Below are 1102890 nucleotides of genomic sequence, written 5' to 3' on the forward strand. Positions count from 1 at the left end.
TCCCTTCTACGTGACTTTACCGAAAGAACCAAGAAGATGAATCCCTGCAGTCACGAAAGCTTTAAATCAAAATTTAAATATAGAATTGTTATAACAACACTAATTGTTATAACAACACTCCTACAACATCAGAGTGCAGCGCCACATTAAATACGCGCGTCAATGACAATAGTTTAAAGCGATTTGAAGCATGTTTAATTTTCAAAATGGAAATATGGTTTGGGGGAGGGGGGGCAGAGCTTTATGACGTCATATTTGAGGGGGGGTCTGACTTTTTGTGACGCCGTGTGACGAGGGGGGGGGGGTCAAAAATCTCAAAAATCGCGTGACGTCATTTATGGACGGCCCTTTGTGCAGACCACAAGCGCGTTGCTTGTAAGCATCGTAACGTCAAGTGGGTAATGATTCTCTGTGGCAGGATTGTAAGCGGACTGCAGTTAAAGAAAGACAGCGCGAACCATCACACGTTTTAGCTATCTCCTTGCAGGGCCCTGTTATTGACAAATCTCTCTTTCTGTTTATTCTTGTGCACCACTGCCAACGGAGATTGACATTTTGTTTTATTTAACGACGGCAATCCAATTGTCCACTTTGCAAAATATCGTAACTATATTGTTTGCTTATACAGAATGATTATTTCACGATTGAATTTGCCAATGTGTATGAAATGACAAATTCACGATGCAGGAATTAAAGTTCAGTTCAGACGTGGCGTTTCAGGGAGCATTTCCCCCACTACATGCATACACCAGATACGCACAGGACGTTCTGTTCTTGCGTTTTGATTACACTACGACCACGAGCTGAATGCCACTGTCTAGGTCGTCTGCTCTACCACGACGACGCTTCTTCAGGGGAGAGTTCGCGTTGGTTTTCCTTTTCCTCCTCCTCCTCGGTTGCAGGATTGTAGACTTCACGCGGTTTTGTAAACGGCCCAGAGTTTTGCGTTGCATTTGCCACAAACGCACTACTTCTGTGGCTTGTCTTTAAAGTTTCCATTCACGAAGGAAATGGGCCCATCTGCCCGTACTGTGTACACAGCACGCATTTATATATATTATAGGATTGCTTGTGCAAACTCGCACACCATCTCCTACCGCACAATGTATGTCCCCGATGTTGAACTTCTTTCGCACCGTACGTAGCCAACCGTGCTAATCGGAGGTGCACTGCATAATTGGTGGCTCCGTCAAAGCCATTGTTTTGGTTTACGTTTTTAATTTGTTTAACTCTAGATTTGAAGCTTTCGTGACTGCAAGGATTCATACTCTTAGGGTTTTTTTTCGTTTAATATTGTATTGAAGTCTAAAAGCGTTTCGGCTTACCCCCGAATTCTGACATAGCCGAGTCCGACTCTGCGATGTTTTATTGTATTGTGCAGTCGTTTCTCATCTCTGCTGGCGGTGACGAGTCAGTGGAGACATTCCCCCACTGTCTCACGGCAGAGATCGGCCAAGCCCTGTTGACTTACCCCTGAATGGTATCTAAAATACAGTCGACTCGGTTGTGAAATATTGACCTTACATTTAGCAAGCGGGACACTGAAAGCAAATGGTTACGACTGATGCTGGTTCCTAGTTACAGTATACAGTAGTAATTTATTGGAGTGTAATCTTTTTCAATGCTATGTCCAGAATTACACTCTCCCCAACAATAGAACCTTCGTGTACTCACGGTGATATATTCTGGCTAGGGTTATATCCGCATGAAAGTTGGTGTAAATGGACTCCCACCTTTCTCTTATGTAGACCATGAATTATTAAAGTCAGTGTCTCCTTGCCCCAAGCAAAGAAAATGGATTGGAGGGTGCTTTTTTAATTTGTCAGTAGCCCTGAGTCATCATCGTTATCATCCATGATTACATCCCAAGCCATCCCCATCTGTATGTTGAACTTATTTCGCACCGTACATAGCCAACCGTGCTACTCGAAGGTACAGGGGGGGGGGACAACAAACTAAACACAAAAATCAGTCCCAAAAAAATTAGTTTGTAATCGAGATGGTTTCTCGATGCAACAATCCATGCAGCTCCTGCTGGTGTCTATTCTTCACTGCTCCACCTCTACACTCTTTGGTTCTTTCGGTAAAGTCACGTAGGTAGAAATAAAATAATATAAAACTTTTTATGGATTCCTGCAGTCACGAAAGCTTCAAATCAAGATTGCTCCACCTCTGTTTCACGTCCTTGAGGGTGTGCTCCGTACTTTGGCAGCCAACTGTACTGTTCGTCTCGATCACCAGTCATCCTTCCTTAAAGCGGCTCGTGCCATCATTGCTCACTTACTTGCCATGGCAAATCAACAGGATTGTGTCTCCCAACTGGTGTGTGCGCTCCGTTATCCAATTCTTTATTTTCCAGTCCCTAAGTGGAATTTCTAGCGTGCATCTCTCGCCACGCTTATTTGCACACTCGTCAATGTCCACATTTCTGATGTGGTAGCAATTGACATACGTCCCACAATATCCCTCTTCTTATTCTTGTTGTTCGTCCATCAAAGTTGATGATGACCATGGCACGTTTGTCATTTTGTTGGGTTTTGATGAGTGCGCAGATGGCTGAAGAGGCCAATCCGAGCCCGGAATTCCCTGTGGCACATTGGACAGGTCAGCGAGGATGTAGAGCTCTGAGGTGCAGCCACACGTCCTTCCTTGGTAGATTTGTGCTGCTGCCTCTTCAAGATAGCACAGGAGCGTCTCCTACTCGCACAGAGGACTGCACCGTCCTATACTTTTCTTCTCCAGGCAGGTCGGTCCTGCAGAAGTCTCTCCAAAGGATGACCACGCTTCATTAATAACAATACAACAGGAACAGGGTGCTGTCGTATGAACGTAGACCATTTAAACCGAACTACAGCAACAATTAGTCGATTGTTAGGTCATGTGGGGTTGGAGTAAAGTGTGGGTACTCCCAACTATTCTACGACGTCTGTCTAACGTGGAAGATTTGTACTCTTAGGTTTTTTTCGGTAAAGTCACGTAGGTAAAAATAAATAATAAAAATAAATAATAAAAATGATAGAAATAATAAAAATAAAATAATAAACCATTATTATTTTTTATTCTTTATTTTTATTATTTATTTTTACCTACGTGACTTTACCGAAAAAACCTTAAGAGTATGAATCCTTGCAGTCACGAATGCTTCAAATCTAGAATTAATGGAAGATTTGGCCAAAATCCTCCCTGAAGTGGCTCATGTGAGAGTGGAGCTAGGGGGTCGAATGTCGAATTGACAACACGTGATCTGTCAGAGGTAAGGAGGTGTGGTGACATCAAAGGCATTGGACCACAGTGACCTCTTAAGCATGGCCTTAAATAGCAGACCGGTGTCCCGAGAACGCCGATAATCAAATTACTCGGATTGCGCCAGATCTCGTCAGACTTGATATAAAATTATGTACAATACAGTAGAGTACTGGGGGACAGGCGACTGCCATGCATAGGGCTTGGGCGCCGCGGTGGCTAGGAGATGTTAACTACCTCACCTGGTATACAGGGGGTAGTGGGTTCGATCCCGCCCCTGACGCCTGCTGCTGTATATTTGGAGTTTGCAGTGTTTACCTATCTCCCTGTGGTCGCGTGTATTGTTCCCCGGGTCCTCCAGTTTCCCCCTCCACATTTATAAAGAGCATGCGTGTAATGTAGTTAGCTGCTATACATTCCCACACGATAAGCCACTTTTATTGGGCTATCATTTGTGGCCAGGTCGCTTTTGAAAAAAATATCTCTACAGCTCAGTTGAACCTTGCCTGGCGAAATACAATTTGTTTACATTTAGTTTAGTTTGTGGAGCCACTTTTTGGGCAGCAGAGGGCAGTGCAGCATCATCCGCAGTTCTGTTGTCACGTAGACGCTGCCGCGTCTACCGGCATTGATCAGCGCGGTCAACTATGGTCCAATAATTATCCCCTATTAACCCCACGCTGTGGGAGAAGCCCTACTCCAGCAGTGAACTCACAAAGGGCCAGCCACGATCACGCAGGGAGAAAGCGGTGGTTGGGTCGCAGTACGCTTGCAATGGACATGCGCAAAGGTCAATTTTTTTTAATCAGCATTCCTGCTAAGATTTATTAGATTTAAGATATAACACAGTAGTTACTGCACTGTACAGCTCACCGTTATGATACAACTCTTTGTTTCCCCCACGAGCGAACAGTCATCTTTTACAAATAATCCACTCTTGTCATGTCTCTCTCACTCAGGCATAGCAGTCCTCCGCCCCAACGAACCGTGTTTAGTAAAACGCATCCGAAAAGTCAAATCCGAAATGTCTTGCCATGGAGAATTAATTTGAACCAGCGGGCGAGATTACGATCAGGTCAATGGCTTAGATACCAATGGCACGGTAGATGGTTGGGAGGGCCGGGGGAGGTGGGATGGGGGTACAACTCGAGCATTGTGAACGCAATGCTGGGCCCAAGACGCAAGCAGCAGGGCCCAGTAAAAATGTGCAGTGGCACACACGACGCTGTGTGTGCTACTCGCCGGAGGCACCCTGAGCCTAGAAGTGAAACAATGGGCCCACCCAAAAAAACGCTTAAGAATAAAAACTGCTAAAATTATGTGCACTTCATATTAGCTGTGAATTCTGGCTTTGGAGCGTGCCAAATTGTGGTTTAGTTGGAGAGAGAAAAAAAAATAGCGGTGAGGAAATGTGATTGCATTTGAAGGTCAGCATTGACATGCATTTTTGGAGGGGGTGGGGGGTGATCACACTCAAGTTTGGAGTAAAAACCAATGTCTTGGCAGTTTTAAATTCGAGCATTCATGCACACTTGTGTTTTTGTTTGTTTTGATTTTACTGTTTAATGTAAAAAAATAAATGAAAAGGTTTTTTACTCCAAAAGGAAATGAGGTGTTGTTAAACCATTGCTCCTCTTTGCCCTGCCGATAACATTGTAGAAACCTTTAACAAAGTGCAGAATATACGTAAAACTATACTGTACAATAAATGCTTTTGTTAACCGCACGGAACATGCACCAATTTACTGCATATTCACTTAGACGTCACTGCAAACTAGTCATGTTAAGCGAATACCAGGCAGATAAAAATGTACAGCAATGCAGAAAGAGGGTTACAAACATTTCTGTACATATTTCAGTCCACTTCCACTGGGCAAGTAGGTATACAAAAGGTTCAGCATACGGGACGTGATCACTAACTTTAACCCAGTAATTTGATTGTTAATATCACAATATTTTTTGGGTTACAGTTTCAAGGTCGTACTACAATCATTTATTTTAACTAAAACTTAAATGTTGCGGTTTCGTTGACGTAGGAATATTAATTAAAGCACGGTGTATAGTAGAATGTGTCACGCACACAGAGAATAAGTTGAATCCCTCTTAAAGAGATGTAAGTTGAATGACTAATGCTTGATAAAACTACTCATAGATTGCTACTCAAATGGATGTGTGGCTAGGAGAGGTGTAACGATGCATCGATTCCATGACTAATGATTTAAAGTCGACATACGTAGATTTTGTTGTTGACGTTAAACCAATAGTTAATGTTGCATGTGGCCATGGGTTCATGTGACTGTTGCAGCCACGAGAGGCCACTACATTCACTGCAATGTTACAAAAAAATTGATTATGGTATCGAATCGTGATTCTGAATCACAGACAATTAATCGATTCGCAAGGAGGCCCGAATCGTTACACCCCTAATGGCCAGTGAATAAAATGCGACACCAATTTTTTTTTTAAAACCATGACACAAAGTAAATAGATGTTTTTCTTTATAAATTCTTCTTGTTTGCATAAAAAATGTTACACAAATTTAAAGTGCCGTTTACTTTACGATCTCATGAATTCACTCTACCCGACCCAATTTTTTTATTATGTTCACTGCTCAAAGTTTATGTTATAATGCATTCATCAATGTATATTTAAAACATAAATCAAGAATACACGCAAAACTCAAACATACCACTAATGACATGATAAACACTGGTTAGAAAACATTTCTAGAGCCCTGTTTCGTGTGGGAAATAAACTCTGAAGTAGTTTACCATCTAGAATAGAACACTGTTAATTTTTACAGTACCCCTAACCACTGCCAAGTCACGTGATTACAAGCTCAGTAGTTATATTCAGAGTTCAGTGGCTGAACAATAGCAACTACTACACAACCTGATGAAGTCATACCACTTTTTAACCACTTTAAAATACAAAAGCAATTGTTAACGTTTTTACCAGTGGCAAAAATGACACGTGATGATAATAATAATAATGATGATAAATAATTAAACGTCCGCCATTATCTGGGAACTTTTCAGGTATTAAACTTAAAACACGAAAAAATATGTAAAAACATGTTTAGAATTTTTTTTACCACAACCACAATTAGGTTTATAAGAGTCTTACGTTAGCCCACGAAGCATGTTTCACCATGTTTAAATTGCTTCTACTCCCGCTACTGCAAGCACAGCAGCAGCAGACGCAGACGACGTACACCAACTTAGAAAAGCCACAGAGAGATCTACGCTCAAAGGCAATCTGCAACATCGCAGGATGAACACGGCGCAATGCATGCAAACGACACGAAACCATTCCGCGCCTTGTCTGTCTACCTCCAGACCCTTGCCTCTCTCCTCGTTGTGATGCGCCAGCAGCATTCGGAAAAAACACAAACCCGAAAAAAACCCAGAACTCTCTCACTTGTATCGAGCCAACGACGACAGTCGGATGGGGTCAGAACAGCATGTGTGTGCGTACGTTGACCTTCTTTCGCACCGTACGTAGCCGACCGCGCACAGACAGCGAGACCATGAACGAGTGCATTACCGCTGTAAGAAAAGCATTGGTGAAGAGGGAGCTCATATTAAACGTGACACGCGTAAGGGAGAATTGGCGGATCTGCCGGAGAGAAAACAATCTAAAATTTACTAACATTCAAGGTGCAAGCTTTTTTTTTTACATTTTAAGCAAATGTCTCACTTGATTTTTTTACAGTGTTTATACTCGTGAACAAATGTGAACACAAAACCGGCAGTATCGGGTTCACAGAAATGTTTTGCTCTTGATGATGTTAACTAAATTTTGCGTACCTGTGGTATTTTTTTCCTTTTGATATATTTTTTTAACAAGGTCCACTCGGAGAAGGCAACTTTTTTTTATGAAACAATTCAGCAGATTATTGATTCTCGCCACAAGTCATGCTGTGCTTTCTTGTTGAACACATTCTGTTTTTATTATTCAACCTTGTCCATATCTGGCCATAAAAAAAAAAACTACCATGAATATTTCATGACAGAAATACTAATAAATTAACCTCATGCCCTATGCTTATACCTTTAAATTCTACAACTACATTCGTCAAAGAAGTAACCAAAAACATAAACCCATCTTTCCTTCGTGCGGTAAATTTACGCGAGCGCTGTGGCTCAAGTTGAAATGACGGGGCAAGTTTCGCAAATACCCCCCACATTTGTCCACCCACCTGCATGAATGGGTCACACCGCGATTAGTCGATCGGCAGGCCGCGTGCGGTGGGGCAAAGTGTGGGTACTCCCACGTATCCAAAGACATCTAGGCAGCATGGAAGAGCAGGCCAAAAACACCCTCGAGAAGGAGCTCACTAGAGCTTGCTCTAGCCGAGGCCCTTCTCACCAGAAGTTGGCGCGAGAACGTAATCACGGGGCACAACCTAGACCTTTTTACTGTGGCTTAAATCAAGAGGCGCATGACGAACCGTCTGAAATTCACGGGACCGATCTGGATCGACAGCGCACTCTCCCGTCACCGCCGGATTTAACATTTCCTCTCTAATTCTATGCGGCGCCTTCACAGGTGGCTCTCGCTGTACATCGACGTCTGCGGCGACAGCGTCTTGGCCTTGGGCAGGGTGTTGGGCCTGCTGCCGCCGCCGCTGCTGCTCGGGGAGCTGTCGTTGCTGTCGTTGCTGTCGCTGCGGTTGGAGCTGCCGCCACCCCCGGCGCCGTCGCGGCACGGCTGCGGTGTCCGGGCGCGGGGCGTGGTGGGCCGCTGCCCCACCGTGTTGGGCTCCGAACGGCTACGAGGGGGCTGCGGTGGGTGCTGCCGGTGGTGTGGGTGCGTGTGGTGGTGGTGGTGGTGCTGCTGGTGCTGCTGCTGCTGCTGGTGGTGGTGGTTGCTGTTGTGGTGGTGGTGATGGTGGTGGCTGTGGTGGCTGCTGCTGCTACCGCCGCTGTTGTGCCGCTGGTGCTGCGGCCCCGGCGGCTGGGCGCCGGAGTCGGGCTCTGGCGGGGAGGCCTCGTCCTTAAGCGGCGGGACCTCACCGCCCTGGGGTGTCGCGCCGGGCGCTACCGCTCCCCCCGCGAGCGACACGCAGTCGCTGAGCGAGGACACTCCGCTGCTGGCGCTCGCCGACAGGTTGGAGTGGCTGCAGTTGAGGTCGCGTGCGGCTGTCGTTTGGCCCGTCGGCGAGCCCGCCAGCGAACGCAGGGACATCTGCGGCACAAGCAACCGGTCCTCGTTTCTCTCTCTCTCTCTCTCCGTCTTGTCGCTCGTTTGCAGCCGGTGTAAATAACAGCACGCAAAGGTGCGCTCACGAACTCCACGTAGGCACGACTGCCGCTGTCTTGAGTGCATATCGTGTGACCGCCACATTTCTGGTAGAATGCACTTAACCTCGTCACCTGAGGACGGCTGCTTGCGTTGTGGCCGAAACGTCGTGAGAATTATTTTATTATGTTTTATTTTTATTATTTTATTACTTCCCTTCTACGTGACTTTACCGAAAGAACCAAGAAGATGAATCCCTGCAGTCACGAAAGCTTTAAATCGAAACTCGTCATGCTGTTTGTGAGTCGCACACACCTTTGCATCTTGTTATTTCTATCTGTTTCCAGCCGGCACACATTCCACGTTATTACGGGTTTTTTTTTTCTTTCTAATCACGTACAGAAAGTGTTGGATTTGAATTACAGCCGGTGAATATACATCCCTGCGTGTGCAAGCGTGCTGCAGCAGGACAGAGAAACGTGTGGACATGCACACCCGGAACGCGTGTCATGTGAAGGCCCCCTGCATGCACGCGGAGTTCTCTGGCAGGATTGTTACGCGCAGTATCGCACGCGATAGCTATTGCTTGGAAACATTCGCAGGCCGCGCTGGAATTCCAGGGCCAGTGCTATGTATTTGGACGCAAACACAATCTAAGTTTACCAAGGGACAAATTTGCTAATTGCTACACCATGACACCATTGGAACCTCATTTGCCGGTAACAAAATATGATAATTGTTTTTTTACCCTTATATCTGGCAACAAAACTGACACCTTTTTTTTGTGCGTGCGCCTTTTGGCGTCATCTGGTCCAACACCATGTGAGACTAGGCTCTAAAGAAAGCTGTCTTGGGTGTGGACCATTCAATTTCAAGGACAGTGCATACATTATCAGAGTTATGTTTTTATTTGCATTCCGACTGCAGGTATTGTGGTCAATGCAAACATGACTCCTTGTAAAAAAGGTGTCAGTTTTGTTGCCAGATAAAAGGGTAAAAAAAACTATTATTATTTCTAGATTTGAAGCATTCGTGACTGCAAGGATTCATATTCTTGGGTTTTTTCGGTAAAGTCACATAGGCAAAAAATTTAAATTAATAAAAGTAAAATTAAATAACAATTAAATAAAAATCACGACGTTTCGGAGGCAACACAAGCTTCCTTCTTCAGGTGGAACCGTCACAGCACGATTGCTGCATCAAGTACCGAAAAAACCCAAGAATAACAATTATTATGCTACACCATGGTCACAAAACAGTTGGCACTTATTGACAACAGCCATAAATGTTAACGAATCAATTCTCCTGCAGCAGGAGTATAAGAATAAAGACAAAGGAATGCTGTGCTGCATGCCGATTTATGCTTTTATGTGCTCGAAGTTGGATATAACTCGACTGTCTCATCTGGAGTATGCGCGCAGCAGCCACCGTGGGTGTCACGGGTGTCTAAAAGCCCCCAACTTGTCTAGGCATGCCTAAGAGACAGCCACTGCATTTTGGATAAAACTCATGGCATTTTTGGAGTCTGCGGTTTTCTCTCTTCAGCGAGGTGACGTAAATTCCGATTATACCGACAGTGAAACCTTTAATTACACGGTGGTCCACGGACCGTAGGCTTAACGGGACCCTGTCTATACTCTTAGTTTTTTCGGTAAAGTCACGCAGGTAAAAAAAATTAATTAAAATTAATAAAAATAAAATAATAATAAAAGACTTGTGTTGCCTCCGAAACGTCGTGATTTTTTATTATTTTATTATTTTATTTGTATTAATTTTAATGTCATTTTTTTTACCTACGTGACTTTACCGAAAACGCTAAGAGTATGAATCCGTGCAGTCACGAAAGCTTCAAATCTAGAATTGGGACCCTGTCTGCAATCTACATATTGACCACCGGGAGCCGTGAACGAGCAGGGCACCCGCCAACGTCCACAATGTGGCTGTGTGGTCTGCGGAGGGGAGTGGATGGTTGACACTCTGCCGATGAAAAAACTGATACAACTTGAAAGGGCCTTTGAAACAATTCACTTCCCAGCTCTCCTAACCCTTCGTCAGACAATAACAGAGTGAGGTCTGGTGATTCTGTGGGCATGGTCTTAGCACGATGCAATGGAGTGACACAGAGTGAGGTACGGTGAAATATGTGAACCGGGCCAGCTGAATAGGACCAGGAAAACACTCAGGGCAACTTATTGCGTTTATGAAAACTATCAAACTATTTTTTTATTTCACCAGGTAAGGCCCACGAAGCTATATAGCTCTTTTTCCAAAGCAACCTGACCACAAATGGTAGCTCAATGAAGTGGCTTGTCACGTGGAAATGTATAGCAGCCAAACATACTGGAAATGCACGTCGATTCCAAATGTGGAGGGAAAAACCGAAGGGCCCGGAGAAAAATCCATACGACCACGGGGAGAAAACATGCAAACTCCAAATATACAGCAGGCGGCAGGGTCGGGATCGATGTCCCGCATACCAGGCGAGGGAGTTCACATCTCGCCACCACGAGATGTTATGAAAGCAGACCGTGTTACTTTCTTTTGAAAAGTTTTTTTAGGGGTAGGGTGGGGGTGGGTGTTGGGTAGAGGAATGAAATTCCCTTCCATCGATTTTCCATTGCTCAGCGAGCATGGCAAAAGCTGACGACACCGGTTTGAGGATGCTGAACTTTTTTGGGGGAGAAGGCTTTACGACATAGACTCGGCGCACGCGCGGGATACTTGAGCAGCTACCAGAGTAGAATTGGCTCCTGTCGCTCCTGCCTGAGCCTGAGCAGAAGCCAGGGTCCCAGAGATGGTGGCAAAGAACCTTGCCTGAGGCATTGAGGTCCAGTCCACTGAGCCACCAAACCACCGAGAGGCAATTTTTGTTCGGTAATGAGTCAGATCAACAAATCATTCTAATAATTACATTGCTGTTAGTTATTACCGCATGGACAAAGCCTTTAAGATGTACTGTGTTTGTTCATAACAATACGATAACAATATTGTCCCGCATTAGCACACAATCAACCACGTACGATCAAGAAAGCATGATAATGTTCTCATGGACCCGTGAACGCAATGTCATTATGGCATACTCTTACGTTTTTTCGGTAAAGTCACGTAGGTACAAATAAAACATTAAATTAAAATAACTTTTATTTAAAACATTTTTACCTACTTTTATTAATTTTAATTTAATGTTTTATTTTTCACCTACGTGATTTTACTGAAAAAATCTAAGAGTATGAATCCTTGCAGTCACGAAAGCTTCAAATCTAGAAGTCATTATGGCAAATGCGCGTAAGTTAAAAGGTGCGGTAGCGACGACCGGTAAAATTGCCGCCGCACGAATGGTGACGACGACAAATGACAACGGGGGGCAATGCGAAACAAATGCGGTCACAATCACGGCAAGGGCAATTGGGAGGGGTGATGTCCACGATGAGTCAGAAGATTTAACCATCAGTCGCTACGATTACAATTTTGGTCTCCGACTGCAGACACACGTACCTTGTGTAGGTTACGCATGGGCAGTGCTGGGGGAATGTCAGTGATTTGCTGGTGGAACGCCTCAAACCCAATGGGGAGCATTCCTGGAACAGAGAATTCACAGGCGATAAATCAGTTGACGCGAACGGTTCCATCGCGCCGACGCCAAGTGAGACGTTCGCTCGATTCGCGGGTGCACGGGAGACCTGGGGCTGATATGCATACGAATAAGAAATATTCCATTCATAATATTCAGTTGATTATTGTTGGCGCCGGTTCTGGTTGCCTTCCCACTCGTTTGTGCTCGTTACAAATCCTACAGCGTTTTGAGTCGTGATTTTCATCAACGATGCTGTTTTTAAATACAATTATTATCATCATGTTGTGCCCACAAAGCTAACGATACGTCTCAGTCTGCAGTGTTATTTTTGTTTGCCCAGAGAACCTGCTAATCTATGTATGTATGTTGAACTTCTTTCGTGACGTACTTAGCCAACCATGCTAATCGGAGGTGCATTTAATGGCAGATTGTCCCTGCGCGGTGCAAGGTGACCACAACACCCGTTTGCAGGAGGGCGTGAGTCTGCCCACAGGGCAGCCGACGTTGCCAATGGTTAATCCAATTGAGTGGTCTGCTGAGGAATATTCTGAACACTTCGTTGGCTCCATTTCAAAAAACGTCGCGTGGTACATTACGGTTAGCCGAGGCGGCCGGGACCTTTGACGGTAAACCTCTGCAACAAGCGGCAAACGCGCTGATGCTCGGCCGTGTCGCCACCCCTGATGTACGTATTGTATGTTGCACTTTTTTCGCACCGTACGTAGCCATCCGTACTAATCGGAGGTGTGGGGGAAGGACAACAAACTAAACATAAAAAGTACTTCGAAAGAAATTAGTTTTCGATCGAGATTTGAAAGTGCATAGCTCCAGTGGCTTCCTAATATCGCAAGGAAGAGCGTTCCAGACGGCCACAGAAGCTGCATCTGACAGCACGTGATGTGGTGGCCATCTTTGTTCGACGGCTAGCCAAAAGCCGTTGACGAGATCAACAAGGTATTGTGTGTTCATTTGTGGCAAGCACCCCGCGTGTTACACATGCGCCCATTTACCGGGGTGTCCGACCCTGGGGGGCACAGGCGGAGGCCCCAGGACAGACCCCTTGCTCTTCATGTAGATGGACATGTCCCTGGTGCCGCTGTCCAGACTCCAGCTGCTGGGCGCCGCTGGGACAGCTGCAACAATTGAGGAGCGGCGTCAACCACCGGCGCCTTCGACGGCGTGGTGCAACGTTGCCTCGTGACAGTCTTGACCCCAAAGGGATCCATCTCAGATCAGTGTAGGGGACCTGAGAGCCAACCGTGTAACGATTCTGCACCACTCTCGAGAGTTTATGAATAGCTGTTTACGGTTCGTGGCTCAAACGCAGTGAGCTGACGGTTCTCAGCCTGGACACCAATGATTGCACCAAAGAAACGACCCTATTAAATTTGCAACTGTATTTCATTGGGAAAAAAATCCCGCTCTGAGAATTTAAACGTGGGTTTCGACTGCTGTCATGCGAAGAACACTCCTCATATTGCAGAGCCCACGGGAGAGGCCTTGCCATCTCGTGTGGACTGGAGGTTACTTGAAAGGATCTCAGGGGTAGTTCTGTGATATCCATTTCCATGGGTGGTTCTATAACAGGAAAGGTTTAACTGCCCTGTGAGAGCTCCGAATGGATACTTCAAGTCATTACTTGATGCCGGTAGCACACTCAGGATACATTTCCCTGGTCGAGACTTCGGGATATGGGTGACCGAGTATTTTTTCCGTGTAGCTCCAAGGCTATGGAACACTCTTCCACAAGATATCAGGATCTCTCTGAGCCTGTGGAATTCTTTTTTTAAATGAGTCTTAAAACCTATTCATACCATCCGCTAATTAAACTTTTAGTGCATGCAGTAAATGGATTGTTAAAATGTATTCATGATATATTTATTATGCTGAGTAAAAACTTGATTTGAAGCTCACCCTGCCACTCTCATTGACTTGCTTATTTCTGTGTCCCACCCCCCTCTCTATATAATGCCTTTCCAAACAGGCGTTGTTTCTCTGTGTGTCTCTGTGTGTGTCTCTCTCTGCGCGTGTGTCTCTCTGGGCGTCTCTCCCCCATGTGTGTCTCTCTCTGTGTCTCTCTCTCTGTGTGTGTCTCTCTCCGAGCTTGCATTCTTTCACACCTGATGACGGTTGTTTGTGTGGCAATCGAAACGTCGTGTATCCTATATTTTGTTTTATTTCTACGTGACTGAAAGAACCAAAGAGTAATTCTGTTGAGTGTTTGCTGTTGCTGCTGTGTCCTGTACAGCGCTTTGAGGTCCTTGATGAGAAGTGTTAGAGAAATGGAATCATTATTATCATACGTGGATATTAAATACTGGCTTGCACTAATTTGTTGTCATCAGCATATCCTCAGCCACCGTACGTATATTCACGCTCGTCTTTGTTTCTCTACTCACCGCGCTCAGCCATGGAGAGGTTGGGGTCACTGGAGAGTTTTCCTGATCCTGTCACCTGCTGGATTAAAGCCCTGTGCATCGCCGGTGGCTGCTGGAATCGAACCGACAGAGAACAGCGCCAACAAGCAGAGAAGTCAAAACGAGATAAAGGCTGCAGCGAGGTGAAGAAATGACCGCCTGCGGTACAAACAAGCCGGGCGGTACGGATTAAAATAGAACATACGAAACGGGCAATACAAGCGAGACGCAAAGCATACGTTCGATGGTTCTATGAAACAGACAATAATAGAATGTGGCAAGAAGGGCTTGGAAATTGGATTTTGATTGGTGGACTTGCGCATTGCGATTTGTTAAAAGTTGATTGCAATTTCACTGTTGTCAATTTAACTAATTATGTGGTGATGCTGTGTTGGCAGTGGCGCACGACAAGATATCAACACAATTTTGATTTAAAGCTTTTGTGACTGCAGGGATTCATATTCTTGGTTCTTTCGGTAAAGTCATGTAGAAGGGAAATAATAGGGAAATAATAATAATGATGGTGATTGCTCGTGTTGCAGTTGAAACGTCGTGACAATTTTTATTGTTTTATATTTTCATTATTTTATTATTTCCCTTCTACGTGACTTTACCAAAAGAACCAAGAATATCAACACAATTGTCAAACTGTGGCCTTAAAAGGAACACATACACAAAAGGTGACAATTTGGGCAATGGCCCTCCTTCAGAGCAAAGAAGGACTTTAATTTCCAATTCAAATCTTCATTTTGACAATCGGTGTATGCACGGCGAGCCTCCTGTGAGCCGCGGTCATTGACTGAAGGCCCTGGTGCTGGAGGAATGCCTGGACTCTGGCCCCAACCACCCCTCAAAACTACCCAGACAAACCGCGACTGCGGAGACAGGCATCATGTGCGAAGGCTCGCGGCAATTTAGAATCAGAATATATATTTGTAATGGAGGCATCCGATGGGCTATAAAGGTATTTTTCACAGATTTCCACTAGGGGCACGGCGTCAGAACGTTGCCACAACAAATGATACGAAAATTATAGGAAACGTAGACTAATCAGTTAAAAGATACAAAGAAAACTAAGTTATTTTTTTTTTATCTTACCAGGTGAAGCCCACTGAGGTTTTAACTTATTTTTCAGAAGTGACCTGGCAAAAGATGTTAGCTCAAGAAATTGTCTCATCATGTGGAAATGTATAGCAGCAAAATAATCGAAATAATCGCAATGCATGTTTCTCAATGTGGAGGGAAAATCTGGAGGACCCAGAGAAACCATCCATGTGACCACGGGGAGAACATGCAAACTCCAAATATAGTTAGGACCAAATCCTACTTATCGCACTCTCTTGTGTCACACCGTCATCCAGGAGAAAGTTAGTCTGATACAAATTGGAAAGCGATCAGTCTAGCAGCAGTGTAGGACTGGAGGCTGAACAGCCAGCATCATTAAATAGTAAAAATCTTAACCCTGAACAGTGAGAATTCATCACATCACTAAATGGAGCCCGAGTGAGCCATGGCATGCGTAGCAGTAGCAGTAATACTAATTAAAATGATATCAGCGAAAATCAATAGCTGACCATGAACATTTGTTTCCATATCCAGGACATTAAACGTCCCTTCGTTGTCAGTTGCTTGCCGATCATGGGCAGAGTTTGACTTCCATATTTGTGGGGTGCAGGGGCTCGCTTTGTCCCTCACATCAGGAATCGCGGGCTTATATAATTAATTAATCACCAAACATCTTAATTATAAACTCCTCAAAATAAATTAATAAAGGTATCCAGTTTGGAGAGGGCGTTGCTCTCCCGCAAACTGCGCCCGTAGTGACAACAAGAACAACAACAACAACACACACCACTCAAGACAATGCATTTACAAGCAGTGCTCCACTCTTAGCACGTTTAGTTTTTATCTGCACCTAGGAGCAGAGGTCGCAACTGGGTACCCGATACCCGTACCCTACCCGACTACCTGTACCTGGCCGGGTACGGGTAGCCATTTGCGACCCTGGTGCGGCCGGGTACGGGTAGACCGTGAGTCACTGGTGAGTAGCCGTTTGTCACTCATTTCGGGTAGGGTACGGGTAGGGAACGGGTACCCATACCCGGCCGGGTACGGGTACCCATTTGCGACCCTGGTGCGGCCGGGTACGGGTACGGGTAGACCGTGAGTCACTGGTGAGTCACCGTTTGTCACTCATTTCGGGTAGGGTACGGGTACGGGTAGGGAACGGGTACCCGTACCTGGCCATTTGCGACTCTGGTGCGGCTGGGTACGGGTAAGGAATCAAACCCCGTTTGCGACTTCTGCCTAGGAGGTGGCAACGCCAAGCACGGGTGGGGGGCGGGGGGGGGGCGGGGGGGGGGGCGGGAGAGCGGGGGGGCGGGGGGGTGGGAGAGCGGGGGGGGGGGAGAGCGGGGGGGGGGCAGGGACTTGGACGGGATCCTCACCTGGCCGTGCTCAGAGATGACGGGGAAGACCGCGCTGCACGGACGGTCTCGTATCAGCGCCGAGAGACCCGTGGGGTCGCGGCAGTGGCGGTACTTGTCCGACAGCATGGGCGAGCCTTCATCGACGCATCAACACACGCCGGCACGTTGTTTTCACGGTGCAACGACAACAATGACAACAACCGCAATTCGTCACGAAGTGGTGGTGATGTCACCACGGTGCTTGTGCCAGGCTATGTGCACTTTTGAGGCAATGTCACGGGACAGACTCAGCAGGTGCCATGGGTTGACTTACTGAGATGACTGGCCGATGCACCATCTGTGCCCCGTACTATACCAACTCGCTACGTTTTACCCGCCCGGCGCTCCGTCCACCCATTTCCCCCCTTAATTTTGTCCATCTTCCTTCGTCTTCCCTTCCCCATATAAACAAAAAAAACTCTATCCCCGCTCGCAGTGCCCTACGTGAGCGATGGGGCAATGAGACCAATCTTCACCCAATCCCCCTAAATCCAGGAACACCAAGTTTGGGGGACTTCGGGTCTACGGAATTTGTGTACCCCCTTGCCCCTTGTTCCGGATCACGCTTTCTATCGGGCTCTTGTGAAGTGAAGTAAACTAAAAAGAATGGTGTGCCACAGGGGAAAAGGAAAGGAAAGGTGCAGCCCTGGAATTGCCTGTTCGTTTGCTCACGCGAGTTCTGGCAGAAAGAGCCTCCACTAGTGTGAGCTCACCCTCGATATCAGTGGTTCTTAACATTTACTGCAGCCTTGCACCCCTTTGGTTCTCAATGATAATTTAAAAAAAGTTAACAAATACATAGGTTTGATGAAACAAACGTATGGGTCCGTGCTTACTCTTTGGTTCTTTCGGTAAAGTCAGGTAGAAAGAAAATAAATTAAATAAGAGAGTGCGACGTTTCGATTGCAACACAGGCAATCGTCATCAGGTAGAACTAAATTTGAGAGAGAGACAAAACACAGACACGGAGACGCACAGACAGACACACAAGCAGAGAGAGACGTCTCTGTATGTCTCCCTGATCTCTGCACCAGATTGGGTTGAATGATGACGTCACCCTGCTGCTCTATTTAAGGCTGGGAGAGCACGTGGAGAGCTTCACTATTCTGGCAAATTTGCCCGACGATGCTGGATGTAACTACCAGCGAAACGTCGTACTCAAAAATTGTAAATGTTGTGGATTCACTCTTTCAACACACCGGTGGGGTAAAGCAGTGAACTATTTGTCTTTTGTCAACGTGACACTTTTTTTACTCATTGGCCGTGTCGGGTGGTGGAGGGTTACGACACATTTATAAATAACACGATCTAACCCAAAAACCTTTATTATGAATAATATTGGTCGCGAAAGCCTACGTGTTAAACTATTTCAATTTTACCAGGTAAGGCCCACTGAGCTGCATAGCTCGGTTTCAAAAGCGTGTGGAGGCTTATCGTGCGAAAATTTATAGCAGCCGAATACACTCAAAGCATGTTTGTAAATGTGGAAGGAAAAAAAACGGAGGATCCGGAGAAAACGCCGCGCGACCACGATGAGAACACGACACCGAACCCACGACATCCTGTATACCAGTCGAGGTAGTTAACTCTAGATTTGAAGCTTTCGTGACTGCAAGGATTCATATGCTTAGGTTTTTTCGGTAAAGTCACGTAGGTAAAAAAATCAAAATTAATAAAAGTAAAATAAAAAATAAAATAAAAATCACGACGTTTCGGAAGCTTGTGTTGCCTCCGAAACGTCGTGAGGTAGTTAACATCTCGCCACCGTGTAGCCCCAAGATGATACCACTGCGGGTGTGAAGCGTGGACTCGTCACCTCTGGCGCTGCACGGAGCGGAGCTGATGATGTGTGCGGACACGGAGTGGGCTGAGCTCAAACTTGAAGATGAGGAGCTTGGCTGCTGTAGAGGAAGAAACCAACAAAGCCAACGGATGTGCTGCGTTAGTGACTGTAGGAGCAGCCGTAGTTAGTAAGTCATCGTTACACTGAGTATTTGGCTACTATCAAATGTCCACATGATGGTAAAGCCACTTCGTTGAGCTATAATTTGTGGCCCAGGCCGCTTCTGAAAAAGAACGATATAGCTCAGTGGGCCCTATCTGGTAAAATTAAAAAAAGTTGAGTTTTTAGTTCAACTATAATCATCTCGTGTCAGAACTGATAGTTGCATCATAATGTCGTCCTAACTCTCCCTTTAGCTTGCGACATTCTGTCCCTTTATTTGTTGTTCTGTGGCATCGCCGGGCTGTGAGCGAAGGCGATGAAGTGTGGAGGCCTTTATCCAGCAGTGGACATTGGCAGAAGATGATGATGATGACACGTGCGGATGTGCAAGCAGTTTTTTTTACGTGTCCATAATTTCTGCGACTTTTCAATATTCCGGTGTTAGCTTATTTTGATGAATGCTATAATGCGAAATCTCTTCAAGTCTCATAGCAAAGTAAAAAAATCACAACCTTGGGCAGCATGAGTATCAATTTTTTAAAAGTACATTTTGTACTTGCGGCATTAACATTCTTATCACATAAAAGCTATCGCTAAGGCACCATGCTTGTGCGTTGTACGCTTTAAAGAGCATTTCTTTAGAGTCCAGTTAATATGATGCATAAGTAGGCATATTGCCAAACGGCAGAAAAGAAATATGGAGTGTGGAATATCAGTCATCATTCCTTAAAAATATAAAAACTTCAATCATTAATCACGACTAATCACGACAATTACCCTGGGTAGAAACACAACCTGAACCGAGGAACAATCCGCTCGTACGACCGAGCGGCAGACATTATGGTGAGCATAATGCAGACACGTGTTTCAGCACAGCCGTTCTGATAACGAGGATTCAAAACAAGCAAGAAGAATCATGCATACGCATGGATTTTGAAACGTTTCTCGACACGCGTTTGTCCGCAGAAGTATCTATTTCCAGTACGGGAGATTACAAGTATCTGTCCTCGCAATTGCATTTGCAAAGTTGCTAATAAATATATTATCTGGCGCTGATTCACGAGCGCGGGTTTTGGGCAATGCTTTGATAAATTTGGCTGCTTTTCTATTGAGTAAGTCCCTGATATCAACACAGTTGAGGCTAAATGTCGTTCCGATTGGGACATCTTTGTAAGAAAGAACACAGAGGCACAACATACGGGGAAGGTTATAATAATAGGGGGTTTCCCCTTTTTTCTGGCAACAAAACTGAAACCTTTTTACAAGGATTCATGTCTGCATTAACCACAATACTTGCAGTCAAAATGCAAACAAAAAACATACTATGATAATATATGCATTGTCCTTGAAACTGATTGGTCCACACCAAGGGACGGCTTTCTTTTGAGCCTCGACCCAATTGGTGCTCGACCAGAGGACGCCAAAAGGCGTACAGCTCAAAGACAATGCACTATCACAGTAATGAGGGCTTAGGGTGAGCATCGTGGCATACTAATAATATGCCACGATCAGTTTCAAGGACAATGCATATTTTACACTGGTCAACAAAAAAAAAAATTCTGGCCTGGACTTTTGCAGCTGTTTTAGACTAATTTCAGGGTGCTGATTCCAAATCTGATCTCAGATTTGCTCTATCACATCTCATTTTTATGCTATCGGCATACCCCATTTTCATTGATTTTACCAGAAATTAACTCTGTCACTTGCAAGTTGTTGCGAGTCAGTGACTGCTTTAGTGTTAAAATATGGTGCTGTATTTTTAGGATGGTGTGTTTATAATAGCATTTTATGTAGATATCCACATATATTTAATATTTTTCTTCTGCAGTTTTTATTGAAAATGCAATATTTGATATCTCAAAAACCTGATGTGATAGATACAAACTGATGCCATATTTGGAATCAGCACCCCAAAATTACCTTAAAACCGTTGGAATAACTTATGCCAGACAAAGTGTTTTGACCAGTGTTATCATATGATGCTTTTTGTTTGCATTTTGACTGCAAGTATTGTGGTTAATGCAGACATGAATCCTCGTAAAAAGGTTTCAGTTTTGTTGCCAGAAAAAAGGTGAAAAACCCTATTATCATATTTTGGTACTGGCAAATGAGGTCTAATGATGATGATACGGGGAAGGGTTCTCTTTATTCACACGTAGTGCTCCAAATCTCGGCCACCGTCTTGTTCTCCTCCCCCTCTCTTCCTCCCCCTGCTCCTCCTCCAACCTTCCCTGGCCCCTCCTCTCAACTAATCCCTCCTTGCCTCCTCTCCTCCCTCTGACATGTTCCCACCCCATTTCCATGGATGTGAGAGCTCTGCTGTGTTTTGCTATTCTTCTAAGGGTGCTTATAACACCCTCGCAGCTTGATGAGAGTAATTGGGAACCCCCCAACAGACAAACAGGCAGGCAGACGAATTAATGGGTATACTGTCAGACATGATGCATTATCGTTTTCAATCTTAGTTGAAACATTAAAACACACACATTTAGGTGCATCAGCTTATGGGCCCTTTGGACCAACACAAACGATGGTGATGAAATTTAGAAAGTAAAAACCGGCGGTGCAATTTGTCTGCTTCAACAAACGCAGTTGGAAAAGTAAGTTCAAAGGGTCCCATAGGCTGACGGACTTGTAATCTTTGGTGGTCAGTTATCGTGACACCACGGAACGGACAGAACGGACGCATTGACGCTTGCAACCTTGGCTTGTGACGTGCGTCAACATAGTGACATCGACAAATAACGAGGGACGTGGCGGTGACCGCGTTCGTTGGTGCGCTACTGTACGTACCAGGCTGTCGGAGAGGGCTGCCATGTTCCCAGTCTCGGCAGAAGCCTGGGACGACAGTGAAGATGATGAAACGCGATTCGATCCTGGAAGGCTGAGCGAGCTGCAAGGTGCAAAAAACACAGCCTCCTGTAAGGACGATGACCGGAAACGAGCCGCCGAGGACTGAGTTTCAAGCGCGGAATCGCTGACCCATACTGACCTTTGTCGGTTGAAGATCTTCATGCTGTTTGGGGAAAACACATTGGGTTGGCCCAAGCTTGCGGCAAACGCCGGACTGATTCTGCCCATGGACATTAAGTCCTGAATGTGGAAAACAAAAGAGAAAAGAAGTAATTCAGTAAGTGCTGTAAATGCGTGGAGATTTCTTTTCATTTTAACACCCAATGTTAATTGGAGGCATGTCGCGACGCATCGGGTCGCGATTAAACACGACCCGCTTGTGCTCATGGAGCTGTGTGCATGGTGACATGGCCGAGCGGTGGTGCGTTGGCCGCTTGTCGCAGAGGTTCGTGGTTCAAGCTCGAGGGCCGCCCTGGTTAACACTGCGGGTGTAATTTACCACGCATGAGAGCCGTCTTGTTCACACTGGACGTCACGAATCCGTGACGTTATTCCAAAAAAAGAAACGGTAAAGTTTGCTGGTGTCAAATTTACTACCTTTAAAAAATTCTGTACAAATGACTTAATTGGGTAATAAAATAAACAATGCAGCAACGTCGCCCGCGCCTGGCAGACGTGACTCGGACTGTGAAATATCGCTCCTTAGTGATATAGCCTTGCGCTATGAGAATGGCGCAAAAGACCAAATTATTGTCATTATACGGCTCGCTTAAACTTTCCAAAAGGTTGGGCCAAAGCTGCTGCCACCTGTACCCTCCGATATCCTCCTGCCCGTGCTGAGACTTGTTCGCGTGCTTGTTGAGTGGGGAAGTAGCGTGGCGTGGCGGTAAGTGGCACGCTTGAAATGTGTTCAAATGCTCCCACTAAATGGTGCACGTGGCGGGAAACTCCGGTGGTGGATAGAACGAACAAACCTGACTGGCCAGGCTGCTTCTCATCATCTGAAACTGCTCCAGGAGCTTGCGGTGTAGGGGCCGCATCTCCGGGTGTACAAATCGCTCGTGGACGCTGAGGCCAGCCCCAAGGATGTACACCTGGACGGAACAGCAATGGCTCGTCACGTGGACCGCGCGTGTGTGCTAGTGTGTGAATCGCGGAGATCAGAAATGTAGGGGTTAATTGCACCGGGCGACGAACCGAGCGACACAAGTTCGACTCCCACTCGTGGCCAACATTGGTGACGAATGTCTGAACCGGTCCTGGGACTCAACCCAAGCCGAATTAGCCTGAATGAAATAGCTAGAATGGAGTGTAAATATCGGCAGAGGAAAGACAAAGGTGGTCGGGCAAGGATGATTCTGGGAAAACTAGGGAAGGTGGTGACCCGATGTACAAGTGGTGGGTCTGCCAGTCACCTAACCGTACTTACCATAATTATCGTCTCAAACGATACAAACAAACTGTCCACCCATTTTTCTTTTGGCGAGCTTTCTTTTGTTCGCCACATATTTACTCTTGTTATGATAATTGTTTTTTTACCCTTCTATCTGGCAACAAAACTGACACCTTTTTTACAAGGAGTCATGTTTGCATAGACCACAATACCTGCAGTCATAATGCAAACAAAAAACATAACTCTGATAATGTATGCACTGTCCTTGAAGTTGATTGGTCCACACCCGAGACAGCTTTCCTTAGAGCCTAGTCTCACATAAGTTGGACCAGATGACGCCAAAAGGTGTCAGTTTTGTTGCCAGATAGAAAGGTAAAAAAACAATTATCATATTTTTTACTGGCAAATGAGGTTCCAATGGTGTAAATTTACTCTTGTTATCTATTGAGTCCCAGTGACAATGCTTGATTCAATGGAGTTGCCCGAAAAGAAAACTTTGGTTAGATTCTTGAGGCACCAGTTAAAATAAATTAAAATGCAATCTGAACAATGAATTGATTGATTCTTTTAAATTCCCATACCAATTGCTCGACACAACGGTGAGCCAAATGACTAATTTCCAATGCGTCTGAATACTTATCTTAGGAATGGATTTGGTGAGACAACGCTGCATATGAATTGCTGGCCACAGGAATCACACCACTCGTGAAAGAACATCACAGTAGGACATCTATGTAAGTAAGTTTCTTTCACACCATATGTCGCTAACCGTGCTACTCCGAGGTGCGGGGGAAGGACAAAAAACTAAACACAAAAAAGCAATTCTAAAGAAATGCGTTTTCGATGTAGATTTAAACGTGCACAGCTCCAGTCACTTCCTAATATCGGAAGGAAGAGCATTCCAGACGGCCGCAGAAGCGCATCTGAAAGAGCGCGATGCTGTGATCGTCTTTGTTTGATGGTCTTGGGATGGCCCCAAGACCCAATGAAATAATTATATCGTACATAATAGTGCACTTTTAATTGTTATCATAATTAAACTGTTGGTCATCTCAATAAAGTAAATTGCAGGACATTTTTCAGCTTTGGGATCTTAGGCCAATACCAGATCCATTGTGCGTTTTATTGGATCATGGGAGGAAGCACTGAGGCGAGCCCCAAGGATGTAAGTAGACAACCCCCGGAGGAATCCCATGCAGAACGGGGCGAGAACATACAAACCACACGCAGAAATGCATCCGAGTTGGGAATTAAACCTAGGTCCTTGTTGCTGCGAGGCAGGAGTGTTACCGCAGCGCCGCCCTCCCGCCCATGAGCAACAGCGATATCGTACCTGCTCAAGCATCACGTCCTTTAAGCGGCCAATCTTTTCCACGTCTTCTGGGTGGGTTGTCAAGTACTCTTTGTCGAAAAATGCCTTTCGGGTGACATAGAAAAAAAACAACCCACCTTTAATTAAACCGATTTCACTTAAGCCACGCATCACCCGTGACTCAAGATAATAACAATTACAGCCGTCACCTCCATAGCGCAGACGCTCAGCGTCAGGGTTTTACAACAAGGGCAATCAGCACGGCGAGGTGCATTCCGTTGTCTATTTTCCTACGTTTTTTCAACACATTCCTGTGGAGGGAGCTGGTAGGAACGTTGGGTTGCTCGGTCAATGGCCAGGGTCAACGGCGGCGTGGTGTATTCCGCAAATATGCCCGACTGTGAGGGCGGGCACAAGCCGGCGTGAGTAGGTTAAACGTTTAAGGGCACCACGGGGTGACCAGCCCCTCCCCACCCAGCCCCACCCCACCCCTCCAACCCCCCACCCAGCCCCACCCTCCCCACCCAGCCCATCCCCACCCTCCCCTCCCCACCCAGCCCCTCCCCACCCTCCCCACCCAGCCACTCCCCACCCTCCCCTCTCCACCCAGCCCCACCCCTCCCATTGTTGGGATGCGCGACGGACGGACACAATAATCCCCTGTGGGCTGGTGTAACCAGGAGGTTCCTACCAGTATAATTTCTTATTTTGCTAAATAATTCTGTTCAGACTGTAAAGAGATGCTGCCCCGGGTATAAATGGTTAGCACGCTGTAAATTCGTTCTCCCAGCACAGCACTTGAAATGTCGGTCGCGTCTATTCAATCCGCCCCGACTCTGTTCGCCCGTCAGCATAAACGGGTAAACCCACAGCATTTACAATTCGAGTGCTTTGTGTCGCCAGTAATTACAAACTAACATCATCAGGCTGTTTGTAAATACTGACGAAACGTTGTGCTCGAATAGTAAATGTTGTGGGTTTACTCTCCAACACACCGGTGTGCTGAACTAGTAATGAATTGGCACGTTCTGTTAACGTGACAAACCTTACTAATTGGCTGTGTCGGGTGGCGGCGGGTTTAACGACACATTTATATTTATGCGTTCGAACCCCAAAAAACCCCTCTATTATGGATAATATTGGTCGCGAAAGCCTACGTGTTGAACTGAGTATAAACGGGTTCACCACGTTTAATCGACTGGCACCGCCACGTTTGGTGGGGGTCGGCGAGTATCTCGAGAGTTCAATCGAGGCCCTTTCGCCATCAGTAGCGTGTGCAAGCGATTGCACGGACACACCAGTTACATTTCACACCCGCAGGATTAACGAGAGCGGCCGCTGCGTCTATAACCGCGAAGCCGTGCAGCGAGCGGCGAACGAGCTACAACTGGGCCCAGCCGCCACCCATCCGATCCTACGACGTAATTTACGATGGGGTTAGGCCCCACTGGCGACGCTAAGACGCGGAGATCCGGACTGCGGCGCATCGCGGATGGTGCGCTGAAGGTGAATTGGGACCTCCTGGTATCGGGCGATGCCTCCGTTGACGGCCGCGTTGATGACGCCGTTGAGGCACATGCTCAGGGGGTTGAGGTTGTGTGGAGGCTGAGTGCGGTACTGCCCGATGAGCAGCCGCAGTTCCGTGTTCTTGTTCTCCACCGCCTCGATGGCGTTCTCCAGAGGGCTCATTTCCGCCTGCGATCGCCCGCGCAACGAATCATCAGCATAATTTTCATCATCGTCGTTGTCGTAGCCGTCACGTAACATTTGTACCGCACCTCCCATGCAGCACATCTCAAGGTTGTTGTCGTCCTCTATCCTACGCCTCTCTTTTCCACTGGTGCATCTGAGCCGAGCCAACTCAGGGCGCTCCCTTTTATACGAGTGGTTTTCCACTGGCTATTTGCATTACCGAGCGAGCACCCAAACCGTGATATCCTGGCTTAGCAATACAGCTGAACCTCGCTCGAGGCCAAGCAGGACCAGAGGCGGAGATTATGATACGTTCACTGTGTGAGATGTCAGTCAGTACACTGCAGGGACACAGCGTCACCGCAGCATCTACATGCGTCTCGACTCGTTGCTGTGTAATGTCAGCGGCATGGCTCAGCTTATGCAGTGGAAAAACCATCTGGCACCTCCTCACCTGCGCCAGGCTGGCCTGGCACTGTCGAAAGAGAGGTATTATTATGGAACCACAATAACACCACACCTCGTTTAAAACAAAACAAGGTACGACGGATTTAATAATTTTTAGACTCACCACTTCCCTCTTGTCAACTTCAAACCAACGGCATATTCCGGGCAGAGGCTGCTTGAGAATTAATGTGGTTCGTTCAACCCAGAGATTCTGTGATTATAAAAGAAAAAAATTACAATTATAGGACTTAATATCTGTTAGTTTCATATTTATGAAACAAGAATTAATCGTAGATTTCCAAAATATTATTCACAATACAGTGGGTTCAAATCAGATGAACCGATTGGAAGATATTCGGTGTTATTCAAATACCATGCAGATTTTACTAACATAGCTACAGTTGCTTTTTCTCCTGGAGTAAATCTACGTGAATAACATCTCACGGGATATTCATCTATTGGCCCGTAGGACCAGGCTCAAAGCCAGCCTCTACTGACGCTGACAGGCTGAGCGGTTTATTCAATCACAAGTGGAAATGGAGCACACACCCCGTGCGTCCGAATCCCCGTGAAACGGCACAATAATTTACGGCCATCATCATTGTCATTTTGTTTCCAGCGTAGCCCGGCCCACACACGGTGGGGCCGGTGTGGTCAGTTACGAGCCGTGGCCTCTCTTCACCTCCCTTGGCGAGGCGAAATGCCACCGCTGCCACTCCAGGGGAGACGATGTGAATAAGGCCCTCACCCGGGCAGCCACAGCAGATCCAATAAAACGAGCGGGTGACTCTCCGATCGAAGTCAGATTGATCGGCCTCCACCTCGGAGGCCTGGTCTCACAGCTGATTGATGGGCACTGTCAGCATTTATATATTTATCCACCCATCCACCGGCCTATTTATTTTTGACGGAATTTTTTATTTTTTTTTAGGATGCTCCCGGGCTCACAGACAAGAAAACGCTACTCATCTTGCCTTGAACTCATTTTCCTTGTCCTTGGTGCCTTTGTAGAGGGGCCGGTCGTAACGGAATTTGCAGATGTTGTTGACGCGGTAGAAGCTTTTGATTCTCTCCGGTATGCGTTCGTTGCGCAGCACTTCCGAGACGCCCGGCACCGGGGAGACGGCAAAAATCTGGATATCTGCACGGCGGTTTCGCGGGAGGGAGACGCAAACCAACGGCAACACGAGAGGCGTCATGAAGCCGGCAGGGCCAGCACGGTGAATGTTTACTAAAAGGCGCGGCGGCCCTGCAAGGCACCGCGCTGTGGCGAGATGTTCGCTACCTCGCCTGACATACAGGAGGTCGTGGGTTCGATCCCGACCCTGATGCCTGCTGTATATTTGGAGTTTGCGTGTCTCTCTCTCCCCATGGATTTTCCTCCGGGTTCTGCGGCTTTTTCCCCTCCACATTTGGAAAGACGCGTTTAGAGTATTTGGCTGCTCTACATTTCCACGTGATAAGCCGCTTCGTTGCCACCCGTTGCACGGTGAAGTTGCTAATGCCAAACGTTCACCACTTGTCCTCAAATGTCTCCCCCCCCCCAACCCCCATCTGCAATCTGTAATCTCTCCTCGTTGTGACCCTCCCACGTGAGTGCTGTGAAGTGTCGATGGGAAGGCGACATCGCAACGTGCCATCGCCAGGACTGCGCGGTAAAACTACGCGCGGTTGTGCGCCAGGTCGTACAATTTGTCAGAGCGTCCGTGATGAACGGCATCGTAAATAGGCATTATATATATGTGTGCCCTGTGTATATATATATATATCACAGACTGAGACAGATGCAATTAAGATTGGAGCCAGAGGCAGCAGCGGGGTGCGGTCAAAAACATCAAAGTGGAGTCTCCACTCAAATAAGATTTTTCTCGTCTCCCGTTTACAGCCCTGAGCCATTGGTGGAAATTACACATTCCTTGGACAGGGGCGAGGCATTCCATAGAACACCGTTGACTCTTCGCAACGTGGTACTCATTTTATCAATCACAGATGGTCCATCCTTGAGCAGGATTTGAAGACGTGACCTTCTGATCACGAGTAGTCACCGTGCCAGTGTTGTATAGAGACTGGCAGTTTAATATGCGTGTGTAGATATGCATTCGGTAAAGGTGCAGCCCTGGAGTTGCTTTGCTAACGCCACTGCTGGCAGAGGGGCCTCCTTACGAGGGAGGTGCAGAGGGGATGTTGGCCGACTCTACCACAGTGGCCAGACTACAAACTTGCACCATTGTTTCAACTGCCGTGCCAAGAGATCGAATCCAACTGGTTTACCGTTTAATTGCAAGCACAGCGTGCTAACTCCTACACTGTGGCAGCATCCCATATAAATCAGGTAAAGGCCCACTAAGCTATATAGCTTTTTTTCAGAAGCGACCTGACTAAAAATTATATAACTAAGTGGATTATCACGTGGGAATGTATCGCAGCCAAATATTCGAAATGCATGTTTATAAATGTGAGAGACAAAAACCGGAGGACCCGGATAAAAAAGTCCACGCGACCACCGGGAGTGAGACATGTAAACTCCAAATATACAGGAGTCAGGGTTGAGATTGAACCCACAACCTCCTCCATACCAGGCGCGGTAGTTAAAATGTGCCACCGCGGTAGGTAGTGCCTAGATGCTGTTGCTGTGTGCAACAGTGGGAGAGTTCCAAAACAGCTACGGAGAAACACCTCCATTGACATTCATGCACGAGGGATCATTTGTGCGCTGCTCGTAAAATATAACGACGTCAACAAATGATGGATGCTGCTTGTGTAGCTGCTACTGCTGCTGGGGATGGTGGTGGGGATGCTATTGGGGATGGCGGTGGAGATGGCGGTGGAGATGGCGGTGGAGATGGCGGTGGAGATGTCGGTGGAGATGGCGGTGGAGATGACGGTGGAGATGCCGGTGGGGATGCCGGTAGAGATGACGGTGGAGATGACGGTGGAGATGTCGGTGGGGATGACGGTGGGGATGACGGTGGAGATGGCGGTGGAGATGGCGGTGGGGATGACGGTGGAGATGGCGGTGAAGATGGCGGTGGGGATGGCGGTGGGGATGACGGTGGAGATGGCGGTGGAGATGCCGGTGGAGATGGCGGTGGAGATGGCGGTGGAGATGACGGTGGAGATGACGGTGGAGATGGCGGTGGAGATGTTGGTGGGGATGACGGTGGAGATGGCGGTGGGGATGCCGGTGGAGATGACGGTGGAGATGTTGGTGGGGATGACGGTGGAGATGCCGGTGGGGATGCCGGTGGAGATGTCGGTGGAGATGGCGGTGGAGATGACGGTGGAGATGGCGGTGGAGATGCCGGTGGGGATGACGGTGGGGATGACGGTGGGGATGGCGGTGGGGATGGCGGTGGAGATGGCGGTGGGGATGGCGGTGGAGATGGCGGTGGGGATGGCGGTGGGGATGACGGTGGAGATGGCGGTGGAGATGGCGGTGGGGATGTTGGTGGAGACGCTGGTGGAGACGCTGGTGCCGCTGCGTACACTGCGCGTCGGCGTGCGTGGTGGCGTCATCGGGCTGGCCGGCGTGCTGCATGGGCACGGCGTGCGGGAACTCGCTCAGCATGCGCTGCTGGAACGTCTCCAGCCGCTCGTAGTCGTGGCCCCGGCACACAAACTCCTTGTTCTGAACAGAACACGCACGAGTATGCACGCACACATACGCACGCACGTACTCACACACGTGCACGCACACACGATCGGAGGCACACACACGCACGTACGCATGCACACACACGCATGGATGCACACACACACGCATGCACGCACACACACACGTACGCACACATGCATGCACGCACACACATGCACACACACAAGCGCAAATGCACACAAGCACGCCCGCACGCACGCAGGCATGCACATACACACGCGCAAAAAAAAGGACGGGCTAACGTGATTTCCTACTCAAAAAAGAGCAGAGGCATGAGTGTTTATTTCTTGTTCTCAACCCTGCAGAGTCGGTGGTGGAAATTCCACGTTTCTGTGGTGGGAGATAGTCTGTCTCCCATAGAACAACCACCGTTGATTTCCCCAGAAGGCGGTACCGATATTATTGACCCCATTGGTGATGATGGGCTGACTCAACACCCCACGATGACAAAATACAAACATGTGTTAAAAGCACACGGGCAAATTTTGCATAGGCGCACAGCGCGATGCTTCAGGGAACGCTCCTGACGGTTTGTTGCATGTGCACAAATGGCCGCGTGCCTCGTACACATCTCTGCGTCTTGCTTGTACCTCAAACACCAGCGGCGGCCGGCGGCGCGATACAGTCGGTACGTCCCGAAAACACTTTGGAGAGCTACAGAAATTCCCTCACTCTAAAACAAACATGGCAGGAAGCGGATGAACCCCTTGTGTTGAACAGATGTTGCGCACGGCACTCTTAACAGCCGCTTCTCAACAAACACCACACTCGTCGCGCAAATCCCCATTTTATTCTGAACACAGACCACGGGTTACGAACAAACGAGGCACCATAACCGCCCTGATCCGAACAGGAGTGTGCATCAGCAACGCAAACTCCGTGTCTCCGTACGACAGCACAGGAGCGTCGTATAACAGACGCAAACGTTCGTCCGTCACCGACGTTGGCGAGAAGCCTGCGGCGCACTTCCACCGAGATCGGCGGGGGCCGTGCACACATCGTGAAGAAAGGAAAAACAAAAACTCACCCGAAGGAAGAAAGGGAACTTTTTCCCGTAGAAGCCGACTTTGAAGAACTCCGGCTCCAGGCGTTGCTGCTCGATGATATTGTCGTAGTAAGCCGCCTCCGTTTTCTAACGGCCCCCACCCCACACCCCAAAAAAATACATTATTATGCATAATAGAGGTTTTTTGGATTAGATCGCGTAAATATATAAATGTGTCGTTAAAACCCGCCACCACCCGACACGGCCAACTAGTTATAGGTTGTCATGTACACAGAACGTGCCAATTCGTCACTTAGAGCCAAGCCACAACATTTACAATCTGAGTACGACATTTCACCAGTAACTAGCTTCATCAGGCGACAGCCAGATTTGTGGAGAAGTCCACCTGTTTCGTCCCTGATGTAGTGACGTATATTGAGTCACTACGCCGTTAGTGCCAGCTACTGAGAAATGAGTGGAACTGTGCGTGTCACAGCACGTGACAAGGAGGGGATTGTCAGCCAACACTGGTAAAAACAACATGGACATTTCGTTCTCTTCTATCATGTGCACCAACAGGTACTTGCGCACAAACAGGTCCACGTACAGTTACACCTCGTGCTCTCTTTTAGCCCCCCCCCCTTCCAATATGTCATCATGTGCACCAACAGGGGCTTGCGCACAAACACGTTCACGTCTACGTCTACTTACACCTCGTGCTCTCTTTTATCCCCACCCCCCCCTCCCAATACGTTCCATTCATTGGCTACCACATTCTGATAAGCTCCCCCTCCTCTCCTCCCCCTTAACTTGTATTTAAGAACTTGCATCTTGGAATCCCGGCCTCACTTGATGCAGCAAATCTGGCTGTGAAGGTCCCACCTGATGACGGAGACTTGTGTTGCCTCCGAAACGTCGTGATTTATGTATTTATTTTTTATTTATTTTAATTTCATTTTTTTACCTACGTGACTTTACGAGGGGGGCTGACAGGTGACGAGAAGGACACGTGGTGGAAGGCCCCAGAACCTTCTGGTCAGATCCCGAAGGGGGCGTGGCCGAGAGAGGCCATGCTCAGGGGATAAAAAGTATAACCCGTAAAAACAAAGTTTTTCACTTTAAATCTTTTATATGCGTGGCAGCGAACTTAATATAAAGGATTTAAAAATATATTCGCCTGTGGAGGACGCGGAGATCGATCCCGCGACCTTTGGCATGGGAAGCGAGGGTGCTACCAACTGCGCTACTCCGCCACGGCCTGTGGAGGGGTTACGCTCTGGGCTCTTACACTCTGACGTTCAGCCAAAGCCAAGAATGAGTTATTTTGAATATATGTAAAATAATTTTTTTTTGCCTAAAAAGTGTAAAATTTTGGGATTTTTTTTCACGAACATTAATTGTCTGGCACAACAAGTCTGTGTGGAAAATGTCAGCTCGATTGGATCACGGGAAGTGGGTTAAAAAACGACCGAAAGATTTGCACGGTCCTAAGCAAGCAAGCAAGCACGCAAGCAAGCGAACTTAATATAAAGGATTTAAAAAGGGGGTCCTGAGAGCCGAACGGGGCTGTCTCCTGGAATCATCCCATCGGGAAACGTCGCTTCGATCTTCGGGCTTCCGTCGTCACGTTCGGCATCGTGGGTCCGGCAGTACGTTACTGCCTGACCCGGTTAAGTAGTTACCCTGTTGGAGTCTAATTATGTAGTTACCCTGTTGGGGTCTGGCTCACATGTTGTTATGTTGAGTAGCTGCTCCGTTGGGGCCGTGTAATGAACGTGTTGCCACCCAGTTAAAGTGTGTGCCTCCGTGGAACCCACGACACTTATATAGAGGCGTAGATGTGGTGACCACGCTTCTGCGCTCTTGCGCCACGTGGGGGGGGAGGGGGATTAATGAGGCAACGTACATTATGCATTATGCGAGCCCTTTGAACTTGTACTTCCTGTCTATTGTGTGTATTAAAATAGCCGTACCAACGGTAATCCATATTGAAGTAAGTTGCCCTTTATAGGCATGCATTTAAATAATGTATTATTTGATTATTCGCTTCCACGCAGCACTAAGGCGGTAGCTATCCGAATGGTTAAAGTTATTTTTATTTATTTCAATTTCGATAGATTCTTTAATTATTCTTGGCCAGCAGTAGCTAGTTTTGCACGGAACTTCAACATTATCAAAATCAATTGAGTGTCCCTGTTGGCACGCGTGTTCTGCTACTGCTGACAGTTGCGTTTGGGAAAATTCTATATTCATCATCATCATCAAATCCAATGCAGGAAAAAAATATCGACGCAACGGGTTTTCAGTAGACCGGACACTTTTTTTACGTAGCATGCAGGAAAATGTGGAATCGAGGAAGAGCGAGGTGGCCGGGTGGCTCGGAGATCGTAGAGCACTTAGCCACAACCGCTCAAACGCTGGGTTCGAATCCGGACAGCGGTTTGTGGATCAAACAAAGTTCTCGAGTGTAGAGAGTTTGACAATTACAGCCTTGTCCGCCCCAAAGACTGCACACAACCTAAAAAAACAAACCCCATCACCTTAAACTCGGTTCTGCCAATTTCTGCGCTTAGTTCCAGCTCTCGGAATTAAATATAGCAGCAGCTCGACTGCCATGCAACCAACATTAACGCTCAGCGGTAGAGCCCGACGGGTAAGTGCTGCTATGAGGGCGGCCGGATTAACCCACAGGCTACATTTTTTGCAGGGCCCTCTATCTTCCTTTTGGTCCTCCGTTCCATATTTTTAACTGATAGCTCAACGACAGTAGCATGGGCCCGTGGCTATGCATCTGGTCTCTGAATCACGGTGACGTCATCCATGGCTTCGCCAGCAGCTAAAGTTCGGGGGGGGGAAACAAAACTAGCTAGTTGATGAAGTTAGTTGCAATTACCGGCGAAACGTCGTACTCAAGATTGTAAATGCTTTGCTGTCCAACACACAACCGGCGTGCTGTACTAGTGACTAATTGGCACGTTCTGTTTACGTGACAACCCTTACTAATTGGCTGTGTCGGGTGGTGGCGGGTTTTAACGACACATTTATATATTTACGCGATATAACCCCAAAAAACCGATATAATGGAAAACAAACCAAGTTGGTTGTTTGAAGAAATGAGTACAGTGAGTGATTCATGTTTTTGATTAATTTAACTGAATGGAATACATTTGTTAATTTCACATAGAGAAATAAATATTTGTATGACTTCATAATATATTTTGTTGCAATATGTAAGACTGTACAGGTTTAGGCCCTACCCTCAATAATTAGCCTTAGGCCCCCTCCTAACCTTAATCTGGCCCTGAGAACTACCACTGCTGCTGTCTGAAATAGAGGTCACATGAATAGATCTCGTTGTCAGCTCTTTCCTCCTTGGGCTGTTTCCTAACACAAAAGGGTCGTATTGCTCTGCGAGTGCTCCGAATGGACACGACAGCTCATGACATAATGCCGATTGCATAATCGGGATGAAAGGGAAGCGGAATTATATGATGATTTTTTTTTTAATCCCTAAAAAATCGTGGAAACGTTGACTGTAATATTGTATAAGTGCATTGGCAGCTTAAAAATTGGAATGCAAGATTCGGGTATGTTATCGTGCTGGCTTCACTGTCCCTGTGATGGGGTTGACTTTAACTGACCTTCCATGAAGGTGTGCCAGTTGCAATGTCGAAGGGCCAATACCCAATGTCTTATATCATATGTTTATTAATTTTTTCCCTTTGGAGAACCATGGCAGTGAAACATGTGTTGAATAATAATTATCCGTGCTTCTGCACCCCTGGCCAGCGCTGCATCAAAAACTTTGTTTGCTCAGACTCGCGACCACGTACCCGGACCGAACTCAGCCGCTGGTAGTCGTAGAGGGCCTCGTACTGTCCAGCCAGCTCCCGGCACAGCGGAATGCCAAACTCCCAGCACTGAGGAAGTACAACGGGGGACGCAGTTCGGTGCACTCGCAAGTTCAGCGAGCCGCGTGGGGCTCTCACACAAATACTCGCATGCTCAGTGAGCCGCGTGGGGCTCTCACACAAACACTCGCAAGTTCAGCGAGCCGTACGGCCACTCACACAATCAGTTTGCGTTCACCGCTTCTGCCCAGCGGAGGTGATAAAAAAAAAGTCCGAAGCCCCGAGTGCTTTTTGGTCCATACTCGTGTTTGAGTTTGATCCACGTGGTTGTAATTTTTACACCTAAAATGGTTGCACATTAAACCTCGCGCCATCCGACAAGATTGCCACGTTGGCACAAAATATTATTCTTGTTTAACCGTGGCCGATGTGTCGATCACATTCCGACCTCATCCTCCTCCTCTTCACCGGTGGACCAGAGGCCTTTCGTGACTTTAGTTCAACGCGGGCATGCACGACGACATTCCGCTCAGCTTGCATCGAACTCCGTCGGGTAACGCACGGGCTCGGACTCGGAAACGGGGCGGACGACGCGGTACCGCGGGCGAGCCCTCACCTTGCCCTTGTGGAAGAAGTGCAGGATCTTAAGGAGGAGGCTCTCCTTGCGCTCCCACTCGCTCTGCGCCGGGTAGTGCAGGAACGGGCCGAGCAGACGCTCGTCCCAGCCCAGCAGCTCGCAGTAGAGTAGCAGCGTGAAGCCCGCCTCTGTAGCGCGGGTCGGGGAGCGGTGGCGGCAGCGTGGTGGGGAGGTGTTGGCGGAAATTGGACAGGGTTTTAGTAAAAACGGAGCGTACGTGCAGGGAGGACGAGGTCAGGCGACGCGCACGCTCGACTCCACCGCTTGCGTTTCAAGTCACGACTCAACACAACTCTCTTTGCGCTTGCACACAACAACTGGCTGCTATACATATCCACGTGATGATAAGCCCCTTCGTTGAGCTGCTATCAGTCGTGGCCAGGTCACTTATGACGCTCAGTTGGGCCTTACTGGGTAAATAAAAAGTTTACTTCAATTTAACTCATAGCCACAACTTTCTTTTTTTCTCTATATATTGTTTGCAAGAAAGGCGCCACATATGTAAACCAATATAAACTTCACTTGACTCAAGTGTCAGATAACTCGATAGGTGGCCATGCGACTCAAAGTTCAGAGCGCCGAGCTCTCGCAGCTGAGGTCCTGGGTTCCATTCCAGGTAGCCGCCTGTAAATAATTAACCTGGGTGCCTAAAATTGATTTCTCTGCTGTGAATAAGTTCAAAATTGAGAAACATCGTCCGTTTTATAACTCCCCTTTTTTTTGCTGTGATGCTACTAACGAACGTGTCGCGTTTTGACTATCAATGATTGTGCAACACTGCCAACGCAGTGTCACGGACCTATCCTCAACACGGTGTTATGAACCTATGCTCAAATGCAGCGAGCTGACGGGTCTCGGCCTGGCCGCCAGTTCGAGACCGCAGCAGGGGCACAGTTGCTGGCAGCAGCTGCGTTGAACGCGCCAGTGTAACGTACCCGTGTAGTTCTGTGCCTGCAGGTGCATGTCACACAGCTTGTGGATGTAGCGGATGTACATCTCTTCTTTGTTGATTTCCGTTTTGTAGAAGTTCTGCAGATCCACATGGGTAATGTGCATTAATTCATTTGTTCATTGATAAAATGTGTGACGCACACATTTGCAAAAGGACATTTCAGAGGCACGGGAGAATAAAAGATTGACGGAGGAAAGTCTGCAGATCCTGACTTAAGGTGGACACGGACGCTGCCGTGCGGAGAGCAGTGAGAGAGGAGGGGGAGAATTCCCGTAGCCCGGAGCTGCGATGGAGAAAGCGACGTTCGCTTCGTCTGGCTTAAGAGATGTTGGGCCTAACAAGGAGGCCTTCAGCCAACGGTGGATAGATCAGGTCTGATGAGGATAATGATGATGGATTCCCGCACCTCCGATTAGCATGGTTGGCTACGTATTGTGCGAAAGAGGTTCAACATGTACATACCTCTCTAGAATGACTGAAATAATTCGTAGGCATAGAACCCATTTCTCTCCCTGCCCACCGCAAATTTGGAGTCACGAATGATTTAAAAAAATCTATATTTTTATTTGTCTCGTTTGAAACATTTGTTGTGTTTTTTCCTCTCTCTCATTGACACAGTTAAATCCGGTCCATTAGCCAGCATGTAACATGAGCATATAATTTGCATGAACGTTAAATAACACATTCTTGAACGCACGATTTGATGCGTTAATCGTCAGCTTAAGAAACGACTTTAATTGATAAATCTGTACATCCTTACATGCGAGGGATTATCGTTCCGAATTAAAAACCGCATTAACGTTTTCCCCCCCCACTGATTTCTACTGCGAGACTTTAAGAACCTTACCAACAAACTCACGGCACAGCCAATTTTCTTGTCTTCTACCTCGTCTCCCTTCATGCAATCCCTGCACAATGTGCACACACACACACACAGGATCGTGATTGACACAACGTAGCAAATCAATTCATTGATACATTTGAGCAAATGTGCCTCTCTTACAGTGCAAGGCCACCACAATGGAACAGAGCTCAACTATTTCATGGGGATCGTTTTGCCAGTATCAAAGTATAAAAAATAAGAATAGGTTTTACCCTTTCTGGCAATAAAACATAATATGACTATGAAACCCCCCCCACCCACCTCCTACGCATTTCCCATGAATATGCTAAATTCCTCTTCATATGCATATTCTTTTTGTTAAGGCGCTCTTGCACCTCCAACCCAGCGTATATATAAGCTCCTAGCTTGGTAGTGTCTCATTCTTCACCTGAAGACGGCTGCTTGCGTTGTAGCCGAAACGTCGTGAGAATTATTTTATTTTATTATGTTTTATTTTTATTATTTTATTACTTCCCTTCTAAGTGACTTTACCGAAAGAACCAAGAAGAGAAAACAGGTGTTAAGATGTTCAAACACCAAATAGAAACCTTTTGCAAGGACTCATCTTGGCATTAACCACACGTACTTGTGGTGAACAGGCAAACCTATCACCACGTTTGGCTATGTACGGTGCGAAATAAGTTCAACATTCGTACTCACAAACATACGGTGGTGCTGTGTTGCACAGGCGTTTTACTCCTGCATTAGTTTCACAGCAGGGGCAGTGTTGCCAAGTGGCAATTACCCGATTAGGAAGCATACGAGTCATTTTCAAACTTGGAAAATTTGGACCGTGACGCAGGCGCAAGTTTGACTTTATTCTTTTTTTTATTTCTCCACGGGATCTTTAATGTCCCGCTGTCAAGAAGACGTCACGCTTTTTGTGCTGGTGAACACCCCCGGCAGCGTTCGCCAGGGCGGCCGTTTCGCTCACACCGCAAACCACTGCAATGAGCGGCAAACGCTACAATGAGCGGGAAGCCATCCGTGTGCGTGTGGCCCAGTAGCGGAAGATGTTGGAAATGGGCCGTGTGGCATTAGCTCGCACGGACGCGATACTTTGGGCGAATGCGTTCTCCAAACTCGTCTGAGATGCGTGGGCAGCTGAAGCCAACGTCCCATCCAGCTGTCACCTCCAATCTCATCTCGATGGTCGCGAGTGGGAATTGACGGTGTGTCCGTGAGTGGCGGTGCGCGCTCGTGTGTTTATCTGTGTACGGCGGGAGTGCAGTGCTTAGCCCACTGAGCTATGGACCCGATAACCGAGGTTTGTTTCCCTCTCACGCTTAAATCAGTACAGAAAATCTGAACCAGTGCTGGGCCCTACCTAGGTCGACTCGGCCTTAAATTGGTATCTGGTCCAGTGTATAATCTAAACTATTAAACTATTTGTATGTGACCAGGTCAGGCCCACTGAGCTTTTTAGCTTTTTTTCAGAAGTGACCTGGCTATCAGAATTATCGCTCGACGAAGTGGCTTATCAAGCGGAAATTTCTAGCAGCCAAATACTCGAAACGCAAGTTGATTCTAAACGTGGAGTGGAAAATCGGAGAACCTGGAGAAAAATCCACGCGACCACGTTGGAGAACATGCAAACTTCAAATATGCAGGCGTCAGGGTCGGGATCGAACCGACGACCTCCTGTCTACCAGGCGAGGTAGTTAACAACTCGCCAGCACCGGGGAGAAAGAGGCACCGTCCTGCAGACCTCCATGGGTGCTCACTAAGAGCACTTGCCCCAAAGAGTTCGAACGGCTACACGTGGGGATCTTCGTCTTGGTACGGTGACAATCTGACGAGCGAGCGCTCACCTGTAATCCAGCAGCCTCTCCATGAGGCGAGTGACCGACGTGACGAAGGAGACGCCACTCTCCCTCCACGTCTCCTGCTCAATCCGTTCCAGCAAACTGGGGCAGGGCCAGGGGAGACGGAGCCGTGAGAAACTCAGGCCCAGCTGCTCAGCAGTGTGCCGGGGATGCTCGTCAATGACCGAGATCGGCAGACTGAGCTCAAAGGAAGGGGACGCGTGGAACTAAGCTTCTAGCGTATGCAAAGCAGTGCTTTGTAAAGGCACTGATGATGTTAGTTTAAAGAGACTTAAGAATGCTTGAATTAATGGGCGGCTTGACTGTATGTCAGTTTGGATAAGTGGTGTTATGTGTTTTGATGACAAATCGTGGCAAAAAAACATTTTTGTTGAGCTCATTATTTGAGTACAATTGTATTTAATTCAAAACAATGGAAAATACCGTATTAATATTAACAATAAAATAATAATTTTAACTTATGAAGCATCCTTAAACAATCGTTCTCAGGGCGAAATATCTAACCATAAACACTTTTGCAAAAATATAGATTCCACAAGTGACATAAAATTGTAACATAAGTTACTATTTAAATCATAAATATATTAAAATGACCTAACATTTGTTTTCACTATTTATTTCGTGATGCTGCTGTGTTGGCTGTGGTGAACAGCACAATTCATAATAAAAATAAAAAGACAGCGTGGTCTTGAAATATTTTTTATGACAGGTGATATTTTGGGCCATGGCCCTTCTTCAGTGTTATAGATGAATGTGTTGATTTGTTCAAATTATATATGTTTTATCTGGGACGTTAAAATATGACCAATAGTAAACTAATAATTTATTAAATTTTTGTTACATAACGTGTCCAAAAATGTAATGTATTTTAATGGATCGTGCAATGGTTCACGAATTCTATATCACACTATTACAAAAAAAATCGAATTACATGAAAATAATATATTATATGGCAACACGAGATATGACAAATTGCTGACATCGATAAAATAAAATACCTCGGATATGGTCCGAATAGCGGGGTTCTGTATTCCGTCAAGCGAGCGTGAAATAGGAATTCCCATCAAGTCATTAAATCACACGTCTGTTCATCCTTGTCCACTTCACACCAACAATGCAGTCGCTCGCACACACACAAAGCTTTTCGCGTAAACATAACCAGGCAATCAGCCAATGTCAATGGGCTGTCCCAAGAAGACATTGCAGCTCGAAGGCATTTCCAATGTCTCTGTGAGGGTCCATCAAATTTAATTTCAGATGCCCCTCCAAATTGAGGGCACGAGTTTAGAGCAGTTAGGGCTTTCAATCCTGAGTCACCTCCACCGTAATTAAGCGATGGCCTCGTGCGCACTTCCAACGAGTGATAATATCTGCATGAACCGATTCAAATAACGACGCTGCCCCAGTGAAACGGTTAGCAGAGCGGGGCTTGCAACCCGGAGGTCGCTGGTTCCATCTCCCTGCCCCCTCGCTTCTGTCCACCCAGCAGCATCTATGGGTACAACCACAGGAAGTGAATCGGCAGGTCACGTGGGGCGAGATAAAGTGTGGGTACTCATCCCTCTTCCTCATCTCGTCAGGGAACATAAAATGTCACGCGAACTCTGCTCATCCTCGCAGCAGCGCTGGCTTTTGGCTGGCCGTCAAAACAAAGACGGGCATGGCATGGCGCCCTTTCAGATGCAATCATGTGGCTGTCTGGAAAACTCTTCCTTCCGATATTAGGAAGCCACCCGGAGCGATGGGCTTTTAAATCTAGACTGAAAACCCATTTCTTTAAGAACTGCTTTTTGCGTTTGGTTTGTCGCCCTTTCCCCGCACCTCCGATTATCACGGTTGGCTGCGTACGGTGCGAAAAAAGTTGAACGTGCATATATTCCAAGGCGTCTGGTACGTGTGGAAGAGTAGGCCAAATTACCTTTTAAAGGGGCTCTGAAGAGCTCCTGAGAGTCGAGTGGCGTGAGTAAGAAACTGCAGAGTTGCACCTCCACCATTCACCGTTTACCATTCAAATAACGAAGGTGGATTTTTTTTTTTTGTCCGGGGGGGAAATTGCTCGAAGCAGTCTGTGCCGGCGGGATTTGGTTCAGCAGCACTCACATTAAGCTGAAGAGTTCCCTGTAGTCTTCATCACCTCTGCCCTCCGACAGCAGACTGTCCAGCTTGTCGATAATCTCTGCCTCCACCTTAACGCACAACATCGCGGCTTACGTGAAAAAACAGCAAAACAAATCGCCCATTCGTGTCACGTACTTTCGCGCGGCACTTCCGCGAAAGTGGAATTACAACTGGCTCGGCTTAGCACGGAAGCGTTTCTGTGCTGCCAAACTATGTATATCTTGGCCAGAGTGTGAGAAGCCAATTTCATTCCCTGAACAGTCGGTATGTCGTCATCTCTTGCAATGAGATCAATTGTCGTAATTCGATTCAAGGGTTGATTCATTCTCACCTTGCGTTTACCATCCAGTGTCTTTTGCTTGTTGTGTGAATTATCAAGAGGCATGGGGAGGAGTCGCCCGCTATACACTGGGGGGAATTGAACGTGCGCATAGCTATAAAGTGAACGCTGATTTGAACAATGTGAAATGCGTCAGAGCCTAACGTATAGGAATTTCATGCTGAATGGGTATTTAAAACGCGCTCAAATCCACATTGTGATTATGTAGCCGTGATTCCAATCGTTCCTCAATTATAAACACAAAATAAACACCTCCCCGGCATTCCCATGATGCATGCCTGTGCATCTGTACAGCATCTTGACATGTAGTCGCATTTACACGCTACACAAATCCACATTGTATTGCCAATTGTATATTATTTGCATGCAATTTACATGGCACGTAATGATCTATTGTCATGAGCACAATTCCCTGCATGTATCGCACTAGCATTGCAAATGGTTTTCAATCACTCGATGAGTCGTTGCATGCCAAGCTGACGTTGCAAAGTCAAATTCACGTTCATCACTGGCGCATGATGAAGCTCAACTTGCCAGTGAAGGGCACAATTAATCCAATTTGAGAATAACCAAAACAACAACAACAACGGATAAGCCACTTTACAAAGCATGTCACGTGACTGCAGGAGCCCAAGCACTCGATAATGTTGAGTCATTGAATTTTTTGGATTGTCGTCGGCAATTATATCCAAACTGTACTATAATAGGAAGCAAAAGAACAGCCTTCTGGGAAGAAAATTAACGGCCAGCACAGAGTACCACATTTGTAGCAAGACTACTTCCCGTGATTGGGTTGGCGGTCTGACACCATTATCTATCAACAGTTTAGGACTGTCTTTAATCATGGGTGGCTGCCCGGGACAGAATCCATAACCTCAGTGATGCCAGCTCAGCAATATGGCTATGAATGGCACACTGAGGTACCAAAAACCAGGACTCATCACGAAAATAAAAATATCTAATTTTCCTGAACGGTGTAATGTTATTATTATTATGATGATTGACAATAACTGAGACTTTTAATGTCCCTGGAAGACTGGCAGATTTCCCAGGACAGCAGCTGCCTCTAAAAAGAGGACGATCCCGGGGAAAACTCAAACAGGTGAGAACCATAAATACGACACGGCCACCGCAAGCCCCCTGCAAGCCACTTGGCCACCTGCTCCCTCGTTGTTGTTATTTTTTTGATGTTGTGGTCCGCCGGCCATGACGTCACCTGCTTGAAGGAGCCGTTCTTCCTCTGCTCGCAGTCCATCATTTCGTGAAAGATGGGGATGAGCACGCGCCTCAGCTCTGTCTGTGGCACCAAGGTCACCTCGAGGAACGGGCCCAGCAGCCCGGGGATGAAGTGAGCCTTGTGGTCCCCTGGCACAGATACATTCGACCGGATTCATCCAATGAATTCATCGGTACGCGTGTTTTTTTTTTGCCCCATTGTGGTAGCCATATACTGCACGGCTACCACGATGGCGCTATGATTAATAGACGATTGAAGTCTGCAGTAGTTGGGGGGGGGGCAATGGTGGTGTGTGGCTTTTTCCAACTTCTTTCACACCGTACGTGGCCAACCGTGCTAATTGGAGGTGCGGGGGAAAGACAACAAACGAGTTTGTGTAAATTTTCAAATTTGGTCAATTCGGACCGTTACTGTGGCAGACGTGGTCCACACTTCTCATCAGCAGCATTAACCAGGGTGGCCACTGGTCTCGAACCGGGAACGTCTGCAACGAGTGGCAAAATCGTATGGCTGCTCAGCCACGTCGCCACCCCAATTAAATCCGAGGTAAGGGAAACCACCCACAACCCAGACATGCAGGTTCAAGTTTATGGAGGCCTGGGGGAAAATACCAGATGAGGATCCCCTTGGCCCTTTTCTGATGCCCTCTTTGATGCGAGTCCCAGGGGCAATTTACCCCACCTGCCACACCACCCCACCGTCCCTGTCGACGGCCTTGCATGCGGATGAGCAGTGGACTGAATGCAGACTAAATAGCCTATCTGCTGTGCATCACATTTTAATGGGGGATGGCCCACTTAAGGATTGTTGAAATATTGGCCAAGAGCCCGTTCCTGCATTCATTGGGAGCAACACTCTGCCCGCGAGACACCAATGCAACGGAGAGCGAAGCGGTCCAGAAACTCGCGATAATGCCTTTTTTTTGCAAGACGTTCAATTATCCACGCCGAGGAGTTTTGATGCGCGGGATACGCACGCCTTTCAGGAGGCTTTGAAAGTGTTTTTGTTCCAGTCACAGAGTGAATTAAACAAAAGCTTTTCACACACCAGCTCCCTCCAATTCGTCCTTCTATTTATAACATGTTTCAACCTGCCTGTCAAGCCCTTTACTGGTGATAACAAAAAAAAACTAATTATTACCACCACCATCCATCCCAGAAGAATTCCCTAATCAAAACTCTACACCATAGAGCTCTATGTATTTCCGACCATCACCACCTAGCCAGTGAACTGGAACATGTACACCAAGCCCTCAAGATGAATGTATATTCAGACGACACAATCCGTAAAGCTATCACCCCAACCGTTGGGAAATAACCATCTGAGGACCCAATCAAAACCACCACCTTGCCATGCATAGCAGGGGTCACCAAAAATACTTCCAAAATTATGAGCAAACACAACATCCAGGTTCTATTTTACACAGTACATAAAATTCGTGATCTGATCCCATTTGTGAAGGATGTGATCCCTGACATGCAATACCCCGGTGTCTACAAACTAAGCTATGTCTGTGGCAGTAGTTACATTGGGGAAACTAAGCGACATGTCTCGGACCGTGTTCGTGAACATAAGGCAGATCTGAAACACGGTAGGACCAATACCTCGGCCGTGGTTGATCATTGTTTTAATTGCGGTGGGCTCACACGAAATAGATTTCTCCAAGACGAATGTACTCTGCAAACCCACTGGCTAAGAGCAAAGATTCGTTCATGAAGCCATCCAGACATATAGACACGCACCCAATTTCAACCGAGAAGATGGGTACAAAGTGAGCAATCATTGGAAGGATGTTATTAACCAGTTTAAGTCATAACTGGCTGTGATGTTTCCATCCTACCTTCCGATGTTGGCAGTTGTTTTCGAACTAGGTTAAATGTCTCACACTCACACAGCCGCCGTTGCTCGTGTCCTCGATGTGACGGTGGCTCTCCGATCTTACATTGACATGCTCATCTCTCCGATCTTACATTGACATGCTCATCTCTCACTTTAACATCACTAGCCCCTCCCACTTCGTTTATGACCCTTGGGCTACACCCATTTCAAACCTTTAAAAACAGCCTGCCTCAGCAGCTTTTCAACTCTTTTTTCTCCTGATGACGATTGCTTGTGTTGCGATCAAAACGTCGTGATATTTTTATTATTTTCTATTCACTTTATTTTCATTTTCATTTGTATAATTTTATTGTTATTGTTTTTTATATCTACGTGACTTTACCGAAAGACCCAAAGAATATGACCATTTCTCACGAGCCCTCGTTCGTGTTACATATCACATATTTTAGCGGTGCAGACAGATCCTTTGCGAACCGTGGCAATGATGCCCACCGAAGGACAACGTCCCCCTGCACAGATTCTCTGCAGATCGTTGTTGGGGGTGAAGGCCTATTAAGGCCGGCAGGTGGGGTGGCCAGTACCACACCTGGGCCGCTTCGTATCAGTGCTGATGTTTATACATCACACCGGGCACTTACTTACGGTGGAGCTGACCTGGGTAAGACCCAAGACTGGTTCATATAATTGCCCCATGATGTTAGCCGTAACCGGGAATTGAATTCGCGATGCCTTGCTCGCAGTGCGGTGTGCTAACCGCCTCGCCACCGCTCCCCACAATATACACAAAGACAAAGATCCCCCGTATGGCCTTACAGGACTGTTGGGGCAAGTGCTGTCAGCAAGCACCTACGAAGGCCGGCACGGTAAACGAAAGGTGTGGGTGGCCAGCACCATACCCGACACACACAGGTGTGCATAGATATACAGACACATTCAGTACCGTTAATGTGACCACAGAGTGGCTGTGTGTGGACTCACCAAGGCTCTGCCACATTCTGAAGACCTCGTGGGCCATGAGGACTCTCATGTCTCCATACCTGTGCGTGACACAACAGCAACCAGACGCGGAGAACGGTAATATTAATGTATATTTATCCAAGGTGGTCATGGCAAGAGGCGCAGCTCTAGAGGCCCTCTCTGAGATGTCTGGTCAGTGTGGAAGAGTAGGCCAATCTTCTCGAGGGGCTCTTGAGAGCTCCTGCCAGTCGAATGGCGTGACACCCTGCAAGAGGTAATTTTTGTGTGTCCGTGTGGAACCACAAATCTCAAACGTAATTCAGTGTACGAGTTGGTAAAAGCGGGTTTATTCATCTGTATATAAAATATGTTTTGAATAACACGGCCCTAAAGCGTTTTTGATTAAATCATAAAAAAATACCAGAGCCATATTGTGATTAAAAATAAATGTCCACGTATGTTAATTTGCACAGCGATATACATTTTGGTGCAATCATAAATATTATGCTTGGACAACAAGAATCTTGATAAAACATGACATCGGCTAAGTTATTAAGACTTAAGTCTGATGCATGACCCTGCACTTTACGCTGTTAGTCTGTCCTGAACGCCATATCTCCTTTGCGCACCCTTACGTAATCTCCTGTCCAACCCCGCTACAACTGAAATGTCGAATGGTCTGCGTGACCTCTTGTAATCTCCACAATCGCACACTTTAAAATAAGGCACAGTATATCGGACTGTGCGAGATAGCCACAAATTAATGTATATATAAACCGTGAGAAAATTAATTAGCGGAGTCAATAAAATGACCCGTTAATCAGGGGAATTATGGAATAATCCCCACGTATGTTCGGTGCAAGATGACGATGATTTATTACGTTACGGCTTTACGTGCACAATTTGTAGAGATGCACATAACAATGCGCGAGATCATCATGTTGTCAAACCATTGGAATTTTTTGCAGCGGCACCGTCCGCTTTGTCCTTCCTTAATATTTTAGGCACTACTGGCAGGCAGGCCAATCTCGGAGGTTATTAATATCGCAGGTGTTTTACATTATTTAACGATGCCACAACACTCGATATTTTTTTTTAACTGTGTCCTATCCGCGCACAGTTGCTGGCCATTGACATTTAGGGTTCTTTAGACCTGTCATTTGCTCCGAGACAATTTTTGTGACCGGAAAAAACATTTCTCTTTTTTCCTGCACGAAGTTGTTTGTGACCGTAACTTATCTTTAACTTCATTGCTGTATTTCAATTTATGCTGGTTGATTTTGTCATTTTTTTGTGACCCAGGTCACTCTTGCATACGAGACTCATCCACAACAAGCAAATGGAAAATACAAAATCCCTCCACAAGCTCCCTTTTGCCAGACGGAGTGTAACCACGGTACAACTCACTTGCTCAGGATCTGCTTCCTCTTCAGGGGGCTGAAGGCTTCCAGCTGCAGACTCGGCTGGTTGATGAAGAGCACCGCGAGTGAGAAGTAAAACGTCCAGATCTGCCAAAGCCGCGGGCAAAGAATGCGCAGAGTCGAGTCTTGTCGGAGTGAAGTGACGTGTTATTGTGAAACAATCGTGAAACGTCGCTGTCTTCCGTGCAATCATTACTGTGGTCACCTTCGGACATAACCATTATGATCAACGTCCATGGATCATCGTCATAAACAATAATAATATTAATAATCATTGTCAACAAAAACAAGAATCCATCATCATTGTGAGATCATTATTACCAATTATCATCAGTCATTCATTGTCATGCTCATCACTCTAATCATCGTTCGTCAATTATGACTATCCTGTCATTCATCATCAACATCAACAATTATTGTAATCATCATTCATAATTTGACAATCATCAGATGATCATTATCGTTGTCATCAATCATCAGCATCGCTATGCATCAACTGCCATCGACATCATAGCCACCACCATCTTCATGATCACCACCATCGCCAAATATAATAATTAATTATTGTTACTCTTTGGTTCTTTCGGTAAAGTCACGTAGGTAAAAAAATAAAATTAAACAATTATATATCACGACGTTTCCATCGCAACACAAGCGGTCGTCCTCAGGCGGAAAAAATAATCCAGCAGAGGAACTGCTGAACCAGGAAGAACACGGCGAGAGAGCTGTTACAACAAGAGGTTATAGATGTGGTGAAGGGCAAGCAGGCGGGGTCTGAGCTGGAAAGGAATTCCATCCCCGGACGCAAGCACGTCAGTTGTGTTAATGGGGGAGATTAGGGAGAGATATTCACATGAAATGAACTTCCATCGCCGCATAAGAGTATCGTCCCCGCATATGCGCACAACAGCAGTGTTAATGGGAGATGAGCACTGTGTGCAAGTTAATGTCATGTCTATGTGTTATCATTATAAATAATTATCAACATTATTACTATCCTTCAAACAATTATTATCAACTTACATAAATCACCGTCGTCATCACCGTGCCTTACCTGAATGTCAAAAGATTCATTGCCAAAGTTCTGATGGAGGGCTGGGCTCAGTTGCTTCATCGTTGTCACAATTACACTACAAAGAGAAAAAAAGAGATCCCCCATGTAGCCTTGACAGACTGTCAGGGCAAGTGCTGTTAGCGAGCACCGATGCAGGCCGGCACTGTGGCACACGAGGGGTGCGGGTAGCCAGCACCACGCCCGCACACACATCAACACACTCACATCACACACACATATATATATAATTCACAGCCCTTATAATCCACTGCTGGATGAAGGCCTCCCCAAACAATGTCAGTCGGGGGGGGGGCGATGTAACTATATTGTTTTACCAAATTAATTAATTTGTCAGAAATTCTTTAAAATTTGGCAAATATGAACAGAGGTTCCGGCACACACGGACTCCTCTTGTTTTTGAATTTCGTCGACGGGGCCGTCAAACTCGGAGCCGACGAAGCAGTTTTGTTTTCACAAACACCCCCCAACCCCCCCCCCCCACCACCACGGTATTAACCAGGGTGGCCCCGTTGTGCTTAACCAGGTAACCTTTGCAACAATCGTCAAAACGCGCGACCCCTCTCGGCCACGTCACTTTTCAAGAGTCCGTTCCCTCTAGCCGAGTAAGCCTCCTTGGACCAAATGCAAACTATTTTTTGTTTTCATACCAGGTAAGGCCGTGCTGAGCCTTTTAGCTTTCATTTCAAAAGCGACCTGGCTATCACAAATGAAAGCTCAACTAAGTGGCTTATCGTCGTGTGGAACATGTACAGCAGCCAAATACTTCTCAAACTCACATTGATTCTAAAGGTGGAATGAAAAAACCAGAGGACCCGGAGATAAAAATTAACGCGACCGCAGGGAGAGAGACATGCAAACTCCAAACACACAGGTTTCACAGGCTCGGAATCGAACCCACGACCTCCTGTGTACCAGGCGAGGTACTTAACATCTCGCCACCGCGGCACCCAAATAACCGAATGGAAACTTCCAAAGGGCTATAAGACAATATAAACTCTACGCCATAAACATTGACCGTATCCACCCGGTGCTTTCCACGGCTATTTCCCTGTAAAGTTATATTGGAACCCTATTGGATATTCCATAAAAAACCCATCTCATACCACTTCATGACAAGAACAAAAAAAACCTTGTAAAGAATATTTTTAGCCATCCCATGACACGGATACGAGTTGCTTCAAGATCAGTGGCTTTAAACCATGTTGTCATAGCGGACTCCCAAGTGAAGACCACTGGTAGTGTTGCATTGTTTAATTTACACTGGCAATCATTTTGTTTAATTCAGAATTTATTAAAAAATGTTTGTAATTATTTGTTACATTTCTGTGATTGTTTATTTCATCATCATCATCATACCTGTCAACCCATACGGTCTAGCCATATTCTTGGACAGGGAAATTTAGTTTTCAGGTCCATACGGCGTAAGGCCGTTTCAACACAGGCAACCACAACACAAACAAATGTGTCTATTTGTTTGTGTTTCTGCCTTGTGATGGGACTTAGTAGGATGAACGTTGAGATTCATAAGGACACGGGGTGACCAATACGGTCTGAATTGGTCTGTAATAAGGTAGGCTCTGATAAGGGGTTTACAGGTATGAATCATCATCATCATCATCGCTATTATCATTACCATCATTATCATCACAATTAACATCTGCAATGTTCAATCCACTGCTGCATAAAGGCCTCTACAAGCCATCGCCATCATGATCCTGCGATGGAATAATCCACCCGGCACTGTTTGTGTATTAGATTATTGTTTTGTTTTGTTTTAGATCGCGTAAATATAAATGTGTCATTAAAACCCGCCACCACCTGACACAGCCTTTTAGTAAGGTTTGTCACGTAAACAAACGATGCCGATTTGTTACTAGTTCAGCACACCGGTGTGGTGGGAGAGTAAACCCACACCATTTACAATTCGAGTCCGACATTTCGCCGGTAATTACAGCCAGCCTCATCAATATTATCCATCAGGCGATGGACAATTCTGGTTGCCGCCCGATAGATACTATTGGTCGCGAAAGCCTACGTGTTAACCTGAGCCACCCTCATAAGTTCCCTTTTTGTTGACATCGATGTTCCACAATCCGAGCCGCTCATCCACTCGATCGCCAGAGTTTGTGGAGAAATCCTCCTCCTGTTTCGGTCTTATAAGATGTCGGTCTTGTAATTATAGCCTCAATGGGTCCTTACCTGCTCACAAACAAACCTCTATGGCCATCTGTCCATCTGGTGCTTGAACCGAAGGATAGAATAAACGAACAAATCCATTCCCTCCGTGAAATGCCGATGTGAGGTTCATCACCTGCTGATCACCATCCTCATAACCATCCAGTCGCGCGGGAAGACCTCCTGCTTCATGAGGATGCTGAAGACGGAGAAGATCTGAAGGACGAATTCCTGCAGTGGCCAAGAAGTGTCCCATTGCACACAAACAAAGAAAAAAGATCCCCTGTTAGCCTTAACAGACTGTTGAGGCAAGTGCTGTTAGTGAGCACCTATGAAGGCCGGCACGGCATGGCCAACACCACGCCTGCCCGTCTTTGTTTCCCTAGTGGCGATGTTTACACATTGCACCAGGTACTAATTTGAGGCTGAGTCGAACTAGGGGAGGCCAGGACCGGTTCAAATAATCGTCACTGGTGTTGGCCGCGAGCGGAAATCGAACCCGGGTCGCCAAATTCGTAGCGCAGCGTGCGCTAACCACTAGACTAACGCTCCTCCCACAAACGCACACACATTGTGACACTGTGTTGGAAGTAGTGCACTCGAATAAATAACCAAAAACTCAATGTTCATCACTTAACACTACCCTAAAAGGAAAACAAAAACATTTATGCGACTTGATGTTTGGAGCAATGAGAGAGATGTTTTTTTCTACGATGAAGGACTGCTACCCAAAACGTCATCGAATAATTATTTTTTATTTTAACGGGTGCTTTTTAGGGTAGTGTTATAAAAGGGGGGAGGGGGGGGTTGGGGAATAAGGAAAGACCGTCGGCCATGATGTCACCGATTACAAATTGTGTTTGCTTATAGGGCGGCGCTTTTTGACATCCCCGACTCGGACAAAATGTCAGGCGTCTGTAACAAATTTGCGCCGCATTATCCACACGCTGGATTCAATTATGTCACAGTACATTGAGTACTCAGACTGTTTGCACCGGCGCTGTAATTTGTCGTACAAGCATTGATTTGGATGGAGGGCACGTCCGAATGCACACCAAGGGATGCCCAGCAGCGCTCGCTTCGGCTTTGAGTGATTTGCGAGTAACCGCCGTACGCCCGGGGCAAATCAATCCTCTGTGGAATAAGGGATGTTGGAGGATTTGTCAAGACCAGCCTAACGAGCGGCGCCTACGTATACCGGGAACGCACATAATGCAGTCATTAATTGCGGGAAGCCTCGACATTAAAGATGCAGCTCTCTGCAATTACTCGCCCGGGCCACTTCTGTTGGCGGGGCCTCCGTTCGGGGCAGCTCTAGGGGGTAGCTTGGTCTGCTCTTTCACGCTGGCCAGACATCTTGGAAGAGGGGGGTCGGGGGGTTACCCACGCTTTACCCCATTGCACGCGACTTGCCGATCGACTGCGGCGTACCCATTGACACTGCTGGGGTAGACAGAGGCGGCGGTGGTGGGGGGGGGGGGGTAAGATTGAATAAACTAGCAGTATTGGTTCAACTGCTGCGACGGGGAGGTTGGGTTGAACCGGTTGACTCCACTGGATTGTAAGTCCTGTGCCGCTAACCATTACACAACAGCAGCAGCATCACCAAAGCCGATAACATTCCCCTGCCGGGCCAATAGCAGCGCCTAATTCTCTTGGAATGAAACCGCTTGCTAGAAGCGCAAGCAAAGCCCGATATTAAAATGTTCAACACGCAAGACTGCACCGGTATCACAGAATGCGGGATCACCATCGTAGCTGGATATGTGAGTATTAATGTCGAGCGGAACCACATTACAAGCAGTTTCATAAATAATACAAATGTAACTGTGTGGATGTGTGCACTGGTAAACCGCTTGCCTATGCGAGACATTTCCAAGCTAATGAATGGCATGTGGACGTTGGGGCAATTTGTACAGAGAGGTAAATAACGTCTGTTGGGACTTATAGTTGTTAACAGATGAATATGAACCTCCAGTACGGAAATCCCTCGCGTTTGGATTCTACCGTCTCAGGATCAACAGTTGTGTCAAGCTTTTTAAACAATTGCTGCTGGATTAGCAGATGTTATCGATATGAGCACTCGATGTTAAATATTGTTAGGTTAAATCTTGACTTAAAGCTTTCGTGACTGCAGGAATTCATATTCTTTGGGTCTTTCGGTAAAGCCACGTAGATAGAAAAAAATAATACAAATATCACAACGTTTCGATCGCAACACAAGCAATCATCATCAGGTGAAAAAAAGAAATATTTTTTTCATGTTGCGATCAAAAGGTCGTGATATTTTTATTATTTTTTCTTTCTACGTGGCTTTACCTGAAGACCCAAAGAATATTGTTAGGTTGCTCGAAAAATGCCACGTGATAGAAATATTGGTCTGCAAGGCCAACAGGCCGATGGACCAAAAGGATATTTGTGTTTTACACTTGGAGACCCAGAATGGAGATCTCCTCATGTACCGTGGCAACGCAAGACGAGTTTGTGCACGGTGTGCCCAATTACCTTCAGCGATTCTTTGGAGGAAAAGTTTTCGAGGAGCTGCTGGTAATGTCTGTCAGACATCTGTCTCAGCAGAGACAGCAGGCATGACACATATTCTCCCTGCAGCAACAACGACAAAAATAACCACGTGTCAATTTCCCCAGGTCTCTCGCGTGGAAGAAAGAATGAGCCTCAATGGGCTTCCAGCTGTTGAAACAAAGGACACGCTGACTTGGATTAAATTGTCTATGACTAAAGATCCCATTGCCTTTGAGTCACAAAGCATTCAAATGCACACAGGCGTTGGGAGCTAACGACCTCGTTTTTTTAGTTAGCAACCCCCCCTCCCCCGCCAATTACTGCAAAATTGTGCCATCGACGTCGTTTCATGAGAAGAAGACATTTTCCATCACCGGGGAGCACTCAGCGGCGAGAAGTGCATCACCCCGTGTCGGAGCGGTGCCAACAGAAGGTGGCGATGCAGCACTGCTTCCGAAATCACTTCCGTGGGGACTTTTCCATCCACGCGCCTTTTTTTTGTTATTTGCCCTTACAAGTATTTGTTGCTCCAACTGAAAATCGTCGGTCTCCCCCCATCCGGGATTTAAGGAAATTTAAGCGAAAGGCAAAATTCGACGCGATGAGATTTTTGTGCGGTCAACGGAAGCCAGGACTGCACTCGAGAATCACGGTTGAATAAATGATGGTTGGCTGCAACCTGAATTAAAACCCGGTATCTCTTGCAGTACGTGCTGATCGATGACTCAAACTTGCCTTGCCACCTTCTGACCACTCCTCTCGTTGACACTACTGAATGCCTCCCTTCCCCAATTTTTTTTTGTTATAATGACAGGTCTTGCTTAAAAAACACATGTCTGGGAGCTTCATCTATGCGCAATGGAAAACCAACAACACAATGTCTCGCAATGCACTTACATCGACACCAACATTTCATAATGGGTACCCATTATAATTTAGATGCATTCATTAATCCCCCCACCCCCCTCGCACGTCAAGGGCTCACAAGTGACGTCGTCACACCTATCCCTCTATTTAAGGAACGAAACAGGAAAATGTCTCCACAAAATTTGGCTGATGAAGCTAGTTGTAATTACTGGCGAAACGTCGTACTCAGATTGTAAATGTTGTGGATTTGCTATTCAAGACACCGGTGTGCTGTACTAGTGACGAATTGGCACGTTCTGTTTACGTGACAAACCTTACTAATTGGCTGTTGGGTGGTGATACATTTATATATTTACGCGATCTAACCCAAAAAAACTATATTATGGATTTAATTCTCGTTGAGACCACCGAATAAACGTTTTAAAAATGTGGACATTCCATCTTTTTTTTTCAGACCGCATGGATTTTCCTGTTGCAATGCGTTTTCTAATCGTTTACAGAGAGTGTTAGAATTGAATGTGTCCCCAATTATAGGGATAAAAAAGCTCGCCGCCAAGGAATTTCAGAAGTAATTCTGAGATATCCGTTTCCGTAAGCCATTATACAACACATAGAATGATTCACTGCTCCGTGAAAGTTATTAATGTTCACTCGAGCTCTTGGCATGGCACCAATCGCACAATTGGAATACAATTAATATCAAGTATGTATGTGTGTTGAACTTCTTTCGCAACGTACGCAGCCACCAACACTAATCGGAGGTGTGGGGGCAGGACAACAAACTAAACACAAAAAGCAGTTTGAAAGAAACAAGTTTTCAATCTAGATTTATAAGCGCACCACTCCAACGGCTTCCTAATATCGGAAGGTGTATCGGGTACAGAACATGTGAGCAGATGTGCTTAAATATGATGACTACATTTGTGGAGGGTCCTGCTAAGTATTTTCTAATTTCCCAGTTTGAGAGTAACTTTTCAAACTTGGAAGTGTTTGACCATGATGCCAGCACACGTGGCGTACTATCTTAGAACAACATCACGGGACCTTTGAGGGCCACTGTGGAGCAGATGGCACACATTCAATGCTGAATACAGCCCTAGTATTAACCGGGGCGGCCGCGGTCTCGAACCACGAGCCTCCGCCACGAGTGTGAACCGCGCAACCGTTTGGCCACGTCGCTGCCCAACTAAAAACGAGTGTTGCTGACCATAAGCTCGTGTCGGAGGCCTTTACTCATGACGCCAGCGACGGTCTTCATCAGCACCTCCAGCAAGCTCTCCACGATCATGTCCACCTCCTCGCAGACCCGCGGGTCCTGCCAGGCCATCACCGCACGCACGCACGCACGCACATCGCTTCAACAATGCAACTCACGGGGCCAGACCGGGACATATCGTGGGGCAGAAGGATATCTCACAATATTGGAAGACGGGGGAAAATACGGAGGAAATGCATTGTCTTGAGTGGCAATAAACTGACAAACCCAGGACTTTCAATCTTCTGGGAAGACGTACATGTTTTCCAGGATAGCGGCTACCTCAAAGGAGGATGATCATGGGAAAACCAGGACAGGTGGTAACACTAGCCAGACCGTATATCGCACTTACCAGTAACATCAGAGGTGGAAAACAGAGCGCGGTACCAATTTCTTTATATGGGTCAATAAAAGTGAAATATGTGATAACATTTTGCTCTGAGAGGGTTATCACGTAATTCACTTTCCTCGGCCCTATGATTAAATCGGCACCACTTAAGTTTAGGGACACTGCTGTGGTACAATGGTTTACGCGCTGAACGTTGCAATTCAGAGACTGCCGGTTTGTCCTCCCGCCACGGCAGCTGCAACAATGGCCAGTTGATGCAGACATGAATCCTTGTAAAAAGGTTTCAGTTTTGTTGCCAGAAAAAAGGGGAAAAACCCTATTATTATATTTTTTTACTGGCAAAGGAGGTCTAATGATGTAGATGCTTACCCCGAGCCCTCATTACTTTGATAGCGGCATTGTCTTTGAGCTGTATGCCTTTTGGCGTCCTCTGGTCGAGCACCAATTGGGTCGAGGCTAAAAAAAAATCCATCCTTGGTGTGGACCAATCAGTTTCAAGGACAATGAATATATTATCATAGTGTGTTTTTTTTGCATTTTGACTGCAAGTATTGTGGTTAATGCAGACATGAATCCTTGTAAAAAGGTTTAAGTTTTGTTTCCAAAAAAGGGGAAAATCTTATTATTATATTGGCCAGAAGTCTTCAATCCACCTTCATCTTTCTCTGTCTACCCAGCAGTATGAATCGATACGCCACAGTTAAATCTCGATTTGAAGCCTTTGTGACTGCAGGAATCCATACTCTTTGGTTCTTTCAGTAAAGTCACGTAGATAGAAAAAATAATAGATCACGACATTTACATCGCAACACAAGCAATCGTCTTCAGGTGAAAAAGAGCACCTGAAGATGGTTGCTTGTGTTGCGATCGAAACGTCGTGATCTATTATTTTTTCTACCTACGTGACTTTACCGAAAGAACCAAAGAGCACGCCACAGTTAGTCGATTAGCTGATTTCATGCTGCAGGGTAAATATGTGGGTACGCCTACCTCTATCCGGCTGATGTGAAACAATAGGGACTTCTCTACAGAGATAACTTTTTTCGTAACGAACACTTTTAACATTTTTCACGACGAGAAAGACGGACACGACAAGGGGAGTTCGTCCGCGGTATCTTTCGCCACTCAGATTGTTTGCCGAGCCCTTACGCCGGAGCTCTTCTTCATGATGGAGAAGATGTTGCTGAGGATTCCCGAGCAGACCAGGGGCTCCTTCTGATGCTCCAGGTGCATGCGGATGTGATGGAGAACCACCGGCAAAAGGAATCGCCGAGACTCTGCCGCCGAAACAAGGGGCCCCCCCGCCACGTAAACCGGTTAGATACAAAGCACTTAATCGTCTGCCCATTAACTTACACCCCCCCCCCCCACCTAACCACCCCCCCCCCCGCACACAGAGATGCAAAGACGTGTGACAGTTCTAGGCTGTCATTCAATCGAATCGAATATTTGCTTCGATTTCTTGCCGCGTTTCTTTCAGTAAAGTCACGTAGAAGGGAAGTAACAAAATAATAAAAATAAAACATAATAAAATAATTCTCACGACGTTTCGGCCACAACGCAAGCAGCCGTCCTCAGGTGAAGACCAGGTCTGTCGGGGAGACAGCGTCGTCGTGAGAATTATTTTATTATGTTTTATTTTTATTATTTTATTACTTCCCTTCTACGTGACTTTACCGAAAGAACCAAGAAGATGAATCCCTGCAGTCACGAAAGCTTTAAATCGAAACGTCTGGCCATTGTTGTTTGCAATGCCCGACAAAACAAAAAAAAACATTCACCAGGCGAGAACCGTCAGAGACAAATAATTCAGTGCAGTTTTGAAAACGGCGTGCTATTGTCTGCAACACCGACGTGCGTGGGCGTTAACACACAACGACGGAAGCCGCGGCTTTGTTGAGAAGCAGGAAGCAAGCCGAGGCCTGTAGGCCCGTTTTCGATGTCGAGTTTGTAACAGTTACATTTGCCCAATTAGCCTGAACTGATCGTTTACATGACATCTGTATATTTTGTGATATTTGAAAACAAACCGTAAACATACGATTCTTACACGCACGATCTTGCATTTATCTTGAGCGTAAGAACACATTTTAACTGACGAATAAATGCTTTATCACACGCCCACAGCAAACACAGGCCCAGTCAGCATTCAGTGTTAAATACAGCAAAACCCAAATTTACGTCTCTCCCTTTTACATCATTTCACAAATACATCGTCACTTTATCATTAACACGGCCACCCAATTAGCGTCGCCTCAACCCACACTTATGTCGTTTTTCTCTTTTGTACCCGTCACCTCAGCCTTTGCCTCCACCTAGCCTGTAAATCGCTTTGATCGTACGTACGTATGTACGTACGTGAGACTTCTTTCCCACCGTACGTAGCCAACCGTGCTAATCGGAGGTGCGATTTATGTAAATTTGGACACTCATCGCACCTTTCAGGAACGCATCCCCACTGACGTAAACCGGGGGTTGCGTTACCGTATCGCGACAAGAGAGGATTTGAGGGTACTTCAGGGCAAAGGGTTCGTCGTCCGTCGTCGTACCCGGGTTGAGGAAAAGCTTGCTCTCTACGGTGCGTCCCACGCACTGCAGCCGCACTGTGTCGAGGCCCGGCGCGGCGTGCTGCACCGTGGGCAGGCTGCCCAGCGCGTCGCGCACCAGGTCGGCCACCTCGCGCGACTTGAACATGCGCAGCAGCTCCTCGTAGATGGCCGGCAGCGACGTGAGGAGCGTCACCTGCGGGGACGACGGAAATAATTAGAGGTGCGATGACGGAGGTGGTGGGTGGGTTTGGGTGGGTGGGTTGTTTTTTGGTGGGTGGGTTTGGGTGAGTGGGTTTGGGTGGGTGGGTGAGTGGTTGGGTGGGTGGGTGAGTGAGTGGGTTTGGGTGGGTGGGTTGTTTTTTGGTGGGTGGGTGGGTTTGGGTGGGTGGGTGAGTGGGTTTGGGTGGGTTGTTTTTGGGTGGGTGGGTGGGTTTGGGTGGGTGGGTGTTTTTGGGTGGTTGTATGTTTTTGGGTGGATGGATGGGTGGGTTTGGGTTGTTGTGGAGACGAACGGTTGGAGGCAACACGTTTAACAATGGCTACGATACAGTGCGTAGCGAACCCTTAACACTTGAAGGGGTTACGGCCCCTTCACCCGCTGCCTAAAGAGCTACCGCCTCCGGACTGACGTGCCCTACTACTGGGGCTACGTTCTCTGAGTCCTCCGGCTAGTGGTGACCTAGTGGAGGCTGTTCTGCCCTGACCCAGCTAAGGTACAGGTCCCGACCACTCGCCCGCTCGGTCCCGGCCCTTACAAGGACGTCGGGCCCCGAGGGTTCTAGGGTCGCACTACTAGCCCACTCAGACGCGGCCCTTACAAGGACGGTGGGTGAGGTGAGTCTCAGGGTCCTAGCTAGCTGGGCTTCAGTCTTCAACTGGCTAGCTGGGCTTCAGTCTTCAACTGGCTCCCAAGCCGTCCAGAGGTCCGGCTTTTATACAGCTCTGGAGGCGTGCCCGCCCCCGGCCACGCCTTACTTCCAGAGAGTTCCGAGGGGGGTCCCAGGGGATCCCAGCACACCCTGCAGCACCCCTTTATCTCGGAGCTCGGGAATCTAGCGGCCCCTATGCCGGTCCTAGGTATTACCGCTGGTGGACCTCGTTTGCCACTGCAGGTAAGTAGCGCGGACCCATTAGTACACATGTGGCCCATTTACAGCGCTACATATATACAGGGTGGCCTAAATCAGGATCAGAATTAGATCAAACAGGGGCGGGTCAAAAAGTTAGAACAAACAATATGAAAAAAACGATAGGAGTGAAAAGTATAGGAAAGGTAGGAAAAAGTCGGAACGTATCAAGTTGTGGCATTTACGTTAACAACTCATTCAGGGTTATTTAATTTATTTGAACAAAAATGGCCGAGCGTGGTGCTAGCCACACCATGCCCTCGTGTGCCGTGTTGGCCTTCATAGGTCCTTGCTCGTTAACAGCACCTGCTCCAGACAGCCCGTGCAGGTGACACGGGGGAGAGGGGGGAATGTTTGTCGTTTTTGCTCGCGAGCGTAGATCAAGGCGGCGAGCTGACACCTGTGTGTAGACGAGCCCCTCGTTGTCCCTGCCGTCCTGGCACAGGATGAGCTTGATGGAGTGGAAGAGCTCTCGGATGGCTGCGCGAAACTCCTCCTCCTCCAGGCCGCCGGTGGCGCGCGCGTACAGGCTGCGCGACTGCACCACGAACTTGAAGAGGTACTCCATGGCCTGGGCCAGTGAGGGGGGGACACCGGGGGGGAGGGGGGGAGGGGGAGTGGGGGTCAGAGCAGGGCAGCACCTGATAGAGGGGATCAGCGCGGCGTGTTTTTTTTTTTATCACACGGAGGGGTCACTCAATGGCGGTGTCGCTGAATGTTTCCGCAGCAACAAGAGAGGTCCAAAGGCCCACAGGAGGAAGTCCCCCAGTTGCCTGAGCAAAGCCGAGGTGGGCGTTGGGGGCGGCTGCCCCGGGCCCCCCACCCGAAGTGGGGGGCCCCCTGCCAAAAGGCGAAACCACATTTTTGGCGGTCGGGGGGTGGCGGTGTAGGCGGTGGCACGAGGATGACTGGACGTCTGTGAACAAGAGTTTCATAGCTCATCGGATGCAACCCAGTCTAAATCAAGGTTCCGATTCTGATTCGGATACACCTTTGGGCAAAGTCACCTGCTCCTGTTCGTGCTGTCGTGCCGCCTCGCGAAGGAGGACAGTGAAATCGGCGCGCGGGGAGACAAATGTAGCCATGATGCTTTCGGTCAACGGTTGGGAGGGGGGGAGGGGACACAACCTCACCGCACCGCGTCATCATCGGCAGAGCGGCTGCCGAGGGTGCAGGCGGTGCAACGTTCATGGAAGGGCCCAGGCTCCGGGTAACAAACAGGAGCGAGATTGGGCAGTGGACAATCAAAACATTTCCGTGATATTACGTTTTAGAGTCACACTCCCCGTGCCCTCCCGTCCCCATCGGTAAGAATGTGAAGGACAATAACCTGAGGGCTGGTGTCCAAACAACTAAATGCAAGTTACTTGTGAGCAGGGGTCAAATGTTACTTAAGAGCTTTCTCTTGGCTTTACTGCCACCCTTCAGGGAGGCAAGTTACTTGGTTCACTGATGATGAGGGCCGGTACATTTGTGTTTATACTGGTAGAAACCTGCTGGTTACACCAGCCCACATAGGATTATTGTGTCCGTCCGTCGTGCAGGGAGGGGCTGGGTGGGGAGGGAGGGGCTGGGTGGGGAGGGGAGGGTGGGGAGGGGCTGGGTGGGGAGGGTGGGGAGGGGCTGGGTGGGGAGGGTGGGGCTTGGTGGGGGGTGGGAGGGGTGGGGCCGGGTGGGGAGGGGTTGGTCACCCCGTGGTGCCCTTATAAAACTCAACGTTTAACCTACTCACGCCGGCTTGTGCCCGCTCTCACAGTTGGGCATATTTGTGAAATACACCACGCCGCCATTGACCCTGGCCATTGACCGAGCAATCCAACGTTCCTACCAGTTCCCTCCACAGGAAAGTGTTTGTGATGAAGAAATAATTCGGAACTTTAGGCCGATCCGGCGTGAGAATACAAAAACAATCATCCTCTGCGCTGGACTTTTTTGAGTGTCCAACTTGTTTGCTTTTCAGATTTTTCTAATTGTAAGAACAGGCTCGAATATATATTGTGCAACAGATGTCATTTTATATTCCTTCCAGATCATTATTATAATTTACAAACAGGCACTGATTCACTCACGATAATCTACGTACACGTTAGTTGTGAATAATTACACGCACAAAAATTAAAAAGCGGGGGGGAAAAAATCTGAATGCAAAACACTAATTAAAGAGAAATAGATTAAATATGGTAATGAAAGTCCCATCTGGAAAAGTCTTTATCCTCAGTGGTGATCTCCTGAATACACTGAAGAAATATTACCATATTTTCTGGATTTATATGATGTGATTTTCCCCCCATTGTATTTCAAAGCGCAGTTGGAGGTGCCTCTTAAAATCTGGATAAAACATCGTCTTCCAGGAGACGCGTGTTAATCTAAGTCTTCAGAATCATTTTTTCAAAAGACGGTTCTCCGTAGCAATACATCACCACTCTAGGGGCCAGAAGATACATCGGCCATTCAGAACAATCTTCCAGAAGACATCTTCTCCTCATTTTAATTCAACTCATCCGTAATCATCTTCTCCATAGTACTGTATTCTCCTGATTATACAATCATACCTGTCAACCCCTTATCAGTGCCTACCTTATTACATACCAATTCAGACCTTGTTGGTCACCACGTGCCCTTATAAATCTCTACGTTCATCCTATCAAGTCCCATCACAAGAGAGAAACACAAACAAATATAAAAACATTTTCCCGTATTGAAACTGCTGTACGCCGTATGGACATGAAAACTCAATTTCCCTCTACAAGAATACGGGGTAAACCGTATGGGTTGACAGCTATGTAAGAGACACATTTTGAAAAATGCCCCCAAAGTTTTGGGTGCATCTTACTTTCTAGAGTGTCTCAATCCATATTAAAAGCTATATATATAAAACATGTATAATTTGTTGTTTTATAAAAATCCAAATAACAGCACAATGTTCACGAATAAAAAAAGAGATTTTAAAAATGCAGTAACTTGGTCCTTACTCTTTGGCTCTTTCGGTAAAGTCACGTAGGTAGAAATAAATCCAAACAAATCACGACGTTTCGACAGCAACACAAGCCATCGTCTTCAGATGAAAATCACGATAGCCGCGATGTCTGCTGCGAGCAGCACGATGTCTGCTGCCTCGACGATGGCTTGTGCTGCGTTCGAAACGTCGTGATATATTTGGTTTTATTTCTACCTACGTGACTTTACCGAAAGAACCAACGAGTATGGATCCCTGCAGTCACGAAAGCTTCAAATCAAGATTTAACTTGGTCCTTTGCACTTATTCCTGACCACACTGATTTGTAAATATGGACGGTGTTCATATTCTTAGGTTTTTTCCTGGCAGCGATTTCAGCCGCATCACCTCTACATAACAAAAAGGCTCAGTCCCTTTTACACGCACCTTTACATCATCCGCACCTAGTTTACACAACAAAGACCCATTCCTAACAGCGTGCTTCAGCCGCACCGAACCTCACAACAATAATATTCAGGGCCTACCTTGGCTCCTCCCACCCTCAACCAGTATATATACAAATACTGTTTCTTGGAATTTCTCTCACTTGATACAGCTATCGTGCTGTGACGGTTCCACCTGAAGACGGAAGCTTGTGTTGCCTCCGAAACGTCGTGATTTTAATTTTATTTTTATTTTACTTTTATTAATTTGAATTTTTTACTTACGTGACTTTACCGAAAAAACCTAAGAATATGAATCCTTGCAGTCACGAAAGCTTCAAATCTAGAATGGATGGTGTTCCCAGTTGGTGTTTCATTTTCGCACAACCTGTACCACACCCCGCGCCAGACAGCATCCACTAACCCTCAGGGCGTCTTGAATATGCTCGTGTCGAATGCTGTCCAGCGAGCGATCCAGGTACCACTTCATACAGCGCAGCAGCTCCCTGTGTGCGGTGCACAGCGTGAGTCACATCTCGTTCACACGGTTACACGAGTCACCAAGTGGCCTGCCATTAATTCTGTATCACGCGAATTAAAAGCTGCACGGGAGAGGTAAGACACATCGTCAACTTTTAGTTACGAGACAAAAAACCTAAACACGTTCGTGACTATTACTACCTTGAAATAATGTATAGTGGGCGATGTTTTGGGTAAGGGGCCTTCTACACAGCACGTAACTCTCCGGCCTCTATTTATGAGCTATAAAGGGGGGCTAATTCTTAAAAACGTCGTACAATTTGAGGTTGTTGGAAACGAGCCGCGACTCTTATGTGGGTAAACATGACGTGGATCAGTGACATTGCACCGACTGTGAAAATGATTTCGATTTAAAGCTTTCGTGACTGCAGGGATTCACCTTCTTGGTTCTTTCGGTAAAGTCACGTAGAAGGAAAATAATAAAATAATAAAATAAAACATTATAAAATAATTCTCACGACGTTTCTCCCCGACAGACCTGGTCTTCACCTGAGGACGGCTGCTTGCGTTGTGGCCGAAACGTTGTGAGAATTATTTTATTATGTTTAATTTTTCTTATTTTATTATTTCCCTTCTACGTGACTTTACCGAAAGAACCAAGAAGATGTGATAATGATACCGACTGTGAGGATCACGCGGCGCTTCTTCCTGGCTCATGCGAGTCTCTGTTTGGCGACCGTGCCAGCGGTGAAAATGCAGCGAACTCCTACTTGTAGGCAAGCGCTCCGGCGAAATGCTTCTGGATGTAAGTTTCCATGACAGGCCTGAAGTGCAGAAACTTTGTGTCTCGCAGCAAATTGACGACGAAGACCTGGGTTGGAAATATAATCACACACACACGCACACACGCACGCAGGCACGCAACCACATTCCACGAACGTACATTTGGTTTGCAGCTGCAGACCAAAAAAACACCCCATGCTATTACTCATTTCGATTAAAGCTCTAGCAGGCAACGTTTGGCAAAACAAAGAAACAATTAAAAGGTGTAACATGAGTTTGCCTGATATAGCACTGCTTCCAAAAATTCGAATTCATGGCACAGTCAGGCTCCTTGCGGGCTTGCGATTCGGCAACGTGGCAATCGGGTGTTACAATTCACAACGCCGCGAGCAAGCAGCGCATGCTGAATATACTTTGTGAGAAATCAGAAACTGTCACTTACCAGCGACTGGAAAACCAAAGGGCCGTACTTTTCGGTGCTGTCATCTAATATGGCGAACAGAGTGTCCAAGATGTCCTGTAAAAACTGAAAAGACAAGTTTGAAATTAATTGGCACTCCGATTTAAGTAGGGATGTACGAAACGATTGCTTGCAACCGACGAGTAAAAAAAAAAATAGCCGGCGTTGTTGTTGTTGTTGTTTACACTTCATACCTCTGCGATTCAGTTCGGAAAATCACACGGGCCACTTCTGCGGCCTACCTTCACGATTTCCTCTCCTTTGACTTGTCTCAGCCTGCCCAGGATGTCCTGCACAGTGTCGGTGTGAACTTTCCATTTAAGGAGCGCGAGAAGGTCTTCTAAAAAGAAGAAGAAAAAAAGAACAATATTAAAACGCCCGATGGCGCTTGAAATCGAGCGCTCAGTAGCGGAGTCGCTCGCACACCTGCCCCCCCCCCCCCGAACATCTTCACTCGTGAGCAGTCGACGGGGGTCACCAAAAAGCATTGACCGAAACTCTGCCGCAGAAGTGTGTACTTCAGAGAAACGGCCAAGGATTCTTCATGATGGGCGAGATAAAGACGCACCGACCATTACAAATTCGTGGCAACTTACATGGGGGCGAGGCGGTGAATTACTCCGCGTGTTTGTGCGTGGCGAGGGGTGGTAGAGCCGTGAGTATGGTTGCCACGATATCGTTTTTTTATGAAACGATGTTAATGTTAAGGAAAAGAAGACGATGATAAGGATGACGGTGATGATGACGACGAATAATAAAAGTCGCCCAAACATTCCGTCCACGGCTTGCTGCTCCCTCGTTATCTGTGGCCTCACCGTTCTGGGTGAGCTTGGTGGAGCACAGCAGGGTGCTGATCCACAGCGACTCCTTGTGACTGCGTGGGTACACGAGGCTCGTGGTGGACACCGAGGGACCCACAGTCCCCCCGGAAGCCCCCGAGTCGTCCTTGCAGCACGGCAGGCTCAGGTAGTAGGCCGGGTTGCTGAAGCCTGCGCTCTCCTCACACTGACGAGACGACGCGGCGGCACGCGCGGTGTGAGAAAGCCACCGTGTGTAAGCACATCAACACTGGGGAAACAAAGGCGGCCGGGCGTGGTGCTGGCCACCCGACCCCCTCGTGTGCCGCGCCGGCCTTCATAGGTGCTGCTCGCTAACAGCACTTGCCCCGACAGTTTGTTAAGGCTACACGGGGAATCTTTGTCTTTGTGTGGATATACTGTTTGATTCCCACCCCCCACCGCCCCAATACATTTTTTTATAATTTAGAAATTCTATAAATGCTAATTTAGCTTAACTTATATGGAACGTCGCTACGTTCTGGCAACGTTCCGTAGACTGAGTTTGCCGTATAACGAAGGATGACCGCTTGGGGCCATTAAACGACTCAGCAACTCAAAAGCGCCGTGCATCGCATCGAAGCTCAACCAATCCTATGCCCTGGATGTTGTCTATCCAACGGGACCACTCAGTGGGGAGGTATCCCTGTGAGGCACAAGGTACATGCAGCACCGCCATCCAAATGGACATCTGGTCTGCCAAGTAAGGAGCGATGTTTCTATGTTTTAGTTTCCGCCCCCAATTTATGACCTACTTCTTTTCCGCACTGACCAATGTGGTGCAGTATTATCAAACGTAAGGGTCACCCGTGCCATGATTACATCTATTTCGGCAGTGTTAGACAAGCGTGACCCTCGGAACCTCTGCAACGAGCGCCAAAAAGAAAACGCCGTTACCGATTTCTACTGGCACACTTCGCTCGAAGCTCATGCCGCGCCGATCCAGGAAAAGCTCGGCTGGCACAACGATCGTCCAGACGTGTGACGCCGTCCAATGCGTAACGTGAGTGCACTTCACCCCCGGCGTAAACACGAGACAAACACTCGGAATAAGTTAATTTTTTTGAGCACGAACGCTGCGAACTGTGAAATGATAGCGATGATTTGTATTTGTTGGATTATGAGCGATTGTGTTTATTGTGGACCGAGCTGTCGGGGATCACCTTGTACACGTAGAGCTCGTGCGTTTCGTCGGACAACGTCGTGCCATCTTCTCTCATGAGAGGGGTGAAGGCAAAGCCAAAGAGCTTCCTCTCTCCCTTCTCCTTTGCTGCAAACGAGACACGGCGGATTGGCAATCGCATTTCAAGTGACTTAATCATTGGGAACTTAAAGAAACAAAAAATCCCTTCCCTCCCAACTTTATTCGAAGTGAGCCGTCAGAGCCGCTTTGTGAGCACGATCGAGGCGCCCGTTCGGATCTCTCGCAGAGCGGAGGACCGCACGGCGTTAAGAAACGGTCCGCAGAACGTGGTATCGGAGAACTGCTTCTGAGATGCCTTCAATTGATCTCCTATCCACACTAAAGGACGCTGTGCTTTCCGACTCACCCTAATGCATATTCCCGTCGCATGGCAGTCAAACTGCATTTTACAAGCTGAAATTCTGCTTAATTTAAGATAAAAAAAACGAATTTAATATAACGCATTGCTGACCTCTGGGTCACACGGCCAACCAAGACTTTTGTTTTGAAACTCAAGATGGAATCCTCCTACGTGGCAGAACGTACAAAATATATCCATGCACAAATTAAAATTGTGTACATTACAGCGACGAGGAAGGCGCATACATCACAAACGCCAAGATCGCCCCGACTGTAGCAGAAGGAGAACATATTTTTTTACGAAAGCCTTCGTGTAGCGTCGTACCGTGCGGTGTGTCCGAGTCACACCTGCGACGGTCATTCACGTTAACCCCTTTGTCGGCCACGTCTCCCCCACCCCTCCACTCACACAAATGCGACACATGACGAGGGGCGCGCGTGTCGCTCACTCGCCCAGTGGCTGCTCTAAACCGCACGGGTCTCTGGCCGCGACACAAAGCCGGGACACAAATCCGCGACACAAAGCCCCGCCGCTTCGCTTGCTTCTCCCAAATTCGCCACTGGGTTTTTGCCCGCGTGGTGTGCGCCACGTGGTGGCGGAGGCGATGGTGCAGAAGGGCCGGTGGCCTCGAAACGTCTCCTATTAAGTACTTCTCAAGGCCACGGTGTTGTTGAGGAATGGGTTGAGTTTTTATTTTATTTTGCTGTGTGGGGTAAGCGGGACTGGTGTTTGTCAGCTGCGGGGTGAGTTTAGTAGCATTGGTGAGTTGCGTGGTGAGTTTAGTAGCATTGGTGAGTTGCGTGGTGAGTTTGGTAGTGGTGTGGGCGAGCTGTGTGGTGCGTGGTGGGTTTAGTAACATTGGTAAGCTGTGTGGTCAGTTTGATCGTCGTATTGGTGAGCTGCTTGTTGAGTTTAGTAATGGTGTGGGTGAACTGCATGGTGGACTTAATTCTGGTGTAGGTGAGCTACGTTGGTGAGTTTAGTAAAGAGTGTTGGTGAGCTGCGTGGTGCGTTTGGTAGTGGTGTGGGCGAGCTGTGTGGTGCGTGGTGGGTTTAGTAACATTGGTGAGCTGCGTGGTGAGTTTAGTAAAGAGTGGTGGTGAGCCCCGTGGTGGAATTGGTGAGCTGTGCAGTCTAGTTTGTAACGATCGGTTTCCAAGCTTTTTGGAATTTTCATGAAAACAGCGGCGTCTATAACAGCAGTGCCTACAAACTGACGAATGGCCATACGCAATAACCACGGGGCAAAGGAATTAGTGGCCAAGGATTTACATCAATCACACTATGTTTTGTGATGAAGAATAAGCGTCATTGGACAGAGAGACAGACAAATATATAACTACGCTACCGCTCCCCACTATATCCATACACGCATACGTTAAATACAAGACAAAGTTCCCCCCTATAGCCTTAACAGACTGTCGGGGCAAGTGCTGTTAGCGAGCACCTCTAAAGGCCGGCACGGCACATGAGGAGGTGGGGGTCCAGCACTACGCCCGACCGCATTTATCTCCCCAGTTGGCGATGTTTCCTACACACCACACCAGGTACTCATTTTAGGCTAAGTCGACCTAGGGAAGGCCCAGAACCGGTTAAAAAAATCGTCACTGGTGTTGGCCATGAGCGGGAATCGAACTCGGGTCTCCGGGTTCGTAGCACAGCGTAGCGCTAACTGCTACACTACCACTCCCCACAAAGATCCCCCGTATAGCCTTAACAGACTGTAGGGGCAAGTGCTGTTAGCGAGCACCTATGAAGGCCGGAACGGTACACGAGGGGGTGGGTGGCCAGCACCACGCCCGACCGTCTTTGTCTCCCTAGTGGCGATGTTTACACACCGCACCAGATACTCATTTGAGGCTGAGTCGACCTAGGGGAGGCCCAGGACCGGTTCAGATAATCGTCACTGTGGTGTTTGCCGTGAGCGGGAATCGAACCCGGGTCGCCAGGTTCGTAGTGCAGCGCGCTAACCACTACACTACCGCTCCCCACACACACACACACACTACTCATGTATAATATGCTATTAACCCAGCGGCCAGGGGTGGGAGCAGGGCGTGGGAGGGGGTCATGATGGTGAACCCCGACTCCAGCGCTTTTCATCGCAAGGCCCTGCAGGCCACTGGCGGCCCCTGACGTACGCCCCCCCCCCCCCCCCGACAACGCACAAAGAGTGACAACACCCCCCACCACCATCATCGTCATCGTCGTGACACTGATGATGTATCACTGGCGACAGCGCCCCCCCCCGCACGCCTCCCTTCTGAAAACGAGTGAAGAACACCGCCCTGCTCCCTGGGAAGCAGACCAGCTGACTGCTGAGCGAGCGACGCGGAAAAAACATCTCCGGCGCGAAGTTTCGGCTCCCGTGCCGAACGGCGGCCGCCACTCCGCCGATGGTGGAATCTGGCCGCGGCAAGGAGGTGAAACGCGGCCCCACGGGGATGGGGTGACGGGGCAACGAAAATGCGCACGGCACCTCGGTTTATCCCCTTCCACTAAAGCCCTTAGGGAGGTCCCGGTTGTAAGAATTGTTTTTACCCTTTCTGGCAATACAACAGTTGTGTTAAGTTGTTAAAACACCAAACAGAAACTTTTTGCAAGGAATCGTGTCTGCATTAACCAAACACAATACTCGTGGTGAACATGCAAACACAAAAAAAACATGCTCTGGTCTCTAACAGTTTTAGACCAGCGGGTGCCAAAAAGTGAAACACTGTTAGAGACGAGGCTCTAAAGAAAGTTGTCTCTGGTGTGGACCAATCAGTTTAAAAGACAATGCATATACTTCTAGATTTGAAGCTTTCGTGACTGCAAGGATTCATACGTAAAGTCACGTAGGTAAAAAAACTGTTATTTTGCTGTGCCTTTTTACACCTGATGAAGGAAGCTTGTTGCCTCCGAAACGTCGTGATTTATTATTTTATTTCTACTATTATCATTTCTATTACTTTATTATTTATTTTCATTTTTACCTACGTGACTTTACCGAAAAAACCTAAGAGTATGAATGCATATACTATCAGAGCATGTTTTTCGGTTTGCATATTCACCACAAGTATGTGTGGATAATGCAGACATGATTTCTTGCAAAAGGTTTCTGTTTGGTGTTTTAACATCTTAACACAACTGTTTAATTGCCAGAAAGGTAAAAAACAATTCTCATATTTTGATACTGGCAAGGTGAGGTCCCAGTTGTTAATTGACCAAAATGTTTACAGGGCCCGTGAAATGTCGGACATTCGTACGCTGAATCTCTCTTTCAAGTAAGGGATTTAAACGTTCACTACAGCGTACTGTGAAACGCAATGGGTTAAAGGAGCGTAATGGTGTGAGTCATGCACGGGGATGATTAGCGATTCTCACGGAATTGCTCCCAACGATGCTGCACAGGCACGCTGTTCAATTACGGAGGTGTTGCAGTGTTGCAATGTCGAAAAAAATTAACCCGTAAAACAAAGTTTTTCACTATAAATCCTTTATATGCGTGGCGGCTAGAGTCCTCTCGTCCTCTGGCTTGAGATGGCTGCCACCTATGGGTCAGATGATTGCCTGCCACCATTAAGCAATTGGTAATTAAATATAGAAAAAAAATTCCTAAAAAGTGTAAAGTTATGGAAAAAAATTTTTTCACGAAAATAAATTGTCACGCACAACGAGTCTGTGTGCAAAATGTCAGCTCGATTGGATCACGGGAAGTGGGTTAAAAAACGACCGAAAGATTTGCACGGTCGTAAGCGCGCACGCAAGCAAGCAAGCAAGTGAACTTAATATAAAGGATTTAAAAAAACACGAGCTCTGCTCTATTCAGGCTCTCGCTGAGTCTGCGGTCACCGAGTGCGAGCACATTGGGTCCGTACGCAACAAGGCCGTGCTCGTCAAATGTGACCAAATACACGCAAAGTGTAGAGGCCGCTATTCGGCTTCTGTGCGTGGACGCGTTCGCAACTATTAACATCGGATGAATGCGAACATAGGAAACGCTGATGAATTCGCACATCACTTGCGTGGGTAGATGTTCAGATTATTAGAGAGTGAAATTAAATCAGTGCATGCATGCATACATAAATAGGTCACAAGACAATACAATTGTGGTGTGCTAATTCACAGACACTAGTAGGAGGTACTCTCTTTTATTCCGGCCTTCACAGCCATAAGGGATAACTATATTCCAGGTCGGGACAGCCAACATGCTGCCAGACCCACAGAATTTCTCAGCAACGGCTGCTTGTTCATATTGTACACTTGACAATAGCAGCAGCAGCAGCAACAGTCGAATCAACAGCTTCCACACACAGAGCGCGAGAAAATCAGGACTCCCAAGACATCCTCGGAACCAATGTCGATTATTCAAACATTTTAGGACTACGCAGGCAAGATGCGCTTCCTGATAAATGCGGCCCATCTGCCAATGAGCGGGGCACGGTAAAGGTCGCAACGGCGATGCTGCTTGAGAGATGAGAGCCGCAGTGTGCCCGTGGTGGAGAGTCCTGGAGTGGTGAAGTCTCACGTGAATCACCAGCAGAGAGATGACTCGGAGGTTTGCGAGGCTAATTCCGTGTGAGAGCACAGAGCAGCAGGGGTCCCCAGCCACTGTGGGTGATGTGGACGTCCGGGCACCGTCAAACATTATTTTTAATGAATGCCCGAGAGAAACACCCACCATGATTTTGAAGAACAACAAAAATCGCGGTCATTTTGAGTCCGCGTCTTCCTTACTACATCGCGGTGACTTGAATGGTGATTGCGCCGATGACGGAAACGTTGACTACAAAGTAGACACTCACAAAGTAGGTTCCGTACTGATATAGCCGTCCGTAGTTGCAAAGATGTAATATTATATTACATCTTGTAACAGAGCCTCGAACTGCAGATCTCTGCAACAAACTAAACTAATTCTAGATTTGAAGATTTCGTGACTGCAAGGATCCATACTCTTTGGTTCTTTCGGTAAAGTCACGTAGATGAAAAATTATTTTTATTTTGATAAAATAATAAAATAAACATTTTTTAAAACTTATTTTCATTTTTTTTTTCATCTACGTGACTTTACCGAAATATCCAAAGAGTATAAACTAAACTAACTCGTAAACAATTTTTTTCATTTCATTTTACCAGGTAAGGCCCACTGAGCTATGTAGCTCTTTTTCAGAATTGACCTGACGAAGTGGCTTATCACGTGGCCATTTATAGCAGCCAAGTACTCTAAAACGCATGACGTTGATTCTAAACGTGGAGGAAAAAACCGGAGAAACTGGAGAAAAATCCACGCAAGCACAGGGAGAGCAAGAGAGATACATGCAAACCACAAATATAAGCCCTGAGTCAGAGTCGGGATCAAACCCACGATCCCCTGCATACCAGGCGAGGGAGTTAACATCTCGCCAATCACCGCATCCTGGGCGGCAGAGGCGCTGCCACGCCACCGCCCGTGCACGGTAATCATCGCGTGAAGTGCGACCCAGCGGAGGGAGGGTCGTGGGGGTGGTGGTGGCCACTCACTGGAGCAGTGGCGAAACTCGAAGCGCAGGTGAGAGCCGCGAAACTTGTCGACGGGGATGGCGAGCTTTAGGATCTCCCCCCAGCGGGGGCTGTTGTTGTGGTAGAGCACGAAGGAGTGGAAGTCTCGCATGTACGGCTCGCCGGCACCCAGGCTGACGCAGTCCTGTGTCGCGCGCAGCACACAAACGCAGAGACGCACGCGGTCACCCTGCACGGCACTGGGCGATTCGATTTGGTGAAGAACGCGAGTGCGTTTTGGTTTTCTTTCCGCGCTGCGACGCGTGGCTCAGCGTTTATTTCCTTGGGTGCCGCAAAGGCGAGATGTTGACTACCTCGCCCGGTATACAGGAGGTTGTGGTTTTTATCCCAACCCTGACGCCTGCTGTATAAATTTCGATTTAAAGCTTTCGTGACTGCAGGTATTCATCTTCTTGGTTCTTTCGGTAAAGTCACGTAGAAGGGAAATAATAAAGTAATAAAAATAAAACATAATAAAATACAATTCTCACGACGTTTCGGCCACAACGCAAGCAGCCATCCTCAGGTGAAGAACAGGGCTGTCGGAAAGACAGCGGCTGAATGAGTTTGCGTATCTCTCTCCCCATGGTCACGTGGATTTTTCTCCGGGTTCTCCAATTTTTCCCTTCACATTTAGAATCAACTTGCGTTTCGAGTATTTGGCTGCTAGAAACTTCCACTCGATAAGCCACTTCGTTGAGCGATCATTGTGATAGCCATGTCTCTTCTGAAAAAAAGCTATATCGCTCAGTGGGCCTTACCTGGTAAAGTAAAAATAGTTTCAGTGTAGTTTAGTTTCTCTAAAGCTTCCACCACACGTATGATTGCTGCCGGCAACATCAGGAAGTGAATTAAACCACACTTGGATGACAAACGGCTGCGGAAACTTAATAATTAAATTCCTCCAAAAAATTACTTCGGTTATTAAAACTCCACGTTGGAGTGCTCTCGCCAAAAGCATCTTAGTGTAGGGGTGTCAGGGGAAGGATTCCCACCAATAGGAGGGGAGTGGGACGGTGACAGGAGAAGGGGGAGGAGCAGGTGAGGAGATATAAGGGGGAGAGAAAGGGTGAGAAGAAGGGGTCGTTGGCAAGAACGAGATTGGGACGGCTGGGGACAGGTGTGGATGGGAGGAAAGGAATAAAAGACGAACCCCCTGCAACCGTGTGTCGGCTCTCCTTTACATTAGAATTCAGTAATATTTGTTTAACAAGACTAACCCTGCTGGTGAGATCTAAAAGGTCTAAACTAATCCAGACATTTGTTTTGCTTGAACTGCTTCTGGAATATTTGAGTTTGAAAAGCCAGCAGACTGATGAACGGAAATGTACCTTAACAATACGCATGAAGAATTCTGTAACGTGACAAAACAACCAACATGTATTTATCATTACTTTAAGATCGGAGAGACTGTATCAAAAACAAAATGTGCCACTGGTGCATTTATTCTTGGAGTCTTAAAACAGTTTTGAAAACGAATCTGAGACCTCATCCAATTTTACGTCATGCGTGCTGATGTTCACACATTGCACCAGGTACTCTTTTAAGGCCGAGTAAACCTAGGGAAGGCCCAAGTCTGGATCAGATAATCGTCACTGGTGTTGGTCGTGAGCAGGAATCGATCTCGGGTTCTGCGCTGGGTTCGTAGCACAGCGCGCTAACCGCTGCACTCCGGCTCGACACTAAGTAATCGATAGTCAGAACTAAACTGTGCGCACACACACACACACACCGAAGCAGGATGGTTGTTTGTGTAGACTGTGGCGAGTACGACGTCTTTAAAATTAAAGGGCGCTACGCCTCTCGAATTCAAATGAACGGCGAACCGCTGGCGCGCTCCGAGACTCGGCTGTGTAATGGGACATCCACACCCTGCGACTCGCAAACGAGGAGAGGCACGAAACGCCATCGGGGCATTTGAGCGTCACCTTCAGGATCTCTCCCTCGGCGTCCAGCACGAACATGGCCACCTCGATGTTCTTCTGCACGCTCTTGCCTCCCCGCTCGAACTCGCCGCGCTCCAGCGTGATGTACAGGTCGTTGCGGATGTCGCCTGGGCAGACAAATCGCGCGCCGTGGTCAACGCTGGCGGGTGAAGACGCTGGCGGCCGGCATTGTTGACGAGAGGGCCACGCGGGATCACCGAACGGTGCGAAAGCTAACGGGGGCTGCTATCGGCTGGCCGCTTCTTTGCCGCTCGCCCCGAGTAAACGGACGTCCCGCGAGCGGAGGGCACGAGCGAACTTGGTTAATGCCTCGGGAGGATGGGGGGGGGTTTGTCAAACGCAAACGACCGCACGGCGTCTGTTTCGCCGTGGGCGTTAGAGATCCCTCGACGTTAAAATCGAGATTGAGTGCCGGCGTCACCGTTACACATTTTTGCAAAATAAGTAAGAATGATCATCAAAATTACTTAATTGGGGCGAAGCCACTTTGCAACATTGCCCACTACTGACAAAAAAACTGCACCGGTCGGTGACACAGAGCGCCCTGGGTGATGGTTTTGCGCTTTTAGAATTGCGGCCTCACCAAATCCACGGCATTGTTGAACCTTTGCTCACCGCGCTCACTCAAACAACTTTAGAGGGCTTCATTCTGGTCAAATTGAAATATTTTATATATATGAAACAAAAACTTTTCGACGTAACTTAATAACGAGCGGTTTGTTGTTTCTCTTGAGCATGTAATTTCAACTCCTGATTTACACTTTGGCTCCGTTAAATGTGTAATTAGTCTTAACGGGAGCCACTTGGTAACCAATATTTTCCGCGTGCGTCGTTACTGAAAGCAAAACATCAGTAACCGACCTCGACGCTTTTTTGGGTCGCGCACACAGATACAAATGACAGTGGAACACATGCCGAGACAACGAATGAACATGACACCAAACATAAAAAAAACACAAACGAAAGAATGTGAACATACAGCCCGCAATCGTTTGAATTCTGTTAAACGATATCAAGCATGAGGAATGGCATTCTAGAAGTAAATCAGCAATGTCTGCAGAGAATTGCAAATTTAGGCCGTTTCCGCTTAAAGTGTGCCAGAGGTCTTTGATGACTTGAAAGTGAGATTAGCTGAACACATGATGGTTTCACAGTCGTTAACATCGTTATCTTTATTTAACGGTGTGATTTTTTTTCTTTAAACTTTTTTTTTTCATTAACAGAGCGTGGGCGGCGATAATCACCAAAAATTATCGCGTGAGGCATATTCCATGAGATTAAAGAGGAAACATGAAAGTCAATGTTATGTCTATTAATCAGAAGCAAGCATGTTAATCAGAAGGGCAGGAAGGGGAAAATGGAATTTTTAAAAGCGTGTACCAATGCTGTACAGCCTTGACAATGCAACCGAGATGAGTCATTTCGATCAAAAAGGTCTTTCACATATATTTTTAAATAGATATATTTATCATTAACACACAGACGTACATGCACGTGCGCATTGAAACTCCGTGTATCTCGCGTAATCTTAACCAAGATTTGGACAAGAAAGAGGCAATTCTATCGATTTTAGTTTATATTATGATGCCATTTAACCAAGGGATAATTATTGTTGTCACTACACTGACTAGTGAGGCGTTGCCACTCTCAAATACGTCGTGTGCGCCAGTTTCCACCTATTCGACTCTTCCTCGAGCCAACAGGAGAGAAATGCCGTCCACAAATCGACAAACGATCTATGCCGTTTTTGATCACAGCGTGGGGGGCAACGGTGGCGACTTTCGGAACGTGATAAGTGTTTTTGGTAAGTTAAATCATCCGCAAAAAAACTAAACTCTCCATCGTGGGTACCCTGCCGGACAAGTGCTTTATTCCTTTTCCATCGCCTCTTCATCCTCTCCACTCTTGCTCTCTGCTTCCTCCCATCCCGTTGCTGAGCTCTCTCTCTGTTTACATTTCCGTCATCGTGGCCCGAGGAATGAAGCCGAATTGATTCCGACCTGTACTTGAAATCTCGTGCCCACTGCATTTCGCCGGTTCTGTTACGCGTTGCCGAATAACTTGAATTACATCTTGAATTCCTAAATAGTCTGAGAGCGTGCACGCGAAGTTTTGGTATGTGCACTGCCTGTGAGGGCTCTGGGTTATCGGTAAAGATGGACCTGCTTAGCTGAGAGCTCAATCATTTTGGGAGGCTCAGGAATGAGATTCTAAAAAGTGTGAAGATAATAAACAACCGCTTATGTTCTTCTTTTGTCTTCTATATCTTTCCTTTCCACGGCTCTAAGTTGTTTCCTAGATTACAATGAAGAGTTTGTGCTAATGCTGGGTTGTCCCGAATGTGCGCCCAGGTTCTATGCTTTTTGTAGTTGCTATTGTTAAAAATATTACTGAAATTAAGATAATGATGCAGTACTCGGATACACGGGGTTTCAATTTCTTATTATTCTCATTGTTGCGTGCGTTTTGTCAATATAATCCCGAAGACACATACGCACTGCATGTACGTACGTGTGCATTTTAATGTCAATTCCGTTTAACCGGTCCATTCCGTTTAGGTGTAAAAGACGATTGGGAAATATTCTGAGAAACTCCATTGGGTGCCCTGTGGGTGTTCAAAATGCTTGTACTGGGGGGGGGGACGAATATACGTGGCCTCTTTCCCACGCAGCAAGGCAGAAATGATCATTTCAGTGCTCAATTAGACGTCAACTTTGGTATCGACGGTGAAGATCATTCATTTGATCAAGTCACCGCTGGCAGAAGGTTCTCCAATAGGCTGAGCTCTGGGGGGTATTTTTTGGCCGACTCTTCCAAGCTGACCAGACGCCTTGGAAGAGGTGGGGAATACCCACACTTTACCCCACCAAACGTCACCCCGCCGATCGACTGACTGTGGCGTAACCCATTCATACTGCTGGGTGGACAGAGGCCGGGGGTAGGGGGGGGGTAGAGAGGGGTTGGGCGGGGGGAGGGGGGGGAATTTAAGAAACTTGCCCCATTTTTGTTTCAACTGCCACGCCAGGAGATGGAATTTTAACCCCGTGACTTCTGGATTGTAAGGCCCCGGCCTTGCTAACCATTAGCACCGAGGCACATTGACTCAGATTAACAGTGAAGTTCTCGCCTTCCGGAAGCGCACGGTCTACTCGGAGAATTCGGCCGGACCGGGCGGCGTGAGCGCGAAGGCTTTAATGGCCAACGTTCCATCAGCTGCGAGCGAGGGCACCCAACAAAATGTCCCCGTAAAATTGTAATTTTTTTCACAAGGGTCAGCTGTCTAACATTGGCACAGGGGTGCATTGATTGCTAGGGCGAGCTGCGCGGAGAGGACTGCCCCGTGGGAGACTTACAACCTACAATCTTCTTCTCTGGGGGGGTTGGGGTGGAGGGGGCGGCAAAAGGGGAGGGGGGGGGGGATAAACGGGAGGGAACAGAGCAAGACACTGTGGTTAAAATTTGTACCACACATGCGACCAAGGGCTAACGGGTTCAGGGGGAGAAAAAAAAGCAGGGGGACGACGGGTCAGCGGCACGGGCTACGTTCGGTAACGGCAAGCGAGGGATGCGTCTCCCCGTTGTCTCAAGCGGCGGGGAAATCTGATGAGCTGTGAAGCTCTTTATTGTGCACACGCATCCAGTAGTTTCGCAGATGTCCAGTGGATCGATTGCAGCGGTCGAACGCAAAACACAAACAAATTTGCCCTCTCTCCGGCAGTACCACGGCTGATGCAAACTCCCCTTTTACTGTGCAGGCGACCGTTTGCAGATACACTCGCGTGTGTCTTTATCTTAACGTGCATCGATGTTAAATGAATGCAAATACGATAAGTAAAATAAAATGTATATTGATGTTTGTGCACCAATGTCAATGCAGTTCCTCAATGTTTCATGAGATTATCAGAGGTGGCTCAGCGGTCGAGTGTGGCGGCTCATGATTGCTCAGTTTGCGAATTCCTCAAGGGCTTATAAAATGTGCAACGTTTTGATGGGAAAGTCAACAGCGGGTTGTCCTATGGAGAGACTCGCCCCCCGCCATGGGAATGTGGAATCTCAGCCAGTGGCTCAGGGCTGTAAACATGAGATGTGCACCACATTTGGGCAAGATAGCACTTTGACGTTTTTTTTTATTACACAGAAACACAAACAGTATCACTTTGGAGTCCCATCTAATGCGAGTGTAATGGGTTCAACTGAGTCGCAGATTGGAGACTTGGAGGCAACACATTGATTCAGTTCCAACACACGGGGTCACTTTCCCTTTAGCCTATGGTGGTGACTGCCAGGCTAGCTATACTAGTTACCACGTGACTGGTGTAGCTAGCCACGTGGTGACCACCAGGCTAGCTACACTAGTTACCACGTGACTGGTGTAGCTAGCCAGGTGGTGACCACCAGGCTAGCTACACTAGTAACTACACTAGTGACTACGTAACTGCTACTGTGGACCGGGACCAACAGCTTCTGCCCGGGTCCACGTGTTGGAGACTCATTGAACAGAGAACGTAGACAAAGGGTTTCTTCCAGGATGAACAACAACCCTGGTCACTCTCAGGACCCGGCGTATCGTCTCTTTGGCGTGGCCGGCTCCGCTCTTGGCCACGTCCACCTATGAGAATCCTCGGGAAGGATCTGGGTCCCAATCACGTGACCACCCTTAGCCCCCCCTCTTGGGGCCCCTTTGTCAACTTAACCGGTCACGTGTCCTCCCGGGGGAACCAGAATACCATGGCCTTACATAACCTCATACCTCGGCCGGCACCCACACACCCTGTCCTGTAGGGTCGGCACTGCAGGCAAAGCATGGTGCCAACCAGCGCTATTATTCAGTGCTCACCAGGCCCCTCTAGGGCCGGTACTGCACCCTCACCACTGTGGTATCCGCGATGTCGCGACACCGCCACGCCGTGTCCCTCTAGTGCCGGCACTGCACCCAGCATGTGGACATCCAGCGATGTCACTACACAAGCATTGCTTAGGAACTGCATTCATTTGGGGAGCCACCATGTAGAAACTGAGCGCGTGCACAACTTTGTTTAGATTGCGCCTTTAACACACAGAGAGTGTCACTGTTCCTGTGGTTTTGCCCAATCGCTGCACTGAAAATATCATTCCTCCCTTACCGCCCACCCCCCCAGTGAGCGGTGAAGACATTTATAGAGCGTGCGGTTTCAAACGTGCCACCCCCACCCCCCCTCCCCCCTCTCTGGCACCGTTTTAGCCTTTGACGTTAACTCCTTTTCAAACTCCAGTGACAGTCAATTCCGCTGCGTTAATAAAAAAAGAAGTGGGGCCGAAGCTGCGGGCACCGGCGTTCAACGCAACGCTGCGATGTGACTTCTGGGGGCACGGCTAACATCAGTGGCGCTGAGTGAAAGCAAAATCGTCCCGGATCACCCCCCCCACCTCGCCTCCGACTGCACCAGCGTGGCGGCACTGTCGCCGGGAACCCTTCATCTGGCAGTCTGATAGACAAAAAGGGCTGTATATTTTTTTTAGTTCGTGTGCATGCGTGAATGTTGTATGCACGTTGAACGAACTTCTCTCATATGGCGTTGAAAATGTAACAAAAAAGCCCAACAGGCTACAGATGTAATTTTTATCAAAATTTTTCAGGGCATTCCATGGCATCTGGGGTGTTAGCTGAGTGGATTCCACTCGTTCCCCCAGGGTATGAGCGTTGTATCGGGCAGCCCAATGGTTTTGCACCTCTACGCATTCTCAGTTTGGCAGAGTCCCCCACCCCTGATGGTGCCATTTGTGGAGCCAATGTCCCCACACCTTCTCCCACGTGCTGTGCACACACTGTTGAGAGAGGTCCGTGGAATTAACGCCGCATTATTATTACTTAATTGCGACTTGAGGCGCAAATGCCTAAATAATGCGGCCCAAGCGATGGCTGACGGGGATTAAACATTCGCGGGTAAATTACAAAATCACCCAAAGTGTGTCAAATCGAATTATACTCTGGACAGTGCCGGATTGAGTTAGTGCGGGGCCTGTAGCATATTCATAATAAAGGTTTTTTGGTTATATCGCGTTATTTATAAATCTGTTGTAACGCTCCACCACCCGACACGGCCAATCAGTAAAAAAAGTGTCACGTTGACAAAAGACAAATAGTTCACTGCTTTAGCCCCCCGGTGTGTTGAAGAGTGAATCCACAACATTTACAATTTTTGAGTAGGAGGTTTCGCTGGTAATTACATCCAGCATCATCGGGCAATTTGCCAGAATATGTTATATAGGGACCCTAAATAAAAAAAAAACACTTAAATATTTAAAAACTATTTTTTTACTTGCATAGTAAAGTTATTGTATTTTTTCATTCGCTATACAGGCAGATAATACGACAAATTGCTAACCTTAAACACCCAGTCGTACATAAAAAGTTGAAAGCGGTATAGTACTATAGTAATAGAGCAAGTGTAGAATCACTGAACCGGAATTGATAGCTTGAAATAATCTAGCGCAGGGCCCTTGAAAGTGCAGGACCCGTAGCTACATATGTAGCTACTTTTGCTACTAGGATAATTCACTGTGTAACAAAAATATATATCTTCTTTGTTCCTGGGTAGTGTTATTTTCTAAATGCTTATGCCTCAGAAATACAAAAAATGGCTATTATTCCCCACAAACTTTGCTTTTGTGACCAGAACAGTGATAGTTTGAAATGTACCTAATTTCAATGAGAAAACGTGTGCATTTGTGTAATTCCTTAACATTAAGTCCTGGTCACAAAAGCAAAGTTTGTGGGGAATACTAGCCATTTTCTATACTTTTGAGGCATAAGCAATTATAAAAAAAACACTTACTACCCAGGAACAAAAAGCGTGTTACATAGTGCATATATAATCCGGCACTGACTCTGGAAGCTAAGCAAGCGTGAGCCTGCAGCGTCCTTGGATGGGTGCCGAGAATGGAAACCTGCCGCTCATAGGCCGCTAAGGGGTTAAGTGCTGGCCGCAAAGGCCAGTGCAGTGGAAAAAAATCCACTGTTGTACTGAGTTAATACATCCCCACGTCTACGCTTCACCGAAGCCGCATTGACCAGCGTGGTGAAGTGTGGTAAAACAACCCCCCACAACTCGTTCAGCAAAGCATTGATAAAAGACTCCACTGTTAATTTCACTGGCCGTGTAGATCGAGTGTTGTGCTGATTGAGTATGGTCTGGTACAACCTCTCTGTATGTGTCTGATCGAGCTGACAACCTGTGATGTGTGTGCGAGTCGTCTGATACCAATCACCAAAGACCAAACTAAGTTTAAAGCAGAATTTTCTTAAAATTCCAATTCTCCTTCTTAAATGTATCCGGTATATGTTGTGGATTTTTTTTAAATTAAATTATGCATTCTAAAATATGTCATTATTTACTTTTGGGTTAGATCGTGTAGGTATAATTAAGATTTTCAGCTCTATCCTCCGTCAACCGACACGGCCAATCAAATAAAGTTGTCACGTAGGAAAATATGCTAAATGATTAGATTTTGTTTTTCAGTGAACCCTAAGGTTGAAACGCACGTAACGTTCTGGCAATTTTTCTCATGACATTCCTCTGGAGATTACACCCAGGTCATTTCCAGCGTCGTCGGGGTACAGAGCAGAGAAGCATCAAGGTTTGACCGGGCTCAAATTACCCGACATGCGTCCGATGTCGCGGGCAGGGTCGAGAAGTCTGCATAATGCTTGAATGGGCAATCGCGGTGCACGAAACAATGTTATCATCCATCAGTGGATTGATTGACTAAGGGGCTGTACGAGTGAACGCTGTTTTTGGAAAGGAAAATTCAAGCCCTAAAATAACGTTGACTCCTTCATCTCAGATGTGTTTTTTTTGGTTCCAATCCACGACAGATGGGTGCCGTTACCGAACACTCCCGCGGAGCTTAGCAATTCTCAGCAGACACACAAACAGGACAGAATCGGGGACTGGGCATGCCTCGTCCACTACCTACAAATGGGTTTCAGAGCTGTGCCATGCTGGGATATCTGCTGCATGCGAGACGCGTAGGTGGGGTGCGAGCGAGCTGTTGATCGCCGGGGATCTAACGCATCGCGCAAGCGCGCACGCACGTACACACATGTACGCGTGTATGTGCACACGCGTACGTACATGTGTGCGGCAGTGAGAACATTCACACGCGCAAGCGACGGAGTAAAACCATCTACACCATGGAGGTTACAGTCTCCGCTTAAACCCAAGGGATGTAAATGTGTGTGTGTGTGCCATTATTCCTATTATGCTTTGATTAAATAGGAAAGCCTGAATCTCATAACTTTTTTTAATGAGAGTCCTGCCAAGTTTTTGTGGCAGGGCGTGGCGATTGGTACGTACGGTACGTTCCTATGGAGTAATTTGCAGGGAAATTTTGTTTAAATTCGGCAAATTTGAACCGTGACACCAGCAAGTGCCCAAAGCCGACTCTTGCGAACGCCGCGACGGATCTTTAACATCCGCTTCGAAGCGGGAGGAGCGTATTTTTAAATCCTTTATATTAAATTCACTTGCTTGCTTGCTTGCGTGCTTACGACCGTGCAAATCTTTCGGTCGTTTTTTAACCCACTTCCCGTGATCCAATCGAGCTGACATTTTGCACACAGACTCGTTGTGCGTGACAATTAATTTTCGTGAAAAAATTTTCCCAAAATTTTACACTGTTTAGGGAATGTTTTTAAATATTTAATTACCAATTGCTTAATGGTTGGAGACAATCATCTGACCCATAGGTGGCAGCCATCTCAAGCCAGAGGATGAGAGGACTCTAGCCACCCGTTTCATGATGACGAAAATGTTGACTAACCACATGGCATGAAATCCCTGCCCCCACGCTGTTTAGTGGAGACTATATATAGAGCAGTTAAATTGAAGCCGCCAGGTTCTTGAAAGTGGTAAAACGGGTCAACGCTAGTGCCCTCGGGAATATACGGGGCATGTCAAGAGGTGATCTTTCATTTTTAAATCCTTTATAATAACTTCACTTGCTTGCTTGCTTACTCAAGAAAAACAGATATTAATAATAAAATTAAACCGATGTCACGCATATAAAGGATTTATAGTGAAAAACTTTGTTTTTACGGGTTTATTTTTTGATTACTTTCTGGCTATAAATTTCCACGTGATAGGCAACTTTACGGAGCTATCATTTGTGGCCAGGTTGCTTCTGAAAAATAATTTCATACCTCAATGAGCTTTACCTGGTAAGATAAAAAATGTAGTTTCATTTGTATACTTTTCAGTGATTTGTTTAGCTTCCCTATACTTTGCACTATTGTCGTGTTTTTTGCATCATCTGTTGTTATAACGTTTCTGACCCCATGCCACTACTGGACATCTTTGTAAAAAAGCGTTGTAGCTTATCAGATTCCTCCTGCAGTACAAATACTGATTCTGAACGTGTTGCAGCTAGGGCCACGTCGCCGCTGCACAGGCGTGGGTGCAATCGTCCGTGTGTGTGTGTGGGGCAGGGGAGCTTTCATTCGTGTGCGTGTGTGTGGAGCAGTGAAGCATTCGCTCTTGTGTGTGCGTGTGCGGGGCAGTGGAGCTTTTGCTCGTGTGCATGTGTGGGGCAGTGGAGCTTTTGCTCGTGTGTGTGGGGCAGTGGAGCTTTCGCTCGTGTGCGTGTGTGGGGCAGTGGAGCGATCGTCCGTGTGTGTGTGTGGAGCAGTGAAGCGTTCGCTCTTGTGTGTGCGTGTGTGGGGCAGTGGAGCTTTCGCTCGTGTGCGTGTGTGGGGCAGTGGAGCTCTCGCTCGTGTGCGTGTGTGGGGCAGTGGAGCGATCGTCCATGTGTGTGTGTGTAGCAGTGAAGCGTTCGCTCTTATGTGTGCGTGGGGCGTTCGAGCGGCGATTCTTGCACCGCGCTATGGAACCCCGGCAACCCACAGATTGAATTTCTCACTCTAGGGCCACTTCGGTGGTGAATATCTAAACTGGTCACGGACCTCCTCTAAGTTGACTCAGCCTGAATCAGTGAGCACCCGGCGTGTGGTTAGTAAGCATCAGCGCCACGTGATACGAAGGCGGCCGGGCGTGGTGCTATGGCCACACCACTTCTTCGTGCACCCTGCCGGACTTAATGGGCGCTCGATAACAGCACTTGCCCCAGCAGCCTGCGGAGGCTACACAGGAGATCTTCGTCTTTGTTGGTGTGGGAGGCAGTGGTTCCAGCACTGCGCACTTGACTCCCAACAGCTTGGGGCTCGTTGCTGGCCGCAGCCAACATCAGTGGGTGAGCGATACCCAAACCGGCCAAGGGACTCCCCCAGGTCAACACAGCCTTAAATTAGTACCACGGCGCTGCGTGTAAACATCGCCACCAAGGAAACGAATGTGACCATGTGCGGCGCTTAGCCCACCCATCACCCTCCCGTGGTATGGCGAGCACCACGGCATTCGATCTTCGCTCTTCTTCTTCTTTCGCACGGCTGCTGATGTAGATGCAGAGCAACAACTACGATTGTACATCCAGGTGGTAAAGCCAGTGGATAACCGCGTGAGGAGGAGCAAAGTGCATCGCTGTGACGTCTCCTTCGTATTTGTGGATCAGGGGGAAATTGCATCGTTGTACGCCGTACGATCTGTTCTGGATGACCACAGTCGCACACCGGGCAGATTTAAATTTTCCATTTGTGCATCGGGTATCAGCATCTACTGCCATAGTTTGTGCAGTGGATTCGGTTTAGGGTGCACCATGAGCTTCGTTGGAGATTAAACCCAGGGATCTTCTGCGTTGGGTCTTTCTTCTGCGTGGGGTCTTCGGTGCTCCGCTAACATCACGTGCCCTAACACTCCACGAGGCTGCTTTGGAGATGTCTGTCATTGTGTGCGGGAGTTTCCGTCAAGTGGGTGCGACACGATGCGTGCACATGTCTCAGGGGGAGGAGGAACGAGGGTACCTGGAGGCTTGGCAAGTGCGCATTTGACGTGTTCGTACGCACATCGTAAAACGAGCGTCAGGTGTTAATTTGGTAAAACGAGTGCGGACGTCGCAGGCGCGAGTGACTGCTGATTAAAACAGCATCTGCAATATATATAAATAAAAATGTCGGATTCCATCCCACGCAGATTTTGCTCGCACTAATTTGGTTCACAGATAATGAGAGCAGGCGGTCCATTTTCTGTGCAGTGCAGTTGGTCGCACCGCAGCATCACAGCACTTAATGGCAAATATAAAAGCACTATTTTTAATTGGAAGCGCTTGCGGCAATGCAGGAGGAGGCCTTTCGTAAAATGTTCAACGCAACAAAGAGTGGCCATTTGCTCTCGTAGTAATATCCCTCCGCAAACCCCCCCCCCCCACCACCATGAAAACATGGGGCAAAATGTCAATTTACAAATGGAAAGTTCTTCACGATAGCCGCCCAGTTGTTTAAACTGTTTTGAAATGACAACAATAATGGCCAAGTCAACAATTTGACGCCTGCATCGCCAGGGTTAAACTAAGGTCACTGTGTCCTCGGAGCCAGGGCGATGAACTGCTTTACGCTTTTGGGTAACCACACTCTGCGCACAGATTGTCCTACCGCTTGGCGCAAATGTCCAAACAGAGAAAAGCAATTGTGTTGATGACTCCGCTCGCAAATGCTGCGATTTCACTCGCTCCTCCGCTATTTAATCGGGCCAACTGGAAGGCGAAACGTGCAAATTGGTGAAGCGTCGTTGGCATTAGCGTGGAACGAGAGAGCGGAATGAATAAGAAAATAAAGACACGAGATAATCCGCTCCGGTGCAGCACGTCCCGCGTGCGTAAACGTGTTCACACGTCTTCTTGGTTCTTTCGGTAAAGTCACGTAGAAGGGAAGTAATAAAATAATAAAAATAAAACATAATAAAATTATTATCACGACGTTTTCGGCCACAAGACAGCTGTCTTCCCGACAGACTTGTTCTTCACCTGAGGACGGCTGCTTGCGTTGTGGCCGAAACGTCGTGAGAATTATTTTATTATGTTTTATTTTTATTATTTTATTATTTCCATTCTACGTGACTTTACCGAGGGAACCAAGAAGATGAATCCCTGCAGTCACGAAAGCTTTAAAGCGTTCACACGTTTTAATGCGGGGCGCGGGGGGCGCGGGGGGTGGGAGGGGGCGGGGTGCGGGGGGTGGGAGGGGGCTGGGCGCGGGGGGGGAGGGAGGGGGCGGGGGGCATCGATGTTCGGTCAGAACCGGTGGTCGGGCAGGGACACAGAGAGATCGGGCGAAGCGTAAATGCCCCATTAGTATTCAGCGCAAGCGGACGACGCACCTGAACAAAATGGATTCTCAAAACAATAAAGCCGAGCACATGGCCCCGGCACAAAGAGCTCCCTGGTGGATACATTCTGGCGTGGAATGCTTTACCTACCACTCCTCCTCCTCACGCAGCAGATGCACGGACAGTAAATAACAACACACGCATGCATGCAAAACGAAAAAAACAACAACACAGAAACCGCAACGCAACCTTGCCTGCGACGGACGTGCGTACAGACCTGGCATGATGACGTCTGAGAAGCCGAGTTTCCTTGCGAAAGGCACGCCGCGGGTAAAGATGGTGGGGTGCTCGCGTTTCATTTGGTCCATCTCTCCATGCAGCATCTGCAGTGACACTATCAACCCTGGGGACACGAGAATGGGCCAAACATCGTCAACGATCACCACCGACAATGACGACAATGATGACGACAACAACAACAACAACGCCAACAACAACTACGACAACAATAACAACAGCAATGACAACAACAATCACAACAATGACAACAATGACAATGACAACAGCAACGACAACAATCACAATGACGACAATGACAACGACGACAACAATGCCGACAACAATAACTTCGACAACGACGACAACAACGAAGACAATGACGACAACAACAATGGCAACAGCAATGACAACAATCACGACAATCACAACAACAATCACAACAAAGACAACAATGATGACCACAACAACAACGCAAGGCAAAGACACATCACAGCCGCAGTTGCCTTTAGCGAGGACCACTTTGTTTGGTGATTTGGTGAACATTAAAATAAAAAAACGTCTTTCAGAGATTTCCCCCTCAAATTAAACGGTGACCATCTCATATTTACAGCCCATAGGCAGTGGCAGAAATTCCACAATTCTACGATGGGACGGCAAGAATATATATATGTATAGCGGAAAACCACTGTTGACTTTCACACAAAGTTGCACTCGGTTTTATCGACCCCGGAGGGATGATGGGTTGAGTCAACCCCCAATCAGAACTTCAAACTTATGGCCTTCGACGTAGGCTTTCGCGACCAATATTATTTCTAGATTTGAAGTTTTCGTGACTGCAAGGATTCATACTCTTTGGTTTGTTCGGTAAAGTGATTTAATTCATTTTAATTTTTTACCTACGTGACTTTATCCAAAAAACCAAAGACTACCAATGTTATTCAAAATGTGTCGTAACTCTCCACCACCCGACACAGCCAGTAAGCTTTGTTCACATTATAAATATTGTGGATTTACTCTTCAACACACCGTTGGGCTGAAGTGGTAACTAATTGGCACGTTTTGTTGACGTGACAAACCTTCCTGGCTGTGTCGCGTGGTGGAGGGTTACGCGATCTAACCCCAAAAATCTTTATTGTGAATTCTGACCTTCTGCTTGCATGCCACTCACTCTACCGCTGAGCGAACCTGGCTGTTTAGTGAGCATCGACTAAGGCATTAAGAGGGATGGCACGGACCTCTTATTGAGAAGCCATACAAAAGCAAGAGTGTATGACACCAAATCGATACGGTGTCCCTTAGGAACTTTACATAAAAGCTACGAATGCTTTGGTGTTGTCGTTGTTGCTTTAGTGTCGTGATGATTGGGCAGTTCTTACAGCAGCAGCAAGCAAAGTTGCGTACTCCACCACGCCTGACTAGGAGTGTCATGACGTATCGATTTTCCGACTAGCTTCGATTCGTCACTCATATCGGCATTTGCGTTACGGCGTGCGAGACTCCATCGCCGTATTTGCCTTGTGCGTACATACATGGGTCCACGTGACCGCCGTTTCCATGAGAGGCTGCGATATCCCAGAAATTCAGTCATTTCTTCTCGTGGCCTTCAACGGGCCTGCACCACTGCCGACTCAAATGTTATGTTAAGTAACTTTTTTTTGACGCAAAGCGGTTTGTTCATTGACGATATTATTTTTCTTTGAGTGCGAGCCAAAAAAACCCCCGTACGTATGGACGCTAACAGCGGCGTAAAATAAACAACCCCCTAACACTCTTCCGTGAAAATGTAAAATGCGACTCGTTGATTCGCCCGTTCATCACAAGCCTCACAAGATCCCGCAAACCACCGACCGACCGTGCCACCGCTCAGCGTAACGGCGCCCCGGGCTTCGAGCGTGGGCTGACCGCCGCGCGTTTGTTTGCAAGCTCTGGAATTCTCTTGGAGGCCGGGGCATTACACTTCGATGGAGACTTCTCATTTTTTTTTCATGTTAAATATTTTTTCATTCCATATCCTCCCTCACATCGTACATTGCAACATCATCGTGACGTTGTGGACGTCATCACAATGGGCATCGACGGTGTCAGCGGGCACGCCGGGACTCATCAGAGCCGGCGGCGGGAGGGGAGTCGATCAAGACTTCTAAGTCCCGACTGAAGAACCCCACCACCGATTTAACAAGGCTCCCCGTCGCTTCGTGTGTATGTATGTTGAACTTTTTTCGCACCGTACGTATCCAACCGTGCTAACTTATCTCGTCTCTTTAGTCTATCTCTCCACGGTTACTTCTCACTTATTTCTTCATTTACATGGCACGGAGTTCGGATAATCCATTGTTTAAAGGTCGCCTTATACATATAAATTATGATTATCATCACTGCAAAATGTTAACAGGGGAAGCCCCTTCCACTTCGAGCCCCCGCAGTCGCCCTTCCCCCGCACCTCCGCTTAGCACAGTTGGCTACGTACGGTGCAAAAGAAGTTCAACATACATACATCTGTCGCCCATTAAATAGATTTTATTTTAAGGCCAAAGTCTTATTGAGAAATGTGTTCAGTAAAACAAAAAATCACTTTCTGTCGTAGGGCATTTGAAGAAAAGCAACGGGCGATGAGTGTATTTTATTTTATTCTCTACGCCTATTCTATGGTGTCCGGGTGGTATCTGAGTGGAGTCCACTCGTTCCACCAGAGTACGCGCGCTGAATCGGGCAGTCATCGGTGATCTACGCCTTGGGGATTGCACCTCACAACGTTCGCAGTTTGGAGAGTCCATCTTCCATTTATGGAGGAAATAAGCGTTTATGTTGGTGCGCAATGACGGAACATTTGTAACCGTCGATGTGGCCGACAGCAAGCAACAGATGTATTGAGTGCTGGGGATAAGGGAAGCCTCGAAATCCCAATCCATATGTGCAGTTTCATTTTTAATAGCCTGTCACTTTCACTTATTCCTCAGGTGCCGCAGACTCGGATGCAGCACAAAGCAGCCGCTGTCACGTGGTGCACATTATGAGCTCAATTATTACCCAGAAACAAGGCCAGAACCTTTACAAAACGTAACACCAAATGATTATGTTTTTATTTTAACAAGGCACCACTGAGGTATACAGCTTCTTTTTTTTAAGCAGCGACCTGACTATCACACATGATAGCTCAAGTGAAGTGGCTTATTACGTGGAAATTTGTAGCAGCTACATACTCTACACGCGTGATTGTTGATTCTAAATGGGGAGGGAGAAAAACCAAAGGACCCAGAGAAAAATCCACGCGACCACGGGGAGAGTGACACGCAAACTCCAAATATACAGCAGGCGTCAGGGTCGGGATCGAACCCATGATCTCCTGCATACCAGGCGAGGGAGTTACCATCTCGCCCCCCCCCCAATCCCTGCTCCCCCCAATTTTGTGGAATCGCGATTTCCACAATGGCACAGAAATATTTGACGCGATTGAACGCAAGCTGTCTGTGTGCTACTGCTCTTGCACAAACGGAGTGGCGATGCAAAGACCGGTTTGGTACGCTTTGAGCTCTGCGCTGCAGTTTGGTGTCTTTAGAGGTTCAGGCGGTGCCCGTGGGCAGCGCGTTTACAAACTCGCACAGCCGAGGCCATCACGGGTGCGCAGGCGGTTGTTAGCCATGGCCGCGAATTTAATCCAGGCCATTGGGTTCACGTCACAGTGTGTTAATGACATATTGACTTGTTTAAATGCTATTCTGCAGGCAATTAACGACGCATACGTTCCAACGAATTAAAGTAATTAATTACACACATTTTATGCACGCGATGTATTTCTGAGAAGTTGGTCATATGCCTACGAATGCCAATGCTTTCAGTCATTTTGGAGAGGTTGTATGTATGTTTGTTGAACCTCTTTCGCACCGTACGTAGCCAACCGTGCTAATCGGCGGTGCGCGGGGGAAGGACAACAAACTAAACACAAAAATCAGTTCCAAAAAATTATTTTGTCAATCTAGATGATGATTTTAAAGTGCATAGCTCCAGTGGCTTTCTAATATCGGAAGGAAGAGCATTCCAGACAGCTGCAGAAGCGCATCTGAAATCACGCGATGCAGTGGCGGCCTTTGTTTGATGGCTAGCCTTCGAATGCGTAGCTTGTGTAGGAATCGATTATTTAAATTTAATACCAAAAAAACTTGCTGGTGTTGCATTTTGACTAATAGTGTGAACACTATGCATGAGCGAAACAGAAACGGTATGAGTGAGATGGTAAACACGGTACAAATCTGACATCAGTCCTTGTTCTGCTCTGCCCCCCACCCACATTACCAACCAGCACAAGGCAAAACGTGGAGAAGTATGGTCAAACAAGCCCAAGACTGACATCAAAGTGAAAGAGGCCTTCATCCACCAGTAAATTAAACAATTTTTAATTTGAGATACAGATCACAGAAACAATGAATATGCTTGCTATTTTCGTCATCCTTGTGAAGCGCAACGCTATGACGAATGAACACCGTAAGTTATTTTTCTAACGGACAGCAAATGCCTTTTTAAATGAACGTCGTCGAGAACGTCTCGCGATTACCACCGAAAGTCACTACGTCTCTTTGTGTGAGGCCCTCCTATTGCGCGAGATCAGACAAGAGTGCCTTGTACTGAAAGCGACCCCCCCCCCGCCCATGTCCGTGTCTTGGAAATAAAATAAAAAAATAAGACAAGAGACAATTTAGGTAATCAGGCCAAGTCATGCGGAGAAGTGGGACAAATACGTTGAATCTTGGGTGGAAATGCCAAAACAGCAGCGCCGCTGTTGGACCATCAGCCAATCCCGTGAGCAGCTCGCACATAGATGACATTACACCCGGGCGGCAGGGTGGCAGGGTGGCAGGGTGGTAGGGTGGTAGGGTGGTAGGGTGGAAGGGTGGCAGGGTGGTAGGGTGGCAGGGTGGTAGGGTGGTAGGGTGGTAGGGTGGTAGGGTGGCAGGGTGGCAGGGTGGCAGGGTGGCAGGGTGGTAGGGTGGTAGGGTGGAAGGGTGGTAGGGTGGAAGGGTGGCAGGGTGGTAGGGTGGTAGGGTGGTAGGGTGGAAGGGTGGCAGAGTGGCAGGGTGGTAGGGTGGTAGGGTGGCAGGGTGGCAGGGTGGCAGGGTGGCAGGGTGGTAGGGTGGCAGGGTGGTAGGGTGGCAGGGTGGCAGAGTGGCAGAGTGGCAGGGTGGCAGGGTGGCAGGGTGGCAGGGTGGCAGGGTGGTAGGGTGTCAGGGTGGCTGGGTGGCAGGGTGGCAGGGTGGCAGGGTGGCAGGGTGGCTGGGTGGCGGGGTGGCAGGGTGGCAGGGTGGCAGGGTGGCCCAGCGGGGAAGACTCGTGCCTCACAGCAAGAAGTCTCATGCGAGTGAAAACCCAGCACACTGACAACAACACTGCCCTAATATAAAATGAAATTGTACATATGTAAGTCAAATCGTTGACGTTTTATAGCATAACCGCTACGCCACTGCGCCGCCCAAAGTGGAGCGGACGTGAGTCTAAAATAATCGGCACACTTTTACAGCTGAAGTTGATTTTTTTGACAAGGTGAGAACTTGATTTGAAGCTTTCGTGACTACAGGAATGACTCTTGGTTCTTTCGGTAAAGTCACGTAGAGAGACTGTGTGTCTATGTGTGTGTCCCTCTCTCTATGTTGTCTTTGTGTTGTGTCTCTGTGTGTCTCTGTGTTGTCTCTCTCTGCTTGTATGTCTGTCTGTGTGTCTCCACGTCTGTGTTTTGTCTCTCTCTCAAATTTAGCAATCTTTGGAAGAACGTAATCAACCAGGTAGCGTGTTGACTGTTGTGTTAGCCGACTCTCTGTGTTGTATTGCGTTATATTTCTAAGTTTACTAGGTTTGTTTTTCTACTTGATGACGATTGCTTGTGTTGCAATAGAAACGTCGTATTCTATTATTTAATTTACTTTCTTTCTACGTGACTATACCGAAAGAACCAAGAGTAAGGTGAAGACTGAAGATGCCGGGATGAGTGTCAATTGGAAGGGTGACCTGGGTGTTCGACGAACGTACCCTGAACGTAACAATTCGTATTAAGCTTTTAATCGAAAACTGATTCTTAACCGAGGAATTGATGCGTTGCTGCACCTCGTCCGGTTTGTCGCCGGTACCAAGGTCACTTGCAGAATCCACACGGTCACAGGGGAGTCTGCGTGCGTGAGCACTGCGGGTTCGGTGGCGCGGCAATTTCACGCACCGCGCTGTGAACCGGGCGAACCGATTGCCATTCCCGTTCATGTGCCTCCCCTAGGTCGACTCAGCCTCAAATGAGTAGCTGGTGCGATGTGTAAATATCGGCCACCCCCTCTCGTGCGCCGTGCTGGCCTTCATAGGAGCTACTCGCAAACAGCGCTTGCTTCAACAGTCTGTAATAAGCTGAAGTTGATTTTGTTTTGGCGTCCTCTGGTCTAACGCCGTTTTGAGACAAGGGTCAAAAGAAAGCTGTCTCTGGTGCGGACCAATCAGTTTCAAAGACAATGCATGCATTATCAGAGTATGTTTTTGGTTTGCATTCTGACCACAAGTTATGTGGTTAATGCAGACATGATTCCTTGTAAAAGGTTTCAGTTTGGTGTTTTAACGTCTCAACACCTGTTTGGTTGCCAGAAAAAAGGGGGAAAACCTCTTCTCACAGTCTGTAATAAGGCTACGTTGGGGGGGGGGGGATATTTGTCTTCGTCTAATCGAGAGGGCTCTGTGACATGAGATTTACATTGAAAGTTACGATGGCAGCAGGAAAAGTAATAATGAGTGTGGCTCACACGACGTTGCCGTGACTGAATATTAAGGGTCATAATTGCTTTTTGATCCCAGTCACATTGGTTCCAGTTCCTTTGATTAAGTTTAATGCGATTTTCAGGAATTCTTATCTTCATATAGATAATGCACGCGGGAGCAATTAGAAACTACAGTATATATATTTTACGGTATTAGAATATGTCAAAGTGTGCTTTGAAAGCAATTCATTGCACGTAGAGGCCTGGCCATACATAAGAGAGACATTATAATACGGTCATGTAAAGTCACAAAAAGCTATTTGTCCTCATGAAAAAAGAGTTGTATTATGTTATCATGGAAATGCAATGAAAATGTCCGTTTTACCTCCTGGATAAAGACACCACGTGTGTGTCGCATGAACAGACAAAGATCCCCCGTATAGCGTTAACAGACTGTTGGGGCAAGTGCTGTTAGCGAGCACCTACGAAGGCCGGCACGGTACACGAGAGGGTGGGTGGCCAATACCGCGATGTTGACTACACACTGCACCAAGTACTCATTTGAGGCTGAGTCGACCTATGGGAGGCCCAAAGCCGGTTTAGGTAATCGCCACTGGCGTTGGCCGAGAGCGGGAATCAAACCCGGGTCGCTGGGTTCGTATCGCAGCGCGCTAACCGCTGCGCCACCGCTCCCCACATGAAGAGAACACGCAGGAGGACATGTGTAGCCGGGAGAGCTATTGAACGTGGTCTGGACTCAAAATTACAAAATAAATCAGTGGTTGAGAGCATGTTGGAATGCGTTTGTAAAGCTGGACTTGATAATGAAAGGAAACTGGGCATTATAATCAGTTAATACTTCCTACGATGACCTAGCTCAGACATACGGTTACTAACAAAAACAAACAGATGAATAAAAAACTGAAAATTGCACAAAATCATGGAGAGATGCATGCTCGGAATTACATTGAGAGGCAGAAAGAGAAGCACGTGGATTCGAAAACAAGCGCAGGTTGAGGACATCATTGAAACTGCTCAGAAGTGGGCTTGGGAAGGACGTGAGATGAGAAGGGATGGTGGCTTATGGTCAAGAGTGAGGATGGAGTGGCAGCCAAGGAGTGGAATGTGCCTGTGAGGATGTCCACCTAGGAGATGGAGCGATGATATCAGCTGTGTGCCGGTGGTGCTGCGTCGATCGTTCTATCGCGGGATGGTGAGAGGTGGCGGAGGCTTGGGGAAGCCTTCATCCAGCAGTGGATTAACTATGGCTGATGATGATATTTCAAGCCAGATGGAACATTATTTGATGTTTATGATTATTATTATACTAACAAACCTTAGCAACTGCATCTTCACGCCACTGCTTTTATCGCTTGCGTTGGCAAATATTGAGATTTTCAATTCTCCAAAAAACGTAACAAAAATTGCTCCGTCACATCATGCCTGCAACGGCTGCTACAACGCAGGTGTTCTACACAAGGTGTTATAGTTGGGAGGCAGATATTGAACAAAATCCTGTAAAAAATAAAATTCTCCAGGATTACATAAAATAAAACAAACGGGGGACAATTTTAAAAGAAATTGGAATGAAGTTATTAAAATTACAAACATCCTGTGTCAGAAGCGCTTTAAAAGTTGACAGATGATACCATATACAATATTTTATGTGAATAGAGCAAATACATTTCCGCTCTTTTTTTTTCTTCCATTCACAGCATTAACATTTTATTGGACGAGTCTTGAACTATATTAATTCCAGATAAGAAAATCGAACAACGCCCGCGACAGAAACATGCCCCAAATAAATACTTTCACAAGAGCATTTCAAAGGCAGTGTTCCAAAGGAGCTGGGAGCTGCAGTCACATTACCCTTCAGCCACAAACACCACGTTTTTTTTTCATTGTTAAATCGTAACTTGAACGACGGCTGGATTTATCTCTTGAACACCATGCATGACAAGGTGGCAGCCAGTTGCGATAAGCAGACACAGGACTGACGTCCTTTAGACACACAAAAAAAAACTAACAACTCACCTGAGGTAAGGTCAAAGTCAAAGTCTTTGGAGATTAACAGCAAATCATCCTAATCGACTAAGCCTCCTGCTGATCGGTCACGGAGGGGGACAGGAAAAAAAACAAAGTCCGAGATGACCACTTGAGGACAAACGTCGAAAAATGGATGTCATGGACAAAGGCGGTCGCTAGGAGCATTTTTTTTCTCCCGTTCTACCGAACAGCACCCGTGACCACCCTGGAATCTCGTTATCATATTTCCCCCAGCCGCACCTCCCACCCCTACCGCTGCGTCAAAGCAGCCAGCTTGAGAGCTCCGTCACAAACATTCCGCGAGCCTAAACCCGCGGAGGCTTTGTTTTGTTCCATCGTCGGTCGTGAAAAATGACCTCCGCGGGACTCATTTTATGCCTGACACCACGGAGAAGGAGGCCAACGGGAGGCTGGGTGGGGGGGGACGATGGCCAATTACTGAGCTGAAATGAGGGCATGGGGGGAGGGCACTGCGATGCCATTACTCAGCTCGTATCTCGGTGATTTAATCGGTCCTTAAAAAAAGCGGAGGGAAAAAGAACTGACATTGCACAGATTTCTTCCAGGATGGCCTGATTATGTTTTTTTTTGACATCCCTGCACCGCCCTGTTTTACTGGAAACAGGCACGAGACTGATAACAAGGCCTGTTATCTATAAAGCACTTTTCAGTTCACATATTGGAGCACCATATGGAGCAGGTGTTTAAGGATGTCCCAGGCAGCAGCAGCAGCAGCAAATTAAAATTACGACGAACCTTGGACTAAAGTGCAGACAGATGTGAAACCATCTCATCCGCACGCGATCCTTCAAATGACAACCGCCGAGCGTTTGAGTCAGCAAGTCGTTTTCACACATCGTTAAACGGACACTGCGGCATCACGAAAAATCGTGCAAAACACAACAATCGTCTGTAATTTTCTTCAGTGTTTCAACAGTCTATGATGCACTCGGCTGGATAATTACAAAGATGACCAATGCGTGAAAAATAAGAATAAGTTTTACCCTTTGTGCCAATAAAACAGTTGTTAAGATGTTCAAACACCAATTATAAACTTTTGCAAGGAATCACGCCTGCATTAACCACACGTACTTGTGGTGAGCATGCAAACAAAAACATGCTTTGATAACACTGGTCAACACACTTTTTCTGGCATAAGGTATTCGAACGGTGTTAATGTAATGTTGGGGTGCTGATTCAAAATCTGGCATCAGTTTTTGTCTATCACATCGAGTTTTTGAGATATCAAATATTGCATTTTCAATGAAAACTGCAGAAGAAAAATATTAAATAAATTTGGAAATCTACAGAACATTATATTATAAACACACTATCCTAAAAATACAGCACCATATTTTAACACTAAAGCAGTCACTGACTCGTAACAACTTGCAATCATAAGTGACAGAGTTAATTTTGGGTAAAATCTATTAAAATGGGGTATGCCGATAGCATAAAAATGAGATGTGATAGAGCAAATCTGAGATCAGATTTGGAATCAGCACCCTGAAATTAGTCTAAAACAGCTGCAAAAGTCCAGGCCAGAAAAAAATGTTTTTTTTTTGTTGACCAGTGTAATATATGGGCATTGACTTTGAAACTGATTGGCCTACACCAGAGACAGCCTTCCTCAGGGCCTAGTCTCACCAGTGTCAGGCCAGAGAACGCCAAAAGTGCCACCACATTCACGCGGCAGCGTTGCGAAGAAAACAATAACGGTTAAAATTTAAAATCGAATTCTCACACGTCAAGTCCTTTGTGGTTTTGCATCAAAAGCAACACTCCAAGCCCTTGAGCGAATGCCCCCGTTCCAATTGGCTGATATGCTTGGCTGCTTAGGAGCCAGGCTTTGCTGATTTACACCACTCACTCCGCCATCCCACCAGACGGCTTCCCGACCTCTCGTTTCCTCGTCACCCTATCAATTATTCAACCTCCGCGTCCCGAGCGGTTTTTTTTTCCGCGCCATTGTAAGACATCACAGAAGGTACCGGTAAAAAGCAGACGCTTCCGCACAACGCAGCGACACAGTTCCAACCGCTTACTCTTGAGTCACTTCACCGCAGGATAAGTCTCCGAAGTGACTTACTCACGTGTGTGTGCGTGCGCACATAAAAAACCGTCCATGTGTCATGCCAGACACAAGAAAGAGGAATTATTATTTGGATTTAATATGATTTGACACAAGAAACAAAAACAAGAAACTGGAAGTTTATGTGTTTTGATGACATTGTAGCACTGAGATCTATTGCCACAGGCAACACCATTCTTCAATGTGTTTCCATGAACGACTGTGTAACGCATTTTTCCCTACTCTTTTTGATAATAAAAAAGAGGCAGCCTGAACGAATTGGTTGTTGTGGTTGTTTGTTTGTTTTTCCTGTGGATTTCAGTGATGCACAATAATGATTATTTTTGTTCGGTCGTTTTTGTTTCATTTCATTTTGCCTTCTCAAAAAATGAGCCGCAAATCCTCAAATACTCGGCGGAAGACAGGCCCAAAGAGTGAGTGCATTTGCACTCACAATCAGATTTGCAGCACGGCGAGGCCTGGATTATACGACAACGGAACCGAGAAAACATCCACGGCACGCGAGAGACACGAGTGGCCAACGGAGCGATGACATTAAAAACAACAATAATAATTTACACTTGTAAGGCGCATTTCACGCAAGGATGCAAATTCGCCACCGTGCATGGAATGCAGGGAAATAAGACAGAGCCAGCAGCGCAAACGGCCAAAACTATGGGGGGAAAAGCCATTTTTAAAAGGTGAGTTTTCAGGGGCAGATTTAAATAGCACTAAAGATTCTGATTGTCTAATAATTATCAGAGGCAACGCATTCCATAGTCTTGGAGCTGCACTGGCAAAAGCCCAATCACCCCGGGAATGGAGCCTTGACCTCGGAATACTAATAAGGAGATCACAAGATCTCAAGGACCTCATCAGTGGTGTATATAATTGGATCAGTTCCTGTAAGTAATGTGATAATGTTGCTTTGCATCACGAACAGCGCTCACCGTAATTGGAAGAGGCTGGGTTGTACTTGGTGCTGGATTTCTTTATGATATTGTCCTGGATCTGATGCCACTCGTTTTCATTGTTGCACCTAGGAAAGAAAGGAAATGTAACACGAAATAAAGCATCCACCGCACAAATGAAAAACAACCCTCTGTTTACTCTCGTAATCGACTGCCGTGGAAAGTGCTGTTAGGGTACATAAGAAAGACACCCGCCCCCGTACAGTCTCTTTGGACTGTTGGGGAAAGTGCTTTCTTCAGCAGGCACCTGTTAGTGCCATAACGAAGCACCACCCCACCCCAGTGCTGATGTTTACCCTGAACCAGGGACTCGTTCAAGGCCGAGTCAAAAAGCACGTGGGAAATGAGACCACGATAAAATACCGCTGCTGCACCTACATTACAGCGACCAACTTGCTGTACTTCCTCCTGGAGGCTCTTCCATGCCCGGCAGGTGGGTGGCTGACTCGGCATGCAACGATACAACGATTAATTCTAGATCTGAAGCTTTCGTGACTGCAAGGATTCATATTCTTAGGTTTTTTCGGTAAAGTCACGTAGGTGAAAAATTAAAATTAATAAAAGTAAAATAAAAATCAAATAAAAATCACGACGTTTCGGAGGCAACACAAAGCTTGTGTTGCCTCCGAAATTAAAATTCATAAAAGTAAAATAAAAATAAAATAAAAATCACGACGTTTCGGAGGCAATACAAGCTTTGCGTTGCCTCCGAAACGTCGTGATTTCTATTAATTTTAATTTTTCACCTACGTGACTTTACCGAAAAAACCTAAGAAGATGCAACGATTCCTTAAGTTAAGAGAGATTATTGCGCTCGCGATGCTTGCGCCGAGTTGTAGGTGTAAGGATCATTTGTTTACGATTAGCGGATGTTGAATAGAGTTTTTTCCAATGAACCGCACAGCCAATGTAGGCACTAGATTCACGGGAGATTGAAGAAAAAATAATAACTTAATCGAAACACAATTTAAAATTGTGAAGAAGCCCCCACTGATTCCTACCACCCACGTTGAAGACTCGGGTCCACCAGACACCGACCGCCACCTCTCAACCAGCGCACTGCGTTGAACCGCCACCGCACTGCGGGTCACAACATTTCCCTCTGCCCTTTTCACTCGCACTGTCTGTCCGCCTTTGGGAATTCCCTCCCATCATCTCTTTTTCCCAAGTTGCGTGTTATAACCTCGCTCGATCCATGAAACGTACCGATAATACGTATCTATTAGAACTTGACTGTGCTGCTTGTTGATGGCCGCTTGGCACTTTCGGCCTTTGGGCTTGTGCAGCTGTCATGTGTGGCAGTGAGTGACACGTGCAGACAGCCCGGTGTTGTTTCACTCTCACTTTCCAAACTATAAACTACAAATTATTTTATTTCACCAGGTAAGGCTATTTTTCAGAAGCGACCTGGCCCCAACATGAAAAAACGTCAGTGCTGGCTACGTGAATACGAAGAGCAAATCTCAGGAGGAGAAACCCCGACACCAAGGGTTAACAACTATAAATTCTGGCCGCTCGCTCCCAGCTGGACAGTTACCGGATGCCCCGTGGCAAAACTTAATCCTCAGCCCAGATGGCGGGCTCTTTTTCGTAGAGATCTCACGGAATTTATTTGACTGCTCTAATTTCGTCGGAGATAATAAAAAAATAAAAACAGCTGAGCGCGAGCCTCAGAGCACCAACTTAATTAGGGCGCAGGCATCCAAAAGCAATAAACGTGTTATTGGCGACCGTGGTAACGACGACAGCAGCGGTGATGATGGCACCGATGGCGATGATCGCACACCACCTCGTTGCTTAAACGTAAGCCAAACGTTAACACAAAATTAGCCACTGCGTAGGCGTTCGCTGTTGCGCTGATTCTCCGGCTGATGGCTTCCAGGTTAAGCCGCGCGTTGTTCAGCATGACGTCCGACGTTTTGCTCCACATGCCGGGAGCTTCCTCAGGAGCTGGCTATGCAGTCTGTTCAGTTCCTGGATGAGCTCCCAGCCCGTGGGGCAAAACTTCAGACAGGATGCTGAACAACACACCGTGCAAACCCAATTTACTTACAAGTCATGAAAGAAGACTGTATTGATGTGTTTGCTTCATTGTTGTAACTTTAAATGCTTTTCTTTTGTCATTTTGGTGAGCCAGATCACTCTTGCATATGAGGCTCATCCTGGTTCCTTGAATTCTCACTGCCTGGTTAAAAAAAAATCGACTTGAACTTGAACCACTACCATCGAAAGCGAGATACGTGCGTTTGGATGAGAGTGGTGTTGGAGAGATTTTTGGAAAGCTGAACTCGATGACGAAAAGCAACGTTGCCGATTATTTTTTTAACGAAGGTTTTTAATTTGCTGCGCATTTACCAGTAACAACATGGGTCGGAGACGTGGGCACTCGTGATGAAAATGTTAAAATATGCCCAAAGGAGCACAAAGACGTATGCAGAAGATGCACGTTCGGAATTATACTGAGGGGCAGTGAGAGGAAGGTGTGGATTAGTGACGACACGCACGTCACGGAAATCACATTAAACGTCAGGAAAAGAAAGTGGGTTTGGGCAGAAGACATCGCGGCTTAGCGAGGAAGATGGATCGTGGGTGAGAGCAACAACGGAGTGGCAGCGAAACAGTACGTGGAGATGGAGCAAAGATACGCAGGTGTTCGGTGGATTACTGCATTTCAGAACAGTGAGGGATGATGATGACTTGATGAGGGCCTTCATCTAGGAGTAGATTTACCACGGAAAATGATGAAGATTATTTGATAGCAACAAGACAAAGATTTTCCGTATAGCTTGAACAGACTTTTGGGGCAAGTGCTGTTAGCGAGTACCCTATGAAGGCCAGCACAGCACACGAGGGGGTGGGTGGCCAGCACCACGCCCGGCCGCCTTTATCTCCTGCGAGGCGATGTCTATTCCACACCGCACCAGGTGCCCATTTAAAGCCGAGTTGACCGAGGGGAAACCCGTGACCGGTTCAGATAATAATCACTGGCGTTGACCCTTGAGCGGGAGTCTAACCCAGGATCACCGGGTTCGTAGTGCGGCGCGGCTGACCCCCGCTTGCGCCACGTGGGTGGGACAGGGCAGGCGTCGCCCCGCGAGCCGGCTACCGGTAGGTGACACGTACGTGTAGACTTTGAGGACGAACTCCTTCTCGTCACGGCACTCCGACTCGGACTGCAGCCACTCGCTGAGGCTGAGCACGGCCGAGCCGTAGGGCCGGCGGTAGTGCACGTTCGACGGGCCCTTCTTCGAGTCGTTGGGCAGCATTCGGCCTGACAGCACCCACCAGCAACGGCCACCACCGTCACCACCACGCGCAAAAAATGGGAGGGGGGGGGCAGAGATGTAGGGTTGAATCTGCGTCGACGCAGTTAGACACGGGGGATGCGACGCTGATCGGCTGATCGCGTGGCCCAGCGGTGGGCGAGTTCTTCTCCTGATCCGGCAGGCCGCCCCGGTTAATACTGTGGGTGCATTAACCGTAAAATACACGCCATCTGCTTGACGGTGTACGTTAAAACAGTCCGTGGCGGCGTCAGGGTCCGAATTTGCCGAATTAGAAAAGTTACTCGTAAATGACCCGTGAGCCATCATCGTCCCCGAGTGCTTACAGGCCAGCTGCCCAGTCACCTTGTGCTGCACAGGGACAACTGCCAGGGGGGGTGCCCTTTCAAACATTCGAGATTAGATGTAACGTAAGTCACTCATTGCGTGCAAAGTGCCCTGAGATGCCCTGGCATAAGGGGCGCTCTGTCCAAAACAATTATTATGCACAAGGAATACTTTGATTCCAATGCGTTGACAGTGTCAAATCATGCCACGTAGGGTCCATTCATTTCTCCCACAAATCAGTGCAACTCTTCGTGCTAGAGAACAGCCCACCGAATTGGAGACCACAGAGCTACTTCTGAGATCCCTTGAGGTGACCTCTGGTACACAGAGAGCACTTTCATATCCACTCTGCCACCGAGGGAAAAGTTTATTTCACAACACTCAGAGTGAAGCGTTTCATAATCCAAGAGTGGATTGAAAGAAAACAGTAAATCCTAGTAATAATGAGAGTCATTATAAACCTTACCCGATCTCACGACGTGAACGACGACGTAGAGGTCTCGCTTCAAGTCCTTGTACCCAAGGTCCTGTGCAAAGGGAAGGTTAAGGCTGCATTAGAATTCGCAAACCTTGGTTTAATTAATGACACAGGAGCGTAGATTGAGACTTCAGAATATGTCTGGGAAACCTATTCTTTCTTGAGGGTGGCCAAATAGGCCTTTCATATAGATTTAGTGGGCAAACCACACATGACCACACAAAGACAAGGATCCCCCGTATAGCCTTAACAGACTGTAGGGGCAAGTGCTGTTAGCGAGCACCTATAAAGGCCGGCACGGCACACGAGGGGGTGGGTGGCCAACACCACTCCCAGCCACCTTTGTCTCCCCAGTGGCGATGTTTACACATCGCACCAGGTACTCATTTGAAGCTGAGTCGACCTAGGGGAGGCCCAGGACCGGTTCAGATAATCGTCACTGATGTTGGTCGTGAGCGGGAATCGAACCCGTGTCGCCAGGTTCGTAGCGCAGTGTAGTGCTAACCGCTACACTACCACACACACACACATATACAGACCCACACACACACACATACAGACACACTCATACACACAGACACACACACACATACAGACCTCAGTGACTTCTGTCACTACAAGAGGCCCATGCAGTAATACAAGTAAGTGATCCGATGGTCGCAAAAGCCTACGTGTTAAACTGACAAGTGCATGATTGCGCTAATATTAGCAACATGGGGTTACTGCCAGGTCAAAATGATGTTCCTTCAAGTACCCAATTAGTGCGGCTAAGATGCTCGCACTGATGGATAAATATTGGTTTGCGGGCTGTCTTGACGTGGTGTACATGTGGGGGGTAGAACATCCGCGAGCTGCAGGTTTTCTCCACCTCTGCTTCAGTGTCAGCTTAGATCTAAACCCAGGTGCTATCTCAAGAACAACGAGTTGAAGCACATCAAACATGGCCCGAAATTTAAAGTCCACAGCGCGTTAGAGACGCGTTTAGCACAACTTTGTGTCGCGGTGGCAAGATGTTAACTCCCTCGCCTGGTATGCAGGAGGTCGTGGTTTTGATCCCGACCCTGACACCTGTATATTTAGAGTTTGCATCTTCTCAGCGTGGTTGTGTGGATTTTTCTCTGGGTGCTACGGGTTTTCTCTCCGCATTCAGAATTAATGTGCGTTTAGAGTATTTGGCTGCTATAAATTTCCACGTGATGATAGGTCACTTATTTGAGCTATCATTTGTGATTGCCAGGTTGCTTCTGAAATATTACCTCAGTGGGCCTTACCTGGTATGATAAAATTAGTTTTGTTTAATAGTGTGTTTTTAAAATGACTTATCTACATTTTGTGTCACTGTCAAAGCACGGATTATGTAATCGCTCGGCAAGTGGGCCTGGCAATGACTCAATCCTACATTGGTGAGTCACCTGGCCATGACTCAATTTTACATTCTTCAAGTGATAAAATGATCACCTATGCGGCTTCTTCTATAACTAATATTTGTTTAATATTGCTCGGGGTTTTTTTTTTGTCTAAATCGGAGTTTAAAAACGCATTTCCAGGTTAAATTGTTCCCCTAATGAATGACAACACAAATCTGCAATAAAAAATGCACGCGGTTGAAAATTACAAAAAGCTCAAAAATCGTTTAAAATAATTAAAAACCAGGATAAAAACGAAAGCAAATTAAATAAGTTAATACCTTTTTAAAATTATATCACCACAGGCAGGATAACATTTAATTGCTTTAGGTAATAAAAAAACCCGCAATAATTATGCAGCACGTATATTGCAGGCTCGCGTAAGTGGGATCGTTGTGTTGTTATCATGAATACATGTGCCTAACAAAGACAGTTTCAGACGTTGAACGTCCTTGGCAGATGGCACAGAGGACCGCACAGGGGGAGAGGGCAAAAGGGGAAACTATACCCTGGCCTTCTAATCGTTGAAAATGTCATTATTGCCATTTCATTTATGTACCTGCATTGTAAAAAAATTTTATTTTTAAAATAATAATCTTTTGTCTAGAGAGATGGAGGCAGTATTCTGCCCTTGGCCTCGACGAATCTCTCGGTGGCGACCCTGGGCACACAAAATCGCTGGCTCTATCGCCTGCCCGCTCTTACGCCCGACCGACCCCTCGCCCCCTCGCCCGCTCGCCTTCGAGCGCCCACTCACAGTGAAGAGAACACACTGCCGATCCAGCCTCTCGTTATTCTTGGGCATCCCTTGCTTGTTGAGCCTCACCACGAATTTCTCACTGCGTGTGGTGGGTGGAGGCGAAGGTTGGGCGGAGGGAAGGAGGTCGGTGCAAGATGGGAGGGAGGGGGGGGGCGGATGGGAGGAGAGAGGTGAGAAAGGGAAAAAAAAGATCAATCGCAAGTAAAAGAGGTCCCGGATACAGGTGTTGATGGAATTGATTATTTCATTCACTGCAATGCACTAGAGATGACACCGCCGTATCGGGGAGGGACTGGTCTCTTGATGAGGAAGCAGATCACGCACACTCTTCAAAGGTCGACACAGTAATTTGGTAATGATTCTTCATAGCTTGATAATGAAGAAGGCTAATAATACCCGGAACAACTGCACCTACATGTAAACGCCGTGCATTACCCTGGTGCACATTCTCAAAAGCATGCCACAATCCCGACATTCTGGTGTTAACAATGCATTGATCTTCAGTTAAAATCGATTCTCACGCTCGCGATACATTTTCTACCAATGTATACCTTGTATGGGATGGAGGGGTGGCGTAATAGTAAGCACGATGCTCTATGAACCCAGTAACCTGAGTTCAGTTCCTGGGCAGGGTGCCTCCACTTTTACCGGTGTGGCGAAGTATGGTCACCAGAGGTCGCAACCGGGTACCCGATACCCGTACCCTACCCGGCTACCCGTACCCGGCCGGGTACGGGTACGGGTACCCGTTTGCTACACTGGTGCGGCCGGGTACGGGTACAGGTAGACCGTGAGTCACTGGTGAGTAAGCGTTTGTCACTCATTTCCCAACGTCTTGTCTCTTCTCACAATTCAAGTTCCTAGAATCAACCCACCCGCGCCTGCAACATGGCTTCATCCCAGAGGTCGCAACCGGGTACCCGATACCTGTACCCTACCCAATACCCGGCCGGGTACGGGTAGGGTATGGGTATCGGGTACCTGATTGCGGCCGGGTACGGGTAGGGTACGGGTACGGCCGGGTACGGGTACCCGTTTGCGACCCTGGTGCGGCCGGGTACGGGTACGGGTAAGGAATCAAAACCCGTTTGCGACCTCTGATAGTCACACAATTCTTCATGCTGCACCATAGCGTAGGTTTGTGAAAAGGAGAGCCCAGGTCCAGTTCCGCAAAGCACTAACTGCTGATGTTGGTTATAAGGTTTGTTTGACCATACTTCACCACACCGGCAAGTGTGGATTTGTAAAGGTTCGGGTGCCCAGGACCAGTTCAGATATCCCTCTCCACCACCACTGATGCTAACCATGGCCAGGAGTCAAATTCATCTCGCTGGGTACATAGCACAGAGCGCACTCACCGCTGTGCCACCACTCCACTCGTGTCTTTTGTTTGGTGGCAAATAACGCACTCTTATTGCTGCGAGTATCAATGTCAAAATTGAGACGCAATGACTATAAGAGGGTACAATTTTTCATTAATTTTATTGTTAAGTGACGCATGGATTGCATAAGATCAAAAACCCATCAGTTGCTTGCAAACAACGAATCAATATACGACAGGCACGTACGAACTGATGCTCGCCAATAACCGGGCGCTGTCAGCTCGTCGTTGTCCAGCTATCCACGGCGGCGAGCCGACGTGGCGTAGGTTCTACAAGCAAAGTCCTTTTTACACATTTGCCAAACATATACCACAACGCACGATTAAATATACCACAACGCATGATGACAAAAAACAAGCATTACTACAAGCGTGATTGGATGCTGGTGTCACGCGTTTAAGAATCAACGATAATTGGGTGAAGAATCGATGCACAATGCCAACCCACTTGTTCATAACAAAATTAGCAATATATTTTTATGAAACAAAAAAAGCGTTGCGAAATGTGAAATGATTAAACTTGTTGAAGTTTCGTTCTGATAAAAGTTCAAAGGGGTAAAAAACAAACGCTTTAGAATCAATTAATGGAAGCCAAATTGTTTAAATAAACCATAACCCACAAACCGATCAGTGCAACAACAACAGAAACACAATTAGTAATGGATTTTGGCCAGTCTCTTCTGGCAATAACACATCATGATGGATTAGGGGACAGGGAGAAAATAATTATTTCATTGAAACACTTGAAAGTGTATTTCTATTTAAAATTATAATCCTGTGAGAGAAACTTGCGTCACAAATTAGCTGCGGCATGCTGTGATCGCACGATTGCTGCTGGTCTATGCCCTGGATTTGAGTCCAAGACTGTGACCAAATCAGAATCAGAATATGTATTTATACTGGAGGAATCCGATTAGATACAAAGCTTTTCCTTTCACAGATGTTCAGTAAATCACTCGGAATGCACTCAATCTCTGAACAGAACTGGGGGGGAAGCTAAACAGGGGAGAGTCCGGATAAGTGCTCGGATGGACAACTGCCCTGCGTAACAGGTGCTATAGGCTATAGCACGTCTGTCCTGGGCTAGTTGCAGCAGAGTCCAGCTACATCCAAAATCTAAGGTGGGCTGCAAAGACAGACGAGTACGGTGAAGTATGACAAAAAAATACCCCCAACAAACATAGATGGCTTAGGAGACACTCATCCAGCAGTGGATTTCACAAGAGGCTGTACACGTTCTGTGCGTGTATTATTTAGTGTGCGTGTATTATTTAGTGGGCGTGCTGCTGTGGTGTTCCTTTAGATTGCTTTCTCTCGAAAAGTTGAACAATATAGCACCAAACCCCCCCCCCCCCCCCAATACACGAGACAAAGCTAACGTGGAAATGCTTAGGAATCTTTTGAAGACTTTTAATGAAGTCATTATTGAAGCCTTAACTGTGATTTTGTTAGCGAGACACCCAGGCTATGGAATGCCTTTCCACTTGAAATCAGGAAATCAGAGTCGGCAGATATATTTAAGTCTGCTTTGAAAACCCATCTCTTTAAAGTGGCCTTCCCTCTTAAGTTTGGTCGGTTGCCCCTGGTTCTGTTTTTGTTTCCTGCTTGCCATGCATTGTGCATTGGGATCTTAGGATGGAATGTGCATTACAAATTTGAATTAGTATTATACTTCATTTCAGTTGCATTAACTGCAGTTTGCAATTATCCCGAAACTGTCCCTCCACATAAAAATGTAATGTATTTATTTGCACATCGTTCTGGCACCACCCACCGTGGTTCTTTACCGAAAGAACCAAAGAGTATAAAAAACCCATCTCCAATAGATAAACAATGTAAATCATCACAACGTGTAATGTATCCAACCTTACGTAGTCACTCGGCTGAAATCAAATGCCCGTGCGTACGGCGGTTTATGAAATCTAATTCTCCTTGACACCGCCGCATCCAGAAGTTCATTAACAATCATTAACGGGTTATTTTTGTCATTTGCTCCAGGAAACAGAGACTCTCTGGCCACTCTGCAGAGCAGCATCGGTGACGGGCGCCATCAAATTAACAGCGAATAGATCGGCGACGTGACGTTGGGGAAAATCAATCACGCTGCAAAACCATCGTGGCTCGGGGGTGACGCCCCTGGTACAATGCGACTGGCTCTTGGTCCAGTTGCCACGCTGAGAGAAGCCACCACCACCCCCCCCTACCTCGGCAGATGCGGCCACCCTCCTATTTACGCGTGGACTCACGGAGAGGCCGGTGGCATGCAACTGTAGAAATCCTGACCGGACAGTAGAGCACCATCATCAGACCTCCTTTGCCAGTACCAAAATATAATAATAGGGGTTTTCTCCTTTTTCTGGTAACAAAACTGAAACCTTTTTACAAGGAATCGTGTCTGCATTAACCACAATACTTGTGGTCAAAATGCAAAAAAAAACACTCTGATAATATATGCATTGTCCTTGAAACTGATTGGTTCACACCAAGGGACGGCTTTTTTTTTAGCCTCGTCTCAATTGGTGCTCGGCCAGAGGACGCCAAAAGGCGTACAGCTCAAAGACAATGCACTATCAAAGTAATGAGGGCTCGGGGTAAGCATATACATAATTTGACTCCCTTCGGTTAATGCAGACATGATTCCTTGTAAAATGGTTTCAGTTTTGTTGCCAGAAAAAAAGTGGAAAACCCCTATTATTATATTTTGGTACTGGCAAAGGAGGTCTAATGATGTAGATGCTCACCCTAAGCCCTCATTACTGTGATAGTGCATTGTCTTTGAGCTGTACGCCTTTTGGCGTCCTCTGGCCGAGCACCAATTGGGTCGAGGCTCAAAAGAAAGCCGTCCCTTGGTGTGGACCAATCAGTTTCAAGGACAATGCATATTGGACAATGCATATATTATCAGTGTGTTTTTTACGTGCATTTTGATCACAAGCATTGTGGTTAATGTACACATGATTCCTTGTAAAAAGGTTTCAGTTTTGTTGCCAGAAAAAAGGGGAAAACCCCTATTATTATAGTAGTGCACCACTTTGTGAAACGTGGTGAACCTCGCTAACATTTAGCGGAGGCAATGAAGACGCTCCCTCCCCTGCCGGCCCCCCAAACCCCCCTGCCCCCCTCCCCCCGCTATTATCCTTGACCATCGGCAAATCGTCCCATCTCGCGACGTGTCCCGCTGAAGCCCGCTTACTTTTTATTTAGAAATTGGATTATGCGATCGATCTGCATACGTCCTATGATCCACGTGTTCCTCTCCCCGTCTGTCACCGCCATTCTGAAGTGGGCAACCCCCTCCATGCTTCTTTCGCGTGTCCTTCAGTTGCTTTCGTTTTTGTTTTTTGCCAACATGAACAATATCGACAGGCAATGGGTAACTCCACAAAGCAACGAAGCAAATCACCCTGCCCAGAGGCAGGTCATGACCCTGCCCAGGCTGCGTCAGGCCCCCGAGAGCACTTGTTAAAAAGCGTGCCATAATCTTCTTGGTTCTTTTGGTAAAGTCACGTAGATTGGAAATAATAAAATAATAAAAATAAACCAATAAAATAATTCTCACGACGTTTCGGCCACAACGCAAAGCAGCCGTCCTCATGCGTTGTGGCCGAAACGTCGTGAGAATTATTTTATTATGTTTTATTTTTGTTATTTTATTATTTCCATTCTACGTGACTTTCCCGAAAGAACCAAGAAGATGAATCCCTGCAGTCACGAAAGCTTTAAATCGAAATTTAGCGTGCCACAACTTTCGCATGCGATACGTGCTTATCAGGTAGCTCTGGACTTAGAGTTTCTTTTCAAGAACATAACCAATAAGCTTCCTTCAAAAATAAAAATGGCATTCGGCGATAGATGGGTTTCAAAGAAATAGGGTATTTATATTATAGGAAGCCGTCGTGAGAGCTAAATAACTCTCCATCGTGACGCCGAAAGGCGTGTCCGCTGTTGGCACCTCATTTCCTTTTTAAAGTTTCTCGACAGAATGTAATAAGAGGGGATGAGGGGGGGTGGAATAAATACATAATTTTAACTAAACACATGCTAGGCAAAGGGAATCGCATGTTATGGAAATTAAGTTACACAAGTCCTGAGTCAAAACCTTTAAAAGTATGTGAATTAAAAACACGCGAATTTAAATAACACATCCGGTGCCTTGCATCTATTATGCATAGGCTACTGAAATTATTTGCATTCTTACATTTCATATGGAAAAATGTATGTGCTCTGTCCAAAGGCGGATTTGAATACATTTTTAAATGGTTGTTTACGTAACTGTGCGCATTTTACCATTCTGTAAGTATAAATTAATGACTTTGCTCACCACAAACGTAAACCTCCTACACGAAATGCGATGTGCTTCGTAAACAAAGCAGGAGGGAATATACGCATCCACGATGGATGTGTGTGAATATCAAGTCTACATTTTCGCTGACCTAGGTGCATACGGCAGTGGACCCGTCACTTAGACAGTTTGTGTGCTTTTCTATAATATAAGTGCTTTTCACGTCTCTCCGTGTTTTTTTGTAAGAAATCAAACTGAAGTTAAGTTCAAATGTAGACATGTAAAAGAGAAAAAAAACAACGAAAACAACAACTCACTGGCAGATGAAAGGGCTGTTTGACTATACTTCACCACGGATATCACTTTGCTGCTGATGTTAGCTGTGGCCCAGGAATTAAACTCGGGTCACCGGGCTCACAACACGGTGCGCTAACCTCTGTGCCCATCGCTCTACCCCAGAGACGCTTTCGTGCTCGTTGTGCATCGTCGTTCAATGTCGGGTACGAATTTCAACTAATTTTACGTCTTGCTTAACGTGTTTTGTATGCAGTCGTTTTTGCCCCCTTTTGTCGCGTGTTGCGCGTTGCTTCTGTGACGCAGGTCTCCGTCTGCAACAGAGACGTCTGATCCTAACGAACTCTCACCTGGTGATTATATTAAGATGACTCGCATACAAATTAAACACTTGCAGTTTAAACTATGAGCCCACACCCCTCCCCCCCCACGATTTAAATAACATCTATAAAAGGAATAATAACACGTAATAATAACAAGATGAATATATCTTGATTTAAAGCTTTCGTGACTGCAGGAATTCATACTCTTGGTCCACTGCCAGAGCCTCTGTGTTTGGACCATCTCTAGCTCCACTCTCCTACCTTGATGCACCCTTCTCAGGACAGGATAATCTCCCACAATACAAAGGCCACTGCCCCAGCTTCTGTGTTTGGACCATCTTTAGCTCCACCCACTTACCTTGATGCACCCTTCTCAGGACAGGATAATCTCCCACAATACAAAGGCCACCGCCCCCAGCCTCTGTGTTTGGACCATCTTTAGCTCCACCCACTTACCTTGATGCACCCTTCTCAGGACAGGATAATCTCCCACAATACAAAGGCCACCGCCCCCAGCCTCTGTGGTTGGACCATCTCTAGCTCCACCCTCCTACCTTGATGCACCCTTCTCAGGACAGGCTAACCTCCCACAATACAAAGTCCACTGCCCCAGTCTCTGTGGTTGGATCATCTCTAGCTCCACCCACCTACATTGATGCACCCTTCTCAGGCCTATATACGACCTTGTCTCATCAGCTTTCTCTCTCTCTCTCTTGCCTGAAGACAATTGCTTGTGTTGTGATCGAAACGTCGTGTTTTATTAATTTTTATTTACGTGACTTGACAGAAAGACCCAATGTGAATACATTTGCATTATCAATGGCCAAAGGAAACGCTTACCGTAATTGTTTTAAAAAAATTCTCTAAATTGGACAATTGTAGTAAATAGCGTAATTGTTGATATCGATGCAATAATGGAAATTATCATATATGTGCTCTATTCAGTTAATGGACTGCGGTCTTGAACGATGGATGGAACATTTGCCTACAGCTGACTTTATTCCGATACCGTGACGCACTCAGTTCCACTGTCAAATAGGCTTTCCTTCATATTAAGTCAAATAGTTTACTCAATTCATTATTCATTGCATTCCGTTGTCAAAAAACCCCGATGGGCTTTAATGCAGTCTACCGGACCTAATAAACGCTGCTATTCGGAGGAAGAAAAAAACCCCCAACAACCACCATTTCTACCAACAATAAAAAGTTGGAACTTTAATAAGAAATGGATATAATTTGACTAGAGATACAGATGCGGTGTGATGGTCAGCACAGAATCTAGATGTCGTCGGTTCGATCTCCCCGCATGGAATTTGCAACAATAAGGTATACGTCTTAAATCTCCCCCCACCAACTCCCTCCCTCTCCCCTGCCTCCCCACTCCTTCCCTGTCCCCCTTTACCCATTTATGTTAAGTTACGTGCGTATGTTGAACATCTTTCGCACTGTATGTAGCCAACCGTGCTAATCGGAGGTGCGGGGGAAGGACAACAAACGAAACACAAAACGCAATTTTGAAGAAATGAGTATTCAATGTACATGATTTAAAAATGCATAGCTCCAGTCGGCCACAGAAGCGCATCTGAAAGCGCCGCGCGATCCGGTGGCCGTCTTTGTTCGATGGTCCAGCCACAGAGCCCCGCTGCTGCTACGAGGATGAGCCGGAGTTCGCGTGGTGGTTTATGTTCCTCGACGAGATTATCACGGCATCGTGGTACATGTGTGGCAAGCACTCTGTGTGTAATGAGTGTTAAAACTTGATTTGGAGCTTTTCGTGACTGCAGGAAATACTCTTTGGTTCTTTCGGTAAAGTCACGTAGAAAGATAACATAATAAATTAAATAAAAAAATTAATTACATAATTATTATGTTCTCTTTCTACGTGACTTTACCGAAAGAACCAAAGAGTAATGAGTGTAAGTTATCTCTCCCCCTCGCCCTTCTGCCCCATATCCACTTTGAACAATTTCGCTCAGGTGGGGCAGAGAGCCTCGAATTATCTCCTCTTCGTTGGGCCCTGGCGAGCCGGACTCGGGATTTTGCCCGCGGAGTTTCTGTTCCCCACCCCGCCGTCAAGTACTCTGATCGGTGCTTTGTACCGGGGCTCGCGTTGAGCTGTACTAAAAACACATGAAAGTAAAAAAAGGAAAGGTGACAGCTTTAAGTAGAGGATTGGTTCTGCTGGCTTTGGCCACAGCCAATGGGGAGATAAGTCAGGGGCGTGGTCCCGGGAGCTTACGAGGGAGCCTCGAATATTCCACGGAGGCTAACCAGGATTGGCGGGAACGTACCACGTGACCCGGGTATTAAATAGGGGTGGAGACGAACGACACGTGGTCAGAACGGGAACGAACAGAGGAGGGGGCCATGCGGGAACGAGGCTCCGGGTTGCCACGTGGCGGTGCGTCTCTCTCTATCTATCCCTCTCACCAACCGTCTCACCCCCAGGGGGGTCGATCGGCAGGGGGGTCACGTGCCGCGTGGGCAAAGTGTAGGGCACTCGGTACGTCTCCCACGACGGATGGTGAGCGTGGAAGAGTAGGCTCTAAATGGAGGCTTTTCTTCTGTCGCACGAGCGAGAAAAGTCAGGGCTGCACTTTTACAATCGTACAGAGTGGGCACTCAACTGCGCACACTGAGATCTGTTGCCTCATGCCTAGAGAGGAAATTAGGAAAATGTCAACAAAATCTATGTTCTTCTTGGTTCTTTCGGTAAAGTCACGTAGAAGGGAAGTAATAAAATAATAAAAATAAAACATAATAAAATAATTCTCACGACGTTCCGGCCACAACGCAAGCAGCCGTCCTCAGGTGAAGACCAGGTCTGTCGGGGAAACAGCGTCTGAATTCAGACCAGGTCTGTCGAGAAGACAACGAATCTCATTCAGACACTGTCTTTCCGACAGACCTGGTCTTCACCTGAGGACGGCTGCTTGCGTTGTGGCCGAAACGTCGTGAGAATTATTTTATTATGTTTTATTTTTATTATTTTATCATTTCCATTCTACGTGACTTTACCGAAAGAACCAAGAATATGAATCCCTGGTAGTCACGAAAGCTTTACATCGAAATTTAAAATCTATGTTTCATCATGCATTTGCCCTCATGGAACAACAACAACAACACCATCAGTTGGGAATAACGTTTGAAGCACTTTGTTCTGATTCGTTTGTTTTGATATGTATATAAAGCAGTCAAATAAGGGAACAAAGTGCATTCCATTCCACAAAAGGTTTATATAACAGCTTCTGTTAAATTTAGATTTAAAGCTTTCGTGACTGCAGGGATTCATCTTCTTGGTTCTTTCGGTAAAGTCACGTAGAAGGGAAGTAATAAAATAATAAAAATAAAACATAATAAAATAAAATAATTCTCAGGTGAAGAAGACGGCTGCTTGCGTTGTAGCCGAAACGTCGTGAGAATTATTTTATTTTATTATGTTTTATTTTTATTATTTTATTACTTCCCTTCTACGTGACTTTACCGAAAGAACCAAGAAGAAGCGTCTGTTAATTGAATGGGATCACTAATTAAAAAGCCTGGCAGAAACTAAAGTGCTCGGTTTAATCATACGAAACATTTCATGATGTAATAATGCTCAGAAATGGAGTGAACTTATGAATAAAAGTAAATTGTACTTCAGTATGCATTTCACCCACGACATGACGCAATGTCCCAGAGTGCAGTGCTTTAGCTTGGAGGACACTCTACAGACAGCATGTCTCGATGCCAGCTTTTTTTAAGAAATATATTGATCATGGGCATCATAATAATTCACATTTGCAAGGTGCGTTTCATCCATAGATGCCAATGTGCCAGCATGCATGGACATCAGGAAGTTAGCAGAACCTGCAGGTTAAATGGCCAGAACTTGGGGTTAATGGTCTGTTTAAAGAAGTGACAGACTTAAATATATCTAACGATTCTGATTGTCTCATTAGCAAAGGTGAAGGATTCCAAAGCTTGGCAGTTGCACTGCCAAAAGCCAGGCCACCTCAGGAAATTCACCAATGACACACAATAAATCGGATTAGTAAGTGTCGATGACATTGAAAATGAAATGCTCACGCTACATTTAAGCAACGCACGTCAACACAACTGAACAAATTAGATGGGGGGGGCGGGCGGGGGAGGGGATACACGGATAAAAATACTAACGAGATTCTAGATTTGAAGCTTTCGTGACTGCAAGGATTCATACTCTTAGTTCTTTCGGTAAAGTCAACACAAGCTTCCGTCTTCCCAGAACAAAAATTCCCAGAACAAGGATGCCAAACGTAAGACGGAAGCTTGTGTTGCCTCCGAAACGTCGTAATTTTTATTTTTTATTTTTATTAATTTTAATTTCATTTTTTACCTACGTGACTTTACCGAAAGAACTAAGAGTACTAACGAGATGGTAAGAATAAAACGTAGATTTGTAGCCATGAATTCCAGTGCGTGGGGGTGGGATGGTGTGAGTGAGTCAGTAGCCACAGGTTACTGATCATTATTATTGCAACGAATCTAATCTCAGTCTCTTGAGTTTTGTTATCACGTGAAGCAAAATAAAAAGTGAAACATGAATCACTAATCCCTCACAAATGAAGTACTAAAATAATAATAATCTAAGTTATCCGGCAAAAGAATCAAACCAAATTCCCAGAACAACCATGCCAAACGTAAAACTTGCTCAAGCTCCAAGTTCAAACAAAAACAATTTATTGCACGTATCCAAATCCCATTTTCCATATGATTTGAGGGCAAGAAACTGCCATTTCCTGGTGGAATGTTCACACGATCAGTGACAAACTTAAAGGCGCACGCATTTGTGGATTTTTCTGCAACTGCTCTCGACTCCTCCGTTGAGTCGCTACCACTCAGTAAAAAACATTCACTCCACATGAGGTTACGAACAGAGGCTTCTTCCACACCCATTCAATGCCTGAAGAAGCTGCCGGCGCGTGGAGCGAAACGTCAGACATTGCGTCGAACATGACACGGTACAGCCCGAAAGTCATACCAAGGTCAATTGGGGTCGCAGGTTTTTTTTTGTGCCATTTAAAAAGAAAAACACCACGTGGCCACCACGCAATGCAGAGTTTTGCACGCTAGCCAAGTCAAGCATCGTGAGCCGTAAGAATCGCTTTTCCTCGGTGAATCGATGGATCCTTGCGCAGCGACCAAGCATGATGCAAGCGAAGGGCAGCTAAAAAAAACAACCGCGGTGACGATGTCATTTCTTCGGCTGCGTCGGGTCAGCGGAGGGTCACACGACAAACCAAAACAAAATACTCGCGTGTACCTGACGGGCCGCCCCTCCCGGCCGTCGTAGAGCGAGAAGTAGAGGTCTACATCCTCGCCGTAGATGTTGTAGCCAAAGCTCTTGAGGCTCAGGTGCAGGTGGTGCGGGAGGGGCGGCCGAGCGAGCTGCTCGGAGCGCGAGCGGCCCTCGCTCTGTGGGGGTTGGAGACAGCAGCGCCGTGAGCAGAGCAGGCACTGGAGAGGAGGGGGGAGGAGAGGCCCCAGAGACACTCAGCAGACAACAGCGCACACACGCACGCAAGTACGCACGCACGCAAGTACGCACGCACGCACGCAAAGAGCACCTGCAGCACAATGTGCGAGTTCTGGACACCTCAGGTGCAACAACGCTTTGTCCATTAAAGGAGAGGGAGGGGTGGGAGGACGTGATTTATTTCATTAACCGATGCCAGATGTGAGCAGTGGACATCAGGTGATAGATTTCGGCAGAAACGTCGGGTCAGGAAACACGATTTTTTTTCTGGCAGCAGTTGATGAATTTTGATCGTACCTCCCACCTGCTCCTGAGCGTTGCCGATGGTGATACATTTGTTCTTGTTGCCGTTATATTTTATGATGTAACGCGAGACAAAATCGAGATCCCCCCCCACCGCCTGAGTGTAATTGGTGGCGCTGTGCAGCACCTGAAATATCTTGGCTGTGGCCAGCGTTGACGGAAGGGCCTCCCCACGAGAGGGAGCTACAGAGAGCCTCTCCAGAATCCCATTATTTTGGGCCTACTCTTCCACACCGGCCAGCCGTCTCGGAGGAGGCGATTTGTAGGTGTTATCGAATTGAATTTGGCCAAATGCGTTGAGGACACCGGTTCAGAGGTCAGTCACAGAACTCACAGCACACAGGATTCCAGCACAGAAATAGAAAAAAAAGGAAAGGCTGAAGTGAATTCTGATTAGACATGCTCTCTCTCTCCAGGGTACCAGCACTTCAACTCTGCGGTCCATTTCATTCCCCCCATACAGCAGTGTCAAAACAAAACTTCAATTAAAATCTAAGCGGTGTCTATTTGATTCTGCTCATTATATTAATCATGCCAGCCAGGGGTGCCAAGGAGAGATGGAGGACAACTGTGTACAATGCACCTACAGGGAACCTGGGCAAACACACATCCTACTGCTTTGATGTTTGATCATGAAAGCTAAGTGATACCTATTCACTTTGATCACAGAGTCAACCGCACTATATGCTCGAGGATGCCATTGGGATTCCTGACTTTGCAGTTTTCCGTTTTGATTTGTTCTTTTGATGAATTTGTTATGTATTACAATTTTATCTGGAACTTTTGAAGACACCCCCCCCCCCCAACATGTGCCTTATTTGGGGACTCACAAATTTGACCCCTCTTGCGAGTCAATGAACCGTCAACATTCGAGGGCCTTTGCTAAATTTAAGAACGGATTCTTAAAGGTGGCCGAGCGGGCTTAGAGGTCAGAGTGCCGAGTCAGAACGGCCAAGATCCTGGTTTCGAATGCATGCAGCAATAAACCAGCTTCTCAAATATACAGAGCTGACGGTCTGAGCCCTTCTCACCAATGATAGCACAAAACAAGTTATATTCAATCTAGTTTTTTACGCTTCATTTAACATTCCAGCTTTGTGAAATAATCATTTGAGTTTCACTGCCGTGAATGTACACGAGGTGACCAGCGGATGGCAGGTGCTGCGGCAGATTCTTGTACACGGGACTCCTCTACTTACGAACACCCGACTTACACACTTTCAGAGATACAAACAATCCTGTCCGTGTGTCCAGTTGCCTGTTCGGAATCCAATTGTCGCAAGTTCAACCGCCGCGCAATAGATGGCGGTGGTGGCATCTACATCTTCAGAACGCGAAGAACCAGTGGCATCTACATCGACAGGAGATTATACAACTTTTAAAGCCATTCCCTGTGTTTAGTGTATATGACGTACAACGTGTTTGGAATCGACAGATGTAAAGTTTGACTTACGAACAAATCGACTTACGAACAGACCTCTGGAACCTAACTCATTCTCCTTTTTGTGGCATTTTCAGATGGTGACCCACTTGCAGATTTTCTCTGGACACCCTCCAATTGTCTCTGACGTACCAAACACTCATTAACGGAATTGGGCAACAATCCTAATGCGGCTCCTTCCTGGAAAAGCATCTTGAGACTGCGGATTTCTCGGAGAAAGATAAATATAAATAACATATATAAATAATTGATGCAAAAATCAGCATGTTGAAAGGGAGGTGTGGGCCGCCACTACTCAACACGCTGCTGCCGTGACCCTCACCAGGACAAGCGGACTGAGAAACGAACGAACGGTGCAAAAATCTGCCAATTTCAAACAGTTTCCCCCCCCCCCCCCCCGCCCAGAGTAGAGGAACAAAGCAAAAAACATGTTTAAATCGAAAGATGCGCTGAGTTAAAAATAACCCCCACACACGGCACAGTGGTGCAGAGGTCGCAAACGGGTTTTGATTCCTTACCCGTACCCGGCCGCACCAGGGTCGCAAATGGGTACCCGTACCCGGCTGGGTACGGGTACCCGTTCCCTACCCGTACCCTACCCGAAATGAGTGACAAACGGTTACTCACCGGTGACTCACGGCCTACCCGTACCCGTACCCGACTGGGTACGGGTAGCCGGGTATCGGGTAGGGTACGGGTATCGGGTACCCGGTTGCGACCTCTGCAGTGGTGTAAAATCCCTGACGCGAACGAATACAATTGTTGGTGCTTCATGGCCGAGATGGAATGTTAATGCACAACATACACATTTGCTCATCCCTTGGGCCATGCGGAGGAAATGAGGTGGAATTTCTTGGAATTAAACGTTTCGGCCAGTCATTGCAGCAGGCGTTTGGGACGAAAGCAGACTCCGAAAGAGCTTCGGTCATTCGATGTTTCAACGGAGGTCTGTGAAATCACCGTTTCACACCTCCTCCCCACCCTGACCTTGTTAGCGCAGAGTTACAAAAAAACAAACAAAGAAATGAATTCTGTTACAGTGGATCTTGTGGGAAATGTAAATAATCTTCCCCGTGGTATTGGATAGAATAAAAGCAGAAGAAGTGGTGTAAACGCAGTGCGCATCGGGGAATTTTACACGGTGACTAATTCAATGTCAAACACCACTCAAACAGACACACATAGTAGAGGATTTTTGGGTTAGATCGCGTAAATATAGATGCGTCGTTAAAACCGTCGCCACCTGACACAGCCAATTAGTGAGGTTTGTCACGTAAACAGAACGTCACAATTAGTTACAAGTTCAGCACACCGCTTGTGTGTTGGAGAGTAAACCCACGACGTTTACAATTTGAGTACGACGTTTCGCCCGTGATATCAGGCGACAGCCAGATTTGTGGAGAGACCCTCATGTTTCGCTCTTAAACAGAGGGACAGATGTGATGTCGTCACTTGTGAGTGAATGAGGTGTGAAGAGAAGAGAGGGGGGTTAATGTATGCAATTAAATTACAATGTATATCCATTTTCACCCAGAAAACCTCTATTATGGAGAATATTGGTCATGAAAGCCTACGTGTTAAACACACACAAACACACCTTGACATTGTTTCATTTTATAAGGATGTGGGCACATTGTTGACACTACGCTTTTTGTTTATGGATGCTGTGGTGTTTTTCATTCCTCACTATGATGCCATCGTGTTTTAGGCCGTATCAGCATTACAGTTAATATGGCAGATCATTTTTGTTTTATTTTTTTTTAGATAAAGCATGCTATTTGCTAAAAATCGATATTTAACGTGATATTTATTTTTAAATCTAAATATATTTTTTATATCGTCATTATGATTTGCTATCTATTTTTTTTATTGCTCTCATCTGTTTTTGTTTATTACTTGATTAATTTTAACCGAGACTTTGCCGCGTATGTCGGAGTAAGCGGCGGTGTTGTTTTTCTGTTGATGAAACCCGATTTAAGAGCGTCTTGGCAACACGGGGCTCCTTCAAAATAAACAGAAACTGAGCCGACTGAACAGGCAACGTTGATAAAGATGGAAAAAGCTAAGTGGAAACGTAGGAGAAACAAAAACATTTACAAGGAACACATTAGCATGCGTATTGACCAACACACCCACAAAAGGCGACAACAATGGCATCAATAATCTTTGAACCTAAAACAAGAAAGACGTGTACCGTGTACCACGTTTGTTCAGCCTCTTGCGATGACTGCAGCAATAATGTCCGGATAAAGCCATTTATCTGCCGCTGTTAGTGTTGCCGATGTGAAGTGATTACTGCGTGGAGTAATTTGCTGCTTTCGTTATTTAACGTCTCTCCGCGTGTGGTGGCGGCTACCTTCGGGTGAGCGCGGTAAGCAGAGAGAGCCGGGTGAGAGCGCGCGGCGCCTTAAACAACATCCGGAGTGGCCCTCTCGCAACGTGCCACTGACCTTCATACAAAGCGAAAATGTAAATGCGCGGCCTCCAAATGGGGGGGAAGCTTAAGAGAGCACAACCCCGGGGGGTGTTTTGGCCTACTCTTCCACGCTGGCCAAACATTTCTGGCCATCCTGGCGGCGGCTTTTGGCTGGGCCATCGAACAAAGACGGGTCGCCGCTTCGCGCGCTTTCAGATGCGCTTCTGCGACCGTCAGGAACACTCTCTTCTCTACTGGAGCTAATCACTTTCAAATGTAGATTGAAAACACATTTCTGTACGGCTGATTTTTGAGTTTAGTTTGCTGTCCTTCCCCGCGCACCTCCGTTTGGCACGGTTGGCTACGTACGGTGCGAAAAAAGTTCAACATGCGTACATCTTCGAAGAGGTGTGAGTACCCACACTTGACCTGACTGCACATGACCTGCCCATCGTCTAACGGTGGTGAGTCAATTTACGTTGCTGGGTGGGCGGAGATGGGAGGTGGAGAAGGGTGTATAAAGTTGCAACATGATTTCAATTTAGGCGCCGGGAAATGGAATCGGACTGGCAACCACTACTATTACGACTACTAACGTTATTTTATCAGGTAAGGCCCACTAAGTTATATAACTTTTTCAGAAGCAACCTGGCCACAAATGATAGCTCAACGAATTGGCTCATCATGTGGAAATTTACAGCAGTCAAATGCTCTAAAGTCATGTTGATTCTAAATGTGGAGGGAAAAACCGGAGGATCCGGAGAAAAATCCACGCGACCACGGGGTGAGAGACACCGCAAACTCCAAATATACAGCAGTAGGTGACAGGGTTGATATCGAACCCACGACCTCCTCCATACCAGGCGAGGCAGTTAACATCTCCCCACCGTGGCGCCCATGGTAGCCTGCCTCATTTTGTATGAGTGTCGTACCCAATGGTATTTATCATCCCCCTTCCTACATGTCAAGCACGCACAGGTGCCAACGACTCACCGCATACTCCACGCAAATAATACCCCTTCTCGGCTGTGCTCAGTGAACGGGTAAATGCACCGTGCCGGAGGCGGCCAAATCAAAACTGGCTTCCTCCTCGACTCTCCAATTTAAAATCTGCGCCGCCCCTGGACGGGGATTACAAAAGCCCACGTTGGCTGAGTGGAGCGGCGCACAGACGCGCGGCGTCCTTACGCGCGTACAAACCAGCGGCATGGACAGCAGCAGGAAGCGGATCGACATGCAAGCGCGTATGCACGTGCGAGCATTCGCTAACAGACGCACGCACACACGAACACGCACGCTGGCCCGCTGGGGGGAGGGTCGGGGAGAGGGGTGCTTTGAGCAGAAATGAGTTTCAGCGCCCTGCAAAAGAGATACAGATGAGGGGCAGCGATGTAGTGAGACGAGAGGATTTTAGGACAGGAGATAGAGGTGCAGTCAGATGAGATCTTCCATACATCCTCCTCAGGCTGTTGAGGAAATTGCCGTTCGCGAGCGTTTATCAAGGCTGGCACAGCACAAACGGGACTGGGAAGCCAGCGTCTCGAGCGGCGATGTTTACTCACCGCACCAGGTACTCGCTTGAAGCCTAATCGACCCAGCGGAGGCCCAGGACAAGTTCAGATAATCGTCACTGGTGTCGGCCATGAGGGGGAATTGAACGCTGGGTTTGTGGCACGGCGCGCTAACTGCTACACTACCGCCCCCCCATCTGCATCACGTACACGCGCACAAACAACGTGGCTACTTGCCCCCATGAATCTCATGATCTGCCAGTAAATGCTGCAGCGATGCAGGGACGATCGCAGGGATGCTGCACAGATGCAAGTGAACGTTCGCCATGCACAGGCATTTGCAAGCATGTGCAGCCACTTGCACTCACACGCACAGATGCGTAATCCCCATGCAGCTGTAAACAAACGCACAACAAGAAAATTACGTACCAGGACGGGGTTCTGCTGAGTGCTGTATCTGCTCGATGCATGCTGTAGGGGCATAGCACAAGAACACACGCGCACACACGTATTCAATCAGAACTTGAGAAAAGACATTTAACATCGAGAATTTTTTTCCTTTCACAAGTTATTTTTAAGCCGAGTGCTTTGCTGCCGAGTCCTGCGCAGTGCTTTGAGATCATCGATGCGAGGCGCTATATGAATATTAGAACTATTATTAGAAAGCCACACATTAATTGCATCACAAGATGTCACGTAACAATACATGAAAGCATTTTTTTAAATCACTATTTTGACAATACAGGGATATCAGTCTCCAATGTGTTTTTGGGTTGCACCGCGTGCTGTTTGGCATGATGTCCAACGCTTCGCACCACGTGCTTGCTGAGAGCTTCTTCAAGAAACAAATTCAGTTTTGGGGACGAAATTTAGTTCCTGACGTAAGTCCAATTTAGCGGTGAATTCTCCTGAATTCTCAAGACACCGCGTGGAACAACGCGCTCGCTCCAACGCAAAATCACACCGCTGAGAATACCTATGCAGTGCTAATCGTGACAATTGAATACGCTGATGTTTTCCTTCGATTCGAAATGTTGTGCATTCAAGCTTAAACAACATTAAAAACAAAGATCCCCCGTATAGCCTTGACATACTATTGGGGTAAGTGCAGTTAGCGAGCACCTATGAAGGCTGGCACGGCACACGAGGGAGTAGGTGGCCAGCACCACACCCGGTCACTTTTGTCTCCCCAGTGGCGATGTTTGCACACCGCACCAGGTACTAATTTGAGGCTGAGTCGACCTTGGGGAAGCCCAGGACCGGTTCAGATAATCGTCACTGGTGTTGGCCCTGAGCGGGAACCAAACTCGGGTCGCCAGGTTCGAAACGCGCAGTGCTAGCTGCTACACCACCGCTAGCTGCTACACCACCGCTCCCCAATAACATCACAGACACACTGGCACGGGTGTATAAAAAGAGACATGCCACAGGCCAAGCCAGCTATAACATCCTTGCAAAGCAACGCACGAGTGAGTCCTTTTGTGATGAACCATTTACACACGGACGGATTGGTGGGAAGGCCTTTCTGGTTATTTGGGAAGTCTTGGACATAATTAAATAACTGAGCAAACACAAAACTTCAATTGCATTCATGTGTACAACAACTAAGGCATGTAATTGATGCTTATCAACAATGAAACGAAGTATTTATTGTCTGACATTTACAATCTAGTAACAATAACAACGCAGCTCACTCCAGTAGAGTTTAAGCAGAGTCAACATCATGAAACAGAGAAAGAAGATTGTGGAGAGATGAAAAAGATCATCTGACGGGCTTGAAGCGTTTGTTTTGCTTATTTGCAAAACAGACGGAAAAAAAATGAGAAAAAAAATGAGGGACGGCACTTCTAGAGCACCTGCTACTCAAGCAAATAAATTCCCGAATTCCAGTCAAAAGATGATCAAAGTGCGTGTATACAGCTTAGAATTCGCCTGCCATCACCTCCCACAGCAAGCTTAATTAGCGTGCGAACAGTGTCTCCTTCCGAATTATTATTTACTTATTCATCCCAATGTCCCCTCTCCCTTGCAGGAAGCCTTCCACAAGCTTGCCCCAGATCCCGCATAATGCGGGTGCGGCCGTGAGAGGGTTTTACTCCATTACATTATGAGACCTCCTTTGCCAGTAGCAAGATAAAGTAATAGGTTTTTACCCTTTTGGCGTCGCGTGCGCCTTTTGGCGTCATCTGGTCCAACACCATGTGAGACTAGGCTCTAAGAAAAGCTGTCTCAGGTGTGGACCAATCAACTTCAAGCACAGTGCATACATTATCAGAGTTGTCTTTTTCTTTGCATTTTGACCGCAAGTGTTGTGGTTAATGCAAACATGATCCCTTGTACAAAGGTGTCAGTTTTGTTGCCAGGTAAAAGGGTAAAAACCTATTACTGCGGTCTTAATCCACTCGGTGTCAAGACACCGCGGACTGAACCGTGGCGAGGAGCGTCGTTGCCAGCCACGGAGCGCGCGCTACAGAGTCCACTCTTCCCTTCGACGACACTTGCCAACACGCGCAGAGAAAACTGGGACGCTGGGAAATCAATCAAGGGGTCGAGCTTTAAAATAAGAGAAAGAGAGAAAATAAAGACATCCGCTAAACCGCCGTCTGAATTTAGCGTGCACGCACCCAAAAGCCCGGACGCTTCGAACGAACGGCGCGGGTTTTACAACTGTGGAGGAATGAGCGATGCGCTCAGCGGTGTGCGTGAACAGCAAACCCTGCGGTCGTGTCTGTATTTCTGCCGGTCGTATCGTTGCAGATTTATTTGCAGGCAGCGAAGCGTGGAGGAGATGCAACTTTAGAGGCATTTAAGACAAATTACGGTTGCGTTCACCTTGGAGAAAAACAATCTCATTTGTTCGTACAACAAAATAACGTGCAATCAAGACCGGCAAATATCATCTAATTATCAGCTTAGAAATATCTGCGCCCCCCCTCCTCCTCCTCCTCCTAACCCCAACCCCCCCTTTCCCGCCAGTACATCCAACACAGCGAATCCGAAAATGCTCAGTTTGGAAAATTTGTGACGCTTTGCGGCGCATTCAACTTTCCGACAGAATTTCCAGAACGGCGTCTGTGGCCCCGCTTGTTTACACGAAGACCTTCGGCGGCGCATGCTCGCCACTTGTGTTTTTGACGGATTATTATTTTTTATTTAGCAGGCCTTCCCCCCCCACACCCCCCCCCCCCAAAAAAAAAACTTCTTAGTTTTCGCGCCGACAATGCTCGCTGCCCTCTCTCCGCTTCCCGGCTCGGCAAGAAAACCGTCCGCAATTCTCCGAGCGGAATCTAGCAGCTGCTGCTGCGACCCACGGGCTGAACCGCTGCCGCTACCAGCCGAGCGTAAGACACCGTCATCCACGCGAAAATCGCTGAGGCCCAAGCGGGGCCCTTCCTTGACTCGCACATGACCCACGATCGTCTCGCAGTAACCCATCCCCACCCCGCGCATGACCAGCGAGACCAAAGTATATGTTGTGAGACCCACGCAAGCTCAATCAGATCTACGAACTGAAGCTTGAGACCAAAAATATGACCGAATAAACCCGTTATGACCGACTCGCTATCAATTATAGACTCGCGCACAAACAACGAGACGCGCTCGTGGCAAATGCCATCTAAGCGTGAACAACGTGACCGCCCACGATCAATTTAACCCAGGCAATGGACAATTAACAACCCACATATGTCCAATTAGCCACGTGCCCGAGGGGACATCCTACACAGGAGATGGAGCGACGCTATCAGCTCGCGTGCCGGAGCTCGACGGATTCGAAGCATCGCGAGAGATGGCGGCGTGTGGAAGCATTCATCCAACGGTGGATAGATCATGGCTGCTGCTGATGATGCTGATGATGATGATGGTGACGATGATTGCGACCCGCTCAAACCAACGCAATGGACTACCGCGACCTAAGCGTGACCCTGCAAGCCCCAGCGTGAGCATCAATGGTTAAGGAATAACAGGACACGTGGCGAGAAAGCTGTTTCTTTTTTTTTTACAGACGAGGCAGTTTGCGAGGATGCCGCTGGCCGACGACCTCAATCAACTCGCGGTCACAGTGGGGTGGCTCAAGCGTAGCTCACTCTGCGTGGGATGCGACAGTTGGTTGTTAGCCACCTGCGACGATGCCTAATTTGCTGCGTCTTCAGAGGATTACGACCGCACGTCAATGCTGCGGCGGAGCGAGTTTATTTATTTATTGTTGCTGCTGTTATTGTCATCATTGTTTTTGGTTTTCGCTTGAGCAGTCAAGCTGCGAAGGAACGTTACGCGAGCGGAGAGCACGACGCTTGCGTTCGCACGCGCTTTGCTTTTTGTGAGTCGTGTGTTTACGCCGGGTTTTCATATTTTTTTAGATTGCATGGCCCAAAGGCCCAGCATGCTTATGCAGCCAGCAACAAACGTCACCATTATCAAAGTTGTATGAGATAAGAGTGTCAATCACATTCATTGAAGGCCACGACACAGAGACATTGTTGGTCCTACCGTGTTTTAGGTCTGCTTTGTGCTCACGGATGCGGTCCGAGACATGTCGTTTGGGTTCTCCAATGTAACTACTACATGTAACTACTACATTGGAGAAACATAACGACATGTCTCGGACCGCATCCGTGAGCACAAAGCAGACCTAAAACACGGTAGGACCAACACCTCGGCCGTGGCAGATCACTGTTATAATTCAGTGGGCTCACATGACATTGACTTCTCCAAGACAGAGGTTATCTGCAAGCCATCTGGCTACCATGAGAGATTCGTTCATGAGGCTATCCACATATACAAACACAGAGACAATTTCAACCGAGAAGATGGATTCTGGCTAGCAATCATTGGAAGGATTTGATGAACCATTTCGGGTCTTAATTGACTGTGTTCACGCTTACGGTGACTTTCAGACCGCATTCCATTCTCTTCCTCTCCTCCCTCCTCTTTTCCAAACATAGATGGATTTGTCCATCTGACCAACTGCCAAATCGCTGTCCATGGTGCTGACGTTAAGAAAAAAACGCCACTTTTTTCAAAATTTCTTGCTGTGGATTTCACACCAGATGATGATTGCTTGTGTTGCAGTCGAAACTTCGTGATCATTTTATTGTTTATTATTTTTATTATTTTATTATTTCCCTTCTACGTGACTTTACCGAAAGAACCAAGAATAAGCTGGCATTCGTCATTTAATTACTCTCTCCAACGAGTCAGCTGATACTGCCCTTTTGTTCACACATTTTAACAACCTTCCCATCTCAGATTAACAAAAAAAAAAGTCGAAGTGATTTCCAGCTCAAAGGAACTGTGAGGCAGTGCACATCTCCCGTTTACAGCCCTGAGACACTGAGTGGAAATTCTACATTCCTATGACTGGGGCGAGTCTATCGATGATAACACAACTGTTGACTTCCCTTCAAAGTGGTACCATTTTATCGACCCTAGGTGTATGATGGGCTGATTCAACCCCCCATTTCCAGTAACAGCAATAGGTGTGCATTGATTCATCTAGTGCTCATGATAGATGCATGGATTACATGAGAAATAAACACATTCCTGCGGAGGAGCTGGTAGGAACGTTGGGTTGCTCGGTCAATGGCCAGGGTCAACGGCGGCGTGGTGTATTCCGCAAATATGGCCGACTATGAGGGCGGGCACAAGCTGGCGTGAGTAGGTTACACGTTGAGTTTTATAAGGCCCCTCCCCACCCAGCCCCACCCCTCCCACACCCCACCCAGCCCCACCCTCACCACACAGCCCCTCCTCACCCTCCCCACCCAGCCCCTCCCCACCCTCCCCACCCTCCCCGCCCCAACGAGCCCCACCCTTCCCACCCAGCCCTTCCCCACCCTCCCCTCCTCACCCAGCCCCTCCCTCCCCACCCAGCCCCACCCTTCACGACGGACGGACGGACACAATAATCCCCTGTGGGCTGGTGTAACCAGGAGGTTCCTACCAGTATAAATGTTGCATCTCAATTCCCATACAACACGGGGCACGTGTAATGACGGGCGAGCCTACATGGGCTGTGAGTGGACTAGTGGCCACGGGAGGTAATGACAGCAGGGGTATAAGTTGTGAGTGCAAAGTGACTGCTCGCTACGGGAATGTTTGAGAAGGGGGCGTAGTCAGGTGATGGAAGAGGACGGTGGAGTCTGCCGGTGGAGCGAGCGTCCTGAGTCAGCGAGAATGATCGAGAAGGGGGGCGTGGCCTCAGTCGGTATATAAGGGAGAGATGCAGTGGGGGTCTCCGCCTGATGTTAAGTGAACGTGTGTTCAATAAAGTGCCATCTCAAGAGAAGTGCGTCAAGTTGTCACTCCACATGCGATGGGTTAACGGGACCCCTCCAGCCACTCGAGGCACAACATTTTACCGCATTGTATTTAAAAAAAAACAATAATTTATTGAACTGAATCGTGACCCTGAATTTTGACAATGCACACACTATTGTGTCTTTCACATGTACCTCTTAGCCTCACGGCCAACATTCCCTTATTCTGTATTTCACATTGTATTGAACGCCATATATTAAAAATAATCGAACGTGTTAAATCAATGTCTTCCTTACGCCTCGTCATAAGCACATCCATTGTTCTGCACCGTGACTTGAGGTGCGGTTACATTTAGACGCTATATTAATCCAAAGTGTTAGAGTCGAATTATAATTGATCCTGGTTATGTCAACACATTCCATACGTTTTTGCAAATACTTTCCAACTAAGGTTGCCGTGAAAGCATTAATGCACTAGATCTGTCCACAAAAACTGAGGAAAATCTGTCGCATCATCTGGCCAACCAGGATTTCAAACCGGGACCGATATATCAAGACCAATTCAAGACGCATAACGCGGGACAAAACAGATAGACTACTCGTGTTGAGAATGGAACCCGAGTCCATAGCGAAAACTGGGAAGAGAACTGGCCAAAGTCCACCTGGCGACGGCCCCGTTCAAGACCAACTAAAGATTATGGGGGTCATGTCTTTGGGGTGAAGCAGAGAAAGCTGCTAAAGACCATCCGGCATGGCGTGGGCTTGCTGCGGCCTTGTGCTCCACAGGGAGCGAAGTGAAATAAAATCTACCTGTCCGTCCGTCCGTCTGTCTGTCCGTCCATCTGTACCAGTGAGACACGGCAACCCTCGTAAAGACGAACCGAGAATGAATTCTATTTCAGCGCAAAGTTGTGTTGCTATGAGGGACTTGCCCAATTAAAAGCCGGTGGCATTGACAAAGTGGTTGCCAAAGAGTTGGAGGCAAACCGTGCAAAGAGGGATTTATAACCAAAGACAGTCATTGCATTTTGCTTCCCGTCAGCTTCTCTCCTGCCAATTCGAGATGTCCAAAGTCAAACACACGTTGGAAAGCGTTAACCTAAACCATGGCTATGCGTCATTATCATTCTCTGCTTCTTCTGTAATTAACGTGTCAATATAAGGGTTAAGCTTTGCCAAGTGCACTTCCTGCCACCCCGATGCTTAAATAAACATTAATTTTCCCTGGATCTATTAGGGAGCAAATGGAAGAAGAATAATACTTTAAAAAAACCCTGATTCCAGCAGCACAGTACATTGCTGTGACAAAAGATTTTTTTCTTAAAGCAAAATCAAAGCAGGAAGCACTCAAAGGAGAGTGCGTTACGTAATGGTTGAGGCGTACACGTATCATCCCAATATCAGGCGACGTTAAGTAATAAGTGGGTCACACGTAAACAAACGTTACCGCTCTCGCCTACGCGCTGACAAACTCCCGTCTGACGCGTGGCTGAAGCACGAGATGAAATCGTGGCAGCGCGCGTGCACCAGAGGTTCCAAACGGGTTTTGATTCCTTACCCGTACCCGGCCGCACCAGGGTCGCAAACGGGTACCCGTATCCGGCCGTACCCGTACCCTACCCGTACCCGGCCGGGTACAGGTAGGGTACGGGCATCAGGTACCAGATTGCGACCTCTGGGATGAAGCCATGTTGCAGGCGCGGGTGGGTTGATTCCAGGAACTTGAATTGTGAGAAGAGACAAGACGTTGGGAAATGAGTGACAAACAGTTACTCACCAGTGACTCACGGTCTACCCGTACCCGTACCCGGCCGCATCAGGGTATCGGGTAGGGTACGGGTATTGGGTACCCGGTTGCGACCTCTGGCGTGCATGGTTCTCTCCCGCTGCTGCGTGAAGGGCCCAGAGCTTGAGGTAGCTCCAGGCGGACCCCATGGAGGTCATTTGGCCTACCCCTTTCTACGCCGACTTCGCAACTTGGGAGAGGTGGCAGTGCCCACACTTTACCCCACCACACGCGGCCTGCCGATCACGTAACCGTGGTGCACCCCCATTTGTACCGTCGCGTGGACAGGGGCCAGGGGGGTTTTAAATAATATTGCCCGGCTCGTTCAACTGGGAGATTTGAGTTGAACCAGTGCCCTCTGAATTGTGCCAAGCATTGACGCCACGGCAGCTGCCCATATCTGACGCTTGGAGCTAATGATAATAATTGACGCATTTTTGGAAGACTTCATCATCCTCATCATTCGTCGCCGTCATCATCATTTTCATCACGTTTCACGTGCGGTGGAGTGGGCGCACAGTGGTTGGCGCAAAACGCACTCTGAACACGCCCTCCAGGGTTCTTCTTCTTATTCATATTCTTAGGTTTTTTCGGTAAAGTGACGTAGGTAAAAAAAATTCAATTAATAAAAGTAAAATAAAAATAAAATAAAAATCACGACGTTTCGGAGGCAACACAAGTGTCCGTCTTCAGGTGGAACCGTCACAGCACGATAGCTGTATCAAGTGAGAGAAATTCCAAGAAAACAGTCCTTGTGTATATACTGGTTGAGGGTGGGAGGAGCCAAGGTAGGCCCTGGATATTATTCTTTTCTTTGTGAGGTTCGGTGCGGCTGAAGCATGCTGTTAGGAATGAGCCTTTGTTGTGTAAACGAGATGCGGCTGATGTAAAGGTGCGTGTAAATGGGACTGAGCCTTTTGTTAACATCGGTGGCGAGTGAAACCTGTTCTGGGTCCTCATCTTCCCACCCCCAACCCCTTTGGCACTGACCAGCGTGGTGGTGGTGAATTACGCTCAAACAACTGCCATAAACCACGTGGTGTCGGAAGCCCTTCCCCCGGCAGTGGATTAACAAACGCGTTGCCCATCGAGACCACGAGTCTCCTTTTTTCCCGGGAGCTCGAGGAATACGAAGACAAATGCAACGCTCAAGACCGTGTGGAGAAGTGAGAGGGCCATTATATAACGGATCATTCCGTAGATGTGTCGAGTAGACGTACACATGTATGTGTCACTGTAGCTATTGCGGGATCCAAGGGAACGTGCAAGATAAAGCTTTCATTAAAAAAAAACTCATCCCCAATCGCAGTGTTATTCATCTGCGGACGAACGCTATTGGCGTTTGTCTTCACAGGCTCAATGTCACCATTAGGGGAAACCAATGGAGTGATGAGTTAATTACTTTAGATATCTGAAAACTAAATTTAGACTTAAAACTTTCGTGACTGCAGGAATTCATACTCTTGGTTCTTTCGGTAAAGTCACGTGAATGATAAAACAAAACTCTACGCCTGATGAAGACCGCCTGTGTTGCGATCGAAACGTCGTGGGTTTTTTGCTTTAATTTTTTGGTTTTTTTTTCTATTTACGTGACTTTACCGAAAGAACCAAGAATATCCGAAAACTAAATGTAGAACCGCTTTAGATTTCAAATGCACGGTTTTTAATTTAAGCCAAGTATTCTCGACACATTCTCTTCCTCAATGGCTCAAGAGCCTTGGCGACCTCCTGAGTACCTGTACCACTGCACAGAGGCACCCCGACCAACCAGGCGCTTGTAGAGTGGTGAGACAATATGTGTTCACCTTTACCAGACTTACACTGACCGGCGTGGTGAAGTATGGTCAACTCCCTCCCCCCATCACCCCCACTATGACCAATGCATTCAAAACATAAAATCTGGATGAGCGATGGTGGCGGCATGGCGGGGGAGGGGGTCTGTCATCCAGCAGTGGATTGACCATGGCTGATGATGAAGTATTTTATTTAAAAATATGAATACAAATTTAGGAAGTAACACTGCGATAATCCTGGTCATAACGTAAAAAAACATAAATGTTGACATTAAAATTAACTTGAAAAAAAATTGATCTAAACTCTACTTACGCAACACACAGAGCTTCGATCACGCGGCATTGGCACAACGCCGATTGCGTACGCGACGGGCGCGCGACGCGGAACATGCAACAACCCCCGTCGCTCCACCACGCTCGATTTTCCGGCAAGAATTACTATTCTCGCCACACTCGGCTTCAGGCGCAAGCATTCTCACAATCCCTTTGGCATCGGTTCCGCTGTTTCAATTTCTCCGTGCTCAACCGACGGATTAAACAATGTTTTTTTTTAGGGACAACTTTGTTCCTCTTCCACCCACCCAGCCAGCCAGCCCCCCCCATCGTGGGCTTATTTCGTGCTGCCCTTGGCAACGAGAGACAAGGAAGGTCATTGTCCATTGCCCAACTATTATCTCTTTGGCGACGCGCGGAGAAGAGAGAGGCAGCGGGCGAAAGACGACGAACGAGGTCAGTGGACGCACGGACCTCGTGTCGGGATGCGAGAAGCTCACGCACAAAAGACAAAGATCCCCCACCCCTAATTTGAAGCTTTCAGACTGCAGAAATCCATACTCTTTGGTCCTTTCGGTGAAGTCACGTAGTTAGAAATACCCCGCATAGCCCAAACAGGCGAACGCCTACGAATGCCAGCAAGACATACGAGCGAGGGTGGCGTGTGTCCGGCACCTCGCCCCGGCCACCTTTGTCTCCCCAACACCGATGCTTTCAGCACCGCACCAGGCCCCGGGTACTCGCTTGAAGTCCGAGTCGACCTAAGGAGGGAGCCCCGGGGTAGGTTCGGATATTTGTTTGTTCGCCACGAGATGGGGGAGTGGAACTCGGGTGGTCAGGCTCGCGGTACAGCGCGCTTGCGACCACTGCACAACCCACACGTACACCGTCGGAGAAGCCGCAGTCTCACCCGACAGCCTCGAAGATGACGTCTTAGAACTCTTTTGAACGTTAGTTAAAACGGCCTCTTTAGCCGCATGGCATTTTAAATCAAGCATTCCCTCCCACCACCCCCATACACGTGGTGTTGTCATGAGCCAAAGCGGAATGCACCTCCTACGAGGAACTGTCGCAGCGAGCGGTGCATCACCCCGTGTCAGAGAGGAGGTTGACGAGAAAGTCCACGAGCGAGTCAGACCGACGGCGCAAAACGCACGCCACGTGCGTCGCAGCGCTAAACGAGCCCGATGTGGAAAATGACTCAACGGTGACTGCCCCCCGAGCTCCCCTTAGCCCCCCCACTATTCCCACCCACGCCCTCAACATGTTACCGTCTGACTGTCGGTGCTCAACCACCAGGGGTCACAAGAGGTGCCGTTCGGCACCTTCGTGCGTACGGGCCCCGTTGCCGGCACGCGACAAATCCCTGGCAGGTGACGTCACAAAATGTTTTTTTTGTTGCGAAGTCACTAAAAGGATGCCTCCATGTCCACGCCAGGTGAACGCCTTTTGTAAGTTTCCCCGCCAGGATTATTCGCCGCACGCGAATCAACCAGGTTCGGCAAAGATATCACTTAAATGTGATATGTCGGTAGCCCATCAAACTCGATTGCGCTTGAGAACAGGGTTTTATCACGGGTGGCTAAGACCGAGGATCGTTGCGTTAATGTGGCAAAGTGGGATCTTAAACAAAAAAAAATTGGGGTTAAGATTGCGGAAATAAATTGTGCGTCGTAAACCCTCGGTATATGTAAGCTATGGTAACATGGAGGAATATGATGTTCACGTACTTAAAACGCTTAAGCCGTAGCTTATGAGTTTTACTAGACGGTTATTGTCTTTTATTAGATAAACTCACATACTCTATGTGAATGTATTTCCCTCCCAAGTATCACATCCGCTCCCTGCTGCTCCCTTGTGGATGCACATTGATGAGGTCACACCCACTATTTAAGGCCCGGAACTGGAGAACATTTTCACAATTCTGGCAAACAGCCTGAAGTTTCTGGTTGTAAGCACCAGCGATACGGAATCTCCCATTTAAATGTGCGTGGGTCGCTATCCAACACCGGTGGCGCTGCTGAAGTTGTAATAAATTGTCGTGTGCGTTCATCACGTGACAAATGCATTCATTGCCTGCGTCGGGTGCAGGAATATTTGCAACACGCATTTAAGCTACGCGATCTGACCCGAAATAAATCCATCATGAATCGTAACATCGGTGGCGAAAGCCTGCGACGCACGCTAAGAGTGCGATCTGCTCATCACGTCGCCAACCGATGCTGGATTACGTTCTCACACAGCAGTCAGGGCGCAGTGCATCACGTGACTCGTGGCACCATCAAATCGACTTCCAAACTCAACAATGAGCTGTAATGATGTGTCAGTTGCTCTTCAAAGCGCCATACAAGAGGTTGAGCACCGTGTGTAAATAGAGAGATAATACAACCGATACACAAACACACACTGATACATGTGCTTTCAAGCATTTTAGTCACGTGTGCACTTTCACTTTTGCTAAATAATTTTGTTTAACTCATAATTGACATATGAATGTGACGTGTCCTATCACTTTAGAACATTCCATCGATTATGACCATGTGACAAATTGATGGCATTGTCACATTGCAGTCGATGTTACATGTGTAGTGACATAAGAAGGGAGGGGCTGCTGGGGGCTCTGGGTTCCCAGGGGGTCCAGACGCTTAAGCCTCTGGGCGCCGCCAACGGGGGGGGGGGGGGGCGGGGGCTGTGTGTGCTCTGTGGGATGTCTGGTGGCGCACACGGCCCCACCCCTCGTTGGACCAGGCATAAAAGGAGAGCTCCCTGGACGATCAGCCCAGTTGTAACTCAAGACCCACGACCCACGACCAGCCATCTGAAGACCCTGGGATGCTGTGAGAGCCAGTGGTGGGACTCTGGAACTCCCGACTCTACGACCTTGTGAGGGCGAGTTCCGGAGCGTAGCCAGAGTAGATTATCTAGGCTGTGTAGCTAGGCTGTGTACCTAGGCTGTAACAGAGTATCAGGACTGTTGGAGAGTTGGACTGTTGGAGTGTTGTATTGTAATAAAGAAGTTACCTCTACAAGTGTCTCCGGAACCCTGTTACACATGTTAAACGCCAGCCCAGGTTGACATCTGTGTCGTGCACTTTGAAGACGCACTTTGTAATCCATTTGTTAGGGAATGCAGAGTTGTGACGTCGTGACTTAAGTGAGAATCCTACACCGACACTGATACACAACAACACGGTGCGTGCCAAGCACACGCAACATGATCACATCGCCGTCCTGTCTCTCCCCACGTTGATACAATTGCGTTCAAATCCATCAGCCTTTTGAATGCAGCCGGTGAGGAATCACCACCCCCCCCCTGCCCCCGCTCCCCCCCCACAATGAGGAGCTCGCATCTGGCTCCAATTCCAAACGGCTCACAATGGCAGAGCCCAAACAGACTGAAGAGAGCGGTTTTCGGCAGACGCAACTCTCTAATTAAATCATGGGGGGGAGGGGGGGGGGGGTGGGGGGGGTGAGGGGGGGTGAGGCTTCTACACAACGACCGACATGCGTGTGCGTGCCAGGAGAAGTCAACCACGGATCATCTCCTGAGACGTCCTGCAACACCACAATTGCTACTCCTCAAGATTTTGGGCGAAATGCCAACACCCGAAGAGGTGGCCTGTGCGGAATATTGGGGACGGGAGACACGGCGAAGCAGACCCAATAATATTATTTGGGTCTTTCGGTAAAGTCATGTAGATAGGTTCAAATTAATCTAAATAAAATCAACAAAAACCTACGATGTTTCGATCGCAGCACAAGGGATCGTCATCAGGAGGAAAAAAGAGGGGGACAGCTGCTGAAGCAGGCTGTTTTTAAAGGTTTGAAATGGGTGTCGCCCAAGGGTCATAAACGAAGTGGGCCGGGCTAGTGATGTTAAGGTGAGAGATTAGCACGTCAATGTAAGATCGCAGAGCCGAAGTCACGGGGAAAATAAAAATAAAAACTAACATCGGAAGGTGGCAGGATGGGAACATCAGAGCCAGTTATAACTTTAACTGGTTGATGACATCCTTCCAATGATTGCTGAGTTTGTACCCATCCTCTCGGTTGAAATTGTGTCTCTCTGTATATATGAATGGCTTCATGAACGAATCTTTGTTGATAGCCAGTGGGCTTACAGAGTACCTTTGTCTTAGAGAAATCTATTTCGTGTGAGCCTAGCCGCATTAAAACAATGACCAGCCATGGCAGAAGTATTGGTCCTACCGTGTTTCAAATCTGCCTTATGCTCACGAACACGGTCCGAGACACGTCGCTTAGTTTCCCCAATGTAACTACTGCCGCAGACACAGCTTAGTTAGTTAGTTTGTAGTTTGTAGACGCCAGGGTATTGCATTTCAGGGATCATATCCGTCACATATGGGATCAGATAACGAATTTTAAGCACTGTGTTAATTCCTGCAGTCACGAAAACTTTCAGTCAATAAAGACCCAATAATGTCGAGCGTCATTTGTTTAAGTTGGCAAAACTCTGAACTGGTTTCGACCTTCTGGGTTGCATCAGCAACGAGGCTTGTCAACCATCAAATGTTGCTGGATTACCCAATGCTATTGGCAAAATTGCTCCACGTAATATATGGGTTCCTGTTGAACACAAACTCAAGTGATTGTGCAGTATTTGCTCTCTCATGTGCGTCCCCCTGAAGTGGATTCAGCTCTGAGCCACGTGGAGCGAAGCGTCAGACACCGTGCATGAACAACACGTGGTGCAACCAGAAATCGCGTCGGAGAGAGATAATGAGCAGAATTAATAAGTGTCAACGACGATGCTGAGTCTCGTGGTCGGCGAGCGGTGAGCTTACCAGTTTGTAGAGGTCAGTAACACTGATTTGGTCGGGATCCACAAGATCAAAATCTCTTCTTGGCACCAAGTCTAAGCCCAGCTGTCTGCAGTTACACAAACACACAGACACACACACGCGTTTTTTACAGTTAACTCATTTTAACACGGAAGCTTTCGCGACCAATATCATCCATAATATAGTTTTTTTTTGGGGGGGGGGGGTCAGATCGCGTAAATATATAATGTGTCGTTAAAACCCGCCACCACCCGACACAGCCAACCAGTAAGGGTTGTCACGTAAAAATGTGCTCATTCCGCACGTTCACTACGCGGCGTCGAACAGTTCCAGCTCCTCCAAACGCCTCGGCGTTCAATCGCGCGTTTAGACGACCGCATCAAGCGCGCAGATTGATCAACGGCGGATTTATTTCAGCCTTTCAATCAATCCAGGGCCTTTCCCACGCAGCGTCCCCAGCGCCGTGTCACCACACTGGTGAAGGCCATCCGGCCAGGACGGCAGCGGAGTTCCAGGACCAGTTTCGATTTCACTCGTTGCTCACGCGCTAAGCCGTAGCTGAGAATCAAAGCCGGGTTTCCCGGTTCATAACGTGGTGCGCGCTAAACCGCCGTGCCCCTGCACCCCCCCCCCCCCCCCCCACTCCATAGGACATCTTCTTTGCAGGACTGGAGTGCAATTTCATTTTCAAGGAGTGCTTTGCATTGTGGGAGAGAAATCGGAGAGCTCAAGAGAAAGCGGACGCATGCGAGGAGAAAACCAAGGTTCTGCACAGATGTGTTCACAAACACACTTGATGTCCTGCCATTTCTCGCGACCATCTCACCAGCCCAGCGGGTTTTAGGGAGCCTCACAAATCTGCATTATCTACCAACCACACCGAAAGCGCTGGTGTATAAAACACATGTGGTCATCAATGTGCATCTGTTTCTGTAAATATTCACTCCATAAAGCGTGGGCTGGCGGTGGCTTGGGGATGATTTCATTTGGCAGTGAACTGAACGTGGCTGATAATGATGACGATTATGGAAAGGAAGAGATTTGAATCAATTCATTTATTGGGAAGCTTGACATCTAAACAATAACCAGTTAAAGCTGCCCAGTTCAGTTTCAGTTGATGTTGAATTACCCTGTGAGCCAATAAGCTCTTACATCGGGTTTCATCAACAACATCAACCATGCCCGCGATGACATAAACCTCAACGCAAGGGAACGGCAATCGAGCCATATAATGAGACAGTAATAGTTTGTAATAAATCATACTTTCATGGTTAAGGATTAATCTCTCTACCGCTCTGTCTCTTGCGTATATGAATTGACAATCGAATGCAGCAACAGGTGGCTCGTGAATAGTATAGGCATATTGTTAGAGAGAGCTTAGGAGGGATGAGATTAGACACTACTCATCCTGAGGAAATCCAATTGTACAAGGTACCAATTACAAAGAAAGTGATTGTGTGTGTGTGTATAATATATATGCATACATATTGAACCGCAGACCATTCCAGAAGGATTTTCAACCAAGATTGAGACTGTACAGTACAGCAATAATTAAAAGTATTTACTATAATATTTTACATATTTGATGTATTATTCCCTTTCAACCGTATCTGATAGTGAAATATAAATAAATAAAACTGCTGTGTGGGAGAAAACCAATTAATTGGCATTATGGTCGCAGCTTGTCTTCTCTGTGTGTTCCCCCCAACGTTTCAATGGCTCATTAGAGATTGTGGTTTTGCAAATCGGAGTGCTTTTATTGCAAAAGTGTCCCCTGAAGGTCTTGCTTCAAAGGATTTCACCTTCGAACAGAGGCTGCTAGTACTCACCCAAGCCCGCCTTACCGCCCCAATACTTATGGTTTTTAAAAGGCGCGTTGTTATTTTTCCATCAAATCAAATATTCTTGGATCGACATTTAGGTTAAGATGTTTGATGAAATGGCACGTGCTTCGTATTTGTTCACCATGTATTATGTTAATTGATGATACCGAATGCCGAATTACTTAAAATGGCACAAATTGGGAAACACATCCCCCCTGGATTGCCATCGCTCTGCGTTTGAGACAAAGCGAGAAGATTGTTCAAATAGGGACACAGTTCAGTGGCGAGATGTTAACTACCTCGCCTGGTATACAGGAGATCGTGGGTTCGATCACGACCCTGACGCCTGCTGTATATTTGGAGTTTGCACGTTTTCTCCCTGTGGCCGCGTGGATTTTTCTCCGGGACCTACTGTTTTCCCCTCCATATTTAGATAATTCGTTCGGAGGATTTGGCTGCTATACATTTCCAAACGATGATCCACTTCGTTGAGCTATCATTTGTGATTAGGTTGCTTCTGAAAAAGAGCTATATTGCTCAGATATTTCTCAGTGGGTCTTACCTGGTAAAAGAAAAAAAAATGTTTCGTTTAGTGGTAAGGTACATGAAACAGACCGTTGGCGGATTATAATTCAGTGTAATTGCCACGTGCGTATGCAAATTCCCAACATCTGCCGGTCACTACTCGTTGCCATTGAGATTAAGTGCCAAATTACGAGGATGGTGTATTTGGGGCGTGTTATTTATTACATTTTTGGCGATGCTAATGGGAGCTAAATGATGATGGCCATAAATATTACGGCGGTGATTTTTTGCTCGGCGAATATAGAATTTAGCGACCCACGGCAAATTCAATCGATATTTTTATTCCGTCACCCAAAATACTCCAGGATGCATATCGCGGAAGGTGCTTAATGATAATTGCTACACACGTAATGCAGAGTCTTAAGTAATTAACGTTCAGGTCAATGGTCCAATGAAAAAAAGAGGAGTTAGCTCCTCTGAGTATGTTAATGATGAAGATGATGACGATGCTGCTACCATGGTGATTAAAACAATGGCGAAAACAACGATGACAATGTTGATAATGATCATGACAGCTATGATGCTGCCGCTACAATGGTAGTGATAACAACAAATGATGATGCTTTAGATGATGCTGCTGCAAATGATAAGTATGATTATAATGATGATGCTATCAATGATGATGACGATAATGATGATGCTGCAGCTAATGATGGTGGAGCACCGCAGTGGCGAGATGTTAACTCCCTCGCCTGGTATACAGGAGGTCGGATTCGATTCGAGGCCGACCTACTTCTCCCCGTGGTGGCGTTGATTTTTCTCCGGGTCTTCTGGTTTTCCCCTCCACATTTAGAAACAACGTGCATTTAGAGCGTCTGGCTGCTCGAAATGTCCACATGATAAGCCACTTTATTGGGCTATCATTTGTGGTCAAGTCCCTTCTGAAAAAGAGCTATGGAGCTCAGTGGGCTTTACCTGGTAAAATAAAAATAAAAAGTATAGTTTGAAGTTCAACAATGATGATAACATACTCGCGAAAGCCCACGTGTTAAAATGACGATGTGTGTTTGCTAAGAGATGTAAGTGCCACTCACTCGTTGCCCCAGTCGAGGCGCACCGTGACGAGGCGCTTGACTTCGCGCACCTGGTCCAGAGTGAGGTGTCCTGAGATGATCTGTCGCCGCAGGTCCAGCAGCTCGTGCATCACGTGCCGCAGCTTGTAGAACAGCTCCAAACGCTGGGTCTGCCGAAGGAAGACACCGCCACCATCATCATTGTCATCATCATCATCACGGTCATCATCATCATGGTCAACATCATTGTGGTTGTCATCATCATGGTGGACATAATCTTCATCATGGTGATCATCACCATTGTCATCATCATCATCATCATCACGGTCATCATCATCATGGTCAACATCATGGTAGTTATCATCATCATGGTGGACATAAACCTCATCATGGTGATCATCACCATGGTCATCATCGTCACCATTATCATCATTATCACGATTATCATCATCATCAGTCATCATCGTGTAGAACACATCCAGACAATGGCTCTGCTGTGGAGACATCACAGCATCGTCAGCATGTGCATCATAAAGTTCAGGGTAATCTCACCTCTTTAAAGAGGCCTGGGCTGCATGGAAGAGTAGGCCCAAAAAAAAAATAGTTGGGTTTTCTATAGCTCCATCTCGTGGAGACCCTCCCATCAGTAGTGGCGAGTGCAATCAATTGCAGGGTTTCTCCCTGTCCACTGCTCTAACACGTAACAGAGCAGTCGGATTTCACCTAAGTCAGGTGCATATGTATTTACATATATAGAAAACATTGCATGTCTATTTCCTGTACAGATAAGCCGAGAGCAGTTGTGAGACAGGCCTTGTTACTACTTTGGTCTAATCTCATAAACACTTATCCGAGATCCCACCGTGGTAATTGCACACTTGAGGAGTGGCACAAAGGCAGCCCACTGAGTTCATCATTTTCTCATTACGGAGGGATATACCAATCTCTGGCAGGCCCCCATGGAAGAAGTGGACTACACGACCTCGCCTGAGTTTTGATCCACAAAGAGGCTTCGCACAATACCCTTCCACGTTTGAAAGATTTTCTTGCGTATTTCTCTTCTGCAATTGCACTGCTGGGGTCAAATGCAGTGCATTGCTCCGTTACATGATCAGAATGCCACCCCCTCCCCCCCCCTGCTGACTGAACAGCAAGAACATTTTGGTCAGAGAAAAGCTCTGGAATGAGAATTTAGAAAGATTAAAAAAAAACCTCTGTCATTGTGTCGTTGGATGAAATCATCTCAATTTGGCCGCACTGTATGGCCCTGAGGTGGCTGGGTGGCTCAGAGGTCAGAGGTCAGAGTGCTGAGCCTGTACCGCTGAGAGGTCCTGGGCTCGAATCCAGGATGCCGCGCGAGATTAAACCGGGTCCTCAGATGCAATGAGTTGATCTTTGGAATCAAAATCTTTATTGAGGCAGCGGGGGGAGGAATCCGAAGAGCTATGAAGCTATTGTTGTGTCCAGTATGGGTGAGTCAGCAAGTTACAACAGAAAACACAAACAACAAAAACACGATAGGGGTGCAAAATAGGGAAAATGGGAAAGCAAGTCACTAAATAGAAATTAATACTAAACACATTCATTGTGTATAAGTCCGATTCATCAAGATTGGCCAAAGGCAGGAAAGAGAACAAGAACAGAGTCAAGGGGACCACACCAAAGTAACACTGCACAGCAGCAGTTGTCCCGCAATAAAATGGCGCATAAACATTGAACTATCTAGACACAGGTAAGGATCAAAGTTTACATCACATTTGCAAATGTGACTTTTGTCCAGCACTAATCCTGTACTTCATGGGGGTATATTTAACACATTCCTGCGGAGGGAGCTGGTAGGAACGTTGGGTTGCTCGGTCAATGGCCAGGGTCAACGGTGGCGTGGTGTATTCCGCAAATATGGCCGACTGTGAGGGCGGGCACAAGCCTGGCGTGAGTAGATTAAACGTTGAGTTTTATAAGGGCACCACGGGGTGACCAGCACCTCCCCACCCAGCCCCACCCCTCCCACCCCCCACCCAGCCCCACCCTCCCCACCCAGCCCCTCCCCACCCTCCCCACCCAGCCCCTCCCCACCTTCCCCACCCAGCCCTCCCCACCCTCCCCTCTCCACCCAGCCCCACCCCTCCCATTTTTGGATGCACGACGAACGGACGGACACAATAATCCCCTGTGGGCTGGTGTAACCAGGAGGTTCCTACCAGTATAATGAAGATTTACGATGTTAAGGGAGGAAACAAAGTTGTTCCAAAACGGTCTCAGCCCTGTCGCCAACGACCGCACACACACACACATGCGCGCAGACTCGCATCCATTCCAGCTCTAAGACGAAAAATATCCGCTTGAACATTGTGTGGCAGGACAGATCAGGGAAAGTACAGCAGGCTGCAGTGTGGACCAAGGTCACTTGCATGGATTTCAGGAGGTAGCTCTGTAATATCCACTTCCATATGCTGCTCTCTCACCATAATGGGTTGCACTGCTCTGTAAGTCTTCCTTATAACGAATTAACGATATTTGGGCAACATTTGGGGGAAAACATACCCCCAATTAAGTAACTTCATACACTGCCACATAGGCCACTGTCTGTGTTAATTACTTCCTGACCGAGCAGTGCGTGGCTGGATAAAAAACAGAAAGCAACTCACGCAGTTTATTCCATGACCACTGAAAAGTAGGTCGGCCGGGTTGCCTATCCTGACACGTAAATTCCCCCCAGATTCCCATGAGCCAAGTAACAGCATTAATAAACTATTCACAAACTGCATTATTTGCGAGGCGTCACATTTGATAGTTGGCCCTCACCCCCACTCCAACTAGGACTCATTGGCGACTTTGCGAGCCGGCGTTTGCGCACATCTCGGTGCCACGCCAAGGGCAGCTGCCACTGGAGGTGCTCTCTGGCTAGACTGCAGCGGGGCAATTGGCAACGGTCGAGATGGCATGTGGTGTAAGGAAGGCGCTCAAGAGGCCCGGCAAGTGTTCAAATTCTTCATCAAGCTGGGCAGCTTGCTTTCACTGGGCAGAGCCGCTTGCTTTGTGAAGGCAGCTCTCTGGCTTCAGCTCAGAAACACGCACGGCATCACTGGGTCACCAGAGACGAGCTGGATGGGCAATGGCGTCTCTCACAAAAGTAACCTACTGGGCAGTGTTTTAGAACAAGCTGACCAGAGTATCACGCATTACAAGAAGGCGTCGAAATATGAATGCTAACAATCGCTTCCCTCTGACCGGGAAACGGGGGAGGCAGGGCCGTCAAGATTTGGGAGAGGGCGGACAGAGAGGAAGGGGCTGAGCCCACGAAGCACCGCAAGAGACAGTAAACACCGGGAGATGAAAACGGAGCGTGCGGGGCTGCACCAGGAATGGCTCGGCATGGCTCGGATCAGTTTCCTAATGGCCATGGGAATGCAGGAGGCAGCGTGGACTCGGTATGCAAACACAGGCCGCGCCCGTGAATCCCAGCGATTGAAACTCGTACACGGGGCCTGTGAGGTTCTTGGGCATCCCCCACGTGCGGTATAAGCCTCCCACAGAGACACCCGGTCACCTCCGTGCAGCAGCATTAACACAACCTTTGTGCGCACGCACACACACACAATCACCTCGGCCACAGCAAAGAAACGTAACTGGTACATGTAGCTCTTAAATGGTCACTGCTCGAGGCAAATGGTGACGGGCTAAGAAGCTTTTTTCAAGATGAACGCGTGGAGCGGAAATCACACAAATGCCGATTTCAAATTCACATTCCAGAAGAGTTTTTTTGAGTAATTTCCACGGATTCAAAAGTTTTACTTTTGTAAAATATGCTATCGCTCTTACAAAAGCGATATTCTAGATTAATCAGCTTTATTTAATGCTAATGCGGCCATTTATCAGTACTTATAACTGGTAAGTGACAGGTGCTCATAATGTCCTACAGATTGGCTGTGCACAAGATGGGGAATTAACACCGAACAAAGATATCCTGAAACAGTTTAAAAGGCATATGAAAAGATATATATACATAGTTTTACAACCAAGCCTTATTTTAGATATTTTTTTTAATTCAAATATTTCACGTGGATAAGTCCTTGAGACTGCACATCCCATTTGCACGGGTGTCCAGGGTGGCCAGTGACACGTACACGGCCAACACGCAATGACACATCTACAAACATTTGAACTTGCACAGGATACGTTTATACAACGTCACAGACATTTATACAGGGGCCAGAACAGGAACCAAGACATCCAGGGCAGCATGAATGTACATCACACCGCAGTCGCACGCGTGAGCATCACATTGTGGTCACACACAGAGATAAGTGGTGCACACTGCCAGTTAATGTAGAATCTTCTTGAGCTGAAACAATTTGCTCATGTGGTTGTGAGTGATTCCCAATAAAGGAATTACACATAAACTAAAAACATTTTTTGTTTTACCAAGTAAGGCACACTGAGCTATGTTACTCTTTTTCAGAATAGACCTGGCCACAAATGACAGCTCAACGAAGTGGCTTATCGAGTGGGAATTCAAAGCAGCCAAATACTCTAAACGCACGGTTCTAAATGTGGAGAGAAAAACCGGAGGACCCGGATAAAAATCCACACGACCACGGAGAGAGAGACACGCAAACTCCAAATATACAGCAGGCGTCAGGGTTGGGATCGAACCCACGACCTCCTGTGCACGAGGCGAGGGAGTTAACATCTCGCCACCGCAGCACCCAAGGACTGACGTCACATTGCAGCATGTCTGGGAGACCGTTCCATGCGAACACATCTCTGTAACGCCACTGTCAATAGTTTAATCTCGAAGCATTGGGTTTCTGCTCCTCATAGGATTCTAATGCGTGGCTTAATGGGATTCCGTTATAAGATTTAAAAAATGGGGTGGGGGGGGAGCATGGTAGTAAAATATCTTGGCCGGTGAAAATCAATACGAAGAAACGGTGAGAGCATGTGACTTATAGGTGACAGCGAAAGTGCTATATTATTTGTGTCGGTTTGAACAAAAAAACTATGCCCAAGTGGTACGGGCTATGATTCAGCATTACCAACCTCTGCCACAGCTGTGAGGAGGCACGACACATCTCACATGGTGGTCATGCCCCAGGCAGCACAGAAATGTTTGGGGGACGCTTGAGAGAGTGCGTAGCGTGTGCTGTGTGGTTTTCGTGCCATTAGCGGGAGATGAATGAAACGTGCCTGAATGCGTGTGCTCCCATATATGCACGTCGTGAATTATAGATGCATGTTGTTTCGATGGGGAAAAAAAAGACGAAAAAATAGAAAGAGAAGATGAATGCATATTTAAATAACAGCGATGCTGCATGTAAGCACACATTCCGGTGGCAGCAAGGCCAGCTGTGCTTATATCCAAAGTAGTATGCTTATATCAGAATTTTATATTTGCCCTTCCTCCCCAACAGTACAATGAAAGCATGTGTCACTAATGTCGGATTCTTGCTTACATGAGGTGCGTTTATATCCAGCATCTCCTGTACACGCTGTCTGGTCGTTGTGGCCTCCATTAGCCGTAAGGAAAATGAAGAAGTCGCTGGTGGCTGTGATGATATCACTTCATGTGCCTTCACAATGCAGAAGAACAAAAAACATAGACACGGCCCTGTGTTCGTCCATGGCTGGATGAAGGCCTCCCCCCATTCTGTGTTGGTCACTGAGGTCGTTTGACCATACTTCACCAAGCTGCTCAACGTGGGTTATCATTCTCATCATTCATCATTGATAGACCATAATTAATAATAATAATAATAAACTCTACTACACTACTTCATGCTGTAGAAAATAATGAAATGTAAATCATATCTATTTTAAAATATCCTCGTACTTTTTTTTTCTTTTTCCCACAACTTGGCGGACAATGTATATTTTCCATTCTGGAATATGGTCAACAATGCCAAACAAAGTCCTACCTTTGAGTGACCAAAGACGTGACCTAGAGGCCTTCAACGAGGCTGGGCGAATGTGTCGTCAGATGCAAGGTCGTGGACGTGTGACGGTGCGTGGGATTAGGCGAAAGGAGACATTGAGTGCATCCCCGCGACATCGTTACGCCCGTCCACTTCGGTGCTGCGACCTCATCTTTACACTAAACTTTTCCTTCGAGGTCAGCGTAGCGCCGTGACCTTCCGCTGGTGCCCTGCCCCCAACTCCCGCTCCACCGCCACCACCACTGCCACCGCCACCACCAACACCACCACCACCGCCGGACTTGCAAAGGAAACCAATCTTTATTTGAAGCTTTTTGTGACTGCTGCTGGGTATATATATTTTTTTACGCCTGAGGACGACCACTTGTGTTGCGATCGAAATGTCGTGATTTATTTTATTTTATACCTACGTGACTTTACCGAAAGAACCCAAGAGATTTCAAAGGAAACGTTCCGAGTTGATGCTACGAGTCGCCTCCCAGGGGTGATCGGATTTTTTTGTTTTGTTCCCACGTTATGCCCTCGTTGATGCGTTTCATCTCCGGCTTAAATAAACGCAAATCTTCATCGTTGTCGGCGGCCAGGATCTAATCAATGTGGGATGAAGGCCGCCCCAAGACAACCACTGCGTTGTTTCACTACACCATGAGGGCCAAAAGAGTATTCACTGATTTTTATATGCAGAGCTGGGTTGTTATTTGTCTTTATAGATTACTGTGGTTACTGTGTCTTAATAATTGCATGACTAGTACCGTATATACGTATGTTGAACTTCTTTCGCACTGTACGTAGCCAACCGTACTAATCGGACTAGGCAACATTTCGAGCATTGGCTTGGTGCACTATGAAACCGGAATCCTGAGTTCGAATCCCGGCCACGGCTAACATCAGCGGTGAGTGATATCTGAAGGTAGCCCTGGGTATCCCCCTAACCTGCCCCCACCCTCGTCACCAACTTGCAATGACCAGCATGGTGAAGTATGGTCAGACAATCCCCACGAGTGGCATGCAATGGGGAGGCCTTGACCCAGCAATGGATTGACAAGGTACTGAAAATTAGCACAATTAAAATTGTCACTCAAGTAGTTTTGAGAATTGGAATGACATACATTTTCTATTTTACATTCTGGAATGTGGGTGCGCTGACCTTTACAGTCCGCTCATTCAAAAAACACATGTCTCTCTCTGTCCATCTCTCACAAAGATTCTTTCACATGCTGTTGGGGCAAATGCTATTAGTGAGCGCCTATTTAGGCCCGAACGAGGCCACGAGGGGAGGGTGTGGCCAGTCCTGACGCTTACACACGACATCAGGTACTCATATAATGTCGAGTTGACTTAGGGGAGGCGCAAAACTGGTTCACATATTTGGCCACTGATGTTGGTCGTGGCCCGGGAATCGAACTCTTGCTGTCGGGTTTGTAGCGTGGTGCACTTACCACCTAGCAACCACTGCACCACCCCCCCCACTCCTTCTCTCTCTCTCTGACTGTCACACACACACAGGCCATACACCCAGGCCAGTTTCTCAATGGAAATCTCCTTCCGATTTGACGCAGCGCCATTGTTAAAATAAAATCAAGCGAGCTGTTTACGCATTCCCTGAGCGTCCGTCCGCGGGCGTACTCTCCGCACGATCAATATCTCCACCGTACACATACCCACAACAACAACAACAACACCTCGCGTAGTGTACTTACAACACCCCTCCACTTATAAAGAGGCTTAGCGGGAATTGTGCAACGTGTTACATGTGGCCCATTCATTCGGCCCGGCACAATGGACTGCTGACCACAAGAGGCCCGGAGCGAACACACACGCACGCGCACGCACACACACACATTCGTTTTCAGAGGCTCAATTCAAAGACGTGGCAAGCCGGAGCCTGGGAAAGGGCACAGAGCCAGCCCATAATTCCCTCCAATACAATAGGCCGCACAATAGCAGCCGCAACACCCACAGGATCCATTAAACTGCTGGATGCATCCCTTGGCATGTACCCGATTTTAACAAAAAAAAATTGTAGAAAAAAATACATGACAGCGTATATAAATATTGAACTAATTTGCAGACCCGAACGAAAACTTGATTTTGCACAATGCCATTCACGCAATCCCTCAAAGGGCTTTACATCAAATCAACCAACTTCGGGGGATTTGAGGGGGGGGGGGCAGGAGGGGCTAGAGGGGGCTGAGTGCCCCCCACGCAAACCCCCCCCCCCCCATTGCAAAATTCGCATGGTGAAGATGTCACATTTAACACCGGTGGTGGTTTCGCTTCAAGGTTCGCCAGCTTGGAGAGCAGCCACAACCGATTACAGCCTTTTTTTGTCATTTGCATGGGAGCTGGAGCGGAGCGAGGGCATGAGAGTCAGAACAGAATGAATGATAAAAGACAAAAGCAGATTGTCCTTCCTAATTCTGGTCTTGTAAAGTCTTTTTTTTTTACCTTGACTGTATCGTGGCCCCCCCCCGCCAACACCCCATCGCCGACCGCCATCTACTTAAACAAGGTCACGCTGCAGGGCTATTGGGGTTAACACGTAGGCTTTCGCGACAAATTTAATCCATATTACAGTTTTTTTGGGGTTAGATTGTGTAAATATATAAATGTGTCGTTAAACCCGCCACCACGCGACACAGCCAACTGGTAAGGGTTGTTGTGGCTTGGCTCTCCAACACACCGGCGTGCTGTACTAGCGACGAATTGGCACTTCCTGTTTACGTGACAAACCTTACTAGTTGGCTGTGCCGGGTGGTGGCGGGTTTTAAGGACACATTTATATATTAACGTGAGCTAACCCAAAAATTAAATAAATGAAAAAAACTAAATTCATTTATTTTATTTTTTACCTACGTGACTTTACCGAAAAAAAACAAAAAGTATGAATACTTGCGGTCAAGAAAGCTTCAAATCTAGAACTAACCCAAAAAACCTCTATTATGGAGGGTTATCGGGGTTAGTGGTTCGTCTGAACGGCCGGCTGTAAGGTCAGGTGGTCAGCGCACGTTGTTCATTGCTCTATTACCGCGGCCGCCAGATGACCAGCGCAAGAGAATGACCAATGGGGGACATCAGCTACGCCTCTTGCGTACACTCTGCAGACCCTGCGGTGCGATCGACTGTAAGATTATGGCCACTGTTTGCTGGTACTATTGTCGCAATGTAGAACTATAACAATTACTGGCAGAGGGTAAAAAAATAAAAAAGTGTGAGAATTCTATTCTATTCCTGCGTACGGCAATATGTTCGGGAGCTAAATGCCAATGTCTAGGTCTGCTAGCCACGAGAGGGCTTCATTAGAGGGTCCGTGTCGTTTTGCTATTCCTCCGGTGAACGAGTGCAGACGACAGTGGTTTGCTATACGGTCCGTAGTGAGAATGTATCACTTTTCTTACGTAACTTTGGCTTTGCAAGTCTCCCAACAAGTGACATTCATCAATCAAACGAATGACCTTAATAACATTTTTTTTCTTTTTAGCCTTCACAATTTTATACTTTAAATGCCATGCCTCCGTCCTGTCAAAGTGACGTTAGTTACCCAGAGGCAGCTCAAATTCTGTGCACTGTCTCCTCGTGAGACATCCGTCCCAGCAAGATCTACATCGCTCACAGGGAGGCGGGTGGTGACAAAACCACAATTGGACGGAACGTCACTTCAAGATTCGCGCAACTCAACTTTGACAAAGGGGCAACCGCGCTCCGTCAAAGGAATCTCCTGTTGTCCCGCGAGCTGGAAACGTCTGCGACTCGTACGCAACGACAAATTGTCCCCGCAAGCTGTTTTCAAAGAAGTGAAGAATAATACTTTGTAGCTACTGATGGGAGGAAGGAGGTATTTTCTTGACTTTGCAAAAGTTCTTCATTTGATTCTGGGCACACATAGGAAAAATAAATTGAAAAGAAAACCCTTGAGGAATGGTGGGTGGGTGGGTGAGTGAGGGGGGAGGCACAATGACACTTGGATGGGTGGGTGGGGGGAGATGCAGTGACACGTGGGTGAGTGGGTGGGTGGTGGGGGGAGACGCAGTGACACTTGTGTGGGTGGGAGGACGACGCAGTGACACGTGGGTGGGTGGGTGGTGGGGGGAGACGCAGTGACACGTGGGTGGGTGGGTGGTGGGGGGAGAGATACAGTGACACTTGTGTGGGTGGGAGGACGACGCAGTGACACGTGGGTGGGTGGGTGGGAGGGAGAAAGACGCAGTGACACTTGCTCCTTTACACATTTCCTCCAGGCTGAAAAAAAAAATGCGTGCATCCAAATCCCGTGGCTCATTAATGCTTCTCAAACGCGCCCCACCCCGCTTCGAGGCATGGCTGAATGCTGCGACAACTCTGCGCGCCAACGAGAGTTATCGCTCTAATGAGCGTCCGTGGGCCCTTACAAACGCCTTCTCAGAGCCCCCCGGGGGGGTGGGGGGGGATACCCAAACTGAGAGGCTACTGCCGCCGAATCTCGCCGTTCATTTCAAAAAGGGATATCGCTCGAGACGATTTTTTCGCCAATCGCAATGTAATAAGCTTGTATCGTCGAGCCTTGAAACTGGAGCGCCTGGACAAAAGTCACGCGCACGCGGGTAAAAGCTAAAACTAAAGAGGGGGTCCGAATAGAGAACAAGTCAGAAACCTACTTGCTGTACTGCACCTCTGGATGCTTTATTGCTCCACAGGTGAGGGGCACCGCAAGATAAATGGTCTTCCTGCGCAGGGTGGCAGGGCTCTCTCTCTCCGGCATCGGCTGAGAGGCATGGCTTTCGGCCCTATTGAGTGCAGAGCGAAGCCAGCTACGGTGCATGGGGTCATCTGCTAAGGATGCCGAAAGAAAGATTCCCCCGGGGGACGTTTGGAGGACGTCCTCCGAGCAAAAGTCCGAGAGGCTGCCCGCGATGGCGCTGGAAAGACCGGCGTGGTGTGCCTGGCTGAGGGAGAGAGACCGGTGATCCGGGAGCCACAGTTGATGCCACTGGCGGAGTGCAAGGCAGGATGGAAGAGGGCCTTGGTGGAGTCGCTGACCCCGTGACCCGATTTAGTTTGGAAAAAGCGGGCCGATATTGATTGAGGTGGGGGAACCGCAACACGTATTCGCTGTGTGATCCAACAACCCCAAGGCCCATGTCACTTAACTACAGTCACGTGCCTCAATGTTTTCTGATGAATAATGGCACGATTCGTAGTCAGGCTGCTGTCGACCATTGTGTGGGTATGTCTTGTGTTTAGCGAGTGTCCCTCCACCGCCCCGAAAGAGGCAATCGAAACAAGTTGTCACGTGGGGAAACAATGCCCATTGATTCGGTCTTTCAGCACACTGGAGGAAATTTCGATTTAAAGCTTCTTTCGTGACTGCAGGGATTCATCTTCTTGGTTCTTTCGGTAAAGTCACGTAGAAGGGAAATAATGAAATAATAAAAATCAAACATAATAAAATAATTATCATATTCTTAGGTTTTTTTATTAATTTTGATTTTTTACCTACGTGACTTTACCGACAAAACCTAAGAATATGAATACTTGCAGTCACGAAAGCTTCAAATCTAGAAAATAATTATCACGACGTTTTGGCCACAACGCAAGCAGCCGTCCTCAGGTGAAGAACAGATCTTAGAGTCGCGAATTATTTTATTATGTTTTATTTTTATTATTTTATTATTTCCCTTCTACGTGACTTTACCGAAAGAGCCAAGAAGATGACACACTGGAGGAGTTTTTTTTAAAGAGCAAGAAACATTTGCTGACACAGTCGGCTGGTGGAGGCATCTCGTGTAACAATGGACATGATTCCTACACAGGGAGCAAAGCCGTGAAAGACTACGTATGAAATCAAATAATAATAACACGTTTAAGAGAACCTAAGAGGCACGTTATTTTATGCATTTTGTAAAATCAATTTCAATTAAACTACATTATTATTCACAAAAAAGACGTGTATTTTTTTGTTCGTGGGTAGTGTTATTTCCAAATTGCTTATGCCTCAAAAGTACAGAAAAAGGCTATTATTCCCCACAAACTTTGCTTTTGTGACCAGGACAGTGATATTTTTAAATGTACATATTTTCAATGAGAAAACGTGGTGTGCATTTGTGTCATTCCTTCACATGAAGTCCTCGTCACAAAAGCAAAGTTTGTGGGGAATAATAGCCATTTTCTATACTTTTGAGGCATACAATTTGAAAACAACACTACCCAGGAACAAAAATCGTGTTACATAATAAGTATCAAGCGGCAGAAAATGTAAAATACATCTGCAGTTATTATGGACCGCGAGATGCTTGTGATTACTGGCTGTTGATCAGAGCTGACGTAACCTTTCACCTATAGATATTCACCAATTGATGCTGCAGAATTTCTGCAGAGAGAAATATTTTACGTATATATATATACACAAGTCAGCCAAGAAGTACATCCTGGAACATTTCTTTCAATCCTCTTAAGATATTTAACATTGCATAAATTAAACCAAACCAAACTATTTTTATTTTACCAGGTAAGGCCTACTGAGTGCTTTTTTTCAAAAGGGATCTGGCCATCACAAATGATAGCCCAACGAAGTGGCTTAACACGTGGATATTTATAGCAGCCAATTACTCTAGATGAATGTTGATTCAAAATATGGAGAGGTAAACCGGACGACCCAGAGAAAAATCCACGCGACCACGGGGAGAACACGCAAACTACAAATATGCAGGCGTCCTGATCGAAACCACGACCTCCTGTATACCAGGCAAGGTAAGTTAACATGAGTGTGTGAAGCTGCGGCAAAAAAATTACCCGTAAAAACAAAGTTTTTCACTATAAATCCTTTATATGCGTGGCGGCTAGAGTCCTCTCGTCCTCTGGCTTGAATTGTCTGCCACCATTAAGCAATTGGTAAATGAATATTAAAAAAAAATTCCCTAAACAGTGTAAAATTTTGGAAAAAAATTTCACGAACATTAATTGTCACGCACAACGAGTCTGTGTGCAAAATGTTAGCTCGATTGGATCACGGGAAGTGGGTTAAAAAACGACCGATAGATTTGCATGGTCGTAAGCAAGCAAGCAAGCACGCAAGCAAGCAAGCAAGTTAACTTAATATAAAGGATTTAAAAAAGGGAAAACTGGCGCAGCAGCAGCGACGGATGGGGTATGGGTGGGCGCGGCACTCCGACGTGACACGGTTGCAAGCAGCTTCTGGACCAACGTGTGCCTCGCACGGAGCACGGCGACGTCAGCTAGAAAGTCGGCAGCCATGACAGGACCACCATCAAGTAGGGGTGCGACAATGGCCGCAGCAACAGCGGCAAGCTCCGTCTTACCAGGATCGGCCTTTTTACCCGTTACAGGAAATGATCAAATAATTGAAATCGTCTAAATAAAATAGTGAAATCTGGAAACTCCATTATTTCCCTCTGATGAAAGGATGCCATATGGTAGTGGTGGTGGTGTATAGATAGATGTACATATATATCTATCTCACTGGACCTAAAAACAAGTTTACAGAATTGGGGGATAAACAAAAAAAGTGTAATTCTTAAGCCTGCGTTTAGCTTGATTTTGTCTTTTCAAACATACGAAATGTTTAATTAATTTTTACCTACGTGACTTTACCTAAAGAACCAAAGAGTATGTATTCCTGCAGTCAGGAAAGCTTCGTTACCAATTGAAGTTAAAGAATCCATAAAAAAATTATATATAAAGATGCAAACGTGCAAACTGTCTCTTGACTTCATTTGTATCATCATCAGCCATCGTCAATGCCCTGCAATGTAACAATCCGCCGAGCGTCTGCACATGAACTGATTTCATCGCTCCATCTCCTCGGTGGGCATACTCGTGGGTACCGTTAAACTCCTTGACTGGCACTCCATTAATAATCTTATTATTATTTTGGACCACCGATATAAATTACTTCCCGTGAGAATTACCGATGCGTACTCAAGAACCTATTGGATATTTCATAAAAGAGAGATATCATTGTCGTTCACGAGTGACCATTAGAAATAGCAATCGACTCAAACGTAGAAAATACGCAATTAGCCTTCCCGGAGGAACGCTAATTACAGCGCAGATGTCAATTACGGAGAAACACCACACTTCCCCACGGGGCCCTTTTGCGAACTTTTCTTGGCGAAATGGTAAATTTACCACCGGCGGCAGACAGGACACAATGTTATTGTGAAATAAAGATGCTCTCTTTGACTTAGAAAATTAAGCGTTGAGTCAAACAACAAAAAAGAGACAACCTAAAGATTCAAAAACACAATCAAGAAAGAGAAAAGTTTTTTTTGTTTCTTTTGACAACAACAAAACAAAGACAAAGATCCCCCGTATAGCCTGTAACAGACTGTTGGGGCAAGTGCACCCATGAAGGCCGGCACGGCACACGAGGGGGTGGGTGGCCAACACTACGCCCGGCCGCCTTTGTCTCCCCAGTAGCGATGTTTACACACCACACAAGGTACTCATTTGAGGCTGAATCGACCTAGGAGAGGCCCAGCACCGGTTAAGGTAATCGTGACTGGTGTTGGCCATGAGGGGGAATCGAACTCGCGTCTCCGCGTTCGTAGCGCAGCGTAGCGCTGACACACAACTCCGATTCGCAGTAACATGGGGGGCAAATACACAAGTGTCCTATTTATCCGCTATTTCACTCCTCTTATCTGTGGGGGAACAAAAAATATGTTGTGGATAACCGCGGATTATAGGAACATATGGGGCCATGGACAATATGAGTTTGTTGTTGCGGGTAATAGGGTGGCGGATAAAGAGGAGTTCTCCTGGGACACGTTTTTCCCGACAGTTCCGCAGATGCTGCGCTTGACGACGCGCCTTGTAGATGCACCGGTGTGGTGAGACATTAAATAAATAACGTGTCTTATTCATGACCCGCGGTGCCATTTTAACAATACGTTATTTACGTAACTTCACGTCAGCACACGCAATGTAATAAAATGAAAAAAGGCCCAGTATGTTTTAAAAAAATAGAACAATTGTGTTGCGTAAAACATCCAGTGCATTACCCTTTTGCTAATTCCCCTGCTCATTATCGTCGGCAGGATACGATGACTGCGCTTTAATCTTTCAGCGATGCACGCGTAGAAAGGGGAGCCGCCGTTTCCCTCCTCATCAACAATGCCGGGCACAGAGACGTAATGTTTCACTGCGAGTAACAAATGTTAAGTCAATAATTCATGACAGCGCTTGCTAGCGAAGCGCCTATCTGGAACCTTGCCGACAAAAAGGCGAGAGACTGGCGAATCACTCGAAGGTTCCGGAGAAGTGCAACAACGCTGCCGTCTTTGATGCGAAGATTTCCGCGCGGAAATCCGTGGCCGCCGCGAATCCAATTTCATCACCAGTCGCATCCCGACCGCGTCACACGTTGTCCCCGTGACGATGAGACGACACGTCCGCTTTGGAACTCTCCTAGCCATTAAAGACCTCGAGGCATCGCCGTAGGTCACACCCCATCTATTACCGACACCTCCGTTTCATTGCGTTGGGCTTCATCGTCATTATCGGCAATGGTCAAGCCGCAGCTGGGACAAGGCTGCCACCTCTCACGGCCCTGCGATGTAATAATCCGCCGAGCGCCCGCACGTCAACCGATTTTAGCGCTCCGTCTCCGGGGTGGTTCCCCAACTTTCGGACGTGTTCCATTCGTTGGCCGACGCTCAATCATTACCCCTGACCATCGGGCTTCATCGCTTCAGTGGCTATACATCGCATTTACATTACAGAGATGTGACATCATAACTGGAATGAATGCACAGATGGAGATTTTGCCCGTGCTTTGCTGTGCCGACTTGTCCCGTGCGAGCCGGAGTCAGGGCACCTCCTTGATTACCCGCCGGACCGGAGACATCGCGAAGTTCACGTGGCCCCCCAAAGCCCCTCGCTCGCCTGACCACGGGCGTTTCCCACCGCCACCACCCGCTGCTCTGCCTTCATCAGCCCTGTAAGGAGTCACTGTCTTGAAAAAATGTGCGCATTAGTGAAACGTGTCGATTGCCCCATTGGTATGCACAGAGCGTGTTTACATTCACGCCCAGGTGGGCGATGCGGATGTTTAAAGCGCCCAACTTCAGATGTGCACTGCTCCCTTTCCTGTGGCACTGTTTTAAAATTTGACATTTACTCCTTTTTTTTAAACTCCGATGAAAGTCAACGGACTGTGCAGGTAAACGCGACGATCCAAGTTGGAATCCCCGGTGCATGGCTAACATCAATGGCGAGTTATATCTGTAATCCCCCCCCACCTCTACCCCTTCATCAACCCGTATTGACCATTCTGGTGAAGTATGGTCCAACAACTTGCAATGCCTGACCCAGCAGGGGGAGGCTTTTATCGGGCAGTTTGGACAACTGTAAACAACCCTCGACCGAAGATGCGGCCGCTCGCCTCCACAAGTGGAGCGTGAGGGAGCACCCAACTGGTAACCGTGGCCACCACCCGATGCAGACGAGCACGCCCACGTGCCGAACACCTGGCCCCGAGGGAGATCCGTTCCCGGTCGCATTGCGACCGCTCTCTCCGCCCTCGCCTGAAGCCGCCGAATGTGTCGCGAACCTCGACATCGGACGAACAACAGCGGCCTCGCCAGCCATACGGAGAAGAAGAATCAGGCATTGGATTACCTAAATGAAACTATTTTTATTTTAGCTCTTTTATCAGAAAAAGACCTGGCCACAAATGATAACTCAACGAAGTGGCTTAGCACGTGGAAATGTATAGAAGCCAAATACTCTAAACGTATTTTTTCAAATTTGGAGGGAAAAAATCGGAGGACCCGCAGAAAAATCCACGCGACCACTGGGGAGAACATGCAAGCTCCAAATACACAGCAGGCGTCAGGGTCGGATCGAACCCACGACCTCCTCGAGACCAGGCGAGGTAGTTGACATCCAGCCACCGCGGCACCCAAATGTGCCTGAAGAAAAACCGTACCCCGCGCTCCGCCGTGACAGCGCAAAGGGTTTCGTACCAGATACAGCTGCTTCCAAAGCACCCCCCATTCCTTGAGAGTCGAGGTCACTTCCAGGACAGTCGAGTCCTCCAAAGGAGCAGCCACCTCTGACTTTCTGCACGCGGAGGGGGGGGGGGGGGTTGGGGGCGACACGTACGGCGTGGCAATGAAACAACAGCGCTGCCTCATCCCTCACTGGCAGGGCTCGTGCACCGAGCGACAGGGCATTTTCCGCGCCTTGCAGAGGTTCGGCGGTTCGAGCCCAGCGGCCGTCCTGGTTAATACTGCTGGTGTATGGACCAATAAAGCTCCCTCCCTTCGGTCTATGCTATTCCTAAGAGAGCAGGCCAAGCGGGCCAGCGTCATGGTATGCATTTTACAAATATAAAAAGCATCGTTGTACTGAAAATCTATGCTCCCACTTCCATGCTGCCCACCTTGACAAACCCGCACTGACCGGCGTGCAGACGTGCGGTCAAATAACGCCTCAAGACCCACGCGGCATGGAGAGGCCCTCATCCAGCAGCGGATTGCAGGAATGGCTGCGCGCAAATTTGCACACTTTGTATCACGGCGAAAACAATCGATGTTGTTCATCGATGGATAGGTGCAGACCTACTGCCTACCCTCTGTTGTTGACGAACGCCTTCTTCAGGTAGACGTAGTTGGCAGGAAAGATGCCCTGTAGAAAAATGAAAGGTAGGAAAATGTAAAAAAGTGAGATTATTTTTTTCAAGTCCTTTAACATTTCATCCCCGCAACTGGCTTGGTAAACTGAAAATATGAAAGTGTCAAGGAGTTTAATCTATTTCGGATTTTTTTTTTGCCTCAGAAAAGAACACAGCACATTCGTCAATAACACCACCGTAGAAAGGGTACAACAAATACGTAAAGGGTAAACTTGCGGGCATTGTGTCCCTCTTTGTATCAGAAGATGCCCATTGCCTGAAATGTCTCCTCTTATATACTTTGTTTCCTTCAGCGCAGTGTTAATTAAGGGTGTGTTGAGTTTTTGTTATTTGTGCACCGCTGTTAATGCACCATGGCAAAAAGATGACAAAACGCAGTTTGCGATGATAACCTCCGAGCGTCTTGTTTGTGATCGCAAAAAAATATCCATTGCAAATTCAGCGCTCGTAAATGCTCGCGTTGAAGACAGGTCAGACACTCGCAGAGAGCGCGTCGTTCCAACTCGCGCACACCAAGCGCAAACTTTGAGAAGAGCGAGCGACAGAGAAGCGCAGCAAAGTACACCTGTGCTGTTTTTTTTGGGGTCAGATCGCGTAAATATATAAATGTGTCGTTAAAACCCGCCACCACCTGACACAGCCAATTGGTAAGGTTTTGTCGCATAAACAGAACGTGGCCAATTCGTGACCAGTACAGCACTAACCGGTGTGTTGGAGAGAACATTTACAATCTGAGTACAACGTTTCACCAGTAATTACAACTAGCATCATTGGGCGGACAGCCCGATTTACGCGATACAACCCAAATAAAACCTACATTATTGATGATATTGATCGCCAATGGCGGAGCCAGGATTTTCAGGTAGGGGGAGCAACCCCTCCAGCAATTAAAAATGATAGGAGTTGTTAGTAAATAAGGACTTGTCCCTTGCTTTTTATTCGACGCGTGTGCAGCGATGGCACAGCTATCGATCGAGGGTCGAATTCGAACCATGTGCGATTGGCATCGCGCTCGCTGCAGGTGAATGCCTTCAGGGAAGTCGTGTCATGTATACGCAACTGCGCACAATTCTGAGTCACTTATAACTGCTTTGCCGTTACTTATTGCCAATTATGGACTCAGACTATTGTCCTATCATCCCATAGAGTCCCTGGCACGTAATAATATGCTACACAGTGGCAGTGGGGGTCGCTCGCAAAATGCCGATTTATTACTAATAAACCCCAATGATCCGATCGAAATTAGGGATTTCGATAGGATCATTGGGGGGGCACGTACCACCCCCCCCCCCCCCCCCACTGGCTCTACCAGTGTTGGTCGTCAAAGCCGACACGTTAAAGTACAACTGAGCGTTTTGCCGAAGCGCCCGCGAAAAATACCCTGCGCACCGACGACTCCCCTCGCGATAGACACAGCAGAACAAGATGCCTGCCCTGCATTACTATTCCGCAGGCTCAACGCAGGGTTGTACAAAGATACAAACAAAATACGAAAAATTGTAACTTTCAGAAAAATATTGCCCGTTTTGTCCGAGAAGCATGAGCATTTGCCCACCAGCTCATCTTTACAACCGACTGAATGACCATATTTTATTTAGGCCCTCTGGATCGCTGATAGAGAGAAAAATTAACCCGTAAAATTAAGTTTTTCACTATAAATCCTTTATATGCGTGGCGTCTAGAGTCCTCTCGTCCTCTGGCTTGAGATGGCTGCCACCTATGGGTCAGATGATTGCCTGCCACCATTAAGCAATTGGTAATTAAATTTAATTGATTTTTTCCTAAAAAGTGTAAAATTTTGGAAAAATGTTTTCACGAAAATAAATTGTCACGCACAACGAGTCTGTGTGCAAAATATCAGCTCGATTGGATCACGGGAAGTGGGTTAAAAAACGACCGAAAGATTTGCACGGTCGTAAGCGCGCAAGCAAGCAAGCAAGTGAACTTAATATAAAGGATTTAAAAAGTACGTACAGTGTTATTGTGTAAAGAAAAAAAGCCTAAAGGCTTCGATCCAGCAGAACAGAAGCCTCACAACGACTTATCGAGGGCACACAAATAGTTACGAGTTTATTTAACCTTGCATTTGAAGGGGAGCTGTAGTGCTGCTCTATCGCTCATCTCCGCCGAGTTTAGAGATTCAATTGGTGGTCAAACCATCAGGACTTGCCCCACGGCAGTTCAGCTGGATGGCACGATGGAGCTTGATTATCCCCGTCGCGACATATTTTTGGCGTGAGAAACGTGCTACGGCAGCTGCCATCATCATTGACGTGCCTATTATATCAAATAATAATTATAATAATAAGTCCTTTGGTGACTCTCAGACTGCAGGGAAAAAAATGTATATTGTTTCATGGCTGCCATTTGATATGAATGTAAATAACTTAAAAATACATGCATTTTTAAGTTATTTGAATCGGCACTAGAGATTTTCATATTTCCTGGCTTAAAATGTGTTTATGTATTAAGAGATAAAGAATCTCACGAAAATGACCACAATGTTATTTCACCGGAGCTCCGTGATGTGTTTTGGGGTTGGAGCGCTTGGTTTTACTCGGCATGACGTGACCCAATTTTTCACTCCACGAGCTGGGAGCTTTCGATTTAAAGCTTTCGTGACTGCAGGGATTCATCTTCTTGGTTCTTTCGGTAAAGTCACATAGAATGGAAATAATAAAATAATAAAAATTAAACATAATAAAATAATTCTCACGACGTTTCGGCCACAACGGCTGCTTGTGTTGTGGCCGAAACGTCGTGAGAATTATTTTATTATGTTTTATTTTTATTATTTTATTATTTCCATTCTACGTGACTTTACCGAAAGAACCAAGAAGAGCTGGGAGCTACTTGAGAAACGGAGCAATTTAGTTCTGGAAGAAGCTCCCGGCACGTGCAGCGAAACTTTGTGCATCGAACCGTAACAATCCCGACAGGCATTGGAGAGCTCTACGGCACAACCGCAAAGTATGAGTGTAAATGATCAGTATTATCCCATCGCGGTGAGCATTTAACCCATGTTGAAGAGTAACCTATCCTGATAGAGATTTTTGTTATTTCGCATAAGCTTACCTTGACTTCTGAATTTCTGACTGAAAATCCTCTGTACCAGCCTGGAAATGCAAAAGAAAAACCAAAGGTGTCATCAAAAAAATAACAGGTAACAAAAATAATCTAAACATCAAAATTCACCATTACAATGAGCGATTATAATTTCGTAAATATACAACGAAACATGTCATTCGCAAGCGCAATTTGCATGAGAAAACCAATAAATAATTTGACAGTGGTTTGAGCTAGGTCTATAAAACTACACACTCACACTTCATCGTACGAAGACTCTATCCCACGAGTAGGCCTCGGCAAGGTAAGGTAAATTACCCTTTTTACCGGGTAAAAGGGTAAAGATGTCGACATGCCAAGGGGTAAGGTAAAAGGTAGGGTAAAGGTAGGCTCGTTTTTACCTTTTAACTTTTACCTTACCTTGCCGAGGCCTACCCACTAGTCTCATCCCTGTAACCCTCCACATGCCCACCAGGGTGTTTGCGACACACACCGATAAATGCTTCTGTTTCGCGCTGCCGAAGATCAACCGAGCCAATGTTCCGACCACCACATTTAAAGTTTAGTACAATTATTATTATTCTTTATTCGTGGAAAACCGGGGAGTGGCAGCGCACACTGCGCTGTTGAATCCGGTGAGCCGAGTTTCATTCCGAGCCATGGCTAACATCGCTGGACCAGTCCCGTGTGCCCCTTCTCCCCGATCCACCTCATCCGTTCAAAAGAGAGCGGAAAGATGAGCGTGCTTGCTCGGTGCCACTGCCAGCAGAAGGGCCTCCATGAGAGGAAGCTCTGGAGAGCTCCTGTAAAGGGACACTTCTTGTGGGCTACTCTTTCATGCTATTGCCAGACGTGTTGGAAGAGCCAGGAGTACCCACACTTCACACGCGCGTGTGTGTGGTGGGGGTTAATATTCCCAACAGCAGCAGCAACAACAACAACCACACAATATGGACGGCGCCGGTTTGGGAAGACCTTCATTCACAAGTCGATCGATCGTGGCAACGGCTTGATGATGACGATGATAATGCGAGGCAGCAGGCCGGAAGGCGATCTCAGTTGCGGGACGGCAAAGGAAGAGGCGAGCCCGGCAGAGTCAGCCGCGTGCGCGCGCTCAGGAATTAGGGCTCCGCGCGTGCCACAACGCATTAGCTCTCGCCGCTCGTTTATTATTCGTTTATTAGTCTTGCGGTCCACTTATATTTTGGACAACGAATACAGGAAAAGGGTGAGCTGCGGGGTACGCGGTGTCCAAACGCCCGCCATCAGCACGCGTAACAATAGGAGCCCCCCCCGCGCCTGCCCGCCCGCCAGCCCCGAAAGTTACAATCTGGGACAACAACAGAAAAGCCAGAGAAAGGATCGTCGCTCATTTCAGCCAGTGCCCGTGCCATTCGCCCCCGCAGAGAGAGGCAGAGAGAGAGAAAAGAAGACTGGCGGCCTGGCTGCGGTTATACCGACGCCACCGGGGGAGTGGAAGCGCCAAAGGGGACGAACACGACGAGGGCAGGCGACGTTTCCCCCCCCTCCCCCCCGTTCATCTCTCGTGGGCGCCCGGCTCGGCACGCCGAGACAATTTCCTCCGTGGGGGCGGGTGGGATTCGGGTGACAACGGAGACTTACAGGGTGGCCGCCCCCCACCCACTGTACATCCTATTACGGCGGATGATGGAGGCATTGCACGGACGTCATTTTTTATGAACGCTCCCTAAATTTCAAAACATGATAATATTGGTCTCGAAGGCCAAAAGCCTGATGGCTACAATATATATGCGTGTTATTTACGTGTGGAGACACAGAACGGAGGTCTGTTTACGTGCGGGATTAGTCGCGGCGATCCACAACGACGCATCCGAAATTGGTGAAAACAAACCCAATATTCGGGGTCAAAATCTGAAAAATCCAATACCTAGTAAAAAAATAAAATCAAAACATTCGTTCCTAAAATCGACTGTACACACGCACCTATTATGCACGGGTGTGGAGCATTATGAGAAAAAGCACATTCCATGGGAGCAGACTTCAATTATGTGTCTCCACATATGAATATCAAATATTTGAAGCCATCGGCCAATTGGGTTTCCAGATAAATGTCATCCAGGCAGAATTTGTTTAACCGAGCAAACTCTGGAGCAGTTTTGACTTGATGTGCTTCATCGGCAGTCGGGCATGTTGAAGGAATGCTGCTGGATTACCACCACCAGATGTTATTGGCAGAAGCTTCTCCATACAAAAGCATCGTAATCCAGCAGCATTTGTTTAGCAAGCACGACGAGAAGACGCAGGTCAAACTCGAATGGGCAAAACTGCAATTCAGTCTGTTGCCAGCAGCGTGGTCACTTGTAACATCATTTATTTTTCCCTGTAAGAACAACAACAAAAACACGGAACTCCTCAAAGCCTATAGTTCAATGTGACTCAGGTTTTATTTACACCCAGTCAATTAAATTAATACTTTTAATTCTATTACAATAAATTTCGATTTAAAGCTTTCGTGACTCCTCTTGCAGTCCATTGTCTGAAACCGCTCCTAGCAAATAACATCTTGACAGGAGCAGATATCATGTCAAACGTGTACAATTTATAGACCGCCATTGTGAAGTGGAAAGACTCAATGTTTGAACATCGAACTGAATTGAACTGCATAATGAAAAACAATACATATCTGGGCCCTGCAATGTTTATGCGCGGCGCATTCGTTTCTCCCGTATCACCAAGGCGATGATTTATTTAATCCGGGCGAGTGAGCCGAGAGCGAAAATCGTGAGCGGGTGTTTCTTGATGTGCCACGCGGTTTAGACCTGTATCTCTGCACCCGAAAGCACTATCGGCGCAGCTGCAGACATCGCAACGGTAAAACTAAATGTTGAACGTGCACACAGCAGGGTCTTCGACTCCGGCAACAGAAATTTCTTGGAGAAATGCAAGAGGAGCTTTGCCGTTCGTTCGTCATGTGGGCAAAAACACGAGGGTTAAAACACGTAGCGGGCACACGACCTTGATTCTAACTTAAAAAAAAATCTTGCTTATACTTTTAACCAATTGTGTGAAAGGTATCACCGTTAAAGCAACGATCTCCTGCTCAAACGAGCGTGCCCGCTGTGCTCACCTTCCCGTTTGCAGCCCCAAGTTAGTGGTGGGAAATTCCACATTGTTATGGCGGGAAAGAATCTCATAGTGGGAGCACCGCTGTTCACTTCCGCACAACATTGCTACTCGCATGATCATTTCCGGAAGCATGACGGGCCAGAATCGGGTCCAACTTTCGAACTCCGAAAAGTTCACTATACCGCTGAGCCACCTGCCTGGTTTAATCATCATGCCGTGGCACCAGTAACGTGAGACAAAGTGTCCGTTTGGAACTCTCGCAGAGCAGTGAATAAAGTTTCATTTCAACTATTTATGAGATTCCTTCAAATGACCCTCTTCTTATCCGTATCTCCAACAAATGATTTGTTTGTTTTTGTTTTAGACAACCCATCGGGCCCCACGGCCTTCTGGGAGTGCATCGTTTCAGCAGCGTTAATTCAGGCCAAGTAAACTCTGAACTGGTTTCAACATAGAGTGTCTCAACAGCCGTCAAACTTGCTAAAACATACTTGACTTTTCTTTTTACGTGGAGAGAGACATATCGAGGACATCTAGTGCCCGGTTACCTGGTTTGTTACTTATACTGCATTCTACACAATGACGCTAAACATCTTGTGTTTGTATTATCTACACACAAGGGGTGGGCACACTTTTCCCCAATACTTTGTCCTGGCTACAATGAAATGTTCACAGTTTTTCAGTGAAAAGACAATTTAACCCGTAGGCTTTATGAAAAGACAATGTTCACGTGATTGTTTTTGTAATTGCAGGTGTCGAGACCTTGGAACCATCGATTCTAACTAATCTTTTTTTACCAGATAAGGCCCACTGAACTATATATCTCTTTTTCAGAAGCGACCTGGCCACAACTGATAGCTCAACGAAGTGGCTTATCACCATGTGGAAATATATAGCAGCCAAATACTCTAACCCTCATGTTTCCAATTGTGAAGGGAAAAACCAGAGGACCCAGCAAAAAATTCAAGCAACCATGGGGAGAGAGAAACGCAAACTCCAAATATACAGGCGTCAGGATTGGAATCAAACCCACGGACCGCTTGCATACCAGGCGAGGGAGTTAACATCTACGGCACTGCGCTTGCTAGCTCAGTTCAGTCATGGGTGGCTTAAAGCAGGATTTGGATCCAGTCAGTATCTCAGCAATGCCGGCTCAGCGTTCTGACCCCTGACCCATCATGGCCACCTCTTCAATTACCTCGAGGGGTCCGCACTGGCAACGGTGTCGAGGCACAAGCGCTGAAAATAGCCGTCCGCTAATGCCCAGCGTAAACACAACGACGGTGTTTGTGGACGCATCGATCCGCTCGCTCCCGTTGCCAGCGACATACATAAGGCTGAGCCCCTTCCAGGAAAGAACGCCGAGAGGTCGGCGGAGCAGCTCTTGAGCGTCCGCGCGGCCGATTCTGTGCGGGTTATTTAAGGGAACGTGCGAAGGGGGGTGGGTGGGGGGGGCAGCTTGGACAGGGCGCTTCGCGAGAAAGGAACGACGGTCGACGGCGAAGGGACGCGGCTGCCACGGAGGTGCAGCGGCGAAATCGTCTCGCGTGTGCAGGAGCGAGACGGGTGGAGGCTTTGCGAGAGGATTTTTGTTTACGGACGGTCATCGTATGCGGGGGAGGAGGCTGGTGAACTTCTTTCGCACCGTTACGTAGCCAACCGTCCTAATCGGAGGTGTGACTGTGGGATGATTCATAGTTCATCATCATGGCAATGATGATGAACTATGATGAACTGTTGAATTCTGTTTGTTAAAGTCAATGTATACAAGTGTGATGGTGGTCTTTGAGATTGAGTCACTTGAACTATATCAACTCACACGGAGATCCTCAGTCTCACATAAATCCCCACAGACTGATGCGTAGACCCATCGACGTGAGAATTATATTATACACGACGTTTCGGCGTTGTGGCCGAAACGTCGTGAGAATTATATTATTATGTTTTATTTTTATTATTTTATTATTTCCCTTCTACGCGACTTTACCGAAAGAACCAAGAAGACAGATTTTGCTCGTTCAAACAAACGCTGCCGCACGAGCTTCCTCTGGAAAGCCACAGCTTGAAGGAGACTCTGGGAGTGGCTTCGCCTGCCACTGGCCACTCGCCAGACGATTTCCCCCATCGACTTCGCGATTTCTAATGAAAAGCAGGCCAAAGGACCAAAACTGATTGTTTTCATTCACACGTGGCGACACGGAGTGTGGAGAAGTATTTGCCTCGTGTATCCTCACGTCCACTTTCTCGCCGAGCATGCAAGGCAAAAACCCGCGGTGACACGGGGAGGGGTGGGGTGGGGTGGGCCAACGTAGCTATTATCATCCCCGCGGCCCTGTTGACAAGTCAGTTCAAGCGAATTTGATGGGCCGTCGTTGTGTCGTTGAGATTTTACGACGATGATTAAACGCCCACACCCCCCCATCACCACCTCCTCCGGCTAATCATGCGCGCATCTGCTGCAGCGCAAAGCTCGCTAACACTAAATTTCAGCATTTACGGCACAGCTGCCGTTGTGTGTGTGTGTCCCTCCACCCCGCGCACACCCCCTAAGAAATCGGAATGGGTGGCGTGACCGCTCACCATGCATAGGTGGTAGAGAAAAAAAATCAACAGCCACAGACCTGCAAACATCCCTTGCTGTGACCAGTGTGCCGCTTACATTGAGAATGTTTCGGACTGAAACCGATGCTACCAAATGCGTTTTGATGGAATCATAAAGGATGGGCTAAATATCATCAGATCTCAGACGTTGAGCAGTGTTGGCCGGTGCTTAGACGAGTATTTTAAACTAAACTAAAGCTATTTTTCTTCTTGGTTCGGTAAAGTCACGTAGAAGGAAAAGAATAAAATAATAAAAATAAAACATAATAAAATAATTCTCACGACGTTTCGGCCACAACGCAAGCAGCCGTCCTCAGGTGAAGAATGAAACACCACCAAGCTTGGAGCGTATATTTAAGCTGGGTTGGAGGGGGAAGAAGAGCGCCTTGACAAAATAATTTGCATATCAAGAGGAATTTAGCATATTTATGGGAAATGCATTATGTTTTATTTTTTATTATGTTTTATTTTTATTATTTTATTATTTTCCTTCTACGTGACTTTACCGAAAGAACCAAGAAGATGAATCCCTGCAGTCACGAAAGCTTAAAATCGAATTTTAAAGCTATTTTTAAATCCTTTATATTAAGTTCGCTTGCGTGCTTGCTTGTGTGCTTGCTTGCTTACGACCGTGCAAACCTTTCGGTCGTTTTTTTAACCCACTTCCCGTGATCCAATCGAGCTGACATTTTGCACACAGACTCGTTGTGCGAGACAATTAATGTTCGTGAAAAAATGTTTCCAAAATTTTACACTAGGGAAAACAAATTAAATATTTAATTACCAATTGCTTAATACTGGCAGACAATCATCTGACCCATAGGTGGCAGCCATCTCAAGCCAGAGGACGAGAGGACTCTAGCCGCCACGCATATAAAGGATTTAGAGTGAAAAACTTTGTTTTTACGGGTTATTCTTATTTATTTCACCAGGTAAGGCTCACGGAGCTATATAGCGCTTTCTCATGAGCAACCTGGCCCCACATGATAGTTCAACGAAGCAGATTATGATGCGGACATTTATAGCAGCCAAATACTCGAAACGCGTGTTGGTCATAAATGTGAAGTGAAAAAAACTAGAGACCTGGAGAAATATCCACGCGACCATGAGAACATTTAATTTTCAAATATACAGCTCGTCAGGGTCGGGATTGAACCTACGAATTCCTGTATACCGGGCGAGGTAGTTAACATCTCACCACCGTGGGTGACCAGCAGGGCTTGCACGATGTGTTCTCAGTGGGGTTTCTCTAGGAACCTCCAGTACGTGAAGTCACACACTCATTATGGGAATGAACCACACATCCCAATGAGAAGTCACGTGGAGTAAGAGTTTTCAGACTTTAATTAGGCTGGAATAATATGAATAGTTTACTTAAACTTCTATCGGCACTGACTTTACATGTCCTTGAACCGGCTTATTAAAAGTTCAGGCGTCTGTGTATGTGTAAAGTTGGGAGCGGTAGTGGGGTGGTTATCGCACTGCGCTACCAACCCGGCCAACCGAGTTCGATTCCTGCTCATGGACAACACCAGTGACAATTTATCTGAATCGGTCCTATGTTTCCCCTAGGTCTACTCAGCCTAAAATGAGTACCTGGTGCGGTGTATAAACATCGCCACTGGGGAGACAAAGGCGGCCGGGCGTAGTGCTGGCATCCCACCCCCGTCATGTGCCGTGCCGGCCTTCATAGGTGCTGGCTAACAGCACTTGCCCCAACATTCTGTTGCAGGCTACACGGGATATATTTTTTCTCTTTGTATTTGTACAGCACACACATGCGCGCACGCCGCTCTGTCGGGGTTTACTGTGAAATCAGCAGCAGCTTTCTCAAGTGGCATGTCACTTCTTCAGGTCCATCTACCGGGGGAGGTTTGGCGGGACTGTGCATTGGTAATTGGGGAGCAGACACAAGAGTGCCAGAGCTGATTTGGCACAAAAAAAATCCACTGGGCAAACCTACCACACCACGTGACAGATATTGGTTTTACGTATTTAAGTGTTGGATGTATCATCACATCACACCCACGGAGTATATTAGATATAGTTAAGATAATGTCACGTAAAACTTCATCGGTAAAATTATAATTTTAATGTAATTTAATTTTTTTTTAATGCAATGGAAGCGATTATTAAAACATTAAATGCAACTGTTTAAAGTGGCATTACGCATCATGTAAAAGCACTTACTGCACTGGGTAATTGATTTAATGACGTCCCATGGAATCATATTTTGAGATCAATGAGACGTTTAAAAAAGTAGCCAGGCCCAATTTTAAGATTTTTTTGTGGGACTAATCCTAAAATCAGGAACATGTCACTATTATATATGCACATGTATACGTCTCATCACAGCCCTAGTCTATCCACGTTCATGTAAAAACAAATGAGGGGGTGCCCATTAATTTTGGTGGTCCTGAGCCATTGGTGGAAATTCAACATTCCTATGAAAACGAATTTCGTTCGAACTACTTTTGATGTGTTAGTTTGCTGTCCCTCCCCTGCGCCCTCTGATTTGCACGATTGGGTACGTACGGTGCAAAAGAAATTCAACATACACACATGCAAGGGACCACATGTACAAATATATGCCTAAAATGTTGCACTGGTTATAAACGGTGGGCTGTAAACCTTGCAACCTAAGTGTTCTTCCCCACTCTAGCTATTATCGGTGCAAATTGGCATCTGAGACTGTACTGGGCACTGCCAACCACCCCTCACCTACCCCTCACCAACCCGCACTGACCAGAATGGTGAAGTATGGTCAAATAATCACGATGACCAATGCGGCGTGGGTGGGAAGGCCTTCATCCAGCAGTGGATCAAAAGCGCTGTAAATTATTAACGTGTTTTTTGCTTAAGTTATCTATGATGCATGTTAATTATTAATTGGTAAATATCAAATGTGAGGACTCTTGGGTACAAATTCTAAAATGTCACTTTGAAGCACGTAAGTGAGATTTATGACGTATCATATTAAAGTATCATTGCTGATCCAATTAGAGAAAATTAAGATAACAACAGCAATATGGTATTCAAGTCTTTGTAAGGTTTAAATGCTAAACACATCAATTATGGAGGTTATACACACTGTATTTGGATCCTCTGTGTGTTCAGATTTCTTGTTTAAAGGAAATTGGCCTTCATGAATAATTTAACCCGCAGACTTTTGTTCACTACACGATTGCATCACCGCTAAGCACTATGCTAAACACCTACTTGGACAATAATTCTTCATAATGTGCAGATAACTCTTAATTATCTTGGGTAATGGTCGTGGGGTGGGTGCAGTTTCCACATTTTAAACAAATGCAGGGATAATGCAAAACACATGCAAATTAGGCTATGGAGTGGTGGTATTTATTGTCTACCGTGGTGGAATGTGGGTGAAGGTGCAGGATGCGTCGTCTGTCTTTACCAAACTGTTCATCAATTTGCTTCGAGTTTTTAAAGTTTCTTTTGTTTCACCAGGTGAGAACGCTCGAGGGAGCACAAAAAGGCCCTCATTTGCCATCGTGACCCCCGGTGGGAGGGGTCACCAAAATGACAAAACGAAACATCTGAACAAAAAAAAATTGCATCTATCACGCGAGGTATTGGAAACATTGCCAACGTCATTCGCTGCAGTGTGAATCGGCTCGGGCAGATTATCTCTCCGGAATGAACAGGTGCGAATTGCGAAGCGAAACCTTCACACTGAAACGTAAACATTAAACGGACGTAGGGTGACTGTAGCACCGTCGTGTTAAGAAATGCAGGTAGGGTACGTGTCAAATGCAATGGCAAGTTTAGTAACCATAAATCATCGACAGTTTTGCCAACTTGACGACGTGGTGGCAGCCACACGGGAACTTGAATCACTCACCGGCCCCCGACGAGTGAGCAGGCAATAATTAAATTAAACGTGCATAAACGTGAACATCTCTCCATATACATAAAAGGCAAACTTGAGAATGTGCGTCTGTTCAAAAAGTTCAGCGTACTTCCCGACATTCATCATGGAAGGCCAGTTTACCATGGGATACGGTAAATCCACCGCTGGTTCACTTGATACAGTAATCTAGGCTGTGACGGTCCCACCTGATGATGGAGACTTGTGTTGCCTCCGAAACGTCGTGATTTATTATTTTATTTATATCATTATTTCTATTATTTTTATTTATTTTTTAATTTTACTTACGTGACTTTACCGAAAAAACCTAACAGTATGAATCCTTGCAGTCACGAAATCTTCAAATCTCAAATGAAGGATGGTGATTAAAATCCCAGTGCGGGGTCGACTCCGCCCTTCGACCCTTCTCGGGTCAATAAATAAGTCACCATTTGGTGCGAAGTGGATCAGTGGTTGCCCTATGTATAGACTCGTTAGCTCACCACAGCAATGAGGGATTTCCACCGCTGGTTCATCCGCTGAAAAGAGCGCCGCGGCTCATCGGAATTCATCCTCCAGTCTAAAGAAAGATTACACTGGTCAACAAAAAAAAAAATTCTGGCCTGGACTTTTGCAGCTATTTTAGACTAATTTCAGGGTGCTGATTCCAAATCTGATCTCAGATTTGCTCTATCACATCTCATTTTTATGATATCGGCATACCCCATTTTCATTGATTTTACCAGAAATTAACTCTGTCACTTATGATTGCAAGTTGTTGCGAGTCAGTGACTGCTTTAGTGTTAAAATATGGTGCTGTATTTTTAGGATAGTGTGTTTATAATATCATTTTATGTAGATATCCACATTTATTTAATATTTTTCTTCTGCAGTTTTTATTGAAAATGCAATATTTTATATCTCAAAAACCTGATGCGATAGACAAAAACTGATGCCAGATTTGGAACCAGCACCCCAAAATTACCTTAAAACCGTTGGAATACCTTATGCCAGAAAAAGTGTGTTGACCAGTGTTATCATTCCCTACCGTTGGAAATTCGTTCATCCGACGATGTGGATGCTTTTAAATCTCGTCTCAAATTCCATACGTTTATGTCAGTTTACAGAATTCTATTCGGCGTCTCTTTCCATATCCTTATTCTTCCAAGGTGCTATGAGACGTTAGTGGAAAGCGCCTTAGACACAAATCTAAATTATTATTGTTAAACCATTTGGTTTGGGTGCATTTCGGTTGAGCTCACCGGCACTGCCGGTGATTAACCGCGAACGTGACGCTTAATCACCGAAGCTTTGCTGAATTACGGTGATGAAAAAAATCAGGACACATATTAAAATGAACGATACGCATGTGATAATAGCGTAAGAATAATACAATGTTATAATATGCAGCACTATGTCAATCCACTGCTGGATGAAGTCATGGGGGGTTGTTTGACCATACTTCACCACGCCGGTCAGTGAGGGGCCAGAACCGATGCAGATCTCCCTTGACAATGCATTTAACAGTGATTGCAAATCGAATTCAGGTCGCCTGGTTGACAGAGCAGTGTGCCACGAACTGACCATGATCTATCCACTGTTGAATGAACGCCTCCCACACTCGTCACCACCATTCTCATTGTATTAAACTTGGATTTATGTAATTAAACAAAACAAATATTATAAATATGTTTTACAGGATATAATGGGTGTTACGATGTCGAGATGTTAACTACCTCGCCTGGAGTACAGGAGGTCGTGGGTTCAATCTCGACTATGATGCTTAATATTTGGAGTTTGTATGTTCTCCACGTGGTCACTTGGATTTTTTTCCAGGTCCTCCGTTTTTTCCTCCACATTTATAAACATGTGTTTCGAGTATTTCGGTGCAAATATATTCACGTGATAAGCCACTTTGTTGAGCTTTCATTTGTGGTCAGGTCGCTACTATAAAAAAAAATCTATATTAGCTCAGTGGGCCTTACCTGGTAAAATAATATAATATAATAAAATAATTGCATCATATATTGTACCGTGTCCTTCTAAAATAAAACACTCATGTAATAATTTCAACATCGATAACATTGCGTTTCAAAGCAAAACGCTGAAAAGAACTCTTTGTTAATAACACTGCCTTCAAATTCACACACAATAAGCAATGCATTGGACAAGAGCCCTGCTTTATGTGGCACCATAGATTCCAGGAAGAAGGACCATTGCCCAGAAATGTGGCTGTAATACATTTTATTTCCTTTCAAGGCCACGGTGTCGTTGGTGAATGTGTCGACTGATTTTTGTTATTTGTCCATTATAAAGGTTTTTCTTTCTGGGTAAGATCGCGTAAATATAACGTGTCGTGAACCCACCACAACACACCGGTGTGCTGAAGTAGTGACTAATTGCCACGTTTTAGTTTACGTGACAAACCTTACTAATTGACAATGATATTCCAGTTTAACATCTAAGTCCAATTTACCATGGGAGTCTAGTTTGCTGTTGAGTAAGTTTACTACTTACTAATGTCCTGCTGTCCCCTGTTCACATCGCTGAAACGTGGGTGGAAAGTCTACATTCCTATGAAAGGTTCAAGTTCTCGCTTCATTGTGCTCCTGAGGAATGATGGCACGGGAGGATTTCTCCACAAATCTGGCTGTCGCCTAATGATGCTGGTTGGCATTACTGGCGAAATATCGTACTCGAATTGTTAAAGTTGTGGGTTTACGTGACAAACCTTACTAACTGTCAGGTGGTGGTGGGTTTAACGACACATTTATATTGACGCGAGCTAACCCCGAAACACCCCCCTGTATTATGGAAGATTTCGAGGTGGTTATGGCGGCGGCCAGATGGCTCCGTTCGTCAACCCCAATGGCAGAGCACCGAGCCAGCAGCGCTGACACGTTGAGGTTGAATCTCAGGTGGCCACTCCACTTGAAAATTAAGTCAACGTTCGATTTTTGCTCACGTGAATACGGCCATACAAATAATAATTTTTACTTAATGTAGCCTGGCCCAACTAAGAGGGCTTCGATCTTGACTTAAAGCTTTCGTGACTGCAGGAATTCATATTCTTGGGTCTTTCGGTAAAGTCACATGGATAGGTTCAAATAATAATTTTCTGGCGGCGAGATGTTAACTCCCTCGCCTGGTATACAGGAGGCCGTGGGTCCGATCCCGACCATGGCGCCTGCTGTATATTTATAGTTTGTGTGTCTCTTTCCCTGTGCCCGCGTGGATTTTTCTCCGGGTCCTCCGGTTTTGCTCTTCACATTTAGAATCGACGTCACGCGTTCAGAGTATCTGGCTGCTATACATTTCACACGATGTTAACTTCGTTGAGCGATCATTTGTGATGGCCAAATCGTTTCTGAAAAAGAGACATACAGCTCAGTGGAGCCTTACCTGGTAAAATAAAAAATAGCAGTAATAGTGAAGAGTAGATAGGCACTCAAACCAGGGACAGAACAAGGCGGGCTAAAGAAAGTATTGCAGAGCCTCCTATCAGCTGGACCTATGAAGTATGTCTGAAGCAAATGTAAAACCTCTCATGCCAATTTCAGGCTGTCCCCCATTTAACATCACTTTGTCAATCCACCGCTGGATGAAGGCCTCTGCACACTTGATTAGTCACGGAGATCGTCTGACCATACTTCACCACATTGGTCAGTGGACAGCCACGTGGCGAGTGATATCAGCACTCGTCCTGAGCCTCCCCTAGGTCGACTCAGCCTTTAACGACGAGAAGCTACAGCAGTGGAGAGATAAAGGCAGCCACTCCCAATACTGGCCGCACCACTCCGGTAGCGTAGTGCATGTGCTCGCTCAACAGCACTCATCCCCCAATGGTCTGTCACGTGACGAGAGAGGAATTCTTTGCATTGTGCGCAGCAGACATTCGACGTACCTTCACATTTCTCCAAGATCTGAACGCACTCTCCGATCTCCAGAGGCAGGGCGTGTGACACCGGGGCGCAAAAGTTACTGACCACTGTGGAGACACACGCAGAGACGCACAGAGCACTCACGAGGAGGTACAATCAAAACCCACAACAACACCCACAACAAAGATCATCAAAACCACTTGCGATTACCATATTCTCCACAAGACAAGATAGCCCGGAAGGTAAAAACGCACGCAAAACTGGTGCATAAACAATACATCCATACAATGCTGGTCTCACACGAACACACCCCTATCAGATTATGAAATGCACCTCCAAGTTTTTGGCTTTAAAATACATGGGGGAGGGGGTGAAATATGTGTAAAATAAAAAAAAAATGGAAAATACGGTAATTGGCAAAGTCTGCAAGGACACACAGGACGACTTATTAATTGAATTGTTGTTACTAGTTTCGAACAGGCAGTGTGAAAGGGATCTTTGTTCATCGTTATATTGGCTCCATGCTTAGAAATGCACGCATCTGTGCTGGCAGAATAGCGCACAGAAACAAACTCGACTCCAGGAGAACAACACGTTCGGTTCAATGAATCGCTTTCAAATTAACGAAACTCACATTGCTCGCGTGCGGCCGATCTCCCAAGACATCGCCGTGCACTCGGGACATTGTCCCCAAAAGCGTCTTGCAAACGAACAATGCCAGACACGCGCAATGCGCGCGCGGCAACTAAAAACAACCGGCTCTCGAGTCAAGGAGGTAATAATAGACACGGGCTGCACAATTTAAATAGTCAAAGTGTTATTTACATGGCCGCGTGACGGACAAGACCGCGACTGCGTAGGGGCGGCCGATCCCCGTGCGGGGTTAACAGCGGCGCGCCTCGTGTCCCGACGGTGTTTCCATGGTGGTCAGCACTGGCATGGATATTTCTTTATTTTTATTTCTCGCGTGCCAAGGAGATCGATTGGCGATGGGCGCGCCGGGGCCCCCTTCGTGCAATCCCACGACGATCGCGAAAGCGAGCAAAGACAAAGTATAGGGGGCCCCAAGTTGCTCAAGGAAGGGCCCCCCACCCTGCTCTCCCTCCCCCCGGCCCCTCCCCCCATGAATTAATGATAATAAATAGAGGTATAACCCAATAGCGGCTAAAAATTCGAAACACAATTAAAATAAACAGCCAATTTATAATTTCTACAGCACCTGCATCTCTCTTTTCACTAACCACGCCTCTACTTTTGACGATATATTTCTTTGCGTCTCTGTCGCATGCCTAAATATTGACACCGGTCACCCAGTAGGCCACTCTTGCGACTAACGTCCCGGGATCTTTAGCGTCCGCTGTAAAACAGACGGCGCGCAGTGCTGTTGCGGTTAACGCACGCCGCGGTATTAATCGGGGCGGCCGCTGAAACGAATGAACCGTCGGAATCGGCGAAAACGTGCTTCCGCAAAGCCGCATCACCGCCAAAACTAAACAAACAAAACAATGCAACAATTGTGTTGAAAACGACGCGTTTTTTTAATATCACCCACATACACGAGTGTTTGCCAGTACGGATGAAAACCATAGCCTGGTCGAGAAGTCGAAAGCACGCGTGGCCCTGTAGCCCACACTCCATTCGTCTCTGCTTCGGGGGCCCCACTGGGTCAGCACAACCGCTACCCACTAACCGCCCCCTTCCTTCTAAACCACCGGCCACGTGGATGCGTGGCATGCCCGCGAGGCTTGCCGCGCCATGGGTGGTGTGCGCGTTGCGGTTGTTGCCATCAAGCTGTGCCACTCGATGCCGAACGGCGGTCAAAATGAGCCGAGCGATGGCCAAAAGCCACGGGCGGGCGGGCGGGCGAAGACGACGCTTCGGGAGTCACCGCACTCGTTTAATCAACCGCAGGCGGTGGCTCAGAGGCACCCAAAGTCAGTGCCGGATGAAGCTAGTGCAGGGCCTGTAGCATATGTTATAAAGGGGCCCTAAATAAGAAAAAACACAAATATTAAAACACACATTTTTTACTTGTATAGTAAAATTATTGTATTTTTCAATTTGCTATGCAGCCAGATAATATGATAAATCGCTAACCTTAAACACACAGTCGTTCATAAAAATTGAAGGCGGTATAGTACTATAGTAATAGAGCAAGTGCAGAATCACTGAACCGAAATTGATAGCTTGAAAGCATTTCGCGCCGGGGCCCTTGAAAGTGGGCAGGGCCCGTAGCGTATGTAGCTACTTTTGCTACTAGAATAATCCGGCACTGGTGCCAACGCACCCACGGCCACGGACCTAGTCTCGTCTGTCGAGCCTGCTGGTCCAAGACAATCTGGATCGCCGTTGCCCGTGCACACACGCACGACTGATGCGAGCTGAAAGCAGCGTCCAGTGTACGAACATTTACCAAGGGGACACGCAACGCGTTGAGCTAAAAATGAATCCCAGTGACCAAGTCGAAGAGTACAATGGAAAGCTTTAATAAGAAGTGCTTGTTCAATTACACGCATGAGTGTGACCTGCCCGATTGAGTGTGTGAGCATGGTCACGGACCCCCTCGTTTCGCCGGCACAGGCTGTCCGGGCAAGTCCATTTAACCAGCGCCGGCAAAGCTCAGCATGCTAATGATGGAACGCCTCTCCAGGTGCTCAGTTTACACCGAGGCAGCTTAAACGGTGACAAAAGCGAGGATTCGTAGACCGGCGGGCGGTTCTGTCTGCACGGCCACGAATCAAGACTTGGGCTACTGAGGTCGTGGCGTGCTAACCACCAGGCAATGCCATCATCTTCTTATCGCACGCTTGGCATCATTGCTCATGCTGGCGATCGATATTCAGGCCGTTTAAACAGATGTAAATGGCGTCGATGCATCCACTGAAATAGGTTCGTGCGTCTGAGAATCGATTGTCAGCTTTTTATGCAAATTCTATTTAAAAACAAAAATGACGAGTAATTTAATGGACAGCCTTTATCAACGCACTGCTGGATGAAGGGCTCCCCACACCTTTTACGGCGGTGGTGGTGGATGTTTGACCATACTTCACCACGAGGTGTTCAGCACCGGTTCTCCACTGATGTTGCGCTGTGGTCAGGAATCAAACCCAGCTTGCAGCCACCCCACGAAGACGACGATATGCTAACGTTTGTATGTAAGTTGAACTTCATTCGCGCCGTACGTAGCCAACTGTTCTAATCGGAGGCGCGGGGGAAGGACAACAAACTAAACACAAAAAGCAGTTCTAAGGGCTCGTGTTATATTGTAGGCTCGTGAAGCGAACGAAGAAAACACCAAGAATACAAAAACGATCGATTCTTGAATCAAATCACGTGAAAATTCACCTAATTTCTGGGGGTGTGGTGAATTATGATTATGATATGTCTTATTCACAGCAGTGCATCTTTTGCACTATAGAGCCGTGCCAAGTCTGACCGGCGTGGCTCAGATGAGGTGTCAGGTCGTGTTTCCACTGCAGAAGCCGAGCCGTTGCCACTGATGTCGCAACAAATGATCGCGTTGAGACACGCATATACATGATGCGGCGAAGGAGTGCTCTCGCAACATACCGACTGATGCTACGCGCAATGAATGCACCATTAGCCGCCGCTCCTGGCCTTGGTTGGCACAGAAAATAGTGGACAAGCAGCCGTGCAATGAGAGGGCACTGTTCTGGCTTAGGCCTGGATGTGCCAGGTGGAAAAGGGAGTATGGGCGGGGGGGTGGGGCTTACCTGTGAAATGACACCACGTTCCACTTAACAACGTAAGAGGCAACGAATGAAAATCCATAACCGTCGTGAATATACAAAATGCACGTTCGACTGCGTGTGTGTGTCGGGCGTGGTGCTGCCTCCCCCCCCCACAACACCTCGTGTGCCATGCTGGCTTCCATAGGTGCCTGCTAATAAGTACTTTGCCTCGAGAGCCTTGTTACGGCTATGTGGGAGGATCATTGTCTCTGGCCATCTTCATCATCACCCACTGCTGAGTTTACGGTATCTACTGCCTTCGATTGCTCTCGTCATGTGCCTTAAGAATGCGAATTTCACTCCACAGAGGGCACAGAGTTTCAAGCAGAGCGCCGCTTCTACTCGGAACTGAATTAAGCTAAACAGACACGAAGGTGAAATCCACCGAGGCTTAAAGTGTAGGAGCAGTAACAATGTACAAGAATCTTCTTGGTTCTTTCAGTGAAGTCACGTAGAAGGGAAGTAATACAATAATAAAATTAAAACATAAAATAATTCTCACGACGTTTCGGCCACAACGCAACCGGCCATCCTCAGGTGAAGAATGCAGTCACGAAAATTTTAAATCGAAAAATATACAAGAAGCAGACGTTACAATGCGATGGAAAGCCGTGTTGTATTGCAACGTGGATTTGAAAATATCCGGACTTTCAGGCATTGCGCATATGTTTGTGAATATATCTCGTCTAAATATAACCGCGCCTCAAAATGTTGCATGGCCTGGTGAGACGCGTTCATTGCAGGGACCTAGGAACTGGATCTGAACTTAGACTTGGCCAGGAGCAGGACAGAGAGCCAAGAACACTGCTGGCTTGGGAGGGGAGGGAGGAGGGAGCATTCCCAACCACGGAGGAGAAATCTTCCGTTGCACGAAAAAACAAAGCGTGGCATTGTCCATACAACTAAACCTCTATCCCCTTCTACAGACAGATGTCAGCTTTATAAACGTACAACAATGTCTTGTTAAACTATCACAACTAACTGTACAGAACAAACAATGATCCCCCATATAGCCTTAACAGACTGTAGGGGCAAGTGCTGTTAGCGAGCACCTATGAAGGTCGGAACGGCACACGAGGGGGTGGGTGGGTCAGCACCACGCCCGACCGCCTTTGTCTCCCTAGTGGCGATGTTGACACACCGCACCAGGTACTCATTTGAGGCTGAGTCGACCTAGGGGAGGCCCGGGACCGGTTGAGATAATCGTCACTGGTGATGGCCGTTAGAGGAAATCGAACCCGTGTCGCCGAGTTCGTAGCGCAGCGTAGCGCTAACCACTACACTACCGCTCCCCACACTGTACAGAACGCACATACACGCGCGTGTCTCCCTTTATGCAGTGACGCAGGTCCAGCCACTTTGCACTGCATCTTGATACGCCGGTTCATTCGTCACGCGAATCCACCTCGCAAATTGCAACGAAAAAATAACGGTGCGCGCACGCACAAAACTAAATCACAGAGCCGCAACCGTTCTCTTCGAGATCCTTCGCGTGGGGGCTCCCGTTTCAGAGACGCGTTCGCCATTGATTATACATTTTCCCTCGAGAGAGAGAGAGATAGATTATGACCGCGGTAGAGGGTCAGTGATTGCAACGACGCGATCGTCACACGAAGCCTGGGGGAAGGGTTTCCATCCACTCCGTGCGTTCGTCGCTTCTCGTGGCCCGTGCCACGAATCAGGAGCGGGCCCCAGTGGCTGTTCGGACGATCTCGACGTCCGTCCCTCGTTACCCCCCGTTCACGCTTCTCGAACCGTCATCCGCCACATTGCGGGCGTTTCGGCGGGCACGGCGTTGAACGCAGACAAAGAGCGGCTGACGGAGATCGTTGGGAACGATTCGAAAGCGCCCCGAGTTTCCTGCAAGAGCTGTCAACGTGTTGCTCCTGCTGATAATCTCTTGATCGTGTGTGCAGTGTGTACACTGTCGTGTATAGTGGTGTATGAACAGTATTTCCCACCGTTATTCGTGAGAGATACGTTCCGGAGATGCTTGCGAATGGCAAATTTCGTGGATGATATTGGCCCACGAAAATGAATTACTTTAAATAAATACTTAAGTAATCTATTAAATACATGGGAATTATCAATTAAAAAAAAGAGTTTTTAAATTAACTAATTTAAAATTATGATAAGGCTGCATATCATCAGCACTTAATCTCATCCCTTTCTCGCATCACATTCCGTCTCATCGCTTTATCTCATCACTTTGTCTCTCTGTACCGACGGTGTCGCAGCCAAAATCAGCAAATTCATGAATAACGAGGGAATACCGGAGTAAATTCCTCCTGCCTGACCGAACCCGAGAATTCAAGTGGGTCATGCTTTGCCAGCGTAAGGGCGGCACGAATGGGTGAATGAGGCAAAGTGGAATCGACTGCATTGGTAGTTGTGTAAAAAAAAAAGACACGGACGAAAAATGCGTTGCCACTGCATTCATTAACACCGCCTTATGACGGACAAATATGGAATCGGAAAACCGTTTTCGCGACGGACCTACTTGAGAAACGAGAGGAAATGAGATTCAAAGCATCCGTGCATAAATGCAAAAAAAATATATGAGAAAAATACATTACCCTTCTTATTAAATTACTTACAAATTCTGATAACAAAATCGCTCAGGTCATTTAGGAGCATTACAGAATCCGCCTCCAATTTTTTTTTTGTATTAGATGAGTCATTTGCTTGCCACGTTCGCGAGGCACGGGAGAGAAATTCTCAAAACCCTAACGAGCGTTCGGGAGCGAGAGCGGTGCCGAGGATCTCCAAAAATACATCGTTGTCGTCGTCGTCGATGAGTCAACGCCGCACGCCGCAGAATTAATCAGCGTCCAGGGAGCGCTTGGACGTGAGCAGCGGGGGGGGGGGGGGGAGTGTGAAAAATCCCACGCTCGCACCCACAGCAGAAGTGCGTCTTGGAAGGGCGCCCAAGTTGAAAAGTCTTTCCCGCTGCAACGCCACGAAGAAGAAGAAGATGACGGAAGCAGAAGAATAAGAGGAAACAGAAGAAAAAGAAAAATAAGAGGAAGAAGATAAAGAAATAAGAAACCGCTCGCTGCTCATGGTGAGCTACCTCCACCCTGGTGCAAGTGGCGTCAAGAGGCCAAGGCACGGCAGCTTCGACGTGGTCAACTCGAGACTTCCCAGTGGCGTGCGCGTGTCGTCTCTGTGCGCGTTGTCTCTGTGCGTGTTGTCTCTGTGCGTGTTGTCTCTGTGCGCGTTGTCTCTGCGCGTGTTGTCTCTGCGCGTGTTGTCTCTGCGCGCGTTGTCTCTGTACGTGTTGTCTCTGTACGTGTTGTCTCTGTACGTGTTGTCTCTGTACGTGTTGTCTCTGTGCGTGTTGTCTCTGCGCGCGTTATCTCTGTACGTGTTGTCTCTGTACGTGTTGTCTCTGTACGTGTTGTCTCTGTACGTGTTGTCTCTGCGCGTGTTGTCTCTGCGCGTGTTGTCTCTGCGCGCGTTGTCTCTGTACGTGTTGTCTCTGTACGTGTTGTCTCTGTACGTGTTGTCTCTGTACGTGTTGTCTCTGCGCGCGTTGTCTCTGTGCGCGTTGTCTCTGCGCGCGTTGTCTCTGTGCAGAACTGAGTGGCGGTGGTGCAGCGGCCAGCGCGTGTGCATGCATGCATGCATGTTGAACCTTTTTCTCACCGCACGTAGCTGACCCGTGCCAATCGGAGGTGCGGGGGCGGGGTACGACAAACTAAACGCAAAAAGCAGTTCTAAAGAAATTCATTTTCAAATCTAGATTCAAGAGTACGTGGCTCCGAACCCCGCATCTCCGAGTTCGATTCCCGCTCACGGTCAACGCCAGTGACGATTATCTGCTGTGGTCCTGGGCCTCCCCTAGGTCGACTCGGCCTAAAACGAGTACCTGGTGCGTTGGGCATTAAACACCCGGTGCTGGCCACCGCACCTCCTCGTGTGCCGTGCCGGCCTTCACAGGTGCTACTCGCTCACAGCACTTGCTCAACACAGTCTTTGAAAAGGCTATATGGAGGAATATTAGTTTGTGTCGCAGGCACATGGCGTTTTAAAACAATACGCCGCTTCGACAGTAGTCACGCTCCACCTCCATTATATAACATCTATATTTGAAATGTTTATCATTAGCAGCCCTCTGCAATGCCGCCGCTCCCCTCTCCAATCAGCGCTGCAGTCACGGCAGCTCTTGACCTTACTGCACCGTGCTGGTCCGTGGAGGGTGGTGAGGGGGAGTCGGGGGGGGGGGGGTCACGTTCAGATATCACTCACCACCGATGTTAGCCGTGGAGCAGAAATTGAAATCAGGGCCACCGGGTTCGGAGTGCAGCCCCGCTAACAATTATGCTACCCCCCCCCCTCCAACACCCCCACTACAGCGCATAAAATGTCATTCATGCCTGTGATAGTACATCCCGTTCTACAATCCGACCCAAATGTCCAGAAGACAAATCAATCAGTGACTGAGGCGTGGCTTCGGTGTAATTCCCCCGAGGGTCGGGGGGCAATCGCATGGATCTAGGAACACTGAGACATAAGACTCTGGGTCGCACGTAGACAAATGGCACTTGGATAATTTTCGCGCAGACACCGAGCAAAGCAACCAAAAATGACCTCGCAGCCTCCGAGCTAAAGAGGTGAGAATTCGCGCAACCGCTCGCATGTAGAATTTGTCTGTAGCTCAGCTGTGTAATGTGCTGGCTGGGGGGGGGGGGGTGTAGGCATGTAAATCGTTTGTCCAAAAAGCCACGTCACGGGATGGAATTAAATTTTAGATTTATTTTGGGCGTACAAAGGGACAAAAAAACACATTTGTATCTCGCACTAAAATTAAACGGACCTCTCTCTACGTAATCACTTCAAAAACGATTTACACGAGAGAGACGCTGCCGCGTCATTCGTACGTTGGACTTGCAGCACAAAGGTCGTCAGATCGACTCCTGGTACGGCAGCGGACACCATGGGGTTAGTTTCCTGAATCCCAATTCCCCCCTCCCTGCTCCCTGTTGGTTTTGATCGTCTGGCGTGGCAGCTGAAGTGCTCGTTATCTTTTTCAAAATAACCTCTTCACCCCCCTCTGCAGGTCACGTGTGCTGGGGTAAAGTATGGGTACATTTCGATTTAAAGCTTTCGTGACTGCAGGGATTCATCTTCTTGGTTCTTTCGATAAAGTCACGTAGAAGGGAAATAATAAAATAATAAAAATAAAACATAATAAAATACAATTCTCACGATTTTTCGGCCGCAAAAACAGCGTCTGAATGAATGAATTCAGACGCTGTCTTTCCGACAGCCCTGTTCTTCACCTGAGGACGGCTGCTTGTGTTGTGGCTGAAACGTCGTTAGAATTGTATTTTATTATGTTTTATTTTTATTATTTTATTATTTCCCTTCCACGTGACTTTACCGAAAGTATGGGTACTTATATCTTAAATACGACATTTTTACTCTCTCTCTCTCTCTGCACGGATCTATTTTGTTTGAAACACGAATCATCGCTCGAGGCGATTTTGCCCATTAGTCGCCTGGGTCGAGCCAAGTAAGTTCGGGCACGCTCGGCCGACGAGCGCGGCGCTCCCATCCATCGCAGCGAGTCGCGGTGTGCGAGTGTGGGGGTCAGGCAGGGGGTTCCTTACCCCCCATCCCCCCCCCCCGCGTGGTCAAAGCTACGAGTTGGGGCCCCATTGACAACCGTTGTGTAAAAGAACAACAACACTTATTTAAAATGCGGTTTACATTCAGTTTTTTTTAGGAAAATGCTTCTTTCATTTACGTTTCACGTCTGTATTTTGATTCTTTTAGAGCAGCAGCGTAACATTGCAAAGAGGTAATTACGGAGCTGTCGCGGCTGCATTTCGCCACGACAGCGTTAAATGTTCGAGACCGCGAGCGCAACGATGATGCGATGGGGCAAGGGGTGCCGCGGTATAGGATCGCCTCGAGGTGCGAGCGTGGGAGACGAATCAAACATTGAGGCCCCAATCTGACCCATTGCCACACTCCCCCGAGTCGAGAATGGAGTGACTGCTGCGCTAGCTCGCAGTGGCATCCACACGCGACGATTCTCCCCAACGCATCTTGGAGTGATCGCGTCACGTTGAGGAGTAACTTGTGAGCAACATCTCAGGGTGGGATAGGAGCGGGGGGGGGGAGGTGGGAGCGAGGGGTGGTGGTGGGGGGGGGTATTTAACGCTGCAGCCGATGCGGGAAATGTCGCGCAGATGCGACTCGACGTGTCGAGCTGCCGCTGTGCGGACGTCAAGCGGCGCCGAACCCCCCCCCCCCCCCCCCAGGGTAGAGTGTGGGAGGTGGTCCAACCGACTCTGCGGGGGGGTCAACAACAACCACACGCAGTCACCTTGGCGTGCCGCGTGCCGGTCGCAGACTGTGGCCCACAAACGATGTTTTTTAATTATTTCTTTCTCGGTGGCGTTGAGCGCGCTGGCAACGATTGTTTTTGGGGGGTGGGGGACTGGCCGCATGCTATCCAGATGCGCTTCTGCGGCCGTCTGGAACGCTCTCCCTCTTTGCCGTATTCGAAAGCCAATGGAGTGATGCACGGTCAAATCATCTAGATCGACCGACTAATTTCTTTAGAATTGCTCGCCGTTGTGTTTTGATTTGTTGCCATTCCCCCGCACTTCCACGGTTGGCTACGTAGGAGACGAAAGGAGTTCATCATACAGATATACAGAGTGACAAGAGGGACTGACTTCGAGAGTAACTACAATGAGCAACTGTGGAGGTGGTGGTGGGGGGGGGGTACTATGCGTCGTTCAGCACGAATATGTAGACCCAGTTTCGGAGAGAAGCTCCCGGCGCGAAACATCAGACATCGTGCCGATCAGGGCGCAAAACCACCGAAAAATGTATCGTGAGAGCCGTACAACTTGTAGAAATCCAATTTTAATCAATTAGGTAAAATGTCGTTGTAAAAATAACGAGTGAAATATGTATTTGTGTCAATCGCATTGAACGGAACGCACTGGTGTGGTGGTTCTTGCACTGCGCTACGAACCCAGCGACCTCAGTTTGATTCCCGAGTAAAGGTTACGTAACAGCAGGTCATATCTGACGTGGTCCTGGGAACCCGCACTGACCAGCGTGGCGAAGTATGGAAAAACACCCCCCCCAAAGACGAATACAGCATGGCGAAGGCCTTAATCCAGCAGTGGAATTACAAAAAGGGTTGCGAATGAATGGATGATATAAAATGTGTTTCCGCCGATGTTGTCACCTCCTGTTCTTCATTTGTTCATTTATTTGCTCGTTCAAAGGCAATTATAGCCACACCGAAAGCCAAAAAAAAAACCCCACTTGGCTAAATAACGGAACGAGCGAGGATTAAAGGCAAAAGCGAAATCAATGTACGAGAAACCTATTAACAAAAAAATGCGACAAGAGCCCTGCAAAATGTAATGCACATTTGAATGTTCCAGCCTGACATAGCGGCGTAATACACTGAAATCCAATTTGATCTTTGACCTGAATTCAGTTCAGCACTGCAGTCCGACAGATCCTGTTAACATTCACGGGACGCTTCTCCTACCCACGCTTACCCCACCCTGCCCACACCAACCGCCCGATCCATTGCTCTAAACCGCCGTGCTGGGCACGTTCCGTGGTTAGTTTGGGAGGCGACAACGAATCGATTCGTCCGTCAATATCAATTCTCACATTCGCGAAGCTTGCGTCAAATTGCGAGAGTGCGAAAAAAAATACGCGATTTTTTAAAATTAATTAACGCCGCACGTCATGGGTTCAAGCGATTCTTGCAACCGCTAGGGGCGCTGAAATATTTCATGGATCCCCTCTCTCTCCCATGACGACGAGGTCATTGGGACTCTGTGTTGACAACTCTGCTCGTGATCTCCCTCCACCAGCTGGTTGTGGCGTTAAGCCCAACCGCTCTGCAGTGTTCCGAAGCCTCCAAGTCTCTATTTTTATTTTGCCCTTATTGGTGCCTTGTGGGGTAATTTTGGAGAGGTTTCTGGATTTTAAGGTGTGCCCAAAGAGCTAGTTTAATAATGGATAGAAGTTAGTATTTATATGCTCCTTTAAGGAGCATAAACCATCAAGCGAACTCCGGTCATCCTCGCAGCGGCTTTTGGCAAACCATCAAACAAAGACGGTGGTCACCGCATTGCGCGCCTTCAGATGCGCTTCTGCGGCCGTCTGGAACGCTCTTCCTTCCGCTATTAGGAAGCCACTGGAGCTACGCACTTTTAAATAATCTAAATTGAAAACGAATTCCTTTAGCCAACCGCGCTGATCGGAGGTGCGGCGGAAGGACAACCAACTAAAACACAAAAAGCAGTTCTAGAGAAATGAGCGGAGATGCATTGTGATCTCGTGAGTTCTCACTTGGGTTAAACAACAACAAAAATTTACTTGAAACAAAAAAAACTACACCACTGGTGGTAATTGTGCTTAATACGTTTTAATTATTCACGCGACCAATAATTAACGAACGGCAATGCACGCAATGAAAATAATAGATTTTTCCTCAGATGAAATCATTACCCGGAATTGTGGCAATTCAATGAAATTTCTGTTTGAATAAGTAAGAGTGCCAGAGATGAGCATCCGGCAAGGTTATGAGTTCAAATCTCAGTGGTCGTGGGTCAACTCAGGCAATAATTTAGCCTTCCGGTGATTGATGACGAGTGAGGACCACTGCGCAACTCTCTAGGAAAGTCACCCCTCGTTGTCCTGTCGCTTGGATAGGTGCAGTCTGTCCTCCTACAATGCCGTGTGGTTTTCATTAAATTCGATATAACGCGAAGTATGTAATTTGGGAACACATTTTTTAGAACGCGAATGTGAATTGGATATAACGCAATGGAGCGGACGGAACTAACTATATTCTTGGTTCTTTCGGTAAAGTCACGTGACTTTACCGAAAGAACCAAGAATATGAATCCCTGCAGTCACGAAAGCTTTTAATCAAAAGGAACTAACTATGTCGCGCGAGCAGGAGTAAGTGGTTGTGCGGCTGCCTCATTGTAGTGTGATGTGAGGTTACACCTAGATGATATTGATGGGCTCTGCCGGCCTCAGCCCGCAACCAATGGGGAGTCGAGCCAGGGGCGTGGCCCTGATGTAATGTGAAGGTTACACCTGGATGATGATGATTGTCTCTGCTGGCTTCAGCCCGCAACCAATGGGGAGTCGAGTTAGGGGCGTGGCCCTGGAGCCGTACAGTAGCTTCGGGAAAGTTCCAGAGGTGTCGCTGAGGATTGGCTGCGGGGCATCACGTGGGCCAGGGATTAAAAGGGGTGGAGAAGGACAGCACGTGGTCAGTGTGTGGAGGAACGAAGGGGGAAGCCACACTGGTGCCGTGGTCCGGAGCCTGCCATGTGGCGGGCCGTGGCAGTCTCTCTCACGCTGTCAGCCAACGGCGTGAAAGAGCAAGGGAACTGGAGGAACGAATGTGGTGGAAGCTGTGAACGAAACTGAATAAAGAATTCTCAATTCCCGACGTCGTCTCAACGGGGTTTATTACAGTAGCATCATCCCACAAGGCATTGGGATGCTGCTGGATGCTTCTACAGCTACCCACGCGCCTCAGTCTTTGTACAGCCTGCGTATGCATCTAGCGTGTTATCGCAGACTGTGCTTTACTTCTATATTATTTATTATAATGCCAATTTTCCATAACACGGCGTTCTTCAGGAACACAATGATCGTGTTACAGGAGAACAGGCTGTAGTGCATGGGAGGCACGGTGTAAATAATACACGGATTATGCTCATGTACTTATGGATTGACTGAAGCCCCACGATCAGAATATGGAAATTCCCACTATGGGATCAGGGCCGGCTAAACACTTTGCCTTGATCATACCTTGACACCGAGGGCGTGACGGTTTTCCTTTTAATCATTCCTCCTGCTCTAGGCCCGTTGCGCCGTTCCCATTCTGCTGCACTGTACGCCGATGCCTAGTTCATCGGGGGTGATATTGGCACGTAAAATAAAGATCGATCGATCGACACCACAGTGGGAGCAAAGGCATCCGCGGGCCCGCTCGCAACCCACTTGGCAAAGCCGAACGGCTCGATGATTGTCCACGCGGGTGGCTGCATTTGGATCGCTACCGACGGACAAAGTGTCTCGTCGCTTCAGGGCGCCGTGGCATTTCGCGAGAGTGATCAAGCCTCCCCCTCGGTTCCACCTGTCCGCCGCCTCCGAACATTGCCAAAAATTCCCTGAGCCCCAAGAGAATTAAAAGGTGATTGCCGACGACGCGCGGCACGTGGGCAGAAGTGCGCGAGCACGTTGGTGGTAGCGCACGAGGCGCGCGTCACGAACAAAAAGACTCAATGCGTTCGTCGTAAAAGAGAATACATTTTAGCACAGGGGAAAGTTTTGGGTGATGGCTCTTCTGTCTACTGCGAAGAAGAGCAGTTACTCAATGGATAACAATAATAATACATGAGCAATCTGCGGTCCAGACATATCCGTGAGAAATAAAGTGGGTCACTGTGTAAACAGTACGGAACCATTTCGCAAAAGGCTTAAGGCCGGGTGTAATTAAATAATAGTGGCCCTTCCCTGCTAGTGGCCATTGCCTGAAACGTCTCCTCTTGCTGTAAATATATATATCGGTCTTCTTCATGGCAGTGCTATTGACGGTGTTGTTTTTGTGTTAAGTGTCGACGGGTGAATGTGCCGTGGGTCAACAACGGGGCTCCCGTCGATAAATACCGCGTGCCACTTTCATCGAAACACGAGTTTGGATGATATTGTCCTTGAAGCGGATGGTACAGCGATCACCCGCGCGGCGGTTAAGCACACAATGCCTTACAATTGCTCTCGAAAAGACGAGTCAGCTTTTAAAAGAAGCGTAAATATCCACGGCACATTGGTCCTCGTTCAAACAGAGTGAAAAGTGTTTTTTTTTAACGCTATTTTCTTCCAAGTGGGCTGTGATTAGTTGTTCAATAAGACAGTACATTTGTAGATGACTTGTTCTGGAATCGGCGGCCAGAGCCTCTACGGGCAAGATAAAACACCGTGAAAAGAAGTATGCCATCACAGAAATACCATTACACGCATGATGCTGGCTGTCCATTCGTGCAGACCGAAGAGGTCTCACGACATTGTTGATCACGCCTAACTTAATCATCCGCAGTCGTGGGAATAAACGGGGGTCACTGTGTAAAGAACGTGAATGCAATTTCACCAAATACGCATGAGCAGCACGCCAAATGAAGAGTAACGTACACGTATATTTCATTGATTCTACGCAACGACTTATCCAATGTTTAAGTGACCGAATTTTGGAGAAAACCGTCAGACGAGCGTACGTTTTTTTTTTTCCATTCAACAGAATACGTATTAAAATAAATATACAGTCTCACCATCATCATTACCATCACCATCAGCAGCAGCAGCAGAAGCGGTGCGAGCCACTGCCGGATGGAAGGCGGCCTTCCCAGGATGCCACCATCCCTCACATGGATTGAACTCATCCATCCAACTCTGTGGAGATCATGCATTGGAGGGTTGTGTTCTCTCACTTGCATTGCCATTCCATCACCCGTCTCCTCCATTCCACTGTCACACATTCTAGTTGACGTGTCCTGCCCAAGCCTATGGGAAGAGGGTTACCTTGGCCTACTCTTCCACGTTGGACAGACGTCTTGAGAAGAGTTGGGTGGACCGACGTTTTGCTCCGCCACACATGACCCAGCAGATTGACTCGCCCATTGCGTGAACTGTCACGCGAGAGGCGACCTCTGAGTGCACTCACCATTACGCGGAGGTTAGCATCGCAGTTCTAGATAAAAAAAAAAACTATTTTTATTTGTGACTGGGTGTGACAGCCCATCGAGACAAGGGAGACAAGCAAGCGGAGCACAAAAACTCTCAAACACTCACGATAACTCCTTACATTATAAGAGACGACTGTTTGGAGTCATCTTCTTGTTTCTTTCGGTAATGTCACGTAGAATGGAAATAATAAAATAATACAAATAAAACATAAAAAAATATGATATTATTATATTATTGTGTTATATTATATTATTATATTATGTTATTACATTATTTTATTATGTTTAAATGTTATTATTTTATTATTTCCATTCTACGTGACTTTACCGAAATAACCAAGAAGATGAATCCCTGCAGTCACGAAAGCTTTAAATCGAGACTGTTTGGAGTAATATAGCTTTCATATGCTCGTGGCTAAGGCTGCCATCTGGATCTCTGGTGGCGCAAGATCAGTGTCATCCAACATATTCACCTCTCTGCACTTAACTAGATGGCACGCAAACCCACGCTCATGAAATCACACTCTGCGGCTCCCTGCAGCGTGGCGTTTGGCCATGGCGATTGGCTCGACTGTGTTGAGGTTAATGCTTTCGCTTTCAACTGACGTTGGCAATTTCTAAAAAGAAAAAAATCCCAAGACTCAAAAGCATTAAAAAAATTCTGCCGTCATAAGCCCTCTGTAAACTTTCGATTAAAAGCTTTCGTGACTGCAGGGATTCATCTTCTGGGTTCTTTCGGTAAAGTCACGTAGAAGGACTTTCTACGTGACTTTACCGAAAGAACCAAGAAGATGAACCTCTGTAAACTATTAGAACAAATAACTTTTTATTTTCTTCTGGCATGCACACATATGTTTATGAATGCCCTCGGGCAATCTGCCGGAGAAGCCATTGTGGGCATGCGCGAGGGATGAGTCTCAGATAAAATCATTTCGGATTTCGGAAATTTGGATTTTAGTTGGCACAATTTGGGATCTTTTGTGTATGTTGAATAACTTACACGATAAAAACAAGTGAACATGTCTTCGCGATAACACAAGTGACGTCACTCGATGCCACGTGATGCAACTTTGTAGGGAAAACCACGAAAATGATCAATTAACTGGTATCATCTCCTGTGACATCATCCCTTGGGATCAATCCGAAACAAAGAAATTATTTTTTTTAGATCTTCCGAACGCTCTTTTCTAGGGCCCAATATTTCAGATATCGTTAGTTTTTCTCCCAATTCATCCGTAAAAATTCGGTTCACTCTTTTTCATCGTAACGTGGAGCAAATTGAGCGGGCATGAGACGTGCTTAATGCGCAGTGGCCATGTAAGTCGAGCCACCATTGAACCGACGACTGAGGGCATTTCCTGCACTCGCACAAGCGCGGAATAAACGCGGCCTCGTCAAGCGTCATGCCCTCACGATGTGGCACGAGGAAAGGAAAAAAGCAAACCGCCCTCACGGACAATTTAAATTTCCCGTAAAATTACAGTATTCTCTGGATTATGAGACTCTTTTTTTTTTCAATTATTCTAAAGCAAGTTTAGGGGGTGCGCGTCTTCAGATCCGACTTACATTATGCCACTCACTCTACTGGCCACTCAGTATACACGCTACACAGCCAACATGTTCCTCAGTATACACGCCACTCGATCCACACGCCACTCGGTATCCACACGCCACTGTGTAGTGCGAGTGCCGTCAACCTCGGTCCGTGTAACGTCGCCGCACGTCAACCCGCGTCGCATTTACCCCCCATCCTATAGGCCACCGCTTAGAGAGCTGGAGGACGCTGCCTGGCGTTCCAATGCAGCAAGTGGCGGCAGCAGTCGTCGGCACGCCGCTCCAGAAGTCGCAAACGGGGTTTGATTCCTTACCCGTACCCGGCCGCACCAGGGTCGCAAACGGGTACCCGTACCCGGCCGTACCCGTACCCTACCTGTACCCGGCTGGGTACGGGTAGGGTACGGGTACCGGGTACCTCATTGCGACCTCTGGGATGAAGCCATGTTGCAGGCGCGGGTGGGTTGATTCTAGGAACTTGAATTGTGAGAAGAGACAAGACGTTGGGAAATGAGTGACAGACGGTTACTCACGAGTGACTTAACCGTACCCGTACCCGGCCGCACCAGGGTCGCAAACGGGTACCCGTACCCGGCCGGGTACGGGTAGTCAGGTATCGGGTAGGGTACGGGTATCGGGTACCCGGTTGCGACCTCTGCACCACGCTGTGAATCGGCGCCCATAAGCGCAATTCCCTGCCATGGCGAACACCGGCAGCGTGTGGAGCGACGGCTCAAGCGGTCCCGAGAATGCCCTCCACCAACCACCAACACGCACACAGCTCCCCATGACTGGCATGCTGCGATGGGGGGGGGGGGGGGCTTTTGTCCACTGAATTGACGAACAGCTGTAATCTATAATTTTTATTGTTTTGTTTTTAGAGAAATAATTACGCTGGGAATCTGCCATCCTCAGCGATCTGAATTTATCGACGAACCACGCGGGAAGATTTAAGTCGCCTACCACCAACTCGTCCCAGGGACCTTTCTGGAAGACAGCCGAGGCACTCTGCACAGGATGAGAAACCGGCCTTCACGAACAACGCTGGGGCTATGGCTCATGCCACCCTGACGTTTTTAGTCTGTTGTCCTTTCCCCCCCACCCCTCCGACTACCACGGTTGGCTATGTACATACGATGCGAAAGAAGTTCAACATACGTATGTACGTACGTACGACTAAGTTTGCCACAAATATTTTTGTTTCACAGCCAGGAAGTGGTCATTGGGGGAAAAAAAAATATTGGGATGTTAAGCTGGATTTTGCTTTGTACTCGTGATTGTAAGCTTTAACTTGGGGCAGAAGTAATTGGGTAGGCGCGGGTTAAAGCTACGTCAGCTGCCGTCGCGACAGCCGCTGCAGCGAGATCACTTGAAGAAAATGTATTCAATAATATTGCCTCTTGTCATTTGCTTAAATCCATTTTAAATCCCAGGCGCGGTGTTCATGTCATTAACAAAACGATGTACAGTAGTGTAAGCCATCATTTAGACGACAGATCTTGTAAATTACAACCTCAGACGCCAACATTAATCCTGGAAAAATCTAAACCGCCACACTCAACCCAAACTTTTGTAAAAAAAGAAATGTATCGACCGTTTTCTGATTAAACGTAATCGTTCATAACTGATAATAATACCACTGTGTGCTTAAATTGTCTCTGAAAATACTCTCTAATGCGTGAACATTTACCACAGACATTCGCTCGGATTATATTTTATATTCCCAATTTATATTATTCCATTACCCACAATCCTCTGAGATCGCACAATGGTTTCAAACAAATTTGCTGTAGCCTGCTGAATGTGCCTTGAGGTGCGAACGAGAGCCAATAAATGTAAAACTTCGAGATCCATCAGTATATGAATAAAGGGAGGCGAAGGTGAAAGTGCAGCCCTGCAATCAACCCTTTTCCCGTTCCGAAACGTCTGCGAGCAGCAGGGTGGGTCTCCCGTTCACCTCTGAACCTTGGAACGCACAAGTGGTTCAGCATTAATTTAATTTAGAGAGGATTAGCGCCATTGTTTTTATTACATGCTTTTTATTAACTCACTCTGTCTGCTGTTGTTGTATCCTCAAATCTTGTAACACAATTTTAACCCACTTCCCAATGTGGCATCGACTGCAAACTTGGTATACTTATGTCATACTGATGACAATACTATATTCTATTATAAAAATTATATTTTTAAACAATCTTTTTTACATGTTATGTTTCGGCTTGGGCCTAATTGTCCACGCTCAACTGACGTTGGCTGTAAATCATCACGGTCCCTTACGTTATGGCAAACCTTAGGGGCCACTTCCTGGAGTTGTGGAGGTCTTCCATGACTAGTAGGGAACATTTCATTAAAGCGTGTTTAAAAAAAAGTTTTTTTAAACATTACTTTTAAAGACATTGTTGCTCAACGCCGAAAACTGTAGCAACACGACCGCACTCTACAATAGCCGGCGCCAAACTGTGTCACGCGCCCTCCCGCATGGCCTTGTGGGAACCTCAGTACCGATACATTTATTTTGTTTTCTTTCGGTTTCATTTTCCCGGAAGGGCCTCCACTCGAGAGTATTTGGCCTATTCTTCCACGCTGGCCAGACGTCTTCGAGGAAGCGGCAGTGCCCATACTTTACTCCACCACACATGACCTGCCGTGCTGGCTGTTTATGCTGCTGGGTGGACAGAGGCACGGGGGAAATTCATGAAATTTGCTCCATTGTTTAAGCAACAGCATTTCTAAACTTAAATATTTTTTAATTTTACCAAGTAAGGCCCACTGAGCAATAGATTTGTTTTGTTCAGAGGTGAGCTGGCCACAAATGCTAGCTCAACGAAGTGGCTTATCACGTGGAAATGTATAGCAGCAGTCAAATACTCTAAACGATTTTTTCTAAATGTGGAGGGAAAACCCGTAGGACCTAGAGAAAAATCCACGTAACCACGGGAAGAGAGAGAGTGAACACGCAAACTCCAAATATACAGGCATCGTCAGGGTCGGGATCGAACCCACGACCTTCTGTATACCAGGCGAGGTAGCTAACATCTCGTCAAAACTCATTTCCTGTCCTTTGGACGGACGTGTCAAGAAACATGGAGGTGCACTGCAGAACCTGGATTCACCCATACAAAGGGTAGGCGGATGCATGTATGACAATGCATGTTAAACGTGTCCACATCCGTGCAGCCCATGTAAACGCTCCCTGTTCTCAGCTGCGTTTTGGTCGGGTCGTCAATGGAAAGCAGCTTCTTCGCACTTTGGGTCTTACCCAAAATGAATACCAACGCTATCCGTATCCTTAAATCTTTCAAAAGGATTTGCCTGTTTTTAGACAAATTCTCCCGACAAAAAAAAAATCTGGCGAGATATAATTAATGGGCAACAGCAGGAAAGGTTTACATTTACAATGACAAAATAAAAAAATCCCTACACTTTAATTAATTCAATAATTGTCAACAATACATTGTAGACAAATTTTCTTGCTGTGGAGTTCACACCTGATGATGATTGCTTGTGTTGCAGTCGAAACGTCGTGAGAATTTTTATTGTTTTATATTTATATTATTTTATTATCTCCCTTCTACGTGACTTTACCGAAAGAACCAAGAATATAATGCATAACGAGTTTATAGATTTGTACGCTTAAAACTCTTGCACTGGCACCGCTGGGCAATGACGTACTGGGTGGGTACGCGTGGTGGAAGCCCATCCTCGAGACGGAGTTCAAGGAAATAAATGTGGCGGCATCTGGACGGCAGCCTCTCCGTAAAACACATTAGCGATATTGCAGATCTTTTGCCGATCTACGTAGAATTGCATCGTCCATTATCCCAGAGTGCTGTTCCCTTTAGAACTGACCCCGTTTGGCGCCCCACCCCCTCTACCCCCCAGCCCCCACAGCGCTGATCAATGCTCCGCGTAAGACACGAGACCGCGGGAGGGAGGGTTTCGCGATTGCGCCGAACGGCACAAAGAGCACAAAACGTCCAGGTGGCCGGGCGGCTCAACAGGGTTCAGCGGTGTCGCGGGGACACGGAGCCGTCGCCGCTGAGAACCCGGCACACCGAGTCCCGGTATCCACCCGCTCGCGATCGAGAGCGAGCCACTCGATCGCGGCGAATTGGCAATCCCGGCCCCAGTCACGAATAATAACTGCACATTACGAGACAAACCACCGTCCCCCTCCCCCAAACCTCTCCAACAATTATTTGAGATTTTATTATGACTTAAATTGGCACATTTCCAGTCGCGAAGGATTCACGCACGTTTTGGTTCAGAAGCCACGTGGTGAGCGCGTCGTCCGTCGCGGGGCAACGTGGAAATGTGCAGCTTCCCTAGCCATCGAAGGGATCTGAGAAATGTGGTCGTTACGCAGGTGTCACCCTTGCAGAGGCAAGTCTCCAATACGTGGGGATGACGCTGCCTTCAGCGCGGGTGGAATTCCCTCCCATCATTTCTGTTCTCTAGGTATTATAACCTTGGTTAATTCAAGAAATGGTTAATTCGAGAAATGAATTAACTCTTGTCTCAAACAACCTTCAATAGAGCTGTTCATTGTTGGGCCTCTTAGCATTCTGGGGGCCTTTGGGCCTCGAAGCTCAAGAACCGTGAGTCAAATAAAGACATGGCACGAATGGAATATGATTGGGAAGCAGGCAAATCATAAGGCGCATCGGTGGAAAGATGTCAACAACCTCACCTAGTATACAGGAGGTACTGGGTTCGATCCTGACCCTGATGCCTGCTGTATATTTGGAATTTCAATGTTCTCCCCGTGGTCATGTGGATTTTTCTCCGGGTCATCCGGTTTTCATTCCACATGCTTTGAGAGGATTTGGCTGCTATAAATGTTCACATCAAAAGCCATTTTGTTGAATGTTCATTTGTAACCAGGTCACTTCTGAAAGAGAGCTATATAGCTCAGTGGGCCTTGCCTAGTAAACAAAAAAAAGTTTATAAAAAAATAACACAAGTACACATTGTTTTTGGCTATACGGTCCACTCAAAACTATATGAATGTCCCATTTAAATATTCACAAAAGAAGGGCCTTTGTGTCTATTTTCCACGGCCAAAATGTGATCTGCCACGGCCAGAAATGGGAGACAATCCACGATGTGCTTCACATCTGAAGGTTCCCTTTGAAAACTCCAGATATAATACCAGAATAAATTAACAGTGAAACTCACACGGGCCACAGTCGCACACGGCTGTGTTGGCCGTGTTTCGTGGAATTTTGTTCTGTTACCAATAACAGAGAGAGAGAGAGAGAGATTAAAAATCAATTGAATTGGTTTATTTTGCAAAAATGCCAATCTAGCCAGTGAACCAACATAATTGCAGAAAAATCGTTTTTAAATTTATTAATTTATTTACTAATTAATTTTACCCTTGAGTTTCCTCCCCCCCCCCCCTATTTTTATTTGTATACATGTATTCCAACTGTGCTATCAGGATAATTTAATTTGCAACTGTCACAAAACAATACATCTGCTTTGTGTCAGAGAACAGCCGATTGCAGCGGACATCACAGAGTTCACTAAAGGTGCTGCATTTTCTCGTGTGACATGCAACAGAGATGATCAGCGCATGAAATTCCAACGTGTAGCTCTCAAAGTTGGATCTCCCCCCCCCCAAACTCAGTGGAAACCTACAATAATACAGTGTTTTTTATGCTTTCATACTTTGGATTCCGGTTAAACAGATGGCTGACTTAACAGTGTCAGCTCAGCGCTTTGGGCCTCAACCCACCGGGTGACCTCAGTTAGACGTGTGTTTTCACGGCACTTTGTTTTTTGCTGTAAAATGTCGCTTTGTCAATCCACCCCTCAATCCACGCCGCTGGCCTATTGGTCACGGCAGTTTCTTGACCATATTTCACCGACAATCACTCGTCACTGATGGTCAGGAAATTGAACTGAGGTCACCGGGTTCAAAGCACAGTGCGATAACCACTGCACCATCGATCAGTGCCTGACCCTATCACCCCCCACCCCCCTAATGTAAATGACTTATTCAACGAAAGAGACCACGATACAGTGAAGATGGCGACGACGCAGAGCTCCCAATCATGAGAACATGTGCTCAAGTCCAGGTAAAATTGAGCACCGACATCTCTCTACAAAAGATAAAGGCGCATGCCTGCGGTGGCTTAATCACGCCAACTACCGGAAGAAGGGCCTCAACGAGAAGTCGTTCCAAAGAGCTCCCTCTAAAAGGCATTTGTCCTACTCTCCCTTGCCGGCCGCATGCTGCCGCTGCTGCGTACCCATGTACACCGCTGAGTGGGCACAACGGGGGAACTAAAGAAGCCGCCCCCCTCCCCAATCGAACAGAATTAGTGAGCGCAGATACGAGGAGAAATTCTGAAGTGGGGTAAAATCAATGTGATCGTCTGTGTTTATCCACGTGAAGAATCGTGGATAAGAGGAGAGAAATGCACGGATACCAGGGCCCACCCATAGCACCCCTGTACAGCATTGAGCACACCTCTGCTCCGTCTAGACACAAATAGAAATATGTTTCAAGTGCATCGGGCCTCTTGGCTTTCCGGACCGACATTATCACGTGACATTTTTGTTGAAGCAAAGAAAATTCAAGACTGGTTTCAACCTCCTGGGTCTCATCAGCCGTCAGGCGCGTGTTTAACACACGCTGTACGATGATCACATGCTTTTGGGCAAAAGCACTCCATCTGAACTAAGAGGCCTTGTTAAATGCAAATAAAGCAATATCTTCACAAATCATTGCGTTGCTGTGGAGCATAATGGGTTGTTGTAAATATATACAGAAGGCCATTCTGCATAAGTACACCCACGTTTCAGTCCATCAAATCTGTCCACCTTTGGTTCATTACACAGGACATGTATGAGCAAAGTTTACCACACAGCTTACCACTGCAGCCTCAAATAATTAGTACGGACATGTGGGGCTTCATCTATGAAAACCGGGCTTCCGTGAAAGCCTAACGGTAAGCCATTTGCGACAATTCACGAAGCGAACCTGCTCCGTCGAACTGAGACAATAATCCACCACGAAAAAAAAAATAAACCTAGATACAGTATATCTCACAACACCTGCGCTGACAGCCAGACACGCGCGTAACGATCCTTAGTAGGCTCTGGGGCACACATCTTTCCGCTCAACGTCCATCAACCCCAGGCTTTGGGAGTGCCAGAAAATGATGGGGGAGAGGAGATCACTCCCCGTCCACCCCCACCAAGTTTCAAGTTTCATTTATTAGGTATAGCCCTGTGAGCCATTCGGCTCTTGAATCGGGTGCAACCGCAACAAACAAAAAACTAAAACATGAACAAGAAAACATCTTAAAGTGACTATGTGCAAACAGAAAATCCAAGAAAAGACAGCAAAAATATTGCAGAAAAAGCACCGTACACCAACACTGTGTGCAAAAATCCCAGTGGGATGCAAGTCAAACAACAACAACCACAAGACAACTTAGAGTAAGGCCATCAGTCTAACTCTGTACTACAAACAAACAAACATGGCCAAACAAAAAACTTTTCGAAAATCACCAAAATATAGCCATAAGCAATGAAACAGTGATCATAGAAACTGTGACCAAATTTTCACAATAAACGACGTAAACAACATGTATTACCAAACCCTGCAGCCATAGCTGGCTGCATGAGTCACTCCACAACAGCAGGAGCATCAGTCGGAGTGTCAACATTTTTCAATGCACCTTTAAGATCAGCACACCAGAAGCGAGTATCACAAGCCACCATCGCGAGGTGGACCAAACGCTTTGTGGAAGTGGTGGCGAAATACTTGTCCTTTAAATCGGGGGAGGTGGTGGTGGTGGGGGGGGGGCGGCGGTGGCAGGTTGATGGTTTTGGGGAGATATCGAGGATAAAGTTAAGGCCTGCCTTGAAGCCACGAGGAATTCATCTTCTTGGTTCTATCGGTAAAGTCACGTAAAAGGGAAATAATAAAATAATAAAAATAAAACATAATAAAATAATTCTCACGACGTTTCGGCCACAACGCAAGCAGCCGTCCTCAGGTGGAGAACAGGTCTGTCGAAAAGACAGAGTCTGAATGACACACCCCAGGCTTGGAGCGTCTATTTAAGCTGGGATGGAGGGGGGAAGAGCGCCTTGACAAAATAATTTGCACATCAAGAGGAATGTAGCATATTTATGGAAAATGCAGATATGCGATTAGTACTACTTGTGAAGAGCGTAGGGGGTTTGGCGGGGAGTTTAAAGTCATATTATGCCCGTGCATTATGCAGGATTAGCAGCATCAAAGGGAGGGGATAGGGGTAGCATTAATAAAGGGAAGGAATGTCCACGAGGAATTGTCCACGGACTCTGCGGCGTAGGGCACCACGCGCTCACGAGAGCCTCGCCTTGCGACTGCGGTGTTTGACAAACTTGCCGTGACAATGAAATGAAGGCGAACGCAACAGATAACAACAACAAAAAAGGATGAGAGAGAAAATAATCAACCTTGGAAAAGTTTCTCAATGAGATTCTAATGTATTCTTTGTTTGGAAGCATAAAACTTCCAACTGTAGTTAAGCGATGCGTATCATTTCTGAACACAGCAAGCAGAGCTGCCACTATATTTTAGTTAAAGGAGCAGCCCTGAAATTTCTTTTTCACCTTCTCCACAGTGCTCTAAAGAGCCTCTCTACAAGATATTTGGCCTCCTCTTCCATGCTGGCCAGACGTCCACACTTTACCCCACCACACGCGGACCTTCCGATCGACTCAATGCGATGCACCCGTTGATAGCGCTGTGTGGAGAGAGGCAGCGAGTTGTTTCAACATCCGCGCCAGGAGATTGCGTCGAACCTATGCCCTCCGGATCGCAAGTCCAGTGTGCTGACTATTTCTCAGCGGCGCCACTAAGGCGCCCAGGACTGAAAAAAACAGCCCGTGCCCACGTTGAAGTATAAAATCCGTTACCTCTGCGTTCACGGGAATACATTTGAAGTTGATCAGAAGAGAGAGTCGATGAGAAGATTAACTGCAAAGTCCTTCGAGGTCACGGTGGGAAAATCACCCGAGTGATTACAGGCTGCATGATAAATCAATGGAATTCTATTAAAACTATTTGAAAACTATTGATCCCCGTAATGGCGTTATTTACTGGGTTATTTGTTTATGTATTAATCGCTACCCAAATAGGAATTTTACAGTTAAGCGTGTATCGATTGTTAGCACTGATCGTGAGAGAAATTTTGATCACGCCTTTCATCACACGTGTGCTTGTTGCAAGCGGAATGATTCACACTGCGTTGCGGTTCAATCAACCGCTTGCGATTCAGGGGTCCACGATTTTATTCGAGAATATTTTTGGTTCTGCATTTCGTTAGACCTCAGGTGGCTGTAAGTAAAACAATAAACAAACAGGTAAAGGTGAAGCTCTGCAATTGATCGCTCACACCATTGCTGGCAGAAGGGCATTCGCTAGAGGGATCTCTCTACAGCGGCGTTCTTCACGAATTACGTTGTGTACAGTGCCGGATTATCCTAGTAGCAAAAGTAGCTACACATGTAGTAGCTACGGGCCCCGCACTTTCAAGGGCCCCGCACTTTCAAGGGCCCCGCGCTAAATGATTTCAAGCTATCAATTCCGGTTCAGTGATTCTGCACTTGCTCTATTACTATAGTACTGTACCGCCTTCAACTTTTACGAACGACTGGGTGTTTAAGGTTAGCGATTTGTCGTATTGTCTGTCTATATAGCAAATGAAAACATACAATTACTTTACTATGCAAGTAATTCTTTAAGTGTTTTAATATTTACGTGTTTTTTTTATTTAGGGCCCCTTTATAACATATGCTACAGGCCCCACACTAGCTTAATCTGGCACTGATTGTGTATTGTCGAACACCGCACGTCAGGAGTCACACTAAAGGCCACCAGGAGCTCCTCCAGAGCTCCACCTGGAGGTATGTTTTGGCCTACTCTTCCACACTGGCCAGATGTTTTGCGATATGTAGCAATAACCCAGACTTTACCCCCATCACACGTGACCTGCCCATCTGCTTACTGTGGTGAACCCATTAATACTGCTGGTGGACAGAGGTGGTCGGAGTGGGCAGGGGCGAAGTGGGAGGAGGGGTGAGAGATTATTTGAAGAAAACGAGCAGCGTTATTTAAACTGCTGCGCCGGGAGATCAGATAGAACCGGCGACCTCTGAATAGCAACCATTACGCCACGGCCAGCATCAACATCTTCGGTTTTTACGAGGCAGAGAGGCGCAGGACCGGTTCAAATATTCACCACTGTTATCGTTCGTGAGTCGGAATCAAACTCGGGTCACCGGGTTTATGTGCAAAACCGCTACATCACTGCTTCCCGCACACCTCCTATTAGGATGCTTGGTTAAGTACGGTGCAGACGAGGTTCAACATACACAACCCGACCGACGTATATACACACACACGATGCGGCATTTACGCACTCGCAAATACGTGCTTTGAAACGCACTTGCGAAATGCAATTTGGGTGAAAATCCCCGAAATAAGCGCACGGACGCATGCATCTGCCCGCTTCACACCCTGACAATCGAAAGCAGCGTCGGCTGTCTGTGAAGCTGGAAAAAAAAACCTCTCTCCAAGCTCTTAACGAAGGCTCCCTAGGAGCGAAGCTGGTGCGCCAAAGCGAGGTAAATGTAGACGTCGATTTAGCGGTTTCTTAGCCATGCCGGCAAGGACGCTCCTCGCATTATTAAAATCGATGGGAACACAGAAAAAAAGCACAGCTTCCGGAATAATACAAGGGGCATGTGAAACTATAACGAGGGTCACATGACCACCTCATTTGGATGACTTCAACATTTCTGCAGGCTTATCAAAGTCCTGTGCAAGTCTCATTCAAGGTTAGAGTGGAAAAGTCCAAAGTTATTTTTTTTTCTTTTCTGGTCAAATGGGCACTGAGGCATGAGTGCTCATCTCACGTTACCCACTCCTTGAGCACAGTCGTGGAAATTCCACATTGGTCTGGCCGGGGGACGAATCGACCCATAGGACATCCACTGTTGACTTCCCCACGTTATGATGACAATGTCATCGACGCCCAATACGGAGTCGAACACGCAACGATCCGATTGCGAACCGCTCGCTCTACCGCTGAGCCACCTTTAACGTTAGACTCTTAAACGTTTGGCACAAACTCAGGATTTTTTAGTTTTTTTTCGATATGCAATACTTGACATCAGATGTTGTTAAAACAAAACAAAGAACGGTGCTCGAGAGTTATGAAATATTTTCAGGCTTAATTCTAGATTTGAAGCTTTCGTGACTGCAAGGATTCATACTCTTAGGTTTTTTCGGTAAAGTCACGTAGGTAAAAAATTAAATAAAAATTAATAAAAGTAAAATAAAAAATAACGACGTTTTGGAGGCAACACAGACGGAAGCTTGTGTTGCCTCCGAAACGTCGTTATTTTTTTATTTTAACTAATTATAATTTTATTTTTTTACCTACGTGACTTTACCGAAAAAACCTAAGAGTTTTTTCAGGCTTATCAAAGTGCTACATATCTCATCTGGTTCGCACTTGCGCGCTGCGTACAACCGTTTGCAATACGGCACCGATGCATCTTTGAATAAATATATCCCCCCCCCAGTTATAAATCACAGTGCGAGTACTGTATCATTTCAAACGTGAATCAGAATGTGATTTATAATTGCATGTAATTAGGCCAGATATTTAAAACCACACTCGTCACGGAGGAGGGCTGCTTTAGAAGAATCCATTTTAAAAAATACAGAGGACGATGTCGTTTATTTTAATTCCTTGACCCTGTTGCTGCCAAGACCACGAGGCACAGACGTCATGTAGGAGGCGGTGTGGAAACCGACATTCCAGCCTTTCCTCGCGAGATGTTAACTCTCTTTCCAGGTGTACAGGAGGTCGTGGGTTCGATCCCGACCCTAACGCCTGCTGTATATTTGGAGTTCGCATGCTCTCCCCGTAGTCGCGAGGATTTTGCTCCAGCTCCACCAGGTTTTTCCCCCTCCACATTTACAAACATACCGTTAGAGTATGTGGCTGCTCTACATTTCCACGTGATGAAAAGCCACTTCTCGTTGAGCTATCATTTGTGATGGCTACGTCGCTTCTGAAAAAAGAACTGCACAGGTCAGTTTAGCCCTATCTGGTAAAAACCGTATTGAATTAAAATGATGATGTCACCCTGCTGCTGCTGCTGCTCTATTTAAGACCGGGAGCAGGTGGAGCACTTCACCATTCTGGCAAATCACTCGATGAAGCTGGGTGTAATTACCAGCGAAACGTCGTACTCAAATTTTAAATGATGTTGATTTGCTCTTCAACACACCGGTGGGCTAAAGAAGTGAATTATTTTGCCCTTTGTAAACGTGACACATTTTTTACTGTTTGGCCGTGTCGGGCGATCTAACCCAAAAACCTTTATTATGAAGTTTATTTTTTATTTTTTCTCTTCAAAATATGTCAAAGGGTAAAAGTGGTAGCCCTGCAAACACTTGCTCGTGCCACTGCTAGCAGAGGGGGCCTTCACTAGCTGGAGGGGGGAGTTCCAGAGAGCCCTTCTACAGGGCGGTCCAGATGTCCTGTGACCCCCACCACCCCCTCCATTGAATTCACCTAACACTGAATATTATTAAAGTAAGGTTTATTTAAAATCACAAATGAATATGGAAAGGGAAAAAAAATTAGGGATTAATTAATTGGTGGGTCACAAGACAGCTGGACCATGTTGTTGAGAGGAAATAATGACCTACTCTTTCACACTGGTAGGATGTCTTAAAGAGGTGAGGAGCACCCACAATTGAACCCACCTCAACGCAATATGCCGCTTGAACGACTGCGCTAAATACATATATACACACATTGCAGGGTGAAAACAGGGAGGAGTTTTCAAAGAACTTGCACCATTGTTTGAACCGCCGTGCCGGGAGACGGATCTAACTTGAAGACCCCTAGATTTCAAGCCCCATGTGCTGAGCATCACAGCAACGTCATGCATCCACTTTCAAAAATGTGGCGATTGCGATGATTAAATTTCAGCTTCTCTTTCGATTTAAAGCTTTCGTGACTGCAGGGATTCATCTTCTTGGTTCTTTCGGTAAAGTCACGTAGAAGGGAAGTAATAAAATAATAAAAATAAAACATAATAAAATAATTCTCACGACGTTTCGGCCACAACGAGGACGGCTGCTTGCGTTGTGGCCGAAACATCGTGAGAATTATTTTATTATGTTTTATTTTTATTATTTTATTACTTCCCTTCTACGTTACTTTACCGAAACAACCAAGAAGATCTATTGAAGTTGCCGATGTTTAAAAGGTAAAACATAACGTTTGTAACCATATATATACACACACAATGGTGCAAAACCTGAAACGCTGCATTATCATGAAAATACTCCTACAACAAACAGTGGCTACCCAATGTCTGGGGTGTCGTGGTGGCCACAGTGGTTACCACGCTACCACCCGTCTTCACTTCCCCGGCCATGACTATCGTCCGTGGAAAGTGACATCTGAACTGGTCCTGGGCTATCCTCCCGCTTCGCCACTCGCCACCGTGGTGAAGTATGGCCCAACAATCCGTGACAGACAATGCTGCCGGGGAGGAACTTCTCCCAGCAGTTGACTGACAGCTGTAAAAAAATCTGAAGATTATCTAAAACGCAAGTTTTGTTTACGGTTTAAAGGACATATTTACAATTCAAGTCGACATTAAAAATACAACGCATGAAATATTACTCAAAGCTTTCCACGCAACGGTTTATAATTTAATAGATAACTGGGCACCTCATCTCATGACTATGCATATCAAAGCTTTCAAATGTCGTTGTCCCAACACACTGGGCGCATTCAGAATATGACAGTTCTTTTGAGGCAATCATGGCAACCAATCCCCAACGAACTAATAATGCTGCGTTAGACCTTTCAAATTCCATTTTGGGAGACATTCACCCCTGACAGTTTCTGGGTAATTTACTAAACTCACAACTGAAACTTCTAGAACGAGACGGTGTGTGTGTGTTTTTTTGTTATCATTACCAACCGGCTACATGGTCTATCCACCGCTGGATTAAAGTCCCCCCATTCCTCCACCATCGCCATTCTTCACAACCGCACGGTGCCATGATCCATCTGCTCTCTCACTAGCACATAGGCCGATCTCATCGCACGATCTCCATGGCGGATGTCCTCTCAAATGCGATCTCCTTCTTTCTGTCATGGGCCTCGTCTATCGGCCAGCGTCCCTTCTGGCAACGTTGTGGTCCTGCCCAAGCCACACACTTTCCTGAACCGTCTATACTGATGTCTCTGGTACGCATGAGTAGTCCCTGACACACTTTTGTTGCTCTTTCTGTCTCTCAGCGTAACTCCCAAGCGTGCATCTCCCCGTGCTTCTGTTTGTGCATTTTTCAGCTATTTGCTCCATTTTCTTTTGCCAGTGTCCGTGTCTCTGGTCCGAGTAGTGGCGGCTGATCCACGCCGATGGCATCTTTGAGCATCAAGTAAAATCAGTTTTCCAAAAGGGTTTTGAACATGGGGGAAAAAGTATTCCTATCTTACTCTCCTATATTTAAAATATGCTCCGGAAAGTAAGATGCACCGAAAACGTGCGCCTGGTATCGATAAATATACGTAAATATAAGTCTGGTTATACACAAACAAACACAAACCTACCGGATTATAAGACGCAGCCCCGTAAAGTTTTGCTTTAAATTCATGGGAGGGGTGGGGGAGTGGGGGGTACAGAGAATAGGGCAGTTATACAATGCTGTAAGGTAGTTTGTGTGGTGCCACATTTGTGAAAACACTGCGCACCATTAGCTATGTTTACGGTTGGCAAACGTCTTTTGCTTTCCTACTTAAAAAAAAATCACTTTACCTAGAGGTCGAGTGCTAATTCGCAGGCTAATGGCAAGGTTTGCTGCAAATATTTAAAACAATTATCCACTCCGGATGTGTGGGTGGGCCGGCTGCAAGAAAACACGCCGTTGTAACGTGAGACCTGACCCCAGACCTTCATGATACGCGTTCAAATCCAAACCAATGGCAGGAACACAGACACTTACTCACAAAGCACATTGAACATTCCTTTTGTACTAAGTTTTTGTTGTTGTGTTAACGTATAACGTATAACATTAACACAAAACAACGTATAACCTTAACACCAAAAAAAAAACTTGGCCCGGTATGAATGATCACCGCAACATTTTACGATAAAAGCCAGTCTAGACGTGACAAAATGCAATGTTATCGGAAGAAAGAGACGCTACCTGCCGGGAGGAGGGGCACGCTCGCGCACTGAAGCCACAGTGGCATCTTGGGCGCTGCCGCAGACACCGAACGAAACGTGACGGACGGCTCGCGTACGGATCGCGCGGCCGCAGACAATGAGACGAATTTGGCGAGCGAGCGAGCGAACTGACGGCTGACGAAAAGCTCCGCGGCGGAGACGAAGTAACCTTGACTGAAAAAAAAAAGTGAACAAAAATGTTGGCAACGCGGTGGGCCGGTCGTGGGAAGTCGCCGAGGCCTCTTGTCATTGCAACGTCCGTGGGGCAGACGACGGTGGGTAGGTAGTGGTGGTGGTGGTGGGGGGGCGCGTTTGGCGTAGGGCGGCACACACCTGAGATGCGATGGTGAGATGCGATACCGCTTCAAGGTGAGTGCGTAATCGCGGCGATGACCGCAAAAAAAAGTGGCCCCGCCGAACGCTGCCAGCGAACGGCGCGGGCGGGAGGGGGGGGTGGAGGCCCGCTCGCCTCCAGTTCTCCCGATCGTTCCGTCCGACGCAGGGGTACACGCGGGAGACGAATTGCGCGTTGCCGGCGTCACTCGCGAGACTCTCCGTGCGGTGCTGCTCTGCGTCACCGTGCGCGCTTCGCCATTACAAAGCCCTCCTGCGTCCTGGTCACGCCTGGCCATCTACAAGTTCTGAAGGGGCTCTCTCTCTCTCATTCATTGATCGAATGTATCGGACGGTTGTTTTACAGCAACTAACTTACAGCCACAACTTGCTTTTAGTTTTATATTTTAAACAACAATAGATAGCATGCGTTTCTTTAAAATAATTGTATAGAATCGTCTATTTTTTACGTCTAGGAGTATTTAATGTGACAGCACTGTGAGTGACAGATTTGTGCCAGAAGGGTTCCACTTGTTTAAGCAAATATAAAATTAACTTGCTTTTTACAAATACACAAAAAAACTGAAGTCGTAAATATATTCTTCCAGCATTCCCTCCACCCCCCTGTGATTCACGGTGATGGTAAGCGACTCGGCCGACAAATGCGTGACTTTTTAAATTATTTCGCCAAAGTGTTCCTGCAAGTGTAAACATTCAACGGTAACAGGTATAACATTCCGCCTAAATAATTCAGCCATAGTCATTCCCACCCCCCCCCCCCCCCCAAAAAAATAATAATCCATGAAACGTCAAAAGCTCCGTCCTGGTAGCAGAGTCCGGCAGGGAATTGATGCGGCTGGTAAATGGGTCAACAACACGATGAGCAAAAGTAGGGCAACGAAAAACTCCGGCTGAGCTGCATCGTCTACCTCACCGTCATTTACAGGCAGGCGCTGGAATAACGTGGCACGTTTAAACTGTGTACACTGCAGCAACTGCACCCACGTATGTACGTGTGTGTGTGTGTGTGTGCGTCGAACTTCTTCCGCACCGTACGTAGCCAGACATGCTTATCAGATGTGCGTGGGAAGGACAAAAAAACTAAACACGAATAGCAGCCCTAAAGAACTGAGATTCGATCTTGATGATGAGTTACAAGTGCATAGCTCTAGTGGCTTCCTAATATCGCAAGGAAGAGTGTTCCAGACAGTCGCGGAAGCGCACGTGAAAGCGCGCGATGCAGTTGCCGCCTTTGTTGGATGGTCAGCCAAAAGCCGGTGCGAGGATGATCGCGTCATGACGGTTTGTGCTCCTTGCCGATATCGGCAAGGCATTGTGGTTCCTTTGTGGCAAGCACTTTGTGTGCAATAACCTCGACCTTCTAATGTCTTGTTGGCTGCTCGTATTTGTCTTTCCCGGTGTCTCTTCCCCCCACCCCGTTCCTCGCCCTCCACACAAAAGTTGCTGAGACGCGGCACGCCGTGAGCACACGAAGAGAGACGATCAGCTCCTCTCGGCAGTCAACCTCGATATTTGTCGGTGCCCTGCGCCGCCGTTTGCCAGCTGCCGGGGGACGCACGACGGCGTTGGGCATCATTAGCCCAGCGGTAAACTCCGCTAAACGGGTGTCTGTGAGCTATTTCCTTTGCAGCCGGCACGGACGTCCAGCGGTATTTAAACGGCTCACGTGAGCTGCCAGGGGAAGGCCCCGCTCGCACCCTACTGCAGAAGACCACGAGCACAAAGTGAAATTGCCACATTAATCCTATTTAGTTTTTTAAAACGTACAGTATATGACAACAACAATAATGATGCTAATTTCCGATTCGTAAAGGTGTCCTTAACCAATGGGATCTCAGGGCGCCATGCATCTAAAGGAGGAGAATAAGTGAGCGGTGACCAGGACGGAACGACTAAAGAGACGAGATCGGGGACTTGAGAGAGAAAAGCCTTTTCCACAGGTCGGGCCTTCTGCCAGAACTTAAAGGTCTCAGACACACACCAGAGGTCGCAAACGGGTTTTGATTCCTTACCCGTACCCGGCCGCACCAGGGTCGCAAATGGGTACCCGTACCCGGCCGGGTACGGGTACCCGTTCCCTACCCCTACCCGTACCCTACCCGAAATGAGTGACAAACGGATACTCACCAGTGACTCACAGCCTACCCGTACCCGTACCCGGCCGCACCAGGGTCGCAAACGGGTACCCGTACCCATACCTGGCCGGGTACGGGTAGCCGGGTATCGGGTAGGGTACGGGTATCGGGTACCCGGTTGCGACCTCTGACACACACATATATATGTGTGTATTTTATCTCACGGTTGCAGAGCAGAGGTCCAAAGAGGCCCCAAAAATGCCAATTGTTTACCAGAAAAGAGCACGATGAATTTTGTAAAAGACAAGGGTGCAACACGTTTCTTGAATCTAGCACGGTTGTTATCGTCATAAGAGTTTGGGAAAAAGTGAGACGAAGTCCCAGTCGATTGCCGATTCCACCCTCCATCCCTCCACGGTGGATACAGTTTCCAGTTTCATGTATTAGGTGTAGCCCTGTGAGCCATTCGGCTCTTGAATCGGGTGCAACCGCAACAAACAAAAAAAACTTGAACAAGAAAACATTTTAAAGTGGCTATGTGACTATGCGCAAACAGAAAAATCCAGAAAAAAACTGCAAAGTCTTCCAGAAAAAAAAGCACCGTACACCAACGCTGTGTGCAAAAATCACAGTGGGATGCAAGTCAAACAACAACAACAACAACCACAAGACAACTTAGATTAAAGCCATCATTCTAACTCCGTACTACAACAAACAAACATGGCCAAACCAAAAAATGAATGAAATGAATGAATACACGAATGAGTCTCACTTAGTGGCATTACTTTCCCCACACCATAGCAATGGGGGATTTCCATCTCTGGCACAGGGCTGTAAACGAGACCCAAGTTCAATTCCCGGCCACGAATATAGAAAAACAATTCATGGTGAGTGATATCAGAGCCAGTCATGACCTCCCCCTTTCACCAACTCGCACTAACTGGTGTGGTGAAGTATGGCCATTAAAACAAAAATATAACTGACAGGGTGTGACTTGCATAATAAAGGTTTTTGGGTTAGATCGCGTTATTTATAAATGTGTCGTAACCCTCCACCACCCGACACGGCCAAACAGTAAAAAATGTGTCACGTTTACAAAGGACAAATAATTCACTTCTTTAGCCCACCGGTGTGTTGAAGAGCGAATCAACAGCATTTAAAATTTGAGTACTCAATTCATGGCGAGTGATATTTTAAAAGATGTTGATGCGCTCTTCAACACACCGGTGGGCTAAATAAGTGAATTATTTGTCCCTTGTAAATGTGACACATTTTTTACTGTTTGACCGTGTCAGGCGGTGGAGGGTTACGACACATTTATAAATAACGCGATCTAACCCAAAAACCTTTATTATGAATAATATTGGTCGCGAAAGCCTAGGGTGGTGACTATTCATATATTGGTGGCTTACGAATGGCTGGAATTTTATTGTAATTTTTTTCCGATTGCTAAATATGTATAGCGTCATATCAGGCAGTCTGCATTTTTGGCAATTGCGCAGTGCATGAACCAAACACATATTAATGAGCCACGGGGCTGAAGGTTGATTTATTTGATTAGCACTTAAATTTTCCAATAAAAAATGCAACACACCGGTACTGCATCAACGTTGATAAATTCGCAACACAGAGTAGCAAAATTGCCTCACAGTGTGCAAACTCGCTGTTGTTTTGCAATTCATCAACAGCATTCCACACATTTACATCCATATATTTTGAAATGGATGCCATAGCAAATCAATTTAAAATCTCACACCGTGATGATATCCAAAGAGAAGGAGAAAAAATGATCGTCATGCTTTTCTTACAAATTAAACTGTTCCCACAAAAAGAAATGCAATTGTCTAAGTGGAAATATATAAGTGCTCAGAATTTGCACTTAACGAAAACTAACGGATTGCCAAAACGTTGTAAGAATGTGTTTTCCTACGGCTTATTGGTCTTCCTGATACCTGTTATTTCACAAAAAAAACCTGTAAACAAGCTGCAGGCCTGAGGACCACCAACATGATACACACAAACGGCGTTTTGTTTCCCGTGGAAGTTTCTAGCGCGTCGTTATTTATCCCCGTCTTTATTCATAAAGCGAGCTGGGTTACAGGTGCGATCTTTCTCGAAGAGGGCAACAGAAGAGGGAATTGATAATTATAATAACTTTAATTGCAGGTGAATCATCTGGCGATGAATCAAGCCCATTCCCGATGGGCACCTGGGGATGTTTGACTAAAAGTGAACAGCTGCTCAATCATTTTCCTTTTGACATGAATGTACGCATCATTCTTTCATATCTGCGCTGACGATACTAAACCCAATTCCTGACGGAATACCGCACACGCTGAAGAGAATGCATCCAACGATGAAAAATAATGGGAACGCTGACGCACGATCGTAATTTGGCAACCCAGAACGGGTCCACGCCAGTGCTGACTTGCCCATGAATTGGTGCGTATTTTATTGACCCTCGACAGATGATAGGCTGAGTTTACACCCAGACGTGGATTTAAACTCACTGAAGTTCTGATTATGGGTTAAATGCCAACTGTCTCGATTTATAATTCAATAATACATATAGATGATCTTGACACGGTGACTTGTGTTAATGTTTTACACCCAGACGTGGATTTAAACTCACTGAAGATCTGGTTATGGGTTAAATGCCAACTGTATCGATTTGTAATACATATAGATGATCCTGACACGGTGACTTGTGTTAATGTTTCGCGATTACAACTGTGGTCATCTGAAAACCAACAATTTCACATTGGGAATTCCCCAGAGATGAACGTCCAGGTTGATTGGTTTCACTCGTGGGACACGGTCGCCCTTAAGTTGTAAAGTTATTAAACTCTCACACTAAACACTTGAAAATATATCATCCTCGTCATCAGCGAACCAAGTCATTTGCCTCCCTCCCAATTGAGTGTGACGCTAAAGCCGATGTCAATCAGAATTTTCGCATTAATCGGTGGCATGCCGTGCTTCTTAAGTCCCACGTAATCTTATTTAAACATGCTATCATTTTGATTTAAAGCTTTCGTGACTGCAGGGATTCATATTCTTGGTTCTTTCGGTAAAGTCACGCAGAAGGGAAATAATAAATTAATATATTTTTATTATTAATATAGTTATATTATTTTCTTATTTCCCTTCTACGTGACTTTACCGAAAGAACCAAGAACATGCTATCATTGTTAAGTCTTATAACGATTTTATTGAATTCCTTATATATGTATTAAAATAAACCCTTAACATTCAACTACAAGTACACCTCTAAATGCTGAACAGGTGCAGCACAACATTTTAGTTAAATTTGAACATCACTGCCACCGTCATAAGACCTGCTAAGAGATGCATCAAAGTATGCACAACAACACATCATTTCACTGAACACGTTCAACTCTCGACCAGAAGTTTATACGATAGCAAAGTAAGGTTGGTAGTTTCACGTAAGAAAAATGTCATGGTAAGAAAATATAATTTAGGAAAGAGAAATGTGATATAGAACATAGATAAAATGGTTTAACACGTCGGAGGATTTCGCGAACAATATCATTTATAATCCAGTTTTTTTTGGGTTAGTAAGATTTGTCTGCTGTCTGCCTAATGATGCTAGTTGTAATTACTGGCGAAACGTTGTACTCAGATTGTAAATGTGGATTTGTTGTCCAACACACCGGTGTGCTGTACTAGTGACGGTATGGCATGTTCCGTTCACGTCGCAAACCTTACTAATTGTCTGTGTCGGGTGGTGTCGGGTTTAACGACGCATTTATGTTTACGCAATCTAACCCCAAAAACCTCTATTGTGGATGGATAAAATAGATCACAAAAATAAACAGGAAGTACGTTTAGTTTCTTCTGATTAGCACTGTTGGCTACATACGGTGCGAAACAAGCTCAACACACATACATACAACACATGGCATTTCATATTTCAGCTCACATGGTAGGCAATGTCATAGGTAAACACTGGCAGCATTTTCCACCACGAGTAGTACCAATCAATCCGCTTGTCCCGTAGGATCATACACGCAACTGTTGTTGTTGTTATTGTTGCGATACTGCACTTAGCAGTGGTGCACGAGGCAAACTCAAACTCAACAACAACAACAACCCTTGATGTGGGCCATTTCCAAAGCATCGCGGTACAACAACGGCGAGAGCGCGGGGCGCCGGTTCTTCGAGGAGGGAGGCTGCTGCTGCTACACCTGCTGCTGCTGCTGCTACACCTGCTGCTGCTGAAAACTTGGGACTGTGCAGAGACACGCGGCGACGGCAACGACACTCCATCACCGGGGCCCGACACGTGAGAGACACACAAAAAACGCGTTGAGATGCTCGCCATGGCGCGCCGACCTCCCTCCTCCCCAGTGCCGCCGAGATGTTGCCTAGTGCCGATAAGCGGCACACGATGGGCGAGCAGAGCGCGGTCGTTGGACACATCTTTTACGTGGCGGAGAAGGGAGGCGAAAATGGAAATCTATGAAGTTGTTGCGGCGTTTGATAAACGCCCCGATTTCTCCGCAGACGGAGAATCACTTTTGACGCCAGATGCAAACAAATAAAAACCAAAAACTTTCTAATAATTCACCCATCCGTACGTCGCCCAATGCATCACGCTTAGTCGTCCCGCTGTAGTAAAATGCGACAATCGCAGAGACATTCACGAGGCCCATATCCAATATTGAACGCACCCTTAGGCATAAAAGTGAGCTGCGTCTCGGATTCCACCAGCGAGTTTTCTGCCGCTACTGCGATCTGCAGCGGCGCAGTTGTGAAGGCACTTGGTCAGCCAACATTTGGAGGAACAAAGCGGAGTGCAACTCCTCTTATCCGTAAAAGACCCATTTTGATTTTTATCTGTTCTTCTGACCACCGCATGGCCCCAAATCTATCCAACACAGGAATACAAATTTCTCACTCGATATTTTCCAGACCGCTGCTGGGCTGGCTTGGCGTAAGAATTATTGGCCCAAGGCACGACCACGCGGATCCATTTGAATCCTACATCTTCGTGTCATGTATTGATTACTATAATCCTATTAAGAAGTTTCCAAGTACAGCGAAGACAACTTAAGGTTGTCGTGGATGTGACGCCGTCCTGGATTGCTTTGTCTGAGATTAAGCAAGAGAGATGAACAGTCCCCGCTGTTATCCCAACGTGACAATTCGTCATCGTGTCCGAGCTCCCACAATGACAACGTGGATTATATGGCATCTAAATGCTCTGTCCACTGCTGGATGATGGTCCCACCAAACCGTCACCATCTCGCCCCTTTAAACGATCCTGTTTCGCTGCTCCATCTCCGTGGCGCACGCCCTCCGTTTGTCCTTTAGCCCAGCGGTCCCCAACCTTCTTGGCACCAGGGACCGGTTTTTGTGGAAGACAATTTTTTCACGGACCGGTGGGGGAGGGGGGGTCATCATTGGGTCTTTCCCTCTTTTCAAAGAAGCTCTCCAGCGACGTTTGTTTTTTTACTCATGTTGGCTAGGGTTAGCTTTAGCTCCCTCGCATGCGCAAGTTTACAGTCGGGTTCGCGCTCCTATGAGAATCTAATGCCGCCGCTGATCTGACAGGAGGCGGAGCTCAGACAGTAAGGCGAGCGATGGGGAGCGGCTGTAAATACAGATGATGAAGCTTCGCTCGCTCGCCCACCGCTCACCTCCTGCTGTGCGGCCCGGTTCCTAACAGGCCACGGACCGGTACCAATCCACGGCCCGGGGGTCGGGGACCCCTGCTTTAGCCGTCACCCCATCGGTCATCGACCCATCCAGCGACGTATCCTGCCCGAGCCCGCCCACTTTCCTGAACAGTTCATGTGATATCTCCAACCTGGATATGTCCACTAATCTGTACGTTCCTCTTTCTGCCAGTGTAAATCCCAACGTGCATTTTTCCATATTTAGAAGAAATCAGAGAACCACAAGGTGTTAGAGTGCAGTCACTTAAGTCCATGTCAGGCTGTGTGTGTGCGTGGGCTAGTTCTGGGAGCGAAGTGGAGAGGTGGCAGGGCTAAACCCTCATCACCTGGAACACGACAAGCATAGGGGTGCCACGGTGGCGAGATGTTGACTCTCTCGCCTGGTATGCAGCAAGTTGTGGGTTCAATCCCGAGCCTGACGCCTGCGTATTTGGAGTTTGCATGTCCTCCCCGTGGTTGCGTGGATGTTTCTCTGGGGCCTCCGGTTGTTACCCTCCGCATTCAGAATCAACGTTCATTCAGAGTATTTGGCTGCTGGAAGACATTTGCACGTGATGATAGGCCACTTCGTTGAGCTGTCACTTCTGAAAAAGAGCTTAAAGAGCTCAGTGACGCCTTACCTGGTAACAAAAGAAAGTTTTCTAGTCATCCCTTGTCTGTGCGGAAGCTCAGCAAGGGGCCGCTTGGAGCGCCTGGGGCTGAGAAGCTGCCACGGCATGGCCTCTACGTTCTCTCCACGTTCTCTCCACGTTCCTGCACAATCACGAGAACCCTCGGAGATACCGAGAGGGGCCTTCTGTTGCCAGTGCGGCAGGAATGTCGCGTTTCTCCGACGGATCGCGGTCGGCAGTCACGGCCAATTCGCGCCTCGTACGCGTGGCCAGGCTGCGATTTACCCGTTCTTAATTTTCGTTTTGCTTCCTCTTTGCCCCCCCTCCCTCCTGCTCTTACGACAGATACTCCAAGCTGAATAAAAACGTGCACCACAGTGCGGGTATTTAAAGGCGCGTGCGCTTGTGCAAAGCTGAGCAGTCGCCCATCGATTACTGCATCGCGCATCAATTATTCACCCTGGGCGCGTTTAGCGGACGGCCGTTTGCAGTGGCGACTCAGCCGAATGACGGACTGGGAACCTGTGAAAAAATCCTGGTGAAAACAATAGCTTCATAGATCATCGGAATCCTCCTCCACTCTCTGAATAAAGATTCTGATTTCGAATCGCAAGTGTGACGAAAGGTCAGTCAAGGGAACAGCTGAATTCTTTCTCAGCGAGGAAGAGTGCTAATCATGCGTCCGTTATTATTGTGTTAGCGTCACGCATGTTTACCCAGGATGGCATCACGGAAACTTTTTCAGGAGGGTCCTGCCAATGTTTTTTGTTTCGCAGCGAAGGGCGACGTTGCTTTGTTGCAATCCAAATAACATTTTTCAGCGTTGGGATATTTTGCTCAATGTCAATCCTCAATCAATAAATCAATCGTGCGTTCGACGTGTCAATATCGCCCTCAATAAAGTGGGCCACGCTACAACGGAACTGGAGACGGTACAAGGGGCACGGGAACAACAGGAATGAAGACAGAAGCCCGTCACGCCCTAAGCGGCTAACACCGACTGAGCAAAGTTGAAACCAATATATAAAGTGCAGTCGTGCGCGACGAATGGCATAAGAAATGCAATAAAATAAAATTAATGAAAAGAAAAGGGACAGAGCAAGCAATTTCAGGGCTGCACCTTTGCCTTTGTAGCTTACAATCAATGGCACGCATTAACACAACGACTTAATAGGTCGTCAGCAAACGGGAGACAAAAGATTGTTTTGTTCTCTTGCAATGAATGCTGCACTTTAAGACAGTGTCACAAACGCATTGCACGTGACTTTGACATATCCAAAACATCCTTTGGGATTCCATTAAATCTTGTTTTAGCACTGCACAGCACGTACGACCAATACTACTACGACATAACTGGAGCATGTTGTTGTCAATCCACAGCTGGATGAAGGCCTCTCCGTGCCGAGTCGATCTCGGCAGTTTGTTTGACCATACTTCACCACTCTGGTGAGTGGTGAAGTATGGTGGGAGTGGTGGCACGGCGGAAACCGAGCCTGTTTCAGACATCACTCACAACCGATATTTTAGCCTTGGCCTGGAATTGAACTCAGGTTGCCGCTGGGGTTCGTAGCGCAGCGATCATTCCATTGCTACCACAGCTCCCCTTTGAAGCGGCGCGAAGCTTCAAATACTTGATTTTTTTTTGTCGTAACGCGCGGCACGGTATGTGCTTGGAGACAAGTGTGGCAGGCATCTCGTTACCGGAAAGACAACTCTCTCTCCCCGACGTCGTTGTGCCACGCTGGTCCAAAGGGCCAAGCCAGAGGTCGCAAACGGGTTTTGATTCCTTACCCGTACTCGGCCGCGCCAGGGTCGCAAATGGGTACCCGTACCCGGGTACCCGTTCCCTACCCGTACCCGTACCCTACCCGAAATGAGTGACAAACGGTTACTCACCAGTGACTCACGGCCTACCCGTACCCGTACCCGGCCGCACCAGGGTCGCAAACGGGTACCCGTACCTGGCCGGGTACGGGTAGCCGGGTATCGGGTAGGGTACGGGTATCGGGTGTACCCGGTTGCGACCTCTGGGCCAAGCTAAACTCCGGTAAGCACCATTGTTATGGGAGGAGGTGGTGGTGGGGAGGGGTCCTCATCATTGCGGGTGGCGGCTCTTCCACCACCCAAAAAAAAAAACACGGTCGAATTACACTCAGACCAAGGTGGCCGCGCTGAATTAGTTTTTTTGCCCACGGCATCTGGCGAGATGATAGCTCAGAGCCAGGCAGAAAAATAAAAAAACAATACCCTGCTGTTGGTGGGTCCCAGAGGCTGGGGGGCGGGGGGCACAGAGAGAGGGCACTGGAAAATTCCCAGGAATAAACGCTGCTCAAACATCAAGGAGGTCCTGCTGGGTCAAAGCGTTAATGATTTCAGTAAGCTCTTTGATTAAGTAATTAATGATGATGATACTGGTAGTGTAATCGTGACAATGTATGTCCATACGGTGACGTCAACAGAATATATCAAGGCCTTTAGGAATATACTGGTGGATGAAGGTGTCCCTATGTCGTACTGTTTCATGGGGAGGGGTGTGGGGTTAAGAGTGTTTGGCAATACTTCACCACACTGGTGACAACAGGTTGGTGGGCCAGGGGAGAGGCGCGTCATTGGCCCATGACTGGTTCAGATTTAAAGTTACCATTGATGTAAACCATGGTCTGGAATCTAACTCAGGTGCCACATTCATAGCGCAATGTTCCAGCAGTCAGTGAGTCGGTTTGTTTCGCGTGATACGCATTGATGCTAAGAAGCATATTTTTCAACGGTGACCCTGCTAAAACGGCAGGGCAGTGTGTCAATCAAAGTGCTTCCTTGCAAAAAAAAGTAGATCTATTTTTGATGGAGGGGAAGATGTGGTGACTTTTTTTAATGAGCTTAGCAACCCATGTCTCTTTCAAGTAAGCAGATAGGGAATTTGTTTGACGTGGAAAAGATGGACTGTGACCAGTCACGGGTGTTCGCAGATGCCCATCAGCGGCCTGAATCACTTCCCCGTGCAAAGCCTTGCCCTTATTGATCACAGTCTGACAGAATTCCAGTTTATAACATCCCAGACTCAGGAACCCCTGTGAGTTAATTGCACGAGTCAATGATGTCTGAGGATTTGCTCGTGCAGCGACTCCGAGATGAGTTTGCACGCGATGCTCGTTTCAGGGCGCGAAATCGCGACGCTTGGTGATGGCTTCAAAAAAATAATAATCAGCCAGCCATTCTCTAGAAAGTTTAAATTTATTTGGGATAGATTAAAACGATTAAACTTGTTAACAACGCCGATGCCGTGAGTAATTTGCCAGTGAGCTATTTGTTAAATTCAATTTAAAGTATTTTAAACCACGTTTGGCATGTGGAATTGCATTCAAGGATAACACTAAATGAATAATGCTGAAGGCCGCGAAGCAATGTGGTGTCACACACAGCACGTTTCCTGGGCGTAGTTTGAAACTAAACGCCGCTAAGGACCGTGAGATATAATTCACAATGCCCTTTTTATTTGTGCTGGTAAAACTATTCCTTGACGCATACGAGTATTCCAAGTCTATTTAATTGGTCATATTGCTCGCACACAATTACAACTTCACTCGTACGAATTGTGCGGCTAGCTACCCGGAGTGACGTGCGTTTGATTCGTGGAGCACTGCCCAACAACGTCGGCAGCAAACGATATCCCAAATAGCCCTTGGGTCCTCCGTTTACCAAAGCCACAGCCGCCAGCGTGTCGAACAACAAAGAGAAGAAGAAGCGTCAAACAAGCATCCATTGCGATCGGAAAACGTGGGCGAGGTCTTCATCCAGCAGTGGATTAATCACGGATGTGATGATGACGATACGAAGCAGGGCAACAGAGCTCAAATCGGCACTCGGTGGGAGGGGGGGGTGTGCGAGTGGGATGCGCGTGGCACTTAAATCTCAGCGGCGTTGCTACTCTCGCGGCCGCAGTGTTCACCCGGGGGCGCCTTCGCACAATGAGAGGCGGATCGCATTTCCAAGCACACGGGACATGCCCCCCGCCACCCCTGCAGGCTTTTGTGTTGTCGGCTTGTGTCACGTTACACAGGCCCCCCACAACCCATCCACCCACCCATCACACCACCACCCACCACCACCCACCACCACCACCCACCTCTCACCACCCACCACTCACCACCCACCACCACCCACAACCACCACACCACCACCACCACCCACCACACCACCCACCACCACCCACCACCACCAACCACCCACCACCACCACCCACCACCACACCACCCACCACACCACCACCCACCACCACCACCCACCATTACACCACCCACCACCACCCACCACCCACCACTAACCACCACCATCACCCACCACCACCACTCACCACCACACCACCCACCTAACCACCCACCACCACCACCTTATAAATGGTAATCAGATACAAGACAAACCTCGTATGGGATCGTGTGCCACGCGTGTGTATGTCGCGTTTGTGTGTCGTGTGTGCGTGTCATGTGTCGTGTGTCATGTGTCGTGTGCGTGTCGTGGCACAGCGGTAGAACGAGTGGCTCGCAATAGGACAGTCGATACACAAGAACAGGTTTTACCCTTTCTGGCAAAAAACAGAGGAGGTGTTAAGATGTTCCAAAAGCTAACAGATACATGTTTTGTTGTTGTTGCAAAGAATCAAGTCTGCATGAACTAAACATTACTTGTGGTGAACATGCAAACAAACGTGCTCTGGTCATGATGTATGCATCACCCTTTGAAACTGGTTTGCCTACACCAGAGCCGTCGGTGGCTTCGTCTCACCGGCGTCAGACCAGAGAACGCCAAAATGTGACGGGTACAAAGACAATGCACGTATCAGAGCATTTGTAGCTCGGGGGCGGAACTGGCAAAAAAGTTCCCATGAAATCGGCAGGTTTGCGAGTTCGAACCCCACGGTTGGTCGACTTAGCCCATCGAAGCGACGGTGCAGGTCTCTTGAAATCGCCCCGCGGCCTCGGTCCACCCAAGCAGTGTGAATCAGAGGTCGCAAACGGGTTTTGATTCCTTACCCGTACCCGTACCCGGCCGCACAAGGGTCGCAAACGGGTACCCGTACCCGTACGGGTATCGGGTACCCGATTGCGACCTCTGGGATGAAGCCATGTTGCAGGCACGGGTGGGTTGATTCTAGGATCTTGAATTGTGAGAAGAGACAAGATGTTGGGAAATGAGTGACAAACAGTTACTCACCAGTGACTCACGGTCTACTCGTACCCGTACCCGGCCGCACCAGGGTCGCAAACGGGTACCCTTACCCGGCCGGGTACGGGTAGCCGGGTATCGGGTAGGGTACGGGTATCGGGTACCCGATTGCGACCTCTGGGATGAAGCCATGTTGCAGGCGCGGGTGGGTTGATTCTAGGATCTTGAATTGTGAGAAGAGACAAGACGTTGGGAAATGAGTGACAAACAGTTACTCACCAGTGACTCACGGTCTACTCGTACCCGTACCCGGCCGCACCAGGGTCGCAAACGGGTACCCTTACCCGGCCGGGTACGGGTAGCCGGGTATCGGGTAGGGTACGGGTATCGGGTACCTGATTGCGAGCTCTGGGATGAAGCCATGTTGCAGGCGCGGGTGGGTTGATTCTAGGATCTTGAATTGTGAGAAGAGACAAGATGTTGGGAAATGAGTGACAAACAGTTACTCACCAGTGACTCACGATCTACTCGTACCCGTACCCGGCCGCACCAGGGTCGCAAACGGGTACCCTTACCCGGCCGGGTACGGGTAGCCGGGTATCGGGTAGGGTACGGGTATCGGGTACCTGATTGCGAGCTCTGGGATGAAGCCATGTTGCAGGCGCGGGTGGGTTGATTCTAGGATCTTGAATTGTGAGAAGAGACAAGACGTTGGGAAATGAGTGACAAACGGTTACTCACCAGTGACTCACGGTCTACTCGTACCCGTACCCGGCCGCACCAGGGTCGCAAACGGGTACCCTTACCCGGCCGGGTACGGGTAGCCGGGTATCGGGTAGGGTACGGGTATCGGGTACCCGATTGCGACCTCTGGGATGAAGCCATGTTGCAGGCGCGGGTGGGTTGATTCTAGGATCTTGAATTGTGAGAAGAGACAAGACGTTGGGAAATGAGTGACAAACAGTTACTCACCAGTGACTCACGGTCTACCTGTACCCGTACCCGGCCGCACCAGGGTCGCAAACGGGTACCCTTACCCGGCCGGGTACGGGTAGCCGGGTATCGGGTAGGGTACGGGTATTGGGTACCCGGTTGCGACCTCTGGTGTGAATGGGCGAACGCTGCAGCTGAGCCGATCGGCAAGGTCTCATACAGGGGGGGGGGGGGGGGGCGGGCAGGGGATGGGGAGTAAAGTGTGGGCATTATCACCTTTTCCAAGACGTCATCTGGCTAGCGGTGGAAGGGCAGGCGACGCATCATCTCGAGAGGGGTCTTCTAGGAGTCCCACTCTCAGAAGCCCCTTCTGCCAGCAGCAGCGTGAGCAAGCAATGACAGGGCTGTACCTTTACGTTCATCTTAAGCTTTCGTGGATTACCCCCGCTCCCCCCCTCAAATCTGTGAACCCTTTGCAGTGTGTACATTGAATGTGTTCTCTCTTGCTTCGTAATACTGTTATATTTGGTTCACTGTGTGTAAATTGACGAATGAATGTCTGCAGGCAATAGCCCCTAATCACAAGTCATTGCTTTGCAAACCCACTCTCTGCCGACACCACCACCACCAGCACCACAACATTGCGATTCATCACTCAAAAAAATATTTATATAAACCCCCAAATAGAAATAAGCATTAACACCCGACACGCGCCGTGCAAGGGACGTGGGAGCCAAAGAGGCGAAGGTAATCGAGTGCGCAGGCGGTGCGACTGCACCGGCGCCTACGGACTTTGAAGGGGTGCACAGGCAACGGGCTATGAAGAAAGGAAGACGTTCACCCAGGCGGGGGCCGCCACCATTTCATTCCTTTCCACGGGGCCAGCGATGCAAACGGAAGTTGGCCCATAAACGCCACAACACGCCCGAGCGAAAGATTCTACTCCAGAGGTCCAGCGCAGTGGTTAACATTCACCGCTGCTGGGCAGAGTATCAGGGGATGTGGTCGAGGTGCGGGCAAATAACTTTGCAATTGCTTGCAATTATCCCGTGCTCCGGCAACACACAAACAACTGCGTGCACATTATGCACAATGAAGCACAATCGGCAATTAATGCTCAGTTGATATATTTATGCTTCATCAGAGACGACACACACACACATAAACATACAGATATGCAAACAACCTTTCGTGCTGTATGCACACACAGCCGAGAAATTATATATTTTTGGGGTGGGTTGCAATGAAATGCGGAATATTATATAAGCACACAGAGACGTGCAGAGAGTATCAACATTCCAGACCTCACTCCTTATTTATTTCAAGATAATCCGACCTTTGTTGCTTCCAAACCCATCTTAAGAATCATCATCATCAGCAGCAGCTCATTGAGAAGGTCCCAAACTAATTAGGGATAGGTCGGGCACGTCCTCATATCTCTGACCTACGATTAAAACTCGATTAGCTTAGACATTTTGTACAGCTCTTTAATGTGAATTTTGGAGATGCACGGACTTCCAAAGTGCTGTTACAGCTACGCTTACTACAACGTGTGTCTATACGGCTGTACGCTGCCTTCAAGAAACGCACTCTTCACAACTCAATTACAGTAAAACCTTGTATTGCGAGTAACTTGGTCTGCGAGTGTTTTGCAAGACGAGCAATTTTTTAAAAATAAATATTAATTTGATAAACGAGCGAGGTCTTGCAATACGAGTAGTACGTGCATACGCTTTGTCTGCCGAGCGTCACGTGATCACAACTGATATACGAGTGCTTTGATATACGAGTGCTTTGTATTACAAGCACGTTTCCAGAACGAATTATGCTCGCAATCCAAGGTTTTACTGTGTATGTAAAGATGCAATGGTTGGCTTTATAGGAAATGCAAAGATGCAATAGATTTGTATGTTGTAAGCAGAATAATAATAATGACGAATCGTGCGCGTACGAAGCGATTCGGCGCGGCTCATGAAAATTACTCGCAAATCCCACGGCACTGGAAACTCGTCCAAGGGTGGAGCCGCCACGGAGATGGAGTAATGAGATCGGTTTGTGTGCAGGTGCGAGGTGGTGGCTTTGGAATGTCTTCATCAAGCAGACTAATAACGCCGATGAATGATTACCGATGTGCCGTGCTGTTATGTTTAGGCTTCATGAGCCGAACGCGACCGTTGCAGCGAGACGGAAAAACAAGATGACAAATGTAAATGAGACAGATAAAAAAAGCAAAGACGACGCCGCCGATTTTTTTAATCGAATCGCAGCCGCTGAGATCTGCGCATCATCGAATGCCTGCTGGTCGGGGGTTGAATTACGGCATGCCTGGTCTCTTCAGATATCATTTGTGTGAGAATTCCATTTTTTGTGACCCTTTTACATGCGTGGAGTTGAGATTAGAATTTTGATGTCACACACAACACACTCAGCCTGCTGCATTCCTCTTAACCTTCGGGGAACACTCCCGCTGCGCTGAGTGCTACGGCTCGTTACATTAACCCCTTCCCCTGCTTATTCCTCTCTTCCCCCCTCTCTCTCTCCGCAGGGCTCCTCGTCTGCTCCTTGCAATGTGGGCGCAAGTGCCACGGCCCTTCCGGATGAAGCCAGGCAGAGTCCGGGATGCAATGAATGGCTCATTAAAGCAGACCCCCTCCTCCTCCTCCTCACCCCACTCCTCCCTCCACACTCTCACCCCCTCGGCCCCCTCCACCTCCTCCTCACAGCCAATATTCTCTCTCCATGCACTCAGTGGCGGCGCTGGGCAGGAGGAAACTAAAGCAAAAAAAGGGCTTAGCACCCCTCGCAACTCAAGGGGCGCAGCTTCAATGCAGATAGTAGATAAACAATATATATAAACAACGTAAATGAAAACAAAATAATATCTGACAAATGTAGCTCAATTACTTCATCTCACCCCACCCGCGTCTCTCTTCTCTCACATCAGGACACCGCCTATCGTTTGCCCTGATTTCTGTCGTCTTGCTACATCTCTGGCTTGGTAGGAGGCAGGAGGGAGGGATGCCGGTAATTACAGCGTCAAGGGGGGGGGGGGGTCCCCCAAATGGGTCAGCATCACCACTGGATCACCAACACCCCCAGCGCTTACACTCTCCACCGCCATCATCATGTCTCAGCTCACAACTTCCTCCACCGAGAGTTTATGAATATGTTGTGATGCCCACCCCCTCGCACTGCTGCTGCTGCACAGACGAGAAAGAAGCAAGCGCCAAACCCACACGGGGACTCCTTGACTGCTCAACCACTTCCCCCACCACCATCACCACCACCAACCCGTACAAGCATCAGATGCGAGCTGCCTGTCACACAAAGACAGGCGGCAAGCCCGCAGTCGTGTAGCTAAAGTCCCGCGGAAGTTGAATAGCTCCTGCAATCTGACACTGTGAATGGCAGAGGCCACGTGTGAAGAGCGCACACGCACAGGCTCATTTGCCACGTGACGTAGAACTGCGGGCACGTGGTCATGGCAAAGGTGCAGCCCTGCAATTGCTTCATCGAGCGCGCGTTGAACTTATTTCGCACCGTACGTGGCCAAACGCGCTAATCGGAGGTTCGGGGGTAGGACAGCGACACCAAACACACAGAAAGGCAGTTTGGGTTTAGTTTGATGATCATGAGCGTTTCTTGTGGACGTATATTTGCCCAATGTATGCACACACACATATATAAATGAGACGTAATATATAACGCCAGAGAGAAAATACATTATTTATCAATATATATACTGTATATGGGTATATGAATCACAGAATTGTAGGCAAACCCACAATCGCACCAAACTAAATGTGAAAGCGCGGCCCTGAAATGCCTCGCTCATGCCACTGCTGGCTGAATGAAGGCTCTTCACTAAAGGGAGCTCTAGAGGGCATTTGGTCTACTCCTCCACACTTGCCAGACATTTCGATGTAAAGCTTTCGTGACTGCAGGGATTCATCTTCTTGGTTCTTTCGGTAAAGTCACGTAGAAGGGAAGTAATAAAATAATAAAAATGAAACATAATAAAACAAGCCTCGACAGACCTGGTTTTCACCTGAGGACGGCTGCTTGCGTTGTGGCCGAAACGTCGTGAGAATTGTTTTATTATGTTTTATTTTTATTATTGTATTACTTCCCTTCTACGTGACTTTACCGAAAGAACCAAGAAGAAGACTTGCCAGACATTTAGTAAGAGGTGGGGTCACCCACACTTTACCCCACCACACACGACGACCTGCCATTGACCAACTCTGGCTGATGAGAGAGAGGGCTCGTAATATCGTGCCGAACATAAAGACATGTCGACATCGCGTTCTTCGACTGCGGAGTTATGCGGCGATTATGTAAGACACTAAAATTACACCAGCTTGTCAACCCCTGACCATCTGTGAAAACAAGATACTCTTACGCCGAGCGGCGAGGCAGTCGGTGATGATAATAATAATTATAATTCTCTCGCTTTATCTCGCCTCTTTGAGCCACAGGTCTCTTGTCAAGAGGGTCGTGCGTTTGGTTGTTTTGGGAAGTTCCATCTGAGTCATGCGTATGCATGGGTCCTCCCTTGCCGGTAGCAAAATATGAGAATAGATTTTACCCTTTTTGACAATAAAACAGTTGTGTTAAGATGTTAAGAGACCAAACTGAAACCATTTGCAAGGAATCGTGTTTGCATTAACCACATATACTCGTGGTGAACATTCAAACAAAAAACACATTTGCTGGTAGTATATGATGCATTGCCTTTGAAACTGATTGGTCCACACCAGAGACAGCTTTCTTTAGAGCCTAGTCTCAAACAGTGTTAGACCAGAGGACGCGTTTTTTTTGTTTGCATGTTCACCACAAGTTTGCGTGGATAATGCAGACATGATTTCTTGCAAAATGTTTCACTTTGGTGTTTGAACACCTTAACACAAACTGTTTCATTGCCAGAAAGGGTACAAACCTATCAGTATAAGCATTGCGTGTTTGGTCTCATCTCGGTGGGAACCAGAGTACCCGAACACAACTCTGCATGTGTAAAGAGTAGGGGAAGGTGGTGGGGGAGGGAAGGATAATCACGATAACACTCAAAGCTCCGCAAAGATAGATTCAAGAATCCGTTGCTGCACTGCCATCTCCTGGACAACTGCCAGCCTAAGTCTACGACGGGCACGCGATGTGTTTACAAGAGGTATCCCACATAAGCGCAGTAGAGGTTCCCCTCGCTTTGTGCGAAGTTGATGCATTCTCACAAAGGAACACGCGGAGAGATAATCAGCATGAGACAGCTGCCTGCCGAGTGGTGCACAGTACACACGGTACACACAGTACACACAGTACACACACGGTACACAGTACACACACGGTACACACACAGTACACACGGTACGCACGGTACACACCCAGTACACACAGTACACACACGGTACACACAGTACACACACAGTACACACAGTACACACACAGTACACACGGTACGCACGGTACACACCCAGTACACACACAGTACACACAATGCACACGGTACACACAATACACACAGTATACACGGTACACACACAATACACACACAGTACACACAGTACACACACAGTACACACGGTACACACAGTACACACACAGTACACACAGTACACACACAGTACACACAGTACACACACAGTACACACAGTACACACACAGTACACACGGTACACACAGTACACACACAGTACACACACAGTACACACAGTACACACACAGTACACACAGTATACACAGTACACACACAGTACACACAGTATACACAGTACACACACAGTACACACAGTATACACAGTACACACAGTACACACACGGCACACACGGCACACACGCACCAATGTTGTACCACGTCCGACCGCATAGCCACGCATGAGTAAATTCAACCCGCATGGAGCGATTTTTCGGTAGAAATAGGTTCGCCGCACATGCAACACGACCAGTGCCGGATGAAGCTCGTGCGGGGCCTGTGACATAACATATGTTATAAAGGGGCCATAAATAATAAATAAATACATATTAAAACACAATTATTTTTTCTTGCAAAATAAAGTAATTGTATTTGTTTTATTTGCCATACAGCCAGATAATACGACAAATCGCTAACCGTAGACACCCAGTCGTTCGTAAAAGTTGAAGGCGGTATAGTACTATAGTAATAGAGCAAGTGCAGAATCACTGAACCGCAATTGATAGCTTGAAAGCATTTGAAAGTGCGGGGCCCGTAGCTACTACAGACGTAGCTACTACAGACGTAGCTACTACTGCTACTAGGATAATCCGGCACTGAGCACGGCATGGCTCAAACCGAACCCGCACACAGCGAGATGAAGCTGAACTAACGAGGCTGAACCCTGCATCGCTGGCAAGATCTCAACAAGATAGGGATCATTCAGGGTGAGTCAGTGACAGCCAGAGAAGGTGGAGGAACAATCCCGACCCTGACGCCTGCTGCTGTATATTTGGAGTTTGAGTGCCTCTCTCCCCATGGTCACGTGGATTTTTCTGCGGGTCCTCTGGTTTTTCCCCTCCCCACATTTTAAATCGACAATCCACGCAGTTCAGAGTGTTTGGCTGCTGTGCATTGCCACGTGATGATAAGCCACTTCGTTGAGCTGTCATTTGTGATAGCCAGGTCGCTTGTGAAAAAGAGCTACGCAGCTCAGTGGGCCGTATCTGGTAATAAAAACTAATTTGTTTAATAGTTGTAATAGCTTAATATCCCTGCTTCACAAGCTCGCGTACACAATCTCAGGGTGGTGGTGGTGGGGGGGGGTACAACAGCCAAGTAACTACGAATTTTAAGGGGCTGAACCCCCTTGCAGCCCCCCCCTCCACCCCCATGAGGCGAGGGGACTGCTGCTCCAGGGTGAGGAGTAAGGAATACAGATGACGAACGATCACGACTTAATTTTTCACTCAATGTTTTCCCGAAACGCTACTACCACGAGAGTGCAAGGGACGCCCGCCTATCTCTAATGATCGTGTATTATTGTGCCTTACATTCCCGAAAGCCTATGAACGGGTTTATATAAAGGACAGAATAAAATAAGGGCGAGGTGGCTCGTCAATATAATTCCCAGAATGTTCCGGTTGAAATGACGCACCCACTAATAGGTTTACTGGGGGGAAGGTAACCCTGAGGCTCAAGACTCCTTTACAGGAGGTTCTTGCCAAGCCTTCGCAGTAGCGGGAGGAGGAGGGGGGGGCTATGTCGCCCACGTGTGGAGCCCCCGAATCGAGTACAATTCACGACGATCGCAGTGATCGTGAAGACGATGACGAGCAAGAGAGTCAGCAGCAAACGAACAGCTCCTCGCAGCACGCTACGGGAAGCTGCGACATGGAATTACATTCTAGATTTGAAGCTTTCGTGACTGCAAGGATTCATACTCTTAGGTTTTTTCGGTAAAGTCACGTAGGTAAAATAAAATAAAATTAATAAAAGTAATAAAAAATAATAAAATAATAATAATAAAAATCTTATTTTATTTCTATTATTACTTTTATTAATTTAAATTTTATTTTTTTTACCTACGTGACTTTACCGAAAAAACCTAACAGTATGGAATTAAATGTCCCCCCAGCCCCACACAGAGCCAATCGAGCCGCTTTCTCCAGCCTCCCGTGGGGAAGTATGGAAACTCACTCTGGGGACTCGGGTTCAATTTACACCGCGCAGAGCATCTGCGATGGGATAGTCTGCATCAACTCTAAAAGCACTGGGGGGTGGGGGGGTTATCTGGGCGAGATAAGGTTTCCTCTATAAAAAAAACCCACTTCCTTTCCTCAGATAAAAGGGTGCCTCTCATAATCATCAGTATGCATGAAGGCACTTCTAAGCCTATTATTACATTGTGCTGTTTTGCTTGAAGGTAAACAGATTGGGTCAGTCCAGCTTGTCGAGTCTCTTGTGGATCTATGTAAAAAATGTCATTGAAAAATGCTTATATTATTAGATGTTATGCAATGCTGATTGCATTATATTATCACCTGCATTGGATTTTGTAACCGCCATTGAAATCACTGTGGCAACATCTGCTGTGATGGTGCAGCCCTGCAATTTATTTCTCATGCCACTGCTGGCAGAAGTGGCCAACTCCAGACAGAGTTCTAGATAACCCTTCCAGAACTCTAGAGGGAGTTCCAGACGACCGCTCTTAGATAATATTTCGCTGCCTCGTCCACGCTGATCAGCTGTCATGGAATAGAGAGGTAGGGGTACCCACATTTTACCTCACCACACACGATTTTCCGATCTACTAACTATGCTGCCACTGAATTTATGCCGATGAGTTTGACAGAGGCTGGGGGAGGATGCAGTTGTGCCAATGTTTCAACTGCTGCGCCGGGATTTCGATTTGAAGCTTTCGTGACTGCAGGGATTCATCTTCTTGGTTCTTTCAGTAAAGTCACGTAGAAGGGAAATAATAAAATAAAAAAAATAATACATAATAAAATAATTCTCACGACGTTTCAGCCACAACGCAAGCAGCCGTCCTCAGGTGAAGAACAGGTCTGTCGGGAAGACAGCGTCTGAATGAGAATTATTTTATTATGTTTTATTTTTATTATTTTATTATTTCCCTTCTACGTGACTTTACAGAAAGAACCAAGAAGATGCTGCGCCGGGAGTTAAGACTCAGATCTGGCGACCTCTGGGTTTGCAAGTGCAGTCGTGCTGACACCACTCGCTCCACCACGCCAGCCATCGTGTGCCCACGTCGCTGAGCCAGTGTTGTGGGTGTGAGAGAAGCCACAAAGGGTTAACTGTGCACGTCCATTGTCTGGTGACTTTTGCGTGTTTCGTAACGGCATACAATGGTGAGGCTGATGCAATTGCCCTTTGTGGCGTGCGCATCACGCTACAAAGGGCACTTTGTCTATCTACTGCTGGACGAAGGCCTCCCTACACCGCGATTGTCATGCATCTAGTAGATGATGTAGTATAATAAACATAGAAGGTTATGAGCCATGCACAATGCCGGATTAAGTTAGTGTGGGGCCTGTAGCCTCTGTTATAAAGGGCCCCTAAATAAAAAAAACACATAAATATTAAAACACACATTTTTTACTTGCATAGTAAAATAATTGTATGTTTTCACGTGACATACAGCCACAAATAATACGACAAATCGCTAACCTTAAACACCCAGACGTTCGTAAAAGTTGAAGGCGGTATAGTACTATAGTAATAGAGCAAGTGCAGAATCACTGAACCGGAATTGATAGCTTGAAAGCATTTAGCGCGGGGCCCTTGAAAGTGCGGGGCCCGTAGCATGTGTAGCTACTACACATGTAGCTACTACACGTGTAGCTACTTTTGCTACGCGGATAATCCGGCACTGGCCATGTAGCAAAAAACAAAGTCTCACTGTTGAGCCCCAAGGCAAATTCCCAGGTGGGTACTGTATCGGAATGTTGGGCCATTGTCATTCCAATTGTTGTTGTTCGCTGTCCGCGGGCACAAGAGCGAATGACACGGAGAAACCGCACGTCGGGGGTGACACTCAGCACTGACATCTCCTGGTCACCTCGAAGCCATCAGAGATATATATAACAGGTCATAGATTTAAAATAAAATCACGAATACCGGTACACCCATCCAATGCTATACAACACCACAGCACTCATGCAGTGAGAGTGTATTCCTCGTATGGCCCATCATGGACCAGTGCTGTTAGCGAGCATATATTAAAATTATTGAACCGAGGAGTTGGCGTGGCCAATATCACGCTTTGATCCGCCTTTAACTCCTCGAATGTTGACACAAGGCACCCAGACAACCAGGGGAAAGCGACGAGGGGTAGGTACCCAAAGCTCCGCACAGATGGATTCAATAATCCATTGCTGTACGGTGCTGCCACCTTTTGGCCACGTTGCAGCTTTAAGGCCTTGGAGGATCAAAGCACCGCACAGATGTATTCGTGAATCCATTGCTCTAGTACCGTCTCCTGGTTACACCTAGCTCAGGCATTCTCTCCTCCCGCAGTACTTCCACCACTTTGCTCAGTACCACGCAGCGACCTCAACCATCAAGCCCAGGCTCATCGAACCCCGTGTGCGTGAGATATGATAATGATGATGATGCGATAACAAAGTAGGCATTGCACATGACGAAGACGACAACAGCAGCAGCAGCAGCAGCGGGTCGTCACCACCCAGCAGAGGGAGAACGTCCCTAATTCCACATCAAGGGCACGTACATCGCCATCGTCATCATATGCCTGTGCTAGGACTCGACGCGCACGCACATCCAAAGATCCCCTGCGTCGCCGCATTGGGGGGGGGCAAGTGCTGTTAGCGAGCAGCACCTGTGAAGGCCGGGCCCGGCACATGGAGAGGGTGGGGGTGGCTAGCACCACGCCCGGCCGCCTTTGTCTCCCCACACCATCACCGGGCTTACTCATATCGAGGCCGAGTCGACCGCGGGGAGGCCCAGGACCGGTTCAGATAATCGCCACCGCGTGCGTTTTTGATTAACAACTCCAATTATTGCCCCGGCGTCCGTCAAACGCATTCTCTTTCGGACGGAATCGTTCTGCCGAAGCTGTTCCATCCGTCAATTATCAACGCCGATCCGTTGTCGAGACGTATGACACACGTTCTGGACGCCGTCGTACGCACGCAACGCAATTCGTCGCGAAATGCCGACTACATTTTAGTGGCGTATACCACGGAACGGAGGTGCACTCCCAGTATACGGACAATATACGTGCGTGTGTGTGTGTGTGTGTCTGTGTGTCAACACGCAGGACGAGACTCGTTCGTGCAGAGGAACAGTGGGGTCGCATTTAAGTCGATGTTTAATGTGCAATGAACATTGAGGTATGGGTATCCGAGTGTATTAAACGCGCAATGGGGGCAGTGTGAAATTGGCGTACACTCACCAACACGCAGTCGATTTCACAGCAAGGCGGTTATAAGACTAACGTTACACGCCGCGGACCTCATTTCGCTGTACGTTTATTCCCTAAATAGATAGAGGCGCTGCATATACGATGGCAGTTTCGAGCCAGCCAGCCAGCGAGTAATCCGATATCTCATTCAAAGAGCAGAAGCCAGAGAGAGAGAGAGCTTAGCTGGGCCGGGTTGTATTGTGCCGAATTATAATTATAATCGTATCGTATTGTGTCTTGTGTCCAACGTACTACACAAGCTGTCGCAAGAAGAAGACGAAGAAGACGACACAAGTACGTGCTTCAACCCGGCGGAATTTCCACTCGTCTTGAACGCGGGCACACGCGCGCGCACCGAATACTCACCCACTCCAAATTTCTCATGGTCCGTCGGAGTCCACATCGCTTGAGAATCATAGGAAAATGAATGAGACCCGGTCGGTGCTTGCTTGGTCGGTGGTGGTGGTGGTTGGTGGTGACGATGATGACGGTGGTCGTGGTTGCGGATGACTGAGCCGAAAATAAAACGATGTCGAGACGGGGAAAACGGGAGGGTTGCGCCGTGCCTGTGTCCCCTTCCTTTTGCTCGTTTGGCCGTGCCCCGCGCGTGCGTGCGCGTGTGTGCCTGTGTGCGTGTGTGTGCGTGTGTGTGCCTGTGTGTGTGTGCGCCTGACTCTGTGTGCCTGTGTGTGCGCACGCTCGCTTCCTCCAGCTCGCCGCTAAGCGCAACGTTGACTCCTCTGCGCTATGATGGAGTTAGCGCAGCTCACAGACACGCAGCTCACACACACGCCATCTTACCGCTGTGTGCGCGCGCGCGCGTGCGTTGCATCCGCGCGCGTGTGCGCGTGGGTGTCACATTGTCGCGTGTGCCTGCCAGTGCGTGTGTGCTTGTGTGTGCGTGTGTGCTTGTGTGTGCGTGTGTGCTTGTGTGTGCGTGTGCTTGTGTGTGTGTGCTCGTGTGTGTGAGTGTGCTCGTGTGTGTGTGTGCTTGTGTGTGTGTATGTGTGTGTGTGTATGTGTGCTTATGTGTGTGTGCTTGTGTGTGCGTGTGTGCTTGTGTGTGCGTGTGTGCTTGTGTGTGCGTGTGCTTGTGTGTGTGTGCTCGTGTGTATGAGTGTGCTCGTGTGTGTGTGTGCTTGTGTGTGTGTATGTGTGTGTGTGTATGTGTGCTTATGTGTGTGTGCTTGTGTGTGCGTGTGTGCTTGTGTGTGCGTGTGTGCTTGTGTGTGCGTGTGCTTGTGTGTGTGTGCTCGTGTGTATGAGTGTGCTCGTGTGTGTGTGTGCTTGTGTGTGTGTATGTGTGTGTGTGTATGTGTGCCAGTGCGTGTGTGCTTGTGTGTGCGTGTGTGCTTGTGTGTGCGTGTGTGCTTGTGTGTGCGTGTGCTTGTGTGTGTGTGCTCGTGTGTGTGAGTGTGCTCGTGTGTGTGTGTGCTTGTGTGTGTGTATGTGTGTGTGTGTGCTTATGTGTGTGTGCTTGTGTGTGCTTGTGTGTGCGTGTGTGCTTGTGTGTGCTCGTGTGTGCGTGTGTGCTCGTGTGTGTGTGCTTGTGTGTGTGTGCTTGTGTGTGTGTTTGCTTGTGTGTGTGTGTGCTTGTGTGTGTGCTCGTGTGTGTGTGTGCTTGTGTGTGCTTGTGTGTGTGTGCCTGCCAGTATGTGTGTGTGTGCTTGTGTGTGTGTTATGGCGGGGGAGGGGGGAGCGGAGGTGTAGCGGTTAACCCGGCCGCACGGGTTCGATTCACGCTCACGGTTAATTATTCTCGACCGGCTCCTGCCAAACCCCCCTAGGTCGACTCAGCCTCAAATGCGTGCTCGGTGCCGTTGTGTAAACCATCGCACAATAAGGAGACAAAGGCGGTCGGGCGTGGTGCTGGCCACCCAACCCCTCGTGTGTCGTGCCGGCCTTCATAGGTGCTCGCGAACAGCACTTGCCCCCAGCAATATGTTGAGGCTATACGGGGGATCTTTGTCGTTGAGATAGACTGCGTTATGTGTGTGAGTTTCTGTGCGTTTCTTTAATCTTTGACAGTGATTCACATCACCACGTTATAGCCCTTTAAATGAGACACTGCTCAGTGTATCACATTAAATGTGTTAAACAACAATATAATTCTATAGCGTATCGGTTCGCGTGCTGCGCTCCGAACCTGTCGATCCAAGTCCGATTCCCGCGAATATTTGAACCTGCCCCCCCTCTAGGTTGACTCAGCCTTAAATTAACACATCAGCACTGGGGAGACAAAGGCGGCCGGGCGTGGTACTGGCCACTCCCCCAGTGTGCCGTGCCGGCCTTCATAGGTACTTCTCGCTAACAGCACTTGCCCCAGCAGTCTGTTAAGGCTATACGCGGAACTTTATCTTTGGGGATGAGTGGCTGGTCTCTGTTTGTTTACTTATGGGGAGCGGTGGCGCAGTGGTTACAAACCCGGCGGCCCGAGTTCGATTCCTGCTCGCGGCCAACATCGGTGATGCTATATACGAACCGGTCCCGGGACTCTTATAGGTCGACTCAGCCTCAAATGAGTACTTGGTGCGGTGTGTAAACATCGGCACTGGGGAGACAAAGGTGGCTGAGTGTGGGGCTAGCCAATCACCCCTTGGTATGCCGTTCCGGCCTTACTAAGTTTACCCAGAAGTATTTGAACGGCTATACTGTATAGGGCATCTTATTTCTTCTCATAATTATTCAGATCACCCGTTATAGCTGTTTCAACGAGACACGCTCACTGTATCAAATGAGATTTCCCATCATACAGTCATTGCATGGTACGATGTGACGCACGTGTGTGTGTTACGTTATCGGTGTGCGAATAATCTGTGATGTGTGACCGCCTATGTGTGAATGTGTGGGTGGGTGCTTATTTTGTTAGATTTTTCTTTTTTTACCCATTTCACTACGTTACCGCGGTTAGACATTGCAGTCATTCGCTTGTGAAACCCTTCGTCTATCGAATAAGTCGGATTAAATATAGACATACACCGTTGCATGTTATTGTGTGATGGGTGTGAGTGGTGAAATAGAGAGAGACAAAGGCGGTCGGGCGTGGTGCCTCGTGTGCCACAGCGGCCTGAATGACTGCTCGCTAACAGCACTTCACTTGCCACAACAGTCTGTAATAAATTCTATATATGCGTGGTGGCTAGAGTCCTCTCGTCCTCTGGCTTGAGATGGCTGCCACCTATGGGTCAGATGAGTGTCTGCCACCATTAAGCAATTGGTAATTAAATATTTAAAAAACATTTCCCTAAACAGTGTAAAATTTTGGAAAAATGTTTTCACGAAAATAAATTGTCACGCACAACGAGTCTGTGTGCAAAATGTCAGCTCGATTGGATCACGGGAAGTGGGTTAAAAAACGACCGAAAGATTTGCACGGTCGTAAGCGCGCAAGCAAGTGAACTTAATATAAAGGATAAAAAAGGCGAAACGGGAGATCGTTGTCTTTGTTACATGAGTTGCTATATTTATTCGATAATAATAGACGGTATATATGTCTTCTTGATTCTTTCGGTAAAGTCACGTAGAAGGGAAGTAATAAAATAATAAACATAAAACATAATAAAATAGAGAGAATTCTTTTATTACGTTTTATTTTTTATTATTTTATTACTTCCCTTCTACGTGACTTTACCGAAAGAACCAAGAAGATGAATCCCTGCAGTCACGACAGCTTTAAATCGAAAGGTATATATGTCATTATATTCACGGCATAAATAAATCTGCAATGTTTTTTTGCGGTGCGGTGGTGTCAACCGCTCGTTACGCGAAGTGGATTTTCTCCCGTGTCCCCAATTTCCTCTCTCGCGCAAGTGTAGCAGGACCCTCTTGTAAAATACTCCCGAGACTCGGTGAATATGCAAATAATTTTGTCAAGGCGCTCTTCCCCCTCCATCCCAGCTTAAATAGACGTTCCAAGCCTGGGGTGTGTCATTCAGACTCTGTCTTCTCGACAGACCTGTTCTTCACCTGAGGACGGCTGCTTGCGTTGTGGCCGAAACGTCGTGAGAATTATTTTATTATGTTTTTATGTTTATTATTTTATTATTTCCATTCTACGTGACTTTACCGAAAGAACCAAGAAGATTAATATGTCCTCGTTACATTCCATTCTTGTCGTAAACAATCAGTCGCATATAATCAATCAGTTGTATTGCCTAAACAAACGCACCAACTTGTACACAGTATTTACTGCTGTTATCAAAGGAGGTGAATATTAATGTTGATTTGTGCTGGCGTTAAATGTGTGTGTGTGTGTCACATTGTGTGCACGGTGCGGTAGTGTAGCGGTTAGCGCACCCCGCGATGAACCTGGTGATCCGGGTTCGATTCCTGCCCACGGCCGACACCTTTGATGATTATCTGAACTGGTTCTGGGCCTCCCCTAGGTCGACTCGGCCTCAAATGAGTACCTGGTGCGGTGCGTAAAAGCATTGCCACGAGGGAGACAAAGGCGGGCCGGGCGTGGTGGTGGCCACCCGACCCCATCGTGTGCCATTCTGCCCTTCATAGGTGCTCGCTAACAGCACTTGCCCCAACGTTCTGTAACAGGCTACACGGTGGATCTCTTTTTTATGGTGCAGATGAGGTGCTCCATAAATGTTGTTTACATTTGAATGTGTTTATACAATTTGTTGGTACTATAATACATGTATTAGAATCATCTAATTGGTGGTGGTAGTGGTGGCGGGGCTGAACTCAAAGTAGCAAAGATTACTAAATAATGACTTTATGGTTGTCAATATATCGTGTCGAAAATGAGTGATGCCTTTGTACTTGAGTGTGCTGGTAATAATTAGAATCTTAAAAAATAAATTCACGTGAAGAAAGATCGATGCGATAAAAAGGTCATGCATATAATGAAATCGTTATGGAAGGCACACGATTGTAAGCTTATCTAAAACTATACGTTAAATTGTATTAGTTTTGTGTTAATTTATCCCCTGGAGAAGCGTTCCATTCAAAAAGAGGCCACGCGCACAGTAATCCTATTTTCAATCGTTAAATTATGATGAGGGGGGGGGGGGGATCCCCAAATGTATAAAATGACATAGGTGCATCAAAGTCTAATAGTGCCGTGTGGCAACTGAGAGTGGTGGCGCTTCGGTTAGCACGCTGCACTCTATGCTATTAAGGAGGAACCCAGCATTTGAGTTCGATTTGCAACCACGGTTGACACAAGCGCTGAGTGAAATTATCCGGACCGGTCCTGCCAACTTCACCAACCGGCACAAATCAACCAACGCGGTGAAGTAAGGTCAAACAACCCCCGTGACCAAAAAGGCGTTGGGTTACCTTCATCTAGCAGTAGACAGAGCAAGGGCTGAACTTTAGTGTGCTATCTTTATCTGAAAACAATGCCTTTAAACTGATATCAATGAATACACACTGCAGTTTGCGAAAACATTAACTGGTAAAACTAATTTACGATTAAAACAGGCATACAAGGTAAAGACGCAGCCCGACAATTGCGAGCTCGTGACACTGCTGGCGGATCGGCTTCTTGAGAGTACTTTGGTCTCCTCTTCCACCCTGGCCAGGCACATTCGAATAAGTAATTGGCAGAAACTATTAATTAATTAATTAATTTGGAAAACAAGAAATGAGCTACTCTTATCCGCGACCAATCATTTCAACTAAACGAAAAGTATTAAACTATTTTATTTATTTAATTTCACCAGGTAAGGCCCATTGAGATATATAGATGTTTTTCAGAAGCGATGTGAACACACCACATGATAGCTGAACGAAGTGGCTCATCACGTGGACATTTCTCGCAGCCGAATACTCTAAGCGCATATTACTAAACGGAGGATACGGAGAAAAATCCACGCAACCACGGGGAGAGAGACATGCAACACACGACCTCCTGTATACAGCAAGCGTCAGGGTTGGGTTCGAACCCATGACCTCCTGTATACCAGGCGAGGTAGTTAGCATCGCGACTTTCATTACCAACGGTAAATCGGTCGGGTCCGTGTTATCTGCACTACTATTCTTCCACTTTTCCACGACTTTTACTCGCGGACAAATGGAGAAGAAATTCGGGTATTTTTTAGAGTTAAACGCGTTTGAAAGAAACACGTTTAAAATCCACCTCTCCCAGACTGTTCTCGTGTTAGAGGGCGGCTGCGAAAAATATTTACGAGTGGCTTCTAGAACACGAGGAAAAAAGAACGCCACTCGTTTGTTCGTCTGCGCCGTGCGTGAGAAATTTATTTTTTGCCTTTCAGGGCGATGTTATTGACGAATGTGTAGAGTTTTTTTTTATTTGCCGTCGGGATAGCGTGCGTCCTCCTAATTGAATTGAATTGCACCGTGAACTGTTGAACGAAGCGGGACGTTTCCTAATTAACTAAAGCCTACGCTCTAAATACGTTTCCAATCAATTCTCTTGAACACGCATTTGCGAGGATGTTCGCTGCCCGTGGCGCAATGGTTGAGCAGAACTGAAATTGCAGTCGCCGGTTCGATATCCCGGCACGGCAGTTGAAACAATTTAGCAAGTTTTATTTTATATATATAAAAAAAACAAAAAAAGCCTTGCCCGACTGTCCATCCTACCAGCAGCACCACTCGCTCATCTCCGCAGACGCCTTTGCCAGCGTGGAAGAGTAGGCCAACATACTGTACTCCCTTCTTCCAGGACTTCTTTTTTGAACTCCTTTGAGTGACGGCTCTTCTGCGAGCAGTGGCAAGAAGACGACATTGGAGAGAGATTGCGATTACCAAATAGAAGCAGATTTACAACGTGCCATGGATGTATTGTTTGTTAGGGGTGTAACTTCAATGAACGGGCCGCACATTATGAGCTCATTCCCGACGACAGAGAACGACTCAGCGGAGCGAAGAGGAATCGCCACAAGTGCGAGCAAGGGACGCAGCAGCCACGCAGTGAGCCAGAGCTACTAACAAGTGCCCAAGTTCTGCGGTCCGCTACATATTAATGTATGTAGAGTAGCCAGAGCACCCGGAAAAAAAAACCCCACGCTTGATAGGGGGCAACACTCCATCCCATACGTGATGGAACAGGTGGAGGCCACATAGTTTGCTTGCTCCGCCTTCTCCTGGCAAGCCAGGGTACGGCACCACTTTGGGGGAGTTTCGCGAGGTTTATGCAATCCACCAACCCTCGCTTCCTAAAAGTACTGCGCTGCAGGTGTGCGTCCCAGCAACGCAAGTGCTCTGGCAACTCAAATGCCCCAGCAAACTCAAAGCACCTTGCCTCACATCCCATAGTCACACTTTCCGTTGCCCTGATGTGGCATAGCCAAGGGGATCCCCCGGTGGCAGCTGTCTCTGTGCGGCCAGAAGGCGCCTCTCAGCCAGTAGGTGGCGATGGTGCTCCGTGATTTGCCCCCCCCCCCCCCCCAATTAAGCAATTCGCGAGTAATTGATCACATTTCGGCAGTGAGGTACGAGCGCCTTGGGGGTGGGGTTCATCCAACAGTGAATCGAGCTTGACCGCTGCTGCTGCTGATGATGATGATGGGAAAGTCTGTAAACATGTCGAGTTGGAATTTGCAACAACAACAACAATCCAAGCAGGACTTGAAATACAAGGCTTTAGAATGCGGTATTGGATCACGAAATTACTATCGTTTTACTGTTTTGTACCTCCAAAATACATTGTTGGTTAAATATGCAAAACATATATTTGTTGCACTTTCAAATCGTCGTGGAGGAAGTTTTGCATTCTTAAGAATCTGCGCTGCAAATAGTGACAACTAGTGGCCGAATTCGGTATTAAAAACAAATAACACTAACACGATTTTTGTCCCTGGGTAGAAAGTGTTATTTTTTAATTGCTTACGCCTAAAAAGTTTAGAAAATGGCTATTATTTCCCACAAACTTTGATTTTGTGACCAGGACTTTATGCGAAGGAATGACACAAAATCACACGTTTTCTCATTTAAAATATGTACATTTCAAAATATCAATGTCCTGGTCACAAAAGCAAAGTTTGTGGAGAATAATAGCCATTCTCTGTACTTTTAAGGCATAAGCAATAAAAAAAATAACACTTACTACCCAGGAACAATTTTTCTTGTTACACAGTGTAATCAGACTATGCCTCTGTCTTCCACATACAGTACAACATAACATAGATTTCGATTTTAAGCTTTCGTGACTGCAGGGATTCATCTTCTTGGTTCTTTCGGTAAAGTCACGTAGAAGGGAAATATTAAAATAATAAAAATAAAACATAATAAACGTCGGGAGAATTATTGTATTATGTTTTATTTTTATTATTTTATTATTTCCCTTCTACGTGACTTTACCGAAAGAACCAAGAAGATAACATAGATTATTTTGTTTTGGCCACCCGGCCGTCTGGAAGTATATATACTTAACACAAAACACACTCTCAGCGCGGTGTTGCAGTTAGACGTCTCATCAGACGGGCTAGGCTCTACCCCGCCAACGCTGTTGAACTGCTGACAAGTCCCTTGGGGCCGTCCATAAATGACGTCACGCGATCTTGGACGATTTTTGACCCCCCCCCCCCCCCTCGTCACACGGCGTCACAAAAATTCAGACCCCCCCTCAAATATGACGTCACAAAGCTATGCCCCCCCCCAAAAAAATAAGCTTCAAATCGCTTTAAACTGTTGTCATTGTAGTGCGTATTTAATGTGGCGCTGCACTCTGATGTTGTAATAGAAAACATTTATTTAAAAGTCTATTTAATTAAGTAGAATGTGTTGTCCATATTTATTGAAAGTTGCGTCACAAATTTCTGACCGCCCGCACCCCCCAGGTGCGTGACGTCATTTATGGACGGCCCCGAAGCCAAAGCACCCTCACGATCAGAAATGGGCCTCACAAGACAGAAACATTGCCTTTGCACAACTGTAACATACGGCTATGAACTGCAACAATAATTTTCATGGCAGATTTCATTTAAAAAAATAGTGCACGTTTTGTAAATTATAGTCCATGAGTGCTGATGCATCGCATGTATTCCTGTAACAAAGTCGGATGCTTGGAAGCTAAGAATTGGCCCTGGATAGTGTTTGGATGGGTTTTAATAATTGTTTTTTTTTACCCTTTTATCTGGCAACAAAACTGACACCTTTTTTGCAAGGAGTCATGTTTGCATAGACCACAATACCTGCGGCTGGAATGCAAACAAAAAACACAACTCTTTTAATGTATGCACCGTCTTTGAAATTGATTGGTCCACACCCGAGACAGCTTTTCTTAGAGCCGAGTCTCACATGGTGTTAGACCAGATGACGCCAAAAGGTGCACAACTCAAAGACAATGCACCATAAGAGTATGAAAGGGTAAAAAAAACAATTATCATATTTTTTCTTCTGGCAAATGAGGTTCCAATGGTGTAAATGCTTACCCCGAGCTCTCATACTCTGATGGTGCATTGTCTTTGAGTTGTGCACCTTTTGGCGTCATCTGGTCCAACACCATGTGAGACTAGGCTCTAAGGAAAGCTGCCTCGGGTGTGGACCAATCAATTTCAAGGACAGTGCATACATTATCAGAGTTGTGTTTTTTGTTTGCATTACGACTGCAGGTATTGTGGTCAATGCAAACATGACTCCATGTAAAAAAAAGGTGTCAGTTTTGTTGCCAGATAAAAGGGTTAAAAAACAATTATCATATTTTTTCTTCTGGCAAATGGGTTTTATTTAGCGAAAACTTTTACACGTGACTTTTACAGTTAGAGACCACGAGATACGCAAGCGCATACATAATGAGCTGCATACATATGCCCGTCAATGTTATACGTGCGAGTGGACGTCAGTCCACGTAGCCACATGGCCACGTGCTAGCCACAGCGGGCTGTCACATCATAGTACGCTCCACCGAGAGCACATGCTCCAGGTGTAGTAGGTATAGTGGGCAGTAGAGGGCAGTGCAGTGAATCCCATTGCTCTGAACTCCCTCGCCAAAGTTCAAAGTTCATTTATTAGGTATAGCCCTGTGAGCCATTCGGCTCTTGAATCGGGTGCATCCGCAACAAACAAAAAACAAAAACATGAACAAGAAAACATCTTAAAGTGTCTAAGTGCAAACAGAAAATCCAAGAAAAGACAGCAAAATATTGCAGAAAAAGCACCGTACACCAACCCTGTGCAAATATTCCAGTGCACTGACCGGTGTGGTGAAGTATGGTCATCAAACAACTCACTGCCTGCACGGCATTGGGGAGGGTCTCATCCAGCAGCGGATTTCCATCTGTATGCTTGTACGACGAGTGTACCTAGCGACATCCACAGGGGGCTTTTTAAATCCTTTATTAAATCCTTTATATTAAGTTCACTTGCTTGCTTGCTTGCGTGCTTGCGTACTTGCTTGCTTGCTTACGACCGTGCAAATCTTTCGGTCGTTTTTTAACCCACTTCCCGTGATCCAATCGAGCTGACATTTTGCACACAGACTCGTTGTGCGTGACAATTAATTTTCGTGAAATTTTTTCCCCAAAATTTTACACTGTTTAGGGAATTTTTTTAAAATATTTAATTACCAATTGCTTAATGGTGGCAAACAATCATCTGACCCATAGGTGGCAGCCATCTCAAGCCAGAGGACGAGAGGACTCTAGCCGCCACGCATATAAAGGATTTATAGTGAAAAACTTTGTTTTTACGGGTTATTTTTTTTGGGTTTGTTTTTAAAGGACCGCCGGGGAGCGATTTGGTGGTGAGGATGATATGGAATTCTTCCCTGGCTCAGATTTGTTGTTTGTATTGCCAGGACTGCGCTTTCAGGTGTCATCCAGGGGGGTATGTGGGGTGGGAGGCAGTGCCGGATTAAGCGAGTGCGGGGCCTGTAGCATATGTTATAAGGAGGCCCTAAATATAAAAAACACGTAAATATTAAAGCACACATTTGTAAGTTGCATAGTAATGTGATTGTATTGTTTCACTTGCTTTACACGTAGATAATACGACAAATCGCTAACCTTAAACACCCAGTCGTTCATAAAAGTTGAAGGCGGTATAGTACTATAGTAATAGAGCAATTGCAGAATCATTGAACCGGAATTGATAGCTTGAAAGAATTTTAGCGCGGTGCCCTTGAAAGTGCGGGGCCCGTAGTTACTACATATGTAGCTACTGCACGTGTAGCTACTTTTGCTACTACAATAACCCGGCACTGGTAGGAGAAACACATTTACTTTCTCCGACCTCCACCCAGATAAAAGCATGTAAATTACCAACGCCCGGTTGTTGCCTAAATGTTTGTTGGACTTTTTTCGCACCGTACGTACCCACCCGTACTAATCGGAGCCGTGGGTGGAAGGACAACAAATTAAAAAAAATGAGTTTTCCGTCTAGATCATTTACAAGTGCGTAGCTCCAGTGGCTTCCATACATCGGAAGGGAAGAGCGTTCCAGACGGCCGCAAAAGCGCATCTGAAAGCGCCACACAATGCAACGGCCGCCGCCGCCTTTGTTCGATTGCCAGCCAAGAGCCACTGCTGAGCGGATGACCCGAGTTCGCGTGACATTATCCTTCGAGAAGAAGCCAAATACAGCATTCATTATTGTAATTGGCAAGACATTCGAATTTAGCAGGAAGCTCCAGTAAAATAAAAAGTGTTGAGGCTTAGATCTGGTTTCCCAAGATAAAAGGCATTGTGATTATTATCATAAAGATGAAGTGTATGTGTAAATATAGCAATGTCTTTCGGTAGCTAAAGAACCAAGAATATGAATCCCTGCAGTCACGAAAGCTTTAAATCGAAATATAGCAATGTCTGTTTAGTGTTCAATCATCATGAATGTCCATGATTTATCAATGTCAATGGATAAAAGTCTCCTCAAGCCGTGTCGGTCGTCTAGATCGTTTGACCATACTTCACCACTCCGGTCTATATCCCCCCCCCTCCCCCCACGTTTGCTGAAATATTGACAAATCGTAGTCTGGGAGCCACAACGCACGGGTGCGCATGATGATGTAAATATGCATATTTAATTAATGAGTTTCCCTCTCTTGCATGTTAAATAAACCGTTTTTTTGCAGTGGTAAACAAACTGTATGCAAGTATGTGCAACACAAATGTGAGATGACAAAACAACATCACAATATTTACCACCAAAGTCGCAGTGCACGGTGGTCTGCATCTCCTTTTGTAAGCGAATATATTTGCAGTGCATCGTGCTCTTGATGCAAAAGCGATGCGATGGGCTTGTTGACCATAGAGAAATGCCATTCAAAGCAAAGTTTGGATTAACAAATGGCTAATGTCAACAATAAATGATTTGAGGAAATGCAGGTCAACAGAAAGCTTTGGGGCGAAGCTTACATTTATACACGCGAATGCTGTTTCAATGACTGTAATCATCGCTTCAGACTCTGTTTATGTAAGATGCCTTGCACAATTGTTTTCTTCTATTCGCAATTCCACGAGTGAGGGGTGGGTGGTTAAAATGTTTTTCGCGTGTACAAAAACAAGTGAAGGATTTCACTTGCCCAGGTGTGAATCAGTCCTGCGTTCTACGCTACGTTAGTGTAAGTGCTGTCGCTTTGCCTTCTCAGGCAGCATAGCAGCATTAAGTGAGCATCCGTAATGATTTAAAAAATAAATATATGATAAAAAATATGTAAAAATTAACCCGTAAAAACAAAGTTTTTCACTATAAATCTTTTATATGCGTGTCGGCTAGAGTTCTCTCGTCCTCTGGCTTGAGATGGCTGCCACCTATGGGTCAGATGATTGCATGCCAGCATTAAGCAATTGGTAATTAAATATTATATTTTTGTCCTAAAAAGTGTAAAATTTTGGAAAAAAATTTTCACGAAAAGTAATTGTCACGCACAACGAGTCTGTGTGGAAAATGTCAGCTCGATTGGATCAGGGAAAGTGGGTTAAAAAACGACCGAAAGATTTGCACGGTCCTAAGCAAGCAAGCAAGCACGCAAGCAAGTAAGCGAACTTAATATAAAGGATTAAAAAATTGATAAAGGGGTCTCTGACCCAACGCTGTTGTCAGTCATGTTTTTGGACCGTACTTCACGCGCCGGATAGTGCTAAAAAAAGGTCAGGAGGTGGGGTTCAGATACAAGCTCGTCACTGATGTTAGCCATGGCATGGAATTGAGCCCAGATCACCAGGTTCATAGTACGCTGCGTTAACCACTGTGGTACAGCTCTCCCCAATTAAATGAATAATATAAGTGCATTCTATAAGACATCTCCTAATAATAGCCATGAGGCCACAATTAAATTGTCATCACTGACCAAGATTTCTTCTGATTGGAGGGAAGAAAAAAAACACTCACACTGCCGGCACGTCACATACAAAAGCTTAAATATAATTGCCAATGTGTTCGCTAAATATATTTCCAATTATCTTTCTCCAATTGAAATTACTTTATAAAAATAACCCTTGGGAAAATAAATAAATGAAAATATACATAGTTTGCGAGCGTGGCGCGCGTCATATTGTGTTTTTTTTTTATTGTATTTGTAATTGTCAGAATAGGCGTAGGGTGTGATGTTTTTAGTTGATGATTCATAGTTTAGGTTTGTGGAAGAAAAAAAAATGTGTTCTCTCCCATGTGGCACGTTGAGAGAACGATGTGAAGGGATGAGGGATTTAGATGGTATCCTGCCTGACAGAAACAGCACATTTAATATTTTTTCTCTTTCCCAGCAACCTCAGCGTGCACCTCGGCGGAATGCTGACTGCGGTGGCTCGGATGGGTTTCCATGACAACCCATCGCTCCGCTATAATTGATTATATTTCTCAAACTGGCTCAGCATGCAGCAGCGTGTATCATTCACTGACAGATATCAAACACTTCCACTCTGAATTGTAATCGAATGCGTTTTTTTTCTTTTGGGCCTCAATTTCACGTAATTACAACTCGATGACAAATTGACATTTTTTAAGTTGTTGTTGTTTTATAAATGGTAGGAATAATAATTCACAGGCATCCGTGGCCCTGTTGGTCAGGGGTATGGTGGAGGGGGTTGTTGTTTCACCATAATTCAACACGTAGGGGGAATCCCAGGCCCGACATCCCAGGTTTGTAGCATAGTGAGTGAACCCCATCATCGTCATCAGCCACGGGAAATCCGCTGATGGTCGAACGTCATCCAAAGACCCACATCCACGCCTCTCCCGATGCTGCGCTGTACATAATCCACTTGCGCTTCCACGCGATCTCATTCCACCGCTCCATCTCCTCGGCCGACGTCCTCTCTTGACTTGCGCCGTCATCTTAGTCGTTGCTGTTGATGTCGCGACGAACATGACGCCTGCACTTGCTCCGATGCAGTTTCACTCGGGATCTTTTCGGAGACATCCACACCCGCCGCATTCGGTTCACGTTTGACGAGGGCCAATGCACGCAGCAGGTATCTTTATATAAATGTACCACAACGGCGAATGCCACGGTGCATTAAGCGCCGGCAAGCCGACAGGATGAGCGGGCGTAATGTGTCCTGTGAAGAACGCTTCGCGCTCCGGGCTCTTCCCCTCTCCGCACATCGGCTTGCAGTGAGGACAAGCTCAGCGGTGGACGATGGAAGAAGGGGCAGTCTGCTCCCTCGTTATTTTACGACTGCACTTGCGACGGGGCGTCGACCGAGGAAAACGGAGTGATGAAATCGGTTCGTTTCCCTCCGCTAGCTAGGTGACAAAATCGGCATCATCGCGAGAGGTGGTGGTGGCGGCCTGGGAAGATCTCGGTCCAGCAGTGGATTGAGCATGGCTGATTATGATGGCCTATTTTTTTTTTACATAGACCCTCAACAGATGTTCTACGAGCGGGGCTGATCGGTTTGTTTACCGTCAAGCAACCGATGTAATAATCGACAAATTGTGCCTTCATGCATTCTGATTGAAATCCTTGAGAGGCCTTCATCGAGCAGTGGATTGACCATGGCTGATGATGGTGAATTGCTTGGCATAAAATTCGAATTGGTATTTCACCGCACACACTCAATGAATCCGCACTTGGCACTGATATCAAAACACGCAAGGCCGATTAAAACTACGCTGTCCTGACATAAAAAAACACTCCGAGATTGATCAAATATATTTCATCAATCGAAAAAAACCGCCACTGCAGAGCGAAAGTTATATTCTTTGGTTTTTTCGGTAATGTCACGTAGGTAAAAAATAAATAATAAAACGAAATAATAATAAAAATAAAAAATATATATAAATAAAATAATAAATCACGACGTTTCGGAGGCAACACTTGATACAGCAATTGTGCTGTGACGGTTTCACCTGAAGACGGAAGCTTGTGTTGCCTCCGAAACGTTGTGATTTACTATTTTATTTCTATAATTTTTTATTAATTATTTGTATTATTTATTTTTTACCTACGTGACTTTACCGAAAAAACCTAAGAGTATGAATCCTTGCAGTCACGAAAGCTTCAAATCTGGAGCGAAAGTTGTCCACTTCCAAACTCGTGCCAGATTAGGGCATACACAGTCCGTTCTCCTACAGCGCGGTTGTAGTTGCGTTCCTGAAGAACACCTCGTTATTTAAAAAAAAATAATCGCGTTATAATAAATAATATATAATGTATGGGGTAAAACCCAAGTGCGCGATAACGCGTGAGACGCGTAACGCAGGGCTGAACAAAGACCGAGGCGCGTGGGTGGCATCTCGAAGTATCCAGCAGCACCCCAGTACCTCGTGCGATGCTACATCGAGGCAGCTACGTTTGATCAATCGCGTTGCATCCAATTCTCATCCGCGTTATAGAAAAAAAAAAGTGCTCCCAATTTGCCGCCATCGCGTCATATCCAATTGTCGTTTTGAAAGCGACACGGCGTGACAGCAGAACACACCGTACCTACAAAGGAACGTGAATTATTATCTTAAAACACACGGTGCTTCGCACTATGGGGCGGTGGTTGGGGGGGGCATCTGCTCCAGGTGTAGGATTGAGAAAATTCGCATTAATTTTCTTTATCCCACACGTGGAGATTGTAAACAAACAAAAATTAACCCGTAAAAACAAAGTTTTTCACTATAAATCCTTTATATGCGTGGCGGCTAGAGTCCTCTCATCCTCTGGCTTGAGATGGCTGCCACCTATGGGTCAGATGATTGCCTGCCACTATTAAGCAATTGGTAATTAAATATAATTTATTTTTTCCTAAAAAGTGTAACATTTTTGAAAAAAAAAATTTTTCACGAAAAGTAATTGTCACGCACAACGAGTCTGTGTGCAAAATGTCAGCTCGATTGGATCACGGGAAGTGGGTTAAAAAACGACCGACAGATTTGCACGGTCGTAAGCGTGCAAGCAAGCAAGTGAACTTAATATCAAGGATTTAAAAAGAAAGTAGAGTTTCAATCTAGGTTTGTGCCGCCTGTGATTAAACTGGTTTCTCCCGTGTAGTGAATTGATGGGCTCAGCCCGGTCACCGATAACTCGCATAGAAACGCATAGACTCACATGGAGACCCATAGACTCACATAGAGACGCATAGACTCACATGGAGACCCATAGACTTGCACAGAGGCTCATAGACTCACATAGAGATGCATAGACTCACATAGAGACTCATATACTCACATGGGGACCCATAGACGTACATATTGACCCATAGACTTACATATAGACCCACAGACTCACATGGAGACCCATAGACTTGCACAGAGACTCATAGACTCACATGGAGACCCATAGACTTGCACAGAGACGCATAGACTCACATGGAAATCCATAGACTTGCACAGAGACTCACAGACTCACGTAGAGACGCATAGACTCACATAGAGATGCATAGACTCACATAGAGACTCATAGACTCACATGGAGACCCATATACTCACATATAGACCCACAGACTCACATGGAGACCCATAGACTTGCACAGAGACGCATAGACTCACATAGAGATTCATAGACTCACATAGAGATTCGTAGACTCACATAGAGACTCATAGACTCACATATAGACCCACAAACTCACATGGAGACCCATAGACTTGTACAGAGACTCATACACTCACATAGAGACGCATATACTCACATATAGACTCATAGACTCACATATAGACCCACAGACTCACATGGAAACCCGAAGACTTACACAGAGACTCATAGAATGAAACAGAGACTCATAAACTCACATGGAGAACCATAGACTCACATGGAGACCCATAGACTCACATGATTAAACTGTATTCTCAAGTGCAGTGAGTTAATAGTTTCTGTCCCACCTGATGACGGAGACTTGTGTTGCCTCCGAAACGTCGTGATCTTTATGTTTTACCTACGTGACTTTACCGAAAACACCTAAGAATAGGTCTCAGGCAAGTTACGAATGACTGCACTTAAATACCATCACGTACACATTGATTCTAGATTTGAAGCTTTCGTGACTGCAATGATTCATAATCTTAGGTTTTTTCGGTAAAGTCACGTAGGTAAAAAATTCAATTAAAAGTTAATAAAAGTAATGATAGTAATAAAATAAAATAATAAATCACGACGTTTCGGAGGCAATACAAGTCTCCGTCATCAGGTGGAACCGTCACAGCTAAAATTACTGCATCAAGTGATGCAGTAATTTTAGCTGTGATTTATTATTTTATTTCTATTATTACTTTTATTAACTTTTAATTTGATTTTTTACATACGTGACTTTACCGAAAAAACCTAAGATTATGTAAAGTTAAAGTTAAAAGTTCAAGTTCATGTATTAGGTGTAGCCCTGTGAGCCATTCGGCTCTTGAATCGGGTGCAACCGCAACAAACAAAAAACATGAAAATGTAAACATTGATGTTGGAGTCGCAACGAGCCCTCTCTGAAACTACCCGACGCAGCACATGTCGCCGAATAATTCCACACAGGGGGGGGGGGGGGACGGGACGTTGTTCTCAGGGCGTGACAACAATAGCACAAATGGAAATGTGATTTCGAAATGAGCATGAAAAAAAACATGAAACAAAAAAGCGAACACGAAATTCAAATGTAAAACCGTACCTGTCAACCAACCCGTTCGTAATCAACGTTTTTGGGTTTAGATCGCGTTATTTATAAATGTGTCGTAACCCTCCACCACCCGACACCGCCAATCAGTAAAAAAGTGTCACGTTGACAAAAGACAAATTAGTTCACTGCTTTAGCCCACCGGTGTGTTGAAGCGCGAAACCACAACGTTTACCCGTATTCTTGTACAGGGAAATTGAGTAGGAGACGTTTTTTGTTATTTTTTTTGTGTTTCTCTCTTGTGATGGGTCTTTTTGTAGGATGAACGTTGAGATTTACAAGAGCACGGGGTGACCAAGAAAGTTTGAATTGGGTTGTAATAAGGTAGGGCACTGATATGGCGTTGACTGGTGAGTAAAACAAATGCCCAATTGTAAAAAAATACACATCCACAACTTGTTGTGAGAATTCATATCTGCTTATGTTGTAAAAAAAACTGTACTGATACGCTTCGGAAACATTCGACTTGGGCTTAGAATAATGCAAATTGTCCCTTCATAATAGGGGTTTTGTGTGGGTTAGATCGTGTAAATATAAATTTGTCGTTAAACCTGCCACCACCTGATACACAGCCAATTAAGCAGGAGTCTCACGTGAAAAACCTCACTAATTGCCTGCGTTTATCACGTGACAACTCTTACTATTTGGCTGTGTCGGGTGTTGGAGGGTTTAATGACACATTTATATTTACGCGATGTAACCCCAAAAAACCTCTATCATGGATTAAAATTGGTCGCGAAAGCCTACGTGTTAACCAAATTGTCCCTTTGTTGGCTTCTGCTCCTGCCGTCCTGACTTTCTATTCATCTTGAACTTTCTGCAGTTGAAACTCTGCCCTTATTCGAGTCCAGACTTAAGATGCCATTTGTTTTCGTGTCGCATATCGCTATTTTGAACCCCCCCCCCCCCCACCAACACTATGAAGCAATCTGAAGTTGCGTTTACATTTACATAGCTACGCAAAATGTATATTTCGGGCACATCATCCACCAGTTATAGTTGTTTCACATTGTGCCGTGTTGGGAAGAAAAGTAATGCACGTTGCAGCTTAAGAGACCACTGTTTGGCCAGAACTCAGCCGGATATGCCAATGAGTTAATTGTCTTAACGTATCTGCCACAGCCTCTCAAATGGATTACGTATTCACGATCTCAGAGTAAATGGTCATTTGAGGAATGTGGCTGTAAAAATTCGCTCTACTACGGTTATTTAACCCACACGGACGGTGTTAATAAGATTTGCAAAATTACACTTTGACTTAATTGGTCGTAAATTTAAACTTGTATGGAATTTAGACGCCGTAGAGCAATGGCAGAATTAACAGATATTCGGCACTTAAGGCTTACGATATACACAACAGTTTCAGAATGTTATTATTTCAATAACCGTGATGTAAATGTATTTCAAATGATACTGCCGAGGCAACGCTCATGAAGAGGGTGACGTATTTGTTATGCAACGCATGCAGTCCCATTGCATCTAAATGATTATTGTTTGTAAATGTTATGGCTTGGCTCTCCAACACACCGGTGTGCTGTACTAGGGACGAATTAGCCACGTTCTGTTTACGTGACAACCCTTACTGGTTGGCTGTGTCGGGTGGTGGCGGGTTTTAACGACACATTTATAAATTTACGCGATCTAACCCAACAGACCTCTACTATGGATGATATTGGTCGCGAAAGCCTCCTATGTGTCAAACTGTTTAGAGGTTGTTTGACATCGACTGACGTGCCTCTCCCTTTCCACGCTGTCCAAAGGATCTTTGAGGATGCGGTAGTGCTCACACCTTACCCCACGACCAGCCAATCGACTGACCGTGCTGTTACCCCATTTGCACTGCTCGGTGGAACGAGGTTTGGAGGGTTTAAGAAACTTGCACCATTGTTTCCCCTGCCGAGCCGAGAGACTTCGTGAGAGAGAAGCGTAAACCACCGCCACGTCAACTCCGGTCATCCTCCTAGCGGCTTTTGGCTCGGCTCAACCATCAAACAAAGACGGTCCACTGCATCGCGCGCTTTTCAGACGCGCTTCTGCGGCCGTCTGGAACGCTCTTTCGATATTAAGAAGCCACTGGAGCTATGCACTTTTAAATCGTCATCTAGATTGAACACTCGTTTCTTTAGAACTGCTTTTCGTGTTGTTCTTCTCCTGAACCTCCGATAAGCACGGTTGGATACGTACAGTGCAAAAGAAGTTCAACATGGGTACATACAAACCGTTGAGTTCGCTCATGGAACCTTTTTTGCCCGTATCAATGTATGAGAATAAGAATAGGCTTTACCCTTTTGGCAATAACACAGAAGATGTTAAGATGTGCAAACACCAATTAATCAAGTCCGCATTCACCGCACGTACTTAAACATGCAAACAAACATGCTCTGATAATAATATGGCATTGTCTTTGAAGCAGATTGGACTACACCAGAGACAGCCTTCTTCAAGGCCTAGTCTCACGATCAGTGTCAGACCAGAGAACGCCAAAAGGCGAACATTACGAAGGACTCAACTGTCAGGGCATTTATAGCTCGGGGTGAGCAGCTACATCATGGGACCTCTCTGTTTGCATGTTCACCACAAGTGCTCTGTGTGGTTAATGCGAACTTGATTCATCGCAAAAGGTTTCTAGTTGGTGTTTGAACATCTTAACAACCCGTTTTATTGCCAGAAAGGGTAAAACCCTATTCTTATATTCCATGCGTTTTGCTCCTGTTTGTCAGTCCTGCTAACCGTTATACTCACGGCAGCATCCACGTTTTTGTATGCGCCCCTTGCTGCACGGTTGTGAATGCACGTCTCTTTTGCATGAACTGGGTACCACGTTTCAAACAGCCAGGACATTGCCATGAGTACAAAGCCGACGCGTTGGCGTGAAATTGTGAGGCGGATTCACGCAGAGGCGAGTTAATCTTCAAACATCTCACAATACCTGCTGCTCTGGGAACTTGGCATTAAAATAATTGCCGCCACACAAACGCCATCGCTCACAGAGAATGTTATGAACAACAAATAATAAGCGATGCACTTTTCAACAACAACAACAACAGCAACAATTATAATAATGTTCAGCCTTGTATATCCACTGCACGATGAAACAATACCCTTGCCCTGTATGTCACGTGTGGTTGTCTGACCATACTTCACCAAGCTGGTGAGTGTTGGTTGGCGAAGGGGTGGCTCTCATATGACTCACCACTGATAACACTGGGCAACACACTTTTTCTGGCATAAGGTATTCCAACGGTTTTAAGATAATTTTGGGGTGCTGATTCCAAATCTGGCATCAGTTTTTCTATGACATCAGGTTTTTGAGATATAAAATATTGCATTTTCAATAAAAACTGCAGAAGAAAAATATTAAATAAATGTGGATATCTACATAAAATGATATTATAAACACACTGTCCTAAAATTACAGCACCATATTTTAACACTAAAGCAGTCACTGACTCTCAACAACTTGCAATCATAAGTGACGGAGTTAATTTCGGGTAAAATCAATGAAAATGGGGTATGCCGATAGCATAAAAATGAGATGTGATAGAGCAAATCTGAGATCAGATTTGGAATCAGCACCCTGAAATTAGTCTAAAACAGCTGCAAAAGTCCAGGCCAGAATTTTTTTTTTTTAACCAGTGTAATAGCTGCGGCTGGGGGTCGAACTCGGGTTTGCCAATCACTGCGCCGCCGCTTTCTCTCCCGCAACTTGTGCAGAGAACGAGAATAATAACGAGGAATGGGTGTGCACTCGTATATTATATATATATTCAACACCGTGCGTCGAGCATTTAAACATGCACAATGCCGTATAACGGTGTGCATTTTAAATTCATACAATATTCATGTAGCTCTTACATAAGAGTCGCAGCAGACAGAGGCAGCCTTAAAAAAACAATACACGCACAACGCCTCACTGCTGTTTCGTTATGCGCTATAATTAGATTCGCTTTGCGTGCGTGCGCGCGTGCGTGCGTGCGTGCGCGCGCGCGTGCTTTTCCTTCAAATTCGCAAATCAAGACGTGGCGGAGATTGCGCGTTGCACACGGACCGCCCGGTGCGCGTGAATAACACTGGTCAACACACTTTTTCTGGCATAAGGTATTCCAACGGGTTTAAGGTGATTTTGGGGTGCTGATTCGAAATCTGGCATCAGTTTTTGTCTATCGCATCAGGTTTTTGAGATACAAATATTGCATTTTCAATAAAAACTGCAGAAGAAAAATATTATATAAATGTGGATATCTACATGAAATGATGTTATAAACACACTATCCTAAAAATACGGCACCATATTTTAACACTAAAGCAGTCACTGACTCGCAACAACTTGCAATCATAAGTGACGGAGTTAATTTCGGGTAAAATCAATGAAAATGGGGTATGCCGATAGCATAAAAATGATGTGATAGAGCAAATCTGAGATCAGATTTGGAATTAGTCTAAAAACAGCTGCAAAAGTCCATGCCAGAATTTTTGTTGTTGTTGACCAGTGTAATTATACAGCCGCGAAGTTTCCCCGGCTCTTCGTCTCCGCGGTTGAAGATGCAAGCGTCTTTGTGCGGGCGCTCCGTGTTAATTGCTTTAGTCGCGTGCGCTTGAGACCGCGGTTTATGAAGTTGACCCCCCCCCCCCCCCCCCAGAAGTTGGTCTTTCCTAGGAGGGCGCAACATTAACTCGTATGTTTATATACTGTCTTAAAAATTTTCACCTGACTTCATCGGAAGCCTGTGATGTCCACGTCTCTCATTCTCATTCTTTCCGAAGCCCTCTTGAATTGCAGCTGCGTTCATTGCGTAGAGGGGAGGAGGCAGGTAGCTGAGGTTTAACGGTTCGCACACGCGACTTGCAATCCAGAGGTGGCCTGTTTGATTCCATCTCCTGGCACGGCAGGCTGACACAATCAATGGTGCAAGGTTCTCAAAAACCTCCCCCCCGGCAGGACGCAGTCAACAATGTGCATCATAGTGGGTCGGCAGGTAGTTGTGCGTCTGTCTGGTCAGCGTGGAAGATTAGACCAAATACATTCGTGAATTCACTCTCGTGGAGGATCTTTGTTCTAGCAGGGCAGCATTTCCATTCTTAAGAGCTATATAGCTCAGTGGGCCTTCCTCGGTAAAATAACAATTTGTTTAAAAATAGTTTATGACGTGAACACGATCCCTCGCTGCCCGTGCGTGGTGCAAGAACAAAAATCAGCAGGCAATGTTCAGTCAATTTAATCTGCTCCTGACAATAAACTAGCACATGTTTATCATATTCTTGGTTCTGTCGGTAAAGTCACGTAGATAAAACATAAAAATAATAAAATAAAAATAAAAGCAAAAAAACCCACGACGTTTCGATCGCAACACAAGCGGTCTCCATCAGACGGTCTTCATCTCCGCTGTACGTTTCTTGTGGACCGTACGTGTGAAGGGGCACTTTATGGGCCCGAATTTCCGTGAAATAGTACACACGGCCGCATGAACCCTGGGTTAGCTTGGCTGGCCTACACGCCTAACCAGCCTAGCCAGTGCAGGGAGCAGATTTCCACGGTTCAAAACCAGTTTTAATGTTGATTCAACCAATCATCATCATTCCTCCGGGGTTGTTAACACGAGTACCACTTTGTGGGAACGGTAACAGTCGCTGTCCTGTGGAGATACTCCCGCTCCCATATGAATGTGGAATCTTCACTACTGGCTCAGAACTGTGAATAGGAAAAAAGTACCAATTCTTGAATGCTCATTTGAGCAGGAATCCACTTTGAATTTGTCAATAAAAAAATGCTCGCCTATTACACAATTATAATTTGACAGCAGTTTGAACTGTGCGCTTGAATGTCGTGGTTAAGTGAGGGATAAAACGTATTTAGAGAACAACTAAGAGCTTGAGCGTTCTTCAAAGGCAAGGAATCACTTTCAAAAGTGTATTTCGTCGGCTTACAAACTGCCTTTTCCTCTTGCGTGTGATACAGCGAGGCAAAGGTGACTTGCATATGCGGCTTGGGAATGTGGCCTCATAGTTCTTCGCAATCGATGAAGTGAATTGAATTACATTGCTGCAGCGTACAGTGTGCCCATGAAGGGTATAATCCATTATTAAAGACTTATAATTAGACAGCAGTGTTGAGCGAGGTCGATGCTACTACCCACACACACACTCACTCATACCTGGTGGTGTCAAGGTTTCATTACGCGAATCTCTTCTCTCGATGCTTCCGCGCATCCACGAGTGCGGTGGTGACACGTGTCGTTTCGAGATTTCAGAGTCCCCCTGGTGATGGCCAATTTCTCGTGGTTGTGATTGCTTCCAGTACCTCTGTTTTCGCTCAAGATAGCAGTTTTTTTGGAACAAGCTGCTTTATCCGTCACTTAACGGCGCAATTCAAACTGCTCTAATTCTTAAACTAGAAACACTAGACGCTGTCTTTCCGACAGACCTGTTCTTCACCTGAGGACTGCTGCTTGCGTTGTGGCCGAAACGTCGTGAGAATTATTTTATTATGTTTTATTTTTATTATTGTATTATTTCCCTTCTACGTGACTTTACCGAAAGAACCAAGAAGATGAATCCCTGCAGTCACGAAAGCTTTAAAAATTTAGAAACATTATAAAACTTTTTTTTTATTAAACCAGGTAAGGCCCACTTAGCTATACAGCTCTCTTTGTCAGAATTCGATCCGGCCACAAATGACAGCCCAATGAAGCGGCCCATCATGTGGGAATTTATAGCAGCCAAATACACGTTTCTAAATGTGGAGGGAAATTATAAATTCTAATTATAATTGTGGAGTCGCGGATCACGCCTCTTAACGAATAGCCAAAGTCAAAAATGATTTCCTGTTCAAATGAGCATCGGGGCATATGGTGCTCATCTTCCGTTTATAGCTCGGAGCCAGTGTTGGAAATTCCACATTACTATGACAGGAGATAGTCTCTCCATAGGACAACCAAGCTTGCCTTCCCCACAAGGTGATATCTATTGCAGTGGGATGATGAGCTGAGTCAACCCCCAAACTAGGAATTGAAGTCACAACCTCCAGACCCAGCTTAAATATATGCTCCAAGCATGGTGCTGTTTCATTCAGACGCTGTCGCCTCGACAGACCTGGTTTTCACCTGAGGACGGCTGCTTGCGTTGTGGCTGAAACGTCGTGAGAATTATTTTACTATGTTTTATTTTTATTATTTTATTACTTCCCTTCTACGTGACTTTACCGAAAGAACCAAGAAGATGAACCTCCAGATTGCACGCCACTTGCTTTCGACTGGCCGGTTGATTGAGATTAGGACAGAATTGACGAATTATGGCATTTCGTTTGTAAAGAATACAACAAATAATACGTCAGCTACTCTCCACTATCCTCACCCACCTGGCATTGGTACAGATGGATGCTCACAGCCGACTGCACAGCAAAGCTAAGCTGGAGTCACAGCGTGTGGCGCACCCTGCACTGCTCCATTATTAAACACTGCTCGTGACGGATATGGGGGGAGCTTGGACAGTGAATAACTCCGGGCCCCGAGGGACACACACGCAGGGCGTCTTGCTATTTTCCACGTCACGCTTTGATTGCTACCTCTTTTGCAATAGCCAGGACGTTGCCGTGGTGTTAATGGTTTCCAGAGGTCGCGGGTTCGATCTCCCCAGGCCTAGCAATTGAAACAACGGAGCAGGTTTCTTAAATCTCCCCGCCGCTGTTTACCCAGCGGTAGATGTGGGTGCACCACAGCGAGTTAGTCGATCGGCATGTGGGGTAAAGTGTGGGTATTCCCACCTCTTCCAAGACATCTGGCCAGCGTGTGTAGCCGGTGCGAGCTCACCTGTGATTAATCACACCGTGTACTCTGTGGCATATGAGAACCCGAGGAAGTTCAAGGAACAATTTTGCATAGCTACGGATAGGCTGGCGCATTGTGTTGAAATATAACACTGGTCAACAAAAAAAAACATTTTTTCTGGCCTGGACTTTTGCAGCTGTTCTAGACTAATTTCAGGGTGCTGATTCCAAATCTGATCTCAGATTTGCTCTATCGCATCTCATTTTTATGCTATCGGCATACCCCATTTTTATTGATTTTACCCGAAATTTACTCTGTCACTTATGATTGCAAGTTGTTGCGAGTCAGTGACTGTTTTAGTATTAAAATATGGTGCTGTATTTTTAGGATAGTGTGTTTATAATATCATTTAATGTAAATATCCACATTTATTTATTATTTTCCTTCTGCAGTTTTTATTGAAAATGCAATATTTGATATCTCAAAAACCTGATGTGATAGACAAAAACTGATGCCAGATTTGGAATCAGCACCCCAAAATTACCTTAAACCCGTTGGAATACCTTATGCCAGAAAAAGTGTGTTGACCAGTGTATAATTCAAGATCAGGCGATGGTGATCAGATATTGGACCCCCCCCGAACCCCCACGCGCACCGCAGAGGTACGAGGCACCGCCCCAAATTTTTTAGTTTGGGCGGATTTTGGACAGAGGAATTCAGCTGCGGTGTTGTGACGTGGAGGGTGAGAGTTTCTCCGATCGCTATCGCAAATACACAATTTGCCCTTCTGGAGAGGACCTCTTAAATGAAGTTTTGTCGTTCCACAAACGCCACCGCCACCCATCCCCACGGTACTCAGCTGTTGTGGAGTCGCCCCATTTCTCCGGAGGACAGAGTCTCTACTCATCGTCTCCGAACTGTAACTTGTTGTTGTTATTGTTGTTGTCGATTTAGCCGACCTGTATCCCCGCCCTCCACACCCCCGGAAAGAGAGGGGACAGGGCGGACCGGCTACACGTGGAAGAGTAGACCAAATACTCTCTCGAGGCGCTCTCGGGCTCGCTGTGGTGGTGGCCATTCAGTCGGCAGTGCCGCGAGAAACCAATTATGGAGCTAGCGAGAGAGAAGAATGGTTCCCAATATGCCGTGCACACGTGCAAAGCGTCTCGGTGATTTAACGTCGCGTTTGTCTTTAACGGCATCAGGCATTAAGATCCCCCTATATCCAGTCCAAATTGCCTCGGCTACCCTCAAGCCCAGAAGAAATGAAAACAAACGGAACAGACGTGTGTTCAGTGTGGAAGAGTAGGCCAAAGCGTCCTCTGAGAGGGATGCTCTAAGAGCTGCCTGCAGTGGATACATTAACGCCGGCGGTGACGTAAAGCAAGCGATTGTCGGCTTGCAGCGTTTTACCGGTTGCCTTGATAATCTATTTTCACCCTTCAGTCACAACATTGCCGGGGATCGCATCAGCCGCTGCTTGCAAGCGGCTTTTTTGCAGAAGAACGTCTTCGAAAGGCAGACTGGGAACTGCCCCGACCGTGGTACTGCAGGAGAGGGGGGCTGGAATAGGACTTGATGACACAATAGAAAGTGGAGCACAAATGTTGACTCTGGAGGATACAGAGAGTGATGCTATTGCCTGCCAGTGCTCGGCGGACACCCCACTGTTGGTAATGTGTTCCTGTCCAAGCTGCTGCGTTTTGCTGTGGGCCCCGTTGTCTGAGCCCCGTGACGCTGCCTCCCCGACAGACCTGGTCTTCACCTGAGGACGGCTGCTTGCGTTGTGGCCGAAACGTCGTGAGAATTATTTTATTATGTTTTATTTGTATTATTTTATTACTTCCTTCTACGTGACTTTATCGAAAGAACCAAGAAGATAAGCCCCGTGTGTTTGTGGGAACATCGCTTTCTGCTCCACGTTTCACCTGATTGGTCGCCGCAGGTATAGCGGAGTTGCGGTGATGCCCACAGCTCCATTGTAAGTGCCACCCCTGGAGGGCATCGGGCGAGCCACGCTCACACTGAGCATCGCAACAACGCCATTCTTGCCCTGATATTATTGCGCACGAATGGGGATTTAATTGTGAAACACAAGCTGGGATTCCAGCTATGTCCAAACTATCAACTCGATGCACTTGAGTACCCGGCTTAATCGCAGGCGGCTGAAACCTGGAGTCAAACCGAGCTTCTCAGCCTTGTCGGTTCAGCGCTCTGACCTCTGAGCCACCCGGTCATGTCCGAGAATGAATTGTTGAATCGCGAACAATTCGTGAAAATTTTCCGAGGGTGAAATTGTGACTCCTAAAATTTATATATACACACACAACAAACTGGACCATAGTGGAGTAAACTGTATATCATGTGTTTCGATTTAAAGCTTTCGTGACTGCAGGGATTCATCTTATTGGTTCTTTCGGTAAAGTCACGTAGAAGGGAAATAATAAAATAATAAAAATATTGTATTACTTCCCTTCTACGTGACTTTACCGAAAGAACCAAGAAGATGTATATCACGTGGCCTGTAGGGTTTTTCTTCCACGTGGCGAGACAGATGCATGGAGTCGGCATATTGTTTTGCTTATCTTACATCAGTCAGGTCTTGGCCTCTCTCCACTCAATTCCTGTACGTTTCAGAGTGGACTTTGGGATTACCCTTGCGTGTACACCTCAGGCTCTGCAAAGTGGACACCCCCCCCATCCCCCCCAAGCTCCTCGTCCGTCGGTGGTTGCCCACCACCCCTCAACCCGTGCCCTGCGTCGCTTCCCGGACTCGGCGTCTCTCTCCTGTGCCACACACAAGATGTGTCCCCCCCCCCCCCCTAGACCGCCTCCTCGGGACCTCCCCTACGGGGCCGTGAGGCGCCCAGGAAAAAGGTGCCCCCAGCTGCTGCTCATTCAAAACAGAGACGGCGAGCGGACGTGCGGTGTAAACTATTTTTTTAATCCTTTATATTAAGTTCACTTGCTTGCGTGCTTGCGTGCTTGCTTGCACGCTTACGACCGTGCAAATCTTTCGGTCGTTTTTTAACCCACTTCCCGTGATCCAATCGAGCTGACATTTTGCACGCAGACTCGTTGTGCGAGACAATTAATGTTCGTGAAATTTTTTTCCAAAATTTTACACTGTTTAGGGAATTTTTTAAAAATATTTAATTACCAATTGCTTAATGGTGGCAGACAATCATCTGACCCATAGGTGGCAGCCATCTCAAGCCAGAGGATGAGAGGACTCTAGCCGCCACGCATATAAAGGCATTTATAGTGAAAAACTTTGTTTTTACGGGTAAATTTTTTAAAACTGTTGAATGTTTTTTTTTATCTTACCGGGTAAGGCCCACTGGAGCTAATGTAGCTCTTGTTCGAAAGCGACCTGGTCCATCACAAATGATGGCTCCAGTGGAGTGGCTTATCATCACGTGGACATTTACGTCGGCCAAATTCTCTAAACGCCTGGTGATGTTGATTCTAAATGTGGATGGCGAAAGCCGGAGGACCCGGAGAAAAAATCCACGCGACCACGGGGAGAGAAACGCAAACTCCAAAGTTCAGAGATTAAACCCCTCTTGCCTCAGGATGCTTTTACTTTCTCTCTCGATTTCGTCTCTCCCAAGAGAGTGATGTGTTTTCTTTGTTTGTAATGCACCCTGCAGGAAGACGGTTTAGAACCGTCCATGAATGACGGCACGCGATTTTGGACGATTTTTGACCCCCCCTCAAATATGATGTCACAAAGCTCTGCCCCCCCCCCCCCAAGAAAAAAACCATGCTTTAAATTGTTTTAAACTATTGTCATTGTAGTGCGTGTTTCATGTGGCGCTGCACTCTGATGTTGTAGGAGAAAACATTTATTAAAACGTCTATTTAATTAAGTAGAACGTATTGTATATTTATTAAAAGTTGCACATTTTTATGTGACGTCACATTTCTCACCCCCCCCCCTCGTCACACATCGTCACAAATGTCTGACCCCCCCCCCCCCCTAGGTGCTTGACGTCTTTTATGGACGGCCCCAAATGCAATGTTTGATCGTAATTATCCGTTGAATGATAGTTATATTCACGACAATTCCGCGAATTATTAATTTGCGTTGTGTACAATATGCATCATGTATTGTCATTCATTGGGCGTTTGTTTGACCATATTTCACCCTTGCAGGTCAGGGCAAATTGGTAAAGGTTGAGCAGAACCACTTCAGATATCATTATCAGCCAAATCTCTATCCACTGCTGGATGAAGGTCATTGCTACACTTGAGCAATGCCTCAGATATCGCTTCGCCAGATTTGAAGCTTTCGTGACTGCAAGGATTCATCCTCTTAGTTCTTTCCGATACGTTCCATTCATTGGCTACCACATTCTGATCAGCTCCCCCCCCCCCACCTCTCCTCCCCCTTAACTTGTATTTAAGAGCTTGCATCTTGAATCCCTTCCTCACTTGATGCAGCAAATCTGGCTGTGACTGTCCCACCTGATGACGGAGACTTGTGTTGCCTCCGAAACGTCGTGATTTTTTTTATTATTTTATTAATTTTAATTTCATTTTTTTACCTACGTGACTTTACCGAAAAAACTATAAGTATCGCTTCGCCACTTTAAGCCGTGGCTGAGAATCGAACGTAGATCGCCGGGTTCCTTTCATAGCATTGCCCCAACCACTGTGCCACTTCTCCACCCTGGCAATCCCCCAAATAACTAATAATAATTCTTATAATATATGCACGAGCGTGTAATATCCGTGTGTACCTTTTAATGTGAAAACAGCGCCATTGGCACGACCGATTATGCAATTCATTTGAACACAAACAATACTGAGGGTGGTAAGTCTTGTTTGTCTTTCACTGACATCTTGAATGAAAGTGGGAATAAATAAATACATAAATAACTAGATTCATCAATTAATAAAGGAATTAATAAAATTTTTTGGCGATTCAATCATTATTTAGAGTGGCGCGATTACGATGTTCTAGTAAAACTTCACGGTGCTGTGCTTGCGATGATGGTATTAAATGCACAGCTGTGAAATGTACGCTGATGCACATCGGCGGTGTAAAGTTAAGTGGAGCAAAGCAAATTGGGAAATGCTGGGAGCAGAAAAGCTGATCGCACTCAAAAGCCGGCAGGACGCATTTAATTGTTTTATTCTATTCGCACAAGTTCCAATTATACCACAATTAGGGGGCCTTAAATTACATTTTGTTGCGAAAAATAATTCAGCTCAGCATTTCATAATCCCAATTATCCTGCTGAATAGTCACCGCCTGCATTGACTGGCGCTGTTACAGAGATTCTGTAAAACAAGAAGAGGTTTTTTTTCTTTCAAGGAAACTGCCCAAAAGGTAAAGGTACAGCCCTGCAATTGCTTGCACATGCCACTCGACTCGGAAGTGCCTCCCACTAGAAAGAGCTCCCGAGGGTATTTTTGGACTCCTCTTACACGCTGGCCAGAAGTCTCGGAAGAGGTGGAAGTACCCACATTGTACCCCACCACACACAACCTGTACCCACACTGTACCCCACCACACACAACCTGTACCCACATTGTACCCCACCACACACCACCTGTACCCACATTGTACCCCACCACACACGACCTGTACCCACATTGTACCCCACCACACACAACCTGTACCCACATTGTACCCCACCACACACAACCTGTACCCACATTGTACACCACCACACACAACCTGTACCCACATTGTACACCACCACACACAACCTGTACCCACATTGTACACCACCACACACAACTTGTACCCACATTGTACACCACCACACACAACCTGTACCCACATTGTACCCCACCACACACCACCTGTACCCACATTGTACCCCACCACACACAACCTGTACACACATTGTATACCACCACACACAACCTGTACCCATATTTTGCTGCTGGGTGGAAAGAGGCGGGTAGGGGTCATAACAAACTCGCCCGTTCTTTAAACTGGCCCGCCAGGACATTGACCCAGCGCTCTCTGGATTCCAAGTTTAGTGCGCTAGCCATTACGCTGTGGCAGCATCGACAAAATAAAACTGCACTCGGCTTCACATTCATTCAAGGTCAAGTGATACTCCTCCAAACGGTGGCTCTCAAAATTCAGTCCATCGCGATTCACTGTGGCGTGGCATTTATCGGCTTGTTAACTCTGTACCTTGCCACTATTTAAAAGAGTACACGAAGTCCTGGTTGTTTGGCTATGCTGCCCCCATATTGGAATTGGTGATTTCACTTGACACATTTGTATTTGATATTTACAAACATGTCTGTCACTATGGAAGAATCGTATGACCACGAAATAATCAGCAGGCATACTGTCTTGCCTATATGGTATTGCCTTCCGGCAGTTTGGCATTAGGGGAGATCTTCCCAGTTACAAGAGAGGCACACTTCGCTCTGGCATGCAGCAATGAGGAACATTTACGTTGAACAATTGTATACACTTCTACAAATCGTACCGTACATAGCCAACCGTACTAATCGGAGGTACTGGGGGGGAAAGAACAACAAATAATACCAACATCTGTGTGAAATCTCCTCTTTGAAAGCAGCTAATTCACCGTCGCGTGCTGGAGTGTTTGCTTTGCGATGCCATCGAAGTCAAGCGCCGCGAATGACCTTGACAAGGCAAGAGAGGAGCCGCGCTTTTGACAGCTTGACAACTTAACAGCTGGGAAGCAAGATTCCTGAAGGCAGTGCTCACACTGAGCGATTGAAGGGAGACGTTGGGTCAGGGCGCAGCGGGTAGTGGGGGGGGGGCGGCGTGTTTAAGGGCTTGCCGTGCCACGTGGCCAAGGTTCCTCCGGGGCAAGGGGCTTGACGTTGTGGCATGGCGAGAGGAGACGAGGAGATGGATGCATTCCTCACGTGGCTGGCATGCTCAGTGTGCCGTTACATCAGCTGTGGCTATCATCGCTTGGACGTAGACCCACCACCAAAAGGGCCGCATAGCCAAGCGATGGGGGGCACATTCAGGAACGCAAAGCTATTCCATAATCCCATATTGATAAAAAATTTAGCATTGGGGCTCTGTGACAGACGAGCAATATGAAATGAGAATTACGCTGCTACAACTAAACATGCGAAAATCACTGAATGCAACTGACCTCTGCGGATCCCAGAAGCTTCTTCTTCGTTCGTCCGGCTTACGTAGATACAGAGCAACAACTACGATTTTATTTCGATTTAAAACTTTCGTGACTGCAGGGATTGATCTTCTTGGTCACGTAGAAGGGAAATAATAAAATAATAAAAAATAAAACATAATAAAATAATTCTCACGACGTTTCGGCCACAACATAAGCAGCCATCCTCAGGTGAAGACCAGGTCTGTCGGGGAGACAGCGTCTGAGGACGGCTGCTTGCGTTGTGGCCGAAACGTCGTGAGAATTATTTTATCATGTTTAATTTTTATTATTTTATTATTTCCCTTCTACGTGACTTTCCCGAAAGAACCAAGAAGATGAACACCTACGATGTCACAATCAGGTGCTCAAGCCCCGATAGCCGCGCCAGGAGCAGCGGAATGGTGTACCTGTCGCTGTGACAAGCTGAGCAGGTTTGATCAGCAGGGCGTGCCAGGCGTTGGAGTCGTGGGTCTGTGATGTGGGCAAAAGAAGGCGTGCTGGCTGAGTGAAACCCTCTTGTGTGCATGCGGGGGGTGGGGGGGGTCATGGGGGGGTCATTGGGGGGGTCATGGGGGGGGTCATGGGGGGGTCATGGAGGGGGGTCATGGGGGTCATGGGGGGTGGGTCATGGGGGGTGGGTCATGGGGGGGGTCATGGGGGGGGTCATGGGGGGGTCATGGGGGGGTCATTGGGGGGGTCATGGGGGTCATTGAAGGGTCATGGGGGTCATGGGGGGTCATGTGGGGGGGTCATGGGGGGGGTCATGGGGGGTCATGGGGGGGTCATGGGGGGGGTCATGGGGGGTGGGTCATGGGGGTTATGGGGGGGGGTCACGGGGGGGGGGTCATGGGGGGGGGGTCTCGGTGGGGCGTGGGGGGGGGGGGTCTCTGACACTAATTTAATGGCATTGGCCGAACATCCCACAGGCAGGATCTTCTTTAAGTAGAAGTCTTTAGACTCAGTTGCGCTTTTCTGGGTAAATTAAAATACAATGCAATCTCAAAGGACTACTGAATGAAGGCATTTCCATGCATGCACTCCACAACACATATGACCTTCATGAATAATTGACATTACATAATTGTCAAGTTCATTTCCTTTAACATGCCACGCTATTCATTACCTTTACACTATAATACCCCATTAACACTACTTCGGCTACCTTTGTTCTCAAAAACTTCATCAACTCTTGCTGGTAACAGCTTCTCTTCACAAGTCAGCAGACATCGTGCTGCTCACAGCAGACATCGCGGCTATCGCGATTTTCACCTGATGACGGGCGCTTGTGTTGCGTCCGAAACGTCGTGATCTATTTTGTCTTATTTCTACCTACGTGACTTTACCGAAAGAACCAAAGAGTAATTGTCAAATGCCTCATATGCTTAGATTTTACACAGCACATCTTATCACACATTTATAAGCTCTAATAATTTTCATTTGTTTGGAAGGTGCCTTCCACTAATGTCTCAAGGCGCATTGTGTGGGTTGAAAACGTGTTATGGTCCTTAATCTGTAAATGACACATTTTACGTATTGTACTTTAATACACTGCACATACAGTATTTCAAAGTACACATCATTTGAACTGATATTGGCTTTGATCTACATATGTTAATAGCCCCTAATCACAATGGAACATGGCTATGAGTGTGCTGTATGTGGACAACTGCTTGCTTCCGGAATCAGGGTCAGACGATGTAGTCACTGTAACTAAAATCAATGCTCTGCCCTTCCGCTGACATTGAGTTATTTGACGCAGGTTTTGTTTAAACCAATGATTAGCGCACTCAACTTGCAATCCATGCAAGCCAGAGGCCGCCAGTTCAATGTCCCGGCGAGGTAGATGGCAGATGAAACTACGGTGCACGTTTCTTAAATCCACCACCCCACCACCCCCTCATGCCATTGTCCACTCAGCAGTAACACATTCCTGCCGAGGGAGCTGGTAGGAACGTTGGGTTGATCGGTCAATGGCCAGGGTCAACGGCGGCGTGGTATATTCTGCAAATATGCGCGACTGTGAGGGCGGGCACAAGCCGGCGTGAGTAGGTTAAACGTTGAGTTTTATAAGGGCACCACGGGGTGACCAGCCCCTCCCCACCCAGCCCTACCCCTCCCACCCCCCACCCAGCTCCACCCTCCCCACTCAGCCCCTCCCTCCCCACCCAGCCCCTCCCTGCACGACGAACACAATAATCCCCTGTGGGTTGGTGTAACCAGGAGGTTCCTACCAGTATGATGGAGTTATCGATGACATCTGGACAGCATGGAAGAGGAGGCCAAATATCCTTTCAGGGGACTCTCTAGAGCTCCCTCTAGTGGACGGCCTTGCGGCAGCATCCGAGCCTGAGTGTCAAAACACTTTCTTAGGGGGCCTCTTTAGAACCCCCACTCTTGGAGGCCCTTCCTACTGTCATCAGCGGTGTAAGCAAGACGACATTACAGGCCTGCTCCTTTACCTTTCTTTGATCTTGGATGCCTTCTAGATTCTGTTTTAATTCGCAATATTTTGTTCGCATTAATGTCACGTGCCTACAATGATTGCTCTCTCCCTCTCTCTCTCCTTGCTTGCAAAATGCAGTGGGTTGTGAATGCACAATGATGGTAGTGGTGGGCGCCCAACGAATACATTATAACATCGCATTCATTGCACGCAAAGTGCTTGCCATGAATGAGCTACAATACCTTGCCGATCTCGTCAAGGAGCAGAAACCATCACGCTAACTCGGGTTCATCCTCGCACTGGCATTTTTCAGGCCATCGAACAAAGACGGTCACTGCATTATCGCTTTCAGATGCGCTTCTACGGTCGTGTGGAAAGCTCTTCCTTCCGATATAAGGAAGCCACGAGGCCTATGCACTTTTAAGTCGTCTAGATTGAAAACTCATTTCTTTAGAACCGCTTTTCTGTGTTTAGTTTGTTGTCCTTCCCCCGGACCTCCTATTAACACGGTTGGCTACGTACGGTGCGAAAGAAGCTCAACGTACATCCACGCACACGGCAACCGATTTGAGTCTCAGTGTCGAGTAATACCTGAACTGGTCCTGTGCCCTCTCTGCACCAACCCGCGCTGTGCAGCATGGTGAGGTCATGGTTCAAACAATCACCACGGTCAACTCGGCACGAGGAGGTCTCCATCCTGCAGTGTATTGACAGAGGACTGTACATTATTATTATAATGTTGGGTGCACCTGCGCAGAGCCAAGCAATAAATCAATCAAACTTTATTTAATATAGCGCCCTTCAGAATAAAATTGTCACAGAGCGCTTCACAAGTTAACATAAGATCACATCAATGAAATTTGAGTTGCACACAATAATGAAAAGGACGCAGATTCAAAATATATGAAATAGACTATAACATTCATATTCTTGTTTTTTTCGGTAAAGTCACGTAGAAGGGAAATAATAAAATAATAAAGAAAATGTTTTTGCTGTGGATTTCACACCTGATGATTGCTTGTGTTGCAGTCGAAACGTCGTGAGAATTTTTTTTTATTGTTTTATATTTATATTCTTTTATTATTTCCCTTCTACGCGACTTTACCGAAAGAACCAAGAATATGAATCCCTGCAGTCACGACATCTTTAAATCAAAATATAACATTCATCTTTAGCCTGATTAAAAAAACAAAACTGCGACATCTTCTTTGTCAGGTAGTGTCCGTGGTGGTGCACTTCACGTGAACACAACACGCTGCACCACGAACACGCGGCACGCAGAGACACGTGACCCACAAAACCAAAGAATCCTCAAACTCTGACTACGAAGCCCGCAAACCTCAGCTAAATTTTGTTTTTCTCTCTCCAAAATACTGGAGGGGATTCGCTTTGCGCACGGAATGGAGCCACGTTGGCGGTATGCCAAAGCTGTCTGCTTGCATGAGGACAGGGGGTAATTGAAGGTTCCTTTTTTTCCATAAATTTTCTATTCCAGTGAAATGTGAAGTCCTCGTTTTTATGTTTATAGGTCGTAGATTATATGAGATGTTGACCATTTAGGTTAGTGTGCCGTGGGCTTTTTAGCTTGTTATAAATATTTTTTTATTTGTGTGTGTGTGTGTGTGTGTTTTTTTTTTACCGGATAATCACACAAAAAAAAACCTACCGCTGCGATAATTAGCGGATTGGCATTTACAGCCACCCGGGGAACAAGGTCGAGGGAATTACGTGCCAGAAAACCGCTGCACTTAAAAATGTGCTGGGTCCTAAATATTTAATACACAAACTTCATTGCATGAAATGCGATGGGACGACAGAGCACAGCTTTGCCGTATTGATTGCTACGAGTGTAAGGTTTAAATAAACATAAACGCAAGAAAACAATTCCACCGAGCATGTAAATATTCCAATTGTCATAATTCAATCGAGTGCTTTGTGTTAATAATACATTGGGCTGAATAGTGCCAAGCTAAATGTGTAATTTACATGCCATCTCAAAGGCCTTGGTAGCAGCGGTAATTATGAAGCTGATGATGATGTCACTGCGAAACCAAAATATTTTTATTCGCACCACCAATACTGCTACCACCAGCAGTAACAATAATTACGTATTTCCTGCTCATACAGTACAAGCATTCAGATGGTGCATATTTTCCTATTTACGGCCTTGAGCAATTGGTGGAGATTCCACATTCCCATGACGGGGGCGAGTCTATACGCATTCCACAAGTAGTACTAATCACATATCTGCATTTCCCATAAATATGCTAAATTCCTCTTGATATGCGAACTCTTTTGTCAAGGCGCTCTCCCCCTTCCTACCCAGCTTAAATATACGCTCCAAGCGTGGTGGTGTTTCATTCAGACGCTGTCTCCCCGACAGACCTGGTCTTCACCTGAGGATGGCTGCTTGCGTTGTGGTCGAAACGTCGTGAGAATAATTTTATTATGTTTTATTTTCATTATTTTATTATTTCCCTTATACGTGACTTTACCGAATGAACCAAGAAGTGGAAAACCAGTTGAGTATCCTTCCAAGTGGTGCTAATCGATGGCCCTGGGTGCTTCTGCAAAATAAGCGAATAGATTCATGGGCTTTACCTGGAAAAATAAAAAAAAAATGTGATCTGCTTACCTTTCCTATATATCACGTGTTTGGGTTGTTCGTTATAACGTTCTGACCCGCCGCTACTGGACATCTGTGAAAAAAGGGCCTCATAGCTAATCGGATTCCTCCAGGATAAATAAAGTTAATCCCCCAACCAGGATTTGATTTCGCAACCTTCACTCTGAGTCTATCGCTCTATCCCTGAGCCACCAAGCCGGGTATGATAATATTGTTAAAGTCACGGCGTTTAGGCATGGGTTTATTAAAGTTTCCCCACATACACCCACGGAGACATTTACCACAATCAAAACATGTTCGTGACGATTTTTCGATTTAAAGCTTTCGTGACTGCAGGGATTCATCTTCTTGGTTCTTTCGGTAAAGTCACGTAGAAGGGAAATAATAAAATAATGGAAATAAAGCATAATAAGAGATAATAATGTGAGAATTATTTTATGTTTTATTTTTATTATTTTATTATTTCATTATTTCCCTTCTACGTGACTTTACCGAAAGAACCAAGAGGATGTTCATGACGATAATGTACGGTTTAGGTGGGTTGACATCAAAAGTGGAAGGCGAGTGAAAATCATGTACGACTTGCAGCAACAATAAAATAACAACATGTATGTTCCCCTTTTTATGAATTAAGATTTCAGTCCTCAACCAACATCTGTATTTCGTATGGACCACGCGATTGCAAGCAGGTCGCGCTATTGAAGCACTTTACGAAACCCATTCGTATTCTTAGGTTTTTTCGGTAAAGTCACGTAGGTAAAAAAATAAAAATTATTAAAAGTAAAATAAAAATAAAAATCACGACGTTTCGGAGGCAACACAAGCTTCCGTCTTCAGGCCGGAACAGTCACAGCACGATAGCTGTATCAAGTGAGAGAAATTCCAAGAAAACCGTATTTTTATATATACTGGTTGAGGGTGGGAGGAGCCAAGGTAAGCCCTGAATATTATTTTTGTGAGGTTCGGTGCGGCTGAAGCACGCTGTTAGGAATGAGCCTTTGTTGTGTAAACTAGGTGCGGATGATGTAAAGGTGCATGTAAAAGGGACTGAGCCTTTTTGTTATGTATAGATGATGCGGCTGAAATCGCTGCCAGGAAACCCATTCGCTCATGCGGGCGTTCCCACAACCACTTAAAGGCACGCTGGCCCGGTTCACGATTATAGGCTCGGCTCGAAATTCACACGGCAACATCAGCCGGGCCAAGCCAGCTTCAAGCCAGACAATTCAGCCGACTCTGCCTTTGCCAGACAGCCGGGTGCGCCCTCAGAAACACGAGGATCGTAAGGCATCGCGGTGGCGTATCGTGGTTGGGTATGGGCCATGGTGCGAGAAATAGAATTTGAAAAAAAAATATGGTACCCTGTCCAATCTGCCTCCTCTATTTGTAGGGCGGCACTTGGGCATCTTCAGTCCGTGGGCCCAGGTGCAAGTTCTTTTGCGCTCTCCACAAACTCAGCAGCGCATGCATCTAGGCTGGGCTCAATGGCAGAAAGGAGGAGCGGCGGTGGCGATTGGCGTCATTCGATTAGATCAACGTTCAAAGGCCTGCGTTTGTCGTTAATGAACGCAGCAAAAATAAGGCAACGTAATTATATGTTAGCTTTGGATAGCCCGAGCCATTCCAAGCATAGGTTAAGTTATATATTTTAAAAAGGCGTCATCTGGTCCAACCCATGTGAGACTAGGCTCTAAGGAAAGCTGTCTCGGGTGTGGACCAATCAACTTCAAGGACAGTGCACATTATCAGAGTTGTGTTTTTTGTTTGCATTATGACTGCAGGTATTGTGGTCTATGCAAAAATGACTCCTTGTAAAAAGGTGTTAGTTTTGTTGCCAGATAGAAGGGTAAAAAAACAATTATTATATTTTTACTGGCAAATGAGGTTCCAATGGTGAAAGGCAATGTTCTTTACCTCCTGGCGACATGCACGTGACTAATGCAATTAGTAACGGCTTTCGTTTTACGACAGATTCAATTAATACGGTACCAAGTCATCGTCTATTGTGTGAGAATTGAATATAAATTATCCAGATATTACGTGTAAAAAAAAAAAAATTACACGCACACTTTTCAAGAAATATATATTTCTTTAAATATAAAAAAATATAAAAAACGTAAAAAAATGTTGCAGCGTCAATCCGCATCGCGGAGGGGAATTGTGATGGCGCTCCTGCGCACGGCAGCTCCTTCGACGTGGGCACACGAAGTGGAGTTGTCAAAGTGAGCGCGCTGCCAGCTCGCATCGCTGCTTGCGCTCGAGAGAAGCTGCTGCATGGGGAATCGTGGGTACCCTCTCGAGGCTATGTTTATTTATTCCATTCGACATGCGAACAGCAGAAGCCATCTACATCAAGGGGGGGGGGGGGGGGGGGGTAATTTAGCGTGCAGAAACACAACAGGGGAAAACAAAATCGAGAGGTCAATCGGAGTGCATGCGACTAAGAGGCCGCTTCGAGTTTATTAGGATTGGGTTAATGCAGTGATACGACGGAATTTTTATTTTCACGAATGAAATTATTATAATTAGTAAAAAAAGAAGATAGCTGATTTCAATTAAAGTGTATTACTCTGTCATAATTCCCCGCCCCAATTTTAATCAATTGAGCAGTTGTTGAACAACAATCATATTTTAATTCCCTTACACGGCTTCACGTTTTAATTATCCGCACATCACGGGTGATGTGAGTCTTTCCGCTAGCAGAAGTGCAAATTAAGTGCGCAACGAACACATCATCATGCAGGAGTCATCATGAGTCTATTCAACATGGGGCACATTGTTGGGACTCACCTTCTGGTCATTCTCGCAGCAGCGGCTTTCGGCTGGACATCGAACAAAGACAGGTCGCCGCATCGCCCGGTGCTTTCAGATGCGCTTCTGCGGCCGTCTGGAACGCTCTTCCTTCCGATATTCGGAAGTCACTGGGAGCTATGCACTTTAAAATCAGCTATATTGACAACTAATTTTCTTTAGAACTGCTTTTTGTGTTTAGTTTGTTGTCCGTACCTCTTATGAGCGCGGTTGGCTTTGCACGGTGCGAAATAAGTTAAAGTTATATCTTTAAAATGCTCTTAGGTTTTTTCGGTAAAGTCACGTATGTAAGAAAAATATAATAAATAAATAAAATTAAAATCACGACGTTTCGGAGGCAACACAAGACGGAAGCTTGTGTTGCCTCCGAAACGTCGTGATTTTTATTATATTTTTACTTTTTTAATTTAAAATTTTTACCTACGTGACTTTACCGAAAAAAACCTAAGAATAGGAATCCTTGCAGTCACGAAAGCTTCAAATCTAGAATCCTTAAAATGGCCTGTGGAAGTGGATATCACAAAGCAACCTCTGAGATCCCAACGTTATCCTGATATTGTTAGAGGTTGGTCTGCTTTTGAAACTTCTTCTGCACCATGTTAAAAGAGGACCAGCTGATTAATGAGTGCCTAGCCTCCACAAAATAATTTGTTCAAAATAAAATTCCTCGTGATTATTGAAACACGTGGCATTGACAAGATCACAATGGAACACTTCGGCAATCATCATTGTACTTCGCATTGTGTCTAAACTAGTGTCACTTTCCAAGCATTCCCTCTGTGTGTATCTGAATCGTTTGTTCAATAAAATACTTTTGGAGAAAAAAATATATATGTCCTTGTGAACGTGAAGGAAGCGTGGTGAAAAAAAGTCTCCGGCTAATCATAAATCGAGCTATATTAATTAACCTCTGCCGTGAACACATCTGTTGGAGCTATCGTCATTTTCAACTTCTGAAGATGCCCGCCGTAGTGCGTGGTGACAGCTCGGGTGAAGTAAATGCTCAACACGCAGCCCAGCGTGGTAAAACCGCACTTAGGTTGCAAGCTGTGAAAATGTACGCGTGTTCATATTTGCCCACAGGCCACAGGTCAGTTATGCCAACATAATTTGGGCCACAACAACTACAGGCTGCTGAATACCCACGTTCAGCTATGTAATAAATAAATAAAACAATAAAATGCTCACATTTTGAACCTCAAATACCAGTTAATTTTGAAGCTACTTGTTAGTTCTGAAAGCAGCCCATCACTCGAAACACTCAGTACTGCAATTTACAACGTTAATTTTTTTTAGGTTGGTATAACATTCACATAAGGTCATTCTTGTGGATAATTGAGTGCAATTGCAGGAAAACTAGTCGAACTAAATGTGGACATGACACTGTTGCACAAATACAAAAATCTCAGAAAATGTAAGTTCACTGGATATTTAATCCCAATAGCTTTGCAGAGAGAATCTTTATCCAAAAGTGCAAAGTACAAACGTGTCTTTGTCATCATCGGAGCAATACAGGCGGTTTAAATTTGTGCTCCTTGAGCCTAGAGCCCATTAAGGCCAGACCCTCGCAGCACTTAGCTTCCCCCGACAATGTGATCCTCTTTTCCACTTTACATCCGAGCCGTGCCAGAGCTACACCGTGCCAATGCTGCACGGCTCAAGAGGTTGTTTTCCCACTGCAGAAGCCAAGCCGTGCTAACCACGTCCCATGCAATGATCGAGTCAAAACGTACATAGATGAAGCAGCGACGCGGTCCTGAGTGATGCCACAGGCAATGAACGTGCTGTTAGCCCCGCACCTGGCCCTGCTTGGCTCCAAGCCAGATTCACATGTCTCGTGAGGCCAGCGTATCACGGTTTGGTTCTGGCTCGTCTTGGCAAATAGCCAGTTTGAAACCACTCATGTCATACTCTTTGGTTATTTCGATAAAGTCACGTAGGTATCAAATCAAATAAATCACGACGTTATGATCGTAACACAAGCGGTCGTCCTCAGGCTGAAAAAATATAATCCAGCAATGAAACTGCTGAACTAGCAAGAGAGCAGTTACAACAAGAGGTTATATATGTGGCGATGGGCAAGCAAGCGGGGTCTGAGCTGGAAAGGAATTCCACCCCCGGACGCAAGCACGTCAGTTGTGCTAATGGGGAGATTAGGGAAAGAGGGATTAGGGAGGGAATTAATTCTAGATTTGAAGCTTACGTGACTGCAAGGATTCATACTCTTAGTTCTTTCGGTAAAGTCACGTAGGTAAAAAATGAAATTAAAATTAATAAAAAATTAAAACAATAAAACACTTGATACAGATGTTTTGCTGTGACAATTTCACCTGAAGACGGAAGCTTGTGTTGCCTCCGAAACGTCGTGATTTTATTGTTTTTATTTTTTATAAATTTTATTTTCATTTTTTACCTACGTGACTTTACCGAAAGAACTAAGAGTATTAGGGAGGGAGTTTAGCATGAAATGGGCTTCAGTCGCTGCATAAGAGCATCATGCCCGCATATGCGCACAACAGCAGTGTTCGTGAGAGATTAGCACCTTGAAAGTGCAATCCAAAGGACGTGTGAGCACCCGTATCATGAGAACCCCGTGTTGGCTCGGCTTGGATATGCCAGTAAAAATTAACCCGTAAAAACAAAGTTTTTCACTATAAATCCTTTATATGCGTGGCATCAGTTTTATTTTATTATTCATTTCTGTTTTTCTTGAGTAAGAGTTTCATTTTTATCACATTGGTATTTTAAATTAAATATGGAAAAAAAATGTTCCTAAAAAGTGTAAAATTTTGGAATTCTTTTTTTCACGAACATTAATTGTCACGCACAACGAGTCTGTGTGGAAAATGTCAGCTCGATTGGATCACTGGAAGTGGGTTAAAAAACGACCGAAAGATTTGCACGGTCGTAAGCAAGCAAGCAAGCAAGCGAGCGCGCAAGTGAACTTAATATAAAGGATTTAAAAAAGAGTATTTACGTAGAGTACAGCAATGGGCTTCACCATTGCAAGAACAAGTGGAGCTTCTAAATAATTTCTATTCGTGCGTTCCCTGAAAGCGAATTTGAATATATAAACCGGCAGGGGAGTTGGCAAATTTGCAAGCGTAGCTGGCACAGCCAGCAGAGTTTGTCTGAACAATATTTCTTATTGGCTGCAGACCCGTGTGGCATCGAGGATTAGAATGCATGCGTGGGTTCATTAGAGCACCTGATCCAGCATTGACATCTAATGTGGCGAGAGTGTGTTTGCCGAAAATATCTTAACTCCATTGCAAGTTTTTTCCACACATCGCTACATCGTCGCACAGAGTGTTAAAAATGCTCAAGTGTGTCGTCCTAAATAGAGCACACACGTTCAAAATGAACTTTACATGCATACAAAAAAAATGCATAGAGGAGGCATACCAACACATAAAAGACATAATAAGCCTGGAATGCTTGCCGTGATGACACGTCCGTTCGACTTTGAGATACCTGTTACAAGACAGCGGTGCAGACGGTTCAACCCCGCGGTAAAATAAATTGCCCTCGACAGATCGTGAAGCCTTCCATTTAACTTTTTTTTTTTACCCGAACAACCAAAAACTTTGGATTTTGATCCACGGCAAGGTAGAGAGATGTTAAGCGGCCAGGCAGCTTTCATGATTCTGCCAAAGCGATGCATCACGGCCGACTGCCAACTTGAGCTAACCAACCACGACTTAACAAGAGACCTAAGGGGGCCTTGGCACTCGTGTGCCACGGTAAAACGAGTCGTACCGTGCCAGCCACTTGCCTCGTTAACCCATGTGCGTCTCGTGCAACCGTGGGCTGCACCAAACACCTCGTCCGCGATGACCCGCATCCCGCCGTGCCAATTGTACAACCAAGGCACCCCGAATGTGGCCAAATCTCGGCGTGATCTCAGACGGCGAAGCACAGCTGAGCCCCGGTGAGTGCACGCACGGGTGAGCCGTCAGCGCGTGGGGCTGCGAGGTGACCAGGAGATGACAGCACAGCAGTGAATTTGTGTGTGTGATGGAGTTTGTAGGATGGAATCTAATCAATTTATCTGTGGGATGGAATCTAATGAATTTGTGTGTGGGATGGAATCTGTGGGATGGAATCTAATGAATTTGTGTGTGGGATGGAATCTGTGGGATGGAATCTGTGGGATGGAATCTAATGAATTTGTGTGTGGGATGGAATCTGTGGGATGGAATCTAATGAATGTGCTTGTGGGATTGAATCGGTGGGATGGAATCTGTGGGATAGAATCTGATGAATTTGTGTGTGGGATGGAATTTATGGAATGGAATCTGTGAGATTGAATATGTGGGATGGAATCTGTGGGATGGAATCTAATGAATTTGTCTGTGGGATGGAATCTGTGGGATAGAATCTGTGGGATGGAATCTATCAGTGTGGAGCTTCCAGTATTGCCTCCTCGTACGTGGAGGTATTCTCCACTCACCCTGGGGTTTCTTCCCACGTTCGTGAAGATGTCCCAAACGGCCCGATGTTTAAAACACCCATGAAAATTACTCTCGAGACTCAGTGAGCGTTTTTTTTCCCCCGTGAAACTAAAGAGCAACATTTATTACACCAGTTAAGAGAGGTATGCAAAGTTGTGCAACGGTATACAATTACAACGGCACAAAATCACGAATATACAAAATCCATTATGAACTCAAATGTCTGCCGTCACCCAGTAGCATTTATATATCAAAGCAATCTCAGTTAACCTATATACTTTTATTTAACTCACAGTTTGTTTCGATTTAAAGCTTTCGTTAATGCAGGAATTCATCTTCTTGGTTCTTTCGGTAAAGTCACGTAGAAGGGAAATAATAAATTGATAAAAATAAAACATAATAAAATACAATTCTCACGACGTTTTGGCCACAGGTCTGTCTTTCCGACAGCCCTGTTCTTCACCTGAGGACGGCTGCTTGCGTTGTGGCCGAAACGTCGTGAGAATTGTATTTTATTATGTTTTATTTGTATCATTTTATTATTTCCCTTCTACATGACTTTACCGAAAGAACCAAGAAGATCACAGTTTGTTGATGATTTTCAGGCTAAATATTTCCTCTACAGTAAACTCTATGTTAAAAATTTATCTTCACGTGATTTCATTGCACACTTGGGTCACACACATCTTGTTTTTTTGTTGTTGTGCGTATATTTCTTGCTGGGCTCATCTACCGAATAACATAAATACACCAGATAAACCGCTTTTCCGGATAATGTCATTGTAAACACGTTCATTCAAGATCGCTTCCATCAAGCCGCATTCAATCCACTGCTGGATCACGGCCTCCGCTCCCCCGAAGATTCCTCCATGTGTCACGGCCTCGAGTTGGAGCAATCTGTCTCGCCCCGGCACGTGAGCCGATGGCTTCGCTGCACCGTCTCCACGGTGGCTCTCTCTCTGGTGTTTTCATTCCTTCAGCTGCCAATTTCATCGTCAGTTCTCGAGCACCGGCCTGTCATTCCTCCCCCCCCCCCCCCAGTGATGCGTCATGTGCCCAAGCCCCGTTCGCCTTCCCCGGACAATCTATGCGATGCACCTCCTATTAGCATTTGGTTCTGCGCTCCGCACGCTCCAGTGTCTCGCCTGTCGTTGTAAATGTCAAGCGCCGTGGCTCCTTGTGCTTATCTGCGCGCTTTTCAGGCTTTGGCTACAACACATTTTGCGTCGGCCTCCACGTTTTTTATGGGGAATTATTCCGTTAATTATAAGTTCTATAACAGGAAAATTAGTGTCATTTTCAGCAATCAATTACACTTAATAGGCGCTAACACCGAATCCTCCGAAGCGCAGAGTGCAGGCCCACGTTTAACGTGCTCTTATCTGTAAGTGGCGTATTGTACGGGCATTAGCATCACCCCAAAAGAAAAGTGTTTTATCACGTCGTCAAGTTGACGATGGTTGTTTTTCTCATCAGATGGGCCATTAAAGTACAGTCATGGACAGCTTGGCATCACAGTGCCAGGCCGATATTGCTCACAAAAGGCCAGCAATCATGGCGTAATTGCGAGCCACGGGATCTCATTAGGGCCATTACTCCTGCAATGAGGCATGATGAATTACCTACAAATGGCTCATAGTAAAGTAATAATTGACATTTACTATCCTCGAATCAATCGATTCACATTTATATTTCAATATTTTTTTGAGCGTTTTGCTATTCTCATTATTTTTGCACAAAAAGTCGGGGTGATAAAATTCATCCCCCCACACACCCCACCCCCACCAACCAATTTGACGATTTCACACCATTCAGTTGTGACTCAATTAGAGATTCAATTATGTTCTTTGCAGTGGTAGTCCACGGGCCAGAACGTAAACAGTTATCACCTCATATTGAAAAACTTTAGTCATATCAATTTATTTATATAGCCAATAAGAGTACATTTTTTGATAACCCACAAAACTTCCAACGGCTATCATCTCATTCAATCTTGTTGGCCACATCGATAAAAAGTAACCACGAGTGTTAGGCCACCTCAGGTGGCCCTGACAAGTTCAATATTTGGCGCATGGAATAACTAATAGAGCCTCTAATGGCTGCAGGGACGACATCGCGTAGAGACAGAATAACCATCGATCCTTAGACATGTATAGTGAGCTTTTAAGAATCTTCTTGGTTCGTTCGGTAAAGTCACGTAGAAGGGAAGTAATAGAATAATAAAAATAAAACATAATAAAATAATTCTCACGACGTTTCGACGACAACGCAAGCAGCCGTCCTCAGGTGAAAACCAGGTCTGTCGAGGCGACAGCATCTGAATGAAACAGCACACGTGCTTGGAGCATATATATTAGCTGGGTTGGAAGGGGGGAAAGGGCGCCTTAACAAAAAAATATGCATATCAAGAGGAATTTAGCATATTTATGTGAAATGCAGGTATCGTCAAACGTATGAAGTGTGAACAAAATGGGACCTTTTTTGCCAGTATCAAAGCATAAAAAAACAAGAATAGTTTTAAAATTTTCTGGCAATAAAACAGTTATGTTAAGATGTTTAAACACCGAATAGAAACCTTTTGCAAGGAATCATGGCTGCGTTAGCCACACACACTTGTAGTGAACATGCAAACAAAACACGCCCTGATTATAATATGCGTTGTCTTGGAAACTGATTGGTCTACACCAGAGACAGATTTCTTTCGGGCCTAGTATCACTACCAGTGTCAGACCAGAGAATGCCAAAAGACGAACAGTACAAAGACAATGCTACTATCAGGGCATTTATAGCTCGGGCGAGCAACTACAAAATGGGCCATTTTTTGATGAATTGGAACAATTGGGATGAATTGGAACAATTGGGATGAATTGGAACAATTGGGTTGAATTGGAACAATTGGGTTGAATTGGAACAATTGGGATGAATTGGAACAATTGGATGAATTGGAACAATTGGGATGAATTGGAACAATTGGGTTGAATTTGAACAATTGGGTTGAATTGGAACAATTGGGTTGAATTGGAACAATTGGGTGGAATTGGAACAATTGGATGAATTGGAACAATTGGGTTGAATTAGAACAATTGGTTGAATAAGAACAATTGGGTTGAATTGGAACAATTGGATGAATTGGAACAATTGGATGAATTGGAACAATTGGGATGAATTGGAACAATTGGGATGAATTGGAACAATTGGATGAATTGGAACAATTGGGATGAATTGGAACAATGGGATGAATGGGAACAATTGGGATGAATTGGAACAATTGGATGAATTGGAACAATTGGATGAATTGGAACAATTGGATGAATTGGAACAATTGGATGAATTGGAACAATTTGGTTGAATTGGAACAATTGGGTTGAAAAGGAACAATTGGGATGAATTGGAACAATTGGATGAATTGGAACAATTGGATGAATTGGAACAATTGGGTTGAAAAGGAACAATTGGGATGAATTGGAACAATTGGATGAATTGGAACAATTGGATGAATTGGAACAATTGGATGAATTGGAACAATTGGGATGAATTGGAACAATTGGGATGAATTGGAACAACTGGGTTGAATTGGAACAATTAAATGAATTGGAACAATTGGGTTGAATTGGAACAATAGGGTTGAATTGGAACAATTGGGTTGAATTGGAACAATTGGGTTGAATTGGAACAATTGGGATGATTTGGAACAATTGGGTTGAATTGGAACAATTGGGATGAATTGGAACAATTGGGTTGAATTGGAACAATTGGGATGAATTGGAACAATTGGGATGAATTGGAACAATTGGGTTGAATTGGAACAATTGGGTTGAATTGGAACAATTGGGATGAATTGGAACAATTGGGTTGAATTGGAACAATAGGGTTGAATTGGAACAATTGGGTTGAATTGGAACAATAGGGTTGAATTGGAACAATAGGGTTGAATTGGAACAATAGGGTTGAATTGGAACAATTGGGTTGAATTGGAACAATAGGGTTGAATTGGAACAATTGGGTTGAATTGGAACAATTGGGTTGAATTGGAACAATTGGGTTGAATTGGAACAATAGGGTTGAATTGGAACAATTGGGATGAATTGGAACAATTGGGTTGAATTGGAACAATTGGGTTGAATTGGAACAATTGGGTTGAATTGGAACAATTGGGTTGAATTGGAACCATTGGGTTGAATAAGAACAATTGGGTTGAATTGGAACAATAGGGTTGAATTGGAACAATTGGGTTGAATTGGAACAATTGGGTTGAATTGGAACCATTGGGTTGAATTGGAACAATTGGGTTGAATTGTTCCACGCCGGATTATACGGTACTTGTCGCTTCTTTTAAAAGCCACCGTTGCCTTGAATGCCTCACCGCTTAGGAATGACCAAATGATTCTGCGAAAGTGAGGGCCGTGCGGGCGTGCTTGAATCACGCCGCGATAGATGGGCTTGTGCTCGAGACTTGGAAGCGTACGCACGGATACGTCGGGTATTTAGGAAGGGTTCGCACCCTTGCCGGGTGTGCGTCTGGTCACGTCCGAACAGAAGGTACACCGGTCCCGACCCACTCACCGCTGATTATCTCGCTCGTGAAACTTAGAGAGCGGCTAAGAATTAAGCCGACAATGCGACGGAGTCTGCGCACAAGTTTTCGAAAGCTACGGGCAACCGAGGGGATAAATCTAGCCCTCGTTAGGTGCCCTAGCCTGCTGCTGCCTCGTGAAGGGTGACTCGCGTGTTCGCGCTCGTTCCTACTTTTGTTTATGAGACACTGCCGTTAGTCACGCTGCATTTACCCGTCCGGTAATAAACACATTAAAAGAATAATTATTGCATTTTTTGCATAGTCCCTGAAGTGCAACAGCACGTGTGAAAAAGCGGCTTGAATTATAACGGATTTATTTAAAAAAAACTGGATTTCAAACTAGATTTGAACCTTTCGTGACAGCAGGAATTACTCTTTGGTTCTTTCGGTAAAGTGAAGTAGAAAGAAAATAAATTATTATTTAGAATTATTATAGAAAATAATAATGATTTAATAAATTTTCTTTCTACGTAACTTTGCCGAAAGAACCAAAGAGTAATAACTGTGTGTTTGGCACACTGAAACGTGCAGCATATTACGAAGAGTACAAAGATGCAGCCCTGAAATGCCTTGCGTATGCCACTGGTGGCAGAAGGGCCTCCCCTCGAGGGTAACTTGGCCTTCCAGGTGTCTTGGAAGTGGCGGGAGCACCCACACACGACCTGCCAATCGACGGTGGGCTACTCATTCATACTGCTGGGTAGACAGCTGCTGTGGGCATTCTTCAAGAGGTCTGGAAAGGTATAAAATACAATAGCGGCACCGGCTGCACACACAGAGCTACGAGTGTTGGGATGTCCCACTAATAAACTCCAAATGTGGCTCTCAATCTTAATCGAGTACTATACCGGATATTGCTTGCAAGCACTATACAATTTTCCATAAACACATTTATACGTTGGTTCATATCAGCCTATTGTATACATCGTGATTCCCTTAATCAGCTTAGAATATTTAATTACACCGGAGGAATCCGACGCATTGGCAGGCTTGTCTGTCGAAATCAGTGATGACATTTCTTTTATCTTGATGATGATGATGATGGCGGCGGCGGTGGTGGTGATGCTGTTAAAATGTGCTTTTGTTGGCGTGCAGGTAGTGGTGCCGAGTCAAATAATAACAACGCAGGGTTCATGAGAGGCGGCTGCGGTTTCACCACGCCTTCACGCAAGCGGTGGCTTGACCGCGTCTGAACGACGATGCCTGGAGGCGACGCCTAGATACGGGGGAAGGCAGCGGCGGCGGCGGCGGTCCACGCCACGGGCGCGCCCAGCTCAGGGCTTGGTCCTGGCCGGAGTAACTCGTTGCGCTGCGGTGCCCAGTGCCACCTGACGGATGGAGGAGCCAAACTGCAATGTGCTCAGCGTTTCTCCGCGGTTTGCGTCGTCCGCGCTCACGGTGACAAACACACACGCCTGCCGGGAGACACAAAGATCAAAGACAAAGATTCCCCGTATAGCCTTAACAGACTGTAGGGGCAAGTGCTGTTAGCGAGCACCTATGAAGGTCGGAACGGTACACGAGGGGGTGGGTGGCGAGCACCACGCCCGACCGCAATATTTACACACCGCACCAGGTACTCATTTGAGGCTGAGTCGACCTAGGGGAGGCCCGGGACCGGTTCAGATAATCGTCACTGGTGTTGGCCGTGAGCGGGAATGGAACTCGTGTCGCCGGGTTCGTAGCGCAGCGCGCTAACCGCTACACTACCGCTCCCCATCACACGCACGTACGCACACGCACACAAGGTAACAGCATCACCATCACCGCCGCCGCCATCATCATCATCAAGATTAGAAAAAAAAATTGCCATCACTGATTTCGACAGACAAGCCTGCCATTGCGACGTTGTGGTCTCAGGTTTGCTAAAAGATACCTTCCACTTCCAGGGGCCATTGTAAGTATGTACGTTTAATTTCTCACGCACCGTACGTAGCAAGGCATGCTAATTGGAGGTACGGGGGAAGGACAACAAACTAAACACAAAAAAAAAACTGTTAAGAATGAAGGGTTGTACTGCTCTGCGAGACACCCGACAGATACTTCATCTCGTGACATGACGTTGATAGGCCGGTCGTGGAAAAAGAACCTGTAAAAATGACAAATACAAACAAGCCTGCCATAGAACACAACGTATCGTGACACGGCGCTTTGCAAATAAGTAAGTAACTAAATAAATACTGTACTGGGCATCATCATCATCGTTGTCATCACAAATTCAACATCTTTGTTTTTTGAGAAGGCAATCTCTGGACGTGCACGGGTTAATCTCCTTGAACCCGTCGCTGGGATACGGCGGTGTTGGGGCACGTCCCCACTGGGTGGTGGATGAGGAACTCCTCTCTGGGGAAAACACCCAGAGTGGTCTTGGCCAGATAGCACGGAAAGAAGGTGCCATGAACCAGCTGCGTGCAGCAGAAGAATACAACTCAGATTTCAAAACCCGGGATAGATGAGGCCTTGGTAGCTTTGGAAGGCAGCCGGCCGAGGAAAAGGGAACTTTTTCGATTTAAAGCTTTCGTGACTGCAGGGATTCATCTTCTTGGTTCTTTCGGTAAAGTCATATAGAAGGGAAATAATAAATTAATAAAAATAAAACATTGTAAAGTAATTAATATTGTGTTTTATTTTTAATATTCTAAAATATTAAAAGAATTTATCAACATTATGTTTTATTTTTTATTATTTTATTATTTCCCTTCTACGTGACTTTACCGAAAGAACCAATAAGATGAAAAGGGAACTGATTTAAGATGAACGTCTCCCAATCCGGATTGGGTCACCACGGAAGGGAAGAGCCAAACCCTCCCCCCCCAAAATCCATCTCATGGAATTCAGTACAAGCCAGACTCCCATCTCCAGGTGTCCCGCTGACCCCTGCAGCTGGTGTCAGTAACAGTGTTTTTTTGTCAAATCAGCTCAAACATCACGAAATCATCTTTCAACGCAACTGTGGTCATGCCCTTCTTTGTCTGGTTCATCAAAACGTGGGAAGGAATATTAAAAGTAAGCACAGGCGCTTGAAATCGGTTTATTGCTGCATGATTAACAACCGAGTGCGGTACGATATGATGTATAGTTTCATTGTTAGGTGCCTTGAAGTGGTTCAACAACAACAATAACTAAAGTCACGATATGAATCTGATTTATTGTTACCATTATCACTTATCATGAAGAGCACTGTCTGCGTCATCATCCATTTTTTATGTCTTGCCAGATAAATAACTTTCAGCGTTTACGACTAAATACATCCACTATTTACTTCCAGAAAATTGTACCTAAAAATCAAAATTTTGTTTGACATTAGGCACGGAATGATCAAAGCCTCAACGATTCAATGAATTGTCACAATTCAAGGTCGCGATTCGATTTCAGGATTCCGTTTTTGCTGTCGTTTGCCCTCGTGCTAAATATAAAATACACATCGCCATGAATGTACAAAATAAAATATGCAGCTGTACGAATCTGAGAAATCTATAGCGGCATAAATATACTGTGCAGCAGAAAAAAAAAACGATGGACACGCACAAATCGTAAAAACGTGAGTTATATCCTACACGGGCAATGTTCTGCACGTATCATAAGTGCAATAAACCCCGCCAATCAACAAATTGTTACATCCCTACTTACAATGTTGGAATATGATTGATGGTTCTTTTTTTGTGTGCGCATGTGTCCACCCCTCCACGTGCGTTTATCCATTGCGGTTTCCGTCCCATCGATGCGTTTTCCCGTTGCCCTTTCTTCTCGAAAAGCATTTCGCCGTTAGCAAACGTTTTGAGGATTAACAACACTGGGTCGGTGATGCTTCACTATTTGCGTCTCTAAAATGCACGCCCCTCTTTTCATCGATGGAAGTTACGCCGAGCACATATTGCGTAAATAAATAAAACGATACATACTTCATACGATTTGTTAAACAAGACCGAGCAAATAAAAAAAACTTGCTTATGTTTTTTTTAATCTACAGTAGCATTCACGTGAGCGCTGACCCTTAATGTTACAGTTACGAGGAGGATGCGCTTGAACAATGTCAGGCCTAATTGAATGTGACCAGCGGCGGGCTGGTCTGTAACTCGGGAAAGAGGCCATGGATAAATGCTCTACACTTGACAATTTAGTTAATGACGTAATCATTTTTGGGTTAGAATGCGTAAATATATAAATGTGTCGTTAAAACCCGCCACCACCCGACACAGCCAACTAGTAAGAGTTGTCACGTAAACAGAACGTGGCCAATTCGTCACTAGTACAGCACACCGGTGTGTTGGAGAGCCAAGCCACAACATTTACAATCTGAGTACGATGCTTCGCCAGTAATTACAACTAGCTTCATCAGGCGACAGCTAGATTTGTGGAGAAGTCCATCTGTTTCGTTTCTTATATAGAGGTGTAGATGTGGTGACAACACATATATTTACGCCGCGATCTAACCCAAAAAACCTCTATTATGGATGATATTGGTCGCGAAAGCCTACGTGTTAATCTAGTTCATGACAAATTCATAACTCTCGCCTATTTGAATTGTGGCAGGCCCAACAAGGAACAACAAACGTTGACACCGAAACGTCACTGGAGAGGATTCCAACCGCGTGCGTTTGATACGTCCCTCGTTGATTTCCTTCATCTGCCATGGCCAATTCTTCATAAGTGGCGGCATGTTTTCCATAATCGCTTGTCAACGTAACTTGAACATTGACCGTTTAAGTACGATTCAACTTATAGCCGCTGTAAAGCCATTTGGCCTTGTGGCAATCAGTCAACGCGCATTACGAATTGACAAGCGGTGAAATTGGCGACTTCCAATGTAGAAAAAACCAGCAAGGGCGTGTTAATTAAGGCAGAGCTACAACACATTAATTTTTTTCATACCCGCAAAAAAAATACGCACGTTTGTTTATCTCAATATGCTGGTACACACAAGAATAGGATTCATAAAATGTACAACATTTTATCACTATGAGATCTCCTTTACCAGTGGCTAAATATAGTAATAGGTTTTTACCCTTTCAACTGGTGCAAAAACTGACACCTTTATACAAGGAATCATGTTTGCAATTACCACAACACAAGCAGTCAAAATGCAAACAAAAAGCAACAATTCTGATAATGATATGCACTGTCCTTGAAGTTTATTAGTCCACACCCGAGACAGCTTTTCTTAGAGCCTTGTCTCCATTGGTGTTGGACCAGATGACGCCAAAAGGCGTACAAACTCAAAAACAGCGCACTATCAGAGTATTGAGACCTCGGGGTAAGCATTTACACTATGAGATCTCCTTTGCCTAAGAAAAGCTGTCTCGGGTGTGGACCAATCAACTTCAAGGACAGTGCATATCATTATCACAGTTGTTTCTTTTTGTTTGCATTTCGACTGCTTGTGTTGTGGTTATTGCAAACATGATTCCTTGTATAAAGGTGTCAGTTTTTGTACCAGTTGAAAGGGTCAAAACATATTACTACAACATTTTATCGGTTAATATTTCACAGCAGGAAGTGACGACAGTTGGAGGTGGCCCAATGGCCCATGGGTTAGAGCGCTGAGCAGGCACCAATGGTATTCTGGGTTCGAATCTGAGTTTGAGCCACAGCCGGTGATTAAACCGGGTTCTCAAGTGCATCGAGCTGATGGTCTTAGCCCGGTCCCCAATGATTGTGTAACAAACCTGTAAAAATTTAGATTTTGTTTTTATTAAATCTCGCAAAATTCTACCTCTGGGAATGAAAAATATCAGTTTGGCTGCCACGCTAGGAATATGTTCTCGAAGCAGGGTGTGTGGGAAAACGCACTGCTTAGTTTGTGGATTAAAAAAATAATTTCAAGGGATTTTGAACAAAGTTCAATGAAGTTTGCTTCTCCAGGCCATTCTTAAATGCAAATGGGTCGCTTTGTGAGGGGATCCCCAATGGACGTTTTCCGACATAATGCCAATTAGTAGAATTGTCAATCGGGTTTTGGAAAAAATACAAAAAAAATAGAAGAAAACCCTGAATGTAATGCTGGAAAAAAATACAGGATGCTCCATCTACAGAAACCGCACTGATATATCGTAACCCGGCCCTTGTGCAGTACGGGATTGTTCGAAAGGGATGGCCGTTTGTTGGCTTGACCGAAGTGGAAACAATTGCACGGTCCCCGCGGTCACCTGAAACAACCCCAGTGGATTTTCTCTGGTCGAGTTACATCGAACACCACGTGTGTGTGTGTGCACGCGACAAAATCCGTGAGACATTGCTGACTTCAACTGAAGGATCATGGAAGATTCTAAGGGGATCACACCGACTATGTTGGATGAAGTTGCATCGGGACCAGTGGCGGCTCCTGCAAAATCTCTCAGGGGGGGCAAATGTCTGGATGATTGATAAGGATAAGGTCCACCCATGCAATGGATAAATTAACAGCTTAAGCATGTAAAGGCAACTTCACTTCTTTAATATTAATGAAAAATAAAGTGACTCTTACAATACATCTTGTTTGTATCTATACTCACTATTAAAACAAACCACTCAAGTTTCTTTTATTAAAGATTCCACTAGGTGGCGACAAATAATATTGTTGGATGAAACGTGCTTACATATGATGACGTAAGCACGTATGATGATGTAAGCACGTATGATGACGTAAGCACGTTAGGGCGAGCCCTCCCGGAAGCCATAGAGAATGCATTGCAGCGCCCCCGTTCGAACAAAAAAACATCTTAGAATGTAAGTCATGGGGCCACTCGGGGCGAATCTCAGCCGGAGGGAAATCACCCAAAAAGAGGCGGTACTCCACAGAACGTGACATGACGCTGATTGGACTATATCCAGAGGCACAGTGACGGCTAGCGTGACTCTGTGGTTTAATGACATTGGTGGTGCGTCGCCCAATCGCCCTAATGAAGAAACCGCCCCTGATCGGGAGAGTGTTCAAAATGTATTGAGGTTGACGGAAGACATGCAGAGGGATCGAATTTAAAATGTTTTATCATATATAGTTTCTCCCTATTATTTTAGTAGGGAATTTATGGGGGAAGCTGTTGCATGCGGTGGGGTAAAGTGTGGGTATTCCCACCTCGTCCAAGATGTCTGGCCTGTTGTAGGGTTTGTCATAATAGCCACGAGTGGGGCTCTCATGAGCTTGCCCCAGTGGAGGCCTTACTACCAGCAGAGATGGTAACTATCTCCCCTGGTATGTAGGAGGTCGTGGGTCAGACCCCGACCCTGACGCCTGCTTTCTATTCTTGGAGTTTGCATGTCTCTCCCCGTGGTCAGGTAGATGTTTCTCTCCTTGTTCCTCAAGTTTTTTCCCTCCACATATATAAACGTGCGTTCAGAGTACTTGAGCTGCTATAAAATGCCCACGTGATGTGCCACTTCGTGGAGCTGTCATTTGTGACCTGGTTGCTTCTAAAAAGGAGCTAAATATCTCAGTGGGCCTAAACCTGCTAAAGTAAATATAGTTGAAATCGCCTAAAATGGTTCCCTCCAAGCTAATGCATGACGCATGACAACAATTCTCGCTGACGTTGAGTGGTGCTGTGAGAGGACAAACCTTGGCGTTCCCACCCAGGGCCGGCTGCAGGAGGTGGGTGAGCTTGGAGTTCCGGTAGGGCACGTGCAAGGAGCCATTGCGTAGGGCTAGAAACACCTGTGCACGGTCACACAACACAACCACGTCAAACCGCCCAACCGCCTGCGTTTAATCGCACACTCCCCTTCACGACAAACGCAGCTCTCCGGCGGGTTGTCGGATGCTCGGCGCGATGCCCGACGTTTGTCTCACACGTGCCGGGCAGCTGCTTTGGGAACTCAAAACGACGGACATCACGTGGAGCGACACGAGGTACAAACTGAAAACAAGTCGGGGAGTGATGCAGCACAAGTGTAAAAAAAACCCTAAGCAGTAGTATAGACTATCGGTCTATGCCTCACACCTGTAAAACTAAACAAAAACGAAACTATAGTGATAGGTTTTTACCCTTTCAACTGGTACAAAAACTGACACCTTTATACAAGGCATCATGTTTTCAATAACCACAACACAAGCAGTCAAAATGCAAACAAAAAGAAACAACTCTCATAATGATAATGATATGCACTGTCCTTGAAGTTGATTGGTCCACACCCGAGACAGCTTTTCTTAGAGCCTAGTCTCCATTGGTGTTGGACCAGATGACACCAAAAGGCATACAACTAAAATACAGCAGACTATCAGAGTATTGAGAGCTCGGGGAAAGCATTTAGACTATGAGACCTTTACCAGTGGCAAAATATAGTGATAGGTTTTTACCCTTGTATCAAGGTGTCAGTTTTTGTATCAGTTGAAAGGGCAAAAACCTATCACTATATTTTGCCACTGGTAAAGGAGGTCTCATAGTGTAAAAACTAAACTCTTTTTTTTATTTCACAAGGTAAGGTCCACTGAGCTCTCGAGCTTTGTTTCAGAAGCGACCTGGTCACAAATGACAGCTCAACGAAGTGGCTTATCACGTGGGAATTTAAAGCAGACAAATACTCCAAACGCACGTTTCTACATGTGTAGGGAAAAACCGGGGGACCCGGAGAAAAATAAACACGACCACTGGGAAGGAAACACGCAAACTACAAATATACAGCAGGCCTTAGGGACGGGATCTAACCCACGACCTCCTGCATACCAGGCGAGGTATTTAACATCTCCCCACGGCGACACCTGTGCGCCCAACATGTGCTTGCGATGCAGTGCGGCACCACTGTTGGCATGGGCCCTGGTGTGCTAGGAATGAATGGGGTCCCTTGGTAATGTCCTCACTCTTTGTAGCGCCATGCCTGGGTCCTGGTTGCAGTTCCACCATCTGCACACTTGATAATACGAAACTTAACCCATTTGTCAGTAACACTGCCGTTAAAAAAGAAAATAACAAATGTGTGCTGTGAAATGTATGTTTGTTCAACTTATTTCGCACTGTACATAGCCAACTGTGCTAATCGGAGGTGCAGGGAAGGACAATAAACATTAACACAAAAAGCAGTCATGAAGAAATTCGTTTTCAATCGATACTTAAATGTGCGTAGCTCCAGTAGCTTCCTAATATCGAAAGGAAGAGCGTTCCAGACGGCCGCAGAAGGGCATCTGAAAGCGAGCGGATGCCGTCTTTGTTCGATGGTCAGCCAAAAACCACTGCGAGGATGAAATATATTGCCCGTTCGTATCCCCCCCCCCCCCCCGGCGCCTCCGATTAGTACGGTTGGCTACGTACGGTGCGACAGAAGTTCACCATACGTACGTACGTGGAGAAAGGGTCATTGCCTGAAATGTCGGCTGTTATCTATTATTTTTCTTTATTAGGCAGCGCAATTGACGAATGCATTGAGATGTCGTTACGTGGACTTGTGTACCACTGCCAACCGCAGCATCGTCAACCAAGGTGCACACATGAACGCCATACCCCTGCACGGGAGTGTAATGCACATCTTCAGCATTGCTCACTCCTGGAGGATCATTGTTAAGTATTCAGAAAAGTATGGATTCATCAGTCGCTAATGATTCTTGAGCTCATGTTTAATGCATCGAATTGCAACGCGTAAGAATCAATGTCCTTCAATCTCTACACGTCGTAAGTAATGAGACCATGTCAAGCCAGCGACCAATCGAAGTGCTACCATTAACCAGGATGTTAGATACATGAAGAAGGGCGGCACTAGGATTGATTATGATCAATAATTATTGAATCGGAATGTCAAGTCGAGCAAGCATTCACATTCAAATCGGGGCGAGAGAGTAATGCTGGAGTTGACTGACCCCAAGAAACTGCCCAGCAATTGCTTGCTGTACATTTACAACGTTCATAGAACGTTTCTACATGTAACTCTATTGTGAATATCATACAGAATAGCAACAAATCGTTTATCTTTTTTAAAAGTTATTTAGTTGTAAATCTTGACTTAAAGCTTTCGTGACTGCAGGAATTCATGTTCTTTGGGTCTTTCGGTAAAGTCACGTAGATAGGTAAAACATTTTAATTAAAAGTAATAAAAATGTATAAATTTTAATTAATTTTTATTTCATTTTTTCCCTACGTGACTTTACCGAAAAAACTAAGAGCATGTATCCTTGCAGTCACGAAAGCTTCAAATCTAGAATTCACGTAGATAGGTTCAAAGAAAATAACAAAATATCATTTAAAGGCAAACTGTTTGTAAAGGTAGCAGCCAATGTTAATGTAAGTGGTGGGCTGCCAGGTAAAAACGAGCATGTTAATGTAAGATCGCTGAGCAGCCTCCACGGCGAGCGCGCCGACAGCCACCTCGCGCGCCAACCTCGAGGTTGCTGCTAGGCGATGTTCCATTAACATGCTAATTTTTACCTGGCAGCAGCCCACCACTTACATTAACATTGGCTGCTACGTTTACAAACAGTTTGCCTTTAGAAGCTAACCCCCCCCCTTTCCTGATAACGACCGCTTGTGTTGCGATCGAAACGTCGTAGTTTTTTTTTGTTATTTTCTTTGAACTATTCTACGTGATTTTACAGAAAGACCTAAAGAATATTAGTTTGTGTAACATTCAATTACAAAGGGCTTAGGTGGGTGGGTTTGAAAGTCCCATTAATAAAAAAGCACGACTTTCTCAACTTCAAGGCGCTCTTAATATCTTATGAGAGATACGTCAATCCGAACATTCACGGGATAAGCCACGTGGTCTTTGACAACAAGAACACCGATTTGCGTGCCAGTGCCGAATTGAAAGATCCGTCGCAAGAAACTGCAGTCAATGGGGTTTTTCAAGGTAACTTCTAAGGGTAGTGGTGATGTGGCCCACGCGGCTCATGGCGGTGACCTCAGCGTCAGCACACTGATCTGGCACAGCGAAAAATCCTCCTTTCAAATCGAGGCAATAACCCAGCATTAAATCTGTGGGTTAGGCCAGCCTCTTCGGGTGTAGTGAGTTGATCGTCTCAGCTCTGTCATCAATGACTCATCAATAAAACATCAAACATCATAAAATATTGTTTTCCACTTTACCCTTTCCCATTACGATGACGTATGTGTAGGTCATCAGTTTTACTTCCATAAAAGGCCATGCGTGAGGGCGTGTGGCACAGTTTGGCGTCAGCTATTGTAGAGTGCGGTCGTGTCGCTACAGTTCTCAGCGGTGAGTAACAATGTCTTTAAAAACAACGGCGCTACGCTTCTCTAAATAAAGTGAACACCGAGCCGATTGCACATTCCAAGATTCAGCGGTGAACGGGACACCCCCACCCTGCAACTTGCAGGCGTATCCGAACGGGAAAGGGTTAATTTGGCAAATTCCAGCTTTCAGAAATGATTGGCATGCAAGTGAACACTATGAGCAGAGTAGTACAAATCTGCTTCCAGTGCAGCTAAAGTGACTTCCAATAAACAGTACAGTCTTCTTGGGGGTCGTCCATAAATGACGTCACGCGATTTTGGACGATTTTTGACCCCCCCCTCCCCTCGTCACACGGTGTCACAAAAAGTCAGTCCCCCCCCTCAAATATGACGTCACAAAGCTCTGCCCCCCCCCCCCCCCCCAAAATAATAACATGCTTCAAATCGCTTTAAACTAGTGTCATTGTATTGTGTATTTAATGTGCCGCTGCACTCTGATATTGTAGGAGACAACATTGATTAAAAAGTATATTTAATTAAGTAGAACGTTTTGTATATATTTATTGAAAGTTGCGCATAATTTTCGTGACGTCACATTTCTCAACCCTTCCCTCGTCACACGTCGTCACAAACGTCTGACCCCCCCCCCCCCCCCAGGTGCGTGACGTCATTTATGGACGGCCCCTTGGTGATGTACAGGACCATTATCAAGAATCGTGTTTCGATTTAAAGCTTTCGTGACTGCAGGGATTCATCTTCTTGGTTCTTTCGGTAAAGTCACATAGAACGGAAATAAAAAAAAATACAATTCTCACGACGTTTCGGCCACAACGCAAGCAGCCGTCCTCAGGTGAAGAACAGGGCTGTCGGAAAGACAGCGTCTGAATGACCTGTTCTTCACCTGAGGACGGCTGCTTGCGTTGTGGCCGAAACGTCGTGAGAATTGTATTTTATTATGTTTTCATTTTTATTATTTTATTATTTACCTTCTACGTGACTTTACCGAAAGAACCAAGAAGATGAATCGTATCGTCCGCTATCATATGCCACATCAGCAGAACTAGGTCTATGGATCATAGGAGGTTTTTTTTATGGACCCACAGCTGTTTCAGATAATAGAAGTTGTCGGTAACAGTGTCGGGGAGAAGACCGAGTTCTCATGTATTTCTGTAAATTCATCTTCTGGGGCTATTCTCTCACACAGGATGGTGTACTGTCAGCTGTGACATTTTAGAAAGCAAATGTCGTTGAATGAAGACGCGGTGTGCACAGAACAAATGGAATTTAGAACTAGAAACAATTTTTTATTTTACCAGATAAGGCCCACTGAGCGATTAGCTATTTTTCAGAAGCGACCTGACCACGAATAATAGCTCAACGGCTTATCGCGTGGAAATTTATAGCAGTCAAATACTCCAAATGGATGTTTCTCAATTTAATTTGACCGACAAAATAAATAGCTCGCAGGAGTTATAGCTATCATGAGTGTAATGATTAGCAGTGCCGTCACACGTGCATAAAGCATGCATAATTCTATATTGACTGCTAATGAAAGTATGCACTGGATTGGTTACAATTGGATGAGAGTGGAAATGCCCAGTCGCCCCGTAGACCTTGAATCATTGGCAACCAATTGCCAGTACTCATGCGGTGATTCATGAAGATTTCTAATGCATGTAGATGGCCTACTGCTAAAATAGCATGTGATGCAGTCGATACGATGTTACCCTACTTTCACTCAACACCGCAATGAAATTAAGTGGGCCGGACTGTATCTAATTTGGGTAGCGCGCCGGTGCTATGGTCAGCACACCGGAACTTGCAATCCGGAGGTCGCTGGTTCAACCTCCTGGATGGCAGTTGAAACGGAGGTGCAAGTCTCTTAAATCTCGCTGCCTCTACCCACCCAGAGGGATTCCCCGCAGTTTAGTCGCTTGGCAGGTCGCGTATGGTGGGGCGACGTGTGGCTGCTCCCACCGCCGATTGGCGCGGTTGGCTACGTGCGGTGCGAAAGAAGTTCAACGTACATCCTGGCCAGCGTGGTAGAGTCGGTGAAATATCCTCTGCAGAGGGGTTTTCTAGTACTCCCCTTCTGCACGTGGAGGAGCATGAGCAAGCGATTGCAGGGCAGCACCTTTACCGTTGGCAGTGCCTAATATTGAATAGGCATCGTGAGTCACCGAGTGACTGATTGGTGCCAATTACGATGCAGTTTTAATTCGACCAGAAAGCTGAAACGTGGTATAAATATAGTTGTGTTTGTGAATACTGTACCGAGATTAATCTTCAAATGTAAATTTAAAATCCAAAAACAAAAACCTTTGATTTTAGTAGATTTTTTCTTTTTACTTTTTAGTCTCTGAACCAATGTAACCATTTTTTTTAATCTGGGGGTTTTGACGAGTGCTGAATCCAAATATGGCATCGATTGCTCATTAACCACATTTTTTGAGCGACTTTTTTTCGAAGAACGTGATACAGCCTGTTAAAGGAAGTGTTATTTGTGCTTGTGCACAACTGCCAATGCAGGGGCATTGCCAAACAATTTGTTTAACAAAAAAAATGGGTAAAGTCTGCTACCAGTTACTCGTAGGGGATATAACAACATCATCAACCATGACCTATCGACTGCTGGATGAAGACCTGCGCATGCTGTTGCCATCTCTCAATCATCAATGCCACAATTTATTTCACTCCTTCCCAAGAGCTGACTTCATTAATCCACCTCCACGTGTCCACATGTTCCCGTCAATTGGCTTCCATCCTGTTCAGCTATCATCTCTTGCAGCCACGATTCGTCACACCTTCACCGAATTACCGTTTCTTAACAGCCAAACGTGGCGTCTCTAATTTCAATTTGTTCTCTGATACACGTGTCCTTCTGTGTCGTCGCTCAATGCCCAGCATGGATTACTCCATGCCCCCTTGCATCCCATGATCCCTGCCGCCAGAGCCCACGTTCCTTCTGTGGCGCAGTGCACATGTAAAGCTGAAAAGTGAAATGCCCTTTGCAAAAGCGAGCACATAATGCAATTAATCCCTTATGTAAGAGTAACCTTTGTAGAATTAGTTATGTCACGAGTTTTTTTCTTCTTCTTTCTATTTTAGCCGAGGGCGATGTTCAACAATCATAGTAATGAGAGCTTAAGCTGCTCGGTATCACGAGGCCATTATCGTGGACTTTGCAGCTGATATTCTTAGTTTTTTTTCGGTAAAGTCACGTAGGTATAAAATATGAATTAAAATTAATAAGAGTAAAATAAAATTAAATAAAAATCACAACGTTTCGGAGGCAACACAAGCTTCCGTCTTCAGGTGGAACCGTCACAGCACGATTGCTGTCGTGATTTTTATTTTATTTTTACTTTACTTTTATTAATTACATTTTTTTACCTACGTGACTTTACCGAAAAAACCTAAGAATATGAATCCTTGCAGTCACGAAAGCTTCAAATCTAGAATTTGCAGCTGGTGGTTCACGAGCGAGCACGGTTGGCTGCGTACGGTGCGAAAGAAGTTCAACGCACACAGATACATTCATGAGCGGTCAAAGTATCAAACACTCATCTATACTGAGCATTTGGTTACATCCAACGGTGCAATGATCATGACAATGGACTCGCAATCCAGAGGTCGCTGGGTTCGATTCGATCTCTTGGCGCGGCATTTGAAACAACGGTGCAAGTTTATTACACCCCCCGTCCCACCAGCAGTATAAATGGGTAAGAGCAGAGTTAGTCCATCGGCGGGTGGTGTCAGTTGGGAGTAAAGAGTAGCTACTCCCACTTCTTCAAGGACGTCTGGTCAGCATGGAAGAGTCGATCAAAAGTACACATCTAGAGCGGTGGTTCTCAAAGTGCGGTGGTTCTCAGAGGGCGGTCCCCAGACCAGATCTCGAGCACTCCCTCTCTCCCTCGCTTCTCGGTGGCAGCCCCAACAGTCTGGAACGATATCCCTCTGCACATTCGCAGCATCACCTCAATCGCCTCCTTCAAGAGAGACTTACAAACTCACCTCTACAATCATGCTTTCGAGCGACTCTGAGCTTGGCTCCGCGCTTCTGAGTTGCGGCCACTACGTCTGAAAATTTGCGCGCGTTACAAATTGAACTATTATTATTATGGAGCGGTCTTTCGCCAGCAGTGACATGGATGGTTGCTTATCGGCTCTGATAGTTCAAACGTGCGTTGATTCTCCTTAGTAAGAAGGATGGACCAATGTGTCAGCAGGTATCGATGCGATAGACACCAATTCTTGAGTACACGTTTTAAAAATGTGCACATCTCATACATGACGGGTGATCCAGGCAGACTCTAGAAGCCACTATATTCAGCACAATGTGAAAGAAAGATGTTATACAATGGCGCACTGAGCACCGAGGGAAACTAAATAAAATAACAAAGGCAACCTCTACCGCCCACTGGTGGACGTACAAGAACGATCGTAATTGCGCTGTGGTGACTCTTTACGTAATAATACAAAGAAACGCAGAGCACATTAATTAAATCTCGCATGACCATGTTGTGCAAGTAAGATTGGACTGCACGTGCTAGCGAGTATTGACTAAGCGGAACGTAATCGGATAATTAATTTAATCACTTTGATAAGAATCATAAAAATTGACGTTTAAAAAAAAACACACACCGTGTAAACGACATTGAATGGCCAAGGGGTGTTGGTGGGGGGAGGGAATGGCAGCGTTTTGCAGAGAGAGCAGAACCGGCCCTAGACCTTTGGGGGCCCTAAGCAAAATTTGGTTGGAGGCCCCTTTGATGTATGATTTTTTTCACCCACTAGCTAGCAGTGACTCTAGGGGGCCCTCTGCTGGCCACGAGGCCCTTTGCAATTGCAAGTGTCGCTTAGTGGCTGGGCCGGCTCTGAGAGAGAGTGAAAGTCATTGAAGGTCACCGCCATAATATTTCTACGCTGATATTGAGTCGAGTTGAAGGCGTGGGTGGGTGGGAGCGGTGGGGCAGTGGTCAGAGCACCGCCAACCCAAGTTTGAGTCCCAGCCACGATTAACAACAAACTTTGACTGGGCACCCCCTTCCTCCTCCTCCTCATCATCACTTACACAGCCCATTCTCACCGGCGCTCCTCTGGTGAGGTGTGGCTCAATAACAAGCCATGAATGAAAGGCGTGGGGAAGGCGGTGGACCAACCAAAGGCTGTGATTTTTGTTTTGTTTTAGCCTGCATTGACGCAGTCATGATTCTTTTACAGATATAAGTGGCTTATAATATTATCCATTACAGAGGCTTTTTTTTTCTGGGTAAGATCGTGTACATATAAATGTGTAAAATTTCGATTTTAAGCTTTCGTGACTGCAGGGATTCATCTTCTTGGTTCTTTCGGTAAAGTCACGTAGAAGGGAAATAATAAAATAATAAAAATAAAACAATAAAATAATTCTCACGACGTTTCGGCCACAACGCAAGACAGACGCTGTCTTTCCAACAGACCTGTTCTTCACCTGAGGACGGCTGCTTGCGTTATGGCCGAAACGTCGTGAGAATTATTTTATTATTTTATTATTTTTTATTTTATTATTTCCCTTCTATGTGACTTTGCCGAAAGAACCAAGAATATAAATGCGTCGTTAAACCTGCCATCACCCGATACAGCCAATTAGTAAGGTCTGTCACATAAACAAAACATGCCATATTGTTAGTAGTTCAGCACACCGGGATGTTGGAGAGTAAACCCACAACATTTACAATTCGAGTACGACGTTTCGCCAGTAATAACAACCAGCCCCACCAGGCAACAATGCCAGAGTTTTACAGAATAATAATACTGGTAAAAAATATAATTATCAGGCATGTCAATATTCATCTTATATTCATCGATATTCATCCAATATTCTGGCCAGCGATTCAATGAATTATGATTTGACGTTGCAAGTCTACAGAATAATCAATTCTCTCTCGTCAATGTTTTCACGTCTCATTCGTATTTATTTAAAAGTGTTTCTGTCTGGATAATTTTATTAATTCCAGTAGCCTAAATGTAATATTGAAATATCAAATATATTCAATGTGCATGAATTTCAAATCATCGATTCTCACACGCACAATTCAATGCATTTATCCAGTACGTAATAACCTATTTAAATCTATGAATGAATGAATGAATGCTTCCTTATAGGCCAAATTTCATGCAGCCCTCCAACTGCTTACTCTCAGCACTGCTGGTGGAAAGGGCCTCCAGTAGAGGTGGCTAAAGAAAGCCCCACTGCCGACTCTTGCACACTGTTCAGGCAACACACTTGACCCCGCTTCATCTAATCGGCCGACCGACTCATTGCGTTTTACCCGTTCGCATTGCTTGGTGGATAGAGGGGGGTGGATTTAACGCTTTTCCCATTCCGAGACATTTGAAAGTTACAGGGTGAGTCCCGTTCACGAATTAACTTCTGAACGTGCAAGCGGCTCAAGCGTTAATTTTATTTAGAGAGGCTTAGCGCCATCGTTTTTAAAGACATTGTAATCACCACAGAAAACTGTAGAGACACGACCGCACTATGATAATTGGCACCAAACTGTGCCACACGCCCTCCCGCATGGCTTTGTGAGAGCCTCGGTAACGATACATTTATTTTATCTTTTTACGTCATCAGAATGGAACAGGAAGGAAAACTGATGACGTACACGTGCATCATCGGAAAGGGTTAAGAAACTGGTTGCATGGGCAGTTGAATCAATTGGCAAGTTACACGATGTGGCTAATAGAACCGATGTGGCAAATAGAACATACATGAAATCAGATAAGTATCAATCTTGATTTGAAGCTTTCGTGACTACAGGAATCCATACTCTTGGATTCTTTCGGTAAAGTCACGTAGGTATAAAATTAAATAGATCACGACGTTTCGGGCGCAACACAAGCGTCCGTCATGCAGACTGTTTTAAAACAGTCTGCATCAGCAGCAGACCATGCTATCCCACCTGATGACGGACGCTTGTGTTGCGCCCGAAACGTCGTGATCTATTTTATTTTATTTTATACCTACGTGACTTTACAGATAAGTATCAGTTGAGTGTCAAGGCATTATTCATGAGGGTCCTGCTTAGCAACGCTTGCAGTGAATGTTGTCTCCTCACCTGCCCCAGTGATGTCAGGGACTTGTTAATGGCTGCGGCCTCCACGAGTCTCTGGCCGGTTGCCTCCGTTCGAGAGATCCTCTCTGAGCCGGCCAGGTCACCGAGAATCAAAGAGCCGTGGGAAGCGGAGCCGGAGACCACATCGACCCCCTCCAAGCTGAGTGTCATCAGCAAATGCGAGCGGGAGCTGTGGCAAAAATAGTCACAATTGTGGCCAAGGTTATGTATTGCTCAGTTGTATTGTGCACCTTTCGTCCATTGGCACATACTGATATTAGTATCATCATCAGCCATGGTTAATCCTCTGCTGAATGAAGGCCTGTCGAAACTGCGGACACCTTTTATGGTCCAGCAATGTCATAATCAATTTAGCACCTGCACACATATTGAATTAATTGACATGTCTCCCAGGTGAACGTTCTCGAGAACGTGTTCAAGAACATAAATCAAGTGTGAGTCCAGGTGATTGGATAGCTTCAAGGTCAGAGCACTGGACCAACACTGCTTAGACCCTGGGACCAAATCGGGGTAGCTACCCAAGTCTAATGAGCTGGTGGTGTCAGCTCAGTCACCAATTACTGCAACAAAAAAAACATTACATTTGGTTTTCACTCAATTTAAATATATTCCAGTTCTTAGAATAAGAAAAATAAATAGAAATTCAATGTTAATAAAAAAAATTTTAACAAGGGTATTCAGTCCGCGGTGACCTGATGAATTTAATTTCAGTAAAATTGCACATGAATAGATGATAATTAACAGAATGTTACTTCATTCAGCACTCACGCAGAGCAGCGCATCACCTCAGATTGGAGAATGGCCAATTGAAGGAGTATTTGGCTGCTATAAATTTCCACGCGATAAGCCACTTCGTTGAGATACCATTTGAGGCCTGGTCGTTTCTGAAAAAGAGCTAAATAGCTCAGTGGGGCCTTACCTGGTAAAGTTAAAAATAAGTATAACCAGTAAAAACAAAGTGTTTCACTATAAATCCTTTATATGCGTGGCGGCTAGAGTCCTCTCGTCCTCTGGCTTGAGATGGCTGCCACCTATGGGTCAGATGATTGTCTGCCACCATTAAGCAATTGGTAATTAAATATTTTTTTCTCTAAACAGTGTAAAATTTTGGAAACGACCGAAAGGTTTGCACGGTCGTAAGCAAGCAAGCAAGCACACAAGCAAGCATGCGAACTTAATATAAAGGATTTAATAAACAGACCTGTGGATGTTCATCTTGGTGGAGGCCACAGTGCGGTTCTTATGGGCGGTCTCCATCGCACGCACAATATCTTCCTCCGAGGTCACGGTCGTCGTGGTCAGGCCCGGCACGGTAACGCTCCTGGCCTGGCCACGCACCTCGAGGGGTCCTGAGCCCGGCTTGCCGAGGAGGTCCCTCACAGTCTCATTGTAAATCTCCAGCATGGAAATCTGCACAGCAGAGCACGACCAACCGCGTACGTAACTGCACTGGCGTATTGTAAAACAATGTAATATTACCAGGTATTTAGCTCTTTTTAAATCCTTTATATTAAGTTCGCTTGTTTGCTTAGGACCGTGCAAATATTTCGGTCGTGTTTTACCCCACTTCCCGTGATCCAATCGAGCTGACATTTTGCACCCAGACTCGTTGTGCGTGACAATGCATTTTCGTGAAAAAAAATCCAAAATTTTACACTGTTTAGGGGGAAAAAACAAATATTTAATTACCAATTGTTTAATGCTGCCAGACAATCATCTGACCCATAGGTGGCAGCCATCTCAAGCCAGAGGACGAGAGGACTCTAGCCGCCCGATGCCACGCATATAAAGGATTTATAGTGAAAAACTTTATTTTTACGGGTTAATTTTTTCAGATTCGACCTGGCCACAGATGATATTTCAACAAAGTGGCTTATCGTGAGGACATTGATAGCAGTCAAATACTCTAAACGCACGTTCATTCTAAAATGGGGAGGGAAAAAATGGAAGGATCCGGAGAAAAATCCATCCGACCACGGGGAAAACATGCCAACTCCAAATATACAGGCGTCAGGGGCGGTATCAAACGCCCGATCTTCCGTATACCAGGCGAGGTAGTTAACATCTCGCCACAGTGGATTGTCACTAAGGGCAGGTGGGGCCGGGCCCATTGAGTGAAAAAGAAAAAAATTACATGAACCTTCACAATAGTTCACATTGCTTGAAGCAAACGTGACTGCTGATGAGATACTACATGCCGAAACAGCTGAAAAGATGCACTTCTAGAAAGCCTTGTGACTCACGGGAAATGTAAAATAAAAATAGATATGTGAAGGAAATATACGATCTTCTTATTTATTAAGTTATTTATATTCTCCACGATGATGCACGTGATTATTTTGTGTTAACAGCACAGTGCTCACCTTTTCATTATAAAGATTACAAAACTGCACAAACCACCCTCAATTCCCCTTCTCCCCTTCCCGTGCCGATGTCCCAATGGACCGACCCCTCACCCTTTGGATCTTCACGCCCCACCAATTTGCTGTCAAAAAGACAAAGAACCCCTGTGTAGCCTTAACAGACTGTAGGGGCAAGTTCTGTTAGCGAGCACCTATAAAGGCCGGCACGGCACGCGAGGGGGTGGGTGGCCAGTACCACGTCCGGCCGCCTTTGTATCCCCAGTGGCGATGTTTACACATCTCACCGGGTACTCATTTGAGGCTGAGTCGACCTAGGGGAGGCCCAGAATCGTCACTGGTGTCGGCTGCGAGCGGAAATCGAACTGGGGTCCCCATTACCGAAATTCTGCACAGGGACACGGACCAGCCACCACTCCTATCATTTCAATGGATGTAGAGGGCGCTATTGGCAGATCCTATTATCCCAGTGAAATCCGCGAGAATAATAACCAAATCACGTGGACTGCACCCAATCCCATCAGATCTTAGTAGCTGAGCAGGGTTGAGCATAGACAGTGCAGGTCGTCATATGGAAGGCGACCGATATGTACAAGCAGGTTGTCATAGGGACGCGGGGCTATGCTGTGGGCAGTGCAGCAAAATAAACTGTTGTACCCTACTTCTATGCTCCCACACTCTAAGCTCCTCACCCACACTGACCGGTGTTATGAAATGTGGTCAAACATAACTCCCGCAACTCGCTGCGTGGGGAGGTCTTGTGCAGCATTGAATTAACAAAACGGCCACAATTTCGATTTAAAGCTTTCGTGACTGCAGGGATTCATCTTCTTGGTTCTTTCGGTAAAGTCACGTAGAAGGCAAGTAATAAAATAATAAAAAGAATAAAATAATTCTCACGACGTTTCGGCCACAACGCAAGCAGCCGTCCTCAATGCGTTGTGGCCGAAACGTTGTGATAATTATTTTATTATGTTTAATTTTATTATTTTATTACTTCCCTTCAACGTGACTTTACCGAAAGAACCAAGAAGAAGAAAAAACGGCCACATATACACGTCTATTTAAAATCTCCAGCACTGCATAAACATCCTGTCGATTTGCTAAATAATCAGAGGTGATATGCATTTTTAAAGTATATATTTCACAATACATATGTTTTGGTGATTATTATGTGCACATGTTAAGGTAATAGTGGCTTTTTGCACATTGCACGATGCGGTACTTGCGGATGCTATCCAGTGGAATGGTGTTTGTTTCGCAAGCGCAGGAGTAGCGAGTTGAAAATGTCATGTGGAATTTGCTTAACAATCCGTCATGGAAGGCATTTACATGAGACAGGACCAATTTCAGTCCACAATTCTGTAAGCCCAGAAGTAATGATATTTCATGGATCATTATTCTTTACTTAACATATGAGGAATTGCATTTTTAGCTGAGGTGGTTTATTGATAACATTTTAGGAGAATTATCTTTACAAATCGTAGCCATTTTAAAATAAATATAAACATTGTGGGGTAATCGTTTCTGACCTTCAAAGTATACTTGACATTGTGCCTTTCTTTGCAGATTTTAAGAAGCTCTTTTACAGACCTGTAAAATATAACATAGTATACTCACATTGTATTTGCATGTAAGACTTCACAAGCATAACTACAATGTTATTTTTATGTTTGCTTTATGCACAATATGCATTTCAATATTTAATGAGAACACTGATGCAATACTAGAATGGCATACTCATACGAATGAAAATGTATTCTGATTTAAAACTGAACCTCGTTATATTTGATTATGGGCCCATAATCTCTCGCACTAAAGAGCTCACGGTAAGACCATGCGAAAAAGCCACACAATCAATCGTCTCTAACTATGTGTGATGGCAAGGCAATCAGAAACAGATCGGACTGCAAAGCAAAGCAAGCGCTGTGGTAAACAACATCGGTGCGAGCATTTCATCATGAGTAGCGAAGAGCGAGGCGCGCCTGACTAAACGCGGGCGAAGGTCGGAGCAAAATTAGGAGCCGCGGGGTTTGGCAACAAAATGTATGCAACTGCTGAAATCTGTAACGGATACGTTCTCGTAACGAGGCTTTTTCATGCTTGCACGCGGCTCTAACAACGTCCCATTGAGCAGCAATTTCTCAGAGAGCTTTCTGCGAAAGACGATTTTTTTTTTGGCGGTAGGTATCTTGCACGCGATGGCGGGATTGGGTTTTGTTGTTGTTGTTGTTTTTGCGGTGACTCACCGGACGTTGACGCCTGGAGCGTTGGAGGTGCCCATCATCGTGTGGGTCTTGCCGGAGCCGGTCTGGCCATAGGCGAGGATGCACACATTGTAGCCGTCCACGCAGGAGGTGATGAGTGGCAGTGTGTCTGCAAAGACTTGCTCCTAGAAGGCAGCAGCAATCGCTTTACAGCAGTGGCAGCTGCTCTGGGCGTTGGGGAGATGCCCCGCTTGAAACTTGCTTCAATTTCCTTTCATTTTCAAATTTAAAAAAGGAATCGTAAAATCCTTTTTTTCCCAATTAATTAACTTTGTTTTGATTTCAAATATAATCCCATAGAATCAATAATAGAGATATGATTTTGCATTGATTTGGGAAACCTCATGTGTCGCTCCTCGTGAAATGAGAAATTTTGGCAGCTCACTAGCCAATCCAAACCACTTTCATCGCTCAACAATATTGAGCTACGGGGGGCACCTGAGGTTCCGCCATAGGCAGCGATGGCATCACACCGCCAAAGATTTGAGCCACGAGCCAACACTGCCTGAACAGGGCACGCCATGCAATGATTTTTGAATAATGTCTCGCTCGTTATTCATTGACTCAACATTAACTCAGCTGGCAGGTGTCCAGATATGCTCATTAATCAGCGCACTGATACAGCACCGATGAGACCCTGGGTTTGAATCTGGGTTTCATCCATCGTTTAGTAAATCTAGGCTCTCAAGCTTAGTGAATTGATAATCTCAACCTGGTCACCAATGCCTGCACACACCAAAAAAAACCGATGACGTAAAAAACAATTTTCCCGAAATTGTATTTGGTCAAATTCGTGCATTGAGAAAGAAAACCCATTGGCTTGGCTGCCGATCTGACAAACATTTCTCTGCGCAGGATGTGCGGGAAAGTGCATATGGATTGGAAGGATTAAATAGGTCACTTGAAGGGATTATTTCGTGATATCTCCTTCTAACACGAGCTGCTGCGCTGCTCTGCCAGAGGTCAAGATTAATAGTTGTTCTCACGACATGATGCGAATAGCACAGTTTTGATAAAACTTTGGAAAATACTGCTAATTTACACAAATTAATTCAAGCGTTGATTATTTCTGAACCACATTCATACCTGTATATTCAAATATAAATTTCAATCCAGTTCAGGAATGAAAAAACATACTTTCTGATTTTCAGTAAAAAATATATATCTAAAATGCAGTTATATCAACATGAGAGTGAATTTAAAATGAAAGAAAACGAATATCAATTATTGTTCTAATATGTTAAAGAAGATGGATAAAAAAAACACGTTGAGTAATGCTACCGCGTAGCTCCATGATGTGTTTTCGGTTTGCACTGCACGCTCTTCGGCACGATGTTCGACGTTTCAGTCCCTGAAGAAGCTTCTAGAACGTGGAGCAAAACGTACCTAAAAGCCTCTTGCGTCCTGCATATGGACAGGTGGAGTAAAGGCACGATAGCCAGGAGGGTAAAGAGGCTTCGGTACCAAACCCCACCCCCCACAAGAAAACGTCAGAGAGCTGTAAGACGATTTAAAGCTTTCGTGACTGCAGGGATTCATATTCTTGGTTCTTTCGCGAAAGTCACGTAGAAGGGAAATGATAAAATAATAAAAAATTAAAAATAATAAAATAATTCTCACGACGTTTTGGCCACAACGCAAGCAGCCGTCCTCAGGTGAAAAACAGGGCTGTCGGAAAGACAGCGTCTGAATGAACACCACCAAGCTTGGCAGCTGTCTTTCCGACAGCCCTGTTCTTCACCTGATGACGGCTGCTTGCATTGTGGCCGAAACGTCGTGAGAATTGTATTTAATTACGTTTTATTTTTATTACTTTATTATTTCCCTTCTACGTGACTTTACCGAAAGAGCCAAGAAGCTGTAAGACGCTCAGCAAACGAATCCGCGTGACGCAAAGGACAACAGACACTGACCTGCGTGGCGTTTGGAGGGAAGACCTGATCGAAGGTGAACGACGTCGTTTTGCCCTCGCTCTGAATAACCAGAACCTCGCCTGCCGACGGAGAAAACTCCAAGCCGGGCACGCCGCCTTCGGCCGCACCTGGCCTGCCGCGGCAAAAGACGCGGATGTTCCCACGCAGTTCCGTGAGCTGGTCGTGCAGCAACCTCCGCTGCAAAGCCTCGCGCCGGTACAGCGATCGCGCCTCGTCCAGCGAGCCGGCGCTTGCCGCCGCTAGCCCGGCCATGCGACGCACCGCAAAGGCCAGGCTCTGGATCAGTCGGCCCAGCTCCCCCAAGTCGCGACGGGCACCGTCGGAGAGCTGCGCTCCGAGCAACGACAGCCCACGAGCCTCTGCTTGCGTCTGCTTCAGTGTCGTCCCGACGAGCAGTCTTGACGGGATGGTTGTCTGTTGAGCGACAGAAGTCAAAAAAGGACTTGGTCCACAAGGCTGAACGTGTCCTCTCGTCCGTAGGTAGAGCAACTATGCCACCGATTCACTGTATTCACTCGCTCACCAGCGGTCAGTCGTCTCCTTGTCTCTCTTCTAGCGCTACCACCATGACTATTGTTCCCGTGAACTGCACTGTTTGATTCCTCCACTCACGTTGAGGAATCAAGTCGAGTAGACTGGTCTGCTACGTCTCATCCATGCCGTGTTCAGCCACCGCATTGCGGGTATAACACACATCTCCGTCCCACTGCTCTCATCGCACTGTTCGACATTGGAAATCCATCCCATCGTCACTTTTATGAAGGTCTCATAAAATCGCTCAATTCCAGAAATGTATTACCTCTTATCTATTGTATGCTTGTTGCTGGCCACTTGGCATTTTGGGTCTTTGTGCCTGTGCTCAGCAACCGTGATAAAAAAGAGAGGGATTCCTGGGGGCCACACGGGAAAAAGCTCGGCCACCCATCGATCGAAACATCCACTTGGGAATGCAGAGAAGATCTGCATCATGCCCAGATCTTAGGGACCTTGAGGGGACATATGGGTGCAGCATGTCAATGATGTAGGCTGGGGAGAGATGGTGCACTGCTTCGTAAGTTAACAATAGGACGTTAACTGTATTATATGTGAAACTGGAAGTCAGTGCAGGAAGGTCAACACAGGCGTAATACGATGTGAAGAAGGCGTTCTGGTTAACACCCTAGCAGCCGCATTCAGGACATGCTGCAAATTAATCAGCACCTTCTTAGCCACACCAGGGGTAAGACATTACAATAGTCTATGCGAGATGAGATGAAGGCATGGACCAGCTTTTCTGCATCCGAGGTAGAGAGAAGGGATCGGATACGGGAGATATTCCAAGAATAGAAAAATGTAGTATTTGTGAACTTTTTAACGTCAGCCTTGAAGGACAATGTGGGATCACAGATGTGCCCTAGATTTGCGACTTCCCATGCCGGACTGATTACATGATCATCAATCGTAATGTTGAAGGGTGCAGCTTTATGAAGTTGGCGGGGTGACCCAATGAGCATCACCCCCGTTAAACACCGTTCAATTGAAGGAAGTTTTTTTGCAACCAACTATTGATGGAAGCCAGAACCGAAGTAAGCATGGAAGCAGATGAAGACTCAGTATGCAAGTACATTTCATTGTCGTCTGCATAACAATGCAACTTTAGGCCGAGATTTCGGAGCAAATGTCCAGTGGGACCATCTAATTATAAAAGAGGGCCAAGAACTGAACCCTGAGGAACCCTAAATGAAACAGGGCTGGTAGCAGATTAAGAATCTTCCAAAATAAATCTTACAATTCTGATTTAAAGGTCAGCAAACATCAGTTTTTCATTCGGGCTGCTTTTCAAATTAACTGGAAATGAGGTGTCATCACTGGGGTACAATAAACGGGGACATATCATGAGCAGAAAAATATCTCACAATACAAGAAGATAGGATAAATACTTGTAAATGCATTGTCTAAAGTGGTGTATTATTGTACAAATGCCAAAAAAGTGCCTTTTAATATCCCGGGAAGACTTGCGGATTTTCCTTGACAGATAGCTCAAAAACGTGGACATCCTGTGAGAACTGGGACAGGTGGCAACCTCAACTGGACATCTGTGGCAAAAACTACAGGACATCTGTGAAAAAATTAACCCGTAAAAACAAAGTTTTTCACTATAAATCCTTTATATGCGTGGCATCGGTTTTATTTTATTATTCAATTCTGTTTTTCTTGAGTAAGAGTTTCATTTTTATCACATTGGTATTTTAAATAAAATACGAAATTTTTTTTTCCTCGAAAATGGAAAATTTTGGAAAAATGTTTTCACAAAAATAAATTGTCACGCACAACGAGTCTGTGTGCAAAATGTCAGCTCGATTGGATCACGGGAAGTGGGTTAAAAACGACCAAAAGATTTGCACGGTCGTAAGCGCGCAAGCAAGCAAGCAAGTGAACTTAATATAAAGGATTTAAAAAGAGCTGTACAGCCAATTGTATTACTCAAAGTCACCTTTCTAACGGACGTCGCTGCCGGCGTTTTGGGCCTGTTCGACAGGAAGGCCTGAAGCCTGCTCTCCACCTGCTGGCAATGGGCCTCCGCCGATGCCACTTGACTCTGCAGACCGTGAACTTTGACCTCCATGCATTGTTTCTCTTGACGAAGTTCAGCGACCTGCCGTCGGGATCCTTCCAGTCGCTCTTGCGTTTCCCGCAGCTGCTTGCGTGTGTCATCCAAGGCCCTGCCGCCGCCACGCAGACCCCCGGTGTGAGCGGTGCCTTCGGAATGGCTTTTAAAACACGACAAATGTAGCCCCTGTCCGTGCACTTTGCAATGAACTTTTGAAAACTCCAGCGGTACCGCTGTAATGAGGCCACAACGTCAATTTAACCTCTTTAATGAGTAAGCTATATTTCGCTGCACTTTATTCATTATTAAATTTGTGTCATGCAAACAGCATGCCAAATTTATTTCAACAAAATGCACAATCGCTGAATTGCGTGGTTTTTTTTGCATGCCTTGGCAAGCACCCAAGATACATTTAAAAGCATATTTGTTTTTTTTTATTACTGTAAGCAGTACATTAGAAAGCTGTTAATTTCCCACGTACTTCATGATATCAATTCAAGTAAGCATCCGTGTCAACATAACTAAGCTTACCCTTGCGTCTTCAGCTCGGCAGTAACATTTGCCGGGGGTGCTTTTTTTACGTCATCACCATAGAGAGCGGTGTAGTTCGAAACAACTTCATCAGCATCGTAGTTGCACTGTCTGAGCATCGCCACAATGTCTGATTGGTCCTTCCAGGCTGGGATGGCTGCCTTTTGGGAATCCAAGCATAAATGTAACACGTTAGATGCTCTAATCACATTCGCAATGAAGATTGATTCTTAAGGTCATGATACTTAGACTGAATTGTGTAAGAATTGATTGTATGGATGTATTTAATTGGTTCGCGTGGGCCTCTGTAGCCACCAGTGGCCACTATATTCACTGCAATGTTAAAATAATAATCGAATCGTGACAATTTATTGAATCGTTGATGGGTAGGAGCAAACACTGTCACATTTTTTTTTCCCAATGAAGGAACCCGAGGGCAGTAGTGTCGTATCTACCATCATCATTTTCACTTTGTTCAAGGTATGCATTTCATATTTATTCGACGCAACATACCACGTAGAAATTAATAAAGGTAGTGAATTACATACTTGGACGAAGGTCAATTTGCTCCGAACAAAATCCAAACGGCACTCCCACTGTGCTGGGACATGCAGCCAGGCTCCGCTTTCCTCATCAAAGAACTTGCAAATCGTTCTCCTCTCCTGCGAATGGCAACAGTCGTGACGGGTTATGGTGCTCACTCATTCGGGGGGCCTTAAGCAGACATGATATTTTGGGGGGGCGGCGGGATGGGTGGGAGTGGGGCTCCCCTTTCAATTTCTCAACTCCTTGGTGAGTTGACGACAGAGGAGATACAGACGAGATACAGAGATATCGCCCCGTTCATTCTAAAAAGACCTAGTCACATGACAGAAGAGATTTAGACAGCGATGAGAGAGAGATATGTGGACAAGACGGAGCTGCAGTGAAATGAGAAGAGTGATATAAATGAGACAGATTGAGTGAAACGAGATATGTACACAAGAAGAAACGATGGAGTTTTATGAGAGAGGTGAAAACATGATATGGATAAGATAGATTAATTTGCCTTTTACTGTATTAAGATATATTAATCTAGCTGATAGTTGATTCACCATAATTGATTTTTATGAATCCTATGCCACTTGAGCTCAGATCAGAATCTTAATTTAGAATGCAGGAGGAGATATCCAATGAGCTATGACGCTCTTATTCGCAGATGTCCATCAGGGGCACGGGGTCAGCAAGTTACAACAACAACCGATACAAAATAAACGATAGGAGTGCAACATTGAGAAAATGGTAAGCTAGTCACTAAATATATATTCATAATTATTATTTATCAATATTGGGCAAGGCAGCAAAAGCAACCAGAAAATAGTCCCAGACCACACCAAGATAACAGCACACAGCTGCAGTAGTCCCTCAATACAATGTCACACTAACAGCGAACTATCGATACACATCTTCTTGGTTCTTTCGGTAAAGTCACGTAGAATGGAAATAATAAAATAATAAAAATAAAACATAATAAAATACAATTGTCACGACGTTTTGGCCACAATGCAAGCAGCCATCCTCAGGTGAAGAACTTCGGATGCTGTCTTTCCGACAGCCCTGTTCTTCACCTGAGGACGGCTGCTTGCGTTGTGGCCGAAACGTCGTGAGAATTCTATTTTATTATGTTTTATTATGTTTTATTTTTTATTATTTTATTATTTCCCTTCTACGTGACTTTACCGAAAGAACCAAGAAGATGAATCCCTGCAGTCACGAAAGCATTAAATCGAAATTTATCGATACACAGTTAATGATCAACGGTACAAATCACATTTGGGGACTTTTAGCTTGTGCCTAGCACCACCGCTGAGCAGTGATGCCAGTCTCGTAATGGGTTTGGATTTTTTCCACGGCAGACGATGAACGACTGCATGTCACCGACATCCTGCGCCATGTTCAAGTGCATTTTGGCAGGTCGGCGGCGGGTGACGTTACCTCGAACAGATATGTCGTCAGCTCGCCTTTGGTCGGGTGATGGAACATTCCGATGCGGTCGTCCTCCATCATGTTGACGCTGACATTGTGGGCACGTGCCTTGTGAAGGTCCTCGTGCCCACTGCCCCTGCCGGCAGACGGGCCCTGCGTCGAGTGGACGGGAGGGGGAGGGAAATTAGCTGCTTATAGCTCAGAAGATCCAGTGTACAGACGTGAAATGCGAACGAGCAAATACATGCATATGTACGAAATGATATATCGTAGAAGCCATCTTAACCACGGTAATTGGTTCTACGAAACCGGTCGTTAAGTGATTTGGTCATTAAGCGAGTAGAGGAAATACACATTAACGGCTTAATTCGTTCCGATAGGATTTGACAGTTACCCTTTTTCATCCAAAAAACCTACTTTATAACACTAAAATAATGGATATAAATACCTAAAGATGCTAACAACATTATACACACATAAAGAACCATGGTTACTCATTGCGTTAATGAATATTTACTGTGCCTACAACAGCCCATCATTAACAGGGGAATGGCTGGTGAGTGAACACATTGGGCTCTGTGGAGGCCCGTAGTTAAGTGATTAGTCGTTAACGGGGGTTTCTACTCTACACTACTATACACTACAATACTACTATACACTACACTACTATACACTACAATATACACTACTATACACTACACTAGTATACACTACACTGCTATACACCACACTACTATACACAGCAGTACTATACACTACACTACTATACACTACGCTCTACACTATACATTGGGCCCTATGGAGGCCCGTAGTTAGGCGATTAGTCGTTAACAGGGGTGGTCGTTAATAGGGATTCTACTGGACAGGAATATGACAAAGAATTTAAAGGGAAAAGTTCACACTTCACGACTGGGTCATATGCAAACCCCCACAATAAGAGAGATGCATATGCATTCTGAAGCAAATTGATTTACGTGATGCAGTCAGCCATTGCATTTGATTTCATATGCTTCATCACGCTGGTATCAGTGCAGGTGGGTGGAGGGGAACTCTGAGAACGTAGGAATAGTTTAGTTATCACTTCGCCGCTGTTGTTAGCCATGGGCAAACGATGACGCACAGGTCATCACTGGGGTCATAGCGCACTGATAAGCAAACTAACCCTGAAAACGTGGACTTACATGTACAGTACTAATAATATTCAACCGGTAATTTCGTTAAGCAGTCCCACTCTCGAGGAATTGCCAAAAAAAAGTTTACTGACGCATTTGTATTATATATTGCAATGTAACACAGTCATAATAATAAGTTCAACTTGTGACGTGCAACATTATTCATTCACGATCAAAGACGGTGAATGATGCAGAGGCGCGGGGAACCACAGACAAGCAGGGAAGGGTGAGCCAGCGCCAAATGACCCCACAAGCTCTGCGGTCCTCTATATACCAAGATGTTGCCAATTAATGGAGTGTTCACATGTGCGAGGACATGGGAGCACCCGGAGAAAAGTCACGCATGCGAGAGGGCAACACTCTATCCCATGCAGACTGAACCGTGGAGTCCTCCTTTGCTGTACCACCTTCTACCGGTCAGCCAGGATACGGCACCTCGATGCCCATGGGGAGGGAGTTTCGCAACATTTGCGTGATGTATGTATGTTGAACTTATTTCGCACCGTACATATCCAACCGTGCTATTCGGAGGTGCGGGGGAAAGACAACGAACTAAACATAAAAAGCGGAATTTGTTTTCAGTCGAAATTTAAATCTGCATAGCTCCAGTGGCTTCCTAACATCAGAATGAAGAGCGTTCCAGATGGCAGCAGAAGCGTGCCTGAAAGTGCGCCATGGAGTTGCCATCTTTGTTAGACGGCTTGCCAAAAGTCGCTGCAGTTCACGTAAACCAGCACATTCACAGTGCTGGATTACAGGCGTGCACCACCGCCGCCCTGTAATACAACACATTCCTGCGGAGGGAGCTGGTAGGAACGTTGGGTTGCTCGGTCAATGGCCAGGGTCAACGGCGGCGTGGTGTATTCCGCAAATACGGCCGACTGTGAGGGCGGGCACAAGCCGGCGTGAGTAGGTTAAACGTTGAGTTTTATAAGGGCACCACGGGGTGCCCAGCCCCTCCCCTCCCCACCCAGCCCCACCCCTCCCACCCTCCACCCAGCCCCACCCTCCCCTCCCCACCCTCCCCTCCCCACCCAGCCCTCCCCACCCAGCCCCTCCTCACCCTCCCCACCCAGCCCCTCCCTCCCCAGCCCCTCCCTGCACGACGGACGGACACAATAATCCTCTGTGGGCTGGTGTAACCAGAGGTTCCTACCAATATAACATAACTGTAGGTAGGCCTCGGCAAGGTAAGGTAAAAGTTAAACGGTAAAAAAAGACAAGAGAAACTTTACCCTACCTTTTACCTTACCACAATACAATCGCGCTACCCTAACTTTTACACTTTAGCAGGTAAGGTAAAAGGTAAAATAAGAACGAGCCTACCTTTACCTTACCTTTAACCCTTATCCCATACAAATTTCGCGATTACAGGGTAATTACTGGGGTAAAAAACATGGACATTTTTTTAACGATAAATGCTAGTTAGAGCGCTTTATGCATTTTTAGATTTAAAGCTTTCGTGACTGCAGCGATTCATCTTCTTGGTTCTTTCGGTAAAGTCACGTAGAATGGAAATAATAAAATAATAAAAATAAAACATAATAAAATCATTCTCACGACGTTTTGGCAACAACGCAAGCAGCCGTCCTCAGGTGAAGACCAGGTCTGTCGGGGAGACAGCGTCTGAATGAAACAGCACCATGCTTAGAGCATATATTTAATCTGGGTTGGAAGGGGGGGAAAGGGCGCCTTGACAAAATAATTTGCATATCAAGATGAATTTAGCATATTTATGGGAAATGCAGGTATGTGATTAGTACTACTTATGCCCGTGCATTATGCAGGATTAGCAGCATCAAAGGGAGGGGATATGGGAAATGCAGGTATGTAATTAGTACTACTTATGCCCGTGCATTATGCAGGATTAGCAGCATCAAAGGGAGGGGATATGGGAAATGCAGGTATGTGATTAGTACTACTTATGCCCGTGCGTTATGCAGGATTAGCAGCATCAAAGGGAGGGGATATGGGAAATGCAGGAATGTGATTAGTACTACTTATGCCCGTGCATTATGCAGGATTAGATGGAAGCATATTATATTTTTTACGACGTAGAATTGTAATGTATTACTTACTGTTAGTAACTCAGCTTATTGTAGAGTATATTTAGTATACTGATGATACTATGTAGTTTATACTTCAGTTGTTTACGTGGTGGTTTTAGTTACTGCAGCTACATACTATTAACACTCCTTCCCTTTATTAATGCTACCCCTATCCCCTCCTTTTGATGCTGCTAATCCTGCATAATGCACGGGCATAAGTAGTACTAATCACATACCTGCATTTCCCATAAATATGCTAAATTCCTCTTGATATGCAAATTATTTTGTCAAGGCGCCCTTTCCCCCCCTTCCAACCCAGATTAAATTTACGCTCTAAGCATGGTGCTGTTTCATTCAGACGCTGTCTCCCCGACAGACCTGGTCTTCACCTGAGGACGGCTGCTTGCGTTGTGGCCGAAACGTCGTGAGAATTATTTTATTATGTTTTATTTTTATTATTTTATTATTTACATTCTACGTGACTTTACCGAAAGAACCAAGAAGACGCTTTATTCATATAGAATACTCTCAAATCGGGCGTTTAGGCTGTCGACGACACCATCCTCCATAACCTTCTCGTCCCAGTTGTCTTGGTCGATGGCGATCTCATCAACATCCTGATCAAGTTCGTCATTGCCGTCATCCTTGGACGGACGACAGGCAATAAGATCCTGCGCCGCTCTGGCCCAGTTAGACGGAACCTTCAGGCAGCCAGCCGTGATCCATGAGCGCAAGCACATGGACTTTATGAAGAGCGTCGTTGACAGCGACTGGCGAACGCACGTGAACTCCCGCCCGGCTCCGCTATTCGCACGTTCACAGGGAGTTGACGTCGCCGGCGCTCCCAAGTAGTCGCAGGCCATCTTGTAGTGGGCAGGGAGCAGCTCTTTGCAGGGAGACCACCACTGCATTACATCAATGAAGGCGCTGGCGGTCGTGACGCCCGTGCTCAGAAAACGATCGACTTCATCGCCGTCGTCTATGGAGTTGCCGACGTTGCAGATTACGGTGCTGAACAACGACCGCTCCTCCATATGGGCAGCAACTGCCGTCGGCGAGATCGTGAGCACGTCCGAGTAGCGATGCTGCAGGACAGAGCGGATTGTGGCCTTTAGTGTAGCCAGCTCGTCTTGGTCTGTCGTTTTCGGCAGCTGTGGATTCAAGTAGGATGCCACAATGGCGGGTTCCTGAACCAGGAGGTTGCGGTACCGCACCAGTTTGGTCTTCATCCCCGTCGCAGTCAAGGGCTCATCGATCGCTCTAAGGGCGGCTTCACCGCGATCGCAATGACGGACGAGGTGCTCCATCGTCACCGGCACGAGATCCAATGTCGAATTGTGGTCCGCCGACAACGAGGGCATGACCTGGCACGGCATTCGCAGGAATGCTGTCACGCCCTCGGTGTTTGCCCACTGCAGTTCAGATAAAGCACCGACACCGATCACATCCTGGAAGCACGCCATGATAATGTCCAATGGGACACACTTTTGATGGCATCGTCGCCCATGTCAAACGTCGAATGCCACCTTGTCGGCGAGTCCTGGTGCGTCGGCTCCTTGCTGGCGAGCTTGGCGATCTCAGCCTCGCGTCGGTACGACTGCCGGACGACCTTGCTGCACCTGATATTGACGAGCGCCTTGTGCAGTTCGGCATTTGTTGACTCGATCAGTTTTAGAACTTGGACGACAGCTGATCTGGACGGAATGATCCGCACATCGAATATGGTGGCAAGCCTGCAACTGCTCATATCCGGCGTCCACGTTGACCAGGGCGAACAACGTCTTGACAACATTGTTTGCATCGGAGCCATTGTCGCTGGTGACAGCGAGCAGCTTGGTCGAGATATTGTGCCCGAGGCTTTGGAGGTGCTCAAACAGAGCGGCCCCAATGCGCTTGCCGACACCCCTTCCGGACTGCACATCGAGGATTGTCAGCAGCATGGATTTTGACGCACCAGATTTGCTGTCGATCCAGTGCACCAGTGACCATCCAAAATCCCTTCAGGTTGTGGTTCGACCACCCGTCGATGGTGAGACGTCCAGGTTGGAGAAGAACGTCCCGACGATGGGCAGCATGATGGCGTGATGCTCGACAATCCTGCGAATGATGGTGCGGGTCGATGGGCCCTCGTATCCCTGCGTCAATGTGTGGACCAAGGTCTTGAACTTGTCGCTGCCGGCGGCTCGCAAAGAGATTGCACCTTGGATAACAAAATCCACCACCGCGTTCTCAAACTTTACCAGGAGGCGATCCGGGATTGCTGGCCGGCTCAGCGTTTGCTGTATTAGGCGGCTCGCCGACACCGACGTCCCGACCTCGCTGCCTGGGGCGAGCACGTTGTGTTTCTTGAGGTGGGCTTTCCACCCCGACGCGTTCGTGTGGGTGGAAAACCACTTGCGGCAGTGCACGCACTGCAGCTTCCCTTGCTGTGCATGCGGATCACCCTCCATCCAATCGTGTGTGTGCTTCCATCCCATGGGAACGCATACCGCTGCCTCTTTCGATTGCTGTTCGCAGCAACCCCAAAAAAGCTGTTGCTGGCACCCTCGTCCTCTAGTACCTCGACCTCAAGAACGTGGACCGTCTCCATGTGCTCCGCCTATCACTTTAAAATGGAGGCCACGGACTGCGTCACTGCGCCACGGAACTTTTAGCGGTAAACAAGGTACTGTATTTACCGGGTAATTATTCGCCCTACCCTTACCCTACCGGGTAATTCTTCTGAGCTACCTTTACCCTACTCTTTACCTTACCCCTTGGCATGTCGAAACCTTTACCCTTTTACCCGGTAATAAAGGTAATTTACCTTACCTTTCCGAGGCCTAGCTGTAGGTATATTTTCAATGTGTGTACCGTACAAGGAATTTGCAACGTGTGACCATTATCTTACTTTATTTTGAGATGCGTCATTGAAAAATGTCCCCTGATTTTCCCACTCTTCGGGAAATGGAATCATCCCCATGTGTGGCTGAAACAACAACACATTTACATTCATGAGCACAGCACATTGACAAAAAAAACACACATTGTTAATTGGCAATACGTTTATATTGTGGGTGATTGCATTTAAACTTTGAAGATTGCATTGGCAGCTCACCCTGTTTTCATCAAAGTACAACCGCACTCCATCTTGCATGATGCAGGAGTAACACGTGCCATTGTCATGGACAAAGGTATCAAATATCAATGATACTTCATCATCTTTCATATCCTGCGCAGAAGAAAAAAAACACACATTCACATCAAACGTTGCATATAGTTATGCTAAAACACTACGTGTTGAGGATGAGTTCTGAATAAAAAATATATGCTCGCATTGACCCAAGAAAACAAGCAACCTTTGGCCAACGTCAACGTGGTTGGAACTATTAACCAAACGTTCGCCCAACGTTGCCCCAACATTCCATGTTCACGGAGGGTGCATTCATAAGGTACAAATATACATATGAAGGATGTCTTTCTGATTTCAGTGTATTGCAAAAATTGTGAAAATTGTGCCCAAGTACAACATTTCAATGATCCAGTTTGTGTTTTGTTTCAGTTTAACAAAAGTATCACTTCACGAGAAATGACGTGACGTATACATACCTGTCAACCCCTTATCAGTGCCTACCTTCAGACCTTATTGGTCACCCCGTGCCCTTATAAATCTCAACGTTCATCCTACAAAGTCCCATCACGAGGGATAAACACAAACAAATAGGCAGAAACAAATTGCCTGTATTGAAACGGCTGTATGCCGTATGGACCTGGAAACTCCCATTTCCCTGCATAAGAATACGGGTAAACCGTATGGGTTGACAGGTATGCGTATACAATGCCACTTCTGTACTTTCCCGGTAAAAGTGGTGTCATGTGGCATCGGGTGATACTTTTGTTAGCATGAAGACATGCTAACATGTAAATTATTGCACAATGTGAATGATCCAAACATGATAAAATCCTTAAAAATATCCACAAGTGTTCTTGAAAATCTGAAAAAGCGAAATCCAAAGCATTTAATTCAGAAACTCATCTCGAGTTACATACTTGTGTATAACCTGGTGTCACTTGCAGTCTGGTCATGTCATACGCATCCTCGTAAACATGCCAACGTTGGGGCAACGATGGTATCTGGCCGGAATCATTGGACCAACATTGGGCCCGATGTTTGCTCAACATCCCGCGTTTGACTGGGCTCCTGCAGTTTGGGAACCACCCTTCTGAAAAATTGGCTCCACGATAGACTCACCTCAAAGTCAATATAAAGCCTGTTGTGCTGCGAGCTCGCGTCATCATCTTCTCGATCTTTCTGTCCAGAGATGTTGATCTCGTGCGGTTGAGCACCCACTACTTCGAGGGTGGAACTCGCCCGTGTCCCCCTTTTGGCGGCGGTACGTGACTGAGCAACGGACTGATCAACAACCACGGCCTTATTGGCGTTCGAGTTCAGAACACTTGGGGAGCTGCCCATTGCACGCCTCTATCTGAGCAAGGAATGTTTGGCTGATGTGCCCAAAGCAGCCTGATACCTGGATGGGAAAAAAACATTCTAAATTACTGTTGTTATTCCAGCCCTTAAGTGCACAATAATGTTATGAGATGCTAATTCAACAACAAAGTATTCCAGGGTCAACAGATACTTTTCACACATGGGTTACTTTCACACAATGTCATACATGTACGTATGTACGTTGAATTTATTTCGCATCGTACGAAGCCAACCGTGGTAATATGATGTGCAGGGGAAGGACAACAAACTAAACACAAAACATTTGTGCCAAAGAAATGAGTTTTAAATCTAGATTTAAAAGTGCACAAAGTATTTAGGCTCACAGTTTAGCTTCTGCTACATTTGCTAATTTAATTTAATTACTGCTGATAAATACGTAACACAAAATAATGATTATGAATACAATACAGATGAATATTGGTAAAGGAAAAACTACGGACCGATTACCACCAAATTAGTCACCCAAACTTGACAACATGCACCACACTCTCACATTCTAATGGCTCCTACACAATCCTCCTCAAAGCATCACCCGATTCGCTCCGTCTCTTCCACTTATAGCATTCACCCCCGGTGTGGGGACCCTAACTCGCCTGCTCGTGTTAGTCCACTGCACTTTACCACCGAAATCCGTCTAACCAATACGTTGTACTGTCTACGTGGTTTTTTTTATTCCAATAAAATACTTCTGGCAAAAGAAACAACAAACCTACATGACATCTACTACAGTGTACAATTTAGTTTATATTTTTTTAAGTTTAACACGAATATTTTTGTGGGAAATTTGCATATTCCAATCTGTCAGTTCACAGCCAATTGAGACATTACCTGAACAAACATTTGTCTACGCAGAATGGCTGCGGTCTGTGACATGCACACTGCAGTCTTGATTGAAGTGATTTAACAAATACTTGCCGTGCAGCCGTCCCAAGCGATGATTCCAAGCTGTTTCTGAACGATCGCTCCAATCAGTCTCGGTAACTGTTGCCACAACAGACCAAATACCACTTGTGTGTGTTGGAATGACTGTGTGCTTTTGCATCCGATGTTGACACAACGCTCACAATTGAGCATGTGTTCTTGGCTATTTAAAAACCACTGTACAGTACTTACCAATCATCTACGTGTTTTTACATAAGTGTTTTCTGGTAGACCTTGGGGGGGAAGAAACGTTTTAAAAATGGATAATACGAAAAGTTTGTTGTGATATATATCACGTCACATTTACAGTTCCCTGTACAGTGACGTTTTTTAAAATAAACATAGTGAAAGTATCGTGATTAATTCACAGAGAATGGGGTCATTGCATTAATTAACTTATAGAATAAAAAACCCTTGGCCGGATAAGGTCCATGGGGTTGCTTGACCATACTTTACTCTGGTCATAGTGGATTACAGAATACACAATACAGTCACCGACTTACGAACAACCACAGTTAAGAACGAGCTTCCATAACATATTTCTTTTAACCACCCGACGTGAATTCACAATTGCGAACCACTATTGTGTTCAGTGGAGGCATCCTGCGCGCGAGATGTAATGAGTTCCAGCATCCCACTGGGGTTAAGTGTTTGTGTGTGCTCGCGCCTGTGTGTGCGTGACATTTTGGGGACTCATTAAGCCCCTTTCGACAAGCAAGCCAGCATCAGGACTCAAGGTAAGTGAAAAAAAATCATGTTTTTATTTATTTACGATACAGTACTTATCACAATATTACATACAAATGTACAAGATTCGAATTTTATATTTTAACAATTTCACTTTTTTGTTGAACCTTAACACATTTCAAAACGCTGACTCTATGGGCGTTTAAACACAGCGCATTTTGTGTTCCGACCGACGAACTGTTCGACTCACGAATGGGTCTGGGGAATTGAACTAGTTCGTAAGTCGGGGACTATCCGTACGAATTATACTGCACAGCAGAATCGAAATTGTCTCAACCCGAATTATCGACTTATTCGTGCCCCCAATGAAATCCACAACAATCATGTTATCCACACTTCTCTATGGTTACATGAAGTAAATTAGGAGTTGTGAAATATTATTCCTATTATCCGGGCTTGTTTGCCCAGAAAGTGCCAAATTGACAGTAATGCAAATTTTTGTTCTAACAAATTGTAAGATCATATACTGTATAGGTCGCAATAGGATCTTGGATACAAATGAAAAAAAATGTATGACATATTGAATAACAAAGTTTGGAAAAATAAAATGTTAACAAAAAAATTATAATTTGCACTGCTGTGGAGAATGTGACTAATAAAGAATTAGACAACACATCTCCATATATCTATCCCTGCAAATAAATATGAAAGTATTTTTTTACACCATCATCAAGCCCACATGGCATTTTGGGAGGGCATAATTTACGTGGTATTGGTTTAACACAAGGGAACGCTGGACCGGTTTTGAGACGCAGTGTCGCATCAGCAGTCAGGCTTGCTTGAACAAATGCTGCTTTAAATGCAAGGGACGGTATAGGCACGGACCCTCTATTTTGGATATGGCTCCTAAATGTGTCATTTGTATCATACGTTTAAAGCCATTATTTTTGTTTTAATGACATTATTTCCAGATTCACGAACGAGACAAAGCTGCTGTATTTTTCAAACACCGCTGCATAATACCCAATAAAAAAGTACAGCTATTTTAATCATCTACAACCTCCACAAGAGTTGATTTGCAGCCTTATCTTGGCGGGGAGGGAGATGCCCCTAGAAAACCAAGAATCCCACGAAATGACACGTTTGGGCAACGCCTTCAGTGGGTCACTCGTCGTGACGTCACATTGCATTTACTATCACGCATTAGCACCGCTCGCCTATCCATACTGGAAAGTTCAATCGTAGTATTAACCGGTTTCAATGACACGGAACTAAATATTGTTTTATTTCAGCAGGTAAGGCCCAACTGAGCTATAACAAGTATAACCCGTAAAAACAAAGTTTTTCACTATAAATCCTTTATATGCGTGGCGGCTAGAGTCCTCTCGTCCTCTGGCTTGAGATGGCTGCCACCTATGGGTCAGATGATTGCATGGCACCATTAAGCAATTGGTAATTAAATATATTTTTCTCCTTGCACAACGGACGGACACAATAATCCCATGTGGGCTGGTGGAACCAGTGGGTTCCTACCAGTATAACAGCAAACCTGTCAAGCCCTTATCAGTGCCTGCCTCATTACACACCAATTCAGACCTCATTGGTCACCCCCGTGCCCTTTTAAATCTCAACGTCCATCCGACAAAGTCCCATCACCACAAAGGGAGAAACACGGATAGACAAAACATGATGTCACTCAACAAAAACAGTTTTATGAATTAATTCTAATTGGTGTCAAAGATGCTGCTTATGCTGTGATCTTGCATGCTGCTGCTACTTGACATGTGGATGCACATGTCAACAATAAACACAGAAAAATTATGAATGGATTTTTATTTTTCCAGCATTGAGACGTCTGTACGCCGAATGGACACGAACACTCAAATGCACAACACGGGGTTAGACCCTTTGGGTTGAGACTGCTATGCCAACAGCAGGTGTCAGGGTCAGGGTTCGAACCCTGTTCAACAACACGGGGTTAGACCCTGTGGGTTGAGGCTGCTATCCAACAGCAGGCGTCAGGGTTCTAACCCTGCCATCAACAACACGAGGTTAGACCCTGTGGGTTGAGGCTGCTATGCCAACAGCAGGCGTCAGGGTTCTAACCCTGCCATCAACAACACGAGGTTAGACTCTGTGGGTTGAGGCTGCTATCCAACAGCAGGCGTCAGGATACGAAACCCACGCCACAAACCTCTCGCGCACAGCAGGCGCGAGGGAGTTCAGCATCTCCCTTAGCCACTGCGGCGTCTCGAACACAACTCATGAGGGGTTGGCACAAAAACAGAGACAAAGATCCCCCGTGTAGCCTCAACAGACTGTTGTGGCAAGTGCTGTTAGCGAGCACCTATGAAGACCGGCACTGTGGCACACGAGGTCGTGTGTGGCCAGCACCACACCGACCGCCTTTGTCTCCCCAGTGGCGATGTTAACTACACACGCCGCACCACGTACTCATTTGAGGCTGAGTCGTGAGACCGGGTGGCCAATTTCGTATCGCAGCGCGCTAACTGCTGCACCACCGCTCCCCACACTCACACGTGGTAGGCAGCGCACACGCAGTAGACACGCCCACACGGGGTAGACACGCCCACACGCGGTAGACACGCCCACACGGGGTAGACACGCCCACACGGGGTAGTCACGCCCACACGCGGTAGACACGCCCACACGGGGTAGACACGCCCACACGCGGTAGACACGCCCACACGGGGTAGACACTCCCACACGCGGTAGACACGCCCACACGGGGTAGACACGCCCACACGGGGTAGACACGCCCACACGCGGTAGACACGCCCACACGCGGTAGACACGCCCACACGCGGTAGACACGCCCACACGGGGTAGACACGCCCACACGGGGTAGACACGCCCACACGCGGTAGACACGCCCACACGTGGTTGGCACGCGCACACGTGGTAGACACACGTGGTTGGCACATGTGGTAGACACGCCCATACAACCGCCATCTTAGGTAGGGAGCCACGGTACATCGCAACGCGCTCGACTGCCTCAACACGGCGCGACCATCGCAGTTGTGGGGGGGTGGGGGGGGGGATCACCGCAATTGTTGCGTGGGGCAAGGTGGTGGTGGAGGAGGGGTGTGGGCAGGGAGGTAGGGGGTGTGTACGGAGCAGGTAGTGGCTATCCCCTCTCCCTACGTAACATGGCAGCCACGAGGCCGGCTTTTGGTTTTGCTTCGCTCGCCCCTTCCCCGCCACTCGCCGCCGCCCGGTGAAAATGAATGTCGATCTCGCCGTCCGCTCCGTCCGCACGTTCGCCGGTTCTTCTTCCCCAGACGGGGCTCGTCTCGTCGCCTTCACCTTGTTAGGTCTCCGCCACCGCCGCAGTCGTCACAAGACGATCCGCTGACGGCAGCAGCAGCAGCAACCGCGGGGATTTCTTCTTCCTTCACGAGCTTCTGGCGAGACAGTGCTCGGCACAGGCCATGCCACGCTCGAGAAAACACAAGAGAGGTGAGGCTGGGCCCCGCGGCGAGGTTTGTAGCCTAAAGCTGCTACTGTGTAAGAGTTGTGTGTGCGGCAAGGTGCGTCGTTTAATGCATCGTTAACACCGCGGGTCTGGACGGCATGGATACCGTGCAGGGTGACAGCTCGAAAGGGGGTCAAGGGGGTTAAACCGACAGCGCCCTCCACACATTGTAACAAATGCCTCCCTCTTAACCAAACACACGACTGGATACGCAACGCCGAGCGGGATGCCTCACTAATGCTGCTTTGGCTAAGGGTTGTAGATGTAAGAAATCCGTGTAATGTGACCTCAACAACTGCACTAACATCATTAGTGCACTAACCTGAAGATGAACACAGAAAAAAGATATATACACGGAATTGTATTGTCACGCACTGTCTGATACGATTTCGAATCGGGTTTTAAAAAAAATAAACAACTAGGAAGATTAATTGTTTTTCAGCATTTGAAGTCAATTTGCTTTAATTTTGTGGTCTCGTCAAGGAAGCTCGTTTATACAAGAGGCGAGTTCACATTGCCTCGTCTTTACGAGCCTGTCAGACGGATGGAGAAGTGTTTCAATTCCACTCTGGCAAGCCCGCGACACATAATATGAGCTATTTGGGGACTGTTTAATAATTTAATGTAACCTATTATGACTCAACAATACTGGATATTAAACACTAAAATATAATCCTAACCGCGAAAACCTCATTTTGACACCCAACCCCAAACTCCTAAAACCAAACCTTAAACCCCCTAAAACTAGCCCTAAATCCTAGACCCCATCCCATAATTCGTAATCCAAACCCTAACTTCTCAACCAAAACCTTATGCATGATCGTAACCCCGGATCCCATAATTTGTCATCCCCTAACATTTCATCAACAAGCACCAACAAAGGTCTGTACTTGGACGAAAATCTAGTTTCATGATTGGATAAAACAAATTTGCAGAGAGGAGTTAGTGCCGGCAGACCGCATCTACGGCGAAAGGAGTCACTTAAAAATTGTGTGGATAAATTCAGTCCCCCGTGGAAACGTAAAATTACCACTACTTGCTCATGACAACAACGATTAGATGGTTTAACACGGAGGCTTTTGCGACCAATATTCATGATATAGGGGTTTTTTTTTGGGTCAGATCGCGTTATTTATAAATGTGTCGTAACCCTCCACCACCCAACACGGCCAAATAGTAAGAAATGTGTCTCTTCAACACACCGGTGGGCTAAAGAAGTGAATTATTTTGTCCTTTGAAAAACGTGACACATTTTTTACTGTTTGGCCGTGTCGGGTGGTGGAGGGTTATGACACATTTATAAATAACGCGATCTGACAAAAAAAACCTTATATTATGAACGCTTAGATGGCCACCTCCCTTATCAATACTTGTTTGAATGAGAACATACCTTGATAGAATCTTGACTTTTAATAATATGAATATTTTGATTGTTCATGAGTGTGGCATTGATGCAGATGTGTATACTCGTCAGTAGGAAACATTGCCAAAGGCCAAGTCGGCCTGACCGTATCAAATCTTATCAGATCTCGGAAACCAAGCAGGCTCGGAACTGGTTTGTATTGGGGTGGGAGATTTTCTTTGAATACCGGGTGTGGTAGGCTTGAGCAGCGAAGTGGCCAGGACAACAATTGATTATTGTCACCCAAAGAGCAGAGCTTTGAGCGCTATCCCTTAATATACTTGCGTCCTTTTTCCAGATTCTCTGGTTTCCTCCCACATGCCAAACACTCACGAATGAACTTGGCCAAACTTCCAAATCCAGGATCCTCCTGAAAAAGGCCATAAGTTACAGTGAGATCTTTCTTGCATAAATAACTTCTTATTGGAGAAACTCAGGTTTTTTTTTTACTTTTTAAACTTGTTTTGTTTATCCAAGCATACTTTATTAAACATTACTACGTAAGGGTACTAAAACGTGGTCTACATAGCTTTGTTTCGGAAGATGAAGCCTCATGTTGGGCTTATTAACGAAGTAGATTTTTTAAAAACATTAATGAAAAGTGACTGGAGCATTTTCAGAAAAATGTAGAACATTTTTGAGATTCACTGAGATTCCGAGTTGGAATTTGGGTTTAAGCCACTCATGATTAAAACTAGTTTCTCAAGTGTGACGTTGATGTTTTTAGCCATTTCACAACGACTGTAAAAAAAAAACCCCACCATGATGTTACATTTTAGTTTTTCACTTTGGCAAAATGCCAACTCACAGCAATTCTTTTTTAAAGTTTGACTGCCATGTCATGAATATTTCAATAGCAGGGTATGTGTGAAAGTGCAATGCCCATATTGTAGATACAAAATCACTTGAAAGGATCTAAGAAGTAATTCTGATATCACTTTTCATAAGCCCTTCTAAAACACAGGAGGATGCACTGCTCTGCGAGTTACGGCATGACATGGATAGCACTATTGGACTAAACTTAACAAAAGTGCAATAATAATTACACCTTGTAATGTGCAGTGCAGCATTACAGGCCTGCTGTAAACATAGGAGGGAGGGTACATATGATTCTCAAAAACAACATTAAAACACATTATGTCGATTACTAACTTGTATAGTAAAGATGAAAACACAATTATTGTCATTGCTTTTGAATCATCATTCAGTACTAAATTAGTAGATATAAGTGCGACTTGTATACTGTTATCAGATGTCACCATCATGTTGGGTTAAGTGCACATGATGATGCACACTGTATTTCGGCTTGGGAAATACTGCGAATGGTGAATAAATGTTTTTAAATGTATTTAAAAAAAAATCTATATACCACATTTAAACAAAGTTTCTCAGTAATTGTGGACGAGTGTATATTAAAATGTGGGTTTTACAATGGTTTGCCCAGGTTTATGTGTGACAATTCCTTTGTATAGTAAAGCTGTGTCAAGTATTTAAACAAAATTTGGCAATCAGAAATTCTGACAAATTGCCACATAAATGTCTGTGACAATGCAACACTGGTGCATTTTGAAAATGCGAATTGCACAAATGTTCTTCCAGTCTGCATTGTGCAATAACGTTAAATGGTTTATTCTCTCGGTATCATGCTTAAAATAATCCCTCTTTTTTGGACTTTAAAAATATATATTTACTTACATTTATAATTCGTCCATATGTGTAGATGTATCAAAATCATCCTTCAGAATCTGCTCCCTGACCACTTTGAGAATGGAAGAGTTAAAATATTTAATGAAACTTTATCTAGTTCTTTGTAAAATTGTATAAACTATATGCCTTCTCATCAAATAGCCAAAGTCGCGGGTTTTCTGTTTTGTTTTTGGTATTGTGACTCTACGTTATTTGTTTCCTGTAATGTCATTTCAGGGTGCAGCTTAAGATTAAATCTGTTTATTACGAGTGCAACGCTGTGTCATTTTTACTCCACCCTTTCTGATAGGCATTCATTGCTAAATTTAACACAATGCAGACATAAGTGAGGCGAGAGGTTAATGCCCCTTTAAAAAATGAGTAGAGCAATAAAATGCGTACTGTGTACGTATAATTATATTCGGTAATTAACTTGGAACAAAAACTGAAAGGTACACATAGAAGCATGGACATATTCTTCCTGGGAATTATACAGAGACAAAGTAACTAATGTATCCGGAAACATGCAAATTAGATACATCTTGTTGACTAAATCAAAGTAAGTGGGATGAACTGGTCACATCACGAGCCGGAATGATTGTGGATGGTCTACACTGGTAATCGAGTGGCAGTCGATGGAGGGGACATGCTGAAGAGGATGACCATTGCAGAGGTGGAGCTGTGAGATCGACTCAATGATTTGTGGCATTGTAAGAATTCAAGGAATTGTGACATGATGGGGAGGTCTTCATCCAGCGGTGGGTGGATAATAGCTGTTGATTACGATGATGATGGCTGTTTGTACATTTCCTATTTGCAGGTGGAGTCACTGTGGAGTCTCCAAAAAATGAGGATGAAGCCTCCTCGTTGGACGCTGTTGCTCAAAACGACAGCACCACCAATGGGGTGATTGGGGTTCATGAAGAAGGTCAGTTTGTAAAGCATTAGCGTCTGTTCACTCACGTCTGATTACTGCATTGGTACAATCACGTATAAATCATGACCAAATCATCCTGCGTACACCCGATTATTCCAGGTATAGGAAGCTAAGCACACTTGAGCCTGATTAGTATGTATGAACTTCTTTCACACCATATGTAGCCAGCTGCGCTAATCGGAGTATGTGAGTGGGAGACTGCCTGGGAAATCAAGGCATTGCAGTCTTGTAATGCCTTGACACCAGGTGGTAGAACAGCAATGGATTTATGATTTCATCTGTATGAAGCTTTGAGTTTGCAAACATTATTTACAGTTTCTCTGGGTTCCTTGCACGTAAATATAATTAACATAAATGACTAAATATCCAAATCCAGAAGCCGCCTGAAATAGTCTTGGAACTCGGTGATGCTTGCCTCGGTAAATAAAGGGCATTATCATCACACGTCACTCCATTCTTTAAATACTTTTAATCTTTTTATACATCTTCATGTTGGTTTGTTATAATTTCGCACTTTTCACCCACATCCGTCTGTCTTTCACCTTTGTGCCCTCAATATTTCCGTCAAAAATGTTCAGGAAAACATTTCTACATGACTCGCGTATCACCTGGCCTGCTATAGAAAATATTATTTCACCACTTATTTTGAACAAGGGGCTATTTTGTGTGCCTACACTTCTAAACACTTGTTGGTAACTCTCTGTCCAAGCTCTTCTCTACATATTTGTGTTTGGCCTACCAGCACTCAGTCATCACTGTGAAGAATATTTTCTGAATATCCCCCAGGCTATGAAGAGGACATCATGTTTTAAATAATTCCCACTGTTAATGAAAGTGTTCATTCATTCTCATTGTGTGCCTTGGCATCGTGATAACCCTTAAAATGAGGTCCCAATAGTGAGAATGATTAATTATAATTAATCATCATTACGAGCAAAATATTTGTCTAAGGTGGTGTTGCTATTAGGGACTAACCCTATATCATCTGGGTTACTTTTTTGCTTTCTTGAATGTATGGGTTGCAGCAGTAGTGGCCTTCTATAGGCAGGGCAGAAGTCTCTCTGGTGATCTCAAATCCATTCTAGATTTGAAGCTTTCGTGACTGCAAGGATTCATACTCTTTGGTTTTTTCAGTAAAGTCACGTAGGTTAAAATAAAACAAATACATTCAATCACGACGTTTCGGAGGCAACACAAGCTTCCGTCTTGCTGTGACGGTTGATACAGAAATTTTGCTTTGACGGTTTCACCAGAAGACGGAAGCTTGTGTTGCCTCCGAAACGTCGTGATTTAATGTATTTGTTTTCTTTTAACCTACGTGACTTTACCGAAAAAACCAAAGAGTATGATCTCAAATCCAGTCATCTCACATCATCTTAGGATTATGGCCCTTTATTGTCTGGTTACAGTCAAGCCGGTGGCTTTGGGGTTTTTCCACAAATTGTGAACTCCTTATGTGGGGTTCTCGTTATGCTGTGGCAGGTTACGATCTTAAGCTACTCATAGTTCAATTGTCTTCCTGGTGGCTATCGCTTCAGCTAGAAGGTTTGGTGAACTCCAGACTTTGATGGGTTCTCTCCTATGTGTTTTTTTGTTATGTGATGAGGTCACAGCGAGGCTTTCTCTTGAGACTTTTTCCAAAAAGTGGCCTTACATTCCATGGAAAGCAAGAGATCCATCAGCCGTGCTTCTATGCCCCATGTTTATAATTGGCAGATGTGTTGGCATTGTCTGGATCTGACTGTGGTGCTGGGGTTGTTCATTTCCAGGGTCAGCAAGTCTGGGAAATCTGAACAGTTGTTTGTGTTGTTCGGTTCTATGCATATTCCTTTTACATAAGGCTCTCTGCGTGGCCTGGTAGTTATTCGGAACATATATCAGTGATGACTATGTGTGCTGCCAAGGCCTACGAATATCCATCCTTACATAAGAACAACATCATAGGGGCACCACAGTGGCGAGATGTTAACTACCTCGCCAGGTGTACAGGAGGTCGTTGGTTTGATGCTGACACTGATGCCTGCATATTTGGAGTTTGCATGTTCTCGTCGTTGTCGTGTGGATTTTTCTTCGGGTCCTCCAGTTTTCCCCCCCACATTTAGCAACATATATGTTTAGAGTATTTGGCTGCTATAAATATCCACGTGAGAAGCCACTTCATTGGGCTATCATTTGTGCCAGGTCACTTCTGAAAAAGAGCTATATAGCTGTGGGCCTTACCTGTTAAAATAAAATGGTTTAATAGTTAATAGTTATGTTTCTATACTCTTTGGTTCTTTCGGTAAAGTCACGTAGGTAGAAAAAAAATATCTAAAAAAATATATATATCACGACGTTTCGATCGCAACACAAGCGGTCGTCCTCAGGCAGAAAAATAATCCAGCAGTGGAACTGCTGATGATTGCTTATGTTGCAATCGAAACGTCGTGAGAATTTTATAGTTTTATTTTTATTATTTTATTATTTCCCTTCTACGTGCCAAGAATATGTATCCCTGCAGTCACGAAAGCTTTAAATCGAAATTCATAATCCATTTAGAATTATTCTGAACTAGTCAAATATTGTGTGCCTTTTCTATGACCCAACTGCTAGTCAAATTATTTTTTGTAATAATTTAATATCTAACTTGTGAACAAGCTTCACGCAGATTAAAATCATTCACAGATGTTAGTTGCAGCATCAAGTATTTCATTGTCTGTGTCGTATTTATTTCCGTCGTGATATAAAAAAAACACAATGAGCACAACAGTATAGCCATCATGGTTTATCAATGGTACACATTTTTGAAAATATTTGTATGACTTCACGAACGATAACTTGTGAATTCCCAAATTTTTTTGCTTAATTAATTTACGTACATAATAGTAAGGGAACACGTCCATGACATGGACATGTAATAATCACTCGCATATTTGGCCACGACCACAAACATTGTGAAAAAAAACCTTGTGGTAAAGCTAATTGACCGATATTTATTAGGAGAAGTCACGTGGTATCTTTGTTAATAGCTGCCCCTTTCACTGTGCTGCTGAAAATAGAGGGTTTAATCCGGGCCAAAATAAACCCATTATGTAACTGGTTCTCTAAGTTCATTTGTTGCACATACGTAAAGGAAGATAAATGTGTGTTAGTTCTGTGAGACATTTTTTTATCACGTTTAATGCATATAATTCCTCAAAGTTTTTTTTTTCCTGCACATCTATTATTTCCATGAACTAGGGTGTTCTATTCTATTTTGCTCTTAAAAGTGCATTGTATTAAAACATATTTAGTTGTACATGAGTTATTTTTGCAGGTTGTCTCATAGTAAAACTAGATTTTATCTTTGTTTTTCAGATGGGGATGGTTTGGCTGATGCCAACAATGAAGAATTGGAGCTGAAACTGAACCAGTGCATTGAGAACACATTGGACAAGAGGTAACAACTGTAATTAAAATGTTGCCTTTGATCACCGCAAAGTCTTGCCTCTTTGCTAACGTACACCCCTCTGTGAACAGTTTAAAAACCCGGCAAGCTGGCCTCAAAGGACTCCGTGGCGTTCTGCGGGAGCAGCTTCTCTACGACGTTCTGCTTGATAGACGAGTCACAGTCACCGTCTCTGTTGAGAAATGTCTTAAGAAAGGTACGGAGTTATTTGCGCTGCCTTGCAGAAGTGCATCTTTTTCCAACTATATTATTTATTTGGTGTTGTTTTTAATTATGCACATATTAATTACAGTTTGTGTTAGCATGCGTGCATGTGTTTTGAATAATTTATTCACTGCTCTGGAGACCAAAATGCCAATGGTAGCATACATCCAAAAGATTTAATGCAAGTTATTTTGGAAAACGATCTGTCATGCACTTTAGTGGCTCTGCATGACATGTAGTTAGAACAAAAAAACAAGAGTTGATTAATTTCCCCCCACATTATATTGTTAAAATGTAATTGATTTATGTTTATGAATCGCTGCTTGTTAAGCAAAAAAACAAAACGTACAATGTTGCTGCGGCGTCCGCAGAGAATTACATCAAGCACATTGAACCCCGTTCGTTTGTTTTTATGCGGGAACATTTGTAAAGGGTTGCTTGCTGGACTTTCTGTGTTCAGGGCCGCATTTTCAATGAGCAGCTGTTTCCAAAAGCGCACACCGCAATTCGTTATACCCTCCCTTCCCTCGTGAACCGAGTTGCAGGTTCCGCGTGGTGTTCACGTGTGCGCCCGCTGTTGTAGGAAATGGGGAGGAGCAGGTGTGTGCGGCCACGCTTGCCTCGCTTCTCTGCATTCAACTGGAGGGCGGCCAGGAGGCAGTCGAAGTGTACAGGGCGACCCGACCACTACTGGTCTCAATCCTCATGGACAAAACAGCCACTGCAGTGGCCAGGCAGAGTGTGAGTTTAGAGTGGGGCAAGAATTGTCTGTGGGCTGACATCCACCTTTTTGCATGCTCCTTTACTAATCGTTGCCAAAACTCTGGTGGATAGTCGCGTAAGATTCCTTAAGTGAAACTTTCCTCTTCGCACCGATTTAGGCACTAGGTGTTCGATTTAAAGCTTTTGTGATTGCAGGGATTCATATTCTTAGCACTAGCACAGTTTCAAGCAGACGGGGTCAGGCTGAGCAATGGCACCTGGTTGTGTGCCCTCTTCTCACTTGACAAGCTCCCTGGCCTCCCTACTATTCTGTTCCAGACAACTATGTCTGCAAGGCTGCATTGCGGGGAGCAGAGGGCAGTGCAGAAAAATACATTGTTGTACTATATTATGCCTCACGTCTATGTTGCCCTGCTGTCACCCGACCCACATTGACGAGAAGTTGTGGATTATGGTCAGATGACCCTCGTGACCTGTATGGTGTGGGGAGGTCCGCATCCAGCATTTGGATGGACTAAAGGGTTCTTTATGTCTGGGAACCAGTCACCAATTGTTGTGCAACAATTTGCCAAAAAATTAAAGAAACCGTTATCCATAATAGAGTGTTTTTTTTGGGATAGCATAAATATAAATGTCGTTAAACCCACCACCACCCGACACAACCAATTAGTAAGGTTTGTCACGTAAACTGGAACATGCCAATTTGTTACGAGTACAGCACACCGGTGTGTTGGAGAGTTAACCCACAATATTTACAATTCCTCCTGTTTCGAAACAGGAGGAATTCTCTACAAATCTGGCTGTCGCCTGATGATGCTAGTTGTAATTACTGGAGAAACGTCGTACTCTAATTGTAAATGTTGTGGGTTTACTCTCCAGCACACCGGTGTGTGTTACTAGTAACCAATTGGCATGTTACTGGTAGGAACCTGGTTACACCAGCCCACAGGGGATTATTGTGTCCGTCCGTCGTGCAGGGAGGGGCTGGGTAGGGAGGGAGGGGCTGGGTGGAGAGGGGAGGGTGGGGAGTGGCTGGGTGGGGAGGGTAGGGGAGGGTGGGGAGGGGCTGGGTGGGGAGGGGCTGGGTGGGGAGGGGCTGGGTGGGGAGGGTGGGGAGGGGCTAGGTGGGGAGGGTGGGGAGGGGCTGGGTAGGGAGGGTGGGGAGGGGCTGGGTGGGGAGGTTGGGGCTGGTTGGGGGGTGGGGCTGGGTGGGGAGGGGCTGGTCACCCTGTGGTGCCCTTATAAAACTCAACGTTTAACCTACTCACGCCGGCTTGTGCCCGCCCTCACAGTCGGCCATATTTGCGGAATACACCACGCCGCCGTTGACCCTGGCCATTGACCGAGCAACCCAACGTTCCTACCAGCTCGCTCCGCAGGAATGTGTTTTGTTTACGTGACAAACTTTACTAATAGGTTGTGGAGGGTTTAACGAAACATTTATATTTACGCAATCTAACACAAAAACCAATTTTGGATACTATCAGTCGCGAAAGCCTATGTGTTAAAGAAATCCAGTTATGCCAACGACAATATAATTGATCTCATTCTGAATTGGGATAGCAACAAAATCACACAGGTTGAGTAACAGTGATTGGATGAAAATATCTACAATTTTTTTAAAATATATACGATTGCCTATTGGTGTAAGATTTCCGTGTAAAGTGTCATATTACAGTACCTTAGCTGAGATGACATCACTGCTTATGAAGTCACCTGAAATCTATATTTTTACTTTTTTGTAAGGTAGGTGCTAGGTATGCATGTAAGCAGAGTTATGTATTCTTTTTGCTCACAATACTTGTTCGGCCCTGTTGTAAATCCACTGCGGCATGAGAGCCTTCCCATGCCGTATGGGTCGCATCGGATATTTGACCATACCTCACCTGCTAGTCAGTTTAATTTGGTAAAGGAGGAGTGCATAGACATTGTAGCATCGTAAAGTACAATAATGCATTTTGCTGCACTACCCTTTAAACACCACATCTGACGTAACCCCATGTCAGCCTATGACACCAGTTTAATATTTTGTGGTCATCCATCCAAACGATGTCCAGGGTCAAATCTGCTTAGCTTGCTTGATTTGATAATATCAGGTCCATTTTGGGCGATTTAGTCAGAGACACACTCACAATACATGCAGTGCATGTTGCTTGTGTGAATCAAGTTTTTTCGATTCATATATGTTGTATGTAATAGGTTTACGTGACCTGTGCGGCTACTAGACATGCTACATTCACCACACTGTTAAAAAAATTGTGACAATTTGGCAAACTGCGAGTAGGGAAAATAATTGCGTATAACGTTAAGCTTCATCGGGACCTCGAAGCCACACTGTAACCTCGTAAAACTGTAGCACGTCATTAAATCTGAAAAAAATCATCTATTTCAGTTCGAGTATTAAACTGTGTAACTTGGCACGCTGCCTGCATAATCAGGGCTTCTGTCGCAGACAATTGAGTCACTAAGCACATATGTCATAGGTAAGTGTTGCCTTGCTGCTGGGAATATGCTCTAGTTGAGTGGTTTTTATTTTTGGATATCCCATTTGGATGCACACCAGAGCTCCTCTCGTACTCACTATCAAAAGACTGCAGCAGTTTTTAGTTACATTTTGATAGTACGGCTGGGATTGCTGTGAACCATGACTTTGTATTAAAGTGGTTCTTAGCCACGGTCTTAAAAGGCCCTTGGCTTCGCATTAAATAGGAAAGTGAAATCCAATCTTGAGTGGTTAATGCCATGATGAAAACTGCCAATGATAGCTTGCAGTGTATCCATTTTAGTGACTGATTGGAATCAATGCCCACTGAAACCAATTTTCAGTTTTAAAGTTACAAAAAAGGAAATTATAGGATGCGCTGTACCTCTGTTGATTTAAAGCATCGTTCAAAAGTGCCTTCAAGGTAAAATATAATCTCGGACTCCTTTCTGGAAGCATTTTTCAGCCTAATTGCAACTTTCTTTGACAATTCTATTTAGCCACTTTTTTCAAATTGTCTTGCTGTGGATTTCACACTTGATGATGATTGCTTGTGTTGCAGTCGAAACGTCGTGAGAATTTTTATTATTTAATATTTATATTATTTTATTATTTCCCTTCTACGTGAATTTACCAAAAGAACCAAGAATATGAATCCCTGCAGTCACGAAAGCTTTAAATCAAAATGTAATTATATTTAGCGTTATATATTCGTATGATATGCGTTCACTGGCCTTGTTTCTGTTGTGTAATGGCAACATTTGACCTCTGTTGAACAGTGTGCAACTGCCCTTGGAATTTGCTGCTTCGTGACAGCTGATGACATTGAGGTAATCGTATACTGTATGCAAACCAAACAATAGCATTTCAACTTTATACAAAATTTCGAGTCGGAGAAATTGATGTTTGGGTTAAGTAAAGAATGCTGCTTTCAGTTGTATAGCTGATGTTTTTGTAGGTTTATTGGCAATCCGTGGTCTATGCTGCGGGTTGTACCTAGTGGTTATCTACGCTTTCATGACTCATGTTTGAGTTTACACATTTAGCCTGATGTAAATATGCGAGAAGGAAGGACACACTGTATAGGTGTTTTGTTCTTCCCAAGGCTTGTCCACATTCACAGTCCTGTTAAATTATACGATGTTTAATCAAACAGTCACATTTGGCCAAATGTTACACATTTTACATAATGAGAACACACATTACACCTCAATCACACAAGACATATAAATATATAAACATGTATTACAATCGTTTTACTTTAATGACTCGTTGCATTCCAGTGAGGCCATTATCTTCCACCACCTACCACTCAACTTCACCGGCCAAGATGATTCAACACTCATCATCATCAGCCACGAATAGTACACTGCGGATGAAGGCATCCCCAACCCATTGCCTTCCCTCATCGATTTGCAATGTAAAAATCCATCTGGCACTTGGATTCAAGTTGATCTCACTGCAGAGAACACGGCTTTTTGACTGCATCCTTTTAAGAGTGTTCTCACCTTTGGCTGCCCCTCCATTGTTAGCCGTGGCCACTGACCATCATCTCTTGTGACGTGACCTGCCTAACTTTTCTTCACAGACAAGTCTCTTTGATAGTTTGTGTACTCGAGGGATATTTGTCGAAAATAAATATCTACCTTTCCTCTCCGTGACACTATATATATATTAAAAAAAAAACATTTTAGTATTCTAATTCGTACTTTATTTTACGACTCTCTAGGAGGTGTCTGCAACCATGACGGTGTTGGAAACGCTGTTCAGCCCATGTGGATGTGAGGCAGGAGGAGTGAGTGGGGTGTTGGCAGGTGGCCAGGCGCAGCGTGCGCTACAGGCGAGTGCCCTGCTGGCCTGGACCCTGCTGCTCACCATCTACCCTGCCTCCGGCCTGCACACCCTGCTGCAACGGTGGGGGCGGTGCGGGAATTAACGATCTCTCTGGGCTTCGCAAGCGCAGCTTTCATTTAATCGGAACATGCGCCTCGTAGGTTTCAAACGTCGCCTAAAATGTGTAGCGAGCGTTGATTTGTGTGACGGTGGGTTACCAATTTTGGCGTCGCTCCACAAAAGGAGTTTGCCAGAGTGAGGTAGAGCAAGGTGTGTCAGACTGTACCTTGCGGGTGATCGCACAACATCCCAGGGTCGAGGCAGCAGAATGGGTTTGAACAATTTATTTAGGTTCAGCCAGGTTAAGGGAGGTGGGGTAATAGTGGTCACTGCCACTTCCTCCAAGAAACAGAGGCACCATGCCTTCCCGATACTGTTACACACACACACCTAAACCCTGCGCAATCCTGTCAGAACCACTGAAGATACCACTCTTGGCCAGGTAGGGGTATGATTCACGCACACCTAGTGCCTACACAAATTCGTCATGCACACCCACACCAACCAGCATGCAAAACTTTTACTGGACCATGTGTCCAGACACAGGAAAACAAGCAGCCAAAGATTTAGGTCCTTAAAGTTATGGTCAGAATCGCACCCTCCAGTCATCCACTACAGCAGACACCCCCTTCGTCCACGGTGTGCTGCAGTGGCCACTTGTCCATGTTCACCTAGAGTGAGCAGCACTTCCACTGTACACTAGTACCCTGCTAGGGAAACGGCAGCAGCATAGCTACAGCAACAGCACTAGCACATCTTCTTGGTTCTTTCGGTAAAGTCACGTAGAAGGAAAATAATAAAATAATAAAAATAAAACATAAAATAATTCTCACGACGTTTCGGCCACAACGCAAGCATATTTCCCATAAATATGCTAAATTCCGCTTGATATGCAAATTCCTTTGTCAAGGCGCCCCTTCCCCCTCCAACCCAGCTTAAATATACGCTACCAAGCATGGTGGTGCCCATTCAGACGCTGTCTTTCCGACAGACCTGTTCTTCACCTGAGGACGGCTGCTTGCGTTGTGGCCGAAACGTCGTGAGAATTATTTTATTATGTTTTAGTTTTATTTTTATTATTTTATTATTTCCCTTCTACGTGACTTTACCGAAAGAACCAAGAAGATGAATCCCTGCAGTCACGAAAGCTTTAAATCGAGCACTAGCACAGTTTGAAGCAGATGGGGTCGGGCTGAGCAGAAGAGACACCTGCTTGTGTGCCCTCTTCTCACTTGACAAGCTCCCTGGCCCATCTCTCCCACCATGCTCTTCCAGTTCTGGCCTGCCATCCTCACCCGACCGAGCTCTTGTTGTGGTTTCGTTGCTGCCTCATTGACGCTGCATAAGCTGGCGTGCAACTGCTGGAGCGAGGACCTTTCCTGGGCAGCCTTCCTCTTGCAGCTCTGTTCACAGCCCGCATTATATGCTTCTCTACACAATATGTGCTACACCTTGACCTGCTCAGGAAACTTCTGGGCCTCTTAAATGAGTCGCCACCTGCTTTGAATCTGCCCCCCCCCCCGCCGCAATTAACTCAACAACACAATGTACATCCAATTCACCCGTAACATGCATTATGGAAAGAAATCATCTGCACTGACTGAAGAAATGCATTGTGGTGCTCTTGGCTTGGGTCACCATCGTTATACATTTTTGCAAATGCCAGGCAGCAGTGATACAAAGATAAACAAAGATCAAGGCTTCGGTGGTACGGCCATGTGATGCGAAGTGAAGAGTCATCAGTGGCCAAGACTGCTGTGCGAATTGAGCCAGAGGGCCGCCATCCACGCAGACGTCCGAAGAAGCGATGGATGGATCGAATAAAGGAAGACATAAAGACGGTCAACGCATCCCCTGAAGATAACCTGGACCGAGCCAAATGGAGAAGACAATGCCGAAAAGCGGATCCTGCGCCACAGCGGGAACAACGCTAGGAAGAAGAAGAAGTTTGTCCTTATTAGGACTCCTCAGCAAAGTATAGTCAGGAATGCTCACTGCTACAAAGTTTGGTTCTGGAAACTCAATATGTCGTGTCTCCACTTCTACACTGTAGGGCCCAACAGCACAGCTATTTTTCCAAAAATAACCGAATCTGTATGATGGGTTATTCTCATCGTTTTCAGATTTGATTACGAGCCTCACGGCGCTCCGCTAGCACGTATAGCACGTTCGTTGTTTTGCAAGTGGTGTTCCTCCTCGGGGCATAATGAAAAATTCACAGGCATATATTATGGATATGCACGTAATGTGTTTGTACACATAGCCAAAGGAGAGAATGTGCCCGATTGGACCTCCCCCACGGAGATGCAGCAATGAGGTCGGCTCATCCGCGTGATTGAGATGGTACTCCATTGGAACCTCATTTGCCAGTAAATAATATGATAATTGGTTTTTTACCCTTCTATCTGGCAACAAAACTGACACTTTTTTTTTTACAAGGAGTCATGTTTGCATGCGCCTTTTGGCGTCATCTGGTCCAACCCATGTGAGACTAGGCTTTAAGGAAAGCTGTCTCGGGTGTGGACCAATCAACTTCAAGGACAGTGCGTACATTATCAGAGTTATGTTTTTTGTTTGCATTATGACTGCAAGTATTGTGGTCTATGCAAACATGACTTCTTGTAAAAAAAAAAGGTGTCAGTTTTGTTGCCAGATAGAAGGGTAAAAAAACAATTATGAGATGGTACTGTCATGGTGCGGACCGTGATGGATGGTGACTGAGAGGGGAGACATTCCTCCAGCAGTGGATAGATCGTGGTTGATGATGATGCATAGTGCAGTGTATTGCAGCTGTTGAGGCCAACTGATTTTGGTTCAGGACATGCAGCCCTTGATTCTTGCATGAATGTGCTCTACGCTTTGTGCTGTGTGTTTATATTTTGAAGCTTTATATCAATAAAAATAGCATTTACTTTATAATTTAGCATAGATATTAAGTTATAGCTTGTCCTCTTGAGTTAAAACTAGATTTTTGGTTTATTGCATTTTACTTAAAAACAATTTAAAATCTAACCAAAAAATCAACATCATTAAAGACGAGTCACAGCTTCAATTGGTGTATAAAAATAAACACTTTTAAAACTAGTAGTAATAGGTTTTTACCCTTTCAACTGGTACAAAAACTGACACCTTAATACAAGGGATCATGTTTGCAATAACCACAACACAAGCAGTCAAAATGCAAAAAAAAAACTCTGATAATGATAATGATATGCACTGTCCTTGAAGTTGATTGGTCTACACCCGAGACAGCTTTTCTTAGAGCCTAGTCTCCATTGGTGTTGGACCAGATGACGCCAAAAGGCGTACCTAACTTTAAAAACTGTAGTATCTTGATTCATAATTGAAATATAGGTTAAACTTCCTTCAAGACATGCATGATGTGGCCTTTCAGGCAAGTCATTCTAATCTGGTTGTGCCAGTCTTTCAGCATTCAGTAGATTGTTAGGCTGGATAAGAAAGTCCCAAAGAAGCATGATTGTCTTACACTGGAGCTTGTAACCTTGGGGCATGAATAGAACTTATGCGGAACTGAAAAAACTTGAGTCCTGATGTCATGCTCCCTACCCACCAAAACTGCCTGCCCTTGAACATTCCTCACTGTGGAAGTCTGCCCATAACTTGTGCTAATTATAGGACCAATATACCTTGAGGTCATCCTTCGGTATGTAAGCCAATTAAACGCACGGCATTGTAACTCAATGCAGCGCTCTAATGACCATGAAGTCATTGTCATTGCTTGAGTGCAGTTAATAGCTGAGTCAGTTTTTTTCCTCTTGCCCTGCCTGCGTATGTTTATTCTGATATATTTGTAGTTTGATTTTATTATAACTGGCCAGGTGGCGCATCTTAGAGTAATTGGAAGGTTTACGAGTTAAAATCCTAGTTTGGGGTAGATTTAGTAATTTCTCCCTCCAGGGTCGATGTCAAAAATGGCTCTATTGGGAAGTCAACAATAATTTTCCGATGGTTACAATCGCCCCCATGCTGAAGTGAGCAGGAAACCACTTTTGCCTTTTTGCCCCCCCCCCACACCCCCCTTTCAAATTATTTATATCACATCTAAGTGTAACCGATTCTCAAGATGCTAGAAGCTGTGAAAAATATGTCATAGAGGCAGTCATTCACAGGCAGAGGGAGAAAAAGGCCCGTAGTTTGTACAGGGGAAGGAAGTCGACCGCACTGATTACTGGGGTCAGGGAGTTCCAGAATATGGGGTAGCAGATGAGAATGAGCGACCTCTCGCTGACAAAACTGATTCGGCGCTTCGATGGAAGTCCCTGATTGCTAGAGTAGAGTGCCGAGAGGCAAGGTTAACTATCAACGTCATTGTCGTTTATTGTTGCGTAAACCAAAACTTTGCCCATCGTGGGTTTTCCCCGTCGCAGATTTTACTATTTGTGCCAAATTTGTTGAGGTACAGTTCACCAATTGTGCCCATGTGGCTTGGCCATTTTGCATTTTTGACCGTGAGATTCGTCACAGTCAAAACTGGAAGAAAACACACTTCATCCTCATAATTCATAGTAAGTAAACATATTTATAGTTTTTATTTTAACCACATAAATTTACTGTACATGTCATTCATCTTTATTTTCAGGTTTATGTATAAGTGTACAGTACTGTACATACACTACTTAAAAAATATTATATACATTTACTGTAGAAGTTGTACTTAATACTATAGAGAATATTAATAATATTTTACGTAAAAAAATACTTCCCGGTTCCTGTTTCGGTTCATGTAGGGCAACAAAACAAAAGTAGGGGGTGTCGTATTGCGAATCTGGAACCAAAACCTATTTTTCCCGTATGCGTGTGAATTTGCGGATTGCGGATTTGCCGATTGGGCAATGTTTTGGTGTACTTCAAGACCTGCTTCTTTTCTTTGTTTGACAGGCATCTTTCTAGTCTTCCTGAGCTCCTCTCTTGCGAGGACGTGACTGTGAGAATTGCTGCCGGGGAGACAATGGCTTTGCTTTTTGAACTATCGAGGGAACTGGACCAGGTATGTTACAGTAGGTCCCCATCCTCAATGGAACTCGAACTCGTACCGCTTCTCCTTTGATACAAGTAATTGGAAAGTGCGTGGGAGAAATGGTGGTATAAAACAGCTTGACTTTCTCGCAAGTGTGTATTTGTTAGCAACTGTAATTAAAGCTGTATCTCATACATGAGCCTAGTAACTAATGACTGCATAAAAATGCATTCTTGAATTTGGTTATGCACTTGACGTGGTTAAATTTCAACTCTGAGAATTTAAAATATCAGCTTAAGTGCCATGCGATGAACAATACTCTCGTAGGTAGGGTGGAAAATGTATTTCCGCTCAAATGAATTTGAGTCGTTTCGAAGGGGTTCTCAAAAGTAGCTAACCCCCTCGCTCGCTCGCCAGCCAGCCAGCAAAACTTTATTGTAATATACTATGATAGTTGGAGAGCGTATCCCGGGTTTTTGCGTGGGATACACAGCCGGGGTGGAGGGTGGGTAAGGAAGACAATGCTGCGGGATTCCGGTGACATCATCACGCAGATGTGCTCGGTGACATCACTGCGCACAAGCACCTGGCCACACCCCAGCTGGGATTCCAGGCATGAATCCAGCCAGCAAAACTTTTTCCCAAACACAGTATGACAAAGCTTAAATTTGTGGGACAACAGCCCATGCACGTATTGAATAGATAAAAGCTACATGTTTTTTTTGGATCGCGCCTGCCGCAAAGGTGTTTTGCTCGCGCGTTTGGCTTGGGCAGGACTTTGTCTTCGAAGGCACCGACGGGCTCTTCTCCCAGCTCAAGGCTTTGGCCACGGACGGCAGCAAACACCGGGGAAAGTGTGACCGCCGCAAGCAGCGCGCCATCTTCCGCAAGGTTCTGCACTCCGTCCAGGTGCTCTCTCTCTCTCTTGGCTGCGACATTGCACGCAAGGTGGTGTGCAAACAACCGTGCGTGATTTCGATTTAAAGCTTTCGTGACTGCAGGGATTCATCTTCTTGGTTCTTTTGGTAAAGTCACGTAGAAGGGAAATAATAAAAATAAAACAATAAAATACAATTCTCACGACGTTTCGGCCACAACGCAAGCAGCCGTCCTCAGGTGAAGAACAGGGCTGTATTTCCGCTCAAATGAATTTCCGACAGCCCTGTTTTTCACCTGAGGATGGCTGCTTGCGTTGTGGCCGAAACGTCGTGAGAATTGTATTTAATTGTTTAATTTTTATTATTTTATTATTTCCCTTCTATGTGACTTTACCGAAAGCCCTGTTCTTCACCTGAGGACGGCTGCTTGCGTTGTGGCCGAAACGTCGTGAGAATTGTATTTTATTATGTTTTATTTTTATTAATTCCCTTCTACGTGACTTTACCGAAAGAACCAAGAAGATGAACCGTGCGTGTTTGCGTTTTATCGCGGGAGGCTCGTGAATGGTTTTTAATGGTCCACTCCAGAAAAGTGATTAATGGGCAATATTAATAATTAAAATCTGAACGTTACTTTATTGTGAATGCAGTGGTGCAGTGGTTAGCAAGAGCATGTTATGATCCTGGTGACCCGAGTTCGATTCCGAGCCACGGCTGACATCGGTGGCGAGGGATAACTGAACCGGTCCTGTGGCTGCCCTTGATTGGCCGGCACTGACCAGTGTCGTGAAGTGTGGTGATACACCGTCACCGTATTCATCCAGAAATCTATTTATAAAAGGCTATAAAAAAATAAATCATAAATCTACATTTGACAAAAGTGGCTTCCTGCTCATACTAGCTTGTGGTGGAAATTCCACATTAATGCAGTGGGGGTGAGATCTCCGTAAGACAACCATGAGTAACTTAGTGAAAACCAATTTTGAAAAAGAAAAAATTACGTGTTTTTTTTTTTTTTACAAATCGCTATTTTCATACCTCATTTGTTTAACACGCACACAGGATGGGGAGGTTCTGGCCGAAACGGTCAAGTTCGGCCTGGAGTGCATGTACGTGAACAGCTGGGCACGCAAACGCACCTACTGAGGCTTTCAAGGAGGCCCTCGGCCCGGGAGTGTGGCCTCACCTCCAGGTTGGTCCCACTTCCATTGTAAAAGTTCAAGTTTATGTATTAGGTATAGCCCTGTGAGCCATTCTTGAACAGACAAACTGCCCTTATCTGCCTGTTTCAAGCAGGGCGTTGGCCACGGGAGTGACTCATACGGGAGCTCTCTCTAAAGCTAAGTCACCCAGCCACCAAGCTTCCCAAATCTTCCAATGACTCGCCCGCCGTGTCGCAACATCCACCCATGAAGGCTTGGATATTCTCAGCCAAAGAGCTTCCAAACTCAAGGTGCAAGGATAAAGCTGCAGCTCCTCAAATGCTTGCCTACACCACTGCTGTGGTGGTAGGGGGGGGGGCGGGGGGAAATGTTGCAAGCCCATTAATTAGTTCCATTCATTTAGAGGTAAATTTTCAACATTGGGATGTTTGCCCCCAACACCAGTTGCATTCTATGTTTATGAGCTCAAGGAGGTAACGGGAGGACCTGGAGGAAACCCGTACAGAATAGGCGAAGAGCATACAAGTTCCACACAGTAAGGCACTCTAGTCGGGAATTTAACCCAGGCCCTTATTGCTGTTAGGCACAAATGGTGCCACTACACCACCCTGCTTCTGCCCCCATTAATTTAATGTGATTATCTGTGGATTAGAAGAGTGCCCCCGAAGCGGAAGGGAAATGTATTTGCGTTATCCGCATGTATCCACCTTACGCCCACAGGTGCAGCCTATTAACGCGACATAATTTAGTCTAATTTCTGCTTGCATGCGTGCATAATTGTCGTTTAGAAAGCTTCCATCTTTAACACTTGAAAGACGTCATGCAGTTCAAACACAGAAATTGCATTTGTCAACATGTCTGGGGCGGATTTGTTTACTCAATTTCGTTGCGCCAAGCATTTTATTGAGCTCGTACGAGACCAACTCCTTACGGCATACTTTTTAAGATTCATTGCGCGTTAGTTTTCAGCGTGGCTCTTTACAACTCGAGCACACTCGCACTTGCCTGACAGCTTCTGAGTGCACTTGAGCAAACAGGAGTTGACACGAGTGGGGGGGAATTGGGTATGTGCTTTGCCATTGTGCACTTTGTACAAAAAAGGGTTCTTTCTCCCCTAAAATAGGAAACATTGTGGCAACTCGGAGTAATAACAAGTGGACTAAGTTTCCACAGACCACTCAACAGTAGCGCGCAAGTGTGTGGCCAATAAGAATTTAACAGCGCCATGGGCTCATTCGTCAAAACTGCGCTCGCAATACGCGCATCGAGTTGCACGTCACGGAATCTTTAGGCGAATGAAGCAAACAAAAGTGTGCACGCGAGACTGCAAAAGAAGTGAGGAGCGCTACAAACGAGCCGCTAAACAAAAACGAGATTAATAAAAAAAAAATACATGAAAATAAATCAATTAAATCACGACGTTTCGGAGGCAACACAAGCTTCCTTCATGAGGTGTAAAAAAGGCACAGCAAAATAACTGTAGCGAGAGTTATTTGTGATGAGACATTATTATATAGGGTAAGAGGAGGGGGAGGAACCAAGGAGGACGGGTGCAGGATGGGGGGGGGGGAGGAGCCAGGAAGGTGGAGGTGGTGGTACGAAAGGACGGCGTCACGGATGGTGGAGGGAGGACGAGGTGCAGGATGGGGGGGGGGGTTTGGGGTGTGGGTGGAGCCAGGAAGGTGGAGATGGTACTAAGGGACGGCGTCACGGATGGTGGAGGGGGGAACGCAGAGCGGGGGAGAGTGGCGGTTGAGGTTTAACATGTCATTAACATGTCATTAACATGGTTAATCACATCTTTCCAATGATTGCTCAATTTGAATCCATCTTCTCGGTTGAAGTTATAAGAGTATGAATCCTTGAAGTCACGAAAGCTTCAAATCTAGAAAAAACGAGACTCTAAACAAATTGATTCTTGGATCGAATCGCGAACCCCGTTGATGACGTTTCCTCAAGTGGCTGGCTTTAGGTGAATTGTTGAATGGCAAATGGTCTTCTTGGTTCTTTCGGTAAAGTCCACGTAGAAGGAAAGTAATAAAATAATGAAAATAAAACATAATAAAATAATTCTCACGACGTTTCGGCCACAACGCAAGCAGCCGTCCTCAGGTGAAGAATGAAACACCACCAAGCCTGGAGCGTATATTTAAGCTGGGTTGGAGGGGGGAAGAAGAGCGCCATGACAAAATAATTTGCATATCAAGAGGAATTTTCTACGCATTTCCCATAAATATGCTAAATTCCTCTTGATATGCAAATTATTTTGTCAAGGCGCTCTTCTTCCCCCCTTCAACCCAGCTTAAATATACGCTCCAAGCTTGGTGGTGTTTCATTCTTCACCTGAGGACGGCTGCTTGCTTGCGTTGTGGCCTAAACGTCGTGAGAATTATTAAATTATGTTTAATTTTTATTATTTTATTATTTCCCTTCTACGTGACTTTGCCGAAAGAACCAAGAAGATGAATCCCTGCAGTCACGAAAGCTTTAAATCGAAATGGCAAATGGTCATTTCAGCTGTTGGCAATTCATTCTCGGTGACTACTTCCCCTTTTGATGCATCTTGAATTCGTTTCATTTATTTACGCAACACACGTCTCGGTTGGTGTTAATTCTAGATTTGAAGCTTTCATGACTGCAAGGATTCATACTCTTAGGTTTTTCGGTAAAGTCACGTAGGTGGAACATGAATAAAAATATTATTGAAATAATAATAGAAATAAAATAATAAATCACGACGTTTCGGAGGCAACACAAGTCTCCGTCATCAGGTGGGACCGTCACAGCAAAATTTACTGACAGACCGTCACAGCTAGATTTATTGCCTCCGAAACGTCGTGATTTATTATTTAATTTCTATTAATTAAATTATATTTTTACTATTTTTTACCTATGTGACTTTACCGAAAAATCTAAGAATATCGGTTGGTGTTCTTAATGGAGGGGTGATGGATTATAGGTATTGAATGAACGTGTCATTCAAAGTGCTTTTTTGCTTTGTCCTGACTAACCCACGTTACATACAGTTCCAATATTAACTACATGTAATAGGTTATTCCTGCATGGATACTGTATGCGATTATTCAAGGGGAGAGTGCAATGCAATGTTGTGACGATAGTATGAACAACAGATGTCCAGTACCCTTTGGTTACTGTGTATAATTTTACTTCCGCTGTGATAGAAGCATACATTTATATCTCTACAGCCTGACAGTAAATTTACAACAATGTGGATGCGAGGTTATTTTTAATCAAGATGATCTCACACAGATGACCATGTGCCCATGTCTAAAAATTGTTGATTTTTTTCGCAGATAGCATTTCTTCATTTCAAACGATTGATGCAAGCGTAGTAGAATTGAATTTCTTTCAATTATTAGCATTGAATTGGGTTCCTGACCTCCCGTCTGGGTTTCCTTATTATTTTTGACAGACATCCCAAATTGCATCGCTTGTGATTCACATGGCTTTGAAATCCAAGAGAAGATCCTATTGCTATGCCATTTCTCTGCCTGCCCCCCCCCACACCTTTTGACAAATGTGTTTTAAACATACGTTTCCTTAAACATGGTCCGTCAATTGCGATGCATGCAACGCGGTTGTGAAACGGTTCGTATTCCACTATGAATTGCTGTGCACTGGTTAAAAATGTAATTTTATGTTCCAGGGAAATGTTCTACTCAGAGACATCTTTGAGCTGGGACCACCGATATTGATCAACGCAGCTTCTGTCCAAGCTAGCAAATTGAGTAAATTTGAGCGGGTAAGGCCTTCTCACGTATATTTGGCATTTATTGCGCTTCTGCGGCCGTATGGAATGCTCTTCTTTTTCGATATTGGGAAGCCACTGGAGCTATGCACTTTTAAGTCTAGTTTGAAAATGAATTTCTTTTTAACTGCTTTTTGTGTTTAGTTTTGTTGGGCCCCCCCCCCTGCAACTCCGATTAGCACCGTTGGCTACGTACGGTGCGAAAGAAGTTCAATGTACGTGCGTGGAATTTGAAGTTTGTCTAACAATGATCGTGAACAATGTGGATCAAAACAAAAATCAATCAAAAATATCGGAAGCGTAAACGACCACGAGGCAAATATTTCTGATGCTGAAGTAGTTTGTGCATAACATTTCATATAGTTCACCCAAGCATGCCCATAATGTATTTTGAAACCAATAAGTCAACACTTTGGGCGGAACTTCGCAATAGATTTGCATTCAAATAGACCGGTTTTAATGCATGTAATTTTGTCCCGTAATTTTTAGAACAACTTCAACACGGCAACGTTCAAGGCGCGGACTAAATCAAGAGCCTTCCTTCGCGACAAACGCGTTGACTGCTGGTGGAACGACTAACCCAGAACTATGGGATACATATACACACACACACATGTGTAATTTTGCCTGTGATATTGGGCATAATGGAAAGTTAAATGTTTTGAGGCTGCAGCATCTGCAGATGGATTTAACAGACATTAATTTTAACAGCTGTCTCATATTTTCAATAAAAAAAGTCTACCACACTTATTTTTATGCCTGATGCAGTTTCCCCATGGGGAAAGGATCATGTTGGCATAGCTGCTGCATAAGATCAGACTGCCCTGCATGAATGAATGCTGAAAGACATGCTTTTATATTGTTACGTACATGGAATCCAACAGGGGATCTGTTGACCGACTGATGGTTGGAAATTTTCCACAGACATGTTGTATTGAATATCAAACATAACACGCGATATGTTGACCAACGGCTATTGCATCGTAACATGTATAAATAATACTGAAAATAAACATAATCCTGATGGGTTTTTACGGGAGAAATGCTGCGTAATGCGAAACAAGCTGAGAAAAATAAACACGAAAGAACTTGCACATCGATTACATGTTGCACAAGCTAAACATTGCTCCATTAGAACCTCATTTGCCAGTAAAAAAATATGATAATTGGTTTTTTACCCTTCTATCTGGCAACAAAAGCGACACCTTTTTTACAAGGAGTCATTTTTGCATAGACCACAATACCTGCAGTCATAATGCAAACGAAAAACATAACTCTGATAATGTATGTACTGTCCTTGAAGTTGATTGGTCCACACCCGAGACAGCTTTCCTTAGAGCCTAGTCTCACATGGGTTGGACCAGATGACGCCAAAAGGCGCACAACTCAAAGATAATGCACCATCAGAGTATGAGAGCTCGGGGTAGCAACTTCAAGGACAGTGCATATATTATCAGAGTTATGTTTTTTGTTCGCATTATGACTGCAGGTATTGTGGTCTATGCAAACATGACTCCTCGTAAAAAAAGGTGTCAGTTTTGTTGCCAGATAGAAGGGTAACAAACCAATTATCATATTTTTTTACTGCCAAATGAGGTTCTAAACATTGCTATTTATCTGTATGTTAAGTTACATGTGTCAGTTGCCTAACTTATTAAAATAATAAAACTCGTCCTTTTTTACATTTGCTGGAATAGTATGCTGGGGCTGTGTAACCATAGTATTTACTGAAGCAAACGTGTACCATTATAACAATAAATATTGATAACGCAAACAAATGATTTTGTGTGGTTTGCCGTTTCGCATTGCATATCGTCAGTGCCGGATTAAGCTAGTGCGGGGCCTGTAGCATATGTTATAAAGGGGCCCCGAAAAAAAAAGTACTTAAACACGTGAATTTTTTCGTTGCATATTAAAGTAATTGCATTTTTATATTCGCTATACAGCCCGAAATATTAAAAAAACGTAAATATTAAAACACACATTTTTTACTTGCATAGTAAAGTAATTGTATTTTTTTCTTTTGCTATACAGCCAGATAATACGACACATCGCTAACCTTAAACACCCAGTCGTTCATAAAAGTTGAAGGCGGTATAGTACTATAGTAATAGAGCAAGTGCAGAATCACTGAACCGGAATTCATAGCTTGAACGCATTTAGTGCGGGTCCCTTGAAAGTGCGGGGCCCGTAGCATACGTGTCTACTTTTGCTACTAGGATAATCCGGCACTGCATATCGTTACATAAGTGTTAAAATGTGGAGATTTGCGCTCGTGATAAGCGTCCACGACAGCGGGACATCACGCTGTTCCACCACACTTGTGTTTATCGTTGTGTTGGTTAAGCCATGCCGAGGCGTAAACAATAGATCTTGGGTTATTATCGGCAACACTGATGTGGCTGATGTGTAGAGAGTGCATTCCCAGGGTACAGTGGGTTATTTCTGGCATAGTTGGGAGCTGTGTTGCCGGCCACGCATACCATTATAGTCATTGGGCTCGAAGCATTGGGGGTTATGTCCTGCAGATAGCGGCAAAGGGTTGGCAGAGGCTGTATTCGGCGTGCATTCGTATGCTTCATCGGCGTTATCTAAACGTGCGTCCTCGGGTTTGATCGGAATCGACTGGAAACAAACGTTTAAGCGGCTGGGGGGTCTTGTAAATCTCTGGGCTTGCAGTTGGTAAGTTGGTGTTGAGCCTCGTCTGCATGGTGAATGTCTAAATCATTCCATAATAGCGATCAAGTACGCCGTCACTTGCTCTTTGTGGAAACGTGTTCGCTGTGTTGTACTTGGGAAGCATAACCTCTCGGTGTCGTTGTGTGATAGAATTACAGCTCAGCATTAACGTGTACCAGTTTGCACGACATGGCAATGTTTTCAGTACTCGATGCACAATGTCACTTTATCCCAATAATAATTCGGGGTTGCACGTTTTTCGCATTATTTTTGTTGCCAAAACATCGCTTGTTTCGAGTCCAGCTGCTGCCCAAAAGTGTTGTCCGCAAGTGCTGCGTAATGTGTTCTTGTGTTGAACCCTTGCAAGGAAAAATGTTCACCCATGTGAAGAAGCCAACCCTTAGCAATAAGGGCGCTGGGTCGGAAGATATTTTTCCAATCGATTACTACGAAGACCTTCAAAATGCTGCTTCCATCGTGGATATTTTCAAGTCCTCGGCAAGTAAGGAACTCGGCCCCACCGCAACCGAAACGCATCGAATTGCTGAATGTTTGCATAGAAATGTATTTTTTTTTAGCATTATGGCTTATGCAAACGTAGACCGATATTCTCTTAATGTCTAGACCGTACGTAAATTGTATTGTTTTAACTGGGTGAGAGCCCATTGAGTCTTAAAAGTATTTTGCCAGGAAGAGTTGGTTACGAGCCTTGCCGTTGGAGTATGTGAATAAGCCAACAAAGTGGCACTTAAACACCTTTAAGCAATAACATCCAACGACAAGCAGTTTCACGTGTTTGAAGGCGTTTAATGGATATTTTGTCTCACGTTAAAATCGCATCAGTATATGATAAAAATACAAATGCATTTTTGAGATTTGTCAGATTTTTCTTCAATCGCATTGGTAGATCGGTGGGAGTGGTGCAGTGCTCCAGTGGTTCAGAGTTTTTCTATGAACCCTGCAATATGAGTTAAATTCCCGGCTGTGCCATCAGTCGTGAGCGATATCCGTACAGCCCTTGGGGTGCGCCATGCATCGGCGTGCACTCACCAGCGTGGTGAAGTATGGTCAAACAAACCATTGATCCTTACTTGTTTTGGGATTTGGCCACGTCATAGTAGGTTTTTGTCAAAATTATTGTCGTAAGTCCCTCCACCACCCGACAAAGATGGTCACGGTTTACAAAGCAATTTCTTTCCCGTGACCCCTCTACTTACGAACATTCAACTTGCGAACTTTCAGAGATACGAACAAACCAGTCCGTATGTTCAGCTGCCTGTGCTGACCAAGCGTTTTAAGGTTAACCGCCGTGTAATTGTTGGCGGTAGTGGCATCTACAACTGCAGCACATGAAGAACCAGTAGCATCTACAGGATAATATATTGGACTTACGAACACATCGACTTATGAACAGCTGTCTGGAACCTAACTCGTTCGGAAATAGAGGAGTCCCTGGATATCGATCACATCCCTTCCCGACCGATATACATCTTGTCCTCCTCGCCGGTAGCCCGAGACTCTTCACGACAGAATTAAACACGGGCGTGCGGCGACGTTCCACTCAAAACTGCTTCGAGCTTCTTCAGATAGTGAACTCGGGACGTTGAACAGGCTGCGTCAGCTGACTGAAGAGTGTTGCGTACGTGACAATCCTGTCCAGGTGGCGTGGAGGGTAACTGGCAAGCATTTTGTCCTAAAACTACCACGTGGCCTGACCCAAACACAAATATAGATCGTCGTACTGGATACGGAAACCCGATTTTAAGTTAAATCATCAACTCACGTGGCTGCGGGAGACTTTTATTCAGGCATATGTATGTTGAACTTTTTTTCGCAGCGTTCGTAGCCAACCGTGCTAATCGGATGTGCAGGGGCAGGACAACAAACTAAACACAAAACGCAGTTCTAAAGAAATTAGTTTTCAATCTAGATTTAAAAGTGCATCATAAAGTTTTTGGGTTAGATCGCGTTATTTATAAATGTGTCGTAACCCTCCACCACCCGACACGGCCAATCAGTAAAAAAGTGTCACGTTGACAAAAGACAAATGGTTCACTGCTTTAGCCCACTGGTGTGTTAAAGAGTCAAACCACAACATTTAAAATTTTTGAGTACGACGTTTTCGCTGTTAATTGCATCCAGCATCATCGGGCAATGCACGCCAGAATTCTGTCGAATTGCCCGATGATGCTGGATGCAATTACCAGCGACAACGTCGTACTCAAAAATTGTAAATGTTGTGGTTTCACTTTTCAACACACCGGTGGGCTAAAGTAGGCTAAAGTAGTGAACTATTTGTCTTTTGTCAACGTGACACTTTTTTACTGATTGACCGTGTTGAGTGGTGGAGGGTTACGACACATTTATAAATAACGCGATCTAACCCAAAAACTTTATTATGAATAATATTGGTCGCGAAAGCCTGCTACGTGTTAAACTAAAAATGCATAGCTCCAGTGGCTTCCTAACATACACGACAAAGGGCGGCACATGCGCAGTGTGGCTGTATTGGTAAATTATGCGATTCGTGTGTGTGTCGCCTGCCAACCATTATACACCCATGTGTTCGATTGTTTTATTTTTATTCACTGTTGACTTTGATGTGCACCTCGTGTTTGGTTGTTCCTTCTGCTTCCCTGTTACACTGTCCTCCAGTTCCTGTTCCCTTCCTCTGCTTGTGCGTGCAAATTCCGCTTTAAATTAAAACGTAAAACGCACACGTGTGTAATACCCGTTCTCAAAATGTGACGATTGCAACATTGATGCCTATTGTTTTTTTTTTTCGCAACGGCATTCATCATCCCTATACAGCGTGGCCAGGTCCGTGTATTCTTCTCAATGGCTCGCCAATGATCTCTGCTCCACGATTGTCACTCTTTTCCTTCAATGCCTCTGTCACTGACGCCTTTGATCCATCTCGTCTCTCGGCCTTTCCTCGTCCCTCGAATTCCCTCTTATCTTCGTGGTCAGTGCTCGCGCAGTCTCTTTGATGACCGGTGCCGCTTCCATCCTGCGTGTTCGTTTGACACTCAACACTCAACCCATCCCCAGTGCCGGATGAAGCTAGTGCGGGGCCCTAAATATATATAAAACGTAAATATTAAAACAGGAATTTTTTACTTGCATAGTAAAGTAATTGTATTATTTTCATTTGATATACAGCCAGATAATACGACAAATCGCTAACCTTAAACATCCGGTCGTTCGTAAAAGTTAAAGGCGGTATAGTACTATAGTAATAGAGCAAGTGCAGAATCATTGAACCGGAATTGATAGCTTGAAAGCATTTAACGCGGGGCCCTTGAAAGTGCGGGGCCCGTAGCAACCACATATGTAGCAGCTACTGCTACATACGTAGCTACTTTTGCTCCTAGGATAATCCGGCACTGCCCCCCCCCCCCCTCCAATGTTGTACGGTACCACGATACGTTCCATGTGCCGCGTAACAACACCGACGCGGTTGTTGCCGTGCCACCCCTCGTCGTGCGTGCGCCAACCACCGCAGACGGCTCGCGCCCCGCCAGCGTCATCCTGACGTCGGCTCCTTGGACCGCGGGGGTCGAAGCCCCCTTGACCCCTCCGACCTCGCCCGTGCCATCGCCGCCCTCGGCGTCGGCGGAGGAGGCCCCGATGCGCGGCTGCCTCGGCCCCTGCCGCCGCCGCCGCTGCCGCTGCACCGGCAGGCTGTGCGCACTGCTGGTGCTGCTGTCGTGCCTGGTGCTGGCCACAGCGGCTCTGTCAGCCGCCACCTTCTACTTGACAGGTGACAGGGGACGGACCCCACCACCAACACCCACGCACATGCTGCAGGTGTCGCTCAAGGCTCCTCGACGAGAAAACGCGAATTCAAGAGGAGCCACACGATAGATAGGCGTGCGTTATACTGCGTGATGGGATGATGTTAAAGTCGGAGGCATGCATACTTTTTGGTTCAGTCGGTAAAGACAGCATCAACAAGTGGCGGTGGCGTCACCACGGCGTTTGTGCCAGGCTATGTGCACTTTAGGGCCACGTGAATGTGTCGAACGCCCGCTGGGCAGGAAGCCACGAGACCAAGAGCCGGGTGACCTGGCTCGGTCTCATCTCATGAACCAGCAGCTGAGACGACAACGGTGCCAGTTTCTCAAATCGCAGCCTCGCCTCTGTCCACCCCAGCAATGTAAATGGACGCATCGCAGTTCGCAGATCGCTTGTGGTGGGATTGTGCATCAGCCAGTCATCTCGGTCATCTCAGGTCAGTCGACCCGTGGCACCTGGGTCTACCCCGTGACCTCCTGCCAGCGGGCGTTCGACACTTCACGTGGCCTCAAGGTGCACATGGCCTGGCACAAGCGTCGTGGTGACGTCACCGCCACTTAGTGGCGAATGGCGATTGTTGTTGTATCTCCTCCAAGAAGGCCAAATACCCTCCAGCAGTCTAGCGGTGCTCTCTAGAGCTCCCTGTATTGTACGGGGAAAAGCTAAAACATTTATTGCATATAATTTTCGAGATACGCACGCCTGAGAGATGCACGCTTGAGATTTACACGCAGAGACGGAACGAGGAACAGCTGGATGACGGAACATCCAAGGGGACATCCGCCAGGGAGATTGAGCAATGAATTCGACTCATTTGCATGTTCCCGAGGGAGGTGGATTACTGTATCGCATGATTGTGAGATATGGGGCAAGCTTAGGAAACCTTCATGCAGCAGAGAGAGGGTTGGTTAAGGCTGATAACGATGATGAGCCCTGTGTGATGTAGAGGGCTCCAAGTCGAATCAACATAAATACATAGCGTGGACATGTGCGTGTGTACCTGTGGGGAGCGGTAGTGTAGTGGTTAGCGCGCTGCGCTACAAACCCGACGACCTGAATTCGATTCTCGCTCACGGCCAACACCAGTGGCAATTATCTGAACAGGTCTTGGGTCTTCCCTAGGTCTACTCAGCCTTAAATGAGTACCTGGTGCAATGTGTAAACATCGTCGCTGGGGAGACAAAAGCGGTCGGGCGTGATGCTGGCCACCCACCTCATCGTGTGCCGTGCTAATACCACTTGCCCCAACAGTATGCTAAGGCTATACTTTTTGTGTATTTGTGCATGCGAGTGAGTGCCTTGTCATGCAGAGAGAGAGTGGCGATGCAAATGAATCGACCAGAGCTCTCAATGTTACGCGGTGCCTGTTTTAGCAAAAATACTCGTTTCTTTTATTAAGTTCCTGCATATGAACCTGGGTCAACAAACATAAAATACGCATTTACTCTCGCATCAGTCTTCATTATTTAGTGGCGTGGGATTTCTGTCTTTTTCGTGTGTCGGGGGCCTTTTGTGGTTTTGCTGAAGCAACCGCGTTAGTTGGCCAAAGAATACAAGCGAGGAGGGGTAGAAATAACAAATACATATGAGCATACGACGTTTCTCTGTGTTATCTCTCTCTGCTCGTGTGTATGTCTGTGTGTCTCCGTGTCTGTGTTTTGTGTCTCTCTCTCAAATTTAGCAATCTTTGGAAGAACGTAATCAACCAGGTGAGGTGTTGACTGTTGTGTTAGCAGACTCTCTGTGTTGTATTGCATTACATTTCTAAGTTTACTAGGTTTCATATTCTTGGTTCTTTCGGTAAAGTCACGTAGAAGGGAAATTTTAAATTTTATTATTTTAAATTTTATCATTTCCTTTCTACGTGACTTTACCGAAAGAACCAAGAAGATGAATCCCTGCAGTCACGAAAGCTTTGAATCGAAATTTACTAGGTTTGTTTTCTCTTTCATTCGTACCTGATGATGATTGCTTGTGTTGCGATCGAAACGTCGTCTGCTATTGTTGCATTTATTTTTCTTTCTACGTGACTTTACCGAAATAACCAAAGAGAGGAGGGTGGTGTGAAGCGTCTTCTTGGTTATTTGGTGAAGTCACGGAGAAGGGAAATAATAAAATAATAAAAATAAAACATAATAAAATTTTCACGACGTTTCGGCCACAACGCAAGCAGCCCTCCTCAGGTGAAGAACAGAGCTGTCGGAAAGACATCATTCGAAGTTCTTCACCTTGCGTTGTGGCCGAAACGTCGTGCGAATTGCATTTTATAATATTTTATTATTATTTTATTATTCCCCTTCTACGTGACTTTACCGAAAGAACCAAGAAGATGAATCCCTGCAGTCACGAAACCTTTAAATCGAAAAATGCTTTGCAGCGTTTAACGACTTCAATTTGCAACGCGACGAAGATCAATTGGCAAACTCGAAAGGAGACGTTGCCCACGAGGTACCGAGGCATGGCATCTGAACGTCTTTCACTCGACCAGATGGTGTCGGTGGGTCTCGGTTTGAAGCGCAGCGGTCGTGGAAATCGAGTGCCAGACGCTCGTGTATATTCTGCTGCACGGCGCGGATCATTGCTATTACCGGCCAGGAAACATTTACACGGCAGAGAAACATTTAATTCCGAAGTGTGCCTCGCTTTGTATATCATCAAACTATGTTATCACGCTCTCTCCAAATTTACCTTTTACGTTTCGCCTTTGTTTTCTTTAAGGAATGCACCTGCATAGAGTAATACTTTTTACCCTTTTATCTGGCACCAAAACTGACACCTTTATACAGGGGATCATGTTTGCAATAACTACAACACTTGCAGTAAGATCTGAATTGTTCCGTAATAATCTCAATTTCGGAGCTTTCGTGACTGCAGGAATCATTCTTTGGTTCTTTCGGTAAAGTCACGTATAAAGATAAAATAATAAATTTAATAATAGCCTACTACGTGACTTTACCGAAAGAACCAAAGAATTGTTCTGTAATAAGTCAGGGCACTGACCAGGGGTTGACGGCTATGCAAAATCGTTGCCGCATTGCCCCCACGCTCACACGGAGCGTGCGCGTTTTTCTTTCCCACTCTGCAGAGCTGCACGCCGTGGAGGTGGCGAGCCTGAGGCAGCAGATCGAGGCTCAGGGAGTCGTTCTGCAGCGGCTGCGATCTCTGGCCGCACGCAATGCGGGCTCCAAGGCCGCTCTCGTCTCTCCTGCCTCGGGCATTCGCTCCGCGAGTGAAACGGGCAGGAGCAAGGGGCACGCGTCACTTGGCAAGGCCCAGCCCACACGGCCCTTAACTGCTGCTCGTTGATGTGTACGTACGTATTTACACTATGAGACCTCCTTTACCAGTGGCAAAATATAGTGATAGGTGGTTCTAACCTTGATCTACCTGTGGTTCTAAACTTGATCTCCCTGGAGCTCTCACCTTGATCTACCTGGGGTTCTAAACTTGATCTACCTGGAGCTCTCACCTTGATCTACCTGGGCTGTAACCTCAAGCTACCTGGGCTCTAACCTTGATCTACCTGGGGTTCTAAACTTGATCTCCCTGGAGCTCTCACCTTGATCTACCTGTGGTTCTAAACTTGATCTACCTGGAGCTCTCACCTTGATCTACCTGGAGCTATAATCTTGATCTACCTGGGGCACTCACCTTGATCTACCTGGGGTTCTAAACTTGATCTACCTGGAGCACTCATCTTAATCTACCTGGAGCTATCACCTTGATCTACCTGGGGTTCTAACCTTGATCTACCTGGGGTTCTAACCTTGATCTACCTGGAGCACTCACCTTAATCTACCTGGAGCTATCACCTTGATCTACCTGGGGTTCTAACCTTAATCTACCTGGGGTTCCAAACTTGATCTACCTGGAGCACTCACCTTGATCTACCTGGAGCTATCACCTTGATCTACCTGGGGTTCTAACCTTGATCTACCTGGAGCACTCACCTTGATCTACCTGGAGCTCGCACCTTGATCTACCTAGGGTTCTAAACTTGATCTACCTGGGGTTCTAAACTTGATCTACCTGGAGCTCTCACCTTGATCTACCTGGAGCACTCACCTTAATCTACCTGGAGCTCTAACCTTGATCTACCTGGAGCACTCACCTTGATCTACCTGGGGTTCTAAACTTGATCTACCTGGGGTTCTAAACTTGATCTACCTGGAGCTCTCACCTTGATCTACCTGGAGTTCTAAACTTGATCTACCTGGAGCTCTCACCTTGATCTACCTGGAGCTCGCACCTTGATCTACCTAGGGCTCTAACTTTTGGCTTGCATTGCTTGGTGCCGAGCGCCAATACTGATGATTACAGAAACACAAAGCAACACATCAATTGTTCAGTGTGTGTCCTCCACATGTGCAGTCTGACAATGGCACCGGGGTGATTGTTCATTCGTTCGTGTTTCAGGCTGCTTGTCCTGGTGAGGGTCACGGCGGCAGCGTGTTGAGTAGTGGCGGTCCACACCTCCCTCTCCCTGGCGACAGACTCCAGCACTACTACACTATACACTACTATACACTATACACTACTACACTATATACTACTACACTATACACTACTACACTATACACTACTATACACTATACACTACTACACTATACACTACTACACTACTATACACTATAAACTACTACACTATACACTGCTATACACTACACACTACTGTACACTACTACACTATACACGACACTACTACACTATACAATACTACACTATATACTAATACACTATACACTACTATACATTACTATACACTGCACTACTATACACTACGGCACTATCCACTACTATACATTATACACTAGTATCCACTACACTACTATACACTACTACACTATACACTACTATACACTACACACTACTAAACACTACACGACTACACTATACACTACTGTACACTTCTACACTTCTATACACTATACACTACTACACTATAGACTACTACACTATACACTACACTATACACTACACACCAGCAGCGTGTCCTGGGCCAGCCCCGGGGTCTTGGCCCAGTAGGACGAGCTGCTGCTGCTGCTACCAGGTAGAGTTCCAGGGGGAGGCTACCGGGGGGCATCCTTACCGGGTGCCCGAACCACCTCAACTGGCTCCTCTCGATCCGGAGGAGCAACGGCTCGACTCTGAAGCTCTCCCGGTCACGGAGAGCGATCGCGTCAACCCTGCGGGCAGAAACCTCATTTCGGCACTCTGCTACCCACGATCTCATCCTTTCGGTCATTACCCAAAGCTCATGGCCATAGGTGAGGGTGGGAACGACCTGTAATTGATTGCAATGTTATTATTTTTGTTTGTTTATTTTGAATGGTATGTTGCTGTAGTGCTGTGCGATGCTGTGAATCGAGCGGGTGAGTTCAACGAGTCATCACAAGGACTGGACCCCTCGCGCATAATGATCATGAAAATGTAGATTTGAAAATGCGTGCGATAGTGATGATTGACAGAATATCCCCTATTTTGTTATTGTACAGGGTGGTCCAAATGTCTTATGACCCCCATTTCATTCTCTATAGCGTATTTTGTTTTTGTATACCAATGGGTGTTAACAAAGAAATGAATAAGCAAAGGAAATAAATTTCAGGGGTCAAAAAATTGGGGATCATGAGGCATCCGGACCACCCTTTACATTGCACCGTGACGTAAGTTGATATAAACACTTTGTTAAGGTAGCAACTGGCATTGTGTAAGTGTGACGCGTGTTTGCGTTCATGACAAATTTAGTTTGTGTATATTTTTTATAGACAAGTGAAAGTGGGGGCGGGCGGGAGCAGAGGAACAGTGGTTAACTGACTTGAGTTATGACCTCCACTTTGCCGAGTTTTTAAATCCTTTATATTAAGTTCGCTTGCTTGCTTGCTTACGACCGTGCAAATCTTTCGGTCGTTTTTTAACCCACTTCCCGTGATCCAATCGAGCTGACATTTTGCACACAGACTCGTTGTGCGAGACAATTAATGTTCGTGAAAAACATTTTCCAAAATTTTACACTGTGTAGGGAAAACAAATTTAATATTTAATTACCAATTGCTTAATACTGGCAGACAATCATTTGACCCATAGGTGGCAGCCATCTCAAGCCAGAGGACGAGAGGACTCTAGCCGCCACGCATATAAAGGATTTATAGTGAAAAACTTAGTTTTTACTGGTTATACTTATCCCTGACCCACGGCTACCATCAGTGGCGCACAATGAACTGGTCCTGGGGCCCACTTCAACAACGCACACCGAGCGAGGAGTGAACGGTGATCAAACAGGCCCGATAGCCAACACGACGACGTGGGGAGGCCTTCATCCAGCAGTGGATCGCGAGCGCCTGTAAACTAACTTTAAACTGTGTTAACGTTATGATCATGCAATTTCTAGAACGTACCATTATTTTTTTAGTTTTATAGGGTTCCATTCACAGGGGCTTAATATACATTTTTTTAATTTACTGCCCATTGTAGAACCAGGCTAGCACCTCATGATATTCATTATCTCGATGAGATTGGGTAATTTGAAGTTTCATCTTTATAGGCCAAGTGTTCATTTGTTCAAAACTTGCCATTGAAAGTGGCTGTGAATTAGTTCTGTGTTTCGCTGGTATGAGTTTTCACATTTGGTGCTGCAGTGATGTCAGTCAAATTGTTCGCGGATGAAGGACCTTGAATCTTAATACAGGTTTGCTTGGATTTGGTCGCGTAAATATGAATGTGTCATGTTAAACCCGCCACCATCTGGCACAGCCAACGAGTAAGGTTTGTCACGTAAACAGAACGTGGCCAATTCGTCACTAGTACAGCACTAGTGTGTAGTGTATAGTGCAGTGTATAGTGTAGTGTATAGTGTAGTATACTAGTACAGCACACCGGTGTGTTGGAGAGCCAAGCCACACCATTTACAATCTGAGTACGACGTTTCGCCAGTACTGTAATTACAACTAACTTCATCAGGCGAGAGCCAGATTTGTGGAGAAGTCCTCCTGTTTCGTTCCTTAAATAGAGGCGCAGATGTGATGACGTCACTTGTGAAGGAGGGGGGGGGGGGTAACGAATGCATCTAAATTACAATGGGTGGCCATTGCCGGTTGTGTTAGTCACATGGTAATCAACGGGCGTGTGTCGGGTGGTGACGGGTTTAACAACACATTTATATTTACGCGATCTAACAAAAAAAACATTACAGATGATATTGGTCACCACTCTGCGGGATTGCCTTGAGGAACGTTTAGAGGGAAGGATTTTTTTTCATTTTAATAAAGTAAATAATCAGAGAATGCAACTTCTTCCTTAATCTGTCTCTCCACATAAAACAACATCATTTTTTTTACATATCCCAAATGGCCACACGGCCTTCTGAGGATGATTTATTTTAATTATGAAGCCTGAAATAGTAAAGTTGACATTTGCATTGCTCTAACTATTTCAATTGACGGTACGCACCCGGGGGCATCATAATTCAACCTCCCCCATCCCCACCTCCACCCCTCCCGCCTTGACAATGCAATAAACTTTCGAGATTCAGGCTCACACAGTTGGACGATTAATTTTGGAATTTGGCAAAATGTTGTTCCCTGACTGCCCGGCACGTAGCGGCCTGCTCTTTGCGAATGGCGTCAGGGGATCTTCAATGCCCACTGTCAATCAGGTGGAACGTAGCTTGATTATGGCAACTGTATTACGCACCCGCAGTGAAACATTAACTAAACTATTTTTTTCATTTTATTTTACCAGGTGAGGCCCACTGAGCTATATAGATAATTCTTCAAAAACGACCCGGCCACAAATGATAGCTCGGTGGTTTATCACGTGGACATGTATCACGTGACTTTACCGAAAGACCCAAACAATATCAACGTTCGCGTGTTTCGACTGGGTTGGAGTCAGAGGTCGCAACCGGGTACCCGATATCCGTACCCTACCCGATACCCGGCTACCCGTACCCGGCCGGGTATGGGTACGGGTACCCATTTGCGACCCTGGTGCGGCCGGGTACGGGTACGGGTAAGGAATCAAAACCCATTTGCAACTTCTGGTTGGAGTTGGTTACATGCCCCGAGTAAGCGGTGGAGAACATCGTTTTTCAAAACGTGCGTCCGGCGATTTGTGGTGCACTAGGTGGCACTGTCCCTGTAGCGATGCCGTGCAGGCGCGTGGATGCGCCGAGGCTTCCGTCGGGATACAAAAAAAAGAAGCCGCCAGTTTTCCAAATATAACGACGTTAATATTCAGAATGCTGACCGCGCTTCGCCAAATACATAGCCGCATTGTTAAACAAAAGTGCACGCGCCCTGAGACAGAGAGAGCGAGAGAAGCTTGAATTACGTTGCACGGGGAGGGTCAGAGGTCATTTGTAAAGCTGATGGCTGCCTGGGAGAAAGCGTTTTACAACCAATCCATGATGACACCGTAATGATAATGATCAACACTTGGGCGTATGCCACGGACCCACTCAGTCCTGCTCCACGTTATCTCCCTAATTGGAGAAAAGGTGCAGAGAGCCGGAAAAGGGGTGACCAAGAGGCTCGTCACAGCCTTCAATGGGCGCTCTTACACTCTCTCATCACTGCCAACCGTGGCATGTTTAGATTTGATTTTACCAATGCCTGTGATCCAGCATCTCCGATTAGCACGGTTGGCAACGTACGGTGTGAAAGAAGTTCAACGTACGTATTACACACGCACACATCCACGTAATGATAGTCCAAGGGACTGGACACGTTGAGTCCTGCCAGAGAAATGTGGAATTTACACGATGGGGTTGAGGCCAGGAATGAAGATCAGCACCGTAAGACGTGGTTCATTTTCACGGGAACCCACATTACTCTTTACCCATAATGTTCCACGGCAATGCACAACGAGTTTGTGTGCCGGATTGGTTTGTTATTGTGTTGGAGTGCTCTTGCCAACAACATCTGGCAAATATTGCAGAAATTGTTTAACAAGCCTGCCTGCTGATGAGGCTGAGAATGTTGAAGCCAATCCAGTTTTCGGGATTAAAGAAAATGCTGCTTCATAACGTTGGTCTGCAAACTCAGTGGGCCGATCGACTAACAAATATGGTTTATTTCTACGTGAAGGCACTGAACATAGTTTTTTTTCTTATAAAGTCTTCAGTATAAACTTTTGTTATAGCCGAAGACATGTTCCGCATTCGGGTTGCTACGTTTGTCACAGACCAAACTCGGACATATATCGCTACGTGGGTCTATCAGCTGCGTAGAGTACTGCGATGAAGTTCAATGCAACAAAACAACCATATCTCGAGGCAAACACATTATTGTCACCGGAATACAAATGCCAATTCCCAGACTCTCCGGACCAAACACAGACGGATGTCAACCCCATTCTACTTGCACTGCTGGTCACGCACTCTGAAGCCGATTTAGCTACTGATGTAGAGTTGCTTTAATTCTATTACTGCAGCCCATTAAAACATTTGATTTGGCTACACCTCAAAGTGTGATTTCTCTCATCATCCGTTTTATTTCAACGTCTACAAGCAAACAGAAGGAGTCCTCCCCAATGCCTTGGCAAACATGCGTCAGGTAAGATGTCATCAGCTGTAATTGCTAGCCGTACAGTATATCCGTTCTATGCTGCCATGGGGTAATGATGAGCGCGCTGGACTTGCGATCCAGATGACGCCGGTTTGACTCCATCTGCCCGCGTAGCAGTTCTCACCCCAACACCCAACATCCGCTGTCCACCCATCAGTATCAATGGGTTCGCCACAGTCGATTGCAAAGTGGCGTGTGGTAGGGGTAGAGTGTGAGTACTCCCACCTCTTCCAAAACGTCTGGGCAACGTGGAAGAGTAGGCCAAATACCCTACAAAGGGGACTCTTTAGAGCTCCTGTCTAGTAGACGGTCTTGTGCCAGCTTCCAACCATGAGTCTCAAAACTCTTCCTTTAGGGGGGTGATGTTGCTACGAGGTTGTCCCAATTAAATAATTTTGCAAGCAATTTTCGGGCAAATTTGGTAACATTTGACAGCAACATGTGACCTTTTGCTTTCGAACAAAGTTGCCGAGCACGGACCCAAAGGTCGAAGATGGCAAGCGGCTCAGCAATAAACAGCACTGTTGTTAACATCTCCTGTGGCTCAAACCTGCGCGCATATATTTCAGATGAACACACCCGCAGTATTATCCAGGGTGGCCATAGGGCCTGAACTGGAAATTGTTGCAATAAGCGGCAAACGCGCCGCCGCACTGCCATGCCGCTGCCACACACAGGCCGAGTTCACGCTCACAAAATATGTTTTGTGTGTTTTTGCGATGCGTCCTCGTTTAATCATACATGTTAATTGGCCATGGACACAAACACTGCTAGATGAGGACGTCCCCAAGCTGCTGGTGCCACCGCTCACGATCCTTCGATTGTAACCCACCCAACACCTGGCACAAGAACTGATTTCAAATCATCCATCTGTGTGGTGGATGAACACTCTGGAGCATTTCCATGTACATCCGTTGGCTACTTGAATCTACAATGCGATGTTTTTGTTACAGAGAGAAAAAAATATACGTAGATGAAGCGCAACATTTTACTGGAGCAAACAAACAAAACATACTCTTAGGTTTTTTTCGGTAAAGTCACGTAGGTAAAAATAAATAATAAAATAATAGAAATAATATTAATAAAATAATAAATCTGTAAATTTTGCTGTGATGGTCCCACTTGATGACGGAGACTTGTGTTGCCTCCGAAATGTCGTGATTTATTATTTTATTTCTATTAATATTTCCATTATTTATTATTTATTTTTACCTACGTGACTTTACCGAAAAAAACCTAAGAGTATCAATCCTTGCAGTCACGAAAGCTTCAAATCTAAAACAAAACATTGACGCGAATTTAAGCACAACAATGTAAATCCTCATGGGCCACCCGTCATCATGGGAATGGTATGACGTTCTTTCTCGCATGTCATTTGCCGCTCACCCCGGCTGTGGCTGGAGAGATCATGCAGGTGGCACGCGTCATTTTGACTTACAGACCAGCAGAGGGGCATTCCATTTGACTTATAGCACGGCGCTTGTAAACCAGAGGCCAGGTCAGAGACATTTCAATTCTCCCTGGATCTGTTATCGCTTTGCCCGCATTTTGCAGTGGTCATAGGATTAAAATAGATCTCTACATTTTGTACGGTTCTGATGATTTAAAATATAAAAATATCAATGCCGAACGAGATTTAACATCATGGATCTTATCGTAACAATATTTTGAGATTACCAACAATTTCTGTCGAGTTTATTTTTTTTATGCCAGGGCTATATTTCTGCATAAGTGACTCGTATATATATATAAATTCACATGTGTTATCAACCATGAACACATTCCTGCGGAGGGAGCTGGTAGGAACGTTGGGTTGCTCGGTCAATGGCCAGGGTCAACGGCGGCGTGGTGTATTCCACAAATATGCCCGACTGTGAGGGCGGGCACAAGCCGGCGTGAGTAGGTTAAACGTTGAGTTTTATAAGGGCACCACGGGGTGACCAGCCCCTCCCCACCCAGAACCACCCCTCCCACCCCCCACCCAGCCCCACCCTCCCCACCCAGCCCCTCCCCACCCCCCCCTCACCCAGCCTCTCCCCACCCAGCCCCTCCCCACCCAGCCCCACCCCTCCCACCCCCCACCCAGCCCCACCCTCCCCACCCAGCCCCTCCCCACCCTTCCCACCCAGCCCCTCCCCACCCTCCCCACCCAGCCCCTCCTCACCCTCCCCTCCCCACCCAGCCCCACCATCCCCACCCAGCCCCACCCTCCCCACCCAGCCCCTCCCTGCACGACGGACACAACAATCCCCTGTGGACTGGTGTAACCAGGAGGTTCTTCCCAGTGTAAGCCATGTTCAATCCACTGCTGGATGAAGGCCTCCCCAAGCCGTTGCCATCCCTCGCGAACGTGCAAACTGCAATCTGCCCCGTGACATGGCGTGATTGAATCGGTTTGGTGGACGTGCTTACCTGACTTTACATTTATAGAGCACCTTAGCTCAAGACTCCCAACCCCTGTCACGACGCCTGCTAGCCCAACTCATCCTTAACCGCTGCCACCTGTCCTCCTTACTGTCACCATGGCTACACCACCACTTGTAATAACCCCATTCTTTTATTAAACCGCTATCGTCTGATGCACAATTAACATTTTTTTTTGTTAAGCGTCCAAGGCGCTGTATAAATCTACGTCAGGTGAGACGAGGCGCAGGGGCAGTGCGAGCGGTGATAAATGATCGGTAGATGGTACTCCGAGGGTCCCAGAAAGTCAGGGGAGGGACGGGAAGGAGTGAAGGGGGTGAGGGGAGGAAGAGGAAGGGAATGGGTAATGTACGTTGAAATGTACAAGAGGTGAGGCTTTGAGAGAGGAACGAAAGGCGGTGAAGGAGGGAGACTACTGAATGTACAGTGAGGGAAAAAAGTATTTGATCCCCTGCTGATTTTTGTACGTTTGCCCACTGACAAAGAAATGATCAGTCTATAATTTTAATGGTAGGTTTATTTGAACAGTGAGAGACAGAATAACAACAACAAAATCCAGAAAACGCACGTTAATTATTTTATAAATTGATTTGCATTTTAATGAGGGAAATAAGTATTTGACCCCCTCTCAATCAGAAAGATTTCTGGCTCCCAGAAATCTTTCTGAGATTAGGAGCACACTCTTAAAGGGAGTGCTCCTAATCTCAGCTTGTTACCTGTCAGTGGGCAAACGTACAAAATCAGCAGGGGATCAAATACTTTTTTTCCCTCACTGTACAAGGGAAGACCACTTGGAAGCGTTTCATTCCTTGGCTGCCACTTAAAATTTTCACCATTGGCCATCGTCTCTTCTCGTGATATTTGTCCTTCTCAAGACCACTTACGTTTTTCTTTCAAAGCTAGGATTATGTCATTTAAATGTAGTCCAAAAATAATAATCGTACCCATTGTACGCGTCTGAAAGAACATTCAGATACGTACAATGGTGTTATGTGGCTATTTTTAGAGACCCACTTTTTTCTTAGTGTTAAATCAGCATCGCAACGTTGTCGTCATTCTTAATGACAGCAACTTGACACGTGCAAATGAGGAACACATATGAATAGTGAACGAAAAAGGAGAGATTTTTTGTTATATCTATATACTTGACTGCAAAGCATTGAAGCCACAATGCATTTCATTTCACCAATCTGCTCACCGTCGCTGTTTTACCAGTGCATGCACGAGCCGTAGGAGCATGCGATTAAAATAACCATTTTATAATGTACCATCCGCGCGTGTATATTGGTTCAAAGAGTACATTTGAATTAATCTCAAGCACGCCCATCGCATTATTAATTCAGATCATTCGCTGGCATTCTTGTTGTTGTTGAAAAGTAATTAAATATTTTGTGAAAATATTTTTAGTAACGCAGCCTTTCCTAGCTCAATTCGGAACCTATTTTCACCAAAAATAAAATACAAAAATGCGATTTGAATTCACTCATATGCGGCTATGCGTTCAGACGTGTGTGTGTGCGTGTTGTGTGCACTCCTCGGCAAGCGGCTGTCTCGCACAGAGATACACACATATGCATATCGAGATACTATGGAGATATACGCAAATACATGTGTAATATGAGGATATATCCTGGCTCACTGACGTATCACAACTCGTCATGGTGATTGGCTCTGCCGGTCCTGACAGCTATAAGGATTGGTTCTGCTGGCTTTGGCCTCAGCCAATGGGGAGATGAGTCAGGGGCGTGGTCCCGGGAGCTGACGAGGGAGCCTGGAAGATTCGATGCAGGCTAACGAGGATTGGCAGGAAACGTACCACGTGACCCGGGTATTAAATAGGGGTGGAGACGAACGACACGGGGTCAGAACGGGAACGAACAGAGGAAGGGGGCCACGCGGGAGCGGGGCTCCGAGTTGCCACGTGGCAGGTGTGCGTCTCTCTCTGTCTATCTGTCCCTTTCATGCTGCCTATCAGAAGCGTGAAGTAACTGTAACATAAGTTGAATAAAAGACGGATTCCAGAAGTCGTCTCAACGAGTTTTATTACACATACGCATAGAGATGCAGAGATACAACGCTGTGCGTGCGTGTGTGTGCTGCGTGCACGACTCGGCAGGTGGCTGTGTCGCGCGATTTCGCTTAGTGTGCCCCTTTTTATGGATTGCATCTACTACAACCGCCGCATTTACACTATGAGACATCTCCTTTACCAGTGGCAAAATATAGTAGTAGGTTTTAACCCTTTCAACTGGTACAGAAACTGACACCTTTATACAAGGCATCATGTTTGCAATAACCACAACACAAGCAGTCAAAATGCATATGGTCCAACACCAATGGAGACTAGGCTCTAAGAAAAGCTGTCTCGGGTGTGGACCAATCAACTTCAAGGACAGTGCATATCATTATCATTATCAGAGTTGTTTATTTTTGTTTGCATTTTGACTGCTTGTGTTGTGGTTATTGCAAACATGGTGCCTTGTATAAAGGTATCAGTTTTTGTACCAGTTGAAAGGGTAAAAACCTATCACTATACTACCGCCGCACAGAGTGAGGGAAACCTGCGCATGGAAGGAAATTCCCTTTTTGTTTTATCGAGGCATCCATAATAGAGGGTTTTTTTGGGTTAGATCGCATAAATATATAAATGTATCGTTAAAACCGCCACCACCCGACACAGCCAACTCGTAAGGGTTGTCACGTAAACAGAACGTGCGAGATGACCTGTCTAGGGGTGCGAGACATGGCCTGATTTTTAGTTTGAAGGTAAATCATCGAAGCACATATTAAGCATGGCCACGTAAGGTACAACTACTTTGTGTAAGCAAACCGATGCATTTATAAAATATTTTATTTTACGATCTAGAACAAAAGGCCTGCAAGGCTGCAGTTAAGGTTAAGAACCACTGCTTTAGAGACACAGCTTTTCACGTGCGTTCGTACCACCGCAATCAAACCGATGCTTTGTTTAACATTTCGAGGCCGGATTTTTTTGTTCCCAAACCAATTCGGATATTTTTTATTTATTTTGAATGGGTTATTGTTTTTTTTGGTTTGTGCAGACATTGGCAGCTAGGTTAAGACCGCCGGCTCACCACACGTGCTCGTCAGCCTGGTTTAATCGCACGTATATGTACCAAAAATGTTGAACTTTTTTCGCACCGTACATAGCCAACAGTGACGATAATCAGTGATGCGGCAGGAGGACAACAAGCTACACGCAAAAGCATTTGTTAAGAAATTAGTTTTCAATAGAGATTCCAAAGCGCATTGCTCCAATGGCTTGTGAATGCTCTCGTAGATTTCTAAAAGGTGGACAGAATGTAGATTCTGTAGAACGCAGGGTTTTGGCTGTGCTGGATCACTCCTCCGACCTCTGAGCCACCTCGGAACCTTAAAAAATAAATGTTAATATGATCTTAAATCAAAACACATGATGTGCAGTTTCAATATGTCAATTGATTTGAAACGTCTAATTCCATTTGCGGCATTATACATAACACGGAATTAAAACGAGAGGATTTGATTAACAATGTTGCTTTTGTAAATATTGGTCTTCATTCCTGCCTGCAAATGAAGTGAGTGACATTTTTTTTCGCAAAAAATACTTTCATTGTCTCGCACTAAAGAGACACGTACAAGTCAACTGCTACAAACCACTCCGCGTGCTGCATATTTTATTTCGAAACTATTTATGGAATTTTGGATACCGTGTGCTGTGTGGTCGAAATGTCCTATCGTTTGGCTCTTCGTCGCATTTATCTATTTATTCATTTATTTGCCAGCACAGAAGCTTTTGTTTGGAGGATTATTCAAAAGTCTTGTGTAGAAAGTTTACCGAATATTCTCGCTAGGCGAAAAAAAAAAATATGCTAAAATGTAAACGCAAAAAACGCACCCCGCGATCCGGCTACCGAGTGTCTCACAAGTTGTGTGAGGGGGCACAATCTGTGCTGGACTTGGAGGTACAGAATCATGAGCTCCCCCCCTCTCCTCCCCCCTCAACTTGCATTTAAGGGATTACATCTTGAATCCTTGCCTCACTTGATGCAGCAAATCTGGCTGTGACGGTCCCACCTGATGACGGAGACTTGTGTTGCCTCCGAAACGTCGTGATTTTTATTTTATTTTACTTTTATTAATTTTAATATTTTACCTACGTGACTTTACCGAAAAAAAACCTAAGAATCATGCTTTGCGGTTCTCAAATAAACGTGTGCGTCTGGGGGAGCTGGGGGGGAGGGAGGGAGGGGGGGCAGTGAGCGGAGGGGGCTGAGTGGGGGGGGGGGCCGCCTCAGCCTGAAAGCTTAGCCCGCCTTTTAAATTCTTACAATAAAGTCACGAGTGTTGGTGCAATATTTACATAAAGGGCGAGAGCTCGAGAAGAATACGTGCTAGACTAAAGCGGATCATGTCGTTGGGATCGAAGCCACGATCACCTGCGTAGCAAGCGAGGAAGATATCGTCTCGCCACCGTGATTGTGTCTTATGATCCAGAGTATACCATTGGAACCTCATTTGCCAGTAAAAAAATAAATATGATAATTGTTTTTTTACCCTTTTATCTGGCAACAAAACTGACATCTTTTTTTTAAATGGAGTCATGTTTGCATAGACCACAATACCTGCAGTCATACTGCAAACAAAAAACATAACTCTGATAATGTATGTACTGTCCTTGAAGTTGATTGGTCCACACCCGAGACAGCTGTCCTTAGTCTCACATGGTGTTGGATCAGTGCGCCTTTTGGCGTCTTTTGGCGTCATCTGGTCCAACACCATGTGAGACTAGGCTCTAAGGAAAGCTGTCTCGGGTGTGGACCCATCAACTTCAAGGACAGTGCATACATTATCAGAGTTATGTTTTTTGTTTGCATTATGACTGCAGGTATTGTGGTCTATGCAAACATGACTTCTCGTAAAAAAAGGTGTCAGTTTTGTTGCCAGATAAAATGGTAAAAAAACAATTATGATCCAGAGTATACTTTATTATATATAGGAATGGGGCGATGCCACAGCGGTTAATGCCTTGCACTACAAACCTGACAGGTTGTTTTCCCCGCACTGACCATCGTGGTGAAATGTGGTCACACAGTTCTCACAACTGACAAGCCATGGGGAGGCCTTCATATCCAGCATTGACAAAGATCGAACATTGTTCATATTTATCTGACACACCGAGGCATTTAATTATGTTTCATGGTGTGCGTCATCAGAGCAAGCATCCGAGTATTTGTGATACTATAAAACCAAGGTTAATGGAGCCTAACTAATTACAATATAACCCTTGGAATCACCACGGGGCATAATTAAGTCTTGCTTTAAGTTCCCCCTCTGGGTCTCGGACTTGATGTCCGTTTATAATATCCAATATGAACATGAACAAAACACAACTGCATTGGTAAAAAAAATATATACGACGAAACGTGTCCCACATATCTTCGGCTAATATTAAACTGCACATTTATTAACGACTTGCCTGTTTTCCTTTGACTCACGGGTACGAATGTTGGATAGACTTGTTCTCAGCCAGATGCCACATTTACTGCAAAAGTGGTGAAATGCACAGAGATGAGCTTGTCACAGCGGCAGAATGGTCAGCGCTACGGGAACCTGCAATCCAGAGGACGCCAGTTCGAATCCATTTCCGGGTGCGGCAGTGGAAACAATGGTTCACGTTTCTTTGACCCCCCCCCCCCCCCCCAGAAGACTCAGAATATTTAGACGGCATGAATCCGATGAGCTATGAAGTTCTTTCTTAACAGATGTCCGAACGAAGGGATAGTTAGGATATTGGCCGGTCGCATACGGTGGGGGCAGAGTGGAGGAGTAGACCAAATACCCTCAAGAAGTCCGCTCCTGGTGCAGACCCTTGACCAAGCAAATTGCAGAGTCTCACATGTTTTTTCTTATCTGACGAGACTGTTATGTAATACTGGTAGGAACCACCTGGTTCCACCAGCCCACAGGGGATTATTGTGTCCGTCTGTCCGTCGTGCATCCAAAAATGGGAGGGGTCGGGGTGGGTGGAGAGGGGAGGGTGGGGAGGGTGGGGTGGTGCTGGGTGGGGGGTGGGAGGGGTGGGGCTGGGTGGGGAGGGGCTGGTCACCCCGTGGTGCCCTTATACAACTCAACGTTTAACCTACTCACGCCGGCTTGTGCCCGCCCTCACAGTCGGCCATATTTGCGGAATACACCACGCCGCCGTTGACCCTGGCCATTGACCGAGCAACCCAACTTTCCTACCAGCTCCCTCCGCAGGAATGTGTTGCTCTGTGATTTGCCGGAGGCATTTTGACTACCCAATAAATCCTTGTCCTTAAATAAATAAATGGTGCTTCAAATAAATGTTAACACTTCTGAGAATTTGCAACAACACCACAAGAAATGTGCTGCCTCCGGACTCTGGAGGCCAGCTTGAGAAGATTCCAGGCATGCGTTGACAATGATGGCGAACAAGTGGAGACTGACTTTTTGAACCTATTAAAATAAAATAATAAAAATAATAAAAATAAAACATAATAAAATTATTTTATTTTTATTATTTTATTACTTCCCTTCTACGTGACTTTACCGAAAGAACCAAGAAGATGAATCCCTGCAGTCACGAAAGCTTTAAATTAAAACCTATTAAAATACATTTGTAATCATGTAACAGTGTATTATCCGTTCCGTTTCCATTCAAAACGATATTCCTATATAAGTGTTACCCATGTTTTTGAAGCACCCTGTATATACAATGCTCAAACAACCTGTTACTCGAGAAGCGAAATGATGTTGAGCTAATTGCCCAAGGTGTAAATCCACCGTCCGTGTTGTAAAACTCTGGAAAATGCTGATATTGGCAGTTGATTCAAAGGTGGCCCAGCAGATTGGGCCATATCCAGAGGCTCCAAAACCAGTTGTGCTTAACAAGCCAATCTGGTACAGCTGAAAGTTGCTCGAGTGTTGGCTCAGCCGATGCAAGTGCTGCAATTGATTCGTTAATAGCCTCCCATTTAATATAGATCAATTGCATTTGGCCCAGCACTTGGAAAGACTATGTGGGGAGGAGGGATGGGAAGGGAAACAAACAAGAGAAAGTTAAATCTTGATTTAAAGCTTTCGTGACTGCAGGAATTCATTCTCTTTGGGTCTTTCGGTGAAGTCACGTAGATAGAAAATTAATAGATCACGACGTTTATATCGCAACACAGGCAATCGTCTTCAGGTGAGAGAGAGAAAGCTACTGAAACAAGGTCTTATATGTGGAAGAGATACATAGATGACACGTTTGTCATCTGGCCACATGGCCCGCTGGCACTGAATCCATTTCTCAACCACATTAATTCCATACACCCAGCCATCAAGTTCACCATGCAAGTGGAAAGGAAGGCAAGTTACCATTCTTGGATGTTTTAATCGAAAATAGACCACATGGCACATTGGGACACTCTGTCTACAGAAAAGCCACCCACACGGATGCCCGTCTAAAACCCGACTCCCACCACCATCCAGCCCAGAAAAATTCCCTCATCAAAACCCTGCACCATAGGGCCCGTTGCATCTCCGACCAGCACCACCTAGCCAGCGAACTGCAGCACGTACACCAAGCCCTCAAGATGAATGGATATTCGGACCACACAATCCGCAAAGCTGTCACCCCAACCTTGGGGAGAGAACCATCTGAGGACCTAATCAAAACCATCACCTTGCTATATATAGCAGTGGTTACCAAAAATATTTCCAAAATCATGAACAAACACAAGATCAGGGTTCGATTCAACACAGTGCATACAATTCGTGATCTGATCCCATCCGTGAAAGATGTGATTCCTTGACATACAATACCCCGATGTCTACAAACTAAGCTGTTCAACGCCACACAGCCAGCCGTGGCGATAACTCTCTGCAATCCACGCAGCGTCTACCACCGCCTCGGATTGGTTGAAGGACCTCAACATTCAACTCTGCACCTCCGATTATCACAGTTTGCTACGTAGGGCGCGAAAGAAGTTCAACATACGTACATACACAAACTGCCCTCCACCCCTCCTAACCCCCCCCCCCAAATCCATACGAAAGAAGCAGGACTGGACTTGCAGTCCACGGTCCCAGCTTGTCAATCCAGAAGTAATCTATCCGCCTTCTATGCCACATTGAAGAGGCGTATTATCCACGGCACTCCGACACTGTCCAGCGCTTTCAACATCGCTGGGCTAGACTCGTTTACCCCAGCAGCTTTGCCCCTGCTGTGAAATCGTCATTAGTCCTTAAGCAGCGAATTAAAATATCGTGTCGCCGAATACTTTTGAATCCACAAAATTCGTATGAGATGTTGAGCGGGCTCAAAATATGAACGCGACCACGATCTCTCCTGATGGAAACGGTCTCGGCTTTGGACCGACGATTACAAACCAGCGGCCTGACGCTAACGCATCCATTGATGAGCCGGCAGTTTATTTAAAACACTCCAGTGATGATGACAGCTGAGAGCATGCGAGGCCTCTTGTGCGCATGACATCACATTTCATTATCTTCGTGCGCGCAATAATAGCGGTCTACAGAATTAATTACAAGTCTGAGTGACGCTTAGCATATGCCAACCTTTTCTTATGAAATCATGGACGAATATAAGTAAATACCGATTTAAATTAACCTCAATTTAAGGTTATTAGTTATTACTCAAAGTAAGTTTGCCACACACACACACGTAACTGGCAGTTGTCACATAAACTTCATGTTTGTCAATGTAAATGGTGATATTCTACTTCGTAATTTATGACACAGCCGTTAAACCGTATAATTGTATTATTCCTTTAAGCAACCATGTGAATCATGCCAGTAAAAATTTATTGAATGAAAAAAATATATATATCTATTATGCTATTTTATGAGAGAGGTCATAAAATGGTGATGAGAAAGAAGCAAAATGTGCACTGGGACACACTTAATCTGAAATGTTATGCAACTGCTTGCGCGGTTCAAATGTGGAGATAAACAGTGCCAATGTTTATGCATTAAAGTTGCTGGCATCGATCATTGATACGTGTTGATTCATCATGAGTTTATTTTGGTGCTAAACCATTGCGTAAGTATCACGTACAGTTTTTTTTTATTATGGCCCTCCACCAACTTATTTTTACTCCGGGTTTTCCCTCAACTTTTAGAAAAACGCGTTTAGATTATGTAACTGCGACACATTTCCACGTGATAAGCCCCTTTGTTGAGCTATCATTTGTGGGCAGGTCGCTTCTTTAAAAAAATAGCTAATAGCTCATTGGGCTTTATCTGGTAAAAAAAAATACAAATAACTTCGTAACAAACATAGCCATCATCTTCCTAGCGTTGTTCCCGCTGTGGCACAAGGTCCGCTTTTCGGCATTGTCTTCTCCATTTGGCTCGGTACAGGGCATCTTCGGGGGATGCGTTGACTGTCTTCATGTCGTAACAAACATAGCCAATCAAACTAAAATTTCACGTGGGCAAACGTGCACATTTAGTTGGTTTTTCATAAAAAAAATGGGGAACGTTGCTAAGCAAGCAACATTTTTGACCATGTCAACATATTTGATGACGTTTGAGCTTGATTTGATTGGCTTGATCAGGTGGTGGAAATATTTCGACGCCAAAAATGACATTTTGCCTCCATAACGATGTAACCGAAACGAAATTAACTACGAATCAAATTTGTCGTGGATGCCTAAGTACACAATTACTGATACGTATTGCTTTGCTGTGACAATATCTGTTTGCCCATTTCAGCAACATTGTTGAGTAAAGTAGAACTTTTCCGAATTAGTAACGCTGCCACATGTACGACTTCATTTGCATTGTAGTGTTCTGATTTGCTCTTATAAAATCACAGCTGTTGTGTGTTCTTTGTATCTCCCTGTGGGTATATGCATTTTTTGTGAACATTTTATTTATTCATAACTAAAGTCACATGATACAATAAACCCAATTTATAACATGGCAAAACTGTGTTTTTGTCGAAACCTTAAATAAATAATCTGGTAATGCTAAATGTAATCTCGAGTGAGATGCCATGTAAAATTGTGAAAATTCTGCTCGCTTTTTCAGCGGTCCAATGCGCTGAAAAGCCAAAATCAATTGGCATATTTGCCCACGTGACACTTTGATTTGATTGGCTCTGTCCGTGATGTTTGATATATTTTTTTCTTGTACAGTTCTCCAAATCCATATTGTGCAAACTATTGTTTCTCGAGGTAAGCTCCATGATTATGAATGGAATGAGAGATGACAAAGCCTGCCAAACCCCACCGACCTACCAATGTCAGATTCCTCCTCCAGCCAACTCTCTATGGTATGAACATCATACTCTTAGTTTTTTCGGTAAAGTCACGTAGGTAAAAAATGAAATTAAAATTAATAAAAATAAAATAATAATAAATCACGACGTTTCGGAGGCAACACAAGTCTCCGTCATCAGGTGGGACCGTCACAGCTAGATTTGCTGTATCAAGTGAGGCAGGGATTCCAAGATGCAATTTCTTAAATACAAGTTAAGGGGGAGGAGAGGAGGGGCGGAGCTTATCAGAATGTGGTAGCCAATGAATGGAACGTATCGGGAGGGGGGGGGCGGGGCTAAAAGAGATCACGAGGTGCACGTAGACTGTCGACGTGGACGTGTTTGTGCGCAAGTCCATGTATGAACATCAGTTGCTAAATTGTTTAATAATAATCATATTAATCAAAATCAAATGTATGAAAATGTATCTGTGGAATATTGTTGTTCCAAATGAATGACGACATAGAAGGATGTAAAAGACTTATGGGTACTCTGGAGGATGGCACCACGGTGGTGAGATGTTAACTTCCTCGCCTGCTATACAGGAAGGTCGTGGGTTCAAGCCCGGTCCCTGACACTATATTTTGAGTTTGCATGTTTTCCTCCTGTGGTCGCGTGGATTTTTCTCCGAGTCCTCCGGTTTTTCCCTCGACGTTTAGAAACAACGTGCATTTAGAGTATTTGGCTGCTATATATTGCCACGTGACAAGCCACTTCATTGAGCTATCATTTGTGGCCAGGTCGCTTCTGAAATAGAGCTGCATAGCTCAGTGGGCCTTATCCTCGTTTAAATTTAGTGTATTCTTTAAATATATAAGGTTTGTGGTGAAACAAAAAATGTAGCAAGATAGACTCTGTGAGATGGTGATATTTAATTTTCCTTGCTGTGGATTTCACACCTGATGATGATTGCTCGTGTTGCAGTCGAAACGTTGTGATAATTCTTATTGTTTTATATTTATATTATTTTATTATTTCCCTTCTACGTGACTTTACCGAAAGAACCAAGAATATGAATCCCTGCAGTCTCGAAAGCTTTAAATCAAAATTTAATGCGTACACTAGTGAAATGAGTACTTCAATGCTACATCTATATTTATGCATAAAACATTCACTTGCTTAACTCGTCTCTGTCTCACTCTTGTATGCTTTCTTGTCTATTGGTTGTTTTGCTGATGTAACTTGGCGAACCCGCATCTACCGGACATCTGTGAAAATTAACTTCACAGCTCATCGGATTCCCTCCAGGTATATATTAAGATTCTGATCGTGAGCTCTTCGAAATGAACCTTGCTTTAGTCTCCTGTCGACGCATCCCCCAAACCGGCTGAAATCAACCGAGTCTGGAATATGCCGCCAAGACTCCGATTGCTTTCCATCATTGGGCAATGTTTGCCAAACAATTAGGGGGCTTATTTGAAATGCTCATATTTTAAGAGCGCGAGATGAGCCAAAATGCGTGCGGTGAGAAGTCATTAGGCACAGGCGGCTAAGATGCGTGCCAATTATGGAGCCGCAGTGCGTTTAGGATTTTTACGCAGGTAATTGATACGGTGATTTAAGCACGTAATACAATCATTCAATGTCAAATATGTGCGCAATTTAGCCTGTAGACAGTTTCGTGATCAGGTAACGTAACACGCAAATAATAGCTTTAATATCTATTCTAGATTTGAAGCTTTCGTTACTGCAAGGATTCATACTCTTAGGTTTTTTCGGTAAAGTCACGTAGGTAAAAATAAAAGTAAATAATAATAATAAAAGTAAAATAATAAATCACGACGTTTCGGAGGCAACACAAGTCTCCGTCATCAGGTGGGACGGTCACAGCTAGATTTACTGTAGTAGGAGTGGGCTTTCGCGACCAATATCATCCATAATAGAGGTTTTTTTTGGGTTAGATGGTGTAAAAATATAAATGTGTCGTTAAACCCGCCACCACCCGACACAGCCAACTAATAAGGTTTGTCACGTAAACAGAACGTGGCATATTTGTCACGAGTACAGCACTAGTGTATAGTGCAGTGTATAGTGCAGTGTGTAAGTGTAGTGTATAGTGTAGTGTATAGTAGTGTAGTGTATAGTAGTGGAGTGTATAGTAGTGTATAGTCGTGTAGTGTATAGTAGTGTATAGTGTAGTGTATATAGTGCAGTGCATAGTGTAGTGTATAGTGTAGTATACTAGTACAGGCACACCGGTTGTGTTGGAGAGCCAAGCCACAACATTTACAATCTGAGTACGACGTTTCGCCAGTAATTACGACTAGCTTCATCAGGCGACAGCCAGATTTTGTGGAGAAGTCCACCTGTTTCGTTCCTAATTCAGAGGCGTGGATGTGGTGACCACGCTTCTGCGCTCTTGCACAATGTGGGGGGAGGGGGGTGGGATTGATTCTTATTTATTTAAACCTCCTGCACAATTTCCTTGCCTTGCAGCTGATGTACTTCAGTTGCATTTGCGCGCACGTGACCGCGTGGATTGTATTGGTGTTATCTACTGATTGGGATTATAAATCATTGCATTGCTGCCAACACCCTTCCACTAGCAGCCAAATACCATGGGTGGATATTTTTTTCTGCGTAGAATTTACGAGCGAGAGAGAGAAAAGACGAAACTATATCAAATATCCAATACAACATATTGACCTAATTCACATTTTTTTTTTGCCGAATGCTCACTTTCATCCAATTTGTTTTTTGCCAACCACCAAAAAAAAAAAATCGAACCTGGCCCTGTGCGCATGAATCTAATAACACGTGGTGAAGGTAAAGGCGCAGCCCTGCAATTGCTTGTCCATGCCACTGCTGGTAGAAGGAGTTCTAGAGAGCCCCTTGACAGCAGCGGTTCTTCACCAGGGGGTACACGCTGCACCCCCTGGGGGTACGAGATGCCCTTTCTGGGGGTGCAAGACATGGCCAGATATTTTTTTTTACTGGTAGGAACCTCCTGGTTACGTCCGTCCGTCCGTCGTGCATCCAAAAATGGGAGGGGTGGGGCTGGGTGGAGAGGGGGGTGTGGGGAGGGGCTGGGTGGGGGGTGGGAGGGTGGGGAGGGGCTGGGTGGGGAGGGTGGGACTGGGTGGGGGGTGGGAGGGGTGGGGCTGGGAGGGGAGGGGCTGGTCACCCCGTGGTGCCCTTATAAAATTCAACGTTAAACCTACTCACGCCGGCTTGTGCCCGCCCTCACAGTCGGCCATATTTGCGGAATACACCACGTCGCCGTTGACCCTGGCCATCGACCGAGCAACCCAACGTTCCTACCAGCTCCCTCCGCAGGAATGTGTTTTTTCACGGCAAATCATCGAAAACACTAATTTAGCACGGGAACGCAAGTTGAACTATTTTCTTTCATCAAACCAATGTATTTATTACCATTATATATTTACATCATATATATTTATTTTAAATGATTGACAACCAAAGGGGTGCAAGGCTGCAGTAAAGGGTTTGAACCACAGCTCTAGAGGTTATTTTTGTCCACCTCCTGCAAGCTGCCCAGGCTTATTTACCTCGCCACATAAGACCTGTCCGATTGCCTCGCAGCAATGAGCCCATTAACCCTGCTGCCTGGACAGAGACGCGCGCAAGTTGATAAACTTGCAACATTGTTTCAACCGCCATGTGCCGGGGGAGGGTTGATTGAATTGGCAGCCAACTGGAATGTTGGTCCAGTGTGATAACCGTTACACCACAGCAGCGTTCAAATTATTGTTTGCAACATTTTCGCCGTTAAAATAAAGTGCCCTATATTGTATTGTGCACGCAACGTGAAGCAGTCTGGTTGATTGAGGATAGTGTTTCACTCCGGTGAGTCGCTCACCCGCAGTTGCCTCCTTATCATTCCTTTATCGCTACTGCCATGGTCACTGTTCTTAAATAATGCATTCCCCCACCCAGGTTGACGACTCGGCCCACCACACTGACCGCTTCGTCTCAGCCACCACGCTGCATTCAGTCACCACCACACTGCAGGTCACAACAACACGCTCATTCACCCACCCACCCACTCACCCACCTACTCACTCACTTAGCCACTGACTCACCCACTCATCACTCATCCACTCACCCACCCACTCACCCACTCACTCACTCACTCACTCATCCACACACCCACCACTCACTCACTCACTCACCCACTCACTCACTCACCCGCTCACTTACCCACTCACTCACCCACTCACTTACCCACTCATTCATCCACTCACTCACTCGCTCATCCACTCACTCACCCACTCATTCATCCACTCACTCATCCACACACTCACTTAACTACTCACTCACCCACTCACTCACTAACTCACCCATTAACTCATCAACTCACCCGCTCACTGACCCACCCGCTCACTCGCCCACTCAATCACTCACCCACTCACAAACTCACCCACTAACCCACCCACTCACTCATCCACTCACTCACCCATCCACTCACTCACCCACTTACCCATTTAACCATCCACCCGCCCACTCACTCATCCACTCACTCAAACACTCACTCACTCATCCACTCACCCACCCACTCACTCGCTCACTCACCCACTCACTCACCCACTCACTCACCCACTCACTCACTCATCCACTCACCCACCCACTCACCCACCCACCCACTCACTCACCCACTCGCTCACCCACTAACCATACTACAGGTCTTTCCTCACACTTCTCGACAATGGAATTCCCTATAATCATCTCTTATCCCAATTTCTTATTGTATTCCCACTTAAGAAACAAGGCACTAACGCGTTTAATTGTAACGATAATAGTGCTCTTTGTTGCTGGCTGCTTGGCATTGTGAGCCTACTGTTTAGTTAGCAACCCCGATTTTACCAAATGTGTGGGGAATTGTTGGCCGTAATTTATGTTGCCCATGTACATAGTGGTCACCCACCCAAGCTTTATCCAGGCTAAACCATTACTACCGAGGCCTGGCGAGATATTCCTCATTCGAGGTGACGTGGTCATAGAAATGGCTTGATATGCTTTATTTATTTACTTTAACGTGTTAAAAAAATGCTCATTTCCACTAATGCAGCAGGTGTAGACGATTTAAAGGGACCACTTTGCTTGTGCATGATGGTAATGATAATAAAACAAAGTGCTCTTTTAAAATGTATTTGAAAGTTTCTGTCAAGGAAAAGTGAGTATTTATAGGTCTGAATTAAGGGTAAGAATTTGCGTCAGCGCGTAATTAATTGTATGGGTAGTTCAGCGGAGCAAGAATGGACATCTCGGGCAAAACGGTGAGATGTGCTTTGAAGAGGCTGCATTTAAACGATTTTTTAAGTAAAAAACAAAACAAAATCCCATTATGGCCTCTTGCAGCAGGTCAGGGCAGACCCTTACCGGTCTAATTATCCAGAGAAACCTCTCTCCGAGCTAATTCATAGCTGCACATTCCAAATCAGAGTGCCATATTGACATTATTAAGGGTAGTAGTAGTAGTATTATTATTGAGGGCACCAGTATGTAAATATTCGAAGGTTGTTTATAGAACGAATTCCAAATAACTCGTTTATCGCCACTGCGGTTCAGCGATTGTCGCCCATTGGCCCTTGTCATGTGCAGCACAGTGTGAGTGCCGATATCAGCGATTGTCAGCGGATGTAATGAGGAATGAAAAAATTAACCCGTAAAAACAAAGTTTTTCACTATAAATCCTTTATATGCGTGGCGGCTAGAGTCCTCTCGTCCTCTGGCTTGAGATGGCTGCCACCTATGGGTCAGATGAGTGTCTGCCACCATTAAGCAATTGGTAATTAAATATTTAAAAAACATTTCCCTAAACAGTGTAAAATTTTGGAAAAATGTTTTCACGAACATTAATTGTCTCGCACAACGAGTCTGTGTGCAAAATGTCAGCTCGATTGGATCACGGGAAGTGGGTTAAAAAACGACCGAAAGATTTGCACGGTCGTAAGCAAGCAAGCACGCAAGCACGCAAGCAAGCAAGTGAACTTAATATAAAGGATTTAATAAAAATAATATCCACCGTTAGTCTCATTGCTTTAACTTCAATGTGCACTTCGGAATGCCTGCATCTGTATATTGGACTAATTGGGGTGAAGTTCAGAACCTACAGATGTACATTTATATTTCTTTAGTTCAATCAAGAATTGTTCTGTGTATAGGATATGTGTGTGTGTGTGTGGGTTTTAACACATTTAGCGCTGGCACGCTTTAACGTTAATCCGTTGTACGGTATTCTGAACTGGCCAGATTCACAACATCAATGTCGATAATATATTGCATTGGGAATCACACAAATTCACCGCAGTTGGCACATTTCATGCAATCTCTTTGTACAATCAGGCCTGGATCATTATTGCTGTAAATCTGGGATAAGAGAAGAAAACAAACCCCAACAACCTTGCGATATGAATTAGGAATCAATTTTGCTCATTACCTAAATTCTCTCAAAACCCCTCATCCTCATTAAATAAAACTCCAAATCGCGTGACTCGGAACGCATTTAGATTTTTGTGTGTTTTGTATTCATTTACCTTGACTTGTTCATCTTCGTGCGGGTTCGTTGCCTTGCACTGGTGTGTAATTACTGTTGGCTCTGGATTAGAAGACACGCGGTCTCCCCTGGCAGAGGTGTTGTGGCAGTTATGGCATTGGCCACGATGATATCTTGATTACATAATGTATAGTCTTCAAGGATGATCTTGTGTGTGTATATATAGGAAGAGTATAATGCGTGTAATGATAGCAGAGTTGTACAGAGAATATAATGTTATTTCACATTTTGCTGTAAATATAAATCACTAAGCGTCAAATAATTTGGGTGCTGCTGTGGCGTTGTGGTTAGCACACCGGACATGTAATCCAGAGGTCACCGGTTCATTCTACTGGTGTAGCAGTTTAAACAATGGGGCATGTATCTCAAATTCTCCCCACCACTTCTGTCTACTCAGCAGTGAAAATGGGGTTCACCACGCTCTATAATCGGCAGGTCGCCTAACACCCAATTCTTACAAGACGTCTGCCCGACGTGTAAGAGTAGGTCATATAAACAATATTTCTATATATAAGGCATCCATCCTTCCACGACGGTTTTTCACAGGGCCGTCTGTTTAAATGAGGAAAATGGGAAACAAGTAAGACGTAACCGGGGAAGAGAGACTCACGAGACGAGATAGAGAACCAGAGAGAACGAGAGAGAGAGTGGAGTATTTGTTAAACGGGCGGTGGGCTCTTTATCTGGGCCTTCGGAGTCTCCATCCACTGCGAGTTCGTGGGCCTTCAGAATCCGGGCGCCGTGCAGACAAAAGCCCCGATGGTCACCCCAGGTGCTAAGCTTGGAGCGCCCTGACTCTGAGCAGGGGCAGTGATGATAATTGGTTTTTTACCCTTCTATCTGGCAACAAAACTGACACCTTTTTTTACAAGGAGTCGTGTTTGCATAGACCACAATACCTGCAGTCATAATGCAAACAAAAAACATAACTCTGATAATGTGCACTGTCTTTGAAGTTGATTGGTCCACACCCCAGACAGCTTTCCTTAGAGCCTAATCTCACATGGTGTTGGACCAGATGACGCCAAAAGGCGCACAACTCAAAGACAATGCACCATCAGAGTATGAGAGCTCGGTGTAAGCATTTACACCATTGGAACCTCATTTGCCAGTAAAAAATATGATAATTGTTTTTTTTACCCTTCTACCTGGCAACAAAAAACTGGCACCTTTTTACAAGGAGTCATGTTTGTATAGACCACAATACCTGCAGTCATAATGCAAACAAAAAAAACAGGAGCAGAGATCTCAGTGCAGTGCGTGGCTGCGTAGTGGAGTGTGTGGTTGAATACTCCTGAATATATCGCGGAGCAGCCCATTGCAAGCCTTGAACGTGAATAGGAGAATCCTCAACTAAACGCGGGACTTGAACTGGAAGCCAACGTAGAGACGGAAGTACAGGTGAGGTATGGTACCGGAGAGGGGTGTGAGTGAGCATCCTGACGGACACGTTTTGGACGGACTGCAGGTTGCTACTAAGCCGGTTACTAGGGGCTCCAGTAGAACAAGGCAAATAGAGAGGCTCTTTAACTCCTTCCATTAGAGGCCCTTCTTCCAGCACGAGCAGGCAATTGCCTTATTCTAATAAAAAAAATGCGAGCAACGTGAGCCAACTTGAATTATTCGTCATCGAGTGAGAATGTAATTGAAGCAGTTGCTATCACCATTGATGCACGTGAAAGGGATGCCAAAAAATAAATATGCAATGTTTGCATTATGAGTGCGTTTCGTGAAATTGCTAGACCGTGGTGTAAAGTGTAACGAATGTTTAAATCACACTTGCGCTGAATGGGATGTTTTATGCGACTCCTTCCCTTAATGATAACAAGACATCGGCAAAAAACATTGACGACTGCTGTGCAGGAGTCGGAGACAAGAGAGTAAATATTTTGCCGTCTTTACGAAAGCTCAACGGTGTGAACTGTGAGATGCAGCTTAATGTGGAGGCTCTGAAGCAACATCTTACGCCAGCAATCACCGGCCAATGCCGTAAAGCTCACGTGTCATGGTAACACCCACGTATGATGATTGAGACCGGTCGTTTCAGTTCATGGGTGGTTGGTGCCCTGTGATTCCGAGCGCCCCTTAGCTCCTCATTACCGCCACCCAGCCGCCAACGTCACTGCGGGCCCGGTGCCGTGCTTTAAGTGCAGCATTGGGCCATACTTCACCACTCTGGTCACTTGCGGGGTTTGATTAAGGCGAGCACATTTTTTATTTATCTCGCCTATCCAATGCAGCCGCTCAGGTCGACGAGGTTAGGCAAAGCCAACTGCGGCTCAGCAAGGTAAAGTGCTCCGTCGTGTCCATGCTCCTTAAATTGCTCCCCCATCCCCATCCCCCCCCCACCACCACCACCACCAGATTTTAAAAAAGAGAGAAAAAAAATCCAGGCTGACCTTACAAAAAATGCATTCATCACGCCTCGGTGCCAAATCCATACCGAAACCCTTTCAGTTGTGCCGAGTTTACGAGCCCGCTGTAAATTATTGTGCATTTCCATCAATGCATCATCAATACTCGCCGCCAGGGCTCAGCTCAATAGCGCACGGCTACCTTTATAATGCGCGCGTGCGTGCGCGTGCGTGCGTTCTAACGCAACCAAGGTGGGTGGGGGATGGGGGGTCCAACAAGGCTACTCCCTTTTACGCAGACTGTCGCTGTCACCTCTGCAATCGGTGCGCCAGGGTCAGTGATCCGCGGTTGATGCGCCGCTTCCCTAGGGTGGTGGACGTGGGAAGGGGTGGAGGGTGGGGGTTACCCCACGTCTGTAATGGCTTCTGAGGACCGTGACGGCTAGGCTCCGTAGGGAGCGGTCGTGCTTCGCGGCGCCGTGTGATGCCATCAGAGGTAGGCCGTGGAATTGTTTGCCGCCGAGTTTGTCTTAAGTCGGGACCTGGGATAGATGCGTGTGTTTTTTTTTTCAGAGCGTTCCACACTTCTCTCCCCACCCACCTACCCACCGCTCCTCCCTTTACTGTCCATCATTCAGCCGGGAGCAACGCAGCGGTGAAGACAGCGTGTGGATCACCATGGGGAAGGGAGTGAGTTTAATTCCCAGTAAGTGGTCTGTTCAAGCCGTTGCGTCCTTCCAGTGTTGACCAATGAGCGGCCACCATTGCCAGGAACGGCATAGCGTCTGAGCCATCGTCGCGTGACGGCCAATTAGATGGAGCCTAAATTTCGATTTAAAGCTTTCGTGAGTGCACGGATTCATCTTCTTGGTTCTTTCGGTAAAGTCACGTGACTTTACCGAAAGAACCAAGAAGATAGATGGAGCCTGGCAAGCGCTCTGGGCCCCTTCCTGCCGAAAAAATAGATAAATATCAATCTCACTTTATTTTGTGTTAACCAGGTGAGTAGTCGAGAGATCGAGATGAGTGTCATTTTTAAATCCTTTATATTAAGTTCACTTGCTTGCTTGCTTGCGCGCTTACGACCGTGATCCAATCGAGGTGACATTTTGCACACAGACTCGTTGTGCGTGACAATTTATTTTCGTGAAATTTTTTCCCCAAAATTTTACAATTTTTAGGAAAAAATTAATTAGATTTAATTACCAATTGCTTAATGGTGGCAGGCAATCATCTGACCCATAGGTGGCAGCCATCTCAAGCTAGAGGACGAGAGGACTCTAGCCGCCACGCATATAAAGGATTTATAGTGAAAAACTTTGTTTTTACGGGTTATTTTTTTAATTGTGAGCTGGTAATGGTCACCGACATGACAAAGGCAACACGAAATTAACGGTCTACATCGAAGCAAATATACATCAGTGGCAGTCGCTATAGGCATGGCTGAGAAAGTTGGACAATCAAGAAGACCGCCGAGGCACACATGGACCCCTTTGAAAGGAAAGGACTGGGGCGGATATTACTACGCGTAATCGTTGACTGAAAATAACACAAACGTATGGGTTCTGGATAGAGCTGGCGTTGAAAGAAAACTGTTAGAGGTGATAACATCTCAGCCTACTATGGTCATGCCGTGAGAAAGAAAAAAACATTACTTGTTTGGAAAAGCAGATTATTATGCAAGGCACAAGACCCGGTTCACGTGCGCTAGGAAGACCAAAGGATGACAATGGGTGGATAACATCAAAGCGTGGACCAGGCTCAAGCTGGAGCAGTGGTGTGAACTCGACTGGAATGTGGAGTTTCCACCACTGCCGTGCCGTTGTATGCAGGAGATAAGAACCACACTCCACTTTCGTTTCTGCAGGGATCAGCGATTTGTCAGATGGAATAAAAAAAATCGAAAATATCCTCGCTGGATGAGTCGAGCATAATAGGACCTGCATTGTTAAGCCTCCACATTGCCATGGATACGAGGAGGTAATACTTTATTTAATGTATTGCGCGTGCAACTATGCATGCAACGGAGCGGTGGTGGAATGGTTAGCACTACGCTGCGCTACGAACCCAGCGACCCGAGTTCGATTCCCGCTCACGGCCACCAACACCATCAGTGGCGATTATCTGAACCGGTCCTGGGCCTCCCCTAGGTCGACTCAGCCTCAAATGAGTATCTGGTGCTGTGTGTAAACATCGCCACTGGGGAGACAAATGCGGTCGGGCGTGGTGCTGGCCACCCACCCCCTCGTGTGCCGTGCCGACCTTCATAGGTGCTCGCTAACAGCACTTGCCCCTACAGTCTGTTAAGGCTATACGGGGGATCTTTGTCTGTTTTAAAACAACGTACGCACAGACACACTTTAGAGCACATTGCTTTGCCAAAGAATATGCGCATGCTGCACATTGCCAGGAGGTGCTTTTAATTCGAAACATTCACCAACATGAGGATCCAACTGAGAACCAATTGCCGTTGTTCGGCAGCTCCCGCGAGGCTAATTGGGAGGTGTTCTGCCCGATATCAAAACTGCCCGTGCGTAACAATGAATGGAAAGATATACCTGCATTGTGGGGTAAAACGAGTTTGCGGAGTAGAAATTGTGAAGAAGAAAAAAACCCGATGCTTATCCACTTTTTTGTGCAATTGAATTTGGATTTTCATTTTAAAGGTATACTGGGTTTTTAATTACGGTTTTTAACTCTTAGTTTTTTTAAAGGGATCTGTTGAGTAATGTTAAGGGTCTCTTTAACAATTGATTTAATAAATTAGAGTACAGTTGATGTCAAAATGGGTAGAGGTGCGGACCGGCCATTTTTTGGCTCATGCCACTGCTGATGGAAGGGCCTCCACTCGAGTGTATTTGGCCTACTCTTCCACGCTGGCCACAAGTGTACGATACTCAGCGAGGCTTTGCTGTGGGAGTACCCACACTTTAGCCCACCGCACACAACCTCGCCGATGATCGTCTCGTTGCGGTGTCCACATCGACACTGCCGGGTGGACAGAGACGCAGGGGACGAACGAGAAACTGGCTCCCCATTTTTTTGGTTCTCTCGGTAAAGTCACGTAGAAGGGAAATAATAAAATAATAAAAATAAAACATAATAAAATAATTCTCACGACGTTTCGGCCACAACGCAAGCAGCCGTCCTCAGGTGAAGCTGGAGGGGGAAGAGCGCCTTGACAAAGGCGCTCCTCCAACCCAGCTTAAATATACGCTGCCAAGCCTGGTGGTGTTCATTCAGACGCTGTCTTTCCGACAGACCTGTTCTACACCTGAGGACGGCTGCTTGCATTGTGGCTGAAACGCCGTGAGAATTGTATTTCATTATGTTTGATGTTAATTATTTTATTATTTTCCTTCTACGTGACTTTATCGAAAGAACCAAGAAGATGAATCCCTGCAGTCACGAAAGCTTTAAATCGAAATGGCTCCCCATTGTTTCAACAGGCCACGCCGTGGAGATGGAATCTAACCGCTGGATTGCGAGTCAAACACAATATGCTCGTGGGTGAGCGAACAATTATTTAATGCACGTAATGCTTTCACACACACACACACATCCGCCACGCAACGGTAACGGATGGAAACTAACAACAAATATATTCACAAACAACATAGACATCACGAACGCCACGGCGTGGCTGGCATTTTAATAAATCGTCTGTGGTTCATTTGCGACATTTGTGTATATCGCTCGCGTCTGCGATGTGTCACACGGGTACAAATTGGTAGCATCGCATTCGGGCAGTGGACAGAAAGAGAGCGAGAGCAATTGAAAGGGGGAACGTTAATACAGGCAGCGTCGTCAGCGGTGCGATGGGATGGCGAGTGTGAATAAAAGTCGCGAATTTAAAAAAATGTGGTGGAAATATAGGTGGTCTTGCGACGCACAACACGGCACCCGCGCGCGCACGTGTGTGTGCGTGCGGTAGTGTGGCGGTTAACGCGCTGCGCTACAAACCTCGCGTCCCCGAGTTTGATTCCCGTCCACGGCTAACGACACCAGTGACGATTATCTGAACCGGCCTCCCCTAGGTCGACTCAGACTCAAATGAGTACCTGGTGCGGTGTGTAAACATCGCCACTGGGGGAGACAAAGGCGCTCGGGCGTGGTGCTGGCCACCCACCCCCTCGTGTGCCGTGCCGGCCTTCATAGGTCCTTGCTAACAGCACTTGCCCCAACAGTGTAGTAAGGCTACACGGGGCACCTTTGTCTTTGTAGCGGTTAGCACGCTGCGATACAAACCCCGCCACCCGAGTTCCATTCCCGCCCGAGGCTGAGGACACCAGTGACGATTATCTGAACCGGTCCTGGGCCTCCCCTAGGTCGACTCAGCCTCAAGTGAGTACTTGGTGCGGTGTGTAAACATCGCCACTAGGGGAGACAAAGGCGTTCGGGCGTGTTGCTGGCCACCCAGCTCCTCGTGTACCGTGCCGGCCTTCATAGGTGCTTCACGCAAACAGCACTTGCCCCAGCAGTCTGCTGAGGCTACTCGGGGGATCTTTGTCTTTGTTGTCTACCCAGCTGCGATGGTACGTCACCTGTGAACACGGCTATATTTAGTTCCTACCTTGCTGAGATTTGTAAAATTGCGATCGATGCAAAGCCCTCCAACTCTCAAGCTCCGGGCCTACATCAGCGTGTTGTCGATATTGATTCCATCTGTCAATGCCGTGGACGAAATTTACTGAAATTGGCGGCTACTGTCTCTGCGGTCCTCGTGCGCTGCGGCTTTGGGGAGCTTTTCGAGCGGCTTTTTTTCGCTCCTCACAATCGCGGGTGACGAAGCAGGAATTATATTTATTGTGCCACTCGAGATGACACGAGAGAGGTCGCGGCTTTGGAGTCTTACAGGGCGTGCATTCAGCTTGTGCCACGCCCGAGCACGTGTCTGGTACAGAACGTGACCACGTTTTGTCGTTCTGTGCTTACAATTGTAAAGTAGGAGCCGACACCAGATTGCAGGGGTCTCGTCCTTTATTCCTTTCCTTCCATCCACACCTGTCCCCAGAGGTGGGACAAAGTCATTGTTATGCAAGTCCAAGTCGAGTCTGAAGTCATCAAATTCATGACTCGAGTCTGACTCGAGTCCAAGTCACATGACTCGAGTCCACACCTCTGCCTGTCCCCCGCCGTCCCAATCTCGTTCCCGCCAAAGGCCCCTTCTTCCCGCCCGTTCTCTCCTTATATCTCTTCGATCACCCCTCCCACTAACCCATCTATTGGTGGGAATCCTTCCCCTGACACCCCTATATCACCCCCCCCCCCCCCCCCGGAGAAAAAATAACCGTCCTCGGTTCTGCCTCCCCCATGGACCATTTAAATCTCCCCATGCCTCCCCCCACTGACAGTGACGACAGCCCTTACCCCCCCCCACAACCATACAATGCAATATAACACAACGAAATCAATTGCGCGGCCTGCCCAGGTCTCCAGCCAGCATCCCGTAACAGCCCGGACATCCACAGGCAGCAGATGACCGTGGCGGCCCCCTCCTTCGAAGGCCCTCTCGTCGCGGTCCCTGGTTCGGTGGTGCCGGTGTCGCCTTGCCTGGCGCCGCTGTCTCTCCGGCCCCCGCTCGTGCCGCCGCTCCGTCAGGCCTCACATGGGGTGCTGTAGGTGACAAGGGAACACAGGGCACCGAACCCCCTGCCGGTCGGCGCGTGGTGGTCGGCGACCTTGGCCTGGGTAGGGATGATGATGATGTTGGCAGTGATGTTGGTGGTGATGTTGGTGAAGATGACGGTGGAGAGATGTATGGCTTAAGGCGGGTGGGGTGTACAAACCATCGTCGCTTACCCAGTTGGACCTGGACGCACTGCGGTCGGAGTGCTTTAATGACCTCGACCGGCCCTTTCCAGGGTCGGTGCAGCTTTGGTGAGAGGCCAACCGGCACCTGAGGACAGTGTAGCCATGCCTAGTCCCCGACTTTGAAGGGCTTGGCTGTCACTGTCCTCTCCCGTATCCGTACATTACTCTCTTGGCTCGTGGCCGATGCGGCCTCGGCTGCTTGGCGGGCCTCTCTCAAATAAATGAGGGAGGTCTTTAGTGCCTTCGGCCATGCGTCGGCTCTTGCGGGAATGTCCGTCAGCTGCACCTCAATAGGCGGAACGGGATCCCGTCCGTACATCAGGAAAAACGGCGAGAACCCCGTCGCCGCGTGTGGGGCCACCCTGTACGCCGCTAAGACAGATGGAATGTGGAGGTCCCAGTCGGAATGGTTTTCGTCCACCACTTGGGACAGCATGGCCGCTATGGTGCGGTTAAGCCGCTCTACCATCCCATCGGTCTGGGGATGATACGGAGATGTTCGGACCTTTTTAGTGCCCAGGATAGAGCAGACGTCCTTCAATAGCTGTGAGGAGAAATTCCTGCCCTGATCCGTGAGCAACCGCTCCGGTGCCCCCTTATCAAGGACATAGCCTCCCACGAAGGCATCGGCGATGGTCTGTGCCGTTTGGTCCGGGAGGGCCCACGCCATCGGCCACCTCGTGCAGTACTCGACTCCGACCAACAGGTATTTATTTCCCCGTGGCGTGACCGGCAGTGGTCCCAGGATGTCCAATGCAACCAATTCGTTGACCCTGGTCACCGTGATGGGCTGTAGGGGCGCCCGGCTTACCCGGGGTGGCGGCTTTCGCCGCGCACATTCGACGCAGGTAGCGACCCATCGATGCACGTCAGCGGTCATACCTGGCCAAAAGTACCGACTCTGTAATGTGTACAGTGTCTTCCGCCCCGCCAGGTGCAGCAGCTGGCGGCCGTGTACGTCCATAACCAATTGTTGACGCAGCGACTCCGGAACTACCAGGCATCGTCGGCGCCCTGTCGGGTCCCATCGCATGAGGAGGTCCTCCCATACGATGTACTCCTCCCCCCCTGCCTCTGCTGAGTCGCGTAGCGTTCGCAGTGGGGCTTCCTCCAGCTGTAGCCGTCGCCAATCGTCCAAGGTCAGCCCCAGGTCGTGGTCGGTCAGCTGGACCTCACCCTGTGCGTCCTCCGCCATGCGTATGGGAGCGATGACTGTCCCCTCAGGCCTCGCCTCCTTGCAGCATGCCCCGCCTGTGGTGCATGCACAAGGGCCCTGGGGCGCCAGTCGGGACAATGCGTCTGCGTTGGCATGTCTGGTCCCTTTGCGATGCACTACTTGGTACCTGTACTCCTGCAGGCACTCTATCCATCTGGCCAGCTGGCCCGAAGGCTGGTCGATGCGGAGCGAATACTGCAAGGCCGCGTGGTCAGTGCGGACCGTAAATTTGCGACCATACAGGTAGGGTCGAAATTGCTGCACGAAGTGAACGACTGCCAGGAGTTCCCTACGTGTGACGCAGTAGCGCTGCTCCGCTGATGAAAGCACGCGACTACCATAGGCGATAACCACCTCGCGACCCTGCTGGACTTGCGACAAAACACTGCCGATGCCCACATCGCTGGCGTCCGTGTCCAGGATAAAGGGGAGGCCAAAATCCGGAAAGGCCAACGGTGGTGCATCTGTCAGACGTGAGCGCAGCTGCTGGAATGCCTCTTCCTCCAGAGGGCCCCAATAAAACCTCTGGTTCTTCGCCGTCAACACGTGCAAGGGCTTGGCAATGGTTGCGAAGTTGGGTACGAACCGGCGGTAATAAGAAACGAAACCCACAAACCGGCGTACCTCTGGAACCGTTGTGGGAACAGCCCAGGCCCTCACGCAGGCCGTCTTTTCCGGGTCTGTAGCCACTCCAGACTCACTGACGACGTCGCCCAAGTAGCGTACCGACGACTGCATAAGGTGGCACTTCGACGGCTTGAGCTTCAAGTTCGCGTTCCGGAACCGCAGGAATACCTGACGTAATCGGTCAATGTGTTCCTCGAATGATCGGCTGAAGACAATGACGTCATCCAGGTAGATGAGGCACGTTTCCCATTGGAGGCCTGCTAAGGCCAACTCCATTATGCGTTGGAACGTCGCCGGCGCAGTCTGGAGGCCCATAGGCAGGCAGTTGAACTCGAACAGGCCCTGTGGTGTCCGGAATGCTGTTTTAGGCCGGGAGTCCGCGTCTAGTGGGACCTGCCAGAACCCGGACAATAAATCCAGCGTACTGAAAAATTTTGCTCCCGCCAGTGCATCCAATGAGTTGTCAATACGTGGTAGGGGATATGCGTCGGCCAGCGTGACGGCATTGAGGCGTCAGAAGTCCACACAGAATCTCAGTGACCCGTCTGACTTCTTGACTAGGACCACCGGTGCCCCCCAGGGACTCGAGGATGGAGAAATTATGTCGGCCCGCAGCATCTCCTGCACCGCTTGTTGAATGTGCCCTTTTTCCATTGGGCTCATTCTATATGTGTTTTGGCGCAGGGGTGCGGCATCTCCCGTGTTAATGTGGTGCTGCGACAGATTTGTGCGCCCTAGGTCGAACGGTCCCCGGCTGAACACGTCCGAGAACTCATGCAATAATGAGTGCAGCTGCTGTTTCTGGTCGGGCGGCAATCCCGGCTCAGGCCCCGCCAGCTGGTCCATCCACGATTCGGCCCCTCTGTCCACGGACTGGCTGATGCTGCCTACAAGCTCGGGCTTTGTCCCTGGGGCTCCTAGTGACAAGGGACTAACGTGGGCCAGAACTGTTCCCTCCTGCACCGTCGCTGTTCTATCGGAGGTGTTCAGCACCTGAATGAACAGATGCTGGTTCCTCTGTACAATAGTTTCGGCTCCCACCAGCGCATGGCGATCCATGGCAGCTGACGCCGGAGACACCAGGATGGGTGAGTCTGGTCGGGCTGTCATGAGGGGAGACCGATATTGCAGCGGAATCAGCATCTGGGCTGCCGGGGGAATGGAGACAGACTTACTGACCAGAGCCTGCACGTAGGGTACACCCCGGCTGGCCCCCTCCGCCTTTAGGAAATGGAGATGCGTTTCCTGGACTTCCACCCGCCCATTGGCCAGATCGATTTTCATTGGCATCCGCCTCAGAAAGTCCGTCCCCAACAGGCAGGGTACGGGCAACGTTGCGGAGACAAGGATGGGTCCTGCTACCGAAAGCTGCCCAATCTGTATCGGGGCTTCAACCTGGCCCAGGAAGCCCATGCTGCCTCCATTTGCTGCAATGAACGTTGTCTTGACGGGGACTAAAGGTCGGATTTTATCCGGCAGCATCTCGTGCATGGTGCTCGAGATGATCGTGGCTGATGCCCCCGTATCCACCAAGATACGTGCCGACACTCCCGCGATTTCAGCCAACCAGGACCGAGGTTCCTGACGTGGCCGCTACCACCCGCCTTGCCAGCTTCCTCCATTGTGTGGCTGAGTCCGGCCACTGACCAGGCGGCGTCTCGTTATCCTGTGGTGCATGGTGAAATGATGGGGGATGGATGTGAATGGACTGAAGATGGGGTTCCCCCCTTTGGAGTGCGTCGCAGCAGGGTGAACGCGCCCTTGTTACATAGTGTGGGCTTACCCCTGGGTTGCGGGCTGGGCTCTCTATGTGGTGCAAATTGCCCCCCTTTGGTGACGTAGGATGGGCCCCCCTTGTGGTGTGGGGGGCCCCCCCCATTGTAGGGGGCAGTGGGGACTGGGGGGTGGGCCTTCCCGTGAGCCCCTCCCTTCTCCCCTCCCTTCCCTTTGTCACGGGGGCGTGGTCCCCCTGGTTCCGTCTCGATCTGCCGCAAAGCGGTGGTGAGGCGGCCCGTGGAACTGCACCAGGGCGCACTGTCAATCTTGTGGGCTGCCTCCGCCCCCGGGCCGTTGCCCCTGGCAACTCGCCGGCGTCGCAGGCAACTGGTGACGTCACGCCCGCCGGCGACGTCACGCCCGCCCGCGACGTCACGCCCGCCCGCGACGTCACGCCCGCCGGCGACGTCACGCCCGCCCGCGAAACCATGCCCGCCCGCGACGTCACGCCCGGCCGCGAAACCACGCCCGCCCGCGACGTCACCTCCGCCCGCGACGTCACGTCCGCCCGCGACGTCACCTCCGCCCGCGACGTCACGTCCGCCCGCGACGTCACGTCCGCCCGCGACGTCCCTCCCGGCCTCGGCGCGACTCCCGACGCGGTCTCCGGCCTCGGCGCGATCCCCGACGTGGTCCACGGCCCCGGCGCAACTCCCGGCGCGATCCGCGACACCACTCCTGGCCGCGACGTCACTCCCGGATGCAACGTCATGTCCGTTCGCGACGCCACTCCGGGTCGCGACGCCACCCCTGGTCGCGACGCAATCCCAGGCCCCGGCGCTATCCCCGGCGCGATCCCCTTCCCCCGACCCGGACAATGGGGACCGGGGAACGACACCGACGGCGCCCACCCCGAGGAGACTCCCGGTAAGTTCGCGGCGTCGGAATTATAATTGCTCGGCCCGACCGAGAGGCCGGGCGGGACGGCGTCACTCGCCTGGATCCTGTCGGCGTTCGGGCCCCGGCGGGTTCCAGGTGACGTTGGCGGCCTCCGGCTCTGTGCGGCACCCCCTCGCCACATGCCCCTCTCGACCACAACGGTGGCAGAGCCACGGGGCGTTCCGTCGGGGGGGCTCGGCGCGATGTTGTAGAGGCGGCTGCCAGCGACGCAGCGGTTGGTCGCGCCCCTGGTCCCTCTGCTCCGCCAGTCTCCGGATCGCCGCGTACACCTCCCGCAGCGATGGCTCCGTCTCAGACGTCGGGGGTCCGTCCCCAGCTGCTCCACAGGCAGCCTGTGGCGACGGTGCAGGTTCGGCGGTTGGTGTCGCTGGACCCAGTAGCGCCGCGGCAACGGCTCGGCTGTTCCCCCCCGCCGCGCCAGCCACCGGGCCCACGGGTGGCGCCCGGCCCATGACCTGCTCGTGGGCTTGGATGGTCCGGGCAGCCCACAGCGAGGTGCGTTCCCCCGGCGTCACCACGGGCATTACAACGCCGGCGCGGCAAGCGTAGGCGATGAGGTGCTCGACCACGAGGTCCTCGAGCGCTTCTTCAGCCAGGCGAGGGAAAGCTCTCCTCGCCAACACGAGCAGTGCACCCCTGTAGGCTAAAGGGGATTCTTTAGCCCCTCGCTGGCGATCCTGGAACCGTTTAAAGGCTCCTTCCGCCGGGCAATAGATCTCCCCCAAAGCCTCGTAGGCCGCCTGTAGCGTGGTCTTGCTGTGCGAGGGAAGGGAGGTGTAAGAGGCGAGTGCTTCCTTGCCCAGAACGGATGGCAGCGCTCGTAGTGCCTCTTCGTCTGTCCACTCAAGAGCGTGGAAGGCAGCCTCGAATCGGCAGACAAACTCCTCCCAGTCTTCTTCCTCAGCCACGAACTTGTCGACGGGCCCCAGCCGACGCGGCCATCCGGCCACCTGCTCTCCGTGTTGGGTGGTTAGCCCTGGGGGTTTTGGCGGGACCGGCGGCGGCTGGCGTGACGAGGTTGGTTGCGGCTCTTGCCCGGCCGGCTGGTCGGCCTCCGGGTCCCGTAGTACGCGTGGGGGTGGGGGTCCCGGTGCTGGCGGGCCCCCCATAGGGAGCCTCTGTAGGAGCTCCTGGAGTGCCCTCTCCACGCGGGCCATGCGGTCCTCCATGGGGTCCTCCAGGCGATCCGGGCTCCCTGCTGCTGCTTCTGATAGCAGGCCCCCTTGTTGCCCGGGATGGGAAGGATCCCCGGCCCCTGCTTCCTCCTCCCTTGGCTCTTTCCCGCGGGGATTTTTCTTTGTAGCCATGAGATCCCACCGCTGCCACCAGATGTAAAGTAGGAGCCGACACCAGATTGCGGGGGTCTCGTCCTTTATTCCTTTCCTTCCATCCACACCTGTCCCCCGCCGTCCCAATCTCGTTCCCGCCAAAGGCCCCTTCTTCCCGCCCGTTCTCTCCTTATATCTCTTCGATCACCCCTCCCACTAACCCATCTATTGGTGGGAATCCTTCCCCTGACACCCCTACACAATCACCATCACCGTCAGCCGTGGTCAATCTACTGCTGGATGAAGGTCTTTCCTAGCCACCTCTCGCCATCACGGGGAAGTAAGAATCCACCCAGAACCTGTGCATGAACTGGTTTCATCGCTCCATCGCTGGTGGCTGACCTCTTCACGGTGTTATCTATCGCCACTCCATGATTGTTCTAGACCAGCAGTCCACAACCTTTTTGGCAGCAGGGACCGGTTTCGTGGAAGACAATTTCTTAACGGACTGGGGGGGTTCATCATTGGGGCTTTCCCCCTCCTCAAAGAAGCTCTCCAGCGACGTTTGTTTTCTACTCATTGTGGCTACTAGGGGTTAGAGCTTGTGGGCTTAGCAAAACTGTGACTGAGACAAGTGCGCAGTGCGGGAAAGAGGCGCAGACGGAAGTGGTGAATAATAAAACAATGGGGGCGGGCCACGTGCGGACTCACCGCCCTCACCTCCTGCTGCTGTGCGGCCCGGTTCCTAATAGGCCACGGGCCGGTACCGGTCCGCGTCCCGGGGGTTGGGGACCGGTGTTCTTAGACCATCGGCCATTATTTGTTCTGGTGAGGTGTCCATGTGTTCCCTCTTTCTGTCTCTCAATGTCTGAACTAAATTTTTTTTAAATTCTATTTTAAAATTAAACTAAACTAGTTTTTTGCGTTTTCCAGGTAAGGCCCACTGAGCTATCCAGCTCTTTTTCAGAAGCGACCTGGCCACAAATGATAGCTCAATGAAGTGGCTTATCATCATGTGCACATTTACCGCAGTCAAATACTCGAAACGCATGTTTTTTTAACGTGTGGGGAAAAACCGATGAAGAAAAATCCACGCGACCATGGCGAGAACATGCCAAATCCAAATATACAGCAGGCGTCAGGGTTGGCATCAAACCCACGACCTCTTGCATACCAGGCGAGGCAGTTAACATCTCGCCAGAACCAGGCCTCTCTCCATGCTTGTTTACACAATTTTCAGTTTTTGTTCTTGATTTTCTTTTCGTTCGTACTGTCGATAACCTTTGTCGTTGTAATTGTTGTAGTCTAATGCTATTTTTAAGGGTTGCGTGGATGAAACCACCAGGTAAGGCGGGTCACGCTGAAGAAGTTCAACTCACATACCCTGTGTTCACCGCCACAGTCTCCCTTGAACAATCGCGTCGCTAAACGATTTATCGCTGATACATTTAGAGGACACATTCTTTTTGGCCAATTGCCATTCTCTGCATACGTCCGATTGTGTCATTTATAGAGCAGTTGGATTGATGCTGGCCAAGAGCTGGGAGACTTAAGCGGTTAGTTACAGAAGCGGCCACGTGGGTGCGCGTGCGTGTGTTTGCAACGCGTGGGGAGCGGTAGTCGTGGCGGTGAGACCTGGTCTTCACCTGAGGACGGCTGCTTGCGTTGTGGCCGAAACGTCGTGAGAATTATTTTATTATGTTTTTTCAAATTATTTTATTATTTCCCTTCTACGTGACTTTACCGAAAGAACCAAGAAGATGAATCCCTGCCGTCACGAAAGCTTTAAATCGAAGGTTAAACACATTGGATGGTGGCCAATAGGGAAGAGTAAAGGCAGCTAAGGAATGGAACGCGTCGTAGAGGATGTTCACCAGGGAGATGGAGCGACGCTACCAGCTTGTTCGCAAGCTCTTGGTTACATCGCAGGATCATGGAAATAGCTGTGGCTTGGGGAGATCATCTTACAGCAGTGGATTGGAGATGACTGGTGATGATCATGATGATCTAGAAAATTGTCGTGATAATGAAATGTATCCAGCAAAGCCTCACCGGGTCTCAAGACAAACATTTATTTGACAGGCTCTGGAATTAGATTATTCTTTGGTTCTTTCGGTAAAGTCACGTATAAAGATAAAATAATAAATTAAATAATAGCATACGACGTTTCGATTGCAACACAAGCAATCATCATCAGGTATAATGAAATAGCGACATAAAATCTAACCAGAAAACTATAGACAGACATAAAAGCAGACAGATATCACCAAGATACATAGAGAGAGCAACACAGGTACAGAGAGGGGTGATCGTCTCTGTGGGGTGGCCTTAAATAAACAGAGGGGGGCGGAGGCAGAGAGAGGGAGGGGGTTAGAGAAAATATTTACATGTCAATGAGTACGAAGAGACGCGTAGTAAAGTTTTATTTGTGACCGTGAATTCCGAGCATCCGGAGAAAAAGCACACGTGCACGAAGATGACAGATGTGGGCTCACACCACACTTGCCAAAACACTGCACGCCTGCCCATCTGGCAGCCCAGTGGTCACATTTGAAAGTTTCACACATCTACGCGATCCATAGAACGATGCGATCCATAGTTCACATCGACGTTGCTTCCAAAGTGCAGATTTATCATCCTGAGCCGCGATGCTCAGGCAGCAAATTCTACCGGACAGGTCTGGTTCCGCTGCTTTCCTCTGCACCGCTCGACTTTGGTATTCCCTCCCATCGTCTCTCTTCCCCCCTCCCTCCTACTCGGAACTTCTATTAGTAACCTTGAGACGCGTATGGACCGTAATCTATCACACCCGCAATGAGTGCCGATCGCTGCTGGCCGCTTGCCGTTTTTGGCCCTTTTTTTGTGGGACCTTGTGCTCGGTTAGCAGGCGCCTTGGAACGAGGCACAACAATACAAACAAGTATAACCCGTAAAAAGAAAGTTTTTCACTATAAATCCTTTATATGCGTGGCGGCTAGAGTCCTCTCGTCCTCTGGCTTGAGATGGCTGCCACCTATGGGTCAGATGATTGCATTGCACCATTAAGCAATTGGTGATTAAATATAATATTTTTGTCCTAAAAAGTGTAAAATTTTGGAAATGTTTTTTCACGAACATTAATTGTCACGCACAACGAGTCTGTGTAGAAAATGTCAGCTCGATTGGATCACGGCAAGTGGGTTAAAAAACGACCGAAAGATTTGCACGGTCGTAAGCAAGCAAGCAAACTTAATATAAAGGATTTAAAAAAGAGAGAAATCCTACACTCGCGATTTCCAGCTTGATCAGCGCTTTGTTTTGATAGCACCCAGTGACGTTTCGCCCTGCAGAGTCGACGCGCCCGCTCCCCGGGCCAAAGCCGGACAGAGGAAGATTGGTGGGAGAATTGCCGGGTGGCTGATTGACTTCTCGAATCCGCGTGCACCACCGGCTCTGCTTTTGTAAGCGCCACTCCACCACGGCCACGACTCTGCTCCTCTTCGCTGATTACTCGGGACAAGTGGGGGGGGGGGGGGGGGGTCCTTCAAAGCACTGTGTGGTTGCAGGCGTTCTTGTCAAGGCCTTTAGAAAAAAATTGTACTACAGTGAACGTTTAAGCCTTCCACAACGTGCACAATTTGAGGCTTCTCCTGGGCAATATAAACAAATAATGATCAAACCAGACTCTGTGCTAAGGCTCCCACATTATCATCTAGGTCCGTAATGATTCGTCCGCCCACTCGTGCTCTGATGAATTCTCATGGATTCGGTGTTGGGAATGGGGTTGACACCTCCAAAGTACAAAAGAACCGGTGGGGCACATTGTGGGAAGAAGAATATCTCACGGTAGCAGGAGGAGAGAAACACGTCAATGCTTCGTCCAGAGTGTTGCTTTTGGTATTACTCTCGACGTCTTGGGAGGAGTCTCAGATTTCCCAGGGCAGCTTACTGAACAAGGGGACAACCATGGGAAAGCCAGGACAGGTGGCAACTCTGGTTGTGATTGTTGTTGTTGTTGTTGTCATCGCGATGCAAAGCGGAGTCTCGAGTGGCTGCAGAGCTGGTGCGAAGCACAACAGCGGCACGGTTATAAAGCCGTCAACTCGTGCACGGACCGTGAGTAAGAGTGTATAAGAGTGCATCTTTGACAAACGATTCACACATCGTGCGTGCATATGCGTAAAAATTGCTGTTCATTCAATAGATGCAATCTATATGCTCACGGTATGTTTCAACTTATGGGGGGTAAACAAAGCTGTACAAATGAGACAACGTACTCAAAACAATATTACAAATGAGAGAAACAAAATAATCGTATAGCTGATTTAAATCCTAACAAATCATCAAATCGATGCCAACTAACCACGTGAAGCAAGCTGGAAACAGGAAAGGTTTTCAACACCACTGACCACATAGCCCTATCAATTATTTTCTATAATAGTGTTTTATTTGGGTCAGATCGCGTAAATATAAAAGTGTCGTTAAACCCACCACCACCACCCGACACAGCCAATGAGTAAGGTTTGTCATGTAAACCAAACGTGCCAATTCGTTACTAGTTCAGCACACCGGTGTGCTGGGGAGTAAACCCACGACATTTATAATTCCAACACAGCGGTTAGTGCTGAACTAGTAACGAATTGGCACGTTTTGTTAACGTGACAAACTTTACTAACAGGCTGTGTCGGGTGGTGGCGGGTTTCACGACACAATTATATATTTACGCGATCAAACCCAAATAATCCTCTAATATGGACAATACATTTCTGTAACAGGCTTATAAAATACTGCCAGCTGTCAATGGTAACTGCCGTTTTGTCTCTGGGAGCCCACGTACGGAGAGAAACCTTAGCTCGACACGATGGGGACCCCCCCCCCCCCCTTAGCACGCTCGTCAAGATCACGCAAACTCAAATCTCACGCTTTCCCCTAAACAACGTAGATAACCCATCGCAACAGGAGAGCGCGTGCCAGCTGTAAAAAATATATAACAATAATAATAATGCGATCACATCTGTTTATTTCCCGCCTGCACGCATGCTCATGATGTATTGGTGGGGGGTGTCACATCACTTATAGAGCGTGTTGGATTTGAATTAAAAGGACAGAGTCCCCGCGAAGAGGAGAACACCTTTTCAAACGGAAGTTTATCGGCCCGTGCGAACGCCACGTGCGATGGTTTCTCAGGCTCCGAGGACACAGCATAACAGCGGAGCCACTTGCTGCGTCTTGCTCATCCTGGACGCTAGCATCGTAGACATCGTGCCAGAGCAGAGGGAGGGCATTCAAACGAATGATCGTATCTCCTACGTTGACTTTAATCCAATGTTTTGCTTCTGATACGCGAGGGTAATGCGATTTTTTTGTACATGGGTTTACACGGGTAACACATTTGTTACACATTTATTTTCTGTTCCACTCTAAGGATATGTGTTTGTATGTCCTAAAAGGACCTGCACGCGTCTGAATTAAAAACATAATAAACAGGGCTCATGCTGAACCTCGCCTTTGCGACGGTAACACTGCGATGGATGGATGAGAGCCTCCCTTGGTGGTGAACAGTGTGGAAAACTGCAATCTCTACCGGTGAGCATTTGACAGTGCGAGTTTATCAACTGCATGAGCGAATGCGGGCTGCAGCGTGGCACGCAGTGGCAACAAGGACCTGGGCTCGATTCGCTTCTCGGTGCTCCATTCGGTGTGGGGTTTGTAGCGTGTCCTCCCTCTATGCAGCATAGCTTGACTCCGGGTTCTCCGGTTTCATCCTATTGAAAACAAAAACAACCGCAAACACACACACACATTATAACTGGTGTCATCCAAACATCCCAATGCTGAAAAAAATGATGGGAAAAACACAAGCTGCGAAAACTACCTGCCAATTGAGTAAATGTCGTGTGTCCACTCTTACCGCGGGGTGGACAGAAGTGGTAGAATCTAAGAAACTGGGCACCATCGTTTCGACTGCCGCGACAGCGGATGGACAAAGTCCAACAATATTCTTAGGTTTTTTCGGTAAAGTCAAGTAGGTAAAAATGTAAAATTTAAATTAATAAAAGTAAAATAAAAAATTAAATAAAAATCACGACGTTTCGGAGGCAACACAAGCTTCCGTCTTCAGGTGGAACCGTCACAGCACGATAGCTTGTTATCTCGGCATCTCTTGAGGAAGGCCAGCGTCTCGAGAAGCTGTGACTTCTCGTGTCGTTGTCTGTTAAAAATTCTAACAGATAGGTGGAATTCCTCCCCGTAAAGTCCAACAAGCCAACTTCGGATTGCAAGTCCAGTGCACTAACCAGTATGTTATGACAGCATCCTCTGCAGGTCTGTACATTTAGAATCAACATGCGTTTAAAGTATTTGGCTGCTATACATTTTAACGTGATAAGCCACTTCGTTGAACTATTATTTGTGGCCAAGCCGCTGCTGAAAAAAGAGCTACAGAGCTCAGTGGGCCTTACCTGGTGAAATAAAAATAGTTCGTGGTTTGGTATACAAAATAAATGTAAGATTTGATATGGCATCTGAATTCAACCGTATCTCAATCTGATAATAGTTACATTTAAATAATATCGACACAATTGAATCAACAACAACTTGACAACGAGGGACCTTCTACGCAAGCAAACATGTGAACGTTATTCGGCTGACCTTTAAAAACAATTAACATTCCCTACGCGTGAAACATTAGCATGCATGGATATGCAAATGAGTTCGCAATTAAAATGGCAATAATTCCAGCAGATAAATGTTATTGCACGGTATTTAAAATTCTAAAACCATGGGCCGGTCACGGTGGTATTATACGAATTTTATTTTCTGTCTCTGGATGCTTCTGCAATGGACGACACACACGGCCACGGGAAAATTAATTGACTGCACATAACACTGGCGTAAATACAAGGCATTAGTGTAGACGCACGGTGTGTCAGTGGGCGAGGGTTGGGGGACAGGGTGGGGGGTGTGCACAGTGCACAGGAAATAACAAGTTGCGCTCTGGATGTATCGGCGGTAATGGAGAGTGACAGTAACGGCGATGACCAACGCAGGATGGGAATGAGCACAGGCGGCATGACAATGAAGAAATGTACCAAAATAATCCAAACTAATGTGAATTCAAATGAGAAGCGGTTCGCTCAAGGTGTTCGCATTATTGGTTTTTAGAGTGCACTGTGATATAGTATACGTTGCACATTACACGTGTAACAGGCTTGAACGCGATGTCATTTTTCACGATATGATATCAAATGTCACAATATGATGATTCCCATGTTACGGGAAGCGAATACTTCGATACTCGTTATTTCGTGAAATTTGATGCCGATTTTTTGCCAGACGACAATCGTCAGGATATCAGTTTTCCCATAATGTTGTGGTACCTTCCTGAAAACGAATTTTGAGGTTCAGCGAGGCTTCCCTTGGTATACAAAGGGCATTATTGTCGTTTTAGCCGGTTATACACAGGTGCAAGCAAAACATAGAATGACCGTCAGCCCTTGCAAAATCCACTGCTGAATGAAGGCCTCCCAATGCTGCGTCGGTCACGGTGTTGTTTTGACCATGCCTCACGACGCTGGCGAGTGCGGGATGGTGGAGCAGTGTGGCCCAGGACCCGTTTTTATTTGAGTAAATCGCCACTGATGGCAGCCGTGGCAAGGAATCCAACTCAAGCCGGCGGGTTCGTAGTGCGGCACGCTAACCGCTGCCCCACCGCTCAACCGCCCAGATGCGCGTCTTTTATTTATAACCAAGGCTAGATCTCCATTGAGACCAAATGTTTCTTTTTTTTTCTTTCTTTCTGCACCAGAGACCTGGCTGTGAAAACACGAACAAAAATAGGCCAAGAGCTGGCGGAGATGCGAGCTGAAGCGCTGTCTCGCGTTCACTCGGAAAAAAAGGCAAATGTCACAGTTTCGCCCCCCCCCAACGCCCCTTTTGATGGCAGCACACTGCTTGAGTGCTGCCAAAGGTGTTAGCCTTTGATTTGAGCGGTGCCAACGTTTGATCGCGATGCGATTCCAAGCCGCCACCTCCTGGGAGGAGTGCGGGGGCTTCACAGGGCACAGATTTCCAGTCAAACTTCACGCTGGGCCTATGGCGTGGGGGAACTTTTCAAACGATTTTTTTTTACGACACACGAGCAGCGTGCTGCCGGTGTGTCTGTACTGTGTCTCTGTGTGTGTGTGTGGAGACTTATTCTTGGGTTCTTTCGGTAAAGTCACGTAGGGAAAAAATTGAAATTAATAAAAGTAAAATAAAAAATAAAATAAAAATCACGACGTTTCGGAGGCAACACAAGCTTCCGTCTTCAGGTGGAACCGTCACAGCACGATTGCTGTATTTTTATTAATTTAATTTTTTTACCTACGTGACTTTACCGAAAAAACCTAAGAATATGAATCCTTGCAGTCACGAAAGCTTAAAATCTAGAATGTGTGGAGACTGTTGGGGCGAGGACAACTATGATGAAGGCTGGGCACACGAGGAGGTGGGTGGCCAGCACCACGCCTGGCTGCCTATGTCTCCCCTGTGACGATGTTTATACACCGCGCCAGGTATTCATTTGAGGTTGAGTTGACCTACAGGAGACCCAGGACCCGTTCAGATAATTGTCACTGGTGTTGGCCGTGAGTGGGAATCGAACCGCTGTACTACCGCTCTCCAACAGACTGTTAAGGCTACACAGGGGATCTTTGTCTTTGTGTATGTGTAGTCGTTGGCACGTTTCCATGATTTTAGAATAATCTGAAATATTTATAATCTGGGCCTAGATACGCTGGTGGGCGTGGGAATGTAATCAACAGGGTGATATAGAGTGAACACATATTTTTAAAAATACAATTAGCGACGTATACTGACATGCGTTCATTATAACTGACACCTATCTATTATGAATGAGAAGATATATATTATAACTGAGATGACATCAACAGAGGTCTATTCCAGACTAAATGGCTTGCACAATGTGACCACTCAGCTTCATCTGCATCGCGTAAATGCATGCATCTGTGTTCTCTACCGAGCTGTACTGAGGAACGCACCAGCAATGACCCACGCTTTAATACATAAATATAACCGTGAGGTGGTCGGGGTGGCATCGTGAGAGGTCAGAGGTCAGATTGCTGAGCGGCCACCGCCGAGATCCTGGGTCAAAAATCCCGGTTTTCAGTCACCGCCTGCAATCATCGAGAGTCTCAAGTGTGGCCAGTCGATGGTTTTTCCAGCACGTTCACCGATGACTGCAAACAAAAAAAATTAACCTGTAAAAACAAAGTTTTTCATCACTATAAATCCTTTATATGTGTGGCATCGGTTTTATTTTATTATTCATTTCTGTTTTTCTTGAGTAAGAGTTTCATTTTTATCACATTGGTATTTTAAATTAAATATGAAATTTTTTTTCTTCCTAAAAGTGGAAAATTTTGGAAAAAAATTTTCACGAAAATAAATTGTCACGCACAACGAGTCTGTGTGCTAAATGTCAGCTCGATTGGATCACGGGAAGTGGGTTAAAAAACGACTGAAAGATTTGCACGGTCGTAAGCGTGCAAGCAAGCAAGCAAGTGAACTTAATATAAAGTATTTAACAAGTATAACCCGTAAAAACAAAGTTTTTCACTATAAATCCTTTATATGCGTGGCGGCTAGAGTCCTCTCGTCCTCTGGCTTCAGATGGCTGCCACCTATGGGTCAGATGATTGCCAGTATTAAGCAATTGGTAATTAAATATTTAATTTGTTTTCCCTAAACAGTGTAAAATTTTGGAAAAAAATTTTCACGATCATTAATTGTCTCGCACAACGAGTCTGTGTGCAAAATGTCAGCTCTATTGGATCACGGGAAGTGGGTTAAAAAGCGACCGAAAGATTTGCACGGCCGTAAGCGCGCAAGCAAGCACGCAAGCACGCAAGCAAGCAAGTGAACTTAATATAAAGGATTTAAAAATAGACAACGCCACGAAAATGGGCTTCTGCATTAAATTTTGACCACATTTCAGCTTTAATGATAAAAAAACTGCAGTTTTGGGCGTCACGTGATGATCTCGTAGCCGAGTGTGTGCGTGTGGGGGACAGTGTGACCCGTTGCTCAGCGAAGGATAACCAGGCAACTGGGAAATACATTTATTTTTAGGTGAAAACTCTCCCCCACAGCCGTTTAACTGACACCTGGACTCGCAATGATTCACTGAGATTTTCAAATGGATTTTTTTTCTGCCTCGTGACCCGACGCCGATGTCAACATTTGGATAAATTTGGTGGGAAAGCCAAAACCCAGGAGCTTTAAACACAAACAAACAAGCAGCACTATTGAGTTTTATATTCCTTCATGTCTCTGCTCCACCTATTCCCTTCTCAGTGACTGTGTATTCGGGAGCACAGTTTGCATGCGTTCGGTTGATTTGTTGTACATTTTGACTTCAATGGCATTTTGCCTTTGTTGTAAACTTCTTAACAGGGCTTCCTCTACAAATTCTCCGTCGAGTCTCGTTTTTTTTTTTGTCGTCGCTCTGTTGATGCGAAAACGAACCAGTAAATTAAGCGGGGGGGGGGGGGGGGGGAATAAAACCCCACGCACAGCGTTTGATGCTTTAGAAAAGCACTGCGAACTACAACGCGGGCTACGGGCAAACGTACCGAAGTGCGCGACACGATCGCTGTTTGATGTCTGCTGGATGCCAGCCGTGCAAGATGCCATCCCGCTGACATTCAGCTCAAAGTGTGATTGCCAGCGCTGCCAAGACGTGTTCCATCGAATGCTCGTAATTGGAAAAGAGATCTCCAATCTTTCTCGCCTGTCGCTCCTTTAATTGCCGTGGCGAGGTGCGGTTTCAAAGCTGGCAAAGTGAAATGAAACGCGCAATTATTCACGTGATTATTTTTTTTCTTCTTATTTTTTTTGAAATTTTATCCGAGATTATTTAAGGATTCATTTATTCATTACCACGAGCTTCTCGGCGACATCCGTTGATATCGTTATCTTGTCAGCTCTTGTCGCCCGGTTACAACTCTGAGCCCATCGATGTCCGTCTCACACTTTACTTTGACCGCCTTTAACTGCCCGTTGGGTGATTGAAATGGCGTGGGTTGGGTGCATTCCGTTCGCTCAAGATAAAACAAAAACATTACTTGTTGTCTTTGCGTAAGAAGGAGAGACAACGCATGGCAATGGTGCAACATTTTTTTGAATAACCTCCGCGCACCAAGTGGAGGTTTATTTATTGGTTTTTGGGGATCGGAAAAAAACAAGCCGGCACTGCTGAGTCATTGGTTCGAATACGGACAGCCAACCGTTGTGGATGCGCTGTGATCCAGGAACTTTAGAGGCAAAGGGGCTGGTTGGTGTGTGGATCACTCCAATTCGTGAAAATTTCTCTGTACCCGTGACCGCCGAGGTCAGCGTATGGCAGTACAGCAAGTGGATTGATATCCATCTGTGTGGGGAATGAGTGTTATCCTTTTCGCACGCGTGGGTTTTCGCTGGGATCACCCGATTTCCTCCCACAAGCGCAAATCACTCATTGCCAGATTTGACCAAACATGCCGCTAATAGGACGGCAGAGCTTGGGAAATCGTCGGCACTGCTTGCCGGCTGTTTGACGCTTCTCTCTCTACCTGAGAGTTAATGAAAACTTCGCGGGGTTTACAAATGCTAAGTTATTATTAGTTATTAAACCAGCGTTTCGTGCACGAGACAATCCCACGTATTCAAATTTGGCCATTCACTTACGGTAATTCTGCCTGTCCCCGCTCAGCACATCTCATACCCAAGCACCTTGGGTTTCGGATGTAACGGTACGCTATTCGCAGGTCATATGAAAGGTTACGATGCCCGCCGCATGCGACTTCAGATGCAGTTCTGTTCGCTGGCACAGGCTGGTTCACTGCTGGCTGGAAGAATTTGCCAATGGAAATGTCCTCGTTTGGTCACGTGACGCTGACAGCACGAGTCCAGTGTCAGTGGGAAACAAGAAGTCAATATGCAGGGTGGCCCCGAGAGCAAGCGACACATCTGATTATTGTATTCGCTTAGACAAATCACAAAAGGGTTATTTAATTATTTTGACAAATGTTGACACTGCCGTACGTTAACATAAATGCACGCATGGATTGCCTTTTGAAATAAATCTGAGACTTTTTTAAAATCCTTTATATTAAGTTCACTTGCTTGCTTGCTTGCACGCTTACGACCGTGCAAATCTTTCGGTCGTTTTTTAACCCGCTTCCCGTGATCCAATCGAGCTGACATTTTCCACACAGACTCGTTGTGCATGACAATTAATTTTCGGGAAAATTTTTTCCCAAAATTTTACACTTTTTAGGAAAAAAAATGATATTTAATTACCAATTGCTTAATGGTGGCAGGCAATCATCTGACCCATAGGTGGCAGTCCATCTCAAGCCAGAGGACGAGAGGACTCTAGCCGCCACGCATATAAAGGATTTATAGTGAAAAACTTTGTTTTTACTGGTGAATTTTTTAAGATTACAGCCTCCTTCTTTACCGTGCATAAAACTAACTGAATTTGTTAATATTTTTTCGTCAATTTTCTTTCTATTTTTAAATTTCACGCGAAAAAGGAAGAAGAAAAAAACACGTTAATGATAATTACACTAGATAAGTATTTGATTAAAGAAAGAACAATTGCATGTTTTAGTAGCCAGTGTTCAAATAAGTGATATAACCCTATGTGTCCTGACTTTTGGGCCATCCTGAATGTATATTACCCATTATATGGAGGAGGTGCATCCAATAATCCACGTAACTGTTTTTCTCTTGAGATTTTTTTTTTAAACACGTGAAAGAAATAGTAAGTTACGTCTCCACATGTAAAATATGTGCCTGGTTATGAAGTGAAATCAGTGTGTGCGGCGTGAAGTGGTTCTTTGAAACTAATCCACTGCAACAAAAGGACACGCACTAAGGGGATTGGATTAACATCTTGAGCTTTGTACAGCAGATGCGCGTAAATGAAATATATATATTTCTTAAAGTCCTTTAAAACAAATGTGCCTCGAGTCCCCATTCGCGGTCGACTTCAAGTGCGTAATTAAGTAACAATGTGCGGAGAGAGAGAGAGAGAAAACACACACACAACACACACACACACAACACACACAACACACACACAACACACACAACACACACACAACACACACACACACACCACACACACACACAACACACACGCAACACACACACAACACACACAACACACACAACACACACACACAACACACACAAAACACACAACACACACACACAACACACACAACACACACAACACACACAACACACACAACACACACACACAACACACACACAACACACACAACACACACACAACACACACACACAACACACAATACACACACAACACACACACTCAAAACACACACACAACACACACACACAACACACACACAACACACACAACACACACACACAACACACACACAACACAAAACACACACACAACACACACACAACACACACACAACACACACAACACACACACACAACACACACAACACACACAACACACACACGCGCACGCGCACCTTTCAGACCTTTGCGTAGCATGACAATTACACACATGACCGGAAAAATCACCTCTCGCAAATTGTACAAAAAAACGCGCTCGTGACTTTATAACGGGGACACGTAACAGCAAATACAAAAAAAAGCATTCCCACAGAAACCAGGTCCCATGCTAATTGCCTTTGATGGACCGGAGGTAAGTGGCTGTGGCTGAATGGGTGATTGTTATTATATTGTATGGTATGGCGAATGTCTACCGGTCACACGGGATCTAAAACTCATTAACCTTATACGCACCGTCGCTGCCCAGCAAGACACTGCCGCGCGGAATCCCCCACACACGCCTCGGTGGCTAGGAGATGTTAACTACCACGCCTGGTATACAGGAGGTCCCGGGTTCAATCCCAACCCTGACTCCTGCCGTGTATTTGGAATTGACACCTTGCCCTGGGATGTCAAGCGAGCGAGCGAGCAGGTGAAGAGGCATTGAAACGCCGCTGCGATTCACTTTGGTAGAAACTTGCGCGCACTCCAACGTTCTGTCTGTGTTGGGCAGGCAGGGTGGCGCAGTGGTAACAGTGGCGGATTAAGATAGTGCAGTGCCTATAGCATGTTATAAAGGGGCCCTAAAAAAATGAACATTAATATTAAAACACACATTTTTTACTTGCATAATAAAGTCATTCTATTTTTCATTTGCTATACAGCCAGATAATACGACAAATTGCTAACCTTAAACACCCGTCGTTCATAAAAAGTTGAACATAAAAGTTGAAGACCGTATAGTACTATAGTAATAGAGCAAGTGCAGAATCACTGAACCGGAATTTATAGCTTGAAAGCATTTAGCGCGGGGGCCATTGAAAGTGCTGGGCCCGTAGCATATGCAGCTACGTTGGGTTCGGTTCTCTACCCGGGCGGTTTTATGTGGGAAGTTTGTATCATATCTTATATAGTCACGTATTTATATAGTGCCTAACTCCAAGGTGCTTTACAGCAATTAGAACATTGTACTTAAGACGATAGCGGTTCAGATGAAGAGTGGGGTATTCAAGAGGCGGTGGAGGAACTTTCTCTCCTGGATTCTGCACGGGTTCCCTCTGGGTTCTCTGGCTTCCTCCCATAGCAAAAAACTAAAAAAAACCCATAACGATGTAAACGGATTTGACCAAATATCTCAAGCTTGAAAAATTACCAGCACATTACTCAATTGGAATTCCACATAGCTGCAGCAACATCGTCCCCCCCCCCCCCCCCCCCACTGTGAAAACTAAGCAACCGGAGGACCTGGAGAAAATTCAACGCGACCACGGGGAGAACACGCAAACTCCACATACAGTATCCAGCCGCCAGGGTCAGCATTGAACCCACGACCTCCTGCATACGAGGCGAGGTCCTTACCATCTCACCACCGTAACATCTTCCAAGTCACAGCTGGAAAGCACTGTGGTATTCTATGCATTCATCCATCACTTGATAACTGTGTAATCCGATTCCTGTTGATTCTGTGCTGTTGTTGACAATCACACATTTGTACATGTGTTCAAGTATTTTAGACAGGTCCGCTGCCGTCTTCATCTGGCCGTTTGTTCTTCTTTGTTGACCACCATCGAGCATCTTCTTTCTCCCTCCTGGTCTCCTCCCAAAGAATCAATCCTCGATCACCTCCATCAGCTTAACCCCCCCCCCCTCGCATCGGCGGTGCTGCAGAATTAGCGTCAATAATGCACGCGCCGGTTGTACGGAGTGAACCCACCATTGAGCTCACCTGTGTCAGTCAACTTTCAAACTCAAATGAACCATCCATCATCATCATCATCAGCACCACCACCACCATCAAACTTCATCAGTATTCATCATCCGGGATAAGCATCATCACATATCATCAGCATAACCATCAACCATGTTTGAAGTATTACTCAAACAATTACTGGATTGGCAAAAACGTGTAGTGTTCGTCACGCCCCGATGAGGACATTGTGCAGAACAGTCCTGAATGGGTCTTGAGACTAGGTGAGGTTTTCCTGGCTAATAAATGCGAATAATAGCAACAGCAGCAGCAGCAGTCATCAGCCACCGTCCATTCACTGCTGGGAGATGGCATCTCCATTTGCGCAGCACACAGCAGTAGCCCTTTGCGATCACAATAGCAACAACACATTACGTAGACTCTGTGTTGCTTCTGCCGCTGTTGGACTGGACGTGTGTGAAACCGAGCTTTGTCGCTCATCGGATTCCTCCAGTATAAATAAATACTCTGACTCTGCCCCATCATGCAGCTCGATGGCTTTCCTTCCACAGTCTCACGAATAATGTGGGTTCTGGTGAGAGGTACTCGTCTTCATTCACGTTCATCGTGCATCTCAGTATTTTAGTCATCGTGCAGATTGAATGCGTAATGGTTATTTTGAGCATCGCCAAAAAAATGACGTAACTGCGCGTGAGTGTGTTCTGCAGTCATATGCAGAAAATAATCGAAATTAAATCAACTAGAAATCTTATATATTTTTATTTTACCAGGTAAGGCGGACTGAGCTATTTAGATATTTTTCAGAAGCGACTTTGCTATCACAAATGAGAGCTCAACGAAGTGGCTCATTCCGATTTAAAGCTTCTTTCGTGACTGCAGGGATTCATCTTCTTGGTTCTTTCGGTAAAGTCACGTAGAAGGGAAATAATAAAATAATAAAAATCAAACATAATAAAATACAATTCTCACGACGTTTCGGCCACAACGCAAGCAGCCATCCTCAGGTGAAGAACAGGGCTGTCGGAAAGACAGCGTCCGAATGAACACCACCAAGCTTGGCAGCGTATATTTAAAAGAACCAAGAAGAAGTGGCTCATCATGCGTAAATGCATTGCAGGCACACACAAACTCTTAACGCACGTTTCTAAACATATTTTTCCGAATGCATGCATGGTCGTTATAGGGTCCAAATTAGAATTGATTTCAGCAAAGAAAATTTCGAAGAGCTTAAAAAAAAGAATGCTGCAAAGTTGGACTCGGGATAAATGAGAGCAAAGCAAATGCCATGTAAACACCGCGTTGGCTAAACAATCAGTGATGCCTAATGGAGGATCGCAACTGGAAAAAAAACACATCCGAGTGTGGATATTCAAGGCTGAACAGAATCAAAACAAACGAATGTTGTTTGATGAGAGGAGGATGGAGTGCTTATGGAATGGTGACCTTGACATTGAAACGTAACGTTCCCAGAGAAGAACGTTTTCGATCAGTGCGTACTGACCACCGTGACGAGTGGTCTATTCACAACAACAACAACAACAGAACGTGAACAACAGCTGATAAATGTGCGAAAACGTACGGCGAGATGCGTACTTGTAATTACACTGCGAGACGGAAAGAGACAGAGAGAGAGAGAGGAATACGTGGACTAGAGAACACGTGGGCGAGAGAACACGTGGGCTCAGGAACACGTTAAAGGCGTCATTCAAATTGCATATAAAAATAATCTGGCTTGGGGCAGCACCTGTCGCGAGTTGGGATGACGGCCCAAATCGCGAAGCAGTCGCAGTCCAGGAACGGAACGCATCCGAGAGTACGTCCACTGGCTAAGATGGGGCGATGACATCGGTTCATGGGCAGGGTGTTAGGTGGAATTTTGTTGTTGTTAATCGCTGGATCACGGGAGAGACGGTGGCGGCTTGGGGACGCCTTCATCTAGCAGCGGATTGACCACGACCGATGAACTTAGTCATATTGTTGCATTGGTGTGCAGATGCAAATCTAACTGTGCTTGTTAAACACGTGCAGGAGAGTATATTTAGTATACTGATGATCTTAGGTAGTTTATACTTTAGTTGTTTACGTGGTGGTTCAGTTACTGCAGCTACATACTATTAACATTTCTTCCCTTTATTAATGCTACCCCTATCCCCTCCCTTTGATGCTGCTAATCCTGCATAATGCACGGGCATAATATGACTTTAAACCCCACACCCATCTCCTATGCATTTCACAAGTAGTACTAATCGCATATCTGCATTTTCCATAAATATGCTAAATTCCTCTTGATATGCAAATTATTTTGTCAAGGCGCTCTTCCCCCTCCATCCCAGCTTAAATAGATGCTCCAAGCCTGGGGTGTGTCATTCATTATGTTTTATTTTTATAATTTTATTATTTCCATTCTACGTGACTTTACCGAAAGAACCAAGAAGACGTGCAGGATGTTTATTATTTTTAAATTTTAATTTCTCGGCGTCACATTGAATGAAACGATGCTCACGCATGCTTCGTTGAAAACGTGCTTTTCTCGCTCAAGATGTGTATGTGCTTGATGTCACGCAGATCGTTAATGCGATGTGAATGGGTTGCGGTATCGCAGGGCTCGGTGGGATTGTTACGGTGTGGGGGAGGTCTTCATCCAGCAGTAGATTGACCATGGTTGTTGAAGATGATGACGATGACTTCGTTTTGGTGTAGCGGTTAGCGCGCTGCGCTACGAACCTGGCGACCCGAGTTCGATTTCTGCACACGGCCAACTTCAGTGACGATTATCTGAAGCGGTCCTGGGCCTCCCCTAGGTCGACTCAGCCTCAAAGGAGTACCTGGTGCGGTGCGTAAAAACATCACCACTAGGAAGACAAAGGCGGCCGGGCGTGGTGTTGGCCACCACCCCCTCGTGTGCCGTTCTGCCCTACATAGGTGCTCGCTAACAGCACTTGCCCCAACAGTGTGGTAAGGCTATACGGGGGATCTTTGTCTTTGATACACAGGACAAACCTCCTGGTAGGCTTTCAATTTACTGTGTTTATGCTCAATCAATGAAGCATGTGTGAAAGTGTTAATGTTATGGCATTTCACAATTATAATGTGGAAGATTGGATATCCACCTGTCCTGGTTTTTGCCGGGATCGTCTTAGTGTCGAGGCATCTGTCCTGGGAAATCTTGTTAATCTTGCCCTGACGTTTAAAGTCCTGCTGTTTGTTGTTGTTGTGTCGCATTTGCATAATAATTTTGATACACAATTCATGACAATACATTTACACATATTTCTCCTTCTTATAGTATTGTGAGATATGCTTGGGATGGCTTTGAATGTTACCGCAATATATCAATTGTCATTCTTATTATTCGTCTTCCCCCTTCGGGAGATTTTCCGGCTTGTTGGATACCTCGCTGATCTCGTTAAGGAGCATAAATCATCACCACGCGGGCTTCGGTCATTCTCACAGCAGCAGCGGCTTTTGACTCGCCAACGAAAAAAAATTAACCTGTTAAAACAAAGTTTTTCACTATAAATCCTTTATATGCGTGGCGGCTAGAGTCCTCTCGTTCTCTGGCTTGAGATGGCTGCCACCTATGGGTCAGATGATTGCCTGCCACCATTAAGCAATTGGTAATTAAATATATAAAAAAATTCCTAAAAAATGTAAAATTTTGGAAAAACATTTTCACGAAAATAAATTGTCACGCACAACGAGTCTGTGTGCAAAATGTCAGCTCGATTGGATCACGGGAAGTGGGTTAAAAAACGACCGAAAGATTTGCACGGTCGTAAGCAAGCAAGCAAGCACGCAAGCAAGCAAGTGAACTTAATATAAAGGATTTAAAAAAGGTGGTCACCGCATCGCGCGACGCTTTCAGACGCGCTTCTGCGGCCGTCTGGAACGTTCTTCAGTCCGATATTAGGAAGTCACGGGGAGCCATGCACTTTAAAATCATTTACATTGAACAACACATTTATTTAGAACTCCTTTTTAGTGCTTTAGTTTGAGTTTTCTTCCTCCCTACACTTCCAATTAGCACGGTTGCCTGAGAGGTTCAACGTAACGTGTATGGACATATCAGAGGTGCAACCATAGTCGATGATATGGGCACATGCACAGTCTTCAGTTTTAGCTTAGAGCAAGGGGGGTGTGGGAGGAGGGTACTCCAAGCTCAAGCTCACTCCTCCCCCCTCCAATTGCCCGTAGTAATTCAATTGATTAATTGGAACGCGGAGACATTTCAGACAGCAAGCGCTGGCTCGTGGCCACGCGGCTCCTCCTGGGGGACACCGCGTGGATTTCACGCTCCAGAAAACTTCAGCGGCAGTTTGAGGTCGAGCTGGGGTCAGGGGTCGAGCCGCTGGGCCGGGGCTGTTTGTTCGAAGGGTCGTCGTGACCCGAGGTTTGTCAGGGTTGTCATCATGGTAACGAGTATCGCGAAATCACTTGCACGCGACTTTGCATTTTGTCGCTTTGATGTACTGCCGGCGCGATTGAACGGACGCGAACGTGATTCAACCGCTGATGAACTCGACAGAAGACCGCAACATTTATCCCCATCTGTTGCAATCACACGACGCTCACGCTGTGTCAATTAAACGATGATTTCTTCTTCCATGCGTTTGTCCCACTCTCGTGGGGTCCGCTGCCCTTCCCAATCTTCTGCAAGTTGCCCTGTCCTGCGCCATCTCTCTTTCCGCTCTTCGGGCCACCGAGTCCGATCGCAGCACATCGCCCCACCTCTTCTTCTGCCTTCCGCTTGATCTCTATCCTTCCACTTGCATCCACTTGCACCTTCTGACACACACCATTTTCCTGTTGTCTCTCCACACGGCCGAACCACACCGGCATTTTCTCTCTCTCGTCTTCTTTGTGATTTTTACCAAATTGAGTCTTCCTCTCACTTTTTCATTTCTCACCCTGTCCTTCCTCGTTGAACTCAACATCCACCGCAACATCCTCATCTCTGTGACTGTCATAGCTTGCTCCTCCCTCTTTCTTGTGCCCCAGCAGCACTTGGCCCCATACAACAGCACCGGCCTCACCACCGTCTTGTACTATACACTACACTATACACTAAACACTACTTCACTACACTATACACTGCACTATACACTACACTAGACACTACTATACTATACAATATACACTACACTACTATACACTATACTATACACTACACTATACACTGCACTATACACTACACTATACACTGCACACTACACTATACTATACACTACACTATACACTACACTATACACTACACTACTATACACTATACTATACACTACACTATACACTACACTATACACTGCACTATACACTACACTATACACTGCACACTACTTCACTGTACTATACACTACAATAGACACTACTACACACTACACATTTTTCTCTTCGACCAAACTGGCACCCTCTTATCGCACACCACACTGGTCATCTCTCGCCATTTCAGCCGTCCAGCCCTTGTTCTTGTTCTCACCGCTCCTTCCAGTGATCCATCAGCACCACATCGCTGCATCCAGGTACTTGAACTCGTTCGTCTTCATTAACTGGTCACTTCCAATTTGCAATCCTTCTTGTGCATTATTTCTACCGAAATTTGCCACCATGTACTCCGTCTTTGTCCGACTGATCCTAACCCCATTCCCTTTAATCTTTTGCACCCAGATCTTAAACGATAATATGATTAGTATTATTATTATCGTAAACCAAGACTATGATGACGTCCAATTATACTTGCCCGTCAATTACTCCGAAATACACATTTTCAAAGGCCTACACTCTTATGGATAATTGCTGCTTATTGACAACTTGTGATATTGAGGTTTTATTAATTTCATTAAAAAACATTTGTGTCATGAAATATATAATCACGATTTACCGTTGGTACGGCTATTTTAATACACACAATGGATAGGAAGGACATGATCAAAGGGCTCGCATAATGCGCATGCATAATGTAGGTTGACTAATTAATCCCCCCCCCCACACACACTTTGCGCAAGAGCGCAGAAGCGTGGTCACCACATCTACGCCTCTATATAAGGAACGAAACAGGTGGACTTCTCCGCAAATCTGGCTGTCGCCTGATGAAGCTAGTTGTAATTACTGGCAAAAAGTCGTGCTCAGTTTGTAAATGGTGTGGCTTGGCTCTCCAACACACCGGTGTGCTGTACTAGTATACTACACTATACACTACACTATACACTACACTATACACTACACTATACACTACACTATACACTACACTATACACTACACTATACACTACACTATAAACTACACTATACACTACACTATACACTACACTACTATACACTACACTACTATACACTACACTACTATACACTACACTATAAACTACACTATACACTACACTACACACTACACTATACACTACACTATACACTAGTGCTGTACTAATATACTACACTATACACTACACTATACACTACACTATACACTACACTATACACTACACTATACACTACTATACACTACACTATACACTTCACTATAAACTACACTATACACTACACTATACACTACACTACTATACACTACACTACTATACACTACACTACTATACACTACACTATAAACTACACTATACACTACACTATACACTACACTATACACTAGTGCTGTACTAATATTCTATACTATACACTACACTATACACTACACTATACACTACTATACACTCCACTACTATACACTACACTACTATACACTACACTACTATACACTACACTTACACACTGCACTATACACTGCACTATACACGAGTGCTGTACTAGTGACGAATTGGCCACGTTCTGTTTACGCGACAACCCTTACTAGTTGGCTGTGTCGGGTGGTGGCGGGTTTTCACGACGCATTTTTATACGCGATCTAACCCAAAAAACATCGATTATGGATATAATTACGATGTTTTGCCAAACGGACAATAAATTAGCATTGGGGCGGTGCTCATCCTCTGCTTACATCACTCAGCCAGCGATGGGAATTCCACATTCCCACGACAGTGGCAAGTCCATCCATAGCACAATCGCTGTTGACTCCCCCACGCAATTAAACCCATGTTATCCACCCCGAAGGGATGGTGGACCGAGCCATCCCTTAATCAGGATGTATAATTGTCAACCTTGCTATGACGAGCTGCTGACTGTGGATTTCCTATCGGTGACCATCCTGCACCAGAGGTCGCAAACAGGCTTTGATTCCTTACCCGTACCCGTACCCGGCCGCACCAGGGTTGCAAACGGGTATCCGTACCCGTACCCGGCCGTACCCGTACCCTACCCGATACCTGGCTACCCGTACCCAGATGGGTATCGGGTAGGATACGGGTACGAGTACCCGATTGCGACCTCTGGGATGAAGCCATGTTGCAGGCGCGGGTGGGTTGATTCTAGGAACTTGAATTGTGAGAAGAGACAAGACGTTGGGAAATGAGTGACAAACGGTTACTCATCATCTTCTTGCTTCTTTCGGTAAAGTCACGTAGAAGGGAAATAATAAAATAATAAAAATAAAACATAATAAAATTATTCTCACGACATTTCGGCCACAACGCAAGCAGCCGTCCTCAGGTGAAGAACAGGTCTGTCGGGAAGACATCGACGTTTCGGCCACAACGCAAGCAGCCGTCCTCAGGTGAAGAATGAAACACCACCAAGCTTGGAGCGTATATTTAAGCTGGGTTGGAGGGGGGGAGGTGTCAAGGCGCTCTTCTTCCCACCTCCCCCCCTCCAACCCAGCTTAAATATACGCTCCAAGCTTGGTGGTGTTTCATTCTTCACCTGAGGACGGCTGCTTGCGTTGCGGCCGAAACGTCGTGATAATTATTTTATTGTTTTATTTTTATTATTGTATTACTTCCCTTCTACGTGACTTTACCGAAAGAACCAAGAAGATCGTCTATATTGAAAAGGCATTTCTTTGGAACTGCTTTTTGTTGGCTTAGGTACGGTCCGGTGAAAGAAGTTCTACATACATACATACATAGTGCACAATTACCTTCAGAGAGAGATAGACACGGCACATCGCCTCGGCGCCCTGGCAATCAACGAGCGACGCAGAACGCTGGGCCCTGGCTCGCGTATCCCGCTCGCCCGTCTCGTTGCACATTCATGGCAAGGTCACCGCAGACAGCGGGCGGGAGATGGAGCGAGTCCGGGACGTTCGGCTTCCTTGGCTCGGGGATTACCCGCCAGATAGGATTAACCCGTTCATTAGCAGCTTCAGTTGTCCGCAGAGGCACCTGTGCTGGTATCAGCCCGAGTGTGTGCGTGTGGACTGCTATTCCACCGGTGGGTGAGCCGTGGTTAGTGAAACTGCGCCTCGCGTTCCGTGTGATCTGGGCGAAGACCACGGGGGCTGGCCCAGGACACGCTGTTGCTGCTGCTGGAGGGATGGCGTCGCTCGGCTGGCCTGGGAACACCTGGGGATTACCCCAGGAAGAGCTAGAGTCTGTGTGTAGTAGTGTATAGTGTATAGTAGTGTATAGTGTAGTAGTGTATAGTGTTGAAGTGTATAGTAGTGTATAGTGTAGTAGTGTATAGTAGTGTTTAGTGTAGTAGTGTAAAGTGTATAGTAGTTTATAGTGTAGTGTATATTGTAGTAGTGTATAGTGTAGTAGTGTCGAGTAGTGTATAGTGTATAGTAGTGTAGTGTACAGTAGTGTATAGTGTTGTAGTGTATAGTGTAGTAGTGTATAGTAGTGTATAGAGGTTTTCTTTTGAGCCTCGTCTCAAAAGGCGTCCTCTGGTCTAACACCGTTTGAGACGAGGCTCGAAAGAAAGCTGTCTCTGGTGTGGACCAATCAGTTTCAAGGACAATGCAAATATTATCAGAGTATGTTTTTTGTTTGCATTCTGACCACAAGTAGTGTGGTTAATGCAGACGTGATTCCTTGTAAAAGGTTTCAGTTTGGTGTTTAACATCTTAACACAGCTGTTTTGTTGCCAGAAAAAAGGGGAAAACCTATTCTCAGTACATACATGATTCGATATTTGAATTCTGAGCTTATGCAGCACAAGTATGATTCTATGCACGACTGCATCATTGTATCACGCGTAAAGGTAAAGGTGCAGTGCTGCAAATGACTTGCTCATGCCTCTGCATGGAAAAATTGCCTCCATTCAAGTGACAGACCTGGGGAGGGGAGGTGGTGAATGTTGTCTACACTGACACAACTCGATTTACGAACCTGATTTGTTCGTAATCGATGATTGAACGCGTGCATCGTGACACACCAGCCACACAATCGCAACAATTGCGGCATCATCTGCATCTTGCCCGAAACTTACGTGATCGGTTATAGTAAAACGCACGCGAAATATTTAAGGCATGTTTTAAAAATATATAAATATACCTATAATTGAATATGAAAAAAAACCAAGATATGCATTAGATGTGGTTAGTGGTTATTTGCAATGCCGTGGTGGGGACACGAGTCGAGTGGCGACATTCAACAACAAGATAATGCCGGAGCACACGGCGGCAGTAATGCGAGTTGAAATGCATTTGGCAAAATGCTGCGCATGACTGAATTTCAAATACATGAATGGATAATGCACATATGTTAAACGATCACTCTCTGAAGGGATTCTGATTTATTGCACTGGTATTAGATTTTTTTTTTTACAGGCTTTTCCCGGTCCATAAAATTGTAACATGCCGCCCTGAGTTCATGTAGTGTGGCAGTTTTATAAACAGGCTGGGAGAATATCGAAGCTCAAACTTTGTCTTACATACTGAACAAGATCTGCACTGAACAAGATATACAAGATCTACACTGAAGATACACTGCACAAGATATACACTGAAGATACACTGAAGATGTACTGAACACAACATACACTGAACAAGATATACACTAAACACGACACAAGATACACACAACACTAAACCAATGTCCTGGGAATGTTTCGACAGAAAAGATTCACTTATTTTCAACAGAGGCCGTGTTGTGTTGATTAGCATATTTCTGCTATACACAGACTGTCTTAAGAATGTTCAAAGTAAGACATGGGACAACTATCCCATTCGCAAGACCGTCGCGACAAAGGTTTGCGACTGAGACATTTTGGATGAATGTCTCAGCCGCAAGACGACTGACTACGAGCGCAACGTGACACACATTCAGCTGCCAGTAACTTCCACATTGACCAAACACATTCCTGCGGTGGGAGCTGGTAGGAATGTTGGGTTGCTCGGTCAATGGCCAGGGTCAACAGCGGCGTGGTGTATTCCGCAAATATGGCCGACGGCGTGAGTAGGTTAAACGTTGAGTTTTATAAGGGCACCACGGGGTGACCAGCCCCTCCCCTCCCACCCCACACCCAGCCCCACCCTCCCCACCCAGCCCCTCCCCACCCAGCCCCACCCTCCCCACCCAGCCCCTCCCCACCCTCTCCTCCCCACCCAGCCCCTCCCTCTCCACCCAGCCCCTCCCTGCACAACGGACGGACAGACACAATAATCCCCTGTGGGCTGGTAGAACCAGGTGGTTCCTACCAGTATTAACGACCCCACACTCAGTCACAGTGTCTTCTGCATGGTGCCACTATCATTGCCTCTGTGGCACATTAGGAATTGGGACCACTCTTTTAATTATTTCCTCGTGCAGCAAGGGAGCAAAGAGTGGTTTTGTGAAAGTCCTTATGTGCTGTGAAGTACATGAATGCATGTGTGTACACCAGCATGCGATGACTGAGTTGGGCCTGTGGGTGGCTGGCAGGGTTATTGATTAACCGGACTTGTACACCAGTAACGTGGTTAGTGGCGACTCGTTTGAGGATTGCTGTGTGACACGTGGCGTTGCATTCTACAGATTCACCACAATAAATGTGTTTGTCCTCGATTTGGAGCACCTGCCCACGTCCTTCATTTCGAGTGTGCAACACCTCCATATGTTCACAAATCAGACCTCACGTATCCTTCATCTCGCGCACGTTCACTCACTGTGGTGGCACAGTGGAACACGTTCCCATATTTAAAGTAGTTTGCTTTCTATTTTTGGTCCATTATCCGTTGCATTGATCGCTGTCCCGCGCGTTTCTTTTTTTTAAAGGTTGTTATACCCCGCGCGCTTGTTCCGCACTGATCGTCCGATGTTTCGCTCCACGTGTTTCCCCCGGGTGCATCTGCGGGAAGCGTGCCGAGCGAAGAGTCGGACGTCGTGCGGAACAAACACCCACCACGCTACAAGCGCAAGAGCTCATCGGAGAGTCGAACGGCAACGACCGCAACAAAAACTAAAAACCCGCTGGCACAGTCGGGTTAAATCGATGTCTTACGGATCCGCTGTCTCGACTTGTCTCCATCCGAGATGGCCCCCATTGCCTGAGTAATCCTCACTGCCCTGAAAAGATACTGCCTGGAGATCCAGGCAATGAGTGACAAAGAGAGAGAGAGAGCGAGGGCATACTCATCAAATATAAATCATCGTCTGTGCCCGGAAGCAAGGTGATCACTCTTACGTAAAGTATGTTCGTGTTTTTTGTGTGTTTAACATTTCACTCATTATCGCTGGAATCAATTTGGTTTCCTAAAACAATTAAATAATTTCAAATATGCTTCCATTGAATGACAGACATGGTGTCACAATGCACGTGGACATTTTTTTACCCTTGACAGTGAATTACAGGGAGAGCTACGACGTCTTTAGTAATCGTCTGCAATGCCAGGATTGGAAAGTGAAACGGGAGTGCAGAACCGGGGTCTGCAGCCCGCCACGGCGCTGAGGCTCCCCGCTCCCACGGGGTTCAGTGTTGATCACTGAGGCTCCCTGCTCCACAGGGTTCAGTGTTGATCACTGCTGAGGGCAGGTGACTTCAGTAGTTGCAGGAATGCAGGAGCTGCTCTCGCCAGCAAGCTTACAACACTTCACTTTGCTTTACATTAGTATTGTTATTATAGTTTCGCTTGGTTTCCCAGGAAAGCCACACACAGAATATCTTGACACTTTGTCAGGAGAGTCCTGCCACGTGTTTTGCAGTGGGTGAGGGGAGGTAATTATTTAAATGTCCAATCCCAATTGAGTAATTTGTGGAGTACATTTCTAAACGGGGAACATTTCTACAATTATGCCGGCACACGACGGCATACTCTTGCGAATTACGTCACGGGATCTTCGAGGTCCGTTTTGTTGAAGCAGACAGCGCATGGTTGTATAGTTAATACACCTCGCGGTATTAGCCAGGGCGGCCGCTGGACCCCGAAACCGTGAAACTCCACAACAATCGGCCAACACGCTACCGATGGGCCATGCCACCGCTCATTAGTGCACCTAGACTGGTACAGGCGATGTAACGACTCCTGACATCACCGTTCATTTCGTGCCAGTTGTTACACTCGTATATGATTATTGCCATCGAGCTGAATTTTGGAAGCGGATGATTCCCACAAACCATCCCACAAACGTGTCCTGGCATTCTGCAGTTCTACTGCATTTGTGAAGTGGTGCGGTGATGTCAGACAGATAAATGATTGCCGCATCGACTGAGCTACTTACGCTTAATGCCTCACATTTGTCATCGGCATTGCGATGCCACATGAGCCTCGTAACTGTGCTTAGTTTGCTTTCATAATTCTTAACCTTTTCACCATTACCATCACTTAAAAATATATATATATAATGTAGACAGGTAGCCCGGTGGTTCAGGACACTCAAAGTGCTGAGCTGGCACTAGCGTTCCTGAGAGCCTAGGTTCGAGTCTGGGCAGCCACACATCACGAAACTGGGCTCCCGGGTGTCGTGAGATATATAGTCTCAGATTGTAGTCTCAGATTATAGTCTTAAATTGATCACCAACGGCTGCAAAATAAAACCGCACCTCTGGTTAGCACGGTTGGCTACGTACAGTGCAAAAGAAGATCAACATACATACTTACGCACACACGTGTAGTGGGTCCAATCAGGTGCACATTACAACTTGGAGGCAACACGGTTTATTAACTAACGTCTCATAACCCTTAGCGGAATAACAACATAAGGCCGTAACCCACCGTTCCTACACTTAGCAATATACACTTGGAGTAGATGGCTATTTACATTCTGGATGGGCAACTACAAACCGGACCACGTCAACCAACACGCTGCCTGGTCCAAGTGCGCGACGCACGGAGACCCGAAGACCCGCCGCCGATGAAGGTTTCTTCCAGCAGCATCGACCCCGGTCCTCCCCGGGGCTTGGCTTTTATCCTTAAGGCGTGGCCAGGCCCCGCCTTTGGCCACGCCTCTTTTCCAGATCCTTCGTGAGGGTTCAAGGCCCACGTCACGTGTTCTTCAACCCTGGCACCCCTTCCCCCCGTCCACACCACCTCCGGTCACGTGCCACTTCCTGTTTACCCAGCCTCCCCTGGTATGCCCATCCGGTGTCCAGGGAGAGGCTCCGCCCCTACAGTAGCCACCCACACGGTACTGCCTCTACACAACGTGCTCATACCAGCGACACTACACACGCATTATTTGACTTAATGTGATATATTGTGACTCCGATAATTACTCATTTTTGGTTTTGTTGATATGGGATGTATAAAAGCTGCGTTATTTGTGTATATATTTGCGTGCTATTGACCTCAGGAAGAAGTTCTGTGATTTGATATTCAAGGGACCATTATACGACATAGGGTTGTGCACTGCTATCTGTGGTGAATTTTCGAATGGAAATGTCTTTATTTAAACTAAAACTAAACTTTTGTTTGAAACTAAAACCTAAACTACGTTTTATTTTATGAGACAAGGCTCACTTAGTTATATAGCTCTTTTCCAGAAACGACCTGGCCACAGATGATAGCTCAACGAAGTGGCTTATACTGGTAGGAACCTCCTGGTTACACCAGCCCACAGGGGATTATTGTGTCCATCCGTCGTGCATCAAAAAATGGGAGGGGTGGGGCTGGGTGGAGAGGGGAGGGTGGGGAGGGGCTGGGTGGGGAGGGTGGGGCTGGGTGGGGGGTGGGAGGGGTGGGGCTGGGTGGGGAGGGGCTGGTCACCCCGTGGTGCCCTTATCAAACTCAATGTTTAACCTACTCACGCCGGCTTGTGCCCGCCCTCACAGTCGGGCATATTTGCGGAATACACCACGCCGCCGTTGACCCTGGCCTTTGACCGAGCAACCCAACGTTCCTACCAGCTCCCTCCGCAGGAATGTGTTCACGTTGAAATGTATAGCAGCCACAAAGTCTAAATGCGTGATGTTGATTCTAAATTGGGAGGGGAAAACCGGAGGACTCTGAGAAAAAAAATCCCGACCAGAATAAATATTATGGAGAACCGTCTACACGGAAGATGATTATGAAAGCGCTCCTTTAAAATGGGGGAGATACATATTCTGGGAGATTGGTGTGAACGGTTGGTGCATGTATGTATGTTGAACTTCTTTGGCACCGTAAGTAGCCAACCGTGCTAATAGAAAGTGTGAGGGGTAGACAACAAACTAAACAAAACACAGTTCTATAAAGAAATTAGTTTCTAATCTTAATAATTTGAAAGCGCATAGCTCCCAGTGGCTTCCTAATATCGAAAGGAAGAGCGTTCCAGACGGCCGCAGAAGCGCATCTGAAAGATCACGATGTGGTGGCCGTCTTTGTTCGATGGCCAGCCAAAAGCCGCTGGAGTTCGTGTGATGGTGGTGGTTTTATTTCAGGTTCAAACTTCTCGCTCATGTCCTTGACCAATACCCATGTACACATATTATGGACATGCAACGTCTTTGAATTATAAGACGTGCTCCCGACCTTTCTCCGTGTAATAAATACGGGGCCAAAGAGTGCATCCAAATCTGGAGGAGATGGCAGGTGTGAAACTTAGCACCGTCGCAGAAAAGCAAAAGTACAGGAGTTAATTTAGCCAACGATCGGGCTGCTAAATGCAATATTGACATCCGATGCAAGCTCATGGCTTTAGTGATGTTACATTTTAGGTCAAGTGCCTTATAAGTGGAGCAAATGTTTCATTTAAAATAATAATGGAATCACAGCAAACAATTCCTCACCGCAAATGTGAAAGTACTTCTCCATATTGACGGAATTGCAACCCTCTTAAGCCACGGTGGGCTAAAGTCCCTTTGATGTTTCAGCCAACACGTCCTTGTCAAATTTGCTAATGGAAATCAATAAAAATATATAAAGCAGAGTAGGTGACATCACGAGAGTCGACAAAAGTCAAAGTGCTCATCTTCTGTTTACAGCTCTGAGCCTGTGGTGTAAATTCCTCATTCCTATGGTTGGGGAGAGCCTCTCCGTAGGGCAATTACTCACAAAGTGATACTGATTGTATCGACCTTTGAGGGATGATGGGCTGAGTCAACTTTCAACCAGGATTTGACCTCGTTAATCTTCCAATTGTGAGCCGCTCGCTCTACCGATATTAGGAAGCCACTGGAGCTACGTGCACTTTTAAATCGAGATTGAAAATGTATTTCTTTAGAACTGCTTTTTTGTGTTTAGTTCTTCCCAGCGCCTCCGATGAGCACGGTCGGCTATGGTGCGAAAGAAGCTCAACTTACATAAATACACCCGAGCCACCTGGCTGGCAGAATGAAATCCATAAATACATTCGTCATTTGATACGAAACTGCAATACTGACAGCGAGCGGTAGTACAACAATCGGCTGACACTCGGAAGGTTTCGAGCTCAGCTTCTAGTTTAGGGCGTTTGACTCAGCCAGTTGCCCCTCTCGGATCGAAGACACGCGACACCACCTTGCGGGAAATTCATCAGTGCTCAGCCTACGGGAGAGACTCGCCCCCCGCCATAGGAATACGGAATTTTCCACCACCGGCTTAGGACTGTAAAGACGGCTGGAGCGTTTGCAATGATGCTCATTTTGAGCAGGAAGCCACTTCGCATGTTGTGTTTGTTAATGTGTGTGAGTGTGAGTGGGGAGCGGTGGTGTAGCGCTTAGCGGTTATGCTGCACTAAGAACCCGGCGGCCGTTCGATTCCCAGTCATGGCCAACACCAGTGACGATTATCTAAATTGGTCCTGGGTCTCCCCTAAGTCGATTCAACCTCAAATGAGTACCTGGTGCGGTGCGTAAAATCATCACCACTCAGGAGACAAATGCGGCTGGGCATGGTGTTGGCCACCCACCCCCTCGTGTGCCGTGCCGGCCTTCATAGGTGCTACTCGCTAACAGCACTTGCCCCAACAGTCTGTTCAGGCTATACGGGAGATCTTTGTCTTCGTGTGTCAGTTGTCGGGGAAGGCTAACAATGCCCATGAGTCGCAATTAAGCGGCACTCGCGGCCTCAGCTCCAGAGCGACAATGCAGTGGCGCAGAAACAGGATGACATTATTCTGCGACAGAATTATTTAAATGATGTTAATGTAGAAGGAAAGCAATCAGCGTTAAAGGGTAGCTTAATATGGGCTTATTAGATCCACAAATCGTCGGTTTCGATCCAGAAATCGTGTCACAGGAATCACTTTAACGATTGAAAACAATGTATTCAATATATCACAGCCTGATCCATGTTTGATCCATGCTCGAACACATACACGCAGGTTGTTCTGCCCCATGGCAGATATGGGGGTGTTGATTACACAGGAACTTCCTGATATAGGTGTTGAGTTTGATCACGTGACCAGGAAGCCATTACACAAGAGTACAAAATGGAGGCACAAATAGCGACACAGTGAAGACAGGTGCATCTGTTCATTGTGGGACTTTAAGAAGCATTGTTTGTAAGTTCGTTTATGTTCTTATAAAACTGAGAATGCTGTTATAATGTTAGGATTGAGGTTATAATGCTGTAAATGCATTTATAATGCTGTTAAATTGTTGTGATAAATATGAGGCCTAGTTAACAATGAAGCCTGCCACTTGCATTATTGTGAATGTTACTTGTAGTTGGATAAAGTCGAGCCAGACTTGGACCCACGTAACTTTAATGCGATCTTGTGAGCAAGGATGAAGTATATCATCCACAGTTCAGTGTTATGTGCAGTGCTATACATTTAGGCTGCAGTATGGTGATTACACAAAGTCACCTTGTTTAACACAGTAGCTTATTCTCTTGTGCTAATGTAAATGCCTTTATACTGCTGTTAAATTGTTATCCAGGACCTATTGTTGAGTTTCAGGTTATCTAAGACAATGTTATGATACTGCAGTGTTCATTCATTGTATTGATATTCCAAGTATTAGCAGATGCTGTATCTGTGCTGTGTTTTTCCATCAGTTTTACCTCGTTCTATTCAATAAATATTTTGGAGTCGGATGTTCACCCTGGCTCTGAAGGTTTATTGAATGCGAGGTTAACTACTCGGACTGTGGTGCAACGCAGCGCACAGCGAGGCCGAGACACAGGTATTCAAAATATCACAGCTTCATTCATGCTCGATAAACATTAACATAATGTATCATTCATTCCGTCGCGGATTCATCTCATCCTGTTACAACGTGATTTTTTTTTTATTGCAGGCTTTGCCCTCTCCCGCTTGGTAATCATTGAAATAAACAATGTCCAGAGCTGTTGCCATCAATGCAATTCTATGGGTTGTTTCCCGCTTGCGTTTCCAGCAAAACTCGATCGATGCCCGTGCTTTTGACCACCGATATTTGTTCGACGACAAGATGCTGCCACTGTCTTGCTCGCGCACGTGTTTGTAGTGTGTGCGTGTGTGTAGGGGAAAGAACGGTGATTCAATCTCCAACCCCCAGGAACAGTTTGCAGATTTGCTGAGCATTTCTGTGAGGTCTTGGGGGAGGGGACATCCCTCAGCCTGGATAACAACGTGGGACAAAGTGGGGATGACCCTGCCGACGCTGCGGTGCTTCAAATATTGGAAGAAGCCACCCCCTGTGAGTGGCTGGCTGAGGTGCCATCTGTTCAGGAAGTACTGGTGGCGATCCAGAGTCTGAGACCAGGAAAGGCACCGGGCAGAGATGATCTCCCAAGCGAAATGCTGAGGGAGAGTGGCGTTTGTGCTCAGACTGCCCTACATGACATCATAAAAACAGTCTGGACCACTGGACAGGTTCCGCAGGATTGGAAGGATGCCCTGGTGGTCCCCCTTTTTAAGAAGGGGGACCGCACAGACTGTAACAACTACAGGGGCATCTTACTCCTCAGTGTGACAGGAAATGTCGTGGCAAGGTTTATTCAACATCGCCTTGCTAGGCACGCTGAGTAGAGGCTTGCGGAGCCCCAATGCGGTTTCAGGAAAGGGCGGTCCTGCGCAGATGCCATATTTTCTGTCCGTCTGCAACAGCAGAGGTGTAGGGAATTCCAACGAGACCTACATCTCTGCTTTATTGACCTGGTCAAGGCCTATGATACCATCAGTAGGCCTGGCATCTGGGTGGTTCTTCGTGCTTTCGGAGTCCCTGACCATCTGCTCACGATCATTAAGGACCTTCATAATGGTGAGCAGGCCCGGGTAAAATTACGTAGCTGGGAGTCGGAGCCATTCTCTGTACACCTTGGGGTGCGACAGGGATGTCCTCTGGCTCCCACATTATTTAACATCTATTTCGACTACGTAGTTCGTGAAGCCTTCAATAGCTGTACCGGAGAAATTTCCATCTGGTATAGATACAATGGGAGACTGATTGATGCCCGGGTGTGGTCAAGGGATGGCTCCCGATTGCTCAACCATGTTATGTATGCCGATGATCTGGTAATTGCTGCTCACGCAGAGGAGGAGTTGGAGGCGCTGCTGCTGAACCTGGAGCTTTCCACTAAGAGGTGGGGCCTTACCATCAGCCCCACCAAAACTATGCACCTGCCTGGGTATTTTGTACCATAAGACACTCCACCTCCACAACTCCCAATTGGTGATAGGGCAGTTGTGGAGAGAGTGGAGAGTTTCTCATACCTGGGCAGTGTGCTCATGACCGGCTCCGGTTTAACATCACTACGAATCCGTCTAGCGGTATTATATTTTCATCAGTTGCGTAACGCTGTGTGGAAGCTACCTGGTCTGTCGCTCCGCTCGAAGCTTCAGGTCTTCTCGACCACAGTCATTTCCTCCCTTCTCTACGCTTGCGAAACGTGTACCCCCCCTAATGGAACATTTTCGCCGGTTATTAACATTTAGGCTGGCCTGCCTACGATCCATTCTGGGTTTTTCCAGGCTGGATTGTGTGAGGAGCTCAGAAATCCTTGAAAGATCTGGACAAAGTCCCATCGTTGAGCTCCTCCGGCAGGCAAGGCTGCGTTGGCTGGGTCATGTAGCCCGCATACCTAAACAGCTTTTGTTCGGCCGGATCGAGGGGGCTAAACGGGCGCGGCACGGGCTAGAGAAAAGATGGAGTGATGTGGTACAGGAGGATGACTGATACCAGCGGTGTCAAGATCGGCCTCTGTGGAGGAGGCTTGTGAGGGACGCTACTGGGCAGTTGGAGGCAGTCGCCCTCCAACAACAACAGAGAGCGGAGGAGCGATGCTCACAACAACGAGCGGAGCGCCGGGTGACTAAAGCACAGCAAGTTGGCACAGTAGGGGGCACAGGTGGTGCATCAGCCAGTCGTCTCAGTCAGTCGACCTGTGGCTTCTGGGTCTGCCCCGTGACCTCCTGCCAGCGAGCGTTCGACACTTCACGTGGCCTTAATGTGCACATGGCCTGGCACAAGCGTCGTGGTGACGTCACCGCCACTTAGTGGCGAATTGCGGTTATTGTGTGTGCGTGTGCGTGTTTGTCTGCGTGTGCGTGCGTGTGTGTGCGTGTGTGCATGCATGTGTACGTGTGTGCGTGCGTGTGTACGTGTGTGCGTGTGTGTGTGCGTGCGTGCATGTGTGCGTGTGTGTACGTGTGTGAGTGCGCGTGTGCGTGTGTGTGTGTGCGTGTGTGTGCGTGTGTGTGTGTGTGCGTGCGTGGGTGTGTGTGCGTGTGACATTCCTGAGCCCCAATCCGGGAGGTCGCCGCCACTTCGCTTCAATGTCCCGGCGCGGCAGTTGAAGCAATGGCGCAAATTTCTTAAACCCCCCCCATGCTGACTCATCACCCCCCCCCCCCACCATTATCTACCCAGCATTTAAATTATCTGGCACGTGTCGTGGCTGGTACTTCAAGATTCGATTGTGTCCGTCCGGTGCTCGCCGAGCTGCGTTGGCTTCCATTTGCCCAACGAACGCGTCGTTATACACGCACAAAGTGCATGCCACAAATGAACCACACTACCTCGCTGATCTCGTCAAGGAGCACAAACCATCACGCGAACTCTGGTCGTCCTCGCAGTAGCGGCTTTTGTCTTACCGTCGAACAAAGACGGTCACCGTTTACAGACGCGCTTCTTTGGCCATCTGGAATGCTCTTCCTGCCGATATTCGGAAGCCACTGGAGCCATGCACTAGTACATCGAAGTTTAAAACACAATTCCTGAGTAGTGCTTTTCGTGTTGAGTTTGCTGTCCTCCCACACCTCCGATTAGCACGGTTGGCTATGTACGGTGCCAATGAAGTTTAACATAAATTGTAAATAGATTCACCAGAGGTCACGTGGCTTGTGGTGGAAAGCATCAACGAGCATCCAACCCTTCTGGGCAGCCAGGAAGAGAAGGCCAAACATACCATCGAGAGAGGTGCTCTATCACTCCCCTCCTGCTGGAGTCTATTACGCCAGCGCTGGCATGAGCATGCCGTTGCAGGGCTGCGCCTTCACCCCGTTTTACCCTTAACTCTAGCCGCGCGTAGTGAGCATTGCGGTTTTTCAGTAACAATTATTTTAATGAAACGCTGTGCTCTTTTGGACAGCCAGGTCACTGCTTATATTTACGGTGCCCAGGGGCTGCTTGAGCCAAGCGAACAGCTGATGAAAAGTAATTACCGGAAATTTTCGGCTTTTGTGTCGGAGCACAAAGAGCAAAACATTCGCATACGGGGCGCTGGATAATAACACGATTGACTTTTTAAAAATATATATTTATGAAGGCTCATAGAAAACCTGCACAAGGACAATAACAATTAAGCCTCTTGTCTGTGCCGTTAGTTGCATGACATTCACATATTAAGCTCGTAGACGGACAGTGTTTTTGACGATGGCATGCCCACGTCGTTCAGGCTGTCTATACTTCGCCACGCCGGTCAATGCAGGTCGGTGAACGTGGGAACGCGTGCATGTGAGAGCATAGACGTACTGTACAACAGCGGTTTTTTCTGCAGTGCCCTCTGATGCTCAGAGATCAGCTCTAGGACGGTCTGCAATAGAGCAACAACGGCACTCATTTACTGCATTCATTCATTCTGTCACGTGTGGTCAGTTGTCTCTCTGTCACTCTGTTATCGCTACTACCATGGCTGATTTCTGCACACACGTTCAGGACTCGGCCTACGAGTGTAACAGTTTAGTCTCATCCAAGCTGTGTTCATCCACCACACTGCAGGTCCCATCAACACTCACCCACTCACTCACCCACTCACTCTCTCACTCACCACACTGCAGGTCGCAACAACACTCACTCACCCATTCACCCACTCACTCACTCTCTCACCACACTGCAGGTCCCAACAACACTCACTCACCCACTCACTCTCTCACCACACTGCAGGTCCCAACAACACCCACCCACTCACTCACCCACTCACTCTCACCACACTGCAGGTCCCAACAACACCCACCCACCCACCCACTCACCCCCTGGCACTCACACTCTCACTCACTACACTGCAGGTCACCTCACCCCTCTGTCTGCTTCTTCCCTCGCACCGCTACCACACCTCGTCTTCTCCCAAGCTCCATGAATAACCTTGCCCAATTCGAGACACAATTGTCAACTCTTGTGTCTTGCAACTTTAATCGTGATGTTTGTTGCCGGCTTGCTCGGTGGTTTTGGGGGCCTTTGGGCCCTGTGCTCAGCAACTGCCTGTTAACAAGTAATGAATGACTATACGCCGTGTATCACGTGCTGTAAGACTGAGGGAGTGACACGGCTAGCGGTGTCGTGACATTTGACCGTATAATGCTCGCACACTATAGAAAGGCTCCTCGTTAGCTGCAAGGTTGTCCCCAAGCATGCTACGGTATGAGGAGGATTTTGATTCTAAGACTGTAATGGACACAACACTGCAACCATTACACATTCAACTAAAACCTAAACTATGTTTTAGCTTACCAGGTAAGACCCACTGAGCTATGTAGCTCTTTTTCAGAAGCGAGCTGGCCACAAATGATAGCTCAACGAAGTGGCTTATCATCATGTGGAAAATGATAGCAGCCAAATACTCTTAAACGCGTGTCGATTCTTAATATGGAGGGGAAAAACCGGAGGACGAGGATAAAATTCTACTGCGACCACGGGGAGATAGAGAACATGCAAACTCCAAATACAGGTAGTCCCCGACTTACGATGGAGATGCGTTACGACGACCCCATCGTAAGTCGAAAATATCGTATGTCGAAAATGGCCTCGCCTACCCAGCAGTCTTAAAGAATGGTGATAATTTAGCAAAACAGAGCAATTTACAGTACCGTACTGTATAAACTATATGCGTACAGTACATCCCGGCAGCGTCCCAACGTACAGTATCGTACCTCGTACGCTTCTGCGTTTGCCTGCCGCGCGAAATGTAAAACATTTTACAATTTTGTCATATCGCTATCGCCATCGTAAGATCGAAATATCATAAGTCGGGACTACCTGTATACACAGCAGGCATCAGGGTCTGGATCGAACCCACGACCTCTTGTATACCAGGCGATGTAGTTAACATCTCGCCACCGCAAGCCATTCCCTAATGCAGGCGCGTCCATTGTGCGTGTTTTAATGGAGGCCCTGTCTCGCATAATTGCGTGGTAAAATTGATAGAACAGTGTGTGTGTGGTTTTAATCATAGATCATGCACGTGCTCACCGAGAACAAAGGGCGGCCACCGCTTTGTGCACATTCCTATTCATCTTGGCTTAATTTTATTTTTTTATAAATAACACTAGAGGGTTAGTCGGAAGGGTGGCTCTTCATTTTAAACGATTAGCCAAGGATTCGGAAACGCAATACAACAGATTGATGTGAAACAACAGCGGCGTTGCATCACTGGCATCGCTGACAATGAATATTATAGGTCATGCCGAGCGGCATGCCAAGCGTAATGTCACCAGTGTAAAGTTTACATGGCGCGATTTTTTATTTTCTATTGATTTTTGGTGAACCTTTTTTTCCAGTAAGGTCCGCGGGGGAATACCTTGGACACCGATTAAATAACATTTCTTCTCCCCAGGGAAACCGCGCAACGTAAAATAAGGCTTACAGAGCGTGAATCATTAATGGGCATCGCGGCACAATGATAATGCACTGAATGCAAATGGCACCTCTCGTTGCACAAAGCACTGTGCCTCTCCGTAGTGGTTGCAAAACAGATGAGAGGCCGATTGACTCGTGCGGTATTCTTTTGTTTATTCACATGCAGAGAGACAGATCCGAATTCTGCTTGTCTTTGCTATTACTCGCGCCGTGCCATGGCAAGGAGTAATGACGCTGTGTACGGATTGTTCACTGAACGGACCTCCGATATTGGACACGAAGGGTCCCTGCCACGACCATCCGGTACGTACAGAATGCATTGCTCTCCACAAGCCTGACTCTACTGATGAGACTGAGAAGGTCAAAACCGGCCCAGAGGTGCGTTTGCATAAACAAATGCTGCTAACATTGGTCTGGAAAGCCGGGAGGCTGATGGAATAATAATATTTGTACGCGAAGAGGCAGAATGGAGTTCTGTTTGTATTTCTTTTTTTACACGTTGGTCATGATTAGGTGATTGTTGGTATCCCCATGTTGCATTTCCAGGATGTTTAATAAAATCAGATCTTCATATTAGAGGTTTTTTTTGGATGATTTTGGTAGCGAAAGCCTACGTGTTAAAACCAGATCTGAACCCGTGTCAGAATATTCCTTGCCGGCTGTGTGTTCTTTCATCCTCCTCTTCTCCCCACACCTGTGAATGACCATACCCACCTTGTTGCTCGCAAGCGACGCTCCACCATACTGGGAGCCAATGCAGCTCGTCACAAATAGCCACGGGGAGGGGGGGGGGTAAAATCACGGACGTGGATTTCCTGGTGGTAAGTCGCTGCCGCAGAGCAGATGTTTAAACTCACACTTGCGTCCTTTTCGAGTGGATCGCGAGCCGTACCTCGGCCGCGCATCTACACATCGTCAACAACGCATGTTCAGTGAATGTTGAGTAAAGGGCGTGCGGTTTAAAAAAAAAGAATAACGTTTTTTGGGGGGTTAGATCGCGTCTGTGTATAAACACGGACAATTAGTAAGGTTTGTGACGTAGACAAAATGTGCCAATGGGTGATAACTGCAGCATACTGGTGTGTTGGACAGTCAACCCACAGGTTTTTGTAAGTTGTGCCGAAGTCGTAAGTAATGGCCACTTTTTGTTTACGTGACAATCCTAACTAATTGGCTGTGTCGGGTGGTGGTGGGTTAACGATGCATTTATATTTACGCGCTCTAACTCTCTAAATAACAAATAACCTTCATGATGAATAATATCGGTCTCGACAAGCCTACGCGTTACAAACTGAGTGGCGTTAATATGGCGGGGAAAACTCAGGCTTGTTATGTTATGCTTCATGTTCAACTGTGGCTCTGACCAGCCACGCCTCGCGTTGTGGCCTCTGAGAGCCCGGGTGGCATGAGGGGAGAGAGAGGAGATCGTTTCGGCCCCAAGACCTCTAATCATTCGCTTTACCGGATAAAACTGCCATCCTGAGGGAAACTTCGGAGGGAAGCAGCTACTAGATGGTTCGATTAGTCTTTCGCCCCTATACCCAGGTCGGACGATCGATTTGAACGTCAGAACCGCTACGGGCCTCCACCAGAGTTTCCTCTGGCTTTGCCCTGCCCAGGCATAGTTCGCCATCTCTCGGGAGGAGAACGTTTCACGAATTTGCGAGGAGAGAGAGGAGAGACGTTGACTTTCAAACCACTTTTCTTGCCGCCAGCAGCAACAGCACTGGAGGCGATTTCGATGCCAAACACAAAGTCACCAGCAACAAAAATACCCTAACACAATTAAAATAACACACGTGCTGTGGCACGTGGCGCTCGACGCGCTACGCACAAAGTACAAAAAGACGTCACGTGGTGTCGGTCGTCGTCGCGCACGCCACGCCGACGACCGGGCACGTGGTAAGGTGACAAGGAGGGTGCCGTTCACGCTTGTACAGAGAGGGCTTTTCCGCCCCCCCCAGCGTTCGAAGAAGATGCGCGAGTCACCGGCGCGTGAGCGGTACATGGCGTGCTCCAGCAGGCCCCTGAACACTGGCAGCAGCGCAGAGCAGCCGTCAGTGTCGCCTTGCAGCGTCTTTTTCCTCGTCTTGTACACCGCCATCTTCGCTTGGGCGCAGACGAAGTTGGCGAGGTCATGGCGCTTGTTAGCCAGGTAAGGCACAGAGAGAGGAGAGAGGATAGAGACGAGAGGGAGAGACGAGAGGAGACTTTGACTTTTAAACAACTTTATTGCCGCCAGCAGCAACAGCACTGGAGGCGATTCCGATACGAAGTACACAGTCACCAGCAAATATAATAAACGCTATAAATCCACACGCTGTGGCGCTAAATGCGCCGCGCACAACACAAGAAAAGTCACGTGGTGGTGGTAGTGGTAATCGCGCACGCCACGGCGACGAGCGAGCGCTTCAGAAGGTGAACATGAGGGTGCCGTCCACGAGAGTAGAGGAGAGAGAGGAGAGGGAGAGAGGGCAAAGTGCTTGGGAGACGTCGGTGGCGCGAAGATTTCTAGAGGCACCTCTGGTCGGCGTTCGCTCGCTGCGAGCAGGGGCCTCGTGCTCACGGCAAGGGGTGAAGACGTTGGCTCCCGTCGAAGTCGTCGCATTGCCGTCATTTCTGCAATATTTGGAGAGAGAGAAATCAACAAAACAAATGTTTCGAGTGAATTCGTGAGAACCACACACTGGACACAGTCTCATAAGCCCAGAAGTGCTGCGCGAAAACTTGAATAATAATAGTAGTAATAAAATGAATGAGTTTCATTGTGATTTCTGTGATCCGTGTCTGCTATGTAAAAAAAAGGGTAATGAATGTCAGTGAGCTGTCGCTTTGTTAAATAAATAATGCTGAATGATGGATTGAAATGTAGAAAATGTGACACGGCCATCACTCATGGTGCTCGTGCCAAGCTTGGTGTACAGTACGACCTCACAATCACCACACGCTTGCAAATGAGACTCATCTTGGTCTCTTGAGTTCTCAGATCTTACCAGCCTAACCACAATTACATTTCACTTAATTAATGCAGTTGTGTGGATGTAGTTATAATTGTTTTTATTTATCCCAAAAAAATACGAAAACTGGGCCTGGTTACGGAATTTAGAACGAACCACATTTTTGTTTGTCCCAGACATGATGTCACCTCCACGCTCATTCCTCCACTACCCGTTGCTTAAATACAGAATCATATCAGAATATGTATTTCTACTGGAGGAATCCTATGAGCTATGAAGTTCTTGTTTCACAGATGTCCAATAGGGGTGGGGTAAAAACAAACGGCACAAACGGTACAAAAAACACAATAAGAGTGCAAAGTACAAGAAAGTAAACAAATCGCCCAAACACAAACAAATACAACACGAAACCATCCCCATCTTACCAGACAAAGCCCACTGAGGTATTAACTTATTTGCCAAAAGCGACCTGGCCACCAATGATAGCTCAACAGAAGTGGCCCTTATTACTTGGACATTTTTAACAGCGAACACAATCTAAATAGTCTAAACGCATGCTTCTCATACTGTGTTTGCATCACTTCTATGCCCCCCTATACCATCGACCTCTGCCTCCCCTCTACCGACGATTGTGTTTACGTTCTCTCATAGGAAGACTGCCCCAAGCTTGAACGCATCCTAAAGAGTGCCTTGCAAGATCCGTCAGCTGATACCTATTCACGTGAAATATCCCCCAAGGGTTGTGTCCTTAAAAACAGTGGAACCTCGGTATACGACCGCTTTGGAATACGTCGAATTTGGTATACGTCGTGTTTTTTCGAGAAAAAAATGTCTTGGGATACGTCTTGCTTGGGATACGACGCGCTTGCTAGAACTTGTATGGGTCGGGATGAGTCACCGCGTATAGTATTCACTGTTTACGACTGAAACAAAGCGAGAGGGGCGGGGGGCGTGGGCGAGAGGGACGGGGGGCGTGGGGGGCTGCCCCCATGGAGGGTGGAGCCCCGGGTCGAGGCGCGCGCGACGTGCTGGGTTGAGACACGCCACGTGACCAGCGCAGCTGGCAGCAGCGCGGTCACGTGGCTTCTGTATGCATTTTACTAATTAGTGTCTAAATTATTTTATACAACCCCATTCATGTATGATATGCCACATTAAATATCATTTCTTTTCCTCTGGAACGGATTATTTCCTTTCCCTTTATTTCTTATGGGAAAAATTTGTTTGGTATACGTCATTTTCGGTTTAAGTCCTACCTTCTGAAACGAATTAACGACGTATACCGAGGTTCCACTGTATGAGCGAATGCTGTATTGTTGTTGAGATTGTTTCTGAGCGGTGTTGAGAGAGCAGTTTATCGGCACGGACAACAAGCCAAGTGCCAATTAAATGTGAATTTCAACAGGGAAAGGAATGAAATGCGAGTTCCGTGGTGTATTTATATATATTACCAAAACTCATGGGATGCTGCCATGGTGTTAATGGTTGGCAACGCTGAACTTTCAACCCAGAGGTCGCCGGTTTGATTAGAAATCCCAGAATGGCAGTCGAAGCGATGGGGGAAATGTATTTAATCCACCTCTTCACCCAACAGTACCAATGAGTTTAACACGCAGGCTTTCGCGACCAATATCATCCTAATGACATTCTCGTAAGTTTTGATGTGACCTCTCTGTTCACGAGGGTTCTGGTCAACGAGTCGATTAAATTACTCGATACTCTGGTAACGAACAACGGTTTAGCCAAAGATATCACAATACTAGCTGAACACGGTCTAAAGAGCACCTATTTATTTTGGCAAGGTGACTTCTATAAACAAAAGGAAGTAGCAGCAATGGACTCTCCTTTGTCTCCTGTGATAGCGAATTCGTACATGGAAGATTTTGAAACGAAAGCAATATGTTCAAGCACACTAAAACCATCTGCTTGGTTTAGATATGTGGATGACACATTGGTGATCTGGCCACACGGCAAAGATACACCGAACGCATTTCTAAATAATCTCAACTCGCAAAACCCATCCATCCAGTTCACTCCCCCCCCCCACATTGTGCAAGAGCGCAGAAGGGTGGTCACTACATCTACGCCTCTAAGGAACGAAACAGGTGGACTTCTCCACAAATCTGGCTGTCGCCTGTTGAAGCTAGTTGTTATTACTGGCGAAACGTTGTACTCAGTTTGTAAATGTTGTGGCTTGGCTTTCCAACAGTGACGAATTGGCACGCTCTGTTTACGTGACAACCCTTACTAGTTGGCTGTGTCGGGTGGTGGTGGGTTTTACCGATACATTTATATATTTACGCGATCTAACCCAAAAACCTCTATTCTGGAGTACCAATGAGGTCACCAGAGTTAGCCTATCAGCAGGCCACGGGTGACTTGTGTGCACCACCACATATTCCAAGACGCCTGGCCATTGTGGAAGATTAAACCTTAAAATGCCCTCTAGAGTGGTCTGTTTAGAACTCCCCCAGTGGGGGTCATTCTGCAAGCAGCGGTGTGAGCAAACAATTGCAGGTCCCAACTCTGGAACACTGATTTATTCCCGCATTTACAATTGAAATGATTTATCTCGGTTTTTTAATTCGCCGACTTGCATTTATTGTAGACTCGAACACAATTTATGTTATTCAGTTTTGCTTCTCAACAAATAGAATCTGAGCCGACTCTACTTCGCTGTATTAATTTGAAAACAAATTCCCATGAGGCGTTTCTCTCTTTACTGCGCAATTTCACATTGCGGTGGCGTTTTCTTTTTAAATGTCCAGCCAATACCATCGTGCACTTATCAGAGGCCCATTTTTCACGTACAATCTCAATAAAAATATAAAATTGCCAGCATGCAATGCTGCAGCAGCAGCAGCAGAGCAAACACAACTACACTCGCAAGGGCAATGGGTTCATTCAAGATTTAATAGAATTAAGACTGCTGCAATCTCAACAAAATCGCTGTGATGCACTCTAATGAAGAAATAAACATTCAGATGAATTATTGATTGATTAATTCAGTCCACAATACGTTTTAGAATACGCACGTGAAACCAAACAAAATTGAATGCTTCTTGTGCTTTTACGTGTTAGGGACAGATTGGTTGTGTTGCAATTATTATAAATAATATGAACATTTACAGCCTAATTTGTATGAATAAATGATGACCTAAATTAATACTGCAGAGTGTACGATCATCCCAATACCCTGTTTCAGCATAGATGGGGTATATAACAGTCGACCAGCAGGCAGCATGTGGGTGGGTTAAAGTGTGGGTACTCTCAGGTTTTCCAAGACGCTTGACCAGCGTGGAGGATTAGAGCGAATACAACCTTTAGAGCTCTCTCTCCGGAGCCTCCATCTCTGGAGCCTCCTTCTCTAGAGCTCCGTCTAGCGAAAGGCCCTTCCGTCAGCGGTGGCTCTCGAGTCAGCAATTGCAGGGCAGCGCCTTTAACTTTAATCTGCTTTTATACTTCCACGTCTGTACCTTGATCTGCCTTTAGGTGGGGTTTTTTTTCTTTTGTTTTACTTTTACCAATTCCCAGAATGAGTGTTTGACTTGATATTGGAAGAAATCTGGGCGCGGGGGAATAACTCTCAGAAGCTCTGCACAAAATTGAATTATGTTACGTGCACTTTGTACGTCTATACTATATTTAGCTTTATTTCGTTTGTTTTTGTTTGCAAACTGCTTACCTTTTCTCTATCTTGCGCTCACGCCGGCGTTTTGCGCCGTGAGTTTGTGTAACTCGCTGAGCACCACCCCCCCCGCCCCCCACCTCCATACTGGACATCTGTGAAAAAAAGAGCTTCACGGCTCATCGGATTCCTCCAGGATAAATCACCATTCTGAAATCCATTACTGCGCTGCGAGCTCGTGGCGTATACCTTGCAGCCCAAGCCTATGGCACCTGATCTTCCCGGGCACTCCCCTCCAAGCACCAAACGGGCTCAGAAAAATGCCTGCGTAAGCAAACATAGGGTTTGTCAATTTTCTTAAAATATTTTACAGAATTGGCATCGCCGATTGCATTCACAAATGATCAATAAAACAAGTGCGCTTTCCCACCCTGCCCCTTTCCCGCCCTCCAAAAAAAAAAAATTCGTATCATCCCAAAATATTGTTAAATGAAATGCACGTTTTGAATTGAATTCGTTGGGAGTGAAAAATGGGTGAAATGAGCCCTCTCCCATTGTCGCGTCTCAGCCGTGCTATGAAGAATGAACCCACCGGGGGGAACCGTTTTCCGGCAGCAGTAGGGTGGCAGCCGAACCGTTGCAGGGTTTGGGTAAACAGTTCAATGTTGTGAGAATGATTGTGTTTTACAAACAACAACAAAACACGAATCAGAGTTTCGCCCCCACCCCCCACCGGGGCTCATAGGTAACGCACGCGTTGCCGTTCGTAAAGTTCAACTTGCAACGGAATTGCGTTGTGTGCCCAGCACGGGGCAGGAGCTGGTGGTGCAAGGGTGAATACGCGCTGCGATGTAAACCTGGTAACCGGGGTTCGTCTGGCGGCCACGGCGAACAGCAGCAGGTGATCTGTGATGCCTGAACCGGTGGTGGAATGTTTTTGTTTAAATCCACGGTTCGCTGAGTACAGGGACAAAAAGTCCCAACACACCAAGTGACCAGCAAACAAACCGCACTAATAAAGTGGTAATATGAGAGCGAATATCCTCCAATGGGCAGGCATTAGTGAAATATGGCCAAGCAAACTGACACGACTGAGATGGCACGGGAAGGCCTTTATCCGGCAGCGAATTGACGAATGGCTGCATTGCCATTGTCATTTGAACTCATTGTGCATCTTTCACATTGTGGACATTTTTGTGTCGAACCCAACACAATGGATATTTTTACAGCAATCAATCACAAGCGTTTGTATGGCGATATACTGGGCTGCCAATGTGGCAAGATGTTAACTACCTCGCCTGATGTACAGGAGGTTCGTGGGTTCGATCCCGACCCTGATGCCTGCTGTATATTTGGAGTCTGCGTCTCTCTCTCTCTCTCCGTGGTTGTGTGGATTTTTCACCAGGTCCTCGCGGGTTTTCATTCCACATTTAGAAACATGCGTTTACAGTATTTAGCTGCAATACATTTCCACGTGAAAAGCCGCTTCGTTGGGTTATCATTTGTGGGCAGGTCGCTTCTGAAAAAGAGCTACATAGCTCAGTGGGCCCTACCTGGTAAAATAAAAATAAAAACTAGTTAAGTTTATACTCTTCTTGGTTCTTTTGGTAAAATCATGTAGAATGAAAATGATAAAATAATAAAAATAAAACATAATAAAATAATATAAAAATATATTATGTTTTATTTTATTATTTCCATTCTAATAAAATAAAACATAATAAAGTAATATAATATTTTATTATATTCTATTTTTATTATTTTATTATTTCCATTATACGTGACTTTACCGAAAAAACCAAGAAGATGAATCCCTGCAGTCACGAAAGCTTAAAATCGAAATTTAAGTTTATACTGTGCATGTACAATGCCGCGTGAAAATCATAATTGTTATTCGCCTTTGTCGTACGTTTTAGTTATTTGTTTATACAAAATACATTTTGGGCAAAAGGAGTAACGACGATGATTACGAACATGTTCCACCCATGCAGAGACGGGTGATGGTGAGACGTGACTGCCGTGAGAAACAAAAAAATTACGAGAGAAAGTCCATAAATAACACAAACAACGTGTGAATTTAAAACTATAATAGGCCACAGACATATCTCTGCTCCGCCGCATTCGACTGCTTCTGCTGAACATCCATTGGCTCTGCCAGCGTATTTATTTTATTTTCAACTTGAACTTGCACATTTCAATTTATTTATCACCCGTCCCTCATCATGGATTAACCGGTTATGTTTCTGCACACTGCCTCGGTAAACATTGCATTTGGGCACTGAAGCTGAATTGTATTGCTTGTGTAACAAAAAAAAAACCCACACTATTATTAGAATAATAATTGTAATAATTACATTTTATCTGCAAGTTTGTTCTCCTATAACGCCGCAGCTTTTCATAAGGCGCGAATTGGATATTGTAATTATGGAACACGTGTTTTTATAACGCGGATGCGAATTGGATATAACGCGGTCGAGCGATTAGAAACTGCGTCGCGCGCGTAGGATAGCATCGTACGAGGCACTGGGATGCTGCTGGATGCTTCAAGATGTCACCCACGCGCCGCAGTTTTTGTTCGGCCTGCCTTACACATCTCGCGCGTTATCGCGGACTCTGCTTTACCCTACATTACATATTATTTATTTCGATTTAAAGCTTTCGTGACTGCAGGGATTCATCTTCTTGTTTCTTTCGGTAAAGTCACGTAGAAGGGAAGTAATAAAATAATAAAAATAAAACATAATAAAACAATTCTCACGACGTTTCGGCTACAACGCAAGCAGCCGTCTTCAGGTGAAGAATGAGACACTACCAAACTAGGAGCTTATATATAAGCTGCATTGGGGGTTGAAGAGCGCCTTAACAAAAAGAATGTGCATGTGAAGAGGGATTTAGCATATTCATGGAAAATGCGTAGGCGTTGGGCGGGGGGGTGTCAAAGTCATATTATGCCCATGCATTATGCAGGATCAGCAGCAACCAAGGGGGGTGCAGGGATTAGCAGTAACAAAGGAAAGGAATGTTAATGATATGTAGCTGCAGTTACTCAACAACCACGTAGAAAACTAAAGTATAAACTACATAAAAAACTAAAGTATAAACTGCATCGCACCATCAGTATACTTACTATACTCTATAATAAGCTGAGTTACTAACAGCAAGTAATACATTACAATTTTACCTCGTAAAAATTCTATAATATGCTTCCATCTAAACCTTATTCTCTTACATCACACGAGCATATACCGTACTATATACTGCCATAGATAAACCCAACATTAAATTATATACTGTATTGCTGTAAACCAACCTATATCTTATACATTTAATATCACACTATGTATTATTCTACACACCCTAATGTGTATCGAAATGGTTTATTACGTCCTTCCAATGATTGCTGAGCCAGAATCCATCTTCTCGGTTAAAGTTGTCTCTGTGTTTGTATATGTGGATCGCCTCATGAACGAATCTCTCATGATAGCCAGATGGCTTGCAGAGAACCTCTGTCTTGGAGAAGTCAATATCATGTGAGCCCACTGAGTTGTAACAGTGATCTGCCACGGCTGAGGTGTTAGTCCTACCGTGTTTCAGGTCAGCTTTATGTTCACGGATGCGGTCCGAGACATGTCGTTTGGTTTCCCCAATGTAACTGCTACCACAGAGGAAACTTAGTTTGTAGACGCCAGGGTACTGTATGTCTGGAACCACATCTTTTACAGACGGTACCAGATCACGGATTTTATGTACTGTGTTGAATCGGACCTGGATCTTGTGTTTAATCAGGATTTTGGAGATCTTTTTTGTGACCCCAGCAATGTAGGGTAAGGTGATGGTCTTGAAAGGCTCCTCAACAGGATCCTTCTTGATGGTTGGAGTGATGGCTTTGCGGATTGTATAGTCGGAGTAACCATTTGCCTTAAGAGCTTGGCGTACGTGTTTGAGTTCACTGGAAATGTGTTCATGGTCGGAGATGCATTGGGCTCTATGATATAGAGTCTTGATGAGGGAATTCTTCTGAGATGGATGGTGGTGGGAATCCGGTTTTAGATAAGCATCCGTGTGGGTGGCTTTCCTGTAGACAGAGTGGCTCATTGAACCATCAGGTCTCCTTTTGATTAGGACATCCAAAAAGGGGTAGCTTGCCATCATTTTCGACTTCCATGGTGAATCTGATGGCTGGGTGTATGGAATTGATGTGGTCGAGAAATTGGTCTAGAGCAGGCCGGCCATGTGGCCAGATGACAAAAGTGTCGTCTACGTACCTCTTCCATAAGGTCGGGCGTAGAGTGGCAGTCTGGATGGCGTCCGTCTCAAATTTCTCCATGAAGATGTTGGCTACAACCGGAGATAGGGGGGAGCCCATTGGGGTGCCCTCAATTTGCTTGTAGAAGGTTCCATTCCAGGTGAAGTATGTATTGGTTAAGCAGTGTCTCACCAGGGGAGGTACCCCAGCATTCAGTCCTTGATGAACCAAGTCTTCAATGATTGCGATGGTGTCAGGCACAGGTACCTTGGTGAACAAGGAAACCACATCAAAACTGACAAGCAGGTCGTCTGGGGACAGGGCAATCCCCTTGATTGTCGATACCAGGTCAGTAGAGTGTAGTACTGCAGAGGTGGTTTTTCCAGTGAAAGGCCGTAGGATTTCGGACAAAAAACGAGCCAGTTTGTAAGTGGGGGAGTTGATAGTAGAGACAATGGGACGAAGAGGTGTATCTTCTTTATGTATCTTTGGCAAGTCGTACAATCTTGGTGGTCTGGCTGCAGAAGGTTTCAACGAGAACTGTTTGGTCTGATCAATTAATGCGGTTGAAGCAGAAATGATGTTGTTGGTTTTGGAGACGAGGCTGTTGGTGGGGTCTCTTTTTATTTTTGTATAGCTGCCATCGTTTAGTAGTTCTTGAATTTTGTTGTTGTATTCTATTTTGTCCATGATGACAGTGGCATTGCCTTTGTCGGCTGAGAGGATGACAATGTCATCCCTCGTTTTTAATTGAGCTAATTCAAAACGCTCCTCTTTGCTGATGTTGCTAGCTGGCATCTTAGCGTTTTTGAGGGTTACAGAGATTTCGGATCTTGCTACGTCTGCAGCGATGTGACTCAAGCCCTTGAGAGCTACATCTACTCGAGCAATTATATCATTAACTGGTATGTGTCTAGGTGTGACTGCAAAGTTTAGTCCTTTAGCTAAAACGGATTTCAAACCTTCAGAAATAGGACTGTTACTGCGATTAATTACGACTTTGTTAATATCTAGCTTTTCAATGTGTGGGTCCGGTTTCTTGTTTGAGAGGCGATTGAATTTGGAAATCAAGTTGTCCTTACATTTAGTCGACATAGCGGCAGCTGAAGAGGCAGTCATTTTTTCCACATGTTCCCAATCCGATGTGGACATTGTTACACTCAAAGATAAGTGTGATTTGTAGAGTGTCTTGTCTAACTGATCTAGTTCGGTGCGCGTAAGTCTGATTTTCTCTGAGATAAGAGCTAAGCTAGTTCTAGACAGAATTCGTTTCGCATTAGAAGAAGTTACAGCAGCAGATGTTAGTGTAAATGCGTTTGGTATTACCTTAGAGTCGCGGCATCTCTTCAGAAAGGTGAGAGACTCGATTAGCTGAGCCTTCTTATCCCGGAGCTTGTTGAAGGATCTCAAAGTTATGTGGAAACCCTCCCCGTAGAGGCGGTTAAATTTCGATTTAAAGCTTTCGTGACTGCAGGGATTCATCTTCTTGTTTCTTTCGGTAAAGTCACGTAGAAGGGAAGTAATAAAATAATAAAAATAAAACATAATAAAACAATTCTCACGACGTTTCGGCTACAACGCAAGCAGCCGTCTTCAGGTGAACATAAAGCTGACCTGAAACACGGTAGGACTAACACCTCAGCCGTGGCAGATCACTGTTACAACTCAGTGGGCTCACATGATATTGACTTCTCCAAGACAGAGGTTCTCTGCAAGCCATCTGGCTATCATGAGAGATTCGTTCATGAGGCGATCCACATATACAAACACAGAGACAACTTTAACCGAGAAGATGGATTCTGGCTCAGCAATCATTGGAAGGACGTAATAAACCATTTCGATACACATTAGGGTGTGTAGAATAATACATAGTGTGATATTAAATGTATAAGATATAGGTTGGTTTACAGCAATACAGTATATAATTTAATGTTGGGTTTATCTATGGCAGTATATAGTACGGTATATGCTCGTGTGATGTAAGAGAATAAGGTTTAGATGGAAGCATATTATAGAATTTTTACGAGGTAAAATTGTAATGTATTACTTGCTGTTAGTAACTCAGCTTATTATAGAGTATAGTAAGTATACTGATGGTGCGATGCAGTTTATACTTTAGTTTTTTATGTAGTTTATACTTTAGTTTTCTACGTGGTTGTTGAGTAACTGCAGCTACATATCATTAACATTCCTTTCCTTTGTTACTGCTAATCCCTGCACCCCCCTTGGTTGCTGCTGATCCTGCATAATGCATGGGCATAATATGACTTTGACACCCCCCCGCCCAACGCCTACGCATTTTCCATGAATATGCTAAATCCCTCTTCACATGCACATTCTTTTTGTTAAGGCGCTCTTCAACCCCCAATGCAGCTTATATATAAGCTCCTAGTTTGGTAGTGTCTCATTCTTCACCTGAAGACGGCTGCTTGCGTTGTAGCCGAAACGTCGTGAGAATTGTTTTATTATGTTTTATTTTTATTATTTTATTACTTCCCTTCTACGTGACTTTACCGAAAGAAACAAGAAGATATTATTTATTATGACGCGATTTTGCTCCATAATGTGGTTTTCTTCAGGAACGCAACTACTACCACGTTGTAGGAGAACAGACAGTTTCGTTGTTCGTGCAAATTGCATCTCAAAACACTTATTTTCATTTCACCACGGACAAGCGGAGAGGCAGCCAGGACGGGCGCCAGTAATTGCCCAAGCGTGGCCCACATTTCGGAATGTTTGACCGACTCCATTCACGAGCAGAGGTCGCAACCGGGTACCCGATACCCGTACCCTACCCGATACCCGGCTACCCGTACCTGGCCGGGTACGGGTACCTGTTTGCGACCCTGGTGCGGCCGGGTACGGGTAGACCGTGAGTCACTGGTGAGTAACTGTCACTCATTTCCCAACGTCTTGTCTCTTCTCACAATTCAAGTTCCTAGAATCAACCCACCCGCGCCTGCAACATGGCTTCAACCCAGAGGTCGCAATCAGGTACCCGATACCCGTACCCGGGTATGGGTACGGCCGGGTACCGGTACGGGTACCCGTTTGCGACCCTGGTGCGGCCGGGTACGGGTACGGGTAGGCCGTGAGTCACTGGTGAGTAACTGTCACTCATTTCCCAACGTCTTGTCTCTTCTCACAATTCAAGTTCCTAGAATCAACCCACCCGCGCCTGCAACATGGCTTCAACCCAGAGGTCGCAATCAGGTACCCGATACCCGTACCCGGGTATGGGTACGGCCGGGTACCGGTACGGGTACCCGTTTGCGACCCTGGTGCGGCCGGGTACGGGTACGGGTAGGCCGTGAGTCACTGGTGAGTCACTGTTTGTCACTCATTTCCCAACGTCTTGTCTCTTCTCACAATTCAAGTTCCTAGAATCAACCCACCCGCGCCTGCAACATGGCTTCAACCCAGAGGTCGCAATCAGGTACCCGATACCCGTACCCGGGTATGGGTACGGCCGGGTACCGGTACGGGTACCCGTTTGCGACCCTGGTGCGGCCGGGTACGGGTACGGGTAGGCCGTGAGTCACTGGTGAGTAACTGTCACTCATTTCCCAACGTCTTGTCTCTTCTCACAATTCAAGTTCCTAGAATCAACCCACCCACGCCTGCAACATGGCTTCAACCCAGAGGTCGCAATCAGGTACCCGATACCCGTACCCGGGTATGGGTACGGCCGGGTACCGGTACGGGTACCCGTTTGCGACCCTGGTGCGGCCGGGTACGGGTACGGGTAGGCCGTGAGTCACTGGTGAGTCACTGTTTGTCACTCATTTCCCAACGTCTTGTCTCTTCTCACAATTCAAGTTCCTAGAATCAACCCACCCGCGCCTGCAACATGGCTTCAACCCAGAGGTCGCAATCAGGTACCCGATACCCGTACCCGGCCAGGCACAGGTAGGGTATGGGTACGGCCGGGTACCGGTACGGGTACCCGTTTGCGACCCTGGTGCGGCCGGGTACGGGTACGGGTAGGCCGTGAGTCACTGGTGAGTCACTGTTTGTCACTCATTTCCCAACGTCTTGTCTCTTCTCACAATTCAAGTTCCTAGAATCAACCCACCCGCGCCTGCAACATGGCTTCAACCCAGAGGTCGCAATCAGGTACCCGATACCCGGCCAGGCACAGGTAGGGTATGGGTACGGCCGGGTACCGGTACGGGTACCCGTTTGCGACCCTGGTGCGGCCGGGTACGGGTACGGGTAAGGAATCAAAACCCGTTGGCGACCTCTGTTCTCGCGTGGTTATAACGTGTGGGTGGAAATCGGAGCGCCCGGAGAAGGCGCATTTTCGCGAGGGGAGTAACTCGCAACCCCGAATAAATGACAATGATGTATCCAGTACTGTAACCCATTTGCTGTCCTGCCATCGTGCCTTGGCAAGCCAAGCTATGGTGACCTCAATGCCCGCGTGTAGGGAGGGGGGAGTTTTAATAATTTCTGCGATCCATCAATGCTCGCCTCCGCAGTGCTGCATTACAGGCACGCAGAGGCACACATTCTTTAGAAGGGCCCTCTTGCACTGCCACCAGTGGCGTGAGCACATAATGTCAGGATTGCACTTTTTTTTTGGGTGGTGCCATGGTGGCGAGATGTTATTTCCCTCGCCTGGTTACGCAGGAGGGCATGTGTTCAATCCCGACCCCCTGGTGATGCCTGTCTGTTTGGAGTTTGCATGTTCTCCCCGCAATTAGAAATGTTGTCCTTCCCCTGCACCTCCGATGAACACGGTTGACTACGTATGTTGCAAAAGAAGTTCAACATACATGCTATCATGCGTGGGCAGGTCACCTCTGAGAAATAGCCAATAGCTCAGTGGGCTTTACCTCGTACATACAATAGTACAATAGTTTACCTTTATTCAAATTATTTTCAAACTGGTCAAAATTCGCAAGCATCAACCCATCCCTCCCTCCCTCCCCTCTCGTGAAAGTAACACGAAAAAAAAAATATTCACACAAAACATTCCACCACTCAAAAAGTGGCTAATTACATTTCGTCATCCGCATGTAAAGAGACTCATTAGGGTTAGAGCCACAATGTGCTCTGTCGACACCCTGCTCATTTTAAGAAGGCGTGCATTGTGCTGTTGTTACGGGGGGAGAGCAGTGATGGGGAGGGGGCTCACAGGCAGAGATGGCACGATATATTCAGCAATGCAGCCTCGTAAAAACCAAGTGCTTCGATTGCAGTAGCAAGATGGGGGCACGCGGTGACAGAGTTTTATTATAATTAGACATTTTTATTATTGTAATGCATTTTTTGTTCCCTTTCCCTGGGCTGGCGAGATATCATGAAGTCCGTGGACAAAAAATATGCCTCTTAAAATAATTCCAACTGGAGCAGGCGTCTGCGTGTGTAGATGAATTGTGAATTAGACTTAATGTAGATAATGACGATAGATTAGCTGAAAGGTACATATTTTAAATTACATTCAAAGCAATTTAAAATGATTTCGCCAAAACAGATATGTGCGCAGGCAATGTCTATGATGTGCTCCCATGAATATAATATGTAATGGAAGACCATAAAAAGGATAATTTACTTATGAAATGTATAATACGAGGCACTATATGCCAAAATACTGTATGCATTAAAATCAAATGCTTGGTTTTTGAGGTTTATATCGCATCGTAATATATTTTACATACATATGTCACATACATATTGTATAAGCAGATGACCAGATAATCTGAGGTTTAATCTGTGAGGCTTGGGATATTTTTAGCAGAAATCATTACCAGTTTGAAACACAGGCACGGATTTGAACGGTCTCTGGGTCTCCTATTCAAATGTTCCACGGCGGACAAATACAAATACAAGGAGCTGTTAACTGAGATAAGTCAAGGAGGCGACATTGGCCGTACACACGGAATATCAGCCGAAGACAACCTCGTGTACACCTAGCTGCCGGTTGTCATGAAATATTTTTCGAACCCAATATGCAATTTCACGCACCAAAGTGTTCCCCTTCGTCAATGGGCAATTCCAATTGCTCGGTATTTCACGAGGAGTTATTTTAGCCGAGGCAATTGCACGGGATGAATCCACCCCCCCCCACCCCCCCGCCCGCCCGCCAGCCCGCCCCCAACAAAATTATGGGGAGGCTTCCCACGACGCCAATTTTATTTGTCATGCTGAAGTGGCAGCGAATAAGCAACCAGCCCCATTTTCTTTTATAATTGCCCGTGACATTTTAGGCACTCCCATCCACTGGATGATGTATGGGCAGTAAAGACGACAGTGGTTTAGTGTCCATTAGAATGACGTGCGTGATTGGGTTGATGGGAAGGATGTCGAAGGCATTGAAAATGATCACGGTGCGGTGACGGTCGTGAAATTCGAGAGACGGGTCGTCGTTATTAAAGGCTATGGTGATGAACTCGGAACAATTTACCGCCACCATGCTGACAACAATGCAGACAACGCAAAATAATTGTTAAGGGTCGTGTTAGGCAACGTTAATAGCAAAATTAAATGATGCCTCCTTCCAACATTTGTCTCCCCACATGGAAATAATACAAAAGAACATTTTTATTCCACAACCCATCCCGCCGCACAGCCATTCATTGTGCCATTAGCGGAGTCGGGCTTGCCTGAACCGCTTCAATGTCATAGTTTGTTTGTAATGAACCAATGCTGCTGATGAAGATGCACGCCCGGACAACGCAGATAGCCACGAGTACGCACAACCTCACTGTAGAAGGACCACGGCAAACTATACAAATCGGCAGGGCAAGGCAGCGGCCAACTTCAAGGATCGTAAGGCGCGCGCATCTGTAGTGAATGACGCCGATGGGAGCATTTTGTTGCCAATTTTGGGCACTTTCTTTGCACTGAGTTTGCTCACATTGGCATGGACGACCAGTGCTGCCCCCCCAGGCAGTCTTGCCTCTTACCCAGGGCTATTAATATCCCTTAGCCCGACACTGCTGAAATGAAATGACCCCAGCAATGACAAATCTCGGTGCTGGCAGGTAATGCCATTTTTTCTCCTTCATATTTTTTGTGCCCTAAGAAGAGCTGAAATGAGAAGTCAATGATTTAAAATCTGATCGGCATCTGTTATTCCTTCGTCACGCCCGCGCTTGTCTTTGGGGTGTGAGTATTATTAATGAGAAAATATATGGACTGTGGGGCATTCGCCCAACGCGCGAGAGAGGCTTATCTTCTGGATATTTTCTCGCAGAATGAAACCAAAGAGCATGCTCCAGCAATAAATAGACTCCGGAAAGAAAATGCCATTCACATGTCCGAGCCGCACAATGTACGGCGGTCGTCACCATACATTTGAAAGATTAGTTTTAGAAGTACGGCTGCAAACCACATCCTTTATTGTGGCATCATTACACGAGTATAAATTGGAGGTCGTTTCATTGTTTTTGGCTTTGATCATTTCCCTTTAGCGCTTAGATGGAGCAAAGAAAAAAAATCGCACGCACGCGCGCTGTGCCTTTCACGCGTCGCGCTCGTTGTCTCGAATCGCCGTGCCTCTCGCGTTCCGTCTCCCTCGTATACGCGCCCTGGTGTTGCGTCATCGTCTCTCACCACTTTGGTCATCCTTGGCCCTCCGTGAACGTTGCCTTACTCACGGCTGATGTTCTCATTTCCTGGTAGTTTAAAACACACAAACCAAATAAATAAAAATTAGACGCGGCACACAGAGAGGAGGGCTTGAGCTAAATGACTTTATTAACTGTAATCAGAATCGGAATAATGTGAATCTTAAAGTAGCTCCCTCAGTTGGCTTCCCTGCGATCTTATCGCCGCAGATTTTGCAAACGGCAAAGCTCACCATGTACACCGAGCCTCATTCCAAAGCCACCAGTGCGTGCAGTGCATGCTGTGCGTCGATATTAATAATATAATGATGGTGGCGATGACGACGAAAATTACCATCTTTAAATTAACACGCGCAATCTCATCGTGTGTTGCTGTGGAGCAACGCAGATGAAAGCAAATCGAATACAATTCAGTTCTGCCTTTCCACACATCAACCAAAAACATGCCTTACTCTATCGGCCTATTGGCTTTCCAGAACCAAAATGATCACAGCGTATTTGTTTAAGCAAGCAAACACTTCACCGGTTTGGATGAATAATAAATTGATATCGGTTTTATGATGATGATGGTGGTGGTGGTGACGAAAGTCATTTGAAAACGATCGTAACTCAGTGATCCGTCAGTATGTCTCTCGCGACCCAACTAATTACCGAATCCAATGTTGTTGCCCGATTTCCAGTTCAGTTTATACCTTCAACCCCCCCCCCCTTACATTTCAAAATAGATATTGGTTGATCATACATGCACCAATGTTGGTTCTCATGTAACACGTGCAATGACGGACGACTTTCAAACACATCAGCAGTACTCTGATGATGTAAACAGCCATGTGGCTCGTCGATAGAATGATCAGAAGCCTGCGAGTTCAAATCCTGGTTGGGGGGTTGACAGCCCTTCATCTCTCCGAGTTCGATAAAAAGAAACACAAGTACCACTTCGTGGGGAAAGTCAACAGTAGTTGTCCTATGGGTAGATTCGCCCCCCCCCCCTCCTCCACCATATAAATTGGGAATTTCAACCACTGTCTCAGGGCTGCGAACGAGAGATTACCACCGCCTGATTGCCCACTTGAGCAAGCCATCACTTTGACTTTGATAGTGAGGATGATTGTGATGACGACGGTGAGTTTAAAGAGATTGCAATTCAGCCGCCCATCTGCAGGTGTCTCTGGAAGGCAATCAGAGCCGAACGGTCGCCGCGTAAAACGTTGTCGCCCCGCTCCCTGGGTCTTGCATCTTGGCAAGGATGTGCTTTCTGATTTCCTGCATACCGCTCGTTCGCGTGCTACATGGAAATGACACGAACACGTTGGTCACCCTTTGCGGTCAACCTACAGCGGTGCCATATCCCCAGCGTCGGCTAACACCGTCCACCCAGGTCTCTTCATTCAGTGGATTTCAAGTAATGATAATTATGTCATAATTATTGTTATAATACAACGTATATATATTGTTTTTTTACTGCTCATTTACTCTTTTGAATCTGAGATCCTCAGCAGCGTTCATGCGGGAGCCGTTCTACTTTACTCCCATTGTTTTTTTTTATTCATTTAATTTTAGCAGGTAAGGCCCACTGAGCCTACATAGCTCTGTTCTAGAAGCGACCTGGTTATCACGAATGATAGCCCAACGAAGTGGCTCATCATGGTTGGGACATGTATAGCAGCCAAACACTCTGAACGCGTGACGTCGATTCCAAATGTGGAGGGAAAAACCGGAGGGCTCGGAGAAAAATCTACGCGACTACGGGGAGAGAGACACGCAAACTGCAAAAATACATACTCTTTGTTTTTTTCGGTAAAGTCACGGAGGTAAAAAATAGAATTTTTTTTTAATTAAGATAGAATTTTTATTTATTTTTTATTTTCTCTTTTTTACCTACGTGACTTTACCGAAAAAAACAAAGAGTATGCATGCCCCCGACTTTAACATCATCCCATCACGCAGTATAATGCACGCACGTGCGCGCGCGCCTATCTATCGTGTGGCTCCTCTTGAATTCTCTTGTCACGAAAACTTCAAATCTAGAATTATGCAAAAATGCAGCAGGCGACAGGGTCGGGATCGAACCCACGGCCTCCTGTACACCAGGCGATGGAGTTAACATCTCCTAGCCACTGGGACGCCCATCACCCTCCCTCCGCTCCTCCCCCGCGCTCCCTTCCCCCGGGTGTGAGGCTCACGCTGTCCTAGGGGCCGTCCATAAATGACGTCACGCACCTAAGGGGGGGAGGGGTCAAACATTTGTGACGATGTGTGACGAGGGGGGGGGGGTGAGAAATGTGACGTCACGTAAAAATGCGCAACTTTAAGTAAATATATATTTTTATTATTTTATTATTTCCCTTCTACGTGACTTTACCGAAAGAAGCGTAACTTTAAATAAATATAGACTACACGTTCAACTTAATAAAATAGACTTTTAAATAAATGTTTCCTCCTACAAAATCAGAGTGCAGCGCCACATTCAATACGCACTACAATGACAATCGTTTAAAGCGATTTGAATGGAAATATATATATTTTTTTTGGGGAGGGGGGCAGAGCTTTGTGACGTCATATTTGAGGGGGGGGGGCTGACTTTTTGTGACGCCGTGTGACGAAGGGGGGGGGGGGTCAAAAATCGTCCAAAATCGCGTGACGTCATTTATGGACGACCCTCTAGCAAAGCGCCGCTTTTGTCCTCCGAGGGCAGAGACCGCCTGCGCATAGCAAGTGACTCCAGCTCAGCTGCTAAGGGTCCCCCCCCCCTCTCTCCCCTCTTTCGACGGGGACACCGCAACGGGGCACCCAATTACACGTCCAGCCGGGACAGCATCCCTCCGCGCGGTGTCAGCCGTCCTCACTTCGCCGGGCAGGCGCACGCGCGCGCATCTCACGCACGCACGCGCGCGCGTGCAACACAAGGCATGCAATGACAAAATAGCTCCCCGCATAGACGTTGAGACTGAGAAGCCAAGTGCTGTTGGCGATCGGGTTACTTCGATGTGCAAGGCACGCGCGCTGATGGGGTGGTGCGGACGGCACCGCGTCTGGCGCTGCTGGTGTTTAAACATTGCACCATGCGCCGATTTCAGACTGAGTCGAGCGAGGAAAGGTCGAGGATTTGGTTCAAATCGCAGCTAGGCAAGTCGAGCTCTGGTGGCGAGGGTGAGAGTGTGGGACGCTGAACGCCGTGTCATCGCTTCCCCAACGCGAACAGGTCCAGACACGCACGCTGTAACTTCATATGTAATGTTTTTTTAACGAATAAATGAATAAGTATTTGTTGAATAAATAAATATTTGAGTATGTAAATATTTGTTTTTTTACATTTTTGTATGTTTGTACATTCTTTACATTTTCAAAAAATTTTACCAATTTTTGACATTTTTTTACAAACCTTTTTCCTTTAATTACAATAAAAAAAACTTCTTTTTACATCTTCACTTTTTATTTTCTCTTTAGTAATGAAAAATATAATTGTATATTTATTTTTACATTTTACATTTTTTTTACAAATGTTCTTGCACAAATTCAAATCCTAGTTGGACGATGACTCAACGTGGAATTCCCACCACTTGGCTCAGGACTGTAAATGTGACGTGAGCACCACTTCGATGTTCACTTGAGCACGAATCCACTCTTGACTTACGGCACATGAGCAAGCACTGAATGTGCACAAGTTACCAGTGCACAATTTACATCTTAATCAGGTATTGTGGGAATTGTAGGTCTATTAGCTAACCGTTGAAACTAATCCGCATCACCAGAAGAGATGAACGTGCCATTCAGAGTCATGTTTTTAACTTAATCTCAAACAGGAATAAAGTCCACAGAGCTCAGCACAGTGTTGATTTTACAATCTTCTTAGCTGCAATTAGAAGGGTAAAGCTTTTAAAGTATTATTTTAGTCTGGATTATATTTTTTCATGGATTTGCGGTCGCTACATCCATAAATATACAACTGTAAACCTACGTTTTTGTATCAATCTACTTCAGCAGTACAACCTTTTAGTCGAAGCAGAAATGTCCACCAACCCGCACACTGACCAGCGTGGTGAAGTACGGTCAAACAATTTACACGACCGACACAGATTGGGCAGACCATCATCCAGCTGTGCATGCATTAGCAAAGAGATGCGGATTTTGTTTTCAGAAGGCACGATCACGGTACTTTTCAGTGAAAGTCAGACTAAAAATATAACGACGGCGATTCCTCTCGCGTGTGGGCAAGATAACAGCAAAAATGCATCATTGACCATCGTGCACTATCTAAACATTCACGTTCAAACTCCGGTTGCTTACCGTACTCATCTGGGCAAACGATGAGGCTGGCATCTTGATATTTGCATGGATTTTGGATACAGCGAAACCACCGCACAGTGTGGAGATCAATAACAATCCGTCAAAAAAAAAAAACCCCCGTCGAGGATTCTTTGGCAGATTGCGTCTGCGGTTCGAATTTCAGAGCGGCTTTTAGAAAAAGCTTGCCCGCTAATTTCCTTGCCACGGACTAGAGACGGTGCCACGATTTGCTAAAGTGTGGTTCTGCAAAAAACATTAAATAATACATTATGTATGAGCACAACCAAGCCTTATTAGAGAAAGAGACAGAACAATTGCATAAGCTTTCCCGGGGCCTTATTAGGAGATCCGAGAGGAATACGAACTAATCATCGCTGTTGAAAGAGAGAAAAATAAAAGCAGAGGAACACGGAGAGCGGACGTTAGCCCCCCTGTCATCCACGTGTGAAGCACTCGCACGTTGCAGATGAATTAATTAACTTTGTTTGTGTGGCTGGCGCGAGTAATGGTTGTATGTATTTTATTGACTTAAAGCTTTCGTGACTGCAGGGATTCACACTCTTTGGGTCTTTCGGTAAAGCCACGTAGATAGAAAAAAAACATTTAATTTGTTTCTTATTTTTCTGGTTTCTTGTACAATAATGGAAATAATAAAAAATAAATACATACATTTTTCATTTGTATTATTTTCTTATCTACGTGGCTTTACCGAAAGACCCAAACAGTAGGAATATATTTGACTCACTGTTGGGAAAATGTGCACGTTAGTGCGTACGTGCCGCGCCATAGGGAGCGCTTTCGATGTGTTTATTTAAATATATAGTTCAAGAAACCAAACAAACAACAATGTGAACATTTGAGCGAGAAACATAAACATAAAACATCAAAGATCGAGAAGGCGACACAGTCTGGAGCAATATGCCCTCAAAATTGGGGACCTACAGGACGCACATTGGTTCACTGCCCTCATTTACTTGATACAGCAAGCGGGCTGTGACGGTTCCACCTGAAGACGGAAGCTTGTGTTGCCACCGAAACGTCGTGATTTTTATTTTATTTTTATTTTATTTTACTTTTATTAATTTTCATTGTTTACCTACGTGACTTTACCGAAAAAACCCAAGAATATGAATCCTTGCAGTCACGAAAGCTTCAAATCTAGAATGCCCTACTACCGTAAGGGCAGCGATAGGCAGCAGCGCATTTGTACGTATGGATGTTGAACTTATTCTGCGCCGTACGTAGCCAACCGTGCTAATCGGGAGGGAGGGGAAAGAACGGAAAACAACGGAGGGAGCGGGACAGATATTGACCGGAGGCAACGCGAGATTCAGCCTCGCCACATACGGAGTGCACCGTTGGCATTGCATACCTCGAATGCCAGCCGCGCATCAACATCCGGCCCTGGCTTCGAGTTGCTATACCGAAGATGGCTCTTTCTGAAGTGAGGCACCCTTCGGCATGTGTTTGTAAAAAGCATATTTTTGTTCCTAGTGTGCATTTGTTTTGTTTTTGCTAACGGTTTGGTGGAAACAGCCGCAGTTTTATAGTGGTTGTTATGAGGTCCTGGAGCACTCGCTTCAAATAAAACTGGCGTATGGGAGGGTGCATTCAAGTGTTGTTATGTTGAATTTCTCGCTCGACGGAGCGAAGTGGTTTACACAACGGAGGTGCTTTATTTGGGGAAATGGCAGCACGTTTATATCACATGGGCTGTGCCCAGGTGACTCAGAGGGCAGAGAGATCACCTGGCACCGTGGGGATCTTTGATTCAAATCAAGTGAAGCGACATAATGGCCTCAGCCCACTAACTTAGCACTTCATCACAACCTCGTACCATCAAACGCAAATTATGTTTTACTAAACTATGTTGAATTAAAATCTTGACTTAAAGCTTTCGTGACTGCAGGAATTCATATTCTTTGGGTCTTTTGCTAAAGTCACGGAGATAGGTTCAAAGAAAATAACAAAAAACTACGACGTTTCGATCAAAACGTCGTAGTTTTTGTTATTTTTTTACCTATTTTTGTGACTTTACCGAAAGACCCAAATAATATATTTAATTTGACCAGGTAAGGCCCACTGAGCTATACAGCTATTTTCGCAAGTGACCTGGTCACAATTCATAGGTCAACGAAGTGGCTTATCACGTGGAAATTTATGGCGGCCAAATACTCAAAGCGCATGTTGCTTCTAAATGTGGAAGGAAAAACCGGAGAACCCAGAGAAAAATACACGCCAGCATAGGGAGAACATGCAAACTCCAAATATACAGCAGGCGTCAGAGTTAGGATCGAACCCACGACCTCCTGCACACCAGGCGAGGTAGTAAACATCTCGCCATTGTGGCACCATGACCAGCACCACCGTCTTCTCTCCCTCACTGCCTCTCAGAGAACACATTCCTGCGGAGGGAGCTGGTAGGAACGTTGGGTTGCTCGGTCAATGGCCAGGGTCAACGGCGGCGTGGTGTATTCCGCAAATATGGCCGACTGTGAGGGCGGGCACAAGCCTGCGTGAGTAGGTTAAACGTTGAGTTTTATAAGGGCACCACGGGGTGACCAGCCCCTCCCCATCCAGCACCACCCCTCCCACCCCCTACGCAGCCCCACCCTCCCCACCCAGCCCCTCCCCACCCTGCCCTCTCCACCCAGCCCCACCCCTCCCATTTTGTATGCACGACGGACGGACACAATAGTCCCCTGTGGGCTGGTGGAACCAGGTGGTCCCTACCAGTATAAGGTGAAGAGTAACTCAGTGACCTCTTCACGCTAAAAAAAAAAAACGAAACCCTAAAACAACCCATCACGTTCAATATGCTTCAATTGCCGGTTAAATGTCACTGAGTCTGAGAGTTACAACATGTTGATTTGACTTTCGTGCGACATGCTCATCGCAGCATGCGTGGGGATGTGCGTCCCCGAAGGCGTGAAGGATCGCACGAAGTTTTGGAAAAAAAGGCCTGCGTGGATTTCAGAATGGATTCTTTGCTCCATGATAAGATACCAATCAGAATTAATTATTCAGAAAAGACAGACGTTAATGTGTGTGTGTGTGTATTTTTGACATGTGTCTGCACTACGATCCCGGCGAACAGAATTGGCGTGGTGCTGGCCACCCACCCCCTCATGTGCCATGCCGGCCTTCATAGGTGCTCGCTCATATCGCTTGCCCCAAAAGTCTGTTAAGGCTATACGGGGGATATTTGTATTTATATTCTTAGGTTTTTTCGGTAAAGTCACGTAGGTAAAACATTGAAATTAACAAAAGCAAAATAAAATAAAAATAAAAATCACGACGTTTTTATTTTTATTTTATTTTTTATTTTTATTTTATTTTACTTTTATGAATTTTAATGTTTTACCTACGTGACTTTACCGAAAAAACCTAAGAAAATGAATCCTTCCAGTATTTGTTAATAGTTTTAAAAAAAATGTGTCCTGGATGTGTTAAGTGTAAGTAACGTCCCTTGACAACCTATTAGCATAAATGATGTTCTATTTTTACTTACATGTAATGGCTTTTCATTTCAAATGTTGTATTCAAATCCGAGTGCGATTAATGTAATCCCATTTTATATATACGGCCATACGTATATATATATCACGATTCTTTCAAGCGTAATATTCTTGCGATGGGGCAATAATGCAGCGTTCAAAGGTTAACTGAATCTCCCCATAATCACTTCGGTGCAAAACATTTTATTAATTTCCTTAAATAGGTACAACAGCTGAACATTGTCTGACCTGTGAGTCTCGATAATAGCTATCTTTTAACCTGATCCTCGTGAGATTAGTGGCGCCAGGAGTGTTTTTTTATTGCTGTTCCTTTCGGCCTTTGATATCTATCCATCGCACATCTTTCTCTCGACACGATTTGAGGGTTTTTTTCTGTCAAGAATGCAACGGGGTTACTGCGTTATAACACGAATGAAGGTAGAAAGTGGCACATTTTCCACTAAAGTATGTTTTGCCATAATAATAGGAGTTTTCCCCTTTTTTCTGGCAAAAAAACTGAAACATTTTTACAAGGAATCATGTGTGCATTAACCACAATACTTTTGACCACAAGTATCGTGGCTAATGCACGCATTATTCTTTCGAAAAAGGTTGCAGTTTTGTTGCCAGACAAAAGGGGAAAACCCCTATTATTATATTTTGCTACTGGCAAAGGAGGTCTGATGATATGTTTTGCCAGTTGAAGGGACAGTGGCAAACCAAGGTGATGGTATAAAGGTGCAGTCCTGCAATTTCCGACGCACGCCACTGCGACGCGAAATAGGCTCTACTGAGAGGGAGCTGGATACAACCCTTCGAGGAAAAGTTTTGCCTGTTGTTGCATGCTGGATCGAAGTCTCGGAAGAAGTGGAGAGTACCCACCACACTCTACCCCACCACACATGTCTAGCCGCTCGACTGTGGTGCACCCATTATATAATTGCGGATGACAGACGCGTGGGGATATTAAAAAAAAGCTTTCAGAAGCTTGGCTTTGTTTTTTGCCCACATCTCTGTGTTTCAACTGCCGCGCCAGGAGATCAAACCGGCGGCCTCTGGATTGCAAGTCCAGCGTCGTGGCCGAGTGCAAGTGTGTGTGTGTGTGTCTGTTGAACTTATTTCGTATCGTATGTAGCCAACCGTGCTAATCGGAGGTGCGGGGTGAATGTCCATTGAAAACAAGTCTTGGGGCTTGTTAGTTTCAAGGAGCCACACTGCAAACCGACGTGTTGCAGACTTGTTTTTTTTATGCAAACGAAAGCTGACTGAGCAGCCAATTAGAACAAAGTTATGTGTTTTGGAAGCTCGTTCTTGCAAATCGCATCAGCCGTGCGTCTCGCGTATCCCGCCGCATCTGTCAAGCACAACCAACGAAGACCGCTTCACTCCCGTGCCCGTCAGTAAACGCGGAGCTCCACATCGCATGCTCCCATTCCTCCACCTCGACAATTGGGAGGAGTCCAGGGAGGGGATCCTAAAGGTTGTGGATCAGGGAGCCCCCATGAAATATTTCGTGAGAAATTAAACCTTGTATCTTGAGTGCCAGCACCGCATTGATGCGCAGAAATACCACTGTATGTGAGCGTGCCCCCGCTCCCACACGCAGTCCATCGACATAAGATGTCATTCACGGGTACCAATGCCACCCTTGCAGGGCTCTTTTGAGTGGCATTTGGTATCACCTCTGAAAAAAGAGGGCCACGATAATCAATGCTTACAATTGCCTATTGGGTAGCGGGCTCTCAAGACGCCACACACATGGGCAATTAAACTCAACTTGACGGTCTAAAGGTCAAACGTCCTTGACTTTGAATCTGAGAGAAAACTCATCAAATTAGTGTGCAGCGCTTCAGGGCTCTTACAGACACGGACGAATCAGCTGCATCACTTACACGGCTCTGACATGACCGCATTGGATGGCATTCCCCCCCCCCCCCCAATTCATCATGGCACGCTGCATGTGATGAGAGTGAGTTCTATGGTGTAAAGACACTTTTACTAAAACAAAAGGTGAATTACTTGGTGGGTTATAGATTTGAAGCTTTCGTGACTGAAAGGATTCATATTCTTAGGTTTTTTCGGTAAAGTCACGTAGGTAAAAAAACATTAAAAAGTAAAATAAAATGAAATAAAAAGCACGACGTTTCGGAGGCAACACAAGCTTCCGTCTTCAGGTGGTACCGTCACAGCCACGAAAGCTGTATCAAGTAAATTTACTTGTGATTTTTATTTCATTTTATTTTACTTTTTAATGTTTTTTTTTACCTACGTGACTTTACCGAAAAAACCTAAGAATTCTTGGTGGGTTCTTTCTCTCTCTCCAAAATATAACTATTTAATTGCGTATAATTTATGTTGATAGACACATTTTTTCCCTCATTATATGAATCAACAAAAGTAATTTTACGACGTTATATTCATCGAGGAAGATTCAAATAATGTTTATCCATTTTTGCTGGGGCACATATATTTGAATAAAAACAGGCCACGCAATAATCACCCGGCCAAATCTGCACCAACCAGCGCAGCCAAACTCATCATCGCGCGCCCGTCCGAGCGTTCAACGCCCCGAATGTCATCGCTTCAGCTCCCCGGTAAGTTGAAGGACAATCCTCACAACCGCACTTTTAGCGATTCGTTAATTATCAGGTCGACGTTTTGTTTGAGACGACGTCAAACATTGTCAGGACAGGATGCGTGAAGTCAGAGTGACAATCTTTGCAGTTAGACCAACCGTGTCGATGTGAGTTTCAGGACACCTTTTTAAGAAGCCAGCTCACGTAACATAACGAGGTGAAGAGGTCCCAATTCCCGAAGCCATTGATGCAACCATGATGCAACCACCATCCTCCCGCCAGATCCCACAGTTGGTAAGTTCCAAAATCTGCTCGGACGGTCTCCCGTCCGTCTGCTCTGAGATCTTCCCCTCGGTGTGTGGACTCGTGTCGACTGCTCCGACCAACCGTCTCGTTGTTTCCCGCAACCATCGTAGTCATTTTTGCGGAATCAATATCTTTAACTCGTACCTGCCATACGCTGCCTTACAGACTTCTGCAAATACGTAGGCAGATAATAATAGGGTTATACCACTTTTTTCTGGCAACAAAACTGAAACCTTTTTACGAGGATTCATGTCTGCATTAACCACAATACTTGCAGTCAAAATTCAAACAAAAAACACACTATGATAATATATAAGGCATTGTCTTTGAAACTGATTGGTTCACACCAAGGGACGGCATTCTTTTGAGCCTCGACCCAATTGGTGCTCGACCAGAGGACGCCAAAAGGCGTACTTTTGGTACTGGCAAAAGAGGTCTAATTACGTAGGCAGCTTTATTAACACAGACATGTGCACAGGCATGCAAGCAAGGCACATGTTTCAATGTCAGCCGTGTTCAATCCACTGCTGAATGAAGACGTCCGCAAGCTGCTGCCATTACTGGTGGTCCTGCGTTGTTAAAATCCACCCAGGTCCTGCACACGAGCTGATATCATCTCCCTGATGGGCTACCTCCCGAACGCGTTCGATTTCTTTGCTGCCACTCCATTATTATTCTCAGACATCATCCTCTCCAGCAACCTGTCCTGCCCTAGCCCATTTACTTTTCTTAATAGTTTGGATAATTTCATTAACCCACCTATACAGGAGGTCGTGGGTTCGATCCTGACCCTGACGCCTGCTGTATATTTGCAGTGTGCAGTGTCTCTCTCTCCAAGGTCGTGTGGATTTTTCTCCGTGTCCTTCTGTTTATCTCCAAATTGCGAATCAACTTTCGTTTAGAGTATTTGACTGCCGTAAATTTCCACACGATAAGCCAATTCGTTAGGCTATCATTTGTGGTGAGGTCGCTTCTCAAAAGAGTTTCATAGCTCGGTGGGCCTCACCTGGTAAAAATTGTTTTGTATATTTGCAAATTCGTGCATTCCTCTGTCGATCTCTCAATGGAATCCCAGAATGCATCACGTTATGCTTCTCTCTGTATTTCTTTTTCGTTAAACACATTCCTGCTGAGGGAGCTGGTAGGAACGGTGTGTTGCTCGGTCAATGGCCAGGGTCAACGGCGGCGTGGTGTATTCCACAAATATGCCCGACTGTGAAGGTGGGCACAAGCCGGCGTGAGTAGCTTAAACGTTGAGTTTTATAAGGGCACCACGGGGTGACCAGCCCCTCCCCACCCAGCCCCACCCCTCCCACCCCCCACCCAGCCCCTCCCCACCCTCCCCTCCCCACCCAGCCCCACCCTCCCCACCAAGCCCCACCGTCCCCACCCAGCCCCTCCCTCCCCACCCAGCCCCCCCCCCACCCTCTCCTCTCCATCCCAGCCCCACCCCTCCCATTTTTCGATGCACGACGGACGGACACAATAATCCCCTGTGGGCTGGTGTAACCAGGAGGTTCCTACCAGTATAACTCTGTGTCTGAACCAAACGTCATAGCATATAGCACGCACATAGTTTAACACTTTCACCTGGTGCAGGGAACAATAACCCCAATATATCGCTACAGACACACAGGCATGCACATAGACATTAATGTTTCAAGTTTGTTTTCCTGAAAGCAGGATGAGTCTCATTTGCAAGAGTACACTTGGCATATTAGTCTGCCAGTACAGGGAGACGACGATTTCTGCGCTCAATTCCAAACGAGAGTGACTTGCGGGGTTTAATTAAAAAAGTCGCCTAATTTTGGAACTCCAACGCCGGCATGCAGTGGCTTTACTCTTGCGAACGGGGTCACCGGCTCTTTAACGTCCGCTGCGAAGCAGAAGGCGCATGCTCGTAGTTTTTTTTCACGGATCAGTACGCAACCGCAACGTTAACCAGGGCGGGCGCCCACTGGATTCGAACCTCTAACCACCTACAAACGAGCGGCGATTGCAACTGGCACTAAGGTGTCAAGGGAAAGGGGGTAGGCGTCTGTCACAGCAAACATCTTCGTGCAAGGAGTGCAGAGCGACATTGCTTTTGTGGCAACTGCTGTTGTGTGGGATGACAGGTCATCACGGTGCCTTTGTGTGAGTCATCGCTCTCAGCGTTGTTTGAATCGTAAATCTGTTTTCTTCTTTGACAACCGTTCGTCGTTCCGTAATGACTACCGCGGTTCTAAGAAGAACTTTGATTGTTGCTTATCGTTTCATAGCTCATGGGGCTCCGAACTCGGTCGGCATGCGTTTGATTCTCAGCCACTGGTGATAATATTCGTTGCAGGTGGCATCCAAACCTGTCACTGGGCCTCCCCTAGGTTGAGTCGAATCTCAACTGAGCACCTAACGTGGTAAAAAAAAAAAAAACCCATCAACACTGGTAATGTTTGGGGCAGATGCATACTCCATAAGTGCACCGTGCTTGGCTTAAATGATGTGCTTACTAAGAGTCTGCATGGCTATCAGGAGGCTCTTTGTCTTTGTGTAGATAAGTGTACATGTGCAGCCTTTGCCACAATCCACATTTTGTTTTTACATGCCGTGCGGTTTGTGCGTGGCTATTCGATCAGACTTCGCCATGCCAGGCGGTGCAGGCTCACGAAGGCGGTGAGCAGAGATGTGGGAGCATTGAAGTACAGCACAACGATGCATTTTGCTTCACTGCCCCCCTCTGTCGACCACTTGCACGTAGCATCTGCGTGGCAGCCGCCTATGACGAACAAAGCGATATGCAGCTTCAAATCTAGAATGCAGTCACATATCCTGCTTAGGCGGGCAGGATAATGGTCCTGCAAACGCGGAGCACAAGACAGCCCCTCCTCAAGATGGGCATTCGCCCGACTCCTCTATGCTGGCCAAACGTCTCGGAAGAGTTTCGATTTAAAGCTTTCGTGACTGCAGGGATTCATCTTCTTGGTTCTTTCGGTAAAGTCACGTAGAAGGAAAATAATAAAATAATAAAAATAAAACATAGTAAAATAATTCTCACGACGTTTCGGCCACAACGCAAGCAGCCGTCTTCAGGTGGAGAACAGGTCTGTCAAGTAGACAGACTCTGTCTAGGTGGAGAACAGGTCTGTCAAGTAGACAGACTCTGTCTAGGTGGAGAACAGGTCTGTCAAGTAGACAGACTCTGTCTAGGTGGAGAACAGGTCTGTCAAGTAGACAGACTCTGTCTAGGTGGAGAACAGGTCTGTCAAGTAGACAGACTCTGTCTAGGTGGAGAACAGGTCTGTCAAGTAGACAGACTCTGTCGAGGTGGAGAACAGGTCTGTCAAGTAGACAGACTCTGTCTACTTGACAGACCTGTTCTCCACCTGAAGACGGCTGCTTGCGTTGTGGCCGAAACGTCGTGATAATTATTGTATTATGTTTTATTTTTATTATTTTATTATTTTCCTTCTACGTCTGGGAAGAGGTTGGAGTACACACACTTTACCCCACCGCGAGGCGGCCTGCGGCTGATGGACTAACCGTGGTGCGCCCCGTTCACTCTGCAGGGTGGACAGCGGTGCAGGAGTGGGATTTGAAAAGCAAAACAAAAACAGCTTCCAGGGTGTTTATTGGTGTGTGCGAATAATCAGGAGTGCCATCACTTGCTCTGGAAGGCATGGGGGTCTCTGACACAGCCGAGGTGTGTGCAAGCTTCGATTGCATGCGGACCGCTCTGCGGATGTGTGTGCATTGCGTGTGTGTCGATTAGGGAGCGGTAGTGTAGCGGTCAGCGCGCTGCACTACGAACCTGGTGACCCGGGTTCGATTCCCGCTCACGGCAAACACCAGTGACGATTATCTGAACCGGTCCTGGGCATCCCCTAGGTCGACTCAGCCTCAAATGAGTACCTAGTGTGGTGTGTAAACATTGCCGCTAGGGAGAAAAAGGCGGTCGGGCGTGGTGCTGGCCACACACCCCCTCGTGTACCGTTCCGGCCTTCATAGGTGCTCGCTAACAGCACTTGCCCCTACAGTCTGTTAAGGCTATATGGGGGATCTTTGTCGATTAGGGTTGGCGTAGTGGTTAGCCCTATGCTGCGCTACGAACCCGGCGACCCGAGTTCGATTCCCGCTCACGACCAACACCAGTGACGATTATCTGAACTGGTCCTGGGCCTCCCTTAGGTCGACGCAGCCTCAAATGAGTACCTAGTGTGTAAACATCGCCACTGGGGAGACAAAGGCGGTCGGGCGTGGTGCTGGCCACACACCCCATCGTGTGTTGTTCCGGCCTTCATAGGTGCTGCTCGCTAACAGCACTTGCCCCAATAGTCTGTTCAAGGCTATAGGGGGGGATCTTTGTCGATTCGGGGGTAGATTGTCGAGGATTAGTCCGACCCAGAACAAAGCAGCGTGTGTAACCTGCTGGGCTTGTCACGGCGAGGTGGCGAATTCAACTCCACTGCCTCCCAAACGCGCCGTACGCTCCAGCCGCACTGACTCACGCGATCACCCACGCACCCATCCCGCACCCATCCCCAGAGGTCGCAAACGGGTTTTGATTCCTTACCCGTACCCGTATTTGGCCGCACCGCGATACCCGTACCCAACCCGATACCCGGCTACCCGTACCCAGCCGGGTATCGTGTAGGGTACGGGTACGGGTACCCGATTGCAACCTCTGGGATGAAGCCATGTTGCAGGCACGGGTGGGTTGATTCTAGGAACTTGAATTGTGAGAAGAGACAAGACGTTGGGAAATGAGTGACAAACGGTGACTCACCAGAGACTCACGGCCTACCCGTACCCGTACCCGGCCGCACCAGGGTCGAAAACGGCTACCCGTACCCGGGTAGCCGGGTATCGGCTAGGGTACGGGTATCGGGTACCCGATTGCGACCTCTGCCCATCCCGCAGCCCAACCCCCCAACGTGTGACGTCACAATTGAGCTCTGGTCGACGTCACCGCGCGGGACCGCACTGCGTTACATCCATCGTGCGCGTGTGCGCAATCACGGGCACGCGCGCGCGGGGATGACGCAGCCGGCTTCGTTGTGCATCGCGAGGTCGGAGGTCACCGGTTTTTACACGCTTTTATTTAACTCACTCTGCTGTTGTTGTTGTTAATAAAAATAAAAACTAAAACAATAAAATCACGACGTTTCGGAGCCAACACAAGCTTCCGTCTTCGTCGTGATTTTATTATTTTTGTTTTTTATTTTTATTAATTTTGATTTCATTTTTTACCTACGTGACTTTACCGAAATAACTAAGAGTATGAATCCTTGCAGTCACGAAAGTTTTAAATCTAGAAAAAAAACTTGGTATACTTATGTCATACTGATGACAATACTATATTCTATCAAAAAAAATATTTTTAAACATTCATTTTTAAATGTTATGTTTCGGCTTGGGTCTAATTGTCCACGCTCAACTGACGTTGGCTGTAAATCACTACTGTCCTATACGTTATGGCAAACCTCGGGCCACTTCCTGGAGTCGTAGAGTTCTGCCATTCCGAGTAGGGTCCATTTCATTAAAGCGTGTTTAAAAAAAAAGTATTTTTTAAATATGACTTATTGATCTAGTGGCTGGGGGGGGGGGGGGGGGGGCTTCATCTTGACTGGGACGTCCATCACCACTGTCCACCCCAGCAGTTGACTGGCCCCGGTTCCGCGTGCAGCCGGGTGATGCCGTGGATGCTCTCTCACCTCTTCAAAGACATCTGGCGCACGTGAAACGAGTCGGCCAGATGCCCCCTACGGGGTTGGGGGGCTCCCTCTCGTTGGCTCGTGTTCATAACCAGGTTGACACGTGGACCGTGGCACCCCAATCGAGATCTGGAATGCCACGTTTGAAGTGTAGGACGCTCACCGCTGCAGCGTCACTCTCTCACGCGCGCATGCCCAGGCACGCACACGTGACTTCGTGCGTGATGGTATCTTTGTTCGCGATTTTATTCTTGCACGAGGTTTGCCAAGTCGATTCCTGTTTTTTTTTTTGGGGGGGGGACGGGGGGGGGTAACTCAACCAATCATCCCTCCCAGGGTGAATAAAATTGACATCACTTCGTGGGGAAGTCAATTATAGCTGTCTTATGGATAGACTTGCCCCCACCAAGGGAACGTGTAATGGTCACCACTGGCTCAAGGCTGTAAGCAGGACATAAGCACCACCTTAATAATCTTTTTTGAGCAGGAAAATCACTTTGGATGTTGTCTTGTTACTAATGTTTGTACTCAATCTGGTTATGGCGTCTTATATATAACAACGTAACGACAAACACGTTTGAATATATCCCTGGTATGTTGGTTCGTCCGTGTCTCAGGCCTATTGTCCTGGTGAGGGTCACGGCGGTAGCGTGTTGAGTGGTGGCGGTCCACACCTCCCCTCTCCCTGGCGACAGACTCCAGCACTACTACACTATACACTACTATACACTATACACTACTATACACTATACACTACTACACACTATATACTACTATACACTATACACTACTATACACTACTACATTATACACTATACACTACTATACACTATACACTACTATACACTACTATACACTATACACTACTATACACTATACACTACTATACACTATACACTACAATACACTATACACTACTACATTATACGCTACTATACACTATACACTACAATACACTATACACTACTATACACTATACACTACTACATTATACACTACCATACACTATACACTACTACACACTACCATACACTATACACTATTACACTATACACTACTATACACTATACACTACTATACACTATACACTACTACATTATACACTACTATACACTACTATACACTATACACTACTATACACTATACAATACTGTACACTATACACTTCTACACTATACACTACTATACACTATACACTACTACACTATACACTACTATACACTATACACTACTATACACTACTACACTATACACTACTATACACTACTATATACTATACACTACTATACACTATACACTACACGACTACACTAAACACTACTGCACTACTATACACTACTGCACTTTACACTACTACACGATACACTACTATACACTACTACACTATACACTACTACACTATACACTACTATACACTATACACTACTATACTATACACTACTATACACTACTACACAATATAATACTTCACTATACACTACTATACACTATACACTATACACTACTGTACACTACTATACACTACTGTACACTTCTACACTACTATACACTGCACTATACACTACTACACTATACACTACTATACACTACTATACACTACACGACTACACTAAACACTACTACACTACTATACACTACTACACTATACACTACTATACACTACTACACTATACACTACTACAATATACACTAAATACACTACTACACTACACTACTATACACTACACTATACACTACACTACTATACACTACTACACTATACACTACTACACTATACACTACACTATACATTACACTATACACTACACTATACACTACTACACTATACCCTACACTATACACTACACGCCAGCAGCAGCGTGTCCTGGGCCAGCCCCGGGGTCTTGGCCCAGTGGGACGAGCTGCTGCTGCTGCTACCAGGTAGAGTTCCAGGGGGAGGCTACCGGGGGGGGGGTGCATCTTTACCGGGTGCCCGAACCACCTCAACTGGCTCCTCTCGATCCGAAGCAGCAGCGGCTCGACTCTGAGGCTCTCCCGGTCACGGAAAGCGATCGCGTCAACCCTGCAGGCAGAAGCACCTTGTACCCGAAATCTCGTGCTTTTCGTTATGATGATGTACGAGTACGTATAAAAATAGCCTCTGTTAAATCTTAACATTTTTTACATGCTCGATTAATATTTATTGCAAAAAAATGTCTGGCAATAAACCGAAGCCATATCTTGCCCTTCATAACCAATGTAGTTGTAATATTTCATTCATTACTTGTATCATGGATACTTTGTTTTAAAGTTAATTATTTTATTGCCGCGTTAATATTAATCAGAGAAGTATAACAATGCTTTACGCTAATGAAAGTTTAGATACGAATAACACTTTTTTTAACGAATTTGCCATCGGCGATATGCAATTAAAAAGTAGAAATGTTAATATAAAAAATATACACTGGTATTTATCAAATAAAACATTGCATTCATTAGCGTGTGTGTCTGAATAAAAAAAAAATCTAATCATAAGAGTAAATGTGTTGCCGTAATGTGCTAAAAGCCACGTGAAGCACTGAGTTAACCACGCGAAGATTAAAAGGTTATATTTTAAATAGCAGATGTTTCACTGATTCTTGGTTTCACAATGAACATGATGAAATGGGCAAATTACGAAATGTGCTGTGGACGCCTAGGGGCTCTCTGCCCCATGGATCGTGATGATGATGATGAAGAATGAATGAACATGATTCTAAACTTGTCTTACATTCAAACTTTCTTCATTCATCGATATCGAACGTCGCTTTAACAAAATGTCATCGCCACACTTGGGCTACAATTGTGCGTGCGGATGCTCGAAACGTGTCGTGGATTTTTCGTGAGTTAATTACTCGGTCGGGAATGCGCGTTAACACAATGCGCGATGCGCTGTACTCATCGAATGATTCACCTCTCGGTCTTTCCAGTCGAGTGTGAACACGTCGATGCGTGCGCGTGACAATTACCACGAACATGCACAATTTCCTCGTCCGTGAAGCAACGTTAGACCCTCGGCCCACCACGGCCTGCGAGATCACTGCGAACGCGGGCATGGCTCGTCAAGAGCGAACGCGAGAAGCGCGCAAGGTGACGACGGATTACCCACTGCAGATGCAAGAGAGGTCATCGTCCTCGGGAACGGACTGCACGGCGATGACGATGATGATGACGATGATGGCATTGCGATGATTGGCCAGGAGCATTCATGAGCGTTTCGTACTCAGAGGTTATCGAGCCTCTCAAAGGGGGAGCAGGAGGTGCAGGATGCAGAATGGATACCGTGCAGGAGTATTTTTGATTCAATGTGTGCAGGGGAACAGCAGCGTGACGTTGAGGCGACAACACACACGTGTACAAGACGACACGCCGTGCCGCGATGATGAGATGTTAACTACCTCGCCTGGCGTACAGGAGCTCGTGGGTTCGATCCCGACCCTGACGCCTGCTGTGTATTTAGAGCTTGCGTGTCTCTCTCCCCGTGTCCGCTTGGACTTTTGTCCGGGTCCTCCGATTTTTCCTTCCACATCTGGAATCAAGGTTCGTTTAGAGAATTTGGCTGCGAAACATTTCCACACGATGATAAGCCACTTCTTTGAGCTATCATTTGTGGCCAGGTCGCTTCTGAAAGCGAGCTATACAGGCCTTACCTGGCAAAATAAACAAAACAATTGCTTAGTTTAGATCAGTGGTTCGTAACCTTAATACAAATAATGTTAATCATGTTATGCCATAATAATGAAAAGTATAATGTTAATAAATACACAGTTTTGATGAAACAAAGTCGTTATGCGTATGTGCCCGTCCTGAATTCGTGTTTTCGATGATTTACCTTTAAAAAAAAAATCTGCCCACGTCCCGCACCCCCAGAAAGGGCATCTCGCACCCCCAGGATAAGAACCACTGGTTTAGATGTTTCAGCGACATGATGGGTGGGGGGGTGGGGAGTTTGGGGGTCTGGGCTCTTTGGGGGCAGGGAGCCCGAGGACTCGTGCTCTTGACTGGGGGGAGAGGGGGTGGTACCAGGTACCACACCAACAATCTTGAGAACCAGCGGCTTCAGAAGCCAAAGGCACGAGCAACACACCCATGACATATGAAGGATCAACGCTCCAAGCTCCACATTTACATTTCTTTACGGCTATCTTTCCACCTTGTATCCGACTCACGTTATCGATGTTTTCACACACCTGCCTGACACCTCGGGGTGCCCAGTGAGTCGCATATGTGACGTTGGACCACACCGTTTGTTTTTTGTAAAGTCAGTCTTGGGGAAAAAAATGAGTGAAGCACAAATTGCTTTAGAAATGCAGAAATTTTTTTTTTCCCCAAGACGCTGAGACCATTCAGGGTTGGTTAATTTTGTTAATTAGGCTGCATACTATGAATGGTATTTCCAGACAGTGAACTATTTTTTCTATTGTCATCTGTTTGACACTTGTGGTGCTGAAGTTAGGATCAGAACTTGCAATCAACATCTTAGGGTAGAACATTTTTTTTTATTTTTGAAGCTATCTAGTCCATGGTAGATGCCTGCCAGAAGCGTTTTTTTGTCTGTTGCTTACACAGAGCCAGAAACTAGGTCATTAATTTCATGAACGTTATGTATGTATAATTATGTTTAATTAAACTAGACTCAGAGCTAAGCAATCCAATTTCTGAATTTCAACATCTGGAGGCGTATGTGCAGTGACTGATGACATAGAAGCATCATTTATAATACTGTGTGAAATTGAACAATCCTGTTGTGCACAATATGCAAAAGTCACATTGATGTATTGCTCAAACGAGCATTCAGGCAATGCTGATGTCCTCTTGTCAGCACTGACCCAGCGGTGGACATTCCACATTCCTTTAACGAGTAGGGGGAGTCGAAAGTGGAGAGTTGGGTTCTCTTCATTCGACAACCACAGTTGAATTCTAGATTTGAAGCTTTCGTGACTGCAAGGATTCATATTTGTAGGTTTTTTTTCGGTAAAGTCACGTAGGTAAAAAAATAAAATTAAAATTAATAAAAGTAAAATAAAAAAATTATAAAGGAAAATAAAAATAAAATTAAAATCACGAAGTTTCGGAGGCAACACAAGTCATCAGGTGGGACTGTCACAGCTAGATTTGCTGTATCAAGTGAGGCAGGGATTGGAATCCGTCACAGCTAGATTTGCTGTATCAAGTGAGGCAAGTGAGGCAGGGATTCCAATCTCTGCCTCACTTGATACAGCAAATCTAGCTGTGACGGTCCCACCTGATGACGGAGACTTGTGTTGCCTCCGAAACGTCGTGATTTTTATTTTATTTTTATTTTACTTTTATTAATTTTTATTTTATATTTTTACCTACATGACTTTACCGAAAAAAACCTAAGAATATGAACCACAATTGAATTTTATCGACCTTGCAAAGATGATTGGGCTGCCCTACCAGGATTTGAACTGGCAACCTTGCAAAGACGGGCCACTCGCTCTCTCGACCGCTGGGTCATCGCGGGAAGGAGCCAATGCAAATATTGCACACGGCCTCTAGCAGCCCTGTATTCTAACGGCGTCATAAACATGAGTGATGTCGCATACTGTACGTTATGATGGTGTTGATTTATTAGCAATTGCAGTTCGTGCTGTAATGCTACTGCACGGTAAACAAGGGAATTGTCGCATCAAAAAGAGATTTATTCCAAATATTTGTTTTAAAAAATTTCAGTCATTGTGCACCGCTGGCCTTGCACCAGAAGTTCAATGTTGCAATCGAGGGGACGTTTTAAAATTTTCGTCACGAAATCAAACATATCTTTTTGAAGTAAAAAAAAGAAATACCTCGGATGATAACTCTTCAAATGGCAAAACATGCCGCGATATTATCTCAGCATATGTAAATTCAAAAGCCTTCATAAAGTTAGCCAATTTCAACAGATGGGGAAACCCAATTAATATGATGACTTGCATGTGTCCCGCAGACAAGCAGTAAATCACTTTTGTCACGCATTTTGGGAATCTGCCCCAGGCGTTTGGAAGCCTTCTTCAGGCTCAGCACACAAAGGGCACATTGTTTCAACTTGTATCAACGGCAATTTCCGTAGAGTGGCATCACTCCTCGGTGTTAAATGGGAATTTTAACCTTTTCCCTTACTGGGAGCTCTCCAGATTGTAAAGAGCTCACCCACGGTATGAGGCTAGTGGCTAGGAGATGTTAACTACCTCGCCTGGTACACAGAAGGTCGTGTGTTTGGTTCTGACCCTGAGTTTACATGTCCTCTCTCTCCCCATGGCCCTCTGCTTCCCCCTCCCCTACACATCGAGAAACATGTGTTTAGAGCAATTAGCTGCTATGAATTTCCACGTTATTAGCAGCTACGTTGAGCTATCATTTGTGGCCAGGTCACTTCTGCAAAAAATAACTTTATAGCTCAGTGGGCTTTACCTGGTAAAATAAAAAAATATATATATTTTTAAGCATCCTCCAGGTTTTCATATAAGGCCGGTCACTCGCTACACCTGCGTTCAATACAGACTCCTTCTCTTCGTTTCAATCTCCCCACACTTTGCTTACCAGCCGCGACCTACTTACCTCGATGGTCGCTTTCTCACCGGCTCACCTTCCCACTCACCGCTCTCGAATGCACAGTTTGAACAACGCCCGTGTGCTCTCGTGCACGTGTGCGTTAATAGGTGTCACGCGCAAACGGCACTTGTCCCAACAGTCTGTTAGAGGCTACCCGGGGAATCTTTGTCTCAAGCACAGACCCCGTTAATTGCTTCCACAGACCTCCAGGGGATTGTCACCTGTGCAACTGCCGCTGAAAGCGCCATTCTGCAACAGTGTCCAAACGCATTAGCTTGACAACGCATTTTAATAAGTAAGAGACATTCCACATCGCTCTGTGTGAAGCCAAGATTCAAGTTGGCTACGAGTTCGTAAAACATGCCTTCACCAAAAAAAATAGCAAATAAAACTCCGGTAAAGTTTCAAGCTTCAAGTTCATTTATTAGGTATAGTCCTGTGAGCCATTCGGCTCTTGAATCGGGTGCAACCGCAACAAACAAAAAACAAAAACATGAACAAAAAACATCTTAAAGTGAATATGTGAAGTTAATAGCGAGCACAACAAATGGATACACTCTGCCACGTTTCACTTTGCAACGCACGCGCCGTCACGGCGTTCTAATGTTCGCACAAGTTCCATTACTTCCTGGAATCATCAGTTGGCAACATAAAAAATGAGAGATACAAACGTGCATGTCCTTCCACAAACAAAATATGCATCTTACTTGTGAAAACGGTTTGTAAAAATGCATTCTTTACACTCGTGTTTTTTCTGAATACATTTTGGGGCCAGGGAATATTTTTTTATTTGAAATAAACTACACATAATGGATTTAATCCAATTAGAGTTATAATCGGAAACACACTATAAAACAGCCGTAAATCACTGCACACTGCACCAGTAGCGGCTGTTAAAGGGGAATAGTTCCCTGTTGGAAAAGAGTAAAAGTTACTCAACTTAGTGAAATACAGTTTCATTCAAGTACATGCAGTCAGATCTTCTCCTCCAGACTGAAAACCCAGTCACAGTAGATAACAATGAACAATCTTAATATTTAGTCTTATGTAGCGTCATTCACGAAATTCAGATTTCACAATCGCTAAGGAACCACAGACAAGCTGGGAGGCAGCCAGGCGGTGACCTGGTGCCAACAATTGCCCAAGCTCTGCGATCCTCTCTGTATTACGATTTTTTTTGTAACCAAGCAATGTGTTTATACATGTGAGAGAGACGTAGGTAAAAAATGAAATTAAAAGTAATATAAATAAAATAATAAAATCACGACGTTTCGGAGGCAACACAAGTCTTGTGGTCTTGTGTTGCCTCCGAAACGTCGTGATTTTATTATTTTATTTTTATTAATTTTAATTTCATTTTTTACCTACGTGACTTTACCGAAAGAACTAAGAGTATGAATCCTTGCAGTCACGAAAGCTTCAAATCTAGAATGTGAGAGAGACCCGGAGCACGTGGAGAATAAACCACGCACGTGACCGGGCACCATAGAGATGGAACAGATGGAGTTCGCATTTGTTGTGACAACCTTCTTCTGGCGAGCCACGCTTTGGCACCTCGACGCCCCCAACAGTGCTGATTTACAAGCGTCACGGTGGCGAGATGTTAGCTACCTCGCCAGGTATACAGGTGGTCGTGGATTCGATCCCAACCCAGACGTCATTGCGTGGGTTTTTCTCCAGGTGCTCCGGTTTTTCCCTCCACATTTATATTAATGCGTTTATTTGGCTGCTATAAATTCCCACGTGATGTCAATCCATTTCATCGGGCTATCATTTGTGATAGCCAAGTCCAAATCCCTGCCTCACTTGATACAGCAAATCTAGCTGTGACGGTCCCACCTGATGACGGAGACTTGTGTTGCCTCCGAAACGTCGTGATTTTAATTTTATTTTTATTTGACTTTACTAATTTTATTTATATTTTTTTTACCTATGTGACTTTACCGGTGGGGCCTCACCTGGTAATACATAAAAGTAGTTTTACAAACAGTGTACAGGCCACGTGATGCATAGCCACCACTACCCCAGGGGTGAATCGCAAAAAAACATCACACAGGCCAGGTCAGTGCTGCTTTTGACTCGACCACAAGTCTAAAGCTAAAGGTGCTAATTCTAGATTTGAAGCTTTCGTGACTGCAAGGATTCATACTCTTAGGTTTTTTTCGGTAAAGTCACGTCGGTAAAATTTTTGCTGTGACGGTCCCACCTGATGACGGAGACTTGTGTTGCCTCCGAAACGTCGTGATTTATTATTTTATTTTATTTCTAAAGGTGCTACTCTGAAAATCGCTTGGTTACGCCCGCAGATAAGGATTTTTCACCCAAGGATTTCCCCATTGAAGAATTCGCCACCGTTTGCAGGAGGACCTCTAATCGAGGGAGCTCTGAAAGCCCCTTCCTGATGGAAGAGATTTAGTGCCCTTCTCCAGCACGCTGGCCGGGCGACTTAGAAAAGACGAGAGTGCTCACACTCGGTGGCGAGCGAGATGTTGACCACCTCGCCTGGTATACTGGAGGTCATCCGTTCGACCCCAACCCTGACACCTGTGTATTTGGAACTTACATTCTAGATTTGAAGCTTTCGTGACTGCAAGGATTCATATTCTTAGGTTTTGTCGGTAAAGTCACGTAGTTAAAAATTTTAAATTAATTAAAGTAAAATATTATTTTTTTTAAATTTTATTTTACTTTTATTAATTCTTTTTTTTTACCTACGTGACTTTACCGAAAAAACCTAAGAATATGGAACTTACATGTTTCTCCCCATGGTCGCGTGGAGTTTACTCAAACTGCTGTAAATTTCCACATGATAAGCCACTTGCATTGCACTATCATGAATGGCCAGGTCGCTTCTTAAAAGAGCTACATAGCTCAGTGGGCCTTACGTCGTTAAATAAAAATCGTTTTTAGGTTGCCCCACCGTACGCGACATGCCGCTCGACTGCGGTGCGACCGTTTATACTGCTGGCTGGACAAAGGCGGTCGGATTTGAGAAATGTGGTTGTCTCCAGTACAAGAACTTTGAGTCTGCTCTCTGACAGCAAAGCCTTCTTTTGCGAAACATGTTATCGTTATCTTCTTGGTTCTTTCGGTAAAGTCACGTAGAATGGAAATAATAAAATAAAAAATATAAAAAATATATATAATAGAATAATATTATAATATAATATATTATTTCCATTCTACGTGACTTTACCGAAAGAACCAAGAAAATGAATGCCTGCAGTCACGAAAGCTTTAAATCGAAATGTTTTTGTTATTTTCTTCAAACGTGAGACTTCTTTGCCAGCTGATAGAACTGAAGTCACCGGTGAAACACGGCGAAGTCAGTGGTATTTCTCTTTCCTTCCTTTTTTTTTCTCACCGCTGAGCCAGCTTGATGAAAGGAGACTCTCATCTCATGGAAGAGATTTTTTGCCCCAGCAGAAGGTGATTATGAAATACCTTTTGCCAGGGAGTTAGCGAGGATGAGAATTGATCCCCGAGCATCTGGTTTTGTGAGAGATTATTTAGGGCGGCGTACGGAAAACTTGAAAGGAAGTCACGATTTGAAGGCTCCACTTGCTCAGAGAGATGCGTCGCAAGGTAAAGGTGCAGCCCTGGAATTTCTTGCTCAATCCTCTGCTGGTGGAAGAGCCTCCACGAGAGGTAGCTCTCAAGAGCCCTGCTCATGGGTATTCGGCCTACTCTTCCACACTGCCCCCCCCCACCCCGCACCTCCGAATAGCATGGTTGGCTACGTACGGAGCGAAATAAGTCCAACATGCGTACACATACATGGCCAGATGTCTTGGAAGAGTTTGGAGTGCCCACACTTTACCCCACCACGCAAGGCCTATTGGCCGACTGTGACGAACTCATTCATACTGCAAGGTGGAAAGCAGAGGAGGTGGAGGCGGGAGGCGGGGGGGGGAGGGTTTAGAAATTTACGAGGAACTGCCGCGCCTGGAGATTGCATCGAACCGGCGACCTCTGGGTTTCGCGTGCGGTGTGCATGCAAGCACTACACCGTCCCAAAAGACGCGTTGACCCCGCTTCCTTCTTTGTTTTAAAATCCTTTATATTAAGTTCACTTGCTTACTTGCTTACGCGCTTACGACCGTGCAAATCTTTCGGTCGTTTTTTAACCCACTCCCGTGATCCAATCGAGCTGACATTTTGCACACAGACTCGTTGTGCGTGACAATTTATTTTCGTGAAATTTTTTTCCAAATTTTTTACACTTTTTAGGAATTTTTTTAAAATATTTAATTACCAATTGCTTAATGGTGGCAGGCAATCATCTGACCCATAGGTGGCAGCCATCTCAAGCCAGAGGACGAGAGGACTCTCGCCGCCCGTTTCAAAGACCAATGTGGGCTGGGTTGTGGCCCATTGAACACGCAAATAAAGGATTTATAGTGAAAAACTTTGTTTTTACGGGTTAATTTTTTTACATCTTTCAACTCGCGCTTGAGTCTTGATCAACAACATTCACTTAACCATTGCACGAACCCAGACTATAGAGATGTCAAAATAGATTGTAGCCCTTTATGTGCAAGCCTCGGGACTTTGTCCCATGTTATGCAACTGTGAACATTTCTGTCTTCTCTGCAAGTGATTGCCAGTTTGCTCACATATGTCACCACACAAGCGCCGACTTATAATATATACAGGCGCCTGCTGCTGCTAGTGATTGTATGTTGAAGTTCAACATGTATTCATTCAGTTTAGCACGTAGGCTTTCGCGACCAATATTATTCATAATAAACGTTTTTGAGTTAGATCGCGTTATTTATAAATCTGTCGTAACCCTCCACCACCCGACACGGCCAATCAGCAAAAAAGTGTCACGTTGACAAAAGACAAATAGTTCACTACTTTAGCCCACCGATGTGTTGAAGAGTGAAACCACAACATTTACCAAAAAAACATTTCGTAAAAAATTATTGGGAAATGTTGTGATTTCACTCTTCAACACACCGGTGGGCTAAAGTAGTGAACTATTTTTTTTTTTGTCAACGTGACACTTTTTTGATGATTGGCCGTGTCGGGTGGTGTTGGGTTACGACACATTTATAATTAACGCGATCTAGCCCAAAAACGTTTATTATAAATATATTAGTTCACTCACCAGAATTAATATTGGCGTGAATTTGTTGTTACAGTTGTAAATGAGCCAGTGTATTTGATTAAAGCATAATCTGTGCAAATGGCGAACATTTATTTATCTGGTAATGCGTTGAATACGAATTAAAATATAATTGTTTATGATTCTTCGAGTTGAGGTTGTATTTATTACGACCAATACTCTGCTATCGTGAATGAAGTGAAACAAAAGGAGAAAACCGTAATGTCTCACTACTCGTTATGGCGGGTTTCTTTTTTATTTTATGTACACGATAATCCATCGGCGATAATTGCTGCGCTGGCAGGGATAAAAGTTTGAAAATAGGCATTGAAATTATTACAAGCATTCAAAACTGTAATACAAATTAATGAAATCGCCTTGAATTTAAAGTGGATTTGTATTAATGATGTAGAATTTGGAGCACCGCCAATTTTTTTCATATTTTATTTCATCATTCTCGTGCTCACCCCAGCGTCACTTACATCATCGGCACTCCGTGGAGATGCATTTTTTTTGCCTTTTCACGGAGCAGAAGGCAACGCTTTCAATTACCTGGAATAAAATCAGCCTAATGGGAATCAATGCACTTAAATTCTCATTGTGCTGCTACCTGATGTATTCCATTGTATCAGTGCAGCCGTATTGAGGTCCACGCGGAACAAGCCCAAGCAGCAAGCCACTGTGTACTGCCAATATAATGATGAGTCCTATTCCTTCTTATCTCTGCCTACATTTTACCATCACATTAAGAAGGCCGAGATCTGTGCATAACCGTGTGGCGTTCTGCGTTCGGCTTGAAGACTCCATTGCAGGCACATTTGCTGCCGCGCATCAAATGCAATATTGGTATTTTCCAACCGGAAGTGAAAGAAAACACAGCACGGCACGAGCGACGCATCGTGCAGTCATTGCGACGACATGAATCGGTGCGCGATTGTGTATGTGCTGCGTTAAAATGTAATTTTGAACAGTGCAAATATTTCAAATGAAGTTTTTTCATCTATCTATGAAATGTCCCATTTGTCAAGACTAATGACGGAGTGGCAGCGCAAAGAATGGAACGCGCCCGAGAGGATGTCCACGGATGAGACGGAGCAACGAGATGATTGTGCGTGCAGCAGGCGCTACGCGGATTGTTCACATTGCAGGATTGTGAGAGGCGCTGGTGGCTTGGGGAAGCCTTCATCCAGCAGAGGATCGACCATGACGTTCCAGAGCCGGATGCGGCTCTCGAAGGACTGCTGCTTCCTGACGTTATTTATTCAAGAACCACCATCTCGTATTCACCACCTGCATCGTTGCGGCTGTTGAAATCTTGAGTTTTTTTTCTTTTTTTGAACCGAATTTGCAACAAATTTTTTTTCTTCTTGTTATTTTGGTTGCCGACCCGTGACCATGGCTAATGATGACGCTGGTAAATAAACTCATCCATCTCGTTTTCATCACAAACGCATCATGCACCCGTTACGTCTTTCCACACAATGGGAAATCCAAAACCGTGCGTTTGTTTCAACACTGACCTGTCCACCGGTCGAATATCCGCGCAGAGCGATCGTAATCACGTCAGCCGTTTCCCATAACACCTGTGGGTAAAGGCTTCCCAAGCCGCGTCCGCCACGCCGGTTGCTTGACAATACTTCCCCGTGTTTGCCATTGCCGATCGGTGAAGGGAAGGGAGGGAGTTAAGCCCAGAGCCAGCTTAGATATTTCTCAGAATTGCTTTCAGCCATGGTCCGGATTCGAACTTAGATGAGCGGGTTCCTCGTGCAGCGAGCGAACCACGGTTCCGCCGCACCACCCCGTAGAGTTAAACCCGGTCCATGTGACTCGACGAACCGAACACATCCAACGTCCGACGGACCTCGAAAACTCAGCAGCCGGGACAGTGCTCGAGATATTTGAACAACAATGCACAACGGGAGTAATAGGCCGTGGGGGGGCGGGGGGCGATGTAGCGTGCAGCAGAGAACAGTGCAGCAAAACCCATCGTTGTATTGTGTACTAAGCTCGTCGCCTTCACGAAACCCGCAATAACCAGCCAGGCGAAGTGCGATGACATAGCCACCATGAACCACGCGGCACGGTGAGGCCCTCGTTCAGCAGCGGATTGCCAAAACGGCCGTACGTGCAAAGGTTTCTCTAAATCACACATTTTGTTTGATCACCTATTTGGAGGGGGGAGAGGGGTAATCAATATAATTTATATAAGCTTAAATGTACCTGATATTTCTAATGAATGCATTTAGATCACAGCGAATACATTTCATATTTGAAGAGGTTACACTGGGTGGATTCTATCCAATTGCAGTTATAATCTGCAACAACAACAAAAAATCAACAACCTTGCATCGTATAAATCATAGGACACGATGCCAATAGCGGCTGTTAAAGATAAGCAATTTCATCGCAGAAAAGGATGTCAGTCAATTCGTGCGAACTGTTGTTTAATTCGAATACGCAGAGTGATTTCTCCCTCTGCTTAATTGAAACTCAGCACAGACTTTTAATGACTTCACGCACCTAGGGGGGGTCACACATTTGTGATGATGTGTGACGAGGTGGGGGGGGGGGGTTGAAAAATGTGACGTCACATCAAAAATGCGCAACTTTACGTAAATATAGACAACACGTTCTACTTAATGAAATAGACTTTGTAATAAATGTTTTCTCCTACAACATCGGAGTGCAGCGCCACATTAAATACGCACTACAATGACAATAGTTTAAAGCGATTTGAGGAATGTTTTTTTTTTGGGGGGGGGGGGAGCTTTGTGACGTCATATTTGAGGGGTGGGGGGGTCTGACTTTTTGTGACTCAGTGTGACGAAGAGGGGGGGAGGGGGTCAAACATCGTCCAAAATCGCGTGACGTCATTTATGGACGGCCCCTTACGTTATTGACGCACAGTCATGAAATTAACGTGAAAAACTATTCCCCCCCCCTCCCTAAAAAAAACTCAGTAAATCTTATCTTCAATAAGCATTAAGGTGGCAATGGTGCAGCCCTCCAATTGCTTGCACAGGCCCACTGTTGGTGGAGTTGTGTCCACGGCAGGCAGCTCTAGAGAGAGTCCCTCGAGAGAGCATTTTGCCTACTCCTCCTCACCGGTAAGAAAAAAAGAGTTCCAAGTGTTTTTTTTTATGTATGGCTGCTACGTTTACCCACTCTTTGTAGAAGCTGATCATGGCGGGCGCTGTGATCATCATCTGCGTGAAGCAGCCAAAAAATTATAATGTGAACATAAACTGCAACAGATGGCCACTGCTTGTAAGAGGATAACCGTGCAATTAAAAACAACAAGACAAAATAATGCTTCTATTATTTTCTTTGACGGTAAAACGTTTCAACTTCAACGCACGTCCACTGGCATATGAATACATTCTTCATGTGGATTCTGGGCCACGAGCATTGAGCTCTTGCCAATGTTATTTCACCGCGGTGGCGAGATGGAAACTAGCTCGCCTGGTATACAAGAGGTCGTGGTTTCGATCTTGACCCTGACGCCTGTATATTTGGAATTTGCATGTCTCTCTCACCGTGGTCGCGTGAATTTTTATCCGGGGCCTCCGGTTTTTCTCTCCATATGCCTTCAGAATATTAGGCTGCTGTACATGACCACGTGATAAGCCGCTTCGTTGAGCTATCATTTGTGGCAAGGCCGCTTCTGAAAAATAAATAGCTACACAGTTCAGTGGGGCCTGACCTGGTGAAATAAAATAAAAAATACCGTAGTGTATAGTTTGTTTGTTATTCAGCCTGTAATTTCTTGATAACACTGGTCAACACACTTTTTCTGGCATAAGGTATTCCAACGGGTTTAAGGTTATTTTGGGGTGCTGATTCCAAATCTGGCATCAGTTTTTGTCTATCACATTAGGTTTTTGAGATATCAATATTGCATTTTCAATCAAAACTGCAGAAGAAAAATATTAAATAAATATGGATATCTACATAAAATGATATTATAAACACACTATCCTAAAAATACAGCACCATATTTTAACACTAAAGCAGTCACTGACTCGCAACAACTTGCAATCATAAGTGACAGAGTTAATTTCGGGTAAAATCAATGAAAATGGGGTATGCCGATAGCATAAAATGAGATGTGATAGAGCAAATCTGAGATCAGATTTGGAATCAGCGCCCTGAAATTAGTCTAAAACAGCTGCAAAAGTCCAGGCCAGAATTTTTTTTTTGTTGACCAGTGTAATGCAACTTCGTGCTGTATTAACAACAGATTGGCAAGCGAGTGTCAAAATTTCGATTTAAAGCTTTCGTGACTGCAGGGATTCATCTTCTTGGTTCTTTAGGTAAAGTCACGTAGAAGGGAAGTAATAAAGTAATAAAAAGAAAACATAATAAAATAATAATATAATAAAGTAAAAAAAAATATATGATTATTTATTATTTTATTATGTTTTATTTTTATTATTTTATTACTTCCCTTCTACGTGACTTTACCGAAAGAACCAAGGAGATGAACGTCGGTTCGTTCGATGCGTGTTTTTGTTTAATTTCGAGTTAAGATTCATTCTCTCAGACTCATCCTTAAAATACAGTCCATAAAATGAACAGGGAAATTCCATCCAAACCTTTATTTCTTGTGTGCGTTTGATCGCATTTACGATGCACGTGGCTTATTTTTTTAAATCTATGGGCACTTTCGAAAAAAAGACCTCAGAATGTTTCAAAACAGCACGTCAAATATCAGATAAACAACACTGTCTTCACTCGTTCTGGAGTAAAAGTGAGAAATCCGTGGGCTGTCTTCTCGACATACCAAAATATTCCTAGAAAGGAGTTTATTTTATTTTAAAATTTTCAAGGAGGCGGCGGAGGGAGGTTGCACAAGGGTATTTGTTTTCAGCTTTGCAAACAAATTCTAGAAAAAAATATCTTCCAGGGAAGCCGTTATGTTTGGAATACGCTGACCGTCAATACAGCGAGTACGTACAAATCACACTGAACACCAAACCCGTCATCAAATGTTATAGAAAAAGAGTGAAAAGTTTCAGGACAAAACAAGCAACGTAACGACACATATCGTATAATAACAATAATCACATCGATCCCGTTCTCAACTCAGAAAATATTATTTAGTGCACAGAATTCATTAAAGAGCACCCCGTTCCCTCCTCGTCATGAAAATATCATTAACTACGATACAAAGCCCCCGACTCGGCACAAGACGTATACAGCCAACCCCAAAGAATAACGCCGCGCCAAAAACAAATATAAAATACACGAACTAATTCCTCTACGCGCAAACACGTGACGTGTCCTTATTTCAATCTCCGAACCTTCAACTGGGGTCGGTGTGCACAGGCCTCCCCCACCCCGCGCGTACACGCACACACACACACGCACACACACGCACGCACACACACGCACGCACACACACACACGCATACCTACACACGCACGCACACACACGCACACACACACGCACACACAAGCACACACACGCACACACACGCACACACACACGCATACACGCGCACAATCGCACGCACGCACACACACACGCACACACACGCACACACGCACGCACACACACACGCACACACGCACGCACACACACACGCACGCACACGCACGCACACACGCACGCACGCACACACACACGCACACACACGCACACACGCACACAACACGTGAATCCCACGAATGAGACAGCGATCCAACGGACCTCCCTCCTCCTCGGAACAGTTTTCATCGTCGACGCGCTTGAAATGCTTTAACACGTCACAGGCTTTCGCGGACCGATATTATTCACGATGAATGTTTTTTTTTTGGTGGATTGGATCGCGTAAGTATGAATGTGTCGTAACCCTCCGCCACCCGACACAGCCAATTAGTAAGGGATTTGTCGCGTAAACAAAATGCCAATTAGTTACTACTTCAGCCTACCGGTGTGTTGGAGAGTAAATCCACAACATTTACGACGTTTCGTTGGTAATTACAACCAGCATCATCGGGCGATTTGACAGAACAATTCTGGCAACGAGCCTGATGATATTCAAATCGTAAATGTTGTGGATTTACTCTCCAACACACCGGTGGGCTGAAGTAGTAACACATTGGCGTTTTGTTAACGCGACAAATCCCTTACTAATTGGCTGTGTCGGGTGGTGGAGGGTTACGACACATTTATACTTACGCGATCTAACCCAAAAACCTTGATTTTGCGCTTGAAATATTTTTCTTGTTGTTGTTGTCGTAGAGCTCCCAAGGAAGTGGCCACCACGGATTCACGACCTCGTCTACTCCAGCGGCGATGGGCTGACGCCGCGGCTTCACACGTCCGTATTGCGGCAACCGTCGGCTTTACTTCGCCTCCGGAAACCGTCGGCAGTGCAACCGCCGTCGTTAGCTCTGAAGGGCAAAAGCTTTGCCCACAGGCACGTGCGTTCGTCACGCACGGGCCCTAGGAATCTTTAGGCAAGGACTATGCCGTGTGGTTACCCCTGACAGCTTGGAGCCAGGAGAGGGCCAGCTTCTGAGAGTTCAATGTAGGGCCACAAACAGATGCGTAGACGGCGCGGATCGGTCAAAATGCGACGGGAGTGGAATAGTGTAAAAGTCAGTTGTGTCTACGACTGCATTTGTTCAACGCTTTCACCCCCTTCACCAATGTGCATTGACCAGCGTGGTGAGGTTTGGTCAAACGAGACTTATGACCAACAAGACATGTGGCTACCTATCTCCACCCCCATTCACCAAGCTGTATTAACCAAAGTGGACGTCTGTGATACAAGCTTTATAGCTCATCGGATTCCTACAGTATAAATATTCGTATTCTTAAGTGTGGTCAAACGACCCTCATGACTGACACGACATCGGGCCTTCATCCAGCAGAGGGGTTGACAAGGGGTGTAAAATTCGTGTAATTAATAATTCACTTAACGTTCACTCCTAAATTCCATGCAACTCGTTATTTTACTTCAGATCCGGTCTTAATAACTCAACCAACACAATATCCATCATCCTCCTTTGTCCAACCGTAAATATAGGAAATATATTGGTGGTCATACCATAAATTCGCTACCCATAAATATTGGCATCTCAACAGATTTTAAATATCACTTTCCTTTAAAAGCTTTTGACCGTATCTCGCGTTATTACTGCTTGCGTGCGCACATGTGCTGCACACATGTGCTGCACACAAGCCATAATCATTCCCGGCTTTGTTCACAATGCAGCCAATATCTGGGAAAATGTACAGTACATTTGAAGGCTGTTACATTTTACACTGCTCCATACAAATGCCTTGCTTGAATCCGTCCACAAATCCCTGAAGCCACCAGCAATATTCCCCTTAGTCGTACAAAACCCAGATGGGTCTGTTGTTTAATATAGGCCACATTACATATACTCCGGGTTTATGAGATCCTAAAAATGCAGGCTTTACCGAAATGCGGATAGACACAGGGGGGTATGGGTCCTTGAGCTTAGCTGCAATAGTCTGCTAGCAGGGGGAACTTTTCCGCATTAAATAAATTTGCCTGGCCAGGTTTACTCTTTATACAATAGTAAGTCCACTTCGGTGGTTAGGTGGCTCAGGAGGCTTATAATGGCCTTGTCAGATCATTTAGGCCATGCCACTGAGATCCTGGGTTAAAATCCTGGCAGCCACCTAACGTTCAAAGCAGATTTTCCAGAGGGGTGAATGTTATGGTCTCAGTCCTTTTACGGAAACAAGAGAAATGCATATAAAATTGGGGTTATTAACTTAATTGACCCAGCCAAAAAAGCTACGAGCTCTAAAATTCATAAACACAAACGCCAGAGAGAAAACCGTTGTTTTTTCTAAGCACAAAGGAGCAGCTTCTCATAATAGCGCAACAATGCAAATGTATTACCCAGGAACGCCTCACAGGTCTCCAAGACCCCTTTTCAGGAGGGCCATGCCATGGGGATGTTTGGTCAATGTTGGACACAAATGTGGCAAGCAACTGCAGCAAGGTGAAAACCGGGCAAAGGGTGAAGCCCTGCAATTGCTTGCTCACGCCACTGCTGGCAGAAGGCCCCTCCACCCCAGTTCTAATTAGGCTCAGCTCTGCTTGGCTTCCAAAGTGAATGTCATGGTCTGAGCCAGTTCTCAAATCAACGCAAACGTAAACATTATTCTATATAATGGGTTTTCACGGCACGTGGCCCAACACAACTTTAACATCTAAAATTGCTAAATGCATGTAGCGTGCAGAAAAGCAGATTGTACGGTGCATGATGAAGATCCCTCGAGTGTTGAGTAAAAAATGCTATTTGAAGTGACTGCAGACAAAGTAGTGTAGAGTTGCATGTTTGTTGAACTTCCTTCGCACCGTACGTAGCCAACTGTGCTAATTGAAGGTGCAGGGAAAGACAGAAGGCTCCAGTGACTTCCTGGTCCCTGGCATAGAGTCATCGTCCAGCAACATTCCCTACCATCACGTGATGCTCTGCTTAAAAAGTATCAGGATACATTTGTTTGTGGACCTCGCGATGTGATTGCAAAATTGGGGTGGAACATTGGTGCATACCTTGTCCAATTAATGGGCACGTATAATGTATCGGTGGTGACCAATTAGCTGAACCCTTCCTTGGAAAACCCTTCTCCAATTTGTACTGACCATTTGCACTGACCAGCGTGGTCCAATAACCCCTATGATTGACACGGCATGTGGAAGCTTTCATCCAGCGGTGGATTGACAATTGGCTGTAAATTGTTTGGATTTAAAGCTTTCGTGACTGCAGGGATTCATCTTCTATTTAAGCTTAAATAGACGCTCCAAGCGTGGTGGTGTTTCATTCAGACGCTGTCTCCCCGACAGACCTGGTCTTCAACTGAGGACGGCTGCTTGCGTTGTGGCCGAAACGTCGTGAGAATTATTTTATTATGTTTTATTTGTATTATTTTATTATTTCCCTTCTACGTGACTTTACGGAAAGAACCAAGAAGCTGTAAATTGTTATTAAGGAGCTCTGTCTTATGGAGGCATTGTACACATTTCGTAAGGCCCTACTTGTAAGGCCATGATTCGCATCGTGTGTGCCTGATGGTCAATCATTGTTGAATAAAATTGATGTGCTAGTTAGTCCATCATCCGTCCAGGGTCAATAAAATGAGAATCACTTCGCGGGGAAGTAAACAGTTACCGTATTACGGATAGACTATTGCAGCTAAGCTCAAAGTCCCTGTCATAGAAAGGTGGAATGTCCATGACTGGATGACTGGCTCAGGGATGTTAACAGGGAATTGGCACAACCTTAATGCTCATTTGAGTAGGTAATCACTTTGACTTTTGACAAGGAAATCAAGTATGCCAATAGTTTTGCTATACCCTCATAACTTTGATGTACAATTTGAACCCTTAAAGTTAAACATAATTACATTGTATGCGATTATGTTTTCTCAACTCAGGCAAATTACTAGCGACTAGTGAGCAATCAAACAATATCTATGAGTGCATGCCTGCAAAGTATGCATGTTTGTATGTATGTATGGTGTGTGGCTTATACAAATACACGTGATCATACGCACTGCTAGACTATTATAATATGCCGGCTGATATGTAGCATTAGCAACCTGCATTTGATGGAGCGCACGACACTTCAATAGTGCCCATCATAACACAAGGCGAAATCATGTACGCTTAAGAGAGTCACAATAACACGTACACACAATCACATGCACATTCGGAGAAACACTCCGTGGAGTTATTTATACACGCACTCATAAATCAACACGAGTGTGAACCATGTAACGTACTGTATACGAATTTAATCAGAAATCCATTTTTTGGGGGGCACCGTATGATACATATCAGCATCGAAAGACACTGCCGAAGAAAAATGTCGAAAAACCGGCACAGCTATTTCATTTTCTCACTCCCACAAACGGGGCAGGAACACTCCCCATTAATATCGTATCTCAGCAAAAAAAAAAAGAGGCTAAGCAATGTATGACTTTGGTTCATCACAATAACAAACTAAAACGTTTAGCAAAACACACGCGTCAGTTATAGGGACCGCACGACACATGCAAATGTGTGCATAGAGAGAAATCGTGCCATTCAAATAAAACCGAGGCTGTTTTTGTTCTCCCCTCCCACCCCATTTCGTTTGTTTAACGTGTCACGATATGGTGCAATTGTCTCCAAAGTATTGAGCCGCTCTTCCTCGGCCATGTTCCATCCGCTGCTGGATTAAATTCTCCCCAATCTCCGCTCGCCACCTTGTACGATCCTGCAAAAGTGCGGTCAAACAATCCCCGTGGCCAACATGGTGCGGCGGGGGAGGCCGTCATCAAGCAGCGGATTGACACGACCGGCGATTTTTTGTGTCATATACTGTACACGTGGATAATGGTGGGTTCAATTCCCCTTGACTCATTCTATATTCTCTCGAGGGCATAATAGAATGAGTTGAAACTGGTCCTCGTCATGGGAATGTGCAATTTCCACGACAAGCTCAGGGCCACCGACGAATATGACTAGTTCACTCATTGCTCAATTGAGTAGGGCGAGCGGTTTGACGACGGTTGATTAATAGTGTGCTCCAAAAAATGTTAACACCTATATGGGACTGTCGTTTTTAATGGGAAAAAAACGGATAATGCACTCTGACACGAAAAACAAATCTATGTTAATAGTTTCAAAAAGTCAAAGAGTCTTTCACTTGTTCGCCGTCATTGTCAACACGTGTACTGCAATCTTTTCCAGGTGGTCTCCAGAGCCCGGAGGCACATTGCTCGTGTGTTGTTGCAAATTCTCTGAAATGTTAACGTTTTTTTAAAGTACCGTGTTACATTGTGTACTCGTGTGTATGTATGTGTGTGCGTATCGGGAGCTACGAAGCCGGCGACCCGAGTTCGACTCTCGCTCGCGGCCAACACCATTGACGCTTGTCTGAAACGGTGCTGGGCCTCTCCAAGGTCGACCCAGCCTAAAATGAGTATCTGGTGGAGTGTGTAGTCAACATCGCCGCTGGGGAGACAAAGGCGGCCGGGCGTGGTGCTGGTCACCCCATCCCCCTCGTGTGCCGTGCCGCCTTCATAGGTGCTCGCTAACAGCACTTGCCCCAACAGTACGTTCAGGCTATACAGGGGATCTTTGTCTTGTGTATGTATGTGTTTGTCTATGTGTTTTCATTACGTTTCGTCGACTCAGCCTCAAATGAGTATCTGGGTGCGATGTGTAAACATCGCCACTAAGGGAGACAAAGGCGGTCGGGCGTGGTGCTGGCCACCCATCCCCCTCGTGTGCCGTGCCGTCCTTCTTAGGCGCTAACTCGAGAACAGCCATTGCCCCAACAGTCTGTGAAGGTTAGACGGGGTTTTGTTTTGTGTGTGATCATGGTCAGCTAGGGTTTATCAAAACCGCACACTCTCATCCACAGCACTGTGCCTTTTTAGAGTGTACCATCTTAACCACCATTTAATACGATTAAGTTGTTTTCGTTACACGGCACATAACCCGGGCATTATTCGAGTCTACACTCGCCAGGATTGCGAGGGCAACATTGATGGTGAAAACGAAGATAGACCCTGGTGATACGTGTCGAAGGGCTGAGAGTTGAGACAAAGAGCGAGATGAAAATGGTAAGGGCACGTGAAAACAACATACCGCCAACACACACGCACACACACACACAACACCCAATTAGACAAACAATGTCCTTTTCGTATGTCTGTCTCTCCAGGTATAAAAATACAAGTACTGTATTTCTGACACAACCCATAAAGACCCACACCCCTTCCGGGGTAGTGCATCGTTTCAGCAGCATTGATTCAGTACCAAGCAAACTCTGGACCGGTATTAACCCCAGTGTGTCTCATCTGCAGAGTCGGGCTCGTTTGAATGCTGTTGAACTGTCAGATGCTGTAGGCAAGGACGCCCTCTCTCTATCAGATCCATGAAAACAATAGACCGACAAAAAAGGGGGGGGGGGGGGGAGACGGAGGGGACCTCTTAGTAGGAGACTGAGTGACTTGTTGTTAAGTGTGACCCTGGAAGATGTCGGTGGAAACTGCGGATTGCTGGGGTGAAGAGGAGATTCGAGAATAGATGTACGTGTTGAGAACGGACCCAACGGACACGCTGGGACGGAGAATGACGTGAGCGCTGCACGAGCCTGATGATTGTTAAACCACGTTCGACGCGACGCAAGAGCCTTGATTCAATGTCGAGTGTGTGTGTGTGTCTGTGTGTACGTGTGTGTGTCTGTGTGTACGTGTGTGTGTCTGTGTGTACGTGTGTGTGTCTGTGTGTACGTGTGTGTGTCTGTGTGTACGTGTGTGTGTCTGTGTGTACGTGTGTGTGTCTGTGTGTACGTGTGTGTGTACGTGTGTGTCTGTGTGTACGTGTGTGTGTCTGTGTGTACGTGTGTGTGTGTGTACGTGTGTGTCTGTGTGTACGTGTGTGTGTCTGTGTGTACGTGTGTGTGTCTGTGTGTACGTGTGTGTGTCTGTGTGTACGTGTGTGTGTCTGTGTGTACGTGTGTGTGTGTCTGTGTGTACGTGTGTGTGTGTCTGTGTGTGTCTGTGTGTACGTGTGCGTGTGTCTGTGTGTACGTGTGTGTGTCTGTGTGTACGTGTGTGTGTATGTGTGTACATGTGTGTGTCTGTGTGTACGTGTGTGTGTCTGTGTGTACGTGTGTGTGTCTGTGTACGTGCGTGTGTGTGTGTGTACGTGTGTGTGTCTGTGTGTACGTGTGTGTGTCTGTGTGTACGTGTGTGTGTCTGTGTGTACGTGTGTGTCTGTGTGTACGTGTGTGTGTCTGTGTGTACGTGTGTGTGTCTGTGTGTACGTGTGTGTGTCTGTGTGTACGTGTGTGTGTCTGTGTGTACGTGTGTGTGTCTGTGTGTACGTGTGTGTGTCTGTGTGTACATGTGTGTGTCTGTGTGTACGTGTGTGTGTCTGTGTGTACGTGTGTGTGTCTGTGTGTACGTGTGTGTGTCTGTGTGTGCGTGTGTGTGTCTGTGTGTACGTGTGTGTGTGTGTCTGTGTGTACGTGTGTCTGTGTGTACATGTGTGTGTCTGTGTGTACGTGTGTCTGTGTGTACGTGTGTGTGTCTGTGTGTGCGTGTGTGTGTCTGTGTGTACGTGCGTGTGTCTGTGTGTACGTGCGTGTGTCTGTGTGTACGTGTGTGTGTCTGTGTGTACGTGTGTGTGTCTGTGTGTACGTGCGTGTGTCTGTGTGTACGTGCGTGTGTCTGTGTGTACGTGTGTGTGTCTGTGTGTACGTGTGTGTGTCTGTGTGTACGTGTGTGTGTCTGTGTGTACGTGTGTGTGTCTGTGTGTACGTGTGTGTGTCTGTGTGTACGTGTGTGTGTCTGTGTGTACGTGTGTGTGTCTGTGTGTACGTGTGTGTGTCTGTGTGTACGTGTGTGTGTCTGTGTGTGCGTGTGTGTGTCTGTGTGTACGTGTGTGTGTGTGTCTGTGTGTACGTGTGTCTGTGTGTACATGTGTGTGTCTGTGTGTACGTGCGTGTGTCTGTGTGTACGTGCGTGTGTCTGTGTGTACGTGTGTGTGTCTGTGTGTACGTGTGTGTGTCTGTGTGTACGTGTGTGTGTCTGTGTGTACGTGTATGTGTCTGTGTGTACGTGTGTGTGTCTGTGTGTACGTGTAGTGTGTCTGTGTGTACGTGTGTGTGTGTCTGTGTGTACGTGTGTGTCTGTGTGTACGTGTGTGTGTCTGTGTGTACGTGTATGTGTCTGTGTGTACGTGTGTGTGTCTGTGTGTACGTGTGTGTGTCTGTGTGTACGTGTGTGTGTCTGTGTGTACGTGTGCGTGTGTCTGTGTGTACGTGTGTGTGTCTGTGTGTACGTGTGTACATGGGGAGCGGTAGTGTAGTGGTTAACGCTACGCTGCGCTTTGAACCCGGCGACCCGAGTTAAATTCCGGCTCACGGCCAACACCAGCGACGATTATTTGAACCGGTCCTGGGCCTCCCCTAGGTCGACTCAGCCTCAAATGAGTACCCGGTGTGTTGTGTAAACATCGTCACTAGGTAGACAAAGGCGGTCGGGCGTGGTGCTGGCCACCGACCCCCTCGTGTGCCGTGCCGGCCTTCATAGGTGCTCGCTAACAGCACTTGCCCCTACAGCCTGCTAAGGCTATACGGGGGATCTCTGTCTCTGTACTGTGCTCCACGTGACGTTGGGGGGAACCCACCCTCCCCCCTCCGCTGCCGGCGCGTCGTGCGCGTGTTTACCAATCATCGGTCGCGTGCAGCGTGCGGCGGTGGGGGGGTCGCGACCTCGCAGCGCGTTTTTTAACATTGAACATCATTTCGAAAGACGTATATTGGTAAACTCGTAAAAATCAGACGATACCGTCAACGTGGTGCGCAGAGAGTGCGGGTGGGTGGGGTGGGTAGGCAAGGCGGTTGCCACCTTCAAGGCTAAACCCGCGTGTGGTTGCCCACCCCCCACCCTCTCATCTCTCCTCTCCCTCTACTCGCACGGTCTCCCGATGACACAGTAAGCCTCCTGCGGCACGGTGGGGCTCTTCCTGCACTGAGCCAGGCTGGACCAGAACGATCGGCGCAGCTCCCTGTTGCTCGCGTAGCACAGCAGCGGGTTGACGCACGCCTGGCCGTACGTGAGCCACGCCGCAGTGGCGATGAAGCCGTGCGGCAGGGTGTGACCGCGAGCGAAGACCCTCCAGAAACACGCCACCAGGTAGGGGAGCCAGAGGGCCAGGAACGCCAGCGTGATGGCGTAAAACATCCTGCCGATGCGCTTCTCCGCCTTGAAATCGTCCACGGCGAGAAGGCGCTTGTTCTGCGCGAAAAAGTTCTGGCGTATGCCGACGAGTGTCGGTGGCGTGGGGCCTCTGCCGAAGCCCGCGATCCAGTTGGAGGCCGCCTGGCCCGTGGCACCGGGCCCGTGAAATGTCCAGTTGTGGCTCACGGCGGGCACGACCTGCGCGGGTCTCATGCGCCGATGTTCGTGCACGAAGCAGACGAGCTTCGCGTACACGACGTGCGTCGCCACGATGATGACCACGAGCATGAGCATGAAGCCCAGCGAGTCGTTGGCCCTGAAGTGTCGGTGCTCGAAGTGGCACTGTCCCTCGTCCCTGATGTACTTGTACGTGCCGATGTCGAAGACGGGAGGGAAGGCCATGGCCACCGACAGCGTCCAAGCGGTGCACAGCACAGCGACGCAAGTCCACAGGGTGACGCGCTTGCAGTAGAAGCGGTGGTGCGCGATGGCGATGTAGCGCGTGATGGCCACGCAGAAGAGCACGAAGACGGCGTGGAAGGCCGACAGCACGGAGAAGAAGGCCACCACCTTGCAGCCCAGCGGCTCGTAGGGCCACACGGAGCCGCGCATGGCCGAGGCCCAGACGAAGGGGAAGCAGACGGCCGCGCGGGCCGCGTCGGCTAGACACAGGTCCAGGAGAAAGTAGTAGGGCGCGCGGTGGAGGCTCTTCTGGCGCAGCACGTGGAACGAGAGCAGCAGGTTGCCGGCCAGGCTGGCGAAGATGATGATGCCCAGGGACGCCAGCTTCCCCCCGGCAGGCTCTCTCGATGGGAGGTAGAGGCCGGCCGCTGCTGCCGCTGCCGAGATGGCACCACCTCCAGCGGACGTACCCGCTCCTCCTCCTCCTCCTCCGCCGCCGCCGCCGCTGCTGCTCACGTTGATGTTGATGATGTTCGCCATCCGCGCTCGTGGTCGCGAAGAAGAGGTGCCAGCATGGATGCTTGGAAGCGACACGGGCTGTGCCTGGTGGTTGTTCTCGCGGTGGTTAAGGATGCTGTTGATGGTTCCCCTCCGTTAGCGCGCTAGCTCGCGTCGCTACTCAGTGGGCCCCGTGGGGTACACATCTATATGCCGGCGTTGACGTGCGGCCAAAGGCTATAGCGGGGGAGAGGCTGGGTTCAGTGTAAACAGCCTATCCGGCGCGATGTTTTTTTTATTTCCATTAAACTAAACGTATTTACAAAGGCAATGCAAGCGAGATGTCCCCTCTGCACGTAATCCGAGCAAGCGGAGCGCCGCGCGAAATCTGCCCCATCTACGGGAATGATCATCACGATCATCCCTCGCTCCATCCCCGCCGCTCACATCACCCACCCGCCTAACGACTGGAGCGCGCGTTTCGTGATCTTGTGGTGGTGGTGGACTTAATGAAGCCGGCCGGTACTGAATTAATTATGAAAACAACGAGACACTAAAAAAAACGGAAGCGAGACAATAGGCGAAGGGGGAGGAGACGAGGTGACGGCGATCGTATAGCGATGGTAACTGTTTCAATGCTGATCGAGTTATTTAGGCTATACCGTTTACATATTTACGCAAACGCAGCTCGGCGGCTTCGTTTGAGCATTTTCAACGACAACGACGACAAATGGATTGAAATCGCCGCTGTCGGAACGAACGGGGCGACAATCAGCGAGCGCGGAGACAGCGGCGACGACGTCGACGGCAGCGCCACCTCGACTCGCAGCGCCCGACTCTCGGTTTAATAAAGATGAAAGAGAGAGAGGAGAGAAAATATAAATAAAGGGACGCTAGCAAATACCGGCGACGGTCTACGTGCTGTTAAGCGAGCGTAACGGCAGCAGCAGCAGCAGGGCACGCGGTGTCTGAGCGCGTAGCCAATGATGGTTACGAGAGCGGTTCACGAACACGGCAGCCGCTTCAGCCTCCGTGCATAACCCAGCCCCTCCCCCACCACCCCCCCTCTCCCTCCCTCTCTCTCCGCTCCTTCCTTCATTCCACCCATCCCTACCACGACTACGACATCATCCCTCCCTACACCCCATATCCAGAGTCGCAGCGCACACACCGACACAGCATCGTCATCGTCATCATCATCCCCGCAGGCTTGCCAAGCTGTCTGCACGCCCGCGTGTGTTTGTGTGAGCGTGGCCAGCCCCTCTACGTGTGTTGAGCCGGGTTCGATTCCCGATCACGGCCAACGCCAGTGACGAATATCTGAACCGGTCCTGGGGCCTCCCCTAGGTCGACTCGGCCTCAAATGAGTACCTGGTGCGGTGTGTGGTAAGTATCGCCACTGGGGAGACAAAGGCGGCCGGGCGTGTTGCTGGCCATCCACCCCCTCGTGTGCTGTGCCGGCCTTCATAGCTGCTACTCGCTAACAGCACTTGCCCCGACAATCTGTTGAGGCTATATCACCCCTCCCCGCTTCTATCGCTCCCTTTAGTCGTTTAATACATTCTTATTTTTGTACTCAAGCTAAGCCAAAGCGTCTTGTTGTTGTTGTGTGCCGAACCACTTTATTTAGCGATGTGTAATGTGTGTGAGTAATCAGGATTTTTTTCCCCCACGTTGTTTTTGCATCCGAATAAAGGACTCGCAGTTTGTTATTTTGGAGGAGGTTTGCACTTTGCTCGATTATCTCTCACCGATCCGAGCGGCCTGGTGAGGCCCTCATCCAGCAGTGGATCGAGGGAACGGACTACGTGCACACCGCTGTTGCTACAACTACTACTATTACAATGCTCAACAGAAAAAAAAAACATTTTTTTCTGGCCTGGACTTTTGCAGCTGTTTTAGACTAATTTCAGGGTGCTGATTCCAAATCTGATCTCAGATTTGCTCTATCACATCTCATTTTTATGCTATCGGCATACCCCATTTTCATTGATTTTACCCGAAATTAACTCTGTTACTTATGATTGCAAGTTGTTGCGAGTCAGTGACTGCTTTAGTGTTAAAATATGGTGCTGTATTTTTAGGATAGTGTGTTTATAATATAATTTTTTATAGATATCCACATTTATTTACTATTTTTCCTCTGCAGTTGTTATTGAAAATGCAATATATCACCCCAAAATTACCTTAAAACCGTTGGAATACCTTATGCCAGAAAAAGTGTGTTGACCAGTGTTAGTGAGATAAATCAGTGGCATGCGGTCATGTCAGCAGATATTTGGTGAGTGTGCCAACACCTCCACGATACGTTCTACTATTGTAGGCTAACGCAGATTTAACGACGATTTATAACCACGATTAGATGATGATCAATACAGTTGCATGAGCACCAACTAAATATGGAATGATTCGCGTGGGGGTGGAGGAGGTGACGTGGTTTTTTTTCAAACAACGCGCCGTGAACCCGGTCCCCTGTTTACACGTGTGGTGGGGGAGACATTCATCCAGCAGTGGATTTACAAAGGGGCTGTGTGAGTGCTATGTGAGACGTCACGTTTTTGCGGTTTAACAAAAGCAATTGTAAATTTACACTATCCGTCTTCGCTGACGTATTGTCACGTTTCGAATGTTTCGCAAAAAAACATAGCAAGTCTGTGGTAAGCTATATGCATATTGCTACTGTGCAGTCTGCTGGGATGAATAATTGCATTTTATGGTCATGTCATGAATATCAAGTTGCGTCTGTGACTGCTGCAGCAGCAACAACAACGCATGCATTTGCCTTCCTTCGACGCAATTCTGATTGTAGCATCCAAATTGAATTAATAATCACAGCCGTAAGTCAACCCACTGCTGGATGAAGGCTTCCCCACACCATGCTGGCGATGAGGGGTTGTTAGTTGTATGTACGCATGTTGAACTTATTTTGCACCGTACGTAGCCAAGCGCGCTAATCAGAGGTGCGGGGGCAGGACAACAAACTAAACACAGAAAGCTGTTCTTAATAAATTGCTTTTCAATCTAGATTATTTAAAAGTTCACAGCTCCCAATGGTTTCCTAATATCGGAAGGAAGAGCGTTCCAGACGGCCGCAGAAGCGCATCTGAAAGCGCCGTGATGCAGTTTTGTTGATGGCCAACCAAAAGCCGCTACATCATCATCAGGGCTTAATTTGCCACTCAATGTTTACTGGAAGGCTGCTGCCAGGCTTGGCTTGGAGTGAGCGTTATCGGCGTAAGGCACTACCACTAGAATACAATAACACCGTCCCGAAATATCCCTACATCATTGTACCCTGTATTCCCGTAATATCAAAAAACAGGTTAATCAAAATTAGATGGACACAGTAAGGACGAGATAGATGTGGCGTGCCAAATGATGTCTGGACTGTTCTGGATGAAATTATACACTGTCCCTGGATACTCAATTTGATATTTTGTACATTTTTTTTATGCGGGTAGAGAACACATTGTTCTGCAATGGAACAATAAGCAACAGCTGCCATTTGAATTCTCACAATCATCCCGTAGTCTAAGCACTAATTAGCCTTTTCTTCGTCCAATATATGATAAAATATCAAAATAATAGATATTTTGTGAGGGATTTGTTTATATTCTCTAGCATTTTAAGGAATATTCCCACTTGAAAAAAATGCATTAATAGCACAAATTAGACATATGCAGAAATTTTAAATGACCCGTGACTGTCTTCTGTATTTATTCCTATCACCTCGTCGGTGTTGCTATACGTTTAATATTATCATCATTAAATGTCTTTGCAACTTCTATCCACCATTTCAATTCAGTGTTATTTTGTGATGTGGGACAAAAAAAATCTCGTTTAGCCAGTAACCCAGCTCGCTTCAGTGTATTTGCGTGGAGAGGAGACCCAGTCAGCAGCCAGCCAGGAAACACGATGCATCGATAATTATTTTTCAAGAGTCGTTTGATTCACTTAATGCTAAATGTCTGCGTCTTCACGATGAAATGTGGCTTTTCTGTTACAATCGTGGCAACAGAGTAATGCTGCCCCCATCAGTAGAACATTGGCAGTGTTTGACAACGTGGCATTCTCTGCAGTAGGTCATTTGGCAAACAGCCGGGCTGTTTACGCAATTAAATACAATCACGTTTATTCGTGCGCGTGTATGGTTAGCGGAGTGGTTAGCGCGCTGCACTACGAACCCAGCGACCCGGTTTCGATTTATCTGAACCTTTCTAGCGCCTCCTCTAGGTCGACTAAGCCTCAAATCATGTATCGTATAGTCTTAAACGAATATTCTACTCGGTTTGGTATGAAAACATCAGCACTTGGGGAGACAAAGGTGACCGTGCATCGTTATGACCACTCCCCACCCCCCCCTAGTGCACCACGCTGACGTCCATAGGTGCTCGCTGACTCAAATTCTCACCCAGATCGGGAAGAACGCTGCTTGCGAACAGTGGAACAACGTGGACGTTGTCCAGAAACACATTCCTGCGGAGGGAGCTAGTAGGAACGTTGGGTTGCTCGGTCAATGGCCAGGGTCAACGGCGGCGTGGTGTATTCCGCAAATATGCCCGACTGTGAGGGCGGGCACAAGCCGGCGTGAGTAGGTTAAACGTTGAGTTGTATAAGGGCACCACGGGGTGACCAGCCCCTCCCCACCCAGCCCCACCCTCCCCACCCAGCCCCTCCCCACCCTCCCCTCCCCACCCAGCCCCTCTCTGCACTACGGACGGACGGACACAATAATCCCCTGTGGGCTGGTGGAACCAGGAGGTTCCTACCAGTATAAACTCCTCATTCGAGACCCAAACATCGCAATCTCGTGGTTTATTCACCTGAGCATCGAATTATTCTCATGGTGCCCTCCCCCCCCCCCCACTACATCTCTGCTCCCCTCCCACCAACTTGGGGCGAGGGGGTTGGGGCGATGCTTTGGTGTTCACTGATTTCTTCAGTGTGCTTATTTTGGATGTTGGTGTTCGCCGTTAAAAGTGTTGCGGTTTTAAAGTATATACATGTCAAGGTAAACTCGTAAAAAAGTTAATAATAGATGATACCTATGCAGCACTGTTTGAAATATAAATACGGTGGGGTTTCAACATTCAACTCCCAACTTCGTCAAATAGTTAATAATGAAGATATCCTGTCTGATTCACGTTGCTATATGAGTCATGTTATCAATTGGAAACTGAATGCTAAACGCAACACTCTATGACTAAGGGCATTGTGGTGCACAGTGATATTTTGATAGTCCACATGATGTAGCATACCTTGGAGTGGTAGTGTAGCAGAGATTACCACAATAGACTATGAACCTGGTGACCTGAGTTCAATTATCCCACCACTGCTAGCATCAGCGGTCGGATGCTGATATTTTAACCATTCCTGGACCTTCCCTAGGTCGACTCAACCTTAAATAAATCCATGGTGCCAGCAGACTGGAGATAACAGCGGACAGGCATGCTGTTGGCCACACCATCCCAAGTGATAGCCGAGCCGGTCCGAGGCCATCCCTTCACCAACCCTTCCTGACCAGTCTAGTGAAGTATGGTCAAACGATCCAATGACCAATGCATTGTGGAGAAGCGCTCATCCAAAAGTGGACTGACAAGGCGCTGAAATATAATAATATTAGTACATATTCTTTGGTTCTTTTGGTAAAGTCACGTAGGTAGAAATACAATAAAACATATCACGACATCATGGGACCTCCAGATGTAGCTGCTCACCCCGAGCTCTCATTACTCTGATAATGCGTTGTCTTTGAACTGTGCGCTTTTTGGCGTCATCTGGTCGAACACCATATGAGACTAGGCTCTAAAGAAAGCTGTCTCTGGTGTGGACCAATCAGTTTCAAGGACAATGCATACATTATCAGAGTATTGTTTTTGTTTGTATTTGACTGCAAGTATTGTGGTTAATGTAAACATGATTCCTTGCAAAAGGTGTCAGTTTTGTTGCCAGAAAAAAGGGGAAAAACCCTATTAGTATATCACGACATTTTGAACACAACACAAGCGCCCGTCTTCAGGTGAAGATCGCGATATCGCAGCTCTCGCGATTTTCACCTGAAGACGGGCGCTTGTGTTGCGTTCGAAACGTCGTGATTTATTTTATTTCTACCCACGTGACTTTACCGAAAGAACCAAAGAGCATGGATTCCTGCAGTCACGAAAGCTTCAAATCACTATTAGTACACTATATTAATTGTGGCAGATATATTTCACAACGTGTGAACAGATTTATAATCTTGCAATGTTCCTGGTCAAAAGAATGCAAGTGCTACATTCTGTAGCGACAAATTATGCCAGGTGTCAAGAAAGTTATACATTTCTGGCCACACACGCACGCACCTACCGCATTGTAAGACGCACCCGCAACTTTTCCTTCAACACACACGGGGGGGGGGGACGTTTTGTGTGATAATCTGAAGAATGCGGTAAGTGTCATTCTGGTGAACAGAGTGGGACAACGTCGGACGTCCAAAAGAAACGGCTCCTCATTCGAGACCCAAACAGCGCAGCTCCTGGCTTTGACATTCCTCTTCCCCGTCAATGACGCTGGTGGAAACATCAACCGCACCAGAACATCAACAGGCCACTTGCGCACATCTCCTCCATTCATGGGAAATGAACCATACGACTCAGCAGAGTGATTGTGGCCAGGCAACACAAACCATGGACCGTGTGGTAAATCGCATGTATTCTGCGCTCCTTCAATGCAGGGGGGGGGGGGGCAGCAACTCAAAACGAAGTTTCTCTCCCGAAGCGATTTCGTGGCTAGCAGACCTTAACATTGGCATTTGGCTCGTATACATATTGCCATGCGCAAGAATATGATTCTTAAATTTGTGTCCAATTCCTGCACGGCTTAGAGTTTCATGAAAATTTCCTGCACTACTTTCATGAACTATTGCGATAAGTATGGTTATGAGCAGATTTTATTTTTATTTCATGTGGGATAAATTAAACACGTGTTCCGTGGAACTACCAGATATATTTCGAAATTATATTTTCTAAATTAAATTTCACATGTATTCCACTTCAAATATATTTCATATTTACCATCATTGGTATTAGATTTCACAAATATTCGAGGTCAGTTTTCACGTTTATTTAAAATTCAATATAAATCCCACGTATTTGACATTCAATATATCTCACGTTCAAGTCAGCCCGATGCCATACCCAGCAGTAGCTTCCATATTTCACATCCAAAAGTCATCAATATATCGGGAGGGTGATTCACGAACCCACTTTGTGCACTTTGCAAGTGGCACACAATCATTTGGAATGGATTTATATCCGCGGCATGACTTTGACGCTCACGAATATTATCTTGTGGAATATTCTAAATGCGACGTGACTCACGTGGTATATGGTGTCCATCGCAATGAGCTGCACACCACGCTCCCAAAGTGTGTTGCTCGTCATCAGCCACCGGCTTCACAACATTACTCACCATGCTCTTCACACTGCCAAGGCCTTCAGTCGAAACCTCTTTCTCCTCTGCTCCTCCCAGTGACGATTATCCGAACCGGGCCTCCCCTAGGGTCGACGCAGCCTCAAATGAGTACCTGGTGCGATAGTGGAAATAATCGCCACTCGTCCGTGGCGCTGTCCATCCACCTCCTCGCGAAGAGCACTTGCCCTAACAGTCTGCTATGGTTACACGGGGGGAAGGGATCTTTGTCTTTGCCTGCTGCTGCTGCTCCCTCCCTCCAGCCCCAGCAAACCACGATTACAATCGTCGAGCCTTCGGCTCAAGATATTCCACGTCTCCTCTCCCTGTGACGTGTATCGTCCCACGTAGTCTGTGGCCGTGTCGGAAGAGGGGCTGGGCGGATAGAGGCGGTGGAATTTAAAAATTAAAAAACCTCTGGATTTTGCAAGTCCAACGTGTTGACCATTCCATCACGACAGCCCCTTCCGTTTTATATATATATGAAGTAATATACATATGAAGTTGTTATACATATACACACACCCCCGTTCCCCAGCCTCCATGATGTGTCATTTTACAGAGGGACTACTGCTGCTGTGTAGTGGCGTTAACGTGCTGTGGTCTGGGACTGTTATCTGGTTGTTTCGGCTGCCTTGCTTGCACAAGCTTGATAGATCCGACTTATATCGTGAATATTTGTTGTCTCTATATTTAGTCACTTGCTTCCCATTTCGATTTAAAGCTTTCGTGACTGCAGGGATTCATCTTCTTGGTTCTTTCGGTAAAGTCACGTAGAAGGGAAGTAATAAAATAATAAAAATAAAACATAATAAAATAAAATTTTATTTTATTATGTTTTTATTTTATTATATTATTTTATTATGTTTTATTTTTATTATTTTATTACTTCCCTTCTACGTGACTTTACCCATTTTTCCTCCTATTTTGCACTCCCCTCGTGTTGTTCTCGTTGTTGTCACTTGCTGACCCGCCCCAACTGGACATCTGTAAATCAAGAGCTTCATAGCTCATCGGATTCCTCCTCTGGCAGTCTCAGTAAAGATTCAGGTTTTTAGTTCATCTGTTGGGCGTCATCTCCTCGTGCGTGGCATTTTCTCCCGGGATTCCTCCAGCACGAAGACAAACACTCACAAAGACAAAGATCCCCCGTATAGCTTTAAGAGACTGTTGGGGCAGGTACTGTTAGCGAGCACTTATGAAGGCCGGCACGGCACAGGTGGGGGTAGGTGGCCAGCACCACGCCCGACCGCCTTTGTCTCCCCAGTGGCGATGTTTACGCATCGCACCAGGTACTCATTTGAGGCTGAGTCGACATAGGGGAGGCCCAGGACAGATTCAGATAATCGTTACTGGTGTCGGCCGTAAGAGGGAATCGAACTCGGGATGCAGCGTGCTAACCGCTACACTTTCCGCTAACACTCAGGCACACACACAAGTTCATCATTGACAATACATCACATCCCCAGTGCGTCAGAACCTCTCTTGAAAAGAGAGGCTTGAAACTCGCTGAGGATTTCTGGACAAATAAAGGACATTTGTATTCTTATTCTCGATCAGTGTTTCTCAAACTTTTTTGGCCCGGCGAGCATTCAACCAATGCAAACATTTCCATGGAACACCCAGCCCCCCTCTCCCCTTCCACCCCCTTCCAACCCTGGTGATAAAGTTCCGTTCACTTATCTCTCACTAAATACCAGCAATACAACGTGATTCACATTACTGGAACTTAACTTAATGGGGCAGGAGGTGGGGGCGGAATTTAGATCTTAGCGTTAGGGTAATTTAACCAGGCTTGCTTACCTAACTTCGCTTTTTCGTGATCAAATATCATTGGCAAAATATGAATAAACGTCCGTAACAAAAGCTATGAGCGTCGTCAGGATTGTCCGGATCGGCCCGCGCGTTTGCATCACAGCCACCGCGAAGCACCTGTCGGGGCGAGCACTCACCGGTCGGTCTGGGGACCGCACTCTGACAGCAGCTGACCGAGACGCTTTGCCTGAAAGCACTGCAGGGACTGTCCGTAGCCAGCCGAGGTATATTTCCCAACTATAAAAAACACTGAACTATTTTACTTTGCCAGGTCAGTAGCCCACTGAGCTATAAAGCTTGTTTTCAGAAGCGGCCTGGCTATCACAAACGATAGCCCAACGAAGTGGCTTATCACGTAAACAAAATGTACAGCAGCCAAATACTCTAAACGCGTGCTGATTCTAAATGTGGAGGGGAAAAAACGGAGGACCCCGAGAAAAACCCACGCGACCACGGGAGAGAGACGTGCAAACTCCGCATATACAGGCATTCAGTCGGGATCGAACCCACGACCATTTTGTATACCGAGCGAGGTAGTTAACATCTGGCCACCCCGGCGCTCAGCTGTTTCAATGACAATGGTCCCATGTCCATGGGTTGCACGCCACAATCTGCCCCTCATATCTGCAACTTCCTTTGAAAACAGTGAAGGCAAATATTGTCCGCATCACTCCTCGTACGTCTATTGTCACTGACATTGTTAGAAGAAGTATGATGGAGTGTACATCCTGTTGTGGCGATCAAGACAAAAGGGCTTGACGCAGGTCCAGAGAGAGGCGGTGTGGGGTGGGGGTGGAAATCTGGGGACGATGCCTCCAGGGTCTAAAGGCACAGCCATTGCTCTCACAATCCCATATGGACACTAATCTCTAATAAAAAAAAAAGCTGATAAACGCTTGCTCGCTCAGATGCATGGCCAAATCAGGCTCAGAGTGCTTTCGAATTTGACTTAAAGCTTTCGTGACTGCAGGAATTCATTTTCTTGGGTCTTTTCGGTAAAGTCACGTAGATCGATTCAAATAAAATAACAAAACAACAAAAAACTATGACGTTTTGATCGCAAAACAAGCAATTGTCATCAGGGGAAAAAAATAAACAGTAGGAAAGCTCTTCTTGGTTCTTTCGGTAAAGTCGCGTAAAAGGGAAATAATAAAATAATATATATATATATATAATAAAATAATTATCACGACGTTTCGGCCACAACGCAAGCAGCCTCATTCAGACGCTGTCTTTCCGACAGACCTGTTCTTCACCTGAGGACGGCTGCTTGCGTTGTGGCCGAAACGTCGTGAGAATTATTTTATTATGTTTTATTTTTATTATTTTATTATTTCCCTTCTACGTGACTTTACCGAAAGAACCAAGAAGATGAATCCCTGCAGTCACTAAAGCTTTAAGTAGGAAAGCTGCTGAGGCAGGCTGTTTTTTAAAGGTTTTAAATGGGTGTGGCACCAAGGGTCATAAACGAAGTGAGAGGGGCTTGTGATGTTAAAGTGAGACATTTGCATGTCAATGTAAGATCGGAGAGCTACCTCCTTTACGAGGGTATGGAGGTGGCCATTGCATCGTGTGAACACGAGGCAGATCTGAAACACGGTAGGACCAATACCTCAGCCGTGGCTGATCATTGTTTTAATGCGGTGGGCTCACACGAAATTGATTTCTCTGCAAACCCACTGGCTATCAACAAAGATTCGTTAATGAAGCCATCGAGATATATAGACACGGACACAATTTCAACCGAGAAGATGGGTACACACTGAGCAATCATTGGAAGGACGTGATTAACCAGTTTAAGTCATAACTGGCTGTTATGTTTCCATCCTACCTTCCGATGTTAGCAGTTATTTTCGACTCTCTGGTTTTACATTAACACGTTTAATGCCTCACACTAACACAGCCACTGTCGCTCGTGTCTTCGATGGCAGTGGCAGTCTTACATTGACATGAAAATCTCTCACTTTAACATCACTAGCCCCGCCCACTTCGTTTATGACCCTTGGGCTACACCCATTTCAAACCTTTAAAAACAGCCTGCTTCAGCAAATTTCCCACTCTTTTTAAATTCTTTATATTAAGTTCGCGTGCTTGCGTGCTTGCTTGCTTAGGACCGTGCAAATCTTTCGGTCGTTTTTTAACCCACTTCCCGTGATCCAATCGAGCTGATATTTTCCACACAGACTCGTTGTGCCAGACAATTATTGTTCGTGAAAAAAAATTCCCAAAATGTTACACTTTTTAGGCAAAAAAAAATTATTTTACATATATTCAAATAGAACGCATTCATGGCTTTGGCTGAACGTCAGAGTGTAAGAGCCCAGAGCGTAACCCCTCCACAGGCCGTGGCGGAGTAGCGCAGTTGGTAGCGCCCTCGCTTCCCATGCCAAAGGTCGCGGGATCGATCCCCGCGTCCTCCACAGGCGAATATATTTTTAAATCCTTTATATTAAGTTCGCTGCCACGGCATATAAAGGATTTATAGTGAAAAACTTTGTTTTTACGGGTTATACTTATTTTTCTCCTGGTGACGATTGATTGTGTTGCGATCGAAACGTCGTAGTTTTTTGTTAATTTGTTATTTTCCTTGAACCTATCTACGTGACTTTACCGAAAGACCCAATAATATGCTTTTAAATTGTGCATGAGATTGGAAAAATTACTGCCGTTGTTATTTCGGTTAAGTAATCCCAACTGCTCAGCACGATGTCAGATTTCAGCAGCTATATTGTTTACAAGTTGAATAATAGTTCCATGTTAATGAATAATTCACAGTCCATTCTCAATACACTGCTGGATGAAGGCCTCCCAAAGCTATATGCGTGATATGACCTTGCTCTGCCATGCTGGTCAGAGTTGGTGTTGGTGACAGGTCAGGTAGGGGGGTGCATATAGGAATGGCTCATACATAACTCCACGCCAGGAATTCAACTCAGGCAGCTGGGTTCGTAGCACCGTGAACATATCAATGAACACCGCAGCTCCTTCTAGATTTGAAGCTTTCGTGACTGCAAGTATTCAAATTCTTAGGTTTTTTCGGTAAAGTCACGTAGATAAAAAATTTAAATTAATAAAAGTAAAATAAAAATAAAATAAAAATCACGACGTTTCGGAGGCAACACAAGCTTCCGTCTTCAGGTGGAACCGTCACAGCACGATAGCTGTATTACTTGATAGAGCAAGCCTGCTGTGACGGTTCCACCTGAAGACGGAAGCTTGTGTTGCCTCCGAAACGTCGTGATTTTTATTTTATTTTTAATTAACTTTTATTAATTTTAATTTAAATTTTTCACCGCAGCTCCCCTGTCACCTAATTACATTTTAAAAAATGCGTAAAAAAATCCACAAATCATTCTAGGAGAAATAAAAATGTGTTTCTTTCATTGCGATGCATTTATATGAGCGATCGTTGGTGTGTTAACGTAATTGTGAGAACACATTTAAAAACGCGCTGTCCATTTGCGAGATATACAATTAAACGCGTGTACAGATAGGTATAATAGCGCGGTTAAAAAAGCATTCATATATTTTTTTTGTTTTAAAAAGACACCGGAGCGGAGGTGACATCTTTGAGCTCGGCTTGGGTCCCATGGCGGTGTGAAGAGGACTTGAAACAACAGTGGCATCTCGGGAAGTTGAGTTGCTTATCACTGTCTGCACGCTTCAGTTGAAATGTCACTCCTTGTGTGTGCAACGCTGATAGCTTCCGACAGAATTCTGCGCGAGTATAGCCGAAACATTTCCTTCTTTTTTATTTTATTATTCCCTTCTTTGTCTCAAAATGCCCTTAGAGAAAAGTAAGTTTGTGCAACTTTGGATTAAATGTTATTTTTAGAGCCCGACTCAAGCCTGCCTGACATAATGCAGTAGATTGTTGTGATGCTACCGTGCTCAGTAAGCACTGTTGACAAATTAAAAAACAAACACTCGACAGAATGACACGGGGGAGTGCACAGCCGTTGCATGCGTATGAGTCCCAAATGGCACTCACCTGACCCTGGCAAGATTGTCACCACTCACTCACCAGTCCAATCAACTCACCAGTCGATACGATTTATAAATCCATAATAGAGGGTTTTTTTTGGTTAGATTACGTAAATATATAAATGTGTCGTTAAACCCGCCACCACCCGACACAGCCAACTAGTTAGGGTTGTCACGATAATTTTTTTTTTTACCCTTTTATCTGGCAACAAAACTGACACCTTTTTCACAAGGAGTCATGTTTGCATTGACCACAATACCTGCAGTCGGAATGCAAACAAAAAAACATAACTCTGATAATGTATGCATTGTCCTTGAAATTGATTGGTCCACACCCGAGACAGCTTTCCTTAGAGCCTAGTCTCACATGGTGTTAGACCAGACGACGAATGCATTGTCTTTGAGTTGTGCGCCTTTTGGCGTCATCTGGTCCAACACCATGTGAGACTAGGCTCTAGGAAAAGCTGTCTCGGGTGTGGACCAATCAATTTCAAGGACAGTGGATACATTATCAGAGTTATGTTTTTTTTTGCATTCCGACTGCAGGTATTGTGGTCAATGCAAACATGACTCCTTGTAAAAAATATGTCAGTTTTGTTGCCAGATAAAAGGGTAAAAAAACAATTATCATGTTTTGCTACTGGCAAATGAGGTTCCAATGGTGTAAAGGGTTGTCACGTAAACAGCACGTGCCAATTCGTCACTAGTACAGTACGCCTCAATTATAGATGATATTGATATTGGTCGCGAAATCCGACGTGTTGAACGATTTCTAAACGTGACCTTCAGATGATTTGGCTACTGCTAGGAATGTCCACGCGATGGTGAGCTGTCGTTTGTGGCCAGGTCGCTCCTGAAGATGGGAAGAGCACGAGGGGAGGGGACGAGTTTCAAGGTGGACGTCGTGGCGTTGATGTTGTGTCTAAATAAAGAGGCTCCTGGAGTAGGCAGTCGTCGGTGTCATTGCAATCGTGAAGCAGTCCGTTTTAAATTTCGATTTAAAGCTTTCATGAATGCAGGGATTCATATTCTTGGTTCTTTCGGTAAAGTCACGTAAATAATTGTGGCCGAAACGTCGTGAGAATTTTAATTATGCTTTATTTTTATTATTTTATTATTTCCCTTCTACGTAACTTTACCGAAAGAACCACGGCAGCTGAAGAAATTTAATCTGCCAAAGACAATGATGGTGTGCTTCTATACAGCTATCATTCAGTCCATCCTCACCTCCTCCATCACCGTCTGGTACGCTGCTGCAACTGCCAAGGACAAGAGCAGACTGCAGCGTATCATCCGCACTGCTGAGAAGGTGATTGGCTGTAATCTACCAACCCTTGAGGACCTGCACACTTTGAGGACCCTGAAGCGAGCGAGGAAGATTGCGGACGATTCCTCGCACCCTGGATACTCTCTGTTCCAGCTACTCCCCTCCGGCAGAAGGCTGCGGTCCATCATGACCAAAACCTCACGTCACAAAAACAGTTTTTTTCCCATCTGCTGTTGGCCTCCTCAACAAGGCCAAGGGCTTAAAATGACTTTTACACTTAAAATGACTGTTACACTTACTATAACATTTTATCTACATAATTACACCGTTCCATACTTACAACGTGTAATCTTATTTGTATTTTTGTATTTTAAGATTGTTTAATACGGCTAATTAACACTTTACATTCGCATTTTATAAGGTCTACTTATTCATAATTTTAAAGATTTTAGCCCTTTGGTATTACTTATACTTTGTAACGTTAGTATAGTTAGAGTGTATACCTTTTATATAAGTTAAGATTCCTACTTGTTCAATGTATGCACCGTCACGCCATAGTGAATTCCTTGTTTGTGCAAACTTACATGGCGATTAAAACCGTTTCTGATTCTGATTCTGATTAATAAAGAATATACAGTCCGTTTTACACTAATTTGGCATATCGCCCGATGAAGCCGGTTGTTGTAATCGCCAGCGGAAATGTCGTACTCGAGTTGTAAACGTCGTGGGTTTTTACTCTCCCAACACTCCGCCGTGCGCCGAAGTAGGGACGAATTGCCACGTTTTGTTTTACGTGACAAACCATTACTAATTGGCTGTGTCCGCTGGTGGTGGGTTAACTGCACATTTATATTTACACGATCTCACCAAAAAAACAACCTCATTATTTGAAAGCAGTCCGGCTGATTAATGATCCAGCACTCACACACTTTTGGCCAGTAATCTCCTTATCACTCTTCCACTACGACTATAGTCACTTAACATTAACGTCACTCATTGCTTCCTGTTCTCATGTTGACGACTTGGTCTACCAAACTCTCTGTTTCCTCTCATTCATGCTGTGTCAAACCGCCACAATGCAGCTCACAGCAGCACACTCATTCATTAATTCATTCACTCACCCGCCCACTCTCTCACCACATTGCAGGTAACAGCACTCCTCTTTCTGCATCTTCCATCTCACTGCTCCACTTCAAAGCCCTCTATATCCATCGCCTCCTTCCCAAATTCGTATAACCCTTCCCAAATTCGTATAACCCTTGCCCAATTTAAGAAGTGCGTTAACATTGTGTCTGTTAGAAGTTTAATTGTGTTGTATGTTGCTGGCAGCTTGGCATTATGGGATTATTGGCCTGTGCTCAGCAGCTGTGATCAAAAGAAGAAATCCACCCCGACAGAAGCCTTCTTAAGACAACCAGTCTAAAAACCCTGAACCTTAGACAATCTTAAACCCCTGAACCTCAACCAGTCTTAAACCCCTGAACCTCAGACAGTCTTAGACCCCTGAAACACAGACCAGTCTTAAACAGCTGACCCCAGAACCGCATTGGCCGGCCAACCCCCCCATCCCCACAAAGAAAATCCCTCCCCCCCCTCCCCCCGCGTGCTCTGATGAATCCGGTGTGCGGGTGGCCACAGATCCCCCTATGAACTACCGCCTGAAACGTCCGAATGTTGTAATGTAAGATTCAAGGGAGGATGTGATTTTTTTAATGTTCATGTAAAAAAAAAATAATAAGAGGAAAATAATTGAAAAGGTATAGAAAAAAAAAACTTTTCCAAAGGTTCAGCAGAGATGAGGATCGAGAAGAAGCTGCATGAGGACCTCGATGCTGCTGCTGCTGCATGGAACAGAGTCTGTTCTCACAGGGGACGGCGGGGAGAGGGGAGCGATTCAGAGCGGATGTGGCCACACAGAGGTCACGTGTTTGACGGGAGGCTTGAGCTGATTTCGATATTGTGGGTATGATATAAGAGCATTGGGTTTGTGATGAATAAAACAACGTAAGATTTTCTGTAAATAAAGCTGCCTCCAGCAATAGGCCCTTCCGACAGCAGTAGGATGAGGAAGCAATTGCAGGGCTGCACTTTAACCTATCACATTTTTTATATATACGTTTTTGAGTGCAGCTGATGAGAAGTCAAAGCCAATAATTTCCTGCCCAAGTGAGGATCGTTGTGGTGTTCATCTTCTGTTCACAGTCCTGAGCCAATAGTGGAAAAATCCACTTTCTTATGGCCGTCTATCCACAGGGCAAAGACTGGTTGGCTTCCCCACCAAATTCGACGCCAGAACGCCTGACGGGCCGAGCCAACTCAACCCCCAACCGGAATTTGAATTCGCAAACCGTTCTGCTCGCTCGCCGGGTGCCGTGCGAATGCGGGCCGTGAACGGCAATTATATAAACAAATAAACACTCCTCCCCGAATTTAAATAAACCGTTCAAAAACCAAACATACAATTATTTGTGTTGTTTTTTGTTCTTGTCGCGAGAAACGCTTTATTACGAGTGGCAGTTAGCACAGGGGGGGGGGGGGGCATTAGTCAATGCAGATTATCTCTTTTGATGCCTCCAACTTACCGCTAAAAACTGTCGCCCCATGTGTTGAGCTGAAGGCATTTCTGTGCAAGTGTCCCATTGCATTGCACGTAGTTTGTGTAAACAGTGCCCGTTATTTATTGGCATTGTGCTTGGCTAAGTCGGGAGATGCTTGAATTAACTGTAAACGAATATTTGGCATTGACATAAGGAGGAGGGAGTAAGTTTATGTTATTTAATATAAAAAATAGATATACATATAGTGTGCATATAAGCCTCTATCAAACCACTGCTGAATGCAGGCCTCTCATGGGGGTTTCTGTGACCATACTTCGCCTTGCTGGTGAGTGTAGGTTGGTAAAGAGGGGGGCCAAGGACCAACTCAGATGACAACCGCTACTCATGTGAGTCTCGGCAGGGAATTGAACTCAGGTCGCCTGGTTCGTAGGACAGTGCAGCTAGTCATTGCGCCAATAATCATGTTCATCATCGTTATCAGTCATGGTCAATGCACTGCTAGATGTAGCCCCCGCTGCCCCCCCCCAAGCTGCCAGGTGGTGGTGGTGAGTGGTGATACATTTCATCGCCACGGGAGTGAGTGGTGTGGGGTGAACATCCAGTTTGTTCGCATTATTATGCAGAACCTCAACTGCTGTGCACATTGTGTGGGATAATCAATCATCGCCACACAGCGTGATGGCTTATTGAATTGGTGGTAAATGCATTTTGATTTCTCGAATAATTGGCATAGCTTGTCATAGCAATCCATCGACGAAGCTTATTATTCAATCAGTGGCGAAATGTTATTCAAAGGGAGCAAGGGGTAATTATGGTAGCAAAACACTTCCTCTATTTGTTTTGGCAAATAAAAAAAAACACCTGAAGACGGAAGCTTGTGTTGCCTCCGAAACGTCGTGATTTTTATTTTATTTTACTTTTTTATGTTTTTAACCTACGTGACTTTACCGAAAAAACCTAAGGATATGAATCATTGCAGTCACGAAAGCTTCAAATCTAGAATATCCGCAAAAACTTCCCCCTCACGTTGATTAGCCTCATCAGCTGCGGTGATACTTGTGTGCAAAAAGTAAACTTGTCAAACTGTAACCGTGATGACACGTTGAAATAATCGTCAAATAAATGTTAAAATGCGAGATGCCAATAGTCACGTGTCACCTTGCCGAGAAGAGCCAAACGAAGAAGGTTGCAAAGTTGGGCCGAAGATGAATGAGGAGCGATAACAAAATTCGCAATTTCACCGAACAGATGGGAGATGACTTGGTGGATGGACACAACTGACAACACAGCAGTGTGGGTAAAGTCTGTTCTCCCATAACGCGTCGTTTTCATAACACATTTTTTTAAATATAAGGGGTCGTCCATAAATGACGTCACGCACCTAGGGGTGGGGGGGGGGGTCAGACATTTGTGACGATGTGTGACGAGGGGAGGGGGGGGGTGAGAAATGTGACGTCACATCAAAATGCGCAACTTTGAATACATATAGACAACACGTTCCACTTAATTAAATAGACTGTTGATAAATGTTTTCTCCTACAACATCAGAGTGCAGCGCCACATTAAACACGCACTACAATGACAATAGTTTAAAGCGATTTGAAGCATGTTTTATTTTTTGCGGGGGGGGGAGGGGCAGAGTTTTGTGACGTCATATTTGAGGGGGGGGATCTGACTTTTTGTGACGCCGTGTGACGAAGGGGGGGGGGGGGTCAAAAATCGTCCAAAATCGCGTGACGTCATTTATGGACGGCCCCTAACGCGGATGCGAATTGGATATAACACGGCCGAGTGGACGGAACTGCGTCATGCGAGTAGGTACAATCGGCGTAGAGTGTCACGCAAGGCAGTGGGATGCTGCTGGATGCTTCTCGAAGCCACCCACACGCCTCGGTCTTTGTTCCAGCCCTGTGTTACGCATCTCACGCGTTATCGCGGACTGTGCTCTACCCAATGTTATACATTATTTGTTATAACGTGGGTTTTCCTTCGCGCGGCGTTCTGCAGGAACGCAACTGCAGCGTTATAGGAGACGAGACTGTACCGAGGGCAGTTGTTTCAGTTTTCATTTGTTAGGTATAGCCCTGTGAGCCATTCGGCTCTTGAATCGGGTGCAACCGCAACAAACAAAAAACATGAACAAGAAAACATCTTAAAGTGACTATGCGCAAACAGAAAAATCCAGGAAAAAACTGCTAAGTCTTCCAGAAAAAAAGCACCGTCCACCAACGCTGTGCAAAAATCCCAGTGGGATGCAAGTCAAACAACAACAACAACAACCACAAGACAACTTAGATTAAAGCCATCATTCTAACTCCAAAAAAACATGGCCAAACAAACATGGCCAAACCAAAAAACTTTTCGAAATCACCGAAATAAAGCCATAAGCAATGTAACAGTGTTGGAGGCGGACTGACATCACAACAATGACATGGGGATTTGGATGAGAGTGGGTTGAAGCGCTTTTTAGAAAAGCTGAACTTCTTAATGAAAATCCAACCGAACAATGCGCCGTCAGAGGAAAGCTTTCCCAATCAGGGCACATTCAATGCTGTAGCGTGGATCCGAAACACAAGACACCGATGGATGATGAAAAATAAAAATGATGCCAACCGCGAGTGGGCAAAAACACACGGAGAGGTGCAATGCTTGCCAGTCAGTGCACTGAGAGACAGATAAATGAACACGCGTGTTAGAGAACATGTAATATTGAACGGTATGAAAAGCAAGTGGTCTTGGACAGGACGTGTTGCTGGTGCCCTTGTGCTGGCTTGTCGTGTAACGGTGCTACAGAAAGAGTTGTCATCATTGTTTTTCATTATACTGGTAGGAACCTCCTGGTTACACCAGCCCACACGGGATTATTGTGTCCGTCCGTCCGTCGTGCATCCAAAAATTGGAGGGGTGGGGCTGGGTGGGGAGGGGCTGGGTGGGGAAAAGAGGCTGGGGAGGGGCTGGGTAGGGAGGGTGGGGCTGGGTGGGGGGTGGGAGGGGTGGGGCTGGGTGGGGAGGGGCTGGTCACCCCGTGGTGCCCATATATAACTCAACATTTAACCTACTCACGCCGGCTTCTGCCCGCCCTCACAGTCGGCCATATTTGCGGAATACACCACGCCGCCGTTGACCCTGGCCATTGACCGATCAACCCAACGTTCCTACCAGCTCCCTCCGCAGGAATGTGTTTAGGGATGACGGCCGATGGACGAGGATGACAATTGAGTGGCAGCCGATAGGAGAAGTTCCCAAGATCAGCACGGCATCCGAGGAGATGGAGCGACCGAGTCAGCTCGCTTGTCCCGGATGCGAGGTGGATTGTTGCATGACGGGACTGCGAGGGATGGCGACGGACTGGGGAGGCCGACATTAGCAGTGGATAGATCATGGCTGTTGATTATTTATTATTAAAGTAAGTTGTCAAAGGATGATACACAGCACTGTATATAAATGACTCAATATAATGTCACTTGTAGTCTTCAGAAAGGTATTCAGAATTTATTTTAACTATGGGATTGTGAGAGCTATTGAATTGCACACACACACACATAAATAGTTACATGCACGCATCTTATACAACTCAACGTTCAGTGTTTAATCATATACCTACTGGCTGAATATATGGGTAGCAAAAATGAGTCAAAGGGTTGATATGTTCTACAGTTTTACTGCAACTAAAGAACGCATCATTATTCGAGATGCGATCAAATTTTCTACAATGCAGAAATGTGTGCGTATTCAAATCTATACGGAATGTAAAATGAAAAGTATTAAATGTATCATTGCCGTGCCTTGTTGCATGCCAGGGGCCGTTGCGTTGAATGATAGCACGTGTCCCCTTTGTAGAAACATCCCTTGCGGGCATATTCTAAATTCCTCTTTTTCATTTCCCACCCAGCTGCTACATCTTCCCTGCATTGTGCTCATCATGTGTGCTGTAACGTGTGATGTTACACCCAGACGTGTCCATTAGCTAACTGTGTGGAAATGATCAAACATGCGCTGTGCTCGTCACCGTGACTCGAGTGTTGCACCTAGAGGCGAGCAGTCTAAATTGAATCCATTGACCCCGTTCCATGTTGAAGGATGTCATTTGCCGTAACTTGTGAAAATGATGTCAACCTCGAATAAGCAAGGAGGCAGTGATCATCTCCTGCTTGGAGCCCTGTAACAGTGGTGGAAATTCCACCTTCCTATGGCAAAGGGCGAGTGTATCGATTGGACAACCGGTGTTGAAGTCGTGGAATTGGAACATTGGTCTGGGAACAGACGCACAGTTAGAAAATCAATGCTGCTAAGAATGTCACAGTGAGGAAATTCGCGTGCATTTCATTCGCTTCGTGATCCTTCCAACTGCACGCTCTGCTCTCTATACCAAACTGCATTGGTAGAGATGTTGAACAAAAAATATAATATTTTAACTGTTTTATTTTGCCAGGTCAGGCCCGCTGAGATTATTTAGCTATTTTTCAGAAGCGACCTGGCTATTAGAAATCATAGCTCGACGAAGTCGTTAACCACGTGGACATTTATACCAGCCAGATACTCTCAACGCGTGTTTCTAAATGGGTAGGGGGAAAAAACGGAGCACCCGTCACCACGGGGAGAACACGCAAACTCCAAATATACAGCAGCAGGCGTCAGGGTCGGGATCAAAGCCACGACCTCCTGTATACCAGGCGAAGTAGTTAACATCTCGCCACCGTGGCACCGCACATACATGCAACATGACGACAAACGCTCACCACATTTGTCAATAGTGCTGTCTTGTAACAGCAACATATACAAGAGGCTGACGTTTTAGGATATGACCCTTATTCAGGATTATGCTTTGGGCAATGGTTATTGCCTGAACTGTCAGTCTATCATAGGTTTTTGTTTCTTCTAGAAGGCAGAATGTGGTGAGGAATATTTTAGTTTAATGTGCTCCTCTCAGTACATCACAACATTTAACGCCGTCCAGTTTGACCGCATCACAAAACTTCCCAGCGCAACAAACAGGGTGACCGTACGGTCCACGCTACGCAAATTTCACTTTTTTGCGCATTTTTTTATTTTGGAAAGCATCGACCTCATCAACCGACTCACATCTGCGATGAGCAGCATCGCATTATTCCAACAAATTAGACCGAACAAAATAAACAAACCCGTAACAAACGAAATGCCAGCTCGACACCTCGCTGTGTGCGCAGATTTAAATCCTCGCGTTCCACATTCGACGCAGTTTTCTTCCCCCCCCCTCCTCCTCCTCCCCCCACCAACCTTGGCAATGTCACATTTGCCACGTGTGTTTATTTCACATTCATCAACACGAACGAGAGCGGCGGTCGAAAAGTGAAACACCGCGACGCGATCGTTCGAGGGTGGGCACAGCGAGCACGGCGCAAAGTTTGGAGTTCTCCCCTCCCCCATCTCCGTTGCTTGCTTTTTTTGTGAATTATCGGCTGCAAGGCGCATGGCTCGTCAATCAACGTGACCGCTTTCCCTCTGTTCTTAAACGCAGGGAGAAGGATAACGAGACGATCGAGATAGATCTCGCGAGCATCTTTATTGGAGAAGAAGCAGAATCGTACCCGTGGCAACTGGGCCGCGTGCTTCCGTGAGGCCGGCGATAAAGAAGAGAGGAGAGAGCACGAACGCGCGATGCATATTTAATGACCGGGGATTCATTGTGTAACTTATTTATCACGTTTTATTTTACAGCGACCTTTATACTGTAAGGCGTAAATACACTGGCGCATGGGGAATATCAACGGGCACCCACCCGCACACACGCACGAATGCGCGCAAAGATCCCCCCCCACCACCCCATAGCACGATCGACGGTGTGGGGTAAGCATTGCTAGCGATCACCAATTAAAACCAAAATGCCACGTGACGAAGGTGATGTGGCCAGCGCCACGTCTTGCTCCCAGTGTCTCCCGCAACCCTTTACGCAACGCATCAGGCCAGTTGCTCATCATAGGCTGACTCGACCGCCGGCGAGCCCAGAGACAGGCTCAGCCGCCCATATAATCCCCGTGCGTTAATCCACGGGTCGGGAACCGAACTCACGTCGCCGAGTTTGTGGTGCGGCACGCCAACCGTTGCACCACCGCTCGCCACATCGGAACACCACAAGAGATTCCACCGTGGAACCGTTCGGACCTTTGGGGTCACCGCTTTGAGGGGCGGGTGGTGTGCCCGACTCCATGGCTGGTCACCTTTGGTTTCTGCGGTGTTGAAATGCACACAAATACACAAACCCCCCACCGTGCAAGCCCTAACAGCCTATCGGGGAAAGTGCTGTTAGCGTTCATCTATGAAGGCCAGCAACACGCCCAGGCTGCCTTTGTCTTCCCCCAGTGCTGGCGTTTACACATTGCCCCAGGTACTCACTTGAGGCTGAGTTGATCTAAGGGAGGCACAGGACCCGTTCGGATATAATCGGCACTAGTGTTGGTCACGAGCGGGAATCGAACTTGTGTCGCCGGGTTGGTAGCGCAGTGCGCTAACCAGCAGTAGTCTAACCACACACACACAACAGAACAAGTTGGTCATTATTCTTCTTGCTTATGTCCAAATGAAGTCGAAAAGCATTTTAAATATTCAGGTGAAGGCTATTTAACCAGGTTGATGGCGTTGTCGGTAGGGCAGCGTGTTTCAGATTTTCCTTCCGCGGAAAGATCTCACGGGGCATTGATTAACGATGCCGATCCATCGTTGGAAACGTGTAGCCCGCAGTCACAGTTGAGGGCTGACGTCTATTTTCCATTTCGTGGATGAGATGGGCGCACCTGCCACTGATTAATTGTCGACCAATGTGTGTGGTCACTTACGGACGAGAGAAGACCGCGACACTAGTGTCCGATAAAACTTGCCACTGACGATACTCCTCGGCTGGGGAATCAAACTCGGGTCACCGAGTTTGTAGCGCAGTAGTCCGACCACTGCACGATAATAGCAAATGCACAAAATGTCAAAGATCCTCCACGTAGCCGACGCGAACTGCTGGGGCTGTAAGGGGCCGTCCATAAATGACGTCACGCGATTTTTGGACGATTTTTGACCACCCCCTCCTTCGTCACACGGCGTCACAAAAAGTCAGAGCCCCCCTCAAATATGACGTCATAAAGCTCTTCCCGGCCACCCCCCAAAAAATAAACATGCTTTAAATCGCTTTAAAATATTGTCATTGTAGTGCGTAATTAATGTGGCGCTGCACACTGATGTTGTAGGAGAAAACATTTATTAAAAAGTCTATTTAATTAAGTAAAACGTGTTGTCTATATTTATTTAAAGTTGCGCATTTTGATGTGACGTCACATTTCTCAACCCCCCCCCCTCGTCACACATCGTCACAAATGTCTGACCCCCCCACCCCCCTAGATGCGTGACGTCATTTATGGACGGCCCCTAAGCAAGCGGGTTGTGTGGTCAGAACCACGCCCGGCCGCCTTTGTCTCTCCACTGCTGCTGCTGTTTACACACTGAACTCGGTACTCATTTAAATATTTCTCATGAAGTCCACACAGACTATTGGGGTAATTGCTGTTAGCGAGCTCTTGTTAAAGCGTGGGTGGTGTCGGTAGCACCATACACCTTTACCTCCCAAGTGCTGACGTTTACACGCTGAACCAGCCACTCACGTAAGGCTCAGTCGACCTAAGGGAGGCCCAGTACCGGCTCTGATATCAATCGTCACTGATGTTGCCGGATTCATAGTGCAGTGTACAAACCAGTCTGTCAATGGTTCTCCACCTACTTTCCAAAGATCACCCGTATAGCCTCAACTGACTTTTGGGACAAGTGCTGTGAGCGCGCACCCGCACACACACACACACAACAACGATAGCCGCCATTCACCACTAAATGGAGGTAACAACAGCGCTTGTGCCAGGCTATATGCACTTAGAGATCACGTGAAGTGTTGAAGGCTCACTGGCAGGAGGTCACGGGACATACCCATGTGTTTAACGTGCTATCTTTTAGACGCCCTGTGCTCCGATCATAGTTGTGAGCATCGCTCCTCTGCCCTTTGTTGTTGGAGGGCGACTGCCTCCAACTGTCCAGTAGCGTCCTTCACGAAGACTCCTCCACAGAGGCCGATCTTGACACCGCTGGTACCAGTCGTCAGAAAGTTCAATCAGCTCTACATCCTTCTATACCACATCGGCCCATCTTTTCTCGAGCTCATGTCGCATCTGTTTAGCCTCTTCTACCCAGCCAAGTAGAAGTTGCTTGGGCATGGAGTGGCTGGGACTGCGGGCTACATGTCCCAACCGATGCAGGCAGAATAGCTCACTGATAAGACTGTGTCCAAGTCTCCTCAAACAATCCAGTCTGGTTAGACCCAGGATGGGTTGTAGGCAGGCAAGCAAGAATGGGGCATCAATCATCCTCCCAATGTATCTGTAGCAGATGGAAATGGTTCTGGTATAACCATGGAAAGCTTATTCAACTATGTGTGCATAAAGTAAGTTAAATAGCGTAGGGGTCAAATGACATCTCATGTGGCTCTAACTCCTGGAAACGATACATTACCTGGAACCTGCCCATCAACATGAAGGTCCTTAATGATCACGAGTAGAGGGTCGGGGACCCCAAAACCACAAAGAATAACTCAAAGCTATGGCCTATTGATGGTATCTTACACAAAGCGGTAGCGGCCCCTTTACCAGATAACAGCCTAGGGTGGTGGACCACCGAACTAACTACACCAACACTACTGGGAGTTAGCTACAATGGACCGGACCACGTGTTGGAAGCTCTTCTGGATGTAAAACGTAGATCTTCAGATGACGGTAGCAATAACCAACCCCGCTCCCTGCGGGGACCCGGCTTATATGCTCCTGGGTCGGGGCTGGCTCCGCCCATTGCCCCGCCCACCTTCGATAGAGGGCTCTGGCTCTCTCTCTCGACTCTTCTTGAGACAACTTTCCCCGGACACGTGACCACCGCTTAGCCCCCACCTGGGGGCCCCCTGTAGACTTTACCAGTCACGTGGCATTGGAGTCAACCAGAGTGCCATGGCCCAGGGTAAAACTGTCCCTGGGCTAACACTCTCCCACTCCCTCCGGTGGGAGCCTGCGCTGCACGCCGCGTGTGGTGTCACTGAGCGCTATCCCAGCACTCACCAAGCCCCCACTAGGGCTGGTACTACACCCACCTACGGGGTGTCCGCGATGACGGTGTCTCGCACACAGTGCCTCGCGAGGGCCGGCACCACACAGTGACGTCGGCGATGTCACTACACATATATAAACGCAAGCGCGCAAATTATTCTCGTAATTTTGTGAACACATCTCAGAACCGGAGCAGCTGAGAGTGAGGCGTCGTCACAGGAAAGCTGTGGTTATTTATTTGAGGGGCTAATCCCACAGGCAGCTGTTCCAGGACAAACTGATCTTCTAACGGCTACCAGAGCAGAATTCACTGGAATAATGTCACCCCAGGCCATGTTTAGATCCAGGTCATGCATGGGCAGCCAGGGCGAATTCGCCGAGCGTCCTGCGCACAGGGGGTGCCGCGGTTGTGATATGTTAACTCCCTCGCCTGGTATACAGGAGGTTGTGGGTTCGACCCGGACCATAGCGCCTTTCTGTTTGGAGTTTGCATGTTCTCCCTATAGTCGCGTTGATTTTTCTCCGGGTCCTCCAGTTGTTCCCTCCGCATTGAAAATCAACACGCGTTCAGAGTATTTGGCTGCTTTAATTGTCCACGCGATGAGAAGCCACTTCGTTGAGCTATCATTAGTGATAGCCAGGTCGCTTCTGAAAAAGAGTTATGTAGCTCTATATCTGCTTAAACAAAACAATAGAAAAGTCTGTAATTATTTCTGGAGATCTCACTGAGCGATGGTATAAAAACAAACGAAAAACTGCCCACGAACAAATTCGCCATAACGATATCATCAGGTTTCGATTTAAAGCTTTCGTGACTGCAGGGATTCATCTTCTTGGTTCTTTCGGTAAAGTCACGTAGTAATGGAAACAATAAAAATAATAAAATGAAACATAATAAAATAATTCTCACGACGTTTCGGCCACAACGCAAGCAGCCGTCATCAGGTGAAGACCAGGTCTGTCGGGGAGACAGCGTCTGAATGACAAGCCATTCAGACGCTGTCTCCCCGACAGACCTGGTCTTTTTATCATGTTTTATTTTACTATTTTCATTGTTTACATTCTACGTGACTTTACCGAAAGAACCAAGAAGATGATATCATCAGGATATTGTCGGTTCTCGCAAAGCGCGTGGCGGTGATGCGTCCCGGCGTGAACGCGTTCTCCCGCTCGTAGCCGAGGTTCACAGGTTCGACTCTATCAGGCCGCCCTGGTTATCTTGCCACAGGTGAAGCAACCGGTGGAAAAAATGCTCCATATGCCTGCCGGTGGATGTTACAGATCCCCTGACATCACACAGGAGCACTGTTGTGCCTGCGTAACGGTCGACGTGTGACTGCAAATGATTCAATTTGGATTACGCGCAGCACCAATCATAGTCCACCCCTCCACAATGCATCATCCTGCAAAAGAGCCCCGAGACTCGATGAGGCTTTCCTGGGTAAAGAAGGAGAAACGAGTTATGCGGCTGTATATTTTACTCAACGTACGCGGTTCATCGCAACTTTACGACCTTCCTTCGCGACGCTTCTATAAATGTACATGCTGTCATAAAATGATCACGTCATCACGACCGACTAATTCAGCGGCTAACCGCTATATGATCGTTCTAACCGTAATTACTACTGGTAACTTCACTATTATTTCATGTTACTTTTCAAGAGGGCTTTTCTAACACCGTACGATGAATGCTTCGCCGTATTGCGCCAAATCTAACCGTTACCCCCCACTCCCCTCCTAATAGCAATACTAAGGGCATCGTAAATCACGATGTCCTGGCAGCATTAAGTTCGGCTGTTAATTTATTACCATCGCTGCTCTTGCATTTCGCACCACTCCCCAAACAAGCGTTCCCACCACGGGTCCAACGACTGTGCACTGTACGTACAGCACACGGTGAACTTCTTTCGCACCGTACCTAGATTATCATCGTAGGTGCGGACCATCGAGTGGTCAGCACGAAGCTCCACTGGTCCCCGCACGCAATGCGCGTGCCAACCTCGCGCCGTAACCGAACCGAGGGGCGGCCAGCCTTCTGCCTGCACACAGCGGACAGTGAAAAGGAATCGCCCACAATGCGACTTGGGCGCTTCGGAATAATCAGGGGGAACAACATCGTGGACTCATGCCCACTGGGAGCCGAAACGTCTCTGTGTGTGCGTCTATGGGGTTGTGTACGAATCTATGGGTCTCTTCTGCGAGTCTATGGGTCTCAGTCTATCGTGCCTATGCAAGTCTCTCTATGCGAGTCTATGGATCTCAATGTGAGTTAATGCGTTTCTTTGTGCATCTCTGTGCGAGTCTATGGTTCTCTGAGGTTATGCTTCTCTGTTGAGTCAATACATCTCTGTGTGAGTCTATGGTTCCTTGTTTGAGGCTATGCTTCTACATGGTAGTCTATGCATTTCTTTGTAAGTGTCTGGGTCTCTTTGTGAGTCTATCGTTCTCTGAGTCGCTGGGTCTTTGTGTGAGTCTCTGGGTCTCTGTGTGAGTCTCTGGCTCTCTGTGTGAGTCTCTGGGGCTCTGTGTGAGTCTCTTGGTCTCTGTGTGAGTCTCTGGGTCTCTGTGTGAGTCTCTGGGTCTCTGTGTGAGTCTCTGGGTCTCTGTGTGAGTCTCTGGGTCTCTGTGTGAGTCTCTGGCTCTCTGTGTGAGTCTCTGGGTCTCTGTGTGAGTCTCTGGCTCTCTGTGTGAGTCTCTGGGTCTCTGGGTGAGTCTCTTGGTCTCTGTGTGAGTCTCTGGGTCTCTGTGTGAGTCTTTGGGTCTCTGTGTGAGTCTCTGGGTCTCTGTGTGAGTCTCTGGGTCTCTGTGTGAGTCTCTTGGTCTCTGTGTGAGTCTCTGGGTCTCTGTGTGAGTCTCTGGGTCTCTGTGTGTGAACCCGCGTTCACTGCGTGTGTTCTCTGAGGGTATGAGTGGCCCATACTCATTGCGTTCGGAGCCAGCAGCTGGATTCACAACCTCGACAATGGATGCATAGCTACTACTCAATTCACATCCATTTGAAAAAATAATGTATGTCGCACCAAAGAAATATATTTCTTAGGCAGTGGGATAGATGTTGTGTTCTTCCAACAGGCTGCACAGACTCTTTTAAGGAGCAAAACTAATCACACCTCTTTAGCCTTGAGGCCATTTAAATGACCGTGCCAACATGATTCATGTTGCTATCTCTCCGTGCTGCGGGTTCATGCAAGAGCTGTCCGCCAGGCTGTAGACAGCAGGGAAACGCGCTGCAGGATGCAAATGCTGCCCGCTGTTCCGTTGTTTGGCCTACTCTTCCAGGCTGGCCACCTGTCTCTTGGAATAGTTTGGGAAGCACCGACACTTTACCCCGCCGCACGCAACGCCGGGGTCACCCATTGCTACCGCCAGTTCTGGCAGAGTGCATCGACTGGCTGCCGCGCCAGGAGATGGAGTTGAACTTGCGCGGGCAGGATCGTAAGTCCGGTGCCGCCGATCGTGAAGACGTGGCCGTGGCGGCGTCCACCCTCGAGGCGAAGGTTGCGAGATGAGGCGAGTGTAAAATTGTTTACCGTCGCGTGATGCGATCGGCCACGCGGATGAGGGAGCAGAGAAGTCGATAAGTAATTACATTTCACTCTCGTGGGAGAATTTGGCTTATACGCCCTTAATGCGTCTGCCTGGATTATGTTGGCTCAGCTCTGAAATGCAACAAAAGGCGCTGTGTTTCAATTGCAGAAATTGGGCCGTTCATTTGTTTATTTATTTAGCTACTTACTTAGGGAAGCGTCGTTATGTGCCGATGTCTCCACGCGTCATCGAAAGTGAGCGGGGGGGGGGGGCTCTTGTCTTCGGTGGCGGTGGAGGGGGGGGTCAAGTCACGAAATTCGCATCATCGGCGTAATTGCGTGAGGTTCGCGCCGACGTTTGTCGTTATCTCGATGTCGTCCGTTTCATCCTTAGCAGTTGCTGCTGCTGCTGCCGCTGTGTTCTCTCGCACGCGAGGCGATGTCTTCTGACACGGCCACCCGCGTGGCTCTCTCCTTGCAACCAAACGCACGATTTGCAGATTCCCTCCGTTGCTCCGTCACTTGGCTGTGATGAAAATTGAAGTGTCTTCGAAATGCGCAAAAACCCATGAGGGTGTTCTTTTTTTAGCGTGGGTTTTCCCCACAATAAAGGTTTGTGTGGGGGGGGAGAGGGGCATTAGATTGCGTAAATATAAATGTGTCGGTAACCCCACCACCACCCGACACGGCCAATCAGTGTGGTTTGTCACGTTTGCATGAACATCCCAATCTCTCCCTTTAACGCAGCTGCTGTGCGTGCGTGTGCCGATGGGACTCCTTTCTATTTCTGAGCCCGCCTACTTACCCTTGGGTGACACCCACCTCAAACCTGTATATAACCGCGTGTTGCAGCAGCCCTTTCTTGTTCAGCAGTTCTACTGCTGCATCTTTCCACCTGATGACGATTGCTTGTGTTGCGATCGAAACGTCGTGATTTATTGCTTATTTTTATACCTACGTGACTTTACCGAAAGAACCAAAGAGTATGTATACATATTTTTTTTTCTAAGCAGTGCATTTGTGCACAAATGATTAACAAACAATATATATTGTATTATCGTTGAATGTTCAATTGGTGAAAAAGTACACACGGTGCATTCTCTGCGAAATGTCAGGGACTCCTTTGAGAGACCGCGGTGAAATCTTCTCAGCCAATGGCCGTTTGTCCGCTGCGATGTCAATTGCAGAGAATTGGTCTAATTGTCGATTTAAAACTTTCGTGACTTCAGGGATTCATCTTCTTGGTTCTTTCGGTAAAGTCACGTAGAAGGGAAATAATAAAATGATAAAAATAAAACAAAATAAAATACAATTCTCACGACGTTTCGGCCACAACGCAAGCAGCCGTCCTCAGGTGAAGAACAGGGCTGTATTTCCGCTCAAATGAATTTCCGCCAGCCCTGTTCTTCACCTGAGGACGGCTGCTTGCGTTGTGGCCGAAACGTCGTGAAAATTGTATTTTATTATGTTTTATTTTTATCATTTTATTATTTCCCTTCTACGTGACTTTACCGAAAGAACCAAGAAGATGGTCTAATTGTGTTGTTTAAAGGCTGAGCAGAGTGCGACAGTGGCGGGCAGGAGATGCTTTGTACTTGGGGGATGACTGTACTCCGTCCCCTATGGATACAGGGAGCTGTCGTGATTATTACAATCCGGTGCGTGTCCTCAGAAGACCGCAACACAGTCGGATATAACGTAACGCTGCATGGTATGCCAGAGTTGTCCAACGAACTTGCCATCCGCGATTTTGGTTATCCGCGAATCGCATCTGGAAACTCTGCACGACTGCATCGAGAGAGGGGGAGAGAGAGAAAATAAGTGATGTGATGAAGTGATGAGAGAGAACGTGATGAGATAAAGTGATGCGCTAAAGTGATGAGATAAAGTGATGCGCTAAAGTGATGAGATAAAGTGATGAGCTAAAGTGATGAGATAGAGTGATGAGAAAGTTTGAAATAACGACTGCTGTCTGCAAAAAAACAGAAACATGCAAACAGCAGCGTCAAAAAATAAAAAATGTTCACAAATATGCAAAACAACATCATTAAGCGTCGTGCAAAATACAACATAAATAAAGATCTAATTAATTTGATTTAGTGTGACACATTTTTCCATTAAAATTGACATTCAAGAATCTGGGGGGGAAAAAAAGATCCATTTGGAGTGTTATTGTTGAGAGCAAAATAAAATATTAGTCAGGGCTACTGTAGCGTTAAATTCAAAACGACTAGAAGTCAGAGCTACAGAATTACATTTTTGACAAATACCCTTTCTATTTCCCTTGCAGACATGCTTTTACTTTTGTACAGCACTTTAGATTAACATTTCTTTTCAATGAGTACATTTTCTCTCCGTAACCGTTTTTTTTTGGGGGGGAATCTTGTTATATTACGGAAAGAGTCGCAATACCAAACTTTGCAATGTGCTGTTAATTCTATTAAACGTCCATTGCGGCTGACGGTGAGGAATTCCTTTGCAATGATCTTAACAATGAAGTTCAGAAGCTGGGAGCGAGGCCCCACTATGAAAGTTACTCCCCAGAGATCAATTTCCCAGTGAGACGGCACCCGGGACTTTTAGATGTGTTTGATGTATGTGGCTGTTAGTCAAACAGATTGAACGTGAAGGGAAGACTGCCGCGTATTTTGCTTCTAATCGTTTGGCTGGCCTTTCGGCTGCCCAGACTGTGCCGCCGCTGTGTGTCTAAATGCTTTGTGGAGAAATTCAATTTATTTTGTAGACAGGCCAAAGTGTATACTATACTTTGGCGTGAAAAAAAAAGATATATACGTGTGTGTGAGTGTGTGGGAGCGGTAGTGTAGTGGTAGTGTAGCGGTTAGCGTGCTGCGCTATGAACCTGGTGACCCGGGTTCGATTCCCGCTCACGGCCAACACCAGTGACGATTATTTGAACCGGTCCTGGGCCTCCACTAGGTCGACTCAGCCTGAAACGAGTACCTGGTGCGGTGTGTAAACATCGGCACTGGGGAGACAAAGGCGGTCGGGTGTGGTGCTGGCCTATCCACCCCCTCGTGTACCGTTCCGGCCTTCATAGGTGCTCGCTAACAGCACTTGCCCCTACAGTCTGTTAAGGCTATAATAGGGGATCTTTGTGTGGGGAGCGGTAGTGTAGCGGTTAGCGCGCTGCGCTACGAACCAGGCGACCCGGGTTCGATTCCCGCTCACGGTCAACACCAGTGGCGATTATCTGAATCGGTCCTGGGCCTCCCCTAGGTCGACTCAGCCTCAAAGTAGTACCTAGCGCGTTGTGTAAACATCGCCACGAGGGAGACGAAGGCGGTCGGGCGTGGTGTTGGCCCCCCATCTCCTCGTGTACCGTTCCGGTCTTCATAGATGCTCGCTAACAACACTTGCCCCTACAGTCTGTTAAGGCTATACGGGGGATCTTTGTCTTTGTTTTTTGCTCCACACTGAAATGAGCAGCGAGAAGCGGCCACGTGACCTGCTGGTCAAGGCTAAGGCTGCGATTTTGCTCCGGTCATTTTTTTGTCGTAATATTCCCGTCTGAGGCGCAGGAAATAGAAAGTGCATGACTCACGGGGAGCTTATGGAATAAGGCCAGGTGTTATCTCACCCACGAATGTTCTTCGCCTTTCTATATAGTAGATATGTATTTTATAAAAGTGTTAATATAGCAACTTAAAAGTGAAAAATAATCCGTTAAACAAAGCTGATAATTTGCGTTATTCCCTTAATTTGTTGGTCAGATCTTCTTGGTTCTTTCGGTAAAGTCACGTAGAAGGGAAGTAATAAAATTATAAAAATAAAACATAATAAAATTATTCTCACGACGTTTCGGCCACAACGCAAGCAGCCGTCCTCAGGTGAAAACCAGGTCCGTCGAGGCGACAGAGTCTGAATGAAACAGCACACGAGCTTGGAGCATATATATAAGCTGGGCGCATTGACAAAGGAATTTGCATATCAAGAGGAATTTAGCATATTTTTCTCTTGATATGCAAATTCCTTTGTCAAGGCGCCCAGCTTATATATATGCTCCAAGCTCGTGTGCTGTTTCATTCAGACTCTGTCGCCTCGACGGACCTGGTTTTCACCTGAGGACGGCTGCTTGCGTTGTGGCCGAAACGTCGTGAGAATAATTTTATTATGTTTTATTTTTATAATTTTATTACTTCCCTTCTACGTGACTTTACCGAAAGAACCAAGAAGATGAATCCCTGCAGTCACGAAAGCTTTAAATCAAAATTTGTTGGTCAGATGTAAAAAAATACATATTTACATCTGTGTTTCAAGTTTCAAGTTTCATTTATTAGGTTTTGCCCTATGAGCCATTCGGCTCTTGAATCGGGTGCAACCGCAACAAACAAAAAAACAAAAACATGAACAAGAAAACATCTTAAAGTGACTATGTGCAAACAGAAAATCCAAGAAAAGACAGCAAAATATTGCAAAATATTGCAGAAAAAGCACCGTACACCAACTGTATGAAGTAAAGCACCTAATGTAATGTGTTTTGACAGCCATTCCAAGATGTTATAGAGTTCATTCAAGTTCAAGATATCGCCTGACCGATATGACACCGAATGTGTAGCATTGGTCATGAGCCATTTGTATTAATTCCATATCATTATGTTAAGGCTTAGCTTCTCCTTGAGACATCTACAAGTAACCTTTTTTGGTTTTAAAGTGGTTATTTTTTTCGTTAACAAGCTTAAAGAGATGATAGTTGACGCCCCAGACAACATACGGAACAGATAACAGGATCAGTGCAAATTAAAAACGTGGAACAAAAGCTAAAAAGTGTCAACGGAGAATGAAGAGATGCAAGCTCAGACATGGAGACACAAGGAGGCCAGGCATCAATCGACGAACAAACACAAATCAGAGGCATCATGTTGATCATTCACGAAAGTAGGCTTGGGACGGATGCATCGGGATAAAGGAAGGATGCGTCAAGAGAAGGAGTGATGGCCAGTGGACAAGATTGGTGACAGAATAGCAGCCAAAGTTGATGAAAAATCCCACGTGTGAATGTATGACCACAGTGGAGATGTTACAAACCCATCCGTTCGTATGCAGGAGTCAGATGGTGTATTATGACATTGCGTGCCTCTGAGGAGTGACAGCATGAAGAGGCCTTCGTTCAGCAGTGGATAGACAATGGTTGCTGCTGATGGTAATAATGAGGATCATGATGAACATTAAACCTTATTGGTTCTTTCGGTAAAGTCACGTAGAATTGAAATAATAAAAGAATAAAGATAAAACATAATAAAATAATATAATAATATAATAAAATAATATAGTAATATAATATAATTATTTGTAATAATATAATATAATTAAATAATATATAATATTCTATAATTATTTTATTATTTCCATTCTACGTGACTTTACCGAAAGAACCAAGAAGATTAATCCCTGCAGTCACGAAAGCTTTAAATCGGAACATTAAACCGTTAATATATAGGAACTTGGTCATGCAGCTGCTGAAATGGAACCAATAAAGGCACGCAATCTTGCTCTCTTGGTGAGTCTGCACAAAGCGTGCGGCAAAACTAAACTCTGGACGGCGGAGCATCGGCAAAGAGCAACTCTGCGAGGACAAAAGGTGCCAAACAATGACCTTCATTTCCACGTTATCCACGCACATCACAACCGAGATGTACGTGGATAACGCTCCGTGTTTCTATCTGAACTCGTCGCGACGTGCGTGTGAAAATCACACGCAAAGACAAAGATCCCCCGTATAGCCTGAACAGACTGTTGGGGCAATTGCTGTTAGCTAGCACCGATTAAGTCCGAAACAGGCACACGAGAGGGTGGGTGGCCAGCACCACGCCGGACCGCCTTTGTCTCCCAAGTGGTGATGTTTTTACACATCGCACCAGGTAGCCATTTGAGGCTGAGTCGACCTAGAGGAGGCCCAGGACCGGTTAAGATAATCGCCACTGGCGTTGGCCGTGAGCGGGAATCGAACTCGGGTCCCTGCCGGGTTCGTAGCGCAGCGTGCTGACCGCTACAACTACCGCTCCCCTCGACACAACAACAACAACAGCAGCCGCCATTCGCCACCAAGTCGCGTGGACGTCAACACGGCGCTTGTGCCAGGCTAAGTGCACTTTCAGGCCACGTGCAAGTGTCGAACGCCCGCTGGCAGGAGGAGGTCACGGGACAGAACCCAGCAGGTACCATAGGTCGACTGACTGAGACGACACAGACACACACACACACACGTGCACACTCTATGTCAAGGTTGAGCCATTTTATTTTTTAACAATGGGGCATTTAAAAAAAGGTACCCCACACAAATAGACTCACACACTCGCACAGTGAGCTGTCCGTCTTGAATGCCGTGTGGTTGAATATTTAATTTCACCCCCCATGCACCCAAGCAAGAGATTCGCCTTCACAGACACACACCACACCGCTAGCACGTGCAGCCCACTCCACATCGATGCCTCTCGTCCACTGCTGGGATGACTTAGTTTGTGGGGGGCGGGGGGGGGGGTTGCCGCTATGGATCTTGCCTGCCAGAGAGTGAGGTGAAGGTGTTGGAATCGCCACGTCGCTAAAAACGTTGCCGTAGCCCCGTTAAAGCGGTGGTTGTCAACCTTTGTTTAGACTTTAGAAGATTTGGTTGAATTTTACATTTTTCACACGATAAGCCACTTCGTCGGGCTATCATTTGTGGCCAAGTCACTTCTGAAAAAGAGTGATATAGCTCAGTGGACCTTACCTGGTAAAATAAAAAATATGAAAAAAAATAGTAATAGTATTGCAATGGCACTCGTTGGTTACAAACTCGGCAGTGTGTGTTTCATTTCATGCCACGGTAAACATTAGTTCCCCCAGATGCCGTCCAATGGCTTGCAAAAAATTTATATAATTGGAACCATCGATAGCCAGGTCGCTTCTAAAAAAAAAGTAGCTATATTAGCTCAGTGGGCCTTACCTGGTAAAGCAAACAATTCTTCTTGGTTCTTTCGGTAAAGTCACGTAGAAGGGAAGTAATAAAATAATAAAAATAAAACATAATAAAATAAAATAATTCTCACGACGTTTCGGCTACAACGCAAGCAGCCGTCTTCAGGTGAAGAATGAGACACTGCCAAGCTAGGAGCTTATATATAAGCTGGGTTGGAGGTGGAAGAGCGCCTTAACAAAAAGAATGTGCATATCAAGAGGAATTTAGCATATTCATGGGAAAAATGCGTAGGAGGTGGGCGGGGGGGTTTCAAAGTCATATTATGCCCATGCATTATGCAGGATCAGCAGCACCAAGGGAGGGTGCAGGGAGTAGCATTAACAAAGGAAAAGAATGTTAATAGTATGTAGCTGCAGTTACTATTTTTATTATTTTATTACTTCCCTTCTGCGTGACTTTACCGAAAGAACCAAGAAGATGAATCCCTGCAGTCACGAAAGGTTTAAATCGAAATTTAAAGCAAACAATTGTTTAGAAATATGCCTCGGCTGTCTACGGACAGTCCCTGCAGTGCCGTCAGGCAAAGCGTCTCGGCCAGCGTCTGTCAGAGTGCGGTCCCCAGACCGACCGGTGAGTCCTGGCCCCGACAGGTGCTCAGCGGTGGCTGTGATGCAAACGCGCGGGCCGATCCGGACGATAATCGCAACGCTCATACGTCTTGTTTTCGGACATCGAATGGATTTCGAAGTTCGGTAAACTACCCGATATAATTACCCTAAGCCTAAGATCTAAACGAGCCTCCAGCCTCCCACCCTCCTCCCTAAAAAAAACCCTATCTCTGCGTAAAAAAAAATTTGATGCACCCGTAATATGAATCATTTTGCGCGACTGCTATTTAGAGATAAGTGAATGCGTTTTGTCACCAGGTGTGCGCGGAAACGTTTACATCGGCTGCGCGTGCCGCGGTCCAGACATGTTTGAGAAATTCCGCTCTATAGGCATCGTGCCACCAGACGGATGTCTCACAGAGAAGTTGGAGAATGACCTGCGGAAGTTGATGTCGTAGAGCTATCTCTGAAATCCGTTCAGGTGACCCTCTGGTCTACACAGTAGGGAGCAGGGGGGGCAGCAATTTCCCAACCTGCTACGTGAGAGCAATGTTCATCGCATGACGGTAAACCCAATACAGTATTTAGCCAAATGTCGTGCAGTACCACATTTAATGTGATGGGGTTTTGTTGTTGTTGTTGTTTTGCGTGGTCAATGGTGGTGGGGCGGGGGCTGGGTGGTCCTTCGTAAATGTTTGCCTCGGATGAGTGGTCCGCGAGCCCAGAACGGTTTGAGAAACACCGCTTTAAACACTGGGGGAGGGAGTTTGTATGCGCCACGTCTGCCAAACTAAAGCGAACGCTTGTTTTACTATGTAGCGCATGTCTAGGTCACACGTCTTCTGGTGTGATATATACACTCGCTATACATTGTAAATAACCAGCGGTGGCACCAACGCATAAGCAACCCAAACAAAAGCACAGGTTCCCAAGTCATTCAAGGGGGCCCCGGATTGATGCAAAGCTCGGGGGTGCCTTTTTATCAGCTCGAATTCAAATACTAATAAACATAAATGACGTGGAACCAGGTGGTTTCTACCAGTATAAGGTCGACATTTTTCTCATCACACCACTTCTACAGACCTGGTCTACATTCGTTCTGTCTTCTCACTCGGATTTTCTAAACTTAATTAGAAGGGCCGGGGCTCACCCAAAATAATTTCTGCTCAGGGTCCCAAGTTGGCTATCACCACCACCACTCTATATCGCACACGTCCAGCTGAACATCACGTGCGCTCTTCGGTGCGTGTTCAAACAAGTCCGAATAAATAAGCAATAATACCTTTCTTAGCAACGGTTCCATCCCCTCCCTCCTCCCCCCTTAGGTTTGCAGTTTAATTGGTTTGCTGCTATCTCGGCGAGGGCAGGAATAGCGGAAGTCTTCTGAGCACTGCGTTTCATTCGGGCAGAAATCTTTTTTTTTATTATCCATCAGGGGCAGTGCTCCCAATGCAGACTCGGCCTGTCACTCGGCATTAGCGTCACTCTCGAACCGGGCCTCGCTCTTCAAATGTCCACCGAGCATGTGCCCGGAGGACACGTCTGTTGCGTTTTCTCTCCCCCCGTGCAAACCCCCCCTCCGTCTCACTTCTGATCTGTCATACGCTCTCGAATTCATCGTCGGCTCGACTGCCTTGGCCGCAATGCCTCCCGTGTCCGTGTCCTTCGTATTTAAAGCGACGCTTCTCAATGGGTTTGCTCCTCTTTGGGGAGCGCGTCTCGTCCAGAGTCAAGTCGGATGTAGCTGGATCCGTGGTTGAGAGATCGGCGGTTTTGCAATGGGAAGGTTTGCGAGTTCAAGTCCCGGTTTTGGTTGGCGTTTTATTTAATCTGTCATGACCCTCTAAAAGGAGTGCCTTGGACAGCAGTCGATTGACAAAAAAGGGTCGGTGACATACTTTTTAATGATTTGCTTTGGCAACAATTCGTAACTTTGAGCTTTATGAAAACAAAAAAATGTCTTCTGATGAAAGAAGGGAAAAAAGGCAAACACAACACATATTTTTTATAAGCTTCCAAAAGCAGACGTCGATTTAAAAAGCCATTGAATGCCATTCATAATAGCCCGCTGGCATTTGGAGGAGTTGGAGTGGGCTGAATTAGTATTGCGTTATGTAAGTGGCATTGCCTAAAATAAAAGATATTGTCTTTGCAGTTTGTGTGCTTCTATTAACCATGAACGAGCGGTGTAGGTGCCCTGTGTTTATATAGACACCGTGGGCACAAAGTGAGATGCGCAGAGGTTATGTTAAATCGACAGTTACGCAAATTGCAGTATTTTACGAATTAGAATGTTTCCAGCAGTCGACAGGCGTGCAAAATTGTGGCCTTCTTATTTTTCTTTATTCAATAATTAAAATCGGCCCCTGTGGATTCATGTGGTTTCTGAAAAGCGGTCAAGTTTCGAGGTAACAGGGTTCTCATGTTCGCTGCATACAAAGTGCCCGGGGCAAACACGGTCGCTTGTGACACATATAAAAAAAAGTTCGACTTTAATAGACGCCCGCACTCCTTGATGTCCACAGCCATCGCTGCACTTGATCGGAGCTTACATGGCAGATTGGTTGTGTCTCTGCATCTCTCTCTCTCTCAAATACACCCCACTATCTTCTTGGTTCTTTTGGTAAAGTCACGTATAAGGGAAATAATGAAATAATAAAAATAAAACATAATTAAATCATTCTCACGACGTTACGTTTTATTTTTATTATTGTATTATTTCCCTTCTACGCGACTTTACCGAAAGAACCAAGAAGATGAATCCTGCAGTCACGAAAGCTTATAATCGAAAATGCACCCCACTTTTTATAATGTCTGTGTTAAATGGCACGGTAGTATGGCGGTCAGCACGGCTGCACTACGAATCCGGTGACCCGAGTTCGATTCCTGCTCCCGGCCAACACCAGTGACGATTATCCGAACGGTTCCTGGGCCTCACGTAGGTCGACTCAGCCTCCAATGAGTACCTGGTGCGATGTGGTAATATCGCCACTAGGGATACAAAGACGGCCGGGCATGGTGTTTGCCACCCACCCCCTTGTGTGACGTTCTGGCCTACATAGACACTCGCTGACAGCACTTGCTCCTACAGTCTACGAAAGGCTATTCAGGGCATCTGTCTTTGTGCTTAAATGATCATTGGGCAGTGATCATTTTGGGGTCACCCCCTCTGCCCCTTTCAATGTGTGGGCTCCGAGTGAGATTATAGAAGAGATTAGGAATAAAAAGAACGACAGAGATGCAAAGATGGAGACAAAAAGATATGCATGCAGTCAAATTTAGACACAAGATAGGTGGAGTTGGATGACATAGGGGTGAGAGATACCGACAAGATCGATTGAAAACTAATTTCTCGATTGAAAACTCATTTCCTTAGAACCGCTTTCTGTGTTTACTTTGTTGTCCTTCCCTCACTCCTCTCATTAGCGCGGTGGGCTACATGCGGTGCGTAAGAAGTTCAACATACGTACATAGACATTACGTGTTAATTAGATTATCTTGACGATGCGAATTGGAGCTGATATTTGGCTCACCACAAATATGTTAATGAACCCTGTGGGGGGGGGGAGATTGAGGGGGGGCTTGGGGTGTTTAGGGCCCTAGGCATTTGCCTGCGTTGCTAATGTGGAGCACCACCACCGCCAATCATCACAGATGATGTGTAGTGTAATAGCGCCGGCTGGTGGACATCAGCGGCAACTGTGGTGGACAGACAGCACACACGCCCCGGTGAGGGTGTGCACGGTGTGTGGGCAGAGAGGAGGAACTGGGGCATGGGTCACGGTGGACCCCGTCTGGAGGCCCCTGGAACCTGCTGGCGGGTTCGAGAAGGGAGGTGCGGTCAGGGGGCGGAGCCAGGCCGCGCCGGGAGCATAAAAGGAGCCGAAAGCGGGGGGCTCAGGGCTGCCGGTTCTGGGAGTGGACTCGTCTCGTCGTCGCTGTCGTCTCGTCGCTATCGTTGTTAAACGTCTCCGCTAGGTGTTGCGCTGCTGGAAGTTTCTGGCTATCTCAGTCAGCGCCGTCAGTGTTTAACGGTTCGTGTTGTGTACAGGCGAGATGAAGTAACGGTGGAGAGTTTAAGGACGAGACCGTGAAAGTTGTGAATAAAGAAGGTGCCTCTAGAAACTCTGTCTCCGAATCGTTGACACTACACATGCAATGAGCCGAGTGCAACAATTGAAGCGTTTTACCATCTTAAAGCTAGTCATTATAAGAAGGGGTGAAAAAAACTAAACGTTCCCAATGGAATTTTAAGGCGAGTTTTATGGAACTGGTTTAATGGTGTATGCTTTATATGCAACGTGTCAGCATTAGAGATGCTGCAACAGTGGCGGTGAAAATGGCGTATCACTGGTGCTGCTGTGTGTGCAAGTGTAATCACCACGGAAATACAACTTCCCCAATTCTTTATTAAATCTTAGCCACGACTCACGAAACAGTAGGTGTGTGTGTTTGCACACTTAACCCGAGATATCCTTTAAAAACACAAAGATTCATCAAGGCAACTCTATTCTTTCAATCTACAATTTAACTGCATAGGGGCCTTTTTTATTTAAAGCTTTCGTGACTGCAGGGATTCATTATATTATTTTATTATGTGTTATTTTTATTATTTTATTATTTCCCTTCTACGTGACTTTACCGAAAGAACCAAGAAGATGCTTAGGGGCCGTCTATAAATGACGTCACGCACCTGGGGGGGGGGTCAGACATTTGTGACGTTGCGTGACGATGAGGGGGAGGGTTGAGAAATGTGACGTCACATCATAATGCGCAACTTTAAATAAAAATAGACAACACGTTCCACTTAATTAAATAGACGTTTTAATAAATGTTTTCTGCGACAACATCAGAGTGCAGCGCCACATTAAATACGCACTACAATAACAATAGTTTAAAGCGATTTTAAGCATGTTTAAAAAAAAATTGGGGGGGGGGGGCAGAGCTTTGTGACGTCATATTTGAGGGGGGGGGGTCTGACTTTTTGTGACCCCGTGTGACGAAGGGGGGGGGGGGTCAAAAATTGTCCAAAATCGCGTGACGTCATTTATGGACGGCCCCTTACTCTTCAACGCCAATGATCGCCCTCCAACTCTCTCGCCACCCTGGCAGCGCCTCTCTCCCCTCTGTTCTCCACCCCCTCCCTAAGTATAACTCCTCCAATTATCTTCCACTCACTCCTTTATTACAAACCCGTGCCCCCCCCTTGTATCATTACCCAATCAACCCTCCATAGACAAAATACGCTTTCCCAATAACCCACCCCTTCCAGCCAAACAATAGCGATCAACTCATTTAAATAACACCTTCCCTTTATCGGTCGCTATCTATGGATATTTAAATTCTTTCGCAGCGGACGCAGCTAATCCATTCCGAGGTCGCTGATTCAACTCGACTCTCCGGCATAGCAGTTGAAACAATGGGGCAGGTTTTTCTTAAAAAAACTATAAACTATTTGTATTTTACTAATAGGGGGTTTCCCCTTTTTTTCTGGCAACAAAACTGACACCTTTTGCAAGGAATCATGCTTACATTAACCACAATACTTGCAGTCAAATGCAAACAAAAAACAATAATCTGATAATTTATGCATTGTCTTTGAAACCGATTGGTCCACACCAATCAGTCTCAAAGACAATGCATAAATTATTGTCTTTGAAACTGATTTGTCCACACCATTCAGTTTCAAAGACAATGCATAAATTATCAGAGTATTGTTTTTTGTTTGCATTTGACTGCAAGTATTGTGGTTAATGTAAGCATGATTCCTTGCAAAAGGTGTCAGTTTTGTTGCCAGAAAAAAAGGGGAAAACCCCTATTAATATATTTCGGTACTGGCAAAGGAGGTCCCATGATATTTGTATTTTATTAGGTAAGGTCCGCTGAGCTATGCAACTATTTTTCAGAAGCGACCTGGCCGTAAATGATAGCTCAACAAAAGTGGCTTATCACGTGGAAATGTAGAGCAGTAGCGAAATACTCTAAACGCATGTTTCTAAATGTGGAGGCAAAACCAGAGGACCTGGATCTAAAACAAACAATCCACGCGACCACGGGGAGAGCATGTATATCTCCAATTATACCGCAGGCGTCCGGGTCAAGATCCAACCAACGACCTCCTGCATACCAGGCGAGGGAGTTAACATCTCGCCACCATGGCCTCCCTCTACACCCCCTCGCCCCCCACTCCCTCTCAATATAAATAGGTACGACACGGTTAGTTGACCGGCAAGTTGCGTGCGGTGGGGTAAAGTGTGGGTGCTCTTACCTCTTCTACGATGCCCGGACCAGTCTGGAAGTGTGTGCACCTCTAGAACTCCCTCTAGCGGAGGCATCTTCTGCCAGCAGTGGCTTGAGCAAAGTATTTCATGGCTGCACCTTTACAATCGTTTCCTTTACTTTGCGGTGCATTAGGATGAATGTAGCGTGATTCAATGTGTGTATGGTTAAGAGAATTAAGGACGACGTAAAAAAGCAGCAGTGCTCCATTATGAAGGCCACTTATTTGTTACACATTCCTTCATCTGCAGAAAATGTATAATATATACACTGATAATGTTCCGTGTTTTAAATACATATTTAAATGTGGCGTTTCAAATGTTGCGCGGAATAAATAATGTACCATCGATTTTTTTTCATGGCTGCATCTCACGAAACATTTCACTCGGGTTGTACATTTATTAGAAAAAATAATTGTTGCGAAATTCTTGTAAATTTTTTTTCATCCACCCAGCCCTCAATACACTCACCACCCACGCAATGCACGGGAAGCAATCTGAATATTAATGCTTCCGAGGGCCACATTAAAATTCCAGTGAAATGGGCCGCGCGATTAAAATTGACGTACGTATATACATTCTGAGAAAATATTAATATAATCGCGTTTTCCCCCTTATTTGTTGAACAACAGAATGAGAACAACAGAAAAAGCCCCAAAAATGGGACCTTTTTGCCAGTATCAACGTATGAAAGAATTAGAATAGGTTTTACCCGAGCTATAAATGCCCTGATGGTGCATTGTCTTTGTATTCTTCGCCTTGTGGCGTTCTCTGGGCTGACCCTGGTGAGACTAGGCGCTAAAGAACAAGACTGTCTCTGGTGTAGATCAATCAGTTTCAAAGACAACGCATATATGATCAGATCATGTTTGTTTGCACGTTCGCCACGAGCACCCTGTGTTTAATGCAGGCACGATTCATTGTCAAACGGTTTCTATTTGGTGTTTGAACATCTTAACACCTGTTTATTTATTGATTTGAAGCTTTCGTGACTGCAGGAATCCATACTATTTGGTTCTTTCGGTAAAGTCACGTAGGTAGAAAAATAAAATAAAAAAAACGTCGTTATATATTATATACATTTTTCATTGTATTTAAATTTTCTACCTACGTGACTTTACCGAAAGAGCCAAAGATTACATATTTTATTGCCAGAAAGGGTAAAACATTCTTATTGCAGAAGAAGCTTTGCTTATATAATTTGCGTGCCCGCAACCCTTCCCCGTCGGCTTCGATGTTTATCGTCCGCCACGAGGTCAGGAATTGGAAGCTGCTATTAATTTTAAGGAAGGGGGGGGGCAGCTTGTCCTCAGCAGTAATGTGTCACTGTCTGTGTAATGGAACATGCCAAGTAGACCATTTGTCTGAAGGATATAAGTCTTACTTGTAGTTGGGCTGCGCTTTAGTGTAATGCTCACAATGTGTGTTCACCTTCCCACACACCAGTGTCGAAACGCGCACGGAGACGGATGAGTAAGCTCTGGAACGACAAATGTGCGTATGTAAATATTATAAATATATTTATTTTTGGGTTGGTTAAAATGCGCCAAGTTTTGTGAGAACAAAGAAGAAATTCGCCCATTTTTGTCACGGTGAAAATAATCAATGTTTATAATCAATAACACTGGTCAACAAAAATAACATTTTTTTCTGGCCTGGACTTTTGCAGCTGTTTTAGACTAATTTCAGGATGCTGATTCCAAATCTGATCTCAGATTTGCTCTATCACATAATTTTTATGCATACCCCATTTTCATTGATTTTACCCGAAATTAACTCTGTCACTTATGATTGCAAGTTGTTGCGAGTCAGTGACTGCTTTAGTGTTAAAATATGGTGCTGTATTTTTAGGATAGTGTGTTTATAATATCATTTTATGTAGATATCCACATTTATTTAATATTTATCTTCTGCAGTTTTTATTGAAAATGCAATATTTGATATCTCAAAAACTTGATTTGATAGACAAAAACTGATGCCAGATTTGGAATCAGCACCCCAAAATTACCTTAAACCCGTTAGAATACCTTATGCCAGAAAAAGTGTGTTGACCAGTGTTATTATTATTCAACGTCTATTGTGAGTAAGATAAGCGAGTTTTAAACATGTAATATTACTGCACGTTATTAATAGACTCAAATAACAATGGCCTTAAAAGTTGAAGTGGCTGTGAAGCTGAGAGGTCACTGACCTCAAGTATGCACCACATTGCGCCGAATGGCTTCAATCACCCCACTGCCTCGTTATTTCTCTGGGGAATGTCGAATGTTCTTTTCATTAAAAGAGCAGAACGATGAAGCGTGGCATGAAACAGGAAGAATCATATTAAGGTTGTATTTAAGTGCGGAAACCCGTACATTAAATTTTGAATTTATTAAAGCGAAAATGGTTTAATGTGGCCGCATTTCGAGATGATGCACATATCTGAAAACATCTGCACAATTTGGCGAAATTGTAATTATATATTTTTTACATTCACGAACTGATAAGCTCTGGGTTTGGGTTAACATTTATTTCACCGTATAGAGCCAGTTTGCTTCTAAATTGCTATGCGCATATATGGCACCTGAAAGATTCATGCACTCTGAAACATGCCCTGGTTGCTAATCACGCAGCGTTTGATGGAGCAATAATGTTAAGCATACGCATAATGGTTACATTTCAAGCCTGGGTGGGTTTCAAGTATTGATTAAGCAATAAAATAACTAAAAGCAACTTGGGACAATATATCCCTCATGCCAACACCGTGCACCATTTACGTTACATGTGCAATTAGATTTTGCACCACACAGTGCAATTCACAGTGCACCAACGGATAAATACCATACGTCACTTGTTGCTGCTTTGTCAATTGTAATATCTCAAGAGCTACGCAGGGTAGAATCTGGATAGTGCCTAAGACGAGGTGTTGTTCATGTCAGCTGCAAGGTTTGTCAGGAGATGCCCAGTACATTAGCGGAAATATTGAATGTATCTGTGCGGAGTTGGTAGTGTTACCCACGACTTCAGTTTGCTCCCACATGCCGAACACCCGCTCATAGGAACGCCCCCCCAATGCATGAACCCTCTTAATAATAAAATAATAACCTTCAGATGAATACACCATTGGTATTCTATTTATTTTTGATATTATTATTAATGAATTCAAACACCAAGCGTGTTATTGTACCAACAACAACAATAACAACGTCTTGTGAGATTAAACGGCACAATCGACCACAGTTCCATGTGGCGAGGTAGACAGTGCGTCGCTGTGTGTGACAATTTGTCAAGGGTGACTTCAGCGGTTAGGCCCTTGTCTCTATGATAGATGAGCAGCAGCATCCCCACATTCCCCCCAAGATGCAGTGCATCGTTAAAACACTTCGGGCTGAAAGGGCCTACCTTGGCTCCTCAACCAGTATATATACAAGGACTGTTTTCTTGGAATGTATCTTACTTGATACAGCTATCGTGCTGTGACGGTTCCACCTGAAGACGGAAGCTTGTGTTGCCTCCGAAACGTCGTGATTTTTATTCTATTTTATTAATTTTTTTATTTTATTTTTTACCTACGTGACTTTACCGAAAAAACCTAAGAATATAAAATGGAACAGATCAGGCCGCAGTCCTGAGCCACTCTGACTCCTAAGAGGCTTAACTTAGGTGGCTTAAGCATTGGTGTTTGCTTCAGGATTTTTAAAACATCTATTTGATTTACCTATTTTACACCTGAGTGACACTTTACTACACTTCCAAATGAGCACCGTAGCGCTGTAGTTTTAATGACGCTGATACGGAGAACATCTCCCCGAGCTATTTACGCCCGTGTAGTGCATTGTATTTGCTCTGTTGGCTTTTTAGCCTTCTCTGGCCTGACACTGGTGAGGCTAGGGCTAGGCCATAAAGATGGCTGTCTCTGGTGTAGGCCAATCAGTTTCAAAGACAATATTATCAGAGCATGTTATGTTTGCATTTTCACCACAATTACGTGTGGTGAATGCAGACATGATTTCTTGCAAAAGGTTTATATTTGGTGTTTGAACATCTCCACACCTGTTTGATTGCCGGAAAGGGTTAAACCTCTTCTAATTAAATCTAGATTTGAAGTTTTCGTGACTGCTCTTTGGTTTTTTTGGTTAAGTCACGTAGGTAAAAAATATAAAATAAATTAAAATGAAAACAAATAAAATTAAATCACGACGTTTCGGAAGCAACACAAGCAACCGTCATAATCTTCTAATTAAACCTAATTGCATGTTTTCATATGGAGAAAATGTGTAGGCTGATGACGATTCAAACTGTGAAGAAAAACAATTGGCCTTGAGCAAAGGGACACGTCGCTCGCAGGGACCATTTTGAAGGGTCGAGGATAATCACGGAGTGGCAGCCAAAGAATGGAACGCCACCTAGAAGCACATCCCCTGAGGAGATAGAGCGATGAAATACAGCTCGTGTGTCAGTAGATTATTGCACCACAAGATCGTGTGAGATGGCTGCAAATTGAGAAGAGCATTCAGCCAAAAGTGGCAATAATAAAGGGGTTAGAAAACATGCATATGAATGTGTCGTTAAACCCGCCACCATCTGACATCAGGCGATCAACCAGAATTGTAATTCTGGCTAGCGCCTGATGAAGCTGTTTGTAATCACCAGCGAAACGTCGTACTCGAATTATCAATGCTGTCGGTTTACTCTCCAACACACCGGTGTGCTGAAGTGGTTACGAATTGGCACGTTCTGTTTACGTGACAAACCTCACTAATTGGCTGTGTAGGGTGGTGGCGGGTTTAACGATACATTTATATTTGCGCGATCTAAGTACAAAAAAACCCTATCTCATGAATAATATTGGTCGCGAAAGCCTACGTGTTAAACTAACCGAGCGCGGATTAACCACGGCTGACAATCACGGGATGCGCCTGACATTTACACTTGAAATGAGCAACGTGGCCCTGCAACATCACGTAGCTGAGATCGTAACACGTTGTTGTTGTTGTTGTTTTTTTGCAACCTCTCTGTACTCCTCTGCCGGTAGCCCAGAAATGGTGGTCACAGCTGCTTCGTAGGCATCTGCATTCAGTTTAACACGTAGCAGGCTTTCGCGACCAATATTATTCATAATCAACGCTTTTGGGTTTAGATCGCGTTATTTATAAATGTGTCGTAACCCTCCACCACCCGACACGGCCAATCAGTAAAAAAGTGTCACGTTGACAAAAGACAAATAGTTCACTGCTTTAGCCCACCGGTGTGTAGGAAGCGTGAAACCACAACATTTACAATTTGAGTACGACGTTTCGCTGGTAATTGCATCCAGCATCATCGGACAATTCACCAGAATGGTGAGGCTCTGCTGTGTCTCCCGTTCTTATATAGAGCAGCCGCAGGGTGACGTCATCAACACACCGGTGGGCTAAAGCAGTGAACGATTTGTCTTTTGTCAACGTGACAATTTTTTACTGATTGGCCGTGTCGGGTGGTGGAGGGTTACGACACATTTATAAATAACGCGATTTAAACCCAAAAACGTTGATCATGAATCTGCATTCAGGTCCACCTCAATGTTTGTATTATTTTCCCTTTTTTTCAAAAAAAATTTCCGTCGTGTTTTATATGGCGGCAGTGCCAACACAATAAGCGAGCAGCGTTCGAATGAGCTCAGACATGCTGTGAATTAACATTGGTGGCTTCACATCCAATTTTCCAGCGCGATGTAGATTCGGACGGTCAACACTGGCTTGCAGTATACACGCGGATTTATCTCACAATAGCCTGCCCTGAAGCTAACACCGTCTCAAATGCAGAGAGCATTAGAGGCAGACTTATGCGAGTCTCACGACCAGTCGATGAGATTTGACACGGCTGTTTGCTCTCATCTGGCCATTATTGTGTCCTGCGTGTCTGTCTGCAAGAACACTTTTGTGTGATTGAATGGAAACTTTACTCCGCCGTTCAAGTGTGAAGGGGAGTGTGCGCCAATGGATTTCATCAAATGCCAAATGATTAGAAATTGAAAGTAAACTCGTGGATTTTTATTTAAGTGTAATTTTTTTTCTTCTTCAGTGGGTGGCTTTAAAAAAAATACGTATATAAACACTTCAAGAATGGGTGCACTTTGACATGTTATCTTCCCCCTGTCTCTCTCCACTGCCATAAAGTAGATTTTTTTTAAATTATATAATTCGGTGACTAAACAAGTGGACGATAAGTTCAGCAGCAGTTATGTCAATTAGTTCTAACATTTTGCCTAGGGCCTAATCAGCCTGAATGCATCCAATCTTATCAGATCTCAGAGGGTAAATTAAATAAAATCAATCTTGATTTGAAGCTTTCGTGACTGCAGGGATCCATACTCCGATGGTGCTTGTAAATAAAGAAGTGCCTCCAAGTCTTATCGTCTACGAGTTAGTCACTGCACATGTATGCCCAGTAGAATCTGGACTTTGTAGCATTCATATTTCCCAACTTCGTGCATGACGCACTGAGATCCCTGTATGAATTACGCCTTATAAATGTAAATTATTCTTATATGTGTATACATATGTCTATTCCAGGGCCCCTGCTAGATGGGGGCCCACAAGATGAATGCTGCGTACAGACAGTGGCTGTCTGCAACTGAAACTGTGCTGCCCAATTATTTGTGGCTTAATGTGCGTCTACACTTGGGACACAACAACTCGACAGCTATTAAGCATTGGGAAAGCTGCAAGCTAAATTATGTTACGCGGCTCCTAAAATGCGTGTTTCAAGAGTCTCCATGGGAATCTTTGTCTTTGCAAAAACATCAAGCCAACTCGGTGTACCCATGTGTGCGAGAACGAATTATAATTACATTTTGTTATACATTACGCAAGTGTTAATTGCATAAAATAAAATAGAAATGTCCTTAAAGATTTACTGCGGCTTGTGTGAATAGCACGTTTGTATGCACATTAAACGAATCAAAATGATGTCATCTTCAAATGAGCAAATGAGGAGGTGTTCATGTCTCCGTAGAAATCCCACATTCCTATGGACGGGGATAATCTCTCCAAAGGACTCCCACTGTTGACTTCTGGGTAATAATACCCATTTTATTGACCCCGGAGGGATGATGGGCCAAGTAAACCCACAACCTGACTGGGTAGTTTATTTATGGTAAATTAAGTTGAAAGATTGGACGTAAACAAAACCAATTAAATGCTTCCACAAATACACATATTCGAGACCCTCACTGCCAACCCATGGATTAGCCACTTCCAAATGTAATTGACACATTTAATTTAGGCTCACATTCATGAGTGTGAGGTTTACTTTGTAAATGCTGCCGATGAACCTGCGCTAAAAAAAAACCTCCCTCCGAATCATGATAAGCCGCCGTCGTTGAGTTATCATTTGTGGCCAGGTCGCTTCTGACAAAGAAGCTAATAGCTCAGTGGGCTTCACCTGGTAAGATAAAAAATAGTTTTTTTTTTGCGTATATATTTTAAAGTGATTTGCTCACCTTTACTATATTTTGCCCTTCTATCGTGTTTCTGTACTGTTCGTTGTGGTATCGTTCTGACCCCAATACGCCCTACTGGACATCTGCGAAAAAGAGCTTTCTAGCTCATCAGATTTTCTCCAATGTCAATAAATAATCTGATTCTGATGGTGTGACGCAACCAAGTTTGCGGAGTAGGATTCCGCGCCAACTCCACGTTGTAATTCCCGTCAGCCACAGGAAATGATGCTCATCTTCCAGTCTAAACCAAAGTAAAATATTTATTTTTTATTTTACCAGATAAGGCCCACTGAGCTATATATATATCGCTTTTTTAGAAGCGACCTGTCCACACATTGTAGCTCAACGAAGTGGCTTACCAGCTCACTGACTCTCTTTTATCTATCCATCTCCATTTGCCTCCTTTGGGTCGAGCACTCTATGGATCCGAGTGCTGGCCATCCACAACTGTGCACGAACAAGCTCTCCACACCATGGAGATGAGGATGCTCAGATGGAGCCTCGGGCTCACTCGATGGGATCGTGTCAGGAACGAAGATGTTCGGAAGCGACTTGGTGTGGCCCCCATTGCGGACAAGATGCTTGAGGCAAGGCTTCGGTGGTACGGCCATGTGATGCGAAGTGAAGAGTCATCAGTGGCCAAGACTGCCGTGCGTATTGAGTCAGAGGGCCGCCGTCCACGCGGACGTCCGAAGAAGCGATGGATGGACCGAATAAAGGAAGACATGAAGACGGTCAACGCATCCCCTGAAGATGCCCTGGACCGAGCCAAATGGAGAAGACAATGCCGAAAAGCGGACCCTGCGCCACAGCGGGAACAACGCTAGGAAGAAGAAGGGTCGAGCTATTATACCCAGATATTCCACCACATCGGTCCACCCTACACCCTGTGACATCACCACCCTTTGGAGGTGATGTCACTGTGAAACACTCTGGCAACATCTAGTTATTGGCTCCTTACACGGAACAACGCCACAGGATGCTTTAAAAAATGAGTAACTTCAAATATTCGACACTTCATCAATTCGAAATGTTAATGTGTCTCTCTCTCTCTTTCTGTGTGTCTCTCTCTCTCTCCGTGTGTTTGTCTCTTATCTTTGTGTCTCTCTCTGTGTATGTGTCTCTCTCTCTCCGTGTCTGTGTTTGTCTCTCTCTCTCTCTCTGGATATGTGTCTCTCTCCGAGCTTGCATTCATTCACACCTGATGACGGTTGCTTGTGTTGCAATCGAAACGTCGTATTCTATTATTTATTTTATTTACTTTCTACGTGACTTCACCGAAAGAACCATAAAGTAATACCTGCAGTCACGAAAGCTTCAAATCAAGTTTATGGACAAAGCTGTTGATGGCACCACACCCCTTTGCCAATGCTTTCTAGTCTCGCATCAGATCCCAACGCTGCTGCACAGTAAAGTTCAAAGTTCATTTATTTGGTATAGCCCTGTGAGCCATTCGGCTCTTGAATCGGGTGCAACCGCAACAAACAAAAAACAAAAACATGAACAAGAAAACATCTTAAAGTGAATATGTGACTAAGTGCGAACAGAAAATCCAAGAAAAGACAGCAAAATATTGCAGAAAAAATCACCGTACACCAACCCTGTGAAATATCCTAGTGGGATGCAAGTCAAACAACAACAACAACCACAAGACAACTTAGATTAAGGCCATCAGTCTAACTCTGTACTACAACAAACAAACATGGCCAAACCAAAAAACTTTTCGAAAATCACCAAAATAAAGCCATAAAAGCAATGAAACAGTGATCATAGGAACTGTGACCGAATTTTCACAATAAACGACGAAAAAAACATGTACTACCAAACTCTGCAGCCATAGCTGGCTGCATGAGTCACTCCACAACAGTAGGAGCATCAGTCGGAGTATCAACATTTTTCAATGCACCTTTAAGATCAGCACACTAAATCAAAACACAGATTATACTTTGCATACTTCACTAGACAGGTGGCCTCCAACACAAGCCCCACAAACAGTTTAACAGCCACACGATCGTCAGCAGTCGCCGTGGTCTCTGGACGTATTGACACCAATGCCGGACGTGGGTAACTGTTGGCCTAGCTTCATCCCGAACGCAGGCACCACCCCAAGACAATCCCTTCGGCATGAGTGTGTGTATACGTTACACAATGCTAAAGCTTTGTATTCGTGTCAGGTCTGACTTTCCCCCCCCCCTCCCCAAAAAAAAATGCCTCACGTTGTTCGCAATTTTTCTGCTTCATTTTTACATTACAAAAAAACATGCCCCATTTGAGGTCGGTAATGTAAAAACAAATTATAGAACGGACGCTTTTTTTTTCGTATTCTCCCTTTGTTTCGCATCATTTTGTTTTGCCTCCCTCGCAACCAAGGCAGACGTGAGTGCCCGTGACATTTCGAAGCGCGCGAGGGCCTCTCGGCACTCTGCCGCCGCACTCTGATTTATGCACCGAGATGAGGTGGGAATGATGATGGTGATGATGATGGTCATCGTCATTGTTATTGATTTGAGTCGGCACAAATGCGTCGCCCTTGCAATGTACAACGGCCACGCGTTGTGTCAGCGAAGGCATCTTCGGCGGCACAACACGGAGTCGATGTACATTGCGCCACGGTGGCGAGATGTTAACTACCTCGCCTGGTGTAAAGGAGTTCGATCCCTGACGCCTGCTGTATATTTGGAGTTTGCGTGTCTCTCTCTCATCATCACGGTGGCGAGATGTTAACTACCTCGCCTCGTATACAGGAGGCCGTGGGTTCTATGCCGACCCTGACGCCTGCTGTATATTTGGAGTTTGCGTGTCTCTCTCTCATCATCACGGTGGCGAGATGTTAACTACCTCGCCTGGTGTACAGGAGGCCGTGGGTTCTACCCTGACGCCTGTTGTATATTTGGAGTTTGCGTGTCTCTCTCTCTCATCATCACGGTGGCGAGATGTTAACTACCTCGCCTGGTGTACAGGAGGCCGTGGGTTCTACCCTGACGCCTGCTGTATATTTGGAGTTTGCGTGTCTCTCTCTCTCATCATCACGGTGGCGAGATGTTAACTACCTCGCCTGGTGTACAGGAGGCCGTGGGTTCTACCCTGACGCTTGCTGTATATTTGGAGTTTGCGTGTCTCTCTCTCGCATCATCATCATCATCACGGTGGCGAGATGTTAACTACCTCGCCTGGTGTACAGGAGGCCGTGGGTTCTACCCTGACGCTTGCTGTATATTTGGAGTTTGCGTGTCTCTCTCTCGCATCATCATCATCACGGTGGCGAGATGTTAACCACCTCGCCTGGTATACAGGAGGTCGTGGGTTCGATCCCTGACGCCTGCTGTTTATTTGGAGTTTTCGTGTCTCTCTCTTTATCCCCGTGGTCGTGTGGTCTTTCCGGTTTTCCCCCTCATATTTACAAACATGCGCCTAGAGTATTTGGCTGCTAGAAATTCCCACGTGATAAGCCACTTTGTTGGGCTATCACTTGTGGCCAGGTCGCTTCTGAAACAGAGCTATGTAGCTCAGTGGGCCTTACCAGGTAAAAAAGAAAGTAAATAAACACCTGAATACGTGTGGAGTGTGTGTGTAGTAATCCAGGCTTATATATGTGTATATGTTTGGGTAAGTAACCACCCACCAAAAGCAATGTGATGAATTGCAATAATTTGAGTTTATTTGATTCGTTGCATGGATGATCCGTTTTCACAAGTTAACCCAACAATTCTACAAGAAGATCCGTGGTGTGTGACCCCAGAAATAACAACAAGATATAAACAAACATCAGTATTGCTGAGAACGAGTTACAGGGTCCTTCGGGAACAACTAGCAAACAATTAGTTGTCGATATTCCAGAGAGCCCTAAAGATCCCCACTCGAGGGTATTTGGCCTACTCTTCCATGCTGGCCAGACGTCTTGGAAGAGGTGAAGAGTTCCCCACACTTGACCCCAGCACACGTGACCCGCCGATGAACGAACTGCGGCAAATCCATTTATACCGCTGGGGGATTTAGGAAACTTAATGAAGTGAAGTCGTCCGGTTTGGACAGGACCGGGCAGTGTCACAAGACGGCAAGGAATGGTGAAACACGAGGGGGGCCTTCAGCAATGGATAGAACATGGCTGAGGGTGATGACCATTATAATTTAAGAATATGGAGTTTTGTTTTCGACAACAAAGCATCGATTGACATTGCTCTTTGTTTTAAAAAGAAAATAATGCTTCCGTACGATATTTTTTTGCAATTGAGAAAAAATATACTTTGCACTTTCAAGTTTCCCAATGTCAATTTTATAGGAGTAGGTACCATAATAGACGTTTGCAACATTACACTTTTAGATATTTCCAAATCGCGCAAATTCAATTTTTGGCGATAATTAATGGCTTATCATTTTGTGCACAGTACGCACTACTGCTGTTCACGATGTGCTCCATGCTGCAGTTATTAACGAGATATTAAACTAAGCTGGAACAGTTTTGCTTTGAAGAGACAGAACACATCGGCTTGCCTTATGCATGGCAGTGTGGTGGAATCGATAATAATTAATGGACCCTAAAGTGCATAGAATGGCCAAGAAAGCAACCCATTGTGTGGATTGCACAGCAAACGACCGCCGAATCTGTGTGTTCGCGAGCACCTATTGAGATCATCACGGCACACACACAGAGGCTGTGGCGTGGCTAGAATCAAGCCGGCCTCCTTTAGTGGTGGCGCAGTGGTTGTTGTGACACCCCCAGCGTTCAATTTTCGGCCGTGGCTAACATCAGATTGTGATTTATTTCAACCCGTCCTGGGCCTCTCCCTTTGGTCGACTCAACCTTAAACGAGCATTTGGTGTGCTTGACAAACGTTAGCACTGGCGAGACAACGGCGGATGGATGGGTTGTATTGTTGGCCACAACCAACCCCCCCAACGGCCCTCGTACACCATGCCGGCCTTTATCAATGTTCACTAACAGCACTTGCCCCAACGGTCGTTGTAGGCTACACGGGGAATTGTTGTCTTTGTGAACGTATGTGCTCCGTGTACATAATTAAGCACTCTCTATGTGCACGTGGCACAGCCTTCTCCTCGGTTGACATAGACTACATTTTGTACCCAGTGATGCATATCAACACCAATAATGTAGGGGACGTAAAGGCAGTAGCGTGGATTAGTCACCACTTCATATCATGCCACTCTGGCAGTGCGTGCTTGCTAACAACGCTGCACAATAGTATAAAGTGTGCTTTTATATTTGTATTTTTTCGATCACGTGGGGTGTGTGGGTGTGTGTGCATATCGCGACGAAATGTTTTTTTTTCTTTCTCCGAGTTTCCAGCGAGCGCGCTGCCAATCTGCTTTCAACGGCAGTAATTTAAATTCAACACATGCAACTGCAGAGCGCAGTTTCAGTGTCACTTAGTCTGGACAATATAGTTAACTACAAAATGGGGTAAAGCTATGAAATAGCAGTAGCCTGGCCAGGAAAACAGCAGTCGATATTAGACGGATGGAAGTGAGGCTAAAAGTATCGTTCAAAATGGGTATTTTTGGTTTAGCTTTGAGCGTGCATTGTTTTTCAATGCTGTCCATCTCAAGTGATGAGAAAAACCAACACAAGCTGCATTATGCGTTGCACTGTTATTTACCATAATTTCCGGTAGCGGTCGTATTTTTTCGTGCTGTTATTTGTGCTTGCTCGTATTATACAATAAAAATGCGGTAGTCATTTACAGCCGTTTGTAAATGATCTGTTTGTTGAAGGCCACCCCACATATAGTCGATTGTAGGAGATGTTTGACCATCCTTCACCGTACTGCTCAGTACAGATTGGTGCAGTTTGGTCCAACCTAGCCAGGCTAGGTGAGCTTTTTGGCCACGTGAAGTGTCAAAGGCTCGCTGGCAGGAGGTCACGTGACACACCAAGGTGTAATGGATTGTCCGAGACGACTGGCAGATCCACCACTCCCTGTGTTTAATCCGCCCTGCGCATCCACTCGTTGTTGTGAGCGTCACTCATCCGCCAGTAGCATCGTTCACGAGCCTTCTCCATGGGGGGCAATCTTGACGTTGCTGGTGCCAGTCATCAGTAAGTCTGCCAAAAACAACCCCCACCTCCTCGTAATGCCACGCGGTAACGCTGTGGTGCGGTGTGAGTAATGCCACTGGGGGAAAGGCTGACGTTAGTCAGCTGATTAGCCTCATGGCGTCGCTCATGTCTGGCACGCAGGCTGACGGAGGTGCTGAATGCATGCGTGGTCACACCTCGCAAGCACACAAATGCTTTACACACAGACGTGTTTGTCATTTAACGCTTCATTGGTTGGGTGGGAGACACAAAAAGCACGCGCAAAAATTATCTGAATTATACATAATTTGATTTGGCAACCTTTGCTTATACCCGTGAATGCAAAAAAAAATGTATTACCTTCATGGAAATGGTATGCATATATATGTAGGATGCCACTTAAATGAAAGTTTTATAATTTTCAAGGTCTCGCCTCCTGGTTTTATTTGTTTGCTTGTTAAACTGAAGCGATCCAGGTTTAATGATTACTCTATGATATTGAACAATGTATTACAAAGACAAAGCTCTCCTGTATAGCCTTAATATACGTTTGGGGGCAAGTGGCACGTTTTGGCAATCGAAGAAGAATACAAATGTCCCCCATATAGACATTAACAGACTTGGGGAAAGTGCTGTTAGCGAGCACCTATGAAGGTCAGCACGGCACACGAGGGGGTGGTGGGCCAACACCAGGCCCGGCCGCCTTTGCCTCCTGAATGGCGATGTTTACCCATTCTACCAGGTACTCATTTAAGGCCGATCCGACCTAGGGGAGGCCCAGGACCGGTTCAAATTATCCTCACACGTGTTGGCCGTTATAGTCAACACACAGAGTCACAGTTTCGGCACACACTCAAAGAAGACCGGTAGGCTGAGCAACCCCTAAATACACACGGGATAGAATGATAATCTCAGCAGTTGACTTTTGACACCGAAAGTAACACATTGAGATGGTGATGGACACCTCAAAGCACGCCGAGGCTGTTGACCCATGGTATCACCACACTGGTCAGTGTGGGTGAAGCGGGGGGGGGGTGAAGATCAACACAGAAAACCTCAAACATGGGTAGTTGAAGATGGCGTGAAGACATTGGGGCATAGTGCGGTAGAACAATGGATGTTGCCGCTATGCTCCCTGCAGACAATGTTATACGCAGTGCAGTATATATCGAATAAAACATAATTGTGTTTCAATGGGAATAATGAAATTCTCTATTGACAAAATGCAAGACTGAATAAAATGATGATGATGGTAATGCTCTTTGCATGCATCGAATCCGAAATGTTCTTCAATGAAGCCCAGTCAGGCTTGTCAAACTGCCCTGAAACTGCAGTGAATAAAGTCGAATGGATTTTGTGACCAAAATAACCTCCCCCCCCTCCCCATTATTGTGAACGCTTTACAGCCCTTTATGAATCCATGCCATGTCAGTCACGAGGATTGTTTGCCAAACAAGAGTGCCGCAGTGCAGAGATGTTAAATCTCTCGCATGGTATGCAATAGATCGTGGGTTCGATCCCGAGCCTGACGCCTGCTGTATGTTTGGAGTTTGCACATCTCTCTCTCCCCGTGCTCGCGTGGATTTTTCTCTGGGTACCTCCGGTTTTATCTCCGCACATTTATAAACACGCGTCCAGAGCATTCGGCTGCTACACATTTCCACGTGATAAGCCACTTCGTTTTGTGGCCGGGTCGCTTCTGAAAAAGAGCTACGGAGGTTAGCGATCCTTACCTGCTTAAAATAAATACAATTATTCACACCTGGTGGTCAAAGGTTTCCCTCGCTTTGTGCGGGTTTTGTTTGTTTTCCCGTATATGCGGCTAACCTATTTCTACCCAAAAAAAACATTGCCATACGATGCGGTTTGAAGTCGCCCATACGCGGCTATGCGGTCGGACGTGGGACAACATTGTGTGTGTGACGCGTGTGAGCCACTCGGGCAGGCAGCCGTCTCTTGCGGCTTTGCTTTGTTGTGCCCTTTTTAAAAATTTGGGAACGCATCTACCACCGAAAAAAGCGACGGAAACCTGCACGCCACTGCTAGCCGCGGTCGGGATTCAAACTCAGCTCGTAAGATTTACTGGTAGTAACCACCTGGTTCCACAAGCCCACAGGGGATTATTGTGTCCGTCCGTCGTGAATCCAAAAATGGGAGGGGTGGGGCTGGGTAGAGAGGGGAGGGTGGGGAGGGGCTGGGTGGGGAGGGGAGGGTGGGGAGGGGCTGGGTGGGGAGGGTGGGGCTGGGTGGGGGGTGGGAGGGGTGGGGCTGGGTGGGGAGGGGCTGGTCACCCCGTGGTGCCCTTATAAAACTCAACGTTTAACCTACTCACGCCGGCTTGTGCCCGCCCTAAAAGCCGGCCATATTTGCAGAATACACCACGCCGCCGTTGACCCTGGCCATTGACCGAGCAACCCAACGTTCCTACCAGCTCCCTCCGCAAGAATGTGTTGTATTGCGGCCAGCAACCACGGAGCCATCGCTTCACCCTGTAAAATAAAAAAATGAGTGACCTTAACTGATCAGTTATCGCATTCCCAACGGAACGCTGAGCAATTGTCTTAACTTACAGCAATGAGTCATGTATAGCTGACCTGGTGTGATCACAGCATTTCTGCCTGGATAAGATTCAGTGAACTTGTGTCAGCAATGAGGAATGCCGATAATTGCTAATTTCTGTAATACATTTGGCCTTGCCAACATCTATCCAAACCATTTATCGATTTTTAATTGCATTGATTATCTGTCACAATTATTTTTTTTACATGAAACTTCAGTAATTCATATTCTTTGGTTCTATCGGTAAAGTCACGTGGATATAAAAAAACAAGTGAGCATTCTGGCAGTCTATAATGTAGACTGTAGCCTGGTAGACTGTAGCCTGGTTTTTAAGGTGGTCAGCGTACTGGCAGTCTATAATGTAGACTTTAGAAATTGTTATTAAACTGAACCTGAGTGAGCGTACTGGCAGTCCATAATGTAGACTTATTCTGGTTCTTTCAGTAATAAAAAATAAATTAAAAATAATCAGGAAAAAGGGGGTGGGGGGACGACCGCTTGCGTTGCGATCAAAACGTCGTGGTTTTTGTGTTTATTTTTATTTTATTACTGAAAGAACGAGAATAAGTCTACATTATAGACTGCCAGTACGCTCACTCAGGTTCAGTTTAATTACCATTGATACAGTCTACATTATAGACTGCCAGTACGCTCACCAGCTTAAAAACCAGGCTACATTCTACCAGGCTACAGTCTACATTATAGACTGCCAGTACGCTCACTGTTAAATTATTATTTTTATTTTTTTCTATCTAAGTGACTTTACCGAAAGAACCAAAGAATATGTCACAATTATCTTCAGAATCGTGGCCTAATGCTGACGTTAACTATTTAAACACGTTCAGCTTCAGCCCTTTGTCAATCCACTGCTAGATGATGGATTCCCCAAGCCATTACGAGTTATTTACGAGTTTTTCGACCATACTTCACCACGCTGTTCAGTATTGGTTGGTGGAGACCAGGAGCAGGGACGTGGGCGCATAGAAGTACAATGAATCAATGGTGTTGCACAACAATCAATCAAACAAGCGGTGTGATAAACACAGATACATATTTACAAACCATGAATCAACTGGCAAAGCACTGAAATGCAGGAACGTCCTGTAAGATGCACTTGGGCAATCAGTGCGGTATTCCGAAATAAAATAAAAGCCATTAATTTTTTTATTATTTTCAATAAGCAAAACGATTCAGGACTAATCTGAAAGGTTAACGCGTCTCGTCCACTTTGTCCATCTTTCTTGCGCAAAATAATTTTAATTTCGTAACGTTCAACATCATCTCGGACTACGTTCGCCTGGAATGCGTCCAGCCTCGATAGACACAGACAACCTCCGTATCTACTGAACACGCTTTTGGGACAAGTGCTGTTAGCAAGCGATTGTGGAAGGCCGCCACGGTGCACTGGGAGGGGTGGGTGGCCAGCGCCACGCCCGACCACCTTTGTCTCCCCAGTTAATTTGAGGCTGAGTCGACCTAGGGGAGGCCCAGAATCGGCTAATATAATCGTCACCGGTGTTGGCCGTGAGCGGGAATCGAACTCGGGCCGCCGGCTTCATAGCGCAGCGCGGCTCACCCTACGAACCTACATCCCACGCGTGCACATCGCCATCGTCATCAACATGCATGGTCTATCTACTGCTGGACGAGGGCCTTCCATCACCGTCGCTATCCTTCGACAGCCTTGCGGCGCCTGTAATCCACCTCGCTCTTGCGCCCGAGATGGCCTGCACGCACGTTGCCACGGTTCCATTAGCTGTGTTTTTTTTTTTGGTACGTGTGTCTATAATGCGCAGTTATCATGTGGCCACAATGTTGACTGACCCTGTCAAACGCCTCGGTGACCCCATGGCCAGGTTCGGGTACCGCCCTGCAAGAGTATCCATGGCGATGAAGAGCCCCGTCGCCATGGCAACCGAGCTGACATGTGTTCCGAAACAGATGCAGCAATCACTATATGCAAAGGCAATTTACACGGAGCAGCCCATTATTGAGCCCTCGTTTTATTTATTTACTTATTACCCCTCCAACCCCATCCACGCACGCCCCGACCTACTTGCGCGGGTGAATTATTGTTACACTCGCAACATGTGAAATGACCGATGATCGTTTTGAGTGCCGGGAAATGTTTTCAGACAATAATTTAAATAATTACCGCAGAGAGAGAGAGAGATATAGACATTTTTAAAATAGTGGTTTAATTTTAAGGAATTCACTCCTTACGCCCCCATCCCCTACCTCCATAATACACGACCCCTCCCTCTAACCCTCCACCCATCATCGCTACGGTCCATGGGATTTTCATGATTCGTGACCACGATTCCAATTCAATAATCAAGTTTCTTTTTTGATTGTTTTTCCGTCTCATTTGTTTCATTGTCTGCCTCCTCCACTTTCCGTTGACCCCACAACTCATTTGCACACAAAGCAAAACTAGACCGCGGCAAGGTAAGGTAACAGTGAAAAAGCAACGAGCCTACCTTTACCCTACCTTTTACCTTACCACAATACAATCACTCTACCCTTACCTTTAACCCTTTAGCAAGGCAAGGTAAAAGTTAAAAAGCAACGAGCCTACCTTTACCCTACCTTTTACCCTTACCCCATACAAATGCCCTGATTACAGGGTAATTACCGGGGAACTACACATAAAAAAGATTTACAACAGGTAAATACTAGGTAGAGCGCTTTATTCACGTAGAATACTCTCGAATTGGGTTTTGAGGCTGTCGGCGATACCGTCCTCCAATACCTCCTCATCCTCGTCATCTTGGTCGATGACGATCTCATCAACAACCTTATCAAGTTAGTCATTGCCGTCATCCTCGGACGAACGACAGGCAATAAGATCCTGCGCCACTCCAGCCCATTGAGACCTTCAGGCAGCCGGCCGCGATTCACGAGCGCAAGCACATGGACTGGATGAAGAGCGTCAACAAACAGCGACTAGAGAACGCATGTGAACTCCCGCCTGGCTCTGCTATTCGCAGGGAGTTGACGTCACCGGCGCTCCAATGTAGTCGCAGGCCATCTTGTAGTGGGCAGAGAGAAGCTCGTTGCGGGGAGAACACCACTGCATTATGTCAATGAAGGCGCTGGCGGTCGTGACGCCCATGCTCAGAAAATGATCGACTTCATTGCCTTCGTCGATGGAACTGCTGACGTTGCTGAACAGGGTGCTGAACAGCGACCCCTCCTCCATATGGGCAGCGAATGCCGTCGGCGAGATCGCGAGCACGTCCGAGTAGCGATGCTGCAGGACAGAGCAGATAAGTGGCCTTCAGTGTAGCCAGCTCGTCTTGGTCTGTCGTTTTCGACAGCTGTGGATTCAAGTAGGATGCCACAATGGCGGGTTCCTGAACCAGAAAGTCGTGGTACTACACCAGCTCGGCTTTCATCCCCGTCGCGGTCAAGGACTTATCGATTGCTCTAAGGGCGGCTTTACCACGATCGCAATGACGGATCAAGGGTTCCATCGTCACCGGCACGAGATCCAATGTCGATTTGCGGTCCGCAGCCAACGAGGTCATGACCTGGTGCGGCATTCGCAGTAATGCTGTCACGCCCTCGATGTTTGCCCACTGCAGTTCAGAGAAAGCACCGACGCCGATCACATCCTAGAATGCGCGCCATGATAATGTCCAATGGGACACGCTTTTTGATGGAATCTTCGCCCATGTCAAACGTCGAATGCCACCTGGTCGGCGAGGCCTGGTGCGTCGGCTCCTTGTTGGCGAGCTTGGCGATCTCAGCCTCGCGTCGGTACGACTGCCGGACGACCTTGCTGCGCCTGATATTGACGAACGCCTTGCGCAGTTCGGCGTTGGTCAACTCGATCAGTTTGAGAACTTGGACGACGCCGATCTGGACCGAATGATCGGCGCAGCGAATATGGTGGCAAGCCCACAACTGCTCATATCCGGCGTTGACCAGGGCGAACAACGTCTTGACAGCACTGATCGCATCGGATCGGAGCCATTGTTGCTGATAACAGCGAGCAGCTTGGTCGAGACATTGTGCCCGAGGCTTTGGAGGTGTTCAAACAGAGTGGTGCCAATGCGCTTGCCGACACTCCTTCTGGACTGCGCATCGAGGATCTTCGGAAACATGGATTTCGACGCACCAGATTTGGTGTCGATTCAGTGCACTGTGACCATTTAAAATCCCTTCAGGTTGCGGTTCGACCACCTGTCGATGGTGAGCGAGATGTCGACGTCCAGGTTGGAGAAGAACGCCCCGACGATGGGCAGCATGATGGCGTGATGCTCGACAATCCTGCGAATGATGGCGCGGGTCGACGGGCCCTCGTATCCCTGCGTCAATGTGTGGACCAAGGTCTTGAACTTGTCGCTGCCGTCGGCTCGCAAAGAGATTGCACCTCGGATAACAAAATCAACCACCGCGTTCTCAAACTTTACCAAGAGGCGATCCGGGATTTGCTGGCCGGCTCAGCGTTTGCTGCATGAGGCGGTTTGCTGACGCCGACGTCCTGACCTCGCTGCCTGGGGTGAGCACGTTGTGCTTCTTGAGGTGGGCTTTCCACCCCGACGCGTTCGTGTGGGAGGAAAACCACTTGCGGCAGTGCGTGATGTACATGGGGATCACCCTCCATCCAATCGTGTGTGTGCTCCCACGGGAACGCATGCCGCTGCCTCTTTCGATTGCTGTTCGCAGCGACCCCGAAAATGTCGTTGCTGGCATCCTCGACCTCATCCTCTACCTAAAGAACGTGGTCCGTCTCCATCTGGTCCAACATCAATGATTCCAATTTAAAATGGAGGCCACGGATTGTGCCACGGAGCTTTTAGCGAGCGGTAAACAGGGTATTTACCGGGTAATACTTCGCGCTTCCTTTACCCTACCCTTTAGCTTACCCCTTTGCTTGGTCGACACCTTTACCCTACCCTTTACCTTACCCCTTTGCTTGGTCGACACCTTTACCCTACCCTTTACCTTACCCCTTTGCTTGGTCGACACCTTTACCCTACCCTTTACCTTACCCCTTTGCTTGGTCGACACCTTTACCCTACCCTTTACCTTACCCCTTTGCTTGGTCGACACCTTTACCCTACCCTTTACCTTACCCCTTTGCTTGGTCGACACCTTTACCCTACCCTTTACCTTACACCCTTTGCTTGGTCGACACCTTTACCCTACCCTTTACCTTACCCCTTTGCTTGGTCGACACCTTTACCCTACCCTTTACCTTACCCCTTTGCTTGGTCGACACCTTTACCCTACCCTTTACCTTACCCCTTTGCTTGGTCGACACCTTTACCCTACCCCTTACCTTACCCCTTTGCTTGGTCGACACCTTTACCCTACCCTTTACCTTACCCCTTTGCTTGGTCGACACCTTTACCCTACCCTTTACCTTACCCCTTTGCTTGGTCGACACCTTTACCCTTTAACTTTACCCGGTCAAAAGGGTAAATGACCTTATCTTGCCAAGGCCTAAGCAAAAAATATTCCCCAAAAAATTCCTAATATACTCACATTTGTATTTGTGTGTCGTGAGCATGAAAATACAATTTAACCCGCAAATTGACGAATCGTTACACGGCCGATTAATATCTTACACGCATTGCGCGTTTGTGCAAAATATATTTTTGGGTAAAATGTTAAGTGTGTCCGCGCGTGTGTGTGAGCAGCATTGTAGTGGTTAGCATGCTGCGCTAGGAACCCGGCCATCCGAGTTCGATTCCCGCTCACAGCCAACACCAGTGAGGATTATTTGAACCGGTCCTAGGCCTCCCCTAGGTCGACTCGACCTCAAATGAGTACCTGGTGCGATATGTGAACATCGCCACTAGGGAGACAAAGGCGGCCGGGCTTAGTGCTGGCCACCCACCCCATCGTGTGCCTTTCCGGCCTTCATTGGTGCTCGCTAACAGCACTTGCCCCAACAGTATGTTAAGCCTATACGGGGGATCTTTGTTTTTGTGCCAGTGTTTTTGAATACACGTGCTGCATATAAACAAATGTGCACTGTGAATATTTGAAGATTTTAAAAAAACCCACGTGTGGGAAGGGAACCGATGGCTTCTCTGCCTTTGGCAATAAATATATCCCGTGACTTTATTTGCGAGTGTAGTTTGCTGCTCGCATTAGCATTGCGAGTGGGCCATCAATACTGGCGCTTTCCCAAAAGGGGACATGCATTCATGACAAATGTGATAATTGCACTTCAGATGGTGGTCCTGTGCAAACTCGCGGCTGTGATGGTGATAATGGGTCACGTGGTCCTCATTGCAGGGTGACACGTGACTTTACCGAAAAAACCTAAGAATATGAATCCTTGCAGTCACGAAAGCTTCAAATCTAGAATTAGATGTCAACAACCGCGCCTGGTACGAAGGAGGTCGTGAGTTCGATCCCGACCCTGACCCAGACGATGCCTATATATTCGCAGTTTGCAATGTTCTCCCTCTCCCTGTGGTCGCGTGGATTTTTCTCCGGGTCTTCTGGTCTTTTCCCTCCACATTTAGAATCAACATCACGCGTTTAGAGTATTTGGCTGCGAAAAATGTACACGTGATAAGCCACTTCGTTAAGCTATCATTTGTGGTGAGGTCACTTCTCATTGGGCCTTACTTGGTAAGTAAAAAATAGCTTAGCAATATTGTCTACTGTCGATGTGCTCCTGATTGTCAGATGAATCCAAAAAAGTAAATCCGAAAATTCTGGCCGAAATGCAAAACTTTGAACGCTTGACATTTTTTGGAAGTGACCTCGATGCAGCAACAAGGCCCGCGAGTCACTGGCGGCCTCTGGTGGCCTTTAGTGCGGCGCTTGATGTACGCCCCCCCCCCCCCCCCATCAATACACAACGAGTGACAACATCGTGCTGGCTTTCATTTTCTTGGTTCTTTCGGTAAAGTCACGTAGAATGGAAATAATAAAATAATAAAAACAAAAACATAATAAAATAAAATCATATTTTTATTACGTTTTATTTGTATTATTTTATTATTAAAAATAATAAAAAATAAAAACATAAAAAATACAAGAATTATGTAATTGTTTTATTTTTATTATTTTATTATTTCCATTCTACGTGACTTTACCGAAAGAATCAAGAAGATGAATCCCTGCAGTCACGAAAGCTTTAAATCGAAAAATCGTGCTGATGATGTCCTGTCGGCGACAGTGACAACCCCGCCCCCTCCCTCCTCGAGGATCATTGGAAGTTCCCGAGTCGGAGCCTCTCGCGAGCGCCGCTCGTCACAAGCAAAAACAGCCACGTGGTGGGCGAAATATTTCACGGCGATCGATTGCGTTCGTGTGAGCGACGGAGCGAGTTGGGGGCAGGTGGGGGAGGGTGGTGTGGGTGGTAGTTAGCGATGGAAGCCCTCCCTGCGTGTAATTAAACGCACGCCTCTTGCCGACAGATAATTATGCAATTGTCGCTATTGAACGCGGTGCCCGCAGCCAACCTGAATGTCAAATTGACATGTTTTTGCTTGGGTTCAACAGAGAGGCTTGCAAGCGTGGGTGAGAGAATCAGACGAGCGTTTTGCTCTGATAGCAAGCAAGGAAATGTGTTACCTCCCAAAGTTTAGAACACCCAGTTGTCCGGCCGCCCCCTCCCCCGTAGCTTGCTTACTTGGTTCAGGTGAATTAAATACATCTTGAGAACAAACATTAGAAAATTAATCGGTCGAGGTAACAATGCATCGCTCTCGGCGTCACGTTCGTTCACTATCGCGCCCCACTGTTATACAAACCCATCTGTAGACGGCATTTGCACAAACCATCTGTAAAACATTTTCCCGCACCCCCGATTATCACGGTTCGCTACGTACGGTGCTAAAGAAGTTCAGGATACATACAGTTAAAACTATTTGAAAATGACATTGATATAATGTCTTTCTGGCTTAATATAAAACAACGTAATGTGAAATTGGATGATTTAAAAATGATTGTAATTGTATGTGCCTATGCCAGTTTAGCGTTGTATAAAGGCCTTTAATGCCATTCCTCGTGGTCCTGCAATGCCACAATGCAGCTTCTCTCTAGCACATTGACCAAACTCATTGCTCCATATTCACGTTTGGTCATCTTCTCTGGCACACAGTACCTCATTTGACTGTCGGTTCAGTTTCAGTTTATTTTGAAGTCTCCCGTGAGCTAAGAAGCTATTAAGTCACAACACATCAGAGAAAAATACATTCATAATACAAAAAGGTGAAAAATTATATCATTTTAAATGTATCTTTTAAAAGTTTTAGTCAATTAAGGAATCAAAAAAGTGCAAGATTAAGTGCCAGTGGAAAAACACACCGTCTCCCAAGAAATACGAAGTTTAAATCTCCAATTGAAAAATCTCTCTATATATAACATCCAAATGAGCCATCTCTCAACAACGACATTGTACCGAGCAAAACACAGCATTCCTTCACCAGTCTTGTCCAAGTCCACTTAGAGCCCAAATATACATATCAATTGGGCACTGAATACGAGACATGCATCAACATCATCATCGTCGTCGGCATCGTGGTCTCGGGAGACCATTGATGTCTTACATCGATGCCTTGTGCCTTGGTTTGTTAGGTCTTAGCGCAGCGTCTGCTGTGGCTGTGAAGTCCAGTTTGTGATCAGCAGACTCTGCCGCAGTTGTCACAGTAGTCGGCTTTTGTCGGATTTTGTCGATGTCGTGGTGGTGTCCTGATGTTCCTTCCTCTTCACAATCTGTGCTTCTCGTTGGTGAGCCAGAGTTGTTTCGTTTATCAAGTCATGTGGAAAAAAGAATTCGTCATGATATTCACGATTTGAAGCTTTCGTGACTGCGAGGATTCATACTCTTAGTTTTTTTCGGTAAAGTTACGTAGTTAAAAAATAAAATTACTAAAAGTAATAATAGAAATAAAATAAAATAATAAATCACGACGTTTCGGAGGCAATGATGACGGAGACTTGAGTTGCCTCCGAAACGTCGTGATTTATTATTTTATTTTATTTCTACTATTACTTTTAGCAATTTTATTTTTTACCTACGTGACTTTACCGAAAAAACCTAAGAGTATGATATTCACGATTTGCTCAAATTGTCTAAGAGTGATATTACCCATGCTGCATTTAAGCTCTCAGAAAAAAAATACACAAACGAGGTTGAACAAACAGCAAATCAATACAAATACAATGTAAAGTGGGAAGAAGAAGAAAAAAACACATTCTTGAAAAGAATCATAAACCCAGAGTAGTAATTATTCATCAAGCAGTCGAGGCGTTGTATAATTATCTCCTGAATGGGAATGATTTACAATTCTGTCATAGCGTCTTTAATTGCAGCACTGCGGAACATTTACATGCTGCTTGGGCAAGTCTGTGGGGGGAGATGTCTCCCCGCCTCGCCTTCCCACAGTTTGTATCTCTCTCGCAGAGCGATGCAACTTTTGTGCTGGAGAATGGCTCACAGAAGCGGATGCCGCAAAAGCAACTAAGAGATCCCTGCGTTCGGGGTCTGCACTTTCCAAGCCGCCTCTGCCCCCCGCAGTGTCGCGTTCGTGACCTGACAGTCAAACCCGACATTTCACATTCTCAGAGCTAGAATTTAGCCTAATTGAGCGCAAAATCAAATTGATTAGGGTGTGGGGTTTTTTTGTGGGTGGGGGGGGGGGGGTGCTCTCATTTGTGACCGAGCTGTGACCATTAACTCACGATGCTTGCGAATTTCGTTCCAGCATAGGTGGCTGCCTGAATTTGGACTTTTGATCTCGGTGATAGCATAATCAAGGTTTGTTGGGTTAGATCGCGTAACTATAAATGCGTCGAAACCCTCCACCACCCGACACGGCCAATCAGTAAGGGATTTGTCACGTGAACAAAACGCCAAATAGTTAACTACTTCAGCCCACCGGTGTGTTGAAGAGTGAATCCACAACATTTACAATCTGAGTATGACGTTACGCTGGTAATTGCATCCAGCATCACCAACATTTACAATACTCCTATGTTTGCTGTGATCGAGAATCGTCGCTACACATTCGGCACGGATCATTTCATGCCAGACGAAATCTCATTTTTAGGTTCATTGGCTGAAAGGGAGATCCTCTGGACTTGCCTCGGAATGCGAATGCCTGAAAATGTGAAGCGCCGGCATGCCACCTCAACTTTGAACGAAATCGCCACCAGCTCGCACGGCGTGCGCGTCATTTTAACAGTCTCGGTGCTTTAAAAAGACAAATGCTCAACCGTGCAAGGCAGCTCATGGTGCTCAGTCTGCATGAAGCCATCACCAAGCACATCTATCTGCATGGCTCAAGACATCAGCTCCTAATTGCAACAATTGCCGGTAATTAACTCCGAAGCCCTATTAACTCTGGCAGGAGGGGCGATGGTCCTCACATTTGCCCACAATTCAGGGTCATGCAAGGCCCAAAAAAGAACGGCATTGGAATTTGATGTTTATGCTCTACTGTCTTCTCCTTTAAGGCGCGTGTCAAGTGCAGCGTTTTTAGTAAGCAGACAACTCTTAATAAATTCTGTGAACAAAGTAATTATGTGAACATGCTCCTTGGAAATTATCACGGGACAAGGTTAAATATTAGAAAAGGTGTTACATGGAAAATAGCTACGTAGTAGCAGTGTATATCATTACATAGATTCTTATTCTTGGTTCATTCGGTAAAATCACGTAGAAGGGAAATAATAAAATAATAATTCAATTATTGCTGTGGATTTCACATCTGATGATGATTGCTTGTGTGGCAGTCGAAACGTCGTGAGAATTTTTATTGTTTTATATTTTTATTATTTTATAATTTCCCTTCTACGTGACTTTACCGAAAGAACCAAGAATATGAATCGCTGCAGTCACGAAAGCTTTTAATCAAAATTTAGATTATAATTATTACATTTGTTTCCCCAGGAAAGCCTCCGAGTTTCGTGACTTTTTCAGCAGGGTCTTGCCAAATATTTGCAGCAGGCGTGTGCTCCGTGCAATGCCAAGTAATGTGTGGGGGTAATTTAATTTTAATTCAGCACATTTGGACGATGGCACCGACAAAGCACAATGGCCTAGCCTTGTGAACGCTATCCCTGTGAGACAGACGGCGCGTTATTTTACGGTCAGTGCACCCGCAGTATTAATCGGGGCGGCCGCTGGATTGGAACCGTGATGCTCCGTGAGGAGTGGCTAACGCATTTCCGTTGAGCAATTGCCACCGATATTTTCTCACGCGTTGTTTAGGAATCTGCGTAAAGTTTTAAACGTAATATTTGTGCTCTGCTGTGCTGACATTTTTGCTTTGCAGAAGACAATTTGATGGAACGTTAAAAATAGTAAATAATAAATTTTAGAAGTTGTGACTTTCGTTTCCGTTTGTATCATAATCATTAATATTCTTTCGTGATTTTTTGTTGTTGTTCCGATGGGAAATGTTCAAATGCGACGTTCAGTTTTCGCCCTTCGCACCGGCAGGCAATTGCCTACTCATGCACACGATCTCACAGGGGTCTTCACTCTCCACTCTCAGGCGTCTGGCACATTTTGTAAACGCCTCGTGGTATTGCTGGGTGAAGATTGGATTAAAATCATCGACCCTTTCAAACTGGGTCAATGAAAAATGCATCAACCACTAGGCCATCCGCAAGCGCCGTATTATATAAAATGAAGAACTGCATTTTCCATTTGATTCGCTGATTTCTCATTGATGACACGGAAGAGAAGCGAGACGTAAAATGCCGTGGCGAGTGACAATTGGTAAGCGTCGGTCTTACTCTGGCAAGGCACCGAGTCTCTGGATAAACTCAACGCCTTCGCCAATTTGTTTTGCGTTGTTCGTGCTTGCGCACCAATGTCAAAGGGCAAGTGTCACCAACATAATTCGTTCGGGAATGTTTCTTGCCACGGTTGCCGAGCACAGGCCAAACGGCCAACGACAAACAGCACCGTTAGCGTCGTAACAGAGTGTGGATTTCACGCGTTTCTTGATTCGCGCAAGGTTATAATAAATTGGGGTGGAGGGGGGGGGGTGTGATGAAAGGAGAGGGGAGGGGAGGGGGTCAGAACGGGTGCGATCGTAGAAGCCGACAGGGGTCCCTTTTGATGTGGCAACCATGAATTTAGCGAAGGGACAAGGAGGCTGGTGGAATCATTGAGACGTGAGCGAGATTCATGTCAAGCACTCTGCAGCCGAGAATAAATCAGAAGCTTAAGAGCTTCAAAATTCTTGACTTCATATGTTTATTATAAGATATATAAGTGCTTGGATGTGAGTCTGGATTGGTTGTAACAGCCACATTCTTCAGTGAATTTTACACCTCTGCTGTCGACAGATGGTGATAAAAAAAACCTCAACACATTCATTAATAACACTGTGGCCTTTAAAGTTAAACGATAGAATGAGTGACATTTTGGGAAATGCCACTTCTTCATCGCACAACCGAAGGGCCCATGCCTGAAGCTTCACCTCTTATATAGTTTTCCTTTTAAAGACGTGCTAATGATGAACGTGAGTTTTTGTGAAATTGTGCTCGTGCACCACTGACAAAGCAGCATCACCAAAATAATTTGTTGATCGTCCAGAGTGGCTCTTGTTAATTTTTCCACGAGCGTGAAGCAATTAGCACACCGATAGCATCATGTCATTTTGTTATTTATTTAAGAAGCCTTCTTTCGTTCGTGGCAAAATGCGACGCTGCAATTACATTAGTGTCCATGCATAGCTAAGGATAAGTAATTATTGCGAAACATCTCAAGTTAAACCTGGAGATACATGTTATTGTTGATCAACGGATTTAATGAGGCTTCCGTCCAATGTTTTTAAAGGCCGCCTGGAACATCGTCAGTAGAATTTGTTTAAGAGCAGTGGAGGATTTTAATTTGAATAATAATGGACTTGGAACTTTTTTTGTTACATTTCGCTGGCACCAAATTACACCAAACATTTGTTTTTCTCTCTTCCGGGGAAACAAAACAAGTTGTCAGGCAGACACGCACACAAGGTGGAATATTGCCATGTCTGGATCATGGGGAAAGTTCGGCCTCGAGCCATTGCTTGCAAATGCAATATTGTGAAGGTAACAAATATGCTCCAAAATACTCCGGCGCCAAGGCAGCCAACTGCAAATGAATTTCAAAAATTGTGATTGCCTGCACATTATCTAATTTTGTCAGAGCCGTGGGGAGTGCATTCTGGCTTGTGCGAGACATCAGGGTTCCACGAGCGTGATCGTGAATGGCAATGCACACCTTAACCCTTTCGTACGTGTTTCTGTCTCGTTATTATTTTGTTGGTATGCACGTAAATTGTATTTGTTTTTTTTATGTGGCTATGTGCGATATCGAGATCTTTAGCCGATTCATTTCTCGTCGATAATCCACCAGGGTCCTCATCCCCTCCAGTACCTGCTGTGCAACAGCGACGGTGAGTGGGAGGAAGGGGTTGGAATATTTTCCAGAGCTCAGGCCCGTGAAGGCTTCATCTAAAATTACACCAGCGATTAGAGATCAAATGAATTGTAAGCAGGTGTTCTTTTTTGTCTGTCGCTGAACATTGTCCCAGGCGCTTTGCTCTTTGCTGCGTGGTTGCAGGCTATAGAACGGCTTTTGATGTAAGAGGACATTTTTTTTGTCGTAATTAAATTATTTCTCCAGTTTCATGGAAATGTGGATGAATGCGTTAATCGGGTTAAGGAGATGTATTGGATCACACAGGCTTAATGCCATGTGACTTCTAATGCATTTTGGAGATCACAGATCTCATTGATGAGATTTCACGATAAGGCACGCCTGTCATTTCCATAGCGTTCTGAACCTGGCAAGCCAACATTAGTGGCGAGTGATATCAGAACTGTTCCTGGCACCCCCCTCCTCCGTCATCAACCAGCACTGATCAGCATGGTAAAGTACGGTCAAACAAGGACCTCCCCCCCCCATAACTAACACAGAGGGAGGGGGGCTTTCATCCAGATGTGAATTGGCTGTAAGTGATCATGCATTTTCTTGGTTCTTTCGATAAAGCCACGTAGAATGGAAATAATAAAAATAAAACATAATAATTATTATTATTATTTTATTTTTTCCATTCTACGTGACTTTACCAAAAGAACCAAGAAGATGAATCCCTGCAGTCACGAACGCTTTAAATCGAAATTTGATCATGCATTTTTACTCACTCAAGTTTGTATCACTGTAAACACTACACTTTCATTGCTAAGAGAAGATATTCAAGTATTGTTAGTAATCACGGACAATGGGATGAATGTGTGGATAATCACAGATCCATTTGCCACTCCACTGCTATTATCCATTAAATATCAGTCGATAAAAGGAATCCGCCCCACAAAGCAGGGTGAGAAAAATGCAGATAACCACGAACAACAGCTATTGTGCTGTGACGGTTCCATATGAAGACGGAAGCTTGTGTTGCCTCCGAAACGTCGTGATTTTTATTTTATTTTTATTTTACTTTTTAAAATTTAAAATTTTTACCTACGTAACTTTACCGAAAAAAAACTAAGAATAAGAATAGAGTGATTGGTACTACGAGTTTTCACGGAACCTTAGAACTCGCATGGATAATAGCAGTCACGGCTAATAGGGTTGCGGATATGAATTAATCTCTTTTGCGATTGTCAATTGTATTTAAATAAAATATTTGCTTTTCTGTAAAATTGTACAAAAAATAAAAAATGCATAGTTTACCAACCGAATAGTGTCTGAAAATGTGGTGTGATTCATTTTACGAGTGATAATGTTACAGGCACACAAACCATAACATTAGCATCAAGATTATTGTGGGTTCCCCAGTGGGAGCATGAGGTTTTCTAATCTTGGCTGGTAGATGGAGAGTTGAAAAGACAGCAGTAGATTCTGGAATGAATCCATCTGTACGGATCTTTGAGTGTCATCCCCGTGCCAGCATAAGTCCTCTGGTTTTCTCCTACATACAAAACACCAGTTTATGGATGATGACCAAACATAAGAAGAGGTCCTTTCTGAAAAAAAATATCGACACTTATCAATAGGTGTGTTGGGTAAAGGGCATGCACCGCATTATTACATTACACTACACAACGTAGTGGAACATTATTTTTCGTCAAACTATTGGGTTCAAACCACCGTGGTGGCATTATCTAATCGCGCAACGTGGAAATCAATTTGGCACGCGGTAATCTTCTCGAGCGAGAGAAAGAGAGAGAAAAAAATTACCACTTTTTTTGTACTTTCGTGGAGACATTGAGCCAGTTACACAGGCACCCTCCCTGTGTGTACCTGCTTTGCGTGATACGGATTACCCTCGATCACGAGCGTTTTTTTTTAAATGTAGAGTGTCTCGCGACAGCGCAATGGAACCTCACGTGGTGTGCCGTTGACCTGTTGTAAGTAACGACAGTAACCCAGTCGGCACTGCGTGCCCGCGTTGTCTCGCTAGGCAGCTTCTGCCAATGGTTTCAGGGATTATGTTAAAGGGTCGGCTGCGTTAAATAGTGTCTTCAACTCACAACCTTGCTCTGAGAAAAGTGAGAAAAATAATAACTACACGAGGTTGATAATTGTTTTTTTACCCTTCTATCCTGCAACAAAACTGACACCTTTTTTACAAGGAGTCATGTTTGAATAGACCACAATACCTGCAGTCATAATGCAAACAAAAAACACAACTCTGATAATATATGCACTGTCCTTGAAGTTGATTGGTCCACACCCGAGACAGCTTCCTTAGAGCCTAGTCTCACATGGGTTGGACCAGATGACGCCAAAAGGCGCACAACTCAAAGACAATGCACCATCAGAGTATGAGAGCTCGAGGTAAGCATTTACACCATTGGAACCTCATTTGCCAGTAAAAAATATGATAATTGTTTTTTTTACCCTTCTATCTGGCAACAAAAGGTTCCAATGGTACACGAGGTTATTATTATTATTATTTCATGTATAATGAGGTGGGGTGGGGGGCGGTTACTAAGTGATGCAGCGCATTCGTCTATTTCGGCTACACAAATTCATTTAATATCACCCCCTCCAGTTCTTGTCTCTAAGAGTGGACTCGCCCTTGCCTGCATGGCACGTCAATGCTTTCTGCGCCTCTGTTTCTATCTCCGTTTCACGAACTTCTCTGTAATTTTTTGGAGTGATTTTGAGTGTTTCTTGAGTTCATCCTCAGGTTTTATCAGCAGTGGTCTCACTGATTTCAACCCTTTTGGGTTCGACGCGAACGCTTAATACCGATTCAAGCAGTTATTTAAGGACATGGGCTCTTTGGAAGTAGAGGCTTTCCGGAGTGCTTTCGCCTTTACCTGTATAACCACTGAACTTGAAAGTATTCCCACCATTAAGAAAATTGTGATTCTGCACCACTCCGTTTTTTTTAAATAAGTAGTAGCCAAATGGTTCAGCGGGAATGTGCCTGAGGTACAGACAGACGTGTACGGCCTTGTCGCTAGCACGCAAATCACCACAGTATTTCTCCCAACTTGGAGAATATAATATCAATTGCATTCTTGCAAATGGCGATATGCTGAGGAGCTACATGCTAATGTTCTGCTGGCCACGAGAGGGCTTCTTGGGTTCATATTCTTAGGTTGTTTCGGTAAAGTCACGTAGGTAAAAATTTTAAATTTAAATTAATAAAAGTAACATAAAAATCACGACGTTTCGGAGGCAACACAAGCTTCCGTCTTCAGGTGGAACCGTCACAGCCACGATAGCTGTATCAAGCAGGCTTCTTGGGTGTTTATCAGTGCAGTTTTGCTATTCCTCCTCTGTTGAGAGAGTGCTGACTGCGTGTGATTTGCTTTGCGGTCCACAGTTTGGGTTCGGGATGGCCAAAGTCATACAGTGGCTCGTGTCGTTAATTCCCCAGCATGTTGATGTTTTGATGCAGTTGATGGTTCTGGCGGTGTCTTCTAGGAACGCCAAAGCCAGGAGGTGCAATGTTTGGGTCTCGAATGAGGTGTTGATTCACGTTGTTCCGCTCTGTTTTGCCAGAGTTCTTTCGGATCTGGGTGAGATTCAAGGATGGTAACAGCACCAACACAGAAGGGGGATGAGCCACAGGCTTGTGAAAAACTTAAGGCAACCTGCGGCTCTGGTGCCGCATGCGTCTTTTTAAAAACTGCGTTGCGGTTCTTGAAATAGTGATTTTTTTTATATATCGAATTCGAAAAAATGGTTCTTCTTGTTATTTTGTTTTGCCAACCCCTGACTATCGGAGTCCACCATTTTGATTTAAAGCTTTCGTGACTGCAGGGATTCATATTCTTGGTTCTTTCGGTAAAGTCACGTAGAAGGGAAACAATTTTTTTTTATTGTTTTATATTTTTTTATTGTTTCCCTTATACGTGACTTTACCGAAAGAACCAAGAATTAGGGAGTCCAGTTTACTATGGACCTCCAGTTTACCATGGGCATCTAGATTACCATGTAAGTCCATTTTACCATGGAAGTCCAGTTTACCATGAAAATCAAATTTACCATGGAAGTCCAGTTTACCATGGAAGTCCAGTTTACCATGGAAGTCCATTTTACCATGGAAGTCCAGTTTACCATGGAAGTCCAGTTTACCATGAAAATCAAATTTACCATGGAAGTCCAGTTTACCATGGAAGTCCAGTTTACCATGGAAGTCCATTTTACCATGGAAGTCCAGTTTACCATGGAAGTCCAGTTTACCATGAAAATCAAATTTACCATGGAAGTCCAGTTTACCATGGAAGTCCAGTTTACCATGAAAATCAAATTTACCATGGAAGTCCAGTTTACCATGGAAGTCCAGTTTACTATGGAAGTCCATTTTACCATGGAAGTCCAGTTTACCATGAAAATCAAATTTACCATGGAAGTCCAGTTTACCATGGAAGTCCAGTTTACTATGGAAGTCCATTTTACCATGGAAGTCCATTTTACCATGGATGTCCAGTTTACCATGAAAATCAAATTTACCATGGAAGTCCATTTTACCATGGAAGTCCAGTTTACCATGGAAGTCCAGTTTACCATGAAAATCAAATTTACCATGGAAGTCTATTTTACCATGGATGTCCAGTTTACCATGGATGTCCAGTTTACCATGGAAGTCCATTTTACCATGGAAGTCCATTTTACCATGGAAGTACCGGAGCAGCATGCGACTCATTAAGGACTGCTTCGTGACCGTCATTTATTAAGGACCACGACCACCACCGTCTCGTGTCCACGAGCATCGCTGCTCCTGAAATTTTGACCGTTGTGTTGTTTTAGTTTTTACCGAGTTCTAACAAAACATGGCACTTCTTGTTATTTTGGTTGTCGACCCATTGACTTCAAGAGCATGTATATTCTTTGCTTCTTTCGGTAAAGTCACTTAGATAGAAAAATAATACGAAAAAATTAAGTGAACAAATTATTATTTTCTATCTACGTGAGTTTACTGAAAGAACAAAAGAATTTGAATTCCTGCGGTCACGAAAGTTTAAAGTCAAAATTCAAGAGAATGCTTTCAGAGCTGTGGTCAGTACGCCATCCTGTGGCCGTGCTTGGCATCAACACCCATCTTACCACCACTGAAAACAACGCACGTAGGCTGTTGGCGACCAAAATTATTCATAATGTCGGTCTCTTGGGTTAGATCGCGTAAGTATGAATGTGTCGTAACCCTCCACCACCCGACATAGCAAGTCAGGGATGTCACGTGAACAAAATGTGCCAAATACTTACTACATCAGCCCACACATTTGTACTCAAATTGTAAATGTCGTGGATTTACTCTCTCACGCACCGGTGGGCTGAAGTGGTAACCAATTGTCATGTTTTATTGCCGTGACAACCCTGACTGGCTCTGTCGGGTGGTGGAGGGTTACGACGCATTTATACTTACAGCGATCTAACCCAAAAACCTTTTTATTGTGAGCACACAGTACCTTGATTGGACATTGTGGCAACACGGTATCATCATCGCCATCACCATCGGCCATAGTCAATCCACTCCTAGATGAAGGTCACCTAACCTGTGAAGTAGTTGCAAATGATTTAGTAAAAATAAAAAATAAGAATTGCCTAATAGAGCACTGAAAGTCTAAGCAGATATGAGCCTGGTACTGGTAGGAACCTCCTGGTTACACCAGCCCACAGGGGATTATTGTGTCCGTCCGTCCGTTGTGCATCCAAACATGGGAGGGGCTGGGTGGAGAGGGGAGGGTGGGGAGGGTGGGGAGGTGCTGGGTGGGGAGGGGCTTGGTGGGGTGGGGAGGGTGGGGAGGGGCTGGGAGGGGTGGGGCTGGGTGGGGTGGGGAGGGGCTGGATGGGGAAGGTGGAGCTGGGAGGGGTGCGGCCGGGTGGAGAGGGGAGGGTGGGGAGGGGCTGGGTGGGGAGGGGATGGGAGGGTGGGGAGGGGCTGGGTGGGAGGGGTGGGGCTGGGTGGGGAGGGGCTTGTCACCCCGTGGTGCCCTTATAAAACTCAACGTCAAAGTTATCGGACTTTTCAAATCGCAAAAAAATCGCAGCCTTTGCGATTTGCTAATCGCATTGCTTCAAATTGCGATTTCGATTTGGAATTGATTAATCGTTCAGCCCCAGTCCATACGCATCTCTGATTGTCTGAGCTCTCACCTGATGACACGGAATTAACTTGAAACTTGAGTCTTTCCTGCTCCCGCAAGCACTACCATCCATCACATGTCTAGACATGAGCTTATGCCATCACTACATCTCCACGTCTTCTTGGTTATTTCGGTAAAGTCACGTAGAAGGGAAATAATAAAGTAATACAAAGTTAAACAATAATAAAATTATTATTTTATTATTTCCCTTCTACGTGACTTTACCGAAAGAACCAAGAAGATGAATCCCTGCAGTCACGAAAGCTATGATTCGAAATTTTACATCTACACGGTGGTTGTTCTCTAAGCGTTTGTTCCCACCGTCGACTGCCATTCCACAAACAGTCCCGTCTATGAGCCATCATTCCCTCAAGCCATTATTCTTTTGTCCTAACCCATCCCACGTATTTTCATTGCCGATGCATTGTCTCTTATTGGTGTTTTTGTGCATGATTCCTCTTTATAAGCATGCAGTAACTCCACGAGGGTAGCTCATCTCTCTGTGCCATGCCCTTTCCCACAGACGTTGCCGAGTTTAGCCTTCCATTTAGCTCTGTCCATGATATTCACTCAATAACCTTCCATTAGATAACACTGGTCAACAAAAAAAAACACTTTTTTTTCTGGCCTGGACTTTTGCAGCTGTTTTAGACTAATTTCAGGGTGCTGATTCCAAATCTGATCTGAGATTTGCTCTATCACATCTCATTTTTATGCTATCGGCATACCCCATTTTCATTGATTTTACCCGAAAATAACTCTGTTACTTATGATTGCAAGTTGTTGCGAGTCAGTGACTGCTTTAGTGTTAAAATATGGTGCTGTATTTTTATGATAATTTGTTTATAATATTATTTTAAGTAGATATACACATTTATTGAATATTTTTCTTCTGCAGTTTTTATTGAAAATGCAATATTTGATATCTCAAAAACCTAATGTTATAGACAAAAACTGATGCCATATTTGGAATCAGCACCCCAAAATTACCTTAAAATCGTTGGAATACCTTATGCCAGAAAAAGTGTGTTGACCAGTGTAATCCTACCAGGTGCATCCAATCGTTCAACTCGCTTGTGCAGTAACAGGGAATGAGTCACTGTAGCGCGTGGCGCTGGGAGATTGGTGGACAATAGAATTCGGGGTAACAACCCGTTCTTCCAGTTGCACCTGTGGGCAAGGCACGGAGCCCTCTGTGGGATCCAGAGGGGTGCTGGGCCGAGGGCGAGGCCTGGCCACGCTGGGCAGGATGAAAGGCGAGCTCCGACTCACAGTCGGGGTTGCTGCCATCTGCAGTGGAACTCGTCGTGCAGCCATCCTGATCGTCGCCCTCTTCAAGCTGTGGGTCTGGAAGTATGTTGGCTGTCCTGAGCCGGTAAATAGTTATTCTCCTAAAGGTGTGAAGGCCGGAATAAAAGAGAGTGTCTGTGAATTGGCACACTACACTTGTATAACCTGAGTCGGTCTTCCCCGGCTTGTTGTACGTAATATTTTCCCAGTCAAAACATAATATTCGGTCCCTTGTTTTATCATTACATGTCCCAAATCTATTTTTTTTCTCTAATTATCAATGTTGTCTTCTATGTTCCTGCTATCCGTATTTCAGTAATTCATCTTGTCCATTATTTTTTGTATAAAAAATGTTACATCCTTAAATTAAGCTCCATTTTACAAACCTTTATTTAATTGCTTCTTTCATATCACAACTGTACCTAACGCATGTATGCATACCCATGTCACCATTATCAACATATTTGCTCTATGATGGACTCTCCACGCTGTAGCAATTCCTCACAGCCTTGCAATGTGGTATTCTGCCTCTCATACCCCACGTGCGTGTAAACGAATACACCGTCTGTTCTTCGTTTGCAACCATCTCTCCTCGTCAACCGCGTTTATAATATTGAGAAATAACTGAATCAAATTGTCACTCTGTTCAACAGCCATTGTAGCAGTTAACAGGTGGTGAGTTCTATGAGACATCTCCTTTACCAGCGGCAAAATATAGTAGTAGGTTTTTTTCCCTTTGAACTGGTACAAAAACTGACACCTTTATACAAGGCATCATGTTTGCAATAACCACAACACAAGCAGTCAAAATGCAAACACAAAGTAACAACTCTGATGATAATTATTAATCGTTTCTTTTTGTTTGCATTTTGATAATTATCATTTTGATAATTATCATCATCAGAGTTGTTTCTTTTTGTTTGCATTTTGACTGCTTGTGTTGTGGTTATTGCAAACATGATCCCTTGTATAAAGGTGTCAGTTTTTGTACTAGTTGAAAGGGTAAAAACCTACTACTATAGGTGGTGAATTGTGTTCCTGCACGCTCTGGACTGCAGATTGTTCGTCTCTGTAACTCTGCGTTAGGAGCTGACACGATATGCCCCGTTTTCACTGCTATGTCTCCACAATAACTGTCGGTGGTTGTCAGATACAATGGAGACACAACTGCTGCAGACGGCCTTATTGTATCATGCAAAATGCTAAAGTTGCGGGTCGGGTATAACTTCAATTGTAGCAAACAGAAATATTCAGAAACAAATATATATATGTTGTGTAAGCGTGCGTCGCGTGTTTCCAGGGATTATTTTATTGTCGTGAGATGCAAAACAAATATTTCAATTTAAATATGACAAGGGAAGTCATAAAATATTCTGTTTACATTACATTGACCATGTCTGAGTAAACACGGAATACAACAACAACAACAACAAAAAGCTAACACATTCGTCGATAACATTAAAGGATAAATGTTGATAAATAATAGGCGACGTTTCGGGCAATGGCCCTTCTGTATTGTTACGAAGGGCCATTTCGTCAGTCGCCGATTGTGTATAAATGTTATTATTATTATTTTAGGGCCGGAGTGTTTATTAGCGAATGTGAGTTTCGTTGCTAATTGTGCGCTTTGCACCACCACCAGAGCATCAGCAGCATCGCCTGATAATGCCTTTTTGAATAGTGTAATAGATTGTTTACAAAAAAAACCTATCTTAATTACTCTGATTGTAAATGTTGTTGCTTTGGTCTCCAACAAACAAACCGGTGTGCTGTACTAGTAACGAATTGGCACGTTCTGTTTACGTGACCTTGCCAATTGGCTGTCGGGTGGTGAAGGGTTTAACGACACATTTATATATTTACGCGATGTAACCACCAAAAAACTGTATGGATGATTTGGTCGCGAAAGCATACTACGTGTGAAACTGATCTTAAACGCTGTCTTTCGTATTTGTTTATCACTTAAGCATCGTCCAGTATGTCTTGGAAGGAATAGTGCGCTGATTATAACATATCATTTGTGTTTATTTATTTCAGATACAAATCGTGTAAGGCTTACACATTCACGGAAGTTCTTGCTCTTTGTTGCGTTGAGTTTTTGAATGTCTCTTAATTTCACCATTGCCATCCAAAGGTGGCGCTGCAGCATTGCAACAAATGAAAGTCGATGTTTGGAAACTCATTTTTTTTATTACCGTATTCTTCAGATCGCAAGAGGCTCTGCAAAGTAATGCCCACACCAATGCCAACACATCGACAGTGCCGTAATACAAATCTGATCACCCGCAAACGACTGGATTATAAGACGCATCCCCAAATTTCCCTTTCAATCGGTGCATTCACGGAAGAAAAAAAATACTTGTCCCTTGTATACTGGAGAATACGATGTTGAAAGTTGGGTCGTGTTCTTATGGATCATTTGAAATAGGAAAGACCTACATCGGAGCAAAGCACTCGCCTTAACTTTGCTTTTGAATTGGTTATTGTCGTCATGTTCCGTGCTGGATCTCCTCTGTTTCGAAGAACAAATGGTTTTCGCTCATTTACCAGCTTCACATTCCTTATTGCCTTACAAATATTGGAGGAAGGGCCTCTGCTGTTGATGCCCCCAGGGTCTGGAATGCTATCTCCAATAAACTGCAACTTGGATCACTACCTGTGAGATCTTCACTCAAAACTGCTCTAGAGGAGTTGTACACCCCTAGCTGCCACTGCTATTCAGTGGCCTGAAATCAAATGTATCGCTCTGAATGACTGCTGCAAAGTATGATCTTGTGTTTTGATTATAGTGTGCTGATCTTAAAGGTGTATTGAAAAATGTTGATACTCCTGCTGTTATGGAGTGACTCGTGCATTCACCTATGGCTGCAAAGTTTGGTAGTACATGTTGTGTATATCGTTTATTGTAAAATTTCAATCGCAGTTCCTATGATCACTGTTACATTGCTTTTATAGCTTTACTTTGGTGATTTCGAAAACTTCAGTTTAGCCATGTTTGTTTTTTGTAGTACAGAGTTAGACTAATAACTTTAATCTAAATTGTCTTATGGTTGTTATTGTTTGACTTGCATCCCACTGGGATTTTTGTACACAGCATTGATATACGGTGCTTTTTCTGGAAGACTTTGCTGTTTTTTCCTGGATTTTTCTGTCTTCAGACGCTGTATTTCCGACAGACCTGTCTTCAGACGCTGTCTTTCCGACATACCTGTTATTCAGACCTGTTCTGTCGGAAAGATGCTGTCTTCAGACGCTGTCTTTCCGACAGACCTGTTCTTCACCTGAGGACGGCTCCTTGCGTTGTGGCCGAAACGTCGTGAGAATTGTATTATTTTATTATGTTTTATTTTTATTATTTCGTTATCTCCCTTCTACGTGACTTTACCGAAAGAACCAAGAAGATGTATGCAGGAGTTCATGGGTTCGATCCCGACACTGATGTCTCCATATTTGGCGTTTGCGTGCTTTACCCGTGGTCGTGTGTGTTTTTCTCCGGGTCCTTCGGTTTCCCCTCCACATTTAGAATCAACGTGCGCTTAGAGTATTTGGCTGCAAAACATTTCCACGTGATAAGCCACTTCGTTGAGCTGTCATTTGTGGTTAGTTCACTTCCGAAAAAGAGCTATACGGCTCGGAGGGCCCCACCTGGTAAAATAAAAAAAACGCAAGTTTATAGTTAATTGTAAAACAAGAAGCATGGCAAGCGTTTGGAAATTTTAATTTAAGAATGAAAATCAAGCTCACGATATACCGAGAGACAAACGTGTCTAATTGGTGAGTGCTGCCCTCTACATGTGACCATGGAACCGAAGCACGGACGCACGCTGACAGCCCGCGTCGAGCGGACGCTTGGGATCACATCATGGGACAGGAGGAGGAGAAGCACGTGGATTTAGGGAGCATACGTCAGCTAGATGGCCATTCATTGAGTAGTTACGCAAAAATCTGTCAACTTGACCCACCCCCCCTCCCTGTACGCACGTGGACTTTTTACACCCTCCCCCCCACCTGCGTGCGTACGTACGCCTGACGCACCCCCCCCCCCCTTCCCTGAATCCTATAGAACGGCCGATATTTAATCCACGCAGGTAGTCCATCGCTGGACTGACTCATTTGAAGGCCAACGTAGACGAATTATTATCGAGGCTTTACCCCCCCCCTCCCGTTTCCTATGCGTACGTACATTGTCAGTAGACCCCCCAATACGCAAGCGTACGCATTGGGTTAACCCCCCTCCCCCCTCCATGCGTACGTACTAAATGGATGACCCCTGGGGACATCGTATTGGCTCTTTAATGGAGGAGGTTTGGGCAGGTCGCGTCGCTCGGAGAGAAGACTGGTGGTGAAAGACGAACAACGGAGCGATGAAATCAGATCGAATCGAGCATCGCAAGATGGTGAGAGACGGCGATGACTCGGTGAGACCTCCAACCAGCGGTGGATAGACGATGACGGCCGAGTTTGATCATGCGAAACCAAAAAGCCTTCATAAATCATCTTAACCTTTCTATACGCAAGCATCCTCTTTATGCAATTTGACTCGATCTCCAAAATGACTTTCTAATCATGCCCCGTTGGTCCACTTGCTGGATACTTTGGGGGCAATGATTGCTTCCTTATCTGTAATGATCCAGATGGTGGCAGCATGCACATGTAAGCCATCCCCCACCCCTCTCCACTCCCATCGTCTCGACCGTCTCCACTCGCATCTTCCCTTCTCTCCTACCGTCGCTCCACTGCTGTCCTCTCTCGATTATCTCTCTCCACTCCCATCCTATCTCCACATCCATCTTCTTCCCCCTCGTATCATCTTGCTCTACTCCAATTCTCTCTCCACTCCCATCCTTTACTCCCATTATCTCTCTCCGCTCCATCCTCTCCACATCCAATCTCTCTCTACTCCCATCTATCTCCGCTCCCATCCCCTCTCTACTTCCATCATCTCTCTCTACTCCCATCCCCTCTCTACTCCCATTATCTTTCTCCACTCCCATCCTCTCGCCACGTCCATCTCCTCTCCACTCCCATCCTCTCCACTCACATCCTCTCTCCACTCCCATCACCTCTGCACTTCCATCGCTGGTAACATTCTTTTTAAAGCACACAAGGCCCCTTCACCTTAACCATTTATAGTCTGACACACAGCACAACTGGGCACTTTGGTTTGCTGAAGAAAAATAAACTATACGGACAAAAATGCTCTGGGAGGCAAGAGACATATAAAGTAACGAGTGATTTTTTTTACAGTACTCCCATTAAAACAATGTTTTTTTTTCTTTTGCTCCAAATAAACAGATAACCGGTTTTATTGGCACTAACTGGTGTGGATGAAATGTCGTCTTGGCAATCTTGTCCCCACATGTTTGTAAAGTGACTTGAACCGATATAACTCTGTCGCGTTTGAACGGCCAAGAATGTATGATGAACTATCCGATGCATACACATTTCCGCGCTAGTGACTGACTGATGTGAATTCTAATTACGTTCTACGAGAGCTGGACTGATGGCATTTTGCTCAAGCATAGTCGAGTCTTTGTTTATAATCGGGGGTCTGAATTTCCACACTAAGTATTTTCTGGGAACAATTGTTCGACGTAAGACACCGTCGCTAGAGTACAAGGCGCACCTAACCATGCCAATCCTTGACGATTGTAACCCTATTATCCTATAATCCCACGAAGAGCTTTTCACTTAAATGGATGGCGACAAAATAAGGTGAGAATGGATGTGTGTCGTTCGGCCAACAATCTATTCCCCGAACAGCGTTTAGGACCGTTTCGGATGCTTGAAATGAATCATTGCACATAACCAGAGCACTCCGAAATCAACATTTTAAAAAGCAACATTTTAAAAAGCAACATTGGCTAGGCTCAGCCCTGACATTACATCCACGTTGCTTCAGGTCTCGTGTTAAACGCTTGCAATATGTATACGACCCCGGTAATTGGTGAGCCAATTATCTGGCCTCCTGCGGAGTGTGACGCTACAGAGCAGAGAAAGCGAGTGGAAAAACCCCTCTTCACCGGTAATTATTGCTAAAATATTATTAACAATGAGATCCACTTGCGTTTGTCACTTAATGCTCCCGTTGACATCACCAAAGGCAATCCTTTCGTCGAATTCTGCTGTGCGAGGAGCTTCATGAGCCGAACAAGCGGCGTTAATCCATTTCGGCTTAATAACCATTCATCAGTCAGCACTCTTAATTGGCCCAATCATCATGATCGTCATTATTGTTAATCGTGGAGTATCCGTTACAGTGGCCCTTACGAGTTATTGCTTCCTGCCGACCACAGTTTTTGTCGATTCAAGCTAGAGATGTTTAATAAATCACGGTTTATAAGACGCTCCCGAACAATGAAACGCGAACGTGCGATCAGGGGTGTCAATTGTTAAGTGAAATGCATTCTGGACACACTCAACTACGGGATTATAGGACACGACCCGCGAACGTTTGCTCTAAGGCATAGGGGGAGAGGGCGCTTTAATGAAGCGAACACGGCAATACACTTTTTTTTCATTATTTGCAGAATAGAGCCACCTTTGCCATTCCACTGCTGGATGGATGTTTCCCCACGCCATGTCGTTCAGAGGGTTGGTGGAAGGGGGACCCAAGACCGATGCTGATATTATCCACCGCTCATATTAGCCTTGGTGGGGAAGTCAAATTCATGTGGCCGTGTCCATAACGGAGTGCACCTATCACCTTCCATAAACACCATTGCTTATGGAAGGTATGTTGATGATCTGTGGTCACCAAACATGTTTGTAGCGGCTATTGCCTGTAATAAATACGATTATGGGGTTCATATTTTAGCAAATAATTTTGAAGGCAAAACATGAGTTTTATTAAAATAAACTTTTTATTTTATTTTACCAGGTAAGGCCCACTGAGCTATGTAGCTCTTTTTTAGAAGCGACTTGGCCACAAATGATATCCCAACGAAGTGGCTTATCACGTGGAGATTTACAGCAGCTACAATAGTCGAAAACGCGTGATGTTGCTTCTAAATGTGGAGGGAAAACCGGAGGACCCGGCGAAAAATCCACGCGACCATGGGGAGAGAGAGAACAACAAAAAACGCAAACTCATAATATATACAGCAGGCGTCAAACCCACGACCTCGTGTATACCTGGCGGTGCCACAGTTATGAGCGCAGTGCACTACGAGCCCGGTGACATGAGTTCAATTCCCGGCCACCGCTAACATCAGTGGCGAGTGATATTATCTCAATTTTGCACTCCCCCCCCCCCCCACCAATCACCCTCCTGACTTCTCCACTTTACCAAACCAGCATTGGCCAGCGGGGCGAAGTATGGTGAAACAACCCCCATAACCAAGATAACATGGGGAGGTCTTCAGCGATCAATGGAATGTTGAATCACTGTAAAATATGATAATTCATAAACGCATTATTATTGAAAAACACACATTTACATTGTTCCAGATCATTATCTAAGCAGTCTACACTATGAAACGGTTTTCAAAACTATACCTGCTAAGTCGTACATAATATATTAAACATTTAAAAAATTCATAACTTCTTCACAGGCGTTTGGCTGCTCAAAAGTTGTACGAGTATATAAGTTATGCAAATGCAAGCATCTTCATCTCGGAGTGAAATCTCCACCAGATTTTAAATGAGCCGATGATGAAATAACCCCGCGGGTTCGTGGCGGCGCGCGTGACCAAGGAGGCTTTCCACGGTGTTGCAGGTTGGGGAGCTGTGGCCAGGAGATGGCAGTTGGTCATTGTTACTCCGTCGTATTCGGGGTGGGGTTTCTCTGGGGTCTCGATTTTTCCTCTCGGCCGGAAGCCAAAAAAAAGCCCTCCTTCAAGGTAGAGTCTGGAAACTCAGGAAGGGCTTTCTTGAGCAATGTCTGTCTTCTGATTGTAAGACGCTCCGGAAAAAGTAAGACGCGCCACCAAAACCTGTGCCCGGCATAAAAAAAGTGATATAAATCTGGTTACAAAAGGCAAAGATGCCCCGTATAGCCTGTAACAAACTGTTTGGGCAAGTGCTGTTAGCGAGCATTTATGAAGGCCGGCACGGCACACGGTGGTGTGGATGGCAAGCACCACGTCCCGCCGCCTTTCTCTCCCCAGTGACGATGTTTACACACCGCACCAGGGGAGGCCCAGGACCGGTTCATATAATCGTCACTGGTGTTGGCCGTGAACGGGAATCGAACCCGGCTCGCCGGATTTCGCCATACTAACACTCCCCACACAGACTATCCACTGGATCGGAAAACGCACATCAACGTTGTCTTTAAACACAGGCAAGGCTGTTCACGTGCGTCTTATGATTATAATATTCTCTCACACGTGCTGTCTCCCAAAGGGGGGGCTTGTGAGCACGCTCAACTCCAAACGGTTCGTGTTGTTCAATTAACTTTCCTCTTGTATGTAATTGCACGTGATTGTGATCGATATTACATTACACCGAAACGGATTTGCGTAGGTTGTTACACACAGACACACAGATGCCAGGTCTCGCTTGATGAAAGAGCAACTCGAATCGTAAATAACACCGGCCCACAAAGCAAATATGCATAGTGTACAGAATAGACGACGTTTCGGACAATCGCCCTTCTCTGCTATTAAGCAGAGGGATGGAGCTGGGGATGATCGTGTTAGCAGCTGAGCACGTTGACTCTATGTCCGCGTGTGCGCGCGTGTTTTTCAAAGAGGCTGGGGGGTTCAAAATGTGTTGTCACATGGTAAACAAAGCAAGTAGTGCAGCAACGATTGTCCTTTAGTCCCTTGCGGTTGCACTCATACGTGTAGAGCAAGCACCATTGCATCATTGCGCTTTCAATGCAGAGCGGTCAGCTGTAATGCACAGGCTAAATACATCGATATTTGAATGAATTAAAAAATGTTGTGTATGTTGTTGTTGGTGGGGGCGTGTGCCGTGAACGAGCGCTGAACGGGGGAGGATCACGACAGGACACCATGGCACGAGAGACGGGACTTTGCGTGGGCCAAACGCCACCACCACCACACGCCGGACCCGACCGCCTTTGTCTCCCCAGTGTGTTTTTTGTTTTTGAACTCGCACACAACACACGCACGTGGCACCAGACGAAGACACGGTACAGTGTCTGGATGAGTTACCAACACGCCCACTTGGCGTTTTTTGGGGCTGAAGTGAGACAGATTTAACTTGCCTCTGAGAGGGCAAGATATATTTTTTTCTCTCTCTCTCTCCCCTCCCCGCTTTCCTTATTCTTATTGTCCCCCCCCCCCCCATTCTTTCTTGGAGCGGTTGCAATTCAAGTGGAACTCTGCGCGGAAGGGGAGAGAGGCTTGGCTGGCCTCGTATCTGTAATGCTGTGCCCCCCCACTGTTCTGTCGCTCAAGACTGCGTGGCCGTGTGCTGTGCGTGTGCTGCGCGAAGGGAGAGTGCGCGTGAGTTGAACGTTGCCCTGCTTCGGCTCTCTTTCTGAACGCGAGTTTCTCGGCCGGGCCCCCTGCCCCAAGCAAGCTAAACAGAACGCACGGTGGGTTCGTAATCGCCGCGTCTTCCCAAGCGCGCATGCCTGCAACCGCGACTCCACGGCTTCGATTGACTACGAGGTCAGTTTGAGAAAAGCAGCTCGCGTCTGTGTGTGAGTGTCTGTATTTGTGTGTGTGTGTAGGGGAGCGGTAGTGTAGTGGTTAGCGCGCTGCGCTACGAACCTAGCGACCCGGGTTCTATTCCCGCTCACGGCAAACACCAGTGACGATTATCTGAACCGGTCCTGGGCCTCCCCTAGGTCGACTCAGCCTGAAATGAGTACCTGGTGCGGTGTGTAAACATCGCCGCTAGGGAGACAAAGGCGGTCGGGCGTGGTGCTGGCCACCCACCCCCTCGTGTACCGTTCCGGCCTTCATAGTTGCTCGCTAACAGCACTTGCCCCTACAGTCTGTTAAGGCTATACGGGGTATCTTTATCTTTGTGTGTGATGGTCACACGCGCGCACGTGTGTGTATGAATGCCACTTGTACCCGATGGGTTATGTTGTACACCACGCGTTTGCAACTCGTGTTGCGTAAAGTTTACGCGGAGACGGACAACGCCTCTCGTGACCCATTATCACCGAGGGCTACCGCTTTGCGTTATATATTATGCCCCGCTTTTCACGAGTGCGCGCGCGCGCGAGCGTGTACACACCCAGTCGCACGTGTAGCCTCTGGAACCCATGACGACGCCTCGCACTGCACGTGGGTTCACGCGGGCGTCTGTGCATGCGCGTGAACGACATTACCTTTGTGCGAGCCCTCGATGCGAGTGCATCGTGTTGGGTGTGTGCAGTACGAGATCCGGTAACCCGCGCGTGTCTTTGTGCGTTGCCGCATGTCACGCGTGTCTTTAAAGTAAAACAAAAATTAAACGCGTGTGCACGCGTGTATACGCACGAACGCACGCACCTTATGTGTACAATCACTCCTTGGCTATTGTATGAACGCGTGGGTTGCACGGATACGTAAGGCACCTGCGTTTATGGACACGACGACGTCTACACGTTTGACACGTGAACACGCCTATAACCTGTACGGGTGCGTAAAGTTTGTTCGTGGGGAGCGGTGGTGCAGCGGTGAGCGCGCTGCGCTGCGAAATCCGGCGACCCGAGTTTCCAATCCCGCTTACGGCCAACACAAAGCGACGCAATTATCTGAACCGGTCATGGGCCTCCTCTAGGTCGAGTCAGCCTCAAATGAGTATCTTGATGCGGTGTGTAAACATCGCCACTGAGCGTGGTGCTGGCCACCCACACCACCTCGTGTGCCGTGCCAGCTTTCATGGATGCGCTCGCGAGGGTCACTTATCCAGACAAAGTTTGTTGATTTGTTGCAATTCGCGTTCTTTCCCTTGGTCTCGTGTTACGAAATTACGCCTCGTCTCCTCGTCATCGGTCGTCCACAGGTTCCTGCGCTGAGACGAAATACTGTGAATATCCAAGGCGTTATTAATACTTGTTTAAAGGACGCCGATGTAGATGGTGTTGCTATTGTATTGCTGAGCACAAGCACCGCCCCACCACACACTAAAGGCCAAGCAGCCAGCACTTGTTAAAGTGTCGATAGAGCCGAGGTGATAAGAATGTTGGGAAAGTAGACGATGGGAGAGAGAGAGAGTTCCAACAGTGGAGCCGAGCGAGGGAAATACGCAGAAAGAGGAGTGTCGTGACCTGCAGTGCCGTGAGTGGGTAGGTGAGTGGGTTGACCTGCAGAGTGGTGAGTGGGTAGGTGAGTGGGTTGACCTGCAGTGTGGTGAGTGGGTAGGTGAGTGAGTTGACCTGTAGAGTGGTGAGTGGGTAGGTAAGTGGGTTGACCTGCAGAGTGGTGAGTGGGTAGGTGAGTGGGTTGACCTGCAGAGTGGTGAGTGGGTAGGTAAGTGGGTTGACCAGCAGTGTAGTGAGTGGGTAGGTGAGTGAGTTGACCTGCAGTGTGGTGAGTGGGTAGGTGAGTGGGTAGGTGAGTGGGTTGACCTGCAGTGTAGTGAGTGGGTAGGTGAGTGGGTAGGTGAGTGGGTTGACCTGCAGTGTGGTGAGTGTGTAGGTGAGTGAGTTGACCTGCAGAGTGGTGAGTGGGTAGGTGAGTGAGTTGACCTGCAGTGTGGTGAGTGGGTAAGTGAGTGGGTAGGTGAGTGAGTTGACCTGCAGTGTGGTGAGTGGGTAGGTGAGTGAGTTGACCTGCAGTGTGGTGAGTGCGTAGGTGAGTGGGTTGACCTGCAGTGTGGTGGGTGGGTAGGTGAGTGAGTTGACCTGCAGTGTGGTGGGTGGGTAGGTGAGTGGGTTGACCTGCAGTGTGGTGGGTGGGTAGGTGAGTGAGTTGACCTGCAGTGTGGTGGGTGGGTAGGTGAGTGGGTTGACCTGCAGAGTGGTGGGTGGGTAGGTGAGTGTGTTGACCTGCAGTGTGGTGGGTGGGTAGGTGAGTGAGTTGACCTGCAGAGTGGTGGGTGGGTAGGTGAGTGTGTTGACCTGCAGTGTGGTGAGTGGGTAGGTGAGTGGGTTGACGTGCAGTGTGGTGAGTGGGTAGGTGATTGAGTTGACCTGCAGTGTGGTGGGTGGGTAGGTGAGTAGATTGACCTGCAGTGTGGTGAGTGGGTAGGTGAGTGGGTTGACCTGCAGTGTGGTGAGTGAGTAGGTGAGTGAGTTGACTTGCAGTGTGGTGAGTGGGTAGGTGAGTGGGTTGACCTGCAGTGTGGTGAGTGGGTAGGTGAGTGAGTTTACCTGCAATGTGGTGAGTGGGTAGGTGAGTGAGTTGACCTGCAGTGTGGTGAGTGGGTAGGTGAGTGGGTTGACCTGCAGTGTGGTGAGTGGGTAGGTGAGTGGGTTGACCTGCAGTGTGGTGAGTGGGTAGGTGAGTGGGTTGACCTGCAGTGTGGTGAGTGGGTAGGTGAGTGGGTTGACCTGCAGTGTGGTGAGTGGGTAGGTGAGTGAGTTTACCTGCAATGTGGTGAGTGGGTAGGTGAGTGAGTTGACCTGCAGTGTGGTGGGTGGGTAGGTGAGTGGGTTGACGTGCAGTGTGGTGAGTGTGTAGGTGAGTGAGTTGACGTGCAGTGTGGTGAGTGGGTAGATGAGTGGGTTGACGTGCAGTGTGGTGAGTGGGTAGATGAGTGGGTTGACGTGCAGTGTGGTGAGTGGGTAGGTGAGTGGGTTGACCTGCAGTGTGGTGAGTGGGTAGGTGAGTGGGTTGACCTGCAGTATGGTGAGTGGGTAGGTGAGTGGGTTGACCTGCAGTGTGGTGAGTGGGTAGGTGAGTGAGTTTACCTGCAATGTGGTGAGTGGGTAGGTGAGTGAGTTGACCTGCAGTGTGGTGGGTGGGTAGGTGAGTGGGTTGACCTGCAGTGTGGTGAGTGGGTAAGTGAGTGAGTTGACCTGTAGTGTGGTGAGTGGGTAGGTGAGTGGGTTGACCTGCAGTGTGGTGAGTGGGTAGGTGAGTGAGTTGACCTGCAGTGTGGTGAGTGGGTAGCTGAGTGGGTTGACCTGCAGAGTGGTGAGTGGGTAGGTGAGTGGGTTGACCTGCAGTGTGGTGGGTGGGTAGGTGAGTGAGTTGACCTGCAGTGTGGTGAGTGGGTAGGTGAGTGGGTTGACGTGCAGTGTGGCGAGTGGGTAGGTGAGTGAGTTGACCTGCAGAGTGGTGAGTGGGTAGGTGAGTGAGTTGACCTGCAGTGTGGTGAGTGGGTAGGTGAGTGAGTTGACGTGCAGTGTGGTGAGTGGGTAGGTGAGTGGGTTGACGTGCAGTGTGGTGAGTGGGTAGGTGAGTGAGTTGACGTGCAGTGTGGTGAGTGGGTAGTTGAGTGGGTTGACCAGCAGTGTAGTGAGTGGGTAGGTGAGTGAGTTGACCTGCAGTGTGGTGAGTGGGTAGGTGAGTGGGTTGGTGAGTGGGTTGACCTGCAGTGTAGTGAGTGGGTAGGTGAGTGGGTAGGTGAGTGGGTTGACCTGCAGTGTGGTGAGTGTGTAGGTGAGTGAGTTGACCTGCAGAGTGGTGAGTGGGTAGGTGAGTGAGTTGACCTGCAGTGTGGTGAGTGGGTAAGTGAGTGGGTAGGTGAGTGAGTTGACCTGCAGTGTGGTGAGTGGGTAGGTGAGTGAGTTGACCTGCAGTGTGGTGAGTGCGTAGGTGAGTGGGTTGACCTGCAGTGTGGTGGGTGGGTAGGTGAGTGAGTTGACCTGCAGTGTGGTGGGTGGGTAGGTGAGTGGGTTGACCTGCAGAGTGGTGGGTGGGTAGGTGAGTGTGTTGACCTGCAGTGTGGTGGGTGGGTAGGTGAGTGAGTTGACCTGCAGAGTGGTGGGTGGGTAGGTGAGTGTGTTGACCTGCAGTGTGGTGAGTGGGTAGGTGAGTGGGTTGACGTGCAGTGTGGTGAGTGGGTAGGTGAGTGAGTTGACCTGCAGTGTGGTGGGTGGGTAGGTGAGTAGATTGACCTGCAGTGTGGTGAGTGGGTAGGTGAGTGGGTTGACCTGCAGTGTGGTGAGTGAGTAGGTGAGTGAGTTGACTTGCAGTGTGGTGAGTGGGTAGGTGAGTGGGTTGACCTGCAGTGTGGTGAGTGGGTAGGTGAGTGAGTTTACCTGCAATGTGGTGAGTGGGTAGGTGAGTGAGTTGACCTGCAGTGTGGTGGGTGGGTAGGTGAGTGGGTTGACTTGCAGTGTGGTGAGTGGGTAGGTGAGTGGGTTGACCTGCAGTGTGGTGAGTGGGTAGGTGAGTGGGTTGACCTGCAGTGTGGTGAGTGGGTAGGTGAGTGGGTTGACCTGCAGTGTGGTGAGTGGGTAGGTGAGTGGGTTGACCTGCAGTGTGGTGAGTGGGTAGGTGAGTGAGTTTACCTGCAATGTGGTGAGTGGGTAGGTGAGTGAGTTGACCTGCAGTGTGGTGGGTGGGTAGGTGAGTGGGTTGACGTGCAGTGTGGTGAGTGTGTAGGTGAGTGAGTTGACGTGCAGTGTGGTGAGTGGGTAGATGAGTGGGTTGACGTGCAGTGTGGTGAGTGGGTAGGTGAGTGGGTTGACCTGCAGTGTGGTGAGTGGGTAGGTGAGTGAGTTTACCTGCAATGTTGTGAGTGGGTAGGTGAGTGAGTTGACCTGCAGTGTGGTGGGTGGGTAGGTGAGTGGGTTGACCTGCAGTGTGGTGAGTGGGTAGGTGAGTGGGTTGACCTGCAGTGTGGTGAGTGGGTAGGTGAGTGGGTTGACCTGCAGTGTGGTGAGTGGGTAGGTGAGTGGGTTGACCTGCAGTATGGTGAGTGGGTAGGTGAGTGGGTTGACCTGCAGTGTGGTGAGTGGGTAGGTGAGTGAGTTTACCTGCAATGTGGTGAGTGGGTAGGTGAGTGAGTTGACCTGCAGTGTGGTGGGTGGGTAGGTGAGTGGGTTGACCTGCAGTGTGGTGAGTGGGTAAGTGAGTGAGTTGACCTGTAGTGTGGTGAGTGGGTAGGTGAGTGGGTTGACCTGCAGTGTGGTGAGTGGGTAGGTGAGTGAGTTGACCTGCAGTGTGGTGAGTGGGTAGCTGAGTGGGTTGACCTGCAGAGTGGTGAGTGGGTAGGTGAGTGGGTTGACCTGCAGTGTGGTGGGTGGGTAGGTGAGTGAGTTGACCTGCAGTGTGGTGAGTGGGTAGGTGAGTGGGTTGACGTGCAGTGTGGTGAGTGGGTAGGTGAGTGAGTTGACCTGCAGAGTGGTGAGTGGGTAGGTGAGTGAGTTGACCTGCAGTGTGGTGAGTGGGTAGGTGAGTGAGTTGACGTGCAGTGTGGTGAGTGGGTAGGTGAGTGGGTTGACGTGCAGTGTGGTGAGTGGGTAGGTGAGTGAGTTGACGTGCAGTGTGGTGAGTGGGTAGTTGAGTGGGTTGACGTGCAGTGTGGTGAGTGGGTTGACCTGCAGTGTGGTGAGTGGGTAGGTGAGTGAGTTGACCTGCAGTGTGGTGAGTGGGTAGGTGAGTGAGTTGACGTGCAGTGTGGTGAGTGGGTAGGTGAGTGGGTTGACGTGCAGTGTGGTGAGTGGGTAGGTGAGTGGGTTGACTTGCAGTGTGATGGGTGGGTAGGTGAGTGGGTTGACCTGCCGTGTGGTGAGTGGTTAGGTGAGTGAGTTGACGTGCAGTGTGGTGAGTGGGTAGGTGAGTGGGTTGACCTGCAGTGTGGTGAGTGGGTAGGTGAGTGGGTTGACCTGCAGAGTGGTGAGTGGGTAGGTGAGTGAGTTGACCTGCAGAGTGGTGAGTGGGTAGGTGAGTGAGTTGACGTGCAGTGTGGTGAGTGGGTAGGTGAGTGGGTTGACCTGCAGAGTGGTGAGTGGGTAGGTGAGTGGGTTAACCTGCAGTGTGGTGAGTGGGTAGGTGAGTGGGTAGGTGAGTGGGTTGACCTGCAGAGTGGTGAGTGGGTAGGTAAGTGGGTTGACCTGCAGTGTGGTGAGTGGGTAAGTGAGTGGATAGGTGAGTGGGTTGACCTGCAGTGTGGTGAGTGGGTAGGTGAGTGGGTTGACCTGTAGTGTGGTGAGTGGGTAGGTGAGTGGGTTGACCTGCAGTGTGGTGGGTAGGTGAGTGGGTAGGTGAGTGGGTAGGTGAGTGGGTTGACTTGCAGTGTAGTGAGTGGGTAGGTGAGTGGGTTGACCTGCAGTGTAGTGAGTGGGTAGGTAACTGGGTTGACCTGCAGTGTGGTGGGTGGGTAGGTGAGTTGACCTGCAGTGTGGTGGGTGGGTAGGTGAGTGGGTTGATCTGCAATGTGGTGAGTGGGTATGTGAGTGAGTTTATGTGCAGTGTGGTGAGTGGGTATGTGAGTGAGTTGATGTGAAGTGTGGTGAGTGGGTAGGTGAGTGAGTTGATCTGCAGTTTGGTGGCTTAAACACAGTGTTGGATGAGATGAAACGGTCATTCTAAATTGAAACTAATTTCTTTAGAACTCCTTTTTGTGTTTAGTGTGTTCTTCTCCCGTCCCTCCGGTTGGCTACGTACAGTACAAAAGAAGTTGAACATACATACAGACCGAGTCTTCAGCAAGGGGGATGAATCAATGGGTGAGGTTCACGGAAAAAATAATCATATAGTAGTAGCGATATAAGAGTTATAAGGAGGCAACCGACCGCCTATGAGCGAGTGGTTGGAGTGAATCAACGAGTTGGTGAGCAGACATTTTCAAAACTGCGTGTCAGAATCAGGATCTTTATTTATCCTGGAGAAATACGATGAGCTATGAAGCTCTTTTCAAAAATGTCCAGTCGGGGCAGGTCAGAAAGTTACTGCCATCACAAAGAATGTCATACGCACAAGATTGCCACCCATTCGTGCAATCTGGGCAAGCTTTGTTTTCCTTATTATAATAGTTGAGCGCTGTACCTGTCAGCACTGCCCTTTCAAATGCTGATTGCATACGTTAAGGGAAGTTATTTTACCAAAGAAATGCAGTGCACGGAGTACTGCAATGTGTTTTGTTTGCAAGTTCTGAATATTCACATTGTGTATTGTAAATGGGTGAATTATTTCTATCGCATCATAAACCAAACGCGCAATAATCATGCCAGTAAAATGATCGTTCCGATTTGGACATCTTCATAAGTCTATCCACGTTTTCTCTTCTTGGTTCTTTCGGTAAAGTCACGTAGAAGGGAAGTAAGAAAATAATAAAAATAAAACATAATAAAATAATTCTCACGACGTTTCGGCCACAACGCAAGGACGGCTGCTTGTGTTGTGGCCGAAACGTCGTGAGAATTATTTTATTATGTTTTATTTTTATTATTTTATTACTTCACTTCTACGTGACTTTACCGAAAGAATCAAGAAGATGAATCCCTGCAGTCACGAAAGCTTTAAATCGAAATTCAGTCCATCCACTGCTTGACAAAGGCCATCGCCATTTCTTTACTGCTGTCAAATACGGAAAAAAAACACGTGATCACGTGTGTTGCAGAATAACTTGACATTTTTATTTCGTTGTTTAAAAGCTAAATTCTGGTTCTGCGGCAACGTTCTTTGCTGTGTTCCACTGTTAAATCACCGACATTGAGAAGATGATACATTGATAATGATTATCTTGTTTAGCGAGCAAAAACTAAACACTTTTAATGTGCACATGATGTAAATGTAACGTCTGTAAAATAAGCTCGAGTATAAAACAAAACAAAAAATCCCGAAGCTTTTTTGTGTCCAGCTTAAAAAATAAAAATAACACGAGTCAAAAAAATAATATATAAGAAACACACGCTGCTGTGTTTTTTTTTTATGGAAATGAACTTTCAAAATAAAATTGAATCCTCTTTGAATAACCTTGCGAGAGGACTAGTCCTTGAAGTAGTTGCAGGTAAATACAGACACAACGTGTCTGAGGTGTTCGCAGAAGAAATAAATTACTTTGCTGTCAGCCTACCATTTGCTCACACTTCACTTTCCATTGTTTTGTACTCCAAAATAGGCTTTGGCTGTTAGCCGATGAAAATACGCTGTCACTATTTTCTGTCCATATATTTTCTCTCTCTCCTTTTTTTTCCCCCTCCTCGCTTTGAAGGGTTGTCTCATCATTCGTGTGTATCGTGTTTTTTTTTTGTGTGAATGTGATTTTCTTTTCTTCACGACCATTGTTTGGATGTGGGACTTTGTGTCACAATTTAAAAGCAAATTCACAAAGGGAACTGCAAAAGTGTGTTATTTTGATTGAAGTCTGATTTCATCACCAGGGAGACAGACAGAGAGAGAGAGATATGTACGGCGCAGGTTTACATTAATGTGTGCATATTTATACATATGTGAAGATTTCTGCACGAAACTGTTATGCATAGCGCTGCGAGGTATTACGTGCAATGCCGGGTTTTTGTTTTCGTGCTGATAGAGTTGCACACATACCACAGACACACAGACAAAGATCCCCCAGATAGCCCACGCACACCGTTGGTGCAAAGTGCTGTTAGCGAGCAGCACCTACGAATTCTAGATTTGAAGCTTTCGTGGCTGCAAGGATTCATACTCTTAGTTTTTTCGATGAAGTCACGTAGGTAAAAAATAAAAAAGTAATAAAAAATCTTAAATAAAAATAAAATAATTAATAATATTAATAAACTAATAAATCACGTTATTTTTTGTGATTTTTATTTTATTTCGATTATTATTTCTATTATTTTTATTAGAAATTGCTATTTTTTTTTTTACCTACGTGACTTTACCGAACAAACCTAAGAGTAGCAACCTACGAAGGCCGGCGCGGCAAACGACGGGGGGAGGGTGTAAGCCATCCACCGCACCTGGCCAAGTGCCAGGTGATCGTCTAACGTTGACTCGAGCGGCTCAGCTACATCACCACTGACGTTGGCCGTGACCGGGAATGGAACTCGGCGCTCTCCTCAAGAGCATCCACGGAGCGCAGTCGTTTTGGGCCAGTTTATTGCACATTGCGAAATGCACGATTTTTGCCAATGCCACGCAACGATTCGCAACAATACGCAGGCCAGACGACAAATGCGCATGTAAGGTGTAAAAATGGGTGGTAGTTATAAGATTCTTGCAGGCGTTCGTGATTGATATAAACCACGTTGAAATAATTTCACTACCGTCATGTACCCTGAAGGCATTCTTTACATTTTACAAATATCTAACGATTAAACAAACGTAAATGTGTGCAGACAAATTATCTATAATTTTGGTTTTACAAGCGTTGTAGTGCCGTACAGGACATGTAACGCTCTTAATGGTAATATGTTATTTTAGTTTTTCGGGCATAAACTGAAACATTTAATGATTGAAACAATATTTTGTTGATAGATACAGTTATGAACACTCTGTTTGAATCGAGTATGGTGAGAACACATATTACCGAAATGCGATCTATTTCTTTGATGCAATGGACAAGCACATTAACCCTGAAACGATGTGACACACCATGCAATTATTTGGTCACGCTGCATACGTTGGCAGTGTTGCACAAGCACAATCAACAACAACAACAAATTATAACAATCATCAATAACGCCTTAATCAGGGGGAAAATGTAATATGCATTAAACAGACTACGTTGGGTAATAGCACACACACAGAGAGCCAGAGAGACGGAGTGGCTAATAGGAGATGGAGACTGCATCAGAGGTACGGGGAAGGACAATGAACTAAAATGTTTTCTGAAAAATTTAATGAATAAGGGTCATTTCCCAAACCGTCACCTATTATATGGTTCCCTTTAAGGCGACAGTGTTTTATTGACAGATGTGTTGAATATTTTAAACGATATGCCGATGCTTGCGGAACGTGTCGGTGGTTAAGTCGGCGATAGATTTGCTCACAAGTGATATTCGCTGAATTTTTCTTGGCATTTCACCTTCCCGAGCCGCGTGCGATTCCCGAATTCGCATGAATACAGCGTGGATGCGCCGACCTGTCTGACAGGTCACCACCGTCTGTTGCTTCAACTCCCCTTGGCCTGTAGCAAAATATCCCTCGGGTGAATCTCTCATCCTCGTAGGCACTTAAATTCAGAAGTTCCAGGTTCTTCCGCTGTAAATTGTCAAATTACGTGTTCACCAACAATGAGTTTTGTATTTCAATATTTCATTTTTTTATTACGATTCATGATCTTTTTGGGTTTTTTTAAGTTCAGTTACACTTTGTAATAGTTTAGTGTGTCCTCGTATTGACAAAAGTGATGTCACAACCCAATGTTGCGACATCATTCAAGTGACATCACTTCCTGTGGCGCCATCTTTGCTAATAATCTGAAATGTCATATTTAATCCATATTTTGGGACTTTATGGATTACTCCAAAAGTCAGGAACACATACCTGTCAACCCATTATCAGTACCTACCTTATTACAAACCAATTCAGACCTTACTGGTCACTTCGTGTCCTCATAAATCTCAACGTTCACCCCCCAAAGTCAAATCACAATTAGAAAAAAATGGCTGCCAGTATTGAAACGACTGTATGTCGTATAGACCTGAAGACTCAATTTCCCTCTACAATAACACGAGTAAACCGTGTGGGTTGACAGGTATGGGAACAACGTATCGAGTGTGTGCACAATTCCACGCTTTGTACCCATCACCATGTTTTTAATAAAATATAAACTAGCACCTGCGTGTGGTGCTTCGCTCTTAGGTCGACTCAGCCTCAAATGACTACAGTACACGGTACAACTCCATAACGATGGCCACTTGAGAAAAAAAAGGTGGCCGGGCGTGTTACTGGTCACCCACCCACTCGTGTGCCGTTCCGGCCTTCATAGGTGCTACTCGCTCACATCACTTGCCCCAGCAGTCTGAAAGTCTAGATGGGGGATCTTTGTGTTGTGATTGTGCATAGGCTGAATTAGCCTCAAATGAGTACCTGGTGTGATGTGTAACCATTGCCACGAATGAAGCAAAGGCAGCCAGGCGTGGTGCAGCCTTCGTAGGTGCTACTCGCTAACAGCACTTGGTCCAAAAAACAATTTTCAGGCTATCCGGGGGGGCAGGGGCGGGGGGGGGATCTTCATCTTCTTTGAAATTCACCCATCGGAGAGGGTCCACGCGACCACAGAAGAACGAACGGCAGTGCAGCCACGGTAAGTAATTGGTAGCTGTGACCGCACACCACGCAGGGGAGCTTGCGTCTGGCACAACACCGCGGCGGCGGTGGCGGCGCTTGTAAATATCCATCGCTCTGAGCGGAAGGGGCGAACGCTCTCTCGCATCCGCCTGTGTTTACCGCTATTTGCTGCCCATAAGGACAACAGCTGCAAGGCACTTGCATGCATTTACCGTAACTCGTTTTGAAATCGCGCTGCGGTTAATTTTTTTGCGTCGCTCCCGAGTAGGCGAAACGAAGCGACATCTGCTTGCCTCAATGTGTTTTGTGGAAGTCCGTATGAGAGATTTTTTTTGTTTTTTTAAAGCAAAGGGAATCTCGTAAAAAAGCTGAATTTAGTTTTTAAATCGCTTACAGTGCACATATGCAGCATACCAAACAAAGATACAAAGACAGCCACCCGCCGTATCGCCTTAACATACTGTTGGGGAAAGTGGTGTTAGCGAAAACCTCATGAAGACCCGCACGGTACACGAGGGGGTGGGTGGCCAGCATCATGCCCAACCGCCTTTGTCTCCCCAGTGGTGGTGTTTGCACACCACATCAGGTACTCGTTTGAGGGTGACGCAACATGTATTTTGAACTCCTTTTGCTCATAGCCAAACGTGCTAATCGGAGGTGCCTGGTATACAGAAGTTCGCTGGTTCGATCCCAACCCTGACACCTGTATATTTGGAGTTTGCGTGTCTCTCTCCCCATGGTGGTCACGTGATTTTTTTTCTCCGGATACGCCGGTCTTAAGCCTCCATCCACACTTAGAATCAACATGCCTTTCGAGTATTTGGCTGCTATAAATTTCCACACGATGATAAGCCACTTCATTGAGGTGTCATCTGCGATAACTAGACCGCTTCTGAAAAATAATTATATAAGTCAGTGGGCATTACCTGCAAATGTGAGATAAAACTAGTTTAATTTAGATATGATTCTCTATCCACCAACGCACCCTCGCCCACACTTTATCTGCGGCCTCTTCCAAAGGCTAAGTTCACGCGGTCTGGCGCTCAGTCCCAGGGTGGACCCACCGGTGTAGGCAGTTGTGGATTGCTTGGAAAACCACAAAGTGAAAAAAGAAACGAACTCCTTTCAACAATTAGCCTTTCCCACATAATTGAAAAATAGTGAGCTGGTTAGTGTGATTTTTATGCAGTTTAAAATTGAATGTTGTTATTCAGAAACGTAATTTTTTATTACAATGAAACCAATTACCGTTTAAATATATGTAAGAGAAATCTGGTTAAGACATAAATCATAGGTGCATTGTCGAGCAAAGGGTGGGCTTCTGAAGTTGTGCAGATAACCCATTGCCAGATAAATTTTAACTTAAATGAATTTTTAATTGTCGTGCCTTCTTATGCCAGTGTTAATTATCAGAGAAGTACTTTATATAGAATAATAGTTCTGTTGGAGTAGATAAAGTAGCATATAGCTGTACTTAGGAATTCCATAATGTCTTAACAGCTCCGATAAGTGGATATTTTCAGTTTAAGTCTCTCATTTTCTTTAAGGACTCCCTTAAAATGTCCCTCGACCATAAATGCAAGAACATTTTAAATAATTTATGACAATAAGAAATTAATAAGGATGTCTCGGTGCTTAGGAGGCAATGGGATGACTTTTAAGTGTTGGGTTCAAATTCCAGGAGTGTCGGAGTGAGCATTAAATAAAACTGCCCCATTAATGCACACGCAAATCACAACAGGAAGCAGTGGGGCATTAGTTGCGATTAATAAAAGTAGTTAACAAAGTCCCTCCCACCCTCAACCAGTATATATACAAGGACTGTTTTCTTAGAATTTCTCTCACTTGATACAGCTATCGTGCTGTGACGGTTCCACCTGAAGACTGAAGCTTGTGTTGCCTCCGAAACGTCGTGATTTTTTTTTACTTTTATTAATTTTAATTTTTTACCTACGTGACTTTACCGAAAAAACCTAACAATAACAAAGTCCCGTTGTCTAACCGCTTCTGTATGAAGGCGTTCCTCTCTCCGTGTGGGTTTTTGGCCGCACTTTCGCTGATTGTCAGCCTCGGTTGGTGAAGATGCATCCCAAAACCGGTTCGCAAATCACTCGCCACTAATATCAGCCGTGATCAGGAATCAAACTAAACGAACGGGGGTCGTAACGCAGTGTGCTAACCGTTGCACAAAACCCCACCCATCACACTCAGAATATAGATAAAGACAAAAAATAGATTTGATGTCTAATATGAAATATACATACCGCAGAATGGGTGTCACAGTTTGACAGCTTTTTTAATGAGGGTCAGAGAGCTGGTTGGTGAAGGGAGCGGGGGGCTCTGCAGCGGTGGAAGGGTGGGGGGTGAAGGTGATGGGTGGTGGAACCACGTTCAGATCTGACTCGTCGCTGAAGTAAGCCGTGGCTGGGTGTTGAACCTGTATCTTCGTGGAGCGGTGCACCAACGCGCACTGCCACCGCTCTGCAACGCGCTCCGTTGTCTGTACGCTGCATTAAATGCGTTGTTCGCCTAACATGTGCACGGCGTGATAATTTCGTCGCCTGTTTTGAAGTTTGCACTAGGTGTTGCTCCCGGTTGGTGCTACGAGTTAATTAAGCTAATTCTCTTGCTCACGTTCGCTTGTTTAAAAAAAAAAGGTGTCATGAACTAACAAAAAAATTACTCCCTATTCCGAGATGCTAATGAATCGTTTAATTTAGTTTTTGTAAAAAAAATATATGTTTCCAAATTAATCCTGGGTGGTCCTGAGCCACCGGTATAGATTTCACGTTCTTATTAGGACCACGCAGTCCTTAAAAGCATATGAAGTGCTCTTCATTTTATCAACATACTCTTTCTTTTAGTTCAGGACGAGTTTCGGATTAAACATTTTCGGATGTTGAATGTTTGGATTTTTAGGCTCAATTTCAGATTTTAATTTAGTATTTTCAGACAAAAATAGCTGTGTATGTGCACATTAACGCACATTGATTTGGCTGGATGGTTATAGCTCTTGACTGGCATTTGTAAGGTGAAGATTTTTTATTTTGTTCGGAGGACAACTCTGCCTACCGTGCCTCCAGCATCAAGAGGAATTCTTGGGAAATCGACGATTCTCCACGCATGGAGAGGATGGCTCCTGCCATGGGAACGTGGCATTTCCATCGCTCGCTCTGGGCCAACTGTGGGAACGGCTTCACCCCAATTTTCGCTATCATCGCGGGACACAATGCTGTGCTGCTATTTCTGTAGAACATGTAAATATTTAAAAGGTAGAAGGTTGCTGCCCTGCAATTTCTTGCTCCTGCCACTGTTTACAAAAGGGACATCTACTGGCGGGATATTCAGAGAGTTTCCTCTATAAAGCTCTTGAGGCCTACACACGACGCTAATCAGATGTCTTGGCAGAGGTGGGAGCACTTTAACCCACTGCACAGGTGACCTGTCAATCAACTAACCGTGGTGTACACATGTTTAACTTCTGGGTGGACCCGAAGTTGGAACATTTTTAGAAACTGCTGCGCCTTGAAGATCGAGCTGGCAAACTCAGGATTTTTAGTCGAGCGTACGAACCATTACGCCGATGCTGCAATGATAATAAGCGTTTAGTGTACTGTTACGAACCAGTAAAAAAGCTCGTTTGATTCCTGGCCACGAGATAGTAAAAGTGGTGGTTCATATCCGAACTGGTCCTGGGTGTATTCCACACACCCCATTCACCAACCTACACCAGCCAGCGTGGTGAAATACGGTCAAACAACCCCCCCAGAACCTATTCAAGCATGCCGAGTTCTTCATCCAGCGGTGGGTTGACAAAAGCGCTGAGCTGTCTTATTTTGTTACCGTGGCATCTCCGGCGATAAGCGAATTGGGGGGGCCACGCACGAGTGCAGCGCGGGGCCTTAAAATTGCAGCACTCAAGGGGCGCACGTGTGCGCATGCTGCCGAAGAGCACAAAACCGCACCTAGGAAGATCGCGAGCTCCCTGCGAGCGAACGAACGAGCGAGCGAGCGACCCGCTGAGTTTAACAGGGAGAGACACGGCTGAGTAGGTAACTGCATATTCTTAGGTTTTTTCGGTAAAAAAATTAATAAAAAGTAAAATAACAATAAAATAAAAATTAAAAAAAAGTTACCCATCGGAGTGATTTTTTTTTTTTTACTTTGTATTAATTTTAATTTTTTACCTACGTGACTTTACCGAAAAATCCTACGAATATGAATCATTGCAGTCACGAAAGCTTCAAATCTAGAATTAAGGTAACTGCATCTCGCTGTGTTTGTGTGTGTGGGGGTGGCGGGGGGGATCAAACGCAGAGAAAAAAACAAGTCGATCCATTGTTGCATCCCACTTCATCTTGAAAGGTAAACGCCGATGCGGTGACGCTTGCTCATTCAGTGCTAAATACAAGGTTCGCTGTGCCACTTGCGAAATAAACTCGAACCGCCTTTGTCTCTGATGTGCTGCAGTTAGGGTTAGAGTAAGTTTGAGGCGGAGGGGGGGGGGGCTGCGGATGTAATTGTTTTAGGGGGTTTCATGATATATCTAGTTCCTTCCCTTCACTGTCTTGCCACTGCCCGTGACTGGTGACGGAAAACTCTTCATTGTTGTTCACCTAGGCGATTTCAGTTCTGGTTCTTTTTGACGCGGTATATACACACAATAAAGCTTAACAAAGTTCAAACGGACAGAGCGATTTTAATTTAATCACATAATTAGTAGCAATACACTTTGTGTTGCTGCGGCTTTCATTGCATAACTACACTACAGGATTAATTATAGTGCTGTAGGATTGCATTTCAGGCATTGTTAAGCAGTATTCATGAATGTATGTATCGGGGACCCCTGAAATTCCAAGACTCCAGGATGCAGCGAACAATAAAATAATAATATCCTGCTGAGAGCATATTGAGATTTAATAATTGAGAACAAAAATGAGCATACCTCTATGATGATGATGAATAGATGGTATTAAAAAAAGTGTTTGATTATTCTTTTTAATTCGTCAAACATTTATGAAGCATTCGAACGGTGATGATGCTTTGGGGAATTGGCGATCACTCGAATGTCAAACAATTCCATTTTATCTTCATTTGAAGCTTTCGTGACTGCAGGAATCCATACTCTTTGGTTCTATCGGTAAAGTCACGTAGGTAAAAATAAAATAAATCACGACGTTTCGGGCGCAACACAAGCGTCCGTCATCGGGTGGGAAAGCATGGTCTGCTGCTGAGGCACTGTTTTTAAAGGGTTGAAATGGGTGTAGCCCAAAGGTTTAAGCTTTTGTGACTGCAAGGATTCATATCATCCGCACCAAGTTTACACAACAAAGGCTCATTCCTAACAGCGTGCTTCAGCCGCACAGAACCTCACAAAAATAATAACCAGGGCCTACCTTGGCTCCTCCCACCCTCAACCAGTATAAATACAAATACGGTTTCTTGGAATTGCTCTCACTTGATACAGCTATCGTGCTGTGACGGTTCCACATGAAGACGGAAGCTTGTGTTGCCTCCGAAACGTCGTTATTTTTATTTTATTTTTATTTCACTTTTATTACTTTTATTTTTTTACCTACGTGACTTTACCAAAAAAACCTAAGAATATGTAGCCCAAGGGTCAATGCAATGGGTGTAGCCCAAGGGTCAATACATGCTCATCCTAAATGACGAATTGCCACCTTGCAAACCCACGCGTAAGCTTCCCTTGCCGCTACCCTCAATGGCCCCACCCCAATGTGCCGCGCCACGGGAGGGTTAACAGTGCAAGGGACATCCGATGCGCGATGATGAATTATGAACGGAGGCAATGTCAATTAAATAATTAATCTGCTTTAATAAGGCTGCGTTCGTATCGACCCTACGTAATTCTGTTAAAAGGACCGGGGTTGTTTTTTTTTTACTGACAAGGTCGCATTTTTTTGCGAAGTTTGTTTCATGACAGCGAAAAAATAAAAAAAATAAACGTTGATCCGAACTGTAGCGCATCGTACTTCTGTTAAATTTTCCACGCAGACCTCTAAACTTTGAGTCGGTAATACTATCGAGGAAACATTCTGTTTTCGCTAAAGCTGACAGTTTGAGTTTGTGAATACTACAACCAGCGCATCTCTCTTCGTCAGTGTCGATGAATGATACACGGATGTTTAAAGTGATGCCATACCTTGTCGGAGGGCTTCTCTCCTCCTCCGTGGTAGAAATGTGGGGGACCAATATCGTAGATCCTATTAACCGTGAATTTACGTCACTTACCTTGCGGGGAAAGTTTGCAGATAATTGTGGATGATAGAACTAAAATAAAGTTTTATTTCATTTTACCAGGTAAGGCCCACTGAGCTATGTAGCGCTTATTCGGAAGTGACCTGGCAATCACAAATTACAGCTAAATGAAGAAGCGGCTTATGACTTTCAAATGTATAGCAGCCAAACACACTCGAAACGCATGTTGATTCTAAATGTGGAGGGAAAAAGCGGAGAAAATCCATGTGACCCCGGAGAGAGAGAGAGACATGCAAACTCTGAATATGCAGGCTTCAGGGTCAGGATCGAACCCACGTCGTCCTGTATATCAGGCGAGGTAGTTAACATCTCGCCACCACGGCGCCATATGGATAACAATGGCTGCAACGGATTAAAGAAGTCGTGGATAATAGGGTAACATATAGGAGCGGTGCTAAACTAATTTATCGCCGAAAGTTGTGCATTAAAAAAAAAACACATTTTAAAAATGTCTACAACACCGCCAGTAATTTTACGTATAATTTGAATTCGTAACTTTCTTGTTTGACATATGTATGCTGTAATGCTTATTCAAATGTATAATTACAGAGAGGGTTGGGAAGAAAAAAAAACCCGCACCTGGGGCTTATACATTGCATTCTTTGGGACTAACACACTCCGTTGTTGATGCTCATAAGCCAGTATAATTGTGGCAAATGTGGGGAAATTGAGAGTCCTTGTCGTAGCTGCTATTAGTGGAAAGAAATTGGTGTCTAGAGGCTGTTGCCCATTCTTGCATATAGCTCTCTTATATAAGCGTGTTCCAAGTGTTTGTGTAGCTGCAGTTGGCATCAGCTTATTTCATTACATCCACCTTGGCACAATGCTCACTCATGGGCCGGCTTTGCGGAAACTGGAACATCTCTATGAATCATCCTTGAGACAGACCTTGGAAGGCTAGAACATGCTGCATCTTAATTTGGACGTTCAAAGATGCCCATAATTGGACCCGTAATTAATTGCAAAGTCTCCCATTGCTGTCACTCATCGTGATATTTTTTTTCCTTGGCCAATTTTATTTTATTTCATGTTCTTTTTTAACATTTTATATATACACACACGTAAGAAATTAAATCGTACAGCCCATTCACGCAAACTCTGGTCATCCTCGCAGTGACTTTTGGCTGGCCATCGAACAAACACGGTCACCACAATGTGCACTTTCGGATGCTCTCCTGCGGCCGTCTGGAACGCTCTTCCCTCCGATACCGGATGAAAGCGTCCCCGTTCCGTGACGGTCGCTGGGAGGATGTATGACCATACTTGGCCATGTTGGTGATGGCGGGTGGTTCAGACGTTACTCGCTCCCGATGTTAGCCACGTCCAGGAGATCGAACTTAATCTATCGAGATCGCTTGCACGGCGTTCTAGTCACTGCGTCACGAAGTTTTAGGAGACGTCAAGCAGGTGTAGACACAGGGAGAGAGATGTATTTTGCATTTTTTTGTAGCATAGTCCTGCTCTCACCTCACGAACGCTACAAAATGTGGCAGTCGTTTGGCAAGTTTAACAAGTGGGCTGAAGTTGGAGTGGCTGGAGGAAAGCGGTACGTTCGGTGGGGATAACGAGCTAATGCAGATGCTGTGGTTGTGAGCACATGAAGCCTACAGCACTCACCATTGGGACACAAACACCGATACCACCTATGTAAAAAGAAAAGTAACTCTTGTATAATGAAGGCATCGTTTGGGAATTACAAATTAATCCTGTAGGAATCTCACTTAATTTAAAACACATCGTTAATTTTGCGTTATCTTTAAATGAAGAACCCTGCAGGCACGAATATATAATATTTGTTGCAAGGCTGTTGATGGATCGCGTTGAGGGGTTTCCAGTAGCTGAGGCAGAACTCCAGCCAAGAGGGGAGACTGCAACATCACTTTAACTCTGTCCTCATCTGCATATTCCGATGTTTAAAGAGACAAATTCGCAGCGACGCAACTGCCTGAGCGACCGCTTGCTGAAAGGGGGCCGGCACCGGACGGACCTGCAGAAAACCACACTTTGAGACGGGGGGGGGGGGTCTTTTGGCCTTCTCTTCCACACTGGTCGTTCATTTTGAAAGAAGTGGGGGGCCCCGCACTATAACCCCACCTGATCGTCACCTGCCCCACTCACACCGCCCGGCAGACAGAGGCAGCGCGAGTACCGACACGACCGCGCCATGGAGACCGAAAGAACGAACGCACGGATTGCAAGTGCGGTGTGCCAACCGTTTGAACATCGGCAGAATCCCACCAATATATTTATTTTATAAGTGGGCCGCCTCGTTGCAGTTGTCAATACTCTGGGGCTTCCTGTGCTGCACCAGGAGCCTAATCAGACAAACGGGGGTGGCAGAGGTTGAAGGTAGAGCTTGAACAATAACGTAACAACGTATTATCACATTGTACTCGGGTCTTAAAACTCACCACGTGGTAAACATCGCTTAATACAATTCTTTCGAGAAGAGGTCAGTCTCTTTATTCACGAAATGTTCACGGGGTGTCGCGGCGGGTCCAACAGCTCGGCAGGTTAAGACGGGGATCGCGCGGCTCCCCTCTCACGACCCCCCACGACTCCCCCCCCCCTCCCCCCGAATGGCATTTCCCGAAGAGATGAAAGATTTACGGCACGTTGCGATCCACTCATTGCTGCATTAACGGGTTCGCGCACGAGAGTCTGAAACCGCGGCTTGAGAACCCGCTCCCCGTTGTAGCGTATGATGTATTGCGGCGCTGCGTTAACGTGATGCCTGTTTAAACGCTCTAATATAAGTAATAATAAAGCAGAAGCCAACGGTTGACTGATGCATTTTCGGTGCTGTGTGCCACTTTAAACGGCCCCTAATGCAATAGATCATGGAAAATGCACGCCGGCTGACAAATGCTGCAGGGCGTTTGGGCGAGTGTGTACACTCGCAGCGCTAATAACTTTTGCATCTGGCATGATGGGAATTAATTGGTGTACCTGAAATATCCCAATAATTGCCGGAACTTAATTACCTGTTGTGTTAAAATGAGACAACTGTGCATGGAAATGAGCAATTTTTAGCATTTACCCCCCCCCCCCCCCCCCCAGGCCAAAAGGCAATGCGTTCGCATCTCCTCGCTAAATTTGACACACATCTGAAACGTGTGATTATTTTCTTTCTGTTTTCTGCCGCAATGTTTATCGACGGAAATTTAAAGCTGTCAATAGCTGCCGATGTGTGTTCTAAGGACAAGATTGCAGCTCAGTTTGAACAAGAACTCAGCGTGACTTGTCTTGGGAGGTGTAAGAAAAACACATTTTAAATTAGGCGCTAAATCTGCGGCTTCCCAACATTATTAGCTTTGACTCATCGTCGTCGTAGCTTTGTTTTATGGCTATCCAATGCAAGTCCTATCACTCACCTTCTTGTAATTGTAGCACTGCAGTCTCGTGCAACGTGCACCTCTAATGACTTCGCCTAAATGATTGCACTTTTTCTTTTTGGCTAAAGAGATATTGGAAAAGATCTTAGCTCCTCTGCCACGGTCAATGAATCTGCGTCTATTTCTCCCGTCCCGGTTTATTGACTAAATGCACTCCTTGGGCTCATTAACACCTGGCACTGCTACGCGATGTGTCCACCCCATGAAAGTCGTTCTCTGCGATTGATTACTGCAACGGTCGCCCGCCCGCCCGCGACTCATCACAGGGCTCGTCGTTGGATTCGTGGTCACTCCGCTCGATGCTGAACGTCCACCCCGTGGCACAGTGGTGGCGCAGTGGTGGCGCAGTGGTGGCGCAGTGGTGGCGCAGTGGTGGCGCAGTGGTGGCGCAGTGGTGGCGCAGTGGTGGCGCAGTGGTGGCGCAGTGGTGGCGCAGTGGTGGCGCAGTGGTGGCACAACGGCTAGCGAACGAACTGCGCTATGTGCGTGTCTGCGCTACGAACGCGACGACCTGAGCTCAATTCCCGGGCCATGGCTAATAGCAGCGGTATACCCCAACATTCCACTTGGCTCGGGGAGCAATGATTGGTGTTCCCAACCAACACCCCCTGCTTTCCCCGCTCCCCCTCCCCCCGCCGCCCCGACAAATTCAAGTCAGCGTTTAGGACTCAATGATCAATTGAGAACAGCGTTTGAAGGCAAGCACACGAATTTGTTCGCATTCTCATTGCAATTCTGTCTCGTATTTACAGGTGCGTTTCCTCCGTCCGTCTCATTGTTACATTGGCCTACAATTTGCGAAGCAATGTGGGTGGGAGTGAGTGGGTGGCGGCGCAATGCGCAGCTCACTGCGCTCTTCACCCGGTGATCCAAGTTCGATTCCTGACCAAGGCTATAGCATCAGTCGCGAGCGTTATCTTGAATTGGTCCTGCACACACCTTCACACACTCAGCGTGGTGAAGTATGGTCAAATGATCCCCAAGACTGACGATGCGTGGGGAAAGCTCCCAAAATATATTGACAAATGGGGTTGTGCATTATATGATTTCAAAAAAATGGTGATGCTTGCACAATGCATGCTACTTGAGACTTTACAAATGGCTTCTATAATGGTCAGCTGTTCCTATTGCATCTCACAAGGTCACACATTCACTGCCAATTCACAAAGGAAAACATGTACACGTCCTGTTACATCTTGAATTTCATAATTGCCGATTTCATCACCGTAAGTTTAGGTTTTTAGTTTCTCTTGCAGGGAAATACCAATGCATTCCATGATTTGTGCATGTTCTTCATCTTTCTTTGTCCACAAATTACTTCAGAAGTACAGTTTATCTCAACTGTATGTATGTTGAACTTCTTTCGCACCGTACGTAGCCAACCATGCCAATCAGAGGTGCGGGGGAAGGACGAAAAACCAAAACAAAAGTGAGTTCTAAAGAAATAACTTTTCAATCTCGATCATTTAAAAGTGCATAGCGCCCAGTGGTTTCTTAATATCGGAAGGAAGAGCCTTTCCAGCCGGCCGCAGAAGCACATCTGACAGCGTGCATGGTGCGGCGACCGTCTTTGCTCGATGGCTATCCAAACGTCGCTTCGAGAATAAACGGAGGTCACGTGATGGTGTATGCTCCATCACATAACACACCGGTCAACAAACTTTTTCTGGCATAAGGTATCCCAACGGTGTTAAGGTAATTTTGGGGTGCTGATTCCAAATCTGGCATCGGTTTTAGTCTATCACATCAGGTTTTTGAGATCTCAAATATTGCATTTTCAATAAAAACTGCAGAAGAAAAATATTAAATAAATGTGGATATCTACATGAAATTATATTATAAACACACTATCTTAAAAATACAGCACCATATTTTAACACTAAAGCAGTCACTGACTCGCAACAACTTGCAATCATAAGTGACAGAGTTAATTTCGGGTAAAATCAATGAAAATGGGGTATGCCGATAGCATAAAAATGATGTGATAGAGCAAATCTGAGATCAGATTTGGAATCAGCACCCTGAAATTAGTCTAAAACATCTGCAAAAGTCCAGGCCTGAAAAAAATGTGTTTTTTTGACCAGTGTTATTATAACCGTCTCATCACTAATCCTCATTCTCAAATGCTGGCAATCCCCGCAGAGGCTCACAATCAAAAGATTGGTCGCTGGATGGCAGAGGGATGCGAAAGCTCACCGCACCAGACCTTCGGTGGATTGTTATAATTCGTGAAAATTCTATTTGGTTTTGCCTCGTGTTTCACACTTCGTTGTGTTGTGTCTGACGTGTCCCCGTTTTAAAACATTCCCGCAAGCTTAAAACATGCCATAACGTAACCCAATTGTCTGGTAATGCTGGCATTGGCAGTGGTGCACAAATTGACACACACACACAATAACCCTAAACACATTCGTTAATAACTCTGTGGCATTGACTTTTTTAATATATATAAATGTAATTGACAATGTTTCGGGCAATGACCCCTTTTCATGGCTTATACATTTTAAAGTGACCCAGGTCGCCCTTGCAAGCAAAGCAATGTTTCAGTTATCTCAACGGGTTTACCTGATCTGCCGGTTAAATAAAAGGGTATAATAAATAAAGGATATACGTTTTCTTCATTAGCCTTTCACGAGTAACTGTACAACATGACCATCATAATAACTATGCTACGGTGTATTATTATTGTATGAATACTTTCAGTTGAAGAAAACCATCATGTTTCACAGACGTGGATCAGATGTGGATCACCTTAAGTTGCCTAAGTCACACCAGACCATGTTTAGTAATTATCTTTATTTGGTGGAAAATTCAACGTCTCCAGGAGCCAAATCAAGGGCAACTTCTCAACGGCGGTGGCCACGTGGCTCGCAGGGTCAGAGCACTCAGCCAGCACCCACAGAGGACCTCGGTTCGACTCCAGGCAGTGTCAGTTGACGGTCTCAGCCAGGTCACCAACCTGCGGAACACGAGATGTATCACTTTAAAATTATTTCTGCGCTCACATTTTCTGTCATTTAGAATGAATAATATTGGTTTTACAGTCGTGTAAGTAAATATTTATCTTCGTGGCAGAGCAGGTGGGGACGGTGACTTCCCTCCGCTCTTGTGTGGACCAGTGGGTCACTTTGAAGGATCTCAGAAGTAGCTCTTTGACATCTGCTTCTGCGGGTCATTTTCCGAGACTAAGAGTCGCACTTTTCTGTGCGCCGGGGATCCGAGCAGATACTTTCGTCTCGTAACACCGACAGCACGATTGTGACAATTTGTGTAAGAAAATAAATATATCAATTATTTTTAAGAACAGTCGGAGACACATGCCAGGCCATCCTGTACGAATCCCTCGTTGGCAAGCCATGGTCGTGCATGTGACTGCTTGCCATTAATAGAAATTGTTTCACAAGCGAAGAAAGCCTTATTGAGCTTAAATTTTTTTTTTTTCCCACAAGGGTCCTCGCTCGGAATGTGTGGCCAATTATGAAATGAGTATTTCTTCATGTTTCTACAGCGTGGCAGTTGAAACAATGGTGCATATTTCTTAAATGGCCCTTGCCCCCCCCCATCTCTGTCCACCACAGTTTCGTACATGGGTTCGCCACAGTTTATCGCTAGGCAGGTCGCCACATATTGTGGGGTAAAAAGTAATATAAAAAAAACTATAAAAAAACATGCTTTCATGAAATGTACCGTATTAGTAATGGCAGAACTCCACGACTCCAGTAAGTGGCCCTGAAGCTTGCCATAACGTAAGGGACCGTAGTCATTTACAGCCAATGTCAGTTTACCCAGTGGCGGCTCCTGCAAAATCTCTCAGGGGGGGGCAAATGTCTGGATGATTGATAAGGATAAGGTCCACCCATGTAATGGATAAATTAACAGCTTAAGCATGTAAAGGCAACTTCACTTCTTTAATATTAATGAAAAATAAAGTGACTCTTACAATACATCTTGTTTGTTTATATACTCACTATTAAAACAAACCACTCAAGTTTATTTTATTAAAGATTCCACTAGGTAGCGATAAATTATATTGTTGGATGAAACGTGCTTACGTATGATGACGTAAGCACGTATGATGATGTAAGCACGTTAGGGCTTGCCCTCCCGGAGCCATAGAGAATGCATTGGAGCGCCCCCGTTCGAAAAAAAAACATCTTTCAATGTAAGTCTATGGGGCCACTCGGGGCGATTCTCAGCCGGAGTGAAATCGCCCCAAAAGAGGCGGTACTCCACAGAACGTGACATGACGCTGATTGGACTATATCCAGAGGCTGCAGTGACGGCTAGCGTGACTGTGGTTGAATGACATTGGTGGTGCGTCGCCCAATCGCCCTAATGAAGAAACCGCCCCTGAGTTTACCGTGGACAATTAGAGCCAAGCCTAAACATAACATATAAAAAATAATGTTTTAAAATATTTGTTATTTATTTTTTATGATAGAATATAGTATTGTCATCAGTATGACATAAGTATGCCAAGTTTGCAGTCAATGCCATATTGGGAAGTGGATAAAAATTGAGTTAAGATTTGAGGATACGACAACAACAACAACAGACAGAGTGAGTTAATAAAACGAGTAGGTACTCTCACCACCTTCTGGACATCTGTGACGGCCTACGGGACATCTGTGAAAAAGAGCTGCATATCTCATCGGATTCCTCCGGTCTAAATAACTCTTCTGATTCTGACCTCCCTACACGTCTGGCCAGCGTGGAAGAGTAGGCCAAAATTCCCTCCGGTGGAGTTATCTCAAGCACGTGCTTGAGGCCCTTCCACCAACAATGGAAGGACCTCAAGCAATTGCGGAGCTGCACCTTTTCCCTTTTGCAACCTATTTCTGCATTCATAATGAAACGAGAGCGTCCGAAGAGAACGCACATGCCCACTGTGAGGTCAAAATTCACGCATTTTTTTACTATTTTTATTTTATTTTACTTGCCAGGCAAGGCTCTTTTTCAGAAGCGACTTGGCCACAAATGATAGCTCAACAAAGTGGCTTATCGCATGGAAATGTAAGCGCATGTTCGTAAATGTGGAGGTGAAAACCGGAGGACCCGGATAAAAAATGTCACCACGGAGATAGATTCAACCTTCAAATATATAAACATCAGGGTCGGTATCGGAATCGAACCCACGACCTCCTGTATACCAAGCGAGGCAGATGCCATCTCGCCGCTGTGGCACCCCTGCACAACGGCTGGGCCAGCGACCTGCTTGCTGTACTCCAGAGGTCGCAATCGGGTACCCGATACCCGTACCCTACCCGATACCCGGCTACCCGTACTCGGCCGGGTACGGGTACCCGTTTGCGACCCTGGTGCGGCCGGGTACGGGTAAGGGTAGACAGTGAGTCACTGGTGAGTAACCGTTTGTCACTCATTTCCCAACGTCTTGTCTCTTCTCACAATTCAAGTTCCTAGAATGAACCCACCCGCACCTGCAACATGGCTTCATCCCAGAGGTCGCAATCGGGTACCCGATACCCGGCCGGGTACGGGTAGCCGGGTATCGGGTGGGGTACGGGTACCTGATTGCGACCCTGGTGCGGCCGGGTACGGGTAAGGAATTAAAACCCGTTTGCGACCTGCTTGCTGTACTCCACTGCATGTAGGGTGGCACAGGTGGGCGTCTGGCGGCTCTCGTAATCTAAACGCGGCACGGGAAAAACCGTCTCACAGGTGGGGTGGATTACAAACAGGCGTGCACGGCCACACCCGGCGATTGTATTTAGTGGTTTTCAGCCCGTTTCCTCCACGGTTTAATTGTGTGTGTCTCTCTCTCTCTGTGTGTGTCTGTGTGCGTGCTATTTCTTTCTGTAAAGGAGTTACAACTTTTTCCAATGAGCCCAGACGTGGTGTAAATGAGGAAGCGATTATCATGAGGAGTGCTGCCAGTAAACTGTTATTTGGTTATTGCCTGAGTGGCACAGTTGCCTTCAATTATTCCACCACCACAATAAAAAATAATAATAATCACAATCAGCCAGGCTTTAATGGGTTATACTCTGCTTGTACATGCATTTTTACCATCACCGCCTCCACCACCGTCATCCACCACAACCACCACCAGACCCCCCCCCCCCCAACCTCCCTCCTCATAGAGCCATTCCACCTATTGGGGAAAGTGCGGTTAGCAAGCACCTACGAAGGCCGGCACTGCACACAAGCGGATTTGTGGGGTCACTACCGTGCCCAGTCGCCTCGTCACTGATGTTGACCATGAGTGGGAATCCAACTTAAGTCGTTGAGGTTCGTAGCAAAGTGCACCAACTGCCGCCCTTTGCCGCCAAATCCGCCAGCAGTTTCAGCGCCACATCAAACAAGTGTAATGGGTTCGAATTAGGTGCACACACACACACAGCTTGGAGGCAACACTATTTATTACACGGTAAGTAATATAACACAGTACATGAGGTGGTGACCACCTTCCTCAACTCACTAACACTCTGGAACACGACACAGACTGGACCAGGCCGGCAATGGCCTGCCTGGCCCAGGATGATGACCCGGGACTTGAGGACCGATTATGTCGTCTTCACTTCGGAGTTCAACAGCCCCGCTCCGCGTTCACACCACGCTTATATCCGCTCCCTTTCCAGGCCACGCCTCCCTCTCACGGGAGGTCTGGGTCCCTCCACCACGTGACCCCCCAGGCACCCCCTTGGGGCCCCCAGCTCTCGTACGGGCCGACACAGTAGTGACCGTTCTATGTCACTACACGAGAATGCAATGAGACGCACGCGTTGTCGAAGATGTCTTGAGTGCACGAGAAAGTTACGGCCATGATCCGCATCTCGGTGCAGCTGTTACGATGCATCCTCTCCTAAACACCTGTGAGACGTAGATGAGTAGGGATGATAGGATTAACACGCCATCACTTCTGGATTATTCCTCTCATATGCAGGTTTATGGGAAGCGATGATAATTGGAGAAAGGACTAGTGAGATGAGTTTCGCTCTACCGGTATTGGAAGCTGCACGTTGCTGATTGTATACAATATTGAGAGTTAAAATGTCCCTTATTTTATATTGATTTAGATCACAGATGTAGAGGAAGTATCACTTGAGGTGTTAACTTACAACGATCCGTGTAGTTTTTTTTGTAGTAAAGAAGTCGCTTCGGGTTGATGTGGGATTATTGTGTTTCCCCCCAAAATATAATGCAGCCTGGGTGCCTTAAAGGTGCTGCATATCTCAGTGACTCAACGTCACTTGGGCGGAGTACCTCAGATGCTAACTATAAATAAACAAAGTATAACAATAACAATTACTTTTATAACCAGGGAAGCAACAATGAGTCCAAAATCCTTTTTTTTCAGGATGGTCCTGCTCGATTGGGATGTTTGTGCAACACCGGTTACATCCCATGTCTTAGCTAGGGGAGAAAGGCTGATAACTCTGAGAAATCTCATGCAGAAACGAAACTAAAACCATTAGACTATTTTTATTTTACCAGGTACGGCCCACTGAGCTACATAGCTCCTTTTCAGAAGGGACCCTGGCCACAAATGATAGCTCAACGAACAGTGGCTTATCACGTGGAAATATATATATCAGCCGAATACTCTGAACGCATGTCCCTAAATGTGGAGGGAAAACACGGAGGACTCGGAGAAAAACTAACGCGACCACGAGGAGAGCATGCAAACTCCAAATATACGGGCCCGAGGGTGGATGTTTGATTCTAAACGTGTAGGAATAAACCGAAGGACTCTGGAGAAAAACCCATGTGACCAAAGGGGAGAGAGACATGCAAACTCCAAATATACAGCAGGCGTCAGGGTCGGGATCCAACCCACGACCTCCTGTATACCTGGCGAGGTAGTTAACATCTCGCCATCGTGGCGGAGAACATACAAACTCGACACAGGAAAGGGTGCCCCGAGTCAGGAATCAAACCCGGGGCCCGTCTTTCCGCGAGGCGTCGGTGTCACCGACTACCGCCACCACCCTGCCCCCTCTTTCTGTGGCTACCGGTGGCCAGCCATGTTTAACTAAGTGTCCACTTATCTGTCCCTGAGGGGCCATTCCAGCTGGCCTCGGTGACCCCCGATTGCCCCCTTGACCTTTTCCACAGCACAGTGAGAGTGGTCCATCTTTTATTGCCATCGCCTGAGGGAGACTGCCCGGCCCACACCGCCGCGGAATGGGGGCACCGCGTGTGATCCATTGTTGTCATCCTACGCTGCCCCTCAATCCTCCGGCAAGTTTAAAACCCCTCGTCTAGAAGCTGTCGATGCAGTCGCTTTGGGTGTGCACTGCAGTGCTTGCAGCACGTGTGCAGATACTTGTCAAACTGGTGCACGCGTACCACGTAGTATTCGGATGAGTCAATGTAGACACACCAGCCGGTGTTTAACTGGCCAGGTGCGGCAGTGGCAGTGAGCTGCTTTCAATTGTAAGATTGAGTTAAAATTCTTTATTGGGGTGGACTCAACACATCATCCCTCTGGATTCCAATACAATGACTTCCACTCTGTGGGGAAGTCGACAGTGGTTGTTCTATGGATAGTCTTTTCCCCACACCATAGAAATGTGGAATTGCCACCACTCGCTCAGGGCTGTAAACAGGAGATGAGAAGAACGGCCTCAATGTTGCTTTGATTATATAATAACGTTGGCTTTTTGGTATATTCGCATGCAATTGAATCACGTAACTCATTGCAATTGGTACATATGTATGAATGTTGAAGAATTGTCGCACTGTACATAGCCAACCGTGCCAATCGGAGGTGCGGGTATATGAGGGAAGTGTTCCGATTATTTTTTATGAATTCCATGAAATTCGAATATTGAGCCATGATGATAAATATCAGACGATTATTCAAATATTTGTTCTTATTTTCTCTTCGGATTAACTTCCAACTGGCTGGTCAAAGGCTCCCCCTCTGTCTTCTTCTATTCACGGATTGTTGAACGAGGCCAGAGGGCTCGCTCTGGGCACGATTTGAGCTCCGTTTATTCAGGTAATTTATTCGCTTTTCACAGCGGAGGTGCACTCGGCAGGGCCAGATGCACAATAAAACACTCGGCAGTAAGGCTCCCCATCCCCGTGGTTCAAATAATCGACTCAGATTCCCTTGCATCTGGTAATCCACTACAGGTGTTGGGGGGGGGGGGTGTCCTTCCGTCAACGTTGGGACTAGCCAGCCGGACTGCAACACTTGCCCAGCAGGTCGCTAAATATTGTGTTACCTACACTTTATCCCACCGCACGCGATCAATGCCGTGCACATGGGGCCAATGTTTCGGTGTAAAGGATTTCCCAAGGTTTTACTGATTTCATCGCTCGAAATTGCACTCGGCAACTCCGATTATGAGTCTCCCAAGCTCGACACTGCAAGAGGTCTAATTTGCACAAGGAATGTGAACGCGCGAGCTAAATGAATTCCGTGTACCACACTGTAATGCCGGCATTGACAATTGCAGAAGAATATTGCTTTCATGCAGTGGAGAAAAAAAATCTGATGGCTCACGCGGCAGATCGTAGGATGCTCTGGAAGGTAAGACGCACACAAAACTTACGCTGATGTCAATACATGTACACGAATCCGGTCACACACACACATACCTACCCGATGATAAGATGCGCTGCAAATCTTTGCTTTTAACAATTGGAAGGAAATGTGTACGTTCTAATATGGAAAATATGGTCAGAGGCTGACGTTTCAGGAATTAGCCCTTTTTAAGTCAAGTGAGAGCGATTGCCTGCTCAAATGGGCATGAAGACGGGTGCCCATCTCAATGGTACAGCCCTGAACCATTGGGTAGGAATTCCTCGTTATGGCGGGGGCGACTCAATCCATTGAACAACCGCTGTTGACTTCCCCACGAATTGGTACTTCGCTTTGCAGCAGAGCAAAGGGAATAAGTATAACCCGTAAAAACAAAGTTTTTCACTCTAAATCCTTTATATGCGTGGCGGCTAGAGTCCTCTCGTCCTCTGGCTTGAGATGGCTGCCACCTATGGGTCAGATGATTGTCTGCAGTATTAAACAATTGGTAATTAAATATTTAATTTGTTTTCCCTAAACAGTGTAAAATTTTGGAAAAAAAATTTCACGAACATTAATTGTCTCGCACAACGAGTCTGTGTGCAAAATGTCAGCTCGATTGGATCACGGGAAGTGGGTTAAAAAACGACCGAAAGGTTTGTACGGTCGTAAGCAAGTAAGCAAGCACGCAAGCACGCAAGCACGCAAGCAAGCAAGCGAACTTAATATAAAGGATTTAAAAAGGGGCGATTGACTCAAACAGCCTAAAAAACTAATTTTTATTTTTTTATTTTACCAGGTAAGGCGCACCGAGCTATGTAGCTGTTTATCAGAAGCGGCTTATCATGTGGACATATATAGCAGTCAAATACTCTAAACGCATGTTTTTAAATGTGGAGAGAAAAACTCTGGAGGACCCGGAGAAAAATTCACACGACCACGTGGAGAGAGAGAGAGAGAGACACACACACTCAGAATACACAGCAGGTGTCAGGGTAGGGATGGAACACACGACCTCCTGTATAACAGGTGAGGAATTTAACATCTCACCACCGTGGCACCTTATGTACGTCGTTCACAAAAGTACCATCTGTTGTTAAATGGTCGAGTTAAAGCTTTCGTGATTGCAGGGATTCATCTTCTTGGTTCTTTCGGCAAAGTCACGTAGAATGGAGATAATAAAATAATAAAAATTAAACATAATAAAATAATTCTCACGACGTTTCGGCCACAATGCAAGCAGCCGTCATCAGGTGAAGAACAGGCCTATCGAGAAGACAGTCTGAATGAAACACCCCAGGTTTGGAGCATCTATTTAAGCTGGGTTGGAGGGAGAAGAGAGCCCAGCTTAAATAGATGCTCCAAACCTGGGGTGTTTCATTCAGACTCTGTCTTCTCGTAAGACCTGTTCTTCACCTTAGGACGGCTGCTTGCGTTGTGGCCGAAACGTCGTGATAATTGTTTTATTACGTTTTATTTTTATTATTTTATTATTTACATTCTACGTGACTTTACCGAAAGAACAAAGAAGATGTTGTTAAATGGTTGTAATTAGTAGTTTTAAACTGCGGGGTCGAATGGTGGGTTTGTTCAAAAATATGCAGAGCTTCAGTAATCCTCAGAAGCACCTGCAGAAGCATTCAAAACAATCTCAACTTTGAGTCACCAATGCCAGAGTAGACACGTGGAGGTTTAAAGGGATGGGACTCATAAAAATAAAATCTTACGACCAAGTCTGTGTTTAATCTTCTCAACCTAGCTGATGTTTTAAAAAATATATCTTCACGTATGCGCTCTATATTTTTATATTACAAGTCCTGTGAAACCAAACTTAAACCTATGAAGAAGAAATGGAACAGAACTTGCACACTTTTTTGAGTGCAAGAGGAAAACTAACAAAAACATCGTTAAAAAGATTATGTTACATTCAGTTTTGTCATTGGTTCAAGGCAGAAAGAACCGACTGTGCCAAGCTGTACCAAAAAACAAAAACAACCAAAAGCCCAAAAAATATTCTGCAAAGGTTTTCAGCGCTTGTGCCGTTTGCATGCCGTGCTGTTCGGCATTCACTTCCCGTTCACTTTCTTACATTGTCGAGATCCATGAAACGCATTTTCCAAGGCGATTTTACACCAATTGTGCAATTGTACTTGGCATGGTAATGATTTGAATTGAAGATTTAGGTTTTTGTAAGTGGCGGTGTAGTTTTGATGACAGTAGAACAACAGGGATTGATAAGGAGGAGTTTGGATAGGCCTTCACCAAAGCACTCCAGCCTTTTTCTTTTTTTGGCGAGCCATCGAACAAAGACGCTCACTGCATCACCCGCTTCCAGATGTGATTGCATGTATGTATGTTGAACTTCTTTCGCTCCGCACGTAGCCAACTGTGCTAATCTGCGTCCGTCTGGAACGCTCTCCCTTCCGATATTAGGAAGCCACTGGAGCGATGCACTTCGAAATCATCTCGATTGGAAATTCATTTACGTAGAACTGCTTTTTGTGTTTAGTTTGTCATCCTTGCAACCGCACCTCCGATTAGCACGGTTGGCTACGTACGGTGTCAAATAAGTTCAACATACAGTTGAGATAAACTGTACTTCGGAACAAATAAGCACAAATCATTGGTATTTTCCTGCAAGATAAACTTAAAAGCTAAACTTACGGTGATGAAATCACCACGTACGGTAAGAAAGAAGTTCAACATACATATGTACATGTTCGTAGCTGTGGCGGGGAGGGGGCCGACAAAAAACTGGGGGGCTGAAAATTAGCGAGGCATTGATGCATTGGTAAGACAAAGAGTGTCGGGAAGGTGGGGGGGGGGGGCAGCGTGACCGGAGTGCCCCCACCCAGCACGGCCGCCGACGTCCGCTTCGTCCGTCACGGCCGGGCGCCGCTCTCGGCATGCTGGAGCGGAACGTCGGACTTGGTGCCAAACCAACGCCTCGGCTGTACGACCACACGACGCTAAAGCGGATGCGTTGGCGGGGGGGGGCGTTAGGGGGGGGCTGCGAGTCATCGGTGACCGTGACTCAGTCAAGGGAGAGAGCCATCACTGATGGAGAGTCATCAAAGTGTTTGCTTGTGAATGTTTTCTTTTCATTTTTCGGGAAACACCTCCATCGAACCGCAGTGGTTAGTGGTGTTTCGTCGCGTCCAAGAGTCCCGCCGTGTTTACAAGAAGCGGTGCCGGGGGAATTTTCTAGCTGATTTTGTTGTTGTTGGTGGTGGACGGACAAAACGGACTGCCTCCCTTCCCTCCCCTTCCCTAGCTTCTCTCCCCACGTCATGACTCATTTTCTCCCTTTTTCTTGTAAACAAGCCAGCGTCAGAATTCAAATAAATAAACTTGCGGAGAGGGAAAACAATAACTGCAGGATATACACCGCAGCCACGAGCAAGGAAGTACGGAAGAGTTTTGCACATGCAAGGCGAGCGTGGGTGAATTACAAAATGCGTCTGACTTGGGAAGGATGTGGGGTGGTTACTAGTGGGCGACCCTTAGGCCAGACGTGACCAATGGAGGCACCGTGAGGGGCCTGCCGAGAGATAGGGCTTTGGCAAGTGGAGAGATAAACAAGAGATAGAGATGTGAGAAGTGCCAAACGCGAGAGATGTGTGTGTGTGCGTGGTATGTAGTTTCCTTCGCACCATACATAGCCAACCGTGCCCATGGGTTTATGGCGAGATACAGATGCGTGAGTTTAACACGAAGAGAGATCAAACAGACGAGAGAGCTGTTAGTACCAAGAGGTAAATACAAGTGATATGACAGAGATTACTTATTAACGGGATGAGATCATGGCAAGATAAGAGAGAGATGAGCAATCTATAAATCATCATGGGACCTCCTTTGCCAGTACCAAAATATGAGAATTGTGTTTTTCCCCTTTTATCTGGCAACAAAACAGCTGTTAAGTTGTTAAAACACCAAACTGAAACCTTTCACAAGGAATCATGTCTGCATTAATTACAATACTTGTGGTCAGAATTCAAACAAAAAAAGGGGAAAACCTATTCTAATATTTTGGTACTGGCTAAGGAGTTCCCATGATGTAGACGTTCACCCTGAACTCTCATTACTCTGATAGTGCATTGTCTTTGTGCTGTTCGCCTTTTGGCATCCCCTGGTCTAACACCGTATGAGACGAGGCTCAAAAGAAAGCTGTCTCTGGTGTGGACCAATCAGTTTCAAAGACAATGCACATATTATCAGAGTACGATTTTTGTTTGCATTTTGACCACAAGTATTGTGGTTAATGCAGACGTGATTCCTTGTAAAAGGTTTCAGTTTGGTGTTTTAACAACTTAACACCTGTTTTGTTGCCAGATAAAAAGGGAAAAACCTATTCTCAATCTAGAAATCGTTTTCGTGGTCACGTCCAGGATGGACAATGACAAATATATACTCTTTGCTTCTTTCGGTAAAGTTTCGTAGGTATAAAACAAAATAAATCACGGCGTTTCGGGCGCAACACAAGCGTCCGCCCGAAACTTCGTGATTTATTTTCTTTTATACCTACGTGACTTTACCGAAAGAGCCAAAGAGCATGGATTTCTGCAGTCACGAAAGCTTCAAATCAAGATTGAATGACAAATATAATTGGCCGCGGGACGGCGGGGGTGGTGGAAGGGGAAGATTGCAAGTGGCCAAAGAAGCGTGGGGTTGGCAGTGCACGCTTGCAGTTGCACTGAGATACAGGCAGGTGCTCGTGAATCGAAAAACATGCAAGGGAGAGGCGTCGTGTTGGCTGTTGAGAGGAGTGAGTCAAGGGGGCTACGATGACTCTCACTCTCGAGTGGCAGCCAAACGGAACGGCGGCCCGGGGGGAACGTTGCCCGCTGAGAAGCAGCGATGTGGGCGGCTTGGCGTGCAGGTGTTGGGTGATTTTGTTTATTTTTTTCGCTGCGGCACCGTGAGAGATGGCGAGGGGGCCTCCCGGTGAGGCCTTGATCCAGCAGTGGGTAGATAATGACTAATGACGACGAGGAAGATGATGGTCATCATCCCTGTCTTTTCGACACAGAAGAGTCATCCAGAAGTGGTCGCCAATTTGTCCTTTTTATCAAAGTTTATCCGTGGATAGGAAGATTAACTCAAAAGTGGTGAAATGTCACAGTATTAACCCGAGATGGGTCACTTGGAAGTGGGTTTCCAGAAGTGATAAATTCATCCTAAAAACTATTTCTTTTTTTATTTAACCAGCTACCTGGCCACAAATAATAGCTCAACTAAGTGGCCTACCAGTAGCCAAATAATCGAAACGCGTGGATGTTTGATTCTAAACGTGGATGGACAAACCGAATGACTCTGGAGAAAAACCCATGCGACCAAAGGGGAGAGAGACACGCAAACTCCAAATATACAACAGGCGTCAGGGTCGGGATCCAACCCACGACCTCCTGTATACCAGGCGAGGTAATTAACATCTCGTCACCGTAACAAAGTGGCCTGGTAGTAGCGGAAACTTCATCCTATTATCCACACTTTCATCCAAGAATAACTGCACAGACATCAGGAGTATTTCCATAGCAATAGCTCCTGATATGATAACATCTAACAATAGCTATACCACCCAACCCTTCAGATTGGCATGGAAAAGAGGAAATTCATGATATGCAGAGGCAGGGGATCTATGTAAGGATATTATTATTGGTTCTTTCGGTAAAGTCACGTAGAAGGGAAGTAATAAAATAATAAAAATAAAACATATGTTTTATTTTTATTATAATATGTTTTATTTTTATTATTTTATTACTTCCCTTCTACGTGACTTTACCGAAAGAACCAAGAAGATGAATCCCTGCAGTCACGAAAGCTTTAAATCGAAAGATATTATTATTATTTCCATATCCGTGCGTTGACCTTCTGTTATAAGTGCTAATAAAAGTTGATGAATGCAGATGCCGGGATACACTCCCCCCCCCCCCCCCCCCAAATGTGTGGATACTGCGACCGGATGAATTCTCCATAATACACTCTGTTTGTTGTTGTTGTTTGGGGTAGATGGCGTAAACACACGGTGATATTGGTCGCGAAAGCCTACGTGTTCAACGGGATTAATTTTTATGTCATGGTTCTTTCGGTAAAGTCACGTAAATAGATAGAATACAAAAGAATAGCAATAAAATAATAAAAAATAAAGTGAAAAAAAATATCACGACGTTTCGATCGCAACACAAACGGCCGTCGTCAGGAACAGGGGTTAATTCTATCGCTTCTGGGAGAACACCGTTCACCAGTTGAGATCTACGTCTGCGGATAGCTGTGAGTCCTCGCGTCCCACGCTTGAGGCAGTGATGCCACTTCCAGGAGGGGCCTATTTCTCTCTCTTTCTCTCTCTTGGGTGGCTTTGGGCCAGGGACAATCTCGCGGGTAAACGCGGGCAACACGGCAAAGTTTACGAAGCTTCTCGGGGTGAAACAATACGTATGCGCACCTTTTTTTGTTCGTAACAATTGGAAGAGTGGCCACGCGGATTGTGTTGTGTGTGGGGGACAAAGAGCTTTATAGCTCATCGGATTCATCCAGTGTCAGCACATTTTTTTTCAGATTCTGATACGAAGGCCTAATGGATGGATTCAGAGGCACGTATAATCGGAAGAAAGATTCAACTTTATCGCTGGCAGCGCGGAAGCGTAGAACACCTTCTTATTGGTTCTTTCGGTAAAGTCACGTAGAATGGAAATAATAAAATAATAAAAATTAAACATAATAAAATATTTGAGAATGGAAATAATAAAATAATACAAATTAAACATAATAAAATATTTTATTATGTTTTATTTTTATTATTTTATTATAATAAATTAATTTAGTACGTTTTATTTTTCTTATTTTATTATTTCCATTCTACGTGACTTTACCGAAACAACCAAGAAGATGAATCCCTGCAGTCACGAAAGCTTTAAATCGAAATTTAACGTAGAACACCTTGTTGAGGGGGGTCTTTAGAACGCCCTGTAGAGAAGGCCCTTCTGCCAGCAGTCACGTGAGCAACACAGTTGTCAGGTCAGCCCCTTTACCCATACGGATTTTGTAGAATGGTACTTTTTTTCTCTCAAATATAATAATTACACTTTAAAATGTTTGATATAGATATAGCACATTGTTCCGCTAAAGTCCTTGCTTCACTGTAGAACAACCCATTACAGGTGTCCTCCTCCTCATCCCTCCTCCTCCTCTTCTCCCTCTTTATCTTCCTCCTCCTCCTCTTCCTCACCGTGTGTGTATATATGTATGAGACCCAAACGGCGACGACGCTCAACGCTGCGTGGAATCTGCGAGCTTTGCGCCGTGTCAGGACAGAGCGCCCCTCTGACCCGGAGTGTTCCATTCCGTTTGCTCAGTGGGGATGGGGGGTGGATGGGCGGATGATGATCTCCTGAAGCCGTCTTGCTCTCGACTCGACAAAGCACGGTCGCGCGCGAGAAGGCGAAATGTAGTTTTGTTTCGCTCGTTTTGTTGGGTCCAGGCTTGGTTGTTGCGAGAAGTCTACTCTATGCGCGCAGCGTGGAGGGGAGGCGGGGTGGGATCGGCGAGACGAATTAAAACCGTGGCCTCGTCGCCTCGAACCTCGAAACCCCCCTCCCGGCGTTCTTCGTAATAAGTTGCTTCCACTTTTCAAGCTGTGAATTCAGAGTTCGCACAAGCCGTTAATGAGAGTTATAGAGGCAGAGCACATGTTGGAATGTGGCCATGAATTCGTTTCCTTTTCAAAATATACAAAAGCAGCATTCCAAACAATATACACCACTACATAGACAAATGAATGCATGCGTGTGCATTAAGGCTACGTTATATGTGTTGCCCACGCTGTCTACTGCATATTATAGTATTTGCATCCGATGCATTTCATCGCAAGTATCCAATTCAACATACGATGTTTGGGTCATCATTGGCATATGAATGGAACCATTGGACCAAAGTAGGCGCCATGTCCCACGCGTAAATAAGCATCGCAGGATGTTTTGTTTGCAAGTTTGTTTAGTTGGGGTTGTTGTTACTGTACCATGTCATCATTTTCATTTCTCAATCAGCGTGGGTCATGCGAGTTGTTTGAACATACTTCACCATCTGGTTAGGGGGGAGAGGGGGGGGGCACACAGAACCAGTTCAGATAACATTCGCCACGATAGTCAGCCGTGGTCAGAAGCCGAACTCAGGGGACCAGGTTTATAGTTTCAGTTTTTAAGTTGCATTTATTTGGTATAGCCCTGTGAGCCATTCGGTTCTTGAATCGGGTGCAACCGCAACAAACAAAAAACAAAAACATGAACAAGAAAACATCGTAAAGTGACTATGCGCAAACATAAAAATCCAGCAAAAAACAGCAAAGTCTTCCAGAAAAAAAGCACCGTACACCAACGATGTGAGTGTGCTAAACGCCGTTCCACCTCACATGAACTGGGGAACGTTTTGAGAGCGTGATGGCATTTGTAGGTTCTTACAATATGACTACAATTAATGCATTGGCGTCTACTCTAGCATAGGCTTCAACGCAAAGCGCTCCGGTCGATTGATGATTCAGCACTCGCTGATTCACTGCAGTCACTCGCTGATTCACTGCAGTCACTCGCTGATTCACTGCAGTCACTCGCTGATTCACTGCAGTCACTCACCGGCACTCTCATATCGCTACGCGCCGTGTTTGATGTTCCCGTGAAATTCGATCATTGATTACTCCACCCATGTTGAGAGCTCGGTTCTACCAGACACTGACCGTTACCTCTCACACACACCGCAGGTCAACCACTACACTGTAGGTCAACCACCGCACTGTAGGTCAACCACTACACTGAAGGTCAACCACTACACTGAAGGTCAACCACCGCACTGCAGGTCAACCACCACACTGTAGGTCAACCACCGCACTGTAGGTCAACTACCACACTGTAGGTCAACCACCACACTGTAGGTCAACCACCACACTGTAGGTCATCCACCACACTGTAGGTCAACCACCACACTGTAGGTCAACCACCGCACTGTAGGTCAACTACCACACTGTAGGTCAACCATCACACTGCAGGTCAACCACCACACTGTAGGTCAACCACTACACTGTAGGTCAACTACTACACTGTAGGTCAACCACCACACTGTAGGTCAACCACCACACTGTAGGTCAACTACTACACTGTAGGTCAACCACCACACTGTAGGTCAACCACCGCACTGTAGGTCAACCACTACACTGTAGGTCAACCACCGCACTGCAGGTCAACCACTACACTGTAGGTCAACCACCACACTGCAGCTCAACCACCGCACTGTAGGTCAACCACTACACTGTAGGTCAACCACCACACTGTAGGTCAACCACCGCACTGTAGGTCAACCACCACACTGCAAGTCAACCACCACACTGTAGGTCAACTACCACACTGTAGGTCAACCACCACACTGCAGGTCAACCACCACACTGTAGGTCAACCACTACACTGTAGGTCAACTACTACACTGTAGGTCAACCACCACACTGTATGTCAACCACCACACTGTAGGTCAACTACTACACTGTAGGTCAACCACCACACTGTAGGTCAACCACCACACTGTAGGTCAACTACTACACTGTAGGTCAACCACCACACTGTAGGTCAACCACCACACTGTAGGTCAACTACTACACTGTAGGTCAACCACCACACTGTAGGTCAACCACCACACTGCAGGTCACAGCACTCCTCTGTACGCTTTTTTTTCTTGCAAGGTGCGACTTTTGACAATCTTTCAACTCTTTTACCACAAGTTCTTGCGACCTTGCTCGATGCAAGAAATGTATTCCTGTAATTATTTTCTGTCAGAACTTTAAAGGTGCTGTTTGTTGCTGGCTGCTTGATGGTTTTGGGCCGATAGGTCCTGTGCTAAGCAACTATAATAAAAAAAAACGAATATTATAATGCACCCATATTTATGGACATTAGACCCATTGAAATTTCTCGTTGTATCGAAGTGCAGAATAAGGCAATACACAATTTTGAATAAATACAAATTACATTTGTGTCTGCGTAACTTATGTTCTGATACTCCTCCAATCCCTGCCCTCCAAAACGATTCAAATAAAAATCGACGAATGGTTTTGCAACGCTGCTGCGTTCCCAGTGGGTGCACCAACAAGGTCACAAACAAAACGAAACTGAACACGTGCGCCAATCACACTGTGGTCTTAAAAGGAAAACAAAAATATTTCACGGGAAACATTTTAGGCAATGGCCCTTCTTGATAGCACATCGTTGGAGACATCCGATTGCCCTTACGGGAATTCTTCCGATTGTTCGAGCCGTTGCGTGGATAAAAGTGATGACCTTAACATTACAGAAACTTGATCATATCCACGTTTATCCATTGAATTCCTGCTCGGATAATAGGATTAAAAATATCCCCGGATAAATATATGCAAAAGCGTCCGCCCTTTATCACCTCCACAAATCAAATAAGAGTGGCTGCTGAACTCGTATGGAAGTCAGGTTCGGTTACATTCTCAAAGTCTGTATAATCTGGTCTGCATGCTTTAGCCTGCCTTGAACCATGATGGCCACTGCACTTGATCGAGAGTGGCTCATTGTACGCTCACCTTTTGGGGCTTTTGTTTCTTCTGTATTTGTTCTAGATTTGAAGCTTTCGTGACTGCAAGGATTCATACTCTTAGTTCTTTCGGTAAAGTCACGTAGGTAAAAATGAAATAAAAATTAATAAAAAAATAAAACAATGAAAAAGACTTGTGTTGCCTCCGAAACGTCGTGATTTTCATTGTTTTATTTTTATTAATTTTTATTTCATTTTTACCTACGTGACTTTACCGAAAGAACTAAGAGTATCTTCTGTATTTGATATCTGGGGCTTGTTTGGCCGGGGGAGGCAACAGGCTTGGGGAGGAGGAGGAAGCAGAATCAGCATCTGTATTTAGACTGGAGGAATCCGATGAGCTATTAAGCTATTTTTCATAGATGTTCAGTAGTTGGCGGGTCACAAGGTTACAATAGCAAACAATGCAAAAAACATGATAGGAGTTGCAAAATATAGGAAATGTAAGCAAATTACTTTTAAAATAAAGTCACGTAAAAGTGAAATAATAAAATAATTAAAATATAACACAATAAAAATTCTCACGACGTTTCGACTGCAACACAAGTGTGAAATCCACAGCAAGAAAATTGGATGATGATTGCTTGTGTTGCAGTCGAAACGTCGTGATAATTGTTATTGTTTTATATTTATTTTATTTTATTATTTTACTATTTCCCCTCTACGTGACTTTACCGAAAGAACCAAGAATATGAATCCCTGTTGTCACGAAAGCTTTAATTAAAAAAATGTAAATAAAGTTTTTTTTTTTACCGAGTTAAGTCCACTGAGCTATTAGCTTATTTTTCACAAGCGATCCGGCTATCGCAAGTGATGGCTCAACGAGGTAGCTCATAGCGTGGTAATTTTTAGCGGCCAAAATTTGTAAATCTAAACAACCTAAAACGCGTGTGTATAAAGCAGCGTGACCGGTAGTGAGCTCCACAGTCGGTGATGAGGCCTCCAGTCTCGACACTTTCACCTGCCAGCAAGCGTCGCGTGACAGTTTTTGCTGGAGGCAAAATCGCGTACATTTCGGTTGCACGGCACAACCAGATCCGTTTATCGCAATTTGGCTTGTTGGCAATGTCCTGTTGACAAATACACGGAGTCCTCGAGTGAGGTTTCACATTAAATGTGTAACTTGCCACGAAAAAAACGTCTGCTATCACGGGGATAATCTTAGATTGCTCTAATTGCTATCGGGCACTTAATCCTACCCAAGCTGCACCAACGCCTGTCCTAGCCTGGATTGTTTCCTTGGGCATTTGCCCAGACGAGTAAAATTGCAAACTAGCACTAAATGAGGCTGGGGCTTAGTTGCTTTGAAGGCCAATCCTGTAATCTTTCCCGACCGCATTATTATTTTTGGAAGAACTCCATCCGACTTCCATTCTCTCTTTATAAATTTTATACCCACGCCTCTGAATTATTACACCGCGTTTGCACATCATAATTTTGTCAAGACTGCCTATACTTTAAATAAAGCCCCTGGATAGTCGCTGCATTTACTTTAAATATATTATCGGAGGGCATTTTCAACCATGACCACCACCACCACCACCCTCCCACCCCACCCTTAAAAAGTTAAAGTTTACAAAGAGAAATGTTCAAATAATTATTAATAAACGCATGGCTTCATACTGAATATTGCGTTCGCAATTGCCGTTAACGCTTCCAGTTGCTGGATGACTCACTCGGCACCCTGTGTGCGCGCGCTCGCGTTCAGACAAAATATTTTCTTTGGGGGGGGGGGGGTGAGTGGGTGTGATTTTTGCGCAGGTGATGCGAATTATCCTTGCAGGGGCAAGCCCCCTCTGCTTGCTTTGAAACGCGCTGCGGTGGCAGGCACGCGGCACGGACAAGCCAGACGGGTGACAAACTCGGAGAGTGATCTTCGGCCTTGGCGGCAGACGTCATTTGATGCTAAGTCCGTATAATTCTACGCCGCGGCATCCTGGTGAATCCGAAAGGGACGTTCGTTGACGAATGAGGAGTGGTGACACTGCATTGTTGCTATGTGCAAGCAATTTGCACGCGGCGTTAGAGAGGCGAATGAATCACAGTGAATTTTGGCCACGTTCACTCGGCGGTGGCGCTAATGAGCGACTCGCGGTCCGAAGATTGCGAGCTCAAGTCCTGGTTTGGGGGATTTGGCTCAGCTCATCATCGCAACATGGTCGATAAAGCTTGTATCACGTGTTGGCTGCAAGAGTCACGTGAACCCATCATGTCCAATGTATATGAATAAACACACACTAAAACCCACATCAATTCTTACACGTGTTTCAAGACACGCATAGTATGACTTTAGATAATCAATATTCACTGCATATACAGTAGTTCGTCGTTTTGTTTCAGCACGTGTGTTCATAAACACACGTATGTGTCCTTGCGATTTGCATCAGAGAATTGGTGTCAGGTGCAACATTGTTGTTCAATTGCATTTAGGCTTCACCATTTGATTAAATCATGTGATAGTAGTCTACTTATAATTGTATTTAAATATAAAAAAGTAAAGGTGCAAGCCCTGAAATGACTCGCTGAAGGCAATGCTGGGAGACGGGCCTCCACGCAGAGCCTTTGTAGAGGACGTTTTGGCCTACTCTTCCACGCGTTCTTCGAGCCTGGCCAGCACGTCACCTACCGATCCACTTAATTGTGGACAGAGGATCGGGGAGGGGTACACGGAACTCGCCCATTGCTTGAGATTATTGAGATTATTTTGGTGCTGTAAATGTCCAAATGATTGGCCACTTTGTTGAGCTATTATATGTGGCCATGTGGCTTCTAAACATTATGTTCGTACCACAGTGGGCTTTGCCTGGTAGGATGGGGACGGTTTAGTTTACTTTGTAAGTGTTTGGGTGATTGGTTTACTTTACTTGTACTTTGCACTACTATAATGTTTTTGTGTTCTGATGTATTATTCTAATGTTCTTACCCGCCCCTCCTGGACATCTGTGAAAACAGGCTTTGTAGCTCATCGGATTCGTCCAGTCTGAACACATATTCTGATTCTGAAATATTCCGAAATCTGCCACACCGGGAGATCGATCGACACTGTGGCCTTTGCATTGCAAGGACAGCGTGCTAACCCTTAAACTATTAGCGCGGCATATCGATGTGTGAATACATGTGGAGCGTCAAAATGCGCAAATACATTTTACAGATTTGAAACGGACGCGGCACCCCTGATTCTGATACCGATGGTCATCGTCCGTTTTTAATCTTTAAAAAAATTAACCCGTAAAAACAAAGTTTTTCACTATAAATCCTTTATATGCGTGGCATCGGTTTTATTTTATTATTCATTTCTGTTTTTTCTTGAGTAAGAGTTTCATTTTTATCACATTGGTATTTTAAATTAAATATGAAAAAAAAATTCCCTAAAAAGTGGAAAATTTGGGAATTTTTTTTCACGAAAATAAATTGTCACGCACAACGAGTCTCTGTGCAAAATGTCAGCTCGATTGGATCACGGGAAGTGGGTTAAAAAACGACCGAAAGATTTGCACGGTCGTAAGCGCGCAAGCAAGCAAGCAAGTGAACTTAATACAAAGGATTTAAAAAAAGATCGTAGCGCAGTTCACGAAGCTCTTTGGGTGTAACGATGAATCGATTGGTGGAGTAGAGATCGATAGTTAAGCACGTGATAAATGCACCTTCGACTTGCGTGGGTAATTGTTGACGTTTTCCCATCTCCATGCATTGGCGTGTAAATTTGTTAGTGTGACCCTTGCAGCCACTGGAGGCACTACAATCTACCGCAATAGTGGAAATACGAAAAAAAGTAATATTATTTTACGAATCGAAGGTTAACCCTAAATTATAACAATTCATAGAATTGCAAGGGTGTGGAGGAAGCGGGGAGGCAGGGGCGTGCATTGTTTTACTCTGACACACAAGGCAAAGATCCCCCACGTAGCCTATTTACTTTTGGGACAAGTGCAGTTAGCGGTCAATTATTAAGGCCAAAACAGCATAGGAGGAGGTGTTGTGACCAGCACTAATTTCCGACCGCCTTTGTCTCCCTAGTGTTGATGTTTACACACCGCACCAGGTACTCATTTGAAGCTGAGTCGACGTAGGGGAGGCCCAGGACCGGTTCAGATAATCGTCACTGGTGTTGGCCGTGAGTGGGAATCGAACCCGGGTCGCCGGGTTCATAGCGCGGCACGCTAACAGCTACACCACCACTCCCCACAAGTCGCACACAACAACGACAACAACCGCCATTCGCCACTAAGTGGCGGTGACGTCACCACGACGCTGGTGCCAGGCTGGGTGCACGTTGAGGCCACGTGAAGTGTCGAACGCCCGCTGGCAGGAGGTCACGGGGCAGACCCAGGTGCCACGGGTCGACTGTCTGTCACACAAAGATAAAAAGATCCCCCATATAGCCTTGACAGACTGTAGGGGCAAGTGCTGTTAGCGAGCACCTATGAAGGCCGGAACGGTACACGAGGGGGTGGGTGGCCAGTACCACGCCCGACCGCCTTTGTCTCCCTAGTGGCAATGTTTACACACCGCACCAGGTACTCCTTTGAGGCTGAGTCGACCTAGGGGAGGCCCGGGACCGGTTCAGATAATCGTCACTGATGTTGGCCGTGAGCGGGAATCGAACCCGTGTCGCTGGGTTCATAGCTCAGCGCGCTAACCGCTCCACCACCGCTCCCCACACACACACGCTGAGTGATGTCAGCATATCGGTACAAAGCTAAACACTCGACATTCGAGGCGTTTGTGCACACTTAGAATTGTGTCGTCTGCCAACGTCGCTGACCCTTGGATGGGAAGGACAGGCTTGTGGTGAGTGGTAGTTGTACGGCGCTGCTTTAAATTGCAATATGAAACGTGAGCTACATTTTAGCTGTACTTCTGCCACTTTTCTGATGTTTAATTTCCGTGAGATGTATCCACTTTGCTATACCGCAAGAACTTTTATTTATCATTATCTTTGATGATTAAAATCGGATTGAGTGCCGGTCATGGCATCTATAAAATTGAACATTGCATATCTGGCGGATATATATACAGTATATATATTCATTTATCATGATTCACGGTTTAATGAGCTACTATACGCTAAATTCCTTATTTAACTAGATGCTGACACATTGCAATATTTAAAATGTGTAGTTTAATTTTTGATATACTTAATCATAAAAAGTGCATTTTACTTTTTCAGCTGTCTTGCAACGACCCTAGACACGCAATTTATATTTTAAGTGTCTCCGAAACGTGCATCAAGTACAAATTAATAATTGAATTCAAATAAAAAAAAACATAAGTTTGTCAGCAGAGTAGAAATTTGCGAAACACCACGGCGCAATGCGAATACAAACAGCAGCTAAGTCACGTGTATCGTTACAGACAGGGCAATGGGATCATTAAAACATTCACAAAGCACCGTGCGCTAATTGCTAAGAGGACAGAGTATCAACTTGCATATCTGGCATCCCTTCAATAGCATTAACAAAGCCACTTGAGTCGTAGCTCGAGAGAAAACATGATATTTTTTTGATCGTACACCCATTGAAATTGCATCCACAAACATCACTTTATCACTTACACGCAAACAACACAACACGCATCGCTCGCAATCACAAACAAAAAAACTACTTATCGAATCAACCGCGGATCTCTTCGAAACGCGAGTGCTCTCGATAGCAACTCTGATTTTTGTTTGCAGTTCAAACAAAACTGCACGTTATGGGGCCGTTATTTCGGCCAGAGTGCATTTTTTTTACACCCTTAATGGGACGCTTATTCCTCAAGGCAGTGAGTTTCTGCCTGAGAGAGCCCAAAGAAAACGGGGTTTATTCCTGCCCCCACCCCTGCCGCCACCCCTTGTCTGCACAGAGAGGGCCTCTAAGCTGCCCGCGGTGTAGAGGGGCAGGCCCATCACGTCTCTTGCACACACAAGACTGTTGTTGTTTGCGCTAAGTCTCGATGTGTCTGGGTGGCAATGCCTCGGCAGGCAGGCGGAGGAGCCGGGGATCAGATGCCAAAGGCTAGGCGGTTGGAATGCGAGGTCAACCGTTGTGCATTCTTATGCAAGCAACCAGATGCACAATTGAATTAAATGTAAAAAAAAAAAAGCTTAAAGGCAGTTTGGAATGAATTATATGCACCCCCCCCCCCATTGGTCCCCCCCCTCCCTGTTTTATGCAGAGCGGGACACAAGACCCTCACAGTGTGTATTTATGCATTTATTTGTGCTAACGTGCGTACCGTTTTGGTGTTTTATCCTATCGCAAAGGTTGGCTTTTGAGTTTTGTCTCTCTGTTGTTTTGTGAAATCGTGCAAGCTTAGAAACTTAAACAGGGTGTATAGAATATGTACAAAATAAAAAAAGATATATCTTATTTACCCATTCACCCCAATCGAATCTCCGCCACTCCGCACCACCACGCAACGGGTTCCGAATGAAGAAAATTTAGTTGTTGCTTGTGCGGTTTTATGCTTGTGTCGCGGTGTATACCGCATGCCTTGGTGTTTTTGTGCCATTAGAAAAGCATTAGCTAGGCTCTTTAAGCCTTGGGCATTTCCCGATCATCACGAGAAATCCTTTGCGAATGTTTTTTCGCGGAATTTCCAACGACACAAGATACCACCTCGTGGAGAGAATTGGTTTAGTGCTTTGAGTATCAAGTCGTCATCACCGGCAGCCGTGGTCACTCCACTGCTGGACGAAGGCCTCCACAACCGCCTCCGCCACTTCTCTCGGTCCTGCTACGTAACAAAAATAGCAAAAAAAACTTCAACGTTTATTCAAGACGCCGTTGGTTTGTCAATAAACTGTTGGACAAGGACCTCCCCTCACCATTGGAACCTCATTTGCCAGTAAAAAATATGATAATTGGTTTTTTACCCTTCTCTCTGACAACAAAACTGACACCTTTTTACAAGGAGTCATGTTTGCATAGACCACAATACCTGCAGCCATAATGCAAACAAAAAACCTAACTCTGATAATATATGCACTGACCTTGAAGTTGATTGGTCCACACCCGAGACAGCTTTCCTTAGAGCCTAGTCTCACATGGGTTGGACCAGATGACGCATTATGGCTGCAGGTATTGTGGTCTATGCAAACATGACTCCTTGTAAAAAGGTGTCAGTTTTGTTGCCAGATAGAAGGGTAAAAAAACAATTATCAATGCCCTCCCCTGCCGCGCGCAGGTCGACGGAGCCTATTTGACTCTACTTCGCCACGCTGGTCGTTGCGGGTTGGTGAAGGCGGCGAGCATAGACATGGGTGCTTTGAAGTACAGTACAACAATGCACTTTGCTGGTACTGCCTTTCACTGTGCACTGCAGCGTACAAGATCTGTTTCCTGCAGTGGGTCGCCCATCTAAGCACTATCGAGGCTTAAGGCTGCTTAGCATGTGTGACCTGACGGGACTGGGGTGCGTTCCGCGTGATTTAGCGACTCAGGCCTGTATATAAGTGAAGATGGATTGAACAGTTATCGGTCACTTCTATCACGGAGCAGTGCTCACATCTCTCAATTACAATCGTGAAGAAATAGTAGAAATTCCACATTTCTATGGCGGGGGCGAGTAGATATTTTATATATAACTATGGCACAACCTCCGTTAACTTTCCACAGTGATATAGAAAACACACGATGCTGTTCATACACTATTAATATACTGCATGACAGATGTATACGGCACATATAAATAAAAGTACCCTTCATTTTCGTTCAGAACATAATACGTTTTTTTTATTTAAAATTAAAGCAACGGCTCGAAAACATTTGAAGACTCCACGGCGATATTAAAGGACGTAACACTTCGAGTGTAACAGTGATTCTACAATAATCAAAATTGTTGGCATTGAGAAATATCACGTAACATATATCCATTAAAAATAAAAGACCCCTCCTCCCTTCCCCCCATCTCCCCCGCCTGCCTGGCAGCAAGAAGGTTGCATCGAAATATAAGACGTTTAACTTTGCCTTATTGAAATTATAAGGATGAATGATTTTGGCTTTCTCTTTGCAACTCAATCTGTATTGTGGGTGGTCTCTTCACGGTTCTTCGGTTTTTTTTTAGCACTGATTGTTCTCATTCGGAATGGGTGTATCCGTTCCTGTCCGCACTCAGGAAGATAAACAGCAACACATAGGCCCACGGAAATTGTATTATTATTTTATCCATTTTTTTTTCTTTCTCGACCCCCGCATTGAGAGACGGTTGTGTAACCTTGCACGTAGAAAAAATAAAAATCACGTTGCTTTATAAATCACAGCCAGCGGTTTTCTCAAGTCGCACCGTACGGGACATTTGCACCGATGATATCGGCTGCGAGATCCGCTGATCCGAATTGAAATTTTGCATCGACAAGTTACGTGACGACGTTTTAATACGTTTGTCCAGAAAGCAACGGTAGTGCCAATCGTTGCGGAGAGTCCAGTCACATCGAGTTGGAAGTATAGAGTTGGATGATGAGAGCCGGTACTGGAGAACGACAGGGGCAGTGGGGATGGTGGGGGAAGGGACATGCTTCACCACTGCGGTCACTGAAGACTGTGATTCCCCACCCAAAACAGTGCGCGATGTTGAAGAAGCATGTATAATCAGGTCACAAAAGCAATGCACAGATCCACTGCTGGATGAAGGCCTAACCCAGGGGGTGATGGATCATGGGGGACGTCGTTTGACCATACTTCGCCACGCTGGTCGATGCGGGGTTAGCGAAGGGTCGTCCGGAATGGCATCACCAGTTCAGCGATCGCTCGTCACCGACACCCTTCATGGTCCGCTACGAACAAACCGAGTTCGCTGCGTTGATACGGAGTGTATATTTGTTCAACACAATGGAATACAACTTGAAGTGTATTGAAGAAAAATTAGTAATAATGTAAGAGCTGTCAAATTCATTTTGAGAGCTCGGGGTAAGCATTTACTCTATGAGATCTCTTTTACCAGTGGCAAAATATAGTAGTAGGTTTTTACCCTTTTAAACTCTGATATTGCACTGTGTTTGAGTTGTACGCCTTCTGGTGTCATCTGGTCCAACACCAATGGGGACTAGGCTCTAAAGAAAGCCGTCTCGGGTGTGGACCAATCAAATTCAAGGACAGTGCATATTATTATCATTATCAGAGTTGCTTCTTTTCGTTTGCTTTTTTGACTACTTGTGTTGTGGTTATTGAAAACATGATGCCTTGAATAAAGGTGTCAGTTTTGTACCAGTTTAAAAGGGTAAAAACCTACTACTAAAAGACGTAAGTCCTTTTTGTTGTTGCGTTACCTTTAAACACTGGGTAGAGAGTCGAATAGACCGCATAGCAACGTGAAAGGTTTTTTCTTTTTCTCGGACATTGAAAGCAGCAGTGAGGAAGAGTTGACCCCCGGGTCAAGCCGAGGATCGGTTAGAGGGGGAGGAGGCCGAATATTCTGGACTCTGGCGGAATGAACTTTGAGCCCGGTGACCCGAGTTTGGTACCTGGCCACGTCTGACATCGGCGTGAAATATAAACCCGTCCTGGGCCCACCTTCACGAAACCCCACGTTGACCGCGCGTGGTGAAATATGGTCAAACGGCCTCCGTTACCCCCCCCCCCCCACACACACACACGCACACATGCAACGTACGAAGGCGCTCATATCAGCAGTGGGTTGACAACGGGCTCTATACAATTGCGAAAAACAATTTAAGTATCTAACGCACGTGACCAGGCATGCATGCACTTACTGTACACGTGCACCCGTCCGTAAATACCCAGTTTGAAATAAAAAACACAACGCAAGGGGCTTCATGAAGACAAGCAAATGCTGACTTGGTACCCAGTTCATCTGTGTCAGAGGATGTATTCTCTCCCGTGGTTAGCATCGGCGGCATGCACCCCTCTCGCGAATCAACATTCAGCTCCAGGGGATATAATTCCCGTCCAACAGGTTGCATCAAGTGTGCGCCGTGGCCTCAGAAAGTGATGTTTTTTTCGCTGAGCGTGGCTGTAAAAGGAGGAGTCTTATTATGTCTCTGTTATGACAACAGAGACGCGAATTCACTACACGTATGTGTGTATGCATGTGTGTGTGTGCGCGCGCAGGGCGGGCGGGCATATAAAACGTACACTTATTATAATTACTTTCATTGTAAAAATTGCACTTACGAGGGTGTAAATAAATTGCCATGCGGAGGGATTGTTATTGAGCCACGTATCCCGTGGCTTTTGTGCTCGCGCGGAGATTTTCTGTGTGCCGCAACCGGCGATGAAAATGATGTGTGGCTTGCGCAAGTCTCTCTATTATTATATTTTTTAGAGGCATGGCCTGGGAAAAAAAAAAAGTGTCCGGCTACACATGCTGCTACAACTACCCCCCCCCAAAAAAAAACAAAGATCCCCCGTATAGCCACACAACAGACTGGCGAAAGTGTCGAGCACGGCACACGAGGGGGGTGGGTGGCTAGCATCACGGTCCGGCCGCCTTTGTCTCCCTAGTGGCGATGTTTATACACTGCACCAGGTACTCATTTGAGCCTGAGTCGACCTACGGGAAGCCCAGGACGGTTTGAGATCATCGCCATTGGTGTTGGCCGTGAGCGGGAATCGAACCGCTACGCTACCGCTCACTACTACACCCCACAACAACCACCACCACCACAACGGGCACCACCACGGATACCACCACGGTATAAGTTTTCGGAGTCCCCGGTAAGAAAAAAACTGCAGCGTTGGCTTTCACGGGAAGGGCATTGAGCAGGTTCAGATGCTTCCCATGCTTAAGCCCACCAGATTTCGGATTAAAAATGCCAATAAAGTAGTTTATTTTTTTAAGTGGCTTGCATGCAATCAGCTGGTAAGGAGACCCTATCGCCTCGTAGTTTGACCCGAGCTGGTATAAACCAGTGCCGTTGCCAGAAATGCTTTCTTCTCTACATGAGACACAGTCAGTGTTGCTCAAAGAAAACAACAACAGCAGCAATGCACGAGCGGTCGTTTGTTAGTGCACTGCTGGATGAAGGCCTCTCCGCATGCCGTGTCACTCGTCTGGTTCATTTGAGCACCATTGTTGGATTGATAAAGGTCTGTAAAGTATATTTTTTCATTGTTATATACAGTATATACACATATACATTTCTTGCACAGCATATATAGAGTTTAACACGTAGGCTTTCGCGGCCAATGTTATTCATAATCAACGTTTTTGGGTTTAGATCGCGTTATTTCTCAAATTGTAAATGTTGTGGCTTCAACACACCGGTGGGCTAAAGCAGTGAACTATTTGTCTTTGTCAACGTGACACTTTTTTACTGATTGTCCGTGTCGGGTGGTGGAGGGTTACGACACATTTATAAGTAACGCGATCTAAACCCAAAAACGTTGATTATGAGCATATATAGAGTAGAAAGATGACCGTTTAATTTTGGAGCAATTAAATATGTTAATTGATAATGATTCCGAGATGCCTTAAATGCACGATTTCATTGCCTTGCGGCCACACACTGCTGATGAAATGTTTCCGTGCGGAACGGTGAATTTGGAGTCCCTCTGCGAGCGGGTCTTGGCGTGGCATAGCAGTAGCACCGTGTCGAGCAAAAATCCACGGTGGCATTGCGAGATTCTTTAGCTGAGAAGACGGGGGAGGGGGGTAGGTGCGTAGAGGGGCGAAATATAACATTTTTTTTTTACAAAACTCTGACAACTGTTGCAAAAGCTATAAACCAGCTACTTCGGTATAAACCATGCATCACCAATACGGGTTGGTTCAAGGTTTTCCAAACAACATTCCGTTGTATCAATAAAACTGAAAAGCTCCGCTGCCTCAAGATGTTTACATTTCCTCTAAGGCTCACACATCTGCGCTGGATATTTGGCAAAAAAAAAAAATGTTTGAAGTGAAGAGGGAAAAAATAAAACCTGAAAGGCCATATGTGGGCATTTTTTTGTTTTCACCCCCGTGGGCTCCGTGCTTAGGGAACAAAGGGGGGGGGGCGGGGGGGGGCACAAAGGGCTTTGGTTTTGTTTTGAGAAGATGGACGTTTTCTCGGAGTGTATTGAGGTGTCTGCGTGACGGGCGACATGTCACCGTTGCATGCTACACCGCCCCCACCTCACCTCCGTTCCAAAAACCTGCGAGAAAATCCGCCTCGCGACGAGGAGGACGTGGTCGTGATCATCGTGGTGACTTTTTAAATCATTTATATTAAGTTCGCTTGCTTGCTTGCGTGCTTGCTTGCTTGCGTGCTTGCGCGCTTACGACCGTGCAAATCTTTCGGTCGTTTTTTAACCCACTTCCCGTCATCCAATCGAGCTGACATTTTGCACACAGACTCGTTGTGCGTGACAATTTATTTTCGTGACATTTTTTGTTGCAAAAATTTACACTGTTTAGGGAGAATTTTTTAATTATTTAATTACTAATTGCTTAATGGTGGCAGACAATCATCTGACCCATAGGTGGCAGCCATCTCAAGCCAGAGGACGAGAGGACTCTAGCCGCCACGCATATAAAGGATTTAGAGTGAAAAACTTTGTTTTTACGGGTTAATTTTTCAGAGCCCCATTGTCAATCCACTGCTGGATGAAGCCCCCCCCCCCTCTGCCACCACCCCGCAATTGTTCATAATAAAGTTTACACTTTGGCTTCCCCTCCACCCCCGCCACCGCCTCAAATTGTGTAGGCCACGAAAGTTGTTGCACCGTGCTCATCATGATGAGCCACTACCGTTCGCTGAGCCATCATTTGTGATCGCCAGGTCGATGCTGAAACATAAGCCAATGGATTCTAGATTTGAAGCTTTCGTGACTGCAAGGATTCATACTCTTAGTTTGATACAGCAAATCTGGCAGTGACAGTCCCACCTGATGACGGAGACTTGTGTTGCCTCCGAAACGTCGTGATTTTATTATTTTATTTTATTAATTTTAATTTCATCTTTTACCTACGTGACTTTACCGAAAAAACTAAGAGTACAAGCCAATGGCTCAGTTGGGCCTCTACCTGGTAATATATTAAAATAGTTTACTTTAATTTGTGTATATATTGTTTTAAAGTGAATTGTTTACTCATTAAACAGGTGTTTTTTTTTTGTTAGATCCCCAAAAAACCTGCAATTACGGATGATATTGGTCGCAGAAGCCTACGTGTTTACCTTGCTTATACTTTTCACTCCCATCATGTTGTTGTATCGTTTGCTGTTCTAATGTTCTGACCCCGTGCCCCTACTGGGCATCTGTGGAAAAGAGCTTTATAGTTCATCGGATTGCTCCATGAGTATAAATATAGATTCTGATAATTATAATACTTCGCTCCACTTGCAAGTGCGGGTTGGGGAAGTGGGTGGGGGGGGGTGCAAGTTCAGTTCAGATATTGCTCGCCACATTGACGTTAGCCGTGGCAGGAAATCGTGTGCCGTGCCGGCCTTCATAGGTACTCGCGAACAGCACTTGCCCTATCAGTCTCTTCAGGCTATACGGGGGATCTTTGTCTTGTTTTTTTACCAGACTTGTGTAACTTTATTGACACGGGACACAAGTTTGAGGGTTTGCCTTGCTTGAAAATTCCAGAGAATGCAGCAGCTGATTTGCATAGTCTCATCTATAAAGCTGATGAGTTGCACTTGCACAGATTTGCAAAGGTGCTGTTAACAGCCTTGCATCTGCACGGGCGCAATACGCGTCCGTTATTCCTTACACCGTTAAAGAGCCATTAGGTATTACATTTTATACCTTTTGTAAAACATTTTTTTTGCCAGGCTGGAATTCCAAACGCGTTAACAAGGCGCTCAATCAGTATTCACAAAATGCTCCTGATTTTAATCGCTTTGCTAAGAAAATCCGTACGTTTTAAAAAAAAAATCCCATCGCCAGGTTTTAATTTTTATTTTAACGTCTGACTGGGTAATTCCTTTGCTAAAACACGGAACCTTTGATAACACATCAATATCCTTGCGCGAGGAGCAATGAACCAATAAGTACAACAGAGGCTTTATTTACAGTTGTTTTATCCCATCTTCGACCATCTTTCGGCTGCCCCCTGCTCAAGAAACATTTGCAGGGCATATGTCCCAACGGCAATACGGTGCCACCACAAACCTCCTCCCATCAACCGCCGCGTAATTTAAACAACTCTCGGAGGTTATTTAAAGAGGGGACATATTTTTTTGAAGCGTCGATGGCAAGTAAATAAAAAAGCACGCAAATTAAATTCGGTAGAAGCAACAAAAATGGGGTCAGTTGGTTGAGTTTTTTTTTGCTGTAATAGGTTTTTACCCTTTCAACTGGTACATAAACTGACACCTTTATACAAGGCATCATGTTTGCAATAACCACAACACAAGCAGTCAAAATGCAAACACAAAGAAACAACTTTCTGCCTCGTATAAAGGTGTCAGTTTTTGTACCAGTTGAAAGGGTAAAAACCTATTACTATATTTTGCCACTGGTAAAGGAGATGTCTCATAGTTTTTTTTTTGCTGTTGTAAAGTAAAATGTGCCACACGTCTCGTTGCTGGGCTTGCGACGACGCACAGACGTTTTGTTGGAAGAACCTCCAAGCTTTCCACAACATTGTGGAACTCCACTCGTCCGCTGCCACATTCCTCCTATTATCCGCAAAAAAAACACGTTGTCCTCAACAGAGAAGTGGCGGTAAATTCACTTGAAAACGCGGATAACGATATCCGGAATGGCCGTACCACACATCAACGTGGATGAGAGTAGTTTGACCGTACTGTACTCGACACGACTCGTTACATAAATGTGTTGCGTAATGCGATCGTGTTGTGACGATGCCGTGCGTCAACATATTAGCGTGGATGTTAAGCACACCCGATGAGGGATGGGTTGTGGGCAGTGGTTTTTGGTAGTTTTATGCTGCTTTGTGAGAATTTTGGTTCGTAAGGATTCAGAGAAACGCGTTAAAAAGTCACTCTTCGTACGCATTCAGTCGAGACAAATTTGACCATTTTAAATCAACGCTTCCTATCTACGGCATAGTCGCATTTCAATACCAAGCCAGTGCTTAAACAAATCACAATGTATGCGTGTTACTATTCTTTGGTTCTTTCGGTAAAGTCACGTAGATAGAAATTATAATTATAAAAATAATGTGAATAAAAATATCACGTTTCAATCGCAACACAAGCGATTCGAAATATGTTAGGCCCAATACTTCTGCCGTGGCTGATCATTATTTTAATGCGGCTGGCTCACACGAAATTTATTTCTCTAAGACGAAGGTACTTTGCAAGCCTACCGGCTATCAACAAAGATTCATTCATAAAGCCATCCATAAATACAGACACAATTTCAACCGAGAGGAAGGTTATACACTCGGCAATCATTGGAAAGATGTCATCAACCACTTTGGGTCATGACTTGACTTGTTTCGATTTAAAGCTTTCGTGACTGCAAGGATTCATCTTCTTGGTTCTTTCGGTAAAGTCACGTAGAATGGAAATGATAAAATAATAAAAATAAAACATAATAAAATAATTCTCACGACGTTTCAGCCGTAGCCGAAACGTCGTGAGAATTATTTTATTATGTTTTATTTGTATTACTTTATTATTTCCATTCTACGTGACTTTACCGACAGAACCAAGAAGACTTGACTTGTGTTTTCTTGTCAATCAACCTCCACCGTCAGCAGTGTGGTGTGGGGTGCAGGGATTTCTTGGTGGCCCTTTGCTGCATTGTCATGACTACTGCTTTAGCATTGCTGCTGCATTGGCATTGTCGCTGCATTGGCATTGCTGCCCCACCCATGCTCCTGGTGCTGCTGATACACTTGGGCTACGCCCATCTCCAAACCTTTATAAACAGTTTGCCTTAAGAGGCTGACTCCTTTGCCCGATGACGAATGCTTGTGTTGCGATCGAAACGTCGTTTTTATCACTTTATTCGTATCATTATTTTCTCCGTCGACGTGACATTACCGAAAAAAAAACTAAGAATATGAATTCCTGCAGTCACGAAAGTTTTAAGTCAAAATTTACGCGCGCACATTTACATTGGCAAATCGGTCAAGGAAATGTTTAATAACTCAATAAGAATCCGTCCGTTTCTGGCGAGGGCGCAATTCTCTCGGTATTTCATTTATTGACGGTTATTTTTGGGAGACTATTAATGTTGCTATCGCCTGAACCTCTGATGTAATTCTGAAAAAATGAGTGACCAGCTGGGAGGAGGGTTGTCGGTGAGTGGTGGATGTGGCCGAGCTGAGTTCAGCCGAGTCGATGACAGAGGTGGTGTTATGGGGGTCGCCAAAGTCATTTATTTATAGCGCGGAAAATACAAATGTGCTTATTCGAATGAATTGACTTTTAACTTCCCAAATCGAATAGCTGACTTGGAGAACTCAGAAGGGGAGAGAGACACACACACAACAACAACGCAAACAACAACAACCGCCATTCGCCACTAAGTGGCGGCGACGTCACCACGGCGCTTGTGCCAGGCTATGTGCACGTTGAGGTGTAGAACGCCCGGACGGCAGGAGGCCACGAGGCAGACCCAGGTGCCACAAAGACAAAGATCCCCCGTATAGACTTAACAGACTGTTTGGGGCAAGTGCTCGCTAACAGCACTCAGCAAGTGCTGTTAGCGAGCACCAATCAAGGCCAGAACGGCACACGAGTGGGTGGGTGGTCAGCACCACGCCCGGCCGCCTTTGTCTCCCCCAGTGGCGATGTTTACACACCGCACTTACACACACACACACTCTCTCGCTTGCCTTCCACTCACACACACACACCCCCCGTGCCATCTCTCGCTATTCCCTCGCTCTCATTTCTGTGGCTGAAAGCGTTGTGGTGAGTGTCTTGTGCGTCGATGGTTCCTTTTGTGTGTGTGTGTTGTTTAGGATCACACAGGGCTATTACCACATCACTCGGGCATCTGGTGTGCACTTGGGCACTGCCACAGCAAATGGATTTAAGGGGGGGGGGTTATTTATTTCATTAATCTCATCCTGCTGTTGTAGTCAGCATATTTCCGTATGTTCGTCAAAGTGTTATTATTATTATCGCTCCACGCGACTCTTAAATAAAATTACAAACCTCCTGTGAAATGAAGCACTTAAAAGAAATGCGATCTTGTCTTGTGCCGAAGATATTTCAAATGGCAAGCACGCTCCCAGCACAATGACAATTGACGTCTCTCTGTCTATCCACTGCTGGCTTGCCCGTGCAATGTCACTCAGGGGGGTCTCTTGACCATGCCTCAACGTGCCAGACGGCGTGATTTATGAGATGCAGCTGCATTCAGGCCGATGGTGCTCAACGTCTTGTTTGTCTGTGTACTCCTACCAGCTCTACCCCTGTGTGTGTACCCCTATCCCTGTCTGTGTACCCCTACCAGCCCCTACCCCTGTCTGTGAACCCCTACCAGCCCCTACTCCTGTCTGTGAACCCCTTCCAGCCCCTACCCCTCCCCTGTGTACCCCTACCAACCCCTACCCCTGTCTGTGAACCCCTACCAGCCCCTACCCCTGTCTGTGAACCCCTACGAGCCCCTACCCCTGTCTGTGAACCCCTACCAGCCCCTACCCCTGTTTGTGAACCCCTACCAGAACCTACCCCTGTCTGTGTAACTGTACCAGCCATGCCCCTGTTTAGCAAAATCTATATCACCCAACAACAAGTCAACACTTACAAAGTGATATTTTTCACTGTAACAACACTTCAAAACATGAATCGCCACTGCACAGTTCAAAACCGAGTCACTTGCACCCGGCACCCCCAATTGCCCCGGTTGTCCAGGTACGGCGCGAAAGAAGTACAGCCGTACATACCCCAGCTAGCTCTGGGGTTCGCCCGAATTCCACGTTGCAGATTATTCAATTCGCTTATGCCTACGGGCGCCGCAGCATTACTTTAGTCAGCCACACGATGTGTGACCACCAGCGTTCTGTGATTTGTCTCCCATAGCCCTCCGCCCCCCCTCTTAGAGAGATTCCACGAGTAGCCCACCAAAGGTTTCCGACCGCCAATGTAGACGCCATATAATTCCAAATTGTATTTTAATCCTTCAATACATCATCATATCATGAGCCATGCGTGTTTCGGGCGCAGTGTTCGTTGTACCGAGTACTTTTCGTGGCAATGCTTGAACAGTGGTTCCCTTTGCAGTGATTAAGAGGTGGAAACAAATCAAAAGCCTCATTTGCAAATGCTGGGATTTTGCCCAAACCAATCAGCGGGCTGCTCTGTCCCACCGAACACAATGAAACGATTTTAATTTTAAGAAAACACATGTGAAGCGATGCCTCTCTTTCCGCTGTCTTCGTTCATGGTTGCAACTTGCAAGTGCCACCTTCTTTGTCAACGACTTGCGTTTAAAATCGCCAATGCTGCCGCCGCGGTGACGTGGACTTGAATACGCCGATTAGGGCCCTCTTAAAATCCCTTGTTTCTCTCCACTCTGCCTCGAAAATCTTTTCATATGGAAATCTACTTACACATCCAAAATCTGTGAATGGCCATAACACATGGTGTTTGCTATGGCTTCAGGTCAGCAAATCAAACACAAAGACTCGAAAAGGTCTGGGTTTTATTACGAGCTCACACTGGAAAGACATTATCTTCCCACATGTCTGCTGCAAAAATATGGCAATGCTAAATAAATTGTCATTGTGGTTACTACAATAGCTCCCCATAATTAAGTACAGTCATATGTAACAGTGAACACAATTAAACTCCAGGCTTGCATTTTAAACGTGTGGAGTAAAGGAAATCGGCCTCTTTGGCACACATGCCAGAATATAAGTTTTTACTGGGGGAATCCGATGAGCTATGAAGCTCTTTTTCACAGATGTAAAATAGTTTTTTTCTTTCGCAGATGTCCCGTATGTATATACGTTGAACTTCTTTCGCACCCTACATCACCAACCGTGCTAGACGGAGGCGCGGGACAAACCCGCCGTGAATCGAGCACGGCTCGAACGGTAGGCATCGGTTCATCTCCGCTCCAATGGCTCGCTCCACACGCGTGCGAGGGATCAACGCGTGCCGTTTCGTTCGTGCGCGCCGCATGCACGAATCCCGGCAGCCACTGGCGGCTGCTAAATTCGCCCTCGCGTTAAACAAAAAAAGACTCCTCGTATTAAATCGCCGGCGGCCCTGAATTGTGACCATTCATCGAAGCACCCGGCGGGGGGGTGAAGTGATTCATCACCGCACCCCACACACCCACCCACCCCTAGTATCTATTCAAGATAGAATAAAAAAACATTGCTCATACCCCCCCCCCGCAACCCGGACCCCCTATAGAACATTTCAACACGACGATGTCTGTCAACGAAACGGATCGAAGGCGCAGCCCTGCAATTGCCTGTGGTAAGCCGCTGCTGGTGGACGAACATCAACTCGAGGGAGCTCAAGCGAGCCTCCCTCGAGGGCGAATGCGATGCTCTTGGACACTGGGCCAGACGTTTCGGAGGAGGTGGGAGTCACTACAGTCACTCATTGCTACTGATGAGTGGAGCAGAGGCGGGGATGTTAGGGGGGGGGGGGGATTTAAGCCACTGACTTGCTCATGGTTTTTACTGCTGGCTGGAGATCGAACAGCTGTACCATTCCTCGGTGTCCACCAAATATCTGGTGCATGGCAAAGGACTCGGATTATATTTAATTGAATCTTTGTACATCGGAAAGCTGCGTTGTCAGGGGCAGTCCGAAGGCAAATACTTTCGGGTTTGTATTGTAAGAAATAGACTTTATAATTCTTTTTTTTCTATGGTTCCTGGATGGTTCGTGCGTTCTTTCTTGTCTGCTTATACAAGCCGGCTATTTCACTGCCCTCCGGTGGTGACAACAGACACTGCAGAAATGCTCTCAAGCAAATTTGTCTATTGACGCCCACAACAAAATCCGCATGCTGGCATCGTTTATTTTTTTTTTGCTTCAAAGTGTTGAAGGCTATTTACTAAACATGAGTGAATTCCGCCGTAACATTTCAGCCGGCATCGCGACCCTCTTAGAGTTGCTTGTCCGTTGAGATGATCACCGCATCGCGCGCGTTCAGATGCGCTGCTGACGCCCTCTGGAACGCCCTTCCTTCCGATATTCGGAAGTCACTGGGAGCCACACACTTCTAAATCGCCTACATTGAAAACTCCTTTCTTTGGAACTGCTTTTATGCCTTTAGTTTGTTGTCTCTGCCCGGCACCTCCAATTAGCACAGTTTGCTACGCACGGTGCAAAAGAAGTTCAACGTACATGCATTGAATACATTTGCCTTGTTGCAGGAGGCGAATAATGCCAGATAGGTAAAGGCGCAACCCTTGCAATTGCTCGAGCCGCTGCTGTCGGAAGGGGCCCTCCACTGGAGACAGCTCCAGAGAGAGCCTTCATAGAGAGTGACCGATTGTAATAGGGGCTCAAGTTGGTAGGTAAGCCTTTGTGTGGGGCACACAAGCTCAAGACGACTATCGTTACGTTTATAGAGGCCAGAGCGCTGAGGTGGCACGGTAGAGTTTCCTGGGTTAAAACCCAGGCAGCCGCATCTTATTAAAGCGGTTTATTCAACTTTAGTTAGTTGATGGCTTCAGCCTGGTCACTAATGACTATTCAAAAAATAACTCCGATGTTGTTACCTTTGGGTTTTTCACTTAATTTGACAAAATTTCAGCTCTCAGATATAAATATTGTATCGGTTTCACTGCCACGCTGTGAACATTCGTCTGTAGAAAAGTGGGTGGGAAAGCACTTCCACAACTCATCGTGTGGATCAGAGGGCACTTGAAGGGATCTCAGAAGTAGTTCTGTTATACCTGCTTCTGTGAACCGCTCTCAAACATGGGTGGTCGCACTGCTCTACTAGAGTTCAGAACGTAGTGTGTCTCGATATGGCATCAATCGCACAATTCGATTAAAATATGGAGACATGCAACTTGTTTATAAATACATTTATTTTCAATTAACGCTGCGATAATGATAACATTCACATCACAATATTGCATTTACTGCCACTTACAAATCATGCGTTTTGTCTTTTAATTCAAACTGTATGCCGCAGAGCTTTCTCCGTAAAGAATTTTGCGTGTGTTCTGAATTATTGCAGTGGTAGTGGCTGATCGGTAGAGAGAATGCATCGCACAATCAGTTCACGTGGATGTGCTGGGTGGATTATCCCATCGCGGATTGGGGAGGTCTTCATCCAGCAGCGGATCGACCATGGCTCCCGCGAACTCTGGTCATCCTTGCAGCGGCAGCTTTTTGTTCAGCCATCGAACAAAGATGGCCACCGTATGACGCGGCCGTCTGGAACGCTCTTTCTTACGATATCAGGAAGCCACTGGGTGCTATGCACTTTAAAATCTAGACTGAAAACTCATCTCTTCAGAGCTGCTTCTTCTCATCGGTTTGTTGTCCTTTCCCCGCACCTCGGATCAGCACGGTTGGCAACGTACGGTCGCGAAAGAACTTGAACATGCATAACGATGATAACTTGGGCTAGAATAGAAGCAGTGCAGTTGAGAGAGAGAGAAAACTAACTTTTCGACAGCAAGCAAACACAAAATCAAGAGCTGGAAACCACAGCAGCAATAGTTTGGCTCTGCGTCGTGGTGCGCTACTACCACCACGATGGTGTGCTGATCTTCTTGGTTCTTTCGGTAAAGTCACGTAGAAGGGAAATAATAAAATAATAAAAATAAAACATAATAAACTAATTCTCACGACGTTTCGCTGTCTTTCCGACAGACCTGTTCTTCACCTGAGGACGGCTGCTTGCGTTGTGGCCGAAACGTCGTGCGAATTATTTTATTATGTTTCATTTTTATTATTTTATTATTTCCCTTCTACGTGACTTTACCGAAAGAACCAAGAAGATGAATCCCTGCAGTCACGAAAGCTTTAAATCGATGGTCTGCTGCTTAGGGCGTGGGTGCGCGCGGGGGGGGGGGGGGTTTGTTCCAGGAGAAATGCAAGAACACCCCTGTTGTCCGGTCCGCCGCTACCTCCCCCCCCCAAGGGAATCGCAGGGGCTCCCATTGTTTCAGGGATCGTATGGGCAGTAGCGATGATGCCGAGGAGCGGGGAGTAGGGTGGGTTGGGGGTGGCTCGGAAATGACAGGGGGCCCCCACCCCGTCAGAAGTGCATATGGAGTGAAATTGACTGCGTGTCAGCAGTCGGGCCTTCTCCTCGTTGGCAGCGCTTCCTGTTTAGGTTGGAGGTGCGTGGGTTCGCCCGAGAGGACAGTAGGAGGAAGGAGGCAGCCTGGGGGTTGTTTATTTACCCTCCGGATGTGGGATGGGGACTCTTTGCTGAAACTTGGCACTGCTGCTCCAAAAGGGGCAACACAAAAAAATGAAATAATGAAATGAAAATACACACAAACCTTAAAATGACAATTTTTACGCACGCTGTATATTTGAATGTGTGGCTAATGTCAATAGAAGTAGAAGCTCAGTATATCTGAACGTGCGGCATTCACATGGACGCGCTCATTCGCAGTCGTAACGCACGACACATATGCGTATGTATACGAGCGTAAATACCACACGCAAAGCATGCGTACACATTATGTAATGTGCGGGCACCACGGTGGCGAGATGTTAACTACCTCGCCTGGTATACAGGAGGTCGTGGGTTCGAAAACCGACCCTGACGCCTGCTGCTGTATATTTCTAGTTTGCGTGTCTCTCTCCGCGTGGTCGCGTGGATTCTTCGATGGTTTCTCCGCTTTTTCACTCCACATTTAGAATCGTGCGTTTAGAGTATTCGGCTGCTGTAAATTTCCACGTGATAGTCCACTGTCTTGAGCTATCATTTGTGGCCAGGTCGCTTCTGAAAAGTGATACATATCTCGTAAAAAAAAAAAAAATTGTTTCGTAAGTGACAATTCATTCTCTTCCACTGTTATGTCGGTCCGATGAATGATCACAATTCAGGGTTGCGATTTCCTTCAATAATCCATTGTATAAAAAAATCTAAATATCAAATTATTTGTAATTTTATCCTATGTTATCGTTTTGTATATTTTTGTTCTCCGCATTACCCGAAATGCAACGTCAGCATACCAGCCACGTGATGCTCGATGTAAAATGTCAACGATCGGTTCTCACCCACGCAGTTCGATGCACGTGTCGTGAGCTGGGAATCACATTCGCGAGGTGGCTGGGTGACTCGGAGGTCAAAGCACTGAGCTGCCACTGCTGAGACTCTGGGTTTGAATCGTGGTTTCATCCACAGCCCGTGATTAAATCGGAGTCTCAAGTTCAGTGAGTTGAACGGTTTAAGCCCAATCACCAGTAGCCACACCTGGCAATCACGTTGTATTTTCTTTTTCCCTTAATTTGCCTAAATTCCAGCTCTAAAAAAACTATTAAAATATGAATCAATCTCGCAGCAGAGTGTGTGCGAAAATGCGCCACCGTTGTGTGGACGTGAAGAGGCCAGGTGAATGGTTTTTTTTTTGCAGAATAATTTCAGTGAAAATCTTTCACGCAACCGTTCCTGGCCAGCACGGTCTCGCCGACGCTCCGTGAGATTTCCTCACGGATTCTTTGTTTCGTGACGCGATGTCGATGATAGCACATTGGTAGAAATGACCGATGAATACCTTTGCAAAATAATAATAATCACGTTTTAAAGATTAATATAAATGAGTCATCATTGCAAGCATAAACGTACGTACACACGCGTGTAATGTAAAGATTTGCTCTGAAAATAACGTGTAGGCAAATATTGTGCAGAGATTAAAAACCCATATACCCTACAGGTGCCAAATAATAATGTTTGGGTGTAGATATGTAAACCACTGGGTTTAATGTTGCTTTATTGCGGAAATTAGTAATTAGCCATATTGCCTAATGTTTGAGAAATTCATCGTTATTATAATTACATAATTTACTAACATTAAATAAAATGTATTCGAGCAATCTAGAAAGGTGTTAACAGATTAAACACATTCGGTTTCGCATATTTTTTTCCAATTTAAAGTTGATGGCAAGACTGCGTTGAATAGCGAGTCAAATGAACATAATAAGAGTATATAAAACAAAAAACCATTAAATGAAATGCACTACATTTTTACATCATTGCCTGCTATAAACATCTTGACGTATACCCATAATATTTCTCACGTAACTTTTGCAGAGCGCCTCACGCTAGCCTCTCTTGGCACAGCAACCACGTGATACCTCGCAAAACCACCACTGCAAACGTAACCTTGGTATGCCGGTGGCTCGGAGTGTTTGATAAATTCACTCCGACATGTCTTGCTTCGGCGTGGGCTATTGGGAGGGTGGGGGGGGGGCATGGCTTTCGCTGCGAAGCGCACGAGTTACAGCCGAACGTCAGGAAATGCGTCGAGAGTTCTCCAAGCTCGTGCCAGGTGCTTCCTGCAGAACTGTCCGCCGGCGTCGTGCAGACAAATTTATTTCGATGTCCGACGCGGGACGATTTGTCTGTCCCCCAACTGTAGGTGCGATGCAGGGATGAGTTCGAGGTTAAAACCATTTTGGCGCATTCAGATCTTGAACGGAAAAAGTGTTTGGATATGACTTACCGTCAGGGTAACGTAATAGTTTAACGTGTCTGCGTGCTATCAGCAGTGATGGCACCCGATGGCGAGTGACTCCGCTGTCAGGCGCGGACGCGACGTAGTTTTCAGATATCCGTGGTGGGTAGCTGCATTTCCATCGACGTCATATTTTTTCGATCGTTCCGTTAACAAAAGCGGTTTTTTGGGATCATCCCAACTTTCATATCGAGGCGAAGTTTTCCAGATTTTGTTTCCCTCTCTCTCTCGTTATTCCAAAAATCACGGCCGCTGTTTTCACACCATCTCGTGGCAGACTGCGCCGTATGTATCCCTTTTTCAGAAGCGACCTGGCCACAAATGATAGCTCAAGACAGTGGACTATCACGTGGAAATTTACAGCAGCCGAATACTCTAAACGCACGATTCTAAATGTGGAGTGAAAAAGCGGAGGAACCATCGACGAATCCACGAGACCACGCGGAGAGAGACACGCAAACTCGAAATATACAGCAGCAGGCGTCAGGGTCGGGATCGAACCCACGACCTCCTGTACACCAGGCGAGGTAGTTAACATCTCGCCACCGTGGTGCCCGCACAACGCGGTAATCGTGCTGCGGTCGCGGCTGTGAATTCGGTGCCGTGGGCCGGACGTTGCACATTTCAACATGTAAAGTTGGACCAGGACCACTTGAAGGTTACGGTCACAGCGGCTGACACTTCTGATGAATCACCAGCCGGGAAACAAATGGCTTGAACCGTCACCCACAAATCGGCTTAATTTGAGAATTGCTCGCATCATCTGCGTGCTGCGTGTATCCTTTGCGTGCGCGCACGTAAAGTGAAGAGAGCTTCCTGGGCTTGTATCAATGCATTGATCCAAAAATCGATCAATGTGCTCACAATGTACGCGTTGAATCAACGACAGGAGAATCCTCCCCCACTCTCCCTTTCTTGCGCTCGTTCGGGGCAAGTTATTGACAGATCCCGTTGCCCGCACCTATCTCTCTGCATTTCCATCCTGCTACCCGGGTGAAGAGGCAGCGGACGAGCGTGGATAAATTACTGTGTAACAATTTTTTATTATATATTTTTTGTTGCTGGGTAGTAAGTGTTATTTCCTAATTGCTTATGCCTCCAAGGTATAGAAAATGTCCTTTATTCCCCACAAACGTTGCTTTTGTGACCTGGACATTGATATTTTGAAATTTACCTATTTTCCAGAACATTTCAGATAGATTCAGTGCTGAGTAAACTTGGAGTAACTTCTAGAACATTCTGGAACCTTCCAGTAATATAAATATCAGTATAAATACAGGGGCCTTAAACCCACCAGTTCAGTTTAGTTCCAGCTGCCTAAGTGGATACATATCTGCATTTTTCTGAGATGGCATCAAGAGGCTGCAAGCATCCGGCAGACGCATTTTTTTATGTCTGCGGCCAATTTATCAAGACAAGAGAGAAAAAGTACTCTGTGGAAGCATCTGCTAAGATGTGTGAGGCCTACAAGGCATATTTCGGCATGCCTATCGGGGATCAAGACAAATCCTGGGCACCTCATTTCACCTGCGAGCAATGCAAACAAACTCTGGAAGGTAAGATGGACAATTGTTGCTCAGAATTTTATGTTATCAAATTTGTACATTTTTTATTGTAAAAGTTTTTAACTTTAAAATGTTTTACAATTTTAAATGTTATTGAAAAAATATACTATATATGAAAAATGTTGCGAGAATCTCTTACACATTAGTCATGGGTGAAATAAATGTATTTTTGTAGGATGGTATAGACGGGAAAAGAGAGCCATGAAGTTCGCTATCCCAAGAATATGGTGGGAATCCACTGACCACTCAAGCAACTGCTACTTCTGCATGGTGGACCCTTCCAAACGTCGGACTGGAAAGAATACACCTGCTATCACGTATCAATGAGCACCCCGTACCCACTCCTCCGGAGAGAGAGCAGACGTCTTTAGAAGAGAGCAGCAAGTCAGAGAGCGAGGAAGATGTAAATCCAGATGACTATTTCAGAGGTGGAGCTGAGGAGAGAAACCCATACTACCCCAACCAAAAAGACCTAAACGACTTGATCAGAGATATTGGTCTCACCAAGTCCAATGCCGAGCGTTTGATGTCTAGGCTCAAACAGTGGACCTTGTTGGATGAAAGTGTGCAAGTCGCAGATCAGAGGAAGCGTCACCAACCTTTTTGCAGCTTCTTCACCCGTCAAAATGGGCTATGCGTCTGCCACAATGTGACCAGTCTGTTCGGAGGCAATCAGAATCGGCTGAAACCAGAATTAGTGGCGCCTCTTCATTGACAGCTCATTCAGGAGCCTCAAAGCCGTGCTGCTCCATAATGGTAACAGGTACTCGTCTCTTCCCCTGGCTCACTCGGTGCACCTCAAAGAGGATTACAACAGCATCAAGACCTTGCTGGATGCTATGAAGTATAATGATTACGGCTGGGAGGTCATCGGAGACATCAAAATGATGGCATTCATGATGGGTCTCCAAGGCAGGTTTACCAAATTTCCCTGCTATCTTTGCCTTCGGGACAGCAGGGACACCAAGGTGCACTACCACAGACGGGACTGGCCACAGCGGACCGAGTTCTCTGTGGGGAAAAACAACGTCAAGTGGGAACCACTGGTTGACACCCGGAAGGTGCTGATGCCACCACTGCACATTAAATTGGGCCTTATGAAACAATTTGTCAGAGCTGTAGATAAGGAGTCGGCAGCCTTCAAGTACCTTTATGACTTCTTCCATAAGCTGTTTGAGGAAAAGGTCAAAGTCGGTGTCGTCGACGGACCACAGATAAAGAAGATCCTGGAGTGCAATGAATCCCCCAATAAGCTCACTAGTAAGGAGAAAGCAGCTTGGGACAGCTTTGTCGCAGTGGTTCGTGGCTTCCTGGACAATCACAAGGTCGAAAACTATGTGGAGCTGGTTGAGACTCTGGTGAAGAATTATGACACAATGGGCTGTAGAATGTCCCTCAAAGTCCATATCCTTGATGCTCATCTTGACTAATTCAAGGAGAACATGGGAGCGTACTCGGAAGAGCAAGGTGAGCGCTTCTACCAGGATATACTGGACTCTGAACGCCGTTACCAAGGACAGTATAACGAGAACATGATTGGAGACTACATTTGTGGGCTGATTCGTGAAAGTTATTTACAGTATAATCGTACATCTAAAAAAAATACTCACTTCTAAATCTTTTGTAGTTATTATTTATTACTTTAGTATGAATACATGTTAATTTTTATTTATATGTTTTTTTTCTAACTTTATGTGAACGAAAATACACAAATTCGCCCGTTTTCTCATTGAAAATAGGTAAATTTCAAAATATCACTGTCCTGGTCACAAAAGCAAAGTTTGCAGGAAATAATAGCAATTTTCTGTTCTTTTTAGGCATAAGCAATTACGAAATCACACTTACTTCCCTGGAACAAACATTGTGTTACATCATGTAACAGGACGACTTGGCCATTACTTCTGCGTAAGCGTGCGTAATTTGAGGATGCCGAGAATCAGAAGAGCCAGACAAATGGGGTGGCAGGGAAGCTGATGTTTTTCCCTGCGCTTTTGAATAAATTTTTCTGCACAGCCTTTTGGACGTGCACCACCCAACTCCATTGCCGTTCGTGGGGCTTACATGATCATACTTGGCTGCCCACGGTGGCTATGAGATGTGATCTTCCTTGCCTGGTTTGCAGGAGGTCGTGGGTTCGGCACCGACCCTGACGCCTGCTCAGTATTTGGAGTTTCCGCGTCCCTCTCTCTCTCACCACTGTCACGCGGATTTTTCTCCGGATCCTCCGGTTTTACCCTCCGCATTTAGAATAAACGTGCGCTTCGTCCGTTTGGCTGCTGTAAATTCCCACGTGACAAGCCGCTTCGTTGAGCTGTCCTTTGTGGTCAGGTCGTTTCAGAAAGAGAGCCACATAGCTCAGAGGGGCCTTACCTGTTAAAATAAAATGTAATCTTGACTTAAAGCTTTCGTGACCGCAGGAGTTCATAGTCACTGAGAACAATTTTTTTTTACAAAATAACTACGACCTTTCGATCGCAACACAAGCAATCGTCATCAGGAGAGAAACGTCGTAGTTTTTTGTAATAAAAAAATGTGTTCTACGTGACTTTACGGAAAGACCCAAGAAAAATAAATTATCTTCTTGGTTCTTTCGGTAAAGTCACGTAGAATGTAAATAATAAAATAATAAAAATAAAACATAATAAAATAATTCTCACGACGTTTCGGCCACAACGCAAGCAGCCGTCCTCAGGTCATTCAGATTCTGTCTACTCGACAGACCTGCTCTCCACCTGAGGACGGCTGCTTGCGTTGTGGCCGAAACGTCGTAAGAATTATTTTATTATGTTTAATTTTTATTATTTTATTATTTCCATTCTACGTGACTTTACCGAAAGAACCAAGAAGCTGAATCCCTGCAGTCACGAAAGCTTTAAATCGAAAAATAAATTAGTTCAGCCGTAAACACCGTGTGCCCTGAGCGCACGCGAAGGAGATACCCTCATCGCCGTGCCGCTGAAGCCACGCCGTAGGGGGTCTGCTGCATTGAAGGTCTGCCACCTTAACGCGATGCAACCGAGGTTCACGTTGGAGTGACTGGGTGGCCCAGAATGTTACCCACCTGCCTCCTCGAGTCCCAGTGTATTTAATTTCGAGTTCCGCCACTCGAACCCTTTCCGTAAATGAGTTCCAGGCACGTCAACAAGACAGCAGCAGCAGCAGCAGCCAGTCGCTCTGTCCTTGCACCGTGCAGTTCCCACATTGCATTCACAATGGTGAGCCATTGTCCACCGGAGGTCACGGGCAAATGAACTTTTTCAATATGGATTGTATCCCGCCTGAAACAAAAACATGGCTTTGCCGTCTTACCGAGATGGACCCAGATGAAGGGAAATGCTTGAGGTGAAGTACAAGTGGTGGAATAATAACCTATGCCTGGCTGCGGGCGTACAAGAAGCGTTGCGTGGGTGTTAGAGGGAGTCTGGATTGTGAGCAGCAATGTGATAGATAACCGGTTTGTATGTATGATGAACTTCTTTCGCACCGTACGTAGCCAACCGTGATAATTGGAGATGTGGGGTTTGTGTGTGCGCGTATTGTTTGCGGGTAGTGTAGCGGTTAGCGCGCCACCGCTACGAACCTAAGTGACGCGGGTTCGATTCCATCTCTCACGGTCTTCACTAGCGACGATTATCTGAACCTGTCCTGGGCCTTCCCTAGGTTGACTAAGCCTCAAATGAGTACCTGGTGCGATGTGTAAAGATCGCCACTCGAGAGACAAAGGCGGCCGGGCGTGGTGCTGGCGTGCCGCCGTTCATAGGTGCTCAGAACAGCACTTGTCACAACAGTATGTTAAGGCTATACGGGGGGTGGTTGTCTTTGTAATGTTTGCACCTTTATTCGCACTCTTCCCGAAACATTTAGCAATTCAAATGTAAACTATCATATTTCAGGTGGGAATAACGGCTAAGCACTGAAATGAGTGAAGCAAAACGGCACAAACACTCACACGCCACACGCACACGTGTGTTGGAGTGAAACTCTCGCTATCCGTGTTAATGCTGGGGCACTATTGACACATCCTATAATCCACTGAAATAACTTATCCTGCCATGTACAGGAGGTTTGCCCGGCAATTGATGGCATCTGTTGGACGGACGCCGATGGAAAGCACACGTGGGCTTGCTCATCTTGAGCAGTTATTGAAAGGCGAAGCTCAAATGAAACCATGAATCCAAGAGGTTGACGAGAGCAGATCGAAGCCCTTTTCTGTTTTGGGAAAGCTGCAATTAATTATGAAAAGTGACACATATCAGTGTTGCAAAAAAAAAGTGAAACGTGTTTAATCGGCGTGTGCACATTTCCCGCGATTGCACGCGGATCGCTAAACGTGAACGTGGAACTGGGATCGGTAAAAGTGCGCACAGAAGCTTGGGTGCAGGTGCATCATTCACGTGAAACCAGTGGTCCTTAACCTTCACTGCAGCCTTGCATGCCTTTGTTTCTCAATCGTTACAACATGTTTTAATGTTCGTAAATACATTGGGGTTTGATGAAGCAAAGTAGGTGTACCGACGTGCCACGTGCTTAATTTGTGTTTTCGATGATTTACCTTTCAAAAAATACACCACGTGGGCCATGTCTCGCACACCCCCCCCCCCCCGCAAGGGCATCACGCACCCCCAGGGAGTGCGTGCACCCCAGGTTAAGGAAAACCACCAGAAGGCGTGTTACGGAGAACTCGTGCAACATTCGAGACTTGACGTTGGCTGTTGAGACAAGTGGGCTTGTGGCAATGCCGCAAGAAGGGGTGATGGGGGTGGTCATCAAGACGAGTCAGCGGGGTGGCATCCAAGGTGGGGAGGGGGACACGCCAGAGAGCGCGTCCACCGTGGAGATGGAGCGACGGTATCAGAGTGTGAACTTCTTTCGCACCGCACGTAGGCAACCGCGCTAATCGGAGGTGCGCGGGAATGACAACGGACGCTGTCTCCCCTACAGACCTGGTCTTCACCTGAGGACGGCTGCTTGCGTTGTGGCGGAAACGTCGTGAGAATTATTTTATTATGTTTTATTTTTATTATTTTATTATTTCCCTTCTACGTGACTTTACCGAAAGAACCAAGAAGACAAGAAGAGCAGTTGGACAGAAATTTATTTTCAATCTGTGGAGTGTTGCAGGAGCTAGGAGGATCGTTGGTCGTGAAACCTTGAGATATGGTGACGGCTTGGGGAAGGCCTTCATCCATCACGGCTCACGATACTGATGATCCCCTACGGCCATTCGTAGATTAAATGCAGATAAAAAGGATAAATATTCCACGCGACTTTTCTCGTCCACCCGCAAAAGCAGGTGATGCCGTGGATTTCGTGCGACTGAGAGCGTGGATTGATACGGGCAAGGTGGTAATTTTGACACCGTGGGTGGTGACACATTTTCGGGTGTAACGAAACTTGCGGACGGGAAGATCAATTTGATTGCGCGACTTATTTTCCGTGCGATAACAAACAAAACAACAAGCCGCAACGTTTCTCACACCCGCGATCATCGCGGTTGGCTACGTGCGGTGCGAAAGAAGTTCAACGGAGTGTGCATGCACACTGCTAAAAGAAGCAGGCGGCGTGCCCGCCGATTGTTGTGCAGGTCCAGGGTTCGGCTGCGGCGGCCGCCCCGGTTAATACTGCGGGTCTGCAATCACCGTGATAACAGTATGCGGTGTCTGCTTCACAGCGGACGTTCGAAACCCGTGACGTCATTCGCAGCAAGAGTCAACCACTGAGTGCCGGCATCAGGGTCTAAGTTTTCCACCTACTGTCAGACTGAGGCCTCAGGTCTGCATATTGAGACTCATCCTGGGCCCTTGAGTATTCACCTGGCTACACAAGGTCCCACTCGAACTTGAAACTGTTCGATCAGTTCACTGCGCAGGGCGGGCACTGCTTTGGGTTGCATTAAATGTCTGTAAACATCGAGAGGAGGAATTTTTTTTTCCACACGACTCGTCATAGCCACGTAAAATGTTGAATAATTAATGGGAGGTTTTGCAGATGGATTAGGACATGTTAATACGTTGGAAGATTGGAAATAGGATTTTGTCAGTATCTGGTAATAAATGTTTCGATTTAAAGCTTTTGTGGCTGCAGGGATTCATCTTCTTGGTTATTTCGGTAAAGTCACGTAGAATGGAAATAATAAAATAATAAAAATATGTTTTATTTTTTTTATTGTAGAATTTTTATTATTTTATTATTTCCATTCTATGTGACTTTACCGAATAAAATAATATTTATTTTTTTTTTTTATTATTTTATTATTTCCATTCTACGTGACTTTACCGAAAGAACCAAGAAAATAAAAATGTTGTTGGTAAAAAAAAAATGAATTCTTTTAATTCATCCGTAGTCGATCCACTGCTCGATGAAGGCCTCTCCAAGCCGTTGCCACCTCTCACGATCCTTGCGATGTAACAATCCACCCAGCACCTGCTCATGAACTCATATCATTGCTCCATATGTTCGGTGCACGCGCTCGTGCGACGCGTTTCACTCCTTCACTGCCACTGTTATTATTCTTGACTATCGGAAATCTGTATATATAAAAAAGTCAAAAAAAAAATTATGCTGTTTTTTTTTTTTAAACAAAGGTTATCAAACAATGGATACTGCCTGACATTTTTCGAGAGATTTTCCCCGTAAAGTGAGGATTGATGCCGTTCGTCGAGACGTCTTGAAAATGATTTTCATAACTAAATGTAGTGTTTGCCTGGCTTCACACCGGCCAAGTAAAATTGTCCCAGGAAAAGGCAATGTAATGCCAAATAAGTACTTCCAAAAGGTTAGGGAAACATGTGGACGAAAATTGGTTCCGAGGGCAGTTGGCAGTTGTGCTGCTGATTCTTTTTTTTTTTTAAACGCACCTTTGAAATAAACGTGAACAAGTTGGGTTCTCTTAAGAGGTGAATTGAATGTCTACGTTTTCAACCGATCCGTTTATATCCTACAGTTTGTCAGAAATTATATAGCGAATTAAGAAGGAGGCTCGTTTAATCGGTGACTGGTCTAGCCCAGGTTGCTGTCTACTCGCTGGTCAAGAAGGCGAGATCCACAAATCTGTCTACGTTTTTAATGTCCCAGCAGCGCATTTAGACAGCCATGTGGATTCTGTGCACTTTGCATCACCAATCATCATCGGCTTTGGTCAATCCCCTGCTGGATGAAGGCCTGCCTAAGTCGCAACGCAAATATCTCGATGCGGCGATCTAATAATCCACCACGCATCAGCACACACACACCGATTTTATCGCTTCCTCTCCTTGATGAATGCACTCTCTCTCTCTCTGATGCATTCCATTCCTTGGTTGCCACTCCGGCATTATTATTCTTATCCCAGGCTACGTCTGCCAATTCTCTCTCCCAATTCGACAAAATTTGATTCGCCTTGACGGGGTTACCGAGTTGTTCTGCAGCGATTGATCCACTCCAGAAGACCTCCACCGCTACACCCAGTGATTCTTTCTTAGTACCCCGTGCTATTTAACTTTCCCAACTGAGCCCACCAGTCGAATTAAACATTCTTAATGCTCGGATGTCTAACATTACAATGAAAACGTTTTTTCTGATCCACTTTGCACCATTTCACTCCCGTACTTTTCCGAATGTTTTTTTTTGACCGTGCGTGGTTTTTAAAGACGCGTCACCCCCTTTCCTAAGGCGGTACAACTTGTGCGATGATGGTTGCACGCATTTGTTTTGTTCCTCGATACCAAAGCCCGTAATTTATCTTTCTGTCCAACTACCGTATGTTGGTGCGGGGGAGGAGGCAAAGAATCTAAAAAAAACAATCGGCGCAATTCGCGAACACATTCTGATCGTTAAGCAAGCCACTCGATGGCAGATAATCTGCGTCAAGGTGTCAACCCGCCGAGTGAAATGAAACATTCTCACGCAAGAAAATAAACACCGCCAACGCCGCATTTTTCCACACCTGGAGTGAGTGCCGTCGTAAATCCAAGGTGGCTTGTTTTCTTTGTCAGAGTGCGGTTTAATTAATCCCCTGTAAACCATTTGCCATTTCATTTTTCCCCTTGCACGTCACTTTTTAATAGCTGTAGGAAGCTCTCTCGAGGCAGCTATGTCTGAGGAAGTGTCACTTGCCCTCCTGTGTTTTTACTCCGACACTTTGTAAACAGTTCCCCATCACCCCCCCCCCCTCTCTCGCGTCGAGGACTGCACGTTTAATAGCGAACGGAGTGCTTTTAAACGCAAACGAGTTTCGTGGCAAATTTTGTAAAACACCCTATCTGCATCCTGGCCTCTGCCTGACTTTACCGGCAGCGGTTGGCCTCTTGGCAGAAGTCAAAAACGCCCTCAAACAACATTTTCACTGCGGCCGCGCGAAACAATGAGGGTTTTAGCTCGCGTGTGTCCCATCGAGCGGCCGTGCTCTTACGCTCGAACGCCTTTTGTGCGTTTCCTTGCCGGGAAAAAAAGCAATATCCATAATTGCATTAAAACCAAAACTGCGCACACAATGCGATGTTGTGAAAACACGCGTGTCGTGCCGATCTGTGTTTTATTTTTTTATTTTTGCGCCGGACTTGAACTTTAACGGACAATGAATGATTTCGGTATTTTAAAATGTACAGCATCTATCCTTGGAATTTTTTCCATATACATTTTTTTCTGGAATACCTGCACAAGCCAGAGCTTGCCCTACGAAGTTAAGCAAACACGGTGCCATATGGTGCTAGTTGTTGAAGGATCTCTGCTTATTTTCCAACCACTTGCATTGACCGTTTGCGAGACATTTTTGACGAGATGAACTCCCCTCCTGCCCCCTTCCCCCCCCCCCCCGACTGTTTTGACTGTTCCCTCTGAGGCCAGCCTATTGGGTAGTCTTGTGGCTGAGACTAATTATTTCGTACCGAGGATAACATTTTAAACAAAAGAGGGGGTGGGTGGGTGGGGGGGTTGGGGCAAAGAAACAGATTACTCAGCCGGTGTACAGTGCTTGGAACCAACAGGGAGTGTGGTCTTTGTCACGGTCAACTTGTAAATCAAACGCGAGCGCTCTCCAACTCGCTCCGAAGAACCCTGTCCCAGATTCACCCCTAAACGTTTCGAGCTACAGGTGTGTGCGCGCCGCGCGTGCGTGCGGGCGGGCGGGCGGAGTGAAAGACCCTCCACCCCCCCCCCACCTCGTCGATATACATAAAGTGTCCATGGGCCAACGTAGCTCCCGAAAAGTGTCCCTTTCGTGGAAGTCGCCTCGTTGAACCTGTGCGATTGTGCAATGTGCTTAGGCCGAGAATATATTTGTATTCTCACCCCCGCCCCCCCCCCCCCAATGATCCGCAGCGATTAAGAGTTGCATCTCTTGCCGCTTGAGTAGCCGAGCAGGACGATGAGACGAGGCTGTTTTTTGGACGTGCGTCGTTACGCGTCTATAAACATGAACTCATTTTTTTCGATTTAAAGCTTTCGTGGCTGCAGGGATTCATCTTTTTGGTTCTTTCGGTAAATTCACGTAGAAGGGAAGTAATAAAATAATAAAAATAAAACATAATAAAACAATTCTCACTATTATTTGTATTATTTTATTACTTCCCTTCTACGTGACTTTACCGAAAGAACCAAGAAGATGAACTCATTTTATTTTATTTCACCAGGTAAAGGGCCACCGAGCTATGTAGCTCTTATTTCAGAAGCGACCTGGCCACTGGTGATAGCTCAACGAAGTGGCTTATCGTCACGTGGAACTTTATAGCAACCAAATAGCTCTAAAATGCGTATTGATTCTAAATGCGAAATGGAAAAACCGGAGGACCCAGAGAGAAAAAAAATCCACGTTACCACTGGGAGACAGACACGCAAACTATAAATAAACAGGTTTTAGTGTCAAGATCGGACCCACGACTTTCTGTAAAGCAGGCAAGAGAGATAACAGGTAGCATTGTAAATGTTACTCGAATAGTAAATGGTGTGGGTTTACTCTCCAACACACCGGTGTGCTGAACTAGTAACGGATTGGCATGTTTTGTTTACGCGACGAACCCCTACTAATTGGCTGTGTCGGGTGGTGGCGGGTTTAACGACACATTTATATATAGCGTGCTTCAAAAACATGTTAACACTTCCGAGAATTTGCAACAATGCCACGAAAAATTGTGCCCTCCGGGCTCTGGAGACCACCTGGAGAAGATTCCAGGCACATGTTGACAATGATGGCGAACAAGCAGAGACCCTTCGACTTTTTGAAGCTATTAACATTACATTTATTATCATGTTACAGTGTATTATCCGTTATTTTGCCATTAAAAACGATAGTCCCAAAAACGATAGTGTTACAACATTTTTTTGAAGCACACTCTATATACGGGATCTAACCCACAAAAAAAACATTATGGGGACAACATTTCCTAGCCACCGACACTCCGGACTGTAACCCGGTTGGTCGCCTTCGGCACGAAGCCAAAACAATCGCTGAAAGTCGCTCTCAGAGTCGCCCTTTCGGGTCGTGCTCCCCACGTGGCGTTCTCCAGCGGCAGGCACGATGCCCTCTTGTTGTTGTTGTTGCTGATTGCATTCACGTGCCGGGAGCTTCGGTCGTGGTCGTCACTTTCGTCAATTGAGTCGGCCAAACATCCTTCAAATGTACAGCAGGGACATCCTCGCAAAAAACATTTTTTTGTTGTCTTTGAGACTGGTCGAGACATTCCGAGATCATCAAAAAGGGACGCTTTTAGTGTCGCCGTGTTATTGCAGAAGCACGTGTATCTGTGTTATCGTTCGCTCGAAAGGTACGCTGTCATTTACTTAACAACAACAACTACTACTACTATTGCAATTGTTTGGTGCCGAATGCCTGATAAGAGAAAATCTAAATCGCACACCAACTCTCTTCTTAAATGCCGTCTCATTTTCATATTCTTAGGTTTTTTCGGTAAAGTCACGTAGGTAAAAAATTAAAATTAAAATTAATAAAAGTAAAATAAAAATAAAAAATAAAAAATCACGTCGTTTCGGAGGCAACACAAGCTTCCGTCTTCAGGTCTCATTGTGAATTGTTGAAATGGGTGCGTGCCAGTCAGAGTATTAGAGCCTCTCCATCCATAAGAAGCAGCCGCTGCCCAATACTGTTACTCAACGCGAGTGCTCATGATTTAAATTGCACTATCAAGGCGACGTTATCAATTTTCATTCGCAAGATCCTGCGTTAGAAATAAACAATAACGACAAGACGACTCTTCGTGGTTTCGTAACACCGTGATGCAACGCGGGTCAAAGTTCGTCTCGTCGTTCGATTTGCGTCATTCATGCGGAGGTCATCGACAAAATAATTTTGAGAACGAATTGCATTGCTCTGCCCAAAATGGTCAGCGCTGTGCTCTTGATGATGCTCGCGGTTGGCTCTTCTGTGACCGGCAAGCCGGGCAAAGCAACGCTCCAAGCGAGCGCTTACTAAAAAAAACGATACACATACATACACCACAGCAACAAAAACACTTGCCCCAACATATCAGGCAGCAATGGGTCTCCGTTCCCACGCAAAGTAGCTGCAAGCACGTGTAAATCATTTGTCTTTAAGCCGTGTAACACAATTTAGCAGCTTGCCAATGTGAATGAATAATGATGATAGCAAAACTCCTACGACTTCCACCCTCCCCCCACTCCCCATCACAACAGCGGACACCAAGCGAAGAACCACGTTTTCCGAAAACACTAAAAATCCGCCCCCCCCCCCCCCACCCTTAAAAAATAAAAACGTATCCGATCATCTGTGTCAATATCACCCGACTGAGCAATGTTTTTACATGCTAACATAAATCCTTTATCTGTGATTGTGCTCATAAATGTAAACCGTTGGCATGCGTGCAAGCTCACAAAGACAAAGATTTCCCCCCACCCAGCCTTTAACAGACTGTAGAGGCAAGTGCTGTTAGCGAACACCTACGAGGGGGTGGGTGGCCAGCATCCACGGCCGACCGCTTTTGTTTTCCCCAGTGGCGATGTTTACACACCGTACAAGGTACTCATGTGAGGCTGAGTCGACCTAGGGGAGGGCCCAGGACCGGTTCAGATAATCGTCACCGGTGCTGGCCGTGAGCAGGAATCGAACCCGGGTCGCCGGTGTTTGTAGCGCAGCGCGCGAATCGCGACACCACCGCTCCATACACACCACACATGCGCACGCACCCACAGAACCATTATGAAAAGCAGCGTCTGTTGAGGGCTTCACCAGAGATCGCGAGCTTGTGAGCGGTCATGTGTTGGATGCATTTAGTTTTGGTGGCCACTAACCCGAGCCATTATTATTTGTCCAATGCACAGTTTAACACTTTCAAACCTTTTTTTTCTCTCTCTCTCTCTCATGGTCCATTCCTCAAAGGAGTGGTATTTTTCATACTGTGTTCATTCCTCTCCCCTCTCAGTAATTAATCAGGCAAAAACCTGTCAGCCGCCTCAATTGAACGAGTCAAATATAACTATTAATTTCCTAACTGGTGTTTGTAGGCGTTTTTCTGGCACAGTACTCGGCTGGGAAAACCCTATAAAAGACCTCAGCCTCATATTTTACACCCAACTACAAGCTTCCAGCTGTTACATTCAACTTCCCAGGAAGCTTAGAAATCATTTGTCCTGCGCTATTGAAGTGCCGGGTGCGTGGGGGTGGCGGCTGGGGCTGTGAGATTTGCGATAAATGCGTTAGGCTGCGGCGCTTGTGTGTATGTGTGTACGGTTGAACTTCCTTCGCGCCGTACGTAGCCAACCGTGGTCATCCCAGGTGCTTGCAGCCAACGCTCACATTACCTTTCTTGTACTTTGCACGATTCTCGTGTGTTTGTATTGTTTGTGTTTTAATAACGTTCTTACCAACTCACCACGACCGCAAAACTGTGGAAAAAGAGCTTTATAGCTCAAAGGATTCCTCCAGTATAAATACACATTCTGATTCAGGAACAGACGCACGGTTCGTTTTTGCGGCCGCACTTTTCATTTTGCGATATACGACACGAAAGATGCGAGACGCGGGATAACACTGGTCCACACACTTTTTCTGGCATAAGGTATTCCAACGGTTCTAATGTAATTTTGGGGTGCTGATTCCAAATTTGGCATCAGTTTTTCTCTATCACATGTTAGGTTTTTGAGATATCAAATATTGCATTTTCAATAAAAACTGCAGAAGAAAAACATTAAATAAATGTGGATATCTACGTAAAATGATATTATAAACACACCATCCTAAAAATACAGCACCATATTTTAACACAAAAGCAGTCACTGACTCGCAACAACTTGCAATCATAAGTGACAGAGTTAATTTCGGGTAAAATCGATGAAAATGGGGTATGCCGATAGCATAAAAATGAGATGTGATAGAGTAAATTTGAGATCAGATTTGAAATCAACACCCTGAAATTAGTCTAAAACAGCCGCAAAAGTCCAGGCCAGAAGAAAAAGTTTTGTTGTTGTTGACCAGTGTAATGCAGCCCCCCCCTTCCCCCAGCCTGGATGCAAGGTCACTCAGAGGGATTTCAAAAGTAGTTCCACAACAGCTCCCTTTCACGCGGTTGATTTCCTCTGGCACACGCGTGTTGCACCACACCGCTTCGCGACGCTTCTACACGGACAACTTTGTTTCATGACACGATTCCGATCGCGCAGCTGCGGCAGAGCCGTGGGAGAGTTGGTCGTTCAATTTTTGTTGTTACTTTAGAAGAAGAAAAAAATGTTTCGTATGGTTAAAACGATATTGGCACATGCGAGTTTGGGGCTCTTCCTGGACATGTAGAGAGCCTCTTAGTCAGCTCACTGCTGGAGGAGGGCCTCCACACGCTGCGTCGGTCACGGGGGTTACTTGACCGCATGTTTGACCGCGTTGGTCAATGCGGGTTTTGGCGAAGGTGGGGACCATATCGTACAACGATTCGTTTTGCGGCCGGTAGCGTCTTAATACGCGCGCAGTGCTCACCCATGCCAGCGCTCGTGCAGGCTCACACCTGCTCAGCTGCTGAGATATGATGAGAGATCAGAGCTGTGCCACGTGTTTTAGTGAAAGGCCCTGCTTTTATATACAATGTTTATAAAATTAAATTGACGTGTGAAGTCGCTTCGTGCATAACGCTAAAGCAGTGTGGCGGTCGTTTAACACAGGCGTGACCTAGTTTGCATCATATTCGAGCTCCTTTGAAAACATTTCTTTTGGGATTGATATGAAATTGATATAAATTAAGTACATTTTGGGTGGGGAGGGGTGTGGGTTTAACAAGGTGAGCTTCGTATCTGTTTAAGTAAAGATTGGGTAAGATCTTGACTTAAAGCTTTCGTGACTGCAAGGAATTCATATTCTTTGGGTCTTTCGGTAAAGTCACGTAGATAGGTTCAAAGAAAATAACAAAAAAATTACATTAACAGATTGAATTTCTCACACCAACACAGCCACCTCGCGCGCCCTACTCGATGTTGCTGCTTTGCGATCTTCCATTAACATCCGAATCTCTCACATTAACATAGTCACCTTGGCACGCTCGGCGTTCTTACATTAACATGCAATTTTTTTTTACCTGGCAGCCCTTTGATTGGTGGAAAAACCCACCACGGTCGCGGTCACTGCCCACCACTCACATTAGCATTAGCTGCTCCGCCCATGCTGCTGACATTTGGGCTACGCCCATTTAAAACCTTAATAAACATACTCTTTGGTTCTTTCGGTAAAGTCACGTAGGTATAAAAAAAAAATTTAATGGTTATTTCGGTAAAGTCACGTAGGTATACATTTATTTTATTTTATACCTACGTGACTTTACCGAAAGAACCAAAGAGTGTGGATCCCTGCAGTCACGAAAACTTCAAACTTTTATGAACAGTTTACCTTGAGAAGCTAACTCTCCTTTTCCTGATGACGACCGCTTGTGTTGCGATCGAAACGTCGTAGTTTATTTTTATTTTCTTTCAACCTATCTACGTGACTTTACCGAAAAACCCAAGGAATTTTGGGTAAGATGCAGAAAATAAATACGATAGCTTCTGGATGAAAAAAAAGTGCGCGGAATATTTTCTCCCCTGTCATTTACGAACTCGTGTGGATTTTTTGATTATTATGATTAAATATATTAGCGCGCAGTATTTTTAAAATAAACAACGCTCCATTGCTTAACCCTCCTAAGGGAACTTGTCGAACAAAAAAATACAACTTCAAGACGGGTTTTATGAGTAACCGTTTAGCCGAGTTTGAGTTATTGGAGCTTTGGGAATTAACTGTTTGCTAACAACAATTAGCAACCCAAGTCATTATTTCAGGGTTGGCTCAACACAAAAAAAATCATTTGACAAATAAGCACTGAAGAAATGCTCTCACGTCCCCGAAATGACAAATTGGGTCAAATAAAATATTTGTTACACGCCTTATTTTCGAGTTACAAGCCAGCGGATTTGTCCCAACGATTTATTTTCCCTTTGAGGAAATATCGCACGCGTGGTTTAAACGCGTAGGGAGATACATCCTGCAATAAATTACCTAACCTGTCTGCCGATCTTTTTTTTTTACAAATCTCCAGTAGAGGGCAATTGCGATATGAAGAAGGCAAGACTAATCTACATTGGCTCAATATCAGACGGCGTCTCTGGAGATCCCGTATGACAATTACAGAGAAATGGATTAGTAATGCAGTAAGTGGCAAAATATGCTGCACGAATCCCCTAACAGCTCCCAGTGGCAACTCTCGCTACACCTTGCGTTCGCTTTGCATTACCTTCACGTCGGTACTGTCAGCTGCGTTGCGTTTCTTTGACCACGGCCAACAGGGTGATCGAAAACACACGCTGCACAGCTTCGGACGTGTGCCTCCATCTCGTCTCCCCCTCCCCAACCCCTTCGGTGTGGAGGAAGGCGTGGGAGGGGTTCATTCACGTTCCGTGCAGCGGCGAGCTGCTACCTACACCCACACACGCCGTCCCTCACCTCCTTCACCTCCTGCGCTCTCCTCCTCCTCTTCCTCTTCACCGAGCAGCATGCGGAGGGAGATGCATTTCACTTTCTGTCAGTCCCCGCAGCGAAACTGGAATGTCTCAGAGAGTCCTAAACTGCATCTGGTGTTTTTCTTTTCTGGACCACTAATCTGCTCAAACAATGGAATGTCTGTGCTGCTCGCCTTTGAAATTAAATACTCTGTTTATTCTGTGCACAGCCCTGGCTGGAGTGCAACCTTTGCAAAGCTGTGGACCTTCTGAGTAGGCCATCTCTCTCTCGTACGCCCTCTCACTCACTCATTCACTCTCTCTCTCTCTACGGATTCTTGTTATACAAATCTGTGCATAGTCCTGTTGCAAACTGATGGGGTTTTTTTCTTTTCCATCAATTCCATTTTCAGCTGTCTTTCACGCTGTTTCCTCGAATTTTATTTACTGTTCACTTTGCTCCAATGTCCTCTCTCGACTCCACAAATCCGTCAACTTTGTACCTCGAGGCATGACTACATTCTTTTTCCTCTTCCTCTGCCGAGAGCCCACTTGGTGTGGCTTGTGCCTCACGTCCCCTTTGCGCAAGCTCGCGCTGTCATCGTCACCTATTGGACACCGCAAATCGTCGCGACGTCTTTAACCCATCGATACCGTTTGCCGCATTTGCTTTCGATGGCATCGTCTTGCACGGCTCGGCTTCGTTATGATCGGACGAAAGGAGGCTTCTGCGGCAGAAGTTAGATCTGGCACGAAACGAAAGAACCAAGAAGATGAACTGCAGACGCCTTTATTACGCGTCGCCTCGGGCGGCAGCAATGGTAGAGAAAGCAATTTGGTAGCGCTTAAAGACATAATTCCCTGTAACCTGTTTAATTATAATTCGAAGTTTGGCGACGCGAGCGTATTGGCAGTGATTGCCGGTGCCCATTAGGCCACGGCGTTGAACGTCGAACTGCGAACAAGGACCGGTGCCAACATCGACATGAATGAGTTCATAGTAAAAAACTGATGCGAGTCGCGAATTGAAAGTGTGCAGAAAGTTTTTGTGACCACTTCGTAAGGATTAAGCGTATCATGCATGTGCGCGCTAGTTTAGATGAGCAAAACAACGCACTTATTTTTTTGTTATAATTTATACTTAACTTTAATTCTTTGGCCGATGTTCCGTATCAAAGGCGGAGGCCAAAAGCTACTGTTTAAAGTGACAACCTGCAGAGTTGCTGGCTTTTATGCGTGAGAATCGAGGGATAGGAGAGAGCGAGAGAGAGAGAGAGGAAATCCCCTGCAACGCCGAAGCACCGCTTGCAACCCGCAGTCCCGTTAGATTAATAATTCATGTCATAATAAATTCTTCTTCCCAGTGATGTTCGACTGGATTATTATCAGCCCTGGCGGCATAATGAGTTGCATGCAAGGGAGAGATAATGAGACGGCGGTGGATGATAACACGGGGGGAGCTTCGCCTTGCGAATCGCCACAAGTCAGAGGCGCCCATGCCGTTGTTAGCTCTGCCCGGTAAAACGAAACAACAACAACAACAAAATACTCCGTGGATGCCAAGCCACCGTTAACCACCGTTAAAGCAGTAACATCTGCATCGCTGTTTTTGTGTGACGAGGGGAGGGGGGGTCTTGAAAAGGAAACAGCGTGGGAGCACACAGCGTGTGTGACGTGGAATTTCCCGCGTTGGGCGCAAATTGAACGGGGGGGTGGGTGTTTTTTTTTCGCTGCAAGCGGCGTGGTGTGTGTGTGTGTTTTATCGTGATTATTGTTGTCAGATGACGGCCTTCTGTCTGGCGGGGAGCCTTGGGCGAGGGTAAGTGTGCACCGGTCAGTTGATGGTCCGTGCGTTGTTTCGGGGAACACAAATTTGACTAACAATGTTTTGGAAAATCTAATGGTCAATAAAAGTCGTAAAGATGAACGATTTAATTCACGTAATTATCGCCGGAATGTGCGAAATGTTGAACTTCTTTTGCACAGCACGTAACTAACCGTCCTAATCGGAGGTGTAGGGGAAGGACGATACATTTAACACAACCAGGATGGTTAGTATGCCCGAATCTAAACTGCAGTTGATTATGTCTGCTGCTTGTTTTGTAAAATACCTTGGATACACAAAAACGCTCACACACAAATTGATTAAACCAAATATCGTCCATCAATAATACTGACTCCCTGTCTTTGAAGGATAAATTGAGCATTCCTTTTGCGATTTAAATAAAAAAAACTTCCGTTTTTCGGAGCCTTAATTCGTGACCGCAATCCATCGTTCTTTAATCAGAGATCAAATTAACAAGAAATGCCATCTTAGAAATGTCGCGTCTTCAAAGGACACGTGTGGTCTTTCGCCGAAGACTGTACACCTGGATGAATTGAAGTCACACTTAAAAACAGATGCAATCGCTTTTATTCGTAGCGATTAGCGCAGTAAACAGTCACAATTGCCTTTCATTTTAGTCTGAGTTACGCGGTGCGTTTGGGGCAAATCTCTGGAGCGTATTTTAATCCACCTTTAGACGACTCTTATACGTAGGCGTCGGCATGCGTTTGTCTATCTCTTAAATGCCTCGACAGGGCTTTTTTGTTCAAGACATGTTGACTCAAAACGAGCAGCCTCACGCTGCGTTGGGCGAAGAGTACATTTGATATTTGCAAAGGGATGGCAAATGCCTTGCACCACTGCGACTGACTTTACCTATGCATTTGTTTGTTTGCTTTACTTATTGATGTTGTCTGCTGTCTCCCTCCCTCCCTCTACCTTTCCCCCCCCTCTCTCTCTCTCTTCACCCCCCTCCCTCCTCCTCCGCTGTCTTGGAGTGTTTGTGTGCATGTCTGTCTGAATTGTGCAGACGGGCACTTTACCACACTAATAGCGGCCTAAATATCTTACCTCTCCTCCTCCTCTCTCTCTTCTATTTACAAAATCTTCCCAGAGGAATGTGTTGGTCGGAAAGCAGGGTAAAATAAGCAAGCGCCGCATCGCTAAGTGGCACTTGCCACTTGTGATTGGCTTACGCCGTCTCTGATGGTCTGTCTCAGTGGATTGGCTGTCACGGGTTGAGGTGCCTTTTCTCTCTTTTTTTTATTCACAGCCTTGTATTTTCCATTCTAGATTTGAAGCTTTCGTGACTGCAAGGATTCATACTCTTAGGTTTTTTCGGTAAAGTCACGTAGGTGTTGCCTCCGAAACGTCGTGATTTTTATTTTTTATTTTTTTTCCATTATTACTTTTATTAACTTTACATTTTATTTTTTACCTACGTGACTTTACCGAAAAAACCTAAGAGTTTGTATTTTCCATTTCCTATCGCACCGACGGCGTGTTTTGTAGACGCCGTGTAACAACCCGGGTCGTACACGGAGGTGGCGGTAAACACGAAGTTTGTTTTTGTTTGTTTTGAGACGCGGTGAGATTCACTATTGAAGAGTTTTTTTTTTTACTTAAACGCATGTGTGGGACAACGATTCGAGTCTTGCGTTGATTAAGTTGCAAGTAAAACGTTTTATTTGTTTTCACAAACGAATACGCCTGCCTGCCACAGTTCTATTTTACACGTAAGTAAGTCGCTTCGCTCGGTCGCTAAACATGTATAATATTTAACCCATCGGCAACTTTGATCAATCTTCCATTCGTACGAGGCGGCTATGGTCCCGGGTCTCAACGTCACCCCGTCTCATCGGCACGGCGCGCCCTCTTGAAATAAGCCAAACGTTGACGTGGTGCGGCCTGACGGGCCGATGCGTTGACATGCGATTTTCCTCATCGCAAAAAAAAACATCACGACCCCAGCGTGCCTTGCGTCTGAGAGTTGTTCTCATACACAGGGTCTGCAGAATGAGATCAGTGAGCGAAAGACCCCAAATTTTCTCCCACCTTCAAATGTGCCAAAAAACTTTCCCTCGGGACAATTTTTTTTTACATTCACTTTTACTTCGGATAAGCACACGGTACAGACACTGACAATTGCCGGCAAGTCATCGTTGCTCGTGCCCTACTTATCTCTCGACAGCAGCGGTGGGGAACGTCCGGCCCGCGGGCCGTATAAGGCCCGCGAAATCATTTGGTGTGGCCCTGCCAAGGCAAGCGCAGGCAGGACTCGAAATTCAATAAATCTCGGAGCAAACCTGGAAAAGCAGTTGCGAGTAGCAGCAACATCATCAATACCAGCTAACATCACACGCCTCGCCAAAGAGAAGCAGTTCCAGCCATCGTATTATGGGTGAGTTAATTAAATGTTTGACCAAATATAAACAGGCACATTTTTTATTTAATAATTTTGTATGGCCCGCGAATGATATTATAAATATCCAAATGGCCCTTGGCAGAATAAAAGTTCCCTACCCCTACTCTACAGGGGTGATGGTGCAGCAGTTTGCGCCGTAAACCCTAGCGCGCCCTGAGTGCGAAATCATGACCATGGTGACCGAGCGCTATTTGAACCGGACCTGAGTCCCACTCCATCGCGAAGCCAGACTGACTGGTGTGGTGAAGTATGGTGAAGCAACCCCCCATGTCATGGGGAGGCCTTCATCGAGCAATGGATTGACAAAGGACTTTAAATTATTATTGCGTGGTATACTATTAAATTTTGGCTATACCGAAGCATATCATTTTTTTATTTTCTCTCAAATTGCAATGGGTTCAGTATTTATATTACTTTCAATTACTATGTAGGTGCAATATGATGGCTTTGTTATTAAACGTGTAGCGTTATTGAGGGAGAAAAAAATTATTTTTTTAACGCCCATATGTGTATCATTTCTAAATAGCAAAATTACGCCGAATGGGACGCAATTTTATGCATGCGCGACTTTAATTTTAATTTAATTGTAACTTCAACTTTCGGTAATTACGTCGGAAGTAGATGCTGGTGATGAATGTAACACACACACACACACACAAAATCCGGAGCGAAAATTACTCCGCTTAATAGCGCCCATCAGTTAATATCGAAGAAATTTGACGGTGGGGCGAACGCCGTCACCTTGACTTGAGTGTCGGGCCCGTCTCGCTGCACGGGAGCCAGCCGGGAGCCACAAGGGAACCGGACAAGTGCGCAAGACGCGTGTGCGTTGTGAGTCAGCAAATGAGTAGAGAGACCGCATGGCCGATGCCCTCGGCCGTGCCCCCACCACCGCACCGCGCCTTTTAATTTACCTTGTTGCAATGTCGCCGCACACTTAAATGAACGACGCCTAACCCACCCCTCCTGCATATAATTTAATTCACAAAAGGGCGCGTTAAATCAGATCGACGAGTAGCAACAGCAGCTACAGCAACAACAACGAAGAACCACGGGGGGTTCCCCTGATACCCACGGCGTCCTCACTCTCCGCCCTCAACTGTCGAAGCGACGTCGCGTCCTTAGAGCGTCTCTTCCATCGCAGTGTGCGAGCGCTCACATCTTTTTTTGTGTGTGTTTGTTATCGTCGTTCATTTTCCCGTTTTGGCCCGGCCGTGACATCTTGATTCATTTAAAAGTGTCTGCGGTGATTGCTGCCACTTCGTTGTGCATTATTTATTCGGCTACAAGCCTCATGTTCTCTTGTATGTGTTTTCAATGTTTTATCCCTTTCCCCGCATATATTTTAAACACAAAAAAGTTGCAAAGAATTGAAATGCATAATGTGACACCCCCCCCCCCCCCCATAAGTTTAGTAAGCTGCTTGAGGATATTGGAATGCAGCACTGTCAAACGTCAATATCAACAATGGCAATACTCGTAACCGCTGCGCTGGGGCATATTTCTAATATCGTTGTGCACACGGCAAAAATGTGAAATGTAAAATCCAATAGCGTAAGTATGTAGGAGCTCTCCGTCTGTTCTTGAACGCGTTTCTGAGATTGGAGAAATACTCAGTGACCCGTCGGCCCAAGCATATAAAAGAAAAAAAATTGATGCGGGAACTTCATTGAAAAAAAGCCTTGAAACTCGTTGAGGCTTCCCGTCATAACAAAAATAAGTTGCAGGATCAAAGGGTTTGGCAAGGGACGCTGATAAAGTGAGTGAAACTACTCGCTGATGATACCGCCAGGCATTAAGCCATGATGATGAGAAACTCATCCACTCTGGCAATGCCTCTGAGGGCAGTTATTCATACTTACTGTCTGTGACCTGTAAGTCGTTCTTCGTCACGGCTCAAGACAGCTCTTTGGCTTGTACCGTATTCTTCGGATTATAAGGCGCTCGGGAAAGTAAAGACGTACCCAAAAACGTGTGCCCGGTGTCAATAAACGTATAAAAATCTGGTCTCATACACACACACAAACCTACCGGATGGCACGGCATGCTTCAAAATGTATGCTTTAAAACACAGGACAAGAATGTGCATCTTCTAACCTGGAGATTACGGTAATATTGGCCACTGGCTTCCGTACATTATGCCTGAACAGTGAAGTATATTTTTGTGCTTTAATAATTGCGCATAAATTAAAGAGGGCCGTGTTCACAATCGCGCGCTTTCACCGACGCGTTTCCATTCACACGCGGACTATTTACGCGTGCGGCTCACTCACGCATCCGTGAGTGGATGCAGCGTCTGGCGTTTTGCTCACACAGCCTCCCCCCCCTCGCTCCGTAGATCTTCTCGGATATCCAAACGCCCCTCTTACGACTCGACAGGCGAGCGTGCGTGCGTGTGGCGCCGGGGACTTACACGCCGTAAAGAAAGACTAGATTCGAAGCTTTCGTGACTGCAGGAATTAATCTTTGGTTCTTTCGGTAAATTCACTTTAAATTAATTAAATAATAGAATACGACGTTTCGATTGCAACACAAGCAACCGTCATCAGGTACAAATTAATGAGAAAACAAACAGTAAACTTGTAAATAGAATGCAATACAACACAGCGAGTCGGCTAACTCAAAAGTCAACACCCCACCTGGTTGATTAACGTTCTTCCAAAGATTGCTACATTTGAGAGAGAGACAAAACATAGACACGGAGACACACAGACAGACACACAAGCAAAGAGAGACTCACACAGATACAAATAATGTAATGAACCAGGTTGGATGTTGACTGTTGTGTTGGCCGACTCTTTGTGTTGTATTGCATTCTATTTCCAAGTTTACTATGTTTGTTTTCTCATTCATTTGTACCTGATGATGGTTGCTTGTGTTGCAATCGAAACGCCGTATTCTATTATTATTTAATTTCTTTCTACGTGACTTTAACGCCGAAAACAGTTTAGTTTTTTTTGTCGAAACCCTCGCAAATAGCAGCAACAATAACAACAAAACCCACACACGCGCCATCCCGCGATGACTCGTACCGTTTGCAGTTGATAGGCGAGAGAGAGGAGTCATTTAATAAGGTGCGACAACACCCTTGGCTGGCATTGGCCTGTCAAAGTAGCAGTGGCACCAGATGGCAGCATTTGCTGCCGCAATTGTGCTTCTTCTGCGCCAGCGTGCAACATTTCTAGACTCAAACTCGACTCGTATTTTGACACGGTGACATCACGTTGTTGTGTTTATGGGAACATGAAAACGGTAATTGAGGACGCCCATTTTTTATAATTCAATACGTTCATTATTTAACTTACACCCTTGCTTATGGGATGTAACACTGAATTGCACATTGTTCATGCCCATTTTTTTATAGCGTTACAGAGCGGTATATTTGAAAAGTGTATTAGAGTGGTATATTTGGCACACATATTCGCGTGCAAGAGTTGCAATGCTGCATCGGCATTCCGCAGTATCCTCTGCAATGGTTGAGGCTACCTTTGTACTCGTTTTGCATGTTCCATGAGAACATTACGTCATATCTATTTCACGTTTTTTTTTGTAACAAGATGAATGAGCACATTAGCAAAGCGAATTAATGTTGTAATTTCTCAATTCACAGCAAAGTTGGCCATTCGCAGTTGTAACGTTATATTTTCATATATATTTTTAAAAATCAAAGGTTCATTGGCATGACCTGTGGGAAAAAAATGTGTTGGGGATCCGTAAAAAATACAACTTCATACGTATACATTCTCAAAATTAAGTGTCTTCAGCAAAATGTGTTCAGTCATAGGTTTTTGTAGGAACATATTTTAAATATTTTTTCTGGAAGCGAAGCAATTTGTTAAACCCAGAGCAATAGAATAATACGTTTTACACATTTCACGCAACATTAAAACAAGTTTTCACCTGACTTCCTTATCCATCCTCCGCCGCGATTCATTGATTAAACGCGAGCGCTTCCTTTTAAACAAGTCGGTGCAATTGTTTGCGAGCATCCACGGTGATGTCATTCAACCTAGGTGAAGTTAAAGGAGCAGCCCTGCAATTCCCGCCTCACGTCACTGCCGGTGGAAGGATCTCAACCGGAATGGTGCTCGAAAAATCCCCTCGGGGGGGGCGGTGTATTTTGGCCTACTTCTCCACGCTGGCCAGGCATTTTGGAAGAGGCGGGAGGAGTAACCCACAATCACCTCGTCACACACGTGACCTGCCAATAAAGCAAATGTGGCGGACACATTGCTGATGCTGGCTTCACAGAGGTGGGGGAGTGGGAGAAGCAGGGTTTTAAATAAATTAATAAAAGTTGCCCATTGCTTTCACTGCCGCGCCAGGAGATTGAACCGGCAACCTCTGGATTGCAAGTCCAATGTGCTCGTAAACCATCGCGCAACGGCATGCATCCACGATACCACTATTTTGTGGATATTTGACAAAAAAAAACCATGTGGATTTTTTTTGGGTAAAATGTTTAGAAATTGAGCCACAATGCCACGGGGTGTTTGTAAGAATACAAGCCCTTGTGGCTTAAGGTGGCCACTCAGGAATGTTGACATGCTTTGTTCTCTCAACAAAGTGTCTGGGTTCAATGTATCATTTCACACGGCATATCTGCTCAATAACATGTTGCATTGTGTTTCTTTCGCGTGGTAAACTAATAAACCAGTTTTAAAAGGATACTTTGAATAGTCTTAGTTTTTTCTCTGATTAGATGTGATTGGATTCAATACCTTTGCGATTTGATGTTGAAACTTGGCTTGCAGAAGTTCACACTTGTGATTATAAGCAAAACATAAGAAATGGGAATTTTTTTTATGAAGGAAGCTCATGTTTTGAAACAATACATTAGGCATTTAATTAATTGATTGGTTGTGTTTGCATTTCTAACTGCCGGGGTGGCCCGTTTGTAGGCAGGTGAAATCACACAAGGCGTGTGTATGTTTTTTTTCTCTCTCGTAAAGCTAACTTACATTTTTTTTTATCCTGGTGTAAAAGTGGCAAGCCGGTATCTATCCATTTTACAAAGTACCAATCTCATGAAGTGCATTGGCGAGGGCCAAATGTGCACATCAAAAATCCTGACCTGTCAAATTCGGGCTGAACACCCAGAGCCAGCGGGCATCCCCCGCTCGCTGTATTAATCTGTCAGCTTTGTTGCGGCGGAGAAAGGAGTGGAATGGTGGTGGTGGTGGTGGTTGGGGGGAAGGGGGATTGTGGGAGGAGAAATCAAAGGGATGCGAAGAAAACAACAGAAAACACAGAACCTTTCACTGAAAACGCAATCCCCAAGCTCCGGTTTTAAACTCCGCAGAGCTAAAAAAAACGACTGTGCGATATCATTTTTGTTTCTGTTGCGACTGCTGTTGCAACGGCTCGAATGAGCCCGTGAGTTTTTCCAGACTTCACTTTGAACCTGCTAATGCACAGCTTTTATCAGCAGCTTGATTTATTTATAACAAGTAACTACACCTGCAACGGATTTATTACGTTACGCCGATTGCCCTGACAGTGTTCCCCCCCCCTCGGCTCCAGCGTGTAATTTTTTCAGCTTTTGTTTCCAAACGTTGTTTTTGAACCGCCTCGTAGCAGGTAACACAATACACGACCAAATTAGCTTCATTATATTATATATAATGTTTTCTTTTAATCAAGCTGTACTTCGTAAAACATCTGCGGGCTGAAAGGGAATCCAACAAAGACTTGTGGGGGGAAAAAAAATCAAACCACCATTTTTTCCATTTCAATGCAACTATGCATTGTTTACATGACCACATTTGTGCTAGTAGTTAAGCCCTCGCCTCTCTTGCTTATTTATTTATCTAAGTAAATACCAAAAAAAGGAACAGTTTACAAAAACGTTGAAGCGTGGACTTTGAGCGATCATTCGCACATGTGACGCGTTACGTAAAATTAACCTCGCAGCTGTAACCTTAACGAATATACTCACTTTAGTTTCGTCCGCGCGGCTTGATCGTGTTTGTCATTGGATCAAAAAAAATAATTTCTCCCTCGTAAGATGTTAACAAAATAGTCGTACGCATCGGCTTTAAAAAAATAAGAGAGAAGCCGAACAAACTTGCTGTTTATTTCCTTTAGAGGAGAGGAGAAGGGGTGGTGGTGGTGGTGGAAGGAGAGAAATGAAAAATAAAAAACCTGTTTTTCTTTACTTTTTTTTCTCTCGCTGTGTCTGCTCGGCTGGCGAGCTCGGGTTTACGTGGGGTCAAGATGCGAAAAGAATTCAGACGGCGCCTCGTGCACGGTGCATTACGGTAATCCTGTTGGGAAACTCCCCACAACTTTGCCACTCTCCTGCTTGCGCGCGCCTCTCTCTTTACTTTTGGAGACAAACCTTGCACCCACGATCAAGAAGGGGGGGTGGGGGGGGGCGAGGTGGGGGGCTCGGCTGCATTTTGTGTTCCCTTGCCAAAAGACGCACCCCCCCCCCCCCCACCAGCAACACAAGTCACACGGACCGCGCGATTTGCTTTAATTACGGAGAGCCTCAGCAGCGAGCGCGCGCGCAGGCACTCGCGCGCACGAGAGAAAAGGAGGGAATAAAAAATAATAATACTTCGTAAAATAAGTAGGTGATGGAGCGAGCGAGCTAGCTAAGCAGCGAGTTTAGCTAGCGAGCAAATAATAAATAAAGTGGATAGAATACAGGAGGTGAGGGTGGGGTTGGAGTAGAGTGGAGGAGGGGAAAGAGAGGGAGGGGGGAGAGAGAGAGAGAGAAAAAAAATCGCAGACCAGCAAGGGCAAGGGTGGACCAACTGCAGAGTAAATAAGAGCACAAAATAGCTCGGCGCACGTAACACTGTAGCCAGCCACTCACTGTCAAGGCGCAGGAGACGACCGCGGGTGTTCTTAGCTCGTCTCGGGCAAGAAGGCTGCCGTTTCAAATGGAAACGTGGTGACGGCAACAGAAAGTAATACGTTCAAAATAGAACTTCTCAAATAGGTGGTAAATGTTGTGCGTGATAGTTTAACAAAAAATACATACGTAAAGTAGAGAGGAGCGAAAGAATAAAACACCGCAGGGGAGTGGAGCGAGCGACGAGTCAGTGGAGAGTTGAGAGAGCGAGTGAGACCAACAGAGCAAAGTTTGTATGACGCCGACCCATGCTGGTTCCTGTCTGGGTACCAGACTGACCGGAGGTAAGGAGATAATTTCATTGCCTCTCGCCCGATTGCAATTACTCTGCTGGTGCTGTGCGGGAAGTTGTGGTGGTCGCACCCAGCACGGATCGGGCGCTCTGCTGCTACCGCTGCTGCTGTTGCTGCGATGGTGTTGGGGAGGTGGTGGTGGTGGAGTTGGTGGGGTTGGTGGTCGTTGGGCCAGCCTGCGAACTTTTCTGATTGATTGAGAGCCCCTTTCAGAGTAAATGTGTGGCGGTGGCGGTGGGGGGGAGGGGGCTTTTGTGACGGTCGTTCCGACGGGAGAGAGTAGATTGTCTGGACGGGCTTAAAAAGTTTTTTTTTTAAGGTTGGTGGTGGTGGTGGTGGGGAAGCAGGAGGAGGGGGGGAGACAGCGGAGGGGCTTTTGTGGAGTTGCGTGTAAGCGTTTTTTGGCGAGTTCTAACAATAACAACAAAAAACGAAATCTTAAGTGTTATGATTTCTTAAATGCTATGAAATCTGAAATGTTTGGATGGTGGTAGGTTTCCGTCCTGATTATTGTTATTAATGGCGATAATTTACTGAATATAGTTTTAATTGCGGTAATCCATAATAGGAATGATTTAGGGTGCCTCGTTTGTATGTTTTGTTGGCTTTTTTTTTGTGTGAGCCAAAACAAAAAAGAAATATTTTGCACTGAAACCAGCCCGAGTGTAAATTCTGGTCACAATAGTTTCAGCTCCACGTCATGCAATGCCCTGCGCAGTGCATTGTCTTGATTTATTGGTGTCATACGGTGTTGCACAAGACGCGTTCTGTTCAGGCAGGGTAGCACTTGTTGTATAGAAAGGGTTCAAATGTCTCTTGTGGGATAGTGGATCTAGTAACGGACTTCCCGCACAATAGCCTGCATTTCGTCCGGGCGCATGGGGTGTTAAGTGTTCCCAATCAGATAAATAAAATGCTCAGAGCCTCTCCCAAATGCAGTCAACGTCAGGTTATGAACCTCACAAAACTCAGACGTGTAGATGCAATGTTTGTTTTGTTATCCATTAATTCCGCCAAAGATGGGAGTCTTTAAATATACGCTTGTAGATTTTTATTTTACGTGTGCGTCTGTAAGTATTGCTTTTCAAGGGCCTGGTTTGTTTAACATTTTTTTTTTGTTCTAAAAAGAAGCCCTCTGGTCTATTGTTGCAGAGTTTTTCATCAGAATTGACTGCGCGTTGTTAGGGGTTTTTTTCCCCCCCTTTGCAAAACCAGTTTAGTCAGTCTTGAGCCGAGTCAGTCAGAGGGGTGCGAGGCACGGGTGTCGGACAGGCGATCTTCTGGGGCGGTTGAGTAAGCCATGAAGGTCATTTCCAGCTCATGATGCATAAAAAATAATCAACGCTGTCGCCCACCGCACAAAGTCGGGCAGGATTTATACGGCGCGGCTGCTCGTACAGTAATTGTTTCATTCTCATTTGCCTAGTCATGGCTTTTTTTTTTTGACAAACCCGAGGACGACGCCCGCGTTCAATGTGTGCGTGCGATAAATTTCCATCTTTGCGCTACTATTTCGCCAACGCTGCAGTTCGGGTGGCGAGGCGAGGCTCACCTCGCGTCGGCGCGCGCGGAAAACTTATCCTCCTCCTCGCCGTCGTCGTCGCGTTCGCCCGCGGCACACGGGGCTGCTGGGGCAAGCCCCGGGGTAAGGGGAGGAGAGCGAGCGAATTAGCGGGGCACGTCCGGACGGACGGACGGGCGCGAGTGGGGGTTACGGAAGAAGAGGAAATACAAAAAAACTGGGGGGGGGGGAGTGGGGAGTGCGAGTAAAAATCTGGAGAGAAACGAAATAATATAATAATTAAATGGGAACCAAAAATTTGTTCTCGCTAAATAATTAAAGAAACACATAGAGCACCATTTAAAGAGATGGGCTAATTGTGGAGCGGGGGGGGGGGGTTACGGCGGCGGCGGCGGTGGCGTGCGCTTGCTTGCTGCTAATGGGCCAGATGTGATGAGCGTGTCGCGTCGGCAGATCGCCGAGGAAGCGATCTCTCTCAGGGTTCAGCAGCCGCCGTCTGGAGCCGCTGCAGCAGCAGCAGCTACCACAGCCGCCGCAGACGCAGCCGCCGATGGCCGTGGAGTTTTTTGTTGTTTTTGTTGTTGTTGTTGAGTGAAATGTCGCTGAGCCTGACCTGGTGGGTAACGAGAACTGCGGCGCGTTCCCAAGGCTGACGGAGCTCTTCCCTTCTTCCCTCCTCCCTGCTGCTGCCGCTACTGCTGCTGCTGCTGCCGCTGCTCACGTGCGTACTCGTGCAGGTAATCGTTCCGCCTCGCCGAAAGTGTTTTCTGATTCGGAGCGGTACGGTGGCGAAACGAGAGAGAGAAAGAAAACAGATGTTTTGGTAACTTTCGAAGCGGATTTTTTTTTGGCGTTTTGCGCGAGTGCATCGGGGTTTTTTTCGTGACAATTTTTGTTGAAAAATTGCGATTGGCATCTGGATCAATTAAGGGCGCTTAATTCGGCGTGAATGGTTTTATTTTGAGGTTATTTTTTTCTTTTGTAATGAACGCTGTTAACATTTTTTCGCCGGAATTATTTATTGTAGCGTGGTATACGTCGCAGAATATTGACTGTATTTAAATTATTCCTTATTTTACATGACGCGCTTTAACGTGTTGCTAACCATAAACCATTACATTTAATCGATCTCAATTATATTAATCGAATACTATTTTGTTGAAATATTCCTGTGTAAGCTAGTCTATGTTTATTACAGATATGAATCGGGCTATTTTAAATGTTTGCTAGAAAATCATTAAAATATCGGTCACAAAACCAAATGTGTAAATTCGAACATGCATACGGGCATATATTACCCCTGCCTAAATTGTCAACGCGTTTCAAATTCTTTCTAAAAAGGACTCAGAAGGGAAAACACATTTAATGCAAACAAATGCAATTTGGCAAAACGTAAGCAGATAAGCACAATTTTTATTCATTTAAGAAATACGCTCTTCGCTCTTCAACGCGTGCAATATTTAAAGGTGCCCCCACAGTGGTCAGTTTTATCGTACGTTCCCATCTTTAATGCCGCTAATGAAGGACAAGCGCGTGCGCGTGTGTGTGCGCGCATATATATACGTACAGAAATTCTTTTTTTTTAGCGTATGTAGTTTGGCTCATTACGCAGCAAGTTTCGTTGCAAAGCGCCCGTGTCCCTGCCGTGTGCCGGCAGGCGAAGGTTCCCTGGGATTCGCTGTATGGGGACCGTCTTTCTCCACCCCATAATTAATACACTTGGCTCACAAATGTGGCCCATCATTAGCTGGCACATAGGCCACTCCGCGGAAGCCTCCCAACACGCCAAAATCGAAAATCGCCCACATTGTTCTCAGAGGCTTAAGTCACACTGTCCACACCTCCATTTGCCGTGTACGGGTAAAACAATGTATAAAGAAAAGAGTACCTACCTCTGTGTTTCAGTAGCCACGAGTTCTTAGAAGCTCAACACCAAAAAATGCCTTGGAAATGTAAATTTGATGTACCTGCTGTGCAGAGCCGTGTGTCTAAAATCGTTGGCTTCTGTTAAAAGTCACAATTACGTGAAGGTTCTTTTTTCCCCCGACCACGATAGAAGAAAAGAAAAGCGATACATTTAAGGCGTTCCATTTATTTACGTGTGCATCCTACGTGCGCGTGCACGTATCCGTGCAGTCAAAAGAGAATTCGCTGCCCAAAACGAACATTGAGGGTGGGTCTCATCTTCTATTCACAGCCCTGAGGCAGTGGTGGAAATTCCACCTTCCTATGGCAGGGGTTTAGGCGACAACACAGGACATCCCACCCGTTGACTTTTCCACAAAGTGGTTCTACTTTTATCGACCCTCGAGGGACGATGGACTGAGCCGCTCACTCGCTCTTCCACCACTAAGCGCACCCAGCCAAATGCACGCCGAATCATTAACCTCTAATTAACACGCGTGTAAATTGCGTGCACATTGCAACGACACATGTTGTCACTTATGCCTCATTTGGGAATCGTCGTTAACGAACAACCCACTGTCGACTTCCCCACAAAGTGGTTATCTGTTGCCATATATATGTACATATGGTTGCATGAATGCACATGTGTGTGTATACATATACACACACCGCATATTTGCGATTCCTCATGATAAAAATGTTTAAAAGCTGTGATTATAATTTGTAAAAAAAAGTATCGTCATGTGACTTGCGCCTTGCTCAACCACGTGACGGCCTGAGTAGTGGGTTCAGGGTAGCAGACTGACACCGAACATTCTCGCGATTGTTTGATAGGATTTTTCATAAATACTCGCACGCATTGTACGGTCAATCACATGTGTTTTTTTTTATTTGAAGTCAAAGTGTGGAGTATAATTGAACGGTTGGTAACAAGGAACACAAGTTGGAGGTGTCCGTACTGGGCCCGATATCATCACAGCCTCCTGCATTTCACAGCCAATTTCATTTGATAGCGACTCATTTAGTATGGTGGTTTTGTTTTCAGAAGCTTATCGGTATACAGATCGCCTTGCTTTCAAAGCAAATTACTCGCCGCTTGTTAATTTGTGCAACTTGTTGATTTTAACGTCGCCTAAAACTTTGCGTCTTAATTATCATCGTTTACGAATTACAAACAACAAAGGAGGGGACACTTAATATCTTGACAGAGAAAGATTATCTAAAACGTAACGATCCTTTTTGTACAAAAGTCCCGAGAGAGTTTTAGGGGAATGCATTTTCAAAATTTGTATGGGATCCAGTGGTTTGCAATAGGTCTCCAGAGCATTTGGAAACCTTTAATCAACTGTCATTGGCAGGGCCGGTCAGCCCAGGCCTGTGATTGTATGTTTTTGTTCAGGAGATCCTGTGCATTTCTCGGTTCAAAATCACAAGGTCACAGCATTATCAACTCACAAACCCTGGGGATCGTTCCTCCATCGCTGAGCCAAAAATATTCTTATTACCAGCATCTTGGGATCTAATTGGTCATGATATTTTGGCCTGAGTCAAGGCCGGTGTTTTTTCTTTCTAAGCTTGAAGAGAATGTTTTCTCTGTAAGTGGACCATAGCATTAGCAGCTGTATTTATTTATATATTTGTAATATATATATTTTTATTACTCATCCGATGCACGTGATATATTCTTTGAGTATCATGGTCAGAGCACGTCTACTACACGTTGAAGTAATTACAACTAAGTAGATAAATATGTAACGCCGAACATGGAATCTTTTTGAGATGACCGCTCTGTTTGTCGCCAAGTTTACATTAGCGTGGGACACGACGCTGTATCCCTCTCCTTGTAAAGCTTTCGCTGCCGCTGCTGCCGCGTGCGCACGCAGAGAAGTGCGTCCAGCGACGAGGCAAATGCGTATCACATGGTCATCGTGAAACTCATAAAGGGCACGGTTATGCAGAGAGAGGTCGGCGAATTCCTCATTCTGCGGGCTAACAAAAAAAAACACACACGTCGTTTCGTTGATTCGTCCATACTTTTCACGGATTCGTATTCGCTCGTGCTGTTTGCGATTAGAAATAAGGTACTACTGTTGTTATCATTATTATTGTCACCACCAACGTTATTATCGTAATCTTCTTCGACAGCAGCGTTGTTATCGGGCAATTTTCGACAACTGCTGCATAAACGCCTTGTTCCGTGTGGAAATCATCAACTAATGTAATACTCGCATATTTACTGATATCAACATTTTATCCCCCCCCCCCCCCCCACCCCCTAAACGAAACTTTGGCTGCCCCCGAATTTACGCTGCCTTGCTTGCCGCTCCGTCTCTACGACGTGGGACTCTGCCCAATGCCCGCAAATTATTCTCGACAGCTGATGGGAAGTGGACTGGGCAAATGAGTGACCAACTCTCTCAGGCCTTCAACGCCTGTCAGACGCCTGTGGCAGAGCTCTCGCGTCCCGAGGGCCTCCGGCATCTGCCTCTTGTCGGAACTCAATGCTCGTTGCCAATGCTCGTGCGACGCAAGCGGTTGCAGGACATGCCACCCTGTGGAAGGCACTCCGCTGAAACCCGCATCGCGTCGCGTGTCGCTTCTAAATAAGTCGAGGCTCAGCGGAAGAACGAGTGGCGCGCAGTCGGAATGCTCGTTTTGGGGGTTCGCTCGTCTCATCATCCCTCCGGCGTCGATAAAATAAGTACCACTTTGTGGGAGATTCATCAGTGGTTGTTGTGTGGGTAGACCCGCCCCTGCCATGGTTATGTGGAATGTCCACCAATGGCTTTAAGTAGTAGATGATCACCGCTTCGTGTGAGCAGGAGACCACTTTACCTTGTTTTGACACTGGCCGGGTATAGGTTGGGGGCTTTATGCCAAATTCCCACCAACCACCTTGGCTTCTTGTAAACAGGTTGCCCTGTCAGGTTACCTGAACTCCACACAACGAACAACGATCTGTCGTTTTTTTTTCTTACTTTGAGCTACTTTTGAAGCACAATCCATCTCTCTATGCCGCTCGACCACACCTGGTATACAGGAGGGTATGGGTTCGATCCCAACCCTGACGCCTGCTGCTGTATATTTGGAGTTTGCATGTCTCTCCCCGTGGTTGCGTGGATTTTTTTCTCCGGGTCCTCTGGTTTTTTCCTCCTCATTTAGAATCGGTGGTGCGTTTTAGAGTATTTGGCTGCTACAGATGTCCACACGAAGCGCCACTTTGCTGAGCTATCATTTGCGGCCAGGTCGCTTCGGACAACGAGCCACATAGCTCAGTAGGCCTACTCCCGGTGAAGCAGTAACGGTGACGGTGAATAACCAAAGCGTGCCGCTTGCGTCTTTGCGTGCGGCGCGCTCGCTCCGCTAGTTTGGCGTAAGTCGGTCGGTGAGCCTTGCCGTAGCGACCCGTCTCTGGAGATTCTCTCCTCCCCCGGTCGCAGCGCCGATGTTGAGAATCCATATTTATTTTTTTGACAGCGTGCGCTGTTACTCCCCCTGTTTTTTTTTAAGAAGGAGAGAGAGAGAATGATTTATTGAATTAGGTCTTTTGACGTGAATGTTACCGAGGTTATGAGTAACCTTCATTCATTGTGCACCTGGGTAACTTCCCCCCCACCACCACCACCACCCGAGCAGGAAGAGCAATGCGTCCTCTGCCATCACTGGTCTGACGCCATCCTCACGGGGGGGGGGTGGTGGGGGAGGTTCCTCAATTCCCGCGTAATTGCCAGGACGTCAACCCATCTGCCCACAGCCTGGCCCAACTTTTCCCAGCTTCTGCCGCGCGTAGCTTGCGTGAAACGCAATGCGAGTGCTACCGGATAGGTGGTTGCCAGCCGCTTTTGCTTTGCGTGATCGTCATCATCATCAACCATGGATAATCCACTGCTGCACTGATAGATTAACCCCCCCCCACTACCCCAAGCCGCTGCCACCTCTCATGGTTTGAAATGAACGTATTATTCTGCCTAGCACCTGCACAAACACTAATTTCCCCACTCTCATCTCCTCGGCAGAAGTCTTTTCTCGTGCCTTCCATTCCTTGGCCGCCGCTCTGTTATTTGTCTTGACCGTCGTATCAAAGTTTGGGTGATGTCATCAAACGCGCGTATGTTCTCGCGTCCATGTGCTCCTCCATCGGCAACTCAATGTGATTCTGAGCGTGCATCTTTCCATACTTCTGTGGGCGCTTGGCAGGTTTATTTTTGTGTCCCGCGTTTTTCATCGAGCGACCTCGGCGTTTGCGAACGCCATCTCGCAGCGCTTAACTCGCCGTTGTTTTTATTCAAAGTTCGTTGTCATCGAGGGCAGCGTTGCCGGTTGCTGATAATTTAGGAAACGGCCGTCGAAGGCAATTGAAACAACAACGATAATACGAGTGAGCGTTTAACGTTTTGGGGAGAAATGTGTTACGTAAGAGGGTGAAAAGGTCCAGGGAGAGCGAGTGATAGCCGCTGTACTAACGCCGATTTAAAAGTCTGGAATTAGAACGCAGTGGGAGGGGGGGGGGGGAACTCAACTTTTTAAAGTGGCTGATCAAAGTAAACCAACAAAATTAAGATGATATTAAATAATAACTGATAACTGTGCTTCGAGGCGGCAAATTGCAAAGCAAAATTATTCATGTCAACATGCATATTGTGTTGCTCTCCTTGTGAGTGCATGTGTTTGTTTAAATTATGGATGCAATCTGTGCAAAATGAATGACCAATTTTTTGCCAAAACCTCCAGAAGAATAATACAAGGCTACGAGCGTGGCTGCTTTTTGCTTCGTCCGGTCCAAACGCGTTGACGTTTGGACAGATCGTCGGCTCGAGGCATCGCGACGTCGGTGCACGTTTATAATTAGTGACAATAAATCTACAGCCCCCCCCCCCCCCCCCCATTTGCCAATTCACTACCAGACGACGACCTTCCAAACGGAGTATTGCTGGCGATGAGTACTGTTTCGCCATACCTCACCTCCGATAAGCACATTTGGCTACTACGTACGGTGCGAAAGAAGTTCAGCGTACCTACATGCATATGCCGGCCAGTGTGGATTTGGTTTAGCGGTTAGTCCAGTACCGGGGGCTCAGATATCGTTCACCAACTGATGCTTGCTGTGGCTGCGTATTCAAACTCAGGTTACCAGCGCTAACCACTAAGCCATCACTCCGTGCCCCCCCCCCCCTCCTCCCCAGCCGATGTTTACCTGCAACTCAAATGCACCTTGGCGTCTTCGTGAGAAAGTGATTCGCAAATGAATGGCGATTTGTTTAAAGAAGATAGGGGGAGCTTCTTGTTAATTTTTGACCAAAAAAATAAATCAACGTTTGTTCAAGTCCACGAAGACGAGAAGAACATGTGGAAGGTCATTACCAGTAGGTTCCTCGTCTTTGTAATCTACCTCCGGTCATCAGACATCCTTCTGACAACGTTGTTTTCGCTTGGAGATTATCGCTCGGCGACTCGCTGCGATCGAGTTTGCGCTATTGCTCGCGCACGTGTCGCGCTACGTTATTTTCATCTCACTTGTTTTAATTTTTGTTCAAACCTTACTCCGCACGACGTAACAAGAACGAATAAATTCACTTCCCGACTAACGTTTCCTTCTCCTTACCTTGTCAAAAATGTCCTTGCTTTCGCCCGTTAAATGCCGGAGCGCGCATTCATTTCAACGACGTTATCGATATTTGCCCCAGTAGTAACACCTCATGTTGTGCACACTTTTGTTACGTTTCTCCACTAACGTTTATTTTACGTCATTGAAAATATCTCTGCCTATGCAGGGGGGGGGGTGGAGGCTGTAATGCATTAATTAGAATGTAAACGTCATTACTATAGCAGTATCAGTAGTAGCACAGTATTGTTGTTGCGCGTTCTAACGGTAACCAGAGACTGTTTCGGAAAAGTCCGCTCGGCGATTCGCCGACAAACCAGCGCCGGCGTTGCGAGCAAAGTGGCTCGCGCGAGCCGTCGAGACGAAAGATGACACGACGCGTGTCGTTTTCTTTGGCTAATTAATCATAGCACCTCTGGCGCGGGCAATGTCCTCCGGTGCCAAACCACACGGAAAAGGATTTAGTTCTTCTGGACCCCGTTGCTTTTTTTTTTTGGGAGTGGAGGGGGGGATCCAACACTCCACCCCCTTCTACCCCCCTCCACCCGCAACGCTCCACCGGGGTTTTTTTCCCCTTCTGTTTTATACCCAAAAATCGTGGCCGGCTCCTCGTGAAATCCGGACTCCCCCTTCATGCACACCCCGTGGCCTCCACGCGTTGCTCACAAGGGCAGCTTCTGAAACTCGCCGAGGGTCTTCCAATCAAAAGCAAAGTGACACGCTCATTATCCTCGGAGCATGGTCGGCGTCTTGCCCTCCAAAAAAAACATCAGAAAGCCGCTGTTAAGAAACGATTTACAATTAATAATGAGAATGAGTCTTTTCGCGAGGATCGGTTGCGGTTTTTTTTCATTTCGTCAGGAAAGAGAACCACGTCGCTGATTTCTCACCAGCTCATCTCTGCTTACACCTTAAAAAAAATCCCATTTATAGATTTGTTAAAAGTGCCCTTTTTATCTACGGGATGGGTCACGGCAACAATGAATGTCGAACAGCCTTCTTAACCGGAATAATTTGAACGGTTAATATATGGCAGGTTCATTTATTATATATAATTTTAATATTCAAGCTGGCTCCACGCTGTTAGCCAGGTGGCAGGGAGCATTTTTGGGAAAGGCTCCAAAAGCAGAGGGTTTTGCGTGCCAAATGGAACACCTGTGTCTCACATTGTCCTTGCGTGTTGACGAGCTTCGGTGGTGATGCCATGGGAGGCATTGCGAGCTCGTTATGATCTACCTGATTGGGACGACTGTTTTTCCAACAACTTCCTGATGCTTCCTTCCTTGGGAATTGCACGCTTTGCAAGGATTTTTTTCTTCACAACAAGGAGCAGGAAGCGGTCCCAAGGAATAATTAGATTTCGGTTGAACATAGCGTGCGCGCAAAGAATTGCGATAGTTTAATCCTTAGTAGGATTTCCCCGACGTGGAACTGTGTTTTTTTTATTGTGTAAAATGCAGATTCGCACAACATAAGGAGACCGATAAAAATAAACCTTTACATAACATTAATAATGCACGAAATTAAGTCGGAGCTTAATTAAGAGTGTACATGTCATCGCTAATATCAAGCCGGCGTGTTGGTGCAAACAATTTAAATATATTAAATTTCTCGTTCTATTTTTCACCTCACGAGCATTTTTTTCGCCACATATATCTGTGCTCAGCAAACATATAATTAATTTAAAATAAAGCCCGCATAATCGGGCTTTTAAATTATACATATATGTATTAAAAACATCGAAATTAAGCGGAGTTTTCGTATTTTTAATACATAAGCAATAGCAAGATACGTAAGAATAACAACGGCTATTCACGTACCGATAATATATATCAATCGCTCTGGCGTAAATTTGCAGTCAATAGAATCGGAGTGAATATTAAGCGTGGAGCGTGAATGTTGAAAGCATTTAGAATGTGCAGTGCTACTCTACGTAAATGTGACGTTCCTATTGGTAACTTGACAGATCTGCCAATGGTGAGAATTACATCCTGGTAATTAACAAAATAATGCAGCCCTAACACACCCTGCAGAACTTGACAGAGGCGGTAAACAACACTAACATTTTTTAAATTTTGATTTAAAGCTTCGTGACTGCAGGGATTCATATTCTTGGTTCTTTCGGTAAAGTCACGTAGAAGGGACACAATACAATAATACAAATATAAAACAATAAAATTATCACGACGATATAGTGTTCTCGATAGAATCTTCCTCCTCGGCGTCCGACGCCGTATTGCAAAGCCAGTAACGAACTTTCGCCGTGTCACGCTCCACCACAGGAGGCCAATTACTCGGTTCACTAATGATGGGTGCACGGCATATGGTTTAGGTGTTTAGCACTTTCAGACATGAAACTGATTTGCAACATGAGGGTGACCCTGCCGTACGAGTAGAGTTTAAATTGACAAGCACGGCGTGGACTCTGAGTCATCTACCGATGCCCAGCTGGAACATTACTCGGATTTACATCAGTGGCTCATGCGTGTTGTGTGTAGCGTGTGTCGTGGTTGTGATAGGCTGTGATTGGTGCAAGCTTTCGTGTGTTTATTGATGTTCATGAATCCTCCAAGACGGGAATTGATGAAGGCTGCTGGCATTTGTGTTTCAAGTCCAATTCGTTATAAAACAAAATCTAAACGTTACTTTATCAGATTTTTGCAACAACAATAAAACAAATTTTTTACATTTTCTCTATCCACCTTTTTTTCATATTTGTCCTTTTTTATACTCTGCCAAATAAAATGAAGTTCATGGAATTGGTGGTGTAAAAAATAACTTGTTCAACCTGTGTTGATTTGCATCTGCCTTGACTCCCTTACTCGATCTCACCTTCACATTTCACTTACACTCTTTGCTCGACGCGCCTTGCTAATTCCATTATTCTCTCTGTCCTTTTCTCTTTTGTCATCGCTCGGTGTTGCCCTCGTGCACAGAAGGGGTGACACCGTGAGTTCGTGCGTGTCACCCAGTTGTTGTTGTTTGTGTGTTACTGCAACTGTGTCTGATATTCTATTCTGTCGTTGAAATCCTAAAAATGAAATATTAAACGATAAAACATTATCTTACGGGGATGTTTTTAATTTCTTAAAATAATATTTAAAATGTAATATCCTGGTGTCTATCCTATTGTAAAAAGCATTCGGTTATCTCACTCCGAATCCCACTCTAAATCGCGGAGAGAATGCTACTGGGAGTTAAAATTATAATTTTACGGTCACTGGAAAGGGAGAAGAAAAAAAAAGTCATACCTCCAAAACACGCGAGGGAAGGTCACCCACTCCCCCCCCCCCCAAATGTGGCTAATCGCGCAGAGAGACTGTCTGGAGCAGTGTGTATCCCTTGCGAATAGATTCAGACCTTGTGTCGGAGAAACAATTTATTTATTTATATTTCAAGACTTGTCTCAAGTGTTGCGGTGCCTTAGGGACGCGGGCTGATTGATAACCAAAACGGAATGGTGTTGGTCACGTTATGCACTGCGCAGCACATTGATGAGTCGATCTCGTCGTTATTGTGCCATTGCTGCGTGGCTCTCCGCGCTCGTGATGTCTGGGGGGGGGGGGGGTGCCGTTGGTTCTACCGCGCACCAACACCGGCACACGGTGTCCGACGTTTCGCCGCAGGTGCCCGGGAGCTTGTTTAGGTTGTGACTTGCGGAGCGAAAATCAGTGTCGTCCTTGGGGTTTATCTCCACCGGTGTGTGTGTGTGTGTGGGAGCGTGCGAGCGTTTGCCTCGGAGGGCTGTGGTGGGAATCTCCTCGCTAATTTCACACACAAATGACCTGGCGGTGTGGATGTTGGTTATACGACTTAAACGGAACTCGAGATTAAATCCTCTCTTCCTCATAACTGCGGTGCCATTTTTTGTTCATTAAAAAATAGAATGTCCCTTTAAAGCAAATCAATAAATGGTCCACATATATATTGATAAACAAACTTGAAATTACGACAAAACACAAACAAAATGACAAACTCGAGTTTCACGGTGGTAGCCGTCAACTTCCAAGAGCTGGAATTGTAAAAAGAAAAATATTCTAAGTGTGCGTGCTTATTTCGTTACTAGATTGCAACGTAACCGATCAAATAAATTAAAGACCAGAGCAATAGCAGCAGCAGCAGCAGCGGGCTGGAATTGCAATGTGTACGAGCACCTACCTCCCCCCCTCCCCAGTGTTTAAGCTTTGCATTGCGATAAAGAAGTTTAATCATAAAAATCCCACTCATGGCGTATGTGTTTGCATGAGTGCGCATGCAAACAGACCTGCCCGGCAGTGTTTACTTTCACCATGGTGACAATCAAGAGGGTGGGAAGCAGGACCCTTCATGTGCTTCTCTAAAAGCCTCTGCAGCCTCAGCTGGTGGTTTTTTTCTCTCTCCCTTTGGCCTTTCCCCGCAATTTTATTGGCAGTTCTCCCAGGTAGCAGAATTTTTCCCATAGCCCCACCTGACATCACATTCACCCCCTCCCCCCTCCCCACCTTTTAGATTCCAAAGCGAAACTCTCCCCGATGCCGACTCCGTGAACGTCCGTGCAATGAAACCCGCGAGTGCTTACGCACGCGCCTGTGATGAGTGTAAAGTGGTCCATTTAAATTAGCTTATAATTGATTAACAAAAAAACCCACCCCCCTCAATGGCTAGATCCTAGATCAAATACGTTGCGCGGTGAATACAATGTTTTCTCTGTTTGGCGGTTAATTTAAAAGTGTACAAGAAATACAAAAAAGGGTCTAACGCTGAACATTTTTAATTTTCATGTTTTTTTTTCACTCTCTCTTCCATTGATATCGATCAACGTAAATCAGTCAGGTTGATTGATAATGCAGCACTCCACTGATGCACTGCAGTCACTGACCGCCAGCCAGTCGTCTCTTATTCACTCTTCAATCGCTACTGTCTTGATTACCGTTTGCTGTGAACTTAACTTATTGATTGTTCCAAGCATGTAGAGAATCCGGTCTATCAGACCGACTGTTTGGTCTCATCGACCACAGTTGGTTCAACCACCACCACCACCACCGCACTGAAGATCACAATACTTCTCATTCTGCTGCTTGCCTATCGCACTGCTCCGCTTTGCAATTCCCTTTCCCCATCATCGTCCACTTTTTTTCCAATGCTCTCGGAATAATGGCCTTACTGAATTCGAGAAGCATGTCACACTCTTTATCTGTGGATATATGTTGAACTTCTGTTCGCGCCGTACGTAGCCAACCGTGCTAATCGAAGGTGCGATCTGCCACAGCTATATAAAGGTGCTGTTTTATGGGCCTGTGCTCAAAAACTGTTTAGATAAACAAATAAATAAATACTTCCAAGTTCAAGTGCGCAGATAAAGGAGGGCAGCTTCCTCACCGAGTGAAGATATAAACCATTAAACCGTTTTTATTTTACAGGAAAGACCCACTGAGCTATATAGGATTTATTTTTCCAGAAGCGACCTGGCCACATATGATAGCTCAACAAAGTGGCTCATCGTGTGGAACATGCAAAGAGGACAAATGCTCGAAACGCGTGTTGCTAAATGTGTAAGGGAACAAAATCCACGCGACCGAGGGCAGAGAGAGAAATGAGAACACGCGCAGCAAGCTCCAAACACACAGCAGGATAGAACCCACGAACCTCCCTGCATACCGGGCGAGGTAGTTAACATCTAAGCGAGACGACTCAGGTGTTCGAGAAGTCTCAGACTGCCTCCCCCACCCCACCCCCCTCTCTAGATCCTCTTGCAGACGTCTCCCGAGCGAGAGCAGCGGTGGTGGTGGCGGCCGTGGCGGCATTTAGCGGCATCACCATCTTGCCCCGCATGAGACGTCTCGTATTTCCTTAAGCACACAATCCCACCCCGCCTGCGCAACCCCACACACACACACACACGCGCGCACGCACGCGCACGCACGCACGCGCGCGCGTGTGTGCGGCAGCGAATGTGTGGGTAAGTCTGGCCCATGGTGTGTCAGTTCCCCCCCGCGGCAGCAGCCGCCGCCGCCACCCTCCCAACCATCCTCCTCCACCCCCAATGCCTTGAGGAATAGGAATTCCTTTGTTGCACTCTCCCCTCGCCGTCGGTCTAGGAAGGAAGTGAAGAAATTTGCAGTTTACAGTGCGAAAGACGCGTGCACTTTGGCGGAAACGATGTAATGCGTTACTCACTTGGCGAGTTGAGCGGATGGCGGTCTTCGCCTTGGCTCTGGGGCGACGCGTGGAGTTGCTTCTCGGCGCAGTTCTCAGCGCCGTGCCGCGTGTTGGGCCACGCTGCACTACGAACCCGGCGTCCCGGGTTCGATTTCCCGCTCACCGGGCAACGCCGGTGACGATTGTGATGAACCGGTCGTGTGGCGTCATTCCCTCGGTCGACTCAGCCTCAAATGAGTACCCTGGGGAGACAAAGGCGGCCAGGTGTTGGTGCTGGCCACCCACCCCCTCGTGTACCGTGCCGGCCTTCATAGGTGCTCCTCGCTAACAGCACTTGCCCCAGCATTCCGCTAAGGCCTTACGGGGGATCTTTGTTTTCGTCATATTCAACGCGGCGTAATTTGTCGGTCACAATTATCGTTTTGGAAACAATGCCGCTCTGTATTCTAATGGCGTGAACTCCAAAGTGAGCTCGGAACAGTGCGTGATTGCTTTCACCGTTACGAAGAGGTCACTGAGGCGGTCACGCGAACGCTCTTCGCTCAACCTGCTCTGACCAGCGTGGTGAAGTATGGGCAAACTACCCCCGATGACGAAACAGTGTTGAGAAAAAAGGTTTTAAAGCGGCGTACATTTTAGGTCACGGACATGCACGCGCGCACACCGATGGGGTGAGCTTCTTCTCAAAATTAAAGGATTAAATAAACCTTCCTTTCAATCCAACCGAATTTACGTTTCATTTGTGCAGACGGTCAGATTTACGTTTGAAGCGGTGTTCACGAATTTGCGCCGTTACACGACGACTACTTGAGCGGAATTACCCAGACGCGCGTGAGAATTCCTCACGAATTCAGTTCCATCCGACAAGGGCGCGCCACGGTTTTTTTTCCTGTCGTTACGTCAAAGTGAAATCGAATTATTCCCGGGTGAAAAAATTTTTTTTTCCCAGGAACGTTAGCCGTGACGTTTCGCGCAACATTGTTTTGTCTTTCGTTATTGGAACGGTGCGGATGAAGCCGTCGCGCATTTTTATTTTTGCAATTGCCATTGCCGTAGAAATGTTTGTTGTTGTTGTTGTTTCAATACGGAATAACATAAATGAATGAATAAATAAATAGATTGGCCAGTAGTACTTACTCAAAGAGCTAGAGTGTAAAAAGGATCTGCACTTGGGTGAATACGATGAAACATTCATCATTTTAAATACGGGTGCCCTATGCATAATTTATGCTGTTTTAGCATAGGCTCCGGCGATAATATTCGTGACGGGCATTATTTTCATATCGTCTCTCTGAATATTACTGCAGTAAATAATAGTGGGAATTAAAGGCGCACGCTCGTGTCTCTTTTTGCCGGTCATTTATTTGCTTGTTTAGCAAATTAATTGAGTGTTAATTTGCATTGACTCGGGCAGTGCAACATAATTGCTCTCAGCGGAGATGATTTCTTTTTAAATAAAAATATTTATCCTAACGATGATGCTGTGAATCGCTTTTTTTCTAAATGGTCACTGCCACCTTTGCAAGAGTCCGTATCCACTTTCTTTATCAGCCGTATGATGCAGAGAATTTGTCAGTTAACATTTTTTTTTTTACAATTCCCAAGACTGCATTCAAAGCAGTGACCTTCAGAATGTCCCTCAAATCAAATTTTCTGCATTATATCCAAGCGAGGCTTTTCCTTTTTATCTGCAAGCCCTCTTTGATTTTTTTGACAGGAGCCTGATTAATTTAATCATGGCATTTTTAATAATCTCCAACAAATGGCCATCAGCTTTTTAAGCCGTCCTTTCTCGCACTCTCCTATTATGCCTTAATCAAATAAATAAGCCTCACAATTAATGCCAAAATTACTCCTCTGATATGCATCTCTGAAAATAGCACACGTAATCTCACAAAAAAAATGTGTTTTTTTTGTGGCAATTTGTCACGACGTGAATCTAATTTCGGATACAATGTGCGTCTTGGCATCATAGAGGCAATCTACTCAAATTGTTTAATCCGCAGGAAGTAAACATAGAAAATTATGTTTAGTGACGCCACACATCGGCACGATAATGCATTAATCCCACGGTGGATTGAGAATGGCTGGTGATGGCGGTGATGATGACAATTATGATAATGTGCTATATGTTGTCGTTATCCGAGCTGCACTTTGATAAGCACGTGTCATCTGAAATTCTTAAATAGTGTGTACGTGAAAACGTTCTTGATTTTGGATGCACGGAGATGCAGCAATAACGTAGGTGGTTAGATGTCGATAATTTAATGTTTTCTTACAGTGAGAATATATTTTCCTCATTGTTTGAATGTCTTTCCTTACAACACTTCATTATCATTATCACTGCTGGATGAAGGTTTTCCCAGATCACCATCCCTCAAAATCCTGCAATGCCACAACCCATCTCACTTCAGCACGAGATAATCGCATTGCTCTCTTACCAAGGTGGTCTTCGTCTTACTCTTAGGTTTTTTTCGGTGAAGTCACGTAGGTAAAAATAAGTCATAAAAATAAATAATAAATTAATATAAATTATAATAGAAATAAAATAATAAATCACGACGTTTCAGAGGCAACACAAGTCTCCGTCATCAGGTGGGACCGTCACAGCTAAAATTGACTGTATCAAGTGAGTCAAAATTCCTGATCTTTGTCTTGATTGTGTTCCTTCCCTTTTGACTGCCACTTCAACATTCGGCTTGACCGCCGGGACGCGTCCTGTCGAAATCCACTCCCTTCGCTCCTTCCACGCGTTTGTCCCACTCACGTAGGGGTGTTTTGCTGTCCTTGCCAACCTTCTACATGCTGCCCTGTCCTGCGCCCATCTCTCTTTCCGCTCAACGTACCGCCGAGAACGATCGCATCGCATCGCCCTCCCACCTCTGCTACTGCTTTCCTCGAAATACATTCACTTAAAAAAAAATGCTCAATACAATATAAAAAATTTATGTTGTCTGATATATATCTGTTTTTGTGACCAAAATTATTCATAAAGGATTTTGAGTTACATCGCGTAAGTATGAATGTGTCGTAACCCTCCACCACCCGACACAGCCAATTGGTAAGGGATTTGTCACGTGAACAAAACGCCAATTAGTTACTACTTCAGCCCACCGATGTGTTGGAGAGTAAATCCACGACATTTACAATCTGAGTAGTACGACGTTTCGCTGGTAATTCTATCGAGCATCATCGGACGATTTGCCAGAATAGTGAAGCCATCCACCTGCTTCAGGTCTTAAATAGAGCAGCAGGGTGACGTCATCATCATTATGATGATGATGCATATCTCTTTTTGGCATTCACAGCATGACATCTATACTCTTTGGTTTTTTCGGTAAAGTCACGTAGAAGGGAGATAATAAAATAATAAAAATAAAACATAACAAACATTGCACTATTTTATTATGTTTTATTTTTATTATTTTATTATCTCCCTTCTACGTGACTTTACCGAAATAACCAAGAAGATGAAAACAAATACATTAATTATTTTTTTACCTACTTGACTTTACCGAAAAAAACCTAAGAGTATGAATCCTTGCAGTCACGAAAGCTTCAAATCTAGCATGGCATCTCTCCCGGGTTATTTTTGTACCTGTCGGTTTTTGTTTAAATGTTTTTTGTCAGCGTGCATGTTTCCAAACTTTGCGTCCACAGCAGGCAACATGCACTCCTTCCGTACGGCTTACTTAGATGCAGGGCAACAGCTTCGATTTCACATTTAGGTGGTCAGGCTAGTAAACCGGGTCACGAGCAGCGGAATGTATATCTGTGTCATTCTGGATTTGAAGCTTTCGTGACGGCAAGGATTCATACTCTAATGTTTTTTCGGTAAAGTCACGTAGGTAATTTTTTTTATTCATCAAAGTAAAATAAAAATCACGACGTTTCGGAGGCAACACAAGCTTCCGTCTTCAGGTGGAACCGTCACAGCACGATTGCTGTATGAAGTAAAGATTTTAATTTAAAATGTATTTTTAACCTACGTGACTTTACCGAAAAAACCTAAGAGTATGAACTCTAAATGCATGTTGATTCTAAATGTGGAGGGGAAAACCAGAGGAGCTGCAAGTACAGTAAATCTAGCTGTGACGGTCCCACCTGATGACGGAGACTTGTGTTGCCTCCGAAACGTCGTGATTTATTATTTTATTAATATTATTACTTCTATTAATTTTAATTAATGTTTTTACCTACGTGACTTTACCGAAAAAAACTAAGTATCTGCTTCATGTTTGTGGATCGGGGCATTGCGTAGTTACACTTTGTACAAACGCTTCAAATTAAGGTTGTACGCTCTGTTCTAGATGACCACAGTCGCACACTGCCAGAGAGTTTATAATTTTCCACATGTGCATCAGTTATCCGCATCTGCCGTGCTTTGTGCACTGATTGAAAACGTTATCGTGCAGTCATATTGGTGTTCTGCTGATCATGATTAAATTAAAGTTTCTAAACATACTCCACCCTTCTTCTGCTCACTTCGTCATCTTTATGCCAGTCCACCCTCGCTGTTCGCCTGAGTTAAATGTGCTCTGTTGTCTTTTAAATTTGTATCCCTCCAACCATCGAGGTACTTTGTTCACCAAACTAATTGTGAACGACTTTTCTGCCTCTCATATTTATATCTTGAGACCGATCCTGCATCATTCGTCGACGAGTTCTATCTTGAGACCGAGCCTGCATCATTCCTCGACGAGTTCTTCGCTAATTTTCTGTCGGCTCATTCTCTCTTGGTTGTCATAATCCCCGTGTCGTGAACAAATAAATACATCTGTAATCATTCATATCGTTCCCCATTCATGTTTATGCATTTTTTTTCTGCACATCAAATTTTTAGAAGTTATCTTCTAATCTTGCTGTCATTCGGCTCGGTGAGAGCGTATCAGCTTGCTTGACTTTTCTTCTGATCTGTAATCTCTTAACTTAGTCACGCAGTCGGAGTGTAGCCTTGCCATCTTTTGTAGTGATTTTGATCATAATTCAAAATATATGTGAAGCCAGTTTTAGGCGTAATAATTATCATCATTCTAGCATTTAATTCCGCAGGAGACGCTGTCTCCTTGACAGACCTGTTCTTCACCTGAGGACGGCTGCTTGCGTTGTGGCCGAAACGTCGTGAGAATTATTTTATTATGTTTTATTTGTATTACTTTATTATTTCCATTCTACGTGACTTTACCGAAAGAACCAAGAAGATGAATCCCTGCAGTCACGAAAGCTTTAAAATAATTTAATAATGTTTTATTTTTTTATTTTATTATTTCCCTTCTACGTGACTTTACCGAAAGAACCAAGAAGATGAATCCCTGCAGTCACGAAAGCTTTAAATCGAAATTTAAGTCTCACTGAGTCTCAAGATGTTTTTTTTTTCATCCGTACTCTGAATTGGCACGTTTTGTCAATGACATTGATATGTGTTTCCCACGTGGGAGGAAACGGGCGTGCCAAGGAGAGAAGCCCACACAAAACAGTTGGAAACACTCAGCGATCGGCACAGATAGATTCAAGAATCCATCGCTACACTGCCATATCCTGGCCGCCTTGCATGGACATGAGTGTCGAGTATTTGGCTGTAATAAATGTACACGTGATAAATCACTTCGCTATATAATTCATTGGGCCGTACCTGTTGAAATAAAATAAAATAGTTTTAGTTTAGTTGTGTATATATAGTTTAATCTGATGAGAATGTTTATAGATATTCACTTGACGGCTTGCATTTTTTTTTCTCATTCATTTTCCGAAAAAGTAATTTTTTTCCCGCCTCCGATTTCACACGCAGAGACGCACACGCACCGGTGAATTCCTTTGGATATTACACCTTGTTGTTCGCGCAGTGCCCTGCTTGCTTGGGCCCTTATGTTGCTATTCATGATTGGGCAGTGACAAAACATTGCCCACGTCCCTCCCCCCAAGAGAACATTGAAACGCTGCCACATGGTCACCGCAACCGATGGCAAAACTACAAAAGCTGCTCAGCATTATGGACCCGGGACTTTGTGAAATTGCATCCAGTTAAACCTTTCCCGTTCCGATACGCCTGCGAGTTGCCAGGTGGGGGTGTCCCGTTCACCGCTGAATCTCGGAACGTGCAAGCGACTTGGCGTTCACTTTATTTAGAGAAGCGTAGCGCCGTTGTTTTTAAAGACATTGTTACTCACCGCAGAGAACCGTAGCGACACGACCGCACTCTACGTTAGCCGGCGCCGAACTGTGCCGCACGCCCTCCCGCATGGCCTTGTGGGAGCCTCGGTACGTCTTCCGACCTGAAGGTGTACCGATAAAGTTATTTTATGACGTACGTCACCGGGAACGGAATCAAAAGAAAAAAAACTGATGACGTACTGCCTACGTCATCGGAATGGGAAATGGTTATTAGACTGCCGGAATAATAGGCAACTCTAAAAATCACGTCCCTTCTTGGACAATTCCACACATATCTCAAGTTGGTGACAGTGGAAACAAGATGACAGAAGGCCGCATCCCGTTGTGGGTGATGACACGGCCCAGGGGTGACGCCGCTCGTTGCGGAGCTTCGCTGTTCAAATCCGGCGGCCGCCCTGGTTATTGCTGCCACTGGCTAAGAGATGTAAACTACCTCGCCTGATATGCAGGAGGCTGTGGGTTTGATCCCGACGCTGACGCCTACTGTATATTTGGAGTTGGCATGTTCTCTCGATCCGTTGTTGCGTGGATTTTTCTCCGGGTTTCTCTGGTTTTTAACCTGCACATTTAGAAAGATGCTTTCAGAGTATTTGGGTGCTATAGATTTCCATATGATAAGCCACTTCACTGGCATATCATTTGTGGCCAGCTCAGTGGGTCTTACTTGTTTAAAAAAATTGTTTTAAATATTTTTAAAGATCCCGTGACGTTATCCTCAAGAGTGGGTATTGTGTGTGTGTATCTGTTGAACTTCTTTTGCACAGTACGTAGCCAACCGTGCTTATTGGAGGTGCAAAATCATGGTCCAAATTGACCAAATGTTGAACAAATTCTCCCCGCAAATTACCCAATCGTGATTAAACACGGCAATTATCGCCACCCCATCCCACACCACCTCTGTGAAAACCTGGCAGCACCCACTTGTTAAAGAGCCATGAGAGTCGGCGAGGTTCTTCCGTGCGAACGAAACGTAATGGAACCTGGAGCCCTTCCTCTTTCCACTGCTCAATGAGGGCTGCCCCATGCCGTACTTCGCCAGTCGCCGCGGGCTTAACTTACCGACCCGCTCCTACCGGGACACCGGGACATCCGTGGAGAAGAGCTTCGTAGCTCATCGGATTCCTCCTGCAGGCTCAATAAAGATTCCGATTCTCATTCTGATGGCTGTGATATCATAGAAGTACAGTAGAACAATGGACTTTGTTGCAATGCCCTCTACTCTGCACGGCGGCGTTACGGGAGCCCGCTTTTCTTATGGAAATCAGACTTATTCCGGGTAGTTTGATCATGGGAAGATTGACGATCGTTTAACGCTCTATCATTGCAGTTAACATCATTATTAATTGTAAATTGTACTGCTTGCTTGTGCTATAATCTTGCGTATCCGACTGCCACATATCTGCCTTGACCAATTAACACACCCACTCCCAGTGTAGTGTTTGTGCATGATGGTGTAACTGTCGTTGTAGATGTTCACATTTTCGTCGACGCTAAAATCGCCAGTGAGTCTGACTTGCGATGTTGTACGTAGCAGAAGTGTCTAATGCGTTTTCAGGTCGTGAACAATGCCCTGACCTGAATGATTCCAAGAACACAGGATGAGATGTTACTATCCTTTGTGCAAGCACTTCCAAGAGTTCATGAACAGTGAGCCTGGTGAAATTTGGGGAGCGCATCGTCAGTAGTGTACCTTTGGTTCCTAGGGTGTTTCGGCCTTTCACGCAATTTTCCCTAAGAAGCCGCGAGCACGTGCAACGAAACGTCGGACGTCAGCAGTGGCTGTGTCATCGTTTGAGTTGATTTCCGTCAGCGTGCGAGCCTTTCCACGGGTCGTTTGTTTAAACGGACGAGACATTTGCGGTTTTTGAAGACCGCATAGCGAGAATTCCCCGCTAATTTCAAATGCAAATGGCCTAGGAAAGTGGATTTCGAAAAGAATGTTGTATTTCAATGCCACTCCAAAGTGACACAGAGAGAGAGAGCGAGAGCGAGACACCCAAAGCACAACCGCGACACCTACGTAGAATTGGCCTGACGTGAAATTCTCTCTCCTCTTTCTCCTCCCGGTGACGGTCGACGGCGCACGACGCAGACTCTCCTCCACCATGCAGGATGGCGGGATAGAGACCGGAGGCGGCAGGGTTATTGCGAGCCCGGTGAGGATCAACGGCGGTCAGCTGGAGGGCGGGCGCGAGTTGAGCGGCAGGATCAACGGAGACGTCGCGGCGCTGGAGATGAGCACCGCCGAGATGCTCCACCTTCAGCAGCAGCAGCAGCAGCAGGTACGTGCATGGATGACTCGACGAGGGAGATCTGGGGCTGGTGATCGGGCGACAACTCGTGGCCGTCGGGCGGACGAGCCCCTTCGAACGACTGAGCTGTGCGCAGTTGTGCGAGGGATCGGCGTGTTTGCGTTGTCGGCGTCTCCCGACCAGATTTGTATTTTTTTTGCGCAGAGACGCGCGCGAAACGTACCCCGACAAAAAATTGTGCCGCGCAGTCCCTGCAACGAGACGAAAACCGTGGCCGTGTTGCTCTCAGTGGCGGGCGACGAAGCTGCGCGCTTGCCTCGTCCTCGTTAGGAATCATCGGTGCAGGCGCGGGGCGTCGACTGCATGCAGTGGCAGTCATCTCGAGCCACCGTCTCGCCCGATTGCCACTCTTAAGAGGTTGCCAGTAGGTGGCAATGCAACAAATGGGGTCGCTTACCTGTACGTGTGGATTTCGATGTTTATTTACTGTTCAAGTGATCCACTTTTAACGTGGCGATTTTCTACCAGGCATTGCAGCCTTCTCTCACGAATTGGCCAAACATCATAGTGGAGCTCGAAGGGCCTTATAACTCAGCGCGGCTTGTGTGCGCAAAGACTTCTGTTCTTATTTGTGTTAATTTCATCAGCCTGCTCCACTTTGGGTCAAGGAGATAACTCTTTCGTACCGCCAAATCTAGCAGCAGCATGAAGGATGAAAGTGTCGAAAAGAGAATCCAATGGACTATGCAGGATCGGAAATCTGAAGCTGTGAAATACCTCTGCTGGCATCATTCTCACTCGCTCGCCTATTTATTATTCTCACGAAAGTTGCTTCTTGGTATTGTAACAGTCATTTCTAAAGAGGCTTCCCTCCTCCTCCCCTCCCCAGAGTTGTTCCACTGAGAGTTAAGATGTCACCATTTATAAAGGAAAATTAAAAGGTACAAATGAACAATCTCTTAAAAGCCCTTCGTTCTTTTTATATCTGCATATCAACAACACCACCGACAACCGCGATCTCTCACTAAGTGGTGGTGATGTCACTATGGCGTTTGTACCAGGCTAGGTGTACTTTTGAAATGTTGGAGGCTCGCTGGCAGAAGGTCACAGAACAGACCCAGGTGCTCTGGGTTTACTTTCTGAGATGTTTGACAGTATGTATACACACATACACATTCGATAAGCTTACTGCTAATAAATGTTCTGCTTTATTTAAAGCATCTATTACGACAGTTTATCATGACAACTTGGGGGGTAGAGTTCTGTGCAGTGGTTACCGCACATTGCCATTACGCTACTGGAATGAGTTCACTTCCCCGGCTATATCCGATTAGCACGGTTGCCTATGTACGGTGCGAAAAAAGTTCAACGTACATAAACACAGACACCTGTGGACAGTTACATCTGAAATGGTCCTAACCACCTCCTTTATCAAGTGCGACCGAGCAGCGTGGTGAAGTATGGCCAAACGATCCCCATCACTGACACGGTGTGGGCAGGTCCTCATCCCACAATGCAATGGTTACTTCCAACCCTTATTACGTTCTCGTACAATGCGCGGAGAGATGCGGCTTAAAAACGGCGCTTGTACCGCACGCTTACGCGAACTTTTAATATCCTGTTCTCAAAACGCTTTGACTGTCTCTCATGCAAATATGACTTTGGAACATTATCCGAAAGAGCGCGCAGGTTACGCGCGCATCCTGCAAAGTGCTTACGAACTCGGAGGAAATAAAAAAAAATGAAAGCACTCCTTGCGGCCGTATCTACAAAACAAAAACGCGCGGGGCATTTTTAATACGGCTTGTGGCAGCGTTTTATTGGAAAACAACGCATGCCAAAAATCACAAACAAACACGAGTGGCCCCATGCAGGGGAGTCCGTCTTCGTTTTTCAAGCTCTCGCATCTCTTCCCTCGCCGCCGGGCGCAGTGACGCTCTCTCCTTAAAGGACTGTCGATGGACATTTTCCACCTGGTACCCCCCCCCCCCCTCCCGCTCGCATACTCTGTCGACGCAAGCGGGGGTCTGTAGGACACACCGCAGAGTCAATGGCACGGGGGCCAAGGTGGGCTCTAGCGGAAAGTTGAGTCAGGCGCAGTGGACATTAGCAGTTTATTCTTTCCTATTCGACATCTTATCTTAAAGAAATGTATGCAGCGCCTTACCCAAGGCACATTACACAGAATTACAACGGTACACGGTACGTGAGGATGTAATCGTGGAGATGGGGCGAATGAAATAGACGAGCGGGATGCAATTGGTGCAAGTCTGCAGTGTGCGAATTTGGTGTAAGTGAAATTGATGGCAGTGAATGATGATGATGATGAATAGATTGAACGAATGGGGAATTAGTGAAAGCCGTGTAGTGAGAATATGAAGAGGGAAAAATAACGGTGGCCATTATGAGGGGGAGATTAAGGGGTCGTGGGGTGAGCTAGGGGTAACAATACGTGAGTTTTGAGTGCGGAGCGAAAGCTAGTGAGCGAAGGTGACCGCTTTTCGCGGAGGGGGAAGTTTGTTCCAGTGTAGAGGGTGGGCAAAAAGAGAGAAAGAACGAAAGCGTGGATTGAGCGCGAGGACAAGGAGGAACAGAGAGACAGAGAGAGAGACAGCAAAAAGACCTAACAAAACAGCCAGCGATTGGACAAGATGCTTCGGCTGCAATTTGCTCTGGCCAGAGGTTTCGTGTGGGTTTCTTTCACAAACGGATGGAAGGCGGTGCATTCCAATGGATCGATAACAATGAGAAAAACATTTTCTTGATAAAGTCTCCTTGCTCTGTCGAACAATCGATGGGGCAAGTGATCGTCGCTGTCGACGATGGAAATCCCCCAAATGACCCATGACGCAGAGTGTGACCCGCCTAGTCCTCTCTCAATGCGGTAACTCATTTTACCGAGCCCTGAGAGATGATAGGCTGCGGTGACTTTCGGCCGGGGATTTTAGAGCTCGCAACCTTTCCGCTCGCCATCCCGTTGCTCCAGCCATGCCGCTGCCCAGCTGGAATGAGATTAATAATAATAATGAACGAGAACCAATTACTATCTTGGCATAAGGGACATTTGAAATTGACTTAATGCAATTGAATATCTCTCGGCCGTGCTGTCGTAATGGTTGCGTACCGTTTCCGCCGTGAACGCCTCGAGAGTGAGACACATTGGTCGGGACGTTTGCATTATTTAACATCGCCCAAAAAAAAAACATCGGGATTGAGATTCGGAAAATAGACGTGAAGATTTTGAGATATGCATATCTCCGTAGAGTGTATGTATGAGATCACACGTAGACGATACATTTTAGATATACATATCTCGTCTTAAAAGCCAAGTGGAACTGCTGGAAGTAATACGTGTGTGTGTGTGTGCTACTCGGCTGTAGCTAGCCAGATTGAGCATCGCTCACAATCTGACGTCAAAAGCTTGCAATTTAAATAAGACCCTAGCGCAGCTGACGAAAGAAGATGGGCTGAGTATACAAATTAAGGGCACAATCGCATTGATAGCTCCGTCAAAACAATTATGATTTACATTCTTTTTATCAATCCACTGGTGGATTAAGGTCTCCCGATGCCGTGTCGGTAATGGCAATAGTTCGGCCATACTTCACCACACCGGTCAGTCGAGGTAACAATGCTCCGTGTGCTTGGGAGCTTACTCGGGAATTATTCAGTTCCTAACATCGATGTCGGCTTTTAATTAGACGGGACCCGGGGCCTCCCCTTTACCGATCCCCACTGACCAGCGTGGTGAAGTATGGTGAAGCCATGGGGAGGCCTTCAGTTAGTCGTGGGTTGACAAAGATCTGTGACTGCACTGTGAAAGAGCCAACGTGGAAGGTGATCGCTGGGTTTTGACCTTCCACGAAGCTTGTGGTCCACCCTAAACCGCATCCACTGCACAAACCGTGGCAGATGCGCGGATCCCCGATGCACAAATGCAAAATGAAAAACATTCCGGTAGTGTCTTCTTCTTGGTTCTTTCGGTGAAGTCACGTAGAATTGAAATAATAAAATAATAAAAATAAAACATAATAAAATAATTCTCACGACGTTTCGGCCACAACGCAAGCAGCCGTCCTCAGGTGAAGAACAGGTTTGTCGAGAAGACAAAGTCTGAATGAATGAACTAATAATAAAATAATAAAAATAAAACATAATAAAATAATTCTCACGACGTTTCGGCCACAACGCAAGCTGCCATCCTCAGGTGAAGAACAGGTCTGTCGAGAAGACAGAGTCTGAATGAATGACCTGTTTTTCACTTGAGGACGGCTGCTTGCGTTGTGGTCGAAACGTCGTGAGAATTATTTTATTATCTTTTATTTTTATTACTTTATTACTTCCCTTCTACGTGACTTTACCGAAAGAACCAAGAAGATGAATCTCTGCAGTCACGAAAGCTTTAAATCGAAACTCCGGTAGTGTGCGACTGTGGTAATCCAAAACCGACCGTACAACGTAGAACGACGCAAGTGCCCCGATCCACAAATACAAAAGAGACATCACGGCGATGATGATGCACCACTCTGCTGAAAGAGTACGGTAGTCAGTCGTAGGTTTTTACCCTTTAAACTGGTACAAAAACTGATACCTTTATGCAAGGCATCATGTTTGCAATAACCACAACACAAGCAGTCAAAATGCAAACAAACAAAAAACAACTCTGATGATGGTAATGATATGCACTGTCCTTGAAGTTGATTGGTCCACACCCGAGACAGCTTTTCTTAGAGCCTAGTCTCCATTGGTGTTGGACCAGATGACGCCAAAAGGCGTACCAGTTGAAAGGGTAAAAAGCTACTACTATATTTTGCCACTGGTAAAGGAGATGTCTCATAGAGTATGGTAGTCGTTGCTCTGCATCCACGTCAGAGCCACAACGAACAAGAAGAGAAGACTGCGCTAATATTTGACAATCTCAAACCGATCCTGGGGGGCCTTTCCTTCCCCAACCTGTACTAGCCAGCGTGGCCGCTTGGCAGGAGTGCGATCAAACAAGCCACCCTTCTCCAAGTGGGTGGGTGGGTGGACTGACAAAGGGCAGTTAAATATTAATCACGATTGTTTACTAATCTCATGGCAGGCACGGGGTGAGTTCTTTTTTTTTGCGTGTTGCCGAGGCTGTGTCCGCTCGCGCGCTCGCGTCACACAAGACGTGGATATCTGTGCGGCACGGCCGACGTGGCGAGGAATTGTCGAGTGCCGCGTTGACCGTCGCCGGCTGAAATCCCATCTTGAGGTTTCAAAACAAGGGGGCCCTACCCCCCCCCCCTTCTGACTCCTCTGGAGGGGGGCACGGTTTGACGTCAGACGCGCACCGCCAGCCAGCGGCAGGTCGGTGGGGAGGGGAGGGAGGAAATATGAGCAAACAGTTGAGCCATGTAAATGTAAGAAATTCCAACATTTCACTTATCTCTTGTGTAGGATAAAAAAAAGCGGGGGAGGGACGGGGTGGGTGGGTGGGTCTGGGTGGGGCGCCCCCCCCCCCCGGGCAAATGTTTGTCAAAGAATAAACACACATCGTGAGCGCGGGTGTGCTTGCCCATTGATTGGGTATTGATTATTTGACGGGAGGTGTTAAAGGTGCACTTGCCGAGCAGCGCCGAGCAAACAAGCAGAGATCTCTCCCCGTAAAACCTTTCGCTCTAAATAAGTAAATGGCCGCCTCCGCGTGTTTCCTGAGATGACAGAGAAATATTGAACGCCCCGCCTGCTAATGCCTATAACTTTGGAAACAAAATAACGCGGTAATTCTGCCCTGCGGCATGGACTTTTTGTGCGGTTGGCAGCCATTTAAAATTCAAAAAAAATAACCACATGGGGAAAAAAACCGCGGCAAGCTTTTGAGAAAGCGAGAGAGGCGTTGATTCTCGCCGGGGACATGCGGACTTTGTGGGTTCTGAAGGAGGGGTGGGACGGTGGTGGTGGTGGCGGGGAGGGGGGCAGAAACTTAAGAGAGAAAAAAACATCCGTCTAATTTTTTGGACGTGAACGCTTCCATGAGAGAATCTAAATATTGGCGTTGCGTGAGATTCTTCAATTAAATCGCCACCTGCGATGAGCTGATCCAGCATTCCGCAATTCTTCCGACGCTGCATAAAAAAAACACAACTTTGCTTTGGCCACGTGCGCAGTGGTGGAGGCCTTACAAGCCAAGCGCGTCCGCTTGGCTTAGCGCTCCGTGCACTGTGGCCGCATTGCATTTCAGCGCTGTTGGTAAATCAAAATGAATTATAGGGCCCAGGCTACGTTTTCAAAGTGTCTCTCTCTCCCCCACCCCCCCCCCCCTCATTTTTGTTGCAGCTACCCTTGACGGGTCTTTCATATGTGCAGGCACACTTGTGGGGGTTTGGGTCGGAGGTTGAAAGAACAAGGGCCGCCCGTTGCTCCTTGCAGCACATGTTCTCAGCGATCGCCCTCCTTTGTCCATCGCCACATCGTTTATCTGGAATGCAGATGGAAAAAATATTGTTGGTGGGTGACTTTTGGACCCCTCTTTTCGCTGCCCGCTCATCCGCGGGCACCATCCTGGTGCGTGCGTGCGTGCGTACGTGTATCATTTAAATACGTAAGCTTTTGCGGCCAATATTATCCATAATAGAGGTTTTTTTTGGGGGTAGTTAGCCTTCCACCACCCGACACAGCTATTGAGTAAGGTTTGTCACGGAAACAAAATAATGCCAATTCGTTACTAGTACAGCACACCGGTGTGTTGGGCAGTAAACCCACAATATTTACAATTCGAGTACGACGTTTCACCAGTAATTACAACCAGCATCATCAGGCGACAGCCAGAGTTGTAAATGTTGTGGATTTACTCTCCAACACACCGGTTAGTGCTGAACTTGTAACGAATTGGCACGTTTTTTTTACGTGACAAACCTTACTAAGTGGCTTTGTCGGGTGGTGGCGGGTTTCACGACACATTTATATTTATGCGATCTAACCCAAAAAAAAAACTCTATTATGGTCATGTGTGTATGTATGTTGAACTTCTTTTGCACCATACGTAACCAACCGTGCTCCTCGGAGGTGCAGGGGAAGGACAACAAACTAAACACAGCAATCAGTCCTAAACAAATACGTTGTCAATCTAGAATTGAAAGGGGCATAGCTCCAGTGGCTTCCTAATAGCGGAAGGAAGAGCGTTCCAGATGTCCGCAGAAGCGCATCTGAAAGCGCCACGCGATGAAGTGACCACCGTCTTTTGTTCGATCGTTTGCCAAAAGCTGCTGCTGCAAGAATTACCGGAGTTCGCGTGGTGATGGTTCACGCTCCTTGACGAGAACGGTGAGGAATTGTGGTTCATTCGTGGCAGGCAATTCTTTTCTGCTGCCGCTCACTGCCCAAACTCTCTCTGCGTGCACAAAAACGAACAGCGAGCGAGCAGCCCGGAGTTTTTGCGCATCCCTCCCTTCGTACGCAGGCAGCACTGCATGCACGCCTTTGCCCAGGTAGCCGAATAAGCCAACGCGGCTCAATTCGCACTGCGGGGAAGGGCGGAGGGGAAAGATTGTAATGTTAACCTTGTTGACCTTGTTCGCATCACACCCATTGAGTAGTCGGGCGATGTAGGAAACGCTTAACACTTACGAACCACACAGTACCTCGCAGATGCGCTTCTGCGTCCGTCTGGAACGCTCTTCGTTCCGATATCAGGAAGCCGCTGCAGCTAGGCCACTTTCAAATAATCTACATTGAAACCCCATTTCTTCAGACACTGCTTTTTGTATTTAGTTTGTTTTCCGTCCGGCCAGCAACTCCGAAGAGCATGGTTGGCTACGTACATTGCGAAAGAAGTTCAACGTGCACGCGATAAGCAAGAAGTAAAGGGGCGAGGCAGAGATGGAGGGAGGCGGTGGAGAGAATAAGAGAACGTGAGAGAGAGAAAAATACCCATCGCTTTTTTAAAGTAAAAAAAAAATAGTTTGCTTTGTATCACCCCGAGACATTGTGGCAGTGGCTGAAGTGGAAGCGTTTAACCAAACTGCCATCTCAGACCCAATCAATAATGCATACTGATGAGCTTTCTGCAGTGTATCCCACTTACATTTCAAAGCTCGTGTGTTTAAGGGGATTTAGTTCTTCTGCAGTTGAACAGTTACTCTCTAATTGTAGCAAATAACTGGGAGGTGGCGTGGTAGAGATGGGGGGGGGGGTGGAGAGAGAAGGGGGGGGGGGTGAAAGTACTAAAGAAAAGAAATGGCAGCAATTTTAATCAGAAACAGGACATATTTCACGTTCCTTTCTCGCAAAGAAAAGAAAGAAAAAAAACAATCCGGGCGCTCCGCGCACGACGTGCTTTGCCCGTGCGCCCGTCGGCTCGGCCCCGTGGCTTCTGACGGCAGGTTCACTTGTTGCGGAGAGAGGCACGTGATGGGTCGCACTGACAAATCGCCACTTCGCACACGCGACTCGTGTTCCAATTAAGACGGAGAGCGTTCGTGCTTGTGGATCGATACGGCTTTCCCACCGTTGACTCGGTGGGGGTTTTTTTTTTTGTTGCATCAGCCACTCCGATAGTGGGGTGATATATATTTTTTTTTGCGCGACGCCCACGATAATAACGCAACATTAGCGCGCGGATGAAAATGACTCTCATTTCCGCCATCACCCTGCCCCCCCTACCCTTCCCCAAATCCCCCCACATAACCGCCCCCCCTTCAAATCACCGCACTTTCAACATCGACAATGAAACAAACCTGCCCCCCCCCCACCCCAAAAGGAAAAAATACACAGCGTGGAACACTGCGAGGCTTTGTAGTCTGCACGACGGTCCAACGGATTTGGATTAATAGAGTCTTTCTGCGGGATGTGTTCTGCGGGGAGTGACATTGTCGGAGCTATTCGTCATGTTTGTCGAGATTGGTGACTGCGGGCGGGACTTTTAATTAATGCGCGTTAGAGAGGGACAGGGAGAGCGATGCACAGTTGAGTTGCGCTCACTTCGGAAGAGCGAACGTCAACCCCCCCCACCACCGCACATTATCCCCGAGCGAGAGAGAGAGGGAAAAGAAAATTAAAAGCAACGCCGCGCACCATATTTCTGGGCGACGGGGAAAAGGCGAAAGAAAAAACGCAATTGCACTCAAGGAACTAAATGCATTGATGCAAATTGTAATTTGCCCCTAAGCACAATTCTCCATGGTGTAATCAAGCAGTCTGTTAATAGTCTGAATGCATCACGGAACATATTCTTTCCGCGCAACAAACGGTTTTTGTTTTAATCGTGGTTAGCTCCCGCGGGTGTGGGCGGGTAAGGGATGCTTATTTAATTATTGCAATTTAGAGTGGGGCATTAAAACTGTTTGCTAAAAGATGATCGTTGAATCATTTACGCACAATCGGGGAAAAAAGAATGGAAGAGAGAAAATAAAATCCCATGCTGGCCCGAAACCGCAGTGCGCAAGATTGAGACGCTGGCTGAGTCCGGACCGGCGCTGATCATCGGGTTCCAAGAGGTCTCCCGGTCTCCTTGGGTCAACCCCGCTTCGTTGCCAGCAACAATTATTCCCCCCCCCCAACCCTCCGACCCGCTCCGCCGCCGTTCCCTCTGATAGACGTCGCGTGGAAAGTGCCGCTAAACGGGCGGTGAGGGGAGGGGTGGAGGCACGTTTTTAGGGAATGCCTCCCTGTGGTTGTTACAGCTGCGTGAAGTTTTCCCTGCCCTATAAATCTCTCTCTCTCTCTCTCGTGTGTTCAGGTTGTGTACTTCATGCCTAAACGAGCACACGGTGCAACCTGAAAACACGTCAAACGGCCCGGCGGTTATCGGTTAAGATTGCTGGTGCACAAGCGGTCCCATTATATTATTTGCCAATGGGATCGTTAAGTACTGTTGCCAAACTACACGCACATACAGGACTGAGAACGCCCGCTTAACATGCGCTCAACTGAAGTGAACCACCCCTACGATGGCTACATCTCCGTAGCTCGCGCCTGCTACTCACTCATTGTGGTTGTTACAGCCACTGTGCATTTTTATAATCCGGCATCGGCGTAGCCCCAGCATTTATGTCGGGAACAAAAATGCAGGTTTGTGGTGCCACCCTCCCCGTCCTGGCTCCTGCCCTTCCCCGTTCAACTTTGTCGTCCCAATGCAACGACGCCTCACTGCTTTTCAGCCCCGCAGCTTTCTGACGCCCTGACAGCTACGACCATGTATGTACGTTGAACTTCTTTCGCACCGTACGTAGCCAACCGCGATAGTCGGAGGTGCGGCGGAAGGACGACCAACGGAGCACAAAAAGCAGTTCTAAGGAAATTCGTTTGTCATTCGAGATGACTTAAAAGTGCGTAGCTCCCAGTCGCTTCCTAATATCGGAAAGAAGAGCGTTCCAGACGGCCGCAGGGAGCGCATCTGAAGGCGCCGCGCGATGCGGTGGCCGCCGTCTCTGTTCGATGGTCAGCCAAACCTAAAAATTCCGGAATGCTTTTGTGAAGGCATATCCAAAACCTCTCCTCATCAATCCCACTCGTTCGACTGTCGTCAAAACTTTACCGTCACTTACAATAAAGCAATTCTTCATTTCAAATCATTGCCATGCTGTGCACATCTTGATTTAAAGCTTCCGTGACTGCAGGGATTCATATTCTTGGTTCTTTCGGTAAAGTCACGTAGAAGGGAAATAATAAAATAATATTAATATAAAACAATATTAATATTATTGTATTATTTACCTTCTACCTGGCTTTACCGAAATAACCAAGAATATGCTGTGTAAGTTTAATAATTGCTGTAAAGCGCCTTGGTAAAGGCTCCGTATACATCTCAATAAGATAATATTTCATGAATTTTGTCCAAAACAAATGTTTTGGGTGTCTCTTAGCCCTATAGATTATAGGTATTTAGTGGGTGTCCAGACACCCATGACTCCAAAGGCTTGAGGTTGGGGGGGGTGGAGGGAGTAACAATGATGTTATAACTTTGGGGGCTCCACTTGGTATTTTAAATTCCTCACCCCTTGACTGTTTTACCATCACATATGCCCCAAGCCATGTTAAACGTGATAGGTACAAATTGCACGAACACAATGCACATCAATGCTTTCATTGCCAGATTACTTCTCGGATTCATCACAGTTGCAACGAGGATTGCATTTCAGCCGTTACAACGCGGTTTGTATTCATGGGAGCGTGCTGGAGTGCTTTTTTTTTGCAAAGCTGAACCTGATAATGTGAAAGTAACAGAACCAATGTGTCTCGAGAAGAAAGTGTTTAATCAGCGCGTACTACCCACTATGACACGCGGTTCACAAACACCGAGGTCATTAACGAAAAATAAAGAATAAAAACTCGAAAGTGCTCAAAGCAGCATGGAGAGATGCCTGCTTGGAATTACGTTGACAAACAGAAGGAGGAACTCGTAGATTAGAGAACAAATGCAGGTTAAGTACGCTAAACTTATTCACCACCACACGTAGCCAACCGTGCAAATCGTAGGTGCGAGGAAAGGACAATAAATTAAACACAAAAAGCAGTTCTTAAGAAATGACGAAACAATCTAGATCATTTCAAAGCGCACAGCTCCGGTGCCTTCCCAACATCGGAAGGAAGAGCGTTCCAGACGGCCGCGGAAGCGCGTCTGAAAGCGCAGCAGTGGATTGACCGCGGCTCACGACGACGCTGGATTTTTTCGAGGGCCTCTCCCTGTGGCCCTAGCCCACACGCGATCAACCCCCGGGGGCCACCGGATGACACCCGCACGGTGGCTGCCCGCGGGGCCACCGCCAATCCGTGGCTTACATCGTGCGTCGCCCGTCGCTGGCGGATGTCCTCAAACAAAAAAAAACCGTCTGAGCGCGTGGCACTCGGAATTAATGGGCTGCTGCCCTTGCTTCATCTTCGTCTTCTTCACCGCGAGACGGAAGCGCCGCGTCATCACGGCGCTGTTGGCGGTCCGTGCCGCCGCCGCCGCTGCCGCTGCTGCGCTATATTTGTACATTTCACCACTTCTGTACTTAAGGTGATTAAAAATCCATTGGGGAGGTCTGCAGTGAAAGTGGCTTCTCCGCCCCCACCCCCCACTACAACGCCCTCCCTCCTCTTCTCCTCTGGGTTCTGGCTCTGGCACGTCCAACCTGAGCTGAACCGTGAAGTCATCTGCCGCCGGATGATTTAAAACAGCGGCAACGGTCATAATCACCATCATCACGATAATCAGCCATGGTCAATCCACAGCTGGGTAGAAGCCTCTGCCAAGCTGCTGCCACCGCTCACAATTCTCCGATGCAATATTCCACCCGGCGTCTCCGCACGGAGTGATTTCATCACTCCATCTACTTGGTTGACGTGCTCTCAGATGCATATTATAAACTACGGGTGTATTTATTTTCGTCGTTTGCAAGTGCTGAGAGCAGCTATCGTCATATTTTTTAAATATATATATGGACATATATATAGAGAGTTTAGCAGGGAGCTGTGGCACAATGGGTATAGCACTTTGACTATGCTCTGGACCAGGTGACCTGAGTTCAATTCCCGACTAACGTCAAATAACCAACCGCCCTGCCCCCACTCCTCCCTTGATCCTATGAATCATCAGGATTTTGTGGCAATGATTTGTTCCAAGACTTCCAAGAATATTTGTTTTCATCTTTTTTAAGTCGCTTCATTTTTTCATTTGCATACGACAGCTGCGAAAGATGCGACGTGACCGCGGTCGTTTCCAGCGCACGCGAATTCGATGCGAGCGCTGCAAACGCAGTCCTCGGTTTTGATTCAATGGATCGACGCGCCCCTGGCACGGCGATAGGCATTTACCGCGGCCACAGAGGCAGCGACGTGCCTGCTCCAGCTATGGATTACGTTCAGAGAAAGCGAAGAGGCTGCTGTTGAAGCTGCTACTGCTGCTGATGATGCTGATGCTGCTGCTGATGATGATGCTGCTGCTAATGCTGCTGTTGATGATGCTGCTGCTGATGTTGCTGATGATGTTGCTGCTGATTCTGCTGATGATGCTGCTGCTTCTGCTGATGATGCTGCTGCTGTTGATGATGCTGCTGCTGATGTTGCTGATGATGTTGCTGCTGATTCTGCTGATGATGCTGCTGCTTCTGCTGATGATGCTGCTGCTGCTGCTGATGATGATGATGCTGCTGCTTCTGCTGATGATGCTGCTGCTTCTGCTGCTGATGCTGCTGTTGCTGATGATTCTGCTGCTGATGCTGCTGCTGCTGATGCTGCTGATGATGATGCTGCTGCTGATTTTGCTGCTGCTGATGCTGCTGCTGATGATGTTATTGCTGCTGATTCTGCTGGTGATGCTGCTGATGCTGCTTCTGCTGATGATGCTGCTGTTGCTTTTGCTGATGATGCTGCTGCTGCTGCTGGTGATGCTACTGCTGCTGATGATGCTGATGATTATACTGCTGCTTCTATTGCTGCTTTTACTGCTGCTGGTGATGCTACTGCTGCTTCTGCTGCTGCTTCTGCTGCTGGTGATGCTACTGCTGCTGATGATACTGCTGCTGCGTTGGGATGCAAGGAGCCACGCGTTCGTAAAGGGGATCGTGCTGGATACTGCCAGAGTATGTGAGCGTGCTTTTCGGGATGAACACGAGAAAGTCAGCAGTCGGCGTGCTGCCATGCCTAAAGATGCGATGCGTTGGCGTGCTGATTACGACGATTTTATCGTGAACGTAGAGGACTGGGAGGGAGGAGGGGTAGCAGATGCGGTGGGGGGGGGGGGGGGCGGATAGGGGGGGGGGCACTTTCAGGTGCCTGCATTCTCTTGTCTGTTTGTGTTAGCGCGATCAGCATGGACAACTCGTGAACAACTCCCTTCCTCCCTCCTCTCCCCTCCCCTGCAGCCCACCACTCAGTTGGCTTGACCAGCCGAAATTCGCAGTTTTTTTTCTACGGGGGCTTTTAACCCTGCCGAAAAGCCGTCTATGAGCGAAGCCGCTCCCGCGCGTGGAGGCTTTTCCATTCCCCGCGGGGTCTCTGGAGGCACCGCGAATTATCAGGCAGTGGCACACTGCGGCGCGTCGTTTGGAATTCAGTTAGGACTCGGCTGCGCGCTCCCCGCTCGCGAGGCCGACTCTCGTCCACTGGGTTCCGTGTGTCCCAAACAGACTCGCGCTACAACAAAAACACATTAGCGCCGCGCGGTGCAGTAAGTGTATGAGGAAGATAGAATTATATTCTTAGGTTTTTTCGGTAAAGTCACGTAGGTAAAAAAAAATAATTAATAAATGTTAAATTAAAATAAAATAAAAATCACGACGTTTCGGAGGCAACGCAAGCTTCCGTCTTCAGGTGGAACATTCAGTCTTCAGGAAGCTTGTGTTGCCTCCGAAACGTCGTGATTTTTATTTTATTTGTATTTTACTTTTATTACTTTTTCATTTTTTACCTACGTGACTTTACCGAAAAAACCTAAGAATATGAATTCTTTCAGTCACGAAAGCTTCAAATCAAGATAGAATGAGACCATCGTTTTTTTGTTGTTGTTGCTTTAACTTGCAACCCACCCACGCCCCTTCACGCACACTTTCCCATCTCACCCTCTCTTTCGCACGGCCGCCCGTTCCGATGCAGAGCGAGCACAACTAGAATCTCACATTCGGGCGGTCGAGCGTAGACTTCGCGCGTCAGCAGCAGCGGAAGCGGTGCATCGTCGCTGTGACTATGTCGTATTTGTGGATCGGCGGTCGCGTCCGCCAAACGCTGTACCGTCTGCCCATCTCCCGAGCTGTCTCGCACACACACAGGGGCCTCACCACCCACGCGCCGACGAGTGCGCGCGAGTGAATCCGATCGACTGATCCACGTCCCACAACGTGAAACGCCGCGTGGATGCGTTGGAGAGATTGCGCGAGCACGGACAATGGAAAGGGAGACGAGGAGAATTGTGGAATCGGTGCTGGGAGGCAGGGGGAGGGGGCTGGGCTGTGAGGAATGGGGGGGGGGAGAGTGGCGGGGGAGCTGGTAGTGAGCGTTAGACGAGTTGAGAATCGGCTGCATCTGCCGCATCTTCTGGCCGAACAAAATCCAAACCACCGAATTGTACAAGGAGACCCGGTTGCCCTATTATCGCACACGAGACATCGAGAGGCGGCGACTCAGATGGCTCGGACCTGTACTCAGAATGGACCAGGGGACCGAATACCCCCCAAAATTGCCCCTAAGAGCGACACCGCCGGGCCAAAAAGGGAACCAGGTAGACCCCGAGAACACCTGGAGCGAGACGTTGAATGACGAGCTTGGCGGCAGCGATCGACCTCTATCAGGGCGAGGCTCAGCACGTGGCCGAGGACAGGGAGAAGCGGAGGGCACTCATTGTGGCCTTGCTGTCCCACAGGGGACGAAGAGGATGAACTGACCAACCAGCGAGCCTGTTAGGCGAGTTGAGCTCAACAGCGCGCGTCGGTGCGAGCGCGTAGTTTAGTCGGGAAGGGTCGAAGCTATCGGCCGAGAGAATACGTTCCTCTTTGGCGCGGAACAGCGGGGTTTTGTCAAGGGAGGAGCGTGGGGTGAGCATGAAGGTGTGGTGGAGGAGCGTGGGGTGAGCGTGCAGGTGTGGTGGAGGTGCGTGTGGTGAGCGTGAAGGTGTGGTGGAGGAGCGTGGGGTGAGTGTGGCAGGTGTGGTGGAGGAGCGTGGGGTGAGTGTGCAGGTGTGGTGGAGGAGCGTGGGGTGAGTTGTCAGGTGTGGTGGAGGAGCGGGGGGTGAGTGTGCAGGTGTGGTGGAGGAGCGTGGGGTGAGTGTGCAGGTGTGGTGGAGGAGCGTGGGGTGAGTGTGCAGGTGTGGTGGAGGAGCGTGGGGTGAGTGTGCAGGTGTGGTGGAGGTGCGTGGGGTGAGTGTGCAGGTGTGGTGGAGGAGCGTGGGGTGAGTGTGCAGGTGTGGTGGAGGAGCGTGGGGTGAGTGTGAAGGCGTGGTGGAGGTGCGTGGGGTGAGTGTGCATGTGTGGTGGAGGAGCGTGGGGTGAGTGTGCAGGTTGGGTGGAGGAGCGTGGGGTGAGTGTGAAGGTGTGGTGGAGGAGCGTGGGGTGAGTGTGGCAGGTGTGGTGGAGGAGCGTGGGGTGAGTGTGCAGGTGTAGTGGAGGAGCGTGGGGTGAGCATGCAGGTGTGGTGGAGGTGCGTGGGGTGAGTGTGCAGGTGTGGTGGAGGAGCGTGGGGTGAGTGTGCAGGTGTGGTGGAGGAGCGTGGGGTGAGTGTGAAGGCGTGGTGGAGGTGCGTGGGGTGAGTGTGGCAGGTGTGGTGGAGGAGCGTGGGGTGAGTGTGCAGGTTGGGTGTAGGAGCGTGGGGTGAGTGTGGCAGGTGTGGTGGAGTAGCGTGGGGGAGCGTGCAGGTGTGGTGGAGGAGCGTGGGGCGAGCGTGCAGGTGTGGTGGAGGAGCGTGGGGTGAGTGTGCAGGTGTGGTGGAGGAGCGTGGGGTGAGTGTGCAGGTGTGGTGGAGGAGCGTGGGGTGAGTGTGGCAGGTGTGGTGGAGGAGCGTGGGGTGAGTGTGCAGGTGTGGTGTAGGAGCGTGGGGTGAGTGTGGCAGGTGTGGTGGAGTAGCGTGGGGGAGCGTGCAGGTGTGGTGGAGGAGCGTGGGGCGAGCGTGCAGGTGTGGTGCAGGAGCGTGGGGTGAGTGTGCAGGTGTGGTGGAGGAGCGTGGGGTGAGTGTGCAGGTGTGGTGGAGGAGCGTGGGGTGAGTGTGCAGGTGTGGTGGAGGAGCATGGGGTGAGTGTGCAGGTGTGGTGGAGGAGCGTGTGGTGAGTGTGCAGGTGTGGTGGAGGTGCGTGGGGTGAGTGTGCAGGTGTGGTGGAGGAGCGTGGGGTGAGTGTGCAGGTGTGATGGAGGAGCGTGGGGTGAGTGTGCAGGTGTGGTGTAGGAGCGTGGGGTGAGTGTGGCAGGTGTGGTGGAGTAGCGTGGGGGAGCGTGCAGGTGTGGTGGAGGAGCGTGGGCCGAGCGTGCAGGTGTGGTGGAGGAGCGTGGGGTGAGTGTGCAGGTGTGGTGGAGGAGCGTGGGGTGAGTGTGCAGGTGTGGTGGAGGAGCGTGGGGTGAGCGTGCAGGTGTGGTGGAGGAGCGTGGGGTGAGTGTGGCAGGTGTGGTGGAGGAGCGTGTGGTGAGTTGTCAGGTGTGGTGGAGGAGCGTGGGGTGAGAGTGAAGGTGTGGTGGAGGAGCGTGGGGTGAGCGTGCAGATGTGGTGGAGGAGCGTGGGGGGAGTGTGCAGGTGTGGTGGAGGTGCGTGTGGTGAGTGTGCAGGTGTGGTGGAGAAGCGGGGGGTGAGTGTGCAGGTTCACCTGGCACCTGGGGTGACGCGGGTGCAGGCAGGGTGCGGAGATTCGCCCATGGCGCGATCGCATGGCAATTGAATCGCTTCTACGTTGGTGTTGGGGTGGGGGGGCTCTCTGCAATCGTTTGCAAGCAGTTGCGGTTACTCGCAACTGGTTGCTTGCAGCAGAGACAGACTCGGCTCTCAAGACATCGATCTCCTCGGCGACGAGCTGAAATTGGTCGTTACTGAACCCACCGCTGAATTTATTTCGTTGCAACGAATCGCTCCATCAGATGGGGGCCGACCAGTTGCAAGCAACTCTTGCGTGATTTTAAACGGTATACTTCATTTGCGCAACTGATTTCTGAAGTATGGGCGTTGCAGCACATTGTGCAAGAAGGTTGCCTCTGTAGAGGATTATTCGATTATTTATTCACTCATTGTCTTGCCGGATTATTGATTATTAAATTGAAAACAAAATCTATTTCTAGAAATCTATTTCTAAATGCAAAATACGAAAGTGTAATGATCACGATAATAACATCGGTTGATGCACAACGCATTTAGGATCTATGTAGCGAGATGAATTTCAACAACCACACCTGGATATTGTCGCTTTCAGGCTCACAGCTATAATAGACTCGAGGATAAGTGGCATCTTTTTTATGAGCATAGTGTATGTCTTTACACGCCGCCAGAGTATCATTTCATCAGCGTAACATGCATGCGATGTGATTTGCTGTCCATGGGGCATCTGACGAGCGGTGGCTGGCGTTTGTTAAAAGTGACGGATCTGCAGGTGCAATAGTTTACAGAGACCTGAGATCTTTCGCCTGTCACACGTTACGTCCTCAAATGCTGCCTGTGTGCGTACGTGTGCGTGCGTGTGCGTGCGTGTATGGGTGCTCGCTAACAGCACTTGCCCCTACAGTCTGTTAAGGCTATACGGGGGATCTTTGTATGGGGAGCGGTAGTGCAGCGGTTAGCGCTCTGCGCTACAAACCCGGCCACCCAAGTTAGATTCCCGCTCACGGCCAATACCAGTGTCAATCGGTCCTGGGCCTCCCCTAGGTCGACTCAGCCTAAAATGAGGACCCGGTGCGGTGCTCAAAATCATCGCCACTGGGGAGACAAAGCCCCTCGTGTGCCGTGCCGGCCTTCGTAGGTGTCACTCGCGAACAGCACTTGCCCCGACAGTCTGTTACAGGCTACACGGGGGATCTTTGTCTTTGTGCGTGCGTGTATTCCACAATCCTGTCGGTGTGACGCATTTATAGCGACTTGTGAAGGAATGTCATCACTTAGCCGGAAAGAATCATAAGTTTGCTCTGTGACTGAAAGCCACACCGAAGGAAGCGGGATGAAGGACATGCAATCTACGAGCGCCACGTGTCCCGAGGAAAGCCTCTTGGCTCTTACATTTACCTCCATCCCCCCCCCCCCTCCCCGGATCAAATGTTATCTTGATTAGCCGAACACTAATTAAGTTACGCAGATGCAGCGATACATTTCTAACGGCGCACTTGGAAGTTTCACCGCTCCGTCTCTCCCCCCATGGAGCGCACTCTCGGACGCGTTCCATTCTGGGTCGTGAGAGGCGGCGGTGGTTTTGGGCGAGGCCTTCATCCAGCAGCGGATTGACCCTGGCCGCTAACGATGATGACATCGACGGTGTGAAAGTTAAAGCGAGCGACGATTTATTATATGGATTTCTCGAATCTTTTGCACGCCCGCACCTTGACATTTTTTTTGTGTCATCGCCAGTCGCGTTTGCGTCGCGATTTCGCGGAAGTGCGCTCGCCGCGAGGCTGACGCCGAAGCTTTTGACGGACCCCCGGATTAATAATGCATCGTTAAATTAATATCGCGCACTTTGGCAACGCGGCGGGGATTAAGGGAACGACGTGCCGCCCGAAGATTCCGCTTCTCGCCCGCGCTCGCGCGCGCATCGAATTTATTAAATCCAACAAACATGCCGCACGAACAATACGATCTGTCAGAGGCTCGAGGGGCTTATCTCTCCACAGTTCTCTCCTTTCCATCATCCCCCCGGAGATTTGTAAACCAGACCGGTACCACAGCTGTTGTTTTGTAAAGAACGCCTTTTTAGCCGCTCGCCCTTTTCACGAAAGGCCACACTCCCGAGGCAGAGTTCACAGCTGCAGTGATAGCATAGCACCAGAGTCTCCAGGCGAGGTGTTTACCTTGGCCGTGGGCTGTCTGTGCACAGAAACCCCCCATGACCCACGCGCACAGACACACACACTCCGTGTATTTGCGCAGAAGCAGAGAGAGGAGGAGGAGGAGGCTTGCCTGCCTGTTTGGTTTGGAATTTACGTGCCTGGGGAAAGAGAGAGAGAGAGAGAGAAAAAAAATGCGAGAGCCTTACGATGAACCAAACAGGCCTCTGTTATTCTTGTCTACAGTGACGGTGTGATGTTACATACTGCAGATTCATATACGTATGCATGTGTCCGTCTGTGTGTGTCTGTCTGTCTGTCTACGAGTGTGTACATATGTATATTTATATATGTGTATATATATACATGAAACCCACAAAGTGTGTCGATTCAAAGTGGACCAGGCTTGGTAGGGGCAGTTGCCTGATACCTTCATCGGAGGGCTTGGGATTTCATAGCGGATTTAAGGGAGGGGGGGTGATCTCAAGTTGTGGTTTTGTTTACTCTGCGTGGAGCTAATAAAAAAATTCATCTGAAGGGAACGTTTACACACAGCATCCTTGTTTGTCCTGTTTTATTAGCCGTCAGAAGCAGGAGCTTTGTAAAATTGTCCACCGGCACAATGCAAACAGATGCTGGGACCGGGGTTAGGAGGGCTGTCAGATATACAGCCTCGTGCCAAAGGGTCAAATTAGGTACCTATAAATAATTTCAACTTTTTCATGTCTTTTTTTCCACCACCCTCGATTGAAATTCCAGGCACAGCTGTCATAAATATAAGTCTCTTTGTGCTCGTTAAAGCCTTGTTTGTGAGAACGTTACTAACGCTGCCTTTTCAGAAGTAGACGGCATTTGTTCTCAGCGCGTTCTTGCGTCGCGTGTTGGGTTGCACGTGTGTGTTTGTGGTTTTAGGGGCACATAAACGAAACTATTTAAACTGTAAACATTTTTTGGGTATTTTTACCAGGTAAGGCCCACCGAGATATTTGGATATTTTTCAGAAGCGACCTGGTCACACGTGTTAGCACAACGAAGCGGGTTATCACGTGGAAATGCAGAGCAGCCAAATACTCTAAATGCATTCTAGATTTGAAGCTTTGGTGACTGCAAGGATTCATACTCTTAGGTTTTTTCGGTAAAGTCACATAGGTAAAAAATTAAATAAAAATAAACAAAAGTAAACTAAAAATCACGACGTTTCGGAGGCAACACAAGCTTCCGTCTTCAGGTGGAACCGTCACAGCACGATTGCTGTATCAAGTAAAGATTTTAATTTTAATTTTATTTTTTACCTACGTGACTTTACCGAAAAAACCTAAGAGTATGAACTCTAAATGTATGTTGATTCTAAATGTGGAGGGGAAAACCAGAGGAGCTACAAACGCCAAATATACAGCAGGCATCAGGGTCCCAAACCCAGAGTGTCCTGTATACCAGGGGAGGTAGTTAACATCTCACCACCATGGTGAGAAGTTAACTTCCCTCCACCTGCAAATTAAAATTAAAAATTCGACCGCAGGGCATATTTGCCCCGTGAGAATTGTAAAATGAATGTTAAATTACACTTGAAAAGATATATATTACAACGCAGTGTTTTCCACCTTTATGCACGGCACGTATTTTTATTGGAGCGTTTGTAAAGCAATTTGAAAACGTTTGCAAAAGTTTAGTTAAATATGGAGTTAACAAGAAAGTAAATAACTGAAGAACTAAAGCGTGCTGTATATCAAAGGTATGTATTTCTAAAATTAGGTTGGATTTTTTTACGTAATGAAAATAATTTGTTGTGATTTAGACAAAAATATAAATCTCTGCGCTGCATATGGATAGTCAACACCCTGACAATATACGCTGATCAAATAGAGCATATATATATTCAAGATGCAAAATTAAATGAAGTTGTAACTTTAAAAAGCGCCAATTCAAACATAACGAAGGTCGAATTACATGCGATTTTGTATAAAATAACATCTATGCCTTCCCTCCGGTAATGGGCAGAAAGCAAATATGATTAAAGCTTGCGAGCGATGATGTAAGACGTCACACACAACACGCTAACGTGACCCTACATCCAGCAGTGTTGGTAGCGAGTTGCAAGGGCAGCGTATTAGATTGATGCACCCATAGTCTGGAATTTCCTTCCCCCGTCCGCCGTAAGTGCTGTCGGCTCCCTGTCCCTCTTCAAAGCCAGGATAAAGACGAAATAACGTAACACTGCACGGCATTCCCTCGTTATTCGCGAACTTGCTATTCGCGATTTTAGCTATACGCGAATCGCATCTAGAAACTCTACACGACTGCATCAGAGAAAGAGAGAGAGAAAAAAAGTGATGAGATCAAGTGATGAAAAATAAAGAGAGGGAACTTTTTGAAGCTTTCGAAGGATCTGCAGACGTTGCCTCAATGCACGTACGATACAGCTACATAAATGTAATAGCTTATTTGTGTATCTATTTAATGTAGGCCAATATCATTCCACGAAATGTTCTATTCACGAGCATCTCCGGAACGTGTCCCTCGCGAATAATGAGGGAATACTGTCGTCAACTCTGCCTATCACTGCCTATCTCTATATACAACTAATTTGCGCGCTGCAACGCGTACACATCCGAATTGTGTTCTATCTTAAAATACATTTTAATCACATCTGGTAGATCAGGAAATTTGTTTTGCAGGGTTGATTCTGCTGATGAGACCAAGAAGGCCAACACTGGTGAACAGATTCTCCCTTCAGCATGTGCCACTGCTTATTGTAAGTCGACAGAGCCAATAGGCGGATGGACAAAAGTCAAACAATTTTGTAGAGATACGGAGTGGATGGATGCCACTGTGGTGTAATGGTTGGCGCTCTGGACTTTTAATCCATTGGTCGCCAGCTCGATATCCTGGTGTGGCAGTTGTAAGAATGGACAGCGTTTTTAAATCCTCCTACCTCTGTCTACCCAGAGATGATCGGCAGGTCAAACGCGGTGGGGTAAAGTGTGTGTAAGCGTTAATACGATTAATTATTTCACGATTTCCGACCAGCGCGGAAGAGAAGAGACGAGCAGCCTCACATATCCTCGAGAGAAATTGCAGGGCTGCACCTTTACCTTTTGCAGAGTGGAGTAACATTTCTTTATTTACCCAGAATTCTCCATTACACAGTGTGATTATTTTGGTATGTATATACAGACAAAGATCCCACGTGCAACCTTCAACAGGCTGTTGGGGCAAGTGCTGTTAGCGAGCACCTACGAAGACCGGCACGGCAGATGAGGGGGTGGGTGGCCAACACCACGCCCGGCCGCCTTTGTCTCCCCAGTGACGATGTTTACACACCGCACCAGGTACTCATTTGAGGCTGAGTCGACCTAGAGGAGGCCCAGGACCGGTTTAGGTCATTGTCACCGATATCGACCATGAGCAGCGCGCTAACCACTATGCCACCACTCCTCACACACAGTGCAGTACATTCGTTTGTGACTTCATCATACGATTGTCAGGGTCTAGTAACACATATCTCTCCATGGCAATCTTGATGTTATGCCCAGCAAAGGCGAAGGCAGCCAAAAACATAACCCCGTGATCAGAAAACAGTGACTCTGCGTTTGTCACGGGTTGCACGAGTTAAAAATATAAGAACAAACATATTCCACGAGTTCTCATCCGCGTCAGCAGTCCCCAGCCACGTGTCAATCCACTGCTGGATGAGGACCCTCATCCAGCAGTGGATGTCGGACCTACCCACGACTGACCACGGCCGGGGTCAGTGTGGGGCAGATGGAGGCAAAGAGCGTAGCACAGTACAACTCCGGAATGTGCTGCACCTGCCCCCTGCTGCCCACAATGCAACCCCCACCTCCCGCCCCCCACCCCCCCCCAACGCCCCATCACTCCCACAATAACCGTCTCGAACATCTGATTTTATCCGTGACGTCCGTCCTTTCCAAGCAATGTCCACGCTCAAAAGTCACCGCTTAGCCTCTGCGACCGGGTACATTCAGGGGTAACTTGGCAGCAGAAAAGCCCTATGACCGGTGACCAGTCCATAGGGCAACAACGGTTGAATTCCGACAAACCCGCCCTCAATTTTATTGATTCCAGAATGACGACAGGGCTGACGTTGATACCAGAACACCTACGGTGGCGTGAACGCCGCGCCTCGGTTAATGCGGCGTGCGTAATCCGCGCGCGCGTGCGGGCCTCCGTTCGTTCCGCAGGCGGTTTTGTTCCTGAGCGCGCGTGAGTGTCGGTAAGCGGCTGGCTCCGCTCGCATGCGTTGTGGCTGTGCCTGTGAAGTGTTAGTTTGGGGCGTGCGTGTGACTTCGCTGAGGTGGGCCCTTTGGGCTCTGGCGTGAAGGGAGTTTAGGTATGAAGCACAGTGCGTTCGCCACGGGCCCGCCACGATCATCATCTGGCGTAATTACCTCGAAGACGTAAGAAGGCGAGGTGATTTCCAGCTCAAATGACCATTGTGGAGGTGCTTATCCACTTGTTAACAGCCCTGAGTCAGTCGTGGAAATTCCCCATTCGTATGGCAGGAGCGAGTTTTTCCATAGCAGAACCAATGTTGACTTCATCACAGAGTGGTGCTCATTTCATTTTCAACCCCCAACCAGATTGTGAACTCGAAACTTTTCGATTGCGAGCCGGTCGATCTTCTGCTCGGTCAAATAGATATTTTTTTTTATATATCCGGGTCCTCCGATTTTCCCTCCACGTTTAGAAACATGCGTTTGGATAATGCAGATTATTTTGCTGCTGTAGATTTCCACACGATGAGCCACTTCGTTGAGCTATCATTTGTGGCCAGATCGCCTCTGAAAAAAAGAAGGTAATGGTTCAGTGAGCCTTATCTAGAAAGAAAAATAAATTGTTACGTTTTATTTATATATATTTTTTAAGTTACAGTATATGTTTACCTTGCCGATAATTTTCACTCCTATTCTGTTTTTTTGTACCTTGCCCCTAATGGTAATTTGTGAAAAAATAGCTTTCTATCTCATCTGATCCCTCCAGAAAAATACATAGAGAGACAGTGGATTCGGTGCGCTATAGCGTCGCGGTTAGCTGTAGTTTTTTTTGTCGGCTTACAAAGCTTCTCCAAAATGGAAATGCCGTGCCAGGCAGCACAGTGTGTGCCAGGCGCTATACTGACAGTGTCAACGCGATCAATCGCTGCCTTTGCTTATGAGCAGGTAAACGCCCACGGGGGATTGGTCAACATTTCCATTACTCGACGACGTGGATACGTGGCGTGTTTTTTATCCGAACGGTAATTGGTGGAGTGGTGGCATTGTGATTAGAGCACTCCTTAACGGCAATATCAAACTGGCATGCCGAGTTAAATTTACGGTCAACGCTCACAAAACTGGTGAGTGCCATCTAAGCGGGTTATGGGCCTTCTGCCCTTTACCAACCTCCCATTGACCAGCATGGTGAAGTATGGTCAAACAAACCCCTATGACTGACACAGGGTGTAGACGAGGCCTTCATCCAGTGGATAATCAACAAAGCCGTGTAAATGCATTCTTAATTGCAATGATGCAGCTACGATTAATATATTTTTAATAGGTATTTTTCCCCTATATTTTATAATACTTTGATATTGGCAAAAAAGGTCCCATTTTGTAGCTGCTCACCACCGAGCTATAAATGATCTGATAGTGGCATTGTCCTTGTGCTGTTCGCTTTTTGGTGTTCTCTGGTCTGACACTGGTAGTGAGACTAGGCACTAGGAAAAAAGCTGTCTCTGGTGTAGTCCAATCAGTTTCAAAGTCAATGCATATATTATCAGAGCCACGTGTTTGTTTGCATGTTCGCTACAAGTACTGCGTGTGTGTGTGTGCTTAATGCGGACTTGATTCCTTGCCAGAGGTTTCTATTTGGTGTTTGAACATCTTAACACAACTCCTGTTTTATTGCCAGAAAGGGTAACAAAACCTATCCCTATTTTTCACAATGAACGACTGTTTTCGTTTTATATTACAATCCAAATTGAGTACGAAAAAAAACAAGGGAAAAAAAGTTCGAGCGTAACCCGTAACGCAGTTAACGTTGTCGAAACAGTGTCAGTGTTTTGATGTCGCTCTACAAAACGCGCCTTGGTTGACGGTAATGAATTGATAACGGCGATAAATAAATAGGCTCAAGGAGTGCACTTTGGACAGCTGCCTCGTTGATATGCAAAGCAGCATATGCTTTTGTACATAAGGTTCTCGTCGATAAGGGAGGTAACATCTTGCAAATTGATTTACGTAGATACACACGGCAAGCATTTTGCCATTTTATCTTATTTCTGTTGCGGCTTTTTTTTTTGTCCCAACAAACCTCTGGCTTTGTGTTAACTGATTGTCTTGCTGCCAGCCTTCACCCGAGATTTTGCCCCCACCCCCCTTCTCCCACCCTCCTTTTCTCTTTCAAACTTGCTGTTTTCAACGTAAATCCGACGGCATCCATCCCATTAATTATCCTTCCCGCTCCTATCGCAGACCCGCATTATATCGCTGCCACGGAACGGCTCCGTTTATCCTCGCAGCAGCCACGCGGTGAAGCCCCCCACCTACGTAGGTAATTGTCTGTCACGAGTTGAGAAAGTGAGTGTCCACTGTTTGTCTTCGACGCAGATATCTTTTTTTTGTGCCCCCCCCCCACCCACAAGTTCCACAACCCCCCCTCTGCCCCCACCCCCCCCCCCCCCATCGGCCCGATCCAAATGCCGTTTTTTGTTCCGTGGAAATTATTTGGTTCAACGCGCAACCGCGCGTCTAATGCGACACTGAGTTTTGTTCCGTTACGTTTGACGCGTTGGTTTTTTTTCACGTGACCACTTTGCAAAGAGGGTCATTAATCACGCACGGTCATTGTCCGATGCGCCATACTCGACCCCGGCCAGGGGAATGTGGAGATGAGCACCGTGCATTAGTTTGAGATGGAGGCACACGTTTTGCTTTCTCTTTAAATTAACGACTTAATGAAAATAAAAAAATGAAGGTGCAGCCCTGAAATTTCTTTGTCATGCCACTGCTGGCAGACGCGTCCTCCATTAGAGGGAGCCCTAAAAGGGAGCCATCCTCAAGGGTATGCGTGGTCCCGCTCTTCCACGCTTGCTGGGTGCATTGGAGAAGGTTTAAGGTAGCCACAGTTTACCCCATCACACGCAACCTGCCGGTCGGTTCACTCTGGTGTACTCATTTATACTGCTGGGTGGATGGGGGCGCAGAGCAGTATTTTGATTTTATTAAAGCAACATCTTTGTTTTGTATTTATGTTTGCACTTTTGGGGGAAAAACATTAGTCGACATATGTGTCAAAGAATGCGTAAACGGCACACTTTCGACTCGATACCAGGCGAGAATCGCGATAGCCTCACAAGGCAGCAGACATCGTGCTGCTCGCAGAAGACATTGAGTCTATTGCGATTTTCACCTGAAGAAGGGCGCCTGTGTTGCGTTCGAAACGTCGTGATTTATTTTGTTTCATTTCTACCGAAAGATCCACAGAGCATGGATTCCTGCAGTCACGAAAGCTTCACATCAAGATTACGTTTTACTCTTTATTATTAATACTATTATTACTATTATTATTATTTCAAATGACTTTCGATCGTCCATCCAGATCACACAACTGCCCCGTTGTGTCTACGGTGCCAGTCGCAGTGCACCTTCTCGGCAGCTCACCGCCCCCCTCCCCCGGCAATGGCTGCGTTGCACAGCCACCCACCACCACCCCTCTTTTAGTTCTACAGGGACTCCTCCACTTACGAACGAGTTAGGTTCCTGAGGTCTGTTCGTAAGTCGATTTGCTCGCAAGTCCAACTTTACTCCTGTCGATTACAAACGCGTTGTACGGCGTGTACACTAAACACGGGGGGATGGCTTTAAAAGTTGTATAATCTCCCGCAGATGTACATGCCACTGGTTCTTCTTACTGGCAACCTCAACACCTTAATCTAAGTTGTCTTGTGGTTGTTGTTGTTTGACTTGCATCCCACTGGGATTTTTGCACACAGTGTTGGTGTACGGTGCTTTTTCTGCAATATTTTGCTGTCTTTTCTTGGATTTTCTGTTTGCACTTAGTCACTTTAAGATGTTTTCTTGTTCATGTTTTTGTTTTTTTGTTTGTTGCGGTTGCACCCAATTCAAGAGCCGAATGGCTCACAGGGCAAAACCTAATAAATGAAACTTGAAACGCTTTCAGCACTCTTACGCTTGTGAGACACGACGGGGGGGGGGGGGGGGGGGTTGATGGTGTTCGTGAACTGCACAGTGACACCACAACAACAGCCGATGGGCGGCGGCCCAGGCAGCAATGCTGGGCATACCGGGTAAAGACGCGACTCACGGTCCGAACAGGCGACTGGACATACGGACAGACTTGTCCGTTTCTCTCAAAGTTCGTAAGTCGAATGTTCGTAAGTAGAGGAGTCACCGTACAACTTTTTATTTTCTTCTCGCCTCTCAGCTACCCCGACCCCCTCCACAACCGACCCTGCGTGCCCACTCGCCCCCACCACCACCCCCGCAATACCCGCAGAGCCCCCCCCCCCCACCCTCCTTTATCAGCCCATTCTACCTTATTTGGGTTTGTTTTGGCCCCGGCCTAATGCAATGTTGAAAGATGCGGCCGCCTGTCCAAACAGAACTTCGGGGCTTGGTAAACAATATTTTGTCCCCGGGTGGAGGAGAGGAGCGGGGAGGGGAGGTGGGTGGTGGTGTGCTGGACAACCCACAAGCGGTGCTAGTCTCCGCCTGGTATCACACCGACACACACTCAGACGCACGCAGCACCCTGCTGGGAGAGGCACAGCTTAGGGGGGGTGGGCTGGTCTGGCCGGGCGCTTTGGCGGCTTTACGACCGCCGGCAACGTGTGGGTTTGGGCCACTCCTCGAAAGAAGAAACGCAAACCGCAGCCAGAACAAAACTAAAACAACGCAACGTGACAAACAATGCCGCCGAATCGCCTGCGGCGTGACGGAGAAACCTGCGCGCAGTTCCGTGAGCGTGCCCTCACCTTGCCCTGCGACCACGAGCTCGGCCGTCTGCACGCACGTGGACGCACGTGGACGCACGCGCACATGGATGCACGTGAACGCATGTGGACGCACGTAATCCGAGCAACGGTGCCAACAACGGCACTGCCACGTTCCCGCTTGCCTGCAAGCGCCGCCGCTTAATATGAGAGCTTTGACAATCTTCTTGGTTCTTTCGGTAAAGTCACGTAGAATGGAAATAATAAAATAATAAAAATTAAACATAACAAAATTATAAATAACTAATTATTCTATTACTTTTATTTTTATTACTTTATTATTTCCATTCTACGTGACTTTACCGAAAGAACCAAGAAGATGAATCCCTGCAGCTTTGACAATCATATAACAATTGATAAGTACAGCTCCCTTTGTCGTTCCACCGCTGGATAGAGGCCTCCCCAATCGTGGAAGGGACGTGAAAGGGGTTGTTTATTACCCGTTTACCCGTAGCTTCACTGCGCTCGTCAGCGCAGGTTGCACGCATTTGCGTTGAACTTCTTTCGCGCTAGTGGGCGCGTTGGGACTTTGACCGGTTCAGAAGCCGCTCGTTGCTGATGTGAGACTTGGACCGGAGTCAAACCTCGTGCCGCCAGGGATCGTGGCGCGGCGACGCTGAACCACTATGTTCAACGGTCCCTCGCAACACGGAATTACCTGTTCGAGCAATTACGGAGGGTCGAAGGTGAAATAAAAGGTTGCGCTACTTAAAACTGCGGACCGTCTGCGCTCGATGATGTCGCTTCAAAGTGACCCTTTCGTTGCCCTGTTCGGTTATAATTTATGTGATTCCTGAAGCTTTTGGCAGGGAAGACGAAGCGTCCGTGTGGTGGGCGCTTGCGTGTGCTTCGGATTAATCGGGAAGCTGTGGGTTTGAACATGCAGGCGGGTTGTCACCCGGCCAACATCATTGATTACTCACGGGGCTCCCAATCTGCCCTTAATGCTGCAAGGTGGTCAGCGTCATGAAAGTTGTTGTGGTTGCTGTTACTGTATTCATAGCATACTTAATAAGTCAGTCCCTCCGGAGTCTTGATATGTTTTATTTCATGGCGTTCACAGTTTAGTAGTACTGATAACACAGTGAACAATAATAATAATGATTATAATGATTTAAAGGACTGTGTCAGTCCACTGGTGGGTCAATGGCTTTAGCATGCTATACCACTAATGGCGATTGCTTGACCATACTTCCCCAGTCTGGTCAGTGTGTGTTGGCAAATGGGGAGGGGGGGGGCGGTCACGACTGGTGAGATAATACTGTCAATGTTAGTCGTGGTCGGAAATCAAACTTCAGGTCGCCAAGTTCAAAGTGTTTTGTGCCAACCACTAACACTGATTCCCCATTACTGGTCTGGAGCAATATTGGGGTCACGTGCTTTGCTCATGAAATTATATCGATGGAAAAAAAACACATCGTGTTACTCTTTGGTGGTTGTTTAAATTGGTGATATAACACACTGAACTCTGAAATAACCTCACAGACTCTCATAACACTAAATATAATATCGACTTGTAATGCACCGCACAGTCGTTATCTCAATCTCAAGCAGAGAGAACAACTCGGAGAAGCGAAGGACCACACACACACACACACAGAGCCAACACTAACCAAGCACCCCCCAGGCTCTGCGGTCCTCTATATATCAAGTTGTTTTCATCCATTTATCGAGTGTTTATACATGTGGGAGGAAACCCAAAGCACCCGGAGTAGACCGATGCATGCAAAAGACGCAACACTCGATACCGGTGCAGATGGAACAGGTGGTGGTGTCCACATTTGGTGTATCGCCTTCTCCGTGGTGAGCCAGGATATGGCTTCCAGACACCCACAAGGAGGGAGATTTCACAACATCCGTGTGATCCGTCAACCCTCGCCTCCACGGTGTTCGATTACGTGTGTTCGCTGACACTGCCCGTTTAATCTTCTTGGCTTGGCATGCATACACATCTTTAATACCGCTCGATTCTATCCATGAAATGCGCCCGATTTAGTCACAACTCAGAAGCAAAGTGGAGTTGAGCCTGGATGAATGGAAGGGCGACTATTGTGCATTACACGTGCTATCAGCTGTGAAGTTATGTGGTGGGCAGCAGAGGGCAGTACTGCAAGATGCACCGTTGTACTGAACTTCTATGCTTTATCCCTCGACACCCCCGGCCTTCGTCAGCCCACACTGACCAGCGTGGTGAAGTATGGTCAAATAAATCCCAATGACTCACGTGGTAGTGGGGTGGTCCTCATCCAGCAGTGAACTGACATGCACGTGCGCAATCGGTTCATTCGCAGCACATGCCTTCATGCACCTTCATCCTCAGTGTTTTGAAGTACCCATCATCACACTTCCTCGCCTTAAATTGATATTCAACTCCGTTGCTTTCTTTCTACTTTACTTTTCCTTTAGTTATCGGTGAGAGCTGTGGCGGATTTGGTCTTGAACTGCGTTCTGCTGAGTTTGAGTCCTGGTCATGGCTAATATCAGCGTCCCACCTTTATCTCTCACTGAATATCGACCGTAACGCCGCTAGGCTGGATTTAGGAGCATGGATTGTCGGCCTAAGGCACTACCACTAGAGTGCAAGATATTAGGAAGCCACAGGAGCGGTGCACTATTAAATGTAGATTGAAAGAGCATTTCTTTAGAACTGCTTTTCTGTGTTTAGTTTGTTGTCCTTCCCCCGCACCTCCGATTAACACGGTTGGCTACGTACGGTGCAAAAGAACTTCAACATACGTGTATAATAATCCTTTAATATTGTTCCCTATATGCCGATGATCGGATGAGCAATTTTATAAGTATCATGAGGATAAATTAAGGTGAGATGCATGTGGTGTGCCGAAATAATTTAACACCGGTTTGCATCTTAAAATTATCTAACTTCTAATGATTGAACAATGTTATTCGTATGAATTCACATTATTGACCATGACAGCTCAACACGGATTTTATTTGGATGTAAAAAAAATTGCATCACGAAAATCGATATTTTGTTGAACTATTCCACCCCCCCCGACCGCTTTTTGCAAGGTTACTATCGGCCAGTGGCACACCCGAGTTGCGAATGGGCTTCTGTGACCTGGCACATGACAAATGTGTCACAAAGCGCCGATCCGGAATACATGTTTTGGAATGGAGCAGAACTTCCTCGGCCGATTTGTTTTTGCAGTGACATCTGCGAGTGGTGGCGTCGGTTGCTCAGCTGAAGAGGACCCAACCTTTTTTTTTAGGACACTTTGGGTTAGGGTTAGGGTTAGGGTGAGGGTGAGGGTTAGGGTTAGGGTTAGGTTTAGGGTTAGGGACATCTGCGAGTGGTGGCGTCAGTTGCTCAGCTGAAGAGGACCCAACCTTTTTTTAGGACACTTTGGGTTAGGGTTAGGGTTAGGGTGAGGGTGAGGGTGAGGGTTAGGGTTAGGGTTAGGTTTAGGGTTAGGGACATCTGCGAGTGGTGGCGTCAGTTGCTCAGCTGAAGAGGACCCAACCTTTTTTTTAGGACACTTTGGGTTAGGGTTAGGGTTAGGGTGAGGGTGAGGGTTAGGGTTAGGTTTAGGGTTAGGGTTAGGGACATCTGCGAGTGGTGGCGTCAGTTGCTCAGCTGAAGAGGACCCAACCTTTTTTTTTAGGACACTTTGGGTTAGGGTTAGGGTGAGGGTGAGGGTGAGGGTTAGGGTTAGGTTTAGGGTTAGGGTTAGGGACATCTGCGAGTGGTGGCGTCAGTTGCTCAGCTGAAGAGGACCCAACCTTTTTTTTTAGGACACTTTGGGTTAGGGTTAGGGTGAGGGTGAGGGTGAGGGTTAGGGTTAGGGTTAGGTTTAGGGTTAGGGACATCTGCGAGTGGTGGCGTCAGTTGCTCAGCTGAAGAGGACCCAACCTTTTTTTTAGGACACTTTGGGTTAGGGTTAGGGTTAGGGTGAGGGTGAGGGTTAGGGTTAGGTTTAGGGTTAGGGTTAGGGACATCTGCGAGTGGTGGCGTCAGTTGCTCAGCTGAAGAGGACCCAACCTTTTTTTTTAGGACACTTTGGGTTAGGGTTAGGGTGAGGGTGAGGGTGAGGGTTAGGGTTAGGTTTAGGGTTAGGGTTAGGGACATCTGCGAGTGGTGGCGTCAGTTGCTCAGCTGAAGAGGACCCAACCTTTTTTTTTAGGACACTTTGGGTTAGGGTTAGGGTTAGGGTGAGGGTGAGGGTTAGGGTTAGGTTTAGGGTTAGGGACATCTGCGAGTGGTGGCGTCAGTTGCTCAGCTGAAGAGGACCCAACCTTTTTTTTTAGGACACTTTGTTTGCCTTAATTTGGATGCCACGCAGCCATAGGGGCCCAGAATTAGATTCGTACACCGGTGAACCCTGACCTAACAAGTTAACTTCGTGACCTTTAGGGGGACCACCCTCCTACTCCATTGTTTGTTTGTACTGTACTCAAATGCAATTGACATATGCGTTCTTAAATTGCACCTAATTTGTGTGTGTATGTATATTTCTATTTGGGGAGCGGCAGTGTAGCAGTTACAGCGCTGCACTCTGAAACCGGCAACCCAAATTTCAATTCCCGTTCATGGCCAACATCATTGACGAATATTTTATGTGGTCCTGCGCCTCCCCTAGGTCAACTCATTTTCGAATGAGTACCTGGTGTAGTGTGTAAACATCGCCACTGGGGAAACAAAGGCAGTCGGGCGTGGTTTTCACCACCCACCCCCTCATGTGCTGTGCCAGCCTGCATAGGTGCTCACTGACAACACTTGCCCCAAAAGTATGTTAAGGCTTTCTGGGGGATCTTTGTCTTTTGTCGATATCTATAGTGGGATCCTACCGTGGTGAAATGGTCAACGCACTGGACCTGCAATCCAGAGGTCACCGGTTTTATCGGCTGGCGCCGAATTAGAAACGATGGTGCAGATTTGTCATAACCTGCTGCGCTGTGTCCAATGCAAGCAGCGTCAGTGGGTTCACCACAGTTAGTCGATCGGCACGTTGCACGGAGTCGGCTCTCAGTGTGGGTGCTGCCATCTCTTCTAAGGCGTCTGGTCAGCGTGGGAGCGTGAGATAAATGTCGTTTAGAGTGGTTCTGTAGAGTTCCCTCCAGTGGAGGTTCTCCCATCACCGGTGGCATGAGCCAGTAATGAATGGGTTGCACCTTTATCTTTTTATTTTTTTATTGGATGAGTGTCGGTTTTAATCTTTTTCCAATATCAGATTTGTGGATTTCGGCCCAATTTCAGAATTTACTTAACATTTTGAAATATTCAGATGTGAATTTGTTACACGCTGATAACTGCCACAGTTTAAGCTCTAAATGTAGATGATTCAATGCTATTAAAATATCAATATTGTTACTGAATGGTTGTTTCAAAGTTCCGCGAGAAACACAATAAATGTAACGTAAAAAAAAACATTCGTGTATTTCCGTCGTGGAGTGAACTCTGCTGGACCCCCTCTAACCTGAAAAAAGTGTTGGTATTGATTATATTCACTCAACTTCATTTTATTATGGCACAGGTGTCTGCACTAGCAGGCTTGATATGCCTTCAATCATAATAATAAGTGACTCTGCTGCCATTCATATAGAGTACAGGTGTGTTCTTGAAAGAAAGAATAAAAAAAACAATTGTGAGTATAATGTCTCATTGTAGTCTCTGCAGCTGGCCAAGAATTCTCTGGAAACTGAATTTTTATTTCAGCTATGCAGATTCAGACCTGTGTGCCCCAGTGGTCAAGTATTTCAAGGATTGTTTTCATCTTCTCCGCAACGGGGAATTTATTTATTGGCCTCCGCTCAACAAAGTGTGACTGTTGGAATATTTAATAAAAGTACACCGCAGTGTGGAACATTCGCCGTGTGTGCGAGAAGGGGAGCCCACTGATGTTACGCTGGCAAAGGCCTTCGAAACGCATGACAATTGGCGGAGCTAAATGATAGGGAAGCAGTGAGAGGAACAGCCCTCACTGCATGCCATTGCGTCACTCGTGAAGTGACGCATCTCACGCCTGCAATGGAAGCCAGGACAATATTTATAAATTGCATTATTATTATTATTACTTCTCTGGTGGAGGCAAGTATATCTGTAGGACAACCACTGTGAGGTTCTCCATGAAGGAGTTGCTCACAATGATGAATATTAATAACGATTCGAAGATGATGATTGATTGAGTGGTACATTAATTATAATGATCAGGTTTGATTATATGGTAACCGCATTAAACAATCAGTGTCGCAGAGATAACATTAATTGTTTGTGTAGCCAGAGTTTGTACAGGTACATTGCAATACTCTACCAATGCTCTTTATATTATTGGTTCTTTCGGTAAAGTCACGTAGAAGGGAAATAAAAAAATATAAAACAATAAAATTCTCACGACGTTTCGACTGCAACACAAGCAATCATTATCAGGTGTGAAATCCACAGCAAGAAAATTTAAAAAAAAACAATGCTCTTTGTTTAAAATAATGGAGTTCAATAAATATTTTTTTTACAGTCATTAAGGTAAAGGTGCAGCCCTTCAATTACGTGTTCATGCAACTGCTGGGGGAAGGGCCTCCACTCCAGTGCGCTCAAGGGCGTATTTTGGCCACGTCCTCACAGCTGACCAGATGCATTATAAGCATGGCTGCATACAGCTTTTGTCACAGCATTGTCCCTTTCCATGGACAGACGTCTAAGAACGACTTGAATTAGCTTTGAATATACATATATTTTTACCGACAAAATCCTCACTTTCACATTTGTACTGTTTGGCCAATTCCAGGTTCAATATTTTCTCTCTCACATTTTTGCCGAGACCACAGCAGCCAGGCTAAACCCCCGCCACGCGAGTGGAGAACACTCAAACACGGCACAGATAGATCGGCGGCCTACTTTCTCCAACTGCCTCGCATCTCCGATTGGCACGGTTGGCTACGTCCCGTGCGAAAGAGGTTCAACGCGCGTACACGCAACACACAGCACGGCGCCGAGCCCCGGCTGTAAACATCGCACATTCTGACATTCAACAATAGTAACAATTTTAAGGGGTTATTTCGGATTCTTACACGTGAAGGGGAACGCGTGCTGAAGGATAGCACTGCTCAGCATTGCCACGTAAGCCATGAAAAACAGAGATGCGTGGGTCACATGCGAGCGAGTGTGTCCATGCCTGATCACAATAGCCGTACGCGCGGACGGCATTGCTCTCTCGCACGGCTTATTCCGTGGACAGTTGCTTGTTGATTTGGGCGCATACCGCGAATAATCGCCTTAGAAAAAAAACACGACTATAAAGATACGGCGGTGTCAGAGCTGGCCGGCTTTACTTGTCTACTCAAATTGCTTTTGACAGGCATATTGACTGGAGCAAGGACCATAATCTAAACATTCCACTACACCCCCCCCCCCTTTCCCAACCCCGCGAAATAATTTCTCACGAGAGCTGGCCAGTATTGGATTTCCAATCGCGTCACATCTTCAAGCAATTACAAACAATTTGCTTCATGAACTCTTTATGCATTTAGGGCTCACCGGGGCATTTTGTTGCACCGGTAAAGTATTGCAAAGTGGTATGGTGTGGGATTTTCTTCTTTCATTGTATTATTGCAAACAAAACCAACGTCCTGTGACCCTGGGTTCTTTTGCGTAAATAAGTGGTGACGAAAGACAGGGCTTTACCGAGACATCAGTGGCATTTACGAGACGTAACTCTGGAATATTAAAGCAAAGCAAAAAAAAAGTGTCCCCCCCAACAGCCAAGTTTACGTGATGAATTGCCTCACTGGAGGCAACTAAAAGGTAGGGAAACGTAAAAGGTTAACTTGATACTTTTGTTTAACCGTGAGGACAATATTTTTCTTACTTAATGGAACCCCAAGTGGAAGGGTAAGCTAGGGCTGGTAATCTTTCACAACAATTGAAATGTTTTCTTGCCCCGAACCAGTGGTGGAAATGTCACATTCCTATGGTCGGGCAAGCCTCTCCATTGGACAACCGATGTTAATTTCCCCACAAAGCGGTACCCCGTTTTATCGACCCTGGAGGAGTGATGGGCTGAGCCAGTCTCCCCGCCTGCAAAGCTGCCCTCGCTCTGCCGATGGACCACCTAGCCGGTGTCTCGCGGCTAATGGCAACCTACGACTCTTTCATCTGAGTGTTGTGCAACGTGCGTGCATGTTAACACTCCGTGAGTGTGTGTACAATCGAGTATTGTCGCTCTACTCCATTCCACACCTCCTCCTCCTCCCCACCCCTCCACCCAAGGAAAATAAAAAAAAACGACACGCTGTAATGCTTAGAATCGACACGGTCAGAAAATTTGAATTCATTAGCATATTTTAACACGCGGCGCATTTTATTTTGCGGGAGCTTCCTTCAACTCATCAGGGCCATCCATGCCCCAAGGAGACTAAGGAATTGGAAAATTGCTTGTTACCCGATGTTTTATTCATGAAATTTAATGAAATAACAATCTGAAACACATCCTACTTATTGGGGCAGACTGGACCGCAGCTGTCTTGTTGTTGACGACGGATGAATGGAAGGATGCAGATTCTGTAATGTGTCCAAGTAATAAGCCTCATCCCTCGTGAAAGGGAAGCTTATCTTTCCTATTCATCTGAATGTGCGCGCGGCGGTGGATGGCGTTTGCTTTTATGATTTCAACCCACAATGGGCTTTCAATGTCACAAATGCAGATTAGCTGCAATTGCTTTGGCCTCGCTGATTTTTTCTTTCCCTCCCCCCCCCACTCCTCCCCCCTCCTTCCCTTTTTTTTTAGTTTTCTTTGAAATTGCGCACGTGAGCATTTGACAATGCAACGGACACGCCATGCCACTGATGCGTTTCTTTTTTTTCTCACTGCCTGTGATTTTGCCTTTCATTACAGGGGATTAGGGGTCAATTGACCTCCTGTGAACTTTGACCAAGGTCTTCAGTCCCTGTGGTATATTTTAGCTCTTGTAAGGATTATTTTTTATTTCTTTCCCCCAATTTACGATGTGCGGCTCCGCACCACCAAAACGAGAGATCGCTGCCCGTTGTGTAATAGTTAGCACGCTGGAATTGCATTCCGTAGGTTTCGCTGGCTCGATTTGATCTCCCGGCGCGGCAGCTGAAACAACGGTGCTGATAGTTTCTTAGAATGCCGCCTTTCTCTCCGCTTCTGGCCATTCGTCGGTCGGCGGTTTGCGTGCGCCGGGGTAAATCACGGGCACTCTCGCCTCTCACCAAGGCATCTGGCCAGCGTGGAAGAGGAGACCAGAGACCCTCTCGAGCAGTGTTCTTCACTCATTTTCGCCGAGAGGACATCGTCATCGTGAGAGCTGCCACACATTTGAAACCAATGGGGGTTTGACACCAGCACGGCGATGATGATGATGATGGGGGCGGGTGTTGTCACTCTTTGTGTATTGTCGGGGGGGGGGGGGGGGGGGGCTGCACGTCAGCGGCCGCACTAAAGGCCACCAGGGGCCGCCAGTGGTCCCGCGGGGCCTTGCGATGAAGAAGACTGCTCTAGGGGGACTCGAGAGCTCCATCTTTCCGTGGCACGAGCTGGTAAAATCGCAGGGCTGCACCTTTGTCTTTAACCACCCAGCTGTGAGATCTCCTGCACACTCAAATGACTGCGCATTTCTGCATGCTGTTGATTCCTGCTGGTATCCAATCTAGGTTTTATTGGCCTTTGCTGTTAGAAACATTACACCTTGTGGGAGTTTGGTTGTGTAAAGTAAAGCCATTGAATACATAAATGGGCTGCTACATAAAAAAACACACACACACACACGCAAATAAGTAAATAAATAAAGAACATTTTAAATACGCATTCTAAACGCTTCGGCCGTTAAAAAAAAAATGTCCCACACTTGCACGTGGCTTCTTTCACCCCCAGCGCGCTCACGATGATTTCCATTTCGATTTAAATGACGCTTTAATCGCGCCGCCCCCCGAAACAAACACACTCACAACTTAGTTAACCGCAGTGACAAAATATAAATATTATACACACACACGGGAGGGGTGGGCTTGGTAATGTAAATAATTGAATTGGCGCTTATCCCAAGGGAACTAGGCATTGGTGGAGGGCTTTGAGGACCTTGCTACATCGCCTCCTCCTCCTCCTCCCTCCTCCTCGTGATTTCAATGCGAGGAGTCCCATTGATTCTGCGAGCGACACGGCATTCCTGGGCGAGACTCGTGCTAACAGCTGAGGTGGGGGTGGGGGCGGCAGCGGAGGCGGTGGATACAATGGGGGGGGGGGGGCTCTGACACTCTTCCGCTGTCTCAGCCGCCGACGTAGCCCGCGGATCATGGGGGGGTGGGGGGGGGGCGAGTTTCAGTCAGTTCACTGATCATAGCGTGAACCCTGCTGGCTTGTGCAAGGATCGACAAGATGCATTTCAGTGGAACAAAATGGAGAGAGTGAGAGAGAGAGTGAGAAGAGAGAGGGAGGGAGGGAGGCAGTCAAAAGAATGGAGGAGATGCTGCCTCGCGCATTTCATCGTTCAGATCATTCCGAGTGAAGAGCTGTTGGTTGCGCCGCTAATTTTGTGGAGGGGTTTGTTGTTGTTGTTACCATTCAACAAGGCTGGAGAGCACTTTAACCAAACGACACGCTGTAACTTCTGTGAAACTTACAATAGACGTGAACAAAAAAGGATTCAATTTTAATGTGCATTCTTTAACCCGATGGGATGGTCGGATGGGGGCATTCTTCGAGTTAAAAAAAAATCCACTGTCGTAACAATTGCCATCACACCGTTCGTCTAAGCCTTTATTGCCTGCAGTGTTTGCTTTGGCTTGCAGCGAGGTCTTAGGCAACAATATATGGGTTTTGATTGTAAACCAGACACAGATCTCGGGTAATTTAATTTTAGGTCACTCCTTCAACCTTATATTACTACAATAACACTCTGCTCATGCTTACACATTTTGTAGCCACTGCTCACCAAGCCTGTTTGGTCTAAGAATAATCATTCCAGGAAATCCATTAACAGAGTTTACAATGCACATAAAAAGCGGTGTATGTAAAAAAAAAATAAGAAATACATTCAGGTGAATGCCATTCCTCGCTTTGCATTTATATAAATATCACGAGGTTGTGGATTATGCAGTCTGGAGACACGCGTGATGGCATTGTCTCATTTGTTCCGGTTCCGCTGTGAGTGAGTGCTCCAGTTGTGTGGCCTGTGGCCTGCAAGGGATCCTCAAAGCAGAGTGCACTGCTGGTTAATCACGTGCTTCGGTGCGGAGTGGAAATCCTCTATTGTGGCCACCCAAGGGAGTGTATGAAAAAAAAAGCTGCACTCGGTGGTGAGTTGGTCTTAATGTGCAAACCCTCAAAAGCCACCCACTGTAATTAAACACGTGGTAGTTGAGCGGCCGTGTTGGAGTCGCTGTAATAGCGAGGCCGCTCTTAAGTCGGAGTACCACGAAGTGATAGCTGGCTGCGTGGAATCACGGGCCTGCAGTAGTGATGAGATGCCCGGTTCAAGTCTGGGCGGTCACCAGCGATTAAACCGCCTTCTAAAGTGTGGCGACTTGACCGCCTTGGCCAGATCAGCAGTGGCCACAGGCAAAAACTATATTAAATTTAGTTGTTTCGCATGCGATAATAATAATAATAATTGTACTTATTTATCCAGGAGAGTCACGCAGAGTTATACAACTCGTTGACAGGAGGGTATTTCTGCTGCTGCATTGGGTTTTTATTTTAAGATGTTTTCAGCCAGTCAGAATTGAACATTTCTGTTCAATTGTCATGCGATGTTAATGATGTCGAGGCAATTATAACATGCTCCACTCGTGTGGTGAAAGAGATTTATTGAAATTAATTCCAAAAGTAATTCTGTGATGTCAAATTCCACGGCCATTATCGGACACAAAGTGATGCATTGGAAGCTGTGAGTTCCCAATAGAGATTTCATAAACTTTATAACACCAATAACACAATTTGTCAATATGCTAAGGATGTGTTCCAGATTTCTCAAAAGAGTTGGGAGTGTGCCCACCCTTCAGTGAAACACAGAGTCAACTGTAAATTGGTTTGGTGCTTAATAATACTTTAATTTTTTATAGCATCGTTCATTCTATTACCATCCCAAATCGCTGGACTCCCATAGGTGCATTGATTTCGCTATGGACTCATCAGTACAGCGGTCATCAGTGTTCGCCACTGCCACGTGTCTCCATGAACGCGCATATATATGGAGAGGGCTTCCAAGTACACGGGCAACGTTGGGCAAACATACATACAAACACACGCACGCACGCGTACTTGAAGTGGCTGTGTAACGAGGCGAGAGCGAGCGAGGTGTACGAGCAGGCACAACGAATTGCGTGCACGGGCTGCGTCCTGTGGTCATCGGCCGTTGTTGTAAACAGAAGGCGAGCCCGAGCCGCTCCTACCCCGAGGGCTCTCTGCCACTTCAGAGACACGAATGACTTTTTTTTTACAAAAAAATGTATTAACACTTTTGAATTAGACAACTTATCAGTCTCATTGCAAGGTCCGCCGGAGCGTCACGTGTTGAAGTCGCGTGGGTTGTGAGTTTCTCCGCTGTAGCAAGTGAGGTTGGTGGGAGGTGGGTTTTTTTTGGTGCTCGTTATGATGTTTACTTGTCATTTCTTTCTGCGGTTCGCTTTTTTTTCCTGTGCGCTTGCAGTGCGGTCGTTTTGAGCCGTGCCCAGGGAGGTATTTTAATTTTATTTAGATGCTTTATAAAGACAAGATTTTTAACAAGTTTCTGCATGGAGGCAAATAAAGAGGCGCTTTGTTTGGCCACGATTTTTCCTCCCACCTCCGTCCATTTATTATACAGAGCGTTTCACGATAAGATCTTGACTTTGTCATCGCGATAATTTCACACCCATCAATCGGAGGTCTCCCCTTTCCTCTGCTGCTCCCATTGTTGTCCCCCCTTGTTAGAAATATCCTTCAACCAGCCACCCATGCTGCCCGTTCCTTGGCCTGCTGCAAGTTCGGGCTGCGTGAATTACTCTTCTCCTCCACGACCTTGGTAGTCTGTCTCTCATCTCGAAACGAAATTCAGTGGCATCCTCCTTCAGTCATACAAACACCTCCAAACGCTACAAAAGTAATCGCGCGAATAGCAAAAAACGTCCCGCTTTTTGTAAGAAGAAAAAAAGTGTTTGGAAATGTTACAGGTGCGTTCGCAATGCAAATGCAACAATGCATTGTACTCTCACACCAAGGTTGAGCTTGCGAGAGCGATATTGCATCTGAATGTTTTTCTTCTTCTTCTTCTTACCAGATTAAATTCCAACGACCGAATAGATCGATTGCCTTTGCGCGTGCTGCATTGGTGCACGCGGTGTCGGTGTGCGTCAGCGTGTGTTAATGCGTGTCGGGCTATCCGGCACGCACATTGGTGTGCGTGCGTTTACGCGGTGTCGGTGTGCGTCAGCGTGTGTTAATGCGTGTCGGGCCATCAACACGCACATTGGTGTGCGTGCGTGTACGCGGTGTCAGTGTGCGTCAGCGTGTGTTAATGCGTGTCGGGCCATCAACACGCACATTGGTGTGCGTGCGTGTACGCGTTGTCGGTGTGCGTCAGCGTGTGTTAATGCGTGTCGGGCCATCAACACGCACATTGGTGTGCGTGCGTGTACGCGGTGTCGGTGTGCGTCAGCGTGTGTTAATGCGTGTCGGGCTATCGGGCACGCACATTGGTGTGCGTGTGTACGCGCTGCGGTGCACGCGTGTGCGAAGCGATGGCGCTACGGACCCGGCCACCTGAGTTCGCCGCCTAGCCGTGATTGACACCAGCGGTGAGCGATATCTGCTGAACTGGTTCGAGTCCTCGCCTAGGTAAACTCAGCCATACATGAGTACAATACCCAGTGTACTCCTCGTGGCCCTGCCACCCCACGTGGCTTTAATGGGTGTTCGCTGAAAGCACTTGCCGCAACTTCCTATAAAAGAAGGCTATTAAGGGGTGTTTGTGTGTGCATGTGCGGGGAGCGGTAGTGTAGCGGTTAGCGCTACGGGTCCGGCAACCCGAGTTCGATTCCCACTCACGGCCAACACCCAGTGATGATTATCTGAACCCGTCCTGGGCCTCGCCCCTAGGTTGACTCAGCCTCAAATGAGTACCTGGTGTGGTGTGTGAACATCGCTACAAGGCAGACAAAGGCGGTCGGGCGTGATGCTGGCCACCCACCCTGTCGTGTGCTGTCCCGGCCTTCATGGGTGCTCGCTAACAGCACTTGCCCCAACAATCTGTTAAGGCTATACAGGGGATCTTTGTCTTTGTGTATGTGCACTTGCATAGACAGCGTGCAGCGGTTAGGGCGTAGCGGTGAGCGCGCCGCGCTACAAACCAGGCGACCCGAGTTCGATGCCCGCTCACAGTCAACGCCAGTGGCGATGATCTCAATCGGTCGTGGCCCTCTCCGAGGTCGACTCAGCCTCAAATGAGTGCCTCGTGCGACGGGTATGCATCGCCGCTGGGGAGACAAAGGCAGTCGGGCGTGGTGCTGGCCACCCAATTCCTCGTGCGTTGTGCCGGCCTTCATTACAGCACTTGCCCCAACAGTCTGTCAAGGCCATGGGAGGCAGGGGGGGGGTTGGTCTTTGTTTTTGTCTGAGCGCGTGCACGCGCGCGTGTGCGTGTGTCAGTGCATTTGCATGTCTCCCTGCTCAAGGCAGGGAATACTGCCCATTGAAGAGCACAATGACGTGCAAGCGTGCCGCTCATCACGATGACAGCACCGCGCACGAGCTAAACGAGTGGCAAAGATTTGAACGTGTGTTTTTCATCCACACTTACAACAATAAAAAAAAATCTGCTTCCCCCCCCCCTCCTCCTCCTCCTTCTCTTCATCTCCTCTTTCCCCCCCCCACCCTCCACCTTCACCTCATCTCCCCGGGCAGGTGCTACAGGCTGCTGCAAGACATTATTTGCTCCAACAGCAAACGGGCGGAGGACTTAAATCACCCAAGTCAACTGAGAAACCGGCTCTGCAGGTCAGAAGCATTCGCCTCCTGCATGTGCGCGTGTGTGTGTGTGCAGTGTCGAGGGGGCAGTCACGTGGTGGCTCGCACGATGCGCTACACACCGGGCATGTCGAGTTCGATTCCAAGGCTAATATCAGCGGTGATTATCTAAACCAGTCTTGGGATTCCCCTAGGTCCACTCAACCTGAACATCGGCGATGCCGGCCACACAAAGCCTCTTTAGTGCATCGCACCGGCCTGCAATGGGCGCTCGTGAACAGCGCTTGCATTCACTCTTCCATAAAAATGTGGAATATCTTTGACTCGGAATGAACACCACACGTGCTTGTTCAAACATGGAAACACACTGACTTCACTGCATAACGTCTACGTGTATGTGTGTGTGTGAACCCCATCATGCGTTGTACCAGCCTTCACATTGTACCGTGCTCACAAAAGCACATGATCCCAAACACTCTCCAACGATTATTCAGGGATCTCCTGTCTTTTCTTGAATAGGTGGTGGAACAGCATTGGGGGCACTGCGTTACCCTTTCCCTGAGCTTCTACTGCCGGTCACTCCTGAGACGGCACTTAGGGCGATGAGGCCTGAAACGAGTGTCCCGTGCAGTGGTTTTTAAAAGAGGCTGTAAGGGCATGGTGGTGTGTGTTGTGCCAGAATTAATCGGCGCTTGCAAATTGAACGTGCATCTATATAGCTTCATCGGGTTACAATGGCAAGAATTCTAGATTTGAAGCTTTCGTGACTGCAAGGATTCATATTCTCAGGTTTTTTCGGTAAAGTCACGTAGGTAAAACATTAAAATTAATAAAAGTAAAATAAAATAAAAATCACGACGTTTCGGAGGCAACACAAGTCTCCATCATCAGGTAGGACCGTCACTTGTGTTGCCTCCGAAACGTCGTGATTTTTATTTTATTTTACTTTTATTAATTTTAATGTTTTACCTACGTGACTTTACCGAAAAAACCTGAGAATATTACAATGGCTAGGTTCTTTATCTTTTTGTGAAGTTTATTGCAGAAGCTTGACAACAGCGAGCATGGCAGGACCTGCTCCTCCTATTCCGTGGCCATTGGTGAAATAGTTGAATTAAAAAAAACATTTATGCAAAACTTAGTTGCATTTTGCAAGAGTGACCCGGAGCGTAAGTCTGACGGTAGGGTTGCGTTGAATGCTACGCGCAATCTCCAATTTGAGTCATTCGTGAGTCATGTTCAAATTTGGCAAAGCTTGGACCGTGACACTAGCACGCAGTGGCATGCCCTTGCGAATGCCATCAGGGCATGTGTAACGTCCACTGTGAGTGAAGAAGACGGCATGTAGTAGTATTATAATTATTCACACGCCGCAGTGATGATCAGGACGGCTGCTGGATTCTAAAACGAAACAATATTTTATTTTACCAGGTAAGGCCCACTGAGCTATACAGTTATTTTTTTTAGAAGCGACCTGGCCACAAATGATAGCTCAACAAAGTGGCTTATTACGTGTAAATATATAGCAGACAAATACCCTAAACGCGTGCTTCTAAATGTGGAGGGGGGAAAAAATCAGAGGACCCGGAGAGAAATCCATGCAAACGCAGGGAGAACATCCAAACATGCAAACTCCAAATACACAGGCGTACGTACGGGTCGGGATTGAACCCACGACCTCCTATATACCAGGCGAGGTGGTTTGTTTGTTGGTAATACGTGTCTTGTGTATGTCTGCAATGCATCCAGGCTGTGTCTCTGGTATCTGTCAATGTGACTGGTGCTGACGATTTTATCAGTGACTGTCTGGGACCACGACTTTCTGCGCAGGAATGTTTTTCTTCCCTCCCCCCCTAAGGTTAAAAGGTCAACAGTTATGGGCAAAGTGCTCTTGCCTTGAATTTGTACTCAAGTTTAGGTCAGAAGTCCATGGCCAAATGTATATAATGACTGTTGCAGCCGAGAGGCAATATATTACATATAAGCCAAGTTAATGTGTGTGTCCTTCTACGCATGTTTGTAAATGCCACTACAGGCTTGCAATAACTGCAGAGTTTCGTGAGAGTAGAAGGTCGAGTGTGTGGGTGTCTGGGCACATAGCAGTGTCTGTGTGTGTGTGTGGGTGTCTGTGGGGAGCAGGTGGTGTAGTGGTTAGTGCGCTGCGCTACGAACCTGGCGACCCGGGTTCGATTCCGGCTCACGGTCAACACCGAGTGACGATATCTGCTGAACTGTGTAAACATCTTCACTAGGGAGACAAAGGACGGCCGAGCGTGCTGTTAGGCCACCCACCCTCGCGTGTGCCGTGCCGGCCTTTATAGGTGCTCGCTAACAGCACTTGCCCCTACAGTCTGTTAAGGCTATATGGGGGATCTTTATCTTTGTGCACTTGCTCCAACAGTCTGTTAAGGCTATACTGGGGGATATTTGTCTTTGTGTGCTGTGGGGAGCGGGAGTGTAGCACGGTTGCGTTACGAATCCGGCGACCTGGGTTCGATTCTCGCTCATGGCAAACACCAGTGATGATTATCTGAACCGGTCATGGGCCTCCCCGAGGTTAACTCAGGTTGGCAGTCTTAATAGGTGCTCGCTAACTGCACAGGCCCCCAATATTTGGTACGTCTATATGGGCGATGTCAGTTTTTTTTGTAGCAGTGATGCAATGGTTCATGCACCGTGCTATAATTCCTCGTGACTGGCATTGGATATGTGACCCCCCCCCCCCGGACATCTGTGGAGAATGGTATCTGAACCTCGCTCGGTCAGCTCATCCTTTACCGAGTATCTGCCAGTTCCGCGTAAGCATCGGCACCGAATCACGCTACCTTCCGCCTCGCTGTGCCGTGTCGGCCTTGGTAAGGTGCACGCTAAGATCAGTTTGCCCCGACGGTCTTTGGGGCTAAACGGAGATCTTTTGTTTAGCGTGGGGTGGAAGGGGTGGTGTTAAAAAAAAATCTGCGGTATTAAAATGTTATTTAGTTGCGGGTTGTTTTCGTTCATTAAGACATCGGGCCATCTCTTGTTGCCTCGTTAAGGATGCCCGCTCTTCGGTTTCCAATCCCCTTTGGATTTCCCACCTGAGAATCTCAAGAATCCCAAGTCTCCCTTCTTTGAAAACAATGCGCTTTGTCCGCAGACAGCCAGCAGGCAGTCGCACCATTACGGTGAATTGCACGGTTTCTCAGCAGGGGCGGTTAGGTCTGTAATTAGCATTTTATCACACTCTCTCCGCGCCACCCTAAACTACCCCCCCCACCACACCGTCTCTTCTCACCCTACCCCAACACCCATGCCACCCCCGCCACTGAGACCAACACCACCAACACCATCTCTGCCACGACAATCGTCGTTGCCACCACCACCGCTGTCCTCTCCCTCCCTCCCCCCCCCACAGTGATCGTAACCCCCCCAACCTATAACGTGCAAAGTGCACCTTGGCTCGCACTAATTATCATCGGGCGGAGCAACCAGGAAGGCCGCCTCATTAGATCGGAACACTTTGAATTAGAGACCGCTTTAAGATTGAAGAGAAGGCATGAATAGGACATCGGCGTCACAATTAATCGCTCGCTGATGATGTTTTTATTTTTTTTGTAAATAACAGCAGGCACCACGCAAGCCCCTGCTCGGCAACAAGTTGCTGTCGGGTGCTAACGCGCGGGGAATTTAGTCCGCACGCCCGGAGCTGGTCGCCCGCAAACGACGTGCGGAGCGGAACGCGAGATTCGCGCGCGCGCGCTCGCTCGCTCCTTGACGGCGCGCGGATGGCGTGAGATAAATGAGCGGGATGAGTGATCGGCGGCGATGGTGACGGATTGCACGGCGTGGGATCGCTTTCGCGGCGGTAACCGCCGACCGTGAATCGGTCGAGGCGACGTTTCGGGGAAATGGCCCTTCTTTACGGCAACAAAAGCGAGCAATGACGCTTATATTCTTAGGTTTTTTCGGTAAAGTCACGTAGGTAAAACATCAAAATTAATAAAAATAAAATAAAACAAAAATCACGACGTTTCGGAGGCAACACAAGTCTCCGTCATCAGGTGGGACCGTCACAGCCGGATTAGCTGCATCAAGTGAGGCTGTGATGGTCCCACCTGATGACGGAGACTTGTGTTGCCTCCGAAACGTCGTGATTTTTGTTTCATTTTATTTTTATTAATTTTGATGTTTTACCTACGTGACTTTACCGAAAAAAACCTAAGAATATGAATCCTTGCAGTCACGAAAGCTTCAAATCTAGAATTAATGACGCTTATCACTCGACATTGCCACTCTTCATAGCTATTGCCTATGAGATATTGTTTTCCTTTTAGGGTGAGTGACGGATGCGTTGCGTGGATTTTTTTTATTTGTGCTCCTGCCCCACTGCTAGGCACGGTATCACGAAAATATTTTGTAACTTTGTTACGCGTATCGTCGAATGGGTGAACGCAAATCGTAACGTTCTCTCTGCCAAGAAGAACAATGGTTGTTAAGCAGAATGGTATCCTGCTGATGTATTTGTCGGCTATAACATGGGTCGTTTTCTGATTATTGTTGTTGTCGTAACACAGTGCCGTTGATGAAGTTGAACCTGTGATAGGGTCAGTCATCAGCGACGAAAATCTAAAGTAAATCGTTAAATTGTTTTTTTTTAAAACTTCACACACTCCTCAACAACACTGCCTTCATACGAATATATACACATATAATCGGAAATGTTGTAGGGCAGTGGTCGGGAACCTATGGCTCGCGAGCCATATATGGCTCTTCCAGTGACAGCATATGGCTCCCAGACAATTTTGAGTTGAAAAAAATAATAATAATAAAAAAATAAAAAATCAGTTTGGAACTGATTTTAAAATACTTGTGATATTGTTTAATACTACGGTGTCATTTTAAAGTAAACATAAATTAGTTTTGAAGATAAATTTCACGGGTCACGCCTGCATGAAGCTCAACCTCACCACGTATGAACCAGACTACAAGGCCATCAGCAAAACCATGCAGCACCAGAAGTCGCATTAAAAGTAAGACATATTTAATTCATTATACGTTAAAAATACTATATGGCTCTCAATGAAATATGTTTAGAAATATTTGGCTTTTATGGCTCTCCCAGTCAAAAAGGTTCCCGACCCTTGTTGTAGGGCATTGGTCCTTCTTTAAAGCACAGACACAGAGTGGCCACAGAGATTGAGGGGATGAGGGAATGAGACTGGACATAATACTCTGGGGCCTCATGAAAAGTTAATTATAGTAATGTTTCCTTACTTACAATTTTTAAACAGGCATATTGTTTGGTTGATGAGTGTAATTTTTGTCCGTGAACTGTTCTTGCACACCAACTGCCAAACGCAGCATCGCCAAACAATTCAGTAAAATGTTAGGTTTCATTACAGGGCATTGCAACGGCACTCTGCCGTGCCGATGTGGGGAGTGCAGTTAGGCGGATGACATTATGCACACCTATCTTTCATGAACAAAAATAACAACTCGCGCAAGTGCCCCCAATGTTTTTTTTTTGTGTTGCCTCCGAAACGTCGTGATTTAATTTATTTTAATTTTATTTTTTAACCTACGTGACTTTACCTAAAAACCAAAGAGTATGTTTTTTTTTTGTTCGGCGGCGGCTTCAACGACACGTGAACATCGTTGCGGACAGACTTCATGCCACCGCAGCTGAGTTCTCACACGCGTCAAGGAACACGCCCGCCGTTTAATCAGGTGAAGCAACGGATACATTCATGCGTGCATCCCAATTTACGAGAACCAAGCGCCCACAAACTGAACAAACCCCGATTGGTGTCGGCGAGAGAGAGAGAGCAGAAAACTCGGACCCATTAGCGAGTCTTCAATCTGATTCGACAGGGATGGCGGGACATTTTGCGTGCTTGTGGGTTTTGTTGTTGTTGTTTAGGTGCTGCATGAGAAAAGGGCTTCCACCTTTACACGCCATCAGTTTTGCGGATCTGTTTTTCATTTCCGCTCAACGCGGGGGCTGATAAGACTTCGCGTTGAGCCAATCGCTCACGGCCGGGATGGCTCAGCGAGGGGCAGTCACCTCTTGATCACTCTTCTATCGCTGCTACAAGCACCACCGTTGTTGCGTTCCTGTTCCCCCGTGAACTTCACTTGTTTATTCCTCCACCCACGTTGGGGACTCGGTCCAGCAGACACTGACCGTTTTCTCTTATCCACCATACTGTGTTCAACTACCACCACACTGTGTTCAACCACCACCACCACACTTGTGTTTAACCACTACCACCACGCTGTGTTCAACCACCACCACCACCACACTGTGTTCAACCACCACCACCACCGCACTGTGTTCAACCGCCACCACCACGCTGTGTTCAACCACCACCACCACCACACTGTGTTCAACCACCACCACCATCACACTGTGTTCAACCACCACCACCGCACTGTGTTCAACCACCACCACCACCACCACGCTGTGCTCAACCACCACCTCCACCACACTGTGTTCAACCACCACCACCACCGCACTGTGTTCAACCACCACCACCACACTGTGTTCAACCACCACCACGCTGTGTTCAACCACCACCACCATCACACTGTGTTCAACCACCACCACCGCACTGTGTTCAACCACCACCACCACACTGTGTTCAACCACCAGCACCACCACCACGCTGTGTTCAACCACCACCACACTGTGTTCAACCACCACCACCACCATCACACTGTGTTCAACCACCACCACCACCGCACTGTGTTCAACCACCACCACACTGCGGGCCCACCACAACACACATTCGCGCAAAGACAAACACACGGAGATCCCCCGTGCAACCTTACACGCGGGATCTTTGTAGCATTATTATTTGTATGACTGTGCGTATCTTGCTGGCATGCGGGTTACGTGACGTTGCCACTTACACCGCCCTGTCCGCCGCTATCGTCCATTCGCCGCGATGACTTCAGGATGAGCGCTCTGCAATCCCCGCTCCGTCTCACGTCACCTTGACCCCCGCACTATTGTGCACTCTTTCGGTAGTCTCCCATCGTCTGTTGCTCTGCCACTCGCAGATGGCAGTGAGGTGGTGGTGGTCGTTGCACTGTTGGTCTCCAGGTCAGGTCACGGTCTTCACATATTTTTAAAGGTGTTTTTTTTTTCCGTGAGTAAATTATCGGGTTTTTGTTTTGCTCATTATTATACCACTTTTGGTTCCTAGGGTATCATCGGAATGACAGGCAAACAGACATGCCGATACATCGACAGTAGAATTATGATGATAGCACTCAGCCTTCTCCCAAATGTTATAATTCTACACTTCATTCCATCCCAGATCAGGTGATATTCATATCAACTGGAAGTTTGAATCTACGTGGTGCTTAATACAGTATGCAGTGCGTGTTCACTCTTGCCCATAACTGTACCGTGCCTTCTTCACATGTCTGTCCCTTCAAGTGAAATACATATTTGTGAAAACAATATATTTGTTAAACATCCCATCAGCTACATGGCCTTCTGGAAGTGAAGTGAATACATTCAGCAGCATTGGTTCAACAGAAGCAAACTGTGGACCCGGTGTTGTGTTGATCACAGTTCATCTACGTGGCAGTGAAAATGAGTACAAATGCAACATTGTTCAACAACTTCTTGGTTCTTTCGGTAAAGTCACGTAGAAGGGAAGTAATAAAATAATAAAAATAAAACATAATAAAATAAAATAATTCTCACGACGTTTCGGCTACAACGCAAGCAGCCGTCTTCAGGTGAAGAATGAGACAATGCCAAGCTAGGAGCTTATAAAATAATTCTCACGACGTTTCGGCTACAACGCAAGCAGCCGTCTTCAGGTGAAGAATGAGACAATGCCAAGCTAGGAGCTTATAGAATGAGACAATGCCAAGCTAGGAGCTTATATATATAAGCTCCTAGCTTGGCATTGTCTCATTCTTCACCTGAAGACGGCTGCTTGCGTTGTAGCCGAAACGTCGTGAGAATTATTTTATTTTATTATGTTTTATTTTTATTATTTTATTACTTCCCTTCTACGTGACTTTACCGAAAGAACCAAGAAGATGAATCCCTGCAGTCACGAAAGCTTTAAATCGAAGTTGTTCAACAAGACCTGTGCATCTGTCTGCGTATAACCGTGATGCAACGGTTCCCCGTGCAATGCTCTGAACCTGGCCACCAGTGTTCGAATCCCATCCGAGAGTGCCATCGGTGGCAAAGTAGGAGCTGCACTTGCCCTGCCTGGCTCTCCCGTAGGTCAACTCAGTCTTTAGTTGAGTACCTGTCGCAATGTGAAAACATCAGCACTGGGGAGGCGGCGGGGGGGTGGAAGAGGCAACCATGCGTGGTGCTGGCCACACCACCCCCGTCTGTTCCGGCCTTGATAGGCGCTCGCTAAAAGCCCTTGTCACAACAATCTGTAGGCCTACACAGGGGGGATCTTTGTCTTTGCTTTACGTGGGTGTGTGTGGGAAGAGAATGGCCGGTTGTGACATCAGTATGACGTTTTGTCTGTGGTTTCTGCAAAAAGGCTTAAGTAATAAACACACACTTTACAAAGCACACACTGTGCGCTCCTGGCAAAGTCGAATGTTACGACATTCGTGAAGAAAGTAAAATTCACAAATGACCTATTAGCTTGTTGCCTATACAAGTTAATTTGGCTCTGGTCTCGGGTTCGGTGATTAGTCCACATCCCGATGAATTAACCGCACCGTTGTTTAATTGGTCGGAAAATATCCACGGTTGAAAAATTGGCTTTGGTGTTTGGGAGTTGTTGCCTAAAATGTAACCGAATTCACCCCCAGAGCTCTATATTAGTCATGGGTGGTGTAGGTAATTCCACCTCCACGTGGTGGGAAAGGATGTCCCTGGGAATATATTGTTATTATGATCATTCAACCCCCTTTGCCAATATGCTGTGGGGAGTTGAAGGAGCGATACGTTATTCATGTTGTTATTATTGTTAACAAGTATAACCCGTAAAAACAAAGTTTTTCACTATAAATCCTTTATATGCGTGGCGGCTAGAGTCCTCTCGTCGTCTGGCTCCAGATGACTGCCACCTATGGGTCAGATGATTGCATGGCACCATTAAGCAATTGGTATATAAATATAATATTTTTGTCCTAAAAAGTGTAAAATTTTGGAAAAAAAATTTCACGAACATTAATTGTCACGCACAACGAGTCTGTGTGGAAAATGTCAGCTCGATTGGATCACGGGAAGTGGGTTAAAAAACGACCAAAAGATTTGCACGGTCCTAAGCAAGCAAGCAAACTTAATATAAAGGATTAAAAAAAAAAAAAAACGTGAATACACATTTAGAAATGTTTGAAACAAACGAATAAAAGCGCAATCTAAAAATGCATCGTCTAGATTAGTTATTCGTTGAGTAGCAGACAAACTAAAGGCCAAAGCACATGTTACAAGAACCTGACAATCCTGCACTATTTGGCATCAACATTATCTCCACAGCATGCCTTCTTACTTTCGGGAAACTGTCATGAGTTTTAATTGAGATACAATATTTTGTTTCTCACCTTCCCCACATGCAATTTGCCCTGACCTGAAGTGCCAGGGAACTCTGGCGGGGTGAGACACTCAACTGCTGGTAGATGTGAACACAAACAAGTATAACCCGTAAAAACAACGTTTTTCACTATAAATCCTTTATATGCATGGCGGCTAGAGTCCTCTCGTCCTCGGGCTTGAGATGGCTGCGACCTATGGGTCAGATGATTGCATTGCACCATTAAGCAATTGGTAATTAAATATAATATTTTTGTCCTAAAAAATGTACAATTTTGGAAAAAAAATTTCACGAACATTAATTGTCACGCACAACGAGTCTGTGTGGAAAATGTCAGCTCGATTGGATCACGGGAAGTGGGTTAAAAAACGACCGAAAGATTTGCACGGTCCTAAGCAAGCAAGCGAACTTAATATAAAGGATTTTAAAAAACCACCACCTGAGTACGAGCACACCGTGTCCTTATCACGGCCCCAAGCTGCACGACTGCGATGGTAAATCTGCCACACCTGCGCGTCCTGTCCAGCGGTGGACATTTGTCACGACTGCTGTGGTTGACCAGATTATATTAGAGAATTCTAGATTTGAAGCTTTCGTGACTGCAAGGATTCATACTCGTAGGTTTTTTTCGGTAAAGTCACGTAGGTAAAAAATAAAATAAATGAAAATAACTAAATTAAATCACGACGTTTCGGAGGCAACACAAATCTCCGTCTCACAGTAAATTTGGCTGACGGTCCCACCTGAAGACGGAGACTTGTGTTGCCCGCCGAAACGTCGTGATTTAATTTAGTTATTTTCATTAATTATTATTTTATTTTATTATTATTTTTTACCTACGTGACTTTACCGAAAAACCTAAGAGTATTATCTTAGAGAACCCTGAAAGAGTCGAATTTCTCTCCCCTTTCGCAAATCTGCAGAGACATTGCATTGTATACATGAGTGCAAGTCCTGGTTGCGATTCAACTCAGTCCACCCATTCCTCTGGTCAGAAGAGACCAGCGATCATCCTCCCTCCGTGTGGATGTTCCACTGTTGGCTGACAGCCATCAACGTCCGGTGACTGTCTTGATTAAAGACGGTCACTGCGGCCGTCTGGAACGAAGCCACTGGAGCCATGCACTTTTAAATCATCTAGATTGACAAGCTCATCTCTTAAGAACCGCTTTTTGTCTTTAGTTTGTTGTCCTTCCCCCGCGCCTACGATTAGCAGGGTTGGCTACGTACGGTGCGAAAGAAGTTCAACATACACACATGGCTGAGCGGTAACGCATTTGCCACCATGTTAAAGGAGGCCTGCGGTTCGAGCCGAGTAGCCGCCCCTGGTTAATACTGCTTGTGTATTAACAAGATTTACATTTCCTCTGCTTCACGGTGGGCGTCAGAGATCCCGTGTTGTCGTTCGAAAAGAGTGGGCCACGTGCGCACGGTGTCATGGTCAAAATTAGCCAAAGTATTTGAAAAATTATCCGCAAATTGCTTGCATTTATAAAACTACGCAGCAACGTGGCTTTCTATTTGCATACTATACTTCCGCAAAAAAACTGCGCGTATAATAATCGTCGCTCCGTGTTCATTTGAACGGGGTGTCACTGAGGAACGGACGAACACAATACCTGGCCCATTGCTTTTGTTCACGTTTCGGACGTCAGACGGTTCAAGGGTAGTTGGGGGCTTAGAAACCTTCACGGGAGTAGGACCTCCAGCAGGTGTCTTTGACTGGCCTATCGGTTTGCACAGGGACACAACACAACATTCCATTTCCACATCCAGACCCTGGTTCATTATCCTAGGCAGCCCTTCTTCATTCTCCGCACCCCCCCCTCCCAGCCCTGGTGAGCTTGACATGCCGCTCATTAGGCCCTACATGGGCCTTACATGCCTCTGTGGGCCTCTTTAGGAATTTTCTCTGCACGCTGCCACCAGCCTGACCCCCCACCACCCTCAACCCCTTTCCATTCTCTTCCCATCCTCCCCATTCCTCCCCATTCCTTTACCCTCCACCCTCAATCCCAAGACAAAATATTCTCGGCACATTCCTACAAGTAAAAAAAAATAAAAAGCAGTTACCGATGGCATCTGGGCACATGGTATCGCTTGGATGTGCACACTGCCTGACACGTCATGGTCGCAAATCAACATTTCAAGAGTTGAGGCATAAACCGGTCGCTTTGATCCGTACGCACAGTCAGAGGGATTTTGACGAAGCTGGCACCCGCCTTGGAGAAGCACTAAAACCTTTGTGGAGAATTTGTGAACATGGATCATGTAATGAGTCAATTTAAAAGAACATGTACATTTATAATTGTTAATCATTAACATGCAAAGCGGGCACATCCAGCTATTTATTTAAAAATAAATATGCATTGGTTTATATATTTTTTTCATGTGATCCTGTATTGCATCTTAGCCGGGTGTTAGGTGGCACATGCCTGTAATCCAGCACTGTGGAGGTTACGTTTGGCGGATCGCACAAAGATGTGAAAATCCCTTCCCTTGGGCATCGAGGTGCCACGTCTTGGCTCACCAGGAGAAGTCGGTACAGCAAGTGATGTCTCTCGCGAGTCCATTTGTAGGGGATAGAGTGTTGCTCCCTTGCACGCGCGGGTTTTCTCCGGGTGCTCCGGTTTACTCTCACATGGCAATGCTCCGTTGATTTAATTCTAGATTTGAAACTTTCGTGACTGCAAGGATTCATACTCTTAGTTCTTTCGGTAAAGTCACGTAGGTAAAAAATGAAATTAAAATTTTATTTTATTTTTTACCTACGTGACGTAGGTAAAAATGAAATAAAATTTTTAATTATTTTTTTTTTACCTACGTGACTTTACAGAAAGAACTAAGAGTATGCTCCATTGATTTCACCGATAACACCTTCATATATACAGAGAACCGCAAAGCTTGGGCTGTATTTGGCACCGACTCACCACGGGGCTGTCTCTCCCGCTCGTGTGTGGTTCCTCGTTCTCTCTCTCTGCGAGAGTGAGCGAATTCTGTGCACGTTACACGTTGCATTCATGACTATTATTTTCACATTGGATCCTGGTTTTTTGGCGAAGCATATTTTCATTTATTTCACCAATCCTGTTTTTATTTGTTTAACCCCCTCACTTTTATTTGTTTTACTTTTGAAACTTTTTTCCAGTTGGTGTATTTATTGTCCCAGGTCTTCAATAAAGACTCCGGTCTGATTTCTATCCACTGCCAACATCAGTGGTTTGTCATATCCAAACTTCTCCTTGGCCTCACCTAGGTCAAGCCAGCCTGAAATTGGTACCTAATGCAGCGTGTACGGCTCAGCACTGGGCAGGCGAAGGCGGCTGGCAGGGGTACTGGTCATGCCACCCACCCATAGACCATGCCAGCCTTAATAGGTTTTCGCTAACAGCACTTGTCCCAACAATCTATAAAGCTGTAACAGAGGATCATTGTGTTTTTGTGTTCTGTGTGCTTGTTTGCAATGTGAATGGCTACCAGCACTTCCTTTTTCATTTGTTGCCAATTGATATCATATGACTGCCGCGGTGCAGCTGAACAAAGGCTTTACTGAGCCAGGCGAAGCTTGTTGCATGGACACACACACACACGCGCGCGCGCACAAGAGTGCAGTGATTGTACGCTCTCCGCTACGATCTCAGCAAGTCGGGCTTCATTCCTTGCCGTTCACCGCGCCACACATCGGCAATTGACAGCAGAATCGAACCGGTGTCTCCCGTAGGTCGCCTCGGCCCAAACTGAGTGCCTGGCTTGACAATGTGTCGTGATCCCCGCGAGGGAGACAGAGGCGGTTGTGATGATGATGATGATGCCCGACCCATCAACTGATGATTCTTTGTCCGCCTTAAGTAGGTCAACAACACTGCCCGAAGACAAGCATGTAATAGCTGTTGTTTGGAGCAATGGGCCGTGTTCAAAGTAGGGGGATGCTATCAGATTCTGAATCTTGATTTATACTGGAGGAATCCGATGCGCTTAGAGGCTATTTTTCACCGATGTCCGGTCAGAGAAAGGGCGATGCTATTGCCTAAAGCGTCACCTATTACGCATTATATTGTCTCATTTTCAGCACATTGCCAATGATGCATTTGTGGACTTTTAGTTAATGATGCTTGTGTAACACTTCTAATGCAGTAAACACATGTTTGCCTTAATAGGTGTTCACTAACAGCCACTTGCCCCCTATGGTATGGAAGGCTACACGGGGTGGGGGTGGCGGGGGGGGAGGGGATAGAGGTGGATCTTGGTTTTTCATATATACGGATATTAGGAAGCCACTGGAGCCATGCACTTTTGAATATCGATTGAAAACTCATTTCTTTACGCCTGCCTTTTTTTGTTTAGTTTGTTGTCCTTCTGCCGCACCTTCCAATTAGCGCAATCGGCTACGTACGGTGTGAAAAAAGTGTAACATACATACATATTATACTCCCAGATACTCATCACACAGAGACCCATAGCTAATCACACAGACTCATAGACTGGCATAAATGTTCTATTGAAAACTAATTTCTTTACAACTGCTTTTTGTGTTTAGTTTCTTGTCCTTCCCTCGCACATCCGACGAGCACGGTTGGCTACGTACGGTGCGAAAGAAGTTCAACATACACACGTACACAGAGACCCATAGACTCAACCCGCGCGCGGACCGGACAGCAGGAGCATTGTCCCCTTTAGAGGGCTGCACATCATCGTGCTTGTGCCCTGCCACACGGCATCAGCCACCAGTATTCAGTTTCGCTCCGACCGAAGGCCGGGGGACACAAGAGGTGAGGGACACCCCCCCCCCCAAATCCTGTGCAGCGACCAGGGAACCCGCCCCACCGTTCACGCTGAGACGTGCCCATTGTACCAGAGCGATGGGCGGCAGAGTTCCAGATCATTATATAGGGGGGGGTCTCTCCGGAGCCTCCGGTGATGAGTGAAAGTGACATCGGCTGGCCGCGGGCCACAGGACAGAGAGAGACGGAAGGGTGGAGAAGAACGGTAGACAATAGGCGGGTCAACCTTGGGGGGGGGGGGGGGGGGGACTTGTAGGGCAGGTTTTTTTTTTGTAAACGAGGCAAGGCCCTCCAATGTGGACACCGACCAGCCGCGGGTTTTTTTTTGGCGGTCGGATTTTTCCTCGTGCGTTGCTGCCAAATCACTCGCACACGCGAGAGGGATGGAGAGAGGGCTTTTCTTGGAGATAATGACTAAAGGTTGGGGCAGGGCAGTGAGCAGTGTGGGGAGCAAAATGGATCTATTATTTTTGTGTGTGTCTGCTCTCTTTTTCAATCTGCGCGGTTTTGCAAAAAAAAATATATAGTGTGTTGTAATAACGGCAAAGGCTCCTTATGATATGCAGGAAAGTCTCAACAAGTATCGAGTTGCTTATATCGGAGGGTCCTGCTACATTGTGATGTTTGGCCAAATCTTCTAATGAGTGTTTGGCACTCGAGGCAGCTCCTATGGAGGATATTTCGGCCTACTCATCCACGTTTGATACACAGAATGCTTGATTATAATATCAATAATTCACCTCGACAAGGCTGCATTCCAGTAGGGTCCTGTAACTTTGGGATGTTCGTCCCATTGTAGAAGGAAACCAGAATATACCTGGATAAAATCCATACATACGAGTGGGTGACAGTCAAATTTCCATTCAGATGGATTTAAAAACCTACATTATATCCAACAATCTGTGCATTTGGTTTAAATGTGCTTTAGTTAACGAGGCAAGAAGACATTGTGTCCGCTTCGCAGGGAGATCTCAAGACAATGACACTTATGTCACAGTACCTTTAACGTTTTGGTGAAGAAAAAATCACCGAATCGTCGGTAGCATTCAATCCGTTGCCTTTTTACGTACAAATCGACATGGTAGCAGAGTGCATTGGGCAATTGAAAAGCCGTCCACTTCAGCCTCGGCTCTAATTGTTGCGATAGTCGTCGCGGGTGACGGAACGGTCTGCGGATCGATCAAATTATCGTTTTGGCACATTTACGAGCGGGGCTTTCGGGGGTAGATCGCCGGCAATCTTGCGGGTGGAATTCTACTCTCTGTGCCCACGAGTGAGTCGTCATTTCATTCTCTGCCGCGCCAACTCCCCATGTGCTCAGTTTAACACGTAGGCTTTCGCGACCAATATTTTTCATAATCAACTTTTTTGGGTTAAGATCGCGTTATTTATAAATGTGTCGTAACCCTCCACCACCCGACACGGCCAATCAGTAAAAAAGTATCACGTTGACAAAAGACAAATTAGTTCACTGCTTTAGCCCACCGGTGTGTTGAAGCGCGAAACCACAACATTTACAATTTGAGTACGACGTTTCGCTGGTAATTGCATCCAGCATCATCGGGCAATTCGCCAGAATAGTGAGGCTCTGCTGTGTCTCCCGTGCTGTGCTCATCGTGCGAGCACCTGACCCGACGCTTCATTCGGCCACTGTCTGCGTCAACGATGACCTCATCGCACATCGCATTGAGTGATTCGGTGTGCGTCTCGTAATTCGTGCGCGGCCATAGTCTCGTCATTCACCGAAACCGAGGCGCACATGCTGCGCGTCGGTTTAATTCCTCGATTCAAGGACACTTCTTCTCTCGGAGGATATCTGCATTCGGGTCAAGTATGCGGTGAGGTATTCGAGGGCGTACGTTGAAATCTTGTTGGGTGGAGCGATGGCACCGTGGTTAGCGCGCCTGACGCTATTAACGCAAGCGATGTCAATCACGAGTCACGGCTAACATCAGTGCCGAGCGGTATCTGGATCGGTTGTTAGGAACCTCTGCCCCTTCACATGTTTGGTGAAGTATGGTCAATCAACCGACATGGTGTGGGGAGACACACATACAGCAGTTGATTGACAAAAAGCTGCATCGTAACATGAATATTGCTCTTGCTTAACATTTGTTTCAAAATACGTTTTCTCCATCGCTGCCTCCCCCACGCCCCCACGTGTCTCTCTCATTACGTTCGAGCCACTCTTCTGCATTGCGCATTCGTCAGACAACTGTTTTCCCTCCGTTGGTGATATTATCTGCACTGCAGTGCTGGATACACCCGAGGTAAAAAAAAAACAAATCGGAACAATGAGTTCTCGGTGGGAATCAAGGCGTTGTGGATGTGAGGCTCATGCTGGACGCTCGTTGCATTGTCTCGTCTCTCGGTAAAAAAAAACACGCTTTTAACCCCTTCAAGACGCTATCTGGCGGCCGCGCATTCCAGACAAGCAGTGAAAGCCAAGTTTAAACAGTTTCCCCCCATTCTCCCAGCGCCCTATTGTGTGGTGATCTCTTCCTACGCCAGAGTTTATCCCGTAGTAGATAGAATATCTCACATCCCACACGTGTGGTACGATGCGAAGACACACCTGGCAGTGGAAACACTTTTAAACCAATACGCGTGTTGTACAATCTGTTTAAAAAAAACACATGGATTTTGTAAACTGGTCTTGACTCTGGAAATACTGGTAATTGCTCGTGGTCTGACTGGTTATAATGTAATGATTGGCATCGTTATTATCAGCCATGGTCAAGCCACTGCTGGATGAAGGCGGCCCCGAGCCGACGCCACCTCTCACGATTTTGCGTTGCAATAATAATCCACCCGACTCCTGCACGCAAACGATTTCGCTGCTCCATCTCCCGTTACGTCCGCCTGGGCGCATTCGATTACTAAGCTGCCAATCCATGATGATTGTTGACCATCAGCCATCATACCTTCCAGTGGTATGATGATGGCGTGTATTGCCCAAACTATTTTTTTTTCTAGATTTTAAGTTTTCGTGACTGCAAGGATCAATACTCTTTGTTTTTTTTCGGTAAAGTCACGTCGGTTAAACAAGAAAACAAATTAAAATTAAATCACGACGTTTCGGAGGCAACACAGAAGGCGGAAGCTCGTGTTGTCTCTGAAACGTCGTGATTTAATTTAGTTGTTTTCTTTTTAAATTAATGTTTCTTCATAGTTTGAATGACATTGATGTTGATGATTGAATTAATCTGCATATGTTCTCTCATCCATGTGTTCTTCTTTCTGTCTCTCTTTAAACTCCCAATATGACGAGGCAATACAATTGGGATTTACGCAGAGTCTGACTACAACTACATCGCACGATGCTGTGCAAACAGTGGGACTTGTGCATTACAGGGTTGAAAGGGCGTCAAAGAATTTAAAGAATGTTTGTGCTAGGAAATAAACTCAGCTGTAGATTTCATACACAAACTTCATTCGGGTATGACTGTGTGTGTGTGTGACGTGAGTACAAGCTGTTGCTAAAGTTTGTGTTGGTGTAAGAGTATTTATTTTAAAGAATCTTGCTAATGTAGTAATTGATTCTACTAATAATAATAGCAATGCCTATTATATATATACTTCATATGAAAGCCACTGTCAGCTTTAAAATACATATTTTTCAAGTATGGTCTTACATTGGGAAGTTGATGTTTGGCCAATGCATTCGGGGAGATAATTCTCCCAAGCTCGTACAGAATCATTTGCTCTACTTGCCATCACCTTGCATGACTGACTACTAACCAGGCTCGACGTTGCTGAGCTTTCGGAGTCTGGACAATATCGGGTCCATTCAGGGTCATCTGGTTTTGTTAAAAAGCGCATTGTGAGAGGTGGCATTTATCGCTTCGCACATACAGGCCGTTGTGGAGTGGCTATGCAGGCAGTGCATGTTGTGTGACGCTACTTTAGGCAAGACTCTCAATGCTTTGGCATTGAACCGAATTAGCGCTTTCAAAAACCGCACAATTGTCCAAAAATACACAATTGTGTGTGTGTTCTTTCACACAGAATGCAGCAGCAGCAGCAGCCTTCACGATGTACATACACATCTCAAGGAGCGAGAACGCAAGTTCAGGCGGCAGTCACGGCTTGTGCTTCTTCACAAAACTGGATGCACGAACGACACCAATTTTTAACCCATTCCAGCGAGGCACCTGCAAACCTGCGTTCGGGTAGCTGGCAATTGGTCGAGATCGTTCAGGTCAAATCTGGAAAGAATCCCAACGCGTGGCAAAATAAAACGCACGCCTCTGTACGATGCTTGTTTGATCTCTTCTCCCTACCTCCATCCTTCTTCCGTACCACCCTTTTTGCCGGACATGTCCGCGACCTCTCGCGCGCCGTGGAGTGTCACAGCCACCGGCTACAACTATTCAGACCGCCGGGCAATGCGATGAGGTTTTAAGTTTTGTGTTTGGCACCACGAGCCGCTCGCAGAAAAAAGCCAAATAAGTTCGCGCTCGCTCACGGCGCCCGCGGTTTAGGACGGCCAGTTGAGAGACGGCGAGCCGGAGGGAGAGAAAAACAAACAAACAGACCAACAAACAAAAACGGAGGCGGCCGTAATCTAAATCTGCGGCTTGCGACAGACGCGTGGGGCGGCGTGGGGGGGGGCGTTCTTTCTTTCTTCGCAGCCTTGGTTGACTCCTCGCCGTTTGAGTGGCTCGAGCCGATTGGATGCGAGAGGGTTAATAGCTCTCGCGGTGTATTCTTGGTTGAGGCTGAACCCCCCATCCACTCCCCCCCCCCAAATGTGTCCGAGCAAGGACGCTCATCCGTCGGGCGGCGTATCACGTGCTCTTGGCCATCGAGAGTTGCGGCGGGGCAGGTGATGAGGGATTAATGTTTGTCAAAAGAAAACATTCTGTCTAGCGACAAAAGGGACTCGCAAACTCAGGGGGGGGGGGTGGAACCGGAGCTTGCGGAATATAAAGAGCAATTCATTTAGCTATTGGACATTTCAGCTCGTTTTTATATCTCGCAGTGTTAACCTCTAAAAAAAAGGTTGATGAAGCTGTCAAACCATAATACGTGGCATTGTATTTATCCCCCTTTTGTGATATCTGCATTGGCGAAAGCAACCTTGGGGTCCTTATCCACACGGTCGATGGGAGAGTGAAAAATGAAATAATTTCCACATTGTCGTCGGAAACCATTCCTCCTCCCACTCTCCTAGCCACGTGAAATGCTTGGTTATGCGATTCCTTTCAAATGGAAGAAATAAATAAATGTTTGAATTGTGAGAGGCGAAATGAGTTTACGAGACCAAAGGATTAAGCCTGTTAAAGGGGAGGAATTTATATTAAGCGTCCTGATAATTGAAAAATCAGTCGGGAACAATAAAGTTTGCTAATAGTCATCCGTGAATTCGGGTTGGATGTTGAACGCGACTAGTAGTAACACTATTGGCGAGAAAACCTTGGAGGCAAATTCGTATGAATATGATTGCCTTGACACTTGCATCTGTATACAGTACATTGCCTCTTTACTCATTACCTGCTCTTATGCCATCATAGTTGGATTTTGTGGATGGAACATGGCTTTGTAAACGGTTGCCTTGATTGTTACAAAAAAGCTACAAATACCGATTTAAAGTAAGGCCATAATAAACATCGGCATTAAAGTTTGCAAGCACCATTTCAAAGAAAACAAAAATGTAACTGCGTTTTGGATGAAATAAAAAAAAACTCTCTGGATTCTGGTTTCCTTGATTGTAGGTGGCATTTGCCAGGTGATTTCCACTTCTCAGTTCTGTAATTCATTAAGCGTGCCTTGTTTTCATTCGCTCCGCGTGCACAAGAAAGTGTTGTCCGGTTTTTTTCTTCTTCGATACTTAAGTTTCTGCCAAAAAAGCTTCTTATAGATTCCAGTATTGGGTGAGTAAAGACACTTTTTTTTCCCTGCTGCAAGCTTTTCCGGTCCAGAAAGTCAGGGGGGAAACACGCAAAAAAAACCCATATGGTGGTTGTTCTGTGGATACTGTAAAGCTGAATCCTGAGTAGCCCTGCTCCGTGCCAAAACACTCAGAAGGAAAAGCATTAAGTATCGCGTAACGCAGGAAGTGACATTATTCTCCAATTAAATTGAAAGTGCCCTTACTTATGCACGTGTTGGCACATAGAAATGTGAAAATGCTTTACCAAGCAGATAATTGTGAATGCCAATACGCTCAGAAATATGCATTTATTATTTCTTTCATTTTCACCAAATTCGATAAGTTTTTTTTTTATACGTTGAGTTTTGTATGCTATAAGCATTCGGGTTTGTGGGTGGGGGTCAGTGGCAGCTGGCGGTGGTGGGGCGGGACACGTCTTACTTTTCATACGTACGGCATTAAAGTAAAGGTTTAAGTTAAAAAGTGGAATATTTTGCTTGGCAGGGTCCACTATCTAAATCAGTCTTAATTACTTTTTTTTGTTTGAGCGTGGCTCCCAGTGGCAGCCAACGAGTGGGTTTTTGTTCTTACGGTTGGAGCTGACGCATTGTTTGTGGAAACTTTGCAAATCGCAACCCAACAAAAGCAAAGTGTGTTTTTCCGCCCACTGTCCTGTGGTTTTTTTGGGGGGCAAAAAGGACACCGTGGGATATACACGTGGTGCATTCTTCGCCTCTTACTACTTCTCGTTGCGGAACAATAATTATTTTTATTTTGGACCCGTTTGCAAAAACAACAACACATTTTTGCGGGCGGGGGGGGGGGGCGGGGGAACCAAGTTTTCAAAACAACGTTACAATAAAACTCCCCCGGGTACAATGGCCATTACTGTTCCGCAGGATTTAGGTTGTCAAAATGTAAATCGAAGAAAAATGAGCCTAAAGGAAGCTCGGTGTTATTTACTTCCCCACCCCCCAATCCTCACTCACTCCGCCGCCCCCCCCCAGGCTCACTCGCAGCGTTTGTTTGGTGAGGCTCTTGACCGCCCGGGCGGAATGGAAGTGAGAGTCTTGGTTCGGGGTGTGGCGGCCGGGGATTACTGGGGAAGGGTGCAGAATGAAACCCCAGCCCCAGATGCCCGCCGTCTCGCGCTCTGAGGCTGCAGGCGATGTTGTCATGCACTCACACTCACTCTCTCTCTCTCTTTCCATGACTAGTGGTCGCCACCGTGGAGGTGGCCGGGTTGGCTCGGATGTTCGGAGAGCACTGAGCTGTCTCGGTGGAGATCCCGGCTCTGAATCTGGAGTTTCAGCCGCCCGTGATAAATCCGGGTTCTCAAGTGGAGTGAGTTGATGGTCTGAGCCTGCTCACCAACGACTGTACGGAAAAAGTAATCAACTTTGCTTGATGTGCTTCATATTGCCAAAACTCATGCTCTCACTATTATCTGTTTGATTTGCAAAATGATGAGAATTACTGTCATATGCAAAGCTGGTGGGATGGTGTTTCCCTATGCTGTATGAGCCAGAGATTGCAGTCGTAGCTCTGCGATATTTACTTACACGGGCCATTCTCCAACACACACGGACGGACTGCTCTGTGAGAGATCCCGATGGATACTTTTTGTCTCATGGCATGACACTGATTGTGCAATCGGGATAAAGTTAGCGGAAGAAAGGCAAAAAAATATATATATTAAAGTAGTGCCCGCTGTCCTTTTCACTCGACAGACACTGTAAGTCCCATGACGCCCTTTTGTAAGAGTGTGCCGACGTACGCTGCAGCCAAATTAACCACCTGCGCCAAGTCATATTTCACTAAGCAAACGGGGCCTTCCGCCTGTGATCTCACCTGTTATGGGGCCGAGGGGTTGTGGCATTGCAGTGTAAGTGGCTCGCACGCCACTGCTTTCATCGCAGTAATCTTGGCTTCATTCCACCAAGCAAGGTCGACATTTTCTGTGATTAATACTCTTTTTTCTCTCTCTATATATCGCGTAAGGACTTTCTTCTTCTTCTTTCCTATGGGGTAAGAGGCTCTGTGAGGTTTCCGCCGCTGTGTGTGGTGCGTTGGATGGTGAGAGTGAAACGGATTGGATTGGCATGCCTGTCTTCCCGGGCCCTCTCGTCGGAACTCTGCGATGAAGCACCTGCCCCATGAATGGCACTCGCTCTCGCGCACTGATTGACAGCGTGTGGCTCTGCCCGGCTCATTCATAAAATACGGTGAAGTGTGAACTCCGATGCGGAGAATGAAAAATTAAGGAGTGTACCTCATTTGGTTTCTTAATGCTGATATATACTCAAAAAATATATGTTTAACGGGGTGACGTTTCGGGCAATGGGCCATCTTCTGGAGTGGAGACAGAGAGAGCGAGGGGAGGGAGATGTATTGATTTTATGGTGGGCGATCATATTTTACACTCAACACATTCCTCAACAACACTGTGGCCGTTAAAGGGAAAGTAGATAATAATTGGAGACGTTTTGTGCGATGCTCCTTCATTGTATTTAATATTGTGGGAAGATGCTGAGACGATTGACACGTCTGTTCCAACGTTTCATGGACTGGTAACAGTACAATTGTAATGGCCCATTTAATCGGCCATCCTTTTGCTGACGTATATTTAACTTTAGAAAAATCGAGTTTATTTGGCTGCTATGAAATTCTATAGCAAGAGCAAATACAATAAAATTAGGTCGCTATCGATAGAAAACACAGATAGATTATTAAATTTAATAATAATAATTATAAAAGATAATTAATTATTGTTGCAACCCACCCCCCAAGAAAACCTCAAATAATAATCAAGCACCTCCGACTAGCACAGTTGGCTACGTACAGTGTCAAAGAAGTTCAAAATACATACATACATACAAGCAATACAGTAGCGTAATAGTACTGCATATTTCCTAGCAAGTATATAACATACAATGTTGCCCACTTACCTGTTAAAATAAAATAATAATTTACCGCCGAGTGAATTCCACTGCAGGATGATGGCCTCACCGCACTGTATAGGTCATGGGGTTGTTTGACCATATTTCACTGAGCTAGTTGGCGTGGCTCTGTAAAAGTGTTAATGTGGGGAGGGGAGGGGGAGAACTGGGTCGTGAGGTGCCACCCTCCACGTGACCTGCCGAGGTAATTAAAATGCAAGCGAGAGATAAGGGGGTGTCGTACATCGAGCGCAGTGCCATGTGGCGCTCTGCAAACGCACCAATTTAATAGGTGTTAGCAGGGGCTGGGTCACAGCCGTAGTCACATAGAACCGGGCTCCGTTAGAAGAGCACTGGCGAAATGTATTGAAGGCTACGCGCTCATATAATGCCACACATGGCATACGCTTTAACATGCCAGTGGAACCGATGTGCGTGCCCTGGGGAGCAGGGAACACTATTTTACAGTCAAGAAAGTCGGAAAGGTTATTGTCGAGATGCAGACCTCTGCAAGAGGTTGAAAAATACCAACCTAAAGCTTGAGATGCAGCGGTCATTTTTTTTATTTTATTTATTTATTGCTTCATATCAACGTACGCCACTGCCGCTGGAGGGAATAATTGGCTGCTGTTCAACACTGGCCAGACTTGTTGGAAGAGGTGTGAGCACCCACACTTGACCCCGACGCACGCGACCCGTGGCACTACAGAGCTACACTGCAGGGTGACCAGAGGCATTAGTGGGAGGGGAGGTTTACTCCTAAACTATAAACTAAAATATTTTATTTTACCAGGTAAGGCCCACTTGAACTATGTAGCTCTTTTTCAGAAGCGACCTGGCCACAAATGATAGCTCAACGAAGTGGCTTATCACGTGGAAATGTACAGCAGCCAAATACTTTAAAACGCACGTTGATTCTAAATGTGTGAGGGAAACATCGGAGGACCTGAAAAAAAATCCACGCAACCACGGGGAGAACATGCAAACTCCAAATATATAGGCATCAGGGCTGGGATTGAACCCATGACCTCCTGTATATAAGGCGAGGTAGTTAACATCTCACCATTGTGGGGCCATTGTTTTATCTGCCGCACCGGGAGATAGAATAAAATCGGCGAGCTGTGGATTCAAAGTCCAGCGTGCTGACCATTACACCACAGCAGTATCTATACTTGGTAGAATCATTGATGTTTTATTGATCATTATTATTTTTTCGATTTTGTTCTAAAAATAGAAAAAACATTTTTTTTACAATATATACTGCTTACAACAGACACGCACACAATGTTCATTGCAAATGGTGTTGATTGTGAAGAAAGGAAGTGTTTGGAAAGGTAAAATTAAACAATTAACACAATATAAATAGTTAGAATAATTTAATTTTCCGAAGGATCGATGGATTAACGAGATAATTGTCCTGGGACGAAGTCACATGAGAGGCGTAAATGCAACTAATCACAAATGTGCAAATCAAAAGATGTAGTTGTAGTGATCAAGGTAATGATTAGGCTCTACAAATTCATGTGATTTTTCAGTCAACTTCCATTAAAAGCTTTAATGATACTCTAAATGCATATCAAACTAAACAACGATTAAACTGTTTATTAAACGAAAAAAATGGCAGGTAAGGCCCACTGAGTTATAAAGCTCTTTCTGGAAGCTACCTGGCCACAAATTATAGCTCAACCAAGTGTCTGATCTCGTGGTAATGTATAACTGCGAATCTAAATGTGAAGGTAAAAACCGGAGGACCCGGAGAAAAATCCACACGGCCACGGGGAGAACATGCAAACTCCAAAATATACAGGTGTCAGAGTAGAGATTGAACTCACAAACTCCTGTACACCTGCCGAGGTCGTTAACATCTCACCACTGCGGCATCTCATTCCATCCAAAGCCACAATCTATCCCATGTCTCTTTATATTCTTAATGCAATGTTGGCTTTGTTATAACCTGCCTGATAAATACGTATACACAACAGAGTGTTGAGCAAAATTGAATATGAATATTAAAGTAAGCTTTCATTATATGCATTTTACAACTTTGTTCATATAGACATTAAATGCTGTTCATTCAGCATACATTTTCTTATTATCAATACATATGTATTTCTATTCCCATGGTGTAATGGTTAGCACACTGGACTTGATATCCAAAGATTGCCAGTTCAATTCCATCTTCCGGTGTGCCAGTTGAAACAATGGGACAAGTTTTGAAATTCCCCTCCAGCCGTATGAATGAATTCACTGCGATGGGGTAAAGTGTGGGTACTCACATCTCTTCCCAAGATGTCTTGCCATTGTGAAAGAGTAGGCCAATATACCCTCTAGACGGAGCTCTCTAGAGGCCCTTCCACCAGCAGTGGAATGCGCAAGTAATTGTAGGGATGCACCTTTATCGATACAGTATTTATTTAAACATGTATTTGTTTGCACTCAAAACTGTGGATTTCATCAACTGATATCGATGCACGACAGCCTCTAAGAATACTTACAACGAATACCACAATGTATTTGAACCCACTTCACAGCAGACAGTGTATGATGAACCCCCATAGAAATTACCAGGCTGCTTATGGGAATTGAACCGTTGACTCTGTGAAAATGTGACTCAGTGGTGGGATCCCTAACGACTATGCTACCCAGTCACAGCCTCGTTTAATGCGAATGTATCAGTGGTGTGTGTGTGTGGCAATGGTGGGGCTGGCCCATGGGGGGGGGGGGGGCTTTTGCACATTTTTACTTTTTTGAGGGGGTCCATTTTCAATTGATACACTCCTATGAAAGAATTCGATATAGATGAGATAGAGCTGCATTGAGATGAGAGAGATGCGGACAGAAGGTTGAGGTGCAATGAGATGACAAAAGAAAGTGCAGATGAGACGGAAATGGAGATGGAGTGAGATGACAGAAGAAGAGAGATGCAGACTTCGTAAAATGAAAAGTAAACCATGTTTTATTTAACCAATTAAAATCCCAGAGCTACATATTTAGCTTTTTTTCAGAAGCGATCTGGCCACAAATGATAGCTCAACAAAGCGGCTTATTACGTGGAAATATATAGCAGACAAATACCCTAAACGCGTGCTTCGAAATGCGGAGGTGAAAAAAAACAGAGGACCCGGAGAAACATCTACGCTGCCACAGGGAAAACATACAAACTCCAAATATACAGCAGGCGTCAGGGTCGGGGGATCTAACCCATGACCTCCTGCATACTAGGCGAGAGAGTTAACATCTGGCGAAAATATAGATATGAGAAACAAGTAATTAGCATGTTTATGTTAATTTAACTTTTAAATTCATGCGAATTTGCTTGTGTATTCGGTGCGTCCATTTTTTGTCATGAATCTAGGGCTTTATGAGCTACTTATAGGGGCCCTAAGCCCTCGCTTAGATTTATTTTACCTGGCACCCACTCCTGCTGCAATGTGCCTGGCTGGTTTCGCGTTCGTTCACAGTGGTCACCCGTGGTTCCACGTTGTGCCCCATCTTTCCCAACGCTCAGTCCGCCCTCACCCCCCACCCTACGATGGATCTCTGCAGGGGTATCGTGAATCGAGTGAGCGGTTGGCTAATCCGCGCGGACATTGAAGGCCCCTGGATGTTGTTTGCAAGATTAAGCGAACGGTGCGTGCTGGTGTTTGTGGCTAATTTGGGAGAATTGCTCCACAATTACCAAAATTGTTCTTGAACAATTGCCAGAGCAGAGCTGTCACTCTCAGTATGGAGCGTGGGAACTCCCTCATGGGATTCCCAGTCAAATTTTGACGAGGCAATACTTGGCATATGAGGAATGATGACGGTGGTGGTGATGATGATGGTTATTATGAAGATGTAGGCAATTGCATTTACTGCAATTTGTGGCTGTTTCCTAACCGCCCATTTGCTTAGATGTATCCATCATGATAATTACTGCAGATAGTTTAATTTCAAAGAAACTAGCAATATTATTATGCCAAGTAGCAGTGTGGATCGATGCGCTTGAACATGAAGTCAATAAAAAAACATGGATAGATATTGCCCATTAATTATACGTAATATTTTTGTTTCTCGCCTTTGTCAATCGCGTGCTGGATGAAGACCTCCCCACTCAAGTGTCGGTCGTGGCAAATTGTCTTACCATACTTCACCACGCTGCTCAGCGTGGTTTGGTAATGGGAGCAGTAGTGGTGGAAGTGGGGGGGGGGGGGCATGGAACGATTCAAATATAACTCAGCACTGGTGTTAGATCACTGGAACAGTGTATGTATCCTGTGGAACTTCTTTCGCATCGTACGTAGCCAACCGTCCTAATCGGAGGTGCAGTGTCACTGTCCTAATGCTCCCCTCTCTTATTATGATTCACACACATATGTTATTTTTTATCATATATATAGACGGTAGAATCAGCGCTTGCCACTGTTTTGATTATGGGGTGGTATATTCGGGAATAAAGTGCTAACTGTCCTCGCCGTATGACCTGATTGAAATCGATCATCACTGCGGCATTGTGCCCGCCCTTAGCAGCTGACCAAATCAGATGACGTGTTTAACTGGCACGTCAGATGTCATGCTTTTTGAAAGAAGCATTTCATTAGGGTCGACGAGATTTTGTACATCGTTAAGCGTGGCAGTTATTATTGGGCTGCGCCGTGTGTCCGCGGGTTGTTGTAATTAACAGCATAGCAGTGTTTTGTGAAACGTGTGAATTGTAATAAAAGAGGTGTCTATGCTGATGAAGCTCGTTGCTAAACTAACCCTTTATTCTGCCTCTCATCCATTTGAACTTTAACACACATCGCGAGCCGATCGCTTGTTTACGTACAAAGCGGGATACTTTTTATAAATATTATTTCCGTGATACGTAAGTGTTTTTCTTCGCCAATACCTCGTATATTAATTTGATGGGTCATCACAATGTTTACCTAATTTGGATGGAATTTTTATTGTTATACGGTATACTTTTTTTAATATGGTCTCTATCGTCATTTGTTTATACATTGTTGGATGAAGCCTTTACCATCCCATGCTGACAAGTCGTGGGGGTTGTTCGACCATACTTCACCGCGCTCGTCGCATTGTGCCAACCGCAGTGCCACCACTCCCCTGTGTTGTGTACATGTGAAGATCCTTCGTTTAAAAACAGTTGAGAGCTTTGAGAACAAGTACATTTTAGTGGTAATATAGCGATTTCTAACATCAAATGTTTTACTTCATTATATAATTTAATTAATACGTAAAGATTGGGATTAAATCCCCAGTCACATTAGTCTGTGCGTTTGTCACTGGAATCATTTGGTAGGAGTGCATAAATATTGCATTGAGTTTAATTTGTAAATGTAATCGATTCGGCTAATGCATGATATTTCCATTGCTCATGATAGATCTGCTTTGCTATACAAACCTTTGCATTGCCCTGGAATGGTCTCAGTGATGATGCATTTTATGAACAGCTAATCTCTGTCCGTGTGGGGTGGTGGCAGTGGTTAGCACGATGGATCCAGTGACCTCAGTTTGAGTCCCTTTCGAGGTCTAACAATGCTGGTGAGTTAAATCTGAAACGATCCTCCATTTACCGATCCCCACTGGACAGGATGGAGAGGTATGGTCAAACAACCTCTGTGATGAACATGGTATGGGGGAGGCCTTCATCCAGCAGTAAACTGGCAAAGGACTGTAAATAATTTTGTATGATTGCTTCTCTCCACCACGCTTAACACGACATGCCTGAGCGTACATCTTTGTGCAGTAAAATACACCCTATAAATATTTTAAGCAACATCAGAACAAATTGCCGTGCCCTAAATTCATTCGATAATAGTTTCCTTGAAATGTAGTTTTTTTTCTTCAGAATAGCATTTAAGTGGAGGGAGTGGGAATGTGTGTGTGGGGGGGGGGGGGGGGGTTCTCTTTGTTGTTGTTATAAACCCATAAAAAAACTAAGAGAGAGATAGCAAATCATAAATGTGGTAATGATATCCTATTGAGCCCTAGACATTTTTTTATTTGCCAGGCGGAAAGGTTTTTTTTTTTTTATAGCCCTCACAAAGAGCCACCTGTTGGATAAATTCATTCCTTCCAACATATGGCAAAGCTCTGTGCAATACATACATTCCACATGTGAGTCTTGTTCCACTCTTGAGAATAACCAAACAGACTTACAATCTCGACGGCGTTGCGTTCAGTGGGGGGAAAAGTGGAGGAAAGCAACGAGCGGTAGTGGGGGGAAACATAAAAATGAGGAGGGCCCCCCCCCCCCTCTCTCTGATGCACGCGCTTGGCCGGTCGTCTCTAAATTTGCGCGTGACCCACCACCACCAAAGACAAAGATCCCCCGTGTAGCCTGCAACAGACTGTTGGGGCAAGTGCCCTTATCGAGGCGGGCACGGCACACGAGGCGGTGGGGTGGACAGCACCACGCCCGGCCGCCTTTGTCTCCCCAGTGGCGATGTCTACTGCACAGGTACTTATTTGAGGCTGAGTCGATCTAGGGGAGGTCCAGGACCGGTTCGGATAATCGTCATCCGTGTTGACCGTGAGCGGGCCGGGTTATGTAGCCACCACCACCAACCAGAGGTCGCCACCGGGTACCCGATACCCGTACCCTACCCGATACCCGGCTACCCGTACCCGACCGGGTACGGGTAGCCGTTTGTGACCCTGGTGCGGCCGGGTACGGGTACGGGTAGGCCGTGAGTCACTGGTGAGTAACCGTTTGTCACTCATTTCGGGTAGGGTACGGGTAGGGGTAAGGAACAGCTACCCATCTTGCGACCCTGGTGCGGCCGGGTACGGGTAAGGAATCAAAACCCGTTTGCGACCACTACCACCAACTCCACACACACACACAGAACAACTGTGTCGAGGCAGAGTAATATAGACCCCACCTGTTAGTCAACCCATCTGACGGGGCGGCTATGGGTTTGTTTATTTTGGCTGTGACGAGGATTGTGTAAACATACCGAATCAGCGTGTGCTCGTTTTTTTTTTGGGGGGGGGCCCATAGAGGCTTTCTCGGTGAGAAATAACTACGGGGGGCGGGAGGGAGGGATGGGGGTTAACAAACAAGCGTTCGTCGACAATGTTTTAATAGGAACGTTATGTGCTACCAAGCAAAATACTTTTTTGTGTGTGTGTGTGTTCTTACAAATAGAATCGTGCTCGCGGAGACAGGGATGAGAAAACGTTATCTTGTTCAAAAACGACAACAACAAAAAATGTGTCACGAGCGGCGATGCGTTTAAGACGTTTTAGTGGTACGCTTTTGTGTTACGCGAATGTTTATATTGTAGGCGGTGAAGGTGACGGGACCTTGCAATTCCTTGCTCACACCACCGCTGAAGGGAAATTCTAGCGAGCCCTTGAAAGTCGATAGTGTGGATATGGGGCCGTCCATAAATGACGTCACGCGATTTTGGACGATTTTTGATCCCCCCCTCCCCCCCCCCGTCGTCACACTGCGTCACAAAAAGTCAGCCCCCCTCAAATATGACGTCACAAAGCTCTGCCCCCCCCAAAACAAATATATAAAACATGTTTCAAATCGCTTTAAACTATTGTCATTGTAGTGCGTAGAACGTGATTTAAAGCTTTCGTGACTGCAGGGATTCATATTCTTGTTTTTTCGGTAAAGTCACGTAGAAGGGAATTAATAAAATAATGTACATTTTTTCTTGTTTTATATGAATATTATTTTATTATTTCCCTTCTACGTGACTTTACCGAAAAAAAACCAAGAATATAAGTAGAACGTGTTGTCTATATTTATTTAAAGTTGCGCATTTTGATGTGACGTCACATTTCTACCCCCCCCCCCCCCATCGTCACACATCGTCACAAATGTCCCCCCCCCCCCGCCTAGGTGCGTGACGTCATTTATGGACGGACCCTATGTTTTTGCACCTACTCATCCTTGGAAGAGTTTTACTTCGTTATATTTATGCAAGTGCTCACTGTTGATTTGTATAGATGATTCACGAGGTTGCGAGGTGCGTCGATTCATCGGCTCACGGTGCAATGTGGAATGTGCCGTGTGTGTACGCCTGTTGTACGCAAAGTCTTATACTGGTAGGGACCACCTGGTTCCACCAGCCCACAGGGGAGTATTGTGTCTGTCCGTCCGTCGTGCATCCAAAAATGGGAGGGGTCGGGCTGGGTTGAGAGGGGAGGGTGGGGAGGGGCTGGGTGTGGAGGGGCTGGGTGGGGAGGGGCTAGGTGGGGAGGGTGGGGGCTGGGTGGGGTGGGGCTGGGTGGGGAGGGAGGGGCTGGTCACCCCGTGGTGCCCTTATAAAACTCAACGTTTAACCTACTCACGCCGGCTTGTGCCCGCCCTCACAGTCGGCCATATTTGCGGAATACACCACGCCGCCGTTGACCCTGGCCATTGACCGAGCAACCCAACGTTCCTACCAGCTCCCTCTGCAGGAATGTGTTTTCCTCATTCAGGACCCTCACTAACCGGCGCAGTCAAAGGTGATCTGCACTCAGGGATGGCCTTTTGACAACCTAAGTTAACTACACAAATGTGTGTGTAAGTTAACTACATATATACGTGCATGTGTGTGTGTGAAAGTTGTTGACTGGAACATTTGGGGGTACAGCTGGTGCATCTACCGGTAATCTCAGCCAACCCATGGCACCTGCAGGGTCTGTCCCAAGACCTCCTGCACCTAGCCTGGCACAGTAGGGGAGTACAGCTGGTGTGCATCTACCGGTCATCTCAGCCAACCCATGGCACCTGCAGGGTCTGTCCCGAGACCTGCACCTAGCCTGGCACAGTAGGGTAGTAGAGCTGGTGGTGCCGCTACCGGTTATCTCAGTCAGCCAACCCATGGCACCTGCAGGGTTTGTCCCGAAACCTCCTGTCAGCGAGCCTTCGACACTTCACGTGGCCTCAAAGTGCACCTAGCCTGGCACAGGCGCCGTGGTGACGTCACTGTCAGTGGCGAATGCTCGATATTGGTACGTTGACTACACATTAAAAATAAGGTTCAATTTAAACATTTTATGGCACTTAAACAGGAAGTGTTAAGATCTTCTTGGTTCTTTCAGTAAAGTCACTTAGAAGGGAAATAATAAAATAATAAAAATAAAACAATAAAATAAAATTCTCACGGCGTTTCTGAACGTTGTCGTGAGAATTGTATTTTATTATGTTTAATTTTTATGATTTTATTATTTCCCTTACTACGTGACTTTACCGAAAGAACCAAGAAGATGAATCCCTGCAGTCACGAAAGCTTTAAATCGAAATTCAAGTGTTAAGATGTTCAAACAAAGAATTGATACCCTTTTTGCAATGAATCAAGTTCGCATTAATCACACACAGCGCTTGTGAACATGCAAACCAACATGGTCTGATAATAAATTAATTGTCCTTCTTTAGTTTTAAAGAAAATGCATATATTACCAAGCATATTTGTTTGCGTGCGTGTTCAGCACAAGTAGCGTGGTTAATGCAGACTTAATTCCTCGCAAACAATGTACTTGTTTGGTGTTTGAACATGTTAACCACCTGTTTTATTGCCACAAAGGGTATCCAACGTATTATTACGTTTCATACTTTGATACTGGCAAAAAAAGGTCCCGTAAATATTGACACGTGTGTTGAACTTCTTGCGCGCCGTACATAGCCAGGCGCGCTAATCGGAGGTGCGGAATCACTCGAGCGGGAATCTTGTGGTTTTAAGTTTTGTGTATCTTTCTTTGTATGAAATGGACTTTGGTGACCCCCCCCCCCCCGTGCAGCCACAAGAGCAGTGGTTCTTTTTAACATGTGGGGTGCACGCTTCACTCACTGGGGGTGCGAGGCATGGCCAGATTTTCTTAAGAAGGTAAATAATCGAAAACACATTCGGTACAGGCACGTAAGTTTAATGAAATTTTGCTTCATTAAACCAATGCATTTATTAACATACCTTTTTTACGTTTAACCACACGTACTTGTCTTGTAGTGATCATGCTAACAAACATGCTCTGATAATAATATCTGCATTGTTTTTGAAACTAAAGAAGGCTGTCTCTGGTGTAGGCCAATCAGATTTTATTTTTACGATTGAGAACCAAAGGAGAATTAATTGCCGTGACATTGGGTTCACGATTCTAATTTAACGATTTTATAGTTTTTCGTAATTTTCCGAATGCGATGCCTCTGCTGGCATTAACATTCAGGATGATCTCAATAGCAACGACGTATGCTAAGTGTTGTTCGTACACGTGGGGATGACCGCCACCTCCTTTAAGCTGAAGAATCAATGTTAAGTGATGAATTGATGCATCTTCACACGCAGCACATTCACTATCACTCCACGCGGAGTAATAGGTGTTGCCATTTTGTTGTTCAATAATTTGTTCGCGACATATTTTTTTTACTGGAGCTACTTTCTGGATAAGATACAGTGTCGAAATAAGATATATGTATTTGTTTACATAATATAGCTTTCAAAGATTTCCATTTTCTCGAGTTTTATTTTTTTGCCATTTTATTAACCTGTCACTCTAGACGAATTCGCTCTAGGGATGCACTTAGGGTGGTCTTCACTTGTCAAGCCTAAACAAAGCATGATCTGTTGTCATAAATGAACACACAAGAGCCAGTGTGCTCTAACCTGCTCTCTCCTTTGTATACTCATTTTATTTGATTTGTAAACCTTGATCATGGGAACATGTACAAGGCATGCTATAATTATTTATCAGCCTTATTCGTTTCCAAGGCTGTTTTCTCCTTTTTATGCAAGTCGGAATATACGATGAGGTCGTTATAACAATGGTGCAAGTTTCTAAATCCTCCGCCTCTATCCAGCAGCAGAAATGAACGCGCATGCCGCCGTGAGTCGATCGACGGACCGCGTGCGGTGGGGTAAATTGTGGGTACTCTCCACCTCTTCCGAAACGTCTGTCCAGAGTGGAAGAGTAGGCCAAAACACCCTCCAGAAGAGCACTTCACAGCTCCCTCTAGTGTAGGTCCTTTCGCTAACGGTGGCGTGAGCGGGTAATTGCGGTGCTGCGCCTTAGCCTTGCACAATGTACCACACAGCGGAAGGGCTGCAGAGATGACCGTTGTCTGACACCCCCCGATTGTTTACTGGACCAGGCTTCCGAAGGCGCCAGATGCGTTCGTGAGTCTTTTGTCATGTTCCGGCTCCGGTGGGGCGCAGCTATGGATGGGCAAAGGTAACCACCGCTGTGGTGTGTCCAGGCAGGGCGACGTGGAATTCCACCGCATGAAAGGACACTGCAGTTTGATGCCGCTTCTTGATAGCGGGGGTATTTTTGCTGTGGCACGCTGAGTGAGATTGAACGTCCGCACCTCTGCCAAAGTCGGGCTCGCATTAACGGTTTGCTTGACGTCAAGTAAAACGGTGACAGATTGAGTGATGGTGATGATGGTGGTACGGTCTTGCAGTTGGCCAGCTTAGGCACTCCGTGGCAAAGCAGGCTTTTTTTGTAGCTTGTGAAGTACCGGTGAGGACGCTTGACACCGAGGTGGAGGCACACGTGTATTTATTTTACAGTACAACAGTGGGCATATAACACTCGAGGGGGTATCGGCCCCCTCACCCGTATAACTGGGAATACACCCCTAGCTATCCCTGTCCTACCCCCGAGTCCTCCACTAACGGGCTAGGGGAGGCTAACTGGCCCGACACTGGTAAGTCGGGCCCGGTACCCGGAGTCCCAGACCAGCTCTTACAAGAGCACCGGCTCTGGCTTCCGGGACCACGCCGCTGGCTCAGTCCTGTTCGGCCCTGATAAGGACATCGAACTAGGGGAGTCCAGGGCTCTATCTAAGGCGTCTTCAGTCTTCTCTGGTTAGCTTTTAACTCTCCTCCCGAGCCCTTTGATACATCCCCTTTTATACCCAACCCCTCCCTGAGGGGTGGGGCCCCGGGGGATCATAACGTTCGAACCAGCCCCCCCCCAGGGTGCCTGGCTCGGACGTCGTAGAGGGCACCTCCCCGTGCACTTACGTAGCCCCGCCCACTGTGTTTGTTTGCCATAGGCTGCCATGCATAACGGCTCTCTCTCTAGCACCCCTACATCCCCCCCCCCCCCCCCCCGCATAGCTTGCAGCCGTCCCGGCTGCCAACATACAAAAAAAAATGACAATAAAAGTGCATTTACCCCCTGACCGCGCGTGTGCCTCACTATTTTTCAACAATAATAAGAACAGCAACAAGAACACAACAAAATGCAACAGCAAGAAGAGAAAACAACCCGACGCACACCCCCTTGAATAAATACGAATTCCGTAAAAAAAACAACCTATATACAATTTGCAGGGAACCCACCATACACACAACACCAGGTGAACCCAACGTATGTACATTCAATGGGCAGGGAACACACCACCCACACAACACCTGGTGAACCCAACCCCTCCCTGAGGGGTGGGGCCCCGGGGGATCATAACGTTCGAACCAGCCCCCCCCCCAGGGTGCCTGGCTCGGACGTCGTAGAGGGCACCTCCCCGTGCACTTACGTAGCCCCGCCCACTGTGTTTGTTTGCCATAGGCTGCCATGCATAACGGCTCTCTCTCTAGCACCCCTACACTTGTAAGATTTCATGCAGCTTATTTAACGAGTGAACATTTTTTTTTTTACGCACTTGAAATCTCTTCCCCCTGTGGCAAATCGCCCTACCAGGTTTGGGCTAAGTGTCTACATTTGGCTAAGGTCCGTCTGTGGATGTCGAGCATGCGTACGAACCAAACAACGGACCGTACATAAACAAAAAAATACAGAATTAACATCACAACATCTGATAGCATTTACGCAACGCTTATTTTGATATACTATGCTGCCGCTTGCTGGAGCAAACTTCCAAATTCTGCCAAGCTGTGCGTCGCTGCGTTTTCTTTGCTGAAAATATCTTTGGTGTAACGCATCCCCTAACCCCCCCCCCCCTCCTCATTCCCACGAGCACTTTAGAATTTTCACAATTACCTTGTATTTTCGCCACATGCTTCAGTGTGTCCTTCAACGATGGGCATTATTGTATTTACTAAAACTATGTTAATTTTATGTAATTGACACCGTGTATGAGTTGGTGGATGTGAGACAGGACCACCCTGAAAAATATGATATCACGTCTCGTTTTGTCCATTGCAGCTGGAAATTTCAAAGGTAAATAAACGCACGAATCACAGTCTGGACCGCAAAATAATAAACAACAATAATTGTGACAAACGGAACCACACATGTGAAGATGCGGTCCACTATTGGCCATAAACAATGCAGTTAAACGGACGTGACAATTAACTCCATCATCGCTGACCGCGCAAGGGCATCACTGTGCGCTGATTTGCCCATGTGCATAAAGCAGCATAACCTCGTCGTGTTGGAAATATGACCTTAGATCCTGACATCCCATAAACTTTAGTGTAGGTTGTGACTGGAGCAGTTTTTTTTGTTTTGTTATATTTCGAGGTAAAAAAAAAGCCAAAAACCCATAAATGGTTTACAGCTAAAGCACGCGGCCGTGCACGCACACACACACACGCACACACACACGCACACACACACGCACACACGCACGCACACACGTGCGCACACACGCACGCACGCACACACACGCGCGCTCAAATTGAATTTTGGCCTTGGGTTAATGTGGCTGCCGCTTTTTAAGGCAGGTTTGTGAAGCAGTGGGGGTTAAAGAAGGCACGCGGCCTGCCAAACCAACGACGGCCCCTGTGATTGATAGTACCTTCAAGTCCCAGGGACTCAAAAATGAGGTGAGCTTTAATGACCCATATGTTGATAAATCGGTCAGTGGGCTGTGGCAAGCGATCAATGTCATTCACGAGTTCTGATTCATCACGTAAACTTTAATATCGCCGCACGTTTCATGGCTGTTTGTTTTGCTTTTCCACCGTGTTTGTATTTCTTGTCGCTCTGTATTGTGTCATATGTGCACAAGAATGTGATTATATTTCTTGGGAAATAATTTAATGTTTTAAATTATTAATATTTTGTAGTGGTGTTTTTTTTTCTTCCTTTGTCTGCTATGACTAATAAGCAACTGTTAAAATTGTATTCGGATAGCGGTGGTATGGTGGGGGATGGAGGGGCTATCATCCAGTCGCAGTGGGTCGACCGGTGATGATTGTGAGAAATGCGTTTTATTTACCTCTGTACAGGAAAGCCTCATTTTTGAGACATTGTGAAAGGCACCTAATAAGTGCAAATTATTATTGTTTTCGAGTCGCAAGAATGTCCTGCATTAGGATGTTTGGTCAATTCCATTAATGAGTGTTTGGCATGGGGGGAGGAAATCAGTCAGTGAAGAAAATAAACGCACGTAAGGGGATAACTCAAAACTCCGCATAGAGATAGATTCACGAATCCATTGATGTACTGTCATGTCCTTGCCACTGGCTAGCCCAAGCCAACAACACCTGACTTTCCCTGCCAATATCCCACCCAAGTTTTAACCAGGCTCAACTTCGCTTACCTTAGCCTAGCTGCTGAAAAATATATTTAAATCTAAAATACCGATTGATTTCGCTAAATTATTCTGCCGTAAAATATATGGGGTAGTTTCTAGGTTTGCCTGCCTGCCTGTCTGACCATCCTTTCAACCCACTCCTTTTCTTTCGTCTCTTCAACATTTCCTATTCCCTATTTTAAAAACATGGACTTTTTCGAAGTGAGGTTAATTCAATGGAAATGAAGTGTCGCTAAACGTGAAGCTTCCATACACATCCAGTCGATAAGACGATCCCATGATGCCCTTCACAAGAGCAGGCCATTACGTGCCACATTCTAGACTCAATTTGCCTTACCCCATCGGTATTAAATATACCACACTCCTCCACTGAAACAGTGCCCTCCATCAGTGTCTATTGCACTACAAAGTGTCTCTGACCATGCTGCAGCCTAATGGTGCAATTCGATGAATAGGCAGAACGATATAGACGGATAAATGTTGTACTCTTCCAAACGACAATGATGCAAATGAGAATATTTGCGTAATGCAAATCATCACCGTTTCACCTAATGCAAATCGTCTAGCAGCTACCCCATCAATTTTACGGCATAACAATTTGTTTCCAATCCACTGTTGGATGAAGGTCCTTCCCATATCTTGCGGACAACCCGTATCTTTCCCCCCTGAAATGTTCCGTGATTGCATCGCTCCACATACATTTTGGTCACCTTGTTAATATGGAAATATAATACATGCATGCAATTTCAGTCATCTGCTTTGGCTACAGAGCCTCGCCAATTCATCGTAATATTTGCATGTCATTGTTGACTCTCTCCCCCAATCAATGTGGTTTACAGTGGGTAAACCTATTGCCGGTAGCCAATAGGAATGTGGCATGAATTAAAATTAACCTGCCGCGTGAAGCATTACTTTCAATAGAAATGTCAGAATTATACATGCTGCTACTGCTGTACAGAATAATTTAGTACAATGAATGAATGTGCATATATATGGGACGTTTTTTTCTTTTCGCAGTAGGACATTTTGTAAGATGTAATCATTAGGTCACATGCACTGGGATCCTCAAGAGATTTACACACACCTCACACACAGTGCCAGAGTGAAGCATTTCAGCACGTATATATGCAAGTACAGCATTGTGGAAATTCCATAAACAAATGTTATTGATGTGACTTTAAACGTTTTAAGTGGTATAAGCACTTGAATATTACTGTGAATTTTCCCATGCAGTATTTTTTTTAATATGTACTTATAATAAGTTGGCGGGGGGGGGGAGTGGTGGCCCAGTTATTGGCGCATTGTACCATGAACTCCGGCCACGACTAACGTTGATGTGCAAGTGACGCCTGAACCGATCCTGAGCTCTCGCGGTCACCAGCGTGGTCAAGTATGGTCAAACAGCCCTCATGACCGACAGAGTGCAAGGGAGGCCCTCACGCAAGCGGTGTAAAATATTAATTATTCCCATCATTTACACGGTTGCGCAGGACATTGTGCTTGATATATATGTAAATCTGCGCGTCGCTAGGATTTTTTCGCCAACTTTATAAATGTTTTTTTTTTTATTTGGTGTCTTGAAACACACTGGGCAAAATGAATGCGACCCTAACCGTGGCATTATTAAGATTGATCAAAAGGCAAGCTTTTTTGTTGGCGGCAAAGAAGAGAAAGGGTTGGAGGATGAGGGGTGGAGGAGAGAGGGAAGGGGGTAACGACCGGGGTCGATCAGTAATGGCTAGAAACAGTGGCGATGGAGACAGGCAAAAGTAAACACGCATTCCTCTGCCCAGGTGCTGTTTTATTTTGCCTCGTGGTACCCAGCGGTGCTGAACAAACACTGGACTCCCAGCAACAACAAAAAAAATCCCAATTTTATCAGCGGTTATTATAAACAGCTGTGTAACAGCCGGTCGAAAGAAATGGCTCGATAAAAGTCTGCCTGGCCAAGAGGGTGAACGGTAAGATTACTACATAGCATAGCAAAACATTGTTAAACGGTAAACATGATTGTTAATTAGGATCGTATGAAGTGGAAATAGATAAAAAATAAATAAAAATATAATTTGGTGAGACTGCGTTTGGCAGTGGTGCAAAAGCACAGAGACGAATAGCCATTGCTTGAAATGTGTATAAAAATCATAATTGTTAAGGCAATATTATTGATTCATGTGTTGCGTTCTAGTAATAGTTTAACTTTGTATAACGATACGATAATTATCATTGACATATTGATACGGTAATGGACATGTACAGCCTTTTGTTAATCCACTGCTGGATGAGTGCCTCCCAGTGCATGTGGGTCGTGGTGGTTACTCTACCATACTTCACCAAACTTAGTCCATGTTTGTTGATACTATTAATTTGTACTTTCGTGTATTTAACATTTTACAAAGAAAGTTGTATCCCACTCCTGCTTTATGTGCTTAGTTGAACCACATGATAAAGTAATACCGTACTGTGTGTATGCATATGAGTGAGCAATGCATAGGCACTGAATATGATCAAATAGCTTTAACATTTCTATACTTTTCACGAAATGTCATGGAACATTTTTTTTTCTACAATTGCAATAATGCATTCTACATAGTTTAACTCGGAGCATGTGGAACGTTAACCATTTTCCTCTTGGTTTGTGGCATTTATGAGCATAAAAAAAACACATTTCTCAGTCCAATACGTTGCGCTAAAAAAGTAACGATAAAATGAGTACTCGCATAATGCCCCTTTAAAATGTACAATTCGGAGACCGTTGATATTTTAAAAATAAATTATTATAGGCTTTTCGCTATACATATGGCAAAGCTTATTGTAATGTATAGAACAAGACTGCAGGATAGATTTTGGCAGCTGTAATCGAGTGTGATCCAAAAAAGCATTGTGTCTATTGCAATGTATTAAAGGAGGAAAAGGCAGAAAGGGGGTTGCGGTGGTACAACCAACATTTTTTTTTTAGCCAAAACTCGCTTGTGCATTTATGGAATACAGATTTGTGGCAGGTCATGATCCAACACACTGGACGATTGGAGTTGACAAGCCAGATGCAGGATTTGAACCAGGGCGGAGCAGATGTTACGAAGCACAAACGTTGCTCTCAGATTCAAAGTTGATATGCTACAAAAATATAAAATATATTGTTTTTTTTTTTTAAAGGATTTAAATTAAATATATATATTTACTGGACTTATGTGATCTGTTCTACACATTGGATTTGTTATTTATACTCTGGGAAATTAAGTGTTATCCATTACGGTAGGAGATGCAACTATTTGCACGGACAATGTGTGTATTCAGCATATATTTATCTATTTTATGTTCTGTTGTGTGTCCATTTTTAGCAGTATAATCGTTTTAATTAAATCCAATGTGGTATTAGCATGCTAAACAGTTGCAGTGTGAATTTTTCCTCAACATATTTTGATCATTGTGTTTAAGTAAGACATTTGGCCTCTATTAGTGCATTTTCACAACTTAAACTTGACATACAATGTCCTGATTTTTATTTCTGTTTCGTATGTATGTATGTTGAACTTTTTTCGCAGCGTACGTAACCAATCGTGCTATTTAACATACATTGTCCCAATCCAATGTCTGATTTTATACACTCTATGTTGTCGACATAAAGCGTGCACGGCAGCCCTATAATTCCCCACAATTGCGCACATCAAATGGTACCTCTTCTGAACCTGTTCTAGGTCGACTCAGCCTTAAACATATCCCTGTGGTATGCACAGTACAGAAACCGCACAGCCATAACCCAGTGCTTTGGAGGCAAAAGGTTGGTGAATAACCAAGGCAGTGTGACGTTTATGAGTAGTCGTCATGTGTGTTTTGGTGGATTATCATCAACTATAGCAGCAGTATTATTTGTTGCCATCTTCATCATGATCATCATCTTCAACGTTACTGTTATTACGCTTCTTTACCCAAACCTCAAAGTTTACCAGGGAAACCATCATTATCACCATCATTGTTGTCGTAATTGGCCATCATTTTCGCCATCGTTATCCATTATCTTCATAAACTACATGATTATCCATCATCTTCAGCATCGTTATCATTGTCCATTCTCAACGAAGGTTTCCTCGTCATCATGGTTGTGTTCACGTTTGAGACTGATGGCACAGTGGGGAGCACAGGTGTGGTGCATCTGCCAGTCATCTCAATCAGCTAACCCATAACACCTGGGTCTATCCCATGACCTACCAGCGAGGCCTTGAAGCTTCACATGGCCTCAGAGTGCACCTAACCTGGCACATAAGCCCGATGAAAAACATCACCATCGCTTAGTCGTGAATGGCGGTTGTTGTCTGTTGAGATAGTTGGAACCTAAATGGTTGCCTCACTCCATCGGCGGAGTGAGAGCGATGATGCCTGCATATTTTCTTGGTTCTTTCAGTAAAGTCACGTAGAAGGGAAGTAATAAAATAATAAAAATAAAACATAATAAGTGCCTGCATACATGACCATGATTCCTCATGCAAACTTCTCCAGATACTGATTGGCTATGAGGATTTTTTTTGGGGTATGGATTGTGGCTCTCATCGGTGCTGCCGCAATAGCCACCACGAGAGGGAGCTCCCGAGATCCCCTTCTGGAGGATATCTTCGCGTATACTTCCATGCTGGCCAGCTTGCTTGGAAGAATAAAAGTACCCACGCTTTACTCCACCGCGTGAGACCTGCCCGTCGACTCTGGTGTAGCCATTTATACTGCTGGGTGGACAAGATGTGTGCTTGTTTTTTTGTGGGGATTTCAGAAACTCGCACCGTTGTTTCAACTGCCATGGCTTTTATGGCCCAGTGCACCTAGCCGTAAACGTGCAGTGCTATCGGGCGCGGTCGCTTTGGCATTATTTTTTACTCGCTTTGGAGTTTCGCACAAATGTGAAAACAAACTTCGCATGAATTGAGCCTTAAAAGTTTGAAACACTGTACGTAGCTGAGCTTTGATGTTTTGTGATATGCTGGCAGGGAGTTGCATCATAATTTGCCAAGCACTGTTGATATCATCATCATAAAACGGCCGTTGTCTATCCACTGCTGGATGAAGGCCTTGCCAATCAATCTCCATTCCTCATGGCCCTGTGATCTGACAGTCCGTTCCACCCCGCATCGTTTTGCTCCATCATCGTCAGTGGCCGTCCTGCGGTGCACATTCTCACTTTTCGCTACGATTCCATCACTGGGTTCCGTCTATCGGCCATCGTCCCAACACGGTGGCAAGATGTAAACTACCTCGCCTCTTATACAGGAGGTCGTAGGTTCGAGCCCCTCAACCCTGACGCCTATATATTTGAAGTTCCCAAGTTCTCCCCATGTTCTCTAAGTGGTCGCGTGGATTTTTCTCCAGGTCTTCCGGTTTCTCCCTTCACATTTTAGAAACGTGCGATACATTTCCACGTGATAAGCTTCTTCGTGGAGCTATAATTTGTGGCCAGATCGCTTGTGAAAAAGAACTATACAACTCAGTGGGCCTTAACTGGTACGATAAAAAAAACAGTTTCGATGTGGCTTTGCCCAAACTCGTAAGTACGTTCCTAAACAGACGATATGATGACTCCCATTTGTGTTTGTTCTCTGATCCATGCGTTCCCCCCTACAGTCCCTCTGTGTCATTCCAAGCATTCCACCATGTTTACCTTTGCATGATTCCTCAACGTTTATTCTATGTTCATTGCAGAGCCAAATTCCACCGTTGTCACGATGCACCGATTGGAAACTTTCTTATGCGAGCACGTAGGTGTATTCTAAACTTGTGAGAGTATTGCATCTTGCTCTGCAGCTCCAGTTTGCTTTAGAACAATGGGCTATTGTACGAATATTGTGCGTGTGTACACTGCATTCATCACCCCAAACATAGAAGCAAATACGGCTGTATAAACTGAGCAAAGCCACAGTGCACGATAGCCAAATGCATTCTTGAGTGCACAGGTCTGCGTGGTCAAGAGTATTCATTTAAGTGCAGTTCAGTGGTGATATTCGATTATGCATTTCTACTGAGACATTGTCCCGTCTTTACAATTTCGGGGGGGGGGGGGGGGGGGACACAGTCTAATCGACACGCTTCGAAGTTCGGGTTTTGTTGAGGTCAGTTCTTTGGGGAAGACAGGAGAGCAGTGAGTCACCGCCGAGTGTCGCCGTGCCACAGCGGATGCACTCAAAACAACAACAACGCGTGTGCATATGTGCACAGAAACTGGCGTTTCAGGGTGCAAACGTGCACACACTAACGTATACAAAAAAAGACAAAGATCCTCCGTATCACCTATACAGACTGTTGGGGCAAGTGTGGTTCGCGAGCACCTATGAAGGCCGGCAAGGCACACGAGTGGGTGGGTGGCCAGCACCACGCCCGACCGCCTTAGTTTTCTGCGCCAGGTACTCATTTGAGGCTGAGTCGACCTAGGTGAGGCCTAGGATCGGTTCAGATAATCGTCGCTGATGTTGGCTGTGAGCGGGAATTGAACTTGGTAACACAGCACGCTAACCACTACGCTACCGTATCACTAATTGTTGGTCCAATGTGTAAACATATATTCTCACAGCCACACAAACGTGTGGGTTTTTTTCCATCTTAATTTCTACTTATTCATTTTTTTATCGAGTCTTAAATCGGACGATTGTCATCGTTCTTTCTTTAGCGGCTATAAGGGATCGATTGTTGGAACGCAAGAGCAATTATGTACCGAGCCTGATGTATGGCATTGCTCATATTTTACTGGAAAATCACGTTGGCCTTTGCTCTGGACACTCACGTCCTCGTTATTTGCAGTCTGTGAATGAATGTGAATTTTAAAAAAAACGCACTCGGCAAATAAGAGTGCTCAGCAGATATAATGACTTATAATATGCATTTTCAGCTCTTTGTCAATTCGTTGATGGAAGAAGGCTTCCCGATATTATTTTGGTCTTGGGGAGGGGGGGGGGGAGGTTGTTTGACCATATTTCACCATGATGAGCAGTGTGGGTTGGTGACAAGGGGGTGATCTGGACCGGCTCAGATTTCACTAACCACTGATGTCAGCTGTGGCTATGGATCAAAGTTAGTTTGCCGGATTCAATGGATATAGTGTGCTGTTATAATTATTATTGAGCTGCAATGGCAAGTACAGTGCATTATTCCCTCGTTATTCACGTTGTTACTAATCCACGATTTTGCCTATCCGCCAATCGAATCTGGAACACGGCGCGACTGCATCGAGAGAGATAAAGTAGATGAGAGATGATCAAGTGATCAGAGATAAAGTGATTAAATAAAGTGATGGGATAAAGTGATGAGAGAGAGAATGCGATGCGAGGAAGTGATTAGATTAAGTGATATTTTTCATGTATTTAATTGCTTGTGTATGCACTAATGTAAGGTGATTCACTAAAAAGCGAGGTTTCCGTAGGCCACTATCAATTTCCGCGAAATCTTCTTTCCACGAGCTTCTGCGGAATGTACCTCTCGCGAATAACGAGAGAATATTTCGATTTAAAGCTTTGGTGACTGCAGGGATTCATATTCTTGGTTCTTTCGGTAAAGTCTCGTAGAAGGGAAATAATAAAATAATAAAAATAAAACGTAATGCAATGAAATTCTCACGACGTTGCTGCTTGTGTTGTGGCCAAAACGTCGTGAGAATTTTATTTCATTATGTTTGATTTTTATTATTTTATTATTTCCCTTCTACGTGACTTTACCGAAAGAACCAATAATATAACGAGGGAATACTGCGGTGCCTTCTCCAGGGTGAAACCCACACAGACACTCTTGCTGTCATATTCATCACCACATCACTGTCAACATAAACACCCTCAAAAGCCCGTGCCATTGTGAGCTCCATTAAGAGAACAACACATAGGTACGATGGGAGCTTTTGTTTCGGTCCTGTGTGTCATGCAGCTGCTGCTCGCGAAAATACCATAAACGGCTCTGCGCTGTAATGACAACAGCATGCTTCCGTCAAATTCCTCCACATTGTGGAATCATTTAAGGCACGTGCTGCATGTGTACCTGCCCTGTGTACCAGCGCCAGATGCGTGACGTTTACGATTGATAAAGGGAATGTGCAATAAACAAGCGGTCAGGAGTGCTTGTTTATTGTATCTGGGTGGGCAGTTTCATGCTCAAAGACAAAGATCCCCCCCGTGTAGCCTTAACATACGTTTGGGGGCAAGTGCTGTTAACGAGCACCTATGAAGGCCGGCACGGCACACAAAGGGGGTGGGTGGTCAGCACCACGCCCGGCCGCTTTTGTCTCCCGAGTGGCGATGTCTACACATCGCACCGGGTACTCATTTGAGGCTGAGTCGACCTAGGGGAGACCCAGGACCGGTTCAACTAATCTTCACTGGTGGTGGCCGCGGATGGGTGGGTGCGTGTGTGGGATTCATGCCCACACACGTATCCGCCTGCCCGCCTTTAATATTTCTCGGGGGCTTGCTGCGGTGGCCAGCAACTTGCACGTGACCTAGTGTCACTTGAGGAGAGGCAGTGCCCTCGCTGAGTGGCACGAACCACGCACTCGTTCCCGATGGGGGCCGCCGTATGCTCGTGGCCCCGGCTGCCGGCGCGATGCCACCTCACGTGGCCGCTTGCACCGCGCGAAGTTTGTTCGAACCCCAACAGAGAGCGGGGAGAGGGCGCCCCCTTGCCCACCCTCTCCCCGCAACAGTAGCTGCCATCTCCCATCGGACAGATGAGCAGAATACATGCGGAACATGTGCGCACTGGGTGTGGTCTGTAGCTACTGCCAAGTAAACCATAAGATGGTGAATGAAAGCAGTTGAATATTTATTCAGCCCCTACCCACCTCCCATGGACCCACCCCCCCCACTCCGATATACCCCCCTCTCCCTTTCTCCTGTCACTCCTCAGCCAAAAGCCCCCCCCCCCACCGCCCCTGGCCAAAACATTGCAATTGATGGCAGGCGCAAGTGCCAGTAGAACATTGTCCAATAAAGTGGCCAAGCCGAATTTCCTTTGATTTTGTGCAGCTTAATTTCTGGCTTGCTCTGAGCTCATTAGGGGAAGAGATGGAAACGGGAAGGACAGATGCTGTTAATGTGCTTGAAAAAGCCCTCCATTGCAGAAGCCTTGTAATTATGGCTCAGCTGAAATGAACAGTGTAATTTAGTTTAACCACAGTAATGCAGAACCCATTATGCCGTAATATAGTAATTAAAGCATTTGAAGCAGGGCTGGGCTATCCTTTAGCATGGTAAAGGAGAAAATTTTAATTCTCTTATGGATGTAATACAGTAGTTAACGTTTATTGATAGTATTTAATTGAAAGCAAGACTGGATACATTTAATTTAATTTGCAATTTTTGGTTAGCATTTTTTGTTTTAATTGAGCGTTTAAATAAAAAGTAGAACACATACGCAGATGTTTTACAGTGGCATTATTTATTTAGTTTTTACAAAATAATTTTACGTCTTTCCATATTTATCGCTATAAATGGCACTCAGTATTTAATCTGCATATAGCGCATCCATTACGTGTGGCACATGGCATGTAGATATATACGTGCAATTCAAATGATTACCATGAGAATTAGCACATCCTGCATACAGTGCTTGATAGCACACGTGTCAGGCTGAAAAATTGCCTTAAAATATTTTGCGACTCAAGGTTTAAGTTATGTGCGCATAAAATTGACTCAGCTGCGATATTAGTAGCATTAATAACTTGAATGAAATATGCAATTGAGGTTCAATACGTATGTTTTAATAATGTAGAATAAACTGAATTACATTTGTCAATAATATTCTCAACACTTGGGGAATTAGGTATGATTGAGCCGCGGTAGTTTTTTTTTTGCTACAGGAAGTTTCAATAAATTATTTAACGTACGAGTTAAATTACTGCAACTCTCCATTCTCCACTCCCATTATAATGCCCATGCTTGCTGAACAAATGTGACTCCTCCAAAGCGACCGTGGATTTTTTGACACAACGGGACGAACATTATTAACATGACAATTTTTTACAAACTAGGACATCACGACTCTCATAACAATGGAGTTAAGAATTTTGTTTTAGGACATTATTTATGGAGAGGGGGAGAAAATCAATGGCATTCTATAAATCATGGGCTGTAATGTACTTTTTGAACGCTAAGAAATACCCGTGGGTTCTCTGTACCGGCATGTATTTTACACTTGTTATTAAAATGCACAAATTATTGGCTCGTGTATGAGGGCACGAGTATGTCCTACTGCTTACATTACGTTATCTACATGAACGTGTTATGAAATCACTCAAATATTTTTTATAGACCACCATCGTCAGATATGGTCGATCCACTGCTGGATGATGGCCTCTTGCAGGCCGCAACCACCTCTCAGGAAACCTACGATGCAATCATTCACCCAGCACCTGCACACGAACTGATTTCACCACTCCTTCTCCGCGGTGGACGTTCTGCCATAGCAGTTCACAAAAAGTTCGTACTTTTGCATGAATAAAATACACGCACCACAGCAGATAAAATGTCGAAGCAAAATATCCAAATACTGCTAAAGTTGATGTGACCAATAACACTGGTCAACACACTTTTTCTGGCATAAGGTATTCCAACGGTCTTAGGGCAATTTTGGGGTGCTGATTCCAAATCCGGCTTCAGTTTTTGTCTATCACATCAGGTTTTTGAGATATCAAATATTGCATTTTCAATAAAAACTGCAGAAGAAAAATATTAAATAAATGTGGATATCTACATAAAATGATATTATAAACACACTATCCTAAAAATATAGCACCATATTTTAACACTAAAGCAGTCATTGACTCGCAACAATTTGCAATCATAAGTGACAGAGTTAATTTCGGGTAAAATCAATGAAAATGGGGTATGCCGATAGCATAAAAATTATGTTATAGAGCAAATCTGAGATCAGATTCGGAATCAGCACCCTGAAATTAGTCTAAAACAGCTGCAAAGTCCAGGCTAGAAAAAAATGTTTTTTTTTTTTGACCAGTGTAATCAAACTTGGATCACCAGACTCAAGGCATAATCATCACCAGGTTCGTAGCATAATGTATGAACTACTAACACCACTACTCCAGCCTAGATAAAATGTAAGTCAATACTGAAAAAGGAACTTCATTAAAGCTAAATACGCATCCTAAATATCCTCTAGTGGATGCAGTGAGCAGTGAAAAGTGCAAAGTGTGCGCCAGAAAATAATTAACGTGACTTTTATTTACAAATCCATCAACTGTTCTTGGATATTTTGCTTTAGCTTAGCGAATTATCTATTTGTCTTTGCGCATTCATACCGTATCTACTAGCGGAGAGGACATTTTATTCACAAATAATTTTATTCACAAAATATCCTCCGCATGTTAACACAATTCAACGAAAATCGGAAATTAAATTGGGAGTCAATTGAATGATAGTTTTCACAAACTTGAGTTAGTAACGAAAGGTAAATCAGCAATTATTTTCCAACCAAATCACCATGAATGCACCCAATCTGATATCTCAGAAACCAAGTATGGTGGACAACATTGCATACCAGGTGTTATAGGTACTGTGTATTGCTAAGAGAGGCAGTGTAGTGGTGAGCGACCCGAGCTCGATTCCTGGTCATGGCCAACACCAGTGACGATTATTTGAACCGGTCCTGGGCCTCCCCTAGGTAGACTCAGCCTCAAATAAGTACCTGGTCTGGTGTATAGTAAACATCGCCACCGGTGAAACAAAGGCGGTCAGACGTGGTGCTAGCCACCCATCCCCTCGTGTACCGTTCCGGCCTTCATAGGTGCTCGCTAACAGCACTTGTCCCAACAGTCAGTTCAGGCTATACCGAGGATCTTCGTATTGCTAAGAAAACTGCAAGTTGTGGCTAGATGACAGCACAACAGTGGGTGTGGTACACAGATTTGGATTGAGTCTGTGTAATGATCTCTGCAGAGTTTAGAGTGTTATCTCCCTTGCATGCAACGGGTTTCTCCGTACCCCGTTGTCGCCTTCCCCCACTCGCATTGATTAATGGAATTGGCTAAACTTCTGCTTTCAGGACCCTCCTGAAAGACATTCTCGAGATTCAGTGGTAGATGCCTTGGTAATTATTGATATTACCATAAACAATTCCCCTGCCTTCTCATATCACTAATATCGTCGTTGATTTTTATTTGTGGGTGCATGACAGCAGAAAAGTTTTTTTTGGTCACAATCATACGCCTCGCCGACATGATAATCTTTTGACTTAAAACTTTCGTGACTGCAGGAATTCATATTCTTGGTTCTTTCGGTAAAGTCACGTAGATAGAAAATAAAAATGAAAATCAAAAAAATATTTTTTAAATGAATTAAAAGAATAAGACCTGATAATCATTGCATTTGTTTTAGGCGTCTTCAAAATGTAAAATGATTGCATTCATAAATAATAATATTTTTTCGCATTTTGTGCTCGGTTGGCAGGTTATCTGCCCTTATCAACATGTTTATGATCGGCTGTTTTCCCCATAGGGAGCAAGGCTTTTTTTTTCTTTTTGAGTGACTGGGGCCCCGTGGCTTCATTAGGGCTTTTCTCTCTCGCAAAGGCCACTGTGTACCAAGAGGGCTGGGCCAGTGTTCTCATTAGAGGCTCGTTTGCGCCGCTCTGCGCCAGCCAGATAGCCACCTCTGGCTGTCCCCCCTCAGGGTACGTGGGTTGCGGTGCAGTCCCCTCGACTCTCACGCACAGCGACACGCTGCGCCCTGCGCAAGCGCGGAGCACACTTATCCTGTGTCTCCACTTACCTCCAAACCCACTATGCGACTTCCACATCCAACGCTTGCTGTAAACGATGGGATAAACCAATCCCAGCAGGAGAAAGGGAAGAATCGGGCCAACTTGTTTCAGCTCTTTTCCTAACTTGTAGCTGAGACAAGGCTGAGAGCATTTGTACGTGCAATGTGGGTGGTCACGTGTCATGCATGAAAGGCATGATGGGAAGTCGTGCCTTCCTGGCCTTTGTAAGCACACATTTACGTGTGGTAAAATATACTTCGTGCAGTGGCGAGACTCATGCATCGCTTGACGCTGGCGCAAATGCCATGGGCAGAGTGTCCGTGTTTTTTTTATTAGTTAGTTTGCCTGTTTGTTTACCTCTTGAAATTGAGGGCACATTTGTATTTTATTTCCAAAAAGGTCATCCTTCACGAGCATAACCAGTGTTTGTGTCGCCTTGCTCATGGGAGAATAATGTGGATTGAAGAATACCGAGAATGCTGTCCGCAATGTCCTACGGACACCTACAATGACCAGTACCGGATTCAGTTTGAGTTGGGTCTTGGAACTTTGTGTATTGCAGTTTCTTCCCTTCACGGGTTTACCACCAGCCATGCCTGATGATGCCACAAATTCTATTTTCTTATTCACATATATTATTTCAGCCTTGCATTTCAAAGGCAATACACAAATTGTTAACCTAATACAGACAGTTGAAAGAGGCAAACTGCATGCATTTTGTTACGTAATTTTTAGCGATACACATAGTGATGCATTAGTTTAAATTACTAAGTTATCTGCAGGATCTATCACAGTGCTACAGCATTGTGTTTCATTGTGTGTTGAACTTATTTCGCACCGTACATAGTCTAGCGTGCTAATCGGAGGAGTATCTACATCTTATTTTTTTGGGGGGGGGCTCAAAATCCGTGCTCCCCCCCGCCTTAACTTATGGAGTCGCTGCGTTAATCTGATACCGGCTGTATGTATGCGTGGAGTGGTGTCGTTTTTATTTTATATATCGGGTGCACTCCACCCAAGTGCCCCGAGTTCAATTCCTGACCATTGTGACAGCAGTGCCCAGTTAGAATCTGAATCTGGCCTGGGTCTTGGATAGAGGTCATCAGCCTACAGTGAGCACCTCGGACGCAAGGGTTTACCTCCTGCACCAGTGGGAGGGGGTAAGGGGAGTGAGGTCAAAGACAGCTCTAGATGCTGGCCATAACATCACCAAGTGTGCCTGTGTTAACCTTAATAGGTGCTCGCGACGAGTGCTTGCCATAAATGGGCGGTTTGTGTGTATGTGTGCATGTCGGACAGCTGGGTCCTGGTACCTGGAATAGGCAGTGATGTTAATACGTTCTGTACCATTTTCTTTATTTAATATATATATTTTTTAATGAAATAATCACCATAGCTGGGAGCAATTTTTGAATTATTGTTAACTGCGTGGCATTGAATATCACTCATCAACTTAAAAAATAGATATGCAAATGTATAAGAAAGCCGATTTTATTTAACAAGGTTGACTTTGCGAAACACAATAGCCCAATTTTCGAATGGATAGCATCCAAGGAATGTAGTAGATACGAAACATTTACCAAAATATGTAGTCATTAGTATGACCTTGTTCTTTCAAGAATAAATAACACTTTCAACGTATTCTTTTCGGGCGAGCATTTAGCATAATAAAAGCGCGGGGTTGTAAAATATTTTAATCATTTTATTTTGTTTCTGTGCTTGCACCTAGCATTGACCTCAGATGAATAATGAGAGGCAATGAAATCTACTTGACCATTCCGGCTCATTTCAGTCTTCCACTCCTCAATTCGGGGTTAAAGAAAAGCGTCGAATGACTGAGGTGTATTACACCGGTAATTATCTTGTCGCGAATTAAATGTAACCGAAAGCGCCTGTAATGCACACACACAAAAAGTTCATTATAAGGAAGGCGGCGAAAAATAGATAATAACCAAGCAAGCCATTAATTTTGCCACTCTCATTTAAGCGGGCTTAATGTATGTCTGACAGGAGTGGAGGCCAGATAATGTGATTTGCATTTAGTGCATCAGAACGGAGGCCAAGCATGCTCATTGGTCGTCTAAATCTCAAGGCACTCCACCGCCGCGCTTTCCGAAACGACGAACCAGAAAAACTGTCATAATGCGAGGTGTTCGTCACGGGCGTGTGTTGCCCTCGGCACGTGTCGCCTTCATTTTAATATTCATCGGTGAGAACGTCTGTTTTTTTGGGGGGGGGGGTGGTGGACGCAATTGGACGCACGCGTGCCACTGCCAGACGACCGAGCGTCCGCGCGTTATTAACGGGAGTTGTTTAATTTAGGTCCTGCTGCATCACACGCAAAAAAATAGCTCTTTGCATGCGTTAACTTTCACCGCACACCTGCCTTCGAGGTAAGACGTCGCCGAATGTGTGTGTCGTCGTCGTCGTCGTCGTCCCCTTTTATTTAATTATCAACGAATACTCTAACTTATTTATTTATATTTGCGTTAAATAATTATTTCGTGGGTGCCCCCCCCCCCCCCGTCTTGTGTTTCGCCTGTTGGGTTGTTGCTAATGCTTGTTGTTTCGTAATTTGGTATCGTTTTAAAAATGATTTAAGACAGGGTAAACGTTACCTCTTTTCTAAACAACCGATCGAATGCCGTTGCAGTGTTTAGTAGACATATCTGTCCGGAGCAAACGTATCAGTGTAATTGTTACAGTTTTTGGTTCTTGCAATGTACACAAAAAAAACGTGATTTTTCGTAGTCTTACCAGAGACTATTTTCAACTGCATGTGCATTATAAAGTAATTTGTTTCATACGTGTGATGGCTTTACATTTAATAATCATGGTTCTAGAAGCTGAAAAATATCCAAACGTAATAGATTTTTTTCACGGTAATATGAGTTTTTGTTAAATTCAACGCAGACAATATTACATTAAAGGTTTAAGTATGTGTTTATAATATTTTTTGACCGTATATTTTTTTTTTATTTAAACTGGCTCGATATTAGATAAGAAATCTACGACTGAGTTCATGAAACCGTTATTGTTTTTTTACATTTTTAAATGGACGGGATATGCATGCGAATGCCAACTGCCGTTCTTTAAATCGTGAGTTTGCACGTTTTAGACAGCATTCAAGCTTAAAAGCTATCTGAGGCAATGCGCCATTCAAAATATGTCAATTGGTGCGAAGATGACGTGACATTTTCAGGTGCGTTTGTTGACGATAAATGTGTTATTATGGCACTAAACGAAACTGCACATTGGCCAAATTAATTGCACAAGCTCTTTGCCTCCTAATGATAGTATTATTATCCAGTGTGTTCAAAGAAAAATAGTGCTATCTCTCACGTAATTTTATTCACCGGCATTTATAGTTTTTTGGCGGAGTGCTCTTCTTTCAATAATGAAGGGGTGGCTAATTAAATGAAATGTTAAAGCGGGAAAGATAAATCATTGTTGATCAGCGTCGAAGCTTCAAGCGTATTTGAGTAAGGCCCACAAAATAGGAGGGAAATTGGTTTCTTGTAAGAATAAGAAGAAAAAAATGTTGCCGACGTCATTTTAATTTTCATGCATTTGCGCTAATCTAATTCATCAATGCTAATCAGCATCTGAGAATCACAACTTAAGTGTGAAAGATCCACTGAGCTGATGGTGTCGAGAGCTAGTGGCTGAAATAGTGTTATAAAAGGCTATGATCTAAGCCTCTTGCCTGCCATCATTAGCAAAAGGCCAATTTTAGCTGCTTAAGGTTCACTCTATGTTTAAGTGGGGTAAGTTTTTTGCACTGCTAATTAAACCCTCTGAGAGTAAAAAAAACGCAAGTGGTGGTGGTGGTGCCCTCTCTTGCTCTCTTTGGTGGCTTTTCTTTTTTTCGTCTCCTTGTCTTTGTTATGGACCTATTGCTCCAGATGTAAACCTCGGCTGACTTCTCAAGGCAATGATTTCGCCGGGGGCAATTCACTTCTCACCAATTTTTGTTTTGGATTGTCGTGACGTTGTACAATTTTACGACAACGCACCCTTTCACCGTGATACGTATAACTGAAAAAAAATTCGGAATACATTTGTAGGAATTTCGATTTAAAGCTTTCGTGACTGCAGGGATTCATCCTCTTGGTTCTTTCGGTAAAGTCACGTAGAAGGGAAATAATAAAATAATAAAACATAATAAAATACAATTCTCACGACGTTTCGGCCACAACGCAAGCAGCCGTCCTCAGGTGAAGAACAGGTCTATCGGAAAGACAGCGTCTGAATGAAGAACAGGTCTGTCTTTCCGACAGACCTGTTCTTCACCTGAGGACGGCTGCTTGCGTTGTGGCCAAAACGTCGTGAGAATTATATTTTGTAATGTTTAATTTTTTATTATTTTATTATTTCCCTTCTACGTGACTTTACCGAAAGAACCAAGAAGATTTGTGGGAATGTTTTGATCTGTATGTGACTGCAAAGGGAATAAGGTTTCAGTTATATTTTATAATTATTGTCACTGGTTATGAATTTACTCTTCATATTGTGAGTAATCATGAAACAAAACATGACGTTATTCGTTTTAACAGAAACAACAACAGATTGGGCTTGTCAGCTTCACATTTGCAGCAAAGTGTTGGAAAATAAACATATGGTGTAAAAAAGAAATGCTCAACCAATTCCTTAAATATATTTTTAATTGTAATTGTAGCATGATTATTGCAATTGAATACAAAGTTGAATTTCCCTCTCCAGGTGTACAAAAACAAAATTCACAAGCCAGTTGTAATTTATGCCATTCGTATAGCCGATCGGCACAATTTGCAATTGCGCTAATTATACGCAACCATGTCTACATCCATTAACCTGCCAAATTTCCAACATTGTTAGGATCAAGGACTGAGGTGCAATATTTGAATGTAATAGGGACAAGGGCAGTTTGTTTGAGAGCTCTGATACACAACCACCAAGTCTCCCCCCCCCCCCCGGAGTGTCTGAAACACTCAACAAAGCCCTCCACGCCTATAAAGCGATGATGGGAAGGAGTCATTCACGAACGGGGTGACGGGTTCAGGGGAGACATACTCAGGCCTGGCGAAGCCTGGGTATTAGACTTCTCGAAAGCTATCCGCAGGCCTCTCTGTGAGTACTTGAGAATTACTTATCGCTGTGCTGCAAGCGAGATGTTACGTCTCGCTTACATCTCCCTTGCTGTAAATGGTTTAGGAGTCATGTTGTAAGTCCCATGAGCACTTTTCATTGGAAGCGCTCGCAAGCAATTTCATTAGCAGCGATGTGAAAGCGAAGGTTGATTTGCTTGGTGTTTATGTTGGCAAGACTGCTCCAGTTCACCTCGATTCAGAATGTCCTGGTAAAGATTTTCAGTTTTTTTTTATTGAATTGATAATGACGTTACGCAAATCGCAAGCGGTGTAGCTGATTTGTCGCAAGAGCGGTCGTGAGAGGTTGCATGTGGAATGACGAGGGCATTGGCTGCACATTAGCTGGGATGAGGAAAAAATAAAATAACAGCTCCAAATCGTTGATAGACCCTAAACTGGGACAAACCGTGGCGGTTTAACAAAAAAAAACTCGAAAACCGGGTCCTTGAGGTATTTGGGTTTACCTGTGTCTGCTTGTCACTGCGCCCCTTTTTGAAAGGCACAGCAATCCAGGTCATTTGCATGCTAACCGGTGGAGAAATGTGTCGGAGGCTATGGGCTGAGAGTGGGGACAGGAGAAAGTGAGGGAGAGCGATGCAGGCTGGAAATAATAAAAGAAGTGCTAAAGTTTGACCTTCATTTGTGGTTTTAAATTAGGGCAGATAAGCTGAGGAAGGCAATCAAGAAAGGGAAGGCTTATTGACTGCAAAATGAGAAGGCCACGGTTGTGAGTTTGCATACTGCCTGCAGGCACGACATAAAAAACTAATGTACAGAATGGAGGCTACTGCACCAGATATAAAAAAGCAAAAAGGACATTTGCCAGGTTTTATGAGAAGGATGGATATCTGCCCCACTACACCCGCAGATATTGTACCTGCTTTATAACTGCGTGATGGAAATTGATCATTTTTCAATATGACGGCTAACAAAGTTTTTCAGATGCTCTACACGTAAGTCATTAGATATTAGGTCTGTTTACAGAGCATCTGTTTTTTTTTTTTCCATGGGGGCGGGTGTTGGGCATAAACATTTTCCTGCCGTTAATGTTGTTCGTTCTATGATTCCATCGCGGCAGGCCCGCCGCAGAGTCCGTGTGCTCAATTACACTCGTTGTGATGACAAAAATGTGAACGTAAAAAAAAGCAAGGACAATTGTACTCTGGTCTATGTGCATACCTCGAGGATGCTTATGAGGTGCTCTTTAGTTAAATGCATGCAATCTAAATATCAACAAACCCACTGTTATGAATCAAAATAACAACCTTTGAAAAATCAACACAAAATCACAGATTTGGAGATTTTCGGCAATTAAAAAAAGAAAGAAAGATGAAAAACACATTTTTTTCGTTACCGTTGAATTTTTCGTTAAAGATTATTTTTGAGGGAAAAAATAAATAAACGCAACTGCGCTCCAAAATGGTGTTCAGATTCCTGTTGGAGCATCGTCTCTGAATAAATACATGCACATATAACCTCCCCACCACTTAGATATCAAACTACCTCGGTTACCTGGTAATTGTCCTACCTAAGCTATCCCACAATTCCCAGAGGAGAGCCATGCATTTGGAACATCATGGGATCGCCAATTATGTTGAGCAAAATTTCCAGTCCTGAAGGGGACTTCCAGGCAAAAGAAGGAGAGCATAAATTGAGAGTAGAATCGAAGGGTGGAGTGGAAGTAGATACGAGGAGGATGGTGGATGTGAATTCAGGTAGAAGTTACACGAATAAAGAGAAATCTGCCATTCAGTCATAAATCTTCTGACTTAGAAGAAAATTTAGCAGAAAAGAGACTCGGTGCCATGTTTTAGCCGTTCCGGTCACATATGAATGTTTGTTGAACGTCTTCAACACCGTACGTAGCCAACCGTGCTAATCGGAGTTGCTGGGGAAGGACAACAAACACACAAAAAGCAGTTCTGAAGAAATAAAACGTAATAAAATACAATTCTCACGATGTTTCGGCCACAATGCAAGCAGCCGTCCTCAGGTGAAAAACAGGTCTGTCGGAAAGACATATCTGTTCGTCACCTGAGGACGGCTGCTTGCATTGTGGCCGAAACGTCGTGAGAATTGTATTTTATAATGTTTTATTTTTATTATTTTATTATTTCCCTTCTACGTGACTTGACCGAAAGAACCAAGAAGACGAATCCCTGCAGTCACGAAAGCTTTAAATCGAAATTTAAGTTCTAGAGAAGTTAGTTTTGAATCTAGATTTAAAAGTGCATAGCTCCAGCAGCTTCCTAATATTGGAAAGGAAGAACGTTCCAGACGGCCTTAGAACCTAATCTTTGTCACCTCATTCGTCTCTCTGTTCAATATTGTTGGCATTGTATCCTGACAAAATACATGGCCACTTAATGTAGTTTCACAAACAAATTCACAGATTCCCAGCTCAACCGTTATTTGTATTGAAGACTTCGAATATACAGAACACATGTGCTCGTAACTTTTAAGTCCCGTGTCATTGCTTACGTGGCGATCTATTGAAAGCCCTTTCAGTTTTATGCTTCTCAATGTATCAATGCTGACCAGTGATGCTGACCATACTTCACCACACTGATCATCGCGTGTTGGTGAAGGTGGGGAGCATAGACCTGTGAGCATAGAAGTACAATGTGACAACACATTTGGTTGGACTGCCCTCTGCTGAATACCGGGGAGGACAGCCCTGCAGCTGCCTATGACAACCTGGCATGAATGTTTGTGACCCATCATAGGGCTATCCAGAGTCAACCCTGCATCAGGTTCCGAGATCAGATGAGATCAGATGTGCTTCGAATATCCTGAACATGTTAATGTCGGAGCGTATCTTTACGGTATCACTCAGGCGTGCCACGTTTGATAGATAAGGAAGGTAAACTGATAAAATCATGGAACACACCGTACTATTCAAATCGAGACTATCCATCTATGTGTGCACTAACTTCCCACGGTAAAATCCCAAGAACTGGGAAGGTGCACACCGTTTTTCTTTTACCATCCCATCTGTGGACCACTACTACTACTACAGAAGAAGAATATTTTGCTTTGCAAAAAATAAAAAAAACACTCGATGCCCGAATGTTTGTTCTATAATCGAGGCGGGTGTCACAGCTGGGTAGAGCTAACAGCACGTGGATATTGTGCACGACGATTCTTGCAATACATTTTACACAATAACTGCCTGCAACACACAGAGGTACGGCCACAATGGTAAATGGTAAAACAAGATACAAGTGGTCACCAATGCTTGCCACCTTGGCTTCGGCGGGTAGACAAGAAAGCTCCAACAAGTCCCGTTGGGCTGCTAAAGAGCGCTTAAGGGCTAAGTGTGTGGGGAGAGCTTCGCTTGGTCAACATGTCAGTGGATATATTGCCTCTCACACCTTCACTCGCTCGCCTGAATATATTGGAAGATGAAAAGGGACCTTGTATTGAAATTCGTTCGAGAGGGCGGTGTGACGGTTGTAGCCATTGCAAACCACTTGTCCGTTGGGCCGCTTTTTCCAGGAGTTCCATGCTGAATGCCTCATTAAACTAAAACGGAACTGAATGCTGTTTTATTCTTGCCAGGCAAGGCACACTGAGCTATACATCTATTCTTCAGACGCGACCTGGCCACAAGCGATAGCTCAACGAAGTGGCTTATCGTGTTGCAATTTATATCAGCCAAATAATCTAAACGCGTGTTGATTCTAAATGTGGAGGGAAAATCCGGAGGACCCGGGAAAAATTTCACGCGACCACCATGTATGCATGTATGCTGAACCATGGGGAGAAATGCGAGCTCCAAATATACAGCAGGTGTCAGAGTTGGCATCGAACCCATGACCTCGTGCATACCAGCCGAGGTAGTTAACATCGTCGGAGGATTATTGCGATGTGCCAGCCTAACAGCACCATCGGAGTGTCTCGGCGTCATAGAACGAGATGCTGGTTCGTGTAGGTGCAGAGCCTTGTTGGACGCGGGCCACAGAGATTGAGTTTGTCGACACGTATTCCCGTAGGTAGCCAGCCCGACGGCCACGGCAGCCACACGCAGTGACGGAGCCAGGATTTTCAGGTAGGGGGGGCAACCCCTCCAGCAATAAAAAATGATAGGAGTTGTTAGTAAGGACTTGTCCCTTGCTTTTTATTCGACGCGTGTGCGGCGATGGCGCAGCCATCGATCGAGGGTCGAATTCGAGCCGTGTTGTGTGATCGGCATCGCGCTCGCTGAAGGTGCTGGATGCCTTCGGCGAAGTCGTGTCCTGTATACGCAACTGCGCACAATTATGTGAGCCACTTATAACTGTTTTGCCGTTACTGATTGCCAATTATGGACTCAGACTATTGTCCTATCATCTCCTAGAGTCCCTGGCACGTAATAATAGGCTACACAGTGGCAGTGGGGGTCGCAAAATGCCGATTTATTATCTATAAACCCCAATGATCCAATCCAAATTAGGGATTTCGATCGGATCATTAGGGGGCCAGGTACCACCCCACCCTCCCCCCCCCCACTGGCTCCGCCAGTGGCCACACTAGCGGACTCATATTTTCTCATCAATGTGGAAGAAAGAACGCTTCCTCCTTAACGAGCAGCCTCACCCGCAATTATGAGACTTTGCTGCTAAGTTTTGTTTTTACATAAACCCTGCGTGCACGTCCAGTGGAATTACTCAAACAACTGTCAGGTGTTTAGCAAAACATTTCGAGGAAGCTGCTTGTCCGTGTAGCTTACATGTACAATGTGCCGTGCTCAGCGGATTGTAAGGTAACGCTGAAAGTAAGATACAACACATGCACACACACTCGTGCCTAGTAATAATGTAAAGTTCTCAAAAAAATGTGAATTTCACACAAAAGGAACTAATGGATAATAAGACACCCTCTCCCCACCTCACATTTGCTTTCCAAAAAAAAACCGGGATAATTTATTTAGATAATGTGGAGAATACGTGACACGCATTGCATTGAAGTCGAGCGGAGTGATCTACTTTACAACACGTCTGTAAAATAGCTGTTAAATAGGCAACATTTCATCCAGTGACCCTTCTGCACAACAGAGCGATCCCTTCGTAGCGGAGAGAACTTTCAGGTTATTAATTCGCATTCCGTTCTTTGATGCAATTGCCAGAGTCGTTGCCGGTTTTCTCTACGCGTTCTTTTTCTCTTCCCGAGGGCAGTGTTTTGACGAACATGTTGATTTCAGTTGTCGCTTGTGCTTTTGCACCACTGCCAATGCACTATCACAGAAAAATAAATTCGCCTACGTTACGATAATAATTTTTCAGGCTCAACCCCCGTGTGTGATCATTGGCCAGACTCAGTGGCTTGGCTATGCACAATGTGGTTGCAGTAACTGTGCGTAGCCGAACCTGGCAATGGGTTTTCAATACATTTTGTGAATGCCGTTGATGTAAGGATGAAACAATGCAAGTATTGCAATATGGGGATGTATGCAATAAGATACATTTTTTACTTGTTCAGCAAAAAAATGTGCATATGTAATCTATATATACATCTAAAATACAGTTCTAATAATATACAGTCCTTTGCCAGTCAGTTGCTGGATGAAGCCATTGTAATGATGTTTTGGATCACGGTGGTTGTTCCAGCATACTTTAGCTGCGCTGGTCATTGTGGGTGGGTGATACGGCCACCCAAGACTGGTTCAGAGGTCACGCACTGCTGGTGTGAGCCATGGCTGGGTTTTTAACAAATGTAAATGTATGCATTGTAATCATCTGTGCGGGTATGAATGTCCATGTGCATGACATATTTGGCATGTAATCAATCGACACATTCACGATGCAATGAAGTCGTGATTCGACTCCAGCACTGATTACTCCTTGACTCATTTTCACTAACTCCTTTGTATTGTTTTTTAATGTTTCTTTTTTGCGTGTGCGTCTCGCTTGCACAATTCCGTTCACTCTATTAGCCCAAACACCCAAAACATTCCTTATACAATCCACGTATATCCTTTCCGTAAATGACACGTGTCTCCCCCGTCGCGCGTATAAGTATATCTATATATACATACATCCACGCGTGCATCACGAGCGTGAGAATTAATTTTTAGTTTGGCGAGTCGCGACGCGCCGTCACGTGGGTCGGCATCTATCAACATATGTGCGACGTGCTCGAGTGTGGTCGTGTCGGTGGCCGCGCGCGCGCGCGCGCTCACCGCCCGCAACGCGGCCGATCAATCAGCCGGGACGGCAGCAGCGGCCGGCGTTTAACGCCACGACGCTTATTGCGCGCAAGGCCGTGATTATTCGACCGAGCGAGTGACTCCGTGGGGGGTGGCGGTGGGGGGGTTGGGGTGGTGCGGGAGTTGTGGACGTGCTAAAATCTGGACGGTCTGCCGCTGTCTCTTCTCCTACAGGTGCCGGTGTCCATGGCTATGATGACTCCGCAGGTGATCACGTCTCAGCAGATGCAGCAGCTGCTGCAACAGCAGGTGCTCTCCCCGCAGCAGATACAGGTCCTCCTGCAGCAGCAGCAGAGTGTGATGCTGCAGCAGGTGGGTCGAAAACCCGAGATCCTAAAGCATACTCCCTCCCTCCTGCTGCTGATGGATATATATAAAAACGCTGCTGCGCTTTTTTTTCTCTGCGAAACGTGACAATGTAAGAACGGGCGGCCCCCGAAACGAATGCATGTCGGTGACTGCCGGCCTCGGGTCCGACTTTCTAAAGAGAGAAAAAAAATATCCCTAAAATGGCACTTACCTGGCTACATAACGGACGTTTAATAGGATTACAGTGATTGAATGCGAACGATGGTGATAAGTGTATGATGGAAACAGTAATGCAATTGGCGTTGAGCAAATGCATCAATGTGATTGATAATGCCCGATTGCCGTTATTTAAGCCGGGTTAAGAGCCCATTGAGAACGGGAGTCTTTTTTTTATTTTTTCAATGGAGACCTGGGCCAAAAATCAATCACAGCACAACAGAGATACGTCGCACAGAAAGAATAACAGGTTCCTCGGTGCAAAAACTATTACAGGTGGGGAAATGAAATAAATGACAGGAACAATACATATCGATCTTCATATTTTCTCAGATAAGGATACTCCTTGAATGTGTTTACATTCAAAGTGAGTTAATCTAATGATAATCATGATAACCAGCCATGGCCAATCCACTGCTGGATGAAACCCCCCAAGTCGCCACCATCTCTGACTGCTCTGTGATGTAACAATCCACCAGTCCCGTGCACATGGGCCGATTCCATCGCTCCATCTCCTCAGCGGGCGTGCCCAATTGGTAGCGTTCCATTCCTTGGCAGATTACAAAAAATAAGATGTCATGATCTCTGTTAGAGGTTTGATAATGTTATTTATATTTATTCTTAATTTTTGTTTTACTTTAGATTGAAACCACTTTCATTTTTTTGTACAATTTTAAAATAAATGGTTAGATGACTGACTGTCTGGGCAGCAAAATGTGACAAAAAGACACAAACATGAAAAAAAATCAGGCCAACATCAAATTTATTATCACATTTTTTTTCTCAATACTATATTGCCCTTAGCCCATTGCAATAATAATTTACTTATCCCCGTGACGTTGCTTTGTGCATAGTTCAATTCAGTGATAAATGTTATCGGCGTATATCCATTTGTGAACTACAGTCCACATTAAAAGCATTACAACACTGCCCGACAAAGACGTGTTCTGATCAAGTTCAATTTATTTGGTTTGATTCCTGCATGCGACTTTATTTTTCAACGCCTTTTAGAAGCCTCTCCGCTTGTTGTTAATCCTGGCCCAACTCACCCCGCCCGTCACAACCCTATACCACTTTTCAAAAGCATGTCTTTTTTTTCTAAACATATATATATATAAACATCAGGAAAGCTACCTCCCTTAGCCATCCCTTTAGATTCAGGCGTTTTTCTCAGTGCATGTCCTTCAGAGCTGGGCTTGCGCCCTTTTGTGCTGGCTTGTGTTCTGAAATTAGCACATCAGTCATGCTTTTTAGCAAGTTGCATAGGAAGTGGGGCTGTGGAGCACTGATAATGCACGCTCAGTTGGGTGTGCGGGTGCAGGTAAAGTCATTCACGGCCGCAAGATAAAAGGATTGCTGTTTGCCTTATTAACATGTCCTTCAGCTGGCGGGAAGGGCTGGTATTTGAGGGGGGAGGACTTTTCAGTTTGTTCATTTGCAAGATTCTTATCGCCTGGGAGGCCCGGGAGCGAGGAATTGCTGACAGATTAATTAACATTGTCGGCAGGTGTTGGCATCCTGTTGAGTATAAGATAATGATTGCTCAGTCACACAAAAAGGAAAAAAACCCTAACACCTTGGTAGGTCAGAGGCCTCAATAGGATCTGCAGTTGACCTGAGTGAACATTGGTAATAGAAGGGAGTAGAAAACTTAAAAAAAAATATTCTTAAATCAAATTTGCATAGCATTTCATTTTTTGGTACCCTCTTTTGCACAATGTGTTCAGCAAATTAGACGATTGTGTAACTAAAGACATCCATTGTAATGACATGTTCAATTAGGAAATGAAATTTATCAGTATATTTATACAGTGGTTTGAAATTCATTTCTGTTTTATGTTAATTCGTAGATTTGTTTACATTAAATTAAGTGTAAAAAAAAAACGCTCAATATTATCTGTCTAATGCTGTCGCTTCGATTTCTCCATTTCACAGCCGATCTCGTCTTTTTTTCAGCAACAGCTGCAGGAATTTTACAAGAAGCAACAAGAGCAGCTTCACCTGCAACTGCTGCAACATCAGCAACAGCAGCAGCAACAGCAGCAGCAGCAACAGCAGCAGCAGCAACAACAGCAGCAACAGCAGCAGCAACAACAGCAGCAACATGCTGCCAAGCATGCAAAGGAAGTACGTGTTTTATATCATTCTCTGACAGTCGCAAACTCACTGCATATTCCATGACCAGGTGTTAACTGTTCTTCAATGGATGTATTGCAGGGATGTTATTTGCCTGTGATTTCCCATTGAGTTTGACTCGTTGCTTCAAACTATTAAATGGGGTGCCACATTGGCAAAATGTTAACTCCCTCACCTGGTATACAGGTGGTCGTGGGTTCGATCCTAACCTGTATATTTGGAGCTTTCATGTTCTCTACGTTTTTTTCCCTCCACATTTGGAAGCATGTATTTAGAGTATTTGGCCGCTATACATTTCCGTGTTAGAAGCCACTTTGTTGAGCCATCATTTGTGGCCAGGTCGCTTCTGAAAATAAGCTATACAGCTCAGTGGGCCTTACCTGGTAAAATAAAACAAAAATAGTTAAATGGTTGCGTGCAGTACTGGATACGGTGACATTTCCCAGTGTTCGTCCTTTGGAGGGTTAGTTGCCATGGCGTAATGGTTTGCAAACGGTGATTTTCAATCTTAAGGTTGCCGGTTCGATCTCTCGGCAGGACAGATTCAATAATGTGCATCTTTCTCACATCCACTCGCCTCTGTACAATGCTATTCGTCTTCGATGGGCAGAACATGTTCGGTGGGGTAAAGTGTGGGAACTCCCACCTGTTCCCATTCATCTGGCCAGCATGGAAGAGTAGGCCAAAAACCCTCTTTTGGGGGGAGGGGGCTTTTAGAGCTTGCCCTCTTGGAGGCCCTTCTTCCAGGCTTCATATATTATCTGTTGGCACCGACATTATCCATAAGGAAGGCATTATCTGGAGCACAGAACACTGTCATGGAGAGAATCCAAACTTGGCACGTTTTAGAGTGGGCATCTCAAAGAAGCCCTGTGGCCATCCGCGTGTTCAGCAGGACCCCGTCACCTCTGCAAATCAGAATCAAAATATTTATTCGTACTGGAGGAATCCGATGCGCTAGAACAATTTTTTTCCGCAGATGTCCAGTAGGGGCGGGTAAGAACGTTAAAACAATGATCAGTAAAAAAAAAACATGATTTGAGTGAAAGTATAGGAAAGGTAAACAAATCACAACAATGTTTTTTGTTATTCACCAGGTAAAGCCATGAGCTTCTTTTTCAGAAGCGACCTGGCCACAAATGATAGCTCAACAAAGTGGCTTATCACATGGAATTAAAAATCAGCTAAATAAACTAAATACTCTAAGTGACCCATGTGCAGAGAATCTAAGCGATCCGATCGTCCAAAGGTTTTTAAATTGGTGACCTGTGGGTCAAGTGCAGTGTGCTGCGAAGACTCTTGAAGTGATGCCGTGCGTTTAAATCTGTCGAGAGATATTTTAAACAAGATATATACAGATTACCGACATGATAGGGAGATGAACAAGAGAAAAAGATGAGGGTCCTGGAGAAAAGAGATGCAGATTAGTTAGATGAGATTAGATAAACTAGAGATAGAGATAAGAGAGCCGTCCAAAAGAGATGTAGACTAGCAGTCACATGTATAGATGTCAAGACACCACGTGACGTTATATGTCACGACGTCACATGTCTCCATCGGTACACACCAACTTTGTTACGTGGCCTGCTCACAAAGAGGGTTGAAGAACGCTGTGATAGTCGATTTGGAGGTCTCGTTTGTTTTTGGGGCGAAATATTTTCGCGAAACATCTTGAGTGGAACTCGTGGGACAATGACGAGCACTCTGGATTTACGATCCAGAGGTTGCCTGAGCGACCTCCCGGTGTGGCAGTAGAATCATGGGAGCAAGTTTCATAAATGCCCCCCGTGCCTCTGTCCATCCGAGCACTATGAATGGGTCACACCACGTTTGATCGCCAGGTTGCGTGCGTGGTCGGCTGGGTGGCTCTCACCTCTTCTGAGACGTCTGGTCAGTGTGGAAGAAGAGGCCAAACATACCCTCTAGAGGGCTTCTCCAAAGTTCTCTAGTGGGGGGTAGGGGTGGCTTTCCGCCAGCGGTGACTTGAGCAAGAAATTGCGGGGCTGCACTTTCAGCCCGCCGTACAGCGCACGTTCACGGCAGATGCTGTTCACTGACGGGAGAAGTGCGTTCGATACCACGGTTGCGGGCACTTGATGCCCAAGTCCCCGCCGCCGTTTGTCACGTTCACTTTGCCGTGCACCGCCGCGTTAGGCGCGCACGCGCGCGTGGCGGCTGGCGGCGGCCAAGTGAGTGGAGGCGGAGGTTTGGCCAAAAAAAAGAAAAACGGCTCGTCCGAAAAATCCTTTACTGCGCCGAGTGCAATGCGTGACTCGCTTTTACCGTGATGTTATTCATTTATTCCAAAAGCTCGACCTTGGCTGTTTGCAAGCGTGCTGCGGGTGATAGCTCGGACTTATAACACGATGACAGTTGTTTACACTGGGGTCCGGGCCCTGTGACTGGAGTGCAAAGGATCTGAGTGCTGAAGACGTCCACAGCCTTGCTACAATTAGCTTTCGCGCCGCGGCTGTCTGCACCGTTCTTTGCGAAATCCAGCGAGAAGCGACAATATGTAAACCGCCCGTCGCTTCACCAGCGGTCACTCAGGATAGCAATAAATAGAGAGAAGTCAAAGCTATTTCTTGCCCAAAAGAGCATGGAGACGTTGCTCATCTTGTGTTCACAGCCCTCAGCCAGTGGTGGAAATTCCACATTCCTATGGCCGGAGTGAGTCTCTCCAAAGGACAACTGCTTGATTTATACACGAAGTGGTAACCAATTTATCGACCTTCTAGGGACTATTGGCCAAGCCAACTTCAAAACCAGGATTTTACTTTGCTACCGTCAGATTGCGACCTGCTTGCTCTACCCATGAGCCACCAAGACAGCATTAGCCTGATATGTAACTTTTTGTTACTGAAATAATACACCTGGGCATCGTGCCCATTGGATATTAAGCCGGAATGTGTGTTGGCTTAAGCCACTGCTAGTGAATGGACCTCCACTAGAGGGAGTGCTAGAGAGCCTCTCCACGAAGGGTGTTTTGGCCTACTCTTCCTTGCTGGCCACACATCGTGAAAGCTGTAGGAGTACCCACACTTTACCCCACCACACGCGGCCTGCCGATTGATCAACTGTGTCGCGCCCACTTATTTATACTTCTTGGTGGACAGTGGAAGGGGGGGGGGTTTAAGACAATTGTTTCCACTGCCGTGCTGGGAGATCAATCCGTGAACCTCTGGATTGCAAGTCCACTAGACAGTGGCAGAAGCAGCATCCCACTGGCTGAATGTGACGGGTCAAATAGCCTCGATTGTTGAAGTTTTTTGGGATATTTTATTGAACTCAAGTTTAGGCTGTGGGATTCAAACTTGCGATCTGTCGCACTCAAGGTGGTTGGCTGTTACCAGACGCTCCGTCGTAACGTATTTGAACAAACGCTAAAACGCGCATTTAGAAGGTAATCTGATTGGGTAAAGGTGACATTGATTTCAATACGTGCCATTTTATTATTTGCAGCAGAAATCTCCAGTGCTTTGAAAATGTTGGAAGTGTGTTAATGAATCAACATAATCCCATGATAGATATGTGGTAGGAATCCTGGGGACTGGAAAATGACACACACACACACACGGAACAAAAAAAAAGATCACGCACTGTCATCTGAAGGTACGGGAGCAATGAGCTGCGTCGTTGTCGGTGGAGGAGATGTTGCCGGTGCCTTTGTGTACCTTGAAGGTGTGCCAAATTACCCTGACATTTCAAACCGTGAAAGTGAGTTGTGATACAGCTGAGAACCCTGTTGTTGATTAATTGACTGCCTTGACTTGGGGGTGGGCTTGCACAGGCTTTGAGCCGTGCCTTTTTGGAAAAGTTATAAATCAATCTGACAGTGAATGGGTTTGAAAAAAAAACGTATGCCCTACTCACACGTTGGGGCTAGGGTCATCAACATGAGTCATCGCAGACATTCTACCAACAAACATTGTTTAAATTCCCGATAATGTAAAGCGAATTAGTAGAGTGAGATGTGCAACAATGTGCACGTATATATACTGGGTGGCCAAAACATCAGCAATCACAGGTTGCAATATTTATTTCAGCAAATCTCGTAGGGTTATTTAAGTTATTTTGACACATTTTCCAACTGACTTCAATTACCATTAACGCGTGCGTGAATTCTCTTTTCAAACGAATTCATGAAAACAAAATGTTATTGCCAAGATCACAGGTGTAATCTCTAAACATTAATCAATGAATAACGTTTTGTCTCAATTAATTCAGGGTTCTTGGTCGAGTTTCGTAAATTCCGAATTTGAGGTGACCCCCACAAGAAGAAGAATACAATATATATTAACGATGATAATAGGTCAAATAGTAACTTAAATAGTGAACAATTAAACTGTTTTAATGCCAGTGTTAAAATAAATTAAATAATCATGTGTGTACTGACTTGTGCCACTCTGTATATGCATGCATGCATGTATGAGAGAGAGTCTAAACGTTTTGATATCATTAAAATAACACAAATATCACTGTACATTCGTTTTCAATTTAGTAATCCTTAAAGCGAATGTGATAGTTTTACTGCATGTTTTCTGCATTGTCTGACTTTGAATATAATAGTCTATTCACATCCAAGTCCATTTCTTTTGTGGAATGTGCTCCGCTGGTCATGTCATTTTGTGCAAATGAACCTTATGGCGGTACCCCGAGGTACCATAGTTCCATAGTTACCCCGGCTCTCGCATAATCTCCGTGATGCGGTAATTTTTAGTCTGTTGATGATCGGCGATGCGGCAATCGACTCATCTCGACGAGCTGTACACGATGCACCACCACGGCGCGTACCGCGAGCGTTCGGGGTTTCGTCGCAATCGTCCTCGCTGCGTTTCGACATCGCGGAGTGTGGCACTGATTTCGGATTGATTGGTACCCCAGTCGCGGAGTTAAGTAGACCCCTGGGGAAAAATAGTGTCCCAGAAAAAAAATATTTAATTGCCGCCATAAGGATAAATTGTGCCATCATCAATCATCAATCCATGGTCACTCCACTGCTAAATGAAAGCCTCCCAAAGCCGGCGCTATCGCTCATGATCCCACAAAGTAGCCATCCACATTGCATACGAGCTGATTCATCGCTCCATCTCCTCTGGACGCCCACGGATGCGGTCCATTCCTCAGCTAACACTTTGTCATCGCGGTCATCAGTCCTTTCAAAGATGCAATTAACCTGCATATTGGCCATGACCGTGAATCGAACTTAGTTTGGCCAGGCTCATAATGCATCACGCTAACCACTGCACCAACCGTTTCACACCGCCACAACGAATTATTCCCGAATTAATGCATTTGTTTTTCTATATTGCAGCAGCAACAGCAGCAGCAGCAGGCGCAACAGCAGCAGCCGCAGGCACTTACAGCACAGCAACTGGTATTCCAGCAACAGCTCCTACAGATGCAGCAGCTTCAGCAGCAGCATTTGATGTCCCTGCAGAGGCAGGGTCTGATGCAGCAAGCCCTCCAGCGCCCTGGGCTGCCACAAGGTAATGCAATTGAGCACGCCTCGTGCACACACGCAACGCAGGTACATTTAGGGGACACATCCAGTGGACACAATTAGTGCACACGCGTGCTGTTTGCTGACCCTAAAGGGTGAATTCTCCCTGTGTGTGAATTCATTCACCTCCAGTTATGTGATGCTTTGCCGTGATGTGAAAGTTTCTGATTTGATTTAAGGAATCTTTTTTTTTTAATAAAATTTTCGTCTCGTTTTGTATTATTTTTTTACGTATTCCCATTTCATTTGCTGAGTTTTGTTACCCTCGTTCACTAACTGTAATGGCAATTTAATACAAGCGTGCATCGTCAACATATCTAAAAATTGTTTAAAATATATTTTATGTTTTTCACAATGTTATCTTGATTGTGTTATCGATGTCATGCGTGTGATGAAGAATCCATTAAAAACTCTTAAAAGCTGTGCAACCTGCCGTTTTTATAGAATTGCCCCAGGAAGCGGATATCTCAGAGCTAATTCTGAGATATATGTCAGGTACCTAGATGGCCACACTTTCCCAACCACAATTTGACTGAGTACTGTTCTTCACAGGACAATAAAAACGAACATTTAACATTTTCACAGATGTAAATCACCATCATAATGTGCAGAAACACATTTCATATGATGGTGATTTTTACAGTCTTTTGGTGACCTGGCTGAGACCAACTCATTGTACCTAAAAATAGGTGTTTGCTTTGATTCAAACGCAGCATTTCAGTGCTCTGACCTCTTAGCAACCCGGCCATTTAAAATAAATTTGAAGAAACAAATTGATTTATCATTACATGCCGAGTCAATTGACGATGTAATGCCATTGTTACCAGTTTTGTTGAATGATTGTCATTTGAAACGACAATAGTGCATGTAAATATGCCTGTATATAAGTTTTATCCCAAATATATTCGTGAAAAATTTAAGATAACAGCTTCGGTATGTTTGCCACGGAACAACAAGCTTCGCAATCCATTAGAGCGATGTTGAGCAGAGAGGTCTGTGCAGTTTTTTTTTTTCAGCGAAGTTGTCAGTAAGAATTCCACTTCCGTTGGAACAAATGTTATCAGACGGTTGTCTCAAACCGTGGGGGCTGATCGCATGATTCATGCGCAGTCTGCTGGAATTCGCAGTTCAGGCATCTCATCTGCCCCCGTTGATGCACACATATCACGGAGCATTGCGGAAAGTGCAGCGACAGGTTAACTGAGTTCATGAAGTCAATCCTTCATATGAAATTTGGGGAAAAAATGGAGGCAGCTAATTACGAATCTAATGAACAAATAAAACAAGGTTTTTTCGTGGCAAAATAGCATAATTTAATTACGAAATTATGATTTGCGTGAATAAATAAGTAATTACTCCATTGGAACCTCCTTTGCCAGTAGCAAAATATGATAATTGTTTTTTTACCCTTTTATCTGGCAACAAAACTGACACCTTTTTTTTTAGTGCGCCTTTTTGCGTGATCTGGTCCAACACTATGTGAGACTCGGCTCTATGAAAAGCTGTCTCAGGTGTGGACCAATCAATTTCAAGGACAGTGCATACATTATCAGAGTTGTGTTTTTTTGTGTGCGTTCCGACCGCAGGTATTGTGGTCAATGCAAACATGACTCCTTGTAAAAAAAAGGTGTCAGTTTTGTTGCCAGATAAAAGGGTAAAAAACCAATTATCATAAGTCATTACTGTTTTCAAGTGTTAAGCCGTGGACATTATCGAAATGTGAGGTCGCAGGGTACCTTGCCTTGGTGCAATGTTCCCTACACTGAACTGGCAAGCCATACGTTGTCATTTTGAGCTTTTTGCATGACAGGTGAAGCAATGAGCCACATTTTTTGAACGGCTCGCCTCTGTCCACTCAGTAGGGTATACGGTTGCAGCCCAGTTAGTCAGTCAGCAGGTGGATTAAAGTGTGGGTACTCTCTCCCTCTTCCAACGTATCTGACCAGTGTGGATGAGAAGGTAAAATACACTCGTGTGACCTTATTAGGTGGACCTTGTTAGGTCAAAGATGATTAGAATAAATGTGTTTTTTTTTACTTTGTATGTATGTATGTAGAACTTATTACACACCATATGTAGCAGACGGTGCTAATCAGAGATGCGCGGTAAAAACAACAAATGAAACACACAAAGCAGTTCTAAAATAAGTTTAACCAGTAAAAACAAAGTTTTTCCCTATAAATCCTTTATATGCGTGGCGGCTAGAGTCCTCTCGTCATCTGGCTTGAGATGGCTGTCACCTATGGGTCAGATGATTGCATTGCACCATTAAGCAATTGGTAATTAAATATAATATTTTTGTCCTAAAAAGTGTAAAATTTTGGAAAAAAATTTTCACGAACATTAATTGTCACGCACAACGAGTCTGTGTGGAAAATGTCAGCTCGATTGGATCACGGGAAGTGGGTTAAAAAACGACCGAAAGATTTGCACGGTCCTAAGCAAGCGAGCGAACTTAATATAAAGGATTTAAAAATGAGTGAGATGTGTAGAATAGCTATTTGTTTTGTACTATCGATCATTTGTTTCGCGATTGCCTCTGCGCGTTGACCGTGTGGATCCAACGCGTCGTTGAACGGCGGCTGTGCTGCTTTGCAGGCCTCCTTCCGTCAGACCTCCAGCATCTCTGGAAGGAGGTCTCCTCCTTGGGGTCGCACTCAGAGGAGGGCCCGAGTCTTACCAAGAACGGTGGGGGCTTGGACCTGTCACTCAGCAATCCCGTCGTTCCGCCAGGCGCTCTGTCACTTCCCAGGACCTCGCCCACCCTGACCTACCCACCGCTGACTAACGGGCAGCACACCAGCACGGGATCGCACATTCAGCGCAGGGAGAGGTGAGTGGAAATTTGCATTTTTGCCAGCGCAGTCCTAAAACATTGTTCCTCGAATCGCCTTTGCATGCCACATCCGTCTTGCCTTACTTTGTCCATAACCTCTTTATAGGATTATAGGAATGTAGGTTAAGGTTCATGGGTAGGTAAACCTGTGCTTCACGCCGATAATCATCGTTCCAAGTGAGCCTAGCAGTGTTTGAGACACTATCAAGTGAGAAATTAGACCCGTATGCCCTTAATACAAGTTAATTATATTGGGTTTTTTTCAGAGCCACAACACACGCGTTTTCAGATTCATATTTTGATGCCATAGCAAAACTACATGAAATAATATTATTTTATTTTCACCCCATTGCTGCGAATGGAGTGTTCTAATGAAATAAGAATTGACATTCGCAAACGTTTGGATCAGGCCCAACGCTCTCCTCTTTGACAGGATTGAGAACATCCTTCAAGTGTCATTTTATCTTGACTTAAAGCTTTCGTGACTGCAGGAATTAGTATTTTTGGATCTTTCGGTAAAGTCACATATATAGTAATCTTGATTTGAAGCTTTCGTGACTGCAGGAATCCATACTCTTTGGTTCTTTCGGTAAAGTCACATAGGTATAAAAATAAAATAAAATAAATCACGACGTTTCGGGCGCAACACAAGCATCCGTCATCTTTCCCCACCTGATGATCAAAGAAAAATAATAAAAAATAACAGAAAACTGTGACGCTTGCGTTGCGATCGAAACGTCGTAGTTTTCTGTTATTTTTTATTATTTTCTTTGAACCGATCTACGTGACTTTACCGAAAGACCCAAGAAAATGTCATTTTTATCTTTTACACAGTGGACGGGGTCACATTTCCCCCATACAGCCCTAAGGTGACTTTCCCACGATGGGAAAACTGATGTCTTAAAGTCTCGGAGGTTGAAATTTGATCAAATTATGTGCAAAAGCAAACGTATTGTGACGGTTTTATTTTTATTTTTGAACATTCATTGGTGACCAGGTTGAGGCCATCAACTCAACGGCTCATGAGAGCCCTGTTTAATCACAGGGCAGCTGCTCGGATTTGAACTCGGGATCTCAGCCATGCTCATTAAATTCAGTGACCTCTGAGTGAGGCAGCCAGCCACCTCCAGTCCCATAGTGGCTTTTCTCATGGGTTTTTTTTTCTTCCCGGCAGCCACCATAAGAAAATGGTACAAATGGAAACTACACGTTAAGTACTGGTGAATCAGTGTGCAAATTTGTTGTTGTTGTTGTTGTAAGAAACGCTGCAAGAGAACTTCACCGGTGCAATAGCTTTCACGAGTTGGGAAACCCATTAATTTTGTGTTATTATTTACAATCAGTTGTTGCACAAAGTAGGACTTTCTCAATCGTGGGGTTATCAGTTCTAAGCCCAGCCAGGGTCGACTGAGATGCATCGTCATCTCCCTTGGGGCAGTCAAATAACTAACATCTGGTGAGTGCTGTTCGGTGGGAATTTTACATCGTTTGATCTGTGGATACACATTCCCTTGTCCTATAAATGTGGAATGACCATGACTGGCTCAAAGCCACCGAGGCTTATGAACACTTTGCGTGCTTGTTTTACACATGGGACCACATTGACTTAACTGCACAACAAATACCTGTTGCATGCACATGTGTGTGTGTTTACACACCCCGTTCTGCATTATGACTTGGCCTCCTCATGTGCTCACTAACAGCACCTGCCCCAACAGCCTATGCTGGCGAAACGGTGAACTGGGACCTTTGTCCGTGTGTGTCTTTTGTGTTCAGCACACCTGTGTTAAAATACAGATATGTGGACTGGTATACACGTTTTTATTTTCTTATTATTTTCAATGTCAAAACTCAAGATACTGAAATAGATTGTGTTGTTACCCATGTGTTGATGAGTAATGTTTTTCCATACACAATCCCATCGTGAAATGAAACAAAAACCAACCTAAATGGATTGTTTTTAAAGTAACAAGTCATTCAATAACTCTAAAACGATGCTAATAGAAGATGCTTCATCTGAAATAGTTAATTTCTTAACACCCGGAGAAACTTCCAAGGCCAAAGGACAACTTAATGAATTTAGTAGGCATTGTATATGTACAGTTGTTTCGTCTTCCGTTCATAACCAAATTCAATACATGCATGTGTAAGTCTCTGCGTTGTCCCTGCTAGAACACAGTCACTCACCGGCTCTGAAGGGTTAACGCTGTAAAAATGAGTGTGATCCATCACAGCTTATATCAAATAATTCTGGTATTTTAAATCTAAGGGGATTAGAAAATTAGAAAGAGTTGGTGTTAGCAGTGATGCCTCGTGTGAGAAAGAATCTATCTCGGCCTTGATAAGTTATTTCACAGAAGACTTTCTTGTCTTGTGAAAGCATTTTCTTTCATGCCTTTCGAAAGTGAAAGAATGAAGAATATAAAACAAGCAGCCATGCATTTATGAGAATCCCATAAAAATGAAATGATTATTACACTTTCTACAATAAAAAGGGTGTTATGGTGATTAAATGGCGAGCATCGTACTCAAGGAAAATTGCAGAAAAGAATGCATTTCCATTTCCGCCGATATTTTTGCTTTACACATTCATATAATGCTTGAATGTATGGCATCTAATGGCATTTTAGGTATTTGAAACGTGTGTACGTTAATGCACCGCGTGTAATTTCTTGGCGTTAATAGTAATGACAAGATGGATAATGACATTGGCCCGGCGCAGTCATTTTCCGCGTTCTCTTGCGCGCAATCGTACTCAATGCGTGTGTGATGCATTGCACAAAAGTACGGCGAAAACCGCACCGGTGACTCATTTGTTTTCTATCTCGCTGGAAAGCATCCGTTTAAATTCGACGCCATTCCGGAGGACGCATTCGGAGACACATGCTCTTGTCGATTGAAACATCCGTCAAACGCTGCGTTTAATTATTAGGAGTTAAAACGTATAAAGTTTTATTCAATTAGTCTCATTTAATTGATGAAAGTGATGTGCTTGTTCTGCGCTAATTGATCTACGAGAACGTAATTACCATTCTGTCGTATTTGCACAACCTTTCCAGTTTCATGAATAATTAGAAGCATAAATAGCAATTTGTGCAATTAGCATTCCTGTTAATTGCCCTAGAGTAATTAACAGTGCCGCAGCTAAGTAAAAAGGCCATTCAGGGTCTGGCAATAATTGCCATTTATATTAAGCCACTTCCCCTGGAGCCCCCCCCCCCGCCATCCATCCACCATTAAGGGGGGGGGGGGTGGGGGGTGGAATCAACGTAAATTAGTTGGCAGCATTGTGTGAGTAATTTTGAGTACAAACAGCTAGCCTTCCGTGGCATTGAGACGCCCCCGCTGTGAAGTTGAGCGTTTGTTGTGCTCCACTTGTGGACACGACGAGAGACGAGAGGACGAGTCGTTGCGGCCGCAGTTCAAGGTGTGATTGGTGTCAATTTATAATTTTGTCATTTTTTTCTCTCCGTTCTTTTTACGGCCGATTGCAGCTCTTCGCACGAAGACTTCGGCAGGGACCATGCTCTGTACGGACACGGCGTCTGTAAATGGCCTGGCTGCGAAACCGTCTGCGAAGAGTTTGGCCAATTCCTCAAGTGAGTAACACACACTCCTCGTTCAGCGGCCACTGCTGCAGTTATGTACCGTGGGGGAGGTTATTAAATGCAGGCGTACACGACAGGCACGTGGCACTGTTTATATTCACGCGGTAGTCACCACCTTTCATCGATTCATAATTCGGACTTTGCACGTGAATCGGGGCAATGCATTATGTGTGTGATTATTTAGAAATGTTGTGCAATTTACAAAATGTTTTGACATCATATGTGAAACATGTTAAAAATGTCAACCGGGGGTTTTGTTTTTTTCTGTTCTGTCAATGCTAAATTGTAGACATCTGCTGTGAATAATGTGAACCAGACTCCGGTGAACAAAAAAAATATTAAAACGTGTGATGGTCACTGATAAAGCATCAAAAGGGGCAATGCTTTGGATACCGAAGACATCGGTTGGAAGTGCTTTTTCAAGCTGGAATAAAAGCATGAATATATATGAAAAAAATGAGGGTGGTGGAATAGGATGTTTTAATTAAAAAATAAATCCTATCTGATTAATGTTTAAGCGCTTTCGTGCACCGTTTCATAAGGGACTTGGGGGGGAAAGCGTGTTTCCGGTTGAGTTGTTTTTCAGCATTTCTTAAACGACCGTGTTCTTTAGAAGATGTTTTTTTCTCTCTCTCCCTTCCTCTAGGTTTAATCTTTAATTATTCTTAAATTGGATGTATTCCCCAAAGCTAATTAGGCTCATTGTGGCTCAGAGTCGCCGTCTGTGATGATTCCAGGTCACACGAGTGTGCTAGGTAGCTTCAGGGGTCACTGGAGAGGAGATTTTGAGTCCTGTGAACAATTACCCTAATTAGCTCATTATTAGTAGCCTTGATGGGCAGAATAATTGTGCAGTTATCGGGTGCTAAGAGCAAGAGAAGTTGGGGTCTTGCCCTTTTATTGTAAAAGCGCTTTCCACTCAGCCAGCTTTAATCCTCCAGACCCTTGGATATTATGAATAGTCAATTCAAGGATAAAAGTGCCTCTGAAATAAAAACAGTCTAGTCTTGGCGTATGTGTTTTTTTTTCTTTCTCGAGTGTTCATAACACAATCTTCAAGTGGAGACATTGTGTACATTTAACGCCGGTTAGCAGGGACATTGTAGGCAAAGAAGAAAGTAAATTGGGCGGAATAGTGGTTTGCAGTCCACGGCTAACTGCAGTGGATTTTTCCATCCAGCAGTGGATATTGGACTATAAAAACACACATCACGTAACGCCAACAAATATGTTTCAACTTTGCATTACATTGCTACAGCAGCTGCACACTAAAGGGGTAAAGGTGCAAACCTGCAATAACTTTCTCATGCCACTGCTGATGGAAGGTGCCTCCACTAGAGGGAACTATAGACAGGGTAGTTTGGCCTACTCTTCTACACTAGTGACGTAGTATGCAGGGTAATAATGCCAAATATTTATTGAGGAAAGTCTCTATGACATCTCTTGGTCAATTTGCATATCCAGGCCTACAACACATGGCAAGCTCTGGTTGTTACCCATCCAAATGTTAACCGAGTCCAAGCCAGCTTAGCTTCTGAGGTCTGTCCATACTGAGCAAAGGTGGAGTCTGTAAACTTGTAGACCACAATATCCACCCATAAGTGATTCCCACAATGTTTTTTTGTTTGCTAACAACATTCATTATGCAACTTGAAAACACATTTCTACACAGACATTATGTTCAGTCATCGACTCCGTGGGTTAATATTGCACACAACACGTGTATTTATGTAAATTGATACACGCATGTGCCGTTAATACCCTTCCTCGCGAGTGTTGCCTGACTCCAACAAAACGTAAGCAAGTGAAAACGCAACAATCATCGTTCATGGCAGCGCCTACAATCACGCGATGGGGAAGCTTTAAGTGAACTCTCAGAGATGACGATTTCCGCTAATAGAACGATTGTACGTGTCCGGGCATCTCAAACTTGCACGGAAAACATTATTTTTTATTTTCAAAGTGTGCATGTTAAATCATCCGTGCACGCACAGGAATCCTTCCCAAGTAAACAAATTGCTTTACGCATTATTTCACGTAGACCTTTAGGTTTTTTTTTCTTTTTGGAGAGTGGGGGTTGGGTTATTTTCCCCTCTCCCCGAAATTGTTTTCTTGTTACGGGAATGTTGTTTCCACATTTCGACGCGCCACTACCGCCGTTAGAATATTCCGGCAATGCCCTAATGTTGCAGTGCACTTATTCGCAAGCCTAGCACCACGCTTGAGAGAATTCATAAATATTTTATCGGGATATGTCTTTGCGCAGTAAACACGGGCAAAGTAACGCAGTTTATATCTGACAGCTTACAGGCTGCGGAACATCACTATTCCGCATGCCATCTTTGTTATCAAATAACCATTAGAATCGGGGAGAGAAAAAAAACAACATTCCCTCTTGTGTAAATACATACTCCTATCTTTGAAGACAGTTGTAGCAGTGAAATAGAGGATATATTTAGATACATTTACATCGTCTGCAACACGGTCTGATTTTTTTTACGGAAGACTGGCGGCGAATTGTTGGCTGCATCACATTGTAGGAGATTCTGTGTTAAATTAAAGCCGCTTGTGTAACGTGGATTGGTTGCAGAGCAGGCGGTCCGTGGTGAGGAGGTAGCGAGTTCAAATCTTGGTTGGGGGTTGGCTCAGCCGATCATCGCTCCTGGTTGATAACGTGAATACCACTTAATTCTAGATTTGAAGCTTTCCAGTTTTAGTGGTGGTCTCCCTGTTACAGGTTGAGTCACAAACCGCACCTCTCCATAACAAAGGCTCACCCTCTTAAGCCTCACCTTACCATATTAATAAAAGTATGCGGCCCTTGCCCCACCACCTTCTCCAACCATTATATAAACGGAGTGGTAGCTCCTGCAATCTCTCATTTACTTGATACAGCTGTCGTGGCTGTGACGGTACCACCTGAAGACGGAATCTTGTGTTGCCTCCGAAACGTCGTGATTTTTATTTTATTTTACTTTTTAATGTTTTTACCTACGTGACTTTACCGAAAAAACCTAAGAATATGAATGTGAATACCACTTTGTGGAAAAAGTCAACGATGGTTGTTCCATGCCATAGACTTGCCCCCCCCCCCCTGCTCCCCACCATATCAATGTGGAATTTCCCCCACACGCTCAGTGCTGTAAACAAGAGATGAGCACACCACCTCAATGCTTGATGGGGCAGGGAATCACTTACACTTTAAATGTTATAAAGCTAATACATTAATCTTTCATTCGCTTTCCTTAGCAGCAGGACATATACTCGTACTATTCATAATGAAGGTTTTTGGGTTAGATCACGTAAGGATAAATGTGTCGAAAACCCTTCACCACCCGACACAGCCAATTAGTAAGGGATTTGTCGCGTAAACAAAGCGCCAATTAGTTTACTACTTCAGCCCACCGCTGTGTTGGAGATGAAATCCACGACATTTACAATCTGAGTAGTACGACGTTTCCCTGGTAATGACATCCAGCATCATCGGGCGATTTGCCAATTGGCCGCGTCGGGTGGTGGAGGGCTTCGACACATTTATACTTACGCGATCCAACCCAAAAACCTTGATTATGAGTAATATCGGTCGCGATAGCCTACGTGTTAAACTAAAATGACATTGATGTCATTTACTGTACTCATTTTTATTATGTTTATTTGTCATTTATACTATTCCACTTCATGTGAGACGGCTTGCTTCAGTGATATCTTACACGAGTATCGGTAACTACTTATGCTCGGGCTAGACGCTGCATTTGACCCCAATGGCATTGAATGACTGCTTGAGAGAGTCAGACTCTGTAGGCTTGTGCTGTGAGGTGCGGTTTAAGCAATGGTTGATCAAATCCATCTATCTTATCAGTGAGGAGCTTTTTCTTGGTTCTTTCGGTAAAGTCACGTAGAAGGGAAGTAATAAAATAATAAAAATAAAACATAATAAATTACTTCTCACGACGTTTCGGCCACAACGCAAGCAGCCGTCCTCAGGTGAAGGATGAAACACCACCTGAGGACGGCTGCTTGCGTTGTGGCCGAAACGTCGTGAGAATTATTTTATTATGTTTTATTTTTATTATTTTATTACTTCCCTTCTACGTGACTTTACCGAAAGAACCAAGAAGATGAATCCCTGCAGTCACGAAAGCTTTAAATCGAAATTTTAGTATGTATTATTTTTATTATTTTATTATTTCCCTTCTACGTGACTTTACCGAAAGAACCAAGAAGATGAATCCCTGCAGTCACGAAAGCTTTAAATCGAAATATTGTATTATGTTTTATTTTTATTATTTTATTACTTCCCTTCTACGTGACTTTACCGAAAGAACCAAGAAGATGAATCCCTGCAGTCACGAAAGCTTTAAATCGAAAAGTGAGAAGCTTGTGAGTGTTGTCCGTCATGCACGTGGATTTTCTCTGCACCCTCTGGTTTCTGCCCACATCGATGTGAACACCCAATGGGGTGTGGCCTGCAGAGCCCACCTGAATAGGGATCTCCAGGCCAAATGAGGCTTTCCTGGGTAAATGAAGGGCATTTCTGCAGTTGCCATTTATCAGCCCAGTGTTGCCCCTGCAACGGTTTTGTTCCAAGGCAACGTTCTTTTTGCTTGCAAGGTAATAACCGAGCTCGTAAACAAAATATTTGGCTGTGGAATATTTTTTTATGATACTAATTTCATTGTCACGCTCTTGCATGTTGGCAGAGCACGCTCATGACGCGAAAATATAACAAAATATGGTACGTGTCTGCCTTTGCGTCGGTCTGTACATTCATACGTATATGCGCGTGCACAACTCTTAGATTGATAATGACATGGGTTTTTGGGCTAGGGTCTTGATCCCTCAGTCAGTTAGCCAAGGCTTGGCCAACTTTCTTCATTCATTAATTCCCAAGAGTGTTTGATGGCACTTTGCTCAAATATTCCCCTCTGTAAAGAGCTTACAGTTGGGTCTCAATTACTACCGGGCCTCGGTGGGGTTCCAGCAAAGGGTCTTCAAGACTGCCGTGCTCAACGCTGGAAATGCATTGCCAGTAATTGCGGCAATTCAGCTCACATCTAATTACATAGGGCCCAGCAAGCGTTTAGCAGTGTCTGTTACGCTCAGATGAGTGATCTTTTGTTTACGTCAAATTTTTTGTGCAAGCGTCGAGAAGATTTTTTTTCTTCCTTATTTCAGTTTTGTTTCTTACAAAGAGCACCAATTGGGCTGCTTACGTAAAAGGGTTTATGCAATAAAACCCGTTGCTTTTGTTTACAATCGCGTTAAATGAGACCACGTGGCAAATAAATGTGAGGATAGTTGCATGATATATGAGGCTTTATTTTGCGTTTTTTTGTATTTCTGTCTGCAGGTAGTTTAATATACTGGTTTATGCTTTAATAAGAAAGAAAAGAAACATATGTTAAACTAATGAATACAGTGATATGTGTAATTTAATTAAAAACATGATTGTCCTCTCCAGAAGGTTCCCCAATGCACTGTTGCAAGAGAATTAAATGGCCGAGTAGGGTAAGAGCATTTGCACTTGAATATTTGAAATGATTTCCTCTTGTAAAATAACCTGAAAGTTCAAAGGCAGGATCACAGAGAATTACCAACCAGCTTTTTTTTATGCTGGATTAGGCAGTATACAAGTCAGCACAATGTAATGTTGATTTGCGATCCGTGGTCGAGTGGACGTCCTTTTCAGTAAGAGTGATGCGGCACATTTACCTAATATTTGCTCCACGAAGCCCGAATATTTATATCAAGGTTTTATTATCAAATCTAGTCTAGCAAAAAAAAATGCATTATTTTCTTCAATAAAGTTGCACGAGCAAAGCGCAAATCGGCGAATGCCTGTTTATAAATGCTTTAATCAAATTTGACCAATCTGTACAATGATTACAAATGTTCGCCAGTGTATGAATTTCACTGCGGTGGTAGAATTTTTTATGCGCGTTAATGATTAAGCAGAGTATCCCCCCCCCCCCCACCTTAACTGATGCCCCAATTTGCCCTTGAAAATGAGTCTGGGGGTCTTTACCTATTCATTGAGATTAAAATCACCTTAGCGTCATATTTATTTGAAATAATTAATATAGCGGCGTTTAAAATTTCAAAAATCGCCAGCCATGCGATACATTACGGAGCCCTTTGTGATATCGGTGGCTTACTCTCGTGGATGAGACTTAGAAGATGGCGTCAGTTTTCGCCCATATTGGATTCCCTTGACTGGTGCTCCGTTATAAATATATTCAAATTGTTAAAGTGTTTAATGTTCGCCATCGCATTAGCAGTAGGGGATAATAAAGCACTGACATGAAAGGGCATTTGCAACCTCAGCTCAAAGCGCACATTAGGGCCAGGATTAAATGATGGATGAAATGCTACCAGGGCCCACGTTCTCCCACAGTAAATCTGTAGTGCCTAGATTAAACCCTGCAATCCCATTTCCCCCCCTTCTTTTCCATGCTTATCGCACTCACGTTTGTATAAATTATGAGGAATTCGCCGAACGATGCACCACTAGTTACTCATAATACCACGGTCGTGGCAGGGCCGGGAGGCGGCGGGGGGGGGGAGGTCGTGGATGGGGGGGGGTTGCCGGAAAAAATAGAGGAAAGAAAGAATGATCAGCTCTGCGTGAGGTAATCGCGTGTAATTGTATTCATAATTCACAGCGCAGACGGGTTCCATCTGATTTATCCCTGTTGTCTTTATGCCGCGTCTGGCTCCGCTCGATTGCCACCGCCGTAATGACATAATTATCTCATGGACAGGGCGAGGGAACAGGCACGCTGGCCGTGGCTGGGATAAAAGCAACGGGTTGTGGTCTCCCAATCCCCAAGCTGACGAGACTCTGAGGCTCCGTGAACTCTGCTCTTTAATTGCCGATGGCGCGAATGTGAGAAATATTCACCGTATTTCCCCCATCTTGGTTATTTTTAGCTGATGATGGAATACGCTGTCGCTAGCTGTGTTTGGGGCGATTGCTGTGGATCCATGGACAAAAGTTTTCCTTGGAGTTGCACCGTATTTCTCTAAGCCTTAAACAAAATGGAAATGTGTTTTTTTTGTTGTATGTATATTTTCAACACCAATACAGAGACCCAAAGAATGGGGAAACACAGTGTGCAAATGACATTGGTCCCCAACTGCAATCCTCCACTTAGCACGGTTGGCTACGTACGGTGTGAAAGAAGTTCAACATACATCTAAAAAGAAAGAGAGAGATAGGTATTGAGGAGGAGAAAGAGGGAGAATGGTTTGCAGTTTTCGTGACTGCAAGTATTCATACTCTCTGGTTCTTTCGGTAAAGTCAAGTAGGTGAAAAAAATAAGAATAAAAAATATAAAATAAAATAAAAAATAAAAAATAAATAAGAGCTACTTGTGACAAGCGATTATATAAATTATCTCTCTTTGCCCACTACAGCAATTTGTTTCTTGCTGTGGTTGTCCCACCTGATGACGGAAGCTTGTGTTGCTTCCGAAACGTCGCGATTTAATTTATTTACTTTCTATTTTAAATTTGTATTCTTATTTATTTCACCTACGTGACTTTACCGAAAGAACCAGAGAGTAAGGATAATGGCATTATGAGAAAGAAAGTGGAAATAAGTAAGTAAATAAAAGACTGGCACAACAGGATAACAAATGCAATAGGGGAGGGCAAAATACAATCGATATTAAATCTGAATTTGTTACACAAATGCTATTTAAAAATGAATGCAACGTAAAATGTTTGCCTTGATTTATGCGGCTTTTCATATAACCACAAAAACTACCAATACAATGCAAAACCCAACGGGGCAAATTATTGATTATCTTTTGTGACCACGTGTTTATATGTACATGTTTATTGTTTTCTGAAGTCATCATTGCGATTAGGACCTGGACATATGGTTTTACTCAAATCGCCAAGCTGAGCTACGCACTGATTGACTCTCAGGCATGATTAGGTTTTCTCTAAGGTATCCAATGTCTGCAAGGCCGCAAGTGACACAAGATAACAACAATTGTGCAATTTTTAACAGGTGAATGCAAATCGAATTTGAAGATAAACTGTGCATTGATGAATCTTGACCCAAAGCTTTCGTGTCTGCAGGAATTAATATTCTTTGGGTTTTTTCGGTAAAATCACGAAGATAGGTTCAAAGAAAATAACAAAAAACTACGATGTTTCGATCACAACACACCGCTTGTGTTGCAATCGAACCTATCTACGTGACTTTACCGAAAGACCCAAAGCATGTGCATTGATAGTCCTGATGATGACGATGATGTAACGCAATGATGGTAATGACGTCAGTTTTTTTCTTCCAGTTCCGTGGTCGATGACGTACGCAAATAAAAACTCTTCTTCTTCCTAGCGTTGTTCCCGCTGTGGCGCAGGGTCCGCTTTTCGGCATTGTCTTCTCCATTTGGCTCGGTCCAGGGCATCTTCAGGGGATGCGTTGACCGTCTTCATGTCTTCCTTTATTCGGTCCATCCATCGCTTCTTCGGACGTCCGCGTGGACGGCGGCCCTCTGGCTCAATACGCACGGCAGTCTTGGCCACTGATGACTCTTCACTTCGCATCACATGGCCGTACCACCGAAGCCTTGCCTCAAGCATCTTGTCCGCAATGGGGGCCACACCAAGTCGCTTCCGAACGTCTTCGTTCCTGACACAATCCCATCGAGTGAGCCCGAGGCTCCATCTGAGCATCCTCATCTCCATGGTGTGGAGAGCTTGTTCGTGTACAGTTGTGGCTGGCCAGCACTCGGATCCATAGAGTGCCACCGGTCGGACGATGGTCTTGTATATTTTTCCCTTCAGCCTATCCGGCATTTTCCGATCACAGAGGACTCCGGTGACTTGCCTCCATTTCATCCACGCCGCATTGACTCGTGACCTCACATCAGTCGTGATGCTACCATCTGAGCTGATGGTGGAGCCCAGGTACTTAAAGTCCGTCACTTTCTTCAGATCTTCTCCGTCAATACTGATGGTGCCGTCGGTTTGGGGGCCACACTCCATATACTCCGTCTTTTTGATGTTGAACCTCATCCCGTTTTCGTCCAAACGTTCCTTCCACAGGCGCGTTTGTCTTTCCACTTCTCCTCTCTCTTCATCTGAGAGGAGGACGTCATCCGCGTAGAGAATTGACCATGGGAGGGGCGTGTGCAGGTCGGCAGTGATCGTGTCCATGCACAGGATAAACAGGAGTGGTGACAGGGCCGATCCTTGGTGCACTCCAACGCTGATGGGAAATGGCGGTGATATGCCCACTGCACACCTGACTGCACTGGTGACGTACGCAAAGAAAAACTAACATAAAATAATTCTAGATTTGAAGCTTTCGTGACTGCAAGGATTCATACTCTTTGTTTTTTTCGGTAAAGTCGGGTAGGTAAAAATAAAGCTGATACAGCAAGCGTGCTGTGACGGTTCCACCTGAAGACGGAAGCTTGTGTTGCCTCCGAAACGTCGTGATTTTTATTAATTTTAATTACATTTTTATGTTTTACCTACGTGACTTTACCGAAAAAACCTAAGAGTATAAAATAAAATAACTTTGTTGGCACCGAGGCTCCCGCAAAGCCATGTGCGAGCTCGTGTGGCACAGTTTAGCGCCGGCAATCAAAAACTGCGGTCGTGTCGCTCCAGTTCTCCGCTGCGAGTGCGATGTCTTAAAAAAAACAATGGCGTTACGCCTCTCGAAATTAAATTAACGCAAACTGCTTGCGCGTTCCATGATTCAGCGGTGAAACGGGAGCCACCCGGCAACTTGCAGATGTCTCGGGGATAGCAAGTTGTTGGTCTCAGTTGAACACGTAGGCTTTCGCGACCAATATTCTGGCGAATTGCCCGATGATGCTGGATGCAATTACCAGCGAAACGTCGAACTCAAAAATTGTAATGTTGTGGTTTCACGCTTCAACACACCGGTGGGCTAAAGCAGTGAACTCTTTGTCTTTTGTCAACGTGACACTTTTTTTGCTGATTGGCCGTGTCGGGTGGTGGAGGGTTACGACACATTTATAAATAACGCGATCTAACCCAAAAAAGTTGTTGGTCTCAGCCATGGTCACTGGTGTCTTTACACGCAAACAAATCATATATGATGTTTTATCTACTGTAATGGTTTATTCCAGATCTGAGGATGGAAATAATTTGCTTTGATTGACACGTGATGAACCCTCTATGCAGGGTATATAGAGGTCAATTGCAACGTCGCCTACAATATATTGTTCATTGTTTATTGTTAGGACAGTGTTATTGACGATTCTGTAGAGTTATTCTTGTTTTGATGTTTGCGCTTACGCACCACTGCCAGCGGAGAATCACCAAATGATTTGTTTCATCCGGTGGTGGATTTACAAAAAGGGGTTGCGTGTATTTTATATATATTTTGCATATGCCACCGCATTATTCGGTCGTACGATATGCGATGTGTTGCAAAAGAACGCTACGCAAACTTAAGTCAGAACACGGTTGGTTCTTGAATTTTTTTTCAATTTGCAGTTTATGCGCTGGTTGACACCATAAACACGTGGGTGTTATTTATTTAATTTCCCGCATTTGCATACACTAGAGATTTACTGCGTGAGCACAGAATAAATTGGTATTAGCAAATTATTTACCTAACGTTTATTAACACTAACATGCACACAAAATTAAGTTATTTAAAAAGTGTTATTCCTCTTAGTGAACTCCCAAGGTACATATGGTGAGTCTGCAAGGTATGTTTGTCAGCTTTTGTTTTACATTACCTCCTTTTCGTGCCTCTGATCCCTCGATGGCTCTGTACGTAAATTATGCTATGATACTCGAATCATGGATGATGCTGTTGCCTTATAGTAGTTTGGGACTGATTAAAGATCGGTCAAAAATATGTTTTCGTTTTGGAAGTGCTTATAATGTATAACTTAACGTTAATTTACAGTCCTTTGCCAACCTACTGCTGGATGAGGCATTTTACAAATCCACTGCTGGATGAAAGCCATATCTCATGTCGTAAGGGTTGATGAAACAACTTCACCACCACGATGGTCAGTGATGGTTTCGGGAAGGGATAGGGGCCCAGGACTGGTTCACATGTCATATATGAGGTGTCGCCATGGCGAGATGTTATATACCTCACCTGGTATACAGGACGGTCGTAGGTTCGATCCCCCGACCGTGACACCTGCTGTATATTTAGAGTTTTCATGTCCTCTTCGTGGTCGTGTGGATTTTTCTCCAGGTCCTCCGATTTTTTCCTCCACGTTGAGAAAGATGCGTTTAGAATATTTCGCTGCTATAAATTCCCACAGGATAAGCCACTTCGGGCTATTATTTGTGGCCAGGTCGCTTTTGACAAAGAGCTATATAGCTCAGTGGGGCTTACCTGGTAAAATAAAAAAAATAGTTAACTTTATATGTCACTGATGTTAGCTGTGACCACGAATCGAACCCAGGTTTCTGTGTTCTCAGTGCAGTGTGCTATCCACTGCACCACTGATCTACTCCATCCTCCCCCTATTGCATCTACCAATGCACCTCCTTAATGGTCTCAATTACGCATCTCAATTTGGCTTTCGCATCTCATATTTCCGTCTCGTTTTCACCATTTGCTTGTATCATGTTTTTTTTTTCTTCCTTTATTGACTCATTGTACAGTTTTGTCCATTCATTTAGTCGAAATACAACATCGGTCTATCGTAGGCATATTTGTTTGAGTAAGTCGTAAATATTCAATCTTCTCACCGCATGATTTAATACCTGTGAGTGTAAGAATACAGTTCAAACGATGACTCGTTTCGTGATTTATACGGCTAGTAATTACTTGCTGTTAAACTATCTTTGCGTTGTCCACTGTACATCTCAGAGTCGACATGTATTGATCTCTTCAATTGAACTGCGTTCTTTGTGTCAGACAAATGGGTGGTGTAATGTGTGTATCTGCACAGCTGTGTTTAGACTAGGGGTAGTGTAGCGGTTAGCGCGCTGCGCTACGAAACCAGCGTCCCGAATTCTATTCCCCCTCATGGCCAACACCAGTGCCGTTAATCTGAACCGGTCCTGGGCCTCCTCCTAGGTTTACTGAAATGAGTACTTGGTGCGGTGTGTAAACATCGCCGCTGGGGAGACAAAGGCGGCCAGGTGTGGTGCTGGTCACCCACCGCCTTGTGTGCCCTGCCGGCCTTAATAGGTGCTCGCTAACAGCACTTGCCCCAACAGTCTGTTAATGCTACAGGGGATCTTTGTCTTTGTTGAGACCAAATAGCTCCGCGATTGTACGCACTGTAGACTCTGTTAACCTCCGGTGGGAACGAACCGCGGGGAAAACGTTGCAAGAGCATCATCATACAACAAAGCGGGCTGCAAAGTTGGGCCTCGGGATAAATCTGAGTGAAAGGGTCACGAACGACACGTTTGCTCAGCGGCTGGAGATGTCAGTGCGAGGAAGACACTTGAAGCAACGCGGCCGAATGTGTGACCCCCCAGCACAGCTCATGACGAAGCTAGCGACAGAATGTGTAGGTGGAAACAAGTTAGGCAGGCATGGGGGTGTATGTACGACTGCATGCTTAAAATAATATATTGTGCCCTCGTCAAATTTCAGGGTCGTGAAAGCATCGCCAACGCGGTTATTATATTTTTTGGGGGGCTCCAAAAAACTTCCCCTCGAGTTTCTTGGAACGACTCGGTCCTTGCCATTAAGTGTGGGTGTAAACATCGGCGTGGGTGTAAACATGCCTCTTAAGGGAGAGGAAAAGGTACTGGGGTGGACGCGTGAAGTTATCCTCGGGCCATCTGGACAGCTGTTGAAACAACACCGTTGCATGAGTTATAGGCGAACGAGACCACTGGTCGTGTGAGTGCGAAGTTGAAGGACAAGCGTGATAACCGGCCATGCGGTTTCATCTGCACTCGTGTCTCGGGCGGGCATGGCGCCGTACAGATAAAGGCGCTTGTCATCGTGATCGAGGGACCGGAGCTGTTGCAATGCATGTAAATCCTCTCGTGAACAAATAAGCAACACTTTCGTTTTTTATTTTATTTACTAAGATCCTGAGAAAGATATATATATTGTTTTTTTGCGTTCGAGTGCCACGTGTGTTTTGCTGCGTACGCTCGTGCGCTTCGCTAAGAACACCCCTGTCCGGGTTCGATTCCCGCTCATGGCCAAAACTAGTGACGATTATGTGAGCCGATCCTGGGCATCCCCTAGGTCGACTCAGCCTCAAATGAGTACCCGGTGCGGTGTGCAGACATCGCCACTCGGGAGACAAAAGCGGCCGGGTGTGGTGCTGACCACCCACCCCCTCGTGTGCTGTGCCAGTCTTCATGGGTGCTACTCACTCACATTACTTGCGGAATCAGTCTGTTGAGACTATACGGGGGATCTTTGTCTTTGTATGGTGCAGTGGTATGCGCAATGCATTGCGGACTAAGTGTCTTGAGCTTTATTTACCTGCCATGGGTAACATCAGTGGCAAGCAGGGTCTGAACTTGCCCTGGTTCTCCTGTAAGTCGACTCTGCCTTAAATCAGTGGGAGATAATTGCCGTCAGACGTGGTGGTTGGCCACGCCACCCCTGTGTGCCCCACACTTGCCTTAATAGGTGCTCGCTAACAGCACATGCCCTGACAGTCTGCATGGTTACACTGGGTATATTTGCCTTTGAATAGCTTTAGAAACACACATGCATTGGCATTTGGTATTTAAACCTGGTTTGGGCCTTTAGTAGATTGACTCAGCCTCGAGTGGTTGCCGGTTGTAGTGTGATCATCAGCAGCAATGTATGTATGGTGAACTTCTTTCGCACCGTACGTAGCCCAACCGTGCTAATCAGAGGTGCATGGTAAGTGCAACAAACTCAATGGAGAGGTGGCTGAATATTCATATATCACGGACCACACCACTACCTCATGTGCCATTGCAACCTGAATAGGAGATTGTTTTGCAAGCAAGATTTCACAACATTTGAAGGGCCCATTTGATATTTTTTTGTTGCCTTCATATATGAATAATTCAATGTAATACATTTATCGGAGACCACTTTTTAGCCACCGCGTCTCAGAGACTGATATAATTAACGCTCCTCTTATTAAAACTTTTTGACAGCTCCACATTCATACGTAAATACGAAGTGAACAAAATTTCTATTGAAAGCTTTCGTGACTGCAGGGATTCATCTTCTTGGTTCTTTTGGTAAAATCACGTAGAAGGGAAATAATAAAATAATAAAATTAATCAAATAATTCTCACATTCAGACGCTGTCTTCCCGACAGACCTGTTCTTCGCCTGAGGACTGCTGCTTGCGTTGTGGCTGAAACGTCGTGAGAATTATTTTATTATGTTTTATTTTTATTATTTTATCATTTCCCTTCCACGTGACTTTACCGAAAGAACCAAGAAGGTGAACAAAATTGTTGCTGCTGCAGTGATTGTCTGCATTTTGTTTTATTGAAAAGCCTTCTTAACTACACGTGTATTACGATAACATCGATGTCATTTACAGATATACAACAATAGTGCCATGATGCAAGATTAAAGATAAACGGGACAAGGTCACGGGCACGGAACGATTGTATGACGCTGTAGGGCCCTGCCTTCAACATAAATACATCACGTTTCATGCTCAAGTGTGATTTACACATGCCCATTTGTCAAAGTTTTATTGTAAATGTTAGCAATATCTGTATCTGAAGTCTGCGCCATCTCAATTTTTGTGCTTTTAGATGCTGTCAGGACGAGATTACATTTTCACAATTCATTGTGTGGATCGCCACATCTCTGGCTTTCTTCATGCAAAATCCTGGCGAACTTAATAATTTAGACTTCTGGAGGAAAAATAAAATCCCACAGGACACCACACAGTACCTAAACTTGAATATTACATTTCTGTTTTATGGGATTATATGCAATCTTCCAGCTTCTCTTGAATAATCTTCGTAAAATGTCACCAATCAAATGGCGATTATGAGTGAAGATGCACCTCTGTATTTCTCCTTCGTTATTCTCTCCCCAGTTACTTCTCACTTGTTTTCCTCCTTTATCTTCTTGGTTCTTTCGGTAAAGTCACGTAGAAGGGAATTAATAAAATAATAAAAATAAAACATAATAAAATGATTCTCACGACGTTTCGGCCACAACTCAAGCAGCCGTCCTCAGGTGAAGAACATGTCTGTCGATAAGACAGACATGTTCTCAAGCAGCCGTCTTATCGACAGACATGTTCTTCACCTGAGGACGGCTGCTTGCGTTGTGGCCGAAACGTCGTGAGAATTATTTTATTATGTTTTATTTTTATTATTTTATTACTTCCCTTCTACGTGACTTTACCGAAAGAACCAAGAAGATGAATCCCTGCAGTCACGAAAGCTTTAAATCGAAATTTCCTCCTTAACTTGCATGCTACTTGAGATTCATTGTTTAAGGGCGCATCGTGAATCCAAATGATGATTGTTATATTTTTAGATGAATATTTCTGTTCATTTTTGACGAAACATTATCATCACTACTCGCTTAAATATTTATTAAATTGGCTACGAAGACATGCAGACAGGCATGCGTAATTATTGTACGAACAATTGTAATGCAGAGGTGAAGTTTTGCATATGCACAGGATTAATTATTATTTTATTAGCCCAGTGCAACTTGTTTTTTTTTTCTTCCCGGTAGCTAATTCTCAAGAAATCTTGACCGCCCCACGTGATGCCATAATTAATTTATTGAATCTCTTCTTCGACATTATTTCATAAATACTGGGGCGGAGGCGGGGGTGGGGGGGTTCCCCGTGTAACGAACGTGAATACTGCAAAACTCAACCTGATTAAATGTCGCCTGCATTATTCTCCACGCACTAAATTGACGTTACATTGCATGTAAAAAAATATGCTAATTGTAAATGACGGGTGTAGCTCCAAACAAAATGCACTAAACGACGCATTCTCACTGTGCTTGACTCTTGTCTTTTTTTTTTAAAGCAATTACCTGCCTGTAAAGTGTCTTCTCTGGTCATGAATTTCCCGAATCACTGTCACAATGGGAAAATACATGTTTTTTATTCCCATTTTATCTTACGCACAAAGTTCGCTCGTTCGTTTCTCAGGCCGCTTGTCCTGGTGAGGGTCGCGGCGGCAGCGTGTTGAGTGGTGGCGGTCCACACCTCCCTCTACCTGGCGACAGACTCCAGCATTACTACACTATACACTACTATACACTATACACTACTACACTATACACTACTATACACTATACACTACTATACACTATACACTACTATACACTATACACTACTACACTATACACTACTATACACTATACACTACTATACACTATACACTACTATACACTATACACTACTATACACTACACTACTATACACTACACTATATACTACACTATACACTACTATACACTATACACTACTATACACTATACACTACACTACTATACACTATATACTACTATACACTACACTATATACTACTATACACTACTACACAATACACTACTATACACTATACACTACTATACACTATACACTACTATACACTATATACTACTATACACTATACACTACTATACACTACTATACACTATACACCACTATACACTATATACTACTATACACTACACTATATACTACTATACACTATACACTAACACACTACTACACTATACACTACTATACACTATATACTACTATACACTACACTATACACTACTATACACTATACACTACTATACACTATACACTACTATACACTATACACTACTATACACTACTACACTACTATACACTATACACTACTACACACTACTATACACTATACACTACTACGCTATACACTACTATACACTACTACACTATACACTACTACACTATACACTACTATACACTATATATCACTACATTATACACTACTATACACTACTACACTATACATTACTATACACTACTATACACTATACACTACAGCACTATATACTACTATACACGACTACACTATACATTACTATACACTATATACTACTACATTATACACTACTATACACTACTACATTATACACTACTATACACGACTATACTATACATTACTATAAACTACAATACACTACTACATTATACACTAATATACACTATACATTACTATACACTACAATACATTATACACTACTACACTATACACTACTATACACTATACACTACTACACTATACACTACTATACACAACTACACTATACACTACTACACTATGCACTATTACACTATACACTACTACACTATATACTACATTATACACTACTAAACACTGCACTACTAAACACAGACTCTAGCTCTTCCGGGGTAATTCCCAGGCGTGTCAAAGCCAGCCGAGCGACATCGTCCCGCCATCGTATCCTGGGCCTGCTCCGGGGTCTTGGCCCAGTGGGACAAGCTGCTGCTGCTGCCCGTTAGAGTAATAGGTGGAGTCTACCGGGGGGGGGGGGGGGCGGGGGGGGGCATCCTTACCGGGTGCCCGAACCACCTCAACTAAAACAATAATATTTTGATGCAAAGTATCTTGTAGCAAAGTGACTGTCACATTTTCAGTTTTGCGATATTTTTCAAGGATTGATTTGATTCACTAAATCTGTGGTGAATATAGCGGCCTCTGGTGGCTTATAGAGTCCCGAAAAGGCTTTACAACCAACGTAAATGCAGTGAAAAATGTTGACTGCTTAACACTTGATTCAATGCATGTATTTTTCCTACTTTAGCAGCTATATTAATCGATGAATCATCTCATCTGCCCTTAGAGTATGTTCCAGCAGTTGCCTCCCCTGTCTGTCTGCACGTGCATTCATCTAGAATGCTAAACAACAAAATAATCGGTGATACTGCATTGATAGTGGTGCACAAACACACACACCAAAAAACTCAACACACATGTCAATAGTTCTTTATCCCCAAAGAGGAAAAATTCTATACCCATCTCATAGGCCATGTTTCTGTCAAGAGCCCCTACATAATATGGGCCAATTGTCCACTCGTATAATTTAGCCCATTTAGATGCCCTTTCCAGGAACAAAGCAGTCGTTTGTATTGAACTCACAAACAATATATTCTGCCTGTATATGACCAAGTGTTTTTCAAAAGCAATCAACGGCGTCTGCCGTCGACATTTTCTTGAACGCCGGATGTCTGCAAAAAAGTGTCTTGGGACGCTCTCCATTGAGATCCTTGCTTGGTTTTCAGCTCTAATCCGGCACACTTATTTTGTCAATCTCTGATCATCAAGGAGGAGAACAGACTGCCATCACAAGTGGTCTTAATTGCTCGTCTTCTGTTTAATCACCGTAAATTCACACCAGTGCACTCTGTCAAAGTGCTGTCATCTCTGCGTCTTTGGGGTGCCTTCCCAGACGGAAGCGCATTAAACCAACCTCGGACAATGCCACGACTCACTTCATTCCTGAGGGGTGGAGAAATACAACGTTTGAGATAAAATGCGAATGTCGTGGAAGACTTAGAAGCATGAGAAAATTCGAAAGCATAAGCAAAATAAAAAAAAACTTTTTTTATTATATTACCACAGTGTATGGTATAATACGGATTAAGTCACCTCATGATATTATGTATCCTAAACAAAAATACACTAAATTTGGATTTAAAGCTTTCGTGACTGCAGGGATTCATCTTCTTGGTTCTTTCAGTAAAGTCACGTAGAAGGGAAATAATAAAATAATAAAAATAAAACACAATAAAATAATTCTCACGACGTTTCGGCTACAACGCAAGCAGCCGTCCTCAGGTAGCCGAAACGTCGTGAGAATTATTTTATTATGTTTTATTTTTATTATTTTATTATTTCCCTTCTACGTGACTTTACCGAAAGAACCAAGAAGACGAAAAGCCACTCACAACAATTACGAGGGTGTAACGCACAGCACTGTCATCACCTGTCCACACCTCAATGAAGTCTCAGCCGCTCCCGGTAAATTAGTTCGGTCAAGCAAATAAACGCTGGCACAAACATTTTGTACGATTAAGTGAACGGATGTCGCAGCCTTTCCTCCTATACTCAGGGGACGATAACTCGAAGGGAACGCACGATGGGCAATGAAGTCAGGTCACGTCGCTACTCATTCTGTTGAGCGTTTAACATTTGATTAGAGTTTGTTTGATATTGACTCTATATGCCCCCCTCCCCACCGCCCCCAATGAGTTTCTGTATGCCCCCCCCCTCTTTTAAACACAGTCACCCGACAAGATTGCTTAACAGCCCCACGCCAACAACACCTAGCAAGCATTCTACTTTAGCTCTCATACGAGACACGTCTTAACCATTTCGATTTAAAGCTTTCGTGACTGCAGGGATTCATCTTCTTGGTTCTTTCGGTAAAGTCACGTAGAAGGGAAGTAATAAAATAATAAAAATAAAACATAATAAAATAATTCTCACGACGTTTCGGCCACAACGCAAGCAGCCGTTCTCTGGTGAAGACCAGGTCTGTCGGGGAGACAGCGTCTGACAGACCTGGTCTTTACCTGTGGACGGCTGCTTGCGTTGTGGCCGAAACGTCGTGAGAATTATTTTATTATGTTTTATTTTTGTTATTTTATTACTTCCCTTCTACGTGACTTTACTGCAAGAAGCAAGAAGACGTCTTAACCAGGCTGGAACATCTGCTCAGCTTCTGAGATACGACCGGGGTGCATTGTTGGTAATGTTTCTCATTACGCTTGTTCACCCGGGGAAGTCTCACGGAGTCTAAAGACTATTCTTTATTTCAGGAGGGTCCTTGCCTCGTAGGCTCTCAGTGATGGCATCACCTTCACTCCTCTATTTAAGACCGAAGCAGGAAGGCTTCTTCACAATTATGGCAAAAAATCGCTCGATGAAACCTGTTTGAAATCGCCAGCCAGAAGTCACTGTCCTCAATTTGTCAATGTTGTGGGTTTTGCCCTCCGACGCACACACGTGTGCTGAAGTATTAACGAATTTGCACGTTTTGATTACGTGCCAAACCTTACTAAGTGGCTGCGTCAGGTGGTGGCAGGTTCATGACACATTTATATATTCACGCGATGTAACCCAATAAAAAAACTATTAATGGGTAATATTGGTCGTGAAAGGCTGCTGCTGCTGCTGCGTGTTAAACCGCCCTGCCAAGTTTTTGCACTGGGGGGGGGGAGTTGCTTTGCGTAATCCCAATTAAGTAATTTTCAAGAAATGTTTGCGGCATTTGGATATTTGACAAATACCAGTTAAATCTGTATATAGCTATGTAACTAAACCAGAGAACATGGAGCCAAACCCCCATCAGAACAGGTGAAGAAAAGTGGAAGAACAGGGGTAGAACCTACAAATTCCACGTGGAAAAGTTCCCGAGTCAGGAATCGAACCCAGGTGCTTCTGGCCGTGAGGCCCAAGTGTTACCACTGTGCCACCTTGCTGTCCTGGCAGGATGATTTGTGACATTAAGTTGCTTTATCTGTGTTTGTTGCAGACACCTCAACAACGAACACGCTCTTGATGATCGGAGCACGGCGCAATGCAGAGTGCAGATGCAGGTGGTGCATCAGCTCGAGATTCAGGTGAGTCCGTGTACAAGTACAGACACTGACTAAACCTAGTTCCGGATGACGACTTCTCCGACACGCAAAAATCGGAATCTTTATTGAGACTGCAGGAGGAGGAAATCCGATGAGCTATGAAGCTCTTTTTCACAGATGTCCAGTTTTTTTGTTGCAGAACTGCTCTCCATCTGCCTACCATGTAGCCACACAGCAACCTATAGCAGACACATAATCTGAATATCTATTGATACTGGAGGAATCCGAAGAGCTGTAAAGCTCTTTTGTCACAGATGTCCAGTAGGGGCGGGTCACAGCGGTTCAACAGCAAACAGTGCAAAGTCTAGGAAAGGTAAACACAAAACACTTTACCGAATTTAAACTAAAACTTAACTATTATTATCTTACCAAGTGAAGCCCACGACATTATTTGCTTCTCTTTCAGAAGTTACCTGGCCACGAATGATAGCTCAACGAAGTGGCTTATCACGTGGACGTTTCTAGCAGCAACATAATTTGAATCACCAATAGCATCCTGTTTGTGCGCGGTGGTCAAACCTGCTGAGCTGCTCAAATATAATGAGAGCAGTGGCATTCTGGGGGATTTGCTCACCGGCTCGCTTTGAGCGAGTGGCAGAGGTCAATCCCTGAAATTGACCTGCTCATGGCGCTGATGGCAGAAGGGTTTCCTCGAGACGGGGACTAAAGAGATCCCCTCAAGAGGGTCTCTTGGCCTACCATCTCATGCTCGCCAGGCATCTTGGAAGGGGTGGAAGTTTCCACGCTTGACCTGACGATGCGCTGGCTGTGGGTGCACCCATTGATGCTGCTGAAAATAATAACAACGTTTCGTCCTTACGTAAACGCGCTGCTATAACGAGGCGTACCCTTGCCCTGTCAGTTATTTGTGTTTGTTTGACCATACTTTGCCAAGCCGTGTCACGACGGGTTAGGGAAAGTGGTGGTTGTCATTTGCCATGGCTGCGAACCGAACTCTGGAAACTGGGCTCATAGCGCAGTGAGCGAACCTGATTACACAGAAGCACAACATATGGAGCTAAGAGTGAGTGGTAAGAAACTTGCCAAACATTTCTAAGACTCGTGACTGGGAATAAAACCCACAGCATGTCCAGTTCACTCGACTCGACATCACAGTGGCTTACATCTGCAGAATAAGCCCATCAATAATTCTTTCATCCTCCGTCTTATTACCGAATGACAAAGCATTAGCCTCAGTTTATCCTGTGATTGTGATAATATTTCAAACTCGAGGCTGTTTATCAAGATGTCTTTTTTCGGTTCAATGCAACGATATTTTTAGAAACAGCAATAGCTTGCCCACACCACCCCATGGCCCCGCAGTGTTCCGCGTTGCCCTACCCTCGAAAAACAGAGACGTAAATGGATATTCCACTGCAAACAGCATGTGTGTTTACCAATGTAGGGTCACATGCGATTATTTCACTGCATATAGGATTCCCATAATAATACGTAACATCTGAAGGTTCTGGTTATTTCACATACTTATATTTCTGCACGGATGTCTTTTATAAGGCTCGTTTAAAATTTCTCAGCCGTATATTATTAGGTTTTTTTTCGACAATTTTTATTTCTTTACAAAAGTGGAATGTGTTTAATTGAGAGATGGGCAGCCCTCGAGATAACATGTTTTTTTTCTTTCTCAAAAGAACCAAAAAATTGCACGGCCAACTCTTTTATTTTTTATTTCACACCCAGCGATTGACTTTGTCTAATGAAACATTGTCATCGTATCTGAATGGCACTGTGCTCCCACTCAAAGCATCCAAAGAAGTTTGGAGTCGTTTGCATGTTAATGATACATAAAAGCATTCCACGCTTCACTTTAAATACATCCTTTGTCGGGCAGTTGATATTTCTGAGCGCGCCTTGTGATGTTCCGTGATGGAAAAGGCGTCCAAACCCTCCAAGTAAGGAGACAAGCCAATGGTCGTGTCTGATTGCTCTGAAAGAAGGGTTTTTTATTATTATTATTATTATTATCCCAGAGGGCATTCACCGTGATCTTGAAAGCCGAGTTCTGTGGAATCTTCTGACATTGGGTTTTATTATGTGCATACTTTTTTTTTAATAATGGCAAAAAAATAATAGAAAAGAATATATATATATGACATGGGGCAGAATTATGCCTTGTGTTTAGTCCAGCGGCGAGCACGCGTCTGACTTGAGCAAAAGCCTGAGATTTGCGCATGAGCGACTGGCTTCTTGCGGATGCCACCATTGAGTGTTGGCGGAGTGGCACACGGGCCTTGCGACGTAGAGGTCGTCGGTTCGATTTCATCTCCCGCCGCGGCAGATGAGAAGCATTAACGCAGGTTTCTGAAATCCCCCCCCCCCCCGCCGCCCCCCATTATGGCCGCCCTCCTCCTGTGTCTACCCAGCAGCAGTACACATGGGCTCAGCGCACAGTCGATGGGCAGGCCGCATGTTGATAGGGTAAAGTGTGGGTAATCACAACTCTCCCAAGACTCCGGGCCAGCTTGGAAGAGTAGGCTAAATACCCTCAAGGAAATTGCAGGACTGGCACATGCAAATAACACAAAACTCGCTTTCCAAAATGCATCGCTGCAGCCTCTCTCAGTCAGAACACTCACGACCGAATATTTTTTTTACAAACGGCTGATGGTTTGATTCCCATGCCTGGTTTTGGTTTGGGCACAACAATGCATCATCGATTCATTGGCTGACAAAGATTACTACACTGACAACGCACGCTACAAAACACATGTGCCTGAAATGTTAATGGAATGTGTTCACGTGAACTCCTCCAGTTACTAGATGCCACTACATTCACCAAAATGTGATAGTGTATATTTATATATTCTTGAATCGAATCGCGACCCTTGATAATGACAAATCACCGGATCGTGACCGGAGTGAATGTTACATCCCTACTGTTTGATAACGCAGCGGTGCATTACGAAAATGGATGTTACAGATCTTGAGAAACCATTCACAAGTGTAGGTTATTGAGTGCTCTAGACTAAATCCCACATTTTAAATATAGCCCCAAGTCAAATATGAAAAAGCATCGCACTATCCAGCTATTATCTTCCATTTTGTAGCATTTCTTATAGGTTCATGTAAAATTAAAATCATCCTTGTGATTAGCTGTACATCCCACGAATTCAGAAGAATCATGATGCCACTGCGTATGTTCCCACGGATGTGCCGTGCAGCTCTCTGATGTCTTTCTGGGTTGTACCGCATGGCATTCGGCATGATTTCCGACGTTTCAGTTCCTGAAGAAGCTCCCCAGAACGTCGAGCAAAAACGTCGGACCTGACGCCAAGCAAACTAAAAACGAAACCCTTTTTTTACGATACTATTTGTATTTGTAGCAGGGAAGGCTCACCAGGCTATATAGCTTTTTTTAGAAGTGGCCTGGCCACAAATGATACTTCAACGACGTGGCTTTACACGTGGCCATATATTGCAGCCAAATACTCTGAAACACAAGTTGATTCTAAATGTGGAGGGAAAAACCGGAGGACCCATAAAAAAATCCACGTGACCACGGGGAGAGACACGCAAACTCCAAATATACACAACAGGCGTCAGGGTCAGAATCGAACCCACGACTGCCTGTATACCAGGCGAGGTAGTTAACATCTCGCCACCGTGACACGCGACACGACTCAGGAGTACGTAGAAGAGCCACACACAGTCATGCGCATTTACGCCAAATTGCAATGTAGCAGAGTGTAACAGCCCACGTCATTTGACCAACCTGATGGGGTAATTACAGGCGCAGTTAAATGAGAACAAACACCACCTTTATCTTTCAGCCAACCATCCAATGCCCACACCACTGAGTCCATAATTGGATTGACAGTGGATTTTTTTTTTCCAAACAAGATGTATAAATAAGCAATAGCTTTCCATAAGTAACTGTTTGCTAAAATATTTAATGGGTCATCCTTGTGATGCCTTAAAATGCCATCTCAGTGGAATGATGTGAGTTTCAGTGCTATATTAACATATGCAACTACTCAACCTTTTCAAGCTTGTCATGTTTTTGGAGTTTTTTATTTGTATGGAGCATCCAGACTACTTATTGCTATGCCAGGGAAACTTAATTTCCATCAATCCATCCTTTCATTTTGTTAATTAATTTTTTTCCGTAGCGTACGAAACTCACCGTGAAACTTACAACACACCCTACGCAAAGCTTAATGTGCAACCCTGCAATTTCTCGCTCACACCACTGTTGGCAGAAGAGTATCTGCTAGAAGGAACCCCAGAGAGCCACTCTGGCGGGTATATTGCCCTGCTCATTACTTGCTGGCCAGACATCTTGGCGGAAGTGCGGGTACCCACACTTTACCACACCACGCGCGACCTTCCGATCCTTTAACAGTGGTGAATCTCATAATCAACGTTTTTGGCTTTAGATCGCGTTATTTATAAATGTGTCGTAACCCTCCACCACCCAACACGGCCAATCAGTAAAAAAGTGTCACGTTGACAAAAGACAAATTAGTTCACTGCTTTAGCCTTTTGTAAACGTGACACTTTTTTACTGGTTGGCCGTCTCGGGTGGTGGAGGGTTACGACACATTTATAAATAACGCGATCTAAACCCAAAAACGTTGATTATGAATAATATTGGTCGCGAAAGCCTACGTGTTAAAGTGGTGAATCTACTTATAATGTTGAGGGGGCTGGTGGTGGGGGATAGGGGCATTCTCTAAGAATCTTGCCCACTGTTTTAACTGTCATGCCGGGAGACTTTTAGATTTCAACTCCAGTCTGCTAACCATTGCAGCCGCCGCAAGAGTATCAACACTCACACATGTGCAGCGTTTTAGGCAAGTTCAAGTAATGATATTACTCTCAAAAATTTCTAAGACAATCTTTAGGCCATGCACCGTCTTGATTAGCGTGTGAGCATTATTATAACGTTTCGCGTGGGCGTGAGTGAGCGACGCCTTTTTTTGCATGGCTCCGTGCGCTCACGTCTTTCACCGCGGTTGATATCCCTAACCAAAACGGAGGCTCTTTTTTATTTAATATACCGGCCAGTTTGTTTGTTGTCAATAATGTCTCCCCATTTCTTTTGATTACAGCTTGACAAGGAGCGGGAACGGCTACAAGCCATGATGGCTCATTTGCACATGTGTCCACCGGAGCCCAAACATCCACTGCAACCCGTAAGTAACTCTCGTGTGTCTCTCCACGAGATGTTGACGCCCTCGCCTGGTATACAGGAGGTCGAGGGTTCGATCCCGACCCTTGGCGCCTGTTGAATATTTGGAGTTTTGCGTGTCTCTCTCTCTCTCTCCGTGGTCGCGTGGATTTCTCTCCAGGTCCTACGGTTTTTCCCTCCACATTTAGAATCAATATGCATTTAAAATATTTGGGTGCTATAAATTCCCACGTGATAAGCCACTTCGTTGAGCAATCATTTGTGGTCAGGTCGCTTCTGAAAAAGAGCTAGAAAGCTCATTGGTCCTTACCTGGTTTAAAAAAAAATGTTTAAAAACAGACACAAGGTATTTTCAGAAAAGTTTAGTAGCCTGGCCCATTCACGACAACGTAAAGAGGCATCCCACGTCGTCGAATCTGTGTAATTGGCAGCTCCACCTCCCGTCGACAAAAAAAATCGAGCGCGAGTTCAACGTATAACTGAGGAGCAGTCGGCGTTTGAGAATCTACGTGACACGGCGGCGTGGTTTAACGTTCGTCTTTTGAACAAGCAAAAAAAATGTAGATGAATTATTGAGGGAGCTGTTATTTGATTGACCGTCCCTGTGATAACAGTTACATTATTGCAAGAAACCGGGTTAACATTTAACGGGGGAAGATGATCAGTTAAATAACCATCACATGTAACCTCAAAAGCTGGCTAAAGCAGTGGAGAGAGAGAGAGAGGGAGATACATTGTAATCGATAACTATTTTCTCAGTTGGCTATATATTATTTTCAAATTGGAGTTTTTCAAATTGGAATTTCTCTCAGTATTTTGGTATCTTTCTGTCTGTCTGTCCTTCAGTGGGTCTCTCATTCGATTTCTCACCGTCTCATTTTCTCTCTCTCTCTCTCGCTTCACTCGTGACTTTGGCTCAGAATAACTTTGTGCAGTACACGAAGGAAGGCAAAAACTGTTTTACACACCAAATAGGCTTTTTATTAGTTTAGTGTTATTTTGACATTACTGACACAGCCTTGAATCATATAAAGTTTAAATAGCCGAGATTTAACTTTGTAGAAAAATAATTGTGTGGCACATATGGATATTACATTATAGCAGCTGTCAGGCTTTTTAACTTTTGAGCGTCTAAATTTCAAGGTTCCCACATTTGGCCATTTTCATGAATTTTTAATTTTGGTCAAAAGTATCACGTTAGTTAGCGGTTATCGCTTTGCGAATGTGATTTTTTTTTCCTTTCTCATTTTGCACAGCCACAGTCACTTAACATTATTGCATGTAGCATCCTTTAAGCGTTTATTGAAACACTGATTCAAGTTTTACTCTCGTATAAAGCTCACATCGGGATCGAGTAAATTAGGCACATAACTCCAGTCGTACGGATGCTTTCAAGTGCACGGGATCTCAGGCTCGATATATTACTGCCTTTCTTGCGCACCTGATTGGCAAAGGCTGTTTTCAATCGGAGTTTTAGTAGGGGGCACGTGGCCAGCAAAATTTGAATGTAATTGATGAGATGGTGCTGATTCATGTTCTCATATGCAAAGGCTCCAAGCCGAGACGGCACCTGCATTTGATGAATATTGATAGAAGGAATTTATTACCAAGGTGAAATGAGCTCTGAAGATTCATCGCAGCGCTCAGAGCAGCTATCAGTATATGAACATGCTGCGTGGTTACACCAGGCGATTACATTATGTCGTTAACTCGGGCTTTGGTTTTAGCATTAAACAGTGGCTTGTGGTCACGCCGTGCCCAGAAAGGAATTGTTATTAGACCTCTGCATCTGCAGTATAATGATGAGCTAGATGTCTGAATTTCCGGGGGTTAACACAGTACATGATTGAGTGTGTGTGTGTGCGTGAGTGTGAGCGTGCGAGTGTGCACGTGCACTGCAATGTGGTGGCTGTCGTCCAAGGTTTGATTCCTGCCTAAGCACATCAGCGGCGCCGACTGGTACACGGAATCGTCGTCTAGATTTACCGTGCGCTGTGTTACCATAAGCTCCGTTGTGGACGTACGACCATATACGGTTCTGGCCGTGCGTCCACTCCGGCTCATGTGCGGTATGCAATGGCAAGCCACGATATTCTATAAGATGAAATGGGGATGCTTGGGTATATTAATGATGTTTACTTAAGTTTCCTGAAGATGGATACGACAGTTGTTGAAATGGATTAATGAACATGTTAAAAATGTGTTATTTGCATGATGTATATGACCGGTTGGAAATACCGGTAAAAAATAAAATAACAGAACGTATCCCATAAGGAGTGATAAGTATCTTGGCGTTGTTTGCATTTGCCAAACAAAGTTGTGCTACGACCAACGATATACAAAACTACGCCTGTGCATGCAAAGTTTTCAGATATTTTCTAACCAGATATGAACACAATTGAGACGAAGGCATCTCTTTCACAATGGGCTATCTGGGATGAAGTACTCACATAATGCGTGCAAAAGGGTTCCAGAGTGCAAACAACTCAAAATGTCTGAATGAAACAACACATTTTTTTTCTTTTTAAATGGGTCAAGTCTCCCTGCGTAGACTCGGCATTAGTCTACGGCGGCTCTTGACTGCCAAAGCGGGCGGGCGGGCGGCGTGTCAGCTGCTCTGTCGTCGAACGATCTAGGAATCACTTTAAAACATCATCCCTCCAATTATACCACAGCTTGACGCTGGCCTATTGTAATAATTAGCTGTGACAGCCCACTTCTCCGGCTGCCTGTTGTGTGAGCCAGAAGCCCCAAAAAAAATCACATAGAGGCGTCCAATTGTCGTTGAAAAATGAAAAGTAAGTAAGTAAAAAATGTAATATTTGACCGCTTTCATTTCACCGATCTTTCGATGTTTTATTTACATTTTTTTGTAATTGTTGACGTGCATTGTGCACAATACCGCAGCTCGTAATTTTTGGCTCTTTTGGTGTCAGTGGGGAAAATAAGAGGAAAAAATGCATTAGAACGTTTTATTTACGATTAATTTAACATGAAGAATGACACATATTTGCTCTTGACCTGAAGGTGCACATTGACCTGCGTTTGTTTACGAGATCGATAGAGAAAACACGTTGAAGGAAGGCTGCCTCTGGGAACAGGGGGGAGAGGGTATTTATTCAGTTATAGTTGAGTGGCAATCAATTACTTTTGGCATTTCACAGCAGTCGAGTGCGAGCATAATCATGTAATCAATAGTATCGCAAGAATGTCCGTGCAGTACAATGCATTAAGCATCGTTAACGTCAAGCTTTACAGTGAAAGACAACGATCATTGTTTTTTTTTGGTCGGAAGGCAAATAATCTATTTAATTAGCGCCATTGTGGCAGTCAGTGCACTGCACATGATTTAATCGAGAAATACTGAAGAGTTGTGATTTGATGTTATCCAAATATGACCACGCGCTGTGTTGATGAGCATTTTATGTTCTTAAAATGTTCTGATGAACTGGAGTTCTCCAGCGATTGAGCGTTGTGCTGTGAATGTGTGTGCGCATGCGTCTGCATGTATTTTGGCCAGAACGTTAAGAGTCATTGAATCCAGCTAAACATAAATTGCCATCGAATTGCACAAAATCAGATACTGCGTTATTACCCAAGATGCATTTTTTTTCTTAAAATCAAGCTTTCAGCCACTTGTGATTAAACTGGGTCCTCAAGTGTAGAAAGTTGATGGTCTCAGCCTGGTCACTGATGACGCACATAACTCGTCAAATCATACTTGCTTCTGCATTTCATTTGCTTTAATTCCAGCTCTGATAATGTAAAATATCATCACTTTGGGCTGTCGTACAAAAACCTTAATCCCATATGTTGAGCAGGTAGGAAAGTTCTGCCCTCCACTGTGTGTGGAACCAGAGGTCACTTGAATGGATCTCAGAGGTAGTTCTGTGATATCTGCTACTATCACGAAGGGTTGCACTGCTCCGCGAGATATTGGATTGGATATTTTGTTGAGTGGAATGATGCCAATGGCGAAAATCAGTATAAAATTTTAGATAAAGTAAGTTCACAAAAATTCGTACAATTTTGCTTCCCGTTCAAGTTCAAAAGGAACTAGGCTAACAACTCTGTGATCCTACTTCCCCACGACTCCTAATTATCTGCCATTTCCCACGGGTAAGGAGAACAAGCTCTCGGATAACATCTCAATTAATAGGATCCGTGATGTTCGTGCTGCGCTTCACCGTGGATAAGAGGAGCACCATTGGTCCAGCGATGCGCGCAACAACGAGCCTCACCGCAGTTTCATTCGCATGAGCCGGCAAGTCACGAAGGCGCTTAACCTTGCCGCCGCGGCGCACAACGAAAGAGCAGGTCTACCACTCTGGTGTGGTTTTTTTTTTTGGGATGGGGGGGGCGGGGGGGGTTGTACCGAGTGGAGTTTGCGACGATGTCCAATGTTTTGCTCCACGCCCCAAAAAGAAACTCCCAGCAACCTGGATTCCGTGTCGCAACAGCACGCGGCACGACCAAACAAAAACACATCGGAGAGCTGCTCGCCCCGTGAAAATCTGCACGGTGGAAATAAGCTTAGCCCGTTTGCGCACGCTGGCGACAGCCAGCTACAGCGCGCTCGCTGCCGCGATCCTGTTGCTCGCCCGCGTCTCCCGGCTGACTCGTGCTCGTCCCTTCCAGTCTGTCCCCCGCCCGCCCGCCTGCCCGTCCTGTCCCTGTGCAGCTCAATTTGGTGTCGAGCGCAACTCTGGCCAAGAGCACGCCGGGGTCGCCGCTGCAGGGCAGGCCGCACGCGCCGCTCACTCCGACGGCCACGTCCGTCATCACGGCGCTCCCCCAGGGCCAGCCGGTGCTGTCGCCGCACACGCTGGCGAGCATGAACGCCGCTCGCCGTCGCCACCTGGACAAGTACAGTCTCCCGCTCGCGTCCGGTGAGACACGCACACTTGACTCGTTTCGCCTCGGCTCCCTTGCGATTTGGTCCCGCCACCATCCCCCGCCCCACCAGCGATGTTATCACAGTCCCCGGCTAGCAAATTGGTCCCCACTCCCGCTTAGCGCCGGCTGTGATATGACCGTTGCGCGGCTCTCGCGGTCAGAGCTCGCGGCTCACAGTGGGATGGACGCAAGTTGATATCCGCCCCCCTGCCCACCCCCCAACTCTTGGCCGGGTGGAATTGGAACATCGCACCTCCCAGGCTGGGAGATTTCGTGGGTTTATTGACACCCCCACCCACCCATTACCCCGTGACAATTGTCGATGTGTCACAGAGACATGCCTCCTGAATGTTGGACAAACTTCCGCGATAGTCATTTGAGTGTGTGGTTTTCTGCTCCCTTCGGCAAGGGTGAAATGAACCTTTTAAATGTAGAACACCGTCACATGTGAACAGTGAGCTCGGCACTGAGTCAGTAGCCAGTAGTTACTTGAATCGAATTTAGTTATAATGCGGTCATTACATTACTTCTCTTATCTGTGATGAATTGGGTACACACCTCTTTGCAGATCCTTTCTGTAATCTGACCAATAATAAACCAATCGCCAATAGGACCCCCCCCCCATAACTTATATTGAGTCTCCTGCTCCCACATCAATAAAATGGAGAAGTCAACCGTTGTCATGCCACGAATTAATTTCCAATGTGGAATTCCCACCCGTGGCTCAGGACAGGGCCATCAACAGAGATGAGCATGGCTTCATTGGACGTTCCAGCACGGAGGTGCTTAGACCCTCAACTTTGTTTCACTCTGATAGCTTTGCAACCCATTTTTTTTACATGCCTGGAACCAGCTGGCCATCTAGATGAACACGTGTACCTGCATTGAACACGTGTACCAGCTTTGGCACAAAACACGCCATGCTGCGTTTGTCAAGTACATTTCCCGTGAATCCTCATCTATGGGTACCAATAAAGAGATTTAGCAGAGGATGTTAACACCGTTAGTCAAAATAAACATCTTGTCATGCGTTTTTTTCCTTAACATTTTTGGTTAAAATAATCATTCAGAGATGATGACATTCATGAATAGCCTCCCTTCGACATTTGCATTTTCTTAGCTTTTTTCTGTTGCCAAGTACATTTTGATTGGTTGCATAAAAATATATCAAAAACTGTGAGTGCACATTGATAACTTGTGTAACGATTGTGTGTGTGTGTGTGTACGCCTCTTCAACAGAGCTTAGTCAGAATGAAGAATTTTACCAAAATGCAGAAGTAAGACCTCCCTTTACCTACGCGTCTCTGATTAGGCAGGTGAGTATTGCTTTCACACCGTGCTCATTAAAGCGAATCCATGTACAAGTAAATAAATAAATTAACAACCCCCCATATATTTTGAGAGAGAGAGAGAGAGAAAAAACATTCGGAGATGGGTTATGGAAATGCGCGTGGGTCATTGTGTAATGGCGGTATTAATGTGTGGCCTCGACCAAGTTGGAATGTAATAATGAGGAGGCAATTATTAATATTTGATGTGCCCTTTGCATTTATTTCAAAGTGAAATCGGCAGGCCAGAAGTGGAAGTGATATAATGTCTTTGTTCTTCCCCCATGCAATGGGTCCGCCAGGCCATCATCGAGACGCCCGACCACCAGTTAACCCTCAACGAGATCTACAACTGGTTCACTCGCAAGTTCGCCTACTTCAGGCGCAACGCGGCGACGTGGAAGGTAGGCATCGAAGCGAGTCAGCTGTTGTTGTCGTTGGTTGTTATTGGTTGTCACCGTCCATCGGCCTAATGGGCCTTCTCGGGCCGCCAATGTATTTCTGGAATTGGATAAGGATTTTGGCATTCATCGAGAGAGAGAGAGAGCCCAATTGCGTCAGCAACTGAAGGTTCCTCACGGCACGTCTCAATTCCATAGTTCCACATGGGTTGGCTGCTTAAGTAAATGCTTAGGTTTTTTCGGTAAAGTCACGTAGGTAAAAAATTTAAAATTAATAAAAGTAAAATTAAAATAAAATAAAAATCACGACGTTTCGGAGGCAACACAAGATTCCGTCTTCAGGTTGAAATTTTGGTTCAGGATTGACTCATTAGCCCATTATCTTATCAAGAGTTGATCAAAAATGAGTTACCAGTGTGTTGGGAAGTCAACTGTAGTTGTTTAATGTATAGCCAATAGCACTGTAGAAAATAAAATAAAAAATAAAATAATAAAAGGCACAGCAAAATATCTGTAGTAACACTACAGTTATTTTGCTGTGCCTTTTAACACCTGATGAAGGAAGCTTGTGTTGCCTCCGAAACGTCGTGATTTAATTGATTTATTTTCATGTATTATTATTTTTTTTGCGTGACTTTACCGAAAAAACCTAAGAGTATGAATCCTTGCAGTCACAAAAGCTTCAAATCTAGAAGCACTGTAGAATTTGCACGCCTGGCTCTGGGCTGTGAAGAGTGTAGATGAGTAGCGCCTCGATGCTCTTGTGAGCAAGGAAAATCACTCAGACTCGACTTGGCTTTGACTAAACATGCAGCCATTTTTTTGGCCGACATACACAAATCCATCCAAGTTTTTTTTCTATTTTGTTTGGCCTCCCTCTCTCGCGTCACGGCACCTGCTAAGCGCAGTGCTGGACATGTGCACCGTTGTTTTTTGACGTTTACGGTGCGAGATCAGCCTGTGCCACGCTGGCCACGGGCCCCCGGCGGCGCTTGTGGCGGATGTGAGAGAGCGTGCTAAGGTGCTTTTTGTCAGCCGTGAGCGGAGTTTTTTTCATTCCATCGTCGCGCACGGTTGACCAATTCGGGTTCCTGCGGCCGTCACGCGGACAGGGGTCAAACGCGCGTGAGGCCAGCGTTTTTGTAAAGCCCCATTTTTAACAGATCGCATTATCACCGCGAGTACTTGTATATATTTAAAAACATATACTTACATATACGTCGAAATATGCGGGCGCTGCGGTGGCAAGATGTTATCGCCCTCGCCTTGTATGCAGGAAATCATGGGTTTTATCCCGACCAGATGCCTGTATATTTGAAAATTGCACGCCCTTCCCCCTGCGCCTCCAATTAGCAGGGTTGGCTACGTATTGTGCGAAAGAAATCCAAAATACATACACACAAAATGACAGAACCCCTGCCTGATTTTGAACACGGGAATTGCTGCGCATATTCAGCCTCACCCAAAGCAAAGCGTAATCGCACGTGCGCACTTGTAAGCGCGGACATATGTTGATACATGAGCCACACACAAGCATGCTGACATTGGCAGCATTCGCGTTCTTTGCAGGTGTAAACATGGGTCAAGGACCCTTATTGAGAATGCGCTGCAGAACACAGCACGCCTAATGGAAGTGCCATTTGAAAATAACCAAAGGTGATCCCTTATGCAAGTAAATCCCAGCCAAGTGCAATGCTCCTCTCCGCTTTCCATTAAACGCGAATCAACGAGAGTGCCTGAAGAGACAAAAATAGTATTATTTAAAAAAATCCCTGCACGTGAATGTTTATTGTTTTTCGCTTGCTCAGACTTAAAAAAATATCTCAGTCCGTCGGTGTTAAACTTCCAGTCTGTGGGGCCCATTTTAATGTCATACCGGTAGGATTTCAAAATCCTTGCAGGCTGACGGACGTTAAGCGGAGTTAACGTTAAGAGGCATCGAAGGGAGACGGCTACTTGCCCAGATGTCACGATTTTGAGACTGTAGCCCAGGGCTGATATAAACCGAAGTGACATGCACAGAGTTGTGTATTTGCTGTTTATCCCATTCTGCCTTTGTTCCGCAAGTTTGTTCACTTGTGTTAAGTCAAGCGGGTTTTTGTTCGAAAATAATCTTGGAACAGAATTGTTAATGATCCTACATTCTTTTACTTTAGTGTTCTAATTGTGTTAATTAGCATGTGCATAGCAATTATTTTGGAATAATAATATAATACGAAGCGTACAGTAATGCCTTCTTTTTGGGGGAGTGGTGGGGCAGTGATTAGCACACTGTGATTCAGAACCCAGCAACCCGAATTAGATTGCCAGCTAGAGCTTATGTCAGTAGGGAGATGTTAACTCCCTTGCCTGGTATGCAGAAGGTCCTAGGTTCGATCCCGACCCTGACATCTGTATATTAGTACGTGGATTTTCTGCGGGTCCTCAGGTTTTCCCTCCACGTTTTGAATCAACAAGCGTTCAGAGTATTTGGCTGCTATAAATTTCCATGTGATAAGCCACCATCATTTGTGATAGCTAGGTCACTTCTGAAAAAATTAACCCGTAATAACAAAGTTTTTCACTAAAAAATCCTTTATATGCGTGGCATCGGTTTTATTTTATTATTAATTTCTGTTTTTCTTGACTAAGAGTTTCATTTTTATCACATTGGTATTTTAAATTAAATATTAAAATGTTTTCTTCCTAAAAAGTGGAAAATTTTGGAAAACATTTTTTACGAAAATAAATTGTCACGCACAACGAGTCTGTGTGCAAAATGTCGGCTCGATTGGATCACGGGAAGTGGGTTAAAAAACGACCGAAAGATTTGCACGGTCGTAAGCGCGCAAGCAAGCAAGCAAGTGAACATAATATAAAGGATTTAAAAAGATCGATATAGCTCGTGGGCTTTACCTGGTAAAATAAAAAGAGTTTAGAGTTGATTTTAGTTTTTATATTTGAAATGGCTTTGGGCTCCCCACCACCACTTTGCCTTCAACTAGCAGTGGATTGAAAATGGATTGATAAGGTTCTGAAAAAAAGGTTTAAAAAATGTCTATGTTTACAGGGTTTGTGTCTTTGTGCATTTCAAGAAGGGAAATATCCATAAGTGTGGATGTATTTGTATTAATATGTATACGGGTTAAATGTTATCAACGGCAATGCATGAATTTATTTCAGTGTTTCATTTTTTGACATTTACAAAAAAATATATAAAGTTGTTGTACCGAAACTTGTTAGCCACAGTATATTAAACTATGCCAAAAATCCAAATTCTAATTTTTTTATAGATACTTTCTGGAGTTGACAGTACTGTGACATTAAAATTGACCCAGATGTATCATGTTTAAATTAACACAGTAAGCAAAATTACTTTTTTTCTTCTGCCTTGATAGATATCACCCCCTTTGGTATCTGTCAGCGGGTAGTAACGCGATTATTGGTCTCGGAGCTCATTTTCACTTCTCTATCAAGCATTCCTCCAGAAGTGATGGCTGGAACCATGCTCCTATTGCCTCTTTGTGACACATGCTTAACAGTTTCATCACCCAGCGCTCCACAAGCCATGCCACTCCTTCAGAGGCCAAGGCGCCCACAGAGGGCCTCCACCTAATTAGATCCCTGCGCACCAAAGTGGGGCCCTTTTTTTCCTCTCAATAAATTAATGAATTAACAATCGACCCTTGTACGGCAGCCGCAGCCGATGCGTTTCATGGGCAAAGGTAGCATGGAGGTCCAGGCAGACGGGCGGGCGAGCGAGCGGGTGGCCCGGCTCCGTCGCAGTCTTTTTCGTGAGCGAAACGACGGCGAAACGCGAATGGAAACGCAGAAAGCAGAGGGTTAATTTGGTGCAATTAATAGCGCACTGCCGTTTGGGGTTGGCATCTGAGAGGTCTCTGACACCGTAATTACGGCTGGATGGCGGGCGGGCTGAGTCCGCGCTGAGAGCGGATCGCCTTTGAGGCCCAATTAACGCAGGCGGGGGGGTGGATTGCCTCGATCATTGCTGCAGGGCAATGTGAGAAACGCTGCCTTCTATCGTCCACCTTCTTGTTTTTGTTATAATGTATTTATGCGAGCACCATTGACCTTTTTTCGCCACTTAAAGCTGACGCTGCGACTGATCGCGGAACGCGGTTTTTCGAAAGGGCGGAGTAACTTCAGCTGATGTGAAATTAGCATTTTTCAAAAAAAAAACAACAACTTCGGTTTTGTTGGGGGTTGCAAATGGAAGGGTGGATGGAGCTCTCGGAACGGAATCAATTTAATGATGAAAAACAAGCGCAGGCGTTTAAACAATGAAGGCACAATTACATGATGAGTGATTGATGTGCATTGATATAGTATTGGTATTACATTCTTGTTAATATGATTTTAGCACTTTAATGTTACTAGTTATTATAAATATGTAATAATATGCCTCCCGCTACATGTTATGTAATTTAATTGCATGTCATGTTAAGTCCCGTATGATAATGTGAATAACGCCCCAGCTACAACCATCTCATTATAAAAAGGAAAATAGCATATCCTGAAAAACATTGTAAATTAATAAGACAAATTATTTTTAAAACTTTTAATAACCGTTTAATTTAAACTCTCTCCATAAAAAAGCCATTTTTCACAAGTTTTCGTGTAATTATCGGACCCATTATTTAATGCAGTAAAAACAAAACGAATAAATGTGGATCGCGAGCTTGAAAGGGATGGGAAATATAGTGCAATGCGTGTTTCTGTTAACCTGCAGCGCCTTTTGAAATCCGAAGAGCAATCGAAAGCTTGCGTATCAGCCCCCCCGCCCCACCCATGCAAAAGCACGCGGCAATGTTTCGACTGTGAGCACTTCATTAGTACTCCAAAAGAGGACAGTGGAACTCGTGGCTAGGGGTCACGCACTCAAACGCCGACCTCCCGGTTATTTACGCAAATTGTAGGGCAACGTTTTTTTTGTTTTGGCGTGGTTTGGCAGCCAAGAGAAATGAAACCGTGAAGACGTTCAGAAGGGTTAAACTTTGCCAGTGTGGACCGGATGATAGGGGGGGGAGGGGGGTGGATGGGATGCAGTTTAGCATGCTTTATTAGCTAGCAGTTGTGGCCGCATACTCATAAGGCTGATGCGATGTGCACCCTCCCCCACCGTCGCTCTCAACCCAACTCATTTGCATGGACATCGCCATATAGCAGAGCGCAGCCGCAGGCGAGCTGATCAATCAAGTCACCAGGACCTGGGTCAGGCACTATAACCACTCAGTCTTGCCTTTTTTTTATTTCCTCGTTAGAGGATGCTAGCAGCCAAGGAGGTGGTCTGTCTCATGCAAATGTGTGCGCAGAAGTGCGGACAGATATTCATTTATTTTCCCAAGTAACCAAAAAAAAAACATTTGGAGGGACGTGTCTTATTTTGTCCACAACTTTGTCGAGTTCGATCATTTACTAAACAGCAACAACACCGAACATTGCGTAATAATCATGACGCGATTATGGGCTACAGCGGGAATTTGTTGCCGCTATTTTTTCTTCCTTCAAATAATTTTTTTCCTTCTCCTCCTCCCTCCTCTGCGTGCTGCCGCAAGCTCATTTACATTTCTGTTATGCATTATATGCTAATGAGACGGAGCTCTTTGGGTGTTCCGGGAAAAGGTCAGACTTTCTTTCCCTCCGGGCTGGACAGAAAGATGAAGCTCGCTATATTGAGTGCGACGCTAAGCTAAGCCCCGAGGCTGGATTACCAGCCGTTCTGAGCAGTTAGTGCGACATAATCGTAGCACGGGCCATTTTGCAAGCGTCGCAGATCAAAGATGGACCGCTGACTCCCTCCACGCTTCTTACGGCCCCAGATTTTGGCGACGACACAAAGTAAAGAGGGCAACATTGCGCAGATAAGGGAGTTCATTAGATAATTCCCTGCCTTTGCTTTTCGATGGCCTGCGTTGTCAGGTTGTATGGCAGGTTTTGTGCGTTCAGTGCAGCCAAGCTCGGTTGTGTTTAGTGGAGCGGGCGAGAACTCTGGAACGGCGACGTTTGGGGGGAGAGATGGGGGTGGTAGAGAGTTGCCTGGAAGGCATCTTGAGATTAAATACAATTTTGTATTTTACCAGGTAAGGCCCACTGAGCTATACAGCTGTTTTTCAGAAGGGGCCTGGCAACATATGATATGGCCCAAAACCACAAATGAAGTGAACAAGTGAACAAAAAGAGTACTATTTTATTTTATACCTACGTGACTTTACCGAAAGAACCAAAGAGTATGAAAAAGAGTACTTGAAAAAAATTGCTTTCGTTTTAAAAATATGTTTGTATTAAAACACGTTACAAATGTAATAATTACAAGCTGCTTATTGCATGTGTGTGGTTTGATTGTGAGTGTGATTAGTTAAGCTTATAAACCAAAGTAATAGAAATATTACCGACTATAAATGGTCATAAATAGCCTTTAATGGGTGTGTGCAAAGTATTTATATAAATTGTGTTAAATAGAAATAATTTCAAATCTGTTTCTGGGTGATAACGTGGATTAATCCTCTCTTTTTCTTCATAAACATTTATTTCATTACGTAATAAAATATTAAAGTAAAAAAAACAACATGCTTCCGTTTGTCAATCCACTGCTGGAGGAAGGCCTACCCACGTGATGTCAATAATCACTGTGGTTGTGTTACCATATTTTACCGCACTATGCAGCGTGGTTTGGTGAACAATTGTGCGATTATCACTCACCGCTTATTTGAGTATTGGCCAGGAAGAAAACTCAGGTTGATAGTTTCCTAGTACAGTTGTGCTAAAAACTGCACTACCCCTTCACGCCCAGTTTACTGTGCATTGAGAACCAATTTCCAATATGCACGTTTCATCTTAATCAATGTTTTCTTAATGTGTCATTCAGAATGCTGTTCGGCACAACCTGAGTCTACACAAGTGCTTTGTTCGTGTGGAAAATGTAAAGGGAGCGGTGTGGACCGTGGATGAGATGGAATTCCAGAAAAGACGACCACAGAAGATGACTGGGTATGGTGGACTACCACACACCATCGACACAATCATCTCGCGTCGGATTTATCTTCCATTGTCAATTCATGATCATCATCAGCCGTGATCTAATCCACTGCTGGATGAAGGCCTCCCTGAACCTCTGCCATCTGGCACGATCCTGCAATGCAATAAACAATTTTGCACATGAACTGATATCACTCCATCTCCTCCGTAGACTTATTGCTGACATGGATTCGATTTCCTGGCTACCCCTCCGATATTATCCTTGACCATCGGCCAATATCCATTGTCATCTACCGCGACACTGCGTCAGCATACTGCGCCACAGTTGTTCGTGGAATTGAGTGTTTTTTTTTTAATGAAATAATGATTGTTGTTTGTCCTTGTGTCTGTGGCGTGCGTTGTGAACAGAAGTCCCTCGCTAATCAAGAGCATGCAGACAAGTCTGGGATACGGTGCGGCCCTGAATGCAACACTGCAGGTTAGTGTGCCGCCTTTGTGAAACGGTGATATTTATTATCCATTTCAATAATAATAACGAGTACAAATTATTTCGATAGACTCCCTCGCTCGCTGTCTTTCGTGGAATGTGAAGAGCGACCGACGACACATTATAGCCGCACGTTGAGTCTGGTAATCCATTCAGTGGCATCAGAGGTTTCTTGATGTAAAGCTTCCATACCCGCTGTGTAAGCGTATAATAAGCAGTGGTCGGTGATGTGATGCATATATTGCGTATCACCACATTCACAACTGGGCGACTCTTTCATTCTACACTTGTGAAGGGAATAGCTGCACCTGCAGTGTGTTGTTTGGACACGATTACGCAGAGACCCGTTGTTTGAATAGACTTATTGTGGCCATCAAATATATATATATACGCCTGATTGACCAGTGGTCATGCGTGTCTGTTCGTGGTGGCTATCTCTCCTGGGTGAGTGGCCAGATCTTTATGCGTGCCTGACTCACTGCTGCCCGGCTATATGACATCGCCAATCAAAAGGATTTTGAGTCTCACCGATTATCCATCTCCCAGCAGTTTCAAGCATACCTCCCGCCAACATTGGTTGAAAAAAAATATATACACATCGTGTTAATTTTAAACCGTGAGAGCTTCTCAACCCGAATTCAGATAGCAGTGTTTTTTTAAATGTTTGTTATCATTTATCAGGAAGATTGCCGTGGTGTAGTTCATTCTCAAGACAGTGCAATTCCGGAGGTCTTCGGTTCAGTACTATATCCCGGCGTGGCAGTTGAAACAATTTTGCAAGTTCTTCTTGGTTCTTTCGGTAAAGTCACGTAGAATGGAAATAATAAAATAATAAAAATAAACATAATAAAATAATTCTCACGACGTTTCGGCCACAACGCAAGCAGCCGTCCTCAGGTGAAGAACAGGTCTGTTGATAAGACAGAGTCTGAGGACGGCTGCTTGTGTTGTGGCCGAAACGTCGCGAGAATGATTTCATTATGTTTTATTTTATTATTTTATTATTTCCCTTCTATGTGACTGTACCGAAAAAACCAAGAAGATGAATCACTGCAGTCACGAAAGCTTTAAATCGAAAAATATTGCGAGTTTATTTAATACGCCCCCCCACCCATCCATCCATCGCCTCTGTCCACCCAGCAGCATAGATGGTTCCACCACAGTTAGTCGTTCGGCAGGTAGGAGTGTGGTGGTGGGGTAAAAAGTGTGAGTACATCCTCCACCGCTTTGGCGATGTCTGGCCAGTGAGAAGGCCAAATATTCTCAGAGCTTCTTCTAGTGGAGGCCTTTCCGCCAGCAGTGCCATGAGCAAGCAATTGCAGGGTTGCACCATTTACTTTGCTGGCCATTAGAGCCAATGGGATGTTTTAACAATTTTTTTTTTTAAACACTCCACCGGTTGATCTTTAACAGGTCATAGAGGACGGCTGCTTGCGTTGTGGCCGAAACGTCGTGAGAATTATTTTATTATGTTTTATTTTTTTTTAGTTTATTATTTCCCTTCTACGTGACTTTAACGAAAGAACCAAGAAGACAAGTCATAGTTGTGGATCTTTCCTTTGCTCTCCTCTCCAGTGCCCAGGAAGCGCTGGTACCTCGAAGTGATTCATAGAAGGTTATTAATTCCGAGGCTGCGTTAAGCTAACAAATTATTATTGTCGTCATTATTAGAGTGTGAGCTATCTCTGTAAAATGTTACTCGGCAAAGCTCGGCGTTTTGATAATGAACTCAACTGATGGGTGTGTTGCATGCCAATGTCTCCATGTGTTTGTTGATGTTCAGCGCGGGGAGCGGGAGCGCAACAGTTAGCGCGCTACGCTACGAACCCGGATACCCGAGTTCGATTCCCGCTCACGGCCAACACCAGTGACGATTATCTGAACTGGTCATGGGCCTCCCCTAGATCGACTCAGCTTGAAATGAGTACCTGGTGGGGTGTGTAAACATCGCCACTGGGGAGACAAAGGCGGCCGGGCGTGGTGCTGGCCACCCGCCTCTCGTGTGCCGTGCTGGCCTTCGTAGGTGCCCGCTAACAGCACTTGCCCCAACAGTCTGTTAAGGCTATACTGGGGGGGGGGAGGTCTTTCTATTGTGTGTGTATGTATATGTTTAGAAGATGCAAGGAAGTGAAACATGGTTTTAAACGTAATGGAGACATGAAAAATGAGAATAGGTTTCATCGTTTGGTAATGGGGAAACATATTTACATGCCAAATAAAGCATCGCTGTTCATAATGCCGTATGAAACAATAGCGATGTAATCATACCGTGTGCATCTAAAATCGTCCACTTAACTTTCATTGAGTGTGCTATCCGATGTCTTCACAGGAGTGTTTTTATAACACCCAGTGCTCCAATCAAGCCATAATGAGGCAATGCATTGTCATCAATCTTAATGGGATTAAAACAACATTTGTTGCCTTATTCATGTTCCAACAATGCAGGGCTTGTATCACAGTCGGCTGGATTTTTACCTTGAGAATGTTTTCGTGAAACAAGTCATGTGGAAATTATTTCATCTAATGCGGGACATTTTTTTCATTTCGGGAAAAAAATGTAACTGCAAGACACAGTTCCATGAATATTAATAATGTCCACGGTAATGAATTTGCATTACTGTTTTCGCTTATGGCAAATTATTAATTTTTAATCGCATTCAGCATTGGTCCACCGTAAGATGTGGCTGACGAAATGGTGATGGGTTTTTTCTTTTGCCTCTTCATTTTGCTCTGGATTTTTTTCTTCCTCCCATCATACATTTTCAAATAGACACATGAATTGCCGAAAACATTATAGAATATTTTTTTTTCAAACAATAGCACAAGGCTGGGTAAATCTCCCGTTAGGGGAGGACGTTGGTTACTGGACGTTGATTTTAGTCGTATTAACGCATCCGCGATGCCTTTTGTGTTGCTCGTACGGCACAGGCCGTTCTTCAGTAATCTGACCGTTAGCCGACATAATGCGCAAAGACAGCTGCTACTTATGAAAATGTCCTTGATTGAAGAGACGAGACTGCTATAAAATATGCATGCGGGGGAAAGCGCTCCGTTGAAAATTTCATGCAACTGGAGCACTTTTGATTAAACTAACAGCGAGAAAAAGTTTTTTTTTACTGCTCACCCCCCTCCACCACATTCCACACCCGGGTCATCTCGTGCGTAGAATCGCGGCCTCTGGTGCCACAGTGGTTTCGGAGGAGTCGAAAAATGTGGCACACGAGGCGGCATTTAACATCCCACATCAGGCCGTGTCATCATCACAGTTGTCATAATCATTGACTCGTCAGTTCGTTAAATTTAATCATTAAAACGGCCCGCGTTAACATCGTTTCTCGTCCGTGACGGGGGTATGAATGATTCCACTGGTTTTTCAACTTCATTTTCCCCGGCACACGGTCGTGCTAATCATATATTTAATAAGATAGTGCAGAAGAAAAAAATTACGCGGTTTGTTTTGCATTTAAAATGAACAGCTCACATGAATATCATTTGGACGATGAGAAATGCCAATGTTAGCTTTTTTATTATTATTTTGGTCTATTCCATGTGTCTGTTTGGGTTAGATAATGTAAACACTGGATGCGTTTATTCATTTGGGTGTTTACCCACTGGTGGTGAGATTTACCTACACTTATTCGTCACTTTGATTAAGCCGAATAATTATCATTCGAAACGATTAACGCACCTGGTTGTTAAGTTACCACAGCGTTTTTGATAATAATGATAAGTCAATTACAAGTCGCGTGAGTTATTAGTGCTGGGAGACCATTTTTATTCCAATTTAAAATGCGGTAATGTGAATGATTGCAAATGCAGAGGTTAAAGTAATAATAATAATATTTTCAATAAAAGTTAATTTTAATAAAGCCAGATATATTTGACAAGCGGGAAGGTGTGTGGTAATTCATCACGAGAGCACGCGCGGCTTATTTGTGATATTGTCTTATTATATAAATGTGGATTCATCTTTGTTTTTAATTTTCCTCTCAAAATTATACGTTCCTGTGTAAGTATTAGATTCTTAAAGTTGTAGTCCTTCCTGCGCTTGGCAGCACACTGGGCAAGACTGCTTCCCATCTTCTGCCAACCAAACCCGATTCATCCCGTGCTATTCAAATAAGTGACAAATCGTTCGTGATGTAATCTTTCCAAATTATATAGTGGGTCTGCTTCTTTCCCTGGTTCTGTTTTCCCGTTCCCAGTTCATTGCGGCAGTGGTAACACTTTTAGTTGAGGATCTGTGTTCGATTCCTGACTTGGATACCTTTCTGTGTCGAGGTTATAATTTCTCCCCCTGCTGTGCATGGATATCCTGTGGTTTCTCTAGTTTCCTTCCCTAGAAAAAAAGAAACATGCAACGTTAGTGCTCTTGGCCAAATTGCCCATTGCTGCCATTGACCCAAACAGATCTCTCGGATTGGAAACATTTGCATCGTGACTCATTCTCCAGGACAATGTCTACATAAATGCAGCAGCAGCTATATCGTAATGCTCTTTAACATTCGTAGTGCTGCAGTGGGGGAAAATATGTATATATATACATACATTGCCGTTCACTTGGCGTAACTATTGGGGCCCAATATTTACAGGCGGAGAGTTGTAGGAAATGATGGTGGGTGGGCTTATCTTCTGTTCCCTAACCCCTGGGACTTGGTCTCCCCGGGCCTAGGAACTGTAGCACCAGGTATGTCCGTACGTATGTTTAACTTGTTTTGCACCATACGTAGCCAACCGTGCTAATCGAAGGTGCTGGGAAGGACCAAAAACGAAACTCTGTCTGATTCACAGTCCAAGATGGAGGCCATTTCTGGTGGCATAATGGTCCAAATTCAGGTTTGTTCAATTCCACTGCGATTTAATAAAACCACGTCGCAACATCTCCTCCATATTGGCAGCCTAATGCTTATTTACACACTGGTCCTGTGTACACCTTGTGCCGCACAGGGACAGCTGTCACCGATGGGGGGGGGGGATCCCCCTCGGCTAAACTGCAGCAGGGCGTTGAAACGGTTGAGTCGAGACGTCAAGTGACATGAGCCTCGTTGCGTTCGCTCAAGCAGATCAAGCAAGCGGGTCGCTGCGAACGCAAGTCCTTATGCCCCGCTCGCTCCTCCCTTCGGTCGGCTCCTCGAATGCAGGCGGCGCTCGCAGAGGCCAACCTTCCCCTGCTGGGCGGCTTCGGCAACTCCCTGGCGTCAGCGGCCGCCTTCATGGGCACTGCCCCGGAGGACCTCAACGGCCTCCTGGAGCACAGCAGCAACGGCAGCAACAGCCCCAGGCACTCGCCCTCCCATGCGCTGTGAGTGTGGATGCATTACCTCCACCCCTACCTACCCACCTACCCACCCACGCCACCCCGCCTCCCCCCTCGGGCCTACACACAGGCTCGGTGAATTCTCCGCACTTTGGAGAGGCATTTTGCACGTTCGTTGTCGTCGTCGTTGTCGTCAGTCATGGTCAATCCACTGCTGGATGGAGGCCTCCCCAAGCCGCCGCCACCACCTTTCGCGATCGTGCGGAGTAACGATCCGCCTTGTACTGGCACGCGAGCTGCTTCATTGCTCCGTCTCCTAGGTGGACGTCCTCTACGGCGCGGCGATCCGTTCCTTGGCTGCCATTCCATTATTATTCTTGACCACCAGCCATCATTCCATCCAGTGGTGTGCCCTGCCCAAGGAAACTTTACTTTCTGAACATTTTGAATGATTGTAGGAACCTGTGTGTGTGTTCCATCCATATCCATTCCTCTTTCTATCTCTCGGTGTAATTCCAAGCCTGCATCTCTCCCTGCTCCTTTTGTGCAACATTCAGTTGTCTCTCCATACTTTTAATGAATGTCAACACTTTTTAGCCATATGTTCATAGCAGGTAGATCACAGTATGTTCTTTTCATTGTGAAGTTAAGCTTTCCAAAAGCACTCACTCAAACATTACAAATGAATAAAAATGACTAAGCGCATGTACAGTAAGTGGGTTTCCTGGATTGCTTTTCAAAAGGCATGACAGCGAAATAAATCCTTTTAGCGCTGGTTTCGTTTTTGTCGTTTCAAAACGTTTTGGGCAACCTTTTGAAAATGTTTTTCGTCGGGTGAATCGGGAATTGTCAACACAACTTTTTGTTTTTACTGAAATTGTATTGACATTGGATCGTGTTTATGAGAGTTATTTGTGACGGTCGTGTTATAGACAAACGTATTAACAGCTTAAAACTGAGTTGCAAAGTGTGAACTATCCCCACATTTGTCAATAACACTGTACTGTATTATAATGGAGTGAGCTGATGTTTCGGGAAATGACCCTCCCTCAGAGCAGAGAGAAGGATCAGGAAGGTTACATTTATTTAGCCGGAGATCACTGTACATTGTGGGGATCCTGAGGAAACGGTAACATTTGAAGGACATTGACACATCTAAAGCCCCAGTTTGAATTGACATACGGGCATTTTTTTTTATGAAAAGCTCTCCCGTATTAAACACATCTTAGAAAGTTGTTTTTACACTTTAAAGGCATTCACGCTTGTTTTCCGAGGTACTAATAATTAGAATAAGCTCAGTTTTATCCGTGGCCATCATTTATTGTGTGTGTAAAGACAGAAAAATGTCAGAGATCAACACAGGATCTCTGATGGCGTCAGGGGGTTACAAAGGAAGGGGTACAATTTACATTGACGGTTTCCAGCCGGGGGGAAATTGCGAGCGCCTTCCAATTGCCGCTCGCGATGTGGACGTCCGGATTGCCGCCCCCCCAACCCCCCCCCGAGAGCCACTTCCCGCGAGGCTCCACAACTTGTCCCTCCCGGCTGTCTCCTTGGAGGTGGGCGGGGGCATCTCCTGTGTCGTTTTGCAAGCCGGTAACCGGTAGCGCGCCGTTAACGCCGGCGCTGGGCATCCAACGCCTACATCGCAGAGCACGTAAATATGAACGTGACGGTGGCAACGTGGCGAGATGTTAACTGCCTCGCCTGGTTCCATCTTGGCCCCGACGCCTGCTGTGCATTTGAACGTATTGACGGTACACTGGCGGCGTGTGGTATTTAAAAAAAAAGGAAATTGTTGCAATGGTGATTTTTATTTTCCCCGCGATTCGCAAAACCTGGGTCGTCAGAAAATCTTGCGGGGTGGTGCGTCACAGTCAGTTCTCGTGATGGCAAAGCAGTCGGAAGGCGAATATCAGTGAAGATTTAGATTTCAGACTGCTTAATGAGGACCGGTGTGTTATGCCGCACTGGTGTACCGCCAATACGTCCATTTGGAGTTTGTGTGTTTCTCACCCCGTGCATTTTTCTCCGGGTTTTCCAGATTTTCCCTCCACATGTAGAATCAACGTGCTTTTAGAGTACTTGGCTGCGAGAAATGTCCACGTGACAAGCCACTTCTTTGAGTTATCATTTGGTCATCTGTAACCAGGTCGCTTTTGAAAGAGAGCTATAGTACCATTGGAACCTCATTTGCCAGTAAAAAATATGATAATTGTTTTTTTACCCTTTTATCTGGCAACAAAACGGACACCTTTTTTTTACAAGAAGTCATGTTTGCATAGACCACAATACCTGCAGTCATAATGCAAACAAAAAACATAACTCTGATAATATATGCACTGTCCTTGAAGTTGATTGGTCCTCACCCGAGACAGCTTTCCTTAGAGCCTAGTCTCACATGGGTTGGACCAGATGACGCCAAAAGGCGTACAAAGCGCTATAGTAGCTCTCGTTTAGTGTTTTTTTAGCACAGCAGTTGCAGCGCACGCCTTTTAACAATCGGTGTGGCTGCTTTTGTATCCTTTGCAAAGAAAATATAAATATATTTTGTTCCAAATTTCCTCCGCCCCCCCTTCATATTATTTATCCGCCTCAGCTCCCACTTGCAAATGACTTTAACGGCTATTGGATTACCCCTCTTGGCACGAATGCACCTTAGGCTGCCTCCTGTTACCAGCCCCGTTTGTGTGCCATGCCAATAGCTTGACATATATACTCGCCCGTGCACGCGCTCATAAACAGCAGCAACCTCAATTTGTCTGCAATTAAAGTGTACAGGTGTGTGAGTGCCTTGTTGTGTTAGAATAACCTGCGATCATTAACCCCGTTTTAAAACATCGGGCGGTCGCCCGAGTGGGTAGGGGGAGTGCTTGGGAGTATGGTAGCAAGAGCTGTAAACATTTTAGTTTTTTTATATTTAATAATAAGTTGATTTTGTTAATAATTAAGCTACTGAAAAAATTATGATAATTTATTTGCTTATGCCTTATGAATTGTGCATTGTGTTGCTTAAAAACTAAAAAAATTACGATGTATTTTGTAATCCGTCAGGACCTTGGCTCCGTCGTGTGCGAAATAATGCAGGAGCGTTGTTTCAAATGCTAGCAACTGGCAACTTATATTATTTATAACTCACTGATATGTGCGCCATTCATTGCTTTGACTTAATTAATGTGGCTTGTCAGATCACAATAATCTAGTCACATTTTACAGTTGACACTTCCCGGAGGATAAAGTAGCAGCAACTTAAAGTGTGAGCTATATTTATCTTGATACGTCTAAGCAACATAATGCAACCGCTCTTCCATAATCATTATAATAGCTGTCACAAGCCATAAACACTGTGCCAATCACACTAATGACTTCTAACGGATGATCCCAACATCCCTCAATTTCGTAACTAAATTCAGTGTTGCAGAGCTGTGCATACCTCTGGAGGGTAAAAATCTGTACGTGTACGGGTGACTGAATCTTGCAATGTTGTCATTAGTTTCAAAATCATAGAGGACCTCTTTAATGCTTTAATCAATGTGCTGTCATGCTAACTCAGACATCAGATGAGTCGTGTTTATATAATCTCGTGAATTAATTGGTAATTCATTCTTCTGTGCATTTCAATTGATATAACAGCTCAGATTTGCTCATTTTCTTTCGAGCTCGTCAAACAAGCTCAACATTCCTAGAATTGGGCGTCCGTGTGAGTGTGTACCATGTAAGAAGCAGTAGTGCAGCGGTGGTGTCGTGGTTAACGTGCTGCACTGCAAATCTGGCGACTCGGGTTCGATTCCCGCTCACGGCCAACACCGGTGACGATTATCGGAACCGGTCCTGGGCCTCCCCTAGGTTGACCCAGCCTCAAATGAGTACCTGGTGCGGTGTGCAAACATCGCCACTGGGGAGACAAAGGCGGCCGGATGTGGTGCTTGCCACCCATCCCCTCGTGTGCCGTGCCGGCCTTCTTAGGTGCTCGCGACAGCACTTGCCCCAGACAATCTGTTAAGGCTACACGGGGGATCTTTGGCTTTTTGGACCACATGAATGGTGATAAACATAGCAGCCCTACAAATACACGAGAAATAGCCCAAAATAACTTCAGTGAACGGACTTATAAATATCCCACACCTGCATCTAATACAAGCATATAATGTAGGGCTTTCATTGCGGAGTTCACCCCTGGTTGTCACGGGGTGTTTTCCCTTCCCATTACAGTTCCCCTGCTGCCACCAGTGAATAATGACATAACAGCCTGTAGGTATAAACAACCTAGCGAAAACCCTGTCTTGTACGTGTCACCAAAACTCGACACATTCATCAATAATGCCACTGCCCTAAAAGGAAATATATACCCAATAAACATGGAAATAGCTGGTCCAACGTCGGGTCAACATTGGTTCCAAAAACGGTTCCAACCGTATGGTAATGTTAGTCCATCATTGCATATTTACTGGGTATATAGTGTACGACATGATGTGGCATATCCAGCTATGTAGCACGTAGAGAGGCCAGAGATAATGAGTGAATAATATTTGAAGATTGCAGGATATACCCTGGGGTCCTGGTAGAAATACAATGTTGAGAACGTTTCCCTGTATGTAACAATTGTGTGTCTGATATTGGTGGCGGTAACTTGATGCAAATTCCGGTAATTATTGGGTAAGTAAAAAAAAACAACCTTGAAAGCAGAAAATTCTGAACATAATTTTTTTTGACAAGAGAAATTGTCAACCATATTGATCATTACAGTGGGTGCAAGACGTGTTGTGTGCGTGCATGATCACACTCCTTACACACACCCACAATGCACATCATCTCCCTTGTTGCTATAAATATGACGCCATCTCATTTGCAACTGCACACGCACGCAAGCGCGCACACACACACGCGCACACGCGCAAGCACAGATATCTGTCACCTGACGCACTCCCTGCCGCGTCGGGCGATGTCTCGCCACTGGGTTCCGCTCCCTCGCCGCACACTGCCACGCCGCTAAAAGATGTTCATTAATCTGCGGCAGAAACAACATGCATCATCTCGTCCCAGGGAGCGGTGGTAGCGTGACACTGATTGATGGTCGGATCACCTTGTCAGGGCTTCCTCTGTCTCTGATGGGGCGACGAGCCCGGTCTGCGGCATGCTAATGAGGAGCGTGAGCCCTCCTGTCGCGGCGTGAACAATTTATTAGTTGTTGCCACTTGCCGATAGCGTCTGATAATAATAGCGCCGAGCACTGCCCCCCGCGCTTCAAGCGCCCCGGCCCATTTGGTGCCTTGCGAACGGCTCGCAATGCCGGATTCCCGGCGCAAGCGCTCGCTCGCTGGCTGCTTTGCGAGAAATATAACTCGCCCTTGTGGGTAGATATCAAGATCTTCTTCTTGGTTCTTTCGGTAAAGTCACGTAGAAGGGAAATAATAAAATAATAAAAATTAAACATAATAAAATAATTCTCACGACGTTTCGGCCACAACGCAAGCAGCCGTCCTCAGGTGAAGAACAGGCTTGGAGCCTGGGGTGTGTCATTCAGACTATGTCTTCTCGACAGACCTGTTCTTCACCTGAGGACGGCTGCTTGCGTTGTGGCCGAAACGTCGTGAGAATTATTTTATTATGTTTTATTTTTATTATTTTATTATTTCCCTTCTACGTGACTTTACCGAAAGAACCAAGAAGATGAATCCCTGCAGTCACGAAAGCTTTAAATCGAAATTTAGATATCAAGAGTTTGTTTTGCGAGCTCGATGGACATTTAAAACGAGCTCGAGGCATGTCTATGAAGTAAAAAATAAAAATCGTGGCCTCGAGAAATCTTTGCCTATTCACAATTGAATGATGTTCATAGTGATAGACCCATTGTATATGCGAGTCAAATGAAAAAAATTGTTATCAATGTAATGGTTAGCGTTGTTCGTGAATAATCATCGATATTACTTTTATGGACACCCCGCATTCAAATCGGTCTCATTAGTTATGTTGAGGAAAATCTGAATGGATGGGGGGGAGTGGGAAAACATTTATTTTCACACAGGCTCTTTTCCATCCCCAACAAAAAATATCACGACATTATTTTATTACCCCCCCCCCCCATCCCTCTCCCCCCAATTTGCATCAACTGCTAGAAATCACGCTGACCTTCCGGATGAGCACAATTGCCCTCGTGTTAACAATAACACCAGCCCTCGCTTTTCTTTCAACAGACACTCCACGAACGTCAAGGAGGAGCCGTTGGAGGAATGCGAAGGCCCCCTGTCACTGGTGGCGATGGGAAGCCAGAGCCCCGATCTGGAGGACGATAGGGATCTCGATGACGACCACAATCTCATGGTGGAGATGGAATGACGGCCTCGCGAAGGAGACTCCTTGGGGGACGTCAAAGGGGGTGTGGACCCAAATCGAGTGCGTCCTCTGAACTGCGTTTCAAAAGAGCTGACGAGCTACAGGGAAATGAACGACATGCCATGATTCTGCGGACGTTGGTAAGATGCCAGCCTCTGTTGCGGTCACAACTTTAATGGGTTTTTTTTTATTTTAATACCGTTATTATTTCCTCTTGTCGATATTGTCATCGTTGTAAACGATGTGGGCATTTGTCGAACTCTTTAACTGAAGAATGAAGCATTTGCACATGTCAACAAAAATATAAAACATTTTGACTGTGAATATTCAAGAATACGGAGGAGGACGCAGAAGAAACCAATGTAAAGCAACCTCTGTGTAACGTTGGACGCGACTCCATTCAAATGATCAGAACTGGCTTTCAAACAAACTGTTGCAGACAGTTGAAACACCACGTATTTGTGCGGTAGTTCTTTTTATCAAGAAAAATGTGGACAGTTTATTGTGAGCAGCAAAGACGAAGGGAAATTGGGAAGCAAATAAAAACAAACACCTTGTCAGTCGTTGACCTGAATTAGCAGAAAGAATGCTGGTGTTTTTTGTTTGAAAAAGCTACTCTTTGCCTTGCTGATGAAATGAAAAAATAATAATGCCAGCTTGCAGGCAGAAGAAAAAGTAACTTCCCACTGACCTTGTCTCAGAAGGTCTGACAAATGTATTTTTGTCATCAAATCCAACTAAATGGAACCAAATGGTTTTTGGCAGGTTTTGCCCGCGAATTTATCTGAGTGTCTTTATACCTCGGCAACCTTGCTCACCTCTCTCATAGAAAGGAGTCATTTGCTTTCAGTGCTGGAGCAGACCAAAGGTTTTCGTAGTGTTCCAAATTGTTTGTGGAAAATGAAAGGAAAGGAAATGTTAAAACAAAGCGACAGAAAATACAAAAATGAAGAAACGAAATCCCCTCCCTCCTCCTCCTCCTCCTCAACGGCAACCATCTAATCTGCTCCGTCAGAAGTTTCAACTCAATTCGATCGCTCGTGTGGGCGAATGCACGAAGAAGCCTCGGGAGTGATTCGTTTTTCGTTTTGTTACATATTCAGAGCAACGTGAAAAAAGTTCTCCGAGTTTGGCCGGTGATGGTGAACAGAGACCTAAGGAATGTAAATAATAGCATCACGGTTATAATAACCCTTATAAATGTCACACACACACACAATAAGTTATGTTCGTTGGGACGTATTTCCTCCTCGGCGATGCCACTTGGCACGAAATGAAATGTATCGTCGTGAAACTTTTATTTCCGTGTTTTTTTTTTTTTACGCGGTGAAGTGAAACGCTCCAAGGAGCGCACCGTCATTGGGAAACGGCGGCCGTGAGAAGCTCAACGTCGCCTCTACGTAAATTAGCCTGACCAATGCTCTTTTCCAAAAACCAAAAAAAATGGTAAAACATGAACCTCCCTCGGAGCGGACCTCAACATACCACCGGCGAAAGGTATTTTATTTCAAAATAGGTGCTTTGTAGTTATACTACCAGTGTAATCATTAATATTTATTTTAATTGCTTCCCTAATTTACCTATGGTGTTTTTTTTATTGCCAAAGATATTTTGTTTTTGTTATTTTAATAATTTAGCCCAAAAAATTAACGAGAGGAACAAATGGACACGTGGATGATGAATTAATTCATAATGGGGCTGGGTATTTTGCCATCAAAAGTGTGTTGCCAGGCTTAATTGATGTTTCATTGAACCAAAGTTTTATTCTTTAACATTATTTCCAGTGTTGAAAAGGCTACGACACAATGGACTGCAACACATGCTTTATTATTTTAAAACTACAGCACTATGAGATAGCCCCTCTATTTAAACACTAGACGTCATACCAATTTCACCAATGTTGCAGGCTCAGTGTAGAGAAAGAAAAGTATTACCTTTGTTGTATAAGCTTAAATCGAGTCCACGTACTTTCTATATCATCCAAACCCTATAATCATCACCCTAACCCTCTTGAACAAAACAAAACCTGAAATATATAAAAACAAATTGTGAAACGAAGGTAATAATTTGATCAAGGTCACGATTCCAGTTTTTATTCAGTGGCCCAAGTGGTGTCTGCTCATTCCTCACGATTTAATACATTCTCAATGGTTATATTTTGTTTGTTTTTTTGTGAGTACTGAATGATGTGTTTAGGTGTTTCCGATTCAAATTGTATTTAGAATTTTTTTGTATTTGTCTGTGAAGCAGTGTGTACGAGGCTACAACCAGACATTGCCTGCCCAGAACACTTGCATTGAGTACACGATTGGGTATTCTAAAGGTGTGAGATGGGATACGTTCTTAGCACTTACAGATCTAAGCTTTTTTTAATGTCATTTCCTCAAAGGCATTCGCAAAAAAAAGCATAGAATCTTAGTGAAATTGTTTTAACAAAAAAGGAATCAAAAAGAAAAAAACTTATTTAAAAAAATGTATTTTTCAAGACAGGGACGCATCAAAAATTGTGTGCGATCAAACGAAGGCAGAGTGAAAACGTGCATCACAACTTTATGTGATTTTGTAAATATTACTACAGCCTCCCAAAAAAAACCTTACTCTTTAAATAACATCTCTTTTTTAGAATGCATACCTCAGACTAGATCAAACCTCTCTGAAATGAACTACCCTCACAGTTTTGCACTTAGCTGTAAAATACGTTGCATGAATTTTAGAGTATAAACGCCATTATCAGTAGCTTAATCATTGTTTGATGGTCGCTTTTTCATTGCTGTTTAAAACAGTGTGCTCAGATTTTGGTTCGTTATCCAGCAAATGTTTTTTTTGCTTTGAGCAAAAAAAAAAGACACGGTATTTTTTGTATTAACCTTTAAATGTTTGGCAGACATTGGTTAAATGCACGAGGGTTGGAACTGCGGATGGTTTAAACAAAACGAATTACAGAGATATAGAACAAAAACTAAATGCACCACCCGTCACCGTTTATGTCTACCACCGGGTATATGATTTTAAGAATTTTTGCAATCTTGATGTTTTCTTCTATAATGTTGTAGCATTAAAAAAAAACGATGAGAAAAATCACGAAAAAATACAAATATATGCTTGGCATAATGTGCAGAAGCTTTGTATTTAATGTATTGCTTGTAGGGATGTACTTTGTGCGTTTTACGTGTTGTAGCAGGAAAAGAAATTCCGCGATTTTTTAAATGTTCTCCTTTCTTAATAAACAATGCTCTCGAAATCTTTGCTTGATTTTTAGACGAACATTTAGGTATTAAGTCATCATCATCATCGTCGTCGTCGTCACCGTCACTTAAGTTTGAATAGAGAGCTTTCTTTTATCCTCTCATAATGACAAAGATATTTTGGTGAATGTTTTTATTTCTTAATGCCACTGCCAAACACACTTTCGCCATTGTTCCAAAGGCACTTGCTGTCCAGTTAAGCAGCAGTGGTGCTTTAAAATGAACATTTCATCACTACTTTTCAACAAATATTCCCCGGACCAATCAAATGAAGGGAATAGTGCATAATCACCAAGGATTATCTTCATATTTTAAAACGATGAATTTAACCTGTTCATTTTACTTTATTTTTTAAGTGCCAAGGAATGAGTAATAAAGTGGATGATCCTTCATTAACGTTTTGTGTATTGCGTTTATACGTAACGCACTGAATGTCGTTTAAATCTCTACTTTAATCATCCAAAGATCGCGTTGGTGTTTTTTTTTCAGAATGCAGTTCATATCACCGTGGTAATCTTGTATAGTAACCTAATTGCCGTTGCCTTTAATGTGAGTAAATGTAAGAATGCCCTCTACTGGGAATGTTGGATTTCAAGCCTAGTTTTGTGAAATACATTTTTCGATCCATTGACTAAACTATGAATCCATGAATCTTCCTTTGGTAGTAAAATAATGTAAGGACAAAAAACTAAACACAAAAAATGAGTTAGAAAGAAATGAGTTTTCAATCTGTAATGTTACAGACCTTCGTCAAACCACTGCACCACACTGGTCAGAGTGCAGGCTGGTGAAGGAGCTCTCGGGCACAGAGTCATTCAAGATTATCGCTCGCCACTAATGTTACACGTGACTGGAAATTGAACTCAGGACACGAGGTTCATAGCACAATCCACTAATTACTGCGCCATTACTCCTCCAAACATATCTTCTTTCGGAATGCCCATACTATGCACCTTAAATTGAAAATGCAACATTAAAGGCGCATCCATCGCGTCACACACACACCAGAAACACAGCAGATCGAGAATATTTGAGAATAATCGCCTGCACACACACACACCACAGAAACATTTTCTTAACAGGAAGGTGTACATCCATTTGTTAATCCACTGCTGGACAAGAGCTTTCCCTAAACCGTGCGGGTCGTAACGAGTTATGCGACCGTACTTCAAGTTGGACTGGTGGTGGCAGGGAGATGCATGACCATGGATTCATAATCAACGATTTTTGGGTTTTGATCGCGTTTATTTATAAATGTGTCGTAACCCTCTTTGCACCTGATGAGTTAATGAGTTAATGATGACGTCACCCTGCTGCTGCTCTATATAAGAACGGGAGACACAGGAGAGCCTCACCATTCTGGCGAATTGCCCGATGATGCTGGTTGCAATTACCAGCGAAACGTCGTACTCAAATTGTAAATGTTGTTGCTTCAACACACCGGTGGGCTAAAGCAGTGAACTATTTGTCTTTGTCAACGTGACACATTTTTACTGATTGGCCGTGTCGGGTGGTGGAGGGTTACGACACATTTATAAATAAACGCGATCTAAACCCAAAAATCGTTGATTATGAATAACATTGGTCGCGAAAGCCTACGTGTTAAACTGACCATGGATTCACCGCACAGCAATGTATTTCCCTGCACTGCCGACTGCTGCCCGCGACATAGCCCCACAGCCGACGACTACCTGTTGTGCATGTTGTTCGCCCATCCAAGCACTCACTGTCCGGGCCCAAACCCTGTGTAGCGTGCGGGATCAGTACGTAAGTTGAACTTCTTTCGCACCGTACGTAGCCAACCGCGCTAATCGGAGGTGCGTGTGAAGGACAACCAACTGCGCACGTATAAGCAGTTCTAAAGAAATTAGTTTTCAATCGATATTTCAAAGTGCATAGCTCACAGTGGCTTCCTAATATCGGGAGGAAGAGCGTTCCAGACGGCCGCAGAAGCACATCTGAAAGCGCGCGATGAGGTGACCACCGTCTTTGATACAATGGAGCGTATTCTGGGCAGTTTTGCCAATGGCAGCAGGGAAATCGTGTTTCTGTAATTGGCATCTTCCAAACCTGCAGGTCGATTTGCTCATCTCGTATCTGCTTTAATGTGAAGGCTACGAAGTTGCCGTACGTGGCACCTCGCTTCATCTCAACTGAACTGCTTTCGGACAGATGGTATAAATTAATTCCATGCGGACCACTCTGTTAAGCAACACCGTGATACAAGCGGGGCATCTTGCTCAAACCCAGGTGTGTGCTTTGTCATTTTTTTGGGAATATCACTGGTGCCTGGACAACTATTAAAGTCTCTGTGTGCGTTTTATTTTTTTATACCTACCCCTAATACAGTTTTTTTTGGGTTAGATGGTGTAAATATATAAATGTGTCGTTAAACCCGCCACCACCCGACACAGTCAATTAGTCAGGTTTGCCATGTAAACAGAACGTGCCAATTCGTTACTAGTACAGCACACCGGTGTGTTGGAGAGCAATGTAATGGCACGTTCTGTTTACGTGACAACCACTGTTACTAATTGTTTGTGTCGGGTGGTGGCGGGTTTAACGACACATCTATATATTTACGCGATCTCACCCTAAAAAAAAATCTGTATTATGGATGATAGTGTTCGCGAAAGCCTGCGTGTTAAACTGACCGACCCCATCGACACGATCATTCTACAAGATCTCCCCCAGGAGGTATGCCCCCCCCCCTCCCAATGATCCACCTTTGGCGAGACCAAATTCTTGCTGACTTGGGGGAGGGTGAATTGAACACGCCCCGCGCTCGTCCACGCAACACAATCTTTATACAGCCGACTTCCCCTGAAACTCACTCCAATACAGGGGGGGGGGGAGGGGGGGCACAACATACCCCCCCCCCACCACCTCCTCCCCCAGGGAGGGCTCAACGTGATCTTCACAGCCCGAGGTTGTGCCACGCGCATCTGACTGCGCTCGCAAACAGGCACATTTCGGGAACGTTATTCAGACGTGGAATGCGCTTCAGTTGCACGCGTTAGAATTGTGCAAACGCAACGATAGCTGGAAGAGGTTCAGCGCTGCAATTGCTTGCTCATGCCATTGCTGGTGAAAGGGCCTCCCATAGAGGGGGGGTTCTAGAGAGCTCTTTCTATAGTGTGTTTGGCCTGCTCTTCCACTCAGCACAGAAGTGTTGGTAGAGGTGGCAGTGTGCGCACTTTTCCCCACTGCACGTGGCCTACCTATCGACTAATAAATGCGCCAATCTACGAGTTGCAAAAGCAACATCACGTGATGCTTTAATCCCAAAAAAGATGTCCACAAATGCATTTAGAAAATAGCATGAATTCAAGTTGTATTGTAAAAATAACATCTAAAATTCTGGAGTGTTTGCTCTCCTAAAGAATCAACTTGACGACAAATAACAGCGGCGCTGTTCAAATTTGAACAATGTTCACATCACGAAAAGTTGCCGCTATGTTTGTTTCCCTGATATTGCAACGTGCAAACTACAAGTGTATATGCATTGTCTGCTTCTGATAATATTGAACCAAAACAAGCGTGGAAAGTCAACAGACCATCCCTTATTTTCACTGCTTGCAGAGAGCACGATGGGCATTTCCCAATCTCCCTTGCTCTCTCTCTCTACCTCTCTCGTGAATTACTTGAACAGCCAAATTAAACTCTGGTGATGCAACTGTCCGTTTGCGTTACACCTGGAATACAAAAAACATTTATACAATTTCCCATGGTCCCCCTTCCCCGTATGGCTGTCAGGATGCGTGCATTCACGCCACGTAGCATCGTGCCTAGCCTCGCCTGCCTGCCGGCGATGACAATGCCCCGAAAACTTTGGCAAAAAAGCAAGGCGATGTTTTCCCTTGCTGGGGGGATTGGGGGGGGGGGGCGCTGATAAATGTTGCATCGCCTCCAGTTTCCGGTTCATCGACACGAGCTTGTTGGCACCACGGCGCTGCAAGCACCCACCCACACCACCTCCCCGGTACTGTCAAGAAATAGCAAGCACTTAAACGGTTAAGATGCGGTGTTTAGTGATGTCAGGCCTGTTCGACCTTCCCCGCAGACTCGGTGCCTTTATCCGCTTTGACAGGCGGCCCTGTCGGCAACTGCCTTCTAGTCCAAGTCGAGCCTCGTTGTTTAAAGTGTGTCTTGAGGAAATAAATAATTCACCGCCCTTTACGACGAATGTGTAGAAGAAGAAGGGAAAAAATGATCGGAGCTTGTGAAAATATGCCCCGTTTTACAATTACAGGATGATATGCGCTCGTTATTATTTTTTTGCTTTTATTTGAATAACAATTTGACGTTATTTTAGTGTTACATTCTTCGCACTAATGTGTGACGATTCTTTCAGCATAACTTAACACTCGCTCATCACGCAAATTAGCAATAAATTAGCAACAACATAATTTTACACTTGAAAAATGTCTCATAACAAATCTTGTGCTTCCTTTAATGGTGCAAAGTGTTGCATTTTTGCAAGTAATGATTTCATCACATCACAACGCGCGTTTGAATAATTGTAAGTAACTTTAAATATCGTGTTAACTACACAACGAGCTTCAGTCACATCCCCGTTTTATGTGCAAATAATACGTAATTGCCATAAACTTCATTAACTGCTGTCTGGTTCGGGTCGCAGCAAGCGCTACCCCAAATTTACGTGGCGTGATTGGCCTCCGAAATAAAGTGTATATAAATTGTACGTAGCGAAGTGTATATAAAGTGTATATAAATTAGATGTGTGAGTTATGTTGCATTTGGTGAGCTTGAGTTTTTTTAAAGAGCACTTTGGAATTATTTCAGTCGAACGGACGATAAGCATCCCTTGCCCATTGACTCGTCTACAACTTCGGAGAATACACGCGCATTCTACACGAGGCTCAAAAAAGCAATAATGAAAACGACATGTTTCTCCCCACGCTCCCATCCTCCATCCCCTCCAAAAATGTTACCGGTTCTTGCAAATGTACAAAAGTAACACGTGTCACATTCATGCCACGCAATGTTTGCATCGTTCATGTAACCATGTCTCACGGGGCTATGGAGTGCGTGCGGGCGGGCGTGGAAGCGTGGCGACGGAGTTATGGCCAGCGAACTTGGAACCGGTGTTCTCTGATGTGCCCCTCTTCACTTGGATGCCGCCACCTCGTGTAACCCCAGACTGTCATCGACCTAAACCGCACGCTGTGGCCGAGCTTAAAAGGCATCGCAATGACTACGATTTCTACACTCCTACCTACCATGACCGGCGGCACCTCTCTCTCTCTCTCCAAATCATTTATTTAGTTTCGTATTAATTAATGAACACGGGCAAATCTGTTGAGACAATGGTGCAAGTTTCTTAATTCACCCTTTTGAATGAATATCTTTCCATCCAGCGTTATAAATGATTACAACTACAGTCATCCCATTGGCAGGTTGCGTCCAGTGGAGTAAAGTGTGGGTACTCCCACCTCTGCCAAGGCGTCTAGCCATGCGTGGAAGAGTAGGCCAAATACAGTCGAATGGCTCTCCAGAGCTCCCTCTAGTGGAGGCATGTCTGACAGCAGTGGTGTGACCAAGCAATTGCAAGGTTTCATATGTACTGCATCGCTTGTGACTGGAGCTCTATCCACAATGTACTCTCCGCCTTTTGAATCAGAATCAGACAATCTGAATATTAACACTGCAAGAGGAATCCGATGAGCTATAAAGCTATTTTTCATAGATGTTTAGGAGGGGCGGGTAAGAACGTTACTACAAAAAAAGGATGCAAAACACACGATTAGTAGTGCAAAGTACAAGAAAGGTAAAAAAATCACACAAACACATACATATGGCACTAAATCATCCCTATTTTATTAGGCAAAGCCCACTGAGTTATGAACGCATTTTTCAGAAGCGACCTGGCCACAAATGATAGCTCAACAAAGTGGCTCATCATTTGGATATTTAGAGCAGCAGATTGCTCTAAACAATCTCAATGAGGGCTGGAAAAGAGATCTAATGGCAGACCTCTCAAAGATTAAAAATAAATAATCCCAACGTATCGAGTGCCGATCGAGGCAACGTGACTCCCTCTCGACAAAAGGACTTCATGGTTTATGGGGAGGAGTGGGTGGGGGGGCATCGATTCCGTTGCTTACTCCGAAACAACTTTGATCTGCACATTCTCTAATTTAGCCATGCGCGGGGTGGGTGGGGGAGGGTTATTTTCTGTTCTACTTTGACAAAAAAAATGTTGCTGAGGATAACTTCAGATGGCAGTGGGGTCACATTGTTCAAAACACGCCACAGGGGCTTGTATGGTAATTAGGTAATAACAGATCTGCTGGCAGTTAGGGATGCATTTCTGCAGCAATTTAATGCCTGATGATTGTGTTTGCTTTCCGTTCAGTACCCGGAAACAATTTGGCAAGGAGGCCGGGTAAATGTTATCAGGTGTGAGAAGCACACGGGTCCGAAAGAACTTCTCGCGGAATGGGAGGCGCTGGAGGGGCGGGAGGGTAAAGGCGGCTTAAACAAATACGCCGTTGATTATTGCGGACGGGAGAGAAACGTTCGAAAAGGTTTTGGTTTACTTGCGAGCGGTGACTTTTCCCCGACTCTCTCTCTCCCTGTCTCTCCCCCCCCCCTCTTTGCCCCCCTCTGTAAATGTACTGCCTTTTTAGCCGCCCTGTTTTCGAAGAGGTCCCGCGCGCACACGCGCGCACACAGCCAAGAGCGTTGTGAATTATTGAGGACAAAAAAATGAAAACAACCAGGTTGACATGCGAAATTCCCTCGGGTGCGGCACATCATTGCAGGTTATCGAATGCTTTGTTTATCTTCACACGCAAAGCTCCGGGTTAAAATTGGGGTTGAACGCGTTCAATTTATTGCCCTTAAACGCTCTATTGGCAACCGAAATTAAATCAAACTAAAGGTGCCTTTCAGTGAGCGCTCACCAGAATGAGGGCGGTTGGAGGGGGATGGAGGGAGGGAGGTGGGAACTTCTGAAAAGATTTTGTCTAATTATACTACATATTTTATATTAATCAAGAGAGACCATAGCTAATGAGGTACATAATGAGTACTGCAATTACTCCCTCTATACCCTTAAAATTATGCACACATGTACAAGGCAGGTGGTACGCTGTCACGGCAGCACTGGATTATAATTGGCAATAATTGTGCCGTAATTTATACTTTTTTTGAAATATTCGGAGCGAGTTATGAAAATATAGCATTTTAAAGAGCAATACTGACGTCAAATACCCCCCCCCCCTCCCCCCCCCCCCGAGCTCCACCATTAAGCAACAAGCAACGAAGAGAAGTCCGTCCACCGACGAATAGCGAGAGGGGGGAAATTAGAAAAAGAATAAGAAATCATATAACTTCCAGCGAATAATATAACTTCTAGCGAACAATGAATTTCCCGTTGCATTTAATTTAGAGGAAGCTGGGAGGTTTAGTAGCGAGTCAACGTGTGTTTGGGCAGGGGGCCGAGGAGGATATGGGGGGCGGGGGCGGGTGGAATTGCGTCCGTGTTCTTTGCACGAAGATTGAAAAAACAGCAACTCCAACTTGTTTGGCTGCTTTCCAGCGGGCCGCTTGATTACAGAACTCCCAGCCACGATCGCCTTCAATTAGCGCTCGTTCGCCTGACGAGCCGCAGGTTTCTCTTGCTGCTCGTGGCTGCGTCGTGGACTTGTGTTTTTTTTGTTGTTGCGGCAATTTCAGCAGCAGCAACAATAAAAAAAGCCCTAATGACTCTAAAATGACTGCATGTGTGCCGCGTTGCGTGGCAGTGCGGTTGCAGTTTCGCTCGCTCGCTGTGTGTTTGTGTGTGTTTCTGTTTGTGTGTGTTTCTGTTTGTGTGTGTTTGTGACTTCCCAGGTTAACGCGCCCGGCCAAATGGGGTTGTCCCTGTGACACTAGCAGCGCATCAAGCCGATTTGACGTTTCCGAGATGATGGGCTTCTGGAGACTCGAGGCTTGGCAGCGAAGCTCGGAGTATCGATGTTGCATTTCACGCTTACGTTTTGACCCCCCCACTTTTTGTTTTACGGCTGTTGTGTGTGTGTACCTGTGTGTGTGTACCTGTGTGTGTGGACCTGTGTGTGTACCTGCGGGGAGCGGTAGTGCAGTGGTTGTTAGCGCTACGCTGCGCTACGAACCGGACGACTCGAGTTTGATTCTCGCTCACGGCCAACACCTGTGGTGATTATCTGAAACGGTTCTGGGCCTCCCCTAGGTCGACTCAGCCTCAAATGAGTACCTGGTGTGACGTGTAAACATCGCGGTCGCGCGTGGTGCTGGCCACCTACCCCTCGTGTGCCGTTTCCAGCCCTCATAGGTGCTCGCTAAAAGCACTTACCCCAACAGTCTGTTAAAGGCTATACGGGGGATCTTTGTCTTGGTATGCTTGGCAACTTTTCTCCGGCGGGATGGAGAGTTTGTACCGGTTGCAACCAAGTATATCCATCGAGTACAAATCCTAGATTGGGGTTGACTCGGCCCCATCATCTCTCCGGGGTCGATAAAATATGGCACCGCTTTGTAGGGAAGTCCGGAGTTGTAATCGTATGGATCGGCTCGCCGATGCTGCAGGTGAATGTGATCTCCACCACCGGCTCAGTGCCGTTGCACGAGAGATGGGCGCCGTCTCAATGCGCATTCGAGCAGGGAATGTCCCGTACACATATCCGTATTCGTATTTCGTGCGGCATATGCACGGGTGAATCCGCATGAAGGTGTACGTGCGTGCTTGCAGGTAATGCGTACGATATGTGGCGAGTTGCGTGTAAAAAAATAAGGCTACATATATTTTCCATGCGTACATATATGTTCGTGATATTGCATACGTGCAATTGTATACAATAACATAAATACCCAGACAATGCATCTCCTTCACATATATCAGTCTCTCCACGTGAGCAAAAAAAACTAATTACGAAGTATTTCTAACGGAGAGCACATCGGGTGCACGGGTCTCCCCGTGGCGTGGAGCATTCCAGCAGCATTGCTTCAGGACAAGCAACGCTCTGGGCTGTCGCTGGTTGAAAACACCCAGCGTCTCATCGGCAGCCAGGACTGCTGGATGCAATGCTGGTCAACTGCTGCTCTGAGAGACAAAGAACCACCCATCTCGATTTAAAGCTTTCGTGACTGCAGGGATTCATCTTCTTGGTTCTTTCGGTAAAGTCACGTAGAATGGAAATAAAAAAATAAAAAATAATAAAAACATTTGTATTATGTTTTCTTTTTATTATTTCCATTCTACGTGACTTTACCGAAAGAACTAAGAAGATGGGAATAATAAAATAATAAAAATAAAACATTTTTTTATTATGTTTTAATTTTTATTATTTTATTATTTCCATTCCACGTGACTTTACCGAAAGAACCAAGAAGATGAACCACCCATCTATCTTTATGAAGATGAGGGTCCTCGCTCAATGCAATACATTTCTAGTCATACGTCACTCAAAACATATACGATTGTAATGAAATACGATTGTAAAAGGCCATCATATCCATCATCTATTGTTTGTCATTATCATCACCTTCCCATTCAGTGTGTGTGTGTGCGCTAAGTGCATGTGGGTACATATGAATAAGAAGAATATTTTGAATGAACACAGTTATTTCGCTAAACGTGTCTATGTTACCGTTTATCGACTCGTGCGTGAACTCATTGTTTGAAATAACAAAGCAAAGAATAACAGCAACAAAACTGGCATTGCGTGACATTTTTAAGAGGCCTTTTCTTGAACTTTGCGTGCTTGTACATAAAAACAACAATTGGCTTCACTCGCAAATTACTGCGATGACTCACAGAACCACAACAGTTAGCATTGACTGGAGTAAACTACCCTCTCGACATTTTACGTAAAATACGACGTGAATTTTTGTATTATATATGAAACAATATATATTAAATAATACATAATGTATGTATTATAAATAATATATTCATAATTATATAGAAACATTTGTTGGGCTGTTCTTCCCCACATTTGATGTGGTCGCAGAAATACTTTTTTACGAAAATAAAAAGCCTTGCGCACACACAAACTACCGCCGGCTATATTATCGCAATTTTTTTTCTCTCTCTCTCTACCGATTCTCGGCATATTTATGTTGTTTCGAGCAACTTGTGTTAAGACGTTAAAAAAAAATCCTCGACCAGGTCAATAAGTTCCCTGTCATGGCCAAAAAAAAAATGTCCGTCCACATGACTAATTCATCAGTTGAATGATTTCCCCAAGTGGGTCTGGACACCCGTTGCAAATGAGACACGCGCATGTCAATGGGTGCGCATCTGGAATAAAGTGTAGTTTAGGTAAATAATCAAATAATATCACCACTCGTCACTTATTCAGCAACGTGGCTTGGCCGTAGAGGTTGCGAGATCACATCCTGGTCGAGCCTTATTAGGCCAATCAACCCTCCGTATGTATGAAGGTATTCATAATAGAGGTTTATTGGGTTAGATCGTGTAAGTATAAATGCGTCAAAACCTTCCACCACCCGACACGGACAATCAGTAAGGGATTTGTCACGTTAACAAAACGCCAAATATCTTCTTGGTTCTTTCGGTAAAGTCACGTAGAAGGGAAGTAATAAAATAATAAAAATAAAACATAATAAAATAATTTTCACGACGTTTCGGCCACAACGCAAGCAGCCGTCCCTTCTACGAGACTTTACCGAAAGAACCAAGAAGATGAATCCCTGCAGTCACGAAAGCTTTAAATCGAAAAATAAAACGCCAAATAGTTCACTACTTCAGCCCACCGGTGTGTTGGAGAGTAAATCCACAACATTTACCATCTGAGTACGACGTTTCGCTGATAATTACATCCAACATCCTCAGATTGTAAATGTTGTAGATTCACTCTTCAACACACCGGTGGGCTGAAGTAGTGAACTTTTTGGCGTTTTGTTCACGTGACAAATCCCTTACTGATTGACCGTGTCGGGTGGTGGAGGGTTTCGACACATTTATACTTACGCGATCTAACCCAACAAACCTCTATTATGAATGATATTGGTCGCGAAAGCCTACATATTCAACTGTACGAATGTATGGTTAACTTCTTTCGCACCGTACGTAGCCAACCGTGCTAATCGGAGATGCGGGGAGTAGATACAATGATTACCACTTCACGTGGAAGTCAACAGTCGGTGTTCAATGGAGAGACTCGCCCCTGTCATAGGAATGTGGAATTTCCCCTCGTGGTTGTGGGCCTCAAACGAAAGAATGTGGCGCTCCTTTGCTCGTGTATACCTGTTGGTAAATTGAATCCAAAAATAGATCTCAGAAGCGAAGCAAATTTGATCCTGGTTAACGCTTGGATGGCCGACTACTTGGGAATAACAGATGCTGTTGCAGGTTTGGGCTACAAGGTTGGCAAGAATTTGGCAGTACGAGCTCAGGACTACATTTCGATTTAAAGCTTTCGTGACTGCAGGGATTCATCTTCTTGGTTCTTTCGGTAAAGTCACGTAGAAGGGAAATAATAAAATAATAAAAATAAAACATAATTAAATAATTCTCACGACGTTTCGGCCACAACGCAAGCAGCCGTCCTCAGGTGAAGAACAGGTCTGTCGGAAAGACAGCATCATGACCAACTTGGTCTGTCGGAAAGACAGCATTTAGACGCTGTCTTTCCGACAGACCTGTTCTTCACCTGAGGACGGCTGCTTGCGTTGTGGCCGAAACGTCGTGAGAATTGTATTTTATTAAGCTCAGGACTCTAAACAGGAGATAAGCGCAGCGTCGATGCTAATTGAGAAGGAAATCACTTTGATTTTTTTTGTCACCCCTATTCGGAACTTGCTCATCGCACAGGGGAATATGGCTTCATTCCTTTGGCCCTGGGTGTTAATAAGCATCCATGCAGGTGTATGTCTGTCGTGCTCAGCGTGTTTGCGTGATATTCGCAACTGATTACTTGGTAATTGCATATCACATTCTTTTATTGGCATAAAAAAATGAAAATTATACATCCGGTAAAAGTTCAAGCCGTCGCAATGAAAACTAATAATGCGTGGCACCTTCAAAAAAACATAAAAAAAACATTTGTGGGGGGGGGGAGGGGGGGTTTGATTTATCAATCAAATGACGCAATGGTTTAACATCTAGCGGCAAAATAAATAAGTGAAAAAAAAACAACACACACACTCACAATCTCCCCAATGAATATTTTGGTGACTCTATAATAGGCATATTTTTTGGGGGGGTATTTAATTGAATTTGCCACTTTTTTTTCCTTTGCAAAGCTCGCGAGTGAATTTTCATCTGTCATCCACCACCTCCTCCTCCTCCTCCTCCCCAGGTACTCGCTGACTGTAATGGCGCAGAGTTTCTTGGCCGCTTCATTTATTTTCGCATCTGGGCGATAATGATGGTTAGGCAGGTTGTGCATTAGCATTAACCTTCATCTCCCCCATGGAACATCAAGCTACCTCTCACACAATGAGTCTCATTAAGTGGCACACAGCAGATACTGTAAAAAAAATGATGGCTATTGCTCTCTATATACGCTATAGGTCAAATCATGCCCACTCAAAGATGTTGGTAAAGCCTTCCCGGAAATGTTAACAGCTGAGATAATGTGATATTTCTTTTTTTATATATTTAAAACGATCAGAGAAGCATTAAATTAGGCGTCGTAAAACTAACCATCATTGAACGCTCAAATACGGGCCACCTTTAATATGGAGGGCATTATTTATAACGTGGTATAAAGTAGGGAGTGTGGCATGTGGTTTATTTATATATTTATTAAAAAATCGGTCACGGGGGTATTCAATTAAGATAGATGAAGAGGAAAACAAGCTCAAAGTCGAATTGAATCAACACGCCTTCTATTGTAACGTGTATTTTAGGATATCCAAGAGCGCAAGTTGCATTGATAACAGACACAAAATCACACTGGAAGCTATGCTACGATTGTGACTAACACAGATTTATGAGGGGCAACGTTCAATCGGTCAACGTGTGCGTAATGTTATCAATGGCATTATACCTCTTTTAAAATTGTACCAAAAAGTAGTACTTTAAGTCATAGAGTGTCTTGGCTGGATTTTGGACTCGTACCACAATCATGAAACTCTTTGCTCTCCTGAATCACATTCTCTGTGGGGGTTAAATTCAGGAACTTCAACGAGCAAATCGAGCTGCAAAATGGTTGAGAGATGAGTTCTTTGAGGTCCTATTTTTGCATTTGGATGAGACGAAATTTAATATCTGATTTGAATAATGAGGTTCCTGCCTTGTTAAAACCTTCCTCAACCCACCAGCCTCCAGCTCTTTCGGGACATTCTAATTCACGCCTCCCTCAACCGTGTGGTAATTTTTCACCTGAAGCAACGTCTCATTATTATGGTCCTCCCGGTCCAAGAGAAAAAAAAATATGGGGGGAGTTGAGGGTGGGCGGGGGGATGAGCGGTGGAGAAAAACCATTAGAATGCAGGCGAGATTAGGCGTCTTGTCTTATCAAATTGCAAATCTCAAAGTGGGCACTGCTGCCCACTGCCGCACCTTTGCCTTTGCTCACATTGTGCACCCCAGAGGCCCTTTCGGCATCCTTACGATCAACTCGATAATTGCCAGGGGTGTCCCTCAGTGCAGCAGCCCCTGGCTATGTCTATTCAAATGAACAATTATAGGGAAAGCCATCACTGCCCGGTGCATATAGAACCGATGGAGTGGAAAGGCAGCAAGCGGGCACTGTGTCCTGATCGCGCAACGCTCGCACCCGATGCTTTTTGTTTAGATTTTTTTTTGTCCAATGTGTCGGGCAGATGTGTGAGTTTATTTATCTGTTGAAGTGGTCAAGAGTCTTTAATCCGGACGCGCTTTCGTTCGCCCAGCGGGATAGAAATGCGTGCATCACCGTTGATCGGTGGGTCGACGGACGGTGGGGTAAAGAGTGGGTAAGCTTCACCTCTTCCAAACTCCTGTGGTAAACGTGGGAGAGCAGGCAAATTACCCTACGAATGTCCCTGTAGTTTGGAGGATCTTTTTGCCAGCAGTGGCGTGCGCAAGCAATCCCAGGGCCACACCTGCGAGTGCATGACCTTTATATATATTTTAAACGTTATATTTAAATATAAACCATCAGAACTTTCGATTTTAAGCATTCGTGACTGCAGGGATTCATCTTCTTGGTTCTTTCTGTAAAGTCACGTAGAAGGGTAGTAATAAAATAATAAAAATAAAGCATAATAAAATAAAATAATAAAAATAAAGCATAATAAAATTATTTTATTATGTTTTATTTTTATTATTTTATTACTTCCCTTCTACGTGACTTTACCGAAAGAACCAAGAAGAAGACATCAGAACTTCATTTGGTTATTGATGCCCCGACAATACGTTGAGTGACACTTTCGATGCATCGCTGGCCACCGTTCAACGTGAACCAGTCGTCGAATTTAAAAACGGCGCTTCTCAATAACTCTGCCGCTGCGTTGCTTGAGGACAGGTTGATCCGGAGCAAAAAATTCCGACAAAGGCTGCACCAAACTTAAACAAAAAAATTGCTTCCAACTTTGTGGGTTTGCTCGTTTAATTTCCGTGCGTGTTCATACGTAAAAAAAATACACAAGGAAAAATACGTTCATAATTATTCTTTTTACTACAAAGTCAGTGCCATTTAAGAGTCACATATTTATAGTTCGTTGCCAGACAAAACTGACTCGAAAATCTGTTTTATATTTTGTTTACATAAAAAAGCAAGCAAATGTAATTTTTACCAAACAAAGACAACGTATTACATGATTAAATATGTTTGCAATTTCACTCGTCACTGACCTGGGAAAAAATATTCCATTGCATAAAGTCTTCATTAAGTTAAGCTAATTTGACAAAACGTACTGTAATTTGAAACATTTCCAACAGCGGAGTAGCTCAATTATTTCCAGATACTTATATTTTTTTAAGTAAAAAATACTTTTGATCGTAAATGAACCAACGGTTCATTTAAATCACCATCAGCCTTGCTCGATCCACTGCTGGATGGCGACCTTCCTAAAACCTTCCCGCCGCCACTTCTCACAGTCTTGCGACGTAACGATCCATGGAGCCCCTGCACACGAGTTGACTTCGGCGCTCCAAGTCGCCGTTGATTCGTTTGTGTCCAACTTATTGTCACGCGGCAGGTCGGCGATTTGATATATTTCGTGTCACTCCTGTGCTGTTTCGGGGGGGGGGGCGGGGAGGGAGTGGGGGGGAGCGCCGTGCTTCCGCACATGCCGGTTTCTTCAAACGTGGTGAAAGGCGTCCATGGACCAATGTCGCATGGCAATAGGGTAAGTGCATTGATGTGGTGCAATTTTTACGTTTTCGTAATGATGGGAGATCGGTCATTTGGCAAGTGCCCTCTTTGCAAGGCTGAATGACCTCCACTGGAATCTTATATATATTTGGTTTTAGCCCAATAGATGTTGTAATTCAAAGAATCCCATGCAATGCTCAAAGCTTTTATTTAACTTTATATGAAAAAAAAACCATATATCCAGACCACAGACATTATATATATCTGAGATGAGGTTCAATTCAGTGATTATTTTTATAAAAGTGACATTTTGAACGAATGACATTCAACGGTAGAGGCTTATGGCCCACGTACAGCGGTAGGAATGTTTACTTATTAAGGCATTTTAAAGTTTGCTTTTATCCCTAAACATTATGAAACGAGGTTTCATAATTCGACGGGCGCAAATGGAAAGGTCGTGTTAGAAAAGGGCAGCCGAAATCCTCGATGAGTGTTTTTTCCGAAGGTCGTGGCAAGAGCAACCATCTCTAGCATTTGATCAAGTCTTACACGTACCTGCTGCCGAAAGGTGAATGCTCGTTGTTGAATGATTGTCGCGTACACAATCAATGCTTTCAACGGTAACGCAGGCAGCGAACATGGGTGCATTCAACGCACGTTGAACCATGTTGCATTAGCCGTGTACCCTCGCTTTAAAGTGCTCACATTCGCACATTCTTAGTTATTAGTCTTGCATTATTACAAGTCAAAGTGATTGTTTTTGACCAAATTAACAACGGGGCCATGCTCATCAACTGTTTACAGCCATGAGCCAATCGTGTTGACTTTCCTGTAAAGTAGTAGGTATTTTATCAACCCTTGAGGGATGATGGGCTGAGTCAACCCCCAAACTGGATTGGAATTTGCGACCTTTGACATTGCGAGCTCTACTGCTGAGCCACGTGACCAGGGCATCGAGCAAACATTTAATATCTTACCATCAATTAGGAAACAATTGGTTTCCTATCGTGTGTACTTACAGTCGTCAATTTCAAAATGCAAATCAACATGCCAATGCGGCTGAAGAGGCATGTTTTCGATCAGTGGGCATTTCCCCTCTTTCACATATGGGTTAGAAACGTGGAAAACTGACAAATAAGTAGGAACAATTCTAGATTTGAAGCTTTTGTGACTGCAAGAATTCATATTCTTAGGTTTTTTCGGTCAAGTCACGTAGGTAAAAATTTTAAATTAATAAAGGTAAAATAAAATATCACGACGTTTCGGAGGCAACACAAGCTTCCGTCTTCAGGTGGAACCGTCAAAGCACGATTGCTGTTTCAAGTAAGAGAAATTCCAAGAAAATAAACGCCGTAATTGTGTTCGAAGAATCACGGAGAGATGCAAACTTGTAATGAAAGTGAGAGGCACAAGGAGGAACACGTGGTTCAGATAATAATTACATATCGATGGAATCTTATTGACCGTTAAGGGGAATCCCGTGTGTTTGTGCGGGACAATTCGTTCAAGCGGTGATGTCTGATGGGTAAGACTGGTGAAGGAATAGCAGCCAAAGGGGTTTAATGTGAGTATTAATTCTAGATTTGAAGCTTTCGTGACTGCAAGGATTCATACTCTTAGTTATTTCGCTAAAGTCACGTAGGTAAACAATGAAATTAAAATTAATAATTGATTGTGATTTTATTGTTATTATTATTATTTTATTTTATTTTTATTTATTTTTATTTAATTTTTTACCTACGTGACTTTACCGAAAGAACTAAGAGTATGGGGTTAATGTGCCCTAGAGACGAGCCAAGCACCTCAGGTATGGAACAATGTGATGAGTTTGTGTATACGAGTGAGGTGGAATGTAGCAGCAGCAGTAGCAGCGAACCGCAATGTATACGGTGACGACAACAGGACCCCTTCATCCAGCAGTGGATAGATAATGGCTGATAATGATGATGATGCTGCTGGTGTTGATATCTATTCTGACGTTATCAAATGGCACTATTTAAGCCCGACACATGACATGATCTGATTAAGTGCGTTTCATAAAGCACAATCTCGGATCTGAATTTTCAGATTGATTGATTCAAATTGATTCTAAGTGAACACGTGCTTTGTCGGAGATCAAGCAAGAGAGAACACACCCAACATTGACGGAGTCACCTTTAAAGTATTGTAAATGCATTTTTTCCATCCCCCAGCCTCTGCGTCGCGCGATCAGCAAATCTGTCGCTTTCGCGATGCGTTTGATCGCAAGGACGGCACGCGCATTGCAGCCGAACTCTTGGTTGACAAGAGCCACTCTTGACCCGCGCGACAAGCAGGTGATTTTAACAGACTGCTTCCAATGCATTCATCCAGAGGCTCGTGATTTTGCGCAGCAGATCACACGGAGTGAGCAATCGGCTGTCCCCCTAATTTAGATTTGGACCGCATCTAGCCACCCCCTTGCCCCCCCCCCTACCCTTGCACGCTCCTGCAAATCGTTCCCATAAAAAATAATTGAATCCCCGACTGAAGCTGCGACTTGAGACCATAAATATCGTGTCACAATTGTTACGGTCCTCTTTCACGGAACACTGCCTGTTTATTAGGGGGCGGGAGCTGACGGAGGTGCTAATTCCACTCAGTAATGGAGCGTGTCCTAACCTAATGGGCCGGCACCTCACCAAGGACTGTACAGAGAGAGAGGGGCAGAGCCAGAGAGAGAGTGACAGAAAAAAATGAAAGGACACAGGCAAATGATGATGACAATAATAACGCTATTACTAATAATAATAATGATCACGGCGATGATAATGATGTAAAATGAAAGCCGGAGGCGGCGTGACTTTGAGCGCATTGGAAAGCCCCTTGAGTTGATGTGTTACTGCCATCTACAATCATTTACCTGCATTGCATTTGCTCAGTAACCTGAACACAGATCAATTGAGAGCCGCCGCCGACAGATGCATCATCGCTTGTGGCTCGTTGTTTAGAAAAAAATGGGCGTATGCTCTACGGAGTCAAACGAAAGTCAAGCCAAAAGTGATGTCCTGCTCAAATTAGCATTCAGGTCGCGATCATCTCCAGTGTACATGCCTTCACCGGTGGTGGAAATTCCACATTCCTTTGGCGGGGGCGCGTCTGTCTATCGGGAAACCACTGTTCACTTGCTCACAACGTGATGAACGTTGTATCGATTCCAGGTGAATGATTTGCCGTGTACAGGTACCCGTATACATACATATGTAGTGCAGTCACATGTTGACTTTGAGACGTAGAAACATAACATGGAGAATGTTTCGGTGTCGCTATGGTGAAATCAGGTGACTCGCAATGGGAAGGTGAACAGCTCTCTGCTCAACGCATAGCCATCGTCTCTCTCGCGAGATTACTAATTGCGTTTCCACTCCGTGCGAAGTCGCCAGTGGCCACCTTAACGAGCGAGAGAGGGAGAGTGGCCAACACCGATGGGACGTTGGCTTTCCACCACCTTCTCGGGGCCCACAACAGATGAGGCGTTGCTGTCCCCGGTAGACGGTCACACCTATGGCCAAATTCACTCTGAGCTGGCCTCGGAAGTTGAGCAAAATCGAGCCTGGTTAATACTCGGATGGAAGATTTACCGGGAGTTGCACAGATGCAGGCTTGGGTTGCGAGCTGGCCAGAACATGGCAGTACCGCAATGGATAATTGAATCTACACGTGCGGGAGAGATTTGGGTGTTATCCCTTTGTACGTGCGGGTTTCCTCGAGGCACTTTAATGGAACTGGCTCCATACCTCAAACATGCAGGGTGCCCCTTTGACTTGTCTGCCAAATCCCGCACAACCGATATTCACACTCGCGTGGGTTGCTTTTGTAATTGTGCGCGCGGGAATCTTTCACATCCACGTGTAACCGTTGCCGTCGCATCGAGCTAACACAGTGCGATGCGTCCTGGTTCCTGGTCACGATTCAACATCAGTGGAGAATATCGACACCGGGAGTGAGCCTCCACAAGGGTCACACACAGTGCAGTGTCGTCTACATCAACGCCTGGCAGATGAAAGGTATAACGCTTGCCACAGCCACCCCTCCGTTGTGCAACATAGGTGCTCGCTAACAGAATTTGCCCCGAGAGATTGAAATAGCTAGACGGTGGTGGGGGGGGATCTTTGTCTTTGTGCATTTACATGTGGGGCAAAATTAAACTTAGAGCTGGGAAGAAGAAAAAGATAAAATAAAAATGTCCACGTCTAAATGGCGAATCGACTCTCGGTCGCGTGTTTTACGGCGCGATGTTCTTCATCGAGACCGCTTTACCAAATGAGTAATCCACCTCGGCACGCAGAGCTGGAACGCCGCGTGGACGATGATGATGATGACGACGACGCACCGGCAAACGCCTTCAGTCCATATCCGCTCTTTTAATTTAGAAGCGCGCAGGCGTGCGGCAGTTAATGCGGCGATGTCCAATTTTTTTTTTGTTCATGGCAGGGTTACCGCTGATCAAATGGAGTGGATCATGATGGGGGTGGGGTGGGGGGGGGGTGGGTTGCGGGGTTGGTGGTCAGTGTCCAGAAGGACCGGTTTAGGGGGGATTATTAATTGCCGATTAATTAACAGCGGCGGCCGGTTTCACGGCATCGCCTCTGCTCACCGGACCGCGATGCGTGACGCCACTTCACAACCCACCGGCTCCACTCGGCTGACCTCACCGGAGGGGTCATCGTGCTCGTGCGAGGAGGGGGGGCACTTGTGAAGAGCACCCCACCAAGTATGAGCGCTTTGTAACGGAGTCCCTGCTTTTTTTTTAAGCAAAGTGATTTCCTGCTCAACAACTGAGCATGGAACGCGGTGCTTATCTCACGCTTTGCAGACCTCTGCCAGTGGTGGAAATTCCACATTCCTTTGGCAGGGGTGAGGCCTCTCTATAAAATCAGACCTATAAGCGTAAGTTGCCCCCACCCGTAGCCCGGATTGGCGTCTGCACCTTTGCGAAAACGCGTCGCCACTTTATTATTTCTTATGAACACCCACGACTCCGATTTGTCGTCGCCTCAACCCCCACGGGCTCGCGTCGCCCACAGCATCGCCCGTCCCTCCTCGTTATCCTTCGCCTCTCAACCTTCGCCTCCACCACCCACCCACCCACCCACCAACCAACCCACCCACCAACCCACCCACCCACCCACCCACCAACCCACCCACCCACCCACCAATCAACCAACCCACCCACCCACCCACCAACCCACCCACCCACCAACCCACCCACCAACCCACCAACCCACCCACCCACCTACCTACCCACCCACCAACCCACCCACCAACCCACCAACCCACCCACCCATCAACCCACCCACCCACCAACCCACCAACCCACCCACCCACCTACCTCCTACTCCTGCCCTGTCAATCGATTTGCTTGACGTCATTTTCGATATTCGTCGTTGCACCTTGCAGGAACGCATCCCCTATGGGGTTAGCCCCCAACCCCTTAGAACGCCACTAAAAATACTGGACCACTTTTACCACCGATCACACGCTGGGCCCACTTGCATTGTTCCGAAGCAGGAAGCAGCCGCGTATTTATGTACTTATTTGTACATGTCAGGGTTGGAATAACGCATGGATTAATTGAAGAATGTTCCACCTCATGATGACGATGCGTGCATACAATCACGTGGATGAGAATTTAAAAAAAAATCGGTTCGTATACGGTGTATGTAATTGGGTTCATCTTGTCTCGTATGCAAGTCGCTAAAAGCACCACCATTCGCATCCTCCTCATCTGGTTCCAGATTTTCTTTCGTGCGGTGATTGTCAATTACGCTAAGGCGAAGAACAGCAACAACAACAACCTCTCACCCGAAGAATATGCTGCGGATTCAAGTTAAGGGTGGGATTTTGAATTCATGTTCTCGGCATGGTCGGTTCAGCTTTACTGACACGCATTCGGACCCCCGAGTGACCCGCTCATGTCTGTAAGAGCCATTTCAAAAATGTTATTAAAATGTGAGATGACCGAATGGCTCAGAGGTCGGAGCACCGAGCCGGCACCGCGGAGATTCTGGGTTCAAATTCGAGCAAAGAACCTCGTAACGCCAGCAGCTGTGGACCCCGTTCATCTTAGACGTGCTTATGGCCTTCGAACCAGGAGAGAAGTGTAGTTCACTCCTCCCCCCCCATATGATGATGGGGGGTGTTACAATGAAGAACACTGCCCAAGGCGTCGAGGCAGAACGCACTGCCACAGCACTCTCTCGATCTCTTCATTTGTTCGCACGTATGTTGAACTTCTTTCGCACCGTACGTAGCCACGACGATGATCATCGACTACGAGCACTGTGATGACCGCCCATCCTGGTGGGCTCAGAAGACGCCAGTGTGCGGAGCGAGCAGCAAGGAAAAGTAAAATGTGTGTGGGGGGAGGGGCTTTCCGAGATGAAGCAGAGGCGTGAACGAAGATGTTTGGTTTTTCATCCTGTTGCACCGCAAGACAAAGATCCCCCGTGTAGCCTTAACAAACTGTTTGGGCAAGTGGTGTTGGCGAGTAACACCTATGAAGGCCGGAACAGTACACGAGGGTATGGGTGGTCAGGACCATGACCGGCCGCCTTTGTCTCCCCAGTGGATATGTTTACACACCGCACCGGGTACTCATTTGAGGCTAAAACGACCTAGTGGAGGACCAAGGCCGGTTCAGATAATATAATTCGTCACCGGTGGTGGCCGTGAGCAGGAATTGGACTCTGGTCGCTAGGTTCGTAGCACAGCGCACTAACCACTACACTACCACCTCCCCACACGCAAACAAATACTGCACACACACACACATTCACGTACGTCCATATGCACGTTTACACTCCAGCAGTCATAGGTTTAAGAAGCACCAAACAACTAATGCGCATATCGCTTGCTGCTATATTATAATAAAAGTCTGCAGTGTGTGCAACATGCTACGTGAATAAATTGCGAGGATTTTGTTTAATTCTAACTCATGGGGGAATTCATTTTCTCGCGCCTCCGATGAGCGCGGTTGGCTACGTACGGTGCGAAAGAAGTTCAACGTGTGTACACGTTCGTATGCCTACAAGGAACGGCTAACCTCCACACTCCTCCCTCCACTCTCTTCCCCGTAACCCCCAAACCTTCCCCTGCCATCGTTGACAATTTAGAGAACACGGCTGCAATAATACAATAAACCCACATTGTGTGAATAAGTCTCAAATGTTCTCGATAAGCTTGTGTGGATTGTGTTCATTGTGTTTGTTGTTTGTTTCATGTGCCAACATACTGTGTATACGTACATACATCTGGCCAGCCAACCCGGATTCTCACCCTGCAGGGAGTTGATGTCTCAGCCCAGTCACAAATAACTGTACAAAAGAAGAAGAAAAAACGAAATATTTCATTAGATTTTTCACTTAATTTGACGATAATTCAAACGCCGAGAATTATATGTTTCAGTTTGAATTGTTACAAATACTATTTCCAGGAAATAGTAAATGAGTGCTCGTATTATGTTTATAAACGCCACGTGAGGTGACCTCAGAAGTGGTTCTGATACACTGCTCGCTGTCAGTGTTCGGAATGGGCTGGCGGTGATCTAATTAGGTGACACTAACAACACAATTGGGATACAATTTGGGGCAAAAAAAATGATTGCCTGGTTTATTGCCTCTATTGTATTCATGATCAGTGTTGATGGATAAGAAATATTTGGCAAGAGTAGGCTAATATTTATACCACACTCCCATTGTGAAAAAGCATGTCCATACTTAATATATATCTAATAGGAATGTGTTACCGATTTTTTTATTTAACAAAACTAAAGTGAAAATCAAGCCTTGATATCAAATGTCGGGTGTTCCAAAAATATATATAATTTTCAGTTTAATCCGAAAGTGTGACATCTCTTACATTGTCACTTCTGATGATCCCAAAATCCAAATTAAGGACTTGTAAATTATCCATAAAAATTCTGACATTTTTAAATCCCAAAACTGATCCCAAATACGGGGCAGTAGCACGGCTGAGCGGGAGCGAGTTTGCTCCTTGTTGCAGAAGTTCGAGGTTTAAGGCCCATGGCCACCCTGGTTAATACTGCGGGTATACGATTAATAAATAGGTGTCGTCTACTATGCAGTGGATGATAAGTGTTTTTTTACCCTTTTATCTGGCAACAAAACTGACACCTTTTTTTACAAGGAGTCATGTTTGCATTGACCACAATACCTGCGATCGGAATGCAAAAAAAAAACACAACTCTGATAATATATGCACTGTCCTTGAAATTTATTGGTCCACACCCGAGACAGCTTTTCTGCGAGCCTAGTCTCACATGGTGTTGGACCAGATGACGCCAAAAGGTGCACAATCCAAAGACAATGCACCATCAGAGTATGAGAGCTCGGGGTAAGCATTTACACAATTGGAACCTCCATTGCCAGAAAAGCAGTCTCGGGTGTGGACCAATCAATTTCATGGACAGTGCATACATGATCAGAGTTGTGTTTTTTGTGTGCATTCCGACCGCAGGTATTGTGGTCAATGCAAACATGACTGCCAGATAAAAGGGTAAAAAAACAAGTATCATATTTTGCTACCGGCAAAGGAGGTTACGCAGTGGATGTTAAAGATCACGTGACATTCCCCTCCAAGTGGCAATTGATTATTAAGAGCATTCATTAGGGCCTTTAGGCTTAGGAAGACACCAGGGTTGTAGACATTATTCAAGTAGTTTATTGAAACGTGCGGTTTAGACAGGTCTCCATTGCACTGCGATCCGTAAAATGTGTGGGTTGTGCTGGTGTCAACCCCCATTTGATGTCATCGCTGCGTTGTGCACCTCGAAATCGTTCTGTGAATATAATACTTCTGGAAGAAGTATATTCTTAGGTTTTTTCGGTAAAGTCACGTAGGTAAAAATTTTAAATTAATAAAAGTAAAATATAAATAAAATAAAAATCACGACGTTACGGAGGCAACACAAGCTTCCGTCTTCAGGTGGAACCGTCACAGCACGATTGCTGTATCAAGTAAGAGAAATTCCAAGAAAACCGTCCTTGTATATATACTGGGAGGTTCCAAGAGTTGTTAAGGTGCGGCTGATGTAAAGGTGGGTGTAAATGGGACTGAGCCTTTTGTTATGTAGAGGTGGTGAGGCTGAAACCGCTGCCAGGAATGAACCTTTGTTGTGTAGACTGGTTGAACTGGGAGGTTCCAAGAGTTGTTAAGGTGCGGCTGATGTAAAGGTGGGTGTAAATGAGACTGAGCCTTTTGTTATGTAGAGGTGGTGAGGCTGAAACCGCTGCCAGGAATGAACCTTTGTTGTGTAGACTGGTTGAACTGGGAGGTTTCAAGAGTTGTTAAGGTGCGGCTGATGTAAAGGTGGGTGTAAATGGGACTGAGCATTTTGTTATGTAGAGGTGGTGAGGCTGAAACCGCTGCCAGGAATGAACCTTTGTTGTGTAGACTGGTTGAACTGGGAGGTTCCAAGAGTTGTTAAGGTGCGGCTGATGTAAAGGTGCGGCTGCTGGAAGAACAACAACAAATCGGAACAAATCTCATTTTGGTTGCCACCATTCCCATGCAGGTAACCCGGGCCCATTTCTCAGCCAGCCGCACCGCGCAGAGGCACTGCGATGCATTTCAACACAGCAACGGCACCAGATATCGATTTAAATCAGTTCCTGCTACCCGAACGCAGATGCCCATTCCCGGACTGTTCAGTCACAAGCACTGATCTGATGATATTATTATTATAATTTTTGGTGTTAAAATAAGTTCTCTGGATAATCCCTTGAGACGGATCATTAATTAATGATTTACAAATCTGTCCAAGACATAACAGTGATAGGTTGAGAGTTCAAAGTTGACAGATTGTCTCCATCGTTGTCACCCAAGGATACACTTTTAAATCTCAGGGTTGATCAAATGTAAATCAAAAGGGGGATTGGGGAAATGGAGAGTTGTGGGTTAGGATGCAGAACCATATAAAAACGATGATTTATTGAAAGATGTTTGTCTTCAATTATGACCCATGACCCGAGGATAAACAGCAAAGGGTGGTCCAGATGTCTTGTGACCCGCATTTAATTCTCTAAAACTTAAGATCGGCCAAAACGAAACTTTTAATGGAGAGAATAAGCTTGATGACGAAGACTGCCTCATCGCCATCTGCGAGTCTGAAAGCAATAGGTATTGAGCAAATACCAGAGGTGGACAAGAGTGCATGTATGGACATGGCAAAGAGAGAGAGAGAGTGGAGATTCCATCCCAATCATCGTACATCGATTGCGGCAAATATATAACAACTGTGGACACAGTGGTGGTAACGGTATAGCACTGAAGATGCTGCCTCTGCTAGAACTAATTTAGCCTCTTTCCTGCTCCCTATAGCCAAGGTATTGATTGTTATACATTTAAACTGCCTATAAATGATATCACCTATAATGTGCCCAATCATATCGGATTTCAGAAGAACAGCAGGATCAAGCCTTAATTGTCCCTGAATGGGTGATCAATCACCTTGCATAATAGGTGTTATCGACTATGGGTAATGATGCGGCCTGTATTGTGGGCAACAGGGACAGGGGATAAACATAGTTGTCTGTACTTCTATGTTCCCACGTTTATGCTCCAGGGCTTAGCCGACCAGCTCGGTGAACCATTTTCAAATAACCCGCACGACCTGGACAGCATGGAGAAGCTCGCATCCAGAGATGTGCTGGCAGAAGCGATGTGCATACGTGTGTGTGTGTGTTTAAACCGCAATGCGAGTAAAACAAATTAATTCGTCAACTGCACACGTGCGCACACACAGGGCATTTTCTAATTAATATTTCCAGGAAACTCTGTGAGCAGACCACGCTTAATGCCGGGATATTACTGTGCACGCATGGAACCCTCTCTCGTGTGCCTGGATCATCGTCCTCAGCATGACAACACCGCCATCGCTACATTATGACACTGAGGTCAGAGCACACAAGAAGTTTAATTAAAAGTGGCCCATGTTGCAGCAACGACACATGATTTCACTCGCTATTAGTCAATGTCGTATAAAACCTTCAAGTGTACATTGGTCAGATGTTACCACATTACAATTGATGGAAGTCTCAGGACTTTTTTCAGGAGGAACTTGCTCAATTTATGCAATGGGAGCGATTATTTTTACGTGTTTCTGCCCCCAAATGAGAAATTTGCTATTTTTTTAAAATTCATATGTAAATGTTGGACTACGATGCCCACTCCCGTGGCTTACTCTATTCCAAAATATGTCACAGGGTATTTATTTTCCCTTCTAAACGCATGTTGTTCACAAAAACGATTCGGATGCATAATACACAGGATATGGAAGCAGGTTGACACCAGCACAACCCACACATTACGGATCGCAGTGTAATGGAGACCTGTCTAAACCGCACGTTTCAAAAAACTACTTCAATGCTAGATTTGAAGTTTTCGTGACTGCAGGAAACCATACTCTTTGGTTCTTTCGGTAAAGTCACGTAGATATAAAATAAATAAAATTCAATTACGACGTTTCGATTGCAACACAAGCAATCATCATCAGGTGGGAAAACCACAGCAATCATCTCCCACTTCAGCTAAAATTGTCTTTCTGTGGTTTTCCCACCGGATGATGATTGCTTGTGTTGCAATGGAATGGAAACGTCGTGATTTAATTTATTTATTTTATATCTACGTGACTTTACCGAATGAACCAAAGAGTATAAAATTCAATACTCTCTCCAACCCTGGTGTCTTCCCAAGCTCAAATGCCTAAATGTCCTCATGAATGCTCTTCAGAATCGATGCCCACAAGAGGAAAGGCTGTGAAGGAGATTCGTTTAGATTTTAGGAATTCTTTATAGCCTCTGGCAGCAAGCTCCGTATTGCTCTTCGGAGTCACCTTCATTGTGATTGTGTCTTCACAAGGCCGAGTACTGCTTGTATCAACATGACGAGAGGAGCTATATTATGATATGCCACCCTGTACCGTGAACTCGTTGAAAGTTACGTAGAAGAGAAATAATAAAATAATATAAATAGAAAACAATAAAAATTTCTCACGACGTTTCGACTGCAACACAAGCAATCATCATCAGGTGTGAAATCCACAGTAAGAAAATGTTTGCTGTGGATTTCACACCTGATTATGATTGCAGCAAGACAAATTTTGCTGTGGATTTCACACCTGATGATGATTGCTTGTGTTGCAGTTGAAACGTCGTGAGATTTTCTATTGTTTTATATTAATATTATTTTATTATTTCCCTTCTACGTGACTTTACCGAATGAACCAAGAACATGAATCCCTGCAGTAACGAAATATTTAAATAAAAAATTGTTGAAAGTTGTTTAAAAGCGGTAGGGGCACGGTTGCAAACGTAGGGTGTGAAAGAAGTTCAACACACGTACACCATGTTAAAACAGGAACAAAAATCCTAGGCAAGCCTACACTTGCGTGCTGATTCATCGAACTTTATTCATGGCTATGGGTGTTCGCCAAACTGGTGAACTTTGTAGAAAAACCGCCAACCGTGTTAAATATTACACCGATAATTTTCTGCCTTGGTCATGAAAAAAAAAAGTTAAGTAGGCGAGGGTGAACCTACAGCAGCGGGCGGACACAGCCTCTCCCAGCCTGCCCCGGGCACTCCACGGCAAATCACTGAGTGGCTCATTAAAGTTTTAATCGGCCAAGTGACTCACCGGTAGAGCAAATTGGGCGCCACCGTAGCGAGATGTTAACTACCTCGCCTGGTATACCAAACCTGTCAAACCCTGATCAGTGCCCTACCTTATTACAGGCCAATTCAGACCTTGTTGGTCACCTCCGTGCCATCTTATAAAGCTCAACGTTCATCCGACAAAGTCCCATCACAAGGGAGAAACACAAACAAATAGACAGATTGTTTTTTCCCCGTATTGAAACGGCTGTACGGCGTATGGATCTGAAAACTCAATTTCCCTGTAAACGAATAGGGGTAAACTTAATGCTTGATACAGATGGTTTCCGGAAGCTCTTGGATTCGATCCCGACCCTGACGCCTGCAAATGTGCAGTTTGCGTGTCTCTCTCCCCGTGGTCGCGTGGATTTTTGTTTTCCGGGTCCTCTGGTTCGTCCCTCCACATTGAGAATCAACATCACGCGTTTCGAGAATGTGGCTGCTATAAATGTCCACGTCATAAGCCGCTTCGTTGAGCTATCATTTGTGGCAAGGTCGCTTCTGAAAATGCTCGGTGGGCCTTAACTGGTAAATAAAAACAAATCTTAGTTTTTGGTTTAGGCTGCGAGTTCGTATCCTCGTTGGTAGTTGATTTAGCCCATCATCCCTCCGGGGTCGATAAAATAGATACCACTGCGGGGGAGTTGCTGCCACTGCAGGGCAGTAAAGCACTGCCTCAGTGCTCATTTGAGCAGGACGTGACTTTGCCCTTTGAAATCTCAATTAGCATAATAGTGTCGCGGGCGTGTATGTTGCATATCCAATTGTGCTGCAGCAATCGCGTGATGCTGACACGTGGACACGCTGGGGGTGAGCCACACTCGGGGTGGTAGAAGTTTAGAACGCTATGTTGTCATGCGTAGGTCATAAAGGTGCAGCCCTGCAATTGCTCGCTCACGCCACTGCTTAGTGGAAGGACCTTGCGTAGAGCGACCTTTAAAGAGCTCCTTGCTTGCTTGCTTGCGCGCTTACGACCGTGCAAATCTTTCGGTCGTTTTTTAACCCACTTCCCGTGATCCAATCGAGCTGACATGTTGCACACAGACTCGTTGTGCGTGAAAAAAAATTTTCGTGAAATTTTATTTCCAAAATTTTACACTTTTTAGGAAAAATAAAAATATATTTCATTACCAATTGCTTAATGGTGGCAGGCAATCATCTGACCCATAGGTGGCAGCCATCTCAATCCAGAGGACGAGAGGACTCTAGCCGCCACGCATAAAAAGGATTTATAGTGAAAAACTTTGTTTTTACGGGTAATTTTTTACCACACTCGCCAGACGGTTTCTTTTCATCTTCTCCGAACGTATTTTATTGAACAACAGGGATGCAGGTGCTGTACGCACGGAGGGCTTGTATGGGAAGTGACACCAGTACGGGCACAATGCGAAGTGCAATGCTAATGATTACCGACGTTTGATGTTTTTGAACCTGCATGTGTGTTGCAATAAACTCCGCATTGCTGGTGTCTTGCTTCCTTAACTCGGATAACCCTCGAGGGGGAGGAAGGGGAGATGGGGAAGGAGGAAGAGGAGGAGAAGGAAAAAGATAAGGGATTGGGTGGGGGGTGAAGGGAAGGGGTGGGGTGAAGGGGAGGTGGTGGGTGAAGGGGATTGGTGGGAGGTGAAGGGGAGGGGTGAAGGAGGGGGTGAAGGGGAGGGGTGGGGGTGAAGGGGAGCGGTGGGGGGTGTAGGAGGGGGAGTGAAGGGGAGGGGTTGGGTGAAGGAGGGGGTGGGGCGTGAAGGGGATTGGTGGGGGGTGAAGGGGAGGGGTTGGGTGACGGAGGGGGTGGGGGTGAAGGAGGGGGGTGAAGGGGAGGGGTGGGTGTGAAGGGGAGGGGTGGGGTGAAGGGGAGGGGTGGGGGTGAAGGGGAGCGGTGGGGGGTGAAGGAGGGGGAGTGAAGGGTAGGGGTGGAGGGGCTAAATGCTGGAATGAATGATCTTAATAATAATTATAATCAATGCCCGCAGGAGGAATAGAAGCCGTGGAGGTGTTCCAAGTTTGGTGACTCACTTCTTCCCTGCCCCTTCGTGATTCACCATAGCGACCTGCAGAGCGACCAACTGTGGTGTTACGCGTTAATTCGACCATACTTCACCACAGTGCGGCTTGGTGAATGTGGTCAGACAGAGAGAGCATAAAGGCGAGAGCATATAAGTAGAGTACAACAATGAAGAGTTCTGCTTTACAGCTTTCGAGATCTGACGTGATCGGGGATGCTCACGATCTTGATTATGGAAGATGTGGTAGCTGACTTAAATTTTATCCTACGATATCACTCAATTTCATTCTCAGAGTAATAGTTCTGAGGTGAATTATACAATGAATGTGTGGGAAATGACACTTTCCTGAAACATCACCTTGAGTATATCGTCATTTCAGGACAGTTGTATTGAGGAATGTTTTTTTCCCCGTGACATTTACATGCGAGTGTTTGTTTAACGTGCAGCAAAATTCTCGTTGAGTCGCATCACGCATCGCTCTCTGTTTTTTTTTTAATCCTTTATATTAAGTTCGCTTGTTTGCTTAAGACCGTGCAAATCTTTCGGTCGTTTTTTAACCCACTTCCCGTGATCCAATCGAGCTGACATTTTGCACACAGACTCGTTGTGCGTGACAATGAATTTTCGTGAAAAAATGTTTCCAACATTTTACACAGTTTAGGGAATTTTTTAAAAATATTTATTTACCAATTGGTTAATGCTGGCACACAATCATCTGACCCATAGGTGGCAGCCATCTCAAGCCAGAGGACGATAAGGACTTTAGCCGCCCCGATGCCACGCATATTAAGGATTTATAGCGAAAAACTTAGTTTTTACGGGTTACTTTTTTTTCCGCCCACGTTTGCGAAATAAATCCAAGCCCCCGTGGAGGGGGTCGGGGGGCAAGCCAATCGCAACAAGAAGGGCCGTTCATTTCGAACGTCGGTGAAACAAAAAAAAAACCTCCCCCCAAAAAAAAAAATAACCGCCCCAAATATTTCTCAAGAGCACGGGGTGGCGAATGCGAGACGGTGATTCCGCGTTTAGAATGAAGAACGGTCACAAAAGCAGCCTCCACCCCCCCCTCCCACTTCCTTAGAGAGGCGCACGCGACTCCCAAGCCGAAGGGATATTGGAACCCCGAATCCGCGTGAGCGACGCCGATCCACGGGGCCATCTCAGTGTTGCCGAACGCTGAGCGTCGGTTGTGTTCACGCGCGCCGCTCCGGAGTTCACGTGGCTTGAATTGGTCACTGAGGGTGATCGTGGGGAAAAAAACATAATAGATGGGGGTTTTTTTTTTAGAGGGTGGGTTAGATCGCGTAAAAATATAAATGCGTCGTTAAACCCCACCACCACCCGACACAACCAACTAGTAAGGGGTTTAATTCTAGATTTGAAGCTTTCGTGACTGCAAGGATTCATATTCTTAGGTTCTTTCGGTAAAGTCACGTAGGTATAAAATAAAATAAATCACGACGTTTCGGGCGCAACACAAGCGTCCATCATCAGGTGGGAAAGCTGATGATGGACGCTTGTGTTACGCCCGAAACGTCGTAAGTTATTTTATACCTACGTGACTTTACCGAAAGAACCTAAGAGTATAGATTCCTGCAGTCACGAAAGCTTCAAATCAAGATAAAAAAATAGTTTAACTTTATTTGTTTAAGTGATCTGTTTATCTTTCCTACACTTTGCCCTCCTATCGTGTGTGTTCGTGCTGCTTGTTGTTGTAACGTTCTGACCCCGTGCCCCTACTGGACAGACGTGAAAAAGAGCTTCATAGCTCATCGGATTCCTCCTGCAGTACAAATACACATTCTCATTCTGACGCCAGCATGACTGGCGTGGTGAAGTATGCACAAAGAACCCCCATCACGATGGAGACGGCAGGGGAGACCTCCATGCAGCACATCCGGCAGTGAGTTGACGAACGGCTGTAATTTATTTTCGTGATTATGCCGTTTTGTGATTATGCCGTTTTGACAATGCTGTAAGAAAATGTAGATTAAGGCTAAAACCCACAGTAAAAATAAATAAATAATGCGGGTGGATATCTGTTGTAAATGTGAGATCACCTTTTCTCAGCATTTATTTTTGGGTGAATCGGGAAAGAGGGGGGTGGATTTATCCCGTATGCTTGGCTGAAATGCCACGGTGGGCTGGAATAATGCATTTCGCATGCCCCCGTGAGCCTGCATCACGATCAGGCACCCAGAGATAGTTTACTCAAATTGGGACGTAATGCAGATGTTAGTCCCTCTGGGTCTTTCAACACAACCTTGCCACCCCCCCCCCCACCTCAAATTCATGTTAGCCAGGGCACTCATTTAACCCCCAGTAGACTTATGGATGAGATGGGCCCTTGGACCACCGTTATGATGGTCCGTTTAGCCTCTCGGGATTGGAGTTCCACTCATTTTAAGGCCTGCTCATTTATATGTAAAGCATCGGGTAGCTTGCGTGCATTAAAATAATAATAAGTGGCAGCCCAATTGACTGTCCATTAACGCAAATGAGCATCACATTTCATATTCGAGTCAGATTGTAAACTCGTGTAGAAGCCGTGGTTGTTGCAGCTCTGCAGGCCGGAAATGCGAAAATGGAAAACGAATTGTACCAGCAGCGCACAAAGAAGCGACTGAATACAAGCAAGGTGTCCACTTCTTCATGGTTCTATCGGTAAAGTCACGTAGAAGGAAAGTAATAAAATAATAAAAACAAAACATAATAAAATAATTATTTTATTATGTTTTATTTGTATTATAATCATTTTATTATGTTTTATTTTTATTATTGTATTACTTCCCTTCTACGTGACTTTACCGAAAGAACCAAGAAGATGAATCCCTGCAGTCACGAAAGCTTTAAATCGAAATTGAACGTGTCCACTTGCTCAACTGGACTCTGCAAACAAATGCGCCGCACGCGACATTGAGAACGCGTTCAAATGTTGGCGATCTCTTTCTCGAGTTGAGCACTGAGTCGGCTCTCATCTCGAGTGGTGGATATTCCTCGTCCCGACGGAGGCAGGATGCGTCTCTGCGTTGGACACCCGCGGCGAAGTCGCAAACCTTCCAATTCCCCAGCTGCTGGCGCTGTCGCTGAGCGACCTGGTCGGATTACGATCCAGTGCGAGTCCAACGCCGTTTGTGAAAAGGTGGTCTGATTTGTAACCGTCTGTGGTGTGACACCCCACACAGCAGGTCTTCAACAATAGGAGTCATTATTTATATTCCTATTCATATTCTTAGGTTTTGTCGGTAAAGTCACGTAGGTAAAAAAAAATGAAATTAATAAAAGTAAAATAAAACAAATTAAAAAATTCACGACGTTTCGGAAGCAACACAAGCCTCCGTCTTCAGGTGGAACCGTCACAGCCACGACAGCTGTATCAAGTAAATGAGAGATCACAAGAAATACTACCCCGTGTATATATAATGGTTGAGGGGGGAAAGGCCAGGAACGGCACACTTTTTTTATTAATATGGTAAGGTGAGGCTTAAGACCAAGAGTATACTGCATAACAAAGGACTGAGCCTTTGTTATGGAGAGGTGCGGTTTGTAACTAACACCTAGCATACATAACAAAAGTGTGAAAAAATAAAGCAAGTAAAAACTAAAACTGGTAAAACAACAAACTATTTCTATTCCGTGAAGAAAATTACAGAAAAATCGTATTTGCTTTGAACCTATCTACGTGACTTTACCGAAAGACCCAGAGAATATGAATCACTGCAGTCACGAAAAGCTTTAAGTCAAGTCTTTATTTCTGTCAGCACGAGAGACGTGGGTCTTCCAAGGATTCCCTTCACTCTATAGAATCTCGAACTCTCTCGCTGCCCCCTCAAGCCCCGTTCCCGAAGGCTCGTTGACCTTCTGCTTCCCCTGCAGCCAAATCACCTTCCCACTTCTCCGAACGTATTCCAACCCTCCCTCCCTGTCAACCTTCCTCCGTTTCCAGCTCTTTCCATGCTGTACTTATACCTCCAATTGCCACTCAATGTACCTGCCTCTAACCAATGCCACGTCAGGCCCCGTTAAGCACCAATCAGAATGCGTGCTTTTTTACCTTCCGACTGTCCGTGTCGTGCACACCGTGTCCAGAACGTCGGGTGAGTATTTTCGGTTGGGGGCAGTTAATAAATGACGTCACGCGATTTTGGACGATTTTTGACCACCCTTTCGTCACACGGCGTCACAAAAAGTCAGACCCCCCCCCCCTGAAATATGACGTCACGAAGCTCTGCCCCCCCCCCCCCCAAAACCATATTTCCATTTTAAAAATAAAACATGCTTCAAATCGCTTTAAACTATTGTCATTGCAGTGCGTGTTTAATATGGCGCTGCACTCTGATGTTGTAGGAGAAAACATCAAAAAGTCAATATAATTTAGTAGAACTTGTTGTCTATATTGAAAGTTGCGCATTTTGATGTGACGTCACATTTCTCACCCCCCCCCCCCCCCTCGTCACACATCGTCACAAATGTCTGACCCCCCCCCCCCCCCCCCTAGGTGCGTGACGTCATTTATGGACGGCTCCTTACCAACACTATGACTGAGACGAGTGCGCAGTGCGGGAAAGAGGCGCGGACGGAAGTGGTGAATAATAAAACAATGGGGGCGGGCCACGTGCGGACTCACCGCCCTCACCTCCTGCTGCTGTGCGGCCCGGTTCCTAACAGGCCACGGGACAGGTACCGGTCCGTGGCCCGGGGGTCGGGGACCCCTGCCCTACGTTGTGTGGGGCACTGCACATGTCGCAGATAACAGCGTTCTGTATCGGTTCGGTATTGGGTAACATAGGGGCTTCGTGTTGAATGAGGGTTCTGTACCGGATGAGACGAGGGCTCTGTAATTGCAACTGCCTTGTTCAAAGGCCGTCACAAATTAAGCAACTGAAAAGCATTCCCTCTCTCCACATAAGCTCTGTAAAATAAAACTTTATTTCGGGGGTCTTCTCGACCTCGGGTATATTGAAGAAGAAAAAAAATCCGCTTTGCTTCGCTCGGTATTGACATTTTCCCCCAGTGATGTGTTCCCATTTTCAGCCCTGAAGGTCAGATATGTGATGCTGATACGTGGCGAGCTACATTGGCTTCCGGGTTGCCGAACAAATACATTAGGAGGGTCGCACTCATTACACACAAACTGATTGCCACAAATCAACTGCAATACCTTACTCATCTCGTCAAGGAGCATAAACCGGCATGCAAACTCCGGTCATCCTCGAAGCGGCCTTTGGCTTACTATCGAACGAAGACGGTGGTCACTGCATCGCGGCGCTTTCAGATGCGCTTCTGCGGCCGTCTGGAACGCTCTTCTTTCCGATATTAGGAAGATACTGGAGCTATGCATTTTAAAATCGAAATTGCAAACTCATTCCTTTAGAACTGCTTTAATGTATTTAGTTTCTTGATCTTCCTCCGCACCTCCGATTAGCACGGCTGGCTACGTACGGTGCGAAAGAAATTCAACGTGCATACGTGCGAGGTTATACCGTTCGGCACCGCATTTTTTGTCACCTGATATTCTGGAATTCATAGTAACTCGGCGTTTATGGGGGACTTCGCGGAATGGTAAAATTGAAGTTATTTGAGCGAAATAAAACCCAACTTGCACATTCTGACACTTGTCAAAGTTCTCGTAGGCAAAGCGGCCGCAAGTGAGTAATAGTATTTTTTTTCTTCTCGTAACATTTATTACATCGAATGCCTGCGCGCCTTTTAGTCGCCTGTCTGAACAACATATGGGTTGGGGGGGGAGAGAGGGGACGAAACCGCGTTGATAAAGCACTGGTAGCAGTTAATAACTCTTGCCAGAAAATTGAAACAATGTAATAAAAATAGTGATGCAATAATTGCGCTCATATGCTGTGAAAATGAATCGTATTGATGGTGCTGATGCGTGGTGGCACCCAATCGCGTTGAAATGCGCAAAAACTTGAAAGAATATGTTTGCACAAGACTCAGCTATATAAGCTATTGCAAACAAAACTGACAGCCACATTCGGCTTTGGTTACTCTTTTTTTAATAAAGGCATCTTGGAGAATGTCACACGATCACACCAAAAGAAGACGAAAAAAACCCACAGACTCACACACACACACGGAACCATGTGTGCACACCATGTACTGCAAGACCGATCTTCATATTAGTTGACACACGATAATGGAAAGATCGTAGCCTTTTTTTTGCCACAGCAAGTGGATGCAATCAAAACATTGTTACGGCAATGGGCTTGTGTGTCTGTGGCTTTTTTTCTCCCACTCCGGGCTCTCTTCTCAGACGGCCGGGGCTGTTCTGGGCACCACGCCAGAGATTCCGGCTTTAAGCCGGTAGCCGGGGAATTATCTCCGCCTTTTAATTACCGTGATTAATGAGTAATTAGAGGGCTGCGTAAATGTTACAATGAGTTACTTCCTGCAGATAAGTCTATTTGTCTCAGGGAGAAAACCCTATTTGAATCTACATTTTAAAATTAATACGGCAGCTCCCATCGCACGCAGCTGCTTAGATAATTGGCCAGTTCTGCTGCAAGGTTGCTAATTAAAATACTTTGTTTAATCTTTTGAAACCCTCTATTTAATCCTAATTGAGCAAATCTTTCGTCGAACTGAGTGTGAAGACCGGAGCTTTGTGTGGAGTCCCTCTTTGTGGGAATGTTATCAAGCATTATTCTATTGCAAATGCTTGCTAATATAGAGCTCATCAAAACTGAATGCACGAAATCGTGTATGCATAACCGGATGTAATGCAAGTAGACACAGGCTTAGCAAAATAATTGCTTCATCCTGACACCCAGTGCTTTTAATATTACTCGCATTAATTTCCCTAACAGCATCTTCATCTTGCATTCATTTATAACATACTGATGCATAATTTTTCTCCCGAAGGAGCAATTTACAAAATGTATGGTCAACAATTACAAATATATACCGTTATTTTAGATGTAGGTATTAATCCATTACGATAACGTATTGCTCGAATCTTTAACGCAAGAATCTATTAAGCGGATTGTTTTTTCATTTTGTTTTAAACACTGACCTTTTAGGTGTGCGCAATTGAAAATTGCGTTACAGAAATTTATACGAAGCCGCGCAGGTTGTGTTGCGGAGGGCTCACATTTTAATTGGACTTAAAAAGCATATTTTAAAATAGTTTACAGTCGATCTGTAATTGTTACGTTAAAAGGGAGAACATTAAGAGCTCAGACGTGGCGTTTAGTGCACTGGCTAATGCGTTACGGCACAAACCGCACGTCTCGGGAATTGAGTCGAGCTCCACAACAAGAGGGCGGACAATGCGTTCCGGGGAGAATGGGCCACAGGCTGCAGCATGGACACCGTGCAGGAGAGGTTTTTATTTATTTAAATGTCAGTGCCATGGCGCTGTGACAAATCACACTCGCACACAACGTGAACACATGCCTTACTAACACAACCACGTGCCAGCACACAATGTGAAACACGTTTTCCGGATGCCTTATTGGCTCGAGGTGTGAGCACGTGATCGCTCTGTGTATTGTTGCCTAAAGGTTGACAACTACCGAACTACTTTAAAAGCAACATGTGGAACTTAAACACAATTAATTTTACATTTGCCTATGTATTTAAATTAACAGACATCAGATAATGCACATATACAACGCGTAAATTTTATTCCCGATCATAATAATCCCATTAAATTGCATTATTGTATGCAAAACATACAATCATGCGATTTTTCTCACGATTGTTGTCGTTTGCGTTCATTCAGAGGCACGGCGAACCACAGGCAAGATGGAAGGCGGCCAGGACCGAAGCCAATCATTGTTCCTACATCGGGATGTTTTGCAGGATTGTAATTGTTTTCTGCATTGCTACGTGTGATGTTTAAACACCATCAGCCACCAACTATCTATATATATATCCACTGCTGGATAAAGGCCTCTCTCCAAGCTCTCACCATCCCACAGTTTCGTGATGCAGCACTCCGCCTACAGTAGCTCCTGCACGTCATCCTCCTGGCGTATTGGAACGTGCTGGAATGTAAAAACAAAAACTCATTGTATCAGCTGCGGTATTTTACTACTGGGAGTTTACTCAATTCCTAACGCCTCGTACCACTTTGTATTGACATTGTGTTCCTTCTCAGTCGCCGCAAGAACGATGCTGTATCGTGGAGCACAGCTTCCTCCTCCCCCCCCCCGCACCTCCGATTAGTGCGGTTGGCTACGTACGGTGCGAAAGAAGTTCAGCATAAATACATACGTACACGTGTAATGCCGAGGTCACTTGGCCAACTGACCTCCGAGTGGACCGTATATATTCTGCATACAGAGACGCAGAGGGCGCCACGGTGGCGAGATGTTGACCACCTCGCCTGGTGTACAAGAGATCGTGGGTTCGATCCCGACCATGACGATGCCTGTACACTTGGAGTTTGCGTGCTCTCCCCAAGCTCGCGTGGATGTTTCTCCGGCTTCTCCGGATTTTTCCTTCACATTCAGAATCAAGCGCTTAGAGTTTCTGGCTGCTGTACATTTCCACACGGTGATAAGCCACTTTGTTGAGCTATCATTTGTGGCCAGGTGGCTTCTGAAGAAAGAGCTGCATAGCTCAGTGGGCCTTATCTTGTAAAAAATAATAGTTTGTTTAAATAGTTTCCTTTTATCATTACACCCATGTGTAGTGACACGGTACGTGTAGTTTTAGCCTCTGAGGTACAGCAGCCAAATCAACAGCCTGTGTTTCAGTAATAACTTTACACAGCCAAAGACTAATTCCTGCGGTCACGAAAGCTCCAAATCAAGTTTTATACACAGCCCTTTGCAAATCCAATGATGACTGATGGCCTACCCATGCCATGCTAGGTATGGTAGTTGTTTGATCATACTTCAAACCACGCTGCTCAGTACAGGTTGTGAAAGCCGAGGCGCTCGGCTCAGATGGCAATCGCCACTGATGTTCGCCTTTGGCCTGAAATGGAATCCTCTGTTCACGGTGCAGTGTGTTGCACCATTGGTTGAGTCAGTGTGTACTGCGTTTGGCTCTGACCGTGATGAAATCGAGTGGCTCGTGAAACTTAAGCCCATGCGTGTCCGGGTCACTCAGACGGCATCGCTGAGCACCTGTTTTCGAATCCTGACTTGGGCTACCCATGATATAATAATAATAAAACAGCCTCTCCAGTGTAGCGAGTTGGCAACCTTAATCCAATCAACAGTGAAGCATAGTTAGTTATTATTTTAATTACAAACTAAAACAATAATGTGTTGCCTCCGAAATGTCGTGATTTAATTTAGTTATTTTCATTTTATTATTTTTTATTTTTCATCTACGTGACTTTACCGAAAGAACCAACGAGTATTAATCCTTGCAATCACGAAAACTTCAAATCTAGAATGAAATCTAGACATAACACTACCTTAAAAGGAAAAGTATTAAATAGGCAACATTTCTGGGCAATGGTCCTGCTTCACAGTACGAACATTTCTTTTTTCTTTTTCTGAATTGGCCCGATCCAGCTCCGATAATAATAATAAAAAAAAATATGTCGGGTGTATTGGCATGCAGCAAGAATACTGAGCATACACAAGGTGTGAACAACAAAAAATGCCTTTTGCAGAGACTTTAGAAGCGGTTTCTCGCGACATCGTCTTCTGTGTTTGTTCTGAAATACACGGCGATTCACTGCGAGCCCTCTGGAGTTCAACATGGAAATGTCTTTGATCTCGTGACCTTGTGGGGGTGTGAGTACCTCGCGCAGCATTCGAAAGACAACGTCGGATGATGCGTCTGGTGGTGCTGCACGCACTAACACTGTGTGTGTCATTTCCATCAGAGTCGGTCATGGTCAATCCACTGCTGGATGATCCTGTGATGTAACAATCCTCTCCGCGCCCGCACGCGGGCTGATTTCAACTCTCAGTCTCTCCATAGGATGCCCTATTAGACGTGCTCCAATCCTGGGCATGTGTGCTAATGACTCTGTAATAACAATAATCATCATTCATTACGCACGTTTGTGAATAGGCAACGATGCAGTGATGCTCACGGTTAATGACGTCGGGGTGAATTCTTTAGATTCGTAACAATGTCGATCAAACACAGATGATCACCGCATCGCGCGCTTTCAGATGCGCACGGGTAGATGTAGGAATGCTGTCTGTAACGTGAGCTTAATGCGTCGGGGAAATACGTATTCGTTCAATATTGCCCACAGGTAAACATGTTGCAATACGCTTGTCACAGATACCCAGAGACACACTCAATCCAGAATCAGATGGAGTGGGAACTTCTTCCGCTAAGCCCAGTTTGACATCTTCTTGGTTCTTTCGGTAAAGTCACGTAGAAGGGAAGTAATAAAATAATAAAAATAAAACATAATAAAATAATTCTCACGACGTTTGACATATTTCATAATTGCCGTTAACACATCCATCCCCTTTGTTGAATTTGTGGACTGAGTATTGCACCTGAGCAGGTTTGGAATGAGGCTAGCGGTTTAATACACGCGATTGTGTGTGTGTGATTTTGACTTTTTTCGCACCATACGTTGCCGACCGTGCTAATCGGAGATGCGGGGGAAGGACAACAAACTAAACACAAACAAGCAGTTCTAAACAAAACGAGTTTTCGATCTGTATTTAAAAGTGCATAGCTCCAGCGGCTTCCTAATATCGAAAGGGAGAGCGTTCCAGACGGCCGCAGAAACGTATCTGAAAGCGCGCGATGCGGTGATCGTCTGTGTTTGATCGACATTGTTACGAATCCAAAGCATTAATCCTGACGTCATTAACAGTGAGCAGCACTGCATCGTTGCTTATTAAAAAACGTAATCAGTTATTCAATGATGAAGCGTGAATATCCCCAAATGTGGTACGGCACATGGATATGTACCGTGTATATAATGGAACATATTGTTGTGCTCAGCGGTACAGTTGAGTCGCTCGCCATCAAATAGATTGCGAGTTCAATTTCTTGTTGGACGTCGACTCAGCCCCATCTTCTCTGCACTTTCGATAAACAGTGATTGTGCTACAGAGAAAGTCCAGCGGTTCTGAACCTGGGGTCCACCCTGGGGGTGGGAGATGCCTTTCCTGGGGGATGCGAGACGTGGCCAGACCTTTTTTAGAAGGCAAATAATCGAAAACACAAATTAAGCACGGGCACCAACGTACAACTACTTTGTTTCATCAAGCCCCATCCATTTCTGAACATTGAGAACCAAATGGATGTAAAGCTGCAGTGAAAGTTAAGAACCACTGAGATAGATCGACGTCCATCGGAATGTGGAACTTCCACCACTACCTCGTGACTGCAAACAGGCGATGGGCACTGCTTCAATTCCACATTTGAGCCGTAAATATTTTTCGGCTAATTCTAGATTTGAAGCTTTCGTGACTGCAAGGATTCATATTCTTAGGTTTTTTCGGTTAAGTCACGTAGGTATAACATTAAAATTAATAAAAGTAAAATAAAATACTTTTATTAATTTTAATGTTTTACCTACGTAGGTAAAACATTAAATTAATAAAAGTAAAATAAAATAATTTTATTAATTAAACATTAAAATTAATAAAAGTAAAATAAAATACTTTTATTAATTTTAATGTTTTAGTAAAAAGTAAAATAAAATACTTTTATTAATTTTAATGTTTTACCTACGTGACTTTACCGAAAAAACCTAAGAATATTTTTCGTCTACCTCGACCAAAGAAATATGAAACTAAACTGAAAACTAAACAACTGTTTTATAATACCAGGCAAAGGCCCCTCTGAGCTGTGTAGCTCTTTTTTCAGAAGCGACCTGGCCACAAATGATAGTTCAACGAAGTGGCTTATCACGTGGCAATGTTAAGCAACCAAAATACTGGAAACGCATGTTTCTATATGTGGAGGAAACAACCGGAGGAGCCGCAGGAAAATCCAGGCGACCACGGGGGAGAGAGAGAGACAGAGAGACATGCAAACCCCAAATATACAGCAGTCGGGATTGAACCAACGATCTCCCGTAGACCAGGCGAGGCAGTTAACATTTCACCACCATGGCAGGTGCACGTAGCTCGTGCATTAAATATATGCGATGTGCATCATTTCACGTGCATACAACATAATATTATCAGAGCATATTTGTTAGCATAGTTTTCGCCGCAAGTATGTGTGGGTAATTCAGACTTGAAGCCTTGGTGTTTGAACACCTTAACACCTGTTTTATTTTGCCTAGAAAGGGTAAAACTTATTTTTTAATAGTTTTTTTCATCATACATATGAACGTATTGGCGGTACATCGGGGCGTGATATGAAAAAAAAATCACAATTTTTTAATTTATTTTTCCGCGATTTGCAAACCCCGATCAAAAACAATTTTGCTTGGTGGTGCGTCCAAATCAGTTGTCGTGATGTCGGAGCAGTCGGAAGACGAACGAATGTGAGTTCAAAGTGTTGATTGTAGACTCTGTTATGCTGCACCGGTCTACCGCCAATGTGTCCGCATCATCCGTGCCAGACAGTCGGAGGGGGGGGGGGGAGGCTTTGAGCCATGTGACTCTGCACACCTGCCCAGGTGTCAATGCAGCCCTCCCCCCCATCCATAGCCCCCCCCCTTCCACCCAACGTCAATCGCACCTCTTTAGTTCACGCGGAGACACGTGAACAGAGCCGTCTCCGTCATCATTAAAATAATGTCCCTGCACCTGGGGTGTGGGATTGAGGGAGAGTCCCGGCGAGTTGATAACGGCATTGATTTGGAACTCTGACCGCCGCCAGGCACTCCAAGTGGAAGGGGATGTGGGGTTTCGCCGTGGTGGCAAAACGAAAAAAAACTCTAACCCGCGCGTATTTTTTGGCACTCACCGTCGTGACTTCTGATTCCTCTGCGAGCCACTTCTGCGCCGTGTAATTGAACGCAATACAACTTTCTCTGCCGCTGTTTTAACACCCTCCACGCTCACTGTCACCGAAACAAGATAATTAAAGGCATGCACCGTGTTGGTTTTATGCTCGTTACAATTGGATGCCACCCTTATCATTGTGCATGCCGTGCATTGTTATTTATGGCGAACGTGGTTATTTAATGTCGCTGCCGTGCGTGTGTGTGTGTGCGTGCAACGCTTTTTTTATTAACACTTTCCAACTATGGGTGACATTATAATTCATTTCGGCGCAAAAGCTGTGTGGATTCGGAGATCAACCCGTTCTCTCTGCCAAATTAGGTATGGGTGGATCGTGGTGCTGGGCTCGCCCCTCCCGCCGGAGATAATGGCCACGAGAAAAATTTCCTTCCAGGTCAGAAATGACCGTCCTGTTGATTCCAGCCATGCAATAAGTAAACCCCTAAAAACAAAGTTTTTCACTCTAAATCGTTTATATGCGTGGCGGCTAGAGTCCTCTCGTCCTCTGGCTTGAGATGGCTGCCACCTATGGGTCAGATGATTGTCTGCAGTATTAAACAATTGGTAATTAAATATAATATTTTTGTCCTATAAAGTGTAAAATTTTGGGAAAATTTTTCACGAACATTAATTGTCACGCACAACGAGTCTGTGTGGAAAATGTCAACTCGATTGGATCATGGGAAGTGGGTTAAAAAACGACCGAAAGATTTACACGGTCGTAAGCAAGCAAGCAAGCACGCAAGCAAGCAAGCAAGCGAACTTAATATAAAGGATTTCAAAAAAGGAGGATGGCAAAGGACATCTATGGTCGCTGCATCGAGCGCGCTTGCAGTTGCGCTTCTGCGGCCGTCTGGAATGCTCTTCTTTAAGGTATTAGGAAGCCACTGGAGCGGTGCATTTTTAAAATCTAGAGTGCTGCTATTTTGGTTTTGGCAGCCAACATCGGCCGTAATTCTTGCCGAGGGGTATCAGCTGTACCGTCCCTTCTAGCCCCACCCACCTTCCCCTTCTAGCCCCACCCACCTTCCATTCTAGCCACGCCCACCTTCCCTTCTAGCCACGCCCACCTTCCCTTCTAGCGCCGCCCACCTTCCCCTTCTAGCCCCGCCCACCTTCCCCTTCTAGCCACGCCCACCTTCCCTTCTAGCGCCGCCCACCTTCCCCTTCTAGCCCCGCCCACCTTCCCCTTCTAGCCCCGCCCACCTTCCCTTCTAGCCCCGCCCACCTTCCCTTATAGCCCCGCCCACCTTCCCTTCTAGCTCCGCCCACCTCCCCTTCTAGCCACGCCCACCTTCCCTTCTAGCCCCGCCCACCTTCCCTTCTAGCCCCGCCCACCTTCCCTTCTAGCCCCGCCCACCTTCCCCTTCTAGCCACGCCCACCTTCCCTTCTAGCCCCGCCCACCTCCCCGTCTAGCCCCGTCCACATTCCAATCTAGCCCCGCCCACCTTCCCTTCTAGCCCCGCCCACCTTCCCCTTCTAGCCCTGCCCACCTTCCCCTTCTAGCCACGCCCACCTTCGCCTTCTAGCCCCGCCCACCTTCCCTTCTAGCCCCGCCCACCTTCCCTTCTAGACCCGCCCACCTTCCCCTTCTAGCCCCGCCCACATTCCCTTCTAGCCCCGCCCACCTTGCCTTCTAGCCCCGCCCACCTTCCCCTTCTAGCCCCGCCCACCTCTCCCTTCTAGCCCCGCCCACCTTCCCCTTCTAGCCCCGCCCACCTTCCCTTCTAGCCCCGCCCACCTTCCCCTTCTAGCCACGCCCACCTTCCCTTCTAGCCCCGCCCACCATCCATTCTAGCCCCGCCCACCTTCCCTTCTAGTCACGCCCACCTTTCCCTTCTAGCCACGCACCTCCCCTTCTAGCCACGCCCACCTCCCCTTCTAGCCACCGCCCACCCTTCCCATTCTAGCCCCGCCCACCTTCACATTCTAGCCCCGCCCACCTTCCCTTCTAGCCCCGCCCACCTTCCCTTCTAGCCCCGCCCACCTTCCCCTTCTAGCCCGCCCACCTTCCCTTCTAGCCCCGCCCACCTTCCCCTTATAGCCCCCGCCCACCTTCCCTTCTAGCCCCGCCCACCTTCCCTCTAGCCCCGCCCACCTTCCTTCTAGCCCCCCGCCCACCTCCCTTCTAGCCACCGCCACTCCTTCTAGCCCCGCCCACCTCCCCTTCTAGCCCCGCCCACCTTCCCTTCTAGCCCCGCCCACCTTCCCTTCTAGCCCCGCCACCTTACCCTTCTAGCCCCGCCCACCTTACCCTTCTAGCCACGCCCACCTTCCCTTCTAGCCCGCCCACCTTCCCCTTCTAGCCCCGCCCACCTTCCCCTTCTAGCCACGCCCACCTTCCCCTTCTAGCCCCGCCCACCTTCCCCTTCTAGCCCCGCCCACCTTCCCTTCTAGCCCCGCCCACCTTCCCCTTCTAGCCCCGCCCACCTTCCCTTCTAGCCCCGCCCACCTTGCCTTCTAGCCCCGCCCACCTTCCCCTTCTAGCCCCGCCCACCTTCCCTTCTAGCCCCGCCCACCTTCCCCTTCTAGCCCCGCCCACCTTCCCCTTCTAGCCACGCCCACCTTCCCTTCTAGCCCCGCCCACCTTCCCATTCTAGCCCCGCCCACCTCCCCCTTCTAGCCACGCCCACCTTTCCTTCTAGCCCCGCCCACCTTCCCTTCTAGCCCCGCCCACTTTCCCATTCTAGCCCCGCCCACCTCCCCCTTCTAGCCCCGCCCACCTCCTCTTCTAGCCCCGCCCACCTTCCCCTTCTAGCCACGCCCACCTTCGCTTCTAGCCCCGCCCACCTTCCCCTTCTAGCCCCGCCCACCTTCCCCTTCTAGCCACGCCCACTTATTGTGTCCGTCCGTCCGTCGTGAATCCAAAAATGGGAGGGGTGGGGCTCGGTGGAGAGGGGAGGGTGGGGAGGGGCTGGGTGGGTAGGGTGGGGCTAGGTGGGGGGTGGGAGGGGTGGGGCTGGGTGGGGAGGGGCTGGTCACCCCGTGGTGCCCTTATAAAACTCAACGTTTAACCTACTCACGCCGACTTGTGCCCGCCCTCACAGTCGGGCATATTTGCGGAATACACCACGCCGCCGTTGACCCTGGCCATTGGCCGAGCAACCCAACGTTCCTACCAGCTCCCTCCGCAGGAATGTGTTTTTGGTGAAGTAAATCTGAGTAAATCTGCGGGACACGCACGCGCTTGGCGACAGACGCACTTGTTAGTGAGGCAGAGATGATCTGCTTCGTGCAAATGATCAGATACCGTGATTCGAAATAAATCACCAAAAGTCTTTCTGCTTGAGGGTGCATGTGGCGTTATAGTCACGCAGAATGTCGAGAGCAGTCTCATGGAATACAAATTAAAGGTGTTTTATAACCTTCATCACATTATTAAAGTATAATTCACGTTGAATTATGTCAGCAAATTAATTCTAATGGATCTCTTTTGGGAGGTGGAAAAATTATTGCGTTTCTGATATGTAACTGTGAAGATTATCATAATCAATTGTTATAAAATAAACTGTACTGAAATCCCATTCTAAAAAAAATGTAATTATGTTATTGCAATAAAGTGTACTTATGCACTGTGTATTAGTTATTTCAGCAGCTTGAATCGCGCAGAGCTTTATAATAATTGTGTGCATTCCACATTTCACGTGTATAGAATTTTGTGATTAAAAAATGACAAATTCATCAGCCTGTAGCACTTTATTACACATACTGAGGATAGCGTTTTAAACAGTAATTTTTTAGATAGCATTGGAAATGACTTGCTTCAACATTAATATTTAGCGATGCTTAACGCTGATGTTATGCGGTATAAAATACATTTTAATTAAAAAAATTGCTGCATGATAACACTAATTGTAGCGATCTGTCATGAGTGCCTGAGCTGCATTGTTTTTCAATGAATTTCTGTCCATTTAGTGGACCAATTAAGTTAAGCTTTGACAAACTGTGTTTCTGGAAAATAAAATTGATGCAGCCCATTTAAAAGACCAACTGACAATTAGCCATTTCACTACGGCTGCCGAGGTATTAAAGGGGTGAACACTCGGCACAACGAACATCAATGAAATGTGGAAGGCGTTTATCAAACCAGCAGAGACGGAAAGAGCAGAAACAAAACACGTGGATGAAGAACATTCACAAGTTTCATGGCATCATTCCAACCACGGTACTAAAACATGTAAGAGAATGTGGGCCAAAGCGACATTGGTCAACAATAATAGTACTCGATTTAAAGCTTTCGTGACTGCAGGGATTCATCTTCTTGGTTCTTTCGGTAAAGTCACGTAGAAGGGAAATAATAAAATAAAAAAATTTTAACATAATAAAATACAATTCTCACGACGTTTCGGCCACAACGCAAGCAGCTGTCCTCAGGTGAAGAACAGGTCTGTCGGAAAGACAGCGTCTGAATGCTCATTCAGACGCTGTCTTTGCTCTTTCAGAGGCTGTCTTTCCGACAGACCTGTTCTCCACCTGAGGACAGCTGCTTGCGTTGTGGCCGAAACGTCGTGAGAATTGCATTTTATTATGTTAAATTTTTATTATTTTATTATTTCCCTTCTACGTGACTTTACCGAAAGATCCAAGAAGAATAATAATACTAACAACTGAGGGGCAGCCACAGCATAGAATGTGCCCGAGAAGATAACCACAGAGGAGATGGAACCATGAAATTATCTCCAGTGCAGGTCCTCGGTGTGTTACATTATCATCATCATCATCGCAGTCGCAGGATGCCAAGAGGTGGTCATGGCTCGGAGTGGCCTTCCGCGGTGCATAGACGATGGCTCACGATAATGGTGGCACAATGCATTAATAAGTAAACCCGTAAAAACAAAGTTTTTCACTCTAAATCCTTTATATGCGTGGCGGCTTAAGTCCTCTCGTCCTCTGGCTTGAGATGGCTGCCACCTATGGGTCAGATGATTGTCGGCAGTATTAAACAATTGGTAATTAAATATAATATTTTTGTCCTATAAAGTGTAAAATTTTGGAAAAACATTTTCACGAACATTAATTGTCACGCACAACGAGTCTGTGTGGAAAATGTCAACTCGATTGGATCATGGGAAGTGGGTTAAAAAACGACCGAAAGATTTACACGGTCGTAAGCAAGCAAGCAAGCACGCAAGCAAGCAAGTGAACTTAATATAAAGGATTTTAAAAGGATGTCTGCAGAGTAATGCAGTGTTCTCGTGCGTGCCAAATATATAAAGGGTTGGAGGAAGGGGTGGAGGGAGGTGGTGATGTTAATTAAAAGCAGTGCGACTCGTCGAGTAATATTAAGCCTTTTTTTCTGGACAACCTGGGCAATGTACACTTTAGGTCCATTAGCCAGTCTCCCATTCATCATTAAGGCATAACACCCCAACAGTATTTTATTGCACTTTACACATAGCACTACTTAAGTAATGGGTGGCCAATTATTGGTTTCTCATCAGGCTAAATGGAATATAAATTGGGCGCGCGCATCCCTTGCGGCAATTCCACGACCGATCGATTGAGTCGGTGAAAAGAGGTGAAAGAGGTTGATTCTTTACCATGGAAAACGTAATTATCGCGAGTATTCTTTTTATACGTATTTGCTTCGTTGAAGGCGGTACAAAAAAAAAACACGAGTCAGTTTGCATGGTGTACTTCAGGAAAATGTTTAGGCGTTTTGTCGTTTATTTCTCACTCGTGACATTAAGGACATGTACGCCAGTGAGCGCAATGGAATTGAAGTGTCAAAGCCAACTGGTGCATCTTGAGTCACCGTTATCACCACGAGTGTTCAAGGAAGACAGCGGATTCGCGTTTCGTGCAGGGTTTTCGAGGGTACGTCTGCCACCTAGTGGATGTTGTCCCAATTGGCAGTTGAAGCAACCACCCAATCAGTTGGGGCGACACGGTGGCTAGTTGTTGAAACTAACTCGTCCGGTATACCGGAGGTCGTGAGTTCGATGGCTCGATCCAGACGCCTGTATATTTGGAGTTTGCATGTTCTCCCCGTGGTCACGTGGACCCTCCGGTTTGTCCCTTCACATTTAGAATGTCTATTGAGAGAACGAGTCTAAGGGTTGACAAGGTTTTTGGAACGCTTCGTCATGTGTATTGGTGGGAGGGTGGGAGAGGGGAATCATTTGTGTGTAGGCGCGCCACGGTGGCGAGATGTTAACTACCTCACCAGGTATACAGGAGATCGTCGGTTCTGTCCCGAACCGGACGCCTGCATAGTTGGAAAAGAGTTTTTTTGGGTTAGATCGAGTAAATATATGAATGTGTCGTTACGATCCAACACCACCCGACATAGCCAACTTGTAAGGGTTGTCACGTAAACAGAACATGCCCTTTGATCTTGTCCTTCCTGTCTATTGTGTGTATTAAATAAATAAATAGCCCTACCAACGGTAATCCCTAATGAAGTATGCTGCCCTTTATAGGAATATATTTAAATAATGCATTATTTGATGATTCGCTTGCACGCAGCACTAAGGCGGTAGTAATCCGAACGGTTACATTTTATTTAAATTCTTTCAATTTCGATATATTCTCTAATTAGTCTGGGCTAGTCGTAGCTAGTTTTGCATAGAACTTCAACATGATAAAAATCAATTGAGTGTCCTTGTTGGCACGCGTGTTCTGCTACTGTTGACAGTTGCATTTGGGAGCATTTAATATTTCTCTGATATTCTTTTAGTCTCGTGCTGATCATTCGTCCTGTTTGCCCAACATGACGTTTTCCACACGTGCAATTAATCCTGTACACCTTCTGTTGATCGCATAGGTAATACATCTTTTGTACCAGATATTAATTTCCGTATTTTATGTACTGTGACAAATCTGACTCGGATGTTTTGCTTTTCCAAACATCTGGTTAGTTTATCAGTTTCAATGCTCGTGTTATATGATTTGGTTTTGGCATTGAATGGCCTGTTGATTTGTGCATCATTGTAACCGTTCATTTGCAGCGCTTCTTTAACATGTTGAATTTCACTTATCAGACTGTCACCATCTGACACTTTCTTAGCTCGGTAAATGAGCGTCTTGATAAGAGCAGATTTCTGTGGGGTGATGGTGTGACTGCATTCAGATAGGCGTTAGTATGCGTTTTCTTTCGGTAAACACTCTGTGTTATTTTACCATTTCGACCCCGTCCGAGCAAAATATCCAGAAATGGTAGAGTTCTGTCAGCTTCCACTTCCATGGTGAACTGGATGGATGGGTTTTGCGAGTTGAGATGATTTAGAAATGCGTTCAGTGTATCTTTGCCGTGTGGCCAGACCACCGATTTTCCATCCACATATCTAAACCAAGCAGAGGGTTTTAGTGTGCTTGAAGCTGTTGCTTTTGTTTAAAAATCTTCCATGTACAAATTCGCTATCACAGGAGACAAAGGAGAGCGCATTGCTGCTCCTTCCTTTTGTTTATAGAAGTCACCTTGCCACAAGAAGTAGGTGTTCTTTAGACAGTGTTCAGCTAGTCTTGGGATACCACCACATCTACGCCTCTATATAAGCAACAAAACAGTTAGACTTCTCCACAAATATGTCTGTCGCCTGATGAAGCTAGTTGTAATTACTGGCGAAACGTCGTCCTCAGATTGTACCCAGATTGTAAATGTTGTGGCTTGGCTGTCCAACACACAACCGATGTGCTGTACTAGTATACTACACTATACACTACACTATACACTACTATACACTACACTATACACTACTATACACTACACTATACACTACACTATACACTACACTATACACTACTATACACTACACTATACACTACTATACACTACACTATACACTACACTATACACTACACTACTATACACTACTACTATACACTACACTACTATACACTACACTATACACTACACTATACACTACACTATACACTACTATACACTACACTATACACTACACTATACACTACACTATACACTACTATACACTAGTGCTGTACTAGTGACGAATTGGCCACGTTCTGTTTACGTGACAACCCTTACTAGTTGTCTGTGTCGGGTGGTGGCGGTTTTAACGACACATTTATATATTTACGCGATCTAACCCAAAAAACACCTTCATTTTAAACCGAGTGTAGTTTTGTGCTGAATCGGTTGAGCTTGAATAGTCCATTCTGCGAAGTCTTAATACGATGTTACTTTCACTAAGAGTAAAACTATCTCAACGACAGCTTTGCCGAGCATTCAACTTTTAGGTGAATTTTAAAAGGAAAGTAGGTAAATAATAAATAATACAAATAAATAATAAATAATAATAATAAAAAATATAAAAATAAAATAATAAATTACGACGTTTCGGAGGCAACACAAGCTTCCAGAGGTGGGACAAAGTCATTGTTATGCAAGTCCAAGTCGAGTCTGAAGTCATCAAATTCATGACTCGAGTCTGACTCGAGTCCAAGTCACATGACTCGAGTCCACACCTCAGAGGTGGGACAAAGTCATTGTTATGCAAGTCCAAGTCGAGTCTGAAGTCATCAAATTCATGACTCGAGTCTGACTCGAGTCCAAGTCACATGACTCGAGTCCACACCTCTGCAAGCTTCCGTCTTCAGATGGAACCGTCGCAGCACCATTGCTGTATCAAGTAAAGAGAAGTCCCAAGAGACCCGACATTATATATACTGGTTAGTGGGGGCGGGGGGGGGCAGGATGGGCCGCGGGAGAGGAGTTGTTGTGAGATGGTTAGTACGGCTGCTGCTTGTTGGGACTGATCCTTTGTCATGTAGATGGCAGAAGCAGATACATCTTGAATTTGAAAAGGAAGTTTTAAAATGCAGCATAAACTTTCGTGCAATTGCATTTTACACACAGGAGGGCGATGTTGTGGTGATGCAGGTGGTTATTGTTTTATTTTTATTAATTTTAATTTCATTTTTTACCTACGTGACTTTACCGAAAGAACTAAGAGTATAGAACCATCGTGGTAAGTGCCGGCAACAAAAATTCGATTCCATGCCATGGCTAATATCAGTGGAGAGTGATAGTTGAACTGTTCCTGGGCAACAACCTTCAATAACCCCCACTGAACGGCGTGGTGAAGTATGGTCAATCAAACCCCATATCTGCCATGGCATATACCAGGATGGCCTTCATCCAGCCGTGGATTAACCGAGAGAGGTGAATGTAAGCGTATTTTTTTTGGCTGTTTTTGCACATGTGCATTTATGATGTGCCAATTAAACGAATGCTAAATAATATGGTCATTTCTGAGCGACGAAAAAAAGTGTACAAAAATGCACAGCACTCGGTAAGGCATAATTTTGTGAAACATTGAATTTAATGAATGTGAACATTTCTCATTTGAAATTTACAAAAACATACAAAAGTGAAATGTGAAAAAAAACAATTCCGACATTTTTAATGATTATCCATTCATCTTAGAATTATAAATACTTCCATGTATGCAATCAACTGGAACATTTAAAAAGTCCTAAACATGCCATTTCAATTTCGGTTAGGGCTGTTGATACGAAAATACCGTTACATTTCCCACATCAATAGAAACATTTGTCAAATTATTTGTCAAATCGTTGGTTCATAAAAGTTTCAGAACAAATCTGCATTGTAGTGTAGTATCTTTAACATTTCTAAAGTTATAACCAGTGTTAGATCCTAGAAAAATATTTCATTGTAAAATTGTGTTTCATATATATATATGAAATGCACATTAATCTACCTTCATTACCACCCACTCTTCCTGAAGTAAAATAGTTTTTCAAACATTTTAGAAAAAAAAATTGGGCAGTGTTACTACGGCATTTCAATATTTTTGTTGTTTTTTTTGCATTTATAAAAATTATTATTCTAGAAACATTTTTACCAAAAAGGTCTACATTAAATTAAAAAAATTATTATGTTTCACCTATGATTATTTTTGGAACGGCTCAATGAGTAAGGGTTGCTGCCCATGCCATTTCGCTCTTGACAAAAGTGGATTTGCATTTCCAACGGAATAATCTGCCATGAACCCAGCACTTGTTTTTTTTATATTCAACACAACCATGCCCACACTGAATCGGCAGTCTTGCCTCACCCGTAGAGCTGCAAGTTTTATCATAAGTGAAACACAGATGGCAGAGGCTCGTATAAAAAAAAGTATTAGGTATAACAGTCAATTTAAACTAAATTCAAAACAAAGGCAGATATTCTCTTTGACCATTTCAATAATTCACTTGAGCTTCGATCTTCTTTGAAGATATACATATACAATGTACATTTGTATATACATTTTTTAAAAGATACACCACCACCAACAACAAACAACAACAAAAAACAGATCGTGGCAGGCCGTCAAAAGCTAATTCAGCGCGGCGACGTCAAATCCCGTCGGCGTCGTCGTCGTCATCATCGTCGTCGTCGCTGAAGCTGCTCGTCTTGGAGGCAGTGGGAGAGACGGACGAGAGGAGGGGGTCCGAGCCCCCCACGGGTGACAGGCCGTCGTCCAGAAGAAAGTCCCTGAGCCGCAGCCCATTTGTGAACGGGTAGCACTCGGCAAACTGGTCAACCGGATCGCCTAAGTGCGTGAGCAGCTCGGTTGGCAGCCGATGCTGATGATGCTGGTGCTGCTGCTGCTGATGCTGCTGATGCTGCTGCTGCTGCTGATGCTGCTGCTGCTGGTGGTGATGATGGTGACTCAGGGGATCCGTGTAGCCGAAGGACCCCTCGTTGAGGTCAAGGATCGTGATGCCCCCTCCGAGGTCCGGTATGCCCGACACGGCGGTATCGGCGTGTTGCAGGGCAAAGTCGAGCCGTTGGAGCCCCCCCATCTCGGGCTCTGCCTTGATAAGCTGCTGCCCGGTGAGGTCACCGTTGGTCAGGCCCGTCGGGGAGCTGCTGGGAAGGCCGTGAGCTCGCGCCTGCATCTCCAGCTCCTGCAGCCGACACGTGGGGCGGTTTTTCGTGGATGATGAAGTTGTTCTAGATTTGAAGTTTTCGTGACTGCAAGGATCCATGCTCTTTGTTTTTTTCGGTAAAGTCACGTAGGTGAAAAAAAATTAAAACGACTGATTTAATTTAGTTGTTTTCATTTTTTATTTTTTCACCTACGTGACTTTTTTTCACCGACAAAAAAACAAAGAGGATGAAGTTGTTGTGTGTCTCGGTGTCGAGGAGCGTTTGCCTGCGCGACTGAGACGCACGTCGCAAGAGTTTGCTTGATGATATCGGTCGGGAGAGTCAACGGGCTGATGGGACTACAATATATCTTTACTGAAATGTGAGAGGACACAGCGTTTGCTTTTTCATGTTTTAGCATTGTCGAGCACAACAATGAGTGTCATGTAAGTGGGTTGTTTTAAAAATAATCCGTTAACTTAATCGTCATTCGAGAATATTGGATGGCCATACTTTACCACTCTGTCAGTGCGGGTATGCGAACGCGGGATATGATGTCATATATTTGTTGCAGCAGAGAATCGCTAGAGGTTGGCAATGGCTTGGAAAGACCTTCATTTAGCAGTGGATCGCTCATGGCTGATCATGACGATGACGCAATGTTATAATTATCACCAAGGACATTGATGCATTTTCTTGGACTTTCATTGTACGCGGCAGTATCAAAGCAGGAAGAAATGTTACCAGCAGTGGCGATTACAGCACTTTTCTTTCCTTAAATGTAAATCCCAGAAATGATCCGCTTTGTTTGAGTGGAAGCCCAATGCACTCATTTGCATTAATCTCCCACGTTGAATCCTCTTTTTTATGGAACAATGTAGCGAGTGCCCTTCCATAAGGCACCTATGGTGCAGGTGATGTGCCGTTGAAATTACAACCGACTCCACGGGATGTGTGTGATGGATAGGGGTTAGGCGATGCCCAGTGTGTCTCAGTGACTTTAAGATGTGTGCGGGGAAGCCAGAACCTTCTCGTTAAGCGATTAATCGTCGCGCATTAATGCGTAGCGAGTAGTACAGCAAACCGTTAATTGGGGTTTCATCGGAAAAGAAGCCGACATTGATTTTTTTCGATTTAAAGCTTTCGTGACTGCAGGGATTCATCTTCTTGGTTCTTTCGGTAAAGTCACGTAGAAGGGAAGTAATAAAATAATAAAAATAAAACATAATACAATAATTCTGACTTTACCGAAAGAACCAAGAAGATGAAGCCGACATTGATAGGTTACCCAGCCTCTGTGGTCCCGATTCAAGCTACCATTTGTGGCACGTGACGCCCCCTGGTGACGCAGAACCTCGGCTGCACAGGCGACGTTTTGAGATGAACAGTCCCAAGCAGTGGCTCTTAACCTTTAACCGCAGCCTTTGGCACCCCTATGGTTCTCAATAGTTGCAAAATTTTACAATGTTACTAAACACAATGGGGTTTGATGAAACAAAGTATTAGTTGTACTTACGTGCGCCGTGCTAAATTTGTGTTTTCGACGATTCGCATTCTAACCAAAATCTGGACGCGTCTCGCACCCCGAGAAAGAGCATCTCGCACTCCCAGGGGGTGCAGCGTGCACCCCAGGTCAAGAAACACTGGACTCAAACATTGCTTCTCAATCTTTTTGTGTTTAAACCCCCCCCCCCTACCCGCAGGCTGTCCTCCCCAGTCCCATCTCAGGCAAACATGTTGTATATTTGTGTGTTTTGTCACCGCACTATAATATGATTACAGTCAAACAATCGTTACGTTCGTAACAGCGTATGTTAGTTGCACTTCTTCTTGGTTCTTTCGGTAAAGTCACGTAGAAGGGAAATAATAAAATAAAAAAAATAAAACATAATAAAATAATTCTCACGACGTTTCGGCCACAACGCAAGCATTCATTCAGACAGCTGTCTTTCCGACAGACCTGTTCTTCACCTGAGGACGGCTGCTTGCGTTGTGGCCGAAACATCGTGAGAATTATTTTAGTATGTTTTATTATTATTATTTATTATTTTCCCTTCTACGTGACTTACGGAAAGAACCAAGAAGATGAATCCCTGCAGTCACGAAAACTTTAAATCGAAATTAGTTGCACTTGTTAAAGTAAGCCTGTTGACTACCTTCCTATCCTCCGTCCGGTCCACGAATTGAATCGTCGCCCAAATTCTGTCATTTCGTTCCCTTCGCCTTTGAGCAATGCCGCCGAAGATGCTCCACTCCCTCGCCACAGTGAAGTGCCACCCATCTTCTCAAACGTTAAAAGGAAGCTCCCACGTCATCTGGAGACGGTCGTTAAAAATGAACCCGTAAAAACAAAGTTTTTCACTATAAATCCTTTATATGCGTGGCGGCTAGAGTCCTCTCGTCCTCTGGCTTGAGATGGCTGCCACCTATTGGTCAGATGATTGCCTGCCACCATTAAGCAATGGGTAATAAAATAGAAAAAAAAAATTCCTAAAAAGTGTAAAATTTTGGAAAAAATTTTTCACGAAAATAAATTGTCACGCACAACGAGTCTGTGTGCAAAATGTCAGCTCGATTGGATCACGGGAAGTGGGTTAAAAAAACGACCGAAAGATTTGCACGGTCGTAAGCGTGCAAGCAAGCAGGCAAGTGAACTTAATATAAAGGATTTAAAAAAAGACACTCGTGATGGAGACTTGCCTGCATGCGCATGATTAGGCCTCTGTTGGTCTGCTCCAGCCGCCTCTGACGATTCTCCATCTCCTTGACTCGTTGCTGCTCCTTCTGAAGTCTCCGGATGTAGTCCACAGACGCCTTCAGGATGGTGCCCTTGTTCCACCGCATGTCCCTGGCGATGACATCACGCGTCGATTAAAAGCGGCCACTGGCAGTTTCGCCGATTTTGCTTCGATTGTGCGGGATACGGGACAGAGTTGCGGTGCGCGGCGTGGGAAATGGTTCGGAGCGGCAGTTAAGTAAGCTTGTTAGATGTTGTCGTATGTATGTTGAACTTCTTTTGCACAGTGCGTAGCAAACCGTGCTAATCGGAGGTGCGGGGGAAGGACGACAAACTAAACACAAAAATACGTTTTGAAGAAATTAGTTGTCAATCTATGCTATTTAAAAGGGCACATCTCCAGTGGCTTTCTCATATCGGAAGTAAAAACGTTCCAGACGGACGTGGAAGCCAAGGGGTAGTCACTCAGGGAATGTCACGCATTTTAACATAATGGCCACTCAGCGGTGGATAGCACATGTGAATGACAATGAGCTTTTAAGGTGTTTAGTGTCAATGAATGTTAACTCTGAAGAAGGAAAAGATTTAATGTTGGTGTTCATTGGTAGTCAAAAGACTTATGTAATGCATAATGATTTACAATTACTTTTTCTTAGCTCTGCCACTGATTCAGGTTTTGATGTTGTATTTTGTCTCAACGTCAGTTGCTATAAACACGGCATATCCTTTTTGCTGCTAGTATTTGTTTTTCACTGGGAACCCACTGTTGTACACTGCATCAAAAAACAGAGGTGGGACAAAGTCATTGTTATGCAAGTCCAAGTCGAGTCTGAAGTCATCAAATTCATGACTCGAGTCTGACTCGAGTCCAAGTCACATGACTCGAGTCCACACCTCAGAGGTGGGACAAAGTCATTGTTATGCAAGTCCAAGTCGAGTCTGAAGTCATCAAATTCATGACTCGAGTCTGACTCGAGTCCAAGTCACATGACTCGAGTCCACACCTCAGAGGTGGGACAAAGTCATTGTTATGCAAGTCCAAGTCGAGTCTGAAGTCATCAAATTCATGACTCGAGTCTGACTCGAGTCCAAGTCACATGACTCGAGTCCACACCTCTGTCAAAAAATCATGGGGACTGTGTTTCAAAGAGGTTGTGCAATGAGGATAAATCTCACGATGATTAAACAGATAAATTAACAGCAGGAGGGTGAGGGGTTGTGGCGGAAATTTCCGTAAAAGTCGACTGATTCGCTGAAATGTATAATACTTCATTTTAATTCAAGTAATTTTTTGTGATGATGATGATGATGCAATGGTTGCGAAGAATAATCACAGACAACAGAAAATCAATATATTTGTCGATCACGCCACCCTAAAAGGCCAACATAAACTAGGCGATGCTTCAGGCAAAACCCCCTCCTTTGTTGTAGAGCGAATTATAATTTATGGGTTTATAAAAAATAATAAGTATTTTCTGCTTGTGGGCTCGTAAACTGGTTGAATGTAAATTTTACTAGGATCTGTCCTGTGAACTTTGGGTCATTTGCAGCGCTTTACGACCCAGGAGATAAACGGTTTTGAGTAGGACAGGTTCAAATCATTACGCTGGTTTAGTATTTGCCACTAACCACATTTATGCCGCAATGAAAGTAGCCGCATACAAATGAAAAGGGAATGGATGTTTAGCTGCACAAAGTCACTAGAACATCCAATCACGGAGTAACAAATCAGTTTACATGTCTTTAATATTCGCGAGTGCTTTAATACAATGCTCCAGAGAGTCTGGCGTGCCTGTAAAAAGTGTGGAATATCCAATTGCACTCCATTTGAAGTGTGCCTGTGTCATCATGAATGCTATCGCACACGCCTGCCAAGTTGTACATTAATGCAACGCATGCACAAAAAATATACTGCAGATAAAATTAGAACCCTCTTAGCGGACAACAATGGGAGGCGTCGTGAATACTCCGAGGCATTTAACGCCTTCGCCGTCTGTGCGTTGGTAAATGTTCCTCCTGCAGTCTTGCGTAAGTGAAGGCATTCGCAAATAATGGAGCAAACCAAAGTCATCGCCAATTGTCAAATGCGTGAAAACTAAAAAGGGGGCTTGCAATTTTTTTTATGGCATCGCTCGGTTGCAAAACGAAAGGGCCCCCTTGTAAAAAGAAGGTCGCAACGTTCAAGATAAAAGCGGTTGGTAGCACAATATAGCACTAAATTGTGGGTTACCCTTTCAAGAAGATCATATAGAGTATTGCTTATTACTGTACGGGTGAAATTTGACAGATAAGGTCACACAATGGCTTACTCTTTCTAAGAGTGGCGTGCCGCGCTGTGTAGTGGGGACGCGTGCTTCTACTTCCGTTAAGATGAAACGCTCTCCGCACCTTCTTGACCTTGCGCAAATTATTTACCCAGAAAGCATTGGCTGAGTATCGGGGCTTTTTCCTTTTTCAAGAGGACGCTGTACGTGGGTGGAATTTTCGTGGGTGTCAGAAGGTGACACTCAAATCTGCCACCTTATGGGCACCTTGCAGCCCTCACTCCTACAGCACCCGGCAAGCCCCAGAGATCATTTAACAAAGGACTAACCCGGCTCAGAACTGCTTGGCTTAGAAATCTGATGAGATGGGAGAAATGTAAGAATACCGGATCTTTATTATTTTGTCTGCTTTTTGTTATTGTTATCTGGTGTTATCCTTACACATCTAATCCTTGTTTTGCATTCTATTCAGTAGTCCAAGTTGACTTTACACGTTTGTCACTTTACTTATCAAGAGTAGTGCACTGCCCATTTAAACTACCAATGCATTAACATGTAAGTGCTCTCTAGCCTGGCATAACAAAAAAAAGCACGTATGTACAATTCTACCACATTTATATAAGCTGTGTGTTTGGCACGGAGCATTAGTGCAGTTCCTAGCATACTGCACTGCGATCTCTGTGACCTGAGTTTGGTTCCTGGCCAGGGTTAACACCAATGGTGGGTGAAATCGGAGCCTGTTCTGTGCCCCTCTGTTCAAGAACTCACACTGACCAGGATGATGGAGCGTGATCAGACAGTTCCCCATGGGATGGCTCCATCCAGCAGCTGATTGATACAAGATTGGAAATTATTATTGTGCATGCCTTATATGCTAAACAATTATTTTCGTTTTACATGACCCAATTTCGTGCAGAAATATACCAAACTAATCTCATGTGGATCAAAATTTACTATCAGACAATGCTTGCTTCCATTATTGGCCTGTTTTGCAATGCATTAATTGCCATCTCTGTCACACGGTGTTTTAAAGTATCCAGTTATTGATTACATGGCTTTGACAACGGCATAAGTGCTTTTTTAAAATTCAAGTATTATGACTGTGAGCCGTTCATCATTTGATGGACACTGTTAAATAATAGCAGGGTTAATTGGTCTACTTTATTTACCCTTCTGAGTTGGACATTCCTTCAAGCGTTTAGTGAGTCAACATCCAAGAGGAGACACATTGGCTGAACTGGGCGGACGATAAATCATTGCCTTTTGTCTGGCGGCAGCTGTAACATTTATTGCATCGCTTTATTTCCTGTACCTGGCGAAAGAGCCATTGCGTATAAATGTGTAAAATGTTTAACAGCCGGTGGATTGGACATTGAGGTGTGCCATAAACAGTCAGAGTGAAGATTCTTTTCGCTGTTGCCAACACTCGAGAGTCAAACACAAAAAAACTCGGGGTCCAATAAGCGGTTTTGATTACGGTGAGCATCGCGTGCTTTATGGGGAGAGGCACACGTAGACAGTAAAAAGCAATGAACACGTAAATACTCACGGATCGTTGGATTTCGGAATAAGCGTGCCGAGCTCTTTAATGCGGTCGTTAATGTTGAACCGTCTCCGTCGTTCAACTGGTCACACAGGGGCACGGGTGAGTGTCAGAGGACCGCAAAGTCTTTGCTTTGTTACTACTTAAATGTATTTACGTTTACCCAGGAATGTCACACTAAGTCCGAATACTTTTTTTCAGGAGGGGTTCTGCATTCGGATGTTTGGCCAACACAAGTTGCATTCGCTTAATAAACTTCATTCAAATGACATCGGTTTTTTGTCGTTATTCACTTTGGGAGTAAATGAGATAACTCCGACTAAACCCGTGCAGGGCAGAGGGAGAACATACAAACCACACGCACAAATTTACCCAAATCAGGACTCAAACCCAGGTCCTTCTTGCTGTGAGGAAGAAGTGTGTTTGCCACTGCGCGACCCTGCCACCTAAAAAAACTAAACTTTGTGTGTACGTGACCGCGCAGTGCGGGAACTCTGTGAGGACTCACTAAGGTTGTGGTTGTCCTTCTTTTGCCTTTCCTTGGCCAAAGCTCTGACCTCAGGTTCTGTAGATTGAAGAAAAGTCCATTAGTAAAGAACACGTCTTGGATTTTTGCACATGGGTGAAAGACAATTGTATTTCCTGCCAGGCTAACCCAAGTATTAATTCAACGAGCCTTTTGTTATTTTACCAGGTAAGGCTCACTGAGCCATGTAGCTCTTTTTCAGAAGCAACTTGGCCACAAACGATAGCTTGAGGAAGTGGCTTATCACGTGGAAATGTAAAGCAGCCAAATACTCTAAACAAACGTTGATTCTTAATGTGAAGGGAAACACAGGAGGATCCGAAGAAAAATGCACGGGACCACGGGGAGAACATGCCAACTCCAAATATACAGCCAGGCGTCAGGGTCGGGATTCAACCGACGACCTCCTGCATACCAGGCGAGGTAGTTAACATCTCGCCACCTCGGCGCACCCGCATTAGCAGCGGGGAGCCTGAGAAGTTGGTGGGCAGTTGTGTAAAACACGTAAGGGTAAAAGTCCGTAAAGGTGCAGCCTTGAATTGTCTTTCTGACACCACTGCTGGTAAGAAGAGTCTCCACTCGAGGGAGCTTTACAGAGCCCCTCGAGAAAGGCTGACTCAAGGAAAATATTCACCGCGAGGTGTTCTATTCAACGAGTCACGGCGTCTGTCAGAGCGCCGGCTATTTGCAGCCTTACAGATTAATGAATACCTACGTTTAAAACCCACACAATGGCATGCTTAACACGGCGGTGCACCTTATTATCACGTGCCTTAAAAACCACGCTGTGGTCACTATGCCCAGTGTCAGATAAACACGCCGAGAACGCAAGCAACCCTTTGCCAAAGAGCGACATTCCACACAAATAGAGACACATCCAGCAAAACGAGCGGTTGCATGCACATCTATACACAGCTCGCCGAACAGATCACCATGCAACTGGGCTGGATTCCACACGGCTGAATGGTGCTCAAATATGGAATTATGATTAACTGCTTTCTCGCCACATAATCACGTACTAACCTAAGATAAAAGTGGCCCATATAACCCACACATGATGTTGGGGCAAGTGCAGCTAGCGAGTAAGTCCTGCGCCTGACAGTCTCCCCAGTGCTGATGTTTAAACCCTGCACCAGGCACTCATTGACGGATGGCTCAGGCACAGTGCAGTTATCCGCCACTGATGTTTGCCGTGGCCATGGAACCGAACTCGGGATGCCAGGTTCGTAGCGCAGTTTCGCTAACTACCGTGCCACCGCTCAGCATACGAACTCGGGATGCCGGGTTCGTAGCGCAGTTTCGCTAACTACCGTGCCACCGCTCAGCATACGCTTGAGTCCACGCATGCATAGGCTCGTGTGTGCATTCGTACTTGCGCACAATCATGCACACGAGGAGTACAGCGTGCTGACTTGAATGCGTTCACTCACGTGCAGCGCATGCGCCAACACTCACAGTCAATGGAGGTTAAATCACAACAACAACAGCAGCAATGTATCGATTTAAAGCTTTCGTGACTGCAGACGCTGTCTCCCCGACAGACCTGGTCTTCACCCGAGGACGGCTGCTTGCGTCGTGGCCGAAACGTCGTGAGAATTATTTTATTATGTTTTATTTTTATTATTTTATTATGACTTTACCGAAAGAACCAAGAAGATGAGCAGCAATGTAATCTCCCACAAAATGTGCGCGTGGTGCACGCGTCGCGTTCAACGTTCCGTCCGTTATGGTGCCTCAATAGTTTTATTCTTTAGGGGAACGCAAAACAAAAGTCGATCTGTGTTTTTGTTTTTTTCGTGCGTGCACTCTCTCGTGTCGTCGTCGTCGGTGCACTGGGGCGAGAGAGAGAGAGAGAGAGCGCGCGGGGCCCTGCGGATTGTTGCGGAACCTCTCAAAACCCGGCCGTGTCGACGCGTACCACCCACCCCGCCGTGCCATCGGGGATCCACTTTGTTGTTCGAGTACCCCCGGTTCCGCACGCTGTGCATGCCTTTGCTGATTGAGATTTTTTTTCTTCCTCTCTTGGGATGTGCCTTAGGCTCCCCCCCCCCCACCCCCTTGCACCACCCTCCTCCCTTTCCCACATAAAAAAAACAACCCTTTGAAATTGATTAACAAGCCAAAAATGTACTCTTATAATTACCAGCATTTATAGATGGTGAAATGCTTCCATTGTCAATGTTTTCTGTGCTGTCTCTAGTTTTTTTTTTAAGCTTTCATTTCCAAAAACATCTTGGCCCGTGCAAGTGGTCAACATTTTATAAATATGCTCGCGAGTATTATCTTTGAGCAACATGTTCTGTTCTCTGCTATGTGTTTTTTTATAGTTTAAAAAAATATATATATACGATGTTTGTGCCTGTGCATGCCCTTTTCGCGTGTCCGTGTTATATAGCGAAAGGTTTTTAAAAATCTTCATACAGATACGGGGCAGGGGTTCAAACCAAATCACTTAAACAGTGATTCAAATTCAAACTATACACTGTGCAATAAAAACATTTAGTGTTGCCCGTGTCAAAATTGTCACGTGAAATCATGGCACGAAGTTCAACATTTAAATTGTGAGCAGCAAAGTTTGATTGGTAACCGTTCTAATTGCCTCATCATAAAGGTATGTAAATGAAGATGCAACGTTCAGATTTGTAAGATGAATACACGTTCTTTTAATAGCTGTACAAGTTTAAGCCCCTAGAGCCAATGAACGTTTGGCCAAACCAAGAATCACGTGTCTTTATCCAAACATAATTGTGAATCGTAACAGATGTATTGATTCTAATCGTGAACCCAAATGCGTTTTTATTCATGAAATCATGGGTTGAGGGTGTGCGAGGTGGTACTCATTTAAAAGCTGATTTAACTCGTCACTGATGTTAACCATGGCTGCGGAATGAACTTGGGTTGTATGGTCCTAGCATAGAGTGTACACACACTGACACACTAAATAAAAAATCCCCTGTATAGCCTTAACAGACTATTGGGGTAAGTGCTGTTAGCGAGCACCTATGAAGGCCGGCACAACACACGAGTGGGTAGGTGGCCAGCACTACGCCCGGCCACGTTTGTCTCCCCAGTGGCGATGTTTACACATCGTACCAGGCACCCATTTTTAGGCTGAGTCGACCTAGGGGAGGCCCATGACCGTTTTAGAAAATCGTCACTGGGTTCGCAGTGCAGCGCCCAAATCGCTACACCACCACTCCCCACGACACACACACACGCACACAGATACAACTTCGCTTGCACTTGCTGGTTCTTCTATGCACAGTGCCTTGGTTGGCTGACTCGTGGCAAGATGTTAACTTCCTCACCTGGCTTATAGACGGTCTTGAGTTCGATCCCGACCCGGACACCTCTATATTTCAATTTTGCATGTTCTCCCCGTGACTATGTGGATTTTTTTATCCGGATCCCCTGGTTTTTCCCTCCACATTCATGATCAACGTGCGTTTAGAGTAATTTGGCCGCTATAACCTTTCCACCTGGTTAGCTATTGCGTTGAGCTGTCATTTATGATGGCTGAGTCGCTTCTGAAAAAGAGCTGTGGAGCTCAGTGTGGCCTGAACTGGTAAAAAACATGAACACGTATTCGACCAATAGCATCTATAAGAGGTTTTGGGGTTAGATCATGCAGATATAATTGCGTCGCTAAATCCGCCACCAAGCGACACAGGCAATTAGTAAGATTCGTCACGTAAAAAAAAATCCCAAAACCCACAAATGTTTAAATTGCGAATGGGGGTTTACTCTCCAACACTCGAGTGTGCCGTAATAGTAACGAATTGGCACGTTTTGTTTACGTGACAAACCCTTTCTAATTGGCTGTATTGAGGTGGTGGCGGGTTTAACGCCACACATTTATATTTACGCGATATAACGTACAACAACAAAAAACCTCCATTGTGGATGAAAACAAAATGTTTATTGAGTTTACGTGCAGTGGGTTTCTGTGTTCAATTACCTCTGACCGGGAGCTCTCTTTTCAGGCTGGGCAGGCCACCGGCGAAGGAGCTGCCAGACATGTCCATGGTGGATGATGCCATCAGACTGTGCCCCATATAGCCGTCCAGGAGGCCGTTTGAGATGGGCAGCTGTTCAAAGGAAGGGGCACGGATGAAACGCAGGAAAGCGTCATCGACATTTTGCGGAGGGGAGGGCGGGGGGGGTGGCATCCGAAGATGGAACGTTGACCAATTTGGGTTCTGTTGGTGTCCAGAAACGCACAACAACAACAGCAGCAGCAACAACAACAACAAAGAAACCACGTGCGACGCTGCATTGGCAAGCGGCGCACAAATAACAAACACGATAAACACATTCGGTAATGCCACTTGCCTCAAAAGAAAATGCATATGGGAATAACCAACGTTTCATGCAGAAGGGCTATTGCCTGAAACGTCACCTGTTATGTAGTATTTCATTTTAGGGTGGTGGTGTTATTGATAAATGTGTTGAGTTTTCATGAAATGTAAATTCCAGCTCGCTTCATCGTGTGTTGTAGTTGGCAGCACGAGATGGATATTTGATGTCATCAAATGTTTACTGAATACATGCATTATCAAATGTCCTTTCTTTTTGCAAATTCCATTTTTACTCCAGAATAAGAAATACAGAAAGCATAGAAAGCATGGAAACAGGCAGTGCAAAATGATACAATTACAGCGAACACGCTATATAAACGCAAAGCCGAAAGATATTTTTATCAGTGGAAAAATGCTCATATATTACATGTTATATCTTATTTAAATGACATTTCCATACAGTTTTAGAAAATGTACTTATAGATGTTCTTCATACTGAAGGTAGGAGTGTGTCTCAGATATATGTTACACTGTAGCAAGCTACAAGGTGGAAAATGCGTAATGGCGTATTAATTGAGTATGGAATATTGTGAAACCTACAAAATTAAATATACGTTTTTGCGGAGATGTCACAAAGCTATGGACAGCGATGAAACAGGATTAGTACTTTTATTTAAGCTCACTTTCACTCCGTCTTCTAAAGGTGATGCTCTAAAATGTGAATTGCCGTGCTGCACGCGTGCGCTGGTGGGCAGTTTACTCATTATATTCAAGTATGGGCTGAGGTTCAGAACAACAAAGCCCATAAACTTTATGTTTCAATCAGCAGCCTTCATAAAAAAAAAAAAATGCCCCTACAAAGTCTCTCGTTCATGGCCACAGAGCATCTTGCCGACATTTTTTTTGCCGACTCATCACTCTTCACGTTGGCACACAGCCGTCAATAACAGGTTCTTTAATGTTTGGTGCTTTAACAGCGACGACAAGTCACGTAACAATCTCCCCAAAGTAGAACCCTTTTGACCTGCTACGACATACGATTTGGACACGCTTGAGGTGAGAAACTACAATTTACAGATCACGAAGATGCGTGGTGAGATGCATGCTCGCGATGACATTGAGAGATGAGAGAGACGGAGGCAGCTGGTGTCAGACGACATCCGCAGGTTAACTACAACATTCAATGGCAGCCAAAAACATGGAAAGCATCCGATGGCACGTCCGCGCAGAAGAGATGGAGCAATGGAATCAGCTTGTGTGTAAGTGCCAGGTGGATCGTGAGAATTATTTTATTTTATAATGTTTTATTTTTATTATTTTATTATTTTCCTTCTACGTGACTTTACCGAAAGAACCAAGAAGATGAACCCCTGCAGTCACGAAAGCTTTAAATCGAAATTCACTGTGCGTGCTTTTGATGTTCGCTTGCCACGTCCGCAGGACGGTGACTGCGCTCACCACTGGCCCACCGCTCCCGTGGGTGCAGTGTAAAGGCGCAGCCCTGAAACTGCTCGTTCAAGTCACCGCTGGTAGAACGACCTCGGCTCAGATGGAGTCCTGGAAAGCGCCGCTAAAGGGCACTTGGCCTACTCTTCCACGCGGAGTTCAGTATATGTGAAGGCAATGCACACACGTCTCTGACAGAAACCTTGTTTGTTAATTAATAGGCCTAAAATAGCAATCGTTTCAAAGTGTGTGTGTGTGAAACATACAGTGCAGCACGCATACACTCGAGACAAAATACGCGACGATGCCACGTAATTAGAGACGCTCCCAAATGACTTTGCACAATTAAGACAGAACCGGGATGACACGAAGCCACTGTAGGTTAATTAAGCACGTACCCTCCTGTTTTAATCATACACGGACATGCCAACAATTATGATAACACTTCAACGATACACGGGCACGAAGCAAACGCGTGAAGCGGGCTTACCATGTCATATTTGTTGCGGTCTAGAATTTGCACGATAGTAAGAGCAGATTGCTTATCCTTCATTGTTAAAAACAAAAAGGCGACTTTCACGTCTGCAGACCGCCGCGGCTCGCTGTGAATGCGTGGGCACGTGCCGCACTTTTACTTTATAAACGCAGCCGACATGGGGACTTTGCTCTCTTGCCTCCCTTTAAAAGTTGTATCCATAACATCCCCCCCCCGCCTCCTCCTCCTCCGGTAAGATCCCTTTGCCTGGCTAGGTCAGGTCCTAGTCAAAAATTTGCTAAGGACCCCTCTCACCCGAGTCCATTATTTTCTACCCCCATCCCCTCCTTCTCCTGCCCCTCACCGCTCACCCCCCTCTTAACTTTGTCCTTTTTAGCCGCTCACCGCCCCTCTCTCTCTCTCTCCTCTCTCTTTCCCCCAACTCTCCAGCAGACGCCTTTTAGCTGCGCTCATCACAAATCCAAAGTAGACTTTGGCAGACATTAGGAGTGCGAGTTGCAATTGTTGAATTAGCCTGGACAAGTTTCATGTCTGTTGTATTGCTGCCCTGTGTATTGCTTTCTCAGTATTTATTGGAGAGCTATCAAAGTAAAAAAAACGTGATTTCTTGTTCAAGTGAGCATTTGCGGCGGTACCCAAATCCCCTTGTTAACAGTTCTCAGCCAGTGGTGGAAATGCCTCAGTTCTGTGGCAGGTGCGATTATACCCATAGAGCAACCATTGTTGAGTTCCCCACAAAGTGGTACCTATTTTAACGATCCTGAGGGGGGATGATGATGATGATGATGGGCTGAGCCAACCCCAAAAACTGGGTTTTAAACGTGTGACCTTCTGATTGGGGGCCGCCCACTCTACTGCTGGTCAAAGATCTACAATTTTCTGAGATTTGTATATATATATATATACTTTCGTGAACTATCGTTTACAATAATGCAGCAGACTTTATAATGATTGAAGAAAACAAACTATGAGGCCATTTTCGCACGTAAGCATTCAATATGTATCACAGAGACTCAACCTCATGTGGAATCTGCTGTAACCTCATTTTATTTTTCGATTTAAAGCTTTCGTGACTGCAGGGATTCATATTCTTGGTTCTTTCGGTAAAGTCACATAGAAGATGAACCTCATTTTACTTTGTATATCGTACACACAGCTCGCTGGCAAGGTGGCACAGCGGCAACACTTACGCCTCTCCTCAAAAGGGGCCTGCTTTCGATGTTTGAGGCGTTTTGTGTGCGGGAATTCATGTTCTCTCTTCGTTCCGCAAGATATTTTTATGTTGTTTGTTCGGTTTATACTCGAAGCTAAAAATAGACATGCATATAGTATGGAGATGTTAACTGCCTCGCCTGGTATACAGGAGGTCGTGGGTTCCATCCCAACCCTGACGCCTGTATATTTGGAGTTTGCGTGTTTCTCTCAACGTGGTCGCGTGGATTTTTCTCTTGGTCCTTTGGTTTTTTCCTCCACATTTAGAATCAACATGCGTTTAAAGTATTTGGCAGCTATACATATCATCTGTGGCCAGGTCGCTTCTAAAAAAGAGCTGTATAGCCTTACCTACTAATAGGAAAGAAAACAAGTTTAGTTTTCATACATAACTGGTATTGGCCAAACATCGCAGTGATAAAACATGAACTGCAAAAGTACTCCATTGGGATTACTCATTGCAACATTGCCCTAGACTGCAAAAAACTTGGCAGGACCCTCCTGAAACATAGCCTTGAGGCTCACCGATGCTTTCCTGGGTAAAACGATTAGAATAAATAGCTGTTGTCTGTCTTTGAAAATAAAAAAGTAACATGAGTCCACATCTGTGACCTCTCTAAAAATGTTTTCCGAGTTAAAAATTCAATCCCTGCACTTTGAAGTTTGTACTATGACTTGATACGACGAGAAGCATCGTCGTAATGAAGTTGTGTGCAACTGCTTGAGGTGTAATATATTAAAGTATTTTAAAGAACGTGACTGTAATCATTAACAACAGAAAAGCTCAACCATTATCCGAAACCCTCAATATCATAAATGTTGCCATGTGTTTCAAACAGACAATTCCTTGGCATTCAAACATACAAAATAAATATTTGCCAAAACCCGCCACGCATCCGTCATTCATTTGCAAAGAAGCCTTTGCTGTGTTGGCTGTCTCACAAATTGATATAATAAGCGATGTTGTAAAACATGAATTGCAGGTCTATGGCCTCATCAAGGTGCAATGATGAATAGAATATGCCAGAAACATGCACTTGACTGAAGTGTTTGTATATCACTTAAGCGCTTTATACTTTGCAGTCTTTTTGCCGATCCGACATTAGACGAAGGCCCCCCCCCCCTCTTCCGCCACGTTGTTCATTGGGGTTGTTTGACCATACTTCACCGCGCGGGTTGGTGGCGGAGGGGTGCAGGACCAGTTCAGATAATGCTACTTATTATGGCCGGAGACTGTGTATCGATCTCAGGTTGCCAGTTTCATCCATCATAACACGTAAAAAAGATGTCTCAAAAGTATAATTACACCAAACGAATATAATTGGATGCTGTCATGGTATAATCGCGAGCACATTCATACTGTGCCCATGATTACGAAGACGGCCGCTGCATCGAGCGCGCTTTCAGATGCACTTCCGCGGCCGTCTGGAACGCTCTTCTTTCCGATATTAGGAAGCCACTGGAGCTATGCACTTTTTAAATCTGAAATGAAAACTCATTTCTGTAGAGCTGGTGTTTCGTGTTGAGTTCGTTTTCCTTCCCCCGCACCTCCGATTAGCACGGTTGGCAACGTACGGTGCGAAAAAAGTCCAAAAAATAAAACGTCCGTATGTAAGCGTCTCAGCGCAGTTTAAAATGTTTAGCCCAGGGGACCCCATTAATGTCTCCCTGTCCCTGTGACCGCCACAGCATGGGTGTATAATCCAAGATGCGCAGCACTTACAGAGTTGGGGATCTGGACACTTGGCGTTTCCATGTAACCATTGCCCATGTCATCCTTCATGCTTGTCTCTAAGCTGATAATGTCGTCAATGACATCATCCATCTGTGGCAACAACAACAAAAGAAGCATTGTCACTGTTAAAGGACGTCACAAATACACAATAACAAGATTGCACGGACGATGCATAATACTAAGACCATTAATACTAAGACCAAGATTATCAAACTATTGCACAGCATTCATGCACAGACACATTAATACTCATATTGTACATAATACTGAAACATTGAACAATTGTAGCATTTTTTTAATGTAACGTTCAGGAGGACGGTAAAGATTGTTTCAACAAAAGTTTATTTTACATCATGGGCCATGATCCAGAGGTGTGGACTCGAGTCATGTGACTTGGACTCGAGTAAGACTCGAGTCATGAATTTGATGACTTCAGACTCGACTTGGACTTGCATAACAATGACTTTGTCCCACCTCTGAGGTGTGGACTCGAGTCATGTGACTTGGACTCGAGTCAGACTCGAGTCATGAATTTGATGACTTCAGACTCGACTTGGACTTGCATAACAATGACTTTGTCCCACCTCTGCCATGATCTATCCTCTGCTAGATGAAGGCCTCCCCAAGCCATTGCTATCTCTCACGGTCCTGGGATAGCACAATCCGGATCACTCCTGCACACGAACTGATATTTTCACTGCTCACGAGAGTCATACAAATCATTCCTAGCAATGCAGCACTCACGTTACTTCATTTCTCGCGATCACGTAAGATCATTCTAGATTTGAAGCTTTCGTGACTGCAAGGATTCATACGCTTAGGTTTTTTTGGTAAAGGCACGTAGGTAAAAAATAAAATAAATAAAAAATAGTAGAAATAATAATAGAAATAAAATAATAAATCACGACGTTTCGGAGGCAACACAAGTCTGTGTCATCAGGTGGGACCATCACAGCTGAATTTACTGTATTAAGTGAGGAAAAATCCAAGAGACAAGCTCTTAACTACAAGTTAAGTGGGGGAGGGGGGAAACGTCGTGATTTATTATTTTATTATGCTCGTATCACAAATGGCCACATTTGAAGGTGACAATTTCGGGACAAAATGGCAATTTGTCTGATTATTAATTCTAGATTTGAAGCTTTCGTGACTTCAAGGATTCATACTCTTATATTTTTTCGGTAAAGTCAAGTAGGTAATAATAATAATAAATGAAAATAAATCAATTAAAACACTGATTTAATTGATTGCTTTTCATTTTCTTGGTTCTTGCTTTTCATTTATTATCATTTTATTATTATTTTTTAACCTACGTGACTTTACCGAAAAAAAAACCTAAGAGTACGTAAAATCACTGATCTCGGGCCCAAGTTTGTTTTTCTTGCGCCGCGTATTGTTCCACTCCAAGTCTGGAGTTTCGTTCCACGTGCTGGGGAGCTTCTTCAGGAGCTGAATTAAAACCAAACTAAAAATAGTTTTTACTTTACCCGGTAAGGCTCCACTTAGCTACACAGCTCTTATTTCAGAAGCGACCTAGGCCACATTTATAGCAGCCACATACTCTAAATGCGTGATGGTGATTCTAAATGTGAACGGGAAAAAAAAAACGAAGGATCCGGAAGAAAAAAAATACATGCCACAACGGGGAGAGAGACATGCAAACTGCACATTTTGAGGCATCAGGGTCGGCATCGAACCCACGACCCTTGTATACCAGGGGAGGTAGTTAACATCTCGCCACCATGGCGCCCCAATATATTGCTCAGCATGTTGAGCGAAACATCGGACATCGTGCCGAACAACACGCGCTCCGACCAGAAAACCCATTGCATCGCTATATAACACAAGCGCAAAAAAAAATACGTGATAATATTAGTCATGTTATTCGCATATCTTAGTGCGTTAAACGTTACTCTACAGAAAAAAGTGGTTAGTTTTACGTCAATTCACCTAACACAATGGTTTGTTGGTGGACAGGGTGTTGAGAAAGCCATCAAGAACACTAGCTACAATATCCGGATGCATAAATACGGTACATCCAATATTCGTCTTCTATCCTTCAATCGCATATTTTCTTTTTCAGTTTCTCTACTTGGACACATCAATACATTTGCATATATTAGTGCACGTTCGGAGAACGATCCCAACGAGTCTGATAAATAATTGTGTTTATTACGGCCGAGCTAAACGGGACGCCGCCGTGGTGTCAATGGTTAACGCACCGTGGACTTGCAATCCCGAGGGGTTGCCCGTTTGATATTCCAGGGCGACAATTAAAATAACTGGCAAGTTGCTTATATCTCCCCAGCACCCCCTCACGGCCTCTGACCACCAAGCAGTACAGATGGGTTCTCCACAAATGAGTCGAGCCGCAGATCCGGCGAGTGATGGGGAAAACAGAAAACTAAAGTGTTCCCACTTTGTAGAACAAAGTCTGGCCGGAATGGAAAAGTAGGCAAACATATTCCATATATTATGGAAACATTCGATAGAGGGACTGACTCACTTGTAGCTCCCCGTAGTGGAGGCCCTTTCTGCCAGCAGTGGCATAAGAAAGTCATTAAAGGGCTGAACCTCGCATGAGTAACATAGGTAGAATATGAATGTGTTTCCAAGGCCCAAAGAAACAGTTCAAACTCACTTCAAACATGTCAAACATTGCTTAACAACCGCCAAAAACAGTTAAACACAACGGAACACACGACAATTATATTAAACATACAAGTGAATGAAGACATTACAATCATATATATTTTTTTTTACAACCGTGCGACTTCTTTAAAAAGTTATTGCAAAATTCAGCACTTTAACAACCACTAAAAACAGTTTAACGCAACGTAACGTCAGATAATTATCTTACACATACACACAAGTGAATGAAGGCATGCAAATTATGAACATCTTTATTTTTTACAACTGTGCCAATTTTTGAAAAAGTTTAACTTTTTCAATCTAGATTGAAAACGAATTCCTTGAGAACTGCTTCTTGTGTTTAGTTTTGTTGTCCTTCCCCCTGCGCCTCCGATTATCGCAGTTGGCTACGTACGGTGCGAAAGAAGTTCAACATACATACATAAAATAAAACAGTAAACGTTTTACTTACTCCTAAATGCACTCTCATGAATGGTGCCTTGCATGCGGTCTGCCGTTCACTGAAAGTAGAGCCCGAAATGAACTGCTCAGGCAAATCCCAAAGCTAAGCTTTATACCATGTCCTATCATGGAAAAAAAGGGTGGCCAATGAATTGTTTTGCACGCAAATTGATTTATTTAGTTTCACGCTTTTATTTCTAACACAATGAGGGGCTTGTGAATATTTTGGGTATATATACTGGGAGTTGTTTAAGATGGATACGTATAAATAAATAAATAAGCAAATTAACCTCAATGAATGTTAAGTGAAGGGTAATTACATTTCGTCTATTGGGAAGAATTTGTGTTTTCTCCACACGTAACGTTCCCAAAATAATGGAAGATTGTAGACGATGCTTATGATCATCAATGTCAACCGGGGCCAATCAACTGCTGGATGAAGGCCTCCCCAAGCTGCTGCCATCGTTCGCGATCCTGAGATGAGATATTGTGATGCATCTCAGAAGTCTGGGGAAGCGAGACACATTCAACTTATTCACGAGCAACGTTGGCGGTGGTATGGGTCATGCTTCCGAATCGGACAGCTGCCTTGGATATTACTGTGGTGTATATTCACGCACAAAGTACACACAATGTCTGTATGTATGAACGTATGGTAAATTTCTTTCGCACCGTACGTAGCCAACCCTGCTAATCGGAGGTACGGGGGAAGAACAAGAAAAAAAAGACAAAAAAGCAGTTCTAAAGAAATGAGTTTTCAATCTCAATTTAAAAGTGGAAAGTGGTCGTTAAAGATCCCGTGACGTAATTCACGACAATAGGCCATTGTCTGCTGGCCTCATTATACAGATTTGCCAAATTTGAAAAATTACCTGCATGTTTCTCAATTGAACAACACCCGCCATTCGCCACGATATGGCGGTGACGTCTCCACGGCGACTATGCCAGGCCAGGTGCACTTAGAGGCCACGTGAAGTTTTGAAGGCTCGCTGACTGCTATGGGTTGATTGAGTGAGATGGCTGGCAGATGCACCAGCTGTGCCCCCTGCTGTGACAATTTTCTGTATTTTAGCCACCTGGCACTCCGCTCATTGTTGTGAGCATCGCTCATCTGCCCTCCATTGTTGTTGGAGGACAACTGCCTCCAACTGACTCGTAGCATCCTTCACGAGCCAGCGGTCTTAACACCTCTGGCATCAGTTTGTGGCAAGTCCACTCAGCTCTATATTTTCCCCTACCGCATCAGTCCATCTCTACTCCAGCCCGTGTCGTATCCATTTAGCCCCCTCTATACGGCCAAATAGAAGCTGCTTGGGCATGCAGTGGCTTGGCATGCGAGCTATATAACCAAGCCAATGCAGCCTTGCCTGCCAGAGGAGGTCACTGATGAGAATGTGCCCAGCTCTTTCAAGAATTTGTCAGCTCCTCAAACAATCCAGCCTGGTTAAACAAATGATGGATCGTAGACAGGCCACCCTGAATATTTCTAACAGGTGCAGATGTTCCATCAGGGGGTCCACGTTTCACACGCATAGAGAAAGGAGGGCATGAGTGTGGCCGAGAAGACCTCAAGCTTCGTGTGGAGCAAAAAAAACAAGGTCACTTTTAAATAGCATTACGCAGCCAATGAAACGATAATGCCACCGATTCGAGTGAGACCTCTGCTGTCAAATTGGAGCTAGTCATAAGCACACTGCCCATATATGGAACATGCTCAACTCTCTCCAAAACTGCCACCATATTAATGTGTAATTAAGGGATGGAGTGGTTGATGTCATAAAATACCCATGTAGGTGCTTAGTTTGTGTGGCTTATGGTAAGACACCACCTCTTCGTGACACGCTCCAGATTTAGCAGCTGTCCCTCCAACTCCTCCAGTGAGTTAGCAGCAATTACCAGATCATCAGCATACATAACATGGTTGACCAATAGGGATCCATCCGTCGACTGCACCCGGGTATCGATCAGCCTCCCATTGTATCTGTACCAGATGGAAATTCCCCCGGTACAGCCATGGAAAACTTTTCAAACTACATCGTGACAAGAGAAAGTTTACTAACCAGAACCTTAATTTTAACATTCATGTCTTTATTTTTGTTACACAGTAGCTGAGCACAAGGTTGCAATGGTTCAAACATGTCCAGTGAGCGTCTGCCTCACCAACAGGAGGGTTAGTTAGCCAGCAAGAGTTGACCCGTCTCTTGAATTTGAGCGAGGTTAAATGGGGCTTGGGGGAAAGAAAATAGACAAGGGCAGGACATTCCAAAGCTGAAGGGTGTGAGGGAAGAAGCAGAAACAAAAGGGTTTGCAATGTGACGCACTGTACTACTAGACAGTATATGTATAATATTAGCTTTATTGTATAGTATATCCAGCCATAATGTTTGTTTTACGAAGTTAAGCATTAAAATTAATTCCAGTGATTATGCTTCTGTTGCACACTCGAAATGAAGGACGTGAGCAGGTGCTCCAAATCGAGGGCAAGCACATTTATTTATTGTGGTTCATATGAATCTTGGGAACAGCACCGTCACTCTGTAAAATGCAACAGCGCGTGTTACACGCAGCAAATCTTCTGAGACGCCATTAACCATGTGGCTGGTTTACACGTGCGGTTATTCATTAACCCTTTCTCTTAAACCCAATTCTACTGCTGATAAACCATCTTTGTCTTTGACAATCACATTTGCACATCACTATTCGAATATTACTTTAATCCTAAGCTGTATGTCTATCTATACCATCCACTTCTATCGGTATCTTACACCCATTATATGTAATGTATGTGTACAGTATACGTATTGTATATCACCATTGTACAGCTTACTACTTCACATGTGTTCTAGTCTCAATAGCATTGCAAGTCGTCATACTCTGGATACATGGGCATGGTTATAGACTAAACAGTATTAGAGTTAGAGAATGACAATGACAGTAACTAATTACAGTGCGTCATCCCTTTACAATGCTAAAACGCCTCTAATTGCATATATCACAAACGAACAATTCAAAGCCAAGCTTAAAGTCTAAAACAAGTCTAGAACAAATCTAGAACATTTATATAACGATCAAAAACAACCTTTGGGTCCTTTACCTGTAAAATGCAACAGCGTGTGTTACACGCAGCCATCTTTCCGAGACGCCATTAACCACGTGGCTGGTTTACACGTGCGGTTATTCATGAACCCTGCCAGCCACCTACAGGCCCGACTCAGACATTACATGCTGCTGTACACACATGCATTGATGCATTGCACAGCACATCAGGACTTTCACAGAACCACACTTTACTCCCTTGCTGCACAAGGACACACTTAAAAGAGTGATCCATTCCTAATGTGCCACACTTCTTTACATATGATGTGCCACGTGATCACAAGCAAGGCAACCATCCTCATTGAGTATGTTTAATTTGCACGTGCGGTTGTTCGGAATCTTGGCGTTGCTAAGCGTCTCTAGAAAGCAACACCTTGGACACCGCTCTTTTGCTTTCAAGCGGATACATTTCAGTTTCTCCCATGAACCAATTTCAACCGGCTGCTCCCATTCGCCATTGACTACTGAGTGGCATCCACAAAAGAAGGGCCCAAGATGGCGTCTGTTGTAGATGTAGATAAAACTCTTCATTAGCTGATGGGTGGATTGTTGCATCGCGCAATGATGAGAGGTGGTGGTGGCTTCGAAAGGCCTTTACCCAGCAGTAGATTGAGCATGCCTGCTTCCACTGCTGCTGCTGATGATGATGGGGATAATGAAATATGGGACCTAATGGCAGTGGTTAATGGGGAGTTGGCCCCATCAAACGAATTTCGTTTGAACCGCTTTTTGTGATGAGTTTGTTGTCCAAAAATGAAATAAGTTCAACACACATGTGTATATAGAGTGCCAAACGGGACACATGTAACCTGAGCCACTATCCTGAGACACCTGCATTGCAGCTGTACTGGTATAAAACTCAAGGAGCATGTTCGTACCAGCAGAGGGGGTAGTGGATCAATGTTGTATCGGCTTGAGGTCTTTCTGCCATGACGAAATAGTAACCCATCAGTAGGCATCCTGGCACCAACCCTTCAAATTTGTCATATTTGCACAATGGCTCACCTGTAGTTATTAATATATGTAATATATATAATTAAAAGCGTGGCTCTCATTGTGAAAAGTACAACTGTAAATCTAAAATACAACTTTGTACTAATTGGGCTTTCAATTGTGGCTATTTTCACCGCACACACAAAAAGTAAATGAATGAAAAATCGCACGTGATCATAATTCAAATGCATACAAGAGGATGAGCTTAAATATAAATATCTTGATGAACTCTCAGATATTTTCCACAGTCATGCAATGACTTAATCTTCCTTCCATGGAAACATTTTTTCATCGTTTCAACAGATAGGACATTGTATTAAAAATGCAACAACAACAAAAAAAACGCGGCTGTGTCTAATGGAGAGAGTACAAAGTTGCAGTGCTCAGGGCACAGATAGAATTATAATCGTTATGAGAATCTCCTGAGGGTTCGGATTGCCGCTAGGCCGTTCACATGACTGTCTTGGCAACTGCCACAATAGGAACATTTAGAGACCAAGGCTCCTCCCAGACCGTTTTTGCCTCATTCGAGATGCCTCTCTCAGATATTTTGGCTCAGCCGGCAGACCCATATCCTCTGCTCACATGACGCCTTGACAAATGCTCCGAAAGATCCACCACTTTGAAAACAAAAAAAAAAAATCCGACCTGTTCTAACTTATTCATATTAAAATTAATAAAAGTAAAATAAAATAATACTCACGACTTTTTGGAGGCAACACAAGTCGTGATTTTTATTTTATTTTTATTTTACTTTTATTAATTTTAATTTTTTACCTACGTGACTTTACCGAAAAAAATCTAAGTATATGAATCCTTGCAGTCACGAAAGCTTCGAATCTAGAACTGTTCTAACTTATATTGAGCAAAATCATATGCACGCGTGCCCTAAGCCCTGCAGTGAGATGTCTTTAGCCTAAGGCATTTTGCCACAGTAAAGTTGCAATACAGCCGTTTAATGGGTTGCTGTGGATGTCGGTTTAGCTGTTTGTTGGCTATGAACAACAGGACCTGTGTCTGTGTCAATGCAGAATATCTCTGCCGAAAGGTAATTTGTCGTAAACAGCCGTGCCCGCCTCTCGCATTTAACATGCCATTAATGTGGTATCAAAGGCTATTAGCTGTCTCAGTATCTCAGAGTTAGAAATCTGCCAAAGCTAGTCTATTAAGGGAGCCTTGGATTTTGTTCAACTCTATTACGAATTGTGCACGTGGAAACGCGCAAAGATGCATGCAAACTGAACCACGCATTCACAACGTGAGCATCAATCAGCACGCTGTTTTCTATCACACACACACACTAATCGCTCTGACACACAGAGTGTGATTCATATACATACATAAATCTTGTTTAAGTTCTAATCGATCTAATATATTGAACGGATATCTATTCTGTATTTTATTTTTGAACTTAATCTGAAAAATACAAAAAAATCAAACACAGTAGATACCTCATGTCAGATGATCCGAAAGTGTACTGTGGTTTAGATTTATCTAAAAGTGTGACATAGTTGAAAATGACCCCACATGTCAGGTTGCATCTGTGAATATCACTTTTGTGAAAGGGAAGACGCATCAAGTTAGTACATAATGTGAGAGATCAGAAAATTCACGGCCAAAAAAATACAATATTGTACTTAAGACATTGAAATATGATTTCAAACATAATAATGTAAAACTCATCCCGAAAATATATCTGTGCAATTCACAGCAATTGGTTTAAGGTGTTTACAATTTTACTGAAAACACGTGAATTATTCTCGGATGGACGGACTGACAGATGGACGTAAACATTATTTGGCTGTTGGCTCCCTTGAACTGAAGAATAAAACCCAGTTGTATCTGAGCAGCTGTCTGGACAAAGAGAAAACACTTCTCCTGTTAAAACGCCTAATCGTGTATCTATCTTGTACATATCAAAATACTTATTCAAGATGATTATGAACCTAGCTATCCATTTTTGATTCCTAGCCATGGCTAACATTACCAACCCACACTGAGCAGTGTGGTGAAGCATGGTCAAAAACAGTTTTAACTCTTTAGATGTATACGCTGCCCTTAAGCTATAGATCTCAGAGCGCCGTTGCGTGTCAAGGGAAGACATAAATAAGAAGCAACTGGTGAGAGAGATAGAGACACGAAAGAGACGACAGAGAGAACTGTAGAGAAGATGGAGAGAAAGTGTAGGCTGTGTTTAACAGGTGGTGGAGCTTTTCGATTGAAAGCTTTTGTGACTGCAGGGATTCATCTTCTTGGTTCTTTCGGTAAAGTCACGTAGAAGGGAAGAAATAAAATAATAAAAATAAAACATAATAAAATAATTCTCACGACGTTTCGGCCACAACGCAAGCAGCCGTCCTCAGGTGAAGAATGAAACACCACCAAGCTTGGAGCGTATATTTAAGCTGGGTTGGAGGGGGGAAGAAGAGCGCCTTGACAAAAGAATTTGCATATCAAGAGGAATTAAGTTATACTTTATTTTTTTAGCGATTGCCCATAACACCGCCGCATTCATCTTATTTTTTTTTACAAATATTGTGGCTGAGTGGCATGATAAGCTTTTTTCTGAAGTTTAAAATGTTGATGTCAACATAAGACCATCCATCATATACACGCATAAATATTCAATTGAAATACGTGAATGACAAATCGGTTCGTTTGCAGTTGCCAGACGGATTGCCGCATCATAAGGTTTGCGAGAGGTGAACGGCAGTTGTAGGGGAGGCATTCATCCAGCAGTGGATTGCTCATGGCAGATGATAATGATGATGATGGCGAGCATAAAATATTTCACCACGTAGCAATCTTTTCACAGATAACCTTATCCAAAACGAGGATATGCATTTCGTTTATTTTGCTGTATCAAGTTATCCGTCACTCGAGCTCATCCATCTTTTCCGCATGTCTTGTGGCTGAGTGCCGTGGGTAACTGTTGTCTTTGTGCACAGGACAGCGCCGTCAATCCACCCACCTACTACTCGCCCCCTACCACGTGAAGACTCCACGCTGTTGACACTAATTGCTGGCCCGTGATGGATGGGGAGCGACGCCACTGGCATCTGGCTGGCAGCAGGGCGTCTCATGCCAACAAGTAATTAAGACTGAGGACTTGGTGAAGTAGGAGGAGGGATGGAGGGAGGGAGGAGGAGGAGTGGGGCATGAGGTTCAAATTCTGGAGCACTCAGAAGGAAATGCACCCTTATTTTCTTTGTAACGCAAGAATTGAAAATGTGCAGCTTGGCCACATCAAGAGGCTTGCGGTTTAGCCTGCACGGTAATTTTCAGTGAGGCGGGGGTGCCCGCAGCAGTTAAGAATGCCGAAATGATTGTTTTCGGCGTGGATTGTTGATAGGAAAACGCTTGCTTGTCTCTTATCCGTTTGCAAAATAGGCCCAGTCCACTAAGGCTGTCCAATAATACGCACATTTTCCCAGCGTATCAAACCGATGCTGCGGTGGAGTAAGGGGCCATCCATTGAGTACGTACGCATGGAGGGGGGAGGGGGGGTTAACGCAAATGCGTACGCTTACGTATGGGGGGGGGGGGGTCTACTGACAATGTACGCATAAGAAACGGGAGGGGGGTGAAGCCTCGATAATTTGTCTACATCGGCCTTCAGATGAGTTAGACAGTCCAGCGATGGACTATCTGTTTGCTTAAACACGTTAATATTAATTATAGATTTGAAGCTTTCGTGACTGCAATGACTCATGTTCTTAGGTTTTTTCGGTAAAGTCACGTAGGTGCTGTGACGGTTCCACCTGAAGACGGAAGCTTGTGTTGCCTCCGAAACGTCGTGATTTAAATTTTATTTTTTATTTTACTTTTCTTAATTTTTATTTACATTTTTTACCTACGTGACTTTACCGAAAACACCTAAGAATACGGTAATATTATTAATCCTTGATCGTTTCTACGTGGATTAAATATCGGCCGTTCTATAGGATTCGGGGGGTTGGTGCGTCAGGCGTACGTAGGTAGGGGGGGGGGGGGTAAAAAGTCCGCGTGCGTACAGGGAGGGGGGGGAGGGGTCAGGTTTCGACAGATTTTTGCGTACCTACTCAATGGATGGCCCCTAAATGTTCGCGCGCTGGGCTTGCAATCCAGCGGTCGGTGCTTCCATCAGATTCCCCGGCGCGGCAGTTGAAACGATGGAGGCGAGTTTCCCAAATCCCCCCACGCATCTTCTCCTCTCCCCAGATGCTTGCATGTCGATCGGCAGGTGGCATGTCATGGGTTGAAGTGTTTGGCACTCCCCCGCCTCTTCAAACTGGGTCACAAAATATTGCATGGCTGTACTTTTTCAACCTTTGCTATGTATGAATCTACAGGGTGTTTACAAATATGGACCGGATTTGAAATCGCTATATCTTTGAAACTGGGTCCATATTTTTAAAACACCCTGTATGTAGAGAAAAATGCGTTGAATTTGCAAATTGAAACAGCATGCAGTGAAATCGAGGATTGAACCCATGTTCTCTGATTACCTTCAGATTCCACACGTCTCGTCAGCAGTCAGTTACAATATGCGGCTAATACACGAACAGGTTAGCCTAAAAACAATATTCTACTATTATTGTCAAAAGCAACATTGTGCTTGGGGCTTAGATTGCTTTTGAAAATGTTTTAAGGGTTTGAGTATAACATTCTGGTCTCTCGTCCACCTGCGGTTGATAAAATAGAAACTACATCGTGAGAAATTAACAGTGGCTATCATCCAATGTAGAAATCTGACCCCCACCATGAGAATTTCCACCACGGGCCCAGGGCTGCCATCAGTGATTAACAAACGACTTGCTCAATTGAGCCGTACGATACTCGCATTTTGACTAGGTATTAAAACCTTTGCGAAACATTTGATATAAATAGACACCCACCACCCTTGTCGCTGACCATTGATACATAACAGAAAAAAAACATATTTGAGGCAATGGCTTTTCACCATGGCAGAAACGGAGAAATGTTATAAGTATTGACTGAGTTTTAGTTGGAAATCACAATTTTCAGTGCGGTGGCTTGGTACGCAACAAAGCTTTTAGAACGTTGTCAAAATGCGCAATGCTGAATTTACATGAAAACCATTTTCCATTCATGCAGACTAAGCAGCGAGTCCTTAAATGTTTAATTGAAAAGTAAAACAACCAAATATGATTGAAGCTGTAATATGCACGTGCAATATTCAACTCTTGAGTGAGATAGTCTTTGCACCCTGCCTGCTCTGAATAAAGGTAATTGCCCAAAACATACAGTTATTATTGATATTGTCTTTTCTTATGAGGCAGTATTAATTCAAAATGAGGTTATTCTTTGTGCAAGTAGTGCTTTGGCACAATAACCAGCAAATCTCAGTCATTTATATATGCATTGTTTTTCTTTAAATAATTGAATAATTCTAAATGCACGCTCGTTGCCACGGCACATGGACCAGAAACGTGGACATTAACGAAGCAAATGGAACAAAAACTCAATCGTGTGCATCAGAGAAGCGTGGTGAGATGCTCGCTTGGACTTTACATTGGGAAACTGAAAGATGAACACTTGGTTTATAGAACTTAAACACGCGTCTTCTTCACGACGCAATTTTGACTTCACAGAAGTAAGTGGGCTTTGGGAGGACACATTACTGGAAGGTTTGACGGCCAGTGGCCCACAGTAGCAATGGAAGAGCAGCCGAAGGAGGAAATGAATCCGAGAGTAATCTACCGCAGAGCTTGAACACGTACAATAATTCTCTGTGTACGTGTTGGATTGTTTTTCTTATTGTTTAATATTCATTACAACTTCAACACCAGCATGTTACAAAGCGACGATCACCGAATGGAACGGGGGGGGGGGACAGAAATTTTGCGAACGGAAGCAACCCCGAGCTCGACTCGACAGATCCCAATGAATTGTAATGAGAATATTTACACTGGAGGAATTCCGATGAGCTTTGAAGTTATTTTTTCACGGATTTCTCCAGCATTTCACAGATTTTCCAGCAGTAGCGAAGGCGGCGGGGGGGGGGGGGGGCTCGCTGACCCACCCAGGTGGGGACCACGAGCGGGGGGGGGGGGGACGTGAAAGTTTTTCAGAGGAGCGGACAAGGGTAATGGGGGGGTGGGGAAGAAAACGAACAAACTGGTGGGGGTGGATGGGGCTGGAAAAGTAAGGGGTCACGGTGAGTGGAAGGCGGAGCAAGGAAATGGGGCAGAGAACCAGGCGGGCGTGGTGGGGGACAGGTGTTGGATTGTAACTTGGCAGCGTTGGCTGTGACTCATCCACCGAGGGTCCTCACCTCGTGCTCGCCGTGCAGCCGCACGTTGAACACCGCCATGCGCGAGTGCGTCGCCGTCGATGCTCTCGTCGCCGTCGGCGTTGAGCGGCTCGGTCCGGGCGACCGGCGGCTGGGCAGAAAGCACTGCCTGAGCAGGGGCTGGCGCTGCGACTGGGACGCGATGTGAAGCTTCGTCGCTGCCACTCCATCCAGGTGAGACGGGACCTGTGACGCCAACGAACGTAGTTGTTATTCGAGCGGGCCAGCGTCGATTATATACACTGGTCAACAACAACAACAACAAAAACTTATTTTTCTGGCCAGGACTTTTGCAGCTGTTTTAGACTAATTTCAAGGTGCTGATTCCAAATCTGATCCCAGATTTGCTCTATCACATCTAATTTTATGCTATCGGCATACCCCATTTTCATTGATTTTACCCGAAATTAACTCTGTCACTTATGATTGCAAGTTGTTGCGAGTCAGTGACTGCTTTAGTGTTAAAATATGGTGCTGTATTTTTAGGATAGTGTGTTTCTAATATCATTTTATGTAGATATCCACATTTATTTCATATTTTTCTTCTGCAGTTTTAATTGAAAATGCAATATTTTACAGACAAAATCTGATGCCAGATTTGGAATCAGCACCCCAAAATTACCTTAAAACCGTTGGAATACCTTTTGCCAGAAAAAGTGTGGTGACCAGTGTTATGTTCGAGGAGGTCTGGGGTAATGTTAGGCTGCGGCCAGCTCTACCATCAGTACTGCGAAGCGAGCAAATACATTATTGTATTACGTTGCAAATCAATAACGTGGAGTATCTATAGTCGGTAAGCTTGCATACGTTGACATTGGGAGTGCTGTGTACGTAGCAACACCAAATTTGTATCGCTTCTGTTGAAGGGTAAGGCTTTGAGACGCAATTTTAGGCTCATACCCACTGACTTGAAATTTAATTTTACGAATATTTTAAGACTGCTCTTTATCCATCACTGCTATCTAGTTAGTGATATTTTGCTAAGTTTAATCTTAATGCATATAATGTTAAATGGAGATTAATCTGCTCAGCGAAATCAAACGTAAATTCTGTAAAATTTTAGGTGCTCAGATAAAATTTTGGAAATGTTCAGATGTCTCCTTTGAAACACACAGGTTAGGTAATGAACCATACATCTTAAAATTACAATATGCAATAATTAATTACGACCAAAGTTTTAGGTGTTACTGAAAAACTGTTACTTGACGAAACAAATATTGCTTTTGGTAAAAATAAAATAATGAGTGTTTAAGCGTCTATAATTAACACACATTGTCATCAAACTTTTGTCTTGCAACTATGCATGAAGTAATTAAGCAAAGCTGCTTATATTTAGCATACTTCCTTCCTTTATATTGTACAATTAAAACGGAAATTTGTTTTCAGAAAATAATTGACTTCATTTCCATGAATTAATTAAAAAAGAAACCATCCTTGAAATCTTTATACCGTTTTCAGAATACAAAGCATTTAATAACGGCAACTTTAAAACAAGCGACGGAGGCAACACACAAGTTGGAGGACTCACATGATAAGCAGTGTACTGCAGCAGTGTTGGAATCGTGTTCCACATTGTTGACACTATCTAGTTCTCAAATCACTTTCTAATACACCGCTCACTTTGCCCCGAGACCAGCGGTGTTATCACCAGAGAGAGAGAGAAAAAAAACTAAAATCTACAATTTTAAAATAGAATTAACGAATCTACAATTCCGCTGGGGATAAAAAATAAAGTTTAATTGTCACGTGTATTTTTTTGTTGTTATTGCATAGACAGCACTCATTTGCCCGTGGTTATAAATACACACAAACAGACCGCGCGGATCCCATTGGCTCAAGCTCTCCACGAATCAGCACCAAGTTTGCCGATACGCATGCACGACAATTTCAAATCTCTTTTTTGTCCCCTCCCCCCCCGGGCGCTGTTAAAGGAGACATAAGTAGCTGTGCTTGATATGCATAACACTCCTGCTTTGTTCTGCCCTCCATTTGGTGTCCCGCTTTGTGTGCGCGCACGCGTGCGCGTCTTTGTTTTGTAATACATCTAAAACAGATTGAGAAACAACTCCGATGAGAATAGAATGTAATTGCGCTTTTCGATCATGATAGCGCGGTTGTGTAGGAATGTCTCCGACCTGTTGTTGGGCATGCCTCGGAACTCAGTTAAACAAATACAGCCACACGTGCAATGATTATTGGCACTGGTCGTATGCAAAATAGTATACAATTATGTTATGCCCATGGACTCGAGTGTCATTTTCCCTCAGCTTACACCTTTTAGAATGAATACGTCTCTTTTGTCTACTTGGTTCTTTTGGTAAAGTCACGTAGAAGGGAAATAATAAAATAATAAAAAATAAAACATAATAAAATACAATTCTCACGACGTTTCGACCACAACGCAAGCAGCCGTCCTCAGGTGAAGAACAGCGTCTTTCCGACAGCCCTGTTCTTCACCTGAGGACGGCTGCTTGCGTTGTGGCCTAAACGTCGTGAGAATTTTATTTTATTATGTTTTATTTTTATTATTTTATTATTTCCCTTCTACGTGACTTTACCGAAAGAACCAAGAAGATGAATCCATGCAGTCATGAAAGCTTTAAATCGAAACGTCTCTTATGATTGGTGATTGAAATACAAATTGTGATGATGGCGTAATGTGATGGAATCTATATATATGACCGGTATTAGGTGTCTAAAATCCAGCCAGAAAAATCTCCGTTCACAATGAGCACGTATTTGTTTTACACAGACTCGATTCCTCTTGCATTTATTTGGGTTCCGTATTTTAGGTTTTTTTTTCAAATGCACTTGCCAGTAAAGTCCGTCAATCCAGCAGCATCATCTTGTGTTTAACAACAGGGGCTGGTTATGCTCGATGAGACCTAGAAGGTCAACACCGGCCCAGCTGTTTTATTTCTTAAACAAATGCCACTTCATGAATATCGTCAATAGGAAGATAGAGCCAATCGACCGATGGACTAAAACGTATATATATATCTCTATGTATTTTTTAATGTAGTGACTCAAAATTGAGTTTTCTACTCGTGCAGTATTTACTTGTCGGGGAAATGTTTTTTTTTTTGCTTCTCAAGAGCAAAGGCGGTCGTGTTAAAAGGACCTATTGTGTGTTTGCTACCATGCCATAGCCCCCCCCCGCCCGCCCATTAGCGCCCTTATGACCGAGTTTATAACCCGCACAGATGCACATGATGGGATGCCCCAGGTACAAAAAAAACTAGAGAGGGGTGGGTGGGTGAGAACGACAATCAACGCACAATGGCCAGGCAACGCATTGCGGGTCCTTGTGGGCAGCAGATCCCAACGGCGCTCTTCATCTTGCTGGCACAACACATTCTTTTCAAGACCCCCCCCCGCCCTCTCCACGGTAGTGTGGAGAGTCAATAGCATCTGTGTCAGGCGACGCCCCCGTCAAGGCTGAAAGCCAGTGACTGATTGCTGCCAATTAACGGGCTGCGTGTTCCTTCACATGACTGACCTGTCACATGCAAGCAGCGAATGCCAGTGCATACACTGCGCTCAATTCATAGTGTCCGACGCACGTGTGGTGAATTTCCCCGTCCAAACCCAATTGCTCGAGGGAGGGAAGGGGTCTAGCGATAAAGCTTTTAACATTGCGTAGTTTGAGTTTGTTTTTCAGCTCAACACGTAGGCTTTGGCGAACGATATTATCGATAGAATAGGCGTTTGGGTTAGTTTTATGTTTACGCGATCACACACACAAAAGCCTCGATTATGATTCGTCTGTTTTCAGCTTACATTTATTTTCTTTTCTCTACCGATATGGTATGACAGTGCGCGAGCGTGTTTGTGTGTATCGATACAATATATCTATATATATATCGGTGCACAATAACGAGTCAAAATTACTCGCCACGTTTGGTATTGTCACCGCCTTCTCATAGCATGCTTATCTTAAATGTAAGAGGCTGTTTAATTTGTTTTGAAATCGTTTGAAGGACACAATCGGAAAGCAGAGCAGGATACATATATTTACGTTTACCTTGGGCAATTCTTGATGACCGAATGGGATTAAAATTATGAAGTGAATAGGCGAACAGAAAATATGATGGAGTACTTATTGTAAAAAAGAAAAAAAAACATTAATTTCTCGGTAAAGTCACGTAGAAAATCAAATAATAATACTAGAATACGACTTTTCGGTTGCAACACAAGCAACCGTCATCAGGTAAGAATGAATGATAAAACACAGATACGGGAACAGCATAGGCAGATACACATGCAGAGAGAGAGACACACAGAAATACACACAGAGCGAGGCACACACGTGTATCTGCTTATGCTGTTCCCGTGTCTGTGTGTTATCATTCATTCTTACCTGATGACGGTTGCTTGTGTTGCAACCGAAACGTCGTATTCTATTATTATTAGATTTAATTTTCTACGTGACTTTTACCGAAAGAACCAAAGAGTAATTCCTGCAATCACGAAAGCTTCTAATCTAGTCTTATTAATTTATTGATGAAAATCAGCATGGTAATTTGTCTCGTGAAAGTTTTTCAACCAGTGCACATTGGCAGCTATGAACTAGGTATCGGAAACATGAACACGGAGAAATAAAAATCAATGGAAGTGGAAAATCATGAACAGAAGCGTGGAGATGGAGAGATGCATGCTCGCAATTGCACAAAGAGACCTAAAGCTGAATACGTGGTTCAGGGAGCGAGGATGAATTAACACAACTTAAAATATTTACCGTTAAGGAAGAGTTAGCCGGAACATACCCGCGAGACCGACCACCACGAAAATAGAGCGAGGAGATATGTTCACGTGCAAGCTACGTGCATGTGCAGGAGTGAGTTGGACTGTGGCATTGTAGGATGAAGAGGGACCGCGATGGTATGTGGAGAACTTCGTGTATGCAGCAGTGGATAGACCATGGCTACTGATGACGATATAAGGAAAATGTGTGTCTCTGACAATGTCTCTTCTTCTCGGTGGAGAGAGACAGTGGGATGGTTGACTTTTTGATTGATTTTCTATAAATCAGTATTCAAGCTTTCTCTGTTGTGAAATAGAACTACTGTCCATAACATTCGACTCATTTAGATTATCTCTTAAGGAAGGGTTGGTGACAAATATGGTGTGTCTTTATGACCTGTGCCAATGAATGGTCGTTCTACACTTTCCTTGCGTTGATAAGATGAATTTGTACAACAATAAGTAAACCCTCACCATGAAAGAAAAGTGTAAGAAATATAAGGTCAGAAATCAAAACATTTATAGTTGCAGAGTAAGGAAACAACACTTGCAATACTCTTTGGGTCTTGAGGTAAAGTCACGTAGATAGAAAAATAATAATAAAAATCACGACGTTTCCATCCTACCTGCCGATGTTAGCAGTTATTTTCGACTCTCTGAGTTGCATTCGTCGATGTGGCAGTGACTACATTGACATGCTAATCTCTCTCAATAAAATGGCCAGCCCAACAGCTTTTGGGTGCCCTCGATCTTCCTTGTCTAACCCCGCCCACTGACCATTGGGCTGCACCCATCTCAGGCCTATATAACCACCCTGCTGCTTCAGCAGCTCTCTTGCTATATTTTTTCACCCGAGGACGATTGCTTGTGTTGCAATCGAAACGTCGTGATTTTGTATTATTATTTTTTATCTACGTGACTTTACCGAAAGACCCAAAGTGTATGAATTCCTGCAGTCACGAAAGCTTTAAGTCAAGATTTGCAATACTGCGAAGCAAATTAGTGTAGCTCATTATAATACAACTACTACTCCTAATATGACAGTTATTCCGTACATTGATGCATATCTGACTTGTTAGGGACTGAGGTATAGGTGGCTATGTGAAAATATGAGATATCGTTCGAGTATTTGGCTGCTATAAATGTCCACATGGTAACGCACTTCGTTGAGCTATCATTTGTGGCCAGGTCACAACAAGAACTAAAAAGCTCAGTAAGCCTTACCTGGTAAAATTAAAAAAAGTTTTGGTTAAATTTTAGCTATGCGAACATCCATAGAAAATGATAGTTAAATCAGGTACAAATATGTGAATGGACGACATGAGGCACATGCTCTAAGCAAGGCTATACGGCTCTCTTGTGTACTTTAGAAGTAAGAGCATGTACTCGAGTTTTAGCGAATGTGTGAATGTCTGTGGAAAATGGCAGTCAAAACCATTCACGTGGGACCATCATTCGGTAAACTTGCAACGTTGATCACACGGTCGCATGTTTAGTGGGCAATTGGTCAGGGCTCGATGTTGCCGTGGGTCGGACAAGCAATATTGTGTTGGGTCATGTAAACGCGTGGTGAACTAGTAAACGACCCCACCAATTTTTCGACTTAAAGCTTTCGTGACTGCAGGGATTCATCTTCTTGGTTATTTCGGTAAAGTCACGTAGAAGAGGACGGCTGCTTGCGTTGTGGCCGAAACGTCGTGAGAATTATTTTATTATGTTTTATTTTTATTATTTTATTATTTCCCTTCTACGTGACTTTACCGAAAGAACCAAGAAGATGACCCCACCAATTTTTATTACAACGACAAAACGCCTTCAGGTTAATTTTACATAAAACACGTCTAACCACAAATGAGGGATCCCGTTTGATTAAATGCGTGCGCATGTCCAGGAAAATCAGCTTACATTAAGCTAATATTTATATAAGGTGCATTCCGTTTCTACACGCATTTACACGTGGTCACGAGTAGACGCTACGAAAATCCAAGTCGTACGGTGCTGTATTGTAATCGGTACTCAAATTTAGCCGGAGACATTCCATAACCCTGTTCCCAAGAATAATTTTGGTACAGGACATCAACCTTTACTTGTTTTGTCTCTGTAACACTGAAAAAAGAATTGACAACAACAATGTGCCAATGCGTCTAATATTTATAAACCCGTTCTTAGGATCTGAGGAATACAGCGTACAATGATATAGGATTCGTATGAGTATCCCTACCTTGACTTAAAGCTTTCGTGACTGCAGGAATTCATATTCTTTGGGTCTTTCGGTAAAGTCACGTAGATAGGTTCAAAGAAAATTACAGAAAATTACAACGTTTCGATCGCAATCACAAGCGGTCGTCTTCAGGAAAAGGGGGTTAGCCTCTAAAGGAAAACTGTTTATAAAGGTTTAAAGTGGGCTACGCCCACTTGTGTTACGCCGATTTTAAACCTTCATAAGCAGTGTGCCTTTAGAGGCTAACCCGTTTTTTCTGATGACGAGTACTTGTGTTGCGATCAAAACGTCGTAGTTTTGTGTTACTTTCTCTTAACTTATCTACGTGACTTTACCGAAAGACCCAAAGAAAATGCCTACCTTGTACTCTCGTGGTAGTGCCTGACACTTGTAATCCCAACTCCAAGTCAGCCTGGAAGCATTGCAGAAAATATTTAGTGAGAAATTAAGCCCCTGGATGTCATTATGCACTCGTCATATTTTTCACAGTTCATGTAAGCAAGTTCTAAAAGCGTTACGCATCTTGCATGAGTTCCAGTCCACTTCAAATTCTATTCACACATTTTAATTTATCTTGCCCTGTTGAGTGTTTATATTCTTAAAAATCTTTGACGCTTAATATCTTCAGAACAATGAAGTCTAAACGAGCTGAAATGTTGTACACAAACGCGCCGTCGTTTCGCGCGACAATTCAATACTTTCTTTAAGGAACTGGTCCAGGTCCCTCCGATCCTGGGTCTCTTCGTGTTCTTACTTAAAATTCTATTGCACAATTTCAAATATATTATGATTATCCAGACAATAATGACCTATTGCTATTGTCTGGATTGAAATCTTAGAATGAAAATGTACATATACAAATAATGTTTACAAGATTAAAATAAAATTAATGTAAACACACTTAAACTATGAATACAATTAAAAATTACAAGATTAATTTTAAAGTGTTTTACGAATACAATTTTATAATTTTGTGGGTCAAAATAATTTAGATGGAATACATTTTAGAGCTATTGACATTCAAAGCATTCAACCAATTACCATTAAATCTGATATTTAATTTGGATATGGATAAATAGAGGGACGAAAGCTACTTTTATTTGTTTGCTAGACTTCAACATTACATACGCTTACTCTATGAAATGACCAGAATGTCCGTTCAAGTCTTATTTAAGTAAATGACAATGAGACTAAAACGTAAAAATATATTTGGTAAAAAAAAAAACTTTTTTAATGCACACACTTTTATATGCACTCCAGAATACCATACATTTCATGTCCTGAATTTAAGTGGGTGGCCTTACGTAAAGAAAATGAAACATATCGAAAGGAAACCACCCAGTTTTATTCAGCACGTCAAATTTGATTAACTCTGGGGTCAAAATTACGTATTTTATACTTTTGACTGCAAATAAAAGTATGTGCATTGAAAAACTAGTTATTTTTTTTACCAAATTACAATTTTAACTGTTCAACTTCAACGATGAATTCCTGCCCCAGTAAAGGGAACCGCGGCATCTGTGAGTGTCCCCCCAATCCCAAGGCCCCAATGCCCAGCCGCTGTCACCTCGAGGCATTGACGGCTTCTCACGAATCGACGCCTTTGCTCGCAAGGTGAGCCAAAAACCACTCTCTTTTGTTTTTATCGCAAACACAAGTTCTGCGTGGCGGCCGATGGTGTCGATTTAGCGGTGCGTGAAAGAAGCTTTTCGAAAGTCAACCGTTTCAAGCTCTTAATAATAATAATAGTTAAACATTTTAAAGTGCAATCCATCCATAGATCCCAATGCGCCACCGTATATGGAAAACAGGAAAAAAATCAGAGCTGCAGTGTAATCGGCCAGAACTAGTGGCGATGAAGGCCAGTTTAAAGAGGCGAGTTTTCGAGACAGACTTAAACATCTATCTTACGACTCTGATAATCTTACGAGCAAAGGCAAAGGGTTCCAAAGCTTGGGGGCCGCATGGGCAAAAGAGGTCGATCGCCACAGGAAAGTAGCCTTAAATAGGTAGAGTACTACCCAAGATATCATACAGAAAGAAGACGGAGCGATGAAATCAGATCAGGTGCTTGGTGGTGCCAGCTGTGGTGGTGGTGCTGTTGTTGATTAGTAGAGTCGTAAAAGGTGAATGGCGCAGCCATGCAATTTCTCGCCCTCACCACTGTTGGCAGAAGGCTATGCGCTGGAGGGAGCTCTAGAAAGCCCCTTTAAACGATTATCGTAACGATGTAATTGATATATTAAGGGCAACTTCGCAGAGTCTCAGGACAATATATATATTTAAGGAGGGTCTTGCCAAATCCCTATTAAGGATTATTTTGCTTGTTGGCGGGAAAAAAAAAACTAGAGTAACACGGAGAAAAATCCACACACGAGGATCACACTCAAAGGGCCACCACACAGAAGTTTTCACAAATTCGCGGTAGTGCCACCTGCTGGTCACTATTTTTGTAAACAGGGTTGGATCGTCTCCGATTTAAACTCTCAACTAAACAATTAATATTATTGTATGTATTGCACGTCCGACGTTTCTCTCCACGTGCTTCTTGAGGAACTGAAATCAGTTGTCGAATTTATTTGGAGTAACTGTTTTTTTACGTATTTATTATTCAATTAAAATTCCCCATTTGAGCGTCCCTGGTGAATTACCCACACAGCGAGTATTTGCGCTGTGAAATCTGTCCCTGCACCGTTTGGTTCTCTTGTTCACGCAACGATTATGACCTGTTCAGGTGCTGCCGACCTTTTTAGAAACCAATTCTGATATTATTGGTCACCTCCCGTGCCCTTTTAAATGTCAATGTTCATCCTATAACGTCCCATCAGAAGGGATAAACACAAACAAATACACTTTTTTAACACGTAGGCTTTCGCGACCAATATTATTCATAATATAGATTTTTGGGTCAGATGGGCATTTTTTTTGGCATATTTAATGAAAGCAAAGCTTTTAGATGTGTTCGACTCGCTGTACATTCCTAATTAAAACACGGAGACACTTATTAAATGTGCTGCATGCACATTGGGCCAAGTCTAAAACTCCACGGCGACTATTATAAACTTATCGCGGTACCCTTTCGCACAATCAGCAGAAGAAACAGATTTTTTTTCGCACCGTACGTATAGCCAACCGTGCTATGCGGAGGTGTGGAACCAGGCAGGTGTCGAAACAACCAGGTACGAAACCAGCCTGGTATGGAAGCAGACAGGTGATAAACTAGCCTAGTATGGAACCAGGCAGGTACGGCGGCTCAGTGGAAGAGTGAGTGGCTCGCAATCGGAATGAAGCGAGTTCAACTCCTCGCCAGCGAGTTCAAATCCTAGCAATTGACTCAGCCCATCACCCCTGCCGGGGGTCTATAAAATTGGCACCACTTTGTGGGAGACTCAACAAATGGTGTTCCGATGCAGAAATCTGGCCCCCTGCCATAGGCATGTGGAATTACCACCACTGGCCAAGGTTTGTATTTAATAGATGAGTACCATTTTAACCAACGGTTATTTGTGCAATCTGCTACTTTGACCTTTTGTCGACACACACACACACACTTACCTGACTGCACCAGCTGTACTCCAGCATGATTTTGCTTAGTCTCCCGATGAAGTGGGCTTCCCTGCTGAAGCGGTTATCCCAGCCAGGAGGGTCGAGTGCTCACTTTGCCAGCCCCGGGTGCTTTTGTGTGTCCCTCCATCGACAGGCCTACAATCCCCGCTTTGTCCACGAAAGTTTTTTTTTCTAAACAGAAAGAAAGAAAAAAAAAACCCAAAACCCTCCAGCCCCAACCCTGTGGCCGGTGGGTAATGAACTTGAAGCTTTTCTTGCAGAGTCAATGAATCGAGAGAAGCCGAGTTAAAAGAGAGAGAGAAAAAAAAAGGGAGTCAGAAAATAAATAATCAAATAAAAGCTGCGGGGCTAATTACCGGCATTCTTGAACGCATTACGCATCCAGCACCCAGTCCTCCTTTCTCTGATCCTGTGTGTTATTCCTTAATTATTCCAGCGAGGTCGAGATGGGGGGCGGGGTGACTACGCAGCTAATAACTGGCACAGGATAGACCCGATCTGGTGTCCGCTGCCACCATGGGATGTCCCCTTTCGTCGGCTCATGAGCACGTCCACATTTACCTTGCACTCAGATCTGGAGCTTTTGCTGGACATCCGTGGCCCCTCTGGAAAGCTATTAAACAAAAAATAAACAAACTTACCAGGTAAGACCCGCTGAGCTACTTAGCACTTTATTTTTTATCCAAAAATCTGCCTGGCCACAAATGATAGCTCGATGAAGGGGCTTATCGCGTGGAAATTCACAGCAGCCAAATACTGTGAATGCGTTTTGATTCTAAATGTGGAGGGAAAAAAAAAACAAACGATTCGGAGGAATGTCCGCGCGAGCACGGTGAGAACATGCAAACTCCAAATATACAAGCTTCTAGATTGGGATCGAACCCACAACCTCATGTATTCCAGGCAAGGTAGTTAACATCTCAACGCCATGGCGTCCATAGAAGGACTTCGGTTTCGAGCTGGATAGAAGGCACTTATCTTTGTTTTCCAAATCTTTCAGCAAGATTTGTAGATTGTATTACCGGTGACCGCATCTGCATGTCCCACTTTTAATTATTTAGTTTTGAGTCACTCGCATTGCACGTTTAGGTAAGGAACTAAACAGGAGGACATCTCCACAAATCTGGCTCTCGCCTGATGAAGCTAGTTGTAATTACTGGCGAAACGTCGTACTCAGATTGTAAATGTTGTGGCTTGGCTCTCTAACACACCGGTGTGCTGTACTAGTATACTACACTATACACTACACTACACACTAGTGCTGTACTAGTGACGAATTGCCACGTTGTGTTTACGTGACAAACCCTTTACTAATTGGCTGTGTCGGGTGATGACGGGTTTTATGATACGTGTATATATTTACGTGATCTAACCCCCCAAAAAACCTGTATTATGGAGGTTTCGTTTTATTTGTATATGGCTCGAAGTTTATTACCATATCGTCACATTTCATACCATTCTGTTTGACATCTGAGTAGAATTATATAGGATTCTACACTAATAGGGATCACGTTTTGTAAATTTTTGATAGATATTTTGGGATGAAGTGGCCTTCATGTAGCGGTGAAATGAGAAGGGTTGACGTGCACAACAATGCCGGTCGTGAAGAATTGAAATCAAAGCAGGTCTTCTGTTATTTATCTGTGAGGCGTGGACATTCTTGAAATTCCTTCACTTTGGCTATAATTAAACATCTCTGTGATATCTGTCTGTGCTTATATGTCTGTCTATATGTCTCTGGTTTTGTGTTTTATCTTTCTCTCAAATTTAGCATTCTCAGGAAGAACGTAATCAACCAGGTAGGGTGTTGACTGTTGTGTTATCCGACTCTCTGTTGTATTACATTACATTTCTAAGTATACTAGATTTGTGTTTCTATTTCATTTATACCTGATGACGATTGCTTGTGTTGCAATCGAAACGTCGTATGCTAGTATTTAATTTATTATTTTATCTTTATACGTGACTTTACTGAAAGAACCAAAGAGTAATTCCTGCAGTCACGAAAGCTCCAAATTAATTATGTAATTAAACACTTATTGTAATGCACTACAAGTAACAGGTTGTGATAGTTTCAATAATACAGGTTTTTTGGTTTCTATCGCGGGTTAGGCTACACGATCTAGCTAAACAAAAAACCTGTATTGTGTAATATTTTACTCACATTGATTGCATTAATCTCGTTAATAATGTCACTTCCATACACTTTGGTTTTTTCGGTAAAGTCACGTAGGTAGAAAAATAATAAATCACGACGTTTCGATCGCAATACAAGCAACCGTCATCAGGTGGGACAACCACAGCAAGAAAAAACTGCTGGAAAAAAAACGTCGGTAGTTTTTTCTTGCTGTAGTGTCCCACCTGATGACGATTGCTTGTGTTGCGATCGAAACGTCGTGATCTATTCCATTTTCTACCCACGTGAATTTACCGAAAGAACCAAAGAGTATGGATTCCTGCAGTCACGAAAGCTTCAAATCAAGATTAATGTCACTTCCATTAAAAAGCAACTCCCGATTCAAAACATTTGAGAGGAGAAATATACGACGACTCAAACTTATCCCCTGGCTGCCGAAGATAACAATGAGCATACAAAAATAAGACGAAACAATACGTTGGCGTTAGAATGTGATGCACAGGGTGGCCCAAGAGTAAGGAACACATAGGGGTATTTAATTAATTTAAATACTCCTTCTTGGTTCTTTCGGTAAAGTCACGTAGAATGGAAATAATAAAATAATAAAAATAAAACATAATAAAATATTCTCAGGACGTTTCGGCCACAACGCAGATGGAGAACAGGTCTGTCGAGAAGACAGAGTCTGAATGAATTTTTTATTATGTTTTATTTTTATTATTTTATTATTTCCATTCTACGTGACTTTACCGAAAGAACCAAGAAGATGAATCCCTGCAGTCACGAAAGCTTTAAATCAAAATTTAATTTGAATACTGCCAATAAACATTTTTTACGTGTTTATTCTTTAAGTCGATATTTTATCTCTTGTCAATATTAACATCCAATTTTCTCCTTCCTTTTCAGATGACGTTTAAAAATGGAAAGAAAATCTACTCAGGACAAACGAGTTCGATTAGTTTTATGTATGCTCAAGAAGGCAGCTGCAATCTAAAAAAAAAGTCCCAAATGCATTTGAGAAGAGAACGCATGCATTAACGTTCATGGAAGTCAGTTTGAACGTTTGTTAAAATTAATTAAATAACCCTTTGTGATTTGTTTAAATAGATAATAACCCTATGTGTCCTAACTTCTACTCTACCCTGTAAAATAATAACCCAAAGTCTCCTAACCTTTCGGCCATCCTGTATATTAATAATAACAACCTTATGTGTCTGTCGAGGCGACAGCGTCAGACGCTGTTGCCTCGACAGACCTGGTCTTCACCTGAGGACGGCTGCTTGCGTTGTGGCCGAAACGTCGTGAGAATTGTTTTATTATGTTTTATTTTTATTATTTTATTATTTCCCTTCTACGTGACTTTACCGAAAGAACCAAGAAGATGAATCCCTGCAGTCACGAAAGCTTTTAATCGAAATTTAACCCTATGTGTCCTGACTTTTAGGCTGCCCTGTATTTAGTAAAATAACAATATTTTTTTTTCGCAACAGAAGGGGTGGGGTGGGTAACTTTGTTTGAGATTGCCAGTATCGAAATTGCACAGTTCAACCGAGCAAGAGTGAAACTTGCAATAAATTGTAGGTAATGAGGGGACGGAAATGAATTATCGCAACGAGGTTGGATACAGCAGCAGCAGCAGCAGCTGCCGGGGAGTGTGCCCACTTCATTTTCGTCCGGCTCCACTACGCACAGGAGGAGCGGGCCCCAGACACTAACCAGCTCTGACCACTCTGCTTGTGATCTCTCACGTGAAATAACGACGCTCTTGCAGACCCACGTCACGGCCCTGCCCTTTCATCTAGAAAACCCAACGGGAGAGAGAAAACCCGACCTCCAGCTTGCCCAAGTTAATTGCTCATTACTTTGTTTGCCTGGGAAGCCACTTAATACAGCCAACTGTGTGAATCTGCTCTGATGTGAGCGGTTGGCTTTGCACGCGCATTTGCACTTTGACATCGCGACGCCGCTTTTACTTAATTCGTGTGGTTGTGCCGCGGTAAAGGTGGCAGTGAAAAATGCTCAGACATACTCTTAGGTTTTTTCGGTAAAGTCACGTAGGTAAAAAATAATAATAAAATAATAATAAATGAAAAGCAAGAACCAAGAAAATGAAAAGCAATCAATTAAATCAGTGATTTAATTGATTTATTTTCATTTATTATTATTATTTTTACCTACCTGACTTTACCGAAAAAATATAAGAGTATGAATCCTTGAAGTCACGAAAGCTTCAAATCTAGAATTAATGCTCAGACAAATTGCCATTTTGTCCCGAAATTGTCACCTTCAAATGTGGCCATTTGTGATATGAGCAATTACGTTTTGTATATGTACATATGTATATAGGATGTGCCTATGAAGTGGATTGTGAACTAATTCTAGATTTGAAGCTTTCGTGACTGCAAGGATTCATACTCTTAGGTTTTTTCGTTCAAGTCACGTAGGTAAAAAAAAATAAAAATTTACTAAAAGTAATAATATAAATATTTCTAATAGAAATTTCTAATATTTCTAATACAAATTTCTAATAGAAATATTTCTATTATTACTTTTAGTTATTTTAAATTTTATTTTTTACCTACGTGACTTTACCGAAAAAAACCTAAGAGTATGGATCGTGAACCTATCGTCTTACGGTTTTGCCGCAATCAGCACAAGATTCTGACGTTTTTTTTACAACAGACCTACGTGACTTTACCAAAAAAACACAAGAATATAAATAATTGCAGTCACGAAAGCTTCAAATCTGGAATGTGGAGCAATGTATAGCAGCTAAATATTTTAAACGCACGTTGTTGATTCTGAAATGTAGAGGGACAAAAAAAACAGTGGAACGAGCCGGATAGAAATCCACGCGATCACGGAGGAGAACACGCAAATTTCAGATATGCAGGCAAGCCATTCTCACTGAACCATGAGTTTTAATAATACAGATTTATTAGATTTGAGTAGCGTTGGGAGGCATTCTCATGTACAAAAACACAAACACCTATACGGGAGGTTATTATTAAGACACCCGTAACGAGTTACAGTGTCATAATACCTGAATTGGTCATTTTCCAATGGTCAGATTTACAAAGCACTCTAAGCTTCATACAGTTTGTTAATCATTTAAGAAGGGATTTACAGCGCAATAACAATTGACAGCATATCAAACTTAACATTTTAGAAATAACTTTGTTTCAGAGAACTTCAATTAAAATAACTTCCATGACGTATGTAATCACAGTAAGCATGAAATACTTAAGCCTTCAAAAAATACACAATTTTTAAAATGGGACATTTAAATATGAGTGTATTTATGCATGCAAAACACTGCGTTGATTTTTTGAATGTCTTGCTCAATGGAGCATTGGGACAATGCTCGTCTACTAAGCCAGTGGTGCAAATTCCACATTCTTATTGCGCGGGGGAGGGCGGAGTTCATTTGCAGAACGACTACTGTTAAATTCACCAAAGTGCTGCAAATTTCGTCGACCTTGGAGAGGTCATTTGAAACCAAAACGTGGCTTTGAACTCGCGACCTTCTGATTTGCAAGACGTTCGCTCTACCGCGATGCCACCTGGCCAGTAATTTGACAGTTCTTTGAGTTTTCTAAACGAAACATAAATACACTTCCAATCATATTCTTGGTTCTTTCGGTAAAGTCACGTAGAAGGGAAATAATAAAATAAAATAAATTCTCACGACGTTTCGACTGCTACACAAGCAATCATCATCAGGTGTGAAATCTACACCAAGAAAATTTTATATTTTAATTATTTTTTATTATTTCCCTTTTACGTGACTTTACCGAAAGAACCAAGAATATTAATCCCTGCAGTCACGAAAGCTTTAAATCAAAATGTAAACTTTTACTCGTTTTTTTTTTCAATTGTGTGTGACACGCATCGATATGCACAAGCTGTTGTGAAAAGTAATACAAGCGAGCGCCTATCAAGGATGGCACAGCAAACACCGCCATATGTTCACTCGCTACTGATGTGGCCTTACTGTGACCAAAGAGCCTTTGTCTTCACATTGCTGATTCTGTACACATCACATCAGGTAATAGGGGAGAATCAGACTAGGTCCAATTCCCGCATGCCACTGATGGTATCCATGGCTGGAAATTGAACATTGAACGCAGAACAGCAGTGACATGACTCCTTGTCCCCGTATAGATTTACACACACACACACACTTGAATACAATTACCATTCACAACATTTGAAAGCCATTAAATAGATAACTTCCTAGTGAGTAATTAGTAAATGGAGTTCATACGTGGCAATGAGTTGTTACTGAACGAAAATAATTATACAATTCATGTTATATAATTTTATCTCGCTTGGACTCGTTTTCTTCGATGATACGCTGGCATTCATGAAATAATAAAACGTATGAGGAGTAAGCGTAACGGGTTAAAGGTGCAGCCCTGCAATTTCTTACTCACGCCACTGCTGGCAAAAGGTCCTCCACCTGGTGGGAGCTCCAGAGGGTAATTGGCCTACTCTTCCACGTTGCCCAGATGTGCTGGATTCAAGAAAGCTGCCCATTGTTTCAACTGCCACACCAGGATAAGAAGTATTAAGGAACTTTTTTTTTAAATAAACAAGCCAACGGTGTCAGGCACGTACACCCAGAGAAAGTCTACACTCAAAGACGAATCAGTGACCAGCATCATTCGCGAAGCATGTTATCACTGAAAACGTACTCGTAAAATTTGTGTACAAATTACATCCGGGCAGTGGCACAACTCACGTTTTAGCATGCATTCAACTGTTGATTACCACCATCGGCGCCACGGTGGCTAGGAGATGTTAACTCCCTCGCCGGGTATACAGGAGGTCGTGGGTTTGATCCCGTCCCTGACGCCTGTATATTTGGAGTGTGCGCGTTCTCTCCATGGTTGCGTGGCTTTCTCTCCGGGGCCTCCGATTCTCCCCTCCACATTTAGAAACACGTGCTAAGCGCATCTGACTGCTATGCATTTCCACGTGATGAGCCACTTTGTTGAGCTATCATTTGTGGCCAGGTCGCTTCTGAAAAAGAGCTACACAGCTCAGGGGGCCTTACCTGCTAAAATAACAATAGTTAATAGCAATAGTTTGAACTCGTTCGTCTTTAAGTACATTTTTTAATGTTTTCTGACAAGCAAGAAGAACATTTTATTTGAATAATTATGAAAGATAAAATATTGCCTTAAAGAATAAACCTCCGATTTAAAGCTTTCGTGACTGCAGGGATTCATCTTCTTGGTTCTTTCGGTAAAGTCACGTAGAAGGGAAGTAATAAAATAATAAAAATAAAACATAATAAAACAATTCTCAGCGACGTTTCGGCCACAACGCAAGCAGCCGTCCTCAGGTGAAAACCAGGTCCGTCGAGGCGACAGAGTCTGAATGAAACAGCACACGAGCTTGGGGCATATATATAAGCTGGGCGCATTGACAAAGGAATTTGCATATCAAAAGGAATTTAGCATATTTATGGGAAATGCAGGAATGTGATTAGTACTGCATATGCATGTGCATTATGCAGGATTAACAGCATCAAAGGGAGCTGCAGTTACTGCTGCTGCAGCAGTTGCTGCTGCTGCTGCAGTTTCTGCTGCTGCTGCAGTTGCTGCTGCTGCTGCAGTTGCTGCTGCTGCAGTTTCTGCTGCTGCTGCACTTGCTGCTGCTGCTGCACTTGCTGCTGCTGCTGCACTTTGCTGCTGCTGCTGCACTTGCTGCTGCTGCTGCAGTTGCTGCCTTATCCATTTTAATATAACACTATGTATTATGGTTTTCACCTGAGGACGGCTGCTTGCGTTGTGGCCGAAACGTCGTGAGAATTGTTTTATTATGTTTTATTTTTATTATTTTATTACTTCCCTTCTACGTGACTTTACCGAAAGAACCAAGAAGAAAGAATAAACCATTAAAATGTTTCAATTCCAGTGTAAACATTAACAAAATAATACTTTGTCCTGGCTTTTGGGCCACCCTGTGTATAAAGTGCACGGCACGTTTTAAGTATCCATTAAGAGTTTATTCTAGACAATTATCATGAAAGTCAACAACAACAACACCCGACATTCTCCACTAAGTGGTGGTGACGTCACAACGGTGCTTGTGCCAGGCTAGGTGCACTTTGAAGGCCACGTGATGTGTCGAAGGAGGTCACGGGAGAGACCCAGGTACCGTGGATTCATTGCCTGAGATGACTGGCAGATGTGCCACCTGTGCCAAAGGATACAGTCAATACGCTTTGAAATTAACATTCCATTGAGCTACATTCTGAGTGACGGATGCCACGAGAGATATTGCATTTAGTTACGTCTGCCCAGGGTTTGGTATTCATCATATTCTCCATATAATAATCTGCACTATTTCCCCCTGTTTTCACATATTGCCTTGAATTCAAAGACTAATTAGCATGTAGGTGTTAACTAGGATTCATCTCTCTCATCAGTCTTGTCTCTATCTCTCTTATCCCATCTGTCCTCATCTTTGTCTGTTGTCTACATTTGTATTTACCTCACCTGATGATGGACGCTTGTGTTGCGACCGAAACTTCGTGTTATTTTATTTCTATTTGTATTCATTTCACTGCATTTATGTCTCGTCAATTAATATATTTTCATGCCATCTCACTCGGAGCTTATAACTTAAATTAGTCTTAAAATAAGGGACCCCCCCCCCCCCCCAGCAAAAAGAAACGTCTGCCTAGGGTCCCCAACGGGTCATCATTAATGAGGCGTAGCACAACGAGCCCTTGCGATTTCCTTCGTAGAAAATGGCTTTCGCTGCAGGACACCCTCTTTGGGGCTGTCCATAAATGACGCCACGCACCTAGGTGGGGGGGGGGGGGTCATATATTTGTGACGATGTGTGACGAGGGGGGGGGGTTGAGAAATGTGACGTCACGTCAAAATGCGCAACTTTAAATAAATATAGAAATGTTATAACAACACTGATGTTGTAGGAGTGTTGGTATAACAATTAGAGTGCAGCGCCACATTAAATACGCACTACAATGACAATAGTTTAAAGCGATTTGACGCATGTTTTATTTTCAAAATGGAAATATGATTTTGGGGGTGGGGGCAGAGCTTTGTGACGTAATATTTGAGGGTGGGGGGTCAGACTTTTTGTGATGCCGTGTGACGAGGGGGGGGGGGGGTAAAAAATCTTCAAAAATTGCGTGACGTCATTTATGGACGGCCCCTTTAAACCTCTTCCATTTACTTCTCTCTCTCTCTCTTGTTTCCTCTTCTACCCCTCTGACCTCCCCCTCCCCCCTCTTAGTCTTGCTTCACTTTTCACGGTGGGTGCCGTGGTGGCGAGATGTTAACTACCTCGCCTGGCATACAGGAGGTCGTGGGTTCGATCCTTGACCCTGATGCCTGCTATATACTTTGGGAGTGCATGTTTTCTCTCCCCGTGGTCACGTAGATTCATGTCCAAGTCCTCCATTTTTTTCCCCTCCACATTTAGAAACACGTGTTTAGAGTATTTGACTGCTATAAATGTCCACGTGATCAGTCACCTCGTTGAGCTATATAGCTCATTGGGCTTAACATAGTAAAATAAATAAGAAGAAGAAAAGTTCCTAGATCATAGCCGGGGGACAATAATAATAATATAACAACGACAACTTATATTGCACCGTAACACTGCAAGCGATTACAAGGGGCACTGCACAAACGACAAAACCCCTCATTAAATATCAATCATTGGTCTAATTCAATCAGAAACAGATGTCGTGTCACTTGTGGCCATTGACGAGGTTGAGTTTACGATTGACGACCGTGACTCAACAGCTCGGACATGTGAATACCCGCCCCTACTGGACATCTGTGAAAAAGAGCTTCCCAGCTCATCGGATTCCTCCAGCATGAATACATATTCTGTACGTACGTATGTTGAACTCCTTTCACACCGTACGTAGCCAAACATGCTAACTGGAAGTGCAGGGGAAGGACAGCAAACTAAACATACAAAATTGAGTTCTAAAGACATGAGTTTTAAATCTAAATTATGTTAAAAGTGCATAGCTCCAGCAGCTTCGTAATATCGAAAGGAAGAGGGTTCCAGACGGCCACAAAAGCGCACCTGAATGCGCGCGATGCGGCGACCGTTCTTTTGTTTGATGGCCAGCCAGATGCCGCTGCAAGGATGACCGGAGTTTGCGCGATGGCTTTGCGGCCCTTGACGAGATCAACAAGGTATTGTGGTTCATGTGCGGCGAGCACTTTGTGTGTGCGACGCAATGAAATGACCGTCATTATTCTACGTGATGTCCAAACGGCGCACGGAAGATGCAGTGACAAGCACGTGGGCCGGCAACGGAATGGGGGCAGGTCTCCGAACGTTCAAGAAGAACATGTGTTTCGTCCTCCCACTAAACCAGAGGACAACGACTGCTTTGTAACGCAATCCGCGTGCGTTGCGGCTCTTGGAATTAAAATCGATGGGTTTTTTTTGTTAGGTTTTACGGAATTCGAAAAAAAAAGTCTCTTCTTATTATTTCGGTTGCTGAACCCAGCACTAAAGCCTCATCTTTCTGTTCATCTTCGGTCCTGTATTGTTGTGGAAAAGCATCAATATCATTTTTTGTCCTGAAAGAAGCCTGTTAAACAATTGTCACAACCCGCTACGTGTTGTCTGTACGGTTGGCTACGTAAGGCACAAACAATAAGTTCAACATACATCCTGAATTTACAGGATAAACTCACCTTCTGTCAACTCGTCGGCAAACCTTACTAAATGCCACCGCATTAATTTGCTGAAGCAGCAAAAGTTGCACCGTCGCTGTAGTCGTTAATTAAGCCGCTGTGTCTGGAATGCCACGTTTTACGTTTTGAAACGGGTTGCACGTTCTTGCGTAAAGCCATCAGCAGATTGCTCAGCAACATAAAAAATGCAGTGTTCATATTGCGTGTAACAGTGGGTACAAAGGTTCAGTGCGTCTAAGCTTGGGCTAAGCGTGTAGCCCTTTAATCCATGAAAGTACATACTTCAGAGTTGATGTGCAGACCACCAGGTGGCATGCGTTGGAGGAGCCAGTTAAAGCAAAGACTTTGATTCAGTTTTGGAATGTGTCAACACAATTATACTTACATGTTCACTGGGTGGTAATTCCAGTGTTTGGATGACTGGAAAGGGCTCTATAATGGATGTTTAAGATTTCTTTTTTCACAATGACCACAATCTGAGAGGCTGAAGACATCGTCTTTTGAGTTACAAAAGTAGATCGAATGTTTTTTTTTTTGGGGGGGGGGTTACAGTTTGAAAATGTGCAAACACTTGAAATAATAAAATAAAAATTCCATTTATACAGCGCTTTTTATCAAGGATCGCAAAGCGTTGTACAGGACACAGCAGCAGGAGATACTCAGCATAAAAAAGTTATAAATACATTTAAAAAATCATTGACTAAATTAACTAAAAGTTTAATACGCGGAAGAGTATGAATACGTTTTAGTAACACTTACGTTAATAAAAAAAAGTGGGATTTATTCATGAATAAATAAATCAATTAACTGTTCAGGTGGTTCAGCGATAGAGCGAGCAGCTTGTCATCTGAAGCTTGTGAGTTCGTAAATCACTTCAGCTCTGAGGTCGATAAAATAGATACCACTTTGTGTGGAAGTCAACGGTGGTTGTCCGTCTTCTTAGTTCTTTCGGTAAAGTCACGTAGAAGGGAAGTAATAAAATAATAAAAATAAAACATAATAAAATAATTCTCACGACGTTTCGGCCACAACGCAAGCAGCCGTCCTCAGGTGAAGAACATGTCTGTGGACAATCTGGTTTCACCTGAAGACGGCTGCTTGCGTTGTGGCCGAAACGTCGTGAGAATTATTTTATTATGTTTTATTTTTATTATTTTATTACTTCCCTTCTACGTGACTTTACCGAAAGAACCAAGAAGATGAATCCCTGCAGTCACGAAAGCTTTAAATCGGTGGTTGTCCGGTGAAGAAACTCGCCCCTGTTATAATTGATGAGGAATGTCCACCCACTTGCTCAGCACTGTAAACAGGGGGTATATGCACTGCCTCAATGTTCAAATCAACAGGAAATCACGTTCACTTTTTTTCTTCATAATTAGGCTTTGTCTTTTTTGCAGTTATTATTATTAGTATGCACCAAGACAAATGTATCTCGGTTGTTAAAGTGCACAGAATGTAAAGCACTTTTGCTGGCACTCGCACTTATTTGTTTTATTAGCCAGGTAACGACGGGCGAACATAATATGTACCACACAAAGCAGATTGTCCAGAGAGACACCGGGAACAGATGAAGCACTCGTTACACACACAAGTACTTGCCACAATACCCTTCTGATCTCGTCAAGGACCACAAACCATCACGCAAACTCCGGTCATCCTCGCAGCGGCTTTTGGCTGGCCATCGAACAAAAGAACGGTCACTGCATCGCGCGCTTTCAGGTGCGCTTTAGCGGCTATCTGGAACGCTCCTCCTTCTGATATTTGGAAGCAACTGGAACTTTGCATTTTTAAATAATTTAGATTAAAAACTCACTTCTTTATCATTGCTTTTTATGTTTAGATTGTTGTAACCAACGAAGACAACATCTGTTTGTCAGGGAGCTGTTATGGTATTTGTCATTTTGACGTCTGAAAAGTTAAGCCCACGTTGGAGAAAATACTTGAAACAAATCTTCACATCGTGGGACCTCCTTTGCCAGTACCAAAATATACTAATAGGGTTTTCCCCCTTTTTTCTGGCAACAAAACTGACACCTTTTGCAAGGAATCATGCTTACATTAACCACAATACTTTTTGTGGTTAATGCATTTGACTGCAAGTATTGCCGTATACTCGAATCGCCATCGCCACGCGCCCCCAGTAGCCAGCGAGCATGTCTGAGGTCACGCTCTATCCCGCGTGGCATTACCAAGAGCCATTTCAGAGGTGACGGCATGGAAGGGGGGATTAACTCTTGAGAGTTTAACCGTGTCTGTTAAGACAACAAATGAGCATGCAAAATAGTGACAAACTTTTTAGTAGCATGTCCCCCCCCCCCCCCCCCACAAATTAAACCAACCACGCCAGATTGTTTAGGCCACAATACACAGCGGGGTCATATGCTGTAGGGCTGAACGATTTGGGGAAAATATCTAATTGCGATTTTTCTAACAGATATTGCGATTGCGATTTGATTTGCGATTTTTTTTTTCAAGTAAAGCTTCAGTTCAATATTCACTGCGTAATAGATTTAAAACATGTGATCGAGCATTACCACATGATACCATAAAACATTAACTGTCCTATGAAGCTTCAAATCAAGATTGTTCTATATATTCTAATGCCAGGATGATAACTTAAAATACATGAATTGCTTCCAACATGTATTTATTAAAATGGTTTAATTGAAATAGAACAATCAAACATAGAACAATTGTTAAGTTAAATAAATAAAGTTATAATAATAAAATAAAATAACTATTTCAATAAGAAAGTAATAGGACTTTTCAAATCGCAAAAAATCTCAGCTTTTGCGATTCGTTAATCGCATTGTTTCAAATTGCGATTTCAATTTGCTTACATCGAGTCAACGTACAACCCGTCTTACTCATTGGCGTATCACAGCATCCCGCGTGTGGTATCAACAATGGCCACAAGGAGGCTCTGTGAAAGGGCGGAGACGAGAAGTGCTGTTAAATTCTAGATTTGAAGCTTTCGTGACTGCAAGAATTCATACTCTTAGGTTTTTTCGGTAAAGTCACGTAGGTAAAAAATAAATAATAACGTCACGCACCTAGAGGGGGGGCGGTGTCAGACATTTGTGACGATTGGGGGGGGGGGGGTTGAAAAATGTGACGTCACATAAAAATGCGCAACTTTAAATAAATATAGACAACACGTTCTACTTAATTAAATGTACTTTATAATAAATGTTTTCTCCTACAACATCAGAGTGCAGCGCCACATTAAATACGCACTACAATGACAATAGTTTAAAGCGATTTGAAGCATGTTTTTTTTTTGGGGGGGTGGGGGCAGAGCTTTGTGACGTCATATTTGAGTTTTTGTGACGCCGTGTGGCGAAAAGGGGGGGGGGGGGAGGTCAAAAATCGTCCAAAATCGCGTGACGTCATTTATGGCTGGCCCCAAAGCTACGTCGCTCGGTAGGGCCTTACTTAGCAATGTACAACGAGCCTACGCAGTTAACGTTTATCTGGTGGCGATGGGTCATGCAAGGCTCATTTGCATTGCGGGGGTCTTGAAAGCAAATATCTCACGTGAATGAGAAACACAGGGGCAAGTAAGCGAAGTGTCATACTTGATGAATTTCGATGAGTAATATATCCTGTCAACTGCCGTGTGTTATACGAGCACCATACATAGATTTATTCTTCCTCCACAGAGAAGTGAAATGAATTTCACATTTACTTGAATCTACGTGGCCATATTTTTCGAGTGCCGTGGATGGATTGTTCAAAGCATCTACAATTCATCATCACCACCACCACCACCACTCATGGTCAATCCACTGCTGGATGAAAACCTCCCCTAAGCTACCTCCGCCACCGCTCGTAATCCTGCTTTGTAATAATTCACACACGAACTGATGTCAACCCGCCTCATTCGGAGTCCTCTCGGACTCATTCCATTGCTTGGCCACCACTCCAATTTTTCCTTTTTCTCCTTGACCATAGGCCATCATCCTTTCTCGTTTCACAGCAGACAACAAGACTGCGAGAGTGTACTGCCAATAGCCATACGTACGGGATACATTTTTTTTCTCTTGAAGACCGATGTGGACAAGTACGGCTCTGACGCTGACTTACACGCGCTGCATGATCGTTGGTTGCGAGCGTTAACGAATGCGCTATTTGAACGCTGTGGGGGAACAGCTGGCAGAATGTATTCCAAACATAAGTGACAGTACCGCGTAGCGATGTGGAAGAGTTGCCCGTGTTAAGTGTGTAAGTTAACAGTGTTGTCATTATTATTTTACGCATGTCCTACAAGAAACAATGGCCAAACCTGTGAACAGCATATTAGATGTATATTAGCACGGGTGCTGAGCACAAGTCCAGTCCAAAAGTCCAACAATTCCAAGCAGCCACCAACAAACAGCACTATTAAAGTCACGTAGGTAAAAAATGAAATTAAAATAAATAAAAATAAATAATAAAAATCACGACGTTTCGGAGGCAACACAAGTCTCTGTCATCAGGTGGGACTGTCACAGCCAGATTTGCTGTATCAAGTGAGGGCAAATCTGGATGTGACGGTCCCACCTGATGACGGAGACTTGTGTTGCCTCCGAAACGTTGTGATTTTTATTATTTTATTTTTATTAATTTTAATTTCATTTTTTACCTACGTGACTTTACCGAAAGAACTAAGAGAATGCGCCATTGGTCTTTGTATTCAAAGAAAAGGTCCAAGGGTAAAGTTCTATGATGAAGAGGGATGGGTCCTTGCAGTCACGAAAGCTTCAAATCTAGAAGCACTATTAAAGTTGTAATTGATGAGAGTCACAGCAATATCTTTCTTAAATCGCGCAGAGTTTTAAGGGCTTGGGAACACAGCGAGACGGGAGAGAATTGCAAAGTTGTGCGACGCGAGGTTAAGAAGCATAACAAGATGCGTTGTCAACCTGCAGTGCGTCGGACTTATTTCTCACCGTACGTAGCCAACCATGCTAGTTGGAGGTGCGGGGGGGGACAACGAAGAAAACAGGAAGAGAAAGGTTGAACACGGTGTGGCGGACGGGACGAAACTGTCTGTCGTAGAAAGCGAGTTGTCGACACGGGAGGAGGAATCAGTAAGTAAAGTTCACGGAAACACTAACCATCGCAGTCGTGATAGAAGGGCAGTTAGGTGGCGACTGACCGAGTGAGTATGAACAAAACATTAAAACTTGGCGCTCAATATCCCGTTTGAATATTCAGTCGCACTTGCTGGAACCTCGCACACAAGTAGAGCGCGTGATGCAAATGTCCACTATCGAAGATTTGATCATCCGAGATCAAAAACGACAGGACAAGACGGCTATGCAGTAAGGTGGCGCTTCAGTTTAAGCTTTTTGGAGCCTTTGGAATTTCTACAGAATCGAATCGGCTTCGGAGCGGGGACACGCGTTCGTGAAGTGCGCTGGTGGTGAAGGCATTTCTCATCTTTCATAACTCTCACATCCTAACATCTCATGGCAGAAACTCAAATTGAACTTGACCTATGGAATTATTTGCTTGAGTTGTCTCTTCGGGTATGATCCAGCAGGGTGATGTGTAATTATACTTCTCCAAAAAGGCCCCCCCTGTGTTTGTCGTCCGTAGCCTCGATGCAGAGAATAGTGAACGAACGGGGAATGTTTTAGATTTGAAGCTTTCGTGACTGCAAGGATTCATACTCTTAGGTTTTTTCGGTAAAGTCGCGTAGGTAAAAATAAAAAAAATAGAAATAATAATAGAAATAAAATAATAAATCACGACGTTTCGGAGGCAACACAAGTCTCCGTCATCAGGTGGGACCGTCACAGCTAAATTTACTGTATCAAGTGAGGCAAAATTCCAAGAGACAAGCTCTTAAATACAAGATACAAGTTAAGGGGGGGGATGGGCTTAGAGTGGGGAATGTTTTGTTTGGGGAGTAATGGGAAGTTGCTCCTTCATGCATATCCCACTGTTTACGGAGGCTTCGGTTCGCTCACGTTTGCACCATTCGGCCATAGAGTGCAAGGTGTTTGCTTGTTAATTTAATTTGCAAAATATAAGCGTAATATACTGTTGCTCTATATATTTTTTTAGGGGTAAATGGACTCAACCGCTGGAAATTTAATGAATCGACACTTTTTTCCATAATTTTTGAGCATAAGCCTAAAGGCCCTAAGTATAATTGGCCAGCAACAAAGAGCACTATCAACATTGTAATAGACACGTGGTTAATACATTGCTCGACTAGAACAAGGTTGTGGGACCTAGAGGGAATCTGCAATGGGAATAAATTCCGACGTCGAGGAGTGCTAAGGACAAAGCAGAAACGGAAATGGGTCGTGACCTGAATTATATTTTGTATGTATGTATATTGTCATTATGTATGTTGTCTGTATTTATGTTGTATGTATGTTGTATGAATGGTGTCTATATGTATGTTTTATGCGTGTTTTATTACATGTATGTATTTTGTATGTTGTACGTATGTTATATCCTGTCGTTGTGTATGTTGTCTGTATTTATGTTGTATTTATGATTGTATGAATGTTGTCTGTTTGTATGTTTTGTGTGTTTTATACATGTATGTATTTTGTATGTTGTACGTATGTTATATCTTGTCGTTGTGTAAGTTGCATGTGTAATGTAATAGCGCCAACTGGTGGACAGCAGCGGCAACTGTGGTGGACAGACAGCGCACACGCCGGTGAGCATGTGCACGGGTGTGTTGGCCGGGCAGAGAAACTGGAGCAAGGGTCACGGGGGACCCCATCTGGATGCCCCTGGGACCTGCTGGCGGGTTCGAGAAGGGAGGCGCGGTCAGGGCAGAGCCAGGCCGGGCTGGGAGCATAAAAGGAGCTGAGAGCGGGGGGCTCGGGGCTGCCGGTTCTGGGAGTGGACTCGTCTCGTCATCGCTGTCGTCTCGTCGCCGTCGTCGCTGCTGTCTTCGCTAGACGTTGCGCTGCTGGAAGTTCTTGGCTATCTCAGTCAGCGCCATCAGTGTTAGACGGCTAGTGTTGTGTATAGGCTCGGCTAAGCAACTGTGGAGAGTGTGCAGGCGAGATCGTAAATGTTCTAAATAAAGAAGGTGCCTCCTATAAACCTCGTCTCCGAATCACTAACACTACACATGTATGTTTTATGTGTGTGTTTACGTATTTTCTATTTATTTTGTATGTATTCTGTCTGAATGTATGTTTTGTATTCATGTTGTATGCATGTTGTGTGTATGTTGCCTCTATGTATATTGTGTGTATGTATGTTTTAGGTATGTTATATGCATGTTTGTGTGTATGTTGTCTGTATGCATGGTGTATGTACGTTGTACGTATGTTTTATGCGTGTTTTATGTATGTTTTATGTATGTTGTATGCATGAATAGTGACATATAATGGGTCACTACGGCGACTAGCGCTAGTTACTGATAGAGAGGGGAACTGGGAGTGTAGTAGCCCTCTCTGCCAGCAGGGATTGCTATGTCATGGAAAAAGGTCCCTCGGGGGCATGGTTCTGGTGGCTGGCAGAGGGGGCATCTGAGGACGTAGCAGCCCGGTTGGCTGGCAAGGACACGTGACAGGACAGGGTAAGGATGTGGGCCAAAGGTGACAAAAGGGACACGTGGGGTATGGCCCAGAACCTTCTGGTGAGTTCCAGAAGGGGGCGAGGCCATGGGCGGAGCCAGGCCACGCTGGGTGGCTGTCTGCTGGGATGGAACCTGCCGTGCTACGTCTTCTCCTCGGTCTCCGGTCTTCGTGCTCGGCATTGTGGGCCGGGCAGTGTGCCGACTGACCTGACCCGTTTATATAGTTACCCCGTGGTGGTTACCGGTTACGTAGTTATCCCGTTGTTGTCGTAGAATAAACTTGTTGCCTCCTAGATGAGTGTGTCTCTCAAGTGAACCCACTACACATGTTTTATGCATTTCGTATGTGTATATGCTGAGCTTCTTTCGCGCCGTACATAGCCAACTGTGTGGCGGTGGAACACAGTGTGAATGAGACAACACACTATGGGTCGCGATTCTAGAAGCACATTTTTTTTCCGAACCTTTTTTGTGAATTTCAGTGCCTCTCGTGTCTGCATGGCAGACAATCCCATTTCATACGATACCCATTATGAATTGAACAACTTTGATTCTTGCGTGTGCCATTGCTTACTTCATGACCTTAATAATCGAATGTAATCGATGCATTATACCACCACTAACACTATATGCAACGTAATTTAAGATTAGGCCTCTATTTTGTTATTGAAAGTATGCATGAAACACACATAGCAACAATAGCGGATGATGTGTGCAAAATATAAGGTCGGAGCGGTTGTAATTGCAAGCCCTGGCTTATAAGGGTTAGGCCTATGAATATGATAGTTTAGGTTAGCTGATAGGGCTCATGAGAACCATTCAGTCGTGTGTTTACATTTTTTTTAATATATTGCCCTATTTGGCATGTTGATAATGACCACCAAAAACAAGGCAGGAGATGAGCATCACAGTCCCCTCCCCACTTTGCCTTCACGAATCGCCGAGTCGAGAGCCGTCGCTGGCGACCTCAGCAATGTGTTGCAAATCTTAATTTATATTCTTTTGTTTTAAACGCTGACATTTTTTAGTCGCACGCAACGCATGTGTAAAGGAAATAGCACTCGTGAATGTTTTTTTTTTTGTGACAAGCATGCATCTGCCAGACATTACACAAAGCTTCTCGATATCCCACAGTCATACATTTAGTTTTGTTTATTCCTTTTGAGAACTTTCTTTGTCACACAACACAAACAAGGCATATAATAAGCACGGTTTTCCACAGCTTTTCTGGGAGAGAAACATACTCGATTATTATATATTTTTGTTTTTTACAATCTGACTATTTCCCCATGATTATTAACACTGCCCAGAACATCTTCAAAGATAGATTTGAAATATGTAATTCTAGCCTCATAGACTTTGTGTCATGGAAAGAGGAGTTTATGTTTTATTATTAAACTTGTCGTGTTTAAAAATTGAGATGTTGTCAAGCTTCGATTGAGAAATAAAATGACCACTTTTTTTGCCACGTGCATTTGAAATTTGGCACGTGCAATTGTAATTATCTATGGTTTGACTGCAACCCTTGCACCACTGGGTTGTTTATTTTGTGATGTAAAAAAATAAACAGCTGCACAAATGCATTGAACTTACTTTGGGGATTTTACATTTGCAATACGTTCATAAAATAGTTGTGCTTGTCTGAAACTTTTAATAAGTGAATTCACCATGTCTCATTTAATTCCCTGCATTAAACCACGTATTGAATTTCATCCCTGTAAAAATAAGCCCAACATTTGACTCATAACCACAATAGCTACGGTTAACCCTTGAGTATGCATGGGAAGGTTTAGCCGATTGCGAATTAACTGTGTTTGTGAAGAAAAAAAAAATGGCGTACACATGCTGCTTCTATTAACCCTTTCCCATTCCGAGACATCTTGGAATGGGAAAGGGTGGGTCCCGTTTACCGCTGAATCGGCTCAGCGTTAATTGTATTTAGAGAGGCAAGTCGCAGTTGTTATTAAGACATCGTACTCACCATAGAGAACTGTAGCGACACGGCCACCACACTCTTTTATTGCTAGCGGCAAACTGTGCCACGCGTCCGATACGTCTTCGGTTCGGAAGACGAACCGACAAAGTTTCTTTATTTTAGTTTTTCTTCCGATTCCATGCGAAAGGGTTAACAGTTGCTCCTCACTCGTTGAGATCAGTGTCCACATGATCGCAAACATGTCAGAAAGTAACCATTTTTTTCGAAGAAGACAATAAAAACACAGGACTTATTCTATGTCTTCACCCCTGTCCTCCATCATTAAGCAATATATTTGGAATATCTTAACTTATACATGTTTTCGTTATCCAGGTTTTCGTTTTATCACGGAAACTTCCTCCCCGTTACCAATATGCTAGGCAGAATTGCAATATGCTAGGCAGTTGCTCACATGAAATTAAATGTATGGCGCGCCGAGTCAAAGGTAAAGGTTGCAGCCCAGATGTCACTTGCTCACGCCACTTCTGGCAGAAAGGACCTTCATCTGAGCGGGCACTTAGAGGGCCAACGGTATTTCGACCGACTCTTTCACGCTTGTCATTCATTTCAGAAGAAGTGCCCCCACCAATACTTTATCCCACCACTCACAACCTCGTATACCCATTCACACATTTTGTCTGGATAGAGACGGGGGGGGGTGGTATGCCAATAAATTGCCCATTGCTTCAGCTGCTGAGTAAAAGCGATGGACGCAGAGATTTCTGGATTGCAAGTCTAGTCTGCTAACTATCAAACCGTGGCAGCATCCGGGTGGTGCAACGGTCGATCGAGCAGCTTGCAATCGGAAGGTTTGCGAGTTCAAATTCTGGCTGGAGTTTGACTCGGCCCATCATTCGTCTGGAGTCGATAAAATCAGTGCCACCTTGTGAGGATGAGAACAAGCGGTTGCCCTACAGAGTCACCCCCTGCCATAGGAATGAGGAATTTCCACCACTGGCTCAGGGCTGTGAACAGGAGAGGAGCGTGACTTCATTGTTCATTCGAGTGGTGGAATTTATTTTTTACTACAAACAGTTTTTCGAGTTGTAGTTATCGTTTTAGTGTTTTTTTGGTTTGTTTTACGTCTTTCCTTACTCAGCAATGCTGACGAGTAAGAAGGAGTCAAGGACAAACTGGTGGGGAAAACAAAAAGTGAAATACGGTGAGGACGGGGCCGAGGGCTGCCATGCAGGAAAATAAAGGGCAATGTTGTTCATGATCGAGCTTCTGGGTTAGATCGCCTAAATATAAATGTGTCGTCAAACCCGCCAATTAGTAATGTTTACCACGCAAACAAAACACGGCAATTTGTTACTAGTTCAGGAGGATTTCTCCACAACTCTCGCTGTTGCCTTATGATGCTGGTTGTAATTACCGGTGAAACGTCGTACTCGAATTGTAAATGTCGTGGCTTTTTCTCTCCAACATACCAGTGTGCTGAACTAGTACCGAATTGGCATGATTTGTTTACGTGATAAACCTTACTAACTGGCTGTGTTTGGTGGTGGCGGGTTTAACGACGCATTTATATATACCCCTATTATGGATAATATTGGTTGCAAAAGCCTACTACTACGTGTTAAACTGACAATGTTGTTGCAGGAGCCAACCGCACTAATGTGGGTAGAGAGGGAGGCATGTGGTGAGGCACAGAATGGATGGTCTGGTGGGTGCGGGACAAACATAGGCTTTTGCTGGCTTAGTCAAAAAAATATTATTTGTTTAATGAAATCAGCTAATGCTATTTGCACGTGTTCGTTTTTGGTAGTCCCTTGAATTAGCAGACTTTTCCAGCATGCACTGCTTATCAGATGTCCTTTACACACACACACGAAAAACCCAACTTGGCAGGATATAGAAACCCCGTAAAATCTCATAATGGACTTTAACTTACGCGCCTGTGTGAACAGCATGTGGCTTTCTTCAAAACGATGTCTTTCTTTTTATTCCCAGAAGCCTGAATGTTTAAAATGTGATACGTTTAGGGTTCATATATTTATCATTAATTGCTGATGTTGTCATGGTGGCATTGTGCATCTGCGAGAGAGTTACGGCCTTCCACTCTCTGCAGCTTTAAACAAAAAAAACACTGAGAAGTGATTCATGACGTCAAGCCAAGAGCACCAGTTTATTGTACGCATCGAATCATGGCCGGATTCATCTTCTTGGTTCTTTCGGTAAAGTCACGTAGAAGAAAAGTAATAAAATAATAAAAATAAAACATAATAAAACAATTCTCACGACGTTTCGGCCACAACGCAAGCAGCCGTCATCAGGTGAAGAACAGGTCTGTCGGGAAGACAGCGTCTGAATGAATGTGTGTGCGTTTTGTCACGATTTTTCGAGAAGAAAGTCAAATGAAAAGCCGCCGAATAAATAGAGCTCTAGGCCAGAATCCGTTCTAACGACGACTGAGGCCGCGGAGAGAGTTAATGACCATCAAGATGCAGCACTGCATCACTACGTCAACACGGCAGCAGTGGCAGTGCTGTGTACCATTGGGGTGGTTCCTAAGCAGACATGATGCTGCACCCACCTTACCCCCCCCCCCGCCCCAAAACCACCGTTCAATTTATAAATGTCTATTGCGATGACGGAAGAGATGTCAACAAGGGACAGACACTCCTTGGCTCTTTCGGTAAATCTTCTTGGTTCTTTTGGTAAAGTCACGTAGAAGAGAAGTAATAAAATAATAAAAATAAAACAGAGTCTGACTCTGTCGCCTCGACGGACCTGGTTTTCACCTGAGGACGGCTGCTTGCGTTGTGGCCGAAACGTCGTGAGAATTATTTTATTGTGTTTTATTTTTATTATTTTATTACTTCCCTTCTACGTGACTTTACCGAAAGAACCAAGAAGATGAATCCCTGCAGTCACGAAGGCTTTAAATCGAAATCTTTTGGTAAAGTCACGACCACTTGTGTGGTGATCGAAACGTCGTGGTCTACTATTATTTTTCTACGTGATTTTACCGAAAGAACCTGCAGTCACGAAAGCTTCAAATCAAGAAGGGACAGATACTTTGTTTTTTTTAGATGAGAGGAAAGATGCGGTCGAGTAGATCAGGCAGTTGAAGTGAAGAGAGATGTGGAGAAGCGATAGAGAAGCGGTGTGGTGCGTGACACGAGAAAAAATGAGGTGTAGACGCGACGCAGAGATGGAGTGAAATGGGAGAGATGTAGGCGACACACGATGATTGAATTCGTTAGAGATAGCAGAGATACGGACAATACAAGGATGAGAGCGATTAATGAAATGTTTATGTTCATCCTTTTGTACACTCGTTAGGATTTCACTTTGAGATGCTGTTTTGGTTAATGTTGATGGTGGGGCTTTTTTCTTGAACCCTGGACCCCTTGAGCTATTGAGTGTCTCTCAACTTGCTTCATTCGGTTTGCGTATGAGCAGTACGACCGCTGCTTGTCAGCGTAATGCTTCGTAGGGACACGGCAGTGAATGCTCCGGCGGCTACACAAGACATCAACAGATGTGCATAGTAACACTGCGTCAACTCACGTCAACTTCCACATCTCCGTGGAAGATTCCTTGAGTATCCCAGTGTGTTTCGCGTTTTGGTTTTGTTATCACAATCAGGAGCAAACTATGCAGCTCAGCTCTCTAAATAACCCCCCCCCCCCCTAAGATTATACATGTTGGCAAAAGATGAGCTCGCTGTGAACACATATCTTCGTCGGCATTTTACGATAAAAGAAAATGTTAGGATTGAACATTTTTGGCCATTGTACGTGCCTTGGTTTGCACATTTTGGAGAGTTTTCACAGCTGTCAAATTATTTTGAGATGCAGGAGTCACGTGGATGATACAAACCTGTGACAACTGCGAGCAGACTGCCGCGCAAGTCTTCGCGGTTGTGCTGTATTGCTTTGCCGCGTGGCTTCAGGTCGCACCGAATGTTATTTAGCTTCCTATCTTATTTTTGTATAGAGCACATTCACTCAAGGCGCTTAATATGTTTGCAAAAACGGTAGCAAAATAGAATGATTTAGATGGCTGTGGTGTGCAAGGGTTAAGGAATGATTGACCGCCATAGAGGCTGCTTGGGGGGGGGGGGGGGGGGACACCAAAGGGCAGGGGAGGGACGGGAAGGAGTGGGGGGACGAGGGAGGAAAGATGAAGAGAATGGGAAATAGCGAAGAGGTGAGCTTTAAGAGAGGAATGGACGGAGTGTACAGAGGGTAGACTTCTTAACGTACAGGGGAAGTTTATTCCAGTGGAGGGGTTGCAAAAGAGGACTGAAATCACGATTGTGCACCGGGAGGAGGGAAGATAGAGAGACAGCGAGGATTGAGAACAAAGAGGCCGAGAGGGGACACCCAAGGAGACGAGAGAGGCAAGAAAAGGCAGGGCAAAGCCACGCAGAGATGTTGAAACTGGCGTCAGGTATCTGAAAAGGCAGCGGTAATAAACGGCGTGCCAGTGACGCTGAAGGAGATGAGAAGCTTTTTTTATATTACAAATATTGCATAGGAAACATAGGGGGAACATAGACATGGAGTAAGGAGAGAGGGGGTAGAGAGGGGGGGGGTAGAGAGAGGGGGTAGAGAGGGAAGGGGTAAGACGAACAGAGCGTGAAATTGTTTGTGAAATCTTTCATTTAAAAAGAGTTTACATAAAGCAAAGCATAAAAAAACTAAAAAAATAAATGATGAACGAAGCAAAGTGCCGACTACACCGAGCATCTTCTTGTTTCCTCTGATCGTAAAAAAAGGAGATGAGAAGTGTGAGAATTAAAGCGTAGATGGAAAACGACCCGTGCCAGAAGCCTTTCGAATTTGTCGGAGTGCAGCGAGAGCATAGGCAGGTAGACCCATTAGAAGATAATCACACTATGCACGTACGTGTGTTGAAGTCATTCGCACTGCACGTAGCCAACCGTGCTAATCGGAGGTTGCAGGGAATCCGGTTGGGTGAAGGTCAGAGCACGAACAAAGAGTTTGTCGGCAGAGCGTGAGACGAGAGGTCAGATTTCCCTGTTGCAGAACAGGTGAAGAATAAGAGCTTGGATGGAGGCTGCAGACAAGCGGCTTGCCAGGACGGAGCGGCCTGGCAAGCTCTTCGACCACCGCAGAGCAGGAGTGCGGCCTGGAGGTCACGTGGCAAGGCTACGGTGGTAGCCCGTAAAAAATATGATAATTGTTTTTCTACCCTTCTATCTGGCAACAAAACTGACACCTTTTTTATATAAGGAGTCATGTTTGCATAGACCACAATACCTGCAGTCATAATACAAACAAAAAACATAACTCTGATAATGTGCACTGTCGTTGAAGTTGATTGGTCCACACCTGAGACAGCTTTCCTTAGAGCCTAGTCTCACATGGTGTTGGACCAGATGACGCCAAAAGGCGCGCAACTCAAAGACAATGCACAATCAGAGTATGAGTTGTGCGCCTTTTGGCGTCATCTGGTCCAACCCATGTGAGACTAGGCTCTAAGGAAAGCTGTCTCGGGTGTGGACCAATCAACTTCAAGGACAGTGCACATTATCAAAGTTATGTTTTTTTTTTCTTGCATTATGACTGCAGGTATTTTGGTCTATGCAAACATGACTCCTTATATTAAAAAAAGTGTCAGTTTTGTTGCCAGATAGAAGGGTAAAAAACCAATGATCATATTTTTTACTAGCAAATGAGGTTCCAATGGAGGTAACCCGTTGAAGAGACCCGCTTAGCCGCTGAGTCCATCTCCTTGGTCGCCCGGCAGCTCGTAAGCGGCCAGAAAGCGGCCGGGATCCTCTCGATGGATCAGCACGTCAGCGTGGCGAGCGTGACCTCTGCCCCAAAAGGGCAACAGATTCAAATGACGAAGATGAAGCAGCGATGGGAAAGGGAAGGACGAGAGGCATCAGAGACGCACGTGGACATGTAGCGGGATGAGGAGGAGGAGAAGCCGGCTGCAGGTCCGCGTTGCCAGAAATGGAGACTCGGCTCCCGACGAAGTTTTCCAGCGCTTGGAGCAAATCGTCGGGGCATCGTGCCGGACAACGTGCGGTTTCAACCCAGAAAATGCATCGGCGAGCTAAATGCAAAGCGTCTAATGCAAACCATTATTTATTAATTGTCCAAATGGAACAAATTGGCACGGGTTTATTTTACGTTCGTATTTACTTGTTTATTTTCGAATTGTAATCTTTGGCAGCGGCATTTGCTTGCAGGTTGTGTATGCCAAGAGAGTAAATCAAACCCACACGAAAAGCATGAATGAATAATGTTTGGCACATGCACATATGGTAAGTGCATTTGTGAAGCAGCACACGCACACACACACACTTACAAGAAGAATAGTTAATATCGCCACATTTATTTTCTATGTGAGTAAATAAAAAGCCACCTCTTGATGTATTGCAGAGACCAGTGATGTAATTTAATAATCAATCCTTTTGTACGAATAAAAATGCACAGTTAAATAAACGGAATGTTGTTCGTAATTTGCACCGACGACTTGCAATTTGAGTCGATCACCGGAAAAGTAACGTCTGCTTGAGATGGGTTACGGATGCGCTCCTACATACAGTACCACCAAAATGACGGCTCGCTAAATTAGATGCGGCAAATTGATGTTTTGGCGAGTAAATTGAAACAAAAAAAAAATCAACCGCTTTGTATAAACACACAAATTCAATTTAACACAGAGGCTTTCGCGACCAATATTCATAATAAAAGTTTCTGGGTTAGAATAAATGCGTCGAAACCCTCCACACCGGACACAACCAATCAGTAAGAGATTTGTCAACTGAACAAAACGCAAATTAGTTTACCACTTCAGCCCACCGGTGTGTTGTAGAGTGAGTGCAACAACATTCACTCTCCAACACACTGACTGGCTGTGTCGGGTGGTGGAGGGTTTCGACACATTCATAATTACGCGATCTAACCCAAACATCTTTATTAGAAACACATTCATGCAATGCCCGGCGGGGCGGGGCGGCGGGAGGTCATCGGTATCTCTGCGACAAATGCCGCAGCGAAAACCGTCGTGCGATCTTTAAAGATGTCAAGGAAACGTGCCCACGGGGAAGGGAGGAGACAGCCAAACTTCTCAAGGCGAGCGAGCCGTTTGGTTTTTTTTTATGCATGCGGTGCCTGGAATAACAAACAGCATCTCGGGGCGCTCCAACTGGTGGACATCGGTTGTCGAGATGAATGCACTACCTCTCTGGATCAAGGCAGCCGCCTCGACCAGCTGTGTAAATATATATATATTTTTTAAATTCGTTACTTTCCACCTGCACTGCAACGAGTGTCTGGTAAAGTTCGACCGGAATCGATCTGGCGATGAACTTTGCTCGGACGAGAAACGGCGGCCGATCCAGATCCGTGCGTCGGCGGGCTACTGGGAGAAAGCATCGTCTGTCATCGGAGGTCAAACTCCTGTCCAGCTGACCTACGCTTCAACTTCTGTGAGTGGACAGAGCCCTTTTTTTTTTACACGAACCCAGCATGACACGGACACCTGGTGATTTGTTCAGGCTGAGTCGTTGCAGCGCTTTTTTTTAACAAACAAGAAAAATCATACATATACATGGATTCTGGAGCGCTTGCCAACACTTATGGGTTCCTGAAATGTTTTTGTTTATGAATTCTTACTGCCTGCTATAATATAACGATCAGAAACAACGAACACTTGGTGTTGATGTTGTCGCAACCTCCTTAAATTTCGACCAGCTTTAGCTTCATTGACAGAAAAAAGAATTCATAAAAATGAATTAAACTAGCAGCTGGGATTCAGGTTGAAAGAATTGCACGCACACAGACTTGGTCGTATTGAGATGTTGCTGAACGGGTACCGACCCTCTCAACGTCCGCACTATCTCTGCAGCCTTGACGGCACAGGCGGCAGTGACCTCTAGGTGCCCACTGACATCTCGGCTGCGATTCTTTCAAATCGTTCCGTGATGCTCTGTTGAAAAACACTCAGATGTCTTTTTTCTTCTTCATAAAAACGGTATAATAATAATAAATGCATTGCATCGCCCACATTTCAACTGTGCCTTTCACACCGCTGCCCAATTATGCTTCTCTAATAGTGGAGGATTCCTTCAAGGAAACTCTGAGTAAGCATTGCGCCCTATCGAAGCAACACATACCGTCATATATTTATTCGAAAAGTTAAATGTGTATTTCTGCACTCTTTAAAGTTCAAAGTGGTTGGTCTGACAACATTTTATTTACGTGTTAACTTCAGATAAGAATAATATACCTATGTTTTAACATTTTGTAGAGTCACTGCTGGATCAAGGCCTCTGCAGGTAGTTTTTTGTCCAAGCATCGTCATACTGGTCAGTGTGCCTTTGTGAAGGGAGAGAGATCCCAGAACCAAATTTCGATTTAAAGCTTTCGTGACTGCAGGGTTTGATATTCTTGGTTCTTTCCGGTAAAGTCACGTAGAAGGGAAATAATAAAATAAATAATAAAATACATATATAAATATCACGACGTTTCGATTGCAACACAAGCAATCGTCATCAGGTGTGAAACCCACAGCAAGAAAATACAAAAAATAAACGTCGTGAGAATTTTATTTTTTATTATTTTATTACTTTATTATTTCCATTCTACGTGACTTTAGCAAAAAAAACAAGAATACGAATCCCAGAACCAGTTCAGATATAATCACTCTCCACTGACGTTAGCCACAAGCAGGAATGGTGCGCGTAGCAACAGTACGCTGACCGCAGCGTCACCGTTGCTGCTTCGAGCTTGGACATTAGCGCCGCAGAAAAGTGAATGAAGGAGCTGCTGATGTGGAACAGTGCTCGTGTAACCCATTCTGGATTAGTTTCTTAGATTTTTTCGGTAAAGTCACGTAGGTAAAAAAATTAATAAAAGTAAGATAATAAAAATAAAATAATTAATTTACTTTTATTAATTACTCTTATTAATTAAAAAAAAATTACCTACGTGACTTTACCAAAAAAACCTAAGAATATGAATCCTTGCAGTCACGAAAGCTTCAAATCTAGAATTAGTTTCTTAGGTTTGGATCCAAGAAACTGTGTCCAGAGAGTAACAATAAACCTGGTCCATTTCCACCCACATTTCGTTTAATTGAGCATTTTTCAAAGCATCAGAAGCGGACTCAAATTAATTTCATATTACAGGTTTTTTTGTGTTGTTATATAAATGCGTCGTTAAACCTTCCATCACCCGACAGCCAATTAGTAAGGTGTGTCACGTAAACAGAACATGCCAATTCGTTACTAGTTCAGCACACCGGTGTGTTGGGAGTGCAAAGTAACGAATTTGCAAGTTCTGTTTACGTGACAAACCTCACTAATTGGCTGTGTCGGGTGGTGGCGGGTTTAACGACACATTTCCACATTCACGTGATCTATCCCAAAACAACCTCTATTATGGAAAATATTGCTCGCGAAAGCCTTTGTGTTGAACTCGAGTTCATATTTTGGGGCGGCTTTGGTTTTTCAGGTTCTCTGAGGATGTCTTTAGTCGCGCCAGCCATATGAGACGTGGGTGAACATGTACGCTGGCTGAAGTACGATACGACACTGATATAGACACCCTGTTATATTCACTACATACTGCATGTATATTAAAAACAAACCTCAACAGCCGTCGAGAGACAATATATGTATTTACATGTGCATCCGATGTGCACCGTAACGGTTTTCTCTGGATGGTAATACACTTTATTTTTTACCTGTATTAAAGCTAAAATTGGGGGTTAATATTTTAAATGCATTGGACAAATCTCTTTAGCAATACATCACCATCTAGAGTGCAGACGTCAACGAGCAGCTGTTCAGAATAATCTGCTGGGAGACGGCTCTGCTTACAATACAATTTTTTTTCCCAGCCTCCAGTTTGTATTCCAAAACGTAATATTCAACACCGTTTATTCTCACTCGGCGAGACGTTAACTACCCAGGTCGTCACGGTGGCGAGATGTTAACTATCCCACCTGGTATACAGGTGGTCGTGGTTTCAATCCCGACCCTGACGCCTGCTGTATATTTGGAGTTTGTGTGTCTCTCTATCTCATCATCATCACGGTGGCTAGGAGATGTTAACTACCTCGCCTGGTATACAGGAGGTCGTGGTTTCAATCCCGACCCTGACAGCCTGCTGTATATTTGGAGTTTGTGTGTATCTCTCTCCCCTTGTGGTCGCGTGGATTTTTCTCCGGGTCCTCCGGTTTTTCCCTCCACATTTAGAAACAAGCGTTTGAGAGTATTTGGCTGCTATAAATTTCTACGTCGTGATAAGCCACTTCGTTGAGCTATCATTTGTGGCCAGGCCGCTTCTGACAAGGAGCTGTATCGCTCACAGGGCCTGAACTGGTTTAAAGACAATAATTAATCACAACAGTTTGAACTCGTTTGTCTTTTCGTAAAATGTATTGCCATTTTTAAATGGCATCTGACAAGGAAGAGGTAAATTAAATATGAAATTTAATAATGGTTAAACCTAAAATAGTTACAATAGTTTTACTTTCCCAGGACGTCTTAATCTGGAAACATATATATATTTTAAATTACCCCCCAAAGTTGTAAACGCGTCTTACATTCCAGAGCATCTTCTACTGCAGAGGATACAGTCATAGCAGTCGTTTTCATTTGTTTGTCCCGGTGAAGGAAAACAAAAATAAAGGATCAAAATGCTTTTCTTGGAAATGAGGCCGAACATGGTTATGCAATGTGCAGCTTCGGGATGGGGGGGGGGGCTGGACACCCCATGTGTACAAACAACGCGTTCGGATGTGGACCGCACACGTGCAGTTCATCATATGCTTCTCTGTGGTCAGAGGAATTTATTTGGCCCTCCGCAGGGTGGGCAGTTAACCAGCGGGGAGGAGGAGGAGGAGTAGTAGGAGGTAGAGTGCGTAGAGGTGGGGTGGGCGGTCGGGGATGGTTTATGGCTTTTGTTATTTGTATTAGTGCTGACACAAATTCTTAGGTTTTTTCGGTAAAGTCACGTAGGTAAAAAATTAAAATTAATAAAAGTAAAATAAAATAAAAATCACGACGTTTCGGAGGCAACACAAGCTTCCGTCTTCAGGTGGATTTTTTTTTTTTACCTACGTGACTTTACCGAAAAAACCTAAGAATATGAATCCTTGCAGTCACGAAAGCTTCAAATCTAGAATTAGTGCCGACACAAATTGGCACTTCTGAGTGTGTTTCGTCCCCACGTTCAAAACTGCCGATCAAAGCATGTTCGGTTGGCTTCATGGAACGGCCTTCGTGTACGAGTTCAAATAACTCTCAGGCTTGACAGGGAACGCACGTGTGGAAATTAAGTGGTCAAACTGCGGATTGTAATTCGCGATAGAGTTTGTGAAGTGGAGGCCAATTCGTTCGGCATCTCGACGACGTCATTGCTGTTCTCATATAAGACCTCTTTGACACCTCAGCCTGTATGTAAAAGCGAATTTAAACGAGCTGAAATGCATGTAGATTGTATTGAGTAAGTGGCCGACATTTTAATGTTTGAACGGCCTGTGCAAGTTTCCCACTCGAAGCTTTTAAGGGCACTTAATCCGTGTTCTAGCCCTCAGCAAAGTTTAATCCACTGCTAATTGAGTGCATCCCCCAAGCCGTGGCCACAAACGAACCACAGCACCTTGCTGCTGATCTCGTCAAGGAGCATAAACCATCACGAAAACTCCGCTCATCCGACGTAATAATTGGTTGTTTACCCTTCTATCTGGCAACAAAACTGACACCTTTTTACAAGAAGTCATGTTTGCATAGACCACAATACCTGCAGTCATAATACAAACAAAAGACAAAACTCTGATAATGTGCACTGTCCTTGAAGTTGAATGGTCCACACCCGAGAGAGCTTTCCTTAGAGCCTAGTCTCACATGGGTTGGACCAGATGATGCTAAATTTTCTGTGTTTAGGAAAAATATATGATTGTGTTAGTGAAAAAAATGTTTTCCTAAAAAGTGGAAAATTTTGAGGAAAAAATGTTCACGAACATAAATTGTCACGCACAACGAGTCTGTGTGCAAAATGTCAGCTCGATTGGATCACGGGAAGTGGGTTAAAAAACGACCGAAAGATTTACACGATCGTAAGCGCGCAAGCAAGCGAGTGAACTTAATATAAAGGATTTAAAAAACTAACAAGTGTACTTTAATGTCGCGTGAAACTTAAACATCGCAGCAGGTAAGAGTGAATGCACTGTCACTGCTCTGACGAACGTGACGAGCAAGTGTGCACTTCGAATCTCTGTGAAAGATTTTGAAAGCGAGCATCTTGATACAAATCTCACTTGCTTCCAGCTTGTTTGTTTTCTGGAAAGAAAACACTTTTTAGACATGTGCCGTGATCAACGACTGACAGCTACATCACTTCAGCTGCTTGTCTTGTCGGATGCGATGTTGTACACTGGAGTTTTAGCTGAAAGCTTTAATATTTCTGGCAAACTGTCTGTGGATTTTTTCTCACATTTATCTCCCACGAATTATATTTTTTTTAGCTCCATGTAACTTTACTCATCCTGTCCTGCAATTAAAGCATCGGTTTATTTAATAACATTGCAAAACACTCTCGAATAAGACATATGTTTTTTTATATATATAACGTTTTTTTAAAATATGAAGTCGACTATAATGGTCATACTACAACTGTGTGTAGTACAGAACATTAACAACACGTGATATAAAGGGTGAGTGAGCGTTCCACATTTGGAAGGTTGCCAGATCAAACCTGGTTGGAAGATGGCTCAACCCATCATCTTTCCGGAGTGGATAAAATCGGTACAACTTTGTGGTAAGGCCAGTGGTGGTTGTCCTGTGGAGAAACTCTCCTCCGTCATAGGAATGTGGAAATTCCATCACTGGCTCAGGGTAGATGAGCACCGCCGCATTAGCTCATTCGAGTAAGAAAACACTTTGACTTTGACAAAGAATTCTAGATTTGAAGCTTTCGTTACTGCAATGATTCATATTCTTAGGTTTTTTTCGGTAAAGTCACGTAGGTAAAAAATTAAAATTAATGAAAGTAAAATAAAAATAAAATAAAAAATCACGACGTTTCGGAGGCAACACAAGCTCCCGTCTTCAGGTGGAACCGTCACAGCACGATAGCTGTATCAAGTGAGAGAAATTCCAAGAACACAGTATTTGTATATATAGGTTGAGGGTGGGAGGAGCCAAGGTAGGCCCTGATTATTATTTTTGTGAGGTTCGGTGCGGCTTTTATTAATTTTAATTTTTTACCTACGTGACTTTACCGAAAAAAAACTAAGAATTTGACAAAGAATGTTAGGTTAATAATTATAATAGAATGCTATTTATTCGCCTTGGAGAGCCTCACTGAGTCTTAAGACTATTATTCTTGTGAGGCTCCTGTGATGGAATGTTTGGCCCATTTCCATTCGTGAACATTTCGCATGTCGAAGGACACAAGAGCAATCGTCGACAAACCCACGCATACGAGGGGTAGCATTTAAAGATTCACACGGATGGATTGAATGCGTCATTGTTATCCAGGCCACCTCCAACCCACCTCGTAGCAGGAGTATAAAGTAGTTTGTTCCAGCTTACTGCACTCTTGCCCTGTGAATTTCAACAGGTAAACATTTTTATCGACTTTCCTTATGTCCGTTCAATGTGGCTTTGTTGCAACGATTCCAGAATTTCATCGAAATTCCGTTTGAAAATGCTGAGAGCAGGCGACTACGCACATTGTATAATGCCAAAAGTCTGGTCAATGAACCGAAGTTATTTAAGTTTTTTTTTTTGGAGGGGGAGGGAACAAGCTGATGGCTTCACCAAATGGGCCATGGAAGCTGCATGGCCATGTGCTTCCCCTATCGTAATGAACTCAAGATCGTCTACAGGCAGGGCTCATGCACACAGCCCAATGGTCAGCTTCACCCACGCAATGTTTATTGCAGAGTCAATTATGCTAACCTTTGGAGGGCACAATTAAAAATAATAATAATCAACGTGGGAAAACCTTCATTGATACAATAAAATTATTCATTGCATTGGATTAAGGGGGTGGAGCGGTGGTGCATTAGTTAGCGCGCTGCTCTGTGACCTTAAGCCCCTGTGTTCGATTCCCAGGCCACGGCTAACTTCATCGGTGAGTTATGTCTGAACTGGACCCAGGTCTCTGTTTGACCAACCCTGCACTGGGTTATCGTTTTAAGCCGAACAACTCACATGGCTGGCACAACGTGGGAAAACCTTCATTCGGCAGTGAATTAACAAATGGCTGGAGATTATTATTCATAATGATAGATTTAAGAGTGACTGTGTCTAAGCAAACATCGACAATGTGTGTGGTGGCAATTTGTTTTGCTGTGGTTTTATCCTCAGATTAGTTCGCTCATCATTTTAATATTTCCTTCACGTCTTTCATCATGATCTGCCTCATTTAACATTTTATTATTGTGCCGGAGAGACAAAGTCAATTGCCCGATGAACATTATATCCAGCTGCGCATCACCGAAGAAGTGCACTGAGATAAATAAAAAAAGTGCCACCCTTCCCGGCATCTGCTGTGTTAATGGATTAGCATTTAAAATAAGTGAAAAGGCACACAAGTGGATGTTCAAACCATATTGCTCGTGAAATGTGGCTTCATATCAGATTATGAGTATGCGTATCGTTGCATGAGCTTGCAAGAAGAGTATAATCGCTTTAAATACAATCACTTTCTTTTCTGTTAGATTTCTTTTTCACTTCTCTCATTTTCCGGTATATCTTGAGATTGCTACGTGACATTTTAAAATATCCTTCAATTCAGGAGCCTCTACAAAGCCGAGTCATGAGCCCTGTTAGATACAGTATTTATAAAGCCACAAATAAAATATCCCAGGTATCCTTTAAGGCAATACTTATGAACATTTTACATTCCATGGCACACTTTCGAGTTTGCTCCATCTCCGCGACACACTGTTTGCCCAACTACGCAAAAATGACCTAGGTTGGGAACTGCCTGGCTGCCTGGCTGCCAGATGCCACTACGACCAAATGGAGAGGGTGGGATGACTGGCAGGGTTAGGCGTCGAATAGGCCACTGAGCAGCATGGTGAGAGTTAGTCTGTGCAAACTTGTGAACAGTGAAGTTCTCTCTTTTCCCGTGATTCCGAAAATAACCACGACAGTTGTGACGCGCTGCTCTGAGGGTTCCGGCTGATAAGACCGCGAGCGCTACTCTTCAGATGGAAGTTCTCCCGAGAGATGGGTCAATTCATTGATTGCATCGATGGATCATTTTTTTTTATTGTTTCGTAGCAGATTGCTCAGGCCCCTTTAAAATTGGCATCCCCATCACGTTCTGCCTCCCACGGTTGGGCGACCCCTTTAACACTTAGGAACATTCCTGTAGATTATGTCAATTATTGGGCTGCTATAAATGTCCACGCAATTATTCACTTCGTTGAGCTATCAATTGTGGCCAGGTCGCTTCTAAAAAAGAAGCTAATAGCTCATTTGCCTTAACCTGGTGAAATAAACGGTTCATACTCTTTGGTTCTTTCGGTAAAGTCACGTAGGTATAAAATAAAATAAATAAATAAAATAAATCACGACATCACATGCGTGATCATTGATGATTGACGCTTGGGTTGCGCCCGAAACGTCGTGATTTATTTAATTTTATACCTACGTGACTTTACCGAAAGAACCAAAGAGTATGGATTCCTGCAGTCACGAAAGCTTCAAATCAAGAATAAACAGTGATTTTGCTGTGCCTTTTTTGTGCCTTTTTTACACCTGATGAAGGAAGCTTGTGTTGCCTCCGACACGTCGTGATTTAATTTAGTTGTTTCATTTATTTTATTTTATTGATTGTTTTACCTACGTGACTTTACCGAAAAAAACCAAAGAGCAAGAATACACAGTTCAGTTTTAGTTTTGATTTGTTTACCTTTCCTATATTTTGCAATTCTATCGTGTTTGATACTATTTGTTGTTATGACTTTCTGACCTCCGTGCCCCTACTGGACATCTGTGAAAAAGAGCTTCATAGCTCATCAGATTCCCCCAGTATAAATACAGATTCTGATCCTGATCACCGCAACTCTCAGAGTGACGAGGCTGATGATCCTGATGACATCACCAAGCACCGCTTATCACCTCCCGTCCAGCGGCACCAAATGGAAGATGTTAGGATTTGTTTTTCCAACCATATTGTGTTATTCAATATTATAACCGATAATCGATAGGATAATCGATTACTTAATTCATCTAAGTTTTTTGCGATGCTGAATTGGCATCAGAGCACAAGCACGATTTTTTTTATCACATTCAGAGGAAAAATAACAAGTGACGTTTCAGGCAATGTACCTTCTTCATAAACAGAAAAATTAGGCATTAAATTGTTTCCTTGTAAGGCAGTGCTGTTGACGAATGTGTAGTTTTGGATAATCACGTCGCTCAGCTCGACATTCCTCCGTGCTATATTCTATTTGTTTTTCTTGTGCAATGATTCTTGCCCAAACTGAGACCGTCTAACTCAGTACCGCTAAGTCGTGTTTTTATTTTTACTACCTGGGAACCTACGGGTAAACTATAACATTGACGTTGAGCATCGCAACTCAACGAATATTTAATAGCTCCTGGTAAATTCAGAGCGTGTGATTTGCTGAAAGCACAGTAATGGGACACGAGTGTCAAGAGACAGTCTGTGTGTATCTGAATGCTATTTTTATTGTTCATATTTCACAGGGCCTGAGCTTTCGATTTAAAGCTTTCGTGACTGCAGGGATTCATTTTCTTGGTTCTTTCGGTAAAGTCACGTAGAAGGGAAATAATAAAATAATAAAAATAAAACATAATAAAATACAATTCTCACGACGTTTCGGCCACAACGCAAGCAGCCGTCCTCAGCGTCTGAATGGCCATTCAGAATGGCCATTCAGAATGGCCATTCAGAATGGCCATTCAGACGCTGTCCGACAGACCTGTTCTTCACCTGATGACGGCTGCTTGCGTTGTGACCGAAACGTAGTGAGAATTGTATTTAATGTTTTAGTTTTATTATTTTATTATTTCCCTTCTACGTGACTTTACCGAAAGAACCAAGAAGAGGGCCTGAGCTATATCCCTCTTGTTGTTGGGCACATACCTTAGAGTCTGTGCTGAGGCAGTTACCTTGAAGAGTTTGTCTCGTGGGTTCAGAAATTTATCGCTTTTTAAAAGTATGCACGCTATGCCAGAAGGGAATTTTAATGCCCCTTGAAATTCCCCAGCTGTAAAACGCAAGATAGTAGTTGACTCAGATGTCTACCTTTTTACATAAGCGTCTTGGTTTTTTTCCCCGATTTTCCATGGTATTTTGTATTATATTGACTTTTAAAGACTCACTGTTCCGGGTTGCATTTAAAATTCCATTGATTGTTGCCGTTCATGCATACTAAAAACCTGCGAAAAATAATATGTTTTTAAAACATTACGGAGTGCGTTTGCCCTGCTGTGAATGAAGAACTCGATAAAATGTTAAATCACTGTGGCTTCTCTCATCGTATTTATTTGCGTTTTCGATCGGTTTGTTTAAAGTCCATTAATTTCCCAAAGCATAATAAATTTACAAGTGGATTGCTTTTTAATTCTCCCAGAGGGCTAAATAAACTCGACGTGTTATCCTCGCTTCTTCTGAATAAAATAGGATGTATGTCATCTTCATTGGCACTTGCCCTGACGTTTTGAAGTGCTGAAAAAATAAATATTGCAGTTTAATGTTCGAAATTAGGATGTATTGTTGCATCACAAAAAAAAAACATTCAATCACTTCTCATTCACACGTGCACTATTATTACATTCATGCCGGAGGCAGTCCAGAAAATATTTTCCTGAGAGGCTCGGGGTGGAGTGGAAGAGGGGGGGGTGTTCTCTGAGCAGTTGGAGAGTTGGCAACATATCGATGACAGTTTTATTGTCACGTGCACGCATTCAATATTGTATCTACAATCCAAACCAAAATTGTTGTTCATGATTAATAGCGAGCAACGCAAATATTTGCTGATACCAGTCTGCCACGGAGAACTGAAAACTAAAAACGATGAAACTTCTTCTTGGTTCTTTCGGTAAAGTCACGTAGAAGGGAAGTAATAAAATAATAAAAATAAAACATAATAAAATAATTCTCACGACGTTTCGGCCACAACGCAAGTAGCCGTCCTCAGGTGAAGAAGACGGCTGCTTGCGTTGTGGCCGAAACGTCGTGAGAATTATTTCATTATGTTTTATTTTTTTATTTTATTATTTCCCTTCTACGTGACTTTACCGAAAGAACCAAGAAGATGAATCACTGTAGTCACGAAAGCTTTAAATCGGAACGATGAAACTATTTCCATTTTACCAGGTAAGGCCCCAACGAAGCTATGTAGCTCTTTTTCAGAAGCGACCTGGCCACAAGCGATAGCCCAACGAAGTGGCTTATCACGTGGAAATTCATTGCAGGCAAATACTCTAAATGAACGTATCTAAATATGTAGAGACAAACCGGAGGACCGGGAGAAAATTCGCCACGACCGCAGGGAGAACAGGCAAACTCGAGATATACAGATGTCAGGGTGGACATTGAACCCACGACCTCTCACACACCGAGCGAAAGGAGTTAACATCTCACCACCGCGGCACCCACTGGACTTCATCCAGCAGCAGTAACCGGTGGCGCGCAGGACTTGCAATCCGGAGGCCGCTGGTTGCATCAATTACACTGGTCAACACACTTTTTCTGGCATAAGGTATTCCAACGGTTTCTAAGGTAATTTTGGGTTGCGGATTCCAAATCTGGCATCAGTTTTTGTCCATCACATCAGGTTTTTGAGTTGTCAAATATTGCATTTTCAATAAAAACTGCAGAAGAAAAATATTAAATAAATTTGGATATCTACATAAAATGATATTATAAACACACTATCCTAAAAATACAGCACCATATTTTAAGACTAAAGCAGTCACTGACTCGCAACAACTTGAAATCATAAGTGACAGAGTTAATTTCGAGTAAAATCAATGAAAATAGCATAAAATGAGATTTGATAGAGCAAATCTGAGATCAGATTTGGAATCAGCACCCTGAAATTAGTCTAAAAACAGCTGCAAAAGTCCAGGCCAGAAAAAAATATTTTTTTTGTTGTTGACCAGTGTTATCCGGGCACAACAGTTTGAAGCAATGGTGCACGTTTCATGAACATCACCCTCACCGCGTCTGTCCACCCAGCAGCAGTACTCTGCGGTTAGTCGACCGGAAGGTCACGTGTGGTGGAGTAAAGCGTGGGTTCTCCCTCCTCTCACAAGATGCCAGGCCAGCATGTAAAACACGGCCAAACATACCCTCCAGAGGGACTCTTTAGAGCTCCCTCTGGTGGAGGTCCTCCAGCCAGCAATGGCAAGAGTCAGTAATTGCAGGGCTGCGCCTTTAACTGTTCCACCAGGGATCACAATAACGACCCTCTTCTTAGATATATACAGTTCTTGTTATTGATTAATTCAGTATTGCTTAATTACTACTGGACATCTGTTAAAAATAGCTTCATAGCTCATCGGATTCCTCCAGCATGAATACATATTCTGTTTATGAGTCGTAATTTACTCCGCAACGGCATAACTGTTGACATTGACTGAAATATTATTTTTATGACACTCGTAAAATCACCCCAGATATCGCGTGGCAACGGGTTGGCAGGTACAAGCAATTATGTTTTATTTTTATTATTTTATTACTTCCCTTCTACGTGACTTTACCGAAAGAACCAAGAAGATTAATTCCTGCAGTCACGAAAGCTTTAAATCGAAATTTAGGTACAAGCAAGTTAAGGTGTGCGTGAGCAACTATCTCGTGAACAGCTCGGAGACATGTAAAGCATTCAGTGAAAAGCAAAACAAACGAGTGGTGTGCAAAGGCTGGCGACGGTGCGAGATCGAGGGCCCAGGGTTTGCTCTGATACTGACGCGCACGTGATGCTGTAGAGCCCCGCACAGGAAAAAGGTCATTACAAGGGTGTATATTTCCTCTGCGCTTCGTTACGTGACGGTAACGACATTATAATTCGTACGTTTTCATCCATGGACAAATAAGCAGCTTTGTCGTAAGGCACCGTCGCAGAACAGGCGATTCATGTGATGCGCGGGCCCCAGTCTAAATGCGTGCAATCGGTGTCGTCTTAATCGGTGGTTCTTTCGGTAAAGTCACGTAGAAAGAAATAATAATTAAAAAATAGCATACGACGTTTCGATTGCGACACAAGCAATCATCATCAGGTACAAATGAAAGACAAAACAAACCTAGTAAAGTTATTTCTACGTGACTTTACCGAAAGAACCAAAGAGCAATTTCCTGCAGTCACGAAAGCTCCAAATCAAGGTGTCGTCTTCGTTTAAAAAACAAACTTAGTTTGCAATTCGTGAGCAAGTAAATGGGTGGCCGTGTTCTCTGTTGCAGTGTACGGTGGCTGGCGGTCAATATGTATCTTGTCTGCCATCAGGCGTGGCTGCAGAGCTATGCCCCGTTCTGTTTATGTACTTTAAAGGGTGTGCCCAAACTCTGTGGATACTGGCAAACACATGGTGAGTTATCATCACAAGCCTAGCGAAGAGAGTGTGGATCCTTTTCGAGTCAGAGAGCTTCACCCAGCTTGGGGTTTTGAGCGAAGCCGCCTTTTTCTTCTTCTGAATCGTTGCATAATACAACGTGCACCCAACACAGGGGCATGGAATGGTGGTGCGGTGAGCACACTGCACTCTGAATCCGGCAAAAACCTGAGTTTGATATCCCACGACGGTTAACATCATTGACCACGGTTAACATCGCTCATCTCAGCGTGGGGAGGTCTTCAGCAGCAGTTAACACACATGGCATGAACGTGCACTGTTATATGTAAGTGTATATAGTGTGTCCACGTGTGTCTGTGTATAACAATTCATGCAGCTTTAAAGTAAAGTTGATTTTGTTACACTTTAAAAGCATTGCCACACACCATCTCTGCTCTTGACTGAATTATTGCTTGGCTTCTGAAAATGAATTTTAGACACTTAAGCATTGCGTTATTGTTTTCTCTCGGAAAATACTCATTTAATTGCATTTGTTCTTTTAAAATCCACAGATGAAACATTTTACGACGCGTCTCTCTGGAAGGAGGCCTTGTTTGTTTGTCGGGCGGACCCGTAAACGTAATGGCTCACGACCTCCCTCCCGAGTCACGACACGAGCACGCGACGTTCCATGTCTCAGCGAACGGTGGCCGCGTGGCCCCAGGTAATTCTTAGCAAGTGGACGGTTTAAGTGCGAGGAATGCCTGGTTACAGTGAAGGGCAGGGGCAGAGGCACACCGTGCACGTTGGGGCTGCCTTAACGGGCGAATTGGCTCGCCCCGATGGTTCCTGGCTACATAGGCAGATGCACAGTGACCCAGTATGCGCTGGTGCACAGCATGGGAGTGAACATACTTAATTTAGAGCTTTCGTGACTGCAGGAACTACTCTTTGGTTCTTTCGGTAAAGTCACGTATAAAGAGAGAATAATAAATGAATTATTTTCTCTTTATACGTGACTTTACAGGGAGTGAACATTTTTAGCTAAGAGACCCTACGTGAGAGTGAGAGGTCACCTTAGCTCAGCGATGTCTATGGGTGTGAATGAAAGTCGCGATTTCTAACAGATCTATATGAGAGTGAGTGGTGACACATTTCTATGAGAGTGAGTGGTGGTTGCTTTAGCTGACAGATCTCTATGAGAGTGACTGATGGTTGCTTTAGCTGACATATATCTTTGCAACGACTGGCTACTGGCTCCATACTGAGCAAAACTGAGAACAATGCAAACTCAAAAATGCAATGTATTAATAGGGTTTGTCCCCTTTTGTGTTCGACCAGATGACGCCTTTTGGCGTCATCTGGTCGAACACCATATGAGACGAGGCTCTAAAGAAAGCTATCTCTGGTGTGGACCAATCAGTTTCAAAGACAATGCATAAATTATCAGAGTATTGTTTTTTTTGCATTTGACTGCAAGTATTGTGGCTAATGTAAGCACGATTCCTTGCAAAAGGTGTCAGTTTTGTGGTCAGAAATAAAAGGGGAAAAACCCTATTAGTATATTTTGGTACTGGCAAAGGAGGTTCCATGATGAAAAATGCCATGTATCTTTGTCCCAAAACGTTGTGGTTCTCTCTAAGCCTCAAACAAAGATCTCGTGGATTGTGAAGGATGAATAAGAGAGAGTGCAGCCTGGACCTCCGAGGTAAATGTGCAAACAGCTGGTGCTTACGTTATGTGTACGAATGTGTTTGATTTGCGACATCATCAAGGCATCCCGTGAATTGTTTAAACAGCAAGATCCGGGGGTTTGTAAAATGTTTCGCCAGGTTACATTCTTCGGATGTTTTTTGTTAAATTACAGTTTCGCAAAGGAACGTGGACAGTTAAATGCAGTGGCAGAATTTATGTTCACTTGGCACTCATGATAAATATATTTGCTCCTGTATCATGATCACTCAGCAAATAGTATGTTATAGTGTTCTGACGTTAATGCCAACCTGGCAGTGCTGTATTACACTAATCTGCCGTTTTATAGAAACCAAAAAAAAATGTTCGGTTTGGAGGCTTAAGGCTTAGAATTAGACAACATTAGAGGAAATTAAGTCAAAGCAAAATGGACGTATATGTAAAGCAATGAAGTACAATTTACAACATAATCAAGATACAGTTGTTCTGACCTAATACCCATTAAAAACACAACTTCCCGCGAATGAAAAAATAAGATGTCAAACACTGAGCATGGATAATGCCACTGGGAAGGTGCAGATTTAGTTGTTACTGAACAACACTTTGGCCTAACGATTACCAACGCAATACACTGCATTGGTGACGTGTTCCCGTTTTTCGGATTAATCCAATGAAATCTGATTTCTTGACCGAGACAAATTTCGGATGATCCGAAACGATATTTAGTTTCAGAATGACCTGAAAGTATGACATTATGTGCAATAGCATCACATATTACCTCCAATTCGCACGGTTGGCTACGTACAGTGCAAAATAAGTTCAGCATACATACATGCCGTACATTACACAATTTCTCTGCTTTTCCCACTTAAAGTGGGCTTCCGTGGCATTGGGCTACGCGACTTTTTGTTACGTCGAATACACGTTTAAATTTTTAAACGATAGTGAAAATCCAAAACATGATCCGAATTGTTTGAAAAATCCTAAACTCATATTTTTTAATTGGATACAAGTTCCACATAGTATGTGTCCCTCTAGATAGTGTTCATTCCACAGATGCTGGGCTACTACTACCTGTGCCCCGAGTTCATATTGAAACCCCAGGGGCACACAAACTCAGGAGCTCCTAACCGAGGTCAATCGGAGACTTTTTAGCCCATCAATTGGTTTGTTTTTCTTGATGGCATCTTAGGATGTATTAAGTTATACATTGTATAACTTGGTAAAGGTTTTGTGTAGTTATTTTTTTTTATTTGTAGTTTTAAATATACGGTGAAAATAAGTTTAAAATACATACATACATTGGTTGTGTACAATTTAATTCAGGAATAGGTATGGTTTTATCGTGTGTTTGTCGGGTTTTTATTTATTTTAAAGCACATTTGGATGGCTTTGTTGTGGAAGGTGCCCTATGACCTTAATTATATCAAAATCGAACTGCCATGTGCGCAAAATCACGGTACTTTTTTCATGGCAATGATTTGCGTGCGCGTTTGTGCACTCCCAATAGTAAAGCTGCAAACTTATCTGATATATGGAAAGCCCCTGTCCTCCACACGCTCTAATAGCGATTCCCTCTAACGATATTTCACAATTAATTTACGTTCATTTTACAACTAACTAATATCCTATTCTATTTTGGATGTATAAAGCGCCTTTCACCAAGGCGCTTGACAATGCTTACCGACCACCGGACAAAATGGCAAGATAAGGGATCAGGTAGTGACTATAGACAATAGCGGAGCCACGATTTTCAGGTAGGGAGGGGGGGCAACCCCTCCAGAAATGAAAAATGATAGGAGTTGTTGGTATGTAAGGAGTTGTTAGTAAGTAAGGAGTTGTTAGTAAGTAAGGACTTGTCCCTTGCTTTTTATTCGACGCTTTAGCGGCAATGGCGCAGCCATCGATCGAGGGTCGAATTCGAACCGCGTTGTGTGATCGGCATCGCGCTCGCTGAAGCTGTTGATGCCTTCAGGGAAGTCGTGTCCTGTATACGCAACTGCGCACAATTATGTGAGTCACTTATAACTGCTTTGCCGTTACTTATTGCCAATTATTGTCCTATAATCTCATATAGTCCCTGGCACATAATAATATGCTACACAGTGGCAGTGAGGGTCGCAAAATACCGATTTATTACTAATAAACCCCAATTATCTGATTGAAATGAGGGATTTCGATCAGATCATTGGGGGGGGGGGAGGCACGTGCCACCCCCCCCCCTTCCCCCACTGGCTACGCCAGGGACTATAGGGGTGGAGGGAGTGAGGTGGACGCTGCGGCGGTGCAGGCGTTAGGGGTGTTAGGTGGTGCTGGTAGGGGTGGTGGAAGAGGCAGGGAAAGCGCAGTCGAAAAAAATTAACCCGTAAAAACAAAGTGTTTCACTATAAATCCTTTATATGTGTGGCGGCTAGAGTCCTCTCGTCCTCTGGCTTGAGATGGCTGCCACCTATGGGTCAGCTGAATACCTGCCACCATTAAGCAATTGGTAATTAAATATAAAAAAAATCCTAAAAAGTGTAAAATTTTGGATTTTCACGAAAATAAATTGTCACGCACAACGAGTCTGTGTGCAAAATGTCAGCTCGATTGGATCACGGGAAGTGGGTTAAAAAACGACCGAAAGATTTGCACGGTCGTAAGCGCGCAAGCAAGCAAGTGAACTTAATATAAAGGATTTTAAAAGAGATAGGTCCTGAGGGCCAGTGCGAAAAGAGGAAAGCGAGGGGGAGAGTCGGATGTGGATAGGGAATGCAAGTGCTTCACGTTCGTAAGAAAATATGTCCAGCCTTCCACATCCAGTGAACCTGAAATATTACACTCCACTCTGTGCTGACGATTAGTGATTCGAATTTTACAGCAATTACTTCATTTGCACTATTTAAATTGTAATTACAAAATTGTGTTAAGTAATTGTCTTAGATCGCTATATATGAATTATATTGATTAGATATCAATACAATGAAAGTATGGTATTTATATTGATGCAATCATTGCAAAATTCCAGAAGCCCATTGCCAAAATACTTAACGCCCATTAAGTCTAGCTTCGAGAAGATTTACTTTAATTTGGTCAACAAAGTAATCTTGCTTCTGGCACACGTTTAAGGGGCCGTCCATAAATGACGTCACGCGATTTTGGACGATTTTTGCCCCCCACCCCCCCCCCCCCCTTGTCACGCGGCGTCACAAAAAGTCAGACCCCCCCTCAAATATGACTTCACAAAGCTCTGCCCCCCCTCCCAAAAAATAAAACATGCTTCAAATCGCTTTAAACTATTGTCATTGTAGTGCGTATTTAATGTGGCGCTGCACTTTGATGTTGTAGGAGAAAACATTTGTTAAAAAGTCTATTTAATTAAGTAGAACGTGTTGTCTATATTTATTTAAAGTTGCGCATTTTGATGTGACGTCACATTTCTACCCCCCCCCTCGTCACACATCGTCACAAATGTCTGACCCCCCCCCCAGGTGCGTGACGTCATTCATGGACGGCCCCAAAGGCTGCTCACCATAAGCCATTGCGACACACATCGTATTCTATTGTTCGAATGTTTTTACTTTAATATCGGTGGAGACTGTTGCGACTGGACATCTGTGATGACTGGACATCCAGTCTCGATATAAATATAGATTCTGGTACGCCTTCTCAGAATAGATGTGACACTGATGTTTTATTGTTGTAGTTGTAAACATTCAATGGGAAATAGACACAATAATATACCATAGTGTTAAATATTTTCTTATTTCTCAGAAAGTACACTCATGCAACTACAGTCAACACAATAAATGTCCGTTTAGTGCATAAGCTGATCATAAATTAGCGTACGTGACACATCAATCTTGCCCACATTCATGTGTGTATTACTACTATCACATTAATACCTACACACTCACCACACAATGTATATATTTACACACACATGTAAAAAATATTCTGTTTCACTGGTTGTCAAGACCAATATTCATTCTGAATCAGTGGTGGAACTTACACATTCCTATGCCTAGGGGTGGTAGAACAGAAGCGCATTGGTTATCGTGCTGCCTTACAAACCCAATATTTCGAGTTGAAATTCCAACCAAGGATTAACAATCGTGGTGAGCGATACCAGAAGATGCCCATCGCACCCACGTGCCACCATTCCCCACACTGACCAGCACAGTGAAGTGCAGTCAAACAAACCCCAATGATTGACACGGCATCGGAGGTCTCCATCCAGCAGTGGATTGAGAAAGGGTTTTGATATATTGTGTGTATCGTCATATCATATTGGACCACTACCACCTATGCATACCTCTTGCATTACAATACATGAATCAACGTCAAACAAACATCGTTATCATATTTTTCGCATCATACGTAAAAAAATCTCACTTTTGCTACTCACTTCCCTTGAAACAACTAGACTTAAGCAATGGCTTGTGGCTGAATACATTTCTAACACTGTTTAAATTACGTAAACTATTAACATTGCAATTGGATTGTTTGTTTTACAGACTGCGAATAGCTTTTGGTGACCATGCATTTCACGAGCTTAGTGGCAGCGGGGGCAAACCCAGATCTGTATTCGGGTCCAACACACGAGCTGCCGTTGCCTTTAAAATGATTTGTGAGTACGAGGGAAATTGGCAGGGCTGACTCTGTAACGGCACAGCATGTGTGTTAAACCACTGCAAGTTGTGAAACTCGAAATCTCAGCCAGACATTTAGTAGCCAAGGGGACACGAACAGAATTGGCACGGTGGTTGCTGCCTTTGATGCCATCTCAACAAATACACTCAGTTGCCCTCCAGACCAAAGTACCCAGAGGGTTTCGTTATAGCCTAGTGTGGGCGATGTCATTGACGATTAGATATTAAGTGCACAACGACTAGAGTACCATTTGAAATGGAGTCTGGCCTCCTTTTTTAGTCCATTGCTTGGTGGTGGCAACTCCAACAATAAAAACAGAGAAAAACAGAGCACAAAAAATTAAATAAAGAACAAAGGTGATTCATGGGTCTGCTTCCCCATTCGATGTCACCCCACCTGCCCAAATTGGGGTACGAAGCCTTAGACAGCCGAATTCCCTCCGAACTTCACAAAGTTTGGCAATGTGAGACTCATGCTGTAAACCAACACAAACAGGAAACCTGCTTTTGGTGTTGGTGAAAGATATTCAGCAAACGGAACAATCATTAACGTTGAATAAAAAAAAAGCAGAGCATTTAAATACCAGTTCATTCAGACGATAACGCCACCAACAAACAACACAATCTGTCTTTTTTATTTTTAGCCCGAAAATGTATTTAAATAAGTCCGACAAGGAAAAAGCACACAACATACCAATGAAATCTGGAAATGTGGCAATGCTTCTGGGTTTAGAACATTACGAGAACACAGTGGAAGATTTCTGCAGCCAGAAATATTTGCATCATCCCACTGGAACAAAAAGGGATGTTTGGTGTTTGTGGAAAGTCCGGACTCAATATAAGAGAGTAGATTGCAACATTCGTTGTCTGGGCATGGTCGTGTGATATAACCTCACTTCTCTGTTCCACGTCCAACGATCTCGAGTAGGACATTCGACCTCACTGAAATTGTTCCAAATGTGTCTCAACAGGTCTAGTGGAGCCTCTGAGCGAATAACCTCGTGCAATCACCCGTGACCACACCATTGACATGCAGTTTCCCTGCAGGAGCGCTTCACTGGGGCTATGAGCACGGTTGGCTACTAACCATGCGAACCTCCAATTAGCACGCTTGGCTACGTACGTTGCCTGCGTACGTACAAACACAGTGGATATCTCCGTGGTAATCGATGACGAGTCCAGCTGTGACCACTGCCGCCTTCCTCCGATTGCGATCTCGTTCGAGCGCCAGAGAATCCAAGGCCATGGTGGCTCAAACGAGCAACTGTAAGAGCCAGACAAGCCTCCGCTGCTGGCTGGTCATCTCTTAAGTTTCATTCATCCCCCCCCCCCCCCGCATCCTACTTCTGGCTGCAGGAGCTCAGGGTGATGCTACGGTGCCTCTGCGGAGTGGAGCTGCGCTGGCTGGTAGCGTTGTGGCCAGCGCCGGTCGTTCGCAGGCGACGCAGCGAGCTTGCGCAGCACGGGATGCAGTGCGCAAAGTCGTTGATGAGATGCCCGCTGAAGAACATGTAGATCCACGGGTTGGTGCAGCTGTTGAGGCTCGCCAACAGCATGACGATGGTGAACGCCGACCCTGGTTTGTGAAAGGAAGAGACAAAGGATCAACAAGGAGAGAGGTTGGTGAGGTAGCCGACTGTGTAAATGTAGGTGTTCCAAAGTACTGCCACCAAGGATTAGGGTTCCAACTGGCATGGCTTTACCAGGATCAGTCTCCCTTTGAGGCAGCTGCTATCATGCGACATCTGTAAGTCTTCCCAGAACATGAAGAGTTCAGGATTTTGACAGTTGTGTTTTAATCATACACCACTTGAGACATTTACATTTAGTCTTACACCTTCTGGCATTGTAATATATTCTTATTATTATTTCCATGATGAGTCCCCGTTCTTTGTGCCTCGGAGTGGCAACTCTGCTATGGGTGAGCCTAAAACAGAGCGTGCGACGGAATATTTCCCCCCTCCACATTTAGAAACACGCATGTATACTATTTTGCTGCAATAAATTTCCACTTGATAAGCCGCTTCGTTGAGCTATAATTTGTGGTGACCAGGTCGCTTCTGAAAAAGAGCTATGTAGCTCAGTGGGCCTAACCTGGTAAAAAAAAATACTTCATAGAAGTAGTAATAGGTTTTTACCCTTTTACCTGGCAACAAAACTGACACCTTTATACGAGGAATCATGTTTGCATTAACCACAACACTTGCGGTCAAAATGCAATCAAAAAGACAACTCTGATAATGTATCCACTGTCCTTGAAATTGATTGGTCCACACCCGAGACAGCTTTTCTTAGAGCCTAGTCTCACGTGGTGTTGGGCCAGATGACACCAAAAGTTTTAATAATATTTTTTTTATAGTATTTCTCTTCGAAATATACAGTTGAGGCTGTGCAACAAAAGTCAAGTTGCAGATTTTTTTTTACAGGTCGCAACATAAAATGTTTAAAATATGTCGTATTGTGTAAGTTATAGCAATTGCCTTGATAACAAAAATAACATAGTCGTATTTATAACAAACATTTCGTACCAAATTTCGCCTTTCTATCTCCATATATATAAAAGGCAAAGTTGTGAATGTCTGTTCAAAATGTTTAGCGTACTTCCCGACATGCAACAAACTGGAAATATGCCATGTGGGTACTTTCAGACTGTACCCCATGCAAAAATTATAAAAATACACTTTTGTTGTTGTTTTTTTTGGGGGGGGACCTCGATAATGCATTTATTTTTTGCACAGCAAGTGAGCTGTGACGTCAAATCTGTCACGTGACCCGCACACGTGGAAGCGTAACGCATTGTAGTGTAGTGGTTAGCGCGTTGCGCTACGAACCCGGCGACCCGAGTTCGATTCCCGCTCACGGCCACCACCTGTGACCATTATTTTAACCGGTCCTGGGCCTCCCCTAGGTGGACTAAGCCTCAAACAAGTAACTGCTGTGGTGTGTGAACATTGCCACTGGGAAGACAAAGGCGGCCGGGCGTGGTGAATCCAAGTCCCGGGCGAAGCCGGGTAGTAAAGCTCGTCCCTTATATAACATCATGATTGACATGAGTCATTCAATGAAGCTACACGGTTTAAATCCTCAGAGATTCTGAGTTTAAAACTTTGAGCTGCCACCTGAGATTGAGCGGGATTAGTCTTGTGTAACAAGTGTGTCTCATCCTGATCATGAGTGACGAGACGAATTAACTCTTACATAAGTTGGAGTTTGTATTTAATCCAGTTTTGTTAAGCTGTCAGAGGTATAGTATGTATCCATTGTATGCTGAAGGGTTCTGTGTACACTGAAGTGGTCTGTGTATAGTGAAGTGTTCTGTGTATAGTGAAGGGTTTTGTGTATGCTGGAGTTTTTTAGTCGTCAACTTCACTATTTATTATTCACACAGTGCCTCGCATGGACAGTATCTGGAGGCAACAGAGAGAATGAGGATTTTAGATCATTATGCGACGATCACTCCGTACAGAAGTGCTTGCGGACCAAATGCTATGTTCAAATAATATATCGGAAATACCCAAACGTGAAAGGCAAAACTGCGTTTGAGAATTCTCTCTTTTCAACGGTTACATTTTTTTTCCACTTCTTTGGAGTTATTCATATGCAATCTGAAAATAATGTCTTTAACTTAGTCTAAAATCGATGGATTGTGGATGCATTCATAATAGTTACGGGTTATTTATTCTACAACGTTGGCGACATCCTCCCGGATTCTATCCACAATGCATCATGGTCCTGTGGTCTCCCGAGCGCTACTTTCATTTGGGATTTTGTATTTTTGTCAATTTTATCATCGTGAGTCCAAGCATCATTACGGGACGAGGTATCAATTTGAAACTCGTGCCAACAAAAAAACTTTTTTATCGCATTACCAAGAGCATTGATAATTTATTTTTATTCTCAGAGCAGCTATTTAACCAAATTAAGTGCATATTGTTATTTGATGTTTTTTTCCCCCCCTTCTTCTTGTGCAGCTTTTGATGACCACAGTGAAGCTATCAACTCCATACAATTCGCCCAGATTCATCACTAGTGGCCACCCAGATCTGCTCCCAGGATCTCAGTGGAACCCACGCGGCGCTATGAGCTACCCGACTGCATCCGTGTGCCCATTTCATAACCGTGCCGCGTGATTCTAAATACAACGATTGCACTTTAATAAATAATCAGATACAAAAAAAAGATATTCAAGACGTGTACGGTTGGTGCAGGGAAGCCGCTGCGGTGTCATGGTTAGCACACGGCACTTGCAATGCAGAGAGCCGCCGGTCCGATTCGATATCCCGGTGTGGCAGTTTAACCATGTGGGCGGCTTTCTTAAATCCACCCAGAAGTTATGAATGGACACGCCCCAGTTAGCCGGTTGGCAGGTCGCCATTGCGGACATAATCATTGGTTCGCTGCAGCTCAAAGACTCAGTCCCTACGAGGCTAGCGGTGAGGGTAGGAGATGTCCCGTGTGTGTGTGTGCTCGGCATTTGAAGGCCTGAAGACCAGATTTGGTGATTTTGCCGACAATGTATATCAGGGGAGGCAGTGAAACGGAGCTCCTGCCCCGGGGACATGCTCTGGCATTGTGTTAGGTAGAGTGACGTGGGAACTCCGGTGGCTTCCTAGACGCCTTGATCTGCGTGGAAGAGTAGGCCAAAATGCCTCCTTAGAGGGACTCTCTGGAGTGCTCTCCAATTGAGGATCTTCCAACAGTGGTTCTGTCAGCAGGAAATTGCAGGGGTGCGCCTTTGCATATATGTATATACATAGAGAGCACGCGTAAAAAATGAAATAATCCAGCCTTTGGGATCATTAACAAAATGGTAGGAAGTGTCTGCAGTCCGGCATGTGCCACATTATTTATTTATCATTGGCTCATGAGTCTCCGCTGTGTGTGTGTGTGTCCTTGTGTTTTCGTTTGCAAATGCTTGCCTTCCCTCGGACAGTTTTTTTTTTATTGCTGCAGCACTGGGGTCATTACAAGGTTGTTTATTTTTCATGTATTTTTTTGCGTGTTTGTCCTCTTACTTTTGCAAATGTGCTCTCCTCTGCTGTGTTTGTACGTGTCGTGCAACGCCGGTGCACGCAGGTAGTCACGAAATTATTATTTTGTGCAAAATTCCCCTGCGCGGCATAAAAATCCCACCATTATCACCCCAGGAAAGCGTGATTCTCTGCGGCACCACTTCCGAATTCCACGTGGCAATTTCTGCAATAGAGTGCACATGTTTTGCACCGCGCGAATTGCTCACGATCACACATGCGTATCGTGCTGTCTCTATTAAATACACCTGGTGATTGGACAAAGCTAAAACGTGACCCGAAACTGTATCTTTGGATTCTGGAGCAGTGAAACACAGCCATGCATCTGACACCGCGATCACGGCAAATATTGAGTTCAGGTCATGTGTGCAATGTCTGCTGCATAGATTCCCCCCTCCCCAAGTGGGGCTTATGGAAACACATATTCTGGTCGTGAACGTTCACCTGGTCTCTGTTAAGAACATGTGGTTCTGGTAATTGATAAAACATGCACCGGTCAACACTCTTGCCTGAGCTGAACTCTCCACATGCCACCGCTTAACAGCATGATCGTACTTCGTGGATTTTACAGGCAAATTAATTACTTTACTCTTTGGTTCTTTCGGTGAAGTCACGTAGGTATAAAATAAAAAAAAAGATTTTAAAATAAAAATTAAATAAGTATTTTTATTTATTTTATACCTACGTAATAAATATTTATTAAATACATATTTTTAATATTTATTTTATTTTATACCTACGTGACTTTACCGAAAGAACCAAAGAGCGTGGATCCCTGCAGTCACGAAAACTTAATTAATTACTGTACTCAAATAGGGGCCTGTCCGCTTATACCCCTGCAGAACCCCACCACTACACTAAATGGCACCTCCTGAAACAAATAAAGTACGTGTTAAGCATTGAGAATTATGTCATGTTTAAAACCCTGAGGCTATGATGGACATTCTACATTGTTATTGGGAGGGGGGGGTCTATCTATAGGACAACGATTGTTGACTTCCCCGCACCTCCAATTAGCACGGTTGGCTGCGTACGGTACAAAAGAAGGTCAACATACAAAGTGGTGCCCATTTTTCGATTTAAAGCTTTCGTGACTGCAGGGATTCATCTTCTTGGTTCTTTTGGTAAAGTCACGTAGAAGGGAAATAATAAAATAATAAAAATAAAACAAATTAAAATAATTATCACGACGTTTCGGCCACAACGCAAGCAGCCGTCCTCAGGTGAAGAACAGGTCTGTCGGACAGACCTGTTCTTCTGTCGGACAGACCTGTTCTTCACCTGAGGACGGCTGCTTGCGTTGTGGCCGAAACGTCGTGAGAATTATTTTATTTTGTTTTATTTTTATTACTTTATTATTTCCCTTCTACGTGACTTTACCGAAAGAACCAAGAAGATGGTGCCCATATTTAGTGTACTTGGAGGGATGATTGACCGAGTCAACCCCCCCCCCCCGCTCACCGACCAGGACTTGAACTCACAACATGCCCATTGTGAGCCGCTCGCCCTACCCCCAGAGTCACCCGTGGCTCAGTCAACACGACACTGAATCAACACAACCGCGTGATGACATCGGGTCTCATCTGTAATTTGTATCACTGGCGGCACAGAACGCAATGCTTTCCTGCTCAACTTTAGCCCCGCAGTTTTAAAGGACTCTCGCGACTGCCATGCGACACATTACAGAGCGCGCATCTTCAGACAGGCGTCCCGTTCACGTCCAACACAGGTTTAGTGCCTTGAAATAAATGCACTTTAACATTACGGGACACTCCCATTATCTCTCCTTTGCGCAGCTTGTTCACTGGCGAAAGCAGTAATTATCTGCAGCCTGCGAGGCATCTGCCAAAGACTGACGAGTGGTGCCCTTACAATTGATCTAAGGCAGCTTTTGCATAAACACTAAATACGCCAATTTAGTGTAAATTGATGTAGTGTTCATTGCGAGGAATAGAGCATTGCATATATATCATCATGATCGTGTTCGTTGTAATATGCCAGAGCTTTCATATGAGAAGAGAATCCACTTACAGACGTGAATATCATTATTTTAAAATTACAGATCTCACTTTTATTGGTATATATATATTTTATATATACACATCCAGCATTCATTTTTGAGAAGACCATAATGTACCCAATTCAATTTTAAAATAATTTAACGAAGTTCTTTCACTCTCCACGTCATCGCATGCAGAGCACGTGTGCGTGTGTACGTGTGTAGTAAGGTGTTCGTATAATGGCAATATTGTTTGCAGAGTTCACCTGGGGTAAAGGTGGCTAATGTGGGGTCTCGGTGGTTCGTGTGAGCATCTTGAGATACTGTTGCATGTGTACACGATATGAGCACAAATTGTATCATATTGTCATTTTCATTGCACCACAATATCCAGAGACTTGGATTCAATTTCTGGCAAAAGTCATCCTTGGCGAAATCTAACTTAACCAAAACCTCGCCTTCCCAAAGTCGACTTAACCTTAAACGTGCAACTGTTTAGCGTGACCAGTACTGGGGGAAAGAGAGTCCAAAAAACTCTCTCCTGTGTGCAGTGTTGGCCCCCTATGCACATGCACAGCCCTCTTATGTCAGTCCACTGCTGGATAAGTGCCTGCCCCCCGCTGTGCACGTCGTGAAGGTTACTTCACCATACTTCACCACGCTGGTCAGTGCAGGTTGGTGAGCGCAAGGCGCAAAGATGCAAGAGCACAGGGGTACACTATAACAATAGATTGCATTGCCATCTGCTGCTCGTTGACAGCTGTAGGGCGCCACGGTGGCGAAATGTTAATTACCTTGCCTGGTCTACAGGTTGTGGAGTTGATACCGACCCTGACGCCTGTAAATTTGGAGTAAGCATGTCTCTCTCACCGTGGTCACGTGGACATGCGTTCAGAGTATTTGGCTGCTATATATTTCCACGTGATAAGCGACTTTGTTGAGCTATCATATGTGGCCAGGTGGCTTCTGAAAAAGAGTTAGATCAGAATCAGTATATTTATTTATACTCGATGAGCTATTAAGATATTTTTCACAGGTGTCCAGGAGGGCCAGGTCAGAACGTTACAACAACAAACGAAATTTCTAGCACAGTGGGCCTTACCTGGTAAAATAAAAATAGTTTATCGTAGTTTTTTTTTTTATAATATTCGTCATCTAAATATACGGTTGATGCTGTGTGACAAATAGTCAAAATTGAAGCGAAATTTTAGAGGTCAGAATCTGAATATTTATACCGGAGGAATCCGATGTGCTGTAAAGCTCTTTTTATAGATGTCCATTAGGGGCAGGTCAGAACGTCAGTTTAGTTCAGCTCTTGCCCAATATCCCATGCAGGCTACACGGAAGCGGGCACCTTTATCTTGTTCACGGTACATTCCATTGGCAACGCGCCCGGTGCCAGCGTACCTTCAAAGGGAGCAGACCCGTCCCACACGGACCACATCTGGACGAGGAAAAACGGCGTCCAGCAGAAGACGTACACCACGATGATGACGAAGGTCATCTTGGTGGTGCGGATCTTCGCCTTGGAGATGTTCCTCACCGAGCTGACCCGCGATGCCGTCGCGGCCGCCGGCGGCGCCACCGCCGCGGACGACCGTGCCAGCGTCCCCTTCGGCGGCGGGCGGCCCTCCCGCCCGCCGCGCCTCTCCGTCTTGGCCCGCATGTTCCTCCAGATCTCGGCGGTGATCATGCCGTAGCACCAGATCAGCACGACGACGGGCGCGACGAACACTGCGACGGCGGTCCACGTGACGTACGCCTTGAGCCCCCACGGCTCGACAAAAGCAGCCCAGCAGTCGTAGACGCCCGTGCCCTGCTGCACCTCGCGCAGTGAGAAGATGTACGCCTGCGGGACGCTGAAGAGGAAGCTCACGAGCCAGCTGACGAGGATCATCAGGTAGGACTGCGTCGACGACTGCTGGATCGTCCGCAGCGGGTGGCAGATGGCGATGTAGCGGTCCATGGCCATCATGATGAGCATGTAGGTGGAGGCGAACATGCCGAGGATCTGCAGGTACTTGACGGTGCGGCACAGAATGTCCGAGCCGTTGAAGCGGAAGGTCACCTCCCAGATGAGCTGGGGCAGCACCTGCAGAAACGTTCGAGAAGTTAGCAATTGTGATGGTAATGAAGAGGAATGGCCTAAAGGTCACGGCCAAGACGACTGGGCGCAAGGGGTATATAATTGTCACGTGCAATGAGGCCGCTCAACTATTGAAGACGCTTGATTTTGGGAGAACTCGCCTGGGTTGTGTTTGTGCCCAGGACGGTTGTTGAAGGTGAGCCAGGAAGACAGCGATAAGAGTAAAGATGTGGATGAGAGTGAATTGGAAGCGCTTTTGGTAAATTGGACTTAATACTGAATGAAAACAGCACACCGCTATGCCTAAAGAAGAACATAAAAACAATTCGTTTAATTCTTAAAAGACAAAGGTGCAGGACTGCAACTGGCAGACTGGCTTTCACGAGAGAGATAACTCAATAGAGCCCTCTACCGAGTAATACATGATGGGGAAGAGCGAGGGGTGCCAACGGTGGCGAAATATTTACTACCTCGCCTGATATACAGGAGGTAGTGGGTTCGATCCCGAACCGTGAAGGCTGCAGATTTGGAGTTTGTATGTTCCGGTTTTTCCCGAGAATCAAAGTGCGTTCATAGTATTTTGCACACTATGATAAAGCACTCAGTTGCGCTATCATTTGTGGCCAGGTCACTGTATAGCTCAGTGGGCCTTACTTGGTAAAATAAAATAAAAAATAGTTTAGTTTTAGAAGTTGCAGGGGACAAAGGGACATGAGGCAGTGCAAGGCCCACACCAGCAGTCCCGTCGCACTGACCCCTGGGTAGGAGTACCCACACTTTACCCCACCACACACGATCTACGATCTGTCGTGTACCCCTTTATACTGCTGGCTGCACAGAGGTGCCATGGTGGCAAGATGTTGACTACCTCGCCTGGTATACAGGAGGTCGTGGGTTCGATCCCGACCCTGACGCCTGCTGTATATTTGGAGTTTGCGTGTCTCTCTCCCCGTGGTCGCGTGGATTTTCTCTTGAATAGGCCGTTTTTCCCTCCACATTTAGAATTAATATCACGCGTTTAGAGTATTTGGCAGCTAGAAATGTCCATATGGTGGTAAACCACTACGTCGAGTTATCATTTGTGGTTGCCAGGTCGCTTCTGAAATAGAGCTATGAAGCTCAGTGGGCCTTACCTGGTAAAATATTAAAAACCAAAATTTGTAATTGTTTTAATAGTTTAGAGGTGGAGATGGTGGGGGGCATTCAAGAAACTTGCCCCCGCTGCCTCAACTGCCGAACCAGGAGATCAAATCGAACCCATGACCTTGGGGATTGCACGTCCAGTGTGCTCACCGTTACACCACTGAGGCAGCGTCCGCCGTATGACCTCATGTGGGTCAGGAACATGGACATCGGCAATTAATATGAAATAAAAACTGAACATTGTATGTACGTATGTTGAACTTCTTTTGCACCGTACGTGCTAATCGGAGGTCCGGGGGAAGGACTACAAACTAAACACACGAAAAGGCATTTCTCAAGAAACGAGTTTTCAATCCAGATGATTCAAAACAGCACAGCTCCAATGGCTTCCTGATTTATGGAAGGAAGAGCGTTCCAGACGGCCGCAGTAGCGCATCTGAAAGCACCGTGTGATGCAGTGGCCATCTTTGTTTGATGGTGAGCCGAAATCTCCCGCTGCAAGGATAACCGGAGTTTGCATGATAGTCTGTACTCCTTGATATAATTTATTATTCACTGTCGTGGCCATGGGTAGATAATGCATGTGTATGTAGCCAACCGTGATAATTGGAGGTGTGGCGGAAGGACGATAAATTAAACACCAAAATCAGTTCTCAAGAAGTGAGTTTTCAACTTGGATAATGTAAAACTGCACAGCCCCAACGGCTTCCTAATATTAGCAAGCAAGAGCGTTCCAGACGGCCGCAGAAGCGCACCCGAAAAGCGCTGCGCGATGCGGTGCCCGCCGTTGTTGTTCAAAAGCAAGCGACACGTGATGAGAGAGAGAGAGGGGGGGGGGGCGGGGGGGGAAGGGGTGGGCACACGCTTGCGATGACACCGAGGGACGGGTAGTCGGGAACACGCCGGAAAGCGCGTGGCTGGCAGCACCTGGAAGAAGGCCACTACCAGGTCGGCGATGCTCAGGTGCATGATAAAGAGGTGCATCCGCGACGTCTTCTTCTTGGTGCTGAGCAGCGCCAGGAGCACGCAGGCGTTGCCGACCACGGCCACGCAGAGGATGATGGCGAGGATCGCGATCTCCACCTTGGCGAGCTCTTCGTCGCGGCTCAGCGTCGACTCGGATGCATTCGCCGTGCCGTTGGCCATCCCTCCTGCAACGATGCCGCGTGCGCGAGCGTTTTTATTGTTATTTGCCGGGCAGCTGGTTGTTGTTTTGCTGGGCGGTGCTGCTAATATTCTTAGGTTTTTTTCTGGTAAAGTCACGTAGGTAAAAAATTAAAATTAATAAAAGTAAAATAAAATAAAAATCACGACGTTTCGGAGGCAACACAAGGAAACGTCGTGATTTTTATTTTATTTTACTTTTATTAATTTTAATTTTTTACCTAAGTGACTTTACCGGAAACAAACCTAAAAATATGAGTCCTTGCAGTCACAAAAGCTTCAAATCTATAATTGGTGCTGCTAATGTTGATGTACGGTTTGTCGTCATGTCTATCAACACTCGACACCATAGAGCTCGTTGTATTTCCGACCATCATCACCTAGCCAGTGAACTGGAACACGTACACCAAGCTCTCAAGATGAATGGATATTCAGAATGCACAATACGTAAAGCTATCACCCGAACCGTTGGGAAAGAACCATCTGAGGACCCAATGAAAGCCATCACCTTGCCACACATAGCAGGGGTCACCAAAAAGATTTCCCAAATCATGAGCAAATACAACATCCAGGTTCGATTTAACACAGTACATACAATTCGTGATCTGATCCCATTTGTGAAGGATGTGATCCCTGACATGCAATACCCCGGTGTCTACAAACTAAGCTGTGTCTGTGGCAGTAGTTACATTGGGGAAACTAAGTGACATGTCTCGGACCTTGTTTGTGAACATAAGACAGATCTGAAACATTGTATGACCAATACCTCGGTCGTGGCTGATCATTGTTTTAACGCTGTGGACTCACGAAATTGATTTTTCCGAGACTAAGGTACTTTGCAAACCCACTGGCTATCAGCAAAGATTCGTTCATGAAGCCATCAATATATACATACACAGACACAATTTCAACCGAGAAGACGGGTACAAGCTTGGCAATTTTTGGAAGGACGTTATCAACGAGTTTAAGTCATAACTGGCTGCGATGTTCCCATCCTGCCACCTTCCGATGTCAGTTGTTATTTTCGGCTCTCCGATTTTACATCAACCGGTTAAATGTCTCACACCAACACAGCCACCTCCGCGTGCCGACCTCGATGTGGCGGCGGCTCTGCGATCTTAAATTAGCATGCTAATCTCTCACATTAACATGCTAATCTCTCACATTAGCATGCTAATCTCTCACATTAGCATGCTCATCTCTCACATTAACATAGCCACCTCAGCGCGCTCGCCGTGGAGGCCACTCACCAATCTTACATTGACATGCTAATTTTTTACCTGCCCACCACTCACATTAACATTAACTGCCCCGCCCATGCTGCTGACATTTGGGCTATGCCCATTTTAAACCTTTATAAACAGTTTGCCTTTAGAAGATAACCCCCTTTTCCTGTTGATGACCGCTTGTGTTGCGATTGAAACGTCGTAGTTTTTGTTATTTTCTTTGAACCCATCTACGTGACTTCAGACCCAAAGACTATGAATTCCTGCAGTCACGAAAGCTTTAAGTCACGACAATGTTTTTTTTGGGTTAGATCGCGTACATATAAATATATTGTTTACCCACCACCATCCGACACAGCCAATTAATAAGGTTTGTCACGTAAAGAAAACATGCTTATGACGTAGGCACAAAGCGATGACATCACCTTACTCTATTTAAGACTGGAAACAGGAAGACTTTTTGACAATTCTGGAAAAGTTGGTTGTAGTCACCAACAAAAACGTCGTACTCAAATGGTAAATGTTGTAGGGTTCACTCTCCAACACACCAGTGTGCTGAACTAGTAACGGATTGGCATGTTTTGCTTACGTGCCAAACCTTTGCTCATTGGCCGTGTCGGGTGGTGGCGGTTTTAACGACATGTTCTTATTTATGCGACCTAACCCAAACACTCATGGATAATATTGTTCAACTGGAAATGTTGATGCAGGAGCCACCTGCACAGTAAAATGTACCGTTGACCTGTCTTGTGGACGGCTAAGCCTGTCAAAGTTATTTGCAATTGTTATCGTGTGGTTACTCTGCTCTTCGAAATTTTAATTGGGAGAAATAATGCATAAATATAAACGGTTGAAATATATAGCAAAACACTGACCGAGCACATTCCCAGATGGCATTTGTCTTGACCACATTTTAATGGGCATTAACAACAGGAGAAAATATAAAAAACGAGCAATGGAGGCTTCACTAAGTCAGGGTCATAATAATTACGAACAAAATTAAAAACAATAATGCACATCGATATCTGTTGGAGTGTCACGTTGGGGAAACGCGTGGGATTATCTTTACCGAGGAGAGGTATCGAATGCAGACAGAGAGGAAAACGGCGCGGTGATAGAGGTGGACTCTAGCAGCTTGGAGGTTTCTCATTTAAAACTGAATTTAATCATGAAACTCAATTAGCCCAGGATGCCTCATCAAGAACATTTTGCCATCAGTTTAAATATATATACAGTATTACTTGTTGTGTCATGTGGATCAGAAACATGACCGTTGAAAAATACATTAAAATCGACTGAAAAGTGCGTGAACGGACGCGGTGGAGAGGCGCTCGCTCCCTTATATTTTGAGGGGACGATGGTTGATGGCCGAGACCAAGAATGGAGCAGCAGCCCACGGAGGGAATGCGCCGGAGATAACAACCACCGCAGAGATGGAGCGATGAGATCAGCTGGCGTGCAGGAACGCGACTGAATGTTACACAGTGAGATCATGAGAGATGGCAGTGGCTTGGGGAGGCCTTCATCCAGCAGTGGAGCGATCAGGGATGATGATGATAATAACTGAGGATCCACCTGCTTGCCTACCTGCTCACCTGCCTACCTGCCTAACCACTTGCCAAAAGCGTAGGTTTAACTTACTTTAAAAACGTACGCTCCTATGAAGCAGGAGTCATGATAGATTTCATTTCATGTTTGTTTTTGTTCAGCACTTGAACATCGACACAATTTAATGTGACACGTTTCATAAAGTTAAGCAAACCCAGTGCTCTATCCATTTGTGTTCTCTCCCCACCCCCAAAACAAAAACAATCTCTGGAATAAAATACGATGTGACGTCCTTGTCATGCCAACATTATTCCAGACCACAAAACGGTGTGTGTCTGTTGTGGTATTCCGCTACAAACCCAGTGACCCGAGTTCCATCCCTGCTCACGGCAACAACCAGTGACGATTATCTAAAGCGGTCCTGAGCCTCCTCTGGCTCGCTATAGCCTCAAATGAGTACCTTGTGCGGAGTGTAAACATCGCAAACTAGGGAGACAAAGACGGCCGGGCGTGGTGCTGGCCACCCACCCCGTTGTGTGCCGTGCCGGCCTTCATAGGTTGCTACTCGCAAACAGCACTTGCCTCAAAAATGTGTTAAGGCTATACTGGGGATCTTTGTCTGGACATATTCACGAGAAGGGTGTTTTTCAATGCATCGCTCGATTGAAGTGCTGGGCATTTCAGCACCGGGCTATGAAAGCGAACAAAAACAATTTCAAGTAAGGAAGAGCCAAACAAATAATAGACAACTTAACAGAGTATTCCTCATGAGCTTCGTACCCAAGAATGAATGGCTATCGTTAAGGTCGTTGATTGTCGCCGCTTTTTGCCAATTGTACGCAACTAACTCAGATCTATATTTTGAGCGTATAAATTGGTACTATTAGTCAACATTGATTTTTGCACTTAGGAAGCTTGTATGTATGCACAGCAGGTGTGCATGTTCATCAAGAAATACTGTACTCCATTACCTATGTCAGCAATTTTCACGCTTCGCATTCATGTCCTGTGTGACCTTGAAAGTGTTCGCTATTAATAGGTGAAAGTTTTTTAATATGTTATTAAAAAGAACACGAACTTAAGTGGAACTGTTAAAATGAATCGTAATTTAAGGAGGTCCATTCGTTTCAATCCACTTGGCCTCGTAGAGTAAATTGGCTCTCTTTCAAACCCTCGTTGAGGGTAGACTCAGCCCATCAGCTTTACAGGGTTGATAAATTGACTACCATTTAGTGGTGACATTAACGCTGGTTGTCCCCTGGATAGACTCGCCCCAGCCATAGGAACGTCGAGTTTACACCACTGGCTTATGGCTGTAAGCGGACGATGAGGACTGTCTTAATGCTCATTTGAGCAATAAATCACTTTTAGCTTTTGGTTAAATTATCACTTTTTCTTAAACATTTCCGAGGACTCGTCATTTTATCATGAATATTTTCAGCGATTATTTTCGTCCCTTGAGAGAACCGTTCGGAAACCCTGCATTCCTGTCTCTTTAATGGTCACGTTGGATTGTTCAGTGCACATCTGTCGATTGTAAATAACGTCTGACGGTGAGACATTTCAAGGATCGGTGCAAATGAAAAAGAACAAAACAGTGCTAAATCGAAATGCTAAATGTTTCACCTCCTGACCAAAATCTTGTTTTCATCATCTCGAGTTGCAGACCAGGCTCTGATATCTACATGAACCATACGCACATGATAGATGCCCACCGTGGATTTGTCAGACATTTGAATGTGATGCCTTCAACGATCCCACGGTATTAAAATGCATTACAACGCGTTAAAGTCGACCACCGGCGTACCCATGCTCTGATTTGCTAAATGAAACACACGGGAGCTGCTTGAGGTTTTTGCGCAACTTTTCCAGCACACAATCCTCGCAATATCCCAGCTAACCTCGCGTGCGTGCATTCCAACAAAGTCATTCCCTGACCGCACGCAACAAAGATGAGCGAAACGACCTCGGGGCAATCGCCACTCTCCGTCTGCCACCCGACCGCAAATCGACGCCCTTTCTTCGCTCCGTCGCACGCGGTTTGCAAAGGAGACAGAAACAAATAAAGACGCTTACCTTCGCTTCAAATCCGCTTAAGCGCGGGACGCAGCCGAGTATTCGGCACTCATGGCCGAGGGGGGGGGGGGGGGGGTTGGTGGGCTTCCCGCTAACACAAACACAGCTCCCGCAGTAGCCGGGGTATCGACGCGTCCCAACTCTTGTGAGCTCGCACGGCTCCCTTCTTCCTCTCTCTCTCTCGCGCGCGCGCGAGTTTCTTCCGCCGGGATTCCGATCGTCGCCTTTCGTACGCGCCAGCAGCCCCCGACAAAACCTCCCCACCACCACCACTCTCAACCCTCAACCTCGAGCCACGAACGGACAAGTCGTGGCTCCAGCGAAGAGGAGGGGTTTCTTCGGACGGCGCGTGCCGAGGGACGCACTTGCGCTGTGACGCACGCCAACAGCAGCGGCTGTGCTCCATGCGTAGTGGAGATGGGGGCAGGCAGGCAGGCAGGGGGGTGTGGGGGGGTAAGAGACGCCGATCTTCCGTTAACACCGACTCGCAACAGTTTCACCCAGGTCCCACCCCAACCCCGACCACCACACACAGGAATAAACAAGCCGTTGGTCTCTGCGTGAGCGCGGTTCATGATGTGACACTGAACGCGTTCTCAAGACGCAAGCGGCGGAGTTTCGCCCACGATTTTTTTGGGGGGGAAAAAAAATTAGCAGCACCCCGCGATGTTTCCAGAGGGACGCGCTGATAATTGATGTTGTTTTCTTTCACGGGGGCATTTTTAAGGGGGTAACCTGTAAATGTGAACAAACAATTATTCACAATAGAGGTTTTTGGCTTAGATCGCGTAAAAATATAAATGTGTCGTGAAAACCCGCCACCACCCGACACAGCCAACTAGTAAGGTTTGTCACGTAAACAGAACGTGGCAATTCGTCACTAGTACAGCACTAGTGTATAGTGCAGTGTATAGTGCAGTGTGTAAGTGTAGTGTATCGTGTAGTGTATAGTAGTGTAATGTATAGTAGTGTAGTGTATAGTAGTGGAGTGTATAGTAGTGTACTGTATAGTCGTGTAGTGTGTAGTAGTGTATAGTGTAGTGTATAGTGTAGTGTATAGTGTAGTATACTAGTATAGCACACCGATGTGTTGGAGAGCCAAGCCACAACATTTACAATCTGAGTACGACGTTTAGCCAGTAATAACAACTAGCTTCATTAGGCGACAGCCAGATTTGTGGAGAAGTCTTCCCGTTTCGTTCCTTACATGGAGGCGTAAATGTGTTGACAATTATTATTATGATAACGGCACGTTCCCAAAATGTCACTTGCAAAAAGGTACCATCCACGGGCATTCACTTTATGTTTGCTCACAAGCAACTGAGTTCCTGAAACGATGTCGTTCATTAACTACCGAAGTAATTGATGGCCACATCAAAGCCAAGGCCCTTGATTGCTTTCGTGTACAAAATAAGTGGCAGTGGTGTTATCGTAGTCGCATTCTTCAGACAGGCTACCTTCATTCCACCTGCAGAAATATCACATCTGGATTTTAACCAAATCCAGATGCTGCTGCTGCTACAAAAAATCTTAAACCCACGGAAGTCAATTCATCATGGTCGGGAACAAATAAAGAAAAACATTCCACGGAAGTTAATTTCAACAGAGAAAATCTCTTTTGCATTTCAAACATGCGAAGCAAGCATCAATGGGATCCGGTGACTGTTTTTCACAACATTTCATAACACCTGGGGAATAGTTTCATTTTGTAATTGTTAATTATCCACATTTCACGTGAGCTCATACCAGTTGATATAAACGGACATGGTATCCTGTGTCGTCGAAGAGTGATCAGAATAGTTCATCGTCCGTGGCATATGTCTGTGCAACTCTTGCTATCACCCATCACCACCACCACCATCACCACTACCACCACCATCACCACCACCATCACCACCACCACCATCACCACCATCACCACCATCACCACCACCATCACCACCACCACCATCACCACCACCACCATCACCACTACCACCACTATCACCACCATCACCACCATCACCACCACCATCACCACCACCACCATCACCACCACCACCATCACCACTACCACCACCATCACCACCACCACCATCACCACCACCACCATCACCACCATCACCACCACCATCACCACCATCACCACCACCACCATCACCACCACCACCATCACCACTACTACCACCATCACCACCATCACCACCACCATCATCACCACCACCACCATAACCACCACCAACACTACCACCACCCATTCAATACCAAATGTGTCCCATCTACAGATACGGAATTCATGAATAGATAAAGGCATTTTGACTCAAAGCTTACGTGACTGCAGGAATTCATATTCGTTGGGTCTTTCGGTAAAGTCACGTAGATAGGCTCAAAGAAAATAACAAAAAACTACGACGTTTCGATCACAACACAAGCGATCGTCATCAGGAGGAAAAAGAAGGAAAGCTGCTTTCCTCCTCTTTACCGAAAGACCCAAAGAAGATAAAGGCATTTGTTTAGCGGGAGAAACCAAATGATTGAGGAGTGTCCTTTATTTAAACAGGTGAGGGCCCAGTGAAATCCATGACCTCTTCGCAAAAATAAAATCTCGGAAACCGTAGCCACATAAATTTCGATTTAAAGCTTTCGCGACTGCAGGGATTCATCTTCTTGGTTCTTTCGGCAAAGTCACGTAGAAGGGAAATAATAAAAAAAATAATAATAAAATAATTCTCACGACGTTTCGGCCACAATGCAAGCAGCCGTCCTCAGGCGAAGAACAGGTCTGTCCCTTCTACGTGACTTTACCGAAAGAACCAAGAAGACGTAGCCACATAGATAAATGTATTATTAATATTTTACTCTTCAGCTCCAGGTATATCTTTTTTTGTTAAGCAGGCTAGAGTATGGCACGCCCCTTGCCAGGGATGATGGCCAGTGGTCGAGACGAATGACCGAGTGGCAGTCAAGGTGGAGAATTCGAAGGAGGTAAACATGCGGAATCGTTTTTTTTTTCCACCGCGGAGATTGAGCAATAAAATCAGATCTTGTGCAGGAACCAGACGGAGTTTGGCCATGGTAAATTGTATTTGACCTGTTTTGTCTTACCAGGCAAAGGCCCATTGAGCTATATTGCTCTTTTTCAAAAGCGACCTTACCAGAAATAATAACTCAACGACGTGACTTGTCACGTGGAAATGTATAGCGGCCAAATACTCGAAACGCGTGATGTTGATTCTAAATGTGGAAGGAAAAATTGGAGGACCTGGAGAAAAATCCACTCGACCATGGGGAGAACACACAAACTCCAAACATACAGATGTCAGGGTCGGGATGGTGATGGCTTGGGGAAGGCCTTCATCCGGCAGTGGATATATAATGGCAGATGATGCATTTCCAAATGTGAGATTGGTGAGATGTCAAAGAGTAAACTGAAATATCAGGATCTCTGTCCGAGTCTGTGGACATTTTTCAAAAACCGTCTTTAAACCTACCTATACCGCTTATGGAACGATTAGGTATTCAGAACATGGCTTTTGGCTTAATGTTATTGCTATGCATTTTAGTTTTTGTTTTCATGCTGAGCGCTTGCTTCTGAGTCTCGTACGGCGCTTTGAAATCCTCGATGAAAGGCACGATATATATATACATTAAATTACCATTAAATTATATCTCACAGGCCGTTTAACAGCGGCGCAACGGTACATTCGTTGGATTTGCGTGCAGTGGGTTCAAATGAGCCCTCGCATTTGCTCGCGGCGGGCTATATTCGCGACAGAAAATGAGAAAATATGTTCGAGAAGCGACATTGAAATGTGACGATTCATCGAATCGCCGCCGTGAGATAGCGAATTGTTCTAACTCGAGCGTTTAGCGTGCCATGTCCATCAATCAAATGGCAAGGTCAAAGGGCAACCGTGCGGTCCTGGAATTGCTTGCTCACGCCACTGCTGGTCGAAGGTCCGCCAACTCGAGGGAGCTCTGGAAGAGCCCCTTGAGAGAGCAACTTCCACTCTGCTTGGAAGTTTTGGATGAGGTGGGAGGACCCACACTCTGTCCCACCGCACGCGAATTGCCGATCAAACTCTATCAGCGGTGACTGGGGGGGAGGGGAATCTATGAAACACGCACCATTGGTTTCAACTGACGCACCGGGAGACGGAACGAACTGGTACCCTCTGGGTTTTGTGAGTCCAGCGTGCAAAACCATCTTTTATTGCATTCTTGTTTCACTGCACTAGAATGCACAATGTATTTTGAATACATAAATACGTGTAAAGTGGGCCAAATCCAGATTCCTAGTTAAACTCTCGTATGGATGTCTACAAACACATGTGGATAAAATCAGAAAGAATATACACAGTTTTCCCTTATTAAACAATTATGAAGTGGCCCAAATCCATATGCCTAGTTGACCTCTTGTGTGGATGTTTACAAAACACATGTGGATAAAACAAGCAGGAATGTGCACAGTATTGTCACATTAAACAATTTCGAATCGCGCGGCCGTGTCACGTTAAACAGAAATTGCAACGGTGCATTCTTAATATTCGCGGACGTTTTTTTGTCGCGGTTTTGCGCATTCTCGACGAATTTAGTGCACAGTGGTAGCAATTTGAAAGTCGCGGTGTTGTATGTTAGCTATTCGTGGCCGTAGTGCACGCGCGCGTGCGTGAGTATGCCACTACCCCGGACAAGACGTAGTGAGGTCGTGGAAGCGGCGTGGATCGTGGGAGGGCAAAAGTTACCCAAGTGACACCGCTCTTCCCTCCCCAGTCTGCCTTTGTCTGCCACCGCTATTATTTCACACGCGAGTGCTTTCCTTTGCGATTGTTCGAAATGAGGCCCTGTATAATATTCGTGTGTTTATTCCTCGATGTGTTTGTAGGATGGTCAACAGCAGGAAAATAAAAAGTGCGTGTTTTTGTTCGGGGAAATATTTCAAAAAAACTTAAAAAAAAAAACGCTTTAATGAAATGTACCGTACGAGTAATGGATGAACTCCACGATTCCAGGAAGTGGCCCCGAAGCTTGCCATAACGCAAGGAGCCGTGGTGATTTACAGGCTAAGTCAGTTGAGCGTGGACAATTAGACCGAAGATGAAACATAACATATAAAAAAAATTATGTTTAAAAATATGTTTTTTATTTTAATGATAGAATATAGTATTGTCATCAGTATGACATAAGTATACCAAGTTTGCAGTCTATACCACATTGGGAAGTGGGTAAAAATGTAGTTACAAGATTTGAGGATACAACAACAGCAGAGTTAATACTGGTAGGAACCACCTGGTTCCACCAGCCCACAGGGATTATTGTGTCCGTCCGTCCGTTGTGCAGGGAAGGGCTGGGTGGGGAGGGAGGGGCTGGGCTGTGTGGGGACGGTGGGGCTGGGTGGGGAGGGGAGGGTGGGGAGGGGCTGGGTGGGGAGGGTGGGGCTGGGTGAGGAGGAGAGGGTGTGGATGGGCTGGGTGGGGAGGGTGGGGTGGGGAGGGGCTGGGTGGGGAGGGTGGGGCTGGGTGGGGGGTGGGAAGGGTGGGGCTGGGTGGCGAGGGGCTGGTCACCCCGTGGTGCCCTTATAAAACTCAACGTTTAACCTACTCACGCCGGCTTGTGCCCGCCCTCACAATCGGGCATATTTGCGGAATACACCACGCCGCCGTTGACCCTGGCCATTGACCGAACAACCCAACGTTCCTACCAGCTCCCTCCGCAGGAATGTGTTAAAAAGCGTGCAATGATAAAAAGAAAAATGGAAGGTGACCAGAAAGAGAAAAAAGCCTAACAGAGAATATCTTGACGACATCAAAAGAGTTGGTGCCAGAGAGATGTGGCCACTACTCGAGCACATTGGCACAAGACAGAGGAAAGTGGTAACAAATTACGACATGTGCAGTGGACACCTCCAGGCTATCTGTCCATGGATGGGAAAGATGATGATGATGATATTTGCACTTTTGAATATGCTCATCATTACTCATGGTAAGTTAAACATCACAATACTATGCAATAAATGTATGCATTCCTTTATGCATTATGCTTATATAGTTATTCCATCTAACCATATTTTCCCCATGAGCTTTGAGTTTTAATATTCTCCAGGAAGGTACCCCCCACGAATATTAAAGATGTATTTAACATTCACTTTGACCCTGGCTTTAATATCAGGCATGCCGTAATTTACAGCCCCTTTTGACTCATTATAATGCATTCAACTCAATGAAATCAATATTTCTGCGAAATTGCATTTTATTTCATGAGACCTTGTGGAAAATTTACCAGTGTTTCAAGAACACTGCCTGTAAAAAAATACCTTCAAAATAACGAATGTTGGTCCATTTTACAAGCTCCCCTTATTTATTATCAAAAACTTTCCATAAATGACCAGAAATTCCATGAGCCCATGAACATGTGTGCAGGTTGGAGACGTAGAAACAACAACTTGCAAATGCTGCTAACAAACAGTGACATCGGCACGACTCCCATCATGCCTTGCGTGCATGTCATGTGACCGCCACATGCGCTGAGCCTTGACGAGACCGCATTCAAAAGAGAGCCGAAAGCGTGGCAGTGTTTCTGTCTCAACACGTTTTTTCGGGAGCGTCGTCGGTTGCACTCTGCACGTTGCAGGACTTGCTTGCATTCGTCACTTGCACGCTAAGACCGACACATTGCGAATACTATTACAGGCTTTCATTTAACTCACTCTTGTCTTTTCGATTTAAAGCTTTCGTGACTGCAGGGATTCATCTTCTTGGTTCTTTCGGTAAAGTCACGTAGAAGGGAAGTAATAAAAGAATAAAAATAAAACATACTAAAATAATTCTCACGACGTTTCGGCCACAACGCAAGCAGCCTCATTCAGACGCTGTCTTTCCGACAGACCTGTTCTTCACCTGAGGACGGCTGCTTGCGTTGTGGCCGAAACGTCGTGAGAATTATTTTATTATGTTTTATTTTTATTATTTTATGACTTCCCTTCTACGTGACTTTATCGAAAGAACCAAGAAGATCACTCTTATCTGTTGTTGTATCCTCAAATCATGTAACTCAAATGTTAACCCACTTCCCAATGTGGTATCGACTGCAAACTTGGTATACTTATGTCATACTAATGACACTACTATATTCTATCATAAAAAAAATATTTTTAAACATTCTTTTTTATATGTTATGTTTCGGCTTGGCTCTAATTGTCCACGGTCAACTGACGTTGGCTGTAATTGGCCACTGTCCCGTACGTTATGGCAAGCTTCGGGGCCACATCCTAGAGTCGTGGAGTTCTTCCATTGCTAGTACATTTAATAAAAGCGTATTTTTTTTGTTTTTAAAAATCTTACTTATTTTATATTAGAGTGATGGACCACCTTTATTCAAGTCGAAGACTCAGAACACACCAATCAAGCACTTCCAAAGACTAAACGTTCAACTCGTTCGTTTCAAATGTTTCAGAGTGAAACCAATGACTTGACTTTTAAGTTTGCAACATGACGAGTGAAAGGCATGGCTCGCTTTGCTCCCCATAGCATCAGAGACATTTTGTCCGGAAGCATTTTACTTTGGCTCGTTCACTCCCCCTTGTGTGCCAAAATGTGCTCGCTTTATTTTTGGCAATCACCCGCAATGGGCAACACTTCAAGGACACAAAAAAACTGTTGCTCAAACGATGAACTCCTCTCTTTGGCTGCACGAGTGACAAGATGAGCAATGGTGCAATATGTGTTAAATCTTGACTTAAAGCTTTCGTGACTGCAGGAATTCATAGTGAGTCTTTCGGTAAAGCCACGTAGATAGAAAAATAATAAAATATTTTTACAACAACATGCAAATGCTGCTAACAAACAATGACATCGGCACGACTCCCATCATGACTTATTTTTTGTTATTTTTTCTATGAATATGTGTTAACTTAAACATCCAAATGCGTTCGCCAACAACGCTGCCCTCGACAGAAATCATACGCGCAGTATACAGTCCTGTATTAGATGACATGTTTGGGGAAAGGGCCTTCTTCTGCTGCTGCGAAGGATAATCAAAACAATGGAGAGAAATCGTGCGTACACATGTTTGTCCTTGGAGGGATTTATTTGTTTGGCACACTTCCCTAAAAGGGAAAAACACAGATAAATATTGGTTGGCAACATTTTGGGCTCTTGCGTGACACATCGGCTCATTTCGTCCTTTAAAGCAGTTTTCCTGGCGGATATGTTTGAGTTTCAGTAATGTGACCATCACAGCATCAAAAAATGCCACTTAATTGTAACGTTTTAACAATAAGTCTTGTGCAAAATAAGGATAAAAAGTCACTGTTTTATGCAGATACATTGCAATATACGCACTGTGGCCCCCATGTATCATTGACCCGTTCTGCCGGCCACGTACCCCATTACTGACCGACTAAACATACATGAACTACACCTTTGCGGTGAAAGGGCTTCTTTGGAAACGACTCGTGCAGACCTGAGTGGATCAAGAGAGTGAAACAGACAGCTTCACCCGTGCCACAGTGAATGCCAAACAACTGATGCTCAACACAGGCCCACTCATCCACGACATACCGCGATATTAACTCCTGAAATTAGTTTTTATTTAGTAGGTTATAGCAGCGCAACTCCTCAAATCATCGATACCCTCCTCCCTCCATAGAATGTAGGTGTCGCGGATCGCGAGGGCCGTCGCAAATTTTACAATTTCTCCATCGAGAGTAAAATGGGATTGTTGGAGTTTCGCAGCAATAACAATAGGGAGAATGAACATCCCTTTCGTGAGTTACATAATACGTGGTGAAATATGAACACTCGTGTAAGTGCACGGTTTACATAATAGCACGCGGAAATAGCTTTCCCTACACCTGCAGTGCGTTGTAAAAGGACTGCTATTACATGCACAATGTGAAAGCAATTACCAGAGTCATCTTCTTGGTTCTTTCGGTAAAGTCACGTAGAAGAGAAGTAATAAAATAATACAAATAAAACATAATAAAATAATTATATTATTATATTATATTAATATATTATTTTATTCTATTATATTATTTTATTATGTTTTTTATTTTTTTATTTTATTACTTCCCTTCTACGCGACTTTACCGAAAGAACCAAGAAGATGAATCCCTGCAGTCACGAAAGCTTTAAATCGAAATTCAATTACCAGAGAGCAATCGTATGTTGGTTTTCCTCCGTCATCATTAGTTTTTGTCACATCACGTTCTCACATTGTGCTTTCGTCGTCGTCGTCGTCATCATCGTCGGGCCACGGTCGATCCACGGCTGGACGAATGCCTCGCCTCTCACAACCGCGTGGTGTAACAATCGCACGTGGCACCTGCACGCTCTGGTGACCTCGGGTTTCACGTCTTCTGAATGCGGCACGCCTGGTCGAAGCTACTCGCATTTTGTCAAATGGCCCTCTGTGTGGCAATCAGACGCGAGCAAGCACAGTCCAGACGGAATGCCGTCCAATGGGAACGACTGCTTTGCAGAAAAAAATAATGCTCGGTTAATTGTGGCGGCGAATTTGCGAAAGGCTAGAGTGGTGATGAACAGAGAAAGAATGGTAACATCTGGCAGTGCAAAAAAACACTTTGATACTTTTACCAAAGTAAAACAATCTGAAAATTTAACGGAAAAAAAAACTCAACACATCCGTAAATTACACTGCTTTCAACTAAATATATATACACTCTTACAATTATACATATCCTGTATTTCGTGACATTTTGAACACTGGTCCTTTTTCATAGCAGCTATGGAAAGATAATCTACAAAGAAGCATCATTGCTGGAAACGTCCCCTACAACTTTTTATTGTGTTTATTCTTCCTTTGTAGGACCGTGTTATTCGTGAATTAAGTTTGTGTGTTGTGTGCTTGTGCAAGCATTGGCAAGATATATCTCAGCAAGCCGCGGTGGCTATATGTAAAATACCTCGCCTGGCATACAAGAGGTCGTGTGTTCGATTCCGACTCTGACGCCTGTATATTTGGAGTTTGCACGTTCTCCAAGTGGTAGCGTGGATTTTTATCTGGGTCCTGCGGCTTTTCACTCCACATTTAGAATCAACATGCATTTTTAGAATGTGGCTGCTATGCATTTTCACATGATTTGTGGCCAGGTCGCTTCTGAAAACGAGCTATATTACTCAGTGGGCCTTACCTGGTAAAAAAAAAGTTAATAGTTTAGTTTTTAAGTGACATCGACACCTCGACGCTTCTGGTATCGGCTGCTACCTTGGCCCAAACTTGACCCTTTCCAAAACTAAGCCTCACATTCGTCATTGAGACAGCCAGTTTACACATTTACTCTCGAGGAAATGTTCCGCCGAGAGGATTAATGGCACAAACGTGCACAAATATCGTCTTCATTCATTCGGCTGCCATCTAAGCGAAAGTGTGCTCTGCAGTGTGACGTGTGTGATAATCCAGAAACTAAATGAGAGCACACTATACGTATGCATGTTGAACTTCTTTCGCACCATACATATTCAACCATGGCAATCGGAGGTGCGACGGGAGGACAATAAACTAAGCACAACAATGCGTTCTGAAGAAATTCGTTTTCAATTTAGATGTAAAAGTGCATAGCTCGAGTTTCTTCCTAATATCGGAAGGAAGAGCGTTCCAGACGGCCGCAGAAGCGCATCTGAAAGCACGCGATACGGTGACCGTCTTTGTTCGACGGCTAACCAAAAGCGGCTGCATGTGAGGATGACCGGAGTTCGCGTGATGCTTTACGCTCATTGAGGAGAAGAATATCGATCGGTTATGGAGATGTAGTGTTGTAAATAAAGGCGGACGATTTCTTGTCTACTGTCTGGGCCACTTTATTACAGTATGTTTATAGAACACTTGTTTAGTTCAGCCGAGGATCCGCCGCCCATCGCTCGTTCGCTCCCTATCCAATCCTCTACTCTCCTTCCCAATCCTATTCTCTACTCTCCTCTCTATCCTATTCTCTACTCTCCTCTCTATCCTATTCTCTACTCTCCTTGTTCACCCTTCCCAGCTGCGGCGTTAAGCGTGCCAACGTACGGACTATGCTTACCACTAGCAACCCTATCCTAGCCTACCCAAGTCCACACAGGACTACTCTCGCCCAAGAATACTCTAACTAGCTAATACTCTAACTAGCTTGGCGGGTCCGGCTTCAGCTTCTCTTGTCTTCTGTCTTAATCATACCGCCCCTCGGGCTCGTTTTGGCCATCTTCTATATCACTCGCGACTCTTCCAGAACATTCTTCAGAAGAACCCTCTATGATTGGCAGATACCGGTCTTTTGAAATTCCGGTTCACCTCCCCCCTTGTTAACCCCAACGGAATGACCCCAACGGTCATCCTGACCCTGGCTGCTCTCAACATCCCCACAATGATGCTCACCAACCGCCTCTTCTGGCTACCCAGCGCGGACATGCAGTCGTTGCCGAATAAGCGCGCGTTGAACCACTACAGAGATATGAACATTGACACTTTTGCCTTGTGTTGGTATGTAACCGCGGCTTCGCTCGGCTCAAACTCCATCTCTAGCCCCTGTAAAAAAAAAAAAACATCTTTTTGGAAGATTATAAATCGAAAAGTTGCGTTCACGAGATCCCTCGACGCATTTTTTTTTTCTAAAGAAGGCACGGGAATTTGCCGTGACGGAGTGGTTCCCACAATTTGTTCGGGAATTACGCAATTTTTCTGACGTTCACTTCTCTTGAAATATGGTAACGTAGTAGCAGTATCCCTGGGATGTGCTGGTTGGCATTGCCCCAGGGGGGCTGTGATGTAATGAGAATATTTCTCATGGACGGCAATATGAGAGCAAGATATGAGGTTCAGTAAGGAGGATTGGAGTTGACACGCACGGCGGTGCGGTGGTTGGCACACGTCGCTAAGAACTCAGCAAGCTCCGTTCGATTGCCAGTCACAGTTAGACGTGAGTGGCGAGTTTGTATCTGAGCTGCTCTTGGATACCACCCAATTTTCTCGAACCCACACCAAACCAAAGTGGTGAAGTATGGTTAAACAACCCTTTACGACAGACATCACTTTGGGAGAAATTCATCCAGTAGTGAACTCACAAAGGGCTGGATTTTTATTATTTCACATAGGCAATATAAAGATGTTGTACCTTGGGATTCAGAAGTAATTATTTACATGTGCACAATATCCAGGGTGCAAGTTTTTTCTTTGATGCTAATGTTGCTGCATGAACAACAACAAATGTATCAAAGCAGTCATACATTAAGCCAGAAAACACACGACACACAACATGTGTTTGGAGCAGGATTCTAAAATGTATTTTTCCATTTTCTTTACAAACTTATAGCCCACGCACTCCTTCCCAGAGCCAAGTTAAATCCAAATATTTGTTAATATATTTGAACAAAAATTAAAAGTCAAAGTTATATATTTATCTTGCTTTGAATATATATTTATATATGTTATATATATTCTTTGGGTCTTTCGGTAAAGTCACGTAGATATAAAAAAACATACCAATAAAATACTAAAAATGAAAATAAAGTGAATACAAAATAATAAAAATATCACGACGTTTCGATCACAACACAAGCAATCGTCATCAGGAGAAACAAGTATAACCCGTAAAAACAAAGTTTTTCACTATAAATCCTTTATATGCGTGGCGGCTAGAGTCCTCTCGTCCTCTGGCTTGAGATGGCTGCCACCTATGGCTCAGATGATTGCATGGCAGCATTAAGCAATTGGTAATTAAATATAATATATTTGTCCTAAAAAGTGTAAAATTTTGGGAAAACATTTTCACGAACATTAATTGTCACGCACAACGAGTCTGTGTGGAAAATGTCAGCTCGATTGGATCACGGGAAGTGGGTTAAAAAAAGACCGAAAGATTTGCACGGTCCTAAGCAAGCATGCAAGTGAACTTAATATAAAGGATTTAAAAAGAGGGGGGAAACTGCTGAGGCAGGCTACCTCCGTGTTCTCATCGTGGAGGTAGCTCTCCGATGTTACATTTACATTTCTCACTTTAACATCACTAGCCCCTCCCACTTCGTTTATGACCCTTGGGCTACACCCATTTCAAACCTTTAAAACAGCCTGCCTCAGCAGCTTTCCCCATTTTTTTGTATCCTGATGGTGATTGCTTGTGTTGCGATCGAAACATCGTGATATTTTTTTCTTCAATTTATTTTCATTTTCAAAATTTTATCGACGTGACTTTACCAAAAGACCCAAAGAATATGCATTCCTGCAGTCACGAAAGCTTTAAGTTAAGAGTTATATATTTTTTGCGCAAATGTGCATTTGAGGCAGTGGCTTATTTCCCTGTTGACAGCCCTGAGCCAGTGGTGTCAATTCCACATTCACCGCTGACTCTCCCCCCCCCCAAAAAAAAATGTGGTACCGATTTTACCAACCCCAGAGAGATGATGGGCTGCATCAACCCCCAGCCATGATTTGATCTCTCTTCCTTCCAAAAGCGGACTGCTTGCTCAACTGCTGAGCCATCTGGTCCGTCAAATCTACATATTAAATTAAAATGTAGTAAGTCGGGTATGCGGCTAGTGTGTGCCGAAACTCGCACTGTCAGTATTTTTAGAAAGCTTTAAGAAGAAAATAAGACAAACGTGAGTGGCCATGGAGGCCAGCCTTTCATTGATGATCCAAACTTCTAAGGTTGTCCTCAACAAATATCAATTGCCGTCTTTGGCTGTGGACTTCATCTGCTTCAGGGAACGATCTGTATACGTGTTGGGATTTCGTATGTGACGTAGCTAAGACGCTGGTCAAGCACCTGGCATGACATCGCAAAGTGCCGTGGTGCTGTGCCTGACATACCTGCGACCCCGTTATCTATGACGCCATGATCCATGACCCCATTATCCATGACCCCATTATCCACGACCCCATTATCCACAACTAAAATGTTCTGCGATTCCAATATCCGTGACCCCATTATCCATCACTCCCATTATCCGCTGGAGCCAGAGGGTCACCAAAGGTCCCTGTTATCCGCGCCCCTATTCCTTCTATTATCGGCATTTTTTGTCTTCCACTTGAGTCACATGACATAGAATAGCGGATAATAGAACCCACGATGTCCCAGCCACCTCCACCACGATGTCGGTGAGGATAAAAGGAGTTCTAATGTATCCACAAATACACAACTCATTCACACGTGTCGTCATCTGAAGATAATTATGCAACAGTGATTGAACGCCATGTAGCCATTCGGAAAAGAAACTCAGCAGTTCACTTTCGCTCGGGAAATCGGGGTTAAAGTACAATTGACACACAAGTGTCTAGCTTGGCGCTGGTCGATCATTGCCGGTTTGCCCGCAGTCTGCACTCACGATAAGTTAAATTGCGGACAAAATTGATTATATATACGGGTCAGCTCGTGCCATCTGCACTGCACATGCACAAATGTTATGTTTGGGTCTCATTCCGAGTATTTGGTGAAATATTAAAAGTTAAACCAATACATTATAATTGTATCGGCTATACCTATCGATTGGGACTTTTAATTTTTTGTAGTGCGTCCTTAATTCACTACGGGGCCATGTGTTGTTGTGATATCATGTACGTTGTAAGGTGACAACGCTGAGAAATGTGAACAACAAGTTTGAATTTTTATTATTGCCATTTAAAAATAAACTGTAATGCCACTGTATTGCCCTCTAGTGATCAACCTGAGAATTACACAACGCATGCCACAGTATTAACTTTGTGACCCATAACTTGACAAACGGCATCATCGTCACCATCAGCCAGGGCCAATCCTACTGCTGGTTGAAGGCCCCTCACCAATGTCCACCAAGGAGGTGGAGCGATAAAATCAGTTCGTGTGCACTTGCCGGGTGGATTTCTCCGAATATCTTTGTATCCCAATATCTGGTAGTTCCAATGCCTCATGTGAAATCTGGAGGTGACCCTGCTATCACTAGCCCTTGTATCAGATCAAACTATTGTCATTGTAGTCATTGTTCTTGGGACTTTCGCTGAGCCGCCCCTTACTGGACATCTGTGAGAAAGAGTTTCATAGCTCATCGGATTCCTCCACTATAAATAAACATTCTGATTCTGAGTATAGGGTTTCCCCTTTTTTCTGGCAACAAAACAGAAAATAAGTATAACCCGTAAAAACAAAGTTTTTCACTCTAAATCTTTATATGCGTGGTGGCTAGAGTCCTCTCGTCCTCTGGCTTGAGATGGCTGCCACCTATGGGTCAGATGATTGTCTGCCAGCATTAAGCAATTGGTAATTAAATATTTAAAACAATTTCCCTAAACAGTGTAACATTTTGGAAAAAATTTTCATGAAAATTAATTGTCACGCACAACGAGTCTGTGTGGAACATGTCAGCTCGATTGGATCACGGGAAGTGGGTTAAAAAACGACCGAAAGATTTGCACGGTCGTAAGCAAGCAAGCAAGCACGCAAGCAAGCAAGCGAACTTAATAAAAGGATTTAAAAAGGGAAAAACCTATTCTAAACCTATTCTCATATTTTGGTACTGGCAAAGTAGGTCCCATGATGTAGATTCTGATTAAGTGTTTACTATCACCTCACACTTGTCGTGTTGTGTTCACCTCCGTACCCTTGAGCATGTGTCTCTGCGGCGTGTCTCGCGCCAAGTTTGATGTTAATGTGGCTGGCAAAGCCTTTTGAGAATCACTTCGCACGAATGACGCTTGATAAAAATAAAATAATAATTCTTATTTACACCAGAGAGCCTCAGCGTCAACACCAGTTGATGCGCATCGTAATATAAACCACTTACCTGCTCATTCATGACATTCTCGCTTGTCATTGAGCCATAGGCCAAACGTGATTATCGGTACCATTACAGGGTGAAAAATGCTAGCAAGAGTTGCATTGAAGCATTTTGTCTTTAGAAAATACAGATATATGATAGCAAGGTCGCCATGGTAGCTTTCTCGAATAAAAATGTCATTAAACTGGGCAACCAAAAAGTATGTTTTAATGAGAACACTACTGAATTTGAAAGAAAAAAAAAACGTTACATGAAACATTTACAAAATATAAACATGCATACGTAGTTCATTCATACAACGAGCAGTACATTATTAAGTATCAACACTAACGTTTGTAATGGTGTATACTGCCCAGGGGGTTGTGTACTACTGGAGTAGCATTTGCCAACCCCAAGTGGAACCGACCAAGCCCGTGGGTCATTGCCAAATTGATTAACTGGCTGCTTGCTCTTATCAAGTCCACACGCACGTTTTGGAGTGGTTAACACAGTGGTTTGCACACAAAGTGTACTTGTATAATACAAAATTAGCATTTAAAAGATATAGTTTTGCAATTGACAGTTCACTTCATCGCTGTCCCAAGTCTTCTTGGTTCTTCCGGTAAAGTCACGTAGAAGGGAAATAATAAAATAATAAAATAAAACATTATAAAATAAAATTCTCACGACGTTTCGGCCCCATTCAGACGCTGTCTTTCCGACAGACCTGTTCTTCACCTGAAGACGGCTGCTTGCGTTGTGGCCGAAACGTCGTGAGAATTGTATTTTATAATGTTTAATTTTTATCATTTTATTATTTCCCTTCTACGTGACTTTGCCGAAAGAACCAAGAAGAGAAATCCCTGCAGTTACGAAAGCTTTAAATCGAAATGCTGTCCCAGTGTTCAAAGGCGAAGCCCTGCAATGTCTTGCTCACACCCTGGCTGGTGGAAGGGCCTCGACGATTCGCAGATCTTGAGAGCCCTTCTGGAGGATGTGCGGCCTACTTTATCACGCTGCCCAGATGTTTGGGAAGAGAAGGCATCGCCCGTGCTTCGTCCCACATCGCACATGACCCCACCGATCACAGAACTGGAGTGAACCTTTCGATTTAAAGCTTTCGTGACTGCAGGGATTCATATTGTTGGTTCTATCAGTGAAAGTCACGTAGAAGGGAAATAATAAAATAATACCGAAAGAACCAATAATATGTAGTGAACCTATTTGTGCTGCTGGTTGGGTGGACAGAGGTGGAGGGATTTTAGAACGTTGACCCCATGATTTCAACTCATGTGCTGGGATATTGGACTGGCGACCTCTGGATTGCAAGTCCAGTGTGAAACCATTACGCGATGTCAGTATCAAGGTGCTTAAACAAATAGGGAGGAAAGGTATGCATTTAGATTATTTGATGATATATAAATCATCGGTTTTGGATTCCAACACAACAGTTGAGACAGTACTGCAGGTTTCTTAAACGTCCTGCCTCTGTCAACCCAGCAATATAAATGGGTGCACTACAGTTCGTCGATTCGGAGATACAATCTAATGGGCTGAATTGTGTGTATTCCCACGTTTTACAAGATGTGGAAGAGTAGGCCAAATATCCGCCACAGGCACCTCTACCTAAGTTAACTCTCGTGGATGCCCATCTGTCAGCAGTGGCGTGAGCAAGCAATGGCAGGGCTGCATCTTTAACTTTGTACAACACCTTCTTGGTTCTTTCGGTAAAGTCACGTAGAATGGAAATAATAAATAATAACATAATAAAATAATTCTCACGACGTTTCGGCGTTGTGGCCGAAACGTCGTGAGAATTATTTTATTATGTTTTATTTTATTATTTCCATTCTACGTGACTTTACCGAAAGAACCAAGAAGATGAATCCCTGCAGTCACGAAAGCTTTAAATCGAAATTTGTACAACAGCTTCAGATAAGCTGAAATTTCTATGCATTACAAGTCTGACGGGTAATATATTGAATAACGCTTTCAATTGGCAGAGCACTTTATCACTAAAAACATAACCAGGAAATAATCTAAATTGCTGAGTATGATTTCCCGCAGTCGGTCTTTTTGAACTTTGAAGTTAATAAGGCAATCATTCCCTCCACCGCCATTTCTCACAACACACGATTCACTCTCAAGGGATATTCACTTCCCACGAAGCAACATCCCACCCCGCCTCCACAATTTTTTTGTTTGAAATTAACGATCCGTGATGCTGGTTGTAAAAAAAAAAACATCGGTAAAATGAGTGAGAATTTCCCCCTCCATGCGATGCACGCAACTCAGAAAAAAAGGCACGAGGTTTGCCGATAACGCGCAGCGTAAACCGCGCGTGACGCGGGTCGAATTGGAAAACCCAGCGTGGCCCAAACCCCAAACTCTCCTTTGGTTTGCTGCGGCGTTTCGCCTCGGCACAGCGGACTTCCCCTAAGAGTAATAATATCTCGGCTGCGTTTTTTTCTTCTTCAGTTCCCTCTCGTGTGTCGTCGTCGTTGTTGTTGTTGTTGTTTGCAGTGCGTGGTACAACACCTGCCATTCGTCCCGTCGACGTTCTGTTAATGCAGGATTGTATATGCCCTCAGCGCCACGACCGCTCGGAGATGGATACCCAAGATAGACTCATTCGCGACAACAAAATCAGCCTCTATTCGGATAATTTGCGTGATTTTCTCTCTTCGCCCTCTGAGTATCCCTTCTCAGCACACCCCCCCCCCCCGACACTCACCCCCATCATCTCTGCTGCCGTTGAATTGGGCTTCGCGCAGCCTGACTTTTCATTCGAATAATCTCTCCGTTTTTTTTCTTTCTAAGTTTCCTCTTGTGTTTGCCACGCGTGACATGAGCACAGAATTGAGGCCTCACGCGTGTGCATGTGGAGCATGCACCCAGCACGCACGCGGCATACATCGGTAACATTCGGAGCAGCAGCGTCGCTGAAATGAGTTCGACTCGGAAGTTTGTCCTGTGGGTGGACTGAATCTTTGCCACGAGGAGCACGGAATTTCCAGCGTTGGCTCAGAGCCAATAATATAATTCCCGTACCGCACAATTTGCAAAAGGGCACGTGGAACGGGGAGAATTTGAATAATTAGTTATAGAACAAAGATCCTCCGTATAGCCGTAACAGACTGTTAGGGCAAGTGCTGTTAACGAGAAGCACCTATGAAGGCCGGCACGGCACACGAGGGGGTGGGTGGCCAGCAACACGCCCGGCCGCCTTTGTCTCCCTAGTGGCGATGTTGTTCGTGAGTGGGAATCGAACTTGGGTTGCCACGTTCGTAGCGCAGCGTGCTCAGCGCCACATTACCACTCCCAACTATATATTTTTTATATAGTACTGTAAGCATACACACATATTGGTAGCATAGATAATATAAATGTAAGGAAAAAAGACGTGTTCTAATTTTGCTGGGAATTTAATGTGAAATATCAACATGTATACAATGTATTTTACCTTTTACATATATACGTTGTCGTTTTACACCGATATGCAGTGGGTACCACCACTACGTCATGTCACTCAAGGCAGTGGGTACCACCACTACGTCATGTGACTCAAGACAGTGGGTACCACCACTACGTCATGTGACTCAAGGCAGTGGGTACCACCACTACGTCATGTGACTCAAGGCAGTGGGTACCACCACTACGCCATGTGACTCAAGGCAGTGGGTACCACCACTACGTCATGTGACTCAAGGCAGTGGGTACCACCACTACGTCATGTGACTCAAGGCAGTGGGTACCACCACTACGTCATGTGACTCAAGGCAGTGGGTACCACCACTACGTCATGTGACTCAAGGCAGTGGGTACCACCACTACGTCATGTGACTCAAGGCAGTGGGTACCACCACTACGTCATGTGACTCAAGACAGTGGGTACCACCACTACGCCATGTGACTCACTGTAGTGGGTACCACCACTACGTCATGTGACTCAAGGCAGTGGGTACCACCACTACGTCATGTGACTCTAGGCAGTGGGTACCACCACTACGTCATGTGACTCAAGGCAGTGGGTACCACCACTACGTCATGTGACTCAAGGCAGTGGGTACCACCACTACGTCATGTGACTCAAGACAGTGGGTACCACCACTACGTCATGTCACTCAAGGCAGTGGGTACCACCACTACGTCATGTGACTCAAGACAGTGGGTACCACCACTACGTCATGTGACTCAAGGCAGTGGGTACCACCACTACGCCATGTGACTCAAGGCAGTGGGTACCACCACTACGCCATGTGACTCAAGGCAGTGGGTACCACCACTACGTCATGTGACTCAAGGCAGTGGGTACCACCACTACGTCATGTGACTCAAGGCAGTGGGTACCACCACTACGCCATGTGACTCAAGGCAGTGGGTACCACCACTACGTCATGTGACTCAAGGCAGTGGGTACCACCACTACGCCATGTGACTCAAGGCAGGGTACCACCACTACGTCATGTTGACTCAAGGCAGTGGGTACCACCACTACGTCATGTGACTCAAGGCAGTGGGTACCACCACTACGTCATGTGACTCAAGGCAGTGGGTACCACCACTACGTCATGTGACTCAAGGCAGTGGATACCACCACTACGTCATGTGACTCAAGGCAGTGGGTACCACCACTACGTCATGTGACTCAAGGCAGTGGGTACCACCACTACGTCATGTGACTCAAGGCAGTGGGTACCACCACTACGTCATGTGACTCAAGGCAGTGGATACCACCACTACGTCATGTGACTCAAGGCAGTGAGTACCACCACTACGTCATGTGACTCAAGGCAGTGGATACCACCACTACGTCATGTGACTCTGCAGTGGTTACCACCACTACGTCATGTGACTCTGCAGTGGATACCACCACTACGTCATGTGACTCTAGGCAGTGGATACCACCACTACGTCATGTGACTCAAGGCAGTGGGTACCACCAATACGTCATGTGACTCAAGGCAGTGGGTACCACCACTACGTCATGTGACTCAAGGCAGTGGGTACCACCACTACGTCATGTGACTCAAGGCAGTGGGTACCACCACTACGTCATGTGACTCAAGGCAGTGAGTACCACCACTACGTCATGTGACTCTAGGCAGTGGGTACCACCACTACGTCATGTGACTCAAGGCAGTGGGTACCCACCACTACGTCATGTGACTCAAGGCAGTGAGTACCACCACTACGTCATGTGACTCAAGGCAGTGGGTACCACCACTACGTCATGTGACTCAAGGCAGTGAGTACCACCACTACGTCATGTGACTCTAGGCAGTGGGTACCACCACTACGTCATGTGACTCTAGGCAGTGGATACCACCACTACGTCATGTGACTCTAGGCAGTGGGTACCACCACTACGTCATGTGACTCAAGGCAGTGGGTACCACCACTACGCCATGTGACTCAAGGCAGTGGGTACCACCACTAGGTCATGTGACTCAAGGCAGTGAGTACCACCACTACGTCATGTGACTCTAGGCAGTGGGTAACCACCACTACGTCATGTGACTCTAGGCAGTGGGTACCACCACTACGTCATGTGACTTTAGGCATTGGGTAACCACCACTACGTCATGTGATTTTAGGCATTGGGTAACCACCACTACGTCATGTGACTCTAGGCAGTGGGTACCACCACTACGTCATGTGACTTTAGGCAGTGGGTAACCACCACTACGTCATGTGATTTTAGGCATTGGGTAACCACCACTACGTCATGTGACTCAAGACAGTGGGTACCACCACTACGTCATGTGACTCAAGGCAGTGGGTACCACCACTACGTCATGTGACTCAAGGCAGTGGGTACCCACCTCTACGTCATGTGACTCAAGGCAGTGGGTACCACCTCTACGTCATGTCACTCAAGACAGTGGGTACCACCACTACGTCATGTGACTCAAGGCAGTGGGTACCACCACTACGTCATGTGACTCTAGGCAGTGGGTACCACCACTACGTCATGTGACTTTAGGCATTGGGTAACCACCACTACGTCATGTGACTCAAGGCAGTGGGTACCACCACTACGTCACGTGACTTTAGGCATTGGGTAACCACCACAACGTCATGTGACTCAAGGCAGTGGGTACCACCACTACGTCATGTGACTCAAGGCAGTGGGTACCACCACTACGTCATGTGACTCTAGGCAGTGAGTACCACCACTACGTCATGTCACTCTAGGCAGTGGGTAACCACTACGTCATGTGACTCATTGAGTCGTTCCTAACTACATAATTGGCGTCATTATTTATAATTTATATTATTTTAGCAGTTTCTAAGCCAAAGCCCTCTCGATAATAATGCAAACCAGACATCAACAAGCAAAATAGTATTAAATATTTAAACATTAAAATAATAAGTAGACAACTAATTCTCATAGTTATTTCAAAATTCAACGAACTGGATGACAGCGAATCACAACGTTGCAATGTGTGCCGAGATATGTAAAGCAACTAAACTAAAATCATAATCACACAATAAAATTAGACCCACTCCGCAAATGCCAGTGTGACCCCCCCACCCCCAACCATTATCCAGCCCTGTTAATAAATTCTAAGACTAAAGTGCGTAACAACATTTTCCGATCACTCTGGCAGACCGCTACAATTCACAACACCGAAACGTTCCAACTTTTCTGGGTCAGACAGACCTCTACACCACACACACACAAAAACATCGGCGAATTTCTATGGGTGAGAAACACTTCCCCAAACACACAGCACGCAATTTAATCTGGATGAGACTTCCCCATACACACACAGACAACAACCACTGTTCACCACTCAGTGGCGGTGACGTCACCACGGCGCTTGTGCCAGGCTACGTGCACTTTGAGGCCACGTGAAGCGTAGAAGACTCGCTGGCAGGTCACGGGAAAGACCCAGGTGCCATCGGTTGACTGCCTGAGATGACTGCCCGATGCTCCATCTGTGCCCTCTACTGTGCCAATTCCCTGTGTTTTATCCGCCCGATGTTGTGAGCATCGGCTCCTCTGCCCTCCGCTGATGTCGGAGAGCGACTGCTTCCAACTGCCCATTAGCGTCCTTCACGAGCCTCCTCCACCCATCCACTCTGAGTGAGTGGATGAGACAGACCTCCACACGCACACACACACATCGCACGTAGATGTCTCTGGATGAGATATACCGCACTACACAGCACGTGGATATCTGTGTACGAGACAGCTTTCCACACACACCACGTGGATGTCTCTGGATGACACAGTCCACGTGGATGTCTCTGGGCCGAGACAACACCGCAGCACGTACACACAGAGCACGTGGATGTCTCTGGGCCGAGACAACACCGCAGCAAGTACACACACACAGAGCACGTGGGTGTCTCTGGGCTGAGACAACACCGCAGCACGTACACACACAGAGCACGTGGGTGTCTCTGGGCCGAGACAAAACCGCAGCACGTACACACACAGAGCACGTGGGTGTCTCTGGGCCGAGACAACACCGCAGCACGTACACACACACAGAGCACGTGGGTGTCTCTGGGCCGAGACAACACCGCAGCACGTACACACACAGAGCACGTGGGTGTCTATGGGCTGAGACAACACCGCAGCACGTACACACACAGAGCACGTGGGTGTCTCTGGATGACACAGTCCACGTGGGTGTCTCTAGGCCGAAACAACACCGCAGCACGTACACACACAGAGCACGTGGGTGTCTATGGGCTGAGACAACACCGCAGCACGTAGACACACAGAGCACGTGGGTGTCTCTGGGCTGAGACAACACCGCAGCATGTACACACACACAGAGCACGTGGGTGTCTCTGGGCTGAGACAACACCGCAGCACGTAGACACACACCACGTGGGTGTCTCTGGGGCAAGACAACACCGCAGCACGTAGACACACACACAGCACGTGGATGTCTCTGGGCCGAGACAACACCACAGCACGTAGACACACAGAGCACGCGGGTGTCTCTGGGCCGAGACAACACCGCAGCACGTACACACACAGAGCACGTGGGTGTCTCTGGGCCGAGACAAAACCGCAGCACGTACACACACAGAGCACGTGGGTGTCTCTGGGCCGAGACAACACCGCAGCACGTACACACACACAGAGCACGTGGGTGTCTCTGGGCCGAGACAACACCGCAGCACGTACACACACAGAGCACGTGGGTGTCTATGGGCTGAGACAACACCGCAGCACGTACACACACAGAGCACGTGGGTGTCTCTGGATGACACAGTCCACGTGGGTGTCTCTAGGCCGAGACAACACCGCAGCACGTACACACACAGAGCACGTGGGTGTCTATGGGCTGAGACAACACCGCAGCACGTAGACACACAGAGCACGTGGGTGTCTCTGGGCTGAGACAACACCGCAGCATGTACACACACACAGAGCACGTGGGTGTCTCTGGGCTGAGACAACACCGCAGCACGTAGACACACACCACGTGGGTGTCTCTGGGCCAAGACAACACCGCAGCACGTAGACACACACACAGCACGTGGGTGTCTCTGGGTCGAGACAACACCACAGCACGTAGACACACAGAGCACGCGGGTGTCTCTGGGCCGAGACAACACCGCAGCACGTACACACACAGAGCACGTGGGTGTCTCTGGGCCGAGACAACACCGCAACACGTACACACACACAGCACGTGGGTGTCTCTGGGCCGAGACAACACCGCAGCACGTACACACACACAGCACGTGGGTGTCTCTGGGCCGAGACAACACCGCAGCACGTACACACACAGAGCACGTGGGTGTCTCTGGGCCGAGACAACACCGCAACACGTACACACACACAGCACGTGGGTGTCTCTGGGCCGAGACAACACCGCAGCACGTACACACACACAGCACGTGGGTGTCTCTGGGCCGAGACAACACCGCAGCACGTACACACACACACAGAGCACGTGGGTGTCTCTGGGCCGAGACAACACCGCAGCACGTACACACACACAGAGCACGTGGGTGTCTCTTGATGACACACACACACAGCACGTACACACACAGAGCACGTGGGTGTCTCTGGGCCGAGACAACACCGCAGCACGTACACACACACACAGCACGTACACACACACACACACCACGTGGATTCCCCGTGTCACCCCGACACACACGTGGGGCGAATTCCCCACAAACCCATGATGTCACCCCCTTTTTCGGGCGGCCGCCCCATTGGCTGAGCTCGCGTCACGTGGCCGAGGGGGAGGAGGGAGGGATGAAGGGGGGGGCAGCTGCTCAGCTGTTCGTCTCTGGCGGTGTGAGACGAAGCCGCTGTTCAGCGTCTCCCATTTCTTTTAGCCTCGTTGTTTATTGCTACATTTTTGTTTAGTTTGTTTCAGTCGACTATTTCCTTGTTGTTGTTGTTTAGCTCGATGTGATTGCTTCGTTTCGCCTTCTTCTTCGCGTTTGTATCGACCCGCGTGTCGGTAACAACCACCACCACCATCATCACCATCACCACCCGCCTCTCTTCTTTCTCTGCGTGGCCGACAGCCACATCGCGATGGGCGACAAAAGAAGCCCCACAAGGTAACGCCATCGTGTGCGCGTTCCGGCTGGGGAGACAAAGGCGGTCGGGCGTGGTGATGGATACAGCAAACCCTACCCCCTACCACCCCCTCATGTGTCGGCTGTAGTCGGTGCTTACTCGCTCGCAGCACTTGCCCCCATCAGCCTGCGTCGACTACACGGGGGAGCTTTGCCTCTGTCTATTTGTGTCGGTGTGTGCGTGTTGTGTAGCACTTCACGTGGCCTTAAAAGTGCACCTAGCCTGGCACGCGCGCGCCGTGGTGACGTGATCGCCACATCGTGGCGAATGGCGGCGGCGGCTGCTGCTGTGTGAGTGGTTGTGATTGTGTAGATCGGTGTGAGTGTGTGTTTGTGTGATTGTGTGTGTGATTATGTGAGTGTGATTGTGTGTGTGTGATTGTGTGTGTGATTATGTGTGTGAGTGTGTGTGATTGTGTGTGTGATTGTATGTATGTGTGTGTGATTGTGTGTGTGATTGTATGTATGTGTGTGTGATTGTGTGTATGTGTGTGTGATTGTGTGTATGTGTGTGTGTTTGTGTGTGATTGTGCGTGTGATTGTGTTTTGTGTGTGTGAGTAATTGTGTTAGTGTGATTGTGTGTGTGAGTAATTGTGTTAGTGTGATTGTGTGTGTGAGTAATTGTGTTAGTGTGATTGTGTGTGTGAGTAATTGTGTTAGTGTGATTGTGTGTGTGTGAGTAATTGTGTGAGTGTGATTGTGTGTGTGTGTGTGTGAGTAATTGTGTGTACGTGTGAGTGTGATTGTGTGTGTGTGTGTGAGTGTGATTGTGTGTGATTGTGTGTGTGTGTAATTGTGTGCGAGTAATTGTGTGTGAGTGTGATTGTGTGTGTGATTGTGTATGTTATTGTGTGAATGTGTGTGATTGTGTGTATGTGTGTATGTGTGTGATTGTGTGAATGTGTGTGATTGTGTGTATGTGTGTATGTGTGTGATTGTGTGTATGTGCGTGTAATTGATTGTGTGTGATTGTGTCATTGATTGTGTGTGAGTGCGATTGTGTGTGTGTGATTGATTGTGTGTGATTGTGTATATGTGTGTAATTGATTGTGTACGATTGTGTATGTGTGTGTGATTGTGTATGTGTCTGTGATTGTGTATGTATGTGTGCGATTGTGTATATGTGTGTGTGCGGTTGTTTCTGAACCAGTCCTGGGCCTCCCCTAGGTCGACTCAGCCTAAAATGAGTACCTGGTGCGGTGTGTAAACATCGCTACTGGGGAGACAAAGGCGGCCGGGCGTGGTGCTAGCCACCCACCCCCTCGTGTGCCGTGCCGGCCTTCATAGGTGCTCGCTAACAGCACTTGCCCCTACAGTCTGTTAAGGCTATACGGGGGATCTTTGTTTTTGTCTTTGTTGTGCGATTGTGTGTATGTATGTGTGTGATTGTGTATATGTGCGTGAGTGTGATTAAATGCGTGTGATGTGTATATATGTGTGAGTGTGTACATGTGTGTGTGTAATTGAAGTGATTGTATATATGAGTGAGTGTGTACATGTGTGTGTGTACTTGAATGTGTGTGTGATTATGTATATAGGTCGACTCAGTCTAAAGTGAGTACCTGGTGATGGTGTGGAGTCAACATCGCCACTGGGGAGACAAAGGCGGCCGGGCGTGGTGCTGGCCACCCACCCCATCGTGTGCCGTGCCAGCCCTCATAGGTGCTCGCTAACAGCACTTGCCCCAACAGCCTGTGTAGGCTACACGGGGGACCTCTATGTGTATGTGTTTTTAATATAAAGTCATGATTATAATTGCTTATTTTTATACAGGTTGCTGCGTACAGCCTCTGGAGCCTGGGTATTTAAATGAAAGCAATGTGTGTTGTCATAAGGCCAGATGCATTTTTTGAATTGGAAATCCTGTTGCATGTGGTCGTAAAACTACACCCGTGTACGAAGTAAAGATGTGAACTCAGGCTCTTGTAGTTATATTGTGTGGCCATCTCGCGTTCCAGTCTCATCCAGGTCAATTGGGAGGAGCAGAGTCACCATTATACCATTCCCAATTTTCCACCTGCCTTTAAAAAAAATCGTAAGTTGTTCACACGTGGCAGTCCTGGCGTGAATGCCAGTGGTGTGATCATTATTTCAGAGTATAGGTCTCATTTTGGTCCCTGGATTGAGTTGATACTCAAGAGATCGATGCGAGTCTTCCATATCTGCCAGTGGATTACAAGTCCACGACCAATAGGGTTAATGTTTGTTTTTGCTCACTGAGAGCAGTTGTGTGCCAGAAAGAACAAGGTAATGTGGCTCTAGAAAGGGTCAGATTCTAGAGCAGGGGAAGAGAGGTCACAGTGGCAGACGAAGTGGCATGAATATGCTCTTAAGGAAGTCCACTTTGAGCCTACTATGATGCAAGGGATGGACAAGTCAGATTCGCAGAGCAGGGAAGTTAATACGATGGATGTGTGGCAGTAGTTGAAAGTTGGTGCATTCCACCTGTAACCCAGCACTGTGGTGGCAAGGCATGGTGGATCGCACACGTGTTGCGAAACACCCTTTCCATGGGCATTGCGGTGACCCATACTCTGGCTTGCCAGGATAATGGAAGGACAGCAAATGTGGACTTCCCATCCGTGTGCGGGAGGAGTGTTGACCACCTCATTACGCGTGTGGTTTTCTCTGGTTGCTTTGGTTTCCTCCTACATCAACGGAGTTGGGTTCATCAAACACATTTAGCCAGAACAAAACTCAACACATGATTCAATAAGTGCCGTAAAAGATGAAGAAATATTGTTTAATAGGCGACGTTTATGGGCAATGGCCCTTCTATATAGCTCATACATACAGGGGACAGAGATAAGAGTGGATAATGTGAGTTTGAGACAGCACTAAACACCATTGGGCACGATGACAACTATAAGAATGTTTTCTAATGACCATGTTTTTTAATCGGCATGTAAATAGTTAGCTCATTCTAGCTATTGGGTAACAGAGGGCCCCACCGAGCTTTGGTTCTGACTGCCTTCCCGCTTGCCTGTGGTTTTCTGCGCCTCTGAATCTACGGAATCTGTGCGCATTACACATTTGCAACTTTAACTATTTTTTTTACCATTTGACTGACGTGGAAGGAGATTGGAAACTCGGAAGGAGGTGGCCTCAGGAGGGAAAATTAGTAGCTTGTGGTGGTGGTGGTGGTCCAGTCACGTGATATTACTGGTGATTAGAACTGACTATACATTCAACCAGATTCCAGTTATTCTTGGCATCCATCAGTCGCTCCTACCCAGTCTCCTCACCCCGATGGACACTCGACCTACTGGTGGACGTGGTGTTGAAGATCACGAGGTCGCGAGATTGTTGAGTGGGAGATGAAATTAGAAGGGAGGGATCCATGGAGTTCAAGAGTGACTTGTGTGTTTGCGTGTAGAACTCTTGTCACACCGTACGTAGCCATCCGTGCTAATCAGAGGTGCGGGGGAAGGACAATTGATGAATCGTCAGCTTGGATGTCAACATCACCAGTGAGTAGAGGGGGGAGGCCTAAGATTGAAGTGAGGTGAGAAAAGTATGGCATGAGGTGTGAGTTTGGCTGATGGTAGATGGCTGTTTTTGGCTGGAGCACTGTTGGAGGTGGTGGGAGAGAAATGCTCTAAAGAGTTAACAATTTGTAAATTTACGGTAAATAATTTAAAGTGAGGTGTGGTAGTGACAGCCATTCCTTCGCTTATGCATTCGAGTATACACAATATGCACATATGTGTATCGATGTATATTCACGTGTGTATTCATTTGTGCGTTAGGGCGCACACATTGCATATGCATGCATTGTGACGTCTCTGTATATGTGCAGCATTGGTTCAGTACAAGCAAACTGGACTGGTTTTGACATTCGTTGTTATTTATTTTGTCTATATATGCATTTGTATGCAGTGAGGAGTGTATACACAGGCCTTGTACATGTGCATAGTGATTTGCCTTTGTGTATGTTACATGTCATGTATGCATCTGTTGGCTTAAAAAAGACTAAACCACAGTATTTCCCAAATAAGGCCATTTTCACGACAACATTGTGAACTTTCTTTCCTCTCGGTTACACGACACATACCGTTGTGAATTTGTACTGAATCTGTTATGTATAAAGAATACAAATATCTTAAGTGTATGTATACGTGTGTTATATGTATGTATTTCTCTCGTTATGCGAATATGTGAATCATCTGTGTGTCGCCTTAAGTAATACCTATACGTGTAATGATTTTCATTTTTACATGTAATTATTATGCATAGGTATAGTATTTGTCTTTTCTAAATGCAAATCTGTGTGTACCCTGTATGTACGTGATTTGTGCACTGTGTGTACATATCTGTGTCAACATATGTGTACTATACTGTCCTGAAATTCTATTCACACGATGCATTAAATATGCATCATGTGAATATCATACACAGGTACATGCACTGCACGCATACCACCGTATAGACGTGCGTTTTTTCGTGTCCTGTTAAATGCACAGCCATTTGCTCTCTCCGCTATCCCTTCTTTAACCAGACGGTGAAACAGACCCATTAAGATACATGAAACAACATTGCCTGTTTTACAAGGGTGGACCTGGGGGTCATGTCCGGTGAATTTCCCTCGCTTGCAATTGCACCGTCTCGTCTTGTGCCCATCCTTCTTGCCCAATCCTCCCATTTGCTCCACGTTTTTTTTTCTTCCTCCGTTTTTCTCCCGCCTTCCCCCTTCTCCACGGCCGACCCAACATTTTCTTTTTTTTTTACAATTCCCCACAGGCCGAAGAGACAGGCGAAGGCTCTGTTTGAGGAGGCATACTGGGACTGCAGCGTGTGCACGTTCAGGAACAGGGCGGAGGCGTTCAAGTGCAGCATCTGCGACGTGCGGAAAGGCACGTCCACACGGTGAGAAATTGATAACTTTTGCCTTCTGCTTCCAACCCCCTCCTCCTGTGTGAGCTGGTGAATTTTCTCGCGTGGAGCTGCCTTGTGTCGACGGTGTACTGCAATATGTTGTGCAAGTACCGGCACTCCACGAGATACAAATGTCCTGACTTGCGAACATCCGCACTTGCGAACGAACCGCCGTAAGATGTTGTTATTTGTAACCTCCGTACTTACGAACCGAACCGCGGGACTATTTTGTTCTGCGGATTGATCCTCGGCGAGATGTAAATAGTCCCAGCATCCTGCGCCCTTGCGACAAGCAAGGCAGCATCAGGGCTCAAGGTAAGTGAAAATATAATCGATTTATTTATTTTCATGGTACTATATTTTATGTTTTATTTACACTACAGTATATATTACAGTATTATATACAAATGTACAATCTTTCTTATTTAACAATGCGTTTGTTGAACCATAACACATTTTATAACACTGACCGTACTTTCATTTAAATATTGAGTTGCGAGATACGAACACATCGACTTACGAAACGGGTCTCGGGAACATAACCCGTTTGTAAGTCGAGGACTGTCTGTATATTCCTTCTTCTGAGTAGTCTAGGCATTAGCACACTACGAACCGAGCCAGTTAATTCATCATCATCATCGTCATGGTCAGTCAAGGTATGCCATCTGCTTAAAAGTGGGCATTACGGATCGGGCAACAGATGGCAAGCATTGATTTCAATAACCAAAGTAAATGACTGATCAGTTTCGGGTATTCAATAATTCATGGATTCTCAGCATGCTAAGAACATTCATGTCGCTTTCCAATGTTTGAGGTCAATGTGTGCTACCTGCTATGACATATGGTTCAGAAACACGGTCATTCACGAAAGATGTAGAACAAAAGAGAGAAATGTGCATAGAAGCGTGATTGTATTTATTGACAGAAAAAAAATAATAAATAGATTAGAGAATACATGCATATGAATTACATCATCTGAAGTATGTTGAAAAGTGGACTCAGGAGGCAGGAGATGTCAGAATCTGAATATTTATCCTGGAGAAATCAGATGAACTATAAAGCTCTTTTTCACAAGTGTCCAGTCAGGAAAGGTCAGAACGGTACAACAACAAACAATACAAAACACGATAGGAGTGCAAAGTATAGAAAATGTAATAAAATCACTTACAAATATACAAATACAATACAACTACAATGGTACCTCTGTATACGTCATTAATTAGTTCCAGAAGGTAGGACTTATACCGAAACTGACGGATACCAAATGAATTTTTCCCATAAGAAATAAAGGGCAAGGAAATAATCCGTTCCAAAGTATAAGAAATAATATTTTATATGGCATATTATACATTAATGGGGTTGTATTAAATAATTTAGACACTAATTACTAAAATGCATACATAAATGAAAATAAATGGATAAATAAATAAAATGTTTTTACGTCACTTTACTTTGCTGAGAGGAGTTGATAGCCTACGAGGATGGTGGTGAGGAAGGGGAGGAGTTGTGAACGGGGTAGACGCGGGTACGCGGTGACTCATCCCGACCCATACAAGTTCGAGCAAGCGCGTCGTATCCCAAGCAAGGCGTCGTATCCCAAGATGTGTTTTTCTCGTCAAAACACGACGCGTACCAAATTCGACGTATTCTAAAGCGGTCGTATACCGAGGTATGACTGTATTTTTCAGAAGCGACCTGGCCACAAATGAAAGCCCATCAAAAAGTGGCTTATTATCTGGAAATGTTAAAAGCAGTAAAATAAAATAAATAATCACGAGAAGAGAAACGATGGTCAATAATAAGAACAGTGGTAGCAACCATGGCATGGAACACGTCCAAGAGGATGTCTAGCGAGTAGATATAGCGATGAAATAGTTTGTGGCCAGGTGTTGGACGGAGTTTTGCATCGCAAGCTCTTAACAGGTGGTGGTGTAACAGCTTGGGGAGAGGCCTTCATCCAGCAGAAGATTTGTCATGGCTTATAATGATATCTAAATTTACATTGCAAGCTGGTCATATTGTTTGTTCAAGAGCACACAAATCTAGTTACACGAAAACACAAACCAGGGAAGTTCCCAACTGCTTTCGCCTTGTTCAGCCACATCTACTTCCCTCCCAACTTAACCAAGGTTTGAGAGTCCTCTTGCCTTGGATAAGTTGTCCAGACGGATGTTGAAACTGAAGTCTGCTTGTACAAAGTTTGTTTCGGAACCTGCAAAACTATCTCCAAATGAATCAAATTGCAGCAGCCCAGACTTCCCACCTTGCATCCGTAATCATAACCACATCACCCCCACTCCACAGATCCCTCCACTGGCTGCTTACGAAATTCTTTAACACATTCCTGCGGAGGGAGCTGGTAGGAACGTTGGGTTGCTCGGTCAATGGCCAGGGTCAACGGCGGCGTGGTGTATTCCGCAAATATGCCCGACTGACGGGCGGGCACAAGCCGGCGTGAGTAGGTTAAACGTTTAGTTTTATAAGGGCACCACGGGGTGACCAGCCCCTCCCCACCCAGCCCCACCCCTCCCACCCCCCACCCAGCCCCACCCTCCCCACCCAGCCCCTCCCCACCCTCCCCACCCAGCCCCTCCCCACCCTCCCCTCTCCACCCAGCCCCACCCCTCTCATTTTTGGATGTACGACGGACGGACACAATAATCTCCTGTGGGCTGGTGGAACCAGGAGGTTCCTACCAGTATCAGTTAAAGGACTGCCTTTACCCCCTTCAAGATCTTCCCCTGGACTTGCCTCTGCCAACTACTCCCATGACATCTTTCCCTGCTTCCCCTCGTGTGCTCGCTGTGCCAGGCACCAAAGCCTTTAGTCAATAACCCCCAGTGAACCTCTGCTGTGTGGGTGGGTGGTGGCATCTTCTCGGCTGTGAGCTGTGCTGTCTAGAAATCCCTTCCCCAGTTGTCCACTCTGGCAACTTTTGTAAACCTGTTCAAGTCAAAACCTAAGGCATCTTTTGCTCTTATTATGACTCTTCGATTTAAGTATCTTACACAGCACCGTACCATATGATAATATTCCTGTTTGTCCTGTGGTATCCTACCTCCAATTTTGTACAGCATTTTGAGATGCAGTCACATTTGGAAGCCCTACAGATCACGTTTGTATTGTAAAAACTCAAATATCAGTCAATAATGGCCGTTCTTCGTAACATAGAACCCTTTTTCACTTGTAGAGATTGATCTCTAAAGAAGGGCTGTTGCCCGAAACGTTACCCATTTATATATTTTAGGGGGCAGTGTTATTGACAACAAATGTGTTGACTTGTTGCCATCTGTACCCCCTCACAACTCAGAACCGACAAACTAATGTTGTTCCATGTTGCGTTGTGCCTGCCTGCTGTGGCCGCAGGAAGCCCCGACTTAATTCACAGCTCGTCGCCCAGCAGGTGGCTCAGAAGTTCAGTGTTCCCACCAAGAAGGAGAAGAGGGAGCGCGGTGAGAAAGAGAAGCTGGACAAAGACAGAGAGGCGTCTTCCAGCACAAGCAAGAGGAATCTGAACAAAAAAACAAGGTATTATTACGGTTGATGCCTGTTGATGTTTCCCAACTGGTCACGCTGAGGACTGGTGTCTCCATTGAGAAGTGATCCCCTTATGACAGCCAGTCCTCCCACCGTTTCCAGCAATTCCCCCCCCCGCTATAGGTTTCCACGTGCGTTGTTCCGCGTATACGTTTGCTGACTAATTGGGGGAACGTATTTCCTTGCAAGTGTAATGTTTCACATATGCATTGCTTTTAAAAATTGCGCAAAAGTTTTTGCGCATTTTTTTTTTCACGCCGTGAAAACGGTCTACTTTGCGATGTAATACAGTACTGTCCGTGCGAAGTTCGTACCGTGGAAAATCACTCGATCACGTGCCTCCATCTGCCAGCCCCCGCCATTTCGTGCGTTCATTGTACACGTGTTATGTAGCCATACTGTGTAGCATCACGTGATTGTTTAAATAAAGTAGAGTAAAAGTACAGCACTTTACCATCCGGAATGCTCCATTAACCGGCGTCTGTCATAGATGGCAATACTAATCGTCCTTCACGTATCCGGAAACAATTCCCATAGCCATCCGGCATCTTGCCATGCGGTTCTCACAGATCTGTTGTTTTTTATGGAAGCTTCAGGATGCTGCCGAGTGGTAGCGCTAGCGACAGTCTGTACATACAGTACTGTACCATTGTATACTGTACTCTAAATTGCCCCACTGCTTCTCTACAATCAACTTAGAATGCTCTGCAACTGACTGCTAAGTACCCCTGTAATTCTCATATTATAGTTAAAATGTAAGCTTAGTTTCTGTCTTGAAAAGTTGAATGTTACTTGAAAAATGTGGTGAACCATGAGTATAACTCTCCGATAACCGGCATATTTGATTTACCGTCATCCTCCATCCTCATGAATGCCGGATAACAGAGCTTTTCCTGCATAAAGGACAGTACGAGATGAGTTCAAAAGCGCCACAGTAGATGATGATAGCGCCTCTGGCAAGGAAAATTTCAAAGAAAAAGTATTAATCTCGAGGTTAAATTCGACGTTTTAGTGTATTTTCTATATTGCTACAAAGCTTGGTCTACCCACGACCTCGGTGAGATCTATTTGAGTTAACGCAGGAAACGTTCTAGAATGTGCTAGAAATGTGGCACCTTTAACTGCCGCCAAAATGACTCGTCGAACAGTTGTGGGATTGTCGAAAATATGGAAAGGCTTTTAAAGTGTCACAATTGTAGATCAAATCAGTCGCTTCTGGACCATCTGTGGTAAGTATTTGTATCAAATTGTTTGTATCTATCATGAGTTAAAATGTATGCAAACTTATACTAATATGCATTTTTGCGCACTTGATGACACTTAGTCACGCATTTTCTTTACCAGAAATGTCAGCTAGGGAGTCGACCCATTATTATAATATTATTTACATGGGAAATTATAGTTAGCTTCAAGTAATTTCGAGTTGAGTATCATTTCCCTGGAACGCATCACTTATGTATAGCGATGGATTCCTATACTCGCATCAATGCGTTGGTTTCGTTGTAGTGTCCGGATTATAACCAAGGCTTTTGCATTTGTTCAATATAGCTCATGTTCAGGTTGATGTCTGATGTTTTCACTCCACGTGCTGTGGGAGCTTCTTTAGAATGCTTCTTTCTTTTATAGTGCCTGAAGAAGCTTCCAGGATGTGGAGCGAAACATCGGACATCATTGCAGAATGACTCGCGATTTAACCCGGAAAGCCATTGGAGAGATAAAGTTTTGACTAGATGACATCTGCCACTTGTAGCTATTTTGCCTTCTAATATTCACTTTTATACAAAATGCATTTATCTGACTGTTAACAGGTAGTATGAAACAAAATGTAGAAGATTATATATACATTTTTTTTCATCAATCTTATCAGTATTCAAAACAATCTTTAATCAAGTAAATGGCCGATTTAAAACAACTTATTTGAAACCAACTAAAAATCTAACAACATTATTATGTAGTTGGTCGCGTGCGTACTAAACAAAGTACTGGCATGTACATCACAACACTACTGTGTTGTAAACTTGTTGATAGCTGATGACATGACAACATGACAATGTAAATGTTTATCCATGGGCGGCGGAGGCGTTTTAACGTTGAAATACATTCACAAGTTAAGATCGCTTGTCTCACATGCTAATGTTTATCTTTCGCCTAAGGAAGTGGTGCCCCCCCCTCATTGTTCAGCTCGGCAGGTTGCAGGTCATCCTCAGACTAAAGAAGAAGTGAGCCCTCTGTGTGAACAGCACGTTGTCATCACTGTGGTTTTAAGTGCTTAAAAAGGGAACTGAGGGTAACACTGCCGGGGCTCATTGTGCAAAAAAAAGTTTGTGTACATTTGCATTCTGGCAACGAAAACGTCAGGATGGCATGTTCCTACCCGACTATGCATGGCTGCAGCCACCACTGCAAACACGTGTTCTCTCACATTCATTGTACTTACTGCTTGGCATTGATGCCACGGTTCAATGTGCCACGGTATCACGTTTTTTTTATCCATAATGATGAGGGCGGGGTGAGTTGCTTCTCTTGGTGAATCATTCTATCCACAATTATCGGTAACTAAAATTAATAAAAATAATAGGAATTAAAATATCATTTTTTTCATGTTATTTCTATTATTATTTCTATTATTTTTATTATTATTTTTTACCTACGTGACTTTACCGAAAAAACCTGAGAGTATGAATCCTTGCAGTCACGAAAGCTTCAAATCTAGAACAAAAATTAATCCTATCTACCACAACATTTGTGGGTAAACGTGGAGAATCCAGTGCATGCGCTACACATCTTATCTTACCCACGAAATAATTGTGAATGGTGGATAACAACGCACTTCCTGGTGGCATCTTCTGGGTCTGCTGTCTGCGGATTAACACCGTGCACCTGTCCAAGCCCTCGTGTAATAGGAAGAGTAGCAGCACACCCATATGCTTTGGCGACAGACCAATCTATCATTTTCTAGTTTTATTACACGTTGTTATTTCTGCAGGGCATTTGGCAATTCTGATGAAACACCCCTCAGTGTATATTTAACTTAGGTCGTATTGACATTAATACGTGTACTGTGGCACCACTTGTAAATACTGTTTACACTGCTATTCTATTAAGGTAGATATATGCAACTGATAGTGCAAAGTAATCACATTTTTTAAAAGTTAACAATGGATGAAGATTGTTATCTTGTAATTACAATTGATGCGATGTCTTCAGTTGATTGTCAGATGATGTCAAGCTAGATTTGCACAAATGTACCATGTATTTCCATTGATCTAAGTCACTGTTCCCTTGCACAACCGAGCTTTTGGCAGTACTCGTCTTCAGTGGTTGGTGCCAAATCAAGTCGAAAAATTGCACAATCTTATCGTTAAGGGATGGGCTCTCCATTTTGACAACCGATCTTGATTTTTTTGACAGCCAACTAAAAATTGTGATTTGTTTTGTCCGTGACGACGGATGAGAGTACGCTGAGCCTTTTTTTTTTTGTCAACCGACAAATGAGGAATTGCCGCTACAGAAAGATCCATGTTGACACCATCCGAGCGATTGCGCGTTTCCAGAGGTTTGCGGTTCGATTCCCAGCTCGTGGTAATGCGCGCCGTTAGCGGTGGACATTGGTGTCGTTGGACAATGCTGGTGTCGTCCAGATTTGTCAAATGGAAGAGAGATAACCAAAAAAACAACTTACAATTTACTCAGTTGGAATATACATCGTACCCCCTCCCCCCGAACTTCTGTCAAAACATGGAACGACCCTTCTGAAAAAGAATAATGGCACTCGGTGAGGTTTTCCCCGGGTAAACTTGCGTAGTAGTCGTGGTAATAATAATACGATCACAATCATCGGTGTACCATCATCGGTGTACAATTTCACCCTCTGTCGCAATGGGTTAAGTAAGGCACCGATGTGGGTGTCCTCAATGTATAGCTCAAGCAGAACAGACAAACCTGGGGGCTTGCCTAGAGGTAGAGAATTGTTTTGAAACTCAGCTAATGGAGTTTGGAGAGGGGAGTGTTTATAAGGTATATCTACAAAACCACACATGTTATACGTGTCGTATCACTTGCTTGTGGGTGTATTTGCACACGTGTAAGAATGCAAATGGGTCATCCTTGTAATTAAGTGGATGTTTAAATTTCAGACTGATGATTTCAGACTGATGACCGACTCTCTCTTTGCTTAATCTGAAGCGACTTATCATCATGAGCTGTGTATATCCACTGCTGGATGAATGTCTCCCCACATCATCATCCCACATGGTCCTGTGATGCATTTCCTAAAGAGAGGAAGAGTTGTACTTCAGGGAAGCGTTGCCTGGATAACTATTAAGGTCCTGAAACTATCTGTAAGTTTAAGATGATTACATTTTTTTCTTCCTGCAACAGGCCATGAAGATTCTATGAATAGCTAAATCAACTACGATATGATACAATTGGTAAATTCATTGCAACGCCAGTTAAAATATTTAGGGGGTGAGATGATTATTGGTGAATTTGGTAGTGCCGCGGTGGTGAAATGTTTTCTCCCTCGCCTGGTATGGAGGAGATTGTGGGTTCGGTCCTGACCCTGATGCCTGTGTATATGGAGTGTGCATGTTTTCCTTGTGGTCGTGTGGAATTTTTATCCAGGTCCTCCAGTTTTTCCCTCGACTTTTCCCTCCACATTTAGAATCAACACGTGTTCAGAGTATTTGGCTGCTATGAATGTTCACATGATAAGCCACTTGGTTGAACTATCACTTGTGGCCAGGTCGCTTCTGGAAACGAGCTATATAGATCAGTGGGCCTTACCTGGTAAAAATAAAAATAGTTTAATTCTTGACTTAAAGCTTTCGTGACTGCAGGAATTCATATTCTTGAGTCTTTCCGTAAAGTCACATAGATAGGTAATTTTTTTTTGTTATTTTCTTTGAACCTATCTACGTGACTTTACCGAAAGACCCAAGAGTAAAAAATAGTTTAGTTTAAAAATGAGGGAAAAAATGTGAACTGGAATTCCCAATCACTAGGGCTGTGAAGATAACAAGCGCCTGTATGGAGGCGGCTGCATCGCGACATTTATAAATTAAAGTGACTTAATTTTCACGAAAAATCACACCACGTTGTCAGGGACGTCTCTCACCTTAGCAAATTCAACACGGCAAACGATCGCAGGCCGGTGCGATGCACGTTACATTTTAACATTGGCAAAGAATGAACAGAGCTAATTAAAGGCGAGACTAGGACAACGTCAAACATCTAGTTTTCAGGAGGTAGGGGAATTTCAACTCATTATCAGCAACAGATTGAACTCCTTAGAGAAGCAGAATGATGAAATGGATGTCACTTTCAAAATTGAGATCGCTAACCTTGTGATGTGCACTAAAAGTGGGTGGTTCATGTAGAAAGCTAGTAGGACTAGGTATCTGAAAGCTTAAAGAATGCATTCAATAAGGCGGTAAATAATAGCAGGATGAATATGCTGAATAAAATGGAATACAGTAGAACTCTGTAAAACCATACTCTTAGGTTTTTTCGGTAAAGTCACGTAGGTAAAAATAAATAATGAAAATAATAGAAGTAATAATAAAAATAATAGAAATAAAATAATAAATCACGACGTTTCGGAGGCAACACAAGTATCCGTCATCAGGTGGGACCGTCACAGATACATTTACTGTATCAAGTGAGGCAAAATTCCAAGAGACAAGCCCTTAAATACAAGTTAAGGGGGTGGGGGAGAGGGGCTTATCTGAATGTGGTAGCCAGGGAATGGGACGTGTTGGGGGGGTGGGCGGGGCTACAAGAGAACAATCGGTGCACCTCGACTTTGGGTTGTAACCGGTGTTGGCTGATAATCCAAATACAACCACTGAGAAAAGAATGAGGAAAGAAAGATTGTGAACTACCAAAATGGTTGAAGATGTAATAACCAAACAGGTCACGAATATTGTAACAAGGAGGTTTATTGATACAGATCATGTAGTGACTATTATGGAGAGGCACACGTGATGGACATGTGCCACGGTAGAATTTTTTTTATCCATAATGATGAGGGCGGGGAGTTGGTTCTCTTGGTGAATAATTCTATCCACAATTATCGGTAAAAATAAATCCTATCTACCACAACATTTATGGATAAACATGGATAATCCAGTGCATGCGCTACGCATCTTATCTTACCCGCAAAATAATTGTGAATGGTGGATAACAACGTACTTCCTGGTGGCATCTTCTGGGTCTGCTGTCTGCGGATTAACACCAATCGTAGGAAGTATCGCGCATCTGTCCAAGCCCCACGTGTAATAGGAAAGAGTGGATAATAGGGTAGCGGATAAGACGAGTTTTACTCCACAGACTTAACGAGCCAAAGCGTGACGGAAGGGCCAAGTTGGTATTTAAACTCTGCAGTCTTCCAACTATCCGGCGGGCAAAGTCCCACTGCAGTCCCGCCTGGACCCAAGCGGTCCTTGCGTCGTCGCGCTCACGGTGCCGTTGTTGATTTCTTTTTTGCTCGCACCTATCTCGGGGCAGGCCCAAGCTGAAGAACATCGACAGGAGCAGTGGGCAGCAGCTCGCGGTCACCGTGGGCAACGTCACCGTCATCATCACCGACTTCAAGGAGAAGAAGCCCACGGCAGGTGCCGGCGCGGTGGCGACGGGCCCCAAGGGTCCGTCGGCGGGCGGGGCGGCCCGGGGCGGTTCGGAGAGGGGCGGCTCCAGCTCCGACAGCAACACGGAGAGAGATGAGCCCTCGCACCCGACCTCGCCGCAGAGGGACGAGTCGCTGAGCGGAGACTCGCACTGAAGCGGCGGTGGAGGTGGCGGTGTTAGGGGGAGGGGGGTGGCGAGCGTAGGAATCCGTCGCAGATTGATTTGCGTGCTGTGAAGTCTCTTTAAAGTGCTCGGAGAGTGGCGAAATTTCAATTTGGCTTCTTTTTGGCAGGCCCAAAAATAGTGCCGTGTTTTTATCGCTGTATGCATTTGCACCGGAACTACACTGAGAATCAGTTTTTATAGCCGAGGTAAATGTGTGCCTTGGTCAACCATATTTTTTCCCAACTTCTAAAACCTTATAAAATGCTGCGTAAGCATATCTTATACCAGCAGTGTTTTTTTTTTTCCATAGGCTGTATCACGCCGACTTTTCAGTGTACAGAAATTTAAGGTCAATTCACCAATGAACTTGTATATGCCACATTTCACTGTGATAAACCTCAGCACAAACATTGGGTGCTGATGCGCCAAAACTTATCTGACATTAGAGACTGTCAAACAAAAAGTTAGTAGTTAATTTAGAGCAATAAGTGCTTTCAAAATAGAAACAAATGTAAAATCTGTTGGTGCTAATGTTTTGGCCTCAAAAAAAATGTACGTGTTTATTTATACATAAACAATGGAGCTGAACCTTTTTTACTTTAATAACATACGTGTCATTTTAGTATAACAAGTGAATAGTAGTAGCTCTACAGCACACACTGGCACTGCAAATAATCTGCATTGCTCAGTAAGTACAAAGCTTCTATTCAATTTGGCTGTGTAAAAGACAATGGCGTTTTTACAATACAGTACAGGGATTTCAGACGGTTAACTTTATATATTGCTGTCCGTAAACAGTTGTTTTTCTCTATTGCGGTTGTCCCTTTCCAATGCGTGGCAAGAATACGTTTGTGGTGCCTTGTGTTTGTACATACTACATCGGTGGCTGTATCGTGGTGTGCGCTTCTGTGCTATTGGCTGTGCCAGCTGCTATGCGAGACGTTTTTTTTCGGCCATGGCACTGGCATTTAAATGTGGGGAGGGCTTGCTTGCCGCATATAATTTGAACATGTTCTCATGATCTAATCGAGTGCAGCACATATTCGGCCTGGCAAGTGAGAGCACATTGACACTTGCCCAATTAACTATTTGTATCTGGGATATGATTAAGCCATAGGTGTGCACTCCACAATGTCGGTGTGATTATCAGAAAGATAATGAACCCTGCCAAATGCACATGGTTCTGTAAAATCTTTGCTGCCCAGTTTGTTACGGACACTCGCTTAACATTCGGTTTTTGGAGTTTAATTTATTATATCTGCATCAATTTGCGTGCGAGTTGAACCGCACGCTCCCCTTAGCGTACGTCGCCGTACAAGCGACAGCGTCACACCGAGCTTGTAAAGCGCAATCTTGGCACGGTTTTTGTGAAATCTAGACCACAGATTGAATTGTGAGGTTCCCATCATGCGAATTGCATCCTTCAGGCTGTAAGGGGGTCTTGGATCGGTGTGGTGGTTTGTGGGGTTCACACAAGGGCGAGATTGAATCGGCCTTCATGTTGGGACTGCCGAGTTGTGAACAAACGCAGTCACACTCCACACACCGATGCATAATCTGTTCAATATGACGGGAGCTAAACACATTTTCTCACTCACTTCATGGTCGAGGGTGAGAAGGATCTGCGTGGAATGTGCTGTATGGCCAACCGTTATTAGGAAAACACAATCCCTGAAAAGGACTGAGAAATAAACAAAAATTAAAACTGTACTATCATCGAAAATAATGGCAAGAGCTCAATGTAGCTCACCTCTCCATATGCTGTGGGACACTGGCATTCTGTTAGCTCAGCATAGTAGTTGGCACCTTCATTGCTTGGAATAAACTTGATGGAACTTGAATGGAATGAAAGTACTCTATAGATATACTTAAATATATACCTATATTAGAAATTATTGTGCAAATTCGAATACATATATATATTGTAGTCTGTTGCTTTGTATTTCAGCTATGCATTCAAATATTCTTGATTCTGTAACAGTGCCTCTACGGCAAGTTTGTTAGTGTTTTACCTGTTAACTATTGGTGTTGAGAAGAAAAAAAAAACCGTAACATTGTATTAAATCTTGCAGCCCTTGAGGAAAGCAATTGCTAAAGGTGAAGATGCAGAGTTTTAATATAAATATTTCTGGTTCGTCTAAAATCTCAATCATAGTGTAGTTTTAAATGAAAGCCTTTCCAATGCCACTTGGCGTAAACCAGACCTGTCATTATCAATTTAAACGATGGAACAATAAAATTAAATAATAGCCCTACTGTGAAATCGTAACTCACAAGAAAAAACACACATTAATGTGATCCCTTGCATATTTATTGGTGCTAGTGCAAAAGCATGCCTCATGTAAAACCGATATTGTGGTATGTTTTATGTGTGTAGTCGTTTAAGCCCTCGTTAATATCCACATCAATCGTGCCCCTGTTGTACTTAAAGCACTTACACGTGGCTAAATTAATTTCGGTAATTGTTTTGTGTCTTATGAGAGACTAATTATTGCCGTGCATATGTGTGCATGTGTGTTTGCGTGTGCTGTACCGTATGTGCACAATACAATACTTTTGTTGTGACGAAACATAACCGAGTATGTTATGGCAAGACGCGTACATGACGGGGAAAAATAAAATGCGTCTGTAATAATCAATGACTGATAATTTACAATGATGCATTATGGAATTTATTGTGACTATCAGTATGCAAATACGATTACAATGAGTGTGTGTGTGCGCGCATGCATATAAATGTACACAGTAATACCACGACTTGCCAGATTTTTTGGCATTTCCGCACCTCAGATTAGGTCGGCTCTGTACTGCGTGAAAGAAGTTCAGCATGTATGCGTACATACATTTAGCCGGACCAATGCCAGACAAATGACGAACTCATTTGGTGCACGTAACGATGCTCCCAGGGCACCAGGCTTGCAGGCAATGCAGGTCCACAGTTGCTGTGGCCCAGACGGTATTGCCACTGTGTGTATACTGTTGAGCTCCCTGTAATGCCCGCGACCTCTTGTTTTCTTGCTTTCGGCCCTTCATTGCTTTGCCTTCCTTCGGATTATCTCGCCTTCTGTTACAGTGCTTGGATGTTGCCTCGCCTTCTCTCATTGTGCGCGTTGACTGCTTGTGTCTTGTCGGAGTTGCGATACGCACAGTACATTCATTATAGCACAGTCGGTTTTTTTTTCCTTCTATATACATGTATTTTCTTTTACGGTCGAGTAAATGTATTTAAAAAGAAATTATTTCAAATAATTTTAGTCGCTGTATGTTTTTAACGGTAGGTTTTATTTCGAGGGTTATTTCATTATTGTCGCATGATTTTGATTATTTTTTTGCAGCAGGCTGGACCGAGGCTCCCCCCCCCCCCCCGCCGCTTTATTAGTCTGCATATCGATCAACAGCCGTGATGCTACACAACCCAAAATAAGAGGTTTCGCTTCATGCGCTAAGATGCAGCAAAGCAGAAACGGCACGTAAGGAGGCAGCTGCCTGCTGAGGAGCGCACAAAGTAGACACACAACGCTGTCCCACGTTCCCACCACATCGCCGCAATGTCGAGTGAATGCAAACCGCACGGAGCGGAAATGTTGCGTAGAAGTAGGTTCGGAGCGCGAGATCGCACAAGTCGAACCCGCGTCGAGTGAGAGAAACCTGTATCTCGCGAAATTTAAGTGGCACATTTTAAAAATAGAATGTAGGACAGCGGTTAGGTGGTTTGATTCGCCGCGAAATTGCGTTTGAATAGAAGTTAGCTGCCCATGATAATAGCAGGTTCTCTAAAGTGATGGTCTGAGCCTAGTCACTCGTAACTACAACGACAACAAAACAAATGATTGCTTTGAACGTTTTGCTTATTTTTGGAAGAGTATTTTAACTTTTGAGAAATACACCAACTTTACTTGCCGTGTGATGAGAATTGTTTTTCTGTAGCACGGCGAGCTGGAAAGTTCAGCCCCCCCCCCACCCCCTAATTCTAGATTGGAAGCTTTCGTGACTGCAAGGAGTCATACTCTTAGGTTTTTTCGGTAAAGTCACGTAAGTAAAAAATAATAAAATAATAATAAATGAAAATAAATCTATTAAATCACGACGTTTCGGAGGCAACACAAGTCTCTGTTTTCAGGTGGGACCGTCACAGCTAAATTGATTTACCTGTTGTCTCAAAGAGGCCACGTTTGAGCACTAGTCCTGAGATGTCTCCTGAGATGTCTCCTCCTGGCTTTGGTCTACCAATAATTGTTGCACTGCTCTGCAAAAATCCCACAATGGATGGATACTTTGTCTCATGACATGACACCGATAGCATACATTGGAATCTCCTTCGAAAGACAGGAATGTTTGCAGTGACATGATCCAATCGCAGGGGTTATTTTTGAAAGTGTCTGTCCGTGCACGGCAGCTAAAAAGTAAAAACTTTGGAATTTGAATTCCTATTTCATTGCCTTTCATACACCTTTGATCAACGCACTAGTCACATTGCAAATGCAGAACTGTATTTTGGTCACTATAGTTCTACTGTTCATCTACTTTATATAGAATTTGCAACATTCTACAACGCACATGGCATTTTGAAAACACTTCCTCAGATACTTTATTTTCTTTGGTTGCATTAAATTATATTTCAAAAACGGAAGTGGTGTAACCAAGACGTAATTTCTCGATGGTTTCAGCAACGTGACTAGGCTGACTTGGAATAGGGATTATCAGCACTACAACGAGAGTACAAAAGTATGCCTGGCCTTGATAATTCTTCTATATGCCTATAATCCTATAAGCAGATTTATATATATAGAAAACATGCAGATAAGAGAAGGGCATATTAGCAGTGCTCTGGATTGGTCTGGCTCAAATTAAGCACCTGGGTGTAACTCTTGCATTATATAAGCCCTCTGCATGTAGCCAATAGCAAAATGCTATGCCATTACTTGCTGTGGACATGCATACATTACAGGCAACTTCAATACTTCAGATTATTATAAATATAAATTGTTCGTATGATCTCGTGTTTCAAATTCAGTACCAAAAAGCAGTTTGAAGAAAAATGTTCTTCAAAGTGACATTCATATCTGCATGTTTGTCAGCCTTAAGTATGTTAATGCATAACGTTTTGTGCTGACTTTTTGACAAATCATATATTGAGCTATTAAAATAATGTTTAATATTGTATTATTACTATTGTTATGCCATAATAAGCATATCAGAAAAAAACGTGGTTATCTTTCAGAATTTCCTGCGAATAAATGTCGATGCGTCATGTTTGACAAGATTGTTGTTGATGTAATCATATGGATGGACTGAATATTCTCGGTGGGTAGTTGACAAATACTTGAAATGTCTAAGTGGTGCTAGTACATATTACGTATTATACGTGGCTTGTTTTACACTTGTTTCACCTTTTATACTTTGTCTATTTGCATACATTAGCAAAAGTATTGGCTTATTCATTTGTCCTCTGACTCATTTTTGTATCATAAAGTATAATAAATTACACAATATTGCTTTTGGAGTGTTGCCATTTCCTCTCACAATATACAAGGTTTCATATTCTTGGTTCTTTCGGTAAAGTTACGTAGAAGGGAAATAAATATAATATAAAACAATTCTCACAAGCAATCATCAGCAATCATCATCAGCTGATGATGATTGCTTGTGTTGCAGTCGAAACGTCGTGAGAATTTTTATTGTTTTATATTTTTATTATTTTCTTATTTCCCTTCTACGTGACTTTACCGAAAGAACCAAGAAGATGAATCCCTGCAGTCACGAAAGCTTTAAATCAAAATTTACAGTGTGTTTAAAAAAGATGGACCCGAGTTCAAATCACTGTCTTTGAAATTGGGTCCATCTTTTTGAAACAGCCTGTATATTGCATGTGAATTATTGGGTTATTTGCCCTTAATATCCAATGTAGGTGTGTTATAAAATCGTATGCATTCATTGTTGGTACAGTCACATTAATTTCAGTAAGTTTATATGATTAAAGACTAGATCATAAAGCCTGTCTTTGCGAGGCAAAATATTTCAATAAATATAATAATTAACATCTGATTTTTTTAAAATTGTCTACAATCAGACGAAACTTCTCCAAAAATGTGTTTTTTCGCAACAAAAAACAAAATAGTTGATTACTTGTTTCAACTTCTTACATTTAAAGGCGTGCTCATCGGAAACGGATCAATTAAAAAATTCCGTTCCTTTTTATTAGAAAGAACAAAACAATGAATTTAATACTCTATGAGGGGAAGCTCCTATCTTTTTCAATTTTCGAATTCAAATACACATTAAATGCGTATTTGTTTCGTTCAAACTCGCTTTAACGCTCTATAAAACTAAAAAACCCGCAATCTTATCTTTTGAATGGTTTCTGAATGACACGCACAAACATTTTTACGGGGCATTTTAAAATGGAGATTTGGGAGCCTTAAAATAAAAAAAAAATCTAATTTTCAGATTTTTCTGTTTGTGTCCTATGTACCAAACGTCAGCTTTCTACCTTGTCGGGAAATACCCTAAAGGTTTTTGAGACAGATTACGGTCTTGATTAAAATAGAAGATATACACGGAAATGGCGTGGAGTGGTGACTTGCTGTGGTTCGCGCACTCTGCTGTGAAATTGACCTGCTTTCCGATTTCCACCAGCGGCTAGCACCAGTGGTGAGTGATATCTGTACCCGTCCTACCCACACCCCACACAAACCTGACGTGACCAGCATGGTGAAGTATGATCATGCAAAAATTCACATCGCCAGCAAAGCACGGGGAGGCCTTCATCCAGCAGTCGACCGACTGAGGGCTGCAAATGATCATTAGGCATAGAATCAAGATATGATTAAACTTTGAATCAAGAACATTTTTCGTAATACATTTGTTACTGTGATTTTAAGAGAAAAAAATATTGACTTCATTTTATTTTACGAAGTATAATTATGCAAATAAGGATAGCCGTTGTTATTTAGTACCGGTGAACAGTAATTTTCCGTTTCTACAGTCAGAAGGTTCTACATGTGAACAGCTTCAGACGTTGACACTAATGGGTGACGATTCTAGATTTGAAGCTTTTGTGACTGCAAGGATTCATACTCTTAGGTTTTTTCGGAAAAGTCACGTAGGTGAAAAATAAAATTAAAAGTGAATACAATTAATAAAGTAATACATTTTATTAATTTTTAAAAAGTTAATAAAAAAAATAATAAATTAATAAATGTATCAATTTTATTAACTTTTAATTTTATTTTTTACCTACGTGACTTTTCCGAAAAAACTTAAGAGTAATGGGTGACGGGTTGAACATTTGCGCGTGTGGGACGCTTACAATCAACACGCTGTACAAAGCCACGGTGGTGTGTTTAAAATCGGTGTGAACTTCCAAATTGAGAGACATTAAATTGCAAGCGCGGTTTATTGCGCTTTGCTAATTTCCCCCCGCCCAAACCCCCCCCCCCCCCCCCACAAACACACAAACTCTGAACTTAAATTGACAGTGGCCAGCAAGAGAGGGCTCCTTTCGTGCGCATTTTAGTCTATCTCGTTTCCGGTGTTGGGCAATAAATTGGGCACCGAAATTGCAGCGTTGTCAAAATACGTCCAGACCATTTTTTTTTTGACGGGAAGTCAATGGATATAACGCGAAAACCAAAAATAAACTGCGCTAAGCATGTGCTGGGGAAGACGAAAAAATACATTTGCCACACCGTGCACTCGGGTGTTACAGGGGGGCAAAGGAAAGCGACGCGTTGAGAGCACGCTCGTGCACCCTGTGCCGTGCGTTAAAAACTCTTCCTCCAATGTATGCGCATGTCCGTGCCGGATTAAGCTAGTGCGGGGCCTGTAGCATATGTTATAAAGGGGCCCTAAATAAATAAACACAATTATAAAAAAACAAATATGTAACTTGCATAGTAAAGTAATTGTATTTTTTCATTTGCGACACAGCCAGATAATACGATAAATCGCTAACCTTAAACACCCAGTCGTTCATAAAAAGTTGAGGGCGGTATAGTACTATAGTAATAGAGCAAGTGCAGAATCACTGAACCGGAATTGATAGCTTAAAATAATTTATCGCGGGGCCCTTGAAAGTTGTGGGGGCCGTAGCATGTGTAGCTACTTTTGCTACTAGGATAATCCTACACTGGTGCATGTACGTATGTGCATAAGTTGAACTTTTTTCGCACCACACGTAGCCAACCGTGCTGATCGGAGATGCGGGGAAGTCGAAACAACCTGAGCACTAAAATCAGCTCTAAAGAAATAAGAAAAACGCGAGTGATGCGAGATGGAATTAATTCATTTTCTGAACAAAAACTAATCTTTTAACAATGTACATTTGTTTGTAAGTTAAGCTAAGTGTATTTTAAAAGCTATACAGCTGCCATCAGGAATAAGTAGTTTCTCAGCTGAACCTGGATGCCCCCTTCACCAACCCACGATGGCCAGTGGTGAGATGTGAACTCCCTCGCCTGGTATGCAGGAGGTCGTGGGATCCCAACCCTGACGCCTGCTGTATATTTGGAGTTTGCATGTCTCTCTCCCCGTGGTTGAATGGATTTTTTCTTTGGGCCCTCCGGTTTTCCCTCCACATATAGTAACATGCGTTTAGATTAGTTGGCTGCTATACATTTCCACATGACAAGACACTTCGTTGAGCTGTCAATTGTGGTCAGGTCGCTTCTTTAACAAGTAAACCCGTAAAAACAAAGTTTTTCACTCTAAATCCTTTATATGCGTGCCGGCTAGAGTCCTCTCGTCCTCTGGCTTGAGATGGCTGCAATCTATGGGTCAGATGATTGTCTGCCAGTTTTAAGCAATTGGTAATTAAATATTTCATTTGTTTTCCCTAAACAGTGTAAAATTTTGGAAAAAAAAATTCACGAAAATTAATTGTCACACACAACGAGTCTGTGTGAAAAATGTCAGCTCGATTGGATCACGGGAAGTGGGTTAAAAAACGAGCGAAAGATTTGCACGGTCCTAAGCAAGCAAGCGAACTTAATATAAAGGATTTAAAATATATTCGCCTGTGGAGGACGCGGGGATCGATCCAGCGACCTTTGGCATGGGAAGCGAGGGCACTACCAACTGCGCTACTCCGCCACGGCCTGTGGAGGGGTTACGCTCTGGGCTCCTATACTGTGACGTTCAGCCAAAGCCATGAATGAGTTCTATTTGAATATATGTAAAATAATTATTTTTTGCCTAAAAGTGTAAAATTTTGGGAATTTTTTTTCACGAACATTAATTGTCTGTCACAACGAGTCTGTGTGGAAAATGTCTGCTCGATTGGATTATGGGAAGTGGGTTGAAAAACGACCGAAAGATTTGCACGGTCGTAAGCAAGCAAGCAAGCACGCAAGCAAGCAAGCACGCAAGCAAGCAATCACGCAAGCAAGCAAGCACGCAAGCAAGCAAGCACGCACGCAAGCAAGCACGCACGCAAGCAAGCACGCAAGCAAGCAAGCACGCAAGCAAGCACGCAAGCAAGCAAGCACGCAAGCAAGCAAGCACGCAAGCAAGCAAGCAAGCACGCAAGCAAGCAAGCACGCAAGCAAGCAAGCAAGCACGCACGCAAGCGAACTTAATATTAAGGATTTAAAAAACGAGCGAAAGATTTGCACGGTCCTAAGCAAGCAAGCGAACTTAATATAAAGGATTTAAAATATATTCGCCTGTGGAGGACGCGGGGATCGATCCCGCGACCTTTGGCATGGGAAGCGAGGGCACTACCAACTGCGCTACTCCGCCACTGCCTGTGGAGGGGTTACGCTCTGGGCTCCTATACTGTGACGTTCAGCCAAAGCCATGAATGAGTTCTATTTGAATAAATGTAAAATAAATTTTTTTTTAGCCTAAAAAGTGTTAAATTTTTGATTTTTTTTTCACGAACATTAATTGTCTGTCACAACGAGTCTGTGTGGAAAATGTCAGCGCGATTGGATCACGGGAAGTGGGTTAAAAAACGACCGAAAGATTTGCACGGTCGTAAACAAGCAAGCAAGCATGCAAGCAAGCAAGCACGCAAGAAAGCAAGCAAGCGAACTTAATATAAAGGATTTAAAAAGAGCGATATAGCTGGGCCTTACCTGGTCAAATAAAACATAGATAGTTGAAGAATGATCAACCAAACCCTCTGAACGATTTGGCATGGGGAGGCCTTCATCCAGCAGGGGATTAAGAAAGGAATTCACATTTTTTTAGTATACACATAAAATGGTTCAATAAGTTCAGTGAAAAAAACTGTGAACTGAACACATTCCTGCGGTGGGAGCTGGTAGCAACGTTGGGTTGCCCCTCCCCACCCAGCCCCTTCCCACCCTCCCCACCCAGCCCCTCCCTCCCCACCCAGCCCATCCCTTAACGACGGACGGACGGACACAATAATCCCCTGTGGGCTGGTGTAACCAGGAGGTTCCTACCTGTACAAAGGAATTAACATTATTTTAGTATACACTTAAAATTGTTCAATAAGTTCAGTGAATAAAAAACAATAAACTGATTAATATCATCCTACATTGTTCATGACGATAGGGAACCGATTATTGGAAATTGTAAAGACAGTTATTTGGATTTAGGTAAAGTGTTTTTCTCACATTGTTAACGTACACAATATAGGATCTAAAAACAAAAGACTAATTAATTTAAATATACCATTATGCGTCTGAGTTTATACATTTATTGAATTCCCAAATGGGACTTTTCCTAAAAAGTTGAATCATCTGCAACGATATCAATATCAGTATTGATCAGTAAGTAAATTACGTATTTAAAACGCATTAAAAACATAATTGGATACTGTGCTTACAAAAAAAAGTCATCACTATAAGGTTACATTGTAACTGAAGGGTGATCTTCATTACATTAATTGAGTTCTAGAACGTGAACACAGTGCAGCAGAGTGCTCTGCAACCATTATCTTGTATTTGCTGTGAATTAATGGACTAAAGCCAACTTGTTGCATGCTTCAGATCCATAATGTCATATCGGTTAATGTGCACTAAACTTTCAATCCTGATGTTCCCTCGTTTCTCAGTCCGATTGTCCATTTTCCTGGCCGACAGATTCCAGCACTACTACACTATAAACTACTATAAACTACTACACTATACATTACGGTTGGCTACGCAACCGTGCGAAAGAAGTCCAACATGCATCATCATCATCACTGGGTGATGATGATGATGCAATCCTGAATTTGATCACTTGGTGGCGTCTGGAGCAGCAATTCGATGGCCAACGAATATTCGGGCGGTTTCGATAGCTCAGAGAATGTACATGTATGGCTAGAATCCAGTCTAGTGTTCTGCCCTAATAGTTCTAGTATGAGGTTTAACAAAAGTTACAGGACTAGTTAATAGTATCGAGATATCATCGGACATGAGGGTTTACACTTCCGATGTAAAAACGAAAGCATAGGACGTATCACGGGAATAACATCAAACAACACTGCCAGTGAGAAACATTGTACATGCCAGCGCATTAATGTAGTGTGCGTATGAGTGATGCGCTATCGTTTTCCAACGGACAACAACCGAGACTGATTATTGGTTTTTTACCCTTCTATCTGGCAACAAAACTGAGACCTTTTTACAAGGAGTCATGTTTGCATAGACCGCAATACCTGCAGTCATAATGCAAACAAAAAACATAACTCTGATAATGTATGCACTGTCCTTGAAGTTGATTGGTCCACACCCGAGACAGCTTTCCTTAGAGCCTAGTCTCACATGGTGTTGGACCATCTGGTCCATCTGGTCCAACACCATGTGAGACCAGGCTCTAAGGAAAGCTGTCTCGGGTGTGGACCAATCAACTTCAAGGACAGTGCATACATTATCAGAGTTACGTTTTTTGTTTGCATTATGACTGCAGGTATTGCGGTCTATGCAAACATGACTCCTTGTAAAAAGGCCTCAGTTTTGTTGCCAGATAGAAGGGTAAAAAAACAATTATATTTTTACTGGCAAATGAGGTTCCCATAGTGTAGACAACCGAGACTGTTATGTCCTGGGAAGTCTTTGACAGATTTCCCACAACAGCAGTTATCCCAACAGGAGGATGATCGTCGGGCAACCAGGGCAGGTTGGGAAACCGTTTGTGAGTTTCGCGACTCTCACCTCCACAAGTTAATTATGTTAAACCAGATGAGAACTTCTAGATTTGAAGCTTTCGTGACTGCAAGGATTCATACTCTTAGGTTTTTTCGGTAAAGTCACGTAGGTAAAAAAATAAAATTAAAATTTATAAAAGTAATAATAAAAATAAACTAATAAATCACGACGTTTCGGAGGCAACACAAGTCTCCGTCATCAAGTGGGACCGTCACAGCTAGATTTACTGTATCAAGCTAGATTTACTGATACAGTAAATCTAGCTGTGACGGTCCCACCTGATGACGGAGACTTGTGTTGCCTCAGAAACGTCGTGATTGTATATATGGATGGCTTCGTGAACGAATCTTTGTTGATAGCCAGTCGGCTTGCAAAGTACCATCATCTTAGAGAAATCAATTTCACGTGAGCCAGCCGCTTTAAATTAATGATTGGCCATGGCAGAAATATTGGTCCTGCCGTGTTTCAGATCTGCCTTATGCTCACGAACACGGTCCGAGACATGTCGCTTCGTTTCCCCAATGTAACTACTGCCGCAGATGCAGCTTAGTTTGTAGACGCCGGGGTATTGCATGTCAGGAATCTTGTCCTTCACAGATGGGACCAGGTCACGAATTTTATGTCGTGTTAAATCGGACCTGGATCTTGTGTTTTTTCAAGATTTTGGAAATCTTTTTGGTTATCCCTGCTACGTAAGGTAAGGTGATGGTTTTGATTGGATCTTCAGATGGCTCCTTCCTCACGGTTGGGGTGATGGCTTTGCGGATTGTGTAGTCAGAATATCCAATCGCCTTGAGAGCCTGGTGTACGTGTTTGAGTTCACTGGTCAGGTGTTCATGGTCAGATATACATTGAGCTCTATGGTGTAGCGTTTTGATGAGGGGATTCTTCTGGGATGGATGGTGGTGGGAATCAGGTTTTAGGTAGGCGTCGGTATGGGTTACTTTCCTGTAGACAGAGTGGCTCATTGAGCCATCTGGTTTATTTTTGATTAAGACATCCAAGAAGGGTAGCATGCCATCCTTTTCTACCTCCATGGTGAATTTGATTGCTGGGTGTATGGAATTGATGTGGTTGAGGAATTGTTCCAGAGCTGGTAGGCCATGTGGCCAGATGACAAACGTGTGATCCACATATCTCTTCCACAAGGGCAGGCGTAGAGTGGATGCCTGGATGGTGTCCGTCTCAAATTTTTCCGTGAAATTTTTTTCATTTTATTTTATATATACGTGACTTTACCGAAAGAATCAAAGAATATTTAGTTTTAGTTGTTTTAGTTTTAATGTGAACAACATTGTTGTATTTTTAACAGCAGCATTTGGTTTTGTCCACAAGAGGGCACCATTGTCACACACTGATTCTCCAGCAGCATCGGACGCTTTAATGCAATTCTCCTCCAGTGTTGCAATGATGCACAGCACATTGACGGAAACATTGTGTAGCTCCAAGTGTTTTTCGGTGAGTTTGTGAAGTCACTTGCATTTCAGCTTGCTTATGAAAGCACAGCTTGCCGCGTTCTTGTTAATACCTCGGTGGGCTTTGCCTGGTAGGATGGGGGTGGTTTAGTTTCATGCGTATGTGTTTTGGTGATTTCTTTGCATGTCCGCATGATAAGCCACTTTGTTGAGCTATCATTTGTGGTAAGGTCACTTCTGAAAACGAAGCGCATAGCCGGTGGTGGCTTGGGGAGAGCTTCATTCAGCAGTGGATTGCCCACAGTTGATGATGATGATGATGATACGAATGTAAGAATGGACAGGATTAAATTACGTGAAGAGTTTAGCGTACCATTTGCACGTGAAACAAAAACAAGAGCTGATACACTAAGAAACTGCCTGCAGATGTGGGCATTTCGTTCCTCCACCGGAGGCTCTATTTTCTCTGCTATATATATATATTTCGATTTAAAGCTTTCGTGACTGCAGGGATTCATCTTCTTGGTTCTTTCGGTAAAGTCACGTAGAAGGGAAGTAATAAAATAATAAAAATAAAACATAATAAAACAATTCTCACGACGTTTCGGCCACAACGCAAGCAGCCGTCCTCAGGTGAAAACCAGGTCCGTCGAGGCGACAGAGTCTGAATGAAACAGCACACGAGCTTGGAGCATATATATAATATATATATAATATATATATAATATATATATATATATTTTACCTAGGCATTTGCAGAGGGCGAATTTGTTTATCACCGCTTGACCTCCCATTCACTTTTGTACAGCTTGGTGATTGCTTGTGGGTAATAGGGCGATGTACGCTGCATGCCAAGCCAAAGAAGGGTATGGATGCAGGCTTAACACATCAGCAAAACGCACACGTTCCACGCCAGTGTAATTCGCGCGGAGAATGGCCATCGGCAGCGAGAGGAGTTTGTATTCATGTTGGTGTCTGCATACCAAGCACCCGACAGCATCCAAAATTTAAGTAGTGCTGCACAAACATTCCGTTCAATTTGCCGTGCTTTTTTTTCCAAGACAAAAGCCCCCACAACAGATTCACTATCTGTTTGGGTTTTATTTATTAAGGAGACTTCATCATCAGATACTGGGTTTTTGTTGTTGTTGTCAGGAGTGCCCGATTCACGTGTTACATTTTTAGGAGGGGAAAAGTGACCGAATCTTGAGAAAGTGCCAGAGCAGATATTTGACCATTTTTTTCCCTGCAATACTTGCGGCGGGAACTGCATTGCGAACAGTAAGGTGAATCGGGCGCTAACTTAATTATTATTGATCACAAATACTGCAATAATAAAACCATCACAACGTTTTGTAATGAAACAAAACGCATTAATGCGCGTATCACTACAGCGATGCAAGATATTCTCAGGTTATTTAAAAGGCCAACATTTTCCAAAAGGGTAACCTTTGGAATGTTTCGGGATGCAGTGATGATAGCTACACAGCAGTGGTGATGCTGAAAGCAGTCAACTATTGATTTTTGGAAGAGACAAATGGATTTGTCTAACTGTGTTTCCTGACTTCCTTTCATCATGGTTATTGCACCATAAAACTGAGATTGCTAAAGCCCCAAGAATCAATACAACACAGTAGGTGTTATATTGCTGTGAAAATTTAATACACTGTATCTATAATTTCAAATATTAGGATGTAAAATTACGTCCTGGTCACGCTTACACATTTGCTTTGGTTTTAGTTAACATGTCAGGGTTAGGTTCATCTTCGAATATAAGCAACCCTTTAACAATCCAGAATGCATCTAATTGCTTCCACAGGACCACAATCTTACTCTGTTGTGGAGATACAACATCACCTTTTGACTTACACTCCTGAAATATGGGTTTGGGAAGGAAGCATGGTCCGGGGAGACACACAAAACGTCTGAACACATTTTTTTGTTGATGTAGTTTTGGCAGTCAAATTGGACCGGCTTACGCTGTGAGCACGCGAATGGTTCTCAAGTGCAATCCCACCGCAGAAAAGAGGCGTTTCGACTTTCAAGTGCACATCTATACTCGTTAGAAAATCAATGGTGGTTTTACATGACCGATTGACAGCGATCAACGGCGTTGTTATATCAAAACAAAACAAATATGTTATGCGTAATCAATATGGACAGACTTGTTAAAATTGCCACTGCGGTTATGTCCACGGCGTCTTTGGTTTGAAAGGGCTGTGTTTTATACTCAAACGGAGTTGTATTTTAGCTTCACGCATGTCTGGAAGATTGCGCTTTACAAATAGATATATTCTTTTTATCACACAGTGCAAAGCACATTGCCGTCAGCGGCAACAGAAACAGTATCACTCCGTAACGAGGTGTGTTTAAGGCTGCAAATCATTGCATACACATTTTATGGGAAATGGGCTCCTTTAGGGAGAGGCGTTATTTCGTGTTTTTCTTTTAGAGACGGGTCGTGTGAGGTGGCTGAAGTGCATGCTGGGTGAAGCGATTGTCGTAGTGTCGCATTGTCGGCTGCTGCCAAATGTAAACGGGAGTGTGCACAGCTTATAGTGCTGAGAACAGGGTACAAACGCACATAATGGTCGATAGCAGAGCAAATTAAACGTTTCGTTTCGTGACAAAAAACTGAAAACAATATACGTAACTGTTTTTCGGATTTATTATTGTTGTTGTCTCTTCAAAGACATCCAAATATTAGTTCAACACGTTTGAATAAGCTTAGAATGGGAGAAATGTAATGTCAAGCAAGCTATTTTTTCATTTTTTAAATTAAATATTCAGCATAAAAATGCAGAAACGCAATGTTAGTGGCAGTGGGGCACGTAGCATGATCCTGTGCCGAACCGTAGGTGGTAGCGAGACTTAATTTAGCTGAGGGAACAAATTTAATTGTTATGTTAATATTTTGTCTGGCAAAAATGAGAATTCGTCTCAAAAGCTGTCTGTGTTGGAATTATTATTAGGGTAAGGGCAAAGGTGCAGCCCTGCAATTGCCTGCTCACGCCACTACTGGCAGGAAGGACCTCCACTGGGGGAACCTGAAGATAACCTCACGGCAGGGAATTGAACCTGCGCTTCCACGCTGACCAGATGTCTTGGAGGCGATGGGATTACCCAAACTCTGCCCCACCAGATACGATCTACCAATGAACAAACTGCGGTGGCGAGATGTTAATTGCCTCGCTTGGTATGGAGGAGGTCGTGGGTCCGATCCTGAACCTGACGCTTGTATATTTGGAGTTTGCTTGTTCTACCCGTCGTCGTGTGTATTTTTCTCCGGATCCTCCGGTTTTTCTCTCCACATTTCGAATCAACGTGCGCTTGGAGTATTTTGCTGCTGTACATTACCCAGTTGACAGGCCACCTTGTTGAGCTATCATTTGTGTCCAGGTCGCTTCTGAAAAATAACTCATAGCTCAGTGGGCCTTTACCTGGTACAATAAAAAATAGTTATAGTACTACATCAGTCAGTGCTTGTTGGTGAGGGGTACGGGGGGAATGGGTGGCTCAGTCCAGTGTTGGATGAAAACCCACTCATGCTGTGTCGATCGCATACTTCATCAGGCTTGTCAGAGTGTGTTGGTGAACTGGGGGCGAGAATCGAAACCAGGTCGCTGGGTTCATAGCATGGTGTGTTAACCACCGCACCACATGTACACTTCCAGTTGTCCAAGTAATGTTTTCTGTATTAATACAAAAAATTTTGATTCAAAAATTCTGAACGCCACTGCGATGAGCTGTTGACTGTACTTTCTCCAGTTTAATCAGGGAAAGGGGCCTCCATCTCCTTAATGGGACACCATGGGCCTGACTTTTAAGAATTATCACATGCTGTGTCGTGGGGGCCACCCACGATCAAATTAGGGTGGCCTTTATTTACTGTTCAATCAATCCCGCCTCGGTTAGAGCCAGTGTAATTGCGGCGTTAAGAGATATGGGTTATTCAATGCAGTTAATCAAATCAGAACCTGTCTGAGTACTGAGAATGTGCACTCTGCGTATGGGGCCCATGCAATCAGATTCTTGGCGCATGCTGTTTTGACAAGTATTGTTAACCCTTGCGTATGTATGTCGAACTTATTTTGCATCGTTCGTAGCCAACCGTGCTAATTGGGGGTGCGGGGAACGGACAACAAACTAAAGACAAAAGTCAGTTCTAACGAGATTAGTTTGAAATCTGTGATTCCATGAGTGCCATCTCAGTAGCTTTTGCGTTTGATTCTAAGAATGGGAATAATTGAGAATTTCCCAACCTGCAGTGGTCTGAATCCATAATGAATGTTTACATTTGTTTGTTTGCATTGGTGAATTGTGTAGTGGGTTCAATTTCGGCGCACACTAGAACTGAAGGCAACACGTTTATTGATACCAACACGTTAACACAAATGGGTAACTGCCCCTTCACCAGATAACAACCGATGAGTGGTGGTCCACCAGGCTAACTACACTAATTACCCTGGGAGTAGCTACAATGGACGGGACCCCAGCTTGGGTCCAGGTCCACGTGTTGATGACTCTTCTTGGACTTCGGCCGTGGAATGTCGAGTCTTCAGGATGACAACAGCAGCCGGTCCCACAGGGGGACCCGGCTTATATGCTCCGTGGCGGGGCTCGCTCCACCCCTAACCACGTTCCACCTTCTACAAACCTCGAGAAAGATCTCCACCTGGACACGTGATCATCCCAGCCCCCCTCCTTTTAGATTTGAAGCTTTCGTGACTACAAGGATTCATATTCTTAGGTTTTTTCGGTGAAGTCACGGAGGAATTTTTTTTGTAAATTAATAAAAGTAAAATATAAATAAAAGAAAAATCACGACGTTTCGGAGGCAACACAAGCTTCCGTCTTCAGGTGGATACAGCTATCGTGCTGTGACGGTTCCACCTGAAGACGGAAGCTTGTGTTGCCTCCGAAACGTCGTGATTTTTATTTAATTTTTATTTTACTTTTATAAATTTTTTTACCTACGTGACTTTACCGAAAAAATCCTAAGAATATATAGCCCCCCCCTTTGATGGTCCCCGGGTAGATACCTGCGGTCACGTGTCCTCCAGAGTCAACCAGAGTGCCATGGCCCCTTGCAACCCCGTTCCGTGCCCGGCACTCTCACCCCCTATCCGATAGGGGCTGGCACTGCACGCAGAGCGTGGTGCCATCTGTCACTGTCAGTCAGTACTCACCGAGCCCTGCTTCGGGCCGGTACTGCATCCACATTCAAGTGGTGTCAGCGATGTCAATGCATCGCGCGCCATGCCTTTCCCAGGCCGGCTTCACACAGTGACATCCAACGATGTCACTACAATTGTATAAGCAATGTCTGCTTACTAACGTGAGAGTAACTTTCATCAGCAGCTGTCAACCGGTGGGCCACGCCCCAAAGCCTTTTAAGGGAAGGGGCGCAAGCTGCGGCATGGAACATGTGCAGGAGAAATTAATATTGTGCGCGAGAAACGTCGGTGCCACACTGTGACAGAACTCACCGGGTACCCCACGTGAGCCGTTACGAACACAAAACACATCAATGCACAGGGTGAACCAGAAATGCCTTTTCTAACACCGCATTGACTAGAGGCGTTGACATGTGACCTCTCTGCCTAGTATGGCTTTAGTGACCTGGCGGGAGCTTAAAAAATGTTAACATTTCTGAGAATTTGCAACCAAACCACAGGAAGTGTGCCCCGGGCTTTGGAAACCACCTGGAGAAGATTCCAGGCATGTGTTGACAATGATGGCGAACAAGTGGGATACTTTTTGACTTTTTGCAGCTATAAAATTGCATTTGTGATCATGTAACAGTGCATTATCAGTTCAGACTCTGTCTACTTGACGGACCTGTTCTCCACCTGAGGACGGCTGCTTGCGTTGTGGCCGAAACGTCATGAGAATTATTTTATCATGTTTTATTTTTATTATTTTATTACTTCCCTTCTACGTGACTTTACCGAAAGAACCAAGAAGATGAATCCCTGCAGTCACGAAAGCTTTAAATCGAAATTTATCAGTTCTTCTTTCCATTAAAAACGATAGTACCGCCTCTCAGGATTGTTGAGTATTCATTCCTCAAAAATTGTGAATATATTAATGAAATAACACATTAATGAGGATGGCTCCACGGGGAGCTGGAATTGCCGTGCTCGATTGGGACGTGGAGGTCTCGGACAGAGTCACGGGTAAGTGCCTAGAGCGGTGTTAATGCGTTGAGTCCCCAACCTCTGTAACCCTCTCTCGCAATGTGGTCTGCATCCACAACCGTTGCCGCTTAGGCAAATGTGGCCCGGTGTGAACTTGGGATTAAGGGCTGATTCCCCTGCTTATTGCGGAAGGCAAAATGTTTAATATCTTATCATGCTGAACAATTCCATAGGAATTGACTATCAAATTACGAGCAAGGCAGGGGAATCAATACCGTGTAGGAGGCTCTTCATAGTGAACCATAAACCATATTTATGTCAGCCAGACTGGTTGCCAAATCATGTCTGCGTGCGTGCGTGCACAGTATTCTGTTGATTAGGAAAAAAATGCACTCCTCCCCCCCCACCGGGACGTATTTGAAAGTAAAAGTTGTAGTGCATGTATGAAAGTGGAACTTATTTTGCATCGTACGTGGCCAACCGTGATAATCGGAGGTGCGGGGGAAGGACAACAACACGAAACACAAAAAAGTAGTTTTAAAGAAATTATTTTTTGATTTAGATTCAAAAGTGCAACACTCCAGTGGCTTGCTAATATTGCAAGGAAGAGCATTCAAGGTATATAGATCTGTATACATTTATTGATATCGAGCTGACTTTCACTGTGAAATTCAATATTTAACTTTGATCTGATGGTGATTCATGTCTGTGCGCTATTTTCGATGTTCGCGGGATGCGGTTGTTTTTTTTTTGTACGGATCTCTGCTTGCTTCCTTGTTACGCTTTATCTATTTGGCGTTTGTTATTTTTGGTGATCCATGTCACTGTTGCAAATGAGACTTATCCTGGTCTCACCTGGTGAACACAAAACGAACTGAAAAGTAAAACAATTTTTGGAGTTCATCTTCCTTTTCAGAGTATCTAATATTTATCTGGAGCTAAGGGTTAAGATTCTTTTTTTATGGATCAAATATTTTTCGGTGTTTTATATAACTTATCAAATGTACCAATGAAACATTTTTGGTATCCCTGATGGCCCTTCCAACACAGGTCGTGCTTGCGAAAGAGGCTATTTTTAAATCTTTTATATTAAGTTCACTTGATTGCTTGCTTGCGCGCTTACGACCGTGCAAATCTTTCGGTCGTTTTTTAACCCACTTCCCGTGATCCAATCGAGCTGACATTTTGCACACAGACTCGTTGTGCGTGACAATTTATTTTCGTGAAACATTTTTTCCAAAATGTTCCACTTTTTAGGAATTTTTTTTCATATTTAATTTAAAATACCAATGTGATAAAAATAAAACTCTTACTCAAGAAAAACAGAAATGAATAATAGAATAAAACCGATGCCACGCATATAAAGGATTTATAGTGAAAAACTTTGTTTTTACGGGTTAATTTTTTAACGTGTCTCATTCAGGGTCTGCATTTCATCTTCTCGTTACATAAGGGGTACTTAATATAGTCTAGATAATTTAGTTTCAATAATGCATAGTTTTCATCATCTGCCTTTTAAAAAAAACCTACGAAAACGATGGCGCATTTTTAGCAACACACTGCTCGTGGCATACACCGGACCTCGCAAGATTTACAATCATCACCGAGTCACTTAACGCACTTCGTTTGATCATTCTGCCTCGTAACAACTGGCCCGTGTTTAGCACGGACATCACACAGAGCCGCATCTAAATTACCCTTCTGTCAACGTGATATTTTAAATATGTATATTTTGTGCGCCGATTAAATATGCAAGCACCGCAACGTTTTGAAATGGTACCGCAAGCCCCGTTATTAAATCTTAAATGCAATTTTATAAAAAATCTGTGTGTGTCTATTTCTGACTTTAGGGCACATGCAAATAGAATATTGGGTAATTAGAGGAATGTTGGGTGGTGGAACAGCCTACGTATTCATGCTGGAGTCCGTTCGAAGCAGCTGATGCGATGACCTTGAATTTACGTGCAATGTACGTGTTGAAATGTATGCATAGCGACCTTGTGGCAGTGCCGGATGAAGCTAGTGCGAGGGCCTGTAGCATATGTTATCAAGGGGCCTTAAATAATAAAAACAAAAACACAAATATTTAAACACACTTTTTTCATTTGCGACACAGCTAAATAATACGACACATCGCTAACCTTAAACACCCAGTCGTTCATAATAGTTGAATGCGGTATAGTACTATAGTAATAGAGCAAGTGCAGAATCACTGAACCGGAATTTATAGCTTGAAAGCATTTCGCGCGGGGCCCATGAAAGTGCGGGGCCCGTAACTACACATGTAGCTACTACACATGTAGCTACTACACATGTAGCTACTACAATGTAACTACTACACATGTAGCTACTACACATGTAGCTACTACACATGTAGCTACTACACAAGTAGCATATGTAGTAGCTACAGATGCTACTTGTGCTTCGACGATAATCTGGCACTGGTGGCACGGCATTGCAAAAAACAAAGCACACTGCTGTACCACCTCTCCTGGCTTAGCAGATACATTTCTTACACAATCCAAAACTCTATGAACACCCACATAGGTGAAACCAGTTTTTTTTTTCAATCTACAGCACCAATTTCTGCCCCGAGATGGAGGATAATGCGTGCACACGCATCCGCTTGAAGATAAGCTCACACGCACGCCACGCCTGAATTTTATTCGCAACCTAACGGATGAGCGAGCGGCTCGCGGTCGGAATGTTGCGAGCTCAAATCCCGGTTTCGAGGATTGGAGGGTGGGGGGTTGACTCAACCCATCAGCCTTTCCAGGTCGATAAATTAGTACCACGTTGTTGGGAAGTTAAGAGTGGTTGTCAAATGAAGAGACTTGCCCCCGCCGTAAGAAATACAGTATTTCCGTCACCGGCTCAGCGCTGTAAACTGGGGGGTGATCACCAACTCAGCGCTCATTTGATCAGAAAATCACTCTGACTCGACTCGAGTGAGTGCTGTATTTACAGCGCAGAGGGGTCGGGTGGCAGGTCGATGCAGAGGGGTTTAGGCCGTCAAGCTGGCGAAAAGCCCTGCTTAACCACTGGCCCAGGCCCACAATGTAACATCTACATAAATTAACTCCTTGCTTAAACAAGATCAGGCTCTCGAGAGCGTGCCCTTGATTGCTGTACTCGCAAGCAATTTCCCATCCATCTGTTGCCGTTGGACACTCGGTGTGCAGACCCTGGCCGATTACGAATGCTTAACACCAACATTTTATCGTGCATTTGTTGGCGACTGGAGTGAGACCGTCAAAGCCTCTGTGCATCTCACACATGCAGGCAACTACTGTTATGCAAATATGGGCTTCCATAGTTTAAATGGAGTGCTCTTGCCAATGACATCTGGTAAATCCAGCAGCTTTCGTTTAACAAGCCTGCCTCTGCTGATGAAACCCAGAAGGTCAAAAGCCGGTTCAGGGTTGCTTGCTTCAACAAATGCGACGAGATAATCTTCGTCTGGGAAGCCAATAAGCTGCTGGATTAAAGCATGTTTTTTTATCAAATGCGGAGAGCCAAATTAACATCACGCCAGGGTTTCGCAATGTCATTTTACTCGCCTGGTATGCAGGAGGTTGCGGATTCCATCCCGACCCTGACACTCGTATATTCAGAGTTTGCATGTTCTCCCCGTGGTAGTGTGCATTTTCCTCCGGGGTTTCCTTCCACATTTAGAATCAACACGCGTTCAGAGTGTTTGGGTGCTTCAAATTTCCACGTGATTATCCACTTCGTTGAGCTATTATTGTGGCCGGGTCGCTTCTGAAAAATAAATATATCGCTGAGTGGGCCTTACCTGGTAAAATAAAAATGGTTTATAGTTTTTTTAAAAATAGTATATAGCTTAAGTTCTACTTGTATGTGATTTTGCAAGGCAAAGTTATGGTGCAATAACATTTGTTTGTAACCCTGAAGCTTAAACACAATAATTCTGAGGTTGCCTGAGCACCCTATATCCCGAAGCCACCGAATGTCAACCGCATTGCATAACTTTTCTTAAGTGAGTCCAATTCTCATGTTCATAAAAATTTACGCCTTTCAGTTGCGTTATCACATGCACAGCCCTCATAAATCAAACCGCTCCACCAATTTGCAAGATTTTTGCAAGTCAATCTATACATAAATTACATGTCCTTCCTTTGTATTACTTACTAACGGGGTTTCTCAATTAAGAAATGAGCGGTTAACATTTGAGACAACCTTTATACATTCACCTTGGTTCTTGAGTAAATTCTATTGTCGTGGATATTTTTTCGTGAGAAATTTTTTTCATGACGACTTAATCATCTTGCGAATATCGTTATAAGAGCTTTTGTAGCCGTGAATTAGCAGATCAAACATCCCCTTCAAAGGAAAACAAGCTCATTGAGAATGTTTTCACAGCGTATTACCATGAGGAGGGTGGGTGGGGGGGAGCAGTTAGGAATTACTTCATTTTTGTACATGACAAATTTAAGTGCTGCAATCAATATTCAATATTGCTCCAGATGGGCCTTATCTTCACACCCTCTGCTCATTTTTCACGCAGAAGAATTAGTAATGCTGCTACGGCAGTAATTACACTATGTAACACAATTTTGTTCCTGGGTAGTACGTTTTATTTATAATTGCTTATGCCTAAAAAGTATAGATAATGGATATTATTTTCCACAAACTTAGCTTTTGTGACCAGGACAGTGATATTTTGAAATGTACCTATTTTCAATGAGAAAACTGGCGAATTTGTGTATTTTCGTTCACATAAAGTAAGAAGAAAAAAAACGTATGAATCAAAATTAACATGTATTTTCCTAAAGTAATACACAAATGACGACAACAGATTTAGAAGTGAGTAGTTTTTCGAGATTTGCGATTAAACTGTAAATCACTTTCACGAATTAGCCCCCAAATGTAGCCTTCCATCAC

At 45.5% G+C, this 1102890-nt stretch overlaps 8 protein-coding genes, 2 long non-coding RNA genes and 1 pseudogene across 31 annotated transcripts; 4 read left to right on the forward strand and 7 right to left on the reverse strand.

Annotated features, from left to right (window-relative positions):
• Positions 1–4061: 4061 nt before the first annotated feature.
• Positions 4062–233507, reverse strand: DOCK3 (dedicator of cytokinesis 3). Of its 7 annotated transcripts, none has more exons than XM_061573882.1 (55): positions 233004–233507; positions 174593–174676; positions 161118–161158; positions 157980–158035; positions 157372–157468; positions 140493–140641; positions 137054–137138; positions 122569–122610; positions 116256–116407; positions 104689–104770; positions 102514–102574; positions 101560–101707; positions 98416–98504; positions 86628–86753; positions 77510–77527; positions 74139–74263; positions 72193–72355; positions 66310–66416; positions 65126–65315; positions 64553–64650; positions 64293–64376; positions 63838–63938; positions 63012–63093; positions 59610–59780; positions 58083–58275; positions 56683–56810; positions 55137–55244; positions 53045–53143; positions 50676–50770; positions 48344–48419; positions 47276–47376; positions 45890–45948; positions 43052–43200; positions 41478–41563; positions 40376–40402; positions 39363–39458; positions 37516–37576; positions 36652–36745; positions 35696–35844; positions 35062–35148; positions 31271–31375; positions 30075–30216; positions 27563–27729; positions 26713–26799; positions 25968–26144; positions 24471–24554; positions 22719–22838; positions 21884–21984; positions 21685–21784; positions 18763–18847; positions 16926–17041; positions 14461–14551; positions 13072–13194; positions 11983–12065; positions 4062–8433 (listed from the first exon to the last, which is right to left on the reverse strand). In XM_061573882.1, the coding sequence occupies exons 1-55, from the start codon at positions 233038–233040 to the stop codon at positions 7789–7791; spliced, it is 6222 nt and encodes a 2073-aa protein (XP_061429866.1). In that variant the 5' UTR covers positions 233041–233507; the 3' UTR covers positions 4062–7788. The 7 variants fall into 7 exon arrangements, with proteins under 7 accessions (XP_061429866.1, XP_061429862.1, XP_061429861.1 ...); XM_061573878.1 differs by having other exon boundaries at positions 14461–14548; positions 116256–116449; XM_061573877.1 differs by having other exon boundaries at positions 116256–116449.
• A 49326-nt stretch (positions 233508–282833) lies between these two features.
• On the reverse strand, positions 282834–321006 carry LOC133356490 (kinesin-like protein KIFC3). 2 transcript variants are annotated; one of them, XM_061574021.1, is made up of 15 exons: positions 320871–321006; positions 319695–319974; positions 318561–318674; positions 318354–318431; positions 312253–312396; positions 310827–310940; positions 310279–310439; positions 309631–309859; positions 307137–307571; positions 305206–305348; positions 304489–304549; positions 301798–302006; positions 300579–300765; positions 289917–290012; positions 282834–283797 (listed from the first exon to the last, which is right to left on the reverse strand). In XM_061574021.1, the coding sequence occupies exons 2-15, from the start codon at positions 319914–319916 to the stop codon at positions 283657–283659; spliced, it is 2334 nt and encodes a 777-aa protein (XP_061430005.1). In that variant the 5' UTR covers positions 319917–319974; positions 320871–321006; the 3' UTR covers positions 282834–283656. The 2 variants fall into 2 exon arrangements, with proteins under 2 accessions (XP_061430005.1, XP_061430006.1); XM_061574022.1 differs by lacking the exon at positions 282834–283797 and adding an exon at positions 284401–284471.
• A 3651-nt stretch (positions 321007–324657) lies between these two features.
• LOC133356420 (interferon-related developmental regulator 1-like) lies at positions 324658–350379 on the forward strand (annotated as a pseudogene).
• Positions 350380–351023: 644 nt separating this feature from the next.
• LOC133356600 (uncharacterized) lies at positions 351024–841980 on the forward strand. Of its 4 annotated transcripts, none has more exons than XM_061574219.1 (5): positions 351024–351283; positions 351648–351782; positions 354786–355043; positions 358164–358391; positions 841940–841980. In XM_061574219.1, the coding sequence occupies exons 2-4, from the start codon at positions 351653–351655 to the stop codon at positions 358382–358384; spliced, it is 609 nt and encodes a 202-aa protein (XP_061430203.1). In that variant the 5' UTR covers positions 351024–351283; positions 351648–351652; the 3' UTR covers positions 358385–358391; positions 841940–841980. The 4 variants fall into 4 exon arrangements, with proteins under 4 accessions (XP_061430203.1, XP_061430206.1, XP_061430201.1 ...); XM_061574222.1 differs by having other exon boundaries at positions 358164–358387; XM_061574217.1 differs by lacking the exon at positions 841940–841980 and adding an exon at positions 359495–364585.
• On the reverse strand, positions 454583–477692 carry LOC133356614 (uncharacterized). Of its 2 annotated transcripts, none has more exons than XR_009756864.1 (4): positions 477629–477692; positions 474466–474596; positions 473015–473111; positions 454583–454741 (listed from the first exon to the last, which is right to left on the reverse strand). It is a non-coding gene; the product is annotated as an uncharacterized LOC133356614 (long non-coding RNA). The 2 variants fall into 2 exon arrangements; XR_009756863.1 differs by lacking the exon at positions 454583–454741 and adding an exon at positions 470966–471326.
• Positions 495816–499391, reverse strand: LOC133356557 (probable G protein-coupled receptor 85). The gene has a single exon (XM_061574134.1). The coding sequence runs from the start codon at positions 498385–498387 to the stop codon at positions 497173–497175; it is 1215 nt and encodes a 404-aa protein (XP_061430118.1). The 5' UTR covers positions 498388–499391; the 3' UTR covers positions 495816–497172.
• LOC133356599 (forkhead box protein P2-like) lies at positions 588032–881000 on the forward strand. 10 transcript variants are annotated; one of them, XM_061574212.1, is made up of 17 exons: positions 588032–588301; positions 706215–706404; positions 749622–749714; positions 811436–811573; positions 813722–813913; positions 819237–819411; positions 822024–822258; positions 825756–825860; positions 846328–846415; positions 851503–851586; positions 856264–856471; positions 857718–857794; positions 858109–858210; positions 865073–865194; positions 865591–865660; positions 870811–870971; positions 877121–881000. In XM_061574212.1, the coding sequence occupies exons 1-17, from the start codon at positions 588261–588263 to the stop codon at positions 877260–877262; spliced, it is 2223 nt and encodes a 740-aa protein (XP_061430196.1). In that variant the 5' UTR covers positions 588032–588260; the 3' UTR covers positions 877263–881000. The 10 variants fall into 10 exon arrangements, with proteins under 10 accessions (XP_061430196.1, XP_061430198.1, XP_061430199.1 ...); XM_061574214.1 differs by lacking the exon at positions 588032–588301 and adding an exon at positions 682376–682775; XM_061574215.1 differs by lacking the exon at positions 588032–588301 and adding an exon at positions 684905–685043.
• On the reverse strand, positions 633655–671415 carry LOC133356586 (uncharacterized). The gene is made up of 3 exons (XR_009756862.1): positions 671384–671415; positions 636091–636160; positions 633655–633791 (listed from the first exon to the last, which is right to left on the reverse strand). It is a non-coding gene; the product is annotated as an uncharacterized LOC133356586 (long non-coding RNA).
• A 51577-nt stretch (positions 881001–932577) lies between the features above and the next one.
• On the reverse strand, positions 932578–953550 carry LOC133356513 (microphthalmia-associated transcription factor-like). 2 transcript variants are annotated; one of them, XM_061574056.1, is made up of 8 exons: positions 953518–953550; positions 950403–950504; positions 945186–945315; positions 941210–941266; positions 940708–940783; positions 939933–939986; positions 936858–937005; positions 932578–934195 (listed from the first exon to the last, which is right to left on the reverse strand). In XM_061574056.1, the coding sequence occupies exons 1-8, from the start codon at positions 953533–953535 to the stop codon at positions 933641–933643; spliced, it is 1140 nt and encodes a 379-aa protein (XP_061430040.1). In that variant the 5' UTR covers positions 953536–953550; the 3' UTR covers positions 932578–933640. The 2 variants fall into 2 exon arrangements, with proteins under 2 accessions (XP_061430040.1, XP_061430041.1); XM_061574057.1 differs by lacking the exons at positions 950403–950504; positions 953518–953550 and adding an exon at positions 947462–947570.
• Positions 953551–1020591: 67041 nt separating this feature from the next.
• Positions 1020592–1038197, reverse strand: LOC133356509 (oxytocin receptor-like). Its single transcript, XM_061574052.1, has 4 exons — positions 1037854–1038197; positions 1032767–1032990; positions 1030018–1030702; positions 1020592–1023157 (listed from the first exon to the last, which is right to left on the reverse strand). The coding sequence occupies exons 2-4, from the start codon at positions 1032983–1032985 to the stop codon at positions 1022922–1022924; spliced, it is 1140 nt and encodes a 379-aa protein (XP_061430036.1). The 5' UTR covers positions 1032986–1032990; positions 1037854–1038197; the 3' UTR covers positions 1020592–1022921.
• Positions 1038198–1062802: 24605 nt separating this feature from the next.
• On the forward strand, positions 1062803–1083854 carry LOC133356396 (YY1-associated factor 2-like). Its single transcript, XM_061573903.1, has 4 exons — positions 1062803–1063106; positions 1067866–1067991; positions 1071367–1071528; positions 1078045–1083854. Exons 1-4 carry the CDS (start codon positions 1063081–1063083, stop codon positions 1078316–1078318), a joined length of 588 nt encoding a protein of 195 aa, XP_061429887.1. The 5' UTR covers positions 1062803–1063080; the 3' UTR covers positions 1078319–1083854.
• The last annotated feature ends 19036 nt before the right edge of the window (positions 1083855–1102890 follow it).

Source organism: Lethenteron reissneri, chromosome 54 (assembly GCF_015708825.2).
Source record: "Lethenteron reissneri isolate LAM-NWPU_2019-01 chromosome 54, ASM1570882v1, whole genome shotgun sequence".
NCBI classification, from domain to species: Eukaryota; Metazoa; Chordata; class Hyperoartia; order Petromyzontiformes; family Petromyzontidae; genus Lethenteron; species Lethenteron reissneri.

Coding starts and splice junctions, on each gene's coding strand:
- LOC133356509 (XM_061574052.1), bottom strand. CDS start 1,032,985: ATGGCCAACGGCACGGCGAATGCATCCGAGTCGACGCTGAGCCGCGAC. Junction 1,030,703..1,032,766: donor TGGTAGTGGCCTTCTTCCAG/GTGCTGCCAGCC, acceptor ACGTTTCTGCAG/GTGCTGCCCCAGCTCATCTG. Junction 1,023,158..1,030,017: donor CGGGTCTGCTCCCTTTGAAG/GTACGCTGGCAC, acceptor TTCACAAACCAG/GGTCGGCGTTCACCATCGTC.
- LOC133356490 (XM_061574021.1), bottom strand. CDS start 319,916: ATGGGCAGCTCCCCAAGTGTTCTGAACTCGAACGCCAATAAGGCCGTG. Junction 307,572..309,630: donor CAGCGACGTCCGTTAGAAAG/GTGACTTTGAGT, acceptor GTCGCTCAACAG/ACAACCATCCCGTCAAGACT. Junction 304,550..305,205: donor GCTCCAGGCGTCAACGTCCG/GTGAGTCACCGC, acceptor TATATTTTACAG/GTCTGTAAAAGAGCTTCTTA.
- LOC133356396 (XM_061573903.1), top strand. CDS start 1,063,081: ATGGGCGACAAAAGAAGCCCCACAAG. Junction 1,067,992..1,071,366: donor CGGAAAGGCACGTCCACACG/GTGAGAAATTGA, acceptor CTGTGGCCGCAG/GAAGCCCCGACTTAATTCAC. Junction 1,071,529..1,078,044: donor AATCTGAACAAAAAAACAAG/GTATTATTACGG, acceptor ATCTCGGGGCAG/GCCCAAGCTGAAGAACATCG.
- LOC133356557 (XM_061574134.1), bottom strand. CDS start 498,387: ATGGCGAACATCATCAACATCAACGTGAGCAGCAGCGGCGGCGGCGGC.
- LOC133356599 (XM_061574206.1), top strand. CDS start 705,702: ATGATTCCAAGAACACAGGATGAGATGTTACTATCCTTTGTGCAAGCA. Junction 846,416..851,502: donor TGCATCAGCTCGAGATTCAG/GTGAGTCCGTGT, acceptor TTTTGATTACAG/CTTGACAAGGAGCGGGAACG. Junction 865,195..865,590: donor CGACCACAGAAGATGACTGG/GTATGGTGGACT, acceptor CGTTGTGAACAG/AAGTCCCTCGCTAATCAAGA.
- LOC133356513 (XM_061574056.1), bottom strand. Junction 945,316..950,402: donor GTGTCCAGATCCCCAACTCT/GTAAGTGCTGCG, acceptor TCCTTTGAACAG/CTGCCCATCTCAAACGGCCT. Junction 937,006..939,932: donor GATCACGCTCCATCATCCTG/GTCAGTGTGAGT, acceptor TGTCATCGCCAG/GGACATGCGGTGGAACAAGG.
- DOCK3 (XM_061573877.1), bottom strand. CDS start 233,040: ATGTGGACTCCGACGGACCATGAGAAATTTGGAGTGG. Junction 64,651..65,125: donor CACCAAGCTCACCCAGAACG/GTGAGGCCACAG, acceptor TCTTCTTTTTAG/AAGACCTTCTCGCGCTCCTT. Junction 47,377..48,343: donor ATGAATCTTTTGACATTCAG/GTAAGGCACGGT, acceptor CGGCTTTGGCAG/ATCTGGACGTTTTACTTCTC.
- LOC133356600 (XM_061574219.1), top strand. CDS start 351,653: ATGTTCACCCATGTGAAGAAGCCAACCCTTAGCAATAAGGGCGCTGGG. Junction 351,783..354,785: donor TATTTTCAAGTCCTCGGCAA/GTAAGGAACTCG, acceptor CAACCACCGCAG/ACGGCTCGCGCCCCGCCAGC. Junction 355,044..358,163: donor CGCCACCTTCTACTTGACAG/GTGACAGGGGAC, acceptor CCCACTCTGCAG/AGCTGCACGCCGTGGAGGTG.